The sequence below is a fragment of the Schistocerca cancellata genome, chromosome 2 (genome assembly GCF_023864275.1).
Source record: "Schistocerca cancellata isolate TAMUIC-IGC-003103 chromosome 2, iqSchCanc2.1, whole genome shotgun sequence".
In the NCBI taxonomy this organism is placed as follows: domain Eukaryota; kingdom Metazoa; phylum Arthropoda; class Insecta; order Orthoptera; family Acrididae; genus Schistocerca; species Schistocerca cancellata.
In genome coordinates, this window is record NC_064627.1 from 673,837,755 (window position 1) to 674,991,187 (window position 1,153,433).

Consider the following 1,153,433-nt stretch of genomic DNA (forward strand, 5'->3'; position numbering starts at 1 on the left):
GGTCGAGACTTGATGTCAATGGAAGGCATAACCTAAAACTGGGTGATTTGACACTGCAGTGCCTGTGTTGTTATGAAGAACAAAGGAATGTTCCTTCGAACGTGCATGCATATCAGAAGGAACATTGCATCTTTCTTCTTAACAATACAGGCACTGTAGTATTGTATTTGTCCGCTGATACCAGACAGCTATTTTAAATTAGAATGTCGTCCCCTGTACGATAATTACACACTGTGCATATGAGTACAGGTTGTGATGAAGGAACGACACATATGGAAGTTTAGATATGGCCAAGAATCATGCATGGATAGTCAAAGCAGTTAAGACATGTAATGTGGGAAACCCAGGTTCAAGTTCCAGTCTGGCACAACTTATCATTGTAGATTTGGAAATTTATGTAAGTTCCTATGGAACCAAACTGCTGAGGTCACAGACGCCTAGGCTTACACACTACTTAATCTAACTTAAACTAACTTACGCTAAGGACAACACACACACACACACACACACACACACACACACACACACACACACACACATGCCCGAAGGAGGACTCTAACCGCCGACGGGGGAGCCACACACTTATCATTGTCATCATTCCCTTATACAGCTGATGTTCCTATCTTACAACTGCGAATACATTTTGTGTATTATAATTGAGCACTTCTGTTGACTACCTTTCACATTTAAACTTAACTGAAGACTTGGAGAAAACCTTTAGCTTACGAATATATATGTTCCATAATCATACTGTTATTTGTGGAGACTTCGCTCATCCAACAAGAGATGCATGACAAGACGTTCTGTGAAGCAATACTAAATGCCATCTCTGAAAACTTCTTAGAAGAGAGAGTTTGTAAACCCTCTCATACAGAAGTATACTAGCTATACGGGCAGCAAATAAACATGAACACTTAGAAAATATCCTCTATGATACTTGCATCAAGAGTTATAAGACAGTTGCAGTAACAATGATGACCAAGGTGTAAGGGGAAACTAAAACAACTGGATAGAAAAAAACATGGCTCTGAGCACTATGGGACTCAACTGCTGTGGTCGTAAGTCCCCTAGAACTTAGAACTACTTAAACCTAACTAACCTAAGGACAGCACACAACACCCAGCCATCACGAGGCAGAGAAAATCCCTGACCCCGCGGGAAATCGAACCCGGGAACCCGGGCGTGGGAAGCGAGAACGCTACCGCACGACCACGAGATGCGGGCCAACTGGATAGATTTGCCTGTTCAGTAGACTAGATAAAGAGACAGCAGTGCCATATCCCAATGAGGAACTTTAAACTTTTACCTCTAGCCAGGAGCATTTAGAGGAGATGTGGCTGAAGTTCAGAAGATTAGTGTACCAAGCAGATAGATATGTACCTAACAGAACAATTTACAACGAGAGACACCCCGCCATAGCGTAATACCTGTAGAAAAAGTTTTAAAGAAATGGCAACCTTTTGGTGATATCTGTTTTATTGGCACTAGGCCATGGCCCAACGCATATTTCCCATTCTAACGTATCGTCTTCAAATGTTGGAGACGTCATCAGCGTTGTTATTGCCCTTGATGACGTCTCCGGCATTTGAAAACGAAATGCTATGCAGCGAAATATGCTTTTGGTCACAGCATAATGTCCATGAAACAAATATCGCCAAAAACACAAATACTCGACATGAAAGCCTGTATTGTACGATGATACGACAAAAATACTGCACAACAGGTGCCAAAAGATCGTAAGGCTATAGGTAGACTGGTGCCAAATCCAAAACATTTGGACATCAAGAGGAAAATGTGCTAAGCCTTCTGTCACTACCTTAGCTGAATTGTATCGAAAGATCTTACACGAAAGCCAAAGAAATTAAGATAATTTGTATAAGACTGTCAGTTTCACCAAATTTAATGTGGAGACACCAATCGATGAAACAGGAATCAAAACAATGTAGCAGAGCAAACGCAGAAATGCCGAATTCTACTTTCAAAATTTCCCTTACAAAATTAGATCAAAATTTAATTCTTACACAAATGCAAATGTGTGACCCACTGCTGTCAGTGGCGTTGAGACAAAACTGAAGAATTTGCGACATTCTTTCTCAAGCGTTATATACTGTAGATCTCTCAAATGAAAAACTGTGCCAAAGGGAAGAACGAAAGTTGAAGGATAGTAAAAGTGATTCACGAAGCTACTGTCGAATATCTTTGGCATCCACCTGATGCATAGGTGTCCACAATGGAGTGGATTGCGATAACTAGTTTCTTACTCACTACTGCATTTTCTCGAAATTCTGGTGATGATTGTCTGTGATGCTACTAAACTGCAGATTAAAGCCAATATTACATGACACACATATCGTACGAAAGTTTGCACCAGTACCCCAACTGTACAAGCCTCGAAATGCGAACTTTTTCCTTAGACACATTACACAATATGCCTATAGTGTACAAATCTGCACTAACGCCCTAAGAGACTGCAGCCTTGTTTACCTCATGGAGTGAGAAAGTTGATTTTTGTTGTTGTTATTTACTCATATTAAAGCTTCTGAGAGGTCTAGGTTCATATTTAGGCCTCTTCAGCAGTCGTTCTCTTGTGCAGCTATCCTAAAATTACGTTTCGAGTATACAGGATTATGGACTACAGTGTTCGTTTTACGTCATGCTGATACAAGCAAATGATTATCCACGTTTACATTTCACAACATTTTGGGCGTGGGGGACTCTTGCAGCTATTCTCTCAACACTATCCTCCCCAGCATGCTGAAATAATACAAAAGATTCAATCAAATCAGACGAGTGGGACTTTCACCAATAAAGGTGATTCATACCTATATCCAAAGTAAAATCATATGCACATTTACACAAAACACATATTCTCAGAATTAAACATTTATAGAGGTACCTTGTGGTATAACGTATCTAGATGATCATATATCGATGGTAGGTAATGAAAATCTCGTAGCTCCATTTTCTTAATTTTTTGAAGAGAAGCAAAAACGATTTCCTAATATATAAGTGATACAGGTAAAGTTGCTACACACGCCAATCAGCCAGAATATTATAGCCACGTAGGTAATGGACGCAGTGAGACCTTGGTAGGTCTCTGGAGGGAGTTGGCGCCATATCTACATTCCGTGGAGGAGGGGGGGAGGGGGGGAGGCTGGGGCGATGAGCCCTGACACCATCAATCACATCCCAGATGCGTTCGATTGGATTCAGATCCTGCGAGTTGAGGGAGACAGCACATCAATTAGAGCTCGCCACTTAAGCCACTCCATCACACTCCTGGCCTTGTGACATGGCACATTATCTTGCTGAAAAGTGCCATGCCACCAGGAAACATGACCGCCATGAAGAGGTGTACATGCTTTGTAACCACTGTACAATGCTCCCTGGCAGTCATGATGCCTTGCACGAGCTCCATTGGACCTACAGATGCCCACGTGAACGTTCCCAGAGCGTAATGGAACCGACACCAGCTTTCATCTGTCCCACCGTACACGTGTCAAGGAGCTGTTCCACCTGGAAGACGACGGATTCGCGCCCAACTATCGGCAAGATGAAGGAGTTATTGGGATTCATCAAACCATGCAACGCTCTGCCACTGCCCCAACATCCATTGTGAATGGTCACATGCCCATTTCAGTCGCAGTTGCCAATGTCATGGTGTTTACAGTGGCGCAGGCATGGGTCATTAAGAGTGTTCGGTGCACTGTGTGTTCAAACACACTTGTACTCTGCCCAGCGTCTTATGTTAGTTCCGCCACAGTTTGCCACCTGTCCTGTTTTACCAGTCCGCCCAGTTATGACGTCCAACATTTGTAATGAGTGGTGACCACCCGCCCCTACGACATCTGCGCGCAGTTTCACCTTGGTTTTGCAACGTGTTGGAGACAGTCGCCACAGAAATCCTCGATCACTCATCTAGTCGTCCAGTTTCTGAAATGCTCGTGCCGAGCCTCCGGGCCATCACAATCTGCCCTAAGTCAAACTCAGATGATCGAACACTTTCCCATTCTACACACGGCCAGCACGTTCGCAGATACTACATGCGCTATGCGTGTGTCTGGCTCGCAGTCACTCCTCGCCATGTGATACTGCTACCGTCTGGATGGGTTCATATCGACAGCTAGCTAAATGTTGCTGTACAGTGATAGAGGTTGTGTGTTCAAACCTATTGTGTACTACTTCTTCTTCTCCTCCTCCATGTGAAAAATGCTGCAAAGTAGCAGAGTGGTGCTGAGTCCATGTTAAACTCGACCCAAGCATAGATTACCTTCAGAGACGATTCAGTTGTTAAAATTAATCAATGAAATCTCAAATATATGTATAATTTTATAGATATCGTACATACTCGTATTTTCAACCAAATACACATTTCATTTGAAAGCCGCATCACTGTTTCCAGAGTTGTAGTAGTCTAATAGTACTTCTTCCATCACAATTTTGAGGTTTGTCTCCCCAGGAAGAATGACGAGTGTCAGTCAGACTTATTTGTGTAACACATCAGGGAAGTCGTCAGAGACATTATAATGTTAACTTTTCATTTCTTTCATGTGCGTGATAAGTGAAAATATGTGACCAAAGGTTTTTCTCAAATATCAGTTTCAAGTGGCTATACTGAGCTGAAAATGTTCAAGAATGGATCCTTATATCAGTAAAATGCAGCGTTTTGTTAACATTACTCGGCACAATCAAAAAAATTTAGGGCATGACTAATGACAATGGATGTTAGCAATGTATGTAAGCCCTGACACAAAACTACTCTCAGACGTAGAAGGGTGTAGTTTCCCGTACGTTATTTTTCCGAGTAGTTTGATTTTCGTCCCATTTTACTCGAAAGTCAACACGTGTAACGTTATTCAGTTTAGTATTCATCATCACTTGGCCACTGCAACGTAAGTATTGAGCAAATTTTAAATGTGTAGACAGTATCAGATGAGTAGTGTCGTAATACACGGCCTCCCTCATCTTCGATACAGCGTTTACATGTAATAATGACGTCACGCCTTACGCGTGCACGCACTCACTCACTCACTCATTTGTACAAAGGTGTGTAGTTTAACAACGGCTTTCGTTGCCTAGTGTGACGGTACGTACTGTGACTTTATCAATGGCCCTCTCTCATGGAACTATTTTGGTGATGGAGGGAAAAAGCGTAAATTTTCAAGATCGAAATAGTCTCCCGGAATTGTCATCTCTATTTTATGGAGTGTTGCACAGTGCCAAATGCTGTCCAAAGTTACCAATTCTGCAGACCAGCAGGCCTGACTGCACAGTATTATGACAACCTGGAGACGAGAACTGCTTTAGTTCACCCCTAAGTTGTTAAGGTCGATTCTACAGTCAATTTGAGGGTGGTTTTAGAAGATTTCTCATATTCGTCTACTGTAAATAGTCTTTTACATTATCAAGCCAAAAAAACGACATTGAATTCAGATGTGTTTTTGTAAGCAAAGAAAGTTTTGAAGATGAAATCAGATCTAATAACCTATTTTCAAAGTTTACAGCCCGTTCCTCCACTTCTAGGAGTATTACTGCTGTTAACTTTGTTGATGTTCAACACGATTATCTCAATCATTCTTACTGTTACTGTTTCAGATTTTTTATTTTCGTTCTATGCCACATAATGGGGCTATAAATAAATCTTTAGATGAGGATGAAATTTAGATCGTTGAATGAAAAAGGTGGCGTACTTATAAGTATCAATAACATAAAATTGGCCAGGTGCGTGTAGGACTCGTTCAGTGAGGGTTACGTACAAACTTAGAATGTATCAAGATCGAAAATTACAGACAGTTTAATGTTTCCGGGGATCGAGAATTCGACCATTCTTACCTGTTATCGACATTGGCAGTGATGCTGGCACAATATAGGTTCCAGGGATTTCATGTTTTTCGAGAATGTTTTAATATCAATAATATAACTGTAAGTCATGTAGGAGATAGCGACCATTATTATAATAATCAGTAGTTCTCCATTTATGCTAAGTGGGTCGCGGTGGTAAAAGTCAAACATCGGGCATGAAATGACTACTGCTCAAATGACGCGTTTCCGAATTTATCCTTGAGACGAATAATATAAGAATCATATCTAGAAGAGATTACTGCACGTAGATGTGGCGCTTTAAATTGAATGTGTAACTAACATCCGCAGATTAGGTTTTTTTTAATTGAACTTGACGTCTGATGACAAATGAAGGAAGAAATATTTTTTCGTGATATAATTACAAATTTACAATTTTCCTTAACTTTTACTGTGAAACCTTACTTCATGCCAAATTTCATCATTGTAAATCAACGCGAAGTACCGTATGGGTTTTGACGAGTGAGATATGAGAACGAAGTTTTTCGCGGCGGCACTTATGTATAAAATATTCTCGGTATTCTTGCCGCGTCAGTTCTAGATAAAATCTCGAGCTTTCGACGATTACCTCCATCGTCATCGTCAGGAGCTGACTGTCTCCACTGCTGCTATGGTAGCCTCTATATAGCCCGAAGACGGCTTCTGATTGGTCGGCTTTGGTTTATAATATACCCTGTGAGTGTGGAAGCAATTATATAGGTCAGACTATTCGTACCGTTTCCGAACGCTGCGCAGAACACCAACGCCACATTAAAAATAGAGAGCTTGAGAAATCGGTAATTGCGGAGCACAGCCTCACGAACAAACACAAAATATTGTTCGATGAAACTAAAATTCTGTCCCATGCCTCCACGTACTGGGATTCGGTTATTAAGGAGGCTGTTGAAATCAGAATGAGCCAAAACAACTTTAACCGCGATAGCGGATACCATCTGAGCTGTGCGTGGAAACGAGCGCTTGATGCAGAGAAGCAGCAGAGACGTTCCTTCCAAGGTTTACGTTTAAACGGAAGCGGTGGCGCCACCGGCGCACACAGTGACACCGTCTGAGACAGCAGCACGTAATCGCCAACCAATCAGAAGCCGACCAATCAGAAGCCGTCTTCGGGCTATATAGAGGCTACCATAGCAGCAGTGGAGACAGTCAGCTCCTGACGATGACGATGGAGGTAATCGTCGAAAGCTCGAGATTTTATCTAGAACTGACGCGGCAAGAATACCGAGAATATTTTATACTTTTGACGAGTGAGTTTGCGACTATCGAAATATGTGACAAAATGGCCGTACCTGTTGATTGCACTGATATAGAAGCTAACGTTTAATTATACCGCCAAGGCACCATAGACATTAGTATGCGACAAATATTTTACTTGATAAGGTCCCTTCCTCAGAAAAAGGGTTTTGAACAGTCGGAAGAACAGAGACAGACGGATAACAAAGCCATCCTACAAGTGTCTCGTTTTTACCGAGTGGGGCGGAATCCTAAAAAGAACTTCGAATATACAACTAAATATGCTTATAGCTTTATTATATAGCACAGTAATTTAATACCCATTAGATTACTATCAATTATTTGAGATATCATAAGTTCTGTGTATTTCTTGTCAAATTCAGTTATCTAACTCATCACATTAGATACATAAGAATTGGCTATTTCATAATTTTTCCCCACTCTTGGAAGAAATCCTGGAGATCCCTGTGATCTGATGTAGAACATGGTCTGAGCTTATGTTGAACATAATTACCACCCTGTGCCAACCAGCACCGGTTTGCAGAACAAAAGTCATGCAAAATGCAGCTCAGTTTTCTCTTGTCCAGAAGGCCATGGCTCAAAACAATCAGGTGTATGCAGGATTTCTTGATTTTCAAAAAACATTTTACACAATACCACAGCAATTATTATCTTAGGAAGTACAACCACGTGGGGTAACAAATTTTGTGACCGGATTGAGGGTTTGTTGATAGGGAGGCTGCAGCACATATTGCATGGAGTGTCACTGACAGATGTAAAACTAACTTCAGCCATGTCCCAGTGAAGTATGTCGACATCCTTACTGTTAAGATCATATAATAATGACCTCAAGACAACATTACTGGGACCTAAGTTTTTGGTTAGTTGCCTATACTTTAAAAAAGCTACACAAATATTCAGCCAGATATTTATAAGATGTTGAAGTGGTGCACTAATTGTCAACTTTTAAAGAAAGTTGAGAAATTCTGCACTTTACAGTATGCAAAACATGGTATCCCACAACTAATACTAGTGTGTCACAATTCCAATCAGCCCACTCATACAAGTACTTGGATATAAAAACATGTGGAGGTTTGAAATGAATGATCCCATAGGCTAAAGACAGAAAAGGCACCACAAAAGTGACATGTTTGTTTTACTCAATGGACAGCATCAAGGATATGCTGAAAAACAAACTCGCACACAATGTAAGATAGCTGTCAGCTGTCTCACAAAAGCCTATTGATTAACATCGAGAACCAGCATTAAGCAAGGAATCTAGAAATATACTGTATCTCCCTACGTATCACTCCCGTAGGGACTGTAAAGAGATTAAACGTAGTAGAGTGGACCTGTAAATATTTATGCAGTCATTATTTTAGTACTCCATTATGTGAATAAAACAGTAATTGAAAAATATGAGAAACCCTCAGTCATTCACTTCGCAATGGTTTTCAGACTATGGATGCAGATGTAGATATTATTTCTCATCCATTTATTTTTGCAAGAAGTTTGGAGTTCTTTTCCCAGAACATTCCAAACATTTACATACAACTGTAGATTCCAACAATGTCACCATCATAGAGAGCAAGGAGTTGTAACATGGAAAGGAAATGCAAATATTAAGAATGTCCACGAAACCTAGTACCTAATTTTCATTTTATGGTTTGCATATCAAGAATCACGTCTTCTAAAACATCTCACTTGTACATTACAGCTGTAGAACTTCACACATCAGAGCTGTACAATTGGTGTTGACTAGGTATCTAAAGAGATAACTCTGGATCAAGGAAGCAATTATTTCACAAAATGCATTTTTTAAAGTTATTGTTAGACAGCATTCTCTTGTGTGTAATGAGGTACCTACCCTTCACTAACTGTACCCTTACAACTTCTAAATTATACATAGTGAAACATATAACTAAAGCACTGGTATTATTGAAAGAACACACACTATTAATGATCCACAGCTGTAAAAAAATACTTCAAAATTAATTTGTTGTCTGATAATTCCTTGGTATCAGCTGTACTAGGTACAGATAAACTGACCAGTAGTGACATACGAAAATTTGTGCTGGACCACTCTAACCCAGATTTCCCATTTTTTGCATGCTGTCACTTTTACTGCTTCAGCTATCAGCCCCCAGGCTGACCCAAAAGGTAGTTAAGCCGACTGCCCACAAAAAGCAGAAAATCTGGGTTCAATTCCCAGTCTGAGACAAAGTTTCATATGTCACTATTGAGAAGCAGATCTGTACATAACACAGCTTATGTCAAGGAATTCACAGTCGGCAAAGTAATTTCGGAAACACTGAAGTAACTGAGCTTTAAGAAAACCAAACACAGGAATATCTTATTTACAAAATACTATGTAAGAGCCTATGCCAGTTGTACTTTTTGTGATGTATGGTAATATGATAATTGAGATTCATACTCTTGTATACCTCAACACCCTTTATGAAAATTTAAAGCCTTAACCATATATTTTTATCAGTAGACTAACCAAATTCTAACAAGTCCTTCGATCCCAAGGTTAAAATTATTTCAGATCGATATTAATATATATAAGTAGATCTTACAGAAGGATACAGCAGCATCTAGCTACACATTCTGTACAGTGATTGCACAGCTTTCATCAACAGTACACAAGAAAGGTAGTAAACATTTCTGTAACCATAATATTGCAATAAATTGAAAATTACAGATGTAAAAATGGACTATCACATCTATATATAAAGTTACAATCAAGATCGAAAAAGTTCTTTCAACTGAAAGTTTACAAAGAATTTTCTTCAGCCTGTAACTAAATGATACTTACAAGAATATTGGAAAAACCAAACTGACAGTAAATGAAAAATATGTTTACTACATAATGCTTCAATTTATGAAGGGTTTTTCAGTGATGTGTTCAGTAAATGCTGTCAGTAACTACATGTAGTAGAAATACAACCAACACCCCCCCCCCCCCCCCCACACACACACACACACACACACACACACACACACTGTTACATAAGTAGCCAAAATGAATTAAACTACTATGCAAATAGTGTACCGTGACACCTCTTGTGTTACGGTTTGTTAGTGAATGTAAGCAATCTGGCCTCACACAGACACTACTCTCTCAGTACACGTAATGTATAAAACAAACATCTACCAGTGTCTCTACAAAAGCAGGAGTACAGTACAGAGGTAGAGCTAATGTAAATGAGTTTTATATAGCTGGAGCTCAAATCTTATTGTTACAAATTTCAAAATACTATTTTACAGTTTTATATGAAACACTATTGTTTGGTAATCAAGGTTGTCATCTGATGGAAAAAAGTAAATACCAGTCAGCTTATAGCATCCCCATGAACACACACAGCAAAAATTGTAGATGATCAAAACATAATGGAAAGTAACACCAAAGCTTTCAATTTCAGAACCTGCAAGAGAAGAGAAGTCAACACTAAACCAAGAAGAGGGGAAGATAGTTATTTTCATGTCAGTAACTTTCATAAATCACTACTTTCAAAGCACTGCAACAATTACACAATTTTTTTTTCTGAAAGAGGTGGAAGTCTTTCCAAAACAGGATGGACACACACTTATCAAACACGTGACTCAAATATCCTAGCTTTCTGTAGCACCTAAACCACACAAAATAAATGCTCACAATGAAAAGTGTTTGTGCCAACGCCATCCTCAGAAATGGCGCAAATCAGCGGGGTGTCTGAACTGTCTGTCTTAATGAAGCTAGTATGGTTTCACAAGTGTAGTTTTTATATATCACATTCAACAGGGGTGCCTGCCGTGATATCATGTGAATTATTGCATTTCTCTGAATGTATGAGTCTATTAACCACTGCCGACTTTTTTTCTAACCATATAAATCAACAGAATGAATACATTACACCGCCAAACAAACTAAACATTATAAATTTCAACATACATCTGTTTTCCATGTACAAAAGTACTATGAACATTACATCAAAACAGCTTGCATCCCCTTAATTGTCAATGGATGCCATCTGTTTGATGCAGGTAATCAATTATAATTGCTACATCTTAATTACAATGGAAAATCCAGGATGGAATGTAACAATACCAGAGAAGGAAAGTTGCTACTCCTGCTGCTCTCTGTCCAATGGACTTTGCCTTTCTGAAGCTATAAAACAGCCCCTTTCATGTATCTGTGTATAGCTTGTAATTCTAAAGTTAGGCCATCATAGATCTTTTGAAAGAAGTGTGACTGCACTGAAAACCCTCTAGGAGGAGGATGTTACTGGCTTCCTTGTTGCCTTCACAACTTTCACTAGCATCTTTTGTTGACACCCGAAGCAGCTTCCCCATGTTGGAGAAGTGCCTTTAATTGCAGACAGTGACAATAACAAATCGCAAACTATTTTCATGTGTCCACCAGTTCTCCCACAGGAGTCACTTTCTGGTGCAGTTGGTGCAGTAGTTCTTTGTACAGTAGCTTCTATAGACAGCTTCATGCATCCGATTAATTCCCCGTTTCTAGGAATATTAATAACTCATGTTGCCATATGGCCCCTTTGACTGATATTTGGTATTCTCTTGCATGTAATGATTATCCTTCCACCCTCAATGTATCAGTTTAAAATTTGTACACTTTAGCAATCTTTTACTACTTGCCTTCGCCAATTATGAGACAAGGTTTAGTGCTGTTTAGGACACTAGATATCCATTTGGGAGAACTTTGGTTTAACAAATCTCCACCCAGACTTACAACCTTGTCCATTCAACTTCAGTTCCATCACTGATGGGGTGTTCAATCCCAATCCTGCTTTTGCACATTCTACTTTCATCATCTGAATCTAATTTTTTCCTAACCATCCTCAAACTACATTAATGATATCCTCAGAAGGACTACATATCATGTCATTTTGGGAAGGTAGTTCAAAAATATTTGAAGTGGGTTTTCCATATTTTAATTAAAATTTTTTAATTACTCACTTTGCATCAATTTAATCTTTTATTTCTTCTGTGTGCAGCATTCAAAACTACTCACGAAAATCAAATGTTTAAATGAATGTTTTAATTCACATCTGACCTGTATTACTGTAGCTGCCTGAAGTCCAGATCTTAAATGTATGTTTGTTAATGACTAATTTCCTCCAACTCTCATTGCACCAAAATTATGTGACGGCTCTGCCAGTGTTTCATTATGTAAAGTAGAACACTTCCGTGTGCTACTGGACAATGAAATGTGGGAAAATGTTACTGATCACAATCATATAGTTTTAAAAAAAATTTTAAATATATACTCAAATGGAAGGGAAACCAAACATTATTTTAGACAGCTGATGTGACAAACCAATGTCATACAAAGGAGTGAAACTTCAGCTTAAAGTAAAAATGCCCTACACCCAAAATTTGTGCAGTGTTTTCCTGGCCATAACCTTATTACAAGTGCTATGCTGTTGCATTCCTCCAACGTGAGAATATAGTTACCTAGGAAGAGGAGATGCAACAATTTAAAATGGAATGCAAACAGACACCATTTTATTTTTTCACTGATTCAAAGTTCTGAACACTGACCTTTGAATTTACAGCGACTCCTGCACTGCTACTATGTCACTATTTCAGCACAAGAAAAAATGCAGAAGATGATATAATTCCCTAAATGCTGTATCAAACATGAAATTTTTAATGATTACATTTACTGATCAAGTACGTGCTACTAAAGTCTAAGTAATTTCTCAAGCACGTTTTACCCTCCGAATTCTAACTTTGTAGGGTAGCAAGCCATTCTTTTTAATTATGCACTATTATTTTGATTACCCAATCCTTAAAGAGTCTAGTAAACACCCAACTATGTTACTTAAAACTTTGTTAGCAACTAGATGACAAGAGTACTGAAACTGACATAACGGAGTTAGTATATTCAAATGCTTTGAAGACTTTTGAAGCATAAAAACAACAGAAGGTATCTTAACCTTTAATTAAACAAAATATAGTTTGATAAATTAGTGGACGAGTACAGGAAACTTTTTCTGGAGTTCTTACCATGATGCAGATGAGTCACCTAACATTATAACCATATTTAGAAAAGCTAAATTTGGAATCGGCAACACTGTATGGAAATTTTGAATCTGCAAAGAGGACCTAATTTACTGTTTTTAGCTAAGTTTATTACCTGTATTATTTTACCAGAGATCAAATCTGAATATTTCACACTCCATAAGCAGAAAGCAATGCATCCTTTAGCTTTCAGAGACTAACTTTTAATATTGCCATGCATGAAGCCTAACTTCAGCAATACTTTTTCATTATTTACACTTTTGAAAACATAAAAAATAAAACAGTTCAGTCAATTTAGAGGAACACTTACAGTGTTTCAAATTCATGGCACCTTTTATACAAACCACATGGTTCTTCCAGTTGTCAAACCTGAAGCATTATGGTTAAAGTACTTTTAGGTCCCACAATACAATGGAGAAAAACTATTTCTAAATTAGACAGTTTTTGCCAAATATAGCAAGTGAAGTGGCATAGATAGAATACACTAGACTTTCATTTGGAAGAACAGGTGTTAAACTCTGACTGGCCATCCAGATTTAGGTTTTCTTAAATTATTTAAGGCAAATTTTAGGATGGTTCCTTACAAAAGGAAACAACCAATTTCATTCCTCAACCCGAGCTTTTGCTCTACCTGTAACAACCTTTACTACAACTCCATGTTAAGTCCTTATCTTCCTTTTTTTGCAAAATAAATAAATAAAATTATAAATTATCTCCACAAAAATCTTAAACAGTAGTCTGAACTTGATAACTCACTTATTTACTGAAGTGACAATTTAATTACTGTTGTGTCCACTATTCAGTCCAATAGTGGACATCCACACCATTTGTATTCCTTACAAAGCACGTACCATGTCTTATCAGAAGTATGGTGTGTAGACTTCATTGAGTAAGTTCTTAAATGTATGTGGTAACTTATTAGAAAATGGTACATTTGAAAAAGGAAAATTTATAGTATCTGAATTAAATTACTGCCTTCCAGGGGATTATTACTTTATCAGTCACTTCTAGTATGCTACGGTTTGTGAAGCTTTCACTACTTGTTTTAGTAACTCGCTAAAACACAAAGGACCAACAGAACATTCCATATAATATTTCTCATTGTGATTCAGTTATTCTGCAAACAATTTAATTTTGCGGAGATAGCATACACATGTTCCATACCTGTAATCTTCCATATTATTTAGTGCTAATAAAAAGCACCATAGCTTATTGCAAGTTCAATTATTTCCCCACAACCAGTTTTGTTCTTCATGATCTCAGGTAATATTGAAAATTCACTAACAGTCATTATAACCAATTCCCAAACAAATGGTATAACATATTAGTTTCACAACTCAAAAGGGTCTTGTTGCCATACATAACACTAAAAGACATTCTCACTCCTGACGAATACACTCAATACAGTTGCTGTCATCGAAGTGATTCACTGTGCTTGTCATGCACCAGGATGTGCCTCAGCCTGTGTTGCTTATTTGGAGGATATGTGCAGCACCTTGTGAAGCAAGGTTGGACTGCCCATCCCCCCTCCCCTCTCCTCCTGTACCGCTGTAATCTGTCAGTCGCAAAGTAATTGTGATCAGAGTATAGAACTTTTTGAGTCATGACACTGACACATTTCTGCCACTTTGCTAGAATTAGTTATGAAGACTTGGTGATATTTTTTTGTCACCTGAAGAAGTTCACTTTGAAGGAACCGTTTGAGGCATACCGGTAGTAAACGAACGTGAAATAAATTTGCGATGAATATTAGCATTACATTATTCAGCTACAGAACTCAAAATTATCAGATTATTTAATGCTCATCGCCTTTACATTAAGGTTCATGAACGAGCAGCCTCTTTCACATTTCACACAAGAGTCTACTATGATATACTTCCAACGTATAGCTGCTACTGAAAAAAAAATTTTCATTAATTTCATAAAATGAGGACTAAACTCACCAAATAGGGGGGTAATACCTAAATTGGTATCTTTATGGTGAGGCTATAAAGACTACATCCATAGGGTATCTTCATTTTACTCTTATGGGGCCAACTTGGTAAACCTATCAGCATTCATACTGAAATTAATAAGAGAAAAATTATTTTCAAGCAAAGTGTACAATGGTTAGACTATATTACAACCTTAAATTGTCACATAGAGCCTCTCTGATGGCGAGTGTTCATCAGGGACAAGGGTACTACTGTCATGAGTGCCCCAGGGAAATGTGGTAAGAATGCTGTTATTCTCTACATACATAAGTGATCTGACAGGCAGGATAACAGCATCTGTGGCTGTTTGGCGGTGATTTTGTAGTGTATGGGAATGTGTCATCGAGTGACTGTAGAAGGAAACAAGATGACTTGGACAAAATTTGTAGTTTGTGTGATGAATGGCAGCTAGCTCTCAATACAGAAAATTTAAATTAATGCAGATGATTAGGAAAAACAATCCTGTAATAGTGTGCTACTTGACACAGTCACATCAAATGTGTAGGCATAACTTAACATTGCAAAGCGATATAAAATGGAACGAGAGTAAGGACTGTAGTCAAGAAGGCAGTTGGTTGACTTTGGTTTATTGTGAGAATTTTAGGAAAGTGTAGTTCATGTGTAAAGGAGACTGCACGTAGAACACTAGTGCGACCCATTCTTGATACTACTTGAGTGTTTGGGATCCCCACCATGTTGGATTAAAGGAAGACATTGAAGCAATTCAGGTGGGTTGGTGAAGTTGTTACCAGTACATTCAATCAACATGCAAGTATTACAAGATGTGCCAGGAACTCAAATGGGAATTCCTGAATGGAAAGCAACATTCTTTTTATGGAATACTACTGAGAAAATTTAGAGAACCAGTGTGTGAAGTTGAGTGCAGAACCAGTCTACTGCTGCCAACACAAAATTATAACTTCAACAGAGGCATACAGACAATTTTTCCCTCACTATTTGTAAGTGGAGCAAAGGGAAATGATTAGAAGTGGTACAATGTGCTCTCCATTAGGCAACGTATGTGGCTTGAAGAGTATTTAGATATTGATGTAGATCTATTAAGCAGTGGCTCATCAGATTAAGAGAAGGAAAATGCTGACAGTCTAATGTCTTCTGGTGTTAAATCCAACAGTTTACAACAAAGAGCAAGTGTTCAGTTTAGCATGTTTTCATTTTGGAAACCCACGACTAAGAATTTGTGAACACAGCAATAAGTAACATTCCTCATCTTTAAAAAAGTAAGGATTGACCCCATAAAAATAAACATCCTTGACTGACAAAAATAAACTAAGTTCAGTAGCACTTGGCAAAAATTTTCAGGCTGTTCTGATAATCCTGGAACTAAACCATCTTTCATACTACAGCAAAGAAGGGCTAGCAAGTTCAGTGCAGATTAGATAACAGTTTTGCTTTTCGTCTCTTAGGACAAGCAGACACTGCAATAACATGCACTCTGCCACAGTAAATCATATAAGGAAACTACAAAAATAATACGTCTTGTCACCACTTTGCACTTGCTGAATATATACAGAAGGTTTTTTGCTCTGTTTATTATGAACTGTGATCAGTTTTGCTCACTGGAGGCTAGACAGCCTTTTACAACACATGACGATATTTCACTGCGTGGATGACAGAATATGGACAAATAAAACTGCTAATGTAAGGTTAAAAATGCATAACCTATTTTCATGAAATCAGATGATAATATCAAAATGACAGTGCATAAATTAATCCATTACAAAGCAAATGCCTATCAACACAATCAAAGAAACGGACTTTGATAATTTAAGATCAAGTGGATGAAAAACAAATTACAGGTTGTGGAGTTCAGATTTTAGTTTTCACATAATATAAATTCTCAGTCTCTAAATCAAATTAGGCTATAACATATTTATACTCATAAAACTCTACAGGTAGTGCATGATGAAATGTACAATACATCATTGCAAAAATTACAAAAAGCAACTGTAGAACTATTACACATACCAAAAATAAAGGTTTTTTCTCAAAATGCATAAAGGCAACTAAAAGTAAGCTCCTGTGACATTGACTGTTATTCATTCCTTGGCTGCAAGAGCACTGAGGAAATAAGATTGCAGGGTAGCTACAATATTCAATACACCAACTGACTACACAATTCCAAGATGATGTTCAAACCAAACACATTGAAAACAGTAGGACAATATGAAGAAACAGGAAATCAAAAGGTAGCATATATGGGGAGGGATGGGGTAGGAGAACAAATGAGATGGACAGGCTTAGATTATGGTGGTGACAAAGGGCTTTTATATTTCAATGGCAAAACTCTTACCCCTCTGCAGTATAAAAACTAAAAAAACTGTACACGAGTCCACAGACATTTCATGCTGTTATAGTATCGCCATTTCCTTCCCCAACTGAACCATATTTAAGCACAGTAGCTTTTGCCATACAAACTGCTCCACACAACTGCTCACATTACACACTAGCAATAAAGTTAAAAGTGAATCCACTGGTCACAAATATACCAAAAACTTACCTGCTGCAGACAGGATACAGAATTTATCAAACTTTTATTGTTACAAAAGCTTAAAAAGTCTTGACAGTCAGTCTTCTAGTACCCTGAAGTTAGCAATATAACATAACTGAGGTCACTGGATACACAAAATAGAGTACAACTTCAACAATATGCAGTAAATAATTACTTTACTGAGACAATAAATAAGTTACAGTCAATGTAACATTTTTCTTGACATGTAAATATGATTTTAATACTTTTCTTAAAACTTGAATTATTAAGGCCATGTCATATCTCTGAATAATGAGGTTGTTCAACAACTGTACTTTTTTACATTACACTTTACATATTCATACACTATCATTTTTTACACATTTTCCTTTCATTCAACACAATGTCAACAGATTCAACTTTGGAAAGACTTTTTTGCACTTTAAATACAGAACACACAAATGTCTGTGTCTAACAATTGGTTAGACCACAAGCTCAGTACTGTATATGTAAGTTACATGGAGAAAAATGACTTGTGGCAACATTTACAATATGCAAGCTACTGAAACAATACAATCAGAAGTGGGCAAATAAAACAAAAAGGAAAAGGAAATCTCAAGAAAGCTACACAGTACAATAAAAGTTGTCTACAATTTGCAATTCAGTATCTTAACCAAAATACATTACTACAAAAACATCAGTTTCAAAATGACATGAAATACAACTTGTAAAAACTGCATGCCAACAAAACACACATCATGAATATCTCAAAAACACAGGATTATTGCTGTCTAACAGATATCCCTTGATACACAATCTCAATGACATTTCATGCACATGCATTGCTGCATATGAATGGGCAGTGCATTGTAAAAGCAGTACAATTTTAACAAAAAGAGAAAATATACAGAAATTCACACACACAAACATTTCATGTGGCATTTCCAAACATACACCATAGAAGTACATATGAGACTGCTATTATCTGTAATCTTCAACAAGAGCACGTAATTTAACTGTAGGGGAAAAAATCTTTCAATTATTGCCTACCATAAATGATATTAAAATAGTCTTTTTTATGAATGTGGACTAAAATTTAATACTAGTGTATGACTTTTGTACAAAAATTACTAAATCCTACACAGGACTGCTCCCTGCAACAAAGCATGCAAAGAGGGATGATCATTACACAGCAACACAATTTCTCTGGACACTTTACATTCATACAATATCTAAGAGGATAACTTCCAGTTTCATCTTTCTTTACTAATGGCAGCACAACTAAGAACACAGAGAAAGAAAATCTTTTACCAATTTCTGACTGTGACACCTTCACAACTATCCTTGTTTAGGATGCTACTCTCACAGCAAATGATTCTGCCACTAGACTCAGCTACTAGAGTATTCTAGGCTCTGTACTTCAGCAGTGATTATATGAACACTAACTGGAGTGACTTTTGCCAACCCTAATCAATGTACACCAAACATTTGTATGGTTCTAACTTCACTGACTACCTGAGCATGCCTTTACTTCATGAACATTCTCCCTCTGCATAATTACACTTTCACTTATATTTCAAAATATACAGTGTAAAAATGAAAATTATTTGTCAATCCACAGTATCAAATAATGAAGCTCCCACCCCTCCTCTCCACCATGCCTGTGTAACTACAGAGTTTCTCAAATTTAGCCATATAACAGTAAAATTACATGGTTCCATTAGTTTGAGGATTCAAATGCAATAATTATGAGACCCTTAACATAATTTAACACAATTGCTTGGCAAGGACTGTGATAGTGGCTCCCATTAAATATTTGTTGAATTAACATCAATCTGTTGTGTAGCCCAATGTCTAGGTAGGTTACACATTGATAAGGATTGATAAGGCAATAAAAATGTATCTGATAAAGTTTTGGTAACAGATTGACCTGTAGAGTCGCCCGATTTATACATTCCTGCTATACTTAACACATCTTTTATTACAGAATCAAACTGCAAAATAAATTCAAAATTGCTGTATTATCTAATAAGACATGTCCAGTGAATATTTTAATGCATTTTATGTATTATATATTTAAACAATGAAAAATGCAAAGGGAGCTACTACATAACTCCTAGCCAATTTCTTCACTCAATTTGGTTTCAAGCAGCTTAGCTGATAAAACACTTCCAGCTAGTATCACAAATGAACGACTAAATTGCTTTGGTTACTGTAATCCCTAAATTTGCAATGATGAATGGTGGACTATGGTTGAGTCCAGGTACATACAGTGAGAATCAATAACAATATAACTTACAGTCAAGTATGTAACAAAGTTGGGGGCAATTTCATTTCACTTGCTACCAGATATTTTAGTTTTTATCCTCAGTCTAATAATGAATGCTTAACACAATACTGATGTCTATTAAACAGAGTCAAAACATTAAAATAATTACTTCAGTAGCAGCCAACATTTACAAACATATCATTCCTGATGCGAAAAAGGAAGCAAGAGAAAAAGAGAGGGGTGGAGAACATTCATGGTAGAAAGAAGGTCAGCTTGAAAATTTCTTCAGTCTCAACGAAAATACATCCACATAGATCTTTCTTACAGAAAGTACCAGTTAACACATGAAATATAAAAAAAGTTCCATGAACACCTTGGAAATATGGTACATGTAATGACTTAATGTAAACATTGTGAGGCTGAAGAAATTTTGCTCCAAGTATGACATACATGAGAATGGACCATGAATAACATGTGACCTGTGGTGAAAAACAGGAAAATCTTTTCTAAATATCTTTAACTCAGTAGCGATAATAGTTCGGCTTGAACGGCCCTGCCTTGTTAAGGCCCATGTATTTGGCCTGTTCATCAGAAAGTTCTGTTAGATGAGCATCAAATGTAGGGAGATGTAAACTTGCTACATACTCATCCATCTTCTTTGGCAAGAGGTACACATCAGACTTATAACGACCATGAGGTGCATTAAACAACTCAATAAGTGCAAGAGCTTGCGTTGCTGAGGTGATAGACACAACAAAAGACGGAAGACTTGAGCAGCTGAGATTGACAAGGCGTCCTTCTGCAAGGAGAACAATCCTTTTTCCATCTGGCCATATAACATGGTCTACTTGGGAACTAACCTTCTCCCAAGTGAGATCAGGAGTACGGAGACTATTCACATCAATTTCCGTGTTTGAATGTCCCATGTTACACACAATGCAACCGTTTTTCATTTTGTCCATATACTCGCGCGTTACAACATTTTTATTGCCTGTGGCAGTTATCACTATATCGACAGTGCGTATAACCTCGTTTAATTTGACTACGCGAAACCCATCCATGCAAGCTTGCAAAGCACAAATAGGATCAATTTCTGTTATATAAACAATGCATCCTAAGCCCTTTAGAGCTTGACTACAACCTTTACCAACCTCACCATAACCACATAAGACAACCTGTTTTCCTCCGAACATAATATCTGTTGATCGTTTCAGACTGTCAATAATAGATTCTCTACAACTATATAAATTGTCAAACTTCGTTTTTGTCACGGAGTCGTTAACATTCATCGCAGGCACTGATAACTTTCCTGCTTTTGACAGCTGATACAGGCGGTGCACTCCTGTGACACTTTCTTCCACTATACCTTTTATGCTTTTGAAGAGGGAAGGATATTTCTTTAGCATTAAGTGGGTGGCGTCTCCTCCATCATCAAGGATCATATTTGGTTGCCAATTCTCAGCATTAACGCATTTGTCTATGCACCACCAAAAATCTTCTTCAGATTCCCCGCGCCAAGCGAAAATTGGGAAACCTGCTTCTGCTAATGCAGCAGCAACTTCATTTTGAGTTGAATAAATATTGCATGCTGCCCATCGAACTTGGGCGCCTAGCTCTGCTAGCGTTTCAATTAGAACGGCAGTTTGTGCGTTAATATGGGTACAACCAACAATTTTTGCCGACTTCAAGGGTTTATCGTCACTAGCCCGTTTGCGCAGTGCCATAATACCTGGCATCTCCTGCTCAGCAATTTCTATTTCTCTTCTACCAAAAGCATGCTGTTTAATATTTCTCACACAAAAATCTGTAGCCCCTGACGAATTCTTCTGCACCTTTTCTCTTGGAGAAACAGGATCATCTTCTGAACTGCTACCTGTATAAGAAGCAGAACTGTAAGAGTCCGTCGAAGACGCTGACAAGGAACGACTACGGTAGCGACTAGACTTTTTCAGCGCACCTGATGATTTTGCGTCCAGTTTTGTCCTTTGTCCTCCGAACGACTCTGATCCTTCCACATGAATATTAGTACCCGGATCGGTTACTGGAATGTCAGTGACTACAGACGGATCAGCTTTACTTGATAATAATATCCCGCCAAAATTTTCACTCATTTTTACTTCACAGACTGGATGAGTTGTGTAATAGATATTTCCGTTTAAAAGTTTCGCTCACTATTGCACTTTACCACTCACGTTAACGCACGAGAAGGGTAGCATTTGTAAGTGTCAAACATATACAAAGTACTCACAGTTACACACCGAAGCTACCACTCCTCACAGCGATCTAACTCTGGACTCTAATTACTGCCAAGTATGTCACAGGCGAAGCATAGACTGCAACGTCGATCCTGCGCACTTCGATGCAAGTCAGTCCAACACTTTCAAGAGGTATCTCGGAAAGATACTGACAACCCCAGACGCTAGTGCAGTACAGTGTAGCTGCTTGATAAATTTAGAATCCTTTAGATAAATCTGATAAGAGGATTATCAGTCAAGAAAAGTTGTAAACTCGTCATTTCAATACATACACTGTCAATCAAAAACAATTTTTGTATCGTTATGGTACACAATCTGTAAGAAGAAAACACGGACAAGTGACAAACGCAGCGCCAAACTCGAGATAAAGTACGGTTTGTGTAGGGATTTAAATTTGCTCTTCTGCAGCATATTTTAACGCCGTAAAGTGTTATTTGATTTATGTATCCAGCAAAACAATGTCTCAAGAGTTACATGTGCTACAATGTTACTCGTGTGAAACATTCCAGGTAACCTGATAGTAGATTAATGGCAGGATTCAGCTGTTCGTCAGAAAAGTCCATGACGTGTAGATGTTGAATATAATTACATTTCAGGTCCATATTGTTAAGAAATCTAAAAAATGGGATTGCAAAATATGTGGGGAAAGGCAGTCAATAAAGAAGGTGAGTGCTATATTTTGCCCACAAGTGAGTTTCTGTGTCTGCATCTCAAGAAGGTAACCGAAAGTGAGTTTCAACGATTATAAATCTGGTTGTAATGGTAAGATCTACAGTAAGAGTGAATTTTATTTGCCCCTCCGAAGTCACGAAAATAGGAATAGTACTATATCTATGTAACAGATCGATTTGACAGGCCTGTACCATCATGTTTCCGGGGAAGTTGTAATTGCGACGGTAAATATACCCTGAAACCACCTTGTTTCTTATCAAAGCGTGAGATTTTTCAGCACTTCATGTGAACTAAATGAAAGGATAGACATGGAAATAAGCATTGGGAACACTCATACTGTCTTCAAGGAACAGAAAAGGGCTATGCAGATAATAACAAATAGTAGCAGTAGGGCCCATTGTACTGCTTTACTATAAAATAGTAATAATAATACTGACTGTCATGTGTGAATACCTTTCCAGACTACAATGTACACAAGAAAAAATATTCATCTGTATACTACAAAAAGCTCAATATATGACCATAAAACTAGATCCAGTCACTACTTTATACCTATACAGGAAAAACAAGGGGAAAAACCTAAACTGTGTACTACATAATGGCCTAAAATTGTACAACAGGCTGTTAAGGGTGTAAATGAACTTCATACATTTAGCTAAAAAGTACAAACATATTTATTAAGTAAAAGCTTTTATGCTGCAAATGAATATTTAGAAAGACTGAAGAAAACCTCTTAATATTCATGAATACCCCTTACATCAAGCTACATTGTATGGCATAATTATAAATACTCTAAGACTAATTATAATAACCATAAAAATTGTAAGAATCCTTGTATGTTTATCAAATAAGAAGCCCTGTACCAACTATTGATGACATCCATACAATTTGAGCTGTTCTACAGGATAATAAATATACCTATCAGTCAATAATATTTGCCTAAACAAACCGCATAACTCGGGTGTACGAGCCCATGATTATTAATCTACTGCACAGATTCGGTCTAGCTCTGGTTCCGCTCCATGCCTCACCAGCTAGCATGCTGTGTGTTACGCTACACAAGCAGGAATAGACAGATTTTTTATTTCTTTATTGAAGGTTCACATACCCTCTTGCTACATGCATGTTTTATTATTCTTGTAATTGCTTTTTGCTTTCTGAACACTGGTTTAATCTGGGGTAAATTTCCCCAGACGTACACAGCACCAACTGTTTAAGTTCTAGTGTTATTGCACAGGCTTTGTACTACATAATATTCTAGTTCTCTCTCTCTCTCTTTAAATTTAGGGGTATGATATGAGAATTCCATTTAAGATGTTGAGTGTGGATCCCAAGAAATTTACTTTTGGTAACAGTACTAATTGTGCTCTTATCTTTAATCAGTAGCCCAGTGTCACCTGCAAAATAGTATGGCTGATTCCCCAGCATCTAATGGAAACTCATTTGAAAAAAAGAGAGAGAGAAGAAGAAGAAGACATAAACCCTATGGAACATCAAAACTTATTCTATCAATTCTGAAAAGATGAACCAGGAGTTCATTTCCTTCAGTGAGATTATTTATGGGCAGAGTCCATTCGAATTAAGTCAGACAAAGAATCATCTTACCTTAATTGTATCTGATGTTATTGGGGGTAACATTATGTTAAAATACAGGATGAAGTAATAAATCTGTGTTTTTTATTTCAAGAAAAAATTCCTTGCTTGTTTTATTGATTTTTTTTTTTAAAGCAATAGTGTTCTGTTTAAAATTATACCTGTGGTTTAGAATTTTATTTCCAAGTTTATTTTCTGTAGGTGTCCAATTTATTTTTAGGATGCAAAAGTAATTTTTCTATAAAAGATATTGATGTTTTGTTTGTTCTGTTGGTTAGTATTATACAGTGCTACATGCCCCAAAAAAGAGAATTTACACTTTTTCGTTAAAAAGATACATAAACAATTGAGGATTTTTCCATGCTACATTAAACTACATATTCTTACATATTGTTCTCATGATTCGAAATCTAGTCTTGTTGGACATAGTATGTTAATTCTTGTTAAAGATATTTGATATAATCAGCTTTCAAACACACTCAATGCCTCCAACATGAACTTGCAGACTGTTCCTAATAATAGTACTTTCATGCAGTCTGTGTAGAACTGTCATTAGCAAATTCACTATGTTGATTATGTATCCAACTGAGTCGATATCTTCGTGTTCAACCACCACAATCTTCAAAATATCATGAATCGGAAGTGAGCACTTTTGGTAGTGTTTCTGTCTTGCAGCTGAAAATCTGTATCCAGCAGCTAGTCTATGTGGTAGCAGTCTGTGTGATAGCTAGTCCATGTGGATAAGACAGATCGTAGTTTCACCTCAATATGTGCCATTTACCAGTAGTTTTAAGGTAAAAAAATCACTAGTGGGTAGCCTCTGGAGCACCTGCCAACCTTCTGTTGTACAACGCTTACTTGTTTGGGAAAGTGGGGCTCTGTCTGAGACAACGTTTATTTCCCTAGCTGCTTGTGAGATTCCAGTGGACCAAACATAAATCAAAACTACTCCAGGTGGGAAGGGTATACCATCAAGTAGGACAACAAAGAAAGCTCAGATGGTCAATTCACCTGAGAAGAAGTTCCAGACAGATTGTAATGGGATGCTGGTATGCCATAATACTTTCATAGTAATTAAGAGAGGATATGAAACTTTTGAAAAGATCTCCCTTTTCTGCATTCACAAAGGTTACTGAGGGTACTGATGTCTTTAAAAAGCATACAGCAACTTTGAAATGGTACTCTACAGATAGAGACAGCCATGCCACACAGTAACATTATATGCTTGGCATCAATCAGTTTATGTTACAAGCAGATAGGATGTCAAGCACCAAACTCGGAGGGCTGGGTATCTTACAGATTGGTTGATATGTTTATGCTGTAGTTTAATGAATAACATGTGTAATTGGAATTGCAGTGTTCTATATGCTGTCAGGGATGCTGACAAGTACATACTGATGTAACAAATGAAATAATTTTTTGGATTAGCGATGTTAGGTGACAAGCCAAATTACTATTATGACTGAAATTATGCAATAAAACCATACTAACAAACAACAAAGCAATTTAATGCACAACAATACTCAATCTACTCTATTTTTGACCACAACTTGTAAATAACCTTCAAAGTTACCACAACATGGAAGCTTACCCACCATTGTCATTAGCAGACATAAACCAGGAAACAATGGAGAAAGATGAGGTAGAATCGCATCAGACAACAGCAGAAACTGTAGCACTTGATCAGTCAGGTGTAGAGCAAGCAAGATTAAGCCAGATCAGTTCAGAACTAGGTCAAAGTGAAATTAGTTGGGAATTATGTTTGTAAGACATATTATTGCACGTATGTAAACAGATTAACATCATCGAAATCTCAAATGATCGAATTTCCAAGAACTTCGTAAAATGAATGGCAAACTTTCAGAAGTAGGAGAAAAAAAAAGAGAGAGAGAGAGAGAGAGAGAGAGAGTTCTAAAGCAACAAGGGCCTTAAGAGGTAAAAAAGAGAGAGAGTTCTAAAGCAACAAGGGCCTTAAGATGTTAGACAATGCATTTTCAGAAATAAACAATGACCTTAAGAAGGTAGACCAATCAATGTTGACAACAAAAAATAAACTAAGCAATCAGATTGCTTAAGTCAAGAAAAAAGTTGGGTGACCAAGTAGCGGCCGTTACTGACCATGTAGATAAACTAGATGAAAAGAGTGTAAAATGTAGAGACAGGGTAACCAAAACAGGATCCAGATTGGATACAGTTGAACTGAAAGAAACTGAAGTAGAGAGTAAATGTAAGAGGGAAACTGCAACTAATAATAATCAAATTCTCAAAGTAGTAAGACTTTGAACAAATATTCCTTACTTCACATGTATGGCCACAAATTTTTATGTCATCAGACTACCAGTTTTGGTCTATAATGACCATCTTCCGATCTGTTTTATAAACAACAATATGTCCTAATATGATGATGCCACTATGGCTCCAGCATATTAGGAAAGGGGTTTATTAGTTATTGGGAGCTCCAACGTTAGGCGGGTGATGGAGCCCCTTAGGGAAATAGCGGGAAGGTCGGGGAAGAAGGCCAGTGTTCACTCTGTCTGCTTGCCGGGGGGGGGTCTCATCCGAGATGTGGAGGAGGCCCTACCGGCGGCGATAGAGAGCACTGGGTGCACCCGACTGCAAATTGTTGCTCATGTCGGCACCAATGACTCATGCCGTCTGGGTTCAGAGGTCATCCTCAGTTCGTACAGGCGGTTGGCGGAATTGGTGAAGGCGGAAAGCCTCGCTCGCGGGGTGGAATCAGAGCTAACTATTTGTAGTATCGTTCCCAGAACCGATCGCGGTCCTCTGGTTTGGAGCCGAGTGGAAGGCTTAAACCAGAGGCTCAGACGATTCTGCGGAGATCTGGGGTGCAAATTTCTTGACCTCCGCTATCGGGTGGAGAAATGTAGGGTCCCCCTGAATAGGTCAGGCGTGCACTACACGCCGGAAGCGGCTACAAGGGTAGCGGAGTACGTGTGGAGTGCACATGGGGGTTTTTTAGGTTAGAGAATCCCCTCCTTAGGCCCGACAAGACGCCTCCTGAGACGCGACAAGGTAGGAGTAGGCAAAATGCAACAGGGAATAACAATATTAATGTGCTGATAGTAAACTGCAGGAGCGTCTATAGAAAGGTCCCAGAACTGCTCTCATTAATAAACGATCACAACGCCCATATAGTACTAGGGACAGAAAGTTGGCTGAAACCAGACATAAACAGTAATGAAATCCTAAACTCAGATTGGAATTTATACCGCAGAGACAGGCTGAACAGTGAAGGAGGAGGCGTGTTTATAGTGATAAGAAGTGCAATAGTATTGAAGGAAATTGACGGAGATCCGAAATGTGAAATGATTTGGGTGAAGGTCGCGGTTAAAGCAGGCTCAGACATGGTAATTGGATGTCTCTATAGGCCCCCTGGCTCAGCAGCTGTTGTGGCTGAGCACCTGAAGGATAATTTGGAAAATATTTCGAGTATATTTCCCCACCATGTTATAGTTCTGGGTGGAGATTTTAATTTGCCGGATATAGACTGGGAGACACAAACGTTCATAACGGGTGGCAGGGACAAAGAATCCAGTGAAATTTTTTTAAGTGCTTTATCTGAAAACTATCTTGAGCAGTTAAACAGAGAACCGACTCGTGGCGATAACATGTTAGACCTTCTGGTGACAAACAGACCCGAACTATTTGAAAAAGTTAACGCAGAACAGAGAATCAGCGATCATAAAGCGGTTACGGCATCGATGATTTCAGCCGTAAATAGGAATATTAAAAAGGGTAGGAAGATTTTTCTGTTTAGAAAAAGTGACAAAAAGCAGATTTCAGAGTACCTGTTGGCTCAACACAAAAGTTTTGTCTCAAGTACAGATAGTGTTGAGGATCAGTGGACAAAGTTCAAAACCGTCGTACATTATGCGTTAGATGAGTATGTGCCAAGCAAGATCGTAAGAGATGGAAAAGAGCCACCGTGGTACAACAACCGAGTTAGAAAACTGCTGCAGAAGCAAAGGGAACTTCACAGCAAACATAAACATAGCCAAAGCCTTGCAGACAAACAAAAATTACGCGAAGCGAAATGTAGTGTGAGTAGGGCTATGCGAGAGGCGTTCAATGAATTCGAAAGTAAAGTTCTATGTACTGACTTGGCAGAAAATCCTAAGAAATTTTGGTCTTATGTCAAAGCGGTAGGTGGAGCAAAACAAAATGTCCAGACACTCTGTGACCAAAATGGTACTGCAACAGAGGATGACAGACTAAAGGCCGAAATACTAAATGTCTTTTTCCAAAGTTGTTTCACAGAGGAAGATTGCACTGTAGTTCCTTCTCTAGAATGTCGCACAAATGACAAAATGGTAGATATCGAAATAGACGACAGAGGGATAGAGAAACAATTAAAATCGCTCGAAAGAGGAAAGGCCTCTGGACCTGATGGGATACCAGTTCAATTTTACACAGAGTACGCGAAGGAACTTGCCCCCATTCTTGCAGCGGTGTACCGTAGGTCTCTAGAAGAGCGTAGCGTTCCAAAGGATTGGAAAAGGGCACAGGTCATCCCCGTTTTCAAGAAGGGACGTCGAACAGATGTGCAGAACTATAGACCTATATCTCTAACGTCGATCAGTTGTAGAATTTTGGAACACGTATTGTGTTCGAGTATAATGACTTTTCTGGAGACGAGAAATCTACTCTGTAGGAATCAGCATGGGTTTCGAAAGAGACGGTCATGTGAAACCCAGCTCGCGCTATTCGTCCACGAGACTCACAGGGCCATAGACACGGGTTCACAGGTAGATGCCGTGTTTCTTGACTTCCGCAAGGCGTTCGATACAGTTCCCCACAGTCGTTTAATGAACAAAGTAAGAGCATATGGACTATCAGACCAATTGTGTGATTGGATTGAAGAGTTCCTAGATAACAGGACGCAGCATGTTATTCTCAATGGAGAGAAGTCTTCCGAAGTAAGAGTGATTTCAGGTGTGCCGCAGGGGAGTGTCGTAGGACCATTGCTATTCACAATATACATAAATGACCTTGTGGATGACATTGGAAGTTCACTGAGGCTTTTTGCAGATGATGCTGTGGTGTATCGAGAGGTTGTAACAATGGAAAATTGTACTGAAATGCAGAAGGATCTGCAGCGAATTGACGCATGGTGCAGGGAATGGCAATTGAATCTCAATGTAGACAAGTGTAATGTGCTGCGAATACACAGAAAGATAGATCCTTTATCATTTAGCTACAAAATAGCAGGTCAGCAAGTGGAAGCAGTTAATACCATAAATTATCTGGGAGTACGCATTAGGAGTGATTTAAAATGGAATGATCATATAAAGTTGATTGTCGGTAAAGCAGATGCCAGACTGAGATTCATTGGAAGAATCCTAAGGAAATGCAATCCGAAAACAAAGGAAGTAGGTTACAGTACGCTTGTTCGCCCACTGCTTGAATACTGCTCAGCAGTGTGGGATCCGTACCAGATAGGGTTGATACAAGACATAGAGAAGATCCAACGGAGAGCAGCGTGCTTCATTACAGGATCATTTAGTAATCGCGAAAGCGTTACGGAGATGATAGATAAACTCCAGTGGAAGACTGCAGGAGAGACGCTCAGTAGCTCGGTACGGGCTTTTGTCAAAGTTTCGAGAACATACCTTCACCGAAGAGTCAAGCAGTATATTGCTCCCTCCTACGTATATCTCGCGAAGAGACCACGAGGATAAAATCAGAGAGATTAGAGCCCACACAGAGGCATACCGACAATCCTTCTTTCCACGAACAATACGAGACTGGAATAGAAGGGAGAACCGATAGAGGTACTGAAGGTACCCTCCGCCACACACCGTCAGGTGGCTTGCGGAGTATGGATGTAGATGTAGATGTAGATATAAAACAGGTCTGAAGATGGTCATTATAGAGCGAAACCGGTTGTCTGAGGACATGAAAATTTGTGGCCATAGACATGAAGTAAATGATATTGATTCCGTTTTCGGGTCAATGTTCAATTCGCAACTGTGTCGCAGTTTGAGAGACTAAGACTTCGAGTGATAAAACTGAAGAGCTAAAGAAAGATGTAACTAAGACAGACAAACATTGTGAGTCTAACATATCCACGTTACAGGAGAATGTTATTAATGTTCAAAAGCAAGTGCGATTATTACAAGGAAGCATTCTTTAATGCTTTGCATAGTAACAGATCCCATTTGCCTGTGAAAAGTTTGCCTGGGGATGGAAACTTCCATGATGTAGATTTCTTGGAGCACTGCAAGGATGATTTACTTCCTGTAATGAGCAATGGTTAAAAATTACATTTGCTGAAAGATTTTTCAACAGAGGAGTATTATCTTGGGATAACCAACTTATTTGTCACAATTTGACATTTGAAGAGTTTGAGAAAGGGTTCTTGAAAAAATTTTGGCATGAGGCAGAGCAGGCTGTAATTGAAAGTGAGCTTCTAAATGGGCCACTTATAAGAGAGCAGAAGGGGGACATGAAAGAATTCTGCAGAGGTCAGTTAAAGAGTTTGGTTCATTTGGGTCAGCCTTTGGATGACTTAACTCAGATTGATGTATTAAAGAAGGCCTCGGTTACCTGAAAGGATACGGTGGGGCATGGTTTATGGGTCTTATGACTCAGCTGATCAATTTCTGAAGTATGTAGACAAACTAGACAGAGCACTTGTGAATACAGATAGACAAAACTTTGACTCCGTGAGACCAAAATGTACAAATAACAACTGCAAAAACAGTAATAATAAAGGAAAAGTTAGTGGCAATATTTACAAGAATTATTACCCAGTTGAAGGAGAATGGGTAGCTTTGAGGGATGAAGTGGTGAAGGCAGCAGAGGATCAAGTAGGTAAAAAGACGAGGACTAGTAGAAATTCTTGGGTAACAGAAGAAATATTGAATTTAATTGATGAAAGGAGAAAATATAAAAATGCAGTAAATGAAGCAGGCAAAAAGGAATACAAACGTCTCAAAAATGAGATTGACAGGAAGTGCAAAATGGCTAAGCAGGGATGGCTAGAGGACAAATGTAAGGATGTAGAGGATTATCTCATTAGGGGTAAGATAGATATTGCCTACAGGAAACTTAAAGAGACCTTTGGACAAAAGAGAACCACTTGTATGAATATCAAGAGCTCAGATGGAAACCCAGTTCTAAGCAAAGAAGGGAAAGCAGAAAGGAGAAGGAGTATATAGAGGGTCTATACAAGGCCGATGTACTTGAGGACAATATTATGGAAATGGAAGAGGATGTAGATGAAGATGAAAGGGGAGATATAATACTGCGTGAAGAGTTTGCAGAGCACTGAAAGACCTGAGTCGAAACAAAGCTCCAGGAGTAGACAACATTCCATTAGAACTACTGACAGCCTCGGGAGAGCCAGTCCTGACAAAACTCTACCATCTGGTGAGCAAGATGTATGAAACAGGCGAAATACCCTCAGACTTCAAGAAGAATATAATAATTACAATCCCAAAGAAAGCAGGTGTTGACAAATGTGAAAATTACTGAACTATCAGTTTAATAAGTCACAACTGCAAAATACTAACACGAATTCTTTACAGACGAATGGAAAAACTAGTAGAAGCCAACCTCCGGGAAGATCAGTTTGGATTGCGTAGAAATATCAGAACACATGTGTAGACTTAGAGAAAGCTTTTGACAATGTTGACAGGAATACTCTCTTTCAAACTCTGAAGGCGGCGGGGGTAAAATACAGGGAGCGAAAAAATATTTACAATTTGTACAGAAACCAGATGGCAGTTATAAGAGTCGAGGGACATGAAAGGGAAGCAGTGGTTGGGAAGGGAGTGAGACAGGGTTGTAGCCTCTCCCCGATGTTATTCAATCTCTATATTGAGCAAGCAGTGAAGGAAACAAAAGAAAAGTTCGGAGTAGGTATTAAAATCCATGGAGAAGAAATAAAAACTTTGAGGTTCGCCGATGACATTGTAATTCTGTCAGAGACAGCAAAGGACTTGGAAGAGCAGTTGAATGGAATGGATAGTGTCTTGAAAGGAGGATATAAGATGAACATCAACAAAAGCAAAACAAGGATAATGGAATGTAGTCGAATTAAATCGGGTGATGCTGAGGGAATTAGATTAGGAAATGAGAGACTTAAAGTAGTAAAGGAGTTTTGATATTTGGGGAGCGAAATAACTGATGATGGTTGAAGTAGAGAGGATATAAAATGTAGACTGGCAATGGCAAGGAAAGCATTTCTGAAGAAGAGAAATTTGTTAACTTCGTGTATAGTTTTAAGTGTCAGGAAGTCGTTTCGGAAAGTATTTGTATGGAGTGTAGCCATGTATGGAAGTGAAACATGGACGATAAATAGTTTGGACGAGAAGAGAATAGAAACTTTCGAAGTGTGGTGTTACAGAAGAATACTGAAGATTAGATGGGTAGATCACATAACTAAAGAGGAATTATTGAATAGGATCGGGGAGAAGAGAAGTTTGTGGCACAACTTGACTAGAAGAAGGGATCGGTTGGTAGAACATGTTTTGAGGCATCAAGGATCACCAATTTAGTATTGGAGGGCAGCATGGAGGGTAAAAATTGTAGAGGGAGACCAAGAGATGAATACACTAAACAGATTCAGAAAAATGTAGGTTGCAGTAGGTACTGGGAGATGAAGAAGCTTGCACAGGATAGAGTAGCATGGAGAGCTGCATCAAACCAGTCTCAGGACTGAAGACCAGAACAACAACAACATTACCCAGAGTTAGAACAAATATGAAATAACCAGAACTATAATGTGGACAGAACTGGTAATCAAGTGTTTTAAAATAGAAGCAGACAGTGGCAAGAGTACAGTCAACCACAACCACATTTTAGATCTAATGATGGAAAAAGTGGTTCATTAAACTGAAGACTTCTCTGATGGAAACAGTGCTTGTCTAAAAATGTTCATTTTGGTGGTTCAGATGTGTACAGCCGTTGTGGTTATTTCCAAGTGGCTACTGAGGCCATTTGTAAGTTATGGTTACTTGGTGGGTTTCTTACAAGTTTCCTAGTTTGTGTTATTGGAATGATTGTTTGGACCAATTGGTTTGGATATTTTTGATGACAACTTCCTGTTTTTAAGATGTGTGAGTGTGTCTTTCGTTTATCCTTTTACTATTTTGTGTGTGCCTGTGTAATGTTCAGTTCTGACTTTGTTGTGGTAGATATTATGGTATATAGTGAATGAGTTAGCTGCCATTTTTATTTTTGTTTTAAATGTATGGTTGAGTCTGGTTCATTAGTAACAGGGAGTGGGTTCAGTGTTGATTTTCTCTGTATGAAGAGCCTTTTGGGCGCACAATTTGGTTTCACACTGGTGTTCTGCTATTGCAGTGTAGTTTAGGCTGTTGAGCTGTAACATATAGGTCATGCGTTTCATCTAATATTATTTCATGTAGATTGTGTTAGGATACAGGGCGAACAGCACCATGTTTTTCTAGGTTAGTGAGGACATAGAAGAGTGTGCTCGAAGTTTGTCACGTTTGTGTAAGTTATTGTTTGAGTTCCCATTCTTATGGAATCTTCGGAATTCATTGTCCTGCTCTTTTACATTAATAAATATGTTATTTTGGTTTTATTCCAGTCAATTCCCATATGGATGTTTCAGAGTACATGTTCCTTTATGTGTATTTATACATATGCTAATCAGTCAGAACATTATGACCAGGGACTGATGACCATAGATGTTAAGTCCCATAGTGCTCAGAGCCAAGCCATTATGACCACCTAATAGCTTGTATGTCCAACTTTGGCAGAGATAACAGGGCAATGTGTCATGGCAGGGAAGCAATGAGGCCTTGGTAAGTCACTGGAGGGAGTTGCACTACATCTGCACACAGAAGTCACCTAATTCACTTAAATTCTGGGGAAGGAGCGATGAGCTCTGACGCCACATCCAGTCACATACCAAATGTGTTCGATCGGTTTCAGATCTGATGAGTTGGGGGACTAATGCATAAATTGGAACTTGCCACTGTGTTCCTTGAACCACTCCATCACACTCCTGGCCTTGTGACATGATGCATTATCTTGTTGAAAAATGCCCTGCTGTCAGGAAACATGATAGTCGTGAAGAGAAGTATGTGGTCTGCAACCAGTGTACGACACTCCTTGGCTATATTGGTGCCTTGCATGAGCTCCGCTGGACCCATGGATGCCCATGTGAATGTTCCACAGAGCATAACGGAAGCTGCTGCCAGCTTGTCTCCATCCTGCAGTATTGGAGTCAAGGAGCTATTCCCCTGGAGAATTATGAATTCATGCCCTCCCATCTGCATGATGGAGGAGGTATCAGGACTCATCAGGCCACACAGTGCTCTGCCACTGCTCCAGTGTTCACTGCCAATGGTCATGTGCCCATTTAAGTCATAGTTGCATGGGTCATTGGCTGCAGAGGCCCATTTTTAGGAGTATTTGATGCACTGTGTGTTCAGACACATTCTTACTCTGCCCAGCATTAAAGTCTGATGTTAGTTCTGCCACAGTTCGCTACCTGTGCTGTATGACCAGTCTGCCTAGCCTACAATGTCTGACATCTGTAATGAGGTGTGGCCGCCCAACCTTACAACTTCTGGACACAGTTCCATCATAGTTCTGCCACATGTTGAAGACTCACCACAGCACTTCCAGAACATCTGAAAAGTTATGCAGTATCTGAAGTGCTCGTGCCAAGCCTCCGGGCCATCACAATCTGCCTTCAGTCAAACTTAGATTGCACACCTTCCTCATTCAACACATAGGCAGCACGCTCGCTGATACTACATGCAACCTGGTTATGTCTGACTAGCAGTTATCCCTCGCCAGGTGACACTGCCATCGCCTGGATGGGTTTATATTGATGGTAGGTTGGTGGTCATAATGTTGGCTATTGGTTTTTTTGATTGTCTTCTATTAGTTTACTTTATAGGCTATTGTTACATATAAATACAGGATTTCCAGAATGAGATTTTCACTCTGCAGCGGGGTGTGCGCTGATATGAAACTTCCTGGCAGATTAAAACTGTGCGCCCGACTGAGACTCGAACTCGGGAACTTTGCCTTTGGCGGGCAAGTGCTCTACCATCTGAGCTACCGAAGCATGACTCATGCCCGGTCCTCACAGCTTTACTTCTGCCAGTCTCTCGTCTCCTACCTTTCAAACTTTACAGAAGCTCTCCTGTGAACCCTGCAGAACTAGCACTCCTGAAAGAAAGGATACTGCGGAGACATGGCTTAGACACAGCCTGGGGGCTGTCTCGGTCGGGCACACAGTTTTAATCTGCCAGGAAGTTTCAATACAGGATTTGCCGTACAAGGCATTCTATGGCAATTGTTTGTCAACATGTATCATATATGTTACTTTTAACCCTGTAGGTACATGTTGATGGTGGATATTACTAATATTGACAAAATTATTTTATGTTGAGTAAATTTCCTGGAATTAGCAGAAACATTGCTGAATTGTTTCATTGTTACTTTGGAGATACTGTATTTAGGGTCTTTTACTTACACAAGTTACACCTTTACTATGCCACTGTGGTCATGGACCTTAGGCATGTGACTTGGTTGCAGTATGGTAATATCAATGGACCATGTGTTTGTACTTTTTTGTGTCTTTAATGCTGTTTGTATAGTAGGTTTTAGAATATATTTTATGTTGTTTGTGTGTTAGAGGTCATTAGAGTTCATGTTGTTATTTTGGTGGATTTGCATCATCCAGTGAATGTTTGTTCATTAGGGTTCTGCTGCATTTGTTTTCTCCAGCTGTTTGGTATTATGTTATATCAGTTTTTTGAATTGTTATTGGTATATCCCATAATCATTGTTATTCTGGTTGGGGATATATGTGACTTCGATTGCTTTGATGATTTAATTTATTGTATGCATTACGAGGTGCATTCAAGTTCTAAGGCCTCCGATTTTTTTTCTCCGGATTGGAAAGAGATAGAAACATGCGCATTGTTTTAATATGTCCCAGAGATGGCAGCACCATACGGCAGATGGAATTTTACCGCCAGTGGCGAGAATGAGAACTGTTTTAAATACTTAAAATGGCGACGTTTTCCTTACTTGAACAGCGTGCAATCATTCGTTTTCTGAATTTGCGTGGTGTGAAACCAATTGAAATTCATTGACAGTTGAAGGAGACATGTGGTGATGGAGTTATGGATGTGTCGAAAGTGCGTTCGTGGGTGCGACAGTTTAATGAAGGCAGAACATCGTGTGGCAACAAACCGAAACAACCTCGGGCTCGCACAAGCCGGTCTGATGACATGATCGAGAAAGTGGAGAGAATTGTTTTGTGGGATCGCCAAATGACTGTTGAACAGATCGCCTCCAGAGTTGGCATTTCTGTGGGTTCTGTGCACACAATCCTGCATGACGACCTGAAAATGCGAAAAGTGTCATCCAGGTGGGTGCCACGAATGCTGACGGACGACCACATGGCTGCCCGTGTGGCATGTTGCCAAGCAATGTTGACGCACAACGACAGCATGAATGGGACTTTCTTTTCGCTGCTTGTGACAATGGATGAGACGTGGATGCCATTTTTCAATCCAGAAACAAAGCGCCAGTCAGCTCAATGGAAGCACGCAGATTCACCGCCACCAAAAACATTTCAGGTAACCGCCAGTGCTGAAAAAATGATGGTGTCCATGTTCTGGGACAGCAAGGGTGTAATCCTTACCCATTGCGTTCCAAAGGGCACTATGGTAACAGGTGCATCCTACGAAAATGTTTTGAAGAACAAATTCCTTCCTGCACTGCAACAAAAACATCCGGGAAGGGCTGCGCGTGTGCTGTTTCACCAAGACAACGCACCCGCACATCGAGCTAACGTTACGCAACAGTTTCTTCGTGATAACAACTTTGAAGTGATTCCTCATGCTCCCTACTCACCTGACCTGGCTCCTAGTGACTTTTGGCTTTTTCCAACAATGAAAGATACTCTCCGTGGCCGCACATTCACCAGCCGTGCTGCTATTGCCTCAGCGATTTTCCAGTGGTCAAAACAGACTCCTAAAGAAGCCTTCGCCGCTGCCACGGAATCATGGCGTCAGCGTTGTGAAAAATGTTTACGTCTGCAGGGCGATTACGTCGAGAAGTAACGCCAGTTTCATCGATTTCGGGTGAGTAGTTAATTAGAAAAAAAATCGGAGGCCTTAGAACTTGAATGCACCTCGTACATTACGTCATTCGTGTACGTGATTATTAGATTAAAAATTTGTTTTGTATTTGTAACAATATAGCATATTTTAACTAATTAATTTTATGATATGATTTATCCCCTTTTTAGTCCCAAACTGTGATTTTTGTTGTCTGTATTCTCATACTTTACAGTCATGCTGTGCACATTTCCATATACAGGGGCCTGAAGATGATGCTTTTTGGCATTGAAACTGGTAGCATATTTTGAAGAGATTATGTTGGATCACACTACAGCTGTTGGTTTCAGTTATTACTATTCAAGTACTTAAGGTCTAGCTGCTATCCCACTGTCCTCGAGTGTTTACCAGAGACTTCTCTGATGGTGACCCACAATGTGAGAGCTGATGATGATAATAATGCAGGGACCACTAATAATGACAAATATTTAAGCCTTAATTGTGATGATGACAGAGTAGTAGAGGTATTTCAAACAAATACAGCTGCAGCTGATGGGGTCTACAAGCAAAGAAGTAAAGAAACAATAGGTGATGAGAATTGTTTGTGAAAAGGAATTTACACAAGTTGTTCAGTTAAGAATTTGGGGGTGGACTAGAAAGTAAGGACAGTAGAGAATTCAAGATATTGGAGCAGAAGAACGAGGACAAAATAGATAATAAGATAACTAATGTTTTTCAAAGGGGAAATAAGTTAAATGAAGAGATGAAGATGAAGAAGAAGTGGGTCATTATGTTAGTTTATGTGAAGAAATTGTGTTAGGAGATGAAGAAAGTGAGGTTTCAGATATTGTGAAGCTACTAGATGTATAGGGGGAGAGGCCTAAAGAAGAGGAGGATTATCTGAAGTTCTTTTCATTGAAAATGCTTAATTCTATTTTGTCTGATAGTAACAGGGGTGAAGATAATTTAAGTAGTGAACAAAATGCACAATGTGTGATTTACAAAATTTCGGAAAGGTGTCTTGTAACGATTCCTTTTGGAAAAAATTAGCAGCAGTTAGTAAAAAACTCTATCTAGATTGTTGGAATGAGTACCAAAAAGTATTTTATAGCTATTGTAAAAAAAGACAGGAATAGAAGCCAAAAATCCAAATAATGAATCTGCTCTGTATGAGAGTGGTAGTGGGGAGTTTCTTACACTTATTTGGAGATAAACAGAATTTTAGGAAGAGTTGCTAATTTTCTGTAATATCAAATGTTAGTAACATAAATAACATAGTTCTAACTTAAATCTGGGCAAAAATGTTAGAATTCCATCCATAGTGGAATACAAATGGAATCCTCAGGGGGTATTGTAGTTCTTTAAATATGGTGTCAATCGGTTCACTTTATAACCAGATCAGATGCCAAGACCCAAACTTGGGGGGCCTGGGTAATGGCAGTTTAATTGATATGTTTGCTCCAAAGTTTGACAAATAACATTTGTAACTGGAATAACAATCTTCTATATGCTGTCATGGACATTGACATATACTTACCAACAAAACAAATTGATAAATTTCTTGTAATTAGTGATGTTTAGTGACAAATTCCTATAGTGATTGGAATTGTGTAATAAAACAACACTAAAAAGACCAAACCGTGCAATGTGTAACAATTTTCAATTTACTCTGTTATTGACCACAACTTGTAAATATCGCGCAAAGTTACCACAACATGGAAGCAACACTGAAATTCATGAAACACATAATTTACACAATTTTACACTGAATTGCCAAATAAACTGGTATAGACATGTGTATTCAAACACAGCGACATGTAGACAGGCAAAATGCAGCACTGTGGTGACAACGCCTATATAAGAAAACAAGTACCTGGCGCAGTTGTTAGAATGGTTACTACTACTACAATGACAGGTTATCAAGATTTAAGTGAGGTTGAAAGTGGTGTTATAGTTGGCACATAAGCGATGGGACACAGCATCTCTGAGATAGGGATGAAGTGGGGATTTTCCCGTATGACCATTTCATGAGTGTACTGTGAATGTCAGGAATCCGGTAAAACATCACATTTCTGACATCACTGTGCCCAGAAAAACACCCTGCAAGAACGGGACCAACAAAGACTGAAGAGAATTGTTCAACAGGACAGAACTGCAACCCTTCCTCAAATTGCTGCAGATTTCAATGCTGGGCCATCAACAAGTGTCAGCATGTGAACCATTTAACGAAACATCATCAGTATGGGCTTTCGGAGCCGAAGGCCCGCTTGTGTACCCTTGATGACTGCACGACCCAAAGCTTTACTCCTCGCCTGGGCCTGCAAACATGGACATTGGACTGTTGATGACTGATAACATGTTGCCTGTTTGGATGAGTCTCATTTCAAATTATATCGAGTGGATGGATGTGTACGGGTATGGGGACAATGTCATGAATTCATGGACCCTGCATGCCAGCAGGGGACTGTTGAGGTGGGTGGAGGCTCTGTAATGGTGTGGGGCATGTGCAGTTGGAGTGATATGGAACCCACGATACATCTAGATATGACTCTGACAGGAGACACATATGTAAACATCCTGTCTGATCACCTCATCCATTCCTGTCCATTGCGCATTCTGACAGACTTGGGCAATACCAGCAGGACAATGTGACACCCCACACATCCAGAATTGCTACAGAGTGGTTCCAGGAATACTCTTCCAAGTTTAAACACTTCCGCTGGCCACCACACTCCCCAAACATGAACATTACTGAGCATATCTGTAATGCCTTGTAACGTGCCATTCAGAAGAGATCTTCACCCCCTCATACTCTTAGTGTTATAATTGGCACATGAGCAATGGAACACAGCCTTTCAGGATTCATGGTGTCAATTCCCTCCAGCACTACTTCAGACATTAGTTGAGTCCATGTCGTGTCGTGTTACAGCACTTCTGTGTACTTGCAGTGCCCTACATGATATTAGGCAAGTGTATCAGTTTCTTTGGCTCTTAATGTATATTGTAAATATTGTTTACTGTTTCTGAAATTTATATATCACTAGAAAGCTCAGATGACAGAGAATCCAGAAAACCCAGAGAACCTTCCACATTATATCAAATTTCTCGGACTGAGGGTTTATTGAAACAAATAAGAATTAAATTGATCAGAAATAACATATTTAAACCAGAACTGAATTATCTTGCTGTTAATACGAAAACTCCATGTTTATGTTTATACTGTAATTGAGAGCACTGAACAAGTCACAGCTCTAAGAAACTTAACTTTAAAATATGATTTTGCCGAGCTAATTGCAAAACTCACTCAGCAGTCAAATAACATGTCTTGTTAACAGCCAAAACTGAAAAACATGTTCCCATAATCGAGCACTGGTGTAACAACATTTAATTTGTTTAAAAAGCCTCATTAACACCTGTCCTATTTTTAATGCTAGTATTGTTGTTTGGTAAATACATGTGTAAGAAAGTAGCACTATGAGTTTGTCAAAAACCTTAAAGTTTTCTTTGGCAAAACTGACCTGTAATGTATACACCTAAGAGTCCAGATGTGTATACAGTGTACTCCGTAAATTTACCTACTGTGCAACAGTGATGAAAGTGATGCTATGTATAATTGGGTAGATATTAACCTACCAGCGAAGAAGTGAAGATATTTACCAGCCAACAGTCTCATTATTCATTTAAGGGGCAACAGAGGACATTAAATTAAAAGCTACACAGAATGTGGGAATACACAACACAACTCAACAACTAGAGAAGAACAATGCAATGAAAGATAAGTACAAATGCTTCAGTTTTCCCCTGTTCAGCTAACCTTGCAGCAGTGGAATTTGTTGTGCATACCTCTTGACCTATGAGAGCACTTATGAATTCCAAACAGGATAGCCGAGTTGCAGTTACAACAAAATATGTGTAAAGTTCTAGAGTGTAAGAAATAAGGTGACTATCATGTTGTAACTGAAATTCATAACATTCTTAACTTCAGCTAAGATGTAGTTACATGCTCAGATATAATGGAGATAAACCTCAGATAATACCACAGCAGTGGTGACAAGCCAGAACAAATCAACAGTGCACGTGATGTCAATTTCCCCAACAATTTGTTCCAAAGTGCATGCATTTTAGAACAGCATGGCCAGTAAAAGAAAACTTTTAACAATGGAAGAAAACAGACATACAACAATGAAACTTCCGGCAGTTACACATTAAACACTGGCGTGTGCAGGGATGCCAACCACATTTCACTCCAACACACCATTGGTGTGAAATTATGAATGTTGTGGAAGTTTTTGGACAAACTTCATAAATTTAGAAATACCAGTTATGGCTAATGTATACATGTGTACTGGTGGGAATGTACATCAACAGTTACAACAAGGATGTGTAATATTAGTTACACTAATGGAAGTTGTCTAATTCTATGGAATGTAAAAAATTTTAAAGTTTATATTATCTACCATGTTTCATTTGTTGGTTATGGTTTGGTCCAAAACCAGTCACCGCAAATAAAAAAAATTTAATGCAACTGTGATGGAAACTGAAGTTAAATAAAATTTAGTAATCCAAGTTGCTGGTGCTTGCTCCTACATTATGTTAGAACTGAAGTACTTGTCGTACAATTTTCTGCTGCTGCTGCTGTTGATATGAGATGCTGACCAGAAATCCCTATCTTCTTTCTGTTTCATTTCACTCGTCCCCTCTTATATCTAGACTGAGAATTTGCATTTTTCTTTTCAGATTTGCCTGCTTCCCTACTACATTCAAACTTCTGGCATTACGTGCTCTCACTCATGTGATATTACCCTTTCATTGTTACTCAGTCTTTTTCTCATTGCTTTCCCTTGCCAGTCCCCTCTACTATCAGACTTATTTAACATATTTTCACTATTTTTTGACTTACAGAGTTATCTTCTGGGACAGTGCACACACAGTAAATACCATATTTATTCAGCGGGAATAAGCCATACAATTACTGTATAGCACAGATAACTGCATATTTTACAGAAATCGGTTTAACGATGGTGGAATTCTGATACTGACTTGCCAATAAGTTTACTCCTTAATGATTTTTATTTCTGGCAATAAAAATATGTGTCAGCTGATCTATGATCCACACAGTGACAATATAAGATAAAAATAATTTTCATATAGACTATGCCACCCTGTCTAGAGTTCAGAATGAACATGTGTACTGTGGGGCAAAGGTATTCAACAAGTCCTGTCTAAGATAAAGCAAGAAACTGGGAACCTAACCATTTCAAAGGAAAGTTTAAACTCCCATCTCATTTGCCAGCTTTTCTAAAAATTGTCTGAATATGTAATTTGAGAACTGAAAAGCTGTATTAGATGTATGTCAAATAGTAGTGTCTGTTAGACAACTGTGTGAGAAGTAGTAATGTGCTGTAAACAAAATTCTATACTTGATGAAATAGGTAACTATTTTTCTTTGAAAAGTACACTGTCTGACAAAAAAGAGTGGAGCACACACAAGACATGGTCTGATGCCAGTGCAACTTCGTACACGTATACATTATCAACAGGTATGTAATTGATTAGAGCTGTAGCTCTATGTGACTGGTGGAATGGCTTTGAGTACATGAGTGTATTTAGTTTTGTAGGGTATATTAGGAGTGTGAACAGCATCAGATGTTACATGATCATTGTGAAGGACATGGAGATTCTGCTTACTTGTGTTAAACAGCATTACCAGCAGTTTGAAAGGGCCCTCATTGTGCAACTCCACTTGGTTGTCCGATTGAATTGTGCTGTATCCAGTTCTGCGAGGCAGTTGGATGTGACATTGCCTTATGTTGGATTGCATGGGAATGTGGGGGAAAGCACACCTGTTGTCAAGGTTCTCATCGACCACATATAACCAGCTCAAGGAAGTATTGCCATATTGTGCACCAGGCACATTGTAACCCTTTCGTATCTGTGTCTACCATCCGAGAACAAGTAATGGCCTTCTTGCAACATTCTGCATCATCCTGCACCATTGGTCGGAGATTAGCAGCAGCAATACTAGAGAATTACCATCATATGCATAGGCTGCAGTTAGCACCACAATACAAACAGCTGCATTTGGGATGGTGCCATGACTGGAAAGCATGGACTGTTGACGATGGGGACACATTGTGTTCAGTGATGATGAATTGCGGTTGTGCACTACCCCTGATGACCATTGTTGGTGAGTATGGTGGCAACCTGGGAAAGGGTCCCATTCTTCCAACATTTTGAAGAGGCACAATGGTGTTGCTCATGGTATCTGGGATCCATCAGGTATGACTTCAGGCCATGGATAGTAGAGACTGAGGGAATTCTGACAGTACAATGATACGTTGTGGACATCCCGTGTTCTCATCTGTTAACTCTCATGCAACAGTATCATGGTGCCGTTTTTCAACAGAAAAATGCTTGTCTGCACATAACATCTATCTCTGTGAACTGTTTGCATGATGTAGCAGTTGTTATGTAGCCAGCGAGGTCCGTAGATGTGTCCCTGATAGAACTTGTCTAGTACCATTTCTGGCAGTACCAGCAGTCAGGAATCCGAAAGCAAGTTACAACAGCTGTGGTCCAAGTTGCCTCAGAGATGTGATCATTATGACACACTTCGCAACTGAATAAGCATAAGCAACCAGGCCAGAGGGGGTGCAGCGTCATATTGCCATGTTCTTTGTAAATTTTAATCAATTTCGTAATCACTGAAATAACATCACATCCTATGAGGTTTCATTTCGTTTCCTCCCCCTTTCTGGGTGCTTCCCCACCAGACAAGGTGGTGTATTAAGCTGAATCAGCGTATACAGGGCTATTACAAATGATTGAAGCGATTTCATAAATTCACTGTAGCTCCATTCATTGACATATGGTCACGACACACTACAGATATGTAGAAAAACTCCTAAAGTTTTGTTCGGCTGAAGCCGCACTTCATGTTTCTGCCGCCAGAGCGCTCGAGAGGGCAGAGAGACAAAATGGCGACAGGAGCCGAGAAAGCATATGTCGTGCTTGAAATGCACTCACATCAGTCAGTCATAACAGTGCAAGAGTGGAAGAGGATACGTTCAGTGCGAAACTTGTTTTCAGTGATGAAGCAACATTTTTTTCTTAATGGTGAAGTGAACAGACACAATGTGCGAATCTGGGCGGTAGAGAATCCTCGTGCAGCAAATTCGCAATTCACCAAAAGTTGATGTGTTTTGTGCAATCCCACGGTTTAAAGTTTACGGCCTCTTTTTATTCTGCGAAAAAAACGTTACAGGACACGTGTATCTGGACATGCTGGAAAATTGGCTCATGCCACTACTGGAGACTGACAGTGCCGACTTCATCTTTCAACAGGATGGTGCTCCACCGCACTTCCATCATGATGTTCGGCATTTCTTAAACAGGAGATTGGAAAACCAATGGATTGGTCGTGGTGGAGATCCTGATCAGCAATTCATGTCATGGCCTCCATGCTCTCCCGACTTAACTCCCATGCGATTTCTTTCTGTGGGGTTATGTGAAAGATTCAGTGTTTAAACCTCCTCTACCAAGAAACGTGCCAAAACTGCGAGCTCGCATCAACAATGCTTTCAAACTCATTGATGGGGACATGCTGCGCCGAGTGTGGGAGGAACTTGATTATCGGCTTGTCTGCCGAATCACTAAAGGGGCACATATCGAACATTTGTGAATGCCTAAAAAAACTTTTTGAGTTTTTGTATGTGTGTGCAAAGCATTGTGAAAATATCTCAAATAATAAAGTTATTGTAGAGCTGTGAAATCGCTTCAATCATTTGTAATAACCCTGTATTTAACATAATTGTGGGAGCATCAAATTTCTTTCTCATTTCCTTCGTTAAATTTATCTGGCATAAACATGAGTAGCATATAGTTAGGCGATAGTTTACTGTTAATACAGTGTATTGATTAATTTTATGAGTCTTTTGTTAATGTATAGCTTGACTCGTTCCACATACCTGAAGATTCTCCATTGTCATGAGAACTACAGAACATGATAAATATTGTTAAGCATTCATTCATTTAAATAGTAGTGTAAGTGGGAAGGGAGCACCTTATTTCAAAGCAGTATAATTTTCTCTATTTCTATGATGTCCATTTATTACAAAAAAGAGAGAATAGCAGATAAATGGTGATTAATTGGTAATATAATGAATAGTATTAAATTCGGACTGCCACGTCTGTCTTACTCAATGGGAAATAAAAGGGATTGTCAGGAAACCTTTATTTAGCTACTTGTATAAACATGTGTATTAACAGTTTTAATTTATAATACAAAGGAAAAGACATAAAACTAAGGTCATTATATGATGAGAGGGTTGATTTCCAATAATTTCATGTAAACATGAATTGCATACAGTTGCATAAAAAATTTTAATATTTCATCTAGCTCATCTTGATTTCTCAGCAGTTTTTGCAAGGAGTCAAAAACTGTATATATTCATAGTGCTTCAAAGTGTGTTTTGTAATGTTGCTCATGTTTCAGTTGATTTCAGTAAACCTAAGAGAACCTAGCGAAGGAGTGCATACATAGTCATGGACATTACAGCTCACTTCAGTAATTTTCTTGTACTGTGTTTATGACAAGATTCTTTGTGTCGGAAGTTAACATCAAGTTAGCCGGCCGCTGTGCCCGAGCAGTTCTAGGCGCTTCAGTCCGGAACTGCACTGCTGCTACAGTCGCATGTTCGAATCCTGCCGCGGGCATGGATGTGTGTGATGTCCTTAGGTTAGTTAGGTTTAAGTAGTTCTAAGTCTAGGGGACTGATGACCTCAGATGTTAAGTCCTATAGTGCTCACAGCCATTTGAACCATTTTAACATCAAGTTGAATTTGATGGGAACCTCATCCGAAACTAGATATTTTGTTTGGAGAGTTATGCAATATACCGTATTTACTCGAATCTAAGCCGCACTCGAATCTAAGCCGCACTCGAATCTAAGCCGCACCTGAAAAATGAGACTCGAAATAAAGGAAAAAAAAATTCCCGAATCTAAGCCGCACCGGAAATTTGAGACTCGAAATTCAAGGGGAGAGTAAAGTTTTAGGCCGCACCTCCAAATCGAAACAAAGTTGGTCCATTGTAATAGGAGACACAATTTAGGTCGAATGAATGACGATACAGCTACAGTAGTTTGGTTCGAGTCGTAAGCTTAGCAGTTAAGCTTTACCAGGTAGCCATTGCTATGCGTCAGGCGCTCTGTCCGTATTTATACGGGTACCCTTACTTTTTCACGTGCTTCGTCTGGTTTGAATCGATTGCTTATTTTGCTTTGATCTGATAAGTGCTGTTTTCTTTGTTATAGGTGTTTGCGTCACTCTAAGCTGAAAATGCATTACTGTACTGTGTCACGCATTGTTTGTCGCATTCTGATAGTGCGTGTTTACGGCCTGTCGCTGCTCGCGGCATGGCTTGCTTTTGTGTGCGCTGCCGCCGCTTACAGTTCAAAAAAAAAAAGAGAGAGTAATCGTCTCATTAGCGAAACAATGGCAAGAGACTGCTATTTGTTGTTACTTAGACTGCTGCTTTCTTTGATAATGATAAACAAGAACCAAATAATAGACTGCGTATGATAGAACATGTTCTGAACGAGAGTTAGGCGAAAATGTTTCTCCATTTGAAAATCTTTGCGGCCGCTTCTTTGGTACATCAAATTCTGCACAGAAATTAGAGTCATCTTAGAATTACAAATCTAGTCAGTTGCCGTGCTTCATTTCTCACTGTATCACTATTAGGCATAAGAATAATACGAATATAAACATGACACGATACGTATATTCTTCCCCGTTTGCTGTTTCACTCTAGTTTCGTAGTTTATTAGGCAGGCAGGATTTAAATGAGATAGCAGCAAACATGAAAGAATACATGACAAAATGTTGATATTCGTATTATTCTTATGGTGAAGAGAATACTGCATGTGATTCACATTTCATCAGGTTCCTATTAGCAACCATCTCTTCTCATGGGTAGGAAAAAATTCAGAAAGTAGAGTTTGCCATATTGACAAACATTCGAAACAGTCTTGCATGTCGGATTTTCTTAGTACATTGAAATTCTGCTACATTCGAAGATGAACAATACGGAATTTGTATTTACTTTGTTGGATAATGTATGAAAATGCAGTGGTCGAAACTCGGGGTGGAGAAAAAAAGTTCATCTTCCACCTTTTTTTTTTTTTTTTTTTTTTTTTTAATTTATTTACTGACGCGGAGGTTTTGGCGCCAGTATTTATCTTTGTGCCTACAAAGCATGCCTGTGTAGCGCTACATATATTCGACGGCAGAAGTTAGTTGTGGCAGCACCTACCAACATTTTTCAGAACTTCCACTTGCTTTGCACTCGATTCTAAGCCGCAGGCGGCTTTTTGCATTACAAAAACCGGAAAAAAAGTGCGGCTTAGATTCGAGTAAATACGGTAATTGCAATCTTGACTGTGCATTATAATGTAAAGTGAAACTAAAAATGGTGACATTATTAGCCAGACTGTGTGTCTTCAGTTGAAAACACTGAGTTATTTATTCAAATTACTATCGCTATGTATTTATATTATGATGTCATGTTGATTTGCAGGTGTTTGGAAGAGGAAGTGGAAAGGACTGTAGAGTTCATGTTCAACGACTCAATGAGGATAAGAGGAGGAAAGAGACCTTTGTTTTAAATAGGAGAATACAAATCCAGTGTGCAGAAAATGGTATAGTGATAGTAACAATGTTAATCCAGTATCGATTGTTTTTCTTGTAGCAAAAAGTAGTGTGTACATGAATGAAAAATCCAAACTATATCTATACATTACTTTTTGTTTCTATTTCAGCTGTAGACACTGGAACAAATATTCCAAGCGTAACAAGTAGTAAATGGAACAAATATTTATCAGATGAAGATGATGATGAACATTCTGATGATTCAGTGCCTTCTGAGCTAGTAATCTCAGGTACATCAAAAGTGTGTAAACAGCAGACCATTCAAGATTATTCTGCCAATGGCACTGTTAATATCTGTGGAGAGAATATTGGTGTCTTACCAGGGAACCGGAATGAAAAATTAACACATTTAAATGAAACCCCTTTTAATGAGAATGAAGACATACCACCCCATGTTAGTAAAAGTTCTTTTACATATTTCTCTACAGGAAATGATACTTATAGTGATTATAAATCAAGAGGCACCAACCGCGTTTGTGACTTGCAAAGGAATTCATCACCTCTCTGTTTTACTTTGCTACCAGAAACATCGACATCTACAGCACTGTTAAGTTGTGACAGTCAGCAGGAAATTGTTTCTGATATTAGTTCAGATAACTTTGCTAGTAACACATGGAATACAGTTTTTGGCAAACAGCAGCTGTGTGAAACAGATGTTGGAGATATTACCCCACCCAAGTGTGAAATAAAGAGACAGGAAGAGGAGAAAGCTACAATGCAGTTACAGTCACATATTTGTAGAAGCTATGTCACAGACTCAGGCAATATAGCAAAGAACTTGGAAAAAGATGTTAAACAAATTTTTTCTGACAAATATAATGAAGATGAGCTAGATGAAATATTGAAATTTTAAATTCAATTAATGTTTACATTATATTAGCAGTAAAATAAGAAATAGTAAATTGGCAGCTGTTCAGTAGATATTTTTATCAGTAGGGCCTACTCTATAGTAAACAGCTTACAGTGTGTGCCTGAGAACAGTGACTAACAGGAAGGCAGTTCAAAATGCACTACATACTTTGAAATGGACCTAAGTGATTACCAGCAGGCCAATTGCTTTGGAAGAAACCAGTGACCTGACAGTTTTTTCAATGAAGTAAACACTGTATATGCTTATAGTGTCTCAAAGTATGTTTTGTGTAGTTTCTCAATTTTTAGCTGATTTCATTAAACCTAAGAGGACATTCAACTTGATAAGCACAACAGGAATATGTTCTTTAGAAACCTCCTGTCTTTTTCATTGTGATTTATATATATACCTAACATTATTTGAAACAAATTGCTACCTTGACAGCTTGGTAATTTGGTATGTGTTTGTTTATTCAATAAGTATGACTCATAATTACATAACATAGTGTGGCTCTAAAATGGTGGGATACCTGCAGCATCTAGGCAGAAAGTAAAAAATAAAGATAGTGCAGCTCAGAATGTCAGGAACATACTTTTACATTTGGACTCACAGCAGAATCGTATGAAGCAAACAATTTATTATAGTGGTACAGAATTATATTACTCATTCAGAGTACATGAAGAGGAGGTGGGAGGGAGGGGTTGGGTTGTGCTGCTTTCAAAATGAGACTTTAACTACACAAATTCTGTACCAGTGGAAGATTTCATAGAATATAACAAACATATCAGTGTCTCCTGTCTCACAGTGAGACTTACATGTTTTTGATTGGATGCTGGTATGTGTATGTACATGAGTATGTCTCTTTAGGACTGCTGAACATGTCAGTACTCAGACCTTATAGTGACTAACACCAGTTCTGTTACCTGTGAACATATTTTTCATGTCTTTTTACATTTCAGGCACTCACAGTACCCCTAAAACAATTTTTAGGCAATTGCGCATTTTCTGGCTGTTAAGAGTAGCTTGCGTGGTGCACTTTACTTACTTTCACTTTCTGCCTTGTAAAAGTGTGGTGGGTAATGAACATTTTGAATGGAACTAACAACAAAATAGTAAATGATGTTCAGAAATTGCACAACACATTACAATACTTGTTACAAACTATCATGGGAATTACACTGGGTGTGAAATCTGGTCTGGCTGAAATCATGATAAGACTTGCATATCTTTGTACCATTATCTGTCATTAAGTAACACAAGTATGTATTGAGACTTTTTGGTGTGTGTGTGTGTGTGTGTGTGTGTGTGTGTGTGTGTGTGTGTGTGTGTGTACTCTTGCAACATTGTTGTAAAGTGAAAATGAAATAAGATATTGCAGTGCCCGTGTCTGTAAGAAGTACAATGCTGGTTTGAGTCCCAGTCCAGCACAAATTTTCGAAGTCGTCATTCCATTCCTCAGTTTGAGGTTGCCCGTATTCGCAACTGCAGTTACATTTCACATATTTCCTGTGTGTGCAAATGAAATGTCTTGCACAGTCACTAGAACAGAATACCAGAGAATATGTAGGGGATATTTTCAGAAGATATATTGACAGATATTAGTGTCACTTTGGCCACATGAAACAGTAAATTGTGTTGAAAGAGATACTGTAAACGGCCTTGTCGGGAGTACCCAAGGCAGATGCAAAATTATGAATTGCTGTCCATGATTGGCATACTTCTTTTTGTTGTGTTACGTGTATAGGGTAGTGATGATGATCTTATATTGTACTGATCATTGTCTAGATTCATGTCTTTTATTTACTGTCTCTAACCAGCATAGAACATATAGCTGTGACAGCACCAGTCAGTCACATCCACTGAGTCTCCAGTATGTAAACAACAGTAGGAAATTACAACTATAATGTCTAAATAATATTGAGATATTCCGTCTACATTAATATGGTGTTTTAGTTTCCCAGTAGCCATTTTAACATAAAGAACAGAATATAGAATTATTCCAGCTCTGCTTGACAAATGGCATGGACTAATGTTTAGCTCACTGATAAAGTGAAGAATCGTGCAGTAATTTGTTTTCAGCAGCAGAAATATTCCAGTTGTGTCAAGCGAATCCAGACCCTTGAAGAAGTTATCTGAATTGGTGTGAAACTGCACAGTTCATCACTACGTCAGTGGTCTGGGACATTCGGTTTTGACATGGGCTTTCAGTGTGTACCAGGACTGCAAACAAAAAAAGTAATTAGATAACTATTTTTTGAGGTGATACTTAATGCCTTGTGACAATCCCTCATATAGGATGACTCCTACATAGAAGATAACAACAACCAGCCATTTTTTACACTGCTATTTCTTTATTTAAACAGCACCATTACTGGTTTCGAACTGACATGTTCATCTTCAGATGGCTAGTTCACATTAAGATACAGTTTACATTAGCTTTTGCCTTTTGTTTTCCCAACTGATGAAATTTCCTTGGGATGGTGGTGCCCTACAGCCAAAACAAGATGTGAGATAATTTCTTTGACTGCCATTGAACGCTACCTTACCCAATGTTCTTCAGACTCCAAACCCAGTACCTCATTCCACATACACTTTACTAACTGTATCCTAACCCACAACTACTTCGCGTTTAAGGTAAGGTATGTAAACAAATACGCAACACAACAATGGGCACCCGCATGGCACACTTCTATGCCAACCTTTTTATGAACCATATAGAGGCGACATTCCTAGCCTCCCAAAACACCAGACCCCCAGTCTGGTTCATGTTCGTTGATAATATCTTCATGATCTGGACCCAGAGCCAAGACACCCTATCTTTGTTCCTTCACAACCTCAACACCTTCTCTCCCATCAGCTTCACATGATCCTCATCAACCCAGCATACCTAAATTTTGACAGCTGTCTTTCCTTTCACACCACAAACTCTCCCCCCCCCCCCCCCCCCCCCCCATACAGCCTGGCTACCTGGGGACAGTGTAGCTGCAGTGACAAAAACTCCCTTGCTCAATTACTGAGGGTCTCACCAAGGCACTATCCCCCAGACCCAATCCGCAAACATATCTCCTGAGCCACTTCTCCTCACATTAACAATCCTCCCACCACCCCAGAAACTAACCACAAAGGAGTGTCCCCTTCATCACCCAGTACCATCCAAGATTGGAACAACCTTCGCCAGGGCTTTGATTACCTGTCATTGTGCCCTGAAATGAGGGGCATCCTACCCGAGATACTTCCCACCAGTCCTACAGTGATGTTCTGTTGCCCACCCAACCTCCACAACATCCTAGTCCATACCAGTCCCAACCCCTTGCCATAAGGATCATATCCCTAGGAAGATCTAGGTGCAAAACCTGCCCAGTCCGCCCACCCAGCATTTCCTATTTCAGACCTGTCACAGATTCAGCCTACCCCATCAGGGGCTGGGCCACATGTGAAAGCAGACATGTAATTTAACTGCTCTGCTGCAATCATAGCACAGCTTATTATATTGGTATGATTACCAACCAGCTGTCCACCAGGATGAATGGCCACTGCCAAAAAGTGGCCAAGAGCAAAGTAGGTCACCCTGTAGCACAACATGCAGCTGAACATAACACACTTGATTTCAGTGGCTGCTTCACTGCCCGAGCCACCAGCTTTTATGAACTGCGCAGGTGGGAGTTAGCCTTTCCATTCCCATAATTATCCTGGCCTCAAACTTCGGTAACGTACTATCCCCACTCCCTCCACCCAATAGTTTCCACACCCTCTGTCCTATCATCTCCTCCCCATCCTTGTCTCCCACCCTGTTTATTTGCATCTGCCTGTCTTTCCCTGCTCCTCTCATTTTTTGTTCCTTTTTCCCCACCTCCCTGCCCCACAACCTCCCGATGCTGCACCTGTCGGCAGTCTAGTCCCTGCACTCTCTGCCAGACAGCGTCGGTCTCCCTCCCCACCCGTACAGTACTATCCCTTCCAACCCCCCCCCCCCCCCTCGACCCCCCCACCCCTAGATTGCTGCATGCATCCAACATGATATTGCATTCCTGTGGTCGAAAGCTATAAGTGAGTGTCTTTCAATCATGCCTATCTGCAACTTGACCCATCTTCTTTATGGTAAATAGCAATCGTATCTTTTCCTACCTGGAGTTTCCATTGATTGACTTTTGCTGAATGGCTTTCTTCCATCCTACAAACCTGTGATGTTTTCCTTTGTTACTCTGCTAAGTAGTATTACTCTTCTCAGTGTCCATTCTTTCTTTTCTTTTCTGTGTTGATTGACTGCCTTCCAAACCGCATCTACTTCCGAACCACACTGTTTCAACGTCCGTCTGCGCACAACACACCGTGTGGGTTGTTGATGCAGCATCTAATGCCCCAGATTCTTTCCTCCAATAGGTAATTACATTTATTCCTATTGATCCTACTCCATCCCTCATCCTCACATACTTTAGAGTTTTATTTTACACACCTGCCTGTGCCATACGAACTTTGGATCCCCAACCTAACCCATCCCCCCCTCCCTCACTCTCTGCTTATCGCAACACCTGCACACTCCCATACCTCATCGTTCCTTTTCACCCACATTTCTGTTTGTTTTTAAAGTATTTGTGCTTAGTTTTATGTGATTTCACTCAGTTTCCCATATTTTTATGTATCCTCGCATATTTTTGCGTATCTGTGCCTGTTTCTGCGTGTCTTTACATATTTGATCTTTTTGCTTATCCAGCTCCTCTCACAAAACATCAACACCTATTTTGCCCATTCCTTCGTCATTCCCATTTCGTTTGCATCATTCCTAGCACAACAGACCCTTGCTCCATCTTTCTGCACCAGTTTAGAAAAGTATCGACTTCCCTGGCTAAAACCCAGTCCCACATCCTGTTTCTCAAATGCTGCCTAAACCATGGAATCCCCCCAAATGGCCTAACTGTAAAGATTCCTTTTTCTGGATCCCACCCCTCCTTTCACAATGACCTACACTTTTCAGATTCTGTTAATCCTTGGCCCTCACTAATCTGGTTCTACAAAAAAACATCTCCATGGCACAGGCATCCTTGAAGCTCCTTTGCTCTCTCCACAAGATACTACTACATTGTGATCCCTACTTCATATATCACATATCTCAAATTGAACCACTTGCTCTCCAGCAGCTGGAGGAGTGTTCCAGGCAGCACCTCCATAAATTATCCAACCTGGGCCACCACTATCCCAACCCCTACCGTACCCGCAGTGTTCCTCCCCATCCACCCCTCATAGCAGCTAAACCCTGCCTGGCTGACCTTTTTAACTTGCCATATTAACCCTATTAACCCTCCACCAAATCCAGAGCCAAAACATTGTTAACATTTCCACCAAAACCTTCAGCTCCACTGAAGTGTCAATCCCATCCAAAGGCCTCACCTTTAGCCCCTTTAGCCCTCGACCCCAGTTTAACTGTGCTGGACTTGTCAAAGACCTACTCCCCTCTTCCCGATCCCTGCAATGCAAGCTATTTGCCACCAATTCCTCCAATGAAAACCACCCCAATTCCAGCATTGAACCCTGCCTCTTCCAGTTTGTACCACCATCCAACCATGACCCCCCGCCCCCCTCCCACATAACCACCTGTTGGTCACCATCCAGAAATTCCTTACCTCTATCTTAGCCTCACCATCCTTCCCCAGGTCCCTTCCTCAGAACACCAAACCTTCAGTAGAAGAAAGAACAGCCATATACAACCTCAAAACAAATCCTGACCTAATCATCCTATCTGCATACGAAAGTTCCACCTCTGTTGTTATGAATCTGGCAGAATGCCTCCACCAATTATCTGACTCCTCCATCTATAAACTCTGCCAGAGTGATCCCATCCCAGAAGTCCAACACAATCTCCAATCCCTGACACCTCGCACACTCACCATCTACATGCTCCCCAAGATCCACAAACCAACGATCCTAGACATCCCATTGTGGCTGATTATTGTGCCTGTACTGAAAGAATTTCGACTCTCATTGACCACAACCTCCAACCAGTTGTCCGTAATCTAGCCTCCCATGTCAAAGACACCAAACACGTCCTTCACTGACTCTACACCATCCCCACCACTTTACCTCCTGGATCCCTACTTGTCACTGTTGATACCATCTCCCTGTACACCAACATTCCTCATGCCCATGGTCTTACTGCTTTTGAACACTACTTTTCCCAACTTCCTTCAGGCTCCAAACTCACTACCTTGTTCTTCATACACCTTACTAACAGTATCCTAACCCACAACTACTTCTCATTTGAAAGGAAGGTCTATAAACAAATCTGTGGCACAGCAATGGGCACCAGCTTAGCATTCTCCTATCTTCTTAGCCTCGTGAAACACCAAACCCACAGTCTGATTCAGGTTCATTGATGATATCTTCATGATCTGGATCCAGGCCCAAGACTCACTATCTTCGTTCCTTCACCACCTCAACACCTTCTCTCCAGTCCACTTCACTTAGTCCTCCTCTACCCAGCGTGCCACCTTCCTAGATGTTGACCACCTAATCTCTGATGATTCCATCTGTACCTCTGTCCACATTAAACACACCAACTACCAGCAGTACCTGCATTTTGACAGCTGTAATTCCTTTCACACCAAAAAATCGCTCCCTTATAGCCTGGCTACCAGGGGGCGACGTATCTGGAGTGACAAAAACTCCCTTGCCCAGTATACTGAGGGTCTCACTGAGGCCGTCACAGACAGGCACTATCCCTCACTCGTAGTCTGCAAACAAATCCACCCTGCCATTTCCCCTCATAGCCCCAATCCTCCCACAACCCCCAAAAAGTCAGTCACAAATCTATGTCCGCTTCGTCACCCAGTACTACCCCGGACTGGAACAACTGAATCACATCCTTCACCAGGGCTTTGATTCCTTGTCATGATGCCCTCAAATGAGGGAAATCCTGCCCGAGATACTTTCCACCCCTCCTAAAATGGTATCCTGTCGCCCACCCAACCTCTACAGATATCCCTATCCACTCCCAATCTCAGCCCTTTGCCACAAGGATCATACCCCTGTAGAAGACCCAGGTGCAAAACCTACCCAATCCGCCCACCCAGCATTTCCTATTCCACTCCTGTCACAGGTTTATCCTACCCTATTAGGGGCTGGGACACCTGTGAAAGCAGCCATGTCATTTACCGGCTCTGCTGCAATCATTGCACAGCTTTTTATATTGGTATGACTACCAGCCAGCTGTCCACCAGGATGAATGCCTACTGCCAAAAAGTGGCCAAGAGCAAAGTAGGTCACCCTGTGGCACAACATGCAGCTAAACATAACACACTTGATTTCAATGGCTGCTTCACTACCCAAGCCACAAGCTTTTCAAATGGGAGTTATCCTTACAACACATTCTCCACTCCGTAATTATCTGGTCCCAACCTACAGTTACATAATGTCTCTACATCCACCACCCAACAGTGCAGCCCCTCTGTCCTACAATCTCCTCCCCATTCTCATCTCCCACACTGGTTATTTGCAGCCCTCTGCCAACACATCCACCTGTCTTTCCACTCTCTTCTCCTTTTTTGTTCCTTTTTCCCCACCTCCCTGCCCCACAACATCCTGACACTGTGCCTGTTGGCAGTCTAGTCCCTACACACTCCACCAGACAGCATCCATCTCTCTTCCCACCTGTACACTACTATCCCTTCCCCACCCCTCCAGATTGCTGCTTGCATCTCACTGGGTTATTTCCCCTCGAGCTTCAAACTATTGTAAGGCTGTATGCAAACACGTAAATGGTTCAGAAGCAGCTTGGTATGTTTTCATCTTCATTTTCCGCACCACTAGTTGATGGGATGCTGGTGGCATCATCTTTATCAGTAATGAGTTTTAGAATTTCACTATCCTGCAGGATCTGGTGCCCTAGACCTGCATCATCGACATTTACCCATTTTTTCAATTTTTAATTTTTATTTAACTTTATCACATTCACAGGAACTGACTTCTTTTTGCATACTGAGATTTCTGGACCTATCATTCTGTTTGTTATTTTCAGTTAGACTTTGAGAACGTTCCGCCGTACTGAAAATTGTATGTAGGACGTCTTTCAAATCAGTATTCTCATAATTTATTAACAGATGTTCTTCTCCCTCCTCTTCTCTTTCTTACAATAACTTACATAACAATTATTTTTTGTAGTTCCATTTAAAAGTCTTAATAATGCCTTGATCCATGGGCTATGACAAGGAGGTTATGTTATGGGGAAGAAACATTGCTTTTATGAACTCATCCTTTCTGTTTGAGATATGACATGATGGATGAGTTGGTGCATTAGCAAGGCGCAGTATTTTTTCTCCCTTTTGCTGTTCTTTAACCTACAAAGGGTACAAAAACTTCAATAAACTATTCCTTAAAAATTATACTGTCCACTCAGGCACACTTTTGTGAGGTATAAACAAGAGGCGTTGCAGGTATATTAATATGTTTGAAATAGCATGGTTTCTTATATTTACCAATGATGATCATAGCCAGTTGGCTGCTACCAGTAGCATTTCCACCAGCTAAACCAGTAAAACATTCCTTGCTTATTTTAGGACAAGGTGCAAGAATTCATGGTGTGAAGCAAGATTTTTTTGGCAAAGCTTTGCAATAAATTAGGTCCAGCTTTGTCAGCATTGTAAATGTTTTCAAGTGCATTCTCTTCTCCACTCAATAGGTTCCTTAGTTTGATTTTGAAAGAATCAGCAAACAGTTTTTCCCCTTGTATTTGAAGCTCAGAAAAGCCATATTTTTTAACCAGCTCATCCTTGCTTTAAAATTTGACAGCCCTCCAAGATTTTCATTAAATTGAAATGTCTTTTCACATAGAAAGTGACAAGAGATATTGGGTTGGTGTAGTGTTTGTGTAGTGTTTTTCCATAAGTTTAATAAACACAACATATACATGTAACAGGGATTTTAGTTATACATAGTATATTCTCCTTCACTATTTACAACAGTCTGCCAATGCTGGGCTAACTTTTCGATTCCATGATTATGGAAATTGTGTGGTTTTGAAGTGAAGAAGTCACTGAGTCATGTTCAGAGTCCATTTTCTGTTCAATAGAGACCAAAAAAGGTGAAAATCTGAGGGCACAAAATCCTGTGTAGTGTTTTTTGTTAGTCTGGCAGTTACACCATAGTGAAGCAATTTGTAGTACACCACATCACTATTCCAACAAATGCATGACATAATCTTTCGTGGATGTGCACAGGTCTTTGTTCAGGGAATTGCTGCTTTGTTTGGGCTCAACCATTCCTTTCTTTTCCTTATATTAGCATGAAGACACCATCTCTTGTCTTCAGTAATGATACAGGATAGGAATAGTTGGTGTTGTTCATAAGCCAATTTATGACGAGCTAGCAGAGATGCACCCACTGATTTTTGTGATTTTGACTTAGAGCATGCAGTACTTGCACACCCGATTTTTGAACCTTTCCCATTGCATGCTTTTGTTGCGTGATGGTGGAGTGATCATAGTTCATCACATTTTATCAGTGCTAGAGTGCTTTGATGTGGATCATAGTGGGTTAATGCTTTTAAGTGATTTTCATCAAACTCTGAAGGTCATCCTGAATGTGAAGAGTCACTAATGTCAAAACGATCATCCTTAAAATGAGAAAATTATTTTATTGCCATGGTCGGTCCAGTAACATTATCCCCATACACAGTGCAAATGTCTCTGGGTGCCTCCGCTGCTATGACTCCTCTATTGAACTCCAACAGAATAAGATGAGGACTGTTCAGAAAATTCTGGAACATTCGTAATTTTGCTCCAATGGTGTATTGGAGCAAAATGTGATTATCATCACTGCACTTGCCTGTGTTTAATGTGTGACTGCTGGAAGTTTCATTGTTACATGTCTGATAGACAATAGAATGTTGTGTCACACAGGTTGCGAATTTCGAGATGGCAGAGTTACAGCAGCAATGTGTCTCCATTAAATTTCATGTTCAAGGAAACCTTTACAGAGAAACACCAAATGATGCAGGAAGCCTACAATGATGAATGCTTAAGCTGTACTTGGTGTTATGAATGGTTCACACATCGTCCAGGATGCCCTTTGACGTGTATCAATGACACTCATGTCATGAATGTCAATGAAATTGTGCATGCCAATCAAAGACTAACTGTCCAAGAGACTGCAGAGTAATGTAATGTCATGTCATGAATCCTGATGCAGCATCTTGGAATGCATTGAGTTGCCGCCAAGTTTGTACCACAACTCGTGAGTCAAGACCAGAAAGACCTTTGCTTCACAATCCATGATCAGCGTTTAGGTCACTGAAATGAGAATCAGATGTTCTTTAAGAGAATCATAACTGGTGATACATGTGTCTACAGTTACGATGTTGAGACCAAAGTTCAGTCTTCACAACGGATTGGGGAAGCTTCTCCAAAACCAAAAATGGCAGGGTAGGTCAGGTCTACATCAACATCTACATCTACATACATACTCCGCAATCCACCATACGGTGCGTGGCGGAGGGTACCTCGTACCACAATTAGCATCTTCTCTCCCTGTTCCACTCCCAAACAGAACGAGGGAAAAATGACTGCCTATATGCCTCTGTACGAGCCCTAATCTCTCTTATCTTATCTCTGTGGTCTTTCCGCGAAATATAAGTTGGTGACAATAAAATTATACTGCAGTCAGCCTCAAATGCTGGTTCTGTAAATTTGCTCAGTAGCGATTCACAAAAAGAATCCCTCCTTTCCTCCAGAGCCTTCCACCCGAGTTCCTGAAGCATTTCCGTAACACTCACATGATGATCAAACCTACCAGTAACAAATCTAGCAGCCCGCCTCTGAATTGCTTCTATGTCCTCCCTCAATCCAACCTGATAGGGACCCCAAACACTCGAGCAGTACTCAAGAATAGGTCGTATTAGTGTTTTATAAAGTGGTCTCCTTTACAGATGAACCACATCTTCCCAAAATTCTACCAATGAACCGAAGACGACTATCCACCTTCCCCACAACTGCCATTACATGCTTGTCCCACTTCATATCGCTCTGCATTGCTACGCCCAAGTATTTAATCGATGTGACTGTGTTAAGTGCTACACTACTAATGGAGTATTCAAACATTACAGGATTCTTTTTCCTATTCATCTGCATTAATTTACATTTATCTATATTTAGAGTTAGCTGCCATTCTGTACACTAGTCACAAATCCTATCCAAGTCATCTTGTATCCTCCTACAGTCACTCAACGACGACACCTTCCTGTACACCACAGCATCATCAGCAAACAGCCGCACATTGCTATCCACCCTATCCAAAAGATCATTTATGTAGATAGAAAACAACAGTGGACCTACCACACTTCCCTGGGGCACTTCAGATGTTACCCTCACCTCCGATGAACACTCACCACGAGGACAACGTACTGGGTTCTATTACTTAAGAAGTCTTCGAGCCACTCACATACTTGGGAACTAATCCCATATGCTCATACTTTAGTTAGGAGTCTGCAGTGGGGCACCGAGTCAAACGCTTTCTGGAAGTCAAGGAATATGGCATCTGTCTGATACCCTTCATCCATGGTTCGCAAGATATGTGAAAAAAGCGCGAGTTGCATTTCGGAGGAGAGATGCTTTCTAAATCGGTGCTGATGCGTGGACAGCAACGTCTCTGTCTCAAGGAAATTCATTATATTTGAACTGAGAATACGTTCAAGAATCCTGCAACAAACCGATGTTAAGGATATTGGTCTTGTAATTTTGAGGATCCGTCCTTCTACCCTTCTTATATACAGGCATCACCTGCACTTTTTCCAGTCGCTCGGGACTTTACGCAAGAGATTCGTGATAAATGCAAGCTAAGTAAGGAGCCAATGCAGTAGAGTACTCTCTGTAAAACTGAATTGGAATCCCATCAGGACCTGGAAATTTATTTATTTTCAACCCATTCAGCTGCTTCACAACCCCAGGGATGTCTATCACTATGTCCTCCATACGGGAATCTGTACGAGACTCAAACGGCGGTATGTTTGTATGATCCTCCTGTGTGAAAGATTCCTCAAATGCTAAATTTAAAATTTCAGCTTTCGTTTTGCTGTCTTCCATTGCCAGGCCAGACTGATCAGTGAGTGACTGGATGGAAGCCTTCGACCTGCTTACCGATTTTATGTAAGACCAGAATTTCCTTTGGTTTTCAGCAAGATCTTTTGCTAAGGTATGATGGTGGTAGTGGTTGAATGCTTCGCGCATTGCTCTTTTTACAGCAGCACGAATCTCTACTAACTTTTGCCTGCTCTCATTCTCCTGATCTTTCTTGTGCCGCGAGTGCAACTGCCTTTGCTTCCTGAGCATTCTCCGAATTGCGCTGTTAAACCACGGTGGGTCTTTTCCATCCGTAACCCACTTTTTTGGCACATACTTGTCCAATGTGTGATTTACAATGTGTTTAAAATTTGCCCATAATTCTTCCACGTCCATCGTACCGGAAGTAAATGAAGTCGATTCATTTACTAAGTGGGATGCCAACAACTGCTTATCTGCTCTTTCTAGTAAGAATACTCTCCTAGCCTTCTTGACTGACTTTAGAACTTTCGTAAACATAGTCGTAATGACAACATCATGATCACTAATCCCTGTCTCAATACTGACACCATCGATGAGGTCTGGTCTGTTCGTGGCTACCAGATCTAAAATATTTCCATTACGCATTGGCTGTCGATTTAGCTGCTCAAGACAGTTTCCGGATAACGTTTTCAAAAGTAATTCACACGATGGCTTGTCTGTACCACCTGTAATGAATCCATAGACATCCCAGTCTATACTAGGTAGGTTGAAGTCGCCTCCGACTAATATAGCGTGATCCGGGTACTTCTGCGATACAGAATGTAGACTCCCTTTGAATGTTTCTAGAACTGTCACAGTGGAACCTGGTGGCCGGTAATAACACCCCACAATTAACTTTATTTCCCCTAGCCCTGTTAAATGTGTCCAGATAACTTCACAATCACACTCTACTTCAACCTCAGTAGACACAATATTTTTGTCAACTGCAATGAAGACACCACCTCCTACGGTGTCTAATCTGTCTTTCCGATATACGTTCCAACCCTCACTAAATATTTCAGAACTTCCTATCTCAGGGTTCAGCCAGGTCTCAGTCCTGAGAATAATTTGTGCACCACACGCTTCCTGGAGGGCAGTAAATTCAGGAACTTTATTCCAAACACTCTGAAAATTTACTGCTGAGGTCAAATGTCAAAGTGATGCTGATAGTTTTCTTTGACTTTGAAGGATTAGTTCATTATGAATTCATGCCATAGGGACAAACTGTTAATCAATTGCACTATCGGGATGTGTCACAATGCATGAAATGTAGCGAGACAATTCATGGCTCTTGCATCATGATAACGCAAGTGCACATTCATCTCTGTTGGTGCATGACTACTGCACAAAAAACGAAATCACTGTGCTGCCTCATCATCCATATTCTTGAGACCTGGCCCCTGCAGACTGTATTTCTTTCCAGAGATGAAAACCCCTTTGAAAGGATGAAAATTTGCAACGACAGATGACATTAAAGAAAATTTGCAGACATCACTTTGCGCGGTCCAGCAAGAGGCATGTCAAGACTGCTTCTGGATATGGAAACAGAGTACGGAGTGGTGTATCAATTGTGGAGGAGAGTATTTTGAAGGAGACAATGCACAATAAGTGAAAAGTAAGTCTAGGAAAAATTTTGCGGACAAAGTTCCAGAATTTTTTGAACAGACTTTGTATGTTAAAAATGTTTACATTTCTCCACTTGGCACTGCATTTTTTATCATTCACAGCTCCACTCACTATCTCCAGAAGGCAAAATGGTAATATGTAAACTCAAATAGCAACAGTGAACTACAAATAAAAAATGATAATCAATAAATAAACCCATAGGAACCGGAATACCAACATACGAAACAAAATCGCTCTTGTGCACCAACCTAATAGGTTCTCCTTGTGATCATTTTTGTGTAAACCATTTGTAAACAGCGTTGTCTACATAGATCTGTGTTTGTGTTGAGCCTTATAGTTTTATGATTTGTCAGTCCATCAGCAGAATCAAGCTTACATATAAAATTTGTTAGGCTCATCTTTTTTTTATCTGTAATTGTCAATGTACCAACCTCTTACTAGATAATTTGGTTGCAGATTTGCTTTCCTATAACCTTTTATTAATCTCCTATACAAAGGACACCAAGTTTATGTCCAGGCATTTTATATGGGAAGCTTGCTTTACATGGCTAAATTGACACAGGTGATCATAATGGAATGCAAATGGTTACTGTTGTTGGCGGCAACTTGGCATTGGTGGGGGGGAAGGGCGGGTGAGGGGAGTTCACCAGGCATGCACGAGTGAGTAGCAGTTAGATTAAGCAGTCATTCCTAATCAACACGCTACTTTAAATGGAGAAATATTTACTGTACTTAAATGTTTTAAAACATTATGTTTAAAACACAGATTTATTACAATGATTTGTACATTTTCAGTTTCTTCATTTCAACACTGTTCACACATACTTGATTACAATACATACATGTTGGTTTATAAAATCACATACTGCCTCTGTAAGGAAACAGTGTCTGTACAATCTAATGAATAATACATTGAAAAGATATACAGTTAATATCTACATAAAATCAACTTTACATTGTTTACAAATCGTCATTTCTTAAATAAAAGCTTGTGTTTATTTTCAGGAGCTGTTATTTCAAATGCTAGGAGTTTTTTCCCTTTACAATGATTTGTCATGCCAGTAATATTTGAGTTAATGGTATGTCCTTAATTCTAATTTGATAGTGACTTCTATTAATCACTGCAAGAAGAATTTTATTGCCAAACTCAGAATGCACTTACTAAAGTCCAAAGTCAGGTATATAGTGTGGTATCAAATAAAAACTTTTGTCCAGCTAAAAGTCTTGCGGAGGACTGCTGCCTACTGTCCTTACGAAAATCATACCACAGGCATTAACAGTTGCGAATCAAATCAAAACACTGATGCTGTTGGAGACTCAGTATCTAAAGTTGCTCACACATTCACCTTCTTAGTTATTTTATGTATAAAGCGTTTAATAACCATGTCAAATAACTTAGTGATCTTATTAGTACAGAAAAGGTTGAAATTAAAGAAAAGAACAGTGAAAATGTTACAAACTTCTAGTACCAATAAATTAAAAGAATTCATCTGATTGCAGTTAACATGGAGCCATCTGTAAAATTTCTTATCTCACTATCACAGATAGATATCTCTCTCTCTCTCTCTCTCTCTCTCTCTCTCTCTCTCTCTCTCACACACACACACACACACACACACACACACACACACACACACACACTGAAATAAACGTGTCTCACTGACTGACTTAAAATTCATTTGGTTGTATTTCTGAATTAAATACAACAAATAAATATTATTTCATGCTACAAGAATGGCACAAACAAGAAAGTAGCAATGCTATAGTTTTGTGAACTTTTTGTATGGTGAAGCAGTTAAGTTACATGAATGAGCATTTCATAATTACTGACAGTGAATGTGAACACACATTTTTTATGAAACAATATTGTGCCGTTGCATTGTAGCTATACTCTTAGTTTTTAAACGGACATACATTTTATGACAAAATAACCATGTAGAAACAGAACTTTACATGTAGTGAAACATTCAAAGACAAGCTAACATTGTGTTAGCAGTATTTATCATTTGAAACTGTAAAAATTTATGTAGAGAAATGGATGAAAATAAAAATTACTAACAAAAGATTAAAAGAATAGTTATATGCTATGAAGCTGCAAGGGAAAACAAAATACCTGCTTTGTAACACTATTTGAGAATGGGAGCAGGTAATTCAGGGTTAAATCAGCAAAACTTCTGCAGCTACATTATGCCATTTATATAAATACAAGTTGAGAAGTTTTGTTGCCATATAGCTTTTCTGTATTTAGTAGTTTGTGCAAGTTGCAGTATTTAAATAGTAGGTTAATTATAGCTATACATCAATCACTTCCAGAGGAAAATCTTTCATATATAAGAAAATTTGTGACATTTCAGTGTGCCTGCAACACAAATACTAAGTATTAATAATTACATTATGTTTTGTGTGGCTTACAGTTTTGTTCTTCAGAGAATGTTGCAGATCTTGTGTAAGCACTGCATAAATAGGCCTCTTAATTCCTACGCGTACTGTAAAGTGGTGTTTTCAGAGAAAGATATATATTTTTTTGAAAGTGATTGACTTACACATCATTTTCACACAGTATTATCTTCTGTTTTGCAAATCCAACTCTGTAATGTGTGAAACTTTCAAAAACACATCACCTTCTTGAAGTCTCCTAAAATATTCTGAGTTATATATTTCTGATATAACAAACTAAACATTGGAAATGGTATCTCACAAATCACAAGAGCACATACGAAACAATGGGATGAAGTTCTTCAGTCAGCTTTATTCATTTCAGCACTCTTTTATGTGCAACAAAAGACAGATTTCGAATGTTTTGTGATTTAATGTGTTCAAATATAGCAGTAGTCACTAGTTACTGTGGTTTTCTCTTCAAAACATAGCAAGGATAGTTCGAAACTTGGCAAACAGGTCACAAATATTTATAATCCATTTACATAGCAAAGTTGGCATTCCATACTGCCGAATATAAATGTGCATGTTTCTATACTGAATAATACTCCATAGTACTGCTCCGTATTTTCTTCATATCAAATAATGTAGAAAAAAAACATTAATCTTAAAAATGACAGTTTTACAGTGTTCCTATATTTACATGACAGTATAAGAAGACTGCAGTTATTTTCCTCTTCAGTGTGCATTTCACCTCAGTCTTTTATATAAATTCTATAAGCTCAATAATTAATAAATTGTCTACTCTAATTTTTTTTAAAAATTGCTCATGTGAAATACAGTTTGCAGTCAAGTAGGAAAATAGAGAGAATTGGGAGATGTGGTACATTATTTTTTCATGTGCTTAGCACGTGCCTCACTGCTGCTGGTAATACTGACGGTACCTTCTCCTGCGTTGCCTCGGTGTGTGGCTCCATTCATTCTGCCATGTCTTACGTCTGTTCCATGGTCTGCAAATTCAAAAATAAAATGAGTCAGTCACTTGTCTGTGTCTAGCAAATAACATGAAGATATACATTATGGTTTTGCAGTTATTTATATTCTAGCTGAAATACTTTTTACTCAACAAACCAATGTAGAGTTTTCTCTTGCTGAATAACATGAGTAAGCTATATTGTATCCATTTTAAGAAAATAAAAAATGAAAGCAATTAATTTGAAACAAAAAGCTAATAAAGATTCAGTGTACAATGAACATGACCTGCTGAAACACTTAGAAGTAAATATTGCATCACGAACTTCAGGAATATAAGTTTATTCTTAAAAGAACTAGAGTATAAGAGGGAAAATGAAAGGTAAGAACACACATCTCTGAAGGTGTTACACACTTAAATAGTGGCTCTGATAGAGAATGGCAGTCTGAGGTAGATGGATGTATGGATCATAGAGGAATGATGAGAGAGGAGTTCAGGTGAGGGTGTGGAAAGATTGAGCATCAACAGTTAACCATGTAGTAACTAGCACTATGAGAAGTCACTGAACATGCAGTGTTAGTTCATATCGTTTGATATTAAGATGCCATGCAGTGTAGAGAGACAATATTAGTTTATAGTGAGGATACATCATCATAGGGCACATCACTGATGTAAAACATAATTTATTTCTGAAACATTACAGCCCATTTTAGATTTTATATTGCTGTTGTCTAATGAACGAGCAACAATAGTCTGAAATATGACTTAAAACTCAGACAAGTTGTGCTATGCTAGTAACAGTATCTTAAGACATGTCACACCTGATGCCTCTTTTCATTACTGTCCCCTGTAGCTTTGTATTTCCTTTTCTTTCTAAGCATATTCCGTCTTAGTTATTAAATAAATCGTTGTATTGAACCCAACTGAGCATGTAAAAGAGTGTGCAATATCTACATCTACATACATACTCCCCAAACCAGCATATGGTGCATGTTGGAGGGTTTGAGGGAAAAACGACTGTCCATATACCTCCATATGAGCCATAATCTCTCTAATCTTATCTTCATGGTTCTTACACAAAATGTACATTGGCAGCAGAAAATCATTCGGCAATCAATCTCAAATGCCTGTTCTCTAAATTTTATCAATAGTGCTCCTCGAAAAGAATCTCATCTTCCCTTTAGTGATTTCCATTTGAGTTCGCAAAGTGTTTCCATATACTTGTGTGTTGTTCAAACCTACTGGTAACAAATGTAGCAGCTCGCCTCTGAATTGCTTTGATGTCTTCTTTTAATATAACCTGCTGTGGATCCCAAATCCTCTAACAGTATTCAATAGTGGTTGCTCTAATGCCCCATATATGGTCTCCTTCACAGATAAACCACACTTCTGTAAAATTCTCTCAATAAACCAGTCAACCATTTGGCTTCCCTATTACAACATTCACATGCTCATTCCATTTCATACTGATTTGCAACGTTCCACATATATATTTAATTGACTTGACTGTGTTGTCGGTACAGTAATAATGCCATATTTGAACATTATGGATTTGTTTTTCCTACTCATCTGCATTAGCTTACATTTTTCTATATTTAGAGCTAGCTGCCATTCATCTCACCAACTAGAAATTTCGTCTAAGTTATCTTCTATCCTCCTACAGTTGTGACATCTTCCCATACATCACAGCATAATCAGCAAACAACAGCAGTCTTCTGCTTACCCTGCTTACCCTGTCCAGGGAGCCAATGCTGTAGGGTACTCTCTGTAAAACGGAGTAGGGATTCCATCAGGATCTGTCGACTTATAGAAAATAGCAGCAGTCCAATCACAATTCCCTGAGGCACTCCTGACGATTCTTTGTCATGATGAACACTCATCATTGAGGAAAACATACTGGGCTCTGTTATTTAAGAAATCTTCGATCCACTTACGCACCTGGTAACCTATTCCGTATGCGTGTACCTTCATTAGCAGTTGGCAGTGTGGCACTGTGTCAAATGCTTTTAGGAAAATCTAGGAATGTGGAATCTGCCCTTCATCCACGATTTGCAAGATCTCGTGTGAGAAAAGGGCATGCTGAGTTTCACATGAGCGATGCCATTTCACATGAGTGATGCTTTCCACAGCCATGCTGATCTGTGGAGAGCTTTTCCAGCTCGAGGAAATTTATTGTATTTGAACTGAAATATGTTCAATGATTCTGCAGCATACTGATGTTAAAGATATTGGTCTGTAATTTTGTGAGTACTGTCTCTTACCATTTTTATATACAGGAGTAACCTCTGCTTTTTTCCAGTTATTTGGTACTTTTGTGCTGGGGTAAGAGATTGTGATAAGCAGGGAGCCAATGCTGTAGGGTACTCTCTGTAAAACAGAGTAGGGATTCCATCAGGATCTGTCAACTTATTTTCTTTCAACTCTTTCAGTTGTTTCACTATACCAGTGATGCTAATTACTATGTCCTCCTTATGGGAGACTGTGCAACGGCCAAACTACAGTATGTTTATACAATTCTCCTATGTGAACGATTTCTTAAATGCGAAATTTAAAACTTGGGCTTTACTTTTGCTGTCTTCTACTGCCACACATGACTGGTCAACAAGTTACTGGGTACAAGTATTAAACCCATTAGTGATTTTATGTAGGATGTACAAGAGTTTGAAACCTTTTTCTTCCAGATAAAAGTCAAAAGCCATAACTACTTTACCGTCACATTCATTTTGAATGCAATAGTAAAATACTGAGAGAGATATGACACGCATATGAAAAAGTGGAAAATGATAATTTGAGCTTTGGTTCGGAATCAACAGCACCTTTATTAGAAGATGAAGCTACCATGCTATAAAGGTATAGAAAAGTATAGACTGTAGAGGAAAGGAGAAATTTACTTAGTCCTAGGCCAAAAGAACAACCCACCAAAAATCACTTGTAGGGCAGTACCAGTTATGAATGGTGAGCTCTAAGCACTTACATTGCCAAATGTGAAAAATGAAACTCAGAAGCAATTTACTATGTTCGGGTAAATAGTTACATCTTTTAACTTAAGACACTTGGGAGGTATGGTAAAATAAGAATTATATGAGTAAAATAAAAGACAGATCACAGAACATACAAATAGTGGAGTATTCATTGGAAGTCCATTTCCTGTTTTCAAATCTTGGGAGCAGAAGGACTGATAATGGTAATTACAGGTTATCTGAGTAACAGAAAAACAGCCAAGTGTGTAGTGTTTCAGAATACACTCAAGAGGATTTTTTTTTTTGCTGTAGACTATTTGTACAGCACAGTTTGTCCTTGATGAGAGCCTTTTCAGTTAGACTTTTTCATCAGCAGATTCTCTTCAGTACTTTATTCCTATAAAGGTATCCTCACAGTTGATTATGTATGCATAAGTAGTGACTGATTAGAAACAAGTGATGTTCTGTTTGTGTACTGGCCAGATTTCACAATTGAGGTGACCTTTTAACATAGCTCATATAGAAGTGATGAAGTTTTGGAAATGTTTTACAGTAAATAAGTTGGAGGTAGGGCAAAGACAGATGATTGTAGGTTAAGCTTTTTATGCCATATGGACCTCATTTCATTGAAAAGCTGAAGATGATCTCGCCTTTGCTAATTGATAAATTCTTGTTGAGCCACAGTCACCTGAAAGATTTTATCATATGCTTCCTTATTCTTTATTGATTAGTTAAGATATCTTTCAAGGATCCTTAGGCTACCAAGGTTTAATCTGATTCAAGTTTATTGATGATACAGTTTAGATTTCTTGATTTTCTGCAAGAATTTCAACTTTTTGCTGTTTTTACTAATTTATTTGTCATTTAAATATCACCTTCGGTTCATTGTTTGTTTGTTTGTTTGTGTGTGTGTGTGTGTGTGTGTGTGTGTGTGTGTGTGTGTGTGTGTGTGTGTGTCCTTGGAACACACTGTGAAGTTTGAAATATTTAATCTTTCCTTGGCATATTAAACATTTGAAAAGCTCAGTCGGTCAGAGAGAATCATCAGAGATAGTCAACGTTTCACAAGCTGCAAGTGACATTGCTCATGCTACAAAAAGGAAGAAAGAGCATGTAGGTCCAACTGCCCTATCGCAAACCTTATTCAGCTTCTGCATACACTTGTAAAAACTTTTTGTATAAGTAAATAATGTGAACATTAATCTTTTCCCAAAAAAAGGATTGATTTAAAAGTTCAAGGACTACTGTCAAAGACAGCTAATATTCAAACCTTCCCTTTTGGCTGTACAGCCTTCAGGCCGAAGAATGGAAAGAGGAGGGGGGGGGGGGGGGATGACACTTTTCCCTTTTCCTGCAGCTGCTCATATAGAAGATTATTTCTGGGATATCCTGGCATCGTTATACCTTAATGATGACCTTCCTAAATATCAAAGAAACAATAATAAGATGAAGTCCTTAAAGTAACTAGCAGAACACTCCTCTCAGACTTTTCTGGCCTGACCAAAATTGATGAGGCATCCAGTCACAAAATTACTTCTTTTTGATCGTGGTCTTATAATGAGTCTGTGTTTTTCTTAAACTGCACCATAAAATGAGGTCCATACTACCATAAACATTTCCCATTCCTACCAGAGCGATAATCATGCAGCTGAAATACACAGTAGTTTCAGATTTCATGATTTACTCAGAGGAGCAACACTGTACAAAAATTGGCAGCTACATATTTGAAGCCATACTAGCAAAGTATAGGTTTACCACTATGAACTAGGGAAAAAAGGTAAACAGTGGTCACACTTGAATTTGTGCAGCTAATTTATGAAGTTGTCTGCTGAACCCCTCCAGTGACATGTACTGATTACCATAAAACTTCCAATAAGGATGAAAGCTGCCTGCTCTATAGTGTGATTCATGAACGATGGTGGTCAGCACAGGTCGAGGCACAGACAGCAACAGTTTCAGTAAACAAATAGAGGAACTTTGCACTTGAAGAAACTGTATGCTACAAATTCTCTCTCTCACTTGGTTACGTAGAATTTGTTGCTTATCAGAACTCACAATCAAAGGAATAAAAATTCAGTAAATAACTTGCTATTGTATAGGATAAAAATTATAAATCAAAGTTGGAACCAGCAGAGGAGCACTATGCCAAAATTGAGTTGCAGCCAGAGTCAGTCATAGCTGGCCAGAGGACTGCATTTTCAGGATGCCTCTGTGTTGACAGACTACACTGGGCTAGTCCTCAAGAGTTATTGCAACTGATTAAGATAACGGGTTCATTGCCCAGTGCAGAACAATTGGTGTGACCCAGGAACACTGCTGTTACTTTGAAATCAGCAGGAAACAGCAGTATTTAACTGCAGTTGAACCAGATCATCATGTTTCAGGCGGCTGGGGGTTTGTCTGCGGCTTTCCACTGGTTTGTCTGCAGCTTTCCCACATGTCACACCTGTCCCCAAACGATCTACAATGCCCATGGTGGACTTGGGCATATCCTAATAAAGATACACACAAGAATTATCCACATTCCATTTCTGCACTGAACAGAATATGGATTGCTTTGGGAACTGATGGATTAACGACAACCAGGAAGATACACAGCACGCTGATAGCAGAGGAGTGACAGCAGTAATGTTACAGGGGCAATAAGATATGTAAGTAGCAGTACAAACCTTCTTATTTTCATGCATGGAATTCCGTACATCCTTTGGTTTGATGTCCCCATACCTTTTTTCATAATGTCTGGGTTATATCCCGCTGTAGTGTTTGGTAAGAGATGAAGGACTGAACTGTTAAATCTAATGATATACACCCAGTGAAATTTACCTTGACATTCCACCCCATGCATTGCCCATATCCCATAGTATGTTGGCTTTGCCATAAAAAGTGCATTAACCAGCCTGAGAATGTGTCTGACCCAGGCATAGAAAACTTGGATACTATGAAAACATCATAATTTTGTAATGGTGATTCAAAAGAGGCATAATTTTTTCTGCAAATAAAGAATTTCATAGAGTAAGTGTTTTTGGATGACAAAGGGCGATAAAAGTAACATGTATATCAGTAATCAAATATAGTCATAACATAGGGTTTAAGGTCATGACCAAGTCAGGAATATTAGGAGGTGTAACTCGGAAAATGTGACACCCAGAGAAAATAGTTAACAGGTACTACTTTGTTCATTAATGTGAGTTTAAGTCATGATACAGTGCCAGTGGCTTAGAATGAGAATAAAGAGATGCAATGGTATTGTTTGGTTAGGTTTTACTGTCTTCATTCAGCATTGTCTTAAAGCAGCCTACATGCAGAGATACCACACGTATGCGAGATGGTCATCAAACCTAACATTATTAGTTGAACCGCTCCATGTCCCTTGAGAAGCAATTTTCATGATAGCAGTAAACCCACCAGCAACAGCTGACTGAACAAAAGAAGTGACATAGTGGGAAACTCTAGTAGATGTTGGAAGAGATGTAGAAGTAAAGGAATTAAAGCGATTTTTTATTGTATGGCACAGGTGGGGCATCCATAGTCAGGAAATTGCAAGATTAATGTACAGCACAGGTGAGGCTTGTATAGCACCTATAGCTGGGTCTGTGGTATAAATCTGCCAGAGAGAGAGGAATACAGGATGAAAAGAGGAAGAAAGTTGGTACAGATTCCCAAGTCATGACATTTTGAAACAGTGACAAAAACAACTTTACCATAGGTCTCTTACTATTGCAAAAAAACTTTTCTGAATTGCTAACATATAAGAATGTGGAACAAAAGGACAATACACGTATCACATAGTTCACACAGGCCAGTATCACTAAGCAAGCGGGCAGTGCACGAATCACTCTGTTTGCATAGGTCAGTCCTGTTTCACCTAGGTTAAGGTAGAGTGTAGCCACAATATGTGTATTCTCCTTGATAGTTGATAATGATAGGTTGTTGCAAGTAGTTTTCACTATTTGCTTGCTCACAGTGATAAAGTAACAGAATTGTATGCATATAGATTAACAAAATGAGAAGTGTGCAGGATAAGTGATGTCTTTTTTTTTATGTTGACCCCAGATAATGTGTCATATTATTTGTGCACATGCGGGGTATAACACAATGCAGTATTTGAGTATTTCATTTGAATTGTTGGAGGAATATGATATATGTAATAGGCAAATGTGGGAGACACGAATTTAGCATGCAAAAAGTAAATAAGTTAAAATGCCTTCCTGGTTCTCATTACCCTCCCACAATCTGAAATGCCATACCTGCTAAAAGGATTAAAAGTGACCTGAAGTAAACAATGTGCAGAGAAGAATGTATGGACTTCATGGTTGAGAGGGCGAAGTGATATGAATGAAGGTGGAAATGTGGTGAATTTTTCTTCATGGAAGGAAGGAAATTGTAACGATAAAAAGTTATAAATGAGACATGGAACCAGTAGAGGAGCACCATGGTAAAATCAAGCCACAGTCAGAGTCAGTCGCAGCTGGCCAATGGACTGTGTTTTCAGCATCTTCACAACACTTCTGTGTTGAGAGACATCAGGCCAGCCTGTAGAAGGTATTGCAGCCAATTAAGACAATGGGGTCATCATCCAGCACAGAACAATTGGTGCAACCCAGGTACATTGCTGTTAGTATGAAATCAGCAGGGAACAGCAGTATTTAACCACTGCCAGCTGGGCAACATGTGATGCCTAGTCTCTGTCAATCAGAGTCATCACTGTAATTCTGTTACCACTGGGTCACAACGTGGTATCACTCACTGCCTGTCTTCCCAGCTCAAGCAGCCAACATTGTGTCTGCCCATGCTCTTCAGTGTCAGTCCAGACTATGACTCAGAGCAAAGCTGTCACTATGTACCAGGGACACTGTGACTTTATGCAGTGGAATAGATGTCGGTGACACTCCATATCCATAGCACCTATGGCCAGGTATTACAGTCCCAGCCAGAATACCAGAGATGCCAGCTCAGCACTCTGTCCACTCCACTCACCGTACACTCGCCTGTAGCTACAGTGCTGGATATTATGAGGGAACACCTGAGTGTGCCAGAAAATAGAGCAGTTCAGAAGACTGTTTGAGAAAATAAATTAGTAAAGGACTATTGTTCATCACAGCTGGTTTGTCTGCAGCTTTTCCACACATCACATCTGTCTCCAAATCATCCGCAGACCCATACAATGCCCACAGAAGACTCGAACCCATCCTCACAAACAAGAATAATCCATGTTTCCCTTCTGCACCATTATACTTCAGTCATGTTCGGTTCTTGCACTGGCTACAACATTCGTGGCAGAGTGCTCAGGACATTACTGAACACTCACTGGCTGTCAGAGAATACTGATAAAGAATGAGCATAAACTTGACCCGCAATGTTTGTGACTCTGACTGTAACAGTCAGCAGTATGAGTTATTGGACATACTATGAGTCATAACAGTAGATTCTGGTAACTGTTAACAAATCATTCGGAGTCTCATAACCTTTTGTTCCAGTTATAAAAGGTAATTTTATTTCCAATACAATTTGGCACACATCGACTATCTGAATGTAGCTTCTTTTCAAACATTGATTATCTTCGTGATCTAGCTTACAATATTGGGTAAATGTTACTTTCTCAGTTTTCACTTGTGCTACATCCTGTCTTCCTGTTACCATTTCTTACTCGATTATTAAACACCCTTCTTTGTGTTTCCCCTCACACTTGTTATTAGTGTCATTTTTTTGTGAAATCATTAGCTGCTTTCCATAATTATTTGTTCATTATGAAACTTCGAGTTCCCTAATAATCCATTTGCATCTAACTGGATGATTCTGCAGCATTTCAGTCACTGCTATTACTGTTTTAATTTTTACTTTAAATATTTACCTTAGCTCACAAGACTTAAAAAGATGCAAATGTTTAAATTCCATGTTTCTATTACACTAACTGATAAGCAGATGCATTTTTTGCTGTGGTATATTATGGAAAATGAATTTAAATTAATAACTGTTGCTTCTTAAAGGTTAATTTCAAAAGCCTCTGCCAGCTGGCAGTGGGACTGCAACTAATTTCAGAGCAACAAAGCCATTTGCAGTGATGCATATACTACATAGCATTGTTGTAAAGCATCCCATCCCATGCAAGGGATACAAATGACAATGAAAGCAGGACTGTTAAAATATTTTTTGTCTGAAATAAATGCTAAGCCATTGTTTGTTTATTTTTAATGAAATTAACTATGAAATGATTCAGCCATGCAGAAGCTCACAGAAAATCCCTAGTGAACTAAGTAACACGAAACTTCTGTGCCAAATGATGTAATTATCTATGCTAAAGGAATAAGAATTTACTTCCGTATCTATGATCTTACATTAAAATCTCTTTACGTGCATTCCAGTTTAAGAGTGAGCTTTAAAATGTATCTGAGAGTGACATACTGACAGGTTAAATTTATAGTTTTTTTCATTTACTCACTTTGATAACTTCTTCCTCTGTTTATTTGGAGTTAGCATGAGAACTGACTCACTGATGATGTGCTTAGCTGATGGCCTATCTAGACTGGGATCTTGAAAGAAATTCATAAGACAAACAATGAATGTAGGAGGTGTTCAAAAGGGAGGGTAGTTAAATTACAGAAGACAGTTAATGACCAAAAAATTAACAAAGGACAGGGGAATGTGTCAGATTCTCCATTGTATAATGCAAGGCCAATTGTGCAATTTATTATTTTATATTTTGCATTTGTTAAGATGTTCATTAAGCATATTAATAAGTTCACCAGCCATGTCCAGGTCTCCCAGCAAAATAGATACCAATTCATAAAAGAAAAATCAAACCATTTCTGTTAATTTCACCATTAAGTTGGCACCTTAATTTTGTCATTTAATCTGATTGTGTCAGCTGCTTTACTATCTATCAGATATCAAAAAGAGTCTAAAATAAGTACCTCATCAAGTTTGAAAAAATGATTATATGAATATAAAGTACATTCTGAAGTTCTTTCTCCAATGCAGAACATTCAAGTATCCTGTGATAATGAGTGGCCCAAATAGTACAAAAGGATATTTGCATCTAATATAGAGGAAAATGTTGACTAAGTGAAATAGCAGATTATATAACTAAATTTTCCTTGAATTTAAGATGTCTTTTTGGAGAATGAAACACATACAGAGGTGATAACAATGACCTATTTTCATGGTTTCTAGATAAACATCATTAATTGACTACATGACCATAAGTCATTATGAGTCAAAGAGAAAATACACCTGAATTTGTGATATACAGTGTTCTGTAACACATTTTTGTACTTTAAAAACTTATTCCAAAGTACAACTCTGGATGTAGTTTATCCAATACATGAACAGCTAGGAATACTTTCTCTCTAAAACTTGCCATAACACTATGTTATTCTTATTCTTAAACTACATACCTACATTTCTTTGCCACAGTTTATATATCTTAACAAAATTGGATAGCCTCATTATATAATATGACTTTGTGTGTGTGTGTGTGTGTGTGTGTGTGTGTGTGTGTGTGTGTGTGTGTGTGTGTGTAGAAAAAAAAAAAAAAACGCAGAACTATAAAAAATTTTAGCATCTTGTGGTGTGTTCACATCAAAATGTCTTTCATAAAAACTGTGTGTCAGAACTTCAAGATGATTTTCACTATGTAGCATGTGTGATAGATAGTTTTTACGATAAGATTTCATCACAGTTTTTTTATACTTTATATGAATTATGTAGAAATCAGGTAATAAGAATTTTTTTTTTACTGTGAGTTATAGACTGTACTTAAATATTTACAGGAGATTTCACTGTGTACATTACCAAATGTCTCAAATCAATGCTAAGAAGTAGTTTATCAAATTTGATTGAAAATTTCAAACAAATCAATGTACTCCATACCTTGAAAGTGTACATGCTTGTGCCTCCTGTAAAGCTGCGCATCAGCAGCTGCATTCCCAACAGTGCACTGTGCACTACCACGACAACCCTTCAGCTTTTCCAGCTGGTCATGCAGATATGACAGCTCAGAAGTGTTGAGAGAATGGACTCGATTCCACTGTTGAAATGGATCTGTGTGGACAGCAATAGCAATATATTATATGCACTGAATATATATATATATATATTTCCTTCGTGGAATGTGTCAGAATATATTATTAGTCTCAACAGTTACTTATGATGTGCAGATTGTTTCAAATTTTCTTACAATGCCTATTGTCTTGCAGTCAGCCACATCAGGTACGATCAATCTGTATGTAGGTGGCAAATCTCTTATTTGTAGCTGTAGCTACATGGATTTAGACATTGACATACCAAAATATAAGTTGGAACATGCTTTGCAGCACAGTAATAATGACTTTAAAATAATGCTAATATCATTCTAAATAATGGCATTCTTATTTGTAACTATACCTACATGGATGTAGACATTGACATACCAAAATATAAGTTGGAGCATGCTTTGTAGCATAGTAATCATCATTTTAAAATATGCTAATATGATTGTAAATAATGATATTATGTTTGTGACACACTGTATAGTTTGCTTTGTTAATTTCAGTTAATGTTGCAATATCTTATACAGTATCAACAGCCATCCCACGGAACATCCATTTCTGGTCTTAATAGACATAAATTCATCATAATTACATCATAGACAATCCTGGTTCGTCCAATAATTCAAAATAGTATCAGTAATCATATGATCTCCTGTGACGATAATGTTTTATAGTGACTAGTGGTCTAGCTATATGTATTTTAGTAGTCACTATACCACAATGCTGTAAGACATATAATATGGATACCACTGTGTACATAATCTCACTCTTAGCTGTGACTTAGGTGAACCTATGTTCTTGAAAAGAAAGCCCTAGTTGCAAAATAAAAGATTTATCTTTAAGTGCAAACACACACACACAGTGTCAAGTGAGTGAGGTGAGAAAGGATGTGAGGAGAGGCAAGGACATTTGGGAAAGGGTGGCTGATGGCTTGGAGGGAGGTAGCTGGTGTACCGAATAAAAATGTGGTTAGAGGAAGTAACTGACGTGTAAGACAGAAATGTGACACATGGGCAAGGGCAATAATAAGTTCATGCAGTGCATGACAATGAATGTGGGGCAATGGAATGGAAGAGAGTGACATAACAGAGGAACAGGAGACTGTGGGGAAGAAGTTGTGGGTGCAGGATGAGCAGTGCAGGTTGGAGGTGGGTGTGTCATACCATTTCCCAACCCATTGCCACATAGGCCATACCCGTTGGAAGGCCCAGGTACCATTCCTGACCCATTCATCCATATAGCACTTCCTACTCTGTTCCTGTCAGAGGCTAATATTGTTCCATCATAGGCAGAGCCACACATGAAAGCAGCCATATCAAATACCATTTCTGCTGTAATTTCTGCACAGTATTTTCTGTGGACATAACCACCAATCAGCTCTCCATCCAAATGAATAGCCATCGTCAAACTGTGATCAAGAGCAGAATTGGCCACCCATGGGCAGAATATGCTGCTGAGCACAACATGCTCAATTTCAAGGGCTGCTTCACATCTCATGTCATGTCATCTGGATCCTTCCCTGGAACTTCAGCTTCCCCTAACTACATAGACAGGAATTGTCCTTGCAGCACATCCTTCATTCCTGCACTCCTCCTGTCTCCACTAATACCCTGCCCTACATCGACCTCCACCCTGCCTTGAGACGCTAACTTCACTCATCTTGCACTCACATCCTCTTTCTCTGTCTTGCCTTCCTCTGTTCTGTCACAGCCACATAATCCGCTTCCCCACACCAGCGTCATCATGTGTTGCATTCCTATCTGTTGCACCTGCAGCCCTCCCTCCAAACTGTCAGCCCACCCTTACCCAATACTCCCCAGGCTCCATTCTCCCCTTGCCCACACCGTCTGACACAATCCCTCACCCCAGTCAACCTGCAGAACTGCAGTCCTGGCTCTGTCTATTCAGCCAGCACAATGTAGCCATAAAGGTGCTTTTTTTAAAGTATACTATAGCTCAAAAACTGATTTGTCCAAAACCTATCAAAGCTCTAACTCAACATTTCTACTATTTTGTGAGCTGTTATCTTTACCTCTAAATTATTTACTTTCTGTCAGAACTTCCCATGCCATATTTATATTGACACTTTAAAATATTTAAAACTACTCCAGACACAATGCTCTTTGCAGATTAGCAAAAAATTTTAGGTGTAACTGAAGATGATCTACAATATAGTATGTACCTGCTTGTGAAAGTAGCAAATAAATGTGCACTCATATCCAGAAAATAAACAGAATACCTTGAAGGACTAGAGATAGGATGTTCATATTCACAGGACATGTACATGCAGAAAGGATTAGCATTTGAACCATGTTAGCCTGGAGGTTCAAGGTCAACATCGGTATTGCGGCACAACATGACCTATCAGTAAAATATGTCTGTGGTTCTCGTTGTCACTATAATCTGAAGGTAATTGATCAGTGTGACTTGAGCAGACATGCAGTATACCTCAAGGATGTACGCGTGAATCGTACTGTCAAATCAGTGAGTTCCAAAGAGAGTATATTATTGGCATGAGAGAACATGATAAATCCATCCAGGAAATTACTGTGTTTTGGCAGTGCAACAGATGTGTGCAGAATGGTTCATGGAAGGCTGTAGAACTCAAGGAGATGGGTCAGGTCGCACCACTCACCAAGAAGATTGACCCCTCATCCTAATGGCATTGCAGAACAGATCTGTGTCCTCCTCAGATCTCGTGCAAAAATGGAACAGTATAACACATCATGCACTATCAGGGGTGGCAGTCCATCGCCGTTTATTATGGCATGGATTATGTGTGCATCATCTACTTCTCTGCCTACCTTTGACGAATGTGCAGAAACATGCTAGAGAGCAATGGTGTATGGAACAATCTCACTGAGGACAAGAATAGCATCAGATAGTGTGTTTGAATGAATCCATGTTCTGTTTGTTTGGCAATGATGGCCTGATTTTGGCTTGCCACAGAAAGCTGCAGGGGCATGACAATGACAGCATTCAAGCAAGACATACAGCACCAACTCAAGGCCTTATGGTGTAGGGTGCTATTGGGTACAAAAACAAACCACAGTTGGTGCATGTCCAGGACACTGTGACCATTGTGACCTACGTGAATGACATTCTGTGACCCCTAGCCATACACTTTCTGCACAACACCCCAGATGCCATTTTTTCCACAAGACAATGCATGATCACATGTTGCTGCTCGATCACATGCCTTCTTGGTGTCATAGGATGCGAGTCTTTTGCCCTGGCTCACCAGATCACCAGACATGTCGCCAATCGAAAATGTGTGGGATTTGGTGAAATAATGGGTGCAGCACTGTGACTCAATGCCAACCACCACAGATGAACTATGGAACCAGGTGAATGCAGCATGGATGGCTATACCACTGGACACCATTCATGCCTCACACCTGCCAGATGAATATAATTTAAATAAATCCACATCAAGAACAAAAGCGATGACATTCATAGGATGCAAACAAAAGTGATGACATTTATAGGATGTGAACCAGTTAGGGTCAAAATGTTATTAATATTGAAAAAAATGGATAAAGTTAACAAATATGATGAAACAGTAGTTACACACCAAATGATGATGTGAGTAGACAGCTACAGGAATTCATTCCAGTACATAGGCAGCACAATGAGACACAATTAAAAGCAATAGAAGAGATACATTGCTTACACTACATAAAGCAATACCAGTGCCAACATTGTTATATGGCTGTGAATATTGGACATTTACTAAACAATGTATCAAAATTATAGAAGATGAGATTTCTGAGAGCAGTTGCTGGTTGTGTATCATTTCAGAGGAAAAGAACTGAAGATGTAAGGAAAGAATTAAATGTGAAATGAATTAAATGCACTGAAATGAAATGAATGAATTGATGAGTATGAAATCAGTGAATAGGCAGTGACATGAAATGGTATCCCTGCCAGTCATTAAGTTATTATGAAATTACTTTGTAATGAACCTATAATGAAAACTGAAAATGTGTCAGATATGGACTCTAACCCAGATTTCTTGCTTTTTGTGAAACGTTGCCTTAACTATTGGGCTATTAAAGGAGACATACTGGCTTTGACTCTATCAACTCCAGTCTCTTGGTGGTGCTACAGTTACGTACTCTGTGGAAGAACCTCTAGCAGTAGTGTTCGGAAATCATTAAGTGGAAAATCAGTGACAATGACAGTTTGACTCTTGCCTAATGGTTAAGGTGACTGCTTACAAAAAGCAGGAAAGAGTTCCAGTGACGGCATGACAAATTTTCAACTGTCGCTATAGATTTATTATAAGAATTAAACATATTTAATCGAAACAAAAAAGTTAAGTGCAGGTACAAATTGAAAGAGCATCTAACAGGAAAGCTGAACACCAAGTCGCGCAGCTAAACTGTATAGGCTAAAACAAGGAAGAATAAGATTGGCTGTTCAAAGAAAACAGACTGAACAAGTATTTGAGGGTGGAAAAAGTCTTAGGTGGTTTAATCTTCATTGATGATGATGATTATGATGATGATAATCATAATGACAACAACCTTGAGACACTCTCAGGCTTAAAATTTCACAGATACAACTTGATTACACTTTTTTTTTTATCAAATACTGAGTTTACTCCGATACATTTAAAAAACTGTTTATTTCTAAATAATAAGTTATGCGGGACTACTATATGAGCTATGGAATTACTTCCATGTGGCCAGTAGTCAGAACCATTTCTGGATGAAGAGCTTTTCTGTCAGCAGTTGGATTTGGCTGTTTAAGTATATGGTGCTTCAATATGGCTTAGATGATGACTATAATTTTAAATAGTAAATGTGGTAGGAAAGTATGTGGCTTCTAAGAAACATTTTTGTGTGTTGTAAGAATCATTTTTGTGTATATTCATCCTCTTGTTCTCACATTCATCCTGAAAAATTATCAAAAGTAGTAACCCATTTTTTAAGCATCTCTTTTTATTGTATATCTACTTCTGCTTCTTGCAGAAGAAAAATTGTGGTGCTTGCTTCCACAAATCAAACAAATAGTAAAGGGTCTTTATATGAACCCCAATGCAAAAAAAAAAGTTTTAATTTGTCAAGAAATTTACAGCAGTGTAAACTTCACTATAGAGTGAAAGATTTGTTCTAGAAACAAACTCAAGGCTGTGGCTAAGCCTAAATTAAACTCTGTCCAAACAGGTCTTTGGAGGCCCAATGGTTACCGACCAGCCACAATGTCATCCTCAGCCCACGGGCGTCACTGGATGCGGATAGGGAGGGGCATGTGGTCAGCACACCACTCTCCCAGCCGTGTGTCAGTTTATGAGACCAGAGCCGCTACTTCTCAGTCAAGTAGCTCCTCAGTGTGCCTCACAAGGGATGAATGTTCACCCATCCAAGTGCTAGCCCAGAGCAATAGCACTTAACTTCGGTGATCTGACGGGAACCGGTGTTACCACTGTGCCAAGGCCGTTGGCCTCTGTGGCTAAACTGTTGTACATCATATCCATACTCCCAGTAACATTAGCCCACTGAAGTACACGAGAGAGCTTCTGTGGAACGTGGGAGGGAAGAGGAGACAAAAGTTGGTGTATATGATGAAGTTTTCAGTCATGTCTAGATATCTCAGATGATAAAAGGATTACCCTCAAAAGACAAAGATCTCACTTGTAGTTCCACTTGGCAAACAGTTTCAATCTGTAACTAAGTTTCACAATAATATGCATTGTGTTGCAGACAGAGAGTCATAAGAGAAAGAACTCCATTTTCTGATTACTTCCGCCTTACTTCCAAGACACCATCTACTACCTACCAATTTTTTTTCACGTAGGCACTTCTGCTGGGTGAAAAGTCTTATTTACTCAGAAACCAACCTACTTTTAACTCATTTATTGTTTCTGAAAGTTAAAAGTAGCTAGCAGCAAGTAAGCTGTGATTTATTTCTGCACTGCATGAAATTGACAGTTTAGTGACGGAGAGAAGTGCGCGCGCACTGAGGCAATTATTGTAATATATTTATATGTAGATATAAAAATGGAAAAGCAGCTTTACCTATTCTCAAATTGTAGAATGTTATCAGCCCTGTCACAAACTCACAGTACAGGAAGTTGTGAGTTGCGTTAATGGTTCTTAGGCACGCATATGTATTGTTGTTTGCATTCATACAGAAGCAAAATGGTCCATCTGTAAAGGAAGCATATTCATAATTACAATTACTTCACTTTTACTAAAATAAAGAGAGAACAGCAGGTATTACAAGTAGGAGTTTAAATATTTACTGTAGTATGTAATCTGCTCAAGAAAAAGTTTTTCCCCACCTGCATGTGTGTTAGTGTGTGTTGCTTAGATACAGGGGGCAGGGAGGGAAAGGGGGGGGGGGAGGAGGAGGAGGAGGAGCAGAGAGTGAAAGAATAAGTATTGTAAAATAAAACAAAAAATGAATTACTATGAAATGAACCAAAACAACAATCAAAATTTGGAAATTCACATCTGTGAAATAAAAATCTGCTCCTGCGTAACATTAACCCCCCATTACAAGCATCGCAGTTTTTTCTTCCATCAACAATTAATTACAAATTTGAAGTTTCCGTTAGTGGCTTTTTCTACCTTCCCATGCTTCCTTAAAAAAATCACTGGCAATACTTGGAGACAGTCATTATTGTCTGAAGCAGCAAACTGGTAAGATGTGGAGTGTCAGTCCATGTGCATGCATACTTGTGAGTCAGTTCTTCATTTCTGCCATCGGGTCTTTAATACTATAATTATTTGTCAACTAGCTCTGCAGATGATGAAGAAATTGGTGAAATGTATGATGAAATAAAAGAAATTATTCAGATTGTGAAGGGAGACGAAAATTTAATAGTCATGAGTGACTGGAATTTGGCAGTAGGAAAAGGGAGAGAAGGAAACGTAATAGGTGAGTATGGATTGGGGGTAAGAAATGAAAGAGGAAGCCGCCTGGTAGAATTTTGCACAGAGCACAACTTAATCATAGCGGACACTTGGTTCAAGAATCGTGAAAGAAGGTTGTACACATGGAAGAAGCCTGGAGATACTGACAGGTTTCAGATAGATTATATAATGGTATGACAGAGATTTAGGAACCAGGTTTTAAATTGTAAGATATTTCCAGGGGCAGCTGTGGATTCGGACCACAATCTATTGGTTATGACCTGTAGATTAAAACTGAAGAAACTGCAAAAAAAGTGGGAATTTAAGGAGATGGGATCTGGAAAAACTGACTAAACCAGAGGTTGTACAGAGTTTCAGGGAGAGCATAAGGGAACAATTGATAGGAAAGGGGGAAAGAAATACAGTAGTAGAAGAATGGGTAGCTTTGAGGGATGAAGTAGTGAAGGCAGCAGAGGATGAAGTAGGTAAAAAAACGACGACTAGTAGAAATTCTTGGGTGACAGAAGAAATACTGAATTTAATTGATGAAAGGAGAAAATATAAAAATGCAGTAAATGAAGCAGGCAAAAAGGAATACAAACGTCTCCAAAATGAGATCGACAGGAAGTGCAAAATGGCCAAGCAGGCATGGCTAGAGGACAAATGTAAGGACGTAGAGGCTTTTCTCACTAGGGGTAAGATAGATACAGCCTACAGCAAAATTAAAGAGACCTTCAGAGAAAAGAGAACCACTTGTATGAATATCAAAAGCTCAGATGGAAACCCAGTTCTAAGCAAAGAAGGGAAAGCAGAAAGTTGGAGGGAGTATATAGAGGGTCTATACAAGGGCGATGTACTTGAGGACAATATTATGGAAATGGAAGAAGATGTAGATGAAGATGAAATGGGAGATATAATACTGCGTGAAGAGTTTGACAGAGCACTGAAAGACCTGAGTCAAAACAAGGCCCCGGGAGTAGACAACATTCCATTAGAACTACTGACAGCCTTGGGAGAGCCAGTCCTGTCGAAACTCTACCATCTGGTGAGCAAGATGTATGAAACAGGTGAAATACCCTCAGACTTCAAGAAGAATATAATAATTCCAATCCCAAAGAAAGCAGGTGTTGACAGATGCGAAAATAACCGAACTATCAGTTTAATAAGCCGCGGCTGCAAAATACTAATGCGGATTCTTTACTGACAAATGGAAAAACTAGTAAAATCCGACCTCGGGGAAGATCAGTTTGGATTCCATAGAAATGTTGGAACACGTGAGGCAATACTGACCCTATGATTTATCTTAGAAGCTAGATTAAGGAATGGCAAACCTACGTTTCTAGCATTTGTAGACTTAGAGAAAGCTTTTGACAATGTTGACTGGAATACGCTCTTTCAAATTCTGAAGGTGGCAGGGGTAAAATACAGGGAGCGAAAGGCTATTTACAATTTGTACAGAAACCAGATGGCAGTTATAAGAGTCGAGGGACATGAAAGGGAAGCAATGGTTGGGAAGGGAGTGAGACAAAGGGTTGTAGTCTCTCCCCAATGCTATTCAATCTGTATATTGAGCAAGCAGTGAAGGAAACAAAAGAAAAATTCAGAGTAGGTATTAAAATCCATGGAAAAGAAATAAAAACTTTGAGGTTCGCCGATGACATTGTAATTCTGTCAGAGACAGCAAAGGACTTGGAAGAGCAGTTGAATGGAATGGATAGTGTCTTGAAAGGAGGATATAAGATGAACATCAACAAAAGCAAAATGAGGATAATGGAATGTAGTCAAATTAAATTGGGTGATGCTGAGGGAATTAGATTAGGAAATGAGACACTTAAAGTAGTAAAGGAATTTTGCTATTTGGGGAGCAAAATAAATGATGATGGTCGAAGTAGAGAGGATGTAAAATGTAGACTGGCAATGGCAAGGAAAGCATTTCTGAAGAAGAGAAATTTGTTAACATCAAGTATAGATTTAAGTGTCAGGAAGTCATTTCTGAAAGTATTTGTATGGAGTGTAGCCATGTATGGAAGTGAAATATGGACGATAAATAGTTTGGACAAGAAGAGAATAGAAGCTTTTGAAATGTGGTGCTACAGAAGAATGCTGAAGATTAGATGGGTAGATCACATAACTAATGAGGAAGTATTGAATAGGATTGGGGAGAAGAGAAGTTTGTGGCAAAACTTGACTAGAAGAAGGGATCGGTTGGTAGGACATGTGTTGAGGCATCAAGGGATCACCAATTTAGTATTGGAGGGCAACGTGGAGGGTAAAAATCGTAGAGGGAGACCAAGAGATGAATACAGTAAGCAGATTCAGAAGGATGTAGGTTGCAGTAAGTACTGGGAGATGAAGAAGCTTGCACAGGATAGAGTAGCATGGAGAGCTGAATCAAACCAGTCTCAGGACTGAAGACCACAACAACAACAAACAACAATACTATAATAACATTTAGAAATGTTGTGTATGCATTTCTTTATATATAAAATTTATTTACCCTAATTGTCATACAATTTTGAACTTTTTCATTGACCAACACTGATTACTGAGTGATGTTTTGTTTTTTTATTATTTTCAAGAGACTGGTGGATGACAAGCAGCTGTTGAAATGATTGGAAGAAGAGCTCGTTAATGAATATTGTAGTGATCTAGAGTCAATCTTCGAAAGTGATCACAATTCTGAAAGTGAACAGTCTTTGGATGAGACTGATACTGTCAATAAATTTGACTTGTCTGTAGGGAAAGACAGCATGCAATGGAACCATTGACCTCTAATTCAAAACAGGAGAGTATGAAGAGCTCAACATAATGTTGTCAAATATTTTCTGGGGTCATGGGCGAAGCAAAAAACACAAGTATCCAGTTGATTGTTTACAGCATTTCTTTGGAGATGTAATTATAGAATAGATTGTTCGCTGTACTAAGATTCACATGTCTACAATTTGCTGTAAATATTCCAGAAAAGGGATGCTGTAGACATTAATATTACAGGAATCAAGGCATGTTTAGGACTTCTTTTCTTGGCGAGTTCTCTACGAACATCAAACACAAATTTACAGGATCTCTGGATTGCAGATGGTACTGGAGTGAAGTACTTCTGACTTTCAATGGGTGTAAATTGATTTCATTTCTTGCTGACGTGTTTGAGATTTGACATCATCAGAAACAGAGCTCACCAGAAAGAAATGTGAATTAGCCACTGTTTGATTCTTGATTGATCAGTCAATTGAGAAAGGCAAGAAACATTGCAGTTTATCAGAACTAGTAACAGTAGATGAAATGCTGGATGCATTCAGGGACAGATGTGGATTTGCACAATATATTCCATCAAAACTGGCAAAATACGGATAAAAATTTTCACACTTACAGATACGAAGATCTTTTATCTTGTCATTTAGAAACATATTATGGAAAACAGGTTGATGTGACGTATCTCAGTGACAACACGATGTGACATATCTCTGTGACAACACGCCACATGCTGTTGTCAAAAGAATGGTGAAATGCATATCCAAATCTGGCAGAAATGTAACGTGATGATTAGTTACATTGATTCCGCTTGTGGTTGACTTGTTGGAAAATGACAACCTGCCAATGACTGGAACAATTGATAAATATAATTATGAAATTCCTACATTTACGACAGTAGCAAAAAATTGTCCTTTAGAATCCAGCATTTTTTGTATTTAGGAAGAATATGACACTTGCTTTTTTTTTTTTTTTTTTTAAAAAAAAATCACTTTTTAAAATGGTGCTAAATCTGGTGTGGATAAATTAGGTGAGATGAAATGTACATACTGTGTAACAAGAATTACCAGAAGATGGCATTTAAATTTTTTTATCTCACCTAAACATTGCTGGAATGAATGGATATGTGACCTACAAGAATAATTCAAACACAACTATTCCCAGAAAAGAGTATCAAAATTTCTTGCCAAAGAATTGTTGCATGATTAGTTGGTATTGCAGGTCAATCAGCTAAATAAAGCAGCAAACATCGGGAACAATATCACGGAAATTTTGGGATTATGGAAAGCTGAATTTCCTCCCAGAGTGCCACAAGCAACTAGTAGAGGAAGATGCTACTTCTGTGATAGGAAGGAAAAGAGATCAACAAGATTTCTTTGCAATGTGTGCAATAAATTTGTGTGCCTGGAACATGTCGCAGCATGCGTGTGTAGTGAGTTCAGTGAAAATAGTAACCCCTGTGAATGATTTACCTGAAACCAACAGTGAGGGAATAAAGAACTGTTTTCTGAAAATAACTGTTGGTTAATATGCATTTATAAAAACTGAAGCAAATAGAATGAATGTTAATTTCAGTGATCAGCAAATCATTTGATTGATTTTAGGGTGAATTATGACTTAAAACTATTTATTTACACTTGTTGCTCAAAGACATTATGTTTATGAATTCAACGATTTATTTACATTACCCGGGTTCAAATACATTAAGTTTCCTAAACACAGTATTAAAATTGTTCATCAAACTAGAATGAAGTGAAATGCCGATTCACAGTCTGCATGTGTTTATTGGATGTAAATGGTGGCGCATGTAATGGAGAGTTAAATACTGTCTTGTCCCACTTGGCAAAGGTGTTGCATTCCAGCCTGTCATACTCTTCAATGACAATCCTTGATGTCGTCCAGTGTGCCTACAGTTTATGCAAAACCCACTGTCCTGTTGTGTGCTCTACTGAAATGCATTGAGGCTTAGGTCTACTTATCCTACACTGTAGATAGCAATTTCTGGTGGTCAAAAGAGGACTGAAGCAGAGATTCCCAATAATAATAAAAACAACGCAAGTTATGAGGTTGGTACCAAACTTTCTTAAAAAGTTCACATTTTCACTTATATTCATAAACTTAAAATAATTATAAGTAGCAAGTACAGTATGATTCACTGAAAAATACAATATGCAGGTTTTCACATTATAAAATCACATTTGAACAATAGGAATGTTTTGTAGGCTACTTAAATGAAATCGTGTATACATACTAAAGAATAACAACTATCACTACTTTAATCTACATATTATCACTTAACGCATATGACTGTGTTAACCCTTTCCACTTCTGTTTTCCTGACAACTGTGTCCTCCCCATCTGCTGTTTATTTTGGATTTATTTAAGATTAATGGATATCTGAAAAAATTAAAGACAAGAGAAAACATCCTTGAAGATTAAGGTGTAATCTAGGCAATGGTCACTAAAATAATCATGTGATTTCACCTATGAATTCAGAAGATGTTCAGTTTCATACTAACAAATGGCTTCATTTCTTCTGAAAAGACACACTGAATGTTTTGTTAGTGGAGTACCTTCAGTATTTTCTCTATTGTATAAAGATTTGTAGTGGTCACAGGTTCACTAATAAGACTGTTCATTTTTGACAGAGCGTTCTGAGGCAGCATGAACCATACTATGATAGATTACAGAAGTAAACTTTCATATGCTACAAAAGCCACTCTGCATCATCACCACCACTTATACACTTTGTGCCTGCTGCCTTTCAGCAATCAAAAGCCACATGAAAGCACATTATCACTTGGACATATCTATCCACATAGCCTATTATAATGTACAGAAGACAGTTTGCACTATGTGACAGTCTGTATTAGTACAGTGTGATGAAATATGTCTGACTTTCTGTGACAGCACACCAGGTAAAAGGTTAAACAAAATCACAATGTTCAGTGATGTTCAACATTGGAAACAAAGCAGAAAACCAATATGTCTAATGGCAACTTATAATGGATTGCAAAGAATTAAGTCAATAATGATTGATTTGATTTATGCAACAGCATTTATCGCAAATCACTCTAAGACAACTCCTTGCTTGAAATGATAGTGTATCCCTCACCAGTTATAGTAGGTACAATATCTAGATATACATGGTGGTCCATTGATCGTGACCGGGCCAAATATGTCATGAAATAAGTGTCATCATCATCATCATCATTTAAGACTGATTATACCTTTCAGCGTTCAGTCTGGAGCATAGCCCCCCTTATACAGTTCCTCCATGATCCCCTATTCAGTGCTAACATTGGTGCCTCTTCTGATGTTAAACCTATTACTTCAAAATCATTCTTAACCGAATCCAGGTACCTTCTCCTCGGTCTGCCCCGACTCCTCCTACCCTCTACTGCTGAATCCATGAGTCTCTTGGGTAACCTTGCTTCTCCCATGCGTGTAACATGACCCCACCATCTAAGCCTGTTTGCCCTGACTGCTACATCTATAGAGTTCATTCCCAGTTTTTCTTTGATTTCCTCATTGTGGACACCCTCCTGCCATTGTTCCCATCTACTAGTACCTGCAATCATCTTAGCTACTTTCATATCCATAACCTCAACCTTGTTGATAAGATAACCTGTGTCAAACAAAAAAAAACTACAAAGAACGAAGCTTGTCTAGCTTGAAGGGGGAAACCAGATGGCACTATGGTTGGGCCACTAGATGGCGCTGCCATAGCTCAAACGGATATCAACTGCGTTTTTTAAAATAGGAACCCCCATTTTTTATTACATATTCGTGTAGTACGTAAAGAAATATGAATGTTTTAGTTGGACCACTTTTTTCGCTTTGTGATAGATGGTGCTGCAATAGTCACAAGCATATGGCTCACAATTTTAGACAAGCAGTTGGTAACAGGTAGGTTTTTTTAAATTACAGTACAGAACGTAGGTACATTTGAACATTTTATTTCGGTTGTTCCAATGTGATACATGTACCTTTGTGAACTTATCATTTCTGAAAACGCATGCTGCTACAGCGTGATTACCTGTAAAAGCCACATTAATGCAATAAATGCTCAAAATGATGTCCATCAACCTCAATGCATTTGGCAATACGTGTGACGACATCCCTCTCAACAGCGAATATTTCGCCTTCCGTAATGCTCGCACATGCATTGACAATGCGCTGACGCATGTTGTCAGGTGTTGTCGGTGGACCACGATAGCAAATATCCTTCAACTTCCCCCACAGAAAGAAATTCAGGGACATCAGATTCGGTGAATGTGCGGGGCATGGTATGGTGCTTCGACGACCAATCCACCTGTCATGAAATATGCTATTCAATATCGCTCCAACCGCACGTGAGCTATGTGCCGGACATCCATCATGTTGGAAGCACATTGCCATTCTGTCATGGAGTGAAACATCTTGTTGTAACCAGAATGAGATTTTCACTCTGCAGCAGGGTGTGAGCTGATATGAAACTTCCTGGCAGATTAAAACTGTGTGCCGGACCGAGACTCGAACTCGGGACCTTTGCCTTTCGCGGGCAAGTGCTCTACCAACTAAGCTACCCAAGCACGACTCACACTTGCCCACAAAAGGAAAATGTCCCGAGTTCGAGTCTCGGTCCAGCACACAGTTTTAATCTGTCAGGAAGTTTCATACCAGTGCACATTCTGCTGCAGAGTGAAAATCTCATTCTGGAAACATCCCCCAGGCGGTGGCTAAGCCATGTCTCTGCAATATCCTTTTTTTCAGGAGTGCTAGTTCTGCAAGGTTCGCAGGATAGCTTCTGCTAAGTTTGGAAGGTAGGAGACGAGGTATTGGCAGAAGTAAAGCTGTGAGGACGGGGCGTGAGTCGTACTTGGGTAGGTCAGCTGGTAGAGCACTTGCCCGTGAAAGGCAAAGGTCCAGAGTCAGAGTCTTGGTCCGGCACACAGTTTTAATCTGCCAGAAAGTTTCATCTTGTAGTAACTGCGGTAGAACATTACGTAGGAAATCAGCATACATTGCACCATTTAGATTGTCATCGATAAAATGGAGGTCAATTATCTTTCATCCCATAATGCCGCACCATACATTAACTCGCCAAGTTCGCTGATGTTCCACTTGTCGCAGCCATCATGGATTTTCCGTTGCCCAATAGTGCATATTATGCTGGTTTACGTTACCACTGTTGCTGAATGATGCTTCGTCGCTAAATATAACGCGTGCAAATAATCTGTCATTGTCCCGTAATTTCTCTTGTGCTCAGTGGCAGAACTGTACACGACGTTCAAAGTTGTCACCATGCAGTTCCTGGTGCATAGAAATATGGTCTGGGTGCAATCGATGTTGACGTAGCATTCTCAACACCATCGTTTTTGAGATTCCCGATTCACACGCAATTTGTCTGCTACTGATGTGCGGATTAGCCGTGACAGCAGCTAAATCACCTACTTGGGCGTCATCATTTGTTGCAGGTCATGGTTGATGTTTCACATGTGGCTGAACACTTCCTGTTTCCTTAACATCCAGGATACCAAGCAGCATACATAGCACACGCCCTTTGGGCATTTTGATCACAATATCCATACACCAACAAGGTATCAACCTTTTCCGCAATTGGTGAACAGTCCATTTTAACACGGGTAACGTATCACGAAGCAAATACTGTCTGCACTGGTGGAATGCTACGTGATACCACGTACTTATACGTTTGTGACTATTACAGTGCGATCTATCACAAAGCGAAAAAAGTGGTCCAACTAAAACAATCATATTTCTTTACGTACTACCTGAATATGTAATAGAAAATGGGGATTCCTCTTTAAAAAAACGCTGTTGATATCCGTTTGACCTATGGCAGCGCCATCTAGCGGGCCAACCATAGTGCCATCTGGTTTCCCCCTTCAAGCTAGACGAGTTTCGTTCTTTGTAGTTTTTTTGTTTGATGCTTATGTCATGAGATATTTGGCCTGGTCACTATCAATGGACCACCCTGTATATATTATAGATTTTTAGATGTATCAGGAAGTCCAGCACATTTAATTCTTTTGTATTTCTTGTAAGTTACTCACATAGTTTGCAAGGAATAATAACAGTTCTAGAGAAAAAGATATTTTTCATTCTAGATTAAAATAGTATAACTGATACAAAAACCTTTCATTGACCACTACTAACACGATGTCTAACAGACAAGGCAATTACTTAAAAAAAAAGACCCTTTTTATGCCATATATAAGCATTTAACTACAAAGTAGTACTCATGTTTGGTGTAAATGACAGTTTCATTCCTGCTACTCCTATTGAATTCACGTTAGACTAGAACACATTTAACAATGTAAAATAGATTGCTACTTACCGTAAAGAAGACACTTTAGGTTGCAGACAGGCACAATTAAAATACACTTACACAAAGCTTTTGGCCACAGCCTTCATCAGAAAAAGTCTATGGCCAGAATTTTTGTGTAAGGTCTTTTAATTGTGCCTGTCTGCAACTTAATGTGTCCTCTTTACAGTAAGTAGCAATCTATCTTTTCCCATGTTGTTGATATTCCTACCTGGATTTTCCATTGTTTGAAACACATTTAACTACTTTATATGCCAACATTGCAGCATTTTAATGTATATTTGGTTCAAGGAACTGCCACCTATTTACTAATGTATTACCCACAACTACTGCAGGAGCAAGTAGCAGAGAGGAGTTTTTTTTGTAATAAAACTACATACCATTCCATAAAGGTGCTGTCTTCCAGTGATCATTATCATGATTAAAGCAATTCATTTTTTCCGAGAGGCATTCCTTTATGAGCTTTGCTTTCTTCCTGATCTTGCGTTCCTTCTTACGAAGTCGTTCTTCTTTAATCTTACGTCTTGCTTCTTTCAAAATTTCCTTTTCTTCTCTGCGGGTCATTGTTCTGTTCATATAAAGCAAGTTTCAATATCTTCAATAAAATACATGACACAAATTAAATTGATTTTGATTAATCCTTGGAGGCACAAAATTAATTGCATATTTCAAATCTGCAAGAATCAAAGGGTGACTAAATAGAAGCACAGAATCAACTGCAATATCTTTTGCTGTAAGCCAGCTTGACTCAAACTATTGTCCTCATTAATAGTGACAGTGGGAGGCAGGTGTTTTTTAGTCATGTTGGAATGAGTATATTCTCTATAAACAAAAATGGTTTTATTTGACTATTTTCAAAAAAATCTTTGGGTCGCAGTCCTTTCCAGGTCAGCTTATTCCTCATTGGTTGACCCCATAGTCATCTTATTATTTATAGTATTTCTAATAAATCACATTATTATTATTATTATTATTATTATTATTATTATTATTATCAAAATGTTTAATTGGTTAGGATAAGCTGACAAATTTCGGTGGTGAAAAATTTATAAAGATCTGGAAAGTTAACTCATATGATTTCTGTCAACTGCGGAACTGGCTGAGCTATGTGTTGAGTAAATTCATGTTTTTGGCAAAGTAACTACTGCTATCAGTGCCATAAAGTAATTGAAAGATATGCTCATGGTCTGAGAGTCCTAATGATAGTATTGAGTCCTGTTCATGTGCACCAAACCAGTGCAACCCCAAATGTTTTTTACTTGTTATAATTATTCCAGTATGCCTGCCCTAAAAGGTTTATGGGACTGTCATTTGTTACAAACTCGCTGTAACATCTGCCTTAGTGGTATTCATTTTATCATTACAAACAAACCAACAGCCTCTTGTAGAATCTAAATACATTTGTGACTGATATGGGTAACATCCTTGCCCTAAGAAATAAATTAGCTATAGAGGACTGGGATCTGGTTTACCAGACTGAAGGATCTGAAAACAAATAGGCCAAATTCTTTGATACTATGCTAAGACACTTTGACAGATGCTGCCCTGTTAAGAAAATACAAAGAGTGTTCACCTATAACCAAAGTGCAAACACCAACAGACTGATACTTCCAGCAAATATGATAAAACTCAGGCAAAACATCCAGGACCTGGATGTGTTACACAAGTCAACAAACCTGCAGGTTTTTAAGGCCAAGTACAACGAAGCCAAGAAAATCTTTAAGAAAGAGCTTTCAAATCTAAGAAAACAGATATACATCAGTGAAATAGCTCAATCAGACAATATAGCCAAGACCTCATGGAGAATTGTAAATCAATTTCGCAAAGCCACACCGAAGCCAGAAACTGAAATTTTAATTATAAGACATGAAGGAAACACAATTAAAGATCCTAATAAAGTCTGCAATGTTTTCAATAAATACTTTATATCTGCAGCTGTTAGTCCAATTAATAACACAGTTGTGAGTAGTGAGGTAAAGCTCTGCCCCTTTGAAGAGCCACCTTTTGAATTCAAACAAGTAAGTGAAAAAGAAATAGGCAGGATAATAAATAACCTAAAGAATAAGTTCTCATCTGGATGGGATGGTTTGAGTAGTTACGTGATTAAAAAATGTAATAAGGAATTAGTTAAAATAATCACCCACCTGGTAAACTGCAGTATCAGAGAACATACATTTCCAAATGTATTGAAATGGAGCACAGTTAAACCAGTGCATAAAAAAGGATCCAAGGAAGAGGTTTCAAATTTCAGGCCCATATCATTAATACCTGTCTTCAGCAAAGTATTTGAAGTTGTGCTGCTGACACAACTTAGTGACTATTTCTTGAAAAATGAGTTCCTAACAGAGACACAACACGGATTCCGAAAAGATCATAGTACTGTCACAGCAATTACGGAATTTCTTCACAAAACGTATGGTGCCCTCGATCAAGGAATGCAAACAGCTGGCATATTTCTAGACCTTACTAAAGCCTTTGACTTGGTAAACCATGAGTTACTTTTAAGTAAACTTGAGTCATACAATGTAAATGCTGCATCCATGCAATTGCTGGCTACATATTTATTTAACCGCATGCAGTGTACAAAGCTGACTTACAAAATCAATAATGAGAACATTAATTTCCAGTCCAAATATGAGACAGTCACACAAGGTGTACCCCAGGGCTCAATTTTGGGCCCTTTCCTTTTCCTAGTGTACATAAATGATATAGAGCAACCTTTCAACTCCCAATTGGTAACCTATGCAGACGATACCTCACTGTTATTTCTTGGTAAACAAAATGATGAGTTAACGTTGGTAGCAACTGAGGGACTACAGCAAATAACTACTTATTTCCAAGATCAAGGTTTGAAAGTTAATATCAGTAAATCTCAGTTATTGCCATTTAAACTTACAAACTCACACCAAACCTCTATCAGTAACATAGGTGGAATTGAAGTAGTGGACTCAGAAGACTGCAGATTTCTAGGTATTCACCTAGATGAAAATCTAAGATGGGTAAACCATATCAAATTTTTATGCAATAAAATCAGCAGTTCATTACATCTAATCAGCCAGTTATCAAAAGTAGTTCCACATCAGACATTAAAAACAATTTATTATGGAACCATTTTTGCACAGATTAATTAGGAAGGAGAGGGAAAGACGAAAGGATGTGGGTTTTAAGGGAGAGGGTAAAGAGTCATTCCAATCCCGGGAGCGGAAAGACTTACCTTAGGGGGAAAAAAGGACAGGTTAAGTCTTTCCGCTCCCGGGATTGGAATGACTCCTTACTCTCTCCTTTAAAACCCACATCCTTTCGTCTTCTCCTCTCCTTCCCTCTTTCCTGACGAAGCAACCGTTTGTTGCGAAAGCTTGAATTTTGTGTGTATGTTTGTGTTTGTTTGTGTGTCTATCGACCTGCCAGCGCTTTTGTTTGGTAAGTCTCATCATCTTTCTTTTTAGATATATTTTTCCCACATGGAATGTTATATATATATTGTACTAAACTTGTTAAAAATGCTATGACGTTTGCAAAAGACGCCAGTTGGTGTCTCCATGCAAAAAAAATACAATAAATAAATAAAAAATAAATATGTAGGACATGTTTCACCAAAGATGCAGCAAGATGAAAATTTATATTTTCAGTAATAACATGAATTAAATTAAGGAGTTAAAAGTCTCCAATGCAATGTTTCTTACTTAGATTTTTCTAAGGACTGCATTTAACATTTTCTCCAAGGCATTTCGTTTGCCATAGATAGCAGCTTTCGTTTGATGGGGGGAGTGCAATTTCAAGTCAAATTTATGACATAAAGTATTAGAATGCCATGCTTAATCAGATATTTTTTTATTTATTCGTTCATTTATACTTTGGTCACTGCTTAGAGTGATACTGGATATGTCAATATACATTTACAATTATAGGCACAGATTAATGTACAATTTGAGCAGATAAATATTACTTAACAGACTTACTTCTGCATGCTTGTATAAAATTTATGAAAACATAGGCAAAACAAAGAACATTATTACCAATTTAATTTAACGCAGAAAACAATCAATTTTTGACAATATAATGTAATTGGATAGATAAAAGATGTGCTCGCCAACCAGCAGAATACACACATAAAAGGAGGTTATAATTAGGCAAGCTTTTGGAGACAGTGGCTCCTTCTTCAGGCGGAAGGGTTCAAGGGGAAGAAAGAGGGGTGAAGGAAAAGGACTGGAGAGGCCTATGAAAAGGGGTAGATTTTGGAAAAATCACCCAGAACTGCAGGCCAGTGGAGACTTACTGGACGGGATGACAAGGAAAGACTCATGTCTTCTTTCTTCTTTTCTGTTATTCTGAACCACTGGTCAGTTATAACTTGCACTGTTTTGATTACTTTCATTTCCATGTCTTCTGCCTTTTTTTTTAAATCCACTGATCAGTTGTAGTTTGCCCTGTTTCAGCCATTTTCTTTCTCATGTCTTCTGGTCCTTTCTTATTCACCTGTCAGTAGTTTTCTTAGATTTGACATCAACACTAGAGATTTTTACATTATTCTTGCTAAAAGATAATCTGTTTCTTCTCTTCTCTGTTTAATTGGAAGCCTCGTAGAGTAAATTTGTTTCAATTTTATCGTTCCATTTCAAAATTAACAGTGATTCTTGTTTTGTTTGCATTTCTTAATTCATTGATTGTATGAATCATATAGTGATTTGTTGTTTCAGTTTCCAAATTTAGATGTTGTACATCATGTTATTTTGAGATAGTATGGATTATTATATTCATTTTATGACTGAGTTTCAGTATAATCTCTAATGTCTCCTGTACATGTTTTTAATCATTTCAATTTATACCACATATCCCCACTAATGTATCATCTGTTGTAAAAGCTTTTGTGGGATTTACCACACTTTTTTGCAATTTCCCTTAAAGGTGCACCTGGTTTGATAATTGTTTCCATCTGGTAAGAAAAGTCTAACTTCTTTTGTGGAACTGATTCACATCCTCTTTCCTAGCTGTCCACTAAAATAAGTACTTCATTTTTCTTGTGATTCTCATTTCCGATCATTTAACTTTGGACAAGTGTGTTTGTAATAACAAGCTGCTTATTATTATTATTATTATTATTATTATTCGACACTACAGCCCTTGGTGGGCCTTAGACAAACTCGTGGACTGTAAACAAATTTTGATTTCTGAACGTTTTTGGTTTTCTTAACATTTCTCTTCAGATCACTGATTTAGTTTTCTAAAGATATTATTTTTCCCGTCAATTCAGCTTTTTCTTTGCAAAGAATATTTATGTCTTCTTTTCTCCTCACTATAAAGGAAGAATACTTACTTTATTCCTGTTTTACTTCTGCATCTGTTCCATTCATTTAATTGACAATATTTATAAGAGAAGAGGACATTTACTTATGAGCTGCCAAAACAGGAACAATTTAAGAGAAATGTAAAATTAAAATCAACTTCAGCCATCCATGTGGAATTTAATGTATTTGTAGTACCACTTTTGGCATTTCACTACACTGTGCTCTCATTTTATTTCTTAGTTTGTGATCCTTTGATGTCACACATAGTACAGTTTGGGTTTTGTTGAACGTTTACTACATATTACCACTGTATATAACTGATCTTGTAAATTTTACACCACCCCTTAAGTATGTAGTTCACTCTGTCATTATTGTTGCTGTCTGTACACAAGGGTCTGAAGATGGCGTAGCAAAATGCCGAAACTGATCACATAAATAAATTACATTCAGAATCAAGATGGCTGAAGGTGTTTTTAATTTTACATTTTGTACTGAAGAGCCAAAGTCCCTCAACAATATTGTACATGATGGACTTCAGAGATAACTGAGGAGGGCTGCAAACATACAAATTTAATTATGTGAATATGTGGTGTCTGTTCTTTGGGACATGTCCTAAAGAACAGAATCATGCATTCAGTGTGGATGCACATTTATTTTCAACCTGCAGTGGGAATCTGAAATTAATAAAAATGGACATGGATGGGGACTGTGGATAGGTGGCACTAGGTGGGAATGTGAGTCAGCCAGGAGTGTGCTAAGATAGTCCACGCATTTGCCCAGGTAGCACAGTGGTTAGTGTAACTGCTAAGTAAGCAAGAGATCCTGGGTTTGAATCCCAGCCCAGCACACATTTTCACTCATCACTGCTGATTCCACAATGCAGCTTTCTTCCCTTTCCCTTCCTTTCTCTCCCCCCTTCCCCTTTAATTTATGTAATACAAATTTAAAATTCCAGTTGAATACCAACTTTCAAAATTGTTTGAAATTTCTATGTTGCTGTAAAGAAAATTGAGAAAGAGGAAACACACAGAGCAAACATTGGGTAAGGAAAGAATGTGGTGCTAGAAATAGGAGATAACAATGGGATAACTGCTTAGATTCACATCCTGGAGAACTCAATAATAATAATAATAATAATAATAATAATAATAATAATAATAATAATCCCCGTGGAGGCCCGGGAGAAGAATAGGCCTCCGGTATGTTCTGCCAGTCGTAAAAGGCGACAAAAAGAACAAACCACTAATAGGGCTAACCCCCCTTTTAGTGTGATTACTTGGTTCAGGACAGAACTAAAGAAGCCTCGGACAAGTGCCGTCATGGTCGGGGACGACGCTTGAACCCTATGCCCGCCCACAATGGTAACGACACTGCTAGCCAACTGGAAAAGGATTTAAATCCGAATAGAGGTGTTTTGCAGGATATGCTTCCTGCAACCACCCTAGAAGGAAAACAAAGACAGAGGATGAGATGGTCAGATGAAGTTAATCGACACCTCATGTTCTGTTATTACCAAGCAACAAACCTAGGAACCAACACAACTGGATACAGATCACAAGTATACACAACATTTATTACCAGATACCCGGAATTAAAATTTTTAACAGAACAACGACTAGCTGATCAGATCCGTGTAATAATCAAAAATAACAGGATACCCCAGTCAGAATTAGAAAACATCAAACAACAAGTACAACAAATACTGGAACAAAATAATGTGCAATCAGAAGAGGAAGAAAACACAGTAATGGACTCAAACATCCCAGAGCAAACAAACAAAGACCAACACGCATCAATTAAACAATCAGAGGAAAACGAAATCTTAAGACAGCCACCAGAACAAGCACAAATAGAACACGAAGAGAGACACGTGTTAGATATAGAAGAGAAATTTCAGCTGACATATATGGAATACAAAGACACAAATACAGACATTAGACCATTCTTGCATAGACCGCCAAATAACCCACAAGTCGAAACAACAATAAAAACTATCAACACAATCATACACAACAAAATAAATGAAAACACAACTATGGAAGAGTTACAACTACTGGTTTATATAGGAGCACACACTACACTAAATATACACACTAGGCAGAGATCAGAACAAACCAACACACAGAAGAAACCCACAAAACCAGCATGGCAACACAGGTTACAGATCAGAATAGAAAAACTGAGAAGAGACATCGGACAGTTAACACAATTTATAAGAAATGAAATATCAGACAAAAAACGAAAAAGGTTAGGTAAAATCTCACAACAAGAAGCAATAGAGCAATTAGATGAAAAAAAGCAGAAATTGCAAGCATTGGCCAAACGACTTAGAAGATACAAAAAAAGTGAAAATAGAAGGAAACAAAACCAAACATTCAACACAAACCAAAAGAGATTTTACCAAACAATGGATAACACACACATTAAAATAGACAATCCACCAAACATAACAGACATGGAACACTTCTGGAGCAGCATATGGTCAAACCCGGTACAACATAACAGGCATGCACGGTGGATACAAGCAGAAACAGACACATACAAGATGATACCACAAATGCCTGAAGTGATAATTTTGCAACATGAAGTCACCCGAGCAATTAATTCTACACACAATTGGAAAGCCCCTGGAAATGATAAAATAGCAAATTACTGGCTAAAGAAGTTCACCTCAACACATTCACATCTAACTAAATTATTTAACAGTTACATTGCAGACCCATACACATTCCCTGATACACTTGCACATGGAATAACCTATCTGAAACCTAAAGATCAAGCGGACACAGCAAACCCAGCTAAATATCGCCCCATAACATGCTTACCAACAATATACAAAATATTAACTTCAGTCATCACACAGAAATTAATGGCACATACAACACAGAACAAAATTATAAATGAAGAACAAAAAGGCTGCTGCAAAGGAGCACGAGGATGTAAAGAGCAACTGATAATAGATACAGAGGTGACATATCAAGCTAAAACTAAACAAAGGTCCCTACATTACGCATACATTGATTACCAAAAAGCCTTTGATAGTGTACCCCACTCATGGCTACTACAGATTTTGGAAATATACAAAGTAGATCCTAAATTGATACAGTTTCTAAACACAGTAATGAAAAACTGGAAAACCACACTTAATATCCAAACAAATTCAGATAACATCACATCACAGCCAATACAGATTAAGCGTGGAATATACCAAGGAGACTCATTAAGTCCTTTCTGGTTCTGTCTTGCTCTGAACCCACTATCCAACATGCTAAATAATACAAATTATGGATACAATATTACTGGAACATACCCACACAAAATCACACATTTGCTATACATGGATGATCTAAAACTACTGGCAGCAACAAATCAACAACTCAACCAATTACTAAAGATAACAGAAGTATTCAGCAATGATATAAATATGTCTTTTGGAACAGACAAATGTAAGAAAAATAGCATAGTCAAGGGCAAACACACTAAACAAGAAGATTACATATTGGATAACCACAGCGACTGCATAGAAGCGATGGAAAAAACAGATGCCTATAAATACCTAGGATACAGACAAAAAATAGGAATAGATAATACAAATATTAAAGAAGAACTAAAAGAAAAATATAGACAAAGACTAACAAAAATACTGAAAACAGAATTGACAGCAAGAAACAAGACAAAAGCTATAAATACTTCTGCTATACCAGTATTGACCTACTCATTTGGAGTAGTGAAATGGAGTGACACAGACCTAGAAGCACTCAATACACTTACACGATCACAATGCCACAAATATAGAATACATCACATACATTCAGCAACAGAAAGATTCACATTAAGCAGAAAGGAAGGTGGAAGGGGATTTATAGATATAAAAAACCTACATTATGGACAGGTAGACAACTTAAGAAAATTCTTTCTAGAACGAGCAGAAACTAGCAAAATACACAAAGCAATCATTCATATAAATACATCAGCTACACCATTGCAATTTCATAACCACTTCTACAACCCTTTAGATCACATAACATCAACAGATACAAAGAAAGTAAATTGGAAAAAGAAAACACTACACGGCAAGCACCCGTATCATCTAACACAGCCACACATAGATCAAGACGCATCCAACACATGGCTAAGAAACGGCAATATATACAGTGAGACGGAAGGATTCATGATCGCAATACAGGATCAAACAATAAACACCAGATATTACAGCAAGCATATTATTAAAGATCCCAATACCACAACAGATAAATGCAGACTTTGCAAACAACAAATAGAAACAGTAGATCACATCACAAGCGGATGTACAATACTAGCAAATACAGAATACCCCAGAAGACATGACAATGTAGCAAAAATAATACATCAACAACTTGCCATAAAACATAAACTAATAAAACAACACGTTCCCACATACAAGTATGCACCACAAAATGTACTGGAGAATGATGAATACAAATTATACTGGAACAGAACGATTATAACAGATAAAACAACACCACATAACAAACCTGACATCATACTCACCAATAAAAAGAAGAAATTAACACAACTAATCGAAATATCCATACCCAATACAACAAATATACAGAAGAAAACAGGAGAAAAAATTGAAAAATACATCCAACTGGCTGAGGAAGTCAAGGACATGTGGCATCAGGATAAAGTCGACATTATCCCAATTATACTATCAACTACAGGAGTCATACCTCACAATATTCACCAGTACATCAATGCAATACAGCTACATCCAAACATATATATACAACTACAAAAATCTGTAATTATAGATACATGTTCAATTACCCGAAAGTTCCTAAATGCAATATAACATATACCATACAGTTACAAGGAAGTCACGCTTGACCGAGGTCCGCGTCACGTTCCATTTTTAACCAGACTTAAGTCTGAGAAAAAAAAAGTCAATAATAATAATAAGAAGAAGAAGAAGAAGAAGAAGAAGAAGCTGCAGATTGTCAAAAGCCAAAGTTGTCACCTTAGACCAAAGAAAATAAATACAAAAGATAGCAAGGAGAAAACAGTTACAAGCCTGGGGCATCAAACTGCATCACAGCAACATCAAACTGTTGAGTTGAAAATGAAAAATTGGCAGAATCTTGGTTCACAGTCGCTATATGTAAGTATCTGTATTTTTATTTCTTTTGGTGTTTGAATGGTAGTCAGTATGAGGAGAGAGTTTCAACTGAGTTAAGGACTCATCTGTTCCTGAAAGAGTATGCGTAACAGCCTCCAGTCTTTCTACAATGGGCACTTGTTCCTGGCAAGAAAGGTAGAGTGTAGTGAAGCCAACAGGCTATATATCACATGAGGCTTTCAGTAGTCCTATATACCAAACCTACAAAAATAACTAGTGCATCACAAAAAGTTTTATATGGGACAGTAAAATATTTCTCAGTCTGCTTTCTTTTTTTCATAGGAACTATAATTCGTTTTTTTCTTGTACAGTGTTACTTTCACTTAAGGAATGCTATAAAAACAGTAACGGACCACTAACTTGATGACAATTTTTTAACACTTTTATTGTTTCTTGTCTTAATTAGTTCTGAATGTTTTGTTCATCATCAGATGGTTGTGTTGTATTTACAGGACAAACTGTTAATCAGCTGTTTAATGCTATAGTCCCAGTGAATGTGTCGTACTTGCTTTGAAGGTTTGTATTTCTCCCATGTAGCAAGAAATTTTGTATTGAATTAATAAGAGCCACTGCCTGCCAGAAAGGTTATGTGATAACAGCCACAGTACAAAGTGGTTGCAAGAATTTTCAAGTATAATTACAATTAGTTCTTCGTTGTAAAAATCTGCAGTGGGAGACAACTGTCATGTCCATGTTATGTAGAGGCTTCACTTACTTGGAAAGCATCTCTCTTAGAATCCAATTTATTAAATTGCACAAATAAGTGTTTGCCAAACTGCTTCCATTGTTATCTAACCATTTATAGTGGAGCTGAATCAGGATTTAGTGGGTTTAAACAGGGTGGCAATATTTGGAAAACCTAGAACTGTCCAAGACATGTATTTTACTTTCAAAAGTCAGGGAATCCTGAGACATTGCTGAAAAAACTTTCCTGAGGGTTTCTAATATTCACTGATTGATTGACAAACACATTAAGTCATTTTATTATAAATCACACTATAAGATCTGATTCAAAGAACAATCAATTGAGGAATCATTGTGTAAGGTTGGCACAGCAATTCATTGAGTTGATGTAGTGTTTATTGCTCAATCACTCATGCTTCCGATGTTCTTGCTAACTTTAAGAATATTCATTATTCATTGTTGGTTCTTGACTTCTGCCAGGTCTAACAGTGAGTGCTATGAATGTTCCAGAATTTATCAGGTCTGAGTGATTCTCTTTCCCTCATAAAAACAGAAACAGATTTTTAATTTTTTTTTTTTTTATAAATAATGAAGTATCTGCACATTTTTGTTTTGTTTCTCAGCACTGATTATGTACTTTTTTCCTTATTTCAATACAAACTACTACATTTCTGATTTACTCCTCACACAACTAAAAAAAATCAAGTTCCATAAATATTTTATTTCAGTCTTTGCTAAACTTAGAATATTCCCCAAAAAGTGATTGCAACTCAAAAAACATCTGTGTTTGTGATCAATAATAAAGCAAATCTGCATCTCCTATGCAACAAAAATTGGTTTAAGGAAATTTGGAATATCAATCTGGAAATCTTTTAATGGAATAAAATTGCTACCCTGTTGGATGGTCAGTAACTGTGCTAGTTCATGAATTATTCATGAAGGAGCTTGGGAACTTATAAGATACTGCAATTACTTGGACTTGCAAATCTTGCAGATTGAGTAAGAATCTACAATTAAGACATTTTAGAATAAGGAAGAGCTTTGAAAGTAATGTGTACCAATAAAACAATCATTGTCAAGGTAGACATAGAACAAAAAGTTAATCTGAACATCTGAAACTCCAGGTAGGAATATCAACAATGTAGCAAAAGATGGATTGCTACTTACCATAAAAAAGACACATTACGTTGCAGACAGTCACAAATAAAAGACACACAAAGCTTTTGGCCACAGCCTTCATCAGCAAAAGAGAAATGCACACCATTCATACATACAAGCAAGTGCACCTCATGCACACATGACTACCAACACTGGCCCGAACTAAGATGTCTTAATTGTAGATTCTTATTCAATCTGTAGGATTTCCAAGTCCAAGAATGCTATGGTAAGCAGCAACCTATCTTTTCCTACATTGTTAAAAAGTTGGTTTCACAACAGTGAACAATAAGGAGGTCTATAAAATGCCTCGTGAATGTCAGCTAGAAAAATTTTGCCTGTTAAAATAGAAGAAACAATCCTAAACATTGATCAGACAAAATTTAAATTAATATTTGCAAGCATAATAATTGATGAGAAGAATTCAAAAATCAACATAATGTATACTAAATTTTAAAATTACAAAAGTTGATTTATGCTGGGTACATGACATTCAGAACTCTTTGCTACAGTTCTTGGGCTTCGCCGACACCCGTCTCAGCTGCACACATTCTCTACAGCCTCTGCAATTGCCCATTGCAGCATGTGTACCATGCACATACAACCCAAAAATTTTGCAACATCTTTAGCAGTACAGGGTCACACATATGGTAGAGAGTAGCAGCTCAGGCCATCATTCTGGCCTCTGTCTTGTTAGCAGGAGCTCGGGTATCATAGTATGGTAGCTCGCTAGACACTGACATCCAAGCATTTCATCTGACCACACAAGTGGCAATTGGCAATGTGACAAGAAAAGTTAATACAGTGGTTTTATTTGATCTAAATAGGTTTTGTTTGCAAAATGGGAAACAGTGCACTGTGAGAGCCCACATACAAACAATGAAGGTAATTTTAACAGAATCGAGGGAGGGGGAATTTAAGAGTATTTTGTATAATTGATATTATTTATTTTAATTCCAAATTATATCATCTTTGTACTGAAATACATTAATTCCTCAGTGATAGGACTGATTACATATTAAACTGTAATAAAGCATATTAGTAACTTATACCAAATATAGTTCTACTTTCTAAAAATGAATTGCAAGCTCTCATAATGTACACATTGGAGAATGTATGAGAACAAATGGCTTAAATTATTGGTGAGTTAAATAACAGATTGAATGTATGGGTAATGGTTTTAATAATATAATAAGATTGAAAATGCATATGGGTGAGGGCTTTAAACAACTGAATAACAGATTATAACAACAACAAAAATAATCAGTTATTGACAGTATAATTTAAATGGATAGATAAAAAATCCACTCACCAAGCGGTGGCAGGAGAGCACTCCACACAGACAGCTTTAACTTTTACAAGCTTTTGGAGCCAGTGGCTCCTTCTTCTGGTAAAAGGGATGAAGCCACACAAAATCCCAGGGTTTGGATGGCTTTTCTGAACTGTACCCTTTCCTTAAACCTCTCCAGTCCTTTTCCTTCACTGCTCTTGCTTCCCCTTCAACTCTTCTGCCAGAAGAAGGAGCCACTGGCTCCGAAAGCTAGTAAAAGTTAAATATTTCTGGGTGTATGTTCTCTTGCCACCACTTGGTGGGTGAATAACAGATTAGATTTGCAACATGAGCAAGGGTTTGATTAAGCAGCTAAAATAGAGTCTTAAGTGTAAGAAGACTGCAAAGGCGATGGCATAAAAGAGAACAATACTCAGAGCAAACTGATCAAACCGAAATTCAAGCAGTACTATGAGGAGAGAAACATGCCACTTAAAAACTGTAGGTCAAAGATATTTCTACAGTTGTGTAGATGATGACCAAATAGTAGTAAAATCAAAGGGCACTTGGAACATGTATCTCTCAAAAAAATTTTGTGATATACTTCATTGTTTTTGACTAACAGAATTATAAGCTGATGTAGTTTTAGATGGATTGAGGGCACCATCAATTCTTGAGTAGATTTAAAGACAAAATTATACATGAAACAATGAAGTCCAATGGGAAAAAAGAGCTTCATATCCAGTCTGTGATGAAGTCATTAGAGACTGAGCAGAAGCTCAGACTGAAGAACGTTGAGGAAAGAAATTGACCATGCCCCTCCCAAGATGTGGCAGCATTTACTTTAAGGAATTTAGGAAAACCATAGAAAACATAAATCCAACTAAGAGGAGGACGCTGTAGTACAACTACAAAAAGTATTCATGAAAACTGCTGTAATATATAGGAATAACAGCAAGAACACCAGGAAAGAGGTTAGTTTCAAGTCATGAAATGTAAGAAGTAAGGACACCCACCTATCCTTTTCTATTGCCAGTGAGTGTTGTCAAAGCAAGACCAGGAACATTATCAAAATAAGTACTCATAACTATCCAGATTTTAAAACTATGCAAGAAAAAAAGGAAGAATATATTAAGATAAGTTTTTGGGTGTTAGTATCCCCATCAGTGGACTTTGAAATGGGAGCAAGGAGAGGGGGAGTGAGTTGAAGTCTGCTGGGAATGGGGCGAGTGCATGCAATGTGTGTCATGGGGGCAGACCCACTGACCCAGGTGTTTGCATGACAGTGGTGGTAGTCCTGGCTAGGCATTTCTAATGTTGATTTCAATGCCTGTAGACCCAGCTTTAGACTTGCACAGTGGTTTGTCTCTGTCAGTCACTTGCACTGGTCTTGTATCGCTTTTCCCTTTGTGCTCATTCTCTATGCAGCATTTGGACCCTCTGCTGCCCTGTAGATTACCTTTCACCTTTGGTCAGGAACAGTTGCACCTCCTGAAGCAACAACAACAGCTGCAGCACGAGCAGTGTCAGTTGCGGCAGGCACAGCTCAAGGAGCTGTTCAAATAAGGTACGGAATCAATTCATTCTCACGCTGTGCTGCTGTTGGGCCAGCTGCCTGCAGAGCAGTTTTCTTCCCCACCATCCCCTCACACCTTTCACTCATCTCAACAAAGCTACAGAAAGGTAGGAGAATTATCTGCACTGGTTCTCGCTGCTAGGTGAGGTGTATTGTTGATCATGTTGATAAAGGCTGCCTTGTTATTATCCACTAGCATGGGTCTACACCAAATTGTTCAGAATTTGAAGCCCTCTGCCTAGCCTGAGAAGCTTCCCTTTGATGGTCTTTGTAAGTTATTTTGGCCATCAAACTAATGTCATGGCGGTACAGTCGCAGTTTAACCAACACCACAATTGCCACATCCAGCTGTATGTATCACATATCACTGACTTACAACATTTCTTGCACACGTGTCTCCAGTGCACTATCTCGTATGCAGACTCACTGATTAGGGATGTAACAGTCGGGGTTCAAACTAGCATTGTCTGACCCCCTCATTAGCTGAAGTTTCTAAGACTGCTGAATTGCACAAACTTATAGCAGCAGCAAGGGACATGCTTTCCAAATATTGGTTAGTGGCAAAGTTAGCCATGCATGGTACATAACACATGGTGCCCCATTGGGTGAGCCACGCTGCCTTGCCTACCACTGAACTACTGTGTGTTGATGCTGTTAATGATTAGAGTACAGTAACACCACAGCACTGCCCCTCTTTGCCCTGTTGAGTTCAGTAGACATTATTTGAAGAACGGTAATCCACACTTTCAACATTTTTCAGATTCTTTATGTCGCACTCCTGTCACTCACTGGGCAAGCCAACGGTCCTGCCCTTATTGACATTTGGTGCATATTTGACAGGATTGTGCAGATGTAGAGGCTATGAGCAGGGTCTGCCACAAAGCAGACCATTTGGCAATACATTAAATGAATTCACAATTGTGAACAAGGACAACCATCAACTGTAGAATGGAGTGATTACAATGAAAATCCATGCCCAACTGGGACTCGAACCCGGATTTCCTGCTTATTGCAAGTGGTCGCCTTACCATCTCGCCACCCATGCATGACTCATGGCCAGACCCAAACTTCCATATGTCGTCAACCATGCGTCTATGATCTGTACATTCATTATGCATATTCCCTTACAGGTCAGACATTGTACTTGAAAGTCGCTTGCCCAGTATCAGCAGATAAATACAATATTCCATTCTACTGCTGATGGCTGTCCTTTCGCAATTTTGAATTCATTTAATATATTTCATAATGGCTGTAGTTGCCATAGTGCCTATTCCTTTGGACATGCATACATGTCCAAAGGAACTTTGTATCATAATCAGAATAACATAGGCTCTGCGATAAGTGGGAAATCCGGGTTCGAGTCCAGGTCGGGCATGGAGTTTCATTGTCATCATTCCATTCTACAGCTGATGGATGTGCAAGTACAAATCATAGATACATGGTTGACGACATATGGAAGTTTGGGTCTGGCCATGAGCTGTGTATGGATGGCCAGATGGTTAGACAACCGCTCGCGATAAGTGGTAAATCCTGGTTCAAGTCCCCATCGGGCACAGATTTTTATTGTTGTCACTCCATTCTACAGTTGACGATTGTCCTTGTTCACAATTGTGAATTAAGTTAGTGAATTTCGTAATGGCTGCAGTTGCACGCATGTCCAAAGGAACTTTGCAGCATAATTAGAATAACATAGGCACTGCAGTGTCGTATTTGGCAATAGTCTGTGTCAGTTTGTTAGTCATGGGGCAGTCGTTTTGAGGCCCCAATGCTTTCCCTGAACTCAGAGGCTGTCTCTGACATCCTCCACATATTGCTCCAGCATATTCTGCTGTTGGTGGTAATGGATGAGCAGCCGATTGAGTTTGAGGTAGACACAGGAGCATCCGTGAGCCTCATTAACATGGATATGTACCAGCTTTTGGGCTGCCCTGCACTGCAGTGGCCACTCCATCAAGTTGTGTCTTAGAGTAAACAGTGTATTCCTTTAAGGAGGCAGTTCTCCATCTTGGCACATCATAAGAATGTAGAATGGCAACTTGGTGGTTGATTCACAATTGGCTCAAAGTATTTTTGGATTAATGGCTTTTCTGTTTTTGGCTTCCAGATAGTTGAAAAAGCACATTTAGTCAGTCCTCTTCCAAGATGTGCATTCCTTATTATGCTCATAAGATCAACTGTTAAGAGAATACTGTGGGTCAGGCAGAAAATTTTGAGACACATCTCCCTTAAGCTGAGGCATATGTCTCCCTTAACCCATCTGCAATCCCTAAATTTTGTCGCCCTCACCCTGTTTCCTTCACTGTGAGTGATAAGTTTAAGGCTGAGTTGGTATGTTGGCAAAACCTCTTTGTCATTTCTCCTATTTTGTTGAGTTAGTTGGCCATCACTCTGGTGGTGACTCAGAAACCTGACAGTACTTTGCATCTTAGTGGTGAGTTTAAATGGATGATCAATATGAAATGTGTTACAGACTCTTATTCCATTCTGCAGCTGGAGGGGTTGTTGGTGAAGTGGTCAGTACTTTTTACGCATTGACTTGTGTGATGTGTACCTGCAGTTGCTGCTGGGTGCTGACCCTTGAAGTTTCTTAGTGCTTAACACCCCTTTTGGTCTTGGAATCTCGTCTGCACCTGGAATTTATCAACATTATTTGGAGCGGCTGATTCAAGACATTCCCTGTAGTGTGAAATACCTCAGTGACCACTCGACCATGGGCTCCATGTGATAGAAGCATTTGCAGAATCTCGCAGGTGGTCTTCCAGTGCCTTGCCGGATTTTCCTTTGCTGGCTTGAGAGGTCATGGCTGCCAATGGTGCTGACCCACTTTTCTGGAAAATTGCTTCAGCTGTCCATATAGGGTGGCCCAAGTGCACTCTTGGAAGAGAATTCAGCATGGCACTCTTTATTTTTCTCCAATATGATCGGTACAACATTGTTCAGGGGTCCTCCTTTTTACCGGAGAGAAGCAATTCTGTCAAGTTGTGGGGTATGACTCATATGAAGGTTTTGGCATGTCATCATGTCTCCTAGCAGGTGATCAATTGCAACACTGAACACCTTGTGTGCCCTGCGCAAAGAACCAGATTGTGCCGCCACATCAGTTTTCCCCTAAGCCAATCTCGGAACAGGGTACACATTAATTTTGTGGACCATTTTTGTGAAGTATGTGGTTGTTAGTGGTTGAGGGATTGTTAGATTTCCTGTAGATCACCAGCAGTCCTCCACAACATCAACGGCAATGGTCCATACATTATTGGTCACTTTTGCTATAGAGAGCTCCCCACAGACCCTTTTTCTCTGGCAACAGTCGGCTATTTGTTTTGCAGAAATTTGAAGATTTTTGCATTCACAATGGTATCCAGCATCTGACTAATGTCCTGTACTACCTGACATCTAACTCGGAGGTAGAGCGCATCTTGTGGGTATTCAAGGCCCAAATGAAGAAGTCTACGACTGCCTCATCCCACTATTATGCCCTGTCAAGTTTTCTGGCTACAGACGAGTTAATGGGTGTGGTCCAGTGGAACATTAGTGTGGGCACCAACCACGGGATTCTTTTTGGATCTGTTATACTCCAAGTCACATGCCATAGAATGCTGTGCTTTTCTCACAGGGCTGTGATTTGGGCTCAGTCTCTTGGCAGCAGCAGGATTGGGTGCTGGTATTGTGGTGGGCCATAAAGATTGACAGTTGCTTGTGGTGGATGACAGTTGGGAGCAGCTGACCCAACATTCAAATCGCCTGTTGCACCTTCATTGCTACCATCTCCAAGCCAGCTGGGTAAAGGCGTTGGATATGGTGGTGGTGCAATGAGAAGCTCCCAATTGCAGTAGTGTGCTTCCCCACTGGTACCATTATCAGCCCCTCTGCCATCCTACCTCTGACCATGAATACAATGCCAGTGGGGCTCACTTCTTTGCCGCTGACTGAAGAGCCTGTAAATGCACTCATTTCCCTGCTTCCCAGTGATGTGGTCCTCGCCCCCACCTGTTGGCAGACCAACTGCTACACCAGCATCCTCAATCTGCTGCTTCTCCAGTGGAGCAGGTTGCATCAGTGCTGTCTCCTTCAGTGGTCAATCTGCTGCCAGGGAATCTTGCACCCTCTCTGGTTTTGCAATGAAGATCACAGCACAAAGGGGCCATTTTCAGGCCTCCATGGCCTTTTCAGAGAGGAGGGATTTAATATCCCCATGAGCAGACGTTGAGACAGAGGCAGTGTAGCTGGCATGGGTATCGCAGTGGGATAGGACTCAAAGCTGCCTTGGGAGGTGGGGGAAGGGGTCTCCTGCAAAGCATGGTATGGTTAGAGCCGCTGACCCATGTGTTTACCTGCTGGTGGCAGTGGGCCAGGCCAGGCACTTCTAGCACTGACTTCAATGCCCACAGACCTAACCCTAGCCTCACACAGTGCTGTGCTCTGTGCACTCGATTGTCATTTGCTTGCACTGGCCATGTTTTGTGTTTCCCTTCATGTTTGTTCACTAGTTGTTATTCAGACTCTCTGTTCCTCCATAGACTAACTCGCATGTCAAGATTTGTTTCCTCTTCTGGTGTTCAACTTCCCAGCTTGTAATTGAGCCACTGTCAGTTAGCATCAGTACATTAATGCCAACAGTTATGAATCCATGGTGTTGTCACTCATGCCAATACTAAAGAGATATATTACACAAAATTTATAGTAATACAGGTATGCACAGGGATGCTCGAATAATTGCATTTGATATATGTTCAATACATTTTGACAGTGAATTACAATAGGAAAATATATTTTAAAATTGTGATACACAGTTTGGTACTGATGTACTAAAAATTTATAAATTGGTTAAAATGGTTGTGTTCTCTTACAAATCGAATTCACTATTTCACCTGATAAGAGAGTCCAACTTGATTTACAGTCACTGAGAAATCTTTGTCAATGCCAGAATCTGAATAAATGTTAAAGTTACTGTTTATGAGCACTATGAGGATTGCCTCATCTGTATATTTTATTTTTCAGTTCATTTGTTGCTCACTTTTATTCCTTGAAATTTCACAACAATTGCATTAAGAACCACAACCTGAACTGATTGCTGTATTGGAACACAAAAAGAGTATTCACCCAACAACTCCACTCCATTAGGAGGAAGTAAATTGATTAAATGATGTTATCAACATTGTAAGAATTCATACAGTAATACACATACATAACAGGGAACCAAACCTTAAGCAGCAGTTCATTCACCAGTCGTGATACCAAGTTGGGAGACCAAGGTAAGCATCTACCTCAAAGTAATGAAAAAGCTGATGAAAGTCAATACATAGATAATGTATTCTTGGCAATAGTTTCTCTCTCTATTGGTGCTCAGTGAGCTGATACGGTGGTTATGACACTAGACTAGTTTTCGGAAGGAGCAGGATTCAAATCCCCATCTAGCTATCCATGTTTAGATTTCTGTGGGTTCCTTAAATTGATTACAGTGAACAATTAACAAATGTATTTATCTCAAATACATTATCTTAAATAGCATGTCTTCTTTATCCATTAATAAAAGTAAAAGTGAAGAAGCCTAAAAAATAGAATGGCCTCAATGTCCATTTTTCAAATTACAAGATGCTAATCAAATAAATTTGTTAATACACATGTTTATTCCCTTTCAAGTGTCAACTCTAAACATCTGAATGTAGTAAATGCCTGGTGACAGTTCAACATCACTAGTCCATCAGTACATGGCTCCCTATTTGGGCATAAACACTTGAAAATGGGCCTACCACTGGAAAACAGTTGTTGGTAACAGTAATAAAAGACAATCATGGCACTGGTGGCCAGTTCAATGTGCAAATTTTTTAACATGCATTAGAGGAGATAATGAAAATAGAATGTAATGTAACAACCTTGGATTTACTATAAGAATAGTACATGGTTTTTGCTGTATGTCTTGAGTATTTCATTATATATGACTATATTTCACATTTATTTTTCATTGTTTAATATTATTTGGAGTAAATGCAGATTATCTGAATACTGATGCTAAACAGACAATGTCCTTAACAAAATTATTAATCTCAGTAATTTGGAATTATATACTTATGAGTTTATATTCAGTTAAAACAAAATAGTGAAATTTAAAAGAATAATAAGAATAGTTGCTACTCATCACATAGCAGAGATGCTGAGTCACAGATAGGCACAAAAAAAAAGGACTGTTACAAAATAAGCTTTCGGTGAACAAGGTCTTTGTCAAAAATAGATCTCTCTCTCTCTCTCTCTCTCTCTCTCTCTCTCTCTCTCTCTCTCTCTCTCTCTCTCTCTCCCCAGAGAGGACCGTGAGATGATGTCAGCAAATAGGGCACTGACAAACCCCTCTCTAGGATGAACCAAGACAGAAGCAGCCTCTACATGAAGAGAATTTAAGCACTGCACCCTCTAGCCACAGCGGAGTGGAAGACCAGCCATCATACAAATGCTACAGCCATGACTTATGAACTGTATTGTTTTGCTTGCACTGAAATTGTATATGCCAAAGGACATTGATTATTTGCATGTCACCATTTGTTTGCAACACACATTTGTGAACACAAAGTTAAGTATTGCCAATTTAACTTAATTTGCTTGAATTGTTGTCTAGCGATCTGAGAAAACAGCTTTCTGGGCACCCTATACTAGATGAGTGGGCAGAATACAAGAACTACAGTCTCTGGCAGCTGAAGCCACACTACAAACAGCAGCGCAGCATCGTTCGTAGTCTGGCGTCAGCTGCCAGAGACTGTGGTCGTGTGTGTGTGTGTGTGTGTGTGTGTGTGTGTGTGTGTGTGTGTGTGTGTGTGTGTCTCTATTATTTGTCTATTATTGACAAAGGCCTCATTGGCCAATAGCTTATTTTGTGACAGTCTTTATGTTGTGCCTATCTGTGACTTAGCATCTCCACTATATGGTGAGTAGCAGCAATCCTTTTCATAATATTGTTACATTCCATTCAATATTTTCCATTGTTTGAGAATAATAACTCGATTATGTAACCCGTTTTTTTTTTAATGAAATTATAGTTTAGAAAGACAGTTTACACAATAATGTGTAACATAATGCAGCTACTAAGCAACTCGAATGAAAAAATTTAGTCATAAAATCCATAAAAGTTAGTAACCAAAATAATTAGGTAACTTATTAGAAATTTGCTAATTTTAGAAGCAATTATTTAAAATTCACATTTTATGAAATTTTGTATAAAAGACCAACTGTGTAAGAGAACAAACATTATTGTCACACTTAAGCTTTTGTGAATATATAAGTTTTCATTATAACTACACAAGAGTATCGATGCTGACAATGAGTTTATCATCATGAATTACTACATTTTTATACAAGGATCATTCTATAAGTCATGGCAAATATGGTATATCTTTTGATAATGCAACAACATGAGAATTCCATGATGTGCATTGAACTGGTATGGCAGTGTGTATCTGAATGCCAATATGGAATAGGGTACTTGAGGCCTTGGTAAAGGTGGAAATGTAACACACACATTGGAACTCTGTGTAAATTTATTGTGCTAGAGTACAAATGAAACAAAAATGAATCAGAATCAATCACTGTGCTTCAAAATAGTCCCCCAGTGTATACATACAGCATTGCCAATGATGGGGAAGGCACTGAATGCCACTCGCATTGCCATCCATGTGTGCCACCTGTTGCTGATATGCTATAAGAGGACATTCGCCATGTTGCAAATCACCTCCCACACAATGGTTTCCTCAGTTGTGGAATGAGATCGCATGAACTGCGGTCTGCTGAGTTGGGTTGTGGGGGAGGATCCATCCTGTAACACGCCAACCTCACACTGAATGTTTCAGGTGCTGATACTAAGCCATTCTCGCATGCAGAAGCAATCTGTTGGTTGATTTTGGTAATGTTTGATGTGGGCTTTTGAATGTTTATACTGCAGTTAAGGAGATCGCCACATGTTCATGCGATATACCATAGTTGCCATGACTTATGGAATGACCCTCATATAAGGGTCAGTGCAAGACCAAGCAAGTGTTGTTTCTTAACAATTCAAGAAAGTTGTTAGCTGTTGTGAAAAATGTGCAAATAATTTATTGAGACCATTAAATTTGTATGAATATTTCTTGGAAGACTGAGCCAATACAAGATTTCATGAGCTCAAAATCAGACTTTCATTCTGTACTTTTGAAAATATGAACTGAACCTCCTGCAAACGCTAGAAAATGAACCAGTTTCATCAGATAAGTGTTATTTAAAAATTCAATATATGCCACGTCATAACAAAAGTGCTTAATATGATTACGTTAGTTAATCTGCAGCACAGTTGCAGTTATATACATGACTGTAGTCTGGAGGAGCTATATTAAAATGCACGTAATCACATTCTAATGACACTTGTGATTCCCACTGGTGTGAAAGTTGTAACCATTTCACGGGTCCAAGCAGTGAGAAAGCAGGCCCTCTCTTAACATCACATATTCCATGAAAATAATGTTATAAAATTTCTTCCATTCCATTCCATCACCTCGACTGATACAGCAACCATTGTAAAATTTGAGGTAAAAATACTATCTTGGTTGTGGAGGTTTTTATTTCCAAATTTCATTGATGCATTTTACCTGTGGTAGGCACCAACAGATTATAGAAACTGGTCGTGGTGCATGCTGTTCATAAAATGGGTACATGATGCGAATATATCAGCAAAATGTGATTGGGATGTCAAAAAGTTGAAAATCCTCAAAGACTGTCATCTGGTATCCTTACTTGTTTCTACGCATCAAGGATGCCAACAAGTTACGAACGGGTGCACAGCAGAGCTTCAAGGAGCAGGAGCACACAATGTATGAGTGGCCTTGCTGACAATGAGCCTCACACTGTTATTTTAGAAATTATGTACATTGTGATTTATAAGGGTATGTATGTTCTGTATGTGTATATGGTGCTGTGCAATGGTTAATGTAACAGACAAGCCTTCATCATCTTTCTGATTTTACTGTACTACTTGCACTCGAGTTCCAATTACCATACTTTTCAACATTCTATGTTTGTCAGCAGCACATACATGTTGTGCTCCTGCTCCATGAAGCTCTGCTGTGCAGCTGTTCCTAACTTGTACGGTGTCCTTTATGCATGGCAATGAGTAAGGAACCCAGCTGACAGGCACTGGGGAGTTCCAACTTTTTGAAATTGCTATCACATTTCATTGATGTATTTGCATCATGTAATCATTTTACAGATGGCATGCACCATGACCAGTTTCTACAATGTGAAGGTGCCTACCACTGAAATTTGAAAATAAAAACCTCTGCAACCACGACTGCATTTTTATCTCAAAAATGTTTGTTTTTCATCTGTTTTCAACATTAATTACGAAAATTTGATTTAATTTTTCCCGCGCAAGTGTCAGTTTAACATAGATGATACCCAAATAAGTGTGAATAGAGATAAATCTTATTAATTAGATCACATAAGCTGCAATGTTTGCATGAAGACATGCTTGCAAGATTAAATGTAACTACAATTTAAACTGCTGAAATGATCAGAATATAAATATGCAGTTGTACCCACATGGATATGTACTCACATCTCTGAAAAGGAACAACAATATACATTTCGTTTTCTGTTTCAGTCACTGAGGTGCCTGTTGCCAAAATTATGACTTTTGCCTATATTTTTATTCACTGACATGAAGTGCTTCCAACTATACTGAAACATTTGTAACACTACACTGATTACATTATATTCCACTTAAATGCACACTTTATGTCAATAACTACCAAGCAATTAATCAAAATCTGCAAATTTTTCTATATCACCAATGCCATCATTGAATCAAGACATAGCCTATATTTAACATAGATTTAAAGCAACAGTTAAGTGGCTTAGTAAATAGATATCAACTTGTAACACAGAGAGAAACAGAGAACTGTACGAATTATTTACTTGTGTGTGTGTGTGTGTGTGTGTGTGTGTGTGGGGGGGGGAGGGGGGGGGGAGGGAAACAAAAAATATACATGTGCAAAATGATAAACTCATTCGAAGACATATGTTAGAAAGAGAGACTGAAGAAAATATTAACATGACAAAATATGAGACAGTTATAAATCATTGGAACTGTGGGCAGTGTGTAGCAAAACCAAAATGAAGTCATACCTATAATAGCAAAATATCCTATCCTAGAAACAAAAAATTGCAGTAAATAATGTCAAATTATCACCACAACAGGAAAAGAACTACTGTAATCAATGTTTATGTTGTTATATTCTTAAAAGGCAGGTGGATCAAACTGACAAGTTGTACATATCAAACATAAAAAACTTTGTGCTTTTGCAACTAATTAGCTTACACTGACTATCACTGTTTCACATTAGGTTTCTCAAATCCGATGACCTCTTAAGGTTTTCCGGGAACCTAGAAGTGATCAACATGTTTCTATAACTTATTGCACTATGCATGCTCCTGTTCGTAAAAACCATCATAAAAACCAATATAAACAATATGATTCCTGTTTACCAGACATTGCAGTCAATAGTTCCGCTTGCTTGATGTATTGCTACCACAGTGGGTATAAAAGTAAGAAGGGGTGTCACAACTCTGTGTATTAAGAGTATGGCATAACTTTCATTGAACTAAATGTCATGCTTACCCTTCGGGTTCACAGAAACATTTGTGCTTTTCCTTGTTATGTGTCATAACATATGTTGGTCTGCCACTGAATACTTGATGTCTTGACTGGGAAGGGCGAGAAATTGGAGTATTACTACGTCCAGCACTTGCTGTACTCTGAAAATACAGAAGACAAAATTGATACAATAATGAAACACTGCAGATGGAATGTATATAATTCAACTCAGTTCAGTTCACTATCTCTATTCACCCACTAACAATATACATCGTATGGATGTAGTCAGTTCATAGCCAAGGCCTGTTACAGTAAAATTACTTATATTTAAGTTGTTTACTAACTTCCATTTAAATACAATCATCTGACAGCAGTACATGTAAATAATTTTACTTTTACACATTCATGTACTCTTCAATGTTATAAAAGTTGCATTTTATTAAAATTTGTTTTATCTCAACTTTGAATTTATGAAATTATTTTTGTTTTATTTATTGTAGAGGGAAATGCATTAAAGAGTGTTTTGGATTGACAACGTACACCTTTTTGGTAATGGACATTTTTATGAGTGTCTGTGAAAATCATCCCTGGGTCTTGTAGTTATGAACTGCTGATTGTTCAATGTTGACAATTCCTGTTGGATTTTCAGAAAGCACACACATTCATTCATGAATGTATAAGCTCAGAAGTATCATTATTTTTAATTCTTTCAATATTTCCGTGCTTAGCTCTCTACAGGGAACTCCTTTCAATATTCTATCCCATCTCAAGTGCTCATCCACCCATATGCATAGAGATTTTGTGTATGGAACTTGTGTTAACAGCATAGTTCCCTAACTCAGCTTTTATGTTACTTCTAGTTTTACTTCTAATATTACTGATAGTCATAAATAGTGTTTTTCGTTATTTATAACCAAAGCATTATCCCTAAACCATTTTCCTGCCTCATATATAGTCTTAGAGGAAAGACAACCATTCATTGTTTAGAAGAAGTGCCATGCAACGGATAGTGGCATAACCATGATGTTAGTGAAGCTATATTATTCACCGAACACTCATCATCAGAATGTGAAAATCATGGCTGTGTGTATGTTGCGTTGTATTAGTTGATGTTAATACTATTACTTAACAGTTAATGGTTGTTCAGATTTTAGTCCATCAACACCAAAATGCGTAGCTCTTACAGAAATGCGTAAAGTGGAGATCAACTATAAAAATGATAATACCAGTCTCAGTGACATTAATCATCATTCATTATGTTGCAACTAAGAGATGAGTAAGTGGACAGCAATTGATATTGTAGTAATCCAATTTTTTTTCTTTTACAAACAGTATAAAGCAATTAGTGATTTATTAAGGATAGACTCCAAATGAAGAGAAAGATAAATAAAATATCTGTTTTTATTTAATTTGAACTTTTGGTTCACTAGTAGCTTGTCAGAGAGTGATAAATAAAAATAATCATGAAGAAATATCCCAAGACATGAGGCAAAAGAAACGTGGATGGAACTAGAACAGCATAAGGAAAAAGTAACCTGGAAAACTATTATAATCAACAAATGTGTCAATCTAAATGTGGGAGAGAAGGCAAAGGAAGCTGAATGTGATGCTGACAGTAAAGTAGCAATTCATATTAAAGCCCTACTGGAAAATCCTGGATGAAGTACAAGAAATTACATGATTGAAGATAATGACTCACCATTTAATAGAGGCACTTAATTGTGGATAAGCAAAAACTTGAAGATAACAGCTCAACTTTTAAATTTTCATTCTTCTTCAGTTCATGCATAGCTACATCGTCCCAGCATGCTCAAACCCTCTATTATTCAGTAAGTTGTTGACATTTATTTATTCATTCATATTAAATCTGGATATGACAGTGGTAGGTGAGTGTCAGAGCAGATGCCACATGTGGTATTTTTGTAGAGGTAAGAGTTTTGTTTCACAAAAGGAGACTCCTCAGAGAGACAGTTGAATGGAGGGGGGAAGGAATGACATCACAAACAATATACATGTTAGGTATGTTAAAATAACTGTTGCGTACTTGATAACAGCTTAGTGACATCTAAGGGAGCAGGTAGGACAGTGACTGGCTTATTACATAAACTAAAGCCTATAACTGTGGACAGCATTTGTGCTGATGCTAATAAATAACATGGATATTTTCACAAGTTCCTCTTCACTCCTGGCATCAGAAAAATGACTGTAAAACAAAAAAATGAAACACAATGAAGGAATTATCTGACTGGGATGGAAATCAGTAGATGTGATGTACATCTAAGGACAAGCAAATTATTATGATTTCAGAAAAATTGGACGATTTATTCTAGAGAAAGAGCTTCACAAATTAAGCAAGTTAGTAATGTGTTGGTCAACCTCTGGTCTTTATGCAAGCAGTTATTTGGCTTGGCACTGATCGATAGAGTTGCTGGATGTCCTCCTGAGGGATATTGTTCCAAATTCTTTCCAATTGGCACATTTTCTCATCAAAATTCTGAGCTGTTGGAAGGCCCTGCCCATAATGCTGCAATTTTTTTCAATTGGCAAGAAATCCAGCGACCTTGCTGGCCAAGGTAAGGTTTGGCAAGCATGAAGACAAGCATGTGTAGGAGGACATTATCTTCCTGAAATGTAATCCCAGGATGGCTTCTCATGAATGGCAACAAAACAAGGCTTAGAATATTGTCAGTGTACCTGTGATGTAAGGGTACCACAGCTGCCAATCAAAGACGTCCTGCTATAAAAAGGGATGGCACCCCAAACCATCACTTATAGCTGCATGGCGAGCAACAATCAGGTCAGTAACCTTCCACTGCAAGGGGTGTCTCCAGACATGTCTTTGGCCTGGAATCTTGTTGAGTGGACTAGAATTGTATTCAGTGATGAGTCCTGCTTCGAACTGGACCCCTATGACCAGCAAAGGCATATCTGGAAATGCCACAGACAGCAGTGGGATACCAACCTGATTGTCACCTGACATCCAGGAGTGATGGCCTGGGGTGCCATTTTACAAAGCAGAACCCTTTGGTTGTCACCCATGGCACCCTTACAGCACAGCAGTTTGTCAACGATATTCTATGGCTGTTCCATTCCCTCCATGGCAATCCATCCTGGGCTTAACTTTTTGCAAGATAATGCCTGCCTGCACATGGTGAGACTTAATACTGATAGTTTTCATGCTTGTCAAACCCTACCTTGGCCAGCAATTTCGCTGCATGTCTCCCCAGTTGAGAACATTTGGAGCATTATGGGCAGGGCCCTCCTATAGTTCGGAGGTTTGACAAGCTAACACACCAATTGGACAGAATTTGGAATGACATATCTCAGGAGGACGTCCAACAACTCTATCAATCAATGCTATTGCATAAGGGCCAGAGATGGATCAACACATTACTGTTTTGCTCAATTTGTGAAGCTCTTTCTCTTGAATAAATGATCCAGTTTTTCTTAAATTGTAGTCATTCGTTTGTCTGTACTTGTACATCACATCTACCGATTTACATTCCAATCAGGTAATTCCTTCATGGTGCATCATCTGCTATTTTTTAAATAATTTTTTATCCCCCCCCCCCCTCCCCCCCTCCCCCTTAGAGTTTATTTAGCTATCTAATGTATGCAGAGACCAAAAAACTTTTTAAGCAACTTCTAGATAACAGTGCTTTCAAAAGTTATGAAACATGATAGTCTATTAAAGAAGTCTTGTTGAACATACAACAGTTGGTATAGAAAAACTATTGACAGTTTCAGTAATTTGTGAACATGCAGTAATAACATTGTAAATTATCCTTTTGCTCCTTTGCATATCAGATTTAAACTAATGACACTTTCATTCAGACGTAGGGAACTCGGTTTAGGATGCATAACTAATACATTCAGAAAGAAACTAATTTCTCATAATGCCCAATTTAATTAAACTATTGCAGAAGTTAGCAATTTTGTGAGACAAGCTATGGGCAGAATTGTGAGTTGGCAGTATAGAAACTGAGATACATTATTTTCTGACCCTCATCCCATTTTTTCCAAAACAATTTATTACAGTGTGAATTAACTACTGATACATGCAAAACTGCTGTGACATTTTAGTCTTCATTTAGCCTCTCATAGCTTAAATGCAGCAGAATGTATTAAAACAAATTTTCTGATCAGCTCATAACAGGGGAGTATGTAATGATAGTTAAAGCTAGATTAATAATTCTGTAATTCATGTACTATGGCAGAAATTACTTATCCATTAAGAATATTAAAAACTATAAAGTGCTTCAGTTATGTTCTTTGTGTTTTAAAGTATCTCAATTATATTTTTGTAATTACAGAGAATGACACTGAATCTATAAACTTACCTTTGTTGTGCTTACATTCTTTCCAGTGGAATTATTAACCACAGTGTCAGTCTTATAAGGGTTATCAACTTTTGTAGGTGATGGAATTTCAGCTTCTGGTAAAGCTGGTATTGACCTGTTTTCAACATCTCTGTGTGATGACAGGTCAAATGCAAACTGAGATATAGTATTAAACTTCTCAGATGTAAAATTTAACTCTGCTGATTCATGACTGTGAGTCGTGAGTGTGTTGGGTGATATGCCTGGAGAATTTTCATTTTCTTTAACATTCTCATCAAATAAATTTTCATCAAATGGTGATTCACCAGGAGACTCACTTTCTGAACCACTCTCAGACTCTATGTTATGTTCTGCAGGTGATTTTAGAGTAGAGACCTCTGTTACTGGCTTCTGTTTTTTCTTGCCTCGTCCATGGTGATGTTTGTGCCTTGCTGCAGGTTTACTGTTGTTGTTTTCTTTCTTTACACTTGCACCTTCCCCGTATTGAATATGAATGGCTGGCAATCCATAATCATTATCATCCTTCTCTGTGGTAGTATCCTCTTTGGTCTGAGTCTCACTGTCATCCTCATCCTCATTACTGACATCATACGAAGGCTGTGGTGGTCGTTTTTCTCGCAAGTGGCGCCTAATATCCTAAAAAATAAATTGAGTTACTAAATTGTAATACATAATGCATCCAAGAAGTTCAAGTAAACAGGATTTTCAGTGTAAAGCACTGGCCACATCTTGGTTATTTTTATAACACAAATAAAATATTATTGATTGGCGACTCCATGTTGTCTTGTGCACTACGACCAGATAACAGGTATACTTGAAAAAAGAGACAGCATTGGTCGTATATTTTTTACTATCGCAAAATCGATTTTCTGTCACTGAGTGACCATCTTCAGTGCTATATTGTATAACTAGGATGCACTGTTGTCACTAAGCTTACGGCAATCACATAGACAGTCTATGTGATTGCCGTAAGCTTAGTGACAACAGTGCATCCTAGTTATACAATATAGCACTGAAGATGGTCACTCAGTGACAGAAAATCGATTTTGCGATAGTAAAAAATATACGACCAATGCTGTCTCTTTTTTCAAATACAAATAAAATATTATGGTTTCAGTAAAATCAAATAATGAAATCTAAATATGTGAAATACCTATTATTTAGAACAATTGTGTAAAGAGAGGACAGAAATTTACACTATAGAACTAAATCCTTCTGATATGGAGCATCAGAATCGATTCCACCTAATTATTTGCTTTTGAAGAAATTACCCTTCTGCTGAAATACAGTAGATCCATGTTGCAACAGGCTGAACTTATTTTTCTGTTTTCCAGTCATAGTGCTACATTTTGAAAGGAAAGACTGTAATCTAGCAACAATACATCAGGAAAAATTAAAATATCTGAGGACTTTTAACTGAAGGAATGATGATGATGATGATGATGGCTGTGGTTTTAGAATGCTGAACTACTGAGTTATCAGCACTCTTCTATAAGACACTGACTAAAGAAGGTCAAAAAATGCAGTAACACAAAACACAGATAAAAATAATGAAGGATAATTGTCGACACAACCCATTATAAAGTAACAGGACAAATAAACTTAAAAGTGGCACAGATTACCATTGCCAAGTGACCATTTAATAGCAATGGGTGACAAAGCCATGCACCCAAATCTCTCTCCCAGTGTTTTTGGAAGGAGCACAGACAACACACAAAACCTCTACCACATTCACCTCATTGCCATTGAGGATAGTAGATGGGCCATGTTGAAGATACAGAGAGGTATGCAGGACAGAAGATAAAACACATTCAAATAAAATATGGTTTCACATACTGATAAGTCCATTTGGCATAGGTTAAAAATGGCACAGATTACTGTGACAATGCCCCATTCTTAGCTACATAAGGCCTACTTTTTCTGCTTGCCATGGCTGAAAGGAGGTAAGCCATGGTCACATTGTAGATTTCCCAAACAACAATTTATTTATTACTCCTCACTTCCAGTCACTGAGGCCCCCATAAACACATGGCATCCCTTGTTACATATTTAGAAAATACTTGCAGGATAAAACAACAAGCTGGTCAGTGAGAGCAAGCCTCCTTTGTGGCCACACCAACAAGTTCATTTTCCCTAATTCCTAAGTGCCTGGCACACAGCAGATAATTATCTCCTTCTCCTAGTCCATCCTATCTGTTGGATACAACTGTCCAAAATTGATGTAAAGAAGGAACTTGTAGACTCAGAGCAGATGAGAAATTTCTTGCTACAATATCATCTCTTATGCTCCAGTGCCATCAAGATAGCAAAAAATTCTGCATGGTAGACAGAAAGTTGCTCTGGGAGCTGTTTCTTGAGGTAAAATTTGGAAAATGTAACTGAGCATCAGATAATGTACTCCCACTTAGATCCATCAGTGTAAAAACTGATCCAAAGAAAAAAATTATTTTGAAGGTCCATTTATCACCACTAAATGAGGGCTACTTGCAGTAAATTGCTATTGTGCTCTGCATTTTATTGTACATTTATGACCTTGCATCAAATTAGGATTTGGTAGCTTTGACAACTAAATTATATTACTTATTGTAGATACCACACACATAAAAATGGGATATACAAAAGAGATAATAATATTTGATTATTATACAAAAACAGTCCTGTTAAATTAGCAGAACCATCCAAAGAAAACTCAACCTTTTTTGCCTCTCTATTAAATGTGCATATACTGCAACTGTATCTGAATGAAGAAGTCTGCAGGGAGTGTCTGTGAGATGTAAGGATCCAGGTCTTTCATATAGAGGGACCCAATGTTTGACACCAAGTGCGATCAATATTTTTTTCTGTAGAGGAAAGGAAGGAAGATCGAGTATTAAAACCCACTGACACCCACCAACAAAGAAAGCACTAGAAATGGAACACAAGTGTGGAAAGAAATCAGCAGTATCTTTTTCAAAGAAAGCATTGTGGCATTAATCTTAACTGTTTAAGTGAAACCATAGGAAACCTAAATTCGGAACGCAGACAGGGATGTGAACCCCATTACACCAAATTGCAAGTCCAGTTCCTTAACTATTATTAATAGTTGTCTCTGTTATACAACATGAAGCACATTTGTTCATAGCGTACTATTCCTTTTTCACAGCATGTTTTGGCTAGAAATCAATGTGGGTCATATGTGGTAACAGGCACAGTAAAATTGACTGCAACATTGAAACTTAATAGCCAGTAACTGTTGTACACAAATGATTATCGTTACCAGTTGCTGTACTTATGCAAAGAAAATTTTTACTAGAGTCCAACAGTGTTTCAATTCACAAATTATTTTGTGCTGTAATCAGATTATTTACACATTATAAGACAGTCTTACATTTATTCAAAGTTCTCTGTGCTGTGCACTTAGCACTACACAGCAAAATCAGCAGAGGGCAAGCAGACACTGTCAGGCCAGGAGACTCAAAGTTAAAAGCAGTCACTTCTCAGATACTGGAATAATTTTTGCTTCAACTATGGATACTCCATATTCACACATCCATCTGCCACTAGTGATGTCAGTCACCACAGAGACCACTGATAACTGGAAATACTTTTCTCTTCCACACAGTAGAGCACAGATGGAAATCATTCTGCCAGTAGCAGACAAATGGCAATGCACAACATACACTTGTCCAGCTTGTGTAGTTTCAGTTAATCAGTTGCTGCCATAATAGCACACCATTAGTTATGAGTGGTCACCAGGCAGTTAAATGCTGAATGTCCATGGAAATTCAGCAGTTAAATGCTGAATGTCCCAGAAATTCTGATTCAAAGAATGAAGTCTGTAACTGTCATAGACAGTAGTTCATACAGAACTCTATAGTTTAGATAGTTCCTTTCAATTTGTTAGATTAGTTAGCATATAGAACTTGGACTCCAGTGCCAAACATGTAGCAGCAATCAAAGCTGAGTATTCTGTGTACATTGTTTAAACAAATGTGTATTAATCTGTTGCCTATAGTAACTGATTTAAAGATGACCCCCAGTGAGCACATGTATTGCAAGCATATGAGCCATGTACAGCAATGATTATTCTGTGGTGGTGGTGGTGGTGGTGGGAGGAGGGGGGGGGGGGGGAGGGTTGCCTTCCTGTTACTTTGGACGTTGGGCACTAGATTTGCGTCAGTGAATACAACACACTGCCTACCCTTGCCATAACTACAGGTGGCTCATTCTCATCCGGGGGTGTGAATGACCTGCTCTTCCTTTCCAACTTTCCCCAGTCTACTCATCTCTCCTTGCCCAGAAATGAACTATTAATTCCAAAAGTTATGTGTCACATTTACTTTTGCATGTGTACCACACATTTCATCTCCTGTAGGTAAAAACTGACCAGAAATTCTGTTTCAAATTTATTTTCTTGATTGAATTTGTCTTGGATGCAATTTATTCAAAAGATTATGACATGATTGGATTATAATACAATTTTAAGTGTCACAAAATAAAGCAAAGCCAATACAGTTGCCTGATGATCTTCAGCTCATCAAAATAACTACGAGGGTTGAAATTTAAATAGTGGCAACTATTTATTCACAACCGATACAAAAGAGTTACATGTTTGCACATGTTACTGTCCTTCAAAGTGGTCACCAGCATTGTGTAGAACCCGTTGCCAGCGATGTGGGAGGTATAGTATACCGTTAGCAGAGCCTATTCTGTTGATGGTGCAGATGGAGTGGTCTACTGCCTGTCAAATCTCTGGACAGTTCTGAAGCAAATGCCACGAAGTGGAATCAAATCAAAGTCACAAGGACTTAAGTCGTATTACTGTTCATTTTGGAGCATCACCTGTGACCAACTTTGCGAAAGAAGCAGCAACACTTTCTGGGCAACCCACCCATCATTTTGCACGACAATGCACGGCACATACAGCACAAGCTGTGGCTGCTCTGTTCGGTTGATGAGACTGGGAAGTGGTATACCATCCCTCATACTCCCTGGACTTCTGACTTTGAGTTGTTTCTGAAGATGAACTTCGTGGCATTCGCTTCATAACTGTTACAGAGATATGACAGGCAGTAGACTGCTCCATTTTCACCATCAACAGAACAGGCTCTGCTAACAGTGTATTATGCCTTCCACGTCGCTGGCAGTGGGCTCTACACAATGCTGGTGACTACTTTGAAGGACAGTAACAAGTGCAAACGCTTTACTCTTTTGTATCCGTTGTGAATAAATAGTTTCCACTATTTAAGTTCCAACCCTCATATATTTTTGTAGTGTGCTTTAAAGCAGGAGAAGCTTTGCATGTATTCTTACTGTTTTTGTTTTCATAAATGTGGTCTTTACGTGCAACAATTGAAACAGGATAAACAGATTAAGTTTCTTGCAGGATCACCTCAACAGACTATGAAATGAAATGAAAGAATTGAAATGGAATGAAATGATGCTATGGTATTATTGGCTGGCAGGCCCATATGTGTCTTTTTATTTGACGTTCAGTGACTTAGATGTCAATGATGATGGAATGATGATGACGACAACATAACATCCATTTCAATTTGAGTGATTTTCTAATAATACTTTGTGATATTTTACATGTTATCTGACATATAGTACCATATTTCACTATTTTGAAGGGCACTAGTGAAAATAATTACCACTCTAAGTACATTCCTAATAGCCTTGGTAATGCTGTTATTTGTTATGAGTCTGTTCACGATAGAATAGTTCCCATTAAAATGAGTACTTCTCTTTTTTTGCAATATCAGAATTTTTCAGTTCTGTCTTCCACTGAAGCTTCATCGGACATAGAAACTAATGAAATTTTAGAGCTGCTAGAACATATTATCAGAAAGATACCTAAAAAGGAAATATTAGTTGTGGAGGTGATTTTAGTGTGAAGATAGATGAAACTATAGACAACGAACACATGAGATCTGTGGTTGGCCTTTGTGACTTGCGTACTAAGAAGAAATGGGAGGAGCAGCTACAGGAATCTTGAATGATTAATAACTTTGCTGCCTGTACTACCCTTTTCCAACATCATCCACAGCATTGCTACAAGTGGATTTCTTCTGGTGATACTGTTATAAATCTGACTAATTTTGTTTTGGTCAGCTAGCATTGGTATACTTTAGTCCTGGATTGCAAGATCTATCATGGTGCAGATTGTGGCAGTGACCATCCTATGCTATTCATGTAAATCAAGATAGAGCTGAAATTGATCAAAAGGACAAGAATAAGATAGGTTTGTATAACAGACAAAAATAGTCTCAAAGAGTTTGGAGAAAGAATGAGACCCTACCCCAGCAAGTAACAGAGGATGAAGTAGCCCCCCAACGTGGGACAGAGTGAAGGAATTAATCAGTTCTACTCCACTCGAACAGATTACTAATATTCCTTTAATGAAGCCCTGGATTATGAAACTGATCTACCACTGATCAAAGAGAGGAAAGCATGCTGAAGAAATGTGGCATACAAATTGCTCAGGTTGAAGAAGCATACAAAATACTTTGCCATGAAATACAGTGCAACTGCTGAGCTGACAAGACACAGTATCTCAGCAGTATTTTTGACATAACAGACCAGCATAAAAAGGTAAATCAAATGCCTGACCTCTTCAGGAAGGTAAAACAGTGTTACTTGAGAGTTCAAACCATGCATATGCGTGATAGAAGATATAAATGGCAATCTTATCAGTGACAAGAAAGAAATTATAACTGGTGGAATGGACACTGAAAAACCCTGCATTTCACAGGAAATAATATCAAGGAAGAAGACATTTGCATGGAAGCAGACACGGAATCTGATATTCTATTCAGTGAAATTGAAAGTGCTATCAATCATTTGGAAAACAACAAAACCTGATGTACAGATGGTATTTCCAGAGAAATTCTGGCTGTGGTGTGAGAAGAAGGCAGGCATGCTCTACATTTAATATGTATTATGGTGCAGAAAGCTGGTTATGTCCTAAAGACTGGACTGCGTCTGTTCTAATTCCTCCGCACAAAAAGGATCAGTTAGAAACTGCTCCAGTTACCTGACTGTGCATTAATATCACATGATAGCAGAATCCCGTGTGTAATGAATCAATGCCTAAAGACATTCCTGAAATCTCAGATTTCTTCTGAACAAGGAGGTTATGTGACAGGTAAAGGAACTAGAAAGGAAATGATGAATTTGATGCAGATACCTGAAAAATGTCTTGAGTTCTGGTGGCCCTGCCTTCATTTGTTTCCTAAATTATAAAAAGGCCTTTGGCTCTGTGTCATATGGAACAAGTTGTGGCATGTGTTCAACGAGTTCGAGGTTCCAAGACACCCAGTGCTTTTTTTCTAAAAAAAGTTTGAGGGTACTCTGACATTTGATTAATGCAGTGAAAATTACTTATAATTGAAGCATGGGATACCACCCATCTGCTTTTAGCCATGTCATCAACAAGTCGAACTAAAAAAATAAAAAAATTAAAAAGAAAAATGTGTAGGAGGATAAGAGTGGAGAAACTTCAGGATAAGGAAATCAGGCACAAGTACATAACAGTGATCTCAGAAAAGTACCAGTTAGTTGAATGTAGTCAATTACAGTCATTGGAAATGGAATGGACAAGGTACAGGGACACAGTACTAGAAGTGGCTAAAGAATGTCTTGGAACAGTAGTGTGTAAAAGTAGGATGAAGCAAACAGCTTGGTGGAATGATACAGTCAGGGCAGCCTGTAAAAGGAAAAAGATGACGTATCAAAAATGGCTACATACCAGAACCCAGGTAGACAGAGAAAATTATGTTGAAGAAAGAAACAAAGCCAAACAGATAATTGCAGCATCCAAGAAGAAATCGTGGGAAGACTTTGGAAACAGGTTGGAGACTATGGGTCAAGCTGCTGGAAAACCATTCTGGAGTGTAATTAGCAGTCTTCGAAAGGGAGGTAAGAAGGAAATGACAAATATTTTGGACAGGTCAGGAAAACTGCTGGTGAATCCTGTGGATGCCTTGGGCAGATGGAGGGAATATTTTGAAGAAATGCTGAATGTAGGTGAAAATGCGATCAGTAATGTTTCAGATTTCGAGGTAGAATGGGATAGGAATGATGATGGAAATAGGATCACATTTGAGGAAGTGGAAAAAATGGTCAATAGATTGCAGTGCAATAAAGCGGCTGGGGTGGATGAAATTAAGTCGGAACTCATCAAATACAGTGGAATGTCAGGTCTTAAATGGCTACACAGGATAATTGAAATGGCCTGGGAGTCGGGACAGGTTCCATCAGACTGGACAAAAGCAGTAATCACACCAATCTTTAAACATGGAAACAGAAAAGATTGTAACAACTACAGAGGTATCTCTTTAATCAGCGTTGTGGGTAAAATCTTCTCAGGTATTGTTGAAAGGGAAGTACGAGTATTAGTTGAGGACCAATTGGATGAAAATCAGTGTGGGTTTAGGCCTCTTAGAGGTTGTCAGGACCAGATCTTTAGCTTATGGCAAATAATGGAGAAGTGTTATGAGTGGAACAGGGAATTGTATCTATGCTTTATAGATCTAGAAAAGGCATATGACCGGGTTCCTAGGAGGAAGTTATTGTCTGTTCTACAAGATTATGGAATAGGAGGCAAACTTTTGCAAGCAATTAAAGGTCTTTACATGGATAGTCAGGCAGCAGTTAGAGTTGACGGTAAATTGAGTTCATGGTTCAGAGTAGTTTCAGGGGTAAGACAAGGCTGCAACCTGTCTCCACTGTTGTTCATATTATTTATGGATCATATGTTGAAAACAATAGACTGGCTGGGTGAGATTAAGATATGTGAACACAAAATAAGCAGTCTTGCATATGTGGATGACTTAGTTGTGATGGCAGATTCGATTGAAAGTTTGCAAAGCAATATTTCAGAGCTAGATCAGAAATGTAAGGACTATGGTATGAAGATTAGCATCTCCAAAACGAAAGTAATGTCAGTGGTAAAGAAATATAAACGGATTGAGTGCTAAATAGGAGGAACAAAGTTAGAACAGGTGGACGGTTTCATGTACTTAGGATGCATATTCTCACAGGATGGCAACATAGTGAAAGAACTGGAAGCGAGGTGTAGCAAAGCTAATGCAGTGAGCGCTCAGCTATGATCTACTCTCTTCTGCAAGAAGGAAGTCAGTACCAAGACTAAGTTATCTGTGCACCGTTCGATCTTTCGACCAACTTTGTTGCATGGGAGCGAAAGCTGGGTGGATTCAGGTTACCTTATCAACAAGGTTGAGGTTACGGATATGAAAGTAGCTAGGATGATTGCAGGTACTAGTAGATGGGAACAATGGCAGGAGGGTGTCCACAATGAGGAAATCAAAGAAAAACTGGGAATGAACTCTATAGATGTAGCAGTCAGGGCGAACAGGCTTAGATGGTGGGGTCATGTTACACGCATAGGAGAAGCAAGGTTACCCAAGAGACTCATGGATTCAGCATAGAGGGTAGGAGGAGTCGGGGCAGACCGAGGAGAAGGTGCCTGGATTCGGTTAAGAATGATTTTGAAGTAATAGGTTTAACATCAGAAGAGGCACCAATGTTAGCACTGAATAGGGGGTCATGGAGGAACTGTATAAGGGGGGCTATGCTCCAGACTGAACTCTGAAAGGCATAATCAGTCTTAAATGATGATGATGATGATGATGATGATGAAAAATACTGTAGCCCAAGGCTGTGCAATGTTCATGCCTTGTTTATTTCTTTCTACTCCTAAGCTTCCTACTTCTTTGCAAATTTTGCAGTCAAATTTTTTGTTTGAAATGATCAACCAGTCATTTTTCTCACAAAATGTGATTTATTGTTCCCGAGTCCAACATTCTGGATGATCATTTAATTTTCTGCCATGCACACATTCGTTCACTGCATTTTCACACACAGGTTCAGTGTTCAGGTTTACAGTTCCACTTTCGTCATCCTCTGATGTTGAACTTCCTGGCTTTTCACTCGCACACAAATTATTGACAGTTTTTGGTTTTTTAGATGCAGGGGAACAAATAAAATAGTTTGTTAGTTTTCTGCTCATTTCTCACCTCCAACTTAACTTACAAGTTGCAACGAAAGACAGGACACACTGTAAAACTTCGCACAACCGACGGGAATGGAACAGCAAACACAAACGAATAAAGAATGACAAAACAAAGATGGCAATGAATCGCGAAGGATCATGGTAGTGTGACTGTAGAGACCTCATCGGTACCTTGGCATTTGAGTGTATGCATATCCGTGTAACACTACCATCGGCCCCACTATTAGCAGGTGAGGGCACTACATGCTTGTCGAACTGGCTGCCAGCGATTCAGTTGTCGAGAACGGTTGCCGCAGCTTCGAAATGCTTGAAACAGTCAATGACATCGCTTTTCCCCCAAAAAGCTGCACTGGTATCATTTGTATTGCAATTACCAACACGAAAAAATGCAATAAAAAATTTACGTCTGTGAAATAAATCTTTGACACTCTTCCAAGTTCTCAGCATCATAAAAATATTATTCTGTCGACAAAAAGTTTAGGGGTATGCATCCCCCAGCGTTCCCACAGAAAAACAGCACTGCAGACACCTAGTATCATTACTAAAAGCTGTTTATGACAGTCACACTGCAACCACAAATGTGGATGATGAATGCTCAGAGTGTGTGATATGACAAATGAAAGGATTGTCTGCTGTCATGTAAGTTCTATAATATCTATGCAGAGTATGTCATCTGGGGTTACATTTTTACTGGGATGATGGAATTGTCATTTGGCAGCACGAAAATCAACAATCAGTGCTTTGCTGATGATACTCCTCTCATTGCAGAAAGTGAGGAAGAACTTAGTTATCTATTCTCCGGAGTGAATAATATTAGTTTAAATTTCATTCTAGAGATAAATATGAAAAATACCAAAGTAATGGTTGTTAACTGACAACATGTAGATCAAATTTAACTTACAAGCTATTTAAAGGATTTGGAGGTAGTGAATGACTTCGTATACATAGGATCTCTTATCAATGACACAGGAAACTGTGATAAAGAAATAAAATGATAAATCATCCCTGGCCAAGCTTTAATGGTTAAAGACCTGGCAAAACTAAGCAATGTCCAAAACAGTGAAGTTGTGACAGGTGGAATCATTGGTGTTCCCTCTTTCATTGTACAGTTGCGAGATTTGGACCATGAAAGCTGGTGACAAGAGCCAAACTGATGCCTTCAAAATGTAATATTGGAGGAACATGTTATGCATACCATGCACAGAAAGAAGAACCAATGCTTCCTTTATAGAAGAACTTAGATTCACAAGTAGTTTATATTCCCATGTCAGTCAAAGTTATTTTCAGTTCCTTGGGCATATTTTGAGAAGAGAGGGAGATAATTTTGGAATGGCCATCTTGCAAGGCAAAATCAAAGGCAGGACATGCAGAAGGTCATTAAGTTAGTGGGTGGATCAAATGAAGAAGATTGCTGGCCTGCCTCTCCACATTACATTGACATTGAGAAGAGCTGAAGATCATTGCAGATGGAAATGTCCAGTAGAAGATTTAGGTACTTAAGAAATTAATGACATGACACTCGGCAATGGGTAAACAGACTGTTGTCAGTGATGATGATGTGGACCAATGACAGTATACCACGCAGAGTGACGTATCTGCATAATCTTATTTTGAGCCCAGTCACATTATTCATGACCTGTGTCTTTGTCAAGAGAAGACAGTTTGTGATAGCACCACTGTTTTTGTGGGTAAAGTGGTGACAGTAGCAGAGCTGTGGTAATACTATGTCTCTCTTCTCTGAAGTGTTGCAGTAATGGCTTGAACAGTAGCAAGGGACTGGACTGAGACTTCAGTACACTTGTGGAAACTGTAAATCAGCATGTTGCAACATGAGTGCAGGTAAGACTTATAAACAGCAAGATACCTATTTCAACCCTAAATGTACCCAGGAATCATCTAACAGTGTCAGATGTCTGTGGCAGCATGGTGCTGTATATCTTCTGTGTACTGAGATGATGTATTTTTACCCTTCAGTAGGTTATAATCATAACTTACAAATTAAATCTATGCACTACATCAAGACATAAATCCAGACCCCTGCCTCTGTGCCACCAGCAACATTACCTACCTATGGCCCGTGCACCAGTTGAAAGTTCAAGCTCACCACTATTACCTCTGCATGTCTTCGAAATTAAACACAGGTCCTCCCTGCCATGTTTTTCACAGGTAATGTCCACAAGCTTTGTAGGAGAACCTCTGTTAAATATGAAAGTCTTAACTTTGAGGCAATATTTGGTGATGTGTACTAAGATTGTTCCAAATGAAAGTGCACTTCCCACCAAAAATAGGTACGTGGGTTTTGATCCCACTTTCCAGCACAAGGTTTTTGCTCATTGTGTATATTTATCTTCTACAGATCTGAAATGTTTCGCAGTTAGGATGTCAGCAAGGTGTTGTCCAATTTACTCACCCCATTTATGATGTTATCACTGCATTAGTGTGACAACTCTATGCTGAATGAGTAAACTATGTCCAGCAGAAACTATTTTCAGGCTAATCCTCTCACCACAAATAAACATCTGATCGACATCTACATCAGCATATATACTCTGCAAGCCACCATATGGTGCTTGACGGAGGGTACCTGTACTTTTACTAGTCATTGCCTTTGCTGCTCCACTCGTAAAATAGAGAGAGGGCTGGGGGCTGACTCCCTATATGCCTCCATATGAACTCTAATCTCAGTGGTCCTCACACAAAATGTATGTTGGTGGCAGTTGAATTGTTCTACAGTCAGCTGCTAATGCCGGTTCTCTATATTTTCTCAGTAGTATTCCTTGAAAAGAACATTGTCTTTCCTCCATGGATTCCCGTTGAGCTCCCAGAGCATCTCTGTAATCCTTGCATGCTGATCAAATCCATTGCTAACAAATCTAGGAGCCTGCCTCTGAACTGCTTCAATGTCTTTCTTTGATCTGACCTGGTGGGGGTACCAAACACTTCAGCAGTACTCAGGAATGGGTCACACTAATGTTCTACACATGGTCTCCAATACAGATGAACCACACTTTCTTAAAATTCTTCCAATAAACTGAAGTCAACCATTCACTTTCCTGACTGCAATCCTTATATGCTCATTCCATTTCATTTTGCAGTGTTACACCTAGATATCAATGTGACTGTGTCAAGCAGCACACTACTAAGGCTGCATTCAAATGTTAGGAGACTGTTTTTCTTACTCACTTGCATTAACTTACATCCTTATACATTTAGAGCTAGTTGCCATTCGTCATGCCGACAGAAATTTCGTCTAAGTCATCTTGTATCCTCATACAGTCACTCAATGACAACACCTTCCCTTACCCTACAGCATCATCAGCAAACAGCCACAGATTGCTGCTCACCCTGTCTATCAGACCATTTATGTATATAGGGAATAATAGCAGTGCTATCACATTTCCCTGGTGCCTCCTGACAATACCATTGTCTGTGAGGAACACTCGCTGTTGAGGACAACATACTGTGTCTTATCACTTATGAAGTCTTTGAGCCCACTCACATATGTGGAAACCTATACTGTATACTCGTACCTACATTAACAGTCTGCAGTGGTGCACCATGTAAAACACTTTTCGAAAAGTAGGAATATTAAATCGGCCTGTTGCCCTTCATCCATGGTTTGCTGGATATAATGTGAGAAAAATAACATCAGAGGATGACAATAGAGACACTCAGCTGGTCCTTTTCAAGACCAAAAATATTGAAAACTTCATTGAATATTGAAGGACTGTCAAAAGAGAAAGAAATGTTACCATCAGATTACGGAAAACAACATTCATTGGACATTTTAACATTGCCAGAAATGCACAGAGGGGTAAATGACCAATGACCAAAAACTGAAGGGAAGAAAGTGGTATTACAGTGCCCTAATGAACAATATGATAGCCTATCTTTGTAAGACCAGATACAGAGATTATGTCAATAAGTATCATGAACACAAACAACATTGCATTTTAACAACTGAGATGCAGTTGTGTACTATTATGTCAGTGTAAAAACCTTCTAATATTGATTTTATCTTCCACATGCCAAATTTTCAAAATGAAAACTTCAAGATTTATTCGGAGATTTTAATGGTCAAAATGTCAGCTGGGTATATAACTTGATTGATAAAAAATGGGAAAGAACTAGAAAGTTGGACCAAAAGAGAGGGACTGAAGCTTTTTATGTGACACAAAACTCAGACCATCATTTAACAGTGGCAGATGGCAAAGAGGCTATAATCCTTACAATATTTCCAACTGATCTGGGCATGAAACAGAACAGTTGAAGAGTGTGGAAACTGATAAAAAACATTAGCTATGATCCTGCGAGTCTACCATTGAGCACAAAGGGCCACTCAAATGGCCACTGAATCAAGAGACAAGACAGAAGGCAACTAGGCTGAATCTCAAGGAAAGCACCAAATGAGAGGTCAAATCTCTGGTTGAAAAACTGAGAAGAACAGTAAGAAAACAGAAAAGAAATATAGCAGCAGGCTCCTTAACATACTAACTGACCAAATACAACAGTTTGGCTCAAGAACTGATGAATGGATAGTGAGGATGATGAATGGATGTTTGGAAAAATTTCACCTTTCAAAACTGCGATGGAAGGATTAAGTAGTAACACAACTAAAGTCTGGTAAGCACCAACTGAGTCAACAAAATTCCATCTTTTTTCCTTAACCTGCCCCCTATAAAAGCTATTTTAGAAGATAATTGTGCAAAGAACAGCATCCAAAATCAATACAAAACTTATCCCTGAACAAACAGGTTTCAGACAAGGGAAACTGTGCTGTAGTGAGATACCAAATTTGACGCAACACATTGAAGGTGGTTTGTAAAGGATATTAATAACTGCTCCAGTCGTTGTTGACCTCTCTTATAACCAGCTGCTCACCAGCCACTTCTGCTTTCAGCACAATTGTCTGCAATCAGCAGGTAATCTGTCACAGTGCCACAGGCACTTTTCCATTGGAGACAGTAGTGCACTGAGCATTGCAAGTACTCCATGTCTTATGGAAACATTACTGCTGATGGACAATAACAAGCCTGCTGGCATGCTAACCTCTAACAGATACCACCAGAGGTGCCGGCCTTACCTACAAGCACAAATTTTATGTACTTCACAGTATGCATGCAAACAGTTGATGATTGAATGACAATTCCAAGGTAGCAATTAAGTACAGTTTTATTTGCACAACACACCAAAGCATAATTCAATATAAGGCAGAGTTTGAGCAACACAACTAACAGATTGTCCTGATCTGATATTAGTATGGCACAATCAAATTTTATAGTCATGTTGGTCATGTTAGCCACTACTAGTCACAGGTACACAGTTTAGTTTCCACAGAAGCACTAATGGTTCAGTGGCACTGAGTCCTTTGAAGGTCAGCATCACAGGAGGCAAAGACCCTGAGGGAGTCAACTGATGGCTTGGTGTGTTTGATGTGGAGTGGAATCCCTGGTGGCTGCTGGAGTGACATTGCACCATGGTGTAGGTTTGGCCACCCGGGCTGGGCCCATCTGGGTAGCTCTGAATGATGAGCCGCTGATCACGGCCAGTGTTATGCCCAGAGACTGAGCGTATGCTCTTTGCTAGCAATCAAGCCACATCTTGAGTAGGCTGCAAGTGGAAGGATATCAAATATCGCTTGGTGAACATGTGACTTGCAGATGCAGCATGGTCCCTTTGATTGCAGTGTCACTGTCACCTATGAGAGCGTTGTATGTGGGCGAGGCCATCGCCTCTGCTGGCACCTGGTAGACATTAGTATGTCAACAGCCATGGTATTGTCCATCAGCAATAATGTTTCCAATACACAGAGTACTTTCAATGCTCAGCATATGTCTGTCTTCTAAAGAGAAGCACTGGAGCAGACTACCCTGGTCACAAGCATTGTGCTGGAAGTAGTAGTGGCTAGCAAGTGGCTGACTGTAACCCTCTCTGATGTGTATGAAATAACGAATGGCATCCAACTTTCCTACATGTTAAGACGCATGCCGCAGAATCGAAGACAGAGGAACCAAAAGTATGGATTATCACAAGGGAGCATTCTTTATCCTGTTCTGTACAATATGTACACAAATGACCAACTACACCAACTGGAAATAAAAAGATTCATATATGCAGATGACACTGCCATCGCTGCTCAGGAAACAACACTTGAAGAGGTTGAAAGAAAACTGACAGAGGCCTTGGAAACCTTTGGGGACTACTGTGTGGACAATTTTCTGTGACCTTATGCAGGAAAAACTCAAGTATGCACATTTCACCTGTGTAACAGAGAAGTCACAATACAGTTGGAAACAGAATGGAGATGGGTTGGACTACACCTCTGCACCAACCCAAAATACTTGAGAATCAGCCTAGACCATTCTCTGCTATTTAAAAACATTGCATTGAGCTTATAGGAAAATATGTGCAGGACTCTATATTGTATATAAACTAACTGATCAATGTGAGGAGAACAGCCTGAAGTTCTTTGATCATTAGCAATGGGGCTATGTTTTGCAGCAAGTACTCCCCATATGGAGAGGGTGGCTGCAGTTGTTGCAAACAGGATTCATCGTGAAGACATGTGACCAAACAGAAACACCAGAAACAATGCACAGGAGGTGAGGTACAGAGCTTCACGCTACAATGGTAAACCATAACTTTGACTTTTCCAGAAGGTTATCCTCCTTAAAAATCAGGATGAAAGTGCTGGTATCAGTGAGATTGTCCTTACGATCTCTCTTGACTCACCGGACAAAATGAAAACCGTACTGTGCCAGATTAACCTTGAGTTTCTTGTCAGATTGGAGGAGGAGATCCCTACACAAGATAATGCTCTGGATCATATTTAAGGAGTGATGCTCACTGGTATGTCTCCTAAGCATTTGCAGCTAACACAAAGGGAAGCTGAGTGACTGGCAGAAGAGGTTTTAATCAGGAGGGAACCAGATGGCATCTCAGTAAGTGAGTCAACTTCACCAAACTTATCTTTGATATGTAAAAAAAAAAGTAGTTTGGCAGCAGCAAAAGTTTCTCCATCTATCCTGGAACAAACCAAGTAATGGAAAAAGGTTTTCACCCCACCCTGGCAGGTCCAGCCTTCCTCTCAGTGGATGGCCAGGGAGGGGAAGGCCAAGGGCACAAAAGTAGGAGCAGAGAGAGAATGATTGCTGTCTGAAGAGACGACTGCAGAAGAGCAGCCAGAACTATGAAGCTTAGCATGCTTCATGTGCAGAGTGTCTGGCCTGTTACCACCCACTCCAATCAGGGACTCACACTGCTACAACACCCAGCCACAGCAAGGACTGCCTGGTGTGATGGTCGTTGCTGGGATTTCCAATGACCCCAAGAGATAAGCAACCTCTCCTAGGCATACACGAGGTGGTGAATAGCTCAGGCACCAGGAATGATTCCCTGTGTTGTAGGAGGCTCAGTGAGATAGTTACATGACAGCTCCACCCCACAGACTGGCTATTTGTGCTAGTGACCTAGCAAGGGGGAGGGGGAGGAGAGGGGCCTGAGAGGAACCCATGTCAGAGAAACTAGGGAGGGAGTTATTTGCCAAAAGGCTCATTCTATGGAAACAATTTAGAAAGGGAGGTCAAACCCCACTGGGCAGAGAAAAGCAGCAGCAGCAGGACTAGAGAATTACTAACCAGTGTGCTAGCTGCCGTTAGCACCACAACACAAATGACTGCATTTTGAATTGTGCCATGACTGTGAAGCATGGACTGCCATTGAACTGTATCACTTTGTGCTCAGCGATAAAACACCTCTGCACTACCCTTGACGACCATCATCTGCAAGCATGGGGGTAACCTTAGGAGAGGTACATCATACCAGTTTTAGACACACACAGTAGTGTTGCTCCTGGTGTCATGTTGTGGAGAGCCATCTGATGCAACTTCAAGTCATTGCTGGAAAGGATTGAAGAAACTCTGAAAGGCAGTTTTCAACAGGACTCTGCTTGTCCACACAACATGGGCATCTATGAAATATCTGCATGATGTTGAGATACTCCCATGACCAATAATATCCCCAGATCTGTCCCCAACAGAACATACATGGGACTAATTAGGACATTAACTCAGTCCCAGTGCCATTATCCAAGATATCAAGGAGCAGATACAAGAGCTGTGGGGTAGATTACCTCAGGGTGGCTTATTACCTCAAGATGGCTTTACGACACCCTTCTCAACCAAATTAGTGTGTGCATCCAGGCCATGAGGGATGCAACATCATAATGATAATTGGACTCATACTGCCAAGTTCTTTGTAAATATGAGTTGATATCACAGAAGCTCTTAACCCCTAAAGTCTCATTTTATTTCCTCCTCCCTTTCTGGGTGCTTCACTTTTTGGTCAGGCGTTGTATTTATATATAGCAAAGAACACGTATGCAGGATTTAAATTTAATATGGTAGAGGCCCAAAATACTTATTACATAGAATTATAGTTTGCAAAGTGCTGGTTATTAGCTGCTTTTACATGCTTGTGATCAAACACACACACACACACACACACACACACACACACACACACACACACACACATACATACAGAACACTGTCTCTGGCCACTGTGACCAGTCTTTTTGTTGTGGCTGTCTGCAACTCCGTGTCTCCTCTATATGATGAGTAATGATCTATCCTCCTCATAATATTGTTATTCCTTCCTGGACTTCTGACTGTTAACATTACATTAAATTATATCATTGATGATGTCATCACAGATGCAGTACAAGGTAAGACTGGAAAATGTTGAAGCAGAGAATTAGTTGTGGCCTTTTCAAAGGAATCATTTCACTGAAATAATTTAGGGAAACACAAATCAGGATGGTTGGATCGGGGTTTGAATCCCATTTTGTACTAAATATAATCTAGTATCTCAAGTTCCTCTATCAGTACAGTTCTAAGAATTATAGACAATGTTGTATTCAACTGTGTGCATGTTTCTTAGATGAATCTACAATCTTCTAAAAACACTTTTAATTCATATTACAGAATTTGTGATTTTTTCTAAGTGAGCTACAAGCTTTCAGAGCAAAAATCTTCTTTCAAACATAAGCACACTTCTGGAAAAAATGAGAAGAAAACATATTTTCCATTTCCCATACAATTAGAACAATGTCAGCTGTATTTTTAGATTACCAAGAATTTTCATTAAACTTCTGTATTGAAGCTTGACTTCTCCAGAAAGTGACATTTTTTCTACTACACTCATCTGAAATAATGCACACATTTATTCATTCAGTATGTCATAGAATATTCTTGAAACTGTATCTCGGAAGCAAAAGTTAAAAGTTGCTTGCGAAGTTTCTTTACAAGCAACATTAACATTGGGGTGGGGGGGTTGGGGGGGGGGTGGGGGGGAGGTACAAGTTTTTAATCCTCACGTCTGCATGCCATTGCTTAAAGGATGGGCAGATATGTGTTATGAATTATCGATTTACTTAATTTATGATAATAATGTGAGACTTTTATACTTATATATACCTATGAACTTTATACCTAAAAACAAAGATGATGTGACTTACCAAATGAAAGTGCTGGCAGGTCGACAGACACACAAACGAACACAAACATACACACAAAATTCAAGCTTTCGCAACAAACTGTTGCCTCATCAGGAAAGAGGGAAGGAGAGGGAAAGACGAAAGGATGTGGGTTTTAAGGGAGAGGGTAAGGAGTCATTCCAGTCCCGGGAGCGGAAAGACTTACCTTAGGGGAAAAAAGAACGGGTATACACTCGCACACACACACATATCCATCCACACATATACAGACACAAGCAGACAATGTCACACACACTCGCACACACACACATATCCATCCACACATATACAGACACAAGCAGACATTGTCTGCTTGTGTCTGTATATGTGTGGATGGATATGTGTGTGTGTGCACGATTGTATACCCGTCCTTTTTTCCCCTAAGGTAAGTCTTTCCGCTCCCGGGACTGGAATGACTCCTTACCCTCTCCCTTAAAACCCACATCCTTTCGTCTTTCCCTCTCCTTCCCTCTTTCCTGATGAGGCAACAGTTTGTTGCGAAAGCTTGAATTTTGTGTGTATGTTTGTGTTCGTTTGTGTGTCTGTCGACCTGCCAGCACTTTCATTTGGTAAGTCACATCATCTTTGTTTTTAGGTATATTTTTCCTTCATGGAATGTTTCTTTCTATTATACCTATGAACTTAAGTTAACATGTTTTAGAGTCTACATGTACTGTTCATCTTACATTTCATAACAATACAAATGCAAGTTTGCATGTCTCACCTTTAGCACACTGAGTTCTTGCTTGAGCTCTCTGATTCGTTCTTCTATACTCTTACGAGATGAGCGCCATGCGCGTGGATCCTCATAGACAGCATTTGTACAGTTGACACTACCATTTGATGTCCTAACACAACCTCCAGGATAAAAATCTTGATGTGAATTATCATTGTTGCCTTGTGATTCCTGTAAGCAGACAGGATATGTTATGAAAACACAACCTGAGGTGTTTGATTTATTCCCTTTACCCAGCAGCAGCAGAGACAAACACAAGCAGAAAGTCATGGCTGCCGCTTGGAAACAAAGATTGCTTCATCTGGCAAAAGATGCAAGAGGATTGAAAGAAATGAGACTTGGGTTTGATTGTGGAAAACATGAAGGTTGTCTGATGGAGGAGGATACAGCAGGGTAGAAAGAAAGGCTAACTGACACCAGAATCATCTCATCCTGTCCTGATTCTTGATCATAACTAACTTTATAAGATAGTCACCTCTACTCCAGCACTTTTCTGTCACAAGGCACATAAACCTACACTCCAAAATTTCTTATGTGGGCTATGTTTCTGCCTACCTCTGCTGTTAGTTGTTAAGTTGGAATTTATCCTGCAATCCAAGGCATAGTACATAAGCTATGTTCCTTAGTAAATATCATTTACTGGTCTACAGTTAAACTGCCAGAATCATTAGTATTACAATCTAAGCACTCAGGCTCAACTGTAAAAAAAAAGAAAAGATGAAATTGTTCAAAACTTTCTTTCAGGATAAATTTCAGTCATCAGTTGCAAATAAATTTGATTATGCTTTACCCTTTTGACAAATTAATTTAGCTTCAAAAACTTAGCATTACTTTAGCAGATGTCAATATCTTCTTCATAGAGGGATAATGCCATGGTATGTCCAGAAATATATACATTTTATGTGATTGTGTTAAACACTGATTGACAATTTACAGTAACATAATCACATCAATGTATCTGAGCATAACAGATACATAGATATGGTTATCCTTCTATGAAGAATGTGTTGACATCTGCTAAAGTAATACTAAGCTTCTGAAGATGACAAATTAATTTGTCAAAACTGGTACAGCATAATAAAATTTATTTGCAGCTGATAACTGAAATTTGTCCTGAAAACATAATACTACAGTTGCTAAAAATTACAGTCATGAATAAAATAAAACTCTTATTGTTATACATTGTAGTGGTAGATGTTGCTATAATAGCAACATGTCTCACTTTCCGTTTACTAGACCGATGAAAGATGTATGTGTGAAAAATGTGACTTTAATTAGCAGCAGAGTAAAGAGCATTTGCAGTGCCCGGGTTTGTTGGAATTTATGTGCAGATATGAGAAGGAAAAATATGGGCACAGTGCATAAAGCGATGATGGATATATAGTTTGGACTGGCCAGTGAGGGGTCACTTGCATTTTGCAGTTGTGCTTTGGATTTCTGTGGACTCCAAGGAAGAAGGAGACCTGATGACAGTGGTCAAGTACCAAATGAAAATGAATGTTATATAGAGTCTATGCCAAACTATCTAGAGTTAAGTATGAACTTAGGATTTGGTGAAGCACTGAAGCATCAGGTATGAACATGTTGTCTGGAAAGCTTTGTTAATTATTAATATTCGTTTTAGTGTACTTGGCAATTTTTGATTATTATAAGAAATGGAGCAAAGACTTTGCATAAAATTTTGTGTGAAAAATGGAATAAAGTGCTCTGAAACCCTTGAAATACAGTGAGGCTGCTATAAGTAAAAACATGTTTACAAGTGGTACAAGCTCTTCCGAGATGGCCGAGAAGATGCCAATGATGAATCTAGTTCTGGACACCCCAGCACATCAACAACAGATGATAACATAAAAGCTGTGAAGCAAATTGTTTTGGAAAATCATCAAATTACCATAAGAGAAGTTGCTGAGGATGTTGGCATAATGGTCAGCTCATGTCAGGCAATTTTTCTGGATGTTGTGGGCATTAGATGTGTATCGGCAAAGTTTGTTTCAAAACTTCTCAATTTTGATCAGAAGAACTGTTGCATGAGCATCGCTCAGGTGCTCTTGAATGGTTTCAATGATGATCCTGATTTGCTAAACAGGTTCATAACTGGAGATGAAACATGGGTTTACGGTTATGAAATCGAAACTAAAGCCCAATCATCCCAATGGAAGCATCCCGAAGAGCCAAGACCGAAAAAAAGCACGCCAAGTTCAATCAAATACCAAAGTTTTGCTCACTGTTTTTTTTTCAAATACTGTGGCATAGTACATCATGAATTTTTGCCTCAAGGTCATATGGTCAATAAGGAGTATTATATTTATGTTATGGGACATTTGCGAGAAGCAATAAGTAAAAAAGTCCGCAATTGTGGAAAAACAATTCATGGCTTTTGCATCTCAACAATGGACCAGCTCATTCATTGTTGCTTGTGAGATATTTTTTGGCCAAAAACAACATGACAATCATGCTTCATCCATCATATTCACCAGATTTGGCCTCCTGTGACTTTTTTCTGTTCCCAAAACAGGGGAGACCTATGAAAGGACGAAGATTTTCAATGATTGAGGAAATAAAAACTGCATCGCTGGCAGTACTCAAGGCTGTAAAAAAAATTGCTTGTGAAAAGTTCTTTGATGGTTGGAAGAAGCATTGGCACAAGTGTATTGTATCTGAGGGGGATTACTTTGAAGGGGACAACATAAGTATTGATGAATTAATAAATATTTTTTCATAAAAATATAGTCACCTTACTGTTTGGACACACCTTGTATAAAATGCAGAATAAAGTGCTGGGGTCAGAAACACCTAGATAAGACAACTAGAGTCTGGCACAGTTGTTAGATCAGTTACTGCAGCTACAATGGCAGGTTATCAAGATTTAAGCGAGTTTGAAAGTGGTGTTATAGCTGGTGCCAGAGCAATGGGACACAGCATCTCTGATGTAGTGATTTTCCCATACATCCACTTCATGAGTGTAACGCGAATATCAGGGACCAAGTAAAACATCAAATCTCTGACATCGCTTCATCCAGAAAAAGATCCTGCAAAAACGGAACCAATGACGACTGAAGAAAATTGTTCAGCATGACAGAAGTGCAAACCTTCCACAAATTGCTGCAGATTTCAATGCTGGGCCGTCAACAAATGTCAGAGTGTGAACCATTCAATGAAACGTCACTGATGTGGGCTTTTGGAGCCAAAGGCCCACTCGTGTATCCTTGATGACTGCACAACACAAAGCTTTACGCCTTGCCTAGGCCTGTCAACACCAACATTGGACTGTTGATGACTGGAAACATGTTGCCTGGTCGGATGAGTCTCATTTCTAATTGTATCAAGTGGATGGACATGTACGGGTATGGAGACAACCTCATGAATCCATGGACCCTGCATGTCAGCAGGAGACTGTTGAAGCTGGTGGAGGCTCTGTAAGTGTGTGGGGCGTGTGAAGTTGGAGTGATACAGGACACCTGATAAATCTAAATATGACTCTGGCAGGTGACACATATGTAAGCATCCTGTCTAATCAACTGCATCCATTCATATGCATTGTGCATTCAGATGGACTTGGGCAATTCCAGCAGGACAATGTGACACCCACATATCCAGAATTGCTGCAGAGTGACTCCAGGAACACTCTTCTGAGTTTAAACATTTCCACTCACCACCAGACTCTCCAGACATGAACATTATTGAGCATATCTGGGATGAAACTTCCTGGCAGATTAAAACTGTGTGCTGGATCGAGACTCGAACTCGGGACCTTTGCCTTTCGCGGGCAAGTGCTCTACCAACTGAGCTACCCAAGCATGACTCACACCCCATCCTCACAGCTTTACCTCTGCCAGTATCTCATCTCCTACCTTCCAAACTTTACAGAAGCTCTCCCGCAAACCTTGCAGAACTAGCACTCCTGAAAGAAAGGATATTGTGGAGACATGGCTTAGCCACAGCCTGGGGAATGTTTCCAGAATGAGATTTCCACTCTGCAGCGGAGTGTGCGCTGATATGAAGCTTCCTGGCAGATTAAATTAAGTTTCATATCAGCGCACACTCTGCTGCAGAGTGAAAATCTCATTCTGGAAATATCCCTCAGGCTGTGGCTAGGCCATGCCTCCACAATATCCTTTCTTTCAGGAGTGCTAGTTCTGCAATCTTCCTGGCAGATTAAATTAAGTTTCATATCAGCGAACACTCCCCTGCAGAGTGAAAATCTCATTCTGGAAACATCCCTCAGGCTGTGGCTAAGCCATGTCTCCACAATATCCTTTCTTTCAGGAGTGCTAGTTCTGCAAGGTTCGCAGGAAAGCTTCTGTAAAGTTTGGAAGGTAGGAGACAAGGTATTGGCAGAAGTAAAGCTGTGAGGACGGGGCATGAGTCGTGCTTGGGTAGCTCAGTTGGTAGAGCACTTTCCCGCGAAAGGCTAAGGTCCTGAGTTCAAGTCTCCGTCCAGCACACAGTTTTAATTTGCCAGGAAGTTTCATATCAGCGCACACTCCACTGCAGAGTGAAAATCTCATTCTGGAAACATATCTGGGATGCCTCGCAATGTGCTGCTCAGAAGAGATATCCACCCCCTCATACTCTTATGGATTTATGGACAGCCCTGCACGATTCATGGTGTCAATGCCCTCCAGCACTACTTCAGACATTAGTCAAGTCCATCCCACATCGTGTTGCGATGCTTCTGCTTGCTTGTGCGGTCCTACATGATATTAGGCAGGTGTACCAATTTCTTTGACTCTTCAGTATATACACTCCTGGAAATTGAAATAAGAACACCGTGAATTCATTGTCCCAGGAAGGGGAAACTTTATTGACACATTCCTGGGGTCAGATACATCACATGATCACACTGACAGAACCACAGGCACATAGACACAGGCAACAGAGCATGCACAATGTCGGCACTAGTACAGTGTATATCCACCTTTCGCAGCAACGCAGGCTGCTATTCTCCCATGGAGACGATCGTAGAGATGCTGGATGTAGTCCTGTGGAACGGCTTGCCATGCCATTTCCACCTGGCGCCTCAGTTGGACCAGCGTTCGTGCTGGACGTGCAGACCGCGTGAGACGACGCTTCATCCAGTCCCAAACATGCTCAATGGGGGACAGATCCGGAGATCTTGTTGGCCAGGGTAGTTGACTTACACCTTCTAGAGCACGTTGGGTGGCACGGGATACATGCGGGCGTGCATTGTCCTGTTGGAACAGCAAGTTCCCTTGCCGGTCTAGGAATGGTAGAACGATGGGTTCGATGACGGTTTGGATGTACCGTGCACTATTCAGTGTCCCCTCGACGATCACCAGTGGTGTACGGCCAGTGTAGGAGATCGCTCCCCACACCATGATGCCAAGTGTTGGCCCTGTGTGCCTCGGTCGTATGCAGTCCTGATTGTGGCGCTCACCTGCACGGCGCCAAACACGCATACGACCATCATTGGCACCAAGGCAGAAGCGACCTCTCATCGCTGAAGACGACACGTCTCCATTCGTCCCTCCATTCACGCCTGTCGCGACACCACTGGAGGCGGGCTGCACGATGTTGGGGCGTGAGCGGAAGACGGCCTAACGGTGTGCGGGACCGTAGCCCAGCTTCATGGAGACGGTTGCGAATGGTCCTCGCCGATACCCCAGGAGCAACAGTGTCCCTAATTTGCTGGGAAGTGGCGGTGTGGTCCCCTACGGCACTGCGTAGGATCCTACGGTCTTGGCGTGCATCCGTGCGTTGCTGCGGTCCGGTCCCAGGTCTACGGGCACGTGCACCTTCCGCCGACCACTGGCGACAACATCGATGTACTGTGGAGACCTCACGCCCCACGTGTTGAGCAATTCGGCGGTACGTCCACCCGGCCTCCCGCATGCCCACTATACGCCCTCGCTCAAAGTCCGTCAATTGCACATACGGTTCACGTCCACGCTGTCGCGGCATGCTACCAGTGTTAAAGACTGCGATGGAGCTCCGTATGCCACGGCAAACTGGCTGACACTGACGGCGGCGGTGCACAAATGCTGCGCAGCTAGCGCCATTCGACGGCCAACACCGCGGTTCCTGGTGTGTCCGCTGTGCCGTGCGTGTGATCATTGCTTGTACAGCCCTCTCGCAGTGTCCGGAGCAAGTATGGTGGGTCTGACACACCGGTGTCAATGTGTTCTTTTTTCCATTTCCAGGAGTGTATTTAATAATTTATTACGTGAAGATCACCTAATTACTACAAATATTTACATTACTGGTTTCAGCAAATCATTGTCTTCTACAGATATGATAATTAATGCACAAACAGTTTCATCATGATGTACAAATTTAGTAATGCATACTGAACATCATCATGATGTTTGTATACATCATGGTGAAACTCTTTATGGATTATCGTATCTGAAGATGGCAATAATATGCTGTAACTCATATCCTGGTCACAACAAGGAAATTTGTGAGAATGTAAAGACTGTTATACAATAAAGACACACAGGGGTATCTGCTTTATTGAATGAAGAGCATTATTTAAAATCTCCAGCCACTGTTTGTTGTTTTAAAATACAATACCTTACATTACATTACTTATTTTGGTGCTGAATTAAAACAAATGCAAACTAACCTCAATATAGCTGGAAGAAAACATACAAGATCAGTGTGACCTGAAGAATCTTTTTATTTCGATTTCTTTATCATCACTGTGCAAAAAAGACAGGGAATGAGAGAATTGGTTACAATGTATTCAGATACATAATTTAGTTAAGGGTAGACGAGTATCCCATTCAGTGAGAAATTTTGACAATCATGAGTTACTGAAGATCTAATTAGCATAAAATTTTCCCCAAAGCCTCAAAGGCAGGCAACATTCTTTATGCTGGGAACTGAAATATTTGATTAAGAACCAGAGCACATTAACATATATACAAGTTTTAAATAAGTTTCAGTGTCTATCTTTCAGAGTTTCAGGAGAATAGAAAGGATGTAAGATTGTTGAGTGGAAGGAAAAGTGGCGCCCAACCTTGGGTCATGAAAAGTACAAACTGCACGAAAACAAATAAAAATAACTAATGTTTGAGATCTCAACACTTGTTCCATATTCTCAACAATTCCCACCATTATATACACAATAATCATGATATTAAACATTCAGCTAAGTTTACAAACAATGAAAAGAAGCCTTACTGCACCTTTAAAGTAGAAATTTCATCCTCTATATCGGCCATGATATCAGTAAGTGTGTCAGCAGTGTCACGTTTCCTACGGGTATGCGTGTGATACTGTGCTAAGAGGCTGTTCAGAGTATCAGAATCAACAGCATTTAGAATCAACTGATGCCGAAGTTCTGGAGCAACACGTCTTCGTTGGCGTACTGGTGGTAACATCTTTGTCTTCATATCTCTGACCAGCTGTGCACTGACAGAACACACAAAGAAATACAGTAACTAATTATTTCATTGACTGTATACATCATCATTTATTGGAATGTAACAATATTCTGCAGCTTACATAAAAAAGAACAGAAGAAAAGTTCCAGTTTAACGTTCACTAGGACTGGGTCATACGGGGCACCTATGTCTACATATACACTCCACAAGCAGTGCATGGCAGAGGGCGCAGTAGACAAAAATTAGATTTACACAATAATGAAACAATAACATAGTACAGGGGCGGGCAGGAATTCTGCACGTGTGCGGTGCACATGCACGTGTGCAGTTAACAGGTGTTCTGCGCGCACACAGGGGCAAGCTGGCCACCCGCTTCTCACCCCTCCCCGCCATACCGTCTCACCGCTTCTTCCTTTGTAATGCGTCTTGTTTCCTGGCCTGCTTTATTGAATGAAGGAATAAGGTTAGTAGGAGTGCTTGAAAGTAATCGTGGTTTGAAAGAGTATCTATTACCTACGATACGTTTTATTTAATTATCACAGGTGGAGTTTACAATACGTTTAATGTCTGCAACAAAATTTCTACATACAGACAAACGCAAACAGTTACGTAAATTTTCATTACTGATGTTTGCTCTTAACCGAGACTTTCATAACAGAAAAAAACTCTCACAAACGTATGTTGAGTGAAACCATTGACATTATCTTCAAGGCTTCACGATGGAGACAAGGGAACTCTTGCTATGGAAAGTCGTGATAAAAATCTATTACACGTCTTGCCAAAAGGAACTTGTCTCTCAGACGAGAATTACGCTGTAGATTTATTAATTCCATTTGCAAACTGGGATGAATATCATCTGCAGAAACAGCAGATTGTCTCGAGAACTATTCAAAACCTTGGGATAAGTAAGATATATCCCCAAATCACTTGAGAAATTCCTCTTTTATTGCACCAAGAACGGCAACATACTGAAATTTATTATAATGGCGTTCAATATTAAACTTCTGCTGACCAGCCAGAATACTGTCACATATTATACATTTCCAATTTTCACGTTTTTGCACAGAGGAAAAAAAAAATGATTATCCCATTCCTTTTTAAAAGATAGCAAATCTCCAATTCTCCGTTTCCTTGATTCACTCTGCATTTTCCCGTTACTGAAATACCACGTTCACTACGTAGTGGTCGCTTCGCTTCAACATCCGCATCTTAGCCTGGTACTACACTGCCGCAACCTGCTGGCTGTCGCCACTGCCCCTGTCGACGATTGCACGCGAGCAGCACATGTGCAGCGCTGTGTGCTCATGAGCCGCGTGCAGCGTTTGCCCGCCCCTGACATAGTACATCCTATCTACATTCTAAGAGCATCCTCTTTCGGTAGTGACTGTTACCAGTTTTCCAAAATATGACTCACCGGGTAAATTGACGTTGGCCTCGTCTGTCATCACTTTCAATGTGTGTAAACATATGTCCTGAATCTGTGAAACATGTACACTTCTTCCCAGGAAGTCTTGGAGCCAGGGAGGTCTGAAACTTGCATTTGTGCTTTCGCCACCTATTTCAAGAAGACAAGTCGCCTGTCATAAGTTAAAAGCCCACATACTGTTTTCAGTTATTAATTTCTGTTGTTACACATGTCAGTGTATATAAGTGCTATATTTAATTAAATTCACTCTCTGAATGAAATATTTAAAAAAAAACTTTAAACATGTGGCATAATATATATCTATATCTTCTGGGACTACCTGTTACCATCTGCAGTGCAGTGCCACTTCTGTCCAAGGTGACATGGGGCTTGCATTTCAGGTCTCTGGCATTCCAGAGCAAGTCGTTCTATTTTACTGTTTCCAACCACTGGCACAATTCTGTTGTCAGACTGCAAATCTGGTCCTTAAAAAAATTAAAAATTATATTTCAATAATTTTGAAAAATGTTACTCACATGACATTTGACTATTCATATTACAATAAGGTAGTCAACTGTTGAGCACAACTGGCAGTAAGTGGTGTCATGTGTATAGCTGTCAATATAACTCAACTGTCTGTGAAGATATACACCATCATTCAAGTAAATACAGCTCACTGCAGCAAATGAGCTATGTGATAAAGTACATAGCCCTCATCTTTAGGCTTGCATCTATTATAATGTCATTATTCCAATGAATAATGACAAAAATTCAAAGACAGGAATAAGGCAGTATGAAGAACATTTTTTCTTTCTTTCTTTTTTTTTTTTTTTTTTTTTTTGCAAAATGATTTCAATGAGCAAAATCTGGAATTTGTTTTTGATGCTTTTGTTGCAGTAACATTCAGCAGGCAGATCTTCCGGTTCATGATACCTCTTTATGAACATTTTTAAAACAAATAATTCTTAATACAAGAACAAATATGCACCATATATATCCAGAAATGTCTGGAAACTGGTTGTAAATTCTTATTGTTATCAAATTTAAAGTAAATTATTCCTGAATGACTTAGTAGCTCAGTCACAAGTCAAATCAATAACAAAATTTTAGCATTTGTTCCCTGTTTTGTTCTAGAGTACTGTCAGCACCTAACACATTCTGTTCCGATGATACTTTACATATAAAAAGAAATGTCACTCACAAAGTGATAAATCTTTTATGTTAAACTCTAGGTCCTCAATAAAAGCTAGGCGCATACTATCTGTAACTGGACCATGCATCATAGCACTTTGTGATAGTTCAGAGTGGCAACTCGACAACATCATTTGCAGAAATGACATATGAGGTGCGACAATAAAGTAATGACAGTGATTTTATTTGCAAGATGAGACAACCCTGCAGGCTTGTGTAAGCACAAGATCTTTGACCTTGGTCCATAAGCTGCTTCTAGTCCAAGCAGCACATCAATGCAACTGCTCAGTTGTGAGTTGTGCTGTAACAAGTTAACACATTTTTCTGCCTCTCGTCATGGAAATGAAACCGCATAATATTGAACAATGGTATGCCACTTCTTTTTGCGTTAAATTGGGTGAAAACACGATGAAAACTTACAGTAAGCTTCGGAATGCTTTTGGAGAGGAGGTTATGTCAAGAGCTTAAGTTTTTCGTTGGCATAAAATGTTTAGTGAAGGCAGAACGAATGTTGAAGATGAAGACCGCAGTGAATGACCATCAACCTCACGGACAGATATCAACTTTGCCAGGGTGCATGAACTCGTACGATCTGATTGAAGATTATCTGTGAAAATGATTGCAGAAGAACTGAACATCAATTGAGAAACGGTTCGTCTAATAATAACTGAAGTTCTTGGTATGAGAAAGATTTGTGCAAAAATGGTCCCCAAAAATCTCACACCACAACAGCGAGAAACACGGAAAAATGTGGCATCCCATCTGTTAGAGCAAATGGAAATCAATCCAGAATTGTTGAGCCTTGTTATCACTGGTGATGAAAGTTGGTTTTTCGGTACAATCCAGAGACAAAATGCCAAAGTTCGCAATGCTGCTCAAAGGGATCACCCAGACCAAAAAAAGCTTGCATGTCAAAGTCAAAAGTGAAATGCATGCTTGTGTGCTTCTTTGATTCCTAGGGAATTGCCCATAAACAGTGGCTGCCTCCTGGACAAACAGTTAACCAATATTACTACAAAGAAATTTTAGAAAGACTTCGTAAAAGAGTTCTTCATGTCCATGCCAACATTGCTGATAATTGAATTCAACATCACGATAATGCGCCATCCCATACTGCTCTGTCAGTACAGCAATTTTTAACCTCAAAACACATTTCAGTACTACCATGGCCACCTTATTCACCAGATATCACTCCGTGCGACTTTTTTCTATTTCCAAGAGTCAAAATGGTGGTCAAGGGACACCATTTTCAAACAACACAAGATGTTCAAAAAGCTGTGATGAGGGTCTTGGAAGATATTACAGAAGATGAGTTCCAGAAATGTTACCATCAATGGCAGAGGCGCTGGAAAAAGTGTGTGCAATCAGAAGGGAACTACTCTGAAGGAGACAACACTAAACTTGACTAAAACGGTAAGCAACATTTTTTTTCCACATCAGTCTCATTACTCTACTGTCGCACCTCGTATGTCACTTGATATGTAAATTGAAGGGAAAGGGGGGAGCAAGGAAAGGGAAGGGAAGGAACTAATGATATCAGTTGCATCGGGACTTCATGCAAAATCAGTGGCGATGAGTGAAAATTTGTGCTGGACTGGGACTTTAACCCAGGATCTCCTGCTTATGAGACCGTTGTGTAAATCACTGTGCCACCCAAACATCATATTTATCACAAATGTGTGGGCTACCTCAGCATATTCCCAGGCTGGCTCCCACCTAGCACCACCTATCCACAGTTCCCATCAATGTCCTCCAAGCTCCCTAATTTTAGATTCCCGCTGGAGGTTGAACGTAAATGTGCATCCATGCAAAGGTTGTGGATTCATTGCCCACTGAGGTGAATCAATTATATGAATGCATGGTATCTATTCTTTTGAAGAGGTCTGCACAGCTAATGAAATTATGTTCTTTATCACAGCATTTACATATAGTCACACACTGAGTCTGTCTCAATTCGTTTGTGTGCCACTTGATGCCTATGTTAAGTGTTTGCCTTTCACCATATCATTGGTGAGCCACTTGTGAAAATGTTCACACACTGAAGCACTAAAGAAACTGATATAGGCCTGCGTATTCAAATATAGAGACACGTAAACAGGCAGAATACGGAGCTGCAGTCGGCAACGCCTATATAACACAACAAAAGTCTGGCGCAGTTGTTAGACCAGGTAATGCTGCTACAGTGGCAGGTTATCAAGATTTAAGTGTATGTGACTGTAGGCTTTCCCAGCGTAAACTACTGATGAAGGTTTCTCGGGTCTCCAGCCAGGTGGTAGCGTTGATATCTCATGACATTTCGGAAAGTGTCATACTACCCATCTTCTGGCAAAGTGTCGAGATACGCAGAGCGAGCTATTTATATGTGCGGTCATCCCCCTCCATTGGACCTCAGATGGCTGTGGTGGAGCAGCGGCGTGCACGCGTTGGTGGGGATGACAGTTGCCCCCAGCAGCTGCGTTCGGTTGTCGGTGTAAGCATTCTGTCTGCATCCATGGCAGAGGACGTTGACGGGCGCGTTCCCGACGGATTGCCGCTATTGCAGGGTTCCATGCTACGCTTAGTTGGTATCCCTCATATCTGTTGACCAGATTGTTGTGAATCATTATTTCTATGGATTCTTTGATAACGCTTTCCCAGAAGCCAGATGCTCAGCACAGTACCTTCGTGTTTTCAAAGTTGAAGGTGTGTTCTTCATTTATGCTGTGTTCTGCTATGGCTGATTTTTCTGTGTGACCCAGTCGCACACATCTGATATGTTCTTCGCAGCATTGAAATATGCAGCACAGTATTTGCCCAATGTATTGTTTTCCACATTCGCATGGTATGCTGTATACTCCTGGTGTGTTAAGGTTCAGCGCATCTTTGGCAGAACCTAGGAGCTCCCTCGTCTTCGGTGGTGGTCGGAGATTGGTTTTGATATTGTATTTGCCTAGTAGTTGTGCAATGTTGGCCGAGAGCGGACCCACATATGGAAGGAACATGAGTTGTTTGTCTTCTTCCTCTTCAACATCTTCTTCTGGGGTTTTCACTGCTTCCTTCTTCCTTTTAAGCACCCTGTTGATCTGCGTTTCACTGTAGCCATTTTGCTGGAAGACTTCCCTCAGGTGTTGCAGCTCAGATGGCAGGCTGTCTTTGTCGCAGACAGCGTGCACCCTATGTACCAGGTTGGTCAGTACTGTTTGTCTTTGTGCTGTTCATTCATGCAACAAGCTGCCACCATCCAGCATTCCTTCCATACTAACTCAGCGCAGCATGGAACCCTGCAATATTGGCAATCCATCGGGAGCACGCCCGTCAACGTCTTCCACCGCGGACACAGACAGAATGCTTACACCGCCATCCCCACCACCGTGCACACGCCGCTGGTCCACCACAGACACCCGAGGTCTAGTGGAGGGGGATGACCGCGCATATAAATAGCCCACTCTCTGCGAATCTCAACACTACCCCCGAAGATGGGTAGTATGACACTTCCCAAAATGTCGCGAGATATCAATGCTACCACCCGGCTGGAGACCCGAGAAACCTTCATCAAGATTTAAGTGTGTTTGAATTTATTGTTATAATTGGCGCATGAGCGATGGGACACAGCATCTCTGAGGTAGCAATGAAGAGGGGATTTTCCCACACATCTGTTTCACAAGTGTGTCATAAATATCAGGAATCTGGTAAAACATCAAATCTCCGACATTGCTGCATCCGAAACAAGATCCTGTGAGGACAGGACAAACAGTGACAGAAGAGAATCATTTAACGTGACAGAAGTGCAACCCTTCTGCAAATTGGTGCAGATTTCAATGCTGGGCCATCAACAAGTGTCAGCATGTGAACCATTCAGTGAAACATCGTCAATATGGGCTTTCAGAGCCAAAGGCCCACTCATGTACCCTTGATGACTGCACGGCAGATAGCTTTATGCCTTGCCTGGGCCCTTCAACACTGACGTTGGACTGTTGATGACTGGAAACGTGTTGTCTGGTCAGATGAGTCTCATTTCAAATTGTGTCGAGCGGATGAATGTGTATGAGTGTGGGTATGGAGATAACCTCATGAATCCATGGACCCTGCATGTCAGCAGAGGACTGTTCAAGCTGATGGAGGCTCTGTAGTGCTGTTTGGCTTGTGCAGTTGGGGCGATATGGGAACCCTGATATGTCTAGAAATGACTCTGACAGGTGACACATACATAAGCATTCTGTCTGATCACCTATATCCATTCATGTCCAACGGACTTGGGCAATTCCAGCAGGACAATGTGACACCCCACACATCCAGAATTACTACAGAGTGGCTCCAGGAACACTCTTCTGAGTTTAAACACTTTCGCTGGTCACAAAACTCCCCAGACATGAACATTATTGAGCATATATGTGATGCCCTGTAATGTGCCATTCAGAAAAGATCTTCACCCCCTCATACTCTTAGTGTTATAATTGGTGCATGAGCAATGGGACATAGCCCTTCAGGATTCATGGTGTCAATTCCTTCCAGCACTACTTCAGACATTAGTCAAGTCCATGCCATGTCATGTCGTGGCACGTTTGTGTGCCTGCGGGGGCCCTACACATTATTAGGTAGGTGTACCAATTTCTTTGGCTCTTCAGTGTATTATATACTTGCTGACTGGTATGTACTGTCAGTTCAATACCCTGGACTGTTTACATTCTCTTCTGTTCAGAGTCTTGCAGCTCCCTCCATTTTTAATGTCATGGAATAAAGATGCTGGAAGATGTGCCATGGGCACATACCAATAGCTTTCTTGATAATGTCATTATTTAGGAATATGGCGAAAGCCTTATGGGCCAGATATGCAGGGAGATACAGTTTTCTCTCAATTGCTGCTAATGGTTACCCTACTGCTGTTTAAGGCTTAGGTTGAGGTTATTCCACAGCACTCCCTTTCGTTTCTGGGAAGCTCACAGTGAGGGAAAGGTAATGTTATGGAGAAAGAGCAGTTTAATTGAATATGCCATTGAAAAAGTATAAGTAACAAAGTTTATTGCATTCAGGAGGGGTAGATCGCCACTTATTTTTATTTTCTGTACTTTTATCATCTTTGTGACCCAAATAGTTAACCTTTGGTCACATCTACTGATGCTTGCTGAACTACATTTCAAGCTTCAGTTTATATTAAGAAATGACTTTCTCTACAAAATCTACACATGTCTCTAGCACTTCTAAAAATATTATCCATGTGGGAAGTTCCAGATTCACAAAGATAAAAATATGTTAACACTTTGCATGAACTATGCTGCTTCTTAAAAACACAAAAACATAGAATGTACTGCAAATATTAGATAACCAAAACTATACAATCATATATATTAGATTAATGGTCTCAATTTTTTTTAGGTATTTATATGAATGCAGGGAATCAAAAGTGTCAATATCATGAATAAATATCTTCAAGTTTTGTCTCAGCTATCTAAGATGTAATAACATTATTTCTAAAACAGTCACTATATGTTAATACAGATGTAAAATAACAGACATTGATAATGTTTTGAACATACCATAATTAATTACAATGTCACAAATAGAATTTGCAACCAGTTGGCTGGAAATTTGTGACATTGTTATTGATAACTGTGGTGTCACCGCCAGACACCACGCTTGCTAGGTGGTAGCTTTTAAATCGGCCGCGGTCCGGTAGTATAAGCCGGACCCGCGTGTCGCCCTGTCAGTGATTGCAGACCGAGCGCTGCCACACGGCAGGTCTAGTGAGACATCCTAGCACTCGCCCCAGTTGTATAGCCGACTTAGCGAGCAATGGTTCACTGACAAATACGCTCTCATTTGCCGAGACGATAGTTAGCATAGCCTTCAGCTACGTCAATTGCTACGACCTAGCAAGGCGCCATTACCAATTGATATTGTGATTATAAAGCCTGTAAAGTAACGAGAGATGTTCACCAATTGTGGATTAAAGTTAAGTATTCAAAGAGCTTCGTACTTTATTTACTAGACTCAACTACTTTACTGTTCCAGACCTCACGCCAGTCTGCGTGAGCTTAACGCGTGCATTTCGGCATCCTCGCATTGTGACTTGGCTGTCTTGCCAAGTCACTACAATAACAATATGAAGATGAAATCCTTCCTAGCAATGATTTATTTCAATCAAAATTTGCAATACAAAACTGACAGGAGAGGGAATTATCCGTTGCTCTTATGCAAGATGATGGCTGTGAGTTTAGATGGTTAACCATACAGTTTCATTAGATCATATCAATGACCAGCTCATCAACATATGTAATTACAATAAGCACACACAATGAATATTTTCTGTAATAATGATACTCACTTGCTAGTATCGGAAGTTCTTCCAGTAAGCTGCTTTCATGAGAAAGTGGTAGCACATTTGCTGAATTGTTGACCAAGAAATCGTCTACTTCACTGCTCAAGACAGGTGGCAAAGTAGGCATCTCTGTTGTATGGCTGAAGATTCTTATTGCATCTGTTGTACTGAGAGTGTCTTCTTGACGTGCAGCTTCTGGTATTTCTCGCCTCCCACTACTGTATAAATCATTATGTGTTACTGATAAAATCTCAGCTTTAAGGACAGAAGGTAAACATCATTCTATTAAGACATCAGACAACTTTCATTAATTCAGATTATTGTATTAAAAAGCTTCTGTTCATCAGAAGTATTTAGTCACACAGCTCAATAATGAAGCAAAATCCTTTTTCATAAGCAATGCATACAATTCATGCTTGATAGATACTGACTCTTCTTCTTCTTCTTCTTCTTTTTTTTTTTTTTAAGGAAACAGCCTATTCTGGTAAAATTAATCCACATAAAAGATTTTGCTACAGTAAAATAATATTGTGCATTCACTGTGGTGTATGAATGACTTTAAATGTTGTTTATTTATTTATGTTGTTCAGGAAATCATTTTTGTCACATTGTTTGTACATATGATATAGGACAAGAGGTAAATACAATTAATTTATGATTACAGTGGTCATCGTGACTTCATGACAAACACAATCAAAGTACATAACAATATAAACTGATATACTACATTGCTCATACATACACTATGTGATCAAAGGATCCGGACACCTGGCATAAAATGACTTACAAGTTCGTGGCACCCTCCATTGGTAATGCTGGAATTCAATATGGTGTGGGCCCACCCTTAGCCTTGATGACAGCTTCCACTCTCGCAGGCATATGTTCAATCAGGTGCCAGATGGCTTCTTGGGGAACCGCAGCCCATTCTTCACCAACTGTTGCACTGAGGAGAGGTATCGATGTTGGTCGGTTAGCCCTGGCATGAAGTCGGCGTTCCAAAACATCCCAGAGGTGTTCTATAGGATTCAGGTCAGGACTCTGTACAGGCCAGTCCATTACAGGGCTGTTATTGTCATGTAACCACTCAATCACAGGCTGTGCTTTACAAACAGGTGATCGATCATGTTGAAAGATGCAATCGCCATTCCCGAATTGCTCTTCAACAGTTGAAAGCAAGAAGGTGCTTAAAACATCAGTGTAGGCCTGTGCTGTGATAGTGCCACACAAAACAACAAGGGGTGCAAGCCCCCTCCATGAAAAACATAACCACACCCATAACACCAGTGCCTCCAAATTTTACTGTTGGGACTACACATGCTGGCAGATGATTTTCACCGGGCATTCACTATACCCACACCCTACCATTGGATCGCCACATTGTGTACTGTGATTCGCCACTCCACACAATGTTTTTCCACTGTTCAGTCGTCCAATGTTTATGCTCCTTACACCAAGTGAGGCATCATTGGGCACTTACTGGCGTGATGTGTGGCTTATGAGCTGCTACTCGACCATGAAATCCAAATTTTCTCACCTCCCGCCTAACTGTCATAGTACTTGCAGTGGATCCTGATGCAGCTTGGAATTCTTGTGTGATGGTCTATTATACATTATGACCCTCTTCAACTGTCGGCAGTCTCTGTCAGTCAACAGACGAGGTCGGCCTGTTCACTTTTGTGCAGTATGTGTCCCTTCACATTTCCACTTCATTATCACATCGAGAACAGTGGACCTAGGGATCTTTAGGAGAGTGGAAATCTCGTGTACAGATGTGTGACACAAGTGACAACCAATCACCTGACCAGGTTTGAAGTCCGTGAGTTTTGCGGAGTGCCCCATTCTGCTCTCTCACAATATCTAATGACTACTGAGGTCACTTAAATAGAGTACCTGGCAGTAGGTGGCAGCACAATGCACCAATAAGAAAAATGTATGTTTTGGGGGTGTCCGGATACTTTTGATCACATAGTGTATGATGAGCAATTATTAAGTGAGACTACATCATCAACATGATTGAAGTACATTATAGTACAAAGGGACATAATTCATAATTAACAATATTTGATAAATGACATTTACTTATTATGTAGTTCCAGAAATTCAGAGACAGCGTAGAAGCAGTGGTTAAGCAAGAACTGTTTGAACTTTGGCTCAAATGTATTTAAGATTGGTGTATGAACAATATTAGGAAAAGTATTGACTGCAACTCACCATAAAGATGACCCATTAAGTTTCAGACAGGCACAGTGAAAAGACTGTTACAAATTACAGCTTTTGGCCAAAGTCTTGCTCAGCAAAGAAAACACACTTTCACACAAGTAAACACAGGTCACACACATGACTGCTACCACTGGCAGCTCCAACAGGAATGTGACTGCCATGTGAATACAAATCTGAAGTTCTGAAGTTGGGTGGGGAAGGGGTTGGGATAGCAGGGTACAGTTAGTTGGGAGGGCGGGGGGGGGGGGGGGGGGGGGAGAAGAGCACTGTCTGATGGGGCATGCAGGGACTAGAGATTGACAGGCACAGATCAATAGGTGGAGTGGGGGGAAGGGAATAGAAGAAAAGGAGAGGAGCACAGAAGGGAAAATGATGAACAGGTACATTGACAGAGGGTGGCACACAAAAAGGGTGAGGGAAAAAGGAAGGGAGGAGGTGATAGGATAGGATGAGGAGGTGCAAATTATTGGGTGGAGGGTGTGGGGGAAGTAGGTTACAACAGGTTGAGGCCAGGATAATTTCTGGAGGAGTGTTACAAGGATAACTCCCATCTGTGCAATTCAGAAAAGCTGGTGGTGGAGTAGAGGAATCAGATGGCCAGGATTGTGAAGCAGCCATTGAAATGTAGTGTGTTATTTTCAACTGCATGTTGTGCCTCAGGGTGGTCTACTTTGCTCTTGGTCACAGTTCTGCAGTGGCCGTTCATCCTAGTGGACAGCTGGTTGGTTGTCATACCAACATAAAAAGCTGTGCAGTGGTTGCAGCAGACCTGGTGTACAACATGGCTGCTTTCACAAGTGGCCCAACCTATGGTGACACAAAGTTAAGCCCATAACAGGACTGGAATAGGAAGTGCTGGGTGGCTGGATTGGGCAGGTCTTGGTTACGTAACATAATTCCAGTTTACTATACTCCTCTTTTGCATAAGTGTACTTTACATATAGATTGCCAGTTTTAGAAATTCTCTGTCGCCATCTTTGGATCTGGAGATGGCAACAGAGAATTGACAAAACTGATAATCTGTATGAATAAATGATTTTTGCGATCTTAGCAGCTGAAAATTTATTCAGTTTTCATAATGCTAAGGATATCCCCTAGGCTCATCATGTCATAAGTGTATATGACAATTTACTTGTTTGCAATTTATGCAAACCGACATTCATCATGTGAGGAGGTGATGTTCTATGCTGTGCTATGCTTTAACTTTAAAAACTGTCACATGTAAATAAAAAAAATTGGAATCTACATATGAACTTCATAGACAATATTTTATAAATATGCACAACTACTGTGCCCTCTCAATTTTTTAATTTTTTTTTCTATTAGTATTAATCTGTAAGAATTATTATGTAATCTATGTAAATGAAAGTCTCTTATTACACCAGTAAATTGTATCTGTGCAGCATGTTCTATACATGTCAGCTAAAGATTATTGCAGCCTACTCATTGAAAAATCATTTCAATAAAGACATGTTGCTGCTCAATAGTACATCGTCTGACATGACAGTCTTTGCCATTCTGCTTTTGCAACAACTTCATTAGAAAGAAACCTGCTGCCAAATCTTTGCACTGGTGTTTATCCTCACCGTGGCAACCGCTAGTTTGCCTATCAACTTTACAACTTCAAGGGGAAGGAGCCTGCTGCCTCATCTTTGGAACGGCATCCACCTTCACCATGGCAACCAGTGGTTCCAAATGGTTCACTAACAGGCCTTGAGAGGGCAACCCATGTACTGTCAAAATGAAGTTCGTTTATCCTACATGTTTAAATATTTTTAACACTTATTAATTGACAATAGCTGTTAAATAAGCTAAATTTAGTGTGTGTTTATTTTTATTTCTTGACAATGTTCTTTTAACTAAGAAATTTTACATTGTTATTCGACCTATAACCCATTGGTTAGTAATGACATCATTCCGTCAGAAGGGGGCGGAGCCTCCATTATACATAGTAAGACATGCACTGGTTTCTCCAGTAGTGATTCTCCAGCAGAAAGAGGTTCTTACTCATTGGTAATTCATTGTTTTACAGCTTTATAACTTTATGTATTTTCTTTAATGTATGCAGCCCTCTAATTAAAGCTTTGTATACGACTTGTAGGTCTGAAGATGACCACAGTAGTGGTCGAAACTGGTCACCGTAATAAATAAATTGTGATCAAGACTGTTTTTGATAGTAAATATTTTTAACTTGCCAACTTTGGATTTAATTGAAAACAATAACTTTTAATCCAATGGTTGTTCCTTACAATGCATTAAAACTTATTCAACTTTGACAATGGAACAGTATGATATTCATCTCTGAACAAATCTTGAACCTAGCTCTACATTATGAAGTCTAGAGGTTATGTACGTATCCAGGGAGACATCTGACTTTGTATTCATAATTTGCCTCATAAAAATCTCTTCTTGTAAAAACTTATTAAAAATGCTGAAATACTTGCACACCATTTACATAATATTCATCATACTAAACCTGCTTTCATTGATACCCCACCTTCACTGAGACATAAGCTTATCTCCACTGCTGGGGCTGATTCATCTGGAGATACCCAGATCAAATTATAGTATCTCAAGAAATTTGCCTCATCAGAATTTGACTGATGAGGAGAGAAAAGTTTTCCTAGTCATTATGCACCAATGTCCTAGGTTAAATCCCAAATTTTCCTGTTTCATTAAGTTTAGATATCTGAACCTGTGTTGCTCTTCCATATAAGATCACTGGACTCAGTGGTCCAGCTAGTGATGTTTGTGGAGTAGTGTACTAAGTTGGTTGGATGGTTGGTTAGTTTGAAAGGGAGAAGGGGGGAGGGGGGAAGGGACCAAACTGTGTGATCATTGGTCCTAAAAAACAAGTCCACAAGGGGTAGAGTAGAACAAATGACACATACAGCATAAAAAAAAAAATAAAAAAAATGAATAAAAGGCAAAAAACACTAAAAGGAATAAGAGAGGACAAGGAAACAGCAGAGAGGCCCAAGAAACAATTAGAAAACAGTAAAACAAGAAAGATTACAGTGGCTGGTCAACCATGAGAATGAAAAGGAGAAACCAGTCACTCTGCAACACATTTAAAATTCCACCCTAAAAGCACTAGGGTGGAGGACACAGAGGAACAAAGTACATGTACTAAAACTCAGGTCAAATGATAAAACCCACCCTCATGAATAAAACATAACACTGAAGCTGCTGTTGAAGCATTGTTGCCCAACATCAAAGGTAGGCTGCTGGGAAAGTTAAAAGTCCGCCACAGACCGGCTAAAAGTGGGAAATCCAGCAAGAGGTGGACAACTGTCATTTAGGAGCAACAGCAACACTGAGGTGGGTCCTCGCAACGAAGGAGGTAACCATGTGTGAGCCACATATGGTCAATGCGGAGTCAACAAAAGACAACTGATTCCCTATGAGAAGCCTGCAGGGAAGACTTCCACACATTTGCAGTCTCCTTAATGACGCACAGTTTATTGTGCATACTATTATGCCACTCCATCTCCCAAAGCTGAAAAACTTTGCGGTGTAAGAACAGAACACAGATCAGTTTTAGAGAGACCCATCTCCAGAAGTGGTTTCCGTGTAGCCTGTTTGGCCAGCCTGTCAGCAAGTTCATTGCCTAGGATGCCGACGTGTCCTGGGGTCCAGACAAAGACCACAGAATGACTGGACCATTCCATGGCATAGATGGACTCCTGGATGGTCACTACCAAAGGATGGCAAGGGTAGCACTGGTCGATAGAATGTAAGCTGCTCAGGGAGTCAGTACAGAGGAGAAACAATTCACCAGAGCATGAACGGATTTACTCAAGTGCACAAGATAGGGCCCTCAGCTCTTCGGTGAATACACTGCAGCCATCGGGTAAGGAATGCTGTTCAGTATGGCTGCCACGAATGTAGGCGAAGCCTACACGACCATCAGCCATCGAGCTGTCAGTGTAAACCATTTCAGACCCCGGAACACTTCAAGAATTGAGAGGAAGTGACAGCTGAGAGCTGCAGGGTTAATGGAGTCCTTAGGGCCATGCAAAAGGTCCAGGCAAAACTTTGGCCTAGGGCTACGCCATGGGGTTGTATGTGAATGGATCTCAAGGAGAGGTGGTAAAAGCAAGGATGCCAGACAGAAGCAATCCTATGCGAACTGCATTCATTAGCCCTGACCTGAGCCACCTATGCGGGAGGTGAACCGCCGTGGTTGGGAAAAGTCTATAACCATTGTGTCTGAGGGTCCAGTGAGATCTAGGTCCTCAGCAGATGCCAGAATCTTCACCTCATCCCAAACGCAGAGCTTGTAGGTAGTGGCGGTGTGGGTGCCACTGCAATTTCCTTGTTCTTGGGGGTCTTCTTTTTCGATTTCTCGCACTGTTCCTTGGGTTTCTCTACCTAGGAGGGCTTCTTTGATTCAGTCTCCAGGACTGAGGAGGACCATGAAGACCTATGACCAGTTACCTGTGGCTGCTTCAGCAACTGGCAGGTGTCTGCTTTGCCACTGGTAGGAACCTGGGAAGTGAGTGACCCAAGGGCTCCCAAAGTAGGTGGTGCAGCAGAAACAGAGAGGTAAGTGCCCCCCAGCCATCAAGGGGGAAGGTGTAGTCTTACGGCTCTGAGAGCTGACTGGAATTGGTGCAATGGATGGGGCTGAACAGCGGCGTAAGATGTTGTCATACACATGGATGGGACGGAGCCTTTCAAATTTCCTTTTAGCTTCAGTGTAGGTCAGTCCGTCCAGGGTCTTGTATTCTAATATTTTCCTTTCCTTCTGTAGAATCCTACAGTTCGGCGAGCAAGGGGAATGGTGCTCTCCGCACCGCAGTTGACACAGATGGGAGGTGGGACACATGGAATATTGGGATGGGATGGATGACCACAATCTCGACATATGAGGCTGGAAGTACAGCAGGAAGGCATATGGCCAAACTTCCAGCACTTAAAGCACTGCATCGGGCGAGGGATATATGGCTTGACATCACAGTGGTAGACCATCACCTTCCCTTCTCAGGTAATGTGTCACCCTCAAAGGCCAAGATGAAGGAACCGGTGGCAACCTGATTATCCCTCGGACCCCGGTGGAGGTGCCGGACAAAATGGACTCCTAGTCGCTCTAAGTTGGCGCGCAGCTCGTCATCGGACTGTAAAAGAAGATCCCTGTGGAAGATAATACCCTGGACCATATTCAAGCTCTTATGGGGCGTGATAGTAACAGAAACATCCCTCAGCTTGTCACAAGTGAGTAATGTCCGTGACTGGGCAGAGGAGGATGTTTTTATCAAAACTGACCCAGACTTCATTTGGTACAAGCCCTCCACCTCCCCAAAATTGTCCTCTAAATGCTCTACAAAGAACTGAAGATTTATGGACACAAAGGATTCCTTATCAGCTCACGTACATACTAGGTACCAGGGAGAAAATATTCGCTGCCATCCTTAGCTTGGTGTTCCTCCCATGGTGTGGCAAGGGAGGCGAACAATTTGGGGTCGTACTTCTGTGCATTGAATTGAGCCTGTGAACATTTAGAGACTGCTGGTGCTTGACAACCAGCAAGAGATGATGTACTATGCTTCATCACGTGTCATCCGCCCTGATGCCACCCAGTCCGACGAGGGGTTCTCCACACGGGCGACACCCAGCCACAGCAAAGGCCCCCTGGCAGGATGGTCTTTGCTGGGAGACCCGATGCCACAGGGGGATGGGCATCTACCCCTTGGCATATGTGGGGAGTTAATGGCACAGGCATCAGCAGAGTGATCCCTGTGTGGTCAGGGGGCTGCAACCAACAGGGTACATGGTGGCCCCACCACAACGGACTGGCTACTTTGCTGGATATGAGGTGCAAAGAAGTCCATGGTCACCATCGGCACAGAAAGTGACACTGCATAGTGCAAGGTGGAAAATGCACCCAGGAAGGTGTCCTCACCCAAGAGATGGAGAATGAGCGGGACTGCAATGTGACAACGAGAAAGTGGGCTAAACATCTAAATGCACAATGGACACGATGCACCACGTAAGGCGCTCTTCCCCCATTGGCTCGCTCTTTGGGAAAATTTTGAAGAATGGAGATCAATCCCTACAGGGGATCATCACCTATAGGCCAAAACGTATGAGACTCCTTTTAGTCGCCTCTTACGACAGGCAGGAATACCTCGGGTCTGTTCATACCCTGGACCCACAGAGGGGAGTGTACTAAGTACTAGCAGCTTGTTATACCCTCTTCCTTTTCTTTCTCTCTATCAACAACAATACCAACATCTCATGACACTCTGTGTGTTCTTATCAGGGTCATATACATAAAACAGTTACATTTGAGACACTGTGTACATTTTGAAAAGGCACCCAGAATAAGAAAATCCCTTCTGATTCTGGAGGCTGAACCTCTGAGGTACTCCACAGATACCAATGTTATATAGCAGCAGTATATACATTTTTTTTACTTGCACGTGCTTTACTTGACAATTGGAAACTCTGTTCATGAGCCAACCAATGAACATTCGAGCAATTACAAATTAGTGTAACGGTCAAAACTATTAACATTTTTGATGTGCTTATTAAAGAGCTGTGCTCTAAAATGTCAATCTCATCACTTAAGCAGGGCCGCATCATGTAGAATAAGATGAAATTTAATGCTAATTTTAGTTGTCCAGGGAGACATGCCTTTTGTAGATTTAGAACAATGTATGTAAACCACTGCTGTAGTCAACAATTAATATGAAATGTAGTAATTTTCTTATAACATTTAGAAAGTTACAGCATGACTGCAGTATTACTTTTTCTAGAATGTTAAACATTTTGTTTTCCTTGACATTTCTATAGCTGTAGTTTCATGCAATTCAATTCATATCACCTATTATGGAACATTTCTGAATTTTTGGCTTAAGATCCCTGTTTTGTTACCAACAAAACAGTTTTTGGCTAAGGGTGTTCTCCAATTTAACTTCAAGAATATCTATATGTATGATTCAGTCCTAAATGAGAAGGTGATCACAGGCTCTAGCATGAATTAACATCAGCAAGACAAGGTAAAACATTCAAGGCATTGAAGTTTTTGGCTAAGGGTGCTCTTCAATTTAACTTCAAGAATATCTACATGTATGATCCACTCCTAAATAAAAAGGTGATCACGGGCTCTAGTATGAATTAACATCACCAAGGTAAGGCTAAACATTCGAGAAACGGAAGATATATGCAACAAGGCATACAATTAAGAATGAGACAGTAATATTTATGTGTTGTTATGAAACAGAGGAAGACAAACAAGCTCAACCCTTAATAATCAGTCTCAGCAACTTAACACCAATCAGAATCTGATATAAACTGTTGCACATGAGAAACAAGAAGGTGAGGAGGTCCCTTCAGATATAATTGGATCTGTTAGGACCTGTTATGACTAGATGGCTAACAGAAGATTTCTACTAAGTGTGAAGCTTACTGTTTGCAGAAAAAATTTCATTTTATTACACAAATTCGCATTTTTTGCAGATTTGTTTCACTACGTGTACATACAAAGTAGCCGATGTAAATGTACTTACCTTTCTATTAGGAATGTGTCTGGCCATTTAAATCTTCTTCTTGCACCAGATGCCTTGCTGTGTTTTGGTCTGAAAGAAAGATGGTTATACATGGTCACATTAGATGTTTACTTATGTACAGTAGTACATTGTTGGATGTATTATCTTACATTCAGCAACAGACATTATGGCATCTTTATTGTAAATTTATTCATTGTCATACATTTACTTTGTCTTGATACACCAGTTCTTCAGGACTGAGAGTATGTTAAACATTGACCAATAAGTGAAAATTACTATTGTAAAAATTTTTAAATCCTGTGTGTTCATGTTAAGAATAATCTTACTGTGAGATTTGTAGAGAGATACCTAGGCATGAATACAGTAAGCATGTTTCAATGGATGTACGTACGGTAGTTAAGCAGACATGAAGAGGCTTGCACAGGATAGTTAGCATGGGGAGCTGCATCAAACTATACTTTGGAGGGAGGACCACAACAACAATGGAAAACAACAGTGTCACTCACAGCCCAGTGAAGAGGGTGCATATAAAATATGAGGCCAAATAAATAGTTTTTGCCCTGGCAAAGATATATCTTTGGTATCATTGATTTTTATTTACTTTTTTTAAAGGGGAAAAGAAGCACTTGTGTTGTGTGTGTTTCATTTAATTGGATAAAACGATATATCATGCTATCATAAAAGTTTTTATTTTAGACAGTTCATCACCAATGGAAATTCATACAAAGCCTGTGAAAATTATAAAGAATTTGCTCCTTGATTTTCAACAGCCTATTTGAGTGCAAATGTATTTCTCTTGAAAATGATCCATATGAAATAATGCCAGAACTGCAATCGCAAGTGAAAATTTTGAGAAACTATGCAATTGTGTATTGCTCAATTAGTCATTAAACATACCTGAAATAGCTAATTTCATGGGCATATTAGAAAAGCGAATTTTATATCAAAAATTAACTATGAGTACACTTTGTGCTTGATGAATGCTGTATCTATTGAACACTGATTCAGTACAGATTCAAAAAATAAATCTCTCAGCTACTGTTGAACAATTTTATAAAGAAACACACTTATTTTTAGTGCAAAACTGGTACTATGGCAGAGATGTGTGGACAACATTTCACACCTGAAACAAAACAGCAACGTCAAGTTGATTTCAACTGCCAGAAAAATGTTTGCCAGTTTTTTAAGTGAATGAAAAAGTGAGTTGACTTATTCATCATTTACACAAGAAAATGAAGTCTCCAGGACAACTTGGGTAAAAAAATAAATGGAACATGCTTAGGGTTCAAAAACAAAATACTGTAGAAAATACATTTTGGATTAGCACAATGGTATTGTCCACAAAGTTGATTTTTCATCAGAAAAACTGAGGTACAAATTGTTTCAACATCCAACCTATTCATCAGATTTGGCAACCGTAGACTTACATTTTTTTATAAAACAAAATTTGTGCCTGAAAGTGTTTTGAGGCCAGTGAAGAGGTTATGGCAGTTACAAGTAAGTATTTTGCAGATCTTCAAGAATCTCATTTCTGGTATGGAATCCTCTCATTGGGAAAAAAAGCTTGGGAACATGAACTGGCCTAACAAGGTATCACATAAAAAGAAAGTGCATTTTAACAAAAAACAAAAAACATAGTTTTTCACTGCCAGGCAAAACACTTTTCCCTTGTCCTCATAATAAATGCTTTTGGGTAAAGTTACATCTTTCTTACATAGTCTGATGTTTGGGAGATGTACAATAATAGTAAGCCTCCTCAAATCATTGAAGTATAGCTTAATGCAGTTTGGGTACTAGTAATAATATATAAATATATTGAGCAACTAACCCTCTGTGAAGTAGCCTCAGAAAAGATCTTCCATCCATGTGTGACGGTGTCTCAACACCTGCTATGTCAAGGAATGTTGGTGCCAAGTCCAAATTCAAAACAATATCATCAATCCTGTAAAAGAAATATTATAGCTTATTTTAAGTACTTCCATCATCTGTTAAAACATGTTATAAATTTCATGAAGCACAACAAGGGCACAGTAAAATAAATAATGTGCCATTATGAAACCACTCAGTTACATTATCAAATAACATTTGAAGTTAAATCTGTACATAAAAGGCAACACACTTAATCCACGGTAAAACTATAATTTAAAAAAAAAAGATGTCCCTGGTTTAGCAAGCTGCATGTTCCCACAACCGTTTTCAACAAATATCAAGGCTTTATGAAAGACACATTTCAAACACTCACTGGAACATTAATATTTATGCATTACATTTGAGACAGAGTGTTGTATCAGCACTTACTATGTACCTACATGTATAATTTGACACTGATACCTACATCAGAATATTTTATGATCTGAAGATGGCAATAGCCGAAAGCAGTACTAGAGAAGTATAAAAGTTTGTTTGATCGAGACAGACCTTTAAAATAAAGTGCCACAATATGATCACAGACTCATTTTCAGACTTCATGTCTTCAGTTGATATCAGATTAAAGAAGAGATAACCAGTTAAATGAAACATCCTGGTACCATGGAAAATTATTTAAGAAAACTACAGATGATTTTTAGAAGAGTGGTCAGACAAGGATTTGAAAACTTAAGCCCGTTGTCTTGGCCACTGCATCACTTCATTCAGCAATTGAAGCAGTTAGACAACAGTAGGGAATAGTGAGCTGCAGCCTAACTTTTGGTTGCAAGTAAGCTTTCTCACAATTATAGGTGGCTGCTCAGAGACTCATCCATTTCAGTGCATATAGCGTGATTAATTCTAGAGATATGAAACTGTGCTACATTATTCCCACAGATTTAGTAGAGGAGCTAGTTATGTGTGGTTAGCAGGAGAGACTTTGTGGAATATGGAATGGGAGTAGAGCGGTAATTAATGGTAGTATTATCTATGCGTATGCTCCTGCCTAGCTCCATTTGTGTTGGACAACTGCAAAATTGGTGTAGATTCAGACTTTAATTTGGCACACACTTGTATCTGTCCAAAACCTTCTTGTTAATAACTTTTACATAAGAATTAAGCATCTGCCATTTGGATGTGACATGGTGGCACTTATGAGTTTTAATGTGCCATTAACGTAATGCCCAGAAGAGATCATTCAGAATTACAATACATGCAAAATAACATTTGGGGTGCCCCTTGTACACACAATAGGACTGCTAATGTTCTCAATATACATAGGCAGTTTATCAGATATCTCTCTCATATAGTTTGCTGTTATCTACATGGAACTGCTGTAGTATATCCACTTTGTGTACTAACTGGCAACTCTCTCTAAATGTGGATAGATGCAATATAATCCAGTAACAAAGAAAAATCCTAATGATATCTGGTTACAAGATCAATGGTAAATTTCTGAATCCTGTCACATAATTTCAATGTCTTCTCTTCAAAGAGAAAGTGAACATGGAATGACTCAAGTGGTCCAATGTGGAAAATCAAGGTAATAATAATAATAATTTCAATGTCTAGAAGTAATACTGTTCAGCCCTATGAAATGGAAAGAACATGTAGGATGTGGAAGGGGAGGTGAATTGAAGGCTTCTGTTGGTTGGGAGGGATTTGGGTAATGTGGAGCATCTGCAGAGGAAATTGTGTACAAGTGCTAATGGAAGTAATTCCATTCCAGTGTAGGCATGACAGCAGACTTTGAATGAATTCAGTGATACACTGCTAGGATCATGCAAATTAGTAAACAAAAATCGAATTTGGACAGCTAGAGATTTAAGTTTTTTCAGTAAAATCTCTTTCCAATGTAAACAAACTTCTAATATGTCTTAAAAATCTGAAATTTTATTTCTGGACCATATCCACTAGTTTTGTCATACATTTTGAAGCCTTTTTGGTGCTTTTGGAATAACCATTGTAAACAGTGAAAACTTTTGAGCCGTTCTCTGCTTGCGTTGGTGCTGTTGTAGGTTTCCATCCTCTGTTGAAGGCCAAACTACACTCCTGGAAATGGAAAAAAGAACACATTGACACCGGTGTGTCAGACCCACCATACTTGCTCCGGACACTGCGAGAGGGCTGTACAAGCAATGATCACACGCACGGCACAGCGGACACACCAGGAACCGCGGTGTTGGCCGTCGAATGGCGCTAGCTGCGCAGCATTTGTGCACCGCCGCCGTCAGTGTCAGCCAGTTTGCCGTGGCATATGGAGCTCCATCGTAGTCTTTAACACTGGTAGCATGCCGCGACAGCGTGGACGTGAACCGTATGTGCAGTTGACGGACTTTGAGCGAGAGCGTATAGTGGGCATGCGGGAGGCCGGGTGGACGTACCGCCGAATTGCTCAACATGTGGGGCGTGAGGTCTCCACAGTACATCGATGTTGTCGCCAGTGGTCGGCGGAAGGTGCACGTGCCCGTCGACCTGGGACCGGACCGCAGCGACGCACGGATGCACGCCAAGACCGTAGGATCCTACGCAGTGCCGTAGGGGACCGCACCGCCACTTCCCAGCAAATTAGGGACACTGTTGCTCCTAGGGTATCGGCGAGGACCATTCGCAACCGTCTCCATGAAGCTGGGCTACGGTCCCGCACACCGTTAGGCCGTCTTCCGCTCACGCCCCAACATCGTGCAGCCCGTCTCCAGTGGTGTCGCGACAGGCGTGAATGGAGGGACGAATGGAGACGTGTCATCTTCAGCGATGAGAGTCGCTTCTGCCTTGGTGCCAATGATGGTCGTATGCATGTTTGGCGCCGTGCAGGTGAGCGCCACAATCAGGACTGCATACGACCGAGGCACACAGGGCCAACACCCGGCATCATGGTGTGGGGAGCGATCTCCTACACTGGCCGTACACCACTGGTGATCGTCGAGGGGACACTGAATAGTGCACGGTACATCCAAACCGTCATCGAACCCATCGTTCTACCATTCCTAGACCGGCAAGGGAACTTGCTGTTCCAACAGGACAATGCACGTCCGCATGTATCCCGTGCCACCCAACGTGCTCTAGAAGGTGTAAGTCAACTACCCTGGCCAGCAAGATCTCCGGATCTGTCTGTTTGGGACTGGATGAAGCGTCGTCTCACGCGGTCTGCACGTCCAGCACGAACGCTGGTCCAACTGAGGCGCCAGGTGGAAATGGCATGGCAAGCCGTTCCACAGGACTACATCCAGCATCTCTACGATCGTCTCCATGGGAGAATAGCAGCCTGCATTGCTGCGAAAGGTGGATACACACTGTACTAGTGCCGACATTGTGCATGCTCTGTTGCCTGTGTCTATGTGCCTGTGGTTCTGTCAGTGTGATCATGTGATGTATCTGACCCCAGGAATGTGTCAATAAAGTTTCCCCTTCCTGGGACAATGAATTCACGGTGTTCTTATTTCAATTTCCAGGAGTGTATATCGTTTAGTTGACATGGTTGCGGTTGTTTGTCTTCTTCTTGTGTTGACTGGTGCCACTTGGTTTCGCGAGCATTCCCTGTCTGCTAGTGGCAGCAGCAGCATTATCGTTATGTAGTAACTGTGGCCCTATCTTTGGGGTGACGTCATCATTCTCCTGTGTCATGTGAGTGAGCAGTTCGGTTGGGGACGCAGGAGGAGGCAGGTCCACAAAGAGCAAGAACACAACAGGACTGCTGGTGGCATGCATGGACTGCCGGATTGAAGGGCTGTGGTCATGAGGGTGCACGACCTCGTTGAAACTGGATCCCGCAAGTTTTAAGTTGAGTGCATTTCAATTCAAGTAGACAAACATCCACCATTGTGAAATCTTGTGATTCTCCAGTGACTTGGGTTCATGTTGCTGCTCGTCATGTCGCCAGGGCAAAGAGCAGCGAGTGGAGTGCTAGGGTGAGGCGGATCTGATTAGCTTTCCTGGGCTTCTAATTACTATTTACTACCTTCAGCTTGTTACAATTGTTAAGTTCAACCAGCGATATTTTCCTGCCTGGTGGCCGCTAATGCCCCAGTTACCTGCTCTGGGGGTTAGTGTAAGTAACGGCAGTGTACGTTTCCTCGCCTTGCCGCTGCTGTCCGGTGAGGCGTATGAGTTTGACAGCATTCATGATTGTAGGTTGGTTGGTGATTTTTCTATCTTGGTGGTAGTGATTCCTTTCTTGTTCTGGGCTCTAAGCACAGTATTCTGTGGGCGGAGTCCAGACCTTCAGTTCTGGCTTTGGCGTATTTTTACATCTTTGCAATTGGTTTATTGGACATCAGGTAGCCTCACCAAGATTATCATTAGTCACTCGTTAGACAGCCACTAGTCTGAGTTACCATCTTGTGGTGTGAATGCAACTCTTGGCTGCCTTTCTCATTGCTTGCCAAAGTGTTTTTGGCTTGACCTACTGAGAGGCCTATTCCTGGAGCACCATCTGTGACTGGCCCTTGTGTTTTTTATTGTGTTATTATTTTATTATTGTATTACCAAGTTACCATCATTTGTTTCACCTGTTTGGTGATCAGTTGCTTGTCCTTTTGAATTAACCTTTGTTATTATATTTCCTGATTTATTGTATGTTGTCAATTCTTTTTTTTAAATAATTGTCATTCTTGGAATTAAAGGCCTTCAGCCATGACTGTGGTTACTTGCCTTAAAATTCTAATTGTGACCACATTGGCTTGTTTTCAAAACATTATTTGCTGTGTCTGTATTTTATGTTGTTGTTGTTGTTGTGGTCTTCAGTCTTGGGACTGGTTTGATGCAGCTCTTCATGCTACTCTATCCTGTGAAAGCTTCTTCATCTCCCAGTACCTACTGCAGCCTACATCCTTCTGAATATGTTTAGTGTATTCATCTCTTGGTCTCCCTCTACGATTTTTACCCTCCATACCGCCCTCCAATGCTAAATTTGTGATCCCTTGCTGCCTCAGAACTTGTCCTACCAACCGATCCCTTCTTCTTGTCAAGTTGTGCCACAAACTCCTACCCAATCCTATTCAATACCTCCTCATCAGTTATGTGATCTACCCATTTAATCTTCAGCATTCTTCTGTAGCACCACATTTCAAAAGCTTCTATTCTCTTCTTGTCCAAACTATTTATCATCCATGTTTCACTTCCATACATGGCTACACTCCATACAAATACTTTCAGAAACGACTTCCTGACACTTAAATCTATACCCGATGTTAACAAATTTCTCTTTTTCAGAAATGCTTTCCTTGCCATTGCCAATCTACATTTTATATCCTCTCTACTTCGACCATCATCAGTTATTTTGCTCCCCAAATAGCAAAACTCCTTTACTACTTTAAGTGTCTCATTTCCTAATCTAATTCCCTCAGCATCACCCGACTTAATTCGACTACATTCAATTATCCTCGTTTTGCTTTTGTTGACATTCATCTTATATCATCCCTTCAAGACACTGTCCATTCCGTTCAACTGCTCTTCCAAGTCCTTTGCTGTCTCTGACAGAATTACAATGTCATCGGTGAACCTTAAAGTTTTTATTTCTTCTCCCTGGATTTTAATACCTACTCCGAATTTTTCTTTTCTTTCCTTCACTGCTTGCTCAATATACAGATTGAATAACATCGGGGAGAGGCTACAACCCTGTCTCACTCCCTTACCAACCACTGCTTCCCTTTCATGTCCCTCATCTCTTATAACTGCCATCTGGTTTCTGTACAAATTGTAAATAGCCTTTTGCTTCCTATAGTTTACCCCTACTACCTTCAGAATGTGAAAGAGAGTATTCCAGTCAACATTTTCAAAAGCTTTCTCCAAGTCTACAAATGCTAGAAACGTAGGTTTGCCTTTTCTTAATCTAGCTTCTAAGATAAGTCGTAGAGTCAGTATTGCTTCACGTGTATTTCTACAGAATCCAAACTGATCTTCCCCGAGGTCGGCTTCTACCAGTTTTTCCATTCATCTGTAAAGAATTCACATTAGTATTTTGCAGCTGTGACTTATTAAACTGATTGTTCAGTAATTTTCACATCTGTTAACGCCTGCTTTCTTTGGGATTGGAATTATTATATTCTTCTTGAAGTGTGAGGGTATTTCGCCTGTCTCATACATTTTGCTCACTAGATGGTAGAATTTTGTCAGGACTGGCTCTCCCAAGGCTGTCAGTAGTTCAAATGGAATGTTGTCTACTCCTGCGTCTTTCAGTGCTCTATGAAATTCTTCACGCAGTATCATATCTCCCATTTCATCTTCATCTACATCCTCTTCCCTTTCTATAACATTGCCCTTGCATAGTCCCTCTATATACTCCTTCCACCTTTCTGCTTTCCCTTCTTTGCTTAGAACTGGGTTTCCATCTGAGCTCTTGATATTCATACAAATGGTTCTCTTTTCTCCAAAGGTCTGTTTAATTTTCTTGTAGGCAGTATCTATCTTACCCTTGGGAGATAAGCCTCTACATCCTTACATTTGTCCTCTAGCCATGCCTGCTTAGCCATTTTGCACTTACTGTCGATCTCATTTTTGAGACGTTTGTATTCCTTTTTGCCTGCTTCATTTACTACATTTTTATATTTTCTCCTTCCATCAATTAAATTCAGTATTTCTTCTGTCACCCAAGGATTCCTACTAGCCCTCGTCTTTTTACCCACTTGATCCTCTGCTGCCTTCACTACTTCATCCCTCAAAGCTACCCATTTTTCTTCTACTGTATTTCTTTCCCCCATTCCTGACAATTGTTCCCTTATGCTCTTCCTGAAACTCTGTACAACCTTTGGTTTAGTCAGTTTATCCAGGTTCCATCTCCTTAAATTCCCACCTTTTTGCAGTTTCTTGAGTTTTAATCTACAGCTTATAACTGATAGATTGTGGTCAGAGTCCACATCTGCCCCTGGAAATGTCTTACAATTTAAAACCTGGTTCCTAAATCTCTGTCTTACCGTTATATAATCTATCTGAAACCCGTCAGTATCTCCATGTTTCTTCCATGTATACAACCTTCTTTTATGATTCTTGAACCACGTGTTAGCTATGATTAAGTTGTGCTCTGTGCAAAATTCCACCAGCCGGCTTCCTCTTTCATTTCTTCCTCCTAATCCATATTCACCTACTATGTTTTCTTCTCTTCCTTTTCCTACTATCGAATTGCAGTCACCCATGACTATTAAATTTTCGTCTCCTTTCACTATCTGAATAATTTCTTTTATCTCATCATACATTTCTTCAATTTCTTTGTCATCTGCAGAGCTAGTTGTCATATAGACTTGTGCTACTGCCGTAGGCGTGGGCTTCATGTCTATCTTGACCGCAATAATGCGTTCACTATGTTGTTTGTAGTAGCTTACCCGAACTCTTATTTTTTTATTCATTATTAAACTTGCATTACCCCTATTTGATTTTGTATTTATAACCCTGTATTCACCTGACCAGAAGTCTTGTTCCTCATGCCACCAAACTTTGCTAATTTTAACCTATCCATTTCCCTTTTTAAGTTTTCTAATCTACATGCTCGATTAAGGGATCTGACATTCCACACTCCAATCCATAGAACGCCAGTTTTTTATCTCCTGATAACGACGTCCTCCTGAATAGTCCCCACCTGGATATCCGAATGGGGGACTGTTTTACCTCCAGAATATTTCACCAAGAGGACGCGCCATCATTTATCCATACAGTAAAGCTGCATGCCCTCAGGAAAAATTACGGCCATAGTTTCCCCTTGCTTTCAGCTGTTCGCAGTACCAGCACAGCAAGGCCATTTTGGTTAGTGTTACAAGGCCAGATCAGTCAATCATCCAGACTGTTGCCCCTGCAACATCTAAAAAAGCTGCTGCCCCTCTTCAGGAACCATACGTTTGTCTGGCCTCTCAACAGATATCCCTCCATTGTGGTTTCATCTACGGTACGGCTATCTGTATCGCTGAGGCACGCAGTCCTCCCCACCAACGGCAAGGTCTATGGTTCAAGCGGGTGGGGGGTATTTTATGAATGTTTGTTAAATTTTTTAAATAATTGCCATTCTTGGCATTTAAGGCCTTCAGCCGTGAAACAATTCTTAAATTATTGCCATTATTTTAATTTGTTGTTGATTTCAAATAAATAGTGTGTGATTAAAAGAAAAGCCAACTAATAGTAACTGATTATGGCCCCGTCCACAATTGTAACCAAATCCTGCCTTCCTTGACTATCAGGTTTCAACTTTACTCTCAGCAGGGGAACTGCTGTACCAAACATTTGCAAATGAATTTGGTTCTGTGTGGCATGGGTATCTGCCTTTTGCTAGCAGTGCTACTCCAATTGAGTGTTGTGGACCAAATCCATGTTCCAGCATTTTGGTAATTTTTTCTAACTCCATAATAGCCAGCCATTCCACAAAGTGTTTTAAAGAACTCCTGGAAGAAGTGATACTTTGGAGTAACTTACCCAGTTCCGGCGTTATTATTTTTTTCTAATTAGCAGTCACTGAGATCAACATTGTGAGAAATTGGGACTCTGAAGTTGAAATTAAATTATTCTTGCACGTACATGCTTTATCCATGGATCTAGTCTATTCTAATAGATTCAGCAGAAAAATTTTGTGAAATTTGGAAAGGAGAAGGATTGAGAGACTGAAGTTTGGTGTTGGCCCAATAAATGGAGTCGTACAGCTCAAGTAGAAGATAAATTCTCAACAAAATTGTCAAGTACCAGTCTAGCAGACAGTTTTAACATGTACCACAAGTATTTCAGCTATTATCCTCTTTCAAATTCTGACTTTAGAAGAAATAATACACACAAAATTAGCTATGAAAAATTTCATAATTATTAGAAAATGAAGTTTAAAAATCTTTTGCACAAATGTTGTTGTCTTAATATGTACATTATATAGAGACCAATGCCAAAAAGGTAAATATCTGGTTCTGAAAATTACATAATAAAGAAATCATCATAAGTGATAGTCAATATGTGAGCTTACATGATTCAGAATAACAGTTTAATGTAACATTATGCATTAAAAATCAATACATGAGGAAGCTGCAAGCCACTGCAATAACGGGCATCATAGGCTCAAATCAAACAGATTGAATCTTATTTTCCAGCTGTTTGCATCAAAATGGAAAAGTCAACTTTGGATGGTGCACAGAAGTGAAGCAAGTAAATTATCACTGCTGGAAACAGTAAGTTATACTCTTTTTTGTCTTAGTTTTGCAAAATTTGTAGCTGCAGCACAGTGCAATGTATCATCGTGTAATATACTTACATTTGCTTAAAAGGACAAGTGGTAAACTGATTCTAGAAAAATGACATAAATCATTCAAACCTCCAGAGCATTAAATGCATAATGCATTGAGATAAAAATTACGATTAGTGACTGAAGGTAGTTTGTTTTCTTCTTTACTAGAGTACCACAGTCCCGGTGACAACTCTGGATTTCATTAAGATGTTTTTTTAAAAAACAGTTGGTTTATCTGCTCCTATAGTGGTGTGTCTTTCACAGGAATCATTGATTTACTGGAAAGAGTAACTTCTACAATGGAAAAATACATGTAGACCATTGCAGAGGATACTGATGAGCTGTGGTAGTAAACTGCAACACACTTACAGCAGTGCTGCAGTGTTGTGCTATTTCTCCCAATAAAGATCTGTGGTATGTTGTAGTCACATTGATAATGTGCCTATTATCCAATGTCAGTACCACATTTTATAGTCCACTGCTGGCACTGTTTATACATCTGGATATTTCAGTTATTCATTACAAAAGAAACACTAAAATCCATAATAGTGTAATTCCACAATATAAAAACCTACACAAAGTGTCACAGACTAACCATATTCCAGCATTAAAAACAAAGTATTTTGGCTATAAAGTATCTTTTTAGTATTGTCAAGGCAATGTGATTTCTCAGGTAATGATGTAAGATGTTTGGTGTTAGCCTAGAGCCATTTTGCACATTGATTGTACGGCTGCATCACTAAAGCATTTTCTTAAAGAGAATGTTAGATTGATAGCTGAGCTATAATAACAACATCCATTATTATGCGTGTACTATGCTTTGTTCTCCACTCAGGATGCCATGTTGTTGTGTATTATCTGTAGTGTTGATTCAGAAAGCCAGCAAGGGTCTTCTTTCCTGCCCCCCCCCCCCCCCCCATAACCATCTATGACTCAATGCTTATGTGAGTGATCTCCTTAACTCCTAAAGCATTTAATTCTACCAGAACTTTTCTACTATAATTACTAACGAGGAAAAACAAAACCATGAAGGAATTATCCAAATGGGATGGAAATTGGTAGATGACATGTGCATGTATAGACAAACAAATGCATACAGTTTTAGAAAAATGGGATGATTTATTCAAGAGAAAGAGTGTCACAAATTGAGCTAGTCAATAACATGTTGGTCCACTTCTGATCCTTATGCAAGCAGTTATTCATCTTGGTGCTGCTTAAGCCTGAAACATCTCCAGACTTATCTCCACTAGTTGCTGGGGTTCCTTTGAAAATGGGACTCATCACTGAAAATAATTTTACTTCAGTCAATGAGGTCTCAGCCCAAGATATGTCTGGAAATGTCACTGACAGTGGTAGGATACCAACCTGACTGTCGCCTGCCATATGGACTGACAACCAGGAATGATGAATGTCAACTAATTTCTAATTGCTCTTTTTATTGAGCAAATTAAGATGGCTGAAACATATTTGATTCGATATTCTGTACTTGAACATCTGAGGTCCCGCAACCATCTGTATAAGATGGACATTTAGAGACCAGGAGTCTGGGGTGCCATTTCTTTCCACAGCAGGACCCTTTTGGTTGTCAACCATGGCACCCTTACAGCACAACAATATGTCAATGTTAATCTACACCCCATTCCATTGGCTTTCATGGCAATCCATCCTGGGCCTACATTTCAGCAAGATAATGCCTGCCCGCTCATGGTGGGGGTTTCTACTGCTTGTCAAACCCCACCTTGCCCCAGTTGAGAATGTTCGGAGCATTGTGAGCAGGGCCCTCCAACCATCTTGGGGATCTGACGATGTAATGCACCAGTTGGTCAGAATTTGGCACATTATCCCTCAGGATGGCATCCAACAACTCTATCAGTCAATGCCAAGCCAAACAACTGCTTGCAGAAAAGCCAGAGGTGAACCACTGCATTATTGACTTCCTCAATTTTTGAAGTTCTCTCTCTTGAATAAATCATCAGATTTTTCTGAAATTGGGATTGATTGTTTGTTTGTACATGTACATCACATCTAGTAAGTTCAGTCCCATTTGGAAAATGCCTTCTTGGTGTACCATTTTTTGTCTTAGTGCGTATATCAGACAGACTAGCACATGGGCATGATACAATGTACTGGTTTTGTCAGGCTCTAGAATACCAGCCATAGTTCATTCCAAAGATAAAATTTTAAGGAAAAGAGTGTAAAGATTTTGTTTTGTAAACAAGAATGTTTTCTAATTTCATTTTCTACCATTTTCAAATTGCCTGGTGTTAGATTTACTCACCTCTTGTCATTCACAATCTCTAGTTTCCAAGCAAATTACTGAAGAAAAGAAATCTTAATTGTGTTTTGTTTCCTAAGTATCAACCAGCCACTTCATAGTATACTTCCTCATAATTTCATCGCTTTCCTTCTATTCAACTTCATAATAACTACTCCATTACCAAACTGATGGTTCCTTCACTCCCATTGACTGATTCCTTCTTTTAGTCAAGTTATTTCATACCTTACTTTCCCAATTTGATCCAGTGCTTCCTCATTAGTTACATGATTTAGCCATCTGATATTCAGTATTCTTCTGTGGCACAACATTTAAAAAGCCTCTGTTCTCTTCTTGTCTGGACTGCTTTTCAACATTTAAACTAATTCCTCTTTTTCAAAAATGCTATTCTTGCTGCATCCAATCTGTATTTTGTACTGCCTCTACTTCAGGCATCATTGTTGGTTATTTTGCTGACCAAACAGTAAACCTCATCTACTACTTTTAGTGTATCATTTCCTAATCCAGTCCTCTCTGCACACATGATTCAGTTTCACTACATTCCATTAACCTGTTTTACTTCTATTACTGTTCATCTCATAACATCAATACCAAGAAACTTCTGTTCAACTGCTCTTCCAAGAAAAGGGTGGCTATAATTAAACTTTCACTACTTGAGCCTGTGTGAACAGAAAACTGTTCACTGTATGGGTACCCAACTTTATACGAATGATGCACTGCACAAATTGCTTTGTTAGTAGTGTTAGTGTCATGACTTGCCATTAGATGCTGGTACTGGTAAGATAGGGTGTAAACACAAGAATCTGTGTGCACTATAGTTACAAACAGTCAAAGCAATTCTGGACAAAGCTGTTTTATCAAAACAGCAGCAATAGTGCTGCCACTTTTCATGAGTATTGATGCGTTCACAAAATATGGAGATGCCCTCTGGGGATTTGAGAACTGCTCTTGGGAGACACTGATGGCTAATTGCACCACAAATTGTTTACACAGTTACTGTTGCCATAGCTGAGAATGCTGGATGCAATGCGCAATCTTCAAGGAGTGCACATGCTGTGTAATGACAGTTGAACATACTATTGCCCACCAATTCAATAATTACTGTAAACAATTGTGAAATGATATATCTGGTGCACTTCCAGACTGTCATGGCTGTAGCTGGTCATGACACTGAGCAACATTTGTAACCTGGAATGTAAATGTGATATGCAATTAACATATGTTATCATCTCATGTGGAAATAAAAATGTGTTTCTTTCAGTGGTTTATTTGTTACTTCTCTACCGCATGCCCTTACAAATGTTTCCACAAAATTTCATTGCCCTGCGATCACTTGTTTTTCATAGGTGCCCTCTCAAGTAGCCAAAGCTTAATTATAACCACCCTGTAGTTTGCAGTCTCTGACAGAATTGAAGACCTCTGTGCAAAAAGGGATATCTCACAATTCACATATCCGACATCAAATCTGGACAGCAATCTCATTAACATGACTGGACCACGTACATTCAGTGCAAAATAAGAATTCCTCCAATATTGATCCCTCCCTCATAAAGAAGGGATAATGGGATAAGATTCTAAAGCTTATATGGTCTGATACACGTTAGGGAAAAAGTGGAGTTATCCCCTTTTTGCACCAAGGTCTTCAATTACAATGCCATGATCAAGCTTCAAAGCTTTTATTTCTTATCCCTGAAATTTAATTCAACTCCCAGTTTTGTCCTTAGCTTCCCTTGTTCAATGCACAAGTTAACTAACATGGAGGGTAGGTTACAATCCTGTCTCATTTGCTTCTCATCAACCACTACTTCCTCTTCATGTTCCTTGACTCTTATACTTACTTTCTGGTTTCTATGCAAGTTGCGAATAATCTTTTGCTCCTTGTATTCTATCCCTCCTATCATCAGACTTTCAGAATGTAGTTTAGTAAACATTTTCAAAAGCTTTCCACAAATGCTATAAACTTAAGGTGAACATTACCTCACCTCCTTACATTCAACCGGAGCCCAAACTGAACATTCCCAAGATCTGACTGTACCAGGTTTTCCACTCTTTTCAAATAATTTGTATCAGCACTTTGTGACATTGAACTACTGAACTGATAATTCATTAATATTCACACCTCCCTGCTCTGGAACAGTAATTACTACATTCTTCTTGAAGTCTGCGGACAATTCACGGTCTGATATATCTTGCTTACATGGTGGAATAGCTTCATCTTGGCTGGCTCTTACAAGGAATCAAAAATCCTGAGGGAATTTCATCTACCCCAGGGGACTTTTTTTGATTTAGGTCGTTATGAGTTCTGCAAAATTTTTCTCACATATGCCATGTGTATATATTTCTTCTTCTCTTCCTACTATATTGTTTCCCTTGTATAGACCCTCTATGTATTCCTTCCACCTTTCGGTCATTCCCTCTCTACTTAGTACTTGCTTGCCATCTGAGTTCTTAATATTCATGCAGGTGTTTCCATTTTCTCCAAAAGTCTCTAATTTTCATACAGACTGCAGGTATCTTTCCCCCAGCCATGCATGCTTTTACATAGTTACACATTCATCTTCTACTGCACTCCTCCTCTGGTTTCAGTGAGCATTGCCAATGCTCCCCTTGAGACTCTTAACTACCTATGGTTCTTTCAGTTTGTTGAGGTCCCATGTCTTTTTTTCCTACCTTTCAGCAATTTCTTCAGTTTTATTATGAAGATCATGAACAACACATTATGGTCAGAAATGCTATCATCCCCTGGAAATGCTATGCAGTTTAAAATCTGGTTTCAAAATCTCTAGCTGAAGCCTCCCAGTGTCTCCAGGTTACTTACACTTACACAACCTACTTTCATGATTTTCAGCCAAATATATCACTTCGTCCAATCAGAATACATTAACATTGTAATTGATTTAATTCCTGCTTTTGTTGTCAAGTTGTGATTTATCATTTACTATTCCTGTCCTGACAATTTTTGTAAGGCTAAAGCACCTGGAGTATATGTATGAATCACTATTCTTCAGCAATTTTCTTCACTGAAGCCACAAAAACTTTGCTATTATGGATCATGCATTAACACATGTTTGGTTACGGAAATAGAAGTTATCTGTTTGTTCATATAAAAAAGCGTTTACTCAGGGCATGTAACGAATCTATGAAGATTTGCTTGAGTATTTAATGCCTATGCATTATTGAAATTTCTGGATTACAACATACAAATATACTGTGGTAACATCTACTTGGGAGTTAATTTCTGAAGCAAAAATTACTAAAACTAATGAAAATCTATTGTCTTTAAGTCTATTAGACAATGGAGAGAGTGTATTGCTGTGTAACTCATTGCTTTGCAAGCCAGATTAAAACTTAGTCATGAAAACTGCAATGATACTATACTTACTGTATATAGCCATTATTCAGAGCAGTGATGCACGGCCTGAATCCTGATTTGATATTTCCGTGTACTACAGTTCCAGAAGTTTACTTCATACATAATTTGTAACACATGTAAGGCGAGTCGACTTACTTAAAGTGGGTTTTCTATTTGTTACAGCCAAAATAACATTGGTATATGGATCAACAACAATAAGAGTGCATATATGTTTGTTAATATTTCAAGGGTTTTGTGGAACACTTATACACTTAGCAATATATATAACTAAGTAACTGTTCATCATTGGCATTCAACCAGATTTAAGCAACTGTTAGTTAAGGTAGTGAGATGGTTATGGGTTTGATTTGTATGTCCAAGATCCTCCTAGGTTGTTCTGTGGCAGTGAAAGATGCTCTTTTGATGAATTTCAGACATCACAATGAGCTGCTCAGAGTCTGCAGTTCCATCCGTCGCACCACATCGATCCTTCCTGGTGATGTACCACAATTTTTTGTCAACACAGATCTAAGAATGTAGACTGAAGAAAAATGTATAGTATGGTGACAAATCTGTCAGACGAGATGGTCAAGTGACATGATTAAGTTGTAAATTGAGTGAGTTGTAGTCTGGCCAATACACCAGGTTCTTTCCAGAGTATATAGTCTGTACTCCTCATAGTAAAAGCAGCATTACAGGAAGAACAGTAAGAACAAGTGGATGTTCTATCTAGTATAAGTTAAAAGCAAACTTCAAGACAGCAGAAACCCTCACACAACCTTCAAATGAGATTAGTTTGGTACAACTTTTTCACATTAGAGTGAGTGAAAAGCTCTGCCCGGGTTCCTCCATATGCCCACTTCTTTTTCTTTCTACATCTACATACTTACTCTGCAGCATGCAATCAAGTGTTTAACACAAGGTGCAAAGAGCTACTTTGACTATTTTCCTACTGTTCCACTCAAGAATAACTTGTGGGAGCAACAAACACATATTTCTGTGAGAGATCTGATTTCTACCATTTTACCACTCTGGTCATGTCTCACATCTGATTTCTACCATTTTACCACTCTGGTCATGTCTCACTATTTTAGCATACAGAGGAGAAAGCTGGGGCAAATTTCATGGTTTCAAGAATAGGTCTAGCCATAACTAAAAATGATGTTTTAATGCCTGCCACCTTGACTCAGTTATACCAGTCACTCCCTGCCTCAAATAATACAAAACAACATGCCATTCTTTGATCCTTTTGATGGCCTATATGGTAAAGATGCTGTACCATGCAGCAACACTTGAAAAGAAGGCAGACAAGCACAGTGTACACAGTGTTGTCAGTAGATTTGTTTCATTGTGTAAGTGTTGTTAGTAAAATGCAGTCTTTGGTTCACCTTCACCACAGCATTTTCTGTGTACTGGATCCAAATTAAATTGTTCGTAGTTGTAATCCTTAGTTATTTAGTCAAATCTACAATCTAACTTTCTGTGCTGTATCTTGTAAACAAAATTTAACATTTCTTTATTTGACATTCTTTTAAATGTGGCATGCTTCTTTCTACAGCTTCTGAAATAGTGTTTTCACATGGTTCATGAGCCAACAGCCATTAACAATTTTTCTGAATATGAGCCCTATTTAGTTGATACACAGTAGGGAAAAAAATTAACGGGATTTTAGAAAGATAAATTACGCTTTTTTAAATTTCAGTTGATTTGGATATTACAGTATTCAACCTCACTACAACCACCATGTGGTCACAGATTACTGTGTCATGACACTATGGCGAATGCTTTCTTCTTGGAGAACTAGTATATTATCTCAGCTATTTGCACTCAATGTGGGCCCCATTAGCTAATTGCTCAAAACAATTTTGTGGGAAACCATGTAGTATAATTTTGGGAAATGGTTTACATTTACCATTGACATTAAAATAGTATTTTCACCAACATACAAAGGCTAAACTGAAGCCATTAATAATTGTAAGAGTATGCACTACTCAAAGTAACTCAAATTTTCCCTGAACCTTCCTGTAACTATATCACGAAACTGAATGAACATTTTCTGATATACCTCATAGAAAATTTGTCTTGTCTAAACTGTGCAACATCTCAAAAATGGACGAGTGTAGCTGCATCATCTAACATAGCCGCCCAAAAGCTGTAGTTTATTGGTTTTAATCTACTGAAACTATAGAAAAGCACTTTTTTTGCGTGTAAGCTGATTGTGTAAAAGCCTGGAAATAACAGAAATTAATGCAACAAAATTCACATACCTTGCTCCTGTTTCTTGCATTAAATTCAAGTCTTTCCACAAACAGTGGTACATACTGGGTCTCCTATTACAGGTTCATTAATTTCAACTTATTAAAAATATTTATTGAGTAGTATTTGCTGCTATGTTATCCTAAGCTTAACACATTTTCTAATTTTCTGAACTTTAATATTCACATGCAGATATAGGTTAACTGAAGCCTTCAACACTAATTCATCAACTCTAAACCTAATTGTCAGCTCTCAATCTAATATAGGGCTCAGACTACTCTCCAGATTCCAATAAAGGGTTATATAGACAATACAAATATTGTCAGTCATGAGATCATGATTTATAGACACTATCCAGCATTAGTAGGTTCAGCTGCCCAGTAGATCATGTTTTCACATATATGAAAATGTTGAGGTGGACTGTTTCTTACGGTTCCATTTTTACTGAATTTATATTTAGAACTCGTTTTTGTATTGGCAAATAATAATAAACACACACACTTGATAATAGATTTATCGGGCAAATACAACCATCATTGCTTTAGCAAGCACTTATGTAATTTATTACAAATTAACATAACATGTCTGGCATTGCTTTGAAAATTAAACTGTCAGGGCTTATTTAAAAAACTAGAAATTTTTCATTCTTACATGATGAAGCTAAGCTGGCATGATTGGAATTTACTTTGACACAAGAGCAATTCTTTCAAAGCTCTCTGTCCACTACTCAATTTAAAGGGAGAAAAGCAGTCAACAAAGTCAGTGCTAAATATGCTAAAGGGTGGATAAGGAGTGACACGTAGAGAAGTGCAAAATACTGAAAATCATAAGCAACATTCAGACTTTGTGTGCACCCTAATTATCTGCATTTCAAAACCAATTACACAATGTTTATTTGCAGAAAGCATGTCATTAATACATGGTGACCCACAACTGCAACCAATAAAATATTTTGCACTCAGTAAAAGAAACTGTAGTCTTAATGTGGATGATTAAGTAGGACCATGTTCCAGTTCCAAGCATTGCCCATTGTACCTCGTAGTACAACACAGAAATGAGTTGTGTGAAATACCCTCGCAGACAGACACCTAATTGCTACTACAGTTCTTTAATTTCCTGACAGAAAATGGGGGAAGGGAGGAAGAGACAATGAATGGAATGCAACATATTTACAAAATATTAAAACTGAGGATGCAAACAGTGTGAAACCACAGTAGTGGGACTGGAGTTTTCACTCCACATGAGGAAATGAGGCCTATGATATTATAAAGAAGGTTAGTAGGCAATAACAAAAGAGATAAGAAGACAAATTGGATTAGACACTACAAACACTGTTTCAGCTCCAAATAGGCACCAGTGAAATTATTTTTATAAGGTATCTCGTGACCCACATTTCACAGGGGAAGGAACGTCATTCAATTAAGAACAACAATTGTGCATGGTGTTTGGAAAAATACTAGAACATTCAGTGTTTCTCTTTGCTTTGTCTGGTATTAAGATGATCCAAGGAGAGAGGAGAAAAGCTATCACCAAAGTTAGAAAATATTGGTAGGACAGTAATTTGACATACTAAAAAAATAATTGGAAAACCACACAATGAACAATAGGCTTCCTACTTTTTTATGGTTTACTTATAACCATTAATAGTGATTGAAATTAGATTACTAAATACAGTTAATGGCTACACAGACAGCAGAATGAAAGACCGACACTACAGAAGGTGAAACAAATGTAGCTCCAAGGACAGAAAGTGGGACACACTGAGCTAAATACCAGAAACAACAGCCTGAAGAATACTAAGCAATGCCAAAAAGTAACTAGTAGTTAATCATAGGAATGTAATAAATATTTTAAAGGTTTTTAAAAAAAAATTACACCAAATATCCTATACAAGTAAGGTCAATAACTATCAAAACTGCTATTGGGGTCATATGCACATAAAATGCAACACTATTATGCATGGACCTAGTTGTGTATTAACATGCAAGTAACTTTTACAAACAGGGCTAAAAGTACATTAAACTGTGCATCCTCACTAGTTCCAGAGTATCAAGGCATGGGCAGAAAACTTTCTAAAATCAACCTCTGTTCGAACTATACATTTTACACTACACAACATTGTTATACTACCCGAAGCCTTATCAGCACTAATTCTGAGTAGCAAAAGTTTGCTTATCGTCCCTTCATCCATTTAAACACTATTCACATGCAATGAACAGTAGAAAAACACTTCATGACAGAAAGGGCCTGATTAAACAAAGTTTTCCAAATTACAGCATAAATGTGTCTGCTCTCACTGCAACACAAGGATATAGAGTTCTTCCCACCGAATAACAATTTCCATTCAAAGCCGACATGCTAAACATAACTTCGCATAATATGGGAGCAAACATTACATCAATTCCAGTGATAATTTGAATACACAGTATTCCTTTTCCAGGTATTTATTGTCATGACATTTATCTGCGTCTCCTAAAACTATCCATTGTAAATCTATATAGCTTGCCTTTAAAAACTATAGCCAGGCAGTATTTCAGATGATTCAGTTATGAAAGCTGTTTTCCTCAACATCAAACTAGGCAAAGAGGAAAATCAACAAATGTTTCACTGAAATGTGACCATTACGAGTGGGACACACATTAATTCTATAACACAAAACTGATCTCTTTACAACGTGTGTGCGTACATAATGAAATGAGTTTATATACAGCTAAAGACATTTATTTTCTCAATAGATATAAAAAAGATAAATGCTGGGAACAATACAGTAACAGAAGTATGGCATTTTCAACAGTTCAATAGTTAGAAGTCATTATACACATCAAGTCTGGCAGTATCAAAGAAAGTCACAAAGCAAGAATAACTTCAGGAAAACGACCATTACTTGAACAGTACAGACAAATTACACACCCGAGCGAATTTCATGTTTGTAATATTTTATCATACTTCTGGACGTTTCGAAATAACAATAGCATTCAATATCTTTTTTTTTTGCGTTTCCTCTTGCACGAGTAACATACGTCACTGACAGAAAAAAAAGACACTGCGAATTCCTGCGTCTATCACTTTTTACCAGACTTTTTTATTCCACCTCCGCCAAGAGGGCCCTTTTGAGCTGCTCTTGCTTTTGCTTCTGCTAGAGCTTTCGCCTCTTCTTTCTGCCTCTGTTTACGAGCGACGTCGTCCTCGTCCATTTCCTGTTCTTTCTTCTTTGGTTGTTTCAGAGGTTTCTTCTTCCCACCTTCACGTCCAGACATCTTGGCTTAGTTTCTCGTCAGCACGAGCAACAGTTATATGGAATCTCAATGCAACTGTCGTTATCAAATAGCTCTTGTATGATATGTACTGTGTATTCCGTAGTAACACTGTGCACGATAATTTTCACCCAAAACACGACGAAAATTAGAACCTCTTCACACACCACCACCTCGCTCCCAAATTCCACCAAGGATTAGATTTACTTCCTCTCGCGTAGCAAAGAGTAGAAACCAAAGATATACTCCACTCCTCGGTTGTAGAGCCTTGGCCTGAATCCACATGTGAATACTCAAACCGACGCCAAAGCTGAAATCTGTACTCGCTGCAGTCAAAATTACACCGGCAAAATTTTCAATATAGCGTCTACTTAAATTATTCACGTGAGCATTATTGCCAAACCGCACGGTTATTTCAGAAAAGCTATGCCAAAAATTAAGAAACAGGAAAAATTATAACAGATTTTACGACTTGAAACTCGATACACGCGTAAATTACCCGCAGGCAGCAAATATTTTTACGACGCGAAATGTTTTTAGGTGTCAAGTACACTGTACGCTGCAATATCTAGTTCTACTATTAGAGGTTAGACTTTAATGTAAGTAAAAATAAATTATCCTGCCTTAAACCTCCTGAAAGTACTAGTGGCTGTAATTTTCTGAGCTTTAACAACACTGATTAACAGAGTATGTTATCACCAAGAATATAAGTTTATATTACCAGTGTTACATGACAGGTTCTGTTTAACTTACGTAAGATCCCTAATGTTTTGAATGAATGTTCGTGCAATTCTTGAGTATTGCTCGTAAGTCTGAGTCTTACCAGCTTCAGCAAATAAGAGCCAGTTTAGAGTTGGAGGCAGCATACATATGAAAACTATAAACATAGGTGCCTATTTGCCTATGATTAGGCCACAGCAATTGTCAAGGGGTATGTTTAGAATTTTTGTAAAGCGTTGCATGATATTTAAATGCTGTAGAATCATAAACGGTTCTATTCTACATCAAACGGTTTTTGACAGCTATGCTGTCTACAAAGATGTATTGTCAGTACAGTTTAAAAATACTAGTGAAACAGCAGTGAGGAGCTAGCCAGTGATTTATTAATTTTTGAACTAAAGTATTACGAGTACATTCTAAAAATTAACTTTTAATCGGTTTAACACAATTATTAAATAGTTTATTTTACGAACTAGAGTAGAATCATCTAGATTTAAGCAATGGTTTTTACCACCTGGAGACATCACGATCAATGTTAGTGTCTGCTAGACCTTATATGCCAGAACTAACTGTACCAAAAGTTCGTAATGTTTTATTTTCTGAGGAGAACACCCAATATCACTCAAATCTTTATCTAATTACAGACAGCACCTTAAAGGCGTGCACCCCACTCCCAATATGGTGGCTTCAGTGTGAAACATAAATAACAGATCTGAACAATGGAGAAATTATGTGAGGATTTCTTTCCTAAAAGAAAAACAAACCTATTAAAGAATATTAATGAGGGCAATCAATAACCATACCGTCATAAAATCATGTTATAACCCATAACATGTTAGAAGACCAAATGAAGATGGTAGTTGCTCCAGAAATTCATTTTGCCTTCCATTTAAAACTAATGGAGAATACCAATTACAACAGAGAAAACCCGAACAGTCCACTAATGTCTGTGCTTTAGAATAATTTTAGTTGCATGTTAACTTTATTTCATTTCATTCCTCTTAAAGCTCGATTGGAAGTAATAAGTAATTGATGTAGTATTTTCTTAGATTTTTGTTGTGGTGTGTTAAGTAGGTTTAAACTGTGATTGCATTACCATGTATCTAAGAAGAGCCCAAGTAAACCTATATTCTAATTAGATTCTTAAAATCTCAAGATTTTCCCTTGTATACTATCCGGATCAGAAATGCATGGACACTTAAACTTCTTTAATCCTCTGAAAACATCAGATTGTTTCTTTACACTGTGTTAAAGAAAATAACTCTTCATTGTAATATCAAAATATGTTACAGATTTTAAAATCTTGATACTTAACAAAACAAATAATGGTTTATGATACAGTAAAGTAAGAATAATCTTTTTTAGCTTTATGGTCAGCCACTATATAAACACTATAAACAATACTCATTTGACAATGAGCACACACTTATTATCAATGCGTAACATATACGTTCTCTGCTACAAGCCTACAGGATATATAAAGAGAAAAAAATACAGTGATTTGAAAATGTGTCATGAAAATAATCTTGCAAATCTTTTTTTAGTGAAAATAATTCTCCAATATGGCTGTCACCAAAGAAAGCTCAGAAAAGCAAAGACTGACAAGCTAAATCACTCACTGGATCTTTCTCCAAATATTGTGCAGAAAATAAAGGTGGCAGAGGAAAGAGTAATCAAACTGTCGAATCTGGCTCTGGTGCACAGATAAATGTTGATGTTGAGATTAGAGACACAAGTCAAAAGCCTACTGTATGTGATTTTAATGAAAAGTTTGATATAAGTGACAAAAAGAAAAGGACAATGAAGATAATAATGATGGGAAAATACTGGGACTGAACATAATTTTCATGCATCTAACATTTAATTCTTCATCAAATGATACTGCACGTTGACCAATGCTGTTCCAGAGAATATCAGAAATGTGATTACTGAAAAGGGTAGTGAAGTACAAAAAACAAAGAGATACCTTTTGAATGTATAGAAAAACCAGATGAACACACTAAAGGAACACTTCCTTGTGCTTTTACTCTCATGTCAGTGAGGTAAAATATTTATGGAGATGGATACTAAACACACCATCAACAAAGAAACTGTACTGTTTTTGCTGCCAATTATTTGCCTCTAAGGGTGAAAACAACAAAAATAAATTTCTTTCTGTTAGTGGTGGAAGCTGAATCCATACATATCGAAGTATAACCCATGACTTGAATAACTATCAAATGTAGAAAAATGGAGAACACTTTCTATGGGATAAAAACTTAAGCAGCCATTGACACAGATAATCAGAAAGTTGGGAGACTAAGAAGTGGAGAAACATTTTACAGCGCCTATTCTTAACCCAGAAAAACCTTGGTTTCTGCAGTCATCATGAAGACATTTCATGGAAAAAGAAAAAATTTCTTAGAATTGGTGCTGATGGTGAAATATGAACCGATATTGGAAGTCCTCTAATGGGTTAAAGAGAGTGCTTTCTTATTTTGCAAAAGGGATAAAAATGAATTTATTTTTATTTTGGGTGAACATGTTAAGGAAAAAAATTACTGCAGATATAAAAAGGGCTAAATATTATGGCAAAATTTTGAATTGTAGATAGCTCTCCCGATAAAAACAGAAAAGCCCAAATAATTCAATTTGGTATGTCCATATAGATAATGTCATTGTGGAAGTTTGAGAATCCTTCTGGTGTTTCCTGTTGATGTGAGACAAACAAAAGATGTTCAACAGTACCTGGAAAAGTATGGGCTGCACTCTGCATTGTGTAGGGCTCAAAGTTACGAGTTTGTTGCGTCAATGTCAGTTGTACATGAAGGAGTACAAGAAAATATTCGAGAAGTCAATTGAAAAGCCCCCATTAGTCCATGTGTTAATAATTCCTTAATTCTTTGTGGAGTTCACGCATTTTCATGTGTTTCATCTGTCACCTGTATTGGAACTGTAGAGAAGTCATATATATCTGTTTATTCTTCTTGTCTTCTACAAATAGATGTGGATATGCAGAAAGCTTGCTCCTCATTTTATCTTTTTGACCTACATCAATACAGGTATTGTGAATCACAGAGATATTTACTATTCTAATTACAACAGAGTATGTACCAGGAAGAGCCAGACAACATATTACTCTCTCCCACATATGTCTCAAAAAGACCAGAATGAGAAAATGCGAGTAAATAGAGCTAATACAGAGGTTTATGGATAATCCATTCTTCCCTGGTACAACATTGCGAATGGAACATATGAAGGGGGATAAGCTAGTGGTTCCAAATGAATCTTCCACCAAATGGCGTCAAGTGGATTGTGGAGTACTAATGTACACTATTTGATTAAAAGTATCCAGACACCTGACTGAAAATGACTTACAAGTTCGTGGTGCCCTCCATCGGTAATGCTGGAATTCAATATGGTTGTTGGCCAACCTTTAGCCTTGATGACAACTTCCATTCTCACAGGCATATGTTAAGTCAGGAGCTGGAAAGTTTGTTGGGGAATGGCAGCCCATTTTTCATGGAGTGCTGCACTGAGGAGAGGTATCGATGTCCGGTGGCGAGGCCTGGCATGAAGTCGGCGTTCCAAAACATCCCAAAGGTGTCAACAGGATTCAGGTCAGGACTCTGTGCAGGCCAGTCTGTTGTTGTTGTTGTGGTCTTCAGTCCAGAGACTGGTTTGATGAAGCTCTCCATGCTACCCTATCCTGTGCAAGCCTTTTCATCTCTGAGTAACTACTACAACCTACAGCACCGAGCGAGGGGGCGCAGTGGTTAGCACACTGGACTCGCATTCAGGAAGATGACTGTTCAATCCCACGTCCGGCCATCCTGATTTAGGTTTTCCGTGATTTCCCTACGTTGTTCCAGGCAAATGCCCGGACGGTTCCTTTCAAAGGGCACAGGCGACATCCTTCCCCATCCTTCCCTAATTCGATGAGACCGATGACCTCGCTGTCTGGTCTCCTCCCTAAAAAACAACAACAACTACTACTAGAAACCTACATCCTCCTGAATCTGCTTAGTGTATTCATCTCTTGGTCTACCCACTACGAGTTTTACACTCAACACTTCTCTCCAATACTAAATTAGTGATCCCTTGACGCTCCGAAAGTGTCCTACCTTCTTCTAGTGAAGCTGAGCCGCAAATTCCTCTTCTCCCCAATTCTATTCAGTACCTCCTCATTAGTTACATGATCTACCCATCTAATTTTCAGCATTCTTCTGTAGCACCACATTTCGGAAGTTTCTACTTTCTTCTTGTCTAAACTATTTATCTTCCATGTTTCACTCCCATACAAATATTCCATACTCCATGCAAATACATTCACAAAAGATTTCCGACACTTAAATCTTTACTCGATGTTAACAAATTTCTTTTATTCAGAAACGCTTTCCTTGCCACTGAAAGCCTACTTTTGCATCCTCTCTACTTCGACCATCATCAGTTACTTTTCTCCTCAAATAGCAAAACTAATCTACTGCTTTAAGTTTCTCATTTCCTAATCTAATCCCCTCAGCATCATTTGATTTAATTCGATTACATTCACATTATTCTCGTTTTGTTTTTGTTGATGTTCATCTTATGTCCTCCTTTCAAGACACTGTCCATTTCATTCAATTGATCTTCCAGGTTCTTTGCTGTCTCTGACAGAATTACTAACTTATTAGCGAACCTCAAGGTTTTTATTTCATCTCTGCAGGTTTTAATTCCTACTCTAAATTTTCATTTTTTCCTTTACTGCTTGCTCAATATACAGCTTGAATAACATCAGAGATAGGTTACAAACCTGTCTCCCTCCCTTCTCAACCACTGCTCTCCTTTCATGTCCCTTGACTCTTATAAGTGCAGTCTGGTTTCTGTACAAATTGTAAATAGCTTTCTCTCCCTGTATTTTACTCATGCCATCTACAGAATTTGAGAGTATTTGAGTCAACATTGTCAAAAGCTTTCTCTAAGTCTACAAATGCTAGAAACGTAGGTTTGGCTTTACTTAATCTATCTTCTAAGATAAGTCATAGGGTCAGTATTGCCTCACATGTTCCGACATTTCTATGGCATCCAAACTGACCTTTCCCGAAGTCAGCTTCTACTAGTTTTCCCATTCATCTGTAAAGAATTCTTCTTGAAGTCTGAGGGTATTTTGCCTGTCTCATACATCTTGCTCACCAGATGGAAGAGTTTTTTCGTGGCTGGCTCTCCCAAGGTTATCAGTAGTTCTGATGGAATGTTGTCTACTCCCGGGTCAGATTCTTCACACAGCATCGTATCTCCCATTTCATCTTCATCTACATCCTCTTCTATTTCCATAATATTGCCATCAACTACATCGCCCTTGTATAGATAGACCCTCTGTATAGTCCTTCCCCCTTTGTGGTTTCCCTTCTTGGCTTAGGACTGGTTTTCCATCTGAGCTCTGGATATTCATACAGGTGGTTCTCTTTTCTTCAAAGGTGTTTTTAATTTTCGTGTAGGCGGTATCTATCTTACCCCTAGTGATATATGCTTCTACATCCTTACAATTGTCCTCTGTCCATCCTTGATTAGCCATTCTGCACTTCCTACCAATCTCATTTTTGAGACATTTGCATTCCTTTTTGCCTGCAGTGGATTCTGATACAGTTTGGAATTCCTGTGTGGTGATCAGGATACGTTTCTGCCTACTAATCATTATGACCCTCTACAATTGTCGGCAGTCTTGTCAGTCAACATTTGAGGTCACTCTGTACGCTTTTGTGCTGTGCATGTCCCTTCACATTTCCAGTTCACTGTCACATCAGAAACAGTGGACCTAGGGATGTTTAAATGTGTGGAAATCTCACATACAGACATATGACACAAGTGACACCCAATCACCTGACCTTGTTCAAAGTCTGTGAGTTTTGCGGAGCGCCCTATTCTGCTCTCTAACAATGTCTAATGACTACTGAGGTCGCTGATATGGAATACTTGGCAGCAGGTGCCAGCAAAATGCCCCTAATATGAAAAAAGTATTTTTTTAGGGGTGTCCAGATACTTTTGACATTAAAAAATGCAGTGATATGGACATTAACATTGACTGATGAGGAAGGAGGAGGATAAATAAAACTATGTGATGTGCACTAGCTCTTAATGCTGGATTATCAATTCATATAATAGTTTGTTGATAAATATTGGAATTCCTATACCACTTTATACAGGTACTGTTGAATATATTTTGACATATCTGTTACATATTGTGGGATACTGTTAATGAACAGCAACTCATTTTATAGTTACAATTGATGAAGTTTTATGAAATAACATGAAATGCTCACACATTTGTATATAGACTGCAGAAACAGACTGATAGTGTTTTCAACTGGAGTTACCTAATTACAGTCGAATGTGATTATTGACAGTTGGCATAGGTTAGTGACATTACTATGTAAAAAGGACTAAATTTGTTGAGTACTTTATATTGATACTCATAATTATGATATGTGTCTTAAATTTGAGCTCTCCAGTTTTGTTAAATGTAGCAAGGTTTCTTTATTAAGAGTATTTGATAGCTCTTGAATATTGGAATATAATAGTTTGGTGCCTTTAAGTGATTACACTCAATTTTTTGCAAAAATCCCAAAATGATGTACTAAACTTAAATGCCATGGTTGGCATATGGCATAAACCTCATATGGTGCATCTGAGGCTACACTCTTTTGGCATATTGTCGTAGCCTCACATTTTGCACATTTTCAAACTACTTTTTGAAGAAGTTCACTGCAAATAGTCTTCTGCTCTTTCACATAGCTACAGAATGTCATCTCAAACAATGCATCATTTCCATAATATATTCCCATAGTTGCTCTAGTGTCAGAATAAATAAGTAAGGTTCTTTGTCTGATTCATTTACAAGAAACATGGACAGGCAAGTAAAATAGTTTACTGTGTCATTAGTTAGGATTTGTTAAATGGCCCAAATCTATTCATATATCAAATTAACATTTCTGTATATAGTACAAGAAAAATTAATGCTTAATGAAAAATTATGCAGGTGGGAAAAGTTTTCAGTTAGCGATTTGATAGTGTGTTAACATACTGAACTCATGAACGCAATTAAAATTTTCACTGCAATAGTTTGCCTAAATCTCTTGAGGTTATAGCTGTGACTCTTATATCAACATTTTACATAAAACAGAGACAGAGTCGAATCCAGGATTTTGGCCTTGAGAAAGGGGCCAAGGGGGTGGGACAGAGGGGAGGGGATGCTCAAAGAAATTTTGCATCACTGTGTCATCTCCAAATTGTCTAAAGTAAATGAAGGTATTTCCTCAATCTATTATAACCTCAACTACGACAGCGTGAAAATTTTTGGGAACTTTAAATCTGAAAGCTTTGGTGAAAAGACTTTTCTTTGAGATTAAGAAGAAACAGGCGTAGTTCTGGAGGGGGGTTGACCTGCAGCCCAACGGCTACCCCCCCCCCCCCCTGGATATGCCCCTGAACAGATAACTGAGGTATAATTAACATCTATGGATATGAATCAGTTACCTTGCTGAAAAGCTTTACCAAGTCCCAGAAAGTGATGAAGATATTGCTAGGCTAGGGATACTAAGTGATTGCTAGACTAGGGATACTCACACTGTGCCTGGCTGCACGCCAGGGCCTCTCACCAGGAATGGCACACGAACGTCAAACTCGAATGGGAACGACTTGCCCTTGACAAGCCCGAACTGGCCCAGATGGTAGCCATGATCCGATGTATACACCAGGTAAGTGTTGTCCAATTCACCCAGTGCCTTCAGCTCTTGGTAGATCTGCCATGAAAGGTAAAAAAAATTAGGAATTAGTTTTTATAGTTTCTTTCAGATTTTGTCCAATTCCTTCTTTCCCATTATTTTTGTGGCTCCAGTCGATTCCATTTTGACTGTACTTTATGAGTTGTTCGTATAGGACAACTTCTTGAATTAAATAACTGTTTCTTATAGAATTCAATAGGAAATGGTTAGCTAGCACCTTTTTTATTAACATTTATAAGGCGCACTCGAATGAAAAGGAGACAGATGGATAAAAGTAAGTACTGCTTATTATTTAAAAAGGAATATCCAGCACTGTTAACACGTTTATCCCGCTATGAGACAAGGCGGTCACTGCCTTCATGAAAAAATGTTTGCGGTTGCCTACAAAAGAATGAGTGTATCCAGGCGTGGGCCTCTTTGTCCGAAGCAAATCAACGACCATGAATGTCTTTCTTCGAGACTCCAAAAATATGGAAATTGCATGGGGGGAGATGGGGACTGTTTGAAGGATGTGTAAGAGCTTCCCAGCAAAGCTTCTGCGGCATACTCGAAACATTCTTGGCAATATGTGGGCCAGCCCCGAAAAAAGACATTTATGCTCGTCGATTCGTTTCGGACGAAGTAGTGCACGCCCGGTTACAATCATGGTTCCCTATGCTACTGCAAAAATTTCTCCCATGAAGGCACTGGCCATTTTGTCTCACAGCGAGATGTGTGTATTAACAGTTACAGCGATTACTTCTGAAATAAAAGACAGTTTACTTATTTTTTTCAAGCCGTCTCGTTTTCATTTGACTACCCCTTATAAGTTACTTACCCATCTTGTTGTAGCCCTTGCATTAAAATCCACAATATGGCAATAGTGTAGCGGTTTTAGGGTATGATGTCTGTAAGACTGACAGACAATACGAAACAGAGCCACGACATCAAAAATTGTTCAGTATTTACTAGTATCAGCAATCCACATGGCATTAATCGTACCAAGTCTTAGGCACAATGCAGGAATAATAGACTAAACCTTAGAAACGGTATAAACGACGACAATAGAAACACTAACATTAGTTAAAATTGCAATACTGAGGATGATACATGTGACTTAGTTAGCGTTATCACTGATCGGGTTGAGACTAGATTACAAAAGAAAAATTTAAAAAAATTGAGAAAAGTTGTGGTGGCGATTTTAATGTTTTAGGTGTTCTATACAGACTCCCCTCCCTCCCCCCGCCCCTCCCCCCAATTGAATACAACGCACAGAAATTTCATACAACCATGTGAAACTACCAGAAAAATCCTTTTTGGGATATTGTTTAATTCGCGCACCACATTGGCTTCAGTGTCGGTTAAGTCGTCAAAGTCTTGACCTTCCACGTGCACTTCGTGGTTTTGTGGTAGGTTCATATAGACAACAGCAAGTCTCGTCAACATTGATGACAGAAAATAACTGTCCACGTGTTGCATTTTAATTAAGGTGCAGCAGAATTTCCGCTTGTTGTGTTGGTCGGGAGTCATGGTGCCCGAGACAAACTTTCCAATTTTATCTTCTTCAAAACACTCTGGAAACGTCTTGAACACTTAATTCAAAGACGCTGCTCCATTGCGATGAGCGACAAAACAACTTTGAAACACTTCGGGCGCACGTCCACTTCTTAACATCGATATGTTGTAGAATCTTAGGATATATTCTGAGCCCCAACGTAATAGGGCTACGTATCTCGAACAGAATGACCTCCTCCATGTCAACCAGCACGGACTCTGAAAACATGGATCATTTGAAACACAACTCGCACTTTTCTCACGTGACATACTGACAGCCGTGGATCAAGACAGTCAGGTAGATACAGTTTTCCTCGATTTCGGAAAAGCTTCTGAGTCAGTACCATGTCTAAGCTTATTACCAAAAATACGATTTTATGGAGCATCAAGCGAAATCTGTTACTGAATTAACGATTTTTTGGTAGGGAGGACTCAGCAAGTTATTTTGGCTGGAGTGGCATCGACATATCTAGAAGTAATTTCGGATGTGCCCCAGGGAAATGTGTAAGGCCTTTTGGTGTCCATGTTGTATAATAATGACCTTGCACTGGATATTAATACTAAACTCTGACTCTTCACAGCTAACGCAGTTATGTGTAATGTAGTACTGTCTGAAAGAATCTGCACAAATATTCAATCAGATCTTGATAAGATTTCAGAGTGGTGCAAATATTGGCATCTTGCAGAAAATGTTCAAAAAAGGTAAAACTGTGCACTTCACAAAACGAAAAAAAGCATAGCATCGTACGACCATAACATCGTCAGCTCCCGGTAGCTGAGTGATTGCCGGCACGGTAGCTCAATGGGTTCGGCCAGAGAGCTGGTTGGCCTCTGTAATAAAAAAACTGTGTGAAAGGGTCAACAACGAACTTGAACGGATGTCACGTGACGTCCGCAACGACCAAACACAACGATCAACAACGAACAAAATGAAAAAAAAGAAAAAAAGTGGAAAGCGCTACAGAATGTCAATCCTAAGGGCCCGGATTCGATTGCCGGCTGGGTCGGAGATTTTCTCCGCTCAGGAACTGGGTATTCGGTTGTCCTAATCATCATCATTTCATACCCATCGACGAGCAGGTCGCCGAAGTGGCGTCAAATTGAAAGGCTTGCACCTGGCCAATGGTCTACCCGACGCGAGGCCCTAGACACACGCCACTTACATTTTTACCATAATATCAGTGGGTCACAGTTGGAATCGGTATACTCGTACAAATACTTGGGCGTAACACTTTGTAGGGGTATGAAATAGAATGCTCACATAGGCTCAGTCGTAGGTAAAGCAGGTGGCGAACCTCGGTTTACTGGTAGAATACTGGGGAAGTGCAATCAATCTACAAATCATTGGTGTGACCCATCCTAAAATATTGCTCAAGTTTGTGGGACCCGTACCAAATAGAACTAACAGGGGATATTGAGCAGATACAGAGAAGGGCCGCATAAATGGCCACAACTTTATCTAGCCCTAGCGAGTGTTTAACAGAGATACTGAAGAAACGGAACTGGCAGTCTCTTGAAGACAGGCGCAAGCTATTCCAAGAAAGCCTACTTAACAAATTTTCAAGAACCGGCTTTAAATGATGCCTCTTGGAATATACTACAACACAGATTAATTACAGCGCATACGGCGGCATTTAAAAATCATTCTTCCCGTGATCCATACGTAAACAGGAGGAGGAAAATTCTAGCATAATGGTTCAAATGGCTCTGAGCACTATGGGACTTAACATCTGAGGTTATCAGTCCCCTAGAACTTAGAACTACTTAAACCTAACTAACCTAAGGACATCACAAACATCCATGCCCAAGGCAGGATTCGAACCTGCGACCGTAGCAGTCGCGCGGTTCCAGACTGTAGCGGCTAGAACCGCTCGGCCACTCCGGCCGGTCATTTAGTACCACCGAGACTCAAATAACCTTCATATTTAGTTTCCCATGGTTGCCTTAAATCCTATAAGACAAATGCCGCGACAGTTCCTTTGACGGGGATAAGGTCAATTTCCTCTCCTCTCTTTCTCAAATAAGAAAAAAATGCAAATGGCTCTAAGCACTATGGGACTTAACATCTGAGGTCATCAGTCCCCGCCGGCCGGGGTGGCCGTGCGGTTCTAGGCGCTGCAGGCTGGAACCGCGTGACCGCTATGGTCGCAGGATCGAATCCTGCCACGGGCATGGATGTGTTTGATGTCTTTAGGTTAGTTAGGTTTAAGTAGTTCTAAGTTCTGGGGGACTGACGACCTCAGATGTTAAGTCCCATAGTACAAAAAATGGTTCAAATGGCTCTGAGCACTATGGGACTAAACATCTATGGTCATCAGTTCCCTAGAACTTAGAACTACTTAAACCTAACTAACCTAAGGACATCACACACATCCATGCCCGAGGCAGGATTCGAACCTGCGACCGAAGCGGTCACGCGGCTCCAGACTGACGCTAGAAACCGCACGGCCACACCGGCCGGCAAGTCCCATAGTGCTCAGAGCCATTTGAACCATTTCATCAGTCCCCTAGATTTAGAATTACTTAAATCTAACTAACCCAAGGACATCACACACATCCATGCCCGAGCCAGGATTCGAACCTGCGACCGTAGCAGAAGCGTGGTTCCGGACAGAAGCGTCTAGAACCGCAGCGGCCGGCTTCTTCAATAAGAACTTGCAGTCATAGAGTTGCTCTTTTTCTCGGACGGATAACGTGAGACTGCATTCCGTCTAGGTAGGTGTGTGGACGAAATAGATTGTTTCCATGTGAAATGAATCAAACCGAGACGTAAATGAGAACAGATAAAGGAGTATAATCATAACGATGTAGAAAAACGGCGATCTCAGTGCATAGAGCTCACCTCTTTCTACGGTGAGGAAGTTTCCTCTTCAAGCGACTACATATGAAAGCATATGGCACGAAGAACAAACACAGTGCAGGGCAAATAACAAGGTCTACACCGGGTGATTCGAAAATAAAGAACGGACTTCAATTGTTTTTCACAGACAAACTATAGAAGATAGAAACACATTGCGGGTGTCACTGGATAGAGGAAGGTTTAATGTTCATACACAGCTGCGCTGTTGTTTGTAGCGACATGGAGACTGCACCACAAGAGAAATCATTTTGTATGTTACAATTTGCACTAAATCCATTGCTGAAGTGCAACGTGCATTCCGCCGTCGATTCAGAGAGAAGCCGCCTCTGCAAAAGCAGATTTATAACTGCCATAGAAAATTTTTAGAAGTTGGTTGCGTATTCAGAGGGAAGAGTACTGGCCGGCGACGCATATCTGATGAAAAAATGTCGAGCGTATCCGAGATGCGTTTGCAGGGTGCCCTCGGAAATCCACAAGACGGTCAGGCCAGGATCTTCAGATTCCTCAGGCATCAGTGTGGCTTGTTCTGAAACGACACCTAGACACGAAGCCTTACGAGTTGCAGTTAGAAAATTGCAGCAATTGCGTCCCTGCGATCTTAACAGAAGGCACGAATTTTGCATTTCAATTCTCGAGGATAATTTTCCATTTCAGTCCTCCAGGATACGCCAAAGGACACTTTTTTTCTGAATGACTCATCTTTTCGGAGGAATTGACGATTCATATGTCGGATAAAGTAAACTGCCACAATGTAAGAATTTTGGGGGTCACAAAGTCCTGGGGCCGGCCGGAGTGGCCGAGCGGTTCTAGGCGCTACAGTCTGGAATCGTGCGACCGCTACGGTCACAGGTTCGAATTCTGCCTCGGGCATGGATGTGTGTGATGTCCTTAGGTAAGTTAGGTTTAAGTAGTTCTAAGTTCTAGGGGACTGATGACCTCAGAAGTTAAGTCCCATAGTGCTCAGGGCCGTTTGAACCATTTGAACAAAGTCCTGGCGTAGTCGCTGAACATGAAGGAGACTCTCCGAAACTGAATGTGTTTTGTGCGGTTTCTGTCCATAAAGTTTATGGACCTTCCTTTGTTTCGGAGGAAACAGTGACAGGAATGTCACACCAGAACATGTTGCAAACTTGGTTGTTTCCTCAACTTCACGAAAATTCCAATGATATCGATTTATGTATGACGGCGCCCCGCTATATTTTTCACGTTGAGGTGCTGCGTTATCTTAACACCACCATCCTACAACGCTGGACTGGAGGAGATGAACAACAAGATCTTGGTCATTGCTTTTCTGCTCTCAGGTCATCAGACCTCACACTTTGCGAATTTTTTTTTCTGTGAGGGTACATAAAAGACAGAGTCTTAGTACCACCTATGGCAACTACTCTTCAAGAGCTGAGAAAGCGTACTGTTGAAGGTTTCGATTCAATAAACAGAGGCCTATTGATTCTTGTGTGGAATGAAATGGACTACTGTTTTGATGCTCATGTTGAGTGTATGGTAAAGTGTCTGTGCGAACATAAAACTTTGAACGTTCCTCTATCCAGTGGCATGCGCGATGTGTCAATCATAGTTTGTCTGTAATAAACAACTGAAATCTGTTCTTTCTCTCTGAATCACCCTATATATTCTAGACCGCACATGTAAACAGATGACACGCTTGTTGTTGGTGACTAGTTCAAAATGATACGAAAGTCCGTAAATTTGGATATACGTAATTTCACTCGATCGTGGGCAGTGGGACACGTGGCAGACAATATAAATGGTAATTTACGTCGGGGAAACGTGTATGCTACACTTAACTATTTCAGTCTAACACTGCAACGGTTATGAACCTCAATTCTGTCTCTAGACATACTGATTTACAGTTTTCGAGGTTTTCTGAACTAGTTCAGGTGAATGCTGGGACAGCTTTGCATAACAGAACACGAAATGCCTAGCATTGAAAGCAAGGAAGAAAATGGAAACGAGCAGTGGAAAAATGATGGTTTTGACATGACACATAGTCGGGCCTCCAGCAGCAGTCTGAAGGAAAGAACAAGTGATTGCCGGCGTTCGTCAGTTCACTGAAAAACAGTACAAATACGGCAGGCGTAGTGGCTTGCGAGACAGAGGTGAGAGAGACCCGAATCGAGTTCGCGCGGTAGATCAAAGACTATTGCTCTGGTACAACGCTCCTGTCGTTTTCCACACTCGTTAAGGAGAATGCTGCGCTGACAGTTTCTGCACCAGAAAGTAAGCATATAGGACAAAAATTAATCGCCGCTGGGAGCCATCACGAGAATACCCTGTGTACCGCCTCCAGGTTTGATAATGCGTTCAGTTTGACGAGGAAGTTAGTCGACAAATTTATTCAGGTGTAACATATCCGACCGAAGCCACTAACTGATGATTGGATCCCGTAGAGCTAGCAGACTGCGGGGTTATTAACTGTTATACCATACCAGCTGTTGCAAACTGCTGTCCCTGTGTTGTTCGGCCCAATGAAGATAGACGGTTGTATGAGGGGCTGGGCGCCATGACCAGTTGCGAGGCACTCGATTCCAAAGTTCCAGTGCATACAATTCCTTCCACCTCGTTCGCTCGGAATCAAGTTGCCCTCTCTTAGATCGGACTAGGGTTTCATATCATAGTTACTGAAGAAATAACCGAAGAAATAATAGTTTTAAAATGACAACTAGTATTAAAATTGTCATCGACACAGCGTAACATTGGTCTCCAGTTCCTGTCGTACAGGATGTTCTCACGACCACTGTTATTACGCGGTGTTACATGGCTAGGAGTTGCACACCATCCCCGTGTCCCGTTGGACAATCCTTGTTGACATACCAACACTGTGCGGCTGGTCCCGGCGGAGGTTCGAGTCCTCCCTCGGGCATGGATGTGTGTGTTTGTCCTTAGGTTAATTTAGGTTAAAATAGTGTGTACGCTTAGGGACTGATGACCATAGCAGTTAAGTCCCATAAGATTTGACACACACACACACACACACACATACACACACACACACACCAACAAATTCGCCAGTTTCATTCACCGTGTGATCACGAGCACGTTCAAAAATAATTGCTTTCTGGCATTCTGTCATGTCTTCATGTCGATGCATCTTACTGCACTGAGTCCATACAAACGATAGGCGCCAAACTCCTCCCCATTACCCCGCCTCGTGCACACACACAAACACACTCTCTCTCTCTCTCTCTCTCTCTCTCTCTCTCTCTCTCTCTCTCTCTCTCACACACACACACACACACACACACACACACACACACACACACACACACACACCACTTCACTGGCATGAGTTACGTCAACAGTGCAAGGTTGTATGACTGCCTAGTTCCATTCTACTCGTACAATATGTAAAACGTTCCAAAGGGACCGGTATGTTCTTTTGTTTGATGAATGAGCTTACAGTACGCTTTCACACGAAATATTACAACAGTTTAAAGTTTACGCGGTTCGCAGACAGACGGCACATACTAGCTCCCTACTTTAAATTAGTTAGCTGACTTCTGTGGCGACAGATAGGGCATCCATTTAATATAAAATTTCACGTATCATGAAAAAACCACATCCTGTACAATGATACAAACAAACATCAGGAGAGAGAGAGAGAGAGGGGGAGAGAGAGAGAGAGAGAGAGAGAGAGAGAGAGAGACAAATACACAAATTAATACATCTGGAAACACGACGTCGATTTTGATCTGATAACTACATATTCCACTTGCGAAGTATAGATGCACTGATAATGGTTTCAACGTCGTCCGCCAATAGATATCGTAATGGCACAGCTACCGTGTTTACCCCTTAGTACGAAATGCTCACAGCCAGAAGGCTCAGTGTGGTGCAAACGTGTGAAGCAAGTAGGCAACTGTGCCATGGAGACACAGATGTGCTTTCTACAGCCAAGCGAGTTTTAACGGAGTCGAATCGTGGCGTTCCGAATGGCGGAATCGTCTTTTCGGAGAACTGCCACAGAAGTTGTACGTGCTCCGTCAGTTGGGCAACGCTGCTCGTATCAGTGGTCACGTGAACGTTCTCCACCCGTAGCCGAGGTGCAGGATGTTCACGCAGCACAGACAACCGCCAGGGTCGTCGTGCTGTGAGAGCATCATCGACAGGTCGTACAGCTTTCCAGCACAGATATGAGTGCTCGTCAGCCCAGACGTACCGACACAAACTGTTGCGAACTGTTGTTAGCAGTGGGACTACGGGCACATACAGCTTTAAACTGTCTTCCACTCACGCCACTGCATCGATGTGCATGGCTCGACTGGTGCTGTCAGAGGATCACTCGGAAAATGGAATGGCGCACCGTGGTCTTCAGCGATGAAAGCAGATTGTGCCTGCACGCTGCAAGGTGGCAACCGATGTGCCCCTCCACAATGGGTGCAAGACTCACATTACTCGCCCACCTTACATTCTTAATAAACAACCATTCAGATGGTTTTGCGGAATCATTCTGAACATTTCTAGTTATCTTCACACCGGAGTAACCAAGCAGGGCAAGTGGTGATTAAATGTTGCATTTCATGCAAATAGCAAATTTTGTAGCAGATGAAAATAATTTCAGCTAGCTTCTGTTTCTGTGACTGAGCCACAACAAGGCAACTGCCGAGTGTGGGCTGTTTATACTGGCCCCCATGGGTGGCTCGAGAGAAAACCAGCAGACACGCCGCCCCCGGCTGGCGGCAGCCTTTGTACAGGACGGGGTGGGGTGGCACCCTCGTCCCATACCGCAAAACTCAAAGCTACGATTTCTGCACAACGTGGTAAGCTGGCCCAGACTCAGTTTTTTACGGCCAAGGCGCCGTATTAACACAAAAGACAAGTCTGGCGCCGCTACGCGGTGTTGGTGACGTGCGTTCTTTATACTTCCTCACACTCCTGCTCTTGGCGCGGGGCTCTGAGGAAACATTCCCATGGTTCCATCAGAGACGTAGAAGCCTCGAGAACGTTTCAACTTAAAATGCCTCCCAGAATCTGCCCACTGGCTGAAACTGTGTGACGTGGGGCGATGATTCCTGCGCACACCATGTCTGGAGGGAAAACAGGGGATTGGCGGAAATTTTGTAGCAAGATGATGATTGGGCAGCCGCTGGTGCTGAGTAGGACAAACAGGCGTTCTTGTTCTGCCTGCTTTAGCGAGCAGTCGTAGTATTCTGTATAATATCCTACCGAGTATGAAGGTAGTAGTTTTGCCTAGGACGCGCAGCGTCTCAGTTGCAGCTCTGTCGGTCATCTACACAGCAACCCATCGAGCAATGCAGGCAGTCGACGGAAACACTGGGTACAGCTGCAGTTATTTCTAGTAAATATACGCAGCACCGGCGTACTTTGATCAGCCTTGCTCCATCTTGCTGGAGCGATAGAACTCGCGACTTTTGATTACCAGTTGGCACCATTCGTGATCGCACTAGACGTTATTTTTTTATGGACTTGTGACCGGATATACATAGAATTTTGTTCAGTACATCTGGGTAGGGAGAATGCGTTTATGGACTTGTGACCGGATATACATAGAATTTTGTTCACTACATCTGGGTAGGGAGAATGCGAGCCGTCACAGAATCTATTTCAAAGTTTACTGTGTAGATTTTAACTGTTCTCTTCTTATCACTTAGGGAAAACTTTTAGTAACAATCTGATAGTTTTGTCTCTTCTGAACTCAATAAATTCAATACTTATTCTGATTCTCACAGCGCTTATGTGTTCATAATATGCGTTCCTTGGCTCCCATCAATCATTAATTTTGGAGGGTTATAAAAAAAGGTAAAGATTTACATAATCTCATATGATGAAACTGGTCACACTCGAGTTAGTTGCAAAGCTGGGTGAACATAACAATGTCAGATAGAGTACTGTGCAATTAAATATACTCCTCTCTTGGGTTAATTATTTGAATTTCGAGTCTAAATTGCAAACATTTGCATAGTAAATTGTAACTTTCTCGTGCCGACTCGGTGGCTAGTTACCATCGCAAGTGACGGTCGTTTGCAAAAATGGTTCAAATGGCCCTGAGCACTATGGGACTTAACATATGAGGTCATCAGTCTCCTAGACTTAGAACTACTTAAACCTAACTAACCTAAGGACATCACACACATCCATGCCCGAGGCAGGATTCGAACCTGCGACCGTAGCAGCAGCGCGGTTCCAGACTGAAGCGCCTAGAACCGCTCGGCCACAGCATCCGGCGGTCATTTGCACGTTCGACGTAGATCTGGTGAGCGCCGTCTCGTAGAGTGCATTCGCCCACGTCACACTAGTCCTATCCCAGGCCTAATGGTCTGGGGTGAGATAAGCTACAACTATCGTTCACCTTTGGTGTTTCTGGAGGGGTCGCTAGCCAGCGCTCGATACGTGCAGAATGTTGTTAGACCAATTATTTTGCTGTTCTTGCAACAGGAAGGTGATGTGTTGTTCCAATAGGATAGCGCTCGCCAACAAGCTGCCCGCGAAACTCAAAGTGCTCTGCAAGGCGGCAGCAACTTCCCTGGCTAGCACGATTTCCGGACTTGTCTCCAATCCAGCACGTGTATGATATGATGGACTGAGAAAATATTCTTAAGGAACTACATGAACAGGTGGAGCACCCGTGGCATAACGTATCCCAGATCAGTATTCGCCATCTGTAAGATCAACTGGATGCCAGAGTCAGCGCGTGCACTGCCGTCCGCGGAGAATGTATCACATACTAATATGGGTGTTTCAGCACCTGGAACCTCAGAACAGCTTGTGCTATTGTTCTGTAAATGTAATCATTTCACGTACTCCACATGTACTTTTGCAACAAGAAAGTTCGAAAAGTGTGCCCTATACTTTTCCGACCAGTGTATACTGTATTGTGCCTTGCATGATATTTTAATGTTACAACTTGCCTTTTCTCGTTGTTCAATTATTTAAAAATAGAGGTTGCTTTGTACGGCTGCAACGCAGTGGATACACCGGTTCCCGTGAGATCACCGAAGTTAAGCGCTGTCGGGCGTGGTCGGCACTTAGATGGGTGACCACCCAGGCCGCCATGCGCTGTTGCCATTTTTCGGGGTGCTCTCAGCCTCGTGATGCCAACTGAGGAGCTAGTCGACCGAATAGTTGCGGCTTCGGTCAAGAATACCATCATAACGACCGGAAGAGCGATGTGCTGACCCCACGCCCCTCCTATCAGCATCCTCCTCGGAGTATGACACGGCGGTCGGATAGACCCGATGGGCCACTTGTGGCATGTAGACGGAGTGTTTTTTTTTTTTTTTTTACGTTGTTAGAAATTTGTGAAGGCTACTTTTGGACAGGGCATCGAAAAGTTGTGAAACGTTTGGCAGCAATATCCGCTTGTGGAGTGTGCGTTTGTATGGTGTGGAGAGACTACTTACCTTGTCGACGGCCTCGTCGACGCTCTGCAGCGTCTGCAGCCGCTTGGTCATGAGCATGTCGGTGAAGCGCCGGTGTATGGGCTGCATGTGCGGCGTCACCCGCAGGATCCACTGCTTGTCCGGGTTGGGCGCGTAGTCGTAGGCCGGCGTGCTGCAACAGCCAGGCGGCAGCAACGTCACCACGGCTCTCTCTCTCTCTCTCTCTCTCTCTGCCTTCCCCACCAAACACACACACACACACACACACACACACACACACACACACACACACACACACACACACATTCCTTGCCGTATTCCACATTCTTTACTATTCTCCCTCATCCAAATGACAAGATAGTGTCGTTCAAATAAACAACCATTGATATGGATACCATCAATAACGAATACAGTATTTACTTTGCAGTTCCTTATCGACATGTTACCGTAGCCAGAAATGTAGATACTAGTGTTTAAAGCCATAAGCATGCAGTACTGATTTACTGAATACTGGCAGCACAGGACCTAACTAACTTGTGGAAGCCTGTAATGACAATTTAATAATTATACTATCACATACAATAATAATCATAATAATAATTTGTAGTAGTATTACTATCGTATGAAGGTACAGTACCTACACATACAGCGTGTTCCAGCAGGAATGGTTGAGATTCAGGGATATGACAGGGCTAACATTTGAAGTAAAACAGTCTATTAAATATGGGTTCTAAAGAGCAGAGCTTAAAATCTATGAACAGTTCTTCATTTTTGCTACGTCGAAACACATCTCTTCTACTGAACAAGTGTTCATAGTCCATAAGGTATCCATTTTAGAGCCCATGTCTACTTAACATTTTTTTTTTCTTATGGTTCATACTACCTCCTTCCAAAATGTGGAAAGCAAACAGCTTACATTAGAAGATATTTTTTTTACAGTATCGAAGATGAAGACGTGCTCTTAGCTTTTAAGTATGCATTAAAAACCTATGTTTACGGAAATTTTGCTTCGAATGATAGTTCCTGCTGTATCCCTGAATATTGACCATGTCTCCTGGGACAAATTGTGTACGTGGGGACTTTAAAAAGAAAGTTACACGTGACGTCCCGCGTTAAGACCATTGCGCAACAGGAGTTGCGCACTGTCAGAAGATACTATTCGCTATCGGTTTCCTGCACACTCAGTTCTGCTGTGGTACGGATAACAGCTGCATCACGGTGTGCGACTTCGGACAGTAGTATTCTTGTAGGCAAAATGTCTAAGTTGCACTCAGATTCACAGTGAAACTCTGGCAATATATGGTGCGATTTGATGGACTGTAATAATAATGAAGGCAAATGCTCTTGGACGAGACCAACCGTGTGTGACGATACAGATAATAAATGTTGAATGCAGAAACTAAAACTTTTTGCTCACTCGTGATCCCCCAAATGCAATTACATGAATAATGTTTTTGTAGCCGGCCCATGTGGCCGTGCGGTTCTAGGCGCTTCAGTCTGCAACCGCGTGACCACTACGGTCGCAGGTTCGAATCCTGCCTCGGGCATGGATGTGTGTGATGTCCTTAGGTTAGTTAGGTTTAATTAGTTATAAGTTCTAGGCGACTGATGACCTCAGAAGTTGGGTCGCATAGTGCTCAGAGCCATTTGAATATTTTTGCAAATCAGTCTAGGGGCTAACCAACACATGTGTCGCATTAATCCTAAAAAAAAATTTAGTCATAAGTTCAAATTAATTCAAGCAGAAATTCACGGTGAAAATAATGTTCACTGCTCACAGCATTTTAAATTTTGACACAGCCTAGTTCCTTTCGAATGAAGTAACACGTATCACAGTTAATAATTATTCATCACTGAAATAATGATCATCTGAACGAGGGCTTAAATGAAACGGGAAAGTTCTCACTGTTGCGAACACTTCCGAAAAATCCCAAGGTTGAAAATAGCTCAAACAAATCCGACTGCTCCTCGCAGCACACGTAAGCCGTCCTAGAGCCATAAAGCCCCGCGGAAAAAATGGCTGCCGCTGTTTGAACCCCTTGCACTGACGAGAGTCAAGCTCACACACTTCGGACTTTCAAAACACACTTACGAACAATAAGTTTAATGTGTACATGTTTCACGTATGGATTTGCACGTAAATTTCCTCATATTTGTAAAGCTGCTCTTGGTTTTCCCCTAAATTAAACCGTGCGGCCGCTACGGTCGCAGGTTCGAATCCTGGCTCGGGCATGGATGTGTGTAATGTCCTTAGGTTAGTTAGGTTTAAGTAGTTCTAAGTTCTAGGGGACTGATGACCTCAGAAGTTAAGTCCCATAGTGCTCAGAGTCAATTGAACCCTAAATTAAATAGTTAGTTCACAAATAATGATTTTGTCCAGGTAAACATTGCTTTGAATTTTTATGTTACTAATAAATGTAAACAATAAAAACAAAGTACACTTGTACATTCATAGCTACATCTGATTAGTATTTCTGCCGCTACTTTCGATGTACCTAATCTTATTTGTGTGAAAATTTAGATTTTTATACGCGGAATGTACATTCTGGCCTGTAATTCAAAATCCGTAATATTTATTAAAAAATCTACTATGATGTCCGACAGTCCTCAATGAGACCTATCCGCAGACATTTAGTTTGTAAAAACTGCTTGACGTGTTGTCGAGATAATAATTTTTAATGAAACTTCCTGGCGGATGGTAGAGCACTTGCCCGCGAAAGGCAAAGGTCCCGAGTTCGAGTCTCGGTCCGGCACACAGTTTTAATCTGCCAGGAAGTTTCATATCAGCGTACACTCCGCTGCAGAGTGAAAATCTAAGTCTGGATTAATTTTTAATGTTTGTTACCTACTTAAAACGTTTAACTTGAGATAACTTAAAAACTGTGCTTCCTATCCATGATGCGTTTTCACTCACGCACTGGTCTTAAATTTGTTTTTGTAACCACATTACTGGTTTCACTGTAAGAAGGTGGGTTCAGTTTCTATTAACTTTAGTGTTATTTGATATTTGGTCTGGCCAGTCAGTTCGGCCATGGCGGCTACCCTTCCGTTTTTCACGCCAACGGCCCGGTTTTTCACGTCAACAGCCGAGTTTTCCAGACCACGCAGCCTTAGCCAGCGTCTGCCTGATCTGCACTCTAAAATTATAACACTCAGAGTCTGCCAGTCACTGCGCCTCAAATTGCGCCGCCACCTATTGATGACACCGCGGGCCCCTTGCAGCCTGCCTCCTCAGCTGTCAAACACTCGCCGCTTCCGTCGCACCTGCTTCTATCAGGTCGCGCGTACACGGCCACGTCTGTTTATAAAGTTTCTGTCACAGTTTCCGTGTTTTGCCTTCTCAATGGGTCCAAATGCAATGTTGCGTCCAGCCATTGCGAAGCGATGCCAACAATCTGACTAGACCCGCAAAGACGTGGGTGGTGCTGATTCGTCATAGAGTCCAGATCTTGCATTATGCGATTTCCATCTTTTAGGCAAGCTGAGACAACGTCTTGACGATGAGGATGTTCACGCAGCGGCTCTCGGATGACTCAGTGACCAAGGAGCGGATTTCTATCGCCGAGGAATTGAGCAATGGGTAGAACGTTCCGACTTTTGTCTATTGAGACTTGGTGATTATGATGAAAAATAGTGTCATGTATTTGTGTCGATTTGACGTGTAGTGCAGCATTCAGTAAGAGTTTTTACTGCCATAATAATATGGAACTTACTTTTTGAAGTTCTTTGGTTCACACAAACTCTATTTACATGTTAACGTTTAAATTTGACAACAAAATCGCACCACTCTGTTTCAATTCACGCTAGTTTTTCAGACCACCTTTAAAAACATGGAGTGGGAAATTCTTCACACTATCTTTTATTGTATGTTCCTCCACATAAAAACCACATCCAGCATTTTCGCAAGAACCCTACTTCTCCATAGCTTGGCCATGTCTCATTGGTCCCTTTCAGATGTGTTTGACCCGTGACTATTATGTCGAGACACGCAGTAAGTAAGTACCACGACATTTGGGCAGCTATCCACATTGGAGTTCTATTGATGCAGAAGGGACTCACTTTATTGGGAAATGAATTTCATGGCCAGAATCCAACCAGAATTACACATTGCCATAACTTTTGCCCGTCCTACTACGGAAGAAAATTGATATAGCGCCTTCTCCATTGGAATTTTAGGGAAATCACATTTTATTATGAATCGCTGTGAAGATGCACTATATACACTGGTGTCCAAAATTAAAACAGCAAACGTAAATTTTGCATAGGCGCGTTAATTGTGCCACAAAACAGTACAAACAGGTGATAGTGAAGTAGAAACAACGTGAACAATACAGGACATAATCAACTGCAATACGCATAATGGTAGCGAAAAATGTTCTTCGCTTTTTTCCAACTTAAGGGATTTGCACACACATTCTGACAACTGGTTAATGTGCTCAGTATGGCGTGTGACCACCTCTAGCACCAGTATGGGCCTGACAACGACGGGACATGCAGTGAATGATGTCATCAATCTCATGTTGAGGCAATAACGCCCATTCTTCCGGCAGAGCTGCTCACAAGTCTTGGAGAGTGGTTGGTGCATGCTGATGTGATGCAATCCGTCTCTCTAATGTATCCCAGACATGCTCTACGGGATTCAAATCGGGAGAGCGAGCAGGCCACGCCATGCATGCAATATCTTCCGTTTCCAAAAAAAACATGAGATCGAGCATTCTCGTTCATCAATGCGAAGTCTGGGCCCACAGCATATTGCAACAAACATGAATGAGATCCCAAGATCTTCTCGCGGTAGCTAACAGGAGTTATAGCTTGCTGATTCACCTGTACAATTTCATGAAGTTTTCGAGCGGTCAATATAACCCCTGCCCACACCATTAGAGATCCTCCTCGACATCGGCCTCCTTCCACAATGTTCGGGTCCCGAAATCGCGCTTCACCTGCCCTTCAGATGCGAATCCGTCGAGAATCACTCTCTAGACCAAATCGAAACTCATCTGTGAAAAGAACATTGGCCCACCGTTCGACCGTCAAGGTGGCATGTTGACGTTCCCTTCTGTGAAGACGCGCCAGAGGTAAACAGACAGCAGGTCTCCAGCAGTAAAGGCCACTCCGCTGAAGCCTAGCTACAACACAACACCACTAACCTAACCCAACCTAACAACACGTCCAGGGGATGCTGCGAGTTCAGATGCAACGTGCAGTGCAGTACGGAGGCGGAACCGTCGTGTCCTTACAGCCAAATAACGGTCCTCTCTTCTGAAGTCACACGTGGTCGGCCCTGTGCTGGTCTCCGGGATACAGTTTCTGTCTCTATAAACCGTCGCCTCATCCAAGAAACAACAGAACGATTCACATCGGGCCACATCATTCTGCGACTCTCGTGCTTCCATTATTCCTATGGCCCCCCACAGCAGAGAGACCGTAGGCGTCTTCTCTGTGCCATACTGCACCGTCTGTGACTGTGTACACAGCGATTGTGGATGTGCGACTACCCACAAACACTGTCACGCTTGATAGGTGGCCTGACGTCATTGCTGGCGTGGTTGTCCGTTGATCGGAATGCTACCTTCCGTGTAGAACACGATCATAACGACACTGTTTGACAGTTTGTATGATTTTATCACGAATTAGAGACAGGACGGGGAAATAGCAGTTTGTTGCTTTAATTTTGGGCACCAGTTTAGCTGTTGTATTTCCTATACAAAGATTTTCTTCTCAATGTTAGAACGATTATCAGCAATAGGTCTGTAGCGATTCTACTCACTGAATCGATAGGGAAATTGAAATTAACACGAATTTTTGTCATAAAGGCCTATTTTTTCTGAGTATTATCTAATATACTATTTTAAACTAAATGATCCGATATGTTGAAACCTTCCAGTGAACCCTTTCCCTCTCCAGTTCAGTCTTGATATTACAGATACTATATAGATAATTCATGGTTACGGACAATACTAAAACAGATATGGACAATAATAAAACAGTATTCATTATAGGAGCTATCACCTACACGTCACGATGTTCAGAAACCTCGCCGTGTTGGGGGTACGCTTATATTTATCTCTTGCGAGCGACATTCATTCCAACAGCCGTTCACTTCCCCCCCCCCCCCCCCTCCCCGGCACCTCGGATTACCAGAGCTGAAGTAGTCTCGTAAATAACAATAAGGGAGCAAGTTTTGCAGCAAAAGGAAATGCGGCTGGGTTACCGCGAACATAAAGAGGGGAACAACGGAGCCACGCGCCTCGTGCAAGAGGGAGGAAAGAGCGCGAAAGCGCAAAGTGGTAAATATGGTGAATGCAGGAGGCGGGCAGCGGGGGCGAGGATACAGCACGGAACGACGAGGGGTAGTGCGTGCTTGGCTGCGTCAGCGCTGAGGCGTAATGGCAGGCAGTAGGGGAGGAAACGCCACAGGCGTGCTCCCTTATGAGACGAAGGCCTGCCAGCATTCCGCTAACTAATTCCTCAATTGATTAATGTTGAAGAGAAGATATGCGGCTTCTCCAAGCATTAAGTTGACGCCCTTGAGTGACCAGTAGCATGTAAATTAATGGGCTAGTTCATAAGGCTGTATTTTTAAAGCAGGGTTGAGGGTTCGACAGAGCACAGAAACAATTTAAACGAAAAATTGAACAATATCAGGCAGGATTCAGACTAAGTCGTTCGTATCCAGAGCAAATCTTGAACCTAAACTAGACCTCCCAGTAGAGGTCAAAGAACCACTTCCTATTTTGACGTGCGAATTTCTTCGGTGTTTAAAATATACGCATCAAAAAAAGTATTGCATCACCTCGGTTAGGAGAGTTCCGGAACCTATACAGATAACTGGAATAGAGATCAACATAAACATCATTTCCGCGCTTTTTATTGCTGATGAAAACCACACATTGTATGTTGTACCACCATACAGCGAGACCTTCAGAGATGGTGGCCCAGATTGCTGTACACACCGGTACCTCTAATACCCATTAGCATTTCCTCTTGCACTGATGCATGCATTTATTCGTCGTGGCATACTATCCACAGGTTGATCAAGGCACTGTCTGTCCAGATTGTCCCACTCCTCAACGGCGACTCGGCGTAGATCCCTCATAGTGGTTGGTGGTCAAGTCTTCCATAAACAGCCCTTTTCAATATATCCCACGCATGTTCGATAGGGTTCATGTTTGGAGAACATGCTGGCCACTCTAGTCGGGCGATGTCGTTAGCCTGAAGGAAGTCATTCAAAAGATGCGCACGATGGAGGCGCGAATTGTCGTCCATGAAGACAAATGCCTCGTCTAGAAGCTGCCGATATAGTGGCACTATCGGTCGGAGGATGGCATTCACGTATCGTACAGCCGTTACGGCGCCTTCCATAACCACCAGTGGAGTATGTCGGCCCCGCATAATGCTACCCCAAAACAGTAGCGAACCTTCACCTTGCTGCACTCACCGAACACTGTGTCTAAGGCATTCAGACTGACCGGATTGCCTCCAAACACGTCTCCGACGACTGTCTGGTTGAAGGCATATGCGACACTCATCGGTGAAGAGCACTTGATGCCAATTCTGAGCGGTCCATTCGGCATGTTGTTGGGCACATCTGTATCGCGCTGCATGGTGTCGTGGTTGCAAAGCTGGACCTCGCCATGGACGTCGGGAGTGAAGCTGCGCATCATGCAGCCTATTGCGCACAGTCTGAGTCGTAACACGACACTTTGTGACTGCACCATAAGCATTATTCAACATGGTGGCGTTGTTGTCAGGATTCCTCCGAGCCATAATCCGTAGGAAGCGGTCATCCACTGCAGTAGTAGCCCTTGGGCGGCCTGAGCGAGGCATGTTATCAACAGTTCCTAACTCTCTGTATCTCTTCCATGTCCGAACAACATCGCTTTGGTTCACTCCGAGACCCCTGGACACTTCCCTTGTTGAGAGTCCTTCCTGGCACAAAGTAACAATGCGGACGCGATCGAACTGCGATATTGACCATCTAGGCGTGGTTGAACTACAGACAACACGAGCCGTGTACCTCCTTCCTGGTGGAATGACTGGAACTGATCGGCTGTCGGACTCTATCCGTCTAATAGCCGCTGCTCATGCGCTGTTGTTGACATCTTTGGTGGGTTTAGTGACATCTCTGAACAGTCAAAGGGACTGTGTCTGTGATAAAATGTCCACAGTCAACGTCTATCTTCAGGAGTTCTGGGAACTGGGTTGATGCAAAACTTTTTTTGATGAGTGTAGTTTGTTCCTGTGATGTTATGAGTTTTATTTCTTTTAGACGTGGTTCAACTTGTCTAAATTGTCTTGCTTTGTAACTACAAATTTGTAAAATAATTACATATTTACCATTGGTTCCCGACGGTGGTCAGTTAACTTCTCCTCACTGAAATGTATTTTACGTAGTTTATTTGGTGCTTTTGTTAGCCAAAAATTATGAAATGCATACAATACTGAGCGTAACAGTTCTTTCTCATCTGTTTGCCACCCCTAACAATTCTATTGTAAGCTATAAGGGATTGTTGTTGCGGATGTGGGCTTTCTGAAGCGGAAAGTAAAGTATTGGCTGCACACAGATGTTCTGAATGGTTTTCATTATTTAGGATAAGCTGAAACGAGATCTGCGGATTCTATCTTGGGTGAACATATTACGCAACACCTCGTGGATCTTACTTACGAAAGTGGAGAAATGTTACATCAGACAGCTTTGCAAAGCTGGCAAAAGAACAGAAATGGAGATATAAGCATTGTTGCACTTTGAGCACGAACAGAAGGGAAGTGCCACGATCTATGAGAAAATGGCAAGACATGCTTCACTGAATTGTTAGTAGGTTTGTGACATTACTTTAACATCTCAATAAGTAAAGACTAAGAAAAATGTGCCTTTTATTAATTCTGTGCACTCCAGTGTAACAGTCGATGAAACAGCACAAAAGAAAACTCCAGAAATAATCAGTTTTTATAAGAACACTAAATTTAGTATAGATGTGGTAGTTCAAATGTCACACAAATTTAGCAAAAGAGTCATGACGAAGTGCTGCCCCGTACATGTTTTCTACAACGTTCTACATATGATATGATGAAGTTGGCAACTGGCTGTGTCATCTCTCGGTCGTTTTTTATAAGGTCTTTTATAATGAAAGTCGTAGAAGAATTAGCGGTACCAATCAGGAATTCTTGCTCTCAGCGATTACAGACTCCATTTATTTTGAATGCTAGAGAGAAGTTGTATGTCTAAGCAAAAGGACAGGCAAAATGTGCAATTGTGACTCTTAGTACACGTAGTTCTCCATATAGATGTGTCTAGTAAAACCTTACGTATTTGTTAAAAGATAGACATTTAATTAGTCAGTAGCTACGCAATAACATTTTCACCTGTTGTTACATGATGTAAATACCAACACTAAAAGTATAAGCACTTTTATTTGCCTCTAATACGCTGGCACTTATTTTTGTATTGTTTAACGCAAAGGTAAAATTTATGAATTTCAAATAAAAATGTACCGACATTATTATTATACATGAAAAAAATAATAAAAGCAATATTACAGACAATAAATAAGAAATATCGTTACATTTTGTAAAAATGGTTAAAATGCAATAAAAACCTAAGGGGTCAATTGACATCCATTGGGCATTCTACGGATACTTGGAAGCTGGGCGTTCTAGTGCTAAAGCTAATTCTAACACATTAGAGAATTTGTAGCAAAAATTTACTCTGCACGTTAGGTTACTTTAAAAAAGCGTTTTACTCATTTGGTCTTGAACACTTTTCCCAGGGAAAGGTCAAGATCATACAACCATAAAACTGAGAGATAAAAAGTCCGAGGTTAAATTTATGGGGGAAATCTCAGATCCGTTTTAAATCAAAACGAGAGGAAGACAAAGAGATGGGCTGTCTCCATTACTTTTCAACTGTGTCCCTGAGAAAGTGATTCAAGAATGGCGCGAACAGAAATCAGTCCTCAAAACTGACCAGCGCGTCGTTTCGGGTAGAGGCCAGTTATCTACAGATTTTTTAGGACTTGCAGACGATTTAACAATATTAACTCGTGACATTTCAGCAGCCCAACATCAGACTGAACTCTTGAAAGGAGCTGCAGAAAAAGCCGGTCTCCATATACTGTATCTTTTGAAAAGACAGAGTACGTGATGTACAGCAACCAAGCTCCAAAATTTATGGGAACGAAATATGGAAAATTTAAACGAGTTTTACAATATGGCAAATTTACACGAGTTCTACTATGTCATGTGAAACTCAATCCTCACTTTTCTCGCATGACATACTGAAAGCTTTGGATCAAGGCAGTCAAGTAGATGCAGTACTTCTTGATTTCCAAAAAGCGTTTGACTCAGTACGACACCTATGCTTATCGTATAAAATTCGACCATATGGGGTATCAAGTGAAATTTGTGACTGGATTGAGGACTTTTTGGTAGGGAGGACACAGCATGCTATTTTGGATGGGGAGTCGTCATCGTCAGTCGTAGAAGTATCTTCGGGTGTGCCCCAGGGAAGTGTATTGGGATTCTTGCTGTTCATGTTGTATATTAATGACCTTGCGGACAATATTAACAGTAACCTCAGAGAGTTTGTAGACGACGCAGTTACAGTACCTATAATGAAGTACTGTCGGGAAGCGGCTGCATAAATATTCGCATAGATCTTGATAAATTTCAAAGTGGTGCAAAGATTGGTAACTCGCTTTAAGTGTTCAGAAATGTAAAACTGTGTACTTCACAAAACGAAAAAACGTAGTATCCTGCAACTATCACAGCTGTAATCGGTCAACTCATACAAATAACTGGGTTAACGGTTTCTACGGACATGTATTGTAGTGAAATTTGGAAATTGTGGGAAGGTGTTATGGGACCAAATTGCTGAGGTCTCGGTCCCTACGCTTACGCACTACTTAATCTAACTTAATCTACCTTACGCTAAGGACAACACACACACCCATGCCCAAGGGAGGACTCGAACCTCCGACAGAGGGAGCCGCGCGGACCGTGCCAAGTCGCCTTTGACCGCGCGGCTACCCCGCGCGGCAAATAGAATTATCACATAGGTTCAGTTGTGGGTAAAGCAGACTTCGGCTTGTTGGCAGAATACTACAGTACCGGGGAAGTTCAAGCAGTCTACAAAGGAGATTGCTTACAAATCACTTGTGTGAGCCATTCTAAAATATGGCTCAAGTGTGTCGGACTCATACCAAACAGAACTAACAGGGGATATTGAACGTATAGAGAGAAGCCCAGCACGAATGGTCACGTGTTTGTTTGACCTATGGGAGAGTGTTACAGAGATTCTGAAGAAACTGAACTGGCACACTCTTGAAGATAGACATAAACTATCACGAGAAAGTCTACCAACAAAGTTTCAAGAGCGGCTTAAATGATGATTCTACGGTATACTACAATCCCCTACGCATCGTTCATATAAGGATCGTGAGGACAAGATTAGAATAATTACAGCACGGAGTCATTTAAATAGTCATTCTTCCCGCTTTCCATACGTGAATGGAACGGGAAGAAACCCTAATAAACGGTACAATGAGATGCACCCTCTGCCATGCACTTCACGGTGGTTTCAGAGTATGGATGTAGATGTAGAAAAAGGAATCACGTTACTGTTGCACTGAAAGCGACTCTGAACTGTTTGAGTTGTTACTGATTTGGAATTGTATCACAAAAAAATAATTATGAAATGCGCAACTTTTACCTCATTGTATAGTAGTGCTGCTGTCAATGAACGAATAAAGAGGCTAATTTTTTTTCTCCTGTTGTAAATCCCTTTGATACGAAGGGGGGCAGCGGTTTACAGACGCCGCTCTTCGGCCTATAGAATAACAGAAATCGTACAGGAAGACAAAAACAGATAGACATGAATATTAAAAACAGTAGGTATACATAAGAATGTGATGGGGGCGTTCGGTGGACGGCACATGACACATAAGCAGGGTTGACAGAGCACACGAACGAAGGCAGTCAGTTGTCCACCGAACGAAGGAGCACGCCGAAGAGAACGCTGACGCACACTAACGACGAAAAACACTGTTACACAAAACACTGGCGACGATCTTCGGCGTTGAGAAGACTGAACACAAAAATGAGGGGGGGGCTGCGACTGGGGGGAGGGGAAAAAGAGGCTAAGCAATACCGAGAATTTAACCAAAAAAATGGGTGGGTGTCATTAGTGGGAGTGGGGAGAGGGAGGGGAGCGGTGCTCTCAAAATCAAATTTTGTCCCGGGCGCCAGTTACTCCACTCATACTACTGAGCAGTAGGATCACATGTGTAACAGAACCGCCTGTAGCGCATGGCCGTAGCACGGACGCGAATCAACAATATTGTGTATAGACAGGATTGTTAAAAGGTAAAGTGAAAATTACTTCACACAGAGATGGCGCTGTATCAGTGGAACTTTAATCATGTTGTGGTATATGCTTCAGATTCACTCGATCTGAAGAACGGCTTTTATTTTTTTGGATTTTCGAAGTCGATTTGTATGTGTGTTCAAATAGGTAAACTGCAATACCGTGTCGTTGTAAGTTTGTGTTTCAAGTAGTTCATTGGAAACAGAAATTCCTTCAGCCTTTAGAAGCAAGGGCGTATACACGTAACTGCATTTCTCTCGAATGCGTTAAGCATGAGGGATGACTCTAGACCGGCCTATGTGGCCGAGCGGTTCTAGGCGCTACAGTCTGGAACCGCAAGACCGCTACGGTCGCAGGTTCGAATCCTGCCTCGGGCATGGATGTGTGTGATGTCCTTAGGTTAGTTAGGTTTAAGTAGTTCTAAGTTCTAGGGGACTGATGACCTCAGATGTTAAGTCCCATAGTGCACAAAGCCATTTGAACCATTTTTTTTGAAGACTCAAAAAAGAGAGCAAACCGAGACGAAACTACTGAGAACGTGCAAAGTACTTCAGTAGACGATCAAAAGTGAAGTAGCTAACACAGAAGGAGTTTGGGAAAAGCGAGTGCAGCATATTTTGGGTGAAGAATTGTCCAAGAGAGATGTTGCCTTTGTTAACGTTATGAGAAAGTTTTGGCGGTGATATTCTTGAATAAATGTTTCTCTTTATTTTCTTCCCCTATCATATTTGTTTGCATACTCAAGATTTCTACTGTTTTCTCTGTCCTCATCGTCTGGAGTTAACTGTTCCACTAATATCCGTAGGCCGTGTAGTACTTTCGTATGTAGTTGGCCGGATTATGTTACGGAGACGCGGCAATACAACCGAGAAGCCTTTGTTGAATGCTGCAGCAAATCAAATGCGAAAATGTCTCAGCAGTTTTTTAAATTTTGTAAATGGCGTCCAACTGATTCGTGAGTTTACTTGTTACGTGGGTGAGATCTGTGTCCACCACTTCATATTACTTGCGAGGCACCGAGCTAAGTGACGCAGTGATTAGCGCATGGGACTCGCAATCAAGAGGAACGACGGCTCATATCCGCTCCAGGCATCCACGTTTAGATTATCAGTAAGTCACTTAAGGCAAACGCCGGGATTGTTCCTTTAGAAAGGACACGGCTAATTTCCTTCCCCACCCTTCCTTAAACCGAGCTTGCGCTCCGTCTCTAATGACCTCGTTGTCGACGGGACATTAAACACTAATCTTTCTGCTTCCAGCTGTGAGGACGTCTTCGTAACGTCACCTGATCGACTGATATGCATTTCTTGACTTGTAACTTGCTTGAAGATTATACTGGAGCATACGAAAGTCCCTGGTGCCTGAATCGGTACCAAATCACCATAAGCCAAAGAGAGATGCTACATACAGGGTGTTTCAAAAATGACCGGTATATTTGAAACGGCAATAAAAACTAAACGAGCAGCGATAGAAATACACCGTTTTTTGCAATATGCTTGGGACAACAGTACATTTTCAGGCGGACAAACTTTCGAAATTACACTAGTTACAATTTTCAACAACAGATGGCGCTGCAAGTGATGTGAAAGATATAGAAGACAACGCAGTCTGTGGGTGCGCCATTCTGTACGTCGTCTTTCTGCTGTAAGCGTGTGCTGTTCACAACGTGCAAGTGTGCTGTAGACAACATGGTTTATTCCTTAGAACAGAGGATTTTTCTGGTGTTGGAATTCCACCACCTAGAACACAGTGTTGTTGCAACAAGACGAAGTTTTCAACGGAGGTTTAATGTAACCAAAGGACCGAAAAGCGATACAATAAAGGATCTGTTTGAAAAATTTCAACGGACTGGGAACGTGACGGATGAACGTGCTGGAAAGGTAGGGCGACCGCGTACGGCAACCACAGAGGGCAACGCGCAGCTAGTGCAGCAGGTGATCCAACAGCGGCCTCGGGTTTCCGTTCGCCGTGTTGCAGCTGCGGTCCAAATGACGCCAACGTCCACGTATCGTCTCATGCGCCAGAGTTTACACCTCTATCCATACAAAATTCAAACGCGGCAACCCCTCAGCGCCGCTACCATTGCTGCACGAGAGACATTCGCTAACGATATAGTGCACAGGATTGATGACGGCGATAGGCATGTGGGCAGCATTTGGTTTACTGACGAAGCTTATTTTTACCTGGACGGCTTCGTCAATAAACAGAACTGGCGCATATGGGGAACCGAAAAGCCCCATGTTGCAGTCCCATCGTCCCTGCATCCTCAAAAAGTACTGCTCTGGGCCGCCATTTCTTCCAAAGGAATCATTGGCCCATTTTTCAGATCCGAAACGATTACTGCATCACGCTATCTGGACATTCTTCGTGAATTTGTGGCGGTACAAACTGCCTTAGACGACACTGCGAACACCTTGTGGTTTATGCAAGATGGTGCCCGGCCACATCGCACGGCCGACGTCTTTAATTTCCTGAATGAATATTTCGATGATCGTGTGATTGCTTTGGGCTATCCGAAACATACAGGAGGCGGCGTGGATTGGCCTCCCTATTCGCCAGACATGAACCCCTTTGACTTCTTTCTGTGGGGACACTTGAAAGACCAGGTGTACCGCCAGAATCCAGAAACAATTGAACAGCTGAAGCAGTACATCTCATCTGCATGTGAAGCCATTCCGTCAGACACGTTGTCAAAGGTTTCGGGTAATTTAATTCAGAGACTACGCCATATTATTGCTACGCATGGTGGATATGTGGAAAATATCGTACTATAGAGTTTCCCAGACCGCAGCGCCATCTGTTGTTGAAAATTGTAACTACTGTAATTTCGAAAGTTTGTCCGCCTGAAAATGTACTGTTGTCCCAACCATATTGCAATAAACGGTGTATTTCTATCGCTGCTCGTTTAGTTTTTATTGCCGTTTCAAATATACCGGTCATTTTTGAAACACCCTGTACCATCTTCTTCTATCGAAGTATGTAGCACATGATCCTTCTGCAGAAAAACGTCACTGTATGTACAGTAAGTAAATCATAACGGTTTACAATGAACCACAGTCGTGGTGGGAGACGATCAACTCTCTCTCTCTCTCTCTCTCTCTCTCTCTCTCTCTCTCTCTCTCTCTCTCTCATACACACACTCACTCACTCACTCACTCACACACACACACACACACACACACACACACACACACACACACACACAAAGAGGAAAAGTCAATATTCAGGGATAAGTCAGTGAACACTGACTCTAAACTGCATGAGCTATGAGCACTTGTTTGGTACAAGAGACGAGTTTCACAGTGGCAAAGATGAGCGAATAATATCTCTTAAGGTATGCATTTTAGAGCCCAATTTACTTCGAAAGGTCGTCCCTGTCATATCCATGAATACTACCATTCCTTTAGAAAATGCATTTTAGCCATCAGCTGTTTTATTTAACCTATATATCATCTACAGGTTTCGGTCACAGACCATCATCACTGGATATAAGGTAAAACAGATGATTTAAAAAACATATCCCATTTTCCTTTTAAGTCGGTACAACATCAAGGTTGTCACAGTGAAACCGCCCAAACAATTATCGTAACCCGACCTTGAAATACTACGTACCGAAACCGGTAGATGATTTATAGGTTAAATAAAATAGCTGACGGCTAAAATGCATTTTCTAAAGTACTTTAACAGCTGTTGGCTCTCACCTGATGAAAAAATTAGATTGGCCTTTCCTTCTGGGACACCGTATATAAAAACTTTAAAATAATTCTTCATTAATATGGATATATCGTAACTCAGTATTTGTATTAATACAATTCCTCTTTTGTTTTTCTCATTATCCACTACAACCGCGGATTCACCCCGAAGTTAGAGCATCATTGTCGCCCAAGTTTGACACACTTGACGCACAAACTAATGCTTGTACAAGTATTCTCGAACTGTGTGGGGGTGAAGAGTATGCGTCCACAATAGCATAAAATGCTGGATCATGCACGACTGTCAGGCTTACAGGTACGTGCGAGTCAAGAGCTCAAGAGTGTCATATGGCGAAATGCAGTACTCTCACAATGTGATGAGAATGCTCTAGACGTTTTGTAGGAGTATCATAAGAAATGACATTCCTAGATCATATTTCCATTCTATCGGCATTTCAGTACCGGCTTTAACGTATTCGTACGAGTCTCCAGCCTGTTATTATACTACCTACACATGCGGTCCAACAGTCTGCGAGAGCGAGCAGGTCAACCGAATTATTCTGGGAATATTTATCTGTGTACACCACGCTAACTTTACAGTATTCGGTAGCGACTACTGCATAATAGATATTTTTCTCACGTCCGTAAAGATACACCGAGTCAGTGTAGCTCTGTATCTTTTAAACTGTTTTACTTTGCGGTCGTACATGAAAAATGTCTGGGATCCATAATGTTGTTGATAACGTAGTACTTCTCGCAAGGACTTCTAGGCGCGGAAGAATCGGCAGAAGAGGGCCAAAATACTCGTGTTCCCTATCCGTGCAGACTTACGGCACAAAAAAGTTGCGTTTCAGGTAGCTTGGTATAGTAGAAATCATATAACACCATTTCTAGGAATAGGATTAGGCTTTTGTAGAAGCCGTGAGCACAGGTACATCTTTGTTCCCTCTATGTAATGTATGCATTGCGAGACAGGAATTGCCTACATACGCTGCCACTATTTCCCCCTCCCTTCCAGCGCCACAGGACAACGAATGCTGTCAAAGGTGGTATAGGAAACTAAACTTCTCAATAAATCAAAAACACCTGAAAGTATAATTTCTGACAAATGAGCTGAAGGAGGAATTAATAAATGCTATAACTGAAATAAATAAAGATTCCGTTGGCTTGCCTCTTCTATAAAGAAGGAAAAAATACGGAGATTGCAATTATTGGCTTCAGAAAAAATCCTTTATTGATTAAGATCGCAATTAATTATTTTTATTGATTACTAGTTTCGGCTAAAGTTGATAGCCACTTTCAGATCTATAATTACACAGAAAATTGAATACAAGGAAAATGGTATGGTACAGAAACTGTCAATGCAGAATAGTTTCACGACGTAAATACATACTACAGTACTTTTTTTCTTTTTCATTTGCAATCATGAACAGGTAGGACACATCGTCAAATGTTTTATTAAACACCTCGATGAAACCTTATTGTAAAGTCACCTACAAGATATATTTACATCATCAGCACTTACTTTTACTTTTTCGTGTAAGAAAACCAGGTCAATATCTTTCAACCCAGTATAGGGCCACGTCCAAGGCTTCTTTCTTGTCCAGCTATAAATCGTCGGGGTTGCGTTCTTCCAAGGTTTCCGATGGTGGAAGGATTGGCCGTTATCGTTATTGATAACGTTTCCAGAGGACGCCGGCATGCTACAATATGATGTTGTTGCTATAGAATGCTCTCGCGGAGGCTCCTTCCTTGTTCCACCATGAGCAAGTATTAAGACGCAATGCGTCATCATATTAGAAGAGCAATTGAGACTACATAATTCTTATCCAAGACTAAGAGATCGTCGCATCCACCGTCTAATAGCATATCTCCACAAGTGTAGAATGAGATCAAAACTGGTACACAACTTTTGTTACACAGTAGCATAGATAATATAAATGCTATTAGTGGCACTTCATATATATTTATATGCCACTGTATGGCAATTAGGAAATTGACTTTTAATTGTTCGAAGTTGTCGTGTTGTCTCTTGTTATCGAAATATTTTTATTCCTTTTGCTACTGTGTGTAAATTGTTCAACAGTTCTCTGCTACAATGAATATTCTGTCCGTAGTACCATCTGACGGAACATTGATTTCTTGTAAGGCATAACGCATAACATTTAGTGTCCTGGTCACTATATGAGGGTGTGTTCCTTGTTGTCTGTTGATGGTACGAGTCATGGGCAACTCATTCAATAAACTATGATGTTCACGCTTCACCTGTGGAATGTACATAATACAAAACTTGCACAGTCACATAACTGAGTGACAACTATGTACAGTTTTCTGATACCATATCTCCAGATTAACGTAGTGTATGTATTTACGTAGTGGAATTATTTTGTATTGGCAGTTTGTGCCATTTTTCTTATATACAATTTCCTTTTTAATTGCAGATCTGAAGACCGATGACAACTTAAGCTGAAACTAGTAATCAATAAAAACGTTGAATTACGATACTGACGAATAAAGGAATTTTTCTTAACACAATGACTGTAAACAATTACAGATTGCAAATTTCCAATTTGACCGTTTCAAATAAAAACAGATATATAGATCCTGACAAAAGGTTAAAAAATTGTTCAAATGGCTCTGAACACTATGGGACTTAACATCTGTGGTCATCAGTCCCCTAGAACTTAGGACTACTTAAACCTAACTACCTAAGGACATCACACACATCCATGCCCGAGGCAGGATTCGAACCTGCGACCGTAGCGGTCACGCGGTTCCAGACTGAAGCGCCGATAACCGCACGGCCACACCGGCCGGCCAAAAGGTTAAAAACATTATAAGAATATATAGCAACTAAGGGGATTCATGATGATGTTTAAAATCTCTGACGTTCTTACAAAAAAAAGTGAGAAATGAAAATTCATAAAATAAGACAAGAAGTTTATTTATTTGTTGCAGTAATATTGTGAAAAGAAATAAGAAGGTAAAAATTTTTTAAAAAAGCATTTAAACGTACGTATTTATTTTGTGCATAGCCAGTCCGGAGCCTGAATGAAATATGAAGGGATGTTCTTATTACAAAACGATCGGCAGAGCCTCCCCCACTCTTGTGACTTCCTTCGTCGGTCGGAAAACGCACTGCTTAATTCTTGTGGTCGGGAACGTCACGGATCATAAAGCCCACGGTCGGAAATCCGACACTGATCGGCTCAGACGCCGTTATTTCTAAAACTATAACTGGACTACTTGTTACATATGCTGGTACGCGTATCGTTTTCGAGGCAGTCGACAGGTAACCGAAGATGGTGAGCAAAGCAGCTGAAGCTAACGCTTTTTTCGAATAACTGGTTAAAACGAACATTGTCCTCAGTAACGACGTTTGAAACGAAGATCAGCTGATGGAACATTGCTGTCTGCGTCAGGCGGTAATTCGAAACCGTCCTACAACTTCCACTCTTCGCAGCGGGGCGAGAACGACAGTGATGTGTGGTGGGTTGCCGGCCACCAAGGGCGCCACGCGAAGCTCCGCCACTGTTTGCACTGCCGCGGGTACAGGCAGTCGCCCGGCCCATCAACACACGCCCACCGAACTCTTTCGGTACACGCGCCGCTCTGTGCACTGTGATCGCTCATCCAGTCTCCTGTCCACACGTGAACTACATTACGCTTTCAATTCGTGGAAGCAAATAACAGGAATGCTCTTTGTCACCCATTTGACCGAATATGCACCCTTTCACATGTGCCTATGCGTACCTTTGTTCTCTGCAAGCCACCTTACGCTGCGTAGCGCAGGGTAAATCGTACACTGCTATTATCTTCCTACCCCTCCCTCCCCCTCCCCGCGCAATTCCCCCACACGCCCATTCCATTCGCGACTGATGCGCGGAACAAACGACTGACCGTAATTCACTGAATAAATGTCTAGTTTCGCTTATTCTGTCACCAAAGCGTGAGAGATATGTGGAAGCAATATGGTATGTCTCCCTTCTCGAAAAGTATGGTTACATAATTTTGACAATGATTGTTAATTTTGTGCACAGTTCATCTCTTGTAGTGCCTCCACTGCAGTGTGATGAACATCTTCATGATGTTCTCTCACCTCCCCCCCCCCCCCTCTCTCTTATATATACAGGGTGTTACAAAAAGGTACGGCCAAACTTTCAGGAAACATTCCTCACACACAAAGAAAGAAAATATGTTATGTGGACATGTGTCCGGAAACGCTTAATTTCCATGTTAGAGCTCGCTTTATTACTTCTCTTCAAATCACATTAATCATGGAATGGAAACACACAGCAACAGAACGTACCAGCGTGACTTCAAACACTTTGTTACGGGAAATGTTCAAAATGTTCTCCGTTAGCGAGGATACATGCATCCACCCTCCGTCGCATGGAATCCCTGATGCGCTGATGCAGCCCTGGAGAATGGCGTATTGTATCACAGCCGTCCACAATACGAGCACGAAGAGTCTCTACATTTGGTACCGGGGTTGCGTACACAAGAGCTTTCAAATGCCCCCATAAATGAAAGTCAAGAGGGTTGAGGTCAGGAGAGCGTGGAGGCCATGGAATTGGTCCGCCTCTACCAATCCATCGGTCACCGAATCTGTTGTTGAGAAGCGTACGAACACTTCGACTGAAATGTGCGGGAGCTCCATCGTGCATGAACCACATGTTGTGTCGTACTTGTAAAGGCACATGTTCTAGCAGCACAGGTAGAGTATCCCGTATGAAATCATGATAACGTGCTCCATTGAGCGTAGGTGGAAGAACATGGGGCCCAATCAAGACATCACCAACAATGCCTGCCCAAACGTTCACAGAAAATCTGTGTTGATGACGTGATTGCACAATTGCGTGCGGATTCTCGTCAGCCCACACGTGTTGATTGTGAAAATTTACAATTTGATCACGTTGGAATGAAGCCTCATCCATAAAGAGAACATTTGCACTGAAATGAGGATTGACACATTGTTGGATGAACCATTCGCAGAAGTGTACTCGTAGAGGCCAATCAGCTGCTGATAGTGCCTGCACACGCGCTGTACATGGTACGGAAACAACTGGTTCTCCCGTAGCACTCTCCATACAGTGACGTGGTCAACGTTGCCTTGTACAGCAACAACTTCTCTGACGCTGACATTAGGGTTATCGTCAACTGCAAGAAGAATTGCCTCGTCTATTGCAGGTGTCCTCGTCGTTCTAGGTCTTCCCCAGTCGCGAGTCATAGGCTGTAATGTTCCGTGCTCCCTAAGACGCCGATCAATTGCTTCGAACGTCTTCCTGTCGGGACACCTTCGTTCTGGAAATCTGTCTCGATACAAACATACCGCGCCACTGCTATTGCCCCGTGCTAATCCATACATCAAATGGGCATCTGCCAACTCCGCATTTGTAAACATTGCAATGACTGCAAAACCACGTTCGTGATGAACACTAACCTGTTGATGATACGTACTGATGTGCTTGATGCTAGTACTGTAGAACAATGAGTCGCATGTCAACACAAGCACCGAAGTCAACATTACCTTCCTTCAATTGGGCCAACTGGCGGTGAATCGAGGAAGTACAGTACATACTGACGAAACTAAAATGAGCTCTAACATGGAAATTAAGCGTTTCCGGACACATGTCCACATAACATCTTTTCTTTATTTGTGTGTGAGGAATGTTTCCTGAAAGTTTGGCCGTACCTTTTTGTAACACCCTGTATATATATACATCCCACCTAGTTGGTTTGCCACACGGAGGACCAATATGCAAGAATCGGTCGAACGAAAATTTCGTTATGTGCCTTTTTTTGTAGGTGGTCACTTTGACTTTTTCTTCCAATGAACCTCTGCTTGGCAGATGCTTTAGCTACACCTAACTAATTAGCCAGTCCAGGCGCTTACTCCTAGATACTGTTTTTATCGATTGAGGATCAAACATGTGATTAAACAATTATCAGTAATTTCGAATACTTACACACAGTACGTTATACTTGCTGACCTTAATGGTCGAGACCTTGTACGAAACGACGAACCTCTGTATGTCTGACTACATTTTGATACAACTTTCTGGCGCTGTAAGTTTCCTGTATACAATGCATCATTCGATAACACACTCACAGATGTTTCGATGTTATCAAGTAGGTCATATATATATTTTGTGGACACTATAGTTTCTCTGCCTCGTGATGACTGGGTGTTGTGTGATGTCCTTAGGTTAGTTAGGTTTAAGAAGTTCTAAGTTCTAGGGGACTGATGACCTCAGAAGTTAAGTCCCATAGTGCTCAGAGCCATTTGAACCATTTTGAATTATAGTTTCTATGACACACCCTAGAAGGACGCCGGAACTATTTTTACCCTTTGAGAACCAGTTATGTCTGTTTCCAAGGAAAACTTCAATGTAGTCAGAAAACTCATCCTATTTCGCGTATGTTAGTATTCTGTTCACTAGCCGACAAAACACGATTGTATCGAAATCGGATGACAGCGAACACGGCATTAGCCGATCCGAAGCTTTATACTGCTTTCTGGTGCCTGCAACGATAAGAGCAACTTTCTTACGCGATCGATCCTTGAGGAAATTATATAAATTTGTAAATGAAAAATTTCATTCCCAAAAAGATCATAACATAAACGTAAAAGGTGTTCTTTACTTTAGACTGGAGTCATGTTACCGTTGTATGTATGTATGTATTTACGATAAATCACAGGTGATTTACATAAGAAAAGATGCAGAGTACAGTGAATATGCATGTCAAAAAGTAAATTTAATAAACTATTTATCTGTGAGGTTTCGAATAAATACTTCATTTGTCGTTAACGCGGAGTGTGTTGCTGAGTGGCATTCCTGTTCATTTTTAGGTTCGTTATTGCTAGATTCTAAAAACACATGTTACTTACTTGTTCTTACTTGAATCTTCTCCAGGGCCGATATAGATTCTATAAAATAATACGTGCAAACTCTGCCCAACACCCTGTCACTGATGGCACAATTGTGATGATTTCTCTGGTATCCACAAAGGGCTGGGGCCTGCATTGCTGGAAACAAAGTCTCCTGAAGGGTAATGCAGAAGACTGGGGAAGTGCTTAAAAGGCGACATAGCACATCCACTGGAGAATAATGTTGTCGATGCAGAGTGAACCATGAAGGAGGCAAGGAGGCAGGTTATGCCTTAGGGTCACTTGCTGCCGCTGGTGGAGGGGTTAGGCATCAATATACATAGGTTCCGGATTCCGTTGTGTGAAGTGAACTGGGGCATCAGGTCCTGTTGGAATCTCTGCCTTGGCCACAGAAGTGGAACAGGTGGGGCCTGGTGACATGAGGACCACTGGAATGTCCTTCTTGGAGGACCTTTTCTTGTCTTACCCCTCCTTAGAGCTTTTAGATGATGGTGAGGGCTTCTCTGAATCAGTTTCAGGTAAAGATAACGATCACAAAACCGTGCGACGACTAGCCTGTGGCTCCTTCAGCCTCTGGCTGGTGACCAGTTGTAGACTGGTGCAAATCTTGGAAGGAGGTGTCCCGAGAGACCCCTTCCTGACAAGAGGAGCCAGAGAAAGATGGCTCCAGCTGGGAGATGGGGAACAATGTCCCTGGTGGGTTGGAAGCCATTGATCCCAAAGTAGGCACGGAGGAAGCATCAAGAGGGGAGGTCCCAACCATCATGGTCCCAACCATCATGGTTGAGTGGCCCTTAGGAGCCACTGTAGGAGATTTAACAGGCAGGAGTACTGTTGCCAAAGTGGGCGATGTCATCATAGCTGTAGCATACGACAGTGGTTGACATGCTGGATGCAACTACTTGTGCTTCTTCTTGGCCTTTTGGTACCTGTTCCAGAGTCTTATATTCTTGTATTTTCTGTTATCTCTGGAAAACAGTGCAGTCTGGTGAGCAGGGGAATGGTGCTTTCGACAGCTGACATAGATTGGGGCAGGAGACAGGAAGAATTTACATGCAGCACTCTTTCACAATCTTTGCAGATGTTAACACGAAGACATCTGTCCAAATTTCAAACACTTGAAGCACCACTTAAGATGGGGACATAAGGTTTCACATCACATCAATAGACCATCTCGTTGACCTTTTCACGCAATGAATCGCCCTCAAAGGCCAACATGAAGGCACTGGTAACAACCTATTGACCTTTGGCTCCTATGTACACCCCAGTGCTCCAAGTTGGCGCATAGCAAGTCTCGAAACTAAATTTAAACTGTTATGGGGAGTGACAGTCACCAGAATGTCACCCACATTGTTAGAAGCGAACAATGCCTGTGACTGAGCAGGGGATACCGTTTTAATCAAACCTGACCCACTTTTCATTTTAGAGGCGGCAGCCACTTCCCCAAACTTGTCTTCTAAGTTCTCCACAAAGAACACGGGCTTTGTGGCAAAGAATGAATGACCATCAGTCGTCATAAAAACCAAGTATTGCGGGGCGAGTGTTGCTCTACTTGTCGCTTAGCCCTATGTTCCTCCCACGACATAGCCAGGGAAGGGAATGTTTTAGGGTCGTATTTCTCTGCTTTAGAAGAGACCTGTCCTTTCATAAAGACTGCTGCGGCCGTATGGCGACTAGCGGGAGATAACTTCACACACTTGATTTGTGGCTGATTCACCATGGCGCAGCCGCTGCAAATGAGGCCCTCACCATGGGCGCCACTCGTCCTCAGCATTGGCTAGCTGGACAGCAATCCTTTACTCGGAGACCCCGTGCCCCAATCACGATGAGCACATACACCTTGGCATACATGGAGAGTATTCATCTCAGGCCCCAACAGTGTGATTCCTGCGTAATCACGGGGCTACCACCGTGCAGGTACTCGACAACCCCATCACAATGGGATGGCTACTGTGCTGGGTTTTGGGTGTATTAATATATTAAAGGGAAGGCTGTACAGATGGATAGGTACTAAAGCAGAACACACACCGCACTGCACGATCTGCACGGCTGGAGAATTTTGAAAATTGGTGGTAGGTCAAAGCGAACAATGGGGCTATGTGTGTGTTTAATGAAAAGTTGTAGAATACGCCAGAAGTGGGAAAGCAGGGCCCAATCATAAACCAGGTCCAAGCAAGGTCAGCACCAAGAAAACCGTCCGATGGAGAGGCAGAGGTGGAAAGGGATAGTGGAAGTATGAGCATGAAGCACGGTAAGGAAGCAATGCTGTGTAGGCTGGGGCCGCGTGGTGTAGCCAAGCACATAATCATAAAAGGGTTGTGAGCCCCCTGTGGTGGGAGGGGAGGGGCTCAGGTACGGTGACTGTTTATAACAATAAGATAAAGATTAGACACATTTAGGGCCAATATTTTTAATCTGAGTCATTTTGTTTTGCTGTCAGATGGCTTCTGCAGATTTCTTTGAAACCTGACAGCTTTCTCGCAGACGAATTGTTTGACATACCAGATGTCCTGGATTCCGCATCGTATAGCGTGAGGTCCACATATTTTCCGTTCAAAATTACGTTATCACGTAGTGGTGTTGCCTTGTTCCGAGATTTACGTATTTCGATATCAAAATATGTTTCACACGTTTCTCAGACACCATCTTGACACTTCAAACACGAGTTTAAGTTTTTCACATCACTTTCACTAATATTACTCGTGCTCTGTGCAACCCGGTTGAAAATATTTAAACTAATAGGCTGTACAACCCTGTGACGTCTTGCAACAAGACATCAGCATTAGGGAACAAACATTGTATCATGCGACGGCCCTGATCAGCCAAACTTGTCGCATAATCTTTGGCAGTAATGCGACCTTGCAGATCACCCATGAGGCCGATGGAATGCCGCGATGTAGCTGCACAAATCATCACCGAACCCCTGTCATGCTTCGATCTTGGGGCATAAATACGAACAGAAGCTGAAAACTTTGTGAAATAAGACAAATCCGACAATACGACTTTCTACCATTGCGGCATAGTGCAAGTTTTATGGCTTCAGCGCCACGCTGTCTTGGACCCTAGAATGGCCTGAGAAGGCTGCAACATTTTCGCTGCCGCATGTCACTCCACTTCGCCATTCTGATATAGATCTTACAGCAGCGTGCAGAACTAATGTCGCACAGGGATGTCACTGTGTTCAAGATCGTAGACATGTACCCACAAACAAACCAAAAATTCAATTAAGCAACTTCATTTGTCAGAGGTGATAATTAAAATAGGACTATATTCCGAGTTAAAAGAAACGCGCTTCTACATTGTTTTACCCATATTGCGTCGTTTAAAATGGAATATCACGGGGACGAGCAGACAAAGAGCAACAATGCGAGCGGTGCCGGCGGCAGCGACAGCGGCGTCTCCATGGAGACGATGACGTCACGCCGCATCAGCTGCGATTGGGCCGCGCGGCTTTTGTTCGTGGCCGGTGTAGCGCGCGGTCAGCCAGCGGCAAGTGAAATTGAATCTGGCCGCCCCTAGCGGTATTCCAGGTTCCAGCAGCGGCACTCAACAGGGGCAGCGACGCGGCTGCGGCGCCACCGTTGTCTCCGGTGTGGGCGAGTTTCCGCTCCGTCTGGCTCATTCCCACTTAGTCTGACTGTTGGTGCATCCGCTACACGCGTTCATAGCGCGTGCCGACAGCCCTGCATAGAGTTTCACTCATTGTTAGGTCCTTTTATCATTCATTCGCTCTGCGCCGACATTCCGCAAGCCGCTGTGCGCAAGTGGTGGCCGTGGTAGTGGTCGTGCGAGGGGTGAGCGGGGATGGGGACAGGGAGGGGAGAGCTTCGCGTAGCACTTCTGCTCCGTTTCCAAATACTGCGCGGGGAGAAGGACTCGGTAAGATTTCATTTGAGCTCAAATATGTTGAAACTTCCTGGCAGATTCAAACTGCGTGTCCGACAGAGACTCGAACTCGGGACCTTTGCCTTTCGCGGGCAAGTGCTCTACCATCTCAGCTACCGAAGCACGACTCACGCCCGGTTCTCACAGCTTTACTTCTGCCAGTATTTTGTCTCCTACCTTCCAAACTTCACAGAAGCTCTCCCGCGAACCTTGCAGAACTAGCACTCCTGAAAGAAAGGCAAAGGTCCCGAGCTCGAGTCTCGGTCGGGCACACAGTTTTAATCCGCCAGGAAGTTTCATATCAGCGCACACTCCGCTGCAGAGTGAAAATCTCATTCTCAAACATGTTACCTGACTCTTTTCGGAGTTTTAGTACGACAGGCAGTCAAATCAAAGCCCAACACACGCCACATCAGAACCAAGGAATATTTCCACTCAAAAGTAATTACTACAGGCCTTAAGACACTTACCTCCCTGGGCGACGACACAATCAATTCCTGTTTCGTAGAAGGCGCTCGGCCGCTGACGGATCCACAGCCGCACCGACGCCTGCGCTTCCTCCTCCGACTGAAACCGATGTCTACGCATGTCTTTCTTCAGGTCGCCAAAGATGTGAAGGGTACAAGCTGTACGGAGGATGTTGCAGCGCTCCCCAGACACATAACTGAAGCCTAGCCTTCGTCCGACTGACAGTGTGAGGGCGCGCCGTATCGTGCAACAGGATGATTCCAGCCGGCCGGAGTGGCCGTGCGGTTCTAGGCGCTGCAGTCTGGAGCCGCGAGACCGCTACGGTCGTAGGTTCGAATCCTGCCTCGGGCATGGATGTGTGTGATGTCCTTAGGTTAGTTAGCTTTAAGTAGTTCTAAGTTCTAGGGGACTGATGACCTCAGAAGTTGAGTCTCATAGTGCTCAGAGCCATTTGAAGGATGATTCCATCCGATAGCATTCCGACAGCCCGAGGGCAGACGCAAAAGCCAGCAGTGGAAATATCCTACATCTCTCGCGCCAAAGAAATCCAAAGGTGTTCACACCAGTTCCGGTATGGACAAGATCACCGTCTTTTTTGACTGCAGAGGCCAACGGCTCGTCGAGTTACTCAGGCACCGAACCACAATCAACGCGCAGACTGGACGCTGTTGGACGGAATCATCCTTGCAAGATAACGCCTGCCGCCACGCTGCCAGTCGGACGAAGGCTGCGCTTCGGTGATTTGGTTGGGAACACTGCAACATTCTCTACACTGCCAAGATCTTTCACTGTGTAATTTTCACATCTCTGGCGACCCGAAAGGGGACTAGTTTGGTCGTCGGTTTCAGTCGGACGAGGAAGTGCAAAAGTGGTTGTAATTGTGAATCTGTCAGTGGCCGACAGCGTTGTAGTAAAGAGGAATGAACCGTCTCGTTCCCAGTGGGGTACATGTCTTATCGCGTCTGGTGATTACTTTTTAATGGAAACATGCCGTTGTCTCGTTGTGGCGGATGTTCGGTTTTCATCCAACTGCCCCTTACATTTAAACTATCGATGATGTGCAACGTCTCTTTTGTAGCGTCTGCGTCTAGAATTTGAAGATATTCACCAGAACCCTCTGTCGTGAATGAATAACATTTCCTTACGATTCTCCAATGAATCTAAATCTGGCATCTGCTTTTCCTATAACTAGTCTTAAGTTGTCTTTCGATTTTAGGTCGCTCCAGACGGACACTAGCAAATAAAGTGTAGTTCAAACAAGATCATCCGATTTCACAGGACCATCTTCTATATGAAATACTAACTTACGCATCGAAACAGAAAGTTTAGCTTGGCACCTGTTGTAAGTTGCCTAGATGGCGATAATATGGCAACAAAAGGCATTTTGAGTTCTCAGTGACAACAAGAGCAATTCATTTACAACTGTGCGGCCAGATTTCACTGGTCAACGAAATTTAAGTTTTTTAATGTTGAAAAAAGTATAGGGACGCAAGGATGACTGAGTAAATTATCGAGGCATCGTATTTCTTACTTCCATATCGGGTCTGCAAGATGATAAGATCCTCAAAAGTAGAACTGAGAGAGAAACTGAGGAAGTGGAACAAAGTGATTTCCGGACAGGAAGGTCTTGTGCCGACAATATCTGCAGCAGCAGACAGGTGAGTGACAAGAGAATGTCACTTAACTTGGAGACACACGTGTTTTTGTACTTACACAAGGCCTATGACAGTGTACCACTTCCTACGATGTCGGAAGCCATGAATAACCAGAACATTCATAAATGTTATATGCAAACCATTAGAAAGCTGTATTCAGATAATACTTGTGCTTAAGTTGGAAAGTTACTATCACAGAAATTTAAGATTAGCGAAGGACTGAGACAACGATGCTACTTAGTGCCTACCCCCTTTAAAACATTTTTGAACGAAGCACTGAAAAATTGGAAAAGGAAGTGGAACAACATGACAATCAGAGCAGGTAATGACATCCAGTTCTTCCTAAATTTCGTGGACGATCACGTCATCTTCGCCAAGGAAGAAGAACATGCGTCTTATACGTCGAGAAAGCTTAAACAAGAAAATGAGCAGTGGTACATGAAAATTAACTTTACAAAGATTGAACACTTTGTTGTCGGAGGCATAGGAATGGATATTGTTATAGATGTTAGATCTATAACAAAAGTGAAGCAGATCATATAGGAAAGGGAAATGTGGCAGTTAAGCAGCTACATTCCATTACTTGGAAAAAAACTACGTCAAAAAAATTAGAAAAGGAGTTTATACGAAACAATAGTTGAGAGCATCGCTCTGAATAATGCTTAAGTTTGGGAAGTCTTCAGGGTCAATGAGAGAAAATGAAAGCCAACGGAAATGGAGTTTCGGAGACGAAGCTGTGAAGTAGCAAGAAGAGACAATGCAAGTGCTACGATAACAGACGGCAATTACAAAAGATGTCGTAGACACTATTCCAAATATACGGCTAACATGGTATGGACATATTAGAAGACTGCCAGAGGAAAGATGGCCTCCTAAAATATGGTACTGAAGACCTCGACGACACAGAAAAAGAGGAAGACTCCGTCCACGTCAGACTGAGGCGTGCGATGTAGGAGATGACATGCAGAAGAGGATTGGCAAGACAGAAGGAGGTGGAAACTTGGATGCGAGAGAGGCCGCATGGTGTAGAAAACTCACAGAAAGAAGCAGAAGAAGAAGAAACGTAATGGATGATTCTTACTGAGTTTTTTCTGGCGATTTTCTTTTCTTTTTACCCAACTATTCCCGCACCTATAGTTTGTGAGCAATCACATTTTTCCTACCTAAAATGTATGTGACCTATATTTTCGACTATACTTTGCTCGAGGAACATATCTCTCGTATGTCCAACGGTAATGGTGCGAACATATTTGGAGTTCATTTTCCCTGGCAGGATTTTTTTTTTTTTTTTTTTTCATTTCAGAAACGCTCGCCATGTTTGTCCCTGGCAGCGCCGAGATTCTCAGAGAAAGAAAATCAAGATTGGATTTCAAAGTACGTATTTTCAACGACATGTAGGTCTCAGTCAGCTTACTGACCACTTCTCTGTAGCGTTCAGAGCTGTAGTTTCCTAGAAAGTTCGTGACGATGTTTTTGAAAGATAACCATGAAGCTGATTCCTCAATATTTAACAGGCTGTCAAAGTGTGCAACTTCCGATAGTTCCCTAATTTGAGGGCCAACAAATATTCTCTCTTTTCATTTCGCTTCGCTGACATGTGGGAGGCTGGTTTTCAGGAAGAGATCACCTGTTTTCACAAAATACTTAATCAAACCTAGTGTGATATGTAATAGGGACAATAAGATTTTGTCAGTACTTACAAGTAATTAATGAATAAAATTCCCTATCCTGGACTGATTGGCTTTATCTTTGGCCAGCTTTCCTTAACATAATGACTGCTTCTATTTCTGCTATCCCACGTGCGCAACAAGCAGGAAAATGTGGTATATCGAAGTTGCAATCCAAGTACAACAGTTACCATTTTAAAATCAGCACATTTCTGCCACAACTAGTCATCATATCGGATACTGGACGGCAATATATGCATGTTCATGTAACTTTCCTTCATAGCAACTGCGTGAGCTACAGGAACGGATGGAAACTTACTTCCATTATGTAGCAAGACCCCTTTCATGCTGGTTTTCGAGGAGTCAATGAATAGGTTTACGTTCAACAAGGAAGATCTCCATCAAAGAGCCGACATTATTGCAGAAAACTGGGTCCTTCTGTTTGGAAAATAAATGCTCAAGTTGCTTTTAGCGTTGACGGAAAGAACACAGATTTGGCGGCATTGTGCAGGTGATGCCATCCCTTCAATTCTGAAGTAGGAAACTCGAGATCTCGACCAAGTCATCTAGATTCTCACGTATCAGAAAGTTAGGCTCATTTGTAGTAACTCCTTCCCCAAAATCCGGGCGACTCTGTTGTTGTACTTGACTAATGTCAATTTCAAAATCGACAGTCACACTTTCGTCGCATGGTGGAGTTGGTATGGGAAGGCCTTGTCCAAGAGGCACTTGTCGAAATGCTGGCACTAAAGACGCATATTTAACAACATGTTTGGTTTTGAAAAGATAAGACCCCTTTAGCAAGGGCAACAGGCAGACTGCATATTTCTAAATTTTCAGAAAGCGTTTGATACGGTGCCCCATTGCAGGTTGTTAACGAAGGTGCGAACAAATGGAATAAGTGGTGAGTGGCTCGAAGACTTTTTAAATAACAGAACCCAGTATGTTGTCCTCGGCGGCGAGTGTTCATCAGAGACAAGGGTGTCGTCAGGAGTGCCTCCAGGGAAGTGTGATAGGACCGCTGCTCTTACCTGTATACATACATGATTTGGTGGACAGAGTGGGCAGAAAATCTGCGGTCGTTTGCTGGTGATGCCGTGGTGTACAGTAAGGTGTCGAAGTGACTATAAGAAGATACAGGACGACTTAGACAAAATCTCCATTTGGCGGAACGGCAGGTAACTCTAAATGTGGAAACATGTAAGTTAATGCGGATTAGTAGGAAGAACAAACCTGTAAATTTCGGATATAGTACCGCTAGTGTCCTGCTTGGCACGGTCAAGTCGTTTAAATATCTGGGCGTAACGTTGCATAGCGATATGAGACGGAAGGAGCATGTGATAACTGTGGTAGGGAAGGCTCAGGGTCGATTTCTCTTTATTGGGAGAATTTTAGGAAAGGCAGGTCCACCTGTAAAGGAAACAGGTTGCTGCTGCGACCTAATCTTGAGTACTGATCTAGTGTTTGGGATCCGTACCAGGTCGGATAGAAGGCAGACAACGAAGCAATTCAGAGGCGGGCTGCCAGATTTGTTACTGGTAGGTTTGAACAACACGTAAGCGTTACGCAGATGGTTCAGGATCTCAAATGCGAATCCCTAGAGGAAAGACGGAACAACTGAGAAAATTTTAGAGAACCGGCGTTCGTAGCTGACTGCCGGACGATTCTGCTACCCCCAACAGACATTTCGCGTAAGGACTACGAACGTAAGAGAGTAGAAATTAGGGCTCATACGGAGCCATACAGACAGTCGTTTTTCCCTCGCTCTGTTTGATAGTGGAACAGGAAAGGAAATGACTAGTAGTGGTGCAGGGTACGCTCCGCCACGCACCATACGGTGGCTTAAGTACACTACTGGCCATTAAAATTGCTACACCACGAAGATGACGTGCTACAGACGCGAAATTTAACCGACAGGAAGAAGATACTGTGACATGCAAATCATTAACTTTTTGGAGCATTCACACAAGGTTGGCGGCGGTGGCGACACCTACAACGTGCTGACATGAGGAAAGTTTCCAACCGATTTCTCGTACACAAACAGCAGTTGACCCGCGTTGCCTGGTGAAACGTTGTGATGCCTCGTGTAAGTAGGAGAAATGCTTACCATCACGTTTCCGACTTGGATAAAAGTTGGATTGTAGCCTATCGCGATTGCGGTTTACCGTATCGTGACATTGCTGCTCCCGTTGGTTGAGATGCAATGACTGTTAGCAGAATATGAAATTGGTGGGTTCAGGAGGGTAATACGGAATGCCGTGCTGGATCCCAACGGCCTCGTATCACTAGCAGTCGAGATGACAGGCATCTAATCCGCATGGCTGTAACGGATCGTACAGCCACGTCTCGATCTCTGAGTCAACAGATGGGGACGTTTGCAAGACAACAACCATCTGCCCGAACAGTTCGACGACGTTTGCAGCAGCATGGACTATCAGCTCGGAGACCATGATTGCGGTTACCCTTGACGCTGCATCACAGACAGGAGCGCCCGCGATGGTGTACTCAACGACGAACCTGGTTGCACGAATGGCAAAACGTCATTTTTTCGGATGAATCCAGGTTCTCTTTACAGCATCATGATGGTCGCATCCGTGTTTGGCGACATCGAGGTGAACGCACATTGGAAGCGTGTATTCGTCATCGCCATACTGGTATATCAGCCGGCGTGATGGTATGGGGTGCCATTGGTTACACGTCTCGGTCACCTCTTGTTCGCACTGACGGCACTTTGAACAGTGGGCGTTACATTTTAGATGTGTTAAGACCCATGGCTCTACCCTTCATTCGATCCCTGTAAAACCCTACATTTCAGCAGGATAATGCACGACCGCATGTTGCAGGTCCTGTACGGGCCTTTCTGGATACAGAAAATGTTCCACTGCTGCCCTGGTCAGCACATTCTCCAGATCTCTCACCAATTGAAAACGTTTGGTCAATGGTGGCCGAGCAACTGGCTCGTCACTATACGCCAGTCACTATTCTTGATGAATTGTGGTATCGTGTTGAAGCTGGATGGGCAGCTGTGCCTGTACACGCCATCCAAGCTCTGTTTGACTCAATGCCCAGGCGTATGAAGGCCGTTATTACGGCCAGAGGTGGTTGTTCTGGGTACTGATTTCTCAGGATCTATGCACCCAAATTGCGTGAAAATGTGATTACATGTCAGTTCTAGTATAATATATTTGTCCAATGAATACCCGTTTGTCATCTGCATTTGGCCGGACGTGGTGACCGTGCGGTTCTAGGCGCTGCAGTCCGGAACCGCGGGACTGCTACGGTCGCAGGTTCGAATCCTGCCTCGGGCATGGATGTGTATGATGTACTTAGGTTAGTTAGGTTTAAGTAGTTCTACGTTCTAGAGGACTGATGACCTAAGATGTTAAGTCCCATAGTGCTCACAGCCATTTGAACCATTTCATCTGCATTTCTTCTTGGTGTAGTAATTTTAATGGCCAGTAGTCTATCTAGAAAGGAGGAAACTAAAAGAAGAAATTCCTAATACAGGACGACCAGGTAGATAAAACACAAACACTAATAAATTCCACTCACAATGAGTAAAAGTATTTAGTGAACTAGCGGAGTCCCCAAATGTCGAAATGGTGATCAAAGCACAGACCACACATGATCATGTACAGAATAATGTAAAAATTGAGCAGCTCACGGTCACCCACTTACCTAAAACAAATTAAAAAACATATCGGTAAAGACCCAATTCTTCTGCCTGAAATTGTAGTTAATCTCCTCCCCCAAAAAAGTATTTTAAGGCATAGCGCGGAACTGACACGAGGTAAATAACCGGACCGAATACCATGTCGTTCTTAAAGAGCTCAATCGGCAGAAAGCAACGCATTGCGGTGGCAGATGGTAGGAGGCTGAAGTTACGAACAGCAAAGGCGGGCACGGGATTGTGTACTGAACACGCAGCATGACAGGACACAACTGCGGAAGTGCCACACAGTTACATCGAGAGAGCGGGGTCATACGGGAGTGCTCCTTACGTGAGCCTTTGCCCACCACTTTGTACAGATTGCAGTTGATGATGCAGCTAAAATGCTGTGAAACCGGTCGCGCCTATAAGTAAAGGACTTACGATATAGCGGTCTTATCTTCTCAAAATAATACATCCAGGCTGAGCCTGCTCTGACCTCAAAGTCTATACGTTTGGACTTCGAACTAATTCTACATATGTTTCTCAAGCAGAAGCAGCACTCTGTTACATTACTCTTAGGTTCCCGCTGTATCACAGGAAGTTCAAAAACACATACGGCGCGACGCTTTATGCAACCAGTTGATAATTTTGCATATTTGGCATACTGTGTTCAGCAAAAATGGCTTTGAGCACTATGGGACTTAACAGCGGAGTTCATCAGTCCCCCAGAACTTAGAACTACTTAAACCTAACTAACCTAAGGACATCACACACATCCATGCCCGAGGCAGGATTCGAACCTGCGACCGTAGCGGTCGCGCGATTCCAGACTGAAGTCCCTAGAACCGCTCGACCATCCCGGCCGACTTGTATTTAGCACCCTACAGTGATAAACATAAAAGCAGGTTTTCTAACATCTAAAGAAATCGTGGGTGACGGGTCATTTCTGGCTTCATATTTGGATCTGTGAGTTGCAGATATCAGAGTATCGGCTGGAATTATTTATTTAACGTTTTCACTATTGACCAGCTGACTGCATCGGCCGCAAAGGGCGTACGTGTGTCATTGCACGACTGGCCTGCAAGGCCGCCTGGTCTCATGGTACGTGATTTAAAAAAAAATTGCATGGTTTGTGACTGATTGCATCTATGTGCCTCTCTTATAACAACTCTCTGTGTGAGCTACGACGCAGCGTAGCAACAGCCATGAATGCATCAGCTCCAGACGTGGTTGACAAAGTGTGGTTGTTGTTGTGGTCTTCAGCCCTGAAACTGGTTTGATGCAGCTCTCCATACTACCCTGTCCTGTGCAAGCTTCTTCATCTCGCAGTACTTACTGCAACCTACATCCTTCTGAATCTGCTTAGTGTATTCATCTCTTGGTCTCCCTCTGCGGTTTTTACCCTCCACACTGCCCTCCAATGCTAAATTTGTGATCCCTTGATGCCTCAGAACATGTCCTACTAACTGGTCCCTTCTTCTTGTCAAGTTGTGCAACAAACTCCTCTTCTCCCCAATTCTATTCAATACCTTCTCATTAGTTATGTGATCTACCCATCTAATCTTCAGCATTCTTCGGTAGCACAACATTTCGAAAGCTTCTATTCTCTTCTTGTCCAAACTATTTATCGTCCATGTTTCACTCCATACAAACACTTTCAGAAACGACTTACTGACACTTAAATCTATACTCGATGTTAAACAAATTTCTCTTCTTCAGAAACTCTTTCCTTGCCATTGCCAGTCTACATTTTGTATCTTCTCTACTTCGACCATCAACAGTTATTTTGCTCCCCAAATAGCTAAACTCCGTTACTACTTTAAGTGTCTCATTTCCTAATCTAATTCCCTCAGCATCATCAGACTTAATTCGACTACATTCCATTATCCTCGTTTTGCTTTTGTTGATGTTCATCTTATATCCTCCTTTCAAGACACTGTCCATTCCGTTCAACTGCTCTTCCAAGACTTTGCTGTCTCTGATAGAATTACAATGTCATCGGCGAACCTCAAAGGTTTTATTTCTTCTCCATGGCTTTTAATACCTATTCCGAATTTTTCTTCTGTTTCCTTTACTGCTTGCTCAATATACAGATTGAATAACGTCGGCGAAAGGCTACAACCCTGTCTCACTCCCTTCCTAACCACTGCTTCCCTTTCATGCCCCTCGACCCTTATAACTGCCATCTGGTTTCTGTGCAAATTGTAAATAGCCTTTCGCTCCCTGTATTTTACCCCTGCCACCTTTAGAATTTGAAAGAGAGTATTCCAGTCAACATTGCCAAAAGCTTTCTCTAAGTCTACAAATGCTAGAAACGTAGGTTTGCCTTTCCTTAATCTTCCTTCTAAGATAAGTCGTAAGGTCAGTATTGCCTCACGTGTTCCAATATTTCTACGGAATCCAAACCGATCGTCCCCGAGGTCGGCTTCTACCAGTTTTTCCATTCGTCTGTAAAGAATTCGTGTTAGTATTTTGCAGCTGTGACTTATTAAACTGATAGTTCGGTAATTTTCACATATGCCAACAACTGCTTTCTTTGAGATTGGAATTATTATATTCTTCTTGAAGTCTGAGGGTATTTCGCCTGTCTCATACATCTTGCTCACTAGATGGTAGAATTTTGTCAGGACTGGCTCTCCCAAGGCCGTCAGTAGTTCTAATGGAATGTTGTCTACTCCCGGGGCCTTGTTTCGACTTTGGTCTTGTGTGGTACAAGTTTTTCTTGTTGTCTGGTGGGATTACTATGAAGCAAAGTTTTCGTATACGTGGTGGTTCACCTACTGAATCAGTTTAATTATTTTCACGGTCAGAAAGTAAGATTATGTGAACGGAAAGAACATTTCATTTATTCGTTGCGCAGCAAATAACATGCAGTGGAAATAGTAATTTATTTCAGGTCTAGTTTGTGCTGTTAAGTATCTTTGCAGAGTTTCTTAACGAAGGACGAATTTCTGCTGCATCAGAAAAGTTGTTCAGTCATTTAAAATGCTCGAGTAGCACTTTTCCGAGACGCTGCGAACTTTTAAAAAACGTCGCATTGCTTCAGCTTCCAGCGAGAAAGAGCCGGAGAATTTTATTGCGAAATTCCCTGCATCTGTCGGCGTGGGCCGTTTAACGCGGAGGAAGGAAATGGAAAAAGTTGTGAGCGAGTTGACGGACCTTTATCTTTCGCTCGTTACCGTCTTCTGCTCCTGACACGTCGGCTTAATGGCCGACACTTTCTGCCATGAATATTTTAGCCCGTGTTTTGGCAGCTGGCTTTTCCTAGAGCGTAGACGACTTCCAAAGTAAAGGCCAGAACTGGCTTATACCAAACAGCTGAAATCCTCTGCAAGTCTGTTTATTTTCGGACAGAAATATAATTTTAAAATTTTTAGTACGGTACAGGAATGCTAGGAATGTCGGTACGCTGTAATAACCAACGAACAAATAAACAGTTGGATATTACGCGGGAGACTACGTTTCCAACGTATGCTACAAGCACTCTTATACGTCGTTTATGAAACGTGGTATACTAATTAATTATCCGTCGAAAAAGCGGTCGTATTCTGGTCGATACTGGAATACCCGAATGCAAAATATTTTGGAAGTCGGTCAGTCCCATACTTCTGAAATTTTGCATTTCTGTCCAGGGCAAGTAATATAAGCCAGCAGTATCTCATGCTGTTATTCTACCACGTATCAGATGATGGGAAGGCATGGAATACGACCTTACTTTCAGGGAGCCACTGATTTGAATGGATACTGGGGGGAATGGTAGAAATTGAAACGCAAATAAAAGCTTTAGAAACTAGCAAAAAGAGATGTATTCTGAAATTAGCACAGAATAACGTACTGTTAACCGAGGGCAGCCTCCACTGACACAGACATATTCACAGAATGACGTATAGAAATAGCATTTACTTATACCTACTCAAATTGAACATAGAACACTTCGGTGCGAGAATCCTGAATCGTGAGGACTGGGTTTCGGTAACAAGAGGTGGATGTGGCAGAATTCGGTGAACCTTCCCGTGTGGCTGGCGCTGCTGCTCTCCCGTAGTCTCGCGAAATACTCGCGATTGCCAAACGACGGAAACGGCGATAGATTCCGGGCATCATTATCAGACAATGCCCTAAGTCATAAACCGTTCAGCTGTACCCGTCGCACGGCGCAGGATACTTACCGACAATACGCGGTCGCAGGTGAGACGGCAACTGGTGGACCTTCAAAGAAGACGTTCCAGAATGGGCTGAGCGGCGACGCTCAGTGGTTTTGATAGCTGATCGGCACCTCACACTAGAGTGCCTACGTCTGAATAAGGTAGTGCCGGTGCCAACTTACTGGGTGCTCAAACGGCTAGCTGTCGCCTGCTGGACGGCCGCTTCTTCCTTTTTGCACCAGAGGATTCCTAACCTGGCGCAGCCCCGGCTGTTGGGACGGCCGGCATTTTTGTGTTCGTGCGCGCCTCGAGACCAAGAAGATGTTCAGTTTGAACGTGGATCATTGGAACGGTCGCCGCCATATTGAACAATTTAATTTCTCTGAAAATGACGGCAGCCGAAATCTGTTTACAGATTTCGGTTCCTATGTATGCAGGGAGCTGTTGTTACAAGGTTTCTCTATTTTCTGTAATTATTTAGATGCTTTAATTCGCGATTCAGTCTTAAGACACTTCGAAATAAAACTGCCTTGCAAATTATGGGTAGAGCAGTGGTTTTTTCGTCATCAAAAGGTCCCGGATGTGTCACCTGATTTCTTGTTCTGTAATTACTTCTCGTTTCATCATTGGTTTCCAGCCTTGCGCCGCCGTGCACTCGCTTGTCACTGCACGTGGTGTTCTTCGGAGGGTTCCTAATACGATGTGTCATAAGCCCCAGGAGATACTAGGCTAGAACCGTGTAGCACTGCTCCTAACCTTGATAATGACCTCAGTTCAGCGAGTAACAGTCCACGAGTGTCTCCAAGTATGCCATATCCGGCTGATTCCACTCCATTCGTTGATGATTAGATCCCGTAGACCCACCATTTTAGGGAGGGGGGAGGGTCATGATTGCTACGTTTCACTCGCTGCTTCAAATAATCCGTGACGTATTATATGGGACTTGCTGTGCCTCTTTCTTTTCTAATTAGGTACACATACACACATACATTTATTTTTTATTTATTCGAATAACCTTTTTAGAGAGTACGATAAATCAGCTTTGTTTTCGTTTCTTTGTATTTAATTTTCGTTGCTCCCAGACTTCCTTCATCCTTTGAGAGTGTCGTTCTGTTTCATCTTGGGTCTACTTTCTTCCTTTTGCAGACCTCTTTCTCTCTGAAACCCTGCCTTTTGTGTTGCTTCTCTAAGAAGTACTCTGTTAAAATAAATGTCGTGTGACTAGGCCTTCGCGTCGGGTAGACCGTTCGCCTGGTGCAAGTCTTTCGATTTGCCGCCACTTCGGTGACTTGCGCGTCGATGGGGATGAAATGATGATGATTAGGACAACGGAACACCCAGTCCCTGAGCGGAGAAAATCTCCGACCCAGCCGGGAATCGAACCCCGGCCCTTAGGATTGACATTCTGTCACGCTGAACACTTTTTTTTTCATTTTGTTCGATATTGTTCGTTGCGTTTGGTTTGGGCGGATGTCACAAGACATCCGTTCAAGTTGATCGTTGATTCCTTTACTCAGTTTTTTATTACAGAGGGCGAGCAGCCCTCTGGCCGAACACGCTGAGCTACCGTCATGGCCCACTCAGCTACCGGGGACGGACAAGTAATCTGTTACGGGTATCTATTATGTCAATTCTAATCTCTGTGTTTTTCATATCTTTGTCGAATATGGTGAACCTAGTGGGTTTGGATTTGTAGCTGTCTAGTAATTGGAAGATCTGTTTGGTTAGCCTGTTAGTATCCATTAGGTATATGTAGCCATAAAACTTTAGTCTTCTTTTCCTCATTATATCAGTTAGGTTTTTCATTTCCAAATAGAGCTCATTGTTTGATATTAAATTGCAGTCAACATTACTATTATTTCTAAATCCCAGTACTTTGCTTACAATTCTTCTTTCAACATTTTCAGTTTTTCAAGATCCAAAATATTGTTAGTTTAAGTGTTTTATCTCTTTTTGATAACATCTTAGTTCTGTGTTCCAGGACAAAGTTTGTCTTATATGTTTTTTGTCACTTTCAATGCCCTTTCTATTTTATGAACTTATTTTCAATGGCTATTTTTTCTTTTGTGTTGCTTGTTATCCCTTCTCTTGGGTACAGAAAACAATTCGTTTTAGATGTTGTGTTGTTATGAATCTTAAGATTTGGACGGGCGTCATTGACATTTGTCATGAAATGTGTTTTTTCAAATGATACTTTTAGTCTTATTTTGTCTGCTTGTTTCTGAGTTCTGTGATTTGTTCTTTGGGACTATTCGGTGAATCAGTAATTAATGCCATATCATCAGCAAAAGGTAGACAGTCTATGGTGATTTTATTTCGATATCCTCCTGTTTGTACACCGTTAGTGTTGATGGATTTTCTTCATTCTCTCACAACCTTCTCTAATGCAAAGTTTAAAAGTAAGGGTGGTAAACCATCTCCCTGTCTTACTCTGATTTTATTTCAAAAGATTTTGTCAGTTCCCCACAAATTTTACTTTTGAAGTTATATTTGTTGAAGTGCCTTTAATTATTTCTGTTGTTTTATTGTCGAGGCCGAATTCCTTAAAAATTTTGATCAATGCATTTTTATCAATTGAGCGACAAGTTTTTTTTCTTTTTAAAAAAACTGCAGAAGTTATCATGTATTTCAAGTTTCCGATTTTCGTCATGTCTGTTATGTTCTTTAGATATAGTATTTGCTCTGCGCAAGACCTTCCCTTCCTAAATCCTGCTTGATACTCTCCTAGCTGTAGCTCGAAAATTCCTCAAATCTCTTTCAGAGTACCGTGGACTGAGTCTTATGTCACTGATAAGAGGGAGAGCCCTCTGTAATTGTTAGGATCAGTTTTCATTCCTTTTTTGTAGTGTATGTGTTAATACCGATGTCCATTTTGATGGTAAACTGTTTGCTGTCCACATTTCATTAGTGATTTTTGTTAGAGATAGAATAATGTTGTCACTAGAGTGTTCCCGCAATTTAGCAACTCCTGATGCTTTGTTATTTTATGATTTCTCTGATTCCCTCTATTGTGTTGGTGGCTTTGAGTCTGCTTGTATTTGCATTACTTTATCAAAATGAAATTTTTCTTCTAGTAGATCGCAGTTGCGTAATTCTTTGAATTAGTCCGCAAGTATTCTGCAGCTCTCCGTGTTATTACATGCAGTCTTTTGCATTTTTGGTTCTATAAACTGTAAACTTGGTGGCGTGTATTTCTTTAAAATATGTATGAATTGTTTTGTGTTTTTCTGTTCAAAATGTGACTCAACTGAAGTTAGTTGATCTTTTATATGTTGTACTCCGATTTTTTGAGACCCTTTGATGCATATTTCCTTGCCTCTATAAATTGTTTCCTGTTCTTATAATTTTTTTTGTTTTGGGTCCACATATTCCAATCTTGTTATCTCTTTATTATTAACTCATCAGAGCCGTCATTCCACGAAACGTGTTTCCATTTCTTCTAAGAGGGACAGTTTCTTCTACAGTCTCAATAATGCCTTTTTGTAATTGTTGCCAACTTTTAGGTATTCTTTTTCCAACTGCATTTTGTAATCATTTTCTCTAGATAACTTCTGTATGTCAAACTTTCTGGACTGGTATTAGTATTTTCTCTAAATATTGGTCTAACCTTGGATTTAATGATAAACAGCTGGTGGTCTGAAGCTAAACGGCACTCTTGGTAACTTTTCATTGGGTACTTCCATTGCGGAGTGTGTGCTCAACGTGATCCAGTTGCTGTTCACCATAAATCGGATTTGGTGAAGAACTTAGATTTTAGTACAACGCTACGCTGCTTGCATAGGCTTAGGAGTCTATCTCCGTTTGCGTTGGTTCTTTTATGTGCAGCGAATTTTCCTTCTGTTGATGTGTGCTGACATTACATGCCAATTCGTGCATTACAGTCTCCAAGTAATAACAGTGTGGTTTTACGATGAAGTGTGATCTAGTGTCTTTGTGACAGTCTGCCGAAAATTTTGTGTTTGCTCTTTCTCTGTTCTGTTTTTTTTCTCATTAGCTGGAGCATGTGTATGTAAAATAGCGTAAATTTTGTTTGATGATTTGTATGTTAGAAAGCAAAGGGTTTCATTAATTGATTTAAATGCTATTACTGAGGTCAATATGTTTTTTCTTACAATGAAACCTATTTCCAATTGTGGTACGTCTTTCGTAATTCTTTTCCTGGTTTTCCCTTAAATATTCTAAATCCTTCTGAATCGAAAGGATGTTTATCAGTAAATGTTGTTTCCTGCAATGCTGTTATCATGACATTATTTCCTTTATAAATTTTATTAAATCTTTAAGTTTTTCTGTATTGAAGAGTGAATTTTCGTTGAAAGTGGCAAGGTAATTTATGTTTGTGTGTTTGATTTTATGCGTTTGTTGTTTAAAGAAGGTTTCAGAATGTTTCGACTCATTCTTTGCACTAAGTCACAGGACCCCAGAATCAGAATGCCTACTTTTCGTTTCCTTGGAAATGGAGCTTCAGGTGCTCCCTGGAATAAAATCTCTTACAAAGTGCATCTCCGTTGTTGATTGCTTGTTGAATTAGGGGAACAAGTCACCTAAAGATACTACTCAGGGTTGTTAGCCCTGATGAAGAGTTTTCCAGCAGCATCTCAGATACTGACCACTCGTTGTAAGTCAGACGGATTGTGGATTTTTTTCTTGTGTTGCTTCTTCCGTTAGTTCCGCTGTTCCAATATCCATGCTTTCCGCGTTCATCACCGTTGAATTTGAAACACTTTGTTCAACTGCTTTGGAATATATTGGATTATTACCCTTTCCGTCTTCTGAAGCGACAAACTGACGTAATGAAAAACGCGAATAAGAGACAGATTGTGTTTCATACTTTTGGTTCAAATGGCTCGGAGCACTATGGGACTTAACTTCTGAGGTCATCAGTCCCCTAGAACTTATAACTAATTAAACCTAACTAACCTAAGGACATCACACACATCCATGCCCGAGGCAGGATTCGAACCTGACACCGTAGCGGTCGCTCGGCTCCAGACTGAAGCGCCTAGAACCGCACGGCCACTCCGGCCGGCCGTTTCATACTTTTAAAGTACTTCAAGTCAGCGAAGCACAGGAAAGAAATACTAAGATGTCGTTTTCGAACATTTTTACTTGCCACCCTTTCTCATCCCACCCTACACCTAAGGGTAGTAGGGGTATCTTACACCCACAGCATTTTTATACAAATAATGAGTCATGTATACACCACATTTGGGTTCAGTTGGTCCCAGCGTTCCTGATTTATGATCTTATGTCACGCCTTTTCATCCCCACTGTCAGCCGCGTGGATGCTAGGAGTGTCTTACTGTCACAGTAGGTCTTTCCAGTGGTATGTGTACCAAATTTAGTACAAAAGGGGTCAGTTCTTACCGAGATATGCTGATCCACACCTACATGATTACTGTGCAATTTACAATTAAGTGCCTGGATGAAGAGTCACCGAACCACCTTCAAGCCATTTCTCTATCGTTCTCTCGAACGTTCGCTCGAAAGACGAACATCTGAAGCTTTTTGAGCGACCTCTAATTTCTCTTACTTTGCCCTGACGATCAGTTCTCTCTATGCAGGAGAAAATTGGTGACTGGAATTTTATGAGAAGATTTTGCCACAACGAAAACCGCCTTTGTTTTAATAATCGCCGAGACAATTCGCATATCATATCCGTGGAACTATCTCCCCTATCCTGCGACGATACAAAACAAGTTGCCCTTCTTTGAAAGTTCTCGGTGTCCTCCGTCAATCCTAGTTGATGCGGATCCCGCACCGCATAGCAATAGCCTTAGCGGGCGGACAAGCGTAGTGTAAGCACTCTCTTTAGTAGACCTATTGCATTTTCTAAGCATTCTGCCAATGAATCGCAATCTTTGGTTTTCTTTCCCCACAACACTATGTGATCCTATCAATTTCACTTATACTTAATTGTAATTCCTAAGTATTTACCTGAATCTATAGGCTTTAAATTTGTGTGTTTTATCGTGTAACCGAAATTTGGCAGATTCCTTTTAGTTTTCGTATCGATAACTACACATTTTTCATTATTTAGAGTAAATTGCCACTTTTAGCACCATGCAGATGTTGCTGTTGTTGCGGTCTTCAGTCCAAAGACTGGTCTGATGCAGCTATCCATGCTACTCTATCCTGTGCAAGCTTCTTCATCTCCGAGTACCTATTGCAACCTATATTCTTCTGAATCTGTTTAGTGTATTCATCTCCTGGTCTCTACTTCGACCATCATCACTTATTTTGCTACCCAAATAGTAGAACTCATCTACTACTTTAAGTGTCTTACTTCCTAATCTAATTCCCTCAGCATCACCTGATTTAATTCGACTACATTCTATTATCCTTGTTTTGCTTTTGTTTACGTTCATCCTATATCCTCCTTTCAAGACACTGTTCATTCCGTTCAGCTGTTCTTCCAAGTCCTTTGCTGTCTCTGGCAGAATTACAATGTCATCGTCAAAGCTCAAGGTTTTATTTCTTCTCCCTGGATTTTAATTCCTACTCCAAAGTTTTCTTTTGTTTCCTTTACTGCGTGTTCAACATACAGATCGAATAACATCGAGGATAGGCTACAACACTGTCTTACTCCCTTCGCAACCACTGTTTCCCTTTCGTGCCCATCGTACCGTGCAGACATCTCGTCTAAATCATTTTGCAATTGGTTTTGATAATGTGTTGATTTTACAAGACGGTAAATGACAATATTATCTGCAAACAATCTAAGAGAACTGATCAGATTGTCTCCTAAATTGTTTATGTATATCTGGAAATGCACTGGGCAAATAACACTTCCTTGGCGAACTTTATTCGATGAGTTTCCGTCAATTACTACGTACTGTGATCTTCCTGACAGGAAATCATGAATCCAGTCGCACAATTGGGTCGGTAGTCCGTAGTCACGGAATTTTATTAGAAGTCGTTTTTGAGGTACGGTATCAAAAGCCTCCTGGAAAGCTAAAAATATGGAATCAATTTGACATCCCCTCGCGTTAGCAATCATTACTTTGTGAGAATAAAGAGCTAGTTGAGTTTCACAAGAGCGTTATTTTCCGACTCGGCTGTTTGTCAATAATTCGTTTTCTTCGAGGTAATTCAAAATGTTCAAACACGGTATATGCTTCAAAATCCTACTGCAAATCCACATTAGTGGTACGGGTCTGTGATACAGCTGACTGCTACTGTTTCCTTCCTTGGGTATTGGTGTGACCTGCGCAGCTGTGTCATGGTCTTTGCACCCTCCCCCCGACCCCTCCCCCCGTCCCTACACCTCCAACCCAATAGGCACCCACTCCTAGGGGTTGAAAATTTATCGGGACTGTCACCAATGACACTAGCGACCCAGAAAAAATATGGATTCCATACTAATATCGGTCGTTATGGAATACCTTTACACGCCACGGCTACTCTTGCTCTTGAGGTAGCAAGGGATTCTACCCCGACAGTAGTCTTATACAAATAATTATACAAATAACGAGTCAAGAATAAAGAATATAGAATATTTGGTTGCAATTGCTCCACATGTTCCTCAGTTCTGCTGCTACGTCAACCCCTTTTCACCCCACACATCCCTACGGGAGGCACAGGATGTGGAGAAAAATGTGGATACGCCGCGAGGAATGCACGTTTCAACAAAATAACAGATGCTGGTGAAGTCTGCAGATGGCGTTATTGTATTTGATCACGAATGGTACCTGTGCATTATCTTCAATAAGTCCCAAGCGTCATTCCCCGTCAACACAATGTTGTGTGTGGTTGTGAGTGCACTAAGTCGGAGCTACGTGAATTCCAGTGTGAGAAAATTGCTGGTGCTCATATGGTGTATGCTTCCTCAACCAAGGTAGTGGAAGAGTTTGGTACTTCAAGAGGAACCGCATCGAAGAATTACAGCGGTTACAGGGAAAGCGGAGAAATATACGCTGGGTCACTATGTGGACGAAAATGTACCTTGAGTGATCGTGGCGGACGGTCAATGAAAAGGATTGTGATGAAAAATAAATGGACAACTGTCACTGCAGTGTTGAATATGGCACTCGGGAACATTGTCAGCACCAAAACAACCTGAAGGGAGCTTCATAACCTGGTAATTTCAGGGCGAGCTAGAATTCCAAAACCACTCACCAGTGTCTCAAATGTCGGTAACGGCGAAACGCGGTACCGAAGCCATAAAACCTGGGCTACGGAACAATGGAAGAATGCCACTTGATCATACGAGTGTTCTTTCACACTGTTTCCACCTTCTGTCCGAGTTAATGTCTCAGGAGCGGGCTCGGTAATTATTTGGGCGATCATATCGTGGTATTCCATGAGCCCATGGTTACTTTGCAAGGTCGCATTACTGTCAGAGATTTTTTCGACCATTTTGACTGATGAGTTCTACACCATGGTACAATATTTGTTCCCCCAGTACCTCAAGCCTATAACGTATGCATGCAGCCCAGTGACAGATCTGTTGTCATCTTGGAAGGCGGCAATTTTCAAAGCATACATTGTCTCAAGGAACATAGAAATAAAGACTCTGTTTCATGTTCACAGTAAGCAGAATCAGTCGGCCCAAGACATGGTACGAAAAGAACTCTGAAACATTATATTGTGTGATCTGGGTTAAGTGCCTCATTGCGTAATCAGTGTTATCAAGGCGTAGCATCATTTGAAAAGAGACAAAATCGCCACCCGTTGGACGACACTACATCCTATCAGTCCCTTACTGTTCAGTTACTGCGTTATTTCGCCTATTCAAGGCATGCAGCTGTATGAGTACCCGACTGCAAGTTTCCTTTGCAAGCAGTTCGCTGCGAAATATTCGCTGAGGTGGATTTGTATTCAGTGACAGCAGCAGTTCTCCGGTTCCCGTCGGTTGGATGTTGTTACGAGAACTGTTGTTACATGGCTTCGAATGGTGCACCATCCCTTGCAGACCCGTTGGACAATCCGCGTTGATACACCAACGCATTGGGCACATTGGAACATGGGCACGTCTAAATACGATAGTTCCTTTCTGCGATCTTGTCTCGTCTCCACATCAACCTACCGTACTGCACTGATTCCACAGCTGGTATAGACACACCGCTTCACTGTCGTGACGTAACGATGGTGGGTGACGTGACCGTCTAGTACTAGACCCAAGGCAGCCAGTAGCTGAGAGATCCTTACTGCGTTACTTTCTCCAGAGCCGCGCGTGATTAGCCGAGCGGTCTCAGGCGCTGCAGTCACGGACTGTGCAGCTGGTCCCGGCGGAGGTTCGAGTCCTCCCTCGGGCATGGGTGTGTGTGTGTGTGTGTGTGTGTGTGTGTGTGTGTGTGTGTGTGTGTGTGTGTCTCTGTCCTTAGGATAATTTAGGTTAAGTAATGTGTAAGCTTAGGGACTGATGACCTTAACAGTCAAGTCCCATAAGATTTCTCACACATTTGAACATTTTTGAACCTTCTCCAGAGTTTCGTGGGTAGTAAACATTCGTTTTTCATACTATCTTTGGTTCGTCCTTTATTTCACTTTGTCATGCCCGTCAGTTTGACTCTCCACGTTTTATTTCGTTCTTTTTGTTACTTGTGGGTACTTTAAATGTGCAGCAGATCTGGCCAGCTGGTGCTGATGCGCCAGTGAACTTTATGTCCCAGCGCTGTTCTGGGAGCATTCTGTCTCCTGCAAAAAGGCTCACGACATAATGCGGAAGTGGTACGGGCTGTGACGTCTGTCGTTTGGCAAACCAGGACCGTTAAGCGGTCAGGTGGTAGGTGCAGCCCCAGCTTAAGGGGCCTATTTTAGACAGGCTGGAGCAGACCGACGAGCCTCTCGGCGAAGTTGCCGAGAAAACATCTACATAAGTGACAAAATAAAAGGTCAGTCGTCAGCTGCACATTAAACGTCTATTTGGTTGACTCCACTCGTATGTTGGCTGATTGTCGTCTCACAACTACGTACGACGTGAGATTTGACATTTAATTGTTTGCTACTCATCGCATCCATCATATATTTTTAGCGATGGCACTGTATTTTATCCATTCTGTAGGAGAGGACACTACCGTCCGATTCTTACTTTGACGATGGCTTACCAATGATTTGAGCCAGTTTCACTTCTGAAGATGACAGTTTAAACTGTCGAAACTGAAAAGGTGAACAAAATAAAGGTTTTCTTGGGCCGTTGTAGAGTGACTATCTTTCTTGAAATATTCTATAGCTGTTGAAATACAGCCGGCCGCGGTGGCCGTGCGGTTCTAGGCGCTGCAGTCCGTAACCGCGGGACTGCTACGGTCGCAGGTTCGAATCCTGCCTTGGGCATGGATGCGTGTGATGTCCTTAGGTTAGTTAGGTTTAAGTAGTTTTAAGTTCTAGGGGACTGATGACCTAAGATGTTAAGTCCCATAGTGCTCAGAGCCATTTGAACCTTTTTTTTTTGTTGAAATACATCTATGAATGAAATCATATCTACGTAATCATTAAGTGGCAACAGGAGAGTCTTGTAAAATCATGAGACAACATTTCGTGACAGTGTCCATCGCAGATCGACGACTGAGTACAGACAGACAAGCGTACCACAGCCCAGTGGCGAATGTCTTCGACGTGATCGCGCCACGTGAGAAGTGCGTCTGACGTGTCGCCCAAACAGTAAATTGAGTCCGTCCACAGTACTGATGTACCATCTACCTCAACTGATGGTAGGGCAACAGGGCAGCAGGCTAAGATAATGGCCTGGGTCTTGTCAGGGTCGTAGGTTCAAATGGCTCTGAGCACTGTGGGACTTAACTTCTGAGGTCATCAGTCCGCTAGAACTTAGAACTACTTAAAACCTAACTAACCTAAGGATATCACACACATCCATGCAGGATTCGAACTCGCGACCGTAGCGGTCGCGCGGTTCCAGACTGTAGCGCCTAGAACCGCTCAGCCACACCGACCGGCTCAGGGTCGTAGGTCAGACGGCTTGTGGCAGCGCAGGCGGTGAGTTTGTTCAGTCATCGTAGTTGAATTTGGAACATGCTGGGAGTTATGATCTTATTCAGAGGCGCCGTATCATCGGTATGTGGGCCCATCTGGGCTGCATCGTGTCACTCGTGAAGAAGACGCATAACACAGGTTCGAGTAGAGTGGCCTCTGAGATTCCAACACGGATGTTTCGATGTGTAGGCAGCGTGGATGCGAAGGACTGCCTGTGCAGAGAGAAATGGAGTAACGGGTCTTAACGACACGGGGACTCCGACGACGAGGTCCTCGCGCCACTCGCTACGGAAGGCTTGGGAGACGTCGAGAGTACTCTCTGGAGGGGGTAACTAATAGTAATTTGTCCGGTGAGTTTTGGGTGTGCAGCGCTCGGGGCCCGCGCCTTCCGCTGCCGTTGCTGTGTGTGACTGGAGCCTCCAGCAGCGGCGGCAGGTGGCGCCGCCAGAAGCGGCGCCTTCATAATTCAGGGCGGCCATCCGCCGCCACAATGGCCGCCGCGTGAATATTCCAGGCCGCCGGCGCCGGCACTGGCTGCGAGCCGCCTCGACAGGCCGCACCGGCCTGGAGCTGGACCGCGACAGCCCTTTATGAAAGTCTAATGGAGCTCAGCCAGGCTGCCCGCCACCTCCCGCCCTGTCCCCTCTCAGCTGATAACGAATTTCAGATCCGCGGCGTCCGACGCTTCCGGAGACTCGCCAACTTCTGACTGACTCCCTGGTTCACAGTAAGCAGCCTTTCTCTACCCTCCACATTGCTTTCGCTGCAAGTTCGACGACAGATACGTGTAGTTTCTGAATGCTGTGCGAGAGAACTTTTCCCGAGTATCTCCGCAAACCCATTCCGCTTCACATACAAATCGTAGTAATAGTTCGGACTGTCGAAGATACTGTTATTTCACCTATAGCGCGGGACGGGGGATGGGGGCGGGGAGGGTATAGTCAGGAGGGAAGTATCATTAGGTTCATAACCTCAGCCTATTCCCCTCCCCCCACAAAAAACATCCAAAAGCATTTATATTTTGAATTTGTTAGTTAGTTACATGTTCCATACATCGTTTGAACGATTCTTTTATGAAAATTATGTGGAATGAGTCAGTTTACAGAATATGTATACATGATTACTGTTGACATTAATGAACACATTATCATTTTATTCCTACTCACGCATCTACATTTATGAAACTGGCTACCAGTTTTTAATTAGAAATTCGTCAGTGGAATAAAAGGAGTTGTCCAGGAGAAATGATTTTAAATTAGATTTAACGCAATGTTCGCTACCTATCACACATTTTATGTTATTGGACAAATTATCCAGAATTCTTGTTGCTGGATATAACTCCTGTATTAGCCACTGACGGCTTTAAGAGTTGGTAATAAAGGTCATTTTCCGCCTCTGGTGTTGTAGGTCAACCTCCAATTCTTGCAGCTGAAATAGCACGAATACTAAATCTTCAATATGCAAGCTATGTCCAAAAAGGGAATGCTTCCAGTTTGTGGTAACGTAAATAGCCTTCCGTCCCGACCGTCTGGGGGCAACGTGACACGCTGGTAAATATGCCCACCCACAGGCTGACTCTGTCTGCTACCGACACAGCAAGTACTATACGGTTCCAGGGTCCACAGGTAGGACCCGAAATCCACAGGAAGTTAAGCAAATGCAGAAGGCGACAGACACACTCCTTCCCATCGCCCCCTCCCCATTCCCCCTCTCTTCTGCCCCCCCCCCCCCACAATTAAGTAGAAACCAACTAACCGACATCCTGAACGACTGAAAGACGCGGCGTCCCTTCGGTTACGCAGTCGCATAATAATAGTCACAATCGTAGACCTAAGAGATATCCTGATAATGAATGCACACTTCGATTTTATATTGTGTAAATTTTGATATCAAAGTTGTGAGACTATATTACTACAATAATTTTCAGAACAACTGCGTGGCACATGTAAGACATTAAGTAACCAAATTTCTGGATCTGTACTTTTCAGATGCAGTATTTACCTAAACTGCAGTTTGTTGGATGTTGTGCTAAAGCGAGGTACTAAGCATTAATGTCAGCAAAGTATTAGTATTATGATTATGACCACTATTATTATTATTATTATTATTATTATTATTATGTAAAAAGCGAAATTCCTGGCACAGCCGCGGCAAAGGCAGGCACACTTGGCGATGTGCTAGCGTACGAATCAAATTAATTATGTGACGTATTGTTCAGATGCGGCTCGCCTTAAATCCTCTCTTCAGAAACGCACTACGGAAACACGAACTCCGCCTCACAGAGCACACGACGCAGAGACAAAACGGGAGCTGCCGGCGTTCTACACGACTTCGTGAGCTGCAAACTGCTCCACGAAACATTTTTATCATTCCGGTCTTTCAGCGAATTATCCGCGAGAGCAGGATATCGGCACTTCAATTGGCCAATTTCAACTCCTGCTGTTAGACCTGCTAGAGAAAGTGCTGCTCTCTGCCAACACCTTTACAATTTTACGTCCACCAAATGCTTCAAAACGTAGTCCTTCATGGGGAAATTATTCTCCGTTGAAATCCGCCTACGACTGGACCAAACACTATATAACACGATTCGAGAAAACCGGTCGATCGTCGTCAGGCTAAACAAGGTCCTCTTCTTCAAGCTATCGGAAACTGGCCCTTGTGTCCACAGTAGAGAACAAGTCTCAGACACAGGCGCGGCCTGGTACTGGTGCGTTACAACGGTAATACATTATCTTGTCGAAAGTACGTGCCTACCATTCTGTAATGCGGAATTAACGACTGGATGCCATCCTGATAGAATAAATGGAGGCGGACAGTGTCGTGTTGTCAGTAGAGAACCAATAACAGCAGAAAGGGTCGGTCTGGTATGCTCTGTGGCTTCGTACGAGGACTTGTCACTGGATACCTCAGTACCAAATCCATCAGGGACATTTCAACCCTCCTAAATCTGCTCAAGTCGACGTTTGGTGATGTGGTTGTGAAATGGAAACGCGAAGGAACAACCACAACTGAACCAAGATCAGGCAGACGTTGTATACAGACGCACAGGGACAGTCGAGCACTGTCAAGGATAGTTGTAGAAAGTCAGGTGGAATCAGCGGAAGGGGTCAGTCGCGAGTTCCACAGTGCTATGAGTAATCTAGCTGGCAAAATGGCTGCTCGTCGGAAGTTGAAAATAATGGGGTGCAATGGACGAGCGGTTCCTCATTTCTGCAGTGAATGCTAAGTGAAGCTTAGGCTGGTCTAAAAAGTGATCACTAGACAGTCGATAAATGGAAACTCTCTACCCTGCTGCATTTGAAGCCACTCTTACACGGCTATAAGCCATGATTTTATGTATTTTCGTTACTATTTTTGTATAAGTATGAATTATTTAAGAACAAGAATTTCAAAAGAATAAGTAGTGTACTAAGGACTTTTATAGGCGTAAGAAATGTACTAAGAACTTATAGGCGTAAGAAGTTATAGTTACTTCAACTCTTGTTTTACGTAGCCGCGAGGGATTAGCCGAGCGGTCTCAGGCGCTGCAGTCATGGACTGTGCGGCTGATCCCGGCGTAGGTTCGAGTCCCCCCTCGGGCATGGGTGTGTGTGTGTGTTTGTCCTTAGGATAATTTAGGTTAAGTAGTGTGTAAGTTTAGGGACTGATTGCCTTAGCAGTTAAGTCCCATAAGATTTCACACACATTTGAACATTTGTTTTGCGTAAATCAATAGTCGAGACAATAGTGTCTCGGTCTCATTTTGTCATTCAGTCAATTTTGTCTCAGCTTATCTTGTCTCACGTTGTCCGCGATATGCTAGCTCGTGGCTTTTAATTGTGGAAATATGTAGTATGGAAGTATTCTAAACTTTAATTTCAGAACTACTTTCCACCTTCTCTAAAAGTAATTATCCTTGAGATAGGGAAAATATTTATTATTAAAAAGAAATGGTTCAAATGGTTGAAATGGCTCGGAGCACTATGGGACTTAACTTCTGAGGTCATCAGTCCCCTAGAACTTAGAACTACTTAAACCTAACTAACCTAAGGACATCACACACATCCATGCCCGAGGCAGGATTCGAACCTGCGACCGTAGCGGTCACGCGGTTCCAAACTGAAGCGCCTAGAACCGCACGGCCACAACGGCCGGCTAAAAAGAAATGATAACTACTAGTGAGCTAGGGAGTATCATACGGCAGAAACTAATTCAAAACTTAAACTGTGAGAACTTTATTTTCGATCGCTACATTACGCAGCCCACTGCAGCGATGATCAATTTTTTTTAATGAAATCGAACGAAAAATTAACAAAGGAATAGCATCTTTGACTGGCAGCAGTAATGAACACTGAATTTATAACAACTCCCAAAAATAACTTTTCACATGAATTTAACTTACTTGCAAGTGTATGGAATTGATTTGGACAGGACTTGCGTGAAGATTATCGTCTTTATTTATTGATTAATACATCAACGTTAAAGAGAAAAAGATACTAAGAAGCACCCAGTTCTACTACGAACTCTCTTTTACGACAAGCCGGCCGAAGTGGCCGTGCGGTTAAAGGCGCTGCAGTCTGGAACCGCAAGACCGCTACGGTCGCAGGTTCGAATCCTGGCTCGGGCATGGATGTTTATGATGTCCATAGGTTAGTTAGGTTTAACTCGTTCTAAGTTCTAGGGGACTAATGACCTCAGCAGTTGAGTCCCATAGTGCTCAGAGCCATTTGAACCATTTTTTACGACAAATTTTAAAGACAGTAATTTGTGGCGTCTTCTCACAAAAAAATTAACAATTACCACGCCTTGAGATCAGAAAGAATGCAGCATTAATCACGACTAACGACTACCAACTAGTCAAGGAATATCAAGATTAGAAGAGCCGTCACAGATGCCGATGGAAGGGTTTCTGTTTGCCGAATGCCTGGGACCGCTACCCGCTATCTTGTATAGTGTCAACAGTGAAGCACGGAGGGCCTGCCACTGTGGCCGAGCGGTTCTAGGTACTTCAGTCCGGAACCGCCCTGCTGCTACGGTCGCAGGTCCAAATCCTCCTTCGGGCATGGACGTGTGTGATGTCCTTAGGTTAGTTAGGTTTAAGTAGTTCTCAGTCTACGGGGCTGATGACCTCAGATGTTAAGTTCCATAGTGCTCAGAGCCATTTGAACCATTTTGAAGCACGGAGGACGTGGAGTTACACTATGGGGTGCTTTTCGTGGCTGGAGTGTGATCTCGTTACTGCGATTAAGAAAACACTAAATGTGGAAGGATATGAGCACATTTTACAGCATTGTGTGCTGCGTTTAGTAGAGCAACAGAGTGAGGTTTTCACTCTGCAGCGGAGTGTGCGCTGATACGAAACTTCCCGGCAGATTAGATCTGAAAGCCGGACCCAGACTCGAACTCGTAACCTCTGCCTTTTGCGGGCAAGTGCTCTATCGACTGAGGTATCCAAGCACGACTCCCGACCCATCCTCACAGCTTTATTTTCGCCCGTACTTCATCTTCTCCCTTCTAAGCTACACAGAAACTCTCCTGCGAAACTTGCAAGACTAGCACTTCTGGAAGAGAGGAAACTGGGAACACATGGCTTAGCCACAGGCTAGAAGTTCTTTTCAGAATGAAGTTTTCACTCGGCGGCGGACTGCGCTCTGATGTAAAACTTCCTCGCAGATCAAAATTGTGTGCTGGACTGAGACTCGAGATACTGGCGGAAATAGCTCTCTGAGGACGGGTAGTGAGTCGTGCTTGGATAGCTCAGTCATCAGAGCACTTGCCCCCCAAAAGACAAAGATCCAGAGTAAGAGCATTGCTCTGGGACACAATCTGGAAGGAAGATTCAGTAGAGGAACAGTTCGGGGAGGATGATTGTTTGGATCAGCATGACAATGCACCCACTCATAAAGGAGGCTGTATGAGCCAGTGGTTTGTGGACAATGAAATAGACCGGCGTAATGAGAGTCCCGACCGGAACCCAATGGAAGACCTTTGGGATCTAAAATTTTTGAAAATTTTGAAAACATACTCAGCGATCATAAAATTTGTTAAAATTAAAATTTAAAACAGTCTTGATCGCTATTTTTTATTGGAGTGAGTGACCGGTTTCGACTCCTTCATAGAGTCATCTTCAGACACCAGAGCGGTGGATGGACACTGCCAGACGAGTTTCGTCGACCCTCGACGCTCGTGTAACTACTCATACAGGTTACACGAAACTCGTCTGGCAGTGTCCATCCACCGCTCTGGAGTCTGAAGATGACTCTATGAAGGAGTCGAAACCGGTCATTCACTCCAATAAAAAATTGCGATCAGGACTGTTTCGAATTTTAATTTTAACCTTTGGGATCACGTAGAGCGTCGACTTCGCTCCGTACCCCAGCGTACAACATCAATACCTTATTTGGTTTCGGCTCTTGAGGAATAATGGGCTGCGATTCCTTCACAGAAATTCAGACAACTCACCGAAAGTGTCTACAGCAGAGTTAAAGCTGCATGAATATTCGGCCATGTCCGAAAGACTACACACGACACATTCATATAATTTGATAGCCAAACTGGGCAATGAATCCACCTTCTTCAGTGCGGCTGCACAGATACGTCCGACCTCCCGTTGGAATCTCAGAAGAGCGAATATGGAGAAAATGCACAGGGGCTGCGGATACATGGCGCTCGATGGGAGTGTGGATCGACCGTGAGGCGAGCCGAGATAGTCCGTGCACTTGCGATAACACTGTGTCGTAGATGGCACTGTGGTTACCGCACCTGCCTATTAAGAAGGAGATCCCGGGTTCGAATCCCGTCGCCGCTGATTTCACGTAATGTCCCAAAACAGCTGACAGCAGTGATCTCTCCCCTTTCCTTTCCTTTCCTTTAGCCGTCGGCACACGAACCGTGCATCCGAACGTTGAGCGTTGAGCGTGCCGAGTTTCTGAAATCACAGCGTGGAATAGCACGCTCGGGAGTCTTTCCGAACGTGCAGAGCAATATCTGGCATGTCAGATATTCTGAGCGTGCGTCTGAGCGTTGACCAATGAGATGGCACAACGCCACCTACGTCACACGCACGCCGTCTCCCTTCAGTACAGAGTTGTGAGGCGACATATTGGCATTCACTTCAAGCCTATATGTATATATGCCGTTTCTGAGCACCAGTAAATTAAGAATCACTGGAAAACCCGTTGTTAACTGTGTGATTCGTTCCAGCAAACTAATGAGCTACATCATATTGGTGGCTAAAGAATAATTGTAACTTGCGTGTTATGAGAGTAAGGTATTTGAAGTCAGCGACACACTGAAGATCCACCCAAAACACATTGTTCTTGGTACAATTTCTTATAATTAAATTACAATTGGTAACATATCTACGATTAAGGTTTTCAGCACGGCGTAACATAAATGGTTCAAATGGCTCTGAGCACTATGGGACTCAACTGCTGTGGTCATAAGTCCCCTAGAACTTAGAACTACTTAAACCTAACTAACCTAAGGACAGCACACAACACCCAGCCATCACGAGGCAGAGAAAATCCCTGACCCCGCCGGGAATCGAACCCGGGAACCCGGGCGTGGGAAGCGAGAACGCTACCGCACGACCACGAGATGCGGGCACGGCGTAACATACTATGATTAGATGCTTAAGAGTGTAATCTTGGTTTAGCGTAATGAGTAGCGTCATTGTCCTATATAGAGCTGTTTATTGGAGCGGTGATTCGCGTGTTGACACTTCCAATTTTTTTTCGAAACATTCGGGTTTTTTTAAGTTCTGGTACTTTATTATTAGTTTAATATAAGTATATACTATAATATTTGATGTTATGTAAATATAGGTTCACCTTTTTTTGAAAGGTGATTTTGTTCGATTGGCTTGGTCTACAAGACAGCTTGCGCTACTTGTATAAATATATTTTGCTCCTTTTTCTTTTACGCTTCGTAATTCACACGTTGCAAAGATTCTGCTACTGGGTACGAACAGCGATCAAGTAAGACTGACCTTGGGGTTTTACTAAAATGTGGGAATGGTGAAATAATGTTTATCTTATGCGGAGAAGTATTCCAAAATATGTACCGCACTGTTCGTAATGGAACTTTTATAAGCCTGTGTCCTTATTGATTGGACATGGTACTTTCCTTTTAGTGGACGATGGAGGAAATGTGCGTTTTAATGGAGCTAACGTGGGAATTTTACGCGCGCCCGGTGAGTAAACAGCATGATTTACGAACTAGAAACATTCCTCAACTGCCGCTGGAGTGCGTTGCGATCGCGTATACCACGTTGGGGCCCACGTACGGTATGCACAAGTCGCATCGTTCCTGAGCGTTCAGCAGCGCGTTGAACTTGGCACGCTCAATGTTAACGTTTGACAGCACGGTGCGTGAGCCGATGGCTTTAACTTCCCTCCTCTCTCCGCGTTCAGTTTACATAGAGCGTTAAAGCTGTCGTAAAGGTACAGGTGGTTACGCCCCATATTAGTGTCCACAAATGGATGTGCGGGTATTTTGATCAGTTAGTGTATGTGCTAGTGGCTTGATAAGTGTCTGTATCCCTTTGATTTCCCGAATAAACCTTTACTCGCAAACTCCTGCATCTCAGAGTGGACTGCATCACCACGTAGGATGCAGCAGCAATCTGGAGGGGAGCAGGGAAGGGAAAGGGATAGTTGTACGGCTGAGGAGGGAGACAAGCTCTGTCTGGTGGACTGTGTAGGGACTAGAGTTCCAACAGCCACAGCATGAGGAGGTTGTGACGCACGGAGGTGGGCAAAAAAGGAGAGGAGGAGGGAAAGATGGACAGATGCATTGACAGAGGACTGCAAATAAACAGGGAGGAAGATGAGAATGGGGAGGAGATGATAAGACAGAGAGGGTGGAAACTGTTGGGTGAGGGGTATGGGGACAGTATGTTACCGTAGGTTGAGGCCGGAATAATTATGGGAGTGGAGAATGTGTTGCAAGGTTAACTCCCATCTGCACAGTTCAGAAAAGTTGGTGGTAGACGGAAGGATGCAGACGTCTGAGGTAGTGAAGCGGCCAATGAAATCAAGCATGTTATGTTCCACTGCATGTTGTGCCATAGGGTGGCCTACTTTGCTCTAGGCAACAGTTTGGCGGTGGCCTTCACCCTGGTGGACAGCTGGTTGCACCAATATAAAAGGCTGTACAATGATTGCAGAACAGCTGGTAAATGAGATTGCAGGTTTCACAGATGGCCCGGCCGCTGGTGTGGCAAGATAAAGTGTGACAGGACTGGAATAGGAAGTGCTGGGTGGGTGGATTGGGCAGGTTTAGCACCTTGGTCTTCCACTGAGATATGATCCTTGTGGCGAGGGGTTGGGATTGCGGGTGGCATAGGGATGGATAGGATGTTGTAGAAGTTGGATGGGCAACGGAACATGACTTTAGGAGGGGGGGGGGGGGAAGTATCTCGGTATCTCGTGTAGGATGTCCCTCATTTCAGGCCATGATGATAGGTAATCAAAGCTCTGTCAAAGGATGTGGTTCAGGTGTTCCAGTCCGAGGGGTAATGGGTGATGAAGGGTCACTCCTTTGTGGCTTTTTCTTGTGGGTGGTGGGAGGATTTGGAGTATGAAGGGAAATGGGATGGGAGATCTGTTTGCGGACTGCGTCTGGGCGATAGTGCCTGTCTGTGAAGGGCTTTGTGAGACCGCAGCGTACTGAGTAAGGGAGTTGTGGCACTGCAGAGTTCGAGAGATGGCACCACCGGCGCGTATCGACGTCATATATAGTTCGTAGCATCTTTTGGAAAGAACTCACACCAAGTTTCAGCCATATTGGTCTATTTCTTTGTGTTTGGCATTCGTGTGAAACGAGGAAGTTGTCAGCTCACTGTTGGAAGGACTCCCGTAGAGTGAGGAGTGTTCTTCGAGTGGCGGGCCCGTAGGCCGGGCAGAGGGCGGGACGTGGCGCCGGCTCGTTACCTCCGGGCGGCCACGAGTGCCGGCCAGCGGCGGCCGTTACTCTTCATTAGGGGCGCTGAGTTACTGGCCGCAATCACACTGAGAGCACGGCCGGGGTGGGCCGGCCACCGAGCGGCGCGCCGCCGTACACCGACTCGTCCGCAAATCGACACGCAGCTATTGTACACGAACGCAAACACCATCTATTCAAGTTTTGATTTTATTGGACAAATGGGTATGAGTTCTTTTTGAGACTATTAAATACATATTACACTGAGCGCACTTCGCCAGCTGACGGGATTTACACTACTGGCCATTAAAAATGCTACACCACGAAGATGACGTGCTACAGACGCGAAATTTAACCGACAGGAAGAAGATACTGTGATATGCAAATGAATAGATTTTCAGAGCATTCACACAAGGTTGGCGCCGGTGGCGACACCTACGACGTGCTGACATGAGGAAAGTTTCCAACTGATTTCTCATACACAAACAGCAGTTGACCGGCGTTGCCTGGTGAAACGTTGTTGTGATGCCTCGTGTAAGGAGGAGAAATGCGTACTATCACGTTTCCTACTTTGATAAAGGTCGGATTGTAGCCTATCGCGATTGCGGTTTATCGTATCGCGACATTGCTGCTCTCCTTGGTCGAGATCCAATGACTGTTAGCAGAATATGGAATCGGTGGGTTCAGAAGGGTAATACGGAACGCCGTGCTGGATCCCAACGGCCTCGTATCACTAGCAGTCGAGATGACAGGCATCTTATTCGCATGGCTGTAAGGGATCGTTCAGCCACGTCTCGATCCTTGAGGCAACAGATGGGGACGTTTGCAAGACAACAACCATCTGCACGTACAGTTCGACGACGTTTGTAGCAGCATGGACTATCGAGCTGCTGTTACCCTTGACGCTGCATCACAGACAGGAGCGCCTGCGATGGTGTACTCAACGACGAACCTGGGTGCACGAATGGCAAAACGTCATTTTTTCGGATGAATCCAGGTTCTGTTTAGAGCATCGTGATGGTCACATCCGTGTTTGGCGACATCGCGGTGAACGCACATTGGAAGCGTGTATTCGTCATCGCCATACTGGCGTATCACCCGGCGTGATGGTTGGGGTGCCTTTGGGTTACACGTCTCGGTCACCTCTTGTTCGCATTGACGGCACTTTGATCACTGGACGTTACATTTCAGATGTGTTACAACTCGTGGCTCTACCCTTCATTCGATCCCTGCGAAAGACTACATTTCAGCAGGATAATGCACGGCCTCATGTTTCAGGTCCTGTACGGGCCTTTCTGGATACAGAAATTGTTCGACTGCTGCCCTGGCCAGCACATTCTCCAGATCTCTCACCAATTGAAAACGTCTAGTCAATGGTGGCCGAGCAATTGGCTCGTCACAACACGCCAGTCACTACTCTTGATGAACTGTGGTACCGTGTTGAAGCTGCATGGGTAGCTGTACCTGTACACGCCATCCAAGCTCTGTTTGACTCAATGCCCAGGCGTATGAAGGCCGTTATTACGGCCAGAGGTGGTTGTTTTGGGTACCGATTTCTCAGGATCTATTCACCCAAATTGCGTGAAAATGTAATCACATGTCAGTTCTAGTATAATATATCTGTCCAATGAATACCTGTTTATCATCTGAATTTCTTCTTGGTGTAGTAATTTTAATGGCCAGTAGTTTAGTTAAACTCTACTCTGAACTCAATCTTTGCCAACTAACGACCTGAGTTTCGCGGTACTTCGCTATTAACGCATCTGAGGGTGACCTATAAAAGAGTCCTAGGCGGCGTTTGTGTTCCTGTGTGTTGGAACTGGTCACGGTGTCATGTGGATATTACGTCTGTAGGTTGTTGCTGGCAGGTTACTGTGCACTGGAACAGCGGTAAGACTTTTGTAGTTCCCTCAACAAGTTTACAGGATTGTATAAAATGTTTTATAGGGGAAGTCTCTATAAATTACGTGCAGCACCTTAATCACATTCAGTATATTTTTCTTTCCACGGTGCCTTCAAATTAATAGTTCTTTTGAGACCAGTCCTGGCTGTACAGCAGGTTTCAGACGGAGCTGTGCAGAACCATTCATCGCTTTGGCTGAAGCTAGCGCTGCGGAAAGATAGACAGGCAGAGCCAGCGGCGGCCGAGCAGTGCTACTCACTGGTGGGTGGTGACGTTGAAGAAGAGGTGCGAGAACTGCGGCGCCGAATCCTCTGGCCCGTGCGGCGCGGGGAAGCTGAGCACCAGCATGACGGGCTTGCGCGAGAAGTACTGCTTGCTCTGCCGCAGGAACGCCACCGAGTCGTTGGCGATCAGGTCCGGGTAGTAGTCCTGAAAACAACACGCGCCGTCCGACATGTAACACACGCCTCCAGGTCGGCCGTACCGACATTGTAAAAAAGAAAAAAAAAAATCTAACCTCTTGACAGCTGAAGTGATGCTAGAGCTCCCAGGGACTACCATGTGGTAACAGAAGAACTTAATGCTATTGCTATGCTATGCTTAGTGCTATTCCTTCCATGTTTTTTATTCACTAAACGAGACGACGATTTTTCCAGTGCGAATGTGAAAATGTAGTTCAAGTAATACCTCGTTTCCCCTTAATGTCAACATATAACTCTACCCTACAGCTCCGCCCCTCAGATATGGTAAATGACGTCGAAGTGCAATATACTACATACGAACAAAGTGGCAAAGACGTAATCGTATAATCGCAAATCAGAAACGAGAAATTAATTGAGACCTGACGTGTTGAAGTTCAAAAGGAACTGATCACGAGTATGTCCGCATGCTTGGCATGTACGAGGGCGTGCTGAAAACTAATACATCCGAATTTGTTTACGTGATAACTCCAAGATTTTTAAATAAAACAAACGTTGTTTGTTCTTCATCCCTTCGTATTAATTTCTCAACATAGTCACCCGCGCGACAAACATTTCTCCCAATGAGGAACCATTTGTTGATACCGAAACTATAGAATATTTGACATTATCGACGGAGCCACAACCTCAGCTATGCTTACACCGCTTCATCACTATCAAAGTGAAATCCTCTAAGGTTTTCTTTAAGTTTTGGAAACAGATGAATATCGAATCCGGCCAAGTCGGGACTGTATGGAGGCTGATCGATGACAGTGAACCCAATGTGTCGCATTCTTGCAGATGTCGCAGCGCTCTTGTGTCCTGTTCAAGGAGAGAGTGCTCCACGTGTGGGCCAACTCTTCGAATTCGAAACTCGAGTACAGTACGCTCTTTCTCAGGGGCTACCCAAAGCTCGCAAGAATTCGTGCAGACGTGACGTCATACGCTGTATCGAAGGTGAAAAAAGTTGTCCATCGACTCACGATCGTTCGATTCACAACAAGTGTGGCGAACAAGACGTTCAAAACAGTAATTTCTTCTCAAGTAGAGAGTACTACAGGTTACCTTCCTTATTCACTCCAACATACGTTGTTTATAAATGCGTAAAGTTCTGCATTCATTTGGCCTGGGCTGCAGATAAGGGAGACATAAAAGCTTTGGCAAGAATTAACCCCGAAATTTAGCGAAAAAATTTTACTAATTTTTCCTAATACGGCTTTATCAACTCTGAAACTGAAACGACTTATTCATTTACAAATGAAAAAAAAAGGCTGAAGCGCGCGAGCAATGAATTCATTAACGTATTTATTCAACACTGCTCACTAAGGAGTTTCAAAAACATGTTAGTTTTTACGAAGTCTGACAATTAGTCTCAGCAGTTTGTCTGCATTTAGAAAGAGTGGGTAGACATTCTAGCACCGGAATTAAAGATAATGCTCATTTACATCATGTTCAGTGTTATGATCTTTCAACATATTGAGGATCTCTCGAAATCGCATCTGTAATATTAAATTTGTTATAATAAAATTACGATAAACTAATATTGGTAGTTAAAAAGTGCTTTAACTGGACACATCTGTTTGGAAAAGTGGTGTCCTAAAGTAACTAGCTCGTAAATTATCTTTAAGATTTTAACGTGACTGAGAGTAAGTTACCTTTTAATTCTTTTGCAAACATGTCGATCTTCACTATGCTTTTTATTTTGAGTGGTAATTTGTTTTACCAGATGACCAATGTGTTTTGAATATTTATTGGCATTTGCGCATTTCATGCTTAATTTGTGAATTACTGACAAGGAAAACACACGAGAGTGAGAGAGGGGGGAGAGGAGGGGGGGGGGGAAAGAGAGTTCGTATTCGACATTATATTATGGCGTTGGTTGGCTCTCGCGTCGAAGCTATGGAATGAACTGCGACTTCTAAAAGCATTAAAAATTGTGTTAAAAAGTGTTTGTCGCTGCGTGTTTATGGAATGTCGCAAGGGAGCGTATAAAGCAAAGCCGAATCGTGTGTAAAACAGATTCACAACCACGGATACGTGTAGCGTAGCGTGAACGGGAGTAGTGAATTAGTCACTGTGCTCGCGAGCAGAGAGGAATGACTGGTCGTGAAAGTGATCGAAACTGATGTATAAAATCAGTATGAACAGTGGAGACTTATAAAGGAATTATTTGCCAATATAATGACAATTTAATTAGGGCTGTATCACGTTGATTGGCAGCGTAGCACCCACTAATTCCCTCCGTATTGAATCTTATACGTATTAAGTGAACATTTCAGTTCGGTCGGAGTAAAGTTATTACGGAAGAAGAAGCAGTATCGTGCTGGACCTGGGAGTTGAGCGGGTAGGCACACAGAGGTAAGACATAAACTCCTCTCCCCACGTGCAGTACTTACCAGCTGGCCTTCTTATGCAACATACATCTAACAGTACGATACTCTGACCTCTCATTTTGTGGGGTACCAAGAAATCGATCAAACTGACAACGATAACGTAGCCATAGTGCTATTGTTATAACATATAGAAACATGAAGTTATCATCTGATTGATGCCTATACGGAGTAATTGTTATTAAACTGTAAAAACCCACGTGGTTGACGCTGAGACGAATAATTTGATATAAGACGTTATGGGGTCGCAAATGGCGAGAAATATCCTGAAAGTGGATGGCAAATGTAGAACATGTGACGTTACCAGATGACATACCTCGCCGCACGTGCAGCGGTTGGTCCTGTCGATCCTACCCTCCGCCGACAGGGAGGCAGTGACACACATTGCTCCGCTAGGGTACTCTGTATTCGTTGTTGCATTACCCGATGTGATACGGTAGTACTCAGGGTTGTGGTAATCGAATACTACAATGAATCGGTTTACGTTTACGAAACACAGAGTTGCCCAACGAAGCGGTGTAATGCGTTTGCCCATAGCAGGGAGAGTAGTAATGACAAGCCCAACCGCTGCACGTGCAGCACATGTTCGACATTTGTAATCCACTTTTGGGGTATTTCCCGACATTTGCGACCCCATGTGTATTATATTAGTTGTCTAGGCGTCATCTACATCGCGTCGTTTTTTGTTTTTTTTTAACGTTAATAAGAACCACCCTGTATATAAGGGGCAGTCGAAAGAAAAAAGAGAGAGAGCGGAAAAAAGTAAACAGACATTTTAATACTTCAAAAATAATAACAGTAACAATTAATAGATTTTCTGCAAACATGCAGAAATGTTTGCGGTTGGATACGAACCAGGCGTGCACCCGAAGCAAATCATCGACCACGAATGTCTTTCTTCACAGCTCCAAAAATATGGAAACTGAATGGGAAGAGATCGCTGCTGTATGGAGGGTGTGTAAGGGCTTTCCAGCGAAACTTCTGCAGTGTAGTCGAAACAACCTGGGCATCATGTCGGCCCGCCCATTGTATTTCAATTTTAATGGCTTGCAGCGTAGGTAAATGATTTTAAACGATGGAATACTGTGATCTACTTTGACAAAATATTATTCGTCTTACCCACATTAGTTCCAGCAAAATTTTGGCGTTGTTAGTTCATTTTTTATTCTGAAAATATGGAAGATTTACAATGAAATTAAAATTTATGCTCTTTGTACGCAACAATTAGGCCTATATACTCCAATACATCAGTGCCTTGTATTTTCTCATACATCACCAAACTATTATGACATGCGTTTCACGGTTCATAATGTCATCTGCTACACGAGTGCTTCTTCTAAAAGTGGAAGCTGCAGCTACATGTTACTTCGCAGACCACTGTACGGTGTGCGTCAGACGCATCGAAGTGTACCGCTGAAACGTTCTCTCATTTCGCCTTCGGGGCTCGTGTTCCGTCGCACCAAGTCCCTATGGCGGTGGCGCTCACCAGTTCACGCACTCCCAAACGACGTGTGGCGCGCGAGGTGACTTTCTCGACGGGTTGCTCCACAGATTTACCAGACAACGTTTACTGGCGGACCCAGACCAGTTCGCTGCTCTCTCACACAAACACTTTCTGAGGAAGATGGTCTTGAGACGGGTAATAGTCTGGCTGTTACTTTAGCGGACATTTTTTGTGATCTAATGAGAATGTAAATCTTTTCACAAGATTCGACAGCTAAAAAAATTATTTTTACAAACGTTAAGTCGACGGAATCTGAAAAAATGTGATAGTAATTACAGCAACGTATTTGATGAAGCAATGAGCAGCACGAGCCCAAAAATAACTTTTGTTACGTTGGGAGATGATGGGACTCCATTAACTATCTAGGTCTTAACCATTAAGAAAATTAACAAGCATAATTTATTTGTTTTCAGGAAACCTACCACGACGTTAAAGATCCTTTCTCACATTCATAGGAAGAATCTTAAGGACATGTAACTCGTCCACGAAAGAAGAGGATTATAAAGCGCTTGTTATATCGATTATGGAATACTGTTCATCAATATGAGACCCGGACAGAGTAGGACTGATAGAAGAGATAGAGAAGCTCCAACGAAAAGCGGCTCGTTTCGTCTCGGGATCGGCGCGAGAGCGTTATAGAAATGCTCAACAAACTCCATTGGCAGTGGCTACAAGTGACCCGAAATATTTTATAATTATAAATCCTGAGAATTATAGCCCTAGAAAGATTCTCTCATAACGGAGATACACAAACAAGTAGAGTTGAACATCACAGAGAGGTTTGCTTTTGAAGTTTCGAGACAGTAGTGTCTGAGAAAAGTAGGACAACATATCACTTCCTCCCATGTACATCTCGCGGAGTGATCACGACCAGAAAACTCGGGAAATTAGAGCCAATACAGAGGCTTACCGACAATCATTCTTCCCAAGCGCCATTCGCGAGTGTAAAAGGGAAGAGGGCATTAGCTAGTACCCTCCGCCACACGCTCTTTGGGGGCTTTCCGGAGTATGATGTAGATGTAGATGTAAGTAATGTTGTAGATGTGATTTCCAAGTTAACAACAAATTAAAACTTCTTGTAAAATTAGGTTGAGAAGAGCATGTAATAACTGTTTTTTCTTTGTTGTTATTTCATCCCCCTCGCACCATATGGGCGTTGAGTTAGCTGTAAACATTACAATATTATGTTCTTGATCCAAGCGAATTAAAAAAATTATAAGAATTAGAAACAAATTTTGGGTCTGTTTTTCTGTTTAAATTGAAAGTCAAAGACGGACAGTACAAAATACACTCCTGGAAATTGAAATAAGAACACCGTGAATTCATTGTCCCAGGAAGGGGAAACTTTATTGACACATTCCTGGGGTCAGATACATCACATGATCACACTGACAGAACCACAGGCACATAGACACAGGCAACAGAGCATGCACAATGTCGGCACTAGTACAGTGTATATCCACCTTTCGCAGCAATGCAGGCTGCTATTCTCCCATGGAGACGATCGTAGAGATGCTGGATGTAGTCCTGTGGAACGGCTTGCCATGCCATTTCCACCTGGCGCCTCAGTTGGACCAGCGTTCGTGCTGGACGTGCAGACCGCGTGAGACGACGCTTCATCCAGTCCCAAACATGCTCAATGGGGGACAGATCCGGAGATCTTGCTGGCCAGGGTAGTTGACTTACACCTTCTAGAGCACGATGTGTGGCACGGGATACATGCGGACGTGCATTGTCCTGTTGGAACAGCAAGTTCCCTTGCCGGTCTAGGAATGGTAGAACGATGGGTTCGATGACGGTTTGGATGTACCGTGCACTATTCAGTGTCCCCTCGACGATCACCAGTGGTGTACGGCCAGTGTAGGAGATAGCTCCCCACACCATGATGCCGGGTGTTGGCCCTGTGTGCCTCGGTCGTATGCAGTCCTGATTGTGGCGCTCACCTGCACGGCGCCAAACACGCATACGACCATCATTGGCACCAAGGCAGAAGTGACTCTCATCGCTGAAGACGACACGTCTCCATTCGTCCCTCCATTCACGCCTGTCGCGACACCACTGGAGGCGGGCTGCACGATGTTGGGGCGTGAGCGGAAGACGGCCTAACGGTGTGCGGGACCGTAGCCCAGCTTCATGGAGACGGTTGCGAATGGTCCTCGCCGATACCCCAGGAGCAACAGTGTCCCTAATTTGCTGGGAAGTGGCGGTGCGGTCCCCTACGGCACTGCGTAGGATCCTACGGTCTTGGCGTGCATCTGTGCGTCGCTGCGGTCCGGTCCCAGGTCGACAGGCACGTGCACCTTCCGCCGACCACTGGCGACAACATCGATGTACTGTGGAGACCTCACGCCCCACGTGTTGAGCAATTCGGCGGTACGTCCACCCGGCCTCCCGCATGCCCACTATACGCCCTCGCTCAAAGTGCGTCAACTGCACATACGGTTCACGTCCACGCTGTCGCGGCATGCTACCAGTGTTAAAGACTGCGATGGAGCTCCGTATGCCACGGCAAACTGGCTGACACTGACGGCGGCGGTGCACAAATGCTGCGCAGCTAGCGCCATTCGACGGCCAACACCGCGGTTCCTGGTGTGTCCGCTGTGCCGTGCGTGTGATCATTGCTTGTACAGCCCTCTCGCAGTGTCCGGAGCAAGTATGGTGGGTCTGACACACCGCTGTCAATGTGTTCTTTTTTCCATTTCCAGGAGTGTATATATACTGTATATATATTTTAAAAACATATCGCAGGCAGGGGAAATTCTTCTGACAGAAAACATTAACGCACTGCACTTACACTTAAAATTTGAAGGACCTGCAATAGGGTGAGAAGTATTGCCGGAGAAGAGATGATGTTCGTAAGGTTGAGGGATCTGTGTGAAAATATAGGGGTGTGTTAGGTAGGAAGACCACGTAGATGACTGGTAGGAGTTGAGGGGGATAGTGGGAAAGACGGTCAGTGGGAATACAACAAATCTGATGACTCTGTGATACATAGGATTGACAGCAATAATTGTGGTAAGTACTATATCGGCCACTCTTTTAATATAAAATTTAAGTAGAATTTACAACTGCGAAAGAAAACTTACTTCGAATTGCATTTAGCAGAGAGCAACCATACTATATGAAATGCTGAGAATAGTACGCGTGTTCTCAAACGAGCACCAAAAGGTTGCACTTTCCAATTTGTTGGCGATGCTTGAAACCTATGGACATGAGACTCCTGAAAAGCGCCCACTACCTATTTGGCTTTGTTTGAAAGGGTCCAACATCGACCATCTAAGGTCTCATTTACGTATACCTTTCCTGTTTCTTACATAGTATGGAGCACATTAGATATATGACCATGTCACCCTGCTTTTTTACTGTCTTTCTCTGTTTGTATAACGTATTTCGCTGGCTGTATGATCCATTCTTGGTGCCTGACAGATCGTGAGGTACATTGTGCCCTCTGGCGGTTGTGTTTCCCAGGTCAGTAATGCTGTATTTCGCCGGATACGCTAACAGAGGGCGCTGGTTAATTACTCTAGCCTCAAGCTTTATCATTATGATTTTTTCGCCAGTTATTTTATCATTTTTGGGTAATTTTGTTAGTCCCATAAGCTTGATACTTAGGTAAGTCGTTACTGGTTATCTAAAAACTACCGTAATAGTGTTTCAGAATCACATATTGTTGCTTTCTCATTTCCTTTTTAATAATTGTAAAAATTAGTTTCATTTGTTTTTTAATGTATTTCATTTTATAATTGTACAAACTTAGAACACATTGCAATCCCAGACCAGCTTTTATCTAATTTTAATTTTATTTGATCATATTTTTGTATAATTGCACGAATATATTAGTCGAATGTATGCACAGTATGAGTCCTAACGAGCTTTTTTTTTCTTTTTTTTTAGCCGCTGTACCCCAGTCTGAACAGTGGCGTCGGTAACGTGGCGATTCTGACGGTACTGTGCTCTGTTTCGCATCAATTACGTTCCACGATGCCTAGCTGATTTTGTTTGTGTCTCTTGACGATGTCACTATGGTTTTATTGTATCAGGATATGTTTTAAACTAGTACGCTTCATAAGATTTCTAAGCTTGTGTAAGAAACTTACCTACGAGAGTAATACTCTCATTATGTAATCATTTATTGTTTACAAGATGTAGACTGTCCATTACTTGTATTTTGTTTCCCATTTTCCCGCAGATGTGATGTCCACCATTGACCGAAACTGATTATCTGAGGACAATTTTTTTGTGATCACAGACTGGAATAAAGTAAACAAATACTTCACTTTCTAGATCACTGTTCCTATTCTCGACTATATCGCAGTTTGTGAATAAAGGTGTGTGCACACTTTCATGGACTATCAGTCCATCTCAGTGCTTCCCAAAAATTTTTGATTCCCAGTGGTCTTAAATTACCAGAATTTTTTTATTGCGGCGCAGTAAGTCTTGTTTATCAGAGTTGAAGTGCGCAGCTGATACAGTTAGGCTAGTTTAAAAATATAATAATAAATGAAACATCTATTTCATATTCACAAACAACTGACTCATTATCAATAGAACATATAATGGAATGAATAAACTTCTTGTTCTCTAGAGAACTTCTCACATCTCAAATTGGATTCGGTTACAGCTATCGTCATTCCTTGATCAATATCAATTTTTAACAAATCAGAATTGCATGACACGTGCCTTACAAAAGATCTGGAACATACATCAGCGGATATTTATTTCTCTTCTCTGTATCTGTTACAGTTTCACAAAATGTATAATAATGGAACGTGTTCGCGATCCCCCTATAGCACAGTTTTAGAGTCACTCAGACAAAAGTGAAAAATACAGTACATAGGATAACAGCTCAAAGTGAGACAACAGGTACATCGGGCAGTTACATAAAATGAGAAAACAAATCTAGAGATACGAGGAGCGTACAATGTACTTGTCATTTTCACGCGCATCTGATACTTCAGGATTATAAGTGAAACGGTATAATCTTTTCCAAAGCTCAACTGGAAAGCTATTTTATTTGTCTGTGCTGAAATGTGCGACATGTCGTCGCGATACCACCTGAACGTACTCGTTCTTGTGTGTTCCTGTCAGATTTCTATCGCACTATCCGCCTGGACACGGCAGCGGGAGCTGTGAACGTTTCGCTGCTTTTTTTGTTATTTCCTTCTTTTCGCTTGCCCTCCTGTCTGCCGACATGCGCTTACGCGGGCGAGCAGCTGCACTGCCGTTTGTTTATGGAACTAGGCTGGAATAAACGTCACGCAGGCCCTGATGAATAACACATGTCAGCGGGCACCTCCGTATCACATGCGACGCTTAACCTTTGCGCCGGCGACGAGATATTTCATCTCCTCACGTGTTCGCTGTGGCTGTTTATACAAGAGCCAGGGCAAATGACGCTGCAGCTCCAGCGATAAACGATCAGAACATTTGTGGAATCGGATATTATGAACCGTTTTCAGTAACGTCCCAATACGGATTACGTAACACAGGCTATTCTTTGAAACTGGATCGACTGAAAGAGTATCCGGGATAGAAAACTGAAAATGTGAATTGCATAGTAGGCGTTATTATCGCTCTGTTTCATACTAATATTAGCTTTTCTTTGCTTTTAGTGGATAATTGAAGAACATGATTTACCGCCAAGAGCTGATGATAAAATTTCTTTATTGAACAACGAGTTTCTGTCCTTGGACCATCATCAGGTTCATAAAGCATATACATTATACTAGACAAAATAAAATCAAAGGTGTCAAACAATAAAATACAGAAGTTCGTCACTGTTGTCAAACAGTAATACGAATTACTGCGTCAGTCAAAGCAACGCCAAACAGTGCACACATTATTTTTATATCAACAGCCAGCATTAACGTTATGAACTACACACTAATTTTTAGAACATATGAGGCGTGTTTTTTAAGTATGTACCGTTCTCTTTCGTTTACCGTTCTCAAATAAAAATAAAACAAGTAGACTTTTCTTAGCAATTTTATTTTTGCGTGAATGCCTGTACTTTAATCTACTTATCTAAGCAATTTCCACTAAAATTAAGGCACTTGTCGTATCGTACAACCAGATTTTGAATACTCAAAGAAATCTCACCTGGTTAGACAAACACTGCAACCCCGTCGTTTTGACTTTTTCATCGTTTTCGTGGTACTGACCACCCACCAGTTTCTCCAAATGCTATAGTACGTGGTATCCACTAGATCGGGGCTGTACCTAGGGTGATCAGGTTGCACGGCGCAACTTTCTTCACGGCTCACAATACGTTGTACAATTTATGGTGTCATCACGATGCCAAAAATTCACAAGCAATACACCCTTCCTGTCCTAAAAAGAATTATACATGATTTTGGGCTGAAATTCTTTGCTTGAACTTCACTTTCTTGGGTGATGTTAAATACCGTCATTCCATGGAATGCTGCTTTGATTCAGGTGTAATGTAAGCCACCATATTTCGTCACCTGTCATAATTTGGCTTAAAAACTGGTCACCTTCGTCACTGTACCGCTCAAGGATAGTCAAAGAACTGTCTAATCGTTTGCTCTTGTACACATCAGTCAGCGTTTTCGGTATCGAGGGTGAGCATAACTTTCGATATTTTAAACGTTCTGTAACAATTGCATAAAGCTGTCTTCTTGACACTTGAGAAACTCATCATATAACGTCGGAATCGTAAAGTGTCTGTTCTCTCCCACTTATCCATCAACTTTCTGCACCAAATCATCACTAATGACCTATGGACGCCCATTTAGTTCCTCATGATGCACATCCATCTTTAAAATCTCTCACCCATTTCCGTACCATCCCATCGCTCACAATGTTTTCTCTTTCTGACGATGGACTTCAGCCGCTTTCAGGCCTTTATCACTAAGCTAACCAATCACCGCGCGCATTTCAGGTCAGCGAGATTCTCAGTCGGCGGAGGCACTTCAGATACAAACAAGCTAAAACACGCCGTATGACTGTGTAATGGCGTCTGTGGTTTGCCATCAGGGTGCGATACACAGCTTGCATACGCCAAATGCCGGCTGTGGCGCTAGAGGGACGGAATTTCAAAACGGTACTTACTTTAAAAACACGCCTCGTAGAATGCCTCCGGTCGTAACCTTAATGCTGACTTTAACATAACACAAATGATTGCACTGTTGGGCGCAACTTTGACTGACGATGTACTTTATGTTATCATTTCATAAGTGACGAACTCATGGACTTTATTATTTGACGCCATTGATTTTATTTTGCCTAGTATGAAGTAAATGTTGTATGAACCTGACGGTCTGTTAACCGAAACAGTTGTTCAGAAAAGATATTTTATCAACAGCTCTTGAGGATAAATCATCATCATCAAATCTTTACGAGCTTTGAGACACCATTACTAAAAATTTAGTGGATAACTAGCATCTTTTATAAGAGGTTTTGTTTCACTACAGTGGGTCCACAAAGTCTGGGTACATAGGGAATTCTAATAAATTCTAATATCTTCTATATCCTATAAATACTAATAAATATTAATAATAAGTGAATATTAATAAAAATAAACTCTAATAATTCTAATATATTTTGTTTTTTCCAGATTGAATGATGGCTCTGTCTAAAGAAGAACGACACTCTTATCGTCAATCCAGTTGTTTTACTGCTGCAGGTTAAGTTAATCACCGAACCCTAAAGAAACAGGCAGTGTGTTGGACGAACCCCATTACGGATGACCGACGACTTGAGACGAAACGTAAGAGGCTGTATTGCAAGCTCAAAGAAATCACTTCGTTAAACATCCACAGAGTTGGGTGTTCCAAGGTAAACCATTCAAAAAAACCTGGCAAATGAGAGATTTCATTCGTACAGGTTACAAATACTGAAGTACTTAAATAAAGATAAATCCGATAGATGCTTGCAGATGCATGAATGGTCTGCAGGTAAATTGGATGAAAATATAAATTTTCGACATTTTTTTCCGTCTTTACTTAGTAGCTTTAAAATTGGTAGAGGGAAGTTTTGTCTATGCAAATAATTGAAGGTATCATGTTTGTTGTCATACGCGTTTAGTTTCTTTTATTTGTGAAGCATCTTCAGTGGCGATTTCCAATGCTGTTAGATTATGCGTGTGGTCCTGGAGATATATTACTTAGTTTCCAAGCTCCAGTTGGCCGATTTCCGGTGTTCTTTCACCCAAATATGATTCAACACATCGCGTATATCACTTGCAATTTCCAGATATGTTGATCACAAAATAGAAAGTGCACATGATATATGCGATATGTAGAACCAAAAGTGGGTGAAAGAACGACGGAAATTGGCAAACTGCAGCATGGAAACTAGCGAATACATATCCAAGACCACACACATCAGCTAACAGCGGTACAAATCGCCACTGAAGATCTTCACAAATAAATGAAACGAAACGCGTATGGCAACAAACAAACTGTCTTCAATTGGTTGCATAGACGGAAATTACCTCCACGAAATATAAATTTTACTACAGATGTGTGTTGTTCAGTGTTGGAGCTGTGTTTTATGCCAATGGTAAAGCGAAAAGACAAAATCTTCGATACTGGTCTCGGGGAAATCCACATTGGATGAGTCCATCCAAAGAGCAGGGCGGCCAAAAGGTGATGGTTTGGCATGGTTTGCGGAAACCTCATCTGCTAGTACCTTTCGTCTTTGATGAACATAAAAAAATTGAGATTTACGCTATGTGATCAAAAGTACCCGGACACCTGGCTGAAAATGACTTACAAGTTCGTGGCGCCTTCCATCGGTAATGCTGGAATTCAATATGGAGTTGGCCCACCCTTAGCCTTGATGACAGCTTCCACTCTCACACACAAACGTTCAATCAGGTGCTGAAAGGTTTCTTGTGGAATGACAGCCCATTCTTCACGGACTGCTGCATTAAGGAGAGGTATCGACGTCGGTCGGTGAGGCCTGGCATGAAGTTGGCGTTCCAAAACATCCAAAGGTATTATATAGGATTCAGGTCAGGACTCTGTGCAGGCCAGTGCATTACAGTGATGTTATTGTCGTGTAACCACTCCGCCACAGGCCGTGCATTATGAACAAGTGCTCGATAGTGTTGAAAGATGCAAGATGCAGACGCCATCTCCGAATTGCTCTTCAACAGTGGCAAGCAAGAAGGTGCTTAAAACACCAATGTAGGCCTGTTCTGTGATAGTGCCACGCAAAACAACAAGGGGTGCAAGCTCCTTCCATGAAAAACACGACCACACCATAACACCACCGCCTCCGAATTTTACTGTTGGCACTACACATAATGCACACCCACCCATACCCACACCCTGCCATAGGATGGCCACTTTGTGTATCGTGATTCGTCACTCCATACAATGATTTTCCACTGTTCAATCGTCCAATATTTACGCTCCTTACACCAAGCGAGAAGTCGTTTGGCATTTACCGGCGTGATGTGTGGCTTATGAGCAGCCGCTCGACCATGAAATCCACGTTTTCTCACCTCCCGCCTGACTGTCATAGTACTTGCAGTGGATCCTGATGCAGTTTGAAATTCCTGTGTGTTGGTCGGTATAGATGTCTGTTACACATTACAATCCTCTTCAACTGTCTACCGTGTCTGTCAGTCAACAGACGAGGCCGGCCTGTACGCTTTTGTGCAGTATGTGTCCCTTCACGTTTCCATCGGAAACAGTGGACCTACGAATGTTTAGGAGTGTGGATATCTCGCGTTCAGACGTATGACACAAGTGACACCCCATCACCTGACGACGTTCGAAGTCAGTGACTTTTGCAGAGCGCCCATCCTGATCTCGCACGATGTCAAATGACTACTGAGGTCGCTGATATGGTGTACCTGGCAGTAGGTGGCAGCACAATGTACCTAATATGAAAAACTTATGTTTTGGGGGTGTCCGGATACTTTTGATCACACAGTGTATCTGAACGTCCTGAGAAACAAATCGATGCAGGTTGGAGCCCCTGTCCATTTTGCTGCATGTGTTAGATATTGGCTGAATGACGACTTCCCTCACTGGATTGGAGAAGAGGCCATGTGGAGTGGTCCCCTCCTTTGCCAGACTTTTCTCCCCTTGATTTCTTTTTCTGGGTTGTGCTGAAAGTTTACTCGATGAAGATAACAAATTGAAACCACCTGACTGAACACATTACCAGTCAGTGTGCTAAAATCGACGGCAATTCAGACATATTCCATCGACTTCACCTTAATATTTCAAATGGCATCAAATTATGCACGGAGTTGATGTTAAAAATATTATGTATTAACATTGAAGTGACTAAACTGTGCTTTATTATTATGTATTAGAATACCCTATGTACTCTGACTTTATGGACACCCTGTATTAAATAGTCATTAGCTCGTAACATATTGTTGAAACAAACGGCAGTATACTGACTGTAGGTATCTACAAACACACTGTAAAACAAGGGAATATCGTCATGAGAACATGGTCAAAGCTGTCCATAACCATCGCCGTTTACACAATTTCTATTAAAATACAGGCCTTGAGATCATTTCAAAATTCATGTTATAATTTCCTGACAGTAAAACTGTGTGCCGCAGTGGGACTCCAATCCAGACTTTTGTAAAAAATAGCCATTGTTCTTATCAGTCTGTATTAGTGGGAAAAGGAGATAACGATGAATAAGCCACAGCCTAAGCATCGTTTAAGTAATACTCAGGAATGCATAGGCTAATCGCATTAATGTGTACAGTGGTTACACCGGTTCCTGTGAGATCACCGAAGTTAAGCGCTGTCGGGCGTGGTCGGCACTTGGATGGGTGACCATCCAGGCCGCCATGCGCTGTTGCCATTTTTCGGGGTGCACTCAGCCTCGTGATGCCAATTGAGAAGGTACTCGTCCGAATAGTAGCGGCTTCAGTCAAGAAGACCATCTTACGACCGAGAGAGCGGTGTGCTGACCCCACGATCCTCCTATCCGCATCCTCCACTGAGGATGACACGGCGGTCAGATGGTCCTGGTAGGCCATTCGTGACCTGAAGACGGAGTACTGCCTACGATCGACGTCAACGCCCAAGAACCAGAGGGTAGTTAAATGTCGTGTGGCTAGGGCCTCCCGTCGGGAAGACCGTTCGCAGGGTCCAAGTCTTTCGATTTGTCGCCACTTCGGCGACTTGCGCGTCGATGGGGATGAAAAGATGATGATTAGGACAACACAACACCCAGTCCCTGATCGGAGAAAAATCTCCGACCCAGCCGGGAATCGAATCCGGGCCCTTAGGATGGACATTCTGTCGTGCTGACCCACTTAGCTACCGGGGGCTGACAGAGGGCAGGTGGCAGCAATAGAGACAGAGAGTATAAAGGCGTTTCAGAGGGACAGGGAAAACAGTGCAGTATGTGTCGCAATGCGGAAATGGAGCGATTTATCTGACTTCCAAAAGCACATGATCACTGGCTTTCGGGCCAAAAGTGGAAGCATTTCCGAAACGACTAGGTCTATAAACTGTTCACGTGCCACTGTGATTAAAGTTTGGTTGCATAGAAAAAACAGCGCTATCCAAAGCAGCACCAAGACAACCGTCGTGCACCACGGGCCATAGTTGACAGGAGTGAACGACGGCTGCGCAGATGTGTACGGGGAAACAGACTTGGCAGTTGTTGAGCAACTGGCCACCCATCTAAACCAAGGCGGCACCATCAACGACCGTCCAGCGAAAGTTGCTACCTATAGGCCTTCGCATTAGGCGCCTTGTTCGTGCACCTGAGCTGACTGCTGTTCATTGGCAACGAAAGCCAGAATTTGCACGCCAGTACCGCAGACGGACGTGTACTGAGTGGCGACAAGAGGCCTTTTCAAAAGAATCACTTTTTACGTTCCATCGAACACGTGGCGCCCGCATCTCGTGGTCGTGCGGTAGCGTTCTCGCTTCCCACGCCCGGGTTCCCGGGTTCGATTCCCGGCGGGGTCAGAGATTTTCTCTGCCTCGTGATGGCTGGGTGTTGTGTGCTGTCCATAGGTTAGTTAGGTTTAAGTAGTTCTAAGTTCTAGGGGACTTATGACCACAGCAGTTGAGTCCCATAGTGCTCAGAGCCATTTGAGCCCTTGTTGAACACGTGGCCATTGGCGTGTACAGCCTTGCAACAATCGCCGTAAAGGTCGAGGTTGGAGGAAGCAGTATTGTGGTCTGGGGAAGACTTTAACATAAAACACAAGTTGGTTTACTGTTTACTATTTTATTTTTTTTGTTTTTTTTTTATAGTGATAAATTGGGTCATGGGCAATATTGTTATACGAGGGTGAGTCAAATGAAAACCTTAAATTTCTAATAACAAATCGAAATGTCGCGCCGTTATTCTGCAAGTTGGTAAGCGTGCTACAAGCAGCGTGCAGAATGGCCTGGAGGTGGCAGCATAGTGCAGATGCACACATACCGTCGCAGTATCAGTATAAAGATGTCCGCCCCACTTGCGACATGCACCAGAGAAGAACAGCGTTCTGTTATTCGGTTTTTGCGTAGTGAAGGTGTGAAACCTATTGAAATTTATCGACGAATGAGGGTTCAGTATGGTGATGCATGTTTGTCACAGTAGCAAGTCTACGAATGGAGTAGGAAGTTCACAAATGGTGTAACTTTAGTGGAAGATGCTCCTCGTCCAGGTCAGGCACAACGAGTTGTGACTCCACAGAAAATTGCAGCAGTTGGAGCCATAGTGAAGGAAAACCACCGACTGACACTGAATGACACTGCTGCATGTTTACAGATTAGTCATGGGTCAGCACACCACATTGTGCATGATGTGCTCCAGTTTCACAAAGTGTCTACAAGATGAATGCCACGGCGGCTGACTCCTGAAATGAGAGAACGGCGTGTTGATGCATGTGAAGAACTTCTTCGGCGCTTCGAACGAGAAGGTGATGGCTTCGTTGCAAGAATCGTAACTGGGGACGAAACCTGGGTTCACTTCCACCAACCGGAAACGAAGACAGCGAGCAACGAATGGCGCCATTCCTCATCACCAAGTGATTTCCATATGTTTGGACCACTCAAAGACGCAATGGGAGGAAAGAAGTTCCGTTCTGATGAAGAGGTACGCCATGCGGTGCATGAGCGGTTGCGCGGACTACCAGAAGATTTTTTTTCTAAAGGAATTTATGCACTTTGTAAGTCCTGGGGCACTTGCATTGAGCGTGGGGGAGATTATGCTGAAAATTAATACAGCTTTGTACCACTTCTGCACAACAAGTATTTTAAAAATGTTTAAGGTTTTCATTTGACTCACCCTCGTACAGTATCTATTTGTGTTTTAATAGATTTATTTTAAAAAGAGGTTTACGATTATTATATATGTTAAGAAAGAGTGACAAAAGAGAAATGTAGAAAGTGGAAAAAGAATGGACGTACATGCATAACAGTATCTGACATTTTCAGTTAACAAATTATTAGAGATGGCTCTTATTGGTGTAGTGGGATACAGTGCAAATTACTTGAAAAGATGGGGAAAGGCGTAACTTCTGTGTAGTTACGAGGTGGTTTACTCCATAGTTCAGTGTTTTCAACTCACAAGATGTGGAGTGAACACTGGCACGACGGGTTACTTGTATGTGGTACCACACCCTGTGGTACTCCACTCACGTATGGAGCAAAAAAATGGATAATTGGTAAATCTACGTGTATGCCAACCGTAAACTGTCGAGGTACTGCCCACCATGGAGCACGTGACGCGATAAGGAAAGTATCTAAGAGGAGCAGATACGAATGGGGAATCACTTTAGTGACGATGTGGATCACGAATGGGGAAATACACCGAAATAAGTGACTTTGAAAAAAGCCAGATTGCTATGGCCCGGCGCCTTGAAACGAGCAGCTCGGAAACGGCGAAGCTGGTCCGCTTCTCGTGTACCACTGTCATGAGCATCTCTGGAAAGTGACTGAGCGATGATCGAAAACACAAGTAGGCGATCAGGTGTTGGACTCCACATCTCATCACAGAACGATGAGATCGGAGGCTTGCTCGCTTTGTTTAGCAGGCTGTGACGACAGAGTGCATGCACAAGTGTTTCTGGGCACCCCGTTTAGCGTACGTTGCTGCATATCGGGCTCCGCCGGCGAACGACTTCTCTAAATATGCAGCGCGCCGCAGGAGGAGCAGTCCGATGGGGGCAGCATTATGCTGTGGGGGATGCTAACCTGGGCTTCCATGGGACCTTTGAAGGCTCCGTAGCGACTCCGTACTAAGTGAACATTATTGCAGTTCACTTGCATCCCTTCATGCCTGATGTTTCTCCGGCGACGATGGCATCTACCAGCCGGATAACTGTTCGGGTCACGAGGCCAGGATAATGTTACAGTGGTTTGAGGAGCATGATAATGAATTTAACGTTGACGTACTGGCCATCATAATCACCTGGTCTGAACCAGATAGAACACAGCTGGGAAGCTATTGGGTGCCAGTTCCTTGCCGACAAACCAACTTCCCGTAATTTACGGGAATTGCGCCACCTGTGCGTAGGCAAATTGCTGGATGCATGCCACGCAGGGTCGATGCTTTGATACCTCGCAAAGGTGCACTAACACGCTCTTAAGCAGTTCGTCATAATGTTTTGTTCACAGATTATTCTTGTCGTAAAACTGAAGGACAGTCTACTTCGAACACTGATTCCGCAGTATAATTTAATGCGAAAATCAACCTCCTTACACTGGTTCCCTTTAATTTCTCTAAGCGTATGCGTTACAGTTTCCCATATACTGTGTCAATCTGTTACGAGTCTAACAATCATCCTTGAAATCTTTCGGCGTTTCGGTAAACCCAACTTAATAAGGTAGTGCTCTGGAGTACGCTTCACTAGAGCATTGTCTGTTTGTTTCTTAAGCAGGCATTGTACTTTCCAGCTACTCTGGCAACAAATTTTACGTACCTTTCTCTACTACTGATTTCCACTTGTTTGAAATCGCTTCGCAGTACGAGTACATGTCTAACCATTTAAATCCTGGAACATGCCCCGCAATCTTACCACATGATGTAAACCTGTCATATATGTGCAGTGTTCATGTAGTACCGTTGTATGCGAGGAGAAATATGAAGAATTGTAAGCATAAAACTACATATGATGTCTGCTAATCCCTTTTTCTGACTGAACATGATCAGGACAATTCTCTGTAGAGAAATGTAGTGTGATCTTATAGGGTACTTTGGACAAGCCATAGTTAGCAAATCTGTCAGTTACTGTTACCTATTCGTTACACATGTTTCGTTGCAGTGGTAGTAACTGGAGAAGACTAGTGGGCAGTTAATTTTTTTTAATTTTTTTTTTTTTACGCTTAACACGAATGCTGACTTATGTTTTCTTCACCAACTGGTTTCAGCCCAAGACCATGCTCAGGAAACTGTACGAAATAAAAATGAAATAAAATTCAATGACAGACATGACCTATCAGGTCAAATATTAGGATGTAGCATTACTAACAAGGTACTTACGTCAAAAGTCTACCACGAGACATAATTAAATTCAATAGTACAGATCCAATACAAAATGACTTTTTGAGAAGCAGGTGCTGATCATTTTGAATGAAGGCAATAAAATGGCTCGGGAGAATCAATAACAGAATAACATACGTTCACTAACATCATGGTCAAGCACCATGAAATACGAAGATGTTGCACAGATCGGTAATATGTAAATAAATCAAAGATTTAGTCCCATGGTAAAACACACATATGTAAAAGTACTTTACAAAATAATGAAACGTATCGTAAATGAAAAATTTGAAAGACTAAAACAAAAAAAGTTCTTACATAAAATAATTTATTTTATACTTACAAACAAATTTTAAACAGTCTTTACGCTACTTGGACTTCATGTACAAAATATGACAATCAAAAACAGCCCATGTTTCTATAACACTTGAAACGTATGCTGTTGTGAACATATTTTGCTACGATGACTCTTTGTAGTTATAAAGATACTTATATTATTTTAAATAGAAAAAGACTTGTTTTCAGTTTTAGTGTTTCATATACGATACATTATATTTTTCTGTAAACTATTTTAGTTACAAGTGTTTTACTAAAGGACTTCGCAATCTTTGATTTCTTCACGTGTTATCCGTGTTTGTGATTCTTCGTTTTCCATGGTGTTTGAAAATGGTTCAAATGGCTCTAAGCACTATGGGACTTAACATCTGAGGTCATCGGTCCCCTAGACTTAGAACTACTGAAACCTAACTAACCTAAGGACAACACACACAGCCATGTCCGAGGCAGGATTCGAACCTGCGACCGTAGCAGCAGCGCGGTTCCGGACTGAAGCACCTAGAACCGCTCGGCCACAGTGGCCAGCGCATGGTGTTTGACCATGATGTTAGTGAACATATGTGATTCTGTTAATGATTAGTGAAAACTACTTCAACTGTATTATTTCACATTTATTGTTACTTATTACACATTTATTGCTACACCAGTTTTGTTTCGTTGAACGTTTTCAGATTGGCTTATATTAAACGCTCATCCACCGAGCTGTGCTGAAGTCAAGACACAAATGGTCTTCAGCATAATTCGGCGAGGATTTGGTTTAAGGAAACCTTAAGATGTTCAAAGAAACAATAGCGGACGTAACACAATAAATGCGTAGTAATACAGCTGAGGTGGTTTTCATTAATAATTAACATTAATGTCGGCTGTGGGCTCATCACGATCGAGATTATATGTGATTCTGTTGTTGACTGCCCTGAGCCAGTTTATTGTCTTTATTCGAATTGATCAACACCTGCTTCTTCAATGTCACTGTGTATTAGATCTGCACTGTCTGATTTTTTTTGTGTGTCTTGTGATTTCGTAAGATATAACAACATTTTGAAGTAAGTATCTTCTTCAAAATGTTGCATCCTAATTTTTGACGTTGCAGGACATGTTTGTCCTGAATTTATTTTATTTTTGTTTTGTATTTCATACAGTAACGTGAGCGTAATCTTTGATTGAAAGCTGGTGGTGAATAAAATACAAGCGAGTATTCACGTTATGCACTTCTTAAAATATATACAGGCTAGTATCAGCCTGGAATAGATGTACAATTTTTAGTATTTACTCTATACGCAAAAGCTGAGAACTTACCGACGGTATGAATATTAAGTGTGAGGATACGAACCAAGCCTTTGTAAATTCTCGTGAGATTTGTATTCTGATAACACCAGGTAATGAATCTAAGACAGACGCTTTTGTTGCACGTATTGAGAAGCAACTACTGCATCAGCCTTTGGTGATTTATGTAGTATGGGCATTACGCCGTGGTCTACAGCATTTTCCTGTGCCTGACGTTTCGTCTCCTAATGCTGTAGACATCGTCAGAGGCTTTTAATATGTAGTTAGTTAATTTTTAAACAGTGTCAGCGAGTCAGACTTTGTACGCAGCCGCGCAACGTCGGGTGGTGACGTCGCGTCACCGCTGCCGCAGATTGCAGACTCGTACCGACGTGTGTTACGGAATTTGTTCTGCAGGAGAGTTAGAGCTGTTCGCTTTATTTAGCTCTAAGGCCCACAGTTTGTTTAGTTTAGCCATACTCCTCGCCTATTAAAGACGTTTTGTTTTTTTGAATTTCTGTGGCCTCTCTATAATCTTACATCAGTAATCATCCGACATTGATAAAAGCAGAATATCTGAGAAACGAATCTTGTGGTTCCCTGGGCCCAGTGTATGATCTGCGCTGCCGACTTACTGCCGATTTATTCGTGTTGCCCAGACGATAATTTATTTTGCCTTTTTTGCTCTTAAACTGGGCTGTGTTGCTTCTTTTGGTAATTCCTATGTGCACTTGACGCCATGGGCAAGGGATTTTGTAAAGACGTGCCGTGGCAAGCGGAAGACGTTAAGTCCATTGCAGTATTTAAATATTTGTTTGAGCATTGTGTCAATTCCGTGTCTTCTCAGTGGTCTCCTTGTACGACTTTGTTTACGACTGATAGGAAGCAGCTGGTTCTTTTCCATGTCTTAGAATGTAGTGCGCTACTTATGTGTACGTCAGAGCAGCCGTTTCTTCTTGAAATAGTTATTAAATGATCAAGCACGATCCACCAATATTTAATCTGAAAATCTAATAACTACATCTTTACAGCCTGTGAGAATGTCTCCAGCACTAGGGGACGAAACTTTTGGTTTAGAAAAATGCCTCAGACGACGGCTCAGTGCCAATAAAACACAAATCACCAAGGATGTAAATATCGGCCGTGAAATGCTGACCCATTTCACATTAGCTAATAACAAAAGACTAAAAAGATGTCAAGCGTTACAACATATATTTTTGTTCAATGAGACCATATGATGTATTTTAAAATCCAAGTTGGGAACAACATTTCTAACATTATACAGCATAATTGAGGAAAATCAAAATGGTTGCCGTGTGTAGGTGAGTAGACACCTATGAAAGCCACTGCTAGCTATATCAGGTCATGGATAGTGTTGTGTATCCTACGCTAGAGGTGAGAAGAGACCTTTGGACGTAAACCTACATTTTTGCACATACATGAGATGTTCGCTGTGAGAAATGTAACCAACGTCCGAAGCCACTGTGTGTATCGTTGTTAAGTAGCTAAGGTCACGGATTTGCAAAGAAACGAAAATTTTGTGCAGACGCAGGTTTTGATTCTGGGGGGTCACAGTTCATTACTCTCGTGCCACAAATACTTTTCAAATGTTATATTTTAGTTCCACAACAGGTTTCCGGCTACCACGCCCACCTTCAGATGGCTAACATTTTCAGTTGCATAGACGGTCTGATCAACAGCGTGTCGTCAGCTCCCAAACTGCACAAGAACAATGGAGTATTTAGTACCACGTTATAAGTTGTCTCATTAATAAAAACACTCTAAAGTGCTGGCATTTATTTAGATATAATGCGAGATAAATGTGTTCACCTATATGACCACATGGACCACAACAAAACAAATCGCCATCTACTGAACACAGTTCTCTCGCATTACATCTAAATAAATGCAAGCACTTTAGCGTGTTTTTATTAATGAAACAACTTATAAAGTGGTGCTAAATACTCCTATGTTCTTGTGCAGTGTGGGAGCAGACGACATGAAACCGTCTACGTAACTGAAAATGTTAGCCATTTGAAGATAGGTGTGGTAGCCCGAAACCCGTTATGGAACTAAAATATAACATTTAAGAAGTAATTGTGGCTAATTGCGTCATTCACCAACTACCATTAATGGCGCGACGTTCACAAGATCGAACATGGATAAAATAAAGTTGTAAGAGTCCGTTCTCATTATAGTTCTTAAATAAGTGGCATGACATTTAATTCACAAATTTTCCGATGATTGCTTCAAGTGATGTACTAAGCACTGATGTAAGCAAATAGCCATTACTATAGCAAATTGTTTTATATGTAATATTGCAATTCAACAATTTATTATTATTATTATATTCAAGCAGTTTACAGGTATTATTGTTATTATTATTAATAGGCATCTCTGGGAGTGGGGGGGGGGGGGGAGGAGCTGGGGATGGGGTGGCACGAGAGTAATGAACTGTGCTTCCCCAGAATGTAAACCTTCGTCTGCCCAAAATTTGCATCTCCTTGTACATGCAGCTATCTTACAACTACCATAATTTATACGACACAAAATCTAAGCGTATATTACCCATTACGATTACTTCTCTTAGCAATTCGATTGTGAACACAGGTCTACAGATCTAGGGTACGTGAGTATCTAAATGGGGAGAAAGTTGTTTCTGCTAGTCGTTTAAGCCTACATTCGGTATGTCAGTCTTCCTGTTATTTTTTCTTTGTGGGAGGTCTTTCCCTTTCAGTTGCCACTTAGCTTCAAGTAATTTGCCCGTTCCATCTGCGAACTCACGAACGGCGTCAGATTTGTTGTTGGCAGTGGGTACAGTCGCCCTGTGGACGGACGTCTTTACATAGTCAGAACGATGTTTTCAGATGGCCAGGCCGCAACGCACCCACATCGTTAGACCCTCACGCAAACAGTTTAAAAGCAAACCGCATGAAACATTTTTAGACACTAAGTTCTCATGGTAACTGTTTTTCCCAAAAAAATTAGCTGAGAAATTTGAAAACGTCAGTTTACTCATATTGAGCTTGAAGGGGCGATCTATTGTGATTACTTAGGAGAAGAAGAACTTGTTAGGCGGGATGACTATAACGAACTTTATCGTAGATAACCGCTCATTTCAAGTTTTATGTACCTGGAAATTCAATGGAAAGATTTTTTGTGCAGCTAGGACAGGATGTTTGCAATAACCTCAATGAAGACCAGAAGATGGCAACTTAGTTTTACCGAAACCGTTTATCTACAGTGAAGTTTTCATAGCGATCTTGGGTATGAAGTTCTTCTCGTAAGTAATTTGGAAACTGATATACATAAAAGATTGCTGAGATGTGAGGGGCGGGGCGGTTCACGGTCCCTATGAAACTTAACCTTCCCCCTTCCCTCTCCCCCCCCCCCCCCCACCGCGCCCCTCTTGTTTGCTGGATCCGCGCTTGATTGCCCGCCGTAGCAACTCCCGCTTGCCGTCGTTCAGTGTGGACTTGCCGGTTAGCTGCGCTGCGCAGTTGCCGCAATGCGCCTGCCAGTGCGCAGGTCGGGGCAGGGCTGCGTGCCCGCCACAGATAGCGGGAGGGCTGCCTACGCCACAGGCGCAAAAAGCGCGCCAGCTGCATAAACTGCCGCGCCGCACGCTCCGCTGCCACAGCTGCGTTAATTATGCAAACAGCTCCGCTGGAGACACCACTCCCGGCCACATATCCATAGTGGTCACATGCCTTCCGTATAGAATAACAAATCCGCGGGCGATGCACACAGCAGAAGTGTCCTGACACACAGTTCGTCCGATTTGTCGATGCTATTCACACAAGGGCAGCAGTAGAGCATTAATTACCACCTCGCAAGAAACAAAGTTGCTTATTTAATGTTACGGTTGCTTGAAGGTACATTTCCGAATTCCTGTCACACACCTAGATCCCAGTAATAGGCTTCTAGAAAAGGCAAAAAAAGAAGAAAAAAATGGCACAGCCCACTCACAAACTGTAGTATTGTAGAGCAATTCTTTTTCCTTAAAGGCACCTGGAACAATCCATGCTGAGTCGGAGGACGTATACGGCAAGAATACACTGTCAGATGACCCAGTAGTTAGGTAGCGCAGACGCTCTAAGTATGGTGAAGCAGTTCTGAATGAGGAAGAACGAAGTGGTAGACAACCTCTTTCTGAAGAACTGGAGCGGTGGAGCCTTTGATGCTCGAAGACATTCGTATCACAGTGATCTACATCTAAATCAATACTCCGCAAACCATCTGCTGGCGTGTGGCGGTCTCTATTTCTGGTATCATTAACTGATTCCCCCTTTCCTGTTCCACTCGGAAATGATGTGTGGAAAGAATGATTGTCAGTAACTATTATATTAACTCTAATTTCTCGGCTTGGTCAATCTTTCCACGTTTGAAGAAATCACTGCAAGGTCGGCACTGCCAGCACAACAACGAGACAGCTTTCAATTTGTGACCTTACTTGAACAATCAAAATACAGACCTCTGTAGATAAGGTATCCATCAAGTTACACATCGTTGGGAAAAATGTGTGGCGTTGAATGGTGAATATGGCGAGAAGGACAAATACCAAGCTTCACAGTCAAAGCTTGATTTTTTCGACTTTGTAATTAAAAATCTATGGCTATCTCATGTATACAAGTATCACATGTTTCACCTTCTTTTTCCTTAAGATCTACAAATATTGGCACAGAAAGTATTTTAAACGAAGTTCTGTAGTAGTAATTGCGGAATATATGTCAAATTACAGGATTAAAGAATCGAAGATGAATATTGCTATGTTGGGAAAAAATAGGCGAAGAACAGTGAAACAATGTTTAGTAAACGTAAAAACAGTCGTCAGATAGTCTATCAGTTTAAAGCCATGGTTCTGGATGACGTCACTATAGAACTGTTTCGGTAAGGTCCTTGTTTCCAGCCGTACGGCCGTGAATAAAACGCTGTCGTATATCCATGTTCTACGTCGTCTCGGTTATTTGTTATCATAACAGTTTGAGAAATGATGTTCGTTAACCTTGACGACCTTATGATTCTGAGACGGCCGCACAACATTTAGTGACGTCTCCGTCTGTGATTACTACGCCGCCCTTGGGCGTTTAATCGTTATCTACCTTCTTTACTTCTTGTGGTGTTGTTCTCAAGCAGTTTCGCGCTTAGACCGGATTGTCCATAAGAGCAAGAGGCAGAATTACATTCTCTTTAAGTGTTACAACGATACAAAGTTGTACAACACGTGTATATTTCCTCATTTAATTACCCCTTGTTTTCGTCGACAATGGGGTGTTAGTCTTGTTAAAGTGTGTTTCGGTTATAATTCAAGAATGGAACCCGTATAGTACAGTACAATGTTGATTAATACCAGTGCGTGCAGAAAAGTAATACCTCCGAGTTTTTTATTCTGTTCTCAATGTCGCTGAGGTATTACTAGTTACGCATACTAATCGGTCAAGTTTCCAGGTTCGCTGACCCGACTTCCAGCGCCCTGCCGCTAGAGGGCTCCGAACTTAAATGTGTAACATGGCGATATGTGACGTAACTATGTCGGCGCGTGGGAAACAGCATGCTGTAATCGAATTTCCAACGGAAGAAAGCGTGCTTCCCATAGAAGACCGTTGAAGAATGAAAGTTATGTACGGAGATGATCGTACCTACATCAGTAATGTGTGACGTTGGGTAGCTCGTGCTCATAATGACGGAAACGGTGGTGCTAACCACAAAGTGTGTGACAGAGTTCGGATTGGACGACAGTGTACTGCAGCCAATGAGACACATCGAAATTAGATTGAAGAAATCATATGAGAAAACCTTCGGATAATACAGACACAGCTCTCAGGTACGTGTAGCATATCACGAGAACGTGTACAGTCCGCCACTGCAGAACTACGGTACACAAGACTGTGTGCACTGTGCGTGCCTCGAATACTCACACCTCACATGGAAGAGGAGACTGGATATCCGTCAACAATTTCTTTTGCGTTTTGAGCATGAGGATGATGGGTTCCTTAACATCACTGATGAAAGCTGAGTGCACCTGTTTGACCCCAAAAAAAGAGGAATCAATGGACTTCCACCACAAACAATCATTGGCGCTAAAAATGTTGGAGAACATGCCGTAGGCAGGCAAAGTCATACTCACAGTGTTCTGGGATGTTCAAGGTCTGATCTATTTGGAATTCATTCCTAAACTCTATAAGGAACTGAGAGACCTCCAGAAAACTGAAAGCACGAATTCGAATACTTCGTCCAGACACAAAGTACCCTCTCCTTCAGCATGACAATGCCAGAACACAAGCGAGCGGTGCAGCACCGGGTACAATCTGACGCCTTGGGTTGATTGTCGTCGGATAATACTCCATCCAGCCCCGACATGGCCCCGTCTGATTTTCATCCGTCTCCAAAACTCAAAGAACATCTTCGAGGCTTCACGTTGAAAGTGATGAAGCAGTGCAGACAGAGGTCAGGTTATGGCTCTGGTCTCTCGTTAGGAAGAATGTGTTCGTCGCCAGGGTGACTATGTTGAGAAATAAATCTGTAGACATGACAAATAACGATGTAGAATGTTAATAAAGTTTGTTTTATTTAAAAAGCTTTAAGAGTTTAACGTAAAAAAACCAGGAGGCATTACTTATCAACATGCCCTCGTAGAAATTTTAAGTACAATCCTAACAAGGCTCCCGACCGCTTATGAACTATATCTCAATGATATGAAGAATATCATTTTTATACACCACCATGTGGTGATGATAAACAAACGGTAACTACACCGACTAGAACTGGTAGCAAATAAAGGTTTCATACTCTTTCGATCCCACAGGTTACTAAAATCTACAGGTTCCTGTAAGATCCCCCATGAGTTTACACATGCCATGAGGCAGATTTCACCCCCTGGTTCTCCCGTGCAAGTTTTGCTGGTGGCAGTGTCCGGTCTTCATGTTAGCATGCGCTGTTCTCTCTAGGATGAACTCAGCGGAGTGAGGTGAATGCTCGCTGAGTGTAACGAATACATCTGCAGCTGGCCGCGACAGGCTGGCTGGCGGCTGCATTCCCGTCGAAGATGTGAACCGACACAACGGTGCGCAGGCGCGACTGCTCATCTTGCTTACTGTGGAGAAGTGAGGGAGTCGGCGCTCCAGGGATCAGTACAAATCTAAGTCACGATTTGTCAGCGTCGATGATGACATAGTGGTTAGAAGTGTCGTGAAACGAAGATAAATTTACTAGGAGCACTTGTTCGCGCCCTGCTACTTCTAATTTTTTTTCTTACCTACATTTTTCTGAAATATTCTGATATCTTCTTATTAATTCATAAAAAATATGTTCCGTGATATTCGTGTTAAATGTACATACAGATATAAGAGCGCTCGGTCCCAGGAGTGACTTCTCATTGTTAATAAATCAAGCGTGAAACAAGCAAATTCCAGTTAATACACAGAACATGCTCATCACCTGGTAAAACAAACTAGGCGTCACTCAGAATAAAAACGACAGAAAAGACCGACACATCTGAAAAAGTAATAAAAGATAACTTAGCCTCAGCCTCCTACAAAGTACAAAGGAAAATTTAGAGCTAGTTTTTTTAGGAGACTTTTTTACCAAACAAGAACATATGAAAAAGAAGTGTATTCTGGTATTGATACATGAATGTTCCTGCTGCTGTTTTTTCTCGCTCTTTCACTTACTTTCGCGTGGAAAGAAAGAAGTTTACTTTTCTCGTGTTGTATTATAATTTTTCCCGCAAATTAGAACGTAGCCTACTTTAGACAACCAACACACTTTAACCGCTGGATGAACTTATTGTTAAGTACTTTTTATAATTCATATATAATAACGATTATGAAGTTGTCAGGTTCTCATCCTCACAGACAAAAAAAAAGTCAACAAAAGTCTCCAAAATCGCAATTAGTCTACCATCTGAACGTATGAGTTGCTGCTTTTGTTCGCGTGCAAGAAGGGATACCACAGTTGCAATGATAATCCAAGTTTACAGTCCGCAGCTCGTGGTCTAGTGGCTAGCGTTGCTGCGTCTGGATCACGGGGTCCAGGGTTAGATTCCCGGCCGGGGTGGGGACTTTTCTCTGCCCCGGGATTGGATGTTTGTGTTGTCTTCATCACTTCATCATCATTTGTGACAGTGGCTAGATTGGATTGTGGAAAAATTGGACTGTGTAAAATCTGAAACTTTGTACGGACGCTGATGACCGCGCAGTTGAGCGCCCAAAAACATCATCATCATCCAAGTTTACAATAATTTTTCTGTTTCAGAAGGGTGTTAAGGTAACACACTTTTTTTTTTCTCGCGTGCAAACGTTTTTGTATACGTAAGTGAACGATGCTACGTCATGTATATAGTCCTCAAACGAAAAAACTGACCAATGAAAATAAATTCGATAAACTGGTCAAATCGAGTAAGACGAGGCAAGACGTGACTTGCCACTGTTGCGCAACCTATAAATACGTTTCTATTTATTAATGCTGATGATGCACATACAATGATTGTGCATTTGCATACAGCATTTTTGAAATAGATGTAAGCTGGTTAGTCGCACATTTCTTTCATGCTTGGAAGAAATTATGTATCGAAGACAGCAACCACCATATTATTTCTAAGGATATTTACTTACGGCACCAAGTAAACCAGACGTGAGCTTCGTGCCACATGACGCTTACCGCGCTCAGACTTGATACGACCGTGAAAGTCGATAGATTCTCGAATGGTCGAAATTGGGCGCTAGTACGTCAGAGGCCAACGAGATATACCGGCCCTACAACGATCTTGTGACGTCACGCTAATAGGCCTGTCCGTCAAACTTCGCGCGAAGGCTCGGCTTCGTGCACAGCCCACGAGAAATCAATTTTTAATTGAAAAGGTACCGACTAAAGTTCTTAATTTTGTCGTATGCATGCATTTAAACAAGCAGTCAAGAATTTTTAAATTCGTGTGAAATAGTCACTCGCTCCCTGCCGGAGACGGCTGCTGGCACTCGTAGGATCAGCATTGTCAGGTGCTGTGACGTAGGTGCCACGGCCTGTCTTTCTCGTGGGCCTCGAGTACGTCATAATGTCGTCACGGAGGTGTCAGCGCGGCGAACTTTACGTCTCCCTAGTCAACCAACATTCAAATGCGATTTCTGTATGAGGAATCCGGTGGGTAATTTTTCCTTACATACGGAGTGTAGATGGCGTTGTAGGCTGTCTTCACGTCGGTGCAGTTTCAATGACCATCAGTGTCATTATTAGCAGCACATGTGGACTGTGTCACGAGTCCACTGGATGGTGTCAGCCAAGTGACGCGGAGGTAGTTTGGGCTCGCGCCCAGGCCAGACGGGCAGTAAATAACGGGCTGTGTGGACGGCGGTCCAGCAAGCTGCGTCTCGTCAGCGGCTCTCCGCGTCGCTGGCAAACACTACCCGCCTGCCCGCCTGGTACAGGCCAAATAAACCACACTGCGCCGCGCCAAGCCGCGAGGTCGTTCGCTGGGGCATGCCCTGGCTCCGCGAGCAGCCGACCTCAGAGGCGGTAGACAAATGACACGTCTCTTCAGGATGACGGCAATGTCACGAGGAAGCAAATGACTTCCAGCTATAGTATGTCACAATATTCTTCTCCATTTTTTAACAGCGCGATGTTCACGCTGAGATCCAAGCAGTACAGGTTCTTAGTGACATATGAGGCTCTGCTAGACGACTTAATAGAGTCATTACACAAGAAAGAACTGGTAATCGGTGGATTCAGGTAAACTTTTGGACTACAGTACTGATGAAATAGCCCTGTGGGACAAAGTAAAAATCAACAACTCTGAGTTACAAAACGCATGACTGCCATGTATAAGCGGCGAGCAAGAAGTCCAGAATCGATCTGTCAGTCACGCAAAACTGTCGTGAGCGTTGATGCAGTCGTCCAAACGTCGTACCACATTGAAGATACCCACTGGTAAAAACCGCTCCTTGCTTCGTGAAGACGAGCAGTTCTAGGCGCTACAGTCTGGCACCGCGCGACCGCTACGGTCGCACGTTAGAATCCTGTCTCGGGCATGGATGTGTGTGAGGTCCTTAGGTTAGTTAGGTTTAAGTAGTTCTAGGTTCTAGGCGACTGATGACCTCAGATGTTAAGTCCCATAGTGCTCAGAGCCATTTTGAGCTTCGTGAAGAGCCTCGTAACTGCCTGCTGCACATTCTCGTCCGATAGAGATTGTCGACCCTTTAAGGCCTTTCCTAAGAAGTCGAAGACCTGATAATAGCAATGACAGAGATATCGACTATAAGGCGGGTGCTCTAATGATTGCCACCTGAGTTGACCTAACTTTTGCGGTATGTCATTTGTGAAATTGGGAAATGCGTTATCGTGAGCAGAAGGGAACTTGGAGCACCATTCCACTATGTTGGTTTTCGACAGACATGCAGGCTCATACGCCTTCTTCATTCTCCGATGGATGACTACCGGTGTTTGTCCGTCGGCAGCCAAGAAAAGAATAACAGCACACTGGTCCTGTTTGGACGGATTTTGTAATAAGGTCGTTATGTTTCACGTTTCCACATTTACCGCCCGCACGTCTGAAAGACATGAAAGTCACATGAATGTCTCGCCTACATGTCGGCCCTTATATATCCACATCGGAGTCGCGCTGCGGCAATACCCTGAAACAGAAACTTTTGATCGCCCCTTATATCAATAAGATGGCACTGACAAGGGAAGCATACACTCAGCACGCCATCGATTTCGGTCGTCTTTCGCACTGTTACAACACATACGAGGGTATAACAAATGCTGCCCTAGTACAGTGAAGTTCGCAAGTGTGTTCGAGAAATCGAAATTCGAAGTTTTACTAGCCAGCTGAATACCGTACGACAGCGTCACCCGTCGAGCGGCAAAAATTGCGCTCACAGTAGCGCCGACAACACTGGTTCAGACCGCATCGCCAGATATCGCCCGCTAACATCGGCCGACAGCTTTGTCACAGTGTGCCAGATCTCTCCCTCGTCGGTTTTTGGCGGGGTGAATGCCGCGACACGTCTGTGCTTAGAGATAAGTCCTGCATTGCGCCTTTTACTATTAAAACGGCTCCGAATGCATGTGAATGAGCTATATCTGTGGCCAGTACCATCCATACACTTTTCCTCAGTTACTGAAACAACCAGACAAGTTTTACGAACGTATTGAGAACAAAGTGAGAAACATTCCATTACCTACTCGATTTATGGTGGCACTGAAAAGCAATACAAGTTCGTAAAAAGTGTTTCTTTCAGCAGAAGTTCTTACTGGCTATTTCTTTTTGAAGATTAATTTATGTTACAGCAGATGTCACATTTTCAGAAAGTATAGCAAAGTCGTCTGAAAATTCGAGACAGTGTATTCCAATATCTTTGTTTTCTCATCTCAACCTTACTGGGGAAATCTCGTAGACCTATTCATGTAGTTTGCATTCCAAATTCTCACTATATTTCTAGAACACAGTTAAAATGAACTGGAGATAGACAACCTGGCAGTACACCGGTATTTGCATCGAAGGTCTGTGATATTCCTCCAATAAATTTCATTTTACATAATGTATCTATTAGTGTTTTACGGAACAGATTAGCTAATTTAAAGTTTACATCAAATTCTCGGATTATATTACCTAAAATTTCTATGTCAACAGAATCAAAGACCTCTTTGAAATCAACAAATATTATTACAGTTTCTTTTGAATTCAGTAATCTGTAGCGAATGATCGTTCTCGGATTAAATATTTGTTCACAGCATGACCTTCTAAAACCGCCTTGAGATTCACCTAGATTATTGTCGAGTGTTGTTCCTATTCTGATCAGTAGAATCCAGGAAAATAATTAATACGCAATTAGTAGCAAAGAATTTCCTATGTAGTTATTAATACGTTGTTTATTGATTTTTTATGTAGTGGGTATATCAAGGTTACCTTCCACTCTCCTGGGATTTTTTTCTGTTTTGCAGATTTCTTCAAAGATTAATTTTAACTCAGTTGTTATTTTTGCTACAAACTATTTCAGAAGGAGTCCGCGTTAATAGTCGTCTCCACTAGCTTTATTATTTTTAAGTCCGCCCCAGTAGCTGAGTGGTCAGCGTGACGGATTGCCGTCCTCCGGGCCCGGGTTCGATTCCCGGCTGGGTCGGAGATTTTCTCCGCTCAGGGACTGGGTGTTGTGTTGTGTTCATCATCATTTCATCCCCATCCGGCGTGCAGGTCGCCCAATGTGGCGCCGAATGTAATAAGACCTGCGCCAAGGCGGCCGGACCTGCCCCGCGAGGGGCCTCCCGGCCAATGACGCCAAACGCTCATCATCATCATTATTTTTAAGGTGTTAATTACTTCTTCAATTTCTTTGTTACTATTATTACTTCATTTTGAAGAAACATGATTCGTTGTAGCAGTACAAGTGTTTGGTGGAAGATTAGAAAAGAAAAACGTGACGAGACTGCAATGTATTTCGCACAGATTCACAGTCACATGACGACACTGCAATGCATTTCGCAGTTTCGCACTGGTATAGCTAGTCGCCGGCTGCGCTCTCGTATGTTGTTCAACCGGTTCGTGAAACTTTGAACCTCGTTTCTCAAACACGCTTATAAAGAGCAACGTACTAGAGCACAAATTGTTACATCTAAGTGTGTACCATAAACGTGCAAAAGGTGAACAAAAGTGGTGAACTGTTTTCAGATAAATTTCTAGATTCCATCTCTGGATTGCAAACATGTGCTAACGAAATTACCATGAAATCCAGGCCATTAACTGGTTACAGGCATTGATAAATGCATCCGCACTGAAGAACATCATTGGCCGGCAAGCCTTATCTATATGAAGACGATATCTGTTCTTTCGGACAAGGCCAATGATCTTCAGTGCGGATGCACTCACAGTGCTGAAACTCTTACGGGAATCGGTAGATTGACTGCCTCGAGTAATGAGTATAGTGGGCAGGGGCACTACAAATGTAGTATGTGGACAGTAAGTTGGAAATGTGGGTCTCACGGGGAGCGTGCCAGAGATAAGTTCCTGCATTCACATTACACTCTGTGTTCTCGATGGCTCAGTCGGATAGAGCGTCTGCCATATAGACAGGAGATCCTGGGTTCGAGTCCCGGTCGGGGCTTACATCTTCAACTGTTCCCGTTGATATTTATCAACGCCTGTAAGCAGCTAATGGTCTGGATTTTATGGTAATTTCATTCTTCGAGAGCTGCTAAATCACCACTGGTATCTGTTATTTCGGAATATAATGTGCTAACAGCCTCTGTTCAACTTCCAACTGGTCCTTATAACGACTTCGCCAATTTCTGAGGATAAAAATTTCGAACTGAGAGTATTCCAGTTGGCAAAAAGAGAATACGTTTTATTACCAATTTAATAAAGATCGGCCAGGCCATTTACTTAACAATCACCTTCTCCAACTCATTATAAGCTCCCCAGTAACACCTGCTTTGGGGTAAATCGCTGTACATACTATTCGAAAAGTCGCAACAGCAGAACACTTAAAATTAAGCACTCCCGTGCTAAAGTGACAAGGTCGTCTCCGCCACTCTGAAGTTCCGGTAACACTGAGCGTCCTTCAGTAATCGCGAAAATGTTTCATAATCGCTCAGAAAAACTTAATTGGCACACGCTGCAAGAGAGGCGTTCTGCATTAATGAGAACTTTACTGCAGATATACCGAGTACGTACATTCCCGGAAGAGTCAGTGAACATATTACTTCCCCCACATAGTTCTTACGATATAACGACGACGAGAAGACGTGAGAAATTAGAGGTAATACGGACGTTTGTCGAGACTTATTCTTCTCACGCGTTATTCACGAATGGGAGAAGAAGGTGAGGGTTCGTGCGGGTAGTGGGTGGGGTGGGGTGGGGGGCAAGTATATAGTGACACCAGAAGTACCCTCCGTTATAACACGGCGTTAAATCTACAACACGCATCTGCTACAAACGGAAATGGCGTAAGAAGCACCTCGCCTTGAACAAAGCCTGCTCTCCCTTACTCAAACAGTTGAATATTTGTGACGACGAAGAATGTGAACGCTGTTGTTGCTCTTTTAACTTGCAGCATTTTAAGCTGTTCTCTTAGGTTCCTGCCCAACCACGCATTTGGATGTAGCGGCGTATTTGGAAATGAATAGCAAATATTTGTGACAAGCGACGAATTATAAATGTCATTGCTGCTCGTTCGATTCGCTGGGTTTAAGCTGTATTCTTAGGTTCTTGCCCAACCAAACACTCAGAAATTGCCACATATTCCGAAATAAACAGTGAAACATTCGTCACAATGAAGAATTTGAATTTCATTGCTCCTTATTTCATTCACAACAATTTAAGCTGTCCTCTTAGGTCACATATTCGGAAATGATCAGCGAAATATTTATTTCATATTTCGTTTTCAAATCAGTCGGAAATATAAAGAACATAGAACATTGCAGGGCATTCCAGTATTATATTCGTAAGAAAGTATCAGAATGTGTTAATAACAAAGATTGTAAAAATTGGCATATAGCGGGACGCAAAGCTGTTTCTTTCAACTCTGTAATTCACGACATTACCCATTACACTACGCCGTAGTCATACGATTTTCGCCTTTTGTCTTGGGTATCATAGCATTTCTTGGAGGCTTTTTTCCTTGATGCGTGTTTGTGATTAAACTTCAATCCGCCATTGCCTTGAAACGGCATATTGCAGCTAAATATACCGCAACAAATAGCGCATCTGCTGCATGAGTAATTTCCGTTCGGAGCAGATGCTTGTTCTAGGTTTAAAGCCTTCATATCCGTCACACGCCATAAGACGGCCTGTCCAGTATAGATGCACACGTAGCGAATAGCCTATTGTCGTTCAGAGATATTGCTGTTCACGTTAGTCGGGCTCCCTCCAATATCAAGCGAATGTGGGACAAATAGACACAGATTGTTTCAGCGTGGAAGGTCGTAATACGATCCCTCCTTTCAATCATTGTACGAACGTCGAAGTAACCGAACGCTGAATAGAAAATCAACTGCAATCGCTTAGCAGGTGAAAAGGCATCAGTATCAGATGAGACAGCTGTGAGATTCTACAAAGATTACGCGAAAGGACATGCTCCGCTTGTAGTAGGAAAAGTGAATGCCAGACTGAGATTCATGGGAAGAATCTTAAACAAATGTAACGCATCCATCTTTCACTAAGGAAGTGGCTTACAAGGCGCTTGATCGACCGACCCTTGAGTGTTGTTCATCAATCTGGGAGCCTTATCAGGTAAGAGAGATGGAAGAAAATGAAGATCCATCGAAGAGCGGCGCGTTTCGTGACACGATCGTTTAGTCGGCACGAGAGTTTTACAGAGATGCTCAACAAACTCCAGTGGTAGACGGTACTCTTTCGCACATGCGGTTAGGTGGCTTGAGTAATATGATGTAGATATCGAAACATAAAGGCAATAGTCAACGCTTGCAGGAAATCAGCGGGTCCATTTGACTAGCTCTACAGGTCAGGACATATTATTCCTTAGCCGTGCATGTTCGTGGACACGTCACATACCGTGAGTCAGGAAGTGCCTTTGTCTGCAGCTAGACGAGCGTTCACACTGACGGTGATGTGTGATCTGGAGCAGCACGGATTGTCAGGAGGGCGACCACTGTCGCAGCTTCTCTTGACGTGGCAGCAGAGAGAGGCGCCGGCCACGGAGCATCCAGCGCAGATACGGACACAGGAGCATTAGCACGTCAGCACGTCATCTCTGTAGGCGAGTTCTGCCGTGGCGTACAGTATGCATCACTACGGACGCTTCCGTGTGTGGAGGCTCCGAGGAGAACCGACTTTGCCAGACTGCTTTCTTCATCGTCATAGGGGATCACCGCTTGGCGTGATGGTATGGCATGTCTTTGGGTGCATAACACTATCACTCCATGATGAGCATAGTTGCTGATCAAGGCCGCTACATTTCTGACCTGTTAATGCCAGTGGCTGTGTCCTCTCGTCGAGGTTTTCACAAGATATCGTAACATATACCTACAGTTGCCACATCCAGCACGTTCTCCAAATCTCGCATCCTACTGAAAACATATGGTTAAGAGAGACCAAGAAACTTGTACGCCAACACGGACCAGTCAGTGCGATTTATGAACCGCGACAGACATCCGACACCAGTTCACCCCTAGGACCAACCGTGTTAGTGCCATTGTTGCTGCCACAGGTGGTAGCTCTGTGTATTAAATTTACGATTCTGTACACCCTACAGGTTTTGCGCAGAATCGGAGAGGAGAGGAATATGTGTCAAACACTGTTAAGGAGAAGGAACAGGATGACACGACATTTGTTAAGATATCAGGGAATGACTTCCATTGTACTAAAGGTAGAGGGTAAAGGCTGTAGAGGCAAACAGAGATTTTAATACACCCACCAAATAAATTTAATAGTCAGGGGTGACTGGAATTCGGTAGTAGGAAAAGGGAGAGAAGGAAACGTAGTAGGTGAATATGGATTGGGCTAAGAAATGAAAGAGGAAGCCCCCTGTTAGAATTTTGCACAGAACACAACTTAATCATAGCTAACACTTGGTTTAAGAATCATGAAAGAAGGTTGTATACATGGAAGAACCCTGGAGATACTAAAAGGTATCAGACAGATTATATAATGGTAAGACAGAGATTTAGGAACCAGGTTTTAAACTGTAAGACATTTCCAGGGGCAGATGTGGACTCTGACCACAATCTATTGGTTATGACCTGTAGATTAAAACTGAAGAAACTGCAAAAAGGTGGGAATTTAAGGAGATGGGACCTGGATAAACTGAAAGAACCAGAGGTTGTACAGAGTTTCAGGGAGAGCGTAAGGGAACAATTGACAGGAATGGGGGAAAGAAATACAGTAGAAGAAAAATGGGTAGCTTTGAGGGACGAAGTAGTGAAGGTAGCAGAGGATCTAGTAGGTAAAAAGACGAGGGCTAGTAGAAATCCTTGGGTAACAGAAGACATATTGAATTTAATTGATGAAAGGAGAAAATATAAAAATGCAGTAAATGAAGCAGGCAAAAAGGAATACAAACGTCTCAAAAATGAGATCGACAGGAAGTGCAAAATGGCTAAGCAGGGATGGCTAGAGGACAAATGTAAGGATGTAGAGGCTTATATCACTAGGGGTAAGGTAGATACTGCCTACAGGAAAATTAAAGAGACCTTTGGAGATAAGAGAACCACACGTATGAACATCAAGAGCTCAGATGGAAACCCAGTTCTAAGCAAAGATGGGAAAGCACAAAGGTGGAAGGAGTATATAGAGGGTCTATACAAGGGCGATGTACTTGAGGACAATATTATGGAAATGGAAGAGGATGTAGATGAAGATGAAATGGGAGATACAATACTGCGTGAAGAGTTTGACAGAGCACTGAAAGACCTGAGTCGAAACAAGGCCCCCGGAGTAGACAACATTCCATTGAAACTACTGACGGCCTTGGGAGAGCCAGTCCTGACAAAACTCTACCATTTGGTGAGCAAGATGTATGAAACAGGCGAAATACCCTCAGACTTCAAGAAGAATATAATAATTCCTATCCCAAAGAAAGCAGGTGTTGACAGATGTGAAAATTACCGAACAATCAGTTTAATAAGCCACAGCTGCAAAATACTAACACGAATTCTTTACAGACGAATGAAAAAACTGGTAGAAGCCGACCTCGGGGAAGATCAGTTTGGATTCCGTAGAAATACTGGAACACGTGAGGCAATACTGACCTTACGACTTATCTTAGAAGAAAGATTAAGGAAAGGCAAACCTACGTTTCTAGAATTTGTAGACTTAGAGAAAGCTTTTGACAATGTTGACTGGAATACTCTCTTTCAAATTCTAAAGGTGGCAGGAGTAAAATACAGGGAGCGAAAGGCTATTTACAATTTGTACAGAAACCAGATGGCAGTTATAAGACTCGAGGGACATGAAAGGGAAGCAGTGGTTGGGAAGGGAGTAAGACAAGGCTGTAGCCTCTCCCCGATGTTATTCAATCTGTATATTGAGTAAGCAGTAAAGGAAACAAAAGAAAAATTCGGAGTAGGTATTAAAATCCATGGAGAAGAAATAAAAACTTTGAAGTTCGCCGATGACATTGTAAATCTGTCAGAGACAGCAAAGGACTTGGAAGAGCAGTTGAATGGAATGGGCAGTGTCTTGAAAGGAGGATATAAGATGAACATCAACAAAAGCAAAACGAGGATAATGGAATGTAGTCAAATTAAGTCACGTGATGCTGAGGGAATTAGATTAGGAAATGAGACACTTAAAGTAGTAAAGGAGTTTTGCTATTTGGGGAGCAAAATAACTGATGATGGTCGAAGTAGAGAGGATGTAAAATGTGGACTGGCAATGGCAAGGAAAGCGTTTCTGAAGAAGAGAAATTTGTTAACATCGAGTATAGATTTAAGTGTCAGGAAGTCATTTCTGAAAGTATTTGTATGGAGTGTAGCCATGTATGGAAGTGAAACATGGACGATAAACAGTTTGGACAAGAAGAGAATAGAAGCTTTCGAAATGTGGTACTACAGAAGAATGCTGAAGTTAGATGGGTAGATCACATAACTAATGAGGAAGTATTGAATGGGATTGGGGAGAAGAGAAGTTTGTGGCACAACTTGACCAGAAGAAGGGCTCGGTTGGTAGGACATGTTCTGAGGCATCAAGGGATCACCAATTTAGTATTGGAGATCAGCGTGGAGGGTAAAAATCGTAGAGGGAGACCAAGAGATGAATACACTAAGCAGATTCAGAAAGATGTAGGTTGCAGTAGGTACTGGGAGATGAAGAAGCTTGCACAGGATAGAGTAGCATGGAGAACTGCATCAAACCAGTCTCAGGACTGAAGACCACAACAACAACAAACCAAATAATTGAAGACGTAGGCTGCAAGTGCTACTATGGGATGAAGAGAATGGGACAGGAGAGCAATTTGTGGCAGGCCGGACCAAGCCAGTCACAAGACTGATGACTCAAAAGAAAAAACCGGTTACTCAAAATATGGATAAAACCGCGTGCACGTTCGATACAAAAACATCTCATTGTCAGTACTGTAATACCCAACTAGCGTACCGTGTGTTAATTGTTATATTGGCCGATTGGCTCCCTATTTGGGATAAGTCGGTTGCAGGCAACGTTACCTATCTTACAGAACTGTGTGAAGTAGTCATTGTTGTACGCTGCGTTACTGTACCGTACTTCACTGATTTCGTACCTGTTTCTATCCTTTGCGATATGTGTGCAGAACTGTTCTAGTTAGGGTCTTTACTGAAAGTGTCAGTACATAAGATGACTCAATTTTCCACTGCGAACATTATTAAAGCGATTTATACACTATGTGATCAAAAGTATCCGGACACCTGGCTGAAAATGACTTCCAAGTTCGTGGCGCCCTCCGTCGGTAATGCTGGAATTCAGTATGGTGTTATCCCACCCTTAGCCTTGATGACAGCTTACACTCTCGCAGGCATACGTTCAATCAGGTGCTGAAAGGTTTCGTGGGGAACGGCAGCCCATTCTTCACGGACTGCTGCCCTGAGGAGAGGTATCGATGTCGGTCGGTGAGGCCTGGCACGAAGTCGGCGTTCCAAAATATCCCAAATGTGTTCTATAGGATTCAGGTCAGGACTCTGTGCAGGCCAGTCCATTACAGGCATGTTATTGTCTTGTAACCACTCCGCCAGAAGCCGTGCATTATGAACAAGTGCTCGATCGTGTTGAAAGATGCAGACGCCATCCCCGAATCGCTCTTCAACAGTGGGAAGTAAGAAGACGCTTGAAACATCAATGTAGGCCTGTGCTGTGATAATGCCACACAAAACAACGAGAGGTGCAAGCCCCCTCCATGAAAAGTCGATCACACCATAACATCATCGCCTCCGAATTTTACTGTTGGCACTACACACGCTGTCAGATGACGCTCAATGGGGATTCGCCATACCCACACCCTGCCATCGGATCGCCATAATGTGTACCGTGATTCGTCACTCCACACAACGTTTTTCCACTGCTCAATCGTCCAATGTTTACGCTGCTTACACCAAGCGAGGCGTGGTTTGGCATTTACCGGCGTTATGCGTGACTTATGAGCAGCCGTTCGACAATGAAATCCAAGTTTTCTCACCTCCCGCGTAACTGTCATAGTACTTGCAGTGGATGCTGATGCAGTTTGGAATTCCTGAGTGATGGTCTGGATAGATGTCTGCCTATTACACATTACGACCCTCTTTCAACTGTCGGTGGTCTCTGTCAGTCAACAGACGAGGTCCGCCTGTACGCTTTTGTATTGTACGTATTCCTTCACATTTGCACTTCACTATCACATCGGAAACAGTGGACCTAGGGGTGTTGTGTACCGTGATTCGTCACTCCACATCTCGCATACAGACTTATGACACAAGTGACACCCAATCACCTGACCTCGTTTGATGTCCGTGAGTTCCGCGGAGCGCCCCATTCTGCTCTCTCATGGCATCACAATCCACCTAATATGAAAAACGTATGTTTTTGGGGTTGTCTCGATGCTTTTGATCACATAGCGTACTTATGTGCATGACTTGACGGCGGGGTGAAGCGCAGATTAAGGTGCCTGTACTGCGAGACACAGGCGTGGCTCTTTCCTCTCGCACTCTCTTCACCTATCGGTGGTCAGTGTGGGGGCGGGCTTACTTCCTTCACTTCCCGCAGCCCTGTCTGAAAGTGGGCCAACTTATAGTTAACAGACTGTATGTCTGGCTACAGAAGAGCTTGCCCCTGTAGGTATGATACACTTACCTGACGTCCATTCAAACGAGAAAGGAGGGGAGTCTTTCATACCGGTTCAGAAGAGGAGCCTGGGGAAGATTTCGTGATGAATGCACATCCGTATGGTGGATCCGTAAACCACGGTCGCCTGGAGCGAATAGACTGCAGATGATGGCACTGGAGAAGTTTGTGCAGTTGCGTTTCTTCCTCATAACGGTAACGCTGGAGACCATGCGAGAATGTGGGTCAGTTTACTCTGAGGAGTGCTTAAACTCTATGCTAATTGCTGACAAGTGTTGACATTACTTGAAAAGTTTGGAAGACGTTTGGGATGCCTGCCCGTGTTGAGACTTATAGTTGTAGAGACGTTATTCGTAACCCTAAACTAGGAACGTGCTTGTTTTGATACCCATAGTGCTCACGAAGAGACGACGCACCTGACCGCCGATGTCCTGCAGATCATCGTTCCATCATGCATTGTCCGTGCCCATGCAACAACCTCTCCCTGTAATACATGAAAGTATTCGCAGTTGCCAATATGGACAACCATCAGCTGTGTAATGGAAAGACAACAGCGAAAATTTGTGTGTGACCCGGGACTCAAACTCGGATTTCCCGCTTATCGCGAGCGGTCGCCTTACCATTGGGCTACCCGAACACTATTCATGGCTAGATGCTACCTCCTGTGTGTCGTCAACCAGCGCCTACAGCCGGAACTCTTATATCCATTATGTATATTCCCATACAGGGGAGACATTTTAACTGAAAGTCGCTGATGGTTGCCAACTGCGAATACAAATAATGTATTTCATAGCAGCTGCAATCATAGCAGTGCGTGTTCCTTCGTAGATGCATACACATCTGAGGGAATACTGCATCGTACTTCGGAACAGCACAGGCACTGCAGAATCCTATCTCTCTATAATGCCTGAATCTAAATATGCTGTTACTTTGTAAGGGGGTCTGCGAATCACGATGGGGTTTACTATTTAAATTCCGAGTACATTCCAGGGAGAGTTGGCCAACATATTACTTCCTCCCAAGCAACTCTTGCGAAATGATCACAACGAGACAGTTCGAGAAATTAGGGGTAATACGGAGTGTTACAGACAATGGTTCTTTCCACGCGCCATTCGCGAATGGAACAAGGAATGGGGGATCAGACAGGGTACCAGAGTACCTTCTGCACACATAGTGAGGTGGTCTGGAGAGTACAGATGTAGATGTCACCGGTCTCCTCCAGAGGTCCCAGTAACGTCATTTCATGTCTTCCAGACCAGCAGGACGTTAAGTGGAGACAACAATGTGAGTACAGCTCCTGGTCCAGTGTCGAGACATGACGTTCCTGACAGCGTTCATTTAGGAATTATCATCAAATAGAAGAGATTAGTTAGCTATGTGTAGTGCTCAAATGGTTCAAATGACTCTAAGCACTATGCGACTTAACATCTGAGGTCCTCAGTCCCCTAGACTTAGATCTACTTAGACTTAACAAACCTAAGGACATCACACACATTCATTCCCGAGGCAGGATTCGAACCTGCGACAGTAGCAGCCACGTGGTTCCGGACTTAAGCGCCTAGAACCGCTCGGCCACAGCGGCCGGCTATGTGTAGTGCATCAGAGCGTGTCTAGCGGCACTTACTCGAACAATTTAATGAACGCAGACAGGTGGCGAAATTACTAAAACGTTTTTGTCGCTGTGTGTGGAGTAAACACGCTGGGTAGCGAAAGCGGTGGCCGTAAATCCTCTGGGCCACGCGGACGACGCGACCACGCGGAGCAGAGCGACGTTCAACAGCGGCCGCAGGCTTTCGCGGCCGTGGCCACCTGGCACAGTGATTCATGGCCGGGGCGGCTATTCCTGTCCAGACGGCACGTCGGGCTTCGATCAATCGAGCTGCCATCGTGTTTGTACGCGCCAGACGCAGCGCAATAAACGTCTCGCACTCACCTAACATCGCCGTCCCCTCAGCAGAACTATTAACGTCGTAGTTCTGTACACATGAGAAAAACATTATTTTCGTAACTTTGTTCATACAAAGCGGTCAGAATTTACTTCCACTGTGAATTTACAGATTTATGGCGAGGACTTGTCTTTCAGACCGCCGGCCGATGTGGCCGAGCGATTCTACGCGCTACAGTCAGGAACCGCTACGGTCGCAGGTTCGAATCCTGCCTCGGGCATGGATGTGTGTAATGTCCTTAGGTTAGTAAGGTTTAAGTAGTTCTAAGTTCTAGGGGACTGATGACTTCAGATGTTAAGGCCCATAGTGCTTAGAGCCATTTGAACCATTTTTGTCTTTCAGACCAAGCACTTAAGGTAAGTAACTAAAAGTAGGCAGCAAATCAGAAAATTAAGCGTAATTTTTTGCCTGTACTTTCATTGTCTCTCCTCCTCGCCAAAGAATAACAATAAAAAACATTCGCCCGTCTCACAAGGCTTTGTCAGCTACAGTGTCTGAAAAAAAGGGGAATCACTTATAAAGAGAGGAGGAAACTAAGAGGACCCTCATGAGATAAGACCGAATTGATGTTTTTCAAAGAAAATTCCGCACTGGCTGTATCAATGATTTTTTTTTAAATCTGCGACCGGTTTCGCACCACTTATCGGTGCATCCTCAGGCAATATACGCTATTTATAACATGGCTCCTCTCAGCTTGCACGGTCCTTGCCGCTCCCATCATTTAAAAAAAAATTTAAAAAGATTTTTAAATTTTATCTACCGCTTTTACCAGATGTCGGTATATTGGACGTGAATGGTGGGGAGTGGCTACAGGGCAATGTTTAACGTTACCATGTTATAAATAACGTATATTGCCTGAGGGTGTTCCTATAAGTGGTGCGAAACCGGTCGCAGATTTAATAAAAATCATTGATACAGCCAGTGCCGAACTTTCTTTGAAAAATGTGGAAGTTTGGCTGTGGTTGCCCTCCCTACAAGACGAATTGATGTTATTTCTATGATTATAATATCGAGTAAAATTTATAATGAACTTGGCAGTATAATCCCACTAATCCCACTTAGCAGCATGACGTTACACTCCTCTGGTCTGTATGCATGCATTGATCCCGCTGGGAAGCCGTTGTATCCTCTCCTGAGTCAAGCTGGTCCACAGCTGTTGTAACTGGCGCTTAACATACTGGATCCTACCAGAGGGACCGATTTGCCGCCCGAGCTGCTCTTACACACGGCATCTGGGGATCTCGATAGCTACGGGAACATCTCGACGTCACCCAGGCACTTCTTAAAGACACGTCTCCTCTGGACGGACACCGTCGCATTGAAAAATGTCAGCACGATACTGTCGCATGAGAGGTAGCACTTGACTCCGCAGGATGTGACGTAGCGTTGTGCCGTCAGAGTTCCCTCAGTCACCAGAAGCCATGACCTTAAGCCATACCGACGTCTCCTCATACAATGACGCCAGGAGTAACGCCGCTGTGGTCCTCCAAAAGACTGGAAAAACGGGACGCCACCATACTCGCCTGTGATGGTCATCCGGGGTAGCACTGAACCGCGATTCACCGCCAAAAGCAATGCGCCGCCACTAAGCAACAGTCCATGCTTCATGATGACGGCTCAAGCACCCGTTTGTGTTGTGGTGTTAACGTGACCTACTCACGGGACGGTAATTCCCTAGTCCAGAATGCTGGAAGGAGTCCATTACCTGTTTTCGGATGGCAGGCGCAGATGTGAGGGAGTTACGATGTGCCTGGAGCACTGTACGGCAGTCTGCGCTTGTGGTGGTCAAGCCTTCACAAACTTAAGGACGAGTATGGCTCCCTTCGCTTTCCCTTGCAGTCCAACATCGGGCCACTGTCATACCTATAAAGTTCCATAGTGTTCGATTCGATTCGATCAGCCTGCCAAATGGAGACACACTATAAGATTCCTTTCTAACCGTGAGGTGCTGATCCCGATGCCTCACAGGAATACGCAGCGTCCTTCACAGCGATCAATCAACATGTCATGCTATTGATGCCTCTTATATACCCTGTCGGGGCTGGTAACAGCACTAAACAGAACAACACTGAAGCACTCTGGCGACCGTTGTACATATCACAGAGAGTTGCAACTCTTATCATTTACCCGCCGATGTTGTGTACATGTAAGAAGTTACACTGCCGTCTGACGATATAGTCTGGGTACAACCCTTTTTTTGTCAAGCAGTGTACATGAATGAAGATAGATACGCTTAGGACTGCAAAGTTATTTTTATTTGCTAAAGAACCATACTATTTTAGAAGTGCATATCTCCGAAATGCATTCACGAATGAGTTTGGCGGTACTTTTTACGATTACGTTTAGTATCAAAATTTTCATTTACCTTTCACAGATGTTCAGTATGCCGTCATAGGACCCATGACGAACAAGCAGGCGATAGTGAAACTCGATCCATAGTTTCACGATTATCTGTGGAGTTACTGCATTCACTACTGTTGTTTGCCGCATCGCAAACAACAAAGTAGTTTGAGGGGTGGCTCATAGATGAAGTATTTTACAAACAGTGGCAAAACAGAATCACATACCCTAAGAAACAGGTAACGTCGTAGGCAAATATTGCAATACGAGATCCGTAAGTCCTTATCCCTGTAGGAAGTGCAGCACCATAGTCTCGGCGGAAGACACGCTGCCCGGTTGTAACTGAATGGCACCTGTTCAGATGAAGATCGCAAAACGCCTTTCGTTGTGTGTTATTGCCCTCTACGCACGTTCGGTAAGCGCTAGAGGGCGAGCGAGGGCACTAGCTGCACCATTGGGACCCTTACAGGTGATCTCGTGAATCGGCAACTTACAACAGGGGCCAAGATAAACTTTTAGTTTAGTTGTGTAAGTTAAAGTTTGCCTCGTGTTTTCTCTTATTTCGCGTGGACGATGTGAAATCGAATGAATCATTTCTAAAAGTCCTGTGCTCAAATGCTACGGAAGAAGTGCCGCAGAAGTTAAAAACAAATTGGCCTCATATTTACGAGGAGCGTGTTTCAAATCCCATTGGGAATACCATTTTATATTTTTTGATTGTTTCGCTAAAACATTTGAAATGACTGGCCGTATAGTTTTTTTAAACAAGACACGGCTCCTTTTTTTCTGCATAATTTTCCAACTGCAAGCTGGAGCTCAACGTCCCTGCGGCGTGCAGGGCATTAGAGACGAATTAGGAAAAAAATTTGGAAATTTGTGATAAGTTTTATGGGACGAAACTACTGAGGTCATCAGTTCCTAAGCTTACACGCTACTTAATCTAACTTAAACTAACTTACGCTAAGAACAACACACACACCCATACCAGAGGGAGGACTCGAACCTCCGAGGGGGGCAGCCGCGCGAACCGTGACAAGGCCTCTGAGACCGCACGGCTACCCCGCGCGGCAAACGAATTACGGATCCACTTATATTGGAAGAGTATGGAGGAGTAAATCAGCTGTGGATACTTTTCTGCAGCTGCGTGTAAGCTGTCTGCACTCATTTCCGGTTCCTGTTGATTTATCTCTCTGGTAAATATACAACTGTCTCTATTCGTGTGTCCTCGTGAATACCTAAATTTCATCCCTTGGTTATCCACCTTCTGTAGTTACCAATATTTTTTTTCTTTGCCTATCTTTTTCACGCTCACAACATTTTATCTTGGTATTCCTGCGAAAGGTCATTACATATTCGGAAGATATACCGCCACGAGTATAAGTGACGAAACACAATGATCTTACCGATTCTATTCTTTAACCATTGTTTCACATCTACGTCCAAACGCGGCAAGCCGCCTAATAGCGTGTAGTGGAGGGGACTTGTGGTGCCACTAACTTATTTCCGCTTTCCTGTTCCACTCACGAATTGAGCGTGGGAAGAATGATTGTCTGTAAGCCTCTGTATTAACTTCTTGATTTTTCCCATCGTGATCATTTCGTGAGATGTGTGTGGGAAGAAGTAATCTGTTGCCCGACTCATCCCGGAAAGCAAACCTCTCCGTGATGCACAACGCTTTCTGGTAGCGTCTGTCTCTGGAGTTCTTTGAGCATCTATGTAAGGCTCTCGTGCTAAAAAGGAATAGAAAAAAAAAAGAAAAAGAATTCGTGATGAATCGCACCGCTCTTCGTTGGATCTTCTCTACCTCTTCTATCAGTTATTCGGAGTTGTTATCTCTCTAAATTAACCACAAAACCTTACACTCAGCCCTCGAATGTAATCTTAATTTTCTTCGGGAATTCGTGTCCCGCTGTGGCATTGTTTGTGCCGGGCTAGACGCTGGAAACTATTCATATGGTGAATGATCCTTACGTAGTGCTGGATTTAGTTATGGCTTCACTTTGAGGAGCTAATTACTGTTAACTAGTTCATTAACGATAATTTCACTTGAGTTTCCATTTAACAATAGACTCAAGTGTAGCATGAGCGAGCTACAAGAACAGTTTCCACAAATATTTTGTTTTGTGACCGCAGCTAGTTGAGCAAAGTTACCCTTAAAAAAAAAATTGTAAAGCAAATTTTCCTTCATATACGATGACAAAAAAATTAGAAGAATAGTACAATCACAGCGTCAGTGATTCTCTTAGCACCATTTTTATAGATTTGACTTATAACTTAAGGTCTAATGAAACATTGGCAGCTGAACTTTTACTAAAATGCTTTAGCGCGTGTCATTAAGCAGTAGTTTGAACCTTGGTAGTGAGGAGTCCATCTATGGTTGTGTTTCAGGGTGTGACCAGACGTCCAATGTTAGCAGCAATGACCACTGACTGACAGCTCAGAAGCTAAGTCTTGACCTACTTTAGCTGAAGCGGCGCAAATGACCATTAGGGGCGATACATTCCACTTAAGAAGTACCTGATAGCATCAGTTTTCAATGGACGTGTTCATACGGGGTTGCTAAAACAAAACTGGCCCGGAAAATATTTCCTGCGCTTTCTACATCTACATCTGGGTACATACTCTCAAAGCCGCAGTACGGTGTGTGGCGGAGAGTACATTGTACCTTTACTAGTCATTTCCTTTGCTGCTCCACTCGCAAATACAGCCGCGGAGAAAGGACTGTCTATATGTCTCTGTACGAACCCTAATTTTTGTCATCTTATGTCCGTGATCCTTACGCGAAATTAGTGTTAGACGCAGTAGGACCATTCTGCAGTTAGCTTCAAATACAAGTTCTCTAAACTTTCTCAATAACGTTCCTTGAAAAAGACGTCCCATTTCTTCCAGGGATTCCCATTTGAGTTCCTGGAGCATCTAAGTGACACTTCCATATTGAACGAAACTACCTTTATGCGGTCTCCCTTAGAGATGAACCACAGTTTCCTAAAATTCTTCGACCATTCACCTTACCCATTACAATCCTTAAATGCTCGTTCCATTTCATATCGCTTTGAAGCGTTATGCCTGGATATTTAATCGATCAGATAGTATCAAGTGGCACATTGATAATGCTGTAGCCGAACATTACGGGGTTGTTTTTCCTACTCATCCGCATTAACTTACATTTTGCTACATTTAAAGCTAGCTGCGATTTATCACACGAACTAGAAATTTTGCACAAGTCATCTTGTATTCTCCTGCAGTCACTCAACGATGACACCTTGCCGTATGCCACAGCTTCATCAGCAAACAGCCGCAGGTATAATTTGACGGACAGGGTGAGCAGCACAGGGGTCGTTTGCTGCTGATGCTGGGGTATACGGCAAGGTGTCAGTGTTGAGTGACTGTAGCAGGATGCAACATGACTTAGACAAAATTTCTAGTTGGTGTGACGAATGATAGCTTGCTCTAAATGTAGAGAAATGTTAATTAACGCGGATGAGTGGGAAAAACAAACCCGTAATCAGCGTTTGACACGGTGCCTCACTGCACATTTTTAACGAAGGTACGAGCATACGAAATAGATTCCCAGATGCGTGATTAGCTTGAAAGCTTCTTAAGCAATGTTACCCATTACGTTGTTCTTGACGGCGAGGGTTCATCAGAGATAAGGGTATGGTGAGGAGTGTCCCAAGGAAGTATCACAGGATCGCTACTGTTCTCTGTCTCATATACTTTTCTGGGGCACTCCCTAAAAACCCTTATCTCTGACGAACAATCACCGTCGATAACAACTTACTGGGTAATACTACTTAAAAAACATTCGAGTCAATCACGTATCTGGGAACCATTTCCGTATGCTCGTACCTTTGAAAACAGTGTGCAGTTAGCCACCGTGTCAAATGCTTTTAGGAAATCTAGGAATATGGAATCTGCCTGTTACTCTTCATTCGTACTTAGCAGAATATGATGTGAACCTTAATTTAGACAACTCAACTTACACGATCCACACCAGGAGCAGGCTATGGCTGAATTGCCTAGCTTAAAGTGCATGAAGTACACTCACGGAAAAAATGCAACATCAAAAAGGAGTTGGGCGGTGTAAACGAAAGTTGGTAGATGTGCTTCTACATCTGAAAGATGTCTATTAAAATTTGGTGCCAGTTGTATTAGAGTGGTGCTGGTTGAGAATGCAAGTCAGGTTTGCTTTAAATACAAGTTGTAACGGTCACGTTAGTTACCTTTGAGACTAGATGTGGTAGGTTGATGTTAGTCAAGAATGCCATTAAGGCGACAGCACCTCACTGAATTTGAAGGAGATCGTGTAATAGGGCTACTAAAAGCTGAATGTTCCTTCTAGGATACTGCAGAAAGACTTGATTGCTATCAGCGGTGGTCACTAGACTGTACAGTCGCAAGGGGACAATGCTTCGTAAGGTCACTTGGTACTATCGAGAGGACAGATCGACGTATTCGGCGTACGGCTTTGGTGCATCGTACTGCATCTGCAACAGCAATCTGAGCAGCAGTCGGCACCACAGTGAGACAGCGAACTGTTACAAATCGGTTACTTCAAGGACAGCTCCGAGCCAGACGCCCGGCAGCATGGATTCCACTGACCACAAAACACCACCATTTGCAACTTCAGCGTTGTCATTGGAGGGCAGTGTGGAGGTCTGTTGTGTTTTCTGATGAAAGCTGGTTCTGCCTCTGTAACAGTGATGGCCGTGTGTTAGTTATGAGGCCAGTTGAGGGCCTGTAACCAACCTGTCTGCGCGTTAGAACACTGGATTTACACCTGGAGTTATGGTCTGGGATGCGATTTCGTACGACAGCAGGAGCACACGCGTGGTTACGCCACACAACGTGACTGCAAAATTGTGCGTCAGTCCGATGATTCGACCTGTCGTGCTGCCGTTCATGAACACCATTCCAGGGGTGTTTTTCATCTAGGTAAGGCTCGTCCACATACCGCTGTTGTAACCACACATTCTGTACATAGTTTTAACAAAGAAATTCGCCTCGCCAAACAGCCGTGTTACTGAGAAGTTATTTCTTATTTTCGCTACCAATTTCGGCAATTCATTAAGCCATCTTCAGGCAGTTAAGCCTTCGAAGGAAGCACTTGGGGATTCATGACATCAAGAAACGTACGGCCCCAGTATGTCAGTATCGATTATTTTTCAAGAGTGCGTTTGGAGCCTGAAGACGACAAAATGAATAGCCGAAACTGATAGCGAAGATAAAATAACTTCTCAATTGCACGGCTGTTTGGCGAATTTCTTTCTTAAATATTTGGCCAGCCCCTGTCCCATGGTTGGTTGGTTGGTTGGGGAAGGGGACCAGACAGCGAGGTCATCAGTCTCATCGGATTAGGGAAGGAGGTCGGCCGTGCCCTTTCAAAGGAACCATCCCGGCATTTGCCTGGAGCGATTTAGGGAAATCACGGAAAAACTAAATCAGGGTGGCCGGGCGCGGGATTGAACCGTCGTCCTCCCGAATGTGAGTCCAGTGTCTAACCACTGCGCCACCTCGCTCGGTATCCCTGTCCCATGCCCACAATGCATCAACAGAGACTGCTGCACATAATGTCGACATGGAGCCCTGGCCTGTTCGGTCACCAGATCTGTCTTCAATCGAACACATACGGAACATCACCAAACTTGAACTCCATCGTCATTCACAAACAGCATTAATCGTCCTTAATTGACGGAGCAAGTGCAACAGACATGGAACTCCATCCAACAAACTGTCAGGCGGCACCTGTACAACACAGTGTGTATGCTTGCATTCAGCATTCTGGTGGCTACACCTGTTATTAATGTACCAGAATTTCACATTCGGAATGGCTTATCTAGCTCTTACATTAACCTGTGTTCTTGAAATGTTAACCACTTAAATATGTTACTATTCCCGTAATTTTATTACTCTGCATTAATTTTTTTGTGTTGCGATTTTTTTCCGTAATTGTATTTCCAGGGCCAGTTTTACACTACTCGTCCCACGCTGTACATCTGATTGTTCAGCTTTGAGTCTTTGTCTCATCGATACAACTACTTGATAACATTTGCTGCTCCAGTTTTCGCTCACAAAATGACGCATAAATTTCCCCTCTAAAGGTGTTCCTTTGTGATTGTAAGTTACGTCTACCTACTCCGACATCTGTGAAAACTCCTGCTCAGACTCCAGTTTCTATACTGTATTTGACAATCACATTCCCGCAGTTTTAGTATAACGGAGCCAGTGATGATGTCAGCATAAAACTTGACGGCTTGACTACTTATTGCAACAATGAACGCTTGAGAATGGGCCTACGACATCGAAATGAATGGTAAAGATGAAGTGTTAAAAAAAATACGTAGAAACGCCGGAGTTTAGCTGTGGGACTGCTGCACTGATGAGCCAAAACAGTGTGACAACTGCCAGCCGCGAGACTGGATGCTTTCGGGTGGCGTTGCGGACACGGACACCGTAAGCTACATATAGGACTATACGCGGAGCAGACACGAATGGGGAATCAGTCTTACGACTTTTTTTTTTCTATCTGTCTTCCGACTGGTCTGATTCGGTCCGACAAGAGTTCCTATCCTGCGCTAAGCTCATGATTTCAGAGGAGCACTTGTAGCCTGCGTCCTCAATTATTTGTTGGATGTAATCAAATCCCTGTCTTCCTCCCGGTTTTTATCCTCTACAGCTCTCTGTAGTACCATATAGGCTATTCCTTGATGTCACATGTCCTTCCATCCTGTCTCTTCTTCTTGTCAGTGTTTTCCATACGGTCCTTCGTTCGCTAATTTTATGGAAAACCCCCTCATTCCTTATCAGTCCACCAAACTTTCAACAGTCTTCTGTAGCACCATGTCTGAAAAGGTTCGACTATCTGCTTTTCCAGTTTTCGCACTGTCCATGATTCGGTACCATACAGTGCTGTACTCCAAACGTACATTCTCAGTAGAGGTGGCAAAAAATAACGTAACTGATAGAAGTAACCGGTTACTGATAAGTAACGGTTACTGCGATAGCAGTTCCTCTAATTCTGGCAGTTATTTCAATAACTGTCTAGTGTCAACAGTGCCTCACGCTATCTGTTGACCGAAGATCGTACTACGCTTTCGCGTCAACTGATCGGAGATCTGGCTACGAACGAAGGAGAGGGATAGACCATTTGGAAGGCGTTCTGTAGGCCATGGGAATAACTGTGAGACTGCGCGCCATCTGTTGATAAGAACTGTGTACTATTTCGTGCGCCTTCGTTACTTTTAGCACAAACAATTAAGTAAAGTTAATGTCCGAGCGGTGGCTGATAGGAGCTGCAGTACAGACATTAATAAGTACAGTCGATCCCTTGAGCTACCGCCTTATGTGTTAATTTAGCTTGGACGGGTAGTACAAGGAAAGTTACCATAAGGAATTCGAGTGACTATGGAAATAACTGCCAGAGAAAAATATTGATCTCTGACAGTTATCTTTATTGGCTCGCAGTTCTAGTTCTCTGGCAGTTTTCGGGCTACCATTACAGGTAACCTGGAAGTTGGTAACGGAATAACTGTGTGTCTAGACGTTCCTGACTTCGTGACTCCAGTTAAAGGTCGTAGACCCCGGCGATATTTCCAGAGGATAGTAACTGGAGCGAACAAATATTTTCGTACTGCTACAGAAATAAAGGTGGGCAATCGGGGAGAGGGGATGGCAAATAACGGGATTCTATTCTCTCATTTCTCTGCAATTCTTGATGTTCCGGAACAAGGTACTGACTTTCGTTCCGTGTTCTTGTGTTTCTTTATGTTGTTGCTGCTACTACCACCAATAGTTGCCAGCATGAAGAGGTCGAGTGGGAAGGGGCGGGGGGGGGGGGGAGTATTTAGATACCATTTTATATTTTAAAATTTTGAAAAGGATAATTGTTTTTAATGAAGTCTTCCACTGAATTCCATAAATGTTTTAAATTTTGTGGTTAAACTTAACCCATTAATTTGACACCATAATAGTACATGTGACTTTCCACAGTGACAGTCATATTGAATATTTTAAAGTTCAGGGCCCTACTTATACATCAGTAATGGTTTAAAACATGATAATATGTCAACAAAAATTAACAGATATTTTTTAGGGTGGAAATAGAGTACCCTCCCTTACTCCAAAACACATTATTCAAAATGTGTTGGTATTGCTAGGATTAAGGCCACGGCCAACCACCTGTCCTGCCCTTAAAGAGATCCTTTAAACATTCTGTGCATACCCATATTTTGAATTATTGACGTTCGTTGTATTACTGTGAAAACTGCTATATTATGTTGAGATATTCTTGGATGAAATAAAAAAGTTTATATAGTTGTATTTGTGGTCACATGTTAAATTACCGAGAAAATTGCAGAGTGGTTATGGCACCGAATTTCCATTCAGGAGCATTGGGATCCTTCGTCTGTTTGAACATGCCTGATTTACGTTTTATGTGGGTTCCCTAAATTCCTTGTCCAATCTGAGTTTCTGCTCAGTTTCTGACATATTAACTATTTATTCATTCCCTTTATAATGCGGTAACGTGTTTTAAATATTCGATATCATTGGGGATAAGTCAGAATAAAACGTGCATGCATTTGTGTTGGTTACAATTTTTTTATTTCAACTTATCTTCCTTTTGTTCCCTGTACTCTTAAGTAATTTGTTGAAAACCCATGAGCTCAAAGACGAGCACTTACTACCATTTTAGGATATATTTTATCTACAAATATGGTAATCTCTCTCATGTGGCACGGTAATGTGTCTTTGTTGAGGTGATACTGTCTGATGAACATAGGTGGCAGAGGTGTCTTAAATAGAACACACAGAAATTAAATAGATGTGCAATAATCTTGTAAGAGTATATTTGGTTAATTTTGGGGCAGGATAGGAAACTCACCTCAAGTGATACAACATGTAGCACATCTCCTACCTTCTCAAAAAGTTTCAAAATTTGTGGCACTACTGTGAGCACAGACACTTGCTGTCTCATACATAGTATGGAAAGCTATGAAATATTGTAGAGTGTATGCGACATGTTAATACTTTCTAGGGGTTTTACACTTACTGAAATGACTTGAGTATTGTTGGTGATATAAAAATGGAGCATAGTTCAGTATCTTCTCCAAGTATACCCTATTACTAATGCTTAGTAGCATCATGATGAAAAAGTGCCAGTACTGTATCAGATCAACTTGAATACAATGAAACTTATGTAATTTGGTGAAACTTAGCTTTGTGGCATTAGTGAGAGAAAAATGAGATTTCTCAATTTGTGCACATCCATTGCAAATAGGCTTTTTTTCATTTTTATTAGTTTTTGGCCATTGACTTTGAAGCATTTTATACACCGTTTCGAGCACATCACTTTTATACAGGAAAATTGTACTGTGTACACTTCAAACATATGTATTCCAATTGAAGCATTTCATGGAGGCATGTTTGGCATGAATACAGTATGCTTACGACAATAATCAGGTCAGAAACTTTTTCGGTGTATTTAAATAAAAGTATAGATTCACTTACATTAGGGCCTATTAGCACTTGTGCATACTACATGGACGTTTTTGAATAAAATATGCTTTTTTGTTTTCAAAAAGCTCAAGTCAGTTCATTTTCTATTATGTTAAGCAACACTGAAAAACTCTGTTAGATGCACTCATTGCTATGTTGAGGCTGTTATATGCAAGACTTAGCTCTTCATTTTGAGTGCTCATCTTGTCTTGTTCATGAATTAGTCTTCCCTATTCAGACAGTTAACTGTCATGATATTAAATTGCAAAAAGGTCAAAGCAGGCAGCTGGGATTGACAGATGAAGTGTTTGGAAACGGTTCGCATTATTGCCTAATATGTGAGACAGGAAAAAAGCAAAACATGGAATCCATACGTAAAGTATTCCCCAGGAAAGGAAATTTTGTATTTCCTATAGATGAATATCTTAACAGGGACTAGTATAATAGCTTAAGTAAAAAGTATTATTTCAGTTTTGACAGCACTTGACCGCAACAGTCAAGATCAGATTTCTGAAAACTTGCTGCAAATTCGTATTACCTACACGATACTATTAATTCATACTCTCACAAACTGGATATCCAAAGAAGAATTATATAAAAAGAGTGAAAAGGTATTGTAATGACGTCTGAGACATTAAACCTTATTAGTTTAACATAATCTATCATTCACTGGGATTCTGTGTACAATAATGCCAAACATAAGAGATACACAACAAACTGAAGGCTTGGAGATCTGTAATTAGTCATTCTCCCACCAAAAAAATCAAGACCCTCACTGTAGATTAGATGATTCTCATGGATGTGGAACAAAGTATAACATAAAGCATTTGAATATAATACTTATCATCATCATCATCACCTGTCACGAGATTGTCAAAATATGTGAATATATTGCAGTAAACTGGAGCTGCTAATATGTACAATATTAAGACACTGCCAGAATAAAACGTAGTTATGCACTTTAATAAGTTTATCATACACAGAATACCTGATCTTGACTGTTGTGACCAAGTGCTGTCAAAACTGAAATATACTGGTAGCAGAATTTTTACTTAAGCTGGTGTAACAGTCCCTGTTAAGATATTCATCTATAGAGTAGAAGGAGTTGCCTATCAAAAAGTCTTTCAAACTCTCTGTAAACCGTGCTTTATCTGAAACCAAGTTTGTAATGGTTGCTGGCAGTTTGTTGAAAAAGCGTGTTCCTGAATATTGGACCCCTTTTTGGTCCAAGGTAAGTGATTTTAGATCTTTATGTAGATTGCTGTTCTTATTCCTAGTATTGATATTATGTGTTGTGCTATTGGTTGGAAATACTTACAACAAATTTAATTAAGGAATAAATATACGAGAAAGCAATGGTTAGAATATGAAGTTCCTTGAACAGGTTTCTACATGGTGTTTTTGAATTTATACCACTAAAGATTTTTATTACACGCTTTTACATGCTAAAAACTTTTGCTCCATTTGATGAGTTACCCCAGAATATGATCCCTTATTACGTAATAGAATGAAAGTATGTAAACTTTTTTATACTTGTGTCTCCTACATCTGACACCATTCTAACTGCAAATACAGACTTGTTTAGGAGCTTTAGCAATTCTGTGGTAAGCTCTTCCTAACTGTATTTATTGTTGAGTTATAGTCCTAGAAATTAATACTGTCAACCTTTTCGATCTGCATGTCTTCATATGTTATGGGATTACAGAACCTTACGTCACGGCTCAAAGCAGACGGGTGGAATCGGACGCTTCCATTCACCCTATGTTATACACATGATGCAGCTGGAGAAATCGAGCAGTTTTCCAACTAGCGAACTCATACTTTTCCCTCTATGACTGTCTTGTACAGGAGTAAACGAATCTGTCACATTACGTATATTTTTGTGTTGTATTACAAGGCAGTACACTTATTCTATTAAGTAAACAACACAAGAAATTAAGCGTGGAATTTAACCTACAGTATTCAGTTTAAATATTATTCAAACTTAAAAACGCACGTTGTTAACATTTTACTTAAACAGTGCTGTGGCGAAGTTCGGCGTACTTTCTGTTGCAGCTGCGAGGATAATATTTCTAACAGCGACCGACAACCAACATACATGTAATATGAAACACGAATAATCGTTCTAACATCAACTGAAATGTACCTGGAGTTAATTAGCTACGGTTATGGCACGATTCAGACGAGATTCCTGCCATTTCACACTACTCGCAGTTATACTGATAACTAAACTGATGGATTCCAACTATGTCGTTATTTAACTGTAGGCCCGTCGAAGTATTCGGTATTCGGTAGTGAAAAATAACTTCACAGTTATTAATAACCGTTAAAAATAACGGTTACTCCAGAATAACCGTTTGGTCCATCCCTAATTCTCAGTAATATCTTTCTCAAATTAGGGCCCATGTATGAAGATACCAACAGACTTGTCTTGTCCAGAATTGGCCTCTTTGCCTGTACTAGCTCACTTTTTATGTCCGACTTGCTCCGTCCATTATGGACGTTTTGTTTCCATGGTAGCAGGATTCCTTAAATTCGTCTACTTCGTGATCATCAATTTTGATAAGTTTCTCCTTATTCTCGTTTACGCTATATCTCATTACCTTTGACTTTTTCCGGTTTACACTCAATCTATATGCTCTACGCGTTAGACAGTTCATTCCGACCAGCAGACCCCGCATTTTTTCGTCATTTTCACTGTGGATGGCAATGTTATCAGCGAATCTTATCATTGACATCCTTTCATCCTGAATTTTAGTCCTGCACTTGAACCTTTCTTTTATTTCCATCATTGCTTCGTCGAGATGTAGACTGAACTGTAGGGAGAAAGTCGGCATCTTTGTCTTACACCCTTTTTAATCCGAGCACTTGGTTTTTGTCTTTCAGTCTTATTCTTCCCTTACGATTCTTGTACATATTTTACGTTATAGTAGCCTTTCCCATAGCTTACTTCTATTTTTCTCAGAATCTCGAACATCTTGCACTATTTTACATTATCGAAAACTTTTTCTGTGTCAACGAATCCTTAGAGTGTGTCTTGATTTTCAACCTGTTAACAAAGTAGGATCATTGAAAAAATATGAACATTCTGAAAGTTTATAGATGAATGTGATACGTATTTTATGGTGAAAACATAAAAGTATTCCGAGATAAAGAATAAAATACCGTAAGAAGGGTGAAACTCTTTCACCTGTGTAACAAAAACTGATGAAGTTGTGTTATTTTGGACCTAGTAGAAACTTCCAGCTAGAAAGTTGTTGATAAAACTATAAGATTAATTTGGTAACATCTGATACATCATTATTATATCGTATCACGCATAAACGCACTTTACTTGCGAGACACTCCATGCACGGCAATACGCGAGTACTTGGGTGCCGCCGCCAGGATTTTTGTTCCGAAGGGTTGCCTTGGTACGACCGAGAATATTTCCTCCCTCTCGATTCTTTTTTATTTACAGCTCTTACCCATCTTTAGTCACCGCACCCATCACCCAAATCGCCGATATAAACTTGTTGTTGTTGTGGTCTTCAGTCCTGAGACTGGTTTGATGCAGCTCTCCATGGTACTCTATCTTGTGCAAGCTTCTTCATCTCCCAGTACCTACTACAGCCTACATCCTTCTGAATCTGCTTAGTGTATTCATCTCTTGGTCTCCCTCTACGATTTTTAAGCTCCACGCTGCCCTCCAGTACTAAATTGGTGGTCCCTTGATGCCTCAGAACATGTCCTACCAACCGATCCCTTCTTATAGTCAAGTTGTGCCACAAGCTCCTCTTCTCCCCAATTCTATTCAATACCTCCTCATTAGTTATGTGATCTACCCATCTAATCTTCAGCATTCTTCTGTAGCACCACATTTCGAAAGCTTCTATTCTCTTCTTGTCCAAACTATTTATCGTCCATGTTTCACTTCCATACATGGCTACACTCCATACAAATACTTTCAGAAATGACTTCCTGACACTTAAATCTATACTCGATGTTAACAAATTTCTCTTCTTCAAAAACGCTTTCCTTACAGAAAAGTAACTATAGGTTCTTGCAGCCACTACTTCCGTTGGAGTCGTGCAAAACACATTTCTGCGTATGGTTTTATGAAAGCCAAGTTTTATCGAAGTATACTACAACGCTATTGTCCTCAGCCAGCAATAAGTGGACTGTACACAAAATTTCGTTCCTGTAGACTGAAAGCCCTTGCGTTTCAAGAAAAATTTTCGTCCATCATCACATGTTGCGATCAAAAACCAAGTGAGCAGAGAAGACAAACAAAGGAGGTCTCTGAGCAAGAATAATTTTTTCACTGAGATCACCCTGTATTGTTCTAGCCGTCAGATGTTCTCATCGATCATGGTATCCAAGTACAATCCTATACAATTAACTATTTGTCAAAATTGTCCATCCGTAGTTCAAATGTGCGTGAAATCTTATGGGACTTAACTGCTAAGGAAATCAGTCCCTAAGCATACACACTACGTAACCTAAATTATCCTAAGGATAAACACACACACACACACCCATGCCCGAGGGAGGACTCGAACCTCCGCCAGGACCAGCCGCACAGTCCATGACTGCAGCGCCCTACACCGCTCGGCTAATCCCGCGCAGCGTCCATGCGTAAATTTTCATTTTATTTGTATCCATTTTTTGGAGAATCAAAACACATGCTCACATCTAGAGATTCTGCCGACGTTACTGCACTGTTAATATTAGGATTCCGAAATACCAAAAGGTTTTGCTGTCATTTCAAGAACTCGTGAAAATTTTGTATTATTCCCGGTTTCTTCACTGTTAACTATATAAGAAAAAAAGGAACTTCAGTACATTCGATACGACAATCTTAGATTGTTTTCGATTGTCTTTTCGGTTTCTGCGTAGGCGCTTGTTTCTGCATTTCGTTCACAATAAAACACGTCAATGCACCGTTCTACAGAAGATTGGAACCACACAATATCGGACGGAAACACTGAGACTCAGCAGGCGTTGACCTACGGCGCTGTTAATAGTGTACGTGCGAAAACAAAACCATCAGGCAGCCGAACCACAGCGCTTAGCGTCTGTGGCCTACGGGTACCGGGTGTGATCTCTAGATGTCTAATTTCTTGACATTAAAAAAAAAAAAAAAAAAGATTGGGCCGTACTACCATTTCTGAAAGTTTCCTGCCCAACTATCGTTCCTGGACCAGGGATTCGTGCCTCAAGTTGATACATTTACCCCTCTCTATCATGACTGAGAGCTTGTATCATCATCACGGAGTCGCCCTGAATGTGTGAGAGACGTAAGATGGGGAGTTGGGAAGGCTGCTGCGCGTTGGAGGCTGCCTTCCGGGATGAATAGCTGTGACGTGGCTTTGCGCGGGCCGCCATCAAACATTGAGCGGCCTAGTCGAGGTCCGGCGAGTCCGCCTGCCTCTCGCTAATGGCGGCGCCGTGTCGGACCGCCGCCCCCGCAGCCAGAGGCGGGGGCGGGCCGGAGGCACAGCCGGAGGAATTATTCACACGGACGGCCGGCAGCCGCGTTATTGTGACGCCGCTGGTTAAACTTTGAGCCGCCCCCCAGAATCCAGGGACAGCGCTGCGGGATCAATGGCCGAACACTACCTCCCGACAACCGACCAGCTCCTACGTATTCTGGGGACTGCACCGGCGACAGCGCAACGACATACGAGTCTTTAGGTTAAACAAGTGTGTTATGCTTTAATGCAAGGTAATATCCGACAAAGCCAACTGAAGACATGGACGGGGTGACAGCACCATCGATTTACAGGGATATGTAGTAGCGATAGCGTACACTTCAGTATGGTTGCAAATCGAGCACTCACACTTTGTAGGGTGGGCCACAAATTACACTCGGAAATATTTAATGTTATTGCACTGATACAAGAAGCAACATAACTGGTTGGCATTTGTCAAGGAACAGAGACATTGTTGCACAGGAATAATCGTAGGCATTGATGGGCTACCTGAGAAACAGCACATAGGTGGAGTGATATATTTATAACCAAAAATGATACAGATTTCGCCACATGGCAAAGGAGGATAACAGACATAAAAATGTTTGCGTTTGACACAGGTCAGACACCCAACATAAAGGCCAATATCGCACTCTCAGTAAGGGATATGCAGATTTTGCACCTGTTTGTCATGCTGTTGAGAGGTCGTCGGGCGAGAAATCCTCGGATATTGCCCATTCGTCTCTCAAGACGGTTTTCAGTAACTGCACCATTCGAGGAGAGGATGTTCGTTGAGAAATACGTCTAGCAAGAGCATCACAGGCATGCTCTATAGGTACAGGTCCTGGCAGTATGCAGGCCGTTCAGTATCTTCACTTTCCAGTGTCTCCGACACCTCAGTGTTCCTATGTGTGCTACCATTGTCATCCACAAATAGAGAGTCGGGACCTACTTCACCGCTAAACAGACGAGCATGATCCAAAATAATCTCTCTAAAATACCGCTGTAGTGTAATAACGGTACCTCGCGCAACGATATGCAGCGGCCTTAGGCCATTGTGCATAATAGCTGCCCACACGATAACGCATCGGCCATACTGAGGACGTTCACGGACATGCTATGTTGTGTAACGTGTTCACTGTCTCTCCACATTAACTGGCGGCCGGAATCACTTTCCACAATGAAGCGGAGAACATCACTCTGGACCACTACTGCTGACCCCATCCTGCAACGTACTTTTTCTCAACTATGGCGTGGTTGGAGTAGGATGCATTTAACATGCTTCCGAGCATACAAACCAGCCTCAGTTGATCGCCACGTATTGGTTCTGGCAGCTACAGGTGTGCCATTAGCGGTTGCAGGGTCCGCACTGATCTAGCCTAGGAGAGAGATGTCTGTTCCTTTTCGGCACTAGGGCTACATGTCGATCCTCTTGCGGTGTGTTGGTCCGCCTAACGACCGTAGACATGCTTTCTCATAGCATTTACAACTTAAGCGGCCTTCTTTAATCGCGAGATGACACTTTTGGAGCCGAGCGGGGTAGCCGCGCGGTCTACATCGTCTTGTCACGGTCCACGCGGCTCCCCCGTCGGAGGTTCGAGTCCTCCCTCGGGCATAACGTAAGTCAGTTTAAGTTACGTTAAGTAGTGTGTAAGCTTAGGGACCGATGACCTACGTAGTTTGGTCCCATAAGATCTTACCACAAATTTACAAAAAAATTTACACTTTTGGACACACCCATCGCTGTGGCCACAGTAGCGATGCTTTGACCGGCTTCGAGCAGTTGTAAGCACTCAAATGTTTTCTTAAAGACATGTTGCTGCACCACACGGTATGTCGCACTAATCGGTTCCACAACAACCTCCGTCAAATGGTTCAAATGGCTCGGAGCACTATGGGACTTAACATCTGAGGTCACCAGTCCTCTAGAACTTAGAACTACTTAAACCTAACTAACCTAAGGACATCACACACATCCATGCCCGAGATAGGATTCGAACCTACGACCGTAGCGGTCGCGCGGTTCCAGACTGAAGCGCCTAGAACCGCTTGGCCACAGCGGCCGGCATCCGTCAAATGTCGTACTGCTTGAGATGTCGAATGCATACAGAGCGTTCATTCATAGGCTGCAGTTAACACGTCCCACCATTTCCTTTTACTATCATTGGTCGGGTGTTCCGTAGCAGCTGTCGGTTGTCCTGTAGGCAACTGGCAGTTGTTCCATAGCAATTGGCAGATATTCCTTAGCAGTTGTCAGGCAGTGTAAACCGCAAACAGGAACGTGAAACAACTTCCTAGCTCTAGCAGAAACGGTATGTAACAGAAAATGACACATGGAAGAATGGAATAACACAGAAACGAATGTTATTACAACCTTCTTACGTTATTTCAAACTCTCTCTGTATATTGACCATAATTCTCGGCACAGAGTTGGAATCGGTGTCATGTGCGTCTGCTTTCTCAACGCAGCATTTCGGGAGCAATCATTCTCAGGACACAGATAATCTCTTCTTGCAGCTCTTCATCGGAAGTCACACGAGTTGCGAAACTCTTTTCTTTACGAAGAGCCACAACAAATTATCGCCCTTCGTTAAGTCCGGGCTTCTGGGCGCCCACATAAGAGACCTTCCACGTCCTGTTTCAAAAGGGACTCTGGTTGTTCAACCAGTCTCGAACACGAGTCCAGTAGTGTACAGGGATATCATCCTGTTGCATAAAAACTTTACTGAGTTCACGTAAGGTCAGTGAGATAACATCGATGGCACTTTCAAAGACCGACCGAATAAATGTGGCCCACTGATAAGATCACTGGTAACATCGGCACTTAGCATCAACATGAGGAAAGTGCTGGGTAATTTCTTCATAACAGTGAGGGTTGTCTTTCGGCGAAATGTAAACAACGCAGCACATTCGTCTGTCGTTACAGCCTTTCGGCGAGCCGCTAATGCTGATAAAACTGCAAGTAACTGTTCGCACTAATCACGTCACGTATTCATATTATGATCACTTAATTCAGTGGCGCTCTGGGTCAAAAAGAATGGCCAACTTCTTTCTTCCGTGTCAATTTCGCTGGTAAACTAAACAGTCATGCATTTAAGCCGTCGGTGGCTTCATTATAGTTGTCATATTTCTTGGATCATCTACTGCGTGGTGCATCTGTCAAAGCCTTTCTTTTCGGTTTCCGAAGATTATCCTCCGCTGGGGCTTCTTTCTTGAAGCGATTAAAAAAGTTTTCCCTAATTTTTTCATACATATCATCTGTTCCTGCCTTTTCGTGCTCCCATACGCTAAGAAGAGGTTATTAAGTTGTGAATTTTCTTGTATGCGTCATTATAACACAAATGCTAACAACATTATCACCATGTTAGCAAAAACAGAACACACATACTATAGCATTCGCCAGAACCAAAAGCAAAACAACACGATCACTTGTCGGATTTTGATGGAGTTACTTGAATACTTTTCATCGTGACTTCTGGTCCACCATTCACACACCTACACGTCGAAGCAATGCATAGCACTACAATTAAATATTTATGGACACTCTTTTGTTTACAATACTCCTCGGACACAACGATTTTTCCAGAATTTATTTACCGCGTAATATCTATGACTCCACCTTTCGTCTAAATAAACCACTGGCCACTTTTTATTACTGATGCTAGAAGTTTTTTCGTAAGCCTTTAATTACATTACCACAGCATGCCTCTGCGGCAACCCGTTGCTAAACTGGAGATGGGCTGTAGCATTTTGTTGCGGCTACTCTAACGGCGCGCTACGTTTATGTAGAGTGGAGATTTCAACGTGCAGTACTGGAGCGGACATGTATCTCAAAATAAACGCATTGATTATGTAACTTCAGTTTTTTTGGTACTTAATGACTACCCTTATGGGTTGTCTTTTCTGAAGCTATGACCTCTCTTCAGTAAACTGTTTCAGGTAACATGACTACATAGTAACGTAGTTTATAAAACCAACGTTTCGACAACGTCATTATCGCTCTGCCCTGATGAATAATATTATCAAACTTGGACGATAGCTGTTTTTACAGAAATATGACGATGCGGTCATATACTCGGAAACATTTTATTGAAGATGACAACGTTCATGAAGGCTTACGCTAGCATTTATGTCGTCTCGTAATTCGTTTATTCTGCCAACTTTTAACATGAAATCCCTCAGACCCAACCATTCTGCGCATAGTTCGCTGCAAATCTAGAAGTCCTGCTCTGTTAGAAGCTGTAAAATTTTTGAGAAATTAGTATTTACTTCTGTTGTTCAAAATACCGTAGAAAGTGCTGCCTAATTATGTATGTCGTCAATGAGATTTTTATTGTGTAAACTTTGAAACTTCATCTTTCCGACAGATATTTAAACTGTACTCAACTGACCATTGTGTTCCTAAGGTAATTTGGAAACCATTATCTTTAATTTTTCCCTTTCAGCGTTACCATCTGCACTGTTCCACTCTTTTGTCCTTTTCAACGTCCGCAAATTTAATGACGCTTAAAAGCTAGCCGCATCACCTGCCCGCGATGTCATTTTCCGCGACCATTTCCCATGTTTACCCTACAAAATCAACAACGCCCACTTCTTTGAACTGGAACGCGGTTGTAGCTAATCAAGGGACCAAGTTACTTCCACTAAGGCCGGTTCTACGATTCTCATTGTCCCGTAATGCTTAGGATCTAATCACTAGAACTTCGACAGAAGTTTTTAGTGCAATGTCTATTACGTTGGAGTTGCTGCTATTGGTAATTTGGATATTACGAACCTCTCTCTCACACGTTTCACAAAAAAGAGTTATTTTACATGCACATATAGTGCAAAGTTTTCTTCGAAACATACAAAGACAATATGGAAATTATCTTACGTTCAGTTACTAAGAAAACGGTAACGCTTGTAATGACTTTGTACTATACATATACAAGAAAACTTTAAAAATTAAGTTAACGTAGTAAGCCAAGCAACTTTTATAGAATGCTGCAATACACTTCAAAGTGACACAGACAGCTGGACACTATTTTCCAACAAAGTCATGAAATTTCTGTGAACAATGGTCGGAACGTACTACAAATCGTCCTCGACGAGAGAAATCCGCTCCTCGTTCATGCAGTTATTCGAGAACCGCTCTGTGAACACTCTCATCCTTTCCCATCAGATGTTCTTCCTCGATTGCCTGGACATTCTGCCCTGTCGTCGACATCAATGGTCTTCCTTCCTAGTCAGCATCACCCACATCTTTGGCCATTTCACTACGACAGCCATAATTTCGCAGTGAATCTGTGTACAATTTAAAAGTTTCTCCCACAAGAGTCGTACTGTCTGGCGTTCTTTAACTCTGAGTACGTTTCCAGTTTCCGCGCTTCTTCACTAGCACACGGTGATGCACGTGTTATACGTACCGCGGCAGAACTGTCTCTGCAGGGAAAACCGGAACATGTTTCCTTTTCTGGCAATATGTCACTCGTGTTGCTCTGCAGTGTGAACGTGGGACGGCATGAGTAACGTGCTTACTTAAATCATTATGTATTACAGTTATAACCATAAGCTAATTCTGATCACTATCTTCAGTGACGTTAAGGCAAATATTGAAAGTATGGAACAGTTGTATAGCAGTGACACGTGGATTATAACGCCTTAAAAAAAAATCCGAGGGTGCGCCTTGAACAATAGAAATATAAATGGTTGGAAACATCCTGGCAGATTAAAATTGTGTGCCGGACCGAGACTCGAACTCGGGACCTTTGCCTTTCGCGGGCAAGTGCTCTACTATCTGAGCTACCCAAGCACGACTCACGACCCGTCTTTACACCTTCAGTTCTGCCAGTACCTCGTCTCCTAACTTCCAAACTTCGCAGAAGCTCTTCTGCGAACCTTGCAGAACTAGCACTCCTGGAAGAAAGGATATATAGGAGATATATCAGCGCACAGTCCGCTGCAGAGTGAAAATCTCATTCTGGAAACATCCCCCAGGCTGTGGCTAAGCCATGTCTCCGCAATGTCATTTCTTTCAGGAGTGCTAGTTCTGCAAGGTTCGCAGGAGAGCTTCTAGAAAGTTTGGAAGGAAGGAGGCGAGGTACTGGCGGAAGTAAAGCTGTGAGGACGGGGCGTGAGTCGTGCTTGGGTAGCTCAGTTGGTAGAGCACTTGCCCGCGAAAGGCAAAGGTCCCGAGTTCGAGTCTCGGTCCGGCACACATTTTTAATCTGCCAGGAAGTTTCATATCAGCGCACGTTCCGCTGCAGAGTGAAAATCTCATTCTGATAAATGGTTGGGATTAGAGAGAGAGAGAGAGAGAGAGAGAGAGAGAGGAAGGAAAGCAAACAAATGGATCAGAAAAGACACTGCGGTGAAAGCCTGCAATGCAAGTGCAGTGGAGGAGTGCAGGACCAGCCAAAGCGCATGGTTGTAGCAGGACCATGATGAACCGGTGCTAGATTCCGAGAGGTTCGAGAGACTGCGACGACAACTTCATGGAAGGAGTCTGGACGAAATAAGAGAACATACGGTGTCAGCATGCATGCATATCGCTTATGTTCATAGTGTGCCGAAAACGCTACGGTGTGTCCTTTTTACAACAGTACATCTACATCCATACTCCGCAAGCCACCTGACAGTGTGTGGCGGAGGGTACCCTGAGTACCTCTAAGCGTTCTCCCTTCTATTCCAGTCTCTTATTGTTCGTACGAGTCATGTGGTTTCTGTTTATAATGACAACTACGAAAATCATTGTCACTGTTTACTTTCTTTTAACTTTAACTGCCAGCTATTGGTGCTGCAACTGGAAGTCTTCTATCTGAAGTACTGTAGCGGAATAATCCGCACCACTACTCCATTGCCGGCCGCGGTGGCCAAGCGGTTCTAGGCGCTTCACTCCGGAACCGCGCGACTGCTACGGTCGCAGGTTCGAATCCTGCCTCGGGCATGGATGTGTATGATGTCCTTAGGATAGTTAGGTTTAAGTAGTTCTAAGTTCTAGGGGACTGATGACCTCAGATATTAAGTCCCATAGTGCTCAGAGCCATTTGAACCATTTATGAACTACCCCATTTGGTTTTGTTTCTGTCGTGAAAGTGATAATTAAAACTTAATTCTCGTTATCAAAACATTTAATGCCAACGCTGCCAGGCCAAATTTTAATAGACTAAAGCACATATACGCCTAACGGTGATCGCTTTTCAAATCCTATTGCAGAAATTCCTACGATCATCCACGCCGCTTCTGTGTCTTCGTGGTGAAAGCTTGCTGAATGAGATGCCACTGTAATCCGCGGCCCGGAGAAGGACTCTGCCTGAATGCCATGAGCGCGTGTCAGCGGTCTCCGCTAAGTGAGACGTCGGCGGCGGAAGACGACACGTCCGAACAAAGACGCACGCCAGCGAGCTCACAGCAGTGACGTCAGTGGCCAGTCAGCAGCTGCCGCCGCTACCACGGTCCAGCGACGGCGGACCTGGCGCTCTTGCTGTCGTATTGCATTCACATTAGCGAGAAGCACGTTAGCCGGAAAACGCCGGAAACAAAAACTGGGCATAATAATGCTACCAGCCACTGAAAATACACAGATAATGATACATCGCTGAACTCGGAGCTGTAAATTGTAGTGTTTCATACGTTATCTGCAATGTGTGGCGTGTCTTCTAAGGAAAAAAAAAATACTCGTCGACTACATCTGTTACTTTTCCAAAATCTAAATCGTTTCTTCGTGCTGGTCATCGCCTCACGATTTAGGAAACCACAGACTGTGATGATGCGCTTATTATTAATTTATTTCGATGCTGTCAGACCCACACCGAAATAAATTAATAATAAGCGCATCATGATTTGTAAACATATCCAGTCGTGGTTGAATAGACGTTGTAACGCATTAGGAATGCATTGAACATTAGAAGAGTATTTGGTTTAACCCCGAGGCAGACACACTGGACTCGCATTCGGGAGGACGACGGTTCAATCCCGCGTCCGGCCATCCTGATTTAGGTTTTCCGTGATTTCCCTAAATCGCTCCAGGCAGATGCCGGGATGGTTCCTATGAAAGGGTACGGCCGACTTCCTTCCCCGTCCTTCCCTAATCCGATGAGACCGATGACCACGCTGTCTGGTCTCCTCCCTCACAACAACCCAACCCCTGAGGCAGACATTTCTAAGAGAGCGTGCTGAAAAGTAATGGCCTCCGAATTTTGTAATCTGTTATCAATATCAGTTGAGGTATTACATGTCATGCATGTTGCAACCCTCTAGGCTCCGAATTGCAGCGTGAAACGTGGCGATGTCTAACGCAACTACGTCGAATTTCTAACCGCAGCATATCTATAGAAGAATGAAAGCCGTTTACGGCGATGATTGTATCGACATCAGTAATGTGAGACATTGGCTTGTTCGTGGTCGCAGTGAAGGGAACGGTGGTGTTACCCTCTACCTGTGTGGCAGTGGTTGGAGGAGACGACCGCGTGTGACAACCGACTACACTCACCGCCAGCGGGTTCATGAACTTATCGGAGAAGATCGTCGGATAACACACGAGTGCTACGATATCTGGAACGATTTTAATCTATTTCCAGAACATAAATAACACCTCCGAAGACTTTATTTTGCTAGCGATGAAGCGCTGCAAGCGAAGGTGACGTTGTGGCTCCATTAATAGTGACGGTATCAACAAAATAGTCTGACGTTTGGACAAATTTTGAGAAATAAATACAAAGGCGTGAAGAACAGAGGTGTAGAATGTTAATAAAGTCTGTTATACGTAAAAAGCTTTAAGAGCTTTCACATAAAAATTCTGAGGCATAATTATTCAACATACCCTCGTATCAATCATGAGACAGAAACTGAGAATTAGTAAAAAATATTGATGTCTTTAATTTAGAGGAATTAGAGGCAGTAATAGGAAACCATAAGAATAAAATAGTCACCAGGACTAGAGGTCATAATTATAGAACTCGTAAAGATTGGAGGATTCGGCCTCTGTGGCCAAGCGGTTCTAGGCGCTTCAGTCTGGAACCGGGCTGCTGCTACCGTCGCAGGTTCGAATCCTGCCTCGGGTATGGAAGTGTGTGATGTCCTTAAGTTAGTTAGGTTTAGGTAGTTCTAAGTCTAGCGGCCTGATGAACTCAGATGATAAGTCCCATAGTGCGTAGAGCCATTTGAACCATTTTGCTGCCTTACAAAGGGGATCCCATGGTTAACCGTAACTATCAGTTCTACGTTTAAGAAAAGGTAAAGAAGTAGACCCACAAACTACGGAGGTATAAGTATATTACATTCGACGTGTCTGCTGTATATTAAATAACCGATTGAGGCCAACAGCAGAATCACTGCCGGCCGGTGTGGCCGTGCGGTTCTAGGCGCTTCAGTCTGGAACCGCGTGACCGCTACAGTCGCAGGTTCAAATCCTGCCTCGGGCATGGATGTGTGTGATGTCCTTAGGTTAGTTAGGTTTAAGTAGTTCTAAGTTCTAGGGGACTGATGACCTCAGAAGTTGAGTCCCATAGTACTCAGAGCCATTTGAACCATTTTTGACCAGAATCACTCTTGCAAGAAAAGCAGAATGGTTTTCGAAAATGGAGAGCTTTATTGACAGAAAAAGATGCAACACCCTCAAGGACAAGGCTATTTTATTGACAAGAGATGTAATAAATAGTTCACCATTGTAGGAGTACCCGATAACAAAGTCAGACCAAACGAAAAACACGTCACAGCAAAGAGTGCCCAAATAGGGCATCTATCGACAGTGTAGCCACCTCTGGCGGCAACACAGGCGTGTATTTTCACATGAAAACGATCATACAGGCGTCGAACGGCATCCTGCGATAGACTGTCCGAAAAATATTGCAGCCTCTGGAGAACGAGTAAGTTTCCACTTGATAATGTCGCATACGTGTTCAATACGCGAAAAGTCTGGTGATTTACATGTACATCAACATGATTACTCTGCAATTCACTTTTAAGTGCTTGGCAGAGGGTTCATCGAACCACAATCATACTATCTCTCTACCATTCCTCTACCGAACAGCGCGCGGGAAAAACGAACACCTAAACCTTTCTGTTCGAGCTCTCATTTCTCTTATTTTATTTTGACGATCATTCCTACCTATGTAGGCTGGGCTCAACAAAATATTTTCGCGTTCGGAAGAGAAAGTTGGTGACTGAAATTTCGTAAATAGATCTCGCCGCGACGTAAAACGTCTTTGCTTTAATGACTTCCATCCCAACTCGCGTATCATATCTGCCACACTCTCTCCCCTATTACGTGATAATACAAAACGAGCTGCCATTTTTTGCACCCTTTCGATGTCCTCCGTCAATCCCACCTGGTAAGGATTCCACACCGCGCAGCAATATTCTAACAGAGGACGAACGAGTGTAGTGTAAGCTGTCTCATTATTGGACTTGTTGCATCTTCTAAGTGTCCTGCCAATGAAACGCAACCTTTGGCTCGCCTTCCCCACAATATTATCTATGTGGTCTTTCCAACTGAAGTTGTTCGTAATTTTAACACCCAGGTACTTAGTTGAATTGACAGCCTTGAGAATTGTACTATTTATCGAGTTATCGAATTCCAACGGATTTCTTTTGGAACTCATGTGGATCACCTCACACGTTTCGTTATTTAGCGTCAACTGCCAACTGCCACACCATACAGCGATCTTTTCTAAATCGCTTTGCAGCTGATACTGGTCTTCGGATGACCTTAATAGACGGTAAATTACTGCATCATCTGCGAACAACCTAAGAGAACTGCTCAGATTGTCACCCAGGTCATTTATATAGATCAGGAACAGCAGAGGTCCCAGGACGCTTCCCTGGGGAACACCTGATATCACTTCAGTTTTACTCCATGATTTGCCGTCTATTACTACGAACTGCGACCTTCCTGACAGGAAATCACGAATCCAGTCGCACAACTGAGACGATACCCCATAGTCCCGCAGCTTGATCAGAAGTCGGTAGTGAGGAACGGTGTCAAAAGCTTTCCGGAAATCTAGAAATACGGAATCAACCTGAGATCCCCTGTCGATCTTGCTGATCAGGGCAGTAACAGTACACCACGAAGAGCACGTTGCGTCGCTGCAGACGTGCACTGTGCTGCTGAGAAACACATCACCTTCCCGTTGATGAAGTGGCGGTAGCATGAGGATAACAAGCTGTGAAATGTAACGGACACCGATTAATTTACCCCGTAGAAATAACGAGTGCGATCGGGAGTGATTGACCCGCACCATGAAGCATGGGGTGGGGACCTGTGTGTGGTGGCCGAATGGACTGCGGATGAGGCTGCTCACCAGGTCTATGCAGTACGTCGATCAGTTGCGTACAGACAGAACCTACCCTCATCACTGAAGGCAACAGTGCGCCACTCCGCTCTCCAGTCGACACCTTCACGGTAACACAGCAGCCGTGCTCGGTGGAGTCTTGGTGTCAGTGATAGCATGGCCACTTTCACACGTTTTCTTAGTCCCGCTGCCGGCAGATGGTTGCCAGTGCTCTTTTGTGACGCAGCACGTGTAACATGTGCCTGGATTTCTTCCCTGGATTACGTTTGGTCGGCCACAGCTGCTCGCTCAATGCCTGGACATCTTGACTTGGGTCTGTACGACGCGGACGTCTAGGGGTGCGAGAATGTTCCGTAGCCCATTGCTAACCGCGGCGACACACCACCGAGCCACTGTGCCGGACACGTGCAGCTCTCTGTCGATACGTCCATACGGTTTCCCACAGGCGCAAAACGCAGCACCAGCCAAACGACTCAGTTTGCTCAACAGGAGTACTTATTCGTCGGCGGGACATGGTTGTACCCAGGAATGAATGTTGCAAATACTGTTCACCTCTAAACTCGGAAGAGTTACTGCCTGCTGAGACAAAACAGAGGTGCATAGATGGAGATCCTCCTGAATACCATCTGATGGCCGGTGGCAGTGACTAATGAAAAATCAACATTAAGTCCTCTCAGTATGCACATATTACACCAGGGTGCCACTGAGTGCACTCCTTGAGGGTGTTGCATTTTTTCTATAAGTTTATTTACTATGAAACAGCTAACAAAGAGAAGAAGGGAAAACGATTAGAAGAATCAAATGAATGCTAATCTATTTCTCTGAGACATGTTGCTTTATTAAAAGAGGGGAAAGTACTTTGAAGCTGACTAGCTCTCTTCACACATTAGACTGGTTCAATACAGAACAAGTGTAGTAACAGACACTGCAGTTATGCGAAGAAGAAAAGTCAACTGTCGCTTTTCAAGTTCACCTCACGGTTACCCAACATGCCTTTGTAAAAGTTCATTTCCCTATTAGCTGATATTATAGCCACAATACTTACTGACACACGTTTCTGAACTTCGAAACGAGATTAAATTTGTGCTCTCCAAATAGCGTGCTATGTTTCAGGTTTTGGTCCCACATATTCCAGTAAACGTAACATAACTAAGGTTGTTTCGTAAAGTAAGTTCGTGATTTATTTCTTGTGGGTACATATTCGAGTGAGCATTGGTTTCTATACCGACTCTTCTGTATTCGTAAACCAGTTCAGAGGACTTACAGGATATTTTGACTCATCACTAACGACTGTTTCTCACGCCATTTTCAAGTTGTTTCTCGCTGATAATGAACTGACTGTTTCTGGGTCAGTCATTTATTCCTCAAATAGCAGGAGGGTTTTGTTACACTGTACCATTAGGGTGTTGAGTAGTGAGCAGTGGCAGTAACTGGAGAAGACTTCTCAGTTTTGTCATTTACAAAGTTAGACGGATGTTCTACGGGATGGCAGTGCGAAAAAGTGGGAGAGAAGTTTTGCTATTCGTGTTAGTTGGCATATGTGTAATTAGAGTGTGAAAGAAATAATGTTCGAAGACAAGAACATGTATACGCTACGTGCACAAGAAAATTATTATTCACTTAACATTACTTAGTGTCATCATTAGTAAACAACAGCATATCGCTCGAAAAATTAAGGAATCTGTTTAGACCAGTACAATAAGCCGCATTCGAAGTTTATGTATATATAGCAAATGCATAAATAATTTATCAGCGCAATAAATAAATAAATAAACTTTCAAGCAGAAAGATAGCTCACTTAGAACTTTGCACGCAGTTTGATCCGAACAAGAGAGATATTTTATAATCGTGAAGTACAGTACAAAATTACGTATAGTATGGGGGAACGAAAATGAATGTATTACACTCTACGCCTTTTTTTATCGTTCTTAACGGAAGACACTGAGGCGAATCCTGTTACTCTGTTTACTGTGGGTGACAACGATAGTTTGTCCTAACCAGAAGAGTTCAGTCGTCCAAGACAGCAACGTAGTCTTTTTTCTGAAACATTACAGTTTACCATCGGTAACATTTAATTTATTGCAGTTCTACGGAATAAAACTAAGTTTTAGATATTGAAAATGTCTCAGCACGCCATTTTTTACATGCCGAACGCCGTTTTCTTTGTAACAGCGTCAACAACGAGTGTTTCGCGACTGCTAACTCATGAACGTGAGAACAACTTGAACGAGAATGTGATGGTTTCCTTACAAGAATCATCGATTGGAAGAAACCTGTTTTCATGGACGCTAATCGGCTAACAAGAAATCCAATAAATTACACTTTTTGCCGCTCACGAGAAGCAGCAACTGTGGATGGTTCTTGAAAGAAATCATATTTCTAGTGTACCGCCGGTGTATCGCATTCAAATGTTCTGAGATATCATCTTCGGTTTTTAATGAAATCAAATTGGTGTCTAAAGGAAAGTAATTTTGTATCCTGAGAGAGCGAGAGCGAGAGAGAGAGAGAGAGAGAGAGAGAGAGAGAGAGAGAGAGACAGAGAGAGAGAGAGAGAGAGAGGGGGGGGGGGGAGGGAGAGAGAGGGAGGGAGAGGTAGGGGGGGTAGCCGGGCGAGGTTTATAGCGAACCAAGAACGTTTGCGACATCTGACTTCGTCTTTCATCAAAGCGTAGCAAACTTCGCTCCCTCTGATTTTTAGACGTGTAGGCTACTTGAAGCAGCACAGGTAGGAATAAAATTCCTGGTCTGTTGCAGACGGAGACTTCGAATGCGCGCAGGATACAGGATACTGCACTGGGCGTGAAGGATACATTGTAAATTGCTATGCTACGTTATCATAATGAACAATATTCAGATTACTGCGCAAGCCAAAAACATTTGTTCGTTTTTTGTATTTATAAACATAAAGGAACGATGAAATTTAATTTTTTCTGGCAACTACCATTTTATAGTTTTTATGAGATATTAACAGTATTACTTTAGCCACTTGTTAGTTCCATTGTCGGAATACATATTTCCATCTATTACTAATGCCGGAAATATATTTGTTTCGACGTTGGTGATCCGCGCTGCCGTGATTGGGAATTCTACTGGTGTTTTAAAGCCCCAACAAGTTGAGGCAATGACTATGAGAGGCACGTATTCGGCTGTACGCACGCGTTGCTTAATGAAATCTCCTGCCGTGTCGTTCTGTACGTACAGCCACTTGTTCCTGGTGGGAGAAGTCTCGCATTCCAAGGAAGCGTTAACGTACGGCAGAGACACGCAGCGCATGAGCCTTGCTACAGTCCCAGTGAACACCAATACGAATGTATGAGACGCCACCAAGGGGTACCTCGAAGCTATAACACATTTTCTGACTCTTGATGAAGAAGCATTACAACGGAGAGTCTTTTATTAAGGGACCAGTGAATAAAGGTAAACACTGTGTTATTACAAGCGACTGAATTCCGAAATATCAAACCTATCTTCTGAAATAGTCTTACTAGAAATGGTCACCCTAAAGTGTATCTCAACGAGCCAGCTAAATGTCGAACATCTAGTAGTGACGATAGACGAGTGCTGCTGAAATTCGTAAAAATTTTGCAGTTCACCCATAAACGAGATTGCTTAAGGAAATTTGTTCGTCCGACTAGTTTCTATATATGAAGGTAGTATCTGTTCCCTAAAGAACAGATACCATTGATGACCGTGCAGCTTCTCTAGAAATGAAGTGATAAATCGACACCCTAGCTGCAAACAGGCGTTGATATACATCATTGGGGACATGTTGAAAATGTGTGCTCCGACCGGCACCGGTTATCAATGGTATCTGTTCTTTCGAGTGTCCTCGTATCTGACAGTGTTCTAGCAGTAGTGTACACCATAAGATCCTGAGGAAGATGCCAGCAGAGGGGTCGAAACGTCGATCATTTTAGTAGAAATATAACTTCAGTGACAAGGAACTTGTTCGTCTCGTGATCCCAAAAGGCTCGACAGGACAGATAGAGCCGTTACACGTATATGACATTGGATGTTGGAAGAAGTTTGTGAGAAATTTTGATATCTAGTTCTACTGAATGATTATTATGTCACTGTCCAGTTGAAAAGAAATATAATCAAGCTACAGTCACTAGTACATCATCAGTTCTCTCTTCACCAACATTTTCCAGTGTACTCAAATATGGCTGATACAAATCGGGATATTTAGAAGATAACCCGCCACAGTTCGTGAATTCTACTGAATTTTGTTTTATGTTGTGCTGTCCGTCGTGTGTATTATGTGAAGAAATTTCGTTTATTTGTTGTACTGGATGTAAAAAAAGAACTATCTTTTAAGCATTTCTATACAGATTATCATTATTGTAATGATTTCGTATCATAGTAATTAGTTACTTATTATTTTAAACCAACAAAATACACTTATGTAAAAGGGTAAACTAAAAATAGAAATAAACGTAAAATAACAATTTAAAACATGAAACAAAAATAAGTAAAACAAATAATTAAAGTAATAATGTACTTTTAGATATTTTGTTTGGGTATGAACTCTGGAAAAACTCCAAACAACCAAGACCGCAAGTAAAGTATTTATTTGGATGACCGATTTCAGTAAGACTATGTTACTATCTCAGGATCTTCAGCTTCACATTGGATACAACCTCCACCATCTACGCTCTGCATCGTGTCGATGACAAATATATGTGTAAGGATCGTGGAATACATTGGATGTCGGCACGTCATAATTATAATAAGTGTGTGTACAAGACACAAGATCAATGCGCGGATTGCGAGTGTTTATGTTCATACCACAGCTGAATACAGAGTGTAGATAGTACATACTGCTGGACAGTGTACTCTTCCTAATTAAGTTTTTCTTTCAGCAGAAAGTTAACATGACGCTAGAGCTTTTCACAAATTGCACCATAAACAAAATTTTCATATATCGCCTCACGGGTGAAGAAAGAAATTGCTATTTTCTCGAACGATACGATGACCTTAGAAATTTAAAACTTCTGTAATGACGGTTGCAGCCTCGAACTTTGAGTGGATCCGTTGAAGAGTGCTCAGCTAGCTTTGCTGAGAACACACTGGCTGCAAGAGGCAGGCAGAGCATCAGGTTCGTACTCGCGGCCCAGCAGCCAGGTTCCACTTACCCCGACGGGCGTTGAGGCCCGTCGTCGAAGAAAAAGGAGGCAACGCAGCCGGCCACTCACCTTGTGGTAGTCGTCGCCGTGCTTGATGCGCTTGCCGTTGAGGTTGATGGAGTAGTTGTAGTAGCGCGAGTTCATGATGAGGCCCGCCCACTCGCGCCAGCCCGGCGGGATGTAGCTGCCGTTGTACTTGTTCAGGTACTTGCCGAAGTACCCTGAAACACGGCAGACAGACAGTCTGTGTCAGGAAACGACGCAGCTAGTTGCATGTTCGTCGTGTTACACGTTGTGGTGCTTGATTTATTTTACTAAAGTTATTTGTAGCAGGGCAGCCATAAAGCCTACCCCACGAATCAGTCGACAAGACATTCATAAATTCCTCGTTCGCCAATATTTCTTCCCCAGTACTATCGAGTCCACGTCTTTCTGGAGCCACGAACAGACTGCGGCAATAAAATCCCAGCCTGCATTTCGTCATATGTATACCCCAGCTGTAATGTGTTGCGTGAAACATTGCCAAACTTGTAGCTCATTCACTGCACTAGAAGATACACTAAAGACAGAAAAAACACACGACTAACGAATTGTCCGAAACGGACGGAGATCGGTAGATGTGGTGTACATGTACAGAAAAACAAATGATTATAATTTCAGACAAAAATTGAATGATTTATTCAAAAGAAAAATCTTCACAAATTGATCACGTCAGTAACGAGCTAGACCACTTAAAGTCCTTTTGCAAGCAGTTATTCGATTTGGCGTTGGTCGATAAAGCTGTTGGATGTCGTTCTGAGGCCGGTAGTTGTGGTCGAGCGGTTCTAGGCGCTTCAGTCCGGAACCGCTCTGCTGCTATGGTCGCAGGTTCGAATCCTGCCTCCGGCATGGATGTGTGTGCTGTCCTTAGGTTAGTTAGGTTTAGGTAGTCCTAAGTTCTAGGGGACTGATGACCTCAGATGTTAAGTCCCATAGTGCTCACAAGGGAACCTCCCCACCGCACTCCCCTCAGATTTAGTTATAAGTTGGCACAGTGGATAGGCCTTGAAAAACAGATCAATCGAGAAAACAGGAAGAAGTCGTGTGGAATTATGAAAAAAATAACCAAAATATACAAACTGAGTAGTCCATGCGCAAGATAGGCAACATCAAGGATAGCGTAAGCTCAGGAGTGCCGTCCGTGGTCCCGTGGTTAGCGCGAGCAGCTGCGGATCGGGAGGTCCTTGGTTCAAGTCTTCCCTCGAGTGAAAAGCTTACTTGCTTTATTTTCGCAAAGTTATGATCTGTCCGTTCGTTCATTGTAGTCGCGAGCTATATTTGCTGGATTCATATTGCCCACTGAATACATCTCACGCATTTAATGCACTCTCGTCCAAAGTAGCGAACAGTCAACTGCCAGCCAGGGAGCCTCGTTAGCGGGAATACTCTCTCTTCCGTGCGCTGTAGTCGACTGAAGTCGTGTGTTTCAATGTTTGTGTAGGTGTAGGGTCCCCATACTACGGACGGACGGACAGATAATAATTATCTGAAAGTAAAAAATTAAACTTTTGACTCGAGGGAAGACTTGAACCAAGCCCCTCTCGGGCTGGAGCTGCTCACGCTAGATGGCCGAAGTGGCCGAGCGGTGCTAGGCGCTACAGTCTGGAACCGCGCGACCGCTACGGTCGCAGGTTCGAATCCTGCCTCGGGCATGGATGTGTGTGATGTCCTTAGGTTAGTTAGGTTTAAGTAGTTCTAAGTTCTAGGGGACTGATGACCACAGATGTTAAGTCCCATAGTGCTCAGAGCCATTTGAACCATTTTTTTTGCTCACGCTAACCACGGGACCACGGCGCTACTGAGCTTACACAGTCCTTTATGTTGCTTATCTTGCGCATGGACTACTAAGTTTGTATATTTTGCTAATTTTTTTCATAGTTCCCCACAACTTCTTTCTGTTCTCTCGATTGATCTGTGTTCAGTTTTTCAAGGCCTATCCACTGTGCCAACTTATAACAAAATCTGAGGGGGGGGGGGTGATGGGGAGGTTTCCTTGTCAGAGCCATTTGAACCATTTGAAGCCATTTTGTCGTTCTGATGGACATCTTCGCTGGTTATCAGCGCTCAGTTCGAAGCAGGACTCATCACTGAAGACAATGATGTTCCAGACGTGTCTGGAGACGCCCTGGACAGCGGTGGGGTACCGACCTGACTGTCGCCCGTCAAATGGCCCGACAACCACGAGTGACATTCTGGCGTTCCATTTCTCGACATTCTGGCGTCCCATTTCTTTTCATAGCTGGACCGCGTAGGTCATCATCCGCGCTAGCCTTACAGCACAGCGGTACGTCAGCGACATTCTACACCTCGTTTTGTTTCTCTTCACTGCACTTCACGGCAAGCCATCCTGGGCTTACATTTTAGCAAGTAACATCCGCCCCCACATGGCCAGAGTTTCTATTGCTTTTCTTCACGCTTGCAAGGTCGCCGGATCTTTCCCTAGTTCGGAGCATATGGAGCATTATGGACAGGGCCTTCCAACCGGATCGGAATTTTGATGAACTAATGCGCCAGTTGGACAGAATTTGGCACGATATCCCTCAGGACAGCCAACAGCTCCGTCAATCAATTCCAAGACTAATAACGGCTTCCATAAGGGCCAGAGGTAGACCGAAGCGTTATTGACTTGCTCAATTTGTGAAGCTTTTTCTCTTGAATGAATCATCGAATTTTTCTGTGATTGTGATCATTTGTTTCTCCGTGCATGTACATCAAGTTCGAGTAATTCGTTAGTGGTGCGCCGTTTTTTTCCTTCTTTTTTTTTGTCTTAGAAAGCATATGACACGTGGGATCCGATGAAAAGTGGGTAAAGTTAATGCCTGTAATGAAATCTGACGAACTTTATGGATGGAAAAAAATCATGAACAAACTGAAGTTTGAAAGAACAGCAATGGCGTCCATCATTATTGCAATATGCTACAATAATGGTCAAGAAAATTGCTCTCGCAAAAGTAAAGAACTGGGGAGAATGAAGATTTAAAAGCGCTACACTCAAAAGAAGTTATAATTGTGATGTGTTTGCTTGCGTGCATGTGTGTGTTAGCCGGCCGTTGTGGCCGTGCGGTTCTAAGCGCTTCAGTTTGGAACCGCGTGACCGCTACGGTCGCAGGTTCGAAACCAGCCTCGGGGATGGATGTGTGTGATGTCCTTAGGTTAGTTAGGTTTAAGTAGTTCTGTTCTAAGGGACTGATGACCTCCGTTGTTAAGTCCCATAGTGCTCAGAGCCATTTGAACCATTTTGTGTGTGTTAACTGATATGCCAATGTATTATTCACCGGTAGATTTGCTGCTATGGTCAGTAAAACCAAACGGCAAGGGCCCCCCTTCTTGACACCGTTACAGCAGTTTGCACACGGACAATGCTACCTCCTGTATTCATCACTGGGGCATTCCTGTCTGCCCTTTTGACTGGCCCAGGAGCAGCGGCCATAGAACTGGCGGTTTCCCCTTTCTCGTCTTCAAAAATTGTGTCACATCCTAGATAGTGGAAATGGGACACCTATTCTGTTATTATATGATGATTATCCTATTATATGATGATTATCCTTGTTCTTATGCGATGATTTCTTAAAAACGACATTCTTTTTATAGTTAGTCGCTCGATGACCTTCTGACATTTAACAGACTACATTCAAAAACTCACTTTATACAGAGCGATTTTATTAAATGGGGACAAACCACAGAAAAAGATGCCTGCGAAGGTAATGAGCAAAGAAGGTAATATGGACATATGGCCGGAATTTTGCTCAGAGGGAGGGACATCCACTCTAAGATGCAGATAAAAGATCTAACAGCGTCGCAAATATCAGCACCAGGTAGGTGAGTAGCCAGCCAGCAGGGGGTAAGCCAGACGAAGCGTGGAACGTTGGTCACAACTGCCACTAATCGTATCACAATGTGTACTGGCCTTATTATTTACGGACTTGCCTCTGCTGCTGATTCATCGCACAGACCACCACGGTGCTGGGAGTTCTTCATCAGTCCTACTCACAGATGAGACTACCTTTACCAACGGCGCTATGGTCAGCCTTAACAACAGCCACTGTGGGCTATGGAGAATCCCCATGGTATGATTTAGCCTCAATGTTTGGTTGGGGCTTGCTGGCGACTGCACCGTGGGATTCGTCATCCTTCCACAACGCCCTACGGGCGAGGCATATCCGCACTTCCTGCGGGTGACCTTGCCTTCCCTTGCTGGAAGATGTGCCTTTGGTGGTACGAAGGGTAATGTGGATACCACTTGATGGTGCCCCAGCTCACTGACCTCTTGGGTGTGGAGCTAAAATACCGGTGCAGACCCAACATTCCCACTTGGCTGGCGTGTTCTTATGTGTGCTTACAATCATTAACCTACATTCACAAAAATCTTTTACCTCCTCCTTCAAGTGTGTGTAGCTCCCTTGGAGCGAATTTCCGGCCATCTGTCCATATGAACTCTTTTGCTCCTTATTTTTTCTAGAATAGTTTCCTGCAGTTCGTCCACATTTAGCTGAATCATTCTGTATGAAAAAGCCTTACATTCCAGCCAAATACTTTGAGTTATATCGGGCAATTGTTTGATGTCTTTGTTTGACTGAAAACCTAAATTAACAAGGCGTTTATTGCGAACTATGTGGTTCCGTATTAACCACTTTTCCTTCATGTAATCTGTTACCACCTCTAAACCTTTGATCTTTAATGACTTACCTACACTAGTTTGTCGGCCAGGAAACAGGTGGTTATAGGAATGGAGCGTCACTGCGTAATTTCGGCGCCCAATATGAGCCAGAAAAACATAATTTCTGTCCCTATAGCTTGAGGAGGCTTTTGTACCGCCTCAGTTTATACACAAGACTTCGAAACGATAATGATGTTACATGAAGGACTTTTCTTTGTATAGGCTACGGTACAAGTCTCAGCCTGTTCCCCTTCGTGGTCGCAGTAACTGACTCACAATAATTGGGTGGCGCTCGACGTAAAGCTGTATCCGAAGACGAAAAAATTTGATCATTGGAATCTCGCAGTAGAGTACAGAAGACATGATTCGACACAGTTCCTAATCAGGGCGCTTCTGCCCTCTGTTATTTTACAAGAACTATCTACGCGTCTATCACCACCTTGTCTTCCACCTCAACACTGTTTCAAATAGCCCTCTTCGCGAAAGTAATGCGCATACCAACAGCACTACAGCGTCAGTCTGTACACACTGCCTACAGTCTAACTTGGACTAACGATGATGCCAAGTTCCAGCTTGACGGCTTGACTGATTATGGGGATGAACGATCGAAATTAGAGGCAAAGAAATTAAATGGGTAAAAAATGGGCCACGTGCGCGAAGGAATCGCTCACAGGGGGTTTCATACAAACTTAATTGTGTGTATAGGTCATCCTTCCCGGAAATCGACAATATCGACAATTTCTGCCTATTATCGTCATTGATACTGGCAAGATATCGGTTCTGGCAATTCCGAGACTTAAATTATGAAGTCGGATAACAAGTGGCAAAGGAATATTTTTATGTCATACAAATACAAGTTAACAGTTTTCGGATTTTTACTTTTAGTTTTACAGTCAAACCTTGCTTCTTGCCACAATTCATCATTCTAGGCCAACGGGAAGTACTCTATTGGCTTTCATGAGTGGGTTTGCGAGTACTGAAATATGGGACATAAATAGTCGTATCATTTGATTGCATTGGCGTAGGAGCTCCAGTTTTTTACACCGCCAAGAGATCGTAGATCTTAGTAAGTGACATGAATTTCCATTTGATACATCAACCAGCTTCTGAGAAAATGTGTCTTTAATAGTCGGACAGATAGAGAGAGGTACGCTCAAAAAAGTCATCCTACAAGGGTTCCGTTGTTACCGACTGAGGTACTGAACCGCAAAAATACAAACTATAAAGCCCAAATGTGAAATTTCCAATTTCAAAACAAATACTTTATTGCAGTAGACAGGAAGGGTATAGCAGAGGGAACATTCTTCACTATATTGATACTATTTTTGGGCCACAGTCATATTGTAATGTTTGAATGATATTTCCACCAATTGACTGTACGAACATCTTTCTTTATATTATGGTTACGGCATTAAGCCATTGTCAAGTACCACAATGTTCGATATAAGTCTAATTATACGCAAAACCCCAAAATCGCGATAGCTAATTTAAAACAAAGAAGTCTGCACAGTCAAACAGCGGAAATGTCATCAAATTGCACTGTGTTCTTACGTGTTCGTGTCTCACCTGCCACGTGTGTGTGTGTGTGTGTGTGTGTGTGTGTGTGTGTGTGTGTGTGTGTGTGTGTGTGTGTGAATTGCGAGAGAGAGAGAGTCAGACCACTGCTGCAGTATAACACCGCCATGAAACAAGTCATTGCGTTAAGTAAATATTAATGAAGCACCATTAAAAATAATTAGCTTCCTTACATTCACCTTGAATGATTTAGGAGACGCGAGGAAAAGCTGTACCAGACACGCTTAGTTATCTTCAGACGCAGCTCGCTGTCTTCTGGTAACAGGGTCGAATCCGTATTCCGGATTACCTACTGTTACTGTAATAGACCGGCCTACCTGAGAGTGGATTTTTAGTGGCTTTCCACTCTCTTTTTGGGGAAATGTCAGACTGTCAAGGACGCTTGATCCAGAAAGTAAATATATGAATGCTGTAGTATAAAGTTTTCGAAGGTTCACGAACAGATACACACATGGTACTCCTTACATTTAAGGCGATAGGATGAGCATGGGGCCACAGAACAAAAATAGCTCTCAGGTGGTGGGTGGGCTGTTGTTGATAATTATCGGAAGATGTCGATAGGACAAATGCCGAAGCAAAAAAATATAGACAGCAGACCCAAACCGTAACAGCAGGACCAGTTAACAATCCTGAGTCGTTATAGCAGTTGTCCCAAAACTTCCCACGAAGATATTTCATTAATGGCCGTTTAAGACTTCTGAGAGATTTTACTACTTCTAAAAAATTTTCAAGTCAATTACTAAGTTGTAATTTGATATTTTCCACTTACTACAAGCTTTAGTTCGGGTGAAAGCCATGTCTGATTGTAAAAGCGTGCACTGATTGTTTCGCTATTTTAAGGCGGTAAAATGGAAAAGACTAAGATCATCAGATGCTGATTTTCAAAGACTGTGACGGTAAATCAGAGTTTTATGCAATATTTGGACCTCTATTATGATAGTACGACATTTCTTATATCGTTGAATGTTCGGTGCCACACATTTATTCACAAGAGGTTTGTTTTTGTTGTCTTTGATGTTTTTGTTGCCTTTTTCATTCTGAAGAGTGATTTGATACAGTTCTCCACCATATTCTTTTTTGTACAAGCCTTTGAAACTGCTTATTGTAGTCAGTCCCCCGCCCCCCTCCCACCACGCACTCTCTCTCTCTCTCTCTCTTCCCTCCATTACAAAAATGAAGAATCATTTTTGACTTAAGGTGGATTTTATCAACCGATGCTTTCTTTTACGAAATTTGATTCGTAGACTGTGAATCGATACTGACTTCAGCTCTGCTATTTATCAATGACTTACGAAAATTTGTGTCGTACCGGGATTTGAACTCGTATTTCCCACTTAACGTGAGCGGTCACCTTAACCACTTCGGATATCCGAGCACGGCCCCACAACTAACCCAAACTTCCATATGTCGATCTTGCCCACATCTCCTAATGCTCATACACATCCTACGCGATTCATGCCAGAGAGATATATTCAATGTGATCGTCGTTTCAACCAGTCGATATATGTAATACTTATTATGTTATTGTACAATGTCTGTTGGCAATTCAGTTATACAATGTTCCTTCACATATATATGCACGTCTGAAGGAACACTGTATCTTTCTTTTAGTCAGGTTGTGTTACAAATTTTTTTATTCCGATTAGGTTCAATAACTTCTAATTAGTTGTCCAATGTACCCATCTAATCTTCAGTATTATCCTGTAGAACTACATTATAAAAGTTAGTATTTTCTTATTGTCTGAGAGTTTTACTTCCATCCCAGGATACGAATACCTTCTGAAAACAAATCCTAACACTTAAATTTATATTAAATTTTTACAAATTTATCTTTTTCAGAATCTGTTTTCTTGCTACAATTAGTTTACGTTTTAAAGTCTCTTTCTATTGCCAACGCTCACCTGTTTTGCTGCCCAGTAGTATCTCATTTCCTGATCTCTTCCCTCAGGATCGCCTGATTCGACCGTATTACATTCTATTCGTTTTATTTTACTTTTTTTGATGTTCATCTTAACGCTCGAAGACAAGGAAGATGTTCACTTTTAAGGATAGAAGGGTCACCATTCCGAAGCTGTGGAAAAATTCAATTTTAAAAATACGCAATGCCGACTGTTCCATAACGGAATCGCTTCTCGTATCTAAGAGCGGTACGGTGATTTAAGAGGGGAGAAGAGGGAAGGAAAGTAGATAAAAAAAAAGTTGCGCTTTTTGCCTCGGAAGCCGATAAGAAAAATTGTCCACGCAAAGCAGAGGGAAGTCGAGAACTGCTACTGTTCGCGTTTCCAAACGCGCGATGCCAAATGAGATATTATGGGGAAAATGTCTCGGCGCCATTTTTGTATACGAGCCGGCATTTCTGCAAACGCCGGCTGCGATAGCGCTGCTGATGCGCCCGCCGGACGGAATGATTGCGTCGCGACGGCGACTGCGAGTCGAGGGGAGGGGCGGGGCGGCTGGTGGAATTTCATATGCCGGCCGTGTCAGCGATAGCAGGGCTGCGCCGGGGGCCGGATACAATGGTCTGTGCTTTGCATGCGCGGCCCGGCGCGCCGCCTGCCCGCCGTCGCGGACGCCCTAATAAGACAACGCGGGGGCCACCCCCGTCTCCGGAAGCAGGGGCGCGCCTGCCTCGGATGGAATCCTCCTCACAGCGAAAAACTGCGAGGCGCGTCACACAGGCGCACCTGCCACACCCAACAACTACTTCCAGTGGTGACAACGGTGCCCAAAAGAACGATTTTAATACATGACTTAAGGTTATTCTTTAATGGGAAGTCTTAAATTCTAGTTCTTATATATAATTTTATATACAAGCAATTGCATTTTCTATCCATGACTAACATTTACAATGTCTTCCGATTCATTTGCCGTGATCATTGGATCTCATTACATAATTACACTACTGGCCATTAAAATTGCTACACCACGAAGATGACGTGCTACTGACGCGAAATTTAACCGACAAGAAGAAGATGCTGTGATATGCAAATGATTAGCTTTTCAGAGCATTCACACAAGGTTGGCGCCGATGGCGACACCTACAACGTGCTCACATGAGGAAAGTTTCCAACCGATTTCTCATACACAAACAGCAGTTGACCGGCGTTCCCTCGTGAAACGTTGTTGTGATGCCTCGTGTAAGGAGGAGAAATGCGTACCATCACGTTTCCGACTTTGATAAAGGTCGGATTGTAGCCTATCGCGATTGCGGTTTATCGTATAGCGACATTGCTGCTCGCGTTGATCGAGATCCAATGAGTGTTAGCAGAATATGGAATCGGTGGGTTCACGAGGGTAATACGGAACGCCGTATGGATCCCAACGGCCTCATATCACTAGCAGTCGATATGACAGGCATCTTATCCGCATGGCTGTAACGGATCGTGCAGCCACGTCACGATCCCTGAATCACCAGATGGGGACGTTTGCAAGACAACAATCTCCACGAACAGTTCGACGACGTTTGCAGCAGCATGGACTATCAGCTCGGAGACCATGGCTGCAGTTATCCTTGACGCTGCATCACAGACATCACAGCGCCTTTGATGGCGCACTCAACGACGAACATGGGTACACGAATGGCAAAACGTCATTTTTTCGGATGAATCCAGGTTCTCTTTACAGCATCATGATGGTCGCATCCGTGTTTGGCGACATCGCGGTGAACGCACATTGGAAGCGTGTATTCGTCATCGCCATACTGGCGTATCAGCCGGCGTGATGGTATGGGGTGCCATTGGTTACGCGTCTCGGTCACCTCTTGTTCGCACTGACGGCACTTTGAACAGTGGGCATCACATTTTAGATGTGTTACGACCCATGGCTCTACCCTTCATTCGATCCCTGTAAAACCCTACATTTCATTTCAGCAGGATAATGCACGACCGCATGTTGCAGGTCCTGTACGGGCCTTTCTGGATACAGGAAATGTTCGACTGCTCCCCTGTCCAGCACATTCTCCAGACCTTTCACCAATTGAAAACGTCTGTTCAACGGTGGCCGAGCAACTGGCTCGTCACAATACGCCAGTCACTACTCTTGATGAACTGTGGTATCGTGTTGAAGCTGGATGGGCAGTTGTACCTGTCCACGCCATCCAAGCTGTGTTTGGTTTAATGCCCAGGCGTATCAAGGCCGTTATTACGGCCATAGGTGGTTGTTCTGGGTACTGATTTCTCAGGATCTATGCACCCAAATTGCATGAAAATGTAATCACATGTCAGTTTTAGTATAATATATTTGTCCAATGAATACCCGTTTATCTTCTGCATTTCTTCTTGGTGTAGCAGTTTTAGTGGCCAGTAGTGTATAACTCCAACTTTACCGAATCTAATTTTCAACTCTTAAAACAGAGTTGCTGAACTGGCCATCTTTCTTTCGTTCGAAGGTATCTTGACATACACTGCTTACCACCTGAAATGCAATACGCTGAAGGATGCATCCCAGTCGTTTCAGATCTGCAGCATGCGTCGGAGGTGACGAGAGATGTATATTATTGGTATTTCAGCGCAGGCTCACATCACGAGCGTCAAGTAACGCCACCTGCAAGCGCTAAATTGTTCAAATGGCTCTGACCACCATGGGACTTAAAATCTGAGGTCATCAGTCCCCTAGAACTTAGAACTACTTAAACCTAACTAACCTAAGGACATCACACACATCCATGCCCGAGGAAGGATTCGAAACTGCGACCGTAGCGGTCGCGCGGTTCCAAACTGAAGCGCCTAGAACCGCTCGGCCACCATGGCCGGCTGCAAGCCCTATATAAAGGGGGAACAGGCGTCCTTGTGGACGTACTGGAATTGTTCTTTCATGCGGTTGTTTTACCTAAGCAGCTTCAGTATGCCTCGTACAAGTTAGCGAGCGTCTTCCAAGCAATTTTCGGAGTTAGAGTGAGAAAGAATAGTTGCGTACGGGGATTGCGGATTATCCTTCAGAGAAATTGATGATCATGTCTGTTATCGCTGGATGCAGGGGGGAACGACAGACCGACTGGACCGATTTCACCACCTCGTTGCTCCACTAAATGGGATGACAGGCATATTGTGCGCGTTGCAGTGATGGATCGCTCTGCCACATTACGAACATATCGCAACAAATTAGGCCTGTTGCGCAACGTTCTATGTCCACGCGTACAATTGGACGTCGTTTGCAGGGTGGTCTGTCCGCAAGGAGTCCATTGCTGCCTTTACCACTGAGACGGCAACGGTGCGATGAGCGACGGACATGGACAACCGAATGGAATGACATTGTTTTTTACCGACGACTTCCGATTTTGCCTCCAACACCACGGTGTTTGCGAGGCACCGTGGTGAGAGACTGTTGAACTGTTGCCTTATATATCGCCATATTGGTCCTGTACCCGGTATTATGGTTTGGGTGGTAATGGATTCCACTGCAGTACGCATTGTCGGTACACTAACTAGCCGGCGTCACACCTCCGAAGTGCTGGAGCCTGTTGTCCTCTCATAGCTTGGGAGCTTGGCGATGGCCGCATTGCAGCAGGACAATGCGACATTCCAGACTTCTTCATCTCCTATCGGACTGAAGTGCTACCTTGGCCTCCCTGTTCTCCCGATATTCGCCTATCGAAAACGTCCGTCGATGATTGCGGAACGACTGGCCCTGCATACACCACCCGCTGCTACACCAGATCAACTTTAGCAATATGTGGGAGCAGCATGGGCTGCCATAACCCAACAACACAGCCACAGCCTCTTCGATATAATGTCGAGTCGTGTAGCAGCGATTATAGCCAGCATTGGCGACAACATTCAATACTTACTTCATCATCTTCCTCACTTCACATGGGACGAAATCTTCAGTTACATGATCATTGTACAAAGTGTCATTTCCCAAATCAATTTGGCTGTGATATCTTCGGTCCCTGTTGGTGTAGCATTTTGCATGTCCAGCAGTGTACAAAAAAATGGTTCAAATGGGTCTGAGCACTATGGGACTTAACATCTGTGGTCATTAATCCCCTAGAACTTAGAACTACTTAAACCTAACTAACCTAAGGACATCAAACACATCCATGCCCGAGGCAGGATTCGAACCTGCGACCGTAGCGGTCGCGTGGTTCCAGACTGAAGCGCCTAGACCGCTCGGCCACAGCGGCCGGCAGCAGTGTACAATATACAGTGTGTCCGGGCTAAAATTGTACAGAAACAACTCCTTATAACGAAAGAACCCGACGTTTTATGTTGTTGGGTTCATACACGTCGATAGAGATACTATCCGAGATGTGATCCTCACCATTTCATGAACAGCACTGAGTCATATGTCTCGTGCACACAAATGTTGACTGTGCAGCAGGCAGGCGCACTCATGACAGCCAACATGTGGATGCCACAGCGGGAAACGCCATGTGTGCTATGGACTGTAACACGTATTCAGCGGAGTACAGGAAGAGAGTGGAACGTGGATCCTCCCACACGTAAATCGATTTATCAGTGTGACTGAACTCTTCGGGAAACGAGAAGTTTGATTTCAAATGCTAGAAAACATCCTATTGGGAATGTGAATGAAGAGACAGTGGAAAATGTGTGCGAAGCATTCGCGGGAACTCCATGTAAATCCGTTAGGCAAGCTAGTAACAAACTTGCGGTTCCGCGTTCGACGATGCGCGACATTGTGTGCAAACGTCTTGAGTTTGCGTGCATACAAATGCTAACTTTTACATCTCATTAACCGTGATCTAATTTTGCTGTGTGGACGAAAAGAACGACTACCTCAGTGTAGTAGTATTCAGTGATCAACCTGTCTTCCACGTCTCTGCAAAGTTAACCGACTTAACTGTAGAATATACTGAAGTGAGACTCCAGGACATGTGTCTGAGTGCTAAAGAGACAAACCAAAATGTAATGTGTGGTTGGTATTACACAAAAATGGTGTGATTGGTCCATTTTGTTTATGGAGTCCACAGTGACAGGGCACGCATATCCCGAGATGTTGGCGAACTAAGCAGTTCCGCAGATGCCTCCCGACGTCATTTACCAGCAGGATGGTAAGCCACCCTACTATCTCAGCGATGTTATCCACGAGACGTCTCCTGAGCGTTGGATAGGAAGCGGTGTGTGTGTGTGTGTGTGTGTGTGTGTGTGTGTGTCATTGCCTGGCTCCCTCTATCTCCAGGTCTGATTCTGCTGGATTTCAGTGCTTCTAGGTTTATCAAGGACATTGTTTACAGAACAAAGGTTCGGGACCTGGTAGATTTGAGACAACGGATCTACGCCGCAGTAGAGGTCATAATACCTGTTATGCTTATGAACATGTGGCGAAAAGTCGAGTACCGTTTTGATATATGTCGAGCTACAAACTGTGCTCACATTGAACTCTATCAACATGCATAAAAATGTTAAAGTTCCTGTGTACAATCTTGGACCAATGAATATATGAACGGCGACTCTTTACAACGTACCACTGTGATTCAGAGGAAGTGGAGACAAACAATCCCGGTTCATTGTCATCATTCCATTATAAAGCTGTCCGTTGCCCATGTTCGCGACTGCGAATATATTTTGAACATCATCTATAAGAACAAAAGCTGAAGCAATGAATTAAAATCTGTGCCACAGCCAGGACTTAAATCCAGGTCTCCTGCTCAGGAGGCAGATACGCTAGCCAATATATCATTATAGCATCGTGGCTACCACCGCTGCACGGACTACGTTAGACCTACACTCTCTCTCACGCAAACTTCAATTCACACCTTCAGGAGGGAGGGCACTGGACCAGGATAGTTCGTGTAGCTGTGGTAGCCACAATACTATGGCGATGTAGTGGTTAGCACACGTGCCTAGTAAGAAAAGGCCATGGCACAAATCTTAATTCATTGAATAATTTTTTCATAATGTGGGGCCACAGCCATAATATATTTGTTCTAAGTCAATACCGCCATTAGACTGTTTATTATTTGCAGTGTTACATTTACACGATCATGATTTCGGCTCTAAAGCCGAATTATGATCGTGTAAATGTAAAACTGCAAATAAAAAACCGTCTAATGGCAGTATTGACTTTAAAGGTTTAATTCATTGCTCCCGCTCCTATCCTTATCGATATAAAGATTCATATAGCTTCACTAGATCAGTACATTTCAAACGTTCCAGCAGTTTGTCGATGAAAAGCTCCCGGTTTTTCTGCCACTTGCCATTGTTGAAAACCATGCCGTTTAGATGAGTAACGTAGTATTACCTTCTAGTGAGGTCTCGGGACGATCTTATTTCTTTCCGTTTTTAATTCATACCCCTGCTGGGCCTGGCGAGGCGGTTGAGAGATCATAGGCTCTTTGCGGCCTATGTTTTGGAGTATATATTTCTCCACACTTTCGTTTTGTTACAGTTCGCCACAGAAGTAAACTTAATCGCAATGTTACAAATGTTTTGTACGAGAGGCGTGCAGTAAGTAATGAAAGGTATTTTTTTTCTGAAAGCAGGTTGGTTTTACTCAGAATTCCAGAGCACCGCATTATTCTCCACACTTTAGGCTACAAAACCCCGTTTTTCAACATAACCTCCGTTCAATGCGAAGGCCTTATGCCATCTCATTCGGAGGGGTTGTATGACCGCATGGTACCACTCCATTGCTCCACGTCGGAGCCAGCATCTTGCTGCATCAATAACTTCCGCATCATCCACGTACTGCTTGCACGGAATGCGTCCTTCATTGGACCAAAGAAGATGGAAGGTGCGAGATCCGGTCTGTGAGCTCATGACGAGTGTGTCAGCACTACTAACAGAGGCGTCCACCTGTGCACCGAGGTGTTTGATTGCCGGCCGTCGATCACCTCGAATGAGAGTGTCCGCACGTTCCAGCAAGGCAGGAGTCACAGCTGTGTGCGGCCGGCCGGCACGCGGGAAATCGGACAGGTTGGCGCCACCTTGTTGCGATGAAGACAGACGCTTCGCCCGACGACTCGCATTGCCTTTTTTTCACTACCAGGTCCCCGCAGACATTCTGCAAGCGCCTATGAATATCTGGGATGCTCTGGTTTACCGCCAAAAGAATGACTGCTCTCCGGTTGGAACGCATCTACGTTACAGACGCCATTTTCAACGCTATTTATAGCGCCGCCACCTATCGGAACTTCGTGAAACTATAGAGCTGAGTCAGGAATATTCCACGACAACCCACAACAAATTTCGCATTTTTAAGCCGAAAGTAGCCGAGAAAAAAATGTATTGCATTACTTGCTGGGCGCCCCTCGTACATATAATTACAATTAACTTTTCATTAATGACCGAAGGTCGTTCCTTTTCCGTAGGAAATTATGTATACATCAGCTGATCAAATGTATTCCGACACATATAGGGGGACTTTAATATGGGAAGTATTAGTTTAAGGCTCGAGAAACAGCAGCCAGAATTTCACATGGTGAATAAAGTCTTTCGCAGTGGCTTTTAAAATACGTTTGCTAAAAAGCCACTACCGGTTTCGCATCAACAAAGATGGATCTTCAGGCGACCCGTTCAAGAAATTAAAACAACACAGAGTCTTGAGAATTGATGTGTGCTACCATAAAGTTCCAAATATTCAAAGGGAGCTGTGTCCTCACAGCTTTATCTAAAGAATCACGGCGCGGCAAAGTGATTGCCTAGAGCCCATCGTTCATCGTGGAAACAGAAACAGATAGCACGCTAAATATGACATTTAACGATTAAACGATTGAAACCGCAGAAGACGATGTCGAAAACAGCCTAGAAGTGCGTACAGGTCATCTTTGTTGCCATAGACAGCGTCAGTTCGGTCCGAGACCCGCCCTAGCGCCACCTAGCACCGGTTGTTCGCAGTTGCGACCCATGAGTACAGTTCACGCTAGCCCCGTAGGCGCTTCCAGACTGTCTACGCACGTTCTCTCGCGGTCCGAATCAATTTCATCATGGAATATCGATTTTAGCTTGCTGTCTGTTTCTACCTTGACCGTGAACGATGGGACTTGGCTCTAAGCAATCACTTTGTCGCACTACCACTGTTTAAATAAACCTGTGAATACACGGCTGTCATTGAATATTTGCCACTTTATAAGAGTACACGTCTATTCTCAAGACAATGTAACTGTGTAACGTTTTAATTTCTAATGCAGATCATGTGAAGATGCATCTGTATTGACGCGAAACAGGTAGTGATTTTTTAATGAAAATATTTTAACACCCATTTATGACGGCTTCATCTGTGCTGGGTACACATTTTATGAGGTGTCTCAAAATAGTTTGAGTACTGCCAGCCGAATCTTACTCAAGAACCGAAAGCAGAGAAGGTAGTCATATTAGTCATAAAGATCTGGAGTGAAGTCGACGTTTTAACTCATCCCAAAAAGATCAGGTCGTGACTCTGAGCAGGCCAGTCGGTTTCAGGAATGTTATTGTTCACAAACCATTCCTTCTCATATGCTACTTCATGAGAGAGTCGATTGTCCTACTAATGTGGTCATCGTCTCCGAATTGCTTCTCCAAAGTAGGCGGTCACAATTCCGTAAACTTCGTTCGTATCCTTCCGAATTAAACATATTCTTTAGCATAATAAGGTGACCACACCCTAACCGCGAGAAAGACACCAGTACCATAACGCCGTCCGTTGTGGCCGAGCGGTTCTATGCGCTTCGTTCTGGAACTGCGCGACCGCTGCGGTCGCAGGTTCGAATCCTGCCTCGGGCATGGATGTGTGTGATGTCCTTAGGTTAGCTAGGTTTAAGTAGTTCTAAGTTCTAGGGGACTGATGACTTCAGATGTTCAGTCCCATACTGCTCAGAGCCATTTGAACCATTTAGAAGTACCGTAACACTATTTTCTCCGTACTTCACTGTTGGCTCTAAACGTTCTCCAAGCATTCGCCAAACCCAGACCCATCCATCGAATTGCTACAGGGTATACAGCGTGATTCATCACTCGGATTTATTCGTTTGCTGTCATCCATTTTCCACTGGCGTCGCTTTTTAAACAACCTCAACCGTCAATTGGCACTGGATACAGAAACTTGTGTCTTATGAGGAGCTGCTGGAGCATGGCACCCATTTTCTTTTTACTCACTGCGTAAAGTCATTACGTTACGTGTACTGCTAGTAGCACTCTGTCATAGATGTGCACCTACAAATTGTAAAACAGGCGTCTTTTTAAATTTTACTTCACAGTTTTGTGAATTTCAATATCGTAAAATTAACAACGAAATTGTTTTATTACTCTGGTCCTCTTGCTTGTGCTTGTACTTCTAAGGGTTAAATTTAGATTGAATTCGGAACGCAATTAGTTTTCAGATAACGGGTTCAAAAATCTCTTCCTTTCTTTACCATCACAGGGAATGTTAACGAAAACCGGTGGCATAAGAGAGCGGGAAGATAAAAAAAACCTGGCGCGGCTCGCACACTCTGTATTTTACATGGGTTTTGTAGGCCAGTTTGAGAGTCTTTCCCGGCTTGATGGACCACAAGTGTCTTGTAACAAATTGTCGCGAGAGGTCGCCTTACCATTACGCTATCCGAGCACTCTTCACGGCCAGACCTAAACTTCTGTACAGTACGTCGACAATCATGTGTTTACAATCTGTATTCTTACATCCATTGTGTAAAACGGCCGGCCGGAGTGGCCGCGCGGTTCTAGGCCCTACAGTCTGGAACCACGCGACCGCTACGGTCGCAGGTTCGGATCCTGTCGTGGGCATGGATGTGTGTGATGTCCTTAGGTTAGTTAGGTTTAAGTAGTTCTAAGTTCTAGGGGACTGATGACCTCAGAAGTTAAGTCCCATAGTGCTCAGAGCCATTTGAATCATTTTTTGTAAAACAAAATTTACTGTCAGATTAAAACTGTGTGCCAGACAAAGACTCGAATTCGAGACCTTTGGCTTTTGTGACCACGTGCTCTACGGAGAAGACGAAGTATTGGCGGAGGTAGAACTGTGGGGGCAGATCGTGAGCCGTGATTGGATAGCTCACTTGGTAGAGCACTTGCCCACGAAAGGCAAAGGTGCATGCACGTCCGAAGGAACATTAAATCGTACTTCTGAACAACAAAGGCACTGCAGTATCGTTGGAAAGTTTTCAGTGTGAAATCAGTCTGACAAGTTGCAAATAATTGCATCCTTTCCTTCCAGAATAGCGAATGCAGTCAGAATGCGGAAACAGAGTCGGTGCCGTGATTCCTTATGCATGCTCTCCCCCCTACCTGGCGCCGTGTTGGCAGTGTGGGCCTGCGGGCGCCGCGTACGTCACCAGCAGGACAGCGTCAGCCGCGCTGGAGTGACGGCCGCATCGGGCCACCTGATGGTTCGGCGGCAGGCAGTCTGAAGGCCTGTCAGGTGCCACTGCACGCTCACAGCTTATTGCGGGCCGCAGCTGCCGCGTGTCCCGGTTGGCGAAAAGTCGGCTCTGCGTCCCTCCCAGAAACCGAGCCACTAGTCGCCGCTGCATACTGTCACAAACTACTAGTACAAATCAAACGGGCGAGAAGGCATTAACAGGTGAGCCCTCGACTGGAGTGCACATTTTGCATTTCTGATTCCTGCCAGTCTCTAGTAAGCAAAAGATGTCACATCGGTTCTGCTTGCAGTATTACTGTTCTGATTTGTAGGTTACATGTATGTAGACAAAGAGATTAATACGAGCGTGAAACTGCAATCACTTGGAATCCCCACATCCTTTAAACGTGCTGCTCTTCTTTGAATCTTCTCTATTTCCTCTAAAACTGGTTAGCATCCCAAACTGCGGAGCAATATTAAAGTATCGGTAGAGTGGGAGCTTTGTAAATTACCTCCTTTGTGGGTGAGCTATACTTCCTCAGGATTCTTTCAATGAATCTCAATCCGGCATCTGTCTGTGATACGACTAATTACTTGTGATCGTTTCACTGTAAATTGCTCCATGCGGATACTCGCAGGTATTAAATCGATGTGGCTGCTTTCACTGATTATAGCTGCTGGTCAACAGACCATCCTAAGCTACTGACGGTGACATTAATTACAAGCCACGCCTCCAAACATAACCATTTTTATCGAAAGCAAAGTTATAAAATGTAATAAAGGAATAAGTAGCTCGCGATGCAAGTTGTTGCCTACGAGAAGCACTAGGCAAACTGACTGGTCTACCATGTAAAACGAAACCATTCTTCTACTATCTATTTGTAAGCTTATCTGCACATCTTTCAGCCTCCATTGTTTATGCACATAATTCATATGCCAACTCCGCCGTTTACAGTTGCACTTTGTGAATACATGTTTTGATACAAGCGCCTAGTACATAAGCCACTAACTTTAGCACCACCACTAAATACATAGCCACACCAGAACCTCCATAATCAGGATCCACGCTTCATTATCTAAGTATACCAAATTTAGAATACAGAGATATGAATCTATGTATTGGTTATAATCGTGCCAAAAGTGTAATCAAAATAAAAAATCATTTGTAATGATACGTTTGAAACACACACACACACACACACACACACACACACACACACACACACAGGGCCGGCCGGTGTGGCCGAGTGGTTCTAGGCGCTTCAATCTGGAACCGCGAGACCGCTACGGTCGCAGGTTCGAATCCTACCTCGAGCATGGATGTGTATGATGTCATTAGGTTAGTTACGTTTAAGTAGTTCTAAGTTCTACGGGACTGATGACCTCAGATGTTAAGTCCCATAGTGCTCAGAGCCACTTGAACCTTTTGAACCCCCCCCCCCCCCCCCCACACACACACACACACAAGCTCCTAATAGGAGATCTTTGCTTAGTTCCGTTTGCAGATAGTGTGAGCAAATTAAACGGGACTGGAAAAAGGATCTGTGACCACTGAAAGGGACTTACTTGTAAATTACCGTACATCAATGCAATCAAAGAATCCACATAAATTTTGGACTCTGCCTTCTGCTGCTAGACAGCACCATAGGTTCCTCACAAAAAGTCGTATCTCAAATCGCCTATGCCCCATTAGTTAAAATAAATCCTCGTGATGATACAGATACAATCCTACAAAACATATATTGAAGAGAACAGTGACTATGGTAGTTTACATTAGTAATTTAAATTGATATTCGTAACGATCATTGTCAAGTCAAATCTAAAGCGGTCGCATTAAAGTGGACAAAAAATTAATCTCCAGGAGGCGTTATCTTAAGACCGCGTATCACGGCTTCCAGTTTCGATAAAGCGCAAAAGAAACTACGCGACATATTCCTCCACAGATTTAATCGGAAGCATTTACTAACAGATCCGGATATTAATTCTCTGCACTGCTGCACCGTCCAATCAGTTTAAATAAGGGTCGCCAACCACGCTTTTACACATGAGACAGACCACTCCAAAGTCAATCGGTGAAAGCCGTGTAACAGTCCACACAGTTTCAGAAATATTACGAGATCCAACCATAGGAGTACAACATGTACGACACTAACAGTTCATAACTGATTCATAGCAACATCCTCCGACAATCGCTGCAACATAAAAACTGGAGTATAGATCAGAATCAACAGTCCGCAGCTCGTGGTCGTGCGGTAGCGTTCTCGCTTCCCGCGCCCGGGTTCCCGGGTTCGATTCCCGGCGGGGTCAGGGATTTTCTCTGCCTCGTGATGACTGGGTGTTGTGTGCTGTCCTTAGGTTAGTTAGGTTTAAGTAGTTCTAAGTTCTAGGGGACTGATGACCATAGATGCTAAGTCCCATAGTGCTCAGAGGCATCCAGTCAGAATCAACAGGGAATAGTGAGCCAAAACACCACACTCAAAATTCTACTCAAATAAAAATAATTTATTGACTTCAATGATAACTCGTCAAATCTGTATAACTCACTAAATCATTATCCGTCCATCTAGCTTCTTGGCTCTGCATGTTAGTTTGATGAGTATGCCTACTAAACGTGAGCACACTCGTTAAAAGAGAACACTATCTTCCCAAAACCCTAGAACCGTCCAGCAGTGCACACGCATACGAATGAAACGTTCCTTGCAAATTCTCTCAGCTTTCCTTAATGGAAAAAATACTTCGTGGATTACCTAGTCTCCAAATACAGAAATCAGTAACACAGAATGTCTCAAAAGCATGGAAACATTAACATAATCAATTCTTCTTTCAGGAGACTTTCCAATGCTCTTTGTATAAGAAGTAATGCCCATTTACGATGTATCTCTTTTTCAAACCCACAGCAGAGCTCATGGAATCAATACTAGCAATAAGCAGTTTTCACAAAGATTTAATGTCACTTACTTTGGTCCCGAAAGATGTCCATTGCTCAGGGACACGCATTTTCAATAGCTTGCCAATAGCCATAAAAAGTTTAACCACAAATAAAGATAAGCTTAAAAGGAGCATAAAGGCTTTAGTAATGGCCAACTTCCTCTATTCCACTGATGAATTTCTAAGTAGAACTATCTTATGTGTAAATGTTACTAACAATACCAAATAATGCGAGCATTAGTACAGTCTGAACTGTGTACAAAATCAATGCAGTAATATGGTAACTGTAAGTGTTGTAAAATAATTTCTCTTTTTGACTGGACATGGCTACAGGAGCCTAATATTTGTCATACGTGCATCAGTTCATTGAACATTTACGTTTTGTGACAACTGTCATATTACAGTTTAAATGAAAATATATGTATGACATTTTTTGACTTATTCAACAACTATGCAGACCATTTCACTTGGGATCTGTGGAAAGCACAGTTTATTTGTAAATATTTGTTGTTTTACTGACACGTTCTACAGCCTGGAGAGTCTCCTCACTATGGATCTACTGGAACGAAAACTGCATCTAATCTGATCTAATGTGATGTAATCCATTGTTACCTGAATACTTGGTGGTAAAACATTCGAGGAGCTGCATGAGCTGTACCGTATAAAATATGGAAAACCGGCACCCTCAAGGACCAATATCAAGCTTCAGGATTCCTGTCAACAAATTCAGGCGACGGGGAAGTGTGCTTGATGATGGACGTCTGACGACGCAATCAGGCCATTGAAAGGAACCTACGCGCTTCTGTCCGTCGTCTGAGCCTTGAACATTCCACGATCCACAGCCTGAAGCACCCATCGTTTTACGCTGACGAAGACGGGGTAACCCATCCACGTAATGTATCGCCTAGAAGAGGAGGATTATACCGCCCACGTGGAAACAGGTGTCGACTCTTCGGAGGTCATGAAAAATGAAAGCCTGTTACATAACCTCCTCTTGTCAGACGAGTCCACATTTCACATAAATATATTTCGTGAAACATACAGGGGACGGACAAAAATATGGAAACACCAAAAACATAACAAATTACCAAGCCTAATACGGTGCAGTAAAACCGTTGGCGTTCAAAACAGCTTCCAATCGTCTCAGAATGGATAAAAACAAGTCCTTCACACACTTCAATGAAATCTTATACCATTCTTCCTGCATAACAGTGGTGAGATCAGGCAACGATGATGGAGGTGGACAGCGATCAGCTAGCCTCCTCTCCAAAGTAGACCACAAAGGCTCAATAATACTGAGATGTGGTGATGCGAAAATTCATCCTCGTGGTCACAAAAGCAGCCCTAGACGATGCGAGATGTGTGAACAGGGGCCCTGTAGTCTTGGAATGCAACATCACAATTGGGGAACATATATTGTACCATGAGATGGACCCGATCAGCCAGACTGGTGACACAATACTTGGCCGAAATGTGACCGTACAGAATGACTACGGAGCCCATGAAATACCACGATATGGTCGCCTTTATCATCACCGAGCCCCGCCGTGTTTCGCTCTTGTGACGTAAAACCGTCCAGAATTTGGAAATTGTGTGAAACAAGACTCAACGACAAAATGACTTTTTCACTGCTCCATAGACCTGGTCTTATGACTAGCACCATCTTTTCCTGTTACTGGCAACTGCGTCATCAGTGTCTGGCTTTGGAACTCCAGTTCGTCCTGTAGTTCCCTGCTTATTGAGCTCCATTCATGACGTTTGGGTGCTGACAGGGATCGCGAGTACGATATTCAGTTCTGCAATGACTTTTGCAGCTGTCGTCCTCGCATTTTTCGTCACAATCCTCTTCGATAACCGTCTGTCACAATCGCTTAACACATACTTTTCTCTGCGATTTGATTTAACGGTTGATGTTTGTCTGTATTCTCTGTATGCGATATAAATCTTCGATGCGGTACCTCTTGAAACGCTGACATCTTGGTTGTGGAAATCAAAAATTTGCGCATGCTCTAATTCAGGTAGCTCACAACTACACAGAACACTGTTCACACTACGACGGACACTTGCAATGTATTGGGGACATTCCACAGCTGACACTGCTGGTCAAATACATCACCGCAACCTGCAGGTTTGGCTAGCATCTCCGTTTATAGTAAAGCATGGTTTTCTCGTGGCGTTTCCATATTCTTGTCCAACCCCTGCATGGCTAGGGATGACCGAGACTAACATCTATAGACTTTTTATTCAGAGCGAACGGCAACAGGCGCCATTTAGTTTGACATGGTTTGCCTTTTCCTGGAACCGCCATTTACCTTGAGATGTTTGGCCTTCTCCTGGAACCGCAATTCAAAAAATGATTCAAATGGCTCTGAGCACTATGGCACTTAACATCAATGGTCATCAGTCCCCTAGAACTTAGAACTACTTAAACCTAACTAACCTAAGGACATCATAAACATCCATGCCCGAGGCAGGATTCGAACCTGCGACCGTAGCGGTCACGCGGTTCCAGACTGAAGCGCCTAGAACCGCACGGCAACACCGGCCGGCCAACCGCAATTCGAGTCCGATGGAATTCCGTATCAGCAGGACAAGCATCTCCCAATTTTGCTCTCACTGTTCGAGATTATCTCAACATACCTGCACGGTGGGTCGGTAGATTTGCCGGGTAGAGAGCCATTGCGCATGCGGGCTTCGAAGTTAACTGACCTTACTCCCTTAAGGTTCTTCGCGTGAGGTTACATCAAATCGCAAGTGAACAGGGTTAAAATCAGTAACCCTTGTCAGCAGCATGATTGGATTGTGAAGGCGGATTGGTTCAAATGGCTCTGAGCACTATGGAACTCAACATCTATGATCATCAGTCCCCTAGAACGTAGAACTTCTTAAACCTAACTAACCTAAGGACACCACACAACACCCAGTCATCACGAGGCAGAGAAAATCCCTGACCCCGCCGGGAATCGAACCCAGGCGCGGGAAGCGAGAACGCTACCACACGACCACGAGCTGCGGACTGTGAAGGCGGAACCTGATACACCACGAACTGCGTTCCGTCCTACGGCGGAGAACTGGTTTCTTTGTGTTAACGTGCAGGGCGGCCACGTTGAAATTTAATGACTTCTAATGCGTCATATGTGCTCTTCTTTTACAGATACTTTTATTTCCAGGGGCGTTCGGTAAGTATTGTTACTTTTTTTCTCGGCCAATTTTGTTTGAAAATGAGGAATTTGTTGCGGGACCTCGTGAAATATTACTGCTTCAGCCATTGAAATTTCATAAAGTTCCGATAGGTAGCGACACTATTCGTAGCCTTTAAAATGTCTGTAATGGAGGTGTGTTCCAAGCAGAGAGTAGTCACTGAGTTTCCTTTGGCGGAAAACCAGAGCATCGCAGATATTTGTAGGTGCTTACAGAATGTCTACGGAGACCTAGCAGTGAACAAAAGCTCAGTGAGTGGTTGGGCGAGACGTCTGTCATCATGGTAAGGTCACACAAACCTGTCCCGTATCCTGCTTGAGGCCGGCCGCACACAGCTGTGACTCCCAGATTGTTGGACTTAAGCGTGTTCGTCGCCACAAAAATGAAAACAAATTTCCCCTTCTCCACGACAACGCAAGGCCTCACACATGTCTTCGCACCTGAGAGGAGCTCACAAAACTTCATTGGACTGTTTTTTCACATCCACCCTACAGCCCAGATCTCGCACATTCCGATTTGCATCTGTGTGCCCCAATGAAGGATGCAATCCGTGGGAAGGATTACGTGGATGATGGGGAGGCTACTGATGCCAGCAGGACGTTGGCTCCGACGTCGACCTGTAGGGTGGCACCATGTGGGCAAAAAGGCCCTCCTGTATAAGGCCGTCGCACTGGACAATGATTATGTCGAAAAATAGGGGTCTGTAGCCAGAAGAATGGGGAAAAATATGGTGTCTTGGAAGCACGAAAAAAAACCACCTGCTTTCAGAAAAAAATATGAATTCGTCTCGTGTATTACACATGTGTTACGTTTGTGGCTCTCGAATCGGCAGCTGCACTCCAAGGAGTTCATAACTCCAACATCCAGGAGGGCTACTGATCGATTACCCCTGATTTCGCGAGGTCAGAATCGCTTCACGTAACTAATTAACATCCATGCCACTTAGCCAATCAAATACAATAGCCACATGCAGGCAATTTCAGTGGTCCTTCTCCACTCCCGCTATTCGTTTCACTGGAAACACTACTTGCTGCCAGGGCTTTTTAAACATTTACTAGCTGGCAGGTGCTTGGGATTGCGTACTTTCATGGGAATATCATTTGCCCATGAGGCAGCCTGTTAGGTCTCTTTCACAATCCATTTAGGAGGATTAGGAAAGAAGATAGGGATCCGGTATTAGAATAAGATTTCAAAATAGCTTTGGAAGACTTAAGATCGAATAAGCAGTAGGGATAGATAAAATTCCATCAGAATTTCTAAAATCATTGGTGGAAATGGTAATAAAACGACTATTCACTTTGATATGTAGAATGTATGAATCTGGCGATATACCATCTGACTTTGGGAAAAACATCATCCACACAATTCTGAAGATTGCAAGAGCCAACATTTACGAGGATTATCGCACAATCAGCTTAACAGCTCATGCTTCCAAGTTACTGACAAGAAAAAAATATAGAAGAATGGAAAAGAAAATTGAGGATATCTTAGGTGACGATCAAATGGTTCAAATGGCTCTGAGCACTATGGGACTTAACATCTGAGGTCGTCAGTCCCTTATAACTTAGAATTTAAACCTAACTAAGCTAAGGACATCACACACAGCCATGCCCGAGGCAGGATTCGAACCTGCGATCGTAGCGGTCGCGCGGTTACTGACTGTAGCGCCTAGAACCGCTCGGCTGACCCGGCCGGCTAGGTGACGATCAGTTTGGCTATAGGAAAGGGAAAGGCACCAGAGAGGAAATTCTAACGTTTCGGTTGGTAATGGAAGTAAGACTGAAGCAACATCGAAACACGTTCAAAGGATTTGTCGACATGGAAAAAGCGTCCGAAAGTGTAAAATGGTGCAAGATGTTCGAAATTCTGAGAAAAATAGGGATAAGCTATAGGGAAAGACGGGTACAAAAGTTACAAGAACGCAGAGCAAACAATAAGAGTCGAAGGCGATGAACAGAAGTGGTCGCATTAAAAAAGATGTAAGACACGGATATAGTCTTCCCCGCTACTGCTCAATCTATACATTGAAGAAGCAATGACAGAAATAAAAGAAATGTTCAAGAGTATAATTAAAATTCAAGATGAAAGGATATATCCATGATAAGGTTCGCTGATGACACTGTTATCCTCAGTGAAAGTGAAGAAGAATTACGGGATTTGCTGACTGGAATGAACAGTCTAATAAGTACAGAATATGAACTGAGAGTAAATCGAAGAAAGACGAAAAAATGAGAAGCAGTAAGAACGAGAACAGCGAGAAACTTAATAATTAGTGCCAACGAAGCAGATGAAGTTGAGGAATTCTACTACATAGGCAACAAAATAGCCCACCACGATCGGAGCAAGGCGGACATGAAAAGCAGACTAGCGCTGTCAAAAAGGGCATACCTGGCGAAGAGAAGTTTACTTGTATGAAACATAGGCCTTCATTTGAGAAGGAAATGTCTAAGAATGTAAGTTTGGAGCACAGAGTCGTATCTTAGTGAAACGTGGACTTTGGAAAAACCAGCATCGAAGCATTTGAGATGTGATGCTGCACTAGAGTGTTGAAAATTACGTGGATAGACGAGGTGAGGGATGAGGAGGTTCTGCACAGAATCGGAGAGGAAAGGAATATGTGGAAAACAGTGAAAAGGGGAACGGACAGGATGAGGGGACATCAGAGAATGACTTCAGTCGTACTAGTAGGATCTGTAGAGAGCAAAAACTGAAGAGGAAGACAAAGATTGGAATACATGCAGCAAATAGTTGAGGACGTAGGTTGCAAGTGCTGCTCTGAGACGAAGAGGTTAGCAGGGGAGTGTAATTTTTGGCGGGCCGTATCAAACCATAGCAACGGGAAGGCCACACAGACGAGGCCGCGAGGTGATACGGTAGGCTTACAAGTTCTTGGGTCTCTGCGGTTGCAATACGGTTTTCAGTGGTTGGCCGCAGAGTGGACGCTACCTTGTGGTGAATTTCGGAGGGAGAAGTGCCGACACCGGACGTGAACAGCCGGAATGCAAGGGAGGCAGCGCAGGGCAGGGCAGGGCAGGGCAGGTAGGCCGGCCACGTGGCTGGAGGCCCGCACGTGCAGGAACGCCGGCAGACGCCAGCGCAGGCGCCTCCCACGCCTTTGGCTCCGCGTCTGGCGGCGACGCCCACTGCGCGACTGCAGCGCGAGGTGAGATGAGGTGAGGTGAGGTGAGGCGAAGTGCCAGCCAGCACCGCGGCGGTAACGAGCCCGCTGTCAGCGACGCCTGTCACACGTCCTTAGGAGGCCCAGGACACGGCGGAGCACCCGACCGAGGATATTTCTTCTTGTGGGGGCAGCGTACGTCAGCGACACAAAAGACGACCGATCGAGAGCCATCCCGCTCTCGATAAGAAACGGGACGTGAAATCAGTAACGAACAAGCATTTCACGGTAATAACTGGGAAGTGCAACTTGGAAGGACAAATAAAAATACAACGATGAATAGTCCAGAGTATCGGGGCAGCATGCTATATAACCGGCAGTTGAAGCGTTGTGGCCTTCGTAGTCTAATGGTGACGCACGTGCCCCGGTCTCGTTAGCCCCACCGGTGAGGGGGTCGAACATCCCAGCGCCCTTCTATCACATCGAACTCTTTTTATCTGGAACACAGCTATGTTTCTGCCTCTTTGCCGCCTGTGCTCCTGTTGTTGACGAAGACACTGAGATGCACCTGGCCCACCCGCCAATGTCATAGAGCCGAAGTATCCGTCATATATGGTGGGCGGTGAACGCTCTTTTTCTCGATACTACTGCACGCTCCGCTTGGTATGTCACCGTGAACGGGAAACAATCCAGTCGTTCACGTCTCCATCTGCTCGATACAGTTTGAAACGAGACTCGTTCAAACAGGCAACATGTTTCCAGTCAACAACAGTCCAATGTTAGTGTTGACGGTCCCAGACGAGGCATAAAGCTTTGTGTCGTGCAGTCATCAGAGGTACATGAGAGGGCCTTCGCTCCGAAAGGCCATAGCGATGATGTTTCATTGAATGGTCCGGATAAAATTACCGTATTGTCTACTTGACGACAAAAATACAGACGGAAACGTTACATAAAATCACAAAGCTATAAGCGAAAAAGTGGGTCTCAGCCAGGGGAGGTGAGATATACGAGTACCACAAACATGTCCCTCCACCGCTTCATGACGTCACTCGCTTAAAATTCACACTTGGTATTATGAGCGTCCCGTCAAAATATCACTGGAAGGAAACACTTTGAAGCAAATAAAATCTTTTTTTGGGAAGTTATTATATATTAAAATAGTATTATGTACTGACGACATTGTATTAATGACAAATTCTGAAGACCAACTACGAAACTCAATACATCTTTTAAACTTAATTGGAAAAAAAAACTCCGCCCAAATAGGCCATGAAGGCCCAACGCTAACGACCGGCCGCCGTTTCATCCTCAGCCCGCAGGCGTCACCGGATGCGGATATGGAGGGGCATAGGGTCAGCATACCCCTCTCCCGGCCGTATGTCAGTTTCCGAGACCGGAGCCGCTACTTCTCAATCAAGTAGCTCCTCAGTTTGCCTCGCAAGGGCTGAGTGCACCCCGCTCGCCAACAGCACGCGGCAGACCGGATGGTCACCCAACCAAGTGCTAGCTAGCCCAGCCCGACAGCACTTAACTTCGGCGATCTGACGGGAACCGCTGTTACCACTGCGGCAAGGTCATTAGCAATTCTATTGGAAAGGATTATAATTTTAGAAATAGGTGAAATTGAGACAGTTGCATTCCTTGGGAAATATTCTGTACAAAAGAAAATTGTAACTGAATATCAGATTTTGTAACAATTTCAGCACTTCAGTTACCTGGGTCACTCAATGAAAATAAGGATGTAGATATTAAATCGCCTGGCACTATAACCAGAACATGAAAAATACACGTAGAGAGACAAAAAGGAAATTCTGTAATACGATGACTGTACCTGTTCTACTACTACATGACTTTCAATCCTCATTTATGAAGAGAAATCATTCCAGCCATGTTGAGACGACTAAAACGAAACTTCTACAAGCAGTCAAAGGCTGAACTAAATTGAACAGGATTCCTAATTCAAACATTAGACAAGAACGAATATTTTTGCAATAAATGGCACTATCTAAGAACATAAATAAAACTATACAGAACATTTGGAATCAGTGAAACAAACAAGCATTCGAAAGATGAACTTACAATGAAGTCCGAAAGGATAAACGGACATAGAACGAACAGTTAAAAGATCTAACTAATTTGCGAAAGGTAGAAGAAGAGGAGGAAGAAGAAGGAAGCTTGGTGTAATAAAATGGCAGATGCGTAGAAAGAAGTAGAATATGCACAAAAGAACATTTCGAAAGCTTAAAAGTTTGTTGACAGCAAAAAGACTTGCGGTGGTGTTAAGGAACATATTCACCAAATATTTTATCTGGAATGTGGCATAGTTTCACAGGGATTCTGGACATTCTAACAGAAAGATTAACAATACTTGGATATTTCTGAAATGTGGCTGTGGATAAAAGTGGTAAAATTGCAAGGTACTGACAATTAAGAATAAAGGACTTTTAACACACGAGAGGAAACTAGTGAAAACAGTGAGAATGAGATAAACTTCTTGGCTGGGACTTACAAAATCCGATCAAAAGTATCCGGACAGCCCTATGGAATACAAAATTAGCCACTATATGTCGCGAGAGGCGGACCTGCCACCATAAAAGGAGACGGAGAATGTTACGTTTTCAGAAGGGAAGCAATAACGCAGAATGGATCAATCAGGTCAGCTCTGTGTCTTCCAAGATGAAGCAGTCTTTGGACGTAACTTGAGTAACAAGTCTATCAGGAAAGTTTCAGTCCTTCTAAAGCTGCCCAAGTTGACTGCTGGTGATGTGGCTGCGAACTAGAAATGCGAAGGAAGTACCATAGCTTTACCATGATCAAGCAGAGCTTGCGTGTTGACGGTGGTACTTGTAAAAAATCTCATGAAACCATCTGAAGAAATCAGTCGTAAATCCCAGCTAACATAATACCTATGTGTAGGGAGTTAAAATAATAGGGTACTGATAAGCCACACCTTTGTGCAGTCAATGCTAAGCGACAACTGAGGAGGTGTAAACGCACCAATAGTCATTGGATGACTGGAAACGAGTGATTTGGAGTGACGGTTCACGCTGCACCCTGTGACAATCAGATGGGAGGGTTTGAGTTTGGTGAAAGCCTGGTGAGCAGTACTTGCCGTCATGTGTATTGCTGATAGTGAAGTATGAAGAGGGTTGAGTTTCGGTATTCCGTTCTTTCTCGTTTTTAAGATGTGGCCTCTTCATTGCGCTTAAGAAAATGATGAAAACGCTTAATGCAGAAAGATATGAACAGTGATTTTAAATCATGATGACCATGACGGAGACAGCCACCGAAAGCACCCTTGTTTCATTCGAAGTGACGCGGCTTGTAAACTGGGAAGATTTTGTTGAAGCGTATGAACGCACTGTGTACTTCATACAGTACATGACCAATTTGGAGACGATGATTGTGTGTATTAAAATGACAATGCGTCTTGTCATAAAGCAACATCTGTGAGGTAATGGTTTGTGGACAACACCATCCCTGAAATGCAACAGACTGCACGGCGTTCCAACCTGAACAAATTAGAACACCTTTGGTGTGACTTAAAGCGTCGACTTCGCTTCAGATCCCGGCGTCATACATCACGACCTTCTCTAGTTTGGGCTCCTGAGAAAAAAATGGGCTGCCATACATTTGCAGACAAGCAGACACTCATTAAAAGTGTCTCCAGCAGAGGTCAAGCCATCATAAGGGTGAAGGGTGGAGACACCACGTATTAGTATCTCCTGTCTTCTAGTAAGTTCTGGGTACTTTTGAACAGATAGTGAATTTGAAAAAATCTTACAATGAAGAGTCAGTGAAGGAGGTACTGCACGGAAGAGAAGAAAAGGAAGAAGACGCTTTTAAATGCTGGATGACATTTAGAAAAAAGCACCAGATTGAGGAAGAGGCACAGGAGAGGAAAGGGGAGAGCGTCCAGTCGATACCTGTCGTAAGGCAGGTGTACTAAGGAAGAATGGTTCTATGATTATTATTTGTGGTAGAAACGTAACGTTATGTGTAGGAAACGCGAAATTAGTGCTTCTACAGGTGAACGTTTCAGCGTCACCGCGTGGCACCCTAGGGAAGGTGAGTGACCCGCAAAGCAGTGCAGAGCATGGGAGGGCACTCAGCGGAATGACGTAATTACAGGGGCCGGGCTGTGGGTGAGGGTGAGGGTGAGGTATCCCCCTGCCAGGTGCGCTGCTCGGCTTTTCAAAGGCGCTGTGGGGGTGGCCTACTCAGCAGGCGGCCGGCCTGAATAGCAGCGCGCTGATGAGACGCCAGCCAGAAGCAGCGCCGGCGCGGAACATCCTCCAAAGCAGCTGCGAGCGAACCGGCCGCTCACCAACTAGCACACAGCTGCTTATCACTTCTCTTCTCGGTGACGCACTCGTGCCTACAATTTTTGGTGGTGCGACCTTCCTAAGCACAACAGAGTCGTACGCGAGAAGCCTCATGCAGTTTCCAAAATAATCAATATGCATCGTGTACATTACACCCTCTAGGAAATACCTCAAGTTACGTTCACATTTACATATAAACTATGCAAACGACAGGGTTTTTGCTGTGATACCCGAAAACTAAAGTAATGAGGAGCTTTCCTTCAGGTGCTGATGCTTGTCCTCTTCAGTTTTCTACTAATATGCGTTTCCATTGAGATTTCTTCTCGCTCTCTCATATTATTAACATACACCACCGTGTCCACAGTAACTTTAAAGTTTTAGTCTCTTTAGTCGGCCGCGGTGGCCGAGCGATTCTAGGCGCTTCAGTCGGGAACTACGCGACTGCTACGGTCGCAGGTCCTGCCTCGGGCATGGATGTGTGTGATGTCCTTAGGTTAGATAGGTTTAAGTAGTTCTAAGTTCTAGGGGACTGATGACCTCAGATGTCAAGTCCCATAGTGCTCAGAGCCATTTGAACCTTTTTTTAGTTTCTTTGCAGTCGAATCCACAGTTTCAAATTTTTTCGTAAAGGTAAAAATTGTTTTATCCGTCACAGGCTGTTGAACTTAACGGAGCAAGTAGAACTCCTACTCAGTATTTATTGTGCGCTATCAGCTTCTTTCGCACCGTGGCCGTTTTCAGTGAACGTGTGAATGACAAATCAACGTTCCTTCCACATAAATAGGACATGGAGGAAACTGGGAGAGGTGGTGTAACGATTGTAGAAGGAGGCAAAGACTTCAGTATTGTAAGCACGCTGAAGTAGCTACACAGCGATAAAGAGGCTTGCACAAGAGAGAGTAACGTGGATAGGTGGCTGGCTCTGAGCACTAAGGGACTTAACTTCTGAGGTCATTAGTCCCCTAGAACTTAGAACTACTTAAACCTAAATAACCTAAGGACATCACACACATCCATGCCCGAGGCAGGATTCGAACTTGCGACCGTAGCGGTCGCGCGGTTCCAGATTAAAGCGCCTAGAACCGCTCCGCCACACCGGCCGGCTGGATAGGTGGATTACACCAATCTTTGGACTGAAAACCACCAGCATCATCACTAGAACAACAAGAACAACAACAACAACACAGATACTATATCGACTAGACTGACTACGAGTAGTCATTGAAGCGCATGTCGCATGTGTTGTCCCCACAAACTAAAAAAAAAAGCCTATTGTAGATCTCTAAGTGTGTATATAAGGTATAGTCATAAAAACGAAATAGATAGAAGAAAAGTAAGTAAATTCTTTATTATTTCAAAAGTAATCGCCATACCTGTTAATACGCTGACGGGAAAAGAAGTCGCAACGACAAGCAGAAGTTGTGCAACATAAACGAAAGTAGCGCCATTACCAATATGCAAATAGGTTTTGCCTTGATTGCACACTGTAGCGGTCGTGGGCGTCAGTTACCATTGAGATTGGCCGTGGTGAGTTTACTTTAGTCAAGAATGCATTTAAGGCGGCAAAGGCGCTATTATCAACAGCTGAGTTTGATGGAGATCGTGTAATAGGGCTACGAGAAGCTGCAAGCACCTTCTGCCATATTGCAGAAAGACCTGATAGGAATGTAGCCACTGTACATGATTGCTGGTAGCAGTGGTCACGGGGAGGTACGGTCGCAAGAAGACCGGGCTCCGAACAGTCACGTGGCACTGTCCAGAGGAACACCATCGTATTCGGCGTATGACTGTGCTGCATCGTACCACATCTGCAGCAGCAAGCTGAGCAGGAGTTGGAGCCTCAGCGAAACAACGAAATGCTACAAATCGTTTACTTCAAGGACAGCTCCGAACCAGGCGCCCTGTAGCTTGCGTTCCACTGTCCCCAAACCACCGCCATTTGCGTGTTCAGTGGTGTCAAGCCAGAGCTCATTGGAATGCAGTATGAAGGTCTGCTGTATTTTGTGATGAAAGCTGTTTCTGTCTCGGTGCCAGTGATGGCTGTGTGCTGGTTAGGAGGCGGCCAGTTGAGGGCCTGCAACCAGTCTATCTGCGTGCTACACACACTGGACCTACACCTGGTGTTATGGTCTGCAGTGCGATTTTATATGAAAGCAGGAGCACTCTCGCTGTTATCCCATGCACCCTGACTGCAAATCTGTACGTCAGTCTCTTGATCCGACCTGTTGTGCTGCCATTCACGATCAGCATTTCAGAGTGTTTTTTCCAACAGGATAACGCTCAACCACATACTGCTGCTGTAACCTAGCATGCTCTACAGACTTTTGACACACTGTCGTGGCCTACTCTGTCACCAGATCCGTCTCCAGTCGGACACATACGCGGCATCATTGGACAACAGCTACAGCATCATCCACAAACAGCAGTAACTGTGCATTTATTGACCGAGCAAGTGCATCAGACGTGGAACCGCATACCACAAACGTACATCCGGCACTCGTACAACACAATGCATGCACGTTTGAATGCTTGAATTCAACATTCTGGCCGTTACTCTGGTTATTAATGTCCCGACATTTCGCATTTACAATGTATTATCTCGCGCTTGCATTAAGCTGTGATCTTGCAATGTTGCCTAGACAAATGAATTTCGGAAATTTCATTACTCCATATTTATTATTTTTTTGTGTTGCGATTTTTTTTCTGTCAGTGTATACTCACCCCACTGTGAGGCAAGGCAGTCCATGCCTACATGGAAAATTGTTTGTGGTTGCCAAAGGAACCGTAAACGTATGCAGGCGTGAAGCTCTTCGCCCGTAGCTAATCAACGATGTCTTTCTTCATGGCTCCAAGAATGTGGAAATCGCAAGGGGAGAGATGTGGACTGTGTAAGGGCGTTCCAGCGAAACTTCTGCAACGTAGTCCCGTCCACATGCTGCGAAGGTTGTTTGGATTAAGCTGCAGAAGTTTCGCTGGGCGGCCCTCACATGTCCTCCATACAGTTCCGATCCCTCCCCATGTGATTTTCATGTTTTTTGTACCCTGAAGAAATATATTCGTGGCCGTTGATCTGCTACGGACGAATAGCTGACAACCCCTACAAAATAACGAAAGGAAAATTGTTATCGCCTACTACTTTTCCGCTCTTTGTGCAGGAAAATACCGCATGAGGTATGACGTTACAATTTATTACTTGTCTACTAATAACTGTACTCACCACAGTGTGCACACATACCAATGCAAAATTATATCATGGTACTACAAATAGTTCAAGAGATGTGACGTCATAAGCAGTGAGATGCGTGGAAAATTAAGCACACGGCCAGACGTTTCATGGTATGGGCTTCAACGCACAGTTATAAATAAATACTGGGCATCGCCGGGTTTCTCTACTGGTAGTTGTTAAAGCACTGATAAGCACTGAATTGCCGTAGCATACCACTGACGACACCACAGAAACGTTCTTCACTGCTCAGGACAATATGTTGCTGACGGAATAATGGTTAGGTTGACTGGCGACTCCATGGAGTGCTCTGTGCACCACGACCAAATAGGGGATAGAATTGGAAGGAAAATCAGCATTGCCCGTATTTTGTTTTATTGTCAGCCAAATCGATTTTCGGTCACTTAGTGACCATCCTCAGTGCTGTAATATACAATTAAAATTGGGTGGCACTGGTATCAAGCTATAACCACAAGCTTAGAGCGATCACATAAACTGACTGTCAGTTTATGTGATCGCTCTAAGCTTGTGGTTATAGCTTGATACCAGTGCCACCCAATTTTAAATGTACACTCCTGGAAATGGAAAAAAGAACACATTGACACCGGTGTGTCAGACCCACCATACTTGCTCCGGACACTGCGAGAGGGCTGTACAAGCAATGATCACACGCACGGCACAGCGGACACGCCAGGAACCGCGGTGTTGGCCGTCGAATGCCGCTAGCTGCGCAGCATTTGTGCACCGCCGCCGTCAGTGTCAGCCAGTTTGCCGTGGCATACGGAGCTCCATCGCAGTCTTTAACACTGGTAGCATGCCGCGACAGCGTGAACGTGAACCGTATGTGCAGTTGACGGACTTTGAGCGAGGGCGTATAGTGGGCATGCGGGAGGCCGGGTGGACGTACCGCCGAATTGCTCAACACGTGGGGCGTGAGGTCTCCACAGTACATCGATGTTGTCGCCAGTGGTCGGCGGAAGGTGCACGTGCCCGTCGACCTGGGACCGGACCGCAGCGACGCACGGATGCACGCCAAGACCGTAGGATCCTACGCAGTGCCGTAGGGGACCGCACCGCCACTTCCCAGCAAATTAAGGACACTGTTGCTCCTGGGGTATCGGCGAGGACCATTCGCAACCGTCTCCATGAAGCTGGGCTACGGTCCCGCACACCGTTAGGCCGTCTTCCGCTCACGCCCCAACATCGTGCAGCCCGCCTCCAGTGGTGTCGCGACAGGCGTGAATGGAGGGACGAACGGAGACGTGTCGTCTTCAGCGATGAGAGTCGCTTCTGCCTTGGTGCCAATGATGGTCGTATGCGTGTTTGGCGCCGTGCAAGTGAGCGCCACAATCAGGACTGCATACGACCGAGGCACACAGGGCCAACACCCGGCATCATGGTGTGGGGAGCAATCTCCTACACTGGCCGTACACCACTGGTGATCGTCGAGGGGACACTGAATAGTGCACGATACATCCAAACCGTCATCGAACCCATCGTTCTACCATTCCTAGACCGGCAAGGGAACTTGCTGTTCCAACAGGACAATGCACGTCCGCATGTATCCCGTGCCACCCAACGTGCTCTAGAAGGTGTAAGTCAACTACCCTGGCCAGCAAGATCTCCGGATCTGTCCCTCATTGAGCATGTTTGGGACTGGATGAAGCGTCGTCTCACGCGGTCTGCACGTCCAGCACGAACGCTGGTCCAACTGAGGCGCCAGGTGGAAATGGCATGGCAAGCCGTTCCACAGGACTACATCCAGCATCTCTACGATCGTCTCCATGGGAGAATAGCAGCCTGCATTGCTGCGAAAGGTGGATATACACTGTACTAGTGCCGACATTGTGCATGCTCTGTTGCCTGTGTCTATGTGCCTGTGGTTCTGCCAGTGTGATCATGTGATGTATCTGACCCCAGGAATGTGTCAACAAAGTTTCCCCTTCCTGGGACAATGAATTCACGGTGTTCTTATTTCAATTTCCAGGAGTGTATATTACAGCACTGAGGATGGTCACTAAGTGACCGAAAATGGATTTTGCTGACAATAAAACAAAATACGGCCAATGCTGATTTTCCTTCCAGTGATGGCTAGGATCTCACGGAATGAGGTGGGAGGAAAGGACGAGTGAATTACTTAAAGGACTCACCTTCGCAATCACCTGTAGTGGGTTACTGAAACTATCATTTACCAAAGGCAGTCTAGTGAGACCAGTATTTCAGTCCAGTTACTTCCATTTAGGGGTGCAGCGCCCCCACGCATCGTCTATCCGCTTCGTTTTGATTTAGGTGCTGCGCAACTAGCGCGGACCACTAGTTGCTCTCTAATTCCACGATGACGTCACGGTGGCAGCCGACCAAATTTATCGAGTTTCATCTGGCCGGAGAACTCCCCAGCCCGCGCGTGGTTCGTGGCGCGCGTAACGACCTTTGAGCGGGAAGCAATACGTCATAGTCTCTAATAGAACGTCACGCTGGAGGCCAATAAAATCGTTATCCGTGGGCGGCGGCGGCGGCTGCGTGGACTGAACTATCATTGGATACGAAGGACAAGAGTGGCAGGCGGCCGCCGTTCTGACTGTCGCGTTGCGCAAACTGAACTGCAGAGGGTCAGCGCCGATCAGCTCTGCCCAATTGCTAGACTAACTGCGGCAGCGCTGCAGCGGCCGAAGAATTCCGTGGCGGCGAGCGTACGCGACCTGTCAGATTAGGGTAAAAGCAAAGATAGGTCACCGCAAAAGGAAATAGCCGCGTCCTTAGAAGCACACTCAAGTTCCTTCGCAGTCTTCCAGATGGTGTATGAGGCCTTATGACTCTCCGACGCTAAAGTAAGTTTTTTTTTTAATTTATTGGCTTTCGGAACGTGTCCATACAACCATCTTAACACTGAAAATGTTGTAAGACATTTTCTTTCTTTCTTTCTTTGACAGTTCAGAGTATACACTACTTTAAATCGTACCATAGTACGAAGTTACTTAGGCTTAACGAAGGACATATACCGACATAAAACAAGTTTTGCATCTACAGTATATTAAAACGAGTAAACAAGACGAAAATTTAACACGGGATACACAGAGGCAGCATGCTATAGAAACCGTACTGCTAAAACAATATGAAATGACAAATCGCCGTTGGTACACATCTGGGATATTTCCAATTCAATCCATAATAGTGAATATGTAACTAAATTAACAATAAAATGTTATTTGTTATGTCCCGTAAGAACTGTTTCATAAGCTGCGGATAGAGAACTGAATATTTGTGGAGATCTACAAGGACGATCTAGACAGAACATGGGAACGGTACACTACAACCAGATTTGTGTATTACAACCTTGCGTATACGAGTAGTTACACTATTATTCAGAAACACATAGGAATTACATATTGGCAAACATTTATTGGCCGAGCTTTCCATATTTTCTGCATCTACATCTACATTTATACTCCGCAAGCCATCCAACGGTGTGTGGCGGAGGGCACTTTACGTGCCACTGTCATTACCTCCCTTTCCTGTTCCAGTCGCGTATGGTTCGTGGGAAGAACGACTGTCTGAAAGCCTCCGTGCGCGCTCGAATCTCTCTAATTTTACATTCTTGATCTCCTCGTGAGCTGTAAGTAGGGGGAAGCAATATATTCGATACCTCATCCAGAAACGCATCCTCTCGAAACCTGGACAGCAAGCTACACCGCGATGCAGAGTGTCTCTCTTTCAGAGTGTGCCACTTGAGTTTGCTAAACATCTCCGTAACGCTATCACGCTTGCCAAATAACCCTGTGACGAAACGCGCCGCACTTCTTTGGATCTTCTCTATCTCTTCTGTCAACCCGAACTGATACGGATCCCACACTGATGATCAATACTCAAGTATAGGTCGAACGAGTATTTTGTAAGCCATCTCCTTTGTTGATGATCTTCTAAGGACTCTCCGAATGAATCTCAACCTGGCATCCGCCTTACCAACAACTGATTTCATATGATCATTCCACTTCAGATCGTTCCGTACGCATAGTACCAGATATTTTACGGAAGTAGCTGCTACCAGTGTTTGTTCCGCTATCATACAATCATACAATAAAGGATCCTTCTTTCTATGTATTCGCAATACATTACATTTGCCTATGTTAAGGGTCAGTTGCCACTCCCTGCAGCAAGTGCCTATCCGCTGTAGATCTTCCTGCATTTCGCTGCAATTTTCTAATGCTGCAACTTCTCTGTATACTACAGCATCGGGGTCAGGGATTTTCTCTGCCTCGTGATGACTGGGTGTTGTGTGCTGTCCTTAGGTTAGTTAGGTTTAAGTAATTTTAAGTTCTAGGGGACTGATGACCATAGATGTTAAGTCCCATAGTGCTCAGAGCCATTTGAACCATTTGAACTACAGCATCATCCGCGAAAAGCCGCATGGAACTTCCGACACTATCTACTAGGCCATTTATATATATTGTGAAAAGCAATGCTCCCATAACATTGCCCTGTGGCACGCCAGAGGTTACTTTAACGTCTGTAGACGTCTCTCCATTGAGAACAACATGCTGTGTTCTGTTTGCTAAAAAAACTCTTCAATCCAGCCACACAGCTGGTCTGATACTCCGTAGGCTCTTGCTTTATCAGGCGACAGTGCGGAACTGTGCCGCGCGGGATTAGCCGAGCGGTCTTAGGCGCTGCAGTCATGGACTGTGCGGCTGGTCCCGGCGGAGGTTCGAGCCCTCCCTCGGGCATGGGTGTGTGTGTATGTATGTTTGTCCTTAGGATAATTTAGGTTAAGTAGTGTGTAAGCTTAGGGACTGATGACCTTAGCTGTTAAGTCCCATAAGATTTCACACACATTTGAACATTTGAAGTGCCGAACTGTATCGAACGCCTCCCGGAAGGCAAGGAAAATGGCTTCTACCTCGGAGCCTGTATCTAATATTTCCTGCGGCTCATGAACAAATAAAGCGAATTGGGTCTCATACGATCGCTGTTTCCGGAATGCATGTTGATTCCTACAGAGTAGATTCTGGGTTTCCTGAAATGACATGATACGCGAGCGAAAAACATGTTCTAAAATTCTACAACAGATCAATGTCAGAGATATAGGTCTATAGTTTTGCGCATCTGCTCGACGACCCTTCTTGAAAACTGGAACTACCTGTGCTCTTTTCCAGTCATTTGGAACCTTCCGTTCCTCTAGAGACTTGCGGTACACGGCTGTTAGAAAGGGGGCAAGTTCTTTCGCGTACTATGTGTAGAATCGAATTGCTATCCCGTCAGGTCCAGTGGACTTTCCTCTGTTGAGTGATTTCAGTTGCTTTTCTATTCCTTGGACACTTATTTCGATGTCAGCCATTTTTTCGTTCGTTTCCTGAGTAACACGTGGCAATATTGTCAGTTAATTGTGCTTTGTTCTTTTCCTGGCATTCCAATTACCAAAAGCGTTATATTAGTAGCGCAGGGAACTGTATCTGGATGTCGGCACTGTTGACAACCTCGTACAGTATTGTATATGTTGCAATATCTTTGGATGCTAACACGGTAAGGAGCCTGCTTGGGAACTAATAGCGAAGTGCTCAAAGGATTTGAGAACTGTGATGTGACACGTGACCCGAGGACATTGCAGAATGGGTATCATTTCTGTGAGAGGGAGTTTATCATATTTGATAGCTCCATAAAGAGATGCCTGTTTTGCTATGACATCTACTTGTTCATTTCCAGGTATCCCAAAGTTGCCTTTCATCGACACCATCACAATATTGCGGTAATTCCTCTGCATCCGAATATCCAACGCCGACAATCGCTGCAACTATGGGGTTGGTACAATTATTATGATAGTTTCTCATCAATTTCAGGGGTGACAAACTATCAGAGATGATGACTATTGTGTCTGCTGTGATCGTCTTGCTAATATCATGGCTTCCAAAATGGCAATCAGCTCGGCTTTCATAATAGCGATGTGTGGATCGAGCTTATATAGGCCTTGTCGTTTGCTTGGGGTACCCATCTGGCACTAACAGCACCGTCGTTGGTGTAAGTCAGGGGAGTGATGTGGAATGAATGTGCTAGTCGGTTGTATGCAATCAGCACAGTAACAGGGCTCGACGTGGAGACAGGACAGAATGGCAGAAAGGAGCTATGCTGGACGTAGTTGCCAGATTTTTTAGCGTTTTAACGAGAAATGTAACACGGCGTAAGTAACAATATCATAACCAACATGACCAGAGGCGAGTGTGATGCCTTACCAATAACGATCGGTTTCAAACCCGACAGGGACGCCCATATCAGTTAATGCAAACACGGCTCAAGCAATTTTCGAGCGATCGTTGTGAAGGGAACCGCATGCAATGGACATTTGCTGTTGGCTGTCTCGCAAATGGCCAGTGCTCACAGTGTAACAAGCTGCACAGAGGTCAGACACTAAAGAAACTGGTCAGTAGCTGACGCGGACATGTAGTGTGGTCCGACGAGTTGTGATTCAAATGATGCAACGTTTCGACTGCATATTTTCGGAATGTTTTTCACTTGGGTCAACTCATTCAAGTTATTGTGAACATGGACAAAAATACTTATTATCAGTAAGTATCTGTTGCCCTTTCTTTTACGTCTTCATATTGTGGACACTCCCGCCTTGCAGCACGACAAAATATGGATGCAAGGTTGTTTTCTCCACAAATAAAAGTATACAAAAAATTGCACAATTTAAAACTTCAAATGAATCTTTACGTAGCTCAAGATTACAAAATTAATTGCGGTATGTGCCAGGTGTTTTATATCGGACTAACCGGTAGGGCTTTTAACATTAGATGTATAGAACATTTTTTGGGGAAGAAGGATACTGATGTTCGTTATTCTACTTTCTCCGAGCATCCATTAAAGCTGAACACAATCCAAAACAGAGAATAGAGGGTGGAAACTTGGTGCCTTGAAAGAACTTGAGATCTTCAGACATATGGTTAGTAACAATGGCCTCATTTTCAGCTAACAACTACAATTAATAAACAAAAGCTTCTGTAACGCCTTCAAGTCATGGCTCGCAACTATATGATGTCTTGGTTCATATTTCCGTTCACTTCCACCCCGGAAGCCCGTTTTCTCCCTTTCCTTCATAAACTCTGTATTTCGATACTGGTAGCACTGCAGACGGCACTGTATGCAACATCCTGTTTTGCACATTTGGTGTGAAGTGCATTCCCCAACTTTTTTGCATATTGGAACACCTTGATAAAATCCTGCTACAGTACGTTCATTATTCTCAGCATGTATTTGTAGTTGGCCATTTAAAATAAAATGGCTAACTGTAACTAGGCTGTTTATGTTTTCTTTATGTAAGTAGGCTGTTTATGTTTTCTTATTATGATGAATCATCAGGACTATCTTTATGGACTGTGAGAAAATTTTAGCTTTTGACCAACATTGTATCAGTAAGTGTGTGCATTTGATTTCTTTGTTATTGTAATTAAGATTATGAAAAATTTTAACAAATATGTATTGCCCAATGCCCAAAACAATTTGTAAAATTTTTTGTGGGGAGCGTGGGGGCTATGTAAGTAGGCTGTTTATGTTTTCTTTATGTAAGTAGGCTGTTTATGTTTTCTTATTGGCAACGTTACGTAGCGCTCTATATGAAAACCACTGGCTGTGCTGTGTGCAGTCTGTGGCTAGTTTGCATTGTTGTCTGCCATTGTAGTGTTGGGCAGCGGCAGCTGGATGTGAACAGCGCGTAGCGTTGCGCAGTTGGAGGTGAGCCGCCAGCAGTGGTGGATGTGGGGAGAGAGATGGCGGAGTTTTGAAATTGAACTGCTATATATATTATGATTATTAAGGTAAATACAGTGTTTGTTCTCTATTAAAATCTTTCATTTGCTAACTATCCCTATCAGTAGTTAGTGACTTCCGTAGTTTGAATCTTTTATTTAGCTGGCAGTAGTGGCGCTCGCTGTATTGCAGTAGTTCGAGTAACGAAGATTTTTGGTGAGGTAAGTGATTTGTGAAACGTATAGGTTAATGTTAGTAAGGGCCATTCTTTTGTAGGGATTTTTGAAAGTCAGATTGCGTTGCGCTAAAAATATTGTGTCAGTTTAAGCACAGTCGTGTATAATTGTTCTAAGGGGACGTTTCATAACTACAAATATTTTTATAAAGATTATTTTATTCCTTTTGTTTCTTTTATATTAAGTACAATTTACGCTGTTTAAAACATATAGATACGTGTCATACTGGCGTGTTATTGTAACAGCTGCGTATTTAATACGGTGGAGCGTTCATCACGCTACTAGTGCCCAGCAAGTGGCTCTCTCTGCACAGCGTTTACCTGGCAAGGCAACTAGTTGCCACACGTTCATTGCAATGCCTCTTTTTAAAATGCTGTACCCGTGTAATAATGTTTACTGCTTCCATGGAGGACTTTATTCCATATATTCTGCTGTTCTACTTCAGCTTCTTAGCTCATCACGTATGTTAACAATTTTAGCGTCCTGTTATTTATTTAGCTAACAGTTTTATTCTATGTACTCCCTTTCAATGTTGTAACGTATTAAGTATTTTAGACGTTTATTTTTTAATATGCCGTAGTGTTTCTTGGCTCGAGTTTGAACTTGGCTCTCGGAAATTTGGGAGGCGCTGTCTGTGACGCTAAAAGGCTCTTCTGTAGCATTTCGTGTTGGAGTCTCTTCGGCATTGCTTTGACGCTCTTGGACTGACTTCGTAAAATCGTAAGGAGTCGTGCAGTTCTTCTAGCTCTCCTTGTAAGCGTATCATTATTCCAAACTGTCAATGATCCCAGGCGACGACCAGCATTCTATAAATGGTGGAAGGAGGGATTTCCATGCGAATTATTCCGTGGATGACTTGCCCGTTCTTAAGACCGTTCAGATAAATTTCAGGCTGGCATCTTCCTAAACCGCGATTATATTTATGTGGTCGTTCCTTTTTAAATCATCCTGAAATATACTCCTAGGCATCTTACAGCTGCGACTGATTCTGGTGACATTCCTAAGAAGTACCATTCGATATACACTGGACAGAGGCTTATGAGGTGGATACATGACCATTGAAATTGTAGCACCAAGAAGGGAATTTTGCTTATGATGTATAAGGAATCAGCCAGTGACCCTAGGCATAAGACAATAACACTGTTAGATTTGAAAGTAAGTATCTAATAATAATAATAATAATAATAATAATAATAATATAGTTATTGGGGGCTCTGGCCTGTTCCTGCCGGTGATACTGCTGGAGCTTCATCATCATCATCATCATCATCATCATCATCATCATCATCATCATCCTTTCACTACGAAGATCAGGCCTTAAATTACTGGTGCTTGAGGTTTGGCTGCTGGATTGGTAATAAAGGCGGGGAGAGGACAGTTCGATTCCTGTTGGTCCTTTGAGTTTCCCACCATTCAGTGTGCTTCCATTGGCTGAGAGAGAAAGAGAGAGAGAGAGAGAGAGAGGGCGGGAGGGTTGATTGCTAATTGTGTTCATGTGGCCTCTATCGCACAATTGCCAAAGGCCTGTGGTGGGTTCCCCTGGGTAAGGTTGACCAATTCCCAGTGGTTCTTCGAGGGAGGAGGAGTTGGGGCGAACGTGAATATACACTCCTGGAAATGGAAAAAAGAACACATTGACACCGGTGTGTCAGACCCACCATACTTGCTCCGGACACTGCGAGAGGGCTGTACAAGCAATGATCACACGCACGGCACAGCGGACACACCAGGAACCGCGGTGTTGGCCGTCGAATGGCGCTAGCTGCGCAGCATTTGTGCACCGCCGCCGTCAGTGTCAGCCAGTTTGCCGTGGCATACGGAGCTCCATCGCAGTCTTTAACACTGGTAGCATGCCGCGACAGCGTGGACGTGAACCGTATGTGCAGTTGACGGACTTTGAGCGAGGGCGTATAGTGGGCATGCGGGAGGCCGGGTGGACGTACCGCCGAATTACTCAACACGTGGGGCGTGAGGTCTCCACAGTACATCGATGTTGTCGCCAGTGGTCGGCGGAAGGTGCACGTGCCCGTCGACCTGGGACCGGACCGCATCGACGCACGGATGCACGCCAAGACCGTAGGATCCTACGCAGTGCCGTAGGGGACCGCACCGCCACTTCCCAGCAAATTACGGACACTGTTGGTCCTGGGGTATCGGCGAGGACCATTCGCAACCGTCTCCATGAAGCTGGGCTACGGTCCCGCACACCGTTAGGCCGTCTTCCGCTCACGCCCCAACATCGTGCAGCCCGCCTCCAGTGGTGTCGCGACAGGCGTGAATGGAGGGACGAATGGAGACGTGTCGTCTTCAGCGATGAGAGTCGCTTCTGCCTTGGTGCCAATGATGGTCGTATGCGTGTTTGGCGCCGTGCAGGTGAGCGCCACAATCAGGACTGCATACGACCGAGGCACACAGGGCCAACACCCGGCATCATGGTGTGGGGAGTGATCTCCTACACTGGCCGTACACCACTGGTGATCGTCGAGGGGACACTGAATAGTGCACGGTACATCCAAACCGTCATCGAACCCATCGTTCTACCATTCCTAGACCGGCAAGGGAACTTGCTGTTCCAACAGGACAATGCACGTCCGCATGTATCCCGTGCCACCCAACGTGCTCTAGAAGGTGTAAGTCAACTACCCTGGCCAGCTAGATCTCCGGATCTGTCCCCCATTGAGCATGTTTGGGACTGGATGAAGCGTCGTCTCACGCGGTCTGCACGTCCAGCACGAACGCTGGTCCAACTGAGGCGCCAGGTGGAAATGGCATGGCAAGCCGTTCCACAGGACTACATCCAGCATCTCTACGATCGTCTCCATGGGAGAATAGCAGCCTGCATTGCTGCGAAAGGTGGATATACACTGTACTAGTGCCGACATTGTGCATGCTCTGTTGCCTGTGTCTATGTGCCTGTGGTTCTGTCAGTGTGATCATGTGATGTATCTGACCCCAGGAATGTGTCAATAAAGTTTCCCCTTCCTGGGACAATGAATTCACAGTGTTCTTATTTCAATTTCCAGGAGTGTAAGACAACCAAGTGAGTAACCTGACACCTGATGTGTAACATGAAACCAGATGTGCTAAGATTGGTATCTGGGCCCATGCTCTCACTGCTATCCTACTATAGTGTAGTAGGAAGAATATATGATTAAGTTTGCAGATAATTTGGGGGTACACAGCCTGCGAACTGTAGTACGCAGTGCTGCCACCTCTGGCAGCAACAAAGACTCTCACTCTACTGGGTGCTTAGTCGAGATGAGCTTGCGTGGCAGATACAAATATGGGTATGTCATTTCATGCTGCTTCAACTCTGTGCCACAGTTCATCGAGCCGGCCGGTGTGGCCGAGCGGTTCTAGGCGCTTCAGTCTGGAACCGCGCGACCGCTACGGTCGCAGGTTCGAATCCTGCCTCGGGCATGAATGTGTGTGATGTCCTTAGGTTAGTTAGGTTTAAGTAGTTCTAAGCCTAGGGGACTGATGACCACTGATGTTAAGTCCTACAGCGCTCAGAGGCATCTGAACCATCTGAACAGTTCATCGATCATAGTCGACAGCAAGTGCTTTCATGCCTGTCTCTCATCAACCCACCACCATATGTTTTCAGTGGGTCTGGAGAATGTGCTGGACAGGGCAACAGTTCCACTGTGTCGACGTTGGTTGGTCTTGCATTAGTTTTTTAGAGATAATGTCAGGGAGATCTAAAAGATAGGCCACAGCCGTTGGCCTTAAACATCATTGGCTGGTGTACTAATTGGCGGCTATGCGAGCCAGAGGTGACTGTGTTGTATACCCAGTGGTATCCTATACCATCACACCAGTGCTGGGCTCGTATTGCAAATTGTCAACGTTCATTGTCCTCGGAGTCACAACGGGGATTCGTCTCTAAAGACGCCATGGTGCCAATGCAGCGTCCAGCGTTGCCGTTAGGCCCATCATTACGGACTGGGCCTCTCTCTGTTGCCGCGTAAGGGAAGCCAAAATAGAGGTCGGCTCGCTGAGGACGTGGAAGCCGTTTCATCGGGTCCATCTTCAACAGAGCTAATGTGTTACTTTCTTTGACAGTTAATGAATAAGGTAGACCAAGTGTTTGACCCTGCCAGCTGTCGGTTACTAGTACGTTACGGGTGGCAGGCGTGCCGGCTGCAGCCAGTGACCAGGATGTAGCGCATCGCGATGCCGCGCCACGCCGCCTTAACTCGATTAGCGGTCAGCTGGCGCTGACGTCACGCTGCACAGCGTTTGGCGTTGGCTGGCGCTAAGGACCGCCTTCCTCGTTTGTGGTTGCCGTTTGTCAGCCGCCGAGCTGAGCCCGCGATTAAAATGCTGCGCTCCCTTCTCATTCCGAGGGACGTTCTGCGCTACGCAAAGACACTTGCAACGTAATTACTTCTCCGTTGGAACACAATTCACTGTGTGGTGGGAAGATACGTTGCTCGTCTGACACATTGTTCACGTGTTTATTACTATTTTTACATCCCATCAACATTATTTTCATCTTATAGAGGCTGTCCGTTTCGATTACATTTCAAGGAAATACGTGGTTCAATCACATTAACGTGACCATCGCCAATGTTCGACGTAAAGGTGCAATAACCACTCACAGACAGCAGTTGGCAGGTGTCAAATGGTTCAAATGGCTCTGAGCACTATGGGACTTAACATCGGAGGTCATCAGTCCCCTAGAACTTAGAACTACTTAAACCTAACTAACCTAAGGACGTCACACACATCCATGCCCGAGGCAGGATTCAAACCTGCGACAGTAGCGGTCACGCTGTTCCAGATTGAAGCGCCTAGAGCCGCTCGGCACGCCGGCCGGCAACTGGTTATGAATGCCAGAGCCCGGTATCGGCAGAGAAATACGATATTGCAGTGCCTGTGTTATTCTGATTACGATGGGATAGGCACTGCAGCGACTACAGCTATTACGAAATACATTAAAAGTATTCGCAATAGCTATCCGTCCGTCGGCTGTGAACGTTAAAATAGGAAGCCCCCTCGGTACTATTCGAGAGGACTAGGGAACATTCCGACACTGGTTTTCACGCTCGCCCTTTTCTCATCACCATACAACGCGAACCTGACACCACACAACACTACACGCACACACACACACACACACACACACACACACACACACACACACACACACACTACAGTCATCTAAACGTATCAGATACACTTAACTCAGGGTGAGTGCAGGATGGGGAAAAGCTTTTGAATTAGACCGCTGAAACAGCCCTTAGGCGTCTTTCAATGAAACATGCCATACGACTTTACGTCTTATCGGGCCACTGTCACATCGGAAAAACTAACAAATGATGATGTACGTTTCGAACAGCCGGCCACACTGAGACCCACAATAAGGCCATTTTCAAACTCTGTAAGATGATGCTAACGCAGTCGCACACGTGTACATAGCACATTCATGTTACTCACAGTTATCACTCAACATCTGACGTTGCAAACGCCCCTTGTACACCCTACCGGGTGCACGAACAACACTAAAGCACTCTGGTAGCCCTTATATCTGCTACAGAGAATTGCAACTCTAAATCACTTACGCACCTACCGATGATGCGTACGAGTAAGACGTTTCGAGGGCATCCGACTACGTCTTCTCCGTACTTCAAAAAATGGTTCAAATGGCTATGAGCACTATGGGACTTAACATCTATGATCATCAGTCCCCTAGAACTTAGAACTACTTAAACCTAACTAACCTAAGGACATCACACATCACACAACACCCAGTCATCACGTGCGTACTTCAGATAGTGTATATGAAGCACCGGATCTCCTAAACTTTCGAAGTCTTGAGAGTAATTCTGAGATTCACGTAACTGCAGAGGATAACAGTAGCGGCGTCTATGCAGTTATCGCTTGACAAGGTATTGGTAGGAAAATTTTAACTTCCTATATAGCTCAGATTAGTTAGCTTACGTGCTAGTGAAGCTGAGACCTGAAGCGACACACCATAAAGATGTTAAGGCTGAAAATTATTGCCCGTAAATTGCCACACAAATATCCCAGTTGTCACTAGAAAGAAGAGAAGAGAAGAACCAGTTAAATCTTATGATTAATCAGCACGGCATTTTGTGTACATTCATGCCTGTTAAAAGGAAACGCAGACAGAAAACAGACATAAAATAACTGGGTATGTTCGTTGCATATAAAACTGGGTAAATGGTTTTCATGATTTCCGAGGATTTCAGCGAAAAAAAGTGTTTTTCTAAATATCAACAGTAACGCTAAGAAGCATTACAGACTTTGTGTTAGTCGCTCCTTTCCATTCACAGTTTTATTCGTAATTAATTAGTCAATTTCCAATATTGCGAGCCGTAGTGCTACTCAGTCCACGTCCGCACAAGAGCGGAAGTGAAGCACGAAAGCAATTTTAATTTCCGTCCTAATAGGCGAGGATTACTTTTGAAACTGGAATGCACAGAGAACCTCTGCGAATGTGAAACGTCAGGACGAGCGTGAAATAAGAGACGCCAAACGAAAAGTATGCGAATGGAATTCAAGCCCCATCCCTTCCTCCAACAAAATCCTTTTAATAGAGACGTTGTTAGCCGAGAATCCTTAGAGAATCGAGAGCTAGACTAAAGACTCCTCTCTGCTGGAAAGCTTTTTGTGAATTAGAGAGCTCTCCGAATACTGCCGAATAAAACACAAGAAAATGAGAAAAAAGGAAATAGTGAATAAAATGTAAAGAATTCGAAGAGCTGCTCAAATAAGAAGGAAACACAGGCTGTTCCAGAACTGAACTGGATGTCGCCATTCGTCTTTCTGAGAGTATAGCTTCAGCTAAAAAAAAAAATCTCATTCTTTCTTTTCTTCTTGCCCTTCTTTCTCACGCAACTGAGCTGACACACACATACACACACACACACACACACACACACACACACACACACACACACACACATGCGACTTGGAGCGTCCCTTTTGGATCCTGACTGGAGGCCATGATGCTACTAACGCAGTATGTCTCTATCCTGCCGAGTCAATTTTAGTGGCTGTATTGATCTTCAGAATCACCGGCGGATGTTATGTTCTTTTGCAAATGCAGTATTAGTAAAGGCTAAATTGGCAATGAGTGACCAGAACCAAACAGCGCCACTATTATTCTTAGTATCTTCGACATGGATGAATGAATAGGAAAGTATCTGAAGTGTCTTAATTTGAAATAAACGGAAGTGCAGTCAGGCACTATTATATTCTCTACCTGCATATTTTCTGTCAATGTGACACTCGTTTCTGACAATACTGGAAGAACGCTTAATATCCCAAGACGGAGCTTGGCTAGAATTGCAATCTAAAACGTGTTCTTCCCGCCCCTAAACCTACAGAACGTGGGGATTTCGATGGTCAGAGTAAGGGCAATGGATGCTACATAGGAGTATGCGTGGAAAAGCACATTTGAAATGACTGCTGATTTGTTTTACATTAACTCTTGCAAATTTGTTTGACGCTTTGTCCACAAGTTCGTACATCATCAGATGTGGTGCCATCTATGTACCTCATTCACAAGATGGTGCATGCTCGTTGTCAGAAAAATTCTAAGTATTCATTTGTAATCTTCATTCGATTTTCAACTAATACACCGCTAACGAGATTACTGTACACGGCATGTGGTACCACTTACCAGTGGCACGCTGTGTCCACATTCTACTGCATGTCAAATTTTCAGTATGATCACTTGTATACTTCCACATGTGTTCAGACTTATTCTAACTGATCTAAAGTGTGCTGACACCTACTAGTGGACCACCGTTGGTCTTTATGTCGGTTTGACGCGGCCGGGGAACTTTCAGTGAGGTGTCTGAATGTCTGTGGAGGAATGACAGCTGATTCTTCCTCAAGAGCAGCAACCAGGAAAGGTAGTCGGACACTGGGGTCTGGAGTGAAGTCGACGTTCTAACTCATCCTAAAGGCGTTCGATTGGGTTCAGGTCGGACTCTGGACAGGCCAGACTATTTCAGGACGGTCATTGTCCGCAGCCAGTGCTTTATAGACGCAGCTTTATGGTGGTTTCATTGTCATGCTCTTACAAACAATCATCGTCCCCGAACTGATCATCTGCAGTACAGTGTACACAATTCTGTAAAATCTGTTTGCATCCTCCAGCATTTAGCGTTTTCTTAAGTGCAATAAGGAGTTAGAATGGTTCAAATGGCTTTGAGCACTAAGGGACTTAGAACTACTTAAACCTAACTAACCTAAGGACATCACACACTTCCATACCCGAGGAAGGATTCGAATCTGCGACAGTAGCAGCAGCGCGGTTCCGGACTGAAGCGCCTAGAACCGCTCGGCCACACCGGGCAATAAGGGCACCAAATCCTAACTAATAGAAGCAGCCTCATACCTTAGCACTATCTCCTCCGTAAATCACGTTTGGTGCTATTGCCCAACCCATATCCTTCCATAGGTTCGTGATATGGATAACACGATTCATCACTCCAAATCACTGGTTTCCGGTACTCCATTGTCCAGTGGCTTTGCTTAGGACTGACAGCTGAAAAGCGTGGCTTATGAGGAGCTGCTCGACTATTTTACCCCAATCTTTTTAACTCCTTGCTTACAGTCATTCTGCTAGCTGGAATTCTGGTAGCACTTTTGAACTGACGGGTGATTCGTTCCGTTGATATCATGTGATTTTCTATAACCTCTCTCCGCAATGCTCTACGATGTGTGTCTAGTCTTGGTTAAGCTGTGATTGTTCCTTCACGTTTCCTCTTCACAGTCACATGACCAACAGTCAACTGGATGACCTATAGGATGGTTCAAATGGCTCTGAGCACTATGGGACTTAAAATCGGAGGTCATTAGTCCCCTAGAACTTAGAACTACTTAAACCTAACTAACCTAAGGACATCACACATCCATGCCCGAGGCAGGATTCGAACCTGTGACCGTAGCGGTCGCGCAGTTCCAGACTGAAGCGCCTAGAACCGCTCGGCCGCCAGCGGCCGGCTCACCTACAGGATGGTTGAAATGTCGCTGATAGATTTGTTATTCAGGTGACATCCAAAGACTAATCCACATTCGAAGTGACCAAACTATTTTTCTACAATTGCCTCACTGCTTTTAGCGCCGAATTTGTTTGTTTTTACTTTGGCGAGTCGTCCTTTCGTGACGCCTAGTCGTCAGTTCCGCATTACGTATTGATGTCAGAATACTTTTAACCAAGTAGAGTATTTAGATTTAGCAGTGTCGTCGCGGCATAAAATGAATGCATAGAGTAGTAATGTGTTCGATACTTCTCCCCTGCTTGGATACAAACCTGCGAGATTCTATAGTTATTATCGCTGTCAGCTCCTGTAAACATTTGAACATTTGCGTAGCTACGTATGATGTAAAACAGAACTTATACAAAGCTAGTAAACGTATGTTTCAACTAATGCTTGTATAATTCGTGGTTAATGAACAGATCTCTCTTGCCTCTTGGGATAAATGCAGTCTGCTACAGTTCTGTATTACCTTCTGGGCTACAAAATATGCGGGTCGTTTTCTCCTAAATAACATCTAATGATCAGTCTTCTATGGTTGGTAGAACAGACTGCCGATTTACCGGTGGCAATTTAGAACTACTGTGGTTCCTCGTCTACTTGCGATGATTCTTGTATTTCACTATATTCGGGGCTATGCCCTACCCACTGTCGGAAGCGCTTATTTTGTGGAATTTAGCACAATTTCCTCAATAATATTTGACATCTGTTGGCAGCAGTAAGGACTTTCCCGGTGCCGCACGACGCAGCTCAGCAGTTAAGAGACTGGATGGCCTTTGAGAGGACGTGGTTCTGCCCACTGTCCAGCCAACGCTATTTATGTTTTCTATTGTCTTCGCAAACCAAATTCACTGTGTGTCAAGATAGTTTCTCAAACAGATCACGGCCAGTATTCTTTTGACACCTTTCTCAACCTGAGATAATGCTGCGTCCCTGTTGGATCTGACGTGACTGTTAGAAGCCGCCTCCACTCTTGCCTTGCTTGTATGTCACACGGTACCCTCTCTTGGTAGCACCGCATAAGCGAACTGCAAATTCCCGTTGTGTTTATTGCGGTACTAGTAACCCGGACAGTGGCGTCCTATTAAATTATACCAAAGCGGAATTCATACTTTCTTTCTCATTGTAGGTATAGTGGCCATTGATAGCAAAAACGAGACTTACTTATAAAATCCATCTACTGTCTTACCAACAGCGTTTTTAATATGCCAGTGTACATTTGGAGGTCACGACTTCATCAGGGCTTGTGTCCTTATGTAAGGACATTCACTGCGAAGTCGACCGGACGGAAGCGCATGTCTTCCAGTTTTAGTGCATTTTCTTTGTATATGACATCGCAACGACGTCTCTCCCTCACGCTGTCTACAGTATAAAACCACAGCAAAATCTAAGTGTGGATGATAGAACAAGAACTCTGATCTTTGACCCCTCGAATGGCAATCCAGCTGCATACAACAGCGGCCTCTCTTTCAAACTCTAATTCAGTTGGTCATGATTTTAAAATCTTTTCACGATATTATCCGTTATCTTATATGTAGAATTTTTGAGTTTGCGTCCGTTGCTGATCAAGTATTTTTCCTTGGGGAGGCTCAGCAGATCTGAACGTGAACGAAGCTTCGTGCCTGAAACTAGCAGCGAACCAAAAAACAAAAAGTGTTGCTGTTATTTACAAGGAACGTAGTATACAATCTATTGTGATGTCTTGGGCATTGTTGATAACATTTGTTTTCAAAGGTTTTACCCAGTACATTAAACGTGTTGCAAAAAAATGATTTTAGCTTTTTCTCGGTTCCTAGTGTACACTTTGTTTCCGGTTTGATTAAGTAATGTTCAGAAAGGAAATTACTTAGAATGGGCTGGAATACCGGTCCTTATAAGATTACAATCAGTGGGACTTCCATCATATTTTACAGTTCATCTTATACCATCACGGCCGGCTTTATTAGAAATGGTAAATCTTTATGTACATATTGTAGAAGATATGACATCAGATTTTATATAAATGGACTAAGGGCAAAACTATTGTAGTTTACAATTTTTCGCTCCACTATTGTACTACATGTGAAATGTGAAGTTTTATGCTGGAAGGGCCTTAGATCCCAAGATGAAGTCCTACAGGTCTCAAAAGTTCTGAAATAAGAGGACAAATAAGAAAGACAATGAAACTTCCTGGCAGATTAAAACTGTGTGCCGGACCGATAAAGTTTCATGTCTGCGTTCACTCCGCCGTAGAGTGACAATCTCATTCACGATAAAAATGTTATTACTTTATTTTTCCTTCTAGTTGTGACTGTGTACCAATGAAAATGGCGAACGATAATTAGACAGAAAATTGAAATTACAGGTCAAAGAATCTGACTCCATCATTCATTGGGTTCAAAATGGTTCAAATGGCTCTGAGCACTATGGGACTTAACATCTGAGGTCATCAGTCCCCTAGAACTTAGAACTACTTAAACCTAACTAACCTAAGGACATCACACACATCCATGCCCGAGACAGGATTCGAATCTGCGACCGTAGCGGTTGCGCGGTTCCAGACTGATGCGCCTAGAACCGCTCGGCCACCATTCATTGGGATTGCGCTGAAAGAAAACAGTTGTGGAGTATGAAATAATCAGCAAAGATTGGGAGTGAGAGCCAAAAGAGGTGTGAAACTGTACAGCGTAGAGGCAGGACAGCACATGTCCGCATCGTGCGGTTTTTATGGGCGCTACCCAACAGGATTCGGTGAGAACTGCAGCACCAATTACAGACGCAGCACGAATTTCTTACCGAGTAATAAGGCTCTCTCGAGAGAAAACGCGAAGATAGCACCCAAATTTTACAACTAACTGATCAATAGCGTTTTATAATGTATTAAAACTAAGCCGTTAGCCTAATTCACAATTAGGAGTAGACTGTGACTTCACAAAGCGGTTCAGAGAGAGTGTAAGTGGCGACTGAGGGCGCTGTTTTCTGGGTCGTAATTTTTTATTACAAGTCATTTCACCCAGTTTCTTCTGTATTTCTGCTTACCAGGTTTTCGAGGAACAGTCCCAAGAGCAATAATACGAATAAACCATGCAGTATGCGCAATAGTCGCTGCAGTCACAGACTTCGCGATACTCGCTGTTTACGAGAGGGAAACTCAGATTCTGATACCTGACATATTGTCATAACGACTGGAAAACGAGTTTTAATATTTTAGTAAAATATTTAAGAACAATCCATCCTATTGTCATGGTCTGTTCTTGAACACTTCTCCAAACAATACAGCGTTCCTTGTGTACAGACTAAATGAACTAACTCGAATCGTATCAGTCTATGAACGTTTTACTTTGCTTCAACGTGTTCAACACACACACAAACTGAAAACAGGCTGCGCCTCCTGTATCAGCAGATCTCAGTGTTCTCTCTCCACGCGCGCCCCAAATTCTCGCTGCAGGTGCTGATTAACTGCCTCATTAACGGCTCCTCGCTGCCGAGGTTTCAGCTGTGGCAGCCACCGCCGAGCTGACGCGGCTGTCTGCAGCCGTTAACGGCGTTTACCGCCCTCCTCAGTTCCCTCGCTGCTGCTGACGCAAAAGCCGAAGTATACGCGCATCCACAGGCAGCTCTGGTAGGGACTGTTACTACATTGCGAAAACAGACATATTGTAGTGGGAACCTCACGTAACAATTCATTATGAAAAGTGTGTTGAAAAAAGTTACATCGGACACGAAGATCTTAAATGACCAACACGGTTTAATAAGAGGAGGCCCTGTACAGTCTGTACGTTTAGTATGACACAATTACCTTAAAGCTACAAAAAATTCAATAGATTTACATTTTTAATTTTCAAAGATTATGTTAACTTTTGACAGAATAGCTACAGGTAAACTATGGAAAATTATGGAAGAGAAAGGAGCGCTGTGCCATCAACTAAACTCTGTTAAAAGCGTTTATCGCAAACCAGCCATTAAAGAGTAGGTAAACGGGCAGTAAAGGAAGCAAATGATTTTAAGCAAAGTATCAAGGTGATTATCCTTTATCATTTATATTACTTGCCTTTCATGTAGCTGACATTCGCAAATGGAGAAAACGGTTTGCCCCCAAATAGAATTGTGTGCTACCAGAGATTAGCTTACAGAATGAGATTTTCAGTCTGCAGCGGAGTGTGCCCTGATATGAAACTTCCTGGCGGATTAAAACTGTGTGCCGGACCGAGACTCGAACTCGGGACCTTTGCCTTTCGCAGGCAAGTGCTCTACCATCTGAGCTACCCAAGCACGACTCACGACCCGTCTTCACAGCTTCAGTTCTGCCAGTACCTCGTCTCCTATCTTCCAAACTTCATAGAAGCTCTTCTGTGAACGTTGCAGAACTAATACTCCTGGAAGAAAGGATATTGCGAGAGATGGCTTAGCCACAGCCTGGGGGATGTTTCCAGAATGAGATTTTCACTCTGCGGCGGAGTGTGCGCTGATATGTCTCCGCAATATTCTTTCTTCCAGAAGTGCTAGCAAGGTTCGCAGAAGAGCTTCTGTGAAGTCTGGAAGGTAGGAGACGAGGTAGTGGCAGAATTGAAGCTGTGAAGACGGGTCGTGAGTCGTGATTGGGTAGGTCATATGGTAGAGCACTTGCCCGCGAAAGGCGAAGGTCCCGGGTTCGAGTCTCGGTCCGGCACACAGTTTATTCCGCCAGGAACTTTCAGATTAGCTTACACTTTGCGGATAACCAAGTAATTATAACAGAATCAGAAGATGATCCACAAAAGTGTCCACGATCTGTACTTAATAATAATAAAAGTTTCAAATATCTGGTCATAAAACTAAGATACAACTAAATATGTCCCTCGACAGATTCCATTTTGAGCAAACACGTTTCTTTTTCTTTCCTTCTTTTCTTTCCAAACATGTTTCGCTGAAGTTACAGCATCATCAGTGGTATTTTTTAAATATTTTTTCAATTAAATAACAGGAGAAGTTACTTTTTACAATGTGTACATTTAGAATTTCAGTTTTTAAGTAAAGTATTCACAAATTTGAAATCAGAAATTTTTTTATGTGCCTTTTGTGTTTTACGTTGTAGCAGTTTTACAGTTTGTCACCTGTAACCATGGAGGACTTAACGTAAAAACATTATTTATATCGAAAATTTATGACTTGGAATGTTAAAACTGCTGTCGTTAATGATTTTATTTTATGTGAAAGTGTGTGTGTAAAGTGTTTCCACTTATTTTCATACGTTTCCACCGCATCTTCGCTGCGAAACTGCATTTAAAAACTTGCACCACGTCGCTATTTACGCAGATAAATGAATAAAAAGAGTCTGTTTGGAGCAGAGAGCGAGTACCCATAGTCGCACAGCTTGCAGCACCAGAAAATGAGAGTCGTCGAAAGTCATTGAAATATTGCGAAAAAAGGGAAGGGGGTGAGGAACGAAAATTTGTGAGTTACGGTGCTAAATACCGAGGTCATCAATGTAGGAACAAGAAGTCGGTTGAACTCCCGAAAGCACGCCATTAATCAACACGCCTAGAAAACCAGAGAGATCACAAGAGTAGAACTGCTGGGGCAAACAATACCTGGTACCAGACCTTAACTTAGAAGTGTTAGATTAAATTCCAATACTTTCGGCAGTGTTGGATGCAGTGGGGGATGTGGCGCTGTTGATGGTGATACGTCTTCCGGCTGTGGACGTTAAGTTCGGCAGCCCACTTCGAGAACAATAGGTAGGCTTCATGTCGGAACCGAATACTACTAGTACATTCCTTCTCCTCTACCATCGTCATCAACAACACGGGACAAACTCGTTCTATTGTCACAGCCACCTGCATTTAATAGACGGACATATCTCTCGTCACTGACTTAGGGAAGTGTCAACATGCTTGAAAAATGAAAACTTTTCCGATTATGTTGCTAAATCTACTCCTCGGAGTGTCCCAAACAATAATTCCGTAAGACTTTAAATCACTTTTTGTTGCCTGCGTAGAAATAAATCTGCCGCAAACGAAATTCGAACAAGACACGTACCGATGAGTACGGCTACGCACAGGTTGAGAAGGACAGAGGAGGGGATGGACAGGGCGAAGCAAAGGAGGAAATGGAGTGAGAATGAAAGAGAGAAGAGAGAGAGAGAGAGAGAGAGAGAGAGAGAGAGAGGAGGAGGAGGAGGAGGAGGAAGGGGAGATGCATGAGGCAGGTAGAAGGTGTAGAGAGGCTGGTGAACAAGGAAGTGGGGTGAGGGGGTTGGAGGATTTGGTGAAAGGGAGTGGTTGGATTGGATTGGATTGTTTGGGGGAGGAGACCAGACAGCAGGGTCATCGGTCTCTTCGGATTAGGGAAGGTCGGGGAAGGAAGCCGGCCGTGCCCTTTCAAAGGAAATATCCCAGCATTTGCCTGGAGCGATTTAGGGAAATCACGGAAAACCTAAATCAGGATGGCCGGACGCGGGCTTGAACCGTCGTCCTTCCGAATGCGAGTCCATTGTAAAGGGGGTGGGAGGAAGATATGGTCAGAAAGAGGGGTGGAGGAAATGGACAAAGAGAGGTGGAGGAGGAGATGAAGGGACAGGGACAGCGTGGAGGAGGAGATAGGTAGGAGTGGGAGGATGAAGTGGACAGACAGAGGGATGAAGAGCTGGGCACTGAGAAGGGGGGAGGGGAGGAGGAGGATGTGTGTTTAGTATATGTATCAAACGCATACGTAAATAAATAAAATAGAAGAAATTTCCGGTGAATTATATGAGAGGCTGAATCAGCGGCATATTCTGTACACATGCTGACAGGGATTCCCCAGGGCTCTGTCGGTGTGGCTGTAGATTTCCTGTGTGTGGGAGCTGGCGAGGTGCGAGGCCGGACGCACCCTCGCCCGTGGCGGAAGAGACGGCCCGGCATGGCCCGGCCTAGCCGCTAGCCGTCAGTTAATTTATGTGCCAGCAGGCGGCAGGCGCTTCCTGCGACCCGCGATCGCGGCGCGATAATTACGCCGTGTGCCGGCAGCGAGCGGTGCAAGCCCCACGCGGTAGCTGCCGCTCGCGCCACTTCCTGCTCGGCTCGCAGACAATGCGGTTCGCACGTATGCAATTGTTGTGTGGTTGCCACCTGACACCACTGCTAGACATTCCCTCTCCTGTTCCACTCGCAAACGGAGTGAGGGAAACACGACAACCTGCCTTTCACTGTAGGAGCCTCAATCTACTTTGTTGTATACTTGAACGACAAGAAACTGAACGTAGTGAAATTGCCCTGCATTTTGTACAAAATGCATGTTCTGTAAACTTTTTCAGTAGCTTGGAGACGTCCTCATACTGCCATTTCATTGATGTTATATCAATAAACAACATAAATTGATTTCGGATCGCACATTCCATAATCAGGAGTGTCTGGGAAGCCAGTAACCTGTACAGTGCCCGACAAAAGAGTAGAAGCTTCCGGAAGGAAAGGAGGAAACGAAAGGAAACTTCAAGGATTGGCAGGGCATGTGATCTTATTTCAGTGATCACGATGTCGCGTCAAATCTTGGCAGGACGAGAACACTTATCCAATGGCGTTGCGTCATCTCGGGTGTGGACCGAAACAGCATATCAGGACACTCAGGGATGATAAAGGCATTGAAACAGAGGATGACACGCGTAAAGCTGAAATAATAAACACCTTTTTCCAAAGCTGTTTCACAGAGGAAGACCGTACTGCAGTTTCTTCTCTAAATCCTCCCACGAACGAAAAAATGGCTGACATCGAAATAAGTGTGCAAGGAATAGAAAAGCAACTGAAATCACTCAACAGAGGAAAGTCCACTGGACATGACGGGATACCAATTCGATTCTACATAGAGTACGCGAAAGAACTTGCCCCCCTAGGCAGCCGTGTATCGCAAGTCTCTAGAGGAACGGAAGGTTCCAAATGATTGGGAAAGAGCACAGTTAGTTCCAGTTTTCAAGAAGGGTCGTCGAGCAGATGCGCAAAACTATAGGCCTATATCTCTGACAGCTATCTGTTGTAGAATTTGAGAACATGTTTTGTGCTCGCGTATCATGTCATTTCTGGAAACCCAGAATCTACTCTGTAGGAATCAACATGGATTCCGGAAACAGCGATCGTGTGAGACCCAACTCGCTTTATTTGTTCATGAGACCCAGAAAATATTAGACACATGCTCCCAGGTAGACGCCATTTTCCTTGACTTCCGGAAGGCGTTCGATACAGTTCCGCACTGTCACCTGATAAACAAAGTAAGAGCCTACGGAATATCAGACCAGCTGTGTGGCTGGATTGAAGAGTTTTTAGCAAAGAGAACACAGCATGTTGTTCTCAATGGAGGGACGTCTACAGACGTTAAAGTAACCTCTTGCGTGCCACAGAGAGTCTTATCGGACCATTGCTTTTCACAATATGTATAAATGACCTAGTAGATGTGTCAAAGTTCCATGCAGCTTGTCACGGATGATGCTGTAGGATACAAAGAAGTTGCAGCATTAGAAAATTGCAACGAAAGGCAGGAAGATCTGCAGCGGATAGGCACTTGGTGCAGGGAGTGGCAACTGACCCTTAACATAGATAAATGTAATGAATTGCAAATACATAGAAATAAGGATCCTTTATTGTATGATTATATGATAGCGGAACAAACACTGGTAGTAGCTACGTCTGTAAAATATCTGGAAGTATGCGTGCGGAACGATCTGAAATGGAATGATAATATAATATTAATTGTTGGTAAGGCGGGTGCCAGGTTGAGATTCATTGGGAGAGTCCTTAGAAAATGTAGTGCATCAACAAAGGAGATGGCTTACAAAACACTCGTTCGACCTATACTTGAGTATTGTTCATCAGTTGTGGATCCGTACCAGGTCGGATTGACAGAGGAGATAGAGAAGATCTAAAGAAGAGCGGCGCGTTTCGTCACAGGGTTATTTGGTAAGCGGGATAGCGTTACGGAGATGTTTAGCAAACTCAAGTGGCAGACTCCGCAAGAGAGGCGCTCTGCATCGCGGTTTAGCTAGCTGTCCAGGTTTCGAGAGGGTGCGTTTCTGGATGAGGTATCGAATATATTGCTTCCCCCTACTTATACCTCCCAAGGAGATTACGAATGTAATATTAGAGAGATTCGAGCGCGCACGGAGGCTTTCCGGCAGTCGTTCTTCCCGTGAATTATAACCGACTGAAACAGGAAAGGGAGGGAATGACAGTGGCACGTAAAGTGCCCTCCGCCACACACCGTTGGGTGGCTTGCGGAGTGTAGATTTAGATGTAGATGTGTGAAGGGTGTCACAAAGCGGCTGTATCCTCTCCTGAGGCACTGTGGTTCAAAATGGTTCAAATGGCTCTGAGCACTATGGGACTTAACTGCTGTGGTCATCAGTCCCCTAGAACTTAGAACTACTTAAACCTAACTAACCTAAGGACATCACACGGTCGCGCGGTTCCAGACTGCAGCGCCTAGAACCGCTCGGCCACTCCGGCCGGCTGAGGCACTGTGGCTCACAACTGTTTCACCTGGTCTGGCCGGATACTGGCACTGGGACGGTGTTCTAGCTGGCCCCACAAGTCTTACATCTGGGACAGATAGGGTATTTTGTTGTCCGTGGGCGGCTCTACATCACGCAAACAGTTCATAAGGACATGTGATAGGTGCGAGTGAGCATTATCCTATTAAAAAATGGCATCACGATACTATCGCACTGGAGGTAATACATCCACCTCATCAGGATTTCTGTGACTCCAGGACTAACAACTGCTGTGCATTTCCTAAACTTTGGAAGACTGGGGCATCTTCCTAGGTCGCCACCTTACTCGCCGGTGATGGCCATGTGGGGTAGTGCAGAACGGCGATTCATTGCTGAACACAATGCGACGCCATTCATTAGCCGTCCTTGCTTCCTGGCCACAGAACCACACTAAACGCAGCCCTTTCCGCTGTGCTGTTAACGGCAGCCATGGCATGCGATGGTAATTCCCTAGTCCGGATGCTGCTAGAATCCGGTCAGTGCTGCGAGATGAGAAACAATGATGCAGGGAGTCCATTATTGTTCTTCAATGACAGAGGTAGATGTGAAAGTGTTAGGCCTACGATGTGGTTCGTGTAATTTTTTTTTTAATCCTGCCAGGAGCTGAGAACTTCTCTCTGTCATGTGTTATTTATCCGTATAGTCTCTGGTTTTTTAGTGATTTGTTAATTTTTTACTCTTTGTTTATAAATTTTCTAATCAGCATTGTGGTCAGACCTGATCAACTAAAACCACAAAGAGTATGCCTGCCTTCACTTTCGCAAGCAGTCCACCATCGGACACTATCACATCCTAATTCCCTACGAATCTGGCCGGACGGTGTGGCCGTGCGCTTCTAGGCGCTTCAGTCTGGAACCGCGCGACCGCTACGGTCGCAGGTTCGAATCCTGCCTCAGGCATGGATGTGTGTTATGTCCTTAGGTTAGTTAGGTTTAAATAGTTCTAAGTCCTAGGGGACTGATGACGTCTGATGTTAGGTCCCATAGTGCTCAGAGCCATTTGAACCATTTTTGTCAACTGCTGCGTACGCGCCGTCTGTGTATCCTTCTCAGTGGTCTCTCAACATCCGATGCTGTTTATTCCTTTTATATACCCCACCAGGCCTAGTAACAACACGAAACACGAACAACACTAAAGCACTCTGGTGGCCGATCTGCCTGTCACAGAGAATTGCAGCTCTACTCATTTACAAATCTACCAATGGTGTATTCGTCAATGAAGCTACATGGACATTCGATCGTCGTTCTGGGCCTTCACTTTTCTTATCAAACAATGTACAAGGGGTGGACAAAATGATGAAAACGTCAAAAACACAACATATTAGCGCGTCTGACATGGTGTAGGAAAACAGTTGGCACATAAAACAGCTTGCAGTGGTCTCGCAATGGATAAATACGGGTCTTGTATCGTTTTCAAGGGAATATTACACCATCCTTCCTGCGAAATGACAAGTTCAGGTAAGGACGATGGAGGTGGAAACCGATCACAGCCCTTTTCTCCAAAGTAGGCAACAAAGACTCAATAATATTGAGATTTGGTGACTGTGATTGCCATAAGAGATGCGAAAATTCATCGGTGTGTTCTCAAAACCAGTTATTGATGGTGCGAGCTGGGCTGTTGGAAAACAGCATCACCAGCGAGGGACAAATATTGTACTACGGGATTGACCTGATCAGCCAAAATGGTCATGTAATCCTTCGCAGTAAAGCATTCTTGCAGGGTAGCCATGGGGGCCATAAAACACCACGATATGGCTGCTCAAATCATCACTGAACCACCGCCATGTTTCACTATTGGGACGTTAACTCGGCCAGAAGGCGGAAACAGTGTGAAGCAAGACATGTGACCAAATGATATTCTTCCATTGCTCCATAGTCCACATTTTATGGCTTCGGTTTCGCGTGTTCCTGTTAATGGCATGTGCATCACTGGTAATTCTTTCGGTACTAGATCTCGGCCTCAAATACCATTCCTCTGAAGTTCCCTCCGTGTTGTTTTGGTGCTGAATACGACATTCACTTCTGCATTGACTTTTGCAGCTAGCGACCTCTTGCTGTACGTCACAATCCTCTTCGACGACTGTCTGTAGTGATCACTCAACACGTTTTCATACGCGTTGTGACTTAGCGGACGACGTTTCTTCGCTCTCCCTGTAAGCGGTATAAATTTTCGATATATCCTCTTACAACAGCAAAAACTGTGGCTCCCTCGGTTACGGAAGCAACCACCATAGGAGCGCCAACAATTTGCCCACATCCGAATTCATTTAGCTCCCACTACACAGAACTCTGTCCTAGCGCAAACTGCAGGGTTGGTTAGCATCTGCATCCATGTGCAAGCATGCATTTCACGCTTTGTTCATATTTTTGTCCAATCCCTGTAAATCTTCTGTGTCCTCCAGAGGATATAAAAGAGCGTCGAGCTGCCTACTACTCAGGCGCAACTTGGGGTTAGAACTCCATAGAGGCACCCATGAAATGCAATACGTATGTTACACATCTGCCTATATTCCACAAGAAGTTCCGAAGTGGAGAGCTATCCACCGAACACGAATGTGAGCTGACTCACGGCTCCGCTCAGTATGTGGTAGAACCTCAACACAGTTGTTGGGCAGTCGTGAAACAGTGTCAGGACAGAGTCTCAGCGTGGGTCTCAATACTGATCCACAGTTTCAAACTGGATATTATACAAGTGACATTGACAATAGTTCGTAGGGGTTGGAACTCTTATATGTGTGTTTAAAAACATGTCAGTGCAGCTGGACAGTGAACTACATTGCGATGACTCACAACTTCATACTCCAGTTAAGTAGTGTAAAACTTCTAACAGTGAATCACTGTAAATTGTTACTTATTTATGTTGTCCCCTATTTCTGTCATAGCCGTTCCGTAACGCTACATAGCCCTGTGAGGAATTTTTATTGTTACTGCTGCAAGTAAGACATCTTAGAACAACAACTACTTCGGTGGGTTCTCTTCTTACAACCTTTATATTTTTGACGCCAAGTGCATTTTTAAAATAATACAATGTCGATTTACTTTGTTTGGATTATTTGATACTGCCTACAACTATCTTTCCGTTATTTACATACTATTCTATTCCAAGCACAAAGTAGTTAGTCGCAGGTTCTGCATAAGGTGAAGAAAGCAATGGACGGGTGGAGGAGACAGAAGTCTTATTTAGCATATCCCACCGTTACTGACTCTACTTAAAATAAGTTAATAGACGGATTATACACGACACCTTTTTGCATCATCTCTGTATTATGAGTACATTATCTCTTTCTGTTTTCTGTGAAGTTTAGCATAGGGTCTTTATAACAGCATTTTCCGTTATGCCATATCTACACTACTGGCCATTGAAATTGCTACACCAAGAAGAAATGTAGATGATAAACGGGTATTCATTGGGCACATATATTATACTAGAACTGACATGGGATTACATTTTCACACAATTTGGGTGCATAGATCCTGAGAAATCAGTACCCAGAACAACCACCTCTGGCCGCAATAACGGCCTTGATACACCTGGGCATTGGATGGGCAGAGCTTGGATGGCGTGTACAGGTATAACTGCCCATGCAGCTTCAACACGATACCACTGTTCATCAAGAGTAGTGACTGGCGTATTGCGACGAGCCAGTTGCTCGGCCACCATTGACCAGACGTTTTCAGTTGGTGAGAGATCTGGAAAATGTGCCGGCCAGGGCAGCAGTCGAACATTTTCTGTATCCAGAAAGGCCCGTACAGGACCTGCAACATGCGGTCGTGCATTATCCTGCTGAAATGTAGGGTTTCGCAGGGATCGAATGAAGGGTACAGCCACGGGTCGTAACACATCTGAGATGTAACGTCCACTGTCCACAGTGGCGGCAATGCGAGCAAGAGGTGACCGAGACGTGTAACCAATGGCACCCCATACCATCACGGTGGGTGACACGCCAGTATGGCGATGACGAATACACGCTTCCAATGTGCGTTCTCCGCGATGTCGCCAAACACGGAGGCGACCATCCTGATGCTGTAAACAAAACCTGGATTTATCCGAAAAAATGACGTTTTGCCATTCGTGTACCCAGGTTCGTCGTTGAGTACACCATCGCAGGCGCTCCTGTCTGTGATGCAGCGTCAAGGGTAACCGCAGCCATGGTCTACGAGCTGATAGTCGATGCTGCTGCAAACGTCGTCGAACTGTTCGTGGAGATGGTTGTTGTCTTGCAAACGTCCCCATCTGTTGACTCAGGGATCGAGACGTGGCTGCACGATCCGTTACAGCCATGCGGATAAGATGCCTGTCATCTCGTCTGCTAGTAATACGAGGCCGTTGGGATCCAGCACGGCGTTCCGTATTACCATCCTGAACCCACCGATTCCATATTCTGCTAACAGTCATTGGATCTCGACCATCGCGAGCAGCAATGTTTTCATTTTGCAACACATTCGAAACATAAACTAGCCGCGAAGCATTCCAATCAAACGTAGCTCATTTACGCTTGGTATGATCCTTGATTAGTTTGGGTCTCGTATGTGTTATAAAGAAAAATATCGCATAATGTTTCGTGATTTTACGTACCTGGTTAAGTGTCACAGCAGTACACCGGTATCTTTCAGCCATTCATGGATGAACGTATTTCAGTGAATCGGTATAGGTGGCAATAGTTTCACAGACAGATCTGATGGTGGACTGTATATTCCGAAACCTTTCGTTCATGATGCATAAATAATGAACAACAGCAAATTGCAGTCATAGGAAATCTGTACTCCATCATCCCAGATGCCATCGTCAACAGCGATGGATAAATTTAGATTCACCAATAGCTTTTCTGGCAAATATCGCCTGTTCTCTCCAAGGATTCCCATGTAATCTCACAGAGCTTTTCTGTAACATTCCCGGAACGAACCGACTGCTAGAAAATCTGGCAGCATTTCTCTTAATTTCTTCAGCCTGACCCAATATAAATGCCAAATTCTCGAGCAATACTCAAGGATGGATACTCTGTGTGGTCGAAAAAGTATATTATTTCCAGTCGTCCATGCCATACGAGCGTTCTGCGAAGCAAACGTTGAGTTACTCTCTACGCCAATGGGAAAGTAAACATTTCATTGGCATACACTCCTTGAACTTCTCTATTCATGAAGGTGATTTAATATGAATTACCAATCTCGCTTTGACCTGCGAGACTCTGTTTTATAGTCTCAACGCTTGCACCACTGGTTATCACCTTGTTGCTGTGTGAATGAATAATTCCACACGCCGACCCTCTGTAGCGTAGCACAGCAGTCGCTAGTCGTTTCCTCTTTATTGCCTATGAGTTTCCGTCAGAGGCATGGGTGTGTGAGTGTTGTCCTTAGCGTAAATTAGTTTAAGTTAGATTAAGTAGTGCGAAAGCCAAGGATCGATGACCTCAGCAGTTTGGTCCCATAGTCCTTACCACAAATTTCCAATTTCCTATGAGCTTCAGTAAACGGCCTAGAACCTTTGAACAAGAAAATCCCAGAAAAAGTGGTTTCAGTAAAAGAGTGTATAGTCACTCAATCGGAAACACGTTACTGTCTATCGAAACACCAAAGTTGAATCCGATCTCATCTTTGAAGACCGGCTTCTCCAACAGGTGTCTTGCACATTTAGTAATTCACTAAAAGAAACGTAACCCCAACTTTCCACCGTCACCATAAGCTTCACTTCTAACTTTATCGTTCCCTCTGGATCGCAGAATTAGAAATGTCGAAAACTGTTACTGCTGAACATCCTCCAGCGTTCAAAGAACAGTCCTTTATACTGAACACAAAGCTCTTCTCCAAGAATTTCCGCTTCAAGAGTAACACCTGACGATTGCTCAGTATTTAGTCTTTCACCTGATGGGCGCTGTGTTTACAGAATGCTTGACTTATGCCTCAGAAGCGATTATTCCTGCTGGCGTTGATTCCTTCCGTGCTAATTACATACCTCTGGCACTTCCCAGTCGAGTGCCACAAAATAGGGTGCGTTGGCAAAATCAACTAGAAACGGATCCGTATATTTTTGTTGGCGATATTACTCAAGCGTTTCAAATTTATTAATATATTCTACGCTACTGAAGCGCAACAACTAGTAAGAAAGATATTGCGTGTAGTTTTGAACTAAAAATTTATTTCTTGTAACACTTTTCCACCCAGCATGTGTCTAAAATATGACGACAAGCCGGTAGTGTAGTATGACAACGCTAAATTCAATTGGGATGAGCGTACCACCAAACTTACGAAACGCCTTATAAAATCTTAATTTGCAAAGCGGACATTATCTGACAATGGTGACACAAAAATTTCAAAAAAGTTGGAATTATTTGTTTATTCTTATTCAGTAATATTGCGTGGGATTATGTTTCGTGATACTTCATCAATCCACGATAAGGTTTTCTGAAGCCAATATTGTATAATACGGATTATTTGTGGTGCACATTCAAGGAAGTCCAGCAGTGGCGAGGTCAAGGAATTGGGAATATTAACTACTGACTCTCAACATATTTATTCGTTAATGACATTTGTCATGTATCTCTTTTTCAAATAAACAGCTCAGTTCACGGAATAAGGACGGAGTCACTTACCTAATTGCAGGAAGATGTCAGTTTTATTCAAGAGCGTAATTTACAAAAAAGCCTGAAGGATTTACTGGTGGACAAGTCCCTTGCTAAACTGCTGGATTTCTTGGTGGAACCAGATGGTCTATGTATTATTAATAATATCAAATATCGTGAATACTAATGAAGTTTGACTAATGAATATCTTCAGTACATAGGTGCGGTGTGTATTTTGTAAAATAATCTTGTGTAATTCGGTGTGGATACATTTATGTGTTTTGCAACAAGTTTGGCATTAACTTTCAAACGAAACTGTGTTCCTGACGGATATTGCAGTTCCTACCATTTTGTGCAGGATCTGAGAAATGAACATAAGAGTAACTTTTAATTTGTAAATATGTATTATGTATTTCTGTTTTCATGAGATGTACTACATTCTTGAAGATGATCTCACTAGGAATGTATGGGACGATAAGTGCATCTATCTGTCTACCCATCTATCTATTATCTCTTTCACTGCAAATATATTCGGCTAGAAAACGAGTTACATTAAACAGACATGATGCTGAAGGTAAAGAATACTGAATTACCGTAACTTAGTGCCACCTATTGTGCCAGCTATACTTCACCAATGTGATTTGGAGAGGACACATTTTCCAAAACTTTTGCGTAACTGATTGCTGAAATGTGGAAATTGATCAGGTATTCTGTTGTTGAAGGGTTTCCGTCGGACTGAACAAGAAACGTAAACAAAATGAAATTGTTACTTTCATATCAGACTTAGACTTGTCGAGCTGATTTATTTCAACCACGAGAAAATGACAGAGTTACTCGGTGACTAAGGGCGAGAAGCTGCTGGTTCAACCAAGGTGATACGTGGCAAACAGCGAGTAAGCTTTTAAAGTGACCTTGTTGTTTCGAACGCGACACCGCTGACGCAGTGGGTGTCATCTTCGCCGGCGGCGTGGCACGTAATTCGCGACTTCCCACTTGGTCATCCGATGACGGGGGCGAGGACGCCGCAGCAGCTGCAGCACGCGACCCGGCGTGTGTGTGTGTATATGTGTGTGTGTGTGTGTGTGTGTGTGTGTGCGTGAGCGCGTGTCGGAAGCCGCGCGGCGTAGGAGGAGGAGGAGGAGGAGGAGGAGGCGGCGGCGGCCCGGATTGCGCTCGAGCGGCGGCCATCCGGTTGGGCAACAGGCCGGCCCGATTAGCCAATTGGAGGGGCCAATCTGCGCTCACGCCAGGCACTTGTCAGCCCCGTCGCAGCTGCGCCCCGTGCCCGACCACCAGTCGTCCGCACGACACACCGTCTTGTACCACACACTAGCGCCCACAAGTTGGACATGCGTGAGAAAAGATGAAAATGGGAGAAACGAAGCCTAAGTGAGCAATGACTAGAAATGACCCACAAGGATTCCCCAAAAACTCAAAATATTTTAAATGGAGAGCAGTATTTCCTTTTTCGGATAGATTAATAAGGAGAAAGTAGACCTCTCGAGCCACCTACTTCGACGAGATTCGGTATACCAATCGTAGATGACTCGAAGTGGACTAATTTAGATCACCAACTTGGCGCGTTCGAAAAAAATCAATGCCAGTTATCATGACGCAGCATATGCATTTGTGTATAGGCTTACACACTTACACTAGACAAAAATCAGTCATCACCAGCAGACAACCTGACCAGCAAACAAACTGACCCTTAACATAGGCAAATGTAACGTATACATAGAAAGAAGGATCCTTTATTGTATCATTATATGATTACGGAACAAACACTGGTAGCAGTTACTTCTGTAAAATATCTGGGAGTATGCGTGCGGAACGATCTGAAGTGGAATGATCATACAAAATTAATTGCTGCTAAGGCTGGTGCCAGGTTGAGATTCATTGGGAGAGTCCTTAGAAAATGTAGTCCATCAGCAAAGGAGGTGGCTTACAAAACACTCGTTCGACCTATACTTGAGTATTGCTCATCAGTGTGGAATCCGTACCAGATCGGGTTGACGGAGGAGATAGAGAAGATCCAAAGAAAAGCGGTGCGTTTCGTCACAGGGTTATTTGGTAACCGTGATAGCGTTACGGAGATGTTTAGCAAACTCAAGTGGCAGACTCTGCAAGAGAGGCGCTCTGCATCGCGGTGTAGCTTGCTGTCCAGGTTTCGAGAGGATGCGTTTCTGGATGAGGTATCGAATATATTGCTTTCCCCTACTTATACCTCCCGAGGAGATCACGAATGTAAAATTAGAGAAATTCCAGCGCGCACGGAGGCTTTCCGGCAGTCGTTCTTCCCGCGAACCAATCATACGCGACTGGAACAGGAAAGGGAGGTAATGACAGTGGCACGTAAAGTGCCCTCCGCCACACACCGTTGGGTGGCTTGCGGAGTATAAATGTAGATTTAGATCAGGCTGCTTCAGTGTGACATCGCTTCTAGTCTTGATAACGGCCTCAATTCGACGAGGAAGAGGGTTTCTTCAGATGTGTCATATCAGATTAGGCCTTGTAGAGCCGCCAGGTGGTGGGTGTGTTGACTGCTACGTTTCAGCCGCTGTTCCAAATAGTACCAGGTATTTTCTGTGATATTAAGATTGGGTGTTTCAGCGGATAGGCCGAGGAGCGACGATGTGTCTGAGTGTTCATCGAACCAAGAAACAATGCGTGCAGCCCAGTGGACGCGGCTGTTCTTATCTTGGGAGACGGCAATGTCCACGGCGTACTCATCAAAAAAAGAAAGGACAAAACTTCATCCCTGAGAATGTTGAAATAAACAGCCTGGTTGAAGTCCATGGTAATGTGAATGAGTAGATCCAAGTCATGGTGCGAAAGAAACCACCAGTACTACCCAGAACCATCTCCGGTCTGAACTGCACCCTCCGCACACCGTAGATGGAACGCCTCATTGGGCCGCCGGTGCCCCCTCATTTGAATAGAGACAAAATCGCGACTTGTGGGATAAAACTGGACGCATCCTGTCTCTTACTGTGTTATTTGGTCCATTGAAGACGTGCAGCTTTATATGGTACTGTGAGAAATGGTCTTCCATCACGAACCGGCACCAAATGTTGGCAATGTTTTCTCGGAAACCAGTCAAGACGGCCAGGATTTACTGACAACAGCAATTCCCATCGGATTTCCAGTCGACTGCCATTGGCAAGGCATGACACTTGTCTATCGTCGCTGTCGATTAGACTCTTTTTACGACCACTGTTCTTACGCCCTATTACATGGCTGCGAGTGATGCAGCATTGTTGGACAATCCACACTGATACACCAATAAATCGGGCTATTTCTTACACGGTCTAGTCCTGGGCACGTCCAAACGTGAGAGCTCCTTGCTGTTATTCTGTTACTTCTCTAAATCGATCCATTTTACTGCACTGATTCCATCTAACTGCCACAAACATACCCTTCCACGGCGAAGGTGTGGATGGACACATAAACACCTGATATCGGCTTAAAAGCAACCAATGTGCTCTTTTAGAGAGGTAGTTAATGTTTTATGCGATGAGCTTACATACTTCTCAAGCCACTCTACAGAGCATGGCGGAATAACTCTCATACCAGTTCTATCGATTTTGTGTCCTGTTCAACTCGCGTGTTACTGTCTAGATGCCTCAGTACGCGCACTGATCTCTGTTATCTAATTACCGTGATTCATACACGGGATAAACAATTGTGGGAGCAGCACTGTCACACAGCCTTCTTCTTGTAGAGATTCCCTACATTTAGTTAATAACGTTTCGAAAGAACTACGTTGTCTTTCGTCCAAGGATTTCCAAAGTTCTCCGAGTACTGTCACACATTCCTATGGGCTAAACCATCGTGTTACGATCCTAACAGCCCGCCTCTGAATTCGTCAATGTCTGTTGTTATGGCTACTTGATAAGAATTCCAAACAATTGAACAATAAAGCTGGTCGCGTTGAGGTCCTGTACGATGTTTCCTTTACAGATACGTTGCATTTTCCCAGATCGCTCCCAAGAAATTTAAGCCTTCTACTCGCCGTCTCTAATTCTGATTTTTCGTGATCGTCCCATTTCATTTCGGTTCTTAGTATTATCCACAAACACGTATGCGACTTGACTTGCATAATATGTTCACAACTAATCTTATGTTCGTATACTACAGAGTTCTTTTTCTTTGTTATAGACATTGTCTTGCCTTCGTTCACATGTAAGAAGAGCTGCCATTCATTACATTAATTAGGAATTTCGTCCAAGTCTTTCTGCATTTCCTTACGGTCGTCCAGCGAGGATACTTCCCTGTAGACAACAGCAGCTTTAGCGAGCAATCTTAGTGTTGCTGATCCCATCCCGTAAGTAGTTTCTGTTTATCGACAACATCGGAGGGCCTGTTACGCTCCCTTGGGACACATCCGATATCACTTTCGTTTCTGTGGAACATTCGCGTCCCTTTATGTGGCACTGGGTGATGTTAGTAAAACATTCATCTAGCCAGTCATATATCTGCGGAGATGCTCCATGCAATTGTATTTTTTGTTAATCGTTGTTAAATAGTGTCGAACCACTTTCCGAAGTCTAAGAAGCCGGGGTATGCCTATTCTTTGGCATCTGTTGTTGTTATGTTCCGGACAAGATGGGGTCGCTAGGACATTCTGAAGTAAGAAACGACTTTATACATATTAGGGCCTCTGCCTAACACTTTGCGAGACATAGAAAAATTACGGATTTGCATCCACTGCAGGTATACTTCAGAAGGAAAGGTTTCGTTGAGCGATACCACCACTCCGTCTACAGGCCACAAGTGGCCCATCGGGACCATCGGACCGCCGTGTCATCCTCAGAGGAGGATGCGGATAGGAGGGGCGTGGGGTCAGCACACGGCTCTCCCGCTACTATTCGGTCGAGTAGCTCCTCAATTGGCATCACGAGGCTGAGTACACCCCGCAAAATGGCAACAGCGCATGGCGGCCTGGATGGTCACCCATCCAAATGCCGACCACGGCCGACAGCGCTTAACTTCGGTGATCTCACGGGAACCGGTGTATCCACTGCGGCAAGGCCGTTGCCCTGTTAACCGATAGCAAAATGGTAAATGTACAGGGCGCGGACAGAAACATGGAAATACCAAAAACACAACATATTACCGTGCCTAATACGGAGCAGAAAAGCCAGTTGGCATACAGAAGAGCTTCCAGTGATCCCAGAATGGATAAATAAAGGTCTTATGTGGTTTTCAAGGCAATCTTATACCATTCTTCCAGCAAAATAGAGGCAATTTCTGGTAACGATGATGGAGGTGGAAAGTAATCATGCACCCTTCTGTCCAAAGTAGACCACAAAAGCTCAATAACACTGAGATTTGGTGACTTTGGTGGCCAGGAGAGATGTGGCTGTTCATCCTCGTGCTCACAAAACCAGTCCTGCACGATGCCAAACAAGAGTGCACTGTTTTAAGCATTGCTATCCGCTAGCGAATATATTGCTTTCGTTACTGTTTCTATGACAGTAATTTAAGCGAATTCTGAAGTTGTACATTATCTGAGGACAGAATCCGGGCACCACCAACTGCTGCAGGATTGACGACTAGATGTCATGGTAGGCGGCCTAGCCAGTGTAAAAGGTGTCGACAGTAACAGCGGAATGGGTCAATCAAGACGGCTCATAGGTTTCACAAGTGGACTAGTCATTGGATGACACCTGAGTAATACATCAGGATTTTAACCCTTCTGAAGGTGCCCACGTCGACAGCTGATAATGTGACAATGAAGCAGAAATTCGAAACAACAACCACACACAGTTAAACCAAGACTAGGCGGACATGTACTGACGACAGGGACCATCGAGCACTGCGTAGGGCGGCTGTATAAAATCGCTTGAAATCAGCGGAAAAAGTTACTCTTGAGTTCCGATGTGCTACCAGCAGTGGAGAAAGCGCAGTGACTATGGGCAGGGTGTTGAAAAAAGATGGGGTACAATGGTACAGCAACTTAATGCTAAGCGACGCTTCAGATGCTGTAAGGGTTTGGGGTTGCTGAATGCCACGAGAAGTCTGCCATTATGTGTGGTGCCAAAAGTGAAGAGCGGAGGAGGTGGTATTACGGTGTGGGTGTGTTTTATGTGGTAATGCTGCAGTCTCCCTATTACGCTTAAGTAAGCGCCAAATGCGAAAGGTTATGAACACATTTAAAAGCATTGTGTATGGCGCCCAGCAGAGGAACTGTGCAGGTAAGATTACTGTACAGCATGACAATACTACCTTTCACAAAGAAGCATCTGGTAGACAGTGGCTTGTATGGATAATAACATTCCCGCAGTGGACTGGCCTCCTCAAAGTCACGACCTGAACCGAATGAAACACGATTCGTATGAGTTGGATCGTTAACTTTGCTCCAGGCTCCAGCGTCCGACGTCACTACCGTCTCTTGTTTCAGCTCTTGAGGTAGAGTGGGCTGCCATTGTTCCACAACCATTCAGACACTTCTCTGAAAGTTAAAGGCGTCATAAAGCCAAAGGGTCGACACACACCATATTAATATCCAATAGACGTCTGGATACTGTTGATCGTATACCCTACATGATTTATTTTGCGCTGTCAACGGGTGAAATGTATGAAGTTAAAACTTCATTTTATTTTAGTTTTACTCGTTTTAATATCATTTAATCAAAACTGTAATGTAAAGAACAAATCATGCTGATACGAGAAGGAAAAACAGTGGTGTGCAATGTGATGTGATGTATCAATAAGACCGCGAAATGGAACTTTGACGACAAACATAGCTGATATCTCTTTCGTTTGAGGAATATTGGCATATTTTTGAACTGTAATTAATTCAACCTTCACTAACAGGAATATCGAAGACTACTAATAGAAATGTGAAACAACATTAGAAGATCTTTTTCTCCAAATGATCTTCGTTTTACACAGTAAAGCCACACTATAGGAATAAACAGTACGATCGACAGGTATCACCGCAACATCGTATCAGTTTGCAACACTGTAACAAAATGAATGGTTGGGAGGAATTAGAATGCCGCCAGCTCGACAAATGCAGATAACGTTTGCTTTGTGAATTGCTTCGAATAATGGGATGTCGGCAGCGGATTTATGGGGGAGGCACGGGCAGAGCTAGTGATGAATAGCTCCAAATAGAGGCGTTCCGACGCTGCGGTGCTGTTATTTAAGCGCGCGTGGGCATTCCAGCCCACTACAAATTAGTGTCAGGCAGCTTCAACTGCGAGCGTCCTGCCAAATTGTCAGCTTACCGCATACCCATGTACTGCTGCTTCTAATCGCATTTGATGCACTGTTCGTTGAACAAGTTGTTCAGGCTTCTTTGTATCAGACGTACACTGATGGGACAAAGCATCGTGACCACTGACCACCGCCAGACTGAATATAGTCCGATGGCATGATTGACGTGTGAAGTATGAACGGAGTGGAGGAGAGTGGGGAATCATTCTAGCTACGATAGAGGACACAAATGGGGATTATTTATTATTTATTTGCTGTATGACATACATTAAAAGTTTTTGAATCACAAGAAGAGCTGTACATGTACAAAGATTACTAAATTACTGCATATCAACACTCCAATCCAGCTCTCCAACATATTGTCATTTGTATGGCAATAAGTGTAGGATTTTATCAAGGTCTTTCATACCAGCAGTAAAATGCTCCTATCGGAGTACAATAAAGGCGAATATACCCCTGTTCAAAAGACTCTGAGTGAAAAGTGGGGTACTGGCTGCCTCAGTCTACTTTCCTCAGCACTTTTACAAACTTTCCCAAAAATTTTGGTATGCGAACAATTCGCGCTCTTTTTAACAGACAACTCACCTCAAACTCCCACAAGATCGCCAAACTGTAACTCACTCACACTAACTAGTTCATCAATGTAAGTCGCTCATACGGATCCGCCCTCACCTGCCTATTTTCACTAACTCATTCAGCCCAACTCATCGTCATTATCTCCTTGTGTCTCTCTGTTATTATGTCCAACCTCACAATCACAGTTTCCTTCGTTCTGTTCTACAACTACCTCTCCTTTCACCGTCACGGCCTCCCTCTTGCTCTCTGTTATTGTCAATACCTCATTCATTCATTCCTACTGCTGCTATCTCTTCTCACTGCACTATATCTTTCTTCCTCTTCCTCTTCATAGACTCTGTCTCCCGTTATCAATGGCTCTCACCCACTTCCACTTCTTCTGTGTCTTTATTCCTCGTCCAGTGGCACTGTCTCCTTCACTCTTTTTCTAGCACTACTCTATCATTGTCAACTATATTTCACTGCCACTGTATCGCTCGCTTCCTCTCACACTGCCATTGTATCCTTTGCTCATTCTACACCGCAACCACAGCCTACCATCTTCCAGTATTTATTACTTTCCCGTCTATTTGCGAGTGCCAGTATCTCCTCCTTTCTCAGCATAAAAAAGCACGAATGTTTTCGCATGTCAAAATTTTTGGGGACTTTTTAAGGGGCTGAGGAAGGTAGAATCAGGCAGCTGGTACCCCACTTTTCAGGCAGAGCGTATTCGCCTTTTTTTGTGCTCCAATAGGAGCATTTTTCTGCTGGTTCCATTCACCAAGTATGTTACCCATATGGAAACAATTTAATGGATCAGTTAATTTTTTATAATTTACTTATGTGAAATGGAAATAACGCAAAACTAATTTTACACCTCAGACCGGATTACACGTGTACAAAAATTTTGCATCTGCTTCAGTACTACAACTTGGGGTTCTTAGAACCCTTCCGATGGTAACGGTAACACCTTACGGCATATTCCTCCGTGCTACGTCACAATATAAAACACAATTTCGCCTCATATCGGATTTTATGTGCGTATTTTACGCGCAGAAGTAGGATAATTTTGAATCTCTGTCTCTCGGAAATGGATCAAGATATAAATAAAATTTTCAAGATCGGGACCTTAGAAATATATCGTCAAAGTATCAGCCATTTGCTGGAATCCGCGGCTCGGTTTTGGCATGAAAAATAGTAAAAATAACCTTTCTTGGGATTTTCTAAGAAATCGTCCATGAATTAATGGTGCTTCCATGGGCCACTTAAGGTCCACCATGGACTGCATCAAATTCAAAAAGAACCAACCGATTTGCTCCATTTTCCTAAGCAGGAAGAACAGTGAAATACCCATCCTTTGACTTTGTACTTGACACTAAGGGGATCCTTCCGTTGTGTATGTAAATGGTGCCTAACCCAAGGGCTATACAATACGCTTGACCTTACCTTTCTATCACCAACAGAATTCGGGGCATGAGCCCCGGAACATATTAGGCAGAGTATGTTTACCGATACACTACCTAACGGTCGAAAGTAGCTATGGTATGTTGTATCACTGTCAGGTAACACAACTCGATGAAAATTGGGCCATAGGGAATTAACTTGCTACACTGTAGAGAGGTAACTGAAGTAACATGCATTGAGACATGCATTCAAAGACAAGGCATTCGCACATTGTCATACAAAAAAATTATGTCCAGGCTGAAAGCACCCTCGGAAAGGCGCACGTAGGGACGAAGTACCGTGTCACATTAACGTTGACAGGTGAATGTATCACGTCCAAAGACTCAGAAGTCAGTACACCACGCAGCATTATGCCTCCGCACATCCCAACGCCTGGACCACCGAAACGATCGACAATGCTGGACGTACCCTCATACGGAGAGAGGTGGGAACACGTAATGCACCCAGAAACATTGTCAGACACGATCGTTTTGGTGGTCCACGAGTTATGCTGTGGATAAACATAACGTTGGTTGGGCGTTCTGACCTCCAATTCTTTGAACACGCTACCCTCAGAGGTCAACATTATTGTTTCGCTATACTGCATTCGGCCTGACTTCGTTTTTATAGATGACAATGCGCGGCTGCATCGAAGAGGGAAGGTGGAGCAGCTCTTGGAAACATAGAACGGCTCTGAGCACTATGCGACTTAACACCTGAGGTCATCAGTCGCCTAGAACTTAGTAAACCTAACTAACCTAAGGACATCACACATATACATGCCCGAGACAGGATTCGAACCTGCGACCGTAGCGGTCGCTCGGTTCCAGACTGTAGCGCCTAGAACCGCACGGCCACTCCGGCCGGCTGAAAGATAGAATATTTGGCTAATGGACTGGCCTGAACGTTCCCCCGACTTAAATACCATGTGGAACACTTGGGTTGCGCTGGGGAGACATGTCTACATCTACATCTACGTGATTACTCTGCTATTCACAATAAAGTGCCTGGCAGAGGGTTCAATGAACCTCCTTCATGCTGTCTCTCTACCGTTCCATTCTCGAACGGCGCCTGGGAAAACCGAGCACTTAAATTTTTCTGTGCGAGCCCTGATTTCTTTTATTTTATCGTGATGATCATTTTTTCCCTATGTAGATGGGTGCCAACAATATGATTACGCAATCATAGGAGAAAACTGGCGACTGAAATTTCATGAGAAGATCCCGTCGCAAAGAAAAACGCCCTTGTTTTAATGATTGCCACTCCAATACACGTATCATGTCTGTGGCACTATCTCCCCTATTTATCGATAATACAAAACGAGCTACCCTTCTTTGTACTTTTTCGATGTCATCCGTCAGTCCCACTTGATGCGGATCCCACACCGCACAGCAATACTCCAGAATAGGTCGGACAAGCGTAGTGTAAGCAGTCTCTTTGGTAGACCTGTTGCACCTTCTAAGTGTTCTGGCAATGAATCGCAGTCTTTGGTTTGCTCTACCCACAATATTATCTATATGATCGTTCCAATTTAGGTTATTCGTAATTTTAGTCAGCCCTCAGATTTGTGTGACTTATCGCGTAATCGAAATGAAGCCGATTTCTTTTAGTACCCACTTTTCTTTATTCAGGGTTAATTGCCACTTTTCGCACCATACAGATATCTTATCTAAATCATTTTGCAAGTCGTTTTATCGTCTGACGACTTTACAAGACGGTAAATGACAGCATCATCTGCAAACAATCTAAGACGACTACTCAGATTGTCTCCTATGTCATTAATATAGATCAGGAACAATAGAGGGCCTATAACACTTCCTTGGGGAACGTCGGATATAAGTTGTGTTTTACTCGATGACTTTCCGTCTTTTACTACGAACTGCGACTTTTCTGACAGGAAATCACAAATCCAGTCGCACAACTGAGGCGATACTCCGTAGGCACGCAGTTTGGTTAGAAGATGCTCGTGAGGAACGGTGTCGAAAGCCTTCTGGAAATCTAAAAATATGGAATCAATTTGACATCCCCTGTCGATAACACTTATTACTTCATGAGTATAAAGAGCTAGTTGTGTTTCACAAGAACGATATTTTCTGAATCCGTGCTGATTATATGTCAATAAATCGTCTTCTTCGAGGTACTTCATAATGTACAAATACAGTATAGGCAAATAGACGTTAGTGATATAGGCCTGTAATTCAGCGGATTACTCCTACTTCCTTTCTGGGTATTTGTGTGACTTGAGCAATTTTCCAGTCTTTAGGTACAGATTTTTCGGTGAGCGAGTGGTTGTATATAATTGCTAAATATGGAGCTATTTTATCAGTATACTCTGAGAGGAACCTGACTGGTATACAATCTGGACCGGAGGTCTTGCCTTTATTAAGTGATTTAAGCTGCTTTGTTACACCTAGGATATCTACTTCTATGTTTATCATCTTGGCAGTTGGTCTTGATTGGAATTCAGGAATATTTACTTCGTCTTCTTTGGTAAAGGAGTTTCGGAAAACCGTGTTTAATAACTCTGCTTTAGTGGTACTGTTATCGGTGACTGCACCGTTGTTATCTCGCAGTGAAGGTATTGATTACGTCTTGCCACTGGTGTGCTTTATGTATGACTAGAATATCTTTGGATTTTCTACTAGATTTCGAGACAGAATTTCGTTGTGGAAATTATTAAAAGCATCTCGCATTGAAGTAAGCGCTATATTTCGAACTTCTGTAAAACTTTTCCAATCTTGGGGATATTGCGTTCTTTTAAATTTGGCATGCTTTTTTCGTTGCTTCTGCAACAACGATCTGACACGTTGTGTGTATCATGGGGGATCAGTACCATCACTTATTAATTTATGTGGTATATATCTGTCAATTGCTGTTGATACTATCTCTTCGAAAACATTCCACAACTTTTCTACACTTACATGATCAGATCGGAAGAAGTGAAGACTTTCTCTTAAAAAGGCGTTAAGAGCATTTTTATCAGCTTTTTTTAAATAGATATACTTTGCGTTTCTTTTTTATGGTTGTAGGTGTTACGGTATTCAGCCTAGCAGCAACTGCCTTGTGGTCGCTAATCCCTGTATTCCTCACAACACTCACTATTTGTAAGGATTATTTGTTGCTAAAAGGTCAAGTACGCTTTCGCAACCGTTTACGATCCGAGTGGGCTCATGAACTAATTGTTCAAAATAATTTTCTGAGAAAGCATTCAGTACAATTTCGGATGATGTTTTGTGCCTGCCGCCGGCTTTAAACGTATAATTTTTCCAGCATATCGAGGGTAGATTGAAGTCACCACGGACTATAATTGTATAAGCGGAGTACTTATTTGAAATGAGACCCAAGTTTTCTTTGAATTGTTCAGCAACTATGTCTTCTGAGTCGGGGGTCGGTGAAACCATCCAATTAATAGTTTAGTCCGGTTGTCAGGTATAACCTCTACCCCTACTATCTACTTCAATTTCACTACAAGGCAAACTACCTGTGACAGCAATAAATAGTCCACCACCAACTTAATCTACCCTTTCTGACCACTGTTAGATCGTTTGAAAAAATTTCTGCTGTACTTATTTCCGGCTTCCATTTGAGCTTCAGTGCTTTCTATTAGGGCTTGGAGCTCTGGTTCTTTCCCAACACAGCTACGACAATTTACCACTACAATACCAATCGTTTCTACAAATACCTTACTATGTTTTACCTGCCCACTTTTAGACGGACGTCCCTTCTGTGGTTCCCTGAGACCCTCTAACCTAAAAAACCGCCCAGTCCTTTCCTCACAGCCCCCGCTACCCGTGTAGCCGCCTCCTGTGTGTAGTGGACTCCTGACCTATTTAGCGGAACCCGGGAACCCACCACGCGATGGCGCAAGTCAAGGAATCTGCAGCCTACACGGTCACAGAACCGCCTGAGCCTCTGATTCAGACCCTGCAGTCAGCTCTGCACCAAAGGACCACAGTCGGTTCAATCGACGATGCTGCAGATGGTGAGCTCCGCCTTAATCTCGGAAGCAAGACTGGCAGTCTTTACCATTTCCGCTAGCCGCCCGAAATCAGACAGAATCTGCTGCGATCCAAAACGACACACGTCATTGGTGTACCGACATGAGCCACCACCTGCAGTTGGCTGCACCCTGTACTCTTCATGGCATCCGGAAGCACCCTTTACACATCCGGAATGACTCCCCCCGGAATGCACACGGAGTGCACACTGGCTTCCTTCCCCTCCTTGGCAGCCATGTTACTAAGGGGCCCCATTACGCGCCTAACGTTGGAGCTCCCAACTACCATCAAACCCACCCTCCGTGAATGGCCAGACCTTGCGGGCCGAGAAGCTTCCTCTGGAACAGGGTGGACGTCTGCGTCCGGCTCATCACGTCCACGTGCAAAAAAATGGTTCAAATGGCTCTGAGCACTACGGGACTTAACTTCTGAGATCATCAGTCCCCTAGAACTTAGAACTACTTAAACCTAACTAACCTAAGGACATCACACACATCCATGCCCGAGGCAGTATTCGAACCTGCGACCGTAGCAGTCGCACGGTTCCGGACTGCAGCGCCTAGAACCGCGTGGCCACCTGGGTCGGCACGTCCACGTGCACCAACGCCCATTCGTCAGTTGTAAACCGCGATGGTTGAGGAATGGAACGCCCTACGATGAGAACTCCTTACCACTATCGTGGCCAGCATGGGAGCACATTTCACAGCGTGCACTGCCGTCCGTGGTGATCACACACTTTATTAAGGTGCATGTCCCATCTTTTTTTTATGACCAGGGGACCACGATGAATCGCAGTAACTTCAGTGTAATTATTACTTCTGAATGAAAGGGTCGTTTCTATTCGCCTCCGCGGGTGTAAGGCGCCTTGCCACGGTTCGCGCGGCTCTCCCCGTCGGAGGTTCGAGTCCTCCCTCGGGCATGGGTGTGTGTTGTCCGTAGCGAAAGTTAGTTTAAGTTAGATTAAGTAGCGTGTGAGCTTAGGGACCGATGACTTCAGCAGTTTGGTCCCATAGGAGCTTACCACAACTTTCCAACTATTCGTCTCATTCCGTATTTCGTTCATTGTCTCGAATGAAAAACAGCCCACAGTTGCACTAATTATGTTATTCTAAACATTGACCATGGTTTCAGCTATAATAATATAGCCTTCTTCAGAAGTCATAAGCTTTTAAAAATGAAAAATGTCTTAGCCCAGCGGCTGCGTCAAGATGAATGAAATAAAATAACTTCAACAGACATAAGCCTATTTCGCCTGTTTCGATCGTGAGTAAAACTACATATGGCGCCGTATGTCCTCCGTCACTGCATCTGTTATACTACATATACTATGTAGTATAACAGATGTAGTGGCGGAGAACGTACGGCGCCATATGTAGTTTTACTTGTAATCGAAACAAGCTTATGTCTGTTGAAGTTATTTTATTTTATTTTATTGATCTTGATGCAGGCACTGGGCTAAGACATTTTTCATTTTTAAAAGCTGTTGACTTCTGAAGGAGGCTATATTATTATAGCTGAGCATTTTGCGAAAGCATCTTTCTCGCACCTGCCCATACGATTGTTCCTCTATATTCTGCGAAAGGGTAACACCGGCGTACCGAAGATAACTGGGAACTTGCTGCCTGGACACACTAGTCACGTACCCAACTGTGTGTGTACTCATGAACCGATGAATTGTAGGCGTGCAATCGCATTTTCGACACGTTGTGGTAGCGACAAGTCGTGTCGTGGCCTCTGTCTGACACGGCATGTGTCGGGTAGACTATCCGTGACGACTCAAATGCTGCCCGCAACTCATTGGGATTAGTCGGTGCCGCGTCCAACATGCATGCGTTACGCTCGAAGGCGTATCGGATGTGCTCAACAGAACTAAAGTAAGGTCAGCTGGAGGGCTACGCAAGCACTCTTATGTCTGTGGAATGTTCCTCAAACCGCTCTCTCGCAGTTCAGAAACAACAGGACTGTCAATTACTTTTCAAAAAGTACAGATCGCCAGGGGGATTTTCGCCCGTCACTCACAATGTCAGAGGTTCCATGTGGGCATGGTCCATACATAAACAGTTTGGACAGCACACTGAGAGCAAGCGGGCGTGCACTGACCTATGTGGTTTTCCAAGTACACGTATCCCGTTATCGGCGTGTATCACGCCTAATCATTCTATGTGATCTATTTGCACGTTTAGCGCCTAGAATCGGGATGTTCCGCGTTCGCGCCAGTCTCTGTATCTTGTTTCGTGCAGCGAGCATAGTGGCTCTATAGCCCGTAGCGAGGTGGTGCTTCTAAACAACTTGGCTGTCCCCCAACTGTTGTCAGGGAATCAACTGGCGAGATGATCTGCGACACTGAGGGTCATGTCACCACCTTTACAATACGCTGCAGTCAACAGTGTCACCTTTCACCAACAGGTTTTGCACACGGCAGCTGATTCGTGGTGACGGCGAATGCACCCGAATTGTGGTACTCACTACACGCAATTGAGAAAGCTGCAAGGCACAGGAGAAGTTCCTGTCCGACCGCAAATAGAGAGTGGTCCACGCATAGCGCAGCCACTATCCGAGCGTTGAAATCGGTCTATACGGCGCACAGTGCCCATCTTGACCTCCGCCGTTGCTCACAAGGGAACCTCCCCATCGCACCCTCCTCAGATTTAGTTATAAGTTGGCACAGTGGATAGGCCTTGATAAACTGAACACAGATCAATCGAGAAAACAGGAAGAAGTTGTGTGGAACTATGAAAAAAAAAAAGGAAAATACACAAACTGAGTAGTCCATGCGTAACATAGGCAACATCAAGGTTAGTGTGCGCTCAGGAGCGCCGTGGTCCCATGGTTAGCGTGAGCAGCTGCGGTGCAAGAGGTCCTTGGTTCAAGTCATCCCTCGAGTGAAAATTTTACTTTCTTTATTTTCGTAAAGTTATGATCTGTCCGTTCGTTCGTTGAAGTCTCCGTTCACTGTAATAAGTTTAGCGTCTGTGCTTTGCGACCGCACCGCAAAACGGTGCGATTAGTAGACGAAAGGACGTGCCTCTCCAATGGGAACCGAAAACATTTGATCCAGGAAAACACGTCTGATATATTCTATACGACACTGGTGACGGCATGTACGTCACATATGTTGTCGACCCACCTAACTTGCACACTTGGCGAATGGGTAAAAAGATTCTTCTACCTTGCCCGATTGAGGTTTTCTTGTGGATGTAATAATCACTCCCAAAAAAGTGATGAAAACATAGGAGTTTGTCACATAAACTGCAACAAATGGATGCAACAGTTTCACAGTCGCACAGTTTTCCATGTGCTCTGTCAAAACATATGTTTTTAACGTTTTCAAATTTTTCCGTGTGTAGACCGTCAAATCCTGCATATATCCAAGCAAATCTGAATATGTCCTGGAATTTTGGAGAGCGAACTTGATTTTGTGTGAGTGCCTGAACTTTGATATTTGTCTGAAAATAAAAAATTAAACTTTTCACTCGAGGGAAGACTTGAACCAAGGACCTCTCGTTCCGCAGCTGCTCACGCTAACCACAGGACCACGGTGCTCCCGAGCTCAAATCAACTTGATGTTGCATATCTTGCACATGGACTACTCAGTTTGTATATTTGCTTATTTTTTTCATAGTTCCACACAACTTCTTCCTGTTTTCTCGATTGATCTGTGTTCAGTTTTTCAAGGCCTATCCACAGTGCCAACTCATAACTAAATCTGAGGGGGGTGCGATGGGGAGGTTCCCTTGTCAGATAGCCCGTACGATCACACTATAAGTTGAATTATTCCATTCGCTGTTGTATCTACACACCCAGTAAGAATGTGTTTTAAATACACGGTACTCTGCAGCTCGCACGGAACTCGAGAACTTTTCTTCTGATGGCGAAGTAGACGTCGGCTTCATACTGAACCACAAATCCATCTTCAGCGGGAAATGTAGCAGTATCGTTGATGATGGGAATGTCGGCCGATACCGGTTCAGCATTATAAAATTTGGAAAACAAATATGTGATGTTGACCTTTAGTCATTAAAAACTGAAGTTCCTGGGATAAGAATGTAAATACGACATTGAAAACTGTCGCAATCAGCTCGCATTCAGCTTCTAAAAAAGAAAAATGTTGTACTGAGGACGCGCTGGAAAAACCCATTGTTTAAAGACAACAGTGTGAAACGAAAATGCTAGCTGTTCCATCTCTACTGCAGGACTAGCGACCTCCACTGCCGGCAGTTATAAAGCCAACCTTGAGGGCGCCTTAGATGGTCTCAAGTGGGCCAGCAGGAACGCTGTGGGGTACCCTCCATCAGAGGGCTGGCAGTCATCGTCTGGACCGCGTCCGCTACCAAGGACAGCAGAGAAGGACATTCCACTGTACAGAACCCAGCATTCCTTACGTCATCTGCGGCGACAACCAGAAAGGGTAGAAAGACGTTATCACAGGAGTCAAAAAAGAGGAGAGTGAGTGACATCTGTTTACTCCATAGCCCGAATTAATTAAAACGTGAAAGGCAAGGTGCTTTATTATTAATTTATAATAAACATCTAGGTAAGGTGTCTCTTTCCGTGTTGTAACAACAGGAATCTCTAAATTACGTACGAAGCACTCGAGATCGATACATGCTACCGCTAAAGATTTATCGAGGAGGAAAAGCGGAACGGTGTCCAGTTTCTCCAGTGAGACGAACTAAGGAGCTATAAATAGGAGAAGTAACGACTCCGATTAAAAACCGTAAACTACATTAAATGCTAGGCGTGCGGTGTGTTAACCACAAGGTCTTCCAATAATGGCATCCAACGACGCCTTAAGAGTGAAATACGCGACGTACTAACAATTTAACAAGCGATCTTATCTCGTTATGGCGTACTAGGCGTGTTAAGTGACTAATAAACACGAAAGCGTAGAAAAGTGTACATGCATATTGGCCAGTTGCACGTCAGGCATACAACGTAGAAACGAGATCCGATCGCCTATCGACTCGTTAGTTCGTCGTCATTTCTACCTTCAGGCAGAAGGGGAGCAGCAGCGGCCAGTACGCCGAGTAATGCGCCATATAATGCACGTACCGAGTAGTTTAGTATAAACATTAGGTATGGTGATTCTCTAGCATTTCTGGAATTTTCCAATTTAAATTTTGGTTAAATTCGGGACCACCATCGTGTTAACCATCTAGAAACGAAATGTGCATATGGCTTCTTTCGCCGAGAGACTTACGAATAGGAAAAACCGACCGGTTATAACCCATACCGGTATTTTAGTTCTGAATAAGCGGTATTTTTCGGTATTCGTTTGGCCTCGATTATAGCAAGTGTTTTTCATTTTTTACTTATAATCGGGTAAAAAACCGAAATATCAATTAGCCACAGTAGCAGTGCTAATTTTTTTGGATTTCAAATAAAGATATTTTTTAAAGACGAGTAATTTTTATTCGTAAAATTGCTATTGCTTTGAAATAGTGCGTTATTACAGAAAATGGGAGAAGCGATCAGTGCTGTTTTAATAACAACGCCGACGTAAACGAGAAACTGACATATGGTATAAGAACTAATACAGCTTTGGTGAGACAGTAATTAATCTGTTACCATGTGGCATGGTCTACTGAATGGTATGCTTGTACGTTCAGTGTGTGGGACTTGTCCCATCTGGTCTGTATGGTAGTCTCATGCTGTCGTCGTGCGGCATTAGTTGCATTACGGAATGGCACCATCTCTAGCCTGGAAGTGCTTTACAAAGTACAATACTTCATTTCCTTTAAAAGATTACGAACTGGAGGACCACAACAAACTTGTGGAATCACATAAAGAGAAAACTTATAACTTAACAATTCATTCATATTTTACTTTAAAAACTGATTGTTGTTGATCTGTTGCCTTTGTCTGCTTGTAACCCCCGAAAACGGACAAATTAACACGAAAAACAGAGTTCTTCAAGCTCAGTTTTCACCCTTTAGCATTCGCTATTCCCAGTGTCCAAATGGTGGTACAAGATGATTTGTGAACACAGTTTCCAAAAATTAGAATCAATAGGAGAATACTGCTGTTTTTTGTAGTTTTCAACTACTTACACTTTTTGTGAGAAGCAGAGAACTATGGACGGACTAAATTTTGTTCTATTTGCCTTCTTAATTTAATATTTTGATTTTATGTATCTTGAAACTGAGGGAGTCGAAATTTTTAATCTATGTTCCATTTCTACGTGTATTGCGGGAAATATAGGAATAAAAAAACTGAAAATCGGCTATTTCAGATATACTTTAAAACAACAAGTTGAAAAGAAATCGATATAACCGGAAACCGTGTTTTCAGCGATAACCGCCATCCCCACCGGGAATCCCGTTTTGGACAGTTCGGTGTCCTGGTGCAAGTTTTTTGATTTGAAGCTTGCGCCGACACCCAGTCAACAGAGACCCACACAACCGAGCAGAGAAAATTCCCGACCCGCCCGGGAATAGAACTCGGGGCCTGATTCTCAAGATTCAGCAGCTGTGACAACAAGAACACGAGCTCCTGACAGCAGCTAGAAGAGGCTCATTTATTGTCCAGGATCAGTAATTCCCTAACTCTGGACTGACAAATCGGGTTATATGCTGTGTATCACGATTAGCTAACACTGTAATGCTTCCACTGTCTCCTCGAACACCGATCACACAATTCTGGAAGCATTTTTCGTTATGCGCAGGCCATGGAAAACTGATGAATGTAATTTGATTTCTGTTGAAATGAATAAGAATGACCTCTTCTCTTTGGATGACAAGTTAACTCTCATAAAACAATGAAAGTATGTTTATCGGTTTCCCACAACCCGCGCATAACAGAAAGTCATTCCTGAAACCTACGAACCTTGCTTGAGGAGACTGGGAAACATTTTAGTTCAATTACGAAATCCACTCAGTTTTTCACCTAAGTGGCAGATCGTCTTGAATTAAACAACATGTCAACGAGTTTCCAGATTCACTATCCTCTGGTGAGTAGGAAATAAATTGAAACGTTTCTTCATGAAACTCAGTATAAAAGCACTATCCACTGGAACTGATTTAGGGTCACACTCTAGCTGAAACACTCGAACAATGGGCGCTCCTCGGTGTCTAACTATCATACATATCTTCGCTACTGTGAAACACATCCCTCCTACTGAACAACTGCTCATACGTCTTAAGCTATCCATTTTACAGCACATGTAGACTATAATGATTGTTTCTGTCGTATCCCTAAAGATTGTCCATTCCTCCTGGGACACTATGTATTTAATAAAATTGCTTTTCTCCAAAAAAAATTTTCTTATTTTCTTTCTTCTTCTCAGCAACAATTTCCTCGGTCTGTGAAATGAATACAACGATGCAGTAGCGTTCCAAAGGACTGGAAAAGGGCGCAGGTCATCCCCGTTTTCAAGAAGGGACGTCGAACAGATGTGCAGAACTATGCACCTATATCTCTAACATCTGTCAGTTGTAGAATTTTGGAACACGTATTATGTTCGAGTATAATGACTTTTCTGGAAACTAGAAATCTACTCTGTAGGAATCAGCATGGGTTTCGAAAAAGACGGTCGTGTGAAACCCAGCTCGCGCTATTCGTCCACGAGACTCAGAGGGCCATAGACACGGGTTCCCAGGTAGATGCCGTGTTTCTTGACTTCCGCAAGGCGTTCGATACAGTTCTCCACAGTCGTTTAATGAACAAAGTAAGAGCATATGGACTATCAGACCAATTGTGTGATTGGATTGAAGAGTTCCTAGATAACAGAACGCAGCATGTCATTCCCAATGGAGAGAAGTCTTCCGAAGTAAGAGTGATTTCAGGTGTGTCGCAGGGGAGTGTCGTAGGACCGTTGCTATTCACAATATACATAAATGAGCTTGTGGATGACATCGGAAGTTCACTGAGGATTTTTGCGGATGATGCTGTGGTATATCGAGAGGTTGTAACAATGGAAAATTGTACTGAAATGTAGGAGGATCTGCAGCGAATTGACGCATGGTGCAGAGAATGGCAATTGAATCTCAATGTAGACAAGTGTAATGTGCTGCGAATACACAGAAAGAAATATCCCTTATCATTTAGCTACAAGATAGCAGGTCAGCAACTGGAAGCAGTTAATTCCATAAATTATATGGGAGTACGCATTAGGAGTGACTTAAAATGGAATGATCATATAAAGTTGATCGTCGGTAAAGCAGATGCTAGACTAAGATTCATTGGAAGAATCCTAAGGAAATGCAATCCGAAAACAAAGGAAGTAGCTTACAGTACTCTTGTTCTGCCACTTCTTGAACACTGCTCAGCAGTGTGGGATCCGTACCAGATAGGGTTGATAGAACAGATAGAGAAGATCCAACGGAGAGCAGCGCGCTTCGTTACAGGATCACTTAGTAATCGCGAAAGCGTTACGGAGATGATAGGTAAACTCCAGTGGAAGACTCTGCAGGAGAGACGCTCAGTAGCTCGGTACGGGCTTTTGTTGAAGTTTCGAGAACATACCTTCACCGAGGAGTCAAGCAGTATATTGCTCCCTCGTACGTACATCTCGCGAAGAGACCATGAGGATAAAATCAGAGAGATTAGAGCCCACATAGAGGCATACCGACAATCCTTCTTTCCACGATCAATACGAGACTGGAATAGAAGGGAGAACCGATAGAGGTACTCAAGGTACCATCCGCCACACACCGTCAGGTGGCTTGCGGAATATGGATGTAGATGTATTATTTCGTTTGTGGATGTGAGCATAAACGGCAAACGTTCTGCTCTGTTTCTCCAAACAGCGACGATCTAGCAGTCGCCAACTTTTATTATGCCACATCACAACTACACACAGTTTCACTATGGAACACATGCATTAACAGTCCACGCCAAACCACTTTAACCTCTTCTTTGGGATTGAAGGAAACGTGTAATAGAAAACATAACGACAGGCAAGAGTCTGTTTTAAATTTGCGTTGTTATATTGTAGCATACAGTATAGAGATAGTAAAAAAGAGCTTGATCTAATTTCCAGGACTTTAATAAGGCTTCTTAGTTGTCCAGCGCCATGCAGACCTATATTCCAATGCCTGTAACCAAGGGAAAAAACAAAACTTGGGTATAAATACTGATGAAATAACTTATTATGAAAACATGTCTCATTGGACTTGAATTTGTTAAATTGCAATGTGAGACATCTCAAGTATAAGTCAGGATCACATCTACCATTGTCGCCGAACTCTTCGATTTGTTGATAACATGGCTGCCGTTTCTTGTTCCTGAGTTTCTAAATCATTCTCACACAAAACGGAATTCTTGGCGGAATTACGTCGTTCGCATCTGACGACGAAGCGGCACCTAAAACGAGTTATTCTGCAGGGCCTTTGAACTAAAAGTATCTTCATTAAGTAACGTTGTGATGAAATATAAACTTTATGTTAAATCCTAAAAAATTATGTTCAGTGTTCTGACAGGAAATTACTGTAGTCTCTGCAGTGTGCGCACTAACGTCTTATGATTTCTGTCAGACTACAAAATGTAAATAACCTGCTAGTAGCCACTGCGAGTGACATTAGCGTCCAGTTAATAGGAGTAAGATGTTAACGTAAATTTAAGACGGTTCTCAGCGTCCGCCGAGAGTAGACAATATATACCGAGTGTGTGCTCAGAGGACTGCGCAAGCAATCAAGGAATCGTAGTTATCTGCGGCTCTTCGTCCCAACAACATCGCTCAGTTTCATCTGAAATACGCACTTAGCTGCAAAACGTATTTCCTCTAATAACATGAGTACACAGACTATTACTTGAAAAGAAAGGGACAGAAGCATCATTCTCCTATATCAACTTCATACATCTGAAGCTCGTCCTACCTTCAGGCTAAGTTACCAGACGAATCACAACTTATGAGCTTCTACCGTTGGTCTCTGCTACACAGCTCACCGCGGCAGTTACCCCAAATGGATATTACATTGTCGCAACTCGCACACTTCGTACCAAGATATCTCACAATACAACAATTTATGGGATTACATTTCTCTATATTTTCAACCACAAAAATTAGTTTCGTATGATGATATCGCTGTCCAAAATGTCTAAAGGAATTTACTTGTTCTCTTGTTTGGTTGTTTATGACTATTTTTACTCTTCTTAAATGTATCTCTTCCATTGCAATCACTTTTGTTATATTCACAGATATAATCATTTGATAAGTTCGTAAAACGTTATTCAGTTTAAAAACTTTTCTTGTAAGACCCTTTCACTGTCTGCTAGGAGAACTTTGCCGTCTGCGATTGAAACAGTCTTAATAAATTTGTTCCTTCCTAGGTCCAGATTCTTCGGGTTTTCAGAGTTGCATTCTTCTACACTAGATGTATATGAGTGTTGTCCAGTCACATTAATGTGACCACATGTCAAAGGCCTGAATTAGAGATGGGTCGTTCGCGAACTAACTGGTCGAAGGGAACGGTTCACCAAGATGAACGGAACGAGCGAGGAACGAATTCTAAGGAACGGTCTTTTATAGGTCACTTCGGTCGCGGCTTTCTACTTATAGTTCCCGAGAACGGGAAACGGTCGGTCACGTTCGCGAACGGCACGTCGGCCGGTCTCGTTCCAGTCTCGGTCCCGTTCCCGTCTGTCTCGGTCTCGGTCTCGCTCGGCCGGACTCGTCTTCTTCGCGTGGCCACTCGTCGCAATTCCACTGCTCATAGTTCAGTATCGAGTTGTTGTTCGCTTCGCACGCCCATTCTAGATCTGTTTCAAACCTTTTTTGAACTCTAAACTTCTGGTTCTTTTCGTGTTCTATTCAGCATCCGCGACCGGTAATTAAAATGTATTTTATAATTACGTAAATTGCATAAAAATTACATGGTATGTAATAGACACATCTTTTCAGGTAACAAAACGGCGTATTAGCTTACTTCACTATTTTGATAAACAGCAGAAGAAATACTTGTAAAAAGGCAAGATTTTTTTGTTATTAGACATGCAAAGGACGTCGGCACGGCACACAGGAGTGGCCATTTTCCGTCGTTTTTTGAATCACTCTGTATATCAAAAAGGACTGGTGAGATACCATAACGTTGTTTTAGTCCCTGGTTTACACTAAGTAACTCTTGATTTATACACTGAAGAGCCACAGGAACTGGTACACCTGCCTAATATCGTATAGGGATCCGCGAGCACGCAGAAGTGCCGCAACACGATGTGGCATGAACTCGACTAATGTCTGAAGTAGTGCTGGAATGAACAAACACTATGAATCCGGCAGGGCTGTCCATAAATACATAAGAGTACGTGAGAGTGGACATGTCTTCTGAACATCACGTTGCAAGGCATACCAGATATGCTCAATATTGTTCATATCTGGGAAGTGTTTAAACTCAGAAGTGTGTTCCTGGAGCCACTCTACAGCAATTCTTGATGTGTGGAGTGACGCATTGTCCTGCTGGAATTTCCCAAGTCCGTCGGAATGCGCAACAGACATGAATGGATACAGGTGATCCTACAGGATGCTTACGTACATGTCACCTGTCACACGTATCTACACGTATCAGGAGTCCCATATTACTCCAAGTGCACACGCCCCACACCATTACAGAGCCTCTGCCAGTTTGAACAGTCCTCTGCTGACATGAAGGTTCCATGGATTCATGAGACTGTCTCCATACGCCTACATGTCCATCCGCTCGATATAGTTTGGAACGAGACTCGTCCGACCAGGCAACATGTTTCCAGTCATCAACAGTCCAATATCGCTGTTGACGGGCCCAGGCGAAGGGTAAAGCTCTGTGTCGTGCAGTCATCAAGGGTGCACGACGGACCTTCGGCTCCGAAAGCCCATAACGGTGATGTTTTGTTGAATTGTTCGCAACCTGGCACTTGTTGATGGCCCAGCATTGAAATCTGCAGCAATTTGCGGATGGGTTGCACTTCTGTCACGTTGAATAATTCTCTGCAGTCGTCGCAGGTCCCGTTCTTGCAGGATCTTTTTCCGGCCGCAACAAATGTCGGATATTTGAGGTTTTACCGGATTCCTGATATTCACGGTACACACGTGAAATGGTCGTACGGAAAAATCCCCACTTCATCGCTGCCTCGGGGATGCTTAGTCCCATTGCCCGTGCGTCGACTATAACACCACGTTCAAACTCACTTAAATCTTGGTAGACTGACATGGTAGCAGCAGTAACCGATCTAACAACTGCGCCAGACCCTTGTTGCCTTATATAGGCGTTGCCGACTGCAGTGCCGTATTCTGCCTGTTTACATACCTCTGTATTTGAATACGCATGCCTATACCAATTTCTTTGGCGCTTCAGTGTTATAATTTTAGTGTTATGGTACTGGTATAGTGATTGAGTGTCATTCAGCAGATTAGGGGTTCGTTGCAGTCAGTGAAGTTTTCATAAGCCACACTGCACAATCACTTTAAAGTTTGATGAGAATTCGAAACTTATTTAATATGTCAAATAATCTTTTTCAGGGTTCACAAAATTGAAATTAAAAGAATAAGGTTTTTAACATGGCTGTCAATCAGCGACTGTTGTATAATACAATTTTTTTGAAAAACAAAGCCCTCAGTCGCGAACACAATTAATTTGTGACCTAGGTTTCGGTGTTACAAGGGACACCTTTTTCGGACAAAATTAAAACTAAATGTTACAGCATGACGGAGTTTTTCTCAACGAGCAGGTGCAGTTGCGCGGAAGAAGTTATTTCAATGGTATAACGCCGCTCCTTGGCGAGATCTAACACTTTGATGTACCAAATACTGCTTGCAGATTCAGAGATACCTTTTCTTTCTATTTTTTACGGCTCATATACGTAAATTAAATAAAAAAACTTTTTTTGTTTTTATAACGTATCTATTATAGCAAGCAGTAATGTCATTTAATGGATTATTTCGTACATGTCTTCTATATGCATTTATTCTGGAATTTTTGTACTACAGCCAGTCATTCATTAGTGGTATTTTATATCATGCAGTATCCCGCTATTGCAACTACTTCATTACACCGTTCAGGTATTTGTTTATTTCCCTCTCTGCAGTTACGAGAGATGTTTACGAAATAGCTTGTTTTACCAATTAGCCATCAGATGGTGGTATTGTCTCGAAGTTGCCGAGCCGCACAAGTCACACGATGTTTCAGTTTTGTGTTGATTGTAGCAGAGGACACATGGCAGCCCCTAGTGGGTTGCACCTCTGTTGCATTTCATTTTAATTCTGACCATCTGACGCTGTCAGGTATGACCGCAGCTTTCGTATTTTTTGGTACGTTATGCTGTAACATTTAGTTTTAATTTTGTCCGAAGAAGGTGTCCCTTGTGACACCGAAACCTAGGTCACAAATTGTGTTCGCGACTGAGGGCTGTGTTTTTCAAAACAATTTGAGATTAAAAGAGCCGCTACCAGCGTTCGTCAAAGACGCAGTGAGGAGGAACAAGGACGTGTAGCCTGAAGCTCGACAGCAACGCCGGACTCAGCCGCTTAAAAATTGCTGCGAGAGCGGACCGGTCCGCGTGGTCATCAATTCGTCACGCTGGCGGTGCGGCGCGCTGCACACGCGCACGGCCCGCACACTGGCTAGCTGGTGCGTCATCCGCCAGGGGGATTCGTTTGCTGTTGCAGGCGCGGCCAAATTCGATCCTCCACCGCGACGGCCCCGACCGCCATGGCAAATAAACGTCGCGGACGATTACGGAGCAGGTAGCGCCGCTCCGTCCTAAACGAGAACCAGAGAGGTAGCCCAGAAATTACATCGATTCGGGACGCTCGGCCTGCAGTTACGACTGCACGAGGGGGCGTGTCCGTCCAGACCGCTAATTTCAGTCATTAGCCTCCTAATGGCGGCCGGCGAATTTGGTTCATTCATCAAATGAGCCGTCATTATCAGCCAGTGCAACGGGCCGGGGATGCGTGTGGGCGGGCAGCCAGTACTATATATAGGTGCAACGAGGGCAGCGGGATTGACCGCTGCACTCAGAGCTGCGCTTGCGCGGAAAAGAAAGTTATATACAAGGTGTTACAAAAAGGTACGGCCAAACTTTCAGGAAACATTCCTCACACAGAAATAAAGAAAAGATGTTATGTGGACATGTGTCCGGAAACGCTTAATTTCCATGTTAGAGCTCATTTTAGTTTCGTCAGTATGTACTGTACTTCCTCGATTCACCGCCAGTTGGCCCAATTGAAGGAAGGTAGTGTTGACTTCGGTGCTTGTGTTGACATGCGACTCATTGCACTACAGTACTAGCATCAAGCACATCAGTACGTAGCGTCAACAGGTTAGTGTTCATCACGAACGTGGTTTTGCAGTCAGTGCAATGGTTACAAATGCGGAGTTGGCAGATGCCCATTTCATGTATGGATTAGCACGGGGCAATAGCCGTGGCGCGGTACGTTTGTATCGAGACAGATTTCCAGAACGAAGGTGTCCCGATAAGAAGACGTTCGAAGCAATTGATCGGCGTCTTAGGGAGCACGGAACATTTCAGCCTATGACTCGCGACTGGGGAAGACCTAGAAGGACGAGGACACCTGCAATGGACGAGGCAATTCTTCGTGCAGTTGACGATAACCCTAATGTCAACGTCAGAGACGTTGCTGCTGTACAAGGTAACGTTGACACGTCACTGTACGGAGAGTGCTACCGGAGAACCAGTTGTTTCCGTACCATGTACAGCGTGTACAGGCACTATCAGCAGCTGATTGGCCTCCACGGGTACACTTCTGCGAATGGTTCATCCAACAATGTGTCAATCCTCATTTCAGTGCAAATGTTCTCTTTACGGATGAGGCTTCATTTCAACGTGATCAAATTGTAAATTTTCACAATCAACATATGTGGGCTGACGAGAATCCGCACGCAATTGTGCAATCACGTCATCAACACAGATTTTCTGTGAACGTTTGGGCAGGCTTTGTTGGTGATGTCTTGATGATTTATCATGATTTCATACGGGCACGTTATCATGATTTGATACGGGTACTCGACCTGTGCTGCTAGAACATGTGCCTTTACAAGTACGACACAACATGTGGTTCATGCACGATGGAGCTCCTGCACATTTCAGTCGAAGTGTTCGTACGTTTCTCAACAACAGATTCGGTGACCGATGGATTGGTAGAGGCGGTCCAATTCCATGGCCACCACGCTCTCCTGACCTAACCCTCTTGACTTTCATTTATGGGGGCATTTGAAAGCTTTTGTCTACGCAACCCCGGTACCAAATGTACAGACTCCTCGTGCTCGTATTGTGGACGGCTGTGATATAATACGTCATTTTCGAGGGTTGCATCAGCGCATCAGGGATTCCATGCGACGGAGGATGGATGCATGTATCCTCGCTAACGCAGGACATTTTGAACATTTCCTGTAACAACGTGTTTGAAGTCACGCTGGTACGTTCTGTTGCTGTGTGTTTCCATTCCATGAGTAATGTGATTTGAAGAGAAGTAATAAAATGAGCTCTAACATGGAAAGTAAGCGTTTTCGGACACATGTCCACATAACATATTTCCTTTCTTTGTGTGTGAGGAATGTTTCCTGAAAGTTTGGCCGTACCTTTTTGTAACACCGTGTATAAGGCTTTCGCTTCACAACCCTGGAAACTGGTTCGTAAATGTTGCATTTGCGTTCAGGCAAACGAAAGAGTAGTGAGGCTCGTTGAAATATAGCCACAAATTTCATTTCGAAGTGCAGCCTAAGTCAAGAACCAAATGATACGTAAATTGAAGGGGATTACTGATGTCAGCTGCAGCGGGAAATTAAGCGGAATCAGCGGCGACGACCGAAAATTTGTACCAGACCGGGATTCGAAACCAGTACCTCCTGCTTACTAGGCAGGCGCGTTAGCCACTACTCCATCCGGGACACATCGCATCTGTGTGGACTGTCTCGGCACACTTCACGGCCGATCCACACTCCCACCGAGCGCCATCTATCCACTGTCCCTGTCCATTTTACTGCCTTTAGCTATTCTGAGCTTCCCACAGGAGGTCGGACGTATTTGTGCATCCGCACTGAAGAAGGTGATCCATTGCCCAGCTAGGCGTATCAGTTTTTTTCCTTTATTTTATTTTATTTTATTTATTTATTTATTTATTTTTTTGCCACCTGAAACACTAACGTAGCGTTAAGGCTGGCACGGAGGACTTACGTGAGAGACAGGTCAGAGTATTATAGCGATAGCCTACGAGGATTTATAATCCCTCTCTTCTGAAAGTGAGGCCGTTAGTTTCAGCACGGTGCCACCATACTTTCCCGACACTTATGGAAATAAGTAGGCTGAGAGATGGAAAAATTAAAATGGCTCTAAGCACTGTGGGACTTAACATCTGAGGTTATCAGTCCACTAGACTTAGAACTATTTAAACCTAACTAACCTAAGGACATCACAACATCCATGCCCGAGCCAGGATTCGAACCTGCGACCGTAGCAGCAGCGCGGTTCCGGACTGAAGTGCCTAGAACCGCTCGGTCACAGCAGCCAGCCTGAGAGATGCAACAAGGTTTTACTTACTCTTATTCTTCTCACTCACCGTACTATTTTATTAGCATCTCGTAAAATAATTATGTAACTAGTTTTTCGTTTAGTTCTAGGTGAAAGCATGCAGTTGTGGTACACACCGAAATCACCGCGCAAAAGTAGCCTAGAACGCCGCTAGAGTAGCGGTTCCGGACGCAAGGGTGCTCAACCTTTTTAGGCTTGAGATCTACTAAATGCAGCTTAGTTCATTTAGAGATCTACTGATTCAAAAATTGATAAAAGTTCAAGTGCAAACCAACACTGTAGCCAGAATTAACCATCTTAATTAATTAAAATACATAAAAGGTAATTAAAATCTCCATGAAAAGTTATAGGCTTGCTACTGAATTAAGAGATGTTACAATTGTGAAAAAACGAAAATAAAATATATACCATCATAAATGCTGCAAAAAAAGTTTAGTGGTATGCTCGTCTTTGCATATAATTGGAAAAGCTATGATAATCTGGTGAATACTTTGCCTGAGCCAACGCTACACAGTTGAAAGATGATGATCAGTCAGTTTATTTCTACACTTCAATTTCACTACCATCATGACTGAAAACGCTGCGTCCCATAGATACGTAAATACAAATAACAATACATGCCACTTTTACAAGTTAGGGTTCCAATACCAGTACCATCTTAATTATTTAAAATAATTTTTGTGCTATCATCCTCAACATCAGATTGTTAGAGACTCTCTTATTGTAGTACTAGCTGAAAAACTCGGCTTTCCCACTGTATTTATTTATGGCTGTGCCCGAAGAATTTAATTTGTGGCTTATAAAGCTTCTTTGTATACAACGTTAGAGATTTGATTGGTTACATAAAGGAAGAGGTTGACTGCTTCACTAACACGGGAGAGAACGACGTAGAGCAGACCGTGCGAAAAGCAAGGTCCACGTCCACAGCAGGCAGCGTTTGGCATTGTGCTTTTTTTTATGGTCGTGGTATAACGTAAGCTCACCAAGAATTATGCACGTTTAAAGCGAAAAAGAGTTGTGAGGAGCGAAATAATGCATGACGCAATCGATCAGAGTTACTTCGCGCCTTGAATTTGGAAGAAGTTTCCATAGAGCGAGTTAAAGCCAAATGTTTCCAGCCATAACAAGTCTCACTTCATGCTCTTCAGTTGATTCTTAGGCCCACGCAGTCCTCAGTCTTTTAGCCATTCTGCTGTATTCAAAAATACTTGATCATTTTCTAGGTTCTTTATTCACGAACAAAAGAAATCAAAACCTAGTAAGCAGGCACCCAAATCACACTGAAAAATCAATAAGTACGGTTTTCCTAGCCAATAAGTCGAATATAACTAAAATCTATCGCAAGAAGCAAACCAATCTCGTTAAGTTTTCAATACACGAAGCGAAAGCAGTAAATCTGTAAGATAACTGTGCTTGATTCTGTCACTGGCATAGACTTCTGAAAATACGTCTGTCACCGAGTTAAAAAAAAAAAAAAAAAAAAAAAAAAAAAAAAAAAAAAACCTAACAGCGCCAGCTGTTGGGTCTTTGGTGTACTACACCACGATGAATAAATGATGGAAATACTAAGGTGGGAAGACAATTTTAGATAAAATTTTGAATTATAATTTTTTCGGCGGTGTTATTTTAATGAAATAAATTCTATGCGTTTCTCCAAACTATGCTCAAGTCAGGGGTTTCACTGCTTTATTATTACTATAGATATAGGTAGAATGGATACAGATTTTTGTCGGCCAACAGCAAGAAGTGCGGAAGACATTGCCAGAAACTGAGAATACTAGAACCGACACATCGATAGTTAAATAGAAACAAGCTTTGTTTTACGAATTTCCAGCATGCTTGAATAGCTGTAGGTCAGCAGCTTCTGTTAATAATTACAACGAAAAACCAGCCAGAGATGCAAATTTCACTTTTTTATTCACTCGGCGACTTGTTTTCAGATCATAGTAACACAGTCAGCAATGATATTTCCGAAAATAGAGAACCATATCAAAAATGTGCAACCAAATAGTTGCAGTGCATACAGGTCTGTATGTGCTGCAACTGTTCTACTACCCATATACGGGTAAGAACTTTCCTTCAGTTAATTATGCATCCACGTAGTCATGATTTAGCCCTGTCGAAGAATTTACTCTACGCTGCTCTATCTCTATTCATGTTCCTATTGAAGTTTCAAGTTCCTATTGAAGTTTCAAGTTCCACATGCGCAATTTAGCTCTTTGCTGAGTATGTAGAGGGTGGTCACGTGATAAAAAAAGCCAAGATGGCTTTTTAAAAACTTTTAATCACAACTTGTAACATATCGTTGTCGGCCCGCGCCTGTCTGCTATTTGTGGTCGCCATTATGAACACCAGCACCGATTTTCCGCTTTAGCGGCTAGAGAGCTACTCTCCAGCCTGGAGATAATGGGACAGTGTTACCTTAATCCGTCGAAACTGCTGGCTGTTTTCAAATAATAGTGGTTTTCATAGGACGGTTAGCGCATTATCTAACAACTTTTAGCAAAGAATCTTCTGAGCTTCTTACAGCAGTTACTACGAATGTTAGCAGGAAATGGTAAATCGAAAAAAAAGAAGGAAGAAAGAGATTTAATGTACCTTCGACGTCGAGGTTGTCAGAGACGGAGGTCAAGCTCAGATGCGGAAAGAATGGGGAAGGACATTGTCCGTGTCCTTTCAATGGAACAGTCCCGGCATTTGCCTGGAGCGATCCAGTGAAATCACGAAAAACCTAAATCGGGATAGTCGGACGCGAATTTAAACTGTTGTCGTCCCGAATGTGAGTCAAGTGTGCTAACCAGTGCTCCACCTTGGCGAATTGAAGTGCATACTTTCTGCCCTGGAGGCTGACTTGCTCAAAGGGCTGTACGTTAAAATAATTTCGTAACGCGGCTTTGGCAGCTCGCGAAACCGCCAGTCAGTCGAAGGCCCTCGCGGGAGTTAGACGGGAGTAGTGGGTCCCGTGGGGGGGGGGGGGGGGGGGGACGTGAGTTTAAAAGTGTTGCTCGTATGGAGTGGAAAGTCAATGATTCCCAGCGACCGATGCAGACGTGTTCCGTTTTTCTGAGTAAAGGAGTTGGCGTTTGCCAGCAACGAGGTGGGCCTAGGAAGGTCTTTCAGAATACAATAAGCTCCTCTTGTTCCAGTGGACTCTAGAAGTACTTTTGAATGTGTCTTTCTGCCTTTTGTCTGTAGATGAAATAAGCCATTGTACGAGTCTGCTATCATTATCACTAGTCAATATTATTGTCCTTCTTGATCGCTATTTATATATTTTTAAAAATACACTTAACGCTTTTCGGTTACAGCCATCATTAGAATCTCCCAGATGATCCGAACAAACGAGAAGTAACATTTTTACAACCGTTACAAAAATACACTGTAGAGAACCACAAGAAAGTTACAGCACGTCAAAATATTTGTATACTATATCACGTCAGTAGTTCGCGCAAACACTTGTACCATGACTAGCTCTGCTTAGTGAGGCAGCCTAACTTAAACAAATATCTGCGGCCGTGAGGAGGCGTTAAATGCAACAGAACTTGGGAATGTTGTATGTGAATGAATGTCTACAAATTAAGCGTACAATCAAATCATAAAAGTAATCCATAAAAATAAGGCTTTGGAATTATCACGATAAAATTCAAAATAACATCTGCCAATTAGGCATATAGCCATTTCGAGAAAAATCTATAAAAAATGATGAATAGGACATGTCACGTTAAAAATAAAATTAACATGACATACTAAGTACACAGCCATTACATAAAAAGTAAGCAATAAAATTTAAATGCACAGTTCTGTTGATAAAAAGTGTTAACGTACGGCCATAATATTATACAAGGCAAAGCTTTACGTCTGCTGTGTTTTGTGTAATATTATGGCCGTACGTTAACATATTTTATCAACAGAAATGTACATTTTAATTTTTATAGCTTACTTTTTATGCAATGAATGTATACTTAAAATGTGTCGTTAATCTGATTTTTAACGTGACAAGTCCTCTGGCATTTAAAGCCCTTCATGGCCACAGACTGTTATGTAAGATACGCTGGCGCGCGCGCGCGCGTGTGTGTGTGTGTGGTGTGTGTGTGTGTGTGTGTGTGTGTGTGTGTGTGTGTGAGAGAGAGAGAGAGAGAGAGAGAGAGAGAGAGAGAGAGAGAGAGAGAGAGATCTCACGAGATACAGTGTACCGAGTTTTTAAGTGGGGTATGTCTTCACTGTATTTCTATACAAATGTGTTATTTTAATCATCCTAGAAACATTTCTTCTCATTTGGTTTGTCTATCTGACAGATTTTGATGACGGCTGTGGCCGCAACGTATTGAGGTGTGCTTTTAAAATATGAAAGACTAAATAGCGTTCAAGACGGACAATTACATTGGCTTTCGCCCTCTAAATTTAGACTGCTAACCAGCCTATTCCAGTGTTCGGATCTGGGGGTCTTTTGAAAGTAGATGTGTTGTTACAGGCCGTTATTAGTACAGAAAAAGTGACTATTTCAACCCTGTGCTGCCCCCCCCCCCCCCATGAACTATGGACCTTGCTTTGCCGTTGGTGGGAGTCTTGCGTGCCTCAGCGATACAGATAGCCGTACCGTACGTCCAACAACAACGGAGGGGTATCTGTTGAGAGGCTAGACAAACCTGTTGTTGCTGAAATGGGGCGCCTGCCTTTTCAGTGGTTGGTTGTCTCATCTGGCCTTGTAACATCAGCCGAAACGGCCATGCTGTGCTGGCACTGCGAACGGCTGAAAGCAAGAGGAAACTACAGCCGTAATTTTTCCCATGGGCATGCAGCTTTACTGCATGGTTAAATGATGATGGCGTCCTCTTGGGTAAAATATTCCGGAGGTAAAATAGTCCCCCATTCGGATCTCCAGGCGGGGACTACTCAGGAGGACGTCGTTATCAGGAGAAACAAAACTGGCGTTTTACGGATTGCATCGTGCAATGTCAGATATCTTAATCGGGCCTGTAGGCTAGAAAATTTTAAAGGGGAACGGTTTGGTTACAGTTAAATACAGTGGGAGTTAGTGAAGTTCGGTGGCGGCAGGAGGAACAGGACTTCTGGTCAGGTGAATACAGGGTAGCGGTAATGCAGGAACAGGTTTAATAATGAGTGAAAAAACGTAGGAACGCGGATAAGCTACTATGAACAGCATTACTGTAGCCAAGATAGTCACGAAGCTCACACTCACCACAAGTAGTACAAGTTTATATTCCAACTAGCTCCGCAGATGATTAAGAGATTGAAGGAATGTATGATGAGATCAAATGAATTATTCAGATAGTTACGGAAGACCAAAAGTTAATAGTCATGGAGGACTGGAATTCGACAGTAGGAAAAGGAAGAGAAAGAAAAACGGTAGATCTATACGGACTGGGAGAAAGGAATGAGAGAGGAAGTCGCATGCTACAATTTTGCACAGAACATAACTTAATCATAGCTAACACTTGATTTAAGAATCATGAAAGAAGGTTGTATAAGTGGAAGAGACCTGGAGACACCAGAAGGTTTCAGATTGATTATATAATGGCAAGACAGAGATTTCGGAACCAGATTTTAAACTGTAAGACATTTCCAGGAGCAGATGTGACTCTGACCACTGTAGATTAAAACTGAAGAAAACTGCAAAAAGATAGAAATTTATGGAGATGGGACCTGGATAAACCGAAAGAACCAGAGGTTGTAGAGAGATTGAGAGGCAGTATTAGGGAACGATTGACACAAACATGGGGAAGGAATACAGTAGAAGAAGAATGGGTAGAGATGAAATAGTGAAGGCAGCAGAGAATCAAATAAGCAAAAAGACGAGGGCTAGTAGAAATCCTTGGGTAACACATGAGATACTGAATTTAATTGATGAAAGGAGAAAAGATAAATATGCAGTAAATGAAGCAGGCGACAGGGAACACAAACGTCTAAGAAACGAGATTGAGAGGAAGTGCAGAGTGGTTAAGCAAGAATGGCTAGAGATCAAATGTAAGGATTTAGAAGCATTAGGGGAAAAATAGATGCCACCTACAGGAAAATTAGCGAGACCTTTTTGCTAAAAGAGAACCACCTGTATAAATATCAAGAGCTCAGATGGAAAACTAGCCCTAAGCAAAGAACGGAAAGCAAAAAGGTGGAAGGTGTAATATAGGGTCTATACAAGGGAGATGTACGTGAGGGCAATATTATGGAAATGGAAGAGGACGTAGATGAAGAGGAGATGGAAGGAAGAAACAAGGCTCTGACAGATAACATTCCGTTAGAACTCCTGATAGCCTTGGGAGAGCCAGCCATGACAAAACTCTTCCTTCTGGTAAGCAAGACGTACGAGACAGGCGAAACACCCTCAGAATTCATAAAGAATATAATAATTCCAATTACAAAGATAGCAGGTACTAAATTATCTAACTATCAGTTTAGTAAATCACTACTGCACAATACTAACACGAATTCATAATAGAAGAATGGAAAAACTGATAGAAACTGACCTCGCGGGAGATCAGTCTGGGTTCCGGAATAATGTAGAAACACGCGAGGCAATACTGACTCTATGACTTCTCATAGAAGACAGGATAAGGAAAGGCAAAACTACGTTTCTAGCATTTGTAAACTTAGAGAAAGCTTTTGAAGATGTTGACTGGAATACTCTATTTCAAATTCTAAAGGTGGCAGGGGTAAAATACAGGGAGTGAAAGCTATTTATAACTTGTACAGAAAACAGACAGTAGTTACACGAGTTAAGGGGCATGAAAGAGATACAGCGGTTGAGAAGGGAGTGGGATTGGGTTATAACCTGACCCGATGTTATTAAATCTGTACACTGAACAAGCAGTAAGGAAAACAAATAAAATGGATTAGGATTTAAAATCCAGGGAGAAGAAATAAAAACGTTGAGGTTTGCCGATGACATTGTAATTCTGTCAGAGGCAGCAGAGGACGTCGAAGAGCAGTTGAACGGAATGGACAGCGTCTTGATGGGAAGATACAATACGAACAACAATGAAAGCGAAGCAAGGATAGTTGAAAGTAGTCGAATTAAATCGGGTGATGATGAGGGAAGTAGATTAGGAAATGAGACACTAAAAGTAGTATATGTGTTTTGCTATTTGGGCAGAAAAATAACTGATGATGGTCGAAGTACGGAGGATATAAAATGTAGACTGGAAACGTCAAGAAAAGAGTTTCTGGAGAAACTTGGTAACATCGAAAATAGGTTTCAGTGTCAGGAAGTCTTTTCTGAAAGTATTTGTACGGATTGTAGCCATGTATGTAAGTGAAACATTGACGATAAACAGTTTAGACAAGAAGAGAATGAAAGCTTTTGAAATGAGTGCTACAGAAAATGCTTACGATTAGATGGGTAGTTCACATAACTAATGAGGACATACTGAATAGAGTTGGAGCGAAAAAGAGATTTGTGGCATAACCTGACTAGAAGAAGGGACCCGTTGGTAGGACACATCAAGGGATCACCAAATTAGTACTGAACGGAAGCGTATGTCTGATTTTTGGTGGGGGGATGGGGGATTAAGAATCGTAGAGGGAGACGAAGAGATAAATACAGTAAGCAGGTTCAGAAGGATGTAAATTGCAGAGATAAAGGGGCTTGCACAGGACAGAGTAGCATAGAGAGCTGCAGCACACCAGTCTTCGGACTGAAGACCACAACAACATCGTAGGGCAAAGCAAGGCTGGGGACATTTATTTAGCGTGAGGTACATGTGTAACAGTGCACAGAAATTTTCTAGTCGGCCAACAAATTCTACGGACCAACACGTAGCATGATTTATCTCGCGCACCGCACAGCGCGAAGAGTGCCTGTTTCTGGCTACGACTGTGAGCTGGTCTTCGCCAGACGCTACGGAAGCTCCGAGAAGACAGGCGAGAAGGAGCGTTTCAGACTCAGGCGACAAGGTACGCTGTCACCTGGCCAACAATCTGCTGTCAGGTGAATGCCGTGAATAGACTGTCTCTAGCCCACAGTTTGGAACATCTAAAAGGTGCATTACCGCACACAAACCTTTTGTTGCTACTGCCAAATGATACCTCCGTGTAGCCCCAGTCACTCGTCGCTGTAACTCACAATCTGTATTAATAGCAAAAACAGTTCTTACCATACGATATGCAGTCTGTTGTCACCTTATGTCGCGCCTTTTCCATGCGCCTGTGATTCCTCAAATTTTGTGTGATGGTACAAAACCTTCCCGACTCAATGTTAGGCTATCGCCAATAACCAAGACACCGCGCCGTTTACTACTGGAGGATCCACCGAACGCACCAATTTTTCAGATACAGATGAATGTAGAAATCTTGTGGAATCTGACAAACATTTCAGAGTGCTGAAGACTATCACATAGTGTTGTTTTGGGATGCACAGCGCAAGACAAGTTACCGAACTGCACAAGTTTAAGAAAATCACAAATTTCAGGAAAGTACGCAGTCTACTGCAGAGTAAAATATCGACTCTCCTGTTCTGTTAGGGTAATCAACCTATTATAATTTTACATTTATTTCTCCCAAATTGAGACTTGTCAGCTTTTGGTTTGTCCGAAAAACGTTATTTGCTTCCACACTTGCGCTAATATGTTGTTCCATAAGCAGAGTATTGGCATGAAGAGTGCTTTTTTCCTCCTTTTCTTCTTTCATTTGTTGCAGTGGTTCCACTTGGATCTTCCGTTAACAAGTTCATCTTCTAAGATAAACGACTTGTCTGGACCAGGACTGATGTGTCACTGGGTTTTCCCACCTTCAGTGGAGGATAGCAGAGGAATGACGTCAGAGCCCCATCGGAGCGTCGCAGCGGCTGCGGTCGCCGGTCGCCACCCACGTAGGGCAACAGAGGCAGGCGAGGTGAGGTGAGGTGAGGTGAGAGATGCTGTACGCCCGGAGTCCACACCTACGCCCTGTCCTTTTATATTACCTCGCGGTCGACCCCTGCTTACACAGAGGCATTCTGCTACGCGTTTGGCGGGAGACGCACTGAAGATTCCGATACGTGCCGTAACGAAACAGTCAACGAAAATGGGATGTGGGCGACCGTCGACATGAAAACTCTGCTGAAGAGAGGTTTTATGGACTTAATTCGCGTAAGTGAATGTCAAGTCACAGTTGGCGCTTTCATAAAGCAATACCATTTATGTAATTACGCGTGTGGAAAATACAGTCACTGAATTTGCTGACACGTTATTCTCTTTTCTCTTCCGAATACCACTCGTGATCCTGCATGAATCGGTATCTACGGATCTACGGAGATAGAGTGTCGAGAAAACAGTGATTTTCACAACTGGCCATTAAAATTGCTACGCCACGAAGATGACGTGCTACAGACGCGAAATTTAACCGACAGGAAGAAGATGCTTGAATGCAAATGATTAGCTTTCCAGAGCATTCACACAAGGTTGGTGCCGGTGGCGACACCTACAACGTGCTGACATGAGGAAAGTTTCCAATCGATTTCTCATACACAAACAGCAGTTGACCGGCGTTGCCTGGTGAAACGTTGTTCTGATGCCTCGTGTAAGGAGGAGAAATGCGTACCATGACGTTTCCGACTTTGATAAAGGTCGGATTGTAGCCTATCGCGATTGCGGTTTATCGTATCGCGACATTGCTGCTCGCGTTGGTCGAGATCCAATGACTGTTAGAAGAATATGGAATCGGTGGGTTCAGGAGAGTAATACGGAACGCCGTGCTGGACCCCAACGGCCTCGTATCACTAGCAGTCGAGATGACAGTCATCTTATCCGCGTGACTGTAACGGATCGTGCAGCCACGTCCCGATCCCTGAATCAACAGATGGGGACGTTTGCAAGACAACAACCATCTGCACGAACAGTTCGACGGCGTTTGCAGCAGCATGGACTATCAGCTCGGCGACCATGGCTGCGGTTGCGGATGCAGCATCACAGACAGGAGCGCCTGCGATGGTGTACTCAGCGACGAACCTGGGTGCATGAATGGCAAAACGTCATTTTTTCGGATGAATCCAGGTTCTGTTTACAGCATCATGATGGCCGCATCCGTGTTTGGCGACATCGCGGTGAACGCACATTGGAAGCGTGTATTCGTCATCGCCATACTGGCGTATCACCCGGCGTAATGGTATGGGATGCCATCGGTTACACGTCTCGCGGTCACCTCTTGTTCGGATTGACGGCACTTTGAACAGTGGACGTTACATTTCAGATGTTTTACGACCCGTGGCTCTAACCTTCATTCGATCCCTGCGAAACCCTACATTTCATCAGGATAATGCACGACCGCATGTTGCAGGTCCTGTACGGGCCTTTCTGGATACAGGAAACGTTCGACTGCTGCCCTGGCCAGCACATTCTTCAGATCTCTCACCAATTGAAAACGTCTGCTCAATGGTGGACGAGCAACTGGCTCGTCGCAATACGTCAGTCACTGCTCTTGATGAACTGTGGTATCGTGTTGAAGCTGCATGGGCAGCTGTACCTGTACACGCCATCCAAGCTCTGTTTGACTCAATGCCCCGGCGTATCAAGGCCGTTACTACGGCCAGAGGTGGTTGTTCTGGGTACTGATTTCTCAGGATCTATGCACCAATATTGCGTGAAAATGTAATCACATGTCAGTTCTAGTATAATATATTCATCCAATGAATACCCGTTTATCATCTGCATTTCTTCTTGGTCTAGCAATTTTAATGGCCAGTAGTGTATTATGCAGTACCTGTGGTTCTGAAAACAAAATGTCTTTTGTCAAGGATGGAAGAGATCGGGACCCTTGGCTCACGTTCTGAACAGTGTATCGGCTAAACAACTGGGATACTATTTCTGAGGAGAATGAAATCAGTTTTGTTTTCGAGCCCAGTGGTCATGCTAACACGCAAACGGCACGTAACACGTACTGTTGTGGGTGGCACTGTGCACCAGCATTAAAAACGGCACGCAACAAGAGTGATGGGAGAGCGCAGTAAATGTGTTGATGTGTCTTACTGATAGAACAGGACATATAACAGAGTACGTTGTCTGTGCTGAAACGGTGCAGTGAGCACAGTTAAATTTACGACATCGCAAATACTCCATTGATGTAATTCACTGCAGTAGGCAAGCTCTACTGCCCACTGTAGAAACTAGGTCCTGAGCTATATTTTAGGAAATAAATGAAAAGGTTAATTTACTTTTAATGTGCTACAAACGTTCAAGATGACAGAAGTCATATAACGAAGGAGGAACCTCCTTGACACTGTTTTACTTCCTAGGCACACCGAAATAATGAAGTCTAACTAGCACCACTAGTTACGAGGCAGAAATTGGTAAAAACACTAATAGTTTTGAGCAGAGAACTCGTAGTCAAGAATCTTACTTTAGCAACTACACAGACTCTCAGACTTAGTCCTCGAGATGACTATATGACGTCTTTCAGTAAGATCTTGCAGTAATGTATTTGACAGATCTCGAGATTGAGGCTCAAAGTGCCACCCACACATACAGTTGCTTTTGTTTGGCCGATTATGTTCATCAACTAGGTTAGCAAAAAAGAATAGCAGTATCATCGGAGACTAACCATATCATTTCTTTCTAAAATTGCCTACTAAAAGGGTGTGCTGAAATGTAAAGACTCCGAACTTTTTATGCGAAAACTCTTAAGGATTCTTTAATAAAGCAAACGTTATTAACAGTCTACATCTTTATTCTTCGTGTCTACTTATTTATTTCGCAACTTAGTCACCTTGACGACGAAACCTGATTGTTTATACTGTCACTGCAGAATCATTGACTTTGTTGACGATGCCATGGAGTCTTAGGAAGTGTTCTTAAAGTTTTGGGTACAGATAAAAATCAGATGGCGCCAAGACTGACTCTATGGAGGATCATCGATGACAGAGAACTCAAGGCATCGAATTGTTGCAGATGTCACAGCGCGCATGTATGATTTGCTGAAGGAGTGGGTGCCCCATGTGTGAACGAACTCTTACAATTCGAAACACGCAGTTTCTCACCCACCGACATAGTAGCGTTACACATTGCCATGTTACATGCTACAGTTCAGAGCCCTCTAGTGGCAGACGGCTGCAAATACGTAGACATGAAGAATGAAGATGTAGAACGTCAAGAATGTTTGTTTTATTTAAAAGCTTTAATAGTTTTCGCATACAAAATTCGGAGGTATTACTTTTCAGCACGAGCTCGTGTTTCGTGGTGCTGGCACAGTAACTTGGTTCAAATGGCTCTGAGCACTATGGGACTCAACTGCTGAGATCATTAGTCCCCTAGAACTTAGAACTAGTTAAACCTAACTAACCTAAGGACATCACAAACATCCATGCCCGAGGCAGGATTCGAACCTGCGACCGTAGCGGTCTCGCGGTTCCAGACTGCAGCGCCTTTAACCGCACGGCCACTTCGGCCAGCGGCACAGTAACTACTTAACCACATGTAATGACGAGGAAATGCATGAGGGAATAAACATTCTTTGGGGGAACTCCAGAAGAATGTGTGCCGAACATGCGTGAGGTAATGCTAGTTATCTTTCATTCTTACATGGTTATTTGTCATACCAAATACATGCTACGACTGTAAGGAGACGGCGTTTTAACATTTAATGAAGCAAATTCAATTTGTGATTGAAGAAACGTGCTGTTGCAACGTGATTGTATATTAAACCACTTGCTCACACAAATAATGTATGAAGCAAGGGCTTGAATAAATTCGTTCGTACGTAAATCTCCAAATTTCTGGTTCAAAATGGTTCAAATGGCTCTGAGCACTATGGGACTTAACATCTGAGGTCATCAGTCCCCTATAACTTAGAACTACTTAAACCTAACTAACCTAAGGACATCACACACATCCATGCCCGAGGCAGGATTCGAACCTGCGACCGTAGCGGTCGCGCGGTTCCAGACTGAAGCGCCTAGAACCGCTCAGCCACACGGGCCGGCACAAATTTCTGGGATAATTCCTTTAGATTTCTATTTGCTATACTTACAGCTTGTGACTTAGTTTATTTTCATGTGTGTCAGCGAAAGCAGGGCAATGCAATTATTTCTACAGCAGTCGACCTGCACCAGGTGCGACCCACCCATCAAAATGCGAGGCAAGTTCTTTTCAGAACTGAATTCACAGTCAGGTAGCGTTTCTGCACACAAAGACAACAGGCAGCTTGCAAGTCTTATTTCTCATGACCGTCACAATCCTGCAACAAGTAATCGCTTAACTCCTGATGTGTTATTGATAATATCGATACGGCAGTGCCGCGCGGGATTAGCCGAGCGGTCTGACGCGCTGCAGTCATGGACTGTGCGGCTTGTCGCGACGGAGTTTCGAGTCCTCCCTCGGATGTGGATGTGTGTGTTTGTCCTTAGGATAATTTAGCTTAAGTAGTGTGTAAGCTTAGGGACTGATGACCTTAGCAGTTAGGTTCAAATGGCTCTGAGCACTATGGGACTTAACTTCTATGGTCATCAGTCCCCTAGAACTTAGAACTACTTAAACCTAACTAACCTAAGGAGAGCACACAACACCCAGCCATCATGAGGCAGAGAAAATCCCTGACACCGCCGGGAATCGAACCCGGGAATTAGCAGTTAGGTCCCATAAGATTTCACACGTTTTTTGATACGGCAGTAACTTTCAGGTTTCGTCCGGCTTTTCTCTTATGTAGCTAACATTTATTTCTCTTGACCGCCTTACGAGGATTGCGAAGGTATATTAGAACACCTCTCCAAAATTAAATAAGAACAGAAACTTAAATTATATGACGATATTTCGGTACCAACATTACTGTATGGAAGTGAACTTGGGCAATGAAAAAAATTGAAATGTAATTACCGGCCAACGAAACGAAATTATTCAGAAACGTATCAGGATATACAAAGTTATATTATAAAGGAAACATAGATATGAGGAAGGAATTGAAAACGTTTGATATAAACGAAAAGACTGAAAATAGGCAAAAATGATGTCCCATCTATTGCAAAGGCAGTAGTCAAGATTACCACTACATTTTTGGCAATATACTGTATTCCGCACGGTAAGAGACGCATTGGAATAGCAGCAAAAGGGTGGAAGGGCCAAATGCAGTTACAATAGCCCCAGCATGACCTAACTCGTGACAGAAAAAGAAGAAGAGGTAATAACTTCCAATGAAGTAAAAAACCCAAGGAAAGACAATAAATGTTTTGAAACAGCAACTTACCGATTTAATCGCGGATAAGCTCTACGAATTAAATGATTATCTTCAAGTCTAATCAAATTTTGTCGCTTATCCGTATTACAGCAGAACAAATTGTTTTATATTGCTGTAAAGGGCGGCAGGGTGAAAGTAAGACCATAAAAACTGTGGAAGGACACCTGCGTCTCCCCTCTAACTCGCATACGAGTACAGGCGAACACCATTATTATTTTCCCGATGCGTCCGTGGCCCTTTTGGACAGTCCAAAGAAACAAGCGTGCGCCCCAGCAGGAGGGGAACATTGTGTGCGGAGCGGAACTTGTCAAGAGCTCGATGCATTCCTCGGGAGACGTGATTATCCGGCGGTGGTTTTTACGGGCTGGACCCGCCAGTCGTGTTATTACCTCATCAGCATGCCGGGCCGGCAAGGCAAGGCAAGGCAGCGCCCGCAGCTGCAGCCGCACAAGGACGTTCCCCGGTCCACGTGATAGTCCCGCGGGCCAAAATAGCCAGACGGCAGCTTGGAAGGCACGCCAAACTTGCATGCGGAATTGCCTTGCAAGGCAGGTTTCGTCCGGGATATCGAGATCCTGCTGCGCGGGATGCCTAGAGCGCGAGTCGCAGGCGCCTGTGGCGGCACGTGGCGATGGCAGCTGGAAGCCACTCACCTTTGCAAACCTCGAAGCACAGCCGTGTTTACCAGTGCAAATATGCCCTAGGTAGCTGCGCCTCCGTCGAATCTGGCTGAGAGGTGACTGCCTAAAGAAGTTTACTTTAAATGATGTGGTCCACACCAGGTTTCCAGTCCAAATACTTTAATTACACTTTATTGTTGAATAATCTGCAGTTTTGGCCAGATCGGCTCTCAGCCACTATAACTCACGCACGGATAAACAGCTAGCCACATACTACACTCGGCTGATGTTCTATATCGAGACGGTTGGTATTTTATGTGTGACAGACATTCAATTAAAACAGTCCCTGATCAACGTTCTTAAATCACTGTCCTTTCAAGCAGATAGTCATATCAAAACAAAAACGATGTGCACAGTAAATATCATTTGTAAATCATACAATTCACAATGTGATCTTATTGTTACAGTAACCATTATTAAAGATGAAAGTAGTTCTTGCGATTAAACATTCACTGCACAAACTCTCGGACACAGACTTTACTTAAAACTCGGTATCTTCGTACTACCTATGATTTGTGCTAACTCGTCTGCGTTCATTGTGCAATAATCTTTGGCCTAGATCTTGCTCATATCATAAACCCCCGCACACTTGTAACGCCGGAAATGCATATCCTCCTATTTCCATCTATTGTACTATAATTTTTTCCTATTTTTGTTACCTGAATATATGACATTTCTGTGTCTTTACATATTGTAATTGTTTTACTATTTGTATATATATATTTATGCATTTATGTCGATGTATACTTGGTTTGTTTCGTAAATATTATTTGTATTTTTACGCTGGGTCTTGCCTAGGGAAAACTGCTATCGAACGATTACATCGATAGGTCGTGTGAAGAATCAAAGTGTGTAGGATCTTTGGTAGTGTTGACTCGGTCGCGTGGAGCGCGGGCAGGGGGAGTCTGGCTGGGGTAGCGAGTGGAGCAGGTGTGTTGTGTGAAGCTCCCGCGAGTTGCCGCGCTTTCGGGGTTTGGCAGCATGTAATTGCGCTCGACTTGCGATGGTAGTTTCTGACATGGTGTCGCGGACGGGAAGCATTAGCTGGCGCACATCAAGAGCCCGTTTCGTCTGGTGACCGTGTCGAGAAGAAGGCGCACCAACATCCAGCTTCTGCAACAGCGACGGCCGACAATGAGTGATTGTCGCCACCTCCTCGATCGACGGCTTGAAACCTTCAATCAACCAACAAGGAAGACAGGAAGCACGTAAAGTTTTAGAACTGTATGGCAGACCTCAGCTTTTCAAACTTTTAAAATTGTTGAATCACAAAATTACAGCAACTTAGCATGAACGTTTGTTGCTCATTGTCCCAATTGCATTACCAAGCAGGGTCCCTTCCTTTTCCGGAATGAACCCGAGTGTCGTTGAAATTCAAACGCCAGCATCATTCCACTTCACTACTTTAATTTCAAAGTTCAATTAAAGTATTCATAGCTGGCTACAATACTTAGATTACACAAGCACAAATTAAGAGTGCTAGTTTTGTTACCATATTTTAGCTTACCTGTGACTGCAGCTCAGCTTGGTACGTACTAAATTTTACTATTGTTAATTGTTCAGAATCATTTAATTCAAGTTCAAAGTTAAATCTCGTATTTCTAAATTGCGTAGATTCAAGTTGCTTTTGAAATGATTGTTGAGGTAGTCCAATACTAACCGTATTTTACTAAATTTCGATGTGTTTCAGAAATAAAGCTCACTATTAACTTCAGTCACTAAATTAACTTTCGATTTTCCGGTTTTATTAATTCTTTTGCTAATTTAAGTCAGAGTGTAGCGAAATTTATTACTTCTGACAAACTTTCAGTTTTCACACTACACTTGTCAACCTTCAGTTGCCACGCTTCTAGTGCTAATTATATGTGTAATAATCTTTCTTTTTCAGTTACTATAGTAATTGTCCTTAGGACTGGCGACCGTAATTTCCCCCAAATCTCAAATATCTAATTACCGCTATTTAATTGTTAACGTAACGGCCGCACATTTACTTTCTTTATTAACTTTACCCCTATTTCAAAATTAATTTCCACCAGTTTCATTAGCATTTTTCCTTTCATTTAGATGTAACCCTTTCCTCCCTCTTTACCGACAAATTAACCTCGGTGACGATTGCTTTTCCCAAATTTCCATTAGGTACACGGGGTTTAATTTTTCACTGTCTTTAAGGTCGATAAGAGAGGGGGAGGTTACACACTGACTGTAATGACTCTGAGCAAATTCTGTTTTATAAGATTACAATAATTCAAATGGCTCTGAGCACTATCGGACTCAACATCTTAGGTCATAACTCCCCTAGAACTTAGAACTACTTAAACCTAACTAACCTAAGGACATCACACACACCCATGCCCGAGGCAGGATTCGAACCTGCGACCGTAGCAGTCCCGCGGGTCCAGACTGCAGCGCCAGAACCGCACGGCCACCGCGGCCGGCGATTACAATAATTAACACTAAATCTATCTATTGATGTTTACTGCAGTTTTACTAGTTACAACTGAAGATATATGTTTTTGAGGAAATGAATAGCAAGGAAATGTTCCTTTTTCTGAGAACTTTTAGATAAAACCGTAACTGCTATTGGATTATATTGTCTAGTTTGGCAAAATACGATATTCTATTTTGGTAACTATGTTTTTACGACAGATCTTACTACTCTGAAACTAAATTAAGGCAGACATTACAAATATATTTGCAGCATTGTGTGTGTAGACATTATAATTATTTATCTGTCTATTTTCTCTACTTTATCCAGTAGTTTGTAACTGGGTATATGTTAACATGTGAACAATGATAACGAAGTTTTATATTAACTGTTTTGCAATTAGCGCAGTTTTTAGGTAAACTAATTACAGCAAATTCTTCTAATTAATCAAATGAATTTAATGGATGATCAAGCTAACTTCTCTGAGCCCTGAGTTAATATTTGAGATTTTTGGTACTGTGCACTTCCAATAAAGTGATTTCTCGGAGATACTCGTATTTGAAATAAATAAATAAATAATGTTTTGGGGCGAAAGAAAAACAGAACATGGGAAAAAATCCAGCTGCTTTGTTACAACTTCCAAAAGATGTACGTGGTGCATCCTTGCTGCAATGTCGATAATACATTCGGGAAAGGACAATTCACACAGTGGTCTAATTGTACTGCGGCAAATGACATTCCACATAGCTAATAACAATTTATGCAAAACTATAAGAAAGGAATTAAACTTTACGCAATCAGAAATTTTTCTTGCACAGAATAAATAATAAGCGTTTCTGCGTAGAAGGTTTTGTATTTTATTATCAATATTAATCACCCTGTATTATTTATCTTCGGCTGAAACTCCTTAATACCGGATGGTTATAATTAAACTTTCCCTATATAACACGTTGTAACACGGAAACTAATTACCATACGAGTACCAAACTTCGTAGCGTTAATGTCCAGAGTATGGGGTGCGTGATTTCCATGCGTCACAGCCCCACCGTCCAGTTCCAACTATGGCCACCAGGTGCCGTGATCAGTCATCGTGATTCATAGTCTCACACAGCTGACCAGTCGCAGTGTACTTGTTGACGTCTCACAAACATGACCTAGGACAAAGGAGCATGGCATTATTGGTGAAGCGTTATTACCAAAAAACAGTAAGTCTGCAGCTGCACTTCGAGAATATCCCCCTCTGAAAGGATTACGGAAGGGTTCTCTTTCTTCACCTTCTGTGCGGAGGATGATGAAGTAGTCCGAATCAACTGGAGAACTGGGCGTCGCTCCGGGAAGAGGCCGACGACCGGTTGCAGCACAGGTGGTTGATGAAACGGCTGTTGCCACGGCAGACAACGCTGCGCGCTGTTCCCGATCGTCAGGCAGTGGGCGTGCTGTGTCACGACAGTTGAACACCCCGTGGGGCTTCCAACCATTCTCAGCCCGCATCTCGTGGTCGTGCGGTAGCGTACTCGCTTCCCACGCCCGGGTTCCCGGGTTCGATTCCCGGCGGGGTCAGGGATTTTCTCTGCCTCGTGATGGCTGGGTGTTGCGTGCTGTCCTTAGGTTAGTTCGGTTTAAGTAGTTCTAAGTTCTAGGGGACTGATGACCATAGATGTTAAGTCCCATAGTGCTCAGAGCCATTTGAACCATTTGAACCAACCATTCTCAGATGGTATCCGTACAGCAGCTCCCACCACAGGACGCACAAGACGTGTTTACTTCGCTCTCCAACTTCTCGCAAGGACTGAAGTTGACGAGGGTAGGCCCTGGTCCATCCTCAGGATAGATGAAGCTCATTTTTCTCTGACGGGTGAGGTGAGCACACAGAATCGCCGGGGGTGGGGATCTTTTCTTCCAGTCGCTGTGCATGAAGTTCCTCTGTATTTTGAGCAGGTCACCGTATGGTGTGGTTTCACGGCTACGTTCATCATTGATCCGTTCTTGTTTGAACAGATTGGCGTTCAAAGACCAAAGCCGTACAGTGTGACTGGCAAGCATTATTTCGATATGCTTCGCCAGCATGTCGTACCTACCCTACAGGAGAGAGACGCATTGAACTCAACGGTTTTCATGCAAGATGGGGCCCCACCGTACATCAGTTATGGAGATCACCTGCGTCTCCGCAACGCATTTGGAAACGATCGAATTATCAGCCGATCGTTCCCAAATGCTTGGCCGGCACGATCATCTGACTTCACTCCCTGTGCTTTCTGATTGTGGGGCTAGCTGAAGGACAGGGTTTACCAGGGGAACATTCACACATGTGCTGATCTGAACCGCAGCGTATCAAGAGAGGTAGCCAGCATATCTAAGAAAATGCTTCGTTCTGCTGTGCAGAATGCAATCCTGCGCTTTCAGACTCTTCTGGACACTGATGGGCGCCGTGTTGAGACCCTTTTGTAGCAGTAATGGTATCGGTATGTAACCGTATGATGTCACGTAACAGCACATTAAAAGTGTTTCAGTTGAATTGATTGTGCATTATTTCTCTTTCCCGTTTCCTTGACATTAATGCTACCAATTTAGGTACTCGTACGGTAATTAGTTTCCGTGTTACAACGTGTTAAATAGGTGAAGTTTAATTATAACGATCCGGTAAATCTATATCAATGATGAACTGTCAGTCACAGATATACTGTACTATCATCTGTGATCCTTCTTGTAAACATTGTATATAGTCGATGTGTAGCATGTCCTCGTGCGCTGTCTATGTTTGTTGTTTGCCATCAGCCTCTTGTCAGCTACAGGCCTCAGAATACGTGCAGCTTTGTGTCACTTTTCCTTTTGGTTCATCAGTCTTCTGACTGATTTGCTGCAGCCTATCACGACATCCTCTCCTATGCCAGCCTCTACATCTCAGACTAGTAATTGCGCACAACTTCCTCAGTTATTTGTTGGATATATTTCGATCTCTGCTTTCCCCTACAGTTCTCACACTCTACATCTCACTCTAGTAGAAGGCACGATCAAAAGTTTCCGTCTCAGGTCGTTGCTGCATCGAATATACGCCGTAGTGCGACTCCGATGCACCGACATGTAGGCAAGACATTAGTGTGACATTTATGTTTTTACGACGTGTTCCGTAATTATGGAAACGTGAACTATGATGACGTTACTACGTAATGCTTCCAAATAGGACCATCATGCTGTTATTCTTTTATTGGCTGCTGAAGGACAAACGCGGGTAGATACCCATCGGAGAATGAAGAATGTGTACGGAGCAATACATATGTTGAAAACCACCATTCTGGAACCGAAAAACTGCGACAAGGGAAGTAGCTGTTTTATGATCACGCCCGTCTCCATATCTACATCTACATTTATACTCCGCAAGCCACCCAACGGTGTGTGGCGGAGGGCACTTTACGTGCCACTGTCATTACCTCCCTTTTCTGTTCTAGTCCCGTATTCTTCGCGGGAAGAACCACTGTCTGAAAGCCTCCGTGCGCGCTCGAATCTCTCTAATTTTACATTCGTGGTCTCCTCGGGAGGTATAAGTAGGAGGAAGCAATATATTCGATACCTCATCCAGAAACGCACCCCCTCGAAACCTGGCGAGCAAGCTACACCGCGATGCAGAGCTCCTCTCTTGCAGAGCCTGCCACTTGGGTTTGCTAAACATCTCCGTAACGCTATCCCGCTTACCAAATAACCCTGTGACGAAACGCGCCGCTCTTCTTTAGATCTTCTCTATCTCCTCTGTCAATCCGACCTGGTACGGATCCACAACTGATGAACAATACTCAAGTATAGGTCGAACGAGTGTTTTGTAAGCCATCTCCTTTGTTGATGCACTACATTTTCTAAGGACTCTCCCAATGAATTTCAACCTGGCACCCGCCTTACCAACAATTAATATTATATTATCATTTCACTTCAGATCGTTCCGCACGCATACTTCCAGATATTTTACAGAAGTAGCTACTACCAGTGTTTGTTCCGCTATCATATAATCATACAATAAAGGATCCTTATTTCTATGTATTTGCAATTCATTACATTTATCTATGTTAAGGGTCAGTTGCCACTCCCTGCACCAAGTGCCTATCCGCTGCAGATCTTCCTGCCTTTCGTTGCAATTTTCTAATGCTGCAACTTCTTTGTATCCTACAGCATCATCCGTGAAAAGCTGCATGGAACTTTGACACTATCTACTAGGTCATTTATACATATTGTGAAAAGCAATGGTCCGATAAGACTCCCTGTGGCACGCAAGAGGTTACTTTAACGTCTGTAGACGTCCCTCCATTGAGAACAACATGCTGTGTTCTCTTTGCTAAAAACTCTTCAATCCAGCCACACAGCTGGTCTGATATTCCGTAGGCTCTTACTTTGTTTATCAGGCGACAGTGCGGAACTGTATCGAATACCTTCCGGAAGTCAAGGAAAATAGCATCTACCTGGGAGCCTGTATCTAATATTTTCTGGGTCTCATGAACAAATAAAGCGAGTTGGGTCTCACACGATCGCTGTTTCCGGAATCCATGTTGATTCCTACAGAGTAGATTCTGGGTTTCCAAAAACGACATGATACGCGAGCAAAACGCAATCGCAAACGTCATAACGCAGAAGGTACGCCAATGCAAGCGGGAGACTCGATCACACGCGCTATAGTCCCGCTATCTTCCCACGCGATTATCACACCATCTGTACCTGAAACGCCGACAGTTTCATTGGACGAGGGTGAGCAGCAGGCAGGCAGGACGTCCTTCACGCAGCAGGACACGGTGTTCCGGTGGGATGGCTGCCTCAGTGTTCACGGCGATTTTGAATGAGTGGAGTACCGATTCTGGACTGTAAGGCCTCCTAACGAAATCTTTTTTATCGCCCCTTGTAGCATGGAACTTATTCCCTGAGGTTTTAACACATGTTCTCTCGTTATATCTTTTCTTCTTGTCGGTGGTTTGCACGTATTCCTTTCCTCGCTGATTTTGCGAAGAACCTTCTCATTTTTTATCTTATCTGTCCACGTAAGGCGACCTTATGTAACATAATATTTCAAACGCTTCTATTATTCTCTTTTCCACTTTTCTCACAGTCCTCGATTCACTTTTACAAATGCCGTGCTCCAGACGAAAATATACGAAATTTCTTCTTGAAATTAAGCCCTACGACATTAATGCATCTTACCCTCTTTACCCGTGCTGGTGTGCTTTTTTATCCTTATTGCTTAGTCCGTCATTGGTTATTTTGATTCCAGAATAGTAAAATATTTTCGCTGCGCCTACAAGGTGGTACCCAATTGTGATGTTAAATTTATCGCTAACGTCATTTATGTTTGTCATTATTCATTTCATCTTTCTTTTGTTCAGTTTCAACCCATATTCCATGCTCATTAGACTGTTCGTTCCATTCAACAGCTCCTGTAGTTCTTCCTCGTTTTCACTGATGACAACAACGTCCTCAGTGAATCTCACCACTGATATCCATTCAACTTCTGTTTTAATACCTTTACTGAAGCTTTCTTTTATTTCTGTCGTTGCTTCTTTGATGGGTTTTAGACGCAATTAATAATATAATTAAGTTATGAAACATTATTAGTTGTCTTTCTAGTAATTTTGAGCAAACTTTTAGGCTTACATCTCACTGCAACACATCAAATTTATTTGCACAAAAGTAGATATCTTTTAGATTTCAGCCAGCATTAACGATATGGAAATTTATGGTATGTATGTTCTGGTATAAATATATTGGTGTAAATTGGCGGCCTAGAGACGGGTAACTGCGTGAAGTCCAACTGGAGGATACAAAAGCATCGACCAGTGGAAGGAGTGGGGCCACAATGGACGTCGGACTTAGCGTACTCAGCATGATGGCGTATTAACCACAGATTTCGTTTTGAACTCCTCTGTGTGTGTGTGTGTGTGTGTGTGTGTGTGTGTGTGTGTGTGTGTCAGGTGGTAGGACAGTTGGGACTTGTCTTCATTTATGGCTAGTAAAAGAGTTAGTAATTCCATTTATTATGGGTTGTTGAACGGCATCAAGTGTTCTTTAATCCTGAGCTGAGCTAGGTTGGTCGTATGGTTGGACACTGGAGCGTTATGCCATGCATTCCAGATGATAAGACTACTGTCAAAGGTGGAGTCGGCTTTGCGACAAATGATGCGAAATATCATAACACCCTTTGGATCATCTGGAGAAATTAAAATGGAAATGCAATGTTGAGCTTCTAGGACACCAAATGCTCCCCTTCAGGGACTCAGTACATCACATCAGTGACGTCGTTTTCTTCGATGACAATGTGCCATACATTCGACGAAGCTCGTTGGCCTTGTTAGAATAAGTATCCCGGAAAATGTAATGATTTAAATTCCACGTCTATCGACAGCTGTAGAGTGAACTAAAAATCGTTGTAAATGTGGTGAAATATAGTACAACGACAGAAGAATGCAGAAGATTAGATGGGTAGATCTTAAAAATAATGCATAGGATCTGAATGGATTAGAAAAAAAAAGAAATTTTGGCACAAGTTACTAATAAAAGGGGTCGGTTGATAGGACACATTGTGAGGCATCAACGATTCCTCAATTTGGTAATGGAGAGAAGTGTAGGTGTAAAAGACGTACGAGGAAACCAGCGCTTGTCTGTAGTAAGGGGTTTCGGGTGGATGTAGGTTGCAGTAGTTATACAGAAATGGGGAGCCGTGTAGAGAGCTGCAACAAACCTGTTTTCTGACAGAAGACCGCAACAGCAACAGTAACATAACAGAATGATTTATCCAAGTGAAAAATACCGGGTGAACAGAAAAAAAGAACAAATACATTTTAGAGTGTAATAATTACGAAACCGGAGCGGTGGCTGGCGGGGATTACAGAACTTCTAAGCAAATGGTGAGCGTGAAAGACACTTGCCCGAAATGTATCACTTCTTATGAAAAAGTTATGATCCCTTCTTTTTTGAGGAAAACACGGTAATTGAAATGAGCTATCTTCGAATACTGGAGCTTTGGATTTTCCTGCAATTTGAGGAGGACTCTAACGACTTCATGTTACAACAAGATGGAGCGCCACGACACTGACACAACGCTGTAGGACAATTGCTCAAAGACACGCTGCCTGGACGCTGGATAGGGCGCCTACAGTTTTGGTATCTCCAGACGGGCCCTAATTCGATTTTTTCTTGTGGGGGTATGTGAAGGACAGTGTTTTCACCATCTATTTACCTCGCTGCAGAACAGAATATAAGTTACAGTGACGAATTTGCTTTACGCCTACACGTTGTTCGTCCTGTAGCTCGTGGACACATAGAGCATTTGTAATAACACAACTAATACTTTAAGAAAAAAACTTTCAAATGTATGTGAAATCTTATGGGACTTAACTGCTAAGGTCATCAATCCCTAAGCTCACACACTACTTAACCTAAATTATCCTGAGGACAAACACACACACCCATGCCCGAGGGAGGACTCGAACCTCCGCCGGGACCAGCCGCACAGTCTATGACTGCAGCGCCTTAGCCGGCCATGGTGGCCGAGCGGTTCTAGGCGCTTCAGTCTGGAACCGCGCGACTGCTACTGTCGCAGGTTCGACTCCTGCCTCATGCATGGATGTGTGTGATGTCCTTAGGTTAGTTAGGTTTAAGTAGTTCTAAGTTCTAGGGGACTTATGACAGCTGTTGAGTCCCATAGTGCTCAGAGCCATTTTGCAGCGCCTCAGACCGCTCGGCTAATCCCGCGCGGCTATACTTTAAGACGTTTGTGAATATTTTGCGATTTGTCTCTGTTAGTTTCAACTCAGATCATTATTTTCATTCGCTCTGCCTATTATGGGCTGCTATCAAGGTGGCATGGTTTATGGTATTTTTCGCCGACTCCTAGAATCTATGGAACGTCAAATTTCACAATTTCTACAGGAAAACTGGAACCCTGCGATATTATGTTCAACCTCACTGAGGAATCTCAGACGAGGATTATATCCCCGTTCGTCCCTAATGGGACTCCAATGTCTTATCCATCAAACCACTTTGCTCATCTCGTACTGCAAGACACAAGGTAGAAGTTACTGGGGTTAGATGAAACTACTTTAGTCCAGCCATAAATGTGGGTTCTTTTATTGCTCTAGGAGAAGGACGATAAAACTAGAACAAAAGAAATATTCACTTTATTACCTAAATAAAAGATTTAATTAACTTAGACACACTTCGTTGCCACAGGAGTACTGGATAATTTACGAATGTCATTGATTAGCAAAGCATTACTTGATCTACTAATTAACAAAATGTTCTCATGAGATACATGGTTCAACTTTTAATGAAGTACAAGTTCATCAGAAACTTTAACAACTTGTTGGTCCTACACTGTGATGTCGACTGCTTCAGATGAGGCCACGAACTGGAGCAGAGCGTTCCCGTGCTCGGCTCTGTATTGACCTCCGGTACGAGGGTGCTGCTGTGTTCAGAGGGAAGACATGGCCTTCACGCGCGCCTCCCAAACGCCGTTGAGGATTACAGCGAAAGCTCGCTATCGTATGTGATACCGATATGTGTTGCGGAGTGGCACTGCGATCTCTAGACGATACGGCAGCTAACTCTAGCAACCGAGCCGTATCCAGTAGTCTGTGCTAGGAAGAATATTGCCAGGTGCCTGCCGAAGTGGCGAACCACGATGCCTGCGACTCCAAGTTATGACCCTTCGGGTGTCTGTTATTGAGCGTGCTGCTCCGGTAGGTGTGCATCCGCACACGCGAAAAATGTGGGCTCTGCAGTAAACGAGTTACTTTAGGTTGCGATCGGGTGTGCTGAAGTTATACAAGCTCACTGGGATTCCATCTCTTGCCGGTGCTTAGACATTGTGAGAGGAGTTGGGAGGATGAAGGACGAAGATAGCACGGTAGGGAGTCACTTACGGAAGTAAAACTTAATGGAAGGTACTAGTGGTTGGCTATCAATAGCCTGAAAAAGTGGAGAATGAATTGCAGAGTTCAGACATTCTGACAGTCTGCAGGTAACAATTATATCTACTAAAATTTGTGAACATAGTAGTTCGTCAGACAACAAATAAAAAAGGTTTGGGATTAATCTCCCTGTCAGTTTTAGGGCTTTCCTGTCATCAAATGCTTCTGTCTCTTCCCGCAATGATTACTGTATGTGATGAGTGTTAAGTTACATCCTGGTACGGAGTCGGCAAACCTTGCTGTACGCTCACTCCAGTAACAGCGTCATACACCAACAGACGGCAGCACTTGCCTAAGTTTAGAAAATTGCTGACATTGATGTACGTATAAGACAGTGTTCTGTGGTTGAATTCCTAACTGCAAAAGGTGAAACGTCCACTCGTATTCACGAAAGGCATAAGAAGGAGTGTGGCGTGTTAACGCGACTGCATAGTAAGCAGAATATCCCGGGTCCGAGTCCCGGTTTGGTACACATTTTCACTCGTCGACACTGATTCCGCATAAAATCCCGATGCAGATGGTATCAATAGCTCCTTCCCTTTCCTTTTGTTTCTCGTCCTCTACCTTCAATTTACATAACCAGCTACTTCAGTGAAGTCGACGAAATCATCTGTGACGACCACCGGGTAACATCAGATGTGTAGCCAGTTACCCACTGGTAAAGGCAGTATGACAGACATTTTGAAAAACTGGGCTATTCCAAGATTTGCGCACGTTAGCTGCCGAAAATTTTGACCGACGAGAATAAAAAGGTGAGGAAAATAACTGAATCCAATCTGTGGCAGTGATTCAGGTAGACGGAGAGGAGTCATTATTTTGAAGATACGGTGGCTTTGGAAATTGCTTGGCGTCAGTGGTTGAGGAAGCAGGACTATAATTTTTACCGCACACGTATAGGTGCTCTTGTTTCAAGATGAAAAAAAAAGAACGGTGGACAAAGATGGTCATTATTTTAAAAAGCAGTTGATTGTAAGTGAATATTGTAGCCGTTACCCTGTGTACATGACATTTACTTTTGTTGTAAAATAAAACTACAAGAAAATAGAGGCATTACTTTCTCGCTGATCCTGGTAAATCAATTCAAAGGTCTTCGGATGGCGAGGGCTACTATCTTTAATACAATCATGCCTATTAAACTACTGCAGCGCTCAAATCGTCCTTCGGGACGAGGGTAGGATTATTTTATTACTCTGTGAAGCGAACGTTGAACGGGACGAGAGTCGGAGTAGCGGACTGCTAGGTAACAATGCGAAGTGGGTTTTCCAGCTGGCCGAAGCGGGCGTTCTTCGTGACTGGAGCCACCTGCTGCAATGACAACTCCTGGACGAATCTTGGGCTCAGAAAAATCTTTTTAAAGTTAATGACAAGGTCATATGAAGCGCAAATTTTCGGACGCAGTTTGTTTAAACAGACAGGGAAAATGAACAAGTACGCACCTGTGAAGTTAGCAGGTAAACCTATCACTGTACTGACATCCGGGAAAATCTCGTTTATTACAAACAGGCGTAATTGTTCAGTTTGTTAACGCTGGCCGAATAGTGCAACGGCTAAAGTCATCCTCATACAGGACATGTTTGCATCGTGAAGCAGATCATGCGTGGTATTCGTCACGGTTGCTGTACGCTCTGAAACGGCCTGCTACATCTCCCAGAATATAACGTGCTCCCCACTGTGATTCGCAAACACAGCGCTCTCCAGCGGCAGTTGTCAGCTGCATCTGATAGCAAAACGCACTGTTGATGAAAATGGACGAGCGTAAAATATTTGCGTTCACTCTGTCAGCGATTGTCGAAGAAGAACGGAGCAAATCGCGAAGAAGATTCTGGAGTTATCGATGGTAGACGATGCTGGTAGACGAAAGTACACATGGTATGATTAAGAATGGAATGATAAACAAAGTATGCTACAAATCACTTTTGACAAAAGCTTGTTATAAAATACTGCATCAGTAGTAAACTATGTCATCTGTCCCAGCTCTACTTCTACTGCTTTCTCTTATTTCTATGCTTTACATATTGTACATGGCCTGCATATTAACAAAATTTGTTTGGCTTTCCTTTGATGTCTGTAGGTTCCGACGGCCGCAGTTTCACTTTATCAGACACACGGGATAGCGTCTCGGATAGACAACGTTTGTTGTTGTAATTCTTACTTTTAACGTTGTATGAGCACTGCTCCTTCTCGATTGAGTCTGTTAAAAAACTCATTTATTCTCGTGACCAGATGCTAGCCATGTTGTTCTTTTTGTGGTGTAAGCTGTACTGAACTACAAGGGAACCAGCCAGTGACGTAGATGTAGACAATATCGAACATACTCTATCTTGGATGGAGACGCTATTTATTTATAATAAATAACACTGGGCACTGCAGATCATTCTTCTATTAAATTAATAAGAAGAAAACACAAAAAATATGGATGATTTTCGGATATGTACCTATAACCTTGACCTTCGTCGTTTCACGACTTCATTAGTTACGCTACAATTTCCACTTGACGGTGTTTTCCAAGTTGTAGTATATAACATGTACAAATGTCTCATGCAAAGATGCACAGACTGCGGCCCGAAATTGATCTGATGCAGCCCGCCCTTCACTGTCGTTCTTGTACCTTTTTCTTCCTTTTCTTTTTTCCCATCTTTCATTTTCTACCAGAAAGGAGAGAACGGACGCTTGTATGAGTTAGTTCTTTTGAGAATACATTGTTGTACCCATATTTGTTAAATAAAGCGAATGTTTGTGGAACAAATGACGTGAAACAATTATTTTTTTTTTAGCTTGCGGCCCATATGGAGTTAGAATGTGAGATTTTCATCCTGTTGTAGTAAAAGTCTGTACACTTCTGGTCTAATGGATCAAGTACTTTGGAAGAGATTATCATCTTATGAGTACACATAACAAATGGAACCAAAAATGACACACTTTTCTTAAATCACCTATGAACCGTGGCACTGAAACCGCATTCTTTCATAGCTCACAAGTCGTAATACTAAAGCATCAAATACGAGAAGCCGTTCAGTACCGATACGGAGCTTCCTGACAGATTAAAACTGTGTGCTGGACCGAGGCTCGAGTCTTGGTAGAGCACTTGCCCGCGAAAGGCAAAGGTCCCTAGTTCGAGTCTCGGTCCAGCACACAGTTTTAATCTGTCAGGAAGTTTCATATCAACGCACACTCCGCTGCAGAGTGAAAATCTCATTCTGGAAACATCCCCTAGGCTGTGGCTAAGCCACGTCTCCGCAATATCCTTTTTTCCAGGAGTGTTAGTTCTGCAAGGTTCGCAGAAGAGCTTCTGTGAAGTTTGGAAGGTAGGAGACGAGGTACTGGCAGAATTGAAGCTGTGACGACGAGTCATGAGTCGTACTTGGGTAGCTCAGTTGACAGAGCACTTACCCGCGAAAGGCAAAGGTCCCGAGTTCGACTCTCGGTCCAGCACACAGTTTTAATCTGTCAGGAAGTTTCATATCAGCGCACACTCCGCTACAGAGTGAAAATCTCATTCTGGATACCGATACGTACGTAGTTTCCCGTCTTTTTATTATAAACAAATCGGATCGAAAGCGACGCATTTTCGGGAGATCCATTTACGTAAAGCAGTTTATATTTATAACGTACGCTATAATAAGAAACCACCAAATACATTTAATTTCATGTGCATTATCCAATATGGCACCTCCTAAGTTCTGCTTGTGGCGTAAAAGCGATGCTGCATCCCACTGGCCAAGTTCCTCTCCGCGAGGCATAAGTCTGAAATGGTTGACTCTTCCTTTCACGCTCTGCAACGTATTGAACTATGGAACTGCACTCTGTGACGTCACTATCTCCCTGTTCAAAAATGGTTCAAATGGCTCTGAGCACTATGGGACTCAACATCTTAGGTAATAAGTCCCCTAGAACTTAGAACTACTTAAACCTAACTAACCTAAGGACATCACACACACCCATGCCCGAGGCAGGATTCGAACCTGCGACCGTAGCAGTCCCGCGGTTTCAGACTGCAGCGCCAGAACCGCTAGACCACCGCGGCCTGCTAGCTCCCTGTTCACGAACGTTTTCACGTCCCGTGAGAGGACGGCCCTAGCCCTTGTTCTCAGTTTGTGGGACGGTTTGCGGGCTGCGGGTAGGCCGCGTGGCGGTGGCGGTGGTCACGGCCGCGTGAGGCTGGCGCGCGGGGGCGGAGCTGACCTTGCCAAGGATGCGTGACGTCAGCGGAGGCCGCTCGGAAGGCGGCAGGGTCGGCGGCCGCGGCAGCTGAGCCAAAGGGGCCGGCAGCCGAGCCTCGGCCCCCGCGCGTCTGTGCGCGACGCAAGCGGCTTAGCAGGCAGCTCGTGTGCGCCTTCTTGTTTTCGCTGCTCGTTCACTCATCTATTAGACTACGACCGACTACCTACAGAAAATACATTTCTACAGTTTATTTTGCACTTTTATATCTTGAAAGTTGCCTGTCAAATGGCCACATCCAGTCTGTCAATAAAGTCATTCAGCAGCTCCCGAATTTATCTTTGCTAATACCTTGTAAAAAAATGCTGTGTAACCATTATCGCGGTATACTGTACAAATTTTACTGAAATTGTCTCTTTATATCTACATCTATGCTCTGCACACCGTCTTTCAGTATGTTCTGAAGGGTACTTTGTGACGCACTGTCACTTCCTCCCTTTCCTGTTCCAGACACCGATGATTCGTGGGAAGAGCGACTGCACGCAATCCTGCGCGTGCCCTCGAATCTCTCTAATTTTATCTTCATACTCTTTTCGCGACATATACGTAGGAGGAAGCAACATATCGGTTTACATTTCAAGGAATGTAGACACTCAATAGTAGACCACACCGTGAAGCAGATCACCTCTCTTGTAGCTTGTGTCCCTAGAGTTCACTGAACATTTGCCTGAAGCCCTTCGTGCTTGCTACATAAATCTGTAACGAAAGGTGCTGGTCTTCTTTGGATTTTCTCTATGTCCTCTGTCAATACAGTCCGGTGCAGATCCCAGACTTAAGTGCTGTTCGAACAAACTGTTTATAAATCTTTTTTGATGGACTACACTTCCTGATAATTCTTTCAGTCAATCTCAGTCTGGAATCTGTCTTACCTGCGAGTAATTATACAGAGTGATTCAACTGGCACTACCGATAGGTTATATTAAAAAACTAAAAACCCGCCTAGATTGCGAAAAAAGCACCTAGTGTTAAGTGTTAACCCAGGTTTCGGCGTAGATAATTACACCTTCTTCAGAACAACAATAAAACCCATAAGTGCCTAAGAAGACCTTTGTCAATGATTAAAAGAACACCATAGCTATACATTTATAAACGAAAAAGAAAAGGAAAACGCAAACAGTGCAAATGTACAAAGTCAAAACCACTACTTAACTTAATGGTGTGCCCTCCACCTCACACCGGCCTATGTTCGATGGGCCACGACCCACAATAAACTACAGCTACAAACGGTTCCTCCTGTTGTCATAGGTAGCTTCATATATAAGTTTCTTTACTAGCATAAGCAATCGTGTGCGGTTATTTTTAGGTTTCATCTCCTATTTAGCTCGTCTCTTGTTCTACCCATTTCATTTTTTGATATACGTTGATCCACGGTTGGGAATATATGGGCTATTTAGCCCCTACCCATGTATAAACTTTTTCGTATTCGTATGCGCATGCGCATTCAAGTAAGTTCCCTTGTCCTGCGCATGTGCATGGATAGCGGGTCAGGCTTGTAAGTTTTTTAATATATTAACCAACGAAATTTAATGTAGTCAAATTTTGTACTGGGATATGTTTTCCCTAGAGGCCGCCGTTTTCGACTTGTGCAAGAAAAACTTGTTGCAGGTCACTTTTGTACTTAATTCGAAAACTATGGCCTATAGAGAAAACGTATCCCAGTACAAAATTCATCTACATTAAATTTCCTTTTTTTTTTGTACTAATACTCTGCGCGTAGTGAATGAGCGAATATGAAAATCTTCAGAGTAGCATGTAAAGGCGCTGCGGAATGCATAAAATCGACGGGTAGGGGCAGCTGTATGTGGTCGTTCCACTTCAGATCGCTCCGTACCTATATTCCTCGGTATTTTATGTGAGTGACTACTTCCACTTATTTTTCTCCAACCGCGTACTGAAATAATAATGGGTCTTTCTGTTTATGTATACGTTAAACGTTACATTTCTTTGTGCTGAGAATGAATTGCCATGCCCTGCATCAAGAATCTATTCTCTGGAGGTCTTCCTGCTTTTCGCTTCAATTTTATAGCGTTACGACTCCTGTGTGTACATCAGCATCATCAAAGAAAAGCCTAATGGAGCTTCCGACGTAGTCAACCAATTCGAATAACCGCAGATAAAGGAAACCCTCTCGCCAATAGCTGGAAACACGCCGCGCTCCATCCAACCTCTAGCCGTAACCGACTCCTCGAACAAGACAGTTTCAAAGCTGATCGCAAGCATGCACTTCTAACCGCCGCAGTAATGGACCTACAACTTTCCCTTGCGATGTATTCGAAATTATTTTACGTGTGAAGCTTTATCTCTGTTGAGAATGATATGTCGTCTCCTGTTTGCTAGAAACTCTGCTTCAATGGCACAGCTGGTCTGCCACTCTGTGCGCTCGAATTTTATTCGTTCGGCGGTAATGCGGAACTACTGTATATCGAACGCCTTAAGGAAGTCAAGGAACACAGCATCGTGTTATGACATGTTGTGGAGGAAGTATGATCAGCGCTGATGGTTCTGTGTACTTTGAGACATGCAACACGCTAGCGGCTAAACTTACATGCGTACGGTGAGTTCTGAAACTGTCTTGTTCGAGGACACGGTTATGGCTGGAGGTTAGATACGGCGCGGCGTGTTTGCAGTTATTGACGAGAACGTTTCTTTGAGGTTATTCGAAATGATTCCTCATTGGGAAGATTTTGTTATCATCTCAGTAGTGTTCGTATCAAATGGTTAAAATGGCTCTGAGCACTATAGTACTTAATATCTGAGGTCATCAGTCCACTAGAACTTAGAACTACTTAAACCTAACTAACCTAATGACATCACACACATCCATGCCCGAGGCAGGATTCGAACCTGCGACCGTAGCGGTCTCGCGGTTCCAGACTGAAGCGCCTAGAACCGCTCGGCCACAACGGCCGGCACTCTTCTTGTGCAAACAAGTCATTGTCCATGTTTCACTCCCATACGTGGTTAGGCTCCATACAAATACTTGCAGAAAAGACTTCCCGACACTTAAATCTATACTCGACGTTAGCAAATTTCTCTTCTTCAGAAACGCTTTCCTTGCCATTGCCAGGCTACATTTTATTTCCTAACTACTTCGACCATCATAGGTTATTTTGCTTCCAAAATAGCAAAACTAATATTCTACTTTAAGTGCCTCATTTCCTAATCTAATTCCCTCAGCATTCCCTTAATTCGACTACTTTCCATCATCCTCGTTTTGCTTTTGTTGATGTTCATCCTATATCCTCCTTTCAAGACACTGTCCATTCCGTTCAGCTGCTCTTCCAGGTCCTTTGCTGTCGCTGACAGAATTACAATGTCGTCGGCAAACCTCAGAGTTTTTTCTTCTCCATGGATTTTAATTCCTACTCCTAATTTTCTTTTGTTTCGTTTACTGCTTGCTCAGTACATTGAATGAAATGGGGGATAGGCTACAACCCTGTCACACTCTCTTCTCAACCACTGCTTCCCTTTCGTGCCCCTCGACTGCTATAACTGCCATCTGGTTTTTGTAAAAATTGTAAACAGCCTTTAGCTCCCCGTATTTTATCCTTTCCACCTTCAGAATTTGAAAGTGGGTACTAAAGTCAACATTGTCAAAAGATTTCTCTAAGTCTGCAAAGGCTATAAATGTAGGTTTGCCTTTCCTATCTTCTAAGATAAGTAGTAGGCTTAGCACTGTCCCGCGTGTTCTAACATTTCTACGAAACGCAAACTGATCTTCCCCGAGGTCGGCTTCTACCAGTTTTTCCATTCGTCTGTAATGAATTCGTGTTGTATTCTGAAGCTGTGAGTTATTAAACTGATCATTCAGTAATTTTCACATCTGTCACCACCTGCTTTCTTTGGGATTGGAATTATTATATTCTTCTTGAAGTCTGAGGGTATATCGTCTTTCTCATACGTCTTGCCCTGCATTTTGATACAGTCAATGTTTTCGAACTGTGAAACAAAGCGTGGCATGAATGTTTGAGTGTAGTCCAGGTTCCTGTATCTCTCCTCATTGAGTGAATGGGAAATATCAGTGCACAATTTCCAGCAAAAAATTATGTGGCCGTTGGAGGCCATTTCTTGACGCGTTGCCTGTTGGCGCTCGTCCCGAGATCTTCTACTGCGATATCGTCTTCATTCCACCACCAACATTGAGGGGGAACCCTTAGCAGTGTTAGGTACTTGTGCCGGCGAAATACCAGGGAAACCACTTAACGATCTTCGGTCCAAGATGCACAGACAAGCGCCAACAGCCAACACGTCGAAATTTCCTGTGTTTTGCAGGCCAAAAGTGCTGCAGTATGAGGTTTTAGTTGGCTACGTTGTTGCTGACAGCGAGGTTTCGCCACGGGCGAGCAGCTCGCAGACGTACCTGTGCGGTAGCCGGCGTTGGAGAGGTAGGTGGCGAAGGAGCGCGTCTCGTGGCTGGCCTGCCACTGCGGCGACGAGCAGTTGTCGTTGTTGGTGTAGACGTGGTGGTTGTGCACGTACATGCCGGTCAGCAGGCTGGAGCGCGACGGGCAGCACATGGGCGTCGTCACGTACGCGTGCCGGAACTCGGCGCCGCCGTCGCGCAGCAGGCGCAGCGTGCGCGGCATGAAGTTCAGAGAGCCTGCCGTAGCACACCAACGACAGATCACACCATAACGTTCAGCACGGTACGAACGCAAGACATTTTCCGTAAATGTAGCTGCACAGGTTCCATCTACACTGAAGCGCCAAAGAAACTGATATAGGTATGTATGCTTATTCAAATACAGAGATATCTAAACAGGCAGAATACGGTCGGCAACGCCTATATAAGACAACAAGTGTCCGGTGCAGGTTATCGAGATTTAAGTGAGTTTAAACGTGGTGTTATACTCGGTGCACGAATTATGGGACACAGCATCTCCGAGGGAGTGGTGAAGTGGGGATTCTCCCATACGACCATTTCGCGAGTGTACAGTGAATATTATCTCCGACATCGCTGTGGCCGGAAAAGATCCTGCAAGGATAGCACCAACGACGACTGAAGAGAATCGTTCAACGTGACAGAAGTGCAACCCTGCCGCAAATTGCTGCAGATTTCAATTCTGGGCCATCAACAAGGGTCAGAGAGCGAACCATTCAACGAAACATCATCAATATTGACATTCGGAGCTGACGGCGCACTCGTGTATGCTTAGTGACTGTACGACACAAAGATTTACGCGTCCCTGGGCCCGTCAACAGCGACATTGGGCTGTTGATGACTGGAAACGTGTTGCATGAATCCATGGATCCTCCATGTCGGCAGGGAACTGTTCAACCTGGTGGAGGCTCTGTAATGGTATGGGGCGTGTGGATCTGGAGTGATACCGGGACCCCCGATACGTCTACATCCAACTCTGACAGGTGGCACATACGTAGGCATCCTGTCTGATAACCTGCATCCTTCCATGTCCATTGTGCATTCCGACGGACTTGAGCAATTCTAGCAGGACGATGCGACACCCCACACGTCCAGAATTGCTACAGAGTGGCTCCAGGAAATACTCTTTTGAATTTAAACACTTCCGCTGGCCACCAAACTCCCCAGACATGAACATTATATTACATATCTGTGATGCGTGGTGGTCTCCATGTGGTTCCCAAGTCGTGCAGCGACCGTAAACCATAAAATTACCAAATATGCAGCAACCAGTCGCAAAATCATATTTTATTTATTCACTTTTGCAAATTGATTTCTACTGATTAACAGCCATCATCGGTGCTTTCAACCAATATGTGCCCTGAGTGTCCAATGGGGTCACGTACGTGCTCCAACAGCTTGTCGAGGAAAATTACTACTCAGGGCACATATTGGTTGAAAGCACCGATGATGGCTGTTAATCAGTTGAAATCGATTTGCAAAAGTGAATAAATAAAACATGGTTGCTGCATATTTGGCAATTTTAATATCTGTGATGCCTTGCAACGTGCTGATCAGAAGAGATCTCTACCCACTCGTACTCTTACGGATTTATCGACAGCAGAGCAGTATTCATGGTGTGAATTATCTCCAGCACTGCCTCAGACATTAGTTGAGCCCATGCCACGTCGTGTTACGGCACTTCTGCGAGCTCGCGGGGGTCCTACACGATATTAGACAGGTATACCAGTTTCCTTGGTTTCTCACTGTTTTTAAAGAACGGAACCATTGCAAACTGCCGTAATCTATACTTACTGGCGGGCAGCCAGTTTCGGCCAAGCGACCATCTTCAAGTCACGGATTAACAGTACATGATATTGGGTATGAGATAATGGGTGCATGTGTATGTGACAGATCTGCAACTGTTAATAACTGTGTATTTGACGGCAAGGAATATTCGTTTTAACTCGATGTAATGTTAATCGGTAACTTGAAGATGTTCACTTGATCGACACTGGCTGTCCAGGAACAAATACACGTTACAGAGTCTTCTGGTGGTTCTGTGATGCCGTATTACAAATGCAACAAAAATGGTACGGTCTCAAGTTGTGATCTCCAATTGCCCACCACACCAGAGACTTTGCTTCTCTGCGCATACGAGAAGTAGTCATAAAGTTCTAATTATTACACTAATGAGATTAATTTTTTTTTCAGCTGAGTGTTCGTAATCCTTGTACGCATTGAACGCAGAGTATTGGCGAAGTGGGGCGGGGTGGGGTGGGGTGTGGTGCGGTGCGGACAGTGGCGTATGGTGCGGAAATGTGTCAACTGCGTCAGTACAACCCTGAGACTAAAGAAGTCGTTTTGTATGGACTCCTCTTGCGATGTGCTACGCTACTGAAGTACTAGGCTTTCGATATGTACCAGGCCTGTAGACATGTACCTGCAAACTGAAACTTGATTATGTAATTCTTTTTCGGAGGTGATATGATGTATTAAGATTAGATTTCATATTTCTGTGTCCAATGGGGTCACGTGCGTGTTCCAACAGCTTGTCGAGGAAAACTACAAGAAATACCAGTGTCAGCGGTGTGCAGCACTGTTTGCCTCTTTCATAGGTCATATTACTCTCGTATCAAAGGAAGAAAATGGATGCCTATGTAACAGTGGCGGCCGGTTATCATGTGCTAATGTGCTACAGCACACTGTGAATATCGTACTACAATTATGCCATTTCCCTTCGAACGCGAGCTGGAAATCGGAATAAAATTACGCAATTTCTCTTCGAATGCCAGTGGGAAATCGCACTAAAGTTGCGCCATTTCTCTTCGAATATATGTTGGTATCCAAATAAAACAGACGAAACATGTTTGGTAGCACTCTCTCTGCGATAGCTAGAAACCAGTGTCGAGTGCTGAAACGATAGTCAGCCGCGCTATGATCAACTCAGACAAAGAGGAAAGCTGTCTGTTTTCGAATATCCGTGCTCTTATCCGATGTTATCGTTTCTAGCAGTCCGAGTGCTATATTGCTCACAGCGCCAGGAGAGTATTTTTCTTTGAAGCCGCGTGTAGTATATTGTGCAAGCGTAGGGTATGTGCAATTTTTGAGGAGCTGCAGTCATAACTGCATAATGGGTGAGTGGTTTAACGCACAAACTGGCAGTCCATTGACCCAGGTTCGCATCCTGCTATTATCAACATTTCTTTTCATTTTATTTTATTCATCACAAAGTTAAACTATTAATTACAAAATTTAAATATACTTAATTCAATTTATATATGTAAAATTAATATTTGCAATTTACACTGAAGCGCCAAAGAAACTGGTATAGGCATCATATTCAAATACAATGTAAACAGGCAGAATACTGCGCTGCGATCGACAACGCCTGTATAAGATAACAAGTGTCTGGCGCAGTTATTAGTTAGGTTACTGATGCCACAATGGCAGGTTATCAAGATTCAAGTGACTCTGAACGTGGTGTTAAAGCAAGCGCACGAGCGATTGGACACAGCATCTCCGAGGTAAAACATCAAATCTCCGACATCGCTACGACTGGAAAAAGATGATGCAATAACGGTAGCAATGACGATTGAAGAGAATCGTTCAATCTGACAGAAGTGCAATCTTCCCGCAAATTCCTGCAGATTTCAGTGTGCTGACCCATCAACAAGTGTCAGAGCGCAATCTATTCAACTAAACATCATCGATAGGAGCTTTCGGTGCCCAAATCCCACTCGTGTACACTTGATGCAAGACACAAAGATTTACGCCTCGTCTGGGCCCGTCAGCACCAACATTGGACTGTTCATAACTGGAAACATGTTGCCTGATCGGACGAGTCTCGTTTCAAAATGTATCGAGCGATTGGGCGTGTACAAGTATGGAGACAACCTCGTGAATCCATGGACCCTGCACGTCAGCAAGAGGAGAGTTCAAGCTGTTGGAGGCGGCGGGGCGATTGCAGTTGGAGTGACGTGGCACTCCTGGTACGTCTAGACACGACTCTGACAGGTGACACATAAGTAAGCATCCTGTCTGATCACCTGCATCCATTCATGTCCATTATACATTCCGACGGACTTGGGCAATTCCAACAGCACAATGCGACACACCCATACGTCCCGAATTGCTACAGAGCGGATCCAGTAGCAGTCTTGTGAGTTTAAACACCTCCGCTGGCCACCAACCTTGCCAGAAATGAACCTTAATGAGCACATCTGTGATGCCTTGCAACGTGCTTTTCAGAATAGATCTCTGCTCCCACGTACTCTTACAGATTTATGGACAGCCCTCAGGATTCATGGTGTCAATTCCCTCCATCGGTACTTCAGACATTAGTCGAGTCCATGGCACGTCGTGCTGCGGCACTTCTGCGTGCTAGCGGGGGCCCTTAACTACAGTCCTGGAAATTGAAATAAGAACACCGTGAATTCATTGTCCCAGGAAGGGGAAACTTTATTGACACATTCCTGGGGTCAGATACATCTCATGATCACACTGACAGAACCACAGGCACATAGACACAGGCAACAGAGCATGCACAATGTCGGCACTAGTACAGTGTATATCCACCTTTCGCAGCAATGCAGGCTGCTATTCTCCCATGGAGACGATCGTAGAGATGCTGGATGTAGTCCTGTGGAACGGCTTGCCATGCCATTTCCACCTGGCGCCTCAGTTGGACCAGCGTTCGTGCTGGACGTGCAGACCGCGTGAGACGACGCTTCATCCAGTCCCAAACATGCTCAATGGGGGACAGATCCGGAGATCTTGCTGGCCAGGGTAGTTGACTTACACCTTCTAGAGCACGTTGGGTGGCACGGGATACATGCGGACGTGCATTGTCCTGTTGGAACAGCAAGTTCCCTTGCCGGTCTAGGAATGGTAGAACGATGGGTTCGATGACGGTTTGGATGTACCGTGCACTATTCAGTGTCCCCTCGACGATCACCAGTGGTGTACGGCCAGTGTAGGAGATCGCTCCCCACACCATGATGCCGGGTGTTGGCCCTGTGTGCCTCGGTCGTATGCAGTCCTGATTGTGGCGCTCACCTGCACGGCGTCAAACACGCATACGACCATCATTGGCACCAAGGCAGAAGCGACTCTCATCGCTGAAGACGACACGTCTCCATTCGTCCCTCCATTCGCGCCTGTCGCGACACCACTGGAGGCGGGCTGCACGATGTTGGGGCGTGAGCGGAAGACGGCCTAACGGTGTGCGGGACCGTAGCCCAGCTTCATGGAGACGGTTGCGAATGGTCCTCGCCGATACCCCAGGAGCAACAGTGTCCCTAATTTGCTGGGAAGTGGCGGTGCGGTCCCCTACGGCACTGCGTAGGATCCTACGGTCTTGGCGTGCATCCGTGCGTCGCTGCGGTCCGGTCCCAGGTCGACGGGCACGTGCACCTTCCGCCGATCACTGGCAACAACATCGATGTACTGTGGAGACCTCACGCCCCACGTGTTGAGCAATTCGGCGGTACGTCCACCCGGCCTCCCGCATGCCCACTATACGCCCTCGCTCAAAGTCCGTCAACTGCACATACGGTTCACGTCCACGCTGTCGCGGCATGCTACCAGTGTTAAAGACTGCGATGGAGCTCCGTATGCCACGGCAAACTGGCTGACACTGACGGCGGCGGTGCACAAATGCTGCGCAGCTAGCGCCATTCGACGGCCAACACCGCGGTTCCTGGTGTGTCCGCTGTGCCGTGCGTGTGATCATTGCTTGTACAGCCCTCTCGCAGTGTCCGGAGCAAGTATGGTGGGTCTGACACACCGGTGTCAATGTGTTCTGTTTTCCATTTCCAGGAGTGTATATTAGGCAAGTGTGCCAGTTTCTTTGGCTCTTCAGTGTATACACAGAAACGTTTATAGCTGAGCACGGCTGCTTACCGAGCTCTACGTCCTGGTCGTCGGTGAGGAAGAGTATGATGTTGGGGCGGCGCTCCTTGTGCGGGGGCTGCGGCCCGCCGTGGGCGCGCGAGCGCCGCTGCTGCGCGAACAGGTCGTCGGGCCGGCGGCGCGCGCCGCTCACCGCCAACAGCGCCGCCAGCAGCGCCAGCACCAGGGGCAGGGGCAGGGGCAGCGGCAGGGGGCGCATCCTCACTGGCCGGCTGTGCGTCTCGCCGTCTCCGTCACCGCCACCTCACCGCCTCACTGCATCTGCAAACCGACACCCTGTTAGCTACTGCCGTATCTCCACGTAACAGTTACATCTAGAGCTGCAAACCTCAAGCCAACCAGTTTCGGGTGGGGTGGGGGGTGGGGGTGGGGGGTGGGGGGGAGGAAAGGGGGGTTGGGGGGGACGAACACCAAGAGAAAGGATATTCTATATCCAATATTACGAAAGCTGACGGAGTGCTTCGAAAAAGTTCAAAGAAGGGCAGCACGTTTTGTATTATCGCGAAATATGGGAGAGAGTGTCACAGGAATGATACAGGAATTGGGCTGGATATCATTAAAAGAAAGGCGTTTTTCGTTGCGACGGAATCTTCTCACGAAATTCCAATCACCAACTTTCTCCTCCGAATGTGATAATATTTTGTTGACCCATCTACACAGGGAGAAAGGGTCACCACTGTTAAATAAGGGAAATCAGATCTCGTACGGAAAGATATAGTTGTTCGTTCTTCCCGCGCGCTATACGAGATTGGAATAATAGAGAATTGCGAAGGTGGTTCGACGAAGCCTCTACCAGGCACTTAAATGTGTTTTCCAGAGTATCGATGGAGATGCTAAATCACAGATAGGCACAACAAAAAGAGTGTCACAATATGAGCTTTCGGCCATCAAGGACTTTGCCGAAAATACACGACACACACACAAACACACACCCACAAAAACTCAACTCACACACATGGTCATTCATTTTTTAATTCATGGGGGTTATGATGCACGAGCTCCGAGACCGATGATTTAGTTATTTAAACAATTGCAGCAAGTAGTCACTTTTCGTACAGCTTTATTTATGCCAAGACGCGCAGTATTCGTCATGTGAGCAACTTATGAGTTTCTTTACGTCAGAAATTACACCTACGGCTATAGCGTTCTTATTCACTACATCGTATTCGGACGCCACTTTGTAATGCGGAATTCATAACTGGCCGTCACGAGAGGTGGAGCCACCAGTGTAAGAGGAGGCGGACGGGGCAGTGCTACAGGAGGAATTGTTGTCAGTAGAGCAGCCGTAACAGTAGAATGGCACAGCTAACGTAACTGATTTCGCACGTGAATTAGTCACTGCATCTCAACTGAGTAAAACGTCCATCAGCGACATTCCAACCGTTCTCAAGCCTCCGAAGTCGACCGTCAAGCATTGCGGTGAGCTGTTGTAAAAATGCCTTCTGCTGATTTCATAGCAGTTCCTCATAAGCTACGCATTTCTGTAAGCAGTGCTAAGTGACCCTGAGGTGGTCTCAAGAGGGACACCGCAGCACAGTGACTGAAAAGGAGCGATTTGGAGTGATGAATCATGCTATACCCTCTGAAATCCAATGGCGGTCGCTTTGTCGAATGCCTGGGGAACGTTACCTGCCACCATGTGTAGTGCCAATAAGGAAGCACAGAGAAGGTAGTGCTACGATGTGGGGTTGTTTCTCGTAGTTGGGGTGTAGTTCCTTTATTACGCTAAGGAAACACTAAATGTGCAAGAATATAACTACATTTTACACCATTCTACACTGTGTACAATAGAGGAACAGACCGGAGATGAGGACTGTTTGTATAGCACGATCTTAAGTAGAATCTGTGAGGCAATGGTTTGTGAACAACGAGAGCCCGAATCCAGAGTCCCGACATAAACCCATTGGAAAACCTCTTGGGTGAGTTTCAACATCGACTTCGTTCCAGGCCACAGCATCTAAAATCACTAACTTCTGCGGTTTCCAGTTTTGAAGAAGAGTGGGCTGTCATTCCTACAGACATGCAGACACCTCACTGAAAGTGTCCCCAACATGGTTCAAGCTGTCAAAAGGTGAATGATGGACACCCACCAATAGGTGTCCAGATTCTCCCGATCAGATGTGAATATTCCGAAACTGCTTGAGTCCAGTTGTCCTTATAGACCTAAGACTGCCGACCTTAAAACTTGATACCAGGGCTCCGTATCACAAAAAACTGATTAGTTTCATATTCCTTGCTTAATATACGGTGTACGTACTGTGATGAGTCGCGCTAGGTTATTTTACAGTTAGTTTCTTTCTTTTCGTAGGAAGAGTATGACACTGTGCTGTATCGTATATTCACATTTATTCCGACTGGACACAATAACTGTGACTGTAATAAGAAATTTAATCTCGTGTTGCGTGGTGTATGAGATGTGAAAGCTTTATTGTTTTTCTTTCTTACTTAAAGATGGTCGAAGACCGAAACAGGTCGGAATGAATACGAATTTACAACACTACACCATGAAAGCATTTCGTACGATATATCTCTGCTGTTGATTGTCGCCTAAAAAGTATTTTCCTTTCCATTCTTTGGAGATTAGTGATATAAACGACTATATTAGCAATTAACAGGAATCATTATCTACTAGCTCAGTTGAAGATGGGTTAAATCCTGATAGACATCTTTACACGAACTAAGCATTTTCTAATTGATATTCTTCTGACAGTACGTACAATCTATAGTTTTAGTTACCGGCTTCACTACTGTGCTATTATTTTCGTCTCAGTGTACCTAATGCCCTCAATATTCCAGATGATGTTTTACATATTCTGATCTACGCTTACAATTTTCCTTCAACCATCCTTCCATTCCCAACTGCACAGCTTCTGGCTGCCTTAGCGTATGACCCACCGACCTGACCATTCTTCCAAAACAGTAATTGTTATTAATACTATTAAGTTTTCTCCCGTCAGTCCAAATTCATTAATGCACTGATCAGTTCATGTATATGCTTCCATAGAAAAAATTAAAAAATGCAACAACAACAACAACAAATAGAAACTCAGATCTCTATACCATCCGTTTACGATTGTCTTTCCTACTCCTGGATGCTGCTTGAGAGATATAATCCAGGATTTAATGTGCTGAAAAGTAATTCCTCCGAATGTTTTACGGGCAAATCCTTAAAGATTTTTAAATGAAACATGTGTTATTAATATTCTACGTCTTTAATCTTCATGTGTACATAATTACAGCCCTCTGATGCTATAGGGCTCCAGATTGTACCGTGCAACATGGCGGTGTGTATCGTAAATACGTCGATGCGTAAGAAACAGCATGCTGCAATCGAGTTTCGAATTCGTAGAATGGCCCCATCCGATTTTCATTTGTTTCCAAAACTTAAAGAACATCTTCGAGAACTTGACTTTGATAATGATGAAGCGGTGGAAGTAGAGGTGAGGTTGTGGCTCCGTCAACAAAGCCAAACACTCTTAGAGTGGACGTATTCACAAACTCGTCTCCTGTTGGGAAAAATGGGTTCGTCGCCAGGTTTACTACGCTAAGAAATAAATATCTAGGCACGAAGAATAAAAATGTAAAATATTAATAACATCTGTTTTATTTCAAAAACTTTAAGAGTTTTCACATAAAAAAATTCCGAGTTATTTCTTTTCAGCACGCCCTCGTAATCTCGTCATCCCAACATGCTTTTACCATATTTTTATATAGCTTCACTCATTGATTCTTCATATAATGTGTAGGCAAGGCACAATTTTGTTTTCCTTCTTGACTCTCACATGAATACAATTCATCAAACTTTTCATTTTATTTCAGTGCATTTTATTTAAGTGAACCATGTGATTGTATAAGATAACATAAGCAGAAACATTCCAATAAACTGCAAATTCGGCAGCAACAACATAGGCTAAGTGATTCCCAATAAACTGCAAATTCGGCAGCAACAACATAGGCTAAGTGATTCACACTGCTGGTCAGCATCATGCTGAGGATACGCAACACACCATGCAAAAGGAGCTTAAGAAACCGACAATGGCTCAACATTGCCTGGAGAACGTACACAAGATATAATATGAACAGACGTGAGTCTTGACTTGTGCATCATCATAAGGCCATCCGTTGAAATGTTTACGTCTCTTGTCGTCCTTGTGCTACGTGCGAGACGATCGGGGTTCAGCAGCCTTTTGTGCAAGCTGCCTGCCGCCCTCGAGAACTAAACTCACAATTGATCGAACAAGATGAAGCAGGGCACCGAACAGCGACTCTCCAACGGCGAGGCACGGACAGCCGCCGGATGCTCGCCCCAAACTCGTGTACTGACTGACTACTCTCACACATCACTCAAAATTACAGCAGCAGGTGAGGAAATAGCAAGGTTTGCACAGTGCAACGGAAAATCTGTCTCTCTTCCTGCATGCAGAGAAAGCTTGCAAAATTTTCTTCTTCAACACTTAGATTCTCTGTCAACAAAGTAAGAGTTGAAAGTGTGCTGTCCCTCGCCTTATGATTGGCGGAACGATATCTGGGTGTGTTAATGCAACTCTTTCCGACACTGGTTGCGGAAACACAGCGGTGGGTCTGTTCTGTGCTTCCACTTTTTTTTAGGACAACTTGTGGACTTTTGTTGAAATCTCTCGGGTGATCACGTGGGTCGCAATGCTCTGAAGGTGCTTTTGAAGTAATCTGGCTTTAGGGACAGCCAAAGCGCCTTACTCGCGCGAGTACTGGCCATGGGAGTTCGTGGTGGGAAACCTCTGGTATCAGCGCCATTGTCTACCCACCGCCTAAAACTTGAATGTGGCACGTCTCGGTACGCTTCAACAACTGGGAGAAAGAGGAGTTAAAATGCCAGAATTCACAAGCCCCGCTCTTCCATTCAGGAAGTTTACGAGAATACAGCGTAAACTGATGATGTATATTGTCCTTTTTTAACATATGACAAACCAGTATCGTCCGACCATTATACAGGAGGCGGCCGAGAATATAATACTACGGCATGGGGAAAGGGGTAAATTGTCAGAGGTAAGTGGGGCGGGTGGGGAGAGGAGGAATTAGACATGGAACAGAAGACGGATGCTTGACGCATTTAGGGAGACGGGAGCGGCAGTTGCAAACGTCTCGCCGGCCCCTCATGCCAGCTGACGTCAGTCGGTGTCTACGGGAAATACGGGCTCCGCAACGACTTGTGACGCTACACTAGATATCTTGTCCGACATGCATCGCGAACGCTTCGCTACATTCGGGACCAGGTGGGAAATCAGTATCTCAATGAAAGGGTAACCAATAAATTCCTTAACTTTACCAGAAATACCGAGAGCGTAACTCTCTTCAAACACGGCTACGAAGTAACAAAGTGGTCTCAAACAGTAACTCGCTTCCCGTTGGAAAAGTTAGCTGCAACTCGCAAGACATGTAGTGTCAGGTGCTGCGACGTAAGCCACAGGGCCCGGATATCTCGTTGGCTTTGGTGCCCCAGTGAGCGGGAGCTGCCTAGAGCTGCCCTACTCGCCTTCCCGCTCAAATGTCACTTCGGCCCTATTTGGAAGCATGCAGACGCTACTGCCGCGCCTACATAAGCCGGACACTGTACCAACCCTAGCACTCAGGAGTTTCTTTTACTCCTGATGACGACGGCGGAGCAAGCTGTCGAAATCTCGAGTATTCCATTCGAAATGACGTCGTTTGAAACCCGAGGACGTTTATTCTATCTACGCAGTGCCAGAACCTTCACTCTCGAAACCCCGTCACCGTATATTTCTTTATTATTCTTTGACGGCCGCTAATCCACATTTAATATTATTGTTCTAGGACTGACAAGTCTATCCACTGTAGCGGAGGCGTGTTAAGTTTCTAAATGTCTCACTAGAGTGCATTGGAATACGGTAGTATAAATTTCACCACATAACGAAAGTTTCGCGAACGATTAGATCAAATAAGGCGCGAAACAAGGCTGTTCGTTATTAAAAACAAAATTATTATTTATACAGTTGCTGATAGGGCCGCGAAATACTGAAGATATTTAAGTTCTTACCTGGCGAAGGTTGGGTTATCCCGACTGAAACCTAGGTAAATTCTAGGTAAACAGTGTAACTGAGGCTGTTCATTATTAAAATTAATCATTATTTTCAGTTGCTAACAGGTTCTTTGTTTGCTAATAGCGTTTGATCGATGAAATCTATGTTATCTGCAGGAGTCTTTTTTTATTTCTTAATAGGCAATTTTGACAGTTTTCACGACGTTTACGTACGATAGAATTTCCGAAAACACTTTTTTTGAGACATATTTTGAGATCGCTAGATCTCTCCAGCACTCGAGAATTTGACCATACTAACAGAATGTTCTCACGAGCCGCTACTGCCGAGGACACTAAAGTATGGTGGGATTACGCGAAAGAGATCGACACGAGCAAATGTGCTCTGCATCAACTGGACTTAAAATGACCCTGACGCACCTTATAGATACAGAAAATTGGAACGAACACACCCTGTTGGGTTTGGGAGTCAAGGCAGCCAGGTTGTAACAGTTTGGCGCTGCAGTCCGTCGCTAGTGCGTGTGCCTACTTGTGATGCGATGTGCGTGGATAGCGCGACTAGTGGCCGACACGCACTAGGGAAGGCGTGGGAGAGGCATGCAGCCAGCGGACTGACAGTTGACTTTACGAGCACTCGTCGAGAGCGCCGGGTGCGACGGGCTGCCGACCCACAGGCGTGAGAGAGCGCCGCATTGTAGGCCCTATATACAGGGTATTACAAAAAGGTACGGCCAAACTTACAGGAAACATTCCTCACACACAAATAAAGAAAAGATGTTATGTAGACATGTGTCCGGAAACGCTTAATTTCCATGTTAGAGCTCATTTTATTTTCGTCAGTATGTACTGTACTTCCTCGATTCACCGCCAGTTGGCCCAATTGAAGGAAGGTAATGTTGACTTCGGTGCTTGTGTTGACATGCGACTCATTGCTCTACAGTACTAGCATCAAGCACATCAGTAAGTAGCATCAACAGGTTAGTGTTCATCACGAACGTGGTTTAGCAGTCAGTGCAATGTTTACAAATGCGGAGTTGGCAGATGCCCATTTGATGTATGGATCAGCACGGGGCAATAGCCGTGGCGCGGTACGTTTGTATCGAGACAGATTTGCAGAACGAAGGTGTCCCGACAGGAAGACGTTCGAAGCAATTGATCGGTGTCTTAGGGAGCACGGAACATTCCAGCCTATGACTCGCGACTGAGGAATACCTAGAACGACGAGGACACCTGCAATGGACGAGGCAATTCTTCGTGCAGTTGACGATAACCCTAATGTCAGCGTCAGAGAAGTTGCTCCTGCACAAGCTAACGTTGACCACGTCACTGTATGGAGAGTGCTACGGGAGAACCAGTTGTTTCCGCACCATGTACAGCGTGTGCAGGCACTATCAGCAGCTGATTGGCCTCCACGGGTACACTTCTGCGAATGGTTCATCCAACAAAGTGTCAATCCTCATTTCAGTGCAAATGTTCTCTTTACGGATGAGGCTTCATTCCAACGTGATCAAATTGTAAATTTTCACAATCAACATGTGTGGGCTGACGAGAATCCGCACGCAATTGTGCAATCACGTCATCAACACAGATTTTCTGTGAATCTTTGGGCAGGCATTGTTGGTGATGTCTTGATGATTTATCATGATTTCATACGGGCACGTTATCATGATTTGATACGGGTACTCGACCTGTGCTGCTAGAACATGTGTCTTTACAAGTACGACACAACATGTGGTTCATGCACGATGGAGCTCCTGCACATTTCAGTCGAAGTGTTCGTACGCTTCTCAACAACAGATTCGGTGACCGATGGATTGGTAGAGGCGGACCAATTCCATGGCCTCCACGCTCTCCTGACCTCAACCCTCTTGACTTTCATTTATGGTGGCATTTGAAAGCTTTTGTCTACGCAACCCCGGTACCAAATGTACAGACTCTTCGTGCTCGTATTGTGGACGGCTGTGATACAATACGCCATTCTCGAGGGCTGCATCAGCTCATCAGGGATTCCAGGCGACGGAGGGTGGATGCATGTATCCTCGCTAACGGAGGACATTTTGAACATTTCCTGTAACAACGTGTTTGAAGTCACGCTGGTACGTTCTGTTGCTGTGTGTTTCCATTCCATGATTAATATGATTTGAAGAGAAGTAATAAAATGAGCTCTAACATGAAAAGTAAGCGTTTCCGGACACATGTCCACATAACGTATTTTCTTTCTTTGTGTGTGAGGAATGTTTCCTGAAAGTTTGGCCGTACCTTTTTGTAACACCCTGTATATACTGCAAGCCGGACGGCAGGGTCGCTCGTAAACGTCTCGCAGTAATAATTTTTTCATAATACGGGGCCACAGTCATAATTTATTTCTTTAAAGTCAGTACCGCCATAAGACTGTTGTTTATTTGCATGTTATATTTACACTTACACGATCATGATTTCGGCTTCAAAGTGCCATTATCAAGTGTTTTAAGTGTTATAAAGTGCCTAAGATGGCATACTCTCGTATTTAAAATACACTATTAGACACATTGTCTCACAGTAAGCCACTATGGCGGCCGCCTAGAAGTGGCAACACTTCATTCTACTAGGTAGGCTGTACTTAAACGAGGATTGGTGGGAACTACTCGACACCTAATACCTGCCAAAATTTGCTAGATCAAAATTTACTGCCTAACATTCTTTAAGGACCTTTAGTACTAAGTGAAAATACACTAGTTTTGGTCAGCAATGTAATTTTTATCTACTGTCTCAGTATTATGCGTTTCCGGACAATCCAGGGAAGTATAATACAGCTGCTGTTATGTTGTATATACGGAAATGATCTGGCGGCCAGATTGAGCAGCAATCTGCGGCTATTTGCTGATGGTGATGTGGTGTACGGGAAGGTGTCGTCGTTGACTGACTGAAGGAGAATACAAGATGAATTGTAGAAAATTTCTAGTTGGCCTGATGAATGACAGATGGCTTTAAATGTAGAAGAATGTAAGTTAATGCAGATGAGTAGGAACAATAAACCCGTAATGTTCGAATACAGCGTTGGTAATGTGCTGTTTGACACAGCTACGTCGATTAAATATCTAAGGGTAACGTTGCAAAGCAATATGAAATAGAATGAGCATATAAGATTTGTTGTACGGAAGGCGAATGTCGACTTCGATTTATTGGGAGAATTTTAGGAAACGTGGTTCATATGTAAAGGGGACCACACACAGGGCACCAGTGCGACCCATTGTTGGGTACCTCCGTATCAGGCCGTATTAAAGGAAGACTGGAAGCAATTCAGAGGCGGGCTGCTCGGTTTGTTACTGCTACATCTACATCTACATCTACATCCATACTCCGCAAGCCACCTGACGGTGTGTGGCGGAGGGTACCTTCAGTACCTCTATCGGTTCTCCCTTCTATTCCAGTCTCGTATTGTTCGTGGAAAGAAGGATTGTCGGTATGCCTCTGTGTGGGCTCTAATCTCTCTGATTTTATCCTCATGGTCTCTTCGCGAGATATACGTAGGAGGGAGCAATATACTGCTTGACTCTTCGGTGAAGGTATGTTCTCGAAACTTTGACAAAAGCCCGTACCGAGCTATTGAGCGTCTCTCCTGCAGAGTCTTCCACTGCTGTTTATCTGTCATCTCCGTAACGCTTTCGCGATTACTAAATGATCCTGTAACGAAGCGCGCTGCTCTCCGTTGGATCTTCTCTATGTCTTGTATCAACCCTATCTGGTACGGATCCCACACTGCTGAGCAGTATTCAAGCAGTGGGCGAACAAGCGTACTGTAACCTACTTCCTTTCTTTTCGGATTGCATTTCCTTAGGATTCTTCCAATGAATCTCAGTCTGGCATCTGCTTTACCGACAATCAACATTATATGATTATTCCATTTTAATCACTCCTAATGCGCACTCCCAGATAATTTATGGAATTAACTGCTTCCAGTTGCTGACCTGCTATATTGTAGCTAAATGATAAAGGATCTATCTTTCTGTGTATTCGCAGCACATTACACTTGTCTACATTGAGATTCAGTTGCCATTCCCTGCACCATGCGTCAATTCGCTGCAGATCCTCCTGCATTTCAGTACAATTTTCCATTGTTACAACCTCTCGATACACCACAGCATCATCTGCAAAAAGCCTCAGTGAACTTCCGATGTCATCCACCAGGTCATTTATGTATATTGTGAATAGCAACGGTCCTATGACACTCCCCTGCGGCACACCTGAAATTACTCTTACTTCGGAAGACTTCTCTCCATTGAGAATAACATGCTGCGTCCTGTTATCTAGGAACTCCTCAATCCAATCACACAATTGGTCTGATAGTCCATATGCTCTTACTTTGTTCAATAAACGACTGTGGGGAACTGTATCGAACGCCTTGCGGAAGTCAAGAAACACGGCATCTACCTGTGAACCCGTGTCTATGGCCCTCTGAGTCTCGTGGACGAATAGCGCGAGCTGGGTTTCACATGACCGTCTTTTTCGAAACCCATGCTGATTCCTACAGAGTAGATTTCTAGTCTCCAGAAAAGTCATTATACTCGAACACAATACGTGTTCCAAAATTCTACAACTGATCGACGTTAGAGATATAGGTCTATAGTTCTGCACATCTGTTCGACGTCCCTTCTTGAAAACGGGGATGACCTGTGCCCTTTTCCAATCCTTTGGAACGCTACGCTCTTCTAGGGACCTACGGTACACCGCTGCAAGAAAGGGAGCAAGTTCCTTCGCGTACTCTGTGTAAAATTGAACTGGTATCCCATCAGGTCCAGAGGCCTTTCCTCTTTTGAGCGATTTTAATTGTTTCAATTGTTTCTCTATCCCTCTGTCGTCTATTTCGATATCTACCATTTTGTCATCTGTGCGACAATCTAGAGAAGGAACTACAGTGCAATCTTCCTCTGTGAAACAACTTTGGAAAAAGACATTTAGTATGCTATGTTCGAGCAACACGCAAATATCACGGATGTGCTTCGAAAACTCAAATGGGATTCACTGGAGGGAAGGCTAAGGTCTTTTCAAAGAACACAATTGAAAAAAATTTAGAGTGCCGGAATTTAAGGCTGACTGCAGAACGATTCTGTTGCCACCGACACAAATTGCAACATGAAGATGAGATCAGAGAGATTAGGGCCCGTGCGGAGGCAAACAGGCAGTCGTTTATCCCTCGCTCTTTTTGCCAATGGAAAAGGAAAGAAGATGGCCATTAATGGTACAGGGTATACTCCGCCACGAATTATACAGTGGCTTGCGGAGTAGTAGATCATCGGATTTGTCGAACACAGTGTACAATACCCTGCGGCCTCCTACTACCTTCTGAATCACCACTAGTGCCAGTTTCAAAGAAGGTAGTGTTACGGAAGGCAGTAGGAGGCCACAGGGTACTGTACGCTGTTTCTGACTATACTGTTGATTTCAACTTACAAATTTCAAACCGTTATGTTGAGTCAGCCATGGTAATGCTATAATATGAGAGCTGGAACACGTAGATGGTTCAAATGGCTCTGAGCACTATGAGACTAAAGATCTGAGGTCATCAGTCCCCTAGAACTTAGAACTACTTAAACCTAACTAACCTAAGGACATCACACAGATCCATGTCCGAGGCAGCATTCGAACCTGCGACCGTAGCAGTCGCGCGGTCCCGAACTGTAGCGCCTAGAATCGCTCGGCCACCGCTGCCGGCCGGAACACGTAGAGCATTATGTATACAGCAGTGGAATTATTTACACCGTTTTGTGATCTACAGTAATGTATAAAATATTATGACCAGTTTCCACAGTAAGACAGAATGTCTTCTAGTGGCATTGTATTCATGGCGCGGTAGGAAGGAAGATAAGGGTTTAACGTCCCGTCAATGTCGCAGCAGACGTAGCACAAGCTCCGATTGTTTGGAGGATGAGGAAGGAAATCGGCCGTCCCCTGTCAAAGGAACTATCCCAACATTTGTCTGGAGCGATTTAGGGTAATCACAGAAAAGCTAAATTGGAATGGTCGAACGCGGATTCGTGCCGTCGTCCTTCAGAATGCGAGTTCCGACTCCTAACCACTGCGCCACCTCGCTCGGTAGAGGCGCGACAAGGAAAGTATGAGGGGCGATCTGAAGCTAAAGGTACAAGGCCAATATACCTAGAGTTTCGTCCGTTCTAGAGAAATCGTAGTGTGTGGTAATTCTGATACATGCGATTGGCAACTGTGCAAAATTTCAGCGACGCACCACCTACAGCGCTAGTTGCAGGTAAACGCTAATGGCGACTCGTCTGGAAAACTGATCTACCGAAGAAATCCGCAGAGTTGTTCGATTTCTGTGGACGAAACACGCTAACGCGGCTGAAATTCACCGGCAGCTGGTAGAGGTTTATGGAGAGTCTACTATGCCTCGTCAGCATGTTGCAGAATGGTGTCGAAAGTATGCGACCGGGTAGAGGAAACGTCACCGAAGAGGACTGCACTGGCCGACCGAACACGATGCAACGAATCTGAACATAGGTCGCATGGAGGAGCTAATTCAGGACAACAGGAGGACCACGTCACAGCATATGACGGTAGAACTGCGAATGTCATTCGGAAGTATTATTCACATTGTTCACGATATTGTGCAGTGCTGCAAAGTTTGTTCTCGATGGGTTCCACGGAATCTCAAATCCAAGGAGAAGCACACGGGGATAAGGCTGCAACTTTTGCTATGGTTCTCTGCAAAACAGTTTTCTTCTCGGCATTGTCAAGGGTAACGAAAAATGGGTCCACCGCTACGGCCCCGGAAATAAGTGGTCATCAGTTGAGTGGAAACACTCCTCCTTTCCAAAGACAAAGTGTTTTAACGTGACACCACATGTCGGAAAGGTGATGTCCGCAATGCTTTGTGACAGCGCGAGTATTACACTCGTGGAGTTATTGGAAAGAGGAACACAGTGACCGCTGGGGGGTACTGCGAGATCCTGACACGACTGTGCGAAGCATTCAGGAGGAAACCGCCAGGACTTCTCACCGAAGGCGTCATCTTCCTTCACGACAGAGCGCGAACTCATCTGGCCAAGAGGACCACCATACTATTGAAGCAGTTAAGCAGTTTAGCTGGGACACCATTGATCACCCTTCCTACAGCTCAAGCGACTTTCACCCTTTTCTGTGCGGCTGGTCCCGGCGGAGGTTCGAGTCCTCCTTCGGGCATGAGTGTGTGTGTTTGTCCCTAGGATAATTTAGGTTAAGTAGTGTATAGGCTTAGGGACTGGTGACCTTAGCAGTTGAGTCCCATAAGATTTCACACACATTTGACCATTTTCACCCTTTTCCTAATTTGAAGGAGCACGTAGGTGATCGACGATTCTATTCAGACGAGGATGTGAAACATTTCGTGACAACACGGCTAAACACCCAAGGGCAGGACTTTTACCAGGAGAGTATATTCGAACTCATTTCAAGAAGCAACAAGCGCCTAAACCAACATGTAGGCTACGTCGAAAGACAACCTACTTTATGTACCTTCAGTTGGCTGTACTCATTGTATGAAATAAAATCTACACGCGTCACTGACATTATACTGCAGTGCCTGTGTTGGTTCGATGTACTCTGCAAATGTCCTGCATACATACATGTCTGAAGGACGGTGTACAGTACATCGAACCAACACAGGGACTGCAATATAACATTCCATACCTAAAAACAAGGTCGTGATTTTAATCACATGTCTCTCCCTGTACGAGATTCACAGTATCTGTACTAATACAGGGTGTAGACGAAACAATGAGATATGAAAGTTTGATCTGTGTGGGCAACGTCTTCGGATAGCCGAAGTGATTAAGGCGACAGCTCGCGTAAAGCCGGAAATCAGGGTTCGAGTTCCGGTCCGGCACAGATGTTCATTTGTCACCAATCAGTTGTGCAGCTACAGTTTCACCACATTTGCAAACGCAAAAATAATTCTTGCATTTGTGACCCTTGTTTCTGATTACCACTCATATATAAGAGGAACAGAGACGACTACAGCGGCGATATAGGCCGGAAACTCGTTCATGCGACTGAAAAGGAGCAGATTGTAATGCCCCAGCACGTAAGAAAGAGCATTTCGGAAACTGTGAAGCTCATTGGCTGTACGTGTAATACTGTCGGGAGCATCTGTTCAAAGAGCTTGAAGAGCGGTGAAACCACGAGTAAGGGGCGAGGCGTTGGACGTCCACGTCCCATCACAGAACGAAGTCGGGGGACTAGTTGTTCTACAAAGCAGGGCAAGCAGCGATCCGTGTCAGATCTGACGACAGAGTACAACGTCGGTGCCGGCACAAGTGTTTCGAGGCACACTATTCCAGTGCAGATAGTCGAACATATGGCTCCATCACATACGACCACTATGAGCTGACCCAATGACATCGTCAATTACGATTGCAGTGAGCAGGGGGCAACTGAATGTGGGCTGTGGATCAGTGGAAAGGTATCGTCTGGATGGATGTATCACGTTTCTTATTGCACTTGATCATGGTCGTTTCCGGATACCCTTTGTCAAGGTGAACGGCTGCTGAAAACATGCATAGCAACTCGGACGTAGGCTGATAGGCTGCTATGTGTGACTTTCATCTTGGCTTCCGTGGGACATATGGTGGTAATCAAACGCACAATTATAACTGTGGACTATGTGAATATTTCGGAACATCATCATCCCTTCATGGCTGATAGCTTCTCCGCCGATGAAGGGATCTTGTAGAAGGATAACTGTCCAAGGGCAGAATCGAGCTATACTTGTCTCAAGAATATGATAGTACACTAACGTTGATGTCTTGGTCACCAAAGTTGCCTCATCTGAAGCTGAAGGAACACATCTGGGACGTTAATGTGCACCAGTTCTGCGCCCAAAAACAAGCGAAACCTGGTTTAAGGGAACCGCTGTGGGTGGACATCTGGTGCCACGTACCCCTGAAAAGCTACCAACGACCTATCGAATCCATACCTCCACAATCGCTGCTGTATTGAGTCCCATTGGTGGTTCAGTCGCTGTTAAGCAGGTAGTTATAATCTTTGCGCTTATCAGAGTATTTTATCTCACTCATGTCCAGTTCTGACACGCATGCGTTATACAGTAAATGTTACGTCTGTGGGCCCTGAGGCGAAACAAGTTTTGTATGATTGCAACAGGTATGGAGGCTATTCCTGCTTTGACTCCTGACAGGTAGACCTTGTATTCTCCCACTTCCTCTTCTTTCTCACCCCTTACCCGAATGTCACTAACAGCTAAAACGTCCAGCCCCATCTTACTTGCAGCCTCTGCCAGCTCTACCTTCTTCCCAGAGTAGCCCCCATTGATATTAATAGCTCCCCATCTCATTACCATTTGTTTGCCAAGTCGTATCTTAGGAGTCCCTGGTTTGTCAGTTAGAGGTGGGACTCCGTCACCTCCAAAGGTCCGAGGCATTTTGCTCTGATTGTTGCCAGCATCATATTTAAAGTACCAGGGAAGCAGGTTGCTAGCCTTACTTGCCCCGAGTCCCATTGGGTTTTACCCCTAACGGCTGAGGGACTAACCGGTGGATTTGGTAGTCTTTGCCGTATGAGCACAAAGGTGACCACGACTCAGAAGCACGGGGTCCCGGGTTCGATACCCGGCGGGGTCAGGGATTTTCACCTGCCTCGAGATGACTGGGTGTTTGTGTTGTCCTCATCATTTCATCATCATCCAGGAGAGTGGCGAAATTGGACTGAGCAAAGATTGGGTAATTGTACGGGCGCTGATAACCACGCAGTTGAGCGCCCCACAAACCAAACATCGTCATCAACGACTCAGAATATGTCCGAGATGCCCAGCCTTATTCCAAAGTGACTGGTATCCCGACTGTCGGGACCACTTACTTGGCCACTCATACGTTGCCCGTGGTTCATGAACTAGGACATGACTACAGGAACCCACACCATGAACCACAATGGGGTGTAGGGCTTTACATCAGGAAAGAAATGGAACCCAGCGTAGTTGCAATAAGGTATGTAAACGAACGACTGATGTGGATAGATTTGACAGTGTCTAGCAAGAAAATTAGGATTGTGTCAGTATATTCGCATTGTGAAGGGACAGATCAAGATAAGATGGATAGTTTTTATGAGGCACTCAGTGATGTAGTTGTTAGAGTAAAGGACAAGGACAGTGTTCTGCTCATGGGTGATTTTAACGCCAGGATTGGAAATCGAACAGAAGGGTATGAAAAGGTTATAGGTAAATTTGGAGAGGATATGGAGGCCAACAGGAACGGCAAACAACTCTTGGATTTCTGTGCCAGTATGGGCTTAGTAATCACAAACTCCTTTTTTAAACATAAGAACATTCACCGGTATACTTGGGAAGGCAGGGGAACCAGATCTGTCATTGACTATATAATAACAGATAAGGAATTCAGGAAGGCTGTGAGGGACACACGTGTATTCAGGGGATTCTTTGATGACACTGATCATTATTTAATCTGCAGTAAAATTGGGATTGTGAGGCCGAAAGTGCAGGAGGTCAGGTCCATATGTAGGAGGATAAGAGTGGAGAAACTTCAGGATAAGGAAATCAGGCACAAGTACAAAACAGCGATCTCAGAAAGGTACCAGTTAGTTGAATGTAGTCAATTACAGTCTTTGGAAAAGGAATGGACAAGGTACAGGGACACAGTACTAGAAGTGGCTAAAGAATGTCTTGGAACAGTAGTGTGTAAAAGTAGGCTGAAGCAAACAGCTTGGTGGAATGATACAGTCAAGGCAGCCTGTAAAAGAAAAAAGAAGGCGTATCAAAAATGGTTACATACCAGAACCCAGGTAGACAGAGAAAGTTATGTTGAAGAAAGAAACAAAGCCAAACAGATAATTGCAGCATCGAAGAAGAAATCGTGGGAAGACTTTGGAAACAGGTTGGAGACTATGGGTCAAGCTGCTGGAAAACCATTCTGGAGTGTAATTATCAGTCTTCGAAAGGGAGGTAAGAAGGAAATGGCAAGTATTTTGGACAGGACAGGAAAACTGCTGGTGAATCCTGTGGATGCCTTGGGCAGATGGAGGGAATATTTTGAAGAGTTGCTCAATGTAGGTGAAAATGCGATCAGTAATGTTTCAGATTTCGAGGTAGAATGGGATAGGAATGATGATGGAAATAGGATCACATTTGAGGAAGTGGAAAAAATGGTCAATAGATTGCAGTGCAATAAAGCGGCTGGGATGGATGAAATTAAGTCGGAACTCATCAAATACAGTGGAATGTCAGGTCTTAAATGGCTACACAGGATAATTGAAATGGCCTGGGAGTCGGGACAGGTTCCATCAGACTGGACAAAAGCAGTAATCACACCAATCTTTAAACATGGAAACAGAAAAGATTGTAACAACTACAGAGGTATCTCTTTAATCAGCGTTGTGGGTAAAATCTTCTCAGGTATTGTTGAAAGGAAAGTGCGAGTGTTAGTTGAGGACCAATTGGATGAAAATCGGTGTGGGTTTAGGCCTCTTAAAGGTTGTCAGGACCAGATCTTTAGCTTACAGCAAATAATGGAGAAGTGTTATGAGTGGAACAGGGAATTGTATCTATGCTTCATAGATCTAGAAAAGGCATATGACCGGGTTCCTAGGAGGAAGTTATTGTCTGTTCTACAAGATTATGGAATAGGAGGCAAACTTTTGCAAGCAATTAAAGGTCTTTACATGGATAGTCAGGCAGCAGTTAGAGTTGACGGTAAATTGAGTTCATGGTTCAGTGTAGTTTCAGGGGTAAGACAAGGCTGCAACCTGTCTCCACTGTTGTTCATATTATTTATGGATCATATGTTGAAAACAATAGACTGGCTGGGTGAAATTAAGATATGTGAACACAAAATAAGCAGTCTTGCATATGCGGATGACTTAGTTGTGATGGCAGATTCGATTGAAAGTTTGCAAAGTAATATTTCAGAGCTAGATCAGAAATGTAAGGACTATGGTATGAAGATTAGCATCTCCAAAACGAAAGTAATGTCAGTGGGAAAGAAATGTAAACGGATTGAGTGCCAAATAGGAGGAACAAAGTTACAACAGGTGGACGGTTTCAAGTACTTAGGATGCATATTCTCACAGGATGGCAACATAGTGAAAGAACTGGAAGCGAGGTGTAGCAAAGCTAATGCTCATCTACGATCTACTCTCTTCTGTAAAAAGGAAGTCAGTACCAAGACTAAGTTATCTGTGCACCGTTCAATCTTTCGACCAACTTTGTTGTATGGGAGCGAAAGCTGGGTGGATTCAGGTTACCTTATCAACAAGGTTGAGGTTACAGATATGAAAGTAGCTAGGATGATTGCAGGTACTAGTAGATGGGAACAATGGCAGGAGGGTGTCCACAATGAGGAAATCAAAGAAAAACTGGGAATGAACTCTATAGATGTAGCAGTCAGGGCGAACAGGCTTAGATGGTGGGGTCACGTTACACTCATGGGAGAAGCAAGGTTACCCAAGAGACTCATGGATTCAGCAGTAGAAGGTAGGAGGAGTCGGGGCAGACCGAGGAGAAGGTACCTGGATTCGGTTAAGAATGATTTTGAAGTAATAGGTTTAACATCAGAAGAGGCACCAATGTTAGCACTGAATAGGGGATCATGGAGGAACTGTATAAGGGGGGCTATGCTCCAGACTGAACGCTGAAAGGCATAATCAGTCTTAAATGATGATGATGATGATGATGAGGTATGGAGGCGAGCGAGTGAGCCAGGGCTTTCCCCAGTTAACCACTACCAGCGCCACGTCACCATAACATGCCTGTGCTTAACATACAAAGGATTGCGTCATACTCTAAGAATGAAATTAAAAATTAAAATAACTTTACCAAACTTCGTTAGTGTATGTTTTAAATACAGTAATGTTAACACTGTAAGGTCTCAGAATGATCAAATGAATATTTTAGGGCCGGCCTCTGTGACCGAGCTGTTCTAGGCGCTTCAGTCCGGAACCACGCTGCTGCTACGGTCGCAGGTTCGAATCCTGCCTCAGGCATGGATGTGCGTGATGTCCATAGGTTGGTTAGGTTTAAGTAGTTCTAAGTCTAGGGGACTGATGACCTCAGATGTTAATTTCCATAGTGCTTGGATCCATTTGAATATGTTAGGCTATTTTTTCTTAAGATCTTATATTTTCCCTAAGTGCTGCTCAATAATAAAATTACAAAGTTAAAAATTCTTCAGAATTTTCAAATGTGTATCACGATAAAAAGTTATAAGTCCCAACTTTATCAGAGCAATATTTTGGTCAAAATCGGCATTTTTTATTAGAAATTGAAGGCGCTAAATACCAAAAAGATGAAAACTTGTGTGTAGCATCAGTTTCATGTACAAACATCAAATATGTGACATCAATACGCTAACTCTATTAGTTTTCAAGTTATTTCCTAAAAACCAAACCTGGAACGAAGTATCATTCGTACATTTTTCTAGTAGAAAGTTCTAAGTAAGCACTCGACTACTTTCATGCAATAATACAACTGCACTAAGTTTCAAGACTTTATTGTAAATAAATAAGGGTGGTTACAAGGAATCTTAAAGAGGTAGTCAGAGGCCATGTTCTATTGTCCGATCAGTTCTAGCTGGTAAAGTTTAAATGCAGTCGAGCCGAAACATTTTCATTAACTAAAGCAAACTTAGCTCTATTTGAATTAAAATCAAGAAGATCGTATACTGTTAAAAGACTGCGCTATTAATTACTACAAGTGCGAGGGAGATGCCATTTAGATACTGCTACCTGTGCCTAGAGCGGTTGACAACAGGTGTTCCGTTTGGCGGTTCACTGCGCCCCTACATAAACACAGTCAAGAGCCAGTGGGAAGATACACTTCTCACCGAGATATCAATCTCTTCTCGTCAGTCCAAAGCCTGTTTGCATTGCGCCTCGGATGATGTCAGAGCTGGGTAGATTTGAATGCGTTTTCGGTAAAAGTAGCAAGTGAGCTCGCGATAACTATAAATCTTCCTGGGTCGCTTAGATTTCTTGGAAGTAACTGTTCGTGTGCCACCCGATATTTTGACAAATTGCGTGGCAAGTGGCGAGATTATTTTTCAATTTTACGGCGAGCAGTTACTTTTGGTGATTAGAAGTCAGGAAAATAGACTATTTTGCTTGGAACTTCCCACAGAAGTCGGCTCTGAACTGTTAACAGTGCCATTTACAATAGGGACGAGCCGGCCGGTTGGCCGTGCGGTTCTAGGCGCTTCAGTTTGGAACCGCGTGACCGCTACGGTTGCAGGTTCGAATCCTGCCTCGGGCATGGATGTGTGTGATGTCCTTAGGTTAGTTAGGTTTAAGTAGTTCTAAGTTCTAGGGGACTGATGACCACAGATGTTAACTCCCATAGTGCTCAGAGCCATTTGAACAATAGGGACGTTAGTTCCAATAAAATTTTTGTTCGTGTGAACTTTTACAGAATATATCAATCAGTTAAAACTCAAAACTTTTATTTATAATCACAGTTCCTCATCCCGCTGAGTAGGAACACTTTCTTTCAATGACCACAAAGAGTTATGTGAACTTACAGACTGGAAATTATGGTGAGTATGTTCTCCATCGCTTTCTGGCTGACGGAAAAAATAGTTTTCAGGCTCTTGTAGACGGCAAAGGTACGTGGAAAGCACACACAGACAATTTAAGTGTCTTTTCATAGAAACGTATCTACAATTTGGGTTATTACCCGCTGCCCTTTGGTGTTGTTTGAGAAGTACAGGTTGTGTGAAAACAAACTAATTTCATCTTCTTACATAACCTTCCATAACCACGAAATAACAACGCTACACAGGACTGGACGCGGGCACATCTTATTCGATGATACGGCACAGAATCATACCTGACACACTACAACGGGGCAGAAATTCCGCCGTAGAATTTCTCACGAACACCCAAAAGATGGTATATGAAATTCTAATTTAGACCGAAATTCAAAGAATTTTATTTACAAGTTTTACAACTCAATGATGTTTGATAAAAAAACAGAGTAGCAATATGTAGCGCACCACAAAGATTCCTGAAAGTGGTTTCAGCGCTTTTCTCTCAAATGAATGTCACGAGAGAAGTACACCGTGATGTCAGAAGAAGGGTTCAGAGGTTTATGAATTAACTTCGCGCAGGGTTTTTAGCGTGCTACTGCCCAAGAATGTATCATCAGAGTCGAAATTTGATTGGTCCATAGTTGTTTTTCTACTGTGATAGCGATCGAAGGTGTTGAAAATGAACTGAATGCAGTCAGAATATGCAGAAGGCAGTGAACTTGGCTCTCACTGCTTTCTTCAGTAGAACATTTCTTTTGTATTTGTCTTCACTGATGATCCTCCAGTCCTGCGGTAGCAAACTCCCAAGAAGTGACTTACCGTGGTCTGCTGTTTCAAACATTGCTGATGCTTGTAAACCAAGTGTTCACTTGCTACTTTGCACTATTTACCGCCCTGTGCAAATTTCCCACCTAATCTCGTTACAGCTGTGCGTGTACCGATGGAATAATAATGCAAGAATATTATCTTTTTAATAACACTTGGTTTCAGGGACTGATGTATATTCGGGAAAACGTTAAACCAAATATGGGGCTTTGAAACATGTTGCAATTTAAACTGTCTCTTGTAAATGGCATCTTCTGATGTCATCAATTACAGTGTGTTACGGAGTGTTTCCAAATCCGCAAAATAGACGGATGATAAAGAGTGTGAAAGTTCATTCCTGCAATAGTTTATACTGCATCGACAATGTTATACATAGTCAGACGGTTCTGCATCTTCGTGGCAAATTAAACGCGAGTGCCACACCGATCACAAACACTTGCCTTTAGCTGTATTTAATCGTAAAATATTCGTAATGGTTGTAGTTTTACATGAGCACTTTTTGCATTGTTGAATAACAGTTTGCGGCAGATGGAAAATAACAGCAGAATGAACTGTTGTTGCTGTTGTGGTCTTCAGTCCTGAGACTGGTTTGATGCAGCTCTCCATGCTACTCTATCCTGCAAGCTTCTTCATCTCCCAGTACCTACTGCAGCCTACATCCTTCTGAATCTGCTTAGTGTATTCATCTCTTGGTCTCTTTCTACGATTTTTATCCTCCACGCTGCCCTCCAGTACTAAATTGGTGATCCCTTGATGCCTCAGAACATGTCCTACCAACCGATCCCTTCTTCTGGTCAAGTTGTGCCACAAACTCCTCTTCTCCCCAATTCCATTCAATACCTCATTAGTTATGTGATCTACCCATCTAATCTTCAGCATTCTTCTGTAGCACCACATTTCGAAAGCTTCTATGAATGAACTATAAAACAGCAATTTATCCTTGTTAGTAGTGGATGAGCTCCGTAGCTATGCACTGAATTACTTGGAGAAATACATAACCAGCCACTTCTGCTGAATAGCTTTACAAACTGCAAGATGCTTTTCGGGCTTTGGCCTATCTCCAATCAGTGTAGTACGTTTATACTCGTCTCTTGGTCAGTGAAGTGTTTTTATCGGCTTTATTTTGGACACGGCCGCTGCCTTTTGTTTTGTAATATGTTGCTCCTTTTTCCATCTTTGTATTCGCAGCACAGACATTTAGGTACACTTACACAACGATGCACAGAAGCATTCACGATGAGGCCGACGTTGATTAGTTGCCATACTCAATTAACTGCAGGCACTTGAAGATTGGGGCCTTAACCATAAAATCCTCCTATCCCCTTGCCTGGAAGAAGATATTATGCTCATGCGGTCATAAATCTCATTTACCTTCCTCAGGGGAGACGATCCGTGTACCGGCTGCTCCTAATACAGGCGGCAGGATGCGCGGATCGTGTTATGCTGATGGAAAACAAACATGTTTACGACCGGCCCGTGCCTAAATCGGGGGACCGAGTTCCGGAATCTGGACCGGCGCGTCTGCAGCTGAGAACGGTCGGCGAGGCCGCCCGGGGGCGCCCTCCGATGGATTCCCGGAGCGCTGTAACACGACCGGCTACTTCGGGACGTCCGGTGATTGCCGGAATCGGGAATTCTCGACGAAATGGAAAGCGGCATCGGTAGGCCGGCGCAGCGCGGGCTTCCTTGTAATCAGAAACCGTAAAGCGTGCTGGGGTAAAAATTACTTTGAAATTACAACGCGGTTTAAAATTCCCGAGGGCCCGGGTAATAGCGCCTGCCGAGGGTGGCGCGCCTGCTGAATAATTCAGCGCCGCGACAGCCGGGGCGCCTCACACAGCAACAGCAGGCAGCAGGTAGAGGCAGCGGCGGGCAGCAACAGGCGGAGCAGCGGCGGCGGCCTCCTCTGTGACAAGGCTATCCCAGCTCACGGCCTCCGTAATCCCATCCCCACATTCGGCTTAGCACAGCACAGAGCAACTTAAGAGTGCTATTTGCACTACGTCTATGCTCCGCAACCCACCTTACGGCGCCTGTCAAAGTTCAGTTCGTGTAAGCCTGCTACGCTACCCCCCCCTCCCCCTCTCTTCCCCTATTTACTGTTCTAGTCGCGAAAGGTGCGATGGAAGGAGGACTGTTGGCGAGCCCGTGCGAGAGCTGTAATATCTGCTGTTTCATAAGAAGCTGTCGAATGAAAACCGAATGTCGTCTCAGTTATGTGACTGTGTGGTGTGCGTACTGTAATACCTTCAGTACACGCACCATCAGATTATTTGACTTGTCGCTCTAATGAAGTAGGAGAGTGTCAGCAATATGTCTCGTGGTCTTATCGTGGCGTGTTTATCTTCTGCCGTTAGGTCAGACGATAGAAATGCCACTTCCACGCTTAGAGTAGCAAAATGACAGTGACCAACTTTAAACAGAACTTGATTAAATTTCACACAAATTTATTAAAATAATAACAAGCATAGACATTACTTAACTTGGTTCTGGATGCTATTTACAATTGACAATCTGAAGTTCCTTTGGTATTGGTACGTTAATCCTATTCTCACATATGTCTCTGATATTGGACAAAAATGTCTATACATTTATCTTCATGGCTATGTACAGGAATATGGTAATCTTATTGGGCGCAGACTGAAACTTGACTATAGACTGGTACAGACAAATGCAGACTGGCTAATCGGAGGTCTGTACACTCGTTATAATACCTCGCGCGTTCATGTATCACTGCGCGAGTGTGATCCGCGAGGAGTAAAGATTCTACGTTAGCAGCAATCTCAATGGCTGCGTTACATATTAATATGCGGATCGGCGTAAGCAGAATTTGGTCCGTCTCTATGGCAGCGCCATCTCGTAGTGCGGAGATGGATGAGCGCTGCGCCTGCGCTGTTGTGCTTAAGGGGGGCGCTCTCCAGTGGGAAAGTTGTGTACGCGCTGACTACGCGGAACTATGTACACAACAGACTGAATTTGTGATTTCCTGTCAGAGAGCTCACACTTCGTAGTAATTGACGGAAAGCCATCGAGTAGACCAGAAGTGATTTCTGGCATTCCCCAAGGTAGTGTAATCGGCCCTTTGCTGTTGCTTATCTACATTAATGATTTTGGAGACAATCTGAGCAGCCGTCTTAGATTGTTTGCAGATGACGCTGTCGTTTATCGACTAATAAAGTCATCAAAACACCAAAACAAACTGAAAAACGATTTAGAAAAGATATCTGAATAGTGCGTAAAGTGGCAGTTGACCCTAAATAACGAAAAATGTGAGGTCATCCATATGAGTGCTAAAAGGAACTCAAACTTCGGTTACACGATAAATCAGTCTAACCTAAAAGCCGTGAATTCAACTAAATACCTAAGTATTACAATTACGAACAACTTAAATTGGAAGGAACACATAGAAAATGTTGTGGGGAAGGCTAACCAAACACTGCGTTTTATTGGCAGGACACTTAGAAAATGTAACAGATCTACTAAGGAGACTGCCTACACTACGCTTGTCCGTCCTCTTTTGGAATACTGCTGCGCGATATGGGATCCTTACCAGATAGGACTGACGGAGTACATCGAAAAAGTTCAAAGGCAGCACGTTTTATATTATCGCGAAATATGGGAGAGAGTGTCACAGAAATGATACAGGATTTGGGCTGGAAATCATTAAAAGAAAGGCGTTTTTCGTTGCGAAGGAATCTTCTCACGAAATTCCAGTCGTCAGCTTTCTCCTCCGAATGCGAAAATATTTTGTTGACACCAACCTACACAGCGAGGAACGATCACCACGATAAAATAAGGGAAATCAGAGTTCGTGCGGAAAGATATAGGTGTTCATTCTTTCCGCGCGCTATACGAGATTAGAATAATAGGGAATTGTGAAGGTGGTTCGATGAACCCTCTGCCAGGCACTTAAATGTGATTTGCAGAGTATCCATGTAGATGCAGATGTGGATTAGGAGCTGTCAAATGAAAACCGAACACCTGCCACAACAGTACCGTGGAATGGTTCCTTTCAAAAGTAATCACAACACACGTTAAGATCATTGGGAGACGAGATGATCAATTCCTGCGCTGACAGAGCCACATCGCTCTTGCACTTCCTCGTCCGACTGAAACCGACATCCACGCGTGTCTTTTTTTAGCTCACCGAAGATATGAAAATCGTTTGGTCAAGGACCCGAGCTGCACAGAAGATATTGCAGTTTTTCCCAATTAAATCACAGAAGCCTAGTCTTCGACCGATTGGCAGTGTGGGGGCGGGTGCTATCGTGTAAGAGGATGATTCCGTCCGACAGCATTCCTAGTCGATTAGACTTTATCGCGCGTCGCAGTTTCTGCGAAGTGTCTTCATACTGCTGCGCACTGATTCCACGCTCGAGAAACTCATCGAGCAGAGATCCCCTACAGTCGAAGAAGGCCATCATGATCTTTCTTCTTTGGCAGGGAAGATGTGGAATGCTTCACTGCTGGGTTTGCTGTCGGCAAGCTGTTGGGCGGAATCATCCTATTGGACGATAACGCCCGTCCCTGCACAGCCAGTCAGACGAAGTCTACGCCGTAGCAGTTTGGTAGAGAAACCATGCAACAACATCCGTTCAGCCCAGACCTTTCACTGTGCGATTTTCACATCTTTTCCGAACGGAAGAAAGACATGTGTGGACGTCGCTTTCAGTCGGACGAGAAAATACAAAAGTGGGTGTGGATGTGTGTCCTTTAGTGGTCAAATGCGTTCTGTTAACCACGAATTGGTCGTCTCATCTCTGGGTGGGATAAATACCTTAACGCGTGGGATGATTACTTTTGAATGGTACCATTTCATGGTCCCGTTGTGGAGGATGTTCGGTTTTCAGTTGACTGCCCCTCAAAACTTCGTGATCGTTTCACACAGTATCCCACTGGACAAAATATTACGCGTAAAGGTAGAGGCCGTGACGCAAGTCCGTGACTGAGCTATTGGTCTGACTGTAACTGAATTACAGACTTTCTTTGTCGCGGCACTAGGAGGGAGACTGTGGCGAACCCATGCCCCCGGTCGCCTTTTACCCATTACTGAGCAAGCTGAGTGGACCTGAGTCCATCCTGGAGGGACTGCAACGAGGAAAAATTCTTGCTTCTACCCAAGATTGAACCGTGGATCTCCAGGATCGGAGTCTAGAGCCCTACCCGAGAGACCATCACAACCACTGAGATACAGCATCAGTCCTTTTAATATTTGCAGCCATTCTTCCTGATATACATCTTCTGCTACCTGACTACTCTGCAGTTCACACTTAAACGTCTAGGAAAGGTTTTATGGAACTACCCTCGGAGTATTTCTCTAGCGTTGCACTGTAGAAAAGCACGCCGGAAAAACGAAGACTCACGTCTTTCCTTGCGAGATCTGATGTCTTTTATTTTATTACGAAGATAATTTCTCACTATGCAACTGGTCCTCAACAGAATATTTTCGGTTTCGGTGGAGAAGGTTGGTAATTGAAATTTCGTGGAAAGATCTCACCGCAACGAAACGCCTTTGTTTTAATGATTACCACCGAAACTCGTATATCGTATCTGTGACTCTCTCCCTCCCCCCCCCCCCCCCCTCTCCCTATATCCCAACAGTACAAAACGTGCTGCCCTTTTTTTAACTTTTCCGATATATTACGTCAATCACAGCTGATACGGATCCCATACAACAAAGTGGTAATCCAGCAGAGGACGGAGAAACGCAGTGTAGGCAATCTCTTTAATGGATTTGTTGCATTTTCTAAGTGTTCTCCCAATAAAACGCAGTCTCTGGTTCGCCTTACACAACGCATAATCTATGTGATGGTTCCAATTTAATTTATTCGTAATTCTAATCTCTGTCTATTTAGTTGCATTCACAGCTTTTACATATGCGTGCTTTATCGTGCAACCGATCTTCTGATGACTTCAATAGATGCTACATGACATCATCATCGGAAACAATCTAAGAGGGCTGCTTAGAGTGTTTCCCAAATCATTTATATAGATTAGGAACAGAAATAGGTCTATAACACTTCCTTGGGGAACCGTAGGTACCATTTCTGCTGTGATCGATAAATTTCCGTGAATTCCTGCGAACTGTGACCTTGTTGCTATTTCAGTTATGTATATCACGAAACGTGTTTTGCAAATGAATGTCCTTTTTGTTTCCAACCAAATATTTTTGCTTATTCATTCTAGGCATCAAAAGTGGTTTTCATTTTTCTAGTTTTTACATGTGTCCGTTGGCTCTTATACATTCACTACAGGCAGACAGCACCGATGTCCAATTGGTAGTAGATCATAGGTACACATTTCTCTACACATAACCTTTCCTGTTGCACACTGTGCATGAATTTGCTCGCTTTCTCACAAGGATTCAACCGTTGATTTCAAGCGCTATAGATAATGTACAATTGGTACCCCGTCATGTGACTCTCCACTGCCGACATAAGACGCGCGTGCGTGCGTGCGTGTGTGTGTGTGTGTGTGTGTGTGTGTGTGTGTGTGTGTGTGTGTACGTGCGATCGCTGAGCACAATCAACTAGTAAAATGGGAAGAAAGGAGCGTTTGGATGCGTCCACTACGATACCGTGAATAAATTTGGCCGATTTATTGGTGTGACAACGTAGGCATTCCGCCGATTTTATAAGAGATGGTGTACCACTCGAACACAAATAACATGGCGGAAGAAAGCTGATCGTAAAAAATCCTAACTGACAGGAAGTGGAAGCAAATGTTGCGGGTAGCGTAAGAAATCCGAAAATGTTCAATGTGGAAGGGAAGAAAAGGTAAATTAACAAGTTCATACGGCTTGTAAGTCTTTTCTTTTTCATCTGTTTTTATAAACGGAATCAATACCAGAGTTAAAAGTGTGATTCGGAAACGACTTTGTAGAAGCTCGTAAGGGCGGAACGTCTTATAACACGCAAGAGAACACCATATGATCTGGATTACGACTTTCACAAATGGAGCTTTCTATTTGGAATGTCTATGAATCAGGAGCAGGTCATTCAGCGGCAAAGTCCTTTTTTATTGCTGGTGCTGATTTACAAACGGGTGGAATGAGTGGTTTAAGAACTTTGCATTTTTGTGTTTTTCAGACTTACAATGCGTGTCTTTACTTTTAAATAATTATGGAATTTGTAATAATAAGTCTGTACTTATTCTTAATCAGAAATTAATAGTTGCGAGGCCTGACGTGAAAAGTTTAAATACTTTTCACGGTTCTGATCGATCGCCTCACTGTAGCCAGAAAGCATGGCCTCCTTAGCAGCGCTCTGCCTATGATTTAATCTCATAGAGCGGACAGTAGACCCAGTTGTGTTGAAACCCCGAAACTGTGTTCTGTAATGCACCATGAGCCGCTGTAAACGGCGAGCGGCGAGGTGCAGGGACGAACAAGGCGTCCTTTTGGTCACGGCGATTATACGGATGAAACACAAGACGACGGGGCGCGGCTCTTGACTACATGCAGCTGATTAACCTCCTCCTATTTCCACTTCGTGATGGCAGGATTTGTCTGCTTCTCTTGAGCAACCTAGAGATGAAAGAGAGCATTAGCTCAGCTTTTTCGCCTTCCAGCTACATACCAAGAACAGAAAGTTACTTCATTCCCAACAATAAAAACTTCGATACCTCCTTCTTAACATAGAGTGAAAAGTCCACGGCCATGGATAATAACGCCGATCTCATATGACGTTTACTAGAAAGATTGTAGACATCTGAAATGGCAGCGTCCAGTCACTTCTACCATTGTTCTTGCATGCCGGTCAGATGCGATGATGCATTTCCTGGTCACTTCTATATTTTACGGTGGGGTTCAAATTCAGGGACTCTGAGGGACAGTCTTACTGGTCCTGAATGTTTCTCATGCCAAGCAATCACTTTTTAATCCGATTGACGCGGGAAAGATCTTATTGGAGATTGAATTCATAACGTTACCATACTCGTCGTGAATAAATGCGAAACTTGGTTGCCTCAAAGCTCAGCGAAGGATTCATTCCGGCTTTACCCTTAGAATTCCACAGAGCCTACTCGATACTGCATCACATTAAAAAAAATTCTTTATTCTTCAAACTACATGATACATGCTAACCCGCCGCCTAATACATTAGTGGGTCATAATATATATACTTATTTACAATGCAGCTCATCTTAATTAGTTACTAGGAAAACTCGTTATTTCTATTTTCACTATGGGCATTTCTAATTTCTACTGGTGTCTTATTCTACATATTTCTTTTATTGCTACGTTCTTGGAGTTGATATTATTCTGTATGTACTACTTTGGTAACTACTGTACTCTACCTGCAGCGTTACAGGTGTGCATCACCTTTTGCACTCAGTCTCCCAGAAGGCTTCCTGAGGTCTCCTATGAACGTGGCAGCACAAACAATCCACACGAAGGCGGAATTCCGATTCGCGAGACCAGGTAACACGACGACTGAACACTAAAGGGCACTGATTTTGTCTCTTCGCTTACAGTAAATGAGTAACATCCTGTGCAGGACATTCGAAAGGTGTATTCGTGCATCAGCACTACGCGCGCCTGTGTGATGACGTTTCGCTCCAGAATGTTCGTTCAACGTCAAACAGGAACAACTGAAGCTCTAAGAAGTTCCTACACTATAGTGCTATCGAGTTCAGAAAGGAGCCGGGACAGAAGACGACGGTCTCAGTCCGTTACGACCGTCAATCTGTTCACCTATGACGTGGGTTCCTTGTACGACTGATGGATCAGATGGCGCTGAGCACTATGGGACTTAACATCAGGTCATCAGTCCCCTAGACTTAGAACTACTTAAACATAACTAACCTAAGGACATCACACATATCCATGCCCGAGGCAGGATTCGAACCAAGGACCGTAGCAGCAGCGCGGTTCCGGACTGAAGCGCCTAAAACCGCTCGGTCACAGAGGCTGGCTCTGCGACGTCTGCCCGTGTCAGAAAACGTATGGGATAGTAGCCAGCAATACACTGAGAAATCCGTCAAGTGCATTAGATGTTGGCGTTTGTGTACGGGTACCATATCAACAGGAGACAGCGTTCTTTGCGTGACGCACCTTCGTTGGTAGATGTGGTGCTGACACTTCTTTCCGTTTGGGCACACATGCGGTCCAGTGGTAGTGCAAAAGGCTGGCAACCTTCCTTTGTTTACCTGAATATGAGTTCTTCACTCCCCGCTAAATAATATCCTACTGAAATGAATTAAATTTCTGACTTCCTAATACACATTGAGATATAGGCACGAGGGGGAGGGAGCTTTCATTCAAAGTCCTCAAACGCAGTTTACCTCCAAAATACGACTCTGTCACATAAGCATTTTAACCTACACTGAGGCGACAAAAAGTGTTGGAATTCCGATATACCTGTACACAGATGGCGGTAGTATGGAGTACACAAGGTGTAAGAGGGCGGTGCTCTGGCGGAGCTGTCATTTATATTCAGGTAAATTATATGTAAAGGTTTCCAACGTGATTACGGCTGCCGAGGGGAATTAACGGACTTTGAACACGGAATGGTAGTTGGAGTCACACGCATGGGACATTCCATTTCGGAAATCGCCAGGGAATTCAGTCTTTCAAGATTACGGTGTCAAGAGCGTGCCGACAATACAGAATGTCAAGCATTACCTCACACGACAGACAAAGCAGTGGCTGGCGGCTTTCACTTAACGAGCAAGAGCAGCGGTGGTTGGGTAGAGTTGTCATTGCTAACAGACAGCAACACTGCGTGAAATATCCGCAGAAATCAATGTGGGACGTACGACGAACGTATCCGTTAGGACAGTGCTGTGAAATCTGGCAACAGTCGACTGACGCGAGCGCATTTGCTGACAGCTACAATATCGCCTGCAGCGCCTCTCTTGGGTCCGTGACCGTAATAGACGACTGGAAAACCATGGCCTGATCAGATGAGCCCCAATTTCAGCTGGTAAGAATTCACGGTAGGGTTCGAGTGTGGCGCAAACCCCACAGAGCCATGGACCGAAGTTGTCAACAAGGCACTGTGCAAGCTGGTGGTGGCTCCATAATGGTGAGGGCTGTGTTTACAACAAATGGCCGGAGTCCTCTGGCACAACTGAACAGATCATGGACTGGAAATGGCTATGTCCGACTACTCAGAGATCATTTGTAATGATTAATGGACTCCACGTTCCAAACAACGATGGAATTTTTATGGATGACAGTGCACCATGTTACCGAGCGAGGTGGCGCAGTGGTTAGCACACTGGACTCGCATTCGGGAGGACGACGGTTCAATCCCGTCTCCGGCCATCCTGATTTAGGTTTTCCGTGATTTCCCTAAATCGTTTCAGGCAAATGCCGGGATGGTTCCTTTGAAAGGGCACGGCCGATTTCCTTCCCAATCCTTCCCTAACCCGAGCTTGCGCTCCGTCTCTAATGACCTCGTTGTCGACGAGACGTTAAACACTAACAACCACCCACCATGTTACCGGGCCACAGTTGTGAGCGATTGTTTTGAGGAACATTCTGGACAGTTCGGGCGAATGATTTGGTCACCCAGATCTTCCGATATGAATCACGTCGGAGATTTATGGGACACAATGCAGAGGTCAGTTCGCGCACAAAATATTGCACTTTCGCAATTGTTGACGGCTATAGAGGCAGCATGGCTCAGTCAGTATTCCTGCAGGGGACTTCCAGCGACTTGTTGAATCAATGCCACGTCGAGTTGCTGCACTAAGACGAGCGAAAGGAAGTTCGACAAGGTATTAGCTGGTATCCCATGATGTTTGTCACTCCAGTATGTACACTACTGGCCATTAAAATTGCTACACCAAGAAGAAATACAAGTGATAAACGGCTATTCATTGGACAAATATATTATACTAGAACTGATATGTGATTACATTTTCACGCAATTTGGGTTTATAGATCCTGAGAAATTAGTACCTAGAACAACCACCTCTGGCTGTAATAACGGCCTTGATACGCCTGAGCATTGAGTCAGAGCTTGGATGGCGTTTACAGGTACAGCTGCCCATGCACCTTCAACACGATACCACATTTCATCAAGAGTAGTGACTGGCGTATAGTGACGAGCCAGTTGCTCGGCCACCATTGACCAGACGTTTTCAGTTGGTGAGAGATCTGGAGAATGTGCTGGCCAGGGCAGCAGTCGAACATTTTCTGTATCCAGAAAGGCCCGAACAGGACCTGCAGCACGCGGGCGTGCATTATCCTGCTGAAATGTAGGGTTTCGCAGGGATCGAATGAAGGGTCATAAGACATCTGAAATGAAACGTCCAATGTTCAAAGTGCCGTCAATGCGAACAAGAGATGAGCGAGACGTATAACCAATGGCACCCCATACCATCACGCCAGGTGAAACGCCAGTAAAGCGATGACGAATACACGCTTCCAATGTGCGTTCACCGCGATGTCGCCAAAGACTGATGTGACCATCATGATGCTGTAAACAGAACCTGGATTCATCGGAAAAAATGACGTTTTGCCTTTCGTGCACCCAGGTTCGTCGTTGAGTACACCACCGCAGGCGCTCCTGTCTGTGACGGAGCGTCAAGGGTAACCGCAGCCATGGTCTCCGGGCTGATAGTCCATGCTGCTGCAAACGTCGTCGAACTGTCCGTGCAGATGGTTGTTGTCTTGCAAATGTCCCCATCTGTTGACTCAGGGATCCAGACGTGGCTGCACAATCCGTTATAGCCGTGCGGATAAGATGCCTGTCATCTCGACTGCTAGTGATACGAGGCGGTTGGGATCCAGCACGGCGTTCTGTATTACCCTCCTGAACCCACCGATTCCATATGCTGCTAACAGTCACTGGATCTCGACCAACACGAGCAGCAATGTCGCGAATCGATAAACCGCAATCGCGATAGGCTACAATCCGACCTTTATCAAAGTCGGAAACGTGATGGTACGCATTTCCCCTCCTTACACGAGGCATCACAACAACGTTTCACCAGGCAACGCCGGTCAACTGCTGTTTGTGTATGAGAAATCGGTTGGAAACTTTCCTCATGTCAGCACGTTGTAGGTGTGGCCACCGGTGCCAACCTCGTGTGAATGCTCTGAAAAGCTAATCATTTGCATATCACAGCATCTTCTTCCTGTCGGTTAAATTTCCCGTCTGTAGCACGTCATGTTCGTGGTGTAGCAATTTTAATGTCCAGTAGTGTATTACACACTTCAGGTCCTGGACTGGCTTGGAAGATTGTTTTCACCTACACATGCTTAACCTGGAGTTCTCTTACCCCAATGCTAAACTGATGGCACATGACTGAAAAGAGTGACAGCTCTACAAAAACCGCCTTGCCCACTCTGGGTGAATACGAGAGGAACAACGCTCTAGTCCTGCAGGCAGTAATAAAGAGCACTTTCGGGAGAGTCACTTTGCTGCCGCTAGTCGGAAGCTGGGAGGGACGAGCGGTGAAGAGAGCGGGGAGTACGGGCGTGCACGTGCCGCGGGCATGGCGAGCACGTGCGGCGGCCGCAAACACGGCGAGCAGCGCGGGCCGGCCTGCCAACTGCAAACAGGACGAGCACGGATTGCTCACGCCGCGCCGCGCCACGCCGCACGTGTCGCCCCGTCCTGCCGGCCGCCACCGCCGCGCGGCACACGTGCTCCGCAACCGCACCGAGCGGCCAACACACGCGTGCTGCGTGCCGCGACGTGTCGTGTCGTGTCTGCGGCGAGCGCCAGCAGCGCACGTGGCTTCGCTCCACAGTGAACCTACCACACCCGTCCTGCGGCTTCTATGAGGGTTGTGTGCCGAGTGGTCCGTTTACATCAAATGACGTAAAGAGCTGTTCGGGGCAAGTTTATATGCTGTGTCCGCTACTGAGACTTGCCTATTTATTATTGTTTTTCGTATGGCTTTGCCAGTGCAAGTGCGGTATTGACATCGTAAATTTACATAACATAACATATAAATACAAATATACATATACATATACACACATACATAATAATATAAACAGACAAACACCAGTCATTATTAAATCTGAGCGAAGTTGAAATATAATCACAGCTAGAATTCGTCAAAAAGTTATGTCCAAATGTGACAGCCATTTAATGGCAGCAGGTCTGGCCTCCACGAAGTCTCTCCAGTCACCACAGAATCTTCGCAGTGGACAATCTTGCACTAGATGTTGTAATGTTTGTTCATCAGTTTCACAGTCACACATTGGGTCATCATTGGCGCCCCTTTTTTACAGCATGGATTTAGTTCTCGCGTGTCCAGTTCTCGCACGGTTAAGCTGGCACCAGATTTTACGAGGAAGCTGCATTCCTGGGAGTAATTGTGGTTCCTCTCTTTTGAGCCCAACCCGACATATACCTATGGAAGATCGGGGAAAACCACCGTTCAGGTCGTGTTGTCGGCGGGGCCGGGAGGTGCTTGCGCCTGATGTACTCTACTAGGAGCCTTGTAAGCTCAACACAAACCGTTAGCGTCATTACCTTTATTACTATTACCACAAGAACCCTTCCATTAGCAACTTTGAGCCAAGCACAAAATCAGTTACCTCTCTATTGTATATCGTAAATAGTTTAGCACGCTGGACATGGAGGTCATAGTCTTAGTTTCCAGCTTTAACGTACCCTAATCTCTTCTAGTTAAGTTAGTTTTTAGGATGGTAGATGTTAAAGGCATGGTGAGCGATGGCCAGCGTCTTGAGAGTCATTCCAAGATCCGGGCCGCCGCCCACAACCAGGTGACGGGCAATACTATACCTATCTCTTCTCTATTCAATTCCCTTCCTTCCTTCTTTCTAAATATTTAATTCCGTTATGTTTATTAATATCTCACTTGATTTTGTATTAGTTATAAGTTTTTCTAATGCTGCACACAAAAAAAGAGATATGAAATGGATGTAAACAAATAGAGCTCGCCTCCACGTGGCGGGACACGGGCAACGGTGTGAGTGGGGACGGGAGCCGGTGTGGTGTTACTTTCAGTCACACCGGACCCCGGACCCAGTCACAGCGGCTAAGTGGCAACATACGACCTACCATTAGACGGTGGGTCATAAAAAATTAGCAGCTAGTGAAAAAAAAAGTCCTGGGAGTTGTTGGCTGGAGTCCTCTATATTGTGTCGGTTAATGTCGCTATTGTTCCACTTGGTTTTCCAGGATTTGTGGCAGTCATAGGTATTTCCTTTGGCAAGTGTTCTGTCTTCCCATATTGGCGTACTTGATTTAAGGCGATATCGACAGCAGTCATCTAGTACTTGGTGTATCGGTAGTACTCTTGCCTTATCTGCATAATTTATTTTTTGCCATTCCTGAATTGTTGCCTGTTGTCTTCGGATTTCAGGCGGAGTGATGTTTGAGAGAACATGAAGCCATTCTAGAGGTGTTGACTTCAGTGTCCCTGTTATTGTCCTCATGGCTTCATTGATCTGGGCGTCAATCTTCTTTACATGGGCACTCCTACTCCAAACAGGGGCACAGTACTCTGCCACGGAGTAGACGTGTGATATTGCTGCAACACGTAGTGTATTTGGATCCGCTCCCCATGTGGTACATGCTAATCTCTGGATGATGTTATTTCGGGTTTTCAATTTCTGGCTAGTTACTTCCAGCTGTTTCTTGAAGGTAAGTGACCTGTCAAGAGTTATGCCTAAATAATGGGAAATTTGTTATGTTTAATTCGTTTTCCGCAGAAAGTAATATTTAGTTCTCTGTCTGCTAGTCTGTTATTTAAATGTAAGGCGCAGGTCTCTGTTTTATTTGGGTTCGGGCACAGTCTCCATTTTTTGTAGTACTTCTAGGTCAGCAGTTAGAGTTCTTTCACCATCTTCTAGCCATTTTCTTTGAATAGCTATAGCCATGTCATCAGCATAGCAAAACTTACTTGACTCAGTGTCTATCATGTCACTGATATAAACATCAAAAAGCAGTGGGGCCAATACAGATCCTTGGGGGAGTCCGTTTTTTATTCTTTTTGACTTGCTGCTTTGTGACCCCAGGTTTACTTTGAAATATCGGACTTTTGGCATTTTTTCCAACAGGTTTGTCAATTTCAAGCATGGAATCATGTTGGCAAATTTCAGGACACCGTATCATAGGCTGCACTGAGGTCGACAAAGACTGCTGATGTTTTCAATCCTTTTTAGAATCCCGATTCTATGTATGATGTGAGGGCTAATAAATACTTGTTCGCAGCAACTTCGATTAGTTCTGAATCCGGCTTGTTCGTGAGGCAGGTGTTTGTCTATCGTTGGGTATATCCTATTGTAGATGAGTCTCTCCAGCAACTTATAGCAAATGCTCAATAATGCTACTGGGCGGTAGTTTTCATGTTTTCACCAGATTTCCCTGGTTTAAGGACCTTCGGGGTATCTCCAGGTTTTAGTATGTCACTGAAGTAGTCTTTAAGCCAGGTTCTTGCTATTGGACCCAGATTTTTTATAAATTCAGGAAATATATTATCAGCTCCAGCTGCTTTCCGTAGTTTGAGGGTTTTTATACCTTTGTTTACCTCACTGGTAGTAAAAGGTTTTGAAAACTGTCTGTTTTCTTGTAGGGTGCTCTTTACTTTGCCTATGTTTATTTCAGATAGCAATGATTCCAGCCCCCGCTAATACTGTAGAATCCCTAATTACCAACTCATGTGGATAAACTATCGTAGTGTTCTTTGTTTTCCAGACTTGCTGGTCTACGAATTCATAATTTTGTTTGAAGTGTATTTAACTTTACGAAATACAATATCTTTGCAGGATATTTGTTTATTTGGCTTTCAGGTACAAGCAACGAATCAAAGAAGACGCACAGCACAAACGCGGATACATCAGTGCTGCCACCATCACATTTGAGGGAAAAATGCAGCGCCTTCTTGAAAATAAGCACATCTGTTCGCTATAACGGTCGAAACCGTGGCAAGACTCTGATTGCCTTCAGCTGAGGCCGCTGTTTTTATTCTTACGACTTTCCCATGGCGACAAAAAGCCCTATATCACAATTACGTCTCTTATTAAATTTCATATAATTTTAACCTATGCTGGTGGCCGACTATGAGGGCCAGTCAAATGAAAATCAAACACCCGTCACAAAGGGCCTTGGCATGGTTCCACTCAAAAGGAATCACTGGACAGGTTAAGACATTCCTTCCATAGGAATAGGACACTATAAATTCCTGTCTCGTAGGACGCTGTCGGCCACTGACGCATCCAACACCGCACCCACTCATGCACTTTCTCTTCCGACTCAAACCGACGTCTGCGCATGTCTTTGTTCAGATCGCCAAATACGAGACAATCACAGGGTAAAAGATCCAGGCTGTGCGGAGGACGTCGCAGTCTTTCCCAACCAAATCGCTGAAGCGCAGCCTTCCTGCGATTGGTAGTGTGGGGGCGGTCGCAATCGTACAACAGGATCGTCCTGTCCGGTAGCATTGCGACAGCCCAAGGGCAAATGGCAAAGCCAACAGTCGTAACATCATACGTCTCCAACACCAAAGAAACCGAATGCTGTTCAGAGACGTTCCAGTGAAGTCATGACACTTCGCAGAAACTGTGACGCGCCATGAAGCAAAAACACCAAGGAATGCTATCGAACAGATTCATCCTGTTGCACGATAACACCCGCTCCCACACTACCAATGGGAGGAAGGCTACGCTTCAGCAATTTGGTTGGGAGACATTGCAGCGTCCTCTGTGCAGCCCCCATCTTTCGCCGAGTGATTTTCACATCTTTGTCGATCTGAAGAAAAACGTGTGTGGCCGTCAATTTCAGTCCGACGAGGAAGTGCGGTGGTGGATCCGTCAGTGCTCGTCCGCGTTTTACGAAACCGAAATTGATCTTCCTGTCAGTGGGATAAATGTCTTAACGTGTGTAGTAATTACTTTTGAACGGAACCATTCCACAGTCGTTGTTACGGATGCTCGGTTTTCATCTGACTGCCCCTTGTACATAGGTAATTCCTTACTTCTAAATGACATTTGGAATCCCTCACATATTGCTGGTTCTGTTCACGTCCAAATCGTATTTATAACATACAGGATGTCCCAGGAGGAATGGTCAACATTCAGGGATATGGCAGGAACTGTCATTCGAAAGAAAAATGTCTCCTGTAGTTGGGCTCCAAAATACTTACCTTAAGAGTTATGAGCATTTGCTCAGTGGAAGAAATGTGTTTCTCAGTTGCGAAGATGAACAAGTGCTCACACCTCTTAAGGTATTCACTTTAGACGTCAAGTTTATACACTATTTTTCTTGTTTTTCTCAATACTATCTTCTCACAAAATACGGAAAGCAAACAACTTGCAGTAGAAGAGCTATGTTTCACATTATCGAAGATGATGAAGTGCTCATGGTTCTTACAGCACACATTCTAGAGCCCGTGTTTACCAGATTTTTTTTCTCTTTGAATCATCGTCCCTGTCATATTCTTGAGTGTTGACCACTTCTCCTGACACACCCTGTGTTGATTTAACGTGGTTGAAACGGAGCTCGAACTGCTAAAATCGAATGAAAATAGAACTTACTACAAAAATGCCAAAATAATAATCACACTATTTTACTGTCGCATGTATCAAACGATTTCAATTGATCCGAGTATTACGGAACTGAAAATGGATTGTTTAGACAGAGAATTACGAGAGTTACGCATGTATCTGTATGGATGTTCAAATTAATTAATAGTAATTAAAACATCGTCTTTTAAATAAAACTACATATCAGACAAGAGGTACTTCGATTTCGTGCTTTGATTAAAATCAGTTGCTTCAAAAGATATTTCTAAAGAAATTTCAAAATTAAGATGAGCAGCAGCGTTCTCGTGCTAGGCTCTGCAGAGATGCTACATGGAAGCTATCTGCCACAAAACTTGTTATGTCTCTGTGAGGAAGACGTTGTTTTGTCTTCCAGTACAGAGATGAGGACGGTTCCTAAAAAAAAAACTGATTACGGAAATTTGAAACAGATAAAGAGAACATAAAGGGTTTTGTAAATATAAAATCGGTAATCAAAGAGGCGGATAATTGCAACCAGTTTTATGTAATGGCCGGAAGTGTCTTACCTTACGACAGAAATAATATTTATTAAGAAAAAATTTGGCTTATAATGAAAAATAGGGCTTCCGTCTGAAACAATCGGTTGGATGCTGATCGGGAGCTTGCACTCTATGTAGCAGGATGGTCCCTTCGAAAGGGCACGGTAAAATTGCTTCTCCATCCTTTCCTAAACCGAGCTTGTGCTCCCTCTCGAATTATCTCGTTGTCGGCGGGACGTTAAACACTCATTTCTTCCTCCTCCTCCTCTTCTTCTTCTTGCAATCTATGTTACGCCGGCAAAAAGTGGAGATAACTGAATAGAACTATACTACGTGATCAAAACTATCTGGGCACCTCCAAAAACATACGCTTTTCATATTAGGTGCATTGTGCTGCCACCTACTGCCAGGTACTCCATATCAGCGACCTCAGTACTCATTAGACGTCGTTAGAGAGCAAAATCTGGCGCTCCGCGGAACTCACGCACTTCGAACGTGGTCAGGTGATTGTGTGTCACTTGTGCAATATGTCGCGAGTTTTCGACACTCCTAAACATCACCTAGGTCCACTGTTTCCGATGTGATAATGAAGTGGAAACGTGAAGGGACGCGTACTGCACGGGCCGACCTCGTCTGTTGACTGACAGAGACCGCCAACAGTTGAAGAGGGTCGTAATGTGCAATAGGCAGACATCTATCTAGACCATCAAACAGGAATTCCAAACTGCTTGAGGATCCACTGCAAGTGCTATGACAGTTAGGCGGGAGGTGAGAAAACTTGGATTTGACGGTCGAGCGGCTGCTCATAAGCCACACATCACGCTGGTAAATGCCAAATTACGCCTCGCTTGATGTAAGGAGCGTAAACATTAGACGACTTAACAGTGGAAAAACGTTGTGTGGAGTGACGAATCACGGTACACAATGTGGGTATCCGATGACAGGGTGTCAGTATGGCGAATGCCCGTGATAGTGAAGTGCAAATGTGAAGGAATACGTACAATACAAAAGCGTACAGGCGGACCTCGTCTGTTGACTGACAGAGATCACCGACAGTTGAAAGAGGGTCGTAATGTGTAATAGACAGACATCTATCCAGACCATCACTCAGGAATTCCAAACTGCATCAGCATCCACTGCAAGTACTATGACAGTTACGCGGGAGGTGAGAAAACTTGGATTTCATTGTCGAGCGGCTGCTCATAAGCCACGCATCACGCCGGTAAATGCCAAACCACGCCTCGCTTGGTGTAAGCAGCGTAAACATTGGACGATTGAGCAGTGGAAAAACGTTGTGTGGAGTGACGAATCACGGTACACATTATGGCGATCCGATGGCAGGGTGTGGATATGGCGAATCCCCATTGAGCGTCATCTGCCAGCGTGTGTAGTGCCAACAGTAAAATTCGGAGGCGGTGATGTTATGGTGTGATCGTGTTTTTCATGGAGGGGGCTTGCACCACTTGTCGTTTTGCGTGGCACTGTCACAGCACAGGCCTACATTGATGTTTTAAGCACCTTCTTGCTTCCCACTGTTGAAGAACAATTCGGGGATGGCGACTGCATCTTTAGACACGATCGAACACCTGTTCATAATGCACGGCCTGTGGCGGACTGGTCACACGACAATAACATATCCGTAATGGACTGACCTGCACAGAGTCCTGAGTTGAATGCTACAGAACACCTTTAGGATGTTTTGGAACGCCGACTTCATGCCAGGCCTCACCGACTGACATCGGTACCTCTCCTCAGTGCAGCACTCCGTGAATAATGGACTGCCATTCCCCAAGAAACCTTCCAGCACCTGACTGAACATATGCCTGCGAAAGTGGAAGCTGTCATCCAGGATAAGGGTGGGCCAACACCATACTGAATTCCAGCACTACCGATGGAGGGCGCCACGAACTTTAAGTCATTTTCAGCCGGGTGTCCGGATACTTTTGATTACATAGTATACATCTCACCACGACGTATGTGTTCGAATATGATTGCATAAATAATGTTATAAAAGTTCTCTGTTTCAGAGGTACACTATACCTGTTACTCACTTTATTACGATCATCTCCTACTTGTTACGCGTTTCGTGATGCGATGGAGCTATCTGTTCGAAATTCGCTCTCCACTGGCGTACTTCGAAGAAACGATGTGTATAAATTGCGGGAAAGCTAGATGTGAGCTGGGGGAAGGGAGTGTCGGTGAACTGTGAACGGTATACAAGAAGTGATCAAAAATACGATGAATAGATTTATTAGAAACAAAGTAACCAGCTTACGTGCAGTTTGATTTCAAAGTGCTGTCCTTGGCTTGTTGGCTAGGAATGCAGTTATCCCAGCGTTGGATCCACGACTGGAAGGATTTCTGGAAGGTTTCTTTTGGAAGGGCGTTTAGCTGCTCCGTCGTGACCCTCTTAATGTCAGAAATGTTGTGAACACATTTTTCTTTAAGCACAGTTTTAATCGTTTGGAAGAGCCACAAGTCGCATCTAGTGAGTAAGTGGATGTGGACAGACAGGAACACTTTTTCCGGCCAAAAACTAGCAAATCAAAAGCAAGGTGTGGCACGACTCGTTGTCGTGATGAAGGAAGTCAGTTATTTATTCTTCGGCTCTCTTCCTTTGTACATCGTTTAGTAAATGTTGCAGTACGCTCTTTTAAAATTGGGTATTTACAGCTGTTCCCCATGGAAAGAACTCTTCATCGCTGTATGCCCTCAATGTAGAATCTGATTTAGACTGACGTGTCTTTTTGGGGCGAGAAGATTCACTGGTTTTCCATTGGCAAGTCTAAATTTTCGTTTCAGGATGACACCCTATTAGACACAAGATTCATCTCCAGCTACAATGTTTGACATGAAGTCCGGATCTGAAAGAAGACGATCCATCAGCTACACACAAACTAACTCACGATTTTCCTTCTGTTCATCACTCAAATGTCTGGGAACAAATTTTGGACTCACTCGTCTCATCTGCAAGTTATCGGTTAAAATGCTTTGCATGAATCAGTACGAGATTCTAAGTTCTTCGGTGCGGTTTCGAATAGTTATTCGCCCGTTTGAACCAACAATTTATGCCAATTTTCGCAAGTTTTCTTCTGTTTTTGTTGCTTGTCTTCTACAGACGCATTTCCGCTTTGAAATTACTCATAAAATTTGTAAAAATTCTTCAGAGTTGTATCATTATCGCCGTACACCAATTTCAACATTTCATGACATTCTTCGGCACTTTTTTGCAAATTGAACTTAATGTTCAAACGTTGTTCGAAATCCATGATGCACAACAGACGCTGTAAACACAACCTCATTCTAGTGTCTCTGAACGCTGACCGGCAAGTCAGAACGTGTTCCAACTCGACGCTGTCTCTCTCAAGCGATCAGGTTATCGGAGAAATTATGTCATGTAATTGTAGAGACAGTAGCTTTTACAAAAGAATTCATTGATCACAGCTCGTATGTAAGAAGGGTAAAAGATACCACGAGATCAAGATGCAGCGCCCTCAACTTGACAGTAAAAAATTGTTCCTAGGTCACAACACTTATTTTTCGACTCAGTACACTTTTTCTAGAATACTGCCATTACAGCGGCATCGAAACAGACCCACAGAGTAAGCAAAGGAGTAGGTAAGAGTTCAAATGCATTTGCTTACGTTGGCGGCCCCCTGGCAGCCTACAGTCATCGCCTTCTTGCAGTTTGGAATAAGTTTCTAACTATGCGAACTGCCATCCACAAATGGCATCACGGAGCTAAGGCTTGAAATAGCGAACAGGCTCCCTTGCCATTCTCACGGCACGTTCACCAGAGAGCTGATAAAAGAACGCGAGCGTCGGAAAGGCCGGAGCGGCGAGCCCTCCTTTTAGAGCCGTTCGCCGTCCCTATTAAGGCCCTCGATTGCCGGTGCCAGTTTCCCTGTTAGGCGGCGTGCAGCAGCGACTGCCGTGACGTGTCGTCCGGTGGGGGGCGGGGGGTGGGGGGGGGCGAGGGCAACCCATCTCTAGCGTGCGACTGCATACCGCCCTGCACACGATGCATCGCGTGCTGAGTTGGAAATAAATGAAGCATTGCAATATTTAATCTACTGACAAAATGAAATTTTCGTGTGATCCTCAATGGCGGCCGGCCGGTGTGGCCGAGCGGTTCTAGGCGCTTCAGTCTGGAACCACGCGACCGCTACGGTCGCAGGTTCGAATCCTGCCTCGGGCATGGATGTGTGTGATGTCCTTGGGTTAGTTAGGTTTAAGTAGTTCTAAGTTCTAGGGGACTGATGACCTCAGATGTTAAGTCGCATAGTGCTCAGAACCATCTGAACCATTTTGAACCTCAATGGTGAAGCAACAAGTATATTTCTGATCAAGTTAAGGATGACCGTTACCTATGTCACTTTCCGCCACATCGCTCGATCCAGTACTACGCAGCATCTCGTCATCGTGCACGAGTCTGACAGTGGAAACTCGCGTACAGCTTATAGCGCTCACGCACACGATAAGGGCATTTGTTACAGATGTAACTTGGACAAACTAAACCAAGTTTTTATTTCTATACTAAAGAGTTGCGATAAAGCTACGAAAACTGTAGCCACAGTCATAGGGAACGTTGTACAACAACTCTTTCGAGTGCAATGAACTGCGTTTGCAAGCTCAGCAAAACGGCGTCGTATAGAGGGAAGAGAACGTCATTCTGAAGCCCGATACCATTTTACAAGAATGCGTATTCAGAACGAAAGAGTGCTTATTGGGGAACCTGACAAAGTAGAAAAAGCTAACCAGCGCCTCTGAAAGGTTAAGTTAGACAATACTACAGTTCTGGCTAGGCTCGTTCACGAGCTGACTAAACAAGAAGACCAAACGAATGAAGCCATTGCCGATCAACACTGACAATCGGCTGATACGGCCTGTTATCTCTTGCCGGGTGGGAGTGCTGCTGTTTAGCAGTTCTGGTCGGCAGATTCTCATAAATACCCCCCCCCCCCTGCCCAAACTTAGACTCCATCACTGATATATGTATTATCACACACTCGCTGACAATCTCTGTGCACGACCGTATCGAGATGTATATGTGATATGTGATGCCGACCACCGCTGTCTCCTTCAGCAGCTGACTTGCACGTGGAGACTACTGCAGTGCCAGATGAAGTATGTATTCACCTCAAGGACTTCGTCTCCATTGGCTGCAGGCAATCACCGGAGCTGGGGACCGTATGCAGACGACTTTGCACCTTCACACTGATGGGCTTCCCTCTGGGTGAGGAGCTTGTGCTGGAGGTGCTCACGCAGTGGCCGAGTATCTGTGTAGTTGTACACCAGTTCCTGAAGACTTCCATCCTCGCTGATCACCGCTCTTCGCAGGTGTATAGGCCTTTGACTTCGGCCATGGTGGGTGTTAGGTGTTTGCACCCTGTCTATTCAGTGTGATAATGGGCGACCACGACTTAGACAGGCTGCTATGGGCGGCGTCTTACACGCTTCGGGGACAGTTTGGTTGGCGTCATTGCCTGTCGCCACTGGTGCGTGCTGGGCTGGCTTCCGCACTGGGAGCTGCTGATCCCAGAGCTCGCTGAGCCGTCTACCACCGAAATCATCATGGGGCAACAATCCGCCGCCTGCTGTAATCTTTTCCCTGTGTTAAAATGAATAAAGGCCTATTATAAACAGGAATGTTTCATTACCTGCTCGCTCTACAGCCCACCTTGCGACGAGGAAGCATCACTTTCTCCAGATCTACGAAAGGCTCACTCCCACATCACCCTGGGGACGACGCTCAGTCCCAACAGGGACAAACGCAAGACAATTGCAAGGCCTTGGTACATAATAAAAGAGAAACATAAAATTCTCGGTGTACATGCTCATTCAACAAATGGTAGCTTATAACTGGCGACCAAAACTATGTTCTACTAGAACACTAACTGAAGAAAACACAATAGAAAAGCTGACATCGAAAGGCAAAGTTAATAAACTAATTTTTACTGTCATAATCGAGCTACACTGCCAAAATTTCAATCATGCTCAAAGAATTGGGACGAGCTACACTGTCCAGTCACATTAATGTGACCGCTGCGTATGTTCGAAGCCAACGCGCATTAACCACTCACAGACGGCGAGTGGCATCACTAGCAGTGGAGGGTATATAAAACATATCGTGGGAACGCGGAGAACAGTGGAGTCATTGTCATTGTAATGCGGAAATGGAATGATTTATCAGACGTCCAAAAGGCCATGATCATTGGCTTTTGGGCCTGCAATAATTGCTAGAAAGGTCGGAGGGCATTTCCTGCGTGATTATGTCACTCTGGGAGCACAATGTATGGACACAAGTATGAGTTTGTCCCCGGGAACCATGTCCATATTTTCGTGCGTGTTTCGAAGAGCGCCGGGATGAGTTTAGCGTACTCCCCTGGCCACGAAACTCACCGGATTTAAAACCCAAACGAGAGACCTCACATCCCTGTCGGTACCTACCAGAACCTCATCGCCTCTGTTCCTGCATGTTTCACGGTGGTCCGTGCTGCAGTAGGTGGTTATTCCGGTTTTTGACAGGTGGCCAAATTTAATGTGACAGGGCAGTGTACACTGAAACCGGTCTACTGAGATGTATTTTACAAACAGAAGAGGGAGGCTTCGGCCTTGTCGACCTTTTGTCAAAGTACGCTGCTTTGCTGATACACAGAACATGAAAAATCACAGTAAACAACCCGGTCAGACCGACAGCAGCCTTGTTTAACAGATACAGCGCAGAGTCGGCTCCAGCGCCCACGGACCACACAAAGATCCCATATAAACTGGCTTACATGTGACAGCACTACATCCACTGCCAGAGAGGAGACTGCAGAGAAACAACGCCCTCAAGAATACCATTAACTCAAAGCTGTCTCAGTACCGGTGGAACGACGTATGGGAAAATCACTCTGAGCCCTTCTTACCACCAGAAGCCGGCATCACTTGGTGCAAGGTTGTTAACTGAACGATACTGACCGCTGAAAAACTGGCCGGCATAGCATGCGACAAGTGCACTGAAACGGAGCACAGCACGGTCGCAGCCGTTTGGCAAACTAGCAACGAAATATTATCTTGTACGAGGGACAACTGCCGCCATAAGTAGACATCCTGAATAATAAGCGCTTGGCTGCTCTTGTAAATAATTCATTTAACGACCGGTTTTGTAGCTTAGAGCCCACGTCATCATGTTAGATATGTCAGATCATGACATTAAACTTGCGAGATGGACGGGACCGAACATTACTTGTCTATGGACCCTTGCTTTCCGCTCCCCTGAAAAATTACTAATTGCGTCGTTTATTCAGAGACAAGGAATGATTAGTCCCGTCCGCGTCGCAAATTTCATGTCATGGTTTAACATGTCTAACCTGATGATGCGGCTCGAAGCTACGAAAACGGTCGTTAAGTAAATTGTCTACAAGAGCGGACAAGGGAGGTTATCATTCAAGATAGCAAAGAAATGCTCAGCCTGAACTACAGAAGCTCGACAAACAAAGGAAGTAGGTTACAGTACACTTGTTCGCCCGCTGCTTGAATACCGCTCACCGGTGTGGGATCCGTACCAGATGGAGTTTATAGAAGAGAGAGAGAAGGTCCAACGGAGAGCAGCGCGTTTCGTTAAAGGATTATTTAGTAATCGCGAAAGCGTTACAGAAATGATAAACTCCAGTGGAAGACTCTGCAAGAGAGACGCTCAGTACCTCGGTTCGGGCTTTTGTTGAAGTTTCGAGAACATACCTTCACCGAGGAGTCAAGCAGTATATTGCTCCCTCCTACGTATATCTCGCGAAGAGAGGCCACACAGAGGCATAACGACACTCTTTCTTTCCAAGAACAATACGAGACTGGAATAGAAGGGAGAACCGATAGAGGTACTCAACGTACCCTCCGCCACACACCGTCAGGTGGCTTGCGGGGTATGGATGTAGATGTAGATGTATATGAAACTATCTGAAGCAACGACAATTACGGCACCACACTTCAAGCCGTTTTCTGCGCGCAGAACGTCTGCCACCACACGGATAATCACCCAGGTAGCCCGTGACACGATGAGAAATTACAATTTCTCCATTATCAGTAGGTCTAACAAGGAAAAACAACATACAAAAATAAAGTTTTCTTCATGAGCTTCTTACTTATAGCGTTAGACACAACCCTTAAAAAACTGTGACGGATGTCTCCAACCACGCCGGCCACATGCTGCTTAACAACAGCACCGAACTGATGGGCTCCTACTAACAATGAAGAAAGCTGCGGCAGTCAGACGAGCGAGGCATCCTATTGTCCGCGGAATCGGCTACCCAGGAACACTCAGCCACAAAGAACGTTCAGCTGCAAATACCACTAATGGGCAACGATCATGAATATGAAACTTGAAAGACTTCCCATGAATGAATTCGAAATAATTATTTTTTGTGATTTACTAACTTGTATGTTTATTGACTCTGATCTCTCTCATTGTACCCTTTGTGTCATTACTTTGTGAAAATATCTGCACTGCACAGATTTAAAATAGTGAATTAATTGTGTTGAATTCATATGATAACTATAACAGTTCCTTCAAAAAATGGCGGTGCAGAAATCCTGTTCAGTGGAATCGAGCCCAGAATCAGGCATCTGTAATCTGGCTCCAGCATTTTGCTTACTTCGGTATCGCAAGCTTTGTGAAAGCGAGAAAGACTGAGGTGCTCGGCATCAACATAAAATTACCACTTAACGCGTAACCTCGTCGAGGAAGGCAGCTCACACATCTCCTTGCCTTGCAACAGAACAGGATGATTCATCTTGTAAGTCGCGTGCCAATAATACTATCTCTCTCTCTCTCTCGTTCTCTCTGCAGCACGCGCGCAAACGGGTGCGTGTGTGTGTTTTTCGACAGCCGATTTCCATACATTATCCCGCTTTTAGGGAGTGGACGACACAAAACCTCCATTTGCTTTCAAGGCCGCTCAGTTCTGGGCCCGCTGTTGCGTGCTATTCGCAGTTTCTCACCTACGTTGGCAACGAAAGGTACCTGCGTGTGGAGTGATTCGAATGTCGAAACTAGTTAAAGAAAGCATTTTGTGAATATGGTTACGATTTCGACGGTATCTTTTTTTTTCCTTTTTCGATGTATTACGCTCCGAGGAGGGAATGAAGTACAAGCTGCAGCGACACAAATTATGTAGTCTCTTAGGACAAAACATTTCGGATATAAGAGTATGGACATTCTCTCCATCGTTGCTGACGATGGCAGCTCGGAGACATATTGTTAACATATTTTGTTAAGCGGAAGATTACAGATTTCCTAGGGCTTATCTTAATGTATGTTGATTATTTATACAACATAGATGATCACTTTCGCCGGCCGGTGTGGCCGAACGGTTCTAGGCGCTTCAGTCTGGAACTGCGCTGCCGCTACGGTCGCAGGTTCGAATCCTGCCTCGGGCATGGATGTGTGTGATGTCCTTAGGTTAGTTAGGTTTAAGTAGTTTTAAGTTCTAGGGGACTGATGACATCAGATGTTAAGTCCCATAGTGCTCAGAGTCATTTGATCCATTTTGATCACTTTCGGTACAAACATTCCATGGATCTGGGAAACCAGTAACATCTACATCGATTGAATGAAATGCGTCCAGGCATGGATTGCCGCTGATCACTGGTATCCTGCCGCACCTCTTTACCGCGCAGTAAAATCGCGAGAAGTTATGTCGATGCACTGGCAGTCGGACGTTTCACCACTGTTATTCGTCTGGGTCATGGACAAGGCGTCAGCCAGTTTAGAATTTTATTTAACAGTACGAAAACTGACTACTTTGCAGTAATTCCTATTCCTGGAACACTCTGAATTAAAACAGCAAAGTCTGCAGCAGATTGACAAATTGTGGTACGTTATGGTGGCTACATCAGTACCATCAAAAGAACCTGTACGACGAACAAAATTCTAATACTTCTTGAAGTGTGAATACACAAAAGGGCTGTTAGTTCAATTCCACTGAGTGTGGCAGAGGGACTATGATCACTGGAAGACAAATTCAGGTCATTCAAATGGTTACCTTCCGTTCGATGATAAAAAATTTCCTACTTTAGTATACAGACACGAACTAGGATACGAGTTAGAGATTTGGAGTATCTTTCGTTACAGAGAAAACGTGGAAAGACCGACTACGCCGATATTAACATGATCCGATGACAGTATCTCTTGCTGACAGCAAAACTCCATACTGGAAATTATTGGCTGGGGTACAAGTGACTGACAAGAGCAAATATGACGTGATGTCATTATGAAGGGTATACCTTATCTTTGCACAAGAGAATCCGAAGATTCGTCATCAGAGATCCCCAGAAGCGGATCTAACTGTTTAGGGAAAATGGTGGGAAGAACAGAATGGAACTAGTGTAACGTATCATTTCACGCTGGCATACGCGTGGTCCAGTTTGTTACTGCGCACGCTAAAGCCAGTCTCCGCTATCCGGTATCTAGGGGAAAGAGGATTTCTCCAGCCTGGAAATGATGGACCTATCCTTTCCTGATCCTCCTAAATGGCTTCTGGTGTAACTGTACGAGGCTGCCTGAAGATGGCAGGTGATTCCAAGCCACTACTGAGAAATAAACTTTCGAGAATACCAGGCAGGAAGCAGGAAGAATAATCGTGGGCCCTGCGGAGTGGAGGGGTTATTTCAAACGATGCATGTACACCTCAAGTCGGTAATCAGCGATCCCTACTGATCAGGCAAGTTATTTTTGAATTGTGGGAAGCCTGCAAGAATCCGAAAGTGCGTTCCTTTGTGCAGGTTGGTATTCAGATTGAGGCGAGAGCTGTGGTTTCGTGCGTGTGCACGAGCTCGGCAGATCACGGGTAGGGTCGTTATTTGGAGGAGATGTTCAATGAACGAAGTGGACTGCCGAGGTTCAGCTGGAAAAAAAAAATGTTCAAATGTGTGTGAAATCTTATGGGACTTAACTGCTAAGGTCATCAGTCCCTAAGCTTACACACTACTTAACCTAAATTATTCTAAGGACAAACACACACACCCATGCCCGAGGGATGACTCGAACCTCCGCCGGGATCAGCCGCACGTTCAGCTGAAGCCGATGATTTATATTTGTTTTCGTGAAAACTTTCAAGCTAATATGTCTCTGTGTCTTTTGACCAGTTGACTTTGAATTATTTCCTGCTTTGTTGCTCTCAAGATTATCGGTAGAAGTTTCAAGAATCCAGCTGAAGGGCGGTGTGTGATCTGTGGAAGTTTGCAGTCCAGAAGTCTGATTGTGGGCTCTTCAGGATTGGATTATTGATTTTGAATTTCTGACTAGTTCAGCCCTGTGACGCGGGTGAACGCGAGACTGGCGGCCCTTATTTAGACTGATTCAATAGGGAATCAGAGCAGAGACTCAGTTCGATTCGCCAAATAAACGTTTCCGAGTAGATCTGCGGACCAATACGTCGCGTAATTTGTCTAGCTAAAGCCACGTTTGCACACGCGCATTTTCCGTACGCATTAGTTTCATGCACCTGATGTACGAAGAGGCAGGTAGGCGCACACTGATTTGTGTCCACAGACCACCGTGCAGGAGTCTTCTCTTCCCAAATGGGGAGACACGTACGCATGTCTGCGGTTCTCTTCGTTCGGTACTTTGTTTTACTTCGTCTCACTGCTAAAACATCCTGTTTTTCACGCGACTTCAAATTTACCTTTCGGCAACACTTGTCCTGAGTGGTCCAATAAAAAGCACGTGGAATTTGAGGAGTATTGTCGTGAGTTTTCTTGTTTGCGATTGCTTACTTTGCAGATTACGAAGACATAGTGTAACAAATGGCAGTCTACAGTTTTTCAAAATAGGATAATCTGAAAACAAAACAGGTAAACCTGAATAAAATAGATGGTTCAGGTGACTCTAAGCACTATGGGACTCAACATCTGAGGTCATCAGTCCCCTAGACTTAGAACTACTTAAACCTGAAACTTCCTGGCAGATTAAAACTGTGTGCCCGACCGAGACTCGAACTCGGGACCTTTGCCTTTCACGGGCAAGTGCTCTACCAAAGCACGACTCACGTCCGGTACTCACAGCTTTACTTCTGCCAGTACCTCGTCTCCTACCTTCCAAACTTTACAGAAGCTCTCCTGCGAACCTTGCAGAACTAGCACTCCTGAAAGAAAGGATATTGCGGAGGCATGGCTTAGCCACAGCCTGGGGGATGTTTCCAGAATGAGATTTTCACTCTGCAGCGGAGTGTGCGCTGATATGAAACTTCCTGGCAGATTAAAACTGTTGGTAGAGCACTTGCCCGTGAAAGGCAAAGGTCCCGAGTTCGAGTCTCGGTCGGGCACACAGTTTTAATCTGCCAGGAAGTTTCATATCAGCGCACACTCCGCTGCAGAGTGAAAATCTCATTCTGGATACTTAAACCTGACTAACCTAAGAACATCACACACATCCATGACCGAGGCAGGATTCGAACCTGCGTCCGTAGCAGCAGCGCGGTTCCGGATTGAAGCGCCTAGAACCGCTCGGCCTCAGCAGCCGGTTGAATAAAATAGCTCCGATGAATAATTACATGTTGAAAAAGAGGAGTGGTTCTGAGGCTCTTGATGTGCCGAGGGCTTCCTCATTCCTTTGCGAGATGCTTTAATTTATAAATAGTTAGCATCGATGAGAGCAAATAAAAGAACACCGAATGTGCAACTGTAATTGAAACAGCTGCTTTCGTCGCATGGGTACTGCAGTCCAGGTTTTCCACCCAAAGCTCCCAACCAGTGCAGGAAATTATACCTTACTTCAAAATGTCGCACGACAGCCAACTGCTTTTCTCTAAAGTTTAGAGACTGAGGATAAACAAAAAAGAAACTAAAGAATGTAAGTAACCGATTTTGACAAAATAAGACGCTCCTGCATTTCCTGTAACACATACCAAAAGTAAGACTGAAATAACTGTTTCCTTCTACAAAGAAAGAAACATTAAGTGTCATAAATCTAGTTTAATGTGGTTTTCAACAGATTTCACCAGAGCCTGAAATACTATGGCACGGTGTTAGATTTCCATGCGTAGATGGCTTGAACTGGAACTTCAGACTCAGGTAGTTGTCCCCAGCAGCAAGATTTACTGCGTCAGAGCCAACATAATCACCACTGGAATAGCGCCACTGTATTCTGTATTTTCCATCTTTATCAGTGACTAGACAGGCTGAAGTATATTTTGAAACCACGAGTACAGTTATTATTAGACGCAGTACTCGTTGCCGTCTTTGTCTCTTCCACAATGCTCACACATCATGCAAAAAGTGCTATTTATCACAGTACTTTGTGTTCTTTTTACGATTTCGTTTTCGTCTCACACTATACGGCTGCGACGAAATTGCTGTTAGCGAAGCTGATGTCTATGTCACTGGGACAGCGTGCGTGGTTCCTTCTAGGTGTAAATGTAATCACTCGTGTACAGATGTCGACAAGGAGGAAAGCAACTACACGCATGCCTCTTCTTGCGTGTGAGGAAAACACAGGCGCACCGTGACCTGTTCTCACCCTCTCACGGGATGAGAAAGCGTTCGTGGACGAGATCCAAGTGATTTTTGTGACGTCAGGCGTTGAATATCATGTTACATCTAATTATTCCGTAGCTTGAAAGACTGAAGAAGAACAAATCAGTGTTTTGCTTCGTGGAGAACAATGTTGACAATGAGGTGCAAGATTGCTTTCTGCGTCACAAGCAGGTGAAGCTCAGCTCATATTTGATGGCTTTCGTACAATAACTTACGTCCTATGAATATGTGTTGTTTCGAAGCACCAGCACATTGAAGATCTGTTGAAAAGGCGACTTCTTTGATTCGACTTCCTGTATCTTTATTAGATTGTTTTTATATTATAGCTTGCGTGTTATGAATGCCATTTCAAGGCAACGGTACATAGGAGATTCATTAAAAACACGTTGTTGTCTGTACGATTTGTTGTAATTAAATGTTAGTGACTAGGATATTGGCGATTGAAGCCTTCGAAACATTGTAACATAAAAAGCTTGAGCATACTTGTACGATTTCAGCCTAATGTAGTTCATAGAGGCGTGGAGTAACGAAGTGAGTGTAGCTAGTTTGCGTCCTGCTATTCTATATCCAAAATTTTATTCATCTTCACTTTTTCCAAAATATTCTGGGTCTTTTTTATTAAATTAATAAATGTATGTTATGTGATATTCAATGCTACGTAAATACACTGCTCAAAAGAATTAGTAGAACGTGACTTTGAACGTCTGCCATACTTCACTGAGCAATAATTACCAAATTATACCTTTATCTTTCACAGATTAAGTACACAACAAAAGATCTTTATATCCTCGATCGTTTGGATAAAAACAACTGAAATTTCTGACAAGTGCCGAAAGCAAAGTGGAAACAATCAATCATCCCGTGATCCTGGGATCTTTACATTGGACTTTAAGAGCTTCAATAACGTGTATACCGTCCGTGAGCGTTTATCACTGTCTGACACCTACATGGCAGGTTCCGTGTTATAAGTCTACGGAGGTCACCCTGTGATATTCGTTCCCATTCTTCCACAAGAGCCAATCAGAGTTACTGGACAGTCTATGATGGAATAGGACGACTACGAATACCTCTCTCCAGCATGTCCCACATGTGCACGATGGGGTTTAGTTCGGCATTCAACGCCAGCCATTCCATTACTTCCACGTTCAGGATTCGCAAGATATGCCCGCTGACCGCCACATAGGCCTTGGAATTAGAAGGAATTCAGGGCTACTACCGTATGCGGTAGCTACCAAATGGTCCAATAAGATTTGTTCGATAAACTGCCTGGTGGTAAGGCAACCATGGACAAAGATAAGATCCGCGTGGCTGTCAACATTGAACTCTCCCAACAACATCGTAGAACTATTGACAGCATTTACCAGGTACCGCTCACCACGGGTCTCCGCACACAAAAATGTCCGCTACATTGTGTCAGAAGATATTTGAAGTTGTCTTGAATGAGGCGTTTCTGGCGAGACAAAGTTTGCCAGTTGACATGGGAACGGTAGAACTGAAGTCGAGCTGCAAGAAATTCTGTCAAGTGGTGTACTCGAACAGGATATCTAGGTCATAAGGTCCTTTCTCGTAACCTGTTCATTACAGTCTGACCGGACACAGCGTCTCCAGTGGCCCTTCTAAGATCGTCTAGCACTGTTTTGGCGGTATCTGTACAACGGCGGGTCCATTAAAAAAATGAACAGGCTATAGTGGTACGCTCATCTGTCTAGAAATGGTAAGTGGTACGCAGAGCCAAGAAGTCTGGCAACCCTGGAACTAGGATTTTACTAAAAAGTGTGAGTGATGAAATCTTTCTTATCTTATGTGGAGGGCTGTCTTAAATTCGCTCTTTTTGTAATGAAGCTTTAATAAGATGACTGAGAATGGAACTTTCTGCCTTGTGACATGTTCATGGATACAGAAGGTTTTATATATCTGTACTACCGACAGAACAATATCAGTAGAATATGGACAAGGGAGGAAATGTGCGTTTTATTAGAGCCCAAGAAGAATTTTACAGCCGTCCATTTTCGTAAGTAGAGCGAGCTGCAGATAGCCGACAAGTGTCGCTGGAGAGCGTTGCGCTCGTAAATCACGATGATGAGCACGTTCCGGGAGATGCACCATCTCGTTCCTAAGCATACACCAACCTCGATGGAAACCACGTCTGGCGTGCTTGACGATGAGAAACACGTTCCGTGTGACGACGGCTTTACGGAAGCATGGATTCTTCGCGCGGCCGCGATTACGTCTTTCGCGTGGCGTCACGGCAGGCCCTAGGCCGGACGAAATGAACGTTTCAGTAGCTCAGCTGTTGGTGCAAGAAGCTTGTTTTGCAGCTCGTTTCATGTAGCCGCACCTCACCCTGCAAAAACGAGGGCGGCCCTCGGCCTGCCCACAGGCTCACGGCGGCGACACTTTGTAAGCGGCTCGCACGCACAGTTTTTCAGCACCCGCATCGCTAATGACGACAGCAGATTTATGACGCCTGCGGCTCTGTTCGCTGTGCACGCACCATCACCTCCGGCGACAGCTGTACGGCGCCGCCACGCACTTCCCACGCCGTGATAATTCCGATGCCTAGGTACGACTCGCGTTCACGAGTTCGCAGAAGCAGATTCAATTCCAATAATTCTGGGAACTTGGATGGCGAAGTCTAAGAAGATGAAGGCCATGGCCGCACGAGCAGGTAGCGAGGGCCGACATGGCGATGAAGCGGAACGCTGTGAGAAAAGGAGAGAAGATGGAGATATCCGGCTCTGTACCAAACGTCCAAGTCCTCATCTGATCGCCATCTCAGTTCAGTACAACAGTACAGCAGTCTGCACTGGCTCCAAGTGTTAGAAACCAAGCCCGTGTCATCTGGTCATGAGCTGAAACTGAGTGCCAAACGCAGAAACATCTGCATGCCTAGACATGACCTTACCGGAGGAAGATTGGTCGTATAAACATATAAGTTTCATATAATAATACTAGAAAATAAATGACACAGAATTATTACAACGTCATAAACATATAAGAAAGCATAGACTATTTGACTGTATTGACACTACTGACCCGTCCCGGCTTCGCAAGGGTAGCAATAAGTCTCTACGGCCGGACGACTGGTCTGCCATAGCGGTAGCAAATTATGCACACTGACCTCTCTCATGAATCATTTAGTACTGAAGAAAATATCCAATTCCCTACAGTAGTTCGTGAGATTAACCTTAATAGGGACAGGAAAAGCCGTCGGTGGAATTTAAATTACACAGAGTGTTCAAAAAATGGTTCAAATGGCTCTGAGCACTATGGGACTTCACTTCTGAGGTCATCAGTCCCCTAGAACTTAGAACTACTTAAAGCTAACTAACCTAAGGACATTACACACATCCATGACCGATGCAGGATTCGAATCTGCGACCGTAGCGGTCGCGCGGTTCCAAACGGAAGCGCCTAGAACCGCTCGGCCACCCCGGCCGGCTATACAGAGTGTCCCAGGAAGAATGGTCAGTATTCAGTGAAATGACAGGAACGACAGTTCGAAGCAAAAACGTCTAGTAAACATTGACTCTAAAATGGATATCTTAGAGCTACGAGAACTTGGTCATCTTTGCTGTAGCGAAACACGTCTGTTTTACTCAACAACTGCTTAGACCTCTTTGGATGTACACACTCTTAAGACTCGCCATAAAGGAATTGTCCGAATGGGGCGGAGATCGGTAGATGTGATGTTCATGAGCAGACAAAAAAATGAATACAACTTCAGGCAAATTGGATCACTCATTCAATAAAAAGAGCTTCACAAATTGAGCAAGTCAATAGCGCGCTGGTGCACCTCTGGGCCTTATGCAAGTAGTTATTCGGCTTGGCATTAATTGACAGAGTTGTTGGGTGTCCTTCTGAGGGATATCGTGGCAAACTGGCGTGTTACATCATCAGAATCCCGAACTGGTTCAGAGGCTATGCCCATAATCCTCGAAACATTCTCAGTTAGGGAGGTCCGTCGGCCTTGCTGGCCCAGATATGATTGACAAGCACGGTGACAAACAGTAGAAACTCTCGCCGTGTGTGGGTTATGAAATGAAAAGGCCCCCGAGACTGTCACTCCTGGTTGTCGGGGAAGTATGGCAGGAGATACATTCATATTCCACCGCTGTCTGGAGTGTTTCTAGACACGTCTTCGTTCGTCTTCGGGGCTCCGTTCGAAGCATGACTCGTCACTGATTCACTTCTACTCCAGCCAATGAGATTCCAGGCCGAATGTGCCCGAGACCACGGCAAATGTTGTTGTTGGTGTTGAGAGGTCAATGATAGTCGCCGTGCGCTCAGGTCCCATTCTGTGAACTCACCCTCCCTCTCCCTACTGATGGTCCTCGTGCTCACTGAAGCACCAGTTGCACGTCGGATCGATGATAATAGTGAATCCGGGGCTCTAAGTCTCTCTTCGACGATTGCTCGGACCTCCTGTTCCGTCGTCTATCTTGGTTAACCGCTTCCTTCTGGACGCTGTGCTGGGCCGTGGTTCGCTCATTCCTGCCAACATCCTCGAACAGTGGCATCGCTCCTATTCGAACCTCGAGCGATTCGCCGATTACTCCTGCCAGCTTCTTTGAGCCCATCTACAAGTCCTCTCTAAAATGCTGACACCTGCTTATGTTGTTCAAGCACCTGTCCAACTGAGTACACCAAATGCAATACGCAAAAACTTTGTCCTAGTATCGACAAGTCCCCTGTTTACTATACTTGCCAGGTGCCCCGTATAATTGCACAGCAGTGTCACACATTCATCCATCGGCCGCCAAGGTTTATGATTCTGCATTTTCCACCGATACCTGCATGAAATGAATTTGTGGCCAATATACGTAGCTCCTCTGTCGCACGTCGTTTTTAAGGTTCCGTGGAACGCTTTATTGTGCATCTGTCTGTCTGACTGTCTGTCCCACTGTTGAAAACCCTTTTTCTCAGGAACGGGCAGACGCATTGCCACATACTGAAATGTACGGTTCCTTGCCGGTGTAAAAAATCGAAGTCAGTGCAATCAAAATATATGGCCATTTATGTCACATATTTTAAAACTCGCATACTCACTCTTCAGAACCTATAGGGTACCTTCTTTTGCCTTAGAATCAAGAAATTTTGCGAAAAGGAGGGTTTCACAGTACAACAAAAGGCAAAAAAATCCTAAAACTGTAAATCTGTAATTACATCATGCGAAAAAAATATTCCTTTTGCATTTTTTGCTATCGGACGCCAGTCTTGAAATTAAAGCAATCAGTAGTTCTGCATTCCGGCTGACTGGGTCGCAGTGGTAAAAGTCAAAAGTCAGGCAAACTATGACTTGATTGCTCACATGACGCGTTTCAGAATTTATCCATCACCAGATATGCAGGAGCGATTATTGTACGTAGATATGCCGTTTCAAATTGTTTATGAAAGAGACATCGGAGACCAGTCCGAAGCGAGCCATATGAGCAATAAAGTAATTTCTTGTCTGATATTTGACTTTTAACATTGCGACCCAGTCAGCCTGAATGCAGAGCTACTGATTATTGTAATAATAGTGGCCAGCCTCCTGCATGACTGTTTGTCACATTTATATTATGGAAATCAAAACATTCTCTAAAATATTGGAATCCCTTGGACCGGTATCTTGCCAGTATGAGTGTCGATAAAAGGCAAAAATGGTCGAGATTCTCGATTCCCGGAATGGATGAATTCTCTACATACATAACTGAGTATGTGTAGAACCCTTAGTGCGTGAGTCCTACTGGCACATGGCAATTTATTGTGCCAGAGTGTATCTTACAGCCTATGTTTATTAGATAGTGTTTTTTTCCTGTTTTAGTCCATGCTACCACCTTCCAAAATATGGAAATCAAAGAGCTTGCAAAAGAAGAGATTTATTTCACAGTATCTACGATGAAGATGTGCTCATACCTCTTAGCAAATGCATTTTAGAGGCCAAATTTATTGACTATGTACGTATTTATTGACGTACATGTAGGTTTAGCGTGTATCGTATTTCTAACGTATTTACAATATACTGACATACAAGTTAGTCACTATCATACTACTTTAAGACATGTAGTTCTAGTTTACTAAAACGTTAAAATAGCTAGGTAGCAGAATTTATTTAAAATACATTAAAAATTTCACTATAGGATGTAACGCGACCTGCCCCAGCACCTCAGCAGCAGCAGCAGCTCATAAGGCAACTCCAGAAAAAAATGAAAAACAAATAAATAACTGCAATAACTTTCTTAAAGTCTCTTTAGTGAAAAATGGATTTGAAGAGGCATTTTCACACTATCCTTCTGCTACGCGCTTCCCATATCTTATGAATAAGGGCAAAGAAGAGTAATTCTCAGTCTGGCACAAAGAAGGAATTAATTTAAATGAAAATTTGTTTCTGCCATCACATGTTGTGCAGTTAATGTGTATCAACTGTGTATTTGATCTGTCAAATAAAGCATTTCCAGCAAATTGTGTTGTGTTTTATTCAAATAGATGCACTGCAGTATTGAGCACAAATAAAATTCTGTGTTTTGAAAGATTCTGTCGCGAAAGTAAATTCATCCAAAGCTGATCAAGGGTTATCAGGAGATACCCGTGAAGTCACTGTCAAAACGTTTGTTTTTTGAAATCGAAAGTGCATTTCCTATGCAAACAATTTTTTTTATTAGTAAAAGGCACAACGTAAACTGCACTGCCCTTGGTCTGCTACTGCGAAAAGACGTCTGCACTGTTCACCAAGACCAGCTATGTAAATAAACAATTCTCCACCTGAAGGTGATGCTAACAGCCATCGAAATGTGAGGTGGCAAAATAAACATGTGACTGGCGCACAAACTGTTTTATTTTTAAAGAGCAAGCCATTAATGGTTATTTTCTCCTGCACAGCAGGCCAGGTGTTGAAAACTGGATGTAAGTATGCAGAACGGTTAGTCTATACTGACAGGCGTAGTCCGTTTAGTGCTGCAGTAAGACTGTGAAGGAAACAGCAGTCTTACAGTTTGTGACGTGTTTCTGGGAACTGTTTGAGACAGAAAAAAAACAGGCAACAGACTGATGTGTGTACACATGAAGGTATCACATATAAAAATATCTGCACTTATATCCGTTACACGCTGTATTACTATGCACATTTTTACTCATTATTTGATAAATAAAGCGATTGATGATAGTGAAACTTTACCTACACTACTGGCCACTAAAATTGCTACATCACGAAGATGACGTGCTACAGACGCGAAATTTAACCGACGGGAAGAAGATGCTGTGACATGCAAATGATTAGCTTTTCAGAGCATTCGCACAAGGTTGGCGCCGGTGGCCACACCTACAACGTGCTGACATGAGGAAAGTTTCCAACCGATTTCTCATACACAAACAGCAGTTGACCGGCGTTGCCTCGTGAAACGTTGTTGTGATGCCTCGTGTAAGGAGGAGAAATGCGTACCATCACGTTTCCGACTTTGATAAAGAACGGATTGTAGCCTATCGCGATTGCGTTTTATCGTATCGCGACATTACTGCTTGCGTTGGTCGAGATCCAATGACTGTTAGCAGAATATGGAATCTGTGGATTCAGGAGGGTAATACGAAACGCCGTGCTGGATCCCAACGGCTTCGTATCACTAGCAGTCGAGATGACAGGCATCTTATCCGCATGGCTGTAACGGATCGTGCAGCCACGTCTCGATCCCTGAGTCAACACATGGGGACGTTTGCAAGACAACAACCATCTGCACGAATAGTTCGACGACGTTTGCAGCAGCATGGACTATCAGCTCGGAGACCATGGCTGCGGTTACCCTTGACGCTGCATCACAGACAGGAGCGCCTGCGATGGTGTACTCAACGACGAACCTGGGTGCACAAATGGCAAAACGTCATTTTTTCGGATGAATCCAGGTTCTGTTTACAGCATCATGATGGTCGGATCCGTGTTTGGCGATATTGCGGTGAACGCACATTGGAAGCGTGTATTCGTCATCGCCATACTGGCGTATCACCCGGCGTGATTGTATGGGGTGCCACTGGTTACACGCCTCGGTCACCTCTTGTTCGCATTGATGGCACTTTGAACAGTGCACGTTACATTTCAGATGTGCTACGACCCGTGGCTCTAACCTTCATTCGATCCCTGTGAAAACCTACATTTCAGCAGGATAATGCACGCACGCATGCTGCAGGTCCTGTACGGGCCTTTCTGGATAGAGAAAATGTTCGACTGCTGCCCTGGCCAGCACATTCTTCAGATCTCTCACAAAATGAAAACGTCTGGTCAATGGTGGCCGAGCAACTGGCTCGTCACAATACGTCAGTCACTACTCTTGATGAATTATGGTATCGTGTTGAAGTTGCATGGGCAGCTGTACCTGTACACGCCATCCAAGCTCTGTTTGAATCAATGCCCAGGCGTATCAAGGCCGTTATTACGGCCAGTGGTGGTTGTTGTGGGTACTGATTTCTCACTATCTATGCACCCAAATTGCGTGAAAATGTAATCACATGTCAGTTCTAGTATAATATATTTGTCGAATGAATACCCGTTTATCATCTGCATTTCTTCTTGGTGTAGCAATTTTAATGGCCAGTAGTGTAAATGTGTGGGTGCTAAAGGTAAAGAATTTATGTTTGCTCAATGTATTACAATTCTGGACAGTTACAGGAGTGAGTTAGTGCAACTCCTGCGTACAGGCGGGCCCGCCACGCTCAGTGGTGGCGGTGTCGGCCAGGGGTGGAATTCCCTTGCGTGGCCGTGTCGCGTCCAGCTGCGGCCGCCGCAGAGCGTGGACAGACCCTCGACCAGGCGGCGCCCCGCGGCGCCTCACCCCCGCCCCCCCCCCTGTCATGATGCCACCCACGCCACCCCCACCCCCGCCATTACGCTTGCAGCGGTCTCCCTCTCCCCTTTAGACCGCAACGGCTGTCTTCCGCCCACACTGCTGCCGCCCCACGAGTTACTGAGCGCTGTGCTGTAACTGCTGCGGAGTTCCTCTACAGAAACAATCACGCGCCCTGTCCACGCGATCTCGTAATTTGCTGAACTGACCTACATGGAGCGATACACTAATACCGGTGTTACAGCGGTTGGACAAAAATATAGAAAGACAGCGAGAGATGCATGCTTGAAAATAAAAGCAGGCGCTAGCAAGCCTGCAGGTGGTGCTGTTGTATTTGACCACGAAAGGCAGCTGTGCATTGCCCTCGTTGCAAGTGCCAGTCGTGTCAGAAGTGTTCTGCGTGGTTGTGTATGCTTCGCCTTGGAGATGACTTCGAATGTTGGTAAATTGTTGGAGCTTGTACGGTGGCTGCTTCCGTAACAAATGCAGACAAATGTTTTGATGAAACTTCCTGGCAGATTAAAACTGTGTGCCGGTCCGAGATTCGAACTCGGGACCTTTGCCTTTCGCGGGCAAGTGCTCTACCAACTGAGCTACCCAAGCACGACTCACGCCCCGTCCTCACAGCTTTACTTCTGCCAGTACCTCGTCTCCTACCTTCCAAACTTTACAGAAGCTCTCCTGCGAACCTTGCAGAACTAGCACTCCTGAAAGAAAGGATATTGCGGAGACTCCGCGAAAGGCAAACGTCCCGAGTTCGAGTCTCGGTCAGGCACACAGTTTTAATATGCCAGGAAGATTCATATCAGCGCACACTCCACTGCAGAGTGCAAATCTCATTCTGGAAACGGTTTGATGTTACAAGAGCTACCGTACCGAAGATTTACACCGCGTACAGGGAACGCTGTAAAACATCCGTCAAGTCACAGCGCGGACGAAAGTGAAGGACGGTCGTTGAAGAGGATTGTGACGAAAAGGAAGATGGGGAAGCCTGCAGAAGTGACGCAGGACCAAATGTCGCATTTGCGGATCCTCTCAGCACCAAAACAACATCAAGGGAGCTCTGTAAGCAGAGAATTGCAGGACTAGTTGGAATTCCAAAACCATTCAACAGTGATGCAAATGGCCGTAACAGGAAAACGTGCTGCCGATGACATAGAAGCCGGGCTGTGGAGCAATGGAAGGTTGTCATTTGGTCGAGTGACTCTTGTTTCACACAGTTCTCAATTCTGGCCGAGTTTACGACCCAAAAGTGAAACATGTCGCACAGGTCCCGTGGTTACTGGGCCTCGTCGCCTTACAGCCAAGAATTATGGGACCATTTTGCCCGATCATCAAATGGTATAATGTATGTTCCGCATTGGTGATGCTGTGTTCCAGAACTATAGGGCCCCTGTTCACACATCTCACACCGTGTAGGACTGCTCATGTGAGCACGAGGACGATTTGTCGTGTCCGCCCTGGCCACCGCAGTCTCCAGATCTCAATATTATTGAGCCTTTGTCGTCTGCGTTGGGGAAAAGGATGCGTGGTTGCTATCCACCTATCTCCATCACCGCTACTACAACTTCCCACTATTTTGGATGAAGAAAGGTATAAGGTTGTTTTGAAACCATACAAAATTCTGTATTTATCTAATCAGAGACGGCCTGAAGCTGTTTTAAAAGCCACTGGTGTTCCTGCTCCATATTAGGCATGGTAATGTGTTGAGTTTTTGGCGTTTCCATATTTTTGTCCAGCTCCTATATTCTGTGAGCAGCTTCGTTTCTGTAGACTTCGGTATTACATTTAGCCAATTTCTTTTTATTTCCTGAAAGCATATCTTACGCTTCTGATCTTTAGCTTTGTATTAGCACGCAACAAGACAGAATAATAAGAGAATATACAGGGTGATCCATTGATCGTGACCGGGCCACATACTCACGAAGTAAGCGTCAAACGAAAACACTACAAAGAACGAAACTTGTCTAGCTTGAAGGGGGAAACCAGATGGCGCTATGGTTGGCCCGCTACATAGAGGTGCCATAGGTAAACGGATATCAACAGCGTTTTTTAAAAATACGAACCCCCATTTTTTATTACAGAAATGATAAGTTCACATGTATCACATTGGAACAACCGAAATAAAATGTTCAAACGTACCTACGTTCTGTATTTTAATTTAAAAAACCTACCTGTTACCAACTGTTCGTCTAAAATTGTGAGCCGTATGTTTGTGACTATTACAGCGCCATCTATCACAAAGCGAAAAAAGTGGTCCAACTAAAACATTCATATTTCTTCACGCACTACACGAATATGTAATAAAAAATGGGGGTTCCTATTTAAAAAAATAAAAAAACCAGTTGATATCCGTTTGACCTATGGCAGCGCCATGTAGCGGACCAACCATAGCGCCATCTGGTTTCCCCCTTCAAGCTAGACGAGTTTCGTTCTTTGTAGTTTTTTCGTTTGACGCTTATTTCGTGAGATATTTGGCCCGGTCACTATCAATGGACCACCCTGTATAGGAAAATCGAAAAAAAAACTAATCGCTACAGTCTGGAACCAAGCGACCGCTACGGTCGCAGGTTCGAATCCTGCCTCGGGCGTGGATGTGTGTGATGCCCTTAGGTTAGTTAGGTTTAAGTAGTTCTAAGTTCTAGGGCACTGATAACGTCACAAGTTAAGTCCCCTAGTGCTCATAGCCATTTGAACTAATCGCTGTGCGCTTAACGTACCCCACATTATTGAAGAATAGAGACGTGACCAAGCAATTCACGTGTGTGGGAACAAATTCGATTATGCACAGGATCACGCGATCACCAGTGGACCACCATTGCCGCTGAAAACCGATCAGAAGCGGCGAGAAACATATTGTGCTTAATGCTTTCGACTAGGTTTTAGGGGGAAAAAATTCTTTTTCCCGCAGTTCGGCAGATCTAAAAATTTGCCGTCTGAATTTACTAGAATTTCTGTGTGAAGTGTACTAGATGCGTGAAAAAAGGTCCTTTATTGATCTGCTGTTAGAAATGCGTTTTCGTGTTGCGACCGTTGGGGAGGTGACGTGCGAGCCCTGAGACCATAACATACACTACTGGCCATTAAAATTGCTACACCAAGAAGAAATGCAGATGACAAACGGGTATTCATTCGACAAATACACTCCTGGAAATGGAAAAAAAGGACACATTGACACCCGTGTGTCAGACTCACCATACTTGCTCCGGACACTGCGAGAGGGCTGTACAAGCAATGATCACACGCACGGCACAGCGGACACACCAGGAACCGCGGTGTTGGCCGTCGAATGGCGCTAGCTGCGCAGCATTTGTGCACCGCCGCCGTCAGTGTCAGCCAGTTTGACGTGGCATACGGAGCTCCATCGCAGTCTTTAACACTGGTAGCATGCCGCGACCGCGTGGACGTGAACCGTATGTGCAGTTGACGGACATTGAGCGAGGGCGTATAGTGGGCATGCGGGAGGCCGGGTGGACGTACCGCCGAATTGCTCAACACGTGGGGCGTGAGGTCTCCACAGTACATCGATGTTGTCGCCAGTGGTCGGCGGAAGGTGCACGTGCCCGTCGACCTGGGACCGGACCGCAGCGACGCACGGATGCACGCCAAGACCGTAGGATCCTACGCAGTGCCGTAGGGGACCGCACCGCCACTTCCCAGCAAATTAGGGACACTGTTGCTCCTGGGGTATCGGCGAGGACCATTCGCAACCGTCTCCATGAAGCTGGGCTACGGTCCCGCACACCGTTAGGCCGTCTTCCGCTCACGCCCCAACATCGTGCAGCCCGCCTCCAGTGGTGTCGCGACAGACGTGAATGGAGGGACGAATGGAGACGTGTCGTCTTCAGCGATGAGAGTCGCTTCTGCCTTGGTGCCAATGATGGTCGTATGCGTGTTTGGCGCCGTGCAGGTGAGCGCCACAATCAGGACTGCATACGACCGAGGCACACAGGGCCAACACCCGGCATCGTGGTGTGGGGAGCGATCTCCTACACTGGCCGTACACCACTGGTGATCGTCGAGGGGACACTGAATAGTGCACGGTACATCCAAACCGTCATCGAACCTATCGTTCTACCATTCCTAGACCGGCAAGGGAACTTGCTGTTCCAACAGGACAATGCACGTCCGCATGTATCCCGTGCCACCCAACGTGCTCTAGAAGGTGTAAGTCAACTACCCTGGCCAGCAAGATCTCCGGATCTGTCCCCCATTGAGCATGTTTGGGACTGGATGAAGCGTCGTCTCACGCGGTCTGCACGTCCAGCACGAACGCTGGTCCAGCTGAGGCGCCTGGTGGAAATGGCATGGCAAGCCGTTCCACAGGACTACATCCAGCATCTCTACGATCGTCTCCATGGGAGAATAGCAGCCTGCATTGCTGCGAAAGGTGGATATACACCGTACTAGTGCCGACATTGTGCATGCTCTGTTGCCTGTGTCTATGTGCCTGTGGTTCTGTCAGTGTGATCATGTGATGTATCTGACCCCAGGAATGTGTCAATAAAGTTTCCCCTTCCTGGGACAATGAATTCACGGTGTTCTTATTTCAATTTCCAGGAGTGTATTTAATACTAGAACTGACATGTGATTACATTTTCATGCAATTTGGGTGCATAGATAGTGAGAAATCAGTACCCACAACAACCACCTCTGGCCGTACACGACCTGCAACATGCGGTCGTGCATTGAGTCAAAGAGAGCTTGGATGGCGTGTACAGATACAGCTGCCCATGCACCTTCAACATGATACCACAGTTCATCAAGAGTAGCGACTGGCGTATTGTGGCGAGCCAGTTGCTCGGCCGCCATTGACCAGACTTTTTCAATGGGTGAGAGATCTGGAGAATGTACTGGCCAGGGCAGCAGTCGAACATTTTCTGTATCCAGAAAGTCCCGTACAGGACCTGCAACATGCGGTCGTGCATTATCCTCCTGAAGTGTACGGTTTCGCAGGGATCGAAAGAAGGGTAGTGCCATGGGTCGTAACACATCTGAAGTGTAACAACGTCCACTATTCAAAGTGCCGTCAATGCGAACAAGAGGTGACCGAGACGAGTAACCAATGGCACCCCATACCATCACGCCGGGTGACACGCCAGTATGGCGATGACGAATACACGCTTCCAATGTGCGTTCACCGCGGAGTCGCCAAACGCGGATGCGACCATCATGGTGCTGTAAACAGAACCTGGATTCATCCGAAAAAACGACGTTTTTCCATTCGTGCACCCAGGTTCGTCGTCGAGTACACCATCGCAGGCGCTCCTGTCTGTGATGCAGCGTCAAGGGTAACCGCAGCCATGGTCTCCGAGCTGATAGTCCATGCTGCTGCAAACGTCGTCGAACTGTTCGTGCAGATGGTTGTTGTCTTGTAAATGTCCCCATCTGTTGACTCAGGGATCGAGACGTGGCTGCACGATCCGTTACAGCCATGCGGATAAGATGCCTGTCATCTGGACTGCTAGTGATACGAGGCCGTTGGGATCCAGCACGGCGTTTCGTATTACCCTCCTGAATCCACAGATTCCATATTCTGCTAACAGTCATTGGATCTCGACCAACGCAAGCAGCAATGTCGCGATACGATAAACCGCAATCGCGATAGGCTACAATCCGACCTTTATCAAAGTCGGAAATGTGATGGTACGCATTTCTCCCCTTAAACGAGGCATCACAACAACGTTTCACGACGCAACGCCGGTCAACTGCTGTTTGTGTATGAGAAATCGGTTGGAAACTTTCCTCATGCCAGCTCGTTGTAGGTGTCGCCACCGGCGCCAAACTTGTGTGAATGCTCTGAAAAGCTAATCATTTGCATATCACAGCATCTACTTCCTGTCGGTTAAATTTCGCGTATGTAACACGTCTTCTTAGTGGTGTAGCAGTTTTAATGGCCAGTAGTATAAATGAATCTCCGAACTTGTACGTCTACATATATATTTTACTGTGTTTCGTGGAGGGTATTTTGTGTACCATTTAGTCTCTTCACCCCCCACTCTCCATCCCGCCTTTGCTGATCCAGTAGCGAATATTGTATGGGCAGCACGACAACTGATGGGCCTTCGTGAGAGAGGAAATCTCTCTAAAGTTATCTTTATGGTTCTTCTTCGAGATATACACAGGACGTAGCGGTATGTCGTGTGATCCATGTACGAACGAACGCTGTTGAATTTTAACAACAAACTACATCCAAACTCAGAACGCTTTTCTTGCACTGTTTGCCATAGGAAATGCAAGAGCATTTCTGTGACACTTCTGCTGTTAGCCCGCATCTCGTGGTCGTGCGGTAGCGTTCTCGCTTCCCACGCCCGGGTTCCCGGGTTCGATTCCCGGCGGGGTCAGGGATTTTCTCTGCCTCGTGATGGCTGGGTGTTGTGTGATGTCCTTAGGTTAGTTAGGTTTAAGTAGTTCTAAGTTCTAGGGGACTGATGACCTAAGATGTTAAGTCCCATAGTGCTCAGAGCCATTTGAACTTCTGCTGTTACTGGATGAACCTTTTGCGAAATGCGCTGTTTCTCTGTTTTCTCTGTCAGTCATATGTAGTAAATATTCCAGTAAGTGATATCTAATCATTGGTGGAACGAGGATTTCGTAAGTTCTCACTTTCGCTGGGGCACTATATTGCCTGGAGATTCTTCCAACGGATCGCTGTCTGGCATCTGTCTTTGCTACGATTAGTTTTATGTGATCGTTCCACGTTGTTCTGTACGCCTAATATACGCTATTTAGTGGATGCGAATAATTCCAATTTCTGATTGACAGTTGTGGAATCGAACCTTAGTGTATTTATCTACCTATTGGTGTGCAATACATAAGACTTGTTTATGTTGCAGTGAACGCATGGTGTGGCGTGGGGCGACCATTCTGCTTTTAAAATAATTGAAAAGCCACGATCGCGTCAATATCGTTTACTAGATGAAACGATCTAGTAAACGATATTGAAGCGATCGTCGCTTTTCAATTATTTTAAAAATTTGTTTATGTTGTGCGTCAACTGCCTCTCTTGGCACCAAGCGTCAAGCTGCATTGGGTCACCATGCATTCTGTTACAGGCCATCGGGTCTCCATGCATTCTGCTACAGTTTCCTTACGTTGCGAGTTTATTTACAACACCATTACCAGTGAACATCGTCATAGAAATTCCGATACCACCCACTAGGTCATTTATATATAAATAGTGAAAAGAAATGATCCTAGAACACTCCCTTGGGGTACGCCCTAATTTACTTTTACCTCTAAAGACTGCTCTCCTTTCCGGATGACATGCTGTGTTCTTTTTACTAGTAGCTCTTCAATCCAATCCAGTCTCATAGCGGGTCTGATATTCCGTACGCTCGTAATTTGTTCATTGCTTCGCAGTAAGTAACTATATCTAACGCTTCCGGAAGTCAAGGAACACAACATCAACCTAAGCGCCGCTATCTGTTGCTTTATGGATCTAGTGATTGAAAGGAGCGAATTGAATTTCAGATGCCATTGGTACCGAAACCCATGTTGATTCGTAAGGAGATTTTTGATGTGTGGAAATATAATACGCGAGCAAAAGACCCGTTCACGTCAGAGATATAGGACCATAATTTTTCGCTTGTGTTCTTTTATGAAAATGTGAATGACCTGCGCTGTTTGTAAATGACCTCGACATTGTATGCTGTGATGTCACTCACTGGTACTCAGGGAGTGCTGTGGAACAGTACAGTGCAATACAATAAAGGACAGGACAAGACCAGCCAAAAAGAGACAAGGAAAGACCATACAAAAGAATACAAAATAAGACAGGACAAGACAGTACGGAACAGAACAAGACAAGACGAAACAATACATGATAAGACGAAACAATACACGATAAGACAAAACAGTACATGAAAAGACAGTGTAATACATGACAAGATGGTATAGTATAAGACAAGATGGTATAGTATAAGACAATATGGTATAGTATAAGACAAGATGGTATAGCGTAAGACAAGATGGTATAGTGTAAGACAAGATGGTATAATGTAAGACAAGACAGTACAAGACAAGACAAGGCAAGGCAAGGCAAGACAAGACAAAGCAAGACAAGGCACGGCAAGGCAAGGCAAGACAAGACAAGACAAGGCAAGGCAAGACAAAGCAAGGCAAGACAAAGCAAGGCAAGAGGGGGACACACATGAGGACCGGGTACAGCTGCGGCCCTTGAAGCGGCCGAGCACCCACTTGCGGCGTTTTTACGAGCTGGCTCGCTGCCTGCAGAGCCGGCCTCGCGCGACTGTTGCTGCCGCCTCACATTATGCTGCCGTCATCTGCGCTCTTACGTAGCTCACTCACTGCACAGTTCAGCACCCGGAAGAAAAGCTCGCTTGCTTTCAGACCCCTGCCCCACCAGTGAGGTGGCCTTATTATGTATAACAACTTACGCTTTGTCATTCGCATTCGTGGAAGGTAAACTCGCTGCGATACGCAGTGCAGTATCCGGGTTCAAAGGTTTCTTCTCAACAGCAAGCGACTGATCCGAAACGTAGTGAGGTGGACTGTTAAACCTCAATGTCGTTAATCTGTCTCGGGCGCCCTCATTCACAAACTGTGCTAATTCTCAGCTTATGAATCTACAGTAAACGCAATTCTCACACTTCCTAATTAGGAGGTATTATTTCATGTATGACTTGATCGCGTGCCAGTTGATGGAACCTTGCAGACTACATAACATTTAGTAAATAATCCTTGACAACAGGGGATTCTATAGTGCTTAAAACCCGTTACGTTAAGCCAAACAGACGAAAAACAGTTTCCACAATTTTAAAGTGAAGGTGTCACCCGAGGAAATGTTATAAATATTCCATCTTGAAATTGTGTAACACACGAAGTTCTCCAACATAATACATAATTTTTAAATTAAGTTTTGCAATCATCACGATAGTATCAAAAACCTAGTGAGCTGTTGCAGTGACTAAGGCAATGGTCTCACATATGTGAGGAGCATGGGTAGATTCCCCTCACATTCATCCGCATTTAGGTCATCCGAGATATCTCTAAATCATTCAGAATGGTTCAAATGGCTCTAAGCACTATGGGACTTAACATCTGAGGTCATCAGTCCCCTAGACTTAGAACTACTTAAACCTAACCAACCTAAGGACATCACAGACATCCATGCCCGAGGCAGGATTCGAACTTGCGACATTGGCAGTAGCGTGGTTCCGGACTGAAGCACCTACAACCGTTCGGCCACAGGGGCAGGCTCTAAATCCTTAAATCACTACAAATACGAATAACTTAAATTATATTGATCACAAAGATAATGCTGTGACGAAGGCAAAGCAAAGTCTGTCTTATTAGTAGAACACTTAGAAGAAGCAACAGGTCTACTAAAGAGACTGCCTACGCTACGCTTGTCCTTCCTCTACTACAGTACTGCTCTGCAATACGGGATTCTCACCAGAAAGGATTGGCAGAGAATATCGAAGAAAAAAAAATCAAAGGTGGGCAGGTCGTTACGCATTATCGTGAAAGAGAGGAAATAGTATCACAGATATGATACGCGAGCTGGTGTGGCAATCATTAAACAACGACGTCTTCCGTTGCAGCGAGATCTTTTTACAAAATTCCAGTCTGCAACGTTCTCCTCCGAATTTGAATATATTTTGTTGACACCCACCTACGTAGAGAGAACTGATCATTAAAATAACGTAAGAGGAATGAGATCTCGCATGGAAAGATTTAAGAGTTAGTTTTTTCCGCACGCTTTTATAGAGTAGAACGGCAGAAAAATAGTGTAACAGTGGTTCGATGAAACCTCTGCAAGCCAGTATGGGTGTTTCCATACTGTATAAACACGTTTTCCTCGAGTTAATTTTTTACTTTTTCTTTTTGGTCATCAGTCTACTGACTGGTTTGATGCGGCCCGCCACGAATTCCTTTCCTGTGCTAACCTCTTCATCTCAGAGTAGCACTTGCAACCTACGTCCTCAATTATTTGCTTGACGTATTCCAATCTCTGTCTTCCTCTACAGTTTTTGCCCTCTACAGCTCCCTTTAGTACCATGGAAGTCATTCCCTCCGGTCTTAGCAGATTTCCTATCATCCTGTCCCGTATCCTTATCAGTGTTTTCCACATATTCCTTTCCTCTCCGATTCTGCGTATAATCTCCTCATTCCTTACCTTATCAGTCCACCTAATTTTCAACATTCGTCTATAGCACCACATCTCAAATGCTTCGATTCTCTTCTGTTCCGTTTTTCCCACAGTCCATGTTTCACTACCATACAATGCTGTACTCCAGACGTGCATCCTCAGAAATTTCTTCCTTAAATTAAGGCCGGTATTTGATATTAATAGACTTCTCTTGGCCAGAAATGCCTTTTTTGCCATAGCGAGTCTGCTTTTGATGTCCTCCTTGCTCCGTCCGTCATTGGTTATTTTACTGCCTAGGTAGCAGAATTCCTTAACTTCATTGACTTCGTGACCATCAATCCTGATGTTAAGTTTCTCGCTGTTCTCATTTCTACTACTTCTCATTACCTTCGTCTTTCTCCGATTTACTCTCAAACCATACTGTGTACTCATTAGACTGTTCATTACGTTCAGCATATCATTTAATTCTTCTTCACTTTCACTCAGGATAGCAATGTCATCAGCGAATCGTATCATTGATATCCTTTCACCTTGTATTTTAATTCCACTCCTGAACCTTTCTTTTATTTCCATCATTGCTTCCTCGATGTACAGATTGAAGAGTAGGGGCGAAAGGCTACAGCCTTGTCTTACACCCTTCTTAATACGAGCACTTCGTTCTTGATCGTCCACTCTTATTATTCCCTCTTGGTTGTTGTACATATTGTATATGACCCGTCTCTCCCTATAGATTACCCCTATTTTTTTCAGAATCTCGAACAGCTTGCACCATTTTATATTGTCGAACGCTTTTTCCAGGTCGACAAATCCTATGAAAGTGTCTTGATTTTTCTTTAATCTTGCTTCCATTATTAGCCGTAACGTCAGAATTGCCTCTCTCGTCCCTTTACTTTTCCTAAAGCCAAACTGATCGTCACCTAGCGCATTCTCAATTTTCTTTTCCATTCTTCTGTATATTATTCTTGTAAGCAGCTTCGATGCATGAGCTGTTAAGCTGATTGTGCGATAATTCTCGGACTTGTCAGCTCTTACCGTCTTCGGAATTGTATGGATGATGCTTTTCCGAAAGTCAGATGGTATATCGCCAGACTCATATATTCTACACACCAACGTGAATAGTCGTTTTGTTGCCACTTCCCCCAATGATTTTAGAAATTCTGATGGAATGTTATCTATTCCTTCTGCCTTATTTGACCGTAAGTCCTCCAAAGATCTTAAATTCCGATTCTAATACTGGATCCCGTATCTCTTCTAAATCGACTCCTGTTTCTTCTTCTATCACATCAGACAAATCTTCACCCTCATAGAGGCTTTCAATGTATTCTTTCCACCTATCTGCTCTCTCCTCTGCATTTAACAGTGGAATTCCCGTTGCACTCTTAATGTTACCACCGTTGCTTTTAATGTCACCAAAGGTTGTTTTGACTTTCCTGTATGCTGAGTCTGTCCTTCCGACAATCATATCTTTTTCGATGTCTTCACATTTTTCCTGCAGCCATTTCGTCCTAGCTTCCCTGCAATTCCTATTTATTTCATCCCTCAGCAACTTGTATTTCTGTATTCCTGATTTTCCCAGAACATTAATCAACTGAAGTATTTCTTCTGTTACCCATGGTTTCTTCGCAGCTACCTTCTTTGTACCTATGTTTTCCTTCCCAAGTTCTGTGATGGCCCTTTTTAGAGATGTCCATTCTTCTTCAACTGTACTGCCTACTGCGCTATTCCTTATTGCTGTATCTATAGCGTTAGAGAACTTCAAACGTATCTCGTCATTCCTTAGTACTTCCGTATCCCACTTCTTTGCGTATTGATTCTTCCTGACTAATGTCTTGAACTTCAGCCTACTCTTCATGACTACTATATTGTGATCTGAGTCTATATCTGCTCCTGGGTACGCCTTACAATCCAGTATCTGATTTCGGAATCTCTGTCTGACCATGATGTAATCTAATTGAAATCTTCCCGTATCTCCCGGCCTTTTCCAAGTGTACCTCCTCCTCTTGCGATTCTTGAACAGGGTTTTCGCTATTACTAGCTGAAACTTGTTACCGAACTCAATTAGTCTTTCTCCTCTTTCATTCCTTGTCCCAAACCCATATTCTCCTGTAACCTTTTCTTCTACTCCTTCCCCTACAACTGCGTTCCAGTCGCCCATGACTATTATATTTTCGTCCCCCTTTACATACTGCATTGCCCTCATACACTTTCTCTATTTGTTCATCTTCAGCTTGCGACGTCGGCATGTATACCTGAACTGTCGTTGTCGGTATTGGTCTGCTGTCGATTCTGATTAGAACAACCCGGTCACTGAACTGTTCACAGTAACACACCCTCTGCCCTACCTTCCTATTCATAACGAATCCTACACCTGTTATACCATTTTCTGCTGCTGTTGATATTACCCGATACTCATCTGACCAGAAATCCTTGTCTTCCTTCCACTTCACTTCACTGACCCCTACTATACCTAGATTGAGCCTTTGCATTTCCCTTTTCAGATTTTCTGGTTTCCCCACCACGTTCAAGCTTCTGACATTCCACGCCCCGACTCGTAGAACGTTATCCTTCCGTTGATTATTCAATCTTTTTCTCATGGTAACCTCCCCCTTGGCAGTCCCCTTCCGGAGATCCGAATGGGGGACTATTCCGGAATCTTTTGCCAATGGAGAGATCATCATGACACTTCTTCAATTACAGGCCACATGTCCTGTGGATACACGTTACGTGCCTTTAATGCAGTGGTTTCCATTGCCTTCTGCATCCTCATGTCGTTGATCATTGCTGATTCTTCCGCCTTTAGGGGCAATTTCCCAACCCTAAGACAAGAGAGGGCCCTGAACCTCTATCCGCTCCTCCGCCCTCTTTGACAAGGTCGTTGGCAGAATGAGGCTGACTTCTTATGCCGGACGTCTTCGGCCGCCAATGCTGATTATTTATCAAAATTTAGGCAGTGGCGGGGATCGAACCCGGGACCGAAGACGTTTTGATTATGAATCAAAGACGCTACCCCTAGACCACGGTACACTTTTTTACTAGTGCAACAATATTTTTAAACTCAAACTTCTGCAAAACACATTGTACTTTTTTTATTATTCTTTATTCAGACATGAACGGTCCCGGCGGAGGTTCGAGTCCTGCCTCGGGCATGGGTGCGTGTGTGTTTGTCCTTAGGATAATTTAGGTTAAGTAGTGTATAAGCTTAGGGACTGATAACCATAGCAGTTAAGTGCCATAAGATTTCACACATTGAAACATAAACCAAGGTGACAAAAGTCATGGCGTACCTCCTGATAGGCGTGTCAGACTTCCGCCTGCCCGGCGTATTGAAGCAGCTCGACGTGGCATCGATTTAACAAGTCGTTGGAATTCACCTGCAGAAGACCGAGCCATGCTGCCCCTATAGCAGTCCGCAATCGCGGAAGTGTTACCAGTGCAGGATTTTGTGCTCGAACTGACCTCTTGATTATGTACCGTAAATACTCGATGGGACTCATGTCGGCGATGTGGGTGGCCCAATTATTCGCTCGAACTGTCCAAAATGCTCTTCACACCAATCGCCAACAACTGTGGCACGGGGACATGGTGCATTTTCATCCATAAAAATTGCATAGTGGTTCGTGAATATGGAGCCTTGAACGGTTTCAAATGGTAGCCGAAAATAACCATTTCCAGGCAAAGATGCGGCCAGTTAGGATCCCATCCATTCCCATGTATCACAGCCCATGACATTAAGGAGCTTCGTGGGGTCTGCGCCACACTAGAACCCTACCATCAGCTCTTACCAACTGTAATCGGAACTCCTCTGACCAAGCCACTGTTTTCCAGTCGCGTAGAGTTCAATGGATATGATCACGAACCCAGGAGAGGCGTAGCAGGTGATGGCGTGCTGTTAGAAAGGTACTCACTTCGGTCGTCTACTGCCATAGCCCATTAACGCCAAATTGCCCCACATGGAATAATGGAATATAGTCGAATTAAGTCGGGTTATGCTGAGGGAATTAGATTAGGGAATGAGACACTTAAAGTAGTAAAGGAGTTTTGCTATTTGGGGAGCAAAATAACTGATGATGGTCGAAGTAGAGAGGATACAAAATGTAGACTGGCAATGCCAAGGAAAGCGTTTCCGAAGAAGAGAAATTTGTTAACAACGAGTATAGACTTAAGTGTCAGGAAGTCGTTTCTAAAAGTATTTGTATGGAGTGTGGCCATGTATGGAAGTGAAACGTGGGCGATAAATAGTTTGGACAAGAAGAGAATAGAATCTTTCGAAATGTGGTGCTACAGAAGAATGCTGAAGATTAGATGGGTAGATCACATAACTAATGAGGAAGTATTGAATAGGATTGGAGAGAAGTTTGTGGCACAACTTGACCAGAAGAAGGGATCAGTTGGTAGGACATGTTCTGAGGCATCAAGGGATCACCAATTTAGTACTGGAAGGCAACGTGGAGCATAAAAATCTTAGAGGGAGACCAAGAGGTGAATACACTAAGCAGATTCAGCATGAGTTCACTATAGCGCTCCTCAGACCACTGCAGCAGGATTCTGGCTCTGAGACACGGACAATTACACTACTGAAAGATGACATCATTGCCGGCCGCTGTGGCCGAGCGGTTCTAGGCGCTTCAGCTTGGAACGGCGCGACCGCTACGGTCGCAGGTTCGAATCCTGCCTCGGGCATAGATGTGCGTGATGTCCTTAGGTTAGTTAGGTTTAAGTAGTTCTAAGTTCTAGGGGACTGATGATCTCAGCAGTCAAGTCCCATAGTGCTCAGAGCCATTTGAACCATTTGATGACATCGTCGTTCGGGGGAGACATCAAACATGAAGGGTTGCAGCTGATTTGAAGCTGTCAATTTGTCTTCGATTACCACCACGGGACCCAAGTAAGCACGGGAGACTCTCCCATAGCATAACACTGCCCCCATCACCTAGCGTCCATGGCGCGCTGCACGTTTCGAGCAGCCGTTGCCCTTCATGATGGCGTTTGCGAAGACGACCATCAACCTAGCGGAGCACAAATGCGATTCACCGGAAGAGCTGACACGTTTCCATTGATCGACGGCCGAATCCCGATAGTCTTTTACCCAGTGCAATCATAATTGAAGATGTCGTTGGGTCAACATGTGAACACGTATAGGTGGTCTGCTGTGAAGCTCCATGTTCTACAATGGACGATAAACGGTGTTCTCCGAGACACTTGTGCGTGCACCAGCATTGTGCTCTTTCAGCACAGAGGCTACAGGTCACCATCTATCCTACTTTATAGAACAGACAAACCTCCGAACCCCACATTCTATGAAGAGTCGTGGACGTCCAACCATTTAGCGCATAGTGGTAGTGTCACTGTGCTTCTATCTCTTACCGTAGATGCTCGCGACGGTAGCATGTGAACATTCGACCAGCTTCGCCGTTTTCGAGATACTCGTTGACAGGCTCTGTGTAATAGTAACTGCCCTTTGTAAAAGTCGCTTATCTCTATGGATTTCCCCATTTGCAGCCCATATCTCCGCTAGGGTGATGCCCCGTCCGTGTCTGCTCCTCTTACATACTTTTGTTACACGTCACGTGCCCGCAACGCCATCAAGCGTTATTCTTCGTCGCAGTGGACAGTGGTCATAATCTGTTGGCTTATCAGTGTATGGCCATATCGCTATCCCATGCCTTTTGTCCCCTCACTGTGTTTCGATGTGCGTGTGTCATTTTCATTCGGGCTCGCTTTATTTCTGAAACTTCCTTAAATGGGTGAGCTAGACTGCTTCCATGCGTGTTATCACTGGGCAGCATGTTGTGGTTTCCGTGGTATTCTAAATTCTTGACATGTTTGTTTCTGGTTTGTTATTTTATACATTCTTTTTCACATCTTTTCCACTCAACTTTCACTTGATGAAGGCTTTCTTGAAAATAAAAGAAGCCTAATACGTAAACACTGGAAAAATATGAACAGGTGTTTCCATCTTCAAGACGATGATCACTCTAAAACAAAGTAACAACGAAATACGTACAACAACGTTGATGGACAAAAAAACGGAAATATTTATAGAAATACATTCAGAATTATACCGATTAGTATTCTTCAAATTAAAAAAAAAGCTTCACAGAGTAATTCAAAGCTTTCCTGAAGGAAAGGAAGCTCATTGTATTTCACCAACGTTAACGCTCTGAAGTACCACTACGGCTGACGGCAGTACTAGCAGCGGTGACGGAGGGCAATGACCCTCCCAGCTACGTCACCTATCACTTGCAGCGATTTGGCCGCCGCGAAAGCAATTTTGCGGACAGGCGGTAGGGGATTCCCCGAGGGAATAGAGGGTTGTAAGTGTCTGCCGGCCCAGGCGCGGCGTGAGATCGATGGGTCGCAGCTGCGGCGAGATGCAGGCGGCGCGTGTCCGGGGCTTCCCCGCGCCGTAAGCGGTTTGCGTGTGTGTGCGTGGAAAGGATGGGGGGGGGGGGGGGGGTTGCGGCGTGTGGTGGGGGGACTGCTTGCTCTGTCGCACAGCGCCTGATGGGATTACGGTTCGCACAATCGCGGCCGGAATGCGCTCCCGCTAGGCCAGGGATTCCGCACGGCCCGCCGTGCACGTGCCGCCTGTTTTGCCCGGGAGTCCCGCCCCGTTACGCTCGTAGTTGCTCTGGTCGTACCGACAAAACAGTTCTCTATGCGCGAGTTTAACGCGGATTGCATTGTGCGGCCAATTCCCGGAAAAGTCCTCAGCAAGAAGGCCGAAACGCCGGATCTGAAGGTTCGGGGAAGGAGACCCAAGAACTTTTAAATCAAACCTGCTTATAGCTTTACATTTACACACGGTTGGTAGCTAGTTTTTCCGCATTACTCGAAAAAAAAACCTAGACCTGTCTGCAGCAGGAACTAACTTAACGGGACTAGATACATCCCGGTTCTAGTTCACAGTTGGGCGCCTTGTTACCTCGTGGTCCATACACGGAAAGCGACCGTGGTAAGTGCATTCCCGGCACTCATTGACTGCCTGTTGATAACGTCATTTAATTTACTGACAAAGAGAAGACAAAAGAGTGACGGTGCTGAAGGGAAAAACGTGACGAAACGTACAAGAAAAATTGTTAAAGTTGTCAACTACGGCAGGAGTGGGATTCACATGTCTACCCGAACGAGAAAGTAGTAAATAATACACACTATATAACCCATTGACGACATGGGTACGTATTAGGCAGTAACTTCTGTGATATTGTAAGCAATGTGAAGAGTAATAACTTTGTGAATACTTCACAGGTTTTGTCGCACCCAACTACAGCTGTAGCTAGAAAATCCTGAAAAAATTGTTACCCGTATGAATTTGGTTTTAAAAGGTGCCAGAATAAACGAGTCATCACGCACGACCGAGATGACATGATTTTAAAAATTGCTTATGGTACACTTTTTTCAAAGAACTGAAACGTTCCTATTAAAGCGGCCTGTGCGTCATTGAGAGGAAGCGTGGATTCCTGTACATTACATTGGTAATAAATTGGAAAGTAAATTGGTGGTAGGATCCTATGGGATTAAACTGTTGAAGTCATCGGTCCCTAAGCTTACACACTACTTAATCTGACTTAAACTAACTTATGCTAAGAACAACAGCACACCCATGCCCGAGGGAGGACTCGAACCTCCGACGACCACGCGGCGGTAATAAATGTCACAGTGGTAGTGTGAGTAGATTACTTTTAGACAACAGTACCGCTCAGTGTTTAATAGTTACGCTATTCAGGGCGTTACAGCACTGACGTGTTAACGGCGTCCACTTGTGAGAATACCAGAAAATACGCTGTTACTGGTTCAAATGGGTCTGAGCACTACTGGACTTAACAGCTGAGGTCATCAGTCCCCTAGAACTTCGAACTACTTAAACCTAACTAACCTAAGGACATCACACACATCCATGCCCGAGGCAGGATCCGAACCTGCGACCGTAACGGTCGCGCGGTTTCACACTGAAGCGCCTAGAACCGCTCGGCCACTCCGGCCGGCTACACTGTTACTGCCTGCCATGCCTGTTTCTCGACCGACACGACGATGCTGCCGCCTTGGTCAGATCTTCAGTTTGCTTTGTTGGCTAGTATCTGTCTCTTTGTAATATAAATAAAAACGTAACGTAACCAGTGAAAACAAAAATAAAGAAAAAGACTTTAAATTAAATGATTGGTTACGTTATTTTTTTTCTTTATATTTTAAACGGCTTAAAGATTATAAGAGACCGCATATGGTCGGGAATATATATCAATAAGTGCTTGTGGGAACGTGGCTGATATTCTGCGGTTGGAGATTCACGTACTTCGTAGAGACAGCGTGGAAATCAAAGCTCATTTAATGTGGCGTGTGTTAGAGTTTGTTTATAGACAGGCAGGATTCTCCTGACTCGCCTCACTGAAGCCGGCTGCGATGCGTGTCCAGGGACTGGACGAGGCTTTCGAAAAAGCTAATGTGTCTTTACCGGGCGTCCGGCCAGCAGCAAAAGCAGAGAAAAAATCTCCAAATGTAACTCTGTCATGAACTCTAGGCTTCCCTTAACACACGCCTTGGTTAACAGTCTCTCCCCCCTCCCCCTTCCCCTCTTTCGTTTGTTTTTCCAACAGACTAGGAGAGAGGCAGCGATTGTTCGTTGAGAGGCCGTATCTTCCCGATCGCCGGACGTGACACATCGCAGCCACCTGGCTCAAGTCTCCCAGGTAGACATCTTGCTCCACAGCATGTGCCTCACTTGGCTCTGCTTCAAGTAATACACAAACGAATTACAGACATTGGCTGCGAGTTGACACTTACGACCCAGCTTTAATACTTCGTGATGTGTCTGCGGGCGCGAAGGATAAGGTAAACCTTTCCAATTAGGCAGCTGAACCTGTCCTTCGGGGTCTCCCAGCCATTCGCGACATACGACTTCTGTTATCACAAATGAGTATAGTAACCTAAAACAGAAATAATTATTATTACTGTCATCAATTATATAACGCAAATAGAGGGAAGGAAATACTCTGTCCTCTGGCTTTTAGTCACAAAGAAGTGTACTGCGTGTATCTGTGTATATCCACATCTGCGCAGACCCCCTAGTGATAGGCAATCAAAGAATATTAAATACGAGGCGGGTTTTTTAAGTAAGTACCGTTTTGAAATTAAAAAAGGCGTGCTAAGATATCTCAACAATTTTATTTTTACACGAAGGCCTGTACCTTAATCTACGCACGACGCCATTACAGTCTGATTCATCCTTGTTTACGATGTGTAGCAAGTGTTTAAGATGCCTCCGATAGTCGTGAGTCCCATCGACTGTGAAGTACGGGCTATTATAAGATTTCTTAGTGCTAAAGGCCTAAATGCGATCGATATTCATCGTGAGATGTTCGCAGTTTACGGAGAAAACATTATGAGTGATAGAATGGTAAGAAAGTGGGTGAGAACATTTAAAGATGGCCGCACAAATGTGCATGATGAACAACGGAGTGGGCGTCCTTCGGTCGTTAATGAAAGTTTGCTGCAGGAAGTGGACAATAAAGTGAAAGAAAACAGACGCTTTACGATTTCCTCCTTGCAGGATGACTTTCCTAATGTTTCTCGTAGTGTTTCGTATGGCATTGTGACCGAGCACTTGAATTACCGAAAATTGTGCGCACGTTGGGTACCGAAAATGTTGATGGATGTGCACAAAACCAAATGTTTAGACAGCGCATTGACTTTCCTTGAGCTGTACCACAACGACGGTGATGATTTCTTAAGCCAAATTGTTATGGGCGATGAAACATGGGTGGCCTGCGTCACATCAGAATCAAAGCAACAGTCCATGGAAGTTGAGCAAGGGCATCATTTTGCTGCAAGACAAGGCCTGTCAGCATGTGGCGAATCAGACCAAAGATATCATCACATCTTTTCGATGGGAAACTCTAGATCATCCTCCGTACAGCCCAGATCTTGCGCCCAGTGACTACCATCTGTTCCTGCACTTGAAGAAACTCCTGGGCGGCCAGTCTCTTCAAGACGATGACGAAGTCAAAACAGTGGTAATGCAGTGGTTAACAAGTCAGGCGGCAGACTTCTATGAGGAGGGCATTCAAACTGGTACATCGTTATGACAAGTACCTCATTATTGACGGAAATTATGTAGAAAAGTAGATTAAGGTACAGGCTTTCATGTAAAAATAAAATTATTGAGATATCTTAGCGCGTCCTTTTTTAATTTCAAAACGGTACTTACTTAAAAAAAACACGCCTCGCATTAACTGAAGCAACGAGTCATCCCCACTCCTAGGCTGCACCACCACTAGTTGTGTCTGTGTTAACACGCAGTCCGTTACTAAGTTGCTGTGTGCACACAGGAGGAGGCAGCGCCACATTGTACGACTGTGTAGTAAACTGAGTGTTGTTGTGAGTGTGCGTAATCTCGGCTAATGGCATCGGCGGCGCCACAGAGGCGCAGCAGGTGTTCAGGGCGTGACACTTGGCGACCTGCCCAGGCTCCCCGCCAGGAGCTCGCCTGTCGCGTGTCTGGCTGGCTCTGCTCGTCTCGCATTCACTGCTTATCTCCTGTTACGAAGCTGCCTTTACAAAGCCTTTCGAAGCAAAAATTTGAGTCTGCAAAATTTGTCTAAACCGTCAACTGTCGTTCGGTAGTCACACTCCTGACAGAATAGGGTGGCACCATTTGTTCATAGATTCTCTCATTGTAACCCAGATACTGACCGGTTTTAAAGTCATATTTATAATTTATTGGCTCACTCAACTTTAAGTGATACCGAGAAGCCAGCCGCATGGAAAGATTTAAAAGTTAGTTTTTTCCGCACGGTTTTATAGAGTAGAACGGCAGAAAAATAGTGTAAAAGTGGTTCCATGAAACCTCTGCAAGGCACTTAAATGTGAATCGCAGAGTACTCATACAGACGTAAATATCGAAACTAGTGCTGCATCTCCAAAGAGCTTATTGTCAGTGGGCTGTTAACCCCTAAGTTGCCTTGCTTCTTTTGCTGCTAAAACGTGCAGTAAGAGTTATATGTGGTGTGAACTCAAGAACATCCTGCAGAAGCCTGTTTAGGGAACTAGGGATACTAACTACTGCTTCCCAATATATTTATTCTTTAATGAAATTTGTCATTAAAAATATATCACTTTCTCAAACCAAAAGCTCAATTCATGGAATCAGTACTAGAAATAAGAATAACCTTCACAAGGATTTAAAGTCACTTAGTCTTGTACAAAAAGGTGTGCATTATTCAGGAACACACATTTTCAATAACATGCCAGCAGCCATAAAAAGCTTAACAACAAATGAAATTCAGTTTAAGAGGAGCCTAAAGGATTTATTGGTGGCCAACTCCTACTCCATTGATGAATTTCTCAGTAGAACCAACTGATTTGTATGTATATATATATATATATATATATATATATATATATATATATATATATATATAACTTCTGCACAAATTCAGTGCAGTAATGTGTTCATTGTAAATAAGTGTGTGTGTGTGTGTGTGTGTGTGTGTGTGTGTGTGTGTGAGTACAATGTAGCGTCTGCACCATTTCAGTACAGTAATGTGTTCATTGTAAATACGTATTATAGTAGTTATATTACACGTTTATTACGTTACATATAAATAAATAAAAAAATTTACTTTAAATTCAGTGCATTAGTATTTGGAAAATGATTCTTTCATATAGTTTTCATTAAAAAATGACGATCATTCCACTTGGGACCTGTGGAATGGTACATTAGCTTATTTGTTTGAGTTGTAAATATTTGTCATGTATTGTTGTTTCACTGACACGTTCTACATCCTGGAGGATCTCCTCACTACGGATCAATTGGAATGAAAGTAAATCTAATCTAATCTAATCTAATCTAACAGTCATAACCTGTCGTACTATTTATAGAAAGTGTAACACAATAGAAGATTTCGATTGCATATCGTCAAATTCCGTTACTGTGACCACAGCCTCCATATTATTCATCAAACGCCTAACTCATGACATACGTGAATTGCGCCGAGCGGTTCTAGGCGCTTCAGTCCGGAACCGCGCGACTACTACGGTCGCAGGCTCGAATCCTGCCTCGGGCATGGATGTGTGTGATGTCCTTAGGCTTGTTAGATTTAAGTAGTTCTAAGTTCTACAGGACTGATGACCTCAGATGTTAAGTCCCATAGTGCTCAGAGCCATTTTTGAACCATTTTTGATACTGAGAACAACAACGATTCGAACGACAGTGTCTCAGTAAGTTGACTCCATTCCTCGGAAACTCGACGTATTATTGTATAGCAGTTCAGACCAACTGAATTGTACAGTTGCCAACGGAGCGAAGAATACAGTTTTAGGCTCTTTAGACCCTCCACAGTTCGTTTGGTGACAATACTGATGTGTAGTATTACCACAAGGACAATGCGTACAGACCACTGTTTCCACGTGCCTTTCACTTCATCCGCCGACACCCTGCATTTCGCTACCCAATCACTGCAGTTGGTTTGCAAATTACTGGTGCCGGGTAGTGCAGTGGTTCAAATGGCTCTAAGCACTATATGCCCGAGACAGGATTCGAACCTGCGACCGTAGCAGCAGTGCGGTTCCGGACTACGGCGCCTAGAACCGCTCGGCCACAGCGGCCGGCGGTAGAGCAATGTCTGTGATGAAAGTGATTTGCTCAGTTTCATTGATCAGTGTTATGTCACGTCAATTGCAACGGATTATTTTCTCGGTTACGATACTGCGGTTCCGCTACATTTTGTATTACTTGTTTTCTAACTCTTCGTCTAACTTATTGATGATTAGTCTGGTGACCTCAAATTTACTGTGGGCACTAGGATTTTGCACCGAGATGTAATGTCTGATATGGTCTCCTTTTGATCCCCATACTTCCTGCAGCTACATCGCTGTCGGAAGTCGCTTAGTTTCCGTGTGCAAACCTACGTGCGTCAAACAGTTATTTGACCGACATTACCCCGGATGAGGTCGTTCGTATATCTCCCATCGAGTTCTTTTCTTAGCCAGCCCTAACGTCTTGGTTCCTATTTTTTCTGTCGTAGACCTTTTGTTGGGAATATATATGTCACATTAAATGGTATCCAATTAATGCATGTGGCGACTATTGCTTTATGGACTGACGAATTGTTTTGAGAATAATTCTTAAAATTCAAATGTTGCTTTCGTAGAGCTATTGATATATGTGTAAGTAGGCTATTTGGGTTTTTTTATTGGTAACACCACTTAGCGCTCTGTATGGAAATCACTGGCTGTGCTGTGTGCAGTCTGTGGCTGGTTTGCATTGTTGTTTGCTACTGTAGTGTTGGGCAGCTGGATGTTAACAGCGCGTAGCGTTACGCAGTTGGAGGTGAGCGGCCAGCAGTGGTGGGTGTGGGGAGAGAGATGGAGTTTTGAGAGCGGATGATCTGGACGTGTGTCCATCAGAGACAGTAAATTTGTAAGACTTGATGTCATGAACTGATGTATATATTATGACTTTTGAACATTATTAAGGCAAATACATTGTTTGTTCTCTATCAAAAACTTTCATTTGCTAACTATGCCTATCAGTAGTTAGTGCCTTCAGTAGTTAGAATCTTTTATTTAGCAGGCATTATTGGCGCTCACTGTATTGCAGTAGTTCGAGTAACGAAGATTTTTGTGAGGTAAGTGATTTGTGAAAGGTGTAGTTTAATGTTAGTCAGGGCCATTCTTTTGTAGGGATTATTGAAAGTCAGATTGCGTTGCGCTAAGAATATTGTGTGTCACTTTAGTGAATGTCTGAGTATGTTCAGTTTTGCTCAGCTGTTTGAAAATCAAATAATGTAAGAGGTTTATCAGCACAGTAACTAATTAATTTTTCTAAGGGGACGTTACATATGTCGCCCCTTAGCCGAGGATACCTCACTGGAATCTTCTGATTTTTTTTTTGCTGTAGTTTGTGTAATTAGTGTAGCTATTGTTTATTGCTAGCGCGTAATTGTATAGAGAATTTCCTTTGTAGTTGTAGTTTTTCATTGTTGTACAGTAAAACTGTTGTGGCATGCATGTAGATTTGCACCAAGTATTTCGCAGCTGCGCTTGCAATTAAGGAAGTATTATTTTCAATGCTATGTTAATATGTTTTCTTATTTTGCACTTCAAATTGTGCTTTTCAGTGTTATCGTGTGAAATATTGTGACAATAATGGCGTGTGAAAAACGTAATACTAAGCTCCAAAGTAAACTAAGAAATGACAGTGAAGACGAAAGCAGTGTGTTAGCGCCACCGTGTAATGGATTAACTAATGTTCAAACTAGTAATTTGGCAATTGTGCATAGGGAAATGGAGCGGGGTGCAAATAATGGTGTAGACAGTGAAACAATTAGTGAACAGGGAAGCATTATCGATTGATCGGTCGGCAACAGCTCGCCTCAGGAATCCGAAATGACAGGACACAATCTCGCAAATACTGTAGATTCAGGTTTTGGGTCCTCACCGTTTTCTCAAATAAGTCAAGACACATTTTCTGCTTGTCAAAATGTGAATGTTGCCGGTGCAAATGCACTGCCGAAAAGCATAGAGGAACAGATTCCAGACACTAATACATTATTATTGCAAATAATGCAATAAATGAAACAAAATCAGAGACAAACACAGCACAGCCAGTGATTTTCATACAGAGCGCTACGTGGCGTTACCAATAAAAAAACCTAAATAGCCTACTTACGAGGGCAGTTCAATAAGTAATGCAACACATTTTTTTTCTCGGCCAATTTTGGTTGAAGAAACCGGAAATTTCTTGTGGAATATTTTCAAACATTCCCGCTTCGTCTCGTATAGTTTCATTGACTTCCGACAGGTGTCAGCGCTGTACGGAGCTGTTAAAATGACGTCTGTAACGGATGTGCGTTGCAAACAACGGGCAGTGATCGAGTTTCTTTTGGCGGAAAACCAGGGCATCTCAGATATTCATAGGCGCTTGCAGAATGTCTACGGTGATCTGGCAGTGGACAAAAGCACGTTGAGTCGTTGGGCAAAGCGTGTGTCATAATCGCCGCAAGGCCCAGCAAGACTGTCTGATCTCCCGCGTGCGGGCCGGCCGTGCACAGCTGTGACTCCTGCAATGGGGGAGCGTGCGAACACACTCGTTCGAGATGATCGACGGATCACCATCAAACAACTCAGTGCTCAACTTGACATCTCTGTTGGTAGTGCTGTCATTCAAAGGTTTGTTCCCGCTGGGTCCCTCGTTGTCTAACCGAACACCATAAAGAGCAAAGGAGAACCATCTGTGCGGAATTGCTTGCTCGTCATGTGGCTGAGGGTGACAATTTCTTGTCAAAGATTGTTACAGGCGATGAAACATGGGTTCATCACTTCGAACCTGAAACAAAACGGCAATCAATGGAGTGGCGCCACAGCCACTCCTCTACCAAGAAAAAGTTTAAAGCCATACCCTCAGCCGGTAAAGTCATGGTTACAGTCTTCTGGGACGCTGAAGGGGTTATTCTGTTCGATGTCCTTCCCCATGGTCAAACGATCAACTCTGAAGTGTATTGTGCTACTCTTCAGAAATTGAAGAAACGACTTCAGCGTGTTCGTAGGCACAAAAATCTGAACGAACTTCTCCTTCTTCATGACAACGCAAGACCTCACACAAGTCTTCGCACCCGAGAGGAGCTCACAAAACTTCAATGGACTGTTCTTCCTCATGCACCCTACAGCCCCGATCTCGCACCGTCGGATTTCCATATGTTTGACCCAATGAAGGACGCAATCCGTGGGAGGCACTACGCGGATGATGTAGAAGTTATTGATGCAGTACGACCTTGGCTCCGACATCGACCAGTGGAATGGTACCGTGCAGGCCTACAGGCCCTCATTTCAAGGCCGTAGCATTGAATGGAGATTACGTTGAAAAATAGTATTGTGTAGCTAAAAGATTAGGGAATAACCTGGTGTATTTCAATGCTGAATAAAACAACCCCTGTTTCAGAAAAAAAATGTGTTGCATTACTTATTGAACTGCCCTCGTACATATGTTAGCCTCCATTTTCAAGTTAGGTACTCAGCCTTTCAAAAACTTGTCTAGGATTAAGACTGTCATACGTCTTGCAAGATTCCCGTTTTATTCTTCGTGTTTTTGTCCGGGTGTCCGGATCTCTTTTTGTCCTGTTGATGAGGCGAAAAGTGTAAGATAACGCTCCTGGTGCATTAGTGATGATTGGATTTACGTTATTTTAATTTAATGTCGATATCAAAATTTAAAAAATTCTGCTGAGGTGTAAATTCGTGATATGCTGTCTGACGATTTTATGCCTCCTTGAAGGAGACCTAAACAGTTTTATGTGTAGTGTAGACATGACTGATCTCAAACCCATTAGCCTGGGTTATTATTATTATTATCATCATCATCACTAGTAGTAGCAGTAGTAGGAGCCAACGGCATTGTCGTAGTGGTAACAGCGGTTCCCGTCAGATCACTGAAGTTAAGCGCTTTAGGGCCAGGCTAACATTTGGATGCATGGTTGTCTGGGTCTGCCGAGCGCCGTTGGCAAGCGGGCTGCATTCAGCACTTGTGACGCCAGTTGAGGACCTACTCCTTTAGAAGTAGCGGCTCCGGTCATGAAAGCCGAAAAGGACCGCGACAGCGATGTTCTGACCACATATCCCTCCATATCCGCAAGCAGTGACGCCTATCGGCCGAGGATGACACGATGGTCGGACGGTACCGTTGAGTCTTCCAAGGCCTGTTCGGAGGAGGAGGAGGATATTAGTGTTTAACGTCCCGTCGACAACGAGGTCATTAGAGACGGAGCGCAAGCTCGGGTGAGGGAAGGATGGGGAAGGAAATCGGCCGTGCCCTTTCAAAGGAACCATCCCGGCATTTGCCTGAAGCGATTTAGGGAAATCACGGAAAACCTAAATCAGGATGGCCGGAGACGGGATTGAACCGTCTTCCTCCCGAATGCGAGTCCAGTGTGCTAACCACTGCGCCACCTCGCTCGGTAAGGCCTGTTCGGACAGAGTTTATTTTTAGTTGTGGTAGCAGTAATAGTATAGTATTTTATTGTATCTTCGTATCGTTTAGGGTGGGAGGGGGTGGTATGGGGAGAGGACGGGACATTCATCGGCTAGGCGTAAGATTTCAGAACGTCTGAAGCACGCAAGACAGGATAAGGGGCAGAAACCACACCTACAAGGTACGCTTCCCTGTTTTTGTTAAGTCACTCGGTGATTTATCATGATCGGTATGAAATGTAAACTTTCACTAACAGAGCAAGGTTCTAGTATGTCATCTTTTTCTGAAGTTTGTAAAAATGAACATTGCGTTTTACATTGCAATGAGCAGATAACATAGAATGAAATTTTCACTCTACAGCGGAGTGTGCGCTGATATGGAACTTCCTGGCAGATTAAAACTGTGTGCCGAACCGAGATTCGAACTCGGGACCTTTGCCCTTCGCGCGCAAGTGCTCTACCAACTGAGCTACCCAAACACGACTCACGCCCCCTCCTCACAGCTTTAATTCCGTCAGTACCTCGTCTCCTACCTTCCAAACTTCATAGAAACTCTCCTGCGAAACTTGCAAAACTAGAAAGGATATTGCGGAGACATGGCTTAGCCACAGCCTGGGGGTTGTTTCTAAAATGAAATTTTCACTCTGCAGCGGAGTGAGCGCTGATATGAAACCTCCTGGCAGATTAAAACTGTGTGCCGGACCGAAACTCGAACTCGGGACCTCTGCCTTTCGCAGGCAAGTGCTATACGAACTGAGCTACCCAAGCACGACTCACACCCCGTCCTCACAGCTTTGAGTAGAGCGCTTGCCCGCGAAAGGCAAAGGTCCCGAGTTCGAGTCTCGGTCCGGCACACAGTTTTAATCTGCCAGGAAGTTTCACAACAGATAACCTGCAAACGTGATAGCAGACGACGATTCATGTTAACATCCGTGAAAAGACTTGTCGTTAATATTTTTGGGATGTACCGGAGTCATTTTGATGTTGTCAGTAGGATGTATTATTCTGCAGCTCACGTGATCCTTTTGGGAGCACTGTGTGAGAGCAGAACGGATAACAATGGTGCTTCGTTTTTCCCTCCGTACCCTGTGACAACTGCCCACTCAGGCTGTTGTACGTTGTATGCAGAATACCACGGCACGCGGGCGCCCACTGCCGCTGCCAGTGCCGCAGATTGGCGCCGCGCTGTGACGCCCCCTACGTGTCTTTGCTGCCCCCCTCCCCCTCCCCCGCCCACGCTTTTAGCCAGCCACCGCACAGTTGTCCCAGCTGTGGGGAAGCGACAACTGCCGTGGGCAGCGGGGCGGCCGGATCTCCGCATTACAGCTGTCGCGTGTTTGACAGGGGAGCGGAGGGCGGCGGGGTGTCTGTTTAACGGCCGGCTAAATGGGGTGAAAGTGGATCTGGTATTAACAGTGTCCCTGCGCCCCGGTACAGTCGCTCGCGCTCGCAGCTGCCACTGGGCGTCCACAAAACAGAACGGACAGCGAGAGCCTGGACACTCAGAGGAACGCCGTCGTCAACAGCGGTACAGTGACTGACTGACTGCGCACTTTTTTTTATAGTTCTTCACGTACGGTGTGTGTGTGTGTGTGTGTGTGTGTGTGTGTGTGTATTTACGGCGCTTGAAATCGCGGTTATATCGTCCACTGGTAAGACAGCCAAGATGAATGTAACTCTTCAGGCTTTCCCGGCGAGATCTTGACATGTGGAACAATCGGGTCTACTGCCGGATGTTTGTGTCGCTCTGGCACAATATTTCGGCCACGTAACTCGTTGCCTTCTTCAGGTGCTACCTGAGACTGCCGTGTTGGAGGATCTTGTCCCAGAGGGCGCTAGGTGCTCCTCAGGAGCAGCACCTGGCGGGCGCGGACCGCGAACGGAACGCCCGACACAGGACAGGCCTCAGAGAGCTGCCACAGATGGCGCCCAAGTCAGGCGAGGGCGTCCGAGGGAACACCGGGGAAGAGACAACACATTACAAGCAGCGCCAGGCGGGCGCGGACGGCAAAGAGAGCACCTAGCGCCCTCTGGGCATAAATACTGGACAAGATCCTCCAACAGGGCAGTCTCAGGTAGCACCTGAAGAAGGCAACGAGTTACGTGGCCGAAATATTGTGCCAGAGCGACACAAACATCCGGCAGTAGACACGATTGTTCCACATGTCAAGATGAATGTAGTTGAAACAGATAAAACTAGAAAAGCACAAAATATAATTTCATTAAAAGTTACACACCTCACACCCACTTTCACAATCATTCATCCACTGAAGTCATACCCAGTCATGTAAAAATGTACAGTTTTCAACTTTGGTGATTTTAAAATGTCCTACTAAAATCCTACACTAATGGCCATTAAAATTGCTACACCAAGAACAAATGTAGATGATAAACGGGTATTCATTGCACAAATATATTATACTATAATTGACATGTGATTACATTTTCACGCAATTTGGGGGCATAGATCCTGAGAAATCAGTACCCAGAAGAACCACCTCTGGCCGTAATAACGGCCTTGATACGCCTGCGCATTGAGTCAAACAGAGCTTAGATGGCGTGTACAGCTACAGCTGCCCATGCAGCTTCAACACCATACCACAGTTCATCAAGAGTAGTGACTGGCGTATTGTGACGAGCCAGTTGCTCGGCCACCATTGACCAGACGTTTTCAATTGGTGAGAGATCTGGAGAATGTGCTGGCCAGGGCAGCAGTCGAACATTTTCTGTATCCAGAAAGGCCCGTACAGGACCTGCAACATGCGGTCGTGCATTATGCTGCTGAAATGTAGGGTTTCGCAGGGATCGAATGAAGGGTAGAGCCATGGAAAATTTTTGCATTTGTAAAAAAAAAAAAAAAAAAAAAAAAAAAAAAAAAAAAAAAAAAAAACTACTACAACATCAGAAACAGCAAGTAATACGCTGACACGTCATATCGTTGACTGTTCGTCGGAAATTTATAAGAAACAAAAATATAAAATAACTTTCTGCTTTTGCAGATGACCAGCTGTTGATTGCGTAGTAGATCCAAAGGTACTAGTATCAAAAATATTCAAATGTGTGTGAAATCTTATAGGATTTAACTGCTAAGGTCATCAGTCCCTAAGCTTACACGCTACTTAACCTAAACACACACACCCATGACCGAGGGAGGACTCGAACCTCCGCCGGGACCAACCGCACAGTCCATTACTGCAGCGCCTTAGACCGCTCGGCTAAGCTCGCGCGGCTACTAGTATCAACATCCAATAGCTTCATGTGAGGTACGTAAACAAATTCATACATCCACTTTATTTCCAAATGTACCACAAAACTAAACATTCAGACATATCATAAATAAACAGCACAGAAAGTCTCAACTCAGTGATACACGTCTCAACCTGTACCATATGCAAATCGACGTAAAAAATTGACAATATTCGTCCGTTATACATATATAAATATTTTGTACCAAAAGTTTGTTTAAACGTTAATATTTAACAACAATTTTGCAAAAGCAAAAATGAACAAATAAAACCACTGAAGACATGTCTGGGTGAAAACGAAACTACAAAGGTATCTTGCATAAGGCGGAATTCCTCTCTAATATACGACGTAATAAAATTACACAGGAAAATGCAGTAGACCGCTTACACGGAAATGAGGAGGAGACAGTCATCCTGATAACGCAGCCGGCCGGGGTTGCCGAGCGGTTCTAGGCGCTACAGTTCTGAAGCGCGCGACCGCTACGGTCGCAGGTTCGAATCCTGCCTCGGGCATGGATGTGTGTGATGTCCTTGTTCATCATTTCCAGTCACACTTCTTCTTACCGATGCATAACACGGTACCTCAACAGGGGGAAATAACATGTCGTATACAGCACATTGATCCGCATTGTTCTCCCATGCTTCGTTGGCTCCCACATTCTCTAATTAATTCCCGTGGACACCCCTGTGCCCTGATATCCAGTAGAAAGGCACGTACTTGCCAGCGCATGCACGCCAGAAGGGGAGTCGTGGATCTTCTCGACGTATTTCTCTGTATCTTTTGGTGTACTAATACCGAATTACCTTCACTGGTCACAAGAATTGAAAAATATGCTCGAGAAATAGCGAAGAGATTTTGCGAATTATATCCTTTTTGAAAGCTTCACTTTCGACTCGCGATTAGTTCGTTAATTTCGTAGAACAACCTCACGACAAGACAAAATCGCAGTCCCAGAGTGCGGGACAACGCTTAGTTCCACATTGCGAAAACGTCAAGGAAAACGAAGTGCCGAAACACAACAGAGATTCTGCATCGGCCTGACACAGCAGAAACATTTCCGCTGCTGACGAAAACGAATTCAGTCATTTTGTTTTGGCTTTCTTCTAGCACAGCTGATTGTCTTAGAAAATTTCTCCTCAAATATCAACTTCATCCCAAATTGTTTACTTTCACATTACTCTCTTATCATCCTTGGTAAGCACACGAAATTTGAACCTTTCATTTCTCATAGTGAACCACACTAAATACACAGATTAAAAGTATCCGCACACCCCTATGTAATGCGGAACTGGCCACTAGATGTCACGAAAGGGCGACCTGCTAATATAAAAGGAGGCGGGGGTGGGGGTGGGGATATATGTGTTGTAGAGAAGCAGCAACAACAGAATGAATCAGTCAGAACAGCTCAGTCGCTTCGGATGGGTGTCACCTAAGGAACAGATCCTCCAGAGACGTTTCAACCCTTTTAAAACTACCCGAGTCGACTATTGGTGATGTATTGTGAACCAAAACCAGGCAGACCCCATGTACTGACGGGTGGGGACTGTCCAGTACTGCGGACGCTAGTTGTAAAGAATCGAACGAAGACAGCAGAAGGAATCAGTCTTGAGTTCCAAAATGCTACAAGCAGTCCACATAACACAATAGCTGTATGTATGAAATTAAAAAGATTGGGTTCAATGTTCGAGCAACTCCTCGTAAGCCACACATTTCAGTAGTTAACGGTAAGCGATGCTTTAGATGTGTAAAGACCGACGCTCCTCGACGGTGGATGGCTGGAAAGAAGTGATCTGGATTGACGAATCACGGTGTAGCCCGTGGCAATCCGACGGCAGGATTTTGGTTGGGCTAATGCCTGGAAATCGTTACCTGCCATTATGTGCAGTTCCAATATTGAAGTACAGAAGAGATGTTGGGATGTTTTTCTTGGTAATAGTGTGCTCATCGTCTTGTGCCTGACAAAACGCTAACTGCGGGAGGGTATGAACACATTTTGCAGCATTGTGTGCTGCTTACAACAGAGGAACAGTTCGGAGACTACGATCTTTTGCATCGGCATGGCAGTGCAGACAGTCATAGAGCAGCGTCTCTGAGGCAATGGTTTGTGGACAATAACATTTCCGAAATGGACTGGCCTGGGCACAGTCACGACCTGAACCAATGGAACACTTCTGGGGTGACAACAAGTTTGGCTCTGAGCAATATGGGACAACTTCTGAGGTCATCAGTCCCCTAGAACTCAGAACTACTTAAACCTAACTAACCTAAGGACATCACACACATCCAAACCCGAAGCAGGATTCGAACCAGCGACCGTAGCGTGACAACAACTTTGTTTGTGTGGCCTTCCTCCGCAGCAAGCATGTCAGATACAAGGAACACATGAGAGCCTGGAAATATGGGACAAACCACTCCACATTTGCAGAACACCTGAGAGAAAATGATCACAAACCAACCACCAGAGAAGATGACATGAAAATAATTAGAATCAACAATAAAAAACGCCTGCAAGAAAACTACCACATGCATAAAACCAAAGCAGAGGGGAAAATCCTGTTGAATGACCAAGTACACATGCCAAGAAATTCATAATTTACACTACCGGTAATAGATAAAATAATAGAGTAACGTTCGCAAAAAGTATTAATATAATAATACTGTCCAACGTAATAATAATAGAACCCAACATCTTTACACTCACTCATCCATGAACCCCTCCACAGAATATTGAAACGAAAAGTCAAAACAGCTGTCACCATAGTTTTCAGCCACTCGCTAACAGCTAGTACACACACACACACACACACACACACACACACACACACACACACACACAAATTAAAAAAAGGTCGGCTCTATTCCCCCCTCTCTCTCTCTCACTCACACACACACACACACACACACACACACACACACACACAGACACACACTTCGTTAGGTTGTAAACATACCAAAGAAGATGAAAGACGTAATGGAGTCGCAATATTTACGCTGTGAAAAGCAGTGTACGACGAAATAGTTGTATCGAGTGACAAAAGAACAATAGTCCACCACAAAAACGTGTGAGAAACATGGTGAACAGTGTGTGGAAGGCGAGAACACAAAGATGTGATTATATGGCAGTGATAAAAGTGGTAGTGCGACCTCCAGACCAGATGTGAGGAAACGCAGATCAGCAAATCGTAAGTAATTACTTTTTTACAAAAAATGTCGAAGTTAACTGTTTGATAATCTATAACTAACAAAACTGTATCGTTATAGATCCCACTGATGATGCCTTCGAAGAGGAGAAGGCGAAACGCGTATGGGATAAAGTAACTAGCAGCAGGAAAAGGCAGTTTTATTTACAAAACAAGTACTTCTGGGGTTAATTAACCCTGAGCTTCTGTTCCTCCAAAGATATTCGGACACTTCATTGGAAGTGTCCCCAGCGGATTTCAAACCGCCATAAAGGCGAAGGGCATAGTAGGGTAGACTCATCTCACTAATAGATGTCAGGATACTTTCAGGCAGACAGTGTACTTCGAATCGAGCGCAGGGCTCAATAGGAAGATAGGCTGGCCTCTGTCTCTTATGCCGTCGTCGTTGACGGGACGTTAAACCTACGTCTCCTAAATACTTCGAGGGCTGAAGAGTTCCACTGACAGCCAGCCTCGTTATAAATAATAGGAAACGTTCGGCGTTGACAGCTCCAGTTCAACTAGTTTCGTATTGGAGAAGTGAAAGAATACAGGAACTGTCTGAATCGAATACGGAAGCTCGGCGTACGGAAGACAAACTGGATGCGAAGAGTGACTCACAAAAACTTGTAAGACAGTCAGAGCCAAGCAAAATCATTCATTGAGACGATAAAAATACGTGGGAAGCTACTGGCTGCAGCGCTCGCACCGTCACTGGGGAACGGAGTTACGCGTTCCTAGAAACGCTGGGCGAGACAGGCGGAGAGGAAATACTGACGCAGGGCCGGCCAGGTACGTGAGCTGGACTACCAGAGATACGGTGGGGAGACCACACGCACGCGGCGGCAACATTTTCCCTGGTAATTCCAGTTGTCTCGTGCCCGGGGATGGGAACGGTACGGCCTTCCGCTCGCCTATTAAAATAGCTACAAGATGGGGTCCGGGCTGGAGGGGCGGAAGGGGTAAAGTAAAGTAAAGTTAGGTGAGGGCGGGGGAGAGGGGGGGGGAGACAAGTCTGGACGTAAGGTGGAAGGGCAGGGCAGGGCAGGGCAGGTTGTGTGTGGGACATCTGCATGCTCGGCGCGGCGCGGCGTGGCCTGAGGCGGCTATCAGATGGGCGGCACATTCAGACCGCGTCCGCTGCCGTCACGTAGTGTGCGGTGCGGTGCGGCGCTGTCAGCGGCTGGCCGGCCGGCCGGAGCTGACGACTCGGGACCCCTTTGTGTCGCCCGGCGCGCGGACCTTCTCATGCAAATGAAACGGCCCGCTGGCGTGGCTCTCTCTGGCTGGACGGAGACGGCGCTAAGGTGGCGTGTCGCCGAGCGGGCTGCGCCATCGTATCAACGGTGACTCGCTCACTGTCGGCTATACCTCACTGGTAAAGCATCAAGTGCATTACAATTTGGTGAATGAAAACACTGCTAACAGTAGCTAAAACTTAGTTTTAAAATACCCCACTATCTGTTTCACGGGCCCGCAGCTCGTGGTCTCGAGGTCGCGTTCTCGCTTCCCGAACAGGAGGTCCCGGGTTTCATTCCCGGCGTGGTCAGGGATTTTCACCTGCCTCGAGATGGCTGGGTGTTTGTGTTGTCCTCATCATTTCATCATCATTCACGAAAGTGGCGAGATTGGACTGAGCAAAGATTGGGAATTTGTAGGGGCGCTGATAACCGCGCAGTTGAGCGCCCTACAACCCAAACGTCATCATCATCATCCATTTCACGGCATACAGCTGGTCATAGGGGCTCAATACGAAGCGGAGCTCATCTCCAGTCAATGACGTTCCTGGCCAATGACGTGTCCAGAGACGCCCCGGAAAGCTTGAGAGCAGGACCTGTCTATCCCGACAACGAGGAGTGATGGTCTAGGGTGCCATTATTTTCCCGTGGCAGGACCCTTTTGGTTATAATTTTGCGGCGCTCGTACGGCACAGAGGTGTCTACGCGCCGTCTTGTTGTCCTCAGTGACAAGCCAACCTAGGCTTACATTTCATGGACGCAAGTGCACGGCGCGAGTTTCTACTACTGCTTGTCTTTGTGGTTGCCGAACCCTTCCTCGGCCTGCAATGTTGCCGGATCTCAACTGAGAATGGCAGGGCCATCGAACCAGCCTGGGATTTTAACGATCTACCGCACCAACTGGGAACAATTCAGCATTATATCCTTCATGAGGACATCCAACAAATATCAAGCAATGCCAAGCTCTTTGTCTTGAATAAAGCATTCATTTTTTCTGAAATTGTAATGATTTGTTTGTCTGTTCTTTTACATCACATCTACCAATTTCAGTCCCATTCGGATAATTCCCTCGTGGTATGTGTTTTTTTCCTCATAGATTGTATATTCGTTTCCGTGGGAAATTACATGAGGTATTCCCAGTAATTTTTTCCCTTTTGATTCCAAACTGTACTCCAGTTTTCTTGCACAGATCATTGGTGGAAGTTGCGACGGACCAGTCCGAGGTGACGTATGATCTGCCACTCCAGTGATCGGATATCGGGATCTTTTTCAAACTGGTTGGATTGCTGTAGAACTTTCATTTACTGAGATAAGATTAGTGACAATTTTAACTCCGTGCCGCGGGTCGAAGCGAGGTCGGGGACCATTATTTCAACTGACTGGATAGTGTGGCAGCGCAGAGAGGGAAGTCGGGTGCGCCATTGAACACTGCCGATTAAATCTGAGGAACAATTCATCGCTTGATTCCTTACACGCCACACGCAAATAAGAGTGCGTGACCTCAAGTGGCACTAGGTAGCATGCTACGGAAATTCCGAAGAACGGTACAAAGGAACGTTTCAGTGTCTAACCTCTTGTGGAGCCATCACAACGTTAATACGAAAACACAACCACACCACGCGAACACAGAAGATTCCAACGCTCGAAAACATATCACAGCGAGGGCTAAGGAACACGGAAACAGCTGATGCTCGACACCAAGTGCTATTTTTTACTAATGGCGTTGCGACAATACCTCGAGACTTGTTGATGGTGCGGTAGGAGGAGACGGTTTATCATCACCTGAGCAACGGTCTCGTGTTCACTCTGACTAAACTGTCAAAAGTCTCAAGTTACATTAAGCGCACAATAGGCTACGATCGAGAAAGGTCTTAATACGAAGCCTAATCCATCATCCCGTCTGCCCCCCCCCCCCCCCCCCCCCCGAACAAGCTCTGAGAAAGTACAATTTCTAAAGGTCAATCCAAAGACTCTGGTCATGAAAGAAGATACTAGACATAAAAGACAATGGAAAGCCCCAAGAGCTATGTAACGATGTGGAATATGTGAGGTATCTGTTGATTCATGCTGTGGCGGACACCACTTGTTGACTTCAACTAGAGGCAATACATGTTTAACGAGCATCAGACGTCTGTCACAAGCCCAACTCGTCCCTTTTCCTCATCAGTGTTTGTAGGTATTAACCGTAAGAAACGAGCAGGATTGGCACTCGCTCCACACTACTGAATGGTAAATATCATTGAATCCTCACAGGAGAGGTCTCCTTACGTTTGTCCACCACGAGCGTGGGCCGCTTCACAGCATGTAATTGCGTACAGATTAGAAGATTCGACGCTCAGATCTTTGACGGAATCAGTTTGGAGTACAGCTGTAATTTTCGACGCGATGAAGAGACAAGAGTGGGTGCACATGCAACTGAAGACTTTGGTTTCGACTATAAATATTTTGTTTCTGTGCAGAATGTCGATTTGACTTCAAAGTATAACACCTTGACTGCCGTTGCAATCGTGTTTTCCCGTTGTGGCGTGCAAGTGACACGAAGAGACGGATCGGGCCTGCTAGTAATCGCCTGCAGCACTCTACCGCACTCTGCTGTACTGGAGAGGCAGCGGAGAGGCGCAGCGGGCTGTTTAGTAGGCTGCCGGCACGCGTGCGTGGAGAGGCGACGCACCGGGCGCCTGCCTCGCAGTGGGGCAGGTCTTCAGCAGGCACAAGCTTCCCTCTCTGGGGAAACAACCTACGAGCAGGTTTTTCCAGCGGAAATTGAGAAGAAATGTTTGCGATACGATGGGACGTGTACAACGCAATACGAAATACACACCAGACATAAGAATTTTCTTTTAATTAAAAAAAAAAGATGTCTGTTGCAGTCAGAAATCATATCATTTGTCATCCACTGCCGGATATGCGTGTCTTCCATGTATTAGGATTTTTACCTTTTCGCATCCGATCTTGTCCTGCTTGTTTCGTAATTTCTCAATCTACAGTCCATTAGGTCGTACTCTGGATGATTTTTAGCACGACAAATCCAGCACGCCGGCCGCGGTGGTCTGGCGGTTCTAGGCGCGCAGTCCGGAACCGCGCGACTGCTACGGTCGCAGGTTCGAATCCTGCCTCGGGCATGGATGTGTGTGATGTCCTTAGGTTAGTTAGGTTTAAGTAGTTCTAAGTTCTAGAGGACTGATGACCACAGCTGTTAAGTCCCATAGTGCTCAGAGCCATTTTTGAACCAAATCCAGCACAATATACAGGGTGAGTCACTAGCTAATACCACCTAGAATAACTCCGAAAGTATGATAGCAGCTGAAAAGTTTGTGGGACAGAAGTTGCATAGGACAACTGGGGCCATAATATGGCGTTGGTTTTTTGTTGTTAGGTGGGGTCGCGTCAGAGATATGAATGTCAGCTTTGTTTTCTTAAATGGAATGCTATAGCTTGGTCCTTATTTCTGATAGCTCCTGTCGAGATGAATCCAGTGATGTGTAACAGTAAGGTCTTTGAAGGTCAACGAAGGCCACAAAGGTGGTATGGACGTCCATTTACAGAGGGTGTTCGAAGTGATGACCATTCGTATCAGTGCAGTGCTGCCATCTTCTTATCATGGATTGAGTGGTATTCCGTATCACATGGGCACTTATCGAAGCACATGCTCTGGCAATTCTCTCTCGCATATCTTCAGGTGTAGATGGAACGTCTTCATAACCAATGTCTTTTACGAATCTCCACAAGAAAAAATCCAGAGGCGTCAAGTCTGGCGAACGAGCAGGCCACGACACATCTCTGCGTCCAATCCAAAGATTTGGGAATTGTCTCTGCAGCTCATTTCTAGCCATCCGTGAAAAATGTGCCGGACACCCACCGTGTTGATACCACATTCTGTTCCTTGTACCTAAAGGTATTTCTTCCAGTAACAGACCTAAAGTTTGTTGCAGGACTGTGGTGTACTACCTACTATTCAGATTTACTCCGATGAAATAGGGGCCCGTAATTCTGTCCTCCAGAATCCCACACCATACATTTACCGAGCAAGGTTTTTGGTGTGCAACTTGCCGCAGCCAACATGGATTTTCAGTCACCCAGTAATGCATGTTATGCAAATTAACATTTCCATGGTTCGTGAATGTAGCCTCGTCAGTAAATAAAATAATCAATAAATGTGTCGATTCGTACCAGTTAATTCTTAGTGGAGACTGAATTGGCAAGGATGATATTTATGGCGATGCAGAACACGAACAACACTACTCTGGCTCATGCTCGATTCCCTTACGATTTGACGTGAAATAACACAGTTCGATAGTAGAAAAGGAAGAGAAGGAAAATTAGTAGGTGAATACTGAATGGGGTTAAGGAATGAAAGAGGAAGCCGCCCGGTAGAATTTTGCACAGAGCATTACTTAATCATAGCTAACACCTGGTTCAAGAATCATGGAAGGATGTTATATACATGGAAAAGGCCTGGAGGCACTGGAAGGTTTCAGATAGACTATATAACGGTAAGACAGAGATTTAGGGACCACGTTTTAAATTGTAAGACATTTCCAGGGGCAGATGTGGCCTCTGACCACAATCTATTGGTTATGAACTGTAGATTAAAACTGAAAAAAACTGCAAAAAGGCGAGAATTTAAAGAGATGAGACCTGGATAAACTGAAAGAACCAGAGGTCGAAGAGAGTTTCAGAGAGAGCATTAGGGAACGACTGACAGAAACGGGGGAAAGAAATACAGTAGAAGAAGAATGGGTAACTTTGAAGGACGAAATAGTGAAGGCAGCAGAGGATTAAGTACGTATAAAGACGAGGGCTAGTAGAAATCCTTGGCTAACTGAAGAAATATTGAATTTAATTGATGAAAGGAGAAAATATAAAAGTGCAGTAAATGAAGCAGGCAAAAAGGAATACAAACGTCTCAAAAATGAGATCGACAGGAAGCACAAAATGGCTAAGCAGGGATGGCTAGAGGACAAATGTAAGGCTGTAGAGGCATATATCACTAGGGGTAAGATAGATACTGCCTACAGAAAAATTAAAGAGACCTTTGGCGAAAAGAGAACCACTTGCATGAATATCAGCAGTTCAGATGGATAAACAATTCTAAGCAAAGAACGGAAAACAGAAAGGTGGAAGGAGTATATAGAGGGTCTATACAAAGGCAATGTACTTGAGGACAATATTATGGAAATGGAAGAGGACGTAGATGAAGATGAAATGGGAGATATGATACTGTGTGAAGAGTTTGACAGAGCACTGAAAGACCGAAGTCGAAACAAGGTCCAGCGAGTAGACAACATTCCATTACAACTACTGATAGCCTTGGGAGAGCCAGCCCTGACAAAACTCTACCGTCTGGTGAGCAAGATGTATGAGACAGGGGAAGTACCATCAGACTTCAAGAAGAATATAATTATTCCAATCCCAAAGAAAGCAGGTGTTGACAGGTGTGAAAATTACCGAACTATCAGCTTAATAAGTCATGGGTGCAAAATACTAACATGAATTCTTTACAGACGAATGGTAAAACTTGTAGAAGCCGACCTCGGGGAAGATCAGTTTGCATTCCGTAGAAATGTCGGAACACGTGAGGCAATATTGACGATATGACTTATCTTAGATGATAGATTAAGGAAAGGCAAACCTACGTATCTAGCATTTGTAGACTTAGAGAAAGTTTTTGACAATGTTGACTGGAATACTCTCTTTCAAATCCTGAATGTGACGGGGGTAAAATACAGGGAGCGGAAGGCTATTTACAATTTGTACAGAAACCAGATGGCAGTTATAAGAGTCGACGGGCATGAAAGGGAAGCAGTGGTTTAGAAGGGAGTGAAACAGGGTTGTAGCCTATCCCCATTGTTATTCAATCTGTATATTGAGCAACCAGTAAAGGAAACAAAAGAAAAATTCGGAGTAGGAATTAAAATCCATGGAGAAGAAATGAAAACTTCGAGGTTCGCCGATGTCATAATTCTGTCAGAGACAGCAAAGGACTAGGAAGAGCAGTTGAACGGAATGGACAGTGACTTGAAAGGAGGATATAACATGAACATCAACATAAGCAAAACGAGGATAATGGAAGGTAGTCGAATTAAATTGGGTGGTACTGAGGGAATTAGATCAGGAAATGATGCACTCCGGAAAGGCTCAAAATCATGAAAAGTTCAATTTTTACTTTTTTGCGTTTTCTGAATCTGCAGACTATTACCTTTTAATAGATATATAATTTATTCAATTCCGAAGACTACAACTATTTTTAAATTTTTTTTGAAATGTGTTCTACATGGGCGTGACCCACTGTGTCGCTGTTAAACTGCTGTCAAATGGTGTTATTATTAACGTCCGTGTTCATCAGGTACATTTTAGTTATGTGAGATAAAGTATGTGTTGTGGCTAAACCTATTTTCAGAGACTTAGCAGCACCTGAACTGTTGAAAAAGTGTATTCACGGAAAAACTCAAAACCCCAATGAAAGTGTAAATAGTGTTATATGGTCGAGAATCCCCAAGACTGTATTTGTTGGAATAGAAACACTTCACTTTGGTGTGTATGATGCTGTTGCGACTTTCAATGATGGCAAGATTGTAAGGTGCAAGGTATTTAGAAATATGGGAATGAAGAAGGTTCTAACATGGTACGAGCGATGCTTGCTTTAGACAAGGAACGCCTTCGGGCTGCAGACAGGGCTGTAAAGAGTCTAGAAATACAAGCAAGAGTAAACAGGAGGAGGAACAAGAGGAAGCTGGAGGAGGAGTTTGCAGAGGATGAAGATAATCCATCCTATGGACCTGGAATGCACTAAAAAGTTAATCCAATCTTTGTCGCTCGATTCCCAAAACTTTTATTTTCTCATACTAATTACATGTTTTCTAAGGATCTTCCAAACATATTTGTTTCAAACTTTCAGTAAATGTTACACAGTACCTTCTGCATAATTTAACACACCCTTTTTCCAAAAAACTGTATATTTTTGAATATATAAATAAAAAATTGCAAAAAATGTTGTGAATTTTCATTACAATTGAAAAAAAATCATCTTTAATAACTGAACTAAAATTTTGTAAAATCCCTGTGTTAAGTTGTAGCCCATATTCCAATAAATAATCTGTAAAAAGTTCAACTTCCTACCTCAAATACTTTGTGAGGAAAGATGTAATTTATAAGCGTTATTTTAACATTGCAAGTATAGGGCGTTCCGGAGCCCCTTATAGTAGTAGATGAGTTCTGCTATTTGGGCAGCAAAAGAACTGACGATGGTCGAAATAGAGAGGATATTAAATGTAGATTGTCAATGGCAAGGAAAGCGTTTCTAAAGAAGGGAAATTTGTTAACATCGAGTATAGATTTAAGTTTCAGGACGTCGTTTCTGAAAGTATTTGGATGGAGTACAGCCATGCATGGAAGTGAAACATGGACAATAAATAGTTTAGACAAGAAGAGAATAGAATCTTTCGAAATGTAGTGCTACAGAAGAATGCTGAAGAATAGATGGGTATATCACATAACTAATGAGGAGGTATTGAATAGAATTGGGGAGGAGTTTGTGGCACAACTTGACTCGAAGGAGGGATCGGTTGGTAGGACATATTCTGAGGCATCAAGGGATCACCAATTTAGTATTGGAGGGCAACGTGGAGGGTAAAAATCGTAGAGGGAGCCCAAGAGATGAATACACTAAGCAGATTCAGAAAGACATAGGTTACATTAGGTACTGGGAGATGAAGAAGCTTGCAAAGGATAGAGTAGCATGGAGAGCTGCATCAAACCAGTCTTTGGACTGAAGACCGCAACAACAACAAACACAAGAATCTCGAACCACAGTGGTAAGAATATCAATTTCCGTTTACTAGTTAGTTGTTTCCGATGCGTTAAAGGTCCAGTTGTTCTCAATTTATCATACACATATTTAAATGTACGACGTGTAGGGCGAGTACCTTGAGGATATCTTTCAGCATCTAAGTCTCTAGCCGTGGAAATACATTTTACCTTTGCTACTTCGGTACCCAGCGGGAAGACAGACAAATTACCTTTACCGTGGAGAAGCCACATCCGGTAAAGGATATAAGGAATTTGCAATACAAGGAAGTTTTAAGCAAAAGTTACGTAGTTTTGCTGATGACATAAATGTAGTAACACAGGAATCTGGAATTACATAAAGTTTAAAAATTACGATATGCAACAATTATATCGTTGACAGTACATAAATGTATTCACAAAAAATGTGATGCTTAACCGTTTCTAGTGTACCCTTTATATTGCTGTCAGTAGCCAGAGACAAATACACGTATCAAAAAAAGTTCGCATCACCCTGGTTTCCAGAACTGCAGAACATAGACGTTGACTGCGGATATTGTATGACAGACAAAGTTCCTTTCACTGTTCAGAGATCTCACTAAACGCGCTCAAAGATGTAAACAACGATGCATGAGTAGCGCCTATTAGACGGAGGGGGTCCAACAGCCGATCAGTTCAAGTCATTCCACCAGGCAGGAAGTTCATCCATGCCTAGACGGTCAATACCGCGGTTCGATCGCTTCCGCGTTGTTGCTTTCTGCCAGGAAGGGCTCTCAACAAGGGAAGTGCCCAGGCGTCTCGAAGTGAACCAAAGCATTATTGTTCGGATGTGGAGGAGATACAGAGAAACAGGAACTGTCGATGACATGCCTCGCTCAGGCCGCCCAAGGGCTACTACTGCAATGGATGACCACTAACTATGGATTATGGCTTGGAGAAACCCTGACAGCAACGCCACCATGTTGAATAATGCTTTTCGTGCAGCCACAGGCCGTCGTGTTACGACTAAAATTGTGCGCAATAGGCTGTGTGATACGCAACTTCGCTCTCGACGTCCATGGCTAGTCCATCTTTTCAACCATGCAGCGCGGTGCAGATGGGCCCAACAACATGCCGAATGGATCGCTCAAGATCGGCGAGTGTCGCATATGCCTTTAACCAGACAATCGTCGGGGACGGATTTGGAGGCAACCCGGTCAGGCTGAACGCCTTAGACACACCGTACAGCGAGTGCAACATCTTGGAGGTTCCCTGCTGTTTTGGGGTGGCATTATGTGGGGCCGACGTACGCGCTGGTGGTCATGGAAGGTGCGGTAATGGCTGTTCGACACTTGAATGCCATCCTCAGATTGATAGTGCAACCATATCGGCAGTATATTGGCGAGGCATTCGTCTTCATGCACGATAATTCGCGCCCCCATCGTGCACATCTCGTGAATGGCTTCCCTCAGGATAACGACATTGTTCGACTAGAGTGGCCAGCATGTTCTCCAGACATGAACCCTATCGAACATGCCTGGGATAGACTGAAAAGTGCTTTTAGTGGACGACGTGACCCACCATCCACTCTGAATCGTCGTTGAGGAGTGGGACAATCTGGACCAACAGTGCATTGATGAACTTGTGGATAGTATGCCACGACGAATAAAGGCATGAATCAATGCAAGAGGACGGGCTATTGGGTATTAGATGTACCGGTGTGCACAGCAGCCTGGACCACCACCTCTGAAAGTCTCGCTGTATGGTGGTACAGCATGCAATGTGTGGTTTTCATGAGCAAGAAAAAGGACGGAAATCATGTTTATGTTGATCTCTATTCCAATTTTCTGTACAGGTTCCGGAACTCTCGGAACCGAGGTGATACAAAACTTTTTTTGATGTGTGTAGAAAATTGTTTGTAGATATTACTGTTTCAGTACAATATTTCTGCGCCGTTAGTCATTACTACATGTAGTGTCACATGGAGAGCGAAGCCCCATGAAGAAATTGGTACCTCATGACGGAACCACAAGAAAGGATTGTCGCTGCCTGACGCAACTACGAATGAGGGACGTCGGCGAAGACGCGTCCTAAAGTCTTTTCATACGCCGCTGCTGCTGGAAGAGTGCTTACGTAAGACTTCAGTGCCACTCAGCCCCACTCTGTATTCATCGCTTATGACGACAGCAACGTCTTAGCCGGATACAGTCGCGCCAGTTGTATTCGAAGTCAGAACAGTATCGAATTTAACAATCAATTGTACGTTGAGAGAAGAGACTATCATTGTAAATTGTATCAAATGATAAGTTATAGAGTGCAGCGACCGTAACAAATACATAAGTAACTTTCCTGTGGACGTGGATTGTTTCCAAGTTAGGTATTCCAGATTGTTCAAGTTTTAATAAAGTGAGCCAATATTCTTCGTTTGTTGTAGTTTCCACTCGACCTCTTCCAGAAGTAAATCTAGACTTGCTAGGACTCTTATAGTGCCGCCGGCAATGTCTGAATTTGTTTATTCTTTATTTTTTATTTATTTTTTAAATTTTATTTTTGTCGTGCACTGCAGTACAGTCCCTCTGCTACCAGATAAACGTTATACTAGCCTGAAGAGGAAGTTCCCAATAAACAGCTGATGACAAAATATTCGCAAATCCTGTGCATAAGAACTGGAATGTAAAGGGTGGTTATAAATAAAGTGGCGCTACTCACAGAGGTCCAGTGGTCGGCGGTAATTATCGTATGGCACTGAGACTTCGTAGATATTCCAATGCGTCAAAGCGGAAACGATTTATGCTAGAAAAAAGTTACTTCCAAGTTTTGCCACCACATGTAAATAAATTTGGGACAGTGAATGCAAGAAAGACTTATAGAAATGTTTCCATGTGTAATGCATTAGGAACGGGTCGTGGTCAGAAAAGGTCAAACAAGTGAGAAAGGTGCAATATCAATTTAATTATTAACTGCCGCTAACACAATTTGGTGGCCGAAATTGAGACTATTCTTTTTCCAGCTTAAATCGGTTCCGCGTTAACGCATTAGCATATCTACCAAGTTCCGCTGCCATACGATAATTACCGCCCGCTACTGGGACTCTGTAAATAGCTGCTCTTGGTGTACTGTACCCATTCGGAATTTTTTTCTGGCGAATGCAAGTCTGCAAAATAGTGGCATACAAATCTCACAAAGGGCGTGATCTAAGTGCATTCAATACAACAGTGTTGGCACGTGAAATCGTTAGCTAAGACTTCTGCACGTTCCTTTTTTAACACTCTTCCTCCGTCGTCTTTATTACGAGTCCAGCGACATCCACAAGGAAAATCTACTGCATCTTCATAAAAATTATATTTTTACAGATGACCACACTTCATCACGCTGATGGAAATGGAATAGATGACTTAAGGACACCATTGGTGTGAAACAATTCACGCACAGAAAACCGGTATCTTGTTGAGATGTAAACACGACAACGGAAATCGATTTTGGAAATGCTATTTTTGCGTTCCTTAAGTTGTATCGCAAATATATTTGTGAAACTACCGTAGGATACCGTAGATTATCGTAAGTAAGTGTAGACTACAGAAGTTTCCCTAGTAGCTTTGATCAGCTGAGATCGTAATTGCGTTACCTCTATGTTTGGTGTGTTGCATACCTATCAGGCTTTAGATCATTTCGATTGCTTTTTTGCGTATGCTTTCAGTGACTTACAAGATTCCCCTGGAAAATAGTAATTGTAAGAGCCGCGTAGCCTACGAACCATTTCCGTTCTACAGCGTTATCCTCCTGTCTCTTACTTAAAGTAAATAGTATTTACCGTGAAATTGAAGTTGTCATTGTTTAATTTAGGTTTTATTCGAAAATTACTGGTTTGTAACGTGAAACAGAGGGATGGTATATTAAACATAAAAAAAGAAATACAGATTGATCATATAGCGCTAGAAAAGCTAATTTCCTCAGAAAAAGGAAAACTAAAAAAAAAGAAAGAAAATGCAAAACAAAATCATATCAATCATCACTTCATTGCTTCGTCGAGCTTATATAAAATATGTTCTGTTACTGCTAAACTATTTTCGCACTTTTCCGTTGTTACAGGAAACTCTTACCTTTGATCATCAAGTACAAAATAAAAACAATAATTATATAAATTTATGAGGGCAGCTTTTCTTTTCACTTATAAAATGTAATTTATATTTTGTAAGGATATTAAATACACAGTGGACTAACGCGTAATGATGTGCAGTTCTAAGCACGTGGAAAACAACAAAGGAAAAAGAAAAAAAAGAGACGTCGGCGGCTTCCAGTTCCTCTCTTAGTCATTCTTTCCCTACCAAAGCTACCAATACTACCTGTAACCTTAGCATTTACTAGGTTATTTATGTACTGTACCAAAACTAGCGTTGGGTTCTATGTTGTACGTTAACAGGCGACCTAGAAACAGCGTAGGGGCTCAGTACCCGCGGCAGCCGCAGTGGTCCCCAACCCCACGACGACTATCGCTGTCCAATTCACCCCTCCGCCGCCCCACACCGAACCCAGGGTTATTGTGCGGTTCGGCCCCCGTTGCCTCCCACCCACTCCCCAGGGAACGTCTCATACCAGACGAGTGTAACCCATATGTTTGCATATTAGAGTAACGGTGGTGTACGCGTATGTGGAGAACTTGTTTGCGCAGCAATCGCCGACATAGTGTAGCTAAGGCGGAATAAGGGGGACCAGCCCGCATTCGCCGAGGCAGATGGAAAACCGCCTAAAAACCATCCACAGACTGGCTGGCTCACCGGACCTCGACACACTTCCGCCGGGCGGATTCGTTCCGGGGACCAGGCGCTCCTTCCCGCTCCGGAAAGCCGTGCGTTAGACCGAACCGGGCGGGGTGCGGTAGGGTAGTCGGAAGTAAAGCTAGTAGTAGAATTTCAGAATGTTCAAATCTGAATTCCTGAGGGACCAAACTGCCGTAGTCATCAGTCCCTAGACTTACACACAACTTAAACTAACTTATGCTAAGAACAACACACACACCCTTGCCCGAGGGAGGACTCGAACCTCCAACGGGAGGGGCCGCGCAATCCTCAAACCGCGCGGTCACTTCGCGCGGCTAGTAGTAGATATGGTAATAACTTACAAGTCCAACACGAAGAGGACACTGTGACATGCTCAGTGAAGCGCGTGACTTTATTAAGTTATCAGGAAAGAAGTGCGTTTTCTAAGGCAGAAGCTTACCGCGCATGAAGCTACTATAAGCGCAGGACTGGCCGTAAGGAAGGTGACTTGCGACTGGCGCCAGCGATAAATTTTCGCGTGACATGCGTTAATTTGAAGAGGCCTCACGGAAGCGCTACTCAGGGGGCAAGAGGTCCGCCGTCAGTTTTCTCGAGTACATATCGCCGCTGCCGGCACCGGGGTCGTTTTACAGGCGCGGAGCAAAAGGAAAACGTGTAGGAGAATACAGATGGGAGGTAGACAGTTGTCGGGATGTAACGGCCGCCATTGAGCGCAGCGGCATATTTAATGAGGCGCCAAGAGACGGCCAGCCGCTTTGTGTGTCGGGAATAATTACAGCAGAGCCCGGCTCCGTGAAACAGCGCCGCGCAGCGCCGTCTGGTTGTGAATGCGCCGCGCCACACAGCGGTTTGAAAGCCAGGGGCCGGCGGATTAAACAGCAGGTCGCGACGCGCCGGACCAGCCTAGCACTGTGCGCATAGCGCCCTCTGCCGACCAGCTCATTACGGCCGGATTAATGTCTGCCACCGCTACACTTGTAGCGCCTGCTTCTAAGCCGGTGTCTGCCTTCCATAGGGTTTCGCTTTCATTTCCATTTCCTTCCTCAATTTTATTTATTTCTTTCACTTAGTTTGTTACTTGTCAGCAGATCGATCTCACTACTGCTGTCACAGAACGCTTCACTTCGGTCACTACTATTTAGCATTGTATGGGAATTCAGTATTCTGAATGTTCTACAAACTACTAATTTTCATAATACAAAACATTATTCAGGCAAAAACCGTTCGGTTCGAAAACTCACCTGCTTACGCTGCCAAAAACCACTTGAGCGACATATTCTAATAAAATACAACATAAAAAATTAAATATAGGTTTTTCTTGCGTCAGAATGTCCAAAACAAATTCAGTGAGATAACTCAGTTGTAGATTTGAAAAGAAATCGGGAAGTTGGATTAGGAAAGACAATCAAAAATTTCTGTTTGGGGGCGTCGCTGCAGCGCATATCCATCGTAGCGCGCCTCTGTTGCGGGTATGTAGGCACCGATATATATTTTAAAAAATGGCTCTGAGCATTATGTGACTTAACATCTGAGGTCATCAATCCCTTAGAAATTAGAACTACTTAAAACTAACTAACCTAAGGACATCACACACATCCATGCCCGAAGCAGGATTCGAACCTGCGAACGTAGCGGTCGCGCGGTTCCAGACTGAAGCGCCTAGAACCGCTCGGCCACGCCGGCCGGCACCGACATATAGGCAAGGGGAACAGTGTGGCATTAGTGTCTTTCCAACGTGTGTGCCTAAATGAAGAAATATGAACTATGGTGACGTTATTACTAAAGGCGTCGGGGAATGAGTGTGTTTGGGGGCAGCGTGCTTGTCGAAAACCACCCTTGTGGAATGGTGCTAAAAGGGGTGATGCTACTTCATGATAATATATGTCTGCTTATCGCAAATTTCGTGACGCAGAATCAAGTGGGAGGCATTCGAGCAACCGTCTTATAGTCCTGTACTCTCCCCATGCGATTATCAGGCCTAGTCCCTTAAAAAACGGCGTGAAGGCTCGACGATTCCTGTCGGATGAGGACGCGCAGCAGGCAGCTACGGACGTCTTCACGCAGCAGCTCACGGTGTTTTACCAAACAGGTATCTTGAAGGATGCGTCGGTAGGATGGTTACCCCAATGCTCACGGCGATTTTGCGTGACTGGCATATCGATTCTGGACTGTACGGCCTTCGCACTGAAACTTTTTGATGCCGCTTTTGTAATGAATATGACGGTGTTTTTGTTTCTGTTGGGGCCACAAACTGCGCCCGGTGAAATTTGCACCCAAAAAAGAGCTAGAAAAGGTTCACTAACTCCTGAATTTGTCCGGCAGGTAGAAGAACTCCGGGCCTCTACAGTAACTGTACTGGAGATACATAAAGAAGAAATGAAACTCCAAAATTTTTACAATCAGAGGCGATTAGAATTTATTTTATTTTGTGTCTGACACAATACAAAAATTTTTCTGAACGACTCTTCAAAAACTAGAATGCAAAACAGAAAACAAATTACAAAGCATACTTTAGAATGAACATAAAATTAAAATATTCTTTCCGCCAATGGAGCAGCATGGGGTACAATAACGTACATAAGATACGTAGTGGTACTAACCAAAGACCAGATGTATCCATATACATAGATGACAAAGTACGTAGTTTGTCCTGTCACTCCTAGCACTACAAGTGCGGTTCGTCTGTATGTGAGTCAAAATATTAAAACGATTTTCTTTACACTTACGAGGCGAACGTTCAAAAATTTGCAACTTAATGCCCAAAGCAAATCCTTCTTTAACCACAAGCATCTGTGGTCCTTTGAAAGTGGGGGTGACAGCATCTTACATTTCCGGTAGAGTGTGGGCAGCGTGAGCGGGAGGCGGATGGGGGGAGGGGAGGGAGGATCAGTCGAACACTGGCTCTGCGCCAGCCAGCAGGAGTAGTTAATTGTTGAGGCCTCTCTAGAATCAGTCTCCGTGCTCACAGCGAGTACGCTTACCTCAAACAAAATGTGAACTGAGCAGGTTTCCAAGCGAGACTACGAAAGCGAGAATCGAAGCATACCATCAGTCTCCTCCTCCAGTTTCCTCAATGTCTCCATGGCCTCTTGTAGTGAAGCGCAAATCTGCACAAGATTCGCACTACGTCAGTGATAATTTCACATCTTTTTCAACGCCCCATCTGCTGTCTTCCTTCTTTCCTTCCTCCCCCGTTCCAGTGCAGTGTCGAAGAAAGCTGTGCGATTGGCTGCTGCAGTATCACGCGAGTATCATTAGAGGCAGCAGTCCATTTTCTCGCAAAGTGCGCCAGAGATCGAGAGTCGGCAACCCTTACTACTGCACTCACCTGCGAGACAGATTGCCGCAGCTTTTCCATCGCCCACCTCACTCGCACACGCACACACACACACACACACACACACACACACACACACACACACACACACACACAGACTGTCGCGTCACAATGTAGGCCCGCAGACAGACTGCTCTTTTTCCCACGGAATGGCATGGTAATGCATGCAGCGACGAGTCTCCATTAACAGCGAGCCGCGGCAGCAGTAGCAGCACTTGGCACTGGGAAACTTATGATTACATGAAACATTCATGAGCGGCCGCGGAATCGACAGACAGTCGGCGCGCACGGCACTCCGCGCAGTCGCTGCCGCTGATGAGATGCGCCTACGGCGAAATTGCGGCGTCGCGCCCGTGATGGATGGACACGTCGGCCGGCCGTGCGTTTATTTTTGCCGACTGTCAGTCCGCCATACAAATGGTTTGCTCAAACAAAAGGCAGCCGGCCCTCCTGGACGTGCGGGCCGCGGGGTGGGGGCGTCCGAGTTGGCCCTCCGGTAATGGCGGCGCAGGCGAAGTGCATCCCGATGTCGACGGCGCGGCTGCACTGCCGCCGCCTCTGTGTCCGCGTCGCGACGTTTATGAGTAAAGAGTAATAAATGTCCTGTCAGGTTTTCCCCGTCGCAAGTGCACTGATTCAGAGAGCTGACAGCTACATCCGCGGACGCGGCGTACTGGTCCCGGCGCGGCCAGTGGACGGCGTAATGGACGCAGTGGGGACTGGCCTTCCACTGTCTGAGGCCACCCACAGAAGCCGACAGGCTGACGCGCCGACACCGGCAGGGGTAGCCGGGAATGCTGGAGGCCTGTCTGGATGACTGCTGCACATAACGGGAGCGGATCTTTATTGGGAAGTTATAATTCACGAATATATGGGTGTCATTTTAAATTATTGTTTGTTTTCCCTTTAGTCTCTTAGGAAATACAGAGGCCGCTATGTGATTTGTGATTAGCTAACCACACTTCCCTGATTAGCTTTTTGCACTTTATATTGCAGTTAGGTTTTTAATGGCAGATTTCAGCATTAACAAATTTCCGGAACGAATTTTGGAATACACTATTGCAGTGTCTGTGTTATTCAGAAGTATTGTGCAATGCTTCTTCAGACATGCATGCATGTCCGAAGGACAACACAGGTACTGCGCTATTTTATTTATCCGCAGACACCGGGCAATCGACTTTCAAATAAAAGGTCCCCCTATACAGAAATACACTTAATAGACGTACGAGTGCAGGTTGTAGACACATGGTTGATGAAATATGGAAGTTTGGGTCTGGCCATGGAACGAGCTCGGGTAGCCTAAGGTTAAGGCGACCTCTCGCGATAAGCGGGAAATCTGGATTCCGGTTATAACTGCTGTGATTTTTAAAAATATAAGGAATCTGATATATCGATATTTAAGAAAGTGTGTTTGTAGCACATCAATATATTGGAAAAATATTTCGATATATCGACAGAAATATCGACGTACTGGCCTATAAAAAATAGACTGCACAATGTAAATATACTGTTGCTTTTAAACCTGTACATTTAAATATTGATTTATTATTAGATATTCTGTACATCAACGGGATAGCAGCCCCTGATTACCTCCAGTAGAACAAGAACTGAAAGGAAAACAATGCACGCTCACCTTTGGCGATAACCACTCTGCTAACAACGTTAACTGCACGTAAATAGCATAATAAAACGTGTCAGATGGGTCCGAAGTTCGGTTTCGTCACATATCGGACTTGTCCGGAACACGTCATGTCGACTTCCCTTTTTTTCTGATGCCAGCGAACTAGCAGTTGTAACGTCAAAACTGCGTGGTGGAGTGGAACGTTGCAGGTTCTGTTGGTAGCGCCGAGTGTCGATTACGTTAGCATTTCCCTCACAAGTCTCCGCCCACGGCGATGACCGATCTCATCATTTAGACTTTCGTTCATCGTTTTCAGAAGCTGATTTTCAAGAACGCCGATGTGAAGAAATAGCACACCAATTGCCTTAAAAATTGGTTTTTAACGAAACTGGGGTGGTATCAACTTTCGATACCACACCTGTTAGGGGTTGTAGATACCGATCGCGGTCCCTAATAGATATTGCTGGACCCGCGAGTCGCGACTAGCGCCGCTCCTCGGCTTGTGACAAGTATCTAGCGAGCTCTCATCCACTTTTGCTCGGGACGTCAACTAGGAATGTAGCATAGCCTTCAGCTGACAGGAAGCAACCTCTAACAACGCGCTTAGTCAAGTATCGCACAAGTAATGCCGTTCTAGATATATGTTTGTAATTATATGTATGCAGCATATGAAGAAGCCTGTAACACAAGTTAAGTACAATATACATTATTTTTTTCCAACGACTACTAATTATTTCAGTCGTTGCAGATACAGACTATGCAGCCAGCTCCTTACCGACTTCACTGCCAAACCTGCAATATATGTTTCTATTTAGCATTGACTACCTGTCATCCACTGTTAAAAGCAGAGGAGAGAGCAGATAGGTGGAAAGAATACATTGAAAGCCTCTATGAGGGTGAAGATTTGTCTGATGTGATAGAAGAAGAAACAGGAGTCGATTTAAATGAGATAGGGGATCCAGTATTAGAGTCGGAATTTAAAAGAGCTTTGGAGGACTTACGGTCAAATAAGGCAGAAGGAATAGATAACATTCCATCAGAATTTCTAAAATCATTGGGGGAAGTGGCAACAAAACGACTATTCACGTTGGTGTGTAGAATATATGAGTCTGGCGATATACCATCTGACTTTCGGAAAAGCATCATCCATAGAATTCCGAAGACGGCAAGAGCTGACAACTGCGAGAATTATCGCACAATCAGCTTAACAGCCCATGCATCGAAGCTGCTTACAAGAATAATATACAGAAGAATGGAAAAGAAAATTGAGAATGCGCTAGGTGACGATCAGTTTGGCTTTAGGAAAAGTAAAGGGACGAGAGAGGCAATTCTGACATTACGTCTAATAATGGAAGCAAGGCTAAAGAAAAATCAAGCCACTTTCACTTTCATAGGATTTGTCGACCTGGAAAAAGCGTTCGACAATATGAAATGGTGCAAGCTGTTCGAGATTCTGAAAAAAGTAGGGGTAAGCTATAGGGAGAGACGGGTCATATACAATATGTACAACAACCAAGAGGGAATAATAAGAGTGGACGATCAAGAACGAAGTGCTCGTATTAAGAAGGGTGTAAGACAAAGCTGTAGCCTTTCGCCCCTACTCTTCAATCTGTACATCGAGGAAGCAATGATGGAAATAAAAGAAAGGTTCAGGAGTGGAATTAAAATACAAGGAGAAAGGATATCAATGATACGATTCGCTGATGACATTGCTATCCTGAGTGAAAGTGAAGAAGAATTAAATGATATGAGAACGGAATGAACAGTCTAATGAGCACACAGTATGGTTTGAGAGTAAATCGGAGAAAGACGAAGGTAATGAGAAGTAGTAGAAATGAGAACAGCGAGAAACTTAACATCAGGATTGATGGTCACGAAGTCAATGAAGTTAAGGAATTCTGCTACCTAGGCAGTAAAATAACCAATGATGGACGGAGCAAGGAGGACATCAAAAGCAGACTCGCTATGGCAAAAAAGGCATTTCTGGCAAAGAGAAGTCAACTAATATCAAATACCGGCCTTAATTTGAGGAAGAAATTTCGGAGGATGTTCGTCTGGAGTACAGCATTGTATGGTAGTGAAACATGGACTGTGGGAAAACCGGAACAGAAGAGAATCGAAGCATTTGAGATGTGGTCCTATAGACGAATGTTGAAAATTAGGTGGACTGATAAGGTAAGGAATGAGGAGGTTCTACGCAGAATCGTAGATGAAAGGAATATGTGGAAAACACTGATAAGGAGAAGGGACAGGATAATAGGACATCTGCTAATACCTGAGGGAATGACTTCCATGGTACTAGAGGGAGGTGTAGAGGGCAAAAACTGTAGAGGAAGACAGAGATTGGAATACGTCAAGCAAATAATTGAGGACGTAGGTTGCAAGTGCTAGTCTGAGATGACGAGGTTAGCACAGGAAAGGAATTCGTGGCTGGCCGCATCAAACCACTCAGTAGACTGAAGAAAAAAAAAAAAAAAACAACTGACGACGAGATTCATAACAACTGGTATGCTATTTCTTCACACCAGAAATCTTGTTATTTCATTCACACTGAAATCCCCCCACCCCCTATCCCCGTGCAATCGGACTTCTTCCTTGTGCTTCCTACACTTGCTTTACACAGTCGAAGAGAAGGACTGGATGTGAAGAAAGCTCCGAAATTAATAAGACTCCTTCACATAGTGAAAGTCAAATGATGTTCTACTACAACTTCAAAAGAATAATTTGAAATATTTACTGAAAAGTACGAAAAAATATAATATAAAATAAAAATATCGGATCTCAATATTGCCATTTCGATATCGATATATAGATATATCGGTGGAGGAAGTATCACCACACATATCGGTACATTCCGGAATAAGTATAGACATATCGATTTGTCGTTGTTTTATCAACAGAACTAGTACCCATATTGCACAAATATTCACTGTCGTCATTTCGTTATATAGCTCATGGTTGTCCATATTCTCGAATGCGAATACATTTCATGTATGAATTTTATAAGGTAGTAGATGAGGTACTGAAAGAAGTGAAGCTGGGACGGCGGGTCGTGAGTCAAGCTTGGACAGCTCAGTACGTAGAGCACTTACCTGGGAAGCGCAAAAATCTCAGATTCCAGTCCCCCACCCAGTGCACAGTTTTAATGCGCCAGGAAGTTTTATTAACAAAAATGATAATTCTACATTATTCATGATTTGCCAAAACTGATTAGATGAATGTCACTGAATTGGGACGAAGTAAAAGTACGAGGGTGTGCTGAAAAATAATGCCTCCGAATTTTTTATGCGAAAGCTCTTAAAGCCTTTTAAACAAAACAAACATTATTAACATCCTACATCTTTGTTCTTCAGGATCACATACTTATTTCTCAACATAGTCACCCTGGCGATGAACACATTTGTCCCATCTCTGTTGACCCTACCACTGTAAAATGTTTGACTTCGTTGACTGAGCCACAGTCTCACCTCTGTTTGCACCGCTGCAGCACTAACAACGTGAAGTCCTCGAACTTGTCTTCTAAGTTTTCGAAACAGATGAAAATCGGATGGGGCCAAGTTGGGGCTGTGTAGAGGCAGATCGATGACACTGAACCCGAGGTGTCGGGCTGCTGCAGATGCGCACCGCTCGTGTATGGTCTGGCATTGTTATACTGATGGAGAGGGCACTCCACGTGTGGACGAGCTCTTAGAATTCGAAACTCGATTACAGCATGCCGTTTCTCAAGCACCAATTTAGTTACGTTACACACCGCCATGTTACACTCTACAATTCGGAGCCCTCTAGTGGCACAGGGCTGCAAATATGTAGTCATGGACAGTAAAGATCTTATTTAAAAAGCCTTAGGTGTTTTCGCATAAAAAGTTTTGAGGCATTACTTTTCAGCACGCCCACGTAATTTTAAGCATTTTTACACTTCACTATTTTAACCATATTCGTCTCTTACTATTTTAGCAAAGGCGGTAATAACCTCGCTGTTGATCACCCTAAACATACACTTTCTGCCGTTCCATTCGCTTACTGAGCTATGGTAAAATGACGCTGTATGCCACATTTGGCGCCTTACTCTCTCTTACCTCAATCCCAAATAACCCCTGTACATTTACATCTACACAAGTGCTCCACAAATCATGGTATGGTGCATGGCGGAGGTTATTCTGTACTACTATTACTAGTCATTTCCTTTCCTGTTCCATTCGTAAACAGAGACAGAGAAAAACGATTGTCTATAAGCCTCCATGTGAGCCCTAATTTGTGGTATCTTTTCTTCGTAGTCCTTCGAGAAATGTACGTTGGCAGCAGTAGAATTGTTCTGCAGTCAGCTTCAAATACCGGTTTTCTAAATTTTCTCAACAACGTCTCGCGAAAAGAATATTGTATTCCCTCCAGACATGCCCAGCTTTGTGTCACCGAAGTATATCCGTAATACTCGCTTGTTGATCAAACCTACCGGTAACAAATCTTGCGGCTCGCCTCTGACTTACTTCGATGTCTTCCTTTAATACGATGTAGATGAGCTACACTATTTTAAAAGTCTCACAACAGACCGAAGTCGATCAATCGCCTTCCCATCTACTGTTCTCAATTGCTCCTTCGATTTCATATTGTTTTGCAATGTTACACATGGATATTTAAATGAACTAATTGTGTCAGGCAGCATTCTATAATGCTGTATTCCTACATTGCGGGATCCTTTTTGCAGATAATCTGCGTTTACTTGCGTTATTGTGCATTCAGATCTAGCTGTCATTCATCACATCAATCAGAAATTGTGTCTAATTAATCTTTCATGCTCCTACAGTAACTCATCGACGACACCTTCCCGTACACCACAGCACATCAGCGAACAGCCGCATATTGCTGCTCACCCTGTCTATCACTTATGTATATTGAAAATAAGAGCCGTCCTCTCGCACTTCCCTGAGGCACGCCTGACGATACACTTGGTCTCTGATGTATGATGGAGGCTGCAGAGTTGTCACACAAGCTTCCTGGAATACCAGTTCCCTGAACCTATTTAATAGAGTCTCGCGAGCACTTCGTCTCCTTTCTTTCAAAAAATTAATTTCCTTGAGAATCTCTCTTACACCTTCACTGCACGCGTGTCTCTCATTTCGTTCCATGTCTGCAGTTAGGCCTTCTCGACGAGTGCTCCAAAGGCCACGACGATCTGAACAGGGATTTTTTTTTTCCTTAGTTCAAACGATTCCGAGCTAGAAAAGCCATATTTTACTCGATTTTCGGTCCTGCAGCACCGAAACACGTCTCCGGATATAGATTCTTAACACTGTGACCCGGCTGGAAACTCGAGAACTTGTCATCAGTACGATCTATTACGCACCGGGAAATGTATACATTCACACAAATGGTGAGATGAGGGGGGGAGGTTTTTAAGGGAAGGAGCAAACCTTAGGAGGGGGGACTTCTAATCTCATCGTTTGCCAGAAACAGCAAGTGTGTTCTGTCCACAATTGGTATTACAGTGCTTCTCCTCAGCTCATCTCAGATTTCTGTCCACCATCAGTGCTGGCAGCTGCGTGGGCTCTGGAGGAAGGGACAGCCAGCGTCGAGGCCGGATTGGACTGCGATAGCACGGAGGATCGCCAGCGGCCTCGGTTAACCACGGAAGGCCGGCCGGTGTGGCCGAGCGGTTCTAGGCGCTTCACTCTGGAACCGCGCGACCGCTACGGTCGCAGGTTCGAATCCTGCCTCGGGCATGGATGTCTGTGATATCCTTAGGTTAGTTAGGTTTAAGTAGTTCTAAGTTCTAGGGGACTGATGAAATCAGATGTTAAGTCCCATAATGCTCAGAGCCAGTTGAACCAGTTTGAACCACGGAAGCTGGAGAAGAAACGGACGAGGGTCTGACTTCCGCTCCTGATGAGTGTGCTAACCACCGAGCCTTGCTTTATTCATGTGCTCCGCAGCTGTTTCGAAACGAATGATATCGAAATATCTCTCCGTGATTATTCAGAACAGCCTTCTCCGCCCTAATGTACTGCTCAGACTGAGGTACAGAAATTTAATAAACCTACCAGTCGAACGTTTGTGTTTTCACGAAGAGAGATACATTAAATAGAGGGAAATTAATGGGACAGTGAACGTTTAATGTGTCTCAAGGCTCTAGTCCAGATTCGTTTTAGCCAACCTGTCGCAAGGACATCGAGATTACGTCGCGCCCCCGTTACGCAAAACAACGTCGCTGACTGTTACGCAGCGGGGCCAGAGTGTCGCACCCGGCGTTGAGGTGTGAACCAGTAGCAGTTACCCGGCTGCCGGTCGAGGCTTCGAGAGCGCAGCTTAAAGACATATCCGCCTTCAGATCTACTACGTGGCGACGCCAGAGGACGGATAACGGCCCTAATTTGTTCCGGGAGCCTTATCTGCCTGCTCCGTCCTGCTCCAACATCGATTTAGCAGCTCCCTAATTACCTGCGAATACCGACCACCAGAGACCCAATCTGCGATCCTCTCAGTGTTCATGTTTCCCATCAGATAACACGCAGCCTGACTAATAACATCGCGTGATTATACGGATTGGTCAGATGAATTTGGAAAGCGATTATCTCCTCTGTTCACGGAGAGAGTCGTTTAATTCTGATCGTTATCGATGACCAATTAGAGACTGAATCACGTTGTACGTCTTTATAAAATAATGGCTGCCATATTTTCTGTCGCACATAACGCAATGTTCATAAATTTGGGTACAAAGTAATAAAACGGCCTTTGCCCATCTGAAACGCAGCATCAGTCACACAGACGTGTCTTTTGTATCGAAAGACATTTGTTAATAAGGACTAACGCCGTCAATGTTTGCAATTTTCGAGCGAAAACTGACACTTCTGCATATAAATCTATAGAAAAGTGATAACTACAATTACATAAGGGACAGTCAAATGAAAACGAGACGGATACAGCAGCACTCGCGCACCAAGGGTACCATACAAACTTAATTACGCATATGTTCAGTTTATCCATTCCAGGAACGGAGAATATGGACGATTTTTTGCTGTTGTCGCCATTGTTACTGGTAAGATATCGGTCCCAGGGATTCTAAGGCTTTCGAGGATGTTTTAATTTCAAGTCTGAAGTCGGATAACAAAGAAATATTTGTTTCTTGTGATATAATTATAAACTAACAATTTTTTTCACTTGTACTGTGAAACCTTACTTCTTGCCAAATTTGATGATTCTAGGTCAACAGGAGAGGTTTTGATGAGTGAGTGTATGAGTGTCAAAGTAAGTGTCATAAATGTTCGTATGTTTTGAAATAATTTTCTTATATGTAAAATGAAGGTTCAGGGGGAGAGAAAAGGAAAGGAAAGGGAAGACTTTACGAATGTCGACTGCCTCGGGACATTATACGGAATGAGCGGCGACGAGTGAAAATGTGTACCGGAACCGGATTCGAACCCGAGAGCCCCTGCTTACTAGGCAGGTGCGCAGCGGTTAACTCTTTGATGCACAGATTTTATGTTTAATTAATTTTTTAATAAAACATGCATTTTCTATGTCTGGTGGGGTTGCTAATAAAGGAAAACATGAATTAAAATTTTTTATTGTATTGATTTTGGTTTTAGATGGTGGTATATATAATATACCACCATGCCACTTAGGGCCGTACCTAAAGTTTTTGAGATATCTTGGTTTGTGCTTGTAACTCACCTTTAAATTCTACTCTAAGCAGTAATAATTAGTATAATTAATGTAAAATAATTTTATTTCTGGCAATTGGTCATTTACAATACAAAATCAAATTACAAACCTTACAAATAAAATATGTTTCTTATTCCTTTTTGTGAAAATCTTGAAAGCACCTTTTTGTTTTGCTAAGGCACAAAGGCACTTTGCATTCAGCGCACATCCAGAAAGTGCGCACTTGCTTCTTTTTTGTACTGCATTTCGCACAACGTCTGGCGGTAGTACGCTCTGGCTGGTGGGATGAATTGTCGAGACGCTGGCGTGAGGAAACATATGGCTTGTTTTTCTTTACGTGGACTTGACTCTCATGAAGTCTAGATGGCCTCAATGGTGTTTTCTGGGTTACTAAGCTTTGCAGGATACTCATCCTGAAGACTTTGGCAGTCATTTTTTCTCTATCGCCTAGTTCCTTCCAAATTATATAGCTGTTGACGATACTGACATCAAGCAGGTGAAAGAATATTCGGTGCCACCACTTTTTACTTCTCCGGCTTATTTCATATGATTTTTTCAGTTGGTCGAACTTGTCGACATTGTTCATGTGTGCATTGTAATCCATCACTGCTTGAGGACAAGGTAGCTCTATGCGTGAACCATCTCTTTCACGGCGAGTCACTGTAGTAACTTCAGGACTGTGAAAATTTGAAAGGAGATGAACAGCTCTCTTATCTTTCCACTTCAAGTAGAGGATGCCACAGTTGCTGACCCTCCAGTCAAATTCACCTCTGCTTAATTCTTTGTCTGTTTTTAATTTGGGTAAATGTTTCCTTGTTGGTTGAACTGTCCCACAGGCATATATGTTTCTCTGCTGTAAACCAGCCAACAAGTTATAGCTATTGAAATAGTTGTCGAAATAAAGATAATGGCCTTTATTTACGAGTTCAGAGGACAAACTCAGCACTACATGCTCCCCAAGGCCTGTTTGCACTGTGTCACCTACTTTTCCGGTGTAAATATCAAATTTCAAGTTGTAAGAGGTCTTGTCACACAGCATCCACACTTTGTAACCACGCTTTATGGGTTTATCTCTCATGTATTGTTTCATACTGTTGCGGCCTTTGAATTTGATCATTGACTCATCAATTGCTAGGTGTTTGCTGGGTTGGTAACACTTGGAAAAAGATTCAGATAGTATCTTGATCACTGGTCGCAGCTTGTACAGTTTGTCATAACCTGGGTGTCCTTTTTCTGGATGCAATGTGTTATCATTCAGATGAATGTTCCTCAGTAACCATCCAAACCGATTTACTGCCATCAGAGATGCAATATAACGATCATGAAGTTCTGGGGCACTAGACCAGTAGTCTCTGTATGCTGGCATACGCTTTATACCCATCAAAATGTTGATTCCCAGGAAAGTTCGTATTTCATTGTCAGTTGTTGGAGTGAAAGACTTGCCAGATTGCGTCGCATATAAATTTGTTTGGAAAACGATTAGCTCAACTAGCTCTTTTGGAAATATTTTTTCGAATATATCGATAGGTTCTGGATCATCAATGTCCCTAATAAAAGCACTTGGTCCTGATTCACTGTCGAACTGCATTCCTGAGGTAGCATTGAATTGTTGTCCCCAAGTTGGCGCTGTGTCAGCAGCGCGTTTTGGCGGAGTGGACTCACTTTCTTCCTCGCTCTCTGAAACTTCGCCTTCAGACGACACAATAGCCTCCGCAACAATGCTTGCTTCATAATCAGATTCGTCATCTGTGGTGTCAACAGTGGAATCCTCGTCTGATGGAATTTCACACAATAATCGTTCGATTTCTTCATCTCGTAAGCCTCTTCTTGACATTTTCATTTTCAAACAACAGCCTGAATCCAAGTAAAGAATACGTAAGCAAAACAAAATGGAGAAAGAGCTAAAATAAGTCACAACACAATTAAAAACTAAACTTTGTAGCGGAGGATTTCGAATTTTATACTAGGAAACGAAATGCAATAGAATACTGCTACATGCACGGTGGTACAAATAATATACCACCAAAATAAATTGTATATAAATAACGGAAGATTGTGCATATGAATGTATACATGGGTTCATACCGTAGCTGTGACGTCCAAGATATGGAAAAAACACAGGCGCAACAAGAAATTCGTTATAAACCACTATTCACACGCAAAAACCATGCACAACTCAGCACGCAGCTTTCACAGTTGTAATCTATGCAATTCTTGGCGGGAACTGATTCCTTATAGGCAGTGAGTGCCATCTGTCTGATAAGGCCGGCCGCGGTGGTCTCGCGGTTCTAGGCGCTCAGTCCGGAACCGCGCGACTGCTACGGTCGCAGGTTCGAATCCTGCCTCGGGCATGGATGTGTGTGATGTCCTTAGGTTAGTTAGGTTTAAGTAGTTCTAAGTTCTAGGGGACTGATGACCACAGCAGTTAAGTCCCATAGTGCTCAGAGTCATTTGAACCATTTGTCTGATAAGTAGAGAACTAGGTGAGCATATTAGAGTGGTGGTCGTGCAGTTAAACCACTGTGCAAAGAGCCAAGAAAATTTTCAAAAGGTGGTATACTATGTATACCACCGTGCTCCAAAGAGTTAACACAACTGCCAATTGGAGACTGGATCACGTTGTACGTCTTTATAAAATAATGGCTGCCATATTTTCTGTCGCACATGGCGCAATGTTTATAAATTTGGCAAATTTGCGTTAACGCACCTGCCTAGTACGGATCTCGAGTTCGAATCCCGTTCCGATTTACATTTTCACACGTCGCCACTGATTCCGCGTAATGTACCGAGGCAGCTGACATTACTGAAGCCTTCCCTTTACTTTCCTTTCTCTCCCCCTCAACCTTCAGTTTACATATGTATACTGTATCACAGCTGCGGATTCCACGTGGTGTCTGTTCTTTCGGACACCACGCATTCATACAGAATTGACTTAGAAGCTTAAAATTTTTACATCCCCAAGGTTCCATACACCTTAAAATCTGACATAAATTTGGACTTGATACGTCTTCTCGTTCTTGAGAAAAGGGGTCTTAATAGTCGGACAGACAGACAGACAGACAAAAAAGCGATTCTATAAGAGTTCTGTTTTTACAGATTGAGGCACGAAACTCTAAAAAGTAGTTAACTATTTATTATTTCGAAAATAATCGCCATAACTGTTAATGGCAGATCCACGTGTTGTTTCGACTACGCTGCAGGGGTTTCGCTGGGAAGCTGTTAAACATTGTCCATACTACTAAGCAGAGGGGTCCAGGATCAATCCCCCGGTCAGGTCCGTGATTTTCTCCGCTCGAGGATTGGGTGTTGTGTTGTTCTCAAATTCGTATCGTCATATCTGAAATTACGCTAGGGACATGGCTGATTAGGCGCGGCCCGAAAGCCAATAAACTGAAAAAAAAATCCTCCATACAGTCCCAATATTTCCCCACGCGATTTCCGTAGTTTTTGGAGACATGCGAAAAGACATTAGTGGCCGTCGATTTACTTCCGACGAAGAGGTGCACGGCTGGGTACGATCACGGTTCCGTAGACAGCATTTTTCCACGAAGGCACTGATTGTATTGTCTCACTTTGGGGTAAATGTATCAACGGTTACGGCTATTACATTTGAAATAACAAGCAGTTTACTCACTTTTTTCCCGTCTGTCTCGTTTTCATTTGACTGTTCCTTATAGAAAATCGCATAATATCTTATACCGAAATTAGCAATTTCAAATATTATCTTTCAGCTATGGAGGTTTTTCCAATGTAAACGCATTACGTGAGATGTTCTCCACGTTGGCATTCGTCGAACTACTACACGATTTTCTTCCCTGAACACTTTTAGAATTTTGATGTCAACTGGAAAATGTGTTTCGGAGCGTGTTGAGAAACCTAGGTACTTCCCTTGAACTTGCAACACTATTAGAAAAACCTCAACTGTATTTGTGACAAATAACTAAAGTTGTAAGTTCTTAAGATGATTCTGGTGGCTTCCAAGTTTTCTGCAATGTTATTACTGTCACCGTTGCCGAATATGAAGGTATGGATGCGTTCTTCAGAACTTTTTGGATCTGTTCATGTTGTGGTTGCCGATTGTTACAATGTGCTCATGTACTATCAGATCCTGCATTGTCAAGTGAGTGTTCAGCAGCCCTATAATAATAACGTGGCAGGAACAACTATATTCATAACATCTGAAGGTGAAGAACCGAGAAACCCACAAAGGACAGTATGAGGTCTGTATTTACGCAGTTCTACCAAACAGCACAGACGCAAGGTGAGCAGGAAAGCTTAAGGCGGCCGTGAAACAGCCTCGTGCGGCAGCAGGTGAACAGCGGACTGCAGAGCCGAATCTGGAATAAGTTGCAGTAAACTCTTTACACTTACCTAATACAAGTTCTTGTTGTTACGATTGGTTCCTGAAAATCTAAGAACCACTAAGATAAGACGGAAGCTCCAGTGCTATAACGATCCCACAACGCTTGCTTCAAACTCGGTCATTAAACAAACCAGTTTTGTTAATGGGCTCTCAGCTGCAGAAGATAGTATCCAGGGATGAAGAGGCCGACCACTACCTCTAAAAAATGGTTCAAATGGCTTTGAGCACTATGGGACTTAACTTCTGAGGTCATCAGTCCCCTAGAACTTAGAACTACTTAAACCTAACTAACCTAAGGACAGCACACACATCCATGCCCGAGGCAGGATTCGAACATGCGACCGTAGCTGTCGCGCGGTTCCAGAATGTTGCGCCTAGAACCGCTCGGCCACTTCGGCCGGTCACTACCTCTAATTTTGCATTACACACTACCAACCCGTGTTAGGGAGAAGCTATACTGGTAACTTTCTCAGTTTATGAGGGCGAATGTTGGGGTGATTTTTTCTACAATGCCACTGTCGATTCCACAGTTCCCTCACTAAATCGCAACTAACAACGAATCCGCCTGAAACAGTGCCTCAGCTTAATGATGTCACAGCAAACGATACATTAAAAAGCCAACAAACAAAAAATACGTTACGGTTTGCACCGTTTGAGAAACAGATAGAAAAGGAAAGGAAAAATTGATTAAGTCTAAGTGTTACACTCAAAGAGTAGTTATCCGTGAAGCAATGACAATTGTTTTGCATTAGGTCAGTGAAATAGAAACATGTTTTATGTAATTAACCAAGACGTTGTTAATTATGAAACTCCCACTGAAGTAATACCTTATAGTTTTCCTATTTGTTAACACAAGTGATGGCGACCATCACTCACATCGGGTGGAACATTTGCATTTATATACAGGAAATAGGACCAATTTCGTTAGTCTATTATTTTCTTGATGAACCTAAGGCTATTTACGAAACACAGGACGAGTTATTCCACTTGCATCCGACGACTGGTAACTTCTCGTACAGTCTAATTGGAGGACTATCACAATTGGGGCTGCAGTTAGCAGGTACAGTTAGCAGCTAAGGTAAGCCTGGTTGCACGGACGGAACCTGTGTCTCACTTTAGTAGAATTTGAGGCAGTCATATAAACAACAAAGAGCTGCTGGCCATCGTCTAATTCCCTAATGAATGTTCCAAAAATAAGATGCCTGCTTGAGTAGATTAGGCTACAGAGCCTATGCACGGAAATCATTACTAGATAAGGAAAATGCAATTTTGTTGGCACTTCAGAGTGCAGTTTTGATGTTATGTCTCAGGTTTTCTCCGCGTAACTGGTAAATGTTGTGTTTTCGGCTGTTCAGCCATATTGTCGTTTCCATGTGACGGACAATATTCAGACGACCGTCCCAGACGACTTCTTCAGGTGCTGGTAACGCGAGGTGTGTTACATGCGCTCTCGCTGCCTGGGCTCCAACCAGGCTGTGCAGTATTATTGGTGTCGTATCACTATTTATAGCAGACTTGACTCTCAGCGCCCTGAGCGTTTCGATGGGCCTTTGTTTTTTCAGATCTCTCACTGACATACCGTGAAACACTGGTTCTTTCACAGTTTTCCCAGTTCTGGTGGATGAGATGGCCACACATATCTTTTAAACTGAGTGCCGAGTGCCAAGCTTTTAAGTTAAAACATGTCGCAGTATTTTAGGTTTTCAACATACTTGTTTGGATAAACTCCTTAATCACGTTGTCCCAGAATCTTGGTGTTTGTACCACGATACAGTTTTCATCATATTTGATTTCATGACTACACCTACTCGGGGCAGTGCTCGACGACAGTTGTTTTGTTTTGTTGCCTTGAGGGATGTGTCGATGTTCTCGCCGAGCGAAGGAGGGGTTAAGACTAAGAAACAAAAAGAGAACCCAAAAATAGCTCATCTGACTCACGTTGTCCCTGTCTTTGGAAAAACCTCTAGATTTCCTTGGAAACATACCAGCCACTGTTTATCGGTCTCATCAACAAAAATAAAAAAAGTCTTCCCTGTAACGACGACCTAGGTCTCCAAAAGTCGGGTGTGTACATCATCCACGGGAATGTTGTATGTCTCGTGCAGGGCAGACTATTAGAATAGTGGGGGTAGATGCAAGGAATATCTCCGACACAGCCGACTAAAACAACCAAGCCAAGCCATGCGCCCCCTATCAAAAATGGTTCAAATGGCTCTGAGAGCTATGGGACTCAACTGCTGTGGTCATCAGTCCCCTAGAACTTAGAACTACTTAAACCTAACTAACCTGACATCACACACATCCATGCCCGAGGCAGGATTCGAACCTGCGACCGTAGCGGTCGCGCGGTTCCAGACTGAAGCGCCTAGAACCGCTCGGCCACTCCGGCTGGCCAACAGTGGGTCGCACTAGTGTCCTATATGCAGTCTCCTTTACATATGAACCACATTTTCCTAAAATTCTCCCAATAAACCGAAACTGACCGTTCGTCTTTCCTACTACAGCCATTACAGACTCGTTCCATTTCATATCGCTTTGCAACGTTACGCCTAGATATTTAAACGACGTGTATGTGTCGAGCAGCACACTACTAATAATTTATTCGAACATTATGGGTTTCTTTTTCCTACTCATCTGCATTAACTTACATTTTTTTCATATTTACAGCTAGCTGACATTCATGGTACTAACTAAGAATTTTGTCTAAGTCATCTTGTATCCTTCTACAGTTACTCACCGAGTACACCATCCCGTACACAACAGCATCGTCAGCAAACAGTCGCACACTGCTTGTTATCCTGGCCGCCAGATCATTTACGTAAATAGAAAATAATAGCGATCCTATCACACTTTCCTGAGGCACTCCTGACGATACTCTTATCTCCGATTAGTCCCTAACCCTTCCAATTCCAGCATATTCTGTCATATTCAGTTCCGTGTCAGTGTTATTGTAAATATTTTCTTGACCAGTTTTATTTCTCCCCGCCATCTATTTGGGTCGTCTACAGGAACAATTAAGATTGTGTCTACAAGGAATTTTGACTGGAATGAGATGTGTTCAATCATTGATTGAGGTCAGCTACAAAAGAATATTCTCTGACTTCGTGTTTGTTAAGGCAAGACGTGTGTAAATGTAGGATGATAAATAATGGATCAGGTAACAGCACGGTTCCCTGGTTCGAAGGCAACGTCCTGCCGTTCACGTGGGCGGACGCTGTCGATTTCAGATATTAGGCTCATTCGCACAGGCCGCCGTGTAATTTCTGAGCAGCAGACGTGGGCGCCTGTGTGTGCCGGCAGCCGGTTCCCTAAGCTGATTAATAAGTCCAGCCTCGGCGCGTCCCTGGAGTCTTGGCGCACAGCCGCTCTCCAATGCGTTACGATCACAGCCAACCGCGTCACACAAAAAGGGAAGCTATTTTTAGACAGCCGCCGACTTATCATGCCAAATCCTATTATAATACGTGTCAGGTCTCCGATGACTTAAATATAGGCCGCTGCAACGCCGCATACCAAAAATTATGTGACACTAAAATGCGTGGAGAAATATAAGCTTTCAGGCTACATCGTTCAATAACATTCACGAGCTCTTTCAAATATAGCTACCACAACTGCGTTTAATGATTTATAACATTTGTCATCTACAGATGTATATGAACTAACAACTTTTGTTCAAATATTCTGTCCTTGGATCGAGTTTCAGGATAGATATTATTCAAGCATTTATACTAATGCAAAGACTTCTGTTCGGTGATTTGTAAATTATACTAGCATTATACCTATTCAGCCATGTTGATTTATATTCATCTTATCTGTAATATATCCCTAAAATCATATCGAGGCTAGTTAGTACTTTATTGAATTACCTTATACAGTTAATGAGTTCCGACAAACAGAATTATCAGAAGCGGGAATAAATACAACGCATCGCCCCAAGGTTAATACTTCGAAGTACCAGCAACAAATACCAAAGTCTTCGATGGAAGTCGAAGCGTTAGTCTTGAGACGATATGTTGTATTTATGTCTAATCCTGCTGACAGCGTTACACGAAATACGTCTATTGTATACGGTAGTTCCGTAACTTACGAACCAGACTGAACAATGATTAAAAATGTCAACATGACCACTGATGTGTGTAAGGTGTTGTTTTACATTGTAGTTGCTAAACAGAAAAAAATTTACGTCGTAGCACTCTACATTACGACATTCCTCCACATCTTTGTTGCAACGAAATATTTGCGAGTTTTCAGTAACTTGTTCTCAGTTACTTGAGTACATTAATCATCTTATTGGACAAATAAAGCCCTTTTGTTTTCTCCGAACCGGAGGAACTGACAGACACTTCAACCTTGACATCACTCCCAGGCATCCATGCGATTATGGTTCATTGTTCCTAAACGCTTTTATTTTGTTGGGAAAAAATGACGGTCATGGTATCGACGCAAAGACCGCGGTCTATTTCTTTTCATACCGTTCTAAAACGGGAAGTAGTTACTTGTCTCCAGCAACCTTCCTGTCCGCAAGGTGACACTCTTCAATGGGAAGAAAACTAATGGCCATACTGTAGGCTGACAAAAAGGTCGCTAACGAAGTAATGATTCTAGTGGCTACAGACAGTCCACATATGTTTCACTGTTACTCCAATTAAAATCTTCCCTAGCACGTTACTGACAGCGATGTTTGCGTCTGCTTCATAACGGAGGCAATCCCCTTAGCTTCAGTACTGGCCGTAACAGCGGCGTGTGGCGCCTCAGCTGAGCTCGCAAGATGCGCGAATACCATAAAAGCGTTCTCTGTCAGAAGGATCTTACACACTTAATCTGAGTCGCGAAACAGTACCAGACAAGTGGGTCTCAGTGCTGGAGTTTAAAGGCAGCAAAGTTACAGTTTGGTGACCCTCGGCAGGAACATCGTTAGAGACGCAGAACAACATCGGATAGGACGAGGACGTGGAAAGAGAGTGAACTTGGTTTGTTTTTTTCAAGGAACCTTCTCAACATTCGCTTTAACTGATTTAGGGAAAGTTGGAAAACATAATAACAAAGACCGGGTGGGATTTTGTGTCCCGCTGCTTCTCAATACAGGTCTAACGTTTGAGCTACTGCGCCACCTCGCTCAGTTTCTGTCCTGTGTCTACAGATCTCCTTCGATTCAAGCTTACTCGTGCTGATATTGATTTCCAGGCGACACTGGTGTGGTAATTACTGACTGACCGTGTAGTAGACTAGTAATAAGAATCTTCTGCAGCACCGTAAGTTCAATCGAGAGGGCGTATTGTGGTTACGGTTTGCCTAGTGATACAAGGTGTTTCTTTTAACTTGGTTGGTTGTTTTCGGGAAGGAGACCAGACAGCGAGGTCATCGGTCTCATCGGATTAGGGAAGGACGGGGAAGGAAGTCGGCCGTGCCCTTTCAAAGGAACCATCCCGGCATTTGCCTGGAGAGATTTAGGGAAATCACGGAAAACCTAAATCAGGATGGCCGGACGCGGGATTGAACCGTCGTCCTCCCGAATGCGAGTCCAGTGTTCTTCTTTTAACTTGAAGCAAGTATTTTGAAATGCGAATCCCTTAATTTTATTGCTTGTTCGGATTCTATGCCAAAAAGACGTGTGGTTTACTCAAACAAGCATTGTTTCCCATTCGTGGTCGATGGCGCTATAATCAACAGATATCAAGTGTGCTTGTTTTGGCAATTGAGAACTGATGCATGTTATTCTACATTTCATTTATGATGTAAATGTAAACCTCTGTGTTGCAACGATTGATATTTATGTTCAAACGTTACTTTAGTGTTGCAACTGATTATACAGGAGAAACAATATGGCTAAACGTTGACATTTAAGGCAAATAAGTTACTTGTAAGGTAACGTAGTTTTCTCTTCCCTATACGGTTGACCTGGTGAGTTCCCAGACCACCGGAATGCTTGATTTCGGTGGCCGCCCTCGATGCCCACCGTCACGCTGACTGACTTCGGTGTGTTTCCATCCAATCGCCGTAATTCTCGCGCTGGCCACTATGTGGCTACCGGCAGAATATAGCCCACAACCACTGTAATAAAGTAAGTGCCACTGACAGGCGTACCTGCCTTGGATACTGATAGAAATCAAGCACCGCAGTGCTGAGAGGCTAGTGGACTCAGCGCAATCAAGAACCCTAATGGTGATACGCAAGGGTTATCACCAATGCCAAGCACCCCCATTGGCCTACATAACTATTGCATCCACGCCGCTGTTTCTGTGTCACGCTAACCGTAGTTTCTAATAAGCCTGTGAAACGGCAAAATATATTGTACTGTGCAATCAAATTTGGAACAATAGCGTAAATTTCGAACATAAATATCAACCGTTAGAACATAAAGGTTTGCATTTACATTCTTAATAAAATGTAGAATAAAATAAGTCGGTTCTTAATTAGATAAACAGGCACACTTGATAAATGTCCATAAAGCGCAATCTGCCACGAATCGAAAACAATGATTTCAGTAAGCCGTACGTATTTCTTGGCGAAGAATCCGTAAATACAATAAAATGGGGAGTTCCCATTTGATAATACAAACCCGATCTCGCCCACGCAGGAGGGGTGGTTAGAAGATGGGCAGTTAGTTGTAGCACAGAAATATGTCCCCTTTACTAATACACTCCTGGAAATTGAAGTAAGAACACCGTGAATTCAGTGTCCCAGGAAGGGGAAACTTTATTGACACATTCCTGGGGTCAGATACATCACATGATCACACTGACAGAACCACAGGCACATAGACACAGGCAACAGAGCATGCACAATGTCGGCACTAGTACAGTGTATATCCACCTTTCGCAGCAATGCAGGCTGCTATTCTCCCATGGAGACGATCGTAGAGATGCTGGATGTAGTCCTGTGGAACGGCTTGCCATGCCATTTCCACCTGGCGCCTCAGTTGGACCAGCGTTCGTGCTGGACGTGCAGACCGCGTGAGACGACGCTTCATCCAGTCCCAAACATGCTCAATGGGGGACAGATCCGGAGATCTTGCTGGCCAGGGTAGTTGACTTACACCTTCTAGAGCACGTTGAGTGGCACGGGATACATGCGGACGTGCATTGTCCTGTTGGAACAGCAAGTTCCCTTGCCGGTCTAGGAATGGTAGAACGATGGGTTCGATGACGGTTTGGATGTACCGTGCACTATTCAGTGTCCCCTCGACGATCACCAGTGGTGTACGGCCAGTGTAGGAGATCGCTCCCCACACCATGATGCCGGGTGTTGGCCCTGTGTGCCTCGGTCGTATGCAGTCCTGATTGTGGCGCTCACCTGCACGGCGCCAAACACGCATACGACCATCATTGGCACCAAGGCAGAAGCGACTCTCATCGCTGAAGACGACACGTCTCCATTCGTCCCTCCATTCACGCCTGTCGCGACACCACTGGAGGCGGGCTGCACGATGTTGGGGCGTGAGCGGAAGACGGCCTAACGGTGTGCGGGACCGTAGCCCAGCTTCATGGAGACGGTTGCGAATGGTCCTCGCCGATACCCCAGGAGCAACAGTGTCCCTAATTTGCTGGGAAGTGGCGGTGCGGTCCCCTACGGCACTGCGTAGGATCCTACGGTCTTGGCGTGCATCCGTGCGTCGCTGCGGTCCGGTCCCAGGTCGACGGGCACGTGCACCTTCCGCCGACCACTGGCGACAACATCGATGTACTGTGGAGACCTCACGCCCCACGTGTTGAGCAATTCGGCGGTACGTCCACCCGGCCTCCCGCATGCCCACTATACGCCCTCGCTCAAAGTCCGTCAACTGCACATACGGTTCACGTCCACGCTGTCGCGGCATGCTACCACTGTTAAAGACTGCGATGGAGCTCCGTATGCCACGGAAAACTGGCTGACACTGACGGCGGCGGTGCACAAATGCTGCGCAGCTAGCGCCATTCGACGGCCAACACCGCGGTTCCTGGTGTGTCCGCTGTGCCGCGCGTGTGATCATTGCTTGTACAGCCCTCTCGCAGTGTCCGGAGCAAGTATGGTGGGTCTGACACACCGGTGTCAATGTGTTCTTTTTTCCATTTCTAGGAGTGTATTAACTTCTCACCTAGAACATTTCATTCGTACGATGCTTCGTTTTTAGAGATATTTACTTGTATCAGGTTAAAACACCCTGCATATATCAGTCGTGATAATCGAACATGGCACACAGCACTATTTAGCATATTATCAGCTGTTTGTCCACAATAGCACTCCGAAGTACATTATACTGGCCACAATCCAACACCTTCGATTTCTATGTTGCTATGGATGTAAAAACAGAGTCAAAGGTTGCATAGATATCCGCAAACATATCGTAGATGTTATGTTTCAATGGGAATGACTAATGACAAACGTATTGCGTGATCGTTGTGGGTCTGTGCGTGGTTTGGGCGTCACATTTCACGAACGACAGTAGCGACTGTGTGCTGGGTTTCACGCACAGTCCTTTCTGTAAAATATTAGAAGCAGTTATTGTTGTCATGGCTAAATACGGCGTGCAGCAAGTTGCAGAGTGCAGTGTCAAGATATCTGAAGGCTCTGCGCTTCAACATGACAACGCGCCCCCACTTGACGTCTTCTTCAGAACAAAGCAATTATCGATATCAGAGATGGGCCGACATTTGTGTGTGCGTGTGAATTCCTAAGGGCCCAAGCTGCTGGCATCGTCGGTCCTTAGACTTACACACTACTTAAACTAACTTATGCTAAGAACAACACACACACACACACGTGCCCGAGGGAGGACTCGAACCTCCGGCGCGAGGGGCAGCGCAATCCATGACATGGCGCCTCAAACGACGCAGCCACTGCGCGCGGTCCGGTCGGAGTGGCCGTGCGGTTCTAGGCGCTACAGTCTGGAACCGCGAGATCGCTACGGTCGCAGGTTCGAATCCTGCCTCTGGCATGGATGTGTGTGATGTCCTTAGGTTAGTTAGGTTTAAGTAGTTCTAAGTTCTAGGGGACTGATGACCTCAGAAGTTTGAGTCCCATAGTGCTCAGAGCCATTTGAACCATTTTTTAACTCCGCGCGGCGGGCCAATATGTCACAATAAAAAAATGGGTTAGGTCTCTTTGCAGTTGAGCAGTCAGTTTCTTGCGATACAGAAAATATCTCATAGCATTTTTTTGATTGATCTGTTGGTCTGATGCAGAGGAGATTGTTAACTGCCTATTTATATAAGATTAACATTATTTTTAAGGAGTCCTCCATGTTAGTGAAACGTGTACGCTAATAACGCTGAATAATGCTGAAAATTTAAGTGAAATGGGAATTTGTTCACAATTACCACGTTACTGATATATTGCTTTTAACTATTATGTTTATCACAGTCAATACTCGCGTAAATTGATTAATGGCTGTATCAGTTTTGACTGACTAGTCATTATCAGTAACCGTATACAAAATAAGGAACAATGAAGTATACATACTTATAATGACATTTCATTAATACATAACGCTCTTACCTAACTACACTTCATAAAACTTAAAAGTGATTCCACAAAATTTCTTAATCGATGGCTGTGTCGAAGACGACTGGAAATCTACATTTCTATGGCGCTCCTACTAGGTAACGCACTGTGGAAACCCATTTGTGTCCTTATGCAGCCAGACGTGGCTGTGAAATCGTTTCCCTTTCTTTTGTGTACACTATTTAAAACTGTGTTAACGTAAAAGGACACACAAAAGTGCTTTTAATAACTTAAAGCTGCCTAAAGTTATTTGATAATGATCTAAAATTGTTTAAAAAAGGTTTACAGCATCTCCACATATATGGTGGGAAAGGCAGCGAAGTGCCTGCTGAATGATGCTGGCGTCAATTGCTATGCGACCGCCATTACGTTGGACTGCAGAATGTTGCAGGGCTACGATATAATGTTAAATGATGAAGACGGGAATCCTATTTCTATATATATGATATTGCTATCACACCTAAACGAACAAAAGTTACGGCACCAAAGGTACCCCGAACACACCGGCGTCGGTGGCTGGAGCGCTGAATGTGGGACCAGCCGCTCACCTTCGCCCCAGTGACCCGGGACTGGTACTGCCAAGGCTGGCCTGGCCAACCTCTCCTGTCGCCGGTGCCGTCTCCTGCGCTACAGCTACAGCTGGCTCAGATTGGGAGAATGGTGGCCCTCGGCATCCAGTCACTGCGCAGAGGGCGAAAATCCACGTACCTCTTTTGCAGAGAGCAGTGTCTACATCAAGCCTATTTTATGCACAGTTAAATAAATCTTATGTCGTCGTTTTCAAGTAGGTAATGGTGAAGCTCTCTCGATAAAAACCATTACGTACCTCAAAGACAAGCAAGTGTTATTAACCAGACTACTATACTGCACTACACTTCCAGCACTTTTCGAAGATTGTAGACTTCTTGAACTAAATAAACTTTTCGGTTGCATTTTCGTAACTACTTCATCGTTAATTGATGTCCCTTTCATTAAGCAATGTGTCCACACTGATAAGAGTGATTGTCATTTGTCGAGGGAATAATGAAGAATGGGATATAACCCGTCGTCTTTGACCAATGACGTCACAAGTTACCCCAGATGATGTATTCAAATTCAAATGGCTCTGAGCACTATGGGACTTAACATCTGAGGTCATCAGTCCCCTAGAACTTAGAACTACTTAAACCTAACCAACCTAAGGACATCACACACATCCATGACAGAGGCAGGATTCGAACCTGCGACCGTAGCGGTCGCGCGGTTCTAGACTGAAGCGCCTAGAACCGATCGGCCACACTGGCCGGCCAGATGATGTATTGCACAGATTTAACAGCATAGGCGAATGTTGAGAAACAAAGGAATGTGGGACAGAGAAACCAGATGGTGTACGTATATCACGTACGTCCATATTTCGAACGTAATTTTAGGTATATCGTATTCTTCGGTTGACTTTTTCTCAACTGAAGAATAAGATACTAGTGGAAACAAAGGGGGGGGGGGGGCAGAAGTAATGTTAATATGGACTACCTCAGTTGACATGGATTAGTTGTGTCCCGAACTTCAGTTGATCTGTATAGGTTAACTGCAGTACAGGATACAAATTTAACACATGTCGATTTTCTCTCCTTCTCTAGCTCTAGTATCTTACTCTTCAGTTGACCAATGTGGCTCAACTGAAGTACGGGATAAAAGCTTTGCAGTTGTCGCTTTTTTCGCCTTCGCTAGTACTACTATATTTTACAGTCGATACTAATGCTATCGAAGCGAACGTACCGACATACGTAAAATTTGCATACCTTACTTCAGCTGACCTATATAGATCAACTGAAGAATAGGATATTAGTTCTAGCGAAGCCGAAAAAAAAGTTACAACTGTAAGATTTGTGTCCCGTACTTCAGTTGACGAATTCAAAGACAACGGAGAACAATATGGTAAGATAAAGAAATATATGACATAAGACAAATTCAATATAACATAAAAATAAGACTCTAAACTTAGCATACACAAACTCCGCCCGGAAAAAACATTACCTAACATAATAAAATGAAGAAAGATGCAACAAACCGAAAAACTCCAAATTAATACCTGAATCGTCCCCCAAAATCTACCCTTTTCCAAAAGTATCGTATACCCCCACTCCCCATCCCAACATGAAATACTTACATTTACCCAACATGTTTAAGAAAACAAAAAGGAAATATGTATGCGGTACACTTTGCCTCCAGGAATATTCATCTAAATGGCTCTGGAGTGTCGAAATGCGTCGTTTTACCCTCCCTACAACAGACTTTATGGCTCCCCGATAACCCTCTATACTACAGATACAAGCCTCATAAGCTGAACTTCTGATAGCTGATTGGTCAGGGTGACGGACTGCCATCCTAAGAGGCGCGGGTTCGATTTCCGGCTGGGTCGTCGATTTTCTTCGCTCAGGGACTGGGTGTTGTGTTATCTTCATTTCATCCCCATCCGGAGTGCAGGTCGCCCAATGTGGCGTCGAATGTAGTAAGACCTGCACCAAGGCGGCTGGACCTGCCCCCTAAGGCGCCTCCTAAACCCTCATTTCATTTCAGTGTTATGATACACCACAAGGTGTTGAACGCCTCTATTCCCCAATCCTTATAGGAAGAAAACCCATCTGAAATTACTACATAACCTTCGGCCAAATAATCCTTAATTAATTAAATCAAATGTTCGTTCGATTAGGAACCACTTTGAAAACAACGTCGAAATTATCGCTCCCCCAAACTTGCAATCCCACAGCAGGTTCCCCCCTTTTGCACTCCGTTTCCCCAAAAGCGGATTCATCAGTTTCGACAATGCCCCCCTCCCCAAAGGCCCCCCTACACTTTATATAGTCCCCACAGACTTCACTACAAAAAGAATACCATCAAGACCTGCACGCTCAGTCACACAAGATTCATGTACACGCAACCACACAACGTACTTCAAACACCAACGATATGTTATTTTCATGATAACTCTCAAGGCCAGCTTCGACTTCTCAAACCATGTTCCTCTTCGAACTGAACGCCATAATCGATCTTTGGTACACCTCCATATGTGTAAACCATGAATGCGATGCGCTGACACTCATCACGCCCATATGTTTGCCGCACTCACGACATCGAACATAATCAGCAGTAGGACCACATAATTGCAAAAACCGAATGGTTGACAACTTATCTACACCTAAAGCCTCCTTCAAAGTCGTCCATGTTCATGGGAATAAATAAATCCATACCTACAGACGAATACCAAAAATGAAAATGTGTCCATAATGAAAAAAAAATTCTTCCAAAGTGTCTCAAACTCACTATGAATGAAAATAAGTTGCTAAGGAATTGGAACGAACAAATGATTTAAATTAAGACAAACGACAAAAATCGTACACAATATCTAGCCCCGTCTCTGAAAAACACATTCATTTTTTTCAATTCACAATGAGGACGTTTCGCCATCAAAGATAAACGGTATGTTATCTATGGCTCGAAAATAACGAGATCAATATCTACGACTAAAACACGACGTCATTGATCAAAGCCCACGGATTATATTCCGTTCCTCCGTTGACCCTTTGTCGGAATATTTGATGGATACGGGTTTGGTCGTGATAGCGGCACATGGAGTGAAGAAGGCCTTCAAATTAATATTAATAAAATAAAAATAATGACATTTGTTTAGTCATAAAAGTTCTACAGAGCTTAATATTCCAAGCGAAAAATGAAAACCGGTTGTGATTCAAAAACTGCATTGGGTCTAGGCCCCTGTTTGTGTATAGTCAACTAAGAACGATTTGACTGCAAAAAAATAAAAAAATAAATAAATAAATAAAAGGAGGGGGGGCTAATCCGATTTGGTCTCACTTTCTCGTTTGTCAACGGAAGACAGTTAGTGAATATCATCATGAGCGGCGAGCCGCATCAGGGAGATGGGCAGTTTTGGCAAATATGGAGCTGTGGCCTGCTCCGTGATTTTCTGAACATAGCCGGCACCTGTCCTCACTGAGAGCACGCACCATGCCGCTATTGCCTCCCGCAGGGAATAATAGAGCGTGACATTTTTGCCTTTTCTGCGCAAACATCACAGGGCGAGAGCCCACAGCGCCGTCCGGTCATCGTGAGAAAGTCTGTTCCATTTGCCGAGAAAACCAATCTTGTGTTTGTTAATGTGCATTTTTTTACATCAAGATTGGGAAGTTTCCGCTGCGTTCCCCTGTTTTTTTTTCGTGAAATAAGCGGAATTCCCGTCCGTTATATTGACACTATCACTGAGAGGTTTCTTCCACGTAGAGCGTTTTTGAAAGCAGAGAATTGAGGAGGGAGAACTAAGATTCGTGGCTGTTCGTGTGTCAGCTGCAGAATAATGCTGATGGGCGCAAGCTTTGCGGATTTTGGGGAAATGTAAGTGCCAATCTGCGGTAGTTCTGAGCAGCTCGCTGCTTACTTGTTCTGATTTGACTTTTAATGTCCGATTTTGACTCATTAACTTCGGATTCGTGAGCTGTCCAGGTAAGGATATCTTGCTGCGATTTATCCGTCCGGTCTTCCATATAATTCGATGCCTTCACTCAGGATACGCATCATTTTGTGTAAATTCAATGAGGTTTTTAGAGAACTTTGCTCTCTGTCAACTTGTGAATTTTTTCCATCTATCAATTAGAGCAAATAAAAATCCGTTTTAAGGAGACTTCACTTAAATTTCGAGATACTTTGCTTATCCTACGCTGTTCCATGATTACGCGATCCAGCGACAATAAACGTAACCTGTTGTTGCCCTACGTTTTTTATTCTCACTGTGACGGTGTTACTGTTGTCCACAGCGGCCGAACTCAACTATCCGTTGCTTGTTATTCAATGAAGGTAAAGAGCATTGCACTCGCTCATCTTGTATGATTATAGATTTGTTTTTGATCAAGGGAAAGTTGGGTCGGTTTCCCCTAGGATTGCAACTTTGCTGTGGGTTGTTTCATGGTCACTTGGCTAACGACCTTGCAGAGTTCAACGTACTAAGCAATAAAACTTTATAGCAAGGTCATAATTATCATAGCGCAGAACATGCTGCCTTCCAAAACAGTGAAAAAAAAACACATCTTTCAGTTGGCGTATTCTTTTTTGTCTTTTTAAAATGATTGATTCTATTGGTACCTGAGAATGAATATGTGTATGAATGTCTGTGAAGTTGGTTGAGAGAGGATGAGGTTTTAATTATTATTTTAAGCTACCAAAGTTTGCGTTATGGATATATTAACGACGTTTGCTATAGAACGTTTTAGTAAAGGTGCTAATAAGAGTCCCGCCTAGCGCCCATTACCTGTCATCGTCGTCATCTTCATCTCCACCACCACCACCACCACCACCACCACCACCACCACTATCACTTCTATTTGGGAAATCAGCTTGAAGCACAAACTGGTGATGGATCGTGTCTTGTGGTATGAACTGACAGGAAACATGCGCATCCAGCATCGCGACGTTTGCCAGCTCTTGCAAGTGCCAGAAGGCAGAGGAACAGCGTCTATTCACTCTCTGTTGAAGTTACATGGTTACAGCTTCTGGCTTTCGACACCTAATAATGCATGTCTTCTCTGTTCACATTGTAGGAGCAGATCACGTGATCGTATTTTCTAAAATATCCTTTTACTTTGCTGTGCTAGAAAATAATTTCCTGCTGATGGCCCATGCTGTTGCCTCTGGAACTTGAGTACCCTGGCATCCTACGAGAGGAGTGGAAGCGACGCTATCGGCAGAAGATCATGCCGTGCCTGAGTTAGCACTCAGCGCACACCTGCCGAAATGTAAAACAAATTTATGCGTATCTTTCTGATAAACAATCACCATCTGGTGGATTTTGGGAAACACGAATTACGTCGTCTCGACGTCAGGTGTTGCCTGTATAACGGCCTAATGAAATGAGAGCGTTCCGTAAACACGTCTAATCTGACATCAATACTTTATATACCGCTGAAATAAGAAAAAGTTGTATCGAAGTCTTGAGTTCCTGTCTGTTGTAATCTGACAAGAAAGGTCCCTGTCAATAAGCGTTCGCTGCCGAGAGAGGGCTCTCGGCGAGAAACCAGTTTAAGGCGTTCGTCAAGTTATCGTTCACAGTCTCGTTTCAGCATAGCTTGTTAGTCGAGGCTTAAAAGCATGGAGCAGAACAGTCACTCGATGTCGTGAGTCCAGCCTCGCGTCTACGAATTTAAAGCTCAGTTCAACACACAGATTTAACCTAATTAATTTGACTCTTCCTGCGCGTTAATTTAGTAAACTTCTTTACGTTACGATGAACCAGTAGTGCTAGTCCGACAAGGAGCTACACTGCGCTGCAATGAAGGGTACACGAGAAGTGAATCGCCAATAACTTGCAAATACTTTTAAGACACTGCAAAATAACGTGCATTCTCAAAGGTACTAAAGAAATACGAATTTAGCCCAGCTATAAAATTTCTGGTTTCCCGTAACACTTCACAGGAGTATCTACATATCCCGCCAACATGGACACTGACGCAATGCAAAATTTGTGATAGCTCTTCGTTCTTTCTTAGCTACACGGGTGTTATCGTCTTGTACTTGTCGTTCATTGTACCTGCAAGATGACAAGAAATTAGCTGTTATAACACCAACTTTCAGAAGCCCCCTTTAATGACACACTAATGTCTTGGATTTCGCTAACAATGACACGATAACGTTGCAGATAACAGATTACTCAAATCAGTCAATGTTGTTTCTAGGTGACAAACTAAGTTAAAGGAAGACGGACTGACGGAGAAGGTATGAGTGTGCGCTTGACTAGGACTTCAATTCAGACCATGTCAAGACAGTCATCTCATAACTACTGTACGTCTGTTTCTTTCTGTTATTTTAGTAGCTCGATTTAGTATATTGCGTATCAAAACGCTGATTATTTGGGCAGTTTATTCATTTCAGCTAGTAACAGCAAATGGACTTTTCGATAATCACGACAGGAGGTGGTATATTTATTCGAAAGAGGCCTGGAGACAGTGGTAGATGTAAGCTATACTATATAAAAGTGAGAAAGAGATAATAGATTGTAAGACATATCCAGGAGCAGGCAGCCTCAGATGAAATTTAGTGATGATGAAGAATAGGCTGAAGTTCAAGGGAATATCAAGAAGAATCAGTGGCTAAAGAAGAGGAATTCTGAAGATTTGGGGAATGATGATGAGCTTTTGAAATTCTCTGAGGCAGTAGATAAAGCGGTAATTAATATTACAGCAGAAGTTCAGATGAAGAGGAGTGGACATCCCCACAAAGAGTAATGGCAGAAGTTGGCAGTTACAGTTACAAAGAAGGTAAATGCGAAAAAGACTTGCGTAACAGGAAAACAGTATTTCAATTGATTGACAGAAGAAGTAAATACAAAAATATTCAGTAAAAGAAGGAAGTACAGTAATGTAAGTCATTTAAATACAAAAATATTCAGTAAAATAAGGGAGTACAGTAATGGAGCTCACATAGGACTGAAATAAATACGATTGGCAGCGGAGCGGAAGCTAAATGGCTGCAGGAAAAATTGAAGAAACTGAAGAGGAAATTGTTGTCGGGAAGACTGATTGAGCATATACAAAAGGAAAAACGACACAAGGGCGAATCCGCCAAATGTATTGCGTACTTTTTATCATTTGTAGGGTATTTTCGGTTGACGACAATGTACCATGTTGATCTGACTGATGTAGGTAGGTGGGGGTGGTGGACCGTGCGCCACACCACGTGCCAATGAACAGCTGGATGTTTGCGTTCCACCCTATTCCGGGCGATCTGTCGAAGAAGCAGATGGTACACGTCCTTCGATGTCGACTGTCGGGTCGTCGGTAAACGCTCTGGTTGGTTGGTTGGTTGTTTGGGGAAAGAGACCAGACAGCGAGGTCATCGGTCTCATAGGATTAAGGAAGGACGGGGAAGGAAGTCGGCCGTGCCCTTTCACAAGAACCATCCCGGCATTTGCCTGGAGCGATTTAGGAAAATCACGGAAAACCCAAATCTGGATGGCCGGACGCGGGATTGAACCGTCGTCCTCCCGAATGCGAGTCCAGTGTGCTAGCCACTGCGCCACCTCGCTCTGTTGTCATGGAAGACATAGCGGATCCAGTAGTAGTGTTAGAAGCTGGAAGGGCTTGTGATAACGTGTGACCAAATAAACCTAAAAGATACATAACATTCCCTTGGAATTTCTAAAATTGCTGGGGTAAATGACAACTAAACGGTTATTGAAGCTCCTATATAGAAATTTGGAAATTTTTGGTACGGTCTTATGGGACCAAACTGCTGATGTCCTCAGTCTCTAATTCTACACACTGCTTAATCTAACTTAAAGTAACTTACGCTGTGGGCAACACACACACTCATGCCCGAGGGAGGACTCGAACCTCCGATGGGGGGCGGGGGGGAGGGGGGGCGGGGGAGGGGGGAGCCGCACGGGCCATGACAAGTCACTCTAGACCGCGCGGCTATAGAATCTATGGTGGTATAGAAATACCATCGGACCTTGGGAATATATGATTCACACCACCTGAAGCAGTTGAGCGCCCCACAAACCAAACATCATCATCATCATCATCATCACATAATACGAAGACAACAAGGGCAGATAAATGTGACAACTATCACACAATCTGCTTGACACCTGTTGCACTCGAGTTGCTGACAAGAGTAAGGTATACATAAATAGGCAGAAAATGAAATGATAATTAAATCAAGACAGGCGTCGATATACAGGTGAAAGGTCTCTGTTGGATTCCTTTCATGTTTGATTTCTTAAATCTGTTGTCATTTACGGCATAAATTCCTCTTCTAAATGTACTGTGGCGTTTCTGACTATCTGGGAGGAGACTGAGTAGTGGAACGTGTTACTTTTACACATAAACAAGAACGATAGTCACACTACTACACTTTAAAACACAGTTTATATGTAATTCATGTCACAGTCTCATACGGAACCTACATCCGCTTTCTTTTATATACTGTATATGATAAGATACTGTCATCCCCCTTCCCTTCTGTGTGAGAGGATGAATGAGCAAATCTATTTCTAGTTGGATGCTAGAGGGTAGCAGACAAGCCTGTCTGCTAGAGAACAGTAGGACCAACGTCGGAACAGGTAGCTATGCTTTCTAAAAGCAAAGAGGTTTCTATCCTTAGTATGGTCCTGTCCGTCCCTTGTCATGTTGGTATAGGAAGCTGCCCCTCTGGCCACTTCCGTTTGTATTTGTGAGCCACCCTCAGGAAGGGACCAGGTCAGTCTGTCCGTGGCGAGCGTCTGAAGTGGTAAGATCTCCGGCTAAGCGCGTGTCTGCAAGTCCGTAGGACGATGGATTTCTTAAGTTCAGCCCAACTGAAAATTTAATCACCTTTATATCAGGTTTAGCTCTAAAATATCTAATGTTATCTTAAATTGCAACGCAGTGTATTTCGAGTGTGAAGTTCAGAATATTTTCCAGTAGTTGCTTTGTCACTACTTTGTGAGTAAAGTGGAACCACGTGTTGATCAGTAACTCTAACTAAGATCATCAATCTTAAATGCGAGTGTGCGTGAGATTATAACATCTCGTCTTGACAATATTTTTCAATATAGCAACTTTTCTTTATGTTCAACCCACGTGGGGTGTACTTTTGTGAGACCACTACCACGTGTTTATATAATTGTTTGACCCATCAGGTTAATAGTAAGACGTTAGTAACCAGTTCGAGGTTTTTCTTTTGTAAATTGCTTTTCGATCTAATTTATTTCAATTATCAAAATTATTGTGGAGTTACACGCTTTGTGTAAACCAAGTTGACGACGTGAAGCGTGTGGTGTAATCATCAAAGCAGCCCTCAGCTATTCTTTTCAGGAAGATTTCACAGAGAGTTAGTATGAATTTAGTATACCAGTGTGTGGTAATTACATGACGGACAGGATTGTGCTACGAACGTAACTTCTTTGGTTGAAAATTGAATCGGTTGGTTGTGGTTAATTTCCTCTTGCATATGTTTCAACGTTCTTCGTGTGTTATTTTATGAATGCAGTGTTGTATGCAGTCTCCCAATCTTGGCTCCATATTTGATGTGTTCCGTAAGATTACAAACTCACATTTTCACAGTCCTAAATAAGGCACCAGCTTAGTTATGACTCACGTTTAATATGCTGAAATTTCAATGATCAATGTTAAAATAAATTTCCAAATATAAACTGATTTATTTATTTTCATTTAAATTCTCTTTTATATATATATATATATCACAGGTTGTCGTATGACTATTAAAAGATTATAATTAACGTTAGTCTGGTTGGGAATTTGGTAAGCTAGACTGGATACCTGGTGAAACAGTTGCGCAGTAATGCAAGGGTAACTTCCCCAGATAGCTCATAGCTTTTAAACGGCTTTTATTGTCAATCAGCACCACTGTCATAGCAAATTAATGCAACAACGTTACACAGGGTGAGTCACCTAACGTTACCGATGGATATATTTCGTAAACCACATCAAATACTGACGAATCGATTCCACAGACCGAACGTGAGGAGAGGGGCTAGTGTAATTGGTTAATACAAACCTTAAAAAAATGCACGGAAGTATGTTTTCTAACACAAACCTACGTTTTTTTAAATGGAACCCCGTTAGTTTTGTTAGCACATCTGATTATATAAACAAATACGTAATCAGTGCCGCTAGTTGCATTGTAAAATGTTAATTACATCCGGAGATATTGTAACCTAAAGTTGACGCTTGAGTACCACTCCTCCGCTGTTCGATCGTGTGTATCGGAGAGCACCGAATTACGTAGGGATCCAAAGGGAACGATACTCACGTGGTTTCCGTTTTCAATTACGGAGTGGAGTAGAGTGTGTCCCGACATGTCAGGCCAATAGATGTTCAATGTGGTGGCCATCATTTGCTGCACACAATTGCAATCTCTGGCGTAATGAATGTCGTACATGCCGCCGTACATCTGGTGTAATGTCGCCGCAGGCTGCCACAATACGTTGTTTCATATCTTCTGGGGTTGTAGGCACATCACGGTACACATTCTCCTTTAACGTACCCCACAGAAAGAAGTCCAGAGGTGTAAGAACAGGAGAACGGGCTGGCCAATTTATGCGTCCTCCACGTTCTATGAAACGCCCGTCGAACGTGTACCTCACCCCTCATGGTAATGTACATGAGCGTCAGTGAAAAAGACCAGTAAAAAGGTGTTAGCATGTGGACGTAATGTGCTGTTCCAGTCTCTTCTGTACCTAAGGTCCATCACCGTTCCCTTTGGATCCCTACGTAATTCGGTGCTCTCCGATAAACACGATCGAACAGCGGAGGAGTGGTACTCAAGCGTCAACTTTAGGTTACAATATCTCCAGATGTAATGAACATTTTACAATGCAACAAACGGCAATGATTACGTATTTGTTTATATGTTCAGATGTGCTAACAAAACTAACGGGGTTCCATTTAAAAAAACGTAGGTTTGTGTTAAAAATATACTTCCGTGCATTTTTTTATTGTTTGTATTAACCAATTACACTAGCCCCTCTCCTCACGTTCGGTCTGTGGAATCGATTCGTCAGTATTTAATGTGGTTTACGAAATATATCCATCGGTAATGTTAGGTGACTCACCCTGTGTATCAACGGGGACAGCTGAAAATGTGTGCCCCCACCGGGACTCAAACCCGGGATCTCCTGCTTACATGGCAGACGCTCTATCCATCTGAGCCACCGAGGGCACAGACGATAGTGCGACTGCGCGGATTTATGCCTTGCACGCTCCCCGTGAGACCCATATTCCCAACTTAATGTCCACACACTACATTCGTGGTGCCCCTGCCCATTACACTCATTGCACGCGGCAGATAATCTTACCGAGTCCCGTAAGCGTTCGGGCAATGTGTGTGCATCCGCACAGAAGAATAAGGTCAATGGCCGGTTAGCCTTAACTACATGAAGACGGTATCTGTTCTTTCGGACATGTCCGAAAGAACAGCTACCATCTTCATATAGACAGAAAATTGTGGATCTATAAAATAACGATCAGTTTTGCTTCAAGGAAGACAGAGACACAAGAAAGGCGCTCTCTGAGGCTGCACTCGTTATCAGAGTCAAGACTTACGAAAATACATTTCCATAGGATTCGTCGAACTAGAAAACATGTTCTTCTGCGTAAAGTAGTTCTAGTTGTTTGAAATTCTCAGAAAAATAGATGTATACTTGAGGGAGATGGTTAACCTGTAAGAGAACTAAACGGGAACAATAAGACTGAGAGACCAAAAGAGAAGAGCTCAGATTAAAAATGGCGTAAGAGAGCGAGGCAGTGTTTTTCCAGTACCGTACAATCGTAAGTAACTGACGGAGAGGAGTGAGTGGGAGAAGGGGTCGAATGATAGCTTCTGCTACACAAAAGGGAGCCATAGGGGTTAAAACTGTAGGGGAAGACAGAAATTGGAATGCGTCCTACAAATAATCGAGGAAGTTTGGTGCAGGTGGTACTCTTGAGGTGAACAGATAGGCGCAGGAGAGGAAGTAGTGGCAAGACTCATCAACACAGCTGCAAGTCTGATGAACAATACCCGCCAATCCCTCACCTGCCCTGCAAAGCTTATCGGTTGACTTCAGGGGACACGAGGGTCGGATTTACTCTGAGAGCCCGCACGTGAATTTACAGGGTAAACCAGAACTCTAACGACTAACTTTCAGAATTTATTCAAGAATACTTCCTGAGTATTTTAGTGCAGGGGACCAACGAACTCGGGCTGCTCCTTACAGAATTATAGCATTTCGTTGCCTGTCTTGCCTACCCTACAACATTCTTTCAACCTTCCAAACTGTTTCTGACCACCCTGTATATGAGATAGGGTAGGGTGGAGGGGAGGGGAGGAGGGCGGAGGAGGTTACTGAGATTGCCTGTGTGGGTTTAAAATAATTATTCATTTGTGCCGTTACTGAGCAATGTCGGCAGCTCTCCGAAGTTCATTACATAAATGGAAAGCTGGTTACTACGTCATAATCAGTAGTAAAAGTAATAAAAGTTGCTTCACACTATAGACCAATCCAAGGCGAACGACTGATCTCTGCCGGGACCGTGGACCGTTCCAGACAATGAGTGATTTCACGTGCCTGCACGGCAGACAGACAGCAATTAAGATCTCAGCGCTCAGTTAGCGAAATGCCAAGTTGGAACAACGGACAGAGCAAGGCGTGATCTATCAGTACACAAAGTTCTGAGCGTAGTGTTTGCCGTGCAGCTGCATCTGGTGCGTGGGTGGACGGGGTGGGGTGACGGGGGTGGGGGGAGAGGTCGGTGTCCGTGTGTGGATTACCCACTAAGGAAAGCTTCTCCTGTGTACGGAGACCTCTGGGAACAGTTACCATCACTAAAGATTGCGTTGTTACTGAAGATTACATTCGATGAAGCTAGCGGGACTCACTACAACAAAGCGAATGCAGAAAACAGATGTAATACAACAATACGAAAACCGGACACAACTTTAGCTCGTTCGTTTATTATTAACATATGAATATCAAGACTTTTTTATCTGTATTTTATTTCGATCTTCAGTTTATTACGATATTGGCATGGGATCCCTATCAAATAGGATTAACAATAGACATCAAAAAACTCCAAAGAAGGACAGCTCATTCTGTATTATCGCGAAATAGAGGAGAAAGTGTCATGGAAATGATAAATGAGGTGGATTGGCGATCATTAAAACAAAAGCGTTTTGCGTTGTGGCGAGATCTGTTCACAAAATTTCAGTCATCAACTTTCTGCTATGAATGGGAAAATATGTGATTGTCGCCAATCTATACAGGGAGAAATCATTATCGTAATAGAATAAGAGAAATCAGACTTCCTACAGAAAGATTTAATTGCTATTTTTCCCACGCCCTGTTAGAGAGTGCAACTGTAGACAGATAGTCTGAAGCCGGTTCGAAGAACTCTCTGCGACTTGCAGCGAATTGCAGCGTAGTAGATGTAGATTGTCTTTGGACTGAGGGTTCGAATCCAGATGTGGTTTTTATTTTGTCGTGTTCGGTATTAATAGGTGTACCTCGAACCTAATCTTGTAGTAGATCACACTTCCACTGGCTGCAGCGTAACTCTTTCAATATAGCAAAGCGGATTTACGTAACGTTTTCATCTTATTTTTCCTCGTCAAGTATTCTTTACTATCGATTACGCGCTCACTTGAGCAGTTTTATTCCCGCCCCCGTCTCGTGTTCAGTTGTCTTGAAATAAATGAAAACAGAGAAAGCCTTCGACCATAAATATAATAGACTGGCCCTGACGTCATTTTCGTGGCTCCAACATCTCTGGGCTGAAGTCACGTGAATGTTGGCAAAACATGGTTGTTTCGTGTTGCGCTTATGGCTGTACTCAGCGTTTTGTCGGGGAAATGGCATTACATTTCACGTGTAAGTGTGTCTAAGATGGTGCAGATGCGTCTATTGAAATCTGCTGAAGTGACTTTTATATGTTTTTTACACTTGAAATAGAGTATCACGTAAATTAAAGTGTTGAAAGTGATGCCTGTAAAGTCAGACTGATATTACATTTTGGAAAGTATCTGTGATAATTCGGTTACAGAAGTAAGTGTAATCGTTTCTCGTTGCTACTCATAGGTTCCGTAAGGATGAAAACCGAAGGCAGCTTTGGATACAGGCCCTGAAACGGAAAAACTTTAAGCCGTTTGCACATACGCGCCTTTGCTCGAAGCACTTCGCGGAGAAGTGTTTTGATAGGTTAGTTATTATTTACAATGTATATCTATAATTTGTATTTACAGTGTCTGTCATTTTTAAACCTAGGCTCCAAAATTATTTTCTGAAACTGCAAAGTCTCACCTTTCATCTAAAATATCATTTTTTTTAAACTGATAGTTTAAACTTTTGTAAAAATAGTGGGAACTGAACCTTTGAAGTGCACCTAAAATTGATACTATAAAATGGATCTGCTCCTAAAGTAAACAATTTTGACACCTATAGTTGACATAATTCCCATAGCCCATTTTCTTTTATAAGTGACTAAAGCTCGAAACGTGGCGAATACAATGTTTAAAGTTTTGACACGAGCCCACTCTTACTGTTTAAAAGAATTTTAACGACTTTTTACTATAATTGATAGTTTATAGTAATTTCGTCCCGCTGCCCACCAGAGTGGCGTTCGATGTATTTGTTAGATTTTATAAATGGTACTTTGAACAAATCCAGGTCAAATGTAGTTCTGGCATAATTTTTCACAAATAAAAAAGTAGTTTTTGTTGGAAGCGTTTGGCAGTCAATTGAGAAATGTGGGGAAAATCCGATACAAACATAGGATGGCAGACCGCTGATTTGAAATGCCGCCACGTTTTGCCAACAGTCACGTGGTTTATGTTGGAGCCACACTAGTCCCATAGCTTCTGCACAGCAAGGCCAGTCTACTAGTATCTATGGTCGAAGGAGAAAGCAGATAGATAGAGCGGACACAAAGAGATGCACACTCACGTTTTTGTAGCAGATTTCATGACATAAAAACGGTGAGTTCAAAAAATACGATGGCGTGGACTACACTGACTATCAGCCTATTCAATTATGTTATAGTTAAGTGTAAGTAGCACTATGATTGCGGCATGTCATACTTTCCTAGATATACTTTAAAGTACAAACGTTCAGAGAGCGTCCAAGTGAAATATGTTCCTACATGATAGTGGTGCGCTTTGGAGCTGTATGCTGTTTAGTAGGCGTTGTTGTTTAGTAACCTCTTTCCATGAGATCAGACGGATAGAGCAGATTACGTCACAACCCGAGAAATTTCGGGCTCTGCTCCACCTTTCGATCGCCCCGCGATCTAGCAGCTTCTGTTGGTACTCTCTCTACGACGTGTCTTACGTTAGAGTTTTTAATGTACTTGGATTTTAATAACACAATTAACTGTTGCACGCTGACTGCAAGCAGTTTTAGGATTCAGGTTATGCGAGTGTGGTTTGACAAGCCTAGTAAATTTCCATGAAGACTGGGATTTTTTTGGTGCGCCTTCATGGTTGGTAAACTTGATTACTCCAAGGATCACATAAAGAATGTCAACAATGTACAGCTTACAGTTCATTGTTGACAGCTGTCTCAATTGTCAGTGTGTCAACTGCGAATGAAAATGGAGAAAACCGAATTTACTGCTGTTATTACACATTTTCATATGAAGGGTCGTACTAGCGCGCAAATCAAAACATAACTGGAAGTTCACGCAGACTCTGCACCTTCACTGAAGACCGTTTACTTTTGGACTAATGAATTTCAAAGTGTTCGTACAAGCATCGAATACGAAGCGCGCTCCAGATGCCGAATTCGGGTCACCGCGAAGAAAACCATTAACGAAATCATTGGCGAGGCAAAGCAAGACCGCCAAATAAAGGTTTGTGAGATTGCTGAGGACGTAGGCATCTCCCCTGCGCAAGTGCATGATGTCCTGCAAGGCGATTTGGCTTCAAGCTGTGTACGAGGAGGGTTCGGTGATTGCTCAAAGTCGACCAAAAGAGCATCCGGATGCCGAAATGCACGCGCTTAGCTCACGCAGGCTTGCGTGAGGTCTGGAACAGTGTAAAGTAGTTAATATAGCAAATAAAGTACGTAGTTGATGTAATACTTAACTTTATTCCATAATTGGAGAACATCGGTCTTGATGATACATAAGTGCAATCTCAATATACTGGTAATGGCGCCTTGCTAGGTCGTAGCAATTGACGTAGCTGAAGGCAATGCTAACTATCGTCTCGGCAAATGAGAGCGTATTTGTCAGTGTAGCTTCGCCAGCAAAGTCGGCTGTACAACTGGGGCGAGTGCTAGGATCTGTCTCTAGACCTGCCGTGTGGCGGCGCTCGGTCTGCAATCACTGACAGTGGCGACACGCGGGTCCGTCGTATACTAGCGGACCGCGGCCAATTTAAAAGCTACCTCCTAGCAAGTGTGGTGTCTGGCGGTGACACCACAGCAATGTGCAACACTTTTTGCGCCGATATGTGAATGTTGTTGAAACCTGGATTCATAATTACACACCAAGAGCCAAAACGGCAGGCAAAACAGTGGAGAAAGGTTGGTGAAACGGTAGCCAAGAAAGCGAAAGACCATTTAGTCATCTGGTAAGGTGATGATCATTGTTTTGTTTGGGATTCCCAAGGAATAAACCTAAAAGATTACTTGGAAAAAGCCAGAGCTATAACTGGACTCTATAACGCTTCATTGTTGGATAGTCTGAAACTTGCGTTGGTTGAAAAAATCCCTAGCTTGTCACGTACAGAAGTTCTGTTTCATCAGGATAACGCACCACCCCACAAATCAACGAGAACAATGGCGGAAGTGCGTGACCGGGTCTTTGAAGTGGCTCCTCATCCACCCTATTCACCAGACTTAGCCCCAAGTGACTTCTTCCCTAAATTGAAACTTTGGCTTGCTGGGAAGAAATTTTCATGAAATGAGGAAGTGATAGTTGCAGTCAACACGTTCTTTGCAGTGTTTAACATAACCTACGTTTCCTATGGGATGATAAAGCTGCAGGGTCGTTGACCCAAGTGTATACCCCTCAGAAGAGACTGTTGTCGAGAAGTAAGATTTGTTTACAAAACAAACATTTTATTGTTTTTTTTTCCAAACTTATAAACCCACTGACGTACGAGCAGTAGCAGGTAATGAGCAAATAAGACTGCGATCACGATTGAGTCCAACTCTATCTTTCTCTCGCCTCGCGATCTAGTGACGTCTGTTGGCACTATCCAAATGACGGATCTTGTCGCTTAAATCTTTTATCGCGGTCGCACTGAGTCAGTTCAGTATGATTTAGTTCGTTTATTAAGCAGCTATTTCTTACTTGAATTTCTTCTTAGTTTCATCTGAACGTTACCATCTTGTTTTAAAGCTGAATAATATCTGGTAACATTTTTATCCGTTGTTCTAACATGTGAACAGAAAACTAAATGCTTGTTTTCAACCCACTTGGTAAATCATTACGGTCTCTATGGTAATAATCAAATAAGTTATTGTACTGTTAGCTTAACGTATAATTCAGCATAAATGCTGTTACAGGATGGACAATATAGAACTTGCATCGAAAATATTTCTAGAACTGACATGAATTGACCCTTAGTGATGCAAAAGGAGAACTATCAATCGTAGAAAATACTGGAAACCGTGATTTCGGTGCAGCGTCGGTTGCGGTTATATGTCTATACACCTGCATCACTCGCTTGCCTATGCTGCGTACTTAGCCGTGCCGTTATGTTTGTGCGAGTGAGAGGAGTAGACGTGTTTGGTGACCTGTTGTATGCAACACATCGCCCGCATCTCGTGGTCGTGCGGTAGCGTTCTCCCTTCCCACGCCCGGGTTCCCGGGTTCGATTCCCGGCGGGGTCGGGGATTTCTCTGCCTCGTGATGGCTGGGTGTTGTGTGCTGTTAGTTAGGTTTAAGAAGTTCTAAGTTCTAGGGCGCTGATGACCATAGATGTTAGGTCCCATACTGCTCAGAGCCATTTTATGCAACACATAGTGATAGTGCTGCTCACTATAAACAACCTCCGTTCGTTGTCGGGTGTTCGTGGGAAACGAGTGTGGAACTGTTTGCACAAGAGTTTAAGACTGGAAGTATTTCGGCAAAACCTCCAGCAAACACTGAAATGCAAATCTTATTGGAAAAATAGCGTGAAACGGGTCTGTTGGGAATAGAAACGTTAGCATTATTTTCGGAGCCAGTTTTATTTCGCGCACCCTGTATATCCTTAAATACAGTATGAGCATTGTTACAGTAAATTTGTTCATTACAACAAGAGCTTCCTCGGGGATAGGATTCAACTCTATTTTCCACGTGTATTTCAGGGAATCGTCAGCTTTCAAGCAGAGCTACAGCTGATTGTAGTTAGTCAGTAGTTCGCATATCGCTTGTACTCGTGCCCAGTCAAACGTCAGTTGTTTGTTCGAGCATGTCCGATACCATATCAATCATCCACGGTTGCTCCTGCAAATGCACTCACGGCACGGCTATCTGTATCGTTAATGTACGCAAACTATATCCATTACTTTTAGTCGAGGACAGTTTAATGTGCTACCTGGCAGCATTAAAAGTAACAAGAAGTAAGTCTTAACTGCCGTTGGTGATGCCGTCATTAGGGGTGGAAATCAAGCTCAAACGCGCCAAGTATGGTGATGGAAATAGACAGTCTCCGTTTCTAATGAACAACCCCGCATTACCATTAAGAGATCTGGGGAATCCAAGAGAACTCTGAATGCCTGAAGGTAGGTTTTGAAACTCACTTCTTACGAATTAGAATCCACTCACCACGACCCCCCGCTCCGACTTAGCTGAGTGTCGTAGCTTCCAACAGGCAGTGTCGTAGCTTCCAACAGGCACTGTCGCAGCATTCGGCCCCAGCCGTCAAAGACAGCGGCGTACTGCCAATTCACAAAGTGAGGTCTCTCTGATCTTTGAAGGAGACTGGTGACCTACACATGCAAATAAACTGTAGAATTCGGAGTGTTGGTCAAATGTTAGTTTATTTGAATGGCTAACCGGTTTCGGTTTTACAACCATTATCACATCTTAAAAAGCAGCAGTACAGAGGGCCCGCAGTCGTAAACTGCTAGTTCTCTGCGTCTCTGTTTTTTTAAGATCTAATAACGGCTGTAAAGACGAAACCGGTTGTCCGTTCAAACTAAAATATGACCAAAACTGCAAAGATCTACAGGTTATTTATATTTTGAAGTACTAGGATAGCATGCACGACTGCTGCGCTGTAACTCCCATAAAACTGGAAGCGGTTCGTGGCCCATAACCCCCAGATGCTACAGTGTTTAGCCTTCGTACTCCGTTCGCGCGCCGGCCGTTGTGGCCGAGCGGTTCTAGGCGCTTCAGTCCGGAACCGCGTGACTGCTACGGTCGCAGGTTCGAATCCTGCCTCGGGCTTGGATGAGTGTGATGTCCTTAGGTTAGTTAGGTTTAAGTAGTTCTAAGCTCTAGGGGACTGATGACCTCAGATGTTAAGTCCCATAGTGCTCAGAGCCATTTGAACCATTTGAACTCCGTTCTCGCGCCTCCACTACCGATCCTGTCTCGGAATTGGCTACCTACACCCTTTCTTTCCTGCATGTGATGCCCCATCTTATGGCAATAGTTCCTCCAGGCAGAGTGGCTACGTTCCTCTACTGCACTTTTCTTTCGGTCCCGGGGCTGTCGTCCACAAACAGGATCAGATTACTTACTGTCTCGTCCCTTAGCGAGAACGCTGCAAAGATGTTGCGTCATCCACTAGCAAAACATTATGACGGTAGTATACGAAATTTTCATATCCATGTCCACCTTTCTTTCATGAAACATTTGAAGTGGAACAAAATTACGAGCTTAAATTCTTACACTGGCTATTCCTAACGAGATTTTCTATTCTGGATACATCAGGTCAGTATCCTTTTACCAATGATCTCGCTTGAATATTTGTGTCATACACTCCCAAATTAAATGATCAGTGACAAATGAAGTGCATTATCCGACACACGAGAATATGTTCAGTTGAATTTCAAGCCGCGGATACGAACTGTAAGATAAGTGGCTGCAGTCGCCAATATTCTTTACACGTATGTATCCAATCGCTTGCCAAGGGTCAAACGTAAGCATTTTAACGTAGTCCTATTCTTACAATTTTGAATACCCTTGTCTAAGTCTTAGGAACCGGGGTTTGATTCCAGCGAAGCCACTATTGGCAACTTCGTTTTACGTACGTTGGTAGCGCAATACGGATGTGGCAAGCGATAATGGCAATTATGAACTACTGATCTGAATATGTTAATTAAAACTGATACGTTTAGAGCATGCCGAAGATTCGAGCTAAAGTACTACTCTGGAAAGGTTGTTCGAATATTGGGAATGAGGCTGCAGCTTAGCTATTAGGCTATATTGGGCTGACAAAAGTAAAAAAAATGGTTCAAATGGCTCTGAGCACTATGGGACTCAACATCTGAGGTTATCAGTCCCCTAGAACTTAGAACTACTTAAACCTAACTAACCTAAGGACATCACACACATCCATGCCCGAGGCAGGAATCGAACGTGCGACCGTAGCGTTCGCGCGGTTCCAGACTGTAGCGCGTGGAACCGCTCGGCCACACCGGCCGGCATAAAAGTAATGGGATGCCTCCTAACATCTTGTCGGACCTCCTTTTCCCCGGCGTAGTGCAGCAACTCGGCGTGACGTGGATTCAATAAGTCGATGGAAGCCATCTGCAGAGATATTGGGCTACCTGCCTCAACAGCCGTCCAGAATTGCGAAAGTGTTGGCGGTGCAGGATTTTCTGCACGAACCGATCACTCCATTATGTCCCATAGATGTTCAATGGAATTCATGTCGACCGATCTGGATGGACAGATCATTCACTCGAAATGTCAAGAATGGCGGATTGTTATCCATAACATTCCATCGTTGTTTGGGAACATGAAATGCATGAATGGCTGCAAATGGTCTTCAGATAGCCGAACGTAGCCACTTCCAGTCAATGATCGGTTCAATTGGATTAAAGGACATAGGCCATTCCATGCAAACACAGCCCATACCAGAGCTTGCGCAATGTCTCGTTAGCAACCTAGGTCCGTTGCTTGTGGGGTCTGCGCCACACTCGAACCTTAACATCAGCTCTTACCAACTGAAATCGGGACTCATCTGAGTAGGCAACGGTTTTCCATTCCAACAAACATGTTCACGAGCCCAGCACGGGAGCTACAGCCGATGTTGTAGCTGTTAGCAAAGCCACTCGCGTCGGTCGTCTGTTGCCAATAGCCCATCAGCACTAAATTTCGCCGCACGGTTGTAACGCATACGTTCGTCATACGTCCCACATTGATTTCTGTGGCTATTTCACGCAGTGTTGTTTATCTGTTAGCACTGACAACTCTACACACGGTTCTAGGCGCTACAGTCCGGAACCGCGCGACCGCTACGGTCGCAGGTTCGAATCCTGCCTCGGGCATGGATGTGTGTGATGTCCTTAGGTTAGTTAGGTTTAAGTAGTTGTAAGTTCTAGGGGACTGATGACCTTAGAAGTTACGTCCCATAGTGCTCAGAGACATTTTTTGAACTTTACACAAACGCTGGTGCTATCGGTCGTTAAGTGAAGGCCGTCAGCCACTGCATTGTCCGTGCTGAGAGATAATGCCTGAAATTTGGTATTCTCTGTACATTGTTGACACTGTGGATCTCAGAATATTGAATTCCCTAACTATTTCCGAAATGGGATGTCCCATGCTTACAGCTCAAACTACGATTCCGGGTTTGAAGTCTGTGTGGCAATAACCATGTCGGAAACCTTTTCACATGAATCAACAGAGTCCAAATAACAGCTCCGCCAATCACGACCCTTTTAGACCACCGCCACCTGCATGATGTTCATATCGCTATCCCATGCTTCTCACGTCAGTGTAATAAGGTACATCGTGCTGTTTAACTTCATGAAGTCATATACATGGAGCATCTTCTAGCACTGGTAACAACATTCGTTATTTGTTGTGTCATTTTTGCTTTCTGATGCGTTAGAGATTACTGCCTTAATATTGAGTTAAATGGGCAACCATCAGTATTGTTATTACATGTCAATAGCACACTTTTGCTGTCTGGATAAATGTGTCATTTCGTTGCACAAAATGGAAAATTCGTCTCTTGTAATAGCAGCGTAATTATAAATCTACTGATAGAATACCTTAGGCAGTTCTTACACGAAACGTATTTGCCCCGTTATGCAAAGAAAGAGCAGATGTGTCTCAAAGGCGAAAGTACTAGTGACTAATGCTTGCCGATTTAACTTAACTTTAAGCCAGTAATCTGTATTGGATCAGGAAGAAAAATACTATAAGCAGTTTTTGACCAGTGGAAAAGACCCGATCTAGCTGCAATTTTTGATATCAGCTGACCGCGTACTAAAATATTTATTATACTTTGTGTTGAAGGAAGGCAAAGGAAACAATCATAATCCTTTCTTGAACTTCATCTCCAAAAATAAGTGCAAATGTCATGTGGCTAGGGCCTCACCTCACATAGACCTCTCGCCGGGTCCAAGTCTTTTGACTTGACGCCATTTCGGTGACTTGCGTGTCGATGGGGATGAGATAATTATGATAGAGACAACACAACACACAGTCCCTGATCGGAGAAAAATCTCAGACCCAGCTGGAAACCGAACCCGGGTCCTCTGGCTTTACAGTCCGTGGCGCTGACCACTCAAATATATTTTTTTTTTGACGCTCTAGCCATATTTTTTCCATTGATGACGAAGAGAAAATAAACATTTGCTCCAATTTGAAATGAGAATAGAATGAACAAAGTATGTATCATTTCCAGGCTGCCGTTGCGCAATATAAGAAATGAACTGTCTTCTTGAGGATTTTTTTTTTTTTTTTTTTTTTTGCCAGGTAGTAAACAGAAAATTTTATGGTACACAAAGGACTATCACTTCATTGTTGAACGAATGTTGCTCCGCTGCTCTGCGAGAGAAGGAAAATGTTCAAACAAAAATGGGAAAGAAAAACTGCCTTTCGCATTGGTAAGCGTCTGGATATTATATTAAAATTCGGAGAAGAACTGAAGTCCCAGGAAGCAATTAAGATTCATACAAACAGATCACTGGCAACCTCTGCTATACGAAATATTGGATTTGAAGTACACTACTGGCAATTAAAATTGCTACACCAAGAAGAAATGCAGATGATAAACGGGTAGTCATTGGACAAATATATTATGCTAGAACTGACATGTGATTACATTATCACGCAATTTGGTGCATACATCCTGAGAAATCAGTACCCAGAACAACCACCTCTGGCCGTAATAACGGCCTTGATACGCCTGGGTATTGAGTCAAACAGAGCTTGGATGGCGTGTACAGGTACAGCTGCCCATGCAGCTTCAACACGATACCACAGTTCATCAAGAGTAGTGACTGGCGTATCGTGACCAGCCGGTTGCTCGGCCACCATTCACCAGACGTTTTCAGTTGCTGAGATATCTGGAGAATGTGCTGGCCAGGGCAGCAGTCGAACATTTTGTGTATCCACAAAGGCCCGTACAGGACCTGCATCACATAGTCGTGCATTATTCTGCTGAAATGTAGAGTTTTGCAGGGCTCGAAAGAAGGGTAGAGCCATGAGTCGTAACACATCTGAAATGTAACGTCCAATGTTCAAAGTGCCGTCAATGCGAACAAGAGGTGACCGAGACGTGCAACCAATGGCACCCCATACCATCACGCCGGGTGATACGCCAGTATGGCGATGACGAATACACCCTTCCAATATGCGTTCACCGCGATGTCGCCAAACACGGATGCGACCATCATGATGCTGTAAACAGAACCTGGATTCATTCGAAAAAATGACGTTTTGCCATTCGTGCACCCAAGTTCGTCGTTGAGTACACCATCGCAGGCGCTCCTGTCTGTGATGCAGCGTCAAGGGTAGCCGCAGCCAAGGTCTCCGAGCTGATAGTCCATGCTGCTGCAAACTTCGTCGAACTGTTCTTGCAGATGGTTGTTGTCATGCAAACTTCCTCATCTGTTGACTCAGGGATTGAGACGTGGGTGCACGATCCGTTACAGCCATGCGGATAAGATGCCTGTCATCTCGACTGCTAGTGATACGAGGCCGTTGGGATCCAGCACGGCGTTCCGTATTACCCTCCTGAACCCACCGATTCCATATTCTGCTAACAGTCATTGGATCTCGACCAACGCGAGCAGCAATGTCGCGATACGATAAACCGCGATCGCGATAGGCTACAATCCGACCTTTATCAAAGTCGGAAATGTGATGGTACGCATTTCTCCTCCTTACACGAGGCCTCACAACAACGTTTCACCAGGCAACGCCGGTCAAGTGCTGTTTGTGTACGAGAAATCGGTTGGAAACTGTCCTCATGTCAGGACGTTCTGGGTGTCGCCACCGGCGCCAACCTTGTGTGAATGCTCTGAAAAGCTAATTATATGCATATCACAGCATCTTCTTCCTGTCGGTTAAGTTTCGCGTCTGTAGCACGTCATCTTCGTGGTGTAGCAATTTTAATGGCCAGTAGTGTAGTTAAGCGTTAATTATGATTTTCAGCAAATTCACTATCGAGGCGAAATCAGCCCTCAAAAATGAGAGCGAGGATTGTTATTCGACGTGAGGGTTACGCATACGTTTGGCGCTCATACTCGTTGCTGGAGAAATTAGTTCTTTGTTTTCAGCCGCGACGGCGGATGGAGTGCAGCAGAGGGGCCGCCTGCGCTGCGGTGAGTGTGTGCTCGCCTGACCGCTAACGAGAGTCTGGGGGCTGGCATGCGGGGATTTGCATGCCCTGCATATGCATGAGGCCCGGCTGCTGCAGCTGCGCAGATGTCATAGCGCACAGGTATCTCAAAAAGGACACCGCCGAGTTATCCAGCGCGCACACGCTCTCTGCTCAGCCTAGACCACATGCGACCGTAAGGTGGTCACAGAATGATCGTCTTAGCACAACCGAGTAAGCTCATTCTGCTTTGGCCTACTCGACAGCAAGATGCGGTTGCAGCTCGGCCCTTGCGGCCTATTTTCGACGACAGTCTGTCCTTTAGTGTTTTCCAAGAGTTAACACCGACAAAATGTCTACTTTGGTCACAGGAGTTCTGTAGATGAAATACCCCAAAAATACGAAACACCGTTCTGTGACTTAACTTCATATCCTCCATATGATCGTGCTTTAGGTGACAGTCACAAATCGGCAGGTTAACTGCAGTAACTTACCCTATCCACTAACGCCACGGTGGACAATAATCCGCATTCGTTGAACGTTCTTCCTACAATTTTTGTTTTGACACATTTGTATCTAGCAGAGTAAATTAAATAGTGAAGTAAGTATGTGTTTTCATCTTCATCTTACTGAAAATTGATCTGTTCCACAAGACATGTTTCGTTTAATTAACGAACCATCTGCTATGGTTACGAGCTACTAATTGCTCTTATTTACTTGTTCTGATGGCAAACAGTTCTCCTTTCATTTACAACAAAGGCAGCGTCGATTGATACTGTACGCAAACAATGCATACTCCTGGCATTTTAACACCATTTCCTCACGAATTGCAACGATTTCCTTATGCACTTCAATTCCTTCAACTGAAAATTATTTAGTATTCACAATTTATGAAACACATCCGTGGCTCTCCGTGTTTTCCAGTCGGTGTTTTGTTGTTACGCCTTCATGAAGCAACGAAAAAGGATCATAATGCAATGACCGAACCACGAAAAGCTGCCAGAAGAAAGAAAACAAATGATCTGACATTAGCTGTAAGCTCTTGTAACTTGGGTAGAGGCGCACAGTGCGCCCCCGCTTTCGTCAGTCCATTACGAGCTATATGCATTGAGAACAGTTGAAGTTACCCTCACTGATTGCGAATTGCAGGTAAAAAGCGACGCAGTCACGTCCTATCTGTAAGCAAACAGCACCAAGCAAGCCAGAGTTCAAGTTTGAGAGTTCAAGCGACAGCATCCTCAGATGAACGAACCTACAGCAGACGCTGTTTGAGTGAGGACTAAATTCTTTTAATCTTCTTCGCAAAGAAATACTTGAAGCTGGCCGGTGTGCCCGAGCGGTTCTAGGTGCTTCAGTCTGGAACTGCGCGACCGCTACGGTCGCAGGTTCGAACCTGACTAGAGCATGGATGTGTGTGATGTCCTTATGTTAGTTAGGTGTAATTAGTTCTAAGTTCTAGGGGTCTGATGACCTCAGATGTTAAGTCCCATAGTGCTAAGAGCCAAATATTTGAAAAAGTTTTCCTGTACATACCTCTGGACTAGGGTTATTGGTTTCCTTCGTACATTTTTCCATATGTACATATGTCTGTATGACACTTTCATTGTGACGAGTGCTCGAAGTTAAGGGTTTGATTAGAGGAACAGAATCTGGCGATTTCACGTTTCGTGATCTCTAGTGCCAGTCATTATTAAGTGTACCCGATTCTTGACAGAGCTACACCACTAACCATTAAAATCGCTACAGCACGAAGATGACGTGTTACAGACGCGAAATTTAACCGACAGGAAGAAGATGCTGTGATATGCAAATGATTAGCTTTTCAGAGCATTCACACAAGGTTGGCGCCGGTGGTGACACCTACAACGTGCTGACATGAGGAAAGTTTCCAACCGATTTCTCAGACAGCAGTTGACCGGCCTGGTGAAACGTTGTTGTGATGCCTCGTGTAAGGAGGAGAAATGCGTACCATCACGTTTCCGACTTCGATAGAGGTCGGATTGTAGCCTATCGCGATTGCGTTTTATCGTATCGCGATATTGCTGCACGCGGTGGTCGAGATCCAATGACTGTTAGCAGAATATGGAATCGTTGGGTTCAGGATGGTAATACGGAAGGCCGTGCTGGATCCCAGCAGCCTCTTATCACTAGCAGTCGAGACGACAGGCATCTTATCCGCATGGCTGTAACGGATCGTGCAGCCACGTCTCGATCCCTGAGTCAGCAGATGGGGACTTTTGCAAGAGAACAACCATCTGCACGAATAGTTCGACGACGTTAGCAGCAGCATGAACTATCAGCTCGGAGACCATGGCTGCGGTTACCCTTGACGCTGCATCACAGACAGGAGCGCCTCCGATGGTGTACTCAACGACGAACCTGGGTGCACGAATGGTAAAACGTCATTTTTTCGAATGAATCCAGGTTCTGTTTACAGCATCATAATGGTCGCATCCGTGTTTGGCGACATCGCGGTGAACGCACATTGGAAGCGTGTGTTCGTCATCGCCATACTGGCGTATTACCCGGCGTGACGGTATGGGTTGCCATTGGTTACACGTTTCGGTCACCTATTGTTTGCATTGACGGCACTTTGAAAAGTGGACATTTTAGATGTGTTACGAACCGTGGCTCTAACCTTCATTCGATCCCTGCGAAACCCTACATTTCCGCAGGATAATGCAAGACCGTATGTTGCAGGTCCTGTGCGGGCCTTTCTGGATACAGAAAATGTTCGACTGCTGCCCTGGTCAGCACATTCTCCAGATCTCTCACCAATTGAAAACGTGTGGTCAATGGTGGCCGAGCAACTGGCTCGTCACAATACGCCAGTCACTACTCTTGATTAACTCTGGTATCGTGTTGGAGCTGCAAGGGCAGCTGTACCTGTACGCGCTATCCAAGCTCTGTTTGACTTAATGCCCAGGCGTATCAAGGCCGTTATTACGGCCAGAGGTGGTTGTTCTGGGTACTGATTTCTCAGGATCTATGCACCCTAACTGCGTGAAAAAGTAGTCACATGTCTAGTATAAGATGTTTGTCCAATGAATACTCGTTTATCATCTGCATTTCTTCTTGGTGTAGCAATTTTAATGGCCAGTAGTGAATAGTCTGGGACTGGCCGTTTCGATCGGTAACTGACTGGAGAATCTAATAAGCCTCATCTATGTTTTTGGAAACAAGTATCTGTGGTCCTCAACATGTTCAATGCAAACATGCGAAGAAGCAATAAAAAGGAGAGCATTGAGCCAACCCAGAGTCTCATTTCAATATCATCACCGAACCTACCTCCTTTAGCCTGACATCCAAGTTTTTCTGTACTGTCTCCGAAGACAGAGACCTGGAAAGAATCTCAGCATGATCTCGTTGCTGTTTCACTCCTGTGCGCAGCCGCTCGTGTACCAAGGAAAGGATGACCAAGACACCCGCTTCACTTCTGACCTGAGCGTTAGCTCCTAAGTAACTATGTCCTAAGTAAGTATGTTACGACAATAAGAACGACAGATGGTTTGTCAATGAACGCGAAAAGTATATTGTGAAACAGCTGCTCAATTTGCAATAAGCAAAAGACGGTCAAAAATCAATTGCTATTATTACAATAATAACAGTGACTCCATAAAATGGACACCCGTCCAGATGTAATACTTACAGATATCGAAGTTTGTACATGTTCCAAGAAGGAAGAACGTCTTCACGTTAGAGTGTCCAAAAACCGAATTCTGACGCTAAACTGAATGTTTCTCGGATCCAATGTGTAAACCGACAGATGAGGCAAAGCTTTCTACACTCTTCATTCGTCATAGCGATCGGCGATAAGAGGTACAGATACTAGATACTGCAAATGTATCTGAACCGTTAATTTACTTTCAAAATCTTTTTTTAAAGAATTTATTTTATTTACTAGCCATTCATCACACTGGGTGAGCGTGGAAGTAGTTGCCAGGAAATAACTGATGAAAAATGAAATTACTTTTAACAAATGTAGCCCGCCGGTGTGGCCGAGCGGTTCTAGGCGGTTCAGTCTGGAACCGCGCCAACGCTACGGTCGCACGGTCGAATCCTGCCTCGGGAATGGGTGTGTGTGATGTCCTTAGGTTAGTTAGGTTTAAGTAATTCTAAGTTCTAGGGGACTGATGACCTCAGATGTTAAGTCCCATAGTGCTCAGAGACATTTGAACCATTTTAACAAATCTGAATTTTATTTCTAAAAGCTTTTTCAAAAAAAGATTTAAAATTATAAGCAGAAAAGCACCCTCGAAATATCAAGTTACAATTTTATTTAGAGGCAGAAAGAACACTGCCTGCTCCCTTTCAACACGGCCGTAGTCATGACCGCTCACAACCTCTGAAAGAGTACACTGGTGCAAATCTGCAACACACCAGATTACTTTAAACAAAAAATTTTAAAACTCACACAAACACGTAAACTATGCACCCCGTTAGAGGGATGGAAATAGTACTCAAATTATTTGCCACCGAAAGTGCAATTTTTTTTTAGAGGACTCTTACAGTGGAAAGGTGGCAACCTTATAACCTAAAATGACTATTTAAATAAAACCCATAAAATGCAGACTTACATAAAATGTGCAACATTCTCTACATTACACATATACCACCTCGCAAGATGAGAGGCAAGATAAAAACATATTTCAAGAATTCGGCCTTTAAGCAATAAATTCGTTAACATAGAATCCGACAAACATGACAGAGGCAGCTATTAACCTACGGCAGGCCAACAGACAGACAAACAGACACTAACTTCCTAACAAATACGGACGAGAGACTGACCAAGAAAACAAGCAGAATTTAACAAGTAAATGAAACAACATATCACGAGTCACTTAACTTCTAATAAACTGCGGTGTCTGGCGAAGACCTAGCGCTGCACCCCCTCAAAACGCTCTCCCGAACCGTCCGCTGCCAGCCGCTTCAACGGACGCAGGAAGGCGCGCCGATCTCCCGTCTCACGGCGTCGCAGCTCGCGCCGGCCAGACCGATGTCGCTGGTTGACTCCTGTTGCTCACGTGTCGGCCGCGAAGCCACGACCCCTCGCTATACGGCGCGGCGCCGACGCTCAAAACGTAAAAGTCATCTCGTGTCCCAGTGCACGACCGACCAACAGATCGATTCAACCACCAATGACCTTTGCTTGAACAAACTCGAGCAGACTGGCGGCCTAACACATACTAGCACTCCGGACGACAGACAGACAATGACTGCCCCACACTGACCCAGCTGACCAACCGGCCAGACTCCGCGAGACTGACAGACTGACCAACTGGCGAGCTCATAGCGCACCTTAAATGCACGTGAACAGGCAACTATTCCCCTTTCCCACCAGAGGGAGACACCAGAGCTGCGATTTCCACAGCGGCGCCACCGCCAGAAACGGAAGGCGACTGCTTTACACTACGCGCTGCGGCGAGCTCTTCGAAACAGCAAATTTTACCACGCCTCAGTATCAGCGATTTTCCGGCGTAACTGGCCCACGCAAGCTCTCTATGGACAACAAATTATGTCTGCTCACATACAGCTTCTCTGGTTGGCGAATTTCTCCCAGGAGAAGACAGTTACTGCACGGACAGTTACCTGCATAATGTATTATTGTTCCGTAATTATTCCATAATGGTGTCACTGTTTGTAGTAACATAACGATATAATTAGTAAGATAGCATTCAAATGGCTTGTTCGTGTAGGGATATTATAAGGTAATGAAGAACAATCTTCGCTTTTCTAGATTGTAACGGGAACATAAATACACTAGAAGAACTGTGTATTCTGACGAAATTGTGGTCACCGCAGACAAGAGGAAAAGGAAGGAGGATCAGAATTTAACGTTTCGTCAACAGCGAGGTCATCAGACACGGAACAGAAGCTCTGATTACCAAAGGATACGGAACGCAATCCGGCATTTTCCTGGAACGATTTAGGGAAACCTAAATCTGGAAGGCCGGACGGGCCCGCCACGTTGCGCTGACGGGTCGCAGGCTCTCGACTCTCTCTTCCCCAGACTTGTCGCATTTACTCTATCAGCCAATCAGGATCGCTCTTCTGCGTATTTATTAGGCTCATTACATGACTATATCAATAACATTGTCAGAGTCCGTCAGATAAATTACGCTTTGAAGATTTTACATTCCACGTCATCAAAAAAAAAAAAAAAAAAAAAAAAAAAAATGGTTCAAATGGTTCTGAGCACTATGCGACTTAACTTCTGAGGTCATCAGTCGCCTAGAACTTAGAACTAATTAAACCTAACTAACCTAAGGACATCACACACATCCATGCCCGAGGCAGGATTCGAACCTGCGACCGTAGCGGTCACGCGGTTCCAGACTGAAGCGTCTAAACCGCACGGCCACACTGGCCGGCTCCACGTCATCAACTGCACACATGTAACATTGATGAATAATGCATAGAGGGCGTCAGTGGCACACTATTGGCTAAGCACTGTGTTGTCGTTTCAGTTCAGGTGGGAATCTGGTCCTCGCTTCCTGTAAGACGATTGGGCTGTTCTGAAGGTTTCTTGGAGAGCCCCAGAGTTCTCGTTAAGAATATTTCGCTGTATTTAGTATGTAGCGCATGTATGGTACATTTAGTATTAAGAGTTTCACTCGTCAGTCCTTTCATGATGATGTCACCTTAATTAACAAATATATTTACATTATAGTGAATATGATAGCTTCAGAGACTAGGGTGTCATCCATATCTGTACTTCTAGTTGGCATATTTGCGCTAATGTAGAGATCAATTTTATAAATAAAATGACTTAATCCTGAGAATAGTGAGACAGTTTCACTTCGTAAATGTATGATCTCAACTTTGTAGAATCTTCGTTCAAATAAACAGCTGTGTTCAGCAAATGTGGCAGGAAGTGGAGCGCCTGCAGCCGAAAGAAGTTACTGTTACTGAAGTGGCTTTATTACACACAGTAACTACATCGCGCTAGTCACAGGAACAAATATGAATGAGAAAATCTGACACAATGATGGTAACACAGATTAGCAACAATTTAACACAATTTATTAAAAGAAAACATTATGATGATGCCTTTCTTCTTATTCAGTTTTCACCAGGAAAAACTGGAGAGAAATTCCGCGTTATGCAGGACTCCGTTTTATAGCTTTGTTTTCACCTAGACATGTTACAGAACTTATTGTGCTATCTTCAGTACGCTTATTTGTTTATTTTCTTTCTGTAAAATTGTTATTATATGTTAACCTATTTTGTGGGTTATATAAACTTTTGACACAAAACAGTTACATTTACAAAAGGAGCGTTTATTAACTATCAACTCTGTTACATTATCCAGGATACAGTGTAGAGTTGAGACATATATCACCGAATGGAAACATTATATGTTGTTGATTTACGATATGTCTAAAATTTTTGGCTTTATATTCAATTTGGAAATAAAGTGGGTGTATACGTTTGTTTAAAAACCTCATACGAAGCTATCTGTTGCTTCTACTGGCAGCTTTAAATCTGTCGCACAATTTCGCCTTGGTGGTGACTCCGTAACGGTATAAGATGTGTTTGCATGGAATGGAGTGTGCTCTGGATGTTCGGCTACTTGGAGACCATTTGCAGCCATTCGGGGGGAAGGGGGGGGGGCGACATCATGTTTCCAAACACCGATGGATTTTTATGGTTGCGATTGGTTGGAAGAACATTCTGGACACTTCGAACGAATCAGTTGCTCACCGAGATCGCCCGTCATGAATTCCATCGAACATTTATGGGACGCAATCGAGGGGTCAGTTCGTGCGCAAAATCCTGCACGGGCAACACTTTCTCAATTGTGGACGGCTGTAGAGACATCACAGCTTAATATTTCTGCGGTTGACTTTCAGCGACTTGTTGAGTCGTGCCACGTCGAGTTGCTGCAGTACTCCGGGCAAAAGGAGTTATTTGGAGGTATCCCACGACTTTTGTGACCCCAGTAACGTGACTTCCACTGAAGTGTATTTGAACACTGGTCCAGTTCTGAATTTAGTGAACGGTAACAACGGTCACTTACGCAATGTCTAGTTGAGATTTTCGGAGCGGCGATTGCAGATACCTCCTGATGCTGTCTCGAGGCATGGTGTTTATACTATCGAACTAAATGCAGATACAGACTGAGTGGATCCGTGCGTCCATTTACGTCCTCGTTTGGTGGATTTATATCCACTTGGGAACGGTTTGCGCGACGTTAGTCAGAATCATAACGAAGTCCACGTTGTGTGCGCCTTCTATGGCGTCTGAGAGTAAGTATGTTGCACATCTCTTGAAACTGACCTTGCTCTATGCTACCCTCTCACTGCGTGACTGAGCTGTATCTTCCAGAAGAAACAGCATAAATCATATTGAAATTTCATTGAAGTCTTACGTATTTCCGAAGGCGACTCTTATGAACAGTAAATTCGTCTCTCTTTCATGTCAGCACCCATTAGGGTGTCGGCGGCCCAAGAGGGAGTGCGCGCGTGCTAGACGACTCCACCATCGCCCATCAAGGTTGCAGAGAGCATACACAAGATTAGTACAAAAGGAAAGGTCACGACTACTGAGGAGACAGCCGCAGTACAGAGTTACTCGCAGTGCCCGCAGCTCTAGCTTGCTAGGCCCGTGCCGTAGCTGGGCTAATGGCGGCGCGCGGGCAGAAATACGGCCGGCCAGATATTTATCGGCTTAATTCCGGCCGATAGCGGCGGATAAGCCGCCGCCTGCGCTTTATGTGCCGTGGCCCGCCGCACAGCGCAACCCAGCACAGCACAGCACGCCCCACTAATTCAATTACACAGAGCCAGCGCCGCGGACACGCCTGCCGCGCCCCCCGGGAGGCCGGCGGCCGTACGTTCCTTCCACTCGCCGAGCATTCGCACAAGGGCCAAGATGAGGTCAGCAACGCCTCAGCTATGCACTCTATTGGCCATTAAAATTGCTACACCAAGAAGAAATGCATATGATAAACGGGTATTCATTGGACAAATATATTATACTAGAATTGACATGTGATTACATTTTCACGCAATTTGGGCGCATAGATCCTCAGAAATCAGTACCCAGGAAAGCCACCTCTGGCCATAATAAGGGCGTTGATACGCCTGGGCATTGAGACAAAAAGAGCTTGGATGCCATGTACAGGTACAGCTGCCCACGCAGCTTCAACACGATACCACAGTTCATCAAGAGTAGTGACTGGCGTATTGTGACGAGCCAGTTGCTTGGCCACCACTGACCAGACGTTTTCAATTGGTGAGAGATCTGGAGAATGTGCTGGCCAGGGCAGCAGTCGAACACTTTCTGTATCCAGAAAGGCCCGTGCAGGACCTGCAACATGCGGTCGTGCATTATCCTGCGGAAATGTAGGGTTTCGCAGGGATCGAATGGAGGGCAGAGCCACGAGTCGTAACACATCTGAAATGTAATGTCCACTGTTCAAAGTGTCGTCAATGCGAACAAGAGGTGACCGAGACGTGTAACCAATGGCATCCCATACCATCACGCCGGGTGATACGCCAGTATGACGATGACGAATACACGCTTCCAATGTGCGTTCACCGCGATGTCGCCAAACACGGATGCGACCATCATGATGCTGTAAACAGAACCTGGATTCACCCGAAAAAAGGACGTTTTTCCGTTCGTGCACCCAGATTCGTCGTTGAGTACACCATCGCAGGTGCTCCTGTCTGTGATGCAGCGTCAAGCATAACCGCAGCCATGGTCTCCGAGCTGATAGTGCTATGTTCTAATGTGTGTGAAATCTCATGGGACTTAGCTGCTAAGGTCATCAGTCCCTAAGCTTACGCACTACTTAACCTAAAATATCCTAAGAACAAACACACACACTCATGACCGAGGGAGGACTCGAATCTGCGGCGGGACCAGCCGCACAGTCCATGACTGCAGCGCGTTAGACTGCTCGGCTAAGCCTGCGTGACTGATAGTGCTACAAACGTCGTCGAACTGTTCGTGCAGATGGTTGTTGTCTTGCAAACGTCCCCAACTGTTGACTCAGGCATCGAGACGTGGCTGCACGATCCGTTACAGCCATGCGGATAAGATGCTTGTCATCTCGGCTGCTAGTGATACGAGGCCGTTGGGATCCAGCACGGCGTTCCGTATTACCCTCGTGAACCCACCGATTCCATATTCTGCTAACAGTCATCGGATCTCGACCAACGCGAGCAGCAATGTCGCGATACGATAAATCGCAATGGCGATAGGCTACAATCCGACCTTTATCAAAGTCGGAAACGTGATGGTACGTATTTCTCCTCCTTACACGAGGCATCACAAATACGTTTCACCAGGCAACGCCGGTTAACTGCTGTTTTTGTATGAGAAATCGGTTGGAAACTCTCCTTGTGTGAATGCTCTGAAAAGCTAATCATTTGCATATCACAGAACCTTCTTCCCGTCTGTTAAATTTCGCGTCTGTAGTACGTCATCTTCATGGTGCAGCAATTTTAATGGCCAGTAGGGTATATGGAACAGAACAACGCTCCGAAAGGTTGGCCCGAATTAAGTAAAGCAGGACTAAGGTTTAACGTCCGGTAGATTACGATGTCTATAAAGACAAAACATAAGCTTTGATATTCGCAGCTCGTGCTATAGTGGTTAGCGTCGCTGTTTCCAGATCCTGGGATCGTGGGTTTGATTCCTGATCGAGTTGGAGATTTTCTGTGCTGGACGGTCTTTTTTTCTTCTGTATTATGGTGTGTGGTGGATCCATTACCCATCGAGGCGAATGAGTTACAGGATTGCGTGGTGTTTGTACGTTCAGGCTGATACCGCCCAAAGAATAGATGCAACTGATATCAATAATCACTTCCCTTTCCTTTCTCCCCCCCCCCCTTAGCACCCTCTCCTCCTTCAATTTAATCTTGTAATAAAGTTACAGCGTGAACCTCTGCGCTGACGTTTTGAGGCACTCTGTCGCTGGCGAGGCTGTTGGTACGTGTGCCATTGCAATGTCTTTCATTGCCCAGATGTTACAGACTTGAACAGGCAGGTGAACGTCGTTCTTCGAATACTAAGTGGCAAAATGTACTGTTTTCCGACAAGCCCACTGTAATAGGTCCTACAAAAACATGCTCATACATTTAGCTGCTACAGTGATGACAGAAACCTCGTTGAGTTCCGAGAAAACAATCCCCAACTATGCGGGTACACTAGATACAACAGTGCTGTCTTAGCTTCTACGTTTTGATAGCAAATCAGGATAGCTGCGTAAGGGAGGATTTAGAGCCGTGTGTGCTGCCCCTCCTGCTATACAAACAATCCTGTTGGCAGAACATCCGCAACTGAGAATTATAGCAGAGGTTGAAAATACCGCTTCAGTTGTAAATTACTTTATTTTCACACGACCGGTTTCGGACTGTTATAAGCGTATCCTCAGGTGTCGTGGCTGTGCTGTGGTTCCTGAGTGCCGCGTGTACTAGGCGCGGTGTGCTGCCTATGAACTGTTCTGCGCTCACAGGCAGCACACCCCGCCTGATACACGCGGCACTCAGGGACCACAGCACAGCCACGACACCTGAGGATAGGCTTATAACAGTCCGAAACCGGTCGTGTGAAAATAAAGTAATTTACAACTGAAGCGGTATTTTCAACTCCTGCCTCCTGCTGTAGTTCTGATGCCATGTATTCCAGTAGGACTATGCCCCACCTCATATGTCTGTAGCATGGAAGCCCTTCGAAGTATGGCTGCTGCCACTACTGTCTCCCTGTCCTACACGTGGTGTCGGTTGTCTTCTTGTTGATCACAGGTCTCCAAGTGCCTCTGTTGATGATTTACGGACGAGAGTACAAATTGCGTAGAGGGTAATTCCCAAAGCTCGTACTGGGTTTCCTTCAGCTTAACACGAGTAATACTAAACGTTTATGTAACGTCATGTACTTAATTTCTATTATAACGCTGATTTCTGCCTTAAGTATCGTATTCAGCAGTGAAAATATTATATAAGTTAGTGTATATTGTAACTCGTTTCCTTCTTGTGAAAATATAAACTTAACAAAGAAGGATTAAAGTGTATTGATACTGTGATGTCACATGTTGAATTCTTCATCGAGTTTTACTCGCATGAGCATTTTGTTTCATCGGCATTTATGTAATTATATGGTTATCCATACGTACTTCCAGTGTTCAGAATATGACAGTGTGGCAACTGAAATAGACGTATTTCTCGACAAAGGATCTTGAAAAGTTTTATTTTGTAATTACCACGAAATAGCAAAAAAATAAAGGACTGGTACAAACTAGTTTGTATAGAACATCTTTTGTTATTGGACAGTCACAGCCATATTTACAAGCTTGACAATAAATCCTAAGGATTGGGTCCGATCCCTGATCAGTCATACGTGTTTTGGGAACATAACGTGCCTTTCACTTTTGCAGTGAGTGTCGATTAGACAAGGGGAAGAGGTCGTATCACATGCAGGAGCGCAACGAGTAGTGTAAGCCGCCGTTGGCGTCTGCTTTGCTTATTATACAGCGTGATCTTAAAAAGTTTACAATTGACAAGGCACATCGGACATGCATGCAACAAGGATCAGTAATCACGCAGAGACCGGCGGTCTCAAACGCCGCGAGAGGGAGCTATAGTCATGAGACCGAAGTTTCACGGAAGGTGTCATCTTTACCGATGACGTTACGTTCTCACTCGAGTATGTGATGAACGTTTGCAACCTACATACGTGGGCGGTGGTGAACCCACATGTTACAGGTACATATACCTCGCAACGCAAATTTATGCTTAACGTGTGGTCTGGTATCGTACGAGACTGTCTAATTGGGCCGTACATTCTCCCGGACCGATATGATGGTCGCACGTATCTCGTATTCTTGCTAGAGGTTCTGCCGAACATGATGAATGATGTATCTGAAGAGCCTTGTGCAATGAGCACCTATTACATCGCCGGAGGACCTAGTGCGCAGGATTTTTGCGACAGCAGGAGTCTTCGAGATACAGCAGGTATCTTCGAGAGAGTGCGCCGGTCACTGCAGGTCCATGTCAGGTGTACCTCGATGCGTCTGGACAAAACTCTGAGCATCTCCTGTAGTGGGAGTCCGTTTTTAACATGTAACTAAATAACTGCAACGCCATTTAGTAGCTCTCTGTGTAATACACCTCAACCAAACTTACAAAATATTGTGGGGATGGATGGGAGGTAACGAAGGATAACGATCTTCTGTTTCATCTGCTACACACGATCTTATCAAACAATTGCAAGTTGCTACACCGTATGCGGTGCCCTCGGTGTTGGATTACACAACCATGTAGCAGCATACGATAAGTTTCCATAATTAGAATGATGTACATTGCTAGGTGTAAACAGAGCGGAAGAGGTGACAGGCTCCGGAAAGTTGAACGACGGCCGCTGTTTTTGTTATGCAAAGAAGTCTCTCTCTCTCTCTCTCTCTCTCTCTCTTTCTGTCTTCTCCACTACTCGCATTCACATTATCGTGTGCCGTGCCGTTGAGCAATACCGTTACTGTCAGAGAGCGCCTGCCGCGGCAGTTGGTTCAGAGGCGAGCGGCGAGGTCGCTTCAGGACAGCAGGTGGTGCTCTCTACATATTCATGGCACGCTCCGCCACTCTCCGCTGCAGCGATACTCAGCGTTCATCCAGACTGACGTCACAGCTTTCTGGCCCGGCGTGGGAGGCCGCCGGAATTGACCTACAGTATGGCGAGAAAGTCCCTTCACACCTGGGCTAAATGTACGTGACAGAATAAGATGTTAACATAGTTAAGATTTTAACATCCCATCCTGATCATTGACATGACAACAATGTTCTGCGCTTGAAATGTAAAGTGACTGCCGTGTATCACTTGGCTGTCCAGGGAGGAGAATAAATTCTGTGCGTTGACCAGTTGAGTGTCCGCCATTTCGTTTCTAATGAAGAACAGTGGCAGATACCAGCAGCTTCACTTTGGAGGAGCACTTAGTGACAAGGATGTGTGTCTGTGAACGGATGTATAACTATGAAAATATGACAGGTGATGGATAGGTTCGTGAAAGGTTTGGTAACGAGCCATCAAGTCGCCAAACATCGATCACAAGACAGGTTTTCACTTATAAACTGTTTTCATTGCCCCCCCCCCCTTCAGGTCGTCCATTAACCCGAAGAGAAACGTGCTGAAGTTAGTCCGTCAGTGATGTGCTCACGCTGTAGGTCGATCAGGAAGCGGGCTGCAGAGCATGGAACTAAAAGGAGGATAGCCAAAATCTACATGAAAATTTACTTAGGCCTCCAAGCGTTCCGGCTAAATACTATCAGTGAACTATCGGGCGAGGACCTAAACCGCCCCCTTCGGGGACATCGAATCAAATGTCAGGAAGAAGTGGTACGTAGACAATGATGCTTTGAGGGCAAGTGTACTTGAAAGTTTCCACATGTAAGACTGTAGCTGCTAAGGCGGATAAGGAGGAGGACATGGAGGCGTATCACGCTGTGCAGAGATAATGGTGGAGTAAATACATACGTTTAGGACAAATAACTGTTATTAAAGTTTCAATAAAATCATCACAAGACAAAACTACTCACAAAAATATTGTTGACTTACCTCCGTAAATTAAAAACGGATAACACAAAGATGCTGGAAGAGACGTAGACAAACTCCACATTACTCCACAAGATATTGAGAGAAGTTTGCCACTCAGAAAGAAATCACAGGACTCCACGCGGACAGAAGAAAGAAAAGAGAAACATCGAGGAATGATGAGAGAAATGCGGAAGAAAAAAAGGAAAAACAGTTCAAGTACACGTAGTCCATAGCGTTTAATACGTGACAGAAGAAGAAGAAGAAGAAGAAGAAGAAGAAGAAGAAGAATAGGAGGAGGAGGAAGAAGAAGAAGAAGAAGAAGAAGAAATAATTGCAAGTGTAAAGCCACTTCCTGGCCACCCTGTAACTTAGGAACGAGAGAGCTTAGAGGACTGGTCTACCTGACAGTGATACCGTTTCAGTGACCTATGAGTATGTCCGTATTTGCAGCCCGAGTCTTTAAAAGAATGCACAAATTTAAAAAAAAGGTAAGCAAGGCACATCAGAGACATATAAACTTAAAAGTATATGCCTACATAACGTATTGTTTGTCGTAACATGAGCGGAATTATTTAAGTCTGTGTTTGACTGTGATACATGCGTCATGCTATTTTTGTGATAAACCATATTCAAAGAAGAAAGATCCACATCCCTCATTTCCAAAGAAAACATACTTTAAATATCTTTTTACCTGCTCAAATGTTTGTTCACCAAATTTCGAAGCTATCACAACGATATTTGGAGCTTCAAAAAGAGGTTCTCGAATTCTTTGTCCACCATTAGTTTTTCTTACTAGTAAAAAGATAGGTAGTCGGTGTGAAAAAGAAATGTTTTTAGCATTCTGCCCGAGGAAAAGAAACCTGTCCATATGCTTATCCCAAAGGGCTCGAAGGCACAGGTGGGACTTAAATGGCTTTCAATGCTGGAATAAATTTTTGAGAAGATTTTCAGAAGTAGTTATGTTGAATGATTATGATGTCAATCTGCAATTGAAAAACAATAGAATCAGGCTGCAGTCACTAGTACATAATCAATTCTCATGGTCAAGGCTTGCCAACGCACTGAAATATGCCTGATACAATCAAAATACCTAGAGGATCATCCCCGTCAGTTTGAAATCCCCCATATTTTTTTGTATTGTGTTCGCCGTTGTGCATATTATGCGCAAAAAATTCGTTCATTCTATGTGCGTGAACGAAAAAAAACGTTACGTTTTAAGCATTTCTTTATTGATTATCATTACTGTAACGATTTTGTATCATAATAAAGTTACTTATTATTTTTAATCAACAAAACAAAAAACTGAATGTAAAACGTAAAATAACTCTTTAAAACATGAAACAAACTTGTGTAAAATAAATAATTATAATTTTAATGAATGGTTAGGAATGGTTAGATACTTTAATTCCGTACCGGTGTGTTGGAAATACACCAACAGTCCATTGTGTACAGCTTATTTTTTAATAATTTATGTTTCGGAAACCAGCTTTATTACACATGGATGTATGTTGCTTGAAAGCTTCTTTAATTTATGTTGTAACAAAAGTTTTCATTTTGCAAAATTGATTAATAGTGGCGGTGTATTTTTCATCTTAATTATGCATTGTCCAAGAACGTTAATTACATTTCAACCTTTATATAAAAAACAAAATTGTATACAATTGTTTCGAAAACATTCTCTCTAAACGTGATATGCCGAATCACCTTTCGGAGTGTGTTTTACCCCTTAAAAGTGATCTCGGTGCAGACAAGGAACACAGGTAGTATTATTTTGCCCCTTGTACATACTCGCCAAGTTTCAACAAGATCGTTTATTTACAATTTGGAAACGTTCCCTTGTTCGAAAGGTACGGCCCTGTTCCATGATCTGTTTTCTCCTACCATCTTAACCCTGTCCATCATTTCCTACGAAGGCATCTACTCTGAAGAGCCAAGAAACTGTTAGAGGCGTGCGTAAAATACAGAGATTGTAAACAGGCAGAATACAGCGCTGAGGTTGGCAACGCCTATATAAGAAAACAAGTGTCTGGCGCAGTTGTTATATCGGTTACTGCTGCTACAATAGCAGCTTATAAAGGTGTGAGTGAGTTTGAACGTTGTGTTATAGTCGGCGCACAAGCGATGGGACACAGCATCTCCGAGGTAGCGATGAAGTGGCGATTTTCCCGTACGACCATTTCACAAGTGTACCATGAATATCAGAAATCCGGTAAAACATCCAATGTGTGACATCGCTGCGGCCGGAAAAAGATCCTGCAACAACGGAGCCAAAGACGACCGAAGAGAATCGTTCACCGAGACAGAAGTGCAACCCTTTCGCAAACTGCTGCAAATTTCAGTGCTGGGCCATCAACAAGTGTCAGCGTGCGAACCATTCAACGAAACATCACCGATATGGGCTTTCGGAGCCGAAGACCCACTCATGTATCCTTGATGGCTGCACGACATAAAGCTTTACGCCTCGCCTGGGCCCGTCATCACCGACAGTGGACTGTTGCTGACTGGAAACATGTTGCCTGGTCGGAGCAGTCTCGTTTCAAAATGTATAGAGGGTGGACGGATACGGGTATGGTGACAGTCTCTTGAATCCATGGACCCTGCTTGTCAGCAGGGGACTCTCCAAGCTGATGGAGGCTCTGTAATGGGGTAGGGCGCGTGCAGTTGGAGTGATATGGGACCCCTGATACGTCTAGATACGTTTCTGACAGGTGACACGTACGTAAGCATCCTGTCTGATCACCTGTATCCATTCATGTCCATTGTGCATTCGTACAGATTTGGTCAATTCCAGCAGGACAATGCGACACCCCACACGTCCAGAATTGCTACAGAGGGGCTCTAGGAACCCTCTTCTGGATTTAAACATTTCCGCTGGCCACCAAACTCCCCAGAAATGAACATTATTGAGCTTATGCGGGATGCCTTGCAACTTGCTATAATCTTACGGGTTTATTGACAGCCCTGCAGGATTCATGGTGTCAGTTCCCTCCAGCACTTCTTCAGGCGTTATTCGAATCCATGCTACGTCTAGTTGCGGCACTTCCGCTTGCTCGCGAGGGCCCTACACGATATTAGGCAGGTATACCAGTTGCTTTGGCTGTTCAGAGTAAATTCACTTGCTTACGCAACTCTGACGCTATTTCGGAAATAGTTGGCAGGACTAAAGCCACGTGTTGCGAGATTAGAATTGTACAAGCGATGTTTGAAGGGATGAAGGAGAATTTTGTAAGCTGATATTCTACTTGTTTGATGATGGGCATAATTTCGAACAGATGATGAAAGGAGTAAAATAGTACACTGTCTCTCCATGGTTGCGCAGTAATTTACATCAATAACTAAAGACAATATAATGTACAGAGTACATACACGTCTATGCAGCTAATGAATGAACGAATTGAATCCAAATATAAAAAATAGTATGGCGAATATTCAGCAATGCTGATATAAGATTATAACAGCACATCTCCTCCTGTTTGTGGTTCACGACGCTCTATAAGACGCTCTATAAGTTTAAATTTGTCGCTGGATTCTTAAATCATAGTCTACGTTACTGCTTACACAGTTGACATCGCAACCTTCAGAGCACGGTACAACCTAGACGAAATAATCTGCATTTCTGACGTTTTAAGATGTCCTCTTTCAGTTCTCTTTGAAAGCGAACCTGCTTGCAAAAGTCGACAGAATATTACAATGGTTTAGAAAAAGATAACTAACTTCTGCCGAGACAGTAAAAAAAAAAGCAGGCATGTTGACTTTTAGGTGAGTATAAATCCGTTATGTATCGAGGAATTGTTATTAATTTAGGCAAGAAAAAGGAAGTACCACAATGGAAAATATTAACATTCTCTTTTTCGCATAAAATGTGCTCAGCAAACACACGTGAAATTTATCACAAAACTGAAGTAGCCGCGGTGTGGCAAACCACTGTTATCATATCAGCAGTTTTGCTATAAGGTGAAAGAGTCATGTAGGAGTTTCTAGACACATTACAAAACTGTAGAAGACAGTTAACAGGCCTTCGCCGCATACACTTCGAATAAAAACATTCTAATTATAGCCATACGTATTTCGTTAAAAGTACGGGGTATGTTCGTTGCTTATCTGTGCATTGAAGTCTCTTGTCAGTACTCGGCGCAACGTCTACATCACCATACACCACAAGCTGCCTTACTATATTCAGCAAAAGTTATTTCGTGCGCAATCATCATTTATTCCCTTTCCGGTACCGTTTGCGAATTTTGCTCTGGGACAATGTCTGTTAGTAATACTGTATGATCTCCAGTTTCTCCGATTTACCTTCACGGTTGTTTCGCGAGGTACATGAGATAGTAGTTTATACGTTGCTTGACTTTCTTTTTTGAGCGTGCGTAATGTTATCATTAAATGCCTCAGTGACGCACAGTGCCTCTCTTGTAGCGCCTTCCTCTTGTGTCTCTCAAGGACAGAGAGTGCTGAGTTTTACAGGGCCGCTACAGGCTAAATACGTGTGTTTAGTGCTGTATCGTGATGCTGGCGACACACTTGGAGGTACGGTCCCGCTAGATTCGTATGCAGTTCTGTCGTTGCGTGCAATAGGGCGCCTGTAATACTGAGCGGGTGGGCGCTAATAGCCATAGAAATCGACAGGGAATTGTTGTATCGACCGGATTACATGGCGCTGGAACAACAAAACGAGGGAGATACCTGGAGCAGCAAAACGAGAAGAGAGGGCCAGCACATTGTATGACGTTTTCAGGCTGGCAACATATCGCCCGGGCGAGCCAAGAACGGGTCAGCGCGGTGGCCGTCGAGTTTGGAGGACTACGCCGTGAATAGGGAACCGACTTGGCCCAACAGTGCTGGCAGGGCACTTCTGGTTGGTTTTGTTTCCTGGTGCCAAAAAAGCTGCTTACAACTGACAACCGTGTGGTCTACTGTCCGGGTTCCCGGGTTCGATTCCCGGCGGGGTCAGGGATTTTCTCTGCCTCGTGATGACTGGGTGTTGTGTGATGTCCTTAGGTTAGTTAGTTTTAAGAAGTTCTAAGTTCTAGGGGACTGATGACCATAGATGTTAAGTCTCATAGTGCTCAGAGCTGTTTGAACCATTTTCGTGTGGTCTACTGATTTAACATATTTGTAATCTTATTCTGTGGAGTTGAGATATTATGCGCTGCTAAAATCCTTGTCGCGGCACGTTACCTGCAATTTGAAGACCTCTAAGCAAGTTTTGTTGTATAGTGACACATTCAAAGTTTCAAGTTACTCGTGGTTGGAAGAGCTTTGGTTATTGTATGTTTGTAACTGGTATTGTCGTACCCCCTTTCATTACGAGTGTATTTATCTAGTACGCTTACATGGTGCGTATTGAGGGTGTTTGGGGGCCATTTGCATTTGTTATTTTCAAATAAACTTATATCAAGAGTTACGTTCTAATGAAATTCCGTCCCCCACCCCCTCCCCACAATTCTCAGTCCTTCCACTACTCTGAAAACCGATCAGTACAGATGAGATTCTACGTCTTCAAAGAGATCGTAATAGGTGAGCACAGAGATATATTTGTAATATACCCCTGTGGTTTGCACAGTCCTTCCAAAAGGTTCCAAGACTGATTTTATCCCTACCATATAAGCGACATGAGTGCGGTGGCAGCCGTACTATTAACTGTAACCAACAGATGTGCATTCGACCAGTCAACTGCGATCGGGAAGTGTTAGGTGGTGGACGTGCGGCCGTAGTGTGTCAAGGTTGATGTACCACATATCGCAGTGTAGCAACATTCTAAATCAAGTGTTGAAGACAATCTCTAGAAGGTTTGGAGAAGAGAAAAGTTTGTGTAAAGTTTGGGCCACGCACCTTGATTTCCGAACACAAACGACGGTACTGAGAAATTCACGTGAAGGATTAACGCTTTGACGACATAACCAACTTCCAAGCCAGTGTGACGCGAGAGTTTAACAATACCCAAAACAAAGACTTTTGTCTGACAGTCTCATATGGTCATATGAATGTTCTGTGCACTACACACAAGGAGCGGTGGGGGTAGGGGGTGGGTGGGGTGGGGTGGGGGGGGGGGAGAGAGTGTGTAGAATACCTGAAGCATCCTACATAAAACTGAAGCATCAATCAGTAAATCATTATTTTGCATTATTGCTAGGGATACTGCGAAATAACAAAGAGAGAATTAGTATCTAGATTTACGAAACCTAGTAGGGTGACAGCTCCTCCTCCACTTTACCTGCTGCCTAAAATAAAACTTGTCCTAAATGTATAGCGTCATGGTATCGCTAGACACTTTTGAAAATGTGACGTTGAATTTTTCAGACAGTATGGATTTCGGCTATTGCTGTTCGCGAGTTTATTCCATTTATATTTGTTCATAATTCACATCAGAAGTTGTTCTGACGATTGTGCACGAGGTCGTGAGATAAAATGTACTTCTGTTTTTACTGGAAGAAAGGAGGACAGGATGGCTGAAGTTCAACGTACCACTGACACAGAAGTGATTGTAGGTGTAGTACAGTTCAGTCGGCGAATAACGCAGAAAGCACTCGATCGTGACATGGTGCAGAAAATATTCCTGAATTCACGTGTAAGGTTATCACGGAATAGGTATGTCACATCTGAGATTCTCATAAAATGATTAGGGCTGCAGTCAGATAGGTACCCCCCGCTTGCAGAAACCTTTTAGTTGCGACAGACACAGAGATTTGTGTTCCACAGCCGATGTATTACCTGTGAAGATCATACTGATTCCCTAAGATGGCAGTCTGTACATCATAATAAACGAAAAGCAGGACGTTACATAGTAGATTTTAGATTTCTAGTTTTTTCGGTGCTGCAAAAGGACGACTCAGTCATTGTAAAAAAAAAAAAAAAAAAAAAAAAAAAAAAAAAAAAAAAAAAAAAAAAAAAAAACCAACCCGAACTAGCATAAAACAGAGCCAATCACTTCTTTATTACTAAATAAAACTGATACAATGCATTTCCTCAGCACGCTGTCTTCAGGTAGCTTTTCTGGCTCTTACAGCCATGGTTGCTTTGTTGTAATATATATCATCTTACGTGGATGGATACGCCCGTTAGCAGCTGAAGGTATTAATATAATTCTAATATCATCTTACGTGTTATAGCAGACTACTAACGTCACACCAATGTACTATTCAGTATTTGCGACCAACGAAAGTTAACACGGATAAGTCTGCACATGGTACTCGAGTTCGGTGACCTGCCTTTAGCTGTTGCAGAAATAGCGGAACATGCTATGCCGTGACTGCCTAACGGGATACGGCTTGCACGTCAAAACCTACCAGCTTTGCCTCTAGTTATTAATCAAAGGAGACGTCAAATAAGAATTTATAGAAGGATAAAAAGTGTCTTAGGATGTACTTATTAAAATAATCTAATTATACCTTTTGGCCGGCCGCGGTGGTCTAGCGGTTCTAGCGCTGCAGTCCGGAACCGCGGGACTGCTACGGTCGCAGGTTCGAATCCTGCCTCGGGCATGGGTGCGTGTGATGTCCTTAGGTTAGTTAGGTTTAAGTAGTTCTAAGTTCTAGGTGACTTATGACCTAAGATGTTGAGTCCCATAGTGCTCAGAGCCATTTGAATACCTTTTGTTAACTAAAAAACATCTCAACAGCACGTATCACTTAGCACGGTGTCGGGTTGTCAAGAACAATGCCACAGAAAGTGATGAGTCTGGTAGCGAGTTGGGCGAGTTGGCAGTCGGTGCCCTGAGGCAGCAGCATGGTTGCGTATTGGTGCGCTTGCAGGCTAATTACTTATTAGGAGTATTTTATTATTCACTGTGCAGCGAAAGTATTATTGTAACAATGTGGATTATCTTACTTGTGAATTATACACTACTGGCCACTCAAATTGCTACACCACGTATATGACGTGCTGCAGACGCGAATTTAACCTACAGGAAGAAGATGCTGTGACATGCAAATGATTAGCTTTTCAGAGCATTCACACAAGGTTGGCGCCCGTGGGGACACCTACAACATGCTGACGTGAGGAACGTTTCCAACCGATTTCTCATATACAAACAGCAGTTGACCGGCGTTGCCTGGTGAAACGTTGTTGTGATGCCTCGTGTAAGGAGGATGCGTACCATTACGTTTCCGACTATGATAAAGGTGGGATTGTACCCTATCGCGATGGCGGTTTATCGTATCGCGACATTGCTGCTCGCATTAGTCGAGATCCAATGACTGTTAGCAGAGTCGCTACGGTCGCAGGTTCGAATCCTGTCTCGGGCATGGATGTGTGTGATGTCCTTAGGTTAGTTAGGTTTAAGTAGTTCTAAGTTCCAGGGGACTGATGACCTCAACAGTTAAGTCCCATAGTGCTCAGAGCCATTTGAACCATTTGTTAGCAGAATATGGAATCGGTGGGTTCAGGAACGTAATAAGGAACGACGTGCTGGATCCAAACGGCCTCGTATCACTAGCAGTCGAGATGACAGGCATCCGCATGGCTGTAACGGATCGTGTAGCCACGTCTCGATGCCTGAGCCAACAGATGGGGACGTTTGCAAGGCAACAACCATCTGCATGAACAGTTGGACGACGTTTGCAGCAGCATGGACTATCAGCTCGGAGACCATGGCTGCGGTTACCCTTGACGCTGTATCCCAGACAGGAGCGCCTGCGGTGGTGTACTGAACGACGAACCTGGGTGCACGAATGGCAAAACGTCATTTTTTCGAATGAATCCAGGTTCTGTTTACAGCATCATGATGGTCGCATCCGTGTCTGGCGACATCGCGGTGAACGCACTTTTGCAGCGTGTATTAGTCATCGCCATACTGGCGTATCACCCGGCGTGATGGTATGGGATGCCATTGGTTACACGTCTCGGTCACCTCTTATTCGCATTGACGGCACTTTGAACAGTGGACGTTACATTTCAGATGTGTTACGACCCGTGGCTCCACCCTTCATTCGATCCCTGCGAAACCCTACATTTCACAGGATAATGCAAGACCGCATGTTGCAGGTCCTGTGGATACAGAAAATGTTCGACTGCAGCCCTGGCCAGTACATTCTCCAGATCTCTCACCAACTGAAAACGTCTGGTCAATGGTAGCCGAGCTACCGGCTCGTCACAACACGGCAGTCACTACTCTTGATGAACTGTGGTATCGTGTTGAAGCTTCATGGGCAGCTGTACCTGTACACGCCATCCAAGCTCTGTTTGACTAAATGCCCAGGCGTATCAAGGCCGATATTACGGCCAGAGGTGGTTGTACTGGGTACTGATTTCTCGGGATGTATGCACCCAAATTGCGTGAAAATGGTATCACATGTCAGTTCTAGTATAATATATTTGTCGAATGAATACCCGTTTATCATCTGCATTTCTTCTTGGTGTAGCAATTTTAATGGCCAGTAGTGTACAAATGATATAAACATAGGTTTGGTTTCTCTTAACGTCTCTTCTAAGATATATTGTAGGGTCACTTTTGCCAAGTGTGTTTCTTCATACCTCAGGAACCCAAACAAACCTTCACCCCTAGGCTGCCCTCTACAATTTTTCCGTCATACGTAAATAATTCATGACAGTATTTTGCAAACCATGGTCTATTCAACTCATGGGTCCATAATATTCACGCATTTCAGACCCTACCATCTCTAGAACTTAAATTATTTATTCTGCTTGAAATATGAGGGTAATTCGCCTATCTCGTATTTCCTGGAGCCGTGTGGAATAGTTTTGTTACGGCTGCTTCTCACGAGCATCTCAGTTACTCAGAAGAAATGTATGTTCCAAATGACTCGTTTCGTTACAAGTCTTCCAGTGCTCTTTGAAATTCTACCTTCCATCTCATCTTTTAGTACCTCTTCTCTTTCTATCATATTGTCTTCATCACATGTAGCAATGTTTTCCTTTGGAGAGACACTTCAAATTACTCCTACAAAGTAATTTTCTGAACGCAAGTATTTTCCGTTGCTGCCGCAGATTGCAGCTAATGCCCACGTAACGCTAAGATGGCGCGGGTAGCGGCGTCTGCGCCGTGTCTGACGCAGTGTGGGCTGTGGCAGTGAAAGCGGCGGAGCGCCGGAGGCGGAAAGCACAGCGGGGTGGTGGGTGGGGGCGCCCTGACCTGTCCCACGTGCGCCACGCGTGTCCCTGCGACTGCAGCGTGCTCACTCTGCCGGCTGCCTGTGGCCTTTTCGCTCGAGCGCTCACGTGCACCTCGAGGCTTCCGCTGTTCACAGCAGCCGCGTTGTGAAGTTGGCAAACATAACGTGCCAGACTTCTATCTCGAAAACAGGGCATCCAGTTGGCTTCGGATAAAATGAGTTTTATGCAAACCTTTGAGGACGAATTTGACAGTGAACTTTCATTCTGGAGCGTAATAGTAAAAATTCGTAAGACACGTACACTAATGTCATTGCACGAGGATCGTCCACAAAGTAAGTTCCGTTTGGTTATGTAAACCAAACGTGTACAGATACAGAAAAAACATTTATTGTACAAAAATCTGCAACTGTTAAACTACTTTTCTACATAGCTTCCAAAATTTTGTAGGCACTTGTCATAGCGTGGCACAAGTTTTTGTATGCTTTCTTCATAAAAGGTTGCCGCCTGTGTATTCAACCATGTGGTAACATGTTCTTTCAGCTCGTCATAGTCGTTGAAGTGTTGACCACCAAATGGCTCAAATGGCTCTGAGCACTATGGGACTTAACGTCTGAGGTCATCAGTCCCCTAACTAACCTAAGGACATCACACATCCATGCCCGAGGCAGGATTCGAACCTGAAACCGTAGCAGTCGCGCGGTTCCAGACTGAAGCGCCTACAACCGCTCGGCCAAACCGGCCGGCGTTGACCACCAAGGACAGATTTTAGGTGTAAGACTTCCTTAGAAAGGGCACTAAGTGTAAACTTACGGTTGTGCTTAATCTTTTCTTCAGTTACGTGAACCAGTTCATCAGTAACCACAGACGGGCGTCCACTTCGTTCTTCATCGTGCACTTGTGCACTTGATCACGTCCTTCATTAAACAGTCTGACCCATGTTCTAATCATAGCATTTTGTCCGTAAACCTCGCATATTTGCCGATGAATATCCTTTAGTTTAACTTTCTTTGCACTTAGAAAACGAATCACAGATTTGATTTCACACGCGGTGGCATTTTCAATTACGGCTGGCACTATAAAGAAGCACTACAAAGCACACGTCGGCAGCAGCGATCTGAAAATGGCGTACATGTCTTCTCCTGGAGTCAGAGTAACTGCCGCGCATGCTCGGAACTGCGATCGTAGCGCTTCCGCGGATAGAAATACAAACGGAACTTAGTTTGTGGACGACCCTCGTATTTAAAAGAACTGATCACCGCTACACTAAATAAATGATATGCCAAATTCTTGTCAACTTACACCTACACGAGTGTGCAACAGTTAAGAAACAAAGTAATTTTCGCATGATGTGTCATTGCCAAGTAACATAGCTCGATGAAACTTGGACCGACACAAAAAGAACTGCAACAGTGCAGTACAGTACAGAAGGTAAGAAATGCGGAATGAGACGAACAGAAGCGACAGTTTTATTCAAAGACAATAATTATGCTGAAGTCACAGCGATGTATGATGGTCCCCTGGACATTACAAAAAATGGGACATAGGTTCTTAACAGGTGTATGATCACCAAGAACGGAAATGCTTGCTCTACAACCCGCTCCACTGCTAGCCACAAGGTTGGTGAGATCTTGTGGTAGGGCTTTCCGTTCCTCCACCAAAGTGGTCGACAGCTCCTAGGATGTGTTGGTACATGTCGACGTGTTGCTGTCCGTCTCCCTAACGCAATCCACAAGTGATAGATAGGATTTACGTCGGGGGAACGGGCAGGCCGTCCATTAGCCTAATATCCTCTAGTTCAGACAGCTCCTTAACCTGCGCTGTACGATGCGGTCGCGCGATGTCATCCATAAAAAAGAGGTCAGGGCTGAATGTACCCCTGAAAAGATGCACGTGGCGAAGGAGTACGATGTCACAGTAACGTTGACCATCGATTGCACCGTGTTCAAAGATCTTGAGATCTGTACGCTCATGCAGAATTATACTTCCCCTCATCATAACACGTGGACCACCAGAACGATCGAGTTCGACAATGCTTGTGGATGCATTACGTTACGACCTTTCGACGTATAAGGGCACGCCTACGTCCAGAATCACAACACAGACAGTTAGCTCTCGTCTGACAAGGGAGGTCTCTCGGATCGAACAGGAATCTGTGTTTAAACATTTGTATACAGACCCATCTCACATATCTAACCACGCCTGCTACGGTGTGTGATTGCGTTGCTCTTGGTTTGTACACAACAGCGCTTGCAGTCTTGGAGGAGGGGGTTGGGGGTTAATACGCCATTCAGTCGGTTACCTCAGCAAATAGTTGACATATTTAGTATACGTGAGTCAGTACTGTCATACATATACAGCACAAATGATCGAAACCATTACTGTCTGGATTGTTTTAAATATTGTTGCATCCAAGTTAAGATGATGATGTCCAATGGACGGCGGTGTAGGACAGGATGATGACACTTGCGCAATGTTTTTCTTGGACCTAATTATCCAGAATCATGAATACTAATTTGACTGCTCAACTAAAGTTACGCTGTATAAAATAGTGAATGAAGAAAACGACTTTGTAGACGATAATACGGTTAATAGTGTTTAAGACTGTAACGCTAGTGGCAGTGGCGGAAACATTGTTCCTCAAAGAGAAACGAACGGTTCTGGTGACCACGAACCTTCACAAGAACGTAAATCCAATACTGTTAGTATTTTAAAATTATTTTCGTAAGAACGTCTTGAAGGTATTTATGATGATTATCGTACACATCCATGTAAAGCTGCGACCTACAGCTCTTTACTGAAGAGACATCCATCCATAAAAAGCGTGTCGAACATCAAAGCAATATTTGATCATGTGGAGAAAAAAAGACGTAACGAACATCCATTTCGAGGAAACAAGGCAATCAAAGAACTGGAGACAAAACAAAACATTTTTCTCAAATTGATGTAGCAAGAAATGAAGGAAAATGTGTCCATTACTGCCACCTGAAATTTTGGGCAATGCAAAAATTAAGAGAAATTGGACACACAGAGTTTAAAAATTCTGCAACTTTCATAGAACGTCTCAAGAAAGAATACAGAATGTGCCGTAGACATATTGCTGCTTTCATGACAGCCAGAGATGTGCAGGAAGACCAAGATATTCGCTAGTCTGCGGCCCGTTTTGGCAAAGAAGTAAACCATAAAACTGCCAAGTTTCCGCATACAGCCACACTGCATTTGGAACACTGATCAAAGTGGATTTAGTTATAAACTATCTTCTGGTTGCCTTGGTCCATTCTGCACACAATACAACTCATAGTCATGGAATACATGTTGGACTTTCAGTGAGCGGACACACACACACACACACACACACACACACACACACACACACACACACACACACACAGAGAGAGAGAGAGAGAGAGAGAGAGAGAGAAGAAAAAAGAAACCTATCATTTGCTTTCAGGAAAAACCTCTCGTCCCTAAAGTTAAAAAGCCTATTGAAGACAATTTTGCATAAAACACGCACTTGGAGCCTAGCACAATTGTGAAAATGTCAACAGAAAATATAAACTCCTTTTTCGTGAACTCTGCTAATGACATTGTGTCAAAACACCAGAAGTATATAGTACTTAGTAATTCTTGGAGTAGTCCCAAGGATACAACAACAGTAAATGATTCATTTGCGCGTAAAGACACTTGATGGACGATCACTTCGCCAAACACAGCAAAATAAGTACAGTCTTTGGATGTATATTTCTCTCGGCAATATGAAATACACGCTAGAAAGACAACAGACACTACAAGGGATCTCTGCAGTGACTTCAACACTACATCAGGAGGTACAGTTTACGTAATGAAAATGCATTCTATTATTCATAACCAGCTGTCTGCTTCAGTGTATCAGCCTATGCTTCAATATTCCTGGCAAGCGACGGGCAAGTCACCTGACGGTATGTGGCGGAGGGTACCTTGAGTACCTCTATCGGTTCTCCCTTCTATTCCAGTCCCGTATTGTTCGTGGAAAGAAAGGTTGTCGGTATGCCTCTGTGTGGGCTCTAATCTCTCTGCTTTTATCCTCGTGGTCTCTTCGCGAGCTACTGAGCGTCTCTCTTGCAGAGTCTTCCACTGGAGTTTATCTATCATCTCCGTAACGCTTTCGCGATTACTAAATGATCCTGTAACGAAGCGCGCTGCTCTCCGTTGGATCTTCTCTATCTCTTATATCGACCCTGTCTGGTACACTACATTGTGCAACAGGTAAGTAGAGATCTACATCCAAAAGCGTTTTCAGTGGAAACCATATTTAACAGGATTGCAAGGCACGCATTCTCACACTACACAGTGCCACGGTGACTGCAAGAGGGTGAATTGCTGAATTTAAGAATGTGACTCAAATGGAATTTGATTTTGCAGCTCAAGAATGCGATTCTGAGGGTTGTCTAGATACTGGTTTCGCCAAATATGCCTATTGTGATTTTGCATATTGTTTCCTGCATCTGGTTGAGGAACGTCACGTATATATTTAAAGGGGAAACCAAGAGGAACGCAATCGAATGCTTTCACGATCCTACTCACAGTGACGCATAAAGCTCCTGAATACAATTGGAACACCAGATCCTGTTCGAACCGAGAGACTTCCCTTGTGAGAACATAATGCGACACCGCTCCACATTGCTCATGACCTATGCCGTCGGTACCATCGCAGACGGCGTCACCGACGTCCGGCTATCAACGCAATACAACGTCCTGGTCGCTGGGCAGAGAGGTCATCCACTCACCCTCTTGCAGTCACCGTGGCACTTTGTAGCGTGAGAAAGCGTGCCTTACAGTCGTGTTGAATACGGTTTCCACTGAACCCGCTGTTGGAGCCGGCCGAAGTGGTCGTGCGGTTAAAGGCGCTGCAGTCTGGAACCGCAAGACCGCTACGGTCGCAGGTTCGAATCCTGCCTCGGGCATGGATGTTTGTGATGTCCTTAGGTTAGTTAGGTTTAACTAGTTCTAAGTTCTAGGGGACTAATGACCTCAGAAGTTGAGTCCCATAGTGCTCAGAGCCATTTGAACCATTTGAACCCGCTGTTGGATGTGGGTCTCTACTTACCTGTTGCACAACGTAGCAGTCATTCGCTGCTGTAGTTGACATGGTCGACCAACTTCGAGCAGCAGTGTCAGCGGTTCGGATCGCTCCCCATCAATATGGGACAATGTTGTTAACAATACGAAACTCCTGTGCTTCACAAGTCACACTTCGACCTTCTTCAACTGCCTCGTGTTGTGGGATATGTCTCATTTGGCGCTATGTAAACAGTCTTCACCGAGGCGCATACATGGCGCTGATTTTAATGAAATTTGGTTATGTTCTGTTTTTATATGTTGCGCAATAACGTGGCTGAAGTGTCAAGTTGATTTGTGTAGTAATTTTCTTACACGGCTTTTAATAAATTAGGCCAATCGTGTGCCCATTGTGTGTAGTTCAAAGATCTAAATTTGAATCTGCAGCCAACGGAAATTCTCTCTACATTAGTGAAGGGCTAGAAAGAGTCTACTCCGCCATTAACGAACGGAAGGCTGATGTCAAACGTGCCTGTATTTCCCCTGAAGACCTTTGATATGACAGAAACCGCAACCGTAGATAAAAACAAATGAAGTATGCAATTTTCATTAAGAAGTGACTAGGAGAACATTTTGTACAATGCAAGAAGACATTTTTCAGTCTCTAAGCTGGTCGTAGGTTGTGTTTCAAAAATGAACAGCCGGACTATCGATACACGCTGTTGTTGGCCATCGGGCTTGTCCAGTGGATGACCTTTTAAAATATTTCACGGAATGCCTTCAGATTCGTCCGAAGGCCGTCGCGTCAACAGATGGTGCGAAAACTGTCTGACCTATTAAAAAGCTATTTGTGTGGCAAAATCTGCTTCATAAAACGACATTAGGATGTTAGTCTTAAGCGACTATCAGACAGTATCTCACGTTATTGAAATACGTCATACATGCACAGTTCACTGTGCGGATTTGGGGATCAAATTAAAGAAATTTTCTCGGACGGTCAGTCAAACTGCTTTTTCTGAGGTTAGAGATGCTCCTATTTTTCGATGAATTACTTTCTTAGCTCAATAGCCTTTCTGTAATATTTTTCAAGTGAGTGGATTTTAGAAGGTGTGCGAAATATCCATTTGTGGCTTTCATAAACCCTACACTCCAGTCAAAACGATTTCCAGCCACAAATTATATTTAGGTAAAAGAACAAGTGGAAGGAAGTGGGTGGCAAATCTGAATGCTGCAGTGCTTCATACACCAAATCTCTCAGGTTTCCTTTAGCCAATATACCTTTGTTGGCCTGTACATTAACATGATGAAAGATATCTTTTTTTCTTTTACAATGCAGGCTTCACGTATTTTTTCACCCAAACCTCCGGAAAAGTTTTGAAGATCTTTAGTCACCAGTTACTGTCTCACTCGTAGAAAACACTATTCTTAATAGTTTCGGCAGAGGAAACAACATCTCCTTTTCTGGTACTAGCTACCAGCTGCCACTGTCACGACTGTTTCGTTTGTGACGTGAAATGATGACCCACGTTCAATGAACAGTCATTAATCGACACAAAAGAAATTCGATCACTTTTTAAACATTATAAATACAATTATATTGATCATAAACGAAGTTTTTAAAAGTTCCGTAACCGTGTCGATAATGATCTTCTGCTTCTCTTGCCCAGCAGTTTGCGTCTATCTTCAAGTATCTATCAGTTCAGTTTCTTCAGAATCTCCGTGACGCTCCTCCACGCGCCAGAGAAACCTGTGGGCATTCGCGCTACCCTTCTCTGTATACGCTCAATATTCCCTGTTAGTATTGTCTGATACTCATCCCTCACACTTGAGCAGAATACTAGGATGGATCGCACGAGTGTTTTGCATTTCCCCAGTAATCTACCACTGAACCGAACTTGGTTCAAATGGTTCAAATGGCTCTGAGCACTATGGGACTTAACATCTTAGGTCATCAGTCCCCTAGAACTTAGAACTACTTAAACCTAACTAACCTAAGGACATGCCCGAGGCAGGATTCGAACCTGCGACCGTAGCAGCCGCGCGGTTCCGGACTGCGCGCCTAGAACCGCTAGATCACCGCGGCCGGCCTGAACCGAACTCTGTCATCCACTTCACCTACGACTAGTCATGTAATGGTTAAATTTCATATCCATACAAATTCTGAGATATTTGTGTCAGTTGACCCATTCCAGATGTGACTTGTCGATAACGTAGTCAGAGGATACTACGTTCTTTCGTTTTGTAAAGGAACATTAAAGCAAATTTCTAATCTTTTGCACTATTTTGAAAACTTATCAAGATGCGCCTGAATATCTGTGCAGTTTTTTTTTCAGATACTATTTCACTGTACACAACTGCACTATCTGTGAAAAGTCTAAAGTTACTATTAATACTGTACACAAGGTCATTAATGTACGACATGAACAGCAAGGGCGGCAACACACCTCACTGGGGCATTCCCGAAGTTAGTTCTGCATCTGTTGTTGACTCTCCATCCAACATAACACACTGTGTCCTCTCTACCAAGAAATCCTAAATTCAGTCACAAATTTCGTTTGATAACCAATACTATCGTACTTTCGATAATAAGCATAGGAGCGATACTCAGACAAATGCATTGCGGAAATCAAGAAATGCTGCGTCCACCTGACTGTCTAGATCCATGGCTTTCAGTGGGTCATGTACGAAAAGTACGATCTGGGTTTCACATGATCAATGTATCCGGATCCATGCTGGTTGCACTGAGGGATCTACGGTATATTACTGCAAAGACTGGCTAACGCAGACACAAATTATGGATAGTATATGATAGAGGTCCCATTGGGACCTGGAGCTTTGTTTGCTTTTTAGCGATTTAAGCTGTTTATCAACATCACTGACATCCATATCTAGAGACTGTTCCACAATTCCTGTTACAGGCTTCTACACTGCGAGATCAAAAGTATCCGGACACCCCCAAAACATTTGTTTTTCATATTAGGTGCATTGTGCTGCCACCTACTGCCAGGTACTCCATATCAGGGAACTCAATAGTCTTTAGACATCGTGAGAGAGCAGAATGGGGCGCTCCGCTGAACTCATTGACTTCGAACGTGGTTAAGTAACTGGATGTAACTTGTGCCATATGTCTGTACGCGAGATTTACCCACTCCTAAACATCCCTAGGTCCACTGTTTTCCATGGGATAGTGAAATGGAAATGTGAAGGGACACGTACAACACAAAACCGTCCAGGCTGACCTCGTCTGTCGATTGACAGAGACCGCCGACAGTTGAAGATGGTCGTAAAATGTAATAGGCAGCGTTCTATCCAGACTATCGCACAGGAATTCCAGACTGCATCAGGATCCACTGCAAGTACTATGACAGTTAGGCGATGGTGAGAAAACTTGGATTTTATGCTCGTACGCCACACATCACGCCGGTAAATGCCAAACGACGCCTCTCTTAGTGTAAGAAGCGTAAACGTTGGACGATTGAACCATGAAAAAACGTTGTGTGCAGTGACGAATCACGATACACAATGTGGCTATCCGATGGCAGGGTGTGGGTATGGCGAATGGCCGATGAACGTCATCTACCAGCGAGTGTAGTGCCAACAGTAAAATTCGGAGGCGGTAGTGTTATGGTGTGTGTGTTTTTCATGGAGGTGGCTTACACCCCTTGTTTTACATGGCACTATCCCAGCAAAGGCCTTCATTGATGTTTTAAGCCCCTTCTTGCTTCCCACTGTTAAAGAAGCAAGTCGGGAATGGCGACTGCATCTTTCAACACGATTTGAGCACCTGTACAAAATGCACGGCCTCTGGAGGAGTGGTTACACGATAATAACATCCCTGTAATGGACTGGCCTGCACAGAGTCCTGACCTGAATCCTACAGAACACCTTTGGGATGTTTTGGAACGCCGACTACGCGCCAGACCTCACCGACCGGCGTCGATACCTCTCCTCAGTGCAGCACTCCGTGAAGAATGGGCTGCCATTCCCCAAGAAACCTTCCAGCACCTTACTGAACGTATGCCTGCGAGAGTGGAAGCTGTTATCAAGGCTAAGGGTGGGCCAACACCGTACTGAATTCCAGCATTACCGATGGAGTGCGCCACGAACTTTTAAGTCATTTTTAGCCAGATGTCCGGATACTTTTGATCACATAGTGTAGGTGTTGTAGAGGAGTCTTAATAGATCAAGTTTTGATAACGAACCAATTTACGGAAATTTACCGTTTGGAAGCCAAACGGTACATTTCCGACCATAGATTTATGTCAAAACTTTATCTAGTAAGACCCATCTACAACTAGTAGAAGCCTGTAATAGGAATTGTGGAACAGTCTGTGTACCAATCATCTCTGCAGTAGTGCTATAATTAAATTGGGCTGGCTGTTTACAGTAGTGCTCTCAGACGCGTACAACTTCAGAAGCCAAGCAGCACCATCTTTTTCCGTGAAAGGCAACTACTGGCAAATGAGGTGGTTCAAGGTTATCGACTGATATCAAGAGAGGTCGCCTGGCGCAATGACATTGACCAGCGGAGTTCTCCTCGCTGTGCGTCTGACCTGCCGCCTTTTGTTCCAGCACTGTCCTTAACCTCAACTATGGGGCACAAGCATCAACTGCAACGACTTGCGGACGACATTTTTGTTTGTCCTGATTGTCAAACTCAGCGTGGTTCTTAGATGACATTATTAACAGGTATTATTGAGTTGCGAACTACTTCATTTTATCAGTTACGTTTTTCGTTCTTTAGTTTATAGTCTCGATTTACAGCAGCAACAAGCAGGAAAAATTAGACTACAATTTCAAATTTAAAAAAAAAATTACGACTGGCAAAAGTTTCCCTGTGTGAGCTGAAATTTTTGCGAGGGCGAGCTGAAAAGTAAAGCCTTTGAATTTTTTACTGTAAATTCTTAAGGCTTTTTACATAAAACAAATGTTATTAACATTCTACAGCTTTATTCTTTATGTCCATATATTTATTTCTCAACATAGTCGTCCAGGAAATCAAGAAATCCTGCATCTACCTGACTGCAACGAGATACCAGTTTGTTGATACCATCGATGTAGAATTTTTTACTCTCTTGGAGGAGCCATATCCCCACCTTTGCTTGCACCGCTTCATCAAACATGAAAATCGGATGCGGCCAAGTTGGGACACTATGGTACACACCGCCATGTCTCACTCTACAATTCGGAGTCCTCAAACGGCAGAGGGCTGCAAATATGTAGACATGAAAAACAAATACGCAGAATGTTAATAACATTTGTTTTCATCAAAAAGCTTTAAGAGTATTCACATTAAAAGATTCAGTAGGCTTATTTGTCAGCTCGCCCTCATAATAAAATTTTTCATGTTAAAGAAAGTAAATACTTACGTGAATGGATCTCTGAATACGCTAACGATAATAAGCCAAAGCACTCAGAATTCAGTATTAGAAACTGCATTTCAGTTAATAAAAATTATTTACAGCAGAGAATGCCTCTTCTGCAACTAAAAAGAGCCAACATTACACAACAGTGATTATACCACAAGTGCTCTACGCATCAGAAACACTTACACTGCATCACTAGACATTAAAAATGACAGCCAACAGTAAATAACGTAAAATTATGACAGAAATATTGCTACAAACCCAAAATCCCGGGCTAAAATATTCAGCAAATCCCTGAAATTACAGTTACAAATGCGTATGCGAACACCCCAGCTCATGGGGCACGTAAGGAGAATGGGTCCAAACAGGCTAACCGACGAGTTACACTCAGAGAAAGACATTAGGGAAATAGCATCCTCAAATTTACAGGGCCGAGATGCAGGCTTTAAATAAACAGACACGGCGTTTTGAGAAAGAGCCATACTCAGCCCTCCTCCCTCTCGATCGCGTGGTTATTCCGTTTACTTCATCTTCAAGCAATAACCTTTAAATACAAATATCGCTGATAACATATTCACAATGTAGCTTTATTTAATCCGCGTGTTGCAACGGAAGTCACATTCTGCAGTCTGTATGCATTGTATGGCTCGATATCGTTTTGCAGAATTTCAGTTAGCTGCAGGATTACAATTTAAGGCCACAGTAGCGTTCAGTTGAAATAATAACAGAAAAGGAAACACGTCCTTTTCCAACAACTATTTACCCAGAAATGTTCTCCAACAAGTGTTTACCCAGAACTTACGTCGTCACCTGGCGACGATGTCGCGACTCAGATGATGTGCGACGTACTGAGATTTCACTGAAATCTTTATCACTAACATCTCTGCTCTGTCACACACGATTTTGTTAGTGGTTTCGGCATTGCTGCTATTTGGTAATAGTATAATAAACTGAAAACCTGTATGTGAATTAATGTGAGTAGTTACAGACTATCAAGGAAGCATTTCCATTTTATTGTTATTTTCATGTCTGGTCAAGCAATGATGGAGAATAGAGTTCATGTGCAGTTAACAGTCCATCCACAAGTAGTACGGTGATTATTGTCGACACACAAATCTACGACATGTACGCTGATATTTCTCTCAGTGTCGCCAATTATTTGAAACCAGCTGTACCTGGTCACGGATTTCTGTGGCTCAGTCTGATTAAAGGGAAAAGGAAGAATGTTTAATTTCACAACGCTAGCTTCTGAGCTGACAGATTAGCAACAGATTTGGGAGTGATTATCTGAAACTGGGCAATGCTTCAGAATGTGTATGGGTATTGGATGGATACACATCATAACTCCCCCCCCCAATTCTCCTTCCCCATCTCCTCCTCTCCCCTCTCTTTGACCACCTCCAAGACATCCACACAAGTGCTAAAAGAAATCCGTTAAGCTTCGGTTACACGATAAATCGATCAACTGTAAACGCTGTAAATTCAGCTAAATCCCCAGGAATTACAATTACGTACAACTTAAATTGGAAAGAACATATAGCAAATGTTGTGGGGAAGGCGAATCAAAGACGGCAATTTATTGGCAGAACGCTTAAGGGGCTCCGGAAAGGCTCAAAATCATGAAAAGTTCAATTTTTACTTTTTTGCGTTTTCTGAATCTGCAGACTATTACCTTTTAATAGATATATAATTTATTCAATTCCGAAGACTACAACTATTTTTAAATTTTTTTTGAAATGTGTTCTACATGGGCGTGACCCACTGTGGCGCTGTTAAACTGCTGTCAAATGGTGTTATTATTAACGTTCGTGTTCATCAGGTACATTTTAGTGATGTGAGATAAAGTATGTGTTGTGGCTAACCTGTGATGGTTCAATACATATCGCTGGTGTGATTGTCGATTGTTTCATGTTTATTTACTCTGTCGTTATCTCGAAAATATTCGTAATTAATTCTGTTTCTTGAGTCTCTGTTTTGTTGAAGTATAATAATGAGTAAAAGTAAAGTTATTAGAAATCCTCCGAAGGCTTTTAAGAAAAGGAGAAATGTTGGAAAGCCAAAGGTATGTGTTATTACTGTAAATAATAACATTCAAACAAGGTACGAGCGATGCTTGCTTTAGACAAGGAACGCCTTCGGGCTGCAGACAGGGCTGTAAAGAGTCTAGAAATACAAGCAAGAGTAAACAGGAGGAGGAACAAGAGGAAGCTTGAGGAGGAGTTTGCAGAGGATGAAGATAATCCATCCTATGGACCTGGAACGCACTAAAAAGTTAATCCAATCTCTGTCGCTCGATTTCCAAAACTTTTATTTACTCATACTAATTACATGTTTTCCAAGGATCTTCCAAACATATTTGTTTCAAACTTTCAGTAAATGTTACACAGTACCTTCTGCATAATTTAACACAGCCTTTTTCCAAAAAACTGTATATTTTTGAATATATAAATAAAAAATTGCAAAAAAATGTTGTGAATTTTCATTACAATTGAAAAAAATCATCTTTAATAACTGAACTAAAATTTTGTAAAATCCCTGTGTTAAGTTGTAGCCCATATTCCAATAAATAATCCGTAAAAAGTTCAACTTCCTACCTCAAATACTTTGTGAGTAAAGATGTAATTTATAAGCATTATTTTAATATTGCAAGTATAGGGCGTTCCGGAGCCCCTTAAAAGATGCAACAGATCTCCTAAATAACCTGTCTACACAACTACTCTTGTCCGTTCTCTTTTGAAGTACTGCTGCGCGGCGCGGGATCCTTTCCAAATAGGATTAACGGCGTACATCGAGAAAGTTCGAAGAAGGGCAGCATGTTTTGCATTATTGAGAAATAGGAGAGAGAGTGTCACGGAAATGATGCAGGATTTGGGGTGGATATCATTAAAACAAAGGCATTTCTAGTTGTGGCGGGATCTTTTCATGAAATTTCAATCACCAACTTTCTCCTCCGAATGTGACAATATTTTGCTAACGCCGACCTGCATACGGAGAAACGATCATCATAATAAAATAAGGGAAATCAGAACTCGGGCGGAAAGATATACTATGTTCGTTTTTTCCGCGTTTTGATCGAGGGTGGAACAACAAGGATTTGTTGTGAAGGTGCTTCGATGAAGCCTCTGTGATTTGCACGGTATCCATGTAGATGCATATGTAGATATAGATGGAAGTGAGGACGCTTAAAACGAATGGGTAAATCGGTTGGAATCAGTGGTAAAAGGAATATACGAAAGACGTCGCCAGCTGCTGGACTTCTCTAGTTTCAGTGACGGTATTTCGCATAGCTCTAATCAGCGGATAGGTGGGATTACGAAGTTTCTGGCGATTCAGAGTCTGTGGTAGTTTCATAATCATAAGCCATAAACACAGCATTGTCGTTTAAAAGATTTATAGCCCATGTCCATCCGAATATTCATTTAAGTATCGTGAAAAACTTTGAACTAAATGGGCTAAGAACTTTTCGAGAGTTTTTTTTTTTTTTTTGACAACGTTTCTCTTTACATGTTGTAGTTGTCCTGAGACTGGTTTGATGCAGCTCTCCATGCTACTCTATCCTGTGCAAGCTTTTTCATCTCCCAGTACCTACTGCAACCTACATCCTTCTGAATCTGCTTAGTGTATTCATCTCTTGGTCTCCCTCTACGATTTTTACCCTCCACGCTGCCCTCCAATACTAAATTGGTGATCCCTTGATGCCTCAGAACATGTCCTACCAACCGATCCCTTCTTCTTGTCAAGTTGTGCCACATACTCCTCTTCTCCCCAATCCTATTCAATACTTCCTCATTAGTTACGTGATCTACCCATCTAATCTTCAGCATTCTTCTGTAGCGCCACATTTCAAAGGCTTCTATTCTCTTCTTGTCCAAACTATTTATCGTCCATGTTTCACTTCCATACATGGCTACACTCCAAACAAATACTTTCAGGAACTGCTTCCTGACATTTAAATCTATACTCGATGTTAACAAATTTCTCTTCTTCAGAAACGCTTTCCTTGCCATTGCCAGTCTACATTTTATATCCTCTCTACTTCGACCATCATCAGTTACTTTGCTCCCCAGATAGCAAAACTCCTTTACTACTTTAAGTGTCTCATTTCCTAATCTAATTCCCTCAGCATCGCTCGACTTAATTCGACTACATTCCATTATCCTCGTTTTGCTTTTGTTGACGTTCATCTTATATTCTCCCTTCAAGACACTGTCCATTTCGTTCAACTGCTCTTCCAAGTCCTTTGCTGTCTCTGACAGAATTACAATGTCATCGGCGAACCTTAAAGTTTTTATTTCTTTTCCATGGATTTTAATACCTACTCCGAATTTTTCTTTAGTTTCCTTTACTGCTTGCTCAATATACAGATTGAATAACATCGGGGACAGGCTACAACCCTGTCTCACTCCCTTCCCAACCGCTGCTTCCCTTTCATGCCCCTCGACTCTTATAACTGCCATCTGGTTTCTGTACAAATTGTACATAGCCTTTCGCTCCCTGTATTTTACCCCTGCCACCTTCAGAATTTGAAAGAGATTATTCCAGTCAACATTGTCAAAAGCTTTCTCTAAGTCTACAAATGCTAGAAACGTAGGTTTGCCTTTTCTTAATCTAGCTTCTAAGATAAGTCGTAGGGTCAGTATTGCCTCACGTGTTCCCATATTTCTACGGAATCCAAACTGATCTTCCGCGAGGTCGGCTTCTACTAGTTTTTCCATTCGTCTGTACAGAATTCGCGTTAGTATTTTGCAGCCGTGACTTATTAAACTGATAGTTCGGTAATTTTCACATCTGTCAACGCCTGCTTTCTTTGGGATTGGAATTATATTCTTCTTTAAGTCTGAGGGTATTTCGCCTGTCTCTGTCTCTTTATATATTACATATATATTTATACATTATGTATGGCGCTCCAGTACGTAAATAAAAACACGTCCGTATTCGAATGCAACGTTGTGTCAAAATTTCAAGTCAATGGCCGAAAGCTTTTCGAGCTTTGCGGGCACAAACATACACAGACTGAATTTTTATATACAAAGGTAAGTAGTTCTGCTAGTACTGAAGACATCCAATTAGATTTTCAGAGATTACTTTAACAGTTTTAACCAGGGCGAGCAAAAGTTTTCTCGAGCTGCGTGCTTTCCTCTGCTGCACGTTAGACTCCTGGTGCAAGCGGCGCCGGCTGTTGCTGTTTCGGCGGTCAGCGTCATCTTCAGGGCGAGCGGGCCCAGATAACCCGCGGCCAGCTATCTGGCGCGCCGCATCCAAGGTCGACGGCCGCCGAGTGCCCGCGGTCACGGTTCAAAACCCGCTGCGGGCCTCGTCCCGCCAGCGGCTCGGCTTTGCGCGGGTAAATGGGGTTTTCCTGGCTGGAGCGCGGCTCGCTTCCCACGTAATTCAGTCTTCGGTGCGGGAATGAGGTTCGTAGCACTGACGTCCCCACTGAACATCAGAGCTTTATTCAATCATACTTGAAAGGTGTGTAGCAACAGAAACTCTTTCCCGACTAAATCTCACAACTGATTCGTTTATGTACGCCTCTCATGAAATACGTTTATCTCAGCTAAGACTGTCATCAAATTTTTTGATTATTATCGCTCTTAATTCTTTCTGTGTTTCCCATTATCCGACTTTTTAAATTCTGTAAGCCTTCTGTATAGAAAAGCGTCGAAAGACATCATTCTGTTTACTCGTATTGTTCATAAGTTACGGCTAGCTCTCACGTACAAACTGAAGTTAAAAGGAAAGAGTTGAAAAATCACAATTGGAAAAATATATAAAGTTATCTAATTTCTAAACGTGAAATGATAACCCCGTGGCAGCTTGAGAGTAAGCGATGATAAATGAAATAGTCAACCTCTGCCTCTGTGAATTAATGTTTTCAACATATTACATTTTTCATAAGGCTAGTTCCATAGTCAAGAGTAGTAAGGTGAATAATAAAATGGTTTAAGCGTTCGGCTGATTTGCGTCACGTTTAGAGTGTGTGTTACCCTTGAATGTCGCGGCTGATTCTTCTTAGGAACGACGGATATGGTGTGTCAGAACGTCATGTTAAACGACCTTGATGAAAGTCTGTTCAATGTAACGTCATCCGTGTTGGTATGGCAAACATTTCCTGCCATTTAAAACGCCTCCAAATTTTGAGGATACTTCTTCTCGTGTAAAACAGGTTGTTTTCATAGCATAACGAGCATGTAAATATTATAAGTTTTCTTTGTTTGATCTAGAGGAATTACCATAACAGGTCTCGTAATACCTTTGCTGCAATACGTATAAGATTTGAGAGGTGCACAGTACATTAGCTAAAATTAGGTTAATGTCTTGGAATAATGCAATTATGATATGCATATTCTGATTTATTCTAGTATTAATGCGAACAGGGATAAATATTACAAAATGATACCTCAAAAATTGTTAATATAGTGAATTATTGCACGCAAAATGAATAAAACAATTTAAGGTACTGAAATGCTAACTGTTTTATAACAAAGTTTATTTTACGCAATGAAAAAAAATTCAAGGTCGAGAAGCCAATGTATACCAGGCTCCGAAATTTTTGAATACGCTCTTTCCTCAGAGACCAAACGGCAGCTTGTTTCGCTTGCTGGAGCACTAGTCACGCAGGAGGTAACGTAGATTTTTTAAGCATGTGCCAGATGTCGAGATAAAAGCCTATTTTTTCCAATCATGATCGAATGTGCGAAATCTTGTCCAAATCTGCGACTTGCAGTAGCCAACATGCATTTACCAACTTAAAACCCTACCCAAACCATGAATCATTAACAATTCCGCAACACTTTGCAGCCAGTAGTTAAAGTACGAGAGACATCCACTTACCTGCTTGTGAGACTTTCCCAAAAGCCAGACAGGTAAGGAGGAGGAGGAGATTAGTGTTTAGCGTCCCGTCGACAACGAGGTCATTAGAGACGGAGCGCAAGCTCGGTTTGGGGAAGGAAATCGGCCGTGCCCTTTCAAAGGAACCATCCCGGCATTTGCCTGAAACGATTTAGGGAAATCACGGAAAACCTAAATCAGGATGGCCGGAGACGGGATTGAACCGTCGTCCTCCCGAATGCGAGCCCAGTGTATTAACCACTGCGCCACCCCGCTCGGTCCAGACAGGTAAGTTTTAAAGGAAATGTTTGCTTCGCTCAGAAAGGGTTGCCCCCTTTTAAAATCTGACTGACAGCGGAAATACTGCAAAGTGCTTTACTGATCTAACGGATAATGTTGCAAGCTCCATGAGGCTATTCGCATACCACGCTGCTGTATATGGGAAGTTTGTAACACCAGAATCTGCAGCGAAATGCAGGAAGACGTGCAGAGGATAGACTACTGGTATGGTGGCTGAACATAAATAAATGTAATTTATCGTGCGCAGATATGCCAAGCGATCATTTACCGTACGAAATTCTAGCAAAACGTATTCATCTATAAAAGAGACCGCATATAGGGCAATAGTGCGAGCCATTCCTGGGTACTGCTCGAGTGTTTGGGATGCCCGCTAGGTCGGATAAAGGAAGACATCATGGCAACTCACAGGCGTGCTCCTAGATCTGTTACCGGTAGCTTCGATAAGCAGGCGAGTATGATGGAAATGCTTCGAGAACTCAAATGGGAATCCCTGGAGCGAAGACGACGTTCTTTTCGCAAAGCAGTATGAGAAAATTTAGAGAACCGGCATTTGGCGGCTGGCTGCAGTACGTCTCTACTGCCTACAACGTACATTTCGCGTAAAGACCGCGAACAGAAGATACGAGAAATTAGGCCTGATACGAAATCGTACAGACGGTCGTTTTTCCTCGCTCCATTCGCGAGTGGAACGGGAAAGGGGATGTCTCATAGAGGTGCAAGATGCGCTCCGCCATGCACTTGAGGAGTATGTACCAGGTGGTTATAATTAAAGTGCAGTTACTCACGGAGGTCCAATGTAGGCTGTAACTATCGCATGGTAGCGAAACTTGGTAGATATGCTAATGCGTTAACGCGGAACCGATTTACGCCAGAAAAAAATTACCTCCAATTTTGGCCACCAGGGGCAAATCTGGCGCTGCACGCTGTTTGTATGGTGGTATGACGTCTACGCTGTCATTTGACAAGTCATAGCGTGAGTGAACAGTCTGGCTATCCAGAAGAGAGATTGTGCGCTGTCAGTGAAACTGTTTTATGTGAACGGTAGTAATTTACAGAGCTGTGTTAAGAGGGTATCGTCGACTGGAAGGTCTGAGGAGAGGCCCGATGTCATTAAATGGTTTAAAGAAGTTGATAATGAAATTCAGGTGAACTAGGTGTGTGACGCAGAAGAGCAAGGCGTCGATCCCGCTGGAAGCTTTTGACGAGTTTGCTGTTTCTGTAACTTATCGCGCAGCTCATGCTCCGGGTGGTGCTAATGCTGGTGCAGTGTCGCGAGTATTGTCTGCACCATGGTCAACAGTACGGAAAGTTTTGCATGTCTCTCGTTAGCGAGAGTTTCTGTATAACATGTACTTCCTGCTTTGGAGGGCGCAACTGTTTTCATGCAACGTGCGGCAACTTCTCCTGTCGCTCGCTCAGTCGTACCAAGAGGGTACCGCAAAGAATACATCCCTGGATGGTCCCAAACCAGCGAAGAACTATACCAGAGCTTCCTTGAATCCGGAGATCAGGAAATAGCGGATGAACTGCTTCACTGCTTGGATGCTGCCAGAAGACAAAAGTGGACGGAAACTGTAGAAAGCCTCAATTTCCAAACATCTAGCAGGCAAGCATGGTCACTGCTGAGAAAACTAGGTAGCTGCCCACTAGCACAACGACAAAAAGCAGCTGTAAGACCAAATGCCATAGCTGCACATCTAGTTAACACGTCTAGGAACCAAAGGATAAAACTCATACGATCCAAGTGAAGCGAGAACTCAAAATCTTAAAACATGAAGCCACAGAAACTGAACACTCTCGCCCTTTCTCTAGCGAAGACATAGAAAAAGCTCTGAAAGATGTCAAACCAACAAAGGCATCAGGTTTCAACAACGTTCACCCTGAATTCATAATAAACTGTGGCAAGTATACAAAAGTATGGTTGGCATAATTTTTCACAAACATAATGCAAACTGGCAATATCCCACAAGAACTCAAACGATCTAAGGTAATAGCTATTCTAAAACCTGGGAAGCCAGCCGACAACCCAAAAAGCTACAGACCAATTGCCCTGCTGTCTGTAATTTACAAATTACTAGAGAGGCTTATATATAACAGAATTAGCCCAGAATTGTTCAGGGCGATCCCAGTTGAACAGGCAGGCTTTCGGCCAGGAAGAAGTTGTACTGACCAGGTGTTGTCACTCACTACTTACATTGAGGCGGGATTCCAGAGAAAATTGAAAACATCAGTCGCCTTTATTGACCTCTCAGCAGCTTACGACAATGTGTGGAAAGAAGGCATCATGTACAAAATTATTCGAGTAATTCCTTGCAAATCTATAGCACGCTTAATAGACAGCATGCTCAATGATAGGGTGTTCCAAATAAGTATGGTCACTGACTAAAGTTCCATCAAAAAACTAAAGAATGGCTTACCGCAAGGATCAGTGCTTGCACCACTGCTGTTTAGCCTCTATATTGCAGACCTGCCGGAAACACAATCAAGAAAGTTCGGGTATGCTGACGATTGGGACCTCGCTACAAGATGTAGCACAACTGAAGCATCTGAAGATATCCTAACGAAAGATCTGAAGATAATGGGTGAATATTTCCGTAAGTGGAGACTTCAACAAAATGCTTCCAAAACAGAGGTTAGTTGCTTCCATCTCAACAACAAACTCGCTGGCCAGGAACTCAACATTCGATTTGAAAACACCGTTCTCAGGCATAATAAAACTCCGAAGTACTTGGGCATGACGCTGAACAGAACACTATCTTTTAAAGAGCACCTAACGAAGACTGCCGAAAAATTAAAGACAAGAAACAACATTATTCAAAAGCTCTGTGGTACTACCTGGGGAGCAACGGCCTCCACTCTCCGCAGCTCTGCTTTAGTAATTGTATTCTCGGCTGCCGAATACTGTACTCCGATTTGGCTAAACAGCCCACATGTAAAAAAGGTGGATGTCCAGTTGCATAACACTCTAAGGATGATGTCTGGAGTAATTAAACCCACTCCAACGCAATGGCTCCCAATATTAAGCCACATCCCGCCGCCACACCTGCGACGTACTGACGCCCTTGTACGTGAATACAAAAACATCATGGGAAATCGAAGTCTGCCAATCCACCAAGACATTGAGGCTGCAAACACTAATAGGCTTCGATCTAGGAACCCGCCAACAAGAACAGCAAGGAACTGTGTACAGGAACGTTTCAGTACCACAAACGTATGGTCTGAAAAATGGAACGCATGGCAAAATCATAACATGCCTTGCATCACACAAAAGCCACCTGGTTTTGACCTACCACGCAAAATGTGGTCCATTCTAAACAGGATTAGAACTCGTCATGGCAGATGTGCTTACTACCTCAGTGTGACTGCGGAGAAAGTCAGACCATCAGCCACATTGTTGAAGAGTGTTCGAGAAGAGCCTATAATGGGAGCCCCGACGACTTCCTGCTCGCAACTCCAGAGTCGACAGATTATATTAATAGACTTGATGTTTGTTTGTAATCCGTAAACTTTGTTATATTAGTAATGTTGGTTTGCAGTTATTAACGTTTGTTATATTAGTAATTTGTCTGTTTGTTTCTTATGTGTCCGTATTGACATACGATAAATAATAAATAATAAGTGGTTCAAATGGCTCTAAGGACTATGGGACTTAACATCCGAGGTCATCAGTCCCCTAGACTTAGAACTACGTAAACGTAACTAATCTAAGGACATCACACACATCCATGCCCGAGGTAGGATTCGAACCTGCGACCGTAGCAGCCGCGTGGTTCCGGACTGAAGCGTATAGAACCGCTCGGCCACCGAGGCCGGCTCGCTCACTGAAGGATTTGCTTAATGTAACCTTCGACCAACGTGTTATTTTCCAGATGTTTCCCGGGCGAATGGTACGCTTCGTTAGTGTGGGACCATTCAAAAAACGGTTCAAACGGCTCTGAGCACTATGGGACTTAACTTCTCAGGTAATCAGTCCCCTAGAACTTAGAACTACTTAAACCTAACCAACCTAAGGACATCACACACATCCATGCGCGAGGCAGGATTCGAACGTGCGACCGTAGTGGTCGCGCGGTTACAGACTGTAGCGCCTAGGACCGCTCGGCCACACCGGCCGGCCTGGGACCATTCCAAAGTAGGTTTAATAGGAATGAGAGAGAGGGAAGGGGAGGGAGAAAGAGATAGAGAGAGAGAGAGAGAGAGAGAGAGAGAGAGAGAGAGAGACAGACAGACAGGGAGAGAGAGAGAGAGAGAGAGAGAGAGAGAGAGAGAGGAGTCGAATGAAGAGTGGCGCGTTTCGTCGTGGGTTCGTTTGTTGGAAGTGAGGGCGTTACTGCACTGCTCAACAAACTTCTGTGACAGCCGCTACGAAGGGTGCGTTGTGCGTCACGGAGAAGTTTTATACTGAAATTTCGAGAGCCTGCGTTAAAAGAAGAGTCTGACAACATTTTACCAGCCTGCCACACCTGTCTTGCCGAATGAGCATGACGAGAAAATCAGATAAATTGATTGCTTAAACCGAGTTCTCCTGCAATTATCCTCCCCACATGCCTTACGCGAACAGCACAGAAAAGTGGGCGGAAACATAATGATACCCCAGGTACCTTTACTACAATACTTTGCGAAGGCTTGCGGTGTGCAGGTGTCTGAAGTACATGAAGTAGAATTGTGGGCGTAGCAGCGAAAAGATAAGAAGAAAAAGTCAGCATCAAAGCAGTCTATAGCCACAGACTAAAAAGAAATGCCAGCCAGCGGGAGAGTATTTCGCTACATACCTGTGCTCGGTGGACGGATGGGGTGGCGGTGTGCAGCGTTTAGCAGAGACCGTAGAGCTGGCAGCACGGTAGCAGGGCAGGGCAGGGCAGAACGGAGGACAGCTCAGCTAGGCAGCGCGCCGCGGCTATCACGGAGAGGAGAGCGGCCACAAAGGGGCGCCAGCCGGGGCGGTTCGCGGAACGCCATTGCGAGGCGGAATGAGGCTTCTGCGATCGGCCGCTTTGTCCGCGGCGGCCTCACGCGACGCGCGGGATTCCCGGCCGCCCAGCCACTCGTGCTGCTCCGTTTTGTGGCCACCCGGCCTCGTCGCTCGCGCCTACGGAACACTCGCTGCCCTCATCTCAAAGATGCTCTTCAGCTCGTCTGAAGGCACACCGAGCACTGAGCGAATACTACGCAGTGAAGGGTAGTCAATGCCAGATGCGTGCAGCTCGTATAACTTTCCATTTATGTGGACCACTTTCAGTCTTTTTATTGGTTACTGCATTCCTTCATACGGGGACTGTGCTGGCTCACTTTGAGAGTGGCTGACGGCTAATGTCGTAAGACTTATTATACACTACTGCCCATTACATGGAAGAATCCTGGAGATACTAGAAGGTATCAGATAGATTATATAATGGTAAGACAGAGATTTAGGAACCAGGTTTTAAATTGTAAGACATTTCCAGGGGCAGATGTGGACTCTGACCACAATCTATTGGTTATGAACTGTAGATTAAAACTGAAGAAACTGCAAAAAGGTGGGAATTTAAGGAGATGGGACCTGGATAAACTGACTAAATCAGAGGTTGTACAGAATTTCAGGGAGAGCATAAGGGAACAATTGACAGGAATGGGTGAAAGAAATACAGTACAAGAAGAATGGGTAGCTTTGAGGGATGAAGTAATGAAAGCAGCAGAGGATCAAGTGGCTAAAAAGAAGAGGGCTTGTAGAAATCCTTGGGTAACAGAAGAAATATTGAATTTAATTGATGGAAGGAGAAAATATAAAAACGCAATAAATGAAGCAGACAAAAGGGAATACAAACGTCTCAAAAATGAGATCGACAGGAAGAGGAAATTGGCTAAGCAGGGATGGCTAGAGGACAAATGTAAGGATGTAGAGGCTTATCTCACTATTGGTAAGATAGATACTGCCTACAGCAAAATAAGAGACCTTTCGAGAAAAGAGAACCACTTGTATGAATATCAAGAGCTCACATGGAAACCCAGTTCTAAGCAAAGAAGGGAAAGCAGAAAGGTGGAAGGAGTATATAGAGGGTCTATATAAGGGCGATGTACTTGAGGACAATATTCTGGAAATGGAAGAGAATGTAGATGAAGACGAAATGGAAGATACAATACTGCGTGAAGAATTTGACAGAGCGCTGAAAGACCTGAGTCGAAACAAGGCCCCGGGAGTAGACAACATTCCATTAGAACTACTGACAGCCTTGGGAGACCCAGTCCTGATAAAACTCTACCATCTGGTGAGCAAGATGTAAGGCGAAATACCGTCAGACTTCAAGAAGAATATAATAATTCCAATTCCAAAGAAAGCAGGTGTTGACAGATGTGAAAATTACCGAAATATCAGTTTAATAAGTCATTGCTGCAAAATACTAACGCGAATTCTTTACAGACGAATGGAAAAACTGGTAGAAGCCGACCTCGGCGGGGATCAGTTGGGATTCCGCAGAAATGTTGGAACACGTGAGGCAATACTGACCCTACGATTTATCTTAGAAAATAGATTAAGGAAAGGCAAACCTACATTTCTAGCATTTGTGGACTTAGAGAAAGCTTTTGACAATGCTGACTGGAATAATCTCTTTCAAAATCTAAAGGTGGCAGGGGTAAAAATCAGAGAGCGAAAGGCTATTTACAATTTGTACAGAAACCAGATGGCAGTTATAAGAGTCGAGGGGCATGAAAGGGAAGAAGCGGTTGGGAAGGGAGTGAGACAGGGTTGTAGCCTGTCCCCGATATTATTCAATCTGTATATTGAGCAAGCAATAAAGGAAACTAAAGAAAAATTCGGAGTAGGTATTAAAGTCCATGGAGAAGAAATAAAAACGTTGAGGTTCGCCGATGACATTGTAATTCTGTCCGAGACAGCAAAGGACTTGGATGAGCAGTTCAACGGAATGGACAGTGTCTTGAAAGGAGGATATAAGATGAACATCAACAAAAGCAAAACGAGGATAATGGAATGTAGTCGAATTAAGTCGGGTGATGCCGAGGGAATTAGATTAGGAAATGAGACACTTAAAGTAGTAAAGGAGTTTTGCTATGTGGGGAGCAAAATAACTGATGATGGTAGAAGTAGAGAGGATATAAAATGTAGACTGGCAATTGCAAGGAAAGCGTTTCTGAAGAAGAGAAATTTGTTAACATCGAGTATAGATTTAAGTGTCAGGAAGTAGTTTCTGAAAGTATTTGTATGGAGTGTAGCCATGTATGGAAGTGAAAACATGGACGATAAATAGTTTGGACAAGAAGAGAATAGAAGCTTTCGAAATGTGGTGCTACAGAAGAATGATGAAGATTAGATGGGTAGATCACATAACTAATGAGGAGGTATTGAATAGAATTGGGGAGGAGTTTGTGGCACAACTCGACAAGAAGAAGGGACCGGTTAGTAGGACATGTTCTGAGGCATCAAGGAATCACAAATTTAGCATTGGAGGGCAACGTGGAGGGTAAAAATCGTAGAGGCAGACCAAGAGGTGAATACACTAAGCAAATTCAGAATGATGTAGGTTGCAGTAAGTACTGGGAGATGAAGAAGCTTGCACAGGATAGAGTAGGATGGAGACCTGCAGCAAACCAGTCTCAGGACTGAAGACGACAACAACAACAACAACAACAACAACTGCCCATTAAAATTGTTACACCACGAAGATGACGTGCTACAGACGCGAAATTTAACCCACAGGAAGAAGATGCTGTGATATGCAAATGATTAGGTTTTCAGAGCATTCACGCAAGGTTGGCGCCGGTGGCGACACCTACAACCTGCTGATATGAGGAAAGTTTCCAACCGATTTCTCCTACACAAACAGCAGTTGATCGGCGTTGCCTGGTGAAACGTTGTTGTGATGCCTCGTGTAAGGAGGAGACATGCGTACCATCACGTTTCCGACTTTGATAAAGGTCGGATTGTAACCTATCGCGATTGCGGTTTATCGTATCGCGACATTGCTGCTCGCGTTGGTCGAGATCCAATGACTGTTAGCAGAGTATGGAATCGGTGGGTTCACGAGGGTAATACGGGACGCCGTGCTGGATCCCAACGGCCTCGTATCACTAGCAGTCGAGATGACAGGCATCTTATCCGCATGGCTGTAACGGATCGTGCAGCCACGTCTCGATCCCTGAGTCAACAGATGGGGACGTTTGAAAGACAACAACCATCTGCACGAACATTTCGACGACGTTTGCAGCAGCATGGACCATCAGCTCGGAGACCATGGCTGCAGTTACATTTGACGCTGCATCACAGACAGGAGCGCCTGCGGTGGTGTACTCAACGACGAACCTGGATGCACGAATGGCAAAACTTCATTTTTTCGGATGAATCCAGATTCTGTTTACAGCATCATGATGGTCGCATCCGTGTTTGGCAACATCGCCGTGGACGCACATTGGAAGCGTGTATTCGTCATCGCCATAGTGGCATGTCACCCGGGGAAATGGTGTGGGGTGCCATGGATTACACGTATCGGTCACCTCTTGTTCGCACTGACGTCACTTTGAACAGTGGACGTTACATTTCAGATGTGTTACGACCCGTGGCTCAACCCTTCATTCGACCCCTGCGAAACCCTACATTTCAGCAGGATAATGCACGATCGCATGTTGCAGGTCCTGGACGGGCCTTTCTGGATACAGAAAATGTTCGACTGCTGGCCTGGCCAGCGCATACTCCAGATCTCTCACCAACTGAAAACGTCTGGTCAATGGTGGCCGAGCAACTGGCTCGTCACAATACGCCAGTCACTACTCTTGATGAGCTGTGGTATCGGTTTGAATCTGCATGAGCAGCTGTAAGTGTACACGCCATCCAAGCTCTGTTTGACTCAATGCCCAGCCGTATCAAGGCCGTTATTACTGTGGTTGTTCTGGGTACTGATTTCTCAGGATCTATGCACCCAAATTGCGTGAAAATGCAATCACATGTCAGTTATAGTATAATATATTTGTCAAATGAATACCCGTTAATCATCTGCATTAATTCCTGGTGTAGCAATTTTAATGGCCAGTAGCAGATTCATGGAACCCAGAAAATATTAGATACAGGCTCCCAGGCAGATGCTATTTTCCTCGACTTCCGGAAGGCGTTGGATACAGTTCCACACTGTCGCCTGATACACAAAGTAAGAGCCTACGGAATATCAGAGCAGCTGTGTGGCTGGATTGAAGAGTTTTTAGCAAACAGAACACAGCATGTTGTTATCAATGGAGGGACGTCTATAGACGTCAAAGTAACCTCTGGCGTGCCACAGGGGAGTGTTATGGGACCCTTGCTTTTCACAATATATATAAACGACCTAGTAGATAGTGTCGGAAGTTCTATGGGGCTTTTCGCGGATGATGCTGTAGTATACAGAGAAGTTGCAGCATTAGAAAATTGCAGCGAAATGCAGGAAGATCTGCAGCGGATAGGCACTTGGTGCAGGGAGTGGCAACTGACCCTTAACATAGACAAATGTAATGTATTGCGAATACATAGAAAGTAGGATCCTTTATTGTATGATTATATGATAGCGGAACAAACACTGGTGGCAGTTACTTCTGTAAAATATCTGGGAGTATGCGCGCGGAACGATTTGAAGTGGAATGATCATATAAAATTAATTGTTGGTAAGGTGGGTACCAGGTTGAGATTCATTGGGAGAGTCCTTAGAAAATGTAGTCCATCAACAAAGGAGGTGGCTTACAAAACACTCGTTCGACCTATACTTGAGTATTGCTCATCAGTGTGGGATCCGTACCAGATCGGGTTGATGGAGGAGATAGAGAAGATCCAAAGAAGAGCGGCGCGTTTCGTCACAGGGTTATTTGATAACCGTGATAGCGTTACGGAGATGTTTAGCAAACTCAAGTGGCAGACTCTGCAAGAGAGGCGCTCTGCATCGCGGCGTAGCTTGCTCGCCAGGTTTCGAGAGGGTGCGTTTCTGGATGAGCTATCGAATATATTGCTTCCCCCTACTTATACCTCCCGAGGAGTTCACGAAGGTAAAATTAGAGAGATTCGAGCGCGCACGGAGGCTTTCCGGCAGTCGTTCTTCCCGCGAACCATACGCGACTGGAACAGAAAATGGAGGTAATGACAGTGGCACGTAAAGTGCCCTCCGCCACACACCGTTGGGTGGCTTGCCGAGTATAAATGTAGATGTAGATGTAGGGTAATTTGTGAATGATATGTTTGTATTGTTTCTGTGTAAGATCCCGTGTGGTAAATTTAATAAGGCTTTTGACAATGTAATACGTTTAAAAAAATTCCTATCTACATTCTGAATGTTACGTTTCACGTGTCCGAAGGAACACAAAACGCGATTCTTCTGAAATGTCCATCTCTCGCCAGTTACGAACGTCTAGTTTCGGTATTGGTGTGAAAATTTCAGCCTTCGTGGTGGATGAACAGCAGCCAGCATGGGTACATGCACCAGACGTCTACTGCAGTGGTTCATACGCAGCAACGTTCTCTGAACTGTCGTTCAAGAGACACTGTTGGTAGCCCCTTGCTTTATCTGGGCCGTCAGTTGCTGAACAACTAGTCCCTCATACACAGTTCTTCAGCCGTCGTTCACCGCTATCATCTATGGCTCGTGGTGCACCACAGTTGCCCCGGCACCGCTTTCAACAGCGTCATTTTGCCATCCATGGTATACTTTAACTATGGCGGCACGCAGACGTTTACAGACTTAACTGTTTCGGTAATTCTTCCACCCTTGGCCCGAAAGCCAATGGCCACGCCCTTTTGGACGCCACAGAAATCGCTCCGTTTCCGCGTTAGACAACGACTGCTCGGTTTTCCGCGTCCCCCCGACACGTTCTGCATACCTTCCACTCCTTGTTCTGCCACCTGCCGTCTGTGGGTCGTTACTGCACGCTGACGTCCAGCATACGAGGTGGTCACATTATTGTGATTGGACCGTGTATTTGTTGGCTTGTACGCGCTAGCTCCTTAGCAGATAGAAAATGCAGCTAATACTGGTAAAAGAGAATGGACTTGTCTCCTGATAAAATCATTAATTGTCCCACATTAAAATTTTCGCTATAGCAGTTTAGATCCTACAATTTTTCCGTCGCTTGTTGCTTCTTTCGCTTCTCGAAATTATTAATTAAATGTAAAAAAGCGAAGTTTCACTTTGGTTGCAGCCCATGTTGAACTGTAGCTCCCATGAAACAGTCTGTCTCAGTTAGTTCAAAGATCAGAGGAAGGCAATGACACATATCCTTTAATAGGAGCTTTCCCAGTGAGGTATTGCAGTGTTCTAACCTATCTTCTGCTTGTGGACAGCCTTAATACCAATGTTTGAGGAGGCGATACTATGATGCTCAAAGGAATTTTGCCACAATTGTGTTGTTTATAAACAAAAGGCAAAAATCATGAAATCTAAGGGCTTCCATGTTGTCAACAAATAAAATTTTTTGAGTTAAAACGTAGTGTTTTTAAGTAATGGATGGTTGTTGGTGGATCCTGTTGTTTAAGAATGTAGCTGTGAGTCATAGTGCAATTGCGTATTATGAGTATACGTGCGCTGAATTCACACACTATATCTTCCAAAGATGATGGTAACCTAAATTGCAGTTTTTAGCCCCACAGTAAGGTATACAGCATCCCGGATCACATAATCAGATCTGCGGTAGTACTAAACATTTTAACAGACCCCCGAGACTTATTCTTAGGACGAGAATGAAAAGTTTTCAAACAGCGAACCCTACAGTGCGTCGCTACAGAGTTACACCTGCAGCATTAGACGTACAGCGACCACATCTCTGGAGATGCACGAAATGTACAGCACGACAAACAATGCGTGAGTCGCAACACCGCGGATTGGGCCGACGAAGGAGTTGGGTGATACTTGGGCCTGTTAAAACTGCACTGCGTTAATGGATACACTGTTGCAGGTTGCCGAGGTCGTTAATGGGGAATTCGGACAAGCACGCCGTACACTTCTCCTGTGCTTTTCTTGAAACATACTAAGAATTCCATAGGCATTTCGCTACAGCACATTTCTCTACGTCGAAGAAACTGACGACAGTTAGGAGGTAAAGGTTTTACTCATTAGCAGAATGTTCATTTTCATACTGATTTTCCTTCTCACGACCATCATCATCCTTCTCTACGATGTCATTTTGATGATAGTAAACTTTCGTTATGTGCTCCAGATTATGTAAGGCTGTACGTTGCTGTACGTACAATTATATTCTGAAAATAGCTGTAAACTGTTTGCCAGTTTCAAAGGGAGGAGGCGCGTTGTTTCTCAATAATGACTGATAATTGGCGATTATAGAAAGCACACCAAGCATGCGATACCAGCTAAAAGGGGATATTGTAACGAAACATACATGCGCATCACATTATCCACAGGCCACTGAACTTGTGTGAGATATCTTGATCTATAAAAGATACAGTTCTCTTGAGTTAAATCGGTTCAGTAATTCGAGTAATTTTAATTCAGTGCGCAATGGATAATTGTAACTAGCGCACCATCTCAAGGATCGTGGTAGTGCATCGAATGAGCTGCAACAGCTTAAGGTAACTGCGTTATCCGGTCGGCCGCACTTTCAAAACCGCCCGCCGCCAGGTTACGACGCCGCGTTTTCCACAGCCGCCACCGCAGCCCGAGGGCGCTGCCACGAACGATTACGTCGCTTCCAATGAGATGCAAGCATCCTCTCTCCGGAGCTCCAGCGGCGGGTGTACTTAAGTTCGAACATTCATGCACTGACCCCATTTTGTATGTTTGCCAGCTGAATAACATTTACAGACTCTCAGAGCGGCCAGGACTCGACATCTTCTGAGTAGACATTGTACTGAAGAGTGACAAATTTATAAATCTTTTCTATCTGTATATGTTTCAACATTCCAAGCTACTGTTAGCAACCGAGGCTGCAACTTCAGCAACAAAGTTTGTACTATTTTTAATATTTTATATTATATGTAGAATAAATTAATATCTGAAATCTCTGTTAATGAACAGTATCTGCTCCTCGCTCCTGTATGCACAAAAGAACCACACAGCGTGCAAAGGAAGACATAACAGTAATTACGTCTTAAGGACAAGTGGAACCATGGGAAGGGATGAAATTCGGATTTGTACGAGTCATTAATAAAAGACGGAGAGTAAATGACTACACTGAATGGCAATTTACTTTTCCTTAAAGCACCTGATTGCAATGTATCTTTACAAACGATAGAGAATGATGGCATAGTCTTAATTATGTAGTCCTCTAACACAATTAATAACACAAATTCAGGAACATGGGGATGTTATTACGAACATAATTTACTTTATGTACCTGGTGGACATGGAGATTAGTATGCGAGAAAAGCAACGGAAACGATTCATTCAGTCTTTCAGAAATCAGCATGCTAGGCTTTACAAATAGATAACCTAAGAGTATATGGGTGCTCCACCTAATAATTAAATCCACTGCAATAAAAGCAGGGTGAGCACAGGTATGCTTCCATTAAGATATCACAACGGCGAAAAACACGTTAAATCCTATAAATGCAAGCTGAGAAGAAACTCGTACTACAGTGTAAGACACGTACTGCTCACTGGATGTAAGATAAGGAACATGGGGCAGGTTCTATTCACTACGATCATGTTCAACGTTATACGGAAGCCCCGTAACTCTGATAAATAAACTCAAAAGACGAGTGCTAAATTAATGAATGTGATCGCTGAAGACGATGCAGTTCTCATTTAATCAGCTCAGAATGAGTTTCGACTGATTAACTTCCCCGTGGCTTGATTAATGACATAAGACCAAGACCAAAGCACAATTTAACACGTTAAAATCACACAGTTCCTTGAAGGTTTCATTAACAAACAAGTATTTAATTTAAGAATGAACAAATGCACGAAGTGCTAATCTCATCGAACAATAACCACACGTAGGTGCGTCTTCTTATGAGCAGAGGCTGCCTCGCAAAACTGCATTCTAACCTTAAAATTTAATACGTACCACTGAAAATATGATCGCAAAATTAATTATTGGATTGCAACTCTGAACGGAATATTTTAAAAACCGCTACAGGATGAAAAATCAACTCAGTGCCTAACACCAAGCCACATCAGTAAGGTGAAGAAACTTGCCGTATTATACTAACGAAGTTCGGACACAGAGTGGCTGAACGTTCGCAAATTTCGGCGGGTTCGTGCTCGCCAAATGGTAAAGAGGACTATTGTACCCTACCAACTGCATGTCACCGAGGTTGAAAGGGAACGTTACATCGGTAACTCGCCTCGCATTTATCGGTGAACACCCAGGTACCAGAATAATGCAATGTTTGTGTAGTTCAGTCGTACGGGTGTTACTTCTCTGGTTCTTCTCGGAACGTTTATCCAGTCACCCTGTAACAGGAACAAATGCGGATGAAAAGGTATCATTGCATTATAAACAAACATATTTTCCCGCTGATTCTTCCTCCAGAGGCTCATCAAAACAGTAAAAGAGTGAGACTCAACATGACTCACCCATTAATGGCGTGCTTGGAAGTATCATAAATCTTATGAAACGGAACAGACAATACCATTTCAAGTTCCCTATCGGAATGCAGTTTGCGTTTTACCACATATTAAGTTTCAGTACCATTCATGAGTGTAGCACGAAAAACATAAATATATATTTCGTTCGATGGGAGGTGGTGTTCATCTCAGTTCACCTTTATGACCACCACGAGAAGGACATGAACGTGTCATACGACGATCACAAATTCAGATTATTGCGAGATGTGGGATCTTAGAAGCATCTAAATCTACATCTACATCCATACTCCGCAAGCCACCTGACGGTGTGTGGCGGAGGGTACCTTCAGTACCTTTATCGGTTCTCCCTTCTATTCCAGTCTCGTATTGTTCGTGGAAAGAAGGATTGTCGGTATGTCTCTGTGTGGGCTCTAATCTCTCTGATTTTATCCTCATGGTCTCTTCGCGAGATATACGTAGGAGAGAGCAATATACTGCTTGACTCTTCGGTGAAGGTATGTTCTCGAAACTTTGACAAAAGCCCGTACCGAGCTACTGAGCGTCTGTCCTGCAGAGTCTTCCACTGGAGTTTATCTATCATCTCCGTAACGCTTTCGCGATTACTAAATGATCCTGTAACGAAGCGCGCTGCTCTCCGTTGGATCTTCTCTATGTCCTGTATCAACCCTATCTGGTACGGATCCCACACTGCTGAGCAGTATTCAAGCAGTGGGCGAACAAGCGTACTGTAACCTACTTCCTTTGTTTTCGGATTGCATTTCCTTAGGATTCTTCCAATGAATCTCAGTCTGGCATCTGCTTTACCGACGATCAACATTATATGATCATTCCATTTTAAATCACTCCTAATGCGTACTCCCAGATAATTTATGGTATTAACTGCTTCCAGTTGCTGACCTGCTATTTTGTAGCTAAATGATAAAGGATCTATCTTTCTGTGTATTCGCAGCACATTACACTTGTCTACATTGAGATTCAATTGCCATTCCCTGCACCATGCGTCAATTCGCTGCAGATCCTCCTGCATTTCAGTACAATTTTCCATTGTTACAACCTCTCGATACACCACAGCATCATCTGCAAAAAGCCTCAGTGAACTTCCGATGTTATCCACCAGGTCATTTATGTATATTGTGAATAGCATCGGTCCTATGACACTCCCCTGCGGCACACCTGAAATCACTCTTACTTCGGAAGACTTCTCTCCATTGAGAATGACATGCTGCGTCCTGTTATCTAGGAACTCCTCAATCCAATCACACAATTGGTCTGATAGTCCATATGCCCTTACTTTGTTCATTAAACGACTGTGGGGAACTGTATCGAACGCCTTGCGGAAGTCAAGAAACACGGCATCTACCTGTGAACCCGTGTCCATGGCCCTCTGAGTCTCGTGGACGAATAGCGCGAGCTGGGTTTCACATGACCGTCTTTTTCGAAACCCATGCTGATTCCTACAGAGTAGATTTCTAGTCTCCAGAAAAGTCATTATACTCGAACATAATACGTGTTCCAAAATTCTACAACTGATCAACGTTAGAGATATAGGTCTATAGTTCTGCACATCTGTTCGACGTCCCTTCTTGAAAACGGGGATGACATGTGCCCTTTTCCAATCCTTTGGAACGCTACACTCTTCTAGAGACCTACGGTACACCGCTGCAAGAAGGGGGGCAAGTTCCTTCGCGTACTCTGTGTAAAATTGAACTGGTATCCCATCAGTTCCAGAGGCCTTTCCTCTTTTGAGCGATTTTAATTGTTTCTCTATCCCTCTGTCGTCTATTTCGATACCTACCATTTTGTCATCTGTGCGACAATCTAGAGAAGGAACTACAGTGCAATCTTCCTCTGTGAAACAACTTTGAAAAAAGACATTTAGTATTTCGGCCTTTAGTCTGTCATCTTCTGTTTCAGTACCATTTTGGTCACAGAGTGTCTGGACATTTTGTTTTGATCCACCTACCGCTTTGACATAAGACCAAAATTTCTTAGGATTTTCTGACAAGTCAGTACATAGAACTTTACTTTCGAATTCATTGAACGCCTCTCGCATAGCCCTCCTCACACTACATTTCGCTTCGCGTAATTTTTCTTTGTCTGCAAGGCTTTGGCTATGTTTATGTTTGCTGTGAAGTTCCCTTTGCTTCCGCAGCAGTTTTCTAACTCGGTTGTTGTACCACGGTGGCTCTTTTCCATCTCTTATGATCTTGCTTGGCACATACTCATCTAACGCATAATGTACGACGGTTTTGAACTTTGTCCACTGATCCTCAACACTATCTGTACTTGAGACAAAACTTTTGTGTTGAGCCAACAGATACACTGAAATCTGCTTTTTGTCACTTTTTCTAGACAGAAAAATCTTCCTACCCTTTTTAATATTCCTATTTACGGCTGAAATCATCGATGCCGTAACTGCTTTATGATCGCTGATTCCCTGTTCTGCGTTAACTTTTTCAAATAGTTCGGGTCTGTTTGTCACCAGAAGGTCTAATATGTTATCGCGAGTCGGTTCTCTGTTTAACTGCTCAAGGTAGTTTTCAGATAAAGCACTTAAAAAATTTCACTGGAATCTTTGTCCCTGCCACCCGTTATGAACGTTTGAGTCTCCCAGTCTATATCCGGCAAATTAAAATCTCCACCCAGAACTATAACATGGTGGGGAAATCTACTCGAAATATTTTCCAAATTATCCTTCAGGTGCTCAGCCACAACAGCTGCTGAGCCAGGGGGCAGTTCAAATTATGTTACTTTCTCACCAGTGAAACAGAACTGCGGCTACTTGCGCTTCACTGATTCCTACTCGCTCCATTGTTGCTCCAATGTAATATGGAATCAACACTCCACCAGTCTTACGTCAAAAGTGGGCTTTTTAGTTGACAATGCGTGTTATTTAACAAGGATCTGCCGTTATAGTTGCAGGACTCTCAGACTTATGATGTCAGGTGAACGTGACTATGGCCCATCAAGCGAAGTACAGTGACCCCACTGTATTTGTAATATTTCTCATCTCGTTTTACTATTTCGTTTGACGTAGTAGTAATCCATATACATATATACAAGGACTGATGATGTACAGGGTGTTTCAAAATGAATATAAAGATTTTAAGGTTCTGTAGCATTTATTACACTGAACTTACACTTATAAATAATACATCAAAATGGTTCAAATGGCTCTGAGCACTATGGGACTTAACTGCTGAGGTCATCAGTCCCATAGAACTTGGAACTACTTAAACCTAACTAACCTAAGGACATCACTCACATCCATGCCCGAGGCAGGATTCGAACCTGCGACCGTAGCGGTAGCGGTCGCGCAGTTCCAGACTGTAGCGCATAGAACTGCTCGGCCACCCTGGCCGCCAATAATACATCAAATGACAAAGCAATTCAAACAGTTTTGTTTGCATACCTGTAAGCAAAGGGAAGAGTACGGAAAAACAAAGAGTTATTGAAGGACATGTTGAACGAGTAAGAATCTTTCAGGAGTAGCCCCGAGAAATCATTTGGGAAGGCTAGTGGTGAATTAGTAGTTCCAATGACGCCTGTGTGGAGACTTTTAAGGATATGCTTACAGTTACGTCCTTATCGATTACAGTTGTAACAAGCTCTAAAGCCTACAGATTACGGTTTGTGTGTCAACATTGGAAACGAAATATTTCTGCATGACGATGTAGATTTTGCTGTATCGGCTCGTCTTCAGTAATGAATCGACATTCCACTTAGGCGGAAATGTGAACACACACAATCTGAGCATCTGGGCATCAGCAAATCCCCACGAGATGGTAGATTTGCAACGAGACTACTTACTTGATACTTCTTCGTCAGTTGGCAGAAGATTAACCACGTAACTTTATTTGGCAGCAGGCCACTGCGCTGTCTCATTGGCATAACTCGGTTCACGACTGGTTAAAATACGTTGTACCCGAGGCCGGATTGGCCCAGGGGGCCGGATGACACAGTTTGTTTCGCATGATCTCCACGATCACACACGATACGACGCCATGCGATTATTAACTTTGGGAGCTCATAACGGATTATGTGTATGTGGCTGGGCAACCAGCTGATCTACCCGACTTCAGAAACACAATCGCTGCCACTCCAGTCACACTGATCGAGGTTTGGAAGAACTCGCCTATCGACTCAAAGTGTGACGAATGGTGCTCACATTGAACACATGTAAGAAAAAATGAGTAGCTCTTTCATTTGATGTATTATTTATAATTGTAAGTTGAATGTAATACATGCTAAAAGCCTTAAAAACCTGTGTTTCCTTTCAGGGTACGACAGTATAAAACTGGTGAATGAAAGGTCACTCCCGAGGTCGTCCAGGATAACTAAAAAACGTCCCGGGTCGATCCGTTTTATGGCGTCAAACTCTAAGCGACAGGATTCCGACGGGAACAGCATACCTCTCTGAGAAGCAGTTCTTTGAACTATGCCAACTCGCCGCATATTTGCCGGCGTCGCAACTCTAGATTTACATTCTGAAATAATCGTTATACCGGCAAAAAACGGTGCTTGGAAGCCAGGCGCCGAGGATTCCTGTTTCCACAATGAGAACGGGAGCATAGCTGAAATAGTGCCGGGCAGAACACGAAAGACGTTAGCGTAAAAAAAAAAAAAAAAAAAAAAGGCAGGAGGGGGGAGAAAATCCGCGGATCGCATTCCATCCCGGTGTTGACTGGCGTCTGGAAGAGGGCTCGTTAGCGGCGCCGGCTCCAGATCCTGCTGGAGAAGAGGGGGGAGGGATGACGGGCGGGGGGGGGAGGGGGGGCCGTAATGAGAGCCCGAGGGCGCTGACGCGTTTTATGGATGGAGCCATCCGAGGCGCGCCGCGGCCAGATACCGAGATTAGGGGCGCTGACGAGCGGCCACACAGCGCAGAAGACCACACGAGGCCGGCGTGCGCGCACACGCACACACACAGAGAGTGTCACACGCGAATCAGTCGCTGGGGTGACAGCTTAAGAGCAATACACTATCCGACCTAGGGTATCCGGTCATCCTATGCAGTGCGGTATTGATCACTAGATGTCAGGAGAGGCGGACCACCCAGTATAAAAGGAAGCAGGGAGGGAGTACTGTGTTGTCAATAAGGAAGTAGTAAAACCCGAATGGGTCGGTCAGAAGAGCTCAGTGACTCCGAATGTTGATTCGACATTGGATGCCAACTGAGTAATAAACCCATCAGGGACCTTTCAATCCCCTGTCTATGTCGACTGCGAAGTGGAAACGCGACGGAACTATCCCAACGAAACGAAGACAAGGCCGACCTCGTGTACCGACGAACAGGTACTGTCGAGCTTTTCGGAAGGTGAATGTAAAAAATCGCACGAAGTTTGCGAAAAGAAGCGCTAGTGAATTCCAAAGGGCTACCAGCAGTTCAAGTACCACAATGGAGCTAAAAAGAGTGGGGTACAACGTCGAACTGGTTCTCATAACTCACACATTTCTGTAATCACTGCCAGGAGTGGCTTGAGGCGGTGTAAATGGCGATGCCACTGTACAGTGGATAAATTGAGTCATTTGGAGTGCTGAGTTACGGTATATCCTTCGACAACCGACGGAGGGATTTGAATTTGCCTACCATCACGTGTAATGCCAACAGTGAAGTTCGGAGGAGGTTTGTTTTCGGTGGTTAGGGTGCGGCCCCTTTGAAACACTTAAAAAACGCCAAATGTGCAATGATACGAACACATTTTGCAGCACTGTGTACTGCATATGGTAGAGCAACGTTTCTGAAATGCACTATCCTACCCAGGGTCTCTATATGAACCCAATGGAACACCTTAAGGATGAATTAGAACGTCGAATGAATGGCTCTGAGCACTATGGGGACTTAACATCAGAGGTCATCAGTCCCCTAGAACTTAGAACTACTTAAACCTAATTAACCTAAGGACACCACACACATCCATGCCCGAGGCAGGACTCGAACCTGCAACCGTAGCGGTCACGCGGTTCCAGACTGTAGCGCCTAGAACCGCTCGGCCACTAGAACGTCGACTTCCCTCCAGAACCCTGCACCAACATCACTATCTTCCCTGGTTTCGTCTCTTGAGGAAGAATGGACTCAGATTCCTCCAGAGAGGTTCATACACCTCATTCAAACTAACAATCAATACAGGTATATCATCTACATAGGAAATTCTGGCGCACTCTGCCAACTACATCACGCACCGCACGAACCTAATCATACGCAAGTATCCTGGTGAGAAGTGTGAGAAACACTTGTCAATTAGACATAGGCCCCGAGTTCGGGTCTCGGTCCGGCACACCGTTCTAATCTGCCAGGAAGTTTCATTTGTCATCTACATGCAAGTACATGTGGCTTTTGATTAACCCTCCCCCAACTGCTCCCCGCTCCCCTCCCAACACAAAAAAAGACCATCAGAGGATTCAATTCAGTGATCCGACTCCTGGCATATGTAGCTCTGAGTACGTCACGTACTTGCACAAAAACGTGTCCAGGTCCTCCATCGCGTTGCACTCAACCATACGTACACAGAAACAGGACATTATCTTTACTGCACTTAAGGCATGTGTGCATTGATTGTCCTTGTTGTTGTTTACGACATTCCAAAGCCCTCACTGGCTCAAGATTATTTCCAAGACTACAAGGTCATGGTCCAGAGTTATTGTACAAGGTGTACAGCTTTGCTTCCACCATTTTTTCCCAACATTTGAGGCTTTAATGAACCAAAATGGTTACACATGTATCATGCAAAGTATTTTCCATCGCTGGCCACTACTTTGTCTGCTGTCGACAGAAGTACAGTTAATCGCTGGACACGGAGGTCATCAGAAGGCGGTTTGGCGGAGCCCCACGATTTGCAGTGGTCAGGGAGACCATCCACAGTTGTCACACCTGACATGTTGCAGCGAGGTGATGTCATACGCCATTAAATGATTGGTACCGACAGGGCATACACGCCCTTGTTTCGCGTTGGAGGAAGGCTGTAGAACAGGACAGAGATCACGAGGAAAAATGTGTAGGTAAAACACCATTCTTTCGTGTGTGTAATTCTCATTATGTTTAATAAAGAATTGTTGTTGTGGTCTTCAGTCCTGAGACTGGTTTGATGCAGCTCTCCATGCTACTCTATCCTGTGCAAGCTTCTTCATCTTCCAGTATCTACTGCAACCTACATCCTTCTGAATCTGCTTAGTGTATTCATCTCTTGGTCTCCCTCTACGATTTTTACCCTCCACACTGCCCTCCAATGCTAAATTTGTGATCCCTTGATGCCTCAAAACATGCCCTACCAACCGATCCCTTCTTCTAGTCAAGTTGTGCCACAAACTTCTCTTCTCCCCAATCCTATTCAATACCTCATCATTAGTTACGTGATCTACCCACCTTATCTTCAGCATTCTTCTGTAGACCACATTTCGAAAGCTTCTATTCTCTTCTTGTCCAAACTAGTTATCGTCCATGTTTCACTTCCATACATGGCTACACTCCATACAAATACTTTCAGAAACGACTTCCTGACACTTAAATCTATACTCGATGTTAACAAATTCCTCTTCTTGAGAAACGCTTTCCTTGCCATTGCCAGTCTACATTTTATATCCTCTCTACTTCGACCATCATCGGTTATTTTACTCCCTAAATAGCAAAACTCCTTTACTACTTTAAGTGTCTCATTTCCTAATCTAATTCCCTCAGCATCACCCGTCTTAATTTGACTACATTCCATTATCCTCGTTTTGCTTTTGTTGATGTTCATCTTATATCCTCCTTTCAAGACACTGTCCATTCCGTTCAACTGCTCTTCCAAGTCCTTTGCTGTCTCTGACAGAATTACAATGTCATTGGCGAACCTCAAAGTTTTTATTTCTTCTCCATGAATTTTAATACCTACTCCGAATTTTTCTTTTGTTTCCTTTACTGCTTGCTCAATATACAGATTGAATAACATCGGGGAGAGGCTACAACCCTGTCTTACTCCTTTCCCAACCACTGCTTCCCTTTCATGCCCCTCGACTCTTATAACTGCCATCTGGTTTCTGTACAAACTGTAAATAGCCTTTCGCTCCCTGTATTTTACCCCTGCCACCTTCAGAATTTGAAAGAGAGTATTCCAGTTAACATTGTCAAAAGCTTTCTCTAAGTCTACAAATGCTAGAAACGTAGGTTTGCCTTTTCTTAATCTTTCTTCTAAGGTAAGTCGTAAGGTCAGTATTGCCTCACGTGTTCCAACATTTCTACGGAATCCAAACTGATCTTCCCCGAGGTCGGCTTCTACCAGTTTTTCCATTCGTCTGTAAAGAATTCGCGTTAGTATTTTGCAGCTGTGACTTATTAAACTGATAGTTCGGTAATTTTCAAATCTGTCAACACCTGCTTTCTTTGGAATTGGAATTATTATATTCTTCTTGAAGTCTGAGGGTATTTCGCCTGTCTCATACATCTTGCTCACCAGACGGTAGAGTTTTGTCATGACTGGCTCTCCCGAGGCCATCAGTAGTTCAAATGGAATGTTGTCTACTCCCGGGGCCTTGTTTCGACTCAGGTCTTTCAGTGCTCTGTCAAACTCTTCACGCAGTATCTTATCTCCCATTTCGTCTTCATCTACATTCCCTTCCATTTCCATAATATTGTCCTCAAGTACATCGCCCTTGTATAAACCCTCTATATACTCCTTCCACCTTTCTGCCTTCCCTTCTTTGCTTAGAAATGGGTTGCCATCTGAGCTCTTGATATTCATACAAGTGGTTCTCTTCTCTCCAAAGGTCTCTTTAATTTTCCTGTAGGCAGTATCTATCTTACCCCTAGTGAGACAAGCCTCTACATCCTTACATTTGTCCTCTAGCCATCCCTGCTTAGCCATTTTGCACTTCCTGTCGATATCATTTTTGAGACGTCTGTATTCCTTTTTGCCTGCTTCATTTACTGCATTTTTGTATTTTCTCCTTTCATCAATTAAATTCAATATTTCTTCTGTTACCCAAGGATTTCGATTAGCCCTCGTCTTTTTACCTACTTGATCCTCTGCTGCCTTCACTACTTCATCCCTCAGAGCTACCCATTCTTCTTCTACTGTATTTCTTTCCCCCATTCCTGTCAATTGTTCCCTTATGCTCTCCCTAAAACTCTCTACAACCTCTGGTTCTTTCAGTTTATCCAGGTCCCATCTCCTTAAATTCCCACCTTTTTGCAGTTTCTTCAGTTTCAATCTGCAGTTCATAACCAATAGATTGTGGTCAGAATCCACATCTGCCCCAAGAAATGTCTTACAATTTAAAACCTGGTTCCTAAATCTCTGTCTTACCATTATATAATCTATCTGATACCTACTAGTATCTCCAGGATTCTTCCAGGTATACAACCTTCTTTTATGATTCTTGAACCAAGTGTTGGCTATGATTAAGTTATGCTCTGTGCAAAATTCTACAAGGCGGCTTCCTCTTTCATTTCTTCCCCCCAATCCATATTCACCTACTATGTTTCCTTCTCTCCCTTTTCCTACTGACGAATTCCAGTCACCCATGACTATTAAATTTTCGTCTCCTTTCACTACCTGAATAATTTCTTTTATCTCGTCATACATTTCATCTATTTCTTCATCATCTGCAGAGGTAGTTGGCATATAAACTTGTACTACTGTAGTAGGCATGGGCTTTGTGTCTATCTTGGCCACAATAATGCGTTCACTATGCTGTTTGTAGTAGCTAACCCGCACTCCTATTTTTTTATTCATTATTAAACCTACTCCTGCATTACCCCTAAAGAATTGTTGAAGTAAAAAAAAGCGGTACAACTCTCGTAGATTTTATCATCACCTTAGTAATGATCAGGACAGGATCCAGTCCAACAAATGGAGTTATCGTCCCTATCATAGCCAGCCCATCAGCTTGTCGATCACCATTAATTCCCGTGTGTCCATGGACAGACAGTAGGTTTACCGTGTTACTTCCCCTTAGCCTCACAGGTGATTCATGGTATTCTGTAACGATATTTGAACTCGTTGCAACGACTGGTACAAATTTCAGAGCTGCATTGCTGTCTGAATGAATGTAAGTGCTACGGTCCTTGTAACACCTACGTGAAGTCTCCTCCGCGCGTACTCTGATAGCGAATATCTGCACTTGGGATACCGTAGCGAGATTCCGGTCTCCAGTCGAGGCTGCACACGTTGCATCCCCGTCCCAGCACTTTTATCTGTTTTTGATCAGTCAATAAAAGAGACTGAGAGGTATCGTGGTTCTTTCTTCCAATGCTCTCTACTTCCTGTGGTAACTTAGAAAGATTTATTGAAGCATGTGGTGGTTGCCACAAAGTATTCTATATCTACATCTACATACATACTCCTCAAGCCACCGTATGGTGCGTGGCATGGGTGTCTTCCAGTTATTTTCTTTCCTGTTACACTCGCAGATAGATCGAGGGAAAAACGACAGTCTATATGCCTTCATAATCTCTCTGAATCTCTCTGAAACTTTCTCGCCGATTAAAACTGTGTGCCGGACTCATTCTAGAAACATACCCCAGGCTGTGGCTAAGCCATGTCTCCGAAATATCCTTTCTTCCAGGAGTGCTGGTTCTGCAGGTTCGCAGGAGAGCTTCTGTGAAGTTTGGAAGGTAGGAGGCGGGGTACTGGCGGAATTGAAGCTGTGAGGACGGAGCCTGAATCGTGCTTGGTAGAGCACTTGCCCGCGAAAGGCAAAGGTTCCGAGTTCGACTCTCGGTCCAGCACACAGTTTTAATCTACCAGGAAGTTTCATATGAGCGCACACTCCGCTGTAGAGTGAAATTTCATTCTAGAAACCCTTAATCTCTTTAATCTTATCTTCGTGGTCTTTACGAGGAACGGACATTGCCTGCAGTAGTATCGGTCTGCGATCAGCCTCAAATGCTGTTCCTTAAATTTTCTCAATAGTGCTCCTCGAAAAGCACGTCGCCTTTCCTCCAGTGACTCCCATTTCAGTCCCAGAAGCCTATACGCAATAGTTACTTCGTTCTAACCCACTGCTAACAAATCTAGGAACACGCATCTGAACTATGTCTTCCTTTAATCCGACCTGGTGCGGATTCCAAATACTCGAACAGTACTCATCAATGCTTCGCATCAGTGTTCTATATGCTTTCCTAAAAGTTCTCCCATTATACCGCCTTCAAATGGTTCAAATGGCTCTGAGCACTATGGGACTTAACATCTGAGGTCATCAGTCCCCTAGAACTTAGAACTACTTAAACCTGGCTAACCTAAGGACATCACACACATCCATGCCCGAGGCAGGATTCGAACCTGCGACCGTAGCGGTCACGCGGTTCCAGACTGAAGCGCCTAGAACCGCTGGGCCACAGCGGCCGGCAGACCGTCTTCCTCGCTACAATACTTACACGTTCATTCCATTTCATAGTGCTTTTCAACGTTACGCCTAGATGTTTAATCAAGTGACTGCCTCTGTGCTGTATTCGAACATTATGGATGGTTTTTCCCACTCTTGTGCTTTAACTTACATTTTTCTACATTTAGATATAGCTGCCATACGTCACACTAATTAGAAATTTTGTCTGCGTCTGCTGTACTTTCTTACTGTCACTCAACGACGACACAGTCCCATACACCACAGTATTATCAGGAAACAGCGACAGACTGCTTTCTACCTTATCCACCAGAGCATTTATGTATACAGAAAATAACAGCTGTCCTAGCTCACTTGACTGGGGCACTTCTGACGACACCCTCGTCTCTGATGAACACTCGCTGTCATGGACAACATACCGGATTCTGCTGCTTAAGTAGTCGTGGAGCCACTCACATTTCTGCAAACCTAAACCGTATGCTTGAACCTTGGTTAACAGGCGGCAGAGCGGCACCGTGTCAAATGTTTTTCGGAAATCTGGATTCCACCTGTTGCCCTTCATCCATAGTTCGCAGTACGTCACGTGAGAAAAAGACAAACCGAGATTCGCACGAGCATAGTTTTTTCTAAACCAGTGCTGATCTGTGAACAAAAGCTTTTCCTTCTCAGGGAAATTTATTACATTTGAACTAAGAATATCTTCAAGGATCTGTAGCAACCGATGTAAGGATATTGGTCTATAATTCTCCTTCCCTCTCTATGCAGGACGCATCCGTCCTCTTACTTGCACACGACTGTAACTCCAGACGCGGCGCCAACACTGCTACAGACACTGACTATGAAGGTGAGTAGAGAAAAAATGTATAGAAAGATCCTGTTGCGAACAACTTTTGCTAAATAGTGAACAAAAGCAATTATATTCTAGCGGAAATCGTGCAACTGTTATTAAACAATTGTACGCTACCGCTTCTATTTTGCTCTTTTCTGCTGACGGTTAAGCATGCGAGCCGAACGTATAAGGAAAAAATTTTGCACAACGGATTTTATAACGCTAATTTGTCGCCCTGACACTTGTACGCTCTCCAGAAGGGTAAGCTTATCCTTTGCTCTATATGTGACGTTAACTAGTCGTATGCAAATCTGATTAGTTTCTAACCATATCCTCAGTATACGCTAGAGTGTTCAGATGTGCTGACCTACAAACACTGCCTCCACCAGGCGGTTGCAAACATGAAATACACAAATAAGGAGATAATAAAATGACAAAGGAAAGTACTAGCTATGAAATGATACACTCAGTAGTGTTAAATTCTTTACTCTTCTGCAATTCACTGAATTCGAGATTACACAGTACGAGCAACATTATAGTTCTGCCTATTCACATTTGGTAATCGCTCTGTCTGGCACTGTCCTGTGATATATAATCGCGGTCGTTAATTCAAGCGCGGAATACTGACATTAGCTATGGCAATTGCAATTATATTTAGAACTACACTCGCGACTAGCAACGTGAAGCCTCAGCATAGAACGAAAAAGACACGTGATTAGCAATTTACTTTACTTCCCTAACCGCCGTTGCGAATGCACGACCACTACAATGATTTGACGCTTATCGCTGCAAAGGTTCTCGACTCAGCGAGATAACGTAAATTCTACCTCGCCAAAAGCTTCCGTGGGCACCTCCACGGCTGCCGTGGAACACCAGACGATCCTCAGGCTCTCGCTACAAGTCCTCTGTCCCAGTAACGAGGTCGCACACCTCGCCAGGACCAACCTCTCTCCTGGACGCCCCAGGAACAAGTATTGCTCAGTCGCTACGCTTTTTCGTAGCTCCTGTTCTTTTCTCTTCCCCCTTTTAATGTGTGTGGCCAATCATGTTGCTGGAAGGCGTTCGTTTCCGAGCGCCGACCAATCTCATTTTTGCAACCGACCGAAGCTTCTAGAAGCTTCCAGACTGTTCCAGAAGCTTCTGCTCCGGCCGTTGGGAAAACCATCTACACGCCGCCACGCGTTTTGTGAGCGAGCCCAGTGTTTTCTCCTTGTCCTCGGCCACGTGGCTCCCGCTAAGCCGCGGTCCACCCGCCTGGGGTTTCCAGAGTAGCTTACGGGCGCTGTTGTCTTCAGCTTTCAGGCCTGCCTGCCACGCTTGTGTCTTTCCCGTTCTCCTGCCAGCCTCCCGTCTCCGTCCGCTTCACTATCGCCCCAACGTGCAGATATTCTGCTACAAATTAAGATCCCTAGCCGATGTCAATATCGTTTATGGTTTCCTGTCTCGAGGTTTATACTATTAAAGGGTCTTCTTTCCTGAGTGGTAGTTGTAATGTGGCTCAAAATGATGCCACCTTACACAATATTACGTCGTATTACCTACGGCACTTCAGTGGCAAAGACAGTAGGGTCTAGCTTGGCAAGACGTCGGGACGTGGGAACGGAGGAGGAGCACTTTAGGGCGGAATGCAGGCCGGTGTCCAGGGAGCGACGTGCCGGCAGCGGCAGCGGTAGCGGCAGGGCCGGCCCAGTCACGCGGCGCCCCGGCCGCAAAAACACGCGGACCACCCATCGCCGTCCGGCGAGGCCGCCCAAAAGCTGCCCGCGCTAACGGCTCCTCGCTCTCACCTCTGCACGCGTTCTCCGCCAGACATCTCTCAAGGTCCTACCACCGTCTCGTGGACAACTCGGCCCGACGGCCGCGAAACAAAAACGGACAGTTCCAACAATCCGGTACAACTTGAATGTATCCATGCTATACGGATATTATTTGAGGGCTGCGACAATACTGTAAGATTTTTATGAATTAATATCTACTGCAACACTCACTTGTTACTAATATTTTATTTGCACGACGCGTTTCGGCAGAAGACTGCTATCATCAGTGGCATTTACAGCTACACTCCTGGAAATTGAAATAAGAACACCGTGAATTCATTGTCCCAGGAAGGGGAAACTTTATTGACACATTCCTGGGGTCAGATACATCACATGATCACACTGACAGAACCACAGGCACATAGACACAGGCAACAGAGCATGCACAATGTCGGCACTAGTACAGTGTATATCCACCTTTCGCAGCAATGCAGGCTGCTATTCTCCCATGGAGACGATCGTAGAGATGCTGGATGTAGTCCTGTGGAACGGCTTGCCATGCCATTTCCACCTGGCGCCTCAGTTGGACCAGCGTTCGTGCTGGACGTGCAGACCGCGTGAGACGACGCTTCATCCAGTCCCAAACATGCTCAATGGGGGACAGATCCGGAGATCTTGCTGGCCAGGGTAGTTGACTTACACCTTCTAGAGCACGTTGGGTGGCACGGGATACATGCGGACGTGCATTGTCCTGTTGGAACAGCAAGTTCCCTTGCCGGTCTAGGAATGGTAGAACGATGGGTTCGATGACGGTTTGGATGTACCGTGCACTATTCAGTGTCCCCTCGACGATCACCAGTGGTGTACGGCCAGTGTAGGAGATCGCTCCCCACACCATGATGCCGGGTGTTGGCCCTGTGTGCCTCGGTCGTATGCAGTCCTGATTGTGGCGCTCACCTGCACGGCGCCAAACACGCATACGACCATCATTGGCACCAAGGCAGAAGCGACTCTCATCGCTGAAGACGACACGTCTCCATTCGTCCCTCCATTCACGCCTGTCGCGACACCACTGGAGGCGGGCTGCACGATGTTGGGGCGTGAGCGGAAGACGGCCTAACGGTGTGCGGGACCGTATCCCAGCTTCATGGAGACGGTTGCGAATGGTCCTCGCCGATACCCCAGGAGCAACAGTGTCCCTAATTTGCTGGGAAGTGGCGGTGCGGTTCCCTACGGCACTGCGTAGGATCCTACGGTCTTGGCGTGCATCCGTGCGTCGCTGCGGTCCGGTCCCAGGTCGACGGGCACGTGCACCTTCCGCCGACCACTGGCGACAACATCGATGTACTGTGGAGACCTCACGCCCCACGTGTTGAGCAATTCGGCGGTACGTCCACCCGGCCTCCCGCATGCCCACTATACGCCCTCGCTCAAAGTCCGTCAACTGCACATACGGTTCACGTCCACGCTGTCGCGGCATGCTACCAGTGTTAAAGACTGCGATGGAGCTCCGTATGCCACGGCAAACTGGCTGACACTGACGGCGGCGGTGCACAAATGCTGCGCAGCTAGCGCCATTCGACGGCCAACACCGCGGTTCCTGGTGTGTCCGCTGTGCCGTGCGTGTGATCATTGCTTGTACAGCCCTCTCGCAGTGTCCGGAGCAAGTATGGTGGGTCTGACACACCGGTGTCAATGTGTTCTTTTTTCCATTTCCAGGAGTGTATTTTTACATTGTAGTTAATATGAAGTGTCATTAGTTTCCTTTTCTGTGGGTGTGCCAGTGAGGTTTGTAACCTCCCCCTCACTTATCGACCTTAATGACAGTAAAATTTAAACCGCGTGTACCTAATGGAAATTTGGGAAGAGCAATCGTCACCGAAGTTAATCTGTCGGTAAAGAGAGAGGAAAGGGTTACATCTAAATGAAAGGAAAAATGCAAATGAAACTGGCGGAAATTAATTTTGAAAAGGGGTAAAGTTAATAAAGAAAGTATATGTGCGGTCGTTACGTTAATAATTAACTGGCGTTAATTAGATATTTGAAATTTGGGGAAAATTACGATCGCCAGTCCTATGGACAACTACTATAATAACTGAAAAAGAAAGGTTACGGCACATATAATTTGCACTAAAAGCGTGGCAACTGAAGGTTGACACGTGCTGTGTGAAAACTGAATGTTTGTCAGAAGTAATAAATTTCGCTACACTCTGACTTAATTTAGCAAAATAATTAATAAAACCAGAAAATTGAAAGTTAATTAGTGACTGAAATTAATAGAGAACTTTGTTTCTGAAGCACTACGAAATTCAATAAAATAAGGCTAGTCTTGGGCTACCTCAACAATCATTTCAAAAGCTACTTGAATCTACGCAATTTAGAAATAAGAGATTTAACTTTGAACTTGAATTAAATGATTCTGAACAATTAACAATAGTAAAATTTAGTTCGTACCAAGCTGAGCTGCAGTCACAGGTAAGCTAAAATATGGTAACAAAACTCGCACTCTTAATTTGTGCTTGTGTAGTCTAAATATTGTAGCCAGGAACCAGAGGGGTTCAGGTTCGAATCATTCGTACGCTAATACAAGCAAGATGTCGACCAATCAAATCTAGCTGGCTAAATACCGGCGAAGACCTAAAGCACGCTGAAGAAAGCTTGGGAGGGGTGAGGTGGGGGCGGGGGATATGCCTGGTTACACTAATGAAGTTGACCACCAACACACAGAAGTGCACAAAAATATGATAATCAGTACCCGGCAGGAGTTTCCTGCAGATATATGTATCCATTTTACTTACTCTGGAATAAATCCAAGAGACTGCTCATGTTGTACGGCAGTAATACAGTAGTATCCATATTCACAACACATAGCTAGTTGAATCACACAAATTTGTCTATCTTTCATAAATTATCTGTGAAATAAGTAGGACACACACACACACACACACACGTGTGTGGGTACTCACCAGACTCATAACATCAAAATCTATCGTTGAAACATAACCACCTGTTTGTTTTCTTCAGCTGAAAGGTGCGTGGTTGACAGAATCCAGTCTATCATTCACCAAGGAAACTGCACTAAAAATAGGACATGGACCAAAAGCTAGAATGCAGCACGTGATCAGTAACAACGCGGGAACACGTTGTACGTAGAATTACCCACTTCACACTACTACCATCACCACGAGATTGCAAGCTGAAGGGTCATCTTATCGAGACAAATCAAACCCTATGAAACTGCATTTAACACGTAGATTCACCCAAGAAAAATTCAGAATAAACAAGTGTCTCCCCAAAAACTGTACTGCAGACTCAATCAAAATTATTCTAACCGTGTGCTTTGCTCGTGATACTAGATCAGTGATCACAAAAGCGTGCCCATAACTTACCATATCACGCCAAATGCGTTCCTATGCCTGATTTCCCCGTTCGGAAACGCGTTCACCCCGCCCCGGTGGAGGAGAAAAGAACCTTTGCCAACTAGGCACCTGTACCTCGTTAAACAGGAAAACCGCTCTTTGTTACCGACCAGTGTCTCTGGTTTCTGCACAAACTGTCTAAAGGTTAGGCTGGCACTGCGAAGCTACAGCTCTACGAAAAACAATGGATACACCGGAATGGAATTCAAATTACTCGTATTCTTTCATTTACACACACATATTTTGATACTCGGAGAAACTCATCACACACACACACACACACACACACACACACACACACACAGGCTAAAGGTGGGAAGCAAAACGGATTGTATAAGGTGAAATAAATAAACGCAGCCTTATTCTCCTTCTCCAGAGGAAAGGCCACGTGTTGATGTGACAGCGAAAATACAAACAAGACAATTAGTCGCTGTCAGCATGTCAAGGCACAAGCTGCACTTAACATTTATGAAACGGGTCTTATTGACCCCTTTCAAGCTGACAAGAGGCAGCAGATAACATCAGACAAGTGTCGTAAGGATCAATCTGACCGGTATATCTTTTTTACATTATGACCGCTGAGCTGTGTGTTCCATGGAAGCAAACGCTATGTCAGTCACGTGGGAGGGACGGTACAGAGGGAAAATGTCTGAGTAAGCTGTTATTTGGAAAGGGGAAGCGTTAGTCAGTTTTACCGAAGGAAATTGATTAGTTCGTGATGCTGCGGGGCAGTTTGTACCCAGCAAAGTTCTCGAACAGAATGTTATAGTGAGTAGGCACTGGTAAGGAACCGTAGAATGCTCGCTCAGACTGTACTGTCGATGTCGTCGGTACTAAAAGGCCACATAAATACGTCGGGTATCAAGCAGGAGAAAAGACGAAGCAAGTGCTGTTGTCGGGAATTCTAGCGTAGATGTCCGAGTAGCCAGCGTAGTTCTCTGTAGGAGGCTTTATGCTTTCGCAGAAATCAACATCAGATAAAAACGTCACGCAGAATCTCGAAGTCGGTCAGCAGAGTGGCAGATGGCCTCATTTAGGTCGCATAAAGTGCGAACACGTGACGTTGCCGCCAGACTACAGGCAATGAGTTCGGATATTCAAGCAGAACAGATGATAATTAGCTAGTTATCTAAGAGTGATGGCCAAGTTTGAGCGCCGTTGCTATTCACATCTCTTTTTTTTGTTTTGTTTTATGTAGTTTGGGTCAATGGTCTTCCTCCCTCCTCTGAGGCAATGATATCTTGATGTCAGATTACCACTTACACACAACGCCCTCTGTTATTTAGTCTATGTATTGAAAGTTCTTGATTTTACCTACAGTGTTTGCCTTGGACGGCTTCCACTACGACCATGAACGGTGAAATGTTCCTTCACCTCGTCCTCGAAGACGAGGTGGCATCACGCAGAATCTCTTTCGCGGCCGCGACCGAAATCCATGTGCTTCTGGAGTGCTGGACACCAGCGACATATTGCTCCGAAACTGAATGTTTATTGGCTGGATCAGATCAATTTACAGCACTGCTTTACATAAAAAAAAAACAACTCCGCAAGAGTTGCCAGAATCGCTTTGACTCGCGAGACAAGGTTAAACATGTCTCTGTTCCAAAACTAGTTGTTATTGACCTCTGACGCCGTTGAGAAAGATCCCGACAGACGACCACTGGACAAAAAATCGTACTGCGCTAGAGACTTCTTCACGCGGCACGTGAAGTCGTTCGGTCGGCCGCGATGGCCGAGCAGTTCTAGGCGTTCAGTCCGGAACCGCGCGACTGCTACAGTTGCAGGTTCGAATCCTGCCTCGGGCATGGATGTGTGTGATGTCCTTGGGTTAGTTAGGTTTAAGTAGTTCTAAGTTCTAGGGGACTTATTTCCACAGATGTTAAGTCCCATAGTCCACAGAGACATTTGAACCATTTTTGAAATCGTCGTGGACGAGGAGGTGGTCGAGTTTAGTTACGTCACAGCTTGGACTTACACGTCCCACGACATTGCGAAGTGTTGTTGGAAGAAACTGCTACGTCGAAATTTTGCCTCTTGGAGGGGGCAGGTGACCAATGAGAGGCAACATCGTTTTTACATCACAAGCATAACTTACAATGCGCCATGTTGGATTAAGTCACATGGAGCTGAACTCCTTTTCTGATGACTGTTATACACTCCTGGAAATTGAAATAAGAACACCGTGAATTCATTGTCCCAGGAAGGGGAAACTTTATTGACACATTCCTGGGGTCAGATACATCACATGATCACACTGACAGAACCACAGGCACATAGACACAGGCAACAGAGCATGCACAATGTCGGCACTAGTACAGTGTATATCCACCTTTCGCAGCAATGCAGGCTGCTACTCTCCCATGGAGACGATCGTAGAGATGCTGGATGTAGTCCTGTGGAACGGCTTGCCATGCCATTTCCACCTGGCGCCTCAGTTGGACCAGCGTTCGTGCTGGACGTGCAGACCGCGTGAGACGACGCTTCATCCAGTCCCAAACATGCTCAATGGGGGACAGATCCGGAGATCTTGCTGGCCAGGGTAGTTGACTTACACCTTCTAGAGCACGTTGGGTGGCACGGGATACATGCGGACGTGCATTGTCCTGTTGGAACAGCAAGTTCCCTTGCCGGTCTAGGAATGGTAGAACGATGGGTTCGATGACGGTTTGGATGTACCGTGCACTATTCAGTGTCCCCTCGACGATCACCAGTGGTGTACGGCCAGTGTAGGAGATCGCTCCCCACACCATGATGCCGGGTGTTGGCCCTGTGTGCCTCGGTCGTATGCAGTCCTGATTGTGGCGCTCACCTGCACGGCGCCAAGCACGCATACGACCATCATTGGCACCAAGGCAGAAGCGACTCTCATCGCTGAAGACGACACGTCTCCATTCGTCCCTCCATTCACGCCTGTCGCGACACCACTGGAGGCGGGCTGCACGATGTTGGGGCGTAAGCGGAAGACGGCCTAACGGTGTGCGGGACCGTAGACCAGCTTCATGGAGACGGTTGCGAATGGTCCTCGCCGATACCCCAGGAGCAACAGTGTCCCTAATTTGCTGGGAAGTGGCGGTGCGGTCCCCTACGGCACTGCGTAGGATCCTACGGTCTTGGCGTGCATCCGTGCGTCGCTGCGGTCCGGTCCCAGGTCGACGGGCACGTGCGTGTGATCATTGCTTGTACAGCCCTCTCGCAGTGTCTTGCCTTCACTAAATTTACTCTGAGCATGAAAGCCTCTTTCCTATCAACAACAGCGGGCACGTGCACCTTCCGCCGACCACTGGCGACAACATCGATGTACTATGGAGACCTCACGCCCCACGTGTTGAGCAATTCGGCGGTACGTCCACCCGGCCTCCCGCATGCCCACTATACGCCCTCGCTCAAAGTCCGTCAACTGCACATACGGTTCACGTCCACGCTGTCGCGGCATGCTACCAGTGTTAAAGACTGCGATGGAGCTCCGTATGCCACGGCAAACTGGCTGACACTGACGGCGGCGGTGCACAAATGCTACGCAGCTAGCGCCATTCGACGGCCAACACCGCGGTTCCTGGTGTGTCCGCTGTGCCGTGCGTGTGATCATTGCTTGTACAGCCCTCTCGCAGTGTCCGGAGTAAGTATGGTGGGTCTGACACTCCGGTGTCAATGTGTTCTTTTTTCCATTTCCAGGAGTGTATTATAAGGAATGTGCTATTAATACAGGCTGTTTCAAAGCACCGGCACATAGGAGACCTCTCGGAAACGCTTCGTTTTTGGTACGATTTATTATAATAAGAAACGGGAAACCTCATATCGGTAGTTAGTCTTTTCGTGTATCACGCTTTTCGTATTATAGCTCGCATACTATGCGAGTATGCCGATTCTGTGCTACGGCGCAATAAATATTTTTCCAAAGCGCGCAGTTTTTGGTAGGACTTTTTATAGTTAAGTATTAGATAATGACGTCTGTGGATGCAGCCTTTAGATATTTGTGTAACATAAAAGTTAGAATAGCATGTAGAACAAAAATCAAGCAACAGCTGTATTTAAATCAGTTCGTATTTATTTTTCTTTAAGCTATCTGTTTCGACACTTCAGTGGTGCCATGCTCAGGCTCCTATGCACACTCTGAACGAATGTACCATGAAGCTTGGTGCAAAGCAACAGGAGCCATTAAATAAATCTAGATTCCGTGATTATTTTTCTGGAGTGAGTATCCTAACGGTTAGCGTTAGACGTCGCTGTCACGTTATAAGTGTGGCGTAGTTCAAAAAAATGGTTCAAATGGCTCTGAGCACTATGGGACCTAACGTCTGAGGTCATCAGTCCCCTAGAACTTAGAATTACTTAAACCTAACTAACCTAAGGACACCACAAACATCTATGCCCGAGGCAGGATTCGAACCTGCGACCGTAGCGGTCTTGCGGTTCCAGACTGTAGCGCCTAGAACCGCACGGCCATCCCGGCCGGCCTAGCGTAGTTCATAGGAGTCTTGAACTGTAGCGTGTGGTTACCTCCATCTATTTCATTTTGGCCTTATGTTTTCGAAAAGATTCAGGGTCTTCCTTATTAATTAAATAGTAGTATGATTTGCAATACTCGACGTTATTTATTATAAATAAAAGCGCTCTATATTAAAGAGAGTTTCTTTGATTTTGTGAGGGTGGAAGGGAACGTGGATTAATGATTTGGAAGGTAGCAGTCTACGTCACAGGCTGATTCCGTCCTTATTCGATGATCGCTAAATGAGTAAACACTGCTATTTTACGTGCGTCAATATTTGTAATGAAACTGTGTGAATGGCACCGCCGATGCAGCCAGCGAGTGCCATTGGATAGCGCTGCGGTCGCGAATCGCTATGAGGGGCATGTTCCACTAGATACAGCAGGCCATTTCAGAGGGTACGGTATCCACGACGGCTACCGCGTCTGGTGTGCTTCACGATGAGGAATACGTCCAGTGTGAGGACAACTTAACCATCAACCGCCTTCCTAGATATTTCTGCCGATATCTCAAAGGCAAAAAAGAGTAGCCGATAGATCGTAGGTCGCGCAAACACCCCAAAGTTGATATTTCACGTAAATGAATGTATTCTACTGACTTTAATTAGACTTATCAAATCCTTCTCGCTCATAAAAACAAAGCCCTCAACTGACTACTGACTCCACATAATGAGCGAGTGCATACACTCTAAATCTCAATACTCTCCTTAAAGGATCATTTGCTGCTGTCGCTGACAGCAATCCTCTGAAAAGGGATACTTTCTGCCAAGCCTCTTCGCAAGTTTATTTCCAAATCACGTTCCTTAATAGGAAGTCGCTACCCCTTTGTCCACAGCCCCAGGCCAGACGAAGACCCCAACCACCGACTAAAGGACGCCGATTGGCTTCACTAACAACTAAGAGGACAAGTGATTTCACTATCTTGCCTTCACTAAATTTACTCTGAGCATGAAAGCCTCTTTCCTATCAACAACAGCGAGTCACATTACTCATTCATTCCTACAAAAGATACACAAGCGATCCTCCAGTAGAGGACTGCACCAATGGCATGACCGAATGTACGATAGTGTTGGCGAACGATCAACGGTGTCGCTTAGGCTGCTCATTATATGGGAACCTGTATAGAGTGGTCACTGATGATATTATTTCTGATTGGCTGAGAGCTCACGATGCAGGTTGTCAACAGTATTATATTTTATTGATTAATGTAATACATACAATATTACCGAACAGTATTCTAACGTTTTGAACACCGGTTCCATAAGATATTGTTTGTACTTGTACGTCTACCCGCTGTACTGCGCACCCTGTTTCGCGTAATTCACGTAATGTAACAATGGTAATTAGCTGAGGAGAGAGAAAGTCTGAAGCTATAGTGCAAAAACCTGTCAACAACTGCTTCCTGTTTGAAGCACGTGTTTTATCCGGTGATATAACTTCATTAATGTGCTACGAATAACAGTGTACAATTTTATGCCGCTAAAAGGACAATAAAAAATTCCAAGATTTTATTGCTTCAAATGGCTCTGAGCACTATGGGATTTAACTGCTGAGGTCATCAGTCCCCTACAACTTAGAATTACTTAAACCTAACTAACCTAAATATATCACACACATCCTTGCCAGAGGCAGGATTCGAACCAGCGACCGTAGCGGTCACGAGGTTCCAGACTGTAGCGCCTAGAACCGCTCGGCCACTCTGGCCGGCTCCATGATTTTATTGCTAGGTAGCTGTCATACTGTAATCTTAGGGCTACACAGATCATCAACAATTTTTTGACTTACTACATAACGGACTGGAACCCGTGGACAACTAACTCCGTATTGCAGAAAAATACCTCATCAAACCACGTTTCCATGGCAATACTGACTAAATTCGCAACGCTTAAATATTCCCGTAGACGAAACACAGATGTATATTTTAAGATTTTTATGCTCAGTGAATCCAAAATTATGAACAGGAAAACGTTTTCTGTATTCCCCAGTACAACGAAACATTTTATAGAGCAATAATTACTAATCAGAATATGTTTTTCAGAGATAAGAGAAGATATTCAAAGGTTAGTGGCTACTAGCTTCAACGAAAGATATCCCTACTTAGAAAAACTTTAAACAGTTCAGTCTCTGTAAATAAAATGAACGAAACTAATTTTTTAATGCAGTTGTTATTTCAAGAACACCATATTATATGATTCACATGAAATTAAATCTGCACGAATACTTTGTGACTCCTGGGAGCCGTGACAGAAATGGTGATAAGGCTACGTTGCTAGACCCTCGAAGCGTTGTTACAAAGTTCCAAGAAACAGTATTAAGTGAAGAACGTAAATATATTTTTCAACCCTCTAGGGCGTTGCTCCCGTATGGATCGTGAAGACAAGCGCGGAGCACTTGCAACAAGTACAAAGACATTAAAGCAGTCGTTCTCCTTCTTTTTGTTTGTGGCTCTCAGACATGATCCGTCCAGCCAGCTTCCGATATACGACATGCTACGAATTACAGTAACTGTAACCCTCTCTCTCTCTCTCTCTCTCTCTCTCTCTCTCTCTCTCTCCTTCCCCCCATGCCCTCCCGCCCCCCCCCCCCCCCGCCCTCCTTCCCCCACGCGCGTGAATCGGAGTTCTCCCGGCTCTCCATACGAGACTGGAACGGAAAGAAACATTAACATGTTGACCCACACTCTGCATGCACTTCGTAGTGGTTTGCAGAATACGTTTATAGATGTAGCCTACAAAAGGTTTCACCACAGACTGTTTCACTCACTCCCACATTTAAATACAAGCCCTATTGGGATGGTTTAGCAAATGATAGATTACAAGCGCTGATTTGGTGTAAATTATCAAACGCATGTCTTGTCGTAGTCGCCAGTTGACTGTATTTGCCTTTGCGACGCTACCTGCCTGTAATACGGCCCGCGCGCAGCGCGGAGGAAACAAGGCTGCCCATTCTCTTTCTACACCAGTAAACATCTGATTCTTTAAAGTATTTAACTCCCACGTATAAAACAGCTTCAAACTTCTGATTACTGTAAAATTGAGCTAAAGCGTTAAGTAACTGACGTTAAGTACGTAAACGAGAAAAACTTCGAGAAACGTTTGAAAGTAAGCTGAAAGTTAGCCTGAAGTCGCTAAGTTCTCTAATTATGAAACACTGAACGAATATGGTGTGGGTAATTTGCGCCTCATTTTAAGTAAGTGCTAGGTTTTCGCACATCTGAATGTTTATGGCGTCCCATCTCCTGAACAATATGTCGAACAATTATATAATTCTGCAAGTACGAATACAACATTCAGTAGTGCAAGTATATATTGTCTGTAAAATGCACTGCGAATAGAGTCGGTGGCAAAGAAGTAAAAAATTAAAACGTCATGTCCGACGCTCAAGTTTTACTACTTGAATTTTACTGTATGAACAGTGAAAAATGTAGTAAGCGATATACTTTTTTTGTTTTCATCATTTTGTGGAAGGTGTCAGCCAGAAAAAGTTTCGTAAAGGCTTGAAAGTACGTGCAAAATTTGTTGGAAGCCACGAAGTCAAATACTGGATGAATAAAGTCCACGTATTTGTCCGCCGTCAGCTGCACTGTGTCGAGACAAACATACAGTCTCCAATACTTGTCTTTTTACGTTAAACTTTAAACGTAAGATTATACCTCTTAGTGAGCAGGTTATGAAAGCATTTCGAATTTTTAAATTAGATCAATAACTACGGGAAATACTAAAAATTAAGTTTTTGTTGCCGCTGGATGCCGTTAGACAGGCAACTTGCAGCTGGGGCCAGCTCCAGGACAGTCGCTTCGTAACATGCACTGAGGTGACAAAAGCCTGCTAATATCGTGTCGGACCTTCTTTTGCCCGGCGTAGGGCAGAAACTCGACGTGACAGCAGAAACTCGATGTGGCACGGACGCAACAAGCCGTTGGACGACCCCTCCAGAAATATTGAGCCTTGCTGCCTCTATAACCATCCACAAATGCCAAGGAGTTGCCGATGCAGGATGTTGTGCAGCAACTGACCTCTCGGTTATATCCTATAAATGTTCGGTGGGATTCATCACGGGAAACCTGAGTGGCCACATCATTCCCTTGAATTGTCCAGAACGTTCTTCAGATCACGAACACATGTGGCCTAGTGACATACATCATTGTTTGGGAATATGAAGTCCACGTATGGCTGCAAATGGTCTCCAAGTGGCCGAACATAACCATTTCCAGTCAATGATCGGTTCACTCTGATCAGAAGAAGCAGTCCATTTCTTGTGAACACAGCCCACACCAGTATGGAATTATCACCAGCCTTGACAACTTCGGTCCATGGCTTTGCGGGGTCTGCGTCATACCCTGACCCTACCATCATCTGTTAACAACTGAAATCTGGACTGAGCTGACCAGGCCAAGGTTTTCCAGTTGTCTAGGGTCCAATCGATGAGGTCACGAGCCCAGGAGAGGCGCTGCAGGCGATGTCGTGCTGTTAGCAAAAGCACTCGTGTCGGTCGTCTGCTGCCATAGCCCACCAACGCCAAATTTCGCCGCACTGTCCTAACGGAAACGTTGGTCGTACGTCCCAAATTGGCTAATGGCTCTGAGCACTATGGGACTTAACTTCTGAGGTCATCAATCCCCTAGAACTTAGAAGTACTTAAACCTAACTAACCTAAGGACATCACACACATCCATGCCCGAGGCAGGATTCGGACCTGCGACCGTAGCGGTCGCACGGTTCCAGACTGTAGCGCCCAGAACCGCTCGGCCACTCCGGCCGGCGTACGTCCCACACTGACTTCTGCGGTTATTTCACGCAGTGTTGCATGTCTGTTAGCAGTGGCAACTCTACACAAGCGCCGCTACTCTAGGTCGTTAAGTGTCCATGGCGAAAGGTAATGTCTGAAATTTGGCACTCTTGGCACTGTGGACCTCGGAACATTGAATTCTTTAACTATTTCCGAAATGGAATGCCCCATGCGTCTAGGTCCAACTACCATTCTGCGTTCAAAGTCTGTTAGTTCCGTAGTTCGGCCATAATCACGTCGGGAAACCTTTTCACATGAATCACCTGACAAGGGAATCTCCCCATCGCACCCCCCTCAGATTTAGTAATAATTTGGCACAGTGGATAGGCCTTGAAAAACTGAACACAGAGCAGTCGAGAAAACAGGCAGAAGTTGTGTGGAACTATGAAAAAAAAAGCAAAATATGCAAACTGAGTAGTCCATGCCCAACATAGGCAACATCAAGGATGATGTGGGGACAGGAGCGCCGTGGTCCCGTGGTTAGCGTGAGTAGCTGCGAAGCGAGAGGTCCTTGGTTCAAGTCTACCCTCGAGCGAAAAGTTTACTTACTTTATTTTTGCAAAGTTATGATCTGTCCGTTCGTTCATTGACGTCTCTGTTCACTGTAATAAGTTTAGTGCCTGTGTTTTGCGACCGCACCGCAAAACCGTGCGATTAGTAGACGAAAGGACGTGCCTCTCCAATGGGAACCGAAAACATTTGATCCAGGAAAACACGTCTGATATATTCTACACGACACTGGTGACGGCATGTACGTCACATGACAGGAATATGTTGTCGACCCACCTAACTTGCACACTTGGCGAATGGGTAAATAGATTCCTCTACCTTGCCCGATTGAGATTTTCTTGTGGATGTAATAATCACTCCCAAAAAACTGATGAAAACATAAGAGTGTGTCACATAAACTGCAAAAAATGAATGCAACAGTTTCACAGTCGCACAGTTTTCTCTATGCTCTGTCAAAACATATGTTTTTAACGTTTTCAGATTTTTCCGTGTGTAGACCGTCAAATCTTGCATATGTCCAAGCAAATCTGAACATGTCCTGGAATTTTGGAGAGCGAAATTGACTATGTGTGAGTGCCTGAACTCTGATAATTGTCTGAAAATAAAAATTTAAACTTTTTACTGGAGGGAAGACTTGAACCAAGGACCTCTTGTTCCGCAGCTGCTCACGCTAACCACGGGACCACGGCGCTCCTGTGCCCACATCACCCTTGATGTTGCGTATGTTGCCCATGGACCACTCAGTTTGTATATTTTGCTTATTTTTTCATAGTTCCACACAACTTCTTCCTGTTTTCTCGATTGATTTGAGTTCAGTTTTTCAAGGCCTATCCACTGTGCCAAATTATAACTAAATCTGAGGGGAGTGCGATGGAGAGGTTCCCTTGTGAGTACAAATCAGAGCTTCGCCAACGCACCGTCCTTTTACACCTTGTTTACGTGATACTACCGCCATCTGTATGTGTGCGTACCGCTATTCCACGACTTTCGTCACCTCATTACAGATAGGCCCACCACTGGCCGTACGGCAAAGCCGAGTAACCGAACCCTCTGACTGGACGCGCGGGTTGCATTTCGCTGACGCGCCGCCGCGCCGGTCGGGGCAGCAGGAAGGCACGGCCCGCCGCCATCAAACAGCGGAAGTCAGCTTACTGCCTGCCTGCTGCACGACTACACGTGACGGCGCTCGGGACAGGGTGCCGTCTCCCTTGATTGGCTACTGAACAGCGGGCTTGCGGTTTTAGGGATCCTCCACGTTAAGAGTCGATATACGAGGGATGGAACTTTAATAGTGGAAACTATTTACTTACAGCTCGTACAAAATAAATAAGTGTTTCAAAGTTTTACTGACCTTCAACGTAATCACCAGCATTGTGTATATCCCGTTGCCAGCGATGTGTAAGTCATAGGATACTCCTAGCAGCGAGAGTTGTGTTGACAGTTCGAGCGGCGCGGTCTATTGCCCGACGAATTTGTAGCAGTTCTGAAGCGAATGCCGTGAAGTGTTTCCTTCTGTTTAGAAATCGAGTTGAACTCACGAGGGCTTAATTCAGGGGAGTGCAGCAGATGCTATACAACTTTGCAGCCCCATCAGTCAAACAAAACAGTCAAACAAATCAGTAACAGCTTGCATGGTACTTGCTTGAGCATTGTCCTGCAAAATGAAGGTCAGGTCCTGCAGAAAGTGTCATCACTTCTGTCTCTATGCTTTTCATTTCCGGAACACAACCTACGACCAGCTTAGAGACAGAAGTGATGCCGCTTTCTTCAGGACCTGACCATCATTTTCTAGGACAATGCTCAAGCACGTACAGTGCAAGTTGTTACTGATTTGTTTGACTGATGGGGCTGCTATGTTGTATACCATCTGCTGCACTCCCCTGAATTAAGCCCTTGTGAGTTCAATTCGATTTCTAAACCGAAGGAAACGCTTCACGGCATTCGCTTCGGAACTGCTACAAATTCGTCGGGTAATAGACCGCGCCGCTCGAACTCTCAACACAACTGGCACTGCTAAGAGTATTCTACGACTTCCACATCGCTCCCAATGGGATATACACAATGCGGGTGATTACGTCGATTATTATTGAAGAAGACCCTACCGTAAATTCTACACACTGGTGGGAGCTGGAAGAATATGCAAACCATGTACAAACTACTGCAAGCCTACGCGTTATAAATAAGCTGACATGGAGGTCGGGCAGCGCGATTCTGTCTTGGCTTCTTTAACGGCGTGATACGATACTGTGGCGCGAGATTTACACTGTATACTAGGACCGTAGGCATGCAACTGCAAATAAACAAAAAATTAAGTATATAATTTTATTTCTTCGAGTTGATAATTAAAACTGTGTGACTACCCCTTGGAGTCACGGTCAGATGTGTCAGCATCAAAGATCCGTTTTGTGTAACATGTGGCCAAGAAGAGAGCTGAGTGGCACCTTCGTATTGGAAATCATGGGAAAAAATGGACGAAATGCTGAGGGTTTTCTCTTGAAGATGTCTCCCTAGCACACAATTAACTCTCTATAATATGATGAAAGAAGCTTTCTAATAAAATTACAGCAACAAATTCGGTGGAAAAACTTCTCCGTCATTTAAAGAAGGGTGTGACTTCCACAGAGACGTGGTTTCAACTCCTTAAAGTCAACTTATTCCAAAGAAGAGATTTCACAGGAGATAACTTTCGCTAATATTTATTGCTGTGTGGCGGAAATATCGAAAACACTGCCCACGCTTCCAGCTCTGGTTGGCATAAGAAACTAAGCAGTAGGCACTGCCAGAACCTAAAATGCATTCTACGTATCAATCTTCGGTATGATCCGTCAAGAGGCGATACGACGATGTTTCCGCAGTCGCACTACTGCCCATATATCACTAACCACAAGAAAATGTGCGACGTTCCTTAGTGTGGTGTACATGACGATGTCGCTGATCTATGGAGCAATGAAAACATCCATGATGGCGTGGCGGAGCCTCTGTCCAAGACGCGCCACTCTTACGGGCCTGTGCGTATCTTTTCGGATGTCTAACGAACGATATTTACCTGAATTGTAGAGATAGTGAACTTCGGCGGAGATGGTGGTATGGCCTGGTGCTTTTTTACATGTTTTGTGCCCTGACAATTAGTTTTCGTGTTTTGTAATATCAACGCAGGTGTTAATGAGTACATTATAAGCAGCAGTATACTTGCCACACAGCGGCAACTGCAGTGAAATATTTTCTACACTAGCATGACAGTTTTGCTAAATAGAAAGGAAGGGTCGAAGCATCGGACATTCGAATAAAATGAGTAGTTGAGTGACCTGTTCAGGCCGCAAATTGCAGTCAACATGTCGAATGAATTACATCTGTGGGGTGTTTCGTGGATTAAAAAAAAAAACTACCAAAACTTAGTGCAAGGTCTTCGACGAAGATTAAACGTTGTAGTAGAAGGAAAAAAGATCCCACGCGTTCGTAGTGCCTATACAACGAACACATACTTTCGCTGACATGGAACATAACGAACAACGTCAGTTATGTCTTTCGCCTGCAGCGTAATACAGCCTGATAAACGAACAACATCTGGCACATACCATCACATATCATTTACACTATTCAACAGTTTGTCACTCTGATGGTAGTTTCGTTACAAACAGCTACTGCAAATGCGGGACATTACAGGGCTGATCCAGAGAAGAATTCCACCACCATACACTCGTACCAGTTATGTTTACTTAGCTCATCATAGCGAGTACCTAGCTGCACTGTTTAGAAACAACCCGCTACTAATACTCTGTTGTGTTATAGTTGTTCATCCTTATTGATGTACAGAAGCTAAACATACGGAAAAGAATTTTCATGTTTTACAGGTTATTGGTGGCGGGAATTACAATGTCTGAAGTGACGAGAAACAGATTTTGTGTATTTCACAAAGAAACAGAATGAATTCACAGTTAAAATCTGACGCCATGAGAAAAACTGAAGTTTTGTGTCAACATTTAACATCTCCTGAGCGCGTATTTGTGTGAAACTAGATGCCGGTTGCCACCCTGCTAGCTCCTTTCCTAGCTATGGAGCGGAAAAGTTAACAAGAAATTAGGCAGATGGGTATGAGATTTATGCTTTTAATCCGCTGAAGCACTTAATTTTACTTCTCCGCTATAAAACGAACAGTGATGTCAGTAGATGTATCACAGTCAATGTATATACGCATTTCGCGTGTCTTAGTTCGCTCCTTTTGCACAATAGAATGCGTTTTGTATCCGTACAAAACCAACACAAAAACGCTTCACCGACTGAATAGTCCTCCTACTAAAACACCAAGGAGAAGGGGAGTTGTTAACATTGCTTTGTCGCAACACATAACTTCAGACACTGTGGCTGCCTATCCAAGTGCGAAAGCAAAAAGGCGCTATTAAAAGCACACAAAAGATAATGTAAGAACTGAGGCACGCCTGGAGTTGTATCTCACATTAATGTTGCCTATATGTTTAGAGAAGACAAGGCACTCAAATGCAGGAGAGTTACGCGTTGTTTATCACTGGATGATCACTAAGTTACGAAATGCTAAAGTCGTTGCAAAGCAAAGAAACTTCCAAGCCTCCTCTGTCTCTGTCGGACCACCTGCTGCTTTTTTCTTTCTTCTAACATTCTTAAAGCCCCCCGCCCTCCACCCCCACACGCACACACAGAGTGGTCAAACAGTAGCAAGAACAGAACAGCCTGACGTCTGCTCATTAATTTCTGACGTCAGGCGTCGGCGTGTTCTCGAAAACGGACTAACAGAGAACCGGTTAACTGCTGTTCGGGCGTCGCCGAAAGAAATTCCGAGAAGGCATCGATGTTTTGTCGGTTGGGATCAGTCAGATATTTCGTTTGGGAACGACGCCTCGGATGAGAGCAAAGCAGCCTCTAAGTCAATATTTGTGGAAGATATGCGACGGCGTACTGTGATACTTGGCGCGTGAGTCTACCACAAGATTCGTCTTGGAGCTCGCTCCAGACACTGCGGCTTCGTCGTCTCCACGTGAACACAGCAATGTGCTGATCACAGGGATTGCTTAGGAGCTCAGTGTTTACCAAATAACTGTTAGATTGCGTGACGATGGAACGCGTTTCTTCTTCGGTTTGATCTCCGCGAAGCCACTGTTGTACAGATCATTGATAGTTGATGACACAGCAAGCATCTTCTCAGTTCTTCTTTTTTCTTCAGTTGCGTGGATTCAGTCCAGTCTCCATAGCGAGAAAACCTATCTGAGAATGCTGGGGATCGAAGTTGTGAGTTTCACGAGATAACCTGATAAGCAGAGTGCTAAGCCTTGGAAGCAGACTTTTTTAACAAGGTTACAAAAATTCATATCATCAAAATTAATACAAAGTTCTCGCGTTTTCAACCATGTGAGTGACACTGATCGACAAACTCGCTTGGCTGTTGTGTCACGTCAAATTGTTGCACAACACAAGATTCAGAAGCACAATAGCTTAAATGACAAATATTTTTGTGTGGCTGCGCTATAGTCTCTTAGGGCCTGCCCCGTCATGCAATGTTAATTCCCTTCCTGTATATCCCGACAAAATTTTGAAATATGCAGACGATGTTTGTGTTTATTCATACGCAGACTCATATATTCAGGCTAAATCGGAATTACTCATTGCCATTGGACACATCGATGAATGGCTGTCTTAACAGTAGGTTGAATATCTCGGCTGAGAAATCGGTGACCGTACCTTTTTGAAAAATCGAACGTTGCCCTCATCGTTGATCACGCCACATGAGCGAAGTATACTTTCCAGATAAAATCTTATGCTCCATTCCTCGGAAGGATATTTGACTCTTGGCTCAGTTGGGCGCCTCACATACAATTTTTTGTTGATAAATGCGAGACAGGATTAAATGCAACCCGCTATCTCACCCGAGTGTTGTAGGAAGCGCTTCAGAATATTGTGCTCAGGATATACCGAGGGATTATTCGATCTAGACTGAACTATGGTTGTATGCTGTATCACAATGCGCCTAAGATTTATCTCTCCGAATTAGATGCTCTTCAATTCAGAGCCATTCGTATCTTTCTTGGAGCCATGTGTTCGACGCCTACAAAACCGCTTTTGGTGGTGGCGGGAGAGATGTCCTTCAGGATCAGACGTTAAATGCTGTCAGACAAATTTTTTATTCAAGGAATGGCCATCATGAAATGTCCTCTCTACAAGAACAGACACTACGTTAACAAATTATGGAAAGCCCTCAACAGAAGAACTAAAATTCCGGCCGTCTGCACAAGCTTTGACTCTTGGCATCCTGTCAAATTCTATGCTATGTTCGTCACATTTGCTTTTATTTGAATATGATGTTGACTCAGTCAGCTGCCAATTCCAGTCTATTATTGTAACATGAGAAGCATTCTGAGTGTTAACGTATTGCAGATTTGATTGACTCATTGAAGCTCAGTGGTCTGGTTATGTATGTATATATACTGATGGATCCAAAATTCCACAATAGGAGTATGATGGATGTGCTTTTCTATGTCCACACATTCAAACCAGTGAAGTCTTCAAACTAAGTAAAAGTGCTTCACTTTTTACGGTAGAAACTGCGGGAATTTTGGAAGCAATTAAGTTAGTCTCTTCAAACCCATCTTAAAGATATTAATCGTGTCCGACCCCCAGTGTTCTTAAATGTATTCAAGTCCAAAGATCAAATAAAACTCCCAACCATTATGTTTGGATGTGGTACTTGAATTTATTGACTGTAAAGGGAGAGGGCAGACAGTCATGCTCCTGTGGGTACAGTGCAACTGTGGCGTCCGCTATCACGAGGAAGCTGACGTCTCAGCGATCCAAGCTGCATCAACAAGAACTATTCTCGATATGAAATTACCGTGTACAGACTACTTAGGTCAAGTCAAGAATCACGGAAAACAGCAATGACGAGATGTGAAATGTGTCCCAACAAACGAAAGGCGGATATTTTGCGGCATTGCAACCTCAATTTACTGCAAGACCGTGGCTTACGAGGAGACATTTGGACCGAGCTACGATTTCCACCATCATTCGAGTCCGCTCTAACCCCGCCTCGCTTCCTCTACATCTGTGTAGAATCAACATTTACAATTTCCTTGCAAGAGAGTGGCATTCCGGGTCAGCAGCTCGTGTACGCCACATCTTATTTTCGTGTTTCAAACTTGACAATGAAAGATCGAAAATAATGAGAACTTGAATGAGTATGGATTACCCTTTCCCTCAATCAGCGTCTCCTCTTTTGGTTTCTAAAGACACTCCCTAGTATAAAGTGATCGTTAGTTTTCTTAAGAATATAGGGAAAAATCTGTAGGACTCATATTTTTATTGTGTCTATCACTTATTATTAAATTTAAGAAGTAGTGTGAAGTGATTACGTAAATATATCTACTTATATTGTATTTGTTAAGGATTTTTTGAGGAAAAAGTTGACGGCTTCAGCCTCCAGTTCTGTAAATATGCATTTTGGATTTTCTTCGTACGATTATGTGTTCTATGTGAAATGTGTTCTCAATGGATAAATAGAGTACAAACTCTGGAGGCCAAATGAAACAAAAGAAAAGAAAACGAAACAAAACAAAATGTGGCTGTTATCCAGTAGTAACATTTTGCACTGGCTGATAAAGGGGAAAAATTGGCTCAGCGTTACAAAAGGACGCATGGGAGCGCTGTGCTGTCTTCGTAAACTCACCATCCGAAGACACACTGAAGAGATGCCGCCCCTCGCCGTGTTACTGAGCAGGGAGCGATCACGCCTGCAACACAAAAGCAAAATATATGAGCAGAGTGACTAATAACACAGTCAGCGAAGACCAAAACATGTCGACTGGGGGAAAAATCCGTGTATTCGTAAATTATTGTGCTGTAGTACGGAGAGGCGGTGGCAAGAACGATATAGTAAAAATCCTGACCGTTGAGGTGACTGCGTGGGAGTTGGGGAGATGTAAAAATAGCTTTTTAAGGTTTTTCTTGAATATCTCGAAAACAGCGCCAGCTAGCGAAAATGTTTCCCGGTAAAAAATTAAACAGTACTAAATTTCCTGAAAAAAAGGTCTTATTCATTTTTTTTCTAGGTCTAATGGTTTCCGCATTGTAGGGGGTATAAAAATCGCAGATCATTAAAAATGGAATTTTTGTAGTATAAAACTGTTGTTTATTGTTAAAAGAAGAGTGTTAAGGACAGATATTAAATGCGTGTGCCACATGTAAGTGCTGCAGAACCGTCTTAGGGGTTAATTTGCATTCCGCGTGCGTAAGAGGGTGGAGAGGCGGAGGACAGAAGTGTGAGATAAGGTAAGTCGTGGGATTGTGGTTATACACTTCCCTCCATAGATCTGCAAAATGATGACCAAGCAGGCAGTTTCCGTTGCTCTCTACTGCAGTATGCCGTAAAAAGCAACTGCAGGGTATTTCACAATGTTATACGGACCACTTCGCAGCTCGCCTTATGAAGCGGTGGTGACGCGGTGCCCTGACACTTCCGAGGGTGGGATGGGAGGGGTGGGTTCTTCATATTCCACACATTGTCTTAACACTGCACTGAATACGGAAAGCATATGGGCGGATTCTACGAAAAATCTCTGCACACTGTTCTACACTGCTACAGAGGAACTGGTTCTCAGTAATGGTGTACGGCATTTGTAGCGTTTTTCCGGGAAAGACGACTTCCTCCAACATGAGCACTGCTCGGTTTTCAGTTTACAGACAGATTACATCTCCCCACCATTTCCTGTCCTGTTCTCTTACTTGGGTAGACAAGTTAACTTCACAGCGATCGTGTTGGCACAGTGGAGTTATTTTCAGTTTTTGTGTACCATTTTGCATTTGCTTAACTGCGCTTTTATGTAAAATTCGTTCCTATAAACAATGCTTGAGATGCACTTAATTTGTGTGTGACGTTGTCAGTGGCCTATAAAGTTTTGGTAGGAAAGGAGTCAGATTGGTAAATGTGGTTCAAAATGGCTCTGAGCACTATGGGATTTAACTGCTAAGGTCAGCAGTCCCCTAGAACTTAGAACTACTTAAACCTAACTAACCTAAGGACATCACATACATCCATGCCCGAGGCAGGATTCGAACCTGCGACCGTAGCGGCAGTGCGGTTCCAGACTGTAGCTCCTAGAACCGCTCGGCCACTCCGTCCGGCTAGTAAATGAGGAATCTTTGTTGTAGTCACCTGGAGGTCTATTAATGAATGACCAGAAACTTATCGTTAATTGTGTTGCAGGTAGACAGCATAAATCAGTTCCTTTCAGGAATTTTTGGGACTTGTAGAATGGGCTGCAATGAGTGGATGTCAACATGTCTGATGGAAGAGAACAGATCATATTTAAATCTAGATCAATAAACTGCTTTATTGCAGTGCTTAACTTGCGTTGAAATATCAAAAGGCCCTTAACACCCAAGTGGCCTGCTTCTGTTACAAAGAGAGCCAATTTAAGTCTCAGGGCCTCTTCAGTTGCTGGGAGAGCTGAGGCTGGTGTGGTGCATTTGATAGCCTCAAGCTGCGAAAAGAATTCCAGCCACTGATAGTGGAGACAATGAAATCAACATTATTGAATAAATATTGACAGCACGTTACCCTTGGGACAGGCTCTTCAGTTAATAGCTCCAGGTGTTGATCTTTTTTAAATAACTGTTCATCTAACAGCTGCAAGTAAATATTCACTTAATAAACTGAAAATAACTCGACTACATAGACTCAAACTCGGTGAAGTTATTTTGTCTACTCACACGAGAGAACTGGTCAGGAAATCCTGGGGAGGTATAACTTGGACTTGTCATGGCACTACAGTTTAAGAATAAAAAACAATATAATTCATATATACATGCACTGACGTACTTATAGGTATAGTGTGACGAGGATGGGACAGGTCGTCGGTCATGGCCTTGTAATAGGAACCTGTATTTAACAACATTAAAACCTAACGTTACACTGTTCATTTATTTCCCACTACCAGTGACTGCGCAGACTAGACACACTGTAGACACATCATTTCATAATGTAACACTACGTTTTCAGCAGACATCACGACCACGGTGACAATGTTTGCTTCCCATTTCTCATTTGCTAGAGCGAAAAATTCGACATAGCATCCCTCTGAGAGAGTGAGATGCTGAGCTCAGAAAGAGCTCTGGGAGTGAAGTTTTTCTAGAAAAGGAAAAGAAGCGAAAGAGAACAGTATTAAGTGTTATATGAAATAGTACTGTTTTATTATGTTTCACTTGTGTTATACTTTTTACCAATGCCTGCTACGAGTTGTAGTCCTTCATTGAGGTAATCTTTCACGGTAGATATTGTATAGCTTAATATGCACTTTTCAACTGCTTTTTCAATAAGTTCGTTTTAATAATGTACATGAACTCATTGGGCAACTTATTGTTCAGTTTCATTCCTTGACAGAAAATGATGTTTGGAGTTTTATATTTATTCTGTCTTGGTAAACGTAAGTTTATATCTTGCTCTGTGGACAGAGCTGTTTGTGCAGTATTATCGATGTTACTTCTGACGCGCGTAACTGATAGCTGATTTGCAGGCATATGTTTGCATCTGCATGAACGGCTGCAACGTCATTCCAATAACAATGGACTCAAACGAAATACAAGTGAACTACCGTCCTGCTGTTCATATGTGCCTGTATGCAAACTAGTTGTTTGGGAAGGGCCAGCGTACATTCTGCAATCTTCTCACTTTGCAGTTTCGCAACTTTTCACAGAACTCACACTGAGAAAGTCATTGTGGTTTAGAGCTTCATTCACAGAATGTAACTTCTTTGCATTGTCATTCACTCATAGCGTCGTATATTATAACCTGTTACACCAAGAAAGAAAACTAATATTACAAACATTAGGTACTGCGACTGATTACTTAACAACAAACAAGACCATTTACTATCAGTATTTTTATTATTTAAAAATGTTCGCGTAGAAATTCAGCATAAAACTTGTTTTCACAGACATGTACCACCGCTTCGTTAGAATGGTTCAGTATATCGACGATCACTATAATTAGTCGATGGAAAATGATACACAAAAGCAAAAACAAACTAGAGATTAATACATTTACTCTCAGTCCAAACGCTGAGTGAACTGAAAAGAATAGACCATGTGTGGTGATTACTACACACTATGTCATGATGCGTGATGAAACTGAAAATGCAGTAATACTAGACTAACTGAGGAGACAGTTCAGTGCTTCTAGGTAAACAAGACTGCTACGGAAAACACTTTACGTTGCAGCACAATGTAGGCAGCATGCAACAAACGTCGGATTTCTATGAAATGTATTACATGCTTGGATATTCAAATTACTCCCACTTCAGCACAACCACACGATGTATTCCCGAGTAAGACCATCTACATTCTGTAGGAAGCAAAACTTTTGTATCAGGTTTATCATTCAGAAATCGTATTTGAGCGTTGTTTATTTGTGAGGAAAGAGGAGAGACGTCTAACATTAAGTGTCAGGATATGACAGCGGCAGTATCATCAACTGGTTAGAATGCGTTTTATCATTCCACAAGGTGGCTACCGACTGCGTGCGAAAAGGTGCACTGTTCGCCTAGCTGTGCGTGATCAGATCCAGCATTACCTCAGCTAAAAAGGTCGCCTGACCGCGATGAGGTGTGTTATTTTCAGGTAGAATGCAGATGAATGTTTTATTTGCTATTAGTAATGTTTGCACTAAACTGTTGGTAGCAGTGTCACTTCCTCAGAGTGCTGTTCTGTGTGTGGCAGTTCCTGCTCCTTGCGTCCTACCGAGCGAGGTGGCGCAGTGGTTAGACACTGGACTCGCATTCGGGAGGACGACGGTTCAATCCCACGTCCATCCATCCTGATTTAGGTTTTCCGTGATTTCCCTAAATCACTCCAGGCAAATTCCGGGATGGTTCCTCTGAAAGGGCACGGCCGTCTTCCTTCCCCATCCTTCCCTAATCCGATGAGACCGATGACCACGCTGTCTGGTCTTCTCCTTCCCCAAACAACCAACCAACCTTGTGTCCTAGTAAGTTAGAATGGATTGTAATGACCGTATGGAGCATATGACAAGTGAAAGATGCCATTAAGGTGATCATTGTTGGAAGAAATAAATTTCAGAAACAGAAAGAAACGCAATGTGGAGTAGCATAGAGCTGCACACTAAAAACACGGAAGTCACGTATTTCCTTAAATGATCTTCAACCAACATTCTGTTAAATAATGAAGTCAGTCACAATTATCTTTTAAATGTTTTTATTATTATTATGAATAATGAAAATAGTGTGTTATTTTAATTACCTTGAGGAGAGTCCCATCACGGGCATGAATATTTAGTCAACCATTTTTAACCACACCTATGAGTGGTTGAGCTTAATGGTCACAGGGAGTCCTAAGTCTACGAAAACAGGAAGAAAAGTGCCAACTTAACTTTTCTCTATTTCCCTGCATGGTTGACTTGACTCAAAAATTGACCACTGCAGACAGTCGACCTGTTTTGCTCAGTTGGTTGATTAGGGGGAAGGGACCAAACAGTGAGGTTATCGGTCCCACTGGATTAGGGAAGGATGGGGGAGTCGGCCGTGCCCTTATAAGGGAACCATCCCGGCATAAGCGATTCAGGGAAATCATGGAAAACCCAAATCAGGATGGCTGGATGCGTGTTTGAGATCTATTTCGGAGAGTGACTGCATTTGCAGGTGACCACCTCAAAAGCAGGTAAAATTTTGTGCCTGTACTCTGGGTCAGGTTTACTCAGTTGCACGATTTGTTGCTCGTCTTGGTTGGGATCTCACGAGTATCATGTGGATGAGGAATCAATCAATCCAGAAGGGCCATAGTCTGCGCTAGACAAAATCGCAGAGGCTTCGTGCAACTAGTGCCCGAGGGGACAGATATGCTGTTTGGTTGGTCATGAGGGATCGTACAGCCAAGTCATGCATGTTTGCAAGAAAAATAGACATATTCGCAGTAAAACAAGTATCCACAAGGATAGTGCGATGACGTCTAAATAACCATGGACTGTCGGGACAATGCCCATTGTTGCAGCTTTGACTAGACGCGGTACGAGCAAGAAGTGGGCTGCGAGCAGCGCAACCAACAACAGAGGGGTGACACCACGTCGTCTTTTCAGACGAGTCCCGATTCAGTGTACGTCATCACGATGGACAAATTCTTATGTGGAGGTTCCGTGGACAACGAAGTTGGCAGACTGCGTCATCGTCACATGGGTCTAGCACCTGCCATGTTGCTATGGCGTGCAATTGGGAACACAGCACGATCATCTTTGGTTGGTGAAGCCGGTAATTTAGGCAGCAAGCGTCACATTTCTGACATTTTAAGGCCGTTGACTGTTCCCTATTTTCGAGGTCTCCGCGACGTTGTGTTTCAACAGGATAACGCAAGGCTGCATGTTTAGCTTGCTGTCCTGACCTTCACCGATACAGAGGGCGTTTACTTGTTGCTGTGGCCAGTGCCTTCTCCATATCTCTATACACTGAAACACCTAGTGATGTGTTTCCAGGAGACTGACACACTAAGACTCGCCAGCCACTATGAGTAATGATCTCTGTCACAGAGTTGATGCAACATGGAATGACGTGCTCATACGTTTCATCCAGGCTCAGATCGACTCGATGCCAAGTCGGGTTAGAACTATTGCTGTTGCCAGAGGTGGCATATTTGTGTGCTAAATTTCGCACCCTGTATAGCACCAGATCGCATACAGATTTAATCATGCGTTATTCCCAATGCACTGTATACGGACTATAACTAAAATTTCGTTATTTGCTCTATGGCGGCCACTGGAGTTGCACTGATATTAATAGCTTGCAGCGTTTTTGGCTCTGGGAGCCACAGCATTCATTCCCAGTCCTCACTTTATAGTAAAGAAGAATAGCGTTAAATGTGGCGAGGTGAGCCGGCCGATGCGGCCGAGCGGTTCTAGGCGCTTCAGTCTGGAACCGCGCGACCGCTACGGTCGCACGTTCGAATCCTGCCTCGGGCATGGATGTGTGTGATGTCCTTAGGTTAGTTAGGTTTAATTAGTTCTAAGTTTTAAGGGACTGATGACCTCAGATGTTAAGTCCCATAGTGCTCAGAGCAATTTGAACCATTTTTTTGTGGCGAGGTGTGGTGAGAGATGGAGTAAAATGTAGACATATTTTCATCTATTAACGTTTCTTTATATCTGTATTCAGATTTTATTGACACTGATGGCAGCTACCTTCAATAGTAGGAGATAATGCAGTTTATTCAACTTCTTTTATTACAAGTTTTATTTATAATTATAGCATTATAATGTCATGCAGACGAAGCACATCGTGCGCCTTCGACATGTCAACAATTAGATCCGAGCGAAGTGTTTCGAACTGGCTGCAGTCGAGTGCAAGAGATGCGAGCTAGGGATGGCACATCGAAAAATAAATATCCATATTCGATATAATCGAACGGACCATACTAAACGCCGATATGGACGCTTAATCGAATGAGCAACATCAGTGTTTCGATATACGGGTGCTCAAAAATTTAGTTTTAAAATTCAGCTTAATTATGATTGCACGTGTTATTTAAAACTGTAAAGAGTGGTTTTATGAAGTAATATTAAATTAAAAAAACAAGTTTACATTACTTTACATATAAATGGAGATATCTTAGAAAAATAGAAAAAAAATCACTTAAAATACAGATAATATAAATCAAAAAATCATCAATTTCAAAACTTATTTTCTAAAGAACTTTTAAAAAATAATTTTTTGGCTTTTAATCTACTTCCCTCTAGACTGGGAATGAATTATTTCCTAACTGTCCAGCGGGTGGTATTCGGAAGTGTATTGATAATTCAGGAGAAGTTTCTGAAGTTATTCCCTTTTTTTTTTAGCTTCCATTTTTTCCTCTACTTCTGCTAACCTTACTTTCGACTGAGAGGAGTAACGAAATTACACAACTGATAATAGTAAAAATTTATTTAAGAACTTCAAAGTAAAAACCTGTAGATAGGTAGGTAGCGCCTTTATGTTTAAATGTTCCAGTACTAAAAAGAAAGTAGAGCTGAGTTTTGTCTATTGTGGGTTAGATGATTATGATAATAATAGTATTTTTGTCCTATTATGTCACCACAGGACATCGATGTCACCGATATATCGGCTGGATCAATATCGATTAAAATATCGCCTATTTGATTCCAATATATCTGTATTTCGATATATCGCTGCCCGATAATCCAATCCTAGAGTCAGCACGCGGTTATAGTGGCTGTACAGTTCGGTGTAGGCAATGCTGCACATTTAATATGTTACTGTTACCCGAATATGTAAATATTAATGCACCCCGACTTTGCGTACAATGCAGAGTAGAACGTGTAAATGGGAAGCTGTTTTGTTAGGTGATTTATGTAAAGCTTTAATGACCAAATATTGAGGTTGTTAACTGTGAACTATATAATGTGCGACATTGTAATCGAACGTTTATTGTATCACTTGTTAGCAGTTTGTGACATTTCTGCTGTGACGTTTCCGTTTACTTCAAGTCAGCAGCATCCCTAAACTTTTAATCAGACTGTTCAGTTAGTAGCGTTACAGGGCCTTAGCCCACTCCCTAGTAACTTTCATTACAGTCTCACACCAAGACAGTCCAACTTTGCGACCTACGAGCTACTTCTGTGCAGGAACGTCAGTAGAAGCACCATTTTGGTGGACTCTTGGAACTTTTGTGTTCTGTCCTGGTGAGTGAGAATACAGGTATGGCATCTCACATGTTCTACATTCGCGGTACAAATGTGAACAGGCATATCTTATCTGTAGGAATACAGAAGAGGAAATACGCAGGACGCTAGGATGTTTAGTGCGATGAACATTGACTATTGTTTACATCCAGCAGCAAGTAAATTAGTTCCAAAACAATAAGCGACTTCAAAATAGCACACCCCGTCGTAATGGTTCCGCCGTATGCCACTGAAACTTTATGAGCTGTGGAGCAAGAAAGGTCGGCCTCGCTTGTATTGTTGTACAGCCTTGGTAGTGAATTCATTGGCCATTTGCTCGAGTAGAGCGTGGCCATACTTTTAGCAGTACCGGAGTGCAGTTTGTTTATGGCTTCGTCCACTTGTTCTCGGGCTTATAAACGAATATGCCGCCGCTCAGATCTCGAAGGATATTTCGCTTTGTCCGTTAGCACACGGAAATTCGCTAGCAAGGTGACAGTGCATTAATCTCTAATGATGATCGTTTAGCCTCATAACCTTCCTTCTTTCTGAAAGAAATAGTTAACTTGGAAACGTTACAATTAGATGTACCTTGTGAAGAGAATAATGCTCTCTGACATAGGCCTGAGAGCAATGGAAAAAGCGCGATAAAACGCTTTCCAGCCATTTTTTTAAAGGGAAGATTGGATTCACAACGGCTTCTAGATATGTTTCCCTGTCTTAAATATATACCGTGTTTTTACGAAGAAAGGTGGGGGAGAACCGGGCAAAGTGACCATTGGGGTCCTGGGTGCTATAATGGCGCGGGAAATGCTTTAAATTATTCTGCCTGGATAGTCCAGTCACCTGATGAACATGTCTGCTGTGTCGCTCTTCAGAGTTACAATAATTTCGGTCGATTCTATTTATTCTGATGTAAGGTAAGTGGTCACGTAGTGTATTTGTTGTGGAGAGGTAATCTGACTTATGACTTCTTAATGAATTTATATCGAAAGTGTAATATCTTGACTCCAAAATCCAACTGTAGTCACTGAGAGATCCGTCACGCTATTAGAGGGTAGGCAGGCTTTTTGTAAAGTGGTCAATGCGGGCAAGGTGGCCATTACGGAGGTGGCATCTGACCTCTTTGAGTAGGCTGAAAACGTAAAACTAGCGGCCGAAAGAACGACTCTGCCGCCATAGGGCTACTTACAGCCAGTCCATATAACAGTGACCTTGAAGCGGTAAATAAAGAAAGAGAAGAAAAAGGATGTAAGACGAAGGGAAAACAGAAATCAGCCAAAGAGAATATAGGCAGCAAAAAATGAGTGTAAAGAGCAAGAAACCCTAACCTAGAAAAACTATTTTTTGAAGGCAACGACGAAAACATGTATTGCGGAGAAAAATTTTCAGGTCGAAGGCGAGAAGAACAGTAGATTTAGTGCACAAGTTGTGCACCCTCTGAGCTCAATTACTTCGTGTTACGCCGCACTACTCCTTCTTGGGGTTGCAATTTTGTTTCCTCTGTGCAGTTTAAGCATTCTTCAACACAGTCTGCTGTATTCAAGGGAGAGTGTGTATGCACAGCACTATTACAGGAACATTGGAATGCCACTCAGACAATTGCCTGTTCGCGAGGGCATTGCTTATATAGTTCAGCTCCAGGATTCGTCTGTGTTTGGATCTGGTATTCACTTGATGTATGCAAAGAACAACTCCGTTATCAGCAACACGACTCCGGGAATCTGTGGTATGGCTTGCCATTGATAGGGTAAAGCTATTCAGTCATATCACAGCGCTCTGAAGTATCGATAAGCAGCCAGATGTAGCGCACTACAGAACCAAGATTGTATCACAGCTATACTTATTAACGGACGATCTTTTAAGTCATTAAAAAAAATGTTCAAATGTGTGTGAAATCTTATGGGACTTAACTGTTAAGGTCATCAGCCCCTAAGCTTACACACTACTTAACCTAAATTATCCTAAGGACAAACACACACACCCATGCCCGAGGGAGGACTCGAACCTCCGCCGGGACCAGCCGCACAATCCATGACTGCAGCGCCTTAGACTGCTCGGCTAATCCTGCGCGGCTAAGTCATTAAAAATAAAGCGTAAACTTAATACTAACCAACAGCAAGGTTTTGCAGAGTATATCCCGAAATTGCCATCAGTTATTAGCTATAGTAATTCGGGCATTATACTTGGAACAAAAGGCAACCACAAATGGATAACGGCGAAGTCTCAAATTCCGAGCAGACCCGGAAGGATAGGATGAACGCCGATTATTCTGGAGTGTTTGTTGCAGTGAGGAGCTCAATAACCTCGCGTAACATTTATAAAGAGTCAGAATGCAACATAACTTGGGTGCACGGAAGTGCCTCGAATGTGGACCAAAGGTAAAATCGAATGTTTCTATTGCCCATCCGCATCATGTATCGAAATTGTGGAATGCTTCAAAGAGATCTCTAAGAATATCGTGCGTAAACTTCCTATTCATATGATATAGACAGCGCGAGACTTCGGTGTGCCACGATTAGGGTGGGAAACAGGGACAATGATTCTTGTGGCTACTTTACTGAACGGGAGAAAGGAAGAGGAGGAGGTTACAGCAGATGGACAACGAGAATATTTCGACAAGTCCAACAAAGAAATCGACTGCGTCCTATTAAAAGATAAAATACCTGTACTTCCCTTTAGGATTATCCATCCTTTTTGTGAAACACATAATCTAGAATGCGAGTCCCACCTCACTTACTGTGTACTAAACACATGCTCGAACTTTCATATTCAGAAAATGTAGAGATAGGAATTAGTGTCCTTTCATTTATTACTAGCGTTCTACGAAACAAATAGGAAATATAAAAAGACATTTCTGCTTAACAGAGGCTACAAGAAAATGATTTGGAGCTACTTGGGTATTCTACAGCAGAGAATGAGCTAAGGGGAAGACAAAATTGATGAGCTAAGGTTCAAATTGTGAAAACAATTACGCCACGTAGAAGGTAACTTCGTACCCTGGTAGATAATGACTGATCAGTAGGACTCACTATAGTTCAATAACAGACATAAAATTTACTGCTAAAGCAGATCCAAGCAATACGCAATTATTAGTACAAAAGAGACCGAAGGTTAAACAAGCAAGCGGACAGTTATGCCAGAAGCATTCACTGAATTCGGAAACGAGATCGTATTTGGCAATTTTTCAAAATTCCTTAAAAAACAACTAATTTAATAACTGCTCGCAGACAAACCTAAAGCTCTGGGGAGGTTTGTTTGCACGATCGGCTACCAGTCACTGGAGTAAGTCGCAGATACCAGCCACAACCAAAAGTTCATGTTCAGAGTTCTATAAGGCAGAACGATCACCAAATCTAGCCGCTGGGAAGGCAGATTCCTAAATACATGTAATCCACCAACGAAGGAGATTATTCGACCTGTTCTTGAGCACAGATCACCAGGTGGGGACCCTTATGAAGCAAGAGATCTAGAAAATTCAAAGAAAACTGCGCGCTTCGTCAGCGTTTTGTAAGTGAGTACGACAACGTAGACGTCGATCCTAAGCCTCGCCTGTTCTGGTGTTGGACGACGTGCTGGAACGTGAGTTCATTATCAAGGTCCTCAAACCATTGAAGCACGAATCTGATCATTTGACACGAGCTGTTATTGAGCTGGAAGATGCCAAGTAGTAGGGGTAGACATTAATAATGAAGGGATGTGACACTGACTTAGTCCACAGCTAACATGGTGTCTTCGATTACTACCATAGTTCCCTTGAAAGTAAATGCGAAAATGCCCCATAGAACAATACTGCCCGCAGCGGCCTGCGTTAGATGTTTCTATCAAGAGGAATGAAGATTAGTGTTTATCGTACGATCGACAACGAGATCATTAGAGACGGGGCACAAACTCGGATTAAGGAAGGATGGGAAAGGAAACAGACCATGAACTTTCAAAGGAACCATCCTGGCATTTTCCAAGAGCTATTTAGAGCAATCGTGGAAAACCTAAATCCAGATGGCCGAAAGAAGATCTGAACCGTCGTCCTCCCGAATCCAAGTCCAGTGTGCTAACTAGTGCGCCACCTCGCTTGGTACGTTTCGATCAGCCGTGGACCTGTATGGCGGCGTATCTGGACACAACCATGCACCTAGTTATAACAAGAAACATAATTCTTTCGACTAGGCAACACATTTCCATTGATCCACGGTCCAATCTCGATGATCGCATATTCACCACAATCGTTAAGTTTCTATGTCGTTGGGTCAGCAAAGGAACATATAGAGTTCGTCTGCTGCGGAACCTCACGTTCATCAACAGGATGCTCTGAAATACTTGTTCATGAGTTAACATTGTACTCTGTCGTCCTGTCTACCACAGGCCAGCGCCTATCTGTGATACAGAGCGAGTAAGCCTCCGAGCTCCATGTGCTGTGATGAGATGTGGGCGACCAATACTTGGTCGCTACTTGTGGTTCCACCGCCCTCCAAACATATTCCATCCACACTCACGCCAATAGCACAAGAGCACCCAACCAGCTTCACCGTTTCAGAGATGCTCGTTCCCAGGCGCCAGGCCATAACAATTTGCCCTTTTTTCAGAGTCGATTACATCAGTGCATTTCCCCATTTACATTCCTTATCGTAGTTGCTACTCTTACATATTTTCCTTATGGCTTACTGTTCCGTCAATGCCTCCAATTGGCATCCAACCTAATGTTAAGCAAAGATCATAATGTTACCAGCGGAAAGAGGCTAATATACACCTGTTTTAAAAGATTGTCTGAAAAGAGGGCCATCACCTGCCATGTTTCACCTTCCTCAGCACCTACAAAAATTTACCCCAGAATATTAGCGTGCGTGCTCTTTTAAAATGCAACTCATCTCTTATTCCCAGAATCTTCCCTAACTGTAACTCGCTCACACCCATTCCCAGCTGACCATTCTCACCCACTCTTTCAACCCAGCCCATTGTCATTATCTCTTCCTGTCCCTCTAACTATCACTGTCTCCTGTCTGACAGCCACTGTATCCTTCGTTCTGTCCAACTACTACTGTCTCGTCTCACTGTCACTGTCTCCCTCTTGCTCTTCGTACTGCTGCTATCTCACTCACTCGTTCCCACAGTTGGTATATCTTCTCACTATCACTATCTCTCTCTTCCTCATTATCATTATCGTAAACATTGTGTCATTATCACTGCCTCTCGCCCACTTCGATTTTCCCCTTGTCTTTATGCCACAACCACTAGCCTTGTCTCCTTCACACTTCTCCCAGCTCTGTTCTGTCACTGTCAACTACTTTCCAGTGCCAATGAGTCCCTCTCTTTCTCTCACAGTGCCATTGCTTCCGTCGCTTTTCCTGTACCACAACCTCTGCCTACCATCTTCCAGTATTTATTACTTTTTCATCTCTTTCCCAATGGCACAGTATTCCCCTCCCCCCGCTCCCCCCCCCCCCCTCTCTCTCTCATAAAACAAGCGCGGTATGTTCGTGCACGTCTTGGAATCCACGGCACGGTTTTGGTACTCTGAAACCGTGTTTTTTTCGGTTTTCTCATGTACCGCTCATGAACTAAATGGTGCCTCCAGAAGCCCCTTAAAGAGCACAACAGACCACATATGATGTGAAATGAACCAAACGATCTGCTACATTTGCCTCAGTTGGAGAAAGTGTGTAATATTCAAATGTTGACCCCGTACTGTAGCATAGTTACAGTAAGACGACCCTACTGTTGGCTGTACAAGTGGTCCCTAGCCGAAGGGCTATCCAGAACAATTGACTATCTTTCCATCACCAACAGAACTCAAGGTATGAGGCCCTGGAAAATCCCACTCCTATGCGCGGCGTTTTGGAATATATTAGATAGCGCACGCTGCCGCATGCATACTGATAGCTCGTCAGTGTATAATAGTGCGTATTCCCATGGAAAGCTTCTTTATAATCCCAAGGGACTGTCTCGCGACAGTGCGCAATCAACTTTTGCTTATTCGTTACGTTATGAAAGCCGTCACACGTCCTCTTAATGTATCTCGATGACGTAACGGAACTGTATTTTTTCGTCCGCTGCTCGTGGTCATGCGGTAGCGTTCTCGCTTCCCACGCCCGGGTTCCCGGGTTCGATTCCCGGCGGGGTCAGGGATTTTATCTGCCTCGTGATGACTGGGTGTTGTGTGATGTCCTTAGGTTAGTTAGGTTTAAGTAGTTCTAAGTTCTAGGGGACTGATGACCGTAGATATTAAGTCCCATAGTGCTCAAAGCCATTTGAACCATTTTTTTGTATTTTTTCCATACTGCGACGTTGTTTTATTATGATGTATTATTAGCTACTGTGTGCTCTGTAGCCTTTTCTTTTAACCACCATACGTACCGACACTGTAATACGATGATCACCACACCTAACTCCAATAAAAATAAAACATCTAAACCCATTATCACAAAATAAATTCACTCGGAAACATCTGAACTCCGCCCTAACAGTCGCAAATGTGCGACCTCGCACAGAATGGTAATGCAAGTTGTGCGTATTTACTTCCTGAGGAAATCTTTGCGTTTATCCTCGACGTTTCTCCCTTGAACTTTGACCACGTCTGTAGAAGATGGTAACGGCACCTTCATGTTTCGCGCCTGGTTTCCAGCTTTGGAGCTGCAGTTAATAAATTCGCTTTACTGCTGAGGTTATTGCGTAGCGTGCGCAGCTGTTTACGAAAGGTTTCTCTTCTCGCCTTTGTGCTGTTACTGCGCAGTCAAGTGACAAAAGGTCATCATGGCACAAACGCACTGAACCTCAGCCACAGCTGGAAAACAAATGTTGATTAACTGATAATAGCTCCTGTGCTGCGCTCTTGTATGAAAGGGTGAGCAAGAGTTCGTATTTATTACGACGTTTAACTTACTTTTTGTAATCTGTAGTAAATACTGGCTACAGCGCTACAAAAGACGAAGCAAGTTGGAACACGAATTTCCATCATCATATCATAAATAGAACCTATAGCATCATCATGACATTTATAAGAATGATTTAATTAGACGGGTATTATTCGCACAAAGTTGAAACATTACTTTTTCCGAGAAACGTAGTATTCGAAATCCTTACGCCCTTGCGTTGAGGAACTTCGGAGAAAGGTCTGACCGTATAGACTGAAAACAAAATTTTCTACACCTTGTGCCAAATCAGACTTCCTGACACATGAAATAACTGGAAATCAGTACGAAAAATTAGAGATCAACTATGAACTACTTCATCCTGACACTGTAACTGTTGCGTCTACCTTGCGGAAAAATATTCTCAGTGTTTTGTGGTTCCCGGCTGGATGAGGAGAGGGTGGTATGGTAGGTGGGTGGCCGGTTTCCTACAACACAAAATGAACATGTGGTTAAAATACCCTTTATTACAGAAACCAATTGAGTAGTTAACTTCAACGATGTCCAATCTGAAGTTCCGTGGCTAACAGCAATCAGATAAAGTGTACTAATTCTTGAATCTTGTCCGTGACCATATCACAACTATGTACAATGACTAATGTTCCCTCACAGCTAGCCAAGGTGCGAGGCCTTGACTATCACTGTGGGAGATTAGAGCACAGTGTGACGTATTGAGGTGCAATGCAGACTGAGACCCGATACGACATACTTAAGTAGAGAGATTGAGACAGGCAGTCGGCGGAGGCGGCGGCCTATACGTAAGCGCCCAGGGGGAGTTATCGGCGCCTAGCTTGGGGGCGTGTCTTGGTCTGCGCTTGTCGTAGGCGCGTTTGGTTCAGCGCTTGCTATACAATGTTTCCTAGTGCCGACTGGTGTGCTGGCGAAGGCGTACGCCAGTACACTCAGTCCAATCCGTTATTCTCTTGCGGAAATGAATACTAGGATTTCTTATTAATAATTGTGTTACAGGATGCGTAATATTATAGGTGACTTCTAGCATGTGATAGTGCCACAGGGAAACTATCACAACGTTGATGAAAATAGTATAGTAATATTTCTTATTAACTGATAGATCAGATCGAAGTCCACACATTGTAACTGATGGGCAAATGGTGTTACCATTATAACAAACTTGTAAGTTATGTGTTACAATTACTTTCATTTCCTACAGTAATATAAGCTCAGCTTAGAAAACAAGTTAACTACAGGACGCGTTATTTATTTTCGGCCACCTGTTGAGACAATGACCTCTCTAGAACATGCTGGTCTCCATCGTCGAACTTAAAAGAACATCGGAACAGGTCGTGTAGTGTTACAGGAGAGCCTGATGATGGGCATGATTTAGGAGAAACCAAAGGAGACTTCTGGTGAAACTGCATCATTGACTCGTAAAATCCTGGTTTTGTTCTGCACATGTCAAGTGTCTTCGTACTTAAATTCAGCCGGCCGCGGTGGCCGAGCGGTTCTGGGCCCTCAGTCCGGAACTGCGCGACTGCTACGGTTGCAGGTTCGAATCCTGCCTCGGGCGTGGATGTGTGTGACGTCCTTAGGTTAGTTAGGTGTAAGTAGCACCAAGTTCTAGGGGACTGATGACCTCCGATGTTAAGTCCCACAGTGCTCCGAACCGTTTGAACCATTTTTTCGAAGACCTGGATTCGAGCGTGGACATGCTTCCGTGACTTCATCCATCTAAGATTGGAAAGCCGAGGAAAACTGAACATTGCGTATGACTGTTTGCAGTCCGTAGTATGATCTTCTCTCAGCATACTGCACTTCAAGTAGCTGAAGTGTACCACTGCCCAGTACGCATCTTTGTCTTTGTCGGGCATAAGCTACTAAATATAAAAAAATAACGTAATAAAAAATGTTCAAGGCCCACGAGTAAAGAAAGATCTTTTCAATAGACATATTACCACTCTAAAACACAATAGTAGCACGTGGTGATTCTCACTTTCCATTGTGGTCCGTCTTTCGTTATTTCTTCGCTAGTTTAGTTCACTTACTTTCATTCCACAATTTCATACTGGATCGCTTTTTATGGTAGCTCATTAAGCCATGCGTAAGTTTTTCTAATCAAAATGCGCGTGATAAAAATTATTTATGCTATGAACTCAAGAACAACCATTTGAAGAAACTGGTATACTTACCACAGTTAACTAACAATGTATTTACTCCTTAGTGAAATTTGACGTAATATATCTCCGTTTCAAACGAACAGCTTAAGGCATGGAACCAATGTCAAGCTATACTAATAATAAAACTGTAAACCGTCGTATCTGTCTGTTTGAACACGCCAATCTCCAAAACTGGTAGATGGCTTTTCGTGCGGTTTAACAGGTAATCTGAGCGTAGCTTGGGACAACTTATAGGCTTTGTTTAATCAAAATCTTATCACGGAAGAAAAAATCACAATGTGAATTCTAATGCGACATAGGGAAATCTGTTTATTCGTTGACTTTTTAACTGTATAATATTTGTGAAAACGCTTTTAATGATTGACATGTTCTACATAATACGATTCAACATAGTGAATACAGTGCCTATACAATACTCAACGTGTTTAATCCATATTTCCATACTAACAGTACTAAATGCGAAAGTTACGGCGTCTGTTAAGGTTTCATGACTGAACCATTGGAATCACTTTCGACGGAATTTGGTATGGAGAACTCTGAGGAAGAACGTAGGCTCCACGCTGTATAATGTGTAGTCACTTCAGTAGCACGCCCCTCTTCACCCATGCTAAACTTGATGCCGCGTCGCGCATTAGGACAGCAGAGTGGGCGGAGGGGTGAGGGGTAGGCGTACGTCAGTAGCTATGTTTGCTGGAAGGGGCAGACACGTGAGAGCAGCTGACGCTAGAGTATGTACAACAGCTCACTTACTCACCATCACTCATAGTAAAACTACTTATATGTGAGCACAGCAATGGGTAATAGTTAGTTAGACACACGAATAACCTACACAGATATTTAAAAGCAATTATTTTGATCCAGAGAAATCTCCATTAGTCAATAATGGTAATTTTCCAGTGGCCACAAATATATTAAGTAGTTTTGTAATTCAGTTTACGAGGTGCCTACATGATTTTTTGGTGGTCAGCTAAACCTACTGTGTTGATGAAATTCTTACTACATATGACTGGTGTACATTATTAATAACACCAAATAACGCGAAAGCTTTTGATAATCAAACTTTTGTGCATTTTCAGTGCACTAATATAATCAACATAAACAAGTGTAAACTGATTTTCTATTTGATAATACACTTTACAGAGTGGGAGGTAAATTTTGTCCAAAATTTCACACATAACACACAGTGGCGAACTTATAAGGCTTTCTCACAGTGGCAGGGGATTTTGTACACACCGAGCTTCCTCAATCCTAACTTATCCTTTACTGAGCCAAGGAGGATTCTAATCTCGGCTGGCGGCCGAAAAACACTTCCGATCTCATATGTTTTGAAAATTCTTCCTGTTTTCAAAGATACGCTTCCAACAAAAAGTAGTCACTTTACTCTTATTTTATGGAATGTTCTAAAACGTTGGGGGTATCCTCACTATGGATGAACGGAGCAAAAAGCATTGATAACCTTATTTGATCATAGTTTGCAGTTGGTGAGTGGAGCATCCATATATACTGCTTCTTTGTTCTCTTCCTGATCGTTGCCATCTTCACCGTTCACAAACAGCAGTCAGTCATTAGCGGTTATGTAACTTCAGCGCTTTAAAAGTATGGATTTCCCTCAAAATTCGACAGGTATTTTCACAAGTGTAACTCTTAAATGATTTGGAGTCAATTGTACTTCTGTAAACAAATGACAAAGAGACAAAATAAGCCGGCCGGAGTGACCGAGCGGTTCTAGGCGCTTCAGTCTGGAACCTGCGACCGCTAGAGTCGCAGGTTCGAATCCTGCCTCTGGCATGGATATGTGTGATGTCCTTAGGTTAGTTAGGTATAAGTAGTTCTAAGTTCTAGGGGACTGATGACCTCAGCAGTTAAGTCCCATAGTGCACAGAGCCATTTGAACCATTTTTGAAGACAAAATAAGAGGAGATTCTAGCAAACTTATGTACATCGCTCTGTTTCAGCTTGAGCTAATTGATGGGAACTGGAGAGACCGGGATTTAATGGAGGACAGAGGGGACGAGAACCGTCTCGGCGGTAAACCATCGGCGGACACAGCAGCCAGAATACACGGCGCCGGTGACAGTGGAGTTTGGCGCTGCCGCTACGGCCCGGCTGTGGCGGCAGCGCGAGCCATGCGTCAGGGCGAGTGGCGCCAGCTCTCCGGCTCGCCGCCAATTAATGTCCAGCCAGGGTGCGCTCAGAAAGCGGCCAGTGCGCCACTAAAAACGGCGTGAGTTACAGCCCGGCCGGGCGGCGAGCGGCCGCGGTCGCTCTGTGGCCAGGCCCGCACCGCCACTCGGCTCAGCGTCCCATTAGCCTGAATAATGGCACCACACGCTTTCTGCGTCTGCTTAATTAATCGCTGTTCGTTTCATTACGATGGCCGTGGCGACAAATACTTGTTTTCTCTCACAACGTCCAATTAAAATTAAGGAAGAGGACGCCCATGCCTGATGCAAACGGCGACAAGGAGAAGAGCGTTGTTCACCATAAACCGCGATTAGCAAGAATTTCAGCAGTGGATCACGATAAAAAAAAAAGGCAGAGAACTGACTAAACTCTGGCTGCCTATGAACCCTTCTTATGCGAAATGAGCCCCTTACGCCTATATAAACAGACACACTACAGGCCATTAAAATTTGCTACACCACGAAAATGACGTGCTACAGACGCGAAATTAAATCGACAGGAAGAAGATGCGGTGATATGCAAATGATTAGTTTCTCAGAGCATTCACACAAGGTTGACGCCGGCGGCGACACCTACAACGTGCTGACATAAGGAAAGTTTCCAACCGATTTCTCATACACAAACAGCAGCTGACCAGCGTTGCCTGGTCAAACGTTGTTGTGATGCCTCGTGTAAGGAGGAGAAATGCGTACCATCACGTTTCCGACTTTGATAAAGGTCGAATTGTAGCATATCGCGATTGCGGTTTATCGTATCGCGACATTGCTGCTAGTGTTGATCGAGATCCAATGACTGTTAGCAGAATATGGAATCGGTGGGTTCAGGAAGGTAATACAGAACGCCGTGCTGGATCCCAACGGCCTCGTATTACTAGCAGTCGAGATGACAGGCATCTTATCCGCATGGCTGTAACGGATCGTGCACCCACGTCTCGATCCCTGAGTCAACAGATGAGGAAGTTTGCATGACAACAACCTTCTGCACGAACAGTTCGACGAAGTTTGCAGCAGCATGGACTATCAGCTCTGAGACCATAGCTGCGGTTACCCTTGACGCTGCATCACAGACAGGAGCGCCTGCGATGGTGTACTTAGCGACGAACCTGGGTGCACGAATGGCAAAACGTCATTTTTTCGGATGAATGCAGGTTCTGTTTACAGCATCATGATGGTCGCATTCGTGTTTGGTGACATCGCGGTGAACGCACATTTGAAGCGTCTACTCGTCATCGCCATACTGTCGCATCGCCCGGCGTGATGGTATGGGGTGCCAGTGGTTACACGTCTCGGTCACCTCTTGTTCGCATTGACGGCACTTTGAACAGTGGACATTACATTTCACATGTGTTACGACCCATGGCTCTACCCTTCATTCGATTCCTGCGAAACCCTACATTTCAGCAGGATAATGCACAACCGCATGTTGCAGGTCCTGTACGGGCCTTTTTGGATACAGAAAATGTTCGACTGCTGCCCTGGCCAGCACATTCTCCAGATCTCTCACCAACTGAAAATGTCGGGTCAATGGTGGCCGAGCAACTCGCTCGTCACAGTACGCCAGTCACTACTCTTGATGAACTGTGGTATCGTGTTGAAGTTACATGGGGAGCTGCACCTGTACACGCCATCCAAGCTCTTTTTGACTCAATGCCCAGGCGTATGAACGCCGTTGTTACGGCCAAAGGTGGTTGTTCTGGGTACTGATTTCTCAGGATCTATGCCCCCAAATTGCGTGAAAATGTAATCACATGTCAGTTCTAATATAATATATTTGTCCAATGAATACCCGTTAATCATCTGCATTTCTTCTTGGTGTAGCAATTTTAATGGCCAGTAGTGTAATTAAGAATAAAACGGAATATGGCGGCATGTTGTATGACTCCGCTCCAACGTCTCGCTTGAAAAATGGTCCAAATGTCTCTGAGCACTATGGGACTTAACTTCTGAGGTCATCAGTCCCTTGAACTTAGAACTACTTAAACCTAACTAACCTACGGACATCACACACATCCATGCCCGAGGCAGGATTCGAACCTGCGACCGTAGCGGTCGCGTGGTTCCAGACTGAAGCGCCTAGAACCGCTCGGCACCGACGGCTGGCGTCTCGGTTGAAGATCCTAGACAGTACGCAATCGGCAACTTTGCTACTAGTATATCTACCACACACGTAGACCTGGTAAAGTTCCCACTCTAACGTGACGAGAGCTTTTATATGCTGGATTCATGTTGAGGGTCATATCTTCTATAAATCATCTATGACAATGGAAATTACCTAGATTACTAAATCTTACTGGACGAAGAAACCCAAACGCCTACTGCCAATGTCGTACAGTTCTATGAAATCCTGGTACGTAGCACAGCACAGTGTTAACATGTTTTGCATAAGACAAATGGTGTAAATCAAACGAAGTCTCTTCAGAAATTTAGTGTGTTCTATATGACGGTCATAACTAAGGGATCCATAGCGCCAAGTAAATTTTGAACCTCTACACTGTCCAAATCCGATTGTAACTGGCAGGATTGGTCGAATTGTGCACAGCCGGCCGGTGTGGCAGTGCGGTTCTAGGCGCTTCAGTCCGGAACCACGCTGCTGCTACGGTCGCAGGTTCGAATCCTGCATCGGGCATGGATGTGATGTTCTTAGGTTAGTTAGGTTTAAGTAATTCTAAGTTCTAGGGGACTGATGACCTCAGATGTTAGTTAAGTCCCATAGTGCTCAGAGCAATTTGAACCATTTTTCAACCGAGACGTTGGAGCGGAGTCATACAAGACGCAGCCATATTCCGTTTTATTTTTAATTATCTGTTTTTATAGACGTAAGAGGCTACAAGGATCGGCTGTCCAGTGCGTGAAACACAAAGCTTTCAGAATGTTAATTCTCTAATGTACCTTAGTTTCGTACTCATTTAGCATAAGAAGGGTTCATAGGCAGCAAGAGTTTAGTCAGTTCTCGGCCTTTTTTTTATCGTGATAGACTGCTGAAATTCTACAAATGCCTCGCCAAATATGCTGCCGATATGCTTGCACTATCGGTCGAAGGATAGCATTCATGTATCGTACAGCCGTTACGACGCCTTCCATGACCACCAGCGGCGTATGTCGGCCCCACATAATGCCACCCCAAAACAGCAGGGAAGTTCCACCTTGCTGCACTCGCTGGACAGTGTGTCTAAGGTGTAGAGCCTGACCGCGTTGCCTTCAAACACGTCTCCAACGATTGTCTGGTTGAAGGCATATGCGACACTCATCGGTGAAAAGAACGTGATGCCAATCCTGAGCGGTCCATTCGGCATGTTGTTGGGCCCATCTGTACCGCGCTGCATGGTGTCGTGGTTGCAAAGATGGACCTAGTTATTGACGTCGGGAGTGAAGTTGCGCATCATGCAGCCTACTACGCACAGTCTGAGTCGTAACACGACGTCCTGTGGCTGCACAAAAAGCATTATTCAGCATGGTGGCGTTGCTGTCAGGGTTCCTCCGAGCCATAATCCGTAGATAGTGGTCATCCAATGCAGTAGAAGCCCTTGGGCGACCTGAGCGAGGCATGTCGTCAGCAGTTCCTACCTCTCTGTATCTCCTGCAACATCGCTTTGGTTCACTCCGAGACGCCTAGATACTTCCCTTGTTAAGAGCCCTTCCTGGCAGAAAATAACAACGCGGACGCGATCGAACCGCGGTATTGATCGTATAGGTATGGCTGAACTACAGAAAACACGAGCCGTGTACCTCTTTCCTGGTGGAAAGACTGAAACTGATCGGCTGTCGGACCCCCTCCGTCCAATAGAGCGGGGCGGGTTTAGTGATATCTCTGAACAATCAAAGGGACTGTGTCTGTGATACAATATCCACAGTCAACGTCTACTTTCAGGAGTTCTGGGAACTGGGGTGATGCAACACTTTTTTTGATATGCGTATAAATATATGTTTAAATGCAACAAGAGAATCGTGTGCTATCTTTATTAACGACATATGTCTCCGTAAAGCGCATTTGCTCGTGTGAAATTAGTACTTTAAAGGCAACGTTAATGTAATACGTTTTTAGCCAACATGTATTAAAAACTGGTAAGTTGTAGGAGTCATTTGCACAGCTGTAAATCTTATTCGAATTGTGTCCAGAATGACTGAAGAAGATTTTACCCTACAGCTAAACACGTAATAACCACTGAGTATAGAGTGACAAACTCCACTCTCTTTAAGACGCAACAGAAGAAATGTGAGGTCAGCTTTAGAATGAGTGGAACTAAGGGATGACAAAGCTGTTTGAGGAATCCGTGCCAAACAAGTGAAAGGTTCGTTATTGTTTGCGTGCCGGTTCTACGAAGCGAGAAGGAAGCATTTCTGCAACCGGACGGGACGTTGCGTCATCTGGCTTTCCCTTCAACGAGACATGGGTGCGATTTTTGGGAAGGCCAGAAGGGCATACGGCTTTCCTTTTTGCGAGGACGTTAGTTGGTAACTTGAGTCCAGAAAAAAGAAAAAAAATCCGTCTTGGCTACGGCATTTAGAGCGCTGGTAATTCTTTGTTCAGTGCTATGCAGCATGCAGAATGCGCTGCAATAATCATTGCACAAAGTCCTCTTAGTTATATGGGCTCTACGTGGAGGGAATGGATACACCGTGGATAACATAAAACAGTGCGAATTCTGCTTAGTGGTTTTTGATAGAGCTATTTGAAATTCCTCAGAAGATAGTAACTTAACAGGACGTCACTTATATTGCCGCACTCGACTTCGTTACGTTTTCCAACGCTCAAGTCAGCTGGTATTTTGTTAAGTGGATCTGGTGGTTAATTCCTCTACATTTCCTACATTAATATTTGAAACATAAGTAACTGTCCGCACCTTTCCCTTTGCAAAGCTCGGCCTTTCGTTAGACCTGCAAATATTAGCCTCATATTGAAACGTCAGGCGACTCGCGTCTTTGGGTGAATAATGTAACTGACACAGCGAGTGTCTCAAAAATCACTGACATACGTCGTAAACTTTTACAAAATTCGCCCTGCAGACCTTTCTATACTTACACAGCTGAATATATTAAACTTTTCTCTCGAAACGGCCTAGATGTTGAACACAGACGTCGCTACGTAATTCATCGGGAATAGAACAGAGTAGTACAGGCAGACGCGACACCTCAGCGAGCTGTTGTATGATGCTATGAGAAGTGTACACGTTACTAATACGTCTTTATAAAAATCAGACAATTTATTAAGCGGGTCGTAAGACATTTCAGTTTCTCTCTGCCACTGCCGACGTTCCACCATGTCACCTGTGGAAAAAGAGCAAAGCCTACAGTTGATTAGAGAATTCATGTTATAGCTATATCATCTGTTATTAACCATGTACTCAAACAATGAATTTAGCAGAAGATTTTAATAACAATGTTCGAATGCCCATTTTCATGACAAGCGGTTGCGTTAAGAAAGGGCAATTTACATCCAGATACAGAGACGTTGATTGTAACAATAAAATCACTAACGTTTATAGTAGTTAACAAAACAAGACACCTTTTCTGATAAAATGTGTAAAAAGATTTTGAACTGGACTCTTACAATCTTTCAGCACAAAAAACAAAATTACACTGTTATTAAGGCCATGTGAATGTCACAAAAAACGTTCATATTCCGTGAACGTTTAAAGAAGAGGTTTTTATGTGTGGCAAAAGATGAACAAACAAATACGATTGAAAGCCAGACAATATTGAAACAACAGGGAAGTAACATCTAGTGGTGCTATATAGGTAATGAAAATTTGCAAATCAGTTACGCTTCCATAATGTAATTTCTATTAAATATAGAAATATGTTTGCAGGCCGGGGTGGCAGAGCGGTTCTAGGCGCTACTGTCTGGAACCGCGCGACCGCTACAGTCGCAGGTTCGAATCCTGCCTCGGGCATGGATGTGTGTGGTGTCCTTAGGTTAGTTAGGTTTAAGTAGTTCTAAGTTCTAGGGGACTGATGCCCTCAGAAGTTAAGACCCATAGTGCTCAGAGACATTTGAAACATTTTTTGAACCAACCATAGAAATATGTTTACCTTTAGGGAACATTCAGAGAAGTCTTGGTATTTTCTGAAGTCATCAGCAGTAAAATGACAATATGTGGCAACGTTCGCAGTCAACAACTGCATATAGTTAACTGCTATAATAACATTCTCACAGAGAAAGAAAGAAATATTCACTTGGCATCGAAGTACAGATTTCGGTAGGTAGTTCGCTAAATTTTCAATAATTTGTAGAAATTTAAGAGGTTCGTGGGAGAGTGGTGGAGTGTAATGGTTTTGCAAGCAGAAATCCATAGGATGCTTGTTGGAATCCTGTCCGCAGGAAACATTTTATCCTAAAGTGAATTTGAGACTTACTTAGCCCCGGCTAAACAATTTTTCTGTATATCAGAAGACAGGGCAAAACCATAGGGGAAAAGAAGGTTAACCTTCTTTTGAAACCTCTAGCGGATGAACGAAAGCAATCTAAACAAACAAATATTCCTGTTTCTCTAAAGAAAAGGAAAATTTAGCATGTATTTCGGAAATAAGAAAAAAATCAAAGACCTGTAAATAACAGAAACTCTTTATTACTGATTAATTTTGAATATGGAATAAGACGTTTAAGAAACTGACTTGGATGTAGCAGAACTGCACATCATGTTGTTACGCGAAAAAACTAGTGTGGGAACGCCAGAGTAAAAATTTTTATAAGTTCTAACAGCTGGCGCGGAAGTGTCGCCAGCCACCAGCCGGTAAGCATAAACATTTCAACGCAGTTACTGGGTCAGGCAAAACAGCCGCCTCGGCACTCTAAAGCGAGACTGCAAGCAACTTCGTGGGGAACGATCAGAACAGTACAGATCGAACCGCCTTCGATACTCCGTGCGTTTACACAAGGCACACTGCGTAGGACGCAACAACGACTGGCGAAACTCTGACTAAGCGGTAAAAACTTTGTTATAAATTCGTTAATCAAACGCAGCGGAACTCTAGACTGCTGACGACTTGGGAAGAGCAGAATCGATTCGGTCATGACGAATGACGTCGCAGAGCAGAGCCGTTCCTTTGCAACAAACACTTCACCCCCAGTAGCTTGTGGCACTCGATCGGTAGGATCGGTTGCGTTCATATCGTTAGCATTCGAGTCGCTGTTTATGGTATGGTAACATCTTGTGTATGAAATTGTTCTGTGTTGGTCTTGCACTCGCTGCTCCACGAGACCATCAGCAGTACGAAGCCGCAACTGACGGAGTCCAGCGTCCAGTAGTGACGTCAGCACAGCAGCCATCGCTGATGGTTAGATCAAGGGTCTACAAACACAACTCCGGTCCAGGGCGGAAGCTGCCCTAAACTCCAGCGTCGCACGGGTCTTAAGACCTACCGCAACGGCGGCTAAGCATCGAGCATGACTACACGGCATCTGATACTGCGGTCCCACGAAAGGACAACGCGGGCAGTGATCTGAAAGAGACAGAGAACTCCCCGAAACGGGGTATGAATCAAAACACACAGGTCGTGATCACCACTACCTCCAGGCCGAGCATCGGGGAGTCATCGACTTCCATTCAGATGACGCAGGGTACTCAGCAGCCGTGAGTCCGCTATTGGATTGAGCGGATTCTTCTCCGAATTATGTAGTCGCCAGTCGGCGCAGAAGAAGTAGCAACTATTTGCATTTTCAGTAACAAACGACATAATTTTCAATATGGTTTTATTGTGTCTAATGATGCCCTACGGGTCCCCGGTCGGCATCAGGACGAATTAGTACATGTTTTAAGCATCCACAAAGGGCGGCCCCTATAGTATATTAACTGGACAAACTGGTACCTCGGCCGGCCGGGGTGGCCGAGCGGTTCTAGGCGCTACAGTCTGGAAACGCGCGACTGCTACGGTCGCAGGTTAGAATCCTGCCTCGGGCATGGGTGTGTGAGATGTCCTAAGGTTGGTTAGTTTTCAGTAGTTCTAAGTTCTAGGGGACTGATGACCTCAGAAGTTAAGTCCCATAGTGCTGAGAGCCATTTGAACCATTTGAACTGATACCTGAAGTCAAGGAATCCACCGAATGAACGGACCGATACCATATCGCGAAAAGAAGTGAACAGTACGATACCGTGCGAACTGAAACCCTTATCTGGCCAGATAATATTATAATGGGTTGGTGCATAAGTTCGTATTGTTTTCCGTAAGTTTAATAAACACAAAAGATACTCAAACCAGAGACTTTAGTCATCAATAATATATTCTCCATCACTATTTACAACAGTCTGCTAACGCCGGGATAAGTTTCCGATTCCGTAACTGTAGAAATCACGTGGTTCTGAGATGAAGAATTCGTCGAGCCATGTTCGGAGCGAATTTTCATTCGGATAGGAAGTTCCTTGAAGGTTGTTCGACAGAGGGAGAAAAGGTAAAATGTGAGGGAGCAAGATCAGATGAATAAGATGGGTGCAGACTGATTTCCCGACCCCTCTCCTGTATAGTGATTTTTGTCAATCTTGCAGACTGCGGGAGGGCGCTATCGTGAAGTAGCATCACTTGACGCTTGTTCTTGGATTGCGCCTGCAGGACGTCTCAGGTGTTGGCAATAAATGTCAGCAGTGATGATTACAACTCGGGGGAGCAATTCGTAGTATACTACACCGTCGCCGTTCCACTAGATGCATAACATTATCTTTCGTGGATGGGGGGTGTCTTTGTTATGGAGACTTGCTGCTTTGTTTGGGCTCAGCCATTCTTTGCTTTTCCTTATGTTAGTATATGGATACCATTTCTCGTCACCAGCGACGGCACAGGATAGTAATGGTCAGTGTTGTCCAGGAGCCAATTACTGACGAGCAAGGAGAGACGCACATGTGGATTTGTTTGGCTTAGACCATGCGGTAGTCACACAGCCGATTTCTGAACCTGCCTCACTGCATGCAAATGTCGCAGTGGTGAAATGATCATATTTCATCACATCTGCCAGTCTTTGAGTACACTGTCGTGAACCACTGAGGATTAAGGCGTTTAAACGATCTACATCAAACCCCGAAGGTCATCCTGAATGTGGAGAGTCACTACTGTGAAAACCATCCTCTCTAAAACGAGAAAACCATTTTCTTGTCGTGCTCCGTCCAACGACACTACCCCACACACAGCACAAATGTTTCTGGCTGCCTCCATTGCTGTCACCCGTCGGTTGAACTCAAGCGGAAGAATATGTAAGAAATATTTCGATTTCTAGTCTTAGGACTCCGTTTTCTAGCATCCACAGCTCCACCAACTTTCTCCAAATGACGATATAAGGTGCGCCTGAAGAGTTCGGTGAATGGTCTCAGAAAAAAAGGGAACAGATATTATAAACAAAATACACTACTGGCTATTAAAATTGCTACACCACGAAGATGACGTGCTACAGACGCGAAATTTAACCGACAGGAAGGAGATGCTGTGATATGCATTTGCAAATGATTAGCTTTTCAGAGGATTCGCACCTACAACATGTTGACATGAGGAAAGTTTCCAACAGATTTCTCAGACACAAACAGCAGTTCACCGGCGTTGCCTGGTCAAACGTTGTTGTGATGCCTCGTGTAAGGAGAAGAAATGCGTTCCATCACGTTTCCGACTTTGATAAAGGTCGGATTGTAGCCTATCGCGATTGCGGTTTATCGTATCGCGACATTGCTGCTCACGTTGGTCGATATCCAATGACTGTTAGCACAATATGGAATCTGTGGGTTCAGGAAGGTAATACGAAACGCAGTGCTGGATCCGAACGGCCTCGTATCACTAGCAGTCGACATGACAGGCATCTTATCCGCATGGCTGTAACGGATCGTGCAGCCACGTCTCGATCCCTGAGTCATCAGATGGGGACGTTTGCGAGACAACAACCATCTGCACGAACAGTTCGACGACGTTTGCAGCAGCATGCACTATCAGCTCGGAGACCATGGCTGCGGTCACCCTTGACGCTCCATCACAGACAGGAGCGCCTGCGATGGTGCACTCAACGACGAACCTGGGTTCACGAATGGCAAAACGTCATTTTTTCAGATGAATCCAGGTCCTGTTTACAGCATCATGATGGTCGCATCCGTGTTTGGCGACATCGCGGTGAACGCACATTGGAAGCGTGTATTCGTCATCGCCATACTGGTGTATCTCCCGGCGTGATGGTATGGGGTGCCATTGGTTACACGTCTCGGTCACCTCTTGTTCTCATTGATGGCACTTTGAACAGTGGACGTTACATTTCAGATATGTTACGACCCGTGGCTCCACCCTTCATTCGATCCCTGCGAAATCCTACATTTCAGCAGGATAATGCACGATCGCATGTTGCAGGTCCTGTATGGGCCTTTCTGGATACAGAAAATGTTCGGCTGCTGCCCTGGCCAGCACATTCTCCAGATCTCTTACCAATTGAAAACATCTGGTCAATGGTGGCCGAGCAACTGGCTCGTCACAATACGCCAGTCACTACTCTTGATGAACTGTGGTATCGTGTTGAAGCTGCATGGGCAGCTGTACCTGTACACGCTATCCAAGCTCTGTTTGACTCAATGCCCAGGCGTATCAAGGCCGTTATTACGGCCAGAGGTGGTTGTTCTGGGTACTGATTTCTTAGGATCTATGCCCCCAAATTGTGTGAAGATGTAATCACATGTCAGTTCTAGTATAATATATTTGTCCAATGAATACCCGTTTATCATCTTCATTTCTTGTTGGTGTAGCAATTTTAATGACGAGTAGTGTTCCTTAACTATTCTTCAAAGTAATCACTATTAACTATAACTTACTCCTGACATCGATTGTAAGGCTGTTGGGAACTGTCAGCAAACGCATCTTGTGGAATTAAATGGTTCAAATGGCCCTGAGCGCTATGGGACTTAACTTCTAAGGTCATCAGTCTCCTACAACTTAGAACTACTTAAACCTAACTAACCTAAGGACATCACACACATCCATACCCGAGGCAGGATTCGAACCTGCGACCGTAGCGGTCATGCGGTTCCAGACTGTAGCGCCTAGTACCGCTCGGCCACATTGGCCGGCTCTTGTTGAATCGCATGAAGCACTGTGGTCACTCGTTGTTGGACGACGGAATTGTTACAGGAGATGAGACCTGGTGCTAGCAATAGGATACGGTCACCAAGCATGGTGGCCATCGTCTCCCCCGCCATGAGGGATCAAGTCCTTGCTGTCGAAAAGGGCGATCAACGTCGTCTTAGTCATAGATTTCGTGATAGCCGACTTGTTTTTGCAGTCGGGGATGCAATGCTCACCATGGCACCGACGAGAGCTTGCTCTCCGCATCGTGTTGGTGCCAGCAAGTCTCATCTCCTGTAATTAAGCGGATATCCAACAAAGCGTGACCACGGCGGTTCCAGCGATTCCACAAGATGCGTTTGCTGACAGCTCCCATTAGCCTTACAATCGATGTCAGACGTAAGTCGCAGCTAATGGTGATTACTTTAAAGGGAAGTAAACTTATTTTGTTTGTAACTATTTTTTTCTTTATTTTCTGAAATCATCCACCGAACTAGTAACAGTGAACTACCTAATAACTTCAGTCACAGGTCGCAAACATGTTTTGTCACTCTAGAGAATGTAAAGAAAATAAAGGGTGAAGATGACGCTGTCACAGCAGAGCACGCTGCGTGAGTCAGCAGCGGGGCGGCCAGGGGCGGCGCGACAGGTGGGCGTCGTGTCACCTCAATCCACGCTCTGCTCCGTGCAAACACGCGCAGCTGCGCCACCTCCCCACATGTGCCACGTCGCCCTGTTCTTTCCCACGGCCCTCGAGATTTGTCTTATTTGCTGAGGTAATGTTTTCAGTCATTACGCCCCATTCAGGCCAGCGAAGGGTCCAATTAAAGACATGGGCACATCTGCCATTCGCTTCTTCCACGATTAAGATGATGACTCGGCAATAGGATGTGGTCTCTCACTCATGATGAGTCATCAGAAAAATTCTCTTTATGTACATGCCGATCGATTATTCCAGTTCACCTCTCTGAATTTTAAGATCTGTATTTCACATGACAGTACTTCTTTGTTATTAATCACTGACTTATCTACATGAACCTTTTTTTCTCAAACGAAGACGTAGCCATTTCTGTCACTGCAGTACCAATACTTGAAGATTTATTGTACGAAAATTGACTAGTACCTTTGTAAATTGTGACTGAAAAACCACAATATGTCTATTCTCCGAACGTAACGTAGAATGCTACATCGACTGAAGTTTTATCTTGAACCAGAGACTCAGCCCGGCTGACGTAAAACAAGCTTCTTTATCTTACGTAATTTAATTAAACAATAACAAAGCTGCAATACAGGAAAGCGTTGTTTAGTGGGTTGGGCAGGTGCATTTATAATAGCTATCCAGTGCAATAAATAAACACGTGGCTTACAGAATATCTACTTATTTGTAGGATATTTCTAGGTGATAATTCTATCTCAGATGGTTCAACACAACAATAAAATGATAAAAGCCTAGCATCACGAAATAATTTGGTTTAAAATGTGGCAAACGAGGTAAATATAATACACGTATTAAGGTGGGATGCTCACGAAATTGACCGATAACGTCAATTTTCAATTTATTTTTCCTTTATTAGCAGAGCTCATGCACAATAAGTTCCCAAAGTTTCAATCAAGAAATCGCATCTGTAGTTCCTGAAGATAATTATATGTATGACGTGACCTTCCCGCCACGCCCACTTTTCGAAGCAACATTTCATTACTTGCTCGGTGAACAACGATTCCGTGGATTAATTTCAAGCGAACTTGCACGGGATACATCTAGAAGGCTGCGATATACTCTCTTTGGTTTTATAGATCATCTGTGACACCGTTACGTATCTAGATACAATGACAAATCCGCTGCTTTGTTTGTGAAGAAGCAATTCTGGTTATGCCACATTTTCATCTGCTTCAGACGTCAGAACCGCAAATTACGATACAGTTCTCGTTTTTAATGGTGCGAACGTATGCGGATGAAGGTACTAGAGAGAACGGGCTTTAAGATGGGAAGTTTTACTCAAGACATCTTGAGAAAAATAGATTTACAGCGCCACTCTGCACCTAAGAAGTCAGTTGAAGACGTGATAAAGGAGAGAAGGCAGAAAACAAGAAACCGGAGAGAAGCCTTGATCGGATAGAGTACTCTGAGTACAAATCTGCGGCCTTCTGAAGAGGTGACTTTAGAAAAGCGTTATGTTGGACTTTAAATTGCAGTTTCTGAAAATTATGTCCCTTTTAGTCACTGTCTATGAAGGCTAGAAGTATGAAATTTTGTACACTTATTTCTATATACGCAATAAATGTTGTCTCAAGAGTAAATTTTGAAATTATGTTTCTAAGCTGAGATGTGGGGCAAAGTTCTTGGAATTTTGCATGAATCTGATATTATACTTACAGAACTATAATTAAAAAAATTCTCCTATACGATATATTCAAAATCATCATGAGAGAAGCTTACTATATGAAAAGAAATTAAACAGAAAAGTTGTAGAAATTTCTTGAATAGTTTCTGGGAAAATGGGACCTATATTATTTCTTGACAATAAAACCCAAGGAACTTAACAGTAAATGTATTAATTTCCTGTATAGCATGGTACAAAATTTCATTGTTTTATCTGCAAAACTGTGGATTTGGTGCATCTTTTAAACAGAATGTTTTTCATGAACGACCCCCTTTAAACAATTACACTTCCAGAAATATAGTAACATACCTCTACAGGCATAAAATTAAGAATATTTTAGTATGATGAACTAGACACTACTTAAATAATGTACGACATTAAAAGAAAGACTGCGATTAGCTTTAAAAATTATGATTATCTGCATTATGGATATGGAGACATAATATTTTGTTGCATTATATATACTGGTTCAACTGGCTCTGAGCACTATGGAATTTAACTTCTGAGGTCATCAGTCCCCTAGAACTTAGAACTACTTAAACCTAACTAACCTAAGGACATCACACACATCCATGCCCGAGGCAGGATTCGACCGTAGTGCTCGCTCGGTTCCGGACTGAAGCGCCTAGAACCGCTCGGCCACTTCGGCCGGCTTTTGTTGCATTACTGACACTAATACTGACACTAGCTAGGCCTTGATAGAGCTGTGTATAACCGATGCAGCAACGTGTCATTTGGCGTTAAGTACACCTCTTTCACAAGAGGCCTGTCCTTTTTTGCGGCACCTTCAGTTTCTTTCAGTTCTTCTTAGCTTGCACGGTGTCCGTCCTCTGCGTGTTGTGCAACTAACAGTGCATTTTTCTTCATACTCAAGTAGCAGCCTCTCAACGAGTTTTGAACTCTCCGAATGATTGTGAAATTTACATTTTCACACTTGTAACTTGGTGACACGTGCAACTGCGATGAGTGCTGTTGTGTGGTTTAGAAAAGGATTCATGCATTTCCTGTTGAGATTGTGAAAACTAATAATGCCCATTTAGTTCCTAATCCAGTGTAGTGCAAACCTTTAACTTCTTTGTGTATGTTGCAGACTTATTTGTGATATCGTGTGGGGACGTGCTTGCTAGGAAATATAATTTATTTGTTGGCATTGGTTTCGAATAACCCTAGAACATTTTTAGCAACATCGCTTTCCTGTTGGTTTGTGCTGTTCAGAAGACACGCGTTCTCCAGCCAAGTACTACACCGTTAAGGGCAGTTGTTTCTTACTATTTAAAGATGTACGCTCTCACTCATTATGTCAATTTGCAAAGTCAAGCATTACAAGATCATCTCTATTTCTTCAATTTCGTCTTCTGTATTCCAGTTAGACAAATGTTTTCATTGTGTCAGTGAATGTTTCAACGGAGCCCCCAGATATTTATACGGCGTCTTAATACACGCCACAGATACATAACGCGTAATTTACAACGTGATTTGTGTCCACTCATTCGTGACATGCCTTCATGTACACAAATTTGTCTGAAGATTCGTTCTTGCCACTAACGTATCATTAAGAACGTCTGTGAGTTAAAGTGTTGGGTCTGTTGTGTTATATTTGATGTACTGCAACCTGATTCACAATAGAACCTCGAGTTACCGTCAATTTTGGGACCAGGGTGTAGCTGGAACGCTAAAAAGGTCAGACAATCGAAGCAGAATGAAACAAACCATTTACAGAGCCCGAAACGATGTGATAAATCAAAATTAAGGAAAAAGTACATTTCTAATAAAGAGAGAGGAAAATAGAACAATTAAAACACTGAAAATATATTTCAAAAAGTGTATAATGTTTTTTGTTTCAGTTTTTAAACTTTGACTTGTGGCTGCATAATGTCGTTTCTTCGCCCACGCTATGCAGAGAGCTGCAACGGCCGCCTATTGTTCCATACATTTGAAGGCAGTCTCGGACGCATCATATACTGCAGAGTGGCTGATCTTTCCGTCGTCTTCCTTTTTTTCACCATATGACTCCTCTTGCGCAACTCTACGGCGTGCAAAACAAGATCACTGAACTGACAAATCTTCACCTTGTCTTAGTCATTCCTTTACACCAGCGGGCTGGATATAGTTATGAAGAGTTTGCAAATAAGTGATTAAGTCTGTAGTGTCTGACTCGTTAGTTTCCCGAAATTTTTTCTCTCGATTTAGGCCAGGACAAACCTTCTTCCATGTTTTCTGAAGAGTGGCTTTCGTTTTCTTAAATTCATCTAAAACTTGATCTACTGTGTAAATTACATGTTTTATGTTGAGGCTTGTCATTGCTTCAAAAATATCACATCCCTCTTCTGTTTACTTTTAACACAGCGCTGGCGTATTTCCTCCTGTAACGTCGTTTCATCCAGTCAATAGCACTCACCTGACTGGCTCGTTTATTGAAGTCAGTGGAGAGTACAAACATAGCTTTTACGTCACCGTGATGAAGTACTGATCCAGAGGGGTGGTTTGTGGCGTTGTCTAACATATAAAATTGCAGGGGTTGGTAGGTTTTGGGATTTCCAGTATTTTTTAACGAGCCGAGCAAACGCATCAAAAACCTATATTTAATGCAATTACCATTCATACAAGCACTTTTTTGACCTTTGTAATAAGCAGGACGTGCTGACATGTTAATGTTTATGGAAACTCTTGGGTATTCAGATTTGGCTTTTACAAACAACATCAATTTATAATCACCACTTGCATTGCTGCATGATGTGATGGTTAGGTTGCCCTTTGCCAGTGTCGTGTCTATGGTTGTTTCATTCTGTGAGGCAATGGTTTTCTAAGGGAGCATTTCATGGTTTTACCCTGTCTCGTCAATGTTGCAACTGATCAACTACCAGATTATTTTCTAACTTTTTTTTAAAATTCTTCAAGCAAACTCTGTACCTGCATCATCATCAGCAGAAACATTTTCACCTGAAATAGAGACGTGTCTGACACTCTGACGATTTTTCCACAGATGTAGCCAACTTTCAGAAATTTTGAAGTACTGACAGGAGCAAAATCTATTGATAACGCTGGAAGCTGTTCGGTGCGGAGCGCAGATGGATGGTCCGATTATCCGAGGAGCCGGTTAATCGAAGGCACGATAATCGAGGTTCTACCGTACCATACTGGGCATAATTTGTCCTTTAAATCGCCACAATAAGTATTTCTTGTAGTGTCTTTAAAATTGTGTAATCACATGTTTTGTTGAAGCTAAATGTTTTATGGATCACTATCACGACAGAGTACTCAGTACGCATGATTACTTTAAAATTTGAAGTATAATATTTAAGATTAAAAGCTTCCTCGGCGAAAGACAAATGAAGGAAGACACCGCTAACTCAAAGGACATGAATTATTTCAAAGGCTGAGTGCTGAAGACATGGCATATGACTGAATGTTGAATAAGTCGAGGTGCACGCGAAAGCCGCCTGTTACAATTTTACTTACGTCCCGTAATGAATTTCGTACTCCGTAGCGGAGTGCACGCTGAAGACAAACATCCTCACGCAGATTGAAGCTGTGTGCCGCAGTGGAATCTAACCGGACCCTTGTCACTGTGGACTATAATTTTACCAACTGCATTTACGTTACTTTATTTTGTTAAAAATCTAGTGTCTGTGTACTACCTGATACGAACTGACAGCACATTCGGCGATGGTATCGCGTGCTCATCGAACGGCTCAGGCTTTAGCGCGTGCACTGAGAAAAACCAGATTGAGGCTTGCCGAAAGAGATATTGAACATTGAGTTTGTGACTAACAGCGCAGAATTTTACGGCTGCGTCAGCTTAATCTGAATTTCGAATTACGGCATCGTAATTAGCTGAAGAGATTAAAATTCGGTCTTCCACAGCTGTGATTTACTGTGAAGCTAGATCAGTGTAATTGAGACTCTACGTTTAATCGACTGTTCAGAGACTACTTTGTCACGCGATATGAGCGTTGTATTTTCATGTGCGCCAGCATCCGTTTGCCTAACACTTCTCCATTGGAATTCGATATTACATCAAAGCCAGCATATTCAAGTATGCGGAGGGGGAGAGTAGTTCTCTTATTACAAAGAGAAGAGCTGATGTTTGAGAACGGAACAGTGCGATTTACAATGTGAAGCTGTGGTTCCACAGCACGTGCTCGGGACTGTGATAATACACACGTTTTATTAGCTCAGATAAATCCTGAAACTCGGTGAATGAACTGTTTTAGCTCCTGGTGTTTACTTAACTCAGTTACAAGCATATAAAATTCAGATATAAGAAATAAAATCCATATTATCAGGTCCCTTTATGATGTGTTGATTCATATATGGCAAAATATGTTTATTATATTGTCAAAAAGAGACAGCTTACATTAGACTCAATAAATACGCCGCGTAAATCTGTACCCCATTACGAAGCTTAAATTTATTCTGCTGTCATTAATAACGGCGATCAAAAGTACTTTATGTGTAATGTTTAATAAGATGCATTTTCCCCAAATTTTACGTGAACAGATGCAATCTTCATGTACGAGTGTTCACTGAAAGTCACAACTACTGTGTTAGATGGTTCCCTACAGTGGCGAGTTTCAGGCTGATCGAGAATCCATAAATCCTGGTTAAAAGTTTTGTGTAAGGTAGGATTAGGAACACATCGTCTGCAGACATTTCAACAGCAACGTTATGCCTATTTCTGGTGGACTGCGTATAGTTAACTGCTGGAAGCTGTCGCGGTAAGGCTTCCCGTCGGAAACGCTGTTAGCCAGCCAGCCAGCTGCGGTAGTACAAAATCATGCAGAGTACGGCGTCTTCTCATGCTATGAATATTCATTTCCTCCACGACTGTACATCTACATATACACCCGCAAGCCACTGTGGAATGCATGCTGACGGAATTTCGCGCAGGCACTAGGAAGATTCAACAGCCGGGGTCGCTCTCATATTATTCTTGTCGTCCCAACGCGGAATAGCAAATATGTTGAGAATCTGCTTCAAATCCAGGTTCTCTAACTTTATCTAACAGGGTTTCACGACAATAACGTCGGCCTTATTTATAAGATTCTTATTTCACTTTCTTGAACTTCACGGTAGCACCTTCGTATAAACTGCTGTAAGGCGAAAGTAACAGAGTTCTGAATAGAACAGTAATCTAGAATAAGTAACTGGCTTGTTGCTTACAGCTTCCTTAATAAACCCATAAGACCGTTCATCGCAGCGTACAATGCGCTACCGAGAACTTCACGTTAAATGTACATCTTCCATTCACCTTTTTTGCACTCAGCCCTTGTGAGGCAGACTGAGGAGCTACTTGACTGAGAAGTAACTGCTAAGGTCTCGTAAACCGACATACGGCCTGGAGACAGGTGTCTGACCACATGCCCCTCCACATCCGCATCGAGTGACGCCTGTGGGCTGAAGATGGCACGGCGGCTGGTTGGTACCGTTGGGCCTTCATGGCGTGTTCGGGCGTTGCCTTTTTATTCATCTTTTTACTAGTGATGACGGCACTTCGTTCCATATAGCATCGCTTTGTAGTATTACTTCTAGAATATTTGACAGCACCCGTAATGCTACGACTAGTAATTATATGAGGGGTATTCAATAAATAATGAAACACGTTTTTCTCGGCCAATTTCAGTTGAAACGATGCAGTATGTGTTGTGGGACATCCTGCAATATTCCCGCTTCAGCTCCTATAATTTCATGAAGTTCCGATACGTGGCGGCGCTGTACTTAGCCCCCGTAGCGGAAGTGCAGAGAGCTGTCACTGAGTTTCTCTTGGCGGGAAACCGGACATCGCAGATATTCATTGGCGCTTGAAGAATGTCCACGGAGACCTGGCAGAGAACAAAAGCACGGTGAGTCGTCGGGCGAGCGTCTGTCATCATCGTAACAAGGTCGCCCAAACCTGTCCGATTTCCCGAGTGCCAGCCGGCCGCACACAGATGTGAGTCGTGCAGTATTAGGATGTACGGACACTCTCATTCGAGGTGCTGAACTGGACGTCTCTGTTGGTAATGGTGACACATTCGTCCACCAGTTGGGGTTCTGAAAGATGTGTGCCCACTGGGTTCGACGCTGCCTAACAAGAGACCACACATAGCAAACGAAGGACGGATATCCGTCGAGTTGCGCCACACCATCTCTCCTCCGAAGAAAAAGTTCAAGCCGCACCCTCAGCCGGTTAAGTCACGACGACGGCCTGCTAGGAGCCTGACTGGGTTATTCTGTCAGAGATCAACTCTGAAGTGTACTGTGCTATCCTCAGGAAACTGAATAAACGACTTCAGTGTGTTCGTCGCCACAAAAATGCAAACGAACTTTTCCCTCTCCATTACAATGCCAGGTCTCACACAAGACTGCACACCCGAAAGGAGCTCACAAAACTTCTTCGTCTGTTCTCTTTCTTCCACCACACAGCCCGAATCTTCCGACTCCTTCTCTTTGGCCCAATGAAGGATGCACTCCGCAGTAAGTGGTAAGTGATTGGAGAGGTTATTGATGCAACAACATGTTGTCTCCAAGCGCATATTACTGTTAATAACAACTATTAACTTCCACTAAGGAAACGTAAAGCCAATTACACTTCCGCTGTAAAATTAATATATTTATGTTTGCAAATATTATCTAAAATACAAATATTTTCTTAACTTCTTCAGTGTGGTAGATTGGTACCATGCGGGCATAGAGGCCCTGTTAGGTGAAGTAAGACCGTCGCAATGAATAGAGATTGTGTTGAAAAATAGAGTAGTCGAAGGAGCGGGTAATAATGTGGTGTATTAGAACCCTGAATAAAATCAACTTGCTTTCAGAAAAAAAAGTGTGTTGTATTAGTTGTTGAACTACCCTCGTATATTACCGGGCTGTTTTTGGTTGTTATGGGTATAACCTTCCATTTAATCACCTGTAACAGAGCTGCTATTAAGTAGAAATGGAACTGAAGTATAAGTCTTCATGCATTCCATTACAAACCAACCAACCAGCAGCGATGCTATCCTGTATACAGTATCACCATCAATGAAAATTCACAATGCTACTGACCCTCACTGACACGAGAACACTTCCTTGGAGTATAAAAGAGGTTACTTTCGATTTCGCTGAGTATTCACCATTCTCTTCAGTGCACTGTCTTTAATTAGCCAACAATTCATTGACTCTAATAACTTACCAAAATACGATCATACGGAGTATTTTTTCTGATATCAGTCAACAAATTTATACAGTGTCGAAAGCTTTTCGGAAATTTACGAAGAACATCATGAGCATTGGAATACTGCGAACCTCTAATGCCTTGCCTCTGCAGCTGACTGCTTCACCCACCGGTTTGGACGAAACACTACCGTTCCAATGAGTGATCACCTGCCTTTGTTCTCCTCAGTCTAGACGTCGTTATAACGCGCGTACTTTCCACAGACTTATGCCTTTGAAAAGAAAGACGGTCTCAAGAATTTCCCGACGCCGATTACATCAGTTTGCGTTTCCAGCCTTACGACACTGCACAAAGAGCAAACCGCTCTGGCACTTGCATCATCTTTGAGAACCTCCGTATTTCACAGCCGTCGCGTCATATTACTAACCAACATACAGCTGACCATTAAAACTGCAACATCTTCAAGAGAGCATACAACGAAAGTCAAAGTGGCATGAAGGGTACTAAAAGCCTGCACATGCAAATTATTAGCATTTCAGCGCAACCGCACAAAGCAAGTAGTAATAACGCCATATACATTCTCTGTATAAAGGAGGGTTTTCTGTGGTTTTTGCAGCAGTGCCACCACAGCTTAGTTAGACTTCCAGATTGTTAGGTGAAAGGATGATTTGCTCTTTATTAAATCGTAAAAAGTGCCACGGGCTTCCTGAGTCCTTAAGCCCGCCTGAGGATGGTGGTGACTTTGTCAGTTGCTTTCTGTGGGGTACGTCGATGATGGCCCTAGTTTCCCGAATGCGACGCCATCTTTCTGGGACGACTGATCCCACGTAGTCCAAGTGGCCATATTTCGGTCTAAGAGGGTCCATGTTGTTTATCAGTTTCCATATGCATGCTTCGATGGCTTCTCGGAGGGTTTCGATGCGCTGTTCTTGATGTAAATCTCTGACATGTGCCCATCTGTGGGCTCCTAAGATCATCCTCAAACACCTGTTTTGTAAGGTCTGGATGGGCTTGAGGGTTAAGCTGCGTATGATGCCCCACGAGGAGCAACTATACAGGATGGCTGATAGGATTGTTGCTCGATGTAAGTGCAGTTTGGTGTGGGTGTTCATATGTGTACTGGCGATCAGTGGATAGAGCTGATGCACCAGTCGCAGGATACGAGTCTTCTTGTTGCGAATATATCACTTTAAAAGAATCTCCTTGTCGATAGTCACACCTAAGTAATTAACTTCGTCTGATCAAGAAAGTACTACGTTTCCTATGTTAGGTGATATCGCAGATCAGGAAAACGCCTGGTGAACATGACGACTTTAGCCTTCTCACCGTTCAACTGAATGTAGTTGGCCGTCCCCGATTGTTCTGTCATTTCGAGTTGTCTCTGAAGGTGCCAGATTTCTACTTCGATACGTCGGCTGCTGGTCAGAATCGCCGCATCATCTGTAAACTGTGCAAGAACCACTTGGGGGATTACTGGAAAATTGTTGACCGATTATAAAAGAGCAAGCGCGACAAGACTGATTTCTGAGGGATCCCTTCGATGAGTTGGTATATACGATAACGATGATCTATTTTAACGAAGTAGCGGCGTCAATGACTTATTTTTTTTTTTTATTTTTTTTTTTTTTTTGTAGTCGGTAACGGTCCTCTGGTTGTGAAGCTTGTTGAGAAGGTTGTCTTTCCAAATTCGATCATACACCTTTTCGATATCCAAGAAAGCAAAGATGGTCTACTTGGCACAGTTTATATTCTACGCAATACGTTCTGCCGCACGAGATAATTGTACCATCGTCGATAGCCGCGGTTGAAAAGTAAACTGATTAGGCCGTATAGCACCATGGTCGAAGACTGGTTCCCAAAGACGTTGAAGAATAATTCGTTAAAATACTTTTGAGAGAGCTGAAAGTAGGCTGATATACCTAGGGTTGTGAAGCGAGCTCAAATCTTTCCCCAGCTTGGGAATTGGCACGATACGTGCAACCTTCCAGGCCGTCGCGGATTAGCCGAGAGTAAGAATCAAAGAAAGATTACACAATGGGTTTCTCATTCAGAAACCTTATCTGAATAATGTTTGTTTGTAGTAAGATCGTGTTACGCTTCTTATAAGAAGGAGAAACGCCTACAAGCATGTGTCGGAATTGAACAGGAATAGGATCATGGCCTATGGAGAGTGCGATTTATCGTTCGACGATATTGCAACTAGCGTTGGTCGTAATCACACGAATGTCACGCGAATATGGAATCTGTGTATTCTGGAGGGCTACACCCAACGTCATGCAGAAGCTGAACGACCCAAAGCGACCAGCAACCCAAAGGAGAGTCATTTTATTCGATCGGCCGTGAAGAAACGTATAGCCACGCCAAATACAAGGGCATGCTGAAAAGTAATGCCTCCGAATTATTTTATATGCAAACTCTTAACGCTTTTTCAATAAAACAAACGTTATTAACATTCTACATCTTTATCTTCATGTCTACATATCTGCAGCCCTCTGGCGCTAGAGGGCTCCGAATTGTAGCTATAACGTGACGGTATGTAACGTAACTACACTCCTGGAAATGGAAAAAAGAACACATTGACACCGGTGTGTCAGACCCACCATACTTGCTCCGGACACTGCGAGAGGGCAATGATCACACGCACGGCACAGCGGACACACCAGGAACCGCGGTGTTGGCCGTCGAATGGCGCTAGCTGCGCAGCATTTGTGCACCGCCGCCGTCAGTGTCAGCCAGTTTGCCGTGGCATACGGAGCTCCATCGCAGTCTTTAACACTGGTAGCATGCCGCGACAGCGTGGACGTGAACCGTATGTGCAGTTGACGGACTTTGAGCGAGGGCGTATAGTGGGCATGCGGGAGGCTGGGTGGACGTACCGCCGAATCGCTCAACACGTGGGGCGTGAGGTCTCCACAGTACATCGATGTTGTCGCCAGTGGTCGGCGGAAGGTGCACGTGCCCGTCGACCTGGGTCCGGACCGCAGCGACGCACGGATGCACGCCAAGACCGTAGGATCCTACGCAGTGCCGTAGGGGACCGCACCGCCACTTCCCAGCAAATTAGGGACACTGTTGCTCCTGGGGTATCGGCGAGGACCATTCGCAACCGTCTCCATGAAGCTGGGCTACGGTCCCGCACACCGTTAGGCCGTCTTCCGCTCACGCCCCAACATCGTGCAGCCCGCCTCCAGTGGTGTCGCGACAGGCGTGAATGGAGGGACGAATGGAGACGTGTCGTCTTCAGCGATGAGAGTCGCTTCTGCCTTGGTGCCAATGATGGTCGTATGCGTGTTTGGCGCCGTGCAGGTGAGCGCCACAATCAGGACTGCATACGACCGAGGCACACAGGGCCAACACCCGGCATCGTGGTGTGGGGAGCGATCTCCTACACTGGCCGTACACCACTGGTGATCGTCGAGGGGACACTGAATAGTGCACGGTACATCCAAACCGTCATCGAACCCATCGTTCTACCATTCCTAGACCGGCAAGGGAACTTGCTGTTCCAACAGGACAATGCACGTCCGCATGTATCCCGTGCCACCCAACGTGCTCTAGAAGGTGTAAGTCAACTACCCTGGCCAGCAAGATCTCCGGATCTGTCCCCCATTGAGCATGTTTGGGACTGGATGAAGCGTCGTCTCACGCGGTCTGCACGTCCAGCACGAACGCTGGTCCAACTGAGGCGCCAGGTGGAAATGGCATGGCAAGCCGTTCCACAGGACTACATCCAGCATCTCTACGATCGTCTCCATGGGAGAATAGCAGCCTGCATTGCTGCGAAAGGTGGATATACACTGTACTAGTGCCGACATTGTGCGTGCTCTGTTGCCTGTGTCTATGTGCCTGTGGTTCTGCCAGTGTAATCATGTGATATATCTGACCCCAGGAATGTGTCAATAAAGTTTCCCCTTCCTGGGACAATGAATTCACGGTGTTCTTATTTCAATTTCCAGGAGTTATGTCGGTGCGTGAGAAACAGCGTGCTGTAATCGAGTTTAGAATTGGAAGAGTTCGTCCTCACACTGAGCTCCTTCTTCACCATGACAGTGCCAGGCCGCACACGAGTGACATCTGCAGCAATCAGACGCCCTTAAGTTCAGTGTCATCGAACATCCTCCATGTAGTCCTGACTTGGCCCCATTCGATTTCCACCTATTTCAAAAACTGAAAGAAAACCTTCGATGATTTCACTTTGATAATCATAAAGCGGTGCAAGAATAGTTGAAGTTGTAGCTTCGTCAACCAATTCAAAGATTCTATAGTCACCGTACCGACAAACTGGTCTCTCGTTTGGAGAAATGTGTTCATCGCCAGGGTGAGTGTATTGAGAAATGCGTAGGTTGGATGAAAAGTAGTGCCAACACTGCGTAACATGAATTATGTGCGTCACGTGGCATGCTCGCTGCCTATAGCTGATAGCAGAACTTCAGTTGAAGCAGTGCAGAAAGCGGCGAGGGCTATGTTAGAGTCAGTTGCTGCATATACTCGCAGAAAGAGGTCAAGCGCCCTAACAGTATTTTTGGGAAACACAAAAAACGTGTGCCGATAAAGATTGAAGTGGTACTTTGTCGGAGCGCACAATAATGTTTCTTTCTGGCACTGTCTTCCATCATCCTCCATGACAATGCACGATGCCACTCGGTGAACGCCATACAGGAACTCCTGCTTTCCCAGGGGCGGGAGATACTGCAACAGTATCTCGCCCCATATGGGTCCGTACGATTGCGACCTGTTCGCCAAAGTGAAGGAATCTCTTTGAGGCACGCGCTGCAACACAATACATCGTCCGTGCCATAGGGCAGTCCTTGCGAGACATCGACAGAAATGGATGTGTAGAAAGTGGACGATTCCTTCCATGTCGGTGGGGAAGGCGATCGAGATGGGGAGCGATTATATTGAGGGTATGTGATCGGTGAACGTCTTCCGATGAAGTCTGGTATGGACTACAATCGTGTTGTCACTAATTTTTATCAAAACGGCGTAAATATGTAGATATGGAGAAAAATGGTATGGTATATTAATGTCATTTGCTTTATTAAAAATCTTTACGAGTTTCGACATAAACAATTCGAAGGCTTTGTTTTTCAGCACGCCCTCGTTTTTTGAGCCAGAGAATGGGCTTGTTTACAGTAAGACAAGTGTCCACACTTACAGGGCGATGAAGCCTGGAGCAGCGCGATCCATCAGCACGGCGACCATTGTCGCGTCTTCCCTCGGCGCGGCAGCGAAGAGAGGCGCGCCAAAAGTGGTTCAAATGTTCAAATGTGTGTGGAATCTTATGGGACTTAACTGCTAAGGTCATCAGTCCCTAAGCTCACACACTACTTAACATAAATTATCCTACGGACAAACACACACACACACACATACCCATGCCCGAGGGAGGACTCGAACCTCTGCCGGGACCAGCCGCACAGTCCATGACTGCAGCGGCGTAGACCACTCGGCTAATCCCGCGCGGCGCCAAAAGTGGTGCAGCGTACGCAGCAGTGGCACCAATTCATCTTTTCAGACGAATCCCGTTCCCCATACGGTGTCACGATGGACGTATCCGCTTGTGGTGAACGAACGTAACCACACTGCATGCTTTATCAACATACGATGGGATCATAGCGTGGAGTCACATTGGGCAGTGCCGGTCGTGTGGCCGTGCGGTTCTAGGCACTTCAGTCTGGAACCGCGTGACCGCTACGGTCGCAGGTTCGAATCCTGCCTCGGGCATGGATGTGTGTGATGTCCTTAGGATAGTTAGGTTTAAGCAGTTCTAAGTTCAAGGGGACTGATGACCTCAGATGTTACGTCCCATAGTGCTCAGAGCCATTTGAACATTGGGCAGTCACCTCTAGTTCACTTAGCGGATGATTTGGACAGCACGCATTACCTCTCTCACGTGTTAAGACCAACACTTGTTCCTTGTTTCGAGGTCTCCGTGACACTTATTTCGACACGATAACGCTAGGAACCATGGTTAGCTTGCTGTCCTGACCTACCTCGATACATACAGTATTCAAATGTTGAACTGACCACAATGTTATCCAGATATCTCATCCATGGAAAACATCTGGTCGTCTCTTCCCCAGAGACTCATCCGCCACTAATATTGATGAACTTCGGTATGACTTTAAGGAGCATGGTATGCCATACCCTTGTCCTTCATCCAAACTCAGTTCAACTGGAAACCCAGGCGGCTAAGAGGCACTGTTGCTGCTAGAGGTGGAACCTCTGTATACTTAATTTCGTAACCTGTATACTCTCCAGTCATCTACAAATTTATTGATGTATTCTTCTTACTATCGTACACTGTAAAGGCACAGTAAATAAAATTTCATTACATGCTATCCTTCCATGTGTTGCAGTTATAGTGGGGAGCGGTGTAGGTACGGGATTTCACTTGTGCTCCTGTGGTTGTGCTGGCAAAGACTACAGCTTATTATTCAGAGTTTTGACTCCAGAGCCAGAGGCGCACACAGCTGGCTGCTGCACTGCCGGACTGGAGTGGTGGCCAACTCTTTTAAGGCAATGCAGCGAAATGCGTTGAGAGTGACACCCCGAATCAACAGAGTACGACTGCGAAGTGGCGCCTGGTTTCCGTCTCAGCCGCGGGTGACGGCATGAAGCGTCCAGAGCCCTTCACGTCGGTAAGAGCCGCGACTGCATGCGGCCGCTAGAGGGCTTGTTTGGCATCGCCAAATAGCGGAAGCACTGTGCGGCCAAAGACGGCGAGACAGCTTACAAGACGGTGACCAGGCCTCTCCTCTCGGGGACGGGTTCGCCATATCCACCGCTTTCCCAGCTACCACCACCAATTTCTCTCTGCTAGAACTGCGCTCTACCAGAACTACAGTTCGATAGTTTTGGTACACTGCGTAAATGACATAGTAAATGGTAGGATTACCGATAGTATTGCTAGCATTGCTAGGGAAAGAAACATCAATGAATGTGTAAAAAAGTAACCATGAGAAAGATTTCTCTTTGTTCTTTTATTTGTTTGGTTGTTTGTTTTGCACACAATTAGGAGCGCAAATCATTCAGTGTTAGTCCATTGTGGAGGCTTATGTCCTTACCGAATATAAATTGCATTTTGTAAGTAAGAAAAAGTAGTCTATCGCCCAACGTCAGCGCTTTTATGTAAACAACGCAGTTTTTCTGATGCAAGCGCAGTTTTCATGCATAACCATACTATGTATATTTATAAATACTAAAGTTGTTTATGAATAACAGAAACATGTTTCACATACGTTCGACGAAGTATTTACGCGATGTTGAAATATTTTCGTTCCACTGGTATTTTTTATTTTACGTTTTTGTTGAGGAAATTGCGTTTTCTAACTCTGTATGGTAAATATGTATTGTTTTCTTCATCTATATAACATCCCTCTGTTCCCCGTTACAAATAAACAATTTTGAAATAAACCTGAATTAGACGTAGGCAATTTCAATTTTATTTTAAACACTGGTTGTTTTTAAGTAACTGGCAGGAGGATAACTACGCAGAACAAAAATTTTCTGTAGGCTATGCGGCCCTTTATATGTCCTCACTCAGTGTCTAGACAAAATATCTCTTCCAGGTTTTAGGGGACTGCACTGAGACACTGACCGCATACGTAAAGGAAGCGATCGTTATAAGGTAACGCCCAACATGTATGCAAAACGCCTAACGTACAGTTAGCGCTGGAACGATATTAATTAACCGAAGCTACTTGAAAAACTACCGTACTCTACGCTTACGTGTGATAGTCTGCGGTAGCCTACAGTAGTTTCGAAACTCTACTCTCTGCGCATTATTGCCACACGAACTGGCCAACGTTTTAAGGGCTTATGCCCCGTTCCCCTGTGCGATGTGGGAAACGACAGACATTTGGTTAAAAAGAAAAAAATGCTTGGTAAAAATTGCAATGGCCTCTAAACTAGGGAGACTGATGGAAATAGAAAGTGTTACATCATAAGGACATTGATCGAATTTTATCAAATTGTTACCCTAGTATTTCCAGGCCGATTATAAAAGTTGAGGAAAATGTCGTCTTTATTTCCGGTGACTTTGGTACAGCAAAACGCCATCCATTCATATGAATAACCGTGTGATTACATGATGGCTACTAGGTAAACCTACTGAATACCTTGTGATACCAGGAGCAAAGCACATGGATTAATACGTACTTGGCGGATGTATACATTTTGAGATGCTGGAAGAAGAGATTTGCCACTGTTAATCATTCAACATAAAACCACCATGGAAATCCTGAGAGAAAGTGAGAAAATGCTAATCTGCCGCTACGTTCACAGCAACAATTCAGGAAATTTGGAAACCATTTTTAAAGTAAAGCTTCTCAATGACTACAGACTCTTTTCGACACTGAGTCATTAAAAGTCAGTTTAACGAACTTGTTTCTTTTTCAATCATTTTACGTACATCATGAAGCAGTAGGAAACGGAATATAAATTTGATACAGTTATTTATTTTGGGAATTGAAGCATGTGATTTCGTATCACGAAAATCTTAAAGACAGTATTTCAGAAGTACTTGCACTCTTATAGTCGTTTTTACCAGCTGCCCAGTATGATTTATAATGTAGCTTGTACGAATGGGAGTGGAAGTGCCTATTTATGATCTCATCTTGCTAAGCAAAGAAGGGAAGGTAGAAAGAGAAAGAGTATATAGAGGGGCTATGCAAGGGCCATGTACTTGAGGACAATATTACGGGAATTGACGAGCACGTAGATAAAGATGAAATGGGAGAAATGATACTGCCTGAAGAATTTGACAGAGCACTGAAAGACCTAAGTCTAAACAAGGCCCCGAGAGTAGACAACATTCCACTACAACTACTGACAGCCTTGGAAGATCCAGCTTTGACAAAACTCTACCATCTGGTGAGCAAGATGTATGAGACATGAGAAATACTCTGACTTCAAGAAAAATATAGTAATTCCAATCCCAAATAAAGCAAGTAAAAATTATCGAACTGTCAGTTTAATAAGTGACGGTTGCAAAATACTAATACAAATTCTTTATAGAAGAATGGAAAATCTGGTAGAAGCCGACCTCGGGGAAGATCAGTTTGGATTCCGGAGAAATGTAGGAACACGCGAGGCAGTACTGACCCTACGACTTATGTTAGAAGATAGGCTAAGGAAAGGCAAACCTAAGTTTCAAGCATTGTAGACTCAGAGAAAGCTTTTAACAGTGTTAACTGAAATACTCTTTCAAATTCTGAAGGTGGTAGGGGTAAAATACAGGGAGCGAAAGACTATTTACAATTTGTGCAGAACCAGATGGCAGTTATAAGAGTCGAGGGGCACGAAAGAGAAGCAGTGGTTGGGAAAGGAGTGAGACAAGGTTGTAGCCTAACCCCGGTGTTATTCAATCTGTTTTATTGAGCAAGCAGTAAAGGAAACAAAAGAAATTTGGAGTAGGAATTAAAATTCACAGAGAAGAAATAAAAAGTTTGAAGTTTGACGACGACACTGTAAATCTGTCAGAGATAGCAGAGGACCTGGAAAAGCAGTTGAACAGAATCGACAGTGACTTAAAAGGAGGAAAGCAAAAAAAGATAATGCAAAGTAGTCGAAATAAATCAGATGATGCTGAGGGAATTAGATTAGGAAATGAGACACTTAAAGTAGTAAAGGAGTTTTGCTATTTAGGAGCTGATGATGGTCTAAGTAGAGAGGATATAAAATGTAGACCGACCATGGCAGGGAAAGCGTTTCTGAACAAGAGAAATTTGGTAGCATCGAGTACAGATTTAAATTCAGGAAGTCTTTTCTGAAAGTTTTGTACGGAGTGTAGCCATGTCTGGATGTGAAACATGGATAATAAGTAGTTTAGGCAAGAAGAGAATAGAAGTTTTCGAAATGTGGTACTACAGCAGAATGCTGAAGATTAGATGGGTAGATCACATAAATAATGAGGAGGTACTGAACAGAACTGGGGAGAAGAGGAATTTGTGGAACAACTTGACTAGAAGAAGGGATCGGCTGGTAGGACACGTCCTGAGGCATCAAGGGATCACCAATTTAATACTGGAGGGAATCGTGGAGGGTAAAAATCGTAGTGAGAGACCAAGAGCTGAATACACTAAGCAGATTCAGAAGGAGCTGAAGAGACTTGCACAGGATAGAGTAGCATGGAGAGCTGCATCAAACCAGTCTCTGAACTGCAGACGACAACAACAACAAAAACAACAACAACAACATTGCCTGTGTCAACCTTCCAGTTATCATCATTGCTTTCTTTCTTTCTAATTTCATTTTCGATTTTTTTTACATAAACGTAAAATACTATTATGTAGATATGCAAATTGAAGCGACGAATCAAAATTTGTATCACGACTGGGATTCGAGCCTGTGTCTCCTGCTCACTAGGTAGATTCGCTAATCAGTAAGCTATCCTGGCACAGAGGCTTTGCACAAGTGCCATGCTGTTCCAGTTTAGAAGGATTTGGACTGAGGAAGGAGGTGTGCTGTGGTAATCCGTGTAGATGTGCGAAGACACTGTGCCAGGATGACTTAATAGTTAGCTCGTTTGCCTAGTGAGCATGAGACTCGGGTTCGAATCTCGGCCTTGGTATAAATTTTCGTTCGTCGCTTCATTCTGCATATATACATCATAGTGTTTGAGATTCGAAAATGTCTCGGGAACCGTATAGTGACATTTGTTTAAAATGCTATTACCACGTGTACCCCAGAATTTTTTAATACGGTAGTGGAGGATCCAATACGTTCACGGTCATCATTATTTCTAATTAGAAGTTTAACTAAAAACGAGAATTATTTTTTTTTCAACCTACGATCAGTCATGAAATTAAAACCACAGTGTAAAACTGGCGAAGCTTTTGCGTAGATGTATTGCACAGCGTCTCTAGCTTGCCCGTCTATCGCATCACGTCGCACTTTTCAGTTCTGAGCTCACAGTGAACACGTACAGGTGCCAAGCAAATACAAGTGTGAAGGCCTACCGAGGGGTTTCGCCTGATTTAGTTCGTCACACAAAACGCAACCAGTATGCGTTTCCTTCTTCGTGACAATTCAGGGCCGCATACAGCAGGTGCAACAAAGACGCTCCTGCAGCGTTTTGATGGGAAGTGTTTGATAATCCACCATACAGTCCGAACTTGGATCCCTCCGATTTTCATCTCTTCACTTACATGAACCACTGGTTATGGTTACAGCGTTTTGGCACAGACAGCGAGCTGTAGACCATCGTACAGAAATGGCGCAAATCACAGGTTGCTGCCTTCTGTGACAAGGGTATTGGAAAGATGGTACCACGCTACGGCAAGTGATTAAGTCGGAGCGGCAACTATGTTGAGAAGTAGCTGGAAGTTTTAGCTAAATGTTGCAAATATAACATTTTTTATTTTCGCGGTGTTTTTCATTTTGCGACTAATCGGAGTTGGTGAAAAAAATAGCCCTCACGATACACCCTGACGGCCTCGCTACAAGTGACAATGGTGATCCACCAACTCCTCGGAAACATGAATCTGGGCGACGTGTTTCGTTCTTATCGAGAAGGACGGACGATTGGGTTTAACATTTCGTCGAGGACGAGGTCATTAAAGATGGAATTCTTGCACAGATTAGGGAGGGAAATGCCATGACATTTTTAAAGGAACAAACCTGTCTTTCACTTTGATGGATTTAGAGAATCGGCAGATAGCCTAAGCCTGGATGTCTGAACAGGCCTTTAGATCTCGCTTCCCACGAAACCGAGCGAAGTGCTTCAACCACTGCGCCAGTACTCATGGTCAAGATTGATCTACCTGTTTGTGCCGCCGTGTCTTCTGCCCAGCCTCGCTTGTTCGTCCACTTCTTTCTAAAGAGAATTGTAAATGGTTGCGAAAACACCCTTCACCTCTTAGCCACAAACAATCCAGAGTTAAAAGAGAGCATCATGACTGTTACACGGATTAGTGACCACAAGGTCGTTGTAGCTAGGCTCAATACCGTTTCTTCCAAATCCACCAGAAACAAACGCAAAATAATTTTATTTAAAAAAGCGGATAAAGTGTCACTAGAAGCCGTCAGGCGGCTTGCGGAGTATGGATGTAGATGTAGATGTAGAAGAGACAATCTCCATTCCTTCCGAACTGACTATGCAAATGTAAACGAGATGTGGCTCAAATTCAAAGATATAGTAGCAACAGCAATTGAGAGATTCATACCTCATAAATTGGTAAGAGATGGAACTGATCCCCCATGGTACACAAAACAGGTCCGAACACTGTTGAGGAGGCAACGGAAAAAGCATGCGAAGTTCAAAAGAACGCGAAATCCCGAAGATTGGCTAAAATTTACAGACGCGCTATATTTGGCACGGACTTCAATGCGAGATGCCTTTAATAGGTTCCACAACGAAATATTGTCTCGAAATTTGGTAGAAAATCCGAAAAAATTCTGGTCGTATATAAAGTACACAAGCGGCAAGACGCAGTCAATAACTTCGCTGCGCAGTGCCGATGGTACTTTTACCGACGACTGTGCCGCTAAAGCGGAGTTATTGAACGCAGTTTTCCGAAATTCCTTCACCAGGGAAGACGAATGGAATATTCCAGAATTTGAAACACGAACAGCTGCTAGCATGAGTTTCTTGGAAGTAGATAACTTAGGAGTTGCGAAGCAACTCAAATCGCTTGATACGGGCAAGTCTTCAGGTCCAGACTGTATACCGATTAGGTTCCTTTCAGATTACGCTGATACAATAGCTCCCTACTTAGCAATCATATACAACCGATCGCTCACCGATAGATCTGTACCTACAGATTGGAAAATTGCGCAGGTCGCACCAGTGTTTAAGAAGGGTAGTAGGAGTAATCCATCGAACTACAGACGTATGTCATTGACGTCGGTTTGCAGTAGGGTTTTGGAGCATATACTGTATTCAAACATTATGAATCACCTCGAAGGGAACGATCTATTGATACGTAATCAGCATGGTTTCAGAAAACATCGTTCTTGTGCAACGCAGCTAGCTCTTTATTCGCACGAAGTAATGGCCGCCATCGACAGGGGATCTCAAGTTGATTCCGTGTTTCTAGATTTCCGGAAAGCTTTTGACACCGTTCCTCACAAGCGACTTCTAATCAAGCTGCGGGCCTACGGGGTATCGTCTCAGTTGTGCGACTGGATTCGTGATTTCCTGTCAGGAAGGTCGCAGTTCGTAGTAATCATGGAGTAATACTGAAGTGATTTCAGGTGTTCCCCAGGGAAGCGTCCTGGGACCTCTGCTGTTCCTGATCTATATAAATGACCTGGGTGACAATCTGAGCAATTCTCTTAGGTTGTTCGCAGATGATGCTGCAATTTACCGTCTAGTAAGGTCATCCAAAGACCAGTATCAGTTGCAAAGCGATTTAGAAAAGATTGCTGTATGGTGTAGCAGTTGGCAGTTGACCCTAAATAACGAAAAGTGTGAGGTGATCCACATGAGTTCCAAAAGAAATCAGTTGGAATTCGATTACTCGATAAATAGTACAATTCTCAAGGCTGTCAATTCAACTAAGTACCTGGGTGTAAAAAACACGAACAACTTCAGTTTGAAAGACCACACAGATAATATTGTGGGGAAGGCGAGTCAAAGGTTGCGTTTCATTGGCAGGCAACAAGTCCACTAAAGAGACAGCTTACACTACACTCGTTCGTCCTCTGTTAGAATATTGTTGCGCGATGTGGGATCCTTACCAGGTGGGATTGACGAAGAACATCGAAAGGGTGCAAAAAAGGGCAGCTCGTTTTGTATTATCACGTAATAGGGGAGAGAGTGTGGCAGATATGATACGCGAGTTGGGATGGAAGTCATTAAAGCAAAGACGTTTTTCGTCGCGGCGAGATCTATTTACGAAATGTCAGTCACCAACTTTCTCTTCCGAATGCGAAAATATTTTGTTGAGCCCAACCTACATAGGTAGGAATGATCATCAAAATAAAATAAGAGAAATCAGAGCGCGAACAGAAAGGTTTAGGTGTTCGTTTTTCCCGCGCGCTGTTCGGGAGTGGAGTGGTAGGGAGATAGTATGATTGTGGTTCGATGAACCCTCTGCCAAGCACTTAAATGTGATTTGCAGAGTAATCATGTAGATGTAGATGTAGAAAGAAGATACGGTGCTGCCCCTATCATTGAGCACACACGTGGCTTCGTCAGGTACCATAGTGTTCGTCACTATGCAGCAACACGTCTGACATGTCACTTACTTTTCCTAAAAGCTACTGTGTTGCGGAAGGCTTTGATGCGTCCGAAAGTGAGTAAGTATGCCAATTACATAACACAAAAGTTCTGTCTTGCATTTTACAAACTAAGCAGCCAATACTTTCGCTATCAGTGGCGAGATACTGCTCGAGAGGCGGTTTCCTCTTCACCGGTGAAAAGCGTATGCGAGTATATGACATTAACAGGTATGACCAGTTGGGAATGGTGGCAAGCGGGAGCATTAGGAATAGCACGTTTGCGTAACGGTGCTGTTTGTAACGTAGGTCATGTCCAAGTTGGAACATAATGACGCTGAATGTAATGGGCTATATTGATTGCTCCCTCAGAGTCCACATGGAAGTCAAGAACTGCTGATTCGTGTTCATTTTTCTTATTCCTTCTTGCTCCTTGTATAAAAACCTCGAAAGACAGATGTTAAATTTGTGCCACTTAGCTACTGTTACAAATTTCTCTGAAAAACTTGTTGAATTGTGTACTGCATGTAATGGAAGTTGCAGTCTATCCAATTAGATGTTTTCATGTAAAGTAATTTTTTGTCCACCCATTTTATATCTAACTTCTAATTCGAGTCAGACAAAATCGAAAAAAAAAAAAAATAAACGAGCCTCCGTTAGTATATGTGAAATTCACTGATTTGTCAATTAAAGCTCTATTAATTTTTACTTGTCCTAGTTACGTATATAAATTGTTAACTGGATTGAGATAAGGTGTGACTGTGACTGTAATACAGTGAACAATTCCACGGTATTAATGCTTTATATTTTCAGTGTTTGCCACGATAGGATAGATGTGAATCTTTTGCGTTCAGATTTACATCCTCACAGGCAGATCCTTTTATAAAACGTGAGATGACATTTCTTTTTGCAGCGGTCATCAGTCAGTGTCATTTCTCCGGACAACGTAGAGCCACAGATCACGTTGCCGTCGGCGCCACCACGTTCGACGTTGCGTTGTATATTTCTGTTCTCCATTTCTTGCTCTTTTCGTGACCAAACATTTATCTTGTCATCCAAGTTGAGGACAATGGCCTTACTCTCGTCGACAAAAATCACTTCAGCCCATCAGCAGTCATCTTTATTAACGTATTTCGTAGGAAATTGTAGCCTTCATTTCCTTCTTGCAGCTATTACTCTACCCTTGTTTTCTAATTACTTAGCAAATTTTTTCACGATGAACTCCTTTACCACAATTAGGGAGGTCAGGAAAATTTCCAGACCTGGTACTTCCTAACAATTGCTCTTACTTCACGCTCGGCCATTTTACCACTAACTTCATTGAAGCAATGATTCCAGCCTGTCATCCATCTCAAAATCATTAGTTTGTTATAGTAATAACGAAGTCGCGACTGATTGACTGCAGAAAATATTCCTCGTATACTTATCGAACTGGTTCACTGAGAAATTCCTAGCTTTCGACAGTAACCACCAACGTCACCGTCAAGAGAGCAACTGACTATCGCAGAAGTAAAGGGACCGCACGTATATAATAGGTATAGCAGGACTCTCTGCGACCAGTGGGAACCGCATGTCGGCCGCAGAAGGAACTCTTAGAGGTGTTGCGTTTCAGTAGTCCCAGGCAGTTATAACATTCCATGTGAATGTGGTAGTAGACATATAGGACAATTTACTCGAAGCTTCCCAACGGTGTACCGATTAGCGGGTCATCAAGTGCAGGACTCTAACTCTTGTTTGAGCATACATGGATTCCATCCCTCCTCGCTTTACAGTCAGTCATTATAGAGGCTACGGAAATTAAAACGTGTGTCACAAATTTTAATAATTCACGCTGAGAAGAGTATGTAAGAGGCGCTTGACATCGAGAAATGTTCTTTTTTCTTTCCATTCTCTGCTTGTTGGAGCACAGCAGGTTGTTTGAGATGAGCCCTTTAAAAAGTCAAGGTTCTTCTCAGTCAAGATGTCGAGCTGGTTAGCGTAGTGGTCGGCACACTGGACTCGCTTTCGGGAGGACGACGGTTCAAAGCCGCGTCCGGCCATCCTGATTTGTGTTAGCCGTGGTTACACTAAATCGCTTACGGAAAATGCCGGGATGGTTCCTTCGAAAGTGCACGGCCGATTTCCTTTTCCATCCTTCCCTAACCCGAGCTTGGGCGCCGTCTCTAACGACTTCTCTGTCGACGGGACATTAAACACTAATCTCTCTTTCCTCCTACAATCAAGGTGTCCCAACAGGTTGGTGATGGGGCAGAAGGAATAGCGCTTGGTTGGGAATGTTTGGTAGGTAATCACCAATTCCGGTACTTGCGTTATAACCAAAGGAAACTTTCTGAAAATCTTGGGCGGAACCAGACAATGGGATAATGTTACCAACCGTACTTGACAAAAATTAACATTGTGTGTGTGTGTGTGTGTGTGTGTGTGTGTGTGTGTGTGTGAGAGAGAGAGAGAGAGAGAGAGAGAGAGAGAGAGAGAGAGAGAGAGAGAGAAACTTCCGTGTAGGTCGTGGTGAAAAAAAAGACGCTGCGTATGACTTTCTATCGTTGGCGTATTGGGCTCTACTATATCTGTTACACCGCTGTTATTCCGTTACCTTCTAGACAGCCAGTTGATTTCGTGACGTTGAAAGCTCGGACTTTCACAATGAATTAATGCTAGAAGTAGCCGAGAACAGTTGGTGCAACACGCTGTACTCCTCGACACAGTGGAAAAAAAACCGTTACCCACCTCACAGACTTCCCTTTCATATAATGGGATAAGCTATCTGTTATTATACAAAAGTAGTCTTCTTCCTGCCGCATGTAGCGTGTAGTCTGTGGCAATATATGGCAACCAGGAAGCCTGAGCACTGGTTTCTCACTGGCCGGAAAAGAGTACAGGGCGAGTCAAAAGGACTTTACAATTTTGGAATGATATACAAATTTATAGAGATAATCACAGAATGGTATACGTGTCATTTTGTAGCAAACAACCTAAAGTCTGATTCACTTAGTGCATCAGTACCCCATTGCGTCATCAGGGCGCCAGTGTTGTGCACAGTTAAAATGGCTACTTTCACTGGTGCGGAGCGTGCGCGCTGTGTATAACACCAGAGCTCCATAGCTCTACTGACATAAGTTTTTTCTGTTTTGTCTGTTCTACCTTCTATCATTAAGATATTGTAAACATTGTTTGAATCCATTAATAGCACAAGAGTGTTCCCTTTTTCCTTTATAAAAACTTTGATGTCATGGTTTGATTCTATCCAATGTAGTGTACCTATCATTTAAATTCTTTGTCTCATTTGGAAGGAGACAAAACTTACTGTATATATTTGGAATTTGGGTGAATAATTTTTTGTAGAAATGTCAATATGTGCAAATGTTCTGTTCTATTTAATATGTTTGGTTGCTGTTATGTAAACTGCTGACCTCCACGTAGGGTTCTTAGTTATTTCATATGTAAAAGGTGTTGTGGTTCCCCTCGGGAACGGAACTCCGTAGCGCGCAAATTGTGGTTGGCATGGATAGAAAGGTGGAACCAAGAGTCAGTCGGGAACGAGCTATCAAACTGCCAAAAGCTTATGTAAAAGTCATATTTTGTGCTGGTATCGAGAGAGGCTTTTCGTGCCGTTTTCCAATGTGCCAAAGCCTCGGATGGATGGATTGGTAAGCTAGCTGGAATTATGTTGGAACTGATACCTATTATCGCCACCAAGAAATGAGCAATCCAGCAATCCTACCTGCAAATCCGCCTACCAACATGTACTCGCCACCACATTGCGCAATCACTGCAATGGATCAGAAGAACTATAGTAACGTAAAGTGAAGGATCAGCTCACTGGATGTTATAGTGCACTCAAATATAAGGTAACTTATACTCGAACTCTTATACCCACCTTGATTTTTTATCCCCAGTCCCACAACCACTTAGGGTCCTTCTCATGCCAAAAATGCTTACCCAGTGTCCATATTATGAAAATAGGAAATCCCAGTTATTAATTCAATAATGCCACTTGAAGATAGTAAGAAGAAACTAAGTTGAAGTTAATTAGCAGAAATGAGTAATATAGTAAATTATGCTTGCTGAAAATAATTTTTCTATTAAAATTGCTTATTAATATTTTGTTGCCAACTTCAAAAGTGAATGTTCTGAAAACTGTGGCTTATAGAGTTTTGCAAATTAAATGATCACAGTGCAGCCTGTTGAAAATCACCCAAAGGTGAGCTATTCTCTTATAACCACGTCAAGTTGTGTTCTACTGCAGTAAAACTTGAGAACTGTTACTGTTGAAAGTTACATGTTAATGCTTGTTAAGGGATTGTTTCTCTAGCGTATTGAAAATGTGTTTAGTTTGCTCTAATACAGTGGTCAAGATTAAGGGGCCCCTCTCCATTGAAAGTAGTTCAATGGCACAAAGTTACTTAATTATAGAAAGTTTCGATTACTCTTGCTATTCAAGTCTAATTCTGTACAATATTGGGTTCCTCTTGTGCATTAAAAGTGTAGGTGTAACAGGATCCACAGTTTGTCTATTATGCTCAAGCTAGATAACGATTAATAGAAAGACCACTATCTATGAAAACAGTAACTTCTTCGTTCAAAAGACAGTGAGAAGTAATTTGTTAGTGAACTCCATTTAATTTTCATTCCAAGAAGAAAGGTGTTTAGTAGTGAGAGACTTAATCTATGCACAATAACTAATTTTGCTGTGAACCATATCCATATTTCATGTCAGATAGGAATATGTTTGAAAAGTAATATTGAACCTATGACCAATTTACGATTCTACAGTGAATATTAATAGTAACGTTATTGAGACCATTCAGTTTGACTAGTCCTCAAGGTAATAGTGTGTTTCGTTATCTGTTATATTTATGCAAATAGTCTGTTTTGCTTTGTCAGCTCCAACCTCAACGTGAACATATGCAGGTGCCAGAGTTCGTTGCACTCTCGTGTGAAAAAGTATTGGCTGTGTTTGCCCATTGAAGTTACTTATTTTCATTTCTCGAACAAGAATGTTACTCATTCTTATGCCTAGTTAGGCTGGCGACCGTTTTTATTATCATTTGGACGCTGTGAATAAGTAAATTATTGTATGTTACTGTTTAAATATTTACGTAATTCCGACTTTCACTTCCGATAAGCCACCTCCTTTATGTACAACACGGTCAACGTAACAAAATTCCTTTCAGAGGGTAACACTGCTCTGTTGCTTTATACCGTAATTGCTTTAAGAAGATAGTTTTATTCCACGATCTGCTTCCAACTTTAAGGTTATGGTATAGCAGTGGCAGACGGAAGTGTTATAAGTGTAACAACTGTTTGACGTAAGTTTCGCACCGAATACGATAAAGAACCTCGAAGCAGCCTACAATTTAGTTTTGGCACGATAACTTTGTTGAGACAGGTTGTTTGCTGCGACGTGATAGATCACCAAGTCGCCCGCGTTTTGATGATTACGTCGAATAGGTTAGGGAGAGTTTTTCCCGCAGTCCACAAAAATCAACGTGACGTGCATCTCGCGAGACTGGCATTCCACAAAATTCGGTTTGGCGAGTACTGCGTATCGTTTACACTTGAAACCACACAGATTGACAAAGGCACAGCGCATTAGTGACGCGAATAAGGCTCGTGGGGAATTCTGAGAGGAAATATTGTATCGGATAGAGGACGAAGAGATGTTTCTGAACACGATAGCCTTCAGCTACGAGTCAATCCACACGCAACCCTGGAACACGTTCGTGACAGTCTTAAAGTTAATTTGTTTTGTGCCCTTAGCAAATTGAAAGTGTACGGCCATTTATTTTTCATGGAGAAAACTGTCACTGGTATTGTGTATCTGGATATGCTTGAAAACTTTTTAATTCCACAGATCGATGAAGATGACCGAGATGGGATTGTTTACTACCAGCAAGACGGTGTACCACCTCATTTCCTCACGGAAGTTCGAGGTTTCTTCGATAACTGCTTCGCATGGTCACCTCGCTCCCAAGACTTGATACCAATGGGTTTCTTTCTCTGGGGTGTGTATGTTCCCCCTCCCGTGGGATGTTTACCGCAGCACAAATCGTAGTCACATCGAACCGATATGACACTTCACATTTCTGTGAAACTTGACGCCGTTCGCTACAAAATTACACATCTGCCGACTCTGTAAGTTACCTCAATCACTTTCTATATCATTCTGAAGTTACAAAGTTCTTTTTTACTCACCCTGTAAAAAGTGCAGAAGCAGAGCGAACGCAAAGTGTTTGAAAATATCGCTAAAGCAGTGTTATTTCGCCACTATATTACTGATAGTGAGCCGCGAAACATGATGCCTGAATAAAGTGAACTCTACTGTGTGCGCGGCACAGGATGTTGTTGACAAAGCGCTCGTTCGCTGCTGTTCATTTCTCTCCCCTAGGGAGATTAATGCGCCCGTGGCAGCAGACATTAAAGAGATTGGAATAGAGCGTGCGGCGACCCATTTAGTTGACCTGTAGCTCAAACACAGGCGGGAGCTATTATAACACAACGAGGTTCAGTCGCGTGAAAAACTGTGCTACAGTTCCTGCGGCTGTGGAGACCAGCGCAAATAAATAGCCGCCGCATTTTCCTAAATATCAGGCGCTATAATAATAAATAAGACCTTACCGTCTATTTGTGAACGTTCTGAAAAATACGTGACATGACAAACAAACTAGTTTCCCAAGAGGATGGTGCCGTACGGGTGGCGTCCGTCTTCCGCGAGAATGGGCCATTTACTGTGCCGTGAGGAATTACTGAGAGTCACATCTGTCTGCTCCTCGATATTCATGTAATGACCGCATAATGGGGACATCCTCGTAGCACCGCTCGGACGCTGTATTCGGCGCACAAAAACAACTTCCAGTTGTTGCTATCTCTTCGCAGACGGCTCATAGCTCCTCTGAAGAGGACTACAAGGCAGCTTTATCTTCTGGGCCAGTCGTGTCGCAGCTTTGGTGTCTCTCGAATTAGGAGCGCTTAAGAATATTGAGAGCATCTGAAATTTCTTATAGTACAGAGAGCATCGCAGATAAGGCCGGCCACATAAATATACAATTGGTGGCTGTCACTGCGGAACGGCCGGCCAGCGACGACGCGGATAACACATCAGAGCGTAATGGAGCTGCGGCCAAGACAAATGGCATCCATTTCTTAAGCAGCGCATTGTGCAGCTGCTGGCCTCTCGAATTTACGGCGCGCTCTGACGGGCTCCACGCGCAGGCTGAGCAGCTTTCGCTGTAACACCCCGAGCTGCCTACGTATCTCTTTCTTGCTTGGCGACGCAGACACAATGAGAAAGCACTCTGCCGTTTGCCGCAGCGCGAGGGTACGAGGGGCGTGTCCCACATCGCACGTACCCAAGTCACACGTATGTGAGCCACACGTGCGCCGAGCAGTGGTCATAGCTCCGGTAGCTCGACCGCTTCCGTCGTCCAGATCTGTCAATTTCTTCGAGGTAGAATTTTTTGAGCCTAATTTTTTTACTGGCTCAAAATGTTCTTAAGATTCATTCGTACAAAGTCTGCCACAAATGTTGAAATATGCTAAAACCGTGAATTACTGTATGGGGATCTGGCGCATCCGAGCCCTCGAATGCAACCGATGTAATAGTATAATTGTTACCGACGGAATATGAGTCCTCTTAGTTACGGGTAGTATTACGGAGGGCATTAGTGTCAACTAAAATACAACTATCAACAAGATTTCTCTTCGCAACACGATTCATTTATGGTAAACAGTGTGAAAGCACGTGCTTGTCTCGCGTCTGATTAACTTATCATTTCGCTTGTTTTTTATGCGAAGTAAAACGCGAGCGCTTGAAAATGACAAACAAGCGTTCGAAAAGTGAACCCAATAGCGTTAAAAACGCTTCGATTGGTAAGAGGAACCCAGTTAGTCGCTGTAACTTCCTCAAAATGAAAGTATCTAGACATCGACGAAAAAAAGGCCAACTGTAAGGTGCTGGCATTTCTTGTTAAAGGTTAGTTCAGTTTCAGTGTTACAAAACACATGCTGAAACTTTAACCGCTTATTTTTTAAAAACTACTTTTTTCAGGTTGGCGTTAGCTATAACACGTGAACTACTAATGCAATTACATTATACTTTTTAGTAAATTGCGAGTCTGCGCCTTTTCCTACTGTGCTACGTAGGATTAATGCGATATATTTTATTTCGATTTTTGGTGCATGTTTTATAGCGATTTTTGTCGAAAAAATTGATTTTTATTTCCGAGGGCTGTCATTCTGTTAAATACCATTTTTTAAATATTTCTAGTACTACATTAGACAATGTTATCAGTTTCAAATCAGTTTCTGAAATTTTATTTTAGACTGAAAATTGTGGCGTTCAGAGCTCCCACCAACCACCTTTGCACTCCGCAAAGAAATTTGTAAATGTAGTGTAATATCCTCTGTGTGCAAGTTTTTTGCTTGAAAAATACATTATACAATCTGCAGTAACGGTCTAAGGCCACCTTTGTAATTTGTTCGTTATTATATTGAAAAAAAAAATCATGAATATCGGTTCCAAAATCGAGCGTCAGCTTGGTCTACCTCCTTAATAGGTGGTCGGTTTAAAAAGGTCGGAAGACAGGGATGTACTCTTTCTCCAGTGGTTTTCTATCTGTACATGTAAGAAGCAATGACGGGAATTAAGGAGAGGTTCAGGTGTGAGATAAAAACTCTGGGTGAAAGGATAGCAGTGATAAGAATCGGTGATAGCGTTGCTATATAAAGTGAAAGTGTGGAAGGATTAAAGGATCCATTGACTGATCCATGAACTCGTTACACTGATTTAAAGTAAACCAAGGAAAGACGAAAGTAATGAAAGTAGCAGAAACGATATTAATCGTAAACTCAACACTAATTGGAGACTGCAAAGTAGACGAAGTGAAGGAATTCTACTATATTGTACGCAGAATAACACATGACGAACGAAGGAAGGAGGAAGTAAGAAGCAGACTAGAAAAAAAATGCTGAGATGTACGCTCGGAGCACAGTATCCTGTAGACGTGAATCACGAATTGTGGAAAAACTATACAGGAAGAGAATGCGTTTAAGACGTGGTTCTACAGAATAATGTTGAAAATTTTGTGGATTGGTAAATAATAAATTAGTAGGGACTCTGCAGAATCAATCAGGAAAGGAATATATGGACAACACTGACTAGAAGAAGGTACAGGATGGCAGGACGCAATACGGTTAGCCTATAATGACTGGCGATATTCACGTAGAGGTGCAGTTACGACTGTGCAGAAAACATCATGTCGTAAAGTTTGTGACGTGTTTGTGGGAGGACTGTTCAACCAACACATTTACGTGTGTACATATAAATGTAACACATATAAAAATATCTGCACTTATACACGTTACACCCTATATGAGACCGAGCGAGGTGGCGCAGTGGCTAGCACACTGGACTCGCATTCGGGAGGACTACGGTTCAATCCCGCGTCCGGCCATCCTGATTTAGGTTTTCCGTGATTTCCCTAAATCACTCCAGGCAAATGCCTGGATGGTTTCTTTGAAAGGGCACGGCCGACTTCCTTCCCTGTCATTCCCTAATCCGATGAGACCGATGACCTCGCTGTCTGGTCTCCTCCCAGAAACAACCCAACCCCCCAACCCTGTATAAGAATTATTCAATTTGTGAAATGGAACAATACTAGAGTTCCTCGTGTCATCCATGACGGGGTCGTTACAGAAACCACCACTTCACCTGAATGAGCGCAAAGGGAGGAAACAGCCCTTGGCCTTGTTGAATAGGTAAACAGTGCATTCGCTTAGTAGGGTGCAGGGAACTATGCAACTCTGATCGGCCAGAGGAGGATTTTAAGTTGGCAGTACACACAGACATCCAAGTTGATACCATAGCCGTATCTCTTAACTCCTGAACAGCATTAAATAAAATTCTGCACTTTCACCCAGTCTACTAAAATTGGAATGATGGACGGGATTTGTGAATGGAGTGAAGGCGTCTTGAGAGACAGAACTCGAGACATATATTTGTTACCAGGGAGAAATTATGCGATGTGAAAGTAGCTTCGGGCGCGCTCCAAGGATATGATACTACTCACAATTATATGTACAAAGGAGCGTGTGGAAAGCATTAGAAAACCTATTCGGCTGTTCTCGGACTATGCTGTTGTACTCATATATAAGAAAGGCGCAACATCACAAATTGTAGAAAAATGCGGGAATATCAGGAGATGATCGACGTTTGGGGCGGAGACTGGCAGTTGAGCCTCAACACAAACAAACAAATGTAAAAATAGTTTTGAAAAAGACAAATACCATACAGTGTTTCACTAGAAGAACTTTATGAAAACGTAATCCAGCCACTAAAGATGCAAGGTTTAGAAAACTACTGTTCGGCCTGTTCTTTGATTTTACTCACCAGTCTGTGAACATTACGGTGTGGGACCATCGTAGAGGACAACAGATTCAAAAAGTTGCATGTTTGATCACGAGTACGTTTAGACAGCTCAAGAGCAGTAAAAAGATGAGGCAAGACTCTTAAAATTCGCTTGTTCACGTTTAAAGGAGGTGCGAGCAGTATAGTAGTCCCTCGTAAACATATCTCATGGAATTCCTCTGACGTTATACAGAGATTTGCTGGTAGTTAAATTTTACCAGCACCGTAAACAGGACGGAATCGGGACGGGTTTGGAAAAACTTTGTGTTCTGCCTTACGGCAGGTCTGGTCATGGGAAAAGCCTCGTAGAGTGGTCCACCGCATGAGAGTCTAGGGAAGTGATTCCAGTGGTGGTTTCCCGTTGCCTTCCACTGATGATGGTGAAATTATAATGAGGAGAACACAACACCCAGTTCCTGAGCGGAGAAAATCTCCGAACCAGCCGGGAATCGAACCCAGGCCGCTTGGCATGGTATACCGCCGCGCTGACCACTTTTTTTTTTTTTTTTTAAAAAAAGGGGGGTAGGAGAAACAGAAACCTTTATTATTCACAAAATCAACTTAGTACGTCCTGACACTTGAAGGAACCTTGCTGCCGTCCTACCATGCAGCAAGAAAGAACAACTAATCAAAGTGGGGCCACCTCCGGCACCCTAAAGAAAAGTATTTATAGATATGAAAACAAAATTTGAAGTACATCAATGTGCTAACTGTGCAAGCGTTAGTTTTTCCTACGTCGCACACTCGCGTACTGTTATTAGTCGATCATTTTACTTGGTCGGTTTCACAACGAAAGAACCGCCGCTCATCTTTGCGCACCCGGCACACCCCAAGTATATGGCGAGTCCGCAAAAACCGTTACTAGGAAATTGGCATACCAATCCTTGTACTTTTGTAGCCGTAATAGTTTTGTGTGTCCATCTTGCAAGTATTGCCAGTAATCCAAGACGTTCAGTAAGTTCGTACGTGTGTCTCTATAGATGTAATGGACCGTCATACCTGTGATCCACGCCACTGCGTTCGTCTTATGACGCGGAAAATACGTTTCCTCTGGAAAAAATACTATGTCAGAACAGACTGCTGTATAGATAGTGCGCCGCATGAACGCGATTATCTTTCTTGCGAGAGTCCAGACAGCCAATGCCTCGCCGCAGGCCAGCCGATGGTCGTCCGTATCCAGCGCGCCGCATTGCTGACACAAGGGCGAATCCGCCAAATGTATTGCGTACTTTTTATCATTTGTAGGGTATTTCCGGTTGACGACTATGTACCATGTTGATCTGACTGTTGTAGGTAGGTGGGGGTGGTGGACCGTGCGCCACACCACGTGCCAATTAACAGCTGGATGTTTCCGTTCCACCCTATTCCGGGCGATCTGTCGAAGAAGCAGATGGTACACGTCCTTAGATGTTGACTGTCGGGTCGTTGGTAAACGCTCTCGAACGTAACTGTGTTCCACGATGAACGTGGGCACATACGTTAACGGGGGCGATATATGGCCGACACTGACTGAAGGAAGATGCGATGTTGGTACGAGTTCTTCGATGATCGTCCCCGTAAGCGAGTGATTTCTGTTGCGCCACCGTTTGAGCATAGTATTAATATACATGGCACGCGCCTTCTCGTGCACGTTCACTAAACCAACGCCCCCCTCTCGCGCTGGGAGGGTAAGCGTGTTGTACTGTACCTTAAAGAGTTGTCCCAGGCATACATGGTACCCAAAAGCCGCCTGAATCCTCACAGCCATCGTGTGCGTCAAGGGAAGAAGGTGTGTCAGGTGGCACATCATGGGCGCGAGATAAAGGTTGACGAGTAACACTCGCTGCAGCATATCCATCGACCGTAGGGCATTTAGTCGTACTGCCGTGCGGACTCTGAGTAAAAGCCTTCGGTAGTTGTCCGCAGCCGTTCCCGCTGTCTCCTTATGAAAGGTGATACCCAAACAGCGGAGGGTTTGCACCGCAGGTAAGGGTCCTTCCGTTCCTGGTTCTAGTCCACGTCCCACAAGCATGAATTGTGATTTTCGGTAGTTGACCACACTTCCAGCTGCCATCCCATACGTCTGTAGCCAATCCAGTGCTGTTTGAGTCTCCCCCTCATTCCGTACGAGGAACACAATGTCATCCGCGTATGCTCTGCATTTGAATGATAAATGCCGTAGGGAGATCCCGGTAAGACGGCGGCGAAGACCTGCGAGGCACGGTTCTAAGGCGATCGCATAAAGGAGGATCGACAAGGGGCAACCCTGTCTCACTGATCTTAAGATCTTAAAATACTCAGTTCTCCCTCCGTTGACCACCATCGCTGATCTGGCGCCGTGCAACAGCCGCATCACAGCAATTGGTCAATAATAGCGAGACACCCATCCTGTTCATCACCGCCGCGAGGTACACATGATCCACGTGATCGAAAGCATGATCGAAATCTACTGCAACCATCGCCCCCCAGAGGCGGCATGCAGCCGCGTGGGCGACGACGTCACGATAGTCTCCCAAGGCTGTGTGGATATTACTGACGCCGCCAAGACAAGTCTGATCGGCATGTATTCGATTCTCCAGCGACTTTTTGATACGACTTCCCAGGTTGCGCATGAAGATCTTGTAGTCACTATTAAGGAGGGTCAAGGGGCGATAATCACAAGGCCGTTTGCCACCAAGGGGCTTCGGTATCGGTATCATTAGCCCTTCCGTGAACTGAATGAGAACCGGTACTTCTTGCCGCAGAAGCTCATTAAACATACATAGCCACATCGGTGTCATAATGGTCACAAAGGCACGGTAAAATTCCAAAGGGAATCCGTCTGGACCTGGGCAGGCACCTCGTGTAATCGCTTCCTCCAGCTCTTCACACGTAATTTCAGATAACCCGTCCGCTTCCCCGTTCACTCTCGTCGCGTCTGGGAGCTCTTCCAGGACGTTCCCCAGCTCCCTCTGATCCTCCCCGTTGCTCGCATAGAATCTGCTAAAATGATCCGTGAACGCCTGTGCTATGCCCCTTTGTGTTGTAAAACGACGGCCATCACCGAGATCGATCTCATGTATTAAATTCCTGCGGCGTCTTCGTCTTCCTTTATCACATAATGCATCGAGGGAACCTCGTTGGGCAGGAAATCCTGCGACCTCGCGCGTATCATCGTACCTGCCATCCTCTGCGTCGCAAGTTGTACCAGTTTCGCCTTAACTCGGTGGACGGCCGTCTGGCGTTCTGGTGTAGGTGGTTGAGCTAACAGTTCCCGGAGAGCCGGAAAGTAAAACTCAGTGGTAGTGCGCTGCCATTGAGAAACCTCCTTCCCGTAACCTATTAACGTCCTCCGTAAACCTAGCTTCGCGCACTCGATCCACCACTGCAGGACAGAACCGAAAGAATTTTGTCGACGGAGGCAGCCATGCCACGCGTCCTCCATCATGCGTCGGCATTCTGCATCTCGCAGATGGGAGACGTTCATCTTCCAATTACCTCTCCGTCTCCATACCTGCTGTCTATCAAGGTTAACCGTACAAATATATGCCTCGTGATCTGTAAACGCTGTCGGCCATATTTCTGCGTCCACCGTCGACATTGCTAACGCCCTTGAAACATAGATCCGATCCAAACGGCTCGCGGAGTGGCTAGTAAAAAATGTATATCCTGGTTGGTTGCGATACTTCAGGTCCCATGTATCGACTAATTCCAACCCGTTGACCAGCTCCCTAAGTTCTTGGCTAGTAGTATAGTTAGGTTGTTGGTCCTTTCTATCGAGCACACAATTAAAATCTCCGCCGAGTATGCAACCATCGTATCGTCCCTGGAACAATGGTGTAACCTCATGGGCGTAAAAATCTGCTCTGTCCCTTCTCTTATCCGAGCCTGACGGTGGGTATATGTTGATCAAACGTATTCCACCTATGGTCACGGCCGTACCACGGCCAGAAGGCAAATAATCTACTTCGTCTGCACGTATCCCTTCCTTTAATAGTATAGCTGTGCCGACGCCTCTCTCGTCACACGGGGAACAATAAATGTCGTAACCGTAAAAGTCAGAGGGGGGAAGTACCCGAACTTCCTGTAATAGTGCTATGTCTAAACCCGCAGCCTTTATCATGTCACTGAGCATCTTGACTTTTACCGGCGTCCTAATGCTATTGATGTTAACAGACCCTATCCGATAAGCTTGTTGCATGGCTGTCAACGTAGATAGGGTACCGTACGGTCGCTAATTTTTCCGTACATAGGCTGCTGTCGTACTTTCGTCCCCCGCCGTCCCCTCATATGGTCTGCCGTTAGTCCTTGCACTCTTCCGGTCTTACGCCGGGAGAGTGCATGGGAGCAGTTCCTCCAGCATCATCTGTTCCCCACGGGGGTGGGTCTTCTGAACAGTCCCCTAGCGTCCCAACGTTGTCGTGCGGTGCAGGCGCCGTAGTCTCCTCAGTAGCCTGTTGCTGTCGATCGAACTCCTTCGCTGTGTCTGGAGCATCGTCAGCGGTAGGTCTTGTCGCCGTCCCGCTGGCCACCGTTGCATCCACGCTAGGCAGTTCTTCTGTATCCATGGTCGCCTGTTCTGTACCCGGAAACGTCTCAGAATTGTCTGCTAGATCACAGTGGTCGTTATCCACCGTGAGACGGCGCTTCTTTCGGCGTTTTGGTGATCGCTGTTTACGTTGCCGGGCCTCGGAATCAGAGGTCAGCATGGTCTCCAGTTGTTCGTGGGGGACGTCGGAATCGTGTGCCGTCGTATTATCGACGTCTCCAAGTGCCTTATCTGAAGGGGGAGCAAGCGGCACCGAAGAGAGGGCGTCCTGTGACTGCTGCAGGCGGTCCAGCGCAACGTCGTCCTTCCGTGGCTCGTGACGATCTGCCGCTGTCTGTGTGTTCTGGTACGCGTCTGTCTCGCGGCCCACGTCTTCGCGTAATGCGGCGACATAAGTCATGGGGAGCACAGTTGGACGCGACGTGGGGGTGGATCATCCCGTGGCAGCTGTAATAACCTTCGTTGAGCACACTCAGAACGTACGTGTCCCTCCTTCCCACATCCAGAGCACGTCCTTGGTTGTCCGTCGTAGATGACAATCGCCCTACAACCAGCGATGTACAAGTATGACGGAACGTGTTTTCGGAGTTCGATCCGTATTTGTCTGACGCCATTGAGGACAGGATACGTCTTGAAACTCGCCCATTTTTCAGCCACTTGGGATAGGAGCGTTCCGTAAGGACGCAGGGCGTCGGTCACCAATTCTTCTGCCACTTCGAATGGAAGCTCAAAGACGCGGATCGTTCGGAGTCCCATGCCGGCGTGTTCAACTGTTACCGCTCCAACATTCCCGTCCGAATGACAGAAACGAAGTCCCTGTCGGTGTCGAAGTAGTAGTTCGTCACATGCTACTTCATTTATGAGCTTCACATAGACCACGCTGCTGACTATAGATAAGTGTATTCCAACTAGAACGTCAGGTTCGAATTTCACCTCGTCCCGTAAATAACGTTCGATCTCGTAAGCCTTCGGTCGAGCATATTCGTGATCAAAACTAAATTTCAGTGTCGATTTGCGGAAAGACAAGGCTATGATTCGTTCTATGTATACCGCGGCACACCGCTACACACTTGACGTAAACACCTCTCGCGCAGACGTGCGGCAGGGACGTAAACACCGTCCGAACCGCTGAAGGCTGACTGCATAATGAGGAGAACACAACACCCAGTTCCTGAGCGGAGAAAATCTCCGAACCAGCCGGGAATCGAACCCGGGCCCCTTGGCATGGTATAACGCCGCGCTGACCACTCAGCTATCGGGGCGGATGAGTTTGGAAGGCAATGGGGTTGGGGGTGGAGGGATGAGAAATGAAGTGGTCCGCAATGTTTTCTCAATTATACACCGTCCAAATGTTCAAATGTGTGGGAATTCCTAAGGGACCAAACTGCTAAGGTCATCGGTCCCTAGACCTACACTGCTTAAACTAACTTACAACACACACACACACACACACACACACACACACACACAAGACCGAGGGAGGACTCGAACCTCCGGTGAGAGCGGCCGCGCAATCCGTGATATGGCGCCTCAAACCGCGCGACCACCCCGCGCGGCTACATCGTCCAGTGACATTGAAGTGACCACCATCTACGCTCGACGTCAGTGTGCAGTAATCACTCGCAGAAGGCAGGTGGCAACACTAGCAGTGGTGGGTATATAAAGCATGTTGCGAGGACGCGGAAAATGTGCAATCGTTGTCGTAATGCGGAAACGGAGAGATTTACCTGTCGTCCAAAAGAAGATGAACATTAGCTTTCGGATCAAGGGGGGAAGGATTTCCTTAACGGCTAAGTTTGTAAACTGTTCGCGTGCAGCCGTGGTTAAAATATACCGTGCATGGCAAAACGGCGCTACCCAAAACCGGAACTGATGCAACTGTGGCTCATCATGAGCCATAGATGACAGGGGTGAACGACGACCGCTGTGGAGATGTATACAGACGAACAGACGTGCAACTGTTGAGCACTGACCGTCCAGATGAACCAAGGGGCTACCAACGGTGTCTCCTCAAGGACCGTTGAGTGAACTTTGCTGCGTATGGGCCTCCGCAGCAGATACTCGATTCATGCATGGAGACTGCTGTTCATCGACCACGAAGGCTGGAATTTGCATGCCAACACTTCCAGCGGACGTCCACTGAATGGCGACAGGTGGCCTTTTCAGATGAATCACGTTTAATGCTCCATCGCACAAATGGCCCTTCGTGTGTAGGGTTTGAAATGTCTGAAAGCAAACACACTGAAGCGGTCGTCGGAAATGCGGGGAATGTTTTCGTGGCATTATGTGGGTGATCTAGTCATTCTGGAAGGTACAATGGATCAACACAAGTATGCATCTATCCTTGGAGACCACGTCCATCCCTAAATGCAGTTTGTTTTTCCTCGGCACGATGGCATCTACCAGCTGGACAATGCAACATGTCACGCTGCTCGCAGTGTACGTGCGTGGTTCCAAGAACACCAGGATGAGTTTACCGTACTTCCCTGACCACCAGACTTCCTGGATTTCAACCCAATCGAGAATCTGTGGGATCACCTCAATCGGGGATGTTTGCGCCATGGAGCCTCTAGCGAGAAACTTGGCGCAGCTGGCCACGGTAGTGGAGACGGCATGTCGGTACCGTCCAGAACCTGACTGACTCTGAAAATGTTGCAAAAGATGTTTATTCAGGCTTGTTACAGGTGGTGACTGGACGTGTGGACGTGTGCATTAGAGGAAAGATGTAAGTGCAGAATGCCAATTTTTGTACTAAACCATTTTGGTAGTCGGTCGGCAAGAGCATTGTCCACCAACGGCACATTCAGGGTTAGATTTTCGGTCAGGCACACGGATTTAATCAGTCAGGAAGTTTCACACTGCCATAGTGCAATCTACGAAAGGAAATAATTAACTTTTCGAGTGTTTCTCTCAAAATATTATGCGAGTATTCGATAGGTGTCGACCTACATTACCTCTGAACTTCAGTGGTCTTCATACGACACTTTAGCTCCTTGTCCACTTTGTACTATCGGATCGTTTCCAAATTCCAGAAATAGCCATAATTTTTCAAACGAAGATGGAAATCTTTCAGCTGGAGACGGCAAAGAATAATACTCTGTTTACCTAGCAGTGCCTTTCCACATTATCGTTAAAAATGTTGAAGTGCCGTAACAGACGATTGCCATACACATTCGTATTCTGATACATGAAAACTGGAAATGCAGGTGTCAGGTTGCTGGGGCTAATTTCACACCAGCTTTTCTGTCATTTATCTCGCGATGTCTTAGCTTCACATGGAATGGTTCCCTTGCAACAACAATCTCAAATACGAGTACAAACGCGTGTCCTCCAGCTTCTTATGCACAGCTCCATTGTAGTTGGATTAACCTACCAAGTCAGACGAGTTTATGATAATTCTACGGATGTGAGGTGACAATATCGACAGCCAATGAACCTTCAGTAGATTTATGAACGATGAGCTTTGAGGCTTGTCAGTGTGAGCTGTGTCTTTATAATAAGTTGTTTGTTTGATTCTTCTTCGTAACGATGTTGGTTTTTCTTAGAGTGATCATGGCTTCTGATGGTGGTCAGCAAGAAATATTACACAAAAACGAGAGATGTCATTTACGTTGGCAATCAGTGACATAATTATAATGTGTAATAGTGTAATGTCAATCAACAGCTCCGCCATTACAGCAGTGATGCGAGTGAAGCAGCAAGATTATGAAATTGTAAGTGATCAACTGTCATATAAAAGCCTTTCACACTATTCTTGTAACACATAACTCATGCAAATCTATCTGCATCCTATACAGGCTGTGATATACATAGTCAACCACAAAGAAGAAAACCAGCAGAAGACATCACTGATTTCGATTTCTAGCCATACACTGCCCCCCCCCCCCCTCCTTCAACCCAAATGCCACACCAGCAGATACATAAAAAAAATAATAATAATAAAAAAAATTGGACAAAGTGTTCTAGATTAATCTAGTTTAAGACGGTTTATTTTTAAGTAACATTTCTCAATGTATGTATGTATAAACGCGTTGCATTTTGTTAGATTAAGCATAAAATAAAAAGTGACTGGTAGCAGAAACTTGAAATAAATAATTATCCCACACAGTCACGGTTCACAAACATAGCCATTATGGCTGAAAACAATTACATTTATCCGGTCAGATTCAGGAACCGGAAACTGGTCATTTACTCTCCCTCCATTGTCTCTGCACAGCTCGTTTTTGCTAATATGTCCATATGAGGTATACACATTTGGGAAGTGCTCTTTGCTCTGTAGCACATGACTCGTTTATCTTCCATCTATTTCTCACTTTCCCACTGTAAGAGTAACTGTCCATCCCCTTGAGTTTCATTTGACACTCCCTCCAGTTTTATTCCTCACATCTATTAACTGCAACACTTTATTTGAAATACTGCTTTGTATCTGACAAATTGTTTTCTGTTGCTAGATTTTAATGTCTCAACCCATCCCCTGTACCCAGGGTAGTTGACGTATGCTCGTGTCGTTTGGAGCAAAGGTAGCCGGTTCGAGTACTGATGATGGACAAAACTTCCATCACTAATAATTTGCTGGTAAGGGGTGTATCGCCAGACGTCGTGCCTTTGTCATGAGTTGTGAAAACAAAACCACTCCACACTCTCACATTGAATTCGTTTACCGAATTAGAAGTTAAACGTCGGCTGCTCCTTTTTCTTCCATTCGAAATGACTAGGACAAGTGCTAGCGCCCGGCTCCATTATATTTCTTCCTCTGGCTTCGTATTCAACCATTATCACTAACGCAGACACACATCACATTGATTCACACGATTCAGGCACAATGCGCACCAGCTCTGCGAAGTTACCGGCAAACAACCTGCACTGAAATCATGTACAGGACATGAATTAGTGTTTTCCACATTATCACCGCTGTACGCTGATGAGTATGGAACTGACATACATTGTACATGTCACATCGGTTCGAAATCTTACTCCTTTGGCTGTTTTACGAACTGTATTAGCTCAAATTTATAGCTCGTGTTGACGAAACTACAGACTGTGCGCCTGGCCATGATATTACTGACTTGTCCTCCCGGGGGCACTATCGGAAACAGGCGTTAACGTTTTAGTAAACGGTGACTACGGAAAACGCATCGCACTGTGAATGATCGACAGTTTTTTAAATTTAGTGGCTTCCGGGACGTGCCCATACAGCCATCTCAACAGTGGTATGTCATTTACGACTATATGAACTTAAGGACAACACAGGAGCAAGTCCCCGAGCGGAGAAAATCTCTTACCCGACTGGGAATCGCATCCGGGAACCTTTGATTTGCAATCCACTGCCCTTGCTCCCAGGTGCAATAATATTGTGGTCGTCTAATACGTGCACCTCGGAGAAGTAAGTATTTGGGAATCTAAAGTGTAAAATTTCTAGAATAACGGGCAAACGTTAATGTCACAAATGGAGAAGGTCTACTGGTGAAAACTATATAGTTATCACAGGGTACTGGAGGCCACGAGACTTTGTGTGAATGGAAATACAAACAGTTCAGCCGATAAATTTGAAGTGTGTTGCTGTCAGGCGTGCTCCTTGTTTGTGTGTGTGTGTGCGTATGCTTGTGCGTGTGCGTGCGCCCGTGTGTGTGCGTGTGTGCGCGTGTGAGCGCGCATGTGTGTGTGTGCACATTTGTGTGTGTGTGTGTGTGTGTGTGTGTGTGTGTGTGTGTGTGTGTGTGTGTGTGTGAGGGCGTGCGGGTGCGAATTCTCACTTGCTTGCGTGTTTCGATACATCAGTTGTAAGGCTACTGTACAAATATTTGGTCACTGCTGCAATAATATATTTTGTAAATAAACAGACCTTTTGAAACAAAGTGTTTAAATACCAAAGACGTCATAATGCATTACTGACTTCCAACCTACATGAGCGACTCCTCATTGTCGCTGTGACCTTATAAAAGTCACATAAAATAAGCTGTGTAAATTTGTACATTAAGTGGAACATTGAGGCTATTTCATAATAAACAGTTACAAAAGGGCTCACCGGTCAAGGTATTAGTCACATCTTTTTAAAGAACAAACTGATCTGTTTGGGCCACTTTATACGGTGTAGAATTGGTACCAGGCCGTCATGGAACCCTACACCAGGTAGTGACGTATGTGTGTGCCAGTCGCTTGTGTGGAATTAGCGCAGTAAGAGGGTCAACGTAGAGACGTCACAGAATGTCAGGATGAAGTTATCGTGTTCGGACGTACCCATGACGGTATCTCTACAAAGTTGCCCAATTTGATGGTGTACAATCGCATACTGTCCAACGCATCTACAAGGAATGATGTAGTACTTGCAATTGTGCGAAACGGCATCAGAACAGCGGTCGTAAGAAGATCCTAACCGACAGAAACCTGAAACGAGTGTCGCGCCTTGGCAATGTTAATCAGTTTCAGACCCGACAGGAACTGATGCTGTCAGCTAATTAAAGTCCGTTTCAACAAATTACATTGCGAAAACTGTGAAGGGAACTGCTTACAGTGAAGGTCTAATATATCCCAATAATCATTGCCCACACCGGTTCATAAGACGCCAACTTTTTCAGGTGGGCGAAACAACAGAGAAACCGACAATTTAGCTGACTGGAGGCGCGGTCCAACGTGTTACAATTTCACGTCTTTTCAAACGATTCAAGGCGTTCAGTGTACCGACGGCTCAAAGAGGCGTTTAGTCCGCAGTAAGCGGTAGTTAGGCCGGAGGTGAGTCCGCAATGCTTTGGGAGTTGCCTTTCCTACCATGACTTGTTTCAGTCCACTGTGAACATCTTCATGATGGATATATTACTGTCACTCACGTATTTCAAGATGACATCCCTTCTTACTGGACTGCTTGCATACGTTCCTGGTCTTATGTTAACACTTAGGCTGACCAGCTACATCGCTCTCTTAATTCCATAGAAAATTGCTGGGGCCATTTGGAATAGCGAGTGAAACGTATCAACGAAAATCACTGCAGTTTTATAGTTATGTGGGACCTAATCATAAACGAGTGACTTTAGCTGGATATGGCATACCTGAAGAAGCTTATGGACTCTTTTCTGAAATGGGTTAAAGGGATGATTATTAATAATAGAGGCGGTGCTGCACGGGACTAGCTTGGTGTCTCTGGAGGAGGGAGGAAGGGTAGGAGGGGGGGGGGAGGAGGGGTGACAACTGTTGTGCGGTGTGCTTGACAATCGGCCACACAGTCCTCCTTTCATAGAGTCTGCAAGACCAAACAGCGATGTTTGTTGCTATAAAGCTTTTATACGAGAAACCTCTCAAAATCATGAAAAATGTAAAGGCAAAATTAATTTTAAAAGCCGCCTATTCATCGCTACAATACTGATGCAAGCCGTTAGATTATAATTATGTTACAAAGAATTATGCCAGTAATGGTCGGAACAAGAGATGCAGTAAGCACTGCTCTAAGCGTCAGAGTTATTAATGCCTCGCGGTTTGGAACTATAAAGTCTGCAACAGAATACGAGCGTAATGTATGATACCTTTGCTATTACAATACAAAAGAAACCAACAATGAGACAGTCGCCGGCGAGAAGACAATGGGAGAAGTGACAAAGTGCAGTAATTTCTCAGTGCAGTGCTACTAGACCGCCCATGTAACAGGATACCCCTCAGCAGCCGTGGGTGGCGCAGGATCCTCTTCTCCGTTCGCGCAGAGCGCGTGCGCCCGGCCTTCCACGCTACCCTACTTCACTCCTGCCGGGTACTGGGAGCTGGGAGCTTCTTGTCCACTCTTCTCTACCGCCGACGCTTTGAATCGCCGCCATCTCATTATAAATAACGAACGCAGCCGTTATAATTATCGGGTACTTTCAACATATTCTAGTTTTGTCTTCCGCTCACTTTTTTGTCCTTTCATAATGCGCACCCGAATAAAAGTTGAAGTTTTTCCTGGATGGTAGGTCGGTAGCTGGACGAAATATCGATAGACAGAAGACTCAAGGCTCGTATCTGATTGCCGCAAGGTTTCTTCCGCGCACCCGTTATGGCGACCAGATGCAGATATCGTACAGTAAGGCACACTCATTTACTTTTCTACTAAACAATCCCTAGGAAAAAATGGCTGGCATCTCATTACGAATGACGCAATCTGAACCATTGAGGACCAGTAGTAAGAGCAGCAGGAAGGTAAATGATTCGGAAATAAAGCAGCATCTCATTACGTAGCAAACGAAATGCAACAGTGACGATTGACAGAAAGAAATATGTTATCTGCAGCGAATGAACAGCTACACAGTGATTAAAAAAAATCTCTCTCCAACGTTTTCGAAATCAATAGACGGTGTAGTTGTCTGGAAGTAAAGGGGGCAGCCAGAAATAACTTAAATCTTTGAATCGAATCGTAAGGTGTGTTCAGATAGCATAATTGGTGACACATAGCCCGCTAAACATAAAGATTCGTGTTAGAGTCACAAATGTTCATCGTAGGGGTATTTCGCTGAAACGCGATGCTAAGTCAAGTCGATAAATATCGACACTGGGATGAAAGAAGAACTAGCAATTGATATGGAGCTTTCACTGGAGCCGGAAGATGTATGCACCACTTCACGAACGTGAAGCTTTAATCACAGTGCAGACTGCTTTGAACACCACAGTGCTTTACCAGGCATTAAACTACAGGAGGTGGGATGCGGTTGCCTTCCTCCGACCTCTATTATAGGGGACTTACAGTTTAACGTGAATTTCAAACCAAGGTACAAATTGCCATTTATCATTTAGATGTGAAATTCGAGGAAAATGTGAAATTCCAGAAAAATGTGAAATTCGAGAAAAATGTACAAAAGTGACCTTCAAATGCATACTCGCTCCTACGCTCATTACCCGGCGGTCTGGATTTTTAGTATGATGCCCATGGCACCCCCTCCTACCACTGTACAAAAATTTGTGACTGCATGAATTATTTCCCACATTCGACCTTTTTCAGTCTTCATTGTCTGACCTTATTATGCCACCTGCTAAATTATACCTAACAATTTTGTGAATTTTAACAACATGTTAACGAAGTAGTTGACTATGCTGGTGACGTAATAGCTCAATCAATAGAGACTGAAAAAGGTAAAATACCAGGAATAGTTCGCGTAGTCGGAAACTTTTTTACAGTGGTAGGAGGGAGTGCCACGAAGAACAGACAAGAAATTCTGACTGATGAGGGGTGGAGGTGCGTTTTGTATAGTTCCCTTGATTAACTAGAAAACCGTGGCCTCCAGCGAAAACGTATGCCGGTACAAAATTTAACTACATTAAATTTCCTAGAAAAAGGTCCTGTTCACTTTTTCTAGGACTAATAGATTGCGCGTAGTAGGCAAGAGGTATGAAAATTTCGCGCGCTGTTTTTGAAGGCCAAATGTAACATTGCGGGTTGCATAAAACGACATCGCTAGGGGCAGATTAATCACCTGTATACTGCACACACTGCTCCTCCCTTGTCTCTCTTTCCATTTCCTCCTCCCTCCCTCTCTCTTTGCATATCCTACACACTCTCTCTCTCTCCTTCAAAGTCCTCCACCCTCTCTCTCTTTCCATTTCTTATTCCCCTTCTCTCCATCCATGTTTACGTCCCCGTCTCTCTTTGTCCATCACATCCTACCCCCCTCTTCCTTTTCCACCCATTCACCACTCTATCCATCTTCCACTTGCCCTCTGCACCCCCTCCCCCTCTCCTTCCCCTGTGCATTTTCTCCTGTCTCTTTCGCTGACCATTTCCCCCTCCCCACTCTCACTGGCCATCTCTCCTTCCTCACTCTCTCTGTCACATCTTCCTCTTCAATCTGTCCATCCCTCCCTCCCCTCTCACCATGTCCTCCCCCTCTCTCTGTCCATGTCCTCTGCCCCTCCTTTTCTGTCCATTTTCTCCTCTACCTTTTTTCTGATCCATCTTCTTCTCTCAATCTTTGCCTGTTCATCTCTTCTTCCCTGTCTGTTCATCTTCTTCCCCACCCACTCTGACCATATCTTACTCCTTTCTCTCTCTGCTCAGCTGCACTGATCGATACACATACAGGGTGATCAAAAAGTCAGTATAAATTTGAAAACTTAATAAACCACGGAATAATGTAGATAGAGAGGTAACAAATGACACACGTCTTTGGAATGACATGGGATTTTATTAGAACAAAAAATGCTTGGCCTCCCAGGTTCCCAGACCTCAGTCCGTGCGATCATTGGCTTTGGGGTTACCTGAAGCCGCAAGTGTATCGGGATCGACCGACATCTCTAGGGATGCTGAAAGACAACATCCGACGCCAATGCCTCACCATAGCTCTGGACATGCTTTACAGTGCTGTTCACAACATTATTCCTCGACTACAGCTATTGTTGAGGAATGATGGTGGACATATTAAGAATTTCCTGTAAAGAACATCATCTTTGCTTTGTCTTACTTTGTTATGCTTATTATTGCTATTCTGATCAGATGAAGCGCCAGCTGTCGGACATTTTTTGAAGTTTTGTATTTTTCTGATTCTAATAAAACCCCATGTCTTTCCAAGCATGTGTGTCAATTTGTACCTCTCTATCTACATTATTCCGTGATTTATTCAGTTTTCAAATTTATACTGACTTTTTGATCAGCTGGTATATGAACTGGAAGTTGTTCTGATACTACTTGCACAACATTCTAGTTGTGCGGGGGAGCCTAGATATCAGGAATTATCAACCCTTTTCACCCACACTGCCACCCCTTTTGGTTCTAGGTGGTTGTTACTCCCATGGTACTTAGTTCTTATTGGTAGACTGAGGTTAAGTTATAACTGCTTTGAGGAATAACATCCAATAAAATTTTTATTTTATGTGAAGTGTAACTACAAAAACTACTCAGGATATTTAATCTCTTGAATTTATATAAACACTTAGGATTCTGGATTTTAGATCTGGTGTTGGGAAGAACTTACTTCAGTAGGCAGTCAGATGTATATCCAGGTTCTAGGTGGTTGTTACTCCCATGGTACTTAGTTCTTATTGGTAGACTGAGGTTAAGTTATAACTGCTTTGAGGAATAACATCCAATAAAATTTTTATTTTATGTGAAGTGTAACTACAAAAAAAAATGGCTCTGAGCACTATGGGACTTAACATCTATGGTCATCAGTCCCCTAGAACTTAGAACTACTTAAACCTAACTAACCTAAGGACAGCACACAACACCCAGCCATCACGAGGCAGAGAAAATCCCTGACCCCGCCGGGAATCGAACCCGGGAACCCGGGCGTGGGAAGCGAGAACGCTACCGCACGACCTGTAACTACAAAAACTACTCAGAATATTTAATCTCTTGAATTTATATAAACACTTAGGACTCTGGATTTTAGATCTGGTGTTGGGAAGAACTTACTTCAGTAGGCAGTCAGATGTATATCCAGCGTCAAAATTAGGTAGTTTCAAGTAAATAACCATTGCGCATATTCGCGAATGTTAGGCCCCTGTTGTTCGAAGTTTCACTTGAGTCAGAGGTGAAATACGCTTTAGGCTTCTGGGGCGAGAGTGTGGGATGGTCAATTAAACCCAGTCCCCAAATAACACAAACGCCACACTTTTAAAGGTACTGTACAGCAATTTAAGAGTAAGCAGATCTGATGGACGTTTTGGAAGGCAAAGCCTTACTGAATTGTTCCACATAGATATGCAAGAAATTCTGCACGTGAAAAGCGACTGGATGACTGGGTGAGTAGGGTAATGGGCAAGCAGAACGTCTCAATTTTGAGTCGCCCCGGACAGAGTGCGGCCGCAGGCAGGGTATCTGCGGCGCCGATCTGGTGTTCATTAAAGGTAACTGCGCTCGCGTGTCAGCCCGCTGCCGGCGTGCTCTTTACAGGCCTCACCCATTTATTTTCCTTGTCTATTTTTGCACTTCCCGGCATGTAGGACATCCAGCAGTGACTTCCGCCGCTGGAACGGAAGATGTTATCAGGGCCTGGAGCGGCGCGACAAGAATGCCGTATTTATAGGTGTCCAGCCGGCGCGTCTCGCCGACGAAATCCGTTCTATAGCCTTGGCTGCAGCTTGCTAGCCGAGGCCCTATTGTTATTTTTCGTACGTCTCTCCATGTACCTGGAGGTCTGGGCGACTACCACCGTTCACTATTGTAAGAAAATGAAACACTTACAGCAGTCCTTGTGATGTCGTTTATTGTGTAGCTACCAGTTTCGGCTCTTCAATGTACCATCTTCAGCCTGTATGCACAAACAGAAATAATAGCATTGTAAGGTTTTTAACCATGCAATACAAAGGCAGATTAAAACGTCTTGGACATTCATTTAATGTATATGACATTAGTATGCCCCTCAATGGTTTACACCTCAGCATTTTATAGTTTGGCACGACACATATATCATGTTTCTACGCTTTACTTGTTTCTGATATTGTAGTCTCTTTCGTACGTTTATCATTTTCTACAATTATTTTATCGTTCAATAGGTTTTTTCAGGGTTGTGCAGATAATCTACCGCCCGACTGTCCAGTTAAAGTCCTGGAATATTTATTTAATGAAGTTATTAATAAATAGTATATTTGTACACTGTATTGGGTGGAAATTTGTTGTGTTATACTTTCGGTATGTGGTGATGGAGGTAATTGTTCGTTCTATCAAATGATTACAGTAAATTCGCTTGTGGAATCTTGTCCTTGAGTTTCATTCTGTTTTCAATCTATCTTTGTACTGCATGGTCGATAAGTTGATAATGCTATCAGTACTGTTTATGTAGGCAGGCCTGAAGATGATGCACTGGAGCGCCAAAATTGGTGGCTACACAATAAACACATCATAAGGACGGCTGTAGGTGTTTCATTTTCTTTCCTCATTGTTGTCATCTGTATGTCGCGTGCACAGCTCTTCACCAATACATAACCATAACATCGTAGACAAGACCTTTATTTGCAATATTTGCAACGCAACATTTGCTACGAATATAATTTTTATTACACACATCGTAAACGAGAAAAATTGAAAGAGACCATGAAAGTTAGACAGCTACGAACCTGAATTTGCAACATCACGAGCACTTATTGTAATATTGCTGAATCTTGAATGGTACATAATACTCAGCATTAGCGGTAGTAGAAGAAATGGTGTGATCTTAGCTGAAGTTCATACACAAAACAGTTCATTCTACACTGAAACACCATCCCTTTCTATTAATTTTGCTCCTTATGAGACCTGAACGGTGTCACATGAATGTCTTCCACATAGTCTTCCTGCTGCGTGGGCCGGCCGAAGTGGCCGAGCGGTTCTAGGCGCTTCAGACTGGAACCGTGCGACCGCTACGGTCGCAGGTTCGAATCCTGCCTCGGGCATGGATGTGTGTGATGTCCTTAGGTTAGTTAGGTTTAAATAGTTCTAAGTTCTAGGGGACTGATGACTTCAGAAGTTAAGTCCCATAGTGCTCAGAGCCATTTTGAACCTGATGCGTGGTCAGTAGGAGGTCGTCATTCAGGTATCATTCATCTCTCAATTCACTGACCTCCAGTGCGCCATATTCGCATTCTGGTTTACTGTGATCTCGATGTGGGTGCCCAGATTGTTTTAAAGGAACTATCTTCACTTTGATCGTGAGTGTGCTTGCTGATAACCGAAAAGATTTTACTAAGTTGGTCTTTTCTTTCGTGGTTACTATTTCTCACTGCATGTTAGGGAAGCGATTCCAGCTTGTTAATTAACCTCTCCAGAGGGATGGATACGTCACATGTAACGAAGCTGCATATCTGGTTCACTATTGCAATATTGTTGGATCTGTGGCATACCAAACATACATACTCAGCTATATAATAGTTCAAAACAACTGTAGAAGTCCTCTCGGCTTCTGGTTGTTGCCATCAATTTGCGGGCAACAATCTCCTGGAAACCACTCTAAGTTTGGTGTTCAGACAATGTCGCATCAAAGACAACATCAAGATATTTTGGAGCTGCGCATTGCCTAGTGTTATTTCTACATACGAAAGGTTTAAGGTAATCTTTGCCTTCCTTTTCGTCAGATGGAAAATTATATTTGCGTTTCCAGTCGGCTTTCTTTGAGCCTATCTAGAAATGTTGGCAACTGCTGCTGTTGAATCCCACACTTCTTGACAGGCGCAGTAATAGTACGATCATTGTCATACATGACACTGCGTGTCCCTTCACGTTGTGATTTATCGTTTGTTTAGGATTTAAAAAAAAATCACAAAATACACTTATTTCAGGTATACCATTTTTATACTTAATGTCTGCATCCCTTGCCTTAAACTTACAAAGAGAACATTCAGTCCTGATGGCGATTTCCGATAATCGAGGTTTACAAAAAGCCTATTTATCTTTTACAGTTTTCTAAATAAAACTTTATGAGTCAAAGTTTCATAATCTGCTGTATAGTCTATGAAAATAGTTCCTGTTACATTACTCATTTGTTATTCGCAACTTAGCAGAGCCTGCTGGTTCCGGAATTAGGAGCAGATCAGCCATATTAATTTCTCCGACACCTTGTACATGTGGCATAACAGGAAAATCGGTCGATATCTTTGTGCGTTGTTTCGATCTTTGCCGGGTTCTAGTATGCCTATATCATTAGCTTTCCTCAACTTGCACTACTGACCGCAGTTTTCAACAAATGTCGTGTAGATTTCTTTGCGATGGGACTTAAATCGTTAACATAATCATCCATCCTGCATTTCCCCAGTTCCCAAAAGCTGTTTAAAAAATCCTTGCTTCTTTAGTCGGTTTTCTCGTTTTCTTACCTGCGCTGGTGCAGGAAGTTGATCTCCCGTTTCAAATAACCTGATGGACAATCTGATTTGCTGGGACATTGTAATATGTGTCTACTCACTACTTAGGCGGCAGGTTTGTTGGCTCCCTGATGGTGTCATTGTTTGTCATCAGCTTTATTCATTGCATCTTCTGAGCCTTGCCAATGTGTGAAGCTTTTTCCACAAAATTATTTAACAGTAAAGTCTATAATGCTTTTCAAGCATGTCGGCTTTTTCAAATCTCATTCCACGTAGGTAACTTCTCCTGCAACTTACGAGGTACATTTGAAAAATCCGTGCAAAAATAAAAACTACTTACGTGATTGGTGTAAACCTTTTTTGTTTTTTGGCATAGTCTCCTTTTAGAATTATACACTTCGTCCAATGCTGTTCTTATTTGTTGATCCCTTCCGAATAATAGGGATTGTCCAAGTCTGCAAAATAGCTATTAGTTGCTGCAATCACCTCCTCATTCGAGTAAAATCTTTGTCCCGCCAGCCATTTCTTCAAGTTGGGGAACAAATAGTAGTCCGAGGGAGCCGAGTCTGGAGAACAGGGAGGATGTGAAACGAGTTGGAATCCAATTTCCATTAATTTTGCGACCACAACTGCTGAGGTGTGTGCTGGTGCATTGTCATGATGGAAAAGGACTTTTTTGCGGTCCAATTGCCGGCGTTTTTCTTGCAGCTCGGTTTTCAAATGGTCCAATAACGGTGAATAATATTCACCTGTAATAGTTTTACCCTTTTCTAGGTAGTCGATGAGGGTCATCCCTTGCAAATCCCAAGAGACAGTTGCCACAACCTTTCCGGCCGAAGGAATGGTCTTCGCCTTTTTTGGTGCAGTTTCTCCCTTGGCAACCCGTTGTTTAGATTGTTGTTTGGTCTGAGGAATTTAGTAATGCATCGATGTTTCATCCACAGTGACGAAACGATGCTTTAAGTCCTGCGGATTCTTCCTTAACAGCTGCAAACAATCCTTGCAACTCTTCACACGATTCCGTTTTTGGTCAAGTGTGAGCAATCGTGGAACTCATCTTGCAGATAGCTTTTTCATATCCAAATGTATACGAAACATATTATGTACCCATGTCCACAGCACTAGCAATCTCACACACCTTAACTCTTCTGCATATCATGCATTTTATCAATGATTTCTGGAGTCGTAACCTCCACAAGGTGTCCAGTATGTTCAGCATCACTTGTGCCCATATGGCCGCTCCGAAAATTTTGAAACCACTTATAAACTGTTCTAATAGAAGGTGCAGAGTCACCGTAATGTTTATCAAGCTTCTATTTAGTCTCCTGAGGCGTTTTGTCTTTCATAAAGTAATGTTTAATCAGCACACGAAATTCTTTTTCGTCCATTTATTGACAATCACTCGACTTCCTTGATTCACACGAATGCCAAACACAAAGAAATAGACAAATATGGCTGAAACTTGGTGTCCGTTCTTTCCAAAGATGCTACTAACTAAACATGACCTCGATACATGCCGATGGTGCCATCTCTCGGACTTTGCACGGACGTTTCAAACGCCCCTCGTATTGCAATAGCTGCACTTGAGCGGTCGTTGACAGTGTCCAAGAAACACTAGATTCTAACGAACTGCAGCCATCTCTGATCGAGATCAGAACAAAACTGCCTCCAGCTAGCCTCTCTGATAAAACTTAACTTCGTCCGATCAGACCACGGAAGGCGCAACGATACTGACCGGCCGCCGAGTTATCTACAGCCTAGAGGCTGGATGTGGAGGGGCATGTGGACAGCACATCGCTCTCAGGCCGTTGTTAATTTGAGACACCGTAGTCACTACTTCTCAGTCAATTAGCTCCTCAATTTGCCTCGCAAGGACGGAGTGCACCCCGCTTGCCAATAGAACTCGGCGGACCGGACAGTCACCCAACCAAGTGCTAGCCAAGCCCGGCGGCGTTTAACTGGTAAGAACCGGTGTTACCTTTGCGACAAGGCCATTGGTAGAATCTCTAACGGCGTACGTAACTTGAAACAAACTTCCTGAGGCCTTATAACTTGCAAAATTTAGAAATATTCAGTCTGTGATGATGGCTGATATAAATTGACAGACGTACTTTGATCATTACTGCACAATGTACTCATTTCCAAGGTCCGAGATGTAACAGCTTCAGCATCGCTCACTTATTACTTTAACATAAGGTATACAGAATCACATTTGATCTATCTAAACAGTCTTTGCGCTGTGCGATCACCATGAGGAAATATTTGAGGTACAAATTACAGTTGAATATTGAGCTGCCTACCAAATGTCAACGTTGACAGACCAAGCTGCCGTCATTTGCTGGCAGTTCTCCTACCCAAAAGTTCTACTGTGTCGTTTCTGTCGTTGACACGTGTCGTTTCTACTGCTTTTATTTGATGTTAGTCGGTGATTAATAACATAATGGGAGTTTCAGTTAATGTGGGACTAGGAGACTGATTTGATAGAACTACGAGTATATTAGTGGTGCAAAAAAATGGCTCTGAGCACTATGGGACTTAACTTCTGAGGTCATCAGTCCCTTAGAACTTAGAATTACTTAAACCTAACTAACCTAAGGACACCACACACATCCATGCCCGAGGCAGGAATCGAAACTGCGACCGTAGCGGTCGCGCGGTTCCAGACTGTAGCGCCTAGAACCGCTCGGCCACTCTGGCCGGCTTAGTGGTGCAGTTCTCAGGTGCGGGCGGTTTAGCACCTGACTGTAATAGGTAGTGCTCGTTGAAAGCAGCCGCAGGTTTTGCTTCTTTGACAAACGGTGGCGGTGGTACCATCCAATGAGTCTCAACTATACTCTGTTCACGCCCATCTCGAATGTGCGGTTTCCGCACTCCCCTCTGGTGAATACCACCTGGTTCCAATACTCACCACACAACAACGGTCCTAGTGTCCACTAACTACTGCAGATATCTGGTGCTGGACGCCACTTCGCAGGTACCGGTTACTCCTCAGAGACAGCTACACCATCTGATCAGAAGTATCCGGACGTCCGTATGTAGCTCGAAATTGATCATTAGATGTCATGAGAGGTGGACCTGCCATCATAAAAGGAGGTGGGGATTATTGTATTGTCAGAACTGTAATAACAGATTGGGTGGATCAGGAGAGTTCAGTGACTTCGAACATATACTAGTCATAAGGGATATTTGAACCCTTCAATAGCAGCCCAAGTCAACACTTGGCGTTGTGACTGAAGTGGAAACTTGAACGAACAGCTAAGGAAGACCGGGCAGACCTCAGGTACTGACAGACCAGGGACGTCAATGACTGCGAAGGTTCGCTTAGAAAAGAGCAGGAAATAGCAGAAGGAACCACTCGTGAGTTCCAAAGTGCTTCCAGCAGTTCAAGTAGCCTAATGACTGTGTGCATGCAGTTAAAAAGCATTGGCTACACGGTTCGAGCAGCTCCATGTAAGGCACATATTTCTGTAGTCAAGCGACGATTGAAGTGGTTTTAAAAGCGACGCCACTAGACAGTGGATGGCTGGAAATGAGTGATTTCGAATGCTGAATCACGCAGTACGCAGTGGCAATCCGATGGAAAGGACCGGATTTGGGGAACGGCTGAAGCACGTTACCTACCGTCTTGAGTAGTGTCAAAAGTGAATTGCAGAAAAGGTGGTCTTACGGAGTGTGTTTCACTTGGTTAGGGTGTGATCCCCTTACTGCGCTTAAGAAAACGCTGAATGCGGAAATACACGAAACGTTCTACAGCACTGCGTACTTTGCACACATTTCGCTGAATATGTGGAACAAATGTTATACACGGAGCCGCAGGCAGCGGCTGAGGTGGTGAGATGAGACGACTCGGCCGCAGAGGAGATGCGGAAGACGGGAAGAAAAAACAGTTGCCGGTGAGGAAGAGATTCCACCGGCCGGCCGGTGCTATCTGATCCGCGTGCCGGCCGGGCTGCTGTGTGAATCAGACGGTCCCGCGCTGGGCACGGCAGAGCGAGCGCCGCAGTCCATCAGCGTCTGGGCTGCACTGCGACTCGCTTCTCTTCTCCTCTCCCCTCTTCTCCTTCCTTTAGTCGCCCCTCCTTCGACTGCTGGACATTACGTTTCTGCTGCGGCTCACTCACTCATGTCGCTGGTGTCTAGCCAATCGTCTTTGAAGCACAGGGAGCCCGAAAAGTCCCCGCACCCCTATCGTTTTCGTACAGATGAGGAAGTAAACAGTTATTTTATTCGCATCCGTTTTCAAAAGAACAGCTGAAAACCGCAACTACCACGGTTAACAGTGGGTGAATCAGGGAAGGGAGATATTGGGAAATTATCGATACTGATGTCGATTTCATCTTCGACAGCTAATCATCGACTGGTGATTGTAATCTAACTAGAACATTGACGTTTTTAACAGAAGTGTTCAATAATTAATTTATAGAATAGAACATAGAAATTGGTCTTTCACCATAGTTAAAAACAAATAAATAAAATAAAACAAAAAAAATAAAATTTTAAAAAATTAAACAGAAGCACAACGAAGGAATTATCTTGACAGGACGAAAATCTATGGACGTTATGTACATGTACAGACAAACAAATGAGTACAATTCCAGAAAAATTCGATGATTTATTGAAGAGAACAAGCTTCACAAACTGAGCAAGTCAGTAACGCATTGGTCCACCTCTAGCCTTTATGCAAGCTCGGCTTGGTGTTGGATGATGGAGTTGTTGGATGTCTTCCCGAAGGATATCATTCCGAATTCTGTCCAAATGGAGAATCAGATCGTCAGAGTCCCGAGATGGTTATAGGGCCACAGTGCTCCAAACGTTCTCAACTAGGGAGAGATTCGGCGATCTTCCAGGCCATAGCAGGGCTTGAATAGCAAGAAGATAACCATTAGAAATCCTCGTCGTATGCTGGTGCTCATTATCTCGTTGAAATGTAAGCCCAAGATCGTTTCCAATGAAGGGCAACAGAAAGGGGGCGTAGAACATCGTCGACTTACCGCTGCGCTGTAGGGTGCTGCGAATGACAACCAAATGGGTCAGCTATGAAAAGAATAGGCACTCCAGGCCATCATTCCTGGTCATCGGACCATATGGCACGCGACAGTCAACTTGATATCCCACTGCTATCTGGAGCGTCTCCAGGCACGCCGTCACTGATCATCGGGGCTCGGTTCGAACCCAGACTCATCACCAAAGACAATTCTACTATAGTCAGTGAGATTACAGGCCGAAGACGCTGGAGACACCGTGAACAGCGGTTGGATCCCAACCTGACTGTCGCCAGCCGTACGGCCCGACAACCAGAAATAATAGTCTGGGGTGCCATTTAATTTCTTAGCAGGGCCCCTTTGGGTGTCACTTGCGGCGCACTTGTAGCGCAACGGTACGTCGACGCTATTCCACTTCCCGTTGTGTTGCTCTTCATGGCAAGCCATCCTGGCCTTTCATTTCAGCAAGATAACGACCGTCCGCATCCGGCGACAGTTCCTACTGTTCGCCAAACCCAACCTTGGTCAGCAAGTCAGCCGGGTCTCTCCCCATTTGAGAACGTTTGGAGCATTATGGCCAGTGCCCTCCAACTAGTTCGGCATTTTCATGAGTTTACGCGCCAATTGGACAGATTTCAGCTCGGCATCCCTCAGGATCGATCGATCAATGTGAATCCATATAACTACTTGCATAAGGGCCAGCGGCGGAAATACGTGTCACTGACTTGCTCAATTTGTGAACGTCTTTCTCTTAAATAAATCATTTAATTTTTCCGAAACTGTCATCACTTGTTTGTTTGTACATTTTCGTCCCCTTCGGATAATTCTTCGTGCCGTGTCATTTTTGTTTTGTCTTTGAGTGTATGAATCAATAACTACAGCAATAGCTGCCATTACATAGTTTAAAACTTTTGCCTACGGAGTATAGACATGTATTGCCCGATGTTAGGCCCCTGGGCCGCTTGCGGCCAAAGCAAGTATCAATACTGCCAACGCTGGACTGCTACGGTCGCAGGTTCGAATCCTGCCTCGGGCATGGATGTGTGTGATGTCCTTAGGTTAGTTAGGTTTAATTAGTTCTAGTTCTAGGGAACTGATAACCTAAGATGTTAAGTCCCATAGTGCTCAGAACCATTTGACCCATTTGAATACTGCCAAAGTTGTGAAGAACTATGACACGACCGGCAAAAAAATTCCGTAAAATACCGTTTGCGTAAAGTTACGATCAACTGAATATTTTCAATTTAAACTCCCACCATACGAAGCTATTTTCTCATTGACTCATCCTTTATTTTTATAGCCGCTATTTTGAGTGTTAAGAATATTACGTGCGGATCAAAAATACTCGTCTTCTTCTGATGTGGCCCAGATAATCTAAAAGTTTGGTATAGAATACAAAAACAATATTAATGAGACAATTTTTTCTTTTAAGCAAAAATGGTTCAAGTAGCTCTGAGCACTATGGGACTTAACTGCTGAGGTCATCAGTCCCCTAGAACTTAGAACTACTTAAACCTAACTAACCTAAGGACATCACACACATCCATGCCCGAGGCAGGATTCGAACCTGCGACCGTAACGGTCGCGCGGTTCCAGACTGTAGCGTCTAGAACCGCTCGGTCACCCCGGCCGGCTTTTTCTTTTAGTCTATTGGGTTGTTGACGCAGAGCACATGCTGCTGTTGAGGTCTTTTAGAAGCTGGCGGCGTAGCTATAAAACTCTAATTTAAGTGCGCCTTTTTTTTAGCTTTGGACGGGTAGTGCCTATGATGTGATTCCATTCTTCCAATGGATTTTGTTTAAGACCTAGAAGTCGATCTTACAAATAATGACTGAACTGTGATTGTAGGTCCAGTTTGTAAATTGTTCTTCTTTTGAGCTATTTTATAATGTTCATTACATAAATCGAATCTGGTTTCTCTGTGTTCCTGTAATGTATCAACATGTTGGTCATCTTTACCCACGTATTAACAGCTATTGGAAATCCTTGGTGCCTCTGATTGGCTTCGAATATGCTAAACCATATTGAAAGTATATGTTCTTGAATCTAGGATCGAGCAAAGTTGAAATGGCTAATACGTTATGTTCATTTGGCAGGAAGCACTTTCTGATTTCTGTTACGATGTTACTCTTAAAATTCTGTATAACAGCCTGTAGTGGTTGAATATGAGATAGTTTTATATTCAACTTACTAGTTATGTCGATCACTTTACTGCTTGCAAAACACTTTTATATAAAAATACACCCATAAGCCAGATCTGAAACGAGTGCAACTATTAACAGGTGTGGTGCACTAGCATGTCACTTGTTATTAATCACTGGATGCAGCTGCAAAAACCTTTCAATCAAATACAAAGTTGAATTCCATCTAGTGGCCACTTAGGTTAGTTTAAGGTCAGGTTTTTTCTGAATTTTGGCTGCTACACTTTTTTCAAAGCTCATTACAAATCCTTTTACAGCGAGAATCAACTCTGACAGTTTGCCAATAGAATTTTCTTCCACACGCTGTTTCTACCCCTTTACCCAGTATACTGACGTCGTTGCGAGACACGTTCATAAAGGGATTCCATTTAAATGGCGAACAAGGTATTGACAGTGGTAACAAGTAGCCTAGATTTTTGCCGTCACCGAAGGTCAATATTTTCTCTGTAACACAGATGCTATGTTCCAAAGGCTTCAGCATCGATATAGAAATATCGATGTATAAACTCCCAACATCGAAATCTTTTAAGTAACGACGGTCATCGCATATCCCTGGCATTACCAAACAAAAATCAAATTATTCAGATCGATGTTTTTGAATGAATTCTCTGATAATGACATGGAGCAGAGAGTAGGAACCCGCTGTGCATTGCTGGCAAAATTTCCAAATGCCTTGTCTCGTTCAAAGTGTTCTTTTCTAATGAATGTGCAATATATGACACTTCACACTTGAAGAATGTGGTTCCCTGGCCGATCACAGTTATGTGCAAGAGTTGGACATCAAGCTACTTCATGTTACGATATGGACTGCGATGTCATCAAGACACATGTTCGGACCGTCATTTTTTAAAGGGGATGCGGATGGTGATTTTTATTTGGACACATCGCGAACATGCTTAATATCCAACTCGAAGACTAGGAAATCATGAAGCATATGTGACTACAGCAGGACAGAGCTTCATTACACTTTACTTTTCAGGAGCATGAATTCTTTGTTGGAAAAAAAAAATTAACACCCTGGATTCGGTGTCGTTCAGCAACACCTCCAGCCTTACTGAAATGGCCACAAAGAACTCGGGCTCTTCCTATGTCAGTTCTCGGAAGTATTCGATGCAGCGCGACATTTCATTTAGCATTGTAGTGCGGCATTTTCCGTCGACATGACTTTCTTCAGGTCGGCAGAATCGTGGCGTCAGCGCTGTTTACCCTTTGGTGTTCCTCCGTGTTATAAAAGAAGTTCATACGTCCAGTGGCTGTTTGCACAGAAAGAGGCAGTTTAGCGATCAATCACCGCAAGTGTTTAAAGATGAATGAGAATGACGCAAGAGAATTCTCAGTATAGCATAAAAGACATATTGTCTTGTAACCTCCCCCATCATAATCGACCAGCAGGATTGCGATATAACTGACCGTGATCGCATATGCGTAATGCAATTTTGCAGTGAGTAAGGCTACCGTTACCGAAGGAAAATAACACCAGTTAGTAGGAGGAAAGCGTACAACAGACTCTTCGGAAGAAAGAATCTATTCTAAATTTACGCTAAATACTGATGATAATTTTGAAATGGGTGGAGTATAGCGCAATCGCTCATGAATCGCACAATTGGGGGAAAGGGTACCACGTAATACTTACAAGAAAATTCACTGAAGACACAAAGAAAACACTGATTAGCTAAAAAGAAGGGATAGATAAACGGTCGCCAGACCGCTAGAGCAATGAATCTCCAGAATCTTGAGAAGGATGATGGCAAAGAATTTTCAGCAAGTAATCACTGGCGTGGCAACGAAGGTTGTCACGCTTTTCCACATCACAACGGTTCACGAGAAAATAAATGAATCAGAAAGCGCTGCGTTTGCAGTTACTTATTCTGAAATACTAAATTTTGAAAATAATGTTAAATGAAATTACTGGTTAAATAAATGATTGCTAAACTTGAACTGTGTTATGTGAAAAAAGACTTTCACTTGTCTCAGTGTAATGTAATGCAAAATTTAGAAAAAGGCAAGCGATTTAATTTTTATTATTGAAAGACTGAAATGAATTTACTTTAAGCAAATGAACCATTGATTTTACTTTTAAATTAACAACAATAAAATACATATCGAGCCAGAAGAAGTCATTCGCTTACCTAAATACAGAATAAATTAAATGAAATTGCACACTCTAAATTTGTGCTGCATCTTTAGTTATTAGTTTTGCCAATGGAATTTTACTTTAAGTAGCCTCTATTATGCAATACAAGAATGAACAGTCCCCTAGAACTCAGAACTACTTAAACCTAACCAACCTAAGGACATCACACACATCCATGCCCGAGGCAGGATTCGAACCTGCGACCGTAGCGGTCGCGCTGTTCCAGACTGTAGCGCCTAGAACCGCTCGGCCACTCCGGCCGGCAGCAGGAACGAAAATTAGAGCATTCGAAATGAACTGCAGACGTCGCATCTTCATTAAACTTGACTGCACACTGCCGACAAGACATTTCAAGGTGAGAAACGACTTATTTCCGATTTGATGTGGATGCATTTAAAAAGAAAATCGCATTCCAGAAGGAACAAATTTTAATAAGAACAGTGCACTTCTCTAAACTCTCTGGCGTTAGAGAAAACGCGAATTTTGAAGAATTCAATGTGGCCTTGAAGGAATTACGAAGACAGATTTGTGAACGTTTTGATCACATTTTCAGTCTTAGATTTGTTTTCAACACGGTTCGCCATTTGAGTTAGAAGCGCTCGTGCGGATGTGCAGATGGAACTGATTGATCTGCAGTGTATTTCCTGTTCAAAAGGAATTATTTTACGTTACAATTGTCCAGGAGATCTATTATTGTTTTCCTCTAGAAGAGTTTCCGCGTCTCCATAAAGAAGTTGCAAACGTGGTACACTATTACAATCAACCTGTTTCGATTACGAAACTAAGTCAGGCACTAGTACATGGGTATTATCTGCGTCTGTCTGTACGGCGACAGTATGTATAAGATGAAAATTATATTATGTCTTCAGCGTCCAAGAAATGATTAAATAATACCGAAAAATTGTTTTGTTTTTGATTATGTTGTTGAGAAATATGAAGTATGAAATCAAGTCTGACGCAGTGCGGTAACTACATTCCCATTTAAATGTGGCGCTTTCGCAGTTTCTCCCAAGAGCAGTCAGTTGCCCTGAAAGCCGGTAACAGATTTCTTACTTATTACAGAACTCTATAAGTGATTGGATCGAATCTCCTACTGCGCGGTTTTAGCATTGCCAAGCGTGACAAGACACACTGTAGCTTCGGCAGCCACTACATAACCTGGGTTTCACTGGTTGCCCGGGTGGCTGACGAGATGTTACATCTTTTCCTTGGCGTTTCAGTAATTTCGGCACTGGCCTGCAGTAAAGCAGGATGTGAAGATTAACAGAGCATTACAAAAACATAATCATCAATCTACTTACTGCCCCTTCCTCGTCCAGCCCTCATATGTATTTTTGTTGATGTCGAACAGGGTTTTCTCAATCTTTCCATTTTTCTACTTCATAGCGTTTTTTCTGAATATTTTCCAACTTTATTTTCTTATTCGTTGGATATCTTGGATTTCTTCATATAAGAGTGTAATTTCAGATACTGAACAAAAGGTGACGTACTGATAATATCAAACGATTTACTATTACTGTTTAGGGATAAAAGTAATCTACCTCAAAAATACCGAGTGAATAACATTTAATGGTTTAAGATAAAGTAAGTTTAGAGCACTTCCAAATTTAGTTCTTGGGGTATCATCGTAACAAGTACTCTCTGCTGGGCACCTCACGCAGTACGTGTGTATACGAGGACCCAGTGGACACGGGGCGGCCGTCCTTGGCTGCGGCTGCGGTGCGCGCCGGTTAACCCCAATACGCCCGCCGCCTTCAGCCACAGGGCAGAGCCTCCGCGCCGCTACTGCAGCCGCTACTGCAGCCGCTGCTGCCAAAGGTCGTTGCGCTCGCTCTCGCTAGCTGCGGTCTATCCACTGCTTCGCAGGAGGTTGACGTCGGATCTTTGTCTATTCCCGAATTTGCGGTAATGCGTCAGTATTCTCAATTCCGGAACGTACTCAGCCTCATTAACTGCAGCAGTGAATGGTAACTGTCTCTAAATAGAAATTCTTCCAATTCATATGTGGCATACAGCAAACCAGTGCTTAACAGTATTGGTTAAAAACAGTCTTGGTTGTAATTTTATTTTTTTACTTTTCAACGACGCGTTTCGCCTTATTTCGGCATCTTCAGGATATCTACACAGAAAACAGAGAACAAATACATCTATTTAAGAATCGTGAGCCGGCCGAAGTGGCCGTGTGGTTAAAGGCGCTGCAGTCTGGAACCGCAAGACCGCTACGGTCGCAGGTTCGAATCCTGCCTCGGGCATGGATGTTTGTGATGTCCTTAGGTTAGTTAGGTTTAACTAGTTCTAAGTTCTAGGGGACTAATGACCTCAGCAGTTGAGTCCCATAGTGCTCAGAGCCATTTGAACCATTTTTTAAGAATCGCGATCGCGTTGTGCAGACTTGGATAACCTATAAGCATGTATGAACAGGTCACCTATTGAAAGAGCAAATACATTAATTTGGTATTTCTTAGAAAAATCCTTTAGTCAGTGTAGCCAAAGGGCATCGTCAAATATATCAGGCCAACATCGCCTTCGTTAAACTCAGTAAAAAGTAGAAATATAAAATAGTAAAATCATTACCTTTTCTAGATGGACGCGAGAGGAACCAAGATCTGCATAACGCGTTCCCGTTCACAGGAGCGTGTAACAGAGTAAGATGGGGGCTCAGGTAGTAAGCATGATGAGCCACAGCGTCGTTGATGATGATGATTAGTGTTTTAGGGCGCACAACAGCGAGGTTATCAGCGCCCGCACAGCGTCGTGTGCCAGTACTGAAGCCTAATACAGAATCACCTCAAGAGGTGGCGCTGCGACGCAGCAGTGATTAAAAATGAGAGATCGTAAACTGGATATACATACCCACTAAAACTTTATAAATGTAATGCAGATAAAACATTGATAAGATGGAATTACTAGGGGCAACACCTGTGTTTAACTTATCCTAAAATTTTGACGAAGTAAAATATAAATGAAGGCGGCAAATTTAAAATGAGAAAGCAAGGTGTATAATACAACACACAGATGCAGTACATAAACAGATTTTTCGTATCATATACCACTAGAACGAGAACATTAAAAAACACAGGACTGTAATTTCAGATAAAGAGGCCGCCCATATAACACTCAAATAGTGCGTCCTTCGGAGCTAGAACTTGTAGCAAGGCAGAATCACAAGAGCTCCAGGATTACATTAATAACACCGATTTCATAACTTTTAAAAAGGCCTGATTGGCGCCAAATATTTGGCCGTTAAGGAGAGACAAATCTTTGTCTTCCATATGCCTAAATATTTCAATTTCTTCCAAAATGTTTAACTTCTTACCCTTTTGCGCAAAATGCAAAATCTTAAGATTGCGGAGGACTATGGCCACTGGCTTTAAGGTGTTGGGCAAAAGCTGAGTTCTGTTTTACCTGTCCCCATCTATTAAGAACATGTCCTTGCAATCTAATTTTGAAGGTTCTGCCTGTTTGTTCAACATATCCTGCATTACAATAGCGGCACTCCAGCAGATATACCCCCGATGCCAAAAGGTTGTTCTTTTTAGGTGATTCATTATGTATGTACATGAACTGGAGATTGGTAGCAGCGGAAAATACTATACGAGAGCCCACTCCCACTGTCTCTAAATGTGAGCAGACGTAGCGTGACGCGTGTCAGTGCCAGATGTCACTGTAAGGATTGTCTTCAAGTGTAACGGCGAACGGCTCGAGGAGACGAGGTATGACATTTCTTACATTACGAGCTGTATTAGGGTCCATTCAGAATGCACGTCAATGGAACGAAACGTGTAATGAGACATCTACTACCACCTTAATAATATCTCAAATTATTTTTCCGTTTTTAACACGCATAATCAGCGAGTTACTTCGTCACTCCACTGATACCATACGTGAATGTTAAGCCGTCGGCATAAGGGACGAATTAGCGAACACTGACGTGGCGCTCTATGAGTTTTGTGAGGTCGCGTCCTGCAACTTTACGTTGACGAGCCACTTCCTCACGTGAAACACAAAATAAGTTCTGCGATATTTAAGCAACGTGCCATGTAAAGTAGAACTGATCGGAGGCAAGAACGTTCCTTACGTCACAAGCAGAAAGAGAGACACTGTACTGTGTTTGTCGTGTTCATTAGAAGTCCACATTCGGTGGGTCTTATGTTATACGTTACAGCACAAGGTGGTTTATGCTGTTTCTAAGCACCAGCACATCGAACGTCTCGAGAACGACTCGTTATTGGTACGATCTGTTGTATTAAAATGACAGGAAAACTCATGTTGCCGATTAAAAATTTTCATATTTAGTATTTTCGCATTATAACTCGTGTGTTGTGAGAGTAAGCCGTTCTAAGACAACGATCCATTGAAGAGTCGTGTAAACGTGACGTTCTTGTTAGGATTATTTGTAATCGAATGTCAATTAAAGCAGTAGCGCCCTACCTGTATAGGCGGAGAATTTACTGACATAGCGCTTTCTTATCAGTGGTGTCATATTACAACTGAGATGATTTTGCACAGCATATATGGCCGACGCATCATCATTCCTTTATTCCCTACGTCCTTCCAGAAATCACGACTTCCTGCCATGTGCCAGAGGGGACGGGGGGTGGTGTGCCTCGCCACCCCCAATTCTGTAAATTTCTCATGAAGTATCCCTCGTCCCGCGACCCTCGTGCTTCTGCTCTGAAGCTATGTCCGCATTATTGACTTTCAGAACGTCGTTTAAGAACTGGCTCACCGCCCTCACATTGTTTACTTTGATTTAAAAAACCAACATTTGCGTATAAAATACAAATAACGAGATAGGCATTCTTATTCGTTGAAGATTAGTTTTTTTATCATAAACACTTTCCGATAAACTCCGAAAACGTAAATTAAGGCAAGTCTAGTTTCACATCCTACTCGCTCCAATCGCCAGCAGATGGCTGTCCCGAAAAATCGATATTTATCCATAAATAACTTCGAACCAAAGTTTGCTTGGAAAGTATAAGTAACAACTTAGGAATTTGTATTTTCTGAACAATGAATTTTGCTTCCAATACCATCCCACAAACCTAGAAAACGCAAAATCATCGCAAAACCCAGTTCCTCCAGTTACCAGGGATTGGCTACACTGTAAAATTGCGACCTTAGTAGACCAGCAAATGGCTCCGACAGCAATTAGAAAACGCAACGAGTCATAAATTAACTATTTTATGCATCTAAGATGTTAAAAAATCCAAAAGTCCTCAAAATACGGCAGCAGTGCGATGTTTACGTTATTTGTTGAGGTTAATACATTAAAAACGCGGTTTGATGTCACAATATTGCAAAAAAAGTCTGCAATGCAAAAGAATCTCATATTAATTTCTACATATGCACCAAATTAGTGTGCAGGAGCTTGAATACATAGCAATAGCGTTAAGATACGTATTACAGAATGATATTTCAAGTAACTACTATGAGTATACGCAATTACTGTCGTTCCTGTGCGATGCCTTGGGGTCGAGTCAAGGTCATTCCGAACGAGGAACGGACGTAAAAGTGAAAAGAAGCAATGGCATCGCAGACGGAATGAAATGTCATCGTAACACACTGGACGGAACGCCAACACGTCACTCCGCTCAGCCCAGTGCTGAAAGGTAAAAGTGACGTTACGAGATACCATTAGCGACGCAACAGCTCAGACATAGTATTACAATTAAGAAACCAGCAATGATGTAATTGCCGGCCGCGGTGGTCTAGCGGTTCTAGGCGCTCAGTCCGGAGCCGCGCGACTGCTACGGTCGCAGGTTCGAATCCTGCCTCGGGCATGGATGTGTGTGATGTCCTTAGGTTAGTTAGGTTTAAGTAGTTCTAAGTTCTAGGGGACTGATGACCATAGACGTTAAGTCCCATAGTGCTCAGAGCCATTTGAACCATTTGAATGATAAAATTTATTAATGGCCAAAGCTAACATCAGAACAGATTTTCTCGACAAAGTTCATACAGCGACCTTCCGAGAAGAGGAACAAAAGGAAAAAGTGTCGTTTAAACATTTCAGAGCATCCATATTTATTTCCTAGAGTAAATTTATACAGACAGACTTTTCAAACAATATTTAGAAAGAATCATATAGAACCCAGTTTTCTTGCGAAGTAGCAAATACGGTGAAGATAAATACTGCCGACGTTTCCATTGTTTAGCGAAAAGTAATTTGACGAAAATAATTTCATCAGTTTATATTCTCATTTATGCACAATGTAGGCTTTATCTTTGTCCACGTTTTGTGAAACCTAAATATTTTACACCTCTAGATATCTGGCGTCTATTTTGGAAGAACATTCATAGCAATTATGTCAGTGTCCAGAAGGACCCTTTGCAATGCGATACGAAAATAAAGCAAACAATAAACAAAAGGACTGAGAAGACTAAAAGTACAGAAGCCACTGCCATAACAGCAGAGAGGGTTGCTGACGATACCGCTTTTCTCCTACCAACGCCAACGTCCCAATTTTCTTCCCAAGAAATCAGGACGTCGACGACCCGTTCCATTCCGTTGATGGCCTGTGTAAATGCCACGTTCTGAAATGCATTGTGGAAAGTTTGTTTTGACATTCCGTTCCCTCAAGCGCGAATCGACCATCCGTGTGGCAGGAGAAATCGGCCTTGGCTCTGTTGAAGGCAATAGTCCAAACATTCACGTGAATTGTTTTGAAGAAATCCTGAAATACACGCGAGTGAAGAGACAGAGATCAGAACACGTTCCAAACGAATACTGGCCCCATGTTATTACCACAAAGCTCCATTTATCAGCGGTATGTATGAAATATAAAAGAAATTTCGTTCGAAATTGTAAAATAATAATTGAGCAGGTTAATCACATACTGAGGAAGCAAATAACAGACTGAGCTCGAGGGCTAGGAACTATCATCTTGCTGGCACATAGAGTAATTATTTAGTATTTTTCCACTGAGTGTGGCATTTACTATTATAGATAGAAGTGGTTATGACGTGCGGTAGGATTACTATATATGGAAGCTGAATCACAAGACTCATCCTTCTTTCTGTCGAACACTGATCTCACTGAGAAGTCAAAGACACTGTCAGGATCGAATCGGTAAAAATCAAAGACAACAGCAGATGTACTAAACCTTACGAGTACAAGGTCCAGAGAGTGTTGAGAGCTCTAGGGGCAGCATTAGGCAAAGCTTGAGTGAAAAGGGCAAGTGAATACAATGGAAGAAGATTGGGTTGCAAAGGCATGAAGTGGTGAAGGCAACAGAGGCTCAAATAGGTAGCAAGAAGAGGCCAAGTAGAAATCCTTGGTTAACACAAGAGATGCTGAATTTAACTAATGAGAGCATAAAATATAAAAATGTTGCCAATGAAGCAGACGAAATGGAATACAAATATCTAAAAAATGAGACTGACAGAAATTGCAAAACGTCTACGCAGGAACGGATAGAGGGCAAAAGTAAGGGTACAGAAGCATATACGACTAGACAGATACCGCCTGTAGGAAATTTCAAGAGGCCTTTGGAGAAAAGAGAAACAGCTGTCTGAATATCAAGAGCTCAAATGGAAAATAAATATTAAGCAAATAAGGGAAAGCTTCAAGGTCGGAGGAATAAATAGAGGGGCTATAGAAGGGAAATGGACTCTAAGGCAATCTTATAGAAAGGGAAGAGGAAAAACTTCAATGAGAGATACTACGAGAAGATCTTGACACAGCACTGAAAGATCTAAGACGAAACAAGGTCCCTGGAGTAGACGACATTCCATTGGAACTACTGATATTCGCGGGAAAGCCAGTCATGACAGAACTATTCCATCTGGTGGTAAGACATATGAGACGGAGGAAATGTCATCAGACATGAAGAAGATTGTAGTAATTCGAATTCCAATTCCAAAGAAAAACAGGTGTTGACAGGCGTTAACACTATCGAACCATCAGTTTAAAAGGTTGTGGCTGCAAAGTTTTGACACAAATTATTTACCCGAAGAATGAAAAAAAATCTTGTAGAAACCGGCCCTGTGGACGATTAGTTTGGATTCCACAGATGTGTAGGAACACATGTAACAATACGACCCTACGACTTATCTTCGAAGAAAGTTTCAAGAAAGGCAAACCTGCTTGTATAGCATTTACAGATTTAGAGAAAGCTTTTGACAATGGTGACTCGAACATACTCTCCGAAATTCTACTTGCAGTAGGGATAAAATACGAGGAGCGAAAGACTGTTTACAATTTGTACAGAATCCAGATGGCAGTTATAAGAGTCGAGAGGCACGAAAGGGAAGCAGTGGTTGAAAAGGGAGTGAGGTAGTGTTGTAGCCTACCTCCTACGTTATTCAATCTCTACAATGAGCAAGCAAAAAAAGAAACCAAGGAATAATATGGAGTAGGAATTAAAGTTCATGGAGAAGAAACGAAAACTTCTAGGTTTGTCGACACATTTTAATTATGTCAGAGACAGCAGAGAACTTGGAAGACCAGTTGAGCAGTATGGACAGCGTCTGGAAAGGAGGATATAAGATGGACATCAAAAAGCAAAACGAAGGTATGGAATGCAGTCCAGTTAAATCAAGCAATGCTGATGGAATTAGGTAAGAAATGCGCCACTAACAGTAGTAGATGTGTTTTGCTATTTGTCAGTAAAATAACTGATGATGACAGAAGTAGAGAGGATTAAAAAGTAGACAAGCAATGGCAAGAAGAGCGCTTCTGAATAAGAGAAATCTGTTAACATAGAATATAAATTTAAGTTTTAGGAAATCTTTTCTGAAGGTATTTGTCTGGAGTGTAGCCTTGTACTGAAGTGAAACGCGGACGATGAATAGTTTGTATAAGAAGAAATTAGAAGTTTTTGAAATGTGGTGCTTAAGATTAGATGAGTAGATAATGTAACTAATGAGGAGGTACTGAATAGAATTGAGGAGATGAGAAACTTGTGGTACAAATTTTACTAAAAGAAGAGATCGGTTGACAAGACACATTCTGAGGCATAAAAGGATCACCAGTTTAGTTTTGGAAGGAAGTGGGGGAGGGAGGGTATTAAAATGTAGAGGAGGACCAATAGATGACTATAGTAAGTGGGTAGTAATTCGGCGATGAAGGGGGCTTGTACAAGATAGAGTAACATGGAGAGCTGCATGAAACAGTCTTTGGTCTGAAGACCATAACAACAACAACAGCAACGATGACGGGAAGCAAATATATGGCGTTCGTGCTGCGTTTGGTGAAGAGATTCCTCTCGATGTAGTACGTCTCCCCAGCTCATCCCATCGTGTCGGTATGCAGCCCAAACCATGCATATTCCAGCAACAGGAGAAATTTTCCCATTACTTGAGCAAATGTTCGGAGCTTTCTTGTGTTCGACATACCGCCAACCCACAAACGCAGTGTCGCCCTTAGTTTGCGGCGGGTAGTTTCGCTCTCGGGTGTGCAGCGTGCAGCGTCCGAGCACGACGGACAACGGCCCTTCCACCCGGCACGGACCGCAGCCGGAGTAACAGCCGGGACAGGTTCGACGCCCGGCGAGACCGGATTCTTGGAAACTCTGCACTTCTGGCGAGAAACTGGTTCCTGCAAAAAGCTGCATTGTTTCCAAAACTCGTCTTCTCTCCCACTCACATTTTTGTGGAGAAAACATCACAAACATTTTTTGTATCAAAAAATTTCAGGACACGATGTACGTTCTGCAGCACTGAAGTTCGTACGTTATCAGTTCTCTCTTTCCAATTACTGAGAAATGTGACTCCAGAAACGTCAACGGTTTTTCACTGTTTCTTACAGCTTTACGCTACCCGTAATCGAATGAGTCAGTGGATTTTATTTTTGTTTAATTTATTCAATAGTATTATATTCACAGCATCCAAGATAACGAATATAATTTATAGTACGTTCTATGTGTTAACTTCGTTATCAAAAAAGAAAAGTGTTCTGAAAAGAACCACACAAGTCAAAAATCGTTTTAAATGACAAAATCGTCCACCCCGATAGCTGAGTGGTCATCGTGACAGATTGCTGTCCTACGGGCCCTGGTTCGATTCCCGGCTGGGTCGGCGATTTTCTCCGCTCAGGCACTGGGTATTGTGTTGTCTTCATCATCATTTCATCCCCATACGACGCTTAGGTCGCCCAATGTGGCTTCGAATGTAATAAACCTGCACCAAGGCGGCTGGACTTGCCCCACAAGGGGCCTCCCGGCCAATGACTCCAAACGCTCAATTCCATTTTCTTTGGCAAAATCCACAAAATCTGCGATGAGAAAATTGTAATTATGTTCAGTATTTAATGTGGAATATTGTTAATACATGTTATAAATTTGGTCATTAACTCGGATGTTCTCAGTGCTTTAGTATTCCCTGCGCACATTGCATTGCATTGCATTTGCAACATCAACTCACGTAATTCCCTAATCCTATAAATGGGAAATGATAACTGGATGAAGCAACAGAAAATACAATTTTTTAATGTAAAGAAAATTAGTTTCATGTATATGGTGTCTGTTCTGTCAGACATGTCCGAAAGACAGACACCAAATATGTACCATTGAAGCGAGAACGGCCAGAGACCTCTTCAGTGCAGATGCACACCAGCCTAGAGCTCTTACGGGAATTGAGAAATGCCGCGAGTTATGAGGATAATGGGCGCGGGGCACTACATTAGCGCTATGTGGATAAGCTGAGAATTTGGGTCTGACGGGAGGGTGCGTTAGGGACTCCGTGCAGTTGCGACGACCACTGTCTCCGGATGGCGTACTGGTCAGCACATTTGCCTAGTAAGCAGGAAGTCAGAGTTCGAATCCTGGTACGGCACAAATTTCAACTTTCCCCTTCGATTTAGATCAGTGCCCACTCGCAGCCAATCCTTGTGATTCCTTTGTGTCTTAAAAGTAATTTTACCAAATTGGATTTTTAAAGACGCGTGTAGTTATGTCTAGAAACATTCTCCTGCTTCCCTTTGGTTTCTGATTGATGACGCACCCTAACGAATATCTAGTAGTGATACTTGTCGAAGAGGCTTTGGCCAATGATCTATGCATTTAGTTCTCCTTGCAGAAACCGTAAAGTGTTCATAAAAACAACTCTACGGAATACTCTTGGATCTGTCACGACCTGCTAATTTCGAGAAGTTGTGACAGCTGGAATAAATGCCTCGTTGCAAATGCATTACGAAGGTAATTTAGAAATAAAGAAATCATGTGGTTAATTACTTATACAAATTTGCGTTTAAGGTTACAGAAAGGTGGCATAGTTTCGGAAGAGAACTGAGTGATATCCTTTTAGTACTTTGTGAACAGATTAGTATGGACCACGTAATCTATACTTTTGTTCATACAGGTTTTAGATTATTTTATTAGTTCACAGTAGAAAATTTTCAGGATTTTGGCATAGCCTACAGCATCGCGTAAATAAAACTTTCGCTGTCGTGTAGAGACATGGTTACAAAATGAAGTACCTACCTGGAAAACGGCTTTTCCTTCTGTCCTCAAGTGTGACGAGTTGGCTGATGGAACTCCCTTCTGCTATTTGACGAAAAATCGCGGAGATATAGCCTGAAACGAAAAAATAAAGATTTCCTTAGAACTCTAATTCTCCCACATTAGTTAATTTTTGCGTTTCTAACGTTTGAATCATTGTCAGTGAGGGATTTCAACACTTGGTCAAACACAAAAGTTAATCAAACAGCACTAAAAATTTTAATAGACAGAAAACCTGCACAAAATCACAAATACATTTACAATGACTCGAATTTAGTGAACAATGTCGAAGCTGTACATCAGCTGGCCGGTGACGGGTTCACATGTTCAATAACATTTGGCGCACCACACAGAAGACGAGCATCATCATATCCAACAACAAATAGCAGATAATCTACACTCTGCAATCACGCCAAATGAATACAAGTGTTGTCGTGACTTAGTTCTTGAGAGGGACCTGCTTGACTGATCATTTTAGGTCATTAACTCCACTCTTGGGATTAGGTCGCTATTCACATCCTTGGGAGAACGGGGCCTTGCAGCAAGATAAAGGGTGTTTCACACTGTTAGAAGGCCATAAAATTGCCGGAAATACTTGATATGGCTGGAAGAGTAGGATCAAGACGGCAAAGTAATTTTCTTTGCCCTCAGATTTTACATTCCGAACACATTTTTTTCATACATGACACCATCTCTTTCGTTGTGTGGGCTACATGAAACCTCCATTCCTCAACTGGAGATCGGAATACTGCATACCGTTTGCCTCGAGATTCCTATGGGAACGTATCAGCATTTGGTTGACACACTCAGAAACTTGTGTTGTTAACTCCGGTTACTCTGCATGCTAGCAGACGAGCATAGTAACGTTATTGAACAGTGTAAATGGAAGCTTTGGTAGAGTCTTCATCCGTATTATTCTACCCAGACACGTTCTCAAACAGGAAACATGTTCTATTTTCGTCAAACGTACTATTTCTAACAATTTGTCCATTATATTTGGACTGTTGAGCTCCGTGGCCGTGGATAATGATATTTCACTGTAAAAATACAGCAACCAGCCACTTTTTAATGCGTTTCATTTATGCCAATATGCATTTCGGGTTTGCACCCATCTTCAGCTGGCAAATTACATGGATCTTCAGTTACTACAGTAGTACAATCTCGACAGCCAGTTTGCACAGGCCTGCTGCAGCATCCAAACTGCTGTCGAGATTGTACTACTGTAGTAACTGAAGATCCATGTAATTTACCAGCTGAAGATGGGTGCAAACCCGAAATGCATATTGGCATAAATAAAACGCATTAAAAAGTGGCTGGTTGCTGTATTTTTACAGTGAAATAGTACTATTTCTGTTCAGAGTGGTCAGGGTTTTCTTTACGTGGGAAGCTGAAATCTTTTCATTCCGAGACACGCAATTTCTTTCAAAGGCTAAGTACCTTCTACTTTACACGGCAAAAGAAGAGCGCTGTTTGCCATATTTCAACTGCGAAGCACGAGACACTGCTGGCGGTGCTGCAGCAACGATGAAGCGTTGCCACAGAGATGTGCAGAAAAACGAGTCCATGATTGGTTGCGGTAGTCGCCTGAACCACTGCGCCAATCCCACTTTTAACTGACAGGGCTCTTCTTTCACCAGACTGGTTACAGTTGTTGAGTAGTCCATTAAATTTAATGCCGACAGCCCATAGACAATTTTTAGAAATGAAATGATCGTATGGCACTGATGGCCGAGAGTTCTCCACCGGGGGAAGTTCGGCCGCCGAGTTTGCAAGTCTTTTCAGTTGATGCCGCACTGGGAGACTTGCGTGTCGATGATGTTGCAATGATGACGCGGACAACACAAGACCCCCGTCCCCGAGCGCAGAAAAACTTTGAACCGGCCTCGAATCTAGCCCGAGCCCACACTGCATGACAGTCAGTCTGAAGCGCTGACCGTTCAGCTAAGGGAGCGGAGAGACAATTTGTTACCTACGTTCCTGCAACTGTGGCACGCTGAGTTAGTTAATTTCAAGTTTTGTACGTGAAGAGTAAGATCCCGAGGTAGACTGTGGCCTTGTTAAGAAGGGGTCCGCCTGGCGCGTTCCCTGCGCGACGTGCGTCGTCGGCCTGGTTGGCGGGCCTTAACGAGGGCCCGTTGCCAGAGCACGCCGTTGAAGGCGAGCTGCCAGGGACACGGGCGGGCGCGGCGCAGCGTTTGTTTGTAAACACACGCCGCCACTCAGGGCCAGGGTCGGCGCTCTGCGCATGCGCGGATCCACTCTGCGCACGGTGCTTGCTGTTTGTCGTGTCGCCAAAGTAAATACACACGTTCGGCGCAGTCTAACAGCGCCCTATCCGCACCTTCCCGACGGGGAAAACATTGAGCAGTAACTCAGGCGAAATCCCAAGACGTGCGATAGCTGAATGTATCTAATGCCCCTGAGAGCTACATCTGAGTAAATGATTCCTTTGTGTGACTGTTAAAATGTTCTACTATTTGTTTCTCCTTTTCAGTCCAACAGTCTAATTCGTTTCAGGGCTATTTAATCCCGTGAATACGTGTATCGCCAGATACAGACTCGTAGTGGTATCTGAAATAACCTTTGTCTTCCTCTAGAATTACTTTCCTTTTACTACTCCTCCAGGAACATATTAGTTTGCCCTGTACATCGTGTCGTTTCGTATCAAATTTCGTCTTGTATTACTCACAGTTGCTTGATTTTTTCTACTTGAGTCATTCTCAGCGACTGCTTGTTTCATTCAATATTTGTATCTCCCGTGTCAGACCCGAAGCTGTATTGGTTGTTCAAATGGTTCTGAGCAAAAAAAAGTTCAAGTGTGTGTGAAATCCTATGGGACGTAACTGCTAAGGTCATCAGTCCCTAAGCTTACACACTACTTAACTTAAATTATCCTAAGGACAAACACACACATCCGTGCCCGAGGGAGGACTCGAACCTAACCTAAGGACATCACACACATCCATGCCCGCGGCAGGATTCGTACCTGGGATCGTAGCGGTCGCGCGGTTCCAGACTGAAGCGCCTAGAACCGCTCGGTCACAACAGCCGGCTGTTGGTTGTTAATTACATAATCTATGAAACTTAAACACTAAGATGTGTTCTTAGAATAAACTATAAAGAATAGATTTTGAGGCAGTGTATCTATTAACGGAGTTGACTCTTGTTTGGGAGCAATGAGGCTTGAAATTCTGGTTCCATGAGCAATTACAGAAGTATTAACTTTGGTGAATCGTTCATTTGTCTGAAGGAAAGGTTATTCGAAATCGACACAAATGTCATTGAACTTCCATTCACGCTTTTTTCTTTAATTAACTACCAGTCTGCTAGTTGTGTCACCACGCTACTTACCTAGTTTCTACAGTTTCGGCAAAACTGCCGTATGTCCGTAACACGCCGCCACGATGTCAGTGACTCGGTCTCCTCAGCTGCTTATTTCATTCAAAATTTTTGTGTATAGAGCTAAGCACAAACTTTTACAAGGGCTACTAAACTCAAAAGCGAGGAATACAGTAGAGAAAGGGAGGGAATGTCAGTGTTAGTGGAAAGCTCAATACACGTGTTGCGGCACCGACCCGTAAGTCATATATAGACGCTGGACGATGACAAGAACAGCAGGGAAAGTACCATACTTTTTCATATTCTTTTTCGGATGGTGGGGAATAGTGGCGGGGGGGGGGGGGGGGGGTACTGCGTTGCAGCAAAAGGCTGACTTGCAATTTTTTCTGTCGTAACGTCAAACGAGATTATTGTATCATCAACATTTTTTTACAACATAATTCTGATAACTGTTTGAGGCTTTCTCCTGCAAATTTGCGAGTGAGTGATCAGCCCATGTAGCGAATTTTGTGCCCCTATAAAACAAAGTTATACTGAAAGAATATCCTTCGGAACACTTCAGTTAAATGTTCAGAGAGAGTTCAATTTATGTTACGAGTATAACCGCTTTCAGTCGATTTCATATTCGCTGAATATATGCAATTGTTTTACAAACCGTATGGTCATCCTTCTCATGTCGTTGCTCAGTACTCGATAGAAGCACTTCCCATCTGGTTTAACTTTCGTGACTCATTCATTCTGTAGCCATTGTAATAAACATATACTGACCCATAAAATTGACATCCTTTTTTTCTCTTTTCTACACCATCTTATAAAAGGTATCCGCCGGCCGGTGTGGCCGTGCGGTTCTAAGCGCTTCAGTCTGGAACCGCGTGCCCGCTACGGTCGCAGGTTCGAATCCTGCCTCGGGCATGGATGTGTGTGTTGTCCTTAGGTTAGTTAGGTTTAAGTAGTTCAAAGTTCTAGGGGATTGATGACCACAGATGTTAAGTCCCATAGTGCTCAGAGCCATTTGAACAAAAGGTATTCGGACACCACTACGTAATACGGAACTGCTCAGTACATGTCACATGAGACGGACCCGCCAGTATAAAAGGAAGCAGGGAACATTGACCTCTCAGTAGCGAAGCAGTAACATTAGAATGGTCTGTCAGTGACCTCGAACGTCGACTATTCAGTGGATGTCAGCTGGGTAACAAATCTGTCAGGAAAATGTCAACCCTTTTAAAGACGCTCAAATTGGCATTTGATGACGTGACTGTGTAGTGGAAACGCGAATGAATACCCACAGTTACACCAAGATCAGGCCGATGTCATGTACTGGCAGGGAGGAACCGTCGGGAATAGCGGAGGGTGTTTTTAAAAAGTCACATGAAATCAGCGGAAGGAATCAGTCGTGAATTCCAAATTGCTACCAGTTGTCCATCTAGCACAAGGACAGTGCATAGAGAGTTACAAAGAACGGGGAGCTCTTCGTAGGCCACAGATTTCTATAATCAGTGCTAAGTGGCTGTCGAAGTGGTTAAAAGAGGAACGCCACTGGACAGTGGATGACTGGGCACGAGTGGTTTGGAGTGAGCAACCACGCTGTATCCTGCGGAAATCCGATGGAGGGTTTTGGGTTTGTCAAATGCGTGAAGGACGTTACCTCATCATGTCAAGTGCCAAACAGGGCTTAATTTCGGCGTTCCGCCACATCTCACAGAATATTTTTCCAACTCACTGAAATAAGTCGGCACTGGAGATTTAAAATAGTAGAAGTGTTTTCAATCGTGAAGTAACTGTATTTGCCGGTGCGCCGGCGCTTCCGAACGTGAAAGTGGGCGAGCAATGTGATGCGGTGGGCAGCGGCGTGGAGCGAGATACTGTGTGTGTGTGTGTGTGTGTGTGTGTGTGTGTGTGTGTGTGTGTGTGTGTGTGTGAGTACGTGTGCGCTATACCCAAGATAAGCTGAGCTTCGTTCCGAAGTTGTGATCGGTACATATCGCAGGGGGAGGGGGCGGGGGCGTGAAGAGCTTCAAGATGCGAATCCCGGTTCCTAAAATTTTAGAAATTACGCACTGGTGCCAATAGTCAAGTACAGGGGAGGTCGTGTTATGGCATGCGGGTTTTCGTGGTTAGGGTGTGGTCTCCTTATTGCGCTATAATACAAAAAAGCAGCGTCGGAATAGGCCTTGAAGGCTCAACGGTGGCCCAGCCGCCGCGTCACCAGATGTGGGTACGGACAGGGATGCGGTTAGCACAACACTCTCCCACCGCTACTTCTCACTCACCTTCGTGCTATATAGAAAGCGCTAAAGCATAAAGGATAAGAACAAATTTCACAGCTTCCTGTACTGTATACAGTAGAGGAACAGCTCGAAGACATGACTGATGCATCAGCATGACAATTGACCCTGTTATAAAGCAGCATCTGTGAAAAAATCGCCTGTGGGAGTTAACAGTTCTGAAATGGAGTGGCCTATCAGCGTTCGGACCTGAACTCAATCACCCCTGTGATGAACTAGAACGCAACTTAGCTCCAGACCCTTGCGTCCAACATCATACCTTTTATGGTTTCGGTAAGAATGGGCGCCATTCCTCCAAAGACTCATTAGAAGTTTCCCCAGTAGAGTTAAAGCTGTCATAAGGGCAAAGGGTGGGCACACTCCAAATTAATGCCCACTCAGAAGTCTCTGGATACTTTGATCATATAGTGCATATGCATCTAAACATTTTTACTCGACACAAGCTTCATTAGTAACTTTAAACTACATACCCATCCGGATTTACTTTATTTATTTTCAGTTTATCATAATTCGGTTGAATAGAGCGCAGGGTTGTAAAACCATCTACCGATTTCTGAAGCTTTTTCTCGCTAATACACTCGAAAAAGAACACTGGTGCACTTTCTAGTATGCGATGGGCAAAAATGCCATTTAAACACATATCAAAAAAACGTTTTGCATCAGCCCGGTTCCCAGAACTCCTGAAGATAATGACTGTGGATATTGTATCACAGGCACATTCCGTTTGACTGTTCACAGATGTCGCTAAACTAATCCCAAGATTTACACAACAATGCATGAGCAGCGCCTATTAGACGAAGGGGGGCCGACAGCCGATTTGACATTCCTCCAGGAAATACACGGCTTGTGTTGTTTGTAGTTAAACCATGTCTAGACTGTCAATACCACGGTTCGATCGCGTCCGCATTGTTACTTTGTGCCAGGAAGGGCTCTCTACAAGGCAATTGTCCAGCCGTCTCGGAGTGAACCAAAGCGATGTTTTTCGAACATGGAGGAGATACAGAGAGACAGGAACTGTCGATGACACGCCTCACTCAGGCCGCCCAGGGGCCACTAATGCAGTGCATGACCGCTACCTATGGATTATGGCTCGGAGGAACCCTGACAGCTACGCCACCATGTTGAATCATACTTTTCGTGCAGCCACAGGAAGTTGTGTTACGACTCAAACTGTGCGGAACAGGGTGCATGATACACAACGTCACTCCCGACGTCCATGACGACGTCCATGACGACGTCCATTTTTGCAACCACGACACCGTGCAGCGCGGTACAGATGGACCCAACAATATCCGAATGGACCGCTCAGGATTGGCATCACGTTCTCTTCAACAGTGAGTGTCGCATACACTTTCAATCACACGTGTTTGGAGGCAAACCGGTCAGGCCGGCGCCTTAGACACACTGTCCAGCGAGTTCAGTTAGGTGGAGGTTCCCTGCTGTTTTCGGGTGGCATTATTTGGGGCCGACGTACGCCGCTGGTGGTAATGGAAGGCACTGTAACGGCTGTACGATACGTGAATGCCATCCTCAGACCGATAGTGCAACCATATCGGCAGCATATTGGCGAGGCATTCGTCTTCATGTACGACAGTTCGCGCCCCCATCGTGCACATCTCGTGAATGACTTCCTACGGGATAACGACATCGCTCGACTAGTGTGGACAAATGTTCGCCAGACATGAACCCTATCGAACATGTCTGGGATAGGTTGAAAAGGGCTGTTAATGGACGACGTGTCCCACCAACCACTCTGAGGGATCTACGCCGAATCGCCGTTGAGGAGTGGGAGAACGTGGACCAACAGTGCGTTGATGAACTTGTGGATAGTATGCCACGACGAATTCAGTCATGCATCAATGCAAGAGGACGTGCTACTGGGTATTAGAGGTACCGGTGTGTACATCAGTCTGTAACACCACGTTTGAAGATCCATCTGTATGGTGGTACAACATGCAATGTGTGGTTTTCATGAGCAATAAAAAGGGCGGAAATGCTGTTTATGTTGATCTCAGTTCCAGTTTTCTGTACAGGTTCCGGAGCTCTCGGAACCGAGGTAGTGCAAACTCTTTTTGATGTGTATGAACAAACGCATCAGAAATTTACCACTCGCGTTGTTGACTCAAAGCAGTTGGCGCAGAGAAATAGGCCTGTTGCTGGACGCATTGGGCGGATGACAGAGGAGGAGGGCAGGTGCGAGGGAACAAGTGTTGCTGCTTTCTGGGCACGAGTTACGGCAGCCCGCGAGTGACAGCGCGTTTCGCTGGAGCGTTAAAGTTATTTACGGCGCGGGCGCGGCGGTAAATTTCCGGTATTAATGTAGTCGCCGCCGCGCCGGGACGCGGGTAATTCGGAGCACCTCGCAGCCTCATTAAACAAACCCAAGCGCAGGACAGGGCAGCGCGCGAGCCGGTATTAAGAGGCCACATCGGGCAGCCATAGCGTGACGTGGAGCTCTGTAAACCTTGCCAGCCCGAAGCGGGCGCACCATGCCACTCCAGCCAATCTCGGGTTTATGACTGCTGCCAGCGTTAATACCGCTGGGGCTTCGGTTTGCCGACTCTAGACAGCCCAATCAGAAACTAGGACAGCACCATGTTCCCTACTTCTCTTTCCTCTCTTAGTCTCCCGGCCTCTCTCTCTCTCTCTCTCTCTCTCTCTCTCTCTCTCTCTCTCCCCCCTTCCGTTTCTGATCTCAACGTACATCTTGGGTTTACGTAGCTAATTTCTGCAATATAGAACGCTAGCTACAAGGGACTTCGAATATTATGAAATATTTATTTTGTAAATAAAACCCCCTTTTCTTGCTGCACTTAATTTATTTTTCCCAGAAGCGTTTCGTCTTTTTCTTGCTTGAAGGCATCTCCAGTGAGATCTATAATGATACAATTTTGTTACTTTTATATTATCAGACAGTTCACGCTGCGTTTTTTTGTGTAAATAAGTAATTACTTACAGTTTCCTGTGGTCTGCTTTTCCTCTCATCTCGTCTGGAGGTCGCACTACCATTTTATTTCCGTAACATAAGCACAATTATGTACTCCCAACTTTTTCACACTTATTTACATAAAAAACGCCACGTGAACTGTTTAATAATCTAAAAATAACAAAATATAGATTCCACTCAAGATGCCTAAGAGCATGAAAACGGCGAAACAAGTCTAGGAAAAATAAATTAAGTTGCAGCAACAAAAGGCTATTTTATTTACAAAACGAGTATTTCTGTGCTTTCTGCGAAAGATGAGCACATAAAAAATCTTGTTATTACGAAATATAATCGTAAAGCGGTGAATTCTTTACGCGAAGTCAACTGATTTTTATTCCTAACCCATACTCAAATCATCCATCCAATTAGAATAAATGTTACTCCACATAGCAAAAAGTCATGACAATCGTTATCCAAGTGAGGACAATGCAAGTGCCGGCAGGAGTGACCGTGCGGTTCTGGGCGCTACAGTCTGAAACCGAGCGACCGCTACGGTCGCAGGTTCGAATCCTGCCTCTGGTATGGATGTGTGTGATGTCCTTAGGTTAGTTAGGTTTAATTAGTTCTAAGTTCTAGGCGACTGATGATCTCAGAAGTTAAGTCGCATAGTGCTCAGAGCCATTTGAACCATTTTTTTTTAACAATGCAAGTGATCGTGAAACCGGGTACAAAAGTTTTCTGTTTCTATCAGTTTTTTTTCTTTTTGTATCCGGTTTCATGATCACTTGCATTGTACTCACTTGGGTTACGATTGTGCTGATTGTTTGCTATGTGGAGTAATATTTAATCTGATCGGATGGATGATTTGAGAGTGAGTTATGAATTAAAACATGAAACTGGTCATCACCAAGTAATAAAAAAGAGCTGTTTTGCAACTGTGGCTGTTTGTCACAGTGAAATAGTCTAAGAAGTTGCTAAACCTTCAACATCTCAGCATGCTGGGAATTCGGAGAATTAATTAGTACAACCCTTCGAAAAAGCCTACATGTTCATAGAACCGCGAACTAATTCATAAATAATCAGCTTTGTCCCTTGTGACAGTTTTATCCATAAAGACATGGATCAGTGAGGTCAGTCATTCATTCGAAGGCCAGCGCTGTGATCCATTAACATGAATATGTTAATACATATTGGACTGCTCGGGGTAGGTAGTGCAATGTGTCAAGCGTCCGTCTTGTCTCGAGAATGATACGTGCATACTTGCACAAAGTAGTGTTGGCCTGTAGTTGATATCGATGGCTCACACGAGCAAACACACGTCAAACAAACCAAAACAGTACACACATGGTTCACATGGCTCTGAGCGCTATGTGACTTAACATCGGAGGTCATCAGTCCCCTAGAACTTAGAACTACTTAAACCTAACTAACCTAAGGACATCACACACATCCATGCCCGAGGCAGGATTCGAACCTGCGACCGTAGAGGTCGGGCGGTTCCAGACTGTAGCGCCTAGAACAGTTCGGCCACCCCGACCGGCCGCAAAATGTTGTAATATTTTAATTAACATCGGCACCGAAAATTATTTCTAAGCTGATAAATGGATACTAACGCTATATTTTCTACGTAGAAAACTAACTTACGCAGTCACATGCCTGGTACACGTTTTAAAAAACAAAAACGTATATTACGCCCAACGCTCAGAGATGATAGTTCATAAGTAAACGAAGTGAAACGTCAATGCCATACAATTAAAAGCTTTATCTAGATGCAGTACGACTCTACCATGCAGGAAGATAAGCGTAAATAATGTCTCCTGGTTTTCTTTGCTGATGTATGACAACAGTAGTTTCCTATGGACAACGTGATTGTTAACCGAAAATAATCATAGGGCTGGTACCGCTAACACCGTGACACAGGTCTGTGATACACGAGTACGCAGTGAGCAGCATTGCACTTTCACCTCGGATATCTTTCGACAATTTAAATATCAGTACCGCGTTATCACTTAAATGAATGCTCACAAGGATGTCATAAAACAACTAGCAATGTGTTTTCATAGTGATTTCAGGACAGGTGAGCACTGGGTCATCAACATAAAATCAAGCAGCACTAACACAAGAGTATAACTAGAAAGGAATTTTTTCCGAGTCATCAGTCTTCTGACTTGTTTGATGCGGCCCGCCACGAATTCCTCTCCTGTCCCAACCTCTTCATTTCAGAGTAGCACTTTCAATCCACGTCCTCAATATTTGCTGGATGTATTCCAATCTCTGTCTTCCTCTACAGTTTCTGCTCTCTACAGTTCCCTCTAGTGCCATGGAAGTCATTTCCTGATGTCTTAACCGATGTTCTATCATCATCTCTCTTCTCCTTGTCATCGTTTCCCACATATCCCTTTTTCTCTCCGATCCTGTGCAGAACATCCTCATTCCTTACTTTATCAGTCCACCTAATTTTCAACATTCGTCTGTAGCACCACATTTCAAACGCTTCGATTCCCTTCTGTTCCGGTTTTCCCACAGTCCCCATTTCACTACCATGCCAGTGCTGTGCGCAAACGATTGGCCATTTTCCTGCGTAGGGAGCACAGTACCTTACTTCATCTATTTCATGGCCATTAATCCTGATGTTAAACTTCTCGCTGTTCTCATTTCTGATACTTCTCATTACTTTCGTCTTTCTTCGATTATCCTCAATCTACATTCTGTACTGATGAGACTGTTCATTCCATTCAACAGATTATAATTCTTCTTCACTTTCACTCAGGATATAAATGTCATCAGCGAATCGTATTACTGATATCTTTTCAGGTTGAACTTTAATCCCACTCCTGAGCCTTTCTTTTATTTTCATCATTGCTTCTTCGATGTACAGATTGAACAGAAGGGGGCGAAAGACTACACCCCTGTCTTACACCCTTTTTAATGCGAGCACTTCGTTCTTCGTCGTCTAATCTTATTATTCCCTTTTGGTCCTGTAAATATTGTATATTACCCGTGTCTCCCTATAGCTCACCGCTATTTTTCTCAGAATTTCGAACATCTTGCACCATTTTACATTTTCGAAAGCTTTTTCCAGGTCGACAAATCCTATGCGCGTGTCTTGATTTTTCTTTGGTCTTGCATCCATTATTAACCGCTGTAAGTAGGCTGTTTAGGTTTTCTTATTGGTAACGCCACGTAGTGCTCTGCATGAAAATCACTGGCTGTGCTGCGTGCAGTCTGTGGCTGGTTTGCATTGTTGTTGGCTATTGTAGTGTTGGGCAGTTGGAGGTGAGCCGCCAGCAGTGGTGGATGTGGGGAAGTGAGATGGCGGATTTTTGAGAATGGATAATCTGGAGGTGTGACCATCAGAAACAGTACATATGTAAGAATGGATGTCATGAACTGCAATATATATTATGACTATTGAGGTAAATACATTGTTTGTTCTCTATTAAAATCTTTCATTTGCTAACTATGCTTATCAGTAGTTAGTGCCTTCCGTAGTTTGAATCTTTTATTTAGCTGGCAGTAGTGGCGCTCGCTGCATTGCAGTAGTTCGAGTAACGAAGATTTTTGTGAGGTAAGTGATTTGTGAAAGGTATAGGTTAATGTTAGTCAGGGCCATTCTTTTGTAGGGATTATTGAAAGTCAGATTGCGTTGCGCTAAAAAAATGTTGTGTGTCAGCTTAAGCGCAGTCATGTATAATTGTTCTAAGGGGACGTTTCACCGCAACGTCAGAATTGCCTCTCTGGTGACTTTACCTTTCCTAAAGGCATACTGCTCGTCACCTAACACATCCTCAATTTTTCTCCATTCTTCTGTGTATTACTCTTGTCAGCAACTTGGATGCTATCCCTTCTGCTTTATTTGATCTCAAGACCTCCAAAGCTCTTTTAAATTCAGACTGTAATACTGTATCCCCTACCTCTTCTAAAACGTCTCCTGTTTCTTCTTCATCAGACAAATCTTCTACCTCATAGAGGCCTGCAGTCTACTGTTTCCATCTGTCTGCTCTTTCTTGCCGGCCGGGGTGGCCGAGCGGTTCTAGGCGCCACAATCTTCGAACCGCGCTACCGCTACGGTCGCAGGCTCGAATCCTGCCTCGGGCATGGATGTGTGTAATGTCCGTAGGTTAGTTAGGTTTTAGTAGTTCTAGTTCTAGGGAGCTGATGACCTCAGAAGTTAGGTCCCATCGTGCTCAGAACCATTTGAACCAAGTTCTAAGTTCTAGGGGACTGATGACCTCACAAGTCTCATAGTGCTCAGAGCCCTTTAAACCATTTTTTCTCTTTCTTCTGCATTTAACTGTGGCATTCCCGTTGCACTCTCAATGTTGCTACCCTTGCCTTGTTTTCACTTTCCTACATGTTGAGTCAGTCCCTTCGACAATTACTTTTTCGATTTCTTTACATTTTTCATGCATCCATTCCATCTTAACTGCCCCGCATTTCCTATTTATTTCATTCTTCAGTGACCTGTATTTCTGTATCCTAAATTTCCCTGAATATTTTCGTACTTCCTTCTTTCATCGATCAACTGAAGTATTTCTTCTGTTACCCATGGTTTCTTCGCTGTGATCTTCTTTGCACCTACGTTTTTCTTTCCCTCATCTGTGATTGAATAGCGGTGGCCGAGCGGTTCTAGGCGCTTCAGTCCGGAACCGTGCGACTGCTACAGTCACTGGTCCGAATCCTGCCTCGGGCATGGATGTGTGTGATGTCCTTAGGTTAGTTAGGTTTAAGTAGTTCTAAGTTCTAGGGGACTGACGACCTCAGATGTTACGTACCATAGTGCTCAGAGCCATTTGAACTATTTTTGTGACTGAAGAAGTAAAGAGAAATGCAGGTAAATTGTATGAACAGCGTAGTGAAACATTATCGCAACCAAGACGTACGTAGAGGGAAGACCCACCATAGCAGCTTTTTTTTTTATTAAGCGCATGTTGGATGCTGGTAAAGTGTCACTGTCAAAGTGTAAACTAATATAGTTCGTGTGAAAGTGTTCTGGACATCAAAATGGAGGCAGACAGATACGAAAAAAGCCGCCTATACTGTCGCAAACCAGCACCCAGCATTATGCTACTACCAGTAATGATGTAACTTCCCGGATCCTCCCGAAATCATCTGAAGATGAACCTGAAAGGGTTCGAAAACCGGTTCATGTAATAAAGCATTATTATTGAAAAAAGTGACTGGTTGCACTTGTGTATAATTTATTTACATTCAATATACAGTCACGGTTCTAAAATATCCGTAATGGACAAGCATAATTATAAACATGATTTGTACAGAAAGAGAAGCGGCAGTCCATAAGGGTCGGTCATCGAACTCTATTTTAATTCATTGAATCGCACTGAAAATTTGTCTTCAGTGTCTTTTGACATTGTAAAAATGATAATTTGATTTTTATAACACTTTATAATTTTGATGTAGGCTTTGATTGACGCCATAAAAATGGCGTCACAATGTACAATATGAAAAGAAGCTTGCTCTCCTGAAAGTAGCCACATCTGGGCAGTTGTAAGTTCCGGAAGAGTTTTTTAGTAAGTTGTGATAGTTGTGAGTGACATTTTCAAGTGCCCACTGCACTTCGATTCCAATAAGTGTACTGTGCCATGTTGAAGTAGACAATATATTTTGGTTTTGTACCGAATGATGGTAAACAAACATTACGAGGAGTTTATGCTTGTTTGTCAACCATTTCAAATTATCTCAGACATATTAAGACACGGACAGGCAATTGTTGACACAGCGACTGGATAAGTGTGAGCATATGCATGAAAGCTGTGGACTTGTGGGACTACCAAGTAGGGGGCTCGACTTTATATGAAAATACTCGTACAAAACGAAGGTAGATGTTAATACGACTAGACCAACACATTTAAAAAGTTTTAAAAACAGCCAACTAAAAATAAAAAACCTCAGAACACGTGTTGATCGTCAAAATAAAAGAACTTTCAGAAACTGACTGGTATTAGAAAATATTTTTTTTTTAATGAGAATAGCCTTATATTCAAAATGTCAAAAGCTTTCTCATAACCATTGTAGTGCGGAAAATGTGAAGTAATCAGTAACATTACTCGGTGGTTTATTTGTGTATTCTGCAGACGTGACAAACAAAGCAATAAAACAAGAAATTTTCATGGTCATTTATAAATGGTTCCTAGCCAATTCTTTCAACTGAAGAAACACATTATCTGCAATTCAGAAATTTTAAAAGGTTTCCCGCAGTATATACCTAAAATATGGCGACGAGCAGATAGAAGAGGTTGAATTTATTATCAGGCTGTAACGCCAAGGAACTTAACTGGGAGGAGCACACCAAAAACTGCTGAAGCGTATAAATGCATTTATTTTTCGCACTGTGGATGTTGCAGGCATAGGTGACATAAAAATGGAATAGCTAGCTTACTTCGCTTACTTTCATTTCATAACGTAATACGGTATAACTTTTTGTGTAATATGATCAAGCAACACTAAAGTTATTTCGACTCCAGAAACGTGTAATATGAATTATTTTGTGATGTGGACTCAAGAACGTCATGGAAAGACCTGTTCAAGGAGCCGGGGATACTATCTACTGCTTTAGAATAAATTTGCGCCTTAATTAATTTTGTCATAAATAATAAATACACTCCTGGAAATTGAATTAAGAACACCGTGAATTCATTGTCCCAGGAAGGGGAAACTTTATTGACACATTCCTGGGGTCAGATACATCACATGATCACACTGACAGAACCACAGGCACATAGACACAGGCAACAGAGCATGCACAATGTCGGCACTAGTACAGTGTATATCCACCTTTCGCAGCAATGCAGGCTGCTATTCTCCCATGGAGACGATCGTAGAGATGCTGGATGTAGTCCTGGGGAACGGCTTGCCATGCCATTTCCACCTGGCGCCTCAGTTGGACCAGCGCTCGTGCTGGACGTGCAGACCGCGTTAGACGACGCTTCATCCTGTCCCAAACATGCTCAATGGGGGACAGATCCGGAGATCTTGCTGGCCAGGGTAGTTGACTTACACCTTCTAGAGCACGTTGGGTGGCACGGGATACATGCGGACGTGCATTGTCCTGTTGGAACAGCAAGTTCCCTTGCCGGTCTAGGAATGGTAGAACGATGGGTTCGATGACGGTTTGGATGTACCGTGCACTATTCAGTGTCCCCTCGACGATCACCAGTGGTGTACGGCCAGTGTAGGAGATCTCTCCCCACACCATGATGCCGGGTGTTGGCCCTGTGTGCCTCGGTCGTATGCAGTCCTGATTGTGGCGCTCACCTGCACGGCGCCAAACACGCATACGACCATCATTGGCACCCAGGCAGAAGCGACTCTCATCGCTGAAGACGACACGTCTCCATTCGTCCCTCCATTCACGCCTGTCGCGACACCACTGGAGGCGGGCTGCACGATGTTGGGGCGTGAGCGGAAGACGGCCTAACGGTGTGCGGGACCGTAGGCCAGCTTCATGGAGACGGTTGCGAATGGTCCTCGCCGATACCCCAGGAGCAACAGTGTCCCTAATTTGCTGGGAAGTGGCGGTGCGGTCCCCTACGGCACTGCGTAGGATCCTACGGTCTTGGCGTGCATCCGTGCGTCGCTGCGGTCCGGTCCCAGGTCGACGGGCACGTGCACCTTCCGCCGACCACTGGCGACAACATCGATGTACTGTGGAGACCTCACGCCCCACGTGTTGAGCAATTCGGCGGTACGTCCACCCGGCCTCCCGCATGCCCACTATACGCCCTCGCTCAAAGTCCGTCAACTGCACATACGGTTCACGTCCACGCTGTCGCGGCATGCTACCAGTGTTAAAGACTGCGATGGAGCTCCGTATGCCACGGCAAACTGGCTGACACTGACGGCGGCGGTGCACAAATGCTGCGCAGCTAGCGCCATTCGACGGCCAACACCGCGGTTCCTGGTGTGTCCGCTGTGCCGTGCGTGTGATCATTGCTTGTACAGCCCTCTCGCAGTGTCCGGAGCAAGTATGGTGGGTCTGACACACCGGTGTCAATGTGTTCTTTTTTCCATTTCCAGGAGTGTATTTTTAAAGCAGCAGTTTAATGACGAAACCGAACTTAGAAATGGGAATAATCTACAAACACTTTGCTCTAAAAGGGCGCCCATTATTTAGGTAAACACATTATCAATAATTTGCCAGCCGCCATAAAAAGATTATTAGTAGTTAAAGTACACTTTTAAAAGATCTTAAAGGTTTAATGGGGTCTGATTCCTTGTACTATATTGGCGAATTTCTTAATAGAACCGACTGATGTGGGCGTATTATAGACTAGCTGTTACACGTATTACGCTCACGTTTCAGTAGTTTGTTACGGTGGGTGGTGGTGGTGGGTAAGTAACTTACTGTACGTGCAGTAACAGCAGCTTTCCTGTCTGTTCGGTTAAGCATAGCTCCTGATGTGCGCTCTGCTCTCCCCCACCCATGGTGTCTCAAAGCACAATGCGCTAGCATGTGCAGCATCGCCGCCGACCAGTGAATACAGATAGGCAAAGGCAGTAGCTTTCATCTACGTATTGTACTCCTGGAGTAGTTATACATTGTAAAGTGTGTACATTATGCAACAAATAGTGTGGAAGAATGTATTAAACACGCTGACAACAGTGTAAGCATTGCAGTCATTACTCCGATTTGTGTCATGTAGTACATATCAATCAATAAAAGCATTTTCCCTAACATAATGAAGATCGCGTCACACTCATTCCACACTACTTCCTGCAAACGTGAGGCCATTTTTATGTCACATGGAATATCGACAACCGCAGGAACTGCTGTAGACTTTCTTTAGCGCTCAATGTGGGCTCCTCTAGTAGGGGTAAAAGCTCATACACATCGATGGCGGCAGAAATATTGCAACCGGAGGTGCCATTTGTTTGCTGAAGGTCCTGTGAGATGATTGCTACCCTCGAAATATTTGCAACAAGGAAGGATTGAAAAAATGGTTCAAATGGCTCTGAACACTATGGGACTTAACTTCTGAGGACATCAGTCCCCTAGAACTGAGAACTACTTAAACCTAGCCCGCATCTCGTGGTCGTGCGGTAGCGTTCTCGCTTCCCACGCCCGGGTTCCCGGGTTCGATTCCCGGCGGGGTCAGGGATTTTCTCTGCCTCGTGATGGCTGGGTGTTGTGTGCTGTCCTTAGGTTAGTTAGGTTTAAGTAGTTCTAAGTTCTAGGGGACTGATGACCATAGATGTTAAGTCCCATAGTGCTCAGAGCCATTTGAACCATTTGAACTTAAACCTAACTAACCTAAGGACATCACACACATCCATGCCCGAGGCAGGATTCGAACCTGCTACCGTAGCGGTCGCAAGGAAGGATTAAGATGTCCTGGTTCCTGCCTAATCACACATTCGGAATTCGCCACATATTCGGAAATGAAGAATCAAATGTTTGTCAAAAGGAAACATGTGAATTTCATTGCTGCTCGTTTCAGTCGCTGCCATTTATGCTGTCCTCTTGGGTTCCGGCGTCACCACACGCTTGGGAATCGCCACATAAAAATAACAGCCGAATATTTATTTCATCCTTCGCTCTCTAGTCAGAGAGAAATATTAAATAACGTAGACTATTCCATAACATACTTTTATTACTTTCAGAAGAAAGTACAGGAATTTGCTAACAACACCAAGATGCAGAAAAAAAGGATGTAGTGAGATGCAAAACTAAATCATCCCACTTCGTAAACCACGACTGTACCCACTGCGCCATACCTTATTCATGTAATATTTATTTCAATTCTTGGTCGTTAGAGTATCTCTTAAAGCCTTACATCGTTCATGCGTTATTAACTGACATACAATAATAAATGTCACTTATTTGTGACACATTCTCAAGGCGGCGTTGCCTTGAACCGGCATAGTGCAAGTTGCAATACGAACTAGCTAAATATGCCAAAACAAATATGGTGCCTGCCACATCGATTATCGATATTGCGTGCGACGACAGCATGACGTCAAGCCTGTAGCAAGTGGTGTGATATGAGTGTTACCATAAAGTTCGAAAGTCAAAGAGTAAATAGCTTTTTCAGAGATAGAATACACACATCAAGAAAAAGTTCTGCATCACCCCGGTTCCCAGAACTCCTGAATATAGACGTTGACTGTGGATATTGTATCACAGACAGTCTCTTTGGCCGGCCGAAGTGGCCGTGCGGTTAAAGGTGCTGCAGTCTGGAACCGCAAGACCGCTACGGTCGCAGGTTCGAATCCTGCCTCGGGCATGGATGTTTGTGATGTCCTTAGGTTAGTTAGGTTTAACTAGTTATAAGTTCTAGGGGACTAATGACCTCAGCAGTTGAGTCCCATAGTGCTCAGAGCCATTTGAACCATTTGAACAGTCTCTTTGACTGTTCAGAGATGTCACTAAACCCGCCCAAAGATATAAACAACCATGCATGAGCAACGCCTATTAGACGGAGGGGGTCCAACAGCCAATCAGTTCCAGTCATTCCACCAGGAAGGAGGTACACGCCTCGTGTTGTCTGTAGTTCAACCATGCCTAGAAGATCAACGCCGCTGTTCGACTACGTCCTCATTGTTTCTTTGTGCCAGGAAGACTCTCAACAAAGGAAGTGTCGAGGTGTCTCGGAGTGAACCAAAGCGATGTTGTTCTGACATGGGGGAGGTACAGAGAGACAGGAACTGTCGATGACATGCCTCGCTCAGGCCGCCCAAGGGCTACTACTGCATTGGTTGACCGCTACCTACTGATTATGGCTCGGAGGAACCCAGATTGCAACGCTTTTCGTGCAGCCACAGGACGTCGTGTTACGACTCAAACTGTGCGAAGTAGGCAGCATGATGCGCAACTTAGCTCCCGACGTCCATGGCGAGGTCCATCTTTGCAACCACGACACCACACAGCGCGGTGGGCCCAACAACATGTTGAATGGACCGCTCAGGATTGGCATCACGTTCTCTTCGCCGATGAATGTCGCATATGCCTTCAACCAGACAATCGTCGGAGACGTTTTTGGAGGCAACCTGATCAGGCTGAACGCTTTAGACACACCGTCCAGCGAGTGCAGCAAGGTGGAGATTCCCTCCTCTTTTGGTGTGACATTATGTTGGGCGGACGTACGCCTCCGTAAAAGCTGTATGGTACGGGAATGCCATCCTTCGACCCATAGTGCTACGATACCGGCAGCATATTGGCAAGACATTCGTCTTTATGGACGACAATTCGCGCCCCCATCGTGCACATCTTGTGAATGACTTCCTTCGTGATAACGACATCGCTCGGCTAGAGTGGCTACCGTGTTCTCCAGACATGAACCCTATCGAACGTGCCTGGGATAGATTGAAAAGGGCTGTTTATGGACGAAGTGACCCACCAACCACTCTGAGGGATCTACGCCGAATCGCCGTTGAGGAGTGGGAGAATGTGGACCAACAGTGCTTTGATAAACTTGTGGATAGTATGCCACGACGAATACAGGCATGCATCAATGCAAGAGGACATGCTACTGGGTATTAGAGGTACCGGTGTGTACATCAGTCTGTACCACCACGTCTGAAGGTCTATCTGTATGGTGGTACAACATGCAATGCAGGGCGGAAATGAAGTTTATGTTGATCTCTATTCCAATTTTTTGTACAGGTTCTGGAACTCTCGGAACCGAGGTGATGCAAAACATTTGATGTGTGTATTTTTCCTTAATTCACGCAATACTCTTCAAATTAGCAAGTATCTTGTACTACACACCCTCTAAAGTAGCATATGTTGTTCCTCACGGTTGCAGCTATCTCCATACGGAATTTCATCGAAATTAGTTTAGCAGTTTCGTCATGAAAACGTAGCAGACACCGTTACTTTCGTCCTTGTAATGTAACTTTCAGTGACGATACTTTTTCCGCGATCCGATTTCGATAAAATAAAGCATATACGGCACCAAAAGCTATGCTCAAGTTACTTGCACAAACCCCATGAAAATTCGTCTCGTAGTTTTGGAGAAGCGTTTTCAAGCAAACAGACAGACATGACAGTTTTATCGATTTATTATTAGTATAGAAAATGGTTCAAATGGCTCTAAGCACTATGGGACTTAACATCTGAGGTCATAAGTCCCCTAGACGTAGAACTACCTAAACCTAACTAACCTAAGGACATCACACACATCCATGCCCTAGGCAGGATTCGAACCTGCGACCGTAGGAGGAGCGCGGATCGGGACTAAAGCGGCCGGCTGTTAGTATAGTGAGATAGACAACATCGAATAAGCTGAATATGACTTCTGTACACCTTCAGTGGACTAATGAAATGAATTTAAATAAGTGTTGAAAACCGATTTTTTTTGTTTTTGACTATGTGTGGCTACAATAGCCTAAGAATTTTATTTTATTTTATTTATTTTTTGCTTATTCCCGCATCCACGAGGAGCACTTCACTTCTGTGGAAGGTACATTAACGTATCTTTCTTTCTTTGTCAATATCTACTAGGTATTCTTGTTTTCCGACATGTCCTAGATACTGGCAAATCTCCTCATTGTGGATCTATAAAACGAAAAGTGACAATAATTTAACGTAATCTGTTAGTGCTCGGATAACTCGGGGCACGCCTGACGTTTCATTTTCTTCCGACGAGCAGCGCAGTAGGGAATTATGAACTGTGTATCGTCGAGAACTTCAGACGAACAACAAAAATGTCAAACTTCCTTGCAGATTAAAACTGTGTGCTGGACCGAGACTCGAAGTCGGGACCTTTTCACTTCGCGGGCAAGTGCTCTACCAACTGAGCTATCCAAGCACGACTCTCGCCCCGTCCTCACAGCGCTACTTCTGCCAGTACCTCGTCTCCTACCTGCCAAACTTTACAGAAGCTCTCCTGCGAACCTTGCAGAACTAGCACTCCTGAAAGAAAGGATATTGCGGAGACATGGCTTAGCCACAGCGTGAGGGATGTTTCCAGAATGAGATTTTCACTCTGCAGCGGAGTGTGGGCTCATATGAAACTTCCTGGCAGATTAAAACTGTGTGCCGGACCGAGACTCGAACTCGGGATCTTTGCCTTTCGCGGGCAAGTGCTCTACCAACTGAGGTCTCCAAGCACGACTCACGCCCCGTCCTCACAGCTCTACTTCTGCCTGTACCTTGCAAACTTCCGTCGTGCTTGGATAGCTCAGTTGGTAGAGCACTTGCCCGCGAAAGGCAAAGGTCCCGAGTTCGAGTCTCGGTCCGGCACACAGTTTTAATCTGCCAGGAAGTTTCATATGAGCGCACACTCCGCTGTAGAGTGAAAATCTCATTCTGGAAACAAAAATGGCATTTGGTGCCCGGCGACATTTAGATAGGCACACAGCGGCAGTGGTGGTGGAAGAGAGACCGACACGCAGACAGATGGGCCGCCTGCCCCCTAGCCGCTACCTGCTGGCTGGACGGCTGGCTGGCTGCCGCCCGCTTCGCCGCATTCCTGGCGCGCCGGCGGCCTGCGGCGGCGCCCGCACCACGCTCTCTGGCTCCTCTGCCTCCGCCGCGGGGCCGCGTGCCGGCGAACACCCCCCCCCCTCCCACCGTGCTGACCTTTGAATACCTACCTGCGACGGAGCAAATCGCGTACGAGCGTTCCAGAGCAAGCCGGTTCAAATTCTTGACAATGTTCATTCACTATTCTTTGGCCACCTTATTGTTCTTCAGCAGCTACTAGCTGAGTACCCGGCGTTGTCCGGGTATGTATTTGTTCGAATTTTAGAGCCCATCACCCTCTTCCCCCTCTCTTTGTCCACTCCCACCGCCCTTTTTTCTGCCCACCTCCTTTTCTCCCTCTGTCCTTCTCCTCAACCCCCCCCCCCCCCCCCGTCACCCTCACCCTGTCCATCTCCTCCTCTTCCCTTTCTCTGCCCGTTTCCCCCTTCCCTTCTAACTTTTCATCTTGTCCTCCATCATAGCGGTGTCCATGTCTTCCATCATCCTCATTAGGAAATTGCTGGTTCCTACCCCTACAGTATTTCTTTCCAGACTTTAACTAATGTGTGTAACAAATTTGGTTGAAATCGATGCAGGGCTTTAACAGGATTTTTTAGCAGCAGCTTTCCCCGCGTGTGTACAAGTCACATATATTTAATATACCGGGTGATCAAAAAGAAGTCAGTATAAATAATAAATCACGGAATAATGTACACAGAGAGGTACAAATTGACACACATGCTTGGAATGACATGGGGTTTTAAGAGAACCAAAAAAATACAAAAGTTCAAAAAATGTCCGACAGCTGGAGCTTCATCTGATCAGAATAGCAATAACTAGCGTAACAAAGTAAGAAAAAGCAAAGATGATGTTCTTGACAGGAAATACTCAATATGTCCACCACCATTCCTCAACAATAGCTGTAGTCGAGGAATAATGTTGTGAATAGCACTGTAAAGCATGTCCGGAGTTAGGGTGAGGCATTGGCGTCGGATGTTGTCTTTCAGCATCCCTAGAGATGTCGGTCGATCACGATGCACTTGCGACTTCAGGTAACCCCAAAGCCAATAATCGCACTGACTGAGGTCTGGGGACCTGGGAGGCGAAGCATGACGAAAGTGGCGGCTGAGCACACGATCATCACCAAACGACGCGCGCAATAGATCTTTCACGCGTCTAGCAATATGGGGTGGAGCGCCATCCTGCATAAACATCGTACGTTGCAGCAGGTGTTTCTCAGCCAGACTGGGGATGATGCGATTCTGTAACATATCGGCGTACCTCTCACCCGTCACGGTAGCAGTCACTGACGTATTGCTGTCCAGCGCCATCTGTCGGACATTTTGTGAACTTTTTTTTGTTCTAATAAAACCCCATGTCATTCCAAGCATGTGTGTCAATTTTTACCTCTCTACCTACATTATTCCGTGGTTTATTAAGTTTTCAAATTTATACCGACTTTTTGATCGCCTGGTATTTCGCAAATATTTCTAGACGTATTTCACCTGTATCTCTAGCGAATTTCGCCCTGCACTTTCGTTTTCAGGCAGCTCAATTTTTATTATGTCATATTCCTGATATATGTGTCATACAACGATACAATCTTACAGGTACATCCAGTGGTAAACAACGACGTGACAGAATTCACGGGATATCGATATACACATATACAGATGACGGTAGTATCGCGTAAATATGATATAAAAGGACTCTGCATTGACGGGCTATCGTTTGTACTCAGGTGATTTCACTTGAAAAGGTTTCCAACGTGAATATGGCCGTACGACGAGAATTAACAGACTTTGAACGCGGAATGGTAGTTGGAGCTAGGCTCTTGGGACTTTCAATTTCGGAAATCGATAAGGAACTTAGTATTCCGAGATCCATAAAGTCAAGAGTGTCCCGAGAATAACAAATTTCTGGCATTACCTCTCACCACAGAAAACGCAGTGGTTGACAGCCTTCACTTAACGACCGAGAGCAGCAGAGTTGGCGTAAAGTAGTCAGTTAGACAAGCAGCACTACGTGAAATAACCGCAGAAATCAACGTCGAACTTATGACAACAGTCGACCGACGACAGTGTCTTCACTGATACCACGACATCGCCTGCAGCGCCTCTAGTAGGCTCGTAACCATATTGGTTGGACCCTAGACGACTGGAAAACGTGGACTGGTCAAATGAGTCCCGATTTCAGTTGATAAGAGCGTGTTGCAGGGCTCGAGTGTGACGCAGACACCACAAAACCATGGAACTAAGTTGTCAACAAGCACTGTGCAAGCTCATGGTTGCTCCATAATGGTATGGGCTGTGTTTACATGTATCACCGATTGAAAATGGTTATGTTCGGCTACTTGAAGAACATTTTCCTCCATTCGTGGACTTCACGTTGCCAAAAAACGATAGAATTTTTATGGGTGGCAAATGCGCCACGTCACTAGACCACAGTTCGTCGCGAATGGTTTGAAGAACATTCTGGATAATTCGAGCGAATGACTAGGCGACCACATCGCCCGACGTGAATACCATCGAATATTTATGGGACGTAATCGAGTGGTCAGTTCGTGCACAAAATGCTACACAGACAACACTTTCGCAATTGTGGACGCCGGCTGTAGAGGCAGCATGGCTCAATATTGCTGCAGGAGACTTCCAACGACTTGTTGAGTTCATGCCACGTCGAGTTACTACGCCAGGCACAAGGATGTCCGACACGATATTAGAAGGTATCCCAAGATTCTGTCACTTCATTCTATAAATATTGTCTGCAAAATGCGTCGCGCGTACAATTAATAATAACGAACTAATAAATTAAAAATGCACCATGAAGAGCGAACATCTAGTAAGTGATATTTTTTTCTCAAGTCCACTCGTTCTCAAGTACTGACTGCATAAAGTCTTGGTACGCGCATGTCGTGAACTACACTACTTTATCACGCCCAGCTTCTTTCATAGGTACGTGGTTTTTTTCCCTCACACCGATTCATTCCGGGCAGTACTTGGCTTGCGAAGTTGGGTTGAAATCGATCCAGCGATTTAGGAGGAGATCTGGAGAGAACATTCACATATACATACATACCTTCATACATACATTTTTATAATATGTATGGATGTGGGCTCTACAGTCTTGCTATGATAACACACGCTCATGATGCCAAAATTTAATTTAGAAACGAAGTGAGGCCGTGTGGACCTATGGAGCACACAATGACCTATGTAGTGGATTACATTATAAAAATCAATGTTTTGATCATCTAATGTAGTCTGCTATATAAATACAGCTTTCATACACGTTTTAAATTGTTTTTAATTTTATCTTCCATGCGTTACAAGGGCTACTAGGAAAGTGAAGTCCGATCGATTACGAAATGTGAACCACTGTGAAAATCAAAAATGTTTTACTTACAGCAGTTAGCTACATCTTCCATTTACTTCTCTACATAGTCACTTCTCCGACTTATACATATGTCGTAGCGTTGTACCAACTTTTCAATGCCCTCGTCATAGAAGGCAGCCCTCTGAGCTCTTGCTGCCAATGCTCTGCGCTGGTCTGCAGCTCGTTGTCTGTGCCAAAATGTTTTCTTCATAGCCGGCGGTTTATGCGAGCAGAGATGAAGCTCAGGGGGAGCAAATTACGGGCTGTATTGTGGGTGATCAAACACTTCCCAATCGAAAACGACGCACGAGCATCTTCATTGCCCCTGCAGAGTGCGGCCGAGAACTGTCATCAAGAAGGAAACGGATGACAGTTGTTTTATGTGGGCTGCATGGTATCAGGGGAAATCTCTCTCCAGGCCCTCATACTTGGTGGGAGACACTATTTTCTAGATAAATTTACGTGGCCGCTGTGCTCTGAGAACTGAAAAGAGCGACGCCAAGCGGTCGACTGGAATACTGCAGACACTGCCCAACACATCTGCGCAAAGCTTCATCGGATGTTCACTGTGGTTTCTATTCCACCCCCCATCGGATCTTACTTTCCGAATAGGCCTCATATGTATTACGTGTATCAAGCGTTTATCTGTCTCCGATATATAAAATGCACGCTTGTGTGGTTGCACTCAATTTGGAGGTTAGCCTGTTCGAATCCTGGTGGTGCATGGTTTTCGGTGACGGTATTTAACGTCCAAGAGGAGAAGGTCCTGATCACCAGTCTTTCCGCCAATGTTTTGCATTAAATTCCGAACCTTTTCATACTGTCACTTGCAGTCAGGATGTGTAACATTGTTGATGGCGATCCTTCCAACGGATGGGGTCGGTAACCTCGGAGGGCCCCTTGGAGAAGACCATATGCCGGCACCCGGTTCGACTCTCTCCCTTCTCTTCACCCTTAACAGCACGAACCCTGCACTCCACTGTACAAGCACTCATCAGTCATCCACACGACTCCACAACTACACACTGGTCGTTCTGTGTTCTCATAAGATGCTTCATATAGACCACTGGATAAAGGTCTTGTGGACTGAAAGCGGTCATAGTTTTTAGATAAAAAAGTGCATTGGTATTGGAATTTTATTAAAATAATAGACATTTGACACTTTATGAAGCGTAAGAAGGAGGTACTGGCAAATGACTTTCACCGGGACCTTGGAACAAAGATGCAGAATTCTTGCATCTGCTCCCCAAGCTGATTCCTTGAGCATGAAACATAGGACTACTTTGACTTATGACGTATAAAATGAGGTGATTTATGACTTTTACACGATCAAATGTATTACCTATTTTTTTTAAAAAAGTATGTTAGGCTGCGTTTTAGAAATGTAAAAAATAAAGGTTAGTCAAATGGACAAAGTGTTCACTGTGGCTTCCTGGCGTTCTTTAGTATTCACCAAGTGTATTTAAGCGTCAACGGCCTTGCCGCAGTGGTAACACCGGTTGCTGTCAGATCACCGAAGTTAAGCACTGGATGGGTGACCATCCGGTCTGCCGAGTGCTTTCGGCAAGCGGGGTGCATTCAGCCCTTGTGAGGAAAACTGACGAGCTACTTCATTGAGGAGCAGCGGCTCCGGTCTCGTAAACTGACATACCGCCGGGAGAGCGGTGTGCTAACCACATGCCCCTCCATGTCCTCATCCAGTGACGCTCGTGGGACGATACGGCGGCCTGTCGGTACAGTTGGGCCTTCATGACCTGTTCGCGTGGAGTTTAGTTTACTTTTAGTGTCTTCCAGCTCCCCCCCCCCCCCCCCTCACCCACTGCCCATCGTCAAACGAAGCTGTTTATTATAGACAACACACAGAGTACCATCATACGCACGCCGTATAACGCCTTCGTCTCTCAGGACATAGTCAATCACAAAAGATGCCTAGCGTCACTGGGAAGCGTCAGCAAACCTTTTGTCTCTAACGAAAGTTGTTCCTCATGAAATGTGTGTGTGTGTGTGTGTGTGTGTGTGTGTGTGGGTGGGTGTGTTTAGATACCATAGCGACACTAACCTGCATAATTTCCTTTCTTGTCGCTTTGTAGGTTACGAAGATCTGATCAGCAGTACTTCTTTTTTTAAATAGCACCCTTTTTTAGGGGTCTATGCCTCAGTCTGTAAAAACGGAATCCTTATAGGATCGTTTTGTTGCTGTCCATCCGTCTGTCTGTTTGTCCAACCGTTGAAAACCCTTTTTCTCAGGAGCGGATAGATGTATCAAGCTCAAATGTATGTCTTTGATCCCTTGACAGTGTAAAAAAATTGAGCTTCTAGGTCAACGCAGTCAGAAGATTCGGTCATTTATGTCACATATTTTGATACTTGCAAACTCACTCATCTAAACCTATGGGGTGTTGACCCAGTATCGTGAAATTCGGGGGGGAAGGAAGGTTTAAGAATACAAGCAAAGTAACAAATCTGAAACTTGTTAAATTGTAATTATATCACATAAAAATATCTTTTTGTCGTTTGAACACACCTTGCATTCGTTATCCGTCAGAAGCATAACAGATGAACTTGACTCCATGCAAACATAAAATGTAAGTTGTAATCGTGTTTCAGTAAGTAAATAAAATATGTTTATTATATCTTCTCTCTCAACATATGCACTCCTGGAAATTGAAATAAGAACACCGTGAATTCATTGTCCCAGGAAGGGGAAACTTTATTGACACATTCCTGGGGTCAGATACATCACATGATCACACTGACAGAACCACAGGCACATAGACACAGGCAACAGAGCATGCACAATGTCGACACTAGTACAGTGTATATCCACCTTTCGCAGCAATGCAGGCTGCTATTCTCCCATGGAGACGATCGTAGAGATGCTGGATGTAGTCCTGTGGAACGGCTTGCCATGCCATTTCCACCTGGCGCCTCAGTTGGACCAGCGTTCGTGCTGGACGTGCAGACCGCGTGAGACGACGCTTCATCCAGTCCCAAACATGCTCAATAGGGGACAGATCCGGAGATCTTGCTGGCCAGGGTAGTTGACTTACACCTTCTAGAGCACGTTGGGTGGCACGGGATACATGCGGACGTGCATTGTCCTGTTGGAACAGCAAGTTCCCTTGCCGGTCTAGGAATGGTAGAACGATGGGTTCGATGACGGTTTGGATGTACCGTGTACTATTCAGTGTCCCCTCGACGATCACCAGTGGTGTACGGCCAGTGTAGGAGATCGCTCCCCACACCATGATGCCGGGTGTTGGCCCTGTGTGCCTCGGTCGTATGCAGTCCTGATTGTGGCGCTCACCTGCACGGCGCCAAACACGCATACGACCATCATTGGCACCAAGGCAGAAGCGACTCTCATCGCTGAAGACGACACGTCTCCATTCGTCCCTCCATTCACGCCTGTCGCGACACCACTGGAGGCGGGCTGCACGATGTTGGGGCGTGAGCGGAAGACGGCCTAACGGTGTGCGGGACCGTAGCCCAGCTTCATGGAGACGGTTGCGAATGGTCCTCGCCGATACTCCAGGAGCAACAGTGTCCCTAATTTGCTGGGAAGTGGCGGTGCGGTCCCCTACGGCACTGCGTAGGATCTTGGCGTGCATCCGTGCGTCGCTGCGGTCCGGTCCCAGGTCGACGGGCACGTACACCTTCCGCCGACCACTGGCGACAACATCGATGTACTGTGGAGACCTCACGCCCCACGTGTTGAGCAATTCGGCGGTACGTCCACCCGGCCTCCCGCATGCCCACTATACGCCCTCGCTCAAAGTCCGTCAACTGCACATACGGTTCACGTCCACGCTGTCGCGGCATGCTACCAATGTTAAAGACTGCGATGGAGCTCCGTATGCCACGGCAAACTGGCTGACACTGACGGCGGCGGTGCACAAATGCTGCGCAGCTAGCGCCATTCGACGGCCAACACCGCGGTTCCTGGTGTGTCCGCTGTGCCGTGCGTGTGATCATTGCTTGTACAGCCCTCTCGCAGTGTCCGGAGCAAGTATGGTGGGTCTGACACACCGGTGTCAATGTGTTCTTTTTTCCATTTCCAGGAGTGTATAAACAGAAGTCCACTGCTCGCTTCTGCTTGTATGTCCGGGGGAACCGAGGAACTCCTGGTGAGATTTTGACACGGTCTTGGAATTCCCGGAATCAAATCTTGCCAGTACCGGTGTCGGCAACAGGGAGAAATCGTTGAGATCCTCGTATCCCAGGATGGCTGAACTATATACGCATACGCATTTTTAAGTTTTTACGGAACCCTCAGCATGCGAGTCCTACTCAACCTGACCATTTCTTTTTTCCCCCAGTAATTTCTTGTCTGTGCTCAGTACCTGTTCAAAAACGTATAAAAGAGTACCATGCACGTAAACATCACGTTATTAAAGACATATCCCAAAACTGACTGACGGTCATGTACTAACACGCAGGGCATTACGTGGTGTAAAGTACTGGTAAAGAACTGGTCCCCCTTAACACGCAGGCATTACGTCGTGTAAAGTACTGGTAAAGAACTGGTCCCCCTTGCTGGGGTGACAGTAAGCAAACGGAAACGGAAAGAAACTGCACTCCCGTTATCCAGCCAACCGTCTTCAGTTGAAGGTCTGCTTGCGTACAGTGTACACCGTCGAAGAGAAGATGATCTGCTCTGACGATCTCGCTCGTCCTCTTGACGTGCAGAGAACTAGCAGGTGCCATGCGACGCTGTGCCGGCTAAGCACGAGAGCAGCAGCGAGTGAGTAGAGAGGGAAACGCTGCTCGACCTTGACCTTGTCCCTGGTGGGGGCGGTAATTACCAGAGGGGGCGAGCAGCCTCCAGCCCTGGCGTGACGTCACCGCAAGGTCGCGAGCAATTAGCCAGGCGGCGCGACGCGGAGCATCGATTTGCAGGCAGCCGCCGTCTGAGGTTTGACGCCGGCGGTCTCTGCTGCGCCTGACGTGTGAGGAGCGCGCCGCAGCTGGCCAGCCGGCAGCTACGCACAGGGCCGCGGTACCGCTACGAGTTACCACGTGCCGCCAATCGACATTGTATTGCTGCGCAAGTGGACACTGATGGACTTCGCTTCATTACTTCATTTATATCTGAGGCTACAGGTTCGTAATACGTCTCTACACCGTTCGGCTTGAAGAGACAAAGAAACTGGTACACCTGCCTAATATCGTGTATGGCCCCCGCCAACACGCAGAAGTGCCGTATCATGATGTGGCATGGACTCCACTAATGTGTGAAGTAGTGCTGGAGTAAAGTAACACTGTGAATCCTACAGGGGTGTCCATAAATCCGTAAGAGTACGAAATGTAGGAGATCTCTTCTGAACAGCACGTTGCAAGGCATCCCAGATATACTCAATAATGTTCACGTGTAGAGAGTTTGGTCGCCAGCGGAGGTGTTTAAACTCAGAAAAGTATTCATGGAGCTACTCTGTAGCAGTTCTGGACGTGTGGGGTGTCGCACTCTCCTGCTGGAATTTCCCAAGTTCGTCGGAATGCACAATGGACATGAATGGATTCAGGTGATCAGACAGGATGCTGATGTACGTGTCACCTGTCAGAGTAATATCTAGACATATTAGGGGTCCCATGTCATTCCAACTGCACACGCCACACACCATTGCAGAGCCTCCATCAGTTTGTATAGTACCCTGCTGACATGCAGGGTCCATGGATTCGTGAGGTTGTCTCTATATCTGTATACGTATGCGAAACCCGATACAATTTGAAACGAGATTCGTCCGACCAGTAACGTGTTTCCAGTCATCAACAGTCCAATGTCGATGTTGACTGGCCCATTCGAGGCGTAAAGCTTTGTGTCGTGCAGTCATCAAGGGTACACTCCGAAAGCCCATATCGATGACGTATCGTTAAATGGTTCGCACTCTGACACTTGTTGATGGCCCGGCATTGAAATCTGCAGCTATTTGCGGAGGGGTTGCACTTCTGTCCCGTTGAACAATTCTCTTCGGTCGTCGTTGGTCCCGTATCCCACCGCTCGTGTGCTGACTATAACACCACATTCAATCTCACTAAAATCTTGATAACCTGCCGTTGTAATCGACCTAACAACTGCGACAGGCACTCGTTGTCTTATATAGGCGTTGCCAACAGCAGCTAAGTATTCTGTATTTGAATACGCATGCCTTACAAGTTTCTTTGGCGCTTCAGTGTGTAAGGTGTCAGGCAAATCCAACACCTTCCATGAAAACCCTGACATGATAAGCAAATCCAGTAGTATGTCACATAGCTCCGGATAAATCGTGACATTAAATTAACCAAAGTAATACGAGTAACGAGTGAGCAAATGGAATACCACAGACTAACACAAGAATGCCTAAATGCATGTCATACCTTCCCACCGTGAGACAGACGCAGTTCTGAGGGGAGAAACGAGAAGCCGAGAGCAGAACCGTGTTAAGCTGGAAGGCCCTACGATAAGGGACGGACGGACACCCACGTCGCCAGCTAACCGCTAGGACCACACCACCCGCAAGTTTTAGCGTGAGACTTTTTCGCGTCTCTGTTACGTCAGGACCACTCCCCAGCCCATGTTAAAAGATAGAGCCCTCCAGAAGAACAGTATAGATCTTACGATAACACAAAAAGGGTTACACCACCCGCAAGTTTTAGTGTGAAACTTTTTCGCGTCTCTGTTACGTCAGAACCACCCCCCAGCCCATGTTAAAAGATAGAGCCCTCCAGAAGAACATTATAGATCTTACGATAAAGCTAAAAGGACCACACCACCTGCAAGTTTTAGCGTGAGACTTTTTCGTAGCGTGAGACTTTTTCGCGTCTCTGTTACGTTGCAAACTTTAAAAAACATTGCCCCACCACGAAAAGTATAACGTTTCTCATTGGATAGACAGAATTTTTGTATGCAGAGCTTAAGGTTAACATTGAGACCCTGATTGGTCAGATAAAAACACAGCCAGATAGTTTTTTTAAACCAACTTCGGTAAATTGTAGTAAGGAGAAGTTAGGAGAGAGTTACTTCGGAGACGGCGGCGAAGTGACGGAGCTGTGCTGCCCGCCGCCCCCTGACGAACACCGACAAAGTAATGAATGCACGCGATGCCGCATAACAGCACATAAAGCTTCACTCAGAACTGCAGAAGTCTCATCTGTTATGGAAATTTCCCACGCAAAGGAAGTGAGAAAGGAAACTTAGGGTTTAATGTCCCATCAGCTATGACGTCATTAGAAGCGCGTTGCAATTAGAAGTGATTTTCAGTTTCCGCGAGGGGTCCCTCATTGCATGAACCAGTAAGTATCCGAGGTCGGCACTCCGGCCACCTGGAGACTGTCATCTGATGGTGCGAAAAAGATGTCTATCTTGTTGGAACTCAAAGATCGTTGTTTCGCGAAGCTCAGTACTAAACGCACAAAAAACAATTTTCTTGTTGAAGTGGCCGGCCGAAGTGGCCGAGCGGTTCTAGACGCATCTGTTACACCCCCTTTTTGCGTAATACTAGTTTCGATCGTTAATTAAAGCTCATGGTGTTCACATTTGCCACTTGAAGTAAAATTCTGAAACGCGATGATTTTTCTGTTATATAGTTATTGAGAAGCCACATCAGCCACTGTAATTTACGACAAGTTAGATAAGTAATTAAAGATAATTGAGGGTCACTGTAGACCAGTTTGATAGTTTTCTCTTTTGTGAAACTTAATTTAAACCTAGATTATAGATGTGATATGGCATAGGTCATCCTTCGATCCATTGTAGAACTTGGAAACCCACTCAGGGAATATTCGTTCACATGCGGCAGTTGCCGAACGTGCAGGTGGGGGAATGGAATGCCGTGCGACAAGAGCTCCTTACCAGTCTTGTGGCCAGAATGGGAGTACGTTCTACAGCATACACTGCCATCCGTTGTCCCGCTTTCTTGTAATGTTGTCCAGGGCACCACCATGAATCGTGGTGACTGCAGTGCTATTATTGTCTTGAATAAAAGTGTCATTCCTTTTAGTCTCATTGCACATTTCTTTTAGTTACCCTCTGTAGTAAACTGTAGCAGATGTTGTTACACATGGCGGTGGCACAACATGCGAAAGTTTCTATCTTTGGTTCTTAAGTCTTGCACATCAGTGTAGTAAATTAATACCGGTGAAAACCTGTTGCAATGGCCCAGTGCGGTGCCACCAATATGGACGAAGCAGTAGTGCCCGTTACAGTTGCGAAAACAAAATATCTTATTTGCTGTGGGTTCATATGGTTCATATGGCTCTAAGCACTATGGGACTTAACATCTGAGGTCATCAGTCCCCTAGACTTAGAACTACTTAAACCTAACTAACCTAAGGACATCACACACATCTATGCCCGAGGCAGGATTCGAACCTGCGACCGTAGCGGTCACGCGGTTCCAGACTGTAGCGTCTAGAACCGCTCGGCCACACCGGCCGGCCACTTCAACAAGAAAATTGTTTTTTGTGCATTTAGTACCGAGCTTCGCGAAACAACGATCTTTGAGATCCAACAAGATAGACATCTTTTTCGCACCATCAGATGACAGTCACTTTACATTTCCCATGCAAAGGAAGTGAGAAAGGAAGCTTAGGGTTTAATGTCCCATCAGCTATGACGTCATTAGAAGCGCGTTGCAATTAGAAGTGATTTTCAGTTTCCGCGAGGGGTCCCTCATTGCGTGAACCTGTTAGTATCCGAGGTCGGCACTCCGGCCACCCGGAAGCCCTTGAAGTGGAGTGCTCAAGAGCCCCAGACACGCACTGGTCTCCTAACGGCACTAAGCACCGCCACAAATACGCCGCCGTCATCTCACAGTCGCCGCTAATGGAAACTAGACGTCTTTGAAGTAAGAAAACTTTGTTTCCAACAGATTTACAGCGAGTCCAAGAAAGAAAGTGTCGCACGACATTGTGCGAGACATGAAGGGATTGCTCAGCCGCCTAATCGGACACAAGGGAATCATTCCACAAGGCGTGTCAGAGAAACGTAAACGTGAACAATACTCGCTGATTAGGCCTACTCCGACTGCCCGACTGCTCCCTACAAAGGCAGTACGAACATCAGCACGTCGCCAGTCCCTGCAGTCGTTATTGCCAGCAGATGAAGCTTGATGTTGCCGCTGCTTCTTTATTCAAGCAGATCCTCATTCAGCCTCACAGGAGTGAATGGACCCAATTCCAGGCCTCCCTAGCTCAGAAAAAAAGTGAGAAGGTACTGGGAATCGATCCAGAATTCTTCCACAGCAAAGGAAGCGACGCTAACAACTTGTCTACGAAGGCTGCGTCGTGTGTGAGACTTGTGTCTTAACTGTCGGAGTCTCAATGACTGCAATGGGTCTGTGTGTGTAGAGTGGGGTCATGCCTGTGACAGGAGATAGGAGACTGTGAAATATGGTGACACCACATAACCTACTCCTCTCGAATAACACTAAGAGGACCGTCAAGCTTAACGTCCCAATTCGACTACAGTTTCCACTTAACGACCGAGAGCGGCGGTGTTTGCGTGGAGTTGTCAGTGGTAGCAGGCAAGCAACACTGAGTGAAATAACCGCAGAAATGAATGTGAGACGTGCGACGAACGTAATCGTCACGACAGTGCGGCGAAATTTGGCATTAATGGACCATAACAGCAGACGACCGATGCGAGTGCCTTTGCTAACAGCATGAGATCGCCCGCAGCGCCTCTCCTGGGCTCGTGACGATATCGGTTGGACCCTAGACGACTGGAAAACCGTGGTCTGGTCAGATGAGTCCCAGTTTCAGTTGGTAAGAGCTGAATGAAGGGTTCGAGTGTTGTGCAGACCTCACAAAGCCATGGACCCAATGTGTCGACAAGGCACTGTGCAAGCTGGGGGTGGCTCCATAGTCGTGTGGGCTGTATTTATGTAGAACGGACAGGGTCCTCTGGTCCACTAAACCGATAATTAACAGGAAATGCTTATGTTCGACTACTTGGAGGCCATTTACAGCCATTTACGGACGTCACGACAATGCACCGCGCCACTGGGCCACAACTGTTCACAACCAGTTTGAAGAAAATTCTGGACAATTCCAGCGAATGATTTGACCATCCAGATCGTCCTAGATGACTCCCATCGAACATTCATGGTACACCATCGAGAGGTCAGTTAGCCGGCCGCGGTGGTCTAGCGGTTCTGGCGCTGCAGTCCGGAATCGCGGGACTGCTATGGTCGCAGGTTCGAATCCTGCCTCGGGCATGGGTATGTGTGATGTCCTTAGGTTAGTTAGGTTTAAGTAGTTCTAAGTTCTAGGGGACTTACGATGTTGAGTCCCATAGTGCTCAGAGCCATTTGAACCATTTTTTTCGAGAGGTCAGTTTGTGCACAAAATCGTGCACCGGGAAAGCTTCAGCAATTATGGACGGCTGTAGAGGCAACATAGTTCAGTATTTCTGCAGTGGTCTTTCAACGACTTGTTGAGTGCATACCACGTCGAGTTGCTGCACTACGCCAGAAAAAGTAGGTCCGATATGATTGAGCCATAGTCGGCTCGCGCTGAACCCGTTTTTCTTTTTTCGCATTTTGTCACCATCGAGTGGCGTCTTATTGCTCCCTCAGTTACTACCTGAACTAGTTGCTCACTTGCCTCCATCAGTGACAGCAGCAGCGTTTATCGATACCAGTACTGCTGTATCTTCTTTGGTGTGGCCTCTGTATTTCCGTGTCGTGCTGCGTGTGAGACAGTTGGTCGGTTGCAATGGAGCAGCGAGGAAGTCTCTGTGGCGGGGCAGCTGGAGGCGTGCACGCGCGGTCGGAGTTCTGTGGCACTAGCTACTAGAGCTGCAAAGTTCTTCGCCCACCGAACCTGCATACTGGAGTTGAGTAATCAGTGAACCTGTTATGAAACCTCAATGGCTCTGACATCTCTGCGTTGATTGGTGGTTGTTGCTTCCTGGGCTGTTCCCGTAAGCAGCAACATGATGGTGCTGAAGTCGGCAAAATTTTGCAGCCGTCTTTCTGTTTGGTGTTTAACTTTCGAAATGATTATAATTTATTAGTGTAGTGCACCAGCAATATCTTCTGCCCTGTGGCTGTTAATGCTCCAGTTACCTGCCCTGGTGGTTAGCATAGTTTTCCGGCAGTGTGTTTTCCTCGCCATGTTGATGCTTTCCGACGCGGCGTATAGTTCGACAGCTTGATGTTCTCCCTTTTTCTTTGAGTGGCTATTGTGCCTTGACTGTGTTTAGACGCCAGTTATTAACACACAGTCCTGCTGTGATCGTCGCCCTCGCTGATATTTTTGGTGCCGGTCCAAGTGACCGAGCGGTTCTAGGTGCTTCAGTCCGGAACCGCGCTGCTGCTATGGTCGTAGGTTCGAATCCTGCCTTGGGCATGGATGTGTGTGGTGTCCTTAGGTTAGTTAAGTTTAAGTAGTTCTAAGTCTAGGGGACTGATGACCTCAGATGTTATGTCCCATAGAGCTTAGAGCCATATTTTTGGTTGTCGTCTCAATGGTCCTGTGGAAGGGAATTGATTACGTTATTGGTTGGTTCTTCAGCCGTCCCTAGGTCGTGCTGCCACCCGATTATTTAGTGTTACCCTTGGCTGCCTATCTCACCTAAACTGTTGTTAGAGTTTCCTCCCCAGGCCGACCCTTGGAACGCTTCTGAGCACAACTGTTCTGTTCTGTTCTTTGTGATTGTGATTTTCTTTGTCAAATGGTTCAAATGGCTCTGAGCACTATGGGACTCAACATCTTAGGTCATAAGTCCCCTAGAACTTAGAACTACTTAAACCTAACTAACCTAAGGACATCACACACACCCATGCCCGAGGCAGGATTCGAACCTGCGACCGTAGCAGTCCCGCGGTTCCGGACTGCAGCGCCAGAACCGCTAGACCACCGCGGCCGGCTTTTCTTTGTCACAAGCACTGTGGCAGGCCTTTAGCTAAGTAATAATGTTGTCTGTTCTATGTTCAGAATACGGCCTTCAGTCGAACCTTATGTGAAGTATATAAAGATTAGACCTTCAGCCGTGTTTTATTTAAAAATTTTGTTTGCTCTGTGTTTAGGCCTTCATTCGCGTTTGTTTTAAATACTGTGGCTTTCAGCCGTAATGTGTAAATTGGTGTGTGTTAAGTTTCTCTTTAATTATATAGAAATCTTAAAATGGCCTTCAGCCGTACTGTATAAATGCTTATCTTAAGGTTTGTCTTTAATTATTTTGAATAATTGTTTGGGCCTTCAGCTGTCAAAATATTTCAAGTTTTCTCAAGATGGTTTTCTGTTGTAGTGTGTAAATGCTTGTCTTTAAAGGTTGCCTTTTATTATGTTGAAAAATTATTGGGTTTTCAGCCGAAGGATTAATTTCAATTTTTCTTAATATGGCTTTTAGCGGAGATTTGTAAAAGCTTGTCTTTTAAAGAATTTCCTTGCTGATCTGAAATATTATTTGGGCCTTTAGCCGAGAAGATATTTTAATTTTACTTAAGTAAGGCCTTCAGCAATTTGTCGAAATTCTTGTGCCTTAAAAGGAATTATTTAAGGATATTTTAATTTTACTTAAGTAAGACCTTCAGCCGTTTCTCTAAATCCTTGTGTTTTGAAAGGAATTATTTAAACTTTATTATTAAGACATTACTTGGGCCCTCAGCCACGAATTGATCCTTGTTATTTTAGAGAGAAAAGTGTGCATTGGTTTTCGAGGAATAAAGTTGTGAGTTCTTGTGTAATTAACAGAAACTGATCTTGGCCCCTTTCCACAACTTGATCCGCTCTGTCCTGCGAAACCAGATGTCAACGATATTAAGAGGTAGCTCATGACTTCTCTCATCTCAGGCTATATCATCAGAGTGACAAGTCGTCACTTAATGAGGCACTTCGGAGCGTGCTCGTAAATTAATCTGACAATGGCGCCGATTCTGGGGTCCCTGAACTTTACAGCATCATCTCTCCTCCTTTTTCAGCCCAAATTTTTTCCACCACCAGGATTCGAACTGGTTACTGACGAGACGACTGCCGCCCCAAAGGCGCACGTTAGCGCTCTCGGCTGCGGCGTGTTACACACTGACGAGCCAAAACATTATGATTAATGCTCACCGCGAGGTCGAATGCCTCCTGGTGGTGTTGCAGGGACACGATGCAGCAAGAAAGAATGTAAGCGGATGACTGGCGAATGAGCAGGAGTTATAGCGAAGGTATGGGAAACATATGTGGAAATCCACCAATTTAAGCGGTTTTCACAAAGGGCACGTTGTTGTAGCGCTGCGACTGGAAACGAGAACCTCTGAAACGGCGAAGTTGGTCGCCTGCTGGCGTGCTACTCTCGTGAGCACCTGCGTAAAGTGGTTGAAGGATGAGTAGGTCGTATGGTGTTGGACGATCACTTATCATCACGAAACGAAGAGGTCGAAGGACCCCCCACCGTGTAATCCAGGATAGGCAGCGATCTGTGGCGCATCTGAAGACAGGGTACACACTGGCGCGGGCACAAGTATTTCGGAGCACCCTGATCGAAGGCCATTGTTAAAAATGGGGTTCCACATCACACGACCCGTACCTGTTCCTGTGTTGACCCAACGACATCGTCGCCTGCGATTGGAGTGGGCACAGCGTCACAGAGTTTTCACCGTGGATCGATAGAAACGTATCGCCTGTCGAATGAATCGCATTTTTTGCTACACCAGATCGATGGTTGGGTCCTTACAAGCCGTCATCCAGGCGAATGGTTGCACGGTACATGCACCGCGTCAGAGATGCAGGCTGGTGAGAACAGAATTATGCTGTGGGGTACGTTGAGTTGGGCTTCCATGGAATCTGTGACGGTAATCGAAGTATCAAGACACCAACGAACTATGTGAACATTATCGCGGGCCACCTGCATCACCTCATGCTTGAAGTCTCCCCCTACGGCGATGACTTCTTCCTGCAGGATACCTGTTCTTGTTGGAAGGTCAGAATCGTGCTACAGTGGTTTGAGGGACATTATACTGAACTCACATTGATGTCTTGGCCAGCAAATGTGCCTGATTTGTACCCACTGAAACACATATTGGGCGCTAGCTGCGTGCCCGTGCACCACCATCCGGTAATTTGTGGGAATTACTTGACCTGTGCGTAGACATCTGGTACCACGAAATCCTGTCGAGGAATTGTAGAATCAATGCCAAGCAGAATGACGCCTTTCCAACTTGTAACATACGCTTCCATAACTGAATGGTACATTGTTGGAATCAGGAATGTACGGTAGTCGAACTCTTCTTCTTCGATGCTCAGAGAAATTTGCTGTCATTGGTACGTTTTTAATTCCTGAACGATATCCATAGAGACGCAGCAGAAATTTGGTTCAGTCAGGATTAAATGAACCAACCGACAAGCCTTTTCTTCGGAAATGTTTTAAAATCGAAGAAAAGGCTATGTTTCAGGATGTCTGGACCCGCTTTTGAAACAAAAGCCCTCTTGAGTAATTCTTAAGTGTTCCCCCTGCGTTTTTCACTTATCATTGCTGAAGTTAATCATGTTTACTCGGAACAATGACCGTATTCGCAGTATTGTACAGTACTCTTCAAAAAATTTATTTAAGAAGCCGATACTAGTAATACCTGTAAAACTTCATGTTCATTTATACTTCGTAGTCAACTGGAACATATTAAATAACAATAGTGCTGATAAGACAGAATATTCAGCGTGAAAATAACTGGCAAATCTTTCACACTGTTTTTTTTGGTCACGAAGTACAGCTACAAACAATATGCATTCAAAAGAAAATAGGACCGTCTATAATTACTATCATCTCTCGCATTTATGTTCCAAGTGGATTGAGAAAATTCCATTTTTTTTCTATTTGCTAGCAGGTTTATTTTCTACCCGACTAAGTAAACTGGAGTTGCTACAATTGGTTGTTACGAATTCAAAAATAATCATATTTCCTTATTTGAAGGGATACTACTGTAACGGTTCTTTCTCTTCTCTCTTTTTAGTGTTACGTATTTTGGCCTGCAGAGCCAACACATTATGAATTTATGGCCAGTTTTATCTGATTTTTGTGGCTGTGATCTACTTCCTTCCTCCAACGGAACAAAGCTACCTTCCCAGGCGATTATCATGATTGCCCATACGCTGCGAATCTTGGTAGGTCCGTCCTGTGCGTTGTCATATTTTGCCTGTATGTGTTGTGTTTCCCATATACAAACGGAGAAACTTTGCCTAAATCAGTGCGACAATCTGCCAAAAACAATATCCAGTTGACTGATGCACTAGACCTACATACATTACTACGGTACGTTGACTCTAGCCGAGCCTGACTGGGCCTCGTCGTATTATCCTACACAAACAGACTGTACACATGCAAAAGCACAGCTTCCAACAGACAAATTTGTGAAAATTATATGGTACTTTCCGTTTGATCTCTAGAATAGAATGAATGTTGTACCTGCCTTTCAAAACATAAAAGCTCTGAAAAGTTAACATCTGAAATAAGCTAATAAGTTCGGCGGAGCAAAATAAATGAATTGTACCAGTTCAGGTAGTTAAAGACAATGCAACTGCTCGTGAGTGGAGTGGTCGCCATTGTGAAGTCGTACGTAGCTTAAGCACCGGATTATTATTATTATTATGCAAAGGCATATAAATGAAGCGACACGAGAGCCCGGTTACATCGGCCGCATCGCCTTGTAAATTGCATCGTAGAGGCACAGCGAACAGTGCACACTACTGTTGTGAAAGTCACCATTAGCTACGTATTGTTCCATTGTGTGGTCTATCGATTAGATCGGGTCACCGGGAAAGTCAGACCGCCTTATGGGGACATTGTGTTCTGCAAGCAAGTGGCGCCTGGCTTTGCTTCACGTTTCACGTCCGTGAAGAACACGCTCTAATAAAAAGGCGCCGTGCAGAAGATGGCCCAGTGTGTTTCACGACACTAATCGCAAAATACACACTCTGTGGGCACTGCAATGGGAAAATATCGTTCCGAGTTGACATTTCCTGGCATATTGAAACTGATTGACGGACCGCGACTCGAGCCCGGGACATTTGCCTTCACGGGCAACTACTCTACCCGGTCCCGGCTTCGAGTTCCGGTCCGATACACAGTTACAATCTGCCAGGAAGTTTCATATCAGCGCGCACTCCACTACAGAGTGAAAATCCGTTATGAAAATCTTTCGAGTTGTCATTCAGTCTTCGTTACGTGGTCAAATACAATACGAATCGAATAGGTTCGTATAAACAGCTTCCCGAGCAAAATAACTGAAGACAGAAATGTCACAGACATGAACTTGTCATTACACGCCTTAAGGGCATCAATGAAAGTGCCCCAAATTAAAATAACCCTCTTATTAAGTTACCATGTCGTACAAAAATGGAACTGAGACTCAGGCTATTAAATTAATAAAAACTATCCAACCTGAATTGAGAAACAGCCTCGGGCGCCTGTGAAAAGGTCAAACGAAAAGAAATCTTATCTTGTAATCAATGATATTGAGAAAGTCGATAAGCGGTTCCCCTGGTCAAAATCCTATAAACATCGATATATCTTTTTCAGAAGCTGTTCAAGAACACTTTCCAAGCGTTTTGGCGCAAGGAACCGGTAGTTTCACACGGCTCGTTACGAAGAAATTACATTTTTATTACTTTCGTATCTATATTGCGCTGAAAATATCTGCGCAACAGTGCACCAGTCGACGGTCTGCGCTGTGGGTCTTGTTTGGAAGAAAATTCGCCCATTCACTCACGGTACTTGCTGCCGGGCGAATTCCGGGATGTCGGCAGTCCAACCATGCGTTTGAGACATACCCACCCTTTGGTGGTTTGAGGACAAAGAAAAAATAAATTTCTAATCTCGCACCGCCTGCGCCTAGATTTAAGTAATACAAAAAGAAATAAACATAACATGTTTACCTGTGCCTCCTGTGTTATTATTTTATTGTAATAGAATTCGTTTGACTTCAACTTCAGAACGAAAAACTCAGATATTTCAAGTAAGTTTAGATCTGCATAGTGATACACCTACGAATAATTGTTTACTGTTCGTTTTTATGTTGTATAAATTGAGCTTCTTTCGCAGAAACGGAAACTGCATCACAACGAATTTGTTTCGTCTGAAGCTGGTTTCGCTACCTTATGTTTTTTGTTGAACTTTTTGGTATTTGTATTTTCCAGTCTTGAGAAGGTATTTTCACAGGAACAAAGTTAATTTTGGTAACAAACCGAATAAATCATAATTACATAATCACCCTGTAAGCACCCATCGCAGACCATGGCTTCCTTTTACAAAAAATAGAACAATCTCTGAAATGTTGGCGGTGGAGATGAGGTACGCCCAGTATTGCACGTGTAGTGCATCTTTTAGCGACAAGTTATTGTTGTTGTTGTTGTTGTGGTCTTCAGTCCTGAGACTGGTTTGATGCAGCTCTCCATGCTACTCTATCCTGTGCAAGCTTCTTCATCTCCCAGTACCTACTGCAGCCTACACCCTTCTGAATCTGCTTAGTGTATTCATCTCTTGGTCTCCCTCTACGATTTTTACCCTCCGCGCTTCCCTCCAATACTAAATTGGCGATCCCTCGATGTCTCAGAACATGTCCTACCAACCGATCCCTTCCTCTAGTCAAGTTGTACCACAAGCTCCTCTTCTCCCCAATTCTATTCAATACCTCCTCATTAGTTATGTGATCTACCCATCTAATCTTCAGCATTCTTCTGTAGCACCACATTTCGAAAGCTTCTATTCTCTTCTTGTCTCAACTATTTATTGTCCACGTTTCACTTCCATACATGGCTACACTCCATACAAACACTTTCAGAAACGACTTCCTGACATTCAAATCTATACTCGATGTTAACAAATTTTTCTTCTTCAGAAACGCTTTCCTTGCCATTGCCAGTCTACGTTTTATATCCTCTCTACTTCGACCATCATCAGTTATTTTGCTCCCCAAATAGCAAAACTCCTTTACTACTTTAAGTGTCTCATTTCCTAATCCATTTCCCTCAGCATCACCCGACTTAATTCGACCACATTCCATTATCCTCGTTTTGCTTTTGTTGATGTTCATCTTATATCCTCCTTTCAAGACACTGTCCATTCCGTTCAACTGCTCTTCTAAGTCCTTTGCTGTCTCTGACAGAATTACAATGTCATCGGCGAACCTTAAAGTTTTTATTTCTTCTCCATGGATTTTAATACCTACTCCGAACTTTTCTTTTGTTTCCTTTATTGCTTGCTCAATATACAGATTGAATAACATCGGGGGTAGGCTACAACCCTGTCTCACTCCCTTCCCAACCACTGCTTCCCTTTCATGCCCCTCGACTCTTATAACTGACATCTGCTTTCTGTACAAATTGTAAATAGCCTTTCGCTCCCTGTATTTTACCCCTGCCACCTTCAGAATTTGAAAGAGAGCATTCCAATCAACATTGTCAAAAGCTTTCTCCATGTCTACAAATGCTATAAACGTAGGTTTGTCTTTCCTTAATCTTTCTTCTAACAAGGGAACCTCCCCATCGCACCCCCCTCAGAATTAGTTATAAGTTGGCACAGTGGATTGGCCTTGAAAAACTGAATACAGATCAATCGAGAAAACAGGAAGAAGTTGTGTGGAACTATGAAAAAATAAGCAAAATATACAAACTGAGTAGTCCATTTGCAAGATAGGCAACTTCAAGGACAATATCAGCCCAGCAGTGCCGTGGTCCAGTGGTTAGCGTGAGCAGCTGCGGAGCGAGAGGTCCTTGTGCAAGTCTTCCCTCGCGTGAAAAGTTTAATTTTTTATTTTCAGTTTATGTCACAAACTCTTATATTTTCATCACTTTTTTGGGAGTGATTATCACATCCACAAGAAAACCTAAATAGGGCAAGGTAGAAGAATCTTTTTACCCATTCGCCAAGTGTACAAGTTAGGTGGGCCGACAACATATTCCTGTCATGTGACGCACATGCCGTCACCAGTGGCGTATAGAATGTATCAGACGTGTTGTCCTGTGTAGGAATCGGTTGACCTATGACCTTGCTATCAAATGTTTTCTGTTCCCATTGGAGAGGCACGTCCTTTCGTCTACTAATCGCACAGTTTTGCGGTGCGGTCGCAAAAACATAGACACTAAACTTATTACAGTGAACAGAGACGTCAATGAACGAACGGACACATCATAACTTTGCGAAAATAAATTTTTCACTCGAGGGAAGATTTGAACCAAGGACCTCTCGTTCCGCAGCTGCTCTCGCTAACGACGGGACCACGACACTGCTGAGTTGACATTGTCCTTGATGTCGCATATCTTGCGCTTGGACTACTCAGTTTGTATATTTTGATTATTTTTCCATAGTTCCACACAACTTCTTCCTGTTTTTTCGATTGATCTGTGTTTAGTTTTTCAAACCCTATCCACTGTGCCAACGTATAACTAAATCTGAGGGGGGGTGCGATGGGGAGGTTCCCTTGTAGGGTCAGTATTGCCTCACGTGTTCGCATATTTCTACGGAATCCAAACTGATCTTCCCCGAGGTCGGTTTCTATCAGTTTTTCCATTCGTCTGCAAAGAATTCGCGTTAGTATTTTGCAACTGTGGTTTATTAAACCGATAGTTCGGTAATTTTCACATCTGTGTTTGTATATATAAGATCCATAGTAAATTCCTCGTCCTACATGCAAATAAATACAAATAAAAAATATAGATGCTCCATTTGCATGTAAAGTTCGAATAATTCAACCATTATTTACGTCTCGGCAAATGTGTACTACACTACTAAATGCTATTTCAATATTTGATGTATAATGTATAGCTAAAAATAGTCCAGTTACGATTTGAATTACCAAATATGACAAATATTATTAATTAATATGACAAAAATTATTAATGCTCGTATTTTCCCTTCAGAATGGTGTATAATTTAGTTTCAACTCCCACGTCATCGTCCCAGTTTCACATTTAGATGACATATAGTTTTTAAGAGTGGTAACACTGACAGGAACGTTCGCAATACGTTACAAGGCGGCGACGGTCCACTCCCTTTTCTATACGGCTCTATCCTCGTTTGCGACGTTTTATTATTTCCTGCCATCAGAAGACAAATCTGTGAGCCAACTGACGATGCGAATAATTATGATTTATTAAATAAATGCAGATATGATGGAAAACAAAACCCGAACGAAAATTTAATAACCTCAATTACAAGAAACGTTCAAAGAGAAAATTTTGCTCATCTACTATTGTTAAATTTTGCTCATATGATCTTGGCTGGTGTTCAACGATGGTAACACTGGAAGAATACGGATTCTTATGAGACTAAGATTGATGCAAGTTACTTCAATGAAAACTTACTTTAGAAGATTGATGATGCGTGTATTCCTAGTTCCGAAATGCCGCGAAGGATTCTAACGAAAGAGAACGCAGAAGGATCAGACTAGAAGAAAATATCAACATGTTGACCAAAAAGATCATATGGGTGGTTATGGCCAACATTAAAGTACTTATCTCTCATAAAAATGCTAATAAAATATTTTTTCTCCATTTCCCGCAAATTTTATTTTTAAGTATATGAGGAACGTTTCGCTGAACCACTTCAGATAAAAAGATGAAATTTGCTACAGACTTTATGCTTACCATAAACACAGCTTTCGGTTGTACAAAATTTTTTAGTGTGTTTTAACGTCAGATTTATTTAAAGTTTTGTGAAAGAAAAATTGCTACGTATCATATACATAAATTAAAAAATTGTTGCGGGAGTTCTAAGACTGATATTAACAAAACTGGTACACGGATTTGTATCTAAGTACTACGAGTAACCTGCCACATTTTGAAAGTGATAAGTAAAGTAACATTTGAGAAAATGTTCCTCATATGATAATGTGTGTTCTAAAAGTATCCAGCATCGTCCTGACCAAATTATTTGACCAAAAAAATTGAAATCATAATCCAGATTATAGCTGATGGCATAATGGCAACATGTGCAAAATGTGGTTCACTTATCTCTCAAACAGTAAATGCTATATTACCTTATACGTACTCGTGTGTTTTTCTTATACGTCCCCACTTCACTCAGGTATATAAGATTCTTAACAGCATCACATGTCGTTGAGCGTGCTGCTCGGGATCTGCAAGAGGATCAACGATTGGTGCAAGCACTGACCCTGAACCTAAATAAATGTAATTTATTGCTCATGAGCGAACGAAGGGTGACTGTCAACAACGTTATTTATGATAAATCACAAGAATGAATAACACCCATTAATAATAACACCGTTAATAATAATAACAATAATAATAAAAATTTCGTGTGGCTCAATGGCCTGGTGCAAGTCTTTCAGTTAACTAATGGTAACCGTCCAGGGCGACGTTACGTGGAAAGACTGCATAAAGCGAGTACCAAGAAAAGCGGATTCCAAGTTAATATTCACCGAACGACTCTTAAGGAAATCTAATTCGTCCACGAAAGAAATGGCTTACAAATCCTTTCTTCGACTGATTCTTGAGTACTGCTAATGTGTTGGGAACCCTTTTTAGGTGGGTTCAATAGATGAGACATAAAACCCAACAAAGCGCAGCGCGTTTCGTCACGGGATTACATCCGAAGCGCGAGAGCGTTACGGAGATGCTCAACAATAGCAGGCGTAGCGTGTGCATTTCGCGGAAGGTTACGGTTGAAGTAATTCTGACAACGCTCGTTCCAAGAAGAATCGGGCAACATTTTGCTTCCTCCTGCATACGTCTCGCGAAATAATCACGATGAAAAAAATCAAAGAATTTAGATAACATGTCAATAGATATAGGTGCGACCAGTCGCTTATGAAATTCATTCATTTCCGTTAACTAGTTTTCGAGCCTTTCAGGTTCATCTTCAGATGAGATATGCAGAAGTTCACACGTTTCTACCATAGTGCTGGGTTGTGCAAAGAGATCAGTGCTCATACAGACGTTTAAAGTCGGTCTTTCTTCTCGCGCAACATTCGCTAGTGGAACAGCAAAGGGAAGAAACGATAGTGCCAAAATTAAGCTTCGACACACATCGTAAGGTGGCTTTCGGAGTATAGGTCTAGAGGTACATTGATAGTTGGTGTTTACGTTCATTAACGCTATATCAAACTGACAAACCTGTTTTCAGAGTTCAAACTCAGTGCTGAAGGACGGCTTCCGTATTTTCTTTACTCCCTATCATGTGTCTTCTTGAGTTACTTAAAATTCGACGCACCGTTCTCTGAGAGTCTGAGTTACTGTTCGTATATTTTAATAATTTTTTCAGATTTTTTTGGGAACTGTTAGCGTTGTTGCACTTTTCAGTTCGAAGACTGGTTATGCAGTTTGTCTGTCCTGTGCAACCCTCTTCATTAGATCACAGCTCCTGTAACCTACACCCATTTGAACCTCCGTACTGTATTCACGCTTACGCATCTCTCTATGAGTCTTACCCGCCTTACTTACCTCCATTACCAACTTGACCACAACTTGCATCGATGCCTTTTTTTCATTCAAGTTGTGCCATAGCTTTTTTTCTCTAGTTTGAGTCAGTATCTCCTCATTAGTTATTTGATCTAGTCATCAAACTTCAGCAATCTTTCATAACACCACGTTTCAAAAACTTCTGTTCTCTTCTGAAATGTATATAATCCCTGTTTCACCTACGTACAAGGATACACTTTGAACAGATACCTTCAGAAAAAAATTCCTAACACTTAAATTTACTTTCGATGTTAACAAATTTCTCTTTTTCAGGAAACTTTTTATTGCTATTGCCTATATCCATTTATATCGTCTCTATTTCGGTCAACGCCGTCATTTTGCTACTGAAATAACATAACTAATCTACCACTCTTACAGTTTTACTTCATGAACAAATTCTATTAACGTGTCCTGACTTATAAGTGTGCTACCCACATAGCCGCCTCGCTCGGTTTTCCGTTTGGGGGCGTTGTTGCAGCATATGAGAAAAGTCGTGCGTCTCCGAAGCGGGTATAGAAGTGTGGTCCATTGACAGTGACCGGGCGAAATATCTCACGAAATTAGCGTCAAGCGAAAACACGACAAAGAACCAAACTCGTTTAGCTTGAAGGGGGAAACTAGATGGCGCTGTGGTTGGCCCTCTAGATGGCGCTGCCATAGGTCAAACGGATATCAACAGCGTTTTTTTTTAAAATAGGAACCCCCATTTTTTATTACATATTCGTGTAGTACGTAAAGAAATATGGATATTTTAGTTGGATCACTTTTTTCGCATTGTGATAGATGGCGCTGTAATAGTCACAAACGTATAAGCACGTGGTATCACGCAACATTCCGTCAGTGGGGACGGTATTCGCTTCGTGATACATTACCCGTGATAAAATGGACCGTTTACCAATTGCGGAAAAGGTCGATATCGTGTTGATGTATGGCTATTGTGATAAAAATTCCCAACGGGCGTGTGCTATGTATGCTGCACGGTATCCTGGGCGACAACATCCAAGTGTCCGGACCGTTCGCCTGATAGTTACGTTATTTGAGGAAACAGGAAATGTTCAGCCACATGTGAAACGTCAACCACCACCTGCAACAAGTGATGATGCCCAAGTAGGTGTTTTAGCTACTGACGCGGCTAATCCGCACATCAGTAGCAGACAATTTACGCGAGAATCGGGAATCTCAAAAACGTCGGTGTTGAAAATGCTACATCAAGGTCGATTGCACCCGTACCATATTTCTATGCAGCAGGAATTGCATGGAGACGACTTTGAACGTCGTGTACAGTTCTGCCACTAGGCACAAGAGAAATTACGGGACGATGACAGATTTTTTGCACGCGTTCTATTTAACGACGAAGCGTCATTCACCGACAGCGGTAACGTAAACCGGCATAATATGCATTACTGGGCAACGGATAATTCACGATGGCTGCGACAAGTGGAACATCAGCGAACTTGGCGGGTATTGGTGTGGCATTATGGGAGGAAGGATAACTGACCCCCACTTTATCGATGGCAATCTAAATGGTGCAATGTATGCTGATTTCCTACGTAATGTTCTACCGATGTTACTACAAGATGTTTCACTGCATGACAGAATGGCGATGTACTTCCAACATGGTGGACGTCCGGCACATAGCTCGCGTGCGGTTGAAGCGGTATTGAATAGCATATTTCATGACAGGTGGATTGGTCGTCGAAGGACTATACCATTGCCCGTACGTTCACCGGATCTGACGTCCCCGGATTTCTTTCTGTGGGGAAAGTTGAAGGATATTTGCTATCATGATCCACCGACAACGCCTGACAACATGCGTCAGCGCATTGTCAATGCATGTGCGAACATTACGGAAGGCGAACTACTCGCTGTTGATAGGAATGTCATTACACGTATTGCCAAATGCAATGAGGTTGACGGACATCGTTTTGAGCATTTATTGCATTAATGTGGTATTTACAGGTAATCACGCTGTGACAGCATGCGTTCTCAGAAATGATAAGTTCACAAAGGTACATGTATCACATTGGAACAACCGAAATAAAATGTTCAAACGTACCTACATTCTGTATTTTAATTTAAAAAACATACTTGTTACCAACTGTTCGTCTAAAATTGTGAGCCATATGCTTGTGATTATTACAGCGCCATCTGTCACACAGCGAAAAAAGAGGTCCAACTAAAACATTTATATTTCTTTACGCACTACACGAATATGTCATAAAAATGGGGGTTCCTATTTAAAAAAAACGCAGTTGATATCCGTTTGACCTATGGCAGCGCCATATAGCGGGCCAACTATAGCTCCATCTGGTTTCCCCTTCCCCCTTCAAGCTAGACAAGTTTCGTTCTTTGTAGTGTTTTCGTTTGACGCTTGTTTCGTGAGCTATTTGGCCCGGACACGATCAATTGACCACCCTGTATAAGCACCTACATGCAGGCGAGGGGTGTATCATTCCTGTCTTTCCGAGGTGTGTAAAATAAATGCGGAAACATGAACTATGGCGTGGCGACGCTATGATCGAATGCGTCCGAACAGGACCAACGTGCTGTTATTTTTTCTTGGTTGGCGAAGGACAATCCTCAGTAGACATCCATTGAAAAATGAGAAAAACGTATGGGGCCAGTATGTCTATTGAAAACCACCGTCTTGGGATGGCGCTGCTAGTTCATTATAATGCACGTCCCCATTTGCCAAATGTCGTGACGCAGAAAATACGCCAACTCAAGTGGTAGATGGTTCAAATTGCTCTGAGCACTACGGGACTTAGCTTCTGAGGTCATCAGTCCCCTAGAACTTAGAACTACTTAAACCTAACTAACCTACGGACATCACACACATCCATGCCCGAGGCAGGATTCGAACCTGCGACCGTAGCGGTAACGCGGTTCCAGACTGTAGCGCCTAGAACCGCTCGGCCAGTCCGGCCGGCAAGTGGTAGACACTCGAGCACTATCCCCATGAAATTATCACGCATTCGATCCTTTGAAAAGGGTAGACGAGAAGGTGCAGCAGGCAGTTATGGACTTTTTCACGCACCAGGTCACGGTGTTTTACCAAACGGTTATTTTCAACGTGGTGTGTCAGTGAGATGATTGCCTCAATGCTCACGGCGATTTCTCACGATTCACATGCCGATTCTGGACTGTGCCGCCTTCGAACGGAAATTTTTTGATCATCTCTTATAATTCGACTGCATTCCATTACCCTTATTTTACTATTGTTGATGTTCGTCATACAATCTCTTCTGAAGACACTCTTTCAAATCATCGCCGTCCCTGAGAAAATTACAGTCTCGTCGGCAAGCCTAATTTTTACTTCTTCATCCTGAACTCGTCTTCCAAATTTCTCATTAGTTGCTTAAGCTTCGCAGCTTCCCTAATGTGGACTGGATGATAACGGTGATAGGCTAGAAACGTTATCTGGCTCCCGTCTGAATCACTGCCTTTCTTTGCATGTACTTCGACCATTATAACAGCAGTCTGGTTTCTGCATAAGTCGTAAATAACCGTTCACTGTCTATGTTTCATGCCTGCAACCCTCAAATTATCAAAGAGTGTATTCAAAAAAACATCCTGAAAAAAGTTTTCTATAAGTCTACGAATACTATTAACATACCATTGCTCCATTGCTCTCGTTACTTACTATGCTTTTTCCGAAATTTCTGTCCAGTTTTACAGTTTTTCGTTACACTTTGGTGTTCTTAATTTCGCATTATAATTTTTTTAGGCTTTTCTTTACGGACACTATTAACAGCTGCTGAAGAAAAAAAAAACATCAAATTCCTTGCATTTCCCACAAACAACTAAAACTTTCCTTAGCAGCTAACAGTGTTTTCAAATTCTAAATGGACGAATATTCCCACCGAAAACTATGTACTGATTACCGAAAACATCAGCGGTCTTTACGCAATGCACGTGGTATAGTCCTGGCGTGTTTCTATGCATGCACACTGGACGCAAGTACCCTAATCACTGGAACTACCGCGCGAAACTCGAAGGGGACTGTCTGGTTTTTGTAGTCACTCATTCGAATTAAACATTTCAGAGAGTTCAGGGTTACTATTTGTTAACTATTTTTTATTATTTATTACGTAATTTTTGTTCTCTTATGTAAATATCACGGAATTATATTCTGGATGCATGCGCGCGTTATCGCCGCCTACTGAATGCGCAGATTCACAGGTGGTTACAGGTTTCGAACGCGGATGATGTGTCTACTGATTTTCTTAGTTCCACCCCTAAATGGCTGACGCGAAACATTGTACATCGAAATCATTAGTAACAGTTTTACTACGTACTCTGCAAAAGAATCATTACAATCTATAAAATATTTTAGCAGCATATGAATTGCAGAAAGCAAACGGCATCTTTTTCGACTTTTTTAAAACGCGAAATCGATAATGTCCGTTTCCGTAATTTTTTAGTACTTCTCCGTAACTCCGTAATGAAGGTGACAAATCCGTAATAGTCATGGACAATCCGTCATAGCTGCCAGATATGCCATACGGTTGCTTTTCTTCAACCTGTCATCTAAATGGTTCAAATGGCTGTGAGCACTATGGGACTTAACTGCCGAGGTCATCAGTCCCCTAGAACTTAGAACTACTTAAACCTAACTAACCTAAGGACATCACACACATCCATGCCCGAGGCAGGATTCGAACCTGCGACTGTAGCAGTCACGCGGTTCCGGACCGAAGCGCCTAGAACCGCTCGTCCACAGCGGCCGGCACTGCGTTTACAGCTGCAGTTCGAGCAGCAGTTGGTACCACTATTTGCAAATTCTACGGTGTCAAGCGAGAGCTCGTTGGAGGGCAGAGTGGAGGTCTGTTTTGTTTTCTGATGAATACTGGTCCTGTCTTGATGCCAGTGATGGCCGTTTGTTAGTTAGGAGGAGACCAGTTCAGGGCCTGCAACCAACCTGTATGTGTGATACATATTCTGGAGTTATGGTGTGGCGTGTGGTTTCGTATGACAGCAGGAGCTCTCTCGTGGTTATCCCATGCACCCAGACTGCAAATTTGTACGTCAGTCTGATGAACAGCATTCCAGGGGGTGTTTCCCAACAGGATACCGCTCGCTCACATACCGCTGTTGTAACCCAACATGCCCTACAGAGTATGAACATGTTGCCTTGCCTGCTCGATCAGTGGATCTGTGACCAGTCGAGCACACATGAGACGTCATCGGGCGACAGCTCCAGCGTCATCCACAAACAGCATTAAGGGTCCTCGTATTGACCGACCAAGTGCAACGGGTATAGAACTCCATCAAACAAACTGACGTCTGGCACCTGCACAACATAGTGCACGCACGTTGCTTGCTTTCACTCAACATTCTGGCGGTTACACCGGTTATTAATGCACCAGCATTTCGTTTGTGCAATGGCATAACTCGTGCTTTCATTACATCTAAATGTACTTACATACTCTGCAGTCCACCATACGGTGCGTGGCGGAGGGCACCTCGTACCACAACCAGCATCTTCTCTCCCAGTTCCACTCCCAAACAGAACGAGGGGAACATGACTGTCTATATGCCTCTGTACGAGCCCTAATCTTTCTTATCTTAACTTTGTGGTCTTTCCGCGAAATGTAAGTTGGCGGCAGTAAAATTGTACTGCAGTCAGCCTCAAATGCTGGTTCTCTAAATTTCCTTATTAGCGATTCATGAAAAGAACGCCTCCTTTCCTCTAGAGACTCCCACCCGAATTCCTGAAGCATTTCCGTAACACTCGCGTGATGATCAAACCTACCAGCAACAAATCTAGCAGCACGACTCTGAATTGCTTCTATGTCCTCCCTCAATCCGACCTGATAGGAATCCCAAACGTTCGAGCAGTACTCAAGAATAGGTCGTATTAGTATTTTATAAGCGGTCTCCTTTACAGATGAACGACATCTTCCCAAAATTCTACCAATGAACCGAAGACGACTATCCGCCTTCCCCACAACTGCCATTACATGCCTGTCCCACTTCATATCGCTCTGCAACGTTACGCCCAAATATTTAATCGACGTGACTGTGTCAAGCGCTACACTACTAATGGATTATTCAAACATTACAGGATTCTTTTTCCTATTCATCTACATTAAATTACATTTATCTATATTTAGAGTTAGCTGCCAGTCTTTACACCAATCACAAATCCTGTCCAAGTCATCTTGTATCCTCCTACAGTCACTCAACGACGACACCTTCCCGTAAACCACAGCATCATCAGCAAATAGCCGCACATTGTTATCCGCCCTATCCAAAAGATCATTTATGTAGATAGAAAACAACAGCGGGCCTACCACACTTCCCTGGGGCACTCCAGATGATACCCTCACCTCCGATGAACACTCACCATCGAGGACAACGTACTGGGTTCTATTAGTTAAGAAGTCCTCGAGCCACTCACATACTTGGGAACCACTCTCATATGCTCGTACCTTAGTTAGGAATCTGCAGTGGGGCACCGAGTCAAACACTTTCCCGAAGTCAAGGAATATGGCATCCGTCTAATACCCATCATCCATGGTTCGCAAGATATCATGTGAAAACCTGTGCTCTCGCAAAGTTAATCACTTAAATATGTATTCCTGGAATTTCGTTACTCTACATTGACCATTTTTTTGGCGTTGCAATTTCTTTTCCGTCGGTTTATTTTTCGGCTGATCGTGCATACTTCTACAGCCTCTAGCCTAGCCATATGGGCACTTGTGACCCCTCGCTCAGCGCGTGCCCCACGGCGGCAGCTGCTGGAGGGGAGGGCGGCCACTTCCCGCCTCCCACGGCCTCTCGGGGTGCGCCGTTTGCGGCCGCCTACCCGCTGCCGGGATCTTCAGCGTCCAAAACAAACAGCGGACGGCCCAGCGCGTGGGTCGCTGCTTAACCGGCCAGCTGCCACGCTCGGGAGGCCGACGTTCAGCTGGCTGCGCTGAGCGACGCACCACGGATGCACTGTGGGATGGCACAAATTTTGTCATCGCAGCGTCATAATAAGGGTCTGACCGGATGCTGACACTATATAGTGTGTCCCAGCAGAAATAGTTGTAAGACGTCGTGGTCTCCTGACTTCATTGCTTACATATTCCGCCCTCACAATCATATTCCGCACATCAAGACGCTTCGTTCGAACCCAAACTCGATACGATTAAGTTATTGTTGTATGAATTCATGTAAACGATGTGCAAATAACAAGTAAGCGCACTGTGGTTGAAATACTCGAGGCTGGCGTACACACACTCATTCCAGACACGACGGTCACAGGAGCTTTTAGTATGGGAGAGCAACCGCACGCCAGGAGGCTGGTCCCAACTTATCTACGTGCCGGTGACCACCCGTGGAGCAGACAGCGTTTGCCCGAGTGAAGGGACGACCCCGTGTTCGGCTTAAAAGCAAATTCCGCTACATTGTGTGGGAGCGCCAAGCCTACGCATTCTTTACAATTATAGCACGCAGTTTCAGAGATTTTCAAAGGGAGACAGCAAACGCCAAACGCCGATGCTACAGATTTCAGGATTGGTCGCCTTACACGAAACGTCATTCTCCCGTTTTAGAAGAGTAATGCTGATTGGCAGACGATATTTCTGACGCCTTGAGCAGAAGGAGTAATGGAAGAGACTGAAAGATATACCCCTTCACGTCCGGCATGGAGAGGGGCCGATCCGTTGTCGCTCTTGGAGCGAGAACACGTAACGAAAGCGTGCGCGCTCGTACGTGTACTCAAAGAGCGAGGAACAAGTCTCTCCTCAGTACTTCACTGGGAGAGCACCTCTGTCGAGAGCGAATCAGAGTGCGACTCTACACTGAGTCCCTGCGATTAACTGTTGATCACTGTGTTGGCCGCCACACTTATTGTGCGGTGTGAACGGACAGAGTTATAGTTAAACACCTGCGAGCGAATTTTTGAGTGGCATTGCGGTGGACTGGTTATCTGACCAGTGCACCACGCCAATAGTTAGAGTAGGAGCGAATAGGAGTCCTTGACTTCTTCAAGGCATAGGGAGAGTTTGATACGGTCGCAGGTTCGAATCCTGCCTAGGGCATGGATGTGTGTGATGTCCTTAGGTTAGTTAGGTTTAAGTAGCTCTAAGTTCTAGGGGATTGATGACCTCAGAAGTTAAGTCCCATAGTGCTCAGAGCCATTTGAACCATTTGAGAGTTTGATTGGTGAAGATCAATCCAGATAGAACGAGAGTTATCTTATTTGTCAGCAGCGAGCGGCGCAGACAGCAAGCAGTCACCGCAGCTTGCGGTATTGTGAGCTACAGCTCTTGTGAGCCCCATATTTCCTCCACAACAGTACACTTCACTGCATTTGACACGCGACAGCCTCTACCGTACCTGGCAACATTCTAACGGATAATTATTCAAGTTCAGTAGGCGCGGCTCTCAGCCATTCTGCTAAGTCAATAACAATCTTAAACTTTGTATTAGCGAATCCTATCCTTAAGAGGTAACTTCAAATTCCAAAAAGAACCAGGAAATAACGTGTTAAGTTCATAACTAAAAGTGTCATTGTGATTTCTCAGAATTTTTGCAAAATAAATAATAATTTTCGTTAGTTTCATGCTTTTCTTACACTAACTAGCATTACTCCAGTACCCAAGTATCCCACTAGTTACGTAAGAAATTTTGTGAATTTTTGTGTCATTTCCTTACAGCGGACGACTCCAGAAGATATTTATTGCTGAAAGTTGTTCAGGGATTTCTCTTTAGAACGTTAGGAGCGTCTGTCTGACTTCTGTAGTAGTGTGGGGGTGGAAATTGCCTCTTGCAGGAGCCACGGGATAAAGGGTACATGTCAGATTAATCCATTGCGCAGAATGACAGAATAGCACCCACACGCTCACATAGTCAATATTCCGCCGTATTAGAGGAACGATCATTTGCAGCAAAAAACTTCATATGGATATATGCCCTGTTCTGAATGGTGTTCGAGGTAGGACACTTTCAATGTAGACAGCCGGAAAAAAATAGTACACCTGGAAAGATGACGTTGATTTTGGGTCCGATGATTGCATACGCCACCTAGGGGATAGTAGCTGTAGTGATAATGGTTTCAAAGTAGTCCGCCAACAGCGTAGTGGCATAGCTGCCACTGCGCCATCTGTGCCCGCCCTTTAATAGGGAATGCTCACAGCAAGAAGGCTCATTGTGGTGCAAACGTGCGAAGCAAGAAGGTAATCATGTCACGGAGCTGCACTCGTGCTTCCTACAGACAACAATAAGATAGCAGAAGTCAGGATTGGGAATAGTTGGACAGAAGAATTAGAGGCGAAAAACGGTCCGCATCAAGGATGTGGGCTGTCTCCGATCATCTTTAAGCTGTATCTAGGAGCAATTCTGCAGTCTTGGGGTAACGGGAGTGACACAAGAGGAGAGCAAGATATTTACCCAGCATTTTTCAGGTGATCAGATTGTACTAGAAGAAGATGACAGCCACCTGAGACGTAGGTTAAGAAAGCTTGAAGAGGAACACAGTAATACTGACCTGAAAATGAACATGAAGTGTGAGAACTTGGCTGGTGGAATAGCCAAAGTAAATCTCTCTCTCTCTCTCTCTCTCTCTCAAAACACACACACACACACACACACACACACACACACACACACACACACCACATGCCGCACTTCTAATTTCTGATGAATCGTAAGAATGCTTGTACAGCAAAATGTGCTATAACAATTCATAAAGATGTGTGGATTGCTGCGGCTGAGTTGGTATAATGCCAGCGTTGTTCGAGGGGCTTTCAATAAGTAATGCAACACGTATTCTCTCGACCAGTTTCGGCTGAGAAATGCGGCATTTGCTGTGGGACACCGTGGAATATTCCCGCTTCACCCCCAATAATTCCATAAGTTCTGATAGGTGGCAGCACTATATGCAGTCTTCAAAATGGCATATGTAACAGAGGTATGTCCGAAGCAGACAGATGTCATCGAATTTGTCCGAAAAACAGAGCATCGCAGAAATTCTATAGGCACTTGCAGAATATCTGTAGAGACATGGTAGTGAACAAAAGCATGATGAGTCGTTGGGCAAGTTTCTGTCGTCATCGCAATGAGATCACACAAACATGTCCGACCTCCTGTGTTCCAGCTGGACGCACACAGCTGCGACTCCTGCTATGTTGGAATGTGCAGACAGGTGATCGACAGGTCACAAATACCCTGCTGCAGAACTAGATGTCTCTGTTGGTAGTGGTGACACACTCATCCACCAGTTAGGATACTCATAAGTAAGTGCAAACTAGACTTTCTTTTTGTTGCTATTAAACAATCAAAATGTGTATTCAAGGTTTAAGGCTTCTTACATATACTCTAGAATCCAAGATAACAACACTACCAGTGGTAGATGGTTGATCCTATATACATACACATCAGGTGTATAAACTTTATGATATGATGAATCGCAGTCATGTATAACTTAAATTATGTATATTAAACAAATGTGAATTAAAATACGAACAGTTGAACCACACTGTCCGCCCCGCCCCACACGCATACATAGACAGAAGGTATTTGTGGCAGGAAGGGTGACTGCACTCACGATCACCATCCTATCCAGGGCCGCCTAATTTTGCTGTTCTGTTTGGGTGCAACGCCGCTTCGTGCACTGAGTGAAGTCTCCCCGTGAAACTCTATGGACCGACTTACGCCCACCCGTCAGTGATAAAATTGATCATAAATATGAAAAATTTAATAAAGTCTGATTGCCAGGTGGTCTCCTGGTTAGATCATTACTTGTCCCACAAGTCTCGTTGATACGGTACTATCGTCAAACGTTAAATAAGTATGTGTAAGAAGCACTCTCGTTTTGGAAAGAAGAAGATAATGCCATACAGCTATAAGCTGTATTGCGTTATTTGAAAAAGATTTGCAGCCTGCTGGTGTGTAGCGCCTGCTGCAGCGCCGTCTTGAGCCATGCATGCACCGTGACCTGGTATAAAGTTTGGGAAGGGGCAGTTGGAAAGCTGCCAAGCCACTCACGGCTACGCCCTCCTTCGTGCTCGAACTCCAGGGCCACAGCGGAACACTCTGCCGGCTAACGACGCTTTGTGAGCCCTGCTGAAGGGCAGGGCGTGTCGCGGTCCGTCTGCCAATAGGCCGGGGGACCGGCCAGCGCTGCCGCCATCCAGAAGCTCCCCGGTTACAGTCCTGTCATGCGTACGGGGCGAGTTCAGAACTGCACGGTCGTTGTACGTATGGCTTCTCCTACCGACAGTCAGCGGCGGCCGGACAAAATACTGCCTACCTATGAATAGAATACAGGACGACTGTCACAACTGCCTGATGTAGAATCGGCAAAGTACGAGGTGTTTTCAGAAATTAATGGGAATTTTGATTTTTGTGGAAAGAATTTTATTTATTCATCTGCATCACTGTTATCTCTTTAAAATAGCCCTCATTAGATGATTCTCTTAAGGAACATCTCGTTCTCATTTCCGCAACGAGAAGCTCTTCACTGATTGCAAGGCGAATCTCCTTCTGGTCTTGACTTATGAGCCCTGGGACAAACCGGGAGGCAACGCGATGCATTCCAAGATGCTGTGTCGGGATTTCATGACGTGATCCAACTGAAACGTTACATTCTGCAATCTCCTGGACAGTCAGCCTTCGATTGTCACGCACAATTTCGTTGACGTTCCTGACACGAGCGTTGCCGGTAGACGTCGAAGGGCGTCCTGAACGAGGGTCCGTCCGGCTATTTTTAAACCGTGTAAGGCTTAAACACTCACCACCGTAGGCTTCCTGCATCGTTTGGTACGTCTCTATAAAAGATTTCTTGATTTCCACGGATATTTAGTGGAGACGTGCTGCTGCTCTAACTCTGCCATATCGAAATTCGCAAACTGCGCTGACACAACGTTCTACTCAAGGTACCACAGAACAATAACTAGCATACAACAACGAAACTTCCGGCAGTCACACAGGTGTGTGCAGGGATGCCAACCGCATTCCACTCCAACATACAATTGGCGCGAAATTACGAAAGTTCCGGATTTTTTTGAACAGACATCGTTTATGCAATAATAAGCAAACAAAATCGTAAGTAGAACGAAACAGTAAATTACGAAGCTTGCTCTCGCAATACAGAACAACAAAAAACTGTAATGTGGTGACATATCCGGAGACATTACATAATAAATTGTACAGATGTGCAGAACTATAGACCTATATCTCTAACGTCGATCAGTTGTAGAATTTTGAAACACGTATTATGTTCGAGTATAATGACTTTTCTGGAGACTAGAAATCTACTATGTAGGAATCAACATGGGTTTAGAAAAAGCCGATCGTGTGAAACCCAGCTCGCGCTATTCGTCGACGAGACTCAGAGGGCCATTGACACTGGTTCACAGGTAGGTGCCGTGTTTCTTGACTTCCGCAAGGCGTTCGATACAGTTCCCCACAGTCGTTTAATGAACAAAGTAAGAGCATATGGACTATCAGACCAATTGTGTGAGTGGATTGAAGAGTTCCTGGATAACAGAACGCAGCATGTCATTCTCAATGGAGAGAAGTGTTCCGAAATAAGAGTGATTTCAGGTGTGCCGCAGGGGAGTGTCGTAGGACCGTTGCTATTCACAATATACATAAATAACCTTGTGGATGACATCGGAAGTTCACTGAAGCTGTTTGCGGATGATGCGTTTTAGACAGGTACGTGCCGAGTAAAACTGCGAGGGACGGGAAAAACCCACCGTGGTACAACAACAAAGTTAGGAAACTACTGCGAAAGCAAAGAGAGCTTCACTGCAAGTTTAAACGCAGCCAAAACCTCTCAGACAAACAGAAGCTAAACGATGTCAAAGTTAGCGTAAGGAGGGCTATGCGTGAAGCGTTCGGTGAATTCGAAAGTAAAATTCTATGTACCGACTTGACAGAAAATCCTAGGAAGTTCTGGTCTTACGTTAAATCAGTAAGTGGCTCGAAACAGCATATCCAGACACTCCGGGATGATGATGGCATTGAAACAGAGGATGACAAGCGTAAAGCTGAAATACTAAACACCTTTTTCCAAAGCTGTTTCACAGAGGAAGACCGCACTGCAGTTCCTTCTCTAAATCCTCGCATTAACGAAAAAATGGTTGACATCGAAATAAGTGTCCAAGGAATAGAAAAGCAACTGGAATCACTCAACAGAGGAAAGTCCACTGGACCTGACGGGATACCAATTCGATTCTACACAGAGTACGCGAAAGAACTTGCCCCCCTTCTAACAGCCGTGTACCGCAAGTCTCTAGAGGAACGGAAGGTTCCAAATGATTGGAAAAGAGCACAGGTAGTCCCAGTCTTCAAGAAGGGTCGTCGAGCAGATGCGCAAAACTATAGACCTATATCTCTGACGTCGATCTGTTGTAGAATTTTAGAACATGTTTTTTGCTCGAATATCATGTCGTTTTTGGAAACTCAGAATCTACTATGTAGGAATCAACATGGATTCCAGAAACAGCGATCGTGTGAGACCCAACTCGCTTTATTTGTTCATGAGACCCAGAAAATATTAGATACAGGCTCCCAGGTAGATGCTATTTTTCTTGACTTCCGGAAGGCGTTCGATACAGTTCCGCACTGTCGCCTGATAAATAAAGTAAGAGCCTACGGAATATCAGACCAGCTGTGTGGCTGGATTGAAGAGTTTTTAGTAAACAGAACGCAGCATGTTGTTATCAACGGAGAGACGTCTACAGACGTTAAGGTAACCTCTGGTGTGCCACAGGGGAGTGTTATTGGACCATTGCTTTTCACAATATATATAAATGACCTAGTAGATAGTGTCGGAAGTTCCATGCGGCTTTTCGCGGATGATGCTGTAGTATACAGAGAAGTTGCAGCATTAGAAAATTGTAGCGAAATGCAGGAAGATCTGCAGCGGATAGGCACTTGGTGCAGGGAGTGGCAACTGACCCTTAACATAGACAAATGTAATGTATTGCGAATACATAGAAAGAAGGATCCTTTATTGTATGATTATATGATAACGGAACAAACACTGGTAGCAGTTACTTCTGTAAAATATCTGGGAGTATGCGTGCGGAACGATTTGAAGTGGAATGATCATATAAAATTAATTGTTGGTAAGGCGGGTACCAGGTTGAGATTCATTGGGAGAGTCCTTAGAAAATGTAGTCCATCAACAAAGGAGGTGGCTTACAAAACACTCGTTCGACCTATACTTGAGTATTGCTCATCAGTGTGGGATCCGTACCAGATCGGGTTGACGGAGGAGATAGAGAAGATCCAAAGAAGAGCGGCGCGTTTCGTCACAGGGTTATTTGGTAACCGTGATAGCGTTACGGAGATGTTTAACAAACTCAAGTGGCGGACTCTGCAAGAGAGGCGCTCTGCTTCGCGGTGTAGCTTGCTCGCCAGGTTTCGAGAGGGTGCGTTTCTGGATGAGGTATCGAATATATTGCTTCCCCCTACTTATACCTCCCGAGGAGATCACGAATGTAAAATTAGAGAGATTAGAGCGCGCACAGAGGCTTTCAGACAGTCGTTCTTCCCGCGAACCATACGCGAGTGGAACAGGAAAGGGAGGTAATGACAGTGGCACGTAAAGTGCCCTCCGCCACACACCGTTGGGTGGCTTGCGGAGTATAAATGTAGATGTAGATGTAGATATTGAGAGGTTGTAACAATGGAAAATTGTACTGAAATGCAGGAGGATCTGCAGGGAATTGTGCATGGTGCAGGGAATGGCAATTGAATCTCAATGTAGACAAGTGTAATGTGCTGCGAGTACATAGACAGATAGATCCCTTATCATTTAGCTACAAAATAGCAGGTCAGCAACTGGAAGCAGTTAATTCCATAAATTATCTGGGAGTACGCATTAGGAGTGATTTAAAATGGAAAGATCATATAAAGTTGATCGTTGGTAAAGCAGATGCCAGACTGAGATTCATAGGAAGAATCCTAAGGAAATGCAATCTGAAAACAAATGAAGTAGGTTACAGTACACTTGTTCGCCCACTGCTTGAATACTGCTCAGCAGTGTGGGATAGGGTTGATAGAAGAGATAGAGAAGATCCAACGGAGAGCAGCGCGCTTCGTTACAGGGTCATTTAGTAACCGCGAAAGCGTTACGGAGATGATAGATAAAACTCCAGTGGAAGACTCTGCAGGAGAGACGCTCAGTAGCTCGGTACGGGCTTTTGTTGAAGTTTCGAGAACATACCTTCACCGAAGATCAAGCAGTATATTGCTCCTTCCTACGTATATCTCGCGAAGAGACCATGAGGATAAAAACAGAGAGATTAGAGCCCACACAGAAGCATACCGACAATCCTTGTTTCCACGAACAATACGAGACTGGAATAGAAGGGAGAACCGATAGAGGTACTCAAGGTACCTTCCGTCACACACCGTCAGGTGGCTTGCGGAGTATGGATGTAGATGTAGATGTAAATTATTCTATAGACAAAAAACATGTGTTACACGCCAATGTAGATGCCTCAAATAAAAAGAAGCGAAACATGCATGGCACAAATGAGCCTTTCATTGGTCGCACAGATGGATCATATCTTCAAGAAATTAGAAGCAACTAAGGAACGACAGAAAACAAAAAATGACAACTTATACTAGCGATTTTATAATTCTCAAAACACCTGTGATAGCTTTCAGCTCACTCAGCAACGTTCCTCTATCCTTGTAAAACACCGGCCCCTCGAGGTTTTATTTGCTTCTGGGGGCAGAAAAATATCATACGTGGTCTTGTCTGGCGAATATGGAGCCTGGTATATCATTACAGTACTGTTTTTGGCCAAAAACTTACGAAAAAGCAACGAAGTGTGAGCAGATACATTACTGTGATGCAAAAGCCATGAATTGTTGCACCACAAATCCGAATTTTCTTTCTTCAAACTGCTTCACGCAAAGTGGTATACGTTACTGATCGTTCGACATTGCGGAAAGAACTCGTGCTGCAGTACTGCGATAAAATCGAAGAACACAGCATAACTTCCACATTTCAGCGTACCTGTCGAGATTTTTTCGTTCTTGGCGACCCACTAGGGCGACTGAACCTTACTTTTGACGTCATATCCATAAAGTCACGTTTCACCTGTCATAACGCCTCAGTTGTTCTGCACCATTGTTGGCTTCATCCAACGACTCCTGAAACTCTTGTATTCGCCGCTGTTTTTGATCGAAATTCAAAAATTTGGGAGTAAACTTTATCGTCAGAATTTCATACCCAAAAATCTGAAAACAATTTCATGACATCAGCCAGTTGATACACCATATCATCGACGACTTTTCTAGTTATGATTCGGCAATTTGTAGGTAATAATTTATTTAGCTTTTCCACGATTTTAACGGTTGTTGATTTGCTGGGTGCGTCCAGCCCGTTCGTCATCTTCATCGCCTTCTTCGTAATTTTTATGGAACTCGTAAATCCTTTTTTCCCCAGAGCACACTCGCCGAATGCAAAATTTTGCATTTATAAAACTTTTGCGCTCTTTATTTCGTTCTTATAGCAACATTTAAAGTTAATTTTATATAAAATAAACATATGGAATGTTTCTGACAGCCGGCCGGAGTGGCCGTGCGGTTCTAGGCGCTGCAGTCTGGAACCGAGCGACCGCTACGGTCGCAGGTTCGAATCCTGCCTCGGGCATGGATGTGTGTGATGTCCTTAGGTTAGTTAGGTTTAATTAGTTCTAAGTTCTAGGCGCCTGATGACCTCAGAAGTTATGTCGCATAGTGCTCAGAGCCATTTTTTTTTGTTTTTGACAGCTGACAACGAAATAAATATCCGATATGGCTAACACTGTACACTCACTTTTTAGACATGTTTACCAACACAATAACGAAAAAATCGCGCGAATCGGACTAATACATCAAGTAAGACTGTAAGATTCCCGTTATTTTTTCAATAAACTAGCACTTGTTAAACCGATACAATTACTGTTAATTTAGGCACAGAAACTGCAATTTCGCACGTAGCACGTGACTTTTGGACTACCGAAGTTGCTGCTCGTTATTCTGCTATTCTATAACTTCTACGTCCTCACCTTTACCAATTCAGTGCTTGTATATAAATGTGCTTTGCCATCTTGTACTAAGTTTCAATATCATTTAAATCAACGTATTCACTTTTAGCTAGTCAGAAGATCTTTGTGAATGTAATGATTTTGTGAATTTCTTTTCATGCCTGTCAATTTATGACTTTCATGAAAACATAAAATGGTTCAAATGGCTCTGAGCACTATGGGACTCAACTGCTGAGATCATTAGTCCCCTAGAACTTAGAACTAGTTAAACCTAACTAACCTAAAGACATCACAAACATCCATGCCCGAGGCAAGATTCGAACCTGCGACCGTAGCGGTCTTGCGGTTCCAGACTGCAACGCCTTTAACCGCACGGCCACTTCGGCCGGCCATGAAAACATATTACATCCGTGCATGTAGCTATTATTTGAATAAATGGCGGGCGCTGATAACCTCGCTGTTGTGCGCCCTAAAACACTAATCATCATCATCTTGAATAAATGACACATAGTTGCTGGAGGCCAAATAAAGAAGTAAATGGATAATAAACGAATTCTCACGTTATTGCAGTCGCAACCTCCCGTAGTTTAAAATGTCAAATCAAAACAACCATCTAAATTTCCAGTTTTATTGCACTTTTGCTACCAGTTTCAGCGTTACACTATGCCATTTTCAGGCTCCCTGACCAAAGTGTAGCAAGAACCCCACCTCTTGTTCAATCAAAGTAATGGCCAGCATACAGACACTAGTATCCGTAGACTCCTTTTTAACAAAGCGATTCCTTGGAACATCACCTTGTTAAAAAGAAGTCTATGGATAGTAGTGTCTGTATGCTGGCCATTACTTTGCCTGAACAAGAGGTGGGGTTCTTCCTACACGTCGGTCAGGGGGCCATAAGATGGTGTAGCGTAACGCTGAAAATGGTACCAAAAATAAAACTGGAAATTTAGACGGCTGAAGGTGTTTTGATTGATATTTTCTACTGAACATCCGACGTCCCGCCATCATCTTTGTAAAGGTGGACTTACGAAGTTGTTATCTGCAGATTTCCCCCCAACTGCTTTTCATCGCATAGTAATAATTACCTTTATGAGCCTTATTATAGGCCCATAAACAATTTTTACGACTTAGACGGTGCAGCATTAAGGATACTGGAAATTTGTCTGACAGTAACAGCCTTCAAATGCCGATGTTTTCTGTAATTTCCTTACATCACATGAAATAATGTCATCTCGTTATTTTTCTGTACTGCTTCTTACGACTCATTATTCACAGTGGCTGTCTTCAAAATTAAAAGGCGAATTCTGTTAAGAGTCCCAAACTAGCGCCCATTTTCCTTTCACGAAATGTGCTTTGCCACGGAAATCCAGCTGTACAAGAAGGGAAACGTTGGAATCTAAACCTGGCCAGCTTCTTGGAGTTGTCCTCCATTTCAGGCTAATACCGTTATGGCATATTACAGAGATCAATAAATGAAATTAAATCATCGTATGGCATTGTTGGCCGGGAGGCCCCATTCGGGGAATTTCGGCAGCCAAGTGCAAGTCTTATTTCAGTCGACGCCACACTGTACGACTTGCGTGCCGGTGATGAGGATGAAATGAGTATGACAACACAACACCCAGTCCACGAGCGGAGAAAATCTCCAATCCGGTCTGGAAAAGAACCCGGGACCGCTGCAGGGGAGGCAAGCACGTTACCACTCAGCTGAGCAGGCGGGCTGATCAGTACAGGGTAACGACCATCATTCACAGACAGACTTGTTCTTCGAACACGTCTTTCACAGTATCACAGCCACGAATCTGTTCCACAAATCACTTGATAACATTTTCTTCTGGTTCTAGAGAAGACGTATGAGATATAATTAAAACCTTGTTCCTAAAATTTAATTTTAATTCGAAGCTGCAGCTGCACAACTGCTCGTTCGCTTTCTAGCATAGTTCCCCGCAAGAAAAAAAGTCTTATCCAACTTAACTAACTGAATTTCCAACATAGTAAAAAATCACCTGCATAAGGTAATAGGAGGGCTGTCCACAAAGTACATTACGTTTTGGAATTAAAAATAAATAAAGTATCGGAATTTTTTTTATTATATACAGATGAAAGCCACACTTAAATACTACTTTTCTACATAGTTGCCATTTAAATTAAGGTACTTATCGTAGCGATGGACGAGCTTGGAAATTCCTTCGTCGTAAAATTCGGCCGCCTGCGCCTTCAACCACGTAATGACTGTCTTTTGGGACAGAAAAGGTGTGATTTTTGTGGATTTCCTGGAAAGAGGCACTACAATAAACTCTCAAACGTATTGCCAAACTCTGCACAACCTCAGAAGAGCAATACAAAACAAGCGCAGGGGAAAGTTCGGCTCAAAGATCTTGCTGATTCACGACAACGCCCGGGCCCACACGGCAAATGCCACTCGTGAAGTTCTCGAATCTTTTAAGTGGGAGTTGTTTCCTCATCCGCCGTACAGTCCCGACCTGGCACCGAGCGACTTCCACTTATTCCCAGCAATGAAGAAGTGGTTGGCTATGCAGCGTTTTGATGACGACGCACAGCTTCAAGAAGCTTCGTATAATGCTTCAGCTTCCATGTAAGTGATTGCTGGAACACAACGTCATTCATATGGGAGACAGCCGTTTCGAACCTAGTGGCGAAAATTTTTGTCAACGTCTTTTCAAGCTAAGAATAGCGAAGCGGTGGCAAACAGAACTTGACCATTAGACACGAGTATATGGGGCCAAAGCAGACACTGTTCTTCACTCTCCACCTTCCCTCGGATCCCTAAAACAGCACAATATTCTGCGCGCTGAATACAGTTCACTATAGTGACCATACTGAAGAACCAGTAGCCTCAGTTCTCTCAGCCAATAACCCCATGTTAGCAAATCACAGCGATATCATCGAAACTGAGTACAAAGTAAACAAGATACAACGGGAGAGAATTTTAACCCCGATTTCAATGTCTTAAACAATATGCCATATCGTTCGGTGGAAGGTACATCGTTTATCTATACTGCTACAAATATTAACTTCCTTTGTAAGTTATTGTAACCCGATAAGCGCGCCTCGATGAACATAACCGCATGATATCCAACTGTATAACTATCGTTTGCCCTAAGGAGAAAAAAAAAATATATTTTTGTATTACATAGCAGGTATTTAAAGACATGAACTACCATGGATGTTTTGATTATAATTTTCTACGTACTTCAGATCCAATGTCGTAATCTGAAGCTAATTTACTCACTACCTTAGCAGTGACGTTAACTTATTCATAGCACAGAAACAGTCTGTTTATAAACGAAGACCCACTTCTTCCGAAATGTGATATCCATAAAATGACTGTACTAGTGGCTTGGAAACAATTATCCTGAGCAAGTTACTTGCTAGCAGACGACTTCTGGAGTTCTTTTACACAGGCATGAAATGTGTATATTAGTGCGTATGACTGGAAGCAAAGCAATCCAACTAAGACGTAGGAAACTAGTGCGTATCTCAGCGAAAAATATGTCCGTGTTTTTCACTTAACACTTCCCTAACAAGCCAGTGAGTTAAGAGGTGAGCAGTAGAGACGCTGCTACAAAGAAACGGGTTTCTTAATTGAACATGGTAAAAAGCAAAGCTTTTACACACTAAAGACATTATTCGTATCAGAACACTATAGTGCTTTAGAACTGTGGCGCTTTTTTCTGTGTCTGCTAGCACTTAAACACGGGTGACAGGTTAAGATAAAATCACTTGGTGTATCTTTACCAATGATCTCTTTTTGTGTTCCTTTTCCCCTTTTCTCAGATGGCATCAGACAACATTTCCAGAAAGTCAAACAGTATAATTTGAGAATAACTTGTTAAGACATTCAGTTAAGTTTCTCGAGTTTATTTTGAACGACGTCCCACGTTCCCAGCCGTCTACGTGGGAGTCTGTTTATGTTTCTTGTAAAAAGAGTAGTGGCAAAAAGCAGCTAGCAGTTGTCGGGACACACACATTTGGCGTCCTTCATTAACGAGTGGGCAAACCTCCCGCATACGTCCCGGTGATGGATTATGTAGTCTCTCGCACACGGACACACAAGCGCCCGCGCGTGTAATGAATGCATTTATTTTCTGAGATGGGGGAGACAGAGGCGCAGTAGGAGAAGTTTGCGCAACGCAAATGTCCTACACCTTCGCGAGGCAACAGTACCAACACAGAATTCCATACATGTCATACCAGTTTACAACTCCTGCGAGTTCGAACATGCGGCGATACTAATCTTTGATCTTTATTTCACAACTTTCCACTGGTACGAGACTCGAACTCAAACTCTTAGAAACTGCTTCACAAGTGATATTCCTCAGATCATACGGAAAAAGAAAGTTAGAGTTTCATATCGTGACGACACTACAACGAAGTAGGTAGAGATGAAAGAACAGTTTAGTTAAAAAACTGAAAGCAGATAAATCTGCTGTGACTCTGTCTTATGTGGATTACCACATTGTTAGCCTTAACAAGAGTTTTACGGCGCCTTCTCAATCGGTTCACGTCTTATTCAAAAAGGTTGTTAGTCCTTAGAGCTCAACAATGTTAATATTGTTAAAATTTGCAGCCATTCTTCCTCAGATGCTACAACAATTGTTTATCATGTCGATAAGAACAAATACATCTTTTTCGCCTGAATTTTTATTTTGTTTTTAACCAAATGTTTCGTTTTGCTAGGGTTCCGTACCTAAATCGGTAAAAACGGATCCCTTACAGAATCACTCTGTTTTCCGTCCGTCTGTCTGTCTGTCTGTTAAGAATCCTTCTTCTTAGGGATGGATACACGTATCAAGTTGAAATACATATCACATACTACGGCTCGGGGTCCCTTGGCGGTGCTAAAAATTGAAGCTTCTAAGTGACTGAAACCAAAAGATACGGCCATTTTATGTCACGTACTTTGACACTCGGAAACTCACCCATCAAAACCTATCGAGTAGCTTTGATCTAGAATCATGAAATCTGGCAAGAAGCAAGTTTTCATAGAAGAAGTAAAGTAAAAAAATCTGAAAATTGTTAATTCGTAATTACATAAAACGCAAAAAATATTTCTTTTGTCATTTGTTATCCAAGTCAAAGTTGAAATTAAAACAGTCAGTAGTTCTGCATTCAGGCTGATTGGGTCGCAACGGTAAAAAGGCAAAAATCAAGGAAGTAATGATTTTATTGCTCATACGACGCGTTTCGGAATCTGCCCATCATCAGATGACCAGGAGCGATTGCTGCAGACAATAATGGTATTTCACGTGTACATTAGCATGTTCTGCAGAGATGATTAGCATTTAAACCATGTCGGCCCGCGGATTCCAGGTCAACTTCGATATCGCGGCGCAACGCCACCTACCGGTAAAATGTGCCTGCCGCTCACGTTGTCGCTATAAACCGAAGGCAATAGACCAGTGTGACTTGAGCAGCCGTACAGGATGTCTCGTATGCGCGAACCGTGCAGTCAAATCAGTGGCTTTGAAAGAGGGCGCGTTATTGATACGAGAGAATCATCCATCTGGGAAATTGCTGCTCGTGCGGAACGAAGTGTTTCGGTAGTGCAAAGTGTGTGTACAGAATTGTTCACGGAAGGCCGTAGAATACGACGAGACGGTTCAGGTCGCACCAACCAGACACCCCCCCCCCCCGAGTAGATCGAAACCTCATCCGAATGACATTGCAAGTGCAAGACACATTTGCATCCTCTCGGGCTCTGGGAAAATGGAAATCTGTGGTATGTTCCTATGGGACGAGACTGCTGAGGTCATCGGTCCCTAAGCTTACACACTACTTAATCTAACTTAAACTAACTTACTCTAAGGACAACACACAGACCCATGTCCGAGGGAGGACTCGAACCTCCGACAGGGGGAGCCGCGCGAACCGTAGCAAGCCTCCTCAGATCGCTAACCCGTGCGGCTCGGCTCTGGGACAACAGTGGAACAGTGTAATAGATCGTACAGTCTCAGAGGTGACAGTCCGTCGCCGTTTATTACGGCATCGGTTACGTGCCCATGCTCCACTTCTCCGCCTACCTTTGACGAATGTGCAGAAACATGCTAGACGGCAATAGTGTATTGAACGGCGTCACTGGGGCAGGATAGTGGTTTCGGACGAATCCAGGTTCCGCTTGTTTGAAAATGATGAACACATTTTGGTTCGCCGCAGACAGGGAGAGCGGCATCACAGTGACTGCATTCGCACATACGTACATCGCCAACTCAAGGCCTTATGTTGTGGAATGCTAAGTACACAACCACAAATCACAGTTGGTGCGTGTTCAGGACACTGTGATCAGTGTGACCAACGTAAGTGATATCCTGAAACCGGTAGCCATACCATTTCTGCACACACTTTTCAGCAAGACACTGCACGACCACATGTTGCTGCACGAATATGTCTACTTGGTGTCACAGGATGTCAGCCTTTTTTCTTTGGCCCGCCAGATCACTAGACTTGTCGCCAATCGAAAATATGTGGGATGTGGTGAAACGACGGGTGCAGCTCTGTGATCCAATGCCAACTACCACAGATGAACATCGGAACCAGATGAATGCAACATGGATATGGCACAGGACGCCATCCGCGCCTTATATGCGTCGACGCCATCAAGCATGGAACATGTTATCAAGGCCTTTGGCGGACTAAGTGCCTACTAGGCAACAGGTCACTGGCTGAACCTAGGTGACTTGAAATGCTATTTATTTCTGCAGAACATACTAATGTACAGGTCCTGTGAATATGAACTTCCTGGAGCCGGCCTGTGTGACCGAGAGGTTCTAGGCACTTCAGTCTGGTACCGCGCGACCGCTACGGTCGCAGGTTCGAATCCTACCTCGGGCATGAATGTGTGTGATGTCCACATTTCACTACGCAAAACCTATCCTGTTACAAACAACACATTACAATATTAAACTGAGTCTTTTTCTTACTCGTTTTTCCCTAAGAGGTGTCCATAATTTTAAGCATCAAATTGTCCATACTCGTAACTCCATCTCCTTGTAACTGCGTATTTTAACGCTGACCCGTAAACTGTTCAAACTGTGTCATACTTAGAAAATAACAATTGTACATTGGACAAGATTGACGCTTTAAGGCTGCGTACTTAACTGAGGCTCGAACCCTCACCATTTGGTTCGTAGCTCGGAGTCCATATTCGCACAGCTACACAAAGTCGTTTGATGAAAGATAAGGGACAGAATTGACATTGTGTGCTGACCTAAATTGCGCGCCATGCAGAGAAACAGAAACGGTAATTTGACGTCTATATAGATTCGCAACCTTTTTTGCGAATTTGCTCTATCTGCCAATGTTGCTACATTTTTAATCTAAAAAAATGTTTATTTTAGGGTGACATAACTGAGACCGGATGTACGGCAATTTCTTGAAAGAAACTGATATTTCAAGTCCTCTTCGTCATGTCTTTCTTAAAAACTGGCGTATGAACTTTGTAGATCGCTAAGCAGTTCAGTCCGTTCTGCTTGGTTGAAGAAAATATTTACTTACAAAGCCATAATTAGCGTTGAAGAAAATATTTACTTACAAAGCCATAATGGGCACTTTATTATTTTATCTAACTAGATTAAAAGAAAGTTATGTAAAAGACGCACAAATTATATTGTGAACTTGAATATGAGACTTCTGAAACAGTCGGTGTTTCCCCAAGACATAGAGATAAGAACCCAGTACTGCACATCCAGGACGTTTGCGCTGGCTTCTTTTAAGTGCCGAAAAACGAATTTCTGCTTGCAGACGGCTTGGTTGGTGACTCGATGCTCAGCGTGGTACTTATGGTCCAAAGTTTCATCAGTTGTTAGGCATGTGGAGAGGGTAAGAGATATAGGATTTTTATGTGTGTGTTAACTCCCGATAGAGACGGAATGTCAACATTGCCCCACATTGGCAAAATACTAAGAACGCAGGCCGGTGTGGCCGAGCGGTTCTAGGCGCTTCAGTCTGAAACTGCGTGACCGCTACGGTCGCAGGTTCGAATCGTGCCTCGGGCATGGATGTGTGTCATGTCCTTAAGTTAGTTAGATTTAAGTAGATCTAAGTTCTATGTGACTGATGACCTCAGATGTTAAGTCGCATAGTGCTCAGAGCCATTTGAACCATTTGACCATACTAAGAACAGGAGTTCATGAAGTCTACCCAATTTCAAATGACTCAACCGCGATTTCAGTGCTTTCAATAGGCTGAGGATTGGAATGGAGAGCAACATTCTCGGATCTTTTGTCCATTTTTTCACAGAATGATGTTCTATCAAATTTTTCGACAGCAATTTCATTTTCAGATTGTGACAACTGTGAATCAGAAGAAGTGGGGAAATCTTCAAGTTGAAGGATTTTCGCTGTCTGTTTATCAGATAATGCTTTCGGCATCGCGCAGCAAAACTCCTGGTTGAAAAGTACTTGGTTTTTCTTTCCCAGAAACACATCATTACTCCATGTGGAAATTCTGTCATACTAAAAATAATTTCAGATAAACGTTTTGGTTTCTTTGCTTATCTGACAGTAATTACATAATGTATGGGAACTGATGCTTAAAACTATCAAAGTAAACAGTGCCAAAATAGTCCGGTCGTCAAGATTATGATATTATGATATTTGAAATAATTCACAGTGAAACGGAGTAGATGTAAAACTCATACAGTGCACCATTATCATTATTGTGGCTTCAGGATATTAGCGAACACGAGCCAAATAGCGCAACCTTCACTGTATTTTATTCTCCCAGTTGCGTTTCGCTTTTTTTCACTTTCAGGCGTCAGTGGGATGGTTCTTCATGTTTTTACTTGGTTTCAGTGTTTCCTCTCATCTGCTCACATGGAGGTCATACTACCACTATACTTACGAAACACAAATATGTTTTCGTGTTTCGAACATTTTTCTTCCCAGTTTTCATTTTGTTTACCCTTGTTGTTGTGATGCACTATCAGTCTTCTGTCACTAATAGAGACATAACACTGATATAGACAGAAGGCAAACAAAGATGGAATGGTGTTTGACAATCTGCATCAGTGGTGGTAGTGCAAAACAAACGGCTCTGGAATGCATACAAGAAGTATACCACTAAGCAGCAACGGATAAAATGTCGCTACTCAAAAAAGTGCATAGCTGTGCCGCAAAAAGGTAACAGAGTTGTTACTCGAGTCAACAGACTGAGTCATATGGTAGACAAGAAGGGAACCATTTGGTGAATATTTTGTTAATGTGTATTACAATCACTATACAGGCTGTTTCAAAGTCTTTCATCGAACGTCTAGGGTTTATAGATCGGGACATGGGTAACAGCTTTTGTTAGAGACAAAATGTTCGCTGCCGCTTCCCGGCAATGACAAGCGTCCTTTTGTACTGATTGTGTCTCTGAGAGGCGGTAGGGCGTATGAACTCAGAGGCGTGTGTGTGCTTTGTGTGTTGCCTAATAAGGGACGATCAAAAAGTTTCCGTTTGAGGGCGTTGCTGCAGCATATATCCGACGTCGCACGATCCGATGCGGCCACATAAGCACCGACATGTGACAAGGGATCAGTGTGGCATTCGCGTCTTTCCGACGTGTGTGCGATAAATGCGGAAACTTAAACTATGGAGACGTTATTACCAATTGCGTCTGAACAGGACCAACGTAATGTTATTCTGTTCTTGGCTGCCGAAGGACAAACACCGGTAGACATCAATCCGAGAGTTAAGAATGTATATGGGGTAGCATGTATATCGAAAACCACCATTGCGGATTGGTGCGCCAAGTTCCGCGCTGGTTGCGATTCGACACAAGAAGCCGGTCGATCTGAAAGGCGGAAGGTACATCAACTCAATTGTGAGACACTCGAGCATCCGCCCTACAGTCCTGATCTTTCCCAAGGCGATTGTCACACCTTCGGAGCCTTCAAGAAGACCTTGAAGGGTTCACGATTTCTGTCAGAAGAGGATATGCAGCAGGCAGTCAGGGGCTTCTTCACCCAAAAGCACAAGGTGTTTTACCAGACTGGTATCTTCAACCTCATGGATCGGTAGGATGAATGCCTCAAGCTCACAGCAAGTTTGTCTGATTTCCATACCGATCCTGGACTGTACGCCCTTCGAACGGAAACGTTATGATTGCCCTTTAATACAGGGTGTTTCAAAAAGAATATACGTATTCCGAGCACACATATTTATTAAACTGTCAGACATACAATAATCAAACTTAGGAAACATGTTTACGAATCTCTCGAAGCTTAGATTACGGATCTTCGATATGTCCACCTCCAGCGACATGAACAATATCCCGTCGATAGTCGAATTCCTCCCATATTTGGGTAAGCATGTCTATCATCACTGATGCTATGGATTATGGATCCAGTTCTTGAAGTCTTCCAGGTTCTATGGTAGTGTCGGTGCATGAACGTTGACCTTAATGAAACTCTATAGGAAGACATCACAGGGCGTCAAATCCGGCGACCGTAAAGGCCAGATGAGAAATGCTAAGTCGCTGGATTCGACGACGAATCCGACGACTCGGCAGACTTGCATTCAGATATTCACGCACTTGGCGACTTCTGTGACGTGGTACCCCGTCTTGTTAAAAAATAGAACTATCCTTTTTCGGCCTCGGAAACAACAGGTTTTGTAATATAGCAAGATATTGCTGACCGTTAACCGTGTTTCCATCAAAGAATAATGGTTCGTATAAAGATGAGTGGGATACCGCGTAATAACACATGGATCTCCTACATGTTCAGTGTTTGCAAGATGGGTTCTGTACGCCCCAAATTCGAACACTGGGTTAGTTTACTTGCCATGGTGGAAAGTCGCTTCACCAGTGAACGCGATGTCCGCCTCCCGGTAGCTGAGTGGTCTGCGCGACAGAATGCCAATCCTAAGGGCCCGGGTTCGATTCCCGGCTGGGTCGGAGATTTTTCTCCGCTCAGGGACTGGGTCTTGCGTTGTCCTAATAATTATTATTTTCATCCCCATGACGCGCAAGTCGCCATAGTGGCGGCAAATCGGAAGACTTGCACCCGGCGAACGGTCTACCCGACGGGAGGCCCCAGTAACACGACATTTACATTTACTGAACGCGATGCACTGTGCGAAAATGTTACCATTATCAGTAGCGTTCTGATGCTCGTCAGAAAACGCCACACGTTTGCGTTTGTCTTCGTGATGGTAGAACCTGTGTAACAGCTGTAACTTGTACGGTTTCATATCAAACCGACGTCTCAAAATACGCCAAACGCTTATTGTAGACAGTTGTAACTCTCGACTGCTATGGCGAATTGATTTTGTAGGACTACGTTGGAAAGCAGAAATACGAGGGCGGCGAGCACTCTCTCATTTAATTTTTTTGTGTCATTAGTCTTATGATAGTTTGATGCGGTCTACCACGAATTCCTATCCTGTGCCAACCTCTTCATCTCAGGGTAGCACTTGCAACCTACGTCCTCAATTATTTGCTGTATGTATTCCAATCTCTGTCTTCCTCTACAGCTTTTGCCCTCTACAGCTCCCTCTAGTACCATGGAAGTCATTCCCTGCTGTCTTAACAGGTGTCCTACCATCCTGTCTCTTCTTCTTGTCAGTGTTTTCCACATATTCCTTTCCTCTCCTCATTCCTTACCTTGTCAGTCCACCTAATTTTCAGCTTTCATCTGTAGCATCACATCTCAAGAGCTTCGATTCTCTTCTGTTCCGGTTTTCCCACAGTCCCCAATCAGGTTATCTTTAAGATATAATCAGTTTTCTCTGTCTGTTTTTGTCTATGTGTTCGAGACTGCTCTGCTTTAAGAAGTTAAAAAAAATGGCTCTGAGCACTATGGGACTAAACATCTGTGGTCATCAATCAGTCCCCTAGAACTTAGAACTACTTAAACCTAACTAACCTAAGGACATCACATACATCCAGGCCCGAGGCAGATCGCGCGGTTCCAGACTGAAGCGCCTAGAACCGCTCGGCCACAAAAGCCGGCTTTGAGAAGTGGAGGAAGAATTCCGGCGCAGTATCATTGAAGACTTTAACAAAACGATGTCGAAAGACGCCCAGGACAGTCATCTCAGTGTTTGATAGGCGTACATGATATTGCGAATTTTCAGCAAGAACGGGTAATGAAGACAATATGACACCTCGGGTAACGACATACACCTACAGGAGAGGAACATGTTTTCAAAATTCCTTTTTTTAAGTTTGCATGGAATTAACTGTGACAGATTGAGAAATGTAGCATAGTTCATTGTGGGAGTTCTCCAACAGACAATCGTGGTAAACGTTCCAACCAGTCACGCCAAGCACCAGAACAGCTTGTAAATGTTATGGAGCCCAAATCGTGCACTTCCCTGCTCGGAAAACCCAGTACTAACTCAGAGATAATCCCAATAAACATTGTTTGCCAAAGACCTCATTGCCAAGGAGTGCATGACCATTTCCTTGACGCCTACCGAGTAACTGTGCCCTACAAACTTTACTGGGAGATTTCCAAAACTCTTCGCAGGCATTTCGAATGACCCAGATCTAACACTTGCAAGAATGCAGTTCGCTTCAGCAAAAAATAAACGCAGCTACAGAAAATACGGAGAGAAACACTTTTGAGGAACAGAAAGCTGTTCATCTTACATAAGTGGAGGCTTTCTTGGTTGAAACAGGAGTATTTATTAAGACACCCAGCAAGGGAAAAGTTAACTGCATCTCGATTGATTTTATGCAGAATTCACCTCTTCCTCATTTTTCCAACGAGTGTTGTATACCAAATACTGCTAAATTTCATAAGCAGTATCCGACACTCAGAGCTAACGGAGGAGCAGATTTTAATATGTGACAGTTGTCCTGGGCAAAACAGAAATAAAACGATCGATTACTTCCTCTTCTAAGTGGTACACATCCTCAAAAATTTTTAAAGAATTACATACCTATTTCCCGTTGATGGTCATAGCTATCTACCAAAGGTGCAGGATTTTCACTTACTTCTGTTCAGCGCAGGAAGATTACCACCACTGAACTTCCTGAATCTGGGATGAAAGGATTCTGAAGGCCCGAACGCGTCCATCTCCATCTTTCTTTTATTTCTTTTTTTTGTTGAGATACTTACCCTCCATGATTTCAAGTATTTTAAAAAAGCAACCGACAGTATGTTTTTAAAAACCCAAAGCCAGCATTCTGGTTTTGATCTATTCAGTCGGACTTAAAAAACGAAGGTATATGCTTGCGAGACGCGTACCATGGTACTTGGAGTTGTTGTCATATCACCACGGCTCCGAAGTTCAAAATTCCCGATACAGTGACCTTAATCAGGAGCTTTCACATCCCCTCTGGGAGTGAAAGCTGCGAAAGCTAAAGACGTATTAAAACTTGCAGAACACCTCGAAAATCGTGCACGCAAAGAGAATTACTCAAGACTACTTGGCAAAGTTGCATCAGCGGATTCATCTACAACCATTTGTGACTGTGAAACAGACAACGATGACTATAGTAATGGAGGTGAAGATTAATGTTTTGTGATGTCATTGTATCCTGTATGTCACATTTTTTGTCCTCTATACAGTAGACCGTCGATTATCCGGACGTGGTCAACCGAACGACCGCTTAACCGAACTGTGTACTCGCTCGCACCTGTTACTCTCCCGCCCTACCGTCCATCATCCCCCTCACTCCCAAACCTAGTTTCCCACAGTAGTCGCCGCACTGGGCCACCGCTGGCGGAACATTGCTTCTAATGGGGCCTTCACAAGGCGCTGCTGAACGGCCAAGCCGCCAGTCGCTGTGGTTCAACAATCAGCACACTTCTGTCGGCTTGGCACTGGCAGTAGAAGTAGCGTCAGTATCAAAGCTGTTCACAGCAACAGCTGCACCAGCTTGGAGTTGAGGCGTGCCGCTCCGCGCAGTTTGAAGGATTGCGCGCCCCTAAGAAGAGCTTCTCACGGTGCAGTCACCTTCTGTTCTCTGCTACGACCACTTGTGTGCTGCCGCGTGAAGAAGTGAACTTGACGATACAAAATGCTTAAACGTAAACGTGTTGTCCTTTCTATGAGGGACAAGTACGAGATTATTAAAAGGTTAGAAGAAGGTGAATCTGCAACCACTTTATCCAATTTTAATTTTGTATACTGTGTGTATTGTTCATGCAAAATGCGTATGCAATACGATATATTTTTGTTTAATAAACCGTGCCACATACTATATATTCGTACTGAAGTTGCCTTTGTATGTTACTTTGTAATACTAAAAGAGATGCCTGTTCTTATGAATAAATTTACTGTATAGTACTTCTTTTTGGCAAATAAACCTGTACAGTTCGATTATCCGAACAAACCAGTTTTCCGAACACCCATTTCCCCCCATTTTTTCGGATAATCGACGCTCTACTGTATTTAATAAATAATTGTTTCGCTCATACAAACCTTAACATATTACTTCATTTTGACGATAACATCTACATGGTATGTAACTATAATATTATCGTGCATTATATTAGTGACATTTTATTGAATTCCACAAAAACCTCAATAGTCCAACACATTTTCCTTCTCCATATCCACACAGTATTTGGTATCACTCAATTAGTCCTAATAACATTATTGATGCTTACAGAATATTTAGACAAAATAAAAACATTATTAGATACTTTTCCAGAAGCCCCTCATATGTAACTGAAAAGGTACCAGCTAAAGGTCTTAACTTTGTCCTGTGCATGTATTTAAATTCGCAGTCAAGAACTAGCAAACTCGTCTGACATAGCTACTGTCTCCCCGGCGGAGACGGCTTCTGGCACTCTTAATACCAGCAGTGTCGCGTGCTGTGACGTACGAACCATGGTCTGTCTTCCTCGTTCTCGTGGGCCTTTGCTGGCGAGTACCAAAGTATGTCTAACGACGCTGGAAGACGTCAGCGAACATTTTGCCTGTAACAGCAATTGTTTCGCGTGACGCGATCTCTCGCGACTAGACGTATGCTGCAAATATTTCGAGACACCCTGTATTTACACTTCTACAGCAATACTCAGTGTAAAACTGCATGGCAGGGGGTACTTAATATTTCACGGCTTATTGTGCTTAGCTGATAGAAGGGTAAAAATCTCTGCTGAGCAGCAGTCAGGTTGGTTGTATCTTCTTGATACCTATGGATGAGATGGGAGGGTTCTCTTATAGAGTGCCGGATATGTGAGACCGTAATCACGAATGCCATAGCCAGTAGCTGCAGCCACCTGCAGCACCTCTGATAGTGGTAGGCGACGACGGAGACTTGAGACCCGTGCGTCCCGGCCCACCCCTGCCGTGCTGACTCATTCTGCTTCCCTCTGGAGCTAGGGCGTCTGGCTATTACCGCGGACAAATATATCAAGACGAAGCCTTTGTGAGGGCCTGTCGGCGCGTAGCTAGAAGGGCGGTGTTGTGGCTGCATCAGACGCCCTGAGGGAGCGCTGCCCAAGGCGAACCACCAGTGGTTGCTACGAAGCGGACAAGTATTTACGTTGATCGCCACTCCCGCTATGAAGAATGATGATAACTTATCTCTGCCCAGTGAGAGTCATTTGTTCTGCTCTGAAGGAGAGTACTTCCAGAGTAATGGATAGCTCCTCCAGAGCCGCTGCCATCTTAATAACAAAGAAATAAAACTACCAATGGAAATGAGAAGCATTCGTGCTTGGCACTGTCACAAAATCCTTCACATGGGCCTTTAAATATCATGATGACAATAGTTGCGGTTCTGAGAGTGCTACACTAATTGTAGAAGGGTCATTGCCGTGACTTATTGCTATACATGTGCGATTTCTGCGAGTGTCATCGCTCTGGCTGTCTAGTGCAAAGCGCTTGCCTAGAACTGAAAGGTCGCGGGATCGGATACCAGTCCTACCGCGGATTAGTGCAAACTGCCTAGCCCTTAGCCTTCACCTCCCACTTACCTTTACTATTCCTCAGGAACGACACGTGGATCGGATTCCATGTTAAACTGTAGGTCCCCATTCCGTGGTACGATTGCTGGGATGGGGTAGAGACATTGAGCCATACGGAATTATTGTAATTATAATTACTACTGTTGTTATTATTACTCTTCAAATGTCGGATGCCCCTAATGGGATTAAAGCAAGGTCGAGAATAATTTAAGCCTCGTGTGGCAAATTTGAAACATTTCTTAAAATGTATGTTTTTTAATAAACTAGGAAGTAGACGTTCCTCTTTGAATTCTCTCTCTCTCTCTCTCTCTCTCTCTTTTCTTTTTTTGCCTTTCAGGTTTATCTTTGTTCCACTGTTGTTGTCTTTTAGTTTCCTTTCATACTGTAACGCAGAAGTATTCGCAGCCAACAATAGAGGATTGATGGTTGCAGTGCTGTGTTGATCTATTATGCGAGGTTTTACATGCGAATTGTCCGTAACTATTTTGTACTGCTTTCGTAACAACTACAACCACGTCTCCTGTTAATAATGAAAAATCAAACTCGTTAAAGTTATCACCACATTCTAGCAAAAGAATATAGAAGAGATCGAATAAAATGTTAATCATGGAGGCTCCAAACTAACAACGGCTGATATTTTTCCGGTATAAACAGAGTAAATAATGGTGATTAGGTGTTTAATTACAGAAAGAAACTAACTTAAGTTTTCATGTTTCTCTTTGTGGTTTGCAATCCAGTAAAATGTGCGTTATTATTTTCCGTCACTTTTACCCGACCATAATGAGTGGTAACGCACTAGGAGATATTCGAATTACCTAACGAAGACAGTAGACTAAGTAATGCAAAACTGTGTTAATACACTACTGGCCATTAAAATTGCCATCCCAAGAAGAAATGCAATGGTAAACGGGTATTCATTGGACAAATATATTATACTACAACTGACATGTGATTAAATTTTCACTCAATTTGGGTTCATAGATCCTGCGAAATCAGTACCCAGAACAACCACCTCTGGCCGTAATAACGGCCTTGATACGCCTGGGCATTGAGTCAAACAGATCTTGGATGGCGAGTGCAGGTACAGCTACCCATGCAGCTTCAACACGATACCACAGTTCATCAAGAGTAGTGACTGGCGTATTGTGACGAGCCAGTTGCTCGGCCACCATTGACCAGACGTTTTCAATTGGTGAGAGATCTGGAGAATGTGCTGGCCAGGGCAGCAGTCGAACATTTTCTGTATCCAGAAAGGCCCGTACAGGACCCGCAACATGGGATCGTGCATTATCCTGCTGAAATGTAGGGTTTCGCAGGGATCGAATGTAGGGTAGAGCTACGGGTCGCAACACATCTGAAATGTAATGTCCACTGTTCAAAGCGCCGTCAATACGAACAAGAGGTCACCGTGACGTGCAACCAATGGCACCCGATAGCATCACGCCGGGTGACACGCCAGTATGGCGATGACGAATACACGCTTACAATGTGCGTTCACCGCGATGTCGCCAAACACGGATGCGACCATCATAATGCTGTAAACAGAACCTGGATTCATCCGAAAAAATGAAGTTTTGCCATTCGTGCACCCAGGTTCGTCGTCGAGTACACCATCGCAGGCGCTCCTGTCTGTGATGCAGCGTCAAGGGTAACCGCAGCCATGGTCTCCGAGCTGATAGTCCATGCTGCTGCAAACGCCGTCGAACTGTTCGTGCAGATGGTGGTTGTCTTGCAAACGTCCCCATATGTTGACTCAGGGATAGAGACGTGGCTGCACGATCCGTTACAGCCATGCGGATAAGATGCCTGTCATCTCGACTGTTAGTGATACTAGGCCGTTGGGATCCAGCACGGCGTTCAGTTTTACCCTCCTGAACTCACCGATTCCATATTCTGCTAACAGTCATTGGATCTCGACCAACGCGGGCAGCAATGTCGCGATACGATAAACCGCAATCGCGATAGGCTACAATCCGACCTTTATCAAAGTCGGAAACATGAGGGTACGCTTTTCTCCTCCTTACACGAGGCATCACAACAACGTTTCACCAGACAACGCCGGGCAACGGCTGTTTGTGTATCGGTTGGAAACTTTCCTCATGTCAGCACGTTGTAGGTGTCGCCACCGGTGCCAACCTTGTGTGAATGCTCTGAAAAGCCAATCATTTGCATATGACAGCATCTTCTTCCTGTCGGTTAAATTTCGCGTCTGTAGCACGTCACCTCCGTGGAGTAGGAATTTGAATGGCCAGCAGTGTAATTACATGAACTGGCACCGCCACCTGCCGGCCACCAGCAGTTGAGCTGTAAAGCCACGGCCACGGCAGCAGTGCGGCCCTCACACCGACATTTTTTACGCACCGTTGGGTGTTGTGGCTTCGATGAAGTTTTAATGGTTTAAAGTAAGCAATTCACTGGCCTCCATAAAGCAGGGAAACGCCGTCTTACGGTAATAAAAGGTAGGCACAAATTTTCTTCGAGACAGCATCTTCTCCGCACGATGTGGGTGAACCTGCTCGCCGCCATATATTAGATAGCTCTCTCTCCCGATATATTCAAATTTTTATTACGCGCTTTACGGCCACAGGGTCCATATAAAATATGGTGAGGCGGATCGCGCCAGCCTTGTACTGTGTAATGAGAACGCTGGACATCTCTGGCAGTCGCGGGTGCTGAACAGTCCAGCTTACTGCTCACCAATCACTCTCAGACACAGTCCACAGTCTACTTTCTACTTCGTTGTTAGGCGAATGAGTTTCTGAATTACAACGCACTCTGACGACATCCGTTCTATTCGAAGAGCCCTCAAGGATCCTTTCAAGCCGAATTTTGAAGCAATCATTCTTTCCTCAGACTTAAAATACTTGTGTCACACATTAGAGTCCTTTTTCATCAGACGTCTGATTTCCTGGTAGCGAGAGAAAAGGAATTCAGTTCCTGAGGATCAGGCTCACAGAAGGTATTGTGTGAAAGAGATATTTGAAGGTTGCTGCACGAATGCGTTGCCCCAACATACAGATAGGGTCAGAAGAATATAGCTGTCAAAAGCATAGCTGACAGGCCAACGTTACTGGGTTCCACTTTATTAGGTATGATGAGTAAGAAATGTCCAATAAATATAGGAAGAACAAAGTTAAAGCATGATGAAGCACTTAAGAACCGTGTCAAGAAAACTCCAGATACATGTCGAGCGACCTGGAGCAGTGGTTACTCCCATCTCCACACATGACATGGAAGATAACACGGACGGGGAGCGAGACGAATTTGTGGAGCGCGTGTCATTTCACCAACACGCTATGAAACGTGAACCTGTCAGATACATGATCGCTTTGTATGTCACAAACTGAACCAAGCGGGCGCGGCAAGGGATTGCAGCTGACAACGCTTAAGTGCACTATTTGACGGTTTTTGTATTAGAAATTGCGAACTATTAAAATATACTGTTCCAAGCCAACGGATTTTAAAATGTGGTACGATTTCTTACAATAAACGTCAGGAAACGTACGTCAGTGTGTGAAAGTGCTACCATAGCTCTAAGTACCAAGGTATACGATCGGAATCTAAATCTTTCCATGTGTTTTACTTAACAGATGCATATGTGCATCTGCAAAAATAGCGTAGTAATAAAAACTTGCTTTTGAGAGGAACTTTGAGCTCATGGAGGAAACAAATCAGAAACTTGATTTACTTCTTCAAACAAGTTATTCTGTTTAGGAGGAACTATAATCCTTTTAAAGATCTCTTTTCAAGGTATTGTTTCTGAATCCAATGAACCTGCACAACGTTCAATATTTACGCCATGCATGTTTGAAAATTGCCGATGAAGTTAGTTCACGCTAGTTCAGCTGTGTCTAACATCGGAGACAGAATGCTTGTAGTCTGCGAGTGCAGTCGCGGATCATGTGATCGAGCACGTCGTGTGTCATCGTACATCAGCCCTCACCAATCACTCTGCAGATCGCGTCCACGTCCACATCAGCTTTCGCATCCTGTGTGTGGATGGCTTAAAACCCTAAGCCCGTATGCGAGCAGAGGGATCAAATCCCTGTCCGACGACTAATGACTAAACATTTTTCCGATGGTTTCTTATATCATTTCAGATGCATGGTGGGAAATTTACACAATCGTAGCTTTAGGCGATTGCCTTCTTCGTTGGTATCTACGAGAATTAATGCTCTGTCTTTATGACGCCGATAACTATAAGACGTTAACTTGTAACTTTTATCATAAGTTATTATTTACTTGCTTCCAGTTGCATGGCTTGTGTGCATGCAAAAAAATCAGGTCGCTGTTACACGGACCAGTCACGTTAATGTGATTACCGCCTACGCTCGACGTGAGCGTGCAATAACCACTCACAGACGGCAGGTTGCAGCGCTAGCAGTGGAGGGTGTATAAACCTTGTAGGAGGAACGCGGAAAAAGTGCACTCGTTGTCGCACTGCTGAAACGGAGCAATTTATGATCATTAGCTTTCGCCCGCATCTCGTGGTCGTGCGGTAGCGTTCTCGCTTCCCACGCCCGGGTTCCCGGGTTCGATTCCCGGCAGGGTCAGGGATTTTCTCTGCCTCGTAATGGCTGGGTGTTGTGTGCTGTCCTTAGGTTAGTTAGGTTTAAGTAGTTCTAAGTTCTAGGGGACTGATGACCATAGATATTAAGTCCCATAGTGCTCAGAGCCATTTGAACCATTTGAGCCATCATTAGCTTTCGGTTCAAGGGTCGAGCCATTTCCGAAGCGGCTAAGTTTGTGCACTGTTCGCATGCCGCCGTGGTTAAAATATGCCGTCGATGGCAAAATGACGCTATCCAAAACCGGCGCCTAGGCAATTGTGGTGCAACGTGGGCAGTAGGTGATACGGGTGAAAAGACGGCTGCGGAGACGTGTACGGGCGAAAGTACGTGCAAATGACCGTCCAGGTGAACTAAGGTCTATCAAAGTGTGTCTTCTCAACGAAGAGGCCTGGTTCATGCATCCATCTTGACTACTGTTCATCGGCGAGGAAAGGTGAAATTTGCACGCCAATACCGCAATTGAACGTCCACTGAGCTGCAATACGTGGCATTTGCAGATGAATTACGTTTTACGCTCCATTGGACAGGTAAACATTCGCCTGTACGGCGTGAAACGTCTGAAAGCAGACATCCGGCAACAATCATCGGAAGGGTCCAGGCCTGAGGGCATTCCCTGGATGATCACATCGTTCTGGAAGGCGCAACGGATCAAGCCAAGTATGCATCTATCGTTCGGACCATGTCCAGCGCCACATGCAGTCTGCTTTCCCTGGGCGCGATGGTATCTACCAGAAGGACAACGCGACGTGTCACACAGCTGCAGTGTACGGGCGTGGTTCGAAGAGCACCAGGATCAGTTTGCCGTACTCCCATGGCCACCAGAGTCATCTGATATAAACCCAGTTAACAATCTGTGCCACCACCTCGAACGGGGTGTTCGCCACATGGACCCACAACCGAGAAAACCAGCTGGCCACTGCACTGGAATCGGCATGGCTCCACATTCATGTCAGTCACTTCCAGAACATCAATGACTCTCTTCCTGCAGGTCTCGCTTCGGTTCACGCTGCAAAAGATGGTTATTCAGGCTCATGAGAGGTGGTCACATTAATGAGATTGGACAGAGTAAAACCACCTGGCTTTGTACATCTACGCAAATTATAGCATCGAAAATGATGAGTCCAGTGGACTCTGTTTGTTGCCTGGGAAGCATTCCAATAACTCATGTGCAAATTTTTGAGGCTATACTTTACCACCCTTCACATCTACGTCTACGTGATTACTCTGCTATCACCTTCAAGTTGTCTCTCTACCATCCCACTCCCGAACGGCGCGTGGGAAAAACGAGCACTTAAATTTTCCTGTACGGGCCCTGATTTCTCTTATCGTGATGATCATTTCTTCCTATGTAGGTGGGTGCTAACAGAATGTTTTCGCAATCGGAGGAGAAAACTGGTGATCGAAGTTACACGAGAAGATCCAGTCGCAACGAAAAACGCCTTTGTTTTAATGATTGCCACTGCAGCTCACGTATCATGTCTGTGGCACTATCTCCCCTATTTCGCGATAGTACTAGACGAACCGCCCTTCTCTGAACTTTTTCGATGTCATCCGTCAGTCCCACCTGATGCGGATCCCACATCGCACAGCAGTAATCCAGAATAGGGCGGACAAGCGTGGTGTACGCTCAAATGGTTCAAATGGCTCTCAGCACTATGGGACTTAACTTCTGAGGTCATCAGTCCCCTAGAACTTAGAAATACTTAAACCTAACTAACCTAAGGACTTCACACACATCCATGCCCGAGACAGGATTCGAACCAGCGACCGTAGCGGTCGCGTGGTTCCAGACTGTAGAGCCTAGAACCGCTCGGCCACCCCGGCCGGCGTGGTGTAAGCAGTCTCTTTAGTAGACCTGTTGCACCTTCTAGTGTTCTGGCAGTGAATCTTAGTCTTTGGTTTGCTCTACCCACAACGTTATCTATGTGATCGTTCCAATTTAGGTTATTTGCAACCGAAATGCCGAATATTTAGTTGAATTTAGAGTCTTCAGATTTGTGTGACTTATCGCAATTTAGCGGATTTCTTTTCGTGTGAATAACTTCACACTTTTCTTTATTTAGGGTCAACTGCCACTTTTAGCACCATACAGATATCTTATCTAAATCATTCTGCAATTCGTTTTGCTCATCTGATGACTTTACAAGACGGTAAATGACAGCATCATCTGCAAACAATCTAAGAGGGCTACTCAGATTGTCTTTCCGTTTATTACTACAAACTGTGACCTTTCCGACAGGAAATCACGAATCCAGTCGCACAACTGAGGCGATATTCCATAGGCATGCAGTTTCGTTAGAGGACACTTGTGTGGAACGGTGTAAAAAGCCTTCGGGAAACCTGAAAATATGGAATAAATTTGACATTCCCTGTCGATAGCACTCATTACTTCATGAATATAAACAGCTAGCTCTGTTTCACAAGAACTATGTTTTCTGACTCCGTGCCGACTATGTGTCAATAAATCGTTTTCTTCGAGGTAATTCATAATGTTCGAACACAGTATATGTTCCAAAACCCTACTGCAATTTGACGTTAGTGATACCGACCTGTAATTCAGCGGATTACTCCTATTCCCATTTTTGAGTATTGGTGTGACTTGAGCAATTTTCCAGTCTTTAGATACGGAAGCGGTTACATGTAATTGCTAAATATGGAGCTATTGTATCAGCATACTCTGAAAGGAACCTGACTGATATACAATCTGGACCGGAGGCCTTGGCTTTATTAAGTGATTTAAGCTACTTTGCTACACTGAGGATATTTACTTCTGTGTTTCTCATCTTGGCAGTTGTTCTTGATTGGGGTTCAGGAATATTTACTTCGTCATCTTTGGTGAAGCAGTTTCGGAAGACCGCGTTCGTACTATAGACTCGTGAGTGTACTATAGACTCATGCGTGGAAGAAACGATTTTCAAATACCCAGACATAACACTAAATTTTCCCTAAAAAGTCAAGGTGCGACTGGTTCCCGCTTGGATTCTCATCCAATTCAGGATTTCCTCCGTGTCTTATGGTCTCATCATCGACCGGACTATCTTTCCAAAGATAACAAACACCAGTCACTGAAATATGATAGAATGCATACTGATTTTGCGTGAGGGTTTGGATTTTTTCCGTCTCAGCAGATTACACTTAAGAACGCATTCGAATTTCTTATTACATTCCATCTAAATAATTTTTGTGAGAACAACAGAAAACCAGCATCAAATACACGTAGTTGTTTCACCAGATGCATGTAAACGGTAGTTGCCCTAAGGACCCTCAGTAGCTGAGCAAAGGCGGAAGTACCCTATGCGGTGTTCGTCATGGCATGATACGAACACCATAAAGTGCCACGTTGCTATAATGTATACATGAACGAATGCGTCATTTTTCGCTTTCTCGAACGAAACTAAGCCAGCTGGCGGCAGTCAGCCACCAGTTCATATTTCTTGACAAAGCAGCAAATTGCAGAGATCCTAAATGAGATTTATGATGGATGGTGAGCCCCAACAGGACATGGTGTGGTATCAGAATTCTCGGTTCGTAAATGGAGAAGGGCGATGGTCCAGGGGTCGCGAGAAGTAGCAGCTTGGAGTGTGGAGTTATACAGTGCATGATAAACCTGCTCATTACAATTTACCCAAAAGAACAGCAACAAGCTGAATGCAAACTGACGGTAAAACGAATCAGGAGTTGATCTTTAGCTCCGTCACGTTCTCTTTGATTGTGGATTTTAAGTCGTCATTCCTCGTGAACAAATACACTTGTCTACGATAGCGCTCGAAGAACCTTCAAGGAGACCAACACGATTATGAAGGATATATTTCAAAATATCAAATTTTCTTGTTTTCTACCGATTCTAATGAATAAACATGTAAAAATGATTTTCTTTCTTTTTTTTAATTTTATACAAAGTTTCCACGAATGGCTGGACTTCAAAACTTCTGCACATATTAAGTCTACCAAGTTATTGCCTATCATCTGTCAATTTATCCTCCATAAACGAGAGGTTTAAGAGCGCACAAGTTTCTCTAACAAAGAATGCTCCTTTGTTGCACCTGATCAGAACAAATTCCCTGCCAAGATATGGTTTCTACACACGAGATTCGAGCAACACATTAGGATAGTTCGAAATGCATGACACTTTTTACCAAGCTTTTGTTCCGTTCCCTGGTGAGGGAGGATGGAGAAATTCAGAGCTTATGGGTCTAAGCGGCTCGTGTTCTTGCGCTTAAGGGAAATAAATCGTGTGCTGCGATACCTGAATTCCGTTGAAATGAGTGCTTATTACTGACATAGAACAAGTACGAGAAGACAAGCCACTTCTAAAGAGCATAGGCGATCATTTCAGCAGTAACTGAGTTGAGGTTATCTAAAATAGCGTTTCTCTGTCATAGGTCAGCTTGGGCTCGTTCATTTCTTTGACGTAGGTATATCACCAGAACATGCTACACATCCCAGGATGAACTGTTCTGACAAAAAATACTCCGGATTTTTATGCGTGCTCAAGAGCAGAAATGCCGTAGTCCGACAACGGATGAAACGCATCACAAGCAGATGGGCCGAGCAGTAGCGAAGATAGTGGGCCCGCCATCTGCTGTTTGCGGAACGTGCCGTGGCATAAGCAGCAGACGCTGATACAGGGGGCAAGGAAGCGGAACCTGCGCGATAAGAAATGCATACGTCTCGTGGCGAGCTTCGCACGTAGGTTCAAACTATCACTCCGCTTGCTTCTGATAAGGGAGGAGCTGTAATTATCAGCGGCCGCCATCTCCGTGATCTGGGAACAGCTTTACCGTTGTTTCATATGAAGTTACTAAGTAAAAAAGAATGATAACAGAAACGTGTGTGTGTGTGTGTGTGTGTGTGTGTGTGTGTGTGTTGTGACACTAAATCTTCTACCTCTGCGAAAGTATCACCCAGTCATTATTGAGCGCACATCGAAGACCATGTCTGTATCAGCGTACACAAGTAAGTCATTTTTAGTGTATTTTTTTCTTTCCCAAGAGTCTTAACTATAACGCGGTTTTCAACAGTTCCGGCAGTTACAATATGAGCGTGTACATCTTTTACCTTAATTACATTTCAAGAGAAATCAGGAATATAATGACAATAACTACTAGTGAGGTATCGATATTGGTTTATCTGCTACCCATCGATACTGCTGATAAATCTCAAACGAGTATGAAGTCTGGTAACGTGTTTTTATCATAAATAAAAATGTCAGAACTGTGTTAAAGGAAGGAAATTTTGCTGCGAAGTTCACAATCTCGAACTGGGGCCCCGCAGCGTCCTTTGGGTTCTGTGTCTTTGGAAGTCAGTAGTAGAGGCTTCTGTTCTTTAGGTAATTAATAATATTCATGATTAGTGTTAATTTGATCTCTTTGTTCCTCATTGTGTAACAAATAATGCAATCGGTTTAAATGTCTGTAATTTTTGTAATGAGGGTATTTCGTAATTGCTAGAGTTTTCTTATTTTGCACAGTCTTTTTTGATAATTACCAGAGTTCTTCAAGGACACACTACTCTCTAAGCTAAAACCCTCCTCCAGCATTCTTAGTAAAGTTTTAAATATTTTGTCGTGTGTACGTCGCATCTTACGCCCCACGAAGCCACATTATTTTACACAAGCAAAAAATTAATAAATCAACAAAAAATAAAAATAAGTAAAAAATAAAAACAGTTGTAATGAGTAGATAATTTTTCTTAAGCTGCTGCACTTGCTGCTTTAAATTTGCTTTTGAGAACGTCAGTACACCAGAAAAAAACTAGCATACTGAGCAAAGGCTAAGTTACTTTTTTTTTTCAGGGCGTATCTCATTTTGCATTCTTCTGAGCAAACAGTACGAAGTCAGAATTTTCACGTGTGGTTTAAGTAAACAGATCAATTTACAGTGAGCAGTGAAGCTAATCTTTAACAGTTTTCTTCGAGTTGATCAGTATTTTATTTTGTGGGTATTTCAAGTCAGACATTGCACTTCATTTTACGTAACTTCCATAACATACACTTGTAACGCCGGAAATGCATATCCTCCTATTTCCATCTATTGTACTATACATTTGTTTTCCTTAATTTTGTTACCTGAAGATATAACATTTCTGTCTTTACGTATTGTAATTGTTTTACTATTTGTGTGTATATATATATATATATATATATATATATATATATATATATATGCATTTATGTCGATGTATAATTGGTTTGTTTCGTAAATATTATTTGTATTTTTACGCTGGGTCTTGCCTAGGGAAAGCTGCTATCGAACGATTACTACGATAGGTCGTGTGAAGAATCAAAGTGTGTAGGATCTTTGGTAGTGTTAACTCTGCCGCGTGGAGCGCGGGCTGAGCAGAGAGAGTCTTCCTGGAGTAGCGAGTGGAGCAGGTGTGTTGTGTGACGCTCCCGCGAGTTGCCGCGCTTTCGGGGTTTGGCAGCATGTAATTGCGCTCGACTTGCTATGATACACTCCTGGAAATTGAAATAAGAACACCGTGAATTCATTGTCCCAGGAAGGGGAAACTTTATTGACACATTCCTGGGGTCAGATACATCACATGATCACACTGACAGAACCACAGGCACATAGACACAGGCAACAGAGCATGCACAATGTCGGCACTAGTACAGTGTATATCCACCTTTCGCAGCAATGCAGGCTGCTATTCTCCCATGGAGACGATCGTAGAGATGCTGGATGTAGTCCTGTGGAACGGCTTGCCATGCCATTTCCACCTGGCGCCTCAGTTGGACCAGCGTTCGTGCTGGACGTGCAGACCGCGTGAGACGACGCTTCATCCAGTCCCAAACATGCTCAATGGGAGACAGATCCGGAGATCTTGCTGGCCAGGGTAGTTGACTTACACCTTCTAGAGCACGTTGGGTGGCACGGGATACATGCGGACGTGCATTGTCCTGTTGGAACAGCAAGTTCCCTTGCCGGTCTAGGAATGGTAGAACGATGGGTTCGATGACGGTTTGGATGTACCGTGCACTATTCAGTGTCCCCTCGACGATCACCAGTGGTGTACGGCCAGTGTAGGAGATCGCTCCCCACACCATGATGCCGGGTGTTGGCCCTGTGTGCCTCGGTCGTATGCAGTCCTGATTGTGGCGCTCACCTGCACGGCGTCAAACACGCATACGACCATCATTGGCACCAAGGCAGAAGCGACTCTCATCGCTGAAGACGACACGTCTCCATTCGTCCCTCCATTCACGCCTGTCGCGACACCACTGGAGGCGGGCTGCACGATGTTGGGGCGTGAGCGGAAGACGGCCTAACGGTGTGCGGGACCGTAGCCCAGCTTCATGGAGACGGTTGCGAATGGTCCTCGCCGATACCCCAGGAGCAACAGTGTCCCTAATTTGCTGGGAAGTGGCGGTGCGGTCCCCTACGGCACTGCGTAGGATCCTACGGTCTTGGCGTGCATCCGTGCGTCGCTGCGGTCCGGTCCCAGGTCGACGGGCACGTGCACCTTCCGCCGACCACTGGCGACAACATCGATGTACTGTGGAGACCTCACGCCCCACGTGTTGAGCAATTCGGCGGTACGTCCACCCGGCCTCCCGCATGCCCACTATACGCCCTCGCTCAAAGTCCGTCAACTGCACATACGGTTCACGTCCACGCTGTCGCGGCATGCTACCAGTGTTAAAGACTGCGATGGAGCTCCGTATGCCACGGCAAACTGGCTGACACTGACGGCGGCGGTGCACAAATGCTGCGCAGCTAGCGCCATTCGACGGCCAACACCGCGGTTCCTGGTGTGTCCGCTGTGCCGTGCGTGTGATCATTGCTTGTACAGCCCTCTCGCAGTGTCCGGAGCAAGTATGGTGGGTCTGACACACCGATGTCAATGTGTTCTTTTTTCCATTTCCAGGAGTGTAGTTTCTGACACGGTGTCGCGGACGGGAAGCATTAGCTGGCGCACATCAAGAGCCCGTTTCGCCTGGTGACCGTGTCGAGAAGGAGGCGCGCCAACATCCAGCTTCTGCAACAGCGACGGTCGACAATGAGTGACTGTCGCCACCTCCTCGATCGACGGCTTCAAACCTTCAATCAACCAACAAGGAAGACTGGAAGCACGTAAAGTTTTAGAACTGTATGGCAGACCTCAGCTTTTAAAACTGTTCAAATCACAATTTTACAGCAATGTAGCATGAACCTTTGTTGCTCATTGTCCCAATTGCACTGCCAAGCAGGGTCCCTTCCTTTTCCGAAATGAATCCGAGTGTCGTTGAAATTCAAACGCCAGCATTAAAGTAATAAAATTCGATTTCACTGCTTTAATTTCAAAGTTCAGTTAAAGTATTCATAGCTGGCTACAATATTTAGATTACACAAGCACAAATAAAGAGTGCGAGTTTTGTTACCGTATTTTAGCTCACCTGTGACTGCAGCTCAGCTTGGTACGTACTAAATTTTACTATTGTTAATTGTTCAGAATCATTTAATTCAAGTTCAAAGTTAAATCTCTTATTTCTAAATTGCGTAGATTCAAGTAGCTTTTGAAATGATTGTTGAGGTAGCCCAGGACTAACCGTATTTTACTGAATTTCGATGTGCTTCAGAAAGAAAGCTCACTATTAACCTCAGTCACTAAATTAACTTACGATTTTCCGGTTTTATTCATTCTTTTGCTAAATTAAGTCAGAGTGTAGCGAAATTTATTACTTCTGACGAACTTTCAGTTTTCACACTACACGTTCAACCTTCAGTTACCATGCGTCTAGTGCTAATTATATGTGTAATAACCTTTCTTTTTCAGTTACTATAGTAATTGTCCTTAGGACTGGCGACCGTAATTTCCCCCAAATCTCAAATATCTAATTACCGCTAGTTAATTGTTAACGTAATGGCCGCACATTTACTTTCTTTATTAACTTTACCCCTTTTCAAAATTAATTTCCACCAGTTTCATTAGCATTTTTCCTTTCATTTAGATGTAACCCTTTCCTCCCTCTTTACCGACAGATTAACTTCGGTGACGATTGCTTTTCCCAAATTTCCATTAGGTACACGCGGTTTAATTTTTCACTGTCATTAAGGTCGAAAAGTGAGGGGGAGGTTACACACTCATGTTCAGAAAAAACAGCACATCTTGAACGACTAGAGATAGGACGTTCACAGTCACAGGACGTGTACATTAGTACGATCTGCAGAAATTATTAGCATTTGAACCATGTCGGCCCGCGGGTTCAAGATCCCATCCAGTAAACTGCTGCTGGTGTGGGACAAAGTGTTTCAGCAGTGCAACCGGTGTGTACAGAATGGTCCACGGAAGGCTGTAGAACACCAGAAGATGGGTCCGGTCGCACTACTCAGACCACCCCTTCCTCCCCATAACCCCCCCGCCACTCTCCTGGCAGAGATCGGCATCTCATCCGAATGGCATAGCAGGACAGATTTGCATCATCCTCGGCTCTGGGGCAACAGTGGAACACATCGTACACAATCAAGGCGACAGGCCGTCACAACATTTATTACTGCACTGGTTACGTGAGAGTCGTCCACTGCTCCGGCTACCTTTGACGAATGTGTACAAATAATGGCGCAGGGAACGATGTCACTCTCTTTACTTATTCTGATCAACACTAAACTGACACACAATATTTTTAGCGCAACGCAATCTGACTTTTAATAATCCCTACAAAAGAATGGTCCTGACTAACAATAACCTATACCTTTCATGAATCACTTACCTCACAAAAATCTACGTTACTCAAACAACTGCAATACAGCGAGCGCCAATACTGCCAGCTACATAAAAGATTCGAACTACTGGAGGCAATAACTACTGATAGGCATAGTTAACAAATGAAAGATTTTAATAAAGAACAAACAATGTATTTATCTTAATAGTGTTCAAAAGTCATAACATATATATATATATATATATATATATATATATATATATATATATATATATATATATATATATATATATATCAGTTCATGACATCCAGTCTGACAAATTTTCTGTCTCTGATGGACACACGTCAAGATCATCCGCTCTCAGAACTCCGCCATCTCTCTCCCCACATCCGCCACTGCTGGCAGCTCAACTCCAACTGCGCAACGCTACGCGCTGTTAACAGCCAACTGCCCAACACTACAATAGCATAACTCCAACAATGCAAACCAACCACAGCCTTCACACAGCACAGTCAGTGATTTTCATATAGAGCGCTACGTGGCGTTACCAACATAAAAACCTAAACAGCCTACGTACATGGGGACAGGAATGGAGGCGTCAGATAATGTTTTTGGACGAATCAAAGTTCTGTTTGTTTGAAAATGATGGACGCATTTTGGTTTGTCATAGACAGGGGGAGCTGCGTCACAGTGATTGCATTCGCACAAGACATACAGCGCTAGCTCAAGGCATTATGGTGTGGAATGCTAAGAGTACAACCACAAATCACAGTTGGTGCCTGTTTAGGGCACTGTGATCAGTGTGGTCTGTGTGAATGACATCCTGTAACGCTTAGCCACACCCTTTCTGCACAACACCCCAGACAACATTTTTCAGCAAGACAACGCACGGCCACATGTTTCTGAACGAATACTTGCCTTCTTGGTATCACAGGGTGTCAGCCTTCTGACCTGAGCCGCCAGATCACCAGACTTGCCGTCAATCAAAAATGTGTGGGATATGGTGAAACGACGGGTGTGGCGCTGTGACCCAGTGCCAACCACCACTTTGGAAACAGGTGAATGCGGCATGGATGGCTGTAACACAGGAGGCCATTCGCGCCCTACTCGAGTCGATGCCATCACGCACGGAATAAGTTATCAGGACTTATGGCACACCCTGCGCCCATTAGGCAACGGGACACATGCTGAACCGAGGTGACTGACATGCGAATCATTTGTGCTAAACATACTAATGGACACATCCTGTGAAAAGGAACGCCCTAAGTCTAATCGTTCAAGGTGTTCTGTTTTTTGCTGAACACGAGTATACTTCAGTATTAAGTTTCAGTTAAATAGTTTCCACTGACTACTCAATTAAGTTCCTTTGGTATTTAATTAGATTCATTTTCATTATTTAAAATTCAGCGTCTCACGAAGATTGAAGTTTGTTTCACGACGTAGTTCACAAACGCAGTACAGGGCGAACCAATAGTATAGCTCAGCAGATGAATAGGGCCGGCAGCTGTGACCGAGCGGTTCTAGGCGCTTCAGCCCGGATCCACGTGGCTGCTACGGTGCAGGTTCGAATCCTGCCTCGGGCATGGATGTGTGTGATGTCCTTAGGTTAGTTAGGCTTAAGTAGTTCTAAGTTCTAGGGGACTGATGACCTCAGATGTTAAGTCCCATAGTGCTCAGAGCCATTTGAACCATTTGAGGAAGTGATTTTGTAAAGTGGTTTTCGAAATTTGCTTTAGTTATAACGTAGCAAGTTTCATTGTGTTTGGAAGAAAGCCTGGTCAGTAAAATGCTCCTTACATGCGGGGAACATTGCCACAGAGAGAGCGCGAGAGCTGCCTCTCCTTAGGAGCGGAAGACATCCTCCGTGGAGGCGGCCGCACAGAGGAGCAGCGTAGGCGACCAGTCAGCGCACTCAAAATATGGCGGCACAATTTTAAAATAAGTCAGCTCCGGCGAAGACTTCTTCAGCAACATGGAACCGGTATCGGCCCGCTCCAAGGAGAGCAGCCCTCTGTGATTTAGGAACACTTCCTGTGTGCGGGGTACTGCCAGCGAGAAACACGTCTGCCACAATTTATTTTACTATCACCGTAGCTATTACATTTTACGCAGTAGGACTTTAAAAAGTCTCAGCACAACAAAACTGATTTACTGTAAACAGATATGGGCTGTCCAACGCGTTTGACGCAGTCATCAATGTAAATGTTTGCGGTATCCAACGAAACATGGGAATAGATCGCTGGATCAATTATTTCTTACCGTGTAAGAGAAAATACATTCTTAAGGGTGCATCATCAAGAGAAACGGAGCGTTAATTTGTCAAAGGCTGATTCTAAATTCCAGCTCTTGCAACTCATTATTAGCCTCCTTCAGACTTCACACGTTCTGTTACCCCGATTACGATTTACATTTTTCGTATTGTTATGGTGTTCCGTAGGTAAAGTAAAAAAAAAAAAAATTAAGCTTTCAGGCTCTATCCCCGACAAATTTTGATTTTTTCTGGTACCTAACGCTACTTTCCTCTACGGTAGCTGTTTCTGCGTATGAAAATGCTGAGTTCTATAATGATTTATATTAAGTGTTAAATTAAATGTCCCCCACTACACGGCGGTCTGAACCAGTTATAATACTGAAATAAGGCGATAGTACATTAGGTGCAACCATTAAATCCCAGCCACTATTCTTTAAGAAATCGAACTCCCATGTATAGAGCTGCTTCAGACATCAGATTGCTTTACAAATGAGCTAATGTGTTAAATGTTTGACGTTAAGCTCGTAAAAGAATAAGTATAGAATAAGTTTGAAACTCTGTGTAAAGTTTGTTAAGAGTCGCTAAGTGCTCTTATTCTCAAATACCGGATGAAAGCAGCCTGGATAATTTGTGCGCCATGGTTTACGCTGCTTCGACATATATACATACTTCCTAGCTGTAATAGTTGTCTTACTGTGTTAAACCTTTAACATAAGATTATACCTCTTAATCTAGAGCTTATGACAGCATTTTAATTAATTAAACTTGGCCAATAATAATATTAAATACTGAAAATCAACTTTTCGTTGTTCCTGGAAGCAGGTAGGCAACCTGCAACTGTTATTGTGCACCGTGAATCGGAGTAGCCACTTAGGATCATAACTTCTAAAGAAATGTTTTATCTGAAACAACATGTGGATTAACAACTGATTTATTTTAAGAAACAACTCATTAACTTCTCCTGTCATTTGCGGCAGGTGCTTTCTGTAAAATTGTTTATTTCTTCTTTTATTCTTTAGCCAAACATGTGTCATCTTCAATGGGTCTCGATTTATTTCTGACGCTGCATTGACTTTAAAGATGAGATAGGATAGGTTGGCTCGCTTTTACGCATTATTCTGGTTCTTCACAATGCCAGTTTTCCATTCTACTGCACATCTTTTGATATTATTTCCAGGCTGTAATTACAGAAACTATTTTTCATTCATATTTCACTTAGTTGTCATACACGAAACGAGGTTTTGGAAATTTATGCCGCCGGCCGAAGTGGCCGTGCGGTTAAAGGCGCTACAGTCTGGAACCGCAAGACCGCTACGGTCGCAGGTTCGAATCCTGCCTCGGGCATGGATGTTTGTGTTGTCCTTAGGTTAGTTAGGTTTAACTAGTTCTAAGTTCTAGGGGACTAATGACCTCAGCAGTTGAGTCCCATAGTGCTCAGAGCCATTTTGAAACTTATGCCCCTACACCCATCGAGAGCTATGTTACTAAAGCAGTGTCTTAAAAGCAGTAATCTAATTCGCAACCACGAAAACGCAACAGGAGGAGCACCTACCCCAGCAAGATGATTTGGAATTGGTTTGAAAGTAGTTAACATTTGTTTAATTAAAGCTAACAAAAGTACTTGAAGGAAGTAGAATTGTGGTACAGGTCGCTAACATAACTCTGTGGCAGATATGTAGATGATTTATTTGACGTGTAAAAATTAATAACTTGTCTTTGTTTCTTTGCTGATAGTGCTATGGCTCCGATAAGATGCAACTGACCACCAATTTATATAGCTCGGAGAATGAGTTACAGCGCAAGTTTTTTATACACTCACACATTAAACATGTTTTGCATCACCCCGGTTGCTAGAACTCCTGAAGATAGATGTTGACTGTGGATATTGTATCACAGACACAGTCCCTTTCACTGTTCATAAATGTCACTAAACACATCCAAAGATGTAAACAACTAAGCATGAGCAGCGCCTATTAGACGGAGGGGGTCCGACAGCCGATCAGTTGCAGTAATTCCACCAGGAAGAAGGTACACGGCTCGTGTTGTCTGTAGTCCAACCACGCCTACACGGTCAGTACCGCGGTTCGATCGTGTCTGCATTGTTACTTTGTGTCAGGAAGGGCTCTCAACAAGGGAAGTGTCCAGGCGTCTCGGAGTGAACCAAAGAGATGTTGTTCGGAAATTGAGGAGATACAGAGACATGCCTCGCTCAGGCCGCCCAAGGGCTACTACTGCAGTGGATGACCAGTACCTACGGATTATGGCTCGCAGGAATCCTGAAAACAACGCCACCATGTTGAATAATGCTTTTCGTGCAACTACAGGACGTCGTGTTACGACTCAAGCTATGCGCTACAGGCTGCATGATGCGCAACTTCACTCCCGACGTCCATGGCGAGGTCCATCTTTGCAACCACGACACCATGCAGCGCGGTACAGATGGGCCCAACAGCATGCCGAATGGACCGCTCAGGATTGGCATCACGTTCTCTTCACCGATGAGTGTCGCATATGCCTTCAACCAGACAATCGTCGGGAACGTGTTTGGAGGCGACCCAGTCAGGCTGAACGCCTTAGACACACTGTCCAGCGAGTGCAGCAAGGTGGAGGTTCCCTGCTGTTTTGGGGTGGCATTATGTGGGGCCGACGTATGCCGCTGGTGGTCATGGAAGGCGCCGTAATGGATGTACGATACGTGAATGCCATTGTCCGATCGATAGTGCAACCATATCGGCAGCATATTGGCAACGCAATCGTCTTCATGGACGATAATTCGCGCCCCCATCATGCACATTTTGTGAATGACTTCCTTCAGGATAACGACGTCGCTCGACTAGAGTGGCCGGCATGTTCTTCAGACATGAACCCGATAGAACACGCCTGGGATACATGAAAAGTGCTGTTAATGGACGGCGTGTCCCGCCAACCACTCTGAGGAACCTACGCCGAATCGCCGTTGAGGAATGGGACAATCCGGACCAACAGTGCCTTGATGAACTTGTGGATAGTATGCCACGACGAATACAGGCAAGCATCAATCTCAAGAGTGCGTGCTACTGGGTATTAGAGGTACCGGGGTGTACAGTAACCTGGACCACTACCTCTGAAGGTCTAGTTGTATGGTGGTACAGCATGCAATCTGTGGTTTTCATGAGCAATAAAAAGGGTGGAAATGATGTTTATGTTGCTCTCTACTCCAATTTTCTGAACAGGTTCGGGAACTCTGCGAACCGAGGTGATGGAAAACTTTTTTTGATGTTTGTATATATATATATATATTCTTTCCTGCTTAATCATTAAGCATAGGGAGGACTTTCTGAGATTCGACCTATTGTAGAGTTCCGTTCCTTTCAGTAAAAACCCAGCGAGTTACCATTGGGGTTCACAATTTGGAATATTTGCAAGGGTTGTTCTCTTCCAGCAGATACAGTACAACGAAAGGAAGCCTCTGATATACCTTGGTCTGAACTGGATGCTACACAAGCGCCTAGTCTACGTAGTCAACAGAATATGTGACTTGCCCGGCATGTACTGGGATGTACTCGGCAGCCCTCAATTATGTAACACACATATTCTGAATACATGCAATTTGGATGACTGCGAGACATGTGCACAGAGCACTAGTTACAAGAGGCGAATAGATGTCTTTCAAATGCAATACTGGTGTAGAATGCAATGTGTAACACACACTCACGGAAACAACAGCAACAAGGACTTGTGCGACGTAAACGAAAGTTGGTGGCCATATTTCTACATTTGAAAGATGATGTACACTCCTGGAAATTGAAATAAGAACACCGTGAATTCATTGTCCCAGGAAGGGGAAACTTTATTGACACATTCCTGGGGTCAGATACATCACATGATCACACTGACAGAACCACAGGCACATAGACACAGGCAACAGAGCATGCACAATGTCGGCACTAGTACAGTGTATATCCACCTTTCGCAGCAATGCAGGCTGCTATTCTCCCATGGAGACGATCGTAGAGATGCTGGATGTAGTCCTGTGGAACGGCTTGCCATGCCATTTCCACCTGGCGCCTCAGTTGGACCAGCGTTCGTGCTGGACGTGCAGACCGCGTGAGACGACGCTTCATCCAGTCCCAAACATGCTCAATGGGGGACAGATCCGGAGATCTTGCTGGCCAGGGTAGTTGACTTACACCTTCTAGAGCACGTTGGGTGGCACGGGATACATGCGGACGTGCATTGTCCTGTTGGAACAGCAAGTTCCCTTGCCGGTCTAGGAATGGTAGAACGATGGGTTCGATGACGGTTTGGATGTACCGTGCACTACTCAGTGTCCCCTCGACGATCACCAGTGGTGTACGGCCAGTGTAGGAGATCGCTCCCCACACCATGATGCCGGGTGTTGGCCCTGTGTGCCTCGGTCGTATGCAGTCCTGATTGTGTCGCTCACCTGCACGGCGCCAAACACGCATACGACCATCATTGGCACCAAGGCAGAAGGGACTCTCATCGCTGAAGACGACACGTCTCCATTCGTCCCTCCATTCACGCCTGTCGCGACACCACTGGAGGCGGGCTGCACGATGTTGGGGCGTGAGCGGAAGACGGCCTAACGGTGTGCGGGACCGTAGCCCAGCTTCATGGAGACGGTTGCGAATGGTCCTCGCCGATACCCCAGGAGCAACAGTGTCCCTAATTTGCTGGGAAGTGGCGGTGCGGTCCCCTACGGCACTGCGTAGGATCCTACGGTCTTGGCGTGCATCCGTGCGTCGCTGCGGTCCGGTCCCAGGTCGACGGGCACGTGCATCTTCCGCCGACCACTGGCGACAACATCGATGTACTGTGGAGACCTCACGCCCCACGTGTTGAGCAATTCGGCGGTACGTCCACCCGGCCTCCCGCATGCCCACTATACGCCCTCGTTCAAAGTCCGTCAACTGCACATACGGTTCACGTCCACGCTGTCGCGGCATGCTACCAGTGTTAAAGACTGCGATGGAGCTCCGTATGCCACGGCAAACTGGCTGACACTGACGGCGGCGGTGCACAAATGCTGCGCAGCTAGCGCCATTCGACGGCCAACACCGCGGTTCCTGGTGTGTCCGCTGTGCCGTGCGTGTGATCATTGCTTGTACAGCCCTCTCGCAGTGTCCGGAGCAAGTATGGTGGGTCTGACACACCGGTGTCAATGTGTTCTTTTTTCCATTTCCAGGAGTGTATATTCAAATTTAGCGCCAGTCGCATAAGACTGGCGCTAATAGTGCCACTATGAGAATGCAAATCAGGTTTGCTTTAAATACACAAGGTAACGGTCGTGTGCGTTATCTACCTTTCAGATTGGACGTGTCGAGTTGAGGATAGTCAAGAATGCCTTTAAGGCGACAAAGACGCCATTATTAACGCCTCACTGAGCTTGAACGAGATCATGTAATAGGCCTACGAGATGCTGGATGTTCCTTCTGCAATATTGCAGAAAGAATTGGCAGGAACGTAGTCGTTGTACATGATTGCTGGCAGCGGTGCTCACGAGAACGTGGGGTTGTAGAGGCCGGGCTCCGAGTCACCAAGTGGCACTATCGAGAGGGAAGACCGTTGTGTTTGGCATATCGCTCTGGTTGCATCTTACTGCATCTGTAGCAGTGATCTGAGCAGCAGTTGGCACCACAGTGACAGCGAACCGTTACAAAAATGGTTCAAATGGCTCTGAGCAGTATGGGACTTAACAGCTGAGGTCATCAGTCCCCTAGAACTGAGAACTACTTAAACCTAACTAACCCAAGGACATCACACACATCCATGCCCGAGGCAGGATTCGAACCTGCGACCGTAGCGGTCACGCGGTTCCAGAATGAAGCGCCTAGAACCGCTCTGCCACCCAGGCCGGCAGAAACCGTTACAAATCGGTTACAGCCCCAAGCCAGACGCCCCGTAGCTCGCATCCTAAAACCACCGCCATTTGCGACTTCAGTGGTGTCAAGCGAGAGCTCATCGGAGGGCAGTGTGGAGGTCTGTCGTGTTTTCTGATGAAAGCTGGTTCTGCCTCAGTGTCAGTGATGACAGTGTGTTGGGTAGAAGGAGACCAGTTGGGGTCCTGCGGGCAACCTGTCTGTGTGCTAGACAAACTCGACCGGCACCTGGAGATATGGTCTAGGGTGAGATTTTGTATGACAGCAGCAGCGCTCTTTTGATTATCGCACGCACCCTGACTGCAAATCCGTACGTCAGTATGGTGATTCGATGTGTTGTGCTGCCATTCGTGAATAGCATTCCAGGGAGTGTTTTCCAACAGGATAACGCGCGCCCATATACCACTGTCGTAACTCAACACGCTCTACAGAGTATCGTCATATTGCCTTGGCCTGCTCAATCACCAGATCTGTCTCCAATCGAGCACATATGGAACATCATCAGACAAAAATTCCAGTGTCGTTCACAAACAGCATTAACCGTCCTTGTACTGAACGATGCAATACAACAGGGATAGAGCTCCATCCCACAAACTGACATCCGGAACCTGTAAAACACAATGTAAGCAAATTCGCATGCTTGCATTCAACGTTCTCACGGTTACGCCGGTTATTAATGTATGAACATTTCACATTTGCAATGGCTTATCTCGTGCTTACACTAACCTGTGTTCCTGTAGTGTTAATAACTTAATTGTGTTACCTAGGCAAATGTATTCCCTAAATTTCATTACTCTATTAATTACTTTCTGGTGCTGCCATTTTTTTCCGTGATTGTGTATAGGAAATATATCTTACACTTGAAACATGAAAGACCTGCAGATCAGAAAATCTTGATCATTCCTCTGTTACACGACCGTTTTACCGAACTGTTCCGCAACTTACATAGAATCCATAATACAGAGTCTAATTAAATCAGAATAAATTTATCTCCACGAGATAATGAAATGTGAATCAACACTAGTACTTAGTGATGTGCCAATACCTAACTTCTTAAATTACAATTTACTATGTGAAATTACATTAATAGCGATATGAGAAGCCACTGTGAAATCAGGTTGGACTCGTCTGACGACAAGGGGCTTATAAAACCACAGGGAGTCAGTTCTCAGCACTATCTGCAAAATCGACACTCACTCACCATGTGAAATGTTTAAGAAAGATGGCCACTTTGACGCGGTGTGTCCAAAGTCAGACAATGCAAAATATATCTCCAAGTTGTGCAGGAGAACATAGTTTGTTTTACAGGAGCTGTATCCAGAAGATGAGTGCCGCTTAATGGCCAGAGTCCCGAAAGAACTGCTACTGCAGAGGGAAACAGCGTAAAGTCAAACTTCGCGGAAAACCACGGGCTGTTAAGATAACAATTTAAATTGTGGAACAGTGACAGAAAGTTTCAGACTTCTTCGTAGCGCGTAGGATGCCAACACTTGTCCAGGTGCCATCAAACTATGTTTAATGACACGAAAAGTCAGCTACCATTGCTTCTTGTAAATTGTTTAGAAGTACGTGTAAGGGATGCGACAGCACTTACAGAGGTGTCACAGCATTGGCCAGCGCGTGGAAGGCGGAGAGAGGGGTAGCATGTTTTTTAACTGGTCAGTCACCTTACCTACGAGTAAGGAAGGGAATCCAGTGTCTTGTAAGACAACATCATACTGGTCGGCACTCACAAAGAATTAGTATTAAACCAATCAAAATTAAGTGACGCTGAAGAAACAAAGAGGTCAAAGCTTTCCTTGTCAGAAGCGCTCTGCAGATTGTTACTTCACTTCTAGTCTTCAAAAATGGTTCAAATGGCTCTGAGCACTATGGGACTTACCATATATGGTCATCAGTCTCCTAGAACTTAGAACTACTTAAACCTAACTAACCTAAGGACATCACACACATCCATGCCCAAGGCAGGATTCGAACCTGCGACCGCAGCAGTCACGCGGCTCCGGACTGAGCGCCTAGAACCGCTAGACCACCGCGGCCGGCGCTTCTAGTCTTCACTTCTCCACTAATTTCGAGCAAGTCTTCCCCATATCCACGCTCCTTCGTACAAGAGGCTCTCATCCAGTTGAGCTAAACTTACACAGAAAAGTTGTTAGCAGCGAGCCAAGACTAATTTTGCAGCCATTTGAAAGTATGGCGAGATCCAGCCGCAACAGCGAAGCGAACTGTACGGAAAGGCGAATAATTTGCAATTAAGTTCAGTAATTTCATACTTCATTTCTAAGACTTGGTTGCAGTCAGATTTTCAACATGTTTTCAACTCCGCCAATAGCTGCACATGCATATCCTTCTGCAGTATTTCTCGTCTCTATGGACTAACTTACGGTAGTCACGGTACGGTCCCGCAAACGTAAATGTTTTGCCCAGATACACGTTCCTAGAACTGTATTTGTAGATCCCCTGTCGAAGTTTGTCACGGCTTTCATTTATTGATTTAAATGATTGTCAAACCTGTTTGTTGTGAATTAGGTTATGTACGCATAATAAACTAAGCTCACTGAAATGACTGATTTCGCAGTTAGATGAATAACTTTATCATTGATTTGATGGGTCATGATATACTTGTGTCAGATAATGCGGGATCAAATTAATATATTTAATCAAGAATCCAATTACAGGAATTCCACCTGCAAAATAGGTAAGAGCTCTACAAAAATACTGTCAGAATATACCTCGTAAAATAAAGACTCCCTGCAAGGATAAATAGATACCTAGAGACTAAGAAACTGCACAGAAAGTACTCGGGTACTTCATGTGAACACAACCATAGGCGCACATGTCGAAAACCCTATCACGATGACTGAAGATCGACAGCATTGACGCAGTTAGATTGTAAAAGTGAGACAAAAAATACATCAAGATTGCGATACGAATAAGATAGCACATCATGATGATGCTCTTTTACACAAAAAAGGTAAAGTTTTTGGTAAATCTTAATCAAATTAACCAAAACTTTGAGAGATCAGCAGTCGTGGCCAGAAAAACGTAAGCAGTAAGATAAATTATTCGTTCGTTTTCTCCACTAAATGTCTCATATGACCCATATGTCTTTCGAAAATTTTTCATTCGGCCGTTAAATATATTAACTTTGAAGGAGGACTTCAGCGTGGCAATGCGGTATCGGTAATATTGTTCTACTGTTAGGGTGAATGACACACGGACAAAGCAGACGCTGCGTACGAAGCGATGCCAAAGCTAAACAGCGGTCGGAGGCAATCAATCACAGGTGAACATTGCAACAGCGGCTGTCTTTCGGCGGTGAGCTGCTGATGGGTATGCGGCTCGCTTGTTGGAACGGCTGTCAGCCTGTGGGTGATGCATGACGCTGCCGGCCGCGTTCCACGCTTAACGGCGCCGTAATGCACGCCAAGTGGCCGGCGACACGTCATTAATTAGCACCGAAATGAGCCGAGCGGACAGTGCAGGACAACACCCGGGCCAATGGATCGTGGATAGAAAGTCACGTCCACGGATATACCGCTGTCATATTTGTCGTCTTCGGGTTCTACACAGCTATAGTTCATCTATCATTGAAACTGGAAAAAGTGTACCATTTATACGAAACAAGTTGCCGGAGAACTATAAAACAACGCCCATCTAGATAACGAGCTTTCAGTGAGCAGTTATCCCTAATCATAGATGCCATTACCTAAGGTATGAACAACCGATGCGTCGGCTTGCCCTCGTGGTAAATATTTGGCTGTCGTGCAGAGACATTAAGTTTGCCCGACTTATTCCTTAAAGAGTTACTGCGTACAGTTACATACTCACTGTAATTCAGCTCAACGTGGATTTGTAAACTTCGAAATCCGCACGTTCAGTATATGGCGAACAGTACCTGAAACAGAAATGAAGACCATGATGTTTGATCGGTTCTGGAAAGGAGTGTGGAAAACATGAGTAGGTATATTGCGTTGTACGCTTGTTTGTTTACCTGATAACTTCATCCGCGTATGTTCCGTTAATCAAGAAGGAATAGCTCAGTGACTTGAATACTGACTCATTTAAATATTGCTGTTTTCCAGTGGTTATCTTCGTATTCGCACCAGCAACGAGGATTTCAACAAGAACCTCGTAAAATTACGTATTTTTATCATGTACGGTTTGAACCGCATGTTTTTCCAATTCCAACCTCTGAACGCACTTATAACACTATTGGATCTCTCTCAGCTCGGCTACTTACAAAGTTAAACATTTTTTTCATATCTTTTCAGGAACTTGCTCTCCATTCCGACATAGTAGACTCACTCTCATAATCGGTTCAAGGCAATTGAGATGTCACAAAGTGTTTTGTTAGGTTACAGCATAAGTTCAAAAATGGTTCAAATGGCTCTGAGCACTATGGGACTCAACATCTTAGGTCATAAGTCCCCTAGAACTTAGAACTACTTAAACCTAACTAACCTAAGGACATCACACACATCCATGCCCGAGGCAGGATTCGAACCTGCGACCGTAGCAGTCCTGCGGTTCCGGACTGCAGCGCCAGAACTACAGCATAAGTGATCTTCGTCTTATCACTTCCTATGATGTAATTATCTGTCATAGTTCTATTTGAAGCAGGCTTCTTGGAAGGATTTTAGCTAGCCCGAGATCTTACTTTAAACGGAAACCATCACCATGACAATGATTCGTAACATCTCTAATACCAATACGTACTGACCCATAAAGATTAGGGAAAAACATCCGCATACCTGAGAAGTAACATTACGTTATCATCATATCTCGGTAGTTTTGAGAACAATTTCAATATTAATTTTATTTACAACATTTTGGTAACACTTTTTAGCTCAGTTCACTTACGTTTGTTTTTAGGTGACTCCGGAATACAAACATAGGGACACCCTTTGTGGGTAATAATCACAAATCAAGGTCGATACGTTCAGTTCTTTCAATCTTACATTAACTTGAGTACCATCCCAAATAGATGGGAAAATACAACAAGTGGTTAAAATATTCTGTTGTGGATTAATTAAATTTCCTTCTGTTCCCTGACTTGTGTATCTTCCCCAGTAAAACAAAAGATTAAGGAGAGATTTACAGTAATCTAGAGATGTTATACTGTATTAGTCGTATTGCATGATTGGATGGGGCTCCCTCAAGAGGCATGTTGAGCCGCCTTGCCGCCTTGTTTGAGTTCTTCAGCTTGACCTCATTTTGTAGCTTGCGTGCCCCTATCTACCCAAGTGATTTTACCGGGGAAGTTTCACATGGAATCAAAACCACGTGTCGTTCATGACTTATCATCACGTAATCGAGAGGGGAAGGGTGGGAAAAGGCAAACTGAAAAATTGTAGTTTCTGATCGGGATTAGATAAGCCATCGATGTATGTGACGAATGCTGATACGAGCCATAGAGTCTCATGTTTTTTTTTTCTAGGTATTGTATTAATGTGTTTTCAGGACCTATAACCACATGCATATAAGCAAAAAGTAGAAATTGCAATAGTGGAAATTATATTAAATAATACAGTCGATGGCGAAGATGATGTCACTCAAAAAGTTCTGCGAGACTTTGAGAGTACAACAAATACAAATATGAGAAGTTTCGTCGCCTATGCCATCCCTAAATATCTACTTTAGCTGCACATTCTATGCAAAACACTCGTGAGACCAAATTTTACAACACCTGTCGTAGATCGCACTAATCACTTTTGGAAGAGTGTAACTAAAGGAACCATTGAAACAAAAATCACGACATCACATTTAGCAGAGGCGGCGGCCTCTTTCGCAATGCGGCGTGGGATCCACCGATCGGGAAGCGGGCGCATCGAATACGGAGCCGAAGTATGGCTATATTTGTGTGGGTAGCACTAACGTCACAGTTGGCAGCTAGAGTATATAAGAGCGTACCAGCATCCCGTCATCAGTCGTTCCTCTTGACGATGGCCTAGGAATAATTGCTCGAAAGGTGTAGTGTTTTAACCAGTTGACGCTGCTGGAAGTCCCAGAACATTTTATCCTATAACCTTTTGTTCATTTTTTCGCAAAGGTATTCTAGAAGGCCAGCGTACGTCCCATTTATCTCTGAATGAGCACTTCTTTCAGTTCGTCAACAGCCAAACATAGGTCATACACCTATGGTTCAAACCAAACGAAATTCGCACTATGCACGATTCCAACAACTACTAAGAACATTAAACGCATCAGCCAACGTATCAGTAAAGATGCTTTACATCATGGACAGTAAACTGCAAAAAATTTTTACTAGGATCGTAGAGAATGAAAGTTTCTCCACGGGAGTAAACTGTAAGTAAAAATGATCATTTATTGTTATTTGTTTTTTACTGGAACAGAGAGCGTGACCTTTGACTATTGTTCTACATATATTCGGCTTCGAAAATTTTTAAAGTCACGGTATCAACTGTGACAAAGAATTGTTGCTGTGAGAGCTGTATGGATCTTCTGTCAATGTTAACAACGTTGGCTGAAAGGAATTTTCTTTCTAGTGACAGAAAAAACGGGAATCTATAGGTACGATATCAGTAGTATGGGAAGGCCGGTGAAGACACTTCCCACCACAACGCCTACAGAAAGTGGGTTCTCTGCAGAGCGAGCATTGTGTTGGTCCAATAGGACACTTGTTGTTACCAACCGACTTCTGTATTCGAACATTATGAAGTACCTCGAAGAAAACGATTTGTTGACACATAGTCGGTACGGTTTCAGAAAATATCGTTCTTGTGAAACACAACTGGCTCTTTATACTCATGAAGTAATAACTGCTATCGACAGAGGATGTCAAATTGATTCCATATTTTTAGATTTCCATAAGGTTTTTGACACCGTTCCTCACAAGCGTCTTCTAACCAAACTGCTTGCCTACGGAGTATCGCCTCAGTTGTGCGACTGGATTAGTGATTTCCTGTCAGAAAGGTCACAGTTAACGACATAGGAGCCGTCTTAGATTATTTGCAGATCATGCTGTCATTTACCGTCTTGTAAAGTAGTCAGATGACCAAAACGAATTGCAAAATGATTTAGATAAGATATCTGTATGGTGCGAAAAGTGGCAATTGACCCTGAATAAGGAAAATTGCGAAGTTATTCACATGAGTACTAAAAGAAATCAGCTAAATTTCGATTACGCGATAAGTCACACAAATCTGAAGGCTGTAAATTCAACTAAATGCTTAGGGATTACAATTAGAAATAACCTAAATTGGAACGATCACATAGATAATATTGTTGGTACAGCAAACCGAAGGCTGCGATTCATTGGCAGAACACTTAGCAGGTGCAACAGGTCTACTAAAGAGACTGCTTACACCACGCTTGTCCGCTCTATTCTGGAGTATTCCTGTGCGATGTGGGATCCGCATCAGGTGGGACTGACGGATGATATCGAAAAAGTACAAAGAAGGGCAGCTCGTTTTGTATTATCGAGAAATAGGGGAGATAGTGTCACAGACATCATACGTGAATTGGAGTGGCAATCATTAAAACAAAGGCGTTTTTTGTTGCGACGGTATCTTCTCATGAAATTTCAATCACCAGTTTTCTCCTCCGATTGCGAAAACATTCTGTTGGCACCCACCTACTTCGGAAGAAATGATCATCACGATAAAACAAGAGAAATCACGGCTCGCACAGAAAAATTTTAGTGTTCGTTTGCCCGGCGTGCCGTTCGGGAGTGGAACGGTAGAAAGAGAGCTTGAAGGTGGTTCATTGAACCCTCTGTCAGTCATTTTACTGTGAATAGCAGAGAAATCACGTAGATGTAGATAGTTTGAACGGTCGCCCACAGCTTTCTTTTTTCGTCATCGATTTTTTTACAGCTTTAGGAAACTGCCAAAATGAATAACCCATGACGTTCGTCCCGTACACTGGAGACAGCTACGAAAGTTACGTGACACCTAATTATGTGTGTTGTAAACATTATCACAAACTTAACCTTTCAGATGGCGAGGCGAAGATTCGTAGTCGACATTATGTAACAACAACAGGGATACTGGGACTGATAGGCTAATGCCAGCAAACATTCACGTCATCAGTTTTTCACACACGTCCACATGATTTTTGAAGTGCATTACTTAACGTTTTTTGTTGTGTGGGAAATATTTTTTGTGGAAGTGGTACGTGACGCCAGTTTACGTAAAGGTCAAGGAGAAGTTGCAACAAATGTTTGAGAACAGCTGTTGCCTGATCATCGCAGTGCAAATGCCAGATTGTATGGTTACCATCATTTAGAATTCCGCGTGTCCCACCAAACGAACAGTGGAAACTATGCGCCATTACAACCTCAGATTCATATAAGGCCCTGGTTGACGAGGACGAAGTAGCACTAATCTACGAATTCCACCGTCAATCGACTCCTCTTTAACCACCCCTCGTTTCTATATTTATGGTTCCCATTCACGTGAGTGTGATTCTCAATCAGAAGCTTGTTTCCGTATTCCAAATCTGAAATGAACGGCTGGAATTTTTGAAGACTTAGACGAGTATGGGTCATCTCCTCCTTCAATCAGCGCCTTCTGTTTTGGTTTCTAAAGAAGTGACTGAAAATTTCGTGTAAGGAAAAATCTGTAGGTTTTAATGGTATTCATATTTTCATGTAACTATATCGTTTATTATCAAATTTAAGAAATAGTGTGGATTGATAACATAAACATGTTTAGTTTACTTTTCTTACTCTTATTAAATGTTTGTTGCGGAAAAATATGACGGTTTGAGCTTCCAATTCTGTAAATGTGCTTTTCAAGGACTCAGTTTTATACGATACAGCAAAAAACGAAATCCAATATGTAATAACAAATTTGTCGCTAATACGAATAGAAAAAGTCGTCTTCTTCAATTCCTCCTCACAAATACAACACGTTGTTACAAAAGAAGACGCCTTTGATAAGGTGGCCCCAGTAGGAAAATAACCACCTCGGTCCCTTAAATTGCTAAGGCACGCTGTTCTGCCAGCGGGTAAACAGTTAGGACCCAACTGCTTAAAGATATTTTCTTTCACCACTGAAGCGGCGGCAAGGAGAGGAGAACCGGTCTTCTTCGGTATGCTTTCATCGAACGCTGCGCAGTGTCTCTTGGAGTAAGTAGGTAAAGTATTGTTGATGACGAACCGTCCGTCGGATGTGGACGATAAGTTCGGCAAGCGTTTTCCTGTGGTCCTAGAAGAAGGCAGTCGCATTTACTTCTCGCACTTCCTTTCAGTTCGTTTCCACTAACGTCCACAGCACCAATGCAACGCTATGCTGCACCATAGAAGCACTCATCACAAGACACGGTTTATCAGTAACAGCTTACGGCAAACATAGAGTAGGAACATCAATGCAGAGAGCATTCAGATGCTTAGAAAAGAATTTTTGTCACTATCATACTACGACTCCAACAGTCATGTGATTATGGTGAGACGTAAGTTTTGCCAGTAAGTAGCCGACAGATATTGCATGGAACACAGATAGTCCCGCTCAAAAGAATCATGCATTTTGTACGTGAGTTTCGTGGACATTTTAATAATTTGCACTCCACATCTGGAATGGACTTGGCGTAAAACTTTTGAGAGATAAATGGAAGGCATTTCGCTTGTTTGGTGCAAGTGTCATAGATAAAATATCGCTATTTTACCGTAATGGAAAAGAAAGAGGGACTACCACCATTTTTCGGCATTGTACCGCGTCTTATCGTATTGTTGGGCGTTTTTGTAAATTACTAGCTGTTCCCGACCCCGTGTTGCAGTGGCTCACTCTGTATAAAGGGAATAGAAAGAAAACAAGAAGCTCATATTTCTGATAAGGATAGGAACTGAATATAATCTCCTTGTCCTTCCTGTCTCTGTCCATCTCCAACTTCCCCTCTTTCTCTGTCCATTTTCTCCTCCCGCTCCTGTCTCTCCATCTTCTCCTCCCCCTCTCTCCATCTCCTTCTGCCCTGTCTCTCCACCTCCATCTTCTTCTTTTTCCCCCCTCTCTTTCCATTTCCTCCTGCCCCCTCTCTCCCTCCCTCTCTCTGTCTGTCACCTCTTCCCCCTTTCTATATCCATCTCCTCCTCCGCCCTCTCTCCATCTTTTCCTGCTCCTCTTTCTGTCCATATCCTCCTTATTCGCTTTCGACGTCCATGTCCTCCCACCTTTCTGTTCAGCTCCCCTCTTTCTGACCTTGAGTCTTGTTTATTGTTACTGCAAGTTGAGATTTGGTAGTAGTATTCTCATCGCAAACCGATAGACCATAACTTTATTGTTTCCTTATAACGTTTAAACTACACGTATAAAATGTGTAGTCTGTATTTGTCCAAAAGTTTATTATAGTAATGTGTAAAAATCTGAAGTAAATCAGTGAAGTACTTTTTGAGATTCGTGGTAACAATGTTTCCCCTTTCTATATTACACGTATTTTTATACATTGGGCTCTGAGCACTATGGGACTTAACATCTGAGGTCATCATTCCCCTAGAACTGAGAACTACTTAAACCTAACTAACCTAAGGACACCACACACATCCACGCCCGAGGCAGGATTCGAACCTGCGACCGTAGCGGTCACCCGGTTCCAGACTGTAGCGCCTAGAACCGCTCGGCCACTTCGGCCGGCCTTTTATACATTACGTAGAACAAAAATTTGTAGTGTATATCGGGTCCGAAGGTTCATTAGATTACTGTGCAGATATTTGAAGTAAACCGGTTAAGGACTTTTCGAGATTTTTGGTAATAATGTTGCCCCTTTATACATTACACATTTATTTGTATATTACATCATGTAAAAATAGGTATATATCAACACGTGAATATTCGAATGTAACTTCATATAAAAACTTCATAGGAATCTATGGAGACCTTTTGGAGATTTAAGATTTTGAACAAACGAAAATTCAAATTTTACGTATATAGATGCTGTGGTGGGGTTGTGAAATGGCTTCCTAGTGTGGTGTCTTTCTCCGGGCAAGTCACTTCCTTGTTCATAGGTTGGCACCAGACGGTCCGAGTACCGCCGCCAGAGTCAGGGCAGCCACACAACAACCACGGACACCAACCGACGGCCGCTACACGGTCGCGCCCTTCTCATCCAACGCAGGCAGCGCCGCTATCGAAGAGGTAGCTGCAAGCTGTCATCATCCCGCTTCAATCTCGTATTCTAAGTCTGCGAATGCTCAACCTCTCTCTCAGCGATTACCGTGTACACGGACTTGGATATTTCTGGATATTACACTGGATCTGCCTGCATTCGCGTTCTTGCAACCCCGCTGAAGATAAGGAAACGATTTATACCTGACTATTGTGTATTTCATTCACTGCTTTCTGTCTCAAAACCCAATCATCATCATCACAGGGTAAAACACGTAGTGCGTCAAAATGAAAGTGTCGCAAAAAAACATGGAATTTGATGTTATACCATGCGGCAAACTAGCGATTTATCACACTTTGAAATATTTTTTAGGGATGAAATTCTTTTTTTTTTTTTACTTTTTGTATAATTTTTTGTGTTCAGTCTTCCTTCATCCTTACTGAAATTAAAATGTAAACAGCACATATTCATTCTTCGCAAACTGTAATATTACAACTATAGTTTTACTGAGTGATTACTTTTTTAAAAGAAAGCACAGTGGTTTGGGGATTTGTATAATCTGGAGCTGACGACTCATATTGTCATATATAAATGTTACCTGCAGATGAAAACCGTTCGAAACATGTACACATCCACCTGCTTGACTGGCAGTACCCTCCCACATTACAATTTTTATCTAGTCACATAAATTAAGCTTACGATTTTATACGCTGTCTCTCGATGTTAGTAAACACATAAAGCGCATCTTATTAGTAAGATATCTGTAATGAGGCCTCTGTCGTAATTATTCGTCCCCTTTGGACGAGTTTTGAATTGCAACTGCAGCAGCAACAATTCAGCACCATCACTGTTACTAATAAGTAAACGTGTGAAAGCGGAGGAAGTGCGTGGAATATCAAACTGCCGGCCGCTGTGGTCGAGCGGTTCTAGGCGCTTCAGTCCGGAACCACGCGGCTGCTACGTTCGCAGGTACGAATCCTGCTCCGGGCATGGATGTGTGTGATGTTCTTAGGTCAGTTAGGTTTAAGTAGTTCTAAGTTCTAGGGGACTGATGACCTCAGATGTTAACTCCCATAGTGCTTAGAGCCATTTGAACCAATTTCAAACTTTTGTTGCTACCTATAGAGCTAGGGTGGGTGAGCGGTCCACCTGGAAGCAACAGTGGCACAGGGGAATCTGCAATAACGTTTATTTTTCGTGTTGAGTGTACAGTGTTATAAAATTTCTACAGGGTCATGCACAGGCATAAGCGAATGCCGCAAATTATGATGCCCCGTCAGAGAGTCGTGACGCTGCCACAGGTCGGTGTGTCACGGCCGCATGCTCTGCTGGTGGCGACGTGGGGACGAGATGGCGTCACCTACCCACATGATCAGTGGTACGGTGCGGCTCCCATCTCAGCGCTCTCGAAAACTGCCCGTCATGCACTCTGGTGAGGACAGCCGACATTGGATTAGGATGTCAGTTGTCGTGAGCGCTAGGTGCTGGTCATCCACCATGGATCGACCAAGACTGCAGCAGATGTCCACAAGTCGGCCAGGGGTTCAGGTGAACATGCCACGTCTGGTCGGTGTGGAAATGACGGCTTCCAGATCATCCGTGATTGACCCTCAGTGGAGAAGGGCTGGTTGCACACCAGTCTCACCTCATCCACGATGTCCAATAGGCAGCAACAGCAGACCACAGCTGTGGTATGCATTAGGTTAGCCGCGCGGGTTTAGCCGAGCGCTCTTAGGCGCTACAGTCATGGACTGTGCGGCTGGTCCCGGCGGAAGTTCGAGTCCTCCCTCGGGCATGGGTGTGTGTGTTTGTCCTTAGGATAATTTAGGTTAAGTAGTGTGTAAGCTTAGGGACTGGTGACCTTAGCAGTTAAGCCCCATAAGATTTCACACACATTGAACATTAGGTTGCCTTTGTCGCACTGCTGAAGCCAAGAAGCGGATAGCAGGCAGACCATCATCGATCACCGTGTCGTGGTTTCACCGAAACTCAATAGACTGTTCTAGCGACACAGATAGAATAGCAGCGCGTCTGAATGTGTCTTTGACCTCCGAAAGCCTCGTTTCTCGAGGAGCTGAGCCTGTGCATTTGACGCGGTGGATCCGTGTACATGAATGTTCATGCCCTTATTTACTGGTGCCGTCAGTGCTCCTTGATTTACTGTAGTAATTAAGTAATTATTCTGGGTCGCCAAACTCGGGTCTTTCTTTCAGCGACGTTTGATTATTGTAGTGGTACTCTGGCGCTGAAGTTACGAAGTGTCACTTCATGGTATTTTGTTACACAAAACCGCGACATTTGTATTTCTGCTTTCCTCGCTCGGAGGTTGTGTGTCCGTTACAATAGCGGTACGTCTTGTTGACATTCCGAATGGCGCACCAGCCCAGAGCTAGCTTTCTCTGTTCTGAGCTCGCCGCGTAGGATTTTAAATAGTTCAACCAAGTAGAACAAACTTATTCTGCGGTGCAACAGTTTACATCTTAGGGCAGAATGTCGCATGATTATTCCCATTTGATGTTGGCCATATACGCAAAACAGTATGTTCAGTTCATAAAGATTCCTACTTGTGACACCACGGACACAATTACGGTCCCATCGTAGTATTTCAGTGTTACCTTCGGACAAACATGAAAAAGGATTTCCGCGACCAGGATATACCTGAAGGTTTACTTATAAAGATAGTTGAATAAAATGTTACATTCTGTTCGAAACAAAAAATACATCCAGATTTGTGGACGGCATAACAACAACAACAAAGGCGATTATCTTACAGGCTCCAAGGAGGATCATCACATTTAACAAAAATGTTCAAATGGTTCAAATGGCTCTGAACACTATGGGTTCAAAATGGCTCTGAGCACTATGGGATTTCACATCAAAGGTCATCAGTCCCCTAGAACTTAGAACTACTTAAACCTAACTAACCTAAGGACGTCACACACATCCATGCCCGAGGCAGGCTTCGAACCTGCGACCGTAGCAGTCAGGCGGTTCCAGACTGTAGCGCCTAGAACCGATCGTCCACCTCGGCCGGCTAACAAAAATGTTAATATGTCCCTTATACAACGACTTTTCTGCGGTGGAGTGGTTCGATGAACTTGTTTGGCTGAACCAGATAAGCGTATGATACAGCTGCATCACAAACAGCAGAATTAAAATCACTGACCTCGGCTGTGTTTAAATATTAACGGAGCCGCAGCCGCGACCGCCGGGCAGATAAATGGAAATTGATAGCGCACTTCTTTCTCGTCCGCCCGCTTAGTTGGCAAACTCATTTAGCAAATACGCTTCGCATGAATATTCCATTTCAATTTCGCCCGTGGAGCACCTGCTGCGCAGTCTCCCAATTTAGGCCAGCTCAGTTATTTATGAAGCACTCAAATGCAGCGGAGCGCGACATTTCGCCGCGCTGTTATCAGGCATCGCGACGCTGCAGTCGATACCAGGCCTGAGTGCGTGCTGCGCGTTTGCGGAATCAAAAGAAGTGATGTTCAGCGGAAATGATTGAAAGTGAAATTAGTTTCTGGGAGGCAGCCGGCTGTGTGTGTGTGTGTTTTGAGTTGCGACTCGGCTCATCGGAATTCAGCTGAATCGTAAGAGTGGTAAAGAGAGAGGATGAGAGAGTCTCACCACGTCTGTGACATTTCATGTAATGGATCACTCTGTATAAAGTTTGGACCCATCATTTTCTTTTGTTGGAAAGCGATGATGAAAGTATTACCTTTGTTTTGTGGTGCTGGTGAGCACATGGTAAGTATCGGCAGTCCTGTTCGAGAAAGTTGTTCTACACAACCGACGTATCATTTCCCGTCCTCCCCCCAACGTCCTCCCTCAGATGTATGTTGCTTTTCCGTAGGCTCTTTAAGACCGTTAAAAATAAATCTGAATCTTGTGATCGTGGAAATTTAATGTTTTTCCAACATAGACATTTCTCTGTAAGAGGAATAAATTTCTGATATTTCGAACATGTCTGCACTACAGCAACGGTTATGGTGTAATAGACCGCCAGGTACTTGCAATAAATGGCGGTTTTCAAATACCCTTTACCATGTTTTCGACGGATTTAAGACCGCCTTTTTCAGAAGGACAACAAACTTCACATTAGCAATCAATCAGTAAAGCTATCTCCACATGACATGTGTCGGCAAAGGTCTGTATATTCATATGTAAAAGCTAAGCCCTTGCTTCTAGGGGCCTTAGCTTTTATATGTGGACATACAGACCGTTGCCGACACATGTCATGTAGAGATAGCTTTACTAATTGATTGCTAATGTGAAGTCTGTTGTCCTTCTGAGGAAGACGGGTTTAAATCCTTCGAAACCACGGTAAAGGTTGCTTGAAAACCACCATTTACTGCAACTGGCTGTCGGTCTATTTCACCGGCTACAAATTTCTGAATCTTATTCCAGCGCTAAATACTGAAAAAAGAAACAGTTCATTTCCATTTAATGCAAGTCCTGAAATCTTTAAAAGCTTTTCGTGGAAGCAGAAATAACTAGACCTATTGCGTTGTTATAGCTGCGATAGAAGTGTACTACCTATTAAGCTGAGTAGGAAGTAAATTTCTGTAGTTTGTTTAGGATAATAATGGACTTTTTTATTCTATAATTTTCGAATTCCTTCACTTTCCATCGATAGAAAGACAAAAAAATATATATATCATCTAATTTTTCCCCAACGTTGCGCAACGTTTGCGAGAAATCTGAGCCCAATGAAAAGGGAACTTAATCGTAAAGTTTACACTTTAAATAAATTTTACTGACTAAGAAAATATTTAATACTGAAATCAGTGGCGGCTTCTAACCACACATCCGTAACTATCTCGTTAACGGTTCGTCTGCGGACACTAGTTTACTGGAACGCTCCTCTCACCATGGCGCACCGAGCGCCTCTTATGTTGTCCTTGAGTATTATCCACTGAGTCCATATCGCTTCTTATACTGTACAGCTAATTCAAGAATTTGCACTATCCCATCTGGCAGTTTCCTTACGCCCTTTTATAATAGGGAGATTGTTTTTGATTTTGTGTATGATTCCACATGGCTTGATTCATGTTGGGAGTATGATAATCGCGTATTATGTACATCAGGAATTAGTGTGACTAAGTTTAGTATTTCGCTAAACTAATCAATTTCTTAACACGCCATTAATTCCAGCGTGACCTATCTCCTAAACCGCAGGATGGAATCGTGGGCCCGCCGGCCGGATCCGGCCCCCGGTTGGTTTCAGTCTGGCCCGTTGAAGAAATTCGTGGAAAGGGGAGCGAGGCCCTGCAGAATTTTGCAACGGAGGTTTTTAAGACAGCTGTTGTAAAAAGTCCTAAGTAAAGAAGCAGTGTTCACTATGGGTAAATAAATTTAGTCATCTGAAGATGGGATGAACATAAAATGAATGTACTCTCAAAAACGCGTGTTCTGAGGCTTAATTTGCTGGTGTGACGTGTCGGGAAACAGATCCCATTCACATTGATACGTTAACCCACAAACTTTAACACCAATGCTATAGATTTGATATCGTGCGGTAAGAGCGCTGCTGTCCCGTCACATGACAAGGCTGCCCGCGAACTTAAGTATGCGAATCACGCCCGCGGTTCATCAAAGGTTGCCCACGCCTGCCCTAAAGCGTTTCAGTTTCAGTACCCATAGCTCTCGCCTCAACCGCTGGCTGTCTCGTGACTGTGCAGCTACGAGCATGACTAATGTGTACCCTCGTGGGGGAGACATATACCGGTCCACAGTTCAACTCACTGGTTTACGTAGTCACTCCGGTTCTGTTTGCAGAGCGAGACGCCCTCCTTAGAGTAGTGGTTAGTCAGTAAACGGGGCTCTTGCATTCTTCCGCCTTAGGGCTGCTTCTTTTTAGACCAGTGATATGGTCCAATGGCTAACGATTTGGTAACTGAACGAGTGCAGCTAACTTATGTATTCAGTCAAGCAGTTAACTGTAAACATATTGTGTCCCCAGTTAGCAATGTTCAAAAATGTTCAAATCACTTATGGGACTTAACTGCTGAGGTCATCAGTCCCTAAGCTTACACACTATTTAACCTAAATTCTCCTAAGGACAAACACACAAACCCATGCCCGAGGGAGGACTCGAACCTCCGTCGGGATCAGCCGCACAGTCGATGACTGCAGCGCCTGAGACCGCTCGGCTAATCCCGCGCTGCTAGCAATATCTACGCAGAATGTAGAGTAGTTCACTCTCTGCCTGCTCTGGGTTACTCACGATAGCGCAGCTCTAGACAAGGCTAAATATCACCTGTTTGACATAGTTCCTGACAAGTTCACCATTATGTCTCTCTCTCTCTCTCTCTCTCTCTCTCTCTCTCTCTCTCTCTCTCTCTTCTGTCAACTTTGCCTTGTTGCAGCTAGATTCATTTAAGTCATGTTATGACGATCGTGTTTCATATTGTATACGGTGACCCAAGTTTTGCTTTTGTTGGTGCGACTCCTATTAGAAGATTATCGATGTGCTGTATTTTAGCTAGTATGCTTTTTAATAAGATAGCTTGAGAAACTTTCCAACATTCTCAGTTGCAAAAAACGTGCTATTATAATTTTCTAAGGTCACTGGAGATTCCACACACATATCCCCGTCCGATCCATTACCATACTCATTTCCTTTCCACTTACGTTTCCGTCGTTCAACACAGGCACTACATCAAGCGCCACGTGACTAGTTTATGGGCCTAGTGCGAAGTCTTTATGGCTTTGATAAGAAAGGTGGTCTGGCCGCTCCCTGTCACCTTCTGGCGTTGTCACCCTTTCCGATCTGCCAGTGCAGCTAAAGAACATATGTACTCGTCCATGTGCACGTTCTAGCTGGTCAATTAAATTTGTATTGCAGGATAACGCACCGTAAGTTGTGCAACACGACCGTCTAAAAGCACTGATGGACAAGTACTTTCGATACCTTTTACGTGTGATGAAGTCCCATCTACATTCTTTGATAGAAAATATGACCATATGTTTTCTGCTGTAATCTCAAACTGAGTGCCGTTCTGTTTATCCAAACATGTCTACACTTCAATCGTATGCAGGACCGAGGCCACATGTAGAAACTGTCACAAAACAGTATCATGTAATGGATCTCTTTAATTTGGCGTTTATTCAATGATTTCAATTTTTCTCATAATATTCATTCAAGTCAGTCATAGAACTTTGGCAAAAAGTTCGAATCTCGCAATAATCATTTTACGTTGGCAACACCCCATTCCACAAAGCTAATGACGTAATCGAGTGAAAGAAGAATTCATTACATTGTACGAAGTAGGCTTCATAAATGGATGTCGATATCACAATTACCAAACACTTATTTAAAGTCAAAACCAACAAGGAATATTATTGCAATCTGACTCTTGAAAAACAAAAATACAGAAAACTAGCATCAAAAGCTAAAGTTAATTATGAAGGACTTCCATTGACATCGTTAGGAAGCCTGAAAAAGAACAAAATCACAGTTCTCCGTTTGTGCAACACGCACTTCGAAATTAATATGAGAAATAAGCCAATGAACTCCGCATCCAAGAAGCACAAACAGCCAGACGAACGCGAGTTGCTCAGAGTACCGATTCTCAAATATGAAAGTAACGCCCCATGCTATTAGCAAAAAAGCGAAACTTACGTCTTCAAACTTTTCGGTCACCACCCAACAGTTTGTGCTATCTGATTTATTTATGAAATAAAAGTAACTAAAGTGATACAGGATCTTAAAGCGATCTGTACCAATCTTGTTTCACTATTTTCCAGTAATTTGTTAGTGCTATACTACAAAAGAACTAATGTGTCGTTTCCGCCTACGTTTAAGGCACTTGGTCAAGTACTTTTATTTTATTGTATATTTCAGCGTACGGTCACATAGACAGCTTCATCACCGGCTTCGACTTCTTAACGAGTCTCAGATGATCTGAGTATTACACAGTAACTCGTCAACTGGAAAGATCAGGAGGAGCACTCATACGAATACTCGCATGTGTGTCTAGAGGGTGAAAAATATATTAAAAAAAAAAATCTTTACAAGACCACCACTGTGTCCCCCTTCTAGCCATGTTTGACGAAATACGGCCGGCAAGGAAAGGAGAGATACGAGAAGCAAAGCTTGTAGTGAGCTGCTTGTGCACGAACACCGTGTGGTAAACGCCAAACCTCCCAGCTCTAAGTCGTGGAGTGAAGAAATAGGACACACTTTGAGATGTTGAGACGAACTCCTTCGTAGTGTTTGAGAGCGTCGTGCTGTTCGTACTTTCAATAGTCATTATACTATTCCTATCACTGATTTTCAAATGAACTCGAAAAAAAAAGAAAAAAAAAAAACAGCGCGACACACAACGATGGAATTATTCGTGGAATGGAAATCGGTAGGTGCGATGTACATGTGCAGACAAATATATGATTAGAAATTCAGAAAAAATGTTGGACCGCCGGCCGGGGTGGCCGAGCGGTTGTAGGCGCTTCAGTCTGGAACCGTGCGACCGCAACGATCGCAGGTTCGAATCCTGCCTCGGGCATGGATGTGTGTGATGTCCTTAGGTTAGTTAGGTTTAAGTAGTTCTAAGTTCTAGGGGACTGATGACCTCAGATGTCAAGTCCCATAGTGCTCCGAGCCATTTGAACCATTTAAATGTTGACTCACCTCTGGCCCTTACCGAAGCAGTCACTCGAAATGACATTGATTGATAGACTTGTTTAATGTCCTCTTAAGGGATATTGCACCAAATTCCAGTTAGCGAGTTAGATCATCAAAATCTCGAGATGGCTGCAGGGGTTCTCAGTTGGGGAAAGATCTGTGGTCCGTGCTGCCATAGCTAGTGTCTGCAAAGCACCAAGATACGCAACAGGCTCTGTCACCGTATGCAGGCGTGCATTATCTTGCTGAAATGTAAGCCCAGGATGACTTGCCATGAAGGGCGACAAAACGGGGCGTACCGTTGTGCTGTAAAAAGGGTGTGCGGATGACAACAAAAGGAGTTCTGCCATGAAAAGAAATGCCACTCAGAGCATCACTCCTTTTTCTCGGTATGGCTGGTGACAGTCACGTTCGTATCCCACCACTGTCCGGGGAGTGTGCAGACTCGCTTTTGGCCTGGATTTATGTTGACTGGAGTAGAATTGTCTTCAGTGATGAGTCCAGCTTGGAAATGTGTCCCGATTACCTGGGAAGACGTATTTGGAGATGCTCTGGACGGTGGTGGGATACCAACGTGACTGTCTCCCTCCATATGGCCCGGCAAACAGGGGTGATGGTCTGGACTGTCATTTCTGTCCATAGCAGGATCTCTTTGCTTGGCATCTACGGCACCCTTACAGCACAGCGTTACGTCGACGATATTGTTGTCCTTCATGGCAAGCCATCCTAGGCTTACATTCCAGCAATATAATGCACGCACACACACACACGGCGAAAATTTCGACTGCATGTCTTCGTGCTTGCTAAACCTTATATTGGGCAGGAAGGTCCCTGGACCTCTCCCCAATTAAGAACGTGTAGAGCGTTAAGAGCAGTAGTGTCCAACGAAATCGGGATTTGAACGACCTAAAGCGCCAATTGGACAGAACTGGCACGGCATCCGTCAGAAGGACGTACAAAAACTCAATTAATCAGTGCCAAGCCGAATAACTGATAGCTAAGGGCCAAAGGTGGACCAACACGTTATTGACTTGCACAACTTGTGAAGCTCTTTCTCTGGAGTAAATCATTCAGTTTTTCTGAGATTGTAATCATTTGTTTTTCTGTACATGTGCATCACATTCCTTCGTGATGTATTTTTTTTTTTTTTTTTTTTTAGTATCAATTGCCAAAATTTCGGAACGGGTGACCTGTTTGTCTAGAATTTCTTAGAACCGCTGAGAAACTCGAAATTTTTATCTAGGGGATGACAGTTGCGAAGATGTCAACGTAACTGCAAGACAATACTGCAGTCGAGTGGCAGCACGGCGGTCTTGTACTGCACTGTCGCAGGAGTAGAGTCTCTGTCGCTTAGGACTGTCTGTTTGGGAAAAGCCGTCTTGAGTAGATTTGAATGAGACAGCAGAAGCCCGCGGCAAGGAGTAAACAAACAATACGTCCACGGCAAGTAACAAAGCGGGCGTGGGAGAGTGACAACGACAAAAGCCCGTGTTTTGACAGGCGCGCCGCGGTGGGAGAGGAAAGGGCGCCCGTGGAGTGTCTGCGCGCACAATAGGCGCGACAACGGCGGCGCGGGTGCGGGGGCGGCGGCGGTGGGCGCACCTGGTGCACGGCACTGCCGCTGCCACTGCACTGCGCGATCAATGCACGGCCGAGGCACAGCTGCGCCCGACCAACAGTCGTCACGCGGCCAGCGAGTCCGCGACTGACTCATCTGGCCAGCCGCGCCAAGTACCGCCCGCCTACCTGCCAGCCACCACTGAGGGCTGAGCATCTCTTCACTGGCGACGAGCAGCATCTCAGTCGTGAAAGGATGGGGGCAAACGACCTGACAACGACCTCCCACAAAACAGCATCCCAGAATTCGGACGGATGCGTTTGAAAGAAATAATGGGAAACATAAGCAGCATAAAGACATTTACCCATCACTGTTCTTGAGATCGGTGTCGAAGCGCTCTACGCAACCACATCTACGAACAATGTATAAAGCATTTACCTAAAATATTTTCAAGTTGTTTGCACAGTGGAAAATTACAAAGAGACTGGAACAGAACCGAAATAATCCTAAAATATAAGGAATGTAGTACCAAAGATATAAGTAACTATCGCACTGTCACCTCCTGTCCAAACTTTTTACTAGAATTCTATCAGCTTGAACTCTACACTTGACCTGGTCCGACACAATGGGCAACTGAGTTCTGCGCATTCTTTAGTACAATCGATCACATCCTCACACTATGCGAAACAATTAGTAGAACAAATGAGTATCATCTACCTCTTTGCCTTTTCTTCATATATTTTGAAAAGGCATTCGATTCAATTAGTCACGCGGTGGTGTTTGAGGCTCTAACAGAGCAAGGCATAGACCAGGCGTATATTAAAGTCTTATACAACATAGACAAAATCCTCCACAGCGTTTGTCAATGTAGTTGAAGAAACCAATGAAATTACCGTCGAAAATACTGTAAAACAAGATGAATCTAAATCTCCAAAACTATTTTCTGCGTTTGTAGAGAAACCAATGCATAAATTACATTGGAAAACAAAGGGAATCCAAATTCTGGGAAAGAGCTTAAGTAATCTGTGGTTTGCTTTGTTACTGTACTGTCTGATACTAGTATAGAAGAACCTCAGATACTGGCTAGTGAACTTTCGTTAGTCTGCTCTGAAGTTGACTTAAAAATGAACTATGATAAAACCAAGATCATGATGAATGAATGACACCAGAGAGAAATATATTTGTTGGACGTACCCAGACGCAAAATTGTCACAGAATGTGTCTCTTTGGGTCAACTACCAAACACGAATGGAAACCTAAAACCAGAAATATTTCGACGTATTAAATTAGGCTGGTAAGCTTATGGAAGAAAGTTATCAGTTTTGAAGTTCAAGATATCGGTCGAGCTGAAGAAAGTTTTTGACCAATGTGTATTGTCAGTAAGTAATAACTTATGAGTGAGATATGGACATTAATGAGTTCATTGTTACAAAAATAATAGTAGCCCAAAGAGGAATAGAAAGATGGGCTACCCAAAGAAATTTGTATCTATTTATTTATTTCTAAAGTAAAGACCTGCTGTCTATTGTTATACAGCAAGACGGACAATGTGTGGTTTTATATGTTATATCGAACAAATTTAGTTTTATTACTACTACATTTTTTGAGAATTTTTCAAAAGGATTGAAATATAACAAATTAAAAATATATAAAAAACAATCTATTTATACAATCTTGTTTAAACATGTTGGTAAATTAGATAATGATAATAAATAAGGTACATAATAGGTTGTGGATGTATTTTAAATTAAAATTAAAAGTGTACTTAGGGAAGAAACAAGAGAAGGCAATTTGACTTAGATATGATGTGACAGTTCTTTGTACCTTCTACGTGTATGGTTAAATGTGTTATGTATGTTGTCTAGACTGTCTTAACTAATAATGTATTGATTAATTCGGTATAATGTGGTTCCGAACTTACGGTAACAGTGGAGATTGGGAGTTGATTGAAATGTCATAGTCTGATGTATCAGGTGCGAGAGGTCGGTAAAACTTAGAGCCAGTCACACATGCATACATGATGCAGCGAAAGAAGAAGAAATGTCACATCTTCAGATAGTGTTACATGCTATGAAATGGTATAACAACCAACTACATAGAGTGTTACATTTTCAGATTGATTCGATTTAGAGTTGGAGAACTTCAGCTTACTTTTGCTGGGTTTGTATGTTTATCTCGTCTACACTTACTGTGTGCGATATAGCATCCGATTCAGTGTCTGCAGGCCGGCCGGTGTGGCCGAGCGGTTCTAGGCGCTTCAATCTGGAACCGCGCGACCGCTATGGTCGCTGGTTCGAATCCTGCCTCGGGCATGGATGTGTGTGATGTCCTTAGGTTAGTTAGGTTTAAGTAGTTCTAAGTTCTAGCGGACTGATGACCTCAGATGTTAAGTCTCATAGTGCTCAGAGCCATTCAGTGTCTGTATTTTTATTTGTGTCGTTTACTATGTACTGATGATCTATCAGATGTGGAGCCTGTCTTATTCTAGTGCATGGTCTGTCCTGTTTGTACGTCTCGTGTAGAGATACTTCGTCTGCGATATAGTTTATAGAATTCCAGCCATTTTGTCTGCATATTAACTGTCCTATGTTCTGATTCCCTAAACTCGATCTTATATGTCCTATAATATTGCTGAAGACCACTATGTGTTCAGGTGTGCCGTTCTCGCACATGCACTATGGACATCAATGAGTTCATTGTTAGAAAACTAATAGCAGCCCAAAGAGGAACTGAAAGATCGCTGTTGGGCTACACGAAGAAAGACGCTAGAAGGAAAGCAGTTCATATGACACAGACAACAAAGGTCAGTGACATAATGGAAAGAGAGAATACCTTGAAATGGCAGTGGGCTAGCGATGTCGCTCGAAGAAAAGATTCAAGGTGGCCAAAACAATTGCTAGATTGGAGCTCAGTTTACCAAAAAAGACCGAAGGGAAGACCACCGAACAGGTGGGACAGAGACTTGAGGGAGACAGGCGGACTGAACTATCAATGGGAAGGTCAAGATCGGCAGCAATGGAAGAACCTGCAGGGATCCTATATTGCACGCCAAGAGGTCACATTGCCAAACGATCGAATTGGCTGAAACTTTCTGGCAGATTAAAACTGTGTGCCGGACCGAGACTCGAACTCGGGACCTTTGCCTTTCGCGGGCAAGTGCTCTACGCAAATTAAAACTGTGTGCCGGACCGAGACTCGAACTCGGGAAAGGCAAAGGTCCCGAGTTCGAGTCTCGGTCCGGCACACAGTTTTAATCTGCCAGGAAGTTTCATATCAGCGCACACTCCTCTGCAGAGTGAAAATCTCATTCTGGATCGAATTGGCTGATAATCATGATCTAAGAACATGTATATTTTCAAGCAAAAGTTCGGCTTGACAGAAGTATACTGCAATCGGAGTAACTTTGTGATTGACACGAGCCGAGTGGTTGGGGGCAGCTGCCAGCTTATCTGATTCTTTGACTCCATGTGCTCGCTGTGCTGCGTGTCCTGCAGTTAAACGTGGAAACTTGTCAGGTGGAGTTGGCTGCAAGCCGACAACAACGCAGTCGCTTAGTCACGAAGTTATTTTATTTGGGTTACAATGTTAACGTTAAAGGTATCTCTTCCTGAAAGTATAATCAAAAAAGCAATACAAAAACGTTAATCCTGAAGTGTATCAGGTTGCGCATCTGATCTGTATCACTGCCTCCCCCGTCTGACGCAGCGCCGCTGTTAATGCACTGGGTCACGACCTCTCCAGTGAGAAGGACACGGCGTGCGTCCTGTGTGAAGGTACGAGGTATATTTTGAAATCGTGTAGGGACTGTAGAACTAACGTGCTGCACGATTTTAGGGCTTGCTGCTCGATTAATGCGCTACTTATTTCGGAATATATACGTTTTGAAATTAGTAAATTAGTACATACTTGATCTTTTACCCTTTGTCGTGCAGGGTAAACGCAATGAGATGCGAATGAAAGCTGCAAGAAAGTGTGTTGTGTGGTTGTAAGGGTAGTGAACGAAAAATGGGAGTTTTTCCCATCCCCTACTCCAAGGATTGGAGTGGGGTATTTGATATTTTTCAGCCACATGTCCCATCCGGCTGAGAGTGAGGGACAGAGAGCCCCTATTGGGAGTAAGGACAGGCCAGCAGCATTACTTCATACAAACCGCGATAAGTGGCAAATGCGAGAACGGGACTGACGTTGTTTAGTTAACGTCAGTGGCTGTTCAGTTGACGGTAGACAACCGTTACGTTATAACCCTCTGTCGCTATTGTTTTGAAAGAGGTCTTGGTGTAATGATTGGCCGACCGAGGTGGCCGAGCGGTTCTAGGCGCTACAGCCTGAAACCACGCGACCGCTACGGTCGCAGGTTCGAATCCTGCCTCGGGCATGGATGTGTGTAATGTCCTTAGGTTAGTTAGGTTTAAGTAGTTCTAAGTTCTAAGGGACTGATGACCTCAGAAGTTAAGTCCCATAGTGCTCAGAGCCATTTGAACAATTTTTGTAATGATTGAAAGCACCGCTCCAACTAGCGGCTGTCCAGTCTGATTGTACTGAATCTCCTATGCCTCACATCTTACAAAGACTCTGTCGTTAGGCAAGTATCCTCTGCAATGAAGCAGCCACTACATCTACGTCTACGTGATTACTCTGCTATTCACAATAAAGTGCCTGTCAGAGGGTTCAAAGAACCACCTTCAAGCTCTCTCTCTACCGTTCCACTTTCGAACGGCACGCGGGGAAAACGGGCACTTAAATTTTTCTGTTCGAGCCCTGATTTATCTTGTTTTATCGTGATGATCATTTCTCCCTATGTAAGTGGGTGCCAACAGAATGTTTTCTCAATCGGAGGAGAAAACTGGTAATTGAAATTTCATGAGAAGATCCCGACTCAACGAAAAACGCTTTTGTTTTAATGATTGTCACTCCAATTCACGTATCATGTCTGTGACACTATCTCCCCTATTTCGCGATAATACAAAACGAGCTGCCCTTCTTTGTAATTTTTCGATGTTATCCGTCAGTCCCACCTGATGCGGTTCCCACACCGCACAGCAATACTCCAGAATAGGGCGAACAAGCGCGGTGCAAGCAGTCTCTGTAGTAGACCTGTTGCAATTGCTAAGTGTTCTGCCAATGAATCGCAGTCTTTGGTTTGCTCTACCCACGATATTATCTATATGATCGTTCCAATTTAGGTTATTTGTAATTGTAATCCCTAAGTATTTAGCTGAATTTACAGCCTTCAGATTTGTGTGATTTACCGCGTAATCGAAATTTAGCTGATTTCTTTTAGTACTCATGTGAGTAACTTCACACTTTTCCTTCCGTAGGCACGCCGTTTGGTTAGAAGATGCTTGTGAGGAACAACGGTGTCGAAAGCCTTCTGGAATCTAAAAACATGAAATCAATTTGACATCCCCTGTCGATACCACTTATTACTTCATGAGTATAAAGAGCTAGTTGTGTTTCACACGAGCGATATTTTCTGAAACCGTGCAGACTAGGTGTCAATAAATCGTTTTCTTCGAGGTACTTCATTATGTTCGAATACAGTATATGTTCCAAAACCCTACCGCAAATCGACGTTAGTGATATAGTCCTGCAATTCAGCGAGTTACTCCTACTTCCCTTTTTGGGTATTGGTGTGACTTGAGCAACTTTCCAGTCTTTAGGCACGAATCTTTCTGTGAGCGAGCGGTTGTATACAATTGCTAAATATGGAGCTATTTTATCGGCATACTCCGAGAGGAACCTGACTGGAATACTCCTCTGTAGAAGAGACCGTTGTAAAACGCAGTCACGATATTGCTCAACTCTGAGATTACCTGTTCGAATCCTCGAAGTAAAAGAAATCACGTGCCAATGTCCCTCATTAAATTCTAAAACATCTGCACTGTGTTTGATGGAGCTATCAAACTTTACGGCGCTGGTAACCTCACCGTTGACGGCCCGTAAACCGCTCACACACACACACACACACACACACACACACACACACACACACACGAACATACAAAGAGAAAATTTATGGTGATGTGTCCGTCATGTGGGGAGCAAGTCATACATGTTCTGCCACCATCTCCCTTCTTTATCATTATAATGATAATAGTAGCAACATTACAAACGCGGTGGTACACCACATACGCACTCGATAGTCACCTACATTAGACAGAAACTTAAGTAAGTCGCTAAAATGGCGTTCATTCGCACCAGGTCATGTGCAACACAAATTTAGAAAAGAACTGACTGGATGTGACTGCCGTCTTCCGTTAACTGAAAATAAATGGGACGATTCGAAGAGAAGCACTGAAACAGACTGGGTAAGAACGATGAAAGCGATTAAAGTAATAAGTTGAAGGAACCATTCTGGCATTCAATTGAGATGGTTAAGCAAAAGCGCAGCATAACAGTCAGACTGAAGAAATGGTATGAGGACACTTCTCGTTATGAATGTAACTGCAGCTTAGAAACGAAATCAAAATTTCGAATTCAGAGTAATGATGAGTCGAAGCCCTTATTTCCACTGAAGGCAGCTGCACAATATCATAATGTGTGGGATGATTTGCTGCAAATGAGCAAAACTGCAGTCTTGATTGTCTCCTGGCTCTAGTTTTAGACCCACCGACAAATTGAAGGTCATTTTCATCCGTCAATATTGCCAATTTGATTGTTTCATCGTCAATAACTAACTGGTTCCAAAGGGACGCCCTTTGGTTTCATGACGTGTGCTAGAGACAACCTTTCATTACCAAAAAACCCCACCGTCAAACATCACACAGCTCTACACTGAAATAAAAAGGCCATTGGTCTAAGGCGCCTTGTCATGGTTCGCGCGGCTCCCTCCGTCGGAGGTTCGAGTCCTCCCTCGGGTATGGGTGTGTGTGTGTTGTCCTTAGGTAAGTTAGATTAAGTAGTGTGTAAGTCTAGGGACCGATGGCCTCAGCAGTTTGGTCCCATAGAGCCTTACCAAAAATTTTTAAATAAAAAAAAAAGGCCAACATTGATTCAAGCCTGTTTCGTCCACTTGTTATGATGTAACCATTGCACTTCGGTGAGCGGTAATGTGTGCGCTATACGAACCGTTAATTTCCGCTGTAACCTTTAAAATATGATAAAATTTTCCGTCATGTTGCTGTCTTTGCCCCCTGGACGACGTAAGGTGAGCATCTATATTTCAGATATAAATAAGGAGTTTTTATCCTTCATTATCTGTGAGATAACTACTGTTCAAAAATGGCTCTGAGCACTATGGGACTTAACATCGATGGTCATAAGTCCCCTAGAACTTAGAACTACTTAAACCTAACTAACCTAAGGACAGCACACAACACCCAGCCATCACGAGGCAGAGAAAATCCCTGACCCCGCCGGGAATCGAACCCGGGAACCCGGGCGTGGGAAGCGAGAACGCTACCGCACGACCACGAGATGCGGGCAGATAACTACTGTGTATGTTTCATGTTGAACGAGCGGGAATGAGAGCGAGGCGGCATGTACGTCACTGGAAAGCGACCATCGCTGCGCCACTCGAAGCGACACAATAAGCCTACCGCCAGCGACTATGGAAAAATACGCCATTTTTCTCTTTTTCTGAGACCAATGTTAATGTAATTGTAATGAAAATAATATTATGTGAAAATTGTACGAATTTATCTCTTGTAAGGCTCAGTGTGTTGTGGTAAGGGGTATGGAAAGGTTGTCTGTCTTGATATCTTACGGGAGTCTATACAGGGTGTTACAAAAAGGTACGGCCAAACTTTCAATAAACATTTCTCACACACAAATAAAGAAGAAGATGTTATCTGAACACGCCGGCCGAAATGGCCGTGCGGTTGTAGGCGCTACAGTCTGGAGCCGAGCGACCGCTACGGTCGCAGGTTAGAATCCTGGCTTGGGCATGGATGTGTGTGATGTCCTTAGGTTAGTTAGGTTTAAGTAGTTCTAAGATCTAGGGGACTGATGACCTCAGAAGTTAAGTCCCATAGTGCTCAGAGCCATTTTTGTTATCTGGACATGTGTCCGGAAACGCTTAATTTCCATGTCAGAGCTCATTTTAGTTTCGTCAGTATGTACTGTACTTCCTCGATTCACCGCCAGTTGGCCCAACTGAAGGAAGGTAATGTTGACTTCGGTGCTTGTGTTGACATGCGACTCATTGCTCTACAGAACAAGCATCAAGCACATCCATACGCAGAAACAACAGGTAGTGTTCATCACGAACGTGGTTTTGCAGTCAGTGCAATGTTTACAAATGCGGAGTTGGCAGATGCCCATTTGATGTATGGATTAGCACGGGGCAATAGCCGTGGCGCGGTACGTTTGTATCGAGACAGATTCCCAGAACGAAGGTGTCCCGACAGGAAGACGTTCGAAGCAATTGATCGGCGTCTTAGGGAGCACGGAACATTCCAGCCTATGACTCGCGACTGGGGAAGACCTAGAACGACGAGGACACCTGCAATGGACGAGGCAATTCTTCGTGCAGTTGACGATAACCCTAATGTCAGCGTCAGAGAAGTTGCTACTGTACAAGGTAACGTTAACCACGTCACTTTATGGAGAGTGCTACGGGAGAACCAGTTGTTTCCGTACCATGTACAGCATGTACAGGCACTATCGGCAGCTGATTGGCCTCCACGGGTACACTTCTGCGAATGGTTCATCCAACAATGTGTCAATCCTCATTTCAGTGCAAATGTTCACTTTACGGATGAGGCTTCATTCCAACGAGATCAAATTGTAAATTTTCACAATCAACATGTGTGGGCTCACGAGAATCCGCACGCAATTGTGCAATCACGTCATCAACACAGATTTTCTGTGAACGTTTGGGCAGGCATTGTTGGTGATGTCTTGATTGGGCCCCATGTTCTTCCACCTACGCTCAATGTTGCACCTTATCACGATTTCATACGGAATACTCTACCTGTGCTGGCCGAGCGGTTCTAGGCGCTTCAGTCCGGAACCGCGCGGCTACTACGGTCGCAGGTTCGAATCCTACCTCGGGCATGGATGTGTGTGATGTCCTTAGGTTAGTTAGGTTTAAGTAGTTCTAAGTCCTTGGGGACTGATGACCTCAGATGTTAAGTCTCATAGTGCCCAGAGCCATTTGAACCATTTTTAACTCTACCTGTGCTGCTAGAACATGTACCTTTACAAGTACGACACAACATGGGGTTCATGCACGATAGACATTTCAGTTGAAGTGTTCGTACGCTTCTCAACAACAGATTCGGTGACCGATGGATTGGTAGAGGCGGACCAATTCCATGGCCTCCACGCTCTCCTGACCTAAACCCACTTGACTTTCGTTTATGGAGGCATTTGAAAGCTCTTGTTTACGCAACCCCGGTACTAAATGTGGAGACTCTTCGTGCTCGTATTGTGTACGGCTGTGATACAATATGCCATTCTCCAGGGCTGCATCAGCGCATCAGGGATTCCATGCGACGGAGGGTGGATGCATGTATCCTCGCTAGCGGAGGACATTTTGAACATTTCCTGTAACAAAGTGTTTGAAGTCACGCTGGTACGTTCTGTTGCTGTGTGTTTCCGTTCCATGATTAATGTGATTTGAAGAGAAGTAATAAAATGAGCTCTAACATGGAAAGTAAGCGTTTCCGGACACATCTCCACATAACATATTTTCATTCTTTGTGTGTGAGGAATGTTTCCTGAAAGTTTGGCCGTAACTTTTTGTAACACCCTGTATAATATTGATTACGACAACAACACATCTCTTCCTTGTGTTAGTTGTTAACCTCTATCGCTGTCAAATGTGGAAATAAATACTGTATTAATGGAGTGTAAAAATAAGCTACGCTCTCTCAAGACCCGAATTTGGAAGATTGTTTTAATGGAAGCTTTAAAAGAATGACGAATGAAATGAAATGTTTTACACTAAAAGAAAATATAAAGCCAAGAGAGATAAGATCATGATGTAATATTAATATGGAAAGATCTAAGATATACAAGAATTACAAATATTCAAAATTCACTGAAGGAAAAAAAAATCGCAACATCAAGGAATGTGACGCATAAACGAGAGTTGGTAGGGGTGCTTCTACATCTGAAAGATGATGTCTACTCAGGTTTTACGCCAGTTGCATAAGAGTGGCGTTAGTTGTGCCACTATGAGGGTGCAAATCAGAGTTACTTTAAATACACGCTGTAACGGTCGTGAGCGTTAGCTACCATGCAGATTTGACGCGGTGAGTTGAGGTTAGTCAAGAAAGCCTTTGAGGCGACAAAGATGTCATTGTCAACACCTCACTGAGTTTGAACGAGATCGTGTAATAGGCTTACGAGAAGCAGGATGTTCCTTCTGCGATACTTGAGAAAGACTTGGCGGGAATGTAGTCGATGTACAAGACAGCTGGCATCGTTCGCCACGGGAATGTACGGTCACAGGAATAACCGTCTCCGAACGATCACGAAGCATTACGGAGAAGGAAAGACCGTCGCGCTCGGAGTACGGCTCTGGCGCGTCGTACAGCATCTATGGCAGCAAGTGGAGTAGCAGTCGGCACCACAGTGACGTAACTAACTCTTACAAATCGATTACTCCAAGGACAGCTAAGCCAGACGCCCTGTAGCGTGCATTCCACCGCCCCGAACCACGGCTATTTGCGACGTCATTGGTGTCAAGCGAGAGATCATTGGAGAGCAGGGAGGAGGTTTGCCGTGTTTTCTGATGACAGCTGTATCTGCCTCGGTGCCAGTGATGCCTGTGTTTTGGTTCGAAGGAGGCCAGTTCAGGACCTGCAACCAACCTGTCTGCGTGCTAGACACACTGGACCTACACCTGTAGATCTGGTCTGGGGTGAGCTTTCGTATGACAGCAGGAGCACTCTCGTGGTTATCCCAGGCATCCTGACTACAAAACGGTACGTCCATCAGCTGATTAGACCTGTTGTGATGCCACGTATGACAAGCATTCCAAGGCGTGTTCCCAAGAGGAGACCGCACACCCACATATCACTGTTGTAACCCAACACTCTACAGAGTGTCGACTTGTTCCTTGGCCTGTTCGATCATCGGATCTGTCACCAATCGAGCACATACGGGATGTCATCGGACGACAACTCCAGCGTCATCCAGGAACAGCATTAACCGTCCCCGTACTGACCGACTAAGTGCAACAGGCATGGAACTCCATCCAACAAACTGACATCCGGCACGTGTACGACACAATTCATACGCGTTTGCATACTTGCATTCAGTATTCTCGTGGTTACACCGGTTATTAATATACCACCATTTCACACTTGCAGTGGCTTATCTCGCTCTTAAATTAAACCATTATCTTGCACTTCCAATCATTTAACCACATAACATTGTTGTTGTTGTGGTCTTCAGTCCTGAGACTGGTTTGATGCAGCTCTCCATGCTACTCTATCCCGTGCAAGCTTCTTCATCTCCCAGTACCTACTGCAGCCTACATCCTTCTGAATCTGCTTAGTGTATTCATCTCTTGGTCTCCCTCTTCGATTTTTACCCTCCACGCTGCCCTCCAATACTAAATTGGTGATCCCTCGATGTCTCAGAACATGTCCTACCAACCGATCCCTTCTTCTAGTCAAGTTGTGCCACAAGCTCCTCTTCTCCCCAATTCTATTCAATGCCTCCTCATTAGTTATGTGATCTACCCATCTAATCTTCAGCATTCTTCTGTAGTAGCACATTTCGAAAGCTTCTATTCTCTTCATAACATAGACAAATGTATTCCCAAAATTCTGGTTAGTCCCGGCGGAGGTTTGAGTCCTCCCTCGGGCATGAGTGTGTGTGTTTGTCCTTAGGTTCAAAGTGGTTCAAATGGCTCTGAGCACTATGGGACTTAACTTCTGAGGTAATCAGTCCCCTAGAACTTAGAACTACTTAAACCTAACTAACCTAAGGACATGACACACATCCAAGCCCGAGGCAGTATTCGAACCTGCAATCGTAGCTGTCGCGCAGTTCCAGACTGTAGCGCCTAGAACCGCTCGGCCACCCCGGCCGGCTCTCCTTAGGATAATGTAGGTTAAGTAGTGTGTAAGCTTAGGGGCTGTTGTTTTTTGGGGAAGGAGACCAGACAGCGAGGTCATCGGTCTCATCGGTTTAGGGAAGGAAGGGTAGGAAGTCGGCCGTGCCCTTTGAAAGGAACCATCCCGGCATTTGCCTGGAGCGATTTAGGGAATCACGGAAAACCTCAATCAGGATGGCCGGACTCGGGATTGAACCGTCGTCCTCCCGAATGCGAGTCCATTGTCTAACCACTGCGCCACCTTGCTCGGTGCTGTAAGCTTATGGACTGATGACCTTAGCAGGTAAGTGCCATAAGATTTCACACACATTTGAACATTCCCAAAATTCCAGTACTCTACTTTTTTTTCGGGACTGTTTTTTTTTTTTTTTTTTTTTTTGCATCAGTGTATTTAACGTTTGGATAAGGAAAGCCAGAAATTTTATATGTAAAGATAAATAATTTAACGTAAGTCGATGTTGAACGGCATCTCAAGCGTCGAGTAAAAGAAAAATTGATCTTTGCTTGAAGCTCTAGCAACGAACAATGAAAATAATAAGACTGTCTCTGGTTGACGCTATAGCAACGAAAGGGAACAGCTAATACGATACCGATATTTCTAATAACTATAATACAACTGCACAAGTTGTCGCAGGATGAATATTCAGTATTCAGGGATATGACAGGAATATTCACTCGAAATAAAAATGTCTAGTAAACGTATGCTCCAAAGTGGATATCTTAAGAAGTATTCCAATCTGTTCATCTTCGCTACTGTGAAAGACAGTCCTTCTAATGAACAAGTGTTCATAGATGTTATTGTACGCATGTTGTAGCTCATGTTTACTGGACATTTCTTCTTGTTTTGTACTACTGCCGCTCGACTACGACATTATTGCCCTTCGCCACCTGTGCCCGCCATCGGAAACACGCGGTGACGTGACAGTAAACAAGTACAGTGGTCGGATTACCTTCAATTCGGAAGTCTCAATGCACTATTATTTTCGATCAATACGTGTTAGTCCAGGGCTTCACCCACAGTTCAAAGAATACTATTATCCATTCATTGAACTGTGGGTAAAGCCTGATCAACAGGGACTTACATGTATTGATCGAAAATAATAGTGCATTGAGTATGGCTAGCTTCTAGCCGAAACCTAGATCTGCATAAAAAGTTTAAAAAGGAGGACTGATTGCTGCAATCTATAATTTACAAGTACAGTGGTAACTGCGGAAAACACATCGCACTGTCAATGCTTTCAGGACGCTTGTGAATATAGCACCAAGTCGTTTAGCCTGTCCTCGTGAAATATCACGACAACAAGTCACGCTAAGTCGATCGAAGAGCTCTCACGTCAGGTGCAATAATGTTGTGGCTGACTAATAACTCCTATCAAAATATGGAAAGCAAAGAGCTTGCGGTAGTATAAGAAATTTGTTTCACGGTATCGAAGATGTGTTCATAGCTCTTAAGGGGTATGCGTTTCAGATCCCAAGTTTGCTAGACTTTTTTGCTTCGAGTGATCATTGATGTCATATTCCTGAATATTGATCATTCCTCCCGGGACATCCTGTACACTCACAATCGTAGCGGAATTAATTGTGACGCATGCGGTTCGCCAACACAGCAACGAGGCATATCACGGCACCTTGAAAGCGGTGACCGGGAGACAGCGACTTCCAAAAGCGGCGTGTGTGTGGCGAGGGCGGCAGGTCGCTGCCCCGGCCGCGCCTCGCCTGCATTAGCAGCGCGGCACGGCGCCGTAAAGCTCGCATGCAGATAGGCGCCGCCTGTGCTGAACCCGTGTTTTATCGCGCCCTCTCCTTTACGGCGGGCGTATATTTAACCGACAAACGCAGTGTCGGAACACGTGCCGCCGTCCGGTCGCCGTCCTCCAGCGGGCGTAAGCCGATTTCGTCGCTGCCGCCTGCGCTCGGTCATTATACACGGAGCTGTCATGGGATACATCCTAAAATCGTGTCGGCTTCGTTTTTCATGGCGTAGTGCGGCACATCGACGTGGCATGAACACAAAAAGTCCTTGGAAATCCCCTGCAGAAATATTGAGCCATGCGGCCCCTATAGCCGTCCATAATAGCGAAAGTATAGCCGATGCAGGGTGTTGTAAAAGATTTGGCCTCTCAATTATATCCCGTAAATGTTAAATGGGATTCATGTCGGACAATACGGGTGGCCATATCAATCACTAGAATTTCCAGATTAAAACCAGTGGCGAACGATTGTGGCCCAGTGACATGGCGCATTCTTATTCATAAAAATTTCGTATCTCATTGGAAATATGAAGTCCATGAATGGCTGCAAATGATCTACAAGTAGCCGAACATAACCGTTTCCAGTCAATGGTCAATTCAGTTGGATCAGAGGACCCAGTCCATTCCATGTAAACACAGCCCAAATCATTAGGGATCCAACATGCACAATGCCTTGTTGACAGTGTGGGTCCATGGCCTCGTGGGGTCTCCAGCATACTCGAAGCCTACAACCAGCTCTTACCAACTAAAATTGGGACTAAGGTGATCAGGCCTCTCCTGCCTCGGGCATAGATGTGTGTGATGTCCTTAGGTTAGTTAGGTTGAAGTAGTACTAAGTTCTAGGGGACTGATGACCTCAGATGTTGAGTCCCATAGTGCTCAGAGCCATTTGAACCATTTGATCAGACCTCGTTTTTCCAATCGTCTAGGGTCCAACCGACATGGTCGCGAGCCCAGGAGAGGTGTCGTGCTGTTAGCGAAGGCACCGGCGTAGGTCGCCTGCTGCCATAGACCATTAACGCCAAATTTGGCTGCACTGTCCTGAGGGATACATTCGTCGTACGTCCCACATTGATTTCTGCGGTTATTTCACTCAGTGTTGCTTTTCTGTTAGCACTGACAACTCTACGCAAACACCGCCGCTGTCGATCATTAAGTGAAAGGCATCGGGCATCGTGTTGTCCGTGGTAATAGGTAATGCCTGAAATTTGGTGTTCTTGGCACGCTCTTGACACTAGGGATATCAGGATATTGAATTCCGTAACGATTTCCGAAATGGAGTGTCTCATGCGTCTAGCTCCAGCTACCTCTTCGGGTTCAAGTGTGTTAACTCCCGTCGAATGGCCACAATCAGCCACCAACCTTGTCGCCGGTATAACACCGGCTCCCGTCAGATCACCAAAGTTAAGCGATGTCGGACTTGGCCTGTACATGGATGGTTCACCGTTCGGGTCTACCGAATGCTGTTGGCAAACGAGGTGCACTCAGCCCTTGTGCGGTCAATTATGGGCCTACTTGATTTAGAAGTTGTGGTACCGGTCACTAAAACTGACAACGGCAGGGAGAACTGTGTGACCACCGCATCCGGTAACACCTAAGGGCTGAGGATGACACGGCAGCCGGTCGGTACCGTTGGGCCTTCATGGCCTGTTCGGACAGTGTTTATCTTTTTTTTGTGGCCATAATCAAGTTGGAAATCCTTTCACATGCCTCATCTGAGTACAAATGACAGCTCCGTCAATGCGCTGCCCTTTTATGCATTGCGTACGCTATACTACCGTCACCGTATATGTGCACACTGTTATCCCATGATTTTTGTCACCTTAGTGTACACATCAGCTTCGCAGTCGAACATAATAAATTCGCACAGGCCGACTATCGTGAGGACGGAAGGTATCTCTAGTAATCCAACACAGCGCACCAACTTTTTGGCTTCACGTAATTAAGCAAATATCGGCTACTCAATTCTGTCGCTAGGTTCGCTTATCGTAACGTTATCTTATGCGTCCTTGTCCCAGTTAACTTATTTTTTGCCCGGAGAGTGCGGCACAGCTTCTCATCTTCAGCATTTAACGAAACGTCTGACAGCTTACTGTTCTGTTAAAACAAAAGTAACAGCATTTAAAGGAGTCGAACATACGATATAAAAAATTGTCATTTATGTCAAGATAACAGAACACGTAAAACGTTTCATCTTGGAAATCAAGTATCTGGAAGATCAAAATGTGGATAAAAACTTCCAATATTCAGATATATGTGCACTGTAAACAGTACGTCAAAAATAAATTGAAGAAAGAAACAAAATTAAATTTTGTAATAATATGGCAATTTCTATATTCCTCTATAACGGTGAAAAGTGGATCCTTACCAAACATCGGAGAAATGCAATTCAAGGTCTAAACCGACATCCCACACTGCTGTAAAACTATGTACAAAATTAAACAAAATAAAAAATGAAGGTATTGGAAAGACAGTTAAAAATTGGAACCAAAAACCCAAATCATCGATCAAAAGACAGGTAATGAAAGAACCATATAGAAACAATGGCAGCCCCGACATTACCACTGCAACCATGAAATACACTAGTTGAACAAAAATATTCGGACACACCCATGAAATGCGGACCCGCAAGTATAAACGAAGGCGGCAAGTTTCGTGTTGTCGGTACAGTAACGGTGACACCAAAACCTTCGGTCAGGAAAACTCAGTGACTTGGGACATGGACAACTCATTGAGTTACAAAACCATCAGGGACATTTCAGTCCATGTGAAACTGCTGAAGTCGACTGCTGATGTCTCTGTGAAGTGTAAATGCGAAGGAACAACCACAGCTAAACCAACATCGCGCAGACGTCATGCATTGACCGACAGGGACTCTCGAGCAATGCGGAGGGTGGTTGTAAGAAATCGCATGAAATCAGCGGAAGGACTCACTAGTGAGTTGCAGAGTGCTGCCATCGGTCCAGCCAGCACAGTTACTGTGCATAGATAGTGAAAAAGAGTGCGGCAGGTGGCCGAGCAGCTCCTCAACAGCCACACATCTGTACTCAATTCTAAGAGACGCTTTAGATGGTGTAAAGAGCGACGGAACTGGATTTGCATGTAAACGGGAGATGTGGAGTGATTAATGACGCTATACCCGGACTTGGCGAATACGTGGAGAACGTTACCTCACATCACGTGTATTGCCTACAGTAAGTTATAGATGACTGGTGTTGCGGTAGGGGAGAATTTTTCGTGGTTAGGATTGGAACCGTTATTGCGCTTAAGAACGCATTAAATGTGGAACGATGCGAACCCATCTCATAGTGTTGTGTACTGCGTACAGGTTCAAATGGTTCAAATGGCTCTGAGCACTATGGGACTCAACTGCTGTGGTCATAAGTCCCCTAGAACTTAGAACTACTTAAACCTAACTAACCTAAGGACATCACACACATCCATGCCCGAGGCAGGATTCGAATCTGCGACCGTAGCGGTCGTGCGGTTCCAGACTGTAGCGTCTTTAACCGCTTGGCCACTCCGGCCGGCCCTGCGTACAGGAGAAGAACAATTCAGAGGCAATTATTGATTACATCAGCATGATAGTGCATCTTGTCATGAAGTAGCATCTGTGAAGCAGTGGTTTGTGGACAACATCATTTCTGAAATGGAACAGCCTGCCCAGAGTACCAACCTGAACTCAAGGGAATACGTTTGCGGTGAGTGAAAACGTCGACTTTCCTCCAAACCCATCACTATCTTCTCTCGTTTCGGCTCTTGATGAAGGATGGGCTTCCGTTCATCCATACACAGACACCTCGTTGAAAGTGTTTCTAGAATAGTTCAAGCCATCACAAACGCGAAGAGTGGATACACTGCATATTAATATCCATTACAGCTGTCCACATAGTTTTGATCAGATAGTTTATGTACCACATCTATACTAATAATAAAACTCTAAAACCGTAATGCTTAAACACGCTTATCTCCAAAACTACCAGCGGAATTTTCCTGGGTGTTCACAGGTTTCTTCAGCGTAAATTGCGGCAAAAGAAAGGCTTCATTTCGTGAAAATCGGATGAGGGAAAGAAAGACATAATAGTTTTAACGCAGGGAAACACATTTAATCTTTGACGGAGCTGTTTGCTCTTTGACATTTGAACTGTATCATATTTGTGAAAATAATACGATTCAAAGTTATGAATACAATGCTTATACTGTCATCAACATATTTAATCCCTACTTCAACGCTCAAATTATTAAATGCGAAAGTAACTCTGATACGTTTTCACGACGAAACTACTGAAACGAATTCCGTGAAATTTGGTATGGAGATAGCTTGAATCCAGATGACGAACATAGACTACTTACACAAGATAACATAAACTATGTTAAAATTATTAAATTTGTGGATAATGTCCACGGTGTATGATGTGTAGTTACTTCAGTAGCAGGATGCATATACGTGCGCTTCTGCCCAGACCCCTATGCTCACACCGCTAGGCAGTGATGCTGTGCACGCCAACTCTTCATATTTTGAGGCGGTGGTAAAGTGGTGAGTGGGGTGGGGGGGCGAGGGCTCACTAGCTAAGCACACCGGAACGGGCAGACACGTGAGGGTACGTACAACAGCTTACTTACCATCATAACAAAGCTACTGATGTGCAAGTGCGGCCCGTGGCTAACAGCTAGTGGAAAAATAAGTCTTGGAAGTCCAAGCAGAGACTGCGTGATTAAGGCTGAGCTACATATCGGAACAAGTGTCACACATAATCTCTGATGTGGAGATGAAATGGAAAAAACTGTATGTTGTAAAATAAAAAAAAAAAAACATTTACACAGAAATATCTCGACCTGTATGCGGAAGATATCCTAGGCTCTCGTTCTTGTACAAATCTAAAGAATTTAAGAAGACATTGAATGAAAATACACTTACCAGCAACAAGAATAAAAGAATAAATGATATTCTAAAATTCCTTGAGCAGATTGCTATAACAAGTACACACATTGGTTCAAATGGCTCTGAGCACTATGGGACTCAACTGCTGAGGTCATTAGTCCCCTAGAACTTAGAACTAGTTAAACCTAACTAACCTAAGGACATCACAAAAATCCATGCCCGAGGCAGGATTCGAACCTGCGACCGTAGCGGTCTTGCGGTTCCAGACTGCAGCGCCTTTAACCGCACGGCCACTTCGGCTAGCAGTACACACATTCAAACACAAGACAATTTCAGAACAAAAACTGAACACACTGTGTTGTCAAGAAAAGGATGGAAACCAATATAGTAAAAATTTCACGGATGGAGAAGACAAACACTAAGAGACTGACAAAAGAGACGGGGAAGAAAAAGTGAACACCTACTGAAAGAATACAAAATAAATAGGCCGGCTCTCTTACGTGATTCAGAAATGGCTAGTTGCGACTTTAGAATAAAAAGAAACAACAAAAGTATTTTTTATCTGACATCCGTTCATTTCTCACAGACGAGCGCCTGCATCATACACGACAATGGCTACCTACTCAGCGATTGGCAACTAGTTAACACTGCTCAATGGGATGCTTTTACATTCACCTAAACCTATTTCTAAGTACAATAAAGGTACCAGGGATACTACATTGCACATTAATCTTTCGTTGATATTACCTGAAATTGGGGTCAATGGCAGTTTCAGATATTCCGAGTCATCTCTTCGTACAACCTGTAGCACGATTATACCAATAATACTATCAGTCACAAATATACGTCACAAAATCTGGTTTTGCACTACGTGAGAATCCAGTTCAAATAGATCAAATGGCTCTGAGCACTATGGGACTTAACATCTAAGGTCATCAGTCCCGTAGAACTTAGAACTACTTAAACCTAACTAACCTAGGAACATCACACACATCCATGCCCGAGGCTGGATTCGAAACTGCGACCGTAGCTGCCACGCGGTTCCAGACTGAAACGCCTAGAACCGCTCGACCACTGCGGCCGGCTTGAATCCAGTGATAAGTTTTCCATCGTGGAAAGGATATGACTTCTGCATGATACACTGTTGGCAACGAGAATGGGAAATGGCTTTATTGGCACAGCCGGCCGCAGTGGCCGAGCGGTTCTAGGCTCTACAGTCTGGAACTGCGCGACCGCTACGGTCGCAGGTTCGAATCCTGCCTCGGGCATGGATGTGTGTGATGTCCTGAGGTTAGTTAGGTTTAAGTAGTTCTAAGTCCCACAGTGCTCAGAGTCATTTGAACCATGTTTTATTGGCACATCCCAGAGAGGCTCAGTGCACATCCGAAAAACCGTCTGGGTTTGATCTTCCCAGAAGAGTGTGCGATGGGCAAGAACCAACCACGGAAGGTGTGCGGACTCTATGTATCAATAGCACTTGGTTACTTGTCCTGAGTGTGACTGAGGTGTTGAAAGAAACGATTCGACGCATCGTCGAGGAATGCCCTATTAGAAAGTACCACAGCGAGATTGCTGATTTCCTGAAAGTGACTGAAGAGGCGATCGATTATATTAGCAATTTGGACATACGTTTCTGATGATCATCTAATTTTCTTATAAACTATCTAAGACTTTTTCCCGAGGGCATGCAGCTTTACTGTATGGTTTGCAAACCTACATTTCTAGCATTTGTAGACTTAGTGAAAGCTTTTGACAATGTTGACTGGAATACTCTCTTTCAAATTCTAAAGGTGGCAGGGGTAAAATACAGGGAGCGAAAGGCTATTTACAATTTGTACAGAAACCAGATCGCAGTTATAAGAGTCGAGGGTCATGAAAGGGAAGCAGTGATTGGGAAGGGAGTGAGACAGGGTTGTAGCCTCTCCCCGATGTCATTCAATCTGTATATTGAGCAAGCAGTAAAGGAAACAAAAGAAAAATTCGGAGTAGGTATTAAAATCCATGGAGGATAATAAAAACTATGAGGTTCGCCGATGACATTGTAGTTCTGTCAGAGACAGCAAAGGACTTGGAAGAGCAGTTGAACGGAATGGACAGTGTCTTGAAAGGAGGATATAAGATGAACTTCAACAAAAGCAAAACGAGAATAATGGAATGTAGTCGAATTAAGTCGGGTGATGCTGAGGGAATTAGATTAGGAAATGAGACACTTAAAGTAGTAAAGGAGTTTTGCTATTTGGGGAGCAAAATAACTGATGATGGTCGAAGTAGAGAGGATATAAAATGTAGACTGGCAATGGCAAGGAAAGTGTTTCTGAAGAAGATAAATTTGTTAACATCGAGTATAGATTTAAGTGTCAGGAACTTGTTTCTGAAAGTATTTGTATGGAGTGTAGCCATGTATGGAAGTAAAACATGGACGATAAATAGTTTAGACAAGAAGAGAATATAAGCTTTCGAAATGTGGTGCTACAGAAGAATGCTTAAGATTAGATGGTTAGATCACATAACTAATGAGGAGGTATTGAACAGGATTGGGGAGAAGAGAAGTTTGTGGCACAACTTGACTAGAAGGAGGGATCGGTTGGTAGGACATGTTCTGAGGCATCAAGGGATCTTAAATTTGGCATTGGAGGGCAGCGTGGATGGTAAAAATCGTAGAAGGAGACCAAGAGATGTATACACTAAGCAGATTCAGAAGGATGTAGGTTGCAGTAAGTACTGGGAGATGAAGAAGCTTGCACAGGATAGAGTAGCATGGAGAGCTGCATCAAACCAGTTTCAGGACTGAAGACAACAACAACATCTAAGACTTTCATGTCTTTATATGTACATTTAAGTCTTTATTTATACTTATGTTTCTATTTTTCTTTGCATATTTGTGATCTGTCTGTAACTTTTATTTGTGTTCTTCTTAAGCATTTATGATTTTATTGGTTTCTTTTTTAAATTGTGATTTTTGCCATACGCTAAATAAATAAATCGTGGAAAAATTTATGATTGCCGGGACGGTGTTGCTTGTAGAATTCCACTGCAGTGTCTCCAACTGAAGAAGTTCCCAGCCTTTCCTCGAATCCCAGTCCTCAACAATCTGCCGACAGCACTTCTATTTGACTCACAATACAGTAATACGAACCAGCGGTACTGCCGCCTTTCCTGTACCAACGCTCAAGATCAAGATCTAATATTTGTTAATACAACAGAGCTTATCTACAATTGACATATACGCCGCACACACCCTCTGATGTACGTAAGGCCCCTTCTGACCCAACATCAAACAGAAAAGCCAGTTTTCGGAACCACGCCACGCGGGATTAGCCGAGTGGTCTTGGGCGCTGCAGTCATGGACTGTGCAGCTGCTCCCGGCGGAGGTTCGAGACCTCCCTCGGGCATGGGTGTGTGTGTTTGTGCTTAGGATAATTTAGGTTAACTAGTGTGTAAGCTTAGGGACTGATGACCTTAGCAGTTACGTCCCATAAGATTTCACACACATTTGAACATTTTTTTTTTTCGGAACCACGATACAGTTATTTCACCAGTCCCATCAGCCGAACTTGTACAAGCACACTACACGTAAACGAGTCGCCAATATAAGCATTCTGGAGAAATGTATGTCCACTAGGGCAATCTTCTATTAGAACTTCGATTTGCAATACACTCACTGACTCAGTGGAGCTTAGGAGGGTGGCGAGGCGCATACGTATACTGTATACACTACACGAGTGTAACAACCCGAAACCCAGAGACGGCAACATCTTACCCTGACCAATGGATATTTCAGCGCATACGCGTGCTGTTCTCAAAACTATTTTACGAATACCGACACAAGGCAGCGTGTCAGTCTCATCCATTAAAGGGCCTGATAAGCCGGCAAACATCGCCCAAGTGTAATGATACGGCAGAATTATCGTGATAGGTAACAATTTTCGCTATACCTTCTAGTTGGCCCATCAGTATTAGTTCAGAATACAAGTTTACTTTCGCATCACAAATTTTCATTAACTTTCCACATACCATTAAATCACACGGTACAGTCCCTTCGCTTTCTCGTAGGATTCAAAGGGTTCAAATGGCTCTGAGCGCTATGGGACTCAACATCTGAGGTCATCAGTCCCCTAGAACTTAGAACTACTTAAACCTAACTAACCTAAGGACATCACACACATCCATGCCCGAGGCAGGATTCGAACCTGCGACCGTAGACTAGCGCCTAGAACCGCTCGGCCACTCCGGCCGGCTCGTAGGAATCAGTGGATAAAGAATTCCTCAGGTAGTTTCAAACACAGCAAGCTTCTCAGGTAACGAACGCACTCCCTGTCCACCGTTGCAGCTCAGACCTCGGCACACACCTCCTATGCTGCTGTAACTGCCAGTACAACCTGCCGCCTCAGTCCCTCTCGCAACCGACTTCCAAAGCTAATCGATCCGTACTCGCTGTCCCGCAAAACTGTGTTTGTCAATGAATTTGTGAGACACATCCGGCAGACGTTGAAGTACATTCGAGACAGAGTTGATGCCCTTTGACGAGATAAAGGAGGCCCCGCACAGTGTTAAGCACGTATGGTATACCTCATTGGCCTTCAGTGTGTAAAAATCGTACCGAAGGCAGGTGTTATACATTTTGGAAGCTTGTTTTTAATCTCTATGTCGCCTGAAAGGTTTTTGATTTTTCCTTATTTCGTTTTGCAGTCTCAAGTCATTATGTAACGCAGCTGGAGTCCCTGAATAGGCTCCTCGCGTGTAAGGTACCTACCTGCAAGTGGGGCTAGAGACAAGGAAATATGTGAGAACCCAAACACGCAGCAGTCAGTCTCGCCTGTAATGGCAAAATTCCTCTTCAGATTATTGACGATCGCGGCCACAGATGTAGGCGCCCGAAGTGCCACATCGGAATTCCAACACGTAACAGTTATCACAGTGGATTCCAATTAAACCGCGGACGTGTACTTATTACAGCTGTGAGGCAGCCTCGCGTGTCAGAGCTGGATAAGACCTCCCGCCGCTACTTCGCCTGTGGACATCACGAACGGCTCCATTTCCCTGCCTACCGGAAATACGAGCTGCACTTCAGTCACCCCGTTATCTCTTCTGGATTTTGGGTATGATCATCTTTTGAGAGGGAATTGATGTCATCCAGTTCGATCACTTCGAGAGGTACGAGGGTGAGTCAAATAAAAACCTTACATATTTTTTTAAAATATTATTTATTCTGCAGAAGTGGTACAAAGCTGCATCACTTTTCGACATAATCTCTCCCACGCTCAATGCAAGTCCTCCAGCGCTTATGAAGTCATAAATTCCTTTAGAAAAAAATTATTTTGGTAGTCCGCGCAATCACTCATGCACCGTGTGGGGTACCTCTTCATCAGAACGGAACTTCTTTCCTCCCATTGCGTCTCTGAGTGGCCCAAACGTATGGAAATCACTTGGGGCAAGGTCTGATGAGTATGGTGGATGAGAAGGACACTCAAAGTGCAGGTCTGTGATTGATGCAACTGTTGTACGGGCAGTGTGGGGCCTTGCATTGTCATGTTCCAAAAGGACACCTGCTGATAGCAATCCACGTCACTTTGATTTGATTGCAGGCCGCAGATGATTTTTTAGGAGATCTGTGTATGTTGCACTGGTGACAGTGGTCCCTCTAGGCAGATAATGCTCCAAAATTACGCCTTTTTCGTCCCAAAAGAGAGTCAGCATAACCTTCCCTGCTGATGGTTCTGTTCGAAACTTCTTTGGTTTTGGTGATGAGGAATGGCGCCATTCCTTGCTCGCTCTCTTCGTTTCCGGTTGGTGGAAGTGAACCCAGGTTTCGTCCCCAGTAACGATTCTTGCAAGGAAGCCATCACCTTCTCGTTCAAAGCGCCGAAGAAGTTCTTCACAAGCTTTAACACGTCGTTCTCTCATTTCAGGAGTCAGCTGTCGTGGCACCCATCTTGCAGACACTTTGTGAAACTGGAGCACATCATGCACAGTGTGGTGTGCTGACCCATGACTAATCTGTAAACATGCTCAAATGTCATTCACTGTCACTCGGCGGTTTTCCTTCACTATGGCTTCAACTGCTGCAATGTTCTGTGGAGTCACAACTCGTTGTGCCTGACCTGGACGAAGAGCATCTTCCACGGAAGTCACACACCATTTGTGAAATTGCTACTGCATTCGTAGACCTTGTGCTGTGACAAACATGCATTACCGTACTGAGCCTTCATTCGTCGATGAATTTCAACAGGTTTCAAACCTTCACTACGCAAAAACCGAATAACAGAACGCTGTTCTTCCCGGGTGCAAGTCGCAAGTGGGGCGGCCATCTTTATACTGATACTGCGACGGTATGTGTGCATCTGCACTATGCTCCCACATACAGGCCATTCTGCGCGCTGTTTTCAGCACGCTTACCAACTTACAGGACAGCGGCGCAAAATTTCGATCTGTTATTACAAATTTAAGGTTTTTATTTGACTCACCCTCGTATAATCAGAGCGCTAATTCTGAGTGGATGAATCGTCAAACCACCTCCAGAACCGACGCTCGCGTGGACACAGTGTATTGTTCTTTATAAAACAGGACATTTCTTTCCTTCTAACGAATAAATCTGACGTTCCGTACACCTCATGGTGTCATTTATCATCATTCCGCATTTCGACAACTTTTCACCAGATTTTATAATTTCTACAAAACCTCTTACTGCGCATAAGAATGTTACAGTATGACTGTCAATACACTGAGGTCAAATGGCTCAGAGCACTATGGGACTTAACACCGGAGGTCATAAGTCTCCTAGAACTTAGAACTACTTAAACCTAACTAACCTAAGGACATCACACACATACATGCCCGAGGCAGGACCGTAGCGGTCACGCGGTTCCAGACTAAAGCGCCTAGAACCGCTAGGCCACTCCGGCCGGCATATGTTAAGGAAAGGCGAAACTACGTTCATAGCGTTTGAAGACTTATGGAAACCTTTTGGCAGTGTTGACTGGAAAACTCTCTTTCAAATTCTAAACGTGGCAGGTATAAAATACAGGGACCGAAAGGCTACTTACAATTTGTACAGAAACCAGATGGATGTTTTAAGTGTCGATGGGCATGAAAGGGAAGCAATTGTCGGAAGGGAGTGAAACGGTTTTGCAGCTTAGCCCTGATGTTCTTCAGTCTGTATATTCAGCAAACAGTAAAGGCCAGGGAAAAAAATAAAAACTTTGACAGAATTTCAATGTCATTGTCAAACATCAAAGTCAGCAAAGGACTTGGAAGAGCAGTTGAACGGAATGGACTGTGTCTCGAAAGGCGGATATAAAATAACCATCAACAAAAGCAAAACAAGGATAATGGAATGTAGTCGAATTAAATCAAGTGGTGCTGACGGAATTAGATTAGGAAATGAAACACTTCAAGTAGTAAATGAGTTTTGCTATTTGGGAAGCAAAACAATATGATGGTTCAAGTGGGGGGGGGGGGAGACATAAAATGCAGACTGGCTATGGCGAGAAAAGAGTTTCTGAAGATGAGAAATTGGTTAAAATTGAGTATAGATTTAAGTGTCAGGAAGTCCTTTGCGAAGGCATTTGTATGGAGCGTAAATAATGTATGGAAGTGCAACATGGACTATAAACAGCTAAGACCAGAAGGGAATAAGAGCATTTAAAATGTGGTGCTACAGACGAATCCCGAAGATTATATGGGTAGATCACGTAACTAATGAGGAGGTACTGAATAGAATTGGGGGGAAGAGAAATTTGTGGTACAACCTGACTAGAAGAAGGGATCAGTTGGTAGGACACATTCTGAGGCAAGAAAGGACCACCAATTTAGTACTGGGAGGAAGCGTGGGGGTGTGTGGTAAAAATCATAGATGGAGACCAAGAGATGAATACAGCAAGCAGATTCAGAATGATGTAGGTCGTAGTAGTTACTTGTAGATGAAGAGGTGTCGATAGGTTAGAGTAGCAAGGAGAGCAGCATCAAACCAGTCTTTGGACTGATGACCACAACAACAACAACCTTTTAATATCGTGTCGAATCTCCCTTGGCCCGGCCTAGTGCAGCAACTAAACGTGACATGGAGTCAAGCCTTGGAATTCCCCTGCAGATACATTGAGCCATGCTGCCTCTATATTCGGTGCAGGATTTTGTGCACGAACTGACCTTTCGATCGTACCCCATAAAGATTCGATGGATCCATTTCTAGCGTTGTAGGTGGCCAAATCATTCGTTACAACTGTCCAGAATATTATTCAAATAAACAGGCGTGGCCCTGTAACATGGTGCACTGTCATCCGTAAAAATTCCGTCGTTTTTTGGGGACATGATGACCCTGAATGGCTACTAATGGTCTCCAAGTAGCCCAACATAACAGTTCTCAGTCAATGATCGGTTCAGGTGGACCAGAGGACTAAACACAGCGTGCACTATTATAGAGCCACGACCAGCTCTTACAGTGCCTAGTTGACAACGAGGATCCGTGGCTTCGTATCGTCTGCTCCACATTCGAACCCTACCATCAGCTGTCACCAACTGAAATCGCGGCTCACGTGACCAAGCCACGGTTCTGCAATCACCTAGGGTCCAATCGATATTGTCACGAGCCTAGAAGAGGCGTTGTAGGCGATGTCGTGCTGTTAGCAAAGGCACTGGCGTCGGTCGTCTGCTGCCATAGCCCATTAACGCCAAATTTCGCTACATTTTTCTTACGGATACATTCGTCATACGTCCCATATTGATTTGTGTGGTTATTTCACGCAAGGATGCTTGATGTTAGCACTGACAACTATACTCAAGCACCGCTGCTCTCGGTCATTAAGTAAGGCCATTGAGCACTGGGTTGTCCGTGGTGGGAGGTAATGTCTCAGATGTGGTATTCTCGGTAAACACATGACAGTATCGATCTAGGAACGCTAAATTCCCTAAAGATTTCCGATGTGGAATGTCCCATACGCCTAGCACCAATTACCATACCTGGTTCAAACTCTTAATTCCCGTCGTGCGGTCATAGTGACGTCGGAATCTTTTCACACGAATTACCTGAGTACAAGCGACAGATCCACAAATGGGCTGCCCGTTTATACCTTGTGTACGCCGGCCGAAGTGGCCGTGCGGTTCTAGGCGCTGCAGTCTGGAACCGCGAGACCGCTACGGTCGCAGGTTCGAATCCTGCCTTGGGCATGGATGTGTGTGACGTCCTTAGTTTAGTTAGGTTTAAGTAGTTCTAAGTCTAAGGGACTGATGTCTTAGATGTTATGTCCTATAGTGCTCAGAGCCATTTGAACCATTTTCTTTAGTGTAAAAAAAAAAAATCAGAGGAAGAGGAGGAGGAAGAAGAGAACGAGGATGATGACAAGACGGTGGTAGAAACGAATGCGCAAATTGCGCAAATCATTGGAGGCAGTGAGAAAGAAGATGACGAACAAGGATAAGAACACAAAGAGAAGGGCTGTCCAGAGACGAAAAAAGGAGAAAATTAGAAAGGAACGGAGGCAAAGAAGAAAAAGCGTTAGAAACAGAGGAAAAGTGTAAAACTGTGTAGAAGTTGTTAGGAGCACGAATGAATCATAGGTGAGATTCCTTACCTGTAGAGAGCATACATTTATAAACAGATTTTGAAACGAATTTGAGAAAGAACTAACTACACGAAGGAAAGAAGGTTAGGGTTTAACGTCAGGTCGACAACGATGAGAAAGGAAACACACGTTAGAACTGGGAAGGATGGTCAATGGAATCGACAGTATCCTTTTCAAACAAATCTTTCCGGCACTTATCTTAAGTGGTGTTAGAAACCACGGGAAACTCAAAACAGGTTGACCACACGGAGAGTGAACCACGATTCTTCCTTACGTCCATTGGCTTGTACTCTACACCACCTGGTTTGGTTCGGTGACATTAATTTTCCAAAACACTTAGTACACAAAGTACTTACTAAAGTACTAATTTTGCCTAATGGAGTTTCCATTGTCATATCGTATTACAGTAAGTAAAAAACAAATTTTGAGTGAAAAAGTGACAAAAGTCTTTTTTAAAAATTAGAAAAGCAGGGAAATCACAACTCAAAGAGCTAATTAGTAATTACCTGTAACACCTCACATTCGACGTGAACAAAAAAAAAGTTCAAATGTGTGCCAAATCTTATGGGACTTATCTGCTAAGGTCATCAGTGCCTAAGTTTACACGCTACTTAACCTAAATTATCCTAAGGACAAACACACACATCCATGCCCGAGGGAGTACTCGAACCTCCGCCGGGACCAGCCGCACAGTCCATGACTGTAGCGCCTAAGCCCGCTCGGCTAATCCCGTGCGGCTAATCCCGTGCGGCTCGACGTGAACAGTCCGTATCACTGTTGTATTGAGTACAATAGAATTTACTACCAAAAATATTTACTTGAAATTTAAAGGGAGCTTATACTATTTCTATCTTTAAGTCGACTTTTCTCAGGGGTTGCATTTTTGAGATGTGTCATTGTTCTTGCGGGAGTGCGATATGCAAACAGGAAATCTCAACTCTCTACCGTTTTCGAGAAGATCTGGTTTGAAAATTTTAGGAGTGCTTCTACAATTTGTATGTTCACAAATATCGAAACAGTCCTCAGCCGAGCGAATAAGCGCGTAGTTTCGTCAGGGCGAGGTCTCTGGATCGTATCTATCTGCTGGTACTTTTTCTTCATTCCCACGTAATTCCAACAACACTTTGTTATGACTGCTAGTTATATAAATAATAAGTGTATCACTAAATATTGATAACATTTATCATGAAAAAAGGAGCAAAACCTTTTTCCACAACGAAAATGAAAAAAGGGACTTTCATTCAAATAAGTTTAGGCAATTCATTTATATTATCGTGTCTTCAATTGTGACAAGTATAGTACGTAACCTATGGCATGCTGCAGGAATCAGGGTGATACTGACCATAGAAACATGGAAAACAATTATTACGACGTAAAGCACGAGTGATGAGAGCCGAATTTTTGCGTTTGAATGATATTACAATGTATTTATTGCAAAACAAACTTGGTTTACTTTTACTAACGGTTCTCGGGCATCACACAGTTTAGCGGCCTACCACGAATATCGATGAATGTCATCGAATATTGGAACAGACGACAATGGTGTGCGATTGACAGACGACAGGTAGTGTACGATTGATTGAATTTTCATGCAATATTCTCTGTAAGTTATCTCTCTAGTCTGTTCTATGACGTGTGCCCAATTCTGTGGTCGTTTTATAAGGTTCTTCGCTTGCATGTAGAAATAAACGTCTCAAGGCTGTAACAACGAAGTAGTTTTGGGAAAACTTACTTTAATACTGTACGTTGCCAGAATAGCATGGGAAAGAAAAAAAAAGTACCGCTAGCCACATTTGGTCCGGGAACCTCGCACTTACGAAACTAACCGCTTATTCATTCAACTGCAGACTCCTTGAATGCTAGCGACCGTACATAGGATGTAAGCAGGCCTAAAGTTTATGAGCTCGATTTTCTGTCAGTCGTAAACCAATGTTGCCTGTTTCAGTATTCGATGATGTTCTTCGATATGCGCAGTACGTGGCTAAATTGTGTGATGTCCGAGAACCGATTACAACTGTAAACCAAGTTTGTTTTTTGAGTTGCGTCTCCATGTTTAGATGTGTTGAAGTCCTAATCGTGTGCTACACTCCCTGTCAATATAAATGAGATTGGTGAAGGGAAGTTTGTACGATCCTCTTTTCAGGCCGGCTGCTGTGGCCGTGCGGTTCTAGGCGCTACAGTCTGGAGCCGGGCGACCTCTACGGTCGCAGGTTCGAATCCTGCCTCGGGCATGGATGTGTGTGATGTCCTTAGGTTAGTTAGGTTTAATTAGTTCTAAGTTCTAGGCGACCTATGACCTCAGAAGTTAAGTCGCATAGTGCTCAGAGCCATTTGATCCTCTTTTCAGTGCGACTCGATCACCAGAGGAGTCAAAGCTGTTGTTTCTGCCACATGTGATAGCTGTGTGTACTTAAGTCTCACCGTGTACACCCCAAGATGTATGTACGTACAGAACTCAGTGTATGTGTATTTACGTACATATGTATCTACGTATGTAAAGTCGTTTAACATAACTTCGTAAACCACAGCGCAGATTTCAACAAAACTTGCTATAAATATAACGTACTATCTAGAAATAAGTACTGTGGGGATATGAACAACCTACCTCCGATAGGGGCGAGGATGGAAAGATGGTGACACACAGACATTAACTCAGGAAACTTTGGTTGAACTTCTACCAAATTTGATGAGTACTTATCATTTTTACAAAACTACTGTGGCAGTAAAGTAACCCTACTACACCTAAGGGTATACGCAGGAGAGGGGTGGAAAGGGCCGATGTGTAAAAACGTTCAGAAACTACACGTTTGTATTTCTTTCCCGTGGTTTGTTTACTTGGCGGGCGAAGCAGCAGACAAAAAAAAGTAATCTATAAATTTAATAATTAACTTTTCCTACTAAAGTGGACACGCACAACAAATAAAATTTTGTTACTTACTGTCGTTCCTTGTGCTTCAGTTTTAATGGTCAACAGTGTATTACCATTGTCTGAAGCAGTTTCTGCACTAGTAGAGAACTGGTTAATTTTAACCAGGTACATTACGTACCGACCTTGTCTACCTCTTACACACCTGCAACCAAGACGATACACACGTGAAGCTTGCATCGCCAGAAGTGGCTCTTTGCAACTGTAAAGATCGCACTATTTGTCTTTCTTGTCGCACTGGAAACGATTTTGAGACTGACTCCCCGCAATTTCAGACCCACAACCTTGTTCACTTTACTACAGACATTGTTATCTGCTTTCGGCTTACAGATTGTAACAGAGATTCTCCCGGGCCCGCTAGAACAAAATCACGCAGGTGCCTCGCTGAAACACAGCGATAAGCTGCAAATTTTGCTGTTCTCAAGCACTTGTGCTACAGCGAAGACCATTGGGAGGATATATATTCGAGTGTACACTGGCTCACAAGAACTATCTCGTTATTGGGTGCTGCACGTCGTCCGTTGACAAAACAGACGCTTCCTGCGTGGCGAGCCCAGCAGGTGCGAGCGCGTGCAGACAGGGCCGGCATTGTGTGCGCTGATAACGCGCTATATTGTGCGCTGGCCCGGTACGGTAATGAGCCGCTCCACTCCCGCTCATTAACGCGCGCCGCCGCCGCCGTGTCCTGCCCCTCCCATTCACAACACCGCTGGCCGCACCCACCGCTTATACTTCAACATCACGCCTCTGCTTCCCTCCGGGACAGGAGGGAACAGCCGTCCTCACAAGTGTTTGTCTTTGTGAATCTCGCCAAACGCGATGCCTATCGTGGTTGGTGCACCCTCAGAAACGAGCTGGTGCACCACTCGGAACATACGTCTCCCTTATGGTGATTTCCGACCACAGTGCCCCCCCACCCCTCCCCCCGCTCCCTCACCCCAGTCACTGTTGTCAGCTGTATATGACGCACGCACACCACACTGTTTACCGAATAGACATATGTGAAATTGCTACGCAACCTCTATCATTTGTTGCCTTGTCCATACGTCATCCGTGTTGTTTTGTATACAGGGTGTTAGAAAAAGGTACGGCCAAACTTTCAGGAAAATTTCCTCACACACAAAGAAACAAAATATGTTATGTGGACATGTATCCGGAAACGCTTACTTTCCATGTTAGAGCTCATTTTATTACTTCCCTTCAAATCACATTAATCATGGAATGGAAAAACACAGCAACAGAACGTACCAGCGTGACTTCAAGCACTTTGTTACAGGAAATGTTCAAAATGTCCTCCGTTAGCGAGGATACATGCATCCACCCTCCGTCGCATTCAATCCCTGATGCGCTGATGCAGCCCTGGAGAATGGCGTATTGTATCACAGCCGTCCACAATACGAGCACGAAGAGTCTCCACATTTAGTACCGGGGTTGCGTAAACAAGAGCTTTCAAATGCCCCTATAAATGAAAGTCAAGAGGGTTGAGGTCAGGAGAGCGTGGAGGCCATGGAATTGGTCCTCCTCTACCAATCCATCGGTCACCGAATCTGTTGTTGAGAAGCGTACGAACACTTCGACTGAAATGTGCTGGAGCTCTATCATGCATGAACCACATGTTGTGTCGTACTTGTAAAGGCACATGTTCTAGCAGCACAGGTACAGTATCCCGTATGAAATCATGGAGGTGAATCGAGGAAGTACAGTACATACTGACGAAACTAAAATGAGCTCTAACATGGAAATTAAGCGTTTCCGGACACATGTCCACATAACATCTTTTCTATATTTGTGTGTGAGTAATGTTTCCTGAAAGTTTGGCAGTACCTTTTTGTAACATCCTGTATAGTGTAGATAAATAAAAACTTCAAATTCCATGAATATGGCACAAGATAAGAAGAAAAATTCCATGTTCAGTCGCTACGGAAGCCAGTTTCTAAAACTTCAGGTACTAATAGGGTGATGCAACTTTAAAACAGACTTCCACATAAATGCGACATTGCAGCGCCTGTTTTGTTAAGAAGTACGATGCTCTGTTCCTTCGGAAATACATGTCCAAAGAAACAGGCACTGCATCAACTACAGCTGTCATGAAATATATGAACTGCATTTGCAGTTGCGAATGCAGATAACAGTTGTATAATGGAAAGACGACAATGAAAATTTGTGCCGACCCGGGACTCTACACCACTGACGACCAAACATACATATCCGAACAAACATTGCATCGTACTTCTGAACAACACAGGCACTGCATTATCACATACTAAAAATGTTATACTGATTTGAAATACAATGAATTGCAGTGCTGTACAGATGTTGATGCTAAAGTTGAGCATTATCATCAGTTCCTTCAAGTTATTAAATTGACCAATGAATTATCTGAAGGAAATTAAATGAAAAAAAAACAAGGAAAAGAGTTCAATATACGGTTGTTTTGTTGGTTGGTTCGATTGAAAGAGGGGAAAAGGGACCAAACTACGAGGTCATCAGTCCCTTGTTCCGAATAAAACAATGCCACCAGTGTAAGAACAAAACAAACGAGACTGACAACTCAAAACGGTTCAAATGGTTCAAATGGTTCAACTGGCTCTAAGCACTGTGGGACTAACTAACCTAACGAGATCACACACATCCATGCCGCAGTCAGGATTCGAACCTGCGACCGTAGCAGCCGCGTGGTTCCGGACTGAAGCGCCTAGAGCCGCTTGGCCACAGCGGCCGGCACTCAAAACGGAATGAAAGGAAAAATTACAAGAAAGATGAAGGGCAACAAACATGTAAATGGACAAAAGGGTAGAAGAAAACCACAGAAACGCAAGAAACGGGATGAAGAGATTAAAACAACAAAGCAGATTACAATGAAATGAATACCCCTAGCTGCATAAAGGCGTTGATGTAAGTCAACGGGGACAGTTGAAAATGTGTGTCCCGAACGGGACTCGAATCAGGGATCTCCTACTTACGTGGCACACGCTCTATTCATCTGAGCCACCGAGGACACAGAGGATAGTGCATGGTGTAGCTAGGGAGGGGAACGACTTGGGGTCATATTTCTTAGAATTAAAGTTAGACTGCCCGCTAAGAGACTGCTGGCGGCGGACCACCAGCAAGAGATGCTGTACTATGCTTCTGGCGTATCATCTGCCCTGACGCCACCCAGTCCAACCAATGGCCCTCCCCATGTGCGCCATCAAGTCGCAGCAAAGGCCACCTGGCAGGATGGCCATTGGCGGGAGTCCCGATGCCCCAGAGTGACGGGCATATACTCCTTGGCATACGTGGGTAGTTAACGGCACAGACGTCAGCAGAGCTATCACTGTGTTGTCAGAGGTCTACAACCAACAGGTTACATGGCAGCCCCACCATAGCGGACTGGCTACCGTGCTGGATATGAGGTACAAAGAAGTCCACGGTCATCGTCGGAACAGAAAAAATGGTTCAAATGGCTCTGAGCACTAAGGGACTTAACTTCAGAGGTCATCAGTCCCCTATTCTTAGAACTACTTAAACCTAACTAACCTAAGGACATCACACACATCCATGCCCGAGGCAGGATTCGAACCTGCGACCGTAGCGGTCGCGCGGGGCACAGAAAGTGACACTGTATAGTGCATGGTGTGAAACGCACCCAGGAAGGTGTCCTCACCCAAGAGATGGAAAATGGGAGGGGACTGCAATGCGACGACGAGAAAGTGGGCTAAGATCTCAATGCACGACGGACACGATACACCATGTAAGGCGCCATTCCCCAGTTGGCTCGCTGTGCGGGAAAATTTTGATAAATGGAGGTCAAACCCTACAGGGGATCATCCCATGAAGGCCGAAACGTGTGAGACTCCTTTTAGTCGCCTATTCTAACCCCCGGTCCCGCAGGGCGGGGGGTTGCTTGTGCTATGTTTTTGATCGAACCGTGTGCTCAAGGCTTTAACCACCATTATATCATTAACGGACGTATAATTATATCAAATCGTTACGAAAATGATGCGTTTTTGGCGAAACTTTCAATGCATCGGTGACTTAAACTTACATACTTTTCCTGCAAGGATTTTATAATACCAAAAGCACCAAATGCGAAAAGCCTTACCGACCAATAAATTGTTTAACGTTGTTTTATTATAACAAATCTTGCCAAAAACGAGGCGATCTTCGATGTACTGGCGCTCTGAAACAGCGTATACTCATAAAACCCAAATTGTAATATAAAACAACCGAATTCATGCTTCAAATGCAAATAACGTAATCCAATATTGCATCGCCTAAGTTCTGCTTTTGACGTATAAAATGTCGTTAAAACTCACTAACCACATTACCCTTCACGAAGCTAGATTCTGGCGTTTATTATCTGCCATTCTGCTCCGAAAGGTGAAATTCCAAGCTCTGACGTCACAAAACCCTACCAGCTCCTCGTCTACGTTCACTTTCATTTCCCGTGTGAGGACGACACAAGGCGGCATGTGGTTACTGTTGTTGTTGTTGTCGTCCCTCTTCATCTCTTTGTTTCGTTTATAACTCTTCTCAATGAGTTACTGTCTCTGAAGTTATATTTTGATGTGTTTCAACATGCTACCGGTGTAATAAACCGTATAAACTGATATTTACTCAACGAATGCATCATGGTACATTTTTATGCATCCATACATATTTTTGTAAAGTTTAAGATAAGCTGAGTAACTCTGTAAAAATAAGAAACTGATTCAGCCACAATTTACAATTCAGAGCGACGTTTCAACATATACAAATTCACAACTAATTAAATAAAATATTTTAGTGCCAAAATTTCATCAAACGCAAATTTCTGTCTTTGGTTAAGACAGGGATGTCCTAGAATTCGGCTCACGAGCGATGCCCTAGTCCTCGTGCCACAGTGTCCAGTGAGACTGCATATTTCTCCCACCGCCACACCGTGCTGTCTGAGAGGTCAGAGGGGGAAGAGGGACAAAAGCGAACGCGCCAATTTGAATGGCAATGCAGATGTACTGCATACAACTTGGTTTCAGTTTCCTCAACAGCATTAATTATTTTTGGCACACTGAAGATATTTTTATCAAGTACGAACTGTTGACATACAGACAGACAGAGACAATTTCATATATTTTCGCACTCCGGTTCCCATGTAATCATAGGTTATTTAGTTTTATAGTCGAAAAACGACTTTTGCACACATATTCTGATCGAAATATTTTATCACGCTTGCAAACTCAATATGGGAACGTGGAAACTCGCCCTGAGGAAAACAATGTAGACGTCCTGGACAGTTTTAAAGTTAAAGGCTTTGAATTTAAAACGGGAATTACATTGCAGATCGATTAGTTACATCTGCACATGCACAGGAGTGCTCTCAACTGAAACAGCAAACGATCTTGAAAACAGGTCGAAAACAGGTGTAAGACAAGCAGTCTACTCAAAAATGTTTAGAAAACTCTCCTTGTAATTCTGCCAAGGCCACGATGACTCCTTCAAACCTCTCGTTTTCTTTAACATCTGTGAGCTTAGGTATTTGCACTGTGCTTCTACAATGTGATTTTCTTTATAACTGCATCCGCATCAATCAGAAATAAGTTGTCTCTCACCATGAGCAGTGTGCGAGGTCGGCAATCTAGCCTAGATTTTCCTTCATAAATTATACACTAGCGGGTCTTGCAGGCATGCCACTTGACTTAACTAACGTTCTTCACAGTAATATATAAAGTCTCCAGACTCTTCGTTCAGTCCCATCGAAAAATATTGCGACAAGCAGTGGAACAATATGTGCGACTTTAAAGAATTATATTCAATTTCGCCACGTGCTTCATCCCTGCAAATTTAGGAGAAAATAGTTCTTGATGTACAGAACAATGAACCACGCCTGTAGTCCGTTATAATTTTTTGCTCCTTTATGGTCAAATGAGTATTTTAATTCTTTCTGCATGGTGTTGTAACAGCGTTTCATAGCAAATTTCCAGTACGCGTCGAATCTGAAGCTTCATAAGAGATACTGAGTATCTCATTCTTCTCTTCTATCGCTCACATTCATTTTTAAATATTTTTGACGACAGATCGCTATGCTGCCACTTTCAGTGCAAACAGTCACTGGACCTGTGGAAGACCGTCGTACTGCGAACAAATAGCGAAGGATAGACAGCTCCGACACTACGATTCTGCCCAACTGAAGACATTCGTGGCGGCCGAAAAATGCTGCATCGCAGTGCTAACTGAATCATCGTGCTGTAGCGGGTACTTCCAGGAAGGAACGAGCAAAGAGTTCAACTATATAGCTTTGTAGGTACAGTCAAATATCCTATTTAACTGACATGAGAGAGGGTCATCATAATATTCCGGCGACAGAGCAGTTCTCTATCACCACACCACAGGGCTCTTTACTGGCTCCATACTACCGGGTGGTTATAGTTAAACTTTCCCTATTTAACACCTTGCAACACGGAAACTAATTACCGTACGAGTACCAAACCTGGTAGAATTAATTTCAAAGATGTGCGGAAGAGAAATAATGCAGAATCAATTCAACTGAAAGACTTTTAATGTGCTGCTGCGCTACATCATGCCATTATATTCCGGTAGCATTACTGCTACAAATGGGGATCAATATGGCGCCCATCAATGTCCAGAAGAGTCTGAAAGCGCAAGATTGCATTCTGCACAGCAGAACGAAGCATGTCCGTACGCTTGCTGGCTACCTCTCTTGAGATGCCGCGCTTCAGATAAAAAAAAAATAAATAAATAAAAAATGAAATGGTTCAAATGGCTCTGAGCACTACGAGACTTAACTTCTGAAGTCGTCAGTCCCCTAGAACTTAGAACTACTCAAACCTAACTAACCTAAGGACATCACACACATCCATGTCCGAGACAGGGTTCGAACCTGCGACCGTAGCGGTCGCTTGGTTCCAGACTGTAGCGCCTAGAACCGCTCGGCCACTCGCTTCAGATCAGCACGTCTGAATGTTTCCCTGGCAAATCCAATCCTTCAGGTAGCCCTACAACCAGAAATCGCAGGGAGTGGGATCAGGTGATCGTGCTGGCTAAGCATTTGGAAACGATCGGCTGATAATTCGATCGTTTCCAAATATGTTTCGGAGAAAACTGTTGAGTTCAATGCGCCTCTCTCCTGTAGGGTGTGTATGACATGCTGGCGAAGGATATTGCAGTAACGCTGACCAGTCGCACTGCACGTCTTTGGTCCTTCAGCGCCAACCTGTCCAAACAAGAATGTCTTAATGATTAACGTAGCCGCGAAGCCACACCATATGGTGACATGTTCAGAGGAACTTCATGCACGGTGACTGGAGGTGAAGAACCCCTCACTCGGCAATTCTGTGTGTTCACCTCGCCCGTCAGAGAAAAATGAGCTTCGTCTGTCCATAGGACAGTCCAGGGCTAGCTCTCGTCAACTCCAGTGTTGGCGAGAAAGTGGAGAGGAAAGTCAACACGTCGTTGTGCGCCCTGTGGTGCAAGCTGCTGTACAGTATGGATCTTGTACGGATACAGTTTGAAAATGGTTCGAAGCACCTTCCGTAAAGTGGACCACGGGATGTTCAACTGTCGTGACACAGCACGCCCACTGTGTGACGATCGGGCATTGCGCGCAGCGTTGTCTGCCATACAAACAACGATCCCATCCCCACCTGTCGCACGACCGTTCGTCAGCCTCTTCCCGGAGCTACGCCCAGTTCTCCAGCTGATTCGAAATTTACCATGCTCCGAACAGCAGGTGGAGAAAGAGGGCCCTTCCGTAATCCTTTCTCGAATTGCAGCTGCAGCATTACTGTTGTTTTGATAATAGAGCTTCACCAATAATGTACTGTTCCTTTTGCCCAAGCCCATGCACGTCAACAAGTGCACTGCGATTGGTCAGATGTGTGAAATTAGCCTATGAATCACGATGAGTGATCACGGCACCTGGTGGCCATAGTTGGAACTGGACGGTGGCGCTATGATGCATGGAAATCACGAAATCCCATACTCTGGACATAAATGCCACCAAGTTTGATAATCGTATGGTAATTAGTTTCCGTGTTAAATAGAGAAAGTTTAATTATAGCCACCTGGTATTTTCGCTAAGAAATGAACTCATCCTAGTGAAAGTAATTACTAATCTACTACTGACTATGCATGTTCGCAAGAGTTTATGTACATTAGCAACTCTCCTCATCCATACCAGTAAAATATTCAGGCTTCACTAACTTGATTCACACGGTTTTGGACTTACTTTTTGTAATGTTGAGAGACAGAAGCAATTCGATAATCTTAAACCGGGCACCACAGCAAATAATTTTAGATCATATCTGGAAACAGTACAACTAAATTAAAACATCTTTAAGAGGAACAGGAAAATCTGACTGAAGAAAAGAAAAAATACATTACCTATAGAAGTGTATCTTCAAATAATATACCCTTATGCTTTAAAAAGTTTGGCGTAAAAATCCCTTTCTGCAGAGGCAAAGGATTAAAATGAAGATGAAAGAATAACACAGAAAAAAATATGGCAGAATTTAAAGACTCTGACACGTCTGGAGTAAAGTGGTCAGACTGAAAACCATAACTTCGACGTAACTGTACAAAGTTTCCTCTGTATATACAGAAATGTTCGGTACGAAGGAAAAATCCTGGTCCCATTCTTAACGAGTGAAAGAATTTTAATACTAACTAAATCTTATTTAACAGATTCACTGCTTTTCTTTAAATACTAAAACACCTGTGATTCTTGAGTTTCTCCCGGCGTATTTGATAATCTGGTACAGACGTCGAGATACTGGGACAGCGTTGTTAGAGAGGCCATCGAAATTCGCACCAATGACGACCTCATAAACCGGGACTGTGGCTATAATCTTAGCAAGGCTTGGGAACCAGCGATCGGGTTAATCAAGAGTAAATCGAGCAGACGTATAGTTGTGACGACCACGGCGGACAGAGCCATCACACCGACGTCATCTCAGACGCCGTCACAAGCTGTTCCACCGCGCGACCGTGGCGCTGGGCGCGGACGGCGGAGGGAGCGCGCCGCGGGCGGAGGGTATTTAAATCGGCCGTCGCCGCGACCGAACCCAGTTCCCTCTGAGCAGCCATAGCGTACGGATCTCCGTGTCGGTACGTTCACAGGAGCTCAGTCCGTCAGTTCACCTGATGATGGCGACATGTTTGATCGCCGAAATATTGTGCCCGTTGGACACTATAGACCGGCAGCATACCCGTGGATATTTTGACTAAAATACCTGTTATACAGGGTGGTCCATTGATGGTGACCGGGCCAAATATCTCACGAAATAAGCATCAAACGAAAAAACTAAAAAGAACGAAACTCGTCTAGCCTGAAGGAGGAAACCAGATGACCCTATGGTTGGCCCGCTAGATGGCGCTGCCATAGATCAAACGGATATCAGCTGCGGTTTTTAAATAGGATCCCCCATTTTTATTACATATTCGTTTAGTACGTAAAGAAATATGAATGTTTTAGTTGGACCACTTTCCTCGCTTTGTGACAGATGGCGCTGTAATAGTCACAAACGTGTAAGTACGTGGTATCACGTAACATTCCGCCAGTGCGGACGGTATTTGCTTCGTGATACATTACCAGTGTTAAAATGGACAGTTTACGAATTGCGGAAAAGGTCGATATCGTGTTGATGTATGGCTATTGTGATCAAAATAGCCAACGGGCGTGTGCTATGTATGCTGCTCGGTATCCTGTTCAACCGATGTTACTACAAGATGTTTCACTGCATGACAAAATGGCGATGTACTTCAACATGATGGATGTCCGGCACATAGTTCGCGTGCGGTTGAAGCGGTATTGAATAGCATATTTCATGACAGGTTGATTGGTCGTCGAAGCACGATACCATGGCCCGCACGTTCGCCGGACCTGACGTCCCCGGATTTCTTTCTGTGGAGAAAGTTGAAGGATATTTGCTATCGTGATCCACAGACAATGCCTGATAACATGCGTCAGCGCATTGTCAATGCATGTGCGAACATTACGGAAGGCGAACTACTCGCTGTTGAGAGGAATGTCGTTACACGTATTGCCAAATGCATTGATGTTGACGGACATCATTTTGAGCATTTATTGCATTTATGTGGTTCAAATAGCTCTGAGCACTATGGGACTTAACTTCCGAGGTCATCAGTCCCCTAAAACTTAGAACCACTTAAACCTAACTAAACTAAGGACATCACATACATCCATGCCCGATGCAGGATTCGAACCTGCGACCGTTGTGGTCGCGCGGTTCCAGACTGTAGCGCCTAGAACCGCTCGGCCACTCCGGCTGGCCATTAATGTGGTATTTACAGGTAATCACGCCGTAACAGCATGCGTTCTCAGAAATGATAAGTTCACAAAGGTACATGTATCACATTGGAACAACCGAAATAAAATGTTCAAACGTACCAACGTTCTGTATTTTACTTTAAAAAACCTACTTGTTACCAACTGTTCGTCTAAAATTGTGAGCCACGTGTCTGTAACTATTACAGCGCCATCTATCACAAAGTGAAAAAAGTGGTCCAACTAAAACATTCATATTTCTTTACGTACTATACGAATATGTAATTAAAAATCGAGGTTCCTGTTTAAAAAAACGCAGTTTATATCCGTTTGACCTATGGCAGCGCCATCTAGCGGGCTAACCATAGCGCGATCTCGTTTCCCCCTTCAAGCTAGACAAGTTTCGTTCTTTGTTTTTTCGTTTGACGCTTATTTGGTGAGATATTTGGCCCGGTCACGGTCAATGGACCACCCTGTATACGATTCTACCATGTTTTTGACTTGATTTGACGACTGTTTCTTGAAAATTTATTTGTTTTATTCTCTTCCATAATGGTCGGGCTGATTACTGTCCCAGTGTAGTGCTATTTTGCAGGAAGAATTCGATTGGTGTTCGTTACCACATTTTTTTTATATCTCTAAATACATGCCCAAGGAACTTTGCATCGTAATTCCGAATAACACGGCAGTGCAATATCGTATTTATTCGCCGACTTCGGGCAAGTGACTTTCAGTTAAAATGTGTCCCCTGTATGGGAATACAGCCTACGTAATGGATGTATCAATACAGATTGTGGACACGTGATTGACGACATATAGTTTGGCCTGTCCGTGTGTCGTGCTCCAGTAGCCAAATGGTAAGGCGACCGCTCGAGATAAGCGGGAGATAAGATTCCGACTCCCGGTCCGGCACAAAATTTCATTGTCGTCATTCCATTTTACAGCTGATAGCAGGCCATATACGTAATTTCGAATATATTTCATGTAATATAATTATCTTTCCAGTGAAGCGTTTCATAGACATCGTTAGGTTGACAGATCTGTAGAGGAGTTTAGTTTTGCAAGCTAGTTGACACGCATTGTATTGTAGCAAGGTACCGTGCATATGATCCAGGATTCATTAAAATAACTGTTTTTATCCCATAGTAACTGATACGGCCTTCCTCTGGGTGGCTATTTTATTTGAAAATAAATGTCACCACTTTGTCAATTTCTTTTACAGAAGAGTTTTACTTCTTAAATTCCCGTTTCCCGTTCACTCCTTCTCCCCCCCCCCTCCTCCCCCCCCCCACCCCCGCCACCACACCACCGTTTTTCTTTCTATATACCTCTAAATTAGGAACTTGTATTGTCCTGTTGTCACTAGTGTTGCAGCGTATCTCTTCTTACAACAGTAAGCATGCTTCTCTGGCGGTTCAAACGATATCAGTTACAGTTACAAGGAAAAATTAGCTGTTTTTTCCTTTCCTGTCCCCGGCCTCATGATGTTGACAACAGTAAATGATGCAAGATCTGCGTCTCATATAAGTTGAAACAGGGGTCAGTCACTAATTCTCTTGAGCAGTGTAATTCATTTAAGGCCGTGTTATCTAGAGCTAATATCCTAATTGATTTATTCGCCTTTTTTGTCTTTATTCCTATTCAGAAAACGATCGTCTCCTTTATCAAAAGGTCATGTCAAGCTACCAAGCCGTATCGGGTGATTGCTTCCAAAACGTCCGTTATAAATGACTTTACGAGATACAGAACCTTGAGGAGTATCTCTTATCAGTATGTGTGAACCAGAAACTGTGCAATAACGCGCTTATTACCAAACAAAAATAATTTGTGGCCTCTGACTGTGAAAAAGCACACAGTTACCATTCAATAATGTGGACATTTCCATTCGTATACATGAGACATCGCCTCAGAAAAAGTCCCACATTTTTAATGCTGCTGCTTTTCAGATAATTAAAGTAGCTTTAAACGGATGCTTGGGTATGACTTCATACTTTTTTGATAGTCGATTAAAAAAAATTAAATTAAGACCGGTTACCGTTCACGTTCCTTCGATACAGAGCATTAGCACTGAATGAACGAGGAAACGGGAGGAAATCGATCGTGGCCTGTACCAGCATAATCGAATGAAGATCGAATCGCGTGTCGATCAGAGTCTGGATTCGTAACCACTGCATCACACACTAGATAAACGGAAGTTATTCGACAAAATTACACATGTGTCTCACGGAAAGTCTTATAGTCGAAATGCCATGTATATCAGTCGCATCTGACTCTGTCCATCTGTCGTCTCAAGGCACTAAGTCGCTTCGTAAAACCGAAGTCGGAGGTTCGAGCTCCGCTCCAGGCGTGGATATGGCTTTTATATGTGATTTTACTTCGTGTATGCAATGTATACATCAGACTTTTCATTAAAAATGTTGTTTACTAATGCATTGTACTATGCATACTCTAATAACTAAACGTGTTTACAAAATACGATAGACTTTCCAAAAGAAATAACGAGTTGGTTGGATGGCTCCGCTCGCACATGCCATTTTATTATTTTATGAAAGGGACTATCACGTGCTCATTTTTGGTCCCACCGTATTCTCTTAGGTATTTGTGGAAATTTTGTAAGAAATCAGTTGATTCGACCGACACATACATATGTTTAAATATTCTAAAAATACTGAATATATTTTCTTCAATTAAAGCTTTTTTTTTTAAATTAATAATATCGATAGCAGATCTTGTTAGCATCACAAGAAAAATTAAGTATAAGACACGGAATTCTCGTGTGTGCTGTAAGATATGAATTCTTAACGAATAATTAGAACAAGGATAGGAATAAATAAATCAGAAGCGTGGTAACTTAAGTTTTTGTGCTGTTATAGGTTAGAATACAGCACACGGTCGGACTAAGACTTTCCTCAATTTCTGCAAATTTCGTTTATTACTAACCCGTTGTGTTTTTGGATATAGTACAAGTTTCTTGATACATGCGGATGTAAATAACATGAGACTAATAAAAGCAATTAGCTGCTCTCAAACCGAAGACTGGTTTTAACACATCCGTGATTTACTAGGTAGGGTTGTATTGGAGGTGGCCTTCCTCCAACGTTTACTCAGCCAGTTGTAAGAGGAACTACAAATTAACCTGTACTGTGGACAATTGATATTTTTCTAATATGAAAATCACTGCCGAAGCCGAAAAAAGCGTCACGCAGGAACAAAAACCTAAAAACCTAGGACCGACAGAAGATTGGACCCAAAATCTTTGTATTTTTATTCTGACACTTGCTCACTTAGCCATCAAGCCATACTTATTTTATAAATCACCAGAAATAAAGGTTGCGCATGAGGACTCTTTTCACGGGGTCTTAGGTGCTACCTGCTGTGTACTGAAAGCGTCGGATATTGTTTCTGAAGGCAAGGCCCTATAGTTCAGCGTCTCGCAAAATTTGACTTTATCGCTAACAGATTACCAGCTAAGTTTCTCTAAGGTGAGGGTAGGAACCAGCTGTGAAAGGAATCATACCAGAATTTGCTGATAGTGTCTAACGAGACTCACCGGGAAAAGTTTAAAATTCCATTCACGACGAGGCCTTTTTTTGGTAATGCATGCAAAGAGTTGAAAATGGACCACGAAGATAATTAAATATTCATTCCTCCATTCCTATCATGATATTTAGGAGAAATCGTGAAAGCCTAAATCAGAATGGGGATTTGAACCTCACCATCTCGAAAACGAGTCCAGTACCTCAAGCACGGTTCTTCATCGGTCAGTACACCACTCTGTTAGGCATATTCTGCTGTTTTCAATCCGAAATAAGTTTGCAACTTTCCTCCTCCATTTTCTCATATTGTACTATTGTTTTAATTCTGCATAGCAACGACAACGTAGGTACCCTTAATTACATCTGTATATATTATTCCTTATTCAAGAGGAAGACCAGAATTCTGCTCCTCCAGTGACTCATCTACGAGCCCGACATTATTTATCAGTTTCGGTTTTGTATTTTGTTTCGCCGAATTTCAAATGGCTCTGAGCACTATGGGACTTAACTGCTGAGGTCATCAGTCCCCTAGAACTTAGAACTACTTAAACCTAACTAACCTAAGGACATCACACACATCGATGCCCGAGGCAGGATTCGAACCTGCGACCATAGTGCTCGCGCGGTTCCAGACTGAAGCGCGTAGAACCGCTCGGCCACTCCGGCCGGCGCCGAATTTCAGATACGGACCATATTTATTTCGGAAACTACGACATATAAAACGATGCTAAGTGAAATAAATTACTGCTTGTGTCGATGAACGGATGAGTGTATATTGGAAAGCTAGTTCAATGGTTTTTATCTTTTAGACAAGAGTAACTGTTACTCATATTTTGCAACTGAATATTATCTTGTTTATGAACCAAACACAATTTACCTAATTTGAAACTTATTGCAGATTAAAACTTTGCGTCGGACAGAGATTCAAACCTGGGACCACAGGGTCCGGTCAAGGACGGAGTTTTATTCTGCCATGAAGTTTCAAACCAGTGCACATTCCGCTGCAGAGGGAAAAATTCATTGTGGATATTTCACAAAAAAATTGTTTTCCTTCAGCCACCTAAGCAGGAAATGTTTGGAATGGTTCAAATGGCTCTGAGCCTATGGGACTTAACATATGAGGTCATCAGTCCCCTAGAACTTAGAACTACTTAAACCTAACTAACCTAAAGGCATCTCACACATCCATGCCCGAGGCAGGATTCGAACCTGCGACCGTAGCGGTCACGCGGTTCCAGACTAAAGCGCCTAGAACCGCACGGCCACACCGGCCGGCAACGCAAACAGGAGTAATAAATTCGGGACTAGAAGGATCAGCAGAGAGAAGATTGTAAGGGTAGGCTGAGATTATGCTGATTGCAACACATAGCCGAAAATTTAAAATTTAGCATGTAGTAGACAATGGAGAGATGAAAAATTAGTGTAGTGTAAGAGAGGTAGGAAATATCACCAAGACAGAGGAAGCATTGGCGGCTTCGAGAACCGAAATAACTGCGAAAACTGTTTCGGTCTGAAAGGGTACGAATAACTTTTTTGTCCATCTGCGAGAAGCTTTAGGAGTATTCCTATGACGGTATCGAAGCGGCTGCAACTTTGGGTGCAGCTGGTGTTATTTTGCCTGCAGATGAGGTTGGGGCGATCGTGCGGTGCTCGCATTCTCGAGTAACGGAGGCGCTGACAGCTCGTCGAGAGCCGCCCGTTCAGTAGTTAGCGTCGAAGACGCAATGCCTTCAGTCACGAAGCTCCGAACTGTCCCTCCTTTGTAACGTCGAGACGCACAGTTGAAAAGAACTGACTTTTCCGGTCATCGTTAGGAGTAACCTTAAGCTCCTGTTTTCAAACAATGTTCCAGATGTGTCAGCAGCTTGATTTAAGAACAGACGGCCATTCTCTATTTCCGATAGTGAATACTGCTTACAGATATTTTTTAATTAGTTATTTTTTTTATTTTGTGTTTCTCCTTTGCACTGTCATACTGTCTCTCATCTGACAGGTCAGTCCGAAATGTTCTTACAGTTTTATCGTCTTATCAAATAGAGCATTCACTAACATGAAGGTCGGTTTTAAGATCACAGTGATTTAACAGGCATTAACCTAATGGAGGTGGTGAGCCTTGCGTTCACCTGGATGGAGAACCGAACCATCCACTCACGATTTGTCATGGTCATTTCGATCTGCATATCGACTAAATATCTTATTTCTAAACTGACATTCCGTAACTGTTATGAAGAAAACATACTGCTCTGCGACGCTTTCCCCCGAAGCACGAGACAAAATTATGCATATGTAATGTTGCATTTAGTCCAAATCCTAGTCCATCCATAGCGCCCAGGTGTTGGCCCACCCTCAGCCTTGATGACAGCTTCCACTCTCGCAGCCATACGTTCAATCAGGTGTTAGAAGGTTACTTGGGGAATGGCAGCCCATTCTTCACGGAGCGCTGCAATGAGGAGAGGTATCGATGTAGGTCGGCGAGGCCTGGCACCAAGTCGGTTTTCCAAAACATCCCAAAGGTGTTCTCCAAAACATCCCAAAGGTGTCCTATAGGATTCAGGCCAGGACTCTGTGGAGTCCAGTCCATTACAGCGATGTTATTGTGTGTAACCGCTCCGCCACAGGCCGCGCATTATGAACAGGTGCTCGATCGTGTTTAAATATGCAATCGCCATCCCCGAATTGCTCTTCAGCAGTGGTAAGCAAGAAGTTTCTTAAAACATCAATATAGGCCTGTGCTGTGATAGTGCCACGCAAAACAACAAGGGGTGCAAGCGTCCTCCGTGAAAACCACGACCACACCATAGCTTCACCGCCTCCGAAGTTCACCGGGCATTCGCCATACCCACATCCTACCATCGGATCGCGACATTGTGTACCGTGATTAGTCACTCCACACAACGTTTTCCACTGTTCAGTCGTCAAATGTTTAAGCTCCTTACACCAAGCGAGGCGTCGTTTGGCATTTACCGGCGTGATGTGTGGCTTAGAGCCGCCGCTCGACCATGAAATCAAAGATTTCTCACCTCCCGCCTAAATGTTATAATACTTGCAGTGGATCCGGATGCAGTTTGTAATTCCTGTGTGATGGTCTGGATAGATGTCTGACTATTACACATTACGACCCTCTGCAACTGACGGCGGTCTCTGTCAGTCAACAGACGAGGTCGGCCTGTACGCTTTTGTGCTGTACGTGTCCCTTCACATTACCACTTCACTGTCACATCGGAAACAGTGGACCTAGGGATGTTTAGGAGTGTGTAAATGTCGCGTATAGATGTATGACACAAGTGACAGCCAATCAACTGATCTCGTTCGAAGTCCGTGAGTTTCGCGGAGCACCCCATTCTGCTCTGTCACGATGTCTAATGACTACTGAGGTCGCTGATACGGAGTACCTGGCAGTAGATGGCAGCACAATGCACCTAATATGAAAAACGTATGTTTTTTAGGGTGTCTGGATACTTTTGATCGCATAGTGTAGAATAGAGTGGGGCTTTGCGGGTCATGCGGCTGTGTGGATACAAATAAGAAAGTATTCTACTGGTCAGCTTGTGTACACAGCTCGGGCGGCATTACGTTACAGGACCGTTGCTAAAAAGATTAGTATAGTATATAGCTCGTTCTGCATCCTCTCGGGTTATATTTTCGTGAGATGGCTGTAACTGATTTAATAAATTGTTTGTACATCTCCGGAGCTGGGTCGATTTTTCGTTTTCAATATCAAGACTATCTCTCGTTTTCATCAGAGCAATTAATAGGTCGATGCTGCGTGCGTGGTAATGACTCGCCATCATTTTTCTTTACTTGATGCGCAAGATGTTCTCTGACAAAAATGCTACCCGGGTTATATCCACGACCTCATGTGGCACTGTAGAAGGATGGTGGCATCTTCAAGTCATGGATTAATACAAATGCCGTTTGTTCGATCTAGTCTTCCTGTTCTCTATTTTTATCTGTTTTGCTGTAGCCTCATGATGTAGTGTGACAGTTAAAATCACCAATTATTAGCTGAATGTGGGTGGAAACTGTGGGGTTCCTTGAAGTTGAAGTTAGTGTTAGGTGGTTTACATACGGATGCCAATTAGTATGACTGGATCTCTGTGTTGTTGTCTGACGTTGAACATATTGAGATGATGTTTAGCCAAAGTTTTGCAGACATTGCACTACCATAAACTGAATTTGGTCTTTCAATGATGAGCTTCATTGCATTTGTTTTTGGTCTTTGATCATGTGGACCACTATGCGTCTCTTGTATTGACAGAAAATCACAGGCTGTTTGTTTCCATATGTTAAACAGTCGAACTTAGTTATCAGATGAAATACTTTCAATACTAACTGATAATATTCTAATGGCTGGATTTAAAAAACACCTTTGTCCTTTTTGGTCGTGGTGGTGGAGGGCTCTGGATCTGCAGCTAGAATTCCTCCTAATGTCGCCCAGGGTATGTTTGATCGTCTGAATCTTGTTTTACTTATTCAGAATGATGTTCCATGCACGATCGTCGTGGCAGCCCCTTCCGTGTCCTCGGTATGAGATAACGGATTGCAAAAGGGGCTAGAAAAACAGGCGAATCGAATTGGCCAAGACACGGTGTTACGGGAGAATGGTAATAACAGCATAAGCAAAGATGGTTACGCATTTAATGATACATTAGAAACATGGAACACCATTACAAAAAACATATGATGAGACACAGTAAACTATTCCACATTATCTTACAAGGCGTAATTGAAATCAAGCATGAAATAAGGATGAATGAATAGAATACATCAAGCGAATTTCGAAGTAGACGAAATACTGAGTTTATTTACGGAACGAAACAGCCTAGCTGAAGACTGTATATTATGAACACCTGCGCCGATCAGTTTTACGGTCATAAAGAAGGAGAATTGACTGGTATCCCAGTAGGTTGCTCTGTCTGTAGCGTAGACTGACTGAGCAACATTACCTCACTATGTGTTAAAGTCACAGAACACGTACGGCCAAACCTTTGCCATACATTCACCATCGGCTGCCACACGGCCGCTACTGCTGGACGAAAGCCGAGCTACGCGGCGCGTCCGTGAGACGGTGATTTGTTATTCCTGGCGGGGTCGCCAGATACGCTATCGGCTGCGACGCGACAACAGTTACGTCTCCTAATCCCAATCTGTCTTCTGACAATAAACGCACAGCCATAAATTGACTGTGAAAAGCGCCTCATTACGCAACGCACGCTGTGACCTACTTATCGTAAAATTCTGTTAGTGGGGGAGATAGCAGCGGACCGTTATTTACGCAAAAACTCTGCGATCTGAAGGGGTAGGATTTTGCGTCTGGCGACCGGCACGGTTTTTGTGTTGCACTGCTTTACTACCGAGCCTCCCCTGCGCGTGGTTTTTGTCGACGGCGGTGAGACTGCTATTATAGCATCGTCGGGGAGCTACCACGAACTGGATAATCACTCCGTGATTTATGCTTGTTTTTTTTTTTCAATAATTGCTTAATGGCCAATAAACGTAATTGGCCACATCGTACTCAGGCTGCCAGACGAGAGGCAACCCGCGACGCTCGAACTCACGAGTCCATGTCGTTCATCACGAAACCTTTCCTGCTCTGACCTCGTCTTCGCTTTAGCCCTGCAGCACTGCCCAGGGACAATCGAAGAGCAAAAACATCTTTCTCTGCTTCCTATTATTCTTAGAGCTTTTACAAAAGTTATCTTCACAGTTCTTAGAAAACAATATTAATCGTATGTAACTGTACACTGCATCGAGAGTTTTATTTCTCTTCCCATCATTCCCTTCACCTTTTATTAGAGGTTGCGCACTTGATCGATCTTTTCCTCAACAACTGTATTTATTTTTATCGTTTAATTTGCTCATTAGTGCCAAGTCATTTTATTCTAAACTGAAGATTTATTTGTTGTTGTTGTTGTTGTGGGCTTGAGTCCTGAGACTGGTTCGATACAGCTCTCCACGCTACCCTATCCTGTGCAAGCTTCATCTCCCAGTACTTACTGCATCCTACATCCTTCTGAATCTGCTTAGTGTATTCATCTCTTGGTCTCCCTCTTTTACCCTCCACGCTGCCCTCCAATACTAAATTTGTGGTCCCGTGATGACTCAGAACATGTCCTACCAACTGGTCCCTTCTTCTTGTCAAGTTGTGCCACAGACTCCTCGTCTCCCCAATTTTATTCAATACCTTCTCATTAGTTACGTGATCTACCTATCTAATCTTCAGCATTCTTCTGTAGCACCACATTTCGAAAGCTTCTATTCTCTTCTTGTCCAAACTATTTATTGTCCATGTTTCAATTCCATACATGGCTACACTCCGTACAAATACTGTCAGAAACGACTTCCTGACACTTAAATCTGTACTCGATGTTAACAAATTTCTCTTCTTCAGAAACGCTTTCCTTGTAATTGCCAGTCTACATTTTATATCTTCTCTACTTCGACCATCATCAGTTATTTTGCTCCCCAAATAGCAAAACTCCTTTACTACCTTAAGTGTCTCATTTCCTAATCTAATTCCGTCGGCATCAACCGACTTAATTCGACTACATTCCATTATCCTCGTTTTGCTTTTGTTGATGTTCATCTTATATCCTCCTTTCAAGACACTGTCCATTCCGTTCAACAGCTCTCACAAGTCCTTTGCTGTCTCTGACAGAATTGCAATGTCATCGGCGAACCTTAAAGTTTTTATTTCTTCTCCATGGATTTTAATACCTACTCCGAATTTTTCTTTTGTTTCCTTTACTGCTTGCTCAATATACAGATTGAATAACATCGGGGAGAGGCTACAACCCTGTCTCACTCCCTTCCCAACCACTGATTCCCTTTCATGCCCCTCGACTCTTATAACTGCCATCTGGTTTCTGTACAAATTGTAAATAGCCTTTACTACTTGTATTGTACCCCTGCCATCTTTAGAATTTGAAAGAGAGTATTCCAGTCAACATTGTCAAAAGCTTTCTCTAAGTCCAAAAATGCTAGAAACGTAGGTTTGCCTTTCCTTAATCTTTCTTCTAAGGTAAGTCGTAAGGTCAGTATTGCCTCACGTGTTTCAATATTTCTACGGAATCCAAACTGATCTTCCCCGAGGTCGGCTTCTACCAGTTTTTCCATTCGTCTGTAAAGAATTCGTGTTAGTATTTTGCAGCTGTGACTTATTAAACTGATAGTTCGGTAATTTTCACATCTGTCAAGACCTGCTTTCTTTGGGATTGGAATTATTATATTCATCTTGAAGTCTGAGGGTATTTCGCCTGTCTCATACATCTTGCTCACCAGATGGCAGAGTTTTGAGAGGACTGGCTCTCCCAAGGCCGTCAACAGTTCTAATGGAACACTGTCTACTCCTGGGGCCTTGTTTCGACTCAGGTCTTTCAGTGCTCTGTCAAACTCTTCATGCAGTATCGTATCTCCCACTTCATCTTCATCTACATCCTCTTCCATTTCCATAATATTGTCCTCAAGTACATCGCCCTTGTATAGACCCTCTATATACTCCTTCCACCTTTCTGCTTTCCCTTCTTTACTTAGAACTGGGTTTCCATCTGAGTTCTTGATATCCATACAAGTGGTTCTATTCTCTCCAATTGTCCCTTTAATTTTCCTACAGGCAGTTTCTATCTTACCCCTAGTGAGATAGACCTCTACATCCTTACCTTTGTCCTCTAGCCATCCCTGCTTAGCCATTTTGCACTTCCTGTCGATCTCAGTTTTGAGACGTTTGTATCCTTTTTGCCTGCTTCATTTACTGCATTTTTTATATTTTCTCCTTTCATCAATTACATTCAATATTTCTTCTGTTACCCAAGGATTTCTACTAGCCCTCGTCGTTTTACCTACTTGATCCTCTGCTCCCTTCACTACTTCATCCCTCAGAGCTACCCATTCTTCTTCTACTGCACTTCTTTCCCCCATTCATGTCAATTGTTCCCTTATGCTTTCCCTGAAACTCTGTACAAACTCTGGTTGTGTCAGTTTATCCAGGTCCCATCTCCTTAAATTCCCACCTTTTTGCAGTTTCTTCAGTTTTAATCTACAGTTCATAACCAATAGATTGTGGTCAGAGTCCACATCTACCCCTGGAAATGTCTTACAATTTAAAACCTGGTTCCTAAATCTCTGTCTTACCATTATATAATCTATCTGATACCTTCTAGTATCTCCAGGATTCTTCCATGTATACAACCTTCTTTTATGATTCTTGAACCAAGTGTTAGCTATGATTAAGTTATGCTCTGTGCAAAATTCTACCAGACGGCTTTCTCTTTCATTTCTTACCCCCAATTCATATTCACCTACTACATTTTCTTCTCTCCCTTTTCCTACACTCGAATTCCAGTCACCCATGACTATTAAATTTTCGTCTCCCTTCACTATCTGAATAATTTCTTTTATCTCACCATACATTTCATCAATTTCTTCATCATCTGCAGAGCTAGTTGGCATGTAAACTTGTACTACTGTAGTAGGCGTGGGCATCGTGTCTATCTTGGCCACAATAATGCATTCACTATGCTGTTTGTAGTAGCTTACCCGCACTCCTATTTTTTAATTCATTATTAAAGGGCGTGGTCATTGGCCTTCGGGCCAAGGGCGGAAGCATTTCCGAAATGGCTAAATCTGTAAACTGTTCGCGTGCCGCCGTGGTTAAATTACACGGTGCATCGTGAAATGACGCTATCCAAAACCGGTGCCGAGGCGACTGTGATTGCCATAGATGACAGTGTGAACGAGGGCTGCGCATATACATACGAGCCAATAGATGGCAACTGTTGAGCAACTTACCGCCCAGATAAACCAAGGGGCTACCAACAGCGTCTCCTCAACGTCCGTTCAGCGTTTGGGCCTCTGCTGCTGGCGCCTGGTTCATGAACCCACGTTGACTGCTGTTCATTGGCTAAGAAGACTGGAATTAGCACTCCAGTACCGCCATTGGACATCCCTGAGTGGCTTTTTCAGATGAATCACGTTTTATGCTCCACTGGACAAGTGGCCGTTGGCGTGTATGGCGTGAAACGTCTGAAAGCGAACATCCTGCAACAACCGTCGGAAGAATCCCGGCTGGAGGGCATTCTGTGGGTGATATCGTACTTCTGGCTGCCAATATGGATCAAGAAAAGTATGCATCTATCCTTGGGGGACCATATGTAGACCGAGACTCAGTTTATTCTTTCTCGCAGGACGGCATTTACCAACAGGACAATGCAAATCGTCACCCAGCTCGCAGTGGGCACGTGCGATGGTTCCAAGATCACCAGGATGAATTTACAGTATTGTCCTGGCCACCAAACCCCTGAATTTAAACCCAAAAGAGAATCTGAGAGAGCACTTCAATCAGGCTGTTCGCGCCATGGGTCCTCAACCGAGAAATATAACGCAGCTTGCCACGGCACTGTAGTTGGCACCGGCCCACACCCCTGTCGGTACCTTCCAGAACATCACTGACACTCTTCCTGCATAGTTGGGTGCAAATGGAAGTTATTCAGGCTTTTGACAGGTGGTCACATTAATGTGACTGGACAGTGTATTATTCGGTAGAGTATCAATCAGCTGTCACTTTTCTCCATTACGGACAATGCTACATACACTACCAGATCTTTGGTCTACATAGAACATTAAAACACCACACCTGATACTTTTCATGTTTCTGATTTCAGGTTTTTAAAGTATTCGGATTACAAACGTATATACATACATTAAAAAACGTTTTGCATTACCCCAGTTCCCAGAACTCCTGAAGATAGACTTTGACTGTGGATATTGTACCACAGACACAGTCCCTTTCACTGTTCAGAGATGTCACTAAACCCACCCAAAGATGTAAACAACCATGCATGAGCAGTGCCTATTAGAAGGAGGGGGTCCGACAGCCGATTAGTTCCAGTCATTACACCAGTAAGGAGGTACACGGCTCGTATTGTATGTAATTCAGCCATGCCTAGACAGTCAATACCACGGTTCGATAGCTTCCGCATTGTTACATTGTATCATGAAAGGGCCGTCTCAGATAGAGGCCAATAACATTCCAAATGGACTGCTCAAGATTGGCATCACGTTCTCCTCACCGATGAGTGTCGCATATGCCTTCAACCAGATAATCGTCGGAGGCGTGATTGGAGGGAACCCGGTCAGGCTGAACGCCTTAGACACACTGTCCAGCGAGTGCAGCAAGGTGGAAGTTCCCAGCTGTTTCGGGGTGCCATTATGTGGGGCCGACGTACGCCGCTGGTGGTCATGGAAGGCACCGTAACGGCTGTACGATACATGAATGCCATCCTCCCACCGATAGTGCAACGATATCGGCAGCATATTGGAGAGGCATTAGTCTTCATGGTCGATAATTCGCGACCCCATCGTGCACATCTTGTGAATGACTTCCATTGGGATAACGACATCACTCGCCTAGAGTGGCCAACATGTTCTCCAGACAAAACCCTATCGAACTCGTCTGGGATAGATTGAAAAGCGCAGTTTATGGCCGACGTGACTTACCAACCACGCTGAGGTATCTTCGCCGAAATGTCGTTGATGAGTGGAACAATCTGGATTAACAGTGCCTTGATGAACTTGTGGATGGTATGCCACGATGAATACAGCAAGCATCAATGCAAGAGGACGTGCTACTGGGTATTAGTACCACCGGTGTATACAGAAATCTGAACCACCACCTCTTAAGGTCTCGCTATACGGTGGTACAACATGCAATGTATGGTTTTCATAAGCAATAAAAAGGTCGGAAATGACGTTTATGTTGACCTCTATTCCAATTTTCTGTACAGTTTCCGGGATTCTCGGAACCGAGGTTATGCAAAACTTTTTTTGATGTGTATATTTTGTTATTTTATAGCCAATACTAATTATTTGCAATTTTATAAAGGTTGTTTACTGCAACTCATTTAAAAATAGGTCGTAAAGAAATGTAATAGACCGTTGACAAATTTCAGGTGTTTTGCGACGCATAATAACAGCTTCTAACCAAACATAATCGCTGCAGGGCACTTACATCGTTCGTACGCAAGAGCGCGCACACACAGCGCGTTTCAAGCCGTCAGTGAGAATGACCAAACGTGAGTAGTGGCGAAAGCGCGTGTAAAACTTAGTTTGTGAACTTCTTGGTGATAAGAAATTTGGGAAAGCTTTCAAGAGTATTAATTGAAGAAGAGTTCTGTGTGGCGAAATATAATCAATTCTGCACGTAAATGGAAGGAAGAGGCTGTTGCCTAATAACTGTCGTGGTGAAAGCATTACGGATTGCCTACAGCTACTGCACTTCAAAGTAAGATTGTACCATTTTAGAAATTTAAGAATGTAAAGTAGTTGCCAGAATATTAGAATCACCAACTGAAAATTGTAGATATTTTGTTAACTTCAAATTTCGAGAGTGTCAATAACTATCCCAGATAATCACTGTCAGTAGCAAATGAAAAGATTTCATTTTAAATTTACAGAGGAGGCAGACAGTAAATGTTAGATTTTAATAGCCTGGCAAAGTTATACTATATATTTATTTCCACAGTGTTATGTTGTGTGATTCTCGGTTTTCGGACTTTGGGCATTATCTGTTTTCATTGCTGCTGAGTGTGATATATTCATTGCACGTTTATTGTGTTTGTTGTAACGAGTTTCGTTTATTTAAACAAAACTATTAGTGACATTTTAAAATAGCAACAATTATAGTGAAGTAACGTTTCGCTGTTGTTAACGAGTTAGTGTCGCAATTAGTAAATGACTTATAAATTTTGAATTATCGTCACTTGTTCAGTAGAATGCAAAGTAACTTTCAAACATTTTATACGTCTTCTCATTTGCATGCAAGCACTCGCGCACGTGTTGATCGTCACTGTCTACATAATTTTCTGTAAGTATTACGTAAATTCATATGTTCACTCACCGTAATCAATTTCATAACTTTTGCTCAAAAACAAGCGTATTATTTTATAAAACAACTTCAGTTTTGCTAAATTTCTGATCAAAATTAATAACATTTTCACTAACTACTCGAAATCAGTTAATACAATTGTTCATCTCCTAGTTTCGATTGCTGTTAGCGGAAAGAGTTTCTTTGGCATCGTAACTTTCGATTGTATACTTATCTGCATTCTGTCGGTAATGGTTCTTTGGAATAGATGCCTTTTCTGAAACCTACAGGACATTACGTTACACTTATCATTTAATTACCGCGCAGTGTGCGTACGTTTACACACTCCCAGTGCAAATTCAGTGTATTGGTCAGACGTGCAGAGAAATATTTGCAGTAACACAGTATTAGGGTACGTGCCGTTCAACGTGAAAAGAGCAACCAGTTTTAACTAATTTGGACAAGCTGCTGGATATGTGCCCGTCTACCCAGAGATTAGTTAAAATCTCAGATAGTGAAATCCTGCAATCTCTCAGAAATATAAAGCGAAAAATGAGTGTGGAATACAGTACCGCCACCACAGTATTCCTGGGTTAGTATCTGACCACTTGAGAATCTGCCATCTGCCCCTCGTCTCATACTAAAACATTACATCTGATTCCAAACTACGAGTCGTTACTGATTCTTCTCAGATCTCTTCAGCTGCTCTGACGATGCTGCCACAAAGGCAGCTTACTTCACAAGCAACAGGAATTCGAACCGAAGCCTCTGCGTGACTACTTACAGTCTACACAGTTCGAAAGCAAGGCACTCGACCTGAGGTGTCTGAATTCGCTACCAGGCAGCAGGAATGGTTCAAATGGCTCTGAGCACTATGGGACTTAACTGCTGAGGTCATCAGTCCCCTAGAACTTAGAACTACTTAAACACAAGTAGCCTAAGGACATCACACACATCCATGCCCGAGGCAGGATTCGAACCTGCGACTGTAGCGATCGCGCGGTTCCAGATTGTAGCGCAGCAGGAATACAAAGCACTCATGACTTTTTGTTCCGCTCCTGCACGGGCCACTGTTAACCCAACACACACTTATCCGTCAATTTGTTAAATCATTTATTCAGTTAACGCTCTTTTTCATACTTGTCTGTTGCCTACCTTGGTGCATAGCTTTCCATTGAAAATGTGAAACGATCGTGTGGCACTGATGCCCTGGAGGCCCCACCCGGAAAAGTTCGGCCGCCGTGTTGTAATTCTTATTTCAGGCGACGCCACATTCAGCGACTTGCGTGTCGGTGACAGTGAGACGATGATGACGACAACACAATACCCAGTCGACGATCGGAAAAAAATCAACAACTCGGCTTTGTATCGAACCCAGGCCCACTGCATGGTAGGCAAAAACGTTAGTACTCAGCTAAGCAGGCGCACAGCTTACCATTATTAGAGGTCGTTTGCATCCAAACGAAGTACCCCAGTTTGTACTTAAGCGCACGTGTGACCTCTTGCGCCCTCATACACACACATTATAAAAGAGAGTGTGAGGGACAAGAAAAGTTGAAGACTGAAGGAGAGAGAGAGAGAGAGAGAGATAGAGAGAGAGAGAGAGAGAGAGAGAGAGAGAGGTCCTGGGAGGGGACGGGGGAGAGAGGAGAAAAGAAGTGCAACGAACGTACGTGTGTGTGTGTGTGTGTGTGTGTGTGTGTGTGTGAGAGAGAGAGAGAGAGAGTGTACGTAGTCCAACCTGGTGCCGAGAGGTCGCTATATTTGTTTAGCATCAAAAGGAAAGACCTCCCTCTCCAAACATATATCTTCATAAGCGCAGCAGTGCACCGTGAGTGATTTAACACTGCAATTTACGTCACGTGCAGAGACACGATAAAGGCTGGCGAAGAATCTATCATTCCATTCAATTAAGGCGGGTGACTTTTTCTTCGTGGCTGCTTGGACACGGAGCGGCTGAGGCGATAAATCAGAGTTACGGTCGGGTCGACGTTGCATTCCGAGGGCGGGATAGAACGGAATGGACCCGCCGCTGCTGGCATCTGCGTCGCCGCAGTCGGCGGCGCGTCGCAGTGGCCACGCGCTGCAGCCTCCGGCTCTGAAACGGGCCCACTCCCTGCCCCACGCTTCCCGGAAAGCGCCGTTTTTGGTATCTCTATGCCCTCCCAACTACTCTCTCATCGAATTCCTCCCATCCTTCACCCACCTGTCTCCAAGTTCGTGAGGTACTGAAGGATGCTAGAATATTTTCTAAGCTCAGCCGTTATGACGTTCCTGGAAAATAACAAGATTGTTTCAAACTGTCATCACGGATTCAGGAAAAAAACCACTCGTGAGAAATAAAGCTTGCTTTACACATGCACGTCAACATGCAAATGGTAAAGACAGGTGTGAACAGATAGATTCGGTCTTCCTAGACTACGAAAGATGTTAGATACTGGCCGGCAAGTGTTCCACAGAAACGAAAGTAACACTGAGTGTGCCCCGCAATAGGACCTCTAGTATAAACGTCCGCAGCTCGTGGTCACGCGGTCGCGTTCTCGCTTCCCGAGCACGGGGTCCTAGGTTCGATTCCCGGCGGGGTCAGGGATTTTCACCTGCCTCGAGATGACTGGGTGTTTGTGTTGTCCTCATCATTTCATCATCATTCATGCAAGTGGCGGGATTTGACTGAGCAAAGGTTGGGAATTGGTACGGGCGCTGATAACCGCGCAGTTGAGCGCCCCACAATCCAATCATCATCATCATCATCATCATCATCATCTAGTATAAACGCACTTCTCGGGTTTTCCGCCAGATAGCCTTATGCAAATTCCACGGTACTTCATCCAAACAACTCCAGGTGGAGTTGCTGCTGCACGACCCACAGGTGATGCTCTCGCGGCGTTGTCTAAATTTATCGGGCCAGTAGCAGGGATTACGCACTCATGGAGAGACACTCGCAGTTGAACTAACGTAGCGCTCATTCTGCGCCCTGTAGAAAGCGCTGACTTCTCTTGGACGCTCCTCTGGTTAAAATCAGAATTAACTCTCAACAGTTCACTACGTAGCGTCACAAATCCGATGTTCTCATTTCTCTTATTGTCTAACTATCACAATGTTATGCGGTGGCAAATCCGGATGTTTTTTGCGACAGCACCTCTAATGTTTTCAATACACGTAAACAATTTATCAGAAAGGATGTGCAGCGTTACGAAATTGATCACTGATTATAGTTTTGTACAGAAAGTATCCTCATTAGACGATCGTAAGGAATTGCAGGGTAAATTTGAGAATAAATGGCGGAAGCATGAACAAGGGGCAGTCAAATGTAAAGGAGACGTGAAAAAAAGGAAAAACTGTTTATTATTTCGAAAGTAATAGCCATACTTGTTAATGCTTATCCCACTGTGAGACAAGGTGGTAAATGTCTCCGTGGAAAAAATGTTTCAGGTTGCTTATGGAACCATTACTGCACTCAGGAGTGCACCTGTTCGTTCGAAGCAATTCGACGGGCACGAACGCCTTTCTTCAAGAGACATGAAAATAGCATGTGGGGAGTTCGGGACTGGATGGAGCTTTGGAGCGAACTTCTTCAACGTGGTCGTAACAAACTTCCAACTTGTGGGCGGGCATTATCCTGCAACAGAATAATGCCGTCCGTCAAAATTCCAGGGCGCTTGGACATTAATGGCGCGCTTCAAGTTTTACATAGTGTCCACGTACCGCTGTGCATTAATTGTGGTGCCATGTTCCAGAACGCCAGCGAGCCCTTGCAGTCGAAGAAAATCGTCATCATGGCTTTTCCCGAGCTGGCGTGCCTATTGCTTCGACTACGCTGCACAAGTTTCACTGGGAAGCCCTTATGCATCCTCCGTAAAGTTCCCATCTCTCCCCACACGATTTGCATATTTTTGGAGCCCTGAAGAAAGACATTCGTGGCCATCGAACTGCTTCGAACGAAGATGTGCACTCCTGCGTACTATCATGACTCCATAAAAAATGGTTCAAATGGCTCAGAGCACTATGGGACTTAACATCTACGGTCATCAGTCCCCTAGAACTTAGAACTACTTAAACCTAACTAACCCAAGGACAGCACACAACACCGAGTCATCACGAGGCAGAGAAAATCCCTGACCCCGCCGGGAATCGAACCCGGAAACCCGGGCGTGGGAAGCGAGAACGCTACCGCACGACCACGAGCTGCGGACATGACTCCATAGGCAGTCACAGATATTATCCACGAAAGTACTGACTGTCTTGTCTCCCACTGTGATAAATATGTTAACCGCTATGACGATTACTCTTGAAATAACAACAGTTCAATTACTTCTTTTTTCCTTCCGATTCATTTTCAATTGACTGCCCCCTATAAGCTAAAGCTTATAATAACGAGAGAACCCCATACCACCTGATAAAATTAGTGGTACACATCTTGAGTACTTCACACCGTGTAAGTACTTAGGGCAATGCTAAGAAGGGATGTAAAATGGGACTATCTCGTAAAACCATTATCTCGGAAAGTGAATGGATGACTTAAAATTGTTGGAAAGGTTCCGAGGAAAATACGATGCATCTCTACAGAAAATCTCATACGAGACGCTATCACGACCAATTCTAGCGTACTGTCTCAGAGGTTTCAATCCTTTTCATTAGATATGACAAAATATGTCGAACGAATTCAGAGTAACGCTGCTAGGATTTTAAAAGATAAGTATAACCGGTACGAAAGTGTTACAGAAACTTAGGGAACTTAAGTCTTGGTGTTGACTTAGTACTTTAGTACCGCATTTTTAAAACGTGACTACGCCTATTCTGGCTGTTTTAGTTTTATTTATAGACCATGCCCTCTTAGACAAATTATGGATTCAGGTATATTTTCTGAAGAAGGCTCAATTATTTGGGCTAAAACCTAGGTAAAGGTTGGTTTCATTACCGCAATCGAGGCTGATAGTTTCTTATATATTAACTTAATAGAAATTCTTGGAAGAAAGACTACGCAAAGCGCTGGAAGTTAAATTTAGAGAACTTGTATTGGAAGAAGACTATGAGACACTTATCCTATCACCATCGTATATCTCGCATAACGACCAAGATAACAGAATATGAGAGAATAAGGCACGTACATTGGCATCTAAATTGTCATTTTTCCTCGCTCAGTTCACAAATAGGATACGACAAAAAAAAAGATAATATTTGTACGATAAACCCTCTGATATGCATTGTACTGAGGCTTGCTGAGTAATTACCTATATGTAGATGCGGTATGCAATTATGTATCAGAAAAGAAATCTGCACTCACAATCACAAACCAAACTGGCGGCGGCGACTTGGCGTCATCCAGCTCCGCCTTTCACTCCCGCCGCTAGCTCATCAGCGTCTTCAGCCCCGTCTCCGCCTCCGTCTTGGGCACTAATGATTACGCCATCGACGGACGGTTAAACCCTGATCTTAGTTGTTCAGTGCGGTCACATCACTCGCACGATTCAATTGTCCCGTCGTACAACGTTTCTCTCTAATTTGTTACAGAAGTAATCCCACATATTATTTGTAGATCTCAAATCAGTGGATTTAGACAGTCTCTGGAGATGTGAGGCGCCCCAAGTATTCGCATGCGAAAGAACAACCGCCACGGCACGTTGGATGTACAAAGTTGTGAACAACTCAGGCACAGTGTTCTATAAGATTCTACTAGTCTCTTGTTGTCTCCAAAACACACTAACAATAATTAGTTTACAAAGGCCACAAGAAGTAAAATTTGTCCTTTTCACAAATGACAAAAATATAAAAAATTAAACTATCTTTTTAACTCAAAGTGCATCTCATGAAATGTTGGAATACATCAACAGTTAGTAGTAAAGCGGACGAATATCTTAAAGCGTTCAAAAGCGTCAGTATACCATAGATTACTGCGATTTCTACACAAACACTTATAACCTATTTTGAGAACGAAACCCGAGACTTAGGTATCATTCAGTGTTTGTGACAGTAAAAGATCAGAGGATCAATTGTGGAACTCACCTCCTAGACACAATTAATAGCTTAGTTAGGCTGCATAGTCGATATAAAAATTACGAAAATAATTTATTCCGCATTTTTCCGTTCACAAACGTGCTACGAAATAATTCTTCCGGTAAACTCACCTTCATGGAAAATAATTTCAGAACACCGCAGTGAGTGATAATAATTACTTTTAATTGCATGTATCTTTTAACGTCAATGCCCCATACTGTGTACTGAAATCATAGTATCAGTCATCTCCTTTGTTCACATAAGTTTCGTGGAAACACCTAGTAGCTGCATCCAAACTCCGCTAGTTCGCTTCCAATAAGTTTGTCACATATTTCAATCTCACGGAGCTGAAGTTTGGTTCAAATGGCTCTGAGCACTATGGGACTTAACATCTGAGGTCATCAGTCCGCTAGAACTTAGAACTACTTAAACCTAACTAACCTAAGGACACACATCCATGCCCGAGGCAGGATTCGAACCTGCGACCGTAGCGGTCTCGCGGTTCCAGACAGTAGCGCCTAGAACTGCAAGGGCACTCCGGCCGGCGGATCTGAAGTTTATTCATTATTTACCACATTTGTAAAACGATCTCTGCGTAATAAGTTGTTTAGCTGATACCTAAAAAGTAATCTGTTATTTTAGTACGGTTTACTTTTGTACCGCGCGGGAGCCGTGTACTGCGAAAGAAATACTGTGATTTGATTAAAGAAATCATTTTCATGCATGTCATCAAACAAACTTAGTGACAAAATCTGCATACGTGTTGGCACTTTTTTTTCATTTTACATATGGACTTCAGATCTGTGATAAGTGTGCCTACACATTCTATGGTTATGCGAAACTTTTATTAGGGACACCATCACATACTGCTGTGTGGATCATAAGATGAAGTAAGCATAACACAGTTTATGAAACTCCAAAATGATGCAGGAAACTGGTTCAGCAGCTTACTTTTATTAAAACTATTATTTAAAATTCTATCGAAAATGCACAACTTACACAGAGTTATGAATAACAACTGCAATAACAATTTTTCTTGACAATATCCAAGTGGGCGAATTTTGATAAGTTAAGAGTGAAATAAAATGTTTACTTGAAATGAAAGTACAGTCTACTCAGGAAAATGACTTATTTTAAGTAATTCACACCAGCCGTGAACGCATACACAAAAAAAATTGTGATTTGAATTCGTGGAAAACAAAGTTCGGAAGACATCAAACTGAAAAAGTTTCGTGTCCGCATTTCTCCAGCATTCGCTGTACCTTTCAGTGAAGTTCGATGCAGTTTCGTCATAAATATGGCAACCTGATATTGTTGTGTGAGGGAGAGAGAGAGAGAGAGGGAGAGAGAGGGAGAGAGAGAGAGAGAGAGAGAGAGAGAGAGAGAGAGAGAGAGAGGGGGGGGGGGGGAGGGGGGGAGGGAGAGGACACTACGAAATACAGTATCCAGCTGTGTACCTAGAAAACTTATCACGATAATTTTATTTTTAACCCCCACACTCCCATATTATCATCAAATAAACCGTATCTTTGAAAAGTGGCTAGCGAATAAAGAAACGCAATAATAATAGTTGTGCGTTAATTTCTGTTTCCAAACTGCTGATTATTGCATAGTAACGCCTTTAACTGGAACTGGGCAAGTTTTACAGATATTCATGTAATTCTGAATGATTTTGATTATTGCAGGAGAGATGAATTAAGTATTCCGTGATATTTCCAGTAAATTTACTTTCCGCTAACTTGTCTACTTTTATTGCTACGTTGCCGAATTCACTATTTTCTGTTCGTGTAATAATAAAATAATTTTACTGAATAATGATGTTGTGTTACTGATATATCGTAAGGTATGAAAAACGTTTGTGCATCTATCTTTTAATAAACTCAATATTCCTTGGTATAGCAGTTGAGAAAACCAAGATGTGCATAAATGAATAAACAAAGCAACTCTTACTCAGTCACGTAGCATAAGATGAAACGCTGGTTTGTGGGTAAGAACATTCAGTTGTTAATAACGATACGAACACTATATCACGTCGTCCATGAGAGCTACAGAATATTCTGCTCAATCTGACTGACTGTTGTCGAGAGAAACATCTTACTTTCTCCTCCTAGCAACAATTAAACAAATGTAGCAATTGCCAATCGCCTTTATAAATTTTCATGCTAATTTTAATTACTTCATTATTTAAATTAATTTGACATAGGCAATCTTTTATTGTCAGTGTACGTTTAAAATCAGTGCTAATTAATCTTCGAAAACTAACGGTTATGTTACGTGTATGCACGTTATGTTTCTTGGTGTGAACAGTTACGTAGATAAGCTCTATTATCGACAGCAAAAGAAACGAAATGCGTAACTTTCTGTTTCATACAATAGGCAGAAAGCGTATCTCTGAAAAGTAATTACTTTACTTACGTTTTCCAATTACGTAATCCCTAAACGAAGCACGCCGTGCCTACAACGCATCGTTCGCAGTTTGTTTCGGAAGTCGCTGTTTTTTGTCCAAGTCACGGATGCAGCTAACAGCAAACCGAAACGCCATATGCATTGTTTTCGTCAAAGAACATACATTGCAGCAAAGATTACTTACATCTTAATTAAGTGAACAACTGCAAGAATTTATTTTTTATTATTATTCGTCCATGTGTTTTTTGTTATTATTCGTTCATGTGTTTCGTAAAGTCTGAAACACTTAAATAACTTATTGGTTTCTCGCGATTCCAAATAAAAAGTCAATTATCCTGAGTTCAGCCTCTGTTTGATTTCTTTTTTGCAATCTGGTGCCAGTTTCGCTCTCGTGACATTTAGTTTACGTGAGAAATTAGCTTTCTGTCGTGTATCGAATTCCACATTTCCCTCTGTATGTTGAGTCATGCGGTTCTGCCATCTTCATATCGTCTAGTACAGCACTGAATTGTTGAAACAAAGGTTAGAGTTGACTAGGGCTTTCTTCACTGCGTTGACATTTGTTAACTGGTAGCGCCTCTTCCAGTGCAGAAACATAGGCCTTCTACAAACGTCAAAAAAAGTTTTGCATCACCTCTCTTCTGAGAGTTCCAGAACCTGCACAGAAATTGGAACAGAGATCAATATAAACATCATTTCGCCCTTTTTATTGCTCGTGAAAACCACACATTGCGTGTTGTACAATCATACAGTGAGACCTTCAGAGGTGGTGGTCCAGATTTCTGTACACACCGGTACCTGTAGCACTTCCTCTGCATTGATGCATGCCTATATTTGTCATGGCATACTACCCACAAGTTCATCAAGGCACTGTTGGTCAAAATTGTCCCACTCCTCAACGGCGATTCGGCGTAGATCCCTCGGAGTGGTTGATGAATCACGATGTCCATAAACAACACTTTTCAGTCTATCCCGGGCGTATTCGATAGGGTTCATATATGGAGAATATATTGGCCACTCCAGGCGAGCGAAGTCGTTGTCCTGAAGGAAGTCATTCACAAGATGTGCACGATGGGGTCCCGAATTGTTGTCCATGAAGACTAATGCCTCGCCAATATGCTGCCGACATGGTTGCACTATCGGTGGGAGGATGGCATTCACCTATCGTTCAGCCCTTACGCCGCCTTCCATGACCACCAGCGGCATACGTCGGCCCCACATAATGCCACCCCAAAACAGCAGGGAACCTCCACCTTGCTGCACTCGCTGGACAGTATGTCTAAGGCGTTCAGCCTGACCGCGTTGGCTCCAAACACGTTTCCGACTACTGTCTGGTTGAAGGCATATGCGACACTCATCGGTGAAGAGAACGTGATGCCAATCCTGAGCGGCCGAACGGCTTATCCCGTCGGAGGTTCGAGTCCTCCCTCGGGCATGGGTGTGTGTGTGTGTTGTCCTTAGCGTGTTAGTTTTAGATTAAGTAGTGTGTAAGCTTAGGGACCGATGACCTCAGCAGTTTGGTCCCATAAGACCTTACCACCTAACAACAACAATCCTGAGCGGTCCATTCGGCATGTTGTTAGGCCCGTCTGTATCGGGCTGTCTGGTTTCGTGGTTTCAAGGATGGTTCTCGCCGTGGAAGTCGGGAATGAAGTTGCGCATCATGCAGCCGCTTGCGCACAGTCTGAGTCGTAGCGCGACATCTTGTGGCTGCACGAAAACCATTATTCAACATGGTGGCGTTGCTGTCAGGGTTCCTCCGAACCATAATCCGTAGGTAGCGGTCATCCACTGCAGTAGTAGCCCTTGGGCAACCTGAGCGAGGTATGTCATCAACAGTTCCTACCTCTCTGTACCTCCTGCATGTCCGAACAAAATCGCTTTGGTTCACTCGGAAGCGCCTGGACACTTCCCTTGTTGAGAGCCCTTCCTGGCACAAAGTAACAATGCGGACACGTTCGAACCGCGGTATTGACCGACTAGACATGGTTGAACTACAGACAACACTAGCCCTGTATCTGCTTCCTGGTGGAATGACTGGAACTGATCAGCTAATAGGCGCTGCTCATGCATGGTTGTTTACATCTTTGAGCGTGTTTACGTTAAGTGACATCTCTGGACAGTGAAAGGGACTGTGTCTGTGATGCAATATCCACAGTCAACGTCTATCTTCAGGAGTTCTGCGAACTGTGGTGATGGATGACTTTTTTTGATGTGTGTATAAGTGGCGTGATAAATTATTACAAAAGCGAGCTGAACTCTCATAATGTGAAGTAATACGTAATGTGTTTAGTCATGGACTGTATAAACAAACGAAGTGTAACATCTTTATTACAACTGCGGCTTGCTCCGAACGAAGTGTCAGTGCCTAAGATACAAAGCCATCACAAAATGAAGATGCATCTGTTTTCGCAAGACGGTAACCGCTACTTCAATAAAGACAGAAACTTGGAGTGCGCCGGCTGTGGTGGCCGAGCGGTTCTAGGCGCTCCAGTCTGAAACCGCGAGACCGCTACAGTCGCAGGTTCGAATCCTGCCTCCGGCATGGGTGTGTGTGATGTCCTTAGGTTAGTTAGGTTTAAGTAGTTCTAAGTTCTAGGGGACTGATGACCTAAGAAGTTAGGTTCCATAGTGCTCAGAGCCATTTGAACCATTTTGAACTTGGAGTGTATTGTAACTTACACATAGGACTACAAAATTCTTATTTTAAAAAGAGCCATCTGATTTATAATTGCGTATTTTATATTTACATTCACGCACAAATACACACACACGTTCACAGGACACTTACTGTGAGGTCAGGCGACCTTGGAGTTCAGTGGCACAGTGCGTACGTGCTGCTGATCCATTGACGTATGTGCCTGAGCGGTGGTACCTCGTCCTGGTCTCGAGCAAAGCGATCTCCAATATATTCACTTGCGTGGGTCATTTAGCTGCGACAGTCATAGCAGCAACTACATGTAATCAAGGGCGTTCGTAACTGGCGGCAGCGGTGATTACGGGGGGAGGGGGGGAGGGGGGGAGGGGGGGAGGAAGGGGTGGGCGCCCACCGCCTAGCTCTGATTTAAAAGTCGATATTATGTCGGTTGAAAACAGTGTCGGAACTGGAACCTTTTGTGGCTACTTGAAGTCGCCATTCGTCTTCCAAAATATTAACAATAGTCCATATTCTCAGGTCTCAACTCTCGCCCCCACCCCTTACATACTTTCGTAATGGCGCCCTTACATATAATATACCGCCAGCTTCTAGCCGCTACCAACAAGCGCGCCCATGCAATATTTTGTACGGTGTTGGGGGGGGGGGGGGGGGAGCGCTAGACGTGGGGGTATGGCGTATTTTCAGTTTTGGAGGACGAATCGCGACTTATAAGTAGCCGTAAAAAATTTTAAGAACTGACTATATTGAAGACCTATGTAATATTGACTTTTAAATTGTTTTCTTGAAAGAGACACTGATTTCCTTCAAAAGTAGAGGGACTAGCCGATAATATGGGCGCCCTTGGCCATCAGAATAAATTTTCAGTTTCGATGCGTTAGATAAAGTTTATCCCAGTTCCTATCGTCATTCATGTAGTATAGATTGAAATCGGAAGAATCTTTTGGAAACACCTAGTGCGTTTTCGAAAACTGTCGCTCGAACGGTCGTTACACAGAAATCGTTTCTCCTACTTGTCCATGTCTAGTCAGCCGTTATCACACAGAGCTACACAGCATTTCCGCTGTTTACCAACCTCAGCCGTTTGTCGGCAACTAGTGAAATATAAACATTCGCTTACGGCGGCGCCTCGGCGTAACGCGTGTAGTAGCCGGCCGGCGCAGCAACGGCATAGAGAGATAAAAGACGTGTGTAACACGGCCGCTCCCCACTGCGCGCAGTCAAACCCCGGCTTCCGCCGGCTGGCAAACACGGGGCCCGCGGCGTTGCCGACGCGTCGTACGAGTTTCCCGCCGGCCGATAGAGGCGGCGCTTTTTACGGCCGTAATGGAGACGTTTTATTGCTGCGAAAACCGGTTCCGCCGTTCGGACGCGAGCGCGGGTGAGGAGTCTCATAGTACAACAAGAAGAGGACGGGGGAGTGAGCGGGCCTCCGCGCCGGTGTGCCGGGGCAGCGGCGGGCTGTGGCCAGGTCCCGCCAGATAGCCATCTGCAGCCGCAATTAGGGAACAGGGGCGGCGGCGCGGCGACAGCCGAGGACGCGTGTGGGCGCCTGCAGCCTGCAGCCAAGGACTCGGCGGTGCGTGCGCGCCAGGTGGCGGGCCCCTACTGCGTGTCGCTGACGTAAACCCAATAGAGCAGGCGCCGCCTGCTTCCACTTGCACTGTTCCTGCCTAAAGCCGTCGGCACACGGACCGTGCGTCGAACGTTAACGTGCTGCTCAACGATCAGGAACGATGCGACTTGTGCATACGGTACGTGGGCACCAACGTCATATATGTTATCGCAACGCTCTCCAGCGGCACAGATGTTTCTAGTTGCTAAATCACACTTTTTACTCAACAGGCGCGCGTAAAATCCCCAGGTTAGCTCTATTAAAACGCACGTTTCCTCCATCGTCCACGAAAAGGAAAGTACCATGTCCAATCAATAAGGACAGAGGCTTATAAAAGATCCATTACAAACAGTGCGGTACAAATTTTCAATACTTCTCCACATAAGATAAACATTATTTCATCATTCCCACATTTTAGTAAAATCCCAAGCTCAGTCTTACTTGACCACTGTTCCTACCCAGTAGCAGAACCTTTGCAACATGTGAATTACGAAATGCAAAAGAAAAAGGAGCAAAATATCTTTATACAAGTAGCGCAAGCTGTCCTGTCCAATCGAACAAAGTCACCCTTCAAAAAAAGGTGAACTTATACTTACATAACATCAAATATTATAGTATATACGTACATTAAACTAATAATAAGGTATCAGAACCTAATAAAAACGCGAATGTTAGGAAAAAATAATTCATCGCTGGACACTGATGCTACTCATCACGCTAAACCAACAACACACCTCTTACATCTAATCATATTATGTTACACTGTGTGCTGAAAACCTTAATCGTAGATATGTTACTAATTGAAATTTAATTATAACAAATTGTACCAAGAACAATGCATTTGGGTGGATCTTCAGTGTGTCGCTGCCTTCAAATAGCCTACTCTCATAATAGGCACGTTACAATAATTCTTTTGCCACGAATATGATGTTTCTCATTATTGTGTTGGAACGAATCACAGAGTTAACAACGGGTTTTCCAGTGACTCTCAATTTGCTGGTACTCAGAAACGGCAAATATACACATAGGCTTGAAATGAATGCCAATATGGCGCCTCACAACTCTGTACTGAAGGGAGACGGCGTGCCTGTGACGTAGGTGGCGTTGTGCCATCTCATTGGTCAACGCTCAGACGCACGCTCAGAATATCTGGCATGCCAGATACTGCTCTGCACGTTCGGAAAGACTCCCGAACGTGCTGTTCCACGCAATGACGTCAGAAACTCGGCACGCTCAACGCTCAACGTTCGGATGCACGATCCGTGTGCCGATGGCTTAATTATCGCCCCTTAACTCCCACATGAATACTTACATGTTTTCAGAGACCGCTATAGGTCACAAAATTCGTTGACAACATCACTACCACTTAAAACTTTCGGACTAAAAGGTGTAACACGTGTATATTTCTATTGTCTATTGTCAAACCACAATTTATGAAAGATGTTCATATTTTATTAATAGGATTATGTTGTGTTGGCAGAAGAGCCAACACCGTGTTACTAGTGGAGGCCGAAAAAGCACGCGTTTTAGCTCACGCAGCAAGTGTGGTGTCTGGTGGTGACACCACAGATTAAGTAGGAATAATTAATATTTGTCATGTTGGAAATAAATGTGGTAGCAGGGAATGTCTGCACCAAAGTATTGTTGGCAAGAGAGACCGCAAATTGATATAATTTTAAAAAGGGCAGGAGAGACCGCGTATGGATACATTTTAAGAAAAGAGCAGGAAAGACCGCGCGTTGATACATTTTGTAATGGTAGCAGGGATTGTCTGTCCCAGAAAGCATTGTTGGCAAGAGAGACCACACTTTAGCGTTCGTAGGAAGTAAGTAGTAAGCGAGATGTGAAGCGAGTTGGTAGCAGGCCTGAAGCGAGAGGTTGAGAGGAGTGGTGTGCCTGCCAGCCAACAGCTATGATTCACAAGAGATTATAAACGGATGTACAGAGACATTAACTAACTATTATCATAAGAGGAACTAATATTATTGCATTATTTTCTTTGCGAAACTCAAGACAACTGAAGGTATGTTTGCGCAATGCTAGTTGTAAGATTATTGTAAAAAGTATGTCCCATTTAAACGTTTGTAAAATCATTTCATTACCAGCAGTAAATATTTGAAGGAACGTTTTCAGAATATAATTAATTTTTGCCAGCAATGTTGCATTACTGATTATAATCCATCCCAAAAACCATCAACGTAAAACTTTGCAAAAAAAAAAGTGTTACTATGAACTACGTAACGTGAGTCAAATTAATTAAAGAATAACGTCACCTATGCTATTAAAGAATAACGTCAGCTTTGGTAATATACAGCCACTTATTATGACAGCCCACCAGCAGTTAATACAGTATAGTAAACCAGAGTAGGTATATTCATATCGCAGTTCGATGTAGCAGTCAGATGGCGATTCAGTAACAGTACAAAAGGTAAGGAACACTTCTGGGTTCAAATGATTCAAATGGCTCTGAGCACTATGGGACTTAACTGCTGTGGTCATCAGTCCCCTAGAACTTAGAACTACTTAAACCTAACTAACCTAAGGACATCACACACATCTATGCCCGAGGCAGGATTCGAACCTGCGACCGTGGCGGTCGCGCGGCTCCAGACTGTAGCGCCTAGAACAGTTTTGGGTTATTGCAGATAACGACTGAGGGCCACGACGACGACACATTCTATGTTTCGTCGAAATAATCAGAAAATCACTTTTAATAAGCAGCAATTAAATTTGTATGCGAAGATTGAGAAAGAGAATAAATTTCAAAGGGAAGATTTCATTTGTTATTATTAAGCAAGAGATAGAAATCCTAAGGAAAGGTTTCATAGGTTGTTGTAGAAGGGAAGGTTGCGTAAAAAAAAAGAGATATAGAGGAGACGGGAAGGTTTCAAAGGCCATGGGCGATGTATTAAAGTTCCTCCTAAAGCCGTCGGCACACGGATCGTGCTGTCGAACGTCAACGTTGAGCGTGCTAAAGTTCAACGTGTTGCTGAACGCTCAGGATCGATGCGACTTACGCATAAGGTACATGGGTCACAACGTGGTATACGCGATCGCAACGCACTCCGGCGGCAGTAGAGGGATGTTTCTAGTTCGTAAATCACGTTGTTTACTCAATGGACGCGCGTAAAATTCCTACGTTAGCTCAATTAAAACGCACATTTCCTCCATCGTCCACGAAAAGGAAAATACCATGTTCAATCAATAAGGACACAGGCTTACAAAAGTGCCATTAGAAATAATGCGGTACAAATTTGGAATACTTCTCCTCATAAGATAAACATTATTTCGTCATTCCTACATTTTAGTAAAACCCCAATGTCAGTCTTACTTGATCACTGTTCCTGCCCAACAGCAGAACTTTGCAACATGTGAATTACGAAGCCTAAAAGAAAAAGGAGCAAAATATTTTTATACAAGTAAGCGCAAGCTGTCCAGTAGATTAAGTCAATCGAACAAAGCCACCCCTCAAAACAAAAAAAGGTGAACTTATATTTACGTAACATCAAATATTATAGTATATACTTATATTTACGTAACATCAAATATTATAATATATACTTATATTAAACTAATAATAAAGTATCAGAACCTAATAAAACGCGAATGTTCGGGAAAAAATTTGGAAGTGTGAACACGGGAGCCACCGCCCCAACAAACAACTAATTACATATCAGTGACGTTACGCGTTACGCTGAACCAACAACACATCCCTTGTATCTAATCATAGTATGCTAGCCATTGCTGAAAACCTAATCGTAGATATGTTACTAATTGCAATACAATTATGACAAATTGTACCAAGAACAATCCGTTTTGGGTGGATCTTCAGTGTGTCGCTGCCTTCAAGTAGCCTACTTCGTAATACGCTCGTTACAGTAATTCTTTTGTCACGAATATGTTTCTCATTATTTTATTGCAACGTATTACACAGTTAACAAGGGGTTTTCCAGTGATTCTCAATTTGCTGGTGCTTAGAAGCGGCATATATACGTATAGGCTTGAAATGATGCCAATATGGCGCCTCACAACTTTGTGCTGAAGGGAGAGGGCGTGCGTGTGACGTAGGTGTCGTTTTGCCATCTCATTGGTCAACGCTCAAATTATCTGACATACTAGATATTACTCTGCACTTTAGGAAAGACTCCCGAACGTGTTCCGTGTGCCGACGGCTTAACGTTTCCTCTCCGACTGCGGTAGACGTCTTCAGAGGTAAATCGGCGAGTATATGGGCAGTGTTTATGGCACCGCAGTCCGTCGTGTATCCTCTACACTGCCCGGTATATTCGGCGCTCCCGCGAGTTCTGTTTGCAGTTCGCCCTTTACCTCTGAAGACGTCTCCCGCAGTCGGAGAGGAACTTTAGGAGAAAACTTTTGTACGTCTACCACGGCTTATCAGCCCCGAAGTTTTAAATTGTGTCAGTAACGGCCGAGAAAGCTTAGACTGCATGCTAAAAATTATTCAAGAGGAAACTGTATGTCCCACACTGCCAGTGTTACATTATCGAACTTCGTAGGTCATTCTTAACGTTAAGGCTTTCACGGCCAGCGTCTTCATTAGTTAAAACTTCTGAGATGAGAGGCCGTTGTCGATCTGTAAAACTACTTCCTCCTGACGTTTCGTTGCCAATTGCGGACAGTATCTTCCAAGATGAGTCGGAAAAAAAAGTCAGGAAGAACAAGTTTTACAGATCGACCACGGCCGCTCAGCCCTGATGAAGATAGTCTTAGAACTATCGAAACCTGGTTAATGTGCTTTTTATAAAAAAAATTGTATGCAACCGATTGGCTGAACATTACATTTTATATACTTCCATACACGGTTGGTGAGCTCAGAGCCACAAAATATTTAAAATATCCTTCTTAAGATATAGGCCATTTATTGGAAAAAGTAGTCCTGAGATATGGAGGTTCAAAGTTTTTTTACTGATTTCCGGGATTCTGGAAGGCATGACATCAGAAAATGTATGGCTTACCAAATTATGCAATAAATTAAAAAAACGTCCAATTTGCAATGTTAATTTTCTTTATTGATGACTAGTTTCGAACCCTAAGCTCATTAGTCTATTCAATCATCCACTAAGCTACGCAATACCATCCTAACTTAGGTGAATCAAGTCCAGTCCTGCACTACTTTACCATGATGCGTTTAACTAAAATAAACAGTCGTGTGGCTGTCGTAATGGATGATACTGCATAGCTTAGTGGACGATTTGATAATGAGCTTAGGGCTCGAAGCTAGTCATCAATAAAAAGATTAATATTGCAACTTCGATAGTATTTTGCAATTTATTGCATTATTTGATAAAGTTTTCTTAAATTACAAACTTCTATACAGAGTTACAGTTCTTTCATGCAGAATTGCCATGGGCCATATCCTGTGTCCTCTTCAGTGACACAGTCGCCCCTGCTTGCCCTCTTCTTTACTTTTCCCTTCTGTACTCATTTGCTGAGCAGCAAATTCTGCCTGGTGTTCCCATTTCCAGTTCACACAGCTCTGCCCTAATCGCACACCTAATGTCTGCAGAACCTTCAGTATATTACAGCTCCCACCGTTAAATATTATTATAGCATCATACACTGCTAACTTCGGAGTCATGAGGGCAGCAAAAACGTTTTAGGTACGTTGTACCACACAACAGTCCTGAAGGAAATTTTCGCATTTTGGGTCTTCCCATGCAATTATTTGTTTAGTTGAAATAGATTTGCCAAATAATTGGATATTGGTTCGATTCCCCCGATTACCGTCAAAAGAAGAGAATGTGTGTAAATGCATCCACGTGGCGAGAAAATTCAGCTAGTCTATTACGGGGCGTGGACATTTCAGAAACATAATTTTAGTTACTTACACTTCCTTCACTATTTGCACACTTGTTTTCTACAATTTCAGTCGCCAATTTAGAGCTCACATAACCATTACCCGCTAATTTGTTCAAAATGGTTCAAATGGCTCTGAGCACTATGGGACTCAACATCTTAGGTCATAAGTCCCCTAGAACTTAGAACTAATTAAAGCTAACTAACCTAAGGACATCACACACACCCATGCCCGAGGCAGGATTCGAACCTGCGACCGTAGCAGTCCCGCGGTCCCGGACTGCAGCGCCAGAACCGCTAGACCACCGCGGCCGGCTCTAATTTGTGTTTCCTTTAAGTTCAGTCATTTTACATATGTATAAAAGAGCAATACATGTAAGTACACTACAGGTGTCGTTGACTAACATACTGTTTTCTTTCAAACCAGTGTCAGAAAAAAACGGACTGACTAGTTTATTCGTAATTCCAACGTCTGCGACGTAACAGTAGCATCAAAACAAGACCATTCACAGCCTTCTAGATTCTGTGGTTCCCAAGGTATGACTGTTCGTTTCTAGTTTTGCATACGAGGTGGTGCAAATTGTCAGTGACACATCAAATTTAAATATATTATTTGTATGCCTTAAAATTGTCTGTATTTAGTGTAAGATATACCAAAACATTCAGGAGTGTCTAAAGTACTTTACTGAACAGAAAACAGGAAATGTCAAATGTCTTCCAGTGCTCAATGAAGCAACATGTTTCGAAGTAACAAACTGATCTTCAGGCTACAATGACAATACAAAAATTTTTGTCACTACGCATAGATATTGAAATGTTTTGTAGAGACTTGACAAGTGGCGTGATCACCCTGTGCAGAAAGACAAGGATAATCTAAAAAGAGGGAATATTCACATCATATGTTGGTTTGCTGTAGATATAAAAAAAATTAAACAGTCTCTGGTAGATACCTTCGTGCCGAAGAAAAACAATCTGGATCTAGGTTCAAATGGCTCGGAGCACTATGGGACTTAACATCTGAGGTCATCAATCCCCTAGACTTATACCTACTTAAACCTAACTAACCTAAGGACATCACACACATCCATGCCCGAGGCAGGATTCGAACCTGCGACCGTAACAGCAGCGCAGTTGCGGACTGAAGCGCCTAGAACCGCTCGGCCACAACAACCGGCAATCTGCATGTAGGTGTAGACATGGTCCCCAAGAGTAAATGCACGCTTGTGTTCATCCATTGTGCCTTTCAGAAGCCGAGCGGGATTAGCCGAGCGGTGTAAGGCGCTGCAGTCATGTACTCTGCGGCTGGTCCCGGCGGAGGTTCGACTCGTCCCTTGGGCATGGCTGTGTGTTTTTGTCCTTAGGATAATTTAGGTTTAGTAGTGTGTAAGCTTAGGGACTGATGACCTTAGCAGTTAAGTCCCATAAGATGTCACACACATTTGAACATTTTTTTGTCTTTCAGAAAAACATTCTATCCAGAGAATGTCACGAAAACATTCCACAGATCATAACGCTCTTTCCTTCAGCCTGGACTCGTCCGACTAGTCTTGCAAGGTGTTTGCCGTCTATCCGATAGAATATAAAACGTGATTCATAAGTTGGTGTCCACGTCCGCCAACTCAAATATATATTTTACAATTTCGTTACCAGATTGAATGTTGTGGTCCCGAAGTGATGTTGGGAGCGGCTTAACAGAGGATGTCAACCAAGTGAATTTTAGGAAATGGAATTTGCATATCGCAGTTTGTAATTCGTTCTATGCCGTGTGACTGATTAAAAGAAAAAACATTCTCTGACTTTATCTGTAACATTCAATAAGTGAGAAGAAACGTTGCAAGTCAGTAATAAAATCACGCCTATAGCGAATCGGTACCACAGCGAAGTGTTGTGTCTTCCCTGTTAGGAATGCTGAAAAATAAAATCATAATATAATGAAATAAACATGTGAACTGGTTACCTGATACCAGAATGATATTTTCACTCTGCAGCGGAGTGTGCGGTGATATGAAACTTCCTGGAAGTTTAAAACCCTGTGCCGGACCAAGACTCGAACTCGGGACCTCTGCCTTTCACGGGCAAGTGCTCTACCATATGAGCTACCGAAGCACGACTCAAGACCCGTTCTTACAGCTTCAGTTCTGCCATTACCTCGTCTCCTACCTTCCAAACTTCACAGAAGCTCTTCTGCCAAACTTGCAGAACTAGCACTCCTGGAGGAAAGGATATTGCGAAGACATGGATTTTGGAAGGTAGGAGACGAGGTACTGACAGAATTGAAGCTGTGAGAACGGGTCGTGAGTCGTGCTTGGGTAGCTCAGTTGGTAGAGCACTTGCCCCCGAAAGGCAGAGGTCCCGAGTTCGAGTCTTGGTCCGGCACACAGCTTTAATCTGCCTAGTTAGCTGATGATAAAAAAAAGCACTTAAGTAACTCAAAACAAGTTAATACCATAGACTGGGGTTAATTTGGGACTACAGAAGTAGCTTTGGAGTTGATCGCAACTGGTTGGTTTTAAATCTCCGTCCATCACTTCATAGGGCTATTGTATTTTTCATTGCCGACTGGACCGTTAGCGTGAGATGCCACCTTGCGGCCATATTCGAAAGCTTTCTACCCACCGCCGACTGTCTCAGTGCCTTTTCCTATATCTGTTGTGTTGTGTTTACTTTCTCCGGTGGGACAAAAACTATTTTTTTAAAAAGTGTTTTCGAGTAGGTACGTTTCTTTAAGCATGTCATGACTCAGTTTTAGAGCAGCAAACCAAAATTATTATCTAATGCTTCGTTACGACACACAAATTTGTGAAAAATCAGAGCTTACAGGGGCAACTTTGGGACTGTCCCAAAGTAACGTGTCGTGTTGTGTTATTGTTAAGACCGAGTTTCCAGTATCGCTTAAATGTCTAGTTTGCCTAACAGCTCAACGTTTCTGAACGTGTGTTACTTATTCGCTTTCTCTAGATACGCCATTGAGTAGAAATCAAATTAAACTGTCTTGTAGGATAATGTTAAAGTTCATGCTTTGCCAGATTATAAACAATATTGTCTTCCAGCGCATTGTTAATTGCATATAAGAAGATCTAGTATGCAAAAAATAATTTAATATTTCAATTAAAATTACAAAGCCCATCCTCGTTGACATTCAATTAAAAACATACAAAATAGCAATTCTCACGGTCCCAGAGATACCTCCCAAGCATTAATAGGGCATTTAACATATGAAACTGCAGATGTCCCAAAGTCAGCCTCATGATAAATTCGCTTTCAGGTTTCCAGAAGGGGGAGAACATACAGGAATTATTCGAAAGAAACTTTAAAGAAAGCCCTCCATGCGATCGAGTATAGAACGATGTCACAACCAGGAAGGCGCCTTACAAACACGGCATTCCGAGCAATACCCTTCACCTAAAAAATCAGGATAAATACAGCTGAATTTTTGGTCGTAGGACCGTCTTCTCAGAAGAGGAGGAAGAAAGTTTGCCCTTCACGTCCTGGCGACGTCAACTTTCAGCTTTCCAGTCGGCGTATTTCAAAGGAGACTGTCCAATGGGTCACTTCTATTTTCAGAAAGTTTTGACTATAAGTGTGAATGAAGTTCCGAATTTGATAAATGCATTCAACCTCTGTAGTATCGACATAATATTATCTTTTATGAGACTGTATTCTAGACCAGAGATGTCTTTTGAAGTGTGTGTGATTTCAGCGTTTGTTGGATAGTCTGGCAATGTATTTGGCGTGAAAAGAATGAAAACGGGCATTATTTATAAAAATTTTTGTACTAATTCGTTCCGAGGAAAAATATCGAGGAAATATGATGGCCAACCGCGGTGGCTGAGAGGTTCTGGGCGCTTCAGTCCGGAACCGCGCGACTGCTACGGTCGTAGGTTCGAATCCTGCGTCGGGCATGGATGTGTGTGACGTCCTTAGGTTAGTTAGGTTTAAGTAGTTTTAAGTTCTAGGGGACTGATGACCTCAGATGTCAAGTTCAAATGGCTCTGAGCACTATGGGACTTAACATCTGACGTCATCAGTCCCCTTGAACTTAGAACTACTTAAACCTAACTAACCTAAGGGCATCACACACATCCATGCCCGAGGCAGGATTCGAACCTGCGACCGCAGCGGTCGCGCGGTTTGGGACTGAAGCGCCTAGAACCGCTCGACCACCCCGGCCGGCAATAAATTACACATTTCTCTCATATTCGACACGAGATGCATCGCGAAGCCGTAAGTTGACCCAAACTGGAGACAAGAACAGCGATTTCAAGACAATTTTCCAGGTAAAGAATGGGCTCAGGGCTTCCTACTCAGGTACAAGCAGGTATTATTTCAAAGAACTGCAAGGAACACCTACCACACACGCAATGCTGTCGACGTAGACTTAATTAATCGGTTTTACGATAACTTTGTGGCAACGGCCTTGCCACAGTGGATACACCGGTTCCCGTGAGATCACCGAAGTTAAGCGCTCTCGGGCGTGGCCGGCAGTTGGATTGGTGACCATCCGGGCCGCCACGCGCTGTTGCTATTTTTCGGGGTGCACTCAGCCTCGTGAAGCCTACGGAGGAGTTACTCGACCGAATAGTAGCGGCTCCCGTCAAAGAAAACCATCATAACGACCGGGAGTGCGGTGTGCGGACCACACGCCCCTCCTATCTGCATCCTCAGCTGAGGATGTCACGGCGGTCGGATGGTCCCGATGTTCCACTTGTGGCCTGAAGACGGAGTGCTATATCCGATAACTCTGAAGAAGAACTTCCCAGTGTTTCGTCCGACAGAGTTTGAAACTATGATGAAACAAATCGTTTAGACGACGCAGGCAAGGACAAGGTTATTACAAAGAGGGGTACAAAGTATACTGAAAGAGTTCAAACCTCTTCTAAAGCATGTATCTCGATTATGGTTTGCGAGAATGCTGCCGGAGACTTGGTGTCCCTGTACTGCTCCTGCACATCAATTATAAGGTAGAAAAATATTATGGACAACATGGACCGAGAATGGACCAGCAGAAGGTCGTTGCAGTAGGTCAAAATCAAGGTGGTTTTACTGCCAGCGTTTTGAAAATTCGTTTATGTACCTCATGTTAAACATTTTGCGGCGCTAAGATGGCGTGAAGGTTCTACTTGGAGACAACGTAAACTCCCATATCAACATAGAAGTGCTGCGTCTTTGTGAACAACTTAACATAAAGTTCATTACCTTGCCTCCAAATGCGACTCATCTCCTGCAGCCTCTTTATGTGGCCTACTTTTGGGCAATGAAGGTCCATTAGAGGAAGACTCTTTCCAACTGGAAAGATTCCTCCGCTGGAAGTCGCTGGACATCGGTGCTGAAACACTGGTTGCCTGGTCTTTTTAAAGACTTTTGGAACGATCTTAACTGGGTCTCACGATAACTGGATGAGTATTCTTTAGAAGCCTGTTTTTTTTCCTACCAACAGGGAAAAAGTCCTCAAGAGAGTGTAATTATGGTGGATGTCCCTGTGGAAGAATCTGAGTGTCCCACCAGGCAGAAGTATCTCCGCAGAAGGGTTAGAAGAATCTGTACCATCTACATCGAAGGCAAAATGAGCGCAAACCGAGAGGACGACGTGGCCAAGAAGAAGTGAAAGATAACTACGACTCCGATAGTCCTTCTGACGGAGAAGATGTGATGTCTCTTCAAAATACAGATGCTAGGCTAGGATCGGTAGATTTCAGTGATACCAACGTTATCCACGAAGGAAGCAGGACACCTGAGGGGTCTAGCCCAGGACTCAGAAATTTAAATGAACGACAGTTTGTAATTGCGAGTTTCCAGAGGGGGCTCTGTTCCACAGAAATAACTGAATTTGTAGGCTACAGAAAAATCCGCCCTAGGGAGGACTCGAACCTCCGGTGGGAGTTGCCGCGCAGTCCATGACATGGTGCCTCTAACCGTGCGGCCACTCCGCGCGGCTTATTCAGGCGACGTTTAGGGCTCTACACACAAAAAATGGTTCAAATGGCTCTGAGCACTATGGGCCTTAACATCTGTGGTCATCAGGCCCCAAGAACTTAGAGCTACTTAAACCGAACTAACCTAAGGACATCACACACATCCATGCCCGAGGCAGGATTGGAACCTGCGACCGTAGCAGTCGCGCGGTTCCGGCCTGAGCGCCTAGAACAGCTAGACCACCTTGGCCGGCTCTACACACAAGTTTACATGCCTTTAAAATGTTTTGTGCTGACTAAATAGTCTTTCAAAATAGTGATTCGTTAAGATTTGAATGTGTCATTGTACTCGTATCTGTATTTTTCATTCTTAATTGTATAAGCAAGTTTTTAAAATATTTTTTGTTTTATTTGACAAAGCCCTAAAACAGCATATGTTTTAGTAAAATTAGGAACATACCGTAGTTTTCCTGTCTGAAATAAAGAAAAACTTCTCTGTCCTGTATTTACGCACCTTGACGGGGTAAAATAAGGACAGTTTTAGATGTCTTCGTTAAAATATAGTCATTTTTCAGATTTCTTACAATCGTCTCCGGATAGAGGAAGGTTAAAGGAATCATTTGAGACTGGAAATACATCAGTATCTTTGCTCACTTTGAAAGGGCAGGTGAAAAGCTCTACTTTGCCACACACGGTATACTTTTTAACCACGGCAGCTGTAGTGGGACGTGAAATTGAAGCGTCCCCCATCCACCAGTGTCAGCCTAGTTTGCAGGTGGATATAAGTTTAATTTACTGTTTTGTTTATGTATTTTTGTAACATTTGTAATAGCTGTGAATTATCTAAAGTTTTGTATTTATTTTTTATGTTTCATATACGGAGAGGGCGGCGCAACGAACGGAGACAGCATCTTCGCTGCCGGGACCAGAGAGAAAATTGCTGGCCACTATACGTCGCGGGTCGACAGCCAAAGAGCAACAGAAGATCCTGAAACAGAGTTGTTGCGTCGTGCTTCTAAAAATTAAATAACTGGGAATTTGTAATGTTTTGTACAACAATGACGTCATAGAAAGTTTAATCTTGTTGTAATTGTTCAGTTCTGTCTTGTCAAGGCTCAGGTTCACGTCTATATGTAGGAAGATAATAAACTAGTGGATGCTACTAAAGTTGAAATACGTGTTTCGAGAATTTATTTATGAAGAATTATGTTACGTAATTTATTTGACAAGATTATTAATTTTTCACAACGTCCATCGCGAGTTTGAATCTCGAAAGTTTATTCAATGTGGTTCTAATATTTATTAAATCAGATAACGTGCATTAATATAATTTCTGAGGAGAAACAAACGACATCTAAATTGAAAAAGTTTGCGCAAACCAATTGGACTGAGTGACGTAATTCTGCGCATACGACTCAAATGATGTTTTACAGTTTCGTTCAAGAACCATTCTGAGACAATTTAAAAAGAGTATAAATAATTTTGAAGTGTGTTGTAACTGACGTAGGTGACGAAGTCTACACATGGTCATATGTCAAAAGAAAATCATTTATAAAAAACTTACGTCGTTACACTACACAGCACGCGAACAGTTTACACAGCCGTTTCGGAAATGCTTCCACCTGTAGCAGGAAAGCCAATGATCATGCCAGTTTGGACGTCAGATAAATCGCTCCGTTGTCGCATTACGAAAACGACCGCACTCTCTATCTTCTGCCCCTCCCTCCGGAACGCGTTACACGCCCTCCACTGCTAGTGATCGCAGCTCCATCTGTGAGTGGTTACTGCACGTTGACGCTGAACAAAGGCGGTGGTCACGTCAGTGTGACTGTTCCGTGTAGAATCTTTGCATTTTTAGACACTCCGAATTTTGATACTACTTTATCTAGGAAAGTTAGCTGCGAAATCTGGAAGTGGACATAAAAAGTGTAAGTGATGATTTGTGTGTGTGTGTGTGTGTGTGTGTGTGTGTGTGTGTGTGTGTGTGATATTCTGTACAGTGGAAGAGGCACAATAGCTTATAACCTCAACAAGACGCAAGAGCGGCAGAAAATCACATACTCAAACATCAGCAAAAATATTTATGTACACAAATTCAGAAATCTACTTGAAACTGAGAATAAATTCTCGAAAGGCATGAAAATATGAGTAACCAGTGCAGTTTCCGCAATTTAAATCGTAATGACACTTCTAGAGCGCCAAAGCAAAAGTCGTACACCTGCGGAGAGTTGCAGAAATCTAGAAATAGACACAAGCAATTCTTCTTCTCTCAGATCATTCCCCCACCCCGCGGCGTGGAAGCAATGTCACGTCGTGACCTGTAATTAGCTAATTGCACGTCTGCCCGCAGCGTTAATTTTCCCCTGATAATACATGCTATTCCGAGCGTTGCAAATTCGTAATGGTCGCTCTGAAAGGTTACGAGTAGCTAGAATAATTAGATGCGAGATCTGCGGGAGCGCAGCTAATGCACATGATGTATGAGCGAACTCTCCGCAGCGATGTTGGCATACGTGTGGCAACTGACGGGGTCGAGACGGCGCCAAGGCACAGCTCTGTTCGCGTCCAGAACATCGTTATTCAAAACCTGAGGCTTCATCTCCGTTTCCATCTCCATAAATCGTTAAAGCGTAGCTCAAGGTGGCTACTCATCAGGTGCAAAGCATCAGGAATATCTGTGATGGCGAAGCTGCAATGATACTTTTACATTATTTTCCGCTCCGCCTCTTCTCCCCCTCCCCTACAACTGTCGGCACCAAATAACCTGACGATATGACTCTCAGCAGTCCTCGAAAAAGCGATGTCTCAATTATATTGGGAAAACAAAGATAATCCAAATTCTGGGAAAGAGATTAAACAACCTGAGATTAGGTGATGATGTATTATTTTGCAAATAGTATAGAAGAACTTCTAATACTGGTTAGTGAACTTCGCGTCATTTTGCTCTGAAGTTGACCTAAAAATGAACTATGATAAAACCAAGATCATGACGAATGAATGGACACCGGAGGGAAATATATGTGTTGGAAGTACGGAACTTCAAAGGGTCACAGAATATGTTTATCTGAGTCAACTACCTAATACGAAAGGAGACCTAAATTCAGAAACATTTCGACGTATTAAATTAGGCTAGCGAGCTTATGGAAGATACCCCTCAGTTTTGAAGCTATTATTTTGCACACAACGAAGGGACCAGATACCTTAGTAAGTGACAAATTTCCTTTCGATAGCTGAAGAAAACTGACCATTGTGTACTGCCAGTAATAATTCAGGGCTGTGAGAAACGGACATTAAACGCGTTCATTGTCAGAAAACTAATAGTAACCCAAAGAAGAATGGAACGATCAATGTTGGGCTGTACAAAGAATAAAAGCAGTTGATATCAGACAGGTAACAAAGGTCAGTAACATAATGGAAAGAGTGAATAACTTGAAATGGCAGTGGGCTGGTCATATCGCTCGAAGAAAAAAATAGCAGGTGGTCAAAACAAGTACTAGTTTACCAAAAAAGACCAAGAAGAAGACCATTGAACAAATAGGACAAAGACTTAAAGAAGACAGCCGGACTGAACTGGCAACGGTAAGCTCAAGATCACCAGAAATTGAAGGATTTGTAGGGATTCTACGTTGCACTCCGACTCAGAGGCCACATCACCAATTGATCGAATTTGCTGATGATGATGACTGAAAGTATTAAAAGACTTTAAAGCACCTGGTAGGTTAGGGGAAAAAAGGTGACTTGGTGTTCCTGGAACCTTTTTATTTTTCCCCAGCGTTTTTCGAGCGCTGCGCATCTTTAAATGATTTGCAAAAAAAATAGTAACAAAGGTTTCTTTATACAAATTTGTACAGATACTCGGAGGGCTAGACGGGGTGGAAGCATATCTTCATCCAAATAAGATCCTATCTTTTACCATCGAAAATCTTTGTCCTGTTTCAAAGGTTGGAAAACCTTCATCGTTAGCGAAGTAGACAAAACGCTCTCTACGGATTTTTGTTCCTGTGAATGGGCTCAGCAATCAGTGCAGTTTCTATACCACAGAGTTAAAATTAATAAAGGAACATTTTAAAACTCTTATATCGATTCAGTACTTCACGTTATAGCTCTGTTGCAGTTACGTACGCATTGGAACTCACGCTCCGATCAAGAACAGCAGTAATAACGTCTCATTTCTTCCGTGCCTCCCCCACCCCCCGTGCCCCATCTCACCATCCCCTCTCCCCTCCCTCCCGCCCAAGAAGCATGGACATTACTGCAGTGCGGTGGCTACCATGGTCTCATTGACACAAATACCCAGTGCGTAGAAATCGGAGGAGGCTCTGCATAGAGCCAACTAGTGTATCTGTCCTGAAGAGGAGCAGTGGCCTCTTCTGTAATTGCGGAAGCAACAGTCTCAATCATTGATTGACTTGGCCTTGTAATATTAACCAACATGACCCTGCTGAATTGGCACAGCGAACGGCTGAAAGCAAGGAGCATGCTGATGTAGCCGCGCAGAGTGGCCGCGCTGTTTGTATTGTTATATGTACGCTGGATGTACAGGGTGTTACAAAAAGGTAAGGCCAAACTTTCAGGAAACATTCCTCACACACAAAGAAAGAAAATATGTTATGTGGACATGTGTCTGGAAACGCTTACTTTCCATGTCAGAGCTCATTTTACTACTTCTCTTCAAATCACATTAATCATGGAATGGAAACACACAGCAACAGAACGTACCAGCGTTACTTCAAACACTTTGTTACAGGAAATGTTCAAAATGTCCTCCGTTAGCGAGGATACATGCATCCACCCTCCGTCGCATGGAATCACTGATCCGCTGATGCAGCCCTGGAGAATGGCATATTGTATCACAGCCGTCCACAATACGAGCACGAAGCGTCTCTACATTTGGTACCGGGGTTGCGTAGACAAGAGCTTTCAAATGCCCCCATAAATGAAAGTCAAGAGGGTTGAGGTCAGGAGAGCGTGGAGGCCATGGAATTGGTCCGCCTCTACCAATCCATCGGTCACCGAATCTGTTGTTGAGAAGCGTACGAACACTTCGACTGAAATGTGCAGGAGCTCCACCGTGTATGAACCACATGTTGTGTCGTACTTCTAAACGCATATGTTCTAGCAGCACAGGTAGAGTATGAAATCATGATAACGCGCTCCATTGAGCGTAGGTGGAAGAACATGGGGCCCAGTCAAGACCTCACGAACAATGCCTGCCCAAAAGTTCAGAGAAAATCTGTGTTGATGACCTGATTGCACAATTGCGTGCGGATTCTCGTCAGCCCACACATGTTGATTGTGAAAATTCACAATCTGATCACGTTGGAATGAAGCCTCATCCGTAAAGAGAACATTTGCACTGAAATGAGGATTGACACATTGTTGGATGAACCATTCGCAGAAGTGTACCCGTGGAGGCCAATCAGCTGCTGGTAGTGCCTGCACACGCTGTACATGGTACAGAAACAACCGCTTCTCCCGTAGCACTCTCCAGTGACGTGGTCAACGTTACCTTGTACAGCAGCAACTTCTCTGACGCTAACATTAGGGTTATCGTCAACTGCACGAAGAATTGCCTCCTCCATTGCAGGTGTCCTCGTCGTTCTAGGTCTTCCCCAGTTGCGAGTCACAGGCTGGAATGTTCCGTGTTCCCTAAGACGCCGATCAATTGCTTCGAACGTCTTCCTGTCGGGACATCTTCGTTCTGGAAATCTGTCTCGATACGAACGTACCGCGCCACGGCTATTTCCCCGTGCTAGTCCATACATCAAATGGGCATCTGCCAAGTCCGCATTTGTAAACATTGCACTGACTGCAAAATCACGTTCGTGATGAACACTAACCTGTTGATACTACGTACTGATGTGCTTGATGCTAGTACTGTAGAGCAATGAGTCGTTTGTCAACACAAGCACCGAAGGCAACATTACCTTCCTTCAATTGGGCCAACTGGCGGTGAATCGAGGAAGTACAGTACATACTGACGAAACTAAAATGAGCTCTGACATGGAAATTAAGCGTTTCCGGACACATGTCCACATAACATCTTTTCTTTATTTGTGTGTGAGGACTGTTTCCTGAAAGTTTGACCGTACCTTTTTGTAACAAATGGTTCAAATGGCTCTGAGCACAATGGGACTTTACTACTGTGGTCATCAGTCCCCTAGAACTTAGAAGTACTTAAACGTAACCAACCTAAGGACATCACACACATCCATGCCCGAGGCAGGATTCGAACCTGCGACCGTAGCAGTCGCGCGGTTCCGGACTGAGCGCCTTAACCGCGAGACCACCGCGACCGGCTTTTTTTACACCCTGTATACTTAACCTCTATGGGCAGTAATGATGTTCTTATTGCCAATATGCGATAATGGATGGATGTGACTGCTATACATTGTCTCAATCATCACTTATGAATACGCGCATTGCATTGGTAACAAAACAACTTTCTTTGTAAAGTTATTTGTTAATGTATAATTAGTTTATTGTATGTCAGTTGTGAGCATTATTAATTTTCAAAGTGTCAAAATACAAGTTTTAAAATTAGTGTTAGATTGTTACGCACCGCAAGTCAATACCAGTTCCAGATCTATGTGGTTTATGATTATCTATTTTGCTCAAGAAGTTGTTGTCTCCGTCATATTCGATTTAATTAAAATGTACGCAAACAACAGCCTTGCATAACAGCTGTATGCTAACAGTACAATTTAAAGTACTAATGGAGAGCAGTGCGAAGATCGTTACCATTGCGCAAATAAATGTAAGAAAATAATAATTTCAGGGATACCATTCATTAACCACAGGGATCATTATTTTCAAATTGATCCATTTTTGTTTTATTACCAGGGCCAATTTCAAATCGATAGTGTTGCATCAGATTCAGTTTTGTGTTACGTAAATTCATGAAGTTTTGGTTTGGTTTGGTTTGAAGTTATTGACAGTTTACATTCTCGGAGTCAATAAAGTTCAGTAGAGGTCAAAGCGTACAAGCGACGAGTTGAAATACACGTTCGCATGCCATTCCCATTTTAACAGATGTGTTGCAGACAACAGTGAGTTACTTAATTACAGTCCTATAGCACACGTAAATACGTCAACTGTTCACGACTATCAACGCATAACACCCAAGAGACAATTGGTTCAAATGGCTCTGAGCACTATGGGACTTAACATCTGTGTCATCAGTCCATTAGAACTTAGAACTACTTAAACCTAACTAACCTAAGGACATCACACACATCCATGCCCAAGGCAGGATTCGAAACTGCGACCGTAGCAGTCGCGCGATTCTGCCTGGAACCGCTCGTCCACGGCGGCCAGACCCAAGAGACAGTTACACCTCTTGTTATTTTCCTTAAGAATGGCGACTTCATTTCTACTTATTCGCCAGTGTGCACCATGGTTCCATTGCTACAGTCTATCCTTTACATAATGCGTAGTGCTCACCTTAGGTGTACCAAAGACCGACCACAGGCAGTTCACACGGCACGAAAGTGACAACATGATGCTAACAAGGAACACGGGCGCACATTTCGCGCGATGATGTCTGCAGGATGTTTCCGGCAGCTTCGTAGGCAGGGTACAAGCGGCGCCGCTCTAACGTCCGACGGGAACAATTGTGCATTTGGCAGTCACCCCATAACTTAGGCTTATTCGGTTTCAGGAGAAACTGCATATTTTCTGTTATGTGGTCGCGAATTCCGCTGTGTCTTGTAGCCGAGGTGAATGTGAATCTATGCAATATTGTCAAAACAGAATCCTGAAACTTTTCCCTTGGTCTCCCTCATACAGCCTTATAGAGCTGCGGTAAAGGAGTGCTTCAACACGCTAGTGCACGCAGTTGGTTGTCAGTTACCACTGCACTCTTCTCCTCCTCTGCAACACAACATGAGCATACCTGCCCGACTATCGCCAGTTCCTCCAAGGACCCACTTGCCCAACGCAAAACTTAAATGTTCAAAAAATGTACAAATGTGTGTGAAATCTTATGGGACGTAACTGCTAAGGTCATCAGCCCCTAAGCTTACACACTACTTAACCTAAATTATCCTAAGGACAAACACACACACCCATGCCCGAGGGAGGACTCGAACCTCCGCCGGGACAGTCGCACAGTCCATGACTGCAGCGCCTTAGATCGCTCGGCTAATCCCGCGAGGCAAAACTTAATCATCCCAATAGTTTACTTTCCGTCTTTGGTTAAACAAGACCTATTGAGTCTTCCGAAACTAAGTTCAGTTTTACACATAGTAATCTTGTAATACACCCTGAACATCACGTCCACTTTATATAGTAGGTATTTTATACTACGGACGCTGACAGAGAGAAATTATGTAACGCTCTCTAGAGAGAATAGATAGTGGGGGAGGGGGGGGGGGGGGAGCGGGGAGGCGTGTGGAAGCGAACTACCAAGGTCGAAAAAATGCCTCTCAACGAAATAGGATCTTTAAGTGGTGCAACATAGTGCACCTTGCAGTCAGAGTTACGAATTCCGCAACACAGCCGCACAACTGCACAAATAACTGGGTTGACGACATCCATTTTCGTTCAGTACTACGCTGTAAGAGTTTGTTCGACCATTCATTTACTCGAATAGTGGCTCTGAATACAGTCAACATTAACAATTTAAGTAACGTATGTTTCAAAACACAGTTTATTGAATATCGTTTCGTCTAGGATGCGTTTTGTTGAACTCTGTGACTGTTATTCAGTTTAAGATTGAAAAGAGAGATCGAAGCAGCCGAGGCAGTTTGCGAACTAGTTCGGTCGTACATATTTAGTTACGGCAGTGAACATGTTGTTGTTGCTGCTGTTTCGGTTGGTTCTATCTTCTGTTGGAAGATTGGTTTGATGCGGCTGTCCACACTGGTCTACCTTGAGTAAGAAAATGGTTCAAATGGCTCTGAGCACTATGGGATTTAACACCGGAGGTCATCAGTCTCTTAGAACTTAGAACTACTTTAACCTAACTAACCTAAGGACATCACACACGTCCATGCCCGAGGCAGGATTAGAACCTGCGACCGTATCGGTCGCGCGGTTCCAGACTGAAGCGCGTAGAACCGCTCGGCCACACCGGCCGGCCCTTGAGTAAGACTCTTCATCTTTGTATAAGTACTGCAACCGACATCCGTTTCAAGCTGTTTATGTATTCAAGCACTGGTTTCACTCTACAATTTTTACCACTCACACTTCCGTCCATTACCAGACTGACGACTCTTTGATCCCTTAGGACGTCTCTTAGCAACTGATCCCTTATTTTAGTCAAGTTGTGCCATACACTTCTTTTCGGCCCGATTCGATTCACTAAGTAATTATTTACGCAATCTACCCACTTAATATTCAGCGTTCTCCTATAGCACCAAATTTCAAGGGCTTCTAGTCTCTTATTGTCTCAACTGCTTATCATGCACGTTTCACTTCTATATAAGGCTACACTCCAGACACACACCTTCATGAAAGACACGAGGTACCAACAAGTTCCTCTTTTCCAGAAAAACTGTTCTGGAGTATGTGACGGGAGAATGTACGAGTAAAATCCTAAAATCGTAAGAATTGGAGGCAAGAAATATCAACTAAACTTAAATCACTTGGAATTCACAGATGACTTAGCCTTAATACCCAATAACCTTCAAGGAGCCAGAAATCAAATAACAAGCCTACAAAACATAGTAAAAAAACATGACTCCAGATATCATTCGGAAAGACTGATATACTGGTAGCAGATCGACTAGTAATCAACCATGTAACAGTGAATAACAAGAAAGTAAAAGTAGTGAAACAATATAAATACCTACGAGAAATTATAATATACGACTTGGACGAGAAACCTTCGTGGAAAGAAAGAACTAACAAAAGAATAAGAGCTCAAAACTTAACATGGCCTACATACAATAAGAATGTCTATCAATCAAAACTAAATTAAAACATTACAAAATGGTGGTTCAACCAGAGTTGACATACGAAAGTGAAACTCTTTTCAAAATCGCCCAGTAAAAGAGAATTGACAGAATCCTAAAGTAGAGAGAAGAAAGCGAAAAGATGCATAAATAAGACTATCAGAAAGATGGACGAATGGACTACTCAGTTTGTATGTTTTGCTTATTTTTTCATAGTTCCACACAACTTCTTCCTGTTTTCTCGATTGATCTGTTTTCAGTTTTTCAAGGCCTATCCACTGTGCCAACTTATAACTAAATCTGAGAGGCGTGCGATGGGGAGGTTTTCTTTCAGTAACGAGTAAACTAACACTCCGAGAGATACAGTCTTACTGCAGCCGCACCACTCACGAAACTCTAGCACTTTGTGCAAGTACAACATGCCACCGTCAAGTGCAGAATTTTGCGTGGAAATGAGACAGACCACTGTCGTTTTTATGATGAAGTGTTAGTTCTAGGCGTGGTTACGTGCGGTTCCGAGCATAAGACGAGAAAGGTGTCCCTTGTAAGTAAATTTCAGCGATTCCTATCGAATGTGAGCTGCACAAACTTTAAGCAGATACGAAATTGTGAGCCCAGTAAGATCCGCGTGAGCCAGATGAAGTGGCTGTCTAGGAGGATGGTTGGGCTGCTCTTCAAGTGCAGGTTGCGGGGAGGCGGTGAGGGCGGGCGCTGGAATGCAGGCGCAGACGGCCCACTGCAGCAGCGTGGCGTGGGCAGCGGTCTTACGTGGCGGCGGAACCGCTACACTCAGCGAGTCAGTCAGCTGTGAGCGCTCGACGCGGACATCTGGCGAGCACACTGGAAGCTGTGAGATCCGGCTCCGGAATGCTATCTGACCGGTGCTCCTACGCCCATTTAAATACTTTAGACTTCTAGCACCGGGCGGAGACGCCGAGCAATTGCGTGCCTGTTAATGAAAGAAATGACCCACTTCCCATCATCCATAGGGATGGCCCACGGGGAATAATATATTTTCAATTGGCCACCCTGCTAAATTGTAGATCTGCTCGTCCCATTTGCCGCATCTGATGGCACCTAAATACGAGGGGCTTTCAGTAAGTAAAATATCTTCAAATGTGTGTGAAATCTTATGGGACTTAACTGCTAAGGTTATCAGTCCCTAAGCTTACACACTACTTAACCTAAATCAACCCAAGGACAAACACACACACCCATGCCCGAGGGAGGACTCTAACCTCCGCCGGGATCAGCCGTTTCAGTAAGTAAAGCAACACATGCGGAATTTTATGTGAGCCATCGTGAAATATTCCCGCTTCAGCTCCTAGGGCACAAGTTCCGATATGTGGCGGCACTATACGTAACCTTCAAAATGGCGTCAGTAAAGGAGGTGCGGTACAAATAGACAGCTGTCATTGGGTGTCTTTTGGCAGCAAACCATAGCACCGCAGGTATTCGTGGTCTCTTGCAGAATGTCCTGGCAGTGAACAATACTACGGTGAATCACTGGGCGAGGCGTTTGTCATCATCGCAACAAGGCAGTGCAAACCTGTCGCGCGTGCTGCCAGGTGCACACAGCTGCAATGTTAGAACGTGTGGACACTCTCACTGAAGGTGATCGACGTATCACAAACATCTCCCAGCACGACTGGACATCTCTGTTGGGTATACTGAAACACTCGTGTACCGTTTGAGGTACTCAGAGAGTGCGCTGGGTTCCTCGCCGCCTAGCAGAAGACCATGAAGAGCATCTGTTTGGTGCAAAGAATGATGCACTCCACATGAAGCAATAGCTGGATGATGGTTAGGTTATTGATGTAGCAAAACGTTGGCTCCGACGTCGATCAGTGGTACCATGAGGGCATAGAGACCCTCCCAGTAGGGTGGCGTAAGACCATCGCACTGAATGGAGATTATGTTGAAACACAGGATTTTGCACCCAAAAGAGTGAGCAATAATATTGTGTATTCGAATCCTGAATAAAACCAACCTGCTTTCAGAAAAAAAGTGTTCCATTACTTATTGTCCGCCCGCCATTTCCGTGTTCTACACGTAAGGACAATATCCAGACATATAAAACAGTGGTGTGAGACAGGTTCTGCAACCAAGGTGAAGCATGTTGTTGTTGTTGTTGTTGTTGTTGTGGTCTTCAGTCCTGAGACTGGTTTGATGCAGCTCTCCATGCTATTCTATCCTGTGCAAGATTCTTTATCTCCCAGTACCTACTGCAACCTACATCCTTCTGAATCTGCTTAGTGTATTAGGTGAAGCATAAGGGACCCGAAATGACAATTCCTTCGCTGGAAAATACCTGAAGAGGTCGTGTAGGTCGGCAACGAAACACACAGTGATCCATCCGTTGCCATTCCAAAACACTCTAAATCCCTCGTACGCCTTTGCAGTGCAACAGAATTTAAAATTTCATACTTGTAACTTCAAATGGCTCACAGTTACGGCCGGGAGATAAAGTGTGCAGGCGGATTTTTTACACAAAATAACTGGGCAGAAATAATCGGGATGACGCATTTCTGAGAAATTTTGTGGTGTCTGATGAGGCAAACTTTCGTCTGGTCGGATTTGTCAACTAACAAAACTTCCGATATTACTAGAGCATAAACCCACAGTTCATTCGTGAAAATGCCCAGAGTAGTCCAAAGGTCGTTCGCCTGGTGTGCTTTTGGATAGTTCATTGTAATCGTTGGGCCATATTGTTTTGAGCACAACAACGGCCCGCCAACTAGTATCAGTTCCGAATGGTATGCGGCTATGATTAACAAATTCTTCATTTCAGAGCTTCAGGGACATCGCCGTCTAAACGCAATATGGCACCGGCAAGATGATGGTTCAAATGACTCTGAGCACTATGCGACTTAACTTCTGAGGTCATCTGTCGCCTAGAACTTAGAACTAATTAAACCTAACTAACGTAAAGACATCACACACATCCATGCCCGAGGCAGGATTCGAACCTGCGACCGTAGCGGTCGCTCGGCTCCAGACTGTAGCGCCTAGGACCGCACGGCCACTCCGGCCGGCCCGGCAAGATGAGCTACAGTCCATATGCACTGTAATCCAATGACTACACGGATGGGGCGCTTTCCACACCGGTACCACTCACGGTTCGGTGATATCTCATGATCGGCAGATCTTCTAGCCCATGACTGTTTCCTGTTGGTTATCTCAAGAAAAAAGGTTTTTCACGGCTCCTCCATACTACTCATGAGCAGAAGGCCGCAGTCCAGGAACAGATAGATGCCATTCACCAATAAACGACTGAAAACATAATGAGGAGCTACCGCGAATGTCTTCGGCAATCCACCATCAATGTTGGAAGCCATCTGTGTGATACACTTCTTAAGGAATAAGTTTGTTTCTCTCTTGGCAGTAATGACAATGTATGTCGAATAGTTATCTACGAGTTATGTTTGTGTAAATGTACCCTAAAGCTCATACTGACCAAATGAAAACATACTACTTGCCATGGGCCAACCTGTATAAATAAAGTACAGTCAAAGAAATATTTGCTAGAAGCAGTTGGCGAAATGGACGGACGCCGAAAACTCTCACTGAGTGAACGAGACAGGACATACCTACTAAAGCAACAATAAGGGTTACCATTGTCCCTGTACGCGCTCTTTACCATTGTACATCCCTCATTCCAGTCTGACCTTCCTCATTTCCCAATATTCTTAGCCAATGCAATCTCCTTAAATTCCCTTCTCCCAGAACTCTCTGTATCAGAAAACATATTTTGTATAATTATAAAGTCTTCTCAGATCTGTCACTATCATTCCTGTTATCAATGTCATAATTTTTGTCATTATTAATATTGTTCACGTAATAACTACTACAATCCCTATAAGTGGCAGCAGCTACAGTAGTGCAGGTGCTGCCAGTATTACATTTCTTTGTTCATTGTCAATATAATTTACTCACAATGTCACTTCAGACGCTCAAATCATTTTAATGCTAGTTGTCATATTAAAATTGTTTTTTAGATAACTGTGACGTAAAAAAGGTGGTTTGTACGTCTGAAACACTGGTCCAATGTAAGAGAGGTGCTGAGGGCCCTAATCGGATCAGATTAAATAAATAATAATAAAAAAAATGGCTTCGCCAATCTGTGCGAGATATTTTGACCAGGTTTCATGTACCGCGGACTGTTTTATTTTGCAACCGTTCCAAATCAACCGAACGACGCCAACACCAGTACAGAATTCTTTGAGGTATCTTAGGTAGAGAATATTCGCATTTCTTCAGCACAGTAATTAATGCTGCCTTGATGCAGAGTTGCGGCGAGTTTTTAGTTATATCTTCTCTCAACAATTCTATATTAATTTCAAATTCAACACGAAGTGTAAACGCTTTTACGCGTCCTACGGTGCTATTCAATATGTACACTGAGAAAGTAGTAAAGAGAACCAAAGAGAAATTTGGAAGAGAAACTGAAGTTCAGAGAGAAGAAATAAAAACATTTTTGTTTCGCTGCTTACGTTGTACGTAATTCTTTCTGAGACGATCAGACGAGTGTAATGTATAGAATCTTGGAAAAAGTTAAAAAGAAAAACGTCAACTAAGGTAAAACAAGAGTAGTGCACTGTAGTAGAAGTAAATCGGATGATACTGAGAGAATTAGATTAAGAAATGAGACACCAAAAGTATTCGATAAGTTTTGTTAAAAATGGTTCAAATGGCTCTGAGCACTATGGGACTTAACAGCTGTGGTCATCAGTCCCCTAGAACTTAGAACTACTTAAACCTAACTAACCTAAGGACATCACACACATCCATGCCCGAGGCAGGATTCGAACCTGCGACCGTAGCAGTCGCGCGGTTCCGGACTGCGCGCCTAGAACCGCGAGACCACCGCGGCCGGGAAGTTTTGTTATTTTAGCAGTAAACTAACTGATGAAAGTCGAAGCAGAAAGCATATAAATTGCGCACTGGCTATAGGAAGAAAAGCATTTACGAAAAAGACGCATTTGTTAATATCGAATATAAGTTTAAGTGTTACAGTCTTTTCTGAAAGTATTTGTCTAGAGTGTGGCCTTGTACGGAAGTGAAACGTGGGCGATCGACAGGTCAGACATGAAGAAAATATAAACTTTTAAATGTGATGCTATAGAATAATACTGAAGATTAGATGGGTAGATCGAATAACTAATGAGGAAATACTGGATAGAATTGGGGAGACGAAAGCGTTATGCTACAACTTGACTAAAAGAAGGGATCGGTTGAATGGACACACCCTGAGGCAACAACGAAGTGTCACTTTGATGAGGGAGGAAACTGTGGGGAAGTAAAAATTGTAGAGAGAGACAAATTCTTCATCACAGGAAGCAGGTGTAAAAGGATGTAGGTTGCAGTAGCTATTTAGAGATGGAGAGGCATGTCAGGATAGAATAACGTGACGAGGTGGATCAACCCAGTCTTCGAACTAAAGACAACAGAAACGTTTGTCCCTGGGTACACCAAGATTGTGTGTTTTACTTACATGCTATCTCCTCAGCGAGACTGTCAGATAACAACTACAATGGTTTTTCAAGATCGAGTTAGGCGATGAAGTGGGTAGCACACTGGTCTTGTCGAGAGGTTTTCTGTTCAAATTCCCCTAGAAAAGCAAGGTGAGAACCAGACGAGCGATCCAGAAGTTTACCTAGCGAAAAAGGTGACGTTACTTTCATGATTTCTCAAACGTAAGACTGGAAGAGGTTGCTCGAGATCACCAAATGAAATGTACCTTTATATCTACATTTACTAAACTATACTCTGTCCGAACAGGCCGTGGAAGGCCCAACGGTACCGACCGGCCGCCGCGACATCCTCAGCTCACAGGCGGATATGGAGGGGCATGTGGCCAGCACTCCGCTCTCCCGGCCGCTTGTCAGTTTCCGGGACTGAGCCGCTACTTCTCAATCAAGTAGCTCCTCAGTTTGCCTCACAAGGGCTGAGTGCACCCCGCTTGCCAACTGCGCTAGGCAGACCGGATTGTCACCTATCCAAGTGCTAGCCCAGCCCGACAGCGCTTAATTTCGGTGATCTGATGGGAATCGGTGTTACCACTGCGCAAAGTCCGTTGGCTTATATCTACATTTACACCTTACGGTGTTTGGCTAAGGGTATGACGTCCGCGTGGGCTGTAATTTCTCTGATTTTCTCGTCAGCACCATTACTCGAAATGTAAGTACCTTCAACAGTAAACCTCTTCGAGGAGTACACCTTTGCTGCGCCACCTGCCCCTGGAGTTCGTTGAGCAGCTCTCCATGTTCTCGCGCTGACTGAACGATGCCGTGACGAAAAGCGCCGTTCTTCGTTGGATTTTCTCTCTCTTCTCTTAATGCTACCTAACAAGGATCGCCGACTGATTAGACATCGTCAAGTCGAACAAGTGTTTAGTAAGCCACTTTCTCGTGAATGAATTATTTCTTGAAGATTCTTCCGACGAATCTCAACTTCTCGTATGGTTTTCTTACAATTTCTTTTGTGTGTGACAATCCATTTCAGGTCGCTTCTGACGGTATTTATTCTTTGGAGTGATTTTTCGCCAATAGAATAACCTAACAGCAGTGGTTCTCTTTGGCTGTTTATGTGTAGCACGTTATATTTATTTAAGCATTATGAGGCTTAACATCTGAGGTCATCAGTCCCTAGACTTAGGACTACCTAAACGTAACTAAGCTAAGGACATCACACACATCCATGCCCGACGCAGAATTCGAACCTGCGACCGTAGCAGCATGGCGGTTCCGGACTGAAGCGCCTAGAGCCGATCGGCCACAGCGGCCGGCAACGTTCACGGTCAACTGCTAATTCCTGTACCAAACATCAGTCCTCCACATGTGTTCCTGCATTTCGCGTGTCTTCTAATCTTGCATCCTTCCTGTACACAGTAGCATTGCCTGCGAATCGGAAAGACGTGGAGTTCTCATTCGAGGGGAGAACGATTGAGATCCGCATCGGGTTTCTGTAATTTACCTAAATCCCTCCAGGTAAATGCTGGAATGGTTCGTCTGAAAGGGCATAGTCCATTTCAGTCATCATTCTTTAAAGATTCCGAGGTTGCGCTCCGCCTCTGATGACCTCAATGTCTACGGGAAGATAAACATCACTTTTCCTTCTTTTCTTCCTTCTTTCATTCGTCTGCGAAAAGTCTCATGAAGCTTCGGACGATATCATATACATACACTAGTGTGCAAAACTTGAGGACGATAATAACTTTCCAGTAATGAGTCACTGGCAAGTAACATATCTCGATAGAAGTTGGACGATACACAGGAAGAACTGCTGCAGTATGGTAACAGAAGGTAACTGAAAGAAATAGACAGTGAGACGTACTTAACTGACAGTTTCGTTCAAAAACAAAATTACACTGAAGTTTCAGCGATTCATGGTGGCCCCTGCAAATTGCAAACGGCGCGACAATGTTGTTAATAGTGTGTGTCATCACCACGGACGACAAAGCACGATCTACAACGTGCTCCAATGCTGCTCACAAGACTGATACAGACTTATTGTGACAGGGCGCTCCATTCATCCCCCACGCGACTGACAATTGCCGGAGGGTGGTTGGAGCACGTGGACGTGCTGCAGTACGTTCTCCAAACGTATCCTATATGTGCTCGATAAGATTAAACTCAGGGAAATGGACAGCCCAGTCCATTTGCCGAATGTCTTCTCGTTGAGGAGCTCCTCCACCAGCGCAGTTCGAAGCTGTCGCGTACTGGCATCCATAAAAATAGTCAGAGCTGAATGCACCCCTAAAGAAAAGCGCACGTGGAAAAAATAGCTAATCGGCGAGTCTCGTGTGTTCAAATATTTTGAGAAGAGCCACGCAACGTTATGCCTCCTGACACTAACGGCCGGTGCTCCAAAACGTTTATGTTACTGGGTGTTGGAGTTCCCAACTAACGTCATATGAGGGTACGACCAACATTGTCGAACATGATTGTTGTGCTGGTCCAGGTGATATGATGTGGAGTGGCATAATTTTGCAGGAGCGTACCCAAATCGTCCAATACACGTCGACGTTATTGTGACACCGTACTCCTTTCCCGTGTGCGTCTTTTCAGGCGTGCTTTCGGTTCTGACTTAATTTTTATGGATGCCACTGCGCGACCGCAACGAACAGTACAGGTGGATTAGCTCCTGGAGTCAGAGAATATTTGGTGAATGAACCGGCCTGCCCGTATCCCCGACCCGCATCCCATCGAGCAGGTGTGCGAAATGGTGGGGAGACGTATTGTCCACATGCACGATCCTAACAATGTTGAGGCCACCACGAGAGCACTTTGCAGAGCACGCATGGCGTCCGTGGTGATCACACAGCGTACTAAGAACCGTGTGCCCCTTCTGTATGACCAGCGGACCTTCATGAATCGCAGTGATTTCAGTGCAATTATTGTCTTTGAATAGAAGTGTCATTTCTGTTCATGTCATTACTATTTCTTTCTATTATCTTCTGTACTATACTGCAGCATTTTTTTCTATGTATAAGTTTTATTGACCTATGTTACTTGGCCGCGATGCACCATGCGAAAGTTAACTTCGTCGCTAAATTTATACAGGCTCAGAAACGACTTTACAACTTTGAAATGATACAGAAATTTCTTGAGGTAACTTACAGAATCCGTACATGTGTCATTTTGTAGCAAACAACTTCAAGTTCACATAAAAGTATTATGTGTCATTTTGGTTCGATGTGACTGCCACTTGTGTTGCGGGAAACATCACAAAGGTAATCAATTTCATCCCACACACGTTGCAGCAAATCGGGTGTAACTTGTGCAACGGTAGTGCAGATTCGATTTTCCAGGTCGGCTGAATTGTTTAATAAGGGAGGAACACGAACACGGTCCTTAATGAAACACCAGAGAAAGAAATCCAGAGGAGAGTGCGGTGGCTGTGCAACTGGCCCTTCACGGCCAATCCACCGACCTGGGAAGCTATTATCGAGGTAACCTTCAACTTCTGTGAGGAAATGAGGTGGCGTACCAACTTTCTGGTAGTAAACAACACCATCTCGGTCATTTCATCGATCTGAGGAATTAAAAAGTTTTCAAGCATGTCCAGATAACCACAACAGTGACACGTGGCCGACCTGGTGACTTATCGTGTTGCAGTGGACGACCTGTGTTACAGTAGGTGCCCAGAGTAAATAGTAGACCTGCTTGGAGGTTATTTAGCGTTTTTGGTGCGAAATTTACACCGAACAGTTGTTCCACAGTTGGTTTCATGAAACCAAAACACACAGTGAGAACGCTCTGCACCAGTGAAAGTAGCCAATTTAACTGTGCACTATGCTGGCGCTCCTGGTGGTGGAATGGAGTACTGATATACTACGTGAATCAAACTTGCGGTTCCAGAATGAGATTTTCACTCTGGAGCGGAGTGTGCGCTGATATGAAACTTCCTGGCAGATTAAAAATGTGTACCGGACCGAGACTCGAGCTCAGGACCTTTACCTTTCGTGGGCAAGTGCTCTACCATCTGAGCTACCCAAGCACGACTCACACCCCGTCCTCACAGCTTTACTGGGGGTGAGTCGTGCTTGGGTAGTTCAGATGGTAGAGCACTTGCCCGCGAAAAGCAAAGGTCCCGAGTTTCGGTCCGGCACATAGTTTTAATCTGCCTGGAAGTTTCATATGTGCGCACACTCCGCTGCAGAGTGAAAATCTCATTCTGGAAACATCCCCGAGGCTGTGGCTAAGCAATGTCTCCACAATACCCTTTCTTTTAGGAGTGCTGGTTCTGCAAGGTTCGCAGGAGAGCTTCTATAAAGTTTGGAAAGTAGGAGACGAGGTAGAATAAAGCTGTGAGGACGGGGCGTGAGTCGTGCTTGGGTTGATCAGATGGTAGAGCACTTGCCCGCGAAAGGCAAAGGTCCCGAGTTCGAGTCTCAGTCCGGCACACAGTTTTAATCTGCCAGAAAGTTTCAAACGTGCGGTTGTTTGCTACAAAATGATACATCTACAGAGTCTATACGTTATCTCAATAAATTTCTATATCGTTCCAAAGTTGTAAAGTCCTTTTTGACTCACCCTGTATAAATTACGTTTTTCTAAAATTTTACTCATTTGACGAAGAATGAATCAACAAGTCGGATAATCATCGGCATCGCCGAGTAGACATTCGTTTGGCCCGCAGTAAATATTCCGGGCGGTCCCGGCGCCTAATGCTGTTTTGGTCTTTATGATCTTCCGTCGGGGCCGGCGCCCGAGAGGCGCCTAGCGAGTAAGCGACCCCCCACCCCTTCCTGGGCAATAAACGGGGGTGGCAGCCGGGTTATCGGCGCGTGTTGCCTCGCCCATATATCAGCTGCCTCCCGGGCGGCCGTGCCAGCCGCCTCGCTTTCCCTCTTCCTGGGCCGCCCCCGACCTCTGGCGGCGGGCGTTTCCCGTAGAAAAACAGTGGACGCTTGCCTACTGCTACCGCTGCGAAATATACGGCGCCGTGGGCGAAACCACTGAATCACGGCTCCGTCGTTACAAAGAAATCCGTGTCTTCGAAAATTATTCTACCGAACGCGCCGAGGAAAAGCCGGCCATATAGCCCGTACGCTACAAAGACTAGCGTTTTAAGCATTTCCGGTGAAATATGGGATGAGAGGACAAAGCAGAAGGCAGCGCACCGCACCGGCTGCTCGACAACGACAGGCGCGCCGGTTCTCTTACTTTGTACAACAGTAAGCGGCGACGGTAAATCAACCGCGCGCTGTATTGCTAGGCATTACGGTTTCGGGTGTACCGCTTGAATAGGGCCATTGAGGAGCCTCGACGGAATTTATGTCATTCATCGGCAGTCCACTGCACGCGCTACGGCGCTCTCGAGTTCTTATTTTCTCTAACCTCATTTCCTTGCTACTAAGAAACAGTCCCTTACAATAACACAAGTACGCATCGCCCCTCATCGGGTATATAAACGCTTGAACTACAAACAAATAAATGAAGCGAACTGGAAACGTGGATTATAGCGAAATGGAATACAAGGTGTACATAAATTACACTTCATTAAGTTTAGCTTTCTAAGACACGGTGATTATTTTATCTTTTTGTTCGTGAATGTTAAGAATGTTCTGTTTGTAAAACTATAAACATGGCTGCTCTCCGGCAACGGTGCACATAGAAATTTGATAGGAATGGAAAATAACAAACACACTGTTGCAGAATTAAAGATGTATTTCACCATGGTTTAGACAAATACACATTTTCTGTAAGTTGAAGATGGAAGGGGGAGTAAGGAAAGTAAAGGGAAGGAAGTGATGATATCAGCTGCATCGGGACTTTACTTCTACATCTACATCCATACTCCGCATGCCACCCGACGGTTTGTGGCGGAGGGCACCCGGAGTACCTCTATCGGTTCTCCCTTCTATTCCAGTCTCGTATTGTTCGTGGAAACAAGGATTGTCGGTATGCTTCCGTGTGGGCTCCAATCTCCCTGATTTTATCCTCATGGTCTCTTCGCGAGATATACGTAGGAGGGAGCAATATACTGCTTGACTCTTCGGTGAAGGTATGTTCTCGAAACTTTAACAAAAGCCTGTACCGAGCTATTGAGCGTCTCTCCTGCAGAGTCTTCCACTGCGGTTTATCTATCATCTCCGTAACGCTTTCGCGATTACTAAATGATCATGTAACGAAGCGCGCTGCTCTCCGTTGGATCTTCTCTATCTCTTCTATTAACCCTATCTGGTACGGATCCCACACTGTTGAGCAGTATTCAAGCAGTGGGCGAACAAGCGTACTGTAACCTACTTCCTTTGTTTTCGGATTGCATTTCCTTAGGATTCTTCCAATGAATCTCAGTCTGGCATCTGCTTTACCGACGATCAACTTTATATGATCATTCCATTTCAAATCACTCCTAATGCCTACTCCCAGATAATTTATGGAATTAACTGCTTCCAGTTGCTGACCTGCTATTTTGTAGCTAAATGATAAGGGAACTATCTTTCTATGTATTCGCGGCACATTCCACTTGTCTACATTGAGATTCAATTGCCATTCCCTGCACCATGCGTCAATTCGCTGCAGATCCTCCTGCGTTTCAGTACAATTTTCCATTGTTACAACCTCTCGATATACCACAGCATCATCCGCAAAAAGCCTCAGTGAACTTCCGATGTTATCCACTAGGTCATTTATGTACATTGTGAATAGCAACGGTTCTACAACACTCCCCTGTGGCACACCTGAAATCACTCTTAGTTCGGAAGACTTCTCTCCATTGAGAATGTCATGCTGCGTTCTGTTATCTAGGAACTCTTCAATCCAATCACACAATTGGTCTGATAGTCCATATGCTCTTACTTTGTTCATTAAACGACTGTGAGGAACTGTATCGAACGCCTTGCGGAAGTCAAGAAACACGGCATCTACCTGTGAACCTGTGTCTATGGCTCTCTGAGTCTCGTGGACGAATAGCGCGAGCTGGGTTTCACACGACCGTCTTTTTCGAAACCCATGCTGATTCGTACAGAGTAGATTTCTAGTGTCCAAAAAAGTCATTCTACTCGAACATAATACGTGTTCCAAAATTCTACAACTGATCGACGTTAGAGATATCGGTCTATAGTTCTGCACATCTGTTCGACGTCCCTTCTTGAAAACGGGTATGACCTGTGCCCTTTTCCAATCCTTTGGAACACTACGCTCTTCTAGAGACCTACGGTACACCGCTGCAAGAAGAGGGGCAAGTTCCTTCGCGTACTCTGTGTAAAATCGAACTGGTATCCCATCAGGTCCAGCGGCCTTTCCTCTTTTGAGCGATTTTCACGGAATCAGCAGCGACGAATGAAAATGTGTGCCGGACTGTGGACTGAAATCGGGATCTCCTGCTTACCAGGCAGCTGCGTTACCAGTGACTCATCCTGGCACAGTATTTGTCACAAATGCACGGACTATCTCGGCACGCTTCCCCGGCGGACACGCATTCCCTTCCAGGACCATCTCTCCGTAGAGCCGTCGGTGTCCTCCATGTTCACTAATTCTAAATTCCCGCAGGATGTCCCTGAAGGTTGTGGACTCACAGCCCATCGAGGCGGATCAACTATGTGAACGCAACTGTCCAGTAAGCAGGAGATGGCACACATTTTCACTCGTCGCTGCTGATCCCGCACAAAACCCCAATGCAGCTGATATCATCGTTTCCCTCGCTTTCCTTTCCTTTCCTTTTTCATCCTTCCACCATCAATTTACATAACAGGTATCACAGCTATGGATTCTGTATGGTGTGCGTTCCTTCGGACACGTCCCAAGAAATAGACACCACACATTCACATAAATACAAATTTGTTTTCTGCAGAAAGAAAATGGATTTCTAAAATCACATAGTGACAAAAACGGATGTTGAAGCCATAAAGCTTTTGTCCAGTACAATGCACACGTTACCCAAAAACACCAACAGTTGAAACGGATAATTGAAGGTAGAAGCCCATAACTGTAACACTGGCAGACATTCACTAAGTCACTAGCTCTGTATCTGGTATACTGAAGCTCCTTGCACACAAGGTCAGTAGTGGCGGCCAATAGTACTAGTAAGTACTGGCCGATAGTAATTATCCCCCCCATCGGCCCCGCACACGGAAATACTTCCACTTCACCGACCAGTAGGCTACTGGCGGCCAGCAGACTCAAGCGTGTCTGAGTTTAGTGGACGCCAAAGAGCCAGGAACACGGTAGCATGATCTAGAAGCATCCACTATTGGATGTGCCTTAAAAGGTATTGGCCACCAGCAGAGCGCTAGACGCTGGTGAGGGGAAGGGGTGTGGGGGAACTCCTGTTGTGCGTATTATACTTCCGTTGTGGAATGTCTTCAATATCTGAAGCAGCGCAGGGAAAACCAACAGCTATGGAGTGCGGACAATGTAGGCACATGTATAGAAGCTTACGTAAACTATGAACTACACTCCTGGAAATGGAAAAAAGAACACATTGACACCGGTGTGTCAGACCCACCATACTTGCTCCGGACACTGCGAGAGGGCTGTACAAGCAATAATCACACGCACGGCACAGCGGACACACCAGGAACCGCGGTGTTGGCCGTCGAATGGCGCTAGCTGCGCAGCATTTGTGCACCGCCGCCGTCAGTGTCAGCCACTTTGCCGTGGCATACGGAGCTCCATCGCAGTCTTTAACACTGGTAGCATGCCGCAACAGCGTGGACGTGAACCGTATGTGCAGTTGACGGACTTTGAGCGAGGGCGTATAGTGGGCATGCGGGAGGCCGGGTGGACGTACCGCCGAATTGCTCAACACGTGGGGCGTGAGGTCTCCACAGTACATCGATGTTGTCGCCAGTGGTCGGCGGAAGGTGCACGTGCCCGTCGACCTGGGACCGGACCGCAGCGACGCACGGATGCACGCCAAGACCGTAGGATCCTACGCAGTGCCGTAGGGGACCGCACCGCCACTTCCCAGCAAATTAGGGACACTTGCTCCTGGGGTATCGGCGAGGACCATTCGCAACCGTCTCCATGAAGCTGGGCTACGGTCCCGCACACCGTTAGGCCGTCTTCCGCTCACGCCCCAACATCGTGCAGCCCGCCTCCAGTGGCGTCGCGACAGGCGTGAATGGAGGGACGAATGGAGACGTGTCGTCTTCAGCGATGAGAGTCGCTTCTGCCTTGGTGCCAATGATGGTCGTATGCGTGTTTGACGCCGTGCAGGTGAGCGCCACAATCAGGACTGCATACGACCGAGGCACACAGGGCCAACACCCGGCATCATGGTGTGGGGAGCGATCTCCTACACTGGCCGTACACCACTGGTGATCGTCGAGGGGACACTGAATAGTGCACGGTACATCCAAACCGTCATCGAACCCATCGTTCTACCATTCCTAGACCGGCAAGGGAACTTGCTGTTCCAACAGGACAGTGCACGTCCGCATGTATCCCGTGCCACCCAACGTGCTCTAGAAGGTGTAAGTCAACTACCCTGGCCAGCAAGATCTCCGGATCTGTCCCTCATTGAGCATGTTTGGGACTGGATGAAGCGTCGTCTCACGCGGTCTGCACGTCCAGCACGAACGCTGGTCCAACTGAGGCGCCAGGTGGAAATGGCATGGCAAGCCGTTCCACAGGACTACATCCAGCATCTCTACGATCGTCTCCATGGGAGAATAGCAGCCTGCATTGCTGCGAAAGGTGGATATACACTGTACTAGTGCATGCTCTGTTGCCTGTGTCTATGTGCCTGTGGTTCTGTCAGTGTGATCATGTGATGTATCTGACCCCAGGAATGTGTCAATAAAGTTTCCCCTTCCTGGGACAATGAATTCACGGTGTTCTTATTTCAATTTCCAGGAGTGTAGTATGGAACATATCTCACTGTGATCACGCCAACGAGACAAAGAGGGACACTTCCATGATGCAGTTAAAGAGTGACTTGATGAGATTAGTAATCGGAGTTTCCGACATGTGCTTTTTGAGGGCCACAATAAAGGCTATGAAGGCCACCTACATAGATGAACTCTTGACAGAGATGTCGTCAGCGCCCGCTTCGCCTGTCTTTGACGAAATCTACGTACCGAAGGTACCATGGGTGACTACAGCCGACAGTTTTTTGAGAGATGTAATCATTACGAAGGGGTCAACATCGAACTAGTTAAGTTTGGCTTTTAAGTTTTGTGTGTGTCACATCAAAATCGCGAGCCCAGATAAATCGGTAAGTAGGTTTACAATTAATTGTCACCTTCCTAGAAGTGAGGTCATATAATTTCTATCACTCACTAACATAGAAACAAAAGCAACAAACGTACTTGTAAACATAAGGTGGAATGGATAATAAAAATTACTTTAAAAGAAAACACTCTATCGAGTAATAAGATATTAGGCTACATCAGATAACCACGACTGCGAACCCATTGTGTTTTAAACCTTTTGCATTCTTGTTAATTTTGTCAGCTATTAACATTTACATAAACTTTGTGATTCAGTGAACCGTAACACTTGTAAAATGTTTAGAACAATTTAGTTTAAAGAGTCCGTCAACAACTAAGTAGGGCCTAGGTACTTTTGCTGTGACACTTACTACAAGCCAACAGACTTCATCTGCCTTCGCCACTAAAATACTAAGTTTTTTTCCTTGTTTGCGAAGCAGTTTTCGAACATGTGTTTGTCGAGCGAGCCACTCTCAATGACGTTAGTTATCCAAATGGTTCAAATGGCCCTGAGCACTATGGGACTTAACATCTGAGGTCATCAGTCCCCGAGAACTTAGAACTACTTAAACCGAAGTAACGTAAGGACATCACACACATCCATACCCGAGGCAGGATTCGAACCTGCGACCGTAGCAGCCGCGCGGTTCCAGACTGAAGCGCCTAGAACCACTCGGCCACAGTGGCCAGCAGGTAGTTCTCCCCAGTGGAACGTCATTGGCTGGGGTGAAAAACTCTGGCGCCAGTGTCTTCATTGTCAACTCATTCTCTTTCAAAATATGTTGCTGGTGACATTATTCGCAACAGGTTGTGGAAATTATATGTACATCGTACAGTTATACCTACAGTTTCTAAACCAACCTCGAAAGAATCTAAATCTTGCTGCCGTTACGCTAAATGCGTTTTCCACTACTCCGCATGTACTTGATAAACGATAGTTGAATATACGTTCCTATAATTTCAAATTTCTTTTTAAAAAGGGCTTCATCAATGTCGGTGACAAAGGGAATGCGCCATTACCAAAAAATAAAGTTGTCTTTTGCAAAATTCAGTGTAAAATTGTCCAGGTCTGGTTTAACCGAGGAAAGCCGGAATGCATTTGCGTCGTTGGCTGTTCCATTGGTTCCCAGACCTATGTACAGAAAGTAACAATCAGCATGTACTATGTCAAAAGCATAACGCTGTAACTTCCTCTGTAGTAGTGAACAGAGCAATTCCCACACGAACGCTTTATGGTCAAATGCTTTCCGTCAATAGCACCACAACATAAAGGAAAATTGCAGTTTCTTTCAAAATTTTTTGTATTTCCACTCCTTCTTCCGTTGTTTGCGGAAGCTACGAAAGAAATATTAGTTACAAACTAAAATTGCCAAATGTGTACAAACACATTAACATAAATATTAAGCGCTCTGGGTGCGGTTAATTAATGGTAGTCTTTTGGTTACATTACCTACCACTGTTAACGATGATGAGACGTGTGGCCGAGCGGTTCTAGGCGCTACAGTCTGGAACCGCGCGACTGCTACGGCCGCAGGTTCGAATCCTGCCTCGGGCATGGATGTGTGTGATGTCCTTAGGTTACTTCGGTTTAAGTAGTTCTAAGTTCTTGGGGACTGATGACCTCAGAAGTTAAGTCCTATAGTGCTCAGAGCTATTTGAACCATTTTTGAAATTGTTGGGAGCCCCACAACCATCGACTACTCCAATGTTGTCTGGAACCTCGCCCAACGCCAGTGATTCAGATGACGAATTTATAGCTGAAGGAGGCTTTCTTTTCTTTACAGATATTTACAGTAAAATTTCATTGCCTGACAAACAAGTTTTGTTCAGTATCCTATATTTAATAATAAATTGTACTAAATAAAATTTATATGTTTTATTTAATCACGTTTTATGTGGTTGACGTAGTTGTCTGGAGTGACAACCACAAAATATACATGCACATTTCTGCCTTTATTTGCTTTTCACGCAGCAGTATAAGAATGTGGTGCTCTTTTTAGAAATGTTTATACATGATACAAAGACTGGCCCACTCCTAACTTCTCTTCTGCCATATACTGTAAATTAGCTAGTTAGCAAGCAATAACTTGTAAGATCTTACCTTCATATATTCTTATAATCCTGTAGTTATTGCTGTAAGTACTTCTGGTATAAAACTTTAAATGGTGGTGTCTGGTATTCGAAACTTGATGGCTAGAGTTTAGTAACTGTCACCAGTAGCTAAAACCTCTAGTTTTGGACGGGCAGGAACTGCGTCTCTCATTAGCGCAACTGTGTTTGATATTTTGCATTCAGTTAAATTATACAGTTCCTTAAACTGCCCCACACTTATTATCGCCATTCTCTTGCATTCTAGAGGAACCTCCTCGGCAAGTTCCCGAAGTATTTTAGAGGGAACTTCCAGCTGATCTCTACGACATACCCACTCTTTAATCCAGGCTTCTTGAAGCTCCTCACTTAAACGATGTACAATTTCATTCACGGCCTCAGACATCCTCGGACAATGTTGCACTCACCAAGTGCATTCGCTAACTAGCTATTGGCTGCCACTAGAACAGTTTCACTGGAAGCCATTACTGTCTTCGTGTGTGAGCCTACGGTCCCGGTCAGTTCACTGGCTGCCAGTACTGGCTGCCACTACGGTCCCTGTGTGCAGGGGGCTTCCGTGTCTGTTGCAGCTAATGTCGCAGTTTTCGGCTGCTATAATCAGTTATCCATTTCAGCTACTGGTATTTGGGGGCCCACTTTCCTTCTGAAGAACGCAAATTTGTAGTTTTTGAAACCGTGGTAAAGGGTTAGTAAACCTTTAAATCAGTATCTGATTGGCTCTTATTTTCCAGTCTCATCAAGTATTCTAATCTTGTATAGTCGGTGGCTTTCATAAGCTTGATGAGGGAGTGAGGAAGGTAGGGGCCTTATCGTAGACGACGGAGTTTGATGAAAACCCAAATGTGTGCGTCTGGACGCCAATTTAAGTCACGGGCCTCGCGAAGACGAAAATGGCTCTGAACACTATGGGACTTAACTTTTGAGGTCATCAGTCCCCTAGAACTTAGAATGCTCTGAGCACTATGGGACTTAACATCTGTTGCCATCAGTCCCCTAGAACTTAGAACTACTTAAACTTAACTAACCTAAGGACATCACACACATCCATGCCCGAGGCAGGATTCGAACCTGCGACCGTAGCGGTCGCGCGGTTCCAGACTGTATCGCCTAGAACCGCACGGCCACTCCGGCCGGCAGCGAAGACGACACCTTTGCCTTAACTAATGCTGCACCAAATGTCAGCTCTATTTACAAGCTCTTTCCAAGCCTTGTTCTCTGCTTCTAGAACGAAATTCCACCCTGTTTTTGTTGGGAGGGGTACTGGAAGGAGGACCGTGAGGGTGGCTTTAGAGTCGTGCTTGGATAGCTCAGTTGGTGGAGACTCTCGAAACACCAGGATCCCACGTTCGAGACCCAGTAGGTCACACAGTTTTAATTATCCAGCGAATTTCGATGTGGCGGACTGCTACTTGTGCGGTCTCACTAAGTGGTACTACCATGCCCAAAGGTTTCTCGTCGTGATGTCAGGTCACATGAAGAAATAGATCTGGATGCCAAGTATGATGAACTAGACGAAAATTGCATGATGGTTTCGTTTGCATGATACACAAAAGCGTCGCCAACTGAAGGTGGACTGAAACTAAGAAGGTAACGGAAAAATGAACATATTTACCAAAGAAAAGTGACAGAGGATTGCTAGCTTTACGCGCCAAGTCTTCGCAGATTAAATGTGGTCTCCATCGATGAAGTAATCAAGATAGTCCCTTGAAGTGTTCTGATTCAGACACTTAACGCCTCAGTCACCGTTTCTATTCCACTAAGTAATTGAACAGCACGTTAACAACAAGAAATAATATAAATTTGCGTCAGGACTGTTACTTTTATGTCAAATATTGATAACCGGTTTCTATCATTATAACCATTTTCAGACCAAGGCTCCACATGGCGAGTGGAGCCAGTGTCCGGAGCCGCTATGTGATACCAACTGGCATCTGTCACGAACTCTCGTTATTCAATTCGAGGAACACAATGTATGATACCACACAGATACCACTCCGGAAGAAGACGTCGAACGTAGTCTTCGACACCTACAACTGGTCACATGTTCTTTATTCGTTACGGAATGGTCTGTTCTAAATTACTCTAGGAAAGCTACGAAGGACATGGTGTGGTGAAGTTCACGGGGAAGGCTCGGCACGCGTTCAGCCAATGCCACGAGACTAGCGGCCGCAGCGACCGCCCGCGGCCGCTAGACCCCCACCACCACAGCACTGCCTGCTGGCTCTACGCTCCACTGTCAGGTGGCGTACTGTCTCGAGGGATCGTTCGTCGCGGACTGAGTTTTTATTTGTTCTCATTTCTTACTGTGACAGGATTAATTATGGTAAGATCTTACGGGACCAAACTGCTGAGGTCATCGGCCCCTAAGCTTTCACACTACTTAATCTAACTTACGCTAAGGACAACACACATAGCCATACCCGAGTGAGGACTCGAACCTCCGACGGGAGGAGCCGCGCGAACCGTCGGGACGCCTAAGACCGCGCGGCTGCCCCGCGCGGCGCAGGATTAATATTTGATATGTTATCACTACAGTTTGTTGTGCAGCGTCAGAAGCAAATTATTCGTCAAATATTCTTCCCCTTCGCCAGGGGACTGCCGTAGGGGATCACTAGAGAGAAATGGTTTGTGCGTTACGTGCCTGCAGCGTCAATAATTGTTTTTCATAATGCTCCCAAAGATTCTGAGGTTGTTCACAAAACACCAACCATTGTAAAGGCAAACGAGGAGATGGTTGGCATCAGCGTCGAAACATGGAAGTAATTAGTACACTTAAAAAAACTGGAATTTACGGATCATGTTCCTTCACAAACAACGGTTCCTCTTAGACGAAGTCGACAAGCAGGCAAAAACATGCGTACTCAACAATTTGGTTGCCACTTGCTGACTGCTATTTCAACCCAGTAGGATTAATATGTACGCCAATTAGAGTTTACATTGCCAGCAAGAATTTAAGAAAAAATGTCACACAGTTACCGTTCGAGGGACTCAACAACAAAACTGTTAGGAAAGTCCGCTCTGAAGATCCAAAGGAAAGCCGTCACTCATATACATCATGGAAAGAGCATGGCAGGATGAAATTTTTAAAAATTCGTTATAAGAAATGATGTCTTTAGATAACGGCAGTGACAGTGCCACTTAGAACACCTGTGATAGCGACGAGAGTAGAGTCAGTGGAGTTTCTCCATTATCATAAAAAGGGAAAAGACGCTGAGGCAGACCCAACTGAATGTTTGGCATATGCGTCGTCTGAGTTCCTGCATAGAAAATTACATTCTTGTAAGTTTTCATTATTAATAAGAAAGCTGTTACCAGCAACTGAAATCAGAAACTCATTGTTAGTGTCAATGAAGTAAAAGAAATTCTTCTCAATGGATTATCATAACAGTTGCAATTCTGAGGTAGTGTGCTTTGTATCACTACTCTCTGTTTCTCGAGATGAAACCAAACAGCGGCCGCTGAGGTTTTCATAAGCGGTTGCGGCATCACGAGCCACATTTAGCGCAATTTATCTTGTGTTAGAGATCTCCGACAAAGTCCCGGGTTGAAGCAAATGAAAATATCATGTAATCTTAATATTTCAGTCCCACATTGCGTTCACCTAAATTCAATGACAAAAATATTTCCCGCACGTCTAAAATTCGGCAACGTCGTCATGAGATGCATTTTCGTAAGCTATCCGTAATCCTCTTACATTTTTTTACGGCAAATAAAACTCAAATCATAACGCGCTGTAGCTCTCCCACAAGACACCGTTGCTAGTTCCATCTTTGCGCATCTAATAGTTTGCGAGTCTGAGCGAGTTGAATGACCCGAGATATTGCGCGTGCGTTACGTGCGGAGCGTGGCTACTCTGCTCTGCTTGTTGTTACCGAAGGGTCAGGCCTCACGTATGGCTTCAGTGGTTGAAACTAGGCGCTCCTTATAAGACATCAGGCCTGCAGACGACTGTTGCGTAAGTGTTTGAAGTGACGCAAGCCAACTGGGGTGTGAATTGTCACAGACCGTCATCGGACTCATCTATGAGTTCACTGATGAACTTTCAACAGTACTTGCTGCCATCAGTTGGTTGCGTCAGTTTATTGCAGAGCTATAGACTGAGATCCGAATCATTCCTTTCACTTGTATTTTCTTCGGAAGTCGGTAGTATTGTTCTATTGCACAGAATCCTTATAGGTGCAACCGCTTTGGTTTAGCCGGCCTGAGGGGTCGAGCGGTTCTAGACGCTTCAGTCTGGAACCGCGCGACCGCTACGGTCGCAGGTTCCAATCCTGCCTCGGGCATTGATGTGTTTGATGTCCTTAGCTTAGATAGGTTTAAGTAGTTCTAAGTTCTAGGGGACTGATGACGTCAAAAGTTAAGTTCCATAGTGCTCAGAGCCATTTGAAGCATTTTTTGCATTGGTTTATAATGAACGTTTCGTAACTGGAGCGAGAAACCAGATATACTGATTTATGCACTTAGTCAGGTTAACTGTTAGGCTTTCTTTGCACACCTGACACAAAGTTCTATTGGGGTTGTCTCACCCCGTTTATTTTCGAACACTGTGCTCAGAGATTCTCCTAGAGATAATCACGACACGCATGTTGGAGAATCGTGACTTATTCCGGCACGAGGTATATACATAGGCTGAATTCGAAAAAACGGGTAGAGACGTCAGTTAAAGTGAAAGTTACGTTGTCTAAGATCGCCTCCAATCCACAGCCAATCTGTTCAGGTGGCTGCTCGCGGAATGCGGAAAATACCGATAGAACACAAATTTCAGTTGTCACGACATATTAATTACAAAGGCGGTTCAGAAGTTCTGGTCTGTTTGCTATGAGATCATTTCATGTCACTGCATCTTCACTGATTTCATCCTCGTCGATCTATTTGTATAATTTCGTTTCATTCCATTATTTCACTTCACAGTTAGTTTTACCTAGAAAGGCGTCACTGTTCCACGTATGATACATAAAAAAATGCTCAAATGTATGTGAAATCTTATGGGACTTAACTGCTAAGGTCATCAGTCCCTAAGCTTACACACTACTTAACCGAAATTATCTAAATTATCCTAAGGACAAACATACACACCCATGCCCGAGGGAGGACTCGAACTTCCGCCGGGACCAGCCGCACAGTACGATACATCATTCAACAATAGTGTGGTTCAGTACAACGGGACTGGGACGGATATGTCAGTCGTTACGAAAGAAGCCGGACCTATAAAGAGCGCCCTGTAGGTGAAATGGAAGCGTGTACAAAGGTGGAAGTGTGATGCGGCCCGACAAGTTACAAGGTAAGACCGGATGGAGCAACAGCCGATAAATATTTATAGCGAGTAAGGGGTGGGTACCGAGCATGACGTAGTGGAGCGCGCACTGGTCGGCAAGTAGTCGGACACCTCCCCACGACTCACTTCCTGCCACCCCTCCCACACACAGTGATTAATACGGCAAATAAAGTATCTGGGCGGCACTAAAATTTAATTGCCACCAATTTCAACCCCGCATTTACATTTAAAAGGTCGCTGGGCGTGGGCCGCGACGGGCGGGCAGGGGCGGACCCCGCGGCCTCTGCCCTGGTCTGGTCGTGGGGGCGGCGGCGGGGGCGGCGGCGGCAGCGAGTCCACGTCTCCAGCACAGCACAGCTGCGCGCTCTGGGAGCGGCGCGACGGCACCCACCTGCAACAGGACGACACGCGACATTACACCACGTGCTATACGCTCCATATAAACAAGAGACAGCTCATAAAAACAGCAACACTAAATGATAACTGCCATGAAAGTGAAAGGTGGCTGCATACTCCACGGCGTTTCATCAGCACGTTTGTTATGCAGCAGACGATTGTAATTTGGTGTACAGCACATGTACATACCAGCTAAAGAATTCACCTATCGGAGCACAAAAAAATATTTTCCTGTCAATTTAAAAGGCTCTTGTCTGAAAAGTGTGGTTCCAGCTGCCTCATTCAGTCTTCCTTAACACCTTCAAAGATATTTGGCCAAAAACTTTGGGCGTGCGAGCATATTCGCGCTCCTCTTAACATGCAGCTCACCTGAGACTCCCACAAGCTCCCCTAAAAGTAACTCACTCACACCCACTAGTCCATCGCTGTTAAATCGCACATATCCTCCATTCCATCTGTCTTTTTCAGTTACCTATTCAGCCTAGCTTTTTGTCATTATCTCTCTGTCTCTGACTCCTTCGTTCTGTCCAATTACTATAGCCTCCTCTCACTGTCGCTGTTTCCCACTTGCCCTCTCTTACGGCTAATATAAACGGTTCTGAGCACTATGGAACTGAACATCTGAGGTCATCAGTCCCACAGAACTTAGAACTACTTAAACCTAAATAACCTAAGGACATCACACACATACATGCCCGAGGCAGGGTTCGAACCTGTGACCGTAGCGGTCGCGCGGTTCCAGACTGTAGCGCCTAGAACCGCTTGGCCATCCCGGCCGGCTACGGCTAATACCTCACTCCTTCCTTCCTGCTCCTCCTGTCTCTTTTCACTGTCACTGTCTCTTACTTCCTCGTTGTCATTCTCATATACTCTGTCTCTCACTATCACAATGGCTCTTAGCCACTTCCACTTTCTCTTTCTCTTTATTCCTCCTCCCTCCCCCTTCCCTCCCGCAGGCACTCTCTCCTTCACTCTTTTTCTAGCACTGTTCTGTCACTGTCAGCTTTGCTCCACTGCCACTGTGTCCCTCTCTTTCTATCACATTGCCATTGTCCCCTTCGTTCTTTCTACTACACAACCATTGCCTACTATCTTGCACTATTTGTTACTTTTCCGTCTCTTTGTCACTGCCAGCGTCTTCTCCTCTCTCATCATTAAAGAGTGCAAATATATTTGCATGCCAAAATTTTTCGGAAAATTTTTAAAGTGACAGAGAAAGGTAGGATAAGGAAGCTGGTAGCCCACTTTGGAGTCAGAGTCTTAAATAAACGAGAACATATTCACATGTTTGGTACTTCGATAGGAGCATTTTTCTGCTGTTGCAGGAGGGCATGTAACTCAAATGAAAAGCAATGTATTGGCCAGTGAAATTTAGATACTTTATTTACGTGAAGCCGCCCGGGGTGGCCGAGCGGTTTTAGGCGCTACAGTCTGGAACCGCGCAACCGCTACGGTCGCAGGTTCGAATCCTGCTTCGGGCATGGATGTGTGTGATGTCCTTAGGTTAGTTAGGTTTAAGTAGTTCTAAGTTCTCGGGGACTGATGACCTAAGCAGTTAAGTCCCATAGTGCTCAGAGCCATTTACGTGAAACTCCAATAAAGCAAAACTAATCTTACATCCCCAAACGGAAATTTAACTGAAAAAATAAAAAAAAATTGCATGTGCTTCAGTACTACAACATGGTGGCGATCCCAGATGATAACAGAGACACTTTACAGCATATTTCTCCTGCTACGTCACTTTATAAATTACGTTTTCGTCTCACACCGGATTATACGTGCGTATTTAACGTAAACGGGTTAATTTTGTACCTCTGTACCTTGGAAACGAATATCAAGAAAATTTAAAGGTTGTTAAAACCGTGTTATACGCGTGGTCTAGGGTTAGCGTCTTTGATTCATAATCAGAAACGTCTTCGGTCCCGGGTTTGATCCCCGCCACTGCCTAAATTTTGATAAGTAATCAGCATTGGCGGCCAAAGACTTCCGGCATAAGAAGTCAGCCTCATTCTGCCAACGGCCTTGTCAAAGAGGGCGGAGGAGCGGATAGAGGTTCAGGGAACTCTCTTGTCCTAGGGGTGGGAAATTGCCCCTAAAGGCGGAAGAATCAGCAATGATCAACGACATGAGGATGCAGAAGGCAATGAAAACCACTGCATTAAAGACAAGTAACGTGTATCCACAGGAAATGTGGCCTGTAATTGAAGAAGTGTCATGATGATCTCTCCATTGGCAAAAGATTCCGGAATAGTCCCCCATTCCGATCTCCGGGAGGGGACTGCCAAGGGGGAGGTTACCATGAGAAAAAGATTAAATAATCTACGAAAGGATAACGTTCTACTAGTGGGGGCGTGGAATGTCAGAAGCTTGAACGTGGTAGGGAAACTAGAAAATCTGAAAAGGGAAATGCAAAGGCTCAATCTAGATATAGTAGGGGTCAGTGAAGTGAAGTGGAAGGAAGACAAGGATTTCTGGTCAGATGAGTATCGGGTAATATCAACAGCAGTAGAAAATGGTATAACAGGTGTAGGGTTCGTTATGAATAGAAAGGTAGGGCAGAGGGTGTGTTACTGTGAACAGTTCAGTGACCGGGTTGTTCTAATCAGAATCGACAGCAGACCAACACCGACAACGATAGTTCAGGTATACATGCCGACGTCGCAAGCTGAAGATGAACAGATAGAGAAAGTGTATGAGGATATTGAAAGGGTAATGCAGTATGTAAAGGGGGACGAAAATCTAATAGTCATGGGCGACTGGAATGCAGTTGTAGGGGAAGGAGTAGAAGAAAAGGTTACAGGAGAATATGGGCTTGGGACAAGGAATGAAAGAGGAGAAAGACTAATTGAGTTCTGTAACAAGTTTCAGCTAGTAATAGCGAATACCCTGTTCAAGAATCACAAGAGGAGGAGGTATACTTGGAAAAGGCCGGGAGATACGGGAAGATTTCAATTAGATTACATCATGGTCAGACAGAGATTCCGAAATCAGATACTGGATTGTAAGGCGTACCCAGGAGCAGATATAGACTCGGATCACAATATAGTAGTGATGAAGAGTAGGCTGAAGTTCAAGACGTTAGTCAGGAAGAATCAATACGCAAAGAAGTGGGATACGGAAGTACTAAGGAATGACGAGATACGTTTGAAGGGTCTCTAACGCTATAGATACAGCAATAAGGAATAGCGCAGTAGGCAGTACAGTTGAAGAGGAATGGACATCTCTAGAAAGGGCCATCACAGAACTTGGGAAGGAAAACGTAGGTACAAAGACGGTAGCTGCGAAGAAACCATGGGTAACAGAAGAAATACTTAAGTCGATTGATGAAAGGAGGAAGTAGAAACATGTTCCGGGAAAATCAGGAATACAGAAATACAAGTCGCTGGGGAATGAAATAAATAGGAAGTGCAGGGAAGCTAAGACGAAATGGCTGCAGGAAAAATGTGAAGACATCGAAAAAGATATGATTGTCGGAAGGACAGACTCAGTATACAGGAAAGTCAAAACAACCTTTGGTGACATTAAAAGCAACGGTGGTAACATTAAGAGTGCAACAGGAATTCCACTGTTAAATGCAGAGGAGAGAGCAGATAGGTGGAAAGAATACATTGAAAGCCTCTATGAGGGTGATATTTGTCTGATGTAATAGAAGAAGAAACAGGAGTCGATTTAGAAGAAATAGGGGATCCAGTATTAGAATCGGAATTTAAAAGAGCTTTGGAGGACTTACGGTCAAATAAGGCAGAAGGGATAGATAACATTCCATCAGAATTTCTAAAATCATTGGGGGAAGTGGCAACAAAACGACTATTCACGTTGGTGTGTAGAATATATGAGTCTGGCGATATACCATCTGACTTTCGGAAAAGCATCATCCACACAATTCCGAAGACGGCAAGAGCTGACAAGTGCGAGAATTATCGCTCAATCAGCTTAACAACTCATGCATCGAAGCTGCTTACAAGAATAATATACAGAAGAATGGAAAAGAAAATTGAGAATGCGCTAGGTGACGACCAGTTTGGCTTTAGGGAAAGTAAAGGGACGAGAGAGGCAATTCTGACGTTACGGCTAATAATGGAAGCAAGGCTAAAGAAAAATCAAGACACTTTCATAGGATTTGTCGACCTGGAAAAAGCGTTCGACAATATAAAATGGTGCAAGCTGTTCGAGATTCTGAAAAAAATAGGGGTAATCTATAGGGAGAGACGGGTCATATACAATATGTACAACAACCAAGAGGGAATAATAGGAGTGGACGATCAAGAACGAAGTGCTCGTATTAAGAAGGGTGTAAGACAAGGCTGTAGCCTTTCGCCCCGACTCTTCAATCTGTACGTCGAGGAAGCAATGATGGAAATAAAAGAAAGGTTCAGGAGTGGAATTAAAATACAAGGTGAAAGGATATCAATGATACGATTCGCTGATGACATTGCTATCCTGAGTGAAAGTGAAGACGAATTAAATGATATGCTGAACGGAATGAACAGTCTAATGAGTACACAGTATGGTTTGAGAGTAAATCGGAGAAAGAGGAAGGTAATGAGAAGTAGCGGAAATGAGAACAGCGAGAAACTTAACATCAGGATTGTTGGTCACGAAGTCAATGAAGTTAAGGAATTCTGCTACCTAGGCAGTAAAATAACCAATGACGGACGGAGCAAGGAGGACATCAAAAGCAGACTCGCTATGGCCAAAAAGGCATTTCTGGCCAAGAGAAGTCTACTAATATCAAATACCGGCCTTAATTTGAGGAAGAAATTTCCGAGGATGTACGTGTGGAGTACAGCATTGTATGGTAGTGAAACATGGACTGTGGGAAAACCGGAACAGAAGAGAATCGAAGCATTTGACATGTGGTGCTATAGACGAATGTTGAAAATTAGGTGGACTGATAAGGTAAGGAATGAGGAGGTTCTACGCAGAATTGGAGAGGAAAGGAATATGTGGAAAACACTGATAAGGAGAAGGGACAGGATGTAGGACATCTGCTAAGACATGAGGGAATGACTTCCATGGTACTAGAGGGAGCCGTAGAGGGCAAAAACTGTAGAGGAAGACAGAGATTGGAATACGTCAAGCAAATAATTGAGGACGTAGGTTGCAAGTGCTACTCTGAGATGAAGAGGTTAGCACAGGAAAGGAATTCGTGGCAGGCCGCATCAAACCAGTCAGTAGACTGATGACAAAAAAAAAATCACCATCTTAGGAACATATCGTGAAAATTTCAGTCATTTGCTGTGCATACCCATCTTGGAATCCTTAGCTGGATTTTGATCCGCTTGAGGCAGCGAGAATATATTTAAAAAACACTTATTTTGGAGTTTTCCAAGGAACCGCCGATGAACTCATTGTGCCTGCAAAACCATAGACCACATTAAATGCAAAAACAACCAACCGATTTGCTCTATTTGCCTAAGCAGGAAGAAATGTGTAACAGTCTTACCTTCACCCTCTGACGTAGGATAGTGACACTAAGACGATCCTTCTTTTGGATATACAAATGCTCCCTAGCCCAAGAGTTATTCAAAACACTTGACCGTACCTTTTTTATCACTAACAGAACCTGAGTTATGAATACCAGAAAATCTCGCTTTTGTGCGCGGCCTTTTGGAACATATAGGGTACTCATGCTATCGCATGCATACTGGTATCTTTGTGAACCCTCTGTCCGCTGAGATCCTCTGTCGCAACATGGATCTTGGTAAACCTCGTAGCATACACGGATGTTGCCAATTTTTTTTTACCTTTTCCATTACGGACGTTAAACCTACAACTATTGCTGACATATCGGGTGTCTGTATGAATTCTGCGACCAGTCACTTTTCGATGCTTTTCAAAAATATTTATTTGTTCCATTACCAAGCTTTCATATTACAGACACCTTAGTATTTGTAGATACTTCACATTTTATACGAGGTGTAGCTTTTCGCTGATTCTGGCGCTAGTGAAAATAGTTGGAATTATACAGAGTGGCCCAGGAGATATGGTGAGTGTTTAGGGATATGAAGAAACGATCATTCGAAACAAAAAAGTCTTCTAAACATGGGCGCGCTTTAGACTCGATGTTTACAGGACATTTTTTATTGTTTTGGTCTATAATGCAATCTCTCAAACCATGGAAAGCAAAGAAGTGTAAGTAGATGGGATTCGTTTCACAGTATCGACGATGAAGAAGAGTTCGTAGCCCTTAAGGCAGACATTTTAGAGCCCAAGTTTACTACACTTTTTCGTTTCGAATGATCGTAACTATCTCTGACTATTGACCATACCTCCTCTGACGCCCTACAGACATTCTGCCGTTTTATGCACTTAAATAAAAAACTTCAATGTTCTTTTGCTAGTTACACGTTTCATAATTACGTAATTTGAAGTACGGCACTTTAAAATAATCCAATAATCCATTATACCCCAGTATGGAAATGGCAGCACTTACATGCACTGGGTATAACAGCTTCTGTACTAACACTCAACTTAATCCCTAAGAACTACAGCTAGTGATGTATGACACATTCCAAAAGGTCAAATAACATAAGGTGGCAACTGAAAGACATTATCTGTAGTTAGGCCAACATTATATCGAAAGACAGAGAAAAAGAAGTAGACAGAGACAGGGAGAAGGCATAGTGATTTAATAACTATAATTGTGTTTAGGCTATAGAGATATAAAGGCGCGAGCGTTAACTATGTGCTTGTCATGGTGGGTATACCAATTGCCACACATTAAAAACGCAATACTAAAAAGGAAGAACTAGATAGCTATGAGCTGATACTTAAGGGATCACATTCGTCAGATACTTATAAAACGTAACGGGTGCTGAGGGAGGACTTTCGCCTATGGACCAAAGAGTTGAACAGAAGACGCTAGCAGGCACTTGGTCGTGAGCGCTTGGACTGGTAGGACGCTAGAGTGCAGTACGCAATTAACTTGCACATGTAAATCAACAGTCCGCAGCTCGTGGTCGTGCGGTAGCGTTCTCGCTTCCCACGCCCGGGTTCCCGGGTTCGATTCCCGGCGGGGTCAGGGATTTTCTCTGCCTCGTGATGACTGGGTGTTGTGTGATGTCCTTAGGTTAGTTACGTTTAAGTAGTTCTAAGTTCTAGTGGACTGATGACCATAGATGTTAAGTGCCATAGTGCTCAGAGCCATTTGAACCATTTTTTTTGTAAATCAACATGCATCCACTTCGAAATCCGCGACTTCATAAAAATGAGGTTTAACGCATTTGTACTCTAGCCATACTGAGCTCAACTTACTGTGGTTTGATTTCGATTTACTTTGGATTCTTTTCGAATTGACGTCACTTCAGGACATGTGTGTACCAGCAAATATGAGTTACTATAAGCTTCACTTGTCGTGATAATTTGAAATTTTTCTCCACATGTAAGATTTATTTAGTACAATTCAGAATTTAGTTGCTTGGGGCATTAGCTGTCACACTCATTCATTGGTCTGATTATTTTAAAGCTATTGGTTACCCGGTTTTAAAACTTCATAAAACCTATACAACAAAATAAATTGTATAAGTAAGAAAGTTGTTTCTTTTTCCCACGCAACTTAGGCTAACAGAATACCACCTAGACAAAGTTACCAACTTCTTACATCCATTATATCGTAATCTTTCTTACCCATATGCTGAACTACACATATAAAAAGTTAAGAAGCTTTCAGCATGGAGAGGCCGTCGTTGTAAAGCCGTATCCCTTATTGCAATTACATGAAAACAACGAACAATACTAAAAAAACTTCCTGCCAGATTAAAACTGTGTGCCGGACCGAGACTCAAACTCGGGACCTTTCGTAGAAGAGGTTCTGTGAAGTTTGGAAGGTAGGAGACGAGATACTGGCAGAATTGAAGCTGTGACGACGGGTCGTGAGTCGTGCTTGGGTGGCTCAGATGGTAGAGCACTTGCGCGTAAGGCAAAGGTCCCGAGTTCGAATCTCGGTCCGGTACACTGTTTTAATCTGCCAGGAAGTTTCATCTCACCGCACACTCCGCTGCAGTGTGAAAATGTCATTCCGGGAGCGAAGAATACTACAGTGCCTAACAGATTGCCAAACCGGTAGTGCGAGTACCAGCTGTTACTTTTTTTTCAATTAACACAATTTTTCTAGATACAGAACGCTAGTGCGCAATCCGTCAGTGGACAAAGAACACGTTAGAATCAGATCATACCGAAACATCACGTGTTCATAGTGGAAAGAAATGCCGATCGGTGTATATGCCGATTTCACGCGGTTTTTATTCCCATTTAAAAGAATAGAAAGATGTTCACATGTTTGTGCATCTTGTAATGCCTTAAAAAGTATGGTTTCAATACTTTGAATTCCTATTTAATGAATTATAAGAAGTAACTATTTCGCTGCACGAATGCAAAGGCATAAGGAACTTTGATAGTGTTCCAGCGAAAAATTGTCATCAGAAATGACGATTCGTGAGATACACGAGGATGAAGATTAAAGATTTCGACTGTAGATTAAAAATTTCACTCTTCGATGAAGTTGCACTAACATGTGATTTTTTGTCACTGATTAAGACTCCAACTGAATGTTTCCCTCAGTTGGAACACTGAAAAGTCTAAATCCAGTTCGATGCCTGGTCAAGCACGCGGAATAAATATGCCTCTAGGATCTACTTGGGTTACGGACTATTACCCACAATCTATCTAATCTAATTAGAGCTTTATAGTGGACGGTCTAGGTAGTCACCTCTCTGAAATTTTTCATGGAACTGGCACAATTTAAATGTTCTAACTTTTCTACCTCAAAATCAAATTTAACAAACATTTGAAAGTATATGTTATTTTGCACATTTTTTAGCATTTTGAAGTAATTACACTCATTGTCACTTCAATAATCTCTGTTATTTTCCTTTATCGTCTTATCATTATGTTCATTTGACAATCTGATGATAAAAATGAGGATAGGTATTAACCAGTGGAAAAAACCTTCTGTCGGAGCACAAAAAAGGTGAATACACTCTTCTTTCAATACGCTGACACAAAAGTGGGGAACCAGCTACCTCAATCCTCATCGCATCTTCAACAAAAATTACCTCGTTCGAAAATATTCTCACTATTTTAGCATAGAACATTCTAAATCCGTTTGCCTAGTTTCTCTATATAGCGAAGCCTCCATACTCAGCATCTCCCTCTCGCTGCCACTCCTATATATGTCTCTCTCCCAGTGTCATCTTTTCCTTCCGTTGGGACTTTCTCCAACCAGTCTCTGCCAATGTCACTGTCTTCATCCCTTCCCTCGCTCTTTCACATCACTGACTCCTTCTTCGCTACTTTCAATGTCTCCATCCCACTGTCATTACCTTTGTACAATTCCTTTTCTCTCCCATTGCCAATGTCTCTTTCTTTCTCGCTTACAGTCTGCTGTCTTTCTCGTCAACCACCATTCTCTCCTTCAAAATGGCTTTGAGCACTATGGGACTTAACATCTCAGGTCATCAGTCCCCTAGGAACTTAGAACTACTTAAACCTAACTAACCTAAGGACACATCCATGCCCGAGGCAGGATTCGAACCTGCGACCGTAGCGGTCGCGCGGTTCCATACTGAAGCGCCTAGAACCGCTCGGCCACCAGCGGCCGGCCATTCTCTCCTCTCCATACATGTTCTTGGGGATACGTTGCTTGGGGTTTCGACCTGTAGATTGAGAAATAGGGAATGGGGGAAAATTTTTTTCAGGTTCGCCGGTCTGGGAGGAGCGAGGAGCGTGTAAGGGGTGGGGGAGAGGGCTTCAGATACCTCCAAGCAGACACCTCCAATTTCCACTGTCTCTTCTTTCTTTTACTCCCACTATTTCCATCTCCATCTACCACTCTTTCTCTTCAACTGCGGCTGTCTCTCACTGACCATCACAATCTCCTCTCTCATTGGCTCCCACTGCTATTGTCTTCCATCATTCTCTCTTTTTCCTTCACTCTGCTTTCTCTCTTTCTCTCACACTGGCACTCTCTCTTGCTACTCTCTTTCAGCACAAAGATGTGTGAAGACGTTATCATGCAAAAATTTTTGATTAGAGAGGCGCAACGAAGATTGAGACAGCTGATTCCTCACTTCTGCGTCAGTGGCTTTTAAAGATAAGAATATTCGCCTTATATGGCAGTAGGAGCATTTCCCAGCAAGTTCCTTTCTTTGTCCTTATATGAAACTAATTCTGTATGTTAGTGAAGTTTTGACAGTTTATTTATATACTTCGACACATTTACATACTTTGAAACTCATAAACAACAAATAAGTACGCAGAATATGAGGTTAAAACAAAATCGCCTCTCATCTGGTGCAAATTCAGTCTACACTACTACGCATAAAAATGAACCATGTTTTTAGACTTCCCTACAGTATATCAACAAATGTGATATCTGATTTGCGAGTACAAAGAATTTGATATAAAAAATAATTTTCTGCAAATTTCTTACGCCGCCAGGTGCCACCATCGAATAATTTCTTGGTCAAGACAGCCTGTACAGGTCCGAAGTGCCTATTGCACAGAGTCAGCAAATCATACGGTTTTATTGGTGAAAAAATGGCAACTAAAACGTAGTTTGGAAACTTCAGAACCCTTGTATGACCCCAGAACCCTTGCCTTCACTAAGTCAGTCAAAACTACATTTACACCTCAGACCGGATATTAGGTCCATATTTTACGAACTTAAGTACAGTTACTTTGAACCGTTGCACCTCGATAACTGATAATAATATTGAAAAAAATTCTAAACTCCAAGAGAACATTGCCTTAACAACAAATGCTGAAAATTTCGACGATGTCCCACGAACAGAAATTATCGAAGTGACCATTCTCAAAATTTTCGTATTCAAAATCGTAGTTTCGTTGGGTTTCCTCAGGAACTGCCCATGAACAAGTGGTGCTTTCGTAAGGCGTTTAAGGCCCACCCTAACACAAAAGAATTACTTTTTAAAAGAGTAAATCGCCATTTCACTGTGTATTACCATATTTATCTTTCGCACTGACGTTGTTTTTAGTATTATTCTTGATAATGGCATAAAAACTGAAATCTGGATAGTACGAAAGATAAATATAGTAGTACACAGTTAAATGGTGGTTAACTCTTTTAAAAAGTTATGCCAGACTGTGACTCAACATCGAGCAAAACTTTTCCCAAAAGAATTTACCGATTTTCTCAGTTTGCCCGGGCTAGAAGAAGCGTGTAGTGTTTAAATTTTGACCCTGTACTCCACGATAGCCGCAGAATGCCCTTTCTTTCGATACGTATATAAATGGTCACTGGGTCAAAGGCTATCCAAAACAGTCGAGTTCTGATCTCTGTGATCAATAGAACCAGAGATATGACCGCGTGAAGATCGAAATTCCGCAGTCGGCTTTTTGGAACGTACCGGTACAGTGCACTGTCGCGCACGGACAGATCCCTCATACCTGTCCCTTTTAAAGAGCCATGAAAAAGAAGATCGCTATCTATAACTCTCCTACGTGACCTAAGTCCACTAACTCCCTTCCAACTGTCGCATTAGTACCTCTCTTATCCGCCACGCTTCATTGACGTTCTTCTTCTTCTGACGCATCTTTCACCACACGATTCGCTGAGTTCTTCCATCAGGAGAGCTAGAGCTATGATGTCGGCGCCAGTAGAGAGGCTGCTGTTTCTCACGCGGACCCATCCTCAGGTAATGCACGGGGTAGCAGCTGTGCGCCAGATGGTCGCTCGTTACCAGCCCTGCGCCCATCAGATGGGGAGCACCGGCCCTGGAGGAGGGTATTCATATTTATGAGGAGGCGGCCCGTGATCGCCGATGACAGGTCTGCCGGCCGCCAGATGCTGCCGCGACCTCATCCAGTGCAGTCTGACCGTTCAATCAGTTGACTTTTCAGACTCGCGATTGCTATAACTTTTTGCAATCTCCTTTACCGTTTTCAGTGCAGAAAGACTTTTGACGACTGTTCCCACAAATTTTGAAAACTCGTCAAATCTGAGATGAAGTCAGAACAGTTTGTAACACTAAAACACAGCGCCTCAGAATTAGGCTACCCACTTTATTTATTTTGTTATTCTGATATTAATTTTCTGAAGATAAATATATGTTTCTTATTATTTTGTTCAAAAAATGGTTCAAATGGCTCTGAGCACTATGGGACTTAACATCTGTGGTCATCAGTCCCCTAGAACTTAGAACTAATTAAACCTAACTAACCTAAGGACATCACACACATCCATGCCCGAGTCAGGATTCGAACCTGAAACCGTAGCGGTCAAGTGGTTCCAGACTGAAGCGCCTAGAACCACACGGCCACACCGGCCGGCTATTATTTTGTTGATAACGATCATTAACTGAAGCATTCTAACGTGTATTTGTGAGAAACTAATAAAAAACAATATTATAAAATGTTATAGCAGAAACGCTGGCAAAGCTGTGGACCTTGCAATATGTGGAATCTATAGAGTATGTATATCTATGGAGTGGTCGTATTCTACAGCACATCAAACTGGGCTAGTCACGTGATTTTGAGCGACGCTGCTTGTCTACAATTTGCGGTAATAGCGAAACTTGAGTATTAAACGTATTTACCTTGTTTTACATACGTTTAAGTACGTTTGAGTTTCAATAACAGTTATGGTACAGCTACGGATGTAAAGAGAAGTACGTGAAGGGTGAATCGGTTACTTTCTTTAGATATATGGAACAAATCAGGAATTGGACACTTTCTATGTTGAAAAATATCGAGGATATTGTATTGTAGACATAATTTCTGCGATTTTGTGGTCATGTGTTTACGAGACATGTGCTAGATAAATTTGAAAGTGTATTTGAGTAAACTGCAGTCAGTGTATACATATTGGTGCTATGTTGATACACAAAATTTATACGTAACAGTCTGATTTATTTCCTCCACTTAATGCAGGTTCTCAAGCCCTTGTGTGTTTCCAAGTACTTCTGCACGAGACAGTTTCTTACACTGTGCCATTGTAACGTAATTAATTGGAACAGAGATTCGACAATATGAATAAGTGCAACAGAAATAGCAAAAAAATAGTGTTGGCTGTCACTTCTTATCCCGTCACCAAAAAAACGAAAATAAAGTGGAATCTGAGCTATGATGCTGTGGCGCGAAAGCACAGTATCGCTGCTCTTCACATCTTTAAGCCAACTTCACTTCCTGGTATCAAATTGTTAAGTTGTCTGTAAAATGCGTATACAAAGTGTCAGGGCACTTCTGAAGCAGGGAAATAATGGCACTCAAAATACGCTAGGCGTTAGATGGGCTAAAATTCCCAAAGTATCACGTGATTTGAGTTGCAGCAGATGTTGCGGACAAAATTCTCGTTTTGCGCATGCGAATGCCCACTCCACTTTGTCGTAGAATCAAGCGACACTACTAATAGTGCGCAGCAACATCGTCGAGGCGGGAGCGCCCCGCAAACAGGCCGGAGGGAGTTGCAAGCGGACAGTGTTCGAGCACGGGCAAAGCGACTGAGCGAGCGCAAGTAATGACGTGCACTGTCGGTGTGACATCCAACGTGTGGCAATGCATTATAAATGTTTGATGACCGAGCGTATATCTGATTCACAGTATTTGGTCTAATCGAGAAATGTTGGCAATCGGAATAATGGAAGAAGCGCACCATGTGGCCAAAATTAATAGAAATTGCTCGTTATTAAAGGAAGTGCCCGTTGCCAATTATTCAAAAAATGGTTCAAATGGCTCTGAGCACTATGGGACTTAACATCTATGGTCATCAGTCCCCTAGAATTTAGAACTACTTAAACATAACTAACCTAAGGACAGCACACAACACCCAGCCATCACGAGGCAGAGAAAATCCCTGACCCCGCCGGGAATCGAACCCGGGAACCCGGGCGTGGGAAGCGAGAACGCTACCGCACGACCACGAGATGCGGGCTCCGCTTGATATGTTACATATTATTTGACGTGAAAGAACTTAAATGCACCTGCCATTAAAACTTAAATTTAACTGTCAAGAAATATGAAGCGCAGATAATTAACCGCAATTCATTCAAACACATGAATTGCACTCCGAAATGATTTGAGAAAGAAATTCAGTGTTTGTTAAACTTAACTATAAATACCGAACTTAATTACACTTTGCCTGCATGTGAACAAAAGTGATTTTATTTTATGTATTTCATGTACGTATAGACAACCTTGGCTTTCGTAATGTCGGTGTTGTTCGTAGTGATCGCTGCTATTTGTAATATAAATTTGACCGTAAGTGCTATAAAAGTTGGTATAAAATGCTGGATGATCGGAGGTACTACTTCACAAAACCTCGATACAGTTAACATTTTGTGAGTAACGTTGTCAATCTGTATTACATTACGTGTTGCTGGTGGCTAATCAATATTCGCTTTCAAAGAGTTTAAAGCGTTTATTACAGTAATTATTAACTTCCATTTATGTCATTAGCGTGACAAGGCATCTGTTTTGAACGCGTCGCCCTTTGCTATATTTGACATTTTCGTTTGAGTTTACACGCGTACATTTAATGTTGCCGACTAAAAACGTATCAGTAATTGTTACGTAACGTTACTTTCAACCAAACAGATACTAATTCATAACTTTTGCTCAAGCATCAGTTGGTGACCGCAATTAAACATTTAGTAACTAATATTACAATGAATCTTTGTTACAAACTTAATAACAGATTTAGCTAGCCTCACTGAATTAATTAGCTTTTTATTAGTTTATTCAAACCGTTGTTGTACAGTATACTCAATTATTCAATGACGATCAATGATAGTCTAGCTGGCATTCTTTCGGTTCAAGTTTATTTTTCGCAATGGATGCCTTTTCTGTGAAGTACAGAACTTGAGGATACAAGGGACAGTAATATACCAAAAAGTGCGAATGTGTTATAAATTACCTCTTACATTAGTGCAACACAAAAATGTCAACAATTTACATACTGACAACTTTTTCTGTAGCCAGAATGGATTTGAGTACAGCTTCACTAACGAAAGTATCGGGCCTTTGTCATGAGCTGAAGGAACCCGGAATACCATCTACCATGATATCGAAGCGGAACCCTTCCGTGTACGTGAAGGTGTTTAACTATTCAAGTTACCAAATAGCTTAACGATGTATCGTCCTGAGGCCTTTTGTATGTGAAATCTTTAAACTGTGTCTTGACAGATGGTTCAAATGGCTCTGAGAACTATGGGACTTAACATCTGAGGTCATCAGTCCCCTAGAACTTAGAACTACTTAAACCTAACTAACGTAAGGACATCACACACATCCATGTCCGAGGCAGGATTCGAACCTGCGACCGTAGCGGTCGCGCGGTTCCTGACTGTAGCACCTAGTACCGCTCAGCCACAACGGCCAGCTCTTGACAGCTACTATGGTCAAATCAATTTCCGAAAAAAATCTTACTATGGCGAAGCAGTAGGGGAAATAAATCTTTCAGATATTACAAAAATACTTTAGCTGAAGATAATAAATGTACGACTAAGATAACATGACACTGAAAACATATCAGTTAGGCTGTTGCTATGGTGTTACTAGGCCAACGACCTTCCCGCACTTGCTAACACCGGCCTCCGTCAGATCAACGAAGTTACGCAATGTGGGGTTTGGTTAGCACTTAGATGGTTCACCGTCCGGGGTCCGCCGCGAGTTGTTGGCAAGGTGGGTGCACTCAGCCTTGTGAGGGCATTCGAAGAGCTACTTGAGTGAGACGTAGCGGCTCCAGTCATGGAAACTGGCAACAGCGGGTAGAGCGGTGTGCTGACCACATGTCCCTTGTATTCGCATCCAGTACGCCTATCGGCTGAGGGTGGAATTAGTTAGGGTGTTAGTAGGTTGCTATTGGTGGTGCACTTCCGCTAGTCCAGCTCGTCAACTGACTGACAGCGAGTTACTGGGAAATCGTCAGTAAATTCTCAGTTGGCTTCTCTTCCTTAGTACTCTGCTGTGATTTAGTGGCGTACGGCCCACTTCAAGCCCCACGCCACTCGACTGTTCGCAACAGAGCTGGTGATGTGTTGAAGCTGGCTGAAGAGCACGTGAAATTTCGACGAAGCCGAACGCAACACCAGCGCGATGTGATGAACGGCAGAAAGTGGCAGCCGAAGACAGTCTGATATAGGGAGCGAAGCGGCCACGACACGGCGGCCGTGTGCAGTATCTGCAGGAAGGACTTCGAGAGCGGCGTCGGTAAACAGAGGGCGCGCTGTATAGGGTCGCCTTCGTTCTATCGTGGCTGTTTCCCGCAGTTGGCCGGCCAGCAGCGGCACAGTCTGCTCTCTTTCAGTGTACACCTGGGGAGACCGGTAACGGTCAGCCAGCTGACGTTTACAGCTGTAAAACTAGCGTAGGCTAACGTAGACTACCATAAGTATGCATACACTACGATAGTTTTCCTAGTAACTTTGGTCAGGGTTCGCTGCATACCCATCGGGCGTTACATCCAACGATCGCCTTCTTTACATATGCGATCAGTGTCTTATTAGATTCCTTTAAAAAATGGAAGCGTGAACCGTCTAGAAACTGACTGAGGATATACACTGAAGAGTCAAAGAAACTGGTACACTTACCTAATATCGTGCAGGTCCCACGCGAATAAGCAGAAGTGCCGCATCACGATGTGGCATGGACTCGACTAATGTCTGAAGTAGTGCTGAAGGCAAATGACACAATGAATCCTGCGGGGCTGTCCATAAATCCGTAAGAGTACGAGGGGGTGGAGATCTCTTCTGAACAGCACGTTGCAAGGCATTCCAGATATGCTCAATAATGTGGCCAGGAGAAGAGTTTAAGCTCAGAAGAGTGTTCCTAGAACCACTCTGTAGCAATTCTGTACTGCGGGGCGTCGCACTATCCTGCTGGAATCGCCCAAGTCCGTCGGAATGCACATGGACATGAATGGATGCAGGTGATCAGAGAGGATGCATACGTACGTGTCACCTGTCGAACTCATATCTAGTCATATCTAGGGTCCCATATCACTCCAACTGCAGACGCCCCACACCATTACAGAGCCTTCATAAGCTTGAACAGTCCCCTCCTGGCATGCAGGGTCCATGTATTCATGAGGTTGTCTCCATACCCGTATACCTCCATCCGCTCGATACAATTTGAAACGAGACTCGTCCGACCAGGCAACATGTTTCCAGTCATCAACAGTCCAATGCCAGGCAAGGCGATGCGAAAGCTTTGTATCGTGCAGTCATCAAGCGTAAACGATTGGGCCTCCGGCTCCAAAAACCCACATCGATGATCTATCGTTGAATGGTTCGCACGCTGATACATGTTGATGTCCCAGCACTGAAAACTGCAGCAATTTGAGGAAGGGTTGCACTTCTGACACATTGAACGATTCTCTTCAGTCGTCGTCGGCCCCGTTCTTGCAGGATCTTTTTCCGGTCGCAGCGATGTCAGAGATTTGATGTTTTACCCGATTCCTGATATTCACGGTACACTCGTGAAATGGTCGTACGGGAAAACCCCTTTTCATCTCTACCTCGGAGATGCTGTGTCCTATCGCTCGTGCGCTGACTATAATACCATTTCAAACTCATGTAAATCTTGATAACCTGCCTTTGCAGCAGCAGTAATCAATCTATCAATTGTGCGAGACACGTGGTGTCTTATATAGGCGCTGCCTGTTTACATATCTCTGTATTTGAATACGCATGCCTCTACCAGCTTCTTTGGCCCTTCAGTGTAAAATACACAATGGGTTAACTCTGAATAATGTGCGACTCTAATCATGTGCAAACCAAACAACGGAGTATGTAAAAGAAAGAGGAGTCGTCGGCTCCCATTTATGTTTCTTTCCCCACCCATTCTACCAATACTACTGGTAATCCTATCAGTCGCTACGTCACTTATGTAGTGTATCAAAACTATTTAACAGCAGCTGGTCGGGTAGCAACGCAGTCCCCGGTGTCTCGCAGCGTGCGAGTGGCAAGACTGTGCACAAGAAAATATTACTCGTCGTGTGTGCTCCTGGACGGCGGTGCATGGGAAGACCGTTGCGCCGGTGATGTTCGACGAGAACATCGATTGTGCTGCGATTCACCTTTATTCAGTTTCCTTATTTTGTTATTTAAACTGATGTGCTCATATTGTAGTATCAATAAGTAGTACTGAAGTTGCCAAGCATCAGCAATCCCTAGCCACTTATCACTGCCAACGTTCCCTGCGCCACTGTACAACTGGGAGAATATATTCTCATAATATGCCATCATGTCTTCGATAGTCTTAACACATTCTAACAGTGTATTTCACCCTACCCGCAACACTTCTCTCTCTTCCCAAAAAAAGGTCATACTAACACGGACACGAAGGGATGTTTGTAACTACGATTACAACAGCCCCTGATCCTCTCTGTGAAATGGTTGCTGTCGCTGTGGAAAATCTCAGCATAGCGCCGTTGTACCACTCTTTCAACTCATTCAGTGAACTCATCCACGAGATGTATATTGGTCAGATCTTCGTCAGTAAACCTTTGTGTCACTGTTAAACGTGTAAGTAACACGAGCAGAAAAACAAGCCCGAGACAAAACCGAGCAGTGCTGAATGCAAACTTGAGAGCTAAGAATAAAGTGGTCACTACTATCGCCAGTGTCGAGGACGCCACTGAACTGAAGAAGTTCATTTATGACAGAAAATACTGAACGGACCATCGGCAATTATACTTCTGTGCGATTTGTTCTCAGATATCTGATTTGTTCGAAGATGGTTCAAAGGGCTCTGAGCACTATGGGACTTAACATTTCAGGTCATCAGTCCCCTAGAACTTAGAACTACTTAAACCTAACTAACCTAAGGACATCACACACATCCATGCCCGAGGCAGGATTCGAACCTGCGACCGTAGCAGTCGCGCGGTTCCAGACTGAAGCGAATAGAACCGCTCGGCCACCAGCGGCCGGCTTTGTTCGAAGACTTATTAAGTAATAGGACCCAGTAAGTTGTCTTTGACGGTAAGTGTTCATAAGAGATAAAAGCATCGTCCGGAATGTTCTAGGGAAATGTGACGGGACCACTCTTGTTCTCTACACACAAACGATCTGTCAGATAGCACGAGCAGCAAACTGCGGCTATTTGCTGTTTGCTGACATGCCTGGATGTAACATGTATTGGAAGCAGCACGTAAGAACGGTTTCAGGGAAGGCGAACAGACGACTTCGGTTTATTGCGAGAATTCTAGGAAAGTGTAACTAATTTATGCGGGAGATCGTGCACACAGCGCATGAGCGACTCATTCTCGAGTACTGCTCAAGGTTTTGTGGCCCCCACTACGTCAGATTGAAGGAAGACATCAAAGCAATTCAGAGGCATTCTACTATACAGGGTGTTACAAAAAGGTACGACCAAACTTTCAGAAAACATTCCTCACACACAAAGAAAGAAAATATGTATGTGGACATGTGTCCGGAAACGCTTACTTTCCATGTTAGAGATCATTTTACTACTTCTCTTCAAATCACATTAATCATGGAATGGAAACACACAGCAACAGAACGTACCAGCGTGACTTCAAACACTCTGTTACAGGAAATGTTCAAAATGTCCTCCGTTAGCCAGGATACATGCATCCACCCTCCGTCGCATGGAATCCCTGATCCGCTGATGCAGCCCTGGAGAATGGCGTATTGTATCACAGCCGTCCACAATACGAGCACGAAGAGTCTACACATTTGGTACCGGGGTTGCGTAGACAAGAGCTTTCAAATGCCCCCATAAATGAAAGTCAAGATGGTTGAGGTCAGGAGAGCGTGGAGGCCATGGAATTGGTCCGCCTCTACCAATCCATCGGTCACCGAATCTGTTGTTGAGAAGCGTATGAACACTTCGACTGAAATGTGCAGGAGCTCCATCGTGCATGAACTACATGTTGTGTCGTACTTGTTAAGGCACATGTTCTAGCAGCACAGGTAGAGTATCCCGTATGAAATCATGATAACGTGCTCCATTGAGCGTAGGTGGAAGAACATGGGGCCCAATCAAGACATCACCAATAATGCCTGCGCACAAACGTTCACAGAAAATCTGTGTTGATGACGTGATTGCACAATTGCGTGCGGATTCTCGTCTGCCCACACATGTTGATTGTGAAAATTTACAATCTGATCACGTTGAAATGAAGCCTCATCCGTAAAGAGAACATTTGCACTGAAATGAGGATTGACACATTGTTGGATGAACCATTCGCAGAAGTGTACCCGTGGAGGCCAATCAGCTGCTGATAGTGCCTGCACACGCTGTACATGGTACGGAAACAACTGGTTCTCCCATGGCACTCTCCATACAGTGACGTGGTCAACGTTACCTTAGTACAGCAGCAACTTCTCTGACGCTGACATTAGGGTTATCGTCAACTGCACGAAGAATTGCCTCGTCCATTGCAGGTGTCCTCGTCGTTCTAGGTCTTCCCCAGTCGCGAGTCATAGGCTGGAATGTTCCGTGCTCCCTAAGACGCCGATCAATTGCTTCGAACGTCTTCTTGTCGGGACACCTTCGTTCTGGAAATCTGTCTCGATACAAACGTACCACGCCACGGCTATTTCCCCGTGCTAGTCCATACGTCAAATGGGCATCTGCCACCTCCGCATTTGTAAACATTGCACTGACTGCAAAACCACGTTCGTGATGAACACTAACCTGTTGATACTACGTACTGATGTGCTTGATGCTAGTACTGTAGAGCAATGAGTCGTTTGTCAACACGAGCGCCGAAGGCAACATTACCTTCCTTCAATTGGGCCAACTGGCGGTGAATCGAGGAAGTACAGTACATACTGACGAAACTAAAATGAGCTCTAAAATTGAAATTAAGCGTTTCCGGACACATGTCCACAAAACATCTTTTCTCTATTTGTGTGTGAGGAATGTTTCCTGAAAGTTTGGCCGTACCTTTTTGTAACACTCTGTATTTGTTACCGATAGGTTCGATCAACACGCGATTGTTACGGAAATCCTCCTCGAATTCAAATGGGAATGCCTGGAGGGAAGACTGTGAAAGTTTATAGAACCAGCAGTTCCGACAAACTGCAGAACGATCCAATGCCAACAACGTAAAGGGTGGTTATAATTAAACTTTCGCTACTTGAGAGGGTCACCATGAAAATATAGTGATCGTACGGCAATGAAACTTTATGGAACCATTTGTAAGGATACGCGGAAGAGAAATAACGAGTAAGCCATTGAAAAAAAAAGCACATTTTAATTTCCGTATGAGAGGGTAACATTTGTTAATTGTATACCATGTTTACGCTCCAGATTACAAATGTCACGCGGCAAAAGTTGGAGAGTAAAGTGAAGTTTGTTCATATACCATTTAACAATTGTTCGCGACAGTTTTCGAACGGTGGACCATCGAATGTTCATCTGCCGTAACAGGGTTCGTGCACTGCTTGAAGATCGTACATTGACTCCAGCATTTTTATCCACGTCTACAATGACTTCTCCAACAATTTATGGTGCAAGTGATCGTCGGCCTCTCCCAGGAGCGATTCCCAAACCGCCATTTATTTCGTACTTCCGACTCATGTTCTTCAGTCCTGATGCCGAACCTTTAATGTGTCGATACTCAGCAAGAGCAGCAGCGCTATTGCTGCTGTTTTGATAAAACAGCTTTACGAGTGAAAAACTGTAATGCACGCTGACACTTGTGTTTCAGCCTTATGTCGCCGTACCAACACCGGCGCCTAACACCAAGTCATGGCACTAACAGTAATAACAACGCAAATCCTGCAGCACGTAGTCTGAACATCATTCCTATAAAGATGGAAAGGAAAGTAGTTTTCTGTCTACACAGGCTCAAACAGCGAAAGTTTAGTAATAGTAACTTGCGTGTGGGCCTCGAAGACAAGATAAGAGAAATCAGGGCTCATAATGAAAAGGAATGATTAGCAGTGGTTCAAGATACCCCCTGCAGGGTACCGTATGGTGACAGGAGTATGCATGTAATTATAAAGTTGTGCAGTCATTTTCAGTGCCATACAAATATAAAGATAAATGGCGGCGAGAAATCAAACGGGGTGAAAATACTATGTAACGAGCCACTGGAGGTCACAGGTGCCTTATACCAAATGCTCCGAAAGTTTGTCGGTGGATTAAAGGTTCATCAATCAGCACCTTTGGTTCAAATGGCTCTGAGCGCTATAGGACTTAACATCTGAGGTCATCAGTCCCCTAGAACTTAGAACTACTTAAACCTAACTAACGGAAGGACACCACACACATCCATGCCCGAAGCAGGATTCGAACCTGCAACCGCAGCGGTCGCACGGTTCAAGACTGAAGCGCCTAGAACCGCTCGGCCACACCGGCCGGCTGAGCACCTTTGCGTCGTCTAACAACGATGTCGCTTGTACAACAGGTTGTGTTTCCACATGTGACAGAACGCGTGACAATAAATTACGAAAATGTTTCCAAGAATTTTTCCTATCTCTGAATGAACGTTGGAATGATAGTATTTCGCTCCAGTGCTGCAAGTTACTGTCGACTTCCTACCTAAATTGAGGCAATACGATTTTGGAATAAAATAAATAGTGTGTAGGTGGAAGCTCTTCTATGACGATGTCTACATTCGTTATTTATGCCACCTTCTATGGATCGGCTTTCCCAACGCTACTCATAGAACCAGCATTCACAGACTGCAAGTCGGAGTAGATATGTCCGCCATCGTCTCAGAAAGTTCATGATTTTTTGTATCTTTGTAACAGGTGATAGGATATATGACTAGATTCCATACAATTCAATTTTTTTTAGCATGAAAATGCGAGAAATATGATCCCCCTAGTTTAAGATCAAATTTGATAGGAGTGACACTAAGGAAATATCGTGTCGTGAAAGTGATATTCGTTGCAGAAAATACTAATTTCAACAAACGTATTGTCCAGCACGTGTAGAACAGCAAAGGGGTGAGCTCCGTCAACTGCAAAGTAAAGTAATTATTTAACATACCGTTAAACAGTGGGAGCTTGGAAACTCGAAATGAGCAAATGTTATATAATCAGCTTTGTGATACTATCCCGAATTTATCATTATGAAGATTACAGTCCTGTAAATTAATATATCACATGATTTTCGTGATGTAGGAGTAATAGAATGATAATATTCCCTTTTTTTCGTTGTGTATATGAGAGTAAGAGCCTCTCGCTCGTCCCATATGTCTCTTCCTCTTCAATTCTCCCTTCTAAGCTCCACTATTTACAATTGTTCGCCGGCCAGAGTGGCCGAGCGGTTCTAGGCGCTACAGTCTGGAATCGCGCGACCGCGACGGTCGCAAGTTTGACTCCTTCCTCGGGCTTAGATGTGTGTGATGTTCTTAGGTTAGTTAGGTTTAAGTAGTTCTAAGTTCTAGGGGACTGATGACCACAGATGTTAAGTCCCATAGTGCTCAGAGCCATTTGAACCATTTTGACAATTGTTCCATCACCAATTCACTACATTGTGTTCCGCTGTTTTTAACAAACAAGTGATTAATTCAGCAAAACATTTCGTTTTTCAGTGCCCTATTTTTCGTTTCGTCACTAGCACAAAATTTCTGACGAACTGAATCTAATAAGGCTTCGTGAGACCAGGATTTTTGAAGTAGCAAAATCCCAATCGATATTCACAGAAGAAGAACGGGTATTTTCGTATCCGTTCAGGTGGCTGGGGGAAGAGAAACGGCTTAGGGAACAATGCGATGTCTTTAGCGACAATCTACAAGGACCGATGTGAAGTGGATGCGATTCTGACGGAACTGTAAGAGCGATTACTTCACGGACGCGTGCACTTGTTGTCGCGGTTAGATGAGACCGGCTCTGAAGCGGGAGTTATGGATTGGCCCGGCAGGCTCGCGCCGCTCTTGAGGAATGTCCCGTGTATAGCGAATGTCGTCTGCCAGCGAGGGACAAAGGAGCAGATGTGGCGCCAGATAGAGGGGGCAGCCGAGTGGCGGCTAACGCGCGGCGACAGCGAGGTGCGAGGACACGGTCGCGGAGCCAGCCCAGGGAAACCAGAACTTTTTCCTCACATCTCATCGTGCAGTGCTGAGGCGGCGGCAGATCCGTTCACGAAAAAAAAAAAAAAAAAAAAAAAAAAGGCGGGCACAGCACTAAGGTGGCTTCATTTCTTATAGATTACTGCGATATTCTCGAACTTGTTACGCACTTTCCGCTGCTGCAACGAGGGGCGTTCAATAAGTTACGCAATAATTTGTTTCCTCAGCCAATTTCGGTTGGAAAAAATTAGATTTTTTATTTTTTTTTTTTTTTTTTTGTGGGACATCGTGGAATATTCCCGCCCCTATAGTTCCATGTTCAGATAGGTGGCGGCGCTATACGTAGCTTTGAAAATCCAGTCTGCAACGGAGGTACGTTCCTAGATGAGGTCCGTCATTGAGTGTCTTTTGGCGGAAAACCAGTGCGTAGCAGATATTCATAGGCGCTTGCTGAATGTCTACAGAAACCTGGCAGTGAACCAAAGCACGGTGAGCCGTTGGGCGATGCGTCTGTCATCGCAGCAACAAGGTCACGCAAACCTGTCCGATCTGTCGCGTGCAGGCCGGCCGCACTCAGCTGTGGCTCCTGCTATGTTGAAACGTGCGGACACTCTCATTTGAGGTAATCGACGGACTGTAATCAAACACCTCGTTGGTCAACTGGACGTCCACCAGTTGCGGTACCCATGCTGGGTTCCTCGCCGCCTAACAGAGGACCACAAAGAGCAACGAAACACCATCTTTTCGGCCCAATGAAGAATGCAGTTTTCAGGAAGCAGTACCTGGATGATGGGGAGGTTACTGCTGCAGCAAGACGTCGGCTCTGACGTCGACCAGTCGTGTGGTATCAGCCACGCACACTGGCCCCCTCAGTAAGTAGCGTAATGCCGTCGCATTGAACGGGGATTATGTTATAAAACAGGGTTTTTGCAGCCAAAAGAGTGAGGAGTAATATCGCGTATTGGAGTCCTGAATAAAACCAACCTGCTTTAAGGATAAAAATATGTTTTACGTTACTTATTGAACGCCCCTTGTACAGCAACGTATAGTCTGGTAAGCACTACACAGTGCATGGTGGAGAGTACTATGAACAGTGCACGCGAAATAACTTGACCAATACCTGCGTAGACAAGGAAATAATAGCAGTGGTATGTGCTCCGTTGCGCACGGCCGCCACGTGGTAGGAGAGCAACAATCCGACAGCTGATGCCTATGCACAAATGCATACCTCACATAACTTTTCAGTTACTAGTAGCGAGTGTAGAAACACTCTTACTAACAGGTTCAAAAGTGGTTCAAATGGCACTGAGCACTATGGGACTTGACTTCTGAGGTCATCAGTGCCCTAGAACTTAAAACTACTTAAACCTCACTAACCTAAGGACATCACACACATTCATGCCCGAGGCAGGATTCGAACCTGCGACCGTAGCGGTCGCGCGGTTCCAGACTGTAGCGCCCAGAACCGCTCGGCCACCCCGGCCGGCCTTACTAACAGGCTGTGTCAGTACGACCAGTAACTCAACAAATATAGAAGTTCAAGCAAAGCAAAAACAAGGCCGACCACGTGCTGCTAGAAAGAAATCTTTTAAAACAACAAAGGGATAAAATATGTAACGTAGTGCACAATATGGCTTGTACCACAAATCTGACAATGTAAAATAATAATGAAAAAACCGTGTTCTTCCATCTATTGGGATGTGCTTGTAGCTAAGTTATCCCCATTGTCCTTTATTCCCTTTATTGTACGATTAGAAAAACTAGTGGTTCGCCGGGCGGAGTGGCCGCGTGGTTAGAAGCGCCATGTCACGGATTGCGGGGCCACTCCGGCCGAAGGTTCGAGTCCTCCTTCAGGGATGGGTGTCTGTCTTGTTCTTAGCATAAGATAGTTTAAAGTAGTGTGTAAGTCTAGGGACCGATGACCTCAGCAGTTCGGTCCCTTAGGAATTCACACACATTTGAACTAGTGGTTCCTGCAACCATCTCAAGCATACCTTTTAATGAGATTTTTGCTTCCATGTTTGTCTGGTCCGATATAATGAAAGGTGGCTACACTGAGCCACAGCGCCAAAAATCGCGCCAGAGAGAGTATTGTTCCGCCGCCTCCACTGGCAGTGCTTATTGAGAGGTAGCGGCAGGCAGTTCTTGCCGAGCAGTTGTGGTGGACACAGCTTGTAGCTGAAGTGGGATGAGATGTGGTAGTGCAGAGTGTTGTTCCATGTTTTATGCAGTTGTTGATGGGAGAGATAGCAGATGTTGTTCCAATGCAGATATTGTAATGATCTGAGTGCTTTTCGTCAATATAAATTAAGGTAACTAACTACTGTTCTTTATTTTCTTATATTTGTGTGTCCTGAAAAATGTGTCATTACAGGTTCAGTCAACAAAGCATCTGGCTTGTGTTCTTGTATTAGAGTGTAATTCTGATTTTCTTGCGCCATTATAGTATTTCTAATTTTCTTTTATCACGTCAGTATAATTGGTATTTAACATTTCTTGTCTTGTTGAAGAAGAACCGTGCCAGATGTGCGTTGAGTCACACTACCACACACAGAACAGCGACACTTGTGCTTTGTTGGTTTCATAGATTTTATAGTTGCTGGGGACTTAATTAACTGTGTTAACGAAAATTTTCATTTCATTCTTTGTTGTCATTCTATGCAGTCAGATAGCGTAACAATTAGTTGTCAGGGCCAGCCGTTTACGAGACTTGCGTAATCGGACTTACAGCTACTAAAAAAAAATATTTGCATTATTTTCATATAATTAAGCCCCCATGCACGTGGCGACCCTGCCAGGATCGTCCCTTGGAAATCTTCTGATTGTAAAAATAGTAGACAGTAGTATTGTTGTAGTAATTTGTAGTCTAATAATTGTAGTCTATATTGCTTGTGTAGATTTGGTAATTGGTATTCTTCTAATGGTATTTTTCAAAATTTATTTATTTTTTGTTGTCTTGTATACGCGTTTGACAATTTAGTGCAATTATTTCAATTGTTCGATTAATCGTGTTTGAGGGAAACATTTCGTGTGAATGGTATTGTTGGAGAGAAGGAGTCATTGTGTGTAATTTTCATATAGTGACGAGTTTTGTATATTTTGTAAATGATTACGCGATCAATGAAAAAGGCAAAAATGATGAATAGTGAGAATAACGAAATTGTTGACATGGCGAACTCGCCAACACAGGACAACAGTATGATGGATAATGAAGTGGAAAACAATGTAATAAGTCGGGAAAATAGTCCGGAACCAGTTCAAGGTTTTTCTCAATCAGAAAATTCACAGAATACGAGAGTAACGATAGAAGATTCTGGAACAGTATCGAACACAGATAGCTTTACAGCTATGACGAGGGAAACTGGTTTTGTGGGAAATGTTAGGGGCGAATAGAATTTCGAACCGGCTGATATGGAGCAGTTGATGGGTGCTATATTAAATTTGGGAGCACGAATGGAAACACAGTTTAGATCTGAATTAAAAACACAGATGGGAACTTTGCGATCTGAATTTAAAACAGAGATAGGAACAATTAAAACCGAGATGGGAACTTTGGGGTCTGAATTAAAAACAGATAGGGAAACAATGGAAACACGGTTAGACTCATTGGGATCACAGTTAGGATCTGAATTTAAAACAGAGATTGGAACTTTGGAAACACGGTTAGACTCACGAATAGGGACATGTTTCAAAAATATGAAAGATGAATTAAAGAAAGAAATCAGAGAAGAAGTACAACCGATTTTGAATTCTCACAATAATAGATTAATGGCAGTAGAGATTAGACAAAGGGAACAGGATAGAGAACAGGAGGAAAGAGATCACGTGATAGTACAGAAATTTTCAGAGTTAAATTTACAACGTGCAAAAGATAAGGAAGAAATATTTGAGAGAATCGAGGATTCCGTACCAAATGACAGATTAAATAACCTAACACAACAGTATGAACAGTTAACTACTAAATGCGTTAATACTGAAACGCGAGTCGCGACACTTACGGAAGACGTAAATAAACAGAAAGAACAAATTGGTGACTTATCGGAAAGAGTGGAGGAGATTTCAGATAAGTTGACAAATCTTAGTTTAAATGGGGACAGAGATTCAGATGACACAGCTCCATTGCCATTTTCAGAAACCGGAGAGTACCAGAGCATAAATAAACATGTTGAAAATCAGGGAAAATTTAATGAACGCGTGAAAAAGGAATTTGAGGCATTAAAAAAGCAAGTCAAACAAATTGAAGGCGAAATCGTAGGAAAAGACGGCAAAAGAAATTTAGAATCACAGATACCAGAGGGGTTTGAAGAAAATAATTGGTTTCATTTACGGGATGCAACAAGAGAGCGCCAGGCGCGCGAACTTGACAATAATCGACCTTGGGACTGGGACAAACGCGGTAGGTCTTTGTCGCCACGAGGCGAAAACTTTGACTATAAACACTTTTTAACTGTTCGGAAATTTAAGATCTTTCGTAATTCTAAGAATGAGATACATCCATGTTCATGGTTAGATCAGTTTACGTACGCACTTCCGCTTAAATTGCCATTAACTCACAAACTGAAATTTATGTGCAGCTATTAATGTCCTCAGGGGATTCACTACTCTTAAGTGAATATGTGCCGTAGCGAGCATAGGGCCCCGAGCTGTAGTGGTGCTATTTCTCTTTTAGTTTTCTGTACCGCTGCCTACTCTTTCACTATTCTTTGCATCTATCGAAACAACTCTTCGACTATCAATCTATCTAGTGAGTAAGTAAACAATAACCGGATATGACTATTTTACCTAAATGTGATTTCGGAAATTACCGTTTGGACTTACTGTATCTTCAGCAGCATTCATTCGTAGCTTAAATGAAATTTTACCTGTTTATCTTCGTGACAATATTACTTCATATGTTGACGACATTCTTATTGCTAAACATTCTTGGAGTGAGCACAACGAAATTTTGGATTCATTATTACGTATTTTTGCACGAGTTGGCATTACAGTAAACTTGGAAAAATCTGAATTTGGTCGTTCTCAGGTGAAATTTCTCTGTCACATTATTTCTACAGAAGACGTAAGATCCAGAAAAAGTAGACGCTATTCGTAATTATGCTGTTCCTACCACAAAACGTGATGTTCGTAGTTTCCTTGGTGTCTGTAAATTTCTTAGACGCTTTGTTAGATTGGACGATTTGGCCACACCTCGTTTTTGCGATCTATCTCGAAAGTTCTTTTCAAACGAAAATCGGTCAACAACTCTGTTTGGTTAGTTTGTATTCCTGATTTGGTATACGCATTTCAGTTATGCACACTTTGGTCCCAGAAAATGCTTTCACAAATTACGAGAAAATTGCTACTTCAATAATATGGAAAAACGTATTCGATTTGTTCTTGCCAAATACAAATTATGTCAAAAGGCTAAGCCGCCGACAGTTTCTCACAGAGCACCGTTGTTTCCTATCATTCCAGCAAAATTAAAGGACATGGCTGCAGTTGATTTGTTCGGTCCAGTGGTTCGATCTACTAATGGTTTTGCGTACATTTTCGTAGCAGTGGAGTTGACATCAAAATATGTGTGTTTTACACCGTTACGCAAAGCAACAGCTCGTTCAGTATCTAATGCTTTCATTAACCATTTTCTTAAAGAAGTGGGTCATGTTGATAAGGTTATATCAGATAATGGATCACAGTTTCGTTCTAAATTTGGCTTCGTACTCTACGGCGTCGTAAAATTAAACCAATTTTCATTTCACTTTTTCAACCTCAATCTAACGCTTCAGAGAGATGGATGAAGGGAATCAATAAATTGTGTCGTCTTTATTGTCATCAGAATCACAGAACGTGGGATCAGTATCTTCATATTTTTCAAAACATTCTGAATGAACTTCCTAATGATTCAACTTCTTTACCGCCTTTACTGATATTAAAAAACAAAGCACCGACAAATCGCATTTCTGAAATCGTTCCTTTTCCGCCTACACGGAAACTGCGGCATTCTGAAGTTGTCAACCTGGCTCTGCAAAATATTGCATCTGCGGCTGCTAGAAGAGAGAAATCAGCGAAGCGTCCTGGTCGTTTAAAAATCTTGTCAGTTGGTCAGAAAGTGTTAATTAAGTCTCATCGATTGTCTCACAAAGGAAAAGGCTTGTGTCGGAAATTTTTTCTGCTTTATAACGGTCCATATAGAGTTCGCAAAATTATACATGATAACACTGTCGAAGTAGAAACTCTTAAATCTCGACGCTCTAAGGGAATACATCATATATCAAACGTCAAAATTTTTGTAGAATGACATACTTTTGAGAAACTAACAGCTACATGTAAACATGCGGAGAGTACAAGGACACCGCGCTGTGTTTTGGCGGCGGCACATACTCAAAGCAACAGTCAAGTCTGCGCGCCGCACAGGGCAGTCGTTGACCGCAAACAATCACTTCCTACGTCACGCGCCTACAGCTGATCGAGCGCTCAGTGCGAATGCACTGACAGCCATAAATAAATACACAGTCTAATTTCTCCGAATAAAATCAGTATAAAGCTATAGTGACTTGATAAATTCTGTTATTAACATTCAGTATTTTTCAGGATACGGTTCTATAAGGTATTTAAGAACTTCAGGTAAATTCTGTGCGTGTCCAACATTGAGACGACTTGCTATCGAGAAAATTTCAGGAAAAAAGTCATTTCGAAGAAGAAAGTAATGAACTAAAAAAGGTAACTATTAATTGAGTTTATTTTTCAGGTAACATATTTCCACTTAGGTACGTACTTTAGACGTAATTTGCTGCTCGCGATTACGTGATTCATACTTTGTGCTAATTACATGTTCAATGAAATTACTTGTGAAGCGACGTGCTTGCGTATGTTAACTGATTTTGACAATTTTTATTAATGAACTGGATTGTTACTTGTGTATATTATGCTTCGCTTGGCTGCACTGCTTTTTCACTGATGTCATATTTTTAATTATGTGCCTGCTATGCCTATTTATTTAAATTATAATTGTCACCTGATTAATTGTGCTGATGTGGTTAGGTATGTAAGTTATACTTTGTGATTTATCTGCTTGCGCCTTCATGTTTATTTATTAGATTACATATGAACATTTATTTGCTTACGGTTATACGATGCTGATGACCTGTTTATTACGTAAGATATGTTTGCTGCTATGCGTATGGATTGCACATTTACACATTTCTGCTTGTTGTCATAACTATACTTTAATTTGGTATATAGCAATGCTGATGTACAGTGTACAAACATAGAGTTTAGGTTACACTATGGTACTAGTTACAGATTGTTCGCTTGGCAGAGCCTCGTTGTAAGAATTGTGCTGCATCCACTTGTTGACATTCTGTTCACTACTGGTATATTTACTCGCTATTGCTTGCCTTGCTTACGCTCAGTGCCTTATATTTTTAAGATAAGAAAATGAACTGCTATAATTCGACGAACGACATTAGTACAAGAAACATCATAGAAGTCACATGAGCTGGAGGTTTTATGAAAGCTGTATAAATGTATGCCAATAGGAAGGAAGCTAACGACATGACATACCAACACAGTTATTACACTGCATTTTTCGTGAGCAATTGAAATAGGAAGTGACACTTGACACAAGAAATACTCCACATGTTTGCTTCTGTTTGCCATAATTCTTGAAGTGGTGTACACACTGTGAAATATTAGGATCATTCACACTCCGTAATCGTACTTAATTACTGAGAGTTATTCGAACTAAGTCTGTTAGAGGTCATGTATGCATTCTTTGTTTATAATTCATAATGAGTAGAAGAATTTGGTCAGATGGATTACACAGAGGTTGTGTGTTGACAGTGTGTCTTCGGATTGTATGGGATGATGAGGTTTGCATTAGGATTTTATCTGTACTTGTTCGACGAAACTGACTAGAGGAAAGAGTTGTTATGGAAGTGAAATGAAACTGGCAATAAGGTTTATATGTAGCGACGTATTGAAGAGGTATTATAGAGGTATTGAGATTATGTGAAGTTGATTTGAGTTTTAGTGGATAAGAGGTAAGTAAGTGAGGTGCATATTTTTTTTTTGTTGTTGGTCTATATGGAACAAGGAGGATGAAGATAGCAGACTAGAATACTAAAATGGAAGGAAGATTGTCTACACACACTTTGTTAAATCACTAAGCAGTATGTACTTTTTTTTGGAGAGAGGAAGCATTGCATATCTTGGCACACTGACAATTGTTCAGCAACCATACATTATGATCTGGCTTGGCAAACATTGGTCTTGACATGATGACTATGACGTTGACTTAACAATTATTGACTGTTATACATTGCTGTCACTACTACTTGATACACATGATGAACATGAAATTTGACAGAAGTGGATTCAGACAGTTAACACTATACAATTACACAGTAGTACTTAATGTGGATGAAAGATGAGTGAGTGTGTTTTGTGTGTTTTCCTTTCCTAATCCTACCCACCTATCTCCTAAATATTATTTTATTTGTTTGTAGTGGCTTGCACTGACACCCATAAATATTATAGGTTTACTGATGTTTATGTACTTGTAATAGTAATATGACAATTATCTGATATCATTTGTGTGTTTGTTATGATTTGTATGTTTAGTGTAAAAGCATTGTAAAAGCATTTGTATGTGCATTCAAACTATTGTTCATGCTTGAACTGTCTGATTAGTAATAGTGAAATTACGGACTGTTACTTGTACTTTTTCTACATGATTGGTGCCACTAGGACATGTTTAATTTCTGCTAATGAACTGTGTGATAAGTGATAGTTGTTTAATGTCATTTGTCGGTGTCTGCACCTACTCAACAATGCTGGGTGCCATTGATGAACTGCTTCTACTGAGAAATGTGACTTGTTGCTGTGTGCACCTGTTCAACATTGCTGGGTGCCACTGATGGACTGCTTCTACTGAAATGATGTCACCTGTTGGAGTCTGAACCTACTCCACAATGCTGGGTGCCACTGATGAACTGCTTCTACTGAAATGATGTCACCTGTTGGAGTCTGCACCTGTTCCACAATGCTGGGTGCCACTGATGGAACTGCTTCTACTGACATGATGTCACCTGTTGGAGTCTGCACCTGTTCCACAATGCTGGGTGCCATTGATGGACTGCTTCTACTGAAATGATGTCACCTGTTGGAGTCTGCACCTGTTCCACAATGCTGGGTGCCACTGATGGAACTGCTTCTACTGACATGATGTCACCTGTTGGAGTCTGCACCTGTTCCACAATGCTGGGTGCCATTGATGGACTGCTTCTACTGAAATGATGTCACCTGTTGGAATCTGCACCTACTCAACAATGTTGGGTGCCATTGATGAACTGCTTCTTCTGAGAAATGTGACTTGTTGCTGTGTGCACCTGTTCAACAATGCTGGGTGCCACTGATGGACTGCATCTATTGAAATAATGTCACCTGTTGGAGTCTGCACCTGTTCCACAATGCTGGGTGCCACTGATGAACTGCTTCTACTGAAATGATGTCACCTGTTGGAGTCTGAACCTACTCCACAATGCTGGGTGCCACTGATGAACTGCTTCTACTGAAATGATGTCACCTGTTGGTGTCTGCACCTGTTCCACAATGCTGGGTGCCACTGATGGACTGCTTCTACTGAGATGATGTCACTTGTTGCTGTCAGCGCCTATTCAACAGTGCTGGGTGCTACTGCTGGAACTGTGAACTACTTGTTGTGAATATTTGTATTAACTGATTTTTTGTGTATTACTGTTTGTGAAAAGTTGTAAGACTCTTACCTGCTCAAATTCATCATTGCTGACGTTATCGATTGAATTGTTTAACCACATGAACTGATTTTTTGTGTATTACTGTTTGTGAAAAGTTATAAGACTCTTACCTGCTCATATTCGTCATTGCTGACGTTATCGATTGAATTGTTAACCACATGATATTTCTGTAAACTATTATGTAAAGTCACATGTATGAAAGAATTTGTATTGCTTAGTGTATTTTATATATTAGGCTATTGAAAGGTCAGTGCAAAGCCAAAATTTTATCTAGTTATATGATATTTACGTATTAATATTATCTTTTATTTTTGTCTGTATTTTTTTTTTTTTTGACGAATTTGGTGGTATTTTCACCACCAATGCTGGCAAAAATACCATCAAATTCTAGCCCGTGGAGGAAGGGCATATGAAAGGTGGCTACACTGAGCCACAGCGCCAAAAATCGCGCCAGAGAGAGTATTGTTCCGCCGCCTCCACTGGCAGTGCTTATTGAGAGGTAGCGGCAGGCAGTTCTTGCCGAGCAGTTGTGGTGGACACAGCTTGTAGCTGAAGTGGGATGAGATGTGGTAGTGCAGAGTGTTGTTCCATGTTTTATGCAGTTGTTGATGGGAGAGATAGCAGATGTTGTTCCAATGCAGATATTGTAATGATCTGAGTGCTTTTCGTCAATATAAATTAAGGTAACTAACTACTGTTCTTTATTTTCTTATATTTGTGTGTCCTGAATAATGTGTCATTACAGGTTCAGTCAACAAAGCATCTGGCTTGTGTTCTTGTATTAGAGTGTAATTCTGATTTTCTTGCGCCATTATAGTATTTCTAATTTTCTTTTATCACGTCAGTATAATTGGTATTTAACATTTCTTGTCTTGTTGAAGAAGAACCGTGCCAGATGTGCGTTGAGTCACACTACCACACACAGAACAGCGACACTTGTGCTTTGTTGGTTTCATAGATTTTATAGTTGCTGGGGACTTAATTAATTAACTGTGTTAACGAAAATTTTCATTTCATTCTTTGTTGTCATTCTATGCAGTCAGATAGCGTAACAATTAGTTGTCAGGGCCAGCCGTTTACGAAACAGCGTAATCGGACATACAGCGACAGAAAATTAAAAAGTATTTGCATTTCATTTTATTAAGCCCCCATGCAATAAATGTAATTGCGTTACATATAAACTTTTTCCCGTGTGTACAGCGCTCGACGACTGTGTTGCCACGCTACGTAGCCAAGAGACACGAGACTCCCTAGAAATTTTTCTTTTCTTATGTTTGTCAAATATAGAATGTACAAAAACCGGTAAGACTTTCTGCGATGGTAAAGGAAGGAGTATCTTTCACATTTTTTTTCTGCAGCCAGCGAGGAGATGCCTTGCCATTTCGCATTGTTTTTTATTCTTCATCTTTCGCCACGTAGACATGTATCTTGTTAGCTCTTAAAAATCGTTAATATATTTACGTACATTTAAATTAATACCTTTCAGTTTTATTTGCTTAGCAACCCAAACATGTCCATGTTACTTTGTTGTAACTACCAGCGTTGTTTGCAGCTATTCGTGGAAGAAATGCAGAAGTGCTGACATGTAGGCCATGAGCCATGGGCATGATCCAAATACTGATTAGCAAATTATTCATTGTGCACCATTGAACCTGGAGTCTCTCAGAAACGAAGTCCACCACTCAATGAAGCATACAGCATAACATGACTGACGGGTTAGTATATGCACTCAATTTTTCAAAATCACGTTGGGCCACGTCTGCAGCTTAGCGTTTCTCTCCAGCGCCAGTCTGGTGTAATGAAAAATTACAACAGAAATTAACAAGCACTGCTCGGCTAATGTCAGTTAACGTCACTGCGTTGATTTCCTGCTGGGAAGTGATAACTGGTTCAGACTGTATTCTTTACATTCTTATCTTCGTCCCACCTTCTCAATCAGGCAGCGTAGCGGTTACAGCTGACTGTGACGAGTGCGGTGCCGCGCTACATAGCGAAGAGAGAGCGACGTGAATGCTGTGAATGCAGAATTCGAGAGGTGACAGTCAGCTGAAGTGCCCGCCCCCTCGGGACAAAGGGATGGACTCGTCCAGCGCTCGGGACGGTAATGCGTTTCTGTGCGTGGGCCACTTTATTTTGCGCGAGCCCTCACAGTACTGGCGACATTTTGTCCTGTTCCATTCGTGTACTGAACGAGGGGACAACTGTTTCTATGTCTCTCATGATCGCTACGTCAGTTACCTATTGCTGTTAGTAGAATGTTAGCACAATATTCCTCCAATGCTCTCTATATTAACTCAACAGCGTTTCACTAAACGTACATTATCTTTCTTCCAAGTATTCCGTTTACGTTCTCCGAGGAATTCTGTTGCACATCGCTATGGGTTTCATCGACCTTCTACGATACAAGGCCTCCAAACACTGGAACAGCACTCTGGAATTGGTGAGTCTAGTGCATTGTAAGCGATTTGCTCTGCAGATGTACTGCACATTCCCGGAAAAGTTCCAACGCATCCAAGTCTTCCATTAGCCTTCTGTAACAAACGTTTTTACCTGTTTTACCAATTTTATGTCGCTTCTTGGCATTAGCTCTAGATGCCTGATGGAGTGGTAAAGACATTCACCAGTAATCTTGTACTGTGACATCTCTAGAGAAAAGTCTCATATTGTTTATTTATACCACAGCCGAGCAACCATTTGAACTAATCGCAGTCTCGACAAAGAGAGAGAGAGAGAGAGAGAGATGTGCCCGCAGTAGCAACATGTGGAACGACTACACTGGTTAGCTTTGGTGAAGGAAGTGGGCTACAAAATAGGCTTGCGGGGTGATCATTGAACATTTTTCGTCAACATGGAAATGTTACCAGGTTTGACAGCAGAATGACGGGAGGGAAATTAGGAGTTTCAAAATACGTCACTGTAATTCTACTTCATTTTATTTCATTTTTTATTTTATTTATTTATTTATTTTTTTGCGCTAGACCATTACAGACATTTTCAACAACGCCTAATGTGACACGCTACAGGAAACACAAATTACCCGGAGCGTAATGGCTTACCGTTAAAACTTACAGAACATATGTTGGAAGAAAACCTCACGAACGAGATCAGTTTACTTGACATGAATTTCACGCAGTGATTATGATAGCAAAATTAGGAACTCTGGCTTCCAAAGATAAGTAGCGACAATCATTATAGTCGAAATGAGCGAGGGGAAATGAGGTCCTGCTACACGATGTAACCTGCTCGGCCCCCTTCTCCCTTCCCCCCCTCCCCCACCTGCACCACTCCCCCTCCACACACACACACACACACACACACACACACACACACACACAAACACACAAACACACGCGAGAGAGAGAGAGAGAGAGTAAATTTTTACTGCAGACATATTATCACAGATCTGAAGTGTCACACGATCGAACAAAAACTCATGAGACGTACTGAAAACCTACTTTATAAATACTCGTTAGAACGGGTTTTCAATGAGCAGTCTAGAAACATCCCACAATTCCTATACAATCTTTTTCAGTATGAACAAGATAACCTGGACTTGTAACCTAAATTACAGCTAATTTATTTAAAACTTGCCGGGATCGGTTGCATTTCATCACACCTCCGCAGATGAAGCTTCACGTCCTAATTTATTTGCAGCTGAACAAAATTAAATTACTAGTGAGTGATTATACCTATTCATCCACTGCACACACGGAAGACTTTCTCTAGTCTATTTCTATTTCGCAGGCAACCTTTGTGGTATCTTGGCTATAATGTCTCTGTTCAGACTGTTTTATTGTTGGAACAAGAGTAAGCATAATATGCCTACGTTTATGATGTTTGCGACTGGATGAGAAAGACGGATGTGCATGAAGTCTAAAAATACAGCTGTACAGAACTGAGTTTTCCAGTCGTTTTCGCGTAGGTACCGAAACGTAGAGCAAATAGACGTGACCGATCGCTTTGGGACGGAAATAAGACATGTACGTAGCAGACAGACGGTCATCTCCGCATCGCCAAAATACCTCATTGAGTGCTCTTAAGTCTCGCTTCCCGCGCCCGGGTTCCCGGGTTCGATTCCCGGCGGGGTCTGGGATTTTCTCTGCCTCGTGATGACTGGGTGTTGTGTGATGTCCTTAGGTTAATTAGGTTTAAGTAGTTCTAAGTTCTAGGGGACTGATGACCATAGATGTTAACTCCCATATTGCTCAGAGCCATTTGAACCATTTTTGAATGCTCCTAAGAATATCTCGGCAGAACGTGTTTTGATGACTATGATTTCAAAGTAGCCACATCCATAGGTTGTGCTGCTAATATATACCACATAGTGTACTTTTTCGGAATCTAAAGATCTAAATTCGAAGAAAGATGAAAACTAGCATTTCAGGTTTCGTTTTCGTCTCAGAAGCAGAGGGCAGGGTTAATCTGCGTCATACTAAATTATCACGTTGATGACTGCGAAAGCGCCCGCACACCACTCGCGCCGGCCTCTGCGGCGCGCCCTGCTATTAGCGTCACGTGTAACGTCTCGGTCGCCTCCTCTAGGATGCCTGTGCTTGGAAAAAAATCTCTGATTTTAATGGAAGCACGACGACACAACTACAAGTAGCCTTTTATTAAGTTGTCAAATGAAGACTTTTCCTATATTCACACACATCTCAACGACTGTACAGACGACAATTACGAACCTATTTTTCAAACATAAAATTTATCGACAGAGAGGCAAGTGACATTTCCCACGGCAATCTATCTTTCGACCGTACCCAACATTAAACGGGATGGCGGACTATAAATCCTTGAGACCACTCAGAATTACAACTTTAAGCCATCTTCAATGAACAAAATGGATTTCAACTTGGGCGCTCAGTTGGAGACTGAATATTTACGCCGATAAATCTTATAGAGAAATGATACAGCAGGAAATGGAGACAAACTTCTTACTTCTTAATTTCAGAAGCCTACAGGACGATCTGGCCAGTATGAATAACCAGTAGTGTGTGGAATATTCAACTGATAGCCCTGAACAAATTCTGTGTTGTGATTTTAAGGGAAATTCCAAGCTGCTACTGTAGGCGGGTGTTAAAAGACTGTGCGCAACGGAACATAATAAACGCTAGAATGAAGATTTGGCCCTGTCTGACTAACCCTTGAAGCAGATCTTAGGATCTCTTAATGCTCTTCAACATATAAATTTCAACCTAAACAGAAATGCATGATTAAGAGAACTAATTATATTAAATGATAAACGTTGTTGCTGCTTATGCATTTATTGTATATTAAAAACAATCTTTATTACAAATGTTTGTATTTCGTAACTAAAATTACTGATCCATTGAACAACTCTGCCCTTTTATTATGACTGCGCGATCTAATGTAAATAACGCGAAATGACTGACATCATTTATGTACCAAACACAAGAAGACACTACTTTTAAAGATGATCTACAGTGGAGTGCAACGTCAGTGGAAATAAATCCTACGTGGTGACAGCTGTTTAGCCTTATTGCCCCTAATAAGCCGAAGCAATTAGCAATATCACCGTATATACAGTGTCCAGTACGTCGGAGTGATGGTTCTCGTACACGTCTGCGACGATGGAAGAACTCCAGCCACAAAATAAACTCTTTCAAATAGTAGGACGGCTGAAGGCAGTCCGATGACTACTATACTCTAATACCGTCTTCTTCTCTCTGTGTTTTACAGACGAGAAACGCGAACTCCCAGCCAGAAGGACGGAGTTCAGATAACGTCTCAACGTGAGTAGAGGCAGAAGAAGTGCTCTCAATCACTGAACGCTGCGTACTCAACTACGACTTCCAACCCGGAGGCGAAGTCCAGAATCGTATAAGTTCACAACAGTACAGTGCCTAAACGTTCCAACAATAAAATCTCGTGAGAAAGCTGATGGTGAGCGACCCGTCACACACGGGAGCTCAAAACGGAAGACGTCAGTCTCTCCAGCGCTGGCTTCCCTGCAAGGCTTGGCTCCCCACCCTCGTATTCCGAAAAGGAATCATGTTCCCGAAACCACGGAATATTCTCACTCTCTACAGATTCTTCCGAACGCCGACCAACCATATTTTTGTCTTTTGTCGTCCAGCGCAGAAAGTTTGCGAGGAATAACCTATAAGCGTATAATGGTACGCTTCTGAGTAAAAATCCTTGGAAATAACCCAGCCTGCGTGGTTTCTGAGGAGCTGCTTCTTCATTCCTCTCACCTGCGTCCAAGATTTTCAGCGTTTCGGAAGTATAATCCATCCGGTTCGGCTATAAATCGGCCGGTCGCGACTCTGTTGTGCTCCATTGCTTAGGTGCTACGACGTCCGTCTTGCTATTTCCTGTGTTTAGGCAGGACCAACACACCTGTGTGGGCCTTCCACCCAGGGCTTCAGTTCCGCCAGCCGCTTCATTTCCACTGGCGTTCCAACCTCTACTAGTATAGGCAATCATCCATTACGCCGTTTTTATAATAAAGACACTCCGTCACCTTTCGTGCAATAAGCGTTAATAATTATTTACAAGACGTAATGTGATTCTCCTTTGTATATTCATATATACGATGTACAACCTATCACATGATACCTAATTGTGTTTGTGGATCATGGCAAAGTATGTGAGTGAGTGCTTGTAAGGTGCGAAATTATAACCACCTTAAAAAATAAGATCTCATCCGTAATTGCTCATTGAATTAAATTCATTGGTGACAAGTAAAAATTTGTGTCGGACCGGGACTCGAACCCTGATTTCCCGGTTTACGAGATCGGTCGTCTTAAGAGCTTTGGTTATCTGGACATGCTACCCTCCAACCCAAATTCTCAACTTGTCGCACACTACAAATGTAGCGGCCACCGTCCTTTATGCGAACTGCTCGCAGCTTTACCTGATTTCCGTAAGAGTTCGGATATAGTGTGCGACACTGAAGCTATCACCTCATTCAGCGGGCGTATATATTATAAAATTTGTGGTGTCTGTACTGTCAGACATATAGTCAAGGGATTAGGCGCAGTTTCTTCAGAACTGAGGTCTTAAAGCAATTTCGCCGAAGCTATTACTCTTTAAGACCTACACGATGGATATTTAGTTTCGTTAAACATTCAGTTTGACAGGCCGTTGACGATGAACAGAACTGTTTACTATGATTCGTCCCCACAACTGGAAATACCTTCAAAAATAAAGGTTTAACAAAAATACTTAATAGAACACTGTTAAGGCTTCCTTTGCCATTTGTCGACAAATTAGCTGTTGACTTCTGTCTCGAGTTCTACATTCGACGTTTGTTTGACTTTTTTTATGTTTCGCCAGCACGAGTGACTGGCCTTGTCAAAGCTTCACTCTCATTTCTGGTGTCCAGCTCCATATTTGTCGTCACATTAAAAGACGAACTGATGTAATTATGTGAATATATAGCTTCACGCTTCCGACTTCTACAAGACTAAATAACACAATGAGTCACCTGTGTGCACTTCGGGACCCAGAATATCATACGCAACTACCTGCTCTTGGAGTAACAATAGGCTACACAAACGCACTGTTATGTAAGTGTAAAGTACGTACCGTCAATTCAAACGAAATAGGGGAAGAAGGTAGATATTCGCCATTTTCCAGGAAATGAAATGAGATGCGCAGTTCTGAGAAATGTAAGACGGAAGAGTGAAATTGCACAAAGAAAGTTCTTTACTTCTTGAAAGACTGTAAATATAATGAATATGACCACGTACTTATTACAATATATTCTGTCAGAGACAAATGGCCATATATACATAAATATGACTTAACAAATTACAGTAATTCATTTAGTTCTTTTCTTAACAAGAACGTTTCAGTCTTACCATAAAACACATGTCCTATCATAAAAGCCCAAGCCCCACACATAACTATTTGTCGTGTCATAGTTACGCGTGACTTTTTCGATTTTCGACTGTGTCCATATACTGGGACAAATTTCATCAAAACCGATCTACTCAAGACGTCTTGAACCTCGCCTGCCACAAAAGAACCGAAAGCGATATGGGATAAAAGGTGTTCTTTCCCTATACAAGTTCGTAAGTTCAGTTAGTTGTGGCCACTTGCACAGAGTTCATAGAATTCTGCGTCCGTTTCTTCCACCGATGAAATTATTCTACATGTCACAAAAGTTCTGCCGTTTGTGCTGTCCGTAGAACTTGAGTGATACGTCTGTAGTCTCTTTTCCGACCACCGATTTTGATGAAGAGCGTGAGGAAATAGTTGGTCAGTCGACACCAACAGAGGCGGCCACCAAAGTTGGTTCTTCAGTAACGCCTACAGGTTCGTTCCTCCTTGGCTCAGATATATGTGACTCAGTAGCTATAAAACGATTGTTGAAATCGTTAGCGCTTTTGACACAGAGACTTGGGTGCTGAACGAAAAGTAAATCGAAGGTATGGAGACAACTTCACGAGTCCATTGACCCTGCATCTCAGCAGGGGACTGTTCAAGCTGGTGGAGGCTCTGTAATAGTGTCGGGTGTGTGCAGTTAGAGTTATGTGGGACCCCTGATTCGTCTAGATGCGACTCTGTCAGGTAACACATACGTAAGCATCTTGTCTGATTACCTGCATCCATTCATGTCCATTGTGCATTTCGACGGGCTTGGGCAATTCTGAAGGACAATGCGACACCCCACACGTCCAGAATTACTACAGAGTGGCTCCAGGAATACTCATATGAGTTGAAACACTTACGCTGGCTACCAAAATCCCTAGACATGGACGTTACTGAGCATATCTGGGATGCCCTGCAACGTGGTACTCAAAAGAGATCTCCCCCGTCTTTGTCTTACGGGTTGATGGACAGCCCTGCAGGATTCGTGGTGTCAATTCCCTCCAGCACTACTTGAGACATTAATCGAGTCCGCGTCACGTATTGTTGCCGCACTTCTGCGTGCTCGCGAGGGCCCCACACGATATCAGGCAGATGTATCAGTTTCTTTGGCTCTTAAAAACGTATAAACACGAGTAATGTTGATGCATTATTGTTTTGGTCCAAATATGTCAGTGGCTCTGTTTTTTTTCCACAGGTTGAACTAAGAAAATATTTTTATTCGAAATTTATTGTAAAGTTCGTTTTTATTTAGTTTTTTCGTACGACATGGGAAGAACTTTCTTTTGGAAAGTAGGCCTGCTCCATCACATTCTGGATCAAGAATAGAGATGGTTTTTAGGAATTTTTCACTAGCATTTGAAATTATCACTAAGTGGCAATGCTGTAGGACAGTGAGACCGTCCTGAGAAATCATACAATGAAGGCTTTCACGACCGGCTGGTACTGTTGTTGATAATTCTTCCGGGTTATATGGCCGTGGTCCATGGAATTATTCTATTCCTAACGTTTCGTCCAATACTACGTTGGACATCTGCAGAGGTATGGCTGGTCCTGCTGAGTCCTGCCGACTGACGAGTCGGGCGTCGGAGAGCGGCCTAAATACCGAGGAAAGTGGGCGTGGTCTAGCTTGCACATAGTAGCAGAGAGAAAACTAGTCAAAGATAAAATGTAACTATCGATAATAGTCCGTCATAGATAAAAATCACTTATCGATTCTGTAACGCCACTCTCCATGTCTCGCTTAATTTCAAGGCCTCATCTTTTCTATTAAAATTATCTTTATAAATTTCGATAGCATCCCTATACAGTCGTGGATAATATAGTTCGTGGTAGCACTTAAAACTGTAGTTTCAAAAAACTTAACTACATGGTCACCTGACTGAAGTGCATGTTCCGCAACGGCCGATTTATCTATTTTTCCCAGTCGGCAAAGACTTTTATGCTCCTTTACCCTCGTATTCACACTTCTTTTCGTAGTACCAATATAGACCTTGCCACGAGTGCACGGAATTTTATACACACCGCTAGATGATAATGATGGCCTTCTATCTTTAACAGAACGAAGTATTTGTCCTATTCTTCTGGTACGTTTGAATACCGGTTTCACTTTATGTTACAGCAAAATTTTGCCGATTCGATCTGTAACCTTACTAATGAAAGGTAAAGACTCCGTGTTCTTCCATTGCCGTGTACCATCCTTGTCCTTTGGCTTGCTGTAATTAGGTCTTAAAAGTATATTAATTTCTTTGTTTGAGTACCCATACCTCTGAAGATGTCCAACATAGTATTGGACGAAACGTTAGGATTAGAAGAATTCCATGGACCACGGCCATATAACCCGGAAGAATTATCAACAACGTCGTGAGAAACCTATTTTAGGGACACCCGTGTAGTAAGGCACCGTGGCGTGGAAAGCAGTACCGGCGCGGCGGCAGGCTCACGTTAAAGGAAGCGCAGATCGCCGGTAAGAGGCGAGTCGCAGTGCTGGCGCGGCGCGACATTTGTACGCAAATGCAGAGGGGGCCGCGCCGGGCTGCGCGCCTCAAGGCCCCGATGGGTGCTCAGCACAGCGCGAGCACACCGCGGGCCGGCCGACCGGTCCAGGTCCCGGGCGCTGCCTCCGCCGTCGCGCCGTCTGGACCGGCCGGACGTCCCCGCCACCTGGGTGGTCCGCCAGCCGCTGTGCAGGGCGCTCTCCCGCAACTACTTTGCCTACTCTATAATGACCGAAGCAGCCGTGGAGCTAGCGTTCGCTTATGATGAAAGGAGCGAGTGTTAACAGTTTCTTTTCCAATAGACTCTCAGAAACATCTATTGTCCAACGCTTTTTCTAGGTCGAAAACGATTAATTTCGCTGCCTCAATTTCATTGTCAAGCGCAACGCCACTACTGTAAATTTTCTGCCTTTATGAGTCCTAAAGCCAAACTGATTGCCATCTGACATTCTCAATTTTCTTTTTCGCTCTCTTGTACACTGTTCTCGTCAGTTGCTTGGATCCATGCTCTGGTAAGCTGCCTGTGCGGTATTTCTCGCTCTTACTTGCGTTGTACAGTTAACGGTTTGCTCAAAGTCTGATGGTTCACCCGCACTTTCATAGATTGAATAACGTTTGTTTGCCACTTCTCCCAACAGTTTTAGAAATTCTGAAGGGTTATTGTCTAAATAGATTAGACAAGAAGAGAATAGAAGCTTTTGAAATGTGGTGCTACAGGAGAATGCTGAAGATTAGATGGGTAGATGACATAACTAATGAGGAGGTATTGAATAGAATTGGGGAGAAGAGGAGCTTCTGGCACAACTTGACTAGAAGAAGGGATAGGTTGGTAGGACATGCTCTGAGACATCGAGGGATCACCAATTTAGTATTGGAGGGCAGCGTGGAGGGTAAAAATCGTAGAGGGAGACCAAGAGATGAATACACTAAGCAGATTCAGAAGTAGGCTGCAGTAGGTACTGGGAGCTGAAGAAGCTTGCACAGGATAGAGTAGCATGGAGAGCTGCATCAAACCAGACTCAGGACTGAAGACCACAACAACATTGTCTACGACTTCTGGTTTATTTGATCGAAGAGCTTCCAAAGCAATCTAAACTATACTTTGATACGAGATCCCCTATGCCATCCAGGTTGACACTCATTGTAAGGCAGCAATTCTGGACGCATATCTTTCTTGTACTCATTTTATTTTTTTATTTGAATACTAAAGGAGGCCGAGCAGTCTAAGGCGCTGCAGTCATGGATTGTGCGGCTGGTCCCCGTGGAGGTTCGCATCCTCCCTCGGGCATGGGTGTGTGTGTGTCTGTCCTTAGGATAATTTAGGTTAAGTAGTGTGTAAGCTTAGGGACTGATGACCTTAGCAGTTAAGTCCCATAACATTTCACACGCATTTTGAACTAAACGAGGTCTTTAGAAAGCATTTCACAGTGTCAAGAATAATACAGAGGGTCCAATAAAATGTATCCCCTGTTTAAAAGTCAATACCTTGCAAACTAATCGACGGAGTTGTCTCATTTTTGGTGAAACCGTAGCTTAAAGTCCAACTTGAAGATCTCACTGTAGGTGTTCGAAATGGTCACCATTAACATCCACACACAAACGATGCCGCCGAACTGCAGCACCAACTACTGACTGCAACGTGTTCAGTTGGATATTTGCACATGAATGTACGATGGATTCTCGAAGTTCATCCAGTGTGCGTGGTTCTAAGTTCTAGGGGACTGATGAAATGGCTTCAAATGGCTCTGAGCACTATGGGACTTAACATCTGTGGCCATCAGTCCCCCAGAACTTAGAACTACTTAAACCTAACTAACCTAAGGACATCACACACATCCATGCCCGAGGCAGGATTCGAACCTGCGACCGCAGCAGTCGCGCGGTTCCGGACTGAAGAACCTAGACCAGCTCGGCCACAGCGGCCGGCCACCGAATGTTGTTTTGCCTTTCTTACATGCTGAATCAGTACTTTAGACAACCATTTTTTTTTCGATTTCTTCACTTTTTTTCCTGCAGCCTTTCACCTTGGATTTCCTGCACTTCCTGTTTATTTCATTCCTAAGTTACTTACACTTTGATATTTTTTAATTTCCCTGAAAATTTTTATACTTTCTTCTTTCGTTGACCACCTGAAACATTTCTTCTGTTACCCACGGTTCCTTCACAGTTACCGTCCTTGTACCTGTATTTGTCTCACCAATTTCAGTGATTGTGCGTTTTAGAAGGGGCCATTGCTCTTAAACTGTTCGAAGGGGTATCGAAGGGGGTACCCAAAAAAACCGGAATTATTTTTTTTAAAACTTTATATTCTCAAATCGTTTACAAAACCCCTTCAAAATACTCTCCATTACAGCTAATACATTTGTCCCAACATGCTTCCACAGTTCTAAACATTTAATTGTAGGTATCTTTAGAAATAGCCGACAGCTCCTCCCTATTTTTTTTCTTGACTTCTTCAGTCTTGTCAAATGGTGTCCTTCTATGCCCATTTCATATGTGCAAATAAGAAAAAGTCGTACGGCACAAGGTCAGACGAGTAAGTTGCTTGGGGCAGCGGAATCACGCCCTTTTTAGCCAAAAGCTGTCTAACAGAGATGGCTGTGTGTGAAGGTGCGTTGTTGTGGTGGAAGAACCAGTCCTGTTTTCCACAAATCGGGTCTTTTTTGACGAACAGTGTTGAGGAATCTTCTTAAAGCTCGTACATATTTCCCTGTGCGGTCTGTGAGCACAAGCTCTTGTTTTCAATATTTTCGTCGATTCGGGCAGTTGATGGGGGTCCAGAACGGGTTTGTCATCAATCGATGTATCGCCATTTTTAAATCGATCGACCTACTCGTACACTTGAGTTTTGCCCATAGCGTTATCTTGGTAAGCTGTTTTCTACCTTAAATGAGATATATATGTTAATCACATAAATTACATCATTTGTAAATCGCAAGAAAGGCTGAAACCTGGGTCGCAATGAAATAAACAACAATACGGTCAAATGGCGGTGTGTTCGTTTACAAAAAATGGTTCAAATGGCTCTGAGCACTATGGGACTTAACAGCGGAGGTCATCAGTCCCCTAAAACTTAGAACTACTTAAATCTAACTAACCTAACTAACCTAAGGACATCACACACATCCATGCCCGAGGCAGGATTCGAACCTGCGACCGTAGCGGTCACGAGGTTCCAGACTGTAGCGCCTAGAACCGCTCGGCCACTCCGTGTTCGTTTAAAAATTAAAACAGTTTCATCAGAATTTCTACCGACTAGAAAATATTTCACATGTGCACGTTGTTGCCTTAAACTTTCCATCATAAAAACCAAGAACAAAACAGCACTAGCAAAAACAATCACTGCAAATGAAAAGAACAGGCTAGGTCGACAACACAGGCGGCACTGAACAGGCAATGAGTTGCACTATACACGCCTAGTGGCAGAAACGCGTACTACACAAGGTCCTTCCACGGCAATGTTACTCCGAATTTTTGGGTACCGCCTCTTACTGCCTGCTGCGGTTTTCAAAAACGCAATATCGACAGACTTACAGAACTTCAAACGGATCTCACACTTACTCAGTAGTACAGTTTCCCACTTCTTTCTACATTGATTCCTCTGGACGTTTCTATAAAATTTGAATCTAGTGTTTGCGGGCTCTCATTAAAGGAAATGGTGTGGTTGGCCCTCAACTACGCACCCTCTGACTCAGAGTTGCAATATTAAAAGTTTTGGCTGGTTTCGTTGTCTAGGGGCAGGGATATGTAGTTGCCAGATTACAGGCCAAATACTGCTGAGTCTACAGTATACGATAAGAATACACACATGAATCGAATGGTCGAAGGTTTCTGTCACTTGGCAATTGCGACTTATGAAAGTAACATATAAATTTATAAATGAAAGATTGCAATTAAATAAAATCTTCAGTTACTATCTTAAGACTTTAAATGATGAGTACGATAGTAGAAGTACTTTTAAGAATGCGGTGTATTTCTACAAAACACTTATTGGTGTCGATGGTCCAGCAATTAAATAAAATATAAGTTCAATAACAGGGAAACAATAGATTCCTACTTCACGTAATTAATTATGAACAACAACATAGCTCGTGGGATATTCACTTCTGAACGCATATTACGACTTCACTGCAGAAGACACGGAAATCACATAAGAGTACAGATCGGAACTGCGAAATATTTCTATCCTCCGCGACCACGCGTAAACTGCTCCACTCCCGCGACTCTCTTCGTCGCGCCGTCGCGTCCAGCGCTTCCAGTGTCGTGTGCCGTACCGTCCAGAACTCCTCCGTGTCCTCTCAGGGAACGATGCTCTCTCTTAGTAAGGAGCACTGTGATTGGCTAGAGCACTTCCTTCATGCCTCCAAGCCAACGTGCACTCACAACATTGAAACACATACGAAATACTGGATTTACATTTAAATAACTAGAAATTAAATAAATATTCCTACTGCTGGACCATAAACACGCTCTAACACACGTTATGAAATACACTCCTGGAAATTGAAATAAGAACACCGTGAATTCATTGTCCCAGGAAGGGGAAACTTTATTGACACATTCCTGGGGTCAGATACATCACATGATCACACTGACATAACCACAGGCACATAGACACAGGCAACAGAGCATGCACAATGTCGGCATTAGTACAGTGTATATCCACCTTTCGCAGCAATGCAGGCTGCTATTCTCCCATGGAGACGATCGTAGAGATGCTGGATGTAGTCCTGTGGAACGGCTTGCCATGCCATTTCCACCTGGCGCCTCAGTTGGACCAGCGTTCGTGCTGGACGTGCAGACCGCATGAGACGACGCTTCATCCAGTCCCAAACATGCTCAATGGGGGACAGATCCGGAGATCTTGCTGGCCAGGGTAGTTGACTTACACCTTCTAGAGCACGTTGGGTGGCACGGGATACATGCGGACGTGCATTGTCCTGTTGGAACAGCAAGTTCCCTTGCCGGTCTAGGAATGGTAGAACGATGGGTTCGATGACGATTTGGATGTACCGTGCACCATTCAGTGTCCCCTCGACGATCACCAGTGGTGTACGGCCACTGTAGGAGATCGCTCTCCACACCATGATGCCGGGTGTTGGCCCTGTGTGCCTCGGTCGTATGCAGTCCTGATTGTGGCGCTCACCTGCACGGCGCCAAACACGCATACGACCATCATTGGCACCAAGGCAGAAGCGACTCTCATCGCTGAAGACGACACGTCTCCATTCGTCCCTCCATTCACGCCTGTCGCGACACCACTGGAGGCGGGCTGCACGATGTTGGGGCGTGAGCGGAAGACGGCCTAACGGTGTGCGGGACCGTAGCCCAGCTTCATGGAGACGGTTGCGAATGGTCCTCGCCGATACCCCAGGAGCAACAGTGTCCCTAATTTGCTGGGAAGTGGCGGTGCGGTCCCCTACGGCACTGCGTAGGATCCTACGGTCTTGGCGTGCATCCGTGCGTCGCTGCGGTCCGGTCCCAGGTCGACGGGCACGTGCACCTTCCGCCGACCACTGGCGACAACATCGATGTACTGTGGAGACCTCACGCCCCACGTGTTGAGCAATTCGGCGGTACGTCCACCCGGCCTCCCGCATGCCCACTATACGCCCTCGCTCAAAGTCCGTCAACTGCACATACGGTTCACGTCCACGCTGTCGCGGCATGCTACCAGTGTTAAAGACTGCGATGGAGCTCCGTATGCCACGGCAAACTGGCTGACACTGACGGCGGCGGTGCACAAATGCTGCGCAGCTAACGCCATTCGACGGCCAACACCGCGGTTCCTGGTGTGTCCGCTGTGCCGTGCGTGTGATCATTGCTTGTACAGGCCTCTCGCAGTGTCCGGAGCAAGTATGGTGGGTCTGACACACCGGTGTCAATGTGTTCTTTTTTCCATTTCCAGGAGTGTACATAGACAAATTAAATAAACACATATCAAAGGAATAGCAACAAAAGGTAGGCCAGTAGCCTACTGCCTCTGTGCTTTCTAAAACACAGTAGATATTTAACCTATTTCTTCATGAATAGTAAATATCGGATATAAACGAGGACATAGATGAATAAATATATTTATAAGCATGCTGCTACCGTTTCTTCATGTAACTGTGGAGTACTTTTGGCCTGACGCGATCGACAGTAATCGGCCACTTTTACCTCCAATAACTCATGTGCTATTTAAGTTTCATGCCTGTAATTCATACTAATTTACTTTTACACTAATAGCTTTCTAAAGATACGTAGCTCGACAAAATCGGATGAACCTTTTAGATTTTGGAAATTCGTTTCTTGGGGTTACTTGTATAATTTATCATTAGATACTAAACTTTAAACTAATAAATATATTGAAAATCTGATTACACAATCAGAATCGTCGTGCAAATAATGGTAATGTACATGTTTTTTGAGGTATCACGATTCATCTGGCTACTATTAATTTCTATACGAACTGTGAAATGTCTGCCATTAAGGTTTAACAAAGTCCGCTATCTTTGGCACCCCCAGCGTGTCTCCTTCATCGACACAGCGTCACAGTGGAATTCCCAGCCACGCGGCTGGACCATGCACTGGGGCTACCCCTCTCGTCCGGCTAACGTTCGGCACCTCGTGTTTGCTGCCGGGCTCCGGCTGGCCGAGCGGCCCTTAGGGCCACACCAACTCCGAACTTGGAATATATTCAGGGTGTCACAACTCGCCCCTTACCTCACATGTTCATCATTACTACGAGTAAATTGTGATTCCAGTCTGTATCTGCTCCTGGGCACACCTTGCGATGCAATATCTAGTTTTGGAATCTCTGTTTGACCACGATGCGCTACGGTCGCAGGTTCGAGTCCTGCCTCGGGCATGGATGTGTGTGATGTCCTTAGGTTAGTTATGTTTAAGCAGTTCTAAGTTCTAGGGGACTGATGACCTCAGATGTTAAGTCCCATAGTGCTCAGAGCCATTTGAACCATTTGACCACGGTATAATCCATTTGGAATCTCCCCGTGTCTTCGGGCCATTCCCAAGTATAATTCCTCCTTTTCAAAACTGTGGACAGAGTAATCGCTTTTATTAGCTGAAATGTTTTGCAGAACTCATTCTTTTTCTTTTCATTCCCACTAGCTATTTCCGAAGCATTCACCCTACAGTGGGACAAATTTTTCCTAACGATGGATATTTTGTCGGAGGCGTCGAGTGCAGAAATCTGCATTTTGGCTGTTCAGAAACGTTTCGCGCTGAATATCACGTCGTCGTCATTCTAAAAATCTACTGTTTTCTTCATCGCACGAAAGAAAAAACCACAGAGTGCCATGTGATGAGAATACAAGGAGAGTGGTAAAACAAATTTGGTAGCTCAAAGAAGCAGCATGTGTGATTGTCCTATTCAGAATAAGTTGTGACGTTGTCGTCGAGACGACTTGCAGACGAAACGTTAGCAACATGTGGATTATGACTGTCTGGTTGCGTAAGTAGTCTAAATCAATGCGACACCAGGGTCACTTAAAGCAGTTTTCAGTTTACCAGAATAAAGCTACTGTAGTTCTCGCATGGCTCGCCAGTTTTTATTGTTGAATCAGTTCCTCAGAATGCAGACTGGGTTTTTTATGTTCCATTTTTCGTGATTTAAGATGCGCACGAACCCACAAAAAAAAAAGTAAGCTTCTTGTCGTCGAGGAAGTTAAGGGGCGTTCAGTAAGTAATGTAACACGTTTTTACCTCGGCCAGTGTCGGTTCAGAAAATGCGGAGTAGTCCCGTTTCAGCCCCTATAGTTTCATGAAATTCCGATAAATTGCGACGCTATACGTAGCCTTCAAATTGGCGTCTGTAACGGAGGTACGTTCCAAGCAGGGAGCTGTCATTGAGGTTCTTTTGGAGGAAAATCAGAGAGTCTCAGAAATTCATAGGCGCTTGCAGAATGTCTATGGAGATCCGACAGTGAACAAAAGCACGGTAAATCGTTGTGCGAGGCGTCTGTCATCATCGCAACTGGAACGGACAGACATGCCGTATCTCCCGCGCGCCGACCGGCCGCATTCAGCTGGGACTTCTGCAATGCTGGCACGTGCGGACACTCATTCGAGATGATAGGCGGCTCACAATCAAATACCTCGCTGGTCAGCTGGACGTCTCTATTGGTAGTCCTGACACTCTCGTCTACAAGTTTGATTATTCAAAGGCGCGTGTTCGCCGAGTTCCTCGCCGCCTGAGAAGGGCAACGAAGGACCGCCTGTGCGCAGACAAGAAAAAGTCGCACGGCGCCAGGTCAGGCGATTAAGCTGCTTGGGGCAGCGGAATCACGCCTTTTTGAGCCAAAAACTGTCTAACAGAGATGTGAAGCTGGTCGTCACATGCGATGAAACATGGCTTCGTCGCTTCGAATCGGAAAGAAATCCATGGAGTGGCGGCGCACCACCTCTCCTCTGAAGAAAAAGTTCAAAGCCGCAACTTTAGCCAGTAAAGTCACGGCGACGGTCTTCCGTGACTCTGAAGGAGCTATTCTGTTTGACGTCCAACCTTGTGGTGCAACGATAAACTCTGAAGTGTTACCCTCAGGAAATTAGAGAAACGACTTCAGCGTGGTCGTCGCCACAAAACCGCAAACGAACTACTTCTTCCCCATGACAACACAATGCCTCAAGCCAGTCTGCGTACCCGAGAAGGGCTCACAAAAATTCATTGGAGTGTTCTTCCTCATCCTCTCTACAGCCTGGATCTAACACCTTCCGACTTCCACTTATTTGGCCCAATGAAGGATGCACTTCCGCGGGAAGCAATACGTGGAAGATGGGGAGGTGATTGATGCATGAACATGTTGGCTCTGACGTTGATCAATAGAGCGGTAGCATGCGGACATACAGGCCCTCTCAGTAAGATGGGGTAAGACCGTCGCATTGGATGGAGATTACCTTGAAAAATAGGTTTTTGTAGCCAAAGAAGTGGGGTATAACAAAAAATGGTTCAAATGGCTCTGAGCACTATGGGACTTAACTTCTAAGGTCATCAGTCCCCTACAACTTAGAACTACTTAAACCTAACTAACCTAAGGACATCACACACATCCATGCCCGTGGTCTAGCGGTTCTGGCGCTGCAGTCGGGAACCGCGGGACTGCTACGGTCGCAGGTTCGAATCCTGCCTCGGGCATGGGTGTGTGTGATGTCCTTAGGTTAGTTAGGTTTAAGTAGTTCTAAGTTCTAGGGGACTTATGACCTAAGCTGTTGAGTCCCATAGTGCTCAGAGCCATCCATGCCCGAGGCAGGATTCGAACCTGCGACCGTAGCGACCGCGCGGTTCCAGACTATAGCGCCTTTAACCGCTTGGCCACCGCGGCCGGCCGGGGTATAACATTGTGTATTGGAATCCTGAATAAAACCTTTTGCCTTTCAGAGAAAAAAAATGTGTTGCATTACTAATTAAACGGCCCTCGTATAATTGCTGATTATTACAAAATGAAAATAGAATTTGGAGATATTCAAGAATGGAGGCTATATTGCTGGTAATTATTTGTAATCTGACAACGAGGATGAGAGACGTCAGAGAGTCCTTTAACTAATGTAAGAAAGCAATTTTGTTCGTCCCGCCACTAATGGCTGGGAATAAATTATGCCGATAATGCGCGTTATATTCAAGTCGTTTCTGCAGAACCGAAAATTACAAGCCTAGCTTCCAAATTCTTTACCGCAATTACTGGAATACTCAAGAGAAACGCTAACGATCCTTGTCTTATTACACATACCATGTCAAGACCAATTACGAGGTGGCAAACACATTTACTCGTAAATTTTGAAAAGCAAAGTATTCTTGCCTTGTTAATACACATTCATCAACTTCAATCCGTAGAGGGGTCCAGCATATCACACCCATCTTCTCATGTTCTTCCGCACAGCAGTAATTAAGATGAAATTATGGTGCACACTGTCAAACTGAAATAGTTGACTGCACAGAAATAAGATGTACTCGTGGAATTTCGCAAGGTAAATCGGGTGCATATTTTCTCATAATACCAGTCACGAGACAAAGTAGTTTTCAGCAATAGATTTTATATGCTTAGTGTCTGTCAGGGAGTACCGTAATAAGTGGGGAGAATGTGATGTGTTTATGACAAGAGGCAAAATGGGTTATAGAACATAATCTTCCTTTCGTAATATGGAGCTGCTACGCCAACTTCAACGATTAATGCTCCTACATTGGAAATTATCATCATAAAACAAGAAAAAAAAATCAAACTTACGGTAACATACTACCAATAAATATTACCTTTAACGATGCCACAATATTAAACAACAAAAATAACAACCACAACAACAAAATGAACAACCATATCGATGCGGAGAGCGTTTTAATGCAGTTCAAATCCCAACCAACACGCTTCTGAAGTATCCGATAGTGATGGATTCATTTTCGCCGGTCACCCGAGATGTCGCCAACCATTCTAATCTCACCCACAAACTGTTGACTCTCAGTAAATCCAAACTCTTCCCCAGCCAGTGGTGTGTCGTACATAAGCAGCTGTTAATACGCGCGCGGGCACATTTCCTTAAACAATTCAAAATGGTTCAAATCGCTCTGAGCACTATGGGACTTAACATCTGTGGTCATCAGTCCCCTAGAACTTAGAACTACTTAAACCTAACTAATCTAAGGACAGGACACACATCCATGCCCGAGGCAGGATTCGAACCTGCGACCGTAGCAGTCACGCGGTTCCAGACTGAAACGCCTATAACCGCACGGCCACACCGACCAGCTCCTTAAACAATTCCCATGTACTGCTGAAGCTTACATCAGGTATACTTTGTATGACGTGTAACTAGCAGAACAAAATGTGATCTCTGTCAATAAAAGGCACAAAACGCAAATTCGCTTGTACAGATTAGGCTGGATATAGGAATGCGGCATTCGAATACTATCGACACATACAGACGTTCGGCTGACAATGTGTTCCGCTAATATCGAACACTAGCTGGACGCGAACTGTTTGTGGTCGGGTCGTCAACGAATTCCGCACGACAAAGTTGAAGAAAACTTGTTAAACTTGCATCTGACTTCCGCGTTCCCGTCAATTCTACGATGTTTACCCAGAACTTTAACAGAGCAGCATTGTGTTTTTTCTTTGTTTTTCTTCTTCAGAAAGTACTGCACCCCGTCCCCAGCATCTTATGTATATACGTAAGAGGATACGATTAAAATATACGGTTCACTCAAATGAAAGTAAAACACATAAAAGTATTATAATCCTACAGTGAAAAAAAATCAGTTACTTAGTCGGTTATTTCCTTAGTCATGCTTCACATTTAGCACCATATGCTTAGTAATACTACTTCTTATTAAGTAGATTGCGACAAATTTGTCTCCGTCGCCACTCGTCTCAACAAGTACTTGGATGTACATGCTTATTATTTATACACCGGTGTATAAAGCTTACTGACGAAAGTAGCTTTTGCAAGATGTGTCACTGCCAAGTAACATAGCTCGATGAAACTTGGACAACACATAGAAAGATCTGTATAGTACAGAAGGCAAGTGAAACAAGTACGCAATGAGACGAATATAAATGATACATTTACACAAAGACAATAAACACACTGAAATCATCTTGATTCATGATGGTGCCCTGGACACTACAAAAGGAGGGCCATGGTTCTTAATAAGGTGTGAGATCACAACAAACATCTGTGCACGGTCTGCACAGTGTTCCCATGAGGGCCTCAATGTTGGTAAGGATCTCTAGCAGTGCAGTGTTCCATTCCTCCACCAGAACAATTGACACCTGCTGGATACATGTGGACGTGCCGCAATACCTCTGTCCAATTCATCCCACGTGTATTCGACGGGATGTACGCCAGGCTAACGGGCAGGCCAGCCTATTCGCCGAATATGTTCTAGTTCGAAGAGCTCTTCCACCTGCGCTGTTCGATTCAGTCGCGCACGTGGGGATGAAGTACAGTGTGGCAATAATCTTGACCGGTTTGTGTACCATGTTCAGAGATTTAAAGGTCACTACGCCCATGCAACATTATGCCTCCCCTACCGTAACAACTGATCACCAAAACTATCATGTTCTACAACTACATCTACATTTATACTCCGCAAGCCACCCAATGGTGTGTGGCGGAGGGCACTTTACGTGCCACTGTCATTACCTCCCTTTCCTGTTCCAGTCGCGTATGGTTCGCGGGAAGAACGACTGCCGGAAAGCCTCCGTGCGCGCTCGAATCTCTCTAATTTTACATTCGCGATCTCCTCGGGAGGTATAAGTAGGGGGAAGAAATATATTCGATACCTCATCCATAAACGCACCGGCCGGCCGGGGTGGCCGAGCGGTTCTAGGCGCTACAGTCTGGAACCGCGCGACCGCTACGGTCGCAGGTTCGAATCCTGCCTCGGTCATGGATGTGTGTGATGTCCTTAGGTTAGTTAGGTTTAAGTAGTTCTAAGTTCTAGGGGACTGATGACCTTAGAAGTTAAGTCCCATAGTGCTCAGATCCATTTTAACCATTTTTTGAACAGAAACGCAGTGTCTCGAAACCTAGGCAGCAAGGTACACCGCGATGCAGAGCGCCTCTCTTGCAGAGTCTGCCACTTGAGTTTGCTAAACATCTCCGTAACGCTATCACGCTTACCAAATAACCCTGTGACGAAACGCGCCGCTCTTCTTTGCATCTTCTCTATTTCCTCTGTCAACCCGACCTGGTACGGATCCCACACTGGTGAGCAATACTCAAGTATAGGCGAATGAGTGTTTTGTAAGCCACTTCCTTTGTTGATGGACTACATTTTCTAAGTACTCTCCCAATGAATCTCAACCTGGCACCCGCCTTATCAACGATTAATTTTATATAATCATTCCACTTCAAATCATTCCGCACGCATACTCCAGATATTTTACAGAAGTAACTGCTACCAGTGTTTGTTCCGCTATCATATAATCATACAATAAAGGATCCTTCTTTCTATGTATTCGCAATACATTACATTTGTCTATGTTAAGGGTCAGTTGCCACTCCCTGCACCAAGTGCCTATCCGCTGCAGATCTTCCTGCATTTCGCTGCAATTTTCTAATGCTGCAACTTCTCTGTATACTACAGCACCATCCGCGAAAAGCCGCATGTTCGACAGTGTACCTCAGTGCATTACGTGTTCCCATCTCTCGCCGCATGAGGATACGTCCAGCAATGCGAACATGACCATGGTGTGTGGTTCAAAAATGGTTCAAATGGCTCTGAGCACTATGGGACTTAACTTCTGAGGTCATCAGTCCCCTAGAACTTAGAACTACTTAAACCTAGCTAACCTAAGGACATCACAGACATCCATGCCCGAGGCAGGATTCGAACCTGCGACCGTAGAGGTCGCGCTGTTCCAGACTGCAGCGCCTAGAACCGCTCGGCCAATCCGTCCGGCTATGGTGTGTGGAGACATAATGTTGCATGGTCGTATTGATCTCGCAAGCTTTGAAGACGGCACACTCACTGGTCAACATTATTGTACACTGCACCCCTTCCCCGTACGTCTCCCTCTAGAGTTGCATTTGGCTCTGATTTCATTTTTATAGATGAGGATGTGCGACCCCAGCGAACTAGGCAGGTGAGCTCTTGGAATAAGAGGACATTCGGCGAACGGACTGGCCTGCCCGTTCCCCCCAACTTGAATTCCTTCGACACGTGTGGGGTGCATTGGGGAAGCGTAATACAACACGTCCACATGCACCAACGACCAGCCAGTAGTTGTAAAGCGCGCTAAGGCCTAATACAAGAATTCATCATCAGTGTTGTGGCTAGCACTGCTGTCCGTGATCACATACTCTATGAAGCAACGTGTCCTGCTGTTTCTAATGTCCAGGGGGCATCATAAATCGCGGTGACTTTAATGTAATTATTGTCTTTGAATAAAAGTGCCATCTTTCTGTTAGTCTCATTGGTCATTTCAGTTACTTTCTGTACACGCTGCAGCAGTTCTTTCTATGCATGGTCCAGGTTTTATCGAGGTATGTTACTTGGCAGTCACACAGCATGTGAAAATTAGTTCCATCCTTAAGTTACTGTCAGCAATGTCACTATGAACTGCTCTGGTTTTCCTGTTGTTAGTGTGCTCCTGTGTCCACAAATGGATCTGTTGCCCTCGGCTGCTGGAGAACAACTGAGACAGGACTCAAAAGTGGAATTGCGACTTTGTCGGCTCATTCCACGAATGGTTCAGCAAACACTTTGTTTGTCGCCCATGTTTGGCTCTGGTTAAATGACGACTGTAAGAGCAATGAGGATTAAGGTTTCGCTTCTCAATGGCAAAGAGATCCGAGACGGAGCAATAGCTCGTCTGGAACAAGGATACGAGAGGAAATCAGCCGTGTTCTTTTTGAATGGCACCATAGTGACACGATATTTATCAGTTAAGGAAAGCAACGGAAAAATTACATGAGGGAGGCGGAACCGGGATTTGAGTTCAGTTTCTCCCATATTCGAATCTATTGCCTCAACCATTGCGCTTCCTCCTTTGGTAAAATGTTTGCATGGTTCGGTTCTAGAAATTACCTCTGCCTTACGATGGGCCAGTTTGCAGGTGTGGGTGCAACGTCTTAGCACGACGTAGCCTACGGTGACAAACGACGGAAGGAAAAGCGGTATTGCCGGCCGAAGTGGCCGTGCGGTTAAAGGCGCTGCAGTCTGGAACCGCAAGACCGCTACGGTCGCAGGTTCGAATCCTCACTCGGGCATGGATGTTTGTGCTGTCCTTAGGTTAGTTAGGTTTAACTAGTTCTAAGTTCTAGGGGACTAATCACCTCAGCAGTTGAGTCCCATAGTGCTTAGAGCCATTTGAACCATTTTTTTGAAAAGCGGTATTCACTGGTGCTTGGTACTCGGCATTTAACAGGCACACATAAATGTATGCAGAAAATATATAGAAAGGGTTCGCAAAGGACAGTTCGAATGGATCAAAATTTCTTGGACTAAGGAACACGTGCCAAGAGCAGCAGTGAGAAGCAGGCGAGTGGCAACGCAGGCGGGGCGGACTCCCATACAGGTACGAGTCGTATCTAACGGGACATGGACGTAGACCCGGGCATTCACACGGAACAGCTAGAGAGAGAAATTCCACCAGTCTCTGATAGCAAGACGTCTTTTTTTCCCCTTACTAGTTTCGATCAATTGCGTTTATCTTCAGGTCGGCCTATATTAATATACTAGTACAAAAACATTTTCTGACTTTTCCATTTTTGCCTAAAAATGGAAGTTTTCTTTACTACCGATTTCTCGTACGCAAACAGCAGTTGACCGGCGTTGCCTGGTGAAACGTTGTTGTGATGCCTCGTGTAAGGAGGAGAAATGCGTACCATCACGTTTCCGACTTTGATAAAGGTCGGCTTGTAGCCTATCGCGATTCCGATTTATCGTACCTCGACATAGCTGCTCGCGTTGGTCAAGATCCAATGACTATTAGCAGAATGTGGAATCGGTGGGTTCAGGAGGGTAATATGGAACGCCCTCCTGGATCACAACGGCCTCGTATCACTAGCAGTCGAGATGACAGGCATCTTATCCGCACGGCTGTAACGGATCGTGCAGCCACGTCTCGATCCCTGAGTCAACAGACGGGGACGTTTGCGAGACGATAACCATCTGCACGAACAGTTCGACGACGTTTTCAGCAGTATGGACTATCAGCTCAGACCATGGCTGCGGTTATCCTTGACGCTGCATCACAGACAAGAGCGCCTGCGATGGTGTACTCAACGACGAACCTGGGTGCACGAATGGCAAAACGTCAATTATTCGGATGAATCCAGGTTATGTTTACAGCATCATGATGGTCGCACCTGCGTTTGGCGACATCGCGGTGAACACACATTGGAAGCTTGTATTCGTCATCGCCATACTGGCGTGATCGTATGGGGTGCCATTGGTTACACGTTTCGGTCACCTCTTGTTCGCATTGACGGCACTTTGAACAGTGGACGTTACATTTCAGATGTGTTACGACCCGTGGCTCTACCCTACATTAGATCCCTGCGAAACCCTACATTTCAGCAGGATAATGCACGATCGCATGTTGCAGGTCCTGTACAGGCCATTGTGGATACAGAAAATGTTCGACTGCTGCCCTGGCCAGCACATTCTCCACATCTCTCACCAATTGAAAAAGTGTAGTTAACGGTGGCCGAGCAACTGGCTCGTCACAATACGCCAGTCACTACTCTTGATGAAGTGTGGTATCGTGTTGAAGCTGCATGGGGAGCTGTACCAGTACACGCCATCCAAGCTCTGTTTGACTCAATGCCCAGGCGTATCAAGGCCGTTATTACGGCCAGAGGTGGTTGTTCTGGGTATTGATTTCTCAGGATCTATGCACCCAAATAGCGCCAACTTTACCTGGCACACTATAAAAATCTATGTATTACCAAAACTACGTACCCACAAACTGTTATCGAACTTAAACTCGTATACTAATTTTGGCTAAACAGAACCTAATTTACATTGAACTGTAACTTACCTGAGTACAAGTTGTCTTTATATTAAATGCGCAACTGAAGTTGAACAATTATCTAGCACTAATCAAAATTTCCAGTGACCTTGCGTCCGGACAACATTGTTGCAGGTTTCTCGAAATCACAACAGCAAAAAGTAAGCAGGCAGCGGCTAATCTAGATTTCTATTTTTAAATAGATATTCAAACTGTTGCATACCACATGGTGCAATGTGGTAACGCGTAATTATAACCTTTAAACAATGGAATGGGGAGAGTAAACCATTCCTATGAACTGATATTCAACAAAAACGATTTTAGAATGAAGTATGTATTCAAAAATACAGAGTAAAACTTAGCGTAATCTTCATGCATAACATAGGTCTGACAATACTATGCTTAACAAAGTGAACAATAATTTGCAAAGGGTACAATATTCACAGGCTCGGAGAAGTAGGGTGGTCTTTCTATCAGTTCTGAGCAAGAGAACTAGCTGCCAATAATCATTTCCACCGATTAGCCGATTAGGTGAACAGTGCTGCAGTCTTACCTCAAACTTCTAATTCAAAATTTATATTCCTTTTGCCTCTCAATATATACATCATATTTATCGTTTTCATCGTTGCGGTCCTTTACAATAAGTCTTTCTTCATGTAACATATACAATCACAAGTCAACACGGCACTACTGAATACGCCCATCACTTTCCACACTTCAACAAACAATGTGTCAGACTGCACAGACGCAAAGAATGCGCCATGACAAGACCAGAGATTGTTTAACAGTAACGTAACTTTCTCTCTCTCTCTCTCTCTCTCTCTGACTTGCATATCGACAACATACAAAAATAAAAAATGACACGACCACCTCACAAAATTCCAAGTTGACAGATGCTCAAGTGCTATACGGATTAGCACCGTGGCGCTCAACGTTTCGTCGGGGAGGTTTTCAACAATGATGGTGTCCCGACAGAATGATGTTTGAAGCAACTGATGGGACGTTTAAGCCTCTTTCTCCCGACTAGGGGAGGCCTAGAAGGACGAGCACACATCAGCTGGTGGAGGAACGCCTTCCTGCAGTTGACGGCAACCCTTGTGTCGTAAGGTAATTGGTTCAAATGGCTCTGAGCACTATGGGACTTAACATCTATGGTCATCAGTCGTCTAGAACTTAGAACTACTTAAACCTAACTAACCTAAGGACATCACACAACACCCAGTCATCACGAGGCAGAGAAAATCCCTGACCCCACCGGGAATCGAACCCGGGAACCCGGGCGCGCGTAAGGTAATTCGCTGCAACAAATAATGTTGATCACATGACTGGAGAGTGCTTCATGAGAGCCTGCTGTATCTGCAGGCACTTATCAGTAACTGATTTTCCTGCACAGGTACACTTTTGCGAATGGTTCATTCAATAATGTGTCCTCACTTTAACGAATATGTGCTGTTCACAGACGATGCTTCCTTTAAAAGTAGATGATTACTGAGCTGGAAAGTTGTGGAAACTGAGCTATAACGTGGATATACGTTTCCGGACCCATATCAATATAACACATTTTTTCCTCTACTTGTGAAGAATGTTTTCTCAAAGTCTGGCCATACCTTCTTTTTACAACCTGCATAGTTCCCTGCCCTAAGTTTCAGGTAGTGTTTATAAATGGCGGTGCAGTGAAATCTGCATCTTAGTTTGTGAATAAATGTGTTAACAGTTAGCAATACCTCAAATACGTTTTTATCCAAGATTACTATTAATCAAAAAAAGTTCACTTCTCGGGATATAGTTAGTCATTTCCGTCGACTGATTTTGTATGAGTATTCATATGCCTCTCGAGGGCAATGACGTCCTTAACCGGTATTTTTAAAAGTAATTAGTGATACTGCCTAAACAAAAAAAGAAGAATACGGGTATTACATTCAAGCTCAGCACTAACATGTGGCAACATCCGTGACATTTCCTTCGCCAACTTCTGTGCGAATATCTGAGGTCACCTACGGTTACAAAGCAATATTATTGTGCTGACTGTCACCCACTGACTTACTATTTTCAAGAATCTAGATCAAAGGAACAAAGGGAGTGCGGAACCTGGAAAGTACACGAGTGGCATGACAATGCTTGCATTGATGGCGATGCCCGATAGTTCCAAGATTTCTGGCTTCCTGTGAGTCACAGCGTCGCAGCCACTTTTCACATAGCCCACGCGCGGCGTTAGTGTGTGGTGGCACGCGATGGAAATGTTGCGGTCGTTTGTGGGCTGTGTCTCTACACCGTTACGTCACACTCAGTTCGGTAATGGCCTCCACACTTAGCGTCTCATCGAATACAACGCAATTATGAACGTAATGCTTCCGCTGTAATATTGAAAGGACACTCCCGCAAGTTCCTAGTCTGGTCAGTTGTTATCCAGTTATACCTAGACCGCAGAGATGCTGTCGTTTACATGTCCACACAAACTTCATAACGTAAGTTTCCAACCGGCAGCCGCGCGAGATTAGCCGAGCGGTCTTAGGCGCTGCAAATGGTTCAAATGGCTCTGAGCACTATGGGACTTAACTTCTAAGGTCATCAGTCCCCTTAGGCGCTGCAGTCATGGACTGTGCGGCTGATCCCGGCGGAGGTTCGAGTCCTCCCTCGGGCATGGGTGTGTGTCTGTTTGTCCTTAGGATAATGTAGGTTAAGTAGTGTGTAAGCTTAGGGACTGATGACCTTAGCAGTTAAGTCCCATAAGATTTCACACACATTTGACCATTTTTGGTGTGAATGCATGTGTCTCGAAGTACGCCAATTTGTAAAGCGTCGTTGCAAGCCGTGTCCAAAGCGCTCCTCTACAAGAAATTATCTATGCAAATGATCGATGTAATTAATAACATCTTTTGTTCCAATTTAATCTTTAATGACAACTAGTATCAGTTTCCAGTCCATGTTCAAAAACAATTATTACGTCAGAGCGACAGTTCGCATCGTATCGGCCGATTTTATAGTTCTCTTATTCGTTTAATCGTAAGCTTTGAAGAAATGTGACGCAGTATTTCGTTGCACGAGGCAAAAAAAAAAGCGGTTCGAGGTGATGCGGTACCGCGAAATAACATGTTCTAGAGCGCAGCGCTCTTGCGGAATGGGATGAGGGTATATCCTGTTGAGAGACACTGCGAAGAAAATGGTAGGATGGCCTCGGTGAGGTAAGCTTGTCCAGAAGTAGGTAAGAGTATAGTACGTGTCTTTAAAATATACTGTAAAACATGTTTCAATGTTGTTAGTGTAGCCGTCAGTCCGGAGAATGCTTTGATGCAGCTCTCCGTGCTGGTCTATGGTGTGCTGACCTTCATTTCTGAACAACTACTGCAACTTACAACCATTTGAACCTGCTTGCTGTATTCGGTCATTAGCTTCTCTCTATAATTTTTAATCCCCAGGCTTACTTCCATCACCAAACAGACGATTCGCTGATGCCGCAGGATGAATCCTGTCAAACGAACCATTATTCCCCATTTCGATTCAGTACCTCCTCATTAGCTACTGTATCGATATTTCTAATCTTCAGCATTCTTCTAAAGCATCACATTTCAAAGTCTTCCGTTCTCACATAGTTTGAAATGCTAACCATCCACATTTTACTCCCGTACAAAGCTACTCTCCATACAAATACTTTCAGAAAAGACTTCCTAACGCTTAAACTTATTATTATTATTATTATTATTATTATTCACGTATTGGCCCAATAGGACCACGCGAGGTAAAATTCATCAATTGCACTTTTCATGGTAGGCCTTCCTTTGTGTCCAAATGTGTTTAATCCTTTCAGAATGAAGTCTCTTTCTTTCTTCAGATCACAGTGTTCCAGTCTGTATTCTAATTTCCCTCGGACCAACTTTCCAAGCAAATATCTTCCGCCTGAATGTTTTACTATTTGTAACGTTTGCCTGAGTTATACCGGCTCCTTTAAGGTCCACTTTAATCGCAGCGATTCATTTAATTCGCTCAGGTTTGGCCTTACTTCTGTTTTCGTAGAATTCTACTATTTGTTTTGTCAACCTAGTGGGTGCCATTCTTTTAATGTGCCCCTACAATTTAAAACTACGTTTTCTCATGTTTTTAAGTCTACGTTTTCCAAGTATGCCTGTCTACTATTTCCGTCTTACTTCTCAGCGTGTAAGTTTCTCCATTAGTAATTTTGGGGCCTAATATTTTCCTAATAATCTTTCATTCTTTCTTTTGAATTTCTTTAATATCCTTCTTTCTGTTTAAAATTGAAGTTTCTGCTCCATAAAGACATTCGGGTTTGATTACAGTGCTGTAATGCCTAATTTTACTGAATTTTAAAAGTGGTTTTTTATTATAAATACTTTGTGTTAATCTGACTGCAGTTGCCATTTTTTGACAGCGATCTTCGTTTGCAGTTTTCTCCAGACCGTTTTCTTTTATGATTTCCCCGAAGTATTTAAACTGAAAAACCTTTTATTTTTTATTTTTCCATGTGTGTTCAAAAACTTTGTGCTTGTTTGTTGCATGTCGTATACTCCGGTTTTCCGAATGATATTTGTAGTCCTATTTTTTCTGCGACTTAAGAATTTCAGTTTGTTTTTGAGCTGTGGTAATATCCCTAGTTAAAAGTGCCAGATCATCTGCAAAGGCGAGGCAATCTACTCTAATATATATTAGATGTTAAAGTGCCCTTCTTCAGAAATGCTTTTTACGTAACTCATTTTACATCCTCTGTATGTCGACCATCGTCCGTTGTTTTGCTGCCCAAACGGCAAAACTAGCACCTTACTTTTAGTGCCTAATTTCCTACTCTAATCCCCGCAGCATCGCCTGATTTAATTCGATTACATTTCATCGCACTCTTTTTACTTTCGTTACTATTCATCTTATAACCTCAACTGTTTAAAAAAAAAATCTTCTCCCCGAACATTTATTCCCTTTCAAAATCGCTCCTTGGTTTACTACAAAGCTTGCTCAATGTACAGATTGAATAACATCGGTTATATGTTACTTCCGTGTTTCATTCCGTTGTCAACTACTGCTTTCTTTCATATTCTTCGACTCTTATAAATGCTGACTGGTGTCGGTATTTTATCCCTGCGACCTTCAAAATTCGTAGGATCAGTAACGTCTGTTTTGCTACATTTCTCCGGACTCCAAACCTAGCTTCCCCGAGGTCGGCGACTTCCAGTCTTTCCAATCTTCAGTGAAAAATTCGTGTCGGTATTTTGCAACCATAAACTGGTCGTTCAATAGTATCCACACTTCTCAGCACATGCCTTCTTCATAGTTGGAATTATTACATTCTTCTTGGAGTCTGAGAGTGTTTCTCCTGTCTCATATATTTTGCACATAAGCGGAATAATTCCGAGGGAATGGTTTCTACTCAGGGTTCTGGTTTCCAGTTAGGACTGAGTTTTATCTCTCAGTATCATATCACCCGTCTTCATTTCCTTACTCCTCTATTTCTCTGATATTGTCCCAAGTTCATTTTCCTTGTATAGCCTTTCTGCACCACCTTTCAGCTTTCCCTTCTTTTCTCAGTGCCAGTTTACCATCTGAGCTCTTTTCTTCAAAGGCATGTTTCCATAGGAAATTACAAGACAATGCACTGTATTACGCTGCAACTCCGTTCAGCATTTCCAATTGTTTTTCGTTGTTTGCTTGAGTCACTGTAGGCGAAAGCCTGGCTAGTCGCCAAGACAATAAGCGTCTGCATTTGTATACAATTATCTAGGATTCGAGAAGGAGTGTAAACTCTAGCCGCATCTCTTCTCCCGTCAGCAACTAGTACACAGAGGTTTCCACGTTTGTGAACAATATTTACTTGAGCAACTGTAATGCAGGTTAGACAAAAGAGTTTTGTGATTCTGACATAATGATGGCGAGTATACGTGGTTACGAACGGCAGTCCAGCATTTCAGCGGCGCTGCCACGTTTTCCTACGTTGTATAAGGTGTATATGTGACTTGTGGTCATTTTACAGAAACAGTGACGGCCGGGATGTAATGGGCCAGAAAATGTCTGAAGTGGTTTTACGATCTATTCTTGTTGGCTTACGGGCTTTGGGAGAAACACTATTGGCCATTAAAATTGCTACACCACGAGGATGACACGCTACAGACGCGAAATTTAACCGACAGGAATAAGATACTGTGATATGGAAATGATTAGCTTTCCAGAGCATTCACACAAGGTTGGCGCCGGTGGCGACACCTACAACGTGCTGACATGACGAAAGTTTCCAACCGATTTCTCATACACAAACAGCAGTTGACCGGCGTTGCCTGGTGAAACGTTGTTGTGATGCCTCGTGTATGGAGGAGAAATGCGTTTCCGACTTTGATAAAGGTCGGATTGTAGCCTATCGCGGTTTATCGTATCGAGACATTGCTGCTCGCGTTGGTTGAGATCCAATACTGTTAGCAGAATATGGAATCGGTGGGTTCAGGAGGGTAATACGGAACGCAGTGCTGGATCCCAACGGCCTCGTATCACTAGCCGTCGAGATGACAGGCATCTTATCCGCATGGCTGTCGGAGCGTGCAGCCACGTCTCTATCCCTGAGTCAACAGATGGGGACGTTTGCAAGACAACAACCATCTGCACGAACAGTTCGTCGACGTTTGCAGCAGCATGGAGTATTAGCTCGGAGACCATAGCTGCGGTTACCCTTGACGCTGCATCACAGACAGGAGCGCCTGCGATGGTGTATTCAACGACGAACCTGGGTGCACGAATGGCAAAACGTCAATTATTCGGATGAATCCAGGTTATGTTTACAGCATCATGATGGTCGCACCCGTGTTTGGCGACATCGCGGTGAACGCACATTGGAAGCTTGTATTCGTCATCGCCATACTGGCGTGATGGTATGGGGTGCCATTGGTTACACGTCTCGGTCACCTCTTGTTCCCATTGACGGCACTTTGAACAGTGGACGTTACATTTCAAATGTGTTACGACCCGTGGCTCTACCCTACATTAGATCCCTGCGAAACCCTACATTTGAGCAGGATAATGCACGACCGCATGTTGCAGGACCTGTACGGGCCTTTCTGGATACAGAAAATGTTCGACTGCTGCCCTGGCCAGCACAATCTCCAGATCTCTCACCAATTGAAAACGTCTGGTCAATGGTGGACGAGCAACTGGCTCGTCACAATACGCCAGTCACTACTCTTGATGAAGTGTGGTATCGTGTTGAAGCTGCATGGGCAGCTGTACCTGTACACGCCATCCAACCTCTGTTTGACTCAATGCCCAGGGGAATCAAGGCCGTTATTACGGCCAAAGGTGTTTGTTCCGCGTACTTATTTCTCAGGATCTATGCACCGAAACTGAGTGAAAATGTAATCACATGTCAGTTCTAGTATAATATATTAGTCCAATGAATACCCGTTTATCATCTGCATTTCTTCTTGGTGTTGCAATTTTAATGGCCAGTAGTGTATTTTCAGAGTCATTACACTGGTAGTCCTAGGCGTCACTGAAATATCCCACAGAGGAGTACTTGTTCCGGTGTCGTCAGAGTGCCACAGACAGACGGAGAGATATTCTCCCGGCGATCAGAGATGGGGTCATAAATTGCTTGACAGATCACATCCGGTTGTGTACGGTAATCGTGTAAAGGGGTTATTTGTGGGAATGAGGCGCCCGCGAGCAGAGACCATGATTTATAGTGTTTGCCTTAGCCTGCCGTCTTCAGGTGCAGCCGATGCGCCGTATAATGAGGCGGCTAACAAGTGGCTTGCTCAGGAGGCAGCCGGCAATGGTCGCTGGCTTTCGGGAAGGTCCGCCCCGCTCTGACGTGGTGGCCGCCGAGGACGGTGGGTCCGTGCTTCAGCGCGCTCTGTTGCCGTCTTAGGGTTCAGTAAAGCCCATCCCCTAAATTGTTCACTGAATTTACATCTGTCTCTATACTCCCCATACTGACTTACGACGTGTGGCGGACGGACCGTGGTACATTTACGCGCGGCCACCTCTACCTGCCAATTTCCTCGGGAACCGCGTTGCTAGAGCGCTACCAATAATGGAAGATTAGCACTATCATGTCCGCCCCCGGTAGCTGAGTGGTCAGCGCGACGGACTGTCAATCCTAAGGGCCCGGGTTCGATACCCGGCTGGGTCGGAGATTCTCTCCGCTCAGGGACTGGGTGTTGTGTTGTCTTAATCATCATCATTTCATCCCCATCGACGCGCAAGTCGCCCAAGTGGCGTCAAATCGAAAGACTTGCACCAGGCGAGCGATCTACCCGACGGGAGGACCTCGTCACACGCCATTATTATTATTAGCACTATCATCTAGTGCAGCCTCTCACAAACTTCACAAGTTTAGTATACTTCTTAGTATGTGTATTTTGTGCAAAGAGAGTAAATTTCGTTACTCAAATGTTGACCCTCCTAGAGAGCTTATCTTTTAGAAGCGAAAATATATAAATGTATGTTCGTTTACAGGAGATTATTCTACTCCACACGGTACAATCTGAAAGCCTAAAAGTCACTACTGTCAGTTCGAAACTAATTCAAACTTGCCGTTGTTCGAGAGCTTTTTCGCACTATTTTGCGTTG

General features: G+C 43.3%; 3 protein-coding genes, 2 non-coding genes and 1 pseudogene across 9 annotated transcripts; 2 read left to right on the plus strand and 4 right to left on the minus strand.

Moving 5' to 3' along the window:
- Positions 1-17,760: 17,760 nt before the first annotated feature.
- On the minus strand, positions 17,761-22,163 carry LOC126162398 (adenosylhomocysteinase-like 1). Of its 2 annotated transcripts, XM_049918887.1 has the most exons (2): positions 21,807-22,163; positions 17,761-21,722 (listed from the first exon to the last, which is right to left on the minus strand). In XM_049918887.1, exons 1-2 carry the CDS (start codon positions 21,958-21,960, stop codon positions 20,371-20,373), a joined length of 1,506 nt encoding a protein of 501 aa, XP_049774844.1. In that variant the 5' UTR covers positions 21,961-22,163; the 3' UTR covers positions 17,761-20,370. The 2 variants fall into 2 exon arrangements, with proteins under 2 accessions (XP_049774844.1, XP_049774843.1); XM_049918886.1 differs by having other exon boundaries at positions 17,761-22,163.
- Positions 22,164-22,437: 274 nt separating this feature from the next.
- On the plus strand, positions 22,438-49,473 carry LOC126162399 (uncharacterized). 3 transcript variants are annotated; one of them, XM_049918888.1, is made up of 4 exons: positions 22,442-22,613; positions 22,701-22,769; positions 48,031-48,151; positions 48,272-49,469. In XM_049918888.1, the coding sequence occupies exons 1-4, from the start codon at positions 22,563-22,565 to the stop codon at positions 49,012-49,014; spliced, it is 984 nt and encodes a 327-aa protein (XP_049774845.1). In that variant the 5' UTR covers positions 22,442-22,562; the 3' UTR covers positions 49,015-49,469. The 3 variants fall into 3 exon arrangements, with proteins under 3 accessions (XP_049774848.1, XP_049774845.1, XP_049774847.1); XM_049918890.1 differs by having other exon boundaries at positions 22,453-22,473; positions 22,614-22,769; positions 48,272-49,472; XM_049918891.1 differs by lacking the exon at positions 22,701-22,769 and having other exon boundaries at positions 22,438-22,613; positions 48,272-49,473.
- A 13,961-nt stretch (positions 49,474-63,434) lies between these two features.
- On the minus strand, positions 63,435-845,743 carry LOC126162400 (extracellular sulfatase SULF-1 homolog). 2 transcript variants are annotated; one of them, XM_049918892.1, is made up of 22 exons: positions 845,649-845,743; positions 741,378-741,441; positions 489,314-489,583; positions 483,410-483,649; positions 350,707-350,858; positions 273,150-273,319; positions 211,763-211,913; positions 199,836-200,011; positions 171,137-171,250; positions 169,309-169,377; positions 159,581-159,792; positions 152,429-152,573; positions 152,098-152,238; positions 150,486-150,711; positions 143,323-143,505; positions 123,049-123,684; positions 118,733-118,869; positions 93,355-93,542; positions 83,059-83,190; positions 76,878-77,048; positions 75,448-75,538; positions 63,435-66,085 (listed from the first exon to the last, which is right to left on the minus strand). In XM_049918892.1, the coding sequence occupies exons 3-22, from the start codon at positions 489,519-489,521 to the stop codon at positions 65,992-65,994; spliced, it is 3,636 nt and encodes a 1,211-aa protein (XP_049774849.1). In that variant the 5' UTR covers positions 489,522-489,583; positions 741,378-741,441; positions 845,649-845,743; the 3' UTR covers positions 63,435-65,991. The 2 variants fall into 2 exon arrangements, with proteins under 2 accessions (XP_049774849.1, XP_049774850.1); XM_049918893.1 differs by lacking the exon at positions 75,448-75,538.
- Positions 423,874-423,991, minus strand: LOC126163521 (5S ribosomal RNA; annotated as a pseudogene).
- Trnat-ugu (transfer RNA threonine (anticodon UGU)) lies at positions 636,356-636,430 on the minus strand. Its single transcript has one exon. It is a non-coding gene; the product is annotated as a tRNA-Thr (tRNA).
- Positions 845,744-867,349: 21,606 nt separating the features above from the next.
- Positions 867,350-867,424, plus strand: Trnas-cga (transfer RNA serine (anticodon CGA)). Its single transcript has one exon. It is a non-coding gene; the product is annotated as a tRNA-Ser (tRNA).
- Positions 867,425-1,153,433: the final 286,009 nt, after the last annotated feature.

Coding starts and splice junctions, on each gene's coding strand:
- LOC126162398 (XM_049918886.1), bottom strand. CDS start 21,960: ATGAGTGAAAATTTTGGCGGGATATTATTATCAAGTAAAGCTGATCCG.
- LOC126162399 (XM_049918888.1), top strand. CDS start 22,563: ATGTCTCAAGAGTTACATGTGCTACAATGTTACTCGTGTGAAACATTC. Junction 22,614..22,700: donor ACTCGTGTGAAACATTCCAG/GTAACCTGATAG, acceptor ATTACATTTCAG/GTCCATATTGTTAAGAAATC. Junction 48,152..48,271: donor AATCCAGTGTGCAGAAAATG/GTATAGTGATAG, acceptor TTTCTATTTCAG/CTGTAGACACTGGAACAAAT.
- LOC126162400 (XM_049918892.1), bottom strand. CDS start 489,521: ATGCGCCCCCTGCCGCTGCCCCTGCCCCTGCCCCTGGTGCTGGCGCTG. Junction 169,378..171,136: donor CTGAGGCTACTTCACAGAGG/GTTAGTTGCTCA, acceptor TCTTTCTTTCAG/ACCAAAACACAGCAAGGCAT. Junction 159,793..169,308: donor GACACATTCCTAATAGAAAG/GTAAGTACATTT, acceptor TGATTTATACAG/TAGTGGGAGGCGAGAAATAC.